Source organism: Schistocerca nitens, chromosome 3 (assembly GCF_023898315.1).
Source record: "Schistocerca nitens isolate TAMUIC-IGC-003100 chromosome 3, iqSchNite1.1, whole genome shotgun sequence".
Classification (NCBI taxonomy): Eukaryota; Metazoa; Arthropoda; class Insecta; order Orthoptera; family Acrididae; genus Schistocerca; species Schistocerca nitens.
In genome coordinates this window covers 849,464,713-850,444,137 of record NC_064616.1, presented here as the reverse complement: position 1 = coordinate 850,444,137, position 979,425 = coordinate 849,464,713, and the positions used below count along the sequence as shown (strand labels likewise).

General features: G+C 42.5%; 2 protein-coding genes and 1 pseudogene across 4 annotated transcripts; 2 read left to right on the top strand and 1 right to left on the bottom strand.

Annotated features, from left to right (window-relative positions):
* Nucleotides 1-59,685: 59,685 nt before the first annotated feature.
* LOC126248874 (CDGSH iron-sulfur domain-containing protein 3, mitochondrial) lies at nt 59,686-88,310 on the bottom strand. Its single transcript, XM_049950320.1, has 3 exons — nt 88,178-88,310; nt 62,877-63,065; nt 59,686-60,144 (listed from the first exon to the last, which is right to left on the bottom strand). Exons 1-3 carry the CDS (start codon nt 88,223-88,225, stop codon nt 59,968-59,970), a joined length of 414 nt encoding a protein of 137 aa, XP_049806277.1. The 5' UTR covers nt 88,226-88,310; the 3' UTR covers nt 59,686-59,967.
* On the top strand, nt 78,853-78,964 carry LOC126249856 (5S ribosomal RNA; annotated as a pseudogene).
* A 79,784-nt stretch (nt 88,311-168,094) lies between the features above and the next one.
* Nucleotides 168,095-763,220, top strand: LOC126249788 (trimethyllysine dioxygenase, mitochondrial). Of its 3 annotated transcripts, XM_049951476.1 has the most exons (9): nt 168,167-168,217; nt 285,345-285,462; nt 317,170-317,326; nt 398,478-398,571; nt 400,959-401,074; nt 416,059-416,279; nt 462,118-462,293; nt 548,119-548,343; nt 762,860-763,220. In XM_049951476.1, exons 3-9 carry the CDS (start codon nt 317,182-317,184, stop codon nt 763,125-763,127), a joined length of 1,245 nt encoding a protein of 414 aa, XP_049807433.1. In that variant the 5' UTR covers nt 168,167-168,217; nt 285,345-285,462; nt 317,170-317,181; the 3' UTR covers nt 763,128-763,220. The 3 variants fall into 3 exon arrangements, with proteins under 3 accessions (XP_049807432.1, XP_049807434.1, XP_049807433.1); XM_049951475.1 differs by lacking the exon at nt 285,345-285,462 and having other exon boundaries at nt 168,095-168,217; XM_049951477.1 differs by lacking the exons at nt 285,345-285,462; nt 762,860-763,220 and adding an exon at nt 578,271-578,401 and having other exon boundaries at nt 168,095-168,217.
* The last annotated feature ends 216,205 nt before the right edge of the window (nt 763,221-979,425 follow it).

Here is a 979,425-nt window from a genome sequence, read left to right as displayed (position 1 = left end):
TATTTTGAGTATATACGTCACACTATTTTGGTACAGGGATTTTGAATGTATGTTTCTATGGAAATCGTGCCTGTTTCTGGTTTGACAGTCGTGTACTTCACTGTTTAGAGAAGAGAATTCTTGATTTGACTTCAGGAAACATATTGATTCATAGATGAATAAACTAGGGGGGGGTCAAAATTTTCAAGTCCTTAAAGAGTCCTCTACATGGATCTCTGTAGGAAACGCCCTTCAGAATGCGGATAGCTCTCTTTTGGAGCTTAAAACAACTTTTTGTGAAACCTGTATTCCCCAAAATATAATACCATATCTTAGATTACTATGTATGTAAGAGTAGGAGGCACATAGTACTGTTTCAAAATTGCAGTTTTCTATTAGGTTTTCTCAATATATAACAGTATTTACTAAGTTTTTTATTTAATAGTTAAACATGTTTTTCCCATCTCAAGTTATTGTCCAGCCATACACCTAAAAATTTTGTAAAAGAAGTTTGTTCTATCAGACATTTCCCAATCTCTACTCTTATGTTATTTTTTACTTTGTTCCTTATGTGCCTAAAATTCATGCAAGTGGTTTTTTGTCATTTATAATTAAGTAATTGTCCTCAAACCATTCAGCTGCCTCATTCATTGTTGAAGCTATTTTTTCTTGTAGGTCAGCTTTTCTAACTCCCTTGATAAAAAGGCTCATATCATCTGCAAAATGTACTGATTCTGGACTTGTAAGATGGTTAGGAAAATCATTAAAAAAATTAGGAAGAGCAGAGGACCTAGAACAGAACCCTGGGGTACACCACAGTTGACTTTCAGATATGGTGAGTAATATTTTGTGCCATTTTGTATTACTTCAATACTTTGATATCTGTTGTGCAGATATGATTGAAATCAGCTATATGCTTTTCCACGTACTCCATAGTAATACAGTTTCTTTAGCAAAAGGTCATGGTTCATGAGGTCAAATGCCTTGGATAGATCTAAAAATATTCCACAGTTTAAGTCCTCATTATCCACTGCAGTTAAAAATTGGCTCTGAGCATCATGAGACTTATCTTCTGAGCTCATCAGTCCCCTGGAACTTAGAACTACTTAAACCTAACTAACCTAATGACATCACACACATCCATGCCCGAGGCAGGATGTGAACCTGCGACCGTAGCGGTCGCGCTGTTCCGTAGCGCCTGGAACCGCTCGGCCACCACATCCAGCTGCAGTTAAAACCTGTTCCAAAAAGTGATATACAGCTGTTTCTGTAGACCTATTTTTCTTGAACCCAGTCTGTGCATTCGTTAGAGTTTTGCATTTGTTTAGGAAACTCAGTCTCTCATACATAATCGTCTCAATTACTTTAGCAAAAGCTGAGTTGTGACAATGGTCTAAAATTTTGTATGGCATATGGACAGTCTTTTTTATAAAATGGCTTCAATACTGATTTTTTTAAGTGCAGAAGGGAGGGAGTTCACCAGTTTTAAATGAAATATTAATAATATCAAGTAGTCCAGTTATTATTTTGTTCGCACTATGATTTAATACCTTATCAGGATTACCATCACATCAATAGGACATTTTATTTTTCAGCTTATTAACTACATTTCTTACTTCTGAATGCGTTACTGGGCCCAAAAACATTGTCTTTTCATTTGCTGGAACTTTTGACTTACTACCTTTTGAGTTTCCCAGGTTCTTGATAAGATTTTGAGCACTGTTAATGTAGTAGTCTTTGAGCATATTGGCAACACATCAAGGGTCTTCAACTACTTTTCCTCCCTTCTTTATGATAAGATTATTGTTTGTCACTTTGGATTCACCAGTGTTATGGTTTATGACCTTCCAAACTGATTTGGTTTTATTGCTGCCTTTTCTGATAATTAAATGATTTTCAGTTTTTTGCTGCATGAATAACTTTTCTGTATACTTTTACTGCTGCATTACACTTTGAATGCCAACCCAGATTTCTAAGAGTACCTGCATATTTCTTAATTCCCGCAGTTAACCATGAATTATATTTGAGAGAGATTTTTACTTTTTTATGGGGGAAGCGACATCAAAGTAGTATCAATAATCAGAGAAAAATGACTCATATTTAGAGTCTACAGTCTTGTTTGGGTCTCAGTCCCATTCAACACTATGCAACATGCTATGAAAATTCCAAAGGCTACTTTCATTAATGTATCTTGTTTCTGTATAGCTTCCACTACCATGTTTTTCCCTAAGCATGTTTTTTAGTAAGAACTTGATTGCCATGTGGTCAGAGAAACCAGCATCTGTTACTTCGACCTCATCACTACAGCTCTCTTTGTTAATAAACACCTGATCAATTGTTGTCTCACACCCATCTCCATACCAGGTGATATCAGTTACTGCAACTTCTAAGTTATATGAGGTGAAGAGATTTAGCAATTTATCCTTGTGTGCATTATTATTACCTCTAACATTGACGTTGAAATCGCCCAGTACAACTGTTGATTATCACCTAAGTCTCAATATATTCATTAGATCTTCACCATTTTTTTAAAAATAAAGGAATATTCCCAGAAGAAGACTTATATATACAGACAACTACCAAACCACAGTCAGTCATTTCACAGACTCAGTATTCAAACTCTTCTTCTATACACTTTACATTGCTTAACTTTACTTCTTTAGAATTAAGATTGTCTCTAACATAAATACAAACACCTCCACATCTGTACTTTTCTCTGCAAAAACTGCTTATGATCTTATATTTGGGAAGGGCTGCTATATATATTTGAGAGTTTTGTAACCAGTGTTCACTGACACATACAACAGATACTTGGTTAAAACTGTCACTTAACAAAACTTCAAGTACATCCATTTATTACATAAACCTTGTACATTCTGATATAGGACTGAAAACTGATTATTTATTATCTTAACGCTGCTTTCTTGAGGCTCTTTTACACTAAAAAATATTTGAGGTGATTTGGCTGCCTCACACTTCTTCTAATTGGTACCCCACAAATTACTGCTGCTGCTGCTCTTGGTTCTGAAAAAGTGGTTACTGATGCTGATTGTGGTGTTGGTTGGGTTTCTGGTGTTGTTGCTAAGACTGTAGTAGTAGTTCCTGGAGTACTCATTCCTGTTACTGTTGGTGTTGTTGCAGATGAAGCTGATTGTGACGTTTGTTAGGCTTCTGCTGTTACTGGACTAATTGTTAATGCAGAAATTATTGCTGCTGCTGTTGTCGTTTCCGATGAAGTGGTTACTGAAGCTGGTTGCGGTGTTGGTTGGGCTTCAGCTGTTGTTGCTAAGACTGTTGTGGTGGTTCCTGGATTACACATTGCTGACACTGTTGGTGGTGCTGTCGATGAAGCTGCTTGTGGTGTTGGTTGGGCTTCTGCTGTTTCTGGACTGGGTACTACTGCTGATGTTGGATTACCCACTATGGCAATGGCCTCTTTATTCTTTTTTTGTCTAGCAGTTGTACAGTTTTATGTCCAAGGAGTGACTTTCCACTTGCATGCAAATGCAAACCATGTTTAGTAAAGAAATCAACAGATACGAAATGTGTGTCGATGAATGCTTTACATATTTTTTTGAACTGTCTGTTTGCCTTAGCAATTTCTACATTCACACCAGAACTTTCTCTCAAGTCATGTCTGTGTGGAATTCCAATGACAACTACTGACACATTCTCAGGGTTTGTTTAAGGTTATTTGTGGCTTTCATTAATTCATTTTTATATATGTCATTGGCCACCCAATCATTACAGTACATCTATTAGAATTAGATGCTTTTGCATCCTGCTATGTTTCTTGTTACCTCAGCCATTGATGCACCTGGCTTTACAGAAGACGTAGCATTTATTCCATGTTCGGTACGTAAAATTTCCGCTAGGCCACGTCCATTATTGTCTGAATGTATATTCACTTTATGTTTGGTACTTTGCGCTTTTAGGCTTGTAGTTTAGTCTTTCTGCACATGTTTGTTTATATTGTTTACACTTATTTTTGTATGTATTTCGTCGTCAAGAACACTGAATCGATTATGTGTCTCTGTAGGCACTAATGTTTATCCACATTGTTTATGATGCACAACCTTCTTTGGCTTCTCAAACTCAAGACTGATTTCGTCAATAAACGTGTTTGAAATACCTGTGGAACCTTTCATGGCTTTTTTAAGTACATGTAAATACTTCTCACATGTCTCTATATCACGTCGATGAGACGTCAACATCATTCATTTCAGCGGCGTACATTTCTACTGCAGACTGACGGCCGTTACACGTACGTACTCCACATTCACAAAACGAGTTACGAAAATATGAAACACGTAAACACTCTGTGTGATACCATTTTTGAAAAGTGGAACATATCCTTACTCCATTTTCAACTATTTCGCTACATAATACACACTTTACCGACGCTACAAAACTAATTTTCACTGAGCTATTCATCAACATGTCTATAGCCCGCATCTCGTGGTCGTGCGGTAGCGTTCCCGCTTCCCACGCCCGGGTTCCCGGGTTCGATTCCCGGCGGGGTCAGGGATTTTCTCTGCCTCGTGATGGCTGGGTGTTGTGTGATGTCCTTAGGTTAGTTAGGTTTAAGTAGTTCTAAGTTCTAGGGGACTGATGACCATAGCTGTTAAGTCCCATAGTGCTCAGAGCCATTTGAACCATTTGAACCAACATGTCTATACTCGACGCCATCAGCCCGATCAGTAGAGTTCGTAGTATGCACAAAATTTTAGACACGTGAGCCTGTTTTCTTGATGGAAGTGTGTTTGACATCATTCCACATTTCACAAATCAATATATTGATTCCGTAAAAGTTTATTATTCATGGGAAAGAGCCGTCAAACCCACTGACCAAACAGCATTGAAAACATTTATCGTGCTTCTATATATTAGTGGATTCTACGAAGCTGGAAACGAAAGCCCGTTTTACACAGGACGTGCGACACGAACAAAAAAAGTCGCCGTCTATCGCAGTGCTCCACGCGACAGACGGTTCAACTACAAAATAGCGTTTACAAGGTACATGCCTGTCTAGTCGTCTGCCCTACGTGTGTACTGTTTTTGGTGTCAACTGCCAGCAAGTGAATCGATGGCTTAAATTTACTTTTCATGACTATCAAGTATTCTATGTCCTTTGGTAGTGATTATTATATTTAACTGTATTTCAGACGGACACTGTGACGCTGTATTTAGCTGTTTTCGTGCAGTTTATGTAAAAGTAAGTCACTTACATGTGTAAACGACCTCACTATAGAAGATGGAAATCATGGATAAACCAATAGAAATGTTGCTTTTCTGATGGCAGTATTAATTTACCAGATAAACTCACGTTTTTCCTTTCATGAAAAGATACTCTATGGCTTATGTCCGAGTGCATATGCGAGTGAACAAGAACATATTTCTTAAGAGCAATTCCAGATAGATCCGGATCACTGGTTTACATTCACTTCTTCATACAAGCGTCTTATCGTTTAAATTCCACTGAATGCTTATAGCCGAAGTTCGACCCATTACGATGAACGAACTACAACGTTTCGTTGAACAGGAGAGACAATTCACAAAGGACTTCGCGCGGTTTGTCAGTTGCGCTCACCACTTGGACGTTTGTGCATGCGCGAAGCACCTACATACGCATGAGAATAGGATCAATCTTATTTCGCCTTCTAACGATCGTACGTCTGAATCTCGTGCAAGTAGTCCCCTTTTACACGGTAGGCGACGGCGGAAATGGTGCATCATGGGTAATCTTGCAAGTCCCGTGTAGCGCCGGCCGAAGTGGCCGTGCGGTTCTGGCGCTGCAGTCTGGAACAGCGAGACCGCTACGGTCGCAGGTTCGAATCCTGCCTCGGGCATGGATGTGTGTGATGTCCTTAGGTTAGTTAGGTTTAACTAGTTCTAAGTTCTAGGGGACTAATGACCTCAGAAGTTGAGTCCCATAGTGCTCAGAGCCATTTGAACCAACCCGAGTGGCGAGGGCGTAAAGCTCTAGGATTTATGGGCTAACGCGGATTCGAGATTGAAATTTTGTGACTCATCATGACTCTGGTGCGGTTCCGTTTCCTACTACAGGTTCTGACGTTTGCCAACAGAGAAACAAGGCAAGAGCGGAAAGCTCTAGATCGTCTTGCCACTATTCGAAGAATTTTTCAGGAGTTGGCACTGAATCACCAACAGTGTTCTTGTCTAGGAGAAGAAAACTTAAGACGTCTTCAGAGGCAGGTGTAATTTCATCCAGTATATACCGTCCCAGCCCGCAAGATACGGGATAAAGATACTAGCTGCAGTAGACTCAGGTGTATACTAAACAATGAAAACGGAAATTTACACAGGAAGGCAAATCGACTGTCCTTTTCAGGTCAGTAACAAACCCATAGACGTGGTTGAACGTCTGGTTACCATTCTACGTAACTCCGGCTGAAATATCACCGCTAACACCTGTTTGAGACACACCAGTCTCCTTCACGACTTGGCCACGGAATACAGATTGTGTCCTATGTGGGGACACTCAGAAAGAACAAATGGCAAATCCCCAATGAATTGCAAGAGATAAAAAGAAGGGAACCGTTTTCTAGTATGTTTGCATTCGATTAAGTGACTGACAATAAGTTTGCACTCTCTTTGTGTTTATTTTTTTAAATAATGTGCATCTACATACTCAGCATATCCACCGTACGGTGTGTGGCGGAGGGTTCCCTGTACCACAACTAGTCGTTTCCTTTGCTGTTCCGCTCGCAAACAGAGTGAGGGGAAAACGACTATCTATATGCCTCCGTATGAACCCTAATTTCTTGTATCTTATCTTCGTGGTCCCTACGCGAAATGTTATGTTGGCGGCAGTAGAATCGTTGTGCAGTCAGCTTCAAATCCCGCTTCTCTACACTTTCTCAGTAGTGTTCTTAAAAATGTATGCCTTCTTCCCTCCAGAGATTCGCACTTGAGCTTCCGAGGCATGTAACACTAGCATGCTGATCGAACCTACCGGTAACAATGTTTCTCTACTGATCCAGTGAACATTGTGAACTGGGGTTTCTTCTTTAAGGTTATTAGTGCTCAAAATACAATGCCTATGAAAAAAAATTGCTTTAGGAGTGTGCTTTAATTTGCTAACTATAATTAGAAAGGATCATTTTTCGAAATTTCCACAGACTGAAAAGTTAACATAACCAATCGCGGATTTTTTCTTTACGGAAGTTATTATGTGCTGGTCCCCTTGTGAGATTTTCTTACGCTTATTTCAAGTGTTCTGGCCGCGGTGATAGATTGCTTGGCAAGGAGACTACCGCTAAGAATAATTTATGTGAATGAAATATGATATTCATAGTTACGCAATCTGCAGTAGAGGGAGTTTATAAGATTTTGTCAATTTACAGACAAAAATAAAAAAGAATATTCTTTCCTCTATCAGTATTGTCCATAAATCGTCCTCATCAAAGTATGGAATGGAGTTGTTTTATACAATAACCACATATATTTGCAACAATCACATTAACTCCTTTTCGATTATTATGAAGTAGCTTTTGCATTTATCACACATCCCAAACATTTGTTAATATTATTGGTTTCAAAGAGTTCTTGATTTGGTTAGAATTTCTAGTTCTCTTCTATATTTATTTAATGACACTGAACAAGCAGGGTGTGGCAACATGTTCAAAAATTATATGCCCAGATAATTTTACTTGCAGCTCTTATAGCGCAGGGATAGTCTTGATGAAGGTAAATCCAGTCAGCAGCTGTTTCTAGTACAGTGTGTGCACACATCACACCTCATGTTAAATATCTACATATGTCCTCTAGCATGCATTAAACAATTATATTTCCAAACTAGATGCTGTCATTATACTACATGAGCAGAGTTGTTTCTACAATAACCTCATTGTCAATTGGAGGTTAAACACTAATCTCCATCTCCTCCTTCTCCATCTCATTTCTACAAGACAACAGGACTGTTAACCAATGACGAGTGTGTTTCACTTTTTCCTGGTTTTCTCTGTGATGGTCAGGTGGAATGTTCCATATGAGTCACAGCCTTTTATTACCATAGCTATGTTTGCTGGTCAGGGGTGGATACAGGGCGTCATTGTTACAAGGTAAAGATTACACCACCACCACCATCATCATCATCATCATTTAAGACTGATTATGCCTTTCAGCGTTCAGTCTGGAGCATAGTCCCACTTATAAAATTGCTCCATGATCCCCTATTCAGTGCTAACATTGGTGCCTCTTCTGATGTCAAGCCTATTGCTTCAAAATCATTCTTAACCAAATCCAGGTACCTTCTCCTTGGTCTACCCTGACTCCTTCTACCCTCTATTGCTGAACCCATGAGTCTCTTGGGTAACCTTGCTTCTCCCATGCATGTAACATGACCCCACCTCTAAGCCTGTTCGCCCTGACTGCTACATCTATAGAGTTCATTCACAGTTTTTCTTTGATTTCCTCATTGTGGACACCCTCCTGCCATTGTTCCCATCAACTAGTACCTGCAATCATCCTAGCTACTTTCATATCTGTAACCTCAACCTTATTGATAAGGTAACCTGAATCCACCCAGCTTTCACTCCCATACAACAAAGATGGTCGAAAGATTGAACGATGCACAGATAACTTGGTCTTGGTACTGACTTCCTTCTTGCAGAAGAGAGTAGCTTTGCTACACCTCGCTTCCAGTTCTTTCACTATGTTGCCATCCTGTGAGAATATGCATCCTAAGTACTTGAAACTGTCCACCTGTTCTAACTTTGTTCCTCCTATTTGGCACTCAGTCCGTTTATATCTCTTTCCCACTGACATTACTTTCGTTTTGGAGATGCTAATCTTCATACCATAGTCTTTACATTTCTGATCTAGCTCTGAAATATTACTTTGCAAACTTTCAATCGAATCTGCCATCACAACTAAGTCATCCACATATGCGAGACTGCTTATTTTGTGTTCATATATCTTAATCTTACCCAGCCAGTCTATTGTTTTCAACATATGATCCATAAATAATATGAACAACAGTGGAGACAGGTTGCAGCCTTGTCTTACCCCTGAAACTACTCTGAACCATGAACTCAATTTACTGTCAACTCTAACTGCTGCCTGACTATCCATGTAAATACCTTTAATTGCTTGCAAAAGTTTGCCTCCTATTCCATAATCTCGTAGAACAGACAATAACTTCCTCCTAGGAATCCTGTCATATGCCTTTTCTAGATCTATAAAGCATAGATACAATTCCCTGTTCCACTCGTAACACTTCTCCATTGTTTGGCGTAAGCTAAAGATGTGGTCCTGACAACCTCTAAGAGGCCTAAACCCACACTGATTTTAATCCAGTTTGTCCTCAACTAATACTCGCACTTTCCTTTCAACAATACCTGAGAAGATGATAATAATAATAATAATAATAATAATAATAATAACAATATTTATTCAACATCGGATAATCAAATACAATCCCTAGAAATAATACAGTTTCAGGACATCATACAGAGTATTCTTCTGAATACGTCAGTTTATAAATTACAGACTAAAGATTTGTTTGTATTAATAAATTTTACATTTTGATGGATTTTACATTTGGTAGTATACAATCACAATATTAAAAATATTGTTTTTATCAACTTTATATTAGTTGTAGGTTACTTAAAACTATGAGCTTGACATATTTATGAAGCACTTTTCATACAGATATAGTACTCGTCTAGGGAATAAAAAGGGTTTTCAATTAGAATTCTTTTTAGCTGATCTTTTAATTTGTTAATAGGAAGGGTTGTGATTCTTTTTGGTAGGGCATTGTCTAGCTTCAGCCCAGCATGAAGTGCATTTTTTTCATATAAAGCTGCTCTGTGGCTATTTACATGGTATCTGAACTTTTGCCTTGTATCGTACTGGTGCAGGTCACAGTTGAAATTTGGATTTATTGTTTTCACAAGCAATATAACTCTCAATATGTATACACCTATAATGGTAAGCACACCTAATTTTGGGAACAGATTCCGACATGATTCTCGAGGTTTGGCACCACAAATAATTCAGATAACTTTTTTCTGTAGTACTAATAATGTACTTAGGTTGGCTTGAGTTGTTGCACCCCACATTTCTACAGAATAGTTTAAGTTTGATGAGAATGGGGCATGATAAGCAGTTTTTAGTACACACATGTCCTTACAATATTTGATAATCATATTTATAGTAAACACATTCTTTGACAGCTTACATGCTAAGGAATCAATATGCATGTCCCATTTGAGGCTGTCCTGAATTGTAATTCCCAAGAATTTTGTCCATTTTTCCTTTTTTACAATGTCATTTCCTATGGATAAATTCATGTCAAATTCTATTTGTTTCCTTGTGTTAAATTCCATCATTGCAGTCTTTGACGCACTTACATTTAGATGGCTTTCATTAAAATACTTGACTGTTTCATTAGTTACACTGTTGCACAGTACCTCCAGACTCTCATACTCTTTGAGTTTACATACTGTTGATGTGTCATCTGCATACAAAATTTTTGTACAGTTAGGAGAACAATACTGTATATCGTTAACATAAATCAAGAAAAGAAGAGGTCCCAAGACAGAACCTTGAGGCACTCCACATTTGATATCAGTAATTTTAGATTTGTAAGACCCACTGTTTGTTTTAAGCAAGGCAAATTGCTTCCTATTGCTCATATACGATTTTATTAGCTCATAGCCAGTTCCTCTGATACCCAGGTTCCACAGCTTGTCAAGTAATATGGTGATGTTGACACAATAAAAGGATTTTTCTAGATCAAGGAACACTCCAGTTACATACTCCTTGTTCTCTATGGCCGTTATTATTTTGTCTATTAATTGTGCTGCTGTTACTGATGTTGACTTGTTTTTCATAAAGCCATTCTGATTTTCAAATATTAAATTGTGTTGACTCAGGAATGTCATTAGTCTAGTATAAATAACTTTCTCAACTACCTTAGAAAATGCAGGTAAGATTGAGATGGGGCAGTAGTTTTCAATTTTAGATTTATCACCTTTCTTGTAAATTGGGGTTACCTGTGCTATCTTTAGACTATCTGGGAAACAACCTGATGCAATTACATCATTTACTACTGTCGCCATGGCATCAGATATGTTGTCTATGCATCTTTTCAGTGTACAGATAGACAATCCATCATAGCCTGCTGATTTTGTATTTTTTTAATGACATTACTATGTTTTTGACTTCCTTGTTATTGGTTGGGTCCAAGTATATGCTTTGTTTGATTGGAATGCCCCTATATCTATGCTGAAGATTCTTAAAATGGTCATTGACAGATTTTCCAACAGAAGAAAAGTACTCATTAAAAACATTTGCAATCTGACATTGACATTTGATGATATGCCCTTTATGGTTTATAGTAAAATCACTTGTTGATCTGTCCTTACAATCCCTAAAGCTATTTATTACTTTCCAAACAGCTAAACCTGTATTAGTAGAGTTTCTTAACATTGTGGCTACATATTTACTTTTAGTTTCTAGCAGAAGATCTTTATAGTAATCCTGATAGTTCTTAAATTCTACCTTTAGTCTATTATTATTGTTATTATTTGTCATTGCATATTGGAAAAGTCTAAGTGTCTCTCGTGCTGTTTTTACTTCATGATTTATCCAGTTATTTTTTTGTATCTATTTGCAGTCATTTACTGTAAAGGTCATTTCTGGACATGAGACATTGAAGCAATAATAAAAATCTGATGAAAAATCACTGAAAGTAATGCTGTTTTTTTTTTCACCCCATTGTAAGCTTTCCAGCAAACTGTTGAAATCTTTAACATTGTCGTCATTGGTGATTCTTTTTGTCACATATTATTTCTCTTTTCTATTGACATGAAGATTTTCAGCTTCTATCAATACCAGTACTGCGTGGTGGTCAGAAATGGCAAGCTTCAAAACTGATGCACTGCATGTAAAGTGGGACATGTTAGTTATAATGTTCTCAATGCATGATTTTACACTATTGACCTCACTAGTGGGCTCGTTTATCAGAAATGTTAAGTTAAATTGAGCTAGTATTAGCGTTAGTTTTTTAGATACAGAGTCATTGGACAGCAAGTCAATGTTTATATCTCCAGTTAGTATTATGTTAACCCAGACATTTTTATTGCAGTGTTTACTATCAATGTCAACAAGCAGGTCATTAAGAAGATCAAAGAAACTATCTAGGCTACCAGATGGAGGTCTGTATAGGCCTATAATAATTAAGTTCACTTTCCCCCACTTGCTGCTAGTTCTATTACACCCTCAATGCTGAAAGCACTTCCATCTATTACACTATAATTACTACCACTGGCTGCAAAGATAGCTACCCCACCACCACGTTTCTCTTGTCTACTGAAGGCAGAGCAAAAGATCATGGAAAGTGGCTTACATACACTAATTAGCTCATCTGTGTACCAGTGTTCACTTATAACTAAAACATCAGGATTATCAATTGCTGCAATGGTATCCAACTCGTTGTGCTTATTGCCAAGACTTTGAAAGTTCTGCTGAATTAATTTGAAAGTGAGTTTGGATTGTTGAACGCTTGATGGACGTGTCACCCTACTAGAACCACTTATACACTTATCCCTAAAAAAGAAATATCAGTTGACAGAGTGGGTTTGGTATTTTTCACTATCCATTTATTCAAGTTGGTCTGTTTCCATGTACTGGGAGCCTGGGAAGAATCAGCTTTACCTGGTGTTTTCAGCAGCCATTTGTCCAATGTCGTCTGTCTATACCCATTCCTCCAGTCTTCTTGTGTTGTGGAGCACTCATTCTTCGAATGTGTGTGTTTTGAGTATACGTTGTTCCTAGCATTTACGACGATTTCACAAATAATGGACGCTAAGTGACTTTTTCCGCGGCGATTGAGGTGAAGGCAGTGAGTGGTGTAAAGATCTCTACTAAAATGTTGCACGTTAACCATTTGTACATTTGCGTAACGGTTGCAAATTTCTGCATATTGACTGTTTGTATATGCTGCTGCCCTGTTAACACACGAGAATTGAGGCAAGTCATACCTGTGTGGAATATCGAGAGCAATGACGTTTGAGTCATTTAGATGGTTTAGACCAGATTTTAGGGCATTAACAGCATGCAAACCATCGTTGTGTGCGACGTCATTTGCACCACCACATATTACAATGAAGTCTTCCTTCGTTGTCTTTCGAAATATATTGTTTACAGTTGAAAGCACTTGGTCAAGACGAGCGCCAGGTTTAATAAAACCTTAAGCATTTACTTCACTGCTTACACTTTTTATTTCGTGTGCAAGGCCTCTAAGATGACTATCAGCCATTAAACAAACATTTATTCTTTTTGCTGCATTTGGGGTGTTTGATAAATTAACTGTAGTCTTGAATGTTGAATTTACCTTGCTTCTGTTTACGAGTGATGGTTTTGGCTGGCGAAGTTCCACATTTTGCTTAATAACATGCTTTTCTTTCAGATGGTGCACGATTTGATCTTTTGTAGATAGGCCTACCGTTTTTTGGAGCACGGCAGGAGAATTTATTACTAAAGACGACGAAATGATTGCGCTATGGTTAGCGTTACCGGTACACCCAGAATGTGTTGGAAAACTTGAAATGGCGACGGAATCATCGGTCACTGTGTACACTTTATTTCTGTCGAATTCACTTACGCCCTGATAGGCGGTTTTTAGTTTTCTACGATCATTTTCAAGACATTTGAGTCTATCAGCTAACACTTTGTTTTCTGCCAAGGATCTGCGCACAATTTCTTGGAACGAATTAATAGTTTCAACTAGTTTTGCTTTGTCAGGATGGACTTCACATGTTACACACTTACATTTTGATCTGGATGATTTTTCACTGCGGGTTTTTTGCGTGGCACCAGACTTGAAACTTTGCGAAGCACTTTTGTTGATCATCTTCTTGCTATTGATGCCGGATAACATTCGAAAATTCGAAATAACTGGAGGCACAGATTCACTAAACTTCTCAATCGCCGCCATCTTGATCTGAACCACAACGCTGATTAAAGAGATACCTCTGTAGTTGTTACAATCTTTTCTGTTTCCATGTTTAAAGATTGGTGTGATTACTGCTTTCGTCCAGTCTGATGGAACCTGTCCCAACTCCCACGCCATTTCAATTATCCTGTGTAGCCATTTAAGACCTGACATTCCACTGTATTTGATGAATTCCGACTTAATTTCATCCACCCCGGCCGCTTTATTGCACTGCAATCTATTGACCATTTTCTCCACTTCCTCAAATGTGATCTTATTTCCATCATCATTCCTATCCCATTCTACCTCGAAATCTGAAACATTACTGATCGTATTTTCACCTACATTGAGGAACTCTTCATAATATTCCCTCCATCTGCCCAAGGCATCAACAGGATTCACCAGCAGTTTTCCTGACCTGTCCAAAATACTTTTCATTTCCTTCTTACCTCCCTTTCTAAGACTGCTAATTACACACCAGAATGGTTTTCCAGCAGCTTGACCCAAAGTCACCAGCCTGTTTCCAAAGTCTTCCCAAGATTTCTTCTTGAATGCTGCAATTATCTGTTTGGCTTTGTTTCTTTCTTCAACATAACTTTCTCTGTCTACCTGTAGCCATTTTTGATACGCCTTCTTTTTCCTTTTACAGGCTGCCTTGACTGTGTCATTCCACCAAGCTGTTTGCTTCATTTACCTTTACACACTACTGTTCCAAGATATTCTTTAGCCACTTCTAGTACTGTGTCCCTGTTCCTTGTCCATTCCTTTTTCAATGACTGTAATTGACTACATTCAACTAACTGGTACATTTCTGAGATCACTGTTATGTACTTGTGCCTGATTTCCTTATCGTGAAGTTTCTCCACTCTTATCCTCCTACATATGGACCTGACCTCCAATTTCACTGCAGATTAAATAGTGATCAGTGTCATCAAAGAATCCCCTGAATACACGTGTGTCCCTCACAGCCTTCCTGAATTCCTGATCTGTTGTTATATAGTCAATGACAGATCTGGTTCCCCTGCCTTCCCAAGTATATCGGTGAATGTTCTTATGTTTAAAAAAGGAGTTTGTGATTACTAAGCCCATACTGGCACAGAAATCCAAGAGTTGTTTCCCGTTCTTGTTGGCCTCCATATCCTCTCCAAATTTACCCATAACCTTTTCATACCCTTCTGTTCGATTTCCAATCCTGGCATTAAAATCACCCATGAGCAGAACACTGCCCTTGTCCTTTACTCTAACAACTACATCACTGAGTGCGTCATAAAAACTATCCACCTTATCTTGATCTGTCTCTTCACAATGCGAATATACTGACACAATCCTAATTTTCTTGCTAGACACTGTCAAATCTATCCACATCAGTCGTTCGTTTACATACCTTATTGTAACTACGCTGTGTTCCATTTCTTTCCTGATGTAAAGCCCTACACCCCATTGTGCTATTCCTGCTTTGACTCCTGACAGGTAGACCTTGTATTCTCCCACTTCCTCTTCTTTCTCACCCCTTAGCCAAATGTCACTAACAGCTAAAACGTCCAACCCCATCTTACTTGCAGCCTCTGCCAGCTCTACCTTCTTCCCAGAGTAGCCCCCATTGATATTAATAGCTCCCCATCTCGTTACCATTCATTTGCCAAGTCGTCTCTTAGGAGTCCCTGGTTTGTTCAAAAATGGCTCTGAGCACTATGGGACTTAACATCTGAGGTCATCAGTCCCCTAGACTTAGAACGACTTAAACCTAACTAACCTCAAGACATCACACACATCCATGCCTGAGGCAGGATTCGAACCTGCGACCGTAGCGGTCGCGCAGTTCCAGGCTGAAGCGCCTAGAGCCGCTCGGCCACACCGGCCAGCCCCTGGTTTGTCAATTAGAGGTGGGACTGTGTCACCTCCAAAGGTCCGAGGCATTTTGGTCTGATTGTTGCCAGCAGAGGTTACACAAGCATTATAATACAAAAACAAATTAGTGTAAGTCTGCATAATAATACAGAACAAATTTGCAAAGTATTGCATATCACTTAATTACATTTCCAGAAACCACGCTATGCATTTTTGAGCAGTTCATTAATTTTAAAGTAATTTGGTCCTTCATTGCAATGTCAATAAATGTAGCAAAGATTGGAATAATTGAGATTGCTCTGAAGCTTGCTAACACAGCTGGATCCCTCTTTTTATAAACTGGTACTGTCCATGCCAGTTTCACGAAGTCTGCAAATACACCAGCAGTAAACCACTTACTGATTACCATAGTTAACGATTCAGTAATTTCATAGATAATATTCTGCAGGACATTAGTACACATCCTGTATATATCCTGTTTATCAAAAGGTGCATAAGATTTTACAGTCTTTATAATATTTTTTTTAATAATTCCCTCCAGTTCATCTTAGTGCATCTTTTGTCATGTATTACAGCAACTGCCGGTTCTATATTGAGGTCTGGGGTTGTACTTACAGTGTTTTCCACAATGTCAATAAAATGACTATCAAAGTCATCTGGACTACACAAGCTTAAGCAAGAGATGGTTTTCTTCCTGTGTTCATTGATCAGGCCCCAGGCTGCCTAGCATGAGATATGAACTCCTTAAATGAATCTATCATTGCTTTCTATTTGGCTTTTTCTACATCCTTTGTGTAATGTCTTTTTCTGTAAATATCTGCTGTAGAACACTTCCTTTTCTCTGGGATCTGTTGCTGTTTTGTAGTGACCATGTAATAGCAGTATGAATGCATTTTAATTTTTTTCAATTCATCAGTAAATCATTTTTTTTTCTTTCACACTGCATCTGTGTTCTGACATGCTTGCAGGACTTTTTTAGTCTTCTGTCTATAGATGTAGTCAAATTTGCCTTTGATGATCTGGAAACCGCATTAGATGCCTCAGTCGCTGCCATTTCTTGCAATTTAGGCTGCTACTTTACTGCAGATAATGATGCCTGAAATACATTTACTGTTTCCCTATTTGTTAGCCTTTCTGTGAACACATAATTAGAATACCAGGTAACAGTTTCTTGATTTTTATCTGAACCATAACTCAAGGAGAATGTCACCAAATCTCAACTATTGGCATTTAAAACAGGCAGTTCTCACCACAACAATATGAACAGGGTGTGTGTAATATCTCTGCAACAGAAAATGGTAACTGTAAATTCCTGGGCATGTATGTTGATGAAAATTTGTGGTGGACATACCACATTAATTTTGTATGCAGAAAAGTCAGTAGTGCCACATATCTCCTCAGCCAGCTTGCAAAGATAGTTCCTTGCCAAGCACTGAAATTAGTATATTATGGAACACTTTACACCTTTCTCAATTACAGAATTGAGCTATGGGGCTGTGCAGCTCATGTACATTTAAAAAGAATACTACAATTACAGAAAAGGGCAATACGACATTTACATGGGATGGGACATAGAGATTCATGTTGTGAAGTGTTTGTGCAGCATAAATATCTGACAATATATTCTCTGTATATCTTCAAAATAGTTGTATTTTTTATTAGTCAAGAAGCTATCAAGGGCAGTGATGTACATGATCACAACACTAGAACAAAGTGTAACTATTTCCATAACAGAACAACATTAAATATGACTGATAGAAGTCCATATATCAGTGGTTTGATTTGGTATAGCAAGCTACCAAACTCTCTAAGAACATACATGGGAAATGTTTTTAAAACAAAATTAAAATCTTTTCTAATAGAAAAATGTTTATATTCTTTCAACCAATTTTAAGATAGTGATTGTAACATGAGGCATTAGCATATCAGTTGTAATGTGATAAATGTAAAAAATAGACATAAGAAGCAACAGCTACAGAATATAGTGTATTTTATAAGTGTAAATATAACCATAGTATTAAGTCTGACGTTTGCAAAACCCATCATTACAATGGCTCCAAGCAAAGAAAATGTAAATCAATTAAATAAATAAATAAATAAAGACTGTGGTCAGAGATCATTGGGTCAATTACAGTCATCTCGTAGTCATCATCAGCAGTATTGGCACAAGTGATGAAATATTCATTGAGATTATAAGTCAACAAGTACTGTTATTTTCTTGTCAGCAATTAGTCTCTGCTAGTGAGTTTCCACGCTGCTTTCCAGTTACTTTCAGAGTTTAAAAATTTGCTCATTTACTTAGCAGTTTTTAATTGGAGGTCTATATAGTTTCCTCATATTTACATTGCTGTCCGTGTACTCGTTTCTTTTGAGTCATCTCAGGGTAATTAGCAGAAGGCCCACCAGACGTTTGTTTAGTTGTTGCGTGTACCATTTGTTGGTAAAATGCCCTTTATGAGTAACATCAGTCAGACTTTTTAGAATGTCAGCTGGACACATCTTATCTTGCAGTTTGTGTATACTATCAGCTAGGAAAATAGAGAAAATTGTTTTTATCAGTATGCAGTTTACAAAACAAATAACTTTTAACTGGTTTCTCATACTTTTTATGTTTGTCTCAGATATAATTCTACCCGTGTCTCATATTTCTGTGGAACTTGAAACTGAGTCTCCCATTTTAAACCATAATATTACATTCTCTGATACTTCTAAAGTTTTTCAGTGAGGTTTATGTGTACATTACTAATTACATTATTAAGATCTGAATCTGGCCTAATGGCCTTTTTGTTAATACAGTCATCTGTTTCCACAGCTGAGTGGTCAGCATGTCTGATGGAGATACTGGGGACAGGAATTCAATTCATGGCACTGCTAGAATTTTTTCTTGGTGGGAGGACTGGAACAGGTTGCATTTAGGCTCATGAGGCCAGCTGAGTAACTACTTGCTTAAAATATTAACAAAATTGACACACAAGCTACCAAAGTGGCATCAAATTAAAAGGCTGCTAGCCACACAACATTTACATATACAGGGTGGGGTAAATAAGAGTGGCCAAGGTAGAAAGAAACACAGCAGAGGAAAGGGGGCCTTGGTCAGCAAGTTGCTGCGGTAGATCGAAGCTGGACTGCTGGAATTACTGCAGTCTCATACAAAATGTGCTGCTGCTGTTCTTGAAGATTATCAGGGTTGCGATACACCTTAGACCTGAGGGCTTCCCATGCATGGTAATCGACACTGACAGATCAGGTGCCCTGTGTGGCCAGTTGCGGTAGGGACCAGACTGATCTCTGCTAACACCTCTGTCAGGCGTGACAACTGTGTAAATGTGCTCCAGGGTTTGACCGGCTGTATGGGCAATTTCCCCATCCTGTTGGAAGTAACTGTAGGTCTTTCCTTCCTCTACTAATGCTGCCAATCATACTCACTTGTCCGGGCCACTTTTATTTGCCCCAACCTGTATATTTTGGAACAGTAGAAAACCAATGATACAATATTTATGCTGTTTATAGTTAGACAACAACTATAGTAATGTAATTATTTCAATAAAAACTTAGCTCGTAACTTGTTATTGTTTCAGTTTATCACACACTGGTTTTTGTTGCACCTTCAAGCTATATTTTGTTTAAATCTATGACAATACTGTAACTGTATGAGGGGTATTCATAATTAATGTGACATTTTTTTCCTGGTTAGTTTCAGTTGAGAAAATGTGGAATTTGTCATGGGACATTGTGGAATATTCCATCAGCCTGCATATTTTGATGAAGTTCCGACAGGTGGCAAAAATATGTGTAACCTTCAAAATGGTGTTTGTAACAGAGGTGCATTCCAAGCAGAGAGCTTTCATTGAGTTTTTCTTGGTGGAAACCCAGAGCATAAGAGATATTCTGTGGACACCTGGCAGTGAACAAAACAAGGTGGATGCCGGACGAAGTGTCTGTCATCATCGGAACAAGATTGTGCAAACCTGTCCCATCTCCTGCACGCTGGCCAGCCGCACACGGTTGAGACTCCTGCAATGTTGGAACATGCGGACACCCTCATTCAAGGTGACTGACGGATCACAATCAAAAACCTCACAGCTCAACTGGATGTCTCTGTTGGTAGTGCTGACACTCTCTTCTACCAACTGGGGTACTCAAAGGTGTCTGCCCGCTTGATTCCTTGTTGCCTAACAGAAGACCTTAAAGAACAATGCAGGCTCATCTGTGTGGAACTGCTTGCACATTATGAGACCGATTGTGACAATTTTTTGTCAAACATTGTCACAGGGAATGAAACATGGGTTCATCACTTCAAATCAGTAACGAAATGGTAATCTATGGAGCAGTGCCATACCATCTCTTCTCAAAAAAGTTCAAAGCCGCACCCTCAGCCGGTAAAGTCATGGCGATGGTCTTCTGTGACTCTAGTTATACCACTTGATTTCCTTACCACTTGATTTCCTTCCTCAGGAAATTGAAGAAATGACTTCAGTGTGTTTATTGCCACAAAAATGCAAATGAACTTCTCTTTCTCCATGGCAATGCAAGGCCTCACACAAGTCGGCAAAGCTGAGAAAGCTAACAAAACTTCACTGGATTTTTCTTCCTCATCCACCCTACAGCCCATTTCTGACTTCCATCTGTTTGGCCCAATGAAGGATGCACTCCATGGGAAGCAGTATGTGGATGATGGGGATCTTATTGATGCAGCAAGACATTAGTTTCAACATTGACCAGTAGAGTGATATCATGTGGGCATACAGACTCTCCCAGTAAGGCGGCATAAACCTGTTGCACTGAATGGAGATTATGTAGAAAATATGGTTTTGTATCCAAAAGTGTGGGCAATAGTATGGTATATTGGAATCCTGAATAAAACCAACCTGCTTTCAAACAAAGATGTGTCGTGTTACTTGTTACACAGCCCTTGTAGGTTGCTTTTTTTATGTATGTTGATGCCCTATGAAGAGTGATGGTTATCCTGCAGTAGCTGGTGTGGAGCCAAGGAGAACACATTATTATAATCCTTGAAGTTTACTTTGAAGAGATCATATACTGACATGGAGGAAAACCATACCATCACTGCTACTTGGCGTTCAAAGGATCCAACACTGTCATTTATTTCTCGCTGGTTGAAAAGTTTCAAGCAGATTCATTAGAAAGTAGGTCTGGTTGTTATAGGCAAATGTGTGGTGCATATAATCATGTCAGTTTCACATGTCTCAGACTCTGAAAAGAAACAAACTCATGAATGTGTTGAAGATGAGACCCATATTATTTGAGCAATTCTGTGTAAAAGACCTGCTGTTTAGTTCTATACATTCATGATGAACGTAAGTCCATTAGTCATTTAGAGGACAGCTGTGAATATGCAAGTAAAATAGAAATATCTAAGAATGATTAAAGTGTAATGATGTATGTACAATGTTACCTAGCTTTTGTTTTATTAATATACAGGGTACAACAAACATAAATCATTTCAGTGCTGAAGAATTCACAGCCAACAGGATAAAGAGTGACATTTATTTAATCAGTATCGAAGTGGTTTAAAGCAACATCTGATTTAATATTTCAAACTGTCATTGAAGGGAACACATTATTTAAAATTGGCAAGGGAGAATGACTCTTGCAAACACATACTTACATACAAAGTTCTTAAAAATCATTCAGAACAATAGTTATCTAGCATCAGATGTAGGCCCAATTGGATCAGCAATCCAATGTTACAGTGTCAAGGTGCCATAGTTCAAGAAGAATGTTACTGTAAGTGTTCAGTAATGCGACAGTATATATGTCTGCTTGTGTCTGTATATGTGTGGATGGATATGTGTGTGTGTGCGAGTGTATACCCGTCCTTTTTTCCCCCTAAGGTAAGTCTTTCCGCTCCCGGGATTGGAATGACTCCTTACCCTCTCCCTTAAAACCCACATCCTTTCGTCTTTCCCTCTCCTTCCCTCTTTCCTGATGAGGCAACAGTTTGTTGCGAAAGCTTGAATTTTGTGTGTATGTTTGTGTTTGTTTGTGTGTCTATCGACGTGCCAGCACTTTCGTTTGGTAAGTCACATCATCTTTGTTTTTAGATATATTTTTCCCACGTGGAATGTTTCCCCCCCCCCCCCCCCCCCCCTCTCTCTCTCTCTCTCTCTCTCTCTCTCTCTCTCTCTCTCTCTCTCTCTCTCTCTCTCTCTCTCTATATATATATATATATATATATATATATATAGAGAGAGAGAGAGAGAGGGGGGGGGGGGACAGTTTTTGTAGGTTAACTGGGTAAAATCTAGAACAGGGGCAGTACTACCTAGGGCTATTTTCCAAAATGACACTAAGGTTGGCAATGCATAGCAAGGTATTTTGTGTGTCAAAATTGAAACCATTCCATATTATTCACAGATTACTTGTGGTTCCATTGGTTCATGAAAAGTTGGTAAAAGGGCCACCACCAGAGCTTCCAATTTTTTCCAACATTTTCTTTGGAATCAAGGCTGTAGTGATATTTTCGCCAACATGAGCAAAGCCAACAAATTGGAGGTCCTGAGAGAAATCTCTTTTTCAGGCAATGAACAGTTCCACTATAGATTTTGCCTGCCTGTCACGTGACACATGGCTATGGTGAATATTTTGCCAACTTTTGAGATTACAGCCACAGTTTTTTCTGAATACTTTGGACAACTTGTGGTTATATTTAACACAGTTGCTTAAACTCGGTACTGCTCTCTCACTGTGTGCTTAGAATCAGCTGTTGACATATCCCTTTCTGTTCCTGTGACATCTCACAAAACAGTGCTTACTTTGTTTTACACTCATACAGGATTAATTTACCTTAAAAATCTGTTGAGAAACACCATGTCCTAGTGAAGATAAATCTTTTGAGCTCTTGACTGATTATCAGGAGAAAATTGTATGTCAAGGTGTTGTCCAGAACATGGTTGGGACCAGGTGTACAAAGTATAAAACAATGTTAAAATTTTTAAAATTTTAATTGCCTGTGTTAGGCTAACATATAAAGATTAAAAATGATGACTAGACTAGTTTCAGTGCAACCTTCCAAAGATCATGCTTCTGACAGCTCTATCAAAAATTTTTGAGAAAGTAATGTATTCAAGAGTAGCCTCCCATATTTGTAAAACTAAAGTACTAACAAAATGTCAGTTTGGTTTTCAGAAAGGCTTTTCAACAGAAAATGCTATATACGCTTTCACTGATCAAATATTAAATGCTCTGAATAACCGGACATCACCCATTGGTATTTTTTGTGATCTCTCAAAGGCCTTTGATTGTGTAAATCATGGAATTCTTTTAGATAAGCTAAATCATTATGGTTTGAGGGGGGCAGTGCACAAATGGTTTAATTCATACTTAACTGGAAGAATGCAGAAAGTTGAAATAAGTGGCTCATGTAAGGTTAAAACAACAGCTGATTCCTCAAACTGGGGGGGCTATCAGGTACGGGGTCCCACAGGTTCGGTCTTAGGTCCTTTACTGTTCTTGATATACATTAATGACTTACCATTCCACATTGATGACGATGCAAAGTTAGTTCTTTTTGCTGATGATACAAGTATAGTAATAACATCCAATAACCAGGAACTAAGTGATATAATTTTAAATGATGTTTTTCACAAAATTATTAAGTGGTTCTCAGCAAACGGACTCTCTTTAAATTTTGATAAAACACAGTATATACAGTTCCGTACAGTAAATGGCACAACTCCAGTAATAAATATAGACTTTGAACAGAAGTCTGTATCCAAGGTAGAATTTTCAAAATTTTTAGGTGTGTCCATTGATGAGAGGTTAAACTGGAAGCAACACATTGATGATCTGCTGAAACGTCTGAGTTCAGCTACGTATGCTATTAGGGGTATTGCAAATTTTAGTGATAAGAATCTCAGTAAATTAGCTTACTATGCCTACTTTCATTCACTGTTTTCGTATGGCATCATATTCTGGGGTAATTCATCATTGAGTAGAAAAGTATTCATTGCTCAAAAACGTGCAATCAAAATAATTGCTGCTGCCCACCCACGGTCATCCTGCAGACATCTATTTAAGGATCTAGGGATCCTCACAGTAACCTCACAGTATATATATTCACTTATGAAATTTGTTGTTAATAATCCAACCCAGTTCAAAAGTAATAGCAGTGTGCATAGCTACAACACCAGGAGAAAGGATGATCTTCACTATGCAGGGTTAAATTTGACTTTGGCACAGAAAGGGGTAAATTATGCTGCCACAAAAGTCTTTGGTCACCTACCAAACAGCATCAAAAGCCTGACAGATAGCCAACCAACATTTAAAAATAAATTAAAAGAATTTCTAGATGACAACTCCTTCTACTCATTGGCTGAATTTTTAGATATAAATTAAGGGAGGGGGAAAAAAACCAACTAAAACATTAGTGTCATGCAATATTTTGTGTAATGTAATATCTTGTACAGACATCTTTTATTAACCTGACACGTTCCACATCATTACGAAGTGTCGTATTCATGATCTATGGAACAAGTATTAATCTAATCTATGAAATGCAGGTTGAATAAAAATTGGATGTACCCATAAAAAGCATATCGTGCAATAACTTGCACTTGTATAAGAGCCAAGTTCAGTGAAAAACTTTTTATTACAGCACAATCAAAATGAGACTGGTTCTACATCAAGGGAAACAAAATCATAGTGAAACAATAAATATAAAAAGGCCGTTTTAACAACAACTAACTTGTCAACCACAAAATGAAATGTTTGTGTGTCCAATCAGACTAAATTGACTAATACCCATTCAAAGCCATAACATAACTCAGTTTTAACAAATTATGTGAGACTGCTTTCTACTTCAATGAAAATGTAAGTCATATAAGAATTTATTTGGAAAACTACACACTTGCACATAAATGTGAAGACTTGTATGAGTCACAGTTAATGATGTTTAAGAAATCACCCTTCTCATGAAAAACAATGTTTTTACCAACAATTAAATTCACCCACAGTTCCCAACTAGGCAGTTCCAATGTATGTAAAGCCGATGTACAGCAGGAAAACCAATGCACACGAGAGTAAAATACAACTAATCAGGAGGTCGATGGTAGACTTACAGTGACTAGATTCTGGGAAAACCAGAAAATTCTGTTAAAGCTGATATCTAAAACTATTGAACGAAGATTGGAGTTTGATGTCCCATTAACAATGAGATCATTACAAATGGAGCACAAGCTCGCATGATTTCAGGGATGGGGAAGGAAGTTGCCTGTATCTTTTCAAAGAAACTACCCTGATATTTGCCAGGAGCAATTTAGGCAAATTATGGAAAACCTAAATATGGGTCATTGGATGTGGATTTGAACCATTGTCCTCCCAAATGCAAGTCCACTGTGGCACCTTGCTTAGTCTACAGCTTCTGGAGGGCGGCTCACTGACAATACGAAATGTGAAGAACCTAACAGTTATAGGCCTTCCCTAGCAGTAGTTATTGACATAGGTTTCTAGTCTTCAAACTGTGCCACCAGTTAGAAACAAATTGAATGTAATAAACATCTTAAATACAAACCTCTGTCATATCATCTGTATACATGATCACTGGCTCACACAAGCTTAATCTACCTTGTACATTCCTGAAGGATATGATCTAGTCAGTATTTTCTTAAGGACTAAAATTAGCCATGGAGGAGTAGTTGTTTTCGTAAATAAATTGCTTATCATTAGCTATGACACACAAAATGTTAAAATGTTTTCTCAAGAAGTTGTTTTCGAAACTGCAGCTATATCTTTTCCAAGTATTAAGCTAATACTTGTCTCTGTCTATTTTAATGCACAATCTGATATTACTATTTTTTCTGAACACGTTGAGAATCTCACTAATTATCTGTAGATTAAATATGAAAACTTTAGGCTGCTACAGCACTCAGTCACAATTCTACTTGAGAGCAGGTACACATCAGTGAATCTGTATACAATCAAGAGTGTTAAGTGCAGTACAAGTTGATATGTTCCGTTCACATGGTTCTGCACAGTTCCATGATATATGTAACACAGTTAACAGACCAAAATTATGCAACATCGTATCCACTGGATAGACAGAATACAGGTTGTGTAGTTAAAACTCCCATAAACAATTGTGCAACTATCATAGTACTCAAAATTTTGCTTCTGTCATCAACTGAAACAAACATCTGGAAAGACCAGAGTAGAACTAAATATTACAGCTGTGAAAACTTATTTCAGTACATTACACACAAGGCTCACAACTGTACATTGTCAGAGCAAAGAACGTACTGTTAATTTTGGTGTTGGTTTAAAATGGATATATTAATGTATCCATCAAGTGAAAAGATCACCAAGAATGGTTGTAGACAGCAGTTCAAGGAGTGATCAACTGCTATGTACTCGTGTCACTGAAATGATTGAAGGTACAGTATTTTGTCATGAAGTGTGGGCTTGGAGGAGTACAAGAGCAGCAAAGTAGTGCCCTACAAATACCAAAAATGTGCGAAATTTATAGGTTCACTACTTTCATAAAATATTCTTCACGTGTGTTGGCTTCACTTCAATCCATAACAAGGTAACCTGGTTAAGAAAAGGATTGCTTGAGTATTAATATGCTGTATTTATAGTAACAAAAACCATTTACTAGGCAACAGGTTGATGTTCTCTGATGAACACTCACCAGACAACTTGCAGATAGCAAAATCAGACTGCATTCAGAGTAAAGACACTTTGACCGTCAAAATTTATCAGTAAATTGTCGAAGTATTGACAGCGAAGTTCCCAAATTTGCTGCCCTTCAAGAAACTTCTCACGTTCAAATTATTCTTGGGACTGACAGCTGGCTAAAACCCAAAGTAGAAAGTTTCAAAATATTTAGCAATTCATAGAATGTATATCAAAAAGACAGGCAGGGCACCATAGGAGGGTGTGTGTTTATTGCAGCTGACAAAAATATTGCCTCTACTGAGGTCAAATTGGAGTGTGACAGTCAAGTTAGTGGTTGGATGTTTTAGCCAGCCACCTGATTCTACTGTGACAGTTTTAGAATCACTGTCAGGAAGTCTACAGTCAGCAGTGTAGAAATACCCAGATCATGTAATATTATTAGTTAAAAATTCTGGGCTGAGGGGCCATGGTTGATCTGCAAAAGTACTACTTCCTGACATTTAATTGCCGACTGCAGGCAACATCTTCCAAGATGAGTCAACGACTGGCTGCCAGGCCACGGAGGTCTCGTTTATATAGAGCGTATAAAGGGCACCACTATACCTCACATGGGGCCAACTGTAAGTCTATTTCTGACTAACGTGATTTCCTCTCAGAGAGGTCATAGTTCGTAGTGATAGATGGTAAATCATCGAGTAGAACAGAAGTGATATCTGGCGTTCCGTAAGATAGTGTCATAGGTCCTCTGCTGTTTCTGATTTACATAAATGATCTAGGTGATAATCTGAGCAGCCGCCTTTGATTGTTTGCAGATGACACTGTAATTTACTGTCTAGTAAAATCATCAGACAATCAATTCCAATTACAAAATGATCTAGAGGTAATTTCTGTATGGTGCAAAAAGTGGCAATTGGCACTAAACAAAGAAAAATGTGAGGTCATCCACATTGGTACTAAAAGAAATCTGATGAATTTTGGGTATATGATGAATCAAACAAATCTAAGGGCTGTCAATTCAACTAAATACCTAGGAATAACAATTACGAGCAACTTAAACTGGAAAGACCACATAGACAATATTGTGGGGAAGGCGAAACAAAGACTGCGCTTTGTTGGCAGAACACTTAGAAGATGCGACAAACCCACTAAAGAGACAGCCTACATTACACTTGTCCATCCTCTGCTGGAATATTGATGCGCAGTACGGGATCCTTACCAGGTAGGATTGACGGAGGACATCAAAAAAGAGCAAACAAGGGCAGCTCATTTCATGTTATCGCACAATAGGGGTGAGAGTGTCACTGATACGATACGCCAGTTGGGGTGGCAGTCTGAAACAAAGGCGGTTTTCTTTGTGGTGAGATCTATTTACAAAATTTCAATCACCAACTTTCTCTTCCAAATGTGAAAATATTTTTCTGACATCCACCTACATAAGGAGAAATGATCATCATAATAAAATAAGAGAAATCAGAGCTCAAACGGAAAGATTTAGGTGTTCCTTTTTCCCACGCACCATTCGAGAGTGGAATGGTAGAAAAGTAATATGAAAATGGTTCGATGAACCCTCTGCCAGGCACTTAAGTGTGAATTGCAGAGTAACCATGTAGACGTAGATGTAGAACGTCATTGTTCTTGATTGAAGGTAATCAATTGTCACATTGTTAGTGCAAAGTTGAGTACCATATCTTGTCTAACTTTAAGCCTTCCTCTTTTCTATTAAAATTATTGTGGTGTTTCTGAATCTCTATAGCTTCCCTATACATACGTGCATAATAATGTGATGTCCTGGCAAGCACACTCGTCTCACTAAATTTTATTTCACGATCACAGTCTTTAAAAACATGTCCCACTACAGCTGATTTGTCGGTATGTCCTAGTCGACAGTTCCTTTTGTGTTCGGTTAAGCGGGTACTGACACTTCTTGTCGTTGTTCCAATATAAACTTTCCCACAGCTACACAGAATTTTATACACCACAGGAGTTGATAAGGGGTGTTGTGCATCTTTCACCAATTGTAAACACTCACTAACCTTCTTGGTGGGTCTAAAGATTGTTTCAACTTGAAACTTGGCCAGAACTTTTCCAATACGGTCCGTAATATTGCGAATAAATGGAAGAAAAACTCCTCCAGCAGACAGTTGCTGCTGCTGAATGTTGTCAGACATTTTTCTTCTGGGATGAAGTGCTCAATCTATCTCATTGTCAGTGTAACCATTTTTCTTAAAAGCTGTTCACAAATGATTTAGTTCATCTTGCAAATAAACTGGCTCACAGATCTTGTTAGCTCTGTCCACCAATGTTCTGCCTGGGATGATGGTTTGAATCCTTATGGAGGTAACTGTCTGTGGTAGTATCTTTTCTATACATTTTATGCCCTAGGCTCCCATTTGCCCTTTTAATTACTGATACATTCAAAAAATTTACACTGCCGTTTGTGAAAAGTGCAACATCGAGAAGGAATTACCTGAATAGCGCCACACTTGGTGGAAGTGGCTATGGGTATCCAAGCAATAGGTGATACGTTTTGCTGCAAGATGGGGTACATGTAGGCCGAGCAGAGCCCTCTGTGCCGGTCCGACAGGGTCGGTGTTGTGCCTAGTGTAGTCGGTACAGAACTGTCACACAAGGTGGAAACAATACAGTGAGTGCCAGTATGCCTCATTGACATCACAGGAAGCTATATCAGCATGTGAGCGAGTTCGAATGGGGCAGAATGCTTGGTCTCAAGGGAAACGGGGTGGTCATACTGTGACATTTCGGCTCACACAGGGCATGCTGCTACGACAGTGATGTGTGTGTGGAAGCAGTGGATACAGGAAGGTCATACGCACTGACGAGCAGGAACTGGACCACGGAACATGACCACAGCATGGGATGACCATCATCTGGTCTGCATGGCCATTACGAATCGTACTACATCATGTACAGTGTTGGCTCGTCGCTGGAGCACTGCAATAGTGCGAACTTGTCTGCGTCAACAGTTTGTCACCGTCCGCTGCAGGTTGGACTGTTTGCACACATGCCATTATGTTGGCTTCCATTGTCCAGAAACCACAAGCTCCTCCAACTGCAATGGGCATGTGAACACTGTCACTGGGGTACTGAGTGGCAACACACAATCTTTTCGGATGGTCCCACTTCAAATGGCTCTGAGAACTTTGGGACTCAACTGCTGAGGTCATTAGTCGGTCCCACTTCAACATGTCCTACAGTGATGGCCACATACGTGTCCAGCGGTACCATGGTGAGTGCAACCTGGAGGGCTGCATTGTGGAGTGGCATAGCACACAAACACCAGGTGTGATGGTTTGGGGCGCCATTGGTTACAACAGCCGATCTTGCCTCATACATATTTCGGGCACTTTGAACAGCAACCGGTACCTAACGGAGGTTGTGGAGCCTGAGGTATTCCCCAGCTTCAGGCATCTCCACAGGCCACATTTCAACAGGACACTACCTGGCCACATATTGCGCGGAATGTACAGATCTTCTTCGAAGAGCAACAGGTACCATTGCTTCCCTGGCCTGCATGTTCGACAGACAAGTCGCCCATCAAACATGTCTAGGATACAGTTGGTCGGCTCCTGATGCATCACAGTGCTCCAGCAACTGGTGTCATGGATTTGTGGGTTCGGATACAAACTGCATGGAGGGAAATCCCTCAGGAACGTATTCAGAATCTTATTGATTCAATGCCATGGCGTATAGCAGCTCTAATTGCAGTGCATGGAGGCCACATGACATACTGAATAGTAGAGCTCAAAGGACATGTACAGATTTGAAAAGGTAATCATAACAGGGATACCACATCAAAACTAACAAGGATATCACCTGAGCTGACAATAATCTCCTTCAATTTTTCAATACAGTGCACAGAATTTTTAATGTGATAATCTGTTTTACCAATATACGGTTGTAGCAAGGAGGTGAGATGTCTAGCCAACTCTCGAGTAGGCGATCCAATAGCACTCGCTATTGGTCTCAATGGGACATTAGGCTTATGTATCTTCGGTAGCTCATATAATCTAGGAGGGTAAGCTTCCGTTTTACATAGATATTTTTTATCCTCTGTAGGAATGGAAGACTTTTTTATTAATCGATTGGTAGCTCCTAACACTTTCATTGTAGGATCCTTTTGAAGCTTTTTATAAGTGTTAGAATCCAAAAGGTCATTGACCTTTCTATGGTAGTCCTCACTCTTCATCACAATGGTAGTATTACCCTTACCAGCAGTAAGTACAATAATATTCCTGTCCTCATTACTCTCCCGTAACGCCTTCCTTTCTTCTTGAGACAAATTACTGCTAGGTGGCTTAGCTTCATGTGGTATCCTGGCTGTTTCCATCCTGATTTCTTCAGCAGAATGCGGTGATAACTGCCGAATCCCCACCTCTATATTAGCTATAATATCCTCCGTAGGAACCTTTGATGGAGTAACTGCAAAAAAATTTTTTCCTTAGGTAATTCCCATCCCGACAGATTAATAACCACACGGGAATCATCTGTAACTGGTGTTTCCTGACTGCCCTTCTGTAAATTCTTGAACTACTTCTGCCTATTAGAAGACACTTCTGCACTTAGTTCCATAGATTTAAATGTTAGCCTGTCCACCTTATTCCAATCACAAAACTGCATTGCATTGCTAATAAATAAATGGAGATTTAACAGTTGACTGCTAGTTACTGCTAGTCCTCGAACTGTTTGATGACTCCACTGTTGTAGCATCACCACTTCCACGCGTGTGTAGTTGACTCACCTCGGAAGATGTAGCCCGCAGTTGGCATAGAACGTCAGGAAGAACAAGTTTTATAGATTGACCACGGCCCCTCAGCCTGGAACTTTTAATGAAGGAACTTGCTGACCGTGAAAGCCTACACGTTATGACATGTAATATTAGTTGGAGGTGACCTTAACCTACTGAGTACAGATTGGGATATCTATGGATTCATTGCCGGGAGTAACAGACAGACAGTCTTGCAAAGTTCTTTGGCAAATGTTTTCTGAAAACTGTCTTGAGCAGCTATTTCAATATCCCACATGCAATGGAAATATTTTTGACCTTGTAGCTACAAACAGGCCTGACCTAATCAACAGCATGAGTAGAGAGACAGGGATTAGTGACCATGAGGTCATCTTAGGGATTTTGGTTACTAAAGTTGATAAATCAATCAAGAAGACTAGGAGAGTGGTTCTGCTAGAAAGAACAGATAGACAGTTGTTAGCATCCCACTTAGACAATGACCTGACACCATTTAGTTCCAGGACGATTATCACAGAGGAATTATGGGTGAAATTTAAACAGATTTTAAATCATACTCTGGAGAAGTATATATGGTCAGTTCAAAAAATTCTGGAATTTTGTCCAAAAAATTTTCTGCACTTTCCTTTTATTTTTTGTGCATGGTCTCCTTCGAAATACTCTCCTCCACAACTGATACACCACTCCCAATGTCGTTTCCACCTCTGGGAACAGGATTGATACCCCTCTTGCTGGATCATGTGAAGCACCATCTGCGAAATTTCTTTCATCTTGTCTATCACTGCAAACCTTCATCCTTTCAATGGGGTTTTTTCAACTTTGGAAATAAAAAAAAGGTCTGCAGGGGCCAGGTCTGGAGAGTACAGGGGATGAGGCAGCACAGTGAATTCATTTTTTGTGCAATAGTCACATACCAACAGGAATAAATGTGCAAGTGCATTATCATGATGCAAGAGCCATGTATTATCTTGCCACATTGCAGGCCATTTCCTTCTCCCATTTTCTCACAGGTGTCACAACACATCCTAATAGTACCATTGATTAACAGTCTGTCCCTGTGGCACGAATTCATGATAAACTTATCCTTCAAAGTCAAAGAAAACTATCAGCATGGCTTTGACATTGACCTGACCTGACAAGCTTTTTTGGTCTTGGAGAATCTTTCCTGACCCATTGTGAAGATTGAACCTTGGTCTCAACATCATAACGGTACACCCACATCTCATCACCAGTTATGATTCAGGAACATCTCGCTCTCATTTGAGTGATCCAAAATCTCTTCACAGATTGCAAGGCGAAGGTCTTTCTGGTCTTGACTCACGAGCCATGGGATGAACTTGGTGGCAATATGATGCATTCCAAGATGCTATGCCAGGATTTCATGACATGATCCAACTGAAATGTTACATTATTCTGCAACCTCTCAGACAGTTGGTCTTCGATTGGTATGCACAATTTCATTGATGTTCCTGACATGAGCGTCACCCAAAGATGTCAAAGGGCATCCTGAACAGGGGTCATCTTTAACTTCCGTCCAGCCATTATTAAATTGTGTGAACCATTTGTAACATTGAGTACAGCTTAAGTACTCATCACCATAGGCTTCCTGCATCATTTGGTGTGTCTCTGTAAAGGTTTTCTTGAGTTTCATGCAAAATTTAATGCAGACACATTGCTCCTCTAACTCTGCCATCTCAAAAATCACAAACTGTGCAACACAACCTTCTACTCAACATGTACTGAACAATAAATGACATGCAACAATGAAACTTCCAGCAGTTACACATTAAATACATGCATGTGCAGGGATGCCAACCGCATCACACCATTGGGATGAAATTACGAATGTTCCCAAATTTTTTGAACAGACCTCGTATGCTGAGTAAGTGGATCAAGGATGGAAAAGACCCACTGTGGTTTAGCAACGAAATTTGAAAAATGCTAAGGAAGCAAAGGTTGTTGCATTGTTGGTTCCCAAGTGAACATGCAAATGATGATAGGCAAAAGTTAATAGAAATTCGTGCATCTGTAACGACTGATGCACGAGGATTGTAACAACCACCACAGTCATACCTTAGCCATAAATCTCACCAGAACCCGAGAAAATTCTGATCTCTGATCCTTCGTAAAATTGCTAACTGGGCCTAAGACTTCTATCTAGTCACTCTGTGACAAGCCTGATGTGGCAGTAGAAGGTAGCAAAGTTTTAAATCTGGCATTTAAGAAATCATTCATGCAAGACAATGGTACAAATATACCACTGCCTGACAATCACACACACTTCCATATGGAGGACACAGTAATAACCATCCATGTGTAAAGCAACAACTGGAGGAGTTGAAAGGAAACAAGTCACCAGATCATGATTGAATTCCAATTTGGTTTTACAAAGAGTTCTCTACAGCATTGCCCTCTTACTTAGTTTGCATGTATCGCAAAAATCTCACCCAGCACAAAGTTCCAAGCAAGTGGAAAAAAGCAGAGGTGACTCCAGTATATACAAAGGGTAAAAGAAAGGATCCACAAAGTTACAGACCAATATATTTAACATCGGATTGTTGCAGAATCCTTGAACATATTCTCAGTTTGAATATAATTAACTTCCTTGAGAGGGAAAGGCTCCTGTCCACAAATAAGCACAGTTTTAAAAAACATCACTCGTTTGAAACTCAGCTTGCCCTTTTCTCACACAAGATCCTGCAAAACATGGATGAAGGGATTAGGTAGAGTCCATATTCCTATATTTCTGTAAGGCTTTTGACATGGTGCCACACTGCCAACTGTTAACAAGATACAAGCATACAGAATAGTTTTTCAGGTATGTGAGTGACTTGAAGACTTCTTAAGTAACAGAACCCAGTATGCTGTCCTCAGTGGTGAGTATTCATCAGAGACAAGGGTATCATCAAGAGTGCCCCAGAGCACATACATAAATGATCTGGTCGACAGGGTAAGCAGGAAGGTGGAGGAAGAAGAGGAGGAAGAAGAAGAAGACGAGGAGGAGGAGGAGGAGGAGATTAGTGTTTAACATCCTGTCGACAACGAGGTCATTAGAGACAGAGCACGGTCTCAGATTAGGGAAGGATGGAGAAGGAAACCGGTTGTGCTCTTTCAAAGGAACCATCTTGGCATTTGCCGTAAGTGTTTTAGGGAAATCACAGAAAACCTAAATCAGGATGGCCAGACGTGGGTTTGAACAGTCATCCTCCGAAATGCGAGCCCAGGGTGCTAAACACTGCGCCACCTCACTCCGTTGTGTGGAAAGGAGTCATTATTGAGTGACCGTGGGAGGATACAAAGTGACCTGGATAAAATTTAGGAGAATTTTGCAAAAGTGTAGTTCATCCATAAAGGAGGTGCCATATAGAATATTAATGCAACCCTGTCTTGAGTACTGTTTTAAGTGTTTGGTATCCCCACCAGGTCAGATTAGAGGAAAGCACTGAAGCAATCCAAAGGCATGCCACTAGATGTCTTACTGGTACATTTGATCAGCACCCAAGTATTACGGATATGCTTCGTGAACTCAAATGGGAATCCCTGGAGGAAAGATGACACTATTTTCGAAAGGCACTATTGCGGATATTTACAGAACTGGCATTTGAGGGTAACTGTAAAATGATTCTACTTCCACCAACATACATTTTGCTTAAGGGGCTCCGGAACGCCCTATACTTGCAATGTTAAAATAACGCTTATAAATTACATCTTTCCTCACAAAGTATTTGAGGTAGGAAGTTGAACTTTTTACAGATTCTTTATTGGAATATGGGCTACAACTTAACACAGGGATTTTACAAAATTTTAGTTCAGTTATTAAAGATGATTTTTTTTCAATTGTAATGAAAATTCACAACATTTTTTTGCAATTTTTTATTTATATATTCAAAAATATACAGTTCTTTGGAAAAAGGCTGTGTTAAATTATGCAGAAGGTACTGTGTAACATTTACTGAAAGTTTGAAACAAATATGTTTGGAAGATCCTTAGAAAACATGTAATTAGTATGAGAAAATAAAAGTTTTGGGAATCGAGCGACAAAGATTGGATTAACTTTTTAGTGCATTCCAGGTCCATAGGATGGATTATCTTCATCCTCTGCAAACTCCTCCTCCAGCTTCCTCTTGTTCCTCCTCCTGTTTACTCTTGCTTGTATTTCTAGACTCTTTACAGCCCTGTCTGCAGCCCGAAGGCGTTCCTTGTCTAAAGCAAGCATCGCTCGTACCATGTTAGAACCTATCTTCATTCCCATATTTCTAAATACCTTGCACCTTACAATGTTGCCATCATTGAAAGTCGCAACAGCATCATACACACCAAAGTGAACTGTTTCTATTCCAACAAATACAGTCTTGGGGATTCTCGACCATATAACACTATTTACACTTTCATTGGGGTTTTGAGTTTTTCCGTGAATACACTTTTTCAACAGTTCAGGTGCTGCTAAGTCTCTGAAAATAGGTTAGCCACAACACATACTTTATCTCACATGACTAAAATGTACCTGATGAACACGGACGTTAATAATAACACCATTTGACAGCAGTTTAACAGCGCCACAGTGGGTCACGCCCATGTAGAACACATTTCAAAAAAAATTTAAAAATAGTTGTAGTCTTCGGAATTGAATAAATTATATATCTATTAAAAGGTAATAGTCTGTAGATTCAGAAAACGCAAAAAAGTAAAAATTGAACTTTTCATGATTTTGAGCCTTTCCGGAGCCCCTTAAGGACCATGAAGGTAAGATAAGAAAGATTGGGGGCACTATTTACAAGTGGAACTGAGAAGGAAATGACTAGTAGTGGTACAGGGTACCCTTCACCATGCACCATATGGAGGCTTCTAGAGTAAATATGTAGAGGTAGACATAGAATTAATGTTATTTATATGTGAAGTACTTCAAAGTTGCAAAACAATAAGAAGCTTTTCCTATAGTTTATTTAACAAGCACAGAAACTGTCAAATTTAATTTGCACAAAAAATTGTCATCATTTTATTTTTAAGATTCACAAACTATCCCTGGCAGTTTATAAATAGATGAACAATGTAAAAAGCATTTCATAGCTCCTTATGTACGACAAAAAAGTTGTTGTAATTAAATAAATTACACCAGAGAAAATTAAATTGACTTCGTACAACAGAAAGTTAATATCAAAATATAGAACTATCTGCTTAAAAAATGATTATGAATTAACATCTGGGCTGAACAAATTGACAATGGCTTTTCAATGTTACCAACTGAGATTCACCTTAAGCAATTTAGGAAAACCTAGATCAGGATGACTGGAGAGGAATTAGAAACCTGATCCTCCCAAATTCTAATAAAGTGCCCTGAACATGTTTAAAATACGAGGCCTATCTAAAAAGTATCCGACCTCTGGCCAGAAAAAATATTTCGAATACCTTACGGGGTTGGGACCCGAATCCCCTTCAAAGTAGGCCCCTTGTGCTTGCACACACTTAGCCCACCGATCCTTCCACTGACGGAAACACCTCTGGAAGTCTTCTTTTGGAATGGTGTTCAGCTCTGTCCTCATGTTCCGCATTATCTCTTCTCTACTCTCAAACCGGGATCCTTTCAGTAGCGTCTTCAATTTTGGAAACAACCAGGAGTCGCCAGAAGCCATGTCTGGAGAGTAGGGAGGCTGGCGAATGGCTGTGATTCCATGTTTGGATAAGAAATTTTGGATCAAGTGGGATCAGGGTGTATACGTTGACAAGGAAAAAAAATTACCAGATTTTTCCCGGATCTTCCGTTAAAAATACACTTTCTCATGGGTGAAAATACACTTTTTCCATGTTAAGTGACAGTATACTTAACCTCAGAACTGTAAAATTTGTCAATCATTTGAATGGTTATGGTTTTATACAACGGCTTATAATTTCCCGGCACTTTAGAAAACAAAACACACGGGGAACAAAACGTTTTGGAATGTTCTTTGATGTGCAGCAACATGTACACTACATATTTTCGTATTATGAAAGTATAAATTCGCATTCCACCAAACATTGCATGTTACTTTCCGAAACACTGAAATCAAGATTGCGATGCACTTTTGTAAGCCAGTCATAGCTCACGTCACGTGATCTTGCCAGCCGATAACAGCGGCATAGGAAATAGTTTCACATTTCATTCATATGCTCCAGTTTCTCAAGCATGAGATCAAAAAGCGGTAGTACAAAATTATTGTATAAATTTGGAATCGTCATATTCTTCCATAATTTGTGTGATGTGTCAGTTTCTTCTCCTTCCTCGTTCTAACAAACAAGCTTCTCATCACTAATTCTGTAACTATTCCTACCACTGACAAAAGTCGAATTCTCCGGTTAACTCTATTAACCCTGACAGAATCACCGATTTAGTTATCCAGTGATTATTCTCCAGTTACGCGTTATTACGCGTTTGTACAACGCATTTTCCATGCTATTCCCAGAATAGAACTTAAGTGGCTGCTAGCTGGGGACTGTACAACTTGCCCTTTCTAGGTAGTGATCTGGCCAAAACTTTTCTGTCAAAATTTCATTTTCTTGCATACACCGAGAAGATAATATGTAATCTTTCTTACTTGTTATTCCTGTTAGTCATTTATTTCCACTCTGGTAGTCTGAATCTATGGACTTCACTAGTAATTATAATAATGCTGATCATTTGCATACCCAATCAATCACATAAACAAAAAAGCAGTTGGCGTTCACCCGTTCAGCTTGTATAGACCCCCTTTTGTCTGCAGGAAAGTTTATTTCTAGATGGATTCCTCTGGCAGAGTCATCACGTACACTATGCACGCATTCAAATATCAACTTATAATTCAGTCAGAAATCAACTTGGAACGTGTTTAAAAACCAACAGGGATGCGTTTAGAAATCATCTAAATAATCGATAGACCAACGTGCACCAGATGCTAGGCACTTTGTGAAACAAGGTTCCCCCCCTCCCCAGAAATTGCCACCCGGTTCAGATATCCCGGTTTGCTGCTCGCACAGCCAACAGCGACATTTTTGTAGCCAGAAGTGGGAGATGGTGCTACTCATATGCGACTCAACTGCACATGTGCATGAGCCTGCTCGTAACTGCTTAAATGAATGTAATGTAAACAGTTGTGACGTCACACTCATCAGAGGTAATTTGTTGTTAAGGTGCATTGCATAGTCTTCCTACAGCCTTTCACACATTTTGCTGTTGGCAGACGCTTGTATGAGCTCTGTGTGTATTTATGTGGTGCACTTCCTTTGCAATTTAAGTTTTATTCTCTCATTCATGTTTTGTAGCTGCAGTATTATTCTGCAGTAGCAGGATACAGAAATAGACATCGTTAGAATATCAGTTCTTACCAGTCAAAACTACAAAAAATTAACTGAAAAGTAAAACAATTAAAAATTCCTGGAATTCTAAAAAATTCCTGAGGTTTTCGCAGTTTTCTCCCGGATGAAAAAAATCCTGGGTCTTTCACGGATCTCCCGGGTCATATACACCCTGTGGAATGAATATGCGGTTGCCAGTTTTTGCCATCCACATGTCTGGTCTTTTGAGCCAAACTGCATCACGGAGTCGCCTGAGAACATCATGATAGTACTCCTTTGTCACTGTTTGTCCTTCCGGTGCGTATTCATGATGCACAATTACACGGACATCAAAGAAGACAGTCAGCACCACCTTGATTTTGCTTCACACCAGCCCCACTTTCTTCGGCCTTGGAGACTTGCGATGCTTCCATTGTGACGATTGTCTCTTTGTTTCTGGGTCACAGTCGTACACCCATGACTCATCTCCAGTTATCACGGTGTTCAGAAACCCAGGATCAGTGTTGTTGGTATCCAGGTCATGTGCAACGTCAAAATGGAGGTCTTTTTTTTCTAGTGACAACAACTAGGGCACAAATTTCGCAGCCACTTGGTGAATGTTCAAATCGTCACACAAAATTGCATGCGCAATATCTTTACTCACTCCAACCTCTTGAGCAATCTCCTGCACGGTCAAATGAGGATCTGCCTTCACTAAACTTTGCACTCTCTCAACAACAGCTGCACTTTAAGCAGTTTGGGGCCTGCCAGAATGCTGGTCACTCTCCGCTGATGTGCGGCCATTTTTGAATCAGTTGAACCACTCCTTAATTTGTGTTACACCCAACGCAGCATCCCCAAACACCTGCTGAATCTTACGAATTGTTTTTCTTTGGGAATCGCCAAGCTTTTGACAAAATTTGATGCAGTATCTTTGCTCAACACTTTCAGTCACATTGAGAGAATCAGTAATCCGACAAACAAGTTGTGTAGTACCTCACTCAGCGACCGACAGGCAGTGACCGATGTGCTGGAAGGCGGGTACAAAATTCAAATATGCACATAAAGGTCTCTTCCTTTACTGTGTACATTGGTGCCGCCCTATCATCTCTATTTTGTGCAGGAAAATCAAAGGCCAGATACGTTTTAGACAGACCTCATACACAGTAGTGCACATGAATAAATTGTATTCACAACTACACTGAAACACTTGTTTCACTTTCAATAACTACAAACACCACCTGCACTATGCCTGGTTCACAACCATCACTTTTTCAGCTTACTTCAGGAAGACGCTGCATTTGTGATATATCTGAAACAAACGAAACAGAAAAACAACAGCATAAATACTCTCATGTAATGGCACACAGTAAGACAGGAGGCCTGCTACTTGTATATAATCAACAGATACTGTAAGGAATTGGAATTAGCGTGAATCAACATATTTAATTAATGTGTGTAGACAGCCATGTAGAAATGTTGGCAAAATCGCCCGAATCCTGACAACGAATCTTCGTTGTTTAGTCGATAAAATTGCTTACACAACTTCAATTTGTCAGTTGGTCAAATGGTTGGTGAGTGTGTAGGGCCCTTTATTTTCCTGCACCTTGCGCAGGAAGCCAAGCAGAAGCAACATGGATAAACAGTTTTTGATGCAGCATAAGAAGAATGTTCATGGGGTAGACACAGGGAGGTCTGGAAATTTAATTTGTTCAGAGTAAGAGTCTAAGTAAACATTCAGGCCGCAGAATCATATACAGTATTGCACCACGAGTCTTGGCTAATGAAGAGATGTTAAACTGGTCCCGAAATGAGTGACAAACAGGAGCAGTAAAGGTGTGCAGTGTGACTTTCAGCTGAAATCAGAAATCAGTCACATGATAGCCCTCCTTTTGGCTGAACTCGGAAATGGGTCACATGAGATCCCTCACCCGGCTAGGTGGAAATCTTATAGTTGACTATCAAACCTGCAGAATACACAAAATCTGCACTGCAAGTGCATAGTGTACCTTCCCTAGCAAGAATTTACAAGATTGAAAGAACAGGTTTGTTCATTCAATGTGTACTTTTTCTGGTACAAGACCATCAACAATATTGTACTTTTGTGTTTTGTTACAGACTTTTGAAGAAATATAGCTTTGTCTAAGACATTGTGTGAAATATGTAGTATCAGTTTAACATTTAAGAGCATTCCATGATGTGAATGTAAATTTAAATGGGAGTAAAGGAACATATGTGACAAAATCTTTGAGTGTAGCTGCCCTCGATCTTTACAAGTAAACTCACACACACCTTCTCAAAAAGTGAGTAAAATGTGACACTGTGCAGAGTAATGTGCCATATTTTCATTTGAAATATTAATAGGATCTTATTAATATATTACAGGAATATCCACATTCTATTTGTGTCAATAAGATAGCAGGGGGAGGGAATAAGTTTAGTCTGGGTAAAGGTCTATTCCTGGAGAATGCTGGTGAAAAAGTGGTTGACAATGAGAAGTCATGTTTGTATTACATCTTCCACTGTTTGGGAAATCAAGTGAGTAGGAGTTCAGGCAAAAAATTGAGAATGCCATCAATCAGAATTGACCAAACATTGGGCTACACTACAGATCAATCTGTTGCCACAACCTTCATTTGGCATTCACAGAGCTGGCTTTGCCAACTCTCAATTTAACACAAACCTTGAGCTACACTACAGATCAGTCGGCCACCACAACCAAATTGACTGATTGCAGCCAAGTGCCAATTGCATCATACTCATTTTAGTGGCTCGTCATTTTTGCTGCAAGGAGATACAGCGTTTACACTAGACCTACTTCGTTTCTTTATTTTAGTGAGTTTTAATACTATGTTCTGATGCTCTTTTTTGCCAGTACCAGTATATCTCCAGTTTGGTCAGCCTTATACACTTCCCTGATCTGGTTCTGAGGGTTGAAACATGTATTATGGATTGCTTTAAAAAAAAAAAAAAAAAAAAAAAAAAAAAAAAAAAAAAAAAAAAAAAAAAAAAGAGAAAAAGGTTCAAATGGCTCTGAGCACTATGGGAGTTAACATCTGAGGTCATCAGTCCCCTAGAACTTAGAACTACATAAACCTAACTAACCTAAGGACATCACACACATCCATGCCCGAGGCAAGATTCGAACTTGCGACCGTAGCAGTCGCGCGGTTCCGGGCTGAGCGCCTAGAACCACTAGACCACCTTGGCCGGCGCGCACGCGCGCCCACACATGCGCAATCACGCATGCGCGCGCGTTGTAAAAAGCATTTCATAGCTCCTTATGTACGACAAAAAAGTTGTTGTAATTAAATAAATTACACCAGAGAAAATTAAATTGACTTCGTACAACAGAAAGTTAATATCAAAATATAGAACTATCTGCTTAAAAAATGATTATGAATTAACATCTGGGCTGAACAACACACACACACACACACACACACACACACACACACACACACACACACACACACACACACACACACACAAAAAAAAAAAAAAAAAAAAAAAAAAAAAAAAAAAAAAAAAAAAAGCACATGTCATACACACATGGCCGCTACCACCAACAGCTCTGACTGGAATGCGACTGTCAACAGAAAGTTAATATCAAAATATAGAACTATCTGCTTAAAAAATGATTATGAATTAACATCTGGGCTGAACAACACACACACACAAAAAAAAAAAGCACATGTCATACACACATGGCCGCTACCACCAACAGCTCTGACTGGAATGCGACTGTCACATGAATAGCGATTTGAAGTGAAATGGGGAAGGAGGAGAGATAGCAGGATATGAGTGAAGGGAGGATAGAGAACAACATGGTCTGGTGGGGCATGCAGGGGCTGCCTGACGAGACTGCCATACAAAGTATTGAGAGTTGTGGTAGTGGTAGGGAGGGGAGAGGACAGAGCAGAAAAGGAGAGGAGCAAGGAAGGGGAAAGGACATGTGGGTGCATTGTTAGGCCTCACACAGTGAGAGTGAGGGACGAGGTGATGGGACAGAGGGGACAGAAATTGTTGGGTGGAGGATGTGAGGACAGTAGGTTACCAACATGATTTCAGCAGCGAAGAATGTGCTGTAAGGGTTAATACCCATCTGTGCAAATCAGAAAAGCTGGTGGTGGAGACAAGGATCCAGATGGCCCAGGTTGTGACGAATCCCTTGCTCTCCAGCATTCCAGACAGCATTCCCATAAGTTATCCAACCCGATGACATCCTACTGTTGCCTTGGGCGTACCGCTGTCCAACCCCTATCCTACCCATAGTGTTCCTTCTCGTCAACCCCTCATAGCACCCAGACCCTGTCTACTGGACCTTTTCAACTTACCACATCCCCCAAACCCCCTACCAATGCTCCAAATCCAGGTTCTAAACAATCATGGAACACAGTTGTTGACCTTTCCACCAAAACCCTCAGTCCCACAGAAGTTTCAGTCCTATCCAAATGCCTTGGATTTAGCTCCACACCCAAATTTAACCATGACTTGTCGAAGACCTAGTCTCTTTCTCCTGATCTCTGCAATGGAAACACCCCTTTGCCACAAATCCCTCCAAAAACCAACCTAATTCCGACATTGAACCCTGCCTCTCTCAGTTTACATCGCCATTCAACCATGATCCTCCCCCCCCCCCCCCCCTTTCCACATAACCACCCCTGGTCACCTTCCAACTTGGCCTCACTATTCTTCCCCTGGTCCCTTCCTAAGAACACTAACCTTTCAGCAGAGGAAAGGACAGCCATACAGTGTCTCAAAACAGATTCTGATCTAATCATCTTCCCCGTGGACAAAGGCTCCACCAATGTTGCGATGGGCTGCAGTGACTACCTGATGGAAGGTCTCTGTCAACTGTCTGACTGTTCCACCTATGAGCTCCTCACCTATGATCTCTGCCAGAGTGCTCTCATCCCAGAAGTTCAAAATAACCTATAATCCTTGCTTAAAGCATTAGGCCCTTCCCAGAACCTCTCCACTCAATCCATTTCTCTCACCTATATGACACTCCACACCCCCACCTTCTAAATGCACCCCAAAATTCACAAGCTTGGCAATCCTGGACACCAACCTCCTCCTCTCTTGATAGCTCCATCCACACTCCTGTCCACATTAAACACGCCTACTATCAACGATACTTGCATTCTGACAGCTACTATCCCTTCCACAGCAAAAAATTTCTCCCATACAGCCTTGCCATGAGGAGAGAGCATATCTGCAGTGACAAGAACTTCATTTCCCAATATACTGAAAGTCTCACCAATGTCTTCATAGACTGGTCCCCTGGACCTAGTCTGCAAACAGATTTCCTGTGTCATTTCCCTACACACCCCCAATCCTCCACCATCCCCAAGAGCCAGCTACGAAAGAGTGCCCCCTTCGTCATCCAGTCAGTACCACTCCCCCACATTCTTCATCAGGGCTTTGATTATCTACCATGATGCCCTGAAATGAGGGGCATCATACCCAAGATCCTTCACAACTATCCCAACGTTGTGTTCCATTGCCCAGCCAACCCCCACAATATCCTAGTCCATCCCTACATCACTCCCAATCCCGACTGCTTGCCACAAGGATCATATCCATATGAAAGACGCAGGTGCAATACCTGTCGTATGCCAGTTCGGCTACAACCATTGCACAGCTTTTATATTGGTATGATTACCAACCAGCTGTGCACCAGGATGAATGTCAACAGCTGAACTGTGGCCAAGAGAAAACTAGACCACCATGTGGCACAACATGCAGCTGAACACAACATGCTTGATATCAATGGCTGCTACACAATCCATGCCACTTGGCTCCTCCCCTCCACAGCCAACTGAACTGCGAAGATGTGAGTTATCCTTATAACATTCCCTGCTCCCAAAATCATCCCGGTCTCAACCTACAGTACCCTACTGTCACCACACACTGCATCCAAAAGTTTCCATCCCCTCTGTCCTATCACCTTTTCACATCCCCTCATCCTCACCCTCATTGTGTTCCACCTTTCTGCTTCCCATCACCTCCACCTCCTGACACTATGCCTGGCAGTGTTTGCTGAAGAAGACTTTAGCTTAAAGCCAGAATGTGTAACAATCATTTCATTATACCTGTCTGCAATCCAATGGGTCACCTATATGGTGAGTAGCAAGCTATCCTTTTTCCTAATACTGTCGATATTCCAACCTGGAGTTTCCATTGTTCGAAATCATGGTGTGGAGGTATTTTTAGTATTGTAACATTAGTATTTGTTAACTTGCCCGATGTTGTCTTCAGTGCTGATTTTGCTGCAGCAACATCCTTGGAGACACCTATGAGAACTGCAAAGTCATTGGTCAATAGATCTCTGCAGTTTGCAGTACTGGTGAGCATTTGGTTGAATCCCTGCACCGGGCATCACAATATGTTAAATCTAGATGTTTTTCTGGCGTTGACAAGGACTGACAATGGCACACTTAAAATAATACACCATTTTGCAGTTATAGAACAATACTCCTTTGATGGCACACTTTTCGCAGTAGCATCTGGAAGATATTACTCTTTTGCTGAAAATGTTCATTAAGTGATGTTGATGAAGTGCACATGATGTAACTTTTGTATTTTTGTGTACTTTTTCTTTCAGCAGTCTTTTTAATAACATGTCAAACAACATTTTACAATAAGTGCTTAATATGTTTGCATATTAGACCCTTTTTGTCTACATGTTTCAAAAATTAACTTGTGATGCTAATACACAAACAGTCTTATTCGGCATCACAGAGGTAGACCAAGCGACTGTCGGGATAACAGTTCCCACAAACTTTTGTTTGGACATGGCTTCTAATGTGCTTCAGATAAGGAATCACCTCTGAACGCATACAAAATCCACGGGAAATTTAAAATGTGTGCTTTAAATGCAGTTTGTTTCATAGATACATGTTTTGTTACTATTGTAGTCTGTTCATCTAACTTTTGAATAGTCCATAAAAGGTTCTCCTGATTCAGCTCTGCTGCTTTCATTTATGCTTCTCGTACTGTGTTAATGGTTTCTGTGAGTAATCATACGCATTTATATATTAAAGAAATTATTCTTTTTGTAGCATCTCACTGAATAGTGCGACTAAACTGATGAAAGTGTGCTTTACACTTCTTAGGTGAGCTTCAGTCAACTAATTCCACATTCCTTTACATCATTTGCACCATTTACACTATGGCAGTTCAGGCTATATATACAATTTTTTTTCCAAACTGTAGTTAATAAATAAAATTCCATTACCAACACTACTGTAAAATGCTCCACAGTTCAATATTGAGAAAGTTAAAGATATAAATGTAGATGATTTTACTCAGACACTGTTGGCACCAACACACCCAAGTTATATATATATAAAATACTTGGCCTTATGAATTGGCATTTGCTCTGGCTATGATGGTGATATTAAGAGTATTAAAACCCTGTGCTGACATCACAGCAGTAACAAAGTAGATGTTTCCTGACACACATAAATATGCGGTAGTAACAGCTAGCAACGTAAATGGAAATAAGATATTTATCTTTCTGAGTTAGTTGTCTACAACAGAGCACTAAATCATACTTTGCTAAGTATAAACTGCAAAATACTCCATAGTTTCAATTTTGTAGAGATTAAGTCTGGCAGAGCTTAACAAGAAAAAATATTTGTGGCATTCAACAGAGGTTACTAAAATCCTTTCTAAAACAGTTTAAGGTGAACTGCTTGATATATGTAAAACTTAAAATGGCATACAGTACTGCCTTTGTTAAAATCATAGATTTTCATTCATCGTCATCTTCTTGTGTAGTCCACAAGGCACTGTTGTGTGTGGGACACAGTACATTGTACATTCATACAATAATATTTAATGATTACATTAGTGACATTACAAAATATATCATGACATAGCTTTCTGTAATGAGACTCAAGTGGACCAAGTATAAATTGCATCATATCCAAGACAAAGTTTATTAGTGTTGTTTTTGGAGATAAAGTTGTGAAAGCAATTAGATGACTTAATACTTGCATTCTGCTGGTATTGATTTCATTCGTATGGTAATTTTGAAGAAGCGCGTGTAGAACATACTAACTCATTTAACACAGATAATTACTTCAAAGGAAATTATGTATAAGTAACTGATGTTATTTAAAGGTAAAATATATTAATTGATTTTTTGTACATTCCATAAATCAATTCAGTAAACAATCACATGATTGTTCTGTCATACACTCAGTCACTTTATGAGACCCACTGCTACACAACAGATGTAAAACAAAGCATAGGGCTGTAGATAGATAAACACTGAATGAAACATGTTTGGCTGCCAAAGGAGAAAAATATGACACTTTCAACCACCACAGCAAAGGTCATCTGAAGACCTTGCACAAAAATCAAAGAAATTTTTGTGGTGTGGAAAGGCTGCAAGTAGCACCAAAGTTATTGTGCACGCACTCATGGAAGACAGGAAGTGAAATGAAGGATAACGATACAAAAACAGCAATGCTGAACCCTAGAAAATACAGGATGGAATATGACAATATTATGAAAAGAACAGCTGCTACTCACCATATAGTGGAGATGCTGAGCTGTTATGAAAAGCATAGTTGCTACTTGCCATATAGCGGAGATGCCGAGTTATGAAAATAATATTTGATACTCATCATATGACGCTGCTCACTGTCTGGTCTCAGCAGTCAGAGACTGGTCTCGTGTGTGTGTGTGTGTGTGTGTGTGTGTGTGTGTGTGTGTGTGTGTGTGTGTGTGTGTGTGTGTGTGTGGTGTTTGTTTTTCCCTATTTCCAATTAAGGCCTTGTTGACTGAAAGCTTACTTTCCGACATTCTTTTGTTGTGCCCATCTGTGACTTAGCAATTCACTATATGGTGAGTAGCAACTGTTCTTTTCATAATATTGTCAATGCTGAACTCTTGTTTTGAAATTATCCTTTACAAAGAAAACTCCAAGATTATGGTCCAGTTTCAGTACCTCTATCACTGCAATGCTGAGTGATATGGATATAGTTTACCAAACGGAGAATTCAGTCCAGACAGTTAATAAATTATGAGGCAGAATTGCTGTCTGGTGATTACCTCCACGAGGCAAAATGCGTAGTATTGCCTACAGACACACATGAAAGTATTCAAAACAATCACAACTTTTGGAATTATTAGTTCCTCCCTCGAGAAGGCGAGAGGATAGGTTGGATAAGGGCAGGTCACTCAGAGTCTATGATGAAATGGAGCCACTGGGGTATGCTGATGATGAGCTAGATGCTGTGTCAGTACCAGTGAGAAATTGGGAAAATTGAGGAAACCTCCAGTGCCCAATGGGATCTGGGCATCCTATCAGATTATATATAGGAATTATGACTGATATAGCTCCTCTTCAAACCATAATACAGGGTGTACATAAAGTCCGGGAACACTTTCAATTATTTATTGCACAGTATACCACCACAGCATAGTTTGGTAATTTCGTTGGTACCTAAACATGGAACTGCCGCATCGATGGATCGACCATGCTACGGAAGGGGACAGCTGTTTCATGAAATGGCCTCCCCAGTCACTAGATCTCACTCCGTGTGACTTTTTTCTGTGGGGACACATTAAAGATCTAGTGTATGTACTGACTCTACCAAATGATGTAGCAGAGCTCCAGGAGAGAATACGGGAAGCGACTGCCACAGTCGACAATGCCATGCTGGGAAGGGTATGGCAAGAATTCGATTACCATATTGACATCTGCTGGGGCACTCATGGTTCGCATAATGAATGTTTGTAAAAAAGCTTTCAGGGTCTCTCTTCAAAATGCAATATGTCTTTTTTACAATGTTTAGTTCTTGTGCAATAAATGATTGAAAGTGTTCCCGGACTTTATGTACACCCTGTACTCTGTAACTCCCTCAAACAAGAAGCTGTGCTGAGTAGTTGGAAGAAAGCACAACTCACATTTGTCTACAGGAAGAATTCTGCAATACTTCCACAAAACTACTGCAAAAAATCTCTGATGCCACTCTATTGTAGAATCTTGGAAAATATCCTGTGCTCAAACGTAATGAAGTACAATGATTTTCTCCATGCTGATCAGTATGGCGTTCAAAAATTGTGCTTTTTAGATTAGATTAGATTTACTTTCATTCCAATTGATCCGTAGTGAGGAGGTCCTCCAGGATGTGGAACATGTCAGAAAAACAACAATACATGACAAATATTTACAACTAAAACAAATAAGCTAATGTACCATTAATCAGGTCCCAAGTGGAATGATCGTCATTTTTTAATGAACACTAAGAGTCTTTTTGCAAATACTAATGCACTTAATTTAAAATAAAAAAGTTTTTTATTTATTTATAAGGTAATACAACTACTGTAATACTTATTTACAATGAACACATTACTGCACTGAAATTGTGCAGAAGTTATGTTGTACTTATATACAAATCAGTTGGTTTTACTAAGAAATTCATCAATGGAGTAGAAGGAGTTGGCCACCAATAAATCCTTTAGGCTCCTCTTAAACTGAATTTCATTGGTTGTTAAGCTTTTTATGGCTGCTGGCAAGTTATTGAAAATGTGTGTTCCTGAATAATGCACACCTTTTTGTACAAGACTAAGTGACTTTAAATCCTTGTGAAGATTATTCTTATTTCTAGTATTGATTCCATGAATTGAGCTGTTGGTTTGAAAAAGTGATATATTTTTAATGACAAATTTCATTAAGGAATAAATATATTGGCAAGCAGTAGTTAGTATCCCTAGTTCCCTAAACAGGCTTCTGCAGGACGTTCTTGAGTTCACACCACATATAACTCTCACTGCACGTTTTTGTGCCCGGAAAACTTTAGCTTGGCTTGATGAATTACCCCAAAAAATAATCCCATATGACATTATGGAATGAAAGTAAGCACAGTATGCCAGCTTTTTCATTTTTATATCCCCTATGTCTGACAAAATTCGCATTGAAAACAGAGATTTGTTAAGACACTTCAGCAGTTCTGTGGTGTGCTCCTCCCAGTTGAATTTATTATCAAGCTGTAATCCCAAGAATTTAACACTGTCCACTTCTTCTATCTTCTTGTTATCGTATGTTACACATATACTCTTGGGACACCCCTTACAAGTTCTGAACTGCATGTAGTGTGTTTTTTCAAAGTTTAGTGACAAAGAATTGGCTAGGAACCAGTGATTAGTGTCCACAAATATTTTATTGGCTGATCTTTCTAAGACTACACTTGATTTGCTATTTATTGCAATGTTTGTATCATCGTCAAACAAAACAAACTTGGCATCTGGTAATGTTACTGATGAAAGGTCATTGATATACACAAGAAAAAGTAAGGGCCCCAAAATGGAACCTTGTGGGACCCCACATGTAATTAGTACCCAGTTGGATGATGCCTGATAGCTTGATACATGTCTCTTTCCTAATAACACCCTTTGTTTCCTGCCAGAGATATAAGATTTGAACCATTTTGCAGCATTTCCCGTTACACTATAATATTCTAGTTTACTTAAAAGGATATTGTGATTTACACAGTCAAATGCCTTTGACAGATCACAAAATATACCAGTTGCCTGCAATTTTTTGTCTAATGAATTAAGCACATTTTCACTGTAAGTGTAGATAGCCTTCTCAGTATCAGAACCTTTTAGAAATCCAAACTGTGACTTTGACAGTATGTTATTTGAGATTTTTTGAGCTTTACTCACATGACACCCTGAAAGCCATGGATTGAGGCAGTTATATTTAAGATGAAATGAGCAACTATATTGCCATATCTGAACAAATTTTTGTACAATCTTGAATTAAAGTAACAGAAACTTATGTTCATGTATTCTATGTAGAGCTAAATGTATTCCTGAGATAAATGGAGCAGACAAGATATATACAGCTGCTATTTATTCATACTGAAACTTATAAGAGGTCTAACTTTCTATTTGTTAAGCATTTCTTGTTAACTTGTGAAGCTATAATGAAATTACGTTATGATTATAGAGAATTATGGACAATGTGTTCATTTTATGTCATGCTGGTACAAGTAAATTATTACCTGTGTTTACATGTTACAACATTTTAGACATGGACAATGCGGTTATCTATATAGCAATTGCCATGACAGTGTCCACCTTAGCCGTTAGGAGATGGGCACAACAACGATGTAATACCAGGTGCAGGAAATGGGTTTAAATCTGGTTGGGAAAAATGTGTGAAGGCAGGGCATATACCCCCTGTTAACCGAGGAGTTAAGGCCCGAAGACCCAGAGGAATTTAGGAACATCACCAGAATGGATGTTCCCTTTTATGGTACATGATAGAAACCGTGCAAGTGAAAAGAGCAATTAGGGACAGATAGTTGGTTGGTTTGGGGAAGGGAACCAAACAGCAGGGTCATTGGTAGGATCGGATTAGAGAAGGTTGGCAAAGGAAGTTGGCCATGCCCTTTCAAAGCAACTATATAGGTATTTGCCTGAAGCGATTTAGGGAAATCATTGAAAACCTAAATCAGGATGGCCAGACATGGGTTTGAACCATTGTCCTCCCACAAAAGGGACGCTATTTCATAACAGTGCGACTGTAAAGATGCAAAACGATGTTGACAATCCTCACTGGTCGCGCGCAGCACAACTGCTCTGACTCTTGTAGGTATTCTCACAACACTACCCTTCCTGGCACACTGAAATATCACAAAAGAGGCAATAAAATAAAATAAATGCTGTACTTTCACCTATTAAAGCGATGCATACACACCTGAAGTAAAATTAGAAGCACGTTTAGGTAAAACATGTAACCTCAGATTTAACATGTGTAGACGTACAGGGTGATTACAATTAAAGTTAAACTTTCAAACTACTGTAGAAATAACACCACTGGACAGAAGGACATCAAATTGCAAAGGATTATTATTGGAGAAGGGGGAAAACGTATGGCAAAAGAAGAAGGGGGAAGAAGAAAAGGGGGGGGGAAAAAATGTAGGAATAGATGCCGCTGTAATCATCATAATTTAATGGTGGTCGACTACAAATGAATCATAGAACAATTCCTAAGGTGTACGTTTGACATTGAATAAACTGTACTACTCAGTATTTACGGGTGTATAGGTGTGATACTGTTAGTTATGTAAGCCCATCCCCCATGGCAAGGTCATATCACATCGGATTGGAAAAATCGGTTCTTAATTGTCCTGACACCAAAAACTGCATGAAAAGCATCAATCAAAATCAAATCAGATTATTAATTTCTTTATGACTGGCACAAAACATGTTCAATATGCTGGCCACTGTTTTCTGCAACAAGTTGAAATTGCGAAACGGTATGTTCCACAACTGATCAAAGTGTTTCCGAGGTCACTTTCAGAATGTGTTGCGCAATGTGTGCCTTCAATGCAGCTAAGTTTACAGTCAGAACACTGAACACAACATTTTTCAGATAACCCCACACCCACAAGTCACACAGATTAAGATCAGGTGATCGGAACGGCCAGGCTGTAGGGAAATGGTGGCTGATAATGCTAGCACTTCCGAAATGGCGCTTCAGCAGCTGCTTAACTGGATTTGCAATATGTGGAGGTGCCCCATCTTGCATAAAAATGATCCCATGCACACATCCATGCTATTGGAGAGCTGGAATGATGTGGTGGTGCAAAAGACTCTCATTGCGCTTACCAGTGACGGTACAGGTAACAGAACCGGAAGCACCTGTCCCTTAGAAAAAATATGGCCCTATGATAAATGATGCTGTAAACTTGCGCCACACAGTGACCTTTTCAGGATGAAGTGGTAATGGTTGATTTGAGTGTGGATTTTCCGTTGCCCATATCTGACAATTCTGTGTATTGACATACCCTGTCAGATGGAAGTAGGATTCGTCTGTCCACAAAATCTTCCACAACCAATCACTGTCCACTTCAATGCGAGCAAGAAATTCTAAAGCAAAGGTCTCTCTTGCTGGCAGGTCAACAGGAAGCAACTCATGCACATAAGTAATTTTGAATGGACGGCAAAGAAGGTTTCACAGGATTTTACGCACCATGCTCACAGGTACGTCCAATGTTTGGGCAATTCTCTGTGTACCACATGTTTGCACACCACCACTCGTCTTATCCTGCATTACTGTGGCCACTGCTTCCACTGACGTCGAATCAATTCGTTTCCTCCTCCTACCAGGTTGCACCCCAAAAGAACCCGTCTTTTCTAATTTCTGAATCATATTCTCCAGACCCACAGCAGTCATTGGACCAATGCCTTTTTTCAAACCCTTCAGTGTCCGAAACTTCTGCAGAGTGACGTGTTCGCAGTAATCATTTTTGTAATCCAGCTTTACAAGCAGAGTGCAATCCTGCATCGAGACAGTCAGGGCGAACATTGCAGATGCGAAAGCAGGAAAAGCCGTGTACACGGTGTGCTTATACCAACTTCAATGGGTCGTGCACAAGAAAGGGGTTTTCATTTACGTATTCTGACACATACAGCATGATCTACTGATCAATTTTCACACTATTTTTTTCTTCTGCCATACATTTTCCCCTTTCTCCGATAATATTCCGTTGCAATTTGATATTCTGACAAGTGTCGTTATTTCTACAGCATATTGAAAGTTTAACTTTAATTATAATAACCCTGTAGTTTATTGTGTTACAGCATATCTAGAGGATCACAAAGACACTTTTCCTTGCCATATGCCTCTATAAGCACATGTATAATTTCTTTGTTTCATTCCATTTCTACAATAAGAAGCTATCATTGTAGGTACAGCTTTTGTCAATTACAATTAAAAAAGAGTTCTCATTTGTTTCATTGCTCTGTCAATAAAAAAATGACTTGATGAAAAATGTGCAGAATATTTTGCGCAATAGCCAAAAAGAGTCCTCAAGAGCCCATGTATTTCTTGTCTGCTGACCACGTGTGAATGCAATAACAAGCAGAAAGCCTCCTGGAAATGCTGTGTTCTATGCATGCACGGAAATACTTCATCCGCTGCGCATGTGGGAATACATGGCAGAATAGAACCACTCTTATTTCTACCTGGACATGAACTGTCTGCTCAAATTGTAGTTTCACCCATTCTGCTTCTAGGTGGCAGGCTGACTACACCTGAGTTGTAAACCTTAGGCGTGACATGTAAAAGGGCATTACACAGGAGATCAGTACACTGTTACTCAACATTTTTGTAGGTAAACAATTAATTAGTAAAATATATTTTATCTGGTAGCGAATGGCCTCTCTGACCATTATGCTCAAGTAGTCATACTATCAACTTCTCTGATTACAATTAAGTGATGACATGGAAAGCACAGTAATAAATGAAGAAGCAATAGAAATATCAGTGTACCCTTACAGAAAACTGATTTGATGAATTTGTATAATATGACACATCTCAGTTCAATGTTAACTGTACTAGTAGACTGGTTTCTACCAATCTCTAACAGCTGCTTTTCCAATAAAACAACAAAGTACGGTACAAATAAGATATCAAAAAGCCCTGGACTACAAAACAAATCAAAATGTGTGTGAGGAGAAGGAAATGGTTTGAAAAAACAGAAGTAGGATTGATTTCATATTACAAGAAATACTGTACTGTATTCAGAGAAGTGATTGAAAAATAAAAAATTAAATCTATATGGTCAATAGTTAAACCAGTGAACAGTGTGAGGATTTTGTCATTAAAAAAAAGCAGCCAAATATTAAATGATAACCAGTTAGCCAATGTATTTAATAATCACTTCGTTAAACTAGCTCAGAAGATTTGCATGCGCAGTTCAAGGGATAAAGCAATACAAAATTTGCCTTATACATATAGGCAAATTACAATTACTCCAGAGTGGAATTAACTCCATCAAAACAAAAAACTCGAACAATGGAAAATCCAGGATGGAATGTAACAATACCAGAGAAGGAAAGTTGCTACTCACCATCAGCAGCACACGCGCGCGCGCCCACACACACACACACAGAGAGAGAGAGAGAGAGAGAGAGAGAGAGAGAGAGAGAGAGAGAGAGAGAGAGAGAGAGAGAGAGACTCACGCAAACACAACTTGCACACGTCTGCAGTCTCAGAGAGCTGAAACTACACTGCGAGTAGCAGCACCAGTGCATGATGGGAGTGGCGACCGGGTGGGGGTACGGAGGAGGCTGGGGCGGGGAGGGGGAGGGATTGTATGGTGGGAGTGGCGGACAGTGAAGTGTTGTACTTTTGATGGAAGGCAGGAGAGAAGGTGCGGAGGGGGGAAGGGGTAAGTAGCAGAAAGGAGAGAAATAAAAAGAAATTAAAAGACTGGGTATGGCGGTGAAATGACGGCTGTGTAGTGCTGGAATGGGAACAGGAAGGGGGCTGTATGGGTGAGGACAGTGACTAATGAAGGTTGAGGCCAGGAGGGTTACAGGAATGTAGGATGTATTGCAGGGAAAAAAAAAACCCTCGCATAGAATTAATATCTTGCATAACATACTGAAATTCTGCTCTTCATATATGTGCAAAATTTTCTGTCACACATGCGGCACATCACTATCACTACTACCGGGAATATTTTGAGACAAACATGCAATTGTCATACCCCTTTACAAGAAGTGTAGTAAAACTAACTCACTGGTTACTATATTGAAGTAGTGGAGATGTCTTAACAAAATAGAAGTACCTGTTACTTAGAAAGTGGCATTTTCTGCTGGGTACTGATATGAAGATGCCAAAATATCACTGCTGCTGTTGCTGAAGATGTTAACCAGGCATTAACTACAGTTCAAAGTAATGATCTAGTATCAGTTATACTTTGCGATCTCAGTGAAGCCATTGACTGTATACTGTTTAACAGCCTACTTGCAAAACTGGGATTCTCAACTCGTATTTAAGCAACAGGACGCAGTGTGTATCAGTTAAAAGTAGATGCTCCTCATCTAAGGAAGTTTGGACTATAGTGCCACAGGGCTCGGGACTATGCTATCTCATGTATGAACTGACAGATGCAGTCACTGGTGAGTAACTGAAGGTGGCAGATTTTGTTCTATTTCAATCAAAGATCCTATGGCATACTGCTTTGGGGAGATTCCTGTCACGTCAGCGAAAGTCTTAAAATTAAAAAGAAATCAACAACACCTTGTTGGTGATAAATTAGTCTCAGGTTGACTAAATAGTAAATGAACTCCCATGTAACATCTAAGGATGGTTGTATTGAACTATAAAGCCAACTTTGAGATTATCACTTTATCAGTACCTCTGGAATATCTTCCTACCCTGCTCAATTTCCAGTAGAGGTGCAAAACTCTCCATCAATTATCTACAAAATATCCTTTTTTAGCTGACAGCTGGGTGAACCCAAAGCTGCTAAAAAAATTCTGAAGCCACTTGCAGAATTGCAGACATGTCATTAATACTGTTTAATCTTACTACAGTGAAGCAACAATGTCTCATTATAAATCTCCTATAAATCATCTGAATATCTAGATTAAGGGACGTACATTTCTGTTAGCTACATGGCAAATAGCCGTCTATATCATAAAGCTGTACAACAACCAATAATGTACTACAAATAGGACTCTGTATTTATTGCTGTTTAAAAATATTTCCTTTGAAAAATGTAATGGTAACAAAGTAGATATTAAGTTAATGTGGTAATAGCAAATAAACGGTAGCTATGTAATAAAACTAAAGGGGTATTAGATTTTTTTCAAAGCAGCGGATTTCTTTATGGTTCACTCAGTTAATTTTAGACGGCATAAGCTTCAATTGCATTAAGCACATTATACACAATAGAGGTGAAGTCTCTATAATGTCTTTGTCTCACGTTATTGCATATCTTGACTCATCTTTGAGAGTTCTCCTCCTTGGTGGGATCTAAGGAACATGACGAATGAATGACTGAATGAATTCAAATGTAGGCAAATTGTTGGTGCTTGTATGTGGGTGCTTCCATAACCAAGGTAGCTGAAATGTTTGGCGTTCAAAGAGGCACCATATCAAAGATTTAGACCTTATACAGAGGAAGCAGAAAAACACAATCTGCTAAGTCACAACATAAAAGAAATTGTGTGGTGTTTGACCGTCGCAGAAAGTCACTGAAGAGGCTTGTGATGAAAAATAAGAATACAGCTGCAAAAGTCACTACAGAGCTGAATGTTGCACTTGCACTTACCAAAGACTAGTAGCAAAACTTTCAACCACCACCAGTAGCCAAACCAGCTTACCTCCAAGACAAGTGTCATCACCTCTGGAGTTGGGGCCACACTAAGGCCCTGCATCTCCAACTCCGGCCAATGCAGTGTTATTGGAGTAAACCTACGCACAACCTTTAGCTAACAATGAGAATGTTTTAGTACAACAGCCTGCTATCCAGTATAAACCGTGCTTGTTATCTGCCAAATCACCTTGTCTGCACAGCATCGCAGATTATGTAAGCTGTGCAACGGAAGCAGCTATCTCAAATGTTACTGAGGCTGCACTTGCGAGCACACACCGAGAGCTGTGTGTGCCGCCCTCGCACTCACCTACGGCTGCTAAGGTGATGACGTTTGGATTGTATAACGGGCGTTCACAAAGAAACGATCCAGAGTCTGGAATGTGCAAACCGGTGACAGGAGGGTATTATTGTGGCACGTGTAACAAGGTGTGGTTCCGAAGAGTGTGTGGATGTTCACAGCTCTTCGCTAGAAGGCATGAATGCACGTAACATGACTATACAGAGCTAGCAGCAGCATGCATCGGTCATTCAACACTGCCAGTCGCATTGCAAACAGTGACATTATTCTTTGACCAAGATGGTTTCCTTCTGATTCACTTCCTGCAGCACGGGACAACAGTGAATGCCCAGCGTTACTCGTAAACCTTGACCACCCTTTACCAAGTGATCAAATCAAAACGACCAGACAATCTCACCCGTGAGGTCATTCTGCTACACGACAATGCAAAGCCTCATACAGTTAACACAGTCGCGGCACTCCTGCAGAAATTCAAATGGGAGGTTCTTGGCCTCCCTCTGTACAGTCCCGACCTCTCTCCCTGTGATTACGCCATTTTTGGTCCCCTTAAAAATACTCTGAGGGGCGAACGATTCACCTTGGGCGAAGATGTCCAGCTGTACGTGCGGAACTGGTTAATATTGCAGCCCCAGGAATTTTACGAGACAGCCATTCACCTTCTTGTGTCATAGTGGGACAGGTGTCTCAACAGCCAGTGTCAATACTTCTAAGCTACAGGTACTGATTTCTGTAATTATGCCTCTGGCTCATTTCTTTTTGAATGCCCCTTATAATACTCAATGCCAATAGATCAATGTCTTGCTAATGCTCTTCAATTAGCGCACACAGCACCATCTGGTCCTCACCACATACTGCTCAGTCATACAAACTGTTAACAGTAAGGGTCTCAACCACAGGCCCTGGAATACTGTGAACTGCAGGATAAAATCTCTTGAGAAGTTACACGAAGATACCAGTTCACAATACTTTATTAAAATTTTGAATAACTGGATTTGTGAACTGGAAACCAGAATGCTCTATGCAGAGCCTTCTGAAATTCAAACTGAGCCTAAGTGTCTTTTTTTGAAAAAGGCATTTCTGGTTCTTGCATACACAGTTTTATCTAGTACCTTTGAAGGTAGGAAGGAAAACTGGGTTTAACATCCCGCCAACATTGAGGTCTTTAGAGATTGAGCACATGCTTGGATGGTGTCAACAATGGGGAAGGAAATTGGCCATCTCATTTCAAAGGGATCATCCTGGTATTTGACTGGAGTGATTTAGGAAAATCAAGGAAAACCTAAGACAGGATGGCCGGATGTGAGTTTGAACCATTGTCTTCCAGAATGAGAGTAAAATGTGCTAACCACTGCACTTCCTCAATTGGTTAAGTACCTTTGAGAAATGAGACTGTTTTACTACAACCTTGATAATTGCATATTTCAGTCTGTCTCGAAATGTCCCCCACAGTAGTGATCGTGATGTGTTGCATGACTGAAAATGTTGCACATACATGAAGAGCAGGATTGTAGTACTTTACTCAAGATACTAATTCCAACTTGGAATTGAGATGTGTCACATTATACAAATTCTTCAAATCAGTTTTCTGTAGGGGTATACTGATAATCCTGTTGCTTCTACATTTCTTATTGTGTTTTCCATGTTACTACTTAATTGTTCTCCGATAAGTTGTTTACTATAAATAGTTGTGCATAATGGTTAGAGGGGCCATTCACTACTGGATTAAATGTATGTTACCAATCAAGTGTTTACCTACAATAATGGTCTATACTAGTGTACTGCTTTCCTGTGTAATTCTGATGGGGAAAGTAACTAACAAAACTCATGTTTTAAGTGTTAAACAACATTTCAAAACTGTTCCTTTTACCTGGATCTTTTAGAAAATTAATATCAGTATGGTGTGCAAGAAGAAAGATTTTTTTTTACACCTGTGTAAGAGACTGTGGTTAGTGGGGCACTTAACAGTGCAGTCATCAGCACCCGTTGTGAAGTACTGAATTATCAGTGTGTGGTCAATGTTCTTATGTCGTAAAACTTTACATCTTCAGCAGAGTAGGTACAGAAGTGACATTGTGACTTAGCAGTGCAGCTACACAAGAATAGTTCCATCAGCCACTTGACCATCAATAATTGCAAGGAAGTAATCAGATGAAAGCTCACTTAGTTTGAACAGCCCGGGATGATAGGATGCTTCAGAGGATTATATTTCTGACTTAACAAAGTACTTCATTATATTACATAGTTTGACCCAAGGTCACACATGGTCACAAACTATGAAAACTAAAGCAGCAGTTACAGCCTGATAACACATAATAAGCGAAAGAACATTAAATGCATTTATTATACCGAAGTCTCAATTGGAGTTTACTTTCTTGTTGTTGCCTCAAACTCAGTGGGAGTGAAGTGATACACTTGTCTTACAGAAATTACTGCACTATCCTAATTATTGTGTCCCTTCATGATATCAGATACATATCCAAATTCGTACCATGTATTACAACAGCTGTGGATTGCCCAAAAGTGCGAAAGGTATGTTACAAAATAATGGAATGTTAAAAGGAATACTAAGGTTATCAAAGAGCTATTATCTTTTTCCACTGAATCTCATGCAGGAAAAGTAAAGAGAAAAACCTGTTCAAGCAAGGGAGAACAAAGAGGATGGAACAAGGAATACTTCTGATATATAATCTTATATTATTTTCCCCTGTTCTATCTGTTCTGTATTTAAATGAAGGACAGATGATTAAAAATAAAGAAGACAGACACAATGTAATTTCCACAAATAAATTTTTTAACTACTAGAGTTAACTACAAAACAATGTAAATAATAGTTAATGAAAAACAGCATACACAAATAAACTATTTTTTTTTTAAATCAGAACCATTATGGCTGACATACAGGTACAGTGCGCCAGAATTTGGTAATCAAGAAAAGTAAAGACCTTCAGCATAATTATTGTATGCTATTTCTCAAGACAAAATTTATTATTAAATTTTAAACAAATAACAAAAACAACTACAAACATTTTTATCTACAGCATCCTTCACGCTATCATGATTTAACAGCTGCCTGGATCTCTGGTCTTTTGTGAGTTCCATCACAGAAAGGTCTCTTTGATGTCTGCTTGCAATTACACAACCAGTATTCTTTATCCTCTGTTACTTGGAATTTAACTGGCCGTAGCTTAGTATTCAGGTATGCATTTTTATGAGTCCCATCACATAGAGGCTGCAAAGAAATGTTCAAGATATGACTCACTCTGCTTTCTTATACTGAAATGGAAGTCATCTCCATATACAAAATGTACACAAAAGTAACTAGAGCTAGTGAACTGTTATTTGTTTACTGCTACAAAAATAATTAATAGAGGCATCAAAAAAGAAATCAAAGATGTTATTTACAGCATTCATCCTGCTTCTGGAGTTTTGCAAGTTGTTACACCTCAAACTGCACATGCTAACTACATAGATATCAAAAAACACCATAGAAATAATTCTATATTTCCTCTCAGCACCAATAATTCCCAAAAGCTGTAAGTTTTCCCAGTATTTACAACATCCTTGAACAAAATATGATTGGTATTTTTGTTCATGTAAAATTTGAGTAAAACTTATAACTTTTGACAACTACCAGCATACTCAAGTGAAACTCAATACCAATTATTGGAAGAAGGATATGACAAAAACAGTGCTGGTAGTCGTCTAAAATATTACCAACGGTGCTAGTAAGCTTGTTGCTTTGTCAGAAAATCTTCATAAAGAGTGACATCTATTCTCCTTTCATGAAACATTATGGCCAGTTTTGGAATTTAACCCAAGACACTGGCGAGCAGTCTGAAAAACTGTACATTACTAACTATTCTCCTCTTGGTAGCCAAGATGCAAATTTTTCCTCTACCTCATTAAACCAACTAAATCCAGGATGAATGCACTTTAAAGTAGTGTGGCTGGGTGGACTCCAAACTGTGAACAAAGTTGCTTTCATATACAGAAAACTGTGTGAGTTACTACAGAAATACAGTCTTGCACAAACAAAGCTAAATACCATAGCAACTGATCTATCAATCAGTAAAACACTGACCTCTACACAGTAGGTGGGGAGAGGGGGAGTATGCTAACAAAATTACAACAGAATGAACTACATACTTTGCATAACCTGAGTTCTGAGTGAACCAGTGGTGAGTACTACCAAACAATGTACTTAATATATTCTATAGCCCAGACTTTTAAATGCTTGCCAAGACCTTGGGGGGTACATTTTATATTGACACACAGTGTAGCTAATGGGCCTGACTAAAAATTAAATTTAATTCTTGTACCCCATACAATACCCAGTTATACAATTACTGACAGTCTCAATACCGAAGATGCAGAATAATATTGTCCACCTCAAATGAACCAACTGCTATGACTAATGCAGCTGTGTATGTTTAAGTCAAACATTGGAATTTAACTGTAGCGGTGTTAACAAAAATATGCCTTACCCCATGATCAAACTACAAGTATGTAAAAGCAGAAGTAAAGCTGTGAGTACCGGGCGTGAGTCGTGCTTCGGTAGCTCAGTTGGTAGAGCACTTGCCCGCGAAAGGCAAAGGTCCCGAGTTCGATTCTCGGTCGGGCACACAGTTTTAATCTGCCAGGAAGTTTCATATCAGCGCACACTCCGCTGCAGAGTGAAAATCTCATTCTGGATACAAGTATGTAGCCCATGACTGTACCATATTGAACAGCATGTTTAGTTTTAGGGGATGTCCATTAATTACATGAGCTCAAAATGAAGGTGGGCGGGGGAGAGTCCATCGAAACCTCATTTAAAAGGATGGGAGACAACGAAAATCTCATGTTATTTTATAAATTCAGAGATTATATATTTATATATAAAAAATTAATCTCAAGCATAGTCAATATTAAAGTGCCCACCAGCCTTTATTGCCTCTCTGAACTGAACTCTTTACATGTGTGTATGCCTGAGATTCCCCAGTATAAAAGAAGTGTAGCGCAAGTGTTAGATTTGATTCAGGGAGTTCTCTGCTGTGCCAGTCGACATCTCTGCAAGTCAGTTGGTGAGTCAATCGTGATATTCTGCAATGCATATAAAGCTGATGTTACTGTGTTCACTGTGAATTTGTACCAAAACTTTTAGAATGCATATGTTAAGCAGCATGCCAACAAGTCTAAACATATGTGTTAGCACAAGGTTAATCGTTTATGAAAGTGAGCTAAGCTGAAGTTCACTAACAAGAATACTCTTAGTGATCACATAAATAAAGAGACTGAAAAGCTACATAATCATATCGTTCAAAGGAAGGTACAAACAATGTTGCCTTTCAACAGCAAAGTAAGTAAGGGTTCAGTGACATTTAATGTATATACCAATAAAAGGTCAGTACTGCTTTCGTGAAGCCTTTTTGTCCCTCTGTCTATTACAATACGTCAGGGTTGCTTGTTTAAAATAAATCATTTTTAATTATGTTAAATAAATAAACAAGGTTTTATTAAAGTATTACAGTGTTTTAATCACTGTCTAAAACAAAAAAATCGTTTTTACATATTTTTATCCAACTATATGGTAAATCGCACATAAGTGGGAGAGGGGGGGGGGGGCAAATTGTTAAGAAATTCCTTCACATAAATAATGGACATCCACTTAACATAACACAGAAATTGGCATATTTGGTGCTGGTGCACTATCTCAGTTGAAGAAGATGAATGGTAAAATAGCCAGCCATCCTTTGACTTGTGTGAAGTAAAAATAATTAATAATAAAATAATAATAATAATAATAATAAAATGAGGATGGTGAGTAACGAGTTGAACTACTCTCCTCCCATATAAAAACTTTTTCAGTAATTTTTAGGCAGTGGATAACATCATTACTATGAGTATAGGACTGCTATATAAACTTTTATTCATGTCAACACATTAACTGCATGAAGTGCATGCATATTATTGCAAACACACCTGACTTTTACTCCTCCCACACAGACACCACATGTAGGTTTTTCCTTTCTCACATTTCATTTTGAATGGTTTCTTGTCATATATCTCACCATTCTGTTTTTGTAATGAGGCACCATGTATTTCAGCTAGTGGGTTTTGTGGAACTACTGAGGGTTTGTCTGGACCACTTGAATAAAATTTTGATGTGTTCTGAAAAATCAAGAAAAAATACATTGATTCAGATTAAATGTCAGAAACAATAAATTCTAGTAACAGAACACTTCCTAACAACTAAAAATATATCATTGGCTTAGTATGAAAACTATGTATACAAAAAATAAAACCTTAATATTTATATAGCTTTATTAGCTAGAAAACATAATATCTCAATTATTTGTAAACCAATGAGAGGTAATGAGCTATGTTCTGTGCTCTAGTGAGGAAATAAAAGAAATCCTGTATACTAATATAATAGAGGGAAACATTAACATATATAAATCCTGTATACTGAGACGACCATATTAAGGCAGAAAAACGTGCATAACTTTTCTGACATACGAAGTTTCATTTTAAGCCGGTGATATACCAAATGTAAAAAGAGGATGAATACCTACAAAGCCTAAAACAAAAATACAATCTTGGTGATAATTTGTAACCCCCCCCCCCCACACACACACACACTTTTTTTCCCCAGAAGACTAACAGTGATACTCCTCGTGTTTAGTGACTTAATACAGAGTGAGTCAGATGGTTAGGTGATGTTCTCATGGCAATATTGTCCAGAGCCTTTCCATGGTTGTTACCAGAGTGCCTTCCTACTTGCTACCTATGTGCTGCTTTCTCTGTAGAACAGGATCCCAACATCAACTTAGCCTTAGGGTTTCCTCTTTATTGTTGTAGTGGTTGTTATTCTTATACATCTTGATGCCTTCTCAGAACAAATGACACGATAACAGCTTGAAAAGTTCAGATTTTCCACTGGAAGCTGTTGTGGAACCTGTACAATATTTTAAGGGGCAGTTGCTTGTCACTTCAGGTATGACCTTGATAGGCTGTAGTGGGCTCACCAATTTATATGTTGGTTTGCTAGAAAACTGCAAATGCCAGGAGGATGGCAAGGTTTATAATGTAATTGTAGGACACATCAACTTCCACAGCCTGCCGCCCCCCCCCCCCCCTCCCTTTTTCCCGAGAAAAAAGCTGTGAATCCTTTGGATATGTGTGTGGGTAAGGTGTTGGTGTCTGGCCTAGATGTCCTGGTTTTCAGCACACTTTGGTGTGACCTTGCTCAATTTGTTTCTCTGTGACTGACATCTTGACAATGAAAACTGAAATTATGGCTTTCTGTTGATTAAATCATTTACTATACATATTTTTTCCACTTCTTTCATGGCAGAATCCCTGTAGGTGGATGCAGATAAAAGAATCTTTGTCTCTATACAGTTCATGCTTTATACCACATCTACACAATGATCAGCGAAAGCATATTTTTATGACTGACCTGGTCTAGTCCAGTGTGATGTCTGTGTTCAATGCATGTCTTTAATAGAGCTAGAAGTCTGGGCACTGTACAGTTTCCAACATCGATACAGGATCTTATATATTCCTAGCCTCCTCAGACCAAGGCTGTCTTTTATGAAACATGTCATCAATTGCATTCATACTGGAAGTTTAGGGACATTGTTTCTTGAAGGGTCTTCTATTCTTGAATGACACTACCAGCGGGCAGAAAAACCAACTGAGAAAAGTTTCCCAAAGATTCTAGTTGCTCATTATGTTTAATGCTTGCTGGTAGAAATGAGTGGTGTATCTGCTTCTCGGAGTACCAATTCTGGACAAATACGGAGCGGAGATGGCTAAGCTCTGCTGTTGAGCTCTCAAGATGTGATGATGATTGATTGTAATATATCACTGCGTTGGGATGATACACACAAACCCAGGTCAGTGTTTGTTGGTTTCTGATGCATATTGTGACCCATGACATCCAGGAAAGGGACATCAAAAATTTTTTCCATTCCCGAAGTGAAAATTGGAGGAAGTTGTCATGTACATACCTCCAAAAAAGTTGGTTTTAGAAGTGCTGAGTGCTTCATCCTTGAAGTCTTCTACAAAAATGTTAGGTACTCTGGGGGACAGAGGGCTATCCACAGCAACACTATCAGTGTTTTTCAAAATGTTTTTTGTTGGGAAAAAAAAAAAAAAACAGATCAAGGTGAGCACATGTTTGAAGACCTGTATGATATCCTCTTCTAGAGTTACAATGAACACAACAAAAAATAGTTGTGTTGTGTAAACAGAATGTCTATACTGAAACTTACTAAAAAAAGAGAAGTCAGAGTTTGTAGCACCGGGGGAGAGAGGGAGGTGGGAGGGGGGTGCCGGGAGAGAGAGGGAGGTGGGAGGGGGGTGCCGGGAGAGAGAGGGAGGTGGGACGGGGGTGCCGGGAGAGAGAGGGAGGTGGGAGGGGGGTGCCGGGAGAGAGAGGGAGGTGGGAGGGGGGTGCCGGGAGAGAGAGGGAGGTGGGAGGGGGGTGCCGGGAGAGAGAGGGAGGTGGGAAGGGGGGTGCCGGGAGAGAGAGGGAGGTGGGAAGGGGGGTGCCGGGAGAGAGAGGGAGGTGGGAAGGGGGGTGCCGGGAGAGAGAGGGAGGTGGGAGGGGGGTGCCGGGAGAGAGAGGGAGGTGGGAGGGGGGTGCCGGGAGAGAGAGGGAGGTGGGAGGGGGGTGCCGGGAGAGAGGGAGGTGGGAGGGGGGTGCCAGGAGAGAGGGAGGGGGGTGCCAGGAGAGAGGGAGGGGGGTGCCAGGAGAGAGGGAGGTGGGAGGGGGGTGCCAGGAGAGAGGGAGGTGGGAGGGGGGTGCCAGGAGAGAGGGAGGTGGGAGGGGGGTGCCAGGAGAGAGGGAGGTGGGAGGGGGGTGCCAGGAGAGAGGGAGGTGGGTGCCAGGAGAGAGGGAGGTGGGAGGGGGGTGCCAGGAGAGAGGGAGGTGGGGGGGCACCGGGGGAGAGGGAGGTGGGTGCCAGGAGAGAGGGAGGTGGGAGGGGGGTGCCAGGAGAGAGGGAGGTGGGGGGCGCCGGGGGAGAGGGAGGTCGGGGTGAGCACTGGGGGAGAGGGAGGTCGGGGTGAGCACTGGGGGAGAGGGAGGTGGGTTGTGGTGGTGGTGTGATCTGACCCATCTTGTCACATTCTATAGCCTTCCATGAAGCATTCTGCACTGCTGAAGCATTTTGTCTCACACGAGCAGTAATTTCCTGGATGGATGCATTACATTCCCTCATGCCAATAATACGCCCTCTTTCAAACTCACCGATTTGACGGTACGGTTCAGGTGTATGTCTCAGAGGGATCCTGCACATCTGCTTAGGTCTCACTGATCATTTACATTTGGTTTCCAACAAGAGCTGCAGGTACATTTTACCGGTAGGTGGTGTTGCGCTGCAATATCGATGTTTATCTTGAACCCACAGGCTGACATGTTTCAATTGCTAATCATTTCTGTAGAACATACTAATGTACATATCCTGTGAATACGAATGTACTATCTCAAGTCATTCAGGGTGTTCTATTTTTTTTCTGAACATGAGTGTATTATACCCAAAGAAGTGGGTGAATTAGCAGCAGCCGACATTCTGGCTACTCCCACAACCAGAGGAGACTTTAAATGTGTTTTAGTCATAATGGTGTTTTTTTTTCAAAATTCTTTATTAAGGAAATGTACTGGAAGGGCAGTAGCCAGTACGCTGAGAAAAGCGTATGTATACAGGGCAGGTAAGCCTAAAAAAGTCCTCAGTGATGATGGTACTCAGTTCATGTACAAGCTTTGTAAGGACAGACTACAGGTTAGGTATATAGGGGACTTTATACTAAAGATTTTGAGGAAATTATGAACTACCATACTCAACAAAAGTATCACCATATGAAGTGCTTACAGGTAAAAAATCAAACTGATTGAGCACTCACTAAAATCCCCAAAGAGAAGTGATTAAAGTTTGGAAGAGAAACAGAAATTAGCCTTAGAAAAGTTGGTAGAAAAAGGACAATCTTGAATAGCAAAGTATGATAAGAAAATCATTCCAAAAGAATATGTGGTAGGAAATACGGGGCTGATCACAGAAAATCATCTCAAATTAACACTGAGGTAAAGAAATTTTAAGAAATTTTTAAGGGCCCACAGGTGGTGAGCAAAGTGTCCCATCCAAAAGAGGTCAAGTGTCATGTCCTGCAATCCAATCAGTGAAAGGTGTGTATAATATAGTAGGTGCAACAAAGTACGATGGTAACCTATGGTTATGACAAGTATGAATGCCAGACACTGGAGAAAGTGCCTCTTTTGTGAAAAATTAATGAATTACTGAAATGACAGGATATTTATAGAATTATATGCACATAGTAGAGTAATGAGATGTGATTAGTAGGAGACAAATAATGTTTACATATATGATGCAGCACAAGTTGCATAAGCTCGTTGTGGATGATGAGTCAGGAGGAATGTGAAGTCAGTAAGGCATTTAAAGAGCCAAAGACGTGTGCAGTTCAGTGTTAATGGCCTTCCAGGTGCTGCCAGCCAGCTGTTAAGACCAATATACAAAGGAATGTTATAGTGATGTATATACATGAGGTGTTTTGCAAACATAACTTATCACTAATAATGTTGTCATGGGATGGACTGTTGTTATTATTATGCAACTGATTAACTAATGAAAATTGTTTTGTATCTAAAGAAGTAAGCTTCTTAACTTATTATTTGGGAATTTAAAAAATACCTGTGTCCCACTTGGGCAATAAAGCCAATAAAGGAAGATGACATGGCCATATGAATACTTGTCAGCAGCACATTGCTCACACAGAAATTTTATTCTCCTGCCACTGGGTATGCAAGTGCACCGATGCGGAAAGTTCTTAAGCCAACATACATTGCAAGTAAGGACTACGAAGATAAGATATAAGAAATTATGGCCCATATGGACACACAGACAGTTGTTTTTCCCTCACTCTATTTGTGGGTGGAACAGGAAAGGAAATGACCAGTAGGGGTACAGGGTACCCTCCGCCATGTGCCATACATTGGCACAGTGGCTTGCAGAGTATCTACGTAGGTGTAGATGTACGCATTTGCAGATTGAGCAAGCAACGTCGGTCACAGCACAAATGGAGTGTTGATACTAAGCTCTGCAGCAAGCATTTTGGTGTCACTGAGGTTGCGTGGTGGATTGCTGGGCCCGTGTTGTCAAGTAGGCAGCAGTTCTGGAATGGGCTGACAGTGTGTCGAATAGTTTGGGAGTGAAGTGACAAGCTGCATCTGTGGACTTGTGCACTGCAAATCTTTCTGATTTCAGTGAGCCTATTTGTTCAACGTGTTGGCTGAGGCTCCTTGGGTTACTGACAGTTGGACTACACCTACATCAATACTTTGTAAATTACACTTAAGTGCCCATCAGAAACTTCATCAAACCACAATAATTCTCTGTTTTTCCACTCTGATAGGCACAGAGCTCTGATCTCACTTATTTTATGATGATGATCATTTATCCTGATGTAGGTTGGCATTGGCAAAATATTTTTGCATTTGGAGGAGGAACATGGTGATTGAAATTTCATCAGAAGATCCCACCACCAACGATAAATGCCTTTGTTTTAATGATGTCCATCCCAAGTTCTGTATCGATGATACACTCACCCCTATTTCTTGATAATACAAAACATGCTGCCTTTCTTTGAACTTTCTCGATGTACTCTGTTAATCCTATCTGGTAAGGATCCCATACCGCACTGCATAGTGTAGGCAGTCTCTCTAGTAAATCTGCTGGCCGCGGTGGTCTAGTGGTTCTAGGCGCTCAGTCAGGAACCGCGCGACTGCTACGGTCGCAGGTTCGAATCCTGCCTCGGGCATGGATGTGTGTGATGTCCTTAGGTTAGTTAGGTTTAAGTAGTTCTAAGTTCTAGGGGACTAATGACCACAGATGTTGAGTCCCATAGTGCTCAGAGCCATTTGAACCATCTAGTAAATCTGTTACATTTTCGAAGTGTTCTCCTGCTAAAACACAGTCTTTGGAATGCCTTTCTCATTACATTTTCTATGTGTTCTTTCCAATTTAAGTTGTTCATAATTGTAATTCCTAGGTATTTAGTTGAATTTACAGCCAGTAGATTTGACTGATTTATCATGTAAATGAAATTTAATGGATTCCTTTTAGCACACTCATGCATGATCTTACACTTTTCCTTATTTTGGGTCAACTGCCAATTTACGCACAATACAGATATGTCTAAATCTTTTTGTGATTTGTTTTGATCTTCTGATGGCTTTACTAGATGATAAAAGACAGCATCATCTGCAAACAACCTAAGATGGCTGCTCAGATTGTCACCTAAATTGTTTATATAAATAAGAAACAGCAGAGGGCCTTTAACACTACCTTGGGGAATGCCATAAATTACTTCTGTTTTACTCATTGACTTTCCGTCAATTACTATGAACTGTGACTGCTCTGACAGGAAGTCAAGAATCCAGTCGCATAACTGAGACGGTATTCCTTAAGCAAACAATTTTGATTACATGCTGCTTGTGAGATATGGTGTCAAAAGCATTCTTGAAATCTACAAATACAGAATCAATATGGAATCCTTTGTCCGTATCACTCAACACTGTGTGTGTAAAGAGGTAGTTGTGTTTCACAAGAACAATGGTTTCTAAATTGTGTTGACTGTGTGTGAATACACCATTCTCTTCGAGGTAATTCATTGTCTTTTAACATACCATAGGCTCCAAAATCCTGCTGCATATCAATGTTAATGATATGGGGCTGTAATTTAGTGGATTACTCCTAACCTTTCTTGAATATTGGTGTGACCTGTGCAACTTTCCAGTCTTTGGGTACGGATCTTACATTGAGTGAGTGGTTGGATATGATTGTTAAGTATGGAGCTATTGCTTCAGCATACTCTAAAAGGAACCTAACTGGTGTACATTCTGGACCGTAAGACTTGCTGCTATTAAGAGATTCAAGTTTCTTCACTACTTTGAGGATATCTACTTTCAAGTTACTCTTGTTGATAGGTGTTCTTGATTTGTATTCTGGAATATTTATTTCATCTTCTTTGGTGCAGGAATTTTGGAATGCTTCTTTGTGTGTTCCCAGAGACCCTCTAACCTAAAAAAACCACACAGTCCACGCCACACAGCCCCTTCTACCTGTGTACCGCCTTCCTGCATGTAATGGACTCCTGACCTATCCAGCAGAAACCGAAACCCCACCATCTTATGGCGCAAGTCGAGGAATCTGCAGCCTACACAGTCACAGAACCATCTGAGCCTCTGATTCAGACCCTCCACTCAGTTTTGTACCAGAGTTCCCAATCAGTTCTGTCTACTATGCTGCAAATGGTGAGCTCCGCTTTCATCTCGCAAGCGAGACTGGCAGCCTTTACGACTTCTGATTGCAGCTCGAAACCAGAGAGGACTACTACTGATCCAAACCGACACACATCATTGGTACTGACATGAGCCACCACCTGCAGTTGGCTCCACCATGTACTCTTCATGGCATCTGGAATGATTCCACAAGGTATGAACACTGAGTGCACACTGGCTTCCTTCCCCTTCTTGGCAGCCATGCCCCTAAGGGACCCCGTAATCCGGCACACTGCACTGGGAAGTCTTTTGCAGGCAAATCACCACTTGACCACAGGTGAGCAGTGACTGGGCAGGTCACTGATGCGGACCAATTGGCAGACTCCTGGGTCATGCTGGATGCCCGTTGGATCCCCTCAGCCAGCACACAACAGTGACACCCATCCACTGCAGCATCAGTCTGTATAACCATAGCCAACACAGCCTGGAGCTGAGCATGAACTATTGGAAACTCTGTTCGCATCTGCACACAATGGTCACAGTTCCTATCCATATTAAAGACTGTGGTAAAGTAGACTACACAGACAAACAAAGGACTACTGACACTCACTGAGGAACTCTACTGCAGACACCGCTGAAAATGCAAGAAGTGCGTCTAAATAATTCGCTTCCGATTAGGCACTTGTAATATGTTGGAAAATCGGTTTATTTTCTGACACAAATGAAAATGCGACAACTGTGTCTATTAGATATTAAATTAACACACAGAAATTCCAAAACTGAACTACCAAAGCACACAGATGACACTGTATAATTTGCTCCTGGTTAGGACCTCTTAAGATGTCACAAAAGCACTTACTTCCTTGTTGCTGCTCTGTCTTTGCTGGTGGCTGTTGCCCGACTGTATTTACGTGGAGGTTCCTTGTGATTCTCCAAGACTGCATGCACTCAAGTGTGTGGTTTTTAAAAGGGACACGAGTGCCATGAATGCATGATGGAACTATTAGTGGCAATTATTTGAGGCAGCTGTCTTGAGGTGCACTCAGAGAATATTAAGATTGCATGATCTTTCAATCTGTCTTTCATGTTGTAGAATACTGTGCAAATTTAGTTTGTGTGAGAGAACAAGCATGATTTAAGTCCTGCGGGCTTACATAGCGGTGAGGTCCTTGTAGCCTGTTGGTGCTACAGAAATTTACCTTCGGGATGCTTCAAGTCCTTGCCCAGCTCCAGGACAGCTATCAATGTATGTACGTACTCAGTGATGGGTTGGTAAAGACCATTCTGTACCATGTTTTGATTCCCTCCAGTTGCCAACCATTGTGCTTAATCCACTGTTTGTTAAATCTGTTTGGAAGCTGGCGAGTTCCCACTAGGTGACACTCATTAAAATTCATTACTTGTTTAACCTAACCGATAGCAGCTTAATCTATTCGGTGCCTTCTACCTGCTGTGGTTATCCATTGTAAAATAGGACAGTGTCCAATGCCTAGCTTGATGTGGACTCTGCATAAAAAGAGAGAGAGAGAGAGAGAGAGAGAGAGAGAGAGAGAGAGAGAGACATCCCCTTAGTTGTTTATTAGATTGCCGATTTAGAAGTTTTAATGGTTAGTTGATTGTATGATTTAAAAAAAATAGGCTAAGGTTTATTAATTCTGTGTGTTTCTTCATATTTTTACTGTAAAACAAATTCACAAGAAGGGAGAGAGTCTGAGGTCTGGATTAAGTTGAAATGGGAGCTACACTTGCTCTGCGGATAAGTTGAAATGGGAGCTACACTCGCTCTGCGGACCAATTTCGAGGTTAATAGTATTTGCTCCAGTTTTAAATTTTAATGATGCTCGCTTTTCATTTGTAATGATGTTGTGAAATGTTTTTTGATTAACTCAAGTTTAGTCAAAGATTTTGGTCTAAGTATTTAATTATTAGAGTTTGTTAAACATTGTGTTAATACAGTAAGTCCAAATTTTCCTGACTTTTCCTTTATTATATCTGTAACATTACAAAGGGGCTTCGGCACAGAGTTCACGAGTATCTCATTGAAATGTGTTGCATTCATATAGTTGTTAAATAAACAATGTATTGCAGTGCTCAGACGCCATCCACTTCCAAATTATTGTGTTGGAGTCTGGCCTGCTCCAAAGGTTGCCTTCAATTCCCTATCCCTGTCCTGAAGGTCTTAAAAAAAGTGACTGGAAACTGCATAATGATGACTGCCAAACCTGTAGCATAACAGATTCACAACACCAAGGATTACTATATTCAAAAAATGAGTGATAAGTGGTTTGAATGAACAGTAATATGTGCTCTAAAATAACGACTATCAAATAGTATGTGATCCATGAAAAAGATAGTGGAGGCCATGAACCACAACAAAGTTAAGAGAAAAGCAAATATCTCATGAGTATGGTTTGAATGGCAATGAGTTGCATGCAAAAGTATAACAAATAATACCTTCTGTTAATGAAATAATAAAACAACAGAGAGAGCTCAAATGGATTTCTATAAGACAGTGACCAGGCCACACAGAAAAGTGAATGACATGTTTATTTTGTATATTGAGAGTAATGTAAAAAGTGATGATTACTATCAAAACTTTACTTTCCAAGAATATTTTAAATATTTGTTTAATGTACAATTTGAGACGGTCTTTCTTACAAATAATTACATAGTTTCATACTGCAGGAGAGAAGCAGTTTATTTGGTGTTTATTGTTTTAAAAGATGGTTCTGAAATATGTAGTCTTCTATGTTAACCTTTTGGTGTTTGACGCCTTATAAAATAAAAACTAGTAATGAATATTAATACTAAGAGCATGGTAAATATGATCTGAATATCGTAGTAATCTGGGGGGGGGGGGGGGGGGGACGACATGAAATGAAATTGCTACCCTACCATGATATTATTGCACTTGGTCTCTCGTGCCCATTATCAGAAACATTTGACGACATTACGTTACACAAAAAAAAAACTAAATCAGTTTTTCCCACTGTTATACCCCCCCCCCCCCACACACACACACACGTGGAAATCTGAATAGCTTCAAGAGTAAGTTGTTCAGTCATTAAAACAACAGAGCACATTCTGATCGGCTTCAAGTGCACAGATAAACACATGAGCCGACGAAGCACCCTCACTCCCAAGTGCAATAATATTGTGGTTGACTAATATTATGTCTTTGATGTATTTCTATAAATCTGTAATATTTGTTTATTTACGGCAAATCTCCCACGAGATCATTTAATGTAAAACATGTGTTTAGGACAGTTCACAATGAAATTCTATATTTGTTTTTGAAACTTAGGATAGATGCTTGTTTCCTGCATAAAAAAAAAAAGAAAAATGAACAAGTTCTTCTTTTTTTGACAGCATTTTATTTTCTAAATTTTACATTTCATTAGGATGCTACAGTTAGCAGTAGTAATTCACTCCCTTAAGCAGCACTGCAGAATACATCAGCACCGAGTGAGAAACTATTTCCCAAGCAGGCATTGGTAGTGGATGTACCATAGGCCACAATAGTGAGTCAGTGAAGTGAGGAGACATAAGTGAGCCATGAGAAAGAATGTTGCCTGGCAATCTATACATCAGGGACTCACTAATACTCAGGCATGAAAGCTAAGACTTATTTAATAAATAGTTAATAATTACAGTTCCCTTTGGGCAGAGTAAATACTGGGAGCAGCCTAATTGTCATTAAAGCTTTAGTACACCACTATGCAGTAAACCCATTAAATCTGGAGACGTGTGAAAATTATCTAACAACTAATCAGATATGAATAGCTATGAAGCTATACAAAGTATGCACAACATTTCTGTTGCACTCCACTCTCATCAGTTGGCAACAGGTTATAAACTGAGTATGTTCTCTGTATTCATCATCTTGACCACGTTCTGCCTTTAGTAACTTTTGTGAGGAAATGTTTCAATTATTTAATTGCACATGGTTTTAAAGTGTTCAGTAATAAAGCACCATAATGGCATCCCGGGATTTATTTCAAATAGATTAACAACCCACAGTCCCAAATTATAGCCATACAGAGCCTGCTTGCATCTCCAAACAAATCCAGTATGCTAAAAGAACTGCTTTAAGGAACTACATCAACGAGAGATCTACGGAGAACTGGTACCAGGAAGTCCTGCACACCGATTCATTAAGGTGATCCAGGAAAGGGTGAACTTAACTTTATTATGAGCAGGAAAGTTGCTACTCAGCATATAGTGGAGATGTTGAGCCCCAGACAGGCACAACAAAAAGACTCTCACAATTATGGCTTTCAGCCATTAAGGGCTTCGTCAACATCAACAACACCAACACCACACAAAGTGTGGTTTCATTGAGACTGCAGTGTGTGTGTGCACGCGCATGCGTGTATGTCTGTCTATTGCTGACGAAGGCCTTAACAGCCAAAAGCTACAATTGTGAGAGTCTTTTTATTGTGCCTATTTGTGACTCAGCATCTCTGCTATATGGTAAGTAGCAACTTTCCTTCTCATAATACTATTACATTCCATCCTGGATTTTCCATTGTTTGGTTAACTTAACTTTTGCAGTATTGAGTGGGAAGGATGACCAGCTGTACTGTAAGTCACCTACAACACTTTCTACAGACTCATGGCTACACTGAGAAACATTTACAGAGGTTTGGTACCAAGAATGGAACTTCCAAGTGTCAGTGCTTAGAGGAAAACTTTTGAGAATTTTGTACATAAATTTCCTGATCATAGTGTGATGATAAGGAGAGGCTTAAGCTTGACCAATTATAAAACGGGAGCCTCATGAAAAGAGAAGGTGCCACATACATGAATTTATGAGATATTCTTCTCTAAAAATTACTTTGAACTGCCTGGAAACTTGACTGTCGAGGGCAATGCCTTAGATCTTCTGGCATCTAACAGATGTGAAAGTTTCAATGCAGTTAACAAAGGGAGGACTGTGGTGAGGGGAGGAGGGGTCAGTGACTGTATGACTGTTGTAGCATTAATGACGTGTTACATAGAATGTTAAAAAACAGGAAGGAAAATATTTTTTCTTAACATGTGTGACAAGAAACACATTACATGAGCAGTTAACAGCAAACATCAAATCTTATCCTGAAAGTAGTACAAATAAGTGGAAAACTGCTGGTCATGCTCATTTTCAAGATGAGTTGTGAAACAGATGTCAATAACCACAGGACAATTTTGCTGATGTCAATATGATGTAGAATTACCGATGTCAATATGTTGTAGAATTATGAAATTAGTTTTACAATACCATATTATGACCTTTAAATGCACAAGATTTGCAAATAGAGCAGGTAGGGGCAGGGAGAATGATAGGCACACGAAGTACACTCTGTTATACACTGTGAGTACAGATGAAGATGTGCAGCCATCTATGAGGCATGTCCGGAAAGTAAGTACAGTTTCGGAAAAACTTATAAAAACATTTTTTCCAACCAAAATTTATTTTTGCAGCAAAGAAAATTTCTTAACTATTTTACTACATAGTTGCCACAATTTTTCAGACATTCGTCATAGCGGCAAACCAACTTTTCTATGCCCTCTTCATCGAAAGATGCAGCTAGTGAAGACAGCCATTGTTGAACACTGATTTCTGCATCATTATCGCTGTCAAAGCACCTTCCTCCACTGAGTGGGGTAGTGCACTGGTTAGCACACTGGACTCGCATTTGGGAGGACAATGGTTGAAGCCTGTGTCTAGCCACCATGATTTACATTTTTGGTTATTTGCCTAAACTGCTTCAGGCAAATGATGTGATGGTTTCTTTGAAAGGGCTCCGTCTCTAATGACCTCGTTGTTGATGGGACATTAAGACACTACATCTACATCGATACTCCATAATCCATCGAATGGCGGATGGCAAAGAGTAATCATACCACTATTTGTCATTTCCTTTCCTGCTCCACCTGCAAACAGAGTGAGGGAAAAACGACTTGTCTATTTGTCTCTGTATGAGCTCTAATTTCTCCTATCTTATCTTCATGGTCCTTATGTGCAATGTACGTTGGAGGCAATAGAATTGTTCTGCAGCCAGATTCAAATGCCATTTCTCTAAATTTTCTCAACAGTGTTCCTTGAAAAGAATGTCGCCTTCCCTTCAGGGATTCCCAGTTGGGTTCCTGAAGCATGTCCGTGACACTTGTGTGTTGTTCGAATGTACTGGTAACAAGTCTAGCATATCAGCCTCTGAACTGCTTTGATGTCTTCCTTTAATTTGACGCTTGAGCAATACTCAGGAGTAGGTCGCACTAGTGTCCCTTATGTGATCTCCTTTGCATATGAACCACACTTTCCTAGAATTCTCCCAATAAACTGAAGTCGACCATTCGCCTTCACTTAATCTCCTCCCCTCTTCCGCTTTGCTCTAAAATCACACTTCACTGCTCTCAATCAAATTTCTGAATAAGGTTTCGAGTGATACCAACAGAATTGGGCACTGTCATGAAGCAATATGATGCCTTGACTGACGGTCCAATGCCTTTTGTTTTCAGCTGCCCTAATATCTCACCTTCTGACCACCACTTCTTCTTGAACTTGAAACATTATTTTGGAGGAATGCAGTTTGAGAGTGAAAACAATGCAAAAGAAGCGTTCAGCAGTGGCTGTCTCTGGCAGCATCTTTCTCTGTAGAGGGCATAGAAAAGTTGGCTCCCCACTATGACAAATGTTGGAAGAATAGTGGCAACCATGTAGAAAAATACTTTAAGAAATGATCTTTCTTGTAAAAATAAAGTTTTGTTTGAAAAAATGTTTTATTAATTTTTTTTTCCACAATGGAACTTACTTTCCAGACACACATCATACATGGAATGTTTGCACAAAGATGCCTGGCTGTGACCATTTCTTTAGAGCAGTGAAAAATGAAACTGAGTAAGGAAGAAAACAAGATTGGAGTTTAACATTCCATTCATGACAAGATCATTTAGGGATTAAACACAAGCTTGGTTATGAGAAAAATGGAGAGAAAATCTGTACTTCCCCTTCTTTAAGAAAGGTGCCTCCTGTACTCACATTAATTAATTTTCAGTACCCATGGAAACTTAAATCTGGATGGCTGCATGGGGATTTACATCACGATCCTCTGAAATGTGACTCCAATTCCTTTAAATCCTGAGCCAGCTCACTCTGTAAATGTCACTGAATTGTTTTTCAATTCTTTCTCTTTGTGAAGTAACTGTCTTGTTACTTTCAGTTCATCAATATTTTGTTGTTATAAGTGCCCTGCATGTTGCTAAGATCACAATGGATGTATGCCTCGACAGGTGATGCAGGATAGCTGTGATGTGGATGATGAGCATGGATCCCACATGTTGGTTTCACCTTGGTGACAAAATCTGTGCGCTCAAAGTTTTGACACTGAAAACAATGCATGAACTCAGCTTTTTATTTATTTAGTCAGTGTGTGTGAATCATGTCTAGTATCAAAGCAGTTGTTTCCTCCAAACAATTATTCACTCCACTTCATTATAGTCTTCTCCTTGGTTATTTCTTTGTTGTGCCATACACTTCTTATAAAGTATTTTGTCAACAGCTCATGGTTAGCATTGCTGACTATCATGAGGCCCCGGGTTTGATTCCCAGCCTGCTGAACTCCCCAAAAGGGGAATCCTGTTCAAAAAATGTCACACACATTTTTAAGAACTTCGGCATCTGTGTTCATAAGATCACAACATGACATGTCATCTTTATAATAACTGACTGTGTGTTTCATTTCAATTACAAATGGATATTTGCAAGAGAATTGCAATGAAGCTGTTTAGGTACTTGACTGGATTTCATCATCTCTTTTAACCAAGTATCTATGTGCAGCCTTGTAACTCGGACACCAGCAATTCCTTCTATCCTCTTTTGTACATAAAACAGAGGCACTCTCTTAAATGTGTCCCCTTCTCTCTTATTGATAATGAACCCATTACTATGTATGGCCAGTGTTCTGTTACTATTTATTTGTGATGACTTTTCACAAGAAATATTTACTGGAGGTCTCTGGAGTAGGTGCTATGGGTCCTTCAGTCTTCCTATACGACTGACATATGATTAGAATTGTTGTTAAGTTACAGAATCAGTGCTGAAGTCAAGTAGAGGCAATGTATATCTAAATGAGAACTATGATACGTTGATGCCCTGGAAAGAATAAAGCTTGAAGAGGCCAACAATGTCGGTAAAAGGTCTATACATCGGGATGGAAAGGGACAGGTGTGAATGCACTGTGCAGATACTGCAAATTATGCAAATATCGTGTGTGAGGCGAGGAAGCCGACATTGCTAGCAGTGGCACCTTCTGGCACAACATTGCCACACACTGCATAGGTCATACGTTGCTCAGCCATGTGAGAGCTCTCCGCTGGACAACAGGGACAATATGTGTTGTCCGCGAGTGCTGAAGGCCGCACGTATGAAGTGAATGACAGGTGTGGCATTGGGCAGCTGTGTGTGCGTCACATGCACCTGGCGGCACACCCACTAATTTGGCAGACGCTTCTGGGATGCCGCGCAAGGTGCCACTCTGTGTCGCTCTTGAGAAACTCACTGCTGCGGCAGGACGTGCTTTGCATCAAACGTGCACTGATTTTGGCCGAAAACTGCTACTGTATTTGCTGAGAGACGAGCCGAATGTGCCTTCTGGGGTGCGGCTACAGTAAAATTGTGCTAACGGTCATACCATACACCGGTTCTCGTCCAATCACCAAAGTTAAACAACATCGGACCTGGTTAGTACATGGATGGGTGACCACCTGCGAACACTGGGTGCTGTTGGCTCCCTCCATTTTTTCCTTTTTAGGTCACTACCCCCGCTAGCCCTCTTTTCATGCAACCATTCTGATGTGTCAGAAATGCTTCCATAAGCATTTTTAACTACTGTAATAAACGTAAGATATGTAATTATAGTAATGAACTCAGTTTGAGGAAGAATGGGCAAAGGAAGATTGGTAGGAAGTCTTTGAAAATACAACATAGTATGAATCGGCAGATATGTTATGCCTCAGTCCAGTATATTAACTTTATAACATCTGATTTTTGACTTTTTCTTGTTGGGGTAAAAATGAAAGTTGTTACATCAAACTAGACAGTCGCCTGAGTGTTTTGTGTAGGTTTGTGGCAATGTACATGCTGTTCCTAGGTCACAGGCTAACTACCCTCATGTGCTGCAAAATCTGTTTGCCCCTGAATGAAATGATGTGACTGCCCTTACTGCATTGTAAGTGGTTTCTGAAATATACAGTTAAAAATAATAAGTCTCATTCACTCTAACAAACTTTGGGATCAATACGGGACTACATTTCTTTCTATATAACACATATTTTAGCTTTTCTCTAACATGCAAATGATAAGTCAAATACAAATCTTCATCATGTGATTGGTTGTAATGGGTGCTTGCGAAATATTGGATCTTATTATGATATAGGTAAGCATATAAACAAAGGACTGGAGTTGGTGAAATGAGTCAGTATATAAACTAATCTACTCAAAAAGTAGTAAGAAGGCCACAAAGTTTCATATCCCAACCAAATTGACAAATTATTGTCAACAGTCTCTCTCACTCTTTGTAAAAAAACAAACTGTTGAGAAGAATAAAATTTCAACTACACGAACAAACACTTTGGTAATAAGAAACTGTACACTGTCACACCTCCTTCCAGTTGTGATGAAAACTGATGATAGGAATTTCATGTACCACCAGGTTACAAACCACTTACTTGTATGGCTGTGTCTTAATGTATAACTGTAGCTTAGTGGTTTGAGACTTGGTGATGTAGGAGCAAGGTGCATCCTGACATAAGCCCACGCAGCACTAATGTATTAAAATTAGCTTTGAAGTCAGCAGTCTTTGAAAGATCACTCTTATTCTTCGGATCCATAGCTTTTATGATCTCTTCAGTTGCCAGTATACTTGACAATCTTTGCAAGCCACAGGCAGAAAACAGGGGTATTTTAAAGCTCAATTATGATAGCACTCACTATGGTAATTTTTTCTGTGTTGCAAGAACACATGACTAAGGTTCACTGATATAAGTAAACCAAGTTTGTCCATGTAAACCACCACCACCACCACCACTTGAATAGATGTGGAAGCTTTCTTCCAGTTTGGGAGACACACTGGTATTAGAGATGTCCTTCGTGGTTCATTTACTGAGTTGGGTCTTCTGTTGCTTATTGCTGTGGCTTGGATGCTGCTAAGTGTCACACTACAATACCCAGAGACACTGTATTGAATTTGCTGCCAGTTGTAGAATTTATCCTATCACTAATTTCTATAATAATGAGTTAGATCACCAGTAACTTTAATCTTATAGCAATTCAGCGCTCCTTTTACCCATATGCACACAGACTCTGATTCGCTTATTTTGCGATGGTTCCTCGTCCTAAGAACCAAAAGCATGGTAGACATATAATACGATCTTCCGATGTCTCTGTTGTACACCTCACATATTTGAAAGGTGCGATAGGCAATAATATCTCTATCATTGAAACTCTCAAGTTGTTCTACTTTAGACACAGTCTCCTGGATACCGTACTAGAGTGACAGTAACCCATCCATTACCATGTGTATTAACATCATTATTATCCAAAGTAAAATTCAGAACACATCCACAAAAAACTGAAGGACCATGCAAAAACACTTGTCCATTTACACCATTTTCAGTGCTCATCTTGATGTTATCTACAGCTTTATATACTGTAAAGCATGAACTCCTCCTCCTCCTCCTATAATAACGCGGCATCTCTGTAAGTTGTCCAATGGGCGTAAGTGCACTTTATTTGACAGATGAACATGAATGTGGTGGATATTAAGCTGAGCGATAGCAATCAGATGCCAACATCACTAACTCAATGTATACAAGCCAAGAAGTTTTCACCACATATGAAGAATGTAAGCTTTATGATAACATTATTAAAACTTAAAAATTTAACTACAAAATGAGTTACAAACTTTAATACCCACACAAGGCAATCCATTGGCCAAAACCATAATTGTCATAATGGTTGTAAACTATAGTAGCCAAATGTGGCTCGACAACAAGCAGAGAGCTGAACCCAGAAGAAAGAAATGAGACTTGAAGTCAAAGTCAATCTACAGGGAGCAGACAGTCCAAATACTTTGTAGAGACAAAGTACAGAAATAAACACAGAGGGACTGGCCTGTAATAGCTGAAATCAATGTAAGAACTGCTGGTCCAGGTCTATTGCCACTGACAGGTAAACACCTGAGTGACTCTGCCCACACTAAACATCATATGTGTTTGTTGGTTGGATAATTAAAAGGGACCAAACTATTGGGTTGGGTTGTTTTTGGGGGAGGAGACCAGACAGCGAGGTCATCGGTCTCATTGGATTAGTGAAGGACAGGGAAGGAAGACGGCCGTGCCCTTTCAAAGGAACCATCCCGGCATTTGCCTGGAGTGATTTAGGGAAATCACGGAAAACCTAAATCTGGATGGCCGGACGCGGGATTGAACCATCGTCCTCCCGAATGCGAGTCCAGTGTGCAAACCACTGCGCCAACACCTCGCTCGGTGGACCAAACTATTCATTGTGTGCATCCTCCATAAGTTTTCTGTACTATTCTGCTTTGATAACCACACCAGCTCACCCGTATTAGTCTACGTTCACTGGTGGGGATACTAAACAAATATGACATGCATACCAGTATGCAAAAAGGCTGGTCTCAGATATGTATAGTAGTAAGGACGTAAATAAAGTAGCTGGAATCAACTGGGTCAAAGATTTAATGGATGTTGTCCCAAAAAATTGTCATATGAGAACTTCACAGTCTATTCCCCTACCCCACTCCTAAATATGTGCATTTTCAATGTTTTACTGTTATGTAACATGAAATAAAATGTCATAAAAACAAACAGCCCATAATAAGGTGACCATATAACAGCTGACAATTTGTACTTCTAAATCCATGAATAGTTTCACAGATTTTAAAAGTGGCCAGCATTAACTATTTATGTACTGATTCAATCATTTACACCTAATTACAAAGGAATATTTACTGCCAACGTTTCTTCATAAAAATGAAAGTCTCAGTTTTACTTGTAACCAGTTACTGCTACATTAAAAGCGTAGAACTAGTTCAGCTGAACCAATAAACTTTCTGCACATAACTGTCATAATTTAGGCCTACTCAAAATTTTTGTCACTTCATGAAACAGAGATATAGTCAGAATTTTCTGCCACTAATTCTTTGACTGCCATAAGAAGTGACAGACTTACTTACAACTGAATATAGGAATAAAGAAGGCTGAAAAATGCCTTTAATTATCTGTACTTCTCAGCCTTGGCAAATGAACTGCAGTTTAATTTACCAATCACAGAGTATTAAAGTAAACTAGAAATTTTCCCTTGCCTGTATTAGTTAACCTATTTGTGGCACTTAAAAAGATGCTAATGAACTACTCAGAGATATAACAGTGCTTGGCACTTAAGGATGTCACATACATTTATCATCCAATAACTTAAAAAAATTTAGGAATAGCACCACTATGGAAGTTTATTTCTTACCAATAACAACTGGCATAAATTTATGTTCCCTGAAACAATATGTTATGTACTTCAATGCAGTATACATTTAGGACTCCAGTGTTAGTAACTGTACCTGTCAGTACCATGAGTCAAATTAACACCTGACAGGCACCTACATGTACACTTATACTGTGACCTTTCAATTTACAGGAATGTGGTTCTGTTCAGCATAATTGAGCTGCAAATTCAAATTCACAGTATCACTTTCAGACCCATTACCATGAAGGTGGTAATTTTATGATCTACGCACTCAACAGTGGGCTTCCTAGTGAGTGTACCAAGGCAAACATCACTTACAGCTTTACTTGCCCAATGTAAAAATGACTGTTTAAATTTGATACATTAATAGTTCAAATGTGCATGATTGCATAAGGCCACAAGCTACAGTGCCCATTTAATTTTTATTAAAAAAGGAGCACTTTAAAAATTTTACAAAAACCTGAGACAAAGAAAAAACAGGACACAAATTGTATTGACAAAATTTGATTGACATAGAGTTTTCCTTTGCATTCATGCACTCAGATGAACCCAAATTATTTTTTAAAAATTATTTTGCTACACTGTCACTGCACTTTTCACTTTTATGTATGGTATCAGGAAGTACATTTTCGTTTGAATGCTCATGTGATGTTTCTTTATCTTAACATGAGTCACAATGCCAGACCTTACATCTTGTCCAACAATGAAGTTTGATTTGCACAACATAAATTCTATAATTTCTCCACCACCAGTGGTAAAAGTGAACTCACTTTTTAGATTACATTTAAAATTACACTTTCGTTTTGGCCTCAGAGTATAGAGTATATAGATATTTATACTCTATTATTTTGGCATTATGAAACAGTGAACATGAATCGGTGCTATAAAAAAGTGCAAAACATTAACAGTAAATTGATAAAGATTGCAGGGCAAGTTGTGCAAGTGCTGCTTTCTAGCATATGTACTTGCACAATGCTTAGCAAACTGCATATAAAAAATCTGACAGCGTAAAATACTTTAGCATGGCAGAATCACAAACAAGTGAGACATTTGAGCATCTTCAAAATTCACTTTTAAGTACTGCTTTTCAGACTTTTTTTTTTAAAAAAAAAGCATGGCTGTTTAAGGAAAAATGGGACGAATGGGCATCATATCACAGTCATCAAAGCAGTTATGTAGTGCTAACAATTAGTTGACTTGTTGTTGTGTCATGGATCAAACCTGATGCGTGTTGTATCATATTCTTCATTACTTCCCTTTAGCAGTCTACAATGGAAGTCATTGTGAGAACAATATAGCACCCATTTCTGTGATATTTTGTTTCTCTTCTTGCTTTTTTGCTGTAAGCTCTCATGGCAGAAAATGCTCCACATGTCTCTTAAGAATCAGCTCCATTTTGGACTACACAACTCATTTCATAACAATCTTCAAAACAAATGGGTTCACCAGTATAAAAATACAAATCTATTGGAAATACTCAGAATGAATTTTCACACTGCAACAGTGTGTGCACTGATATGAAACTTCCTGGCAGATTAAAACTGTGTGCCGAACCAAGACTCTAACTTGGGACCCCTCCTGTGCAGAAGAGATTCTGTGAAGTCTGGAAGGTAGGAGATGAGGTACTGGCAGAAGTAAAGCTGTGAGGATGGATCGTGAGTCATGTTTGGGTTGTTCAGTTGTTTGAGCACTTGTCTGCTAAAGGCAAAGGTCTCGATTTCGAATCTTGGTCCAGCACATAGTTTTAATCTGCAAGGAAGTTTCATTTCAAATTGCAAGTACTATAGCAGGCTATACCTTTGCTGCGGAAAATGCAGCCACTATTCTTTTCCTACTAGAAACATCAACTACTCACAATGTCTTAAAACCCCATACAAATAAGGTGAAGGATGTTAAAGACACGGCTTCAAAGTATGTTCCGCTGGACTGCGTGTGTTTTCACAACAAGACAGTTACAACACGAAGTGAAAGTGCAACCAGTAATGATCTTGCTACTGAATAACGATTAAGTTGCTCTGAATCTAGTTTCCTTGGTCAAAATGTTTTCTCGTAATAAAATTTAGTCTCAAAGGAGGTCTAACAGGTAATGAAGTATGGTAGATTGATAATCCAGGTAATTAGTGTGGATTATTGCATACTCAACTGCAAACATAGTTTACTGGAGAAAGGAACAACACAGACCCAGTGGTTGCCAAACTCAAGTGAGATGAATCTTTACAAAAACATATTTTCAATTTAATATGTATTCTACAGCCACTTCAAGCAATTTTAGACAAACAGCATTAATGGTGTTGATATTTAATTTTTATTCATTATTAGTGTCTCCCGAAAATTTTTACATTTTGCAGCTATATGCTCCTGCAACGGCTTCTTTAGTTACTCTAAGGTTCTGAAAATTCAGTGACTCCAGTACTCAATAATGATGTTAATGTAGTATGCAGCTATTACCTAGCTGCTGCCTTTTGTGAACTGCAAAGTGACCCCAGAAATTTCATTCCACTAGTGGTCAAGAACAGAACTTTATATAATGTGTCAGTTCCACTAAAGAGGAAACACTACACATCATGTACATGACACTTCACTCCCGGATGGCTTGTGGCAATTCAGTGGCCTCTGTACAAAGGCTAACCATTGGGCTGATCTGGAAAGCATGTTACTACTTTCACCCACTCACAATGAACAGTATCTAAGAATTCCATGTATCATGGCCTTGTTTCATACACTTTATATCCATATTCAAGCAAAGATTGCACAAAAGGCTTTTGGAATGGACCAAGACTTACTTTCATTGTCAAAGAGCTGTGGTTGCGGTATTTCAGATGTTTTAAACCCTGAGCACTCGTCTCCAGTCATCTCTGGCATGGTAACAAAGTTAATTTATCACTAAAAACAAACTTGACTGATGTTTCAAAACTAGGAAAAATATATTTACTTCTCAAGTTCAGGTAGATTAGAAACATAATGAATAGTCAAACACAAAACAACTTCTGATAAGTTTGTTTGTGTGGTCATCCTCCACAGCAAGCACAGAAATACTTGTTTTGTAAATAAAACTGCCTTTTCTTGTTGCAACTTAATTTATTTTTTCCAGACATGTTTCACCTTTTTCTTACTCTTAAGGCATCTTCAGTGGGATCTAGAATGATACAGTTTTGTTATTTTTAGATTATCAAACAGTTCGCCTTCTTCTTCTTCTTCTTCTTCTTCTACTGCCTTAGAGTAAGAGAAAGGTGAAACGAGCCTGGGAAAAATAAATTAAGTTGCAGCAAGAAAAGGCAGTTTTATTTACAAAACAAGTACTTCTGAAGACATTTTACCCAACTGCTTGCTGTCGACCCCCTAGCACTGGCCGCAACTGCTGAATCATTGTGAAAGAGCTGGACAAGGTACAAAAGTTTGCAAGATAATCAATTAACAAAGGACTCTTTACCACAAAGGTTCTGCAACTGATAACAGCAAACATAATCACACATAAAACAGAGCCTTGACAGAATCCATTCTCTTACACCAGTGTGTTGGCAATATATAGTCACAAACTAACAGAGAGAAGAAAAGAATTTTATAAAAATGAGATGGCCCCAAAATTCCAAATAATGTCATTACCTTAGTCCCACTTATTTTATGCAACACAAAATCTGTCATAAAGGATACTCAAACTCTCTTCCTATGAGACTGATACCTTTTCTAATATGCAGTGGCTTATTCTAATTTTATTGCAAAGTGTGGTGGCACTACTGTCAAGGCACTGCAGGTGCTTTCATGAGCAGTAAGGACAAATCACTGCACCCACATCCACATTTTAAGTTTTGCCTGAATCAATGAAGATGAGTATTGGTATAATTTCTTTGAAATGGATAGGGTCACTTTCCTTCTACATCTCTATTCTATGCTTGAGCTAAATCTTTAATGATGTCATGAACCAGATGTTAAACTGTAAATCCTTTCCAATTTAATTTCTCATACAAAAAAAGAACCACTGAAGCCCTGATAAAAGAAAAAGGCTACTGTGGACTAGTGACATGAATAATTAGGGTGTCTGTAAACATATCCGATGAATACTCTTTAGCCTTCTGATGAAGTCACAAACATCCTGGAGATACCACAATGAAATTTTCACTCTGCAGCAGAGTGTGTGCTAATCTGAAACTTCCCAGAAGATTAAAACTGTATGCCTGACGTGGACTCAAACCTGAGACTTTTGTCTTTTGCAGGCAAGTGCTCCATGGACTGAAATACACAAGCACAACTAATGGCCCACCAAACAGCTTTACTTCCACCAGTACCTCACATGCTGCCTTCAAAACTTCACACAAGTTCTCCTACATAACTTGTAGGACTAGCACTGCTGCAAGAAAGGATGTTGAGGAGACATGGCTTAGCCACAGCATGAGGGATTCTTTGCAGAATTCTGTGAAGTTCAGAAAGTAGAAGACGATGTACTGGTGGAAGTAACGCTGTTAGGACAGCTCATGAGTTGTATTCAGCTTCTTTGGTAGTGAACTTGCCCATGACAAGCAAAGGTCTTGGGTTGGAGCACCAGTCCAGCACACAGTTTTAATCTGCCAGGAAGTTTCACACTGAAGATAGATGAAAATAATACTGCAGGAGACATTTATGGCATTGATGAGTCACAAAAAACCTCTGTGTGTACACTTTACTTCATGTCTTGTATATAAGTGAGAACACAGTAGAAGTGGTATCAATTAGTGAGTATTTCACCAAATTCATCTTCCAAATAAGTAAACTTGAAAGTAAAAGCATCCCATTCATATAGACTGCATTTTAGCTCTTGGACTTCCTTATAATTAGAAAACATTACTTACCTTGTGGTTTAGGGGGGTTTAGTTAACAATGTGATACCATGCCAACAGACTGATAACATTTTTATGGTAGAAATATGAGCCATATGAAACGACTAAGTATTGACGTCACTATAGAGCACAAAATGACTTCATAAAAAAACAATCGATGTTCCGAATGGTATATCCTTAATGTTAGGTACCGGAAGAAGCAGGTAACTACTAAAAGACGTTTCATCGATCAGAACACTGTGGAAACAGATTCTAAGTGAGAAGACTGGGTGGCAGCATCAATATTTCAACGTACAATATTCATATACCACAAAAGGAACTTTCAACTACAACTGCAATATAAAGTTCCTTGGCAAACTAACATATACCTACAGTTAAGTCCCATAGTGTTCAAAGCCATTTGAACCTACAGTTGTCAACAAAATCTGAAAATTCTCAGCAGATATTTACAGCATTTACACAAAGAAAAATCACATCTGAAATACTACTTATGTATTTATTTTAAGTTTATCCTTGTCGTATTACTAACAGACCATACACATTAACATGGTTCTGCAGGAAACGGGGTTCTGTATAGCATACGAATTTATTTTAGGTCATAGAATTGTTCAATCAGAACACAATAACAAAAAGAATAGCACATTCCACTTACGAAATATATACGAAAACTTCTTGCACTCAAATTTCCTCTACAAAGCATGATTTAAATCGCAAGCATAAACAAAGTTCAGTGTCATACGTGAAGATATGTTACTCACGAATCAAAGTCCACCCATTTCACAAATTGGGTACGTTATTATACATTATCGATGGTATAGTTTGGGATTTGAGGGTCCGATTTGATGTGTACAATAGGTTTGGTATGGTCAGACAAGTTTCAGCAATAATTTCTCCATTAATATTATTGTTATTCCTTAACTGATTTTATCCTAAATGTCACAATCAGAATTTTATCATCTCAATACACACACACACACACACACACACACACACAAACCATTGATTTAATACTCAGAAGCATAATCAATATTAGTAAAATAACCAAACACACAGAAACTACCTAAAAAACCTAAATTAATCTTAATTTAGAACCATCGATACAAGTATGATACATTACTTTACAAAGATAGCGTTATCACCCTTTAAAAATTCCGCGGTTGAATAATATAATTTTTACACAAGACTGACATATAATTTTATTTTCAGCAAGCATAATTCCTTGTGGTGAAAAGTGTTCGTTTTTAATATATTATAAATTTCTAGCCCATGTACTGAGAGTTGAGAAATGGATATAAAATGTGGTTATAATTAAACTTTCGCTGCCCGAGAGGACCCCATGAAAAAAGCTGTGATCGAAGGAGAATGGAACTGTGTTGAAACATTTGTAGGAAAATATGGGAGAGAAATAACGAATAAATCATCGAAAGAAATACGTTTTAATTTCCACATGAGAGGGTAACATTCTTAATTACGTACCATGTTTACGTTCCAGGTTATAAACGTTGCTCCACGTGACGACCATCAACATCCACGACAGCCTGGAACCGCACTAGCAGCACATTTCGAACGGTGGAGTATGGACTGTTTAGCAGTCATGACACAGCTTGTGCATTGCTTGCAGATCGCACATTTCGCCCAACACTCTCAGGTATGGCAACAGTAACTTCTTCCACAATTTGTGGCGCAATTGGCCGTCGGCCGTCGGCTTCTCCCAGGTAGTAGTAGTAGTATGGTATTCTGCCTCTTCCACTTTTGTCTGTCTATAGCCAGTATTTTCATTTCTGAATAGAAGTCTCCTTTGATACTGCCCAGCATTTGATATCTTCTTTTTCCTCTTCCCTTTTTTCCCTTCACCATTCCTTCTATTCCTTCTTTAATAATCAGTCCCTCCTCAAACAATGTCCAATCCAGTTCCGTTTTCTCTTTCTGATGACTTTCAGCATGTTTCTTTCTTCTCCAACTCTTCTTGATACTTCTTCATTCCTTACTCAGTCTTCCCATTTCACTTTTTCCGTTCTTCTCCATATGCACATCTCTAGTGCCTCCAATCTTCTTTCATCTTCCTTCCTCAATATCCAGGTCTCCGCACCATACAGTGCAATGCTCCAGATGTAACATGTGGCAAGTCTTTTCCTCAGATCTTTGTTTAGTGGTCCGCAAAGTAATTTCTGTTTCCTCTTGAATGCTTCTTTTGCCATTGCAGTTCTTTTCCTAATTTCTGTTGAGCAATACATATCATCCATTATTACACTTCCCAAGTAATTGAAGTTATTCACTTGCTCTATTTCCTCTCCCCCTATTTTCATACAGAATTTTGTGTTTAGATCATCTAACATTTGTTCCATCTCTCTTGCACACTCTGCCAGCACAACCATGTCGTCTGCATATCTTGTACACTCCACTCTCTGACGCCCTATACAAACTTCTCTCCTTTCATCAAAACTTCCATTAATGATTTCCTCCAGACAGATACTGAACAGTGTGGCCGATAAATAACAACCTTGTCTTACACCTCTTTCCAGTTTCATTTCTTCACTCATCAGACCTCTTATTCTTACTCTTGCTCTCTGGTTCAAATGTAAATTTCTAATTAGCCATCTATCCCTCCAGTCAACTCCATGTTTTCTTAGGATTTCCATCAGTTTGTCCCATCTGACATAGTCAAAAGCCTTCTCTAGGTTAATGAATACAACATACACCTTCCTTTTCCTCTCCATGCACCTCTCCCCCTATCACTGTCAGTAGTCCAATGGCATCTCTAGTTCCTACTCCTCGCCTGAAACCAAATTGCTCATCTCCTGTTACGCAATTCAGCTTTCCATACAGCCTTCTGTTGAGTGTCGTCAGCTAGACTTTGGCTGCATGCGATATCAGACTCACTGTTCTATGTTCCTCACACTTATTGCTGTTATTTTTCTTTTCTATAGGTATTAAGATACTTTCTGTAAAGTCCTTTGGCCATTTTCCTGTCATGTATATTTGATTACACAATTCAGTCAATTCCCTTTTTCCTTCTTTCTCCAATGACTTTAACAGTTCCGCAGGAATCTCATCAATTCCCATTGTCTTTCCATTTAAATAAAGAATGTAATAATTCAGCTTTCTGTCTGTTGTCTTAACTTTCAGCACCCGACTGATCCATGAGAGAGACAACATAACAAATTTTGATTCATTCATAGTTTTTATGTGGGCTCAGCACTCCCAAAGGATTTTCTGACAGAACTGTTTACAGTATCTGACTATAGAAGTTGTTGTAATCTTCATAATAGCTGTTCTTACTGATGCACGGGTTAGCATTAACCTTCCTCCAAGTTTCCCTACATTCTTTTATGTAGTGAAAAGATAACAGTCTCTGTTTTTGCAACATTCTCTGAATGTTTGTTTTGCAAATAAAAATGCCTTCTCTTGTTGCACTATACTTTATTTTCCCAGACGCATTTCACCTTTTTTCACTTTAAGGCATCATCAGTGGGATCTGTGAGGGTCATTCAATAATTAGACAAACTGGTCTAGAGGAAAAGCACTTATTTTTACAAACCAGTACTTTTTCTACATTTCAGCACAATCCCCGTGAACATCAACGGGCTACAAGCTTTTTTATTCCAGCTGCAAAGAATTCTTTATCTTGATGTTTGAACCAATTTCCCACAAACTTTTTCATATCTTCGTTGTCCTGGATCCTCTTCCCACATAATGCCTCCTTCAGTGCACCAAACAAATGGAAATCACTAGGTGCTAAATCGGGACTGTAAGAGTGATGAGGCAGTACTTCCCAGCCCATTCTGTCGATGGTTTCATGGATTAGTTGAGCAATATGAGGACGTGTGTTGTCTTTCTGGAGAATCACACCTCTCGTCTGAGATCCACAACGTCTCTCTCTCTCTCTCATGGCTGGCTGCACCTTGTTTAAAAGCATATCTGAGTAGTATTGGCTGTTCATTGTATACTGATGGTGGATGTGGTTATTTATTGGTCTAGCAGTCACAGAAGATGTAGCAGTTACTGCAGGTCTCAGCAATCAGCAATGGCACCTGCCACCGAATCTGCACCGTGCGTCACAAAGCTCGATGTCTTAACACTAAGAAATTGTTGTGAGTGAAAGAGATAGTTCGGGATTTACTGGCTTCGTGTGTGCTCCGACAGGTCCCTTAATGCTGGAACTACTATAGACAACTATCCGATACCTCATATAGAGGATTTCACGCAGTTCACTTGAAGTTCTTTTCTGTATTGGACTGTGTGAAAGCATATCACCCAATTCTGATGGACGAGCCGGACATTCCGAAAACGGCAATCATTACGCCTTTCGGCCTTTGCGAATACTGCTTCATGACATATGGTTTAAAAAACACTGCACAGACTTGGCAACGTTTCATTGATTCGATTTTGCTACCACTTCCTTCCGCTTTTGCCTATTTGGATGACATACTTATCTCTTCCTCGTCCGTGGAGGAACACAAATTTCACCTTGATGCAGTTCGTGCGGCTCTTGCAGCCAACAGCGTGGTTATTAACAACGAAAAATCGCAGCTCTGTTCCACATCTGTTACTTTCCTTGGCCATACGGCCTCAGCCGCCGGCCTCCGGCCTACTGACTCACGAAACGCGAACATCCTTGCTCTGCCTCTCCCCGAGGACTATGCACAACTATGCCGTTTCCTAGGGAAGGTGAATTTATATCGAGGACATATACCTTGGGCTGCCTCCGTCCAGTCGTCTCTAACCGACGTCCTCTCCAGTAAAAATACAACCGGAAAGTGTAAACTGGACTGGACTAGGCCCATGCTGGACGTTTTTGACAGTTTGAAATCGGCTATTGCGCAGGCTATCACTCTCGCTCACGCCGACCCTGAGGCATGGATTTCTATCACTACCGACGCTAGCGAATCAGCACTAGGTGCTGTCCTACAACAGCACCCTGCCGACTCAACGCAGCCGCTGCGTTTCTTCTCAAGAAAGCTTATGAGGAGTCAGTGTAAATGGTCGGCCTTCGACCACGAGCCCCTCGCGGTTAATGAGGCAGTCAAACAATTCAAGAGTGACGTCGATGGACGCACTTTCACCATCTATTCTGATCATAAACCTCTTGTTGATGCTATCTCCCACCGCGCTGCTTTCGGCACATGGACTTTATTTGCCAACATTCTTCAGATGCTTGTTACATCCACGGTGTGGAAAACGTAGATGCCGACTACCTCTCCTGCATTTCGATAATCTCTGCCCTGTTGAACTTAGAGGAACTGGCGCGGCTTCAGGCCGAAGACACGGACACACAACGTCTGCTCTTGGACGACACTGCTTCGCTCATCATGAAACCTATTGCCTTGCGCGGATCATCAATTCCTATCATTTGTGACGTTTCTACTGGTTCGCCTCACCCCTTGGTGCCTTCCCGCCTTCGGTACTGCATAATCGCGTTACATAATCTTGCTCACCCCAGAACGCGGCCAACGACACGCCTCATAGCCGAATGTTTCATCTGGCCAGGCGTGCGGCGCGATTGCCGCTCGTGGTCACGCGCTTGCGTTCCTTGTGAACGGAGCAAAGTGAGCAGACATGCGCAACCTCATTTAGGACAGTTCAACATCCCCAGGCGCCGCCTGCGCCACGTGCATATTGACGTGGTTGGCCCTCTCCCCCATACCGAGGGATACAAATACATCTTTCCATGAACGACCGCCTCACCCATTGGGCTGAGGCGGTACCTATGGTCGACATTACAACTGAGACAATCACTCGCGCTTTCATTTCGGCGTGGGTAGCTAGATTCGTTTGCCCCCTGTCACTTACCATGGACTGGGGCCGCCAGTTCGAGTCGTCGCTTTTCGCTCGCCTGTGTGAGTTGTACGTGGCGGCGAAATTTCACACGACTGCATACCATCCCCAGGCCAATGGACAAGTCGAGCGATAGCACAGGTTGTTAAAAGCTGTACTCATGTGCCACGGCAGGCTTTGGTCTGAGGCTCTGCCATGGGTATTGCTGGGATTCGGCTCTGCGCACAAGGATTACCTCAGTGCTTCGTTGGTGGAGGTCCTGTATGGTGAACCGCCCATCCTGCCTGCCGAATTCGTCGAGGACACATCTCCAACGAACGCTACCGACCTGCTGGCCCTCGTTGAATGAGTGCATTCTCACGTGGGCCACCTTCAACCGCCTCTACCTCGCGCACACATCGCGCCACAGGTGTTTGTTAGGGACTGATGACCTTAGCAGTTAAGTCCCATAAGATTTCACACACATTTGAACATTTTGAACAGGTGTTTGTTCATAAGGACTTGAATTCTTGCGATTTCGTCATGTTACAGGATGACTCTGTTAGTGTGGTTCTGCAACCTCCGTACTCTGGACCACACCGCGTATTACGCCATGGGGTCAATAACTCGTGATTCTGCTCAACGGCCGCCGGAGTACAGTTTCGGTACAACGTTCAAAGCCTGTGTGGTCCCTTCTGGAGCCACTCCTCGCCACTCCCTGCCAACCTGCCTCCGCCAACGTGTCGCCTAACGCCGCCGCCTCTGTGGCCCCTGTCGACTCGCCACTGCCTGCACAGCTGTCCGCCGCGCGAGACCATGACAATGACATGCCCGAGCCACACACTTCGCTCGCTGGACGCCGCCTCTGCTCTGGTATGAAGTTTTTTTTTTGTTGGAAGTGTACTTGCTTCACCCAGCCATGCTCCACACTGCTAGGGAGGGGGGGAGGAGGGCTCTGTGGCGTCTCTGACACGAAGTGACACTTCTTTGATTATTCTCTTTGGCTTTGCATTCTGTCTTTGTTCTCTCACGCCGTGTTCGACGTCCACTTCTGTATTCTTTCTGTTCAGTGCTGAAATAAATGTTCATTTTGACTCTAAAAGTGTGTTATTACGATTCTATGCCATGTAATACCCACAGCTCCATGTACTCCTTGGAGCTAAACCCTATAGACCATTTCCAGAATGCTCTAGACAGATGTGTTTCTCAATGACCACACCCTTCCCAACTCATGCGACAACTGAAAACCGCCTTGAGAGAGGAGTGGAACAATATCGCCTGAAAACTCCTCAACAGTTCGGTAGTCAGCATGAATAACAGTTGCAAATTGTGCATTAGTGTCTGAGGAGGGCATATTCCTTACTGAGAGTCCAATACCAACTTTTATGTTGGGAGTCTGACCTCTGTCAAACACGAAATTTATTAATGTCCGTTTTCCTGCTTTGCCATGAGGTGAAATCTGTACCATTTTTCATTATTAATATATCGCTCCTCCTCTATTGTGTATGTACTGTGTTTCATGTCATCCATCCACTTATTCTACATCTTCAGCTGTAATTCTTTAAACTTGGATAGAACTTTGCTATTATTCTGATTTAAGATTAAAGGACGGACATTAGATCTATTTTTGATACAAATATAAATAATTGGAATAATCTGATATTGCTGAAAGATTTACAAAGGATTTTTCAACTAACACAATTTTGGAGACTTCTGAACAGCCAGCTATGACACCAAGTTCACATTTTACAAATGACTGATTAATTTGTACAGGTCAGAATGGACTTTTTGTGCGCTGTTTCTTTAGCTGCTTTTACCATCTTCTAAATATATACTACTGGACAATGAAAAAAGAATTTTATTCATGGTTGTCAACCAGCAACTATGAAACACATTCTAAAAATACAAATAATCGGTTGTCAGGTGCACAAATTTTTATTAAATTAACTTCTTGACAAGTTTTGGCAAATTAATTAGCCATCCTCAGAAGATCATACAATTAAGCTTACATCAGAAAGCAATCGTCAAGCGAACTCTGGATGATAGAGTCCTACAAAAACTTGTTATGGACAGTGTTACGTGACATAGGTGTGGACAAGCCAAGATAAGGTGTAAATTTGACGATATCGTCACTAAAGTGATGAAGAACAGCAACCAGGTTAAGAATAATTGCCTTGCTAGAGTTAAGCATATTACTGAAAAGTTCAGTGATGACAATGCACTCATTATCAATGTAGGTAAAGGGAACTCCTCTGTCATCTCGTATAGAGACAATTATGTTAAGAAAACGTTAGCTTTCTTCTCTGAGAATAATATTAATTTCTTTAGCATGAACGCCACAATTAATTTCCATAAAGAATTCAAAGATGTGTTTGACACTTGTGATTCTTTTTTTTTCCCCCTAAGGACTGTATGAGATTGTTATGTATGAACCTGAGGACCCCAACCCTACGATCACAAGTTAAGATGCATAAAGAACAGTGGCTGATTCGTCCGATTGTCAATGGAATTGGTAGTCCTGGCTACTTCCTATCTAAAACACTGTTGTTTCTTGTTTAAAATTTTACACATTTGAGACAACCAGATTCCAGATTCCAAATGTCGTATTGGCATACGACCAACATTTACACCATGGCAGAAGCGACTCTCATCTATTAAGACAGCAAGTCTCCATTCACCCTTCCATAAGTGCCTATCGCGACATCACTGGAAGAATACTGCACCACATTAGAGTGTGAGCAGAAGATGCCCTAATGGTACACAAGATTGTAGCCCTGATTTATAGACAGTTGCGACTGATCCTCACTAATACCCCTGAGTAACAGTGTACCTAATTTTTTGTGAAATCACATTGCAGTCAGATGTGGCAGTTCGTAAGATACAATTGTCTTGGTCTACATTTGTACATTTCCGCTCTCCAGATCCAGACTGATGGGCACTCGCCCCATGTGTAGAGCTATTCTATGGTAAGACCAAACAGCTTGCCACAGAACCACTATATGACGTCATTTAAACTCTGTCAATTGCACTAAAGGTACATATATGCACAATCACAGCATGCCAACAATGCTACAAACAAACACAGAGCTCTGTATGCCACGGCAAACTGGTTACTACCGCCTCTGGAGGTGAACATCGGCTGCAAAGCTTGCAACATTCCATGACTGGTAATGCAATTTCTTGTTTGTCCATAGTGCTGCGCATTTTATCATCACATTAACTGCCCTCTCAAGCAAGTGTGATATGTCTTAGTCACTTACGCTAAGGTGCTCTTTCTTCATTGTCCAGCAGTGTAGTTTTGTACCTTTTACATACACAGATGAGTCAAAACTTCATGACTACCTACTTAATAGCTAGGAATTGTTGCCAGATTTCTGATGTCATCAATGACATCTCTCATTGTGTAATACAATATTGCCAGATTCCTGCACACATCCCCCATCCCTCTGATGTCACAGTACAAGTTGGTGGGCATAGGCCAATCGTCCTGCGTGTAAAATAGTGAAAAATTAAAAACTCGAAGATGACAGACCTAGTGGAATTTAAGGGTTATCATGCTGAAGGGGCTAAGCGCCAGTTTTGTGTAAGTTGTGTTTTCTACTTCTTCAGGTGCTATGCGAAGAGGGCTACCTGCACTGATGACTGATATGCGGGCTATGAAGGCCAGTATGTGGCCTCTAAAAGAAAGAGTGAGCATGATCTAAGAGTGAGTGGAAAATCATATCACACAAAGTGTGGAAAATAAATACACATGAAGATTAAATTGAACAGTGAGGTAGGATTTGAGGTTATCTTATTTTGTGTTCTGGTTCTATGTTTCTGCTACTGTTTACATCTGGAAATTGTCATAATTATTTAAGACAGCTATGGTTAATATAAATTCTGCCTCATGGATTAAAATCACCACACCTGGAGTAAGTAATATAAAAAATACATTTAGTGAATTAGAGGAAAGAGAAGTTATAAGAGTGTTGAAAAAAGGATGGCAAAGAGAAGATTTCAAAATGAACACATTCAGGCATATCACTGGTGCAAAAGGATTGCCTTCAGAGAAGAAAAGAGATCTTAGAAATATGATGAAATCACTACATGTGGTGCACAAAGAGTTTTATGGTGAATTGGGCCAAGACTATACAGTAAAATGATTACTAGAGGCAGAAATATTAAACATCTATTAGGTAAACTTAGCAGATTTAGCATTTCAGTGCAAATGTATTTAGAAAAGGCAGTGTTTATTTATAATTTTTGGATCATGCCATGTGATAATTTGCTTTCCTTAAGTCAGTGAGAAATTGTCATTGTGGAGTTGATGTATATTTATGTTCACATTATTTGAATGAAATTTATAATGAATAACCTTGCAATTATATTTTGTTACTTATCCCCTTTAGCATGATAACCGTTCAATTGTCCTAAATACAAATTTGTGGGAAATTCAAAAGATAGGCAGTTATCCTATTGGTAGAAAATCGAAGATGGCGGATATATAGAATAAAAGATGATGGATATAGACCATTTGCCCTACTGGGTTTTTCCCAGACCTATGATGTCATAATCCAAGATGGTGGAAGATTAGCATCCAAGATGGCCACATATGCTAAGTATAGAATCCAAGATGGTCACTTGTCAAATTCAAGCTTGTCCTAAGTTTAAAACTATATCCTCACAGTACACTGAAACAGACAGAATGGTTGTCAGATTTTCAGTGTCCCACTGGGTTTTCCCCAACCCTCTGATATCACAGCTCATTGATACAGTCTACATGGTTGCCAGGCTATTTGTGGTAAGTTTAGAATGCTGCCCTAAGTTGAAAATGATGGGAAATTCCAGTTTAAGATAGTGAGATGGCACCAATTATGGGAGTATCCTGAATACTGCACTGCCTCTGCCTATGCTGCAGGCATGGGCACTGAGTCTCAAATTAAAGGCCCAAAAGCTCACTTGTGCAAGTTTAAAATCGTGGGAAATTAAAAAATCCAAGCTGACTAGTTAATGTTGCCAATTTCAACATACGCCCCTACCACTCCATGCCACCCCACTTGTCTCCATGCCACTGTAGACTGCTGGTACAGAGTACTAAGTCAAAGAGCCCACTTGTTCTAAGCTAAAAATTGCGGGAAATCCCGTAACCAAGATAGCAGAACTAGTGCAATTGTCCTTCTCCCACATGCCACACCCTGCACCACCTCAGCTGACCCCACACAACTGTAGACACCAAGTCCCACAACAGACTGGTACTGCTATGTTTATTTATTAATTTAAAACAAGGGGACGTCTGCAGACCACAGTAGCTTACTGTGAGTGTCACAATGGGTCACAGAGATGCATGGGAGCCAAAACAGCTTTTAACAGCTGAGACCCACTGGTAGTGTTAGTAAGTCATAATTTCAGATCTAACAGAGTTTGAATGAGGACAAATAGGAGAAATCATCACAGATACATATACTAGCGGCATATAATGATGCTATATCAAGTGTTACAACAACACACATGGTTCATGAGGAAACTTAGTCTACTACATGCAACAGTACAGGAAGGATAAATGAATTTAGTTACAGAAGACTGCAGCAGCCATGCTAGAACACCAGCAGGACGAGGAGGATGAGGAGGAGGAGGAGGAAGAAGAGTAGGATAAGGAGGAGAAGGATGTAGAAAGTGTTTAAGTTTGATTATGTGAATGATACCTAAGTCTGCTAATATTACTTCTATTAACAGAAATTCCATGCAAGTGGAGTTAACCGACTGGTATACCAGGGAATATGTGTTCCAGTTCGTTTGAATGCAATACATGCAAAATGTCAAGCATATGGAAAACAGTTATTTGAAAAATACTGTGGAGCGATGTCTGTGTTGAAGTAGAAAAAAAGAGAATGAGATTGTTTTGACAAGAATGATTTACTTTTCACAGTGAACAAAGTACAAATATGTATACTAACAATGTATAAAATTGTATCAAAGTATATATGGTGTCCTCCATCCTACAAGAACAACCTAAATAATGCAGAACTTGGTGTTATATTATGAACTGTATAGCTCATATGTTATTTATCTATAAAAATATTCCTTGTTAAAAAATTAAAATAATGCTGTTAGACATTTGTATATGTCAAAACTGGGTACTGATACTGAATTTATTATGACCAAAGTCCTCTTACTGTAGTTAAATATGACTATGAAACACAGCACATGATAAAAGGGACTCACTTAACACAAGTGGCAACGTGTCTGCATGGGAAGAGCAGCACACCCACCTCTTCATGGAAAGAAATCGTAGACATGCAAGTGTTGCTGATAACACTCACAGTCACCTGCAATTCAGATGATGAAGCACTTGCCACTTTCTGGCTAACAGCAGTTACAGCTCCATGAGGATTTCTAGGAAGTTTAATATTAGTTTTATCCCTTGCTGTAACTAACATGTCTGTATTTGGACATACGGTACCTATAACATATTTACTCTTCACAAGAACCGCAAACAAACACTAGGAAAGTCACAGAGCATGTTTGACCTTCAACACAGTATAAAAGAATCGAGTTTCACTGAGTTTGTCCAGATGCTGTTAAATAGGGAATGACCGATCATCAGTAAGTGTTGTATTTAAGCTGAGCCAACCCTATGTAAGTGTGGAGATCTTGTAAACCACACACTGAACTGTAGAACAGTGTTGGCCCAGAGATGAATGCAGATGTATTTCCATTGTATGTGTAGATGTCTCACACTGTTGCGCACAACATTGTTGATTCAGAAGATGAATTAAGACCTATTTCTGTTCGTTACAGACTACAGGTATCAATCAAAAACAGTTCGAGGTGTAATATTTGATTACACACAAGCAGTCAATAGTCATCGCCTCACCCTACCGTCCTCAAGACCTATTTTCATGAGCTGTCTTCATCCCTCTCTGATGTTTTAGCCCAAAATAACCTGCTTCCGCTAAGTTTAAAATAATGGGCAATTATAAATAATCCACATGCTCCCTAATGTCACAGCTCGCTCATGATACAGTTGGTGCAGTTTTCATCAATACCTGATTTTGCATGGCATACTTTCCTATGGTGTGTCGAGAGCTTTAACACCAAGCCAACTTGCAATAAGTTTGAAATGCCCACATGGCTCTGACATCAGAGCTGACTTGTGTGCAATTTCAATCCCATAAATTATGCATCTATGGCCGTTTCACACTAGATCACTAGCGACGGTCACCGATAGAGATACATTCGTTTGAACTGGAGCATTCACATCGAACCACTGTGACGCAACTGTGTTTCACCCTCGCCACACGTGACGGACAAGGTCATTGTGTTTACAGCAGTCCCCACTGGACAGTATTAGTTTGAATTGGAGTGTTCGCACTGGGGCACAGATCACAGACACAGCGTAGCAGACCTGCCAACAGATAGGAGGTCATTTCTGAGTCTGTGACGTGAAACATTCATTTTACATTTATTTATTGTACACATTGTAGCCATGAGTTTATATTTGATTAACATGGAAGATTTTATAAGTGAAGTAGAAAGTTGTTCTGCTATTTGAGATGTCAAAAGCGATGACTATAGCAACAAAGTGGTGAAAACGAATGCCTGGCAAGAAATTACAACGAAATATGTGCTTGATTACAATGAGAAGAGCATGGATGAAAAAAACAAAGTTGTTAAGTTGTATGTTCTTTTTTCAAATTTAATACCTCATTTTTCGGACCTCTGTATGAGGCTAGGAGGGTAGTAACCTTCAAGCACATTTGCATCCCTCACTCCTTTTCTTTTGTGTTTACCAGTATTACGTGTGCCATCATACAGCCTTAATGCGATAAGAAGGGACAAAATGAATGAGTGTGGAAACCAGGAACTCACCCCTACAGGTTGAATGAAGAGAAAATCTAAAAAAATACTTATATATCAAAATTTTCATAACAAAATTATGGGTGTGTCTTATCGTCATCTTAATGATCCGAAAAATACACTTAAAATATTATAATTAATTACAATTATTTATGCATATGTGGCTACTACAATAATGAATTTTATTTATCAATTATAGCATTATTGATGTACGTAAGTTACAATCAGTTCACTGAATGCAACAATATGACTTGTTACAGTTAACACAGTAATAACTGCACAATGCGCATCACAAATACAGTGCCAGGTGAACAATGAGGCATAGTCGCATTAACGTTCACATGACATTTCCAGAAATTAGATTTTTGTAGCTGCCAAGGCACTTCACCTTCAGAGCTAACGAAGTAGTTTGCAAAGATATCTCTGATACTGTTCGCAATATTTCCTCCACGGACTAAGCAAGGTGACATGTCCTGCAATCCCTGAATAATTAATTTATCCTCAAACTCTATTCCACTGCGATCATGCACAAAGTTATGGAGGAGACAACATGTCTTTACAATAGGCACTGCTAAATCTAATTTAACATCTTGTTGTCTATGGAGAATGCTCCAATTGTTTGCAAGAATTCCAAAACTAGACTCGATGTAACTCCTTGTTCTGGACAGTCTATAGTTGAACACATGTTTTTTAACATCTAAATACTTTCCTCCAAAAGGGCATAGAATAAATTTTGACATCCCAGAACCTTCATCAAATACTAACATGAATAGAAAAGGTCTTTCAAAAGTTAATGACAGAGGTTCAGGTGCAGGGAAATCTTGATGTAAAGAGTATAAAACAATCCCTTCTCCTGCTGATCACGTAGCAGTGGATGTACATGTAATGAACGTTTTGTCTCCATTCTCCTCATCTCCTCCTGCTTAGAAGTACTAACATAAGTATCTCCTTGCTTGAATCCGTTTCACCAACTAATCAGTTGGCAATACCTGCAGTGTTGGACAGTGGTGACCCAGAAGTGTTCACTGCAATTACTTGTGACTGTCACTGGCGACTGTCACCAGTGTGAAACGGGCCTTAATCAACGAATTTTGTGTTAAAATCATAGCGTTTTATTTCAAAATCAACGAATTTCCTCTTAATGTCTGCCCCCCATCTGCCTCTCTGTCGAAAGTCTAAATGTAGAAGAAGCGTGACTTATGTTAAACGAATAACTGGCATGCGCTGGATACATATGTATCCAACAGAACAGTACACAATGGAAGGGATCCTGCATGATGTACGGTCACTACAGCAAAATTATAACACATTACCATCTATATTACACTAAAACTGTAACAAACTGCCATTGTTATAGTGAAATTGTAATGAACTGTCCGATGCTACAGTAAAATTGTAGCCTGTATGACATCATGTCACAGCAAATTGGTAAAAATTGCGCAATTACAGGAAAATTGTAACAAATTTGTCCAAACAGCGTCATGTTACAGCAAAATTATAACTAATTGCTCCATACTTCACGATATTATAACAAAATTGTTACAAATTACCCATACATTGTCAAGTTACAAAAATTGTTACAAAATTACTCCTGTATGTCCATTGTTTACCCCACATTATTTCTCACACCACCACAAAGATGCAGAAATTAGTGTCAGAGGTGTTGGGAAACAGTCAAATTGATAATAAGTATACAATGGGGTTACAACCCCACTTTTCACAAAATTAACAAATCCATAAAATATCGATAAATTTTGAAAAAGTAGTAAAAATCTGCAAAATATCACAAAAAATATGTTTTTACCAAAAAGCCAGAAAGTAATAAAAATGTCAAAACGATATGAACAAAAAACAATCATCATCTTCTGTATCCATTATAACTGTTTTTCAAGCTTTTCATCATTTTTTTAAGTACTGTCCTACTTTTTGAGCATTGTTACATTTAATTCTGAACATTTGTTTCATATGCCCAAACGTTTTTCAAATATGTTCCAAAGATTTCAAGCAAAAAAAAATTCAAGCATAAAACAAAAATTGTAAAAAGACTTAAAATCTTGAAACTAAAAAACTCAATATCATGAATTTACATACTGAATTCTATATCATGACATTCATTATCACCACCATGTTATGTCTTGCTTTGTATCTCAGTTTAATATTTCAATCTTCAAAAAACTGAAAATCCTATCAACTTATTAGTTTCAAATATTTGTTTGGCAAAATTGTTTCAAATTATTGTTGAGATTCATGCAATCTTTTTCTCCATGTTTTGTATTTAGGTACCAATATCCAGTAATATTATACAAAAGAGCTACTTTTATCTCATTAAATTTCTTCAACAATTCTACATTGTTAAAACTATTTAGCTTTTTAAGTAAAGACTCCATTTATACAGAAAAAATATTAATTAGAAAAAATTAAATTTATTCATTACAAAAATATAGATTAAAATGTTTAATATGAAAATGCAAATTTTTTCATTACAGAAAAATAATTTTTCCTTTAAAAATTTTTTTGTTATGAATGAACTCAAAAAGCAGAATGAAAAGTCAAAACTAGAAATTTTGTACAGTTGAAGAGACAGTAGAACTTTTTAATAATTTTGATATTGCTCAGTTTATAATAAAAACTGATGCACATAAAAATTGCATTTTTTATGAAGAAGCTTAAGAATATAACGAAAAATTGAGAAAAGATGATATTTTAAGAAAGGAAAAAAATTAAGAAAAAATAGAAAATGCTCAGAAACTATTCTATGTTGAGTACCATATCTTAAATTATTTTCCATACATAATTAATTCCACTAGTGCATCAACTGATATATTAGCATTAAAACTAGCACATAATTTCACTGTCATTTTTTGTATTACCATAATATTTCTTCTATATGTCATGTTTAACACATAAGTATGATAATTCGTTAGAAACTTATGTGGATTTATATCAACATCTTCATTTAACTGTGTAGCTCATTCAAAATCATGAAATGAATCATAAGCTTACAAATTACTATCTGGTGCCTCTAAAAGTGTATGTATCTTAACATGGCCATGTATGATGAACAAATGAACTTATTATTTGTAACGTTAGTTGAAAAAACAACAAAATTAAAATAAGGCATATCAAACTCCATTGAGTTATAATAATTTGTGATATTTTCCTCTCTACTTAATACTGCTGCTTTGTTTCAGCTGTAATAATTTTAAAGTTTCGTATACAACTGAGCATGATTTGGATGTAGCCAGCCTTTAACCGATATGAACTTTAAATTATACATCTTAATTTGGAATATATACATTATTTCAGATTATTTTCATTCGCAGGACAAGAATACTACTGATAGCTCTCAGTTTTGTTCTTTTACCAATAGTTAAATTTATTAATTCATTTCTAAAATATCTGTTACAGTAGCACTGTTGACATAATTGAAATTATCAGTTTCACCAGTAATGATTATTTCTAAATCCTGAATTTTATCATGTATTTGAATAAATAAAGGCTGTTGTGGTTCTAATTTATTGGAGAGCTAAATCATTATTCTTCACAAACATTGTCACCTAAATTAAAATTAACATGAATTAATTCAATTGTTATATTTTTTGGAATATTTTTTTCACTAGCCATAATATTTCGAATAAAAAATCTGAACACACTTCTGATACTATCTTTTATGTACATATATAATTTAATATCGCTCTGAATAGTAACTCTATTTAAATTTTAACTGCTTTAATGCATACATTATGTTTTTTGTAAGAATAAATTTTTCTAAATATTTCAAACTATTTTGACCAACAGTAATTTTTAGTTCTTCTCCATCGCAATATAGTTTATTATTTTTTGAGGTGATATTTCAAACAAAAAATGTTGTATAAGAACACCTATGCAATGTTTTTATAATTATCTCTTACAGGTACAGATAATATTTTCTAGAGAACTGATGAAGTACCATATAATTGAAATAATCAATTCATGTATTACTAAAGATTATTATTAATTAAATGAAAACAGATTGGTTTCTAAAAATCTACCTGGCTATAATTACTGTGTTCCAGGAACAAAAGTAGGAGAAAGATTTCTAGATTATTTAAGAATGGAGTTTATCGTTGCAATTACATGGATATTTGAAAAAAACCGGAGGAAACAAATCTTCAACGAAAATATAACTGCTATGATAAATTAAACAAGTTTGATTTTAGTAATCAAGATTTGAATCATGTAAAATAAGTATGTGGAAATGCTAATATAAGAATCTTAGTGTACATAATTATTTATATATCAAAAATGTTTTGTTGTTAGCTGATATTTTTGTAAATTTTAGAGAAACCTGAACAAATCTTCGGAGTTAGATCAATCATGGTATTTTACAGTGCTGTAAAATACCTGGTTTAGTTTCTCACTTAATGTTAAAAATGACTGAAGTTCAATTATAACTATTAGATGATTATGACATGATTCTAATGATTGAAAAAGGAGTTAGGGGCGATAAATTTTTAGTTTTGTAAGAGATATGTCAAAACAGATAATAAATATTTAAAAGTTATGATTCCAATAAGAAATCAAATTATTTAATGTATTTACATGCAACTAATTTATATGCCTGGACTATAAGTAAGTATTTTCCATATGATGGATTTGAAAGGGATAATACAAATAATTTTGATTCTAAGAAAAGAATTCTCAGTATGGATATATAGTAGAAGCAGATTCAGAATATCCAAAAAATTTACATTGTGAACATAAAGATTTAGCAATAGCTCCTGAAAATAAAACTGTGTTTGGGACAAAATAAAAAAAGTTATTAACAGCACTGAATGACAAACAATTATGTAGTTCACTACAGAAATCTTGCCTGTTGGAATGAAGATAAGAAAAATTCATAAAATTTTGAAATTAAAAACAGTGATTGGTTGTAGAAATACATAGATCTAAATGCGGAAATGACTAAAGCAGATCATGATTTTGAAAAAAAAAAATTACTAGTTAATGTATAACTCAGTAGTTGGAAAAATGATGACAGATACTAGAAACAGAGTGGATGTAAAATTATTTTCAGGTGCCAAAAAGTGTGAAAAAGGTATAGCACTTGCCACTTGTAGTCAAGCATCTTCTACATTGTCAGGTAGTGTTGACATAATTTTTTCTGCAGCTACTCTGGTGTTCTGCAGATCTAACAAGGTCTGTATAACATTCAAATTCCGATTCACCATGCTAATAGCTATCTTCACGTAACCCATAAGTTTTGCTGTTACATTTCACAGCATCCAAGTGTTGTTCAGTTTGTCAGCTGCATAGGGTAACACTCTGCTATGGCTTTCATCTGCATCTACAGAAAAATCCCCATGATTACCCTTAAGTGCCTGCAGAGTGTTAATTGAATCACCTTCACACGAACTCTCTATTAGTCTATTCTCAAACAGTGTGAGGAGAATACGATCACCTCTATAATTCCGGATGTGGGCTGATTACCCTTATTTTATTATAACGATCGTTTCTCATATAGCGAAGAATGTTGGTGACTGAAATTTCTTGAGAGCATCCCACCACAACGAAAACGTCTTTGTTTTAATGATTTACACCCCAAATTCTGTATCAGGTCTGTGAAACTTTCTCCCCTATTTCTCGATAATACAAAATGTGCCGCCCTTCTTTGAACATTCTCGACGTACTACATTATTCCTATCTGGTAAGGATCCGACACTACACAGCAGTACTCCAAAAGAGGCCAGACAAGTGTATTGTAGCCAGTCTCGTTAGTAGATCCGTTACATCGTCCCAGTGTACTGTCAATAAAACGCAGTATTTGGTTCGATCTCCCTACAACATTTTCTATGTAATTTGATAGATTACTCCTACTGCATTCCTTGAACGTTGGTGTGATTTGTGCACCTTTCAAGTCTTGGGGTACAGATCTTTCATCAAGTGAGCAGTTGTATGTGATTGTTAAGCATGGAGCTATTGCATCAGTATACTCTGAAAGGAACCTAATTGTTATACAGTCTGGATCAGAAGATTTGTTTTTACTAAGTGATTTGAGTTACTTCACTACTCTGAGGATGTCTACTTCTAAGTTACTGATGTTGGCAGCTGTTCTTGATTCGAATACTGAAATGTTTACTTCATCTTCTTTGGTGGAGGAATTTCAGAGGGCTGTATTTAGTAACTCTGCTTTAGTATCACTGTCATCGATGGTGTTTCCATACCTACTGTAGAGAGAAGGCATTGATTGTGTCTTGTCACTAGCATACTCTACATACGATCAGAATCTCCTTGGATTTTCTGCCAAGTTTCAAGACAAAGTTTCGTTGCGGAAGCATCTCGCAGTGAAGTCCACACTAAATTTCGAATTGCTGTAAAAGAAATTGGGGATTTGGCATTCATTTAAATTGGGAACGCTTTTTTCGTTGTTTTTGCAACAGTGTTCTGACGTGTTTTGTGTGACATGGGGTATCAGAACGTTTTTTTAGTTTGTTTGTGGATACTATTTCTTTGAATTCAAGTCACATCTGGTCTACACTTACATTGTTAATTTGGAAGGAGTGAAGATTGTCTCTTAGGAAGGCATCAAGCGAGTTTTTATCTGCTTTTTGAATGGATATATTTTTCGTTTATTTTTGGTAGATTTGGGAGTTTGGGTATTCACTCTCTCTACGACAACCTTGTGTTCACTAATTTCTGTACCCCTTTTGATGCTCATTATTAGCTCAGGATTATTTGTTGCTAAGAGGTCAACTTTGTTTTCACAACTGTTTACTATTCAAGTGGACTCATAAACTAATTGCTGGAAATAATTTTCAGAGAATGAGTTTAGCACAATTTTGGATGATGTTTTATCTGTACTTCCAAATTTAAACATGTATTTTCGCCAACATATTGAGGATTAATTGAAGTCACAACCAACTATAGTTGTCTATAACTGTATGAGTTGGGCACGTGTTTGAAATTATGCTCAAGTTTTCTTCGAATCTTTCAGCAATTGTATAAACTGAGTTGGGAGGTTGGTAAAAGGATCCAATTATTATTTTATTCTGGTGGCCAAGAATGACCTTTTTTTACAACTGTTCGTCTCTTGGCTGTATCAGAGTATCATTCATCTCCCATACATTTTCAGTATCTACAGCCTCAAACACTGTTTTCAACAATCTGCCTCTCACATCCAACCACCCTCCCTTATGTCGCTGCAACGTACATGGTACCAAGTCCACTGTTTAGCGAAATTGTTCTCATAAACGTTTGTAGGCAGATGTTACCCATAGTGATCTCCCTACACTTTTTCCAACACCCCCATCTTCTCAGCCTCATGGTGCAGTGCTAAGAATGTCTTCTCCAGTCTCTATACTTCGTTTCTCACTTCCCATTCGTTGTATGTTTTAATGTCCAATGGTGACTGTTTCAGAATACATCTTCCTTTCAGGAGAATAATGCACCTCCCATCCAGTCTTTGATCTTGCAGTGTGCCTATACCTCACTCGCTGAAAAGGCGCAGCACTGCCAGAACTATGATACACATCATGGCCATCCTTGCTGGTGAAGCTACCTGAGGAGAGGAAGCTGCAGTTACTCTCCTTCTGCTTATCTGAGCCATGCAGGGTAGCTGTGCAATCTGAGGTGCCTTGCCATAGTTCGCACAGCTCTCCCAGTCGGAGGTTCGAGTCCTCCATCGGGCATGGGTATGTGTGTTGACCTTAGAGTAAGTTAGTTTATTTAGTGTGTAAGCCTAGGTACATATAACCTCAGCAGTTTGGTCCCATAGAAACTTATCACAAATTTCCAAATATTCTCCTTATCCAAAGATTCATTGTCAGTGGTCTATGCTCATAAATATATTGTCTGTTAAATACAACACACAAGTTACGCCACCTGACTCCATTTGCTACTGCAATACCACCAATACGCTTAAAAATAAAAGACCTTTTTGTGCCCCCCCCCCTCCATACACACACACATTCTTGTGGTTTTAATTCATATGGGATTTAGCTAGTGGTTCAGACAAGTGCCTCTGCTTTCATATTTTTCTTCTTACCCCATCCCTCCTTCATAGGGAGTGGTGCTATCACTGGTGGAAACAAATCTGGTGCACCTTTAAAAGAACAGAGGCCCTCACATTCACAACAGTCAGATGATTAGACAACTGTAATTAAAAATTTACCAGTGGTGTCATTTCAACAACCTTGTATGGACTCCAGTATTGAATGACGAATTTCTGTGTTGTATCCTTTGGTGTGGTTAGGTTCATCAGCATTGCACACTGACTTACACAATATTCTGGTGGTTTAACATGAATCTGCCACATTCTTTCATGACATTCAGTGCCCTTGATGTTACCCATTTGTACCTGATTCCACACCTCCTTCAACATCCTTGCGAAATCCAATACAGGTTCCCCATTCTTCCCCACATACGGTTCGACCACTTCAAGTGGTAAAACCATTTTCCTGCCAGTCACAGCCTTGTATGGCGACAGATCCATGCTATCATGGATTTTAGAACTGTACACTCCTACCACATATGGTAAGAAAGCAACTCAGTCATTAAGATGGTTATTGATATAAAAGCTCAGCATCATACTGATCATCCGCTGTGTGCATTCTATTCCTCTGTTAGGCTGTAGATGTAATGGGCAAGTTCTGTGTTTGCAAATGTGTAACAAATGACATAACTGCTTCATCAGCTTTGACAAGAAGTTGGTGCCCTAATATATGATCGCTGCCTTTGGTGCAGCAAACTTTAGCAACCAGTTATTACCATTGCATGTGCTTCTGTGTCCACCCGTTGGTTTGGAATAGTGATCATTCCCACTTATCGAGAAAAATGATCTATAATAGTCAGAACATAGCAGTTTCCTGTTAGTGTCTGGCTAAAGCGTCCTAAAATACCCATTTCAGTCATTTCAAAAGGTTTACTTGTCTCTGACAACATCTTTAGTGACACTTGTTCATGACTTAAACCTGCATGTTGTGCACATGGCACATAGTTTTGTACATACTGATCTATTTTTTTCTCACATTATCTATCAGTTCGCTACCCTCCAATATGTGGTCCTATGACCTCTGTGCCCAAATAACACATGCTCATGTGCTTCCTTTAATAATTCTTCCTTCAGTAGGGCAGGCACTACCACATATGGTTGAAGGCTCATTGTCCTACATAACAGACCATTGCAACTAGTGAATTGTGGTTGAGTTGCAAATAACTTGCGATCTGTTTCAGCAGCTTGTGCTTTCTGCCACTACATAAGGCTATGACACAGCATCTGTATTATGCCAATATTTCTACTAAAACCATCTGCATTACCATGCTTCCTACTGGGTTTGTGAACCACGTTAGAGTCAAATTCGTTTAGTTTTAATGCACACTATGTTAAGTCTACTTGATGAATCTTTAAAATCTAATAAACACTTCAATGCCATGTGATCCACAAATACCTTACATTTTTTCCCATACAGTTAACATTAAAGATATGTTACACCATATGTCAAGAAGTAATTCACTTCCCTTAGTGATGGCACTCTAGAATGGTTAGGATCAGGTGCAACAGAACATAATCTCTTACAAACCTCTTCCAACTGTCACACATACCCTCCACATCTTTTGCAAATGCAATAGCATCATCTATGTACAGTCTTAGACATAAAAACTAACCGCCGGCCGGCCGCCACAGAGAGTCCGAGTCGTTCACTTAAGGTGGCCAATAAAACTGACCGCCCCTGACAACTGTAAGTCCGGCCATCTGCACAATCTGGCAACACTGTAAGATGCGGAATTGTTAGAAGGAAGTGTTTCCTCGCGCTGCAGCGGCTACCAGCCACCGACCAGACGCCACCCGCCGCTTGAAGTTCTAGTTATCATGTCTAAGACTGTACATAGATGATGCTATTGCATTTGCAAAAGATGTGGAGGGTATGTGTGACAGTTGGAAATCCGCCGCCCGTGTGAATGCGGCGCCACGTTGTCAGTGTATGTATCAACTGTCATTTTCGAATTTGAAGTTCTAGTTATCATCTTGCATACTTGAAAATCATGAAATTGAGTCGCGAGTGGAAAAAGGTGTAACATCTGCAACAAAACCTTTACTTTTGGTATAACAGAGGGATGAATGCAGAGGAGGCAGTTAGAAAGATTTGAACTGTGTGTGGAGCGAGTGCTTTTGGGAAAAATACGCCAGAAAAAGATATTCTTGTTTCAGCAAAACGTTTACTTTTGGTATAACAGAAGGGTGAATGCAGAGGAGGCAGTTAGAAAGATTTGAACTGTGTGTGGAGCGAGTGCTTTTGGGAAAAATACGCCAGAAAAAGATATTCTTGTTTCAGCAAAGATCGTTCTGGCATGAATGATTTTCCACATTAATGAAGTCTCGACTACTGATATATGTGATAGATTACCATTTTACCATCATGCGACATTTGCGTTCAACAGGCAAAGTTCAGAAGTCTGGTGTAGAAGTACTGCATGCTCTAATTCGAAACAACAAAAATCAACGGAGTGACTATTATTGAACGTCATCAGGTCGTTCATTGAGCATTCCTATGCAGTACTGTTACTGGTGACGTGTTATGATGCCTTTATCGTTAACTTCTTAAGAAGAAATGAATGGCTGAGCCCCACCAAAAGACGTAAACTCGAGCAAAGAGTAGTGTGAACATATTATTTTACGTCTGATAGCTCCAAAAGTGTGTTTTGGGCTACGAATTCTGCCCCAAGGGGTGTGTGCAACACAGCTGGAATTTGTTGCCAACAACTGAGACACCTTTCGGTCGCAGTGTAAGAAAATCGAGCAACAAAACTACGTCACCTGTGCTACTGCATGATAACGCACTCTGTTGATTTGAGAAACAAAACTATCCAGGAGACTGATAGGAAAGTCGTCTCTCAGGCGCTTCTATTGATAGGGAAGTCCTCTCTCAAGCACTTGTCCCTCTCGTCATATATTCGTAAAATTTTACCTTTCCCGCTCTTGATCGATCAACCGTCAAGGCAATTCATTTCTAGACGAAACACTTTTAAAACTACTCTGGTTTAATGACATCGTTAGAACCAGTAGGTTTCTACTGGGGTAGAATTTGTAAACAACTTTAGCATTGTCAGATCGCTTTAGATATGGTGAAAGAAAATTCTGCTGCTGATTAATTTCTCTTTGATGATTACTGTTGCGTTTAGTAAACTAATGGAAAATGCAACTAAAATATTCACTTTACTAATACAAATTAAATTCAGTTTACTACAGAAACATCACGACGGCAGTCTATCTTAATGAAGCATTAAGTGTCTGTAAGACGATTGAGCCTATTTTGACACGAATTAGTAGGATATTACCGACTTTTGACTTCGAAAAGATCTGTTTTTACTTCATTTCCTGTATCATACGCAAGTATTACGAAAATGTGGCATTTCATGGATAAAATTATGTATTCACAACAACAAAAAATATGTCGGCCGAAAACAAAAGTGGCATTATGAATTTGGCAGTACCGTAAGGTTTTCGCTCTGACACTAAGGGTTTCTGAAAGTAGCAAGAAGAATTTTGCTCGAGCGTTGTCTTACGGTTCCCTTATTGAGTTTGTATCTGCCTGCTTGTAGCTCTGCTACAAAAGAACTAAAAATCTGGCTTTCAGCGAGTCTCGTAAGGCGAACGAAAGCAGCTTGCACCTGGTAGCCAAGCATGTTTGTTACCTGGGAACTGGTTTTTCCTGAAGTGGGAAGACATCTTTTGGTGGTTGAATTGTTGGCAAATGTCAGTCAGACGTATGTCGTTGGTCTAAGGGTTTCGATGTGTTGAATTTGTACCAATGATTTTTCTACAGGTTTTTTCTGTCCCGAATAGAGAGCTGAAGTCTCCCATTAGTATTTTCACGTCATCTTGGTGAATTTTGCTCATAGTATTTTCGAGTGTGTTCCAGAATTTTTGGACATTTTCGGTGTTTTTCTTATTTTCGATGTTGGTGGGGGCATGTGCATTGATGAGTGTATATTTTCTACTGGGGCTCTGGATGAGCATATTCATAAGTCGATTGTCGATTGGCGCGATTTCTTTGACAGAGTTGATGATAGATCTGTGTTCGAGAAATGCAATGCAATGTCATGAATAGCGGAACGTGCCTCTGAAGTTCCATTTGCATTACGACTAGGACGGAGAGAATCCTAAATAACAGTAATAGGTCACCCAGCGAAGAGAAGAGTCCACGTATTGTCTCAAGTTCTTGCAGTCTGATATTAATGCAGTTCCCGATGGTTTCACACTAACGGGTTCTTTTGGCTATCGGAATACTCATATGGGAATTATAAAAGTGTAATTGCTAGAACGCTCAGCTACCTCAATAACACCACATTCTGGATTGAATACGACTCGGAAAGCGACGTTAATTTGACGTTTCCATCCATCTCCTGATGTCTTACTGAATGAAGTCTGAAGTGCTCCCACAGTTGTGTTGCCTGCCGCAAGGATTGTTGATGGGCGCGATTTCTTTGACAGAGTTGATGATAGATCTGTGTTCGAGAAATGCAATGCCGAAGATTGGTACGCCTTTCGCTACCTTTTGTTGTATTTTGCTCTTGAAGATGCAATGGTTTCCGTAATGCAAGGTTTCATTGCCAAGTAGTCATGGTTCTTGAAGAGCAAGGATGAGAAATTTTTGTCGGTCGATTTCTTATGTGAGATTATTTAGTTTTCGTGTTTGTATCAATGTATCGATGTTTAGTTTTCAAATGCATGTTTTCTGCTTGTAGGGAAAGTTACCAGAGATCTTCAATATTCTCTGCCGTGCTAACCTGGACTCCCCAGAATCCGAAAATCCAACTGCCGCCTGTCGACAGGCGGGTTGTGTACCACCTGGGGTAAAGTTGACTTTGCTTGCTCAGTTCATGTTTGCTTGTGTTTCATTGGTTTGGCCAGGGTTATTCCAGGACCGGGCAGGACCAGAGGGTGTTGAAGCCTTTGGAAGCAAATATTTTCAGCCGAGCTCATTGAGCTAACAGACGGTGACCAGAGTAGCGGTGATTTTCATTCAGACGTGTCTGGATTTTGGGTTCAGCGGATTGAGTAGCCGTTCAGGATTGTGTTAGTATTTGGTTCACCCCAAATATTTGATTTCCTCGGTACCACCCATATGGGGGAGGGTTTCCCCTATCGGCCACATGGGATTATTATTATTATTATTATTGTCATTATGTCGTCATATGGTGTATCTTCCCACCACTGAAATAGATGTGTATTGTTCGATTCAGTATTTCCATCACATAAATATGGGTTATAATTGTTGTGGCGTAACAAGCTAGTCACGCCACACTGAGGAGGAAGCCGAAAGGCACGCGTACACACACGCCGACTGGCGTCAAGTCTGGAACAGGATAAGTTATGACTGCTATAAAGAAAATACGTAGCTTTGGAATATACTTAACTTTTAATGCTTCCTTTGGTACATCTCTCTTGACTATACAAATGAGACTCGTAAGATACATGCACTGTGACAATTGGCGCCTTGCTAAGTCGTAGCCATTAACTTAGCTGAAGGCTATTCTAACTGTCTCTCGGCAAATGAGAGCAAAGGCTTCGTCAGTATAGTCGCTAGCAACGTCGTCGTACAACTGGGGCGAGTTCTCGTACGTCTCTCGAGACCTGCCGTGTGGTGGCGCTCGGTCTGCGATCACACAGTGGCGACACGCGGGTCCGACATGTACTAATGGACCGCGGCCGATTTAAGCTACCACCTAGCAAGTGTGGTGTCTGGCAGTGACACCACATTCCTCCCCCGCAAATCGGCGTACGGTCGTGTTATAAGGCTTCCGCCCGCCGTGGGGAGGACCCCATGTTGACGTATGCGATGAGGTGGGGAGCCTAACAACAGGCGAGGCTGTGCCACCCGCACCCGGCCATTCGGTCCGAGGGGAGCTAGGAAACGCCTGAAAACCTAGTCCAGGGTGCACGTCAACATGCGGTGTATGCGCCCGTAGAGAGACAGGAGGGGCCGAAGGGTCGACCTCCATGTGGTCGGGGCACCCGACGGGCGAAGACGACATCTGGGCCCGCATCTCGTGGTCGTGCGGTAGCGTTCTCGCTTCCCACGCACGGGTTCCCGGGTTCGATTCCCGGCGGGGTCAGGGATTTTCTCTGCCTCGTGATGGCTGGGTGTTGTGTGCTGTCCTTAGGTTAGTTAGGTTTAAGTAGTTCTAAGTTCTAGGGGACTGATGACCATAGATGTTAAGTCCCATAGTGCTCAGAGCCATTTGAACCATTTTTTGAACGACATCTGGTCCGGAGCGGGCAAGTGTTCCATGGTGGAGGACAGCCGGTCACGAGAAGCGAGCGGCGGCGCGTGACCCAGGGAGGCGCCAGGCGGTTGCAGCGACGCGTCCACTGCGGGCGGCGCCGGCGGGAGAACAGGCGGCGGCGGCGCGTCGCCATGAGGCAAAATGGAAGGCAGCGTCGGTAACACCTGGGGATGAGGCGAGCCAGTAGATGGGTCCCCAGGGCGCTGACCGGACGGCACCGTCGCTGAAAGCAGACGGGGAGCGGCAGAACCCAGGCGACGACAGAGGCGCAGCTGGTTTAGATGCCGACGCATCTCACCAGAGGCCCCCAAAACCAAATACATCGCGCGGCCGAGGCAGCGAAGAATGCGCCCTGCGAGCCAACGCCGTGAACCGCGATAGTTGCGATAGAAAACAACGTCGCCAGGAGCAAAAGCAGTAGTCTGCCGCTGCACTGGAACCTGATGCGGCGGATGCAGCAAAGACATCAAGGTCCGATGAGGACGACCGTGGAGCAACTCAGCCGGCGAGCGACCATCGCGGGGCTGAGAGCGATACGAAGACAAAAAGAGCAACAACGCGTCCTCCCTAGAATGCGACTCTTTCAACTTCAACATCTGTGACTTGAAAGTCCGAACCAACCGTTCAGCGGCACCGTTTGACTGAGGCGAAAACGGCGCAGATGTCAGATGTTGAATACCATTGGCCTTGCAGAATGACTGAAATTCTGCGGACATGAATTGTGGGCCATTGTCGGAAACAATAGTCTGGGGAAGACCTTCAATGCAAAAAATAGCGGACAACGCTTGGATGGTGGCAGATGACGTCGTGGAAGACATCCGGACAACAAAAGGAAAATTACTGAAGGAATCCACCACAACCAACCATCGAGCATTCCAGAATGGACCAGCAAAATCGATGTGCAAGCGTTGCCAAGGGGACGTGGCTGTCGGCCATGCAAAGAATTTCCGCGGCGGGGCGGATTGTTGTTCGGCACACGCCACGCAAGAAGAGCACATATTCGTAATCGCAGCATCGATTCCGAACCAAGTACAGTGCCGACGAGCAAGTTGTTTCGTTCGCACTATACCCCAATGTCCGTGGTGAAGAAGCCGTAAGACAGAGGACTGTAACGAACGTGGGACCACGACTCTGGATTGATCAGTATCCGAACGCAACAACAAAACACCACGTCGTACAAAAAGTCTCTCCTTGTGAGCAAAAAATCGGCGAACCAATGGATCCTCGATCCGTGACTTTGACAAGGGTCATTGCGTAGCAACAAAACGCAAAACAGTAGCAAGGACAGGGTCAGCAGCTGTGGCTGAAGCGACACGACGAAAATCAATCGAAAACGATTCGACCACGTCATCGGTTTCCGAATCAATGAACATGCAAGCAAGTTCGGAAGAATCGAATGTTTTATCCTCAGCAACAGGCAAACGGGACAACGCATCAGCGTTTCCGTGCTTAGCAGTGGACCGATACAAGATATCGTAGCGGTACTGCGAGAGGAAAAGAGACCAGCGAATGAATTTCTGCGCTGTACGTGGAGGTACAGGCTTGTTCGGATGAAAAAGCGATGTCAAAGGTTTGTGGTCTGTGATGATGGTAAAGTGACGACCATACAAGGAATCATGGAACTTAGTAACACCAAACACGAGAGCTAAAGCTTCTTTCTCTATCTGGGAATAATTGCGTTGCGCAGACGAGAGCAATTTTGAAGCAAAGGCAATAGGACGATCATGCGATCCATCTTTGTGTGCAAGCACAGCACCGATCCCGAATTCCGATGCATCGACCATCAACAAAAGGGGTTTCTGGGGATCGAACGGCGTAAGGCAAGTATTTGAAAGCAACGCCGATTTCAACCGGCGAAAGGCGCGTTCGCATTACGTCGTCCAGACGAACGGAACACCTTTACGGCGTAAGCGATGAAGCGGAGCTGAAATGGAAGAAGCGCGCGGCACAAACCTGGCATAGTAGTTAATTTTTCCCAACACACTCTGTAGCTGTTTCAAGTTCTGTGGCGAAGGCAACTCCCGTATGGCACGGAGGTGCTCTGGACTCGGATGTATGCCTTGGGCATTTATGACATGGCCCAGATATGGTAAGTCACGAGCAAAAAACACACATTTGTCCTTCCTCAAGCGAAGACCATTTTGTCGCAAGACCTGAAATAACGTTCGGAGGTTTGCTAAATGTTCGGCTTCTGTCCTTCCAGAGATCACAATATCGTCCAGATAGTTCGCAGCAGTAGGGACCGACGCACAAACAGTTTGTAAATATTGCTGAAACAATGCAGGGGCGGATGCACACCCGAAGGGCAGTCTTTTGAATCGGTACAATCCAAGATGCGTGTTAACCACCAAGACGCACTGGGATTCTTCGTCCACTGGTATTTGCAAGTACGCATCTGCTAGGTCCAATTTCGAAAAGTATTTATCCGGGCACAGTTTATCAAAAAGATCTTCCGGGCGGGGCAAAGGAAAAGTTGCAGTCACAAGTTGTGGATTCACAGTTGCCTTGAAGTCCACGCAAAGTCTCAATTTTCCGGAAGGTTTTGGCAAAATTACTATGGGTGATGCCCAGAGAGAAGCCTACACACGTTCAATTACACCCTGAGATTCTAAATCGTTTAATGTTCTTGCGACCTCATCACGCAATGCGTGGGGAACATTGCGCGCTCTGAAAAATTTCGGTTGCGCGTTCACTTTCAGTTCCAAATGCGCTTCATAGTTCTTAGCGCAACCAAGGCCCGGTGCAAAAATGTCTGCAAATTCTTCACAAAGACGAGAAACACTGGCGGAAGGCACAGTCTGATTCACTGATAGGACCTGATTGACGATAGACATGTTAAACAACTGAAATAAATCTAAACCAAACAAGTTCACTGCCGTAGAAGAACGAAGAACGTAAAATGACACAAGTTTTGTTTGTCCCTTGTATGTGGCAAGAAGGCTGCACTGTCCTAACACAGGTATCTGCTGTCCTAAGTAACTATTGAGCTGAACATTTGTGGCACGCAACGGAGGTTTGCCCAGTTGTTTGTACGTGTCGTGATTGAGCAATGAAACTGCAGCTCCGGTATCGAGCTGGAATGGTATCACATTGCCTCCAAAGTCTAAGTCTACAAAAAGTTTATTGTCCTGCTGACGACAAGAGCGACTTTCACGTGCAATTTGAACTGATACAGGCACAGAAGCACTCGCTACGGTACGGGATTTTCGGCGACGTCGACGCACACTTTTTGTGGGACGAACACAGTCACTGTTAGATAAAGTGGCACTGGACGGGGTGGAATTAACGACATGAATGTCCATGGGCGAAGGTCCACGAGCCTGATTGTCCCTGGTTCGATTCCGGCGCGAAGCAAAGGGCCTGGAATGGTTTTGATTGTCTGATCTTAGCTTTTTCTGGCAAACACTTTGAACATGTCCTTTCTTATGACAGTAAAAGCAAATAGCTTGGCGTGACGGGCAATTGTAACGTGAATGTCTAGTTGTACACCGCAGGCACGATTTTAGAACTGCATTGGCATGCTTACACGGCACACGTGTTTGCGAGCTAGGCTGCAGCTGCGCGGACGTGCGCGAGGGCCGTTTAGCGTTCCGTGCTGCGCGCCTGGCGGGCCGGTCAATGCGACACACTGCTGGCGAAGTTTCAAATGATCCCTGAGCAAAGTCAAGTGTGTCTTGCCTATCCAATATGTCTATCACTTGTTGAAGGGAGGGATTAACTAGTTTCAAAATCTGTTCCCGTATGCGAACATCAGAAACGTTCTGTGCTATTGCATCACGCACCATAGTATCTGAATACGGAAGTCCACATTCACATGCAAAATCACAATCCCCAGTAAGTCCTTGCAATGTTGCAACCCACTCCCTATTAGTCTGACCGGCCGTACGTTTGGTGCGAAAGAACGTATACCTTTTTGCAACTACATTGACTGTTTCCTTGAAATAGGCATCTAAAGCAGACAAAATTTCTTCGTAGGACAGAGTTGCTATGTCGCGTCGGGGAAACAATTTCACTATCACACGGTAGGTGGACACACCGACACAAGAAAGTAAAAACGGCTGCCGCTCATTACCTTGAATTCTGTAGGCAGCTAGATGGAATCCGAATTGTCTGGACCATTCAGTCCAAGATTCGTGGGCTGCGTCAAAGCTACGAAATGGAGGTGCAACAGCGGGTCGTGGCTGCGGTAGCGATGAAGCGGCGGCGGCCGCATCGTTTTGCAGCGTACGTTGACCCTGGACGAGCTGCCCAAGGGCATCCAATAAGGCCTGCGTCTGCTGATTCTGCAAGCGATAAAATTCGGACAGTACATCTGGAGAATATGGCGAAGCCATGAAACAAATAATTCAGAGCAAAGCAAGTAGAAAGAACACGATCCTTTAATCCTCGTCGCCAATCTGTTGTGGCGTAACAAGCTAGTCACGCCACACTGAGGAGGAAGCCGAAAGGCACGCGTACACACACGCCGACTGGCGTCAAGTCTGGAACAGGATAAGTTATGACTGCTATAAAGAAAATACGTAGCTTTGGAATATACTTAACTTTTAATGCTTTCTTTGGTACATCTCTCTTGACTATACAAATGAGACTCGTAAGATACATGCACTGTGACAATTGGCGCCTTGCTAAGTCGTAGCCATTAACTTAGCTGAAGGCTATTCTAACTGTCTCTCGGCAAATGAGAGCAAAGACTTCGTCAGTATAGTCGCTAGCAACGTCGTCGTACAACTGGGGCGAGTTCTCGTACGTCTCTCGAGACCTGCCGTGTGGTGGCGCTCGGTCTGCGATCACACAGTGGCGACACGCGGGTCCGACATGTACTAATGGACCGCGGCCGATTTAAGCTACCACCTAGCAAGTGTGGTGTCTGGCAGTGACACCACAATAATTACGTTACATTGCTGCTAGTAGATATATTTCTCACTTTTTCTTAGACAGTTGCTACCTGTTACTCCATCATACGAATTTATGTGCGCAGCATTGTTGCAATACAGACGTTCCAATTATCCGATTTCTGTAATTTCATTTCGATACCAGATTGTTATAATCGGATTCAGTCAGTCAGTCTTAATTTGGATATCCGACTACGACTCTCATCATATGATAGACTGGGTAAACCACATTCTTAATTGGACTGTTGAATCTAGGTCACTTATCTATGACAGGGCCTGAATTCTTAAACACTGTGGAAAATAATAATCCAATGTGCTTATTACAAATACGTTATTTAAATATAAATATATGAACTAACGATATAACAGTTTATTTACAAGAGCAGAGCCCCATTCATCATAGCAGAGCAGTGCGAGATTGGTTTCAGGGCCAAGAGAGGATAAAGCTGTTGCCGTTTGTTTCACGATCACCGAAGATCAACCAGATAGAGAATATATGGGCAGAGGTAACAAGGTAATTGCCATGTGGACCTACAAATGCAAGCGACTTTTGGACGAATATACACTCCTGGAAATGGAAAAAAGAACACATTGACACCGGTGTGTCAGACCCACCATACTTGCTCCGGACACTGCGAAAGGGCTGTACAAGCAATGATCACACGCACGGCACAGCGGACACACCAGGAACCGCGGTGTTGGCCGTCGAATGGCGCTAGCTGCGCAGCATTTGTGCACCGCCGCCGTCAGTGTCAGCCAGTTTGCCGTGGCATACGGAGCTCCATCGCAGTCTTTAACACTGGTAGCATGCCGCGACAGCGTGGACGCGAACCGTATGTGCAGTTGACGGACTATGAGCGAGGGCGTATAGTGGGCATGCGGGAGGCCGGGTGGACGTACCGCCGAATTGCTCAACACGTGGGGCGTGAGGTCTCCACAGTACATTGATGTTGTCGCCAGTGGTCGGCGGAAGGTGCACGTGCCCGTCGACCTGGGACCGGACCGCAGCGACGCACGGATGCACGCCAAGACCGTAGGATCCTACGCAGTGCCGTAGGGGACCGCACCGCCACTTCCCAGCAAATTAGGGACACTGTTGCTCCTGGGGTATCGGCGAGGACCATTCGCAACCGTCTCCATGAAGCTGGGCTACGGTCCCGCACACCGTTAGGCCGTCTTCCGCTCACGCCCCAACATCGTGCAGCCCGCCTCCAGTGGTGTCGCGACAGGCGTGAATGGAGGGACGAATGGAGACGTGTCGTCTTCAGCGATGAGAGTCGCTTCTGCCTTGGTGCCAATGATGGTCGTATGCGTGTTTGGCGCCGTGCAGGTGAGCGCCACAATCAGGACTGCATACGACCGAGGCACACAGGGCCAACACCCGGCATCATGGTGTGGGGAGCGATCTCCTACACTGGCCGTACACCACTGGTGATCGTCGAGGGGACACTGAATAGTGCACAGTACATCCAAACCGTCATCGAACCCATCGTTCTACCATTCCTAGACCGGCAAGGGAACTTGCTGTTCCAACAGGACAATGCACGTCCGCATGTATCCCGTGCCACCCAACGTGCTCTAGAAGGTGTAAGTCAACTACACTGGCCAGCAAGATCTCCCCCATTGAGCATGTTTGGGACTGGATGAAGCGTCGTCTCACGCGGTCTGCACGTCCAGCACGAACGCTGGTCCAACTGAGGCGCCAGGTGGAAATGGCATGGCAAGCCGTTCCACAGGACTACATCCAGCATCTCTACGATCGTCTCCATGGGAGAATAGCAGCCTGCATTGCTGCGAAAGGTGGATATACACTGTACTAGTGCCTACATTGAGCATGCTCTGTTGCCTGTGTCTATGTGCCTGTGGTTCTGTCAGTGTGATCATGTGATGTATCTGACCCCAGGAATGTGTCAATAAAGTTTCTCCTTCCTGGGACAATGAATTCACGGTGTTCTTATTTCAATTTCCAGGAGTGTAGAAAACGTATGGTGGAAAGTAAACCATCACGCTACACTGTCGACGACTTAATGAAATCAATGCCCCTACGCCTTCGAGAAATGTTACATAATGATCGTGGGTGGGTTGGTTATTAAAAGTATACTCGTCCACAAAACCCATGTGGACAATTATCTGATATGGGTCGAGCTTTGCTTTGTCGCAGCTCTTTAGCATACAAGTCCATTTACTTTCAGTCTCCTCCTTACAATTCTTGCAATGCAAGGTAATTGAAAAATCTCATCCACTCGACGCCAACTGAGGAACTGACTGTTGCATGTGTTGTTCAACACACTTGAAGTGATTACTATTTCTTACTTTTGTTAGTAAAGTGACACCATAAAAATAAATGTAGAAGGCCACCACTAGTCTGTTTTAAGTTTTTAAGTTCATCAACTCTAATAATTACACAGTTATAACTGTGTAGGTAACCTGTATTATTGTTAATGTAAGCGAAAACTGTCATTAAGGAACTGTCAGATAGAGAGAGAGAGAGAGAGAGAGAGAGAGAGAGAGAGATGTCATTGCACTCCATACTTAATGGCAATATTAGGTTCATAGTCATTCAGATGACTCAAAGTACCTGTAAAGAGACAGAGACAGAGCTGTTAGCCTTGGTCCTAGTAACAGGACTTACTAATTTATAGTTATTTTGAGTACAGCAGAGCACAATTAATAACCAGAATTAAAAATTTGTGAAGTACGGGCTGGCTGAGTAAAAGACATAGGATACTTGGTACAGTCATAGTGCTGGCTGTTATGCGAGTAGCAAAACAGTAACATCACAGAGTATTGACATGTGAAAGTAAAACAGGAACCAGAGTAGGCAGAATCTGATACACAGTGTGACGTGTTAGGCAAGATGCATCAGCTGACATGATCAGAGAGCGTGGGAACGGAATACTGGGGATTGTGTGTTAGAGCAGAGGAGGTAGTGTGCTCAGTATAAAACAGGTAATATCAAAAACGAACCAGAACATGATGAAAAGAAAGAATTTGTCGAGACTCTGACTGTAATTAAATACTTGTCCTTTAGAAGTAACTAATGCTGATATGTTGAGCGCGTTACTTAACGCGGTAAAACAAATGAGAAATGATATTTCTGGTAAAAGAGACTCGCAGAGAAGTGACCTTCCTAGTAAAATGGATTTGCGGAAAAGTGAACTTTTGCACACGATGGATTTGCAGAAAAGTCAAACAGAATTGCAGGATATGACCTCTATAGCAAAATAGATTTGCAAAATAAGATCATGACCGAACTAAGAAAAGACTGAAGAAATAAGAAAACAAAATGAGGAAATTAAGGCACTTAACAATTAAGTAATATGAATCAAATGGTAATTAACTAAGATGCATAACCAAGTAGACGAAATTAACAGAAGATTTGATTCCGAAATAAGTATGATCGAAAATAGTGTTGAACCAAGAATAGAGACAAAAGTGCAGGAATGTGTTTTGCTAATTAAAGGCGATATGAATGGGAAAGAAGAGAGAAAAATCTAGGCATTAGAAAACGTTGTACTGAATGTTAACAACACTGTACAGACGCATGTTGAGGAATGCGAAAGGAAACAAAGCGAAATTGAAGGAATGTGCACAAAGAAGTAGAATCTTTGCGACAGCATGTGCAAAACTGGATTAGTATAATACCACTAGTGGTAGGAGATACTGAGCTTCTTTTAAAAGATGAGACGTTCGACCACAGAAGCGACAAGGAAGATTTCATCCTCTGGATTTTATTAAAAGTTGCGAAAGAATTATACCTGTCAAAATGAGTGATAGAGGAAAAAATCAATATGGCAGTTAATTTTACGGCAGGGAATGAGGAAAGATGAGGACGGAATAAAGACATTACGGACTCAACCTCTGTGTAGTTTAAAAACAAATTTTTGCCAAATTCTGCTCCGAACAAAAGCAAGACAGTTTATGAAGAAAATTTGTGATAGCTCGTATTCTTGAGTTCCATGGGAGAAATACAGTGCAAGATCACTGTGAGAATTGGTTTCGCAAATTTGGATATCTGAACAGTGAAAATCAGAAACAGAAACAATATGAGAGCTATGGAAAAAATTACCTGGTGATATAAAAGATATGTGGGAAGTAACCACAAGTTATGTTCTACTTTATTATAGTTTTGCTGCATTAGCTAAGGAAAATTGTCAGTCAAAAGAATTTGCAGTTCAGGAAAGAGTACACAATATTAGGGAAGATGGTGAATGTGATAGCATGAGGGAAAGTAAGGCCGATTCGTGTGATTCGTTAGTGAAAGTGCCCAGGGAGGGGCAATAATTCGCTATTGGTGGCAGCGGTAGCAAACAGCACATTGGAATCACTGAGGTTGAGAAATATTATGAGATAATGAGGCAGATGTGTTTAGAGTTAGAAGAATGGCGCTCATAAGAGCAAGACTTGCTATTGATGGCCTCAATAATGAACAGAATAGTGGAGCCGTTAGTGCTGAGGAATATTTTGAGGTACTGGGACAGATGTGTTGAGGTGCACTAGAATGGGGATCAGAGAGGAAGGTGGAAGTAAATAGAGAAGCTGGTAATCCGAGGAAGACACTACCAAATCCAAAAGGAGTAGAAAGCGGAAAGAGGCCACAATGCAATGACATGTCTGGACGAAATTCAAGAATATGATTCCATTCACAAAATAGAATTCTGCACTGATCCACAAGTTGAGGAGAATGAGTTAAGTGATAGTGAGCATGAACAGTAGATGGAATTAATGGAAAGCCATGCAGAGTCCTTTGGGCGAAAAGTAAGAGTGGTAATTGAAGCGACTGATCCGTTTGTAAAATGTCAGTCTCACATATCAGATGAGTGTAAGGGCGTTGCACTTGATGTAGAAATTGAAGGAGTATTAAACCAGTTAAAATCTAAGAAGTAAGTTATGAAATGAGTGCTACTGAACCATGTGTATCTGAACCGATATCAACATTAAAGAATCTGATACTGAAACAGAACAAGAAAGAGCAAATGTGTAATGCAAATTGAAGGTAATTAATGAGGTCTTGATAAAAAAATAACCGCTGGATAAAGAAAAATTGGTGAGAGTTGGATGGTTAATTTGCTTATTTCTTTTGGACAGCCAGTAACTGTTGCCAGCCTCCATTGCTCAAGCTCCAGGAGACTAGCAAATGTCACACTTTTAGCTTTTACTGTTTGTTTCATAATTTAATTACTAAGTTAGTAGAATGGATAGTGTTTGTGCGTGTTGTGTGCGGATCCATGAGGAGCTGACCTCAGTTTGGCAGCAGTTGAAGATCCTTATGGGTTCTGTCAGCTGTCTGCAGGCTGCTGCATCAGAGTGTAGCAGTGTCTGTACGTATGAGTAGTAAGGCAAACTTCATTTCAGCGCATTTTGTTAGTGCAGGTTGCCTACATCAGGGACAGGTATGCACTCAGGGGCAAACCTATTGTTCGCCTTTGATTGCCACTATGTTCAAACCCTATCCCAGATGTGGCATTTTGCAGATTCCTGTGCCAACATCGCTCTGGATATAACGCCTGGCGGGTCCACACTTGATGCTAACTTGGGTCTACTGCGTGTCCTGGGAGCCATCTGTGACACATGCATATACACAGAGATACAGAAAACAGAACAAACGCGCTGCAGATGTGGAAAATGTGGGGTGAAGGTGACTGGATGCAATCGAGTACAGTGTTATACTATGCTTCCCAATTAGAAAAAAATAGTGCATTTGCGCTGGGTGTTGGCGGCTGCACTACATTTACAAGCAATTTTAGAACACGGAACGAGAGATCATATCATGATCATATGAACAGAAGTGACATAAAATCGATAAAGTTACGAAAAATGATGGGAAATATGTGTAAATTGAGAGAAAATACACCGAAATGCGGGGAAATTGAGGATGTACTTGAGTGTCTTCTGGTTGGTGCAGAAGAATTCTTGTACTTGAGAAAGCGTATGCGACAGCAAAAGGAATACGAGAAAACGTTGACATGGAAGCATTGGCAACCAGGGAAACCATCATTTTATTTATTTATTTTTTTTTTTTGAGGCAGCATTCTACTGTAAGTCTATTGAGGTAATAATGATACACGTGAGTTGACTGCTGTCTTTGATGTTTTCCAGGAGAATCAGAGAACCATCTGCCTCTAAACTTACTGGCATCTGCGTTAAGGAATGACAGAGCGTGTATGGAGTGGTCGATTGAGATGGAGTTGTAAGGAGGTACGATTTAATGGTAGACTGACGAAGCATTCTAGAGAGAGAGGGAGATATTGGTGCACGTCATTTGATCATTTTTTCTGATGTTCTGTCAGGATGCATCAGTTGTGTGACATAGCCTGCGTTCGACTCATATACAACCGCGCATTCTGTGTGGGTCTTAGAGCGGTGTCTACTTGCGATCGTTATCAGTAAACCTCTCGGTCATCAGAGGACTTCCATCTCGTGTGTGATGAAACGTGACACATTCCTCTAAACAAATGAAGATATATGCGATGTACTCCATTCCCCTGTCGCATCTTGGGTATAAAATCAAGACTTCAGTTTCATAACTAAGATGATTCTAAGTTAGCGACATGTGTTTGTGAAGCACTGCAATCCCTGTGTATAAGTTTGCTTGACAGATGTCCAGTTTACAGAGTTAGTGGCGGCACGATGTGTGATTTCACATGTCAAACGCCACTGCTATGTGTTTATCTGTTTCCTTCTAAGGGGTATTCTCTGTTACTAATGATAATTTTATATAGGACTGATGTGGGCATAGTGTAATTTCTGAACCATGAACACATGTGAACAGTGGATGCTATACATCTCTGGAGAGCTATGTTATGCACATATCATACAGAATCAATATTTTAAGGAAGTAGTTTTTTCATTTTACGGTTTGTTACCATAGTTACCGTAGAGAAACCTGCAAGGGGGATGTATGTCATGCACTGGTAATATATTTCTTACACTGAAATACTAACAGTGTTACATTCCATACGACTAACAGGTTGAAAACTGGAGCGTTCTAATATTATAGCCTGTTTTAAGTGCGGAACCTTGTAGCCTTAGGAGTGCATGTGTCTATGTTCTCTCTTACCGATGCCTTCCAGGCACTGATCCCAGACTCTAGAACAATACGTTCGAGTTACTGGTGGGGTTGATTTATGTAAAAATAATTTGAACTCCATCCGTCTGGAGCCCCAATTTGCACAAAAACCAGCCGTTTCTTGTTCTTCTTAACCGTCTGCTATTACGTCACAAAACTTTCAAATCTGTCACTATACACCGATAAGGGGTGTTAACCTCTTCGACAGGCGCATCTGGACAAATCTTGTGTACTTGGATGGGTGAGGACTTGGCTAGCTCCATTCATTCACGAGATGCGGAATGTAGCGGTCTACTTGTGGTCAGCTGCAGATTAAATTGGTAATGGTGCCGCAAGGTGTGTTGGTCAAAGACAGTGCAGGGGGGTCTTTCAGTCTCAAATTTTATCCTAAGACTGCGGGAATGCTCTGTGACTCCCATCGGCATAGAGATAGATCGTAAGTTATGCACTGTGCTCGAGGTGCTAGACGATCGTTTAAGTCGGAACTGAATAGAAGTCGGAGAGAGCTGTATCTACCACCTTCTGCAACCTGTGTAGAAACAGGCTGAGTTAGTGCGACAGGATTGTGTTTTGACCATTCGATGGAAATGAGAACGAGGTGTCGTAGCTCCACCAACAGTGCACAATGTATAAGGTCAGCGCCAAATGAAGCCTGCTCCTGCAACATGAGATTGTAGAAAAGACGGTGTGGGAACTAGGAGAAGGACGAGGATTTTGCTACTGCATTGTGGTGCATCCACAACCTATATACAAGTACTATACTCTGAAGCAGATATGTGTCCCTCTGTATTTTACACTATCTCGTTTTGCAGGAGCAGGCTTCATTTGGCGCTGACCTTATACATCGTTCACTGTTGATGGAGCTATGACAACTTGTTGCCGGCCGGAGTGGCCGAGCGGTTCTGGGCGCTACAGTCTGGAACCGCGCGACCGCTGCGGTCGCAGGTTCGAATCCTGCCTCGGGCATGGATGTTTGTGGTGTCCTTAGGTTAGTTAGGTTTAAGTAGTTCTAAGTTATAGGGGACTGATGACCTCCGATGTTAAGTCCCATGGTGCTCAGAGCCATTTGAATCATTCGAACAACTTGTTCCCATTTCCATCAAATGGTCAAAACACAGTCCTGTCACACTCTTAGCCTGTTTCTACACAGGTTGCAGAAGCTGGTATATACAGCTCTCTCCGACTTCTGCTCAGTTCCGACTTAAATTCGAACGATCAGATGCACAAAGCTGCAGTTGCAAGAGGCGTAGGGGCTATCTAAACTTTTACTGTAGCTGATAGGTCCGAAAAAGGTGACTCGTTTGGAGATATGAGAGTACCAGAAATATGGTTCACTAGAGGCTGTAACCATTAAAGGACTTCTCCATAGGATCCAACACAGGTATGTCATTGAATGGAAAGATTTGATTCAAAATCATAGACATCATTTCTACCAGAGAACGTAACACTAGAGATCTGAAAAGCTAGTGTACATTTCTTACGATCTCAATCAGCACGCCATCTACTGTTTGTGATCGTTCTCAATCAACCTCCACCTATAAAAATGGTTCAAATGGCTCTGAGCACTATGGGACTTAACATCTATGGTCATCAGTCCCCTAGAACTTAGAACTACTTAAACCTAACTAACCTAAGGACAACACACAACACCCAGTCATCACGAGGCAGGGAAAATCCCTGACCCCGCCGGGAATCGAACCCGGGAACCCGGGCGTGGGAAGCGAGAACGCTACCGCACGACCCTCCACCTATAACCCAGTGGATTCATTCGGAGGTAATGCCCTACTTCGATTTAGAAAGCCGGTATAGCTTTTAACGTGGATGCTTGTGTGTACCTGAAGAACCAAGACTGCTTAAGACAATAACATACAGTAGTTGGTGCGATCGTGTTTTTTAACATCTGGCGGTTTGTAAGACGATCACGCCTCTCTTTCTAAGATGGAGTGGTACCACTTGCAGGAAAAACTTATGAGATATGCCCACCCACCACCGATTTTCGGTCAGTATTATTTCGTATCGCTGGCAATTAGTTATTGGCGAAGTATTATACTTAGTAGTAGGGGATGTGTGATAGGTTCGCCTTGAGCATCAGACTTATTAAGTATGTGTGTGTGTGTGTGTGTGTGGGTGTGTGTGTGTGTGGGCGGGTGTATTCCGACATATGCAAAGGAAATGACTATGTCCAGTCATAAGGAAGGTATGGTTTTGACGTAGAATACTGTGATAGCAAAGGGGAAAGTATGTCAAGTCATAAGAATGGTACAGATATTTCTATTTCCAGTGCCACAGCCGTCAGCAGTGTGTATTTCCGATACTTCGCTCATTGTCGAATGTAGTCCAATTGAGACCGCGGTCGTAATATTTAATTGTAAGTATAGCGATCAACTATGTATGTGGCCAGTTTCCTAGGATGATTCTGTTTGCGCCGGTGGGCTGTGGCGGGAATGATTTACGTTTCCAGCTAACAGTAGGAGCTGTCTGAATGGATAGGCTTGTTGGGATACAGGAATGTAGTTGACTCAACTGTGTCGAGCTCACGACGGCCGAATAGCGAACTAATACTTAGTATGTGTAGGATAGCTTTCAAGATTGTGTGGAAATTTGAGAAGATTCAATATGTACATGTGTTTGCACTGGACCATTGTTCCCTCCCATGTAAATTGTCTGGTTGACTGCTTCTACACATTTCGCTGCTTTATTTAGTTGAGGAGACATCGATTGTGGTGTGTGCATCTAGCAGGTGAAAGACGGGTGTAAGACACGTTTGCTGATTCTCTAGACAGGAGAAACAACTTAGTTGATTTTGTAAATTATAAGAATGATTTGGAATCTGTTACATCACCGACATCGGTATTCGCGAGTGGAAATATCAGTTACCTCTATTTTGTTCGAGTTTTGAGATTAAGGTCTTTGCAGGCGAGATAAGTTTCTAGTTACTCAGTGGTTTACAGCACTCTCCACCTCGCTAAAGTTTCGAGTTTCTAGAGAAATAATTTCGAGTATATACCTTCGGAATTATACTGTGCGAGCAATACTGCTATGCAAGCGATATTGCTGTGTGCTTGATATCGAGAAGTATCGCGTAAATGGTATAATATCCTGGCAAACCATGTGAAAATACATGTGTTATTGTAATCCCAGAGTCTGGAGAGGGACGTAGCAAGCAAGCAAGCAGGTCGGGGCCAGAAACAGTAATGCCTTTGTGTCGAGGGAAAATGATACCGACTTTGTACATCAGTTCTGAGAGTGACTTTGGTCCGCCGAGGGCGCTCTGGTCATGCGTCGGGAGCAGATGACTTTTGACCATCAGCTGCAGTGGATGACTGCTCGACGTTGCAGGAAATGCCTAATGCTGCGAGGAGTATACCTACGGTGCATGTGCTCAAGCTGTCTGTCTTTGCGGTATATGTATGAGTGCCATGTGGTCGATAAAATATGCATGATGCAAAAGGGGCGATTTTGTATGGTACAGGATACGAATTGTGCGTTTACTACATCGGTATGGTATGTGGAGATCGGTTTCATGCTCAAATATTCAAGCTTCCGTTCTCAGTAGCAGAGCAGTGTAATTGAGTAAGAGTCTTTCCTTTTTTGACTATTTGTAGGCCACTTTTGCATGGTTTAACTGTCAGTGCAATATGGCGAGCTCTGAAAGTCTCGTCTGCAGAAAGAGAAAGGTGTACAGTGCTTCCACAACGGCAACATCAGTAATTTGGCAGGTAAATTCAGTAAGAGCCAATCATAATGCTCCATTCATTAACAAGACATCCTTTGTGCTGGGATGTAGGAGCCTCTACATAACAGTGAGAACGTTTGCATTGCAGAGATGTTTGTTGAAAGCAGGACTTAACGATTTCCAGGAAGGGTGACGCAATGGACAGGCTGCCATGCTAGGACTATCAGGAGGAACGCATTCAGCATTATTCTGGGCTTTTTTCGTAAACAGGTTGTCTTAGCACAAGAATATCCATGTGTAAAAGCCGAGACATCACGAAAGCTCCTACAAAAGCGATCGTTAACCATTTTTGCAACACTTTCCTATTTCTGAGAGGTGGACTTGGCTCGTATTTACATAGTCATGTGACATCAATATAACTCTGAGAACCTTTTAGTTGTGCCTAGGATGGTGAGACACTACACGAACATTTCACAGTGATGCGACAGCAATGCTGGGCAAGTAAAAACGTGCACATATGTCCCGTTAGGATTGCTAGGGAGAATGCATGCTGTGCTGTTCTGGGAAGCATTGGAACAGATTTCTATAGCGCGACCTATGACGTCAGTATAACACTGAGAACCTTTTAGTTGCGACTGTGAAGGTGAGCTGCTATGCAAACATCTCTCTTGGCTCTGAACTGGCAGGTATACACATCTCTCTTGGCCCTGGACCGGCAGGTATGCCTCTGCCACGGTGATTAAGTGAACACGTGCGCGTCCAGAGGGTGACTTGGCTCTTATTTACATAGATATGTGAGGTCAGTGTAACAATCTAAGCATTCTAACTGTATACCCGAAAATAGACGAGACTTTCACCTGCTGGCTGTAGGCAGCAATGGCCTGAGAGCAATGGCCCTCGTCCCTGCGTTCATCGCTCTGGCAGCGGCTCATGTCTGGAGTCAGTGACATTGCAACCTTTGTAGGGGGCAGTTCGGTGATACATTGTGGTTGACGATAATTTGAAAGAGTTTTTTACGTGCACTGAGCGTTTGTGCAGTGCATTATTTTTGACTGTTTAAGCATTACGAGTGTGTGTGGAGTGCGTTTTACATGCGGTATTTTGATAATTTACGAGTTGTTTTCGTGTCTGCACATCAATGTACTGCATTATCTCGGTGATTTACGGTTAGTTTGCAGGTCTGTATGCTGTGGACTGCATTATTTCGGTAATTTACGAGTTGGTTTCGTGTCTGCACATCAATCTACTGCATTATTTTGGTGATTTACGAGTAGTTTGCAGGTCTGTAGGCCATGTATTGTGGCCCTAAGCACATCAGAGCGAGTGTTTTGTATCAATCTAGTAAATGAACTACGTGAAATCCGTCACTAAATAAATTGTTCCAAAATAAATAAAGTACACTCCTTCCTCTCTCCAGCAGCCCAGAACACCAGACCTCATGGTGAACACAATGGATGGGGCTACTGCCTAAAATTGTTAAAATAAAGAGTGCTTGCAAAATAAAGACTCACATCCACCCTATCAAGCAGCCTAGCACAGGCTGAGTCCTTTCCACACCAATTCCTAGGAAGACGTGGTGGTCGGAAGACTTAGGTTAGTGGAGGCAGCCCAAGTGACCTATTTTCCCGCATTTTTCTTAGGTTAGTGGAGGTAGCCCCAGTGACCTTTTCTCTGCCAAAGTTCGAACTTCCCACCATTTTCTGGAGGAGGAGAGGGGATAGGAGAGGAGGGGCTTATGTTTGAAGGTAGTGGAGGTAGCCCAAATGACTTATTTTCCCGCCAAAATTTAACTTCCCGTCATGGTGTCCTTGCGACGTAACCATATCTATTGCTGCCTTCTTGGATCCGTCTTCTTGAATAAATTTGGCAACAATGCAGAGTGGGGTCACGCCAGGCTCTGTCGATTCTGCGGCAGTCTTGGTTGCAGATTTCTAGATTTGCATTATGGGATAAACAATTTAGGACTGTCCTTGATTAGTCAGGGGTGCACTACACAAAGGAGGTAGATATTCGGGTAGCAGAGTACTTGTGGTGTGTAAATTTTTTTTAGGCTAGGCGATGGTTTGAGGGACTCTGATGAGCCCTCGCCAGTCGGTGCACATAGAGTGAAATCAGATCAAGTTGTAGACACACCTCGACTGTCAAAATTTTAACAGTTAATTATCAATGTATTCGTAATAAAGTTCCTGAGCTTACTTCCCTCCAGGGAATTTCTGCCGCTCAAATTATTCTCAGAAGCGAGAGCTGTCTGTAGCCCAAAGTAGAAAGCTCCAAAATATTCAACGAGTCATGGTACGTGTATCGAAAAGATAAAAAATGGCTCTGAGCACTATGGGACTTAACTTCTGAGGTCATCAGTCCCCTAGAACTTAGAACTACTTAAACCTACCTAACCTAAGGACATCACACACATCCATGCCCGAGGCAGGATTCGAACCTGCGACCGTAGCGGTCTCGCGGTTTCAGACTCGAAAAGATAGATTAGGCGCCAGAGGAGAGGGATGTTCATTGCAGTTAAATAACATATTGTATCTCTCGAGGTCGAAGTTGAGTCTGATTGTGAAGTTATCTGGACACGAGTAGCAGCCAAAGGAGAACTCATGTTTTTACTTGCCGCCTGAATCCGCTGTAACAGTTATCGAATCATCCAAGGAAAGTCTACGCTCAGTAGCGCAGAAATACCCAAATCATGCAGTATTATTGGAGGCGACTTTTATGTATCGAGTATAGACTGGACGTCTATGGATTCACTGGAGATGGTATGGACAGACACTCCTGTGAAGCACTTTTGTACATGTTTCCGAAAACTGCCTTGAACAACTAGTTCATCAACCTGCACGCAGTGGAAATATTTTAGATCTCGCAGCTACAAACAGTCTCGCTATAGAGACAGGGATTAGTTATCATAGTGATGATGGTAACTAAAGAAGGCCTTGGGACTATTTATGCTAGAAAAAGCAGATTAGCGGTTGTTAGCATAGCACTTAGACAATGAATGGACAACATTTAGTTCCAGTACGACAGAAACAGAGGAATTATGGGAAAAGTTTAAACTGATTATAAAGCGTGCTGCCAAGTAAGTGGATTAAGGATGGAAAAGACCCTCTGAGGTTTAGTAACCAAATTCGGAAAATGCTGAGGAAACGGAGATTGTTGCACTCTCGGTTAAAATCAAGAACGAGCAGATGTCTTCAGGCAAACGTTACTAGAAATTCGTGCTTCCGTAAGAAGATCAACGAGCGAAGCATGTAACAACTTCCAACATCATACCTGAACGAAACACCTTGCCAAGAAACCGAGAAAATTCTGGTTATACGTAAAATCACTGAGCGGATGGAAGACTTATATTTAGTCACTCATCGACCAGTATGGCGTGGCAACAGGAGGCAGCAAAAGGAAAGCTGAAGTTTTAAATTCCGCATTTAAGAAATCTTTCACGCAGGAAGAACTTTTCAACACACCATTGTTTGACTGTCGCACAGACTCCCACGTGGAAGGCATAGGAATAGGCATGCTTGGCGTAGAGAAGCAACTGAAAGAGCTGAAAACAAATAAGTAACTATGTACAAATGGAATCACAATTCGGTTCTACAGAGAGTACTTTGCGGCATTGGCCCCTTACTTAGCTTGCATTTATCGCGAATGTCTCGTCATGGGCCAAGTCCCAAGGGTATGGAAAAAGCGCAGATGACTCCTATGTATCAGAAAGGTAAAAGAATGAATCTGCATAATTAAACACCAATATCCTTAACATCAATGATGAAGTCTTCTCCGGTTACCAGCTGAGTCAAGACGTCGTTTTGTGGCAGCGTTTCGACAAGACGTTATCTCCAGTCGAAGTGTCGGGTTCACGTCCAGAAGAAGGTGTAATTAGATGAACGACGAACACTAACTTCACTTAACGAAGGTTTATTCAGCACTTGCACATACAAGAGCGTGGAGCGAACTGCCTCCGGCCACAATACATACGGTATATATACAGTTAGAGAACATTCTCGCACAGTGATTCTTGACATTTGTGGATACTTCTAGAATGTACTCGAACCGGATATAGAAATTAAAATATTACTCTTCCGGGGAATTTTGAACACATGACCCTCCATGCAACAGTCTAGTATGACAACAACTACAACACAGTGACTGTGCAACTCAGCTTATTCTGCGACATTGATCCCTCCTTAAGAGAACAGCGTCTCTGTGTTACGCCCTCCTAGTCCGGGAACGAGTCATCGGTCCTGCACACTCCGACTCCCGATGACTGATGTTCGCCCTGGCGGTGATCTTAGAACTTCCTTTGCCGCTACGCTCATCATCACCTTTCCGCTTGTTGCCTGTCGCTGGAGCTTCGAATTTACCTGGGTTGCAAGATCCTTATAGGGCTCCATTCGAAGGACGTGGACCGTATCTCTGATCTTTCGTCGTCTTGCGTCGAGATCGAAATCTTCAATTTCATAAGTAACATCAGACAACTGTTTTACAACCTTATAAGGTCCAATGTAGCGCCTGACGAGCTTCTCAGAGAGACCAACCTTCTGAACAGGAGTGAAGATCCACACGAGGTCATCAGGCTGGTAGACAACAGGGCGGTGGCTTGCGTCATACCTTCGGCGATCGTTTTCTTGAGCCTGCAGCGTTCGGAGTCGAGCTAACTGCCGAGGTTCCTCAGCTCTGGTTAACACATGGCCGATGTAGTCGTCGTCCTCGTAATCAGGATGTAACGGAAACACAGTGTCAAAATCAAATGGCTCTGAGCACTATGGGACTCAACTGCTGAGGTTATTAGTCCCCTAGAACTTAGAACTAGTTAAACCTAACTAACCTAAGGACATCACAAACATCCATGCCCGAGGCAGGATTCGAACCTGCGACCGTAGCGGTCTTGCGGTTCCAGACTGCAGCGCCTTTAACCGCACGGCCACTTCGGCCGGCAACACAGTGTTCATCGTCATCGTCGCCTCACGCCCATGCACCAGGAAAAATGTCGTAAATCCTGTGGTGTCTTGTTTGGCGCTGTTGTAGGCAAACGTCACGAAAGGTAGCACCTCATCCCCAGTTGCTCTGCTCAACATTGACGAACATTGGCTCAAATGGCTCTGAGCACTATGGGACTCAACTGCTGTGGTCATCAGTCCCCTAGAACTTAGAACTACTTAAACCTAACTAACCTAAGGACATCACACACATCCATGCCCGAGGCAGGATTCGAACCTACGACCGTAGCAGTCGCACGGTTCCGGACTGCGAGACCACCGCGGCCGGCTTGACGAACATTGATAGCATGTCGGCCAAGGTCTTATTAAGGCGTTCAGTAAGCCTGTTAGTTTGCACATGGTAGGCAGTCGTCATGTGATGAGCAATGTTGCACCGACGGTTCATGTCTGTCACAAGATTCGATTGTAAATCTTTCTCTCGATCCGTAATTAACGACCTTGGGGCACCGTATTTTAATACAATGTCTTCCACAATAAATTTGACTACCTCGAATGCTTCGATTGTTTTCGCGGCTTTTGTAATGGCATAGCGTGTCAGATAATCAGTGGGTTTGATACAAAAGTCTTTGATAAAACGACGGTAACAAGAACATAATCCCAGGAAGCTTCTCAAGTCTCTAATACTTTTGGGAATAGGAAATTTCGTTATAGTTCTCACTTTTTCTGGGTCTCGCCGCACACCTCGTTTGACACAAGGTGTCCAAGTATTTTGGTTTCTTTTGGTCCAAAGAGACACTTTCTTGGATTAAGTTTCAGTCCGCCTTGTTGGAGACACTTAAGAACGGCCCTCAGTCTTTTTACGTGTTCATCAAATGTCTCTGAGAACACTATAATGTCATCTAAATAACAAAGACACATCGTCCACTTCACGTGCCTTAGAAGATTATCCATCATTCGTTCAAAAGTTGCTGGTGCATTACACAAACCAAAAGGCATTACCTTAAACTCATACAGGTCCTCGGGGGTGATGAATGCAGTTTTCTCAGCCTCATCTACTTCGATTTGCCAGTATCCCGAGTACATGACCACGGCTGAGAAAAACTTAGCCCCTTTCAGACAATCTAGTGTATCTTCACTTCGTGGAAGGGGGTAAACGTCCTTTTTAGTTATCTTATTAAGCTTTCTGTAATCAACACAAAAGCGCGAACTGCCAGCCTTCTTCCTGACGAGAACCGCTGGTGACGACCATGGGCTCTGCGAAGGCTGAATGATGTCATTTTTCATCATTTTCTCTACCTCGTCGCGAATTATTTGACGTTCTGTTGCTGACGCATGGTATGCTCTCTGGCTTATAGGTTGATGGTCTCCAGTGTTAATCCGGTGTTTCACCGTCGATTTGTCTAATTTGCTCTTCACCTGTGGATTGAAGCATTCAGAGAACTCTTGAAGAATGGCAGGTAGCTTCTTCTGTTGTTCCTTAATGAGATCTAATGATAGTCGAGCTAGAAGATTTTGTCTCGTAGTGGTAGCTCCAATTTCGCTCACAAACTCGGCATGGGAGGTTTCTGTGACGCTCAGCTGTACGGCAATTAACGGCTCAGCATTTGCTAGGCACATGCGACTTGGAAGGATCTGCGGTTCTCGGCGACAGTTAACTATCCACAATTCACCGAATCCGTTCTTAAACGAGACGACAGAGGCTGGGATGACTAAGTTATTCTTCAGTGGTATGCTTCTCTTACATTCCACTACAAGATCCATGGGCTGATGCATGGCATGACACATGGCAGTAACCTATGTAGCGCTGACTGCAGGAATGATCACTTCATCCAGCACACATAGTCTCCACACATTCGGATGCGCATCTTCCTGTACAAAGTATCTCATCTCGTCTAGCATAATCTTCGAGCGACCACAATCTATAATTGCTTGAGAAGCTTTCAAAAAGTCCCATCCGAGAATGACGTCATGACTATATTCTTGTAAGACGATGAAATCTAAGGGCTGTGTATGGACACTTATACCTACTCGAATGACACATCTTCCTGTAGGTTTTACGTATTTTCCATTAGCCACCTTCAGCAGAGATATTTTGCTGTCGACGAATATGGTTTTCTGCGACTGGTGACGGTACTTCTCCGAAATGACTGAATATGATGCTCCAGGGTCCACAAGAGCTTGGGCTGGTCAGTCATCCATGAGGATATCGACGTAGTTTCCTACCAGTTTTGTAGTGATCGACGGCGGATGATTTTTCTCTTCGGTGGCATCACCTCCAAGGAAGGTCGCACCTTTTAGTTTTCCAGGTTGCGGCGGCTAGGTGATCGACTGGAGCTTCTAAACGGCGGTGGAGACCTTGATCGGCGTGTTGGGGAGCGTCCTCTCCAGCGGCTAGCTTGCGGCGATAGTGACCTACGTCGTCCTACACCCACATCTTCTTGTTCATCTTCGTCGTCCCGGAGTTGGTGTCAGCTAAGATCGGTCTGCTGTCTTCTGGCGCGGGCGTCATCAAATATCCTCTGCCTTTCTCGACAATAACGCACCACACGTCCCGGTCGTCCGCAGTGGAAACATACTGGTTGGTTATCCTGGGTCCTCCAGACATCAGTCTTCCTTGGTGCTCAAAAAGGTTCCTCATGCGGCATTGTAGGAACGTGATTTCACCTGGGTCTCGACTTCTTCACCGTTTTAAAGGGAAATGAAGGACGAGAGATTTGGTTCAATATCTGTTCCACTTCCTCCCTTATGACCTCTTGAAGCGTCTCCGTTTTTTGCTCGCCGTGCAATCCAAGTGCCTTCTGAACTTCCTCTCTCACTATCCGAGGAAGAACACTTGTGAAATCAGTTCCTTCCTCCATCACAGACATCGATAAGACGCTTGGAAGCTGTTCAAACTTCTTGCGTGTAATTCGGTTTTGATGCCTTGCCTCGATATACTGGCACCATTTTATGAAGTCGTTTGCTGTCGAAACCTCCTTCAGGAGTAGGGCTTGATACATGTCCTCAGCAACACCCTTCATGAGATGTACAACCTTATCTTCCTCCTTCATTCTAGGACCCACTATTTTAATTAGCTCCAAGACGTCTTGAATGTAGGATGCTGTAGTTTCTCCTGGACGCTGTGTCCTGCACTTTAATTTATCTTCAGCCTTGCACTTCTGTCGTTGTGTGTTGCCGAAATACTTGCGCAGGTCTGTCTGGAATACTTCCCTTTTTGTGAGCTTCTACTCGTTGTTCTCGTACCATTGCTTGGCAGTGCCCTGCAAGTAGAAAAATACGTTAGCCAAAAGCACGGTGTCATCCCATTTGTTAAATTTGGCTTTACGCTCATATACCTTCAGATACTTGTTAGGATCTTGGCCATCGTCACCAGAGAACCCAGAAGGATGTCTCATGTGGTGGCACACAGTTGCTATCATCGTAACGTTATCTTCTTATTCTGCCTCCAATAGATTTCGATCTGTTGAATATGGCTCGAACTCGTGTTTCTCGTCACGTTAATTCCGGCTCTGTCGTGGCCTGATGGGAGCCACTATGTCGTCGGTAATGTGCGCTATCACATGTTCCAAAACCCGGCGCCTCCACCAGAACAATGTTACGCAGAAGAAGTTGTAATTAGATGAATGACAAACACTAACTTCACTTAACAAAAGTTGATTCAGCACTTGCACATACAAGAGCGCGGAGCGAACTGCCTCCGGCCACAACACACACGATATATACACAGTTACAGAACATTCCAGTACAATGATTCTTGACATTTTTTGATACTTCTAGAATGTACTCGAACCGAATATAGAAATTAAAATTTTACAGTTCGGGTGAGTTTTGAACTCACAACCATCGATGCAAGACACTAGTAGCATACCCACTTTTCTTTTCTTCTTCTTCCTTTTTTTTTTTTTTGTCCTATATGGTTCGTTGAATTTGTTCGTGGCGGACGTTCGATGACACCCGTTCAGGTTGTTCGTTGATCCGTTCACTGAGTTTTTTTATTACTAAACCCTCTGACCGAACACGCTGAGCTACCGTGCCGGCATTAGACCACGGTGACGCTGACAGTGACAACATCCTTATAACCGCAGGCTCCTCTACGTCGGCTGCAAATGCCCGGACCGATCGTGCTCCTCTGGAAGGGGATCGCGGACAGTGGTGGAGGAATAACGGACGGCGGTGAGTGGACTGCCAGCGTGTTTGAGGGTTCTAGCGTCACGATTAGTGCTGTCTGTCTATTCCATGTGCCTCCACGGCTTTTATATCAGAGCAATCTTAACGTATTCCTGCTAACACTACAAACGAAAAAACTACAAAGAACGAAACTTGTCTAGCTTGAAGGGGGAAAACAGATGGCGCTATGGTTGGCCCGCTAGATGGCGCTGCCATAAGTCAAACGGATATCAACTGCGTTTTTTTTTTTTTAAATAGGAACCCCCCATTTTTTTTTAAATATTCGAAGTACGTAAAGAAATATGAATGTTTTAGTTCGACCACTTTTTTCGCTTTGTGGTTGATGGCGCTGTAATAATCACAAACATATAAGTACGTGGTATCACGTAACATTCCGCCAGTGCGAACGGTATTTGCTTCGTGATACATTACCCGTGTTAAAATAGACCGTTTACCAATTGCGGAAAAGGTCGATATCGTGTTGATGTATGGCTGTTGTGATCAAAATGCCCAACGGGCGTGTGCTACGTATGCTGCTCGGTATCCTGGACGACATCATCCAAGTGTCCGATCCATTCGCAGGATAGTTACGTTATTTAAGGAAACAGGAAGTGTTCAGCCACATGTGAAACGTCAACCACGACCTGCAACAAATGATGATGCCCAAGTAGGTGTTTTAGCTGCTGTCGCGGCTAATCCGCACATCAGTAGCAGACAAATTGCGGGAGAATCGGGGCTCTCAAAAACGTCGGTGTTGAGAATGCTACATCAACATCGATTGCACCCGTACCATATTTCTATGGTTGGTTGGTTGGTTTGGGGAAGACCAGACAGCTTGGTCATCGGTCTCATCGGATTAGGGAAGGATGTGGAAGGAAGTCGGCCGTGCCCTTTCAGAGGAACCATCCCGGCATTTGCCTGAAGTGATTTAGGGAAATCACGGAAAACCTAAATCAGGATGGCCGGACGCGGGATTGAACCGTCGTCCTTCCGAATGCGAGTCCAGTGTCTAACCACTGCGCCACCTCGCTCGGTCATATTTCTATGCACCAGGAATTGCATGGCGACGACTTTGAACGTCGTGTACAGTTCTGCCACTGGGCACAAGAGAAACTACGGGACGATGATAGAGTTTTTGCACGCGTTCTATTTAGCGACGAAGCGTCATTTACCAACAGCGGTAACGCAAACCGGCATAATATGCACTATTGGGCAACGAAAAATCCACGATGGCTGCGACAAGTGGAACATCAGCAACTTTGGTGGGTTAATGTATGGTGCGGCATTATGGGAGGAAGGATAATTGGCCCCCATTTTATCTATGGCAATCTGAATGGTGCAATGTATGCTGATTTCCTACGTAATGTTCTACCGATGTCACTACAAGATGTTTCACTGCATGACAAATGGTTCAAATGGCTCTGAGCACTATGGGACTCAACTTCTGAGGTCATTAGTTCCCTAGAACTTAGAACTAGTTAAACCTAACTAACCTAAGGACATTACAAACATCCATGCCCGAGGCAGGATTCGAACCTGCGACGGTAGCAGTCTTGCGGTTCCAGACTGCAGCGCCTTTAACCGCAGGGCCACTTCGGCCGGCCACTGCATGACAGAATGGCGATGTACTTCCAACATGATGGATGTCCGGCACATAGCTCGCGTGCGGTTGAAGCGTTATTGGATAGCATATTTCATGACAGATGGATTGGTCGTCGAAGCACCATGGCTCGCACGTTCATCGGATCTGACGTCCTCGGATTTCTTTCTGTGGGGAAAGTTGAAGAATATTTGCTATCGTGATCCACCGACAACGCCTTAAAACATGCGTCAGCGCATTGTCAATGCATGTGCGTAACATTACGGAAGGCGAACTACTCGCTGTTGAGAGGAATGTCGTTACACGTATTGCCAAATGCATTGAGGTTGACGGACATCATTTTGAGCATTTATTGCAATAATGTGGTTGTTATTGTTGTTGTGGTCTTCAGTCCTGAGACTGGTTTGATGCAGCTCTCCATGCTACCCTATCCTGTGCAAGCTTCTTCATCTCCCAGTACTTAATGCAACCTACATCCTTCTGAATCTGCTTAGTGTATTCATCTCTTGGTCTCCCTCTACGATTTTTACCCTCCACGCTGCCCTCCAATGATAAACTTGTGATCCCTTGATGCCTCAGAACATGTCCTACTAACCGGTCCCTTCTTTTTGTCAAGTTGTGCCACAATCTCCTCTTCTCCCCAATTCTATTCAATACCTCTTCATTAGTTATGTGATCTACCCATCTAATCTTCAGCATTCTTCTGTAGCACCACATTTCGAAAGCTTCTGTTCTCTTCTTGTCCAAACTATTTATCGTCCATGTTTCACTTCCATACATGGCTACACACCATACAAATACTTTCAGAAACGACTTCCCGACACTTAAATCTATACTCGATGTTAACAAATTTCTCTTCTTCAGAAACGCTTTCCTTGCCATTGCCAGTCTACATTTTATATCCTCTCTACTTCGACCATCATCAGTTATTTTGCTCCCCAAATATCAAAACTCCTTTACTACTTTAAGTGTCTCATTTCCTAATCTAATTCCCTCAGCATCACCCGACTTAATTCGACTACATTTCATTATCCTCGTTTTGCTTTTGTTGAAGTTCATCTTATATCCTCCTTTCAAGACACTGTCCATTCCGTTCAACTGCTCTTCCAAGTCCTTTGCTGTCTCTGATAGAATTACAATGTCATCGGCGAACCTCAAAGTTTTTATTTCTTCTCCATGGATTTTAATACCTGCTCCGAATTTTTCTTTTGTTTCCTTTACTGCTTGCTCAATATACAGATTGAATTAATGTTGTATTTACAGGTAATCACGCTGTAACAGCATGCGTTCTCAGAAATAATAAGTTCACAAAGGTACATGTATCACATTGGAACAAACGAAATAAAATGTTCAAACGTACCTACGTTCTGTATTTTAATTTAAAAAACCTTCCTGTTACCAACTCTTCGTCTAAAATTGTGAGCCATATGTTTGTGACTATTACAGCGCCATCTCCCACAAAGCGAAAAAAGTGGTCCAACTAAAACATTCACATTTCTTTACCTACTACACGAATATGTAATAAAAATGGGGGTTCCTATTTAAAAAAAAACGCTGTTTATATCCGTTAGACCTATGGCAGCGCCATATAGCGGGCCAACCATAGCTCCATCTGGTTTCCCCCTTCAAGCTAGACAAGTTTCGTTCTGTGTAGTTTTTTCGTTTGACGCTTATTTCGTGAGATATTTGTCCCGGCCACGATCAATGGACCACCCTTATATTGTGTAGAGCTCAGTTAGAAACCGCTATCCCAGTTGACAAGGTCATCGTGAACATCTATCTCCACTGCCTATTTGTCGATCGAGTCCCAGAATCTGTTCGTCCGGCACAATACCTCTGTCTGTCCAAAATCAATTACATGACCTTTCTTGAGGCTGTGCTCTGCCATTGCAAATTTGCCCATTTAGCCGAGGTGTATGCTTCTCACGTGTTCTGAACGGCCCTGCGAAATACTCTGCTGCGTATGGCTAATATATTGCTTTCCACATTCGATAATGATTCTGTAGACTCCAGTTGTCTGTAATCCTAGTTTGTCTTTTATTGAGCCAAATAAATTTTTGAGTGTCGGCAATGAGCAGAATATGGTTTTAATGATGTTTTTCTCCAATATACTGGGAATCTTGGCCGTCGGTTGCCCAGTGTACAGAAAGAACACCAAACACTTTTCGAATTCCTCCCCGGATCGTCTTCTTTCCTCTTCTAGCTCGACTGGAGGGCACGAATTACCTGTGTCTTCGAGTAGACGTTCTTGCGAAAGATTTCAAAATGGTTCAAATGGCTCTGAGCACTATGGGACTTAACATCTGTGGTCATCAGTCCCATAGAACTTAGAACTACTTAAACCTAACTAACCTAAGGACAGCACACAACACCCAGTCATCACGAGGCATAGAAAATCCCTGACCCCGCCGGGAATCGAACCCGGGAGCCCGGGCGTGGGAAGCGAGAACACTACCGCACGACCACGAGCTGCGGACGAAAGATTTCATTCAGATGCTGCAGCTCGGTAAGTACACTGTATTCGTCACTTATGTCTCGTGATCTGTGTACCATGAGGATGCGCACAGATTTGCGTTGTGCTGGGCGGTGGCAGCTATTGGCCTTTAGGTACATGTCAGTGTGTGTCCTTTTTATATAGGCAGAATGACCTAGCGTGTCATCAGTTTTCTTCCTTATTACGATATCGAAGAAAGGCAGATATCCGGTTTCTTTGTCTCTATGGTGAACATTACGGTATACTGTCGTGTAAGCTGCTAAGATGGTTAAGAAATGCCTGCCGATTTCGTTTGCCATGTGTCCACACCACGAATGCGTCGTCCACGTATCGGTAAAACGCCTGAAAGAAGCCTGGTTCTGATAGCCGTTTCCTCAAAGTGTTGCAAGTATAGGTTGGTTGAGATCCAGGGTGGTCCCATAGTAACTCCGTCTAACTGCTGGTAGAACTTCCACTGCAGTGGAAGTAGGTGCTAGGGAGTGCGTGGCAGAACAGTTCTACAGTTTTGAAGCACTTCCACAAACTCAGTTGAGTTTTTGACAAGATGTGTTCAGTGACCCATGAGAGGCTTCAGCATTTATTTTTCATCCAACTTAAAAGTAATTTTACATTTTCATAAGCAGACACAGCAACACCAAGTCACACAACTTCTTCTTCTTCTTCTTCTTCAGTTGATGGAGAGCTGGGTAACCATATTGTATCACATGGAAAGAAAAATCTGTCTTTGAATTCTATCTCAGGAACCAATGAGTAGAAAGACCCAAATTGTATCATTGAACACTGACATGCATCTTTGTTTAAAAGAACCGAATTGTGTACCAAAGCGCAACTTTTTCGCAGTTCCAGGTCCTGAATGGCAGAAAACTTGAAGATTCGACGCATTCATTTGATCTTATCCTCGCCTTTGATGTAGATGATGGTTTCAGTGTGGTTGAATAATCGAAGTGACGTCATCATATCTTTATAGGTTTTACCAAGATCATCCCAGTGAATTCTATGGTAGAAATGTGGTAATCAATTTGCACTCCTCCGTGTTTTAGCACACTTCACATCCTTGAACGTCCTCAGCTACACAATATGTGCTAAGACCGTCTCCATTATACCAACATCAAATGTGTACGCTACGAGTGCAACATCTTTAAATATGAACTGTCCATACTCATTAACATGGAACCTCTCAACATCTGCAATGATGTTCGCACATTGAGATGCCATTGTGGATTGCTTTTGGTTTGGCAGCACATTGTTCATTTATACAGCGCCGGCCGGTGTGGCCGAGAGGTTCTAGGCGCTTCAGTCTGGAACCGCGCGACCGCTACGGTCGCAGGTTCGAATCCTGTCTCGGGCATGGACGTGTGTGATGTCCTTAGGTTAGTTAGGTTTAAGTCGTTCTAAGTTATAGGGGACTGATGACCTCAGATGTTAAGTTCCATAGTGCTCAGAGCCATTTGAACCATTTATGCAGCTCGCAGCACGACACCAATGTGTGCACAACAGTTAATCGCACAGTCATGTAGAACTAGAGCATACACTACTGTGTGTTCAGGGAAATTTGCAGAAGATTCAAATTCAGTTTACATATCTATAGGTCCAGTCTTAATTCTCTTTCTGTTTGGAGCAGTCTGTTGCAATGATCGGTGCCAGTTGCTTGAATTCCCGTGCACAGAGTAGTTATCCTTCCTCTTCATAGTAAGAAGCTCGAGGCCTTGCATACATGTCAAATGCTAGATTGTACACATTTTCATCCCAGTTTAGGTGTAAATTATCATATGGGTCGAATTCTGATTTCAGGTAGACCCTGGCAATAGTTAACCTGCAACTGTCAAATTCGGTGGAATCATTTGCTATGTTCCCTCTTCTTGTCTGAAACGCAAGTATCATGAATCTGGGCGTCTCCAACTGAACAGAAGTTTTAATAGCACATGTTGTCTGCTTGCCGTTGGTAGTACTGGGTACTCGAAAAGCTCCCATGAATGGAAAGTTTATGGTAGAAATACACCTGCATTCGGAACTTTTAAAAGCTTCAAACGGTGCTCATCAGATACAGTAATGTGCGACATTTTCCTATTATTTTATTGATGGTGATCTCGTTCTCTTCAGTAGCTCCTTGAATGTATGAGTTGTTATCCGGTGCACTCCATACCAGGATAAGTTCCTGTTTAACATTCATAATAATTCGCTGCATATTCTGAAAGTAACCCATAAACAAGTTTAGAGATATAGGCGCAGTCAATCTCCCGTATTCTTCAGCAGTCCTACCTTTTGGTTCATGTACAAACCATCCTGCATTTTCTAAATTCTTCAAATCCGAGGGAGAAGCAGATACATATGTTTTAAGAGTTGAAGTTATACCCACAGTACGTGTATGGTCAATCTCTACCACGTTACGTTCACACCGTATCACACGAAACAGGAATGCTAAAGCATTACGTGAAAGCTTCGATCCCACGGCAGCAGTACCATACTTTTTCTCAAATTCCACCTCCTGATATATGAAACTCTTGCAGGGGAGAGTTAAAGCGTTCTGGTGCTGGATGATTATACTAATTTCATCTTACTTGTTAAATGTGGTTGAAGTATACGGTTTATGCGAGAAGTTTAGTTATGTCGAACGACGTCATTGCGAGGTTTCAGACCTATTGATTTCTAAATTCTTCAAATCCGCGGGAGAAGCAGATACAAATGTTTTAAGAGTTGATGTTATACCCACAGTACGTGTATGGTCAGTCTCTACCACGCTACGTTCACACCGTATCACATGAAATAGGAAAGGAACGCTGTTGTGAAGCTAAAGAAACTTATAGTTTGCACGTGTTATCACCTTGGTGTTCTGTTGTGAAGTGCCATACTGTGATTTGCGTGCGATGGTTTTATACCTTACACCCGTTACATTTTCACTGGAAGTACTTGGATCCAGGGAAATCTGCTGGCCGCTGCGAGTGCCGACTGATTGAAGGTTACCTCCGCTTCCCGTCCCTGACAGATTCCAATAAGTTGAAGGTTGTTGCCGTCGACAGGTCTGTGCCCCCTCGAGGCCAATGCCGATCCCTCTTTAGATGCAATCATGCAGTAATGTTCTTACCGCCAATGCCAAAAAGTTGATTATCCTAATCAGCAATACGCAGTTCCAAATAGTTCAATGTCTGAACTGTTACTGGGAGGTATATAGCGTTGACGGGGGTCTCAACGATCTTATATCCAGTTCCAACTTATGGGAAGAATCCGGAAATTGTATGGACCAATCTGTTGTTGAGATAGGAGTTTGTTGCAATGTTTCACTCGACACGGATTGTGCTGACAGGAAGTATATCCACTACCTCATCTGATCTGTAAAATTTATTAGGACCGTTCTACAAAACCTGACTATTATGAAACACAGTAGCTGTCCTAATGAACCTTTATGGTTAAAGTCAATCGTTGCATTTGATGCCTTTGTTTCAGATTTCCACGAAGTACCACCCCTTTCTCAGATTGTTTTAAAACATTATTTAAATCGTCAGTATCGTATGCACCAGGTTCTATTTTCTAAATTCTTATCCACGATTAATTTCCGTATGAAGTTTATCGTTAGTCTCTGTGATATTCAGAATGCTGTTGTGAGTCTCCTGTGCAATCGGCGTAATACTCCACGGCCCACTGCTTAAATCAATCGGCGGGACGTAATTCGCGCGTAATATTGAAGAACGTTCTTTTTAAGTCAGAGTATACAACACTGAATCTAAACCTCAATTGTATAGTGGATGCTTAATGCCCGTCGTTGTATACATGTTTCTTCGTAAGTATCAGGAGGAACATGATGTACAGATGTCCACACAGTTAAGTATTAAAGTCTTAGTAGCGATGAAAATTGTAGAACACATGTCTTCTGGTCTTCTGCCTGTGAAGTATCGCTGCAGCTCTTTTGGTGGTTGGAAGTCTCCGAATGAATCGAAACAGTGGACATTATTTGTTTTTTCTTAACATACGTTACCCAGGAGGTTCCGGGTCACCCAGAAACATCTAAATTCACAATTCCACATTCTCTGGATTTCCACATAGTCTTCGGTAATGTATCTCGTGTAAATACGCTTCGGAATCTTGGAATGCTGAATTCTCTCCTAACAAGCTTGAGCAAATCTGTATTTGTAAGTGGTTTATCCAGTAGGATGAATAAAGAGCTTTTTCAATTTATGAAGAGACCTAGTCCTCTGTTGTATAGTCCTTTTCATATCACTGCTGCTTCCATCATGCGGTTATGTCTTCTTGCTTCCCTTAGCTGCTACTGAGAGCTCTGGGTGTTATTGACTGTTCTTGCAACAAGTGCAGTACCACCCATTGCTGAGAGACCTGCGAGAGCAGGAATGAGGAAGGGGACAATTGCATCTGATGTCTGTTGTATCGGTGGAACCCGGGATGCTTTAGTCAGTCCTTTATGTTTAAGAGAGCTCTTAGCCACATACATCGCTGTCAGGATACAGTTTTTTAAACATCCCTGCCCTGACTTCTTCTTCTTAATCGTTTCCTTCTTCAGTGCACAATGTGCAGCGTTCATAACTTGCTTGAAATTCACACCCAAGCCCAACTCAATGTTGCCATGCTTGGTTTTATCAACAACATATGCTGCAATGCATTGTCCTATACTGGTATCGTTTCTCGTGCATATTGCCTTGCCTTTTTCACCCAAAATTCGATTTGCTGCGTGGCGTCGTGGGAGATCTTTATGTTTTGTTTATGCAATATAGTGTTCCAAACACACCTTGTCAACCAGGTTAATCCTCTTATCACCACAAGCCAATCGTTTTTGAAGCTTTGTACCAAGTCTACAGTAGTTACGCCCTGAAATCTGCAGTTCAACTGGAAGTTTATCGAGAATACCAGTATCTCCTATAATGTGCCTCCTATCATGCATACCATACTACTGTAGCGGTCTAAGGCGCTGCAGTCATGGACTGTGCGGCTGGTCCTGGCGGAGGTTCGAGTCCTCTCTCGGGCATGGGTGTGTCCTTAGGATAATTTAGGCTAATATTCAAATGGCTCTGAGCACTAAGGGACTTAACTGCTGAGGTCGTCAGTCTCCTAGAACTTAGAACTACTTAAACCTAGCTAACCTAAGGACATCACACACATCCATGCCCGAGGCAGGATTCGAACCTGCGACCGTAGCAGTCGCGCGGTTCCGGACTGAAGCGCCTAGAACCGCTCGGCCACCGCGGCCGGCTCAATTTAGGCTAAGTAGTGTGTAAGCTTGGGGACTGATGACCTTAGCAGTTAAGTCCCATAAGATTTCACATGTATTTGAACATACTACTGTGCACCCGATTATACAGCAAATCGTCAGTGTCAATCCAGCTGTTTTGTGTTGCAGGAAAACCGAGCCATTTAACCAATGCTCCATTCCCTCGACGTATTATGACCCTTTCTGTGAGAAACACGTGTGGTTCTCTGCAATTTCTCCATGTAAAAACATCCTGAAATTTTAGTGCCACCTGAAATTTCAGTACCACTGCTATCCTTTAATATGTAAGTTCTGGGATTTGTTCTCTGCATTTTGGAAACTGTGAATAGCTTACTCGACCAGTCGGGTAGGTATGACTTCTCAAATGATGTTTTGTGTTTTGAGATACATACCAAATAACCTACCTAAAATTTATGTGTACATGGATCTGGCATTTGATTACAATAGTACATCGCATCGATGAGTCCATTATTATGAGCATTGATTGGTCTCATTTTTATTGTACTATGTTTGGTTCGATTATACTATGCAGTTATTTCTGGGAGGATGTCTGTCCATTTGTATGAACCACATTTGACCTTTTATTGTTCTGTTCAGACGTTCCATGATACTCGCCTTCAAGTGAGTGTATGTTGAGTAGTGATGTAGTCCATACATCTGCATCACTGTCTTGAAATACCTATTGCAAAACTCTCCACTGTGATCAGTTTGAAGGTTGTCAGGACATCTATTACTCTCTGTCTGCAACAAACACTCAGACACCTGGGAAACATCCCTCCCTGTTTTTGTTTTAAGACATAATACCCAGGCGAATTTACAGTATGTATCAATGACCATTAAAATATATCTGAATCCATTATTTGTATGTGGATATTGCCTCATATCTACAAGATCAGCCTGCATAAGTCGTCTAAATCTTTAATTGTAATGAGCCTACGAAGGTATTTTTTGCGTGTTGGTTTGTGCTGTTCTCGAACTACTGTCTCCATCCTCATCCGATAATACCTCTCTCTCTAAGCTCTGAAATTACTCAGACAACCTTGTTCGAATGAGCGGTATTACCAGTAGCAGGTGATACCATGACCAATCGTAATCGATCTATTAGCTCACTCGGATCGTCGTAGTATATATACTGTGGGGACTGTGGGGACCTACTGCTGACTCTTTTATGCTGGATGCCAATACTATCACTGGTGCTGTATCGAGCATCTAATATAGGTTTTATAATGGTTCTGAATTTCGCATTGCGTCGGTTTCTCACTATCTTATTTATGTCAGTCGTTTGCAGTATTTCGCCATACATCTCTTGATCTTTGGGTGAATAATATACAAATTAAGCAGGATTTAGCAAAATAAGATTCATTAGACCACCTGTTCTTTGAGAGTCCCTATCACCTATCTGTATTGTTTTTCTTTTAAACGTACAGGCTGTGTGCCCGACATGTATGTCTTTTCACCACTGACACTGAATATTTTGTCTATCCTATTATCGCTGTGTCGGATAATGAATTCATTGTGTAATTTCGCTTTGAGTTCATTGAAAGATTCAGTAACTGGTTTAAAGGTTTCTCTTAATGTTTGCCCTCGATCTAGATGCTTCAACTTTAACAGCCGTAGCTTTTTTCGAACAGCTTTCCGTGTCTCGATGACCTTATATATAGCCAATATCTTGTTATATACTAAGCGAACTCTTTCGCAGGCTGCGTCTTATATACACCCCGTCTAATTCTATCAACTTTTACATGTAGGTTCTGTACTTTTTGTTCAATTGCATCAAACTCTACAGTTAACTCTTTTACGTTCTTTTAAGTGGGATAACCATAGCAGCTTATATAGAGAAACTCCTGGAAGTTGCGTCTATACCTACCCTCACTCGGTTTTCTTGGTTTATCGATAACAAGGAACCTGTACTGTGTGTGATTCCAACGATCTCCACGTATTTGCTTACAAATTTATTTAATGGCATATCAGTCCATACATGAGCTTGGCAAATGTGCTTTAAATGCAAATTGTCTTGTTTGAAGGCAATAATGTGGTTTTCATTATCCCTCACCAACTGTTTTGGGATTCTGGAATATGTCTGACTCAAATAAAGTACATCAACACCCATATGAAGACCAAAACAGAAATATCGTAGAATTTGATCGTTCTTTCGCCACAGCAACATAATCAAATATGAACACATGTTTGGCTTCACTTTTTCTGGTGGAGGGATTTTGCTTTTTTTGACTGAATGTCGTGTGTGTTACACCATCAGCACCTTGTGGTATCTTTTGCAGCAACTGATATTCGCGCTGAATTGGAGTTTCTGAGAACACACATACATGTTCAAATCAGACTCCGTCAAGGTGCGTTAACAGTGACATGAACAGATTTGTCTTGCCACAACTGGATGGACCTACAATTATCACTTGTATATTATCAGGGAGTCTTCTTCTGCTTCTTCTGGTCTTCTTCCACACAGGACCAGTCGCTTACAACAACGTTCTGATGTGAAACTTCCTGGCAGATTAAAACTGTGTGCTGGACCGAGTCTCGAAGTTGGGACCTTTGCCTTTTACAGGCATGTGCTCTACCATCTGAGCTACCCAAGCACGACTCATTTCCTGTCCTCACAGTCTTAATTGCACCAGTATCTTGTCTCCTACCTTCCAGGAAGTTTCATATCAGCGCACACTCCGCTGCAGAGTGAAAATTTCATTTTGGAAAGGTCTGATGCTTCACCCACCCTTCCATGACACCGACTATATCAGGTATTGGCGTGCAGTGGGCTTTTATAGAAAAAAAAAACATTATGTCGTCAACTAAGCTATACGCCTGAAAGTGTTGTCTATCATATAGTTTAACAATGACATCAGATGTTGATATGATTCCAGAGCTTGGTGCTGGTGCAATAGCATCGAAATTGCAGAGCACAGTTGCAATATTATAATTATTATGAGGGGTACAGCAAAAATGAAATACAGTTTGTGGTAGTATACAGAGCACTATGGGACTTAACTTCTGAGGTCATCAGTCCCCTAGAACTTAGAACTACTTAAACGTAACTGACCTAAGGACATCACACACATCCATGTCCGAGGCAGGATTCGAACCTGCGGCTGTAGCGGTCGCACAGTTCCAGACTGTAGTGCCTAGAACCGCTCGGCCACTCCAGCCAGCTGTACATACTCTTTATTATACAATAATCATACACTGGATGCAATACATCTGAAAAAAAAAATCAACAGGTACTTTCTTCACCTTCACTATTGTGCAGAAATTACCAAATGAAGTTTTCTTGTAGGCGTGGAATTCAGCTCGAATTTCTCTCAAACTTACTGATTTTCCCTTCGTTTTTTTCGGCACTATTGATGCACTGTTGTAAATTGTCAGCATGCACACTGTCCACTCAGAGATAGTCTACAATTTCTTTAAATGCACTTTGAACGAAAGGCAGCCATCCACTCAATCTTGCCAGCAAAATGGATAGCATCTTCCATAGACCAAACAAATTTCTAACGATAGAGTGCTGTAAACAAATGGACCGACCACCTGTCTCAGCATGAGTGCAGTGCCATCGAACTGCGATGTTATTGACAATGTCAGGCCACCACAGCAAATCTCCAGGGGAGGGCGGGATGGATCATACTCTGTGTTCTCTGCATTACACAGTTCATCTCATTCTGACCCTATAAACCTCACTTTAACACCTCTCGGTACATTTTCAATCTCTACCACAACACGCCAGTCATTGTCCACTGATTCTTTTATACCAATATTTAAGCGTTCTGAGGCGCTGGCTGTTACATTATAACTTGAACTGAATAGCGTTAGAGCACCGAAAGGAAGTGACAGTTTCACATCCATCACATCTACACCCTGTCCTTGCAGTAGCACCGGAATGTTCTGGGATGGCGTATATGTTAGAGACCAGTACTGACCTGCGCCATGTGGAGGAGGACCATCAGCACACTTCTTTAGAGTTTTAGGGACTGGCTATGTGTCTTCGTTACACAAATCGACGAGAGGTATCGGTAACAGCAACTCATTGTCCTGCTCCAACATGCTAGCCAGGTGCAGATCTTTATAGGCCTGATGTCACTGCAGGTCCCAACAAGTTGCTAGCTACCACTGCTGCTGGTCTGGACACAGTGGAGGCCGTTGCAGGTTCTGACAACCTGGTGGGTGCTGCTGCTGGTCCAACATGCCAGAGTCCACTAAACAAAGAAGTAGAAGAAACAATAAGCATCTACAGCCAAAGACATGGAGTCGAACAGAGAACCGCTACTTGCAGTAATAGTAGCAAAGACATGTAATGAGTACTTACTCTTCCGCTTCTCTGTGAGATGGAGGCAGATAAGGATCTTGGCTGCTGTTGATGCTTCATGGCTAGTACTACTCCACTGACAGACTGGTGGACTATCCCATTTGCATTACATCACCCCTGCTGTCACAATAATGTGATCAGATGTAGCATTCCTGCATTCCTGTTGGCCCACTCCAATTACAGGTGAGATGGCGAGGGAACGCTGCTTTCCTGTTGGTTCCCGAGTAGGAGCAAATCCCACTTCAAGCACCTTCTGTGGCAGTTTTCTGAATTAGCTCAGTCAGGCTGCGAATTTTGGTTAAGAACACACATTTGTCTCTTAGACGTATTGACAGGGCATTTCAAAAAAAGTTGACAGTTTATAACACTCCTGTCTGCTACTATTGTACCATAACCTTAAAGCTGGAAACAGGCTTTTAAATAAAACTATTTTGTTATAGCAATTATGGTATTAAGTAACAGAGCAGTGTTACCCTCTGGGAGGATTTTTGTTAAGTTGACCGTGTTGTACCTAACGGAAATGGCTTACCGGAAATGAGAATCAGAATTACGTAAACGTTTGAACAGTACCAAACAAAATTTTGCCTATCTGCACTGTTCAACGGATAAAGAAAACGGCCGCCAGCCTAACTAGGCAAGAGAATGATTAACATTCTCGTTTAAGAAAGTCGGTATAAGTAACTATAACGGACAAACACAACCTAGACTTGGCCACACGCAAGTGCAATGAACTCTGACACACATATGTTTTAAGATTGAAGCTAACAACTGGAGCAGCACAAACTATTTGCTAAATTATAAGAGATACCGAAACACCCTATTACTTTCAGGCTTACGTAAAGTGAATGGTCTTTATAATATTACTATTAACATGCACTTCTAATACACAAGATACACAAACACTTAGCAAACATGAATATATAAAATTTCACAACTGCAGCTTTCTCACTTTTACTACAGCGAAACACAATACTGACCAAATTGCAAGAAACTGACTCACCTTTTAGGATTTATTACAGACAATAATGTGATCATTTGCCTTATAAGTCTCAGTCTTAAGAACTTTTAATATTGAAGTTAGCAACAGCACTTTAAATAGCAGTTTTAATAGGAAAGTTATTTTGAGCAAACAATATTTACTTTAACTCACTCTATTGCCACATTAACTTTAACTTTCTTTTTACTAAGTTCAAGAGACATTAATTAGCAAAACTCTAGGCTTTAACTTCTTTTAGTAAGGACACTCGGATATCACTTCAGCTCAAACGGAGAGGAACCTGAGAGGTGTTATGATGAGGAGAAAATCAAGGTTGGTACATAAATTCAGATATAAATTACCTTATATTTCAGCACAATAACACATCCATTAAGCTGATCCTTCACTGTACATCATTATAATATTACGGTACAGTGATTGCGCAATGTGGTGGCAACTGCATATTGGTAGGTGGAATTGCAGGCAGAATTGCTGGACTCTTGTCATTTCTTGGTGGCGATGATAGATACAAATTCCAGAATAGCCCAGCTATTTATCCATCCATCCGAGGCATTGGAAAATAACAGAAAAGCCTCTCTCGAAACCAGCACTATGCAATTTTTATACGGCAGTGCACGGACTCGTAGCTCATCTCTGACTGCCTGCTCGTCCTCGACTGACTGCTCGTCCCCGACTGACTCTTGTTCCACCTTTTCCACCTAGGCCAACCACAATTTGCGCGCGCTACACAGTTCCGTTCCCGAGGGGAACCACTACACCTTTTATACACAGAATACTAAGAGCCCTAAGTGAAGGTCAGCAGTTTACATAATAGCAAACAAACACATTAAATAAAACAGAACATTTTCACATATTGACACTTCTACAAAAAAATTATTCACACAGAATTACAATTATATACAGTAAGTTTTGTTCCCTCCAAATGGGACAAAGTATTTACAGTACAGATACACTACTTTGCATTGAAAAACTACGACATCAAAGTTTTAACAGAGAAAAGAGTATACAATTTTGTGTTATCTATTCAATCAAACACATTTACAAAAGCTCAATGATGTAACATTAAATGAAACAAAGATAAAATAGATCAGTAGAGCATTAGAGCCATGGTGTTACACATGCCCCATGTTTCGTTGATGTTTCCTGTAAGGGACACTTCAAGGAAACATCTATAACACCTAAGTGGTGTTGGCTGCAAAAAAAATAATTTATTCCATCCAACTTTAGTTGTGACATAAAATAAGTACATATTACAGACATACAGCATATACACTAAGAAACTTTATACTTTTTTCCAAAAACATTTTCAAAAATGAGACATTTACACTAATTTTCATTTTCACACTGGTTTAAGGAAACTAATTTTGCATCATTACACAGGATACCTTCAAGCATGTTCATTTCATACACACACAGTTCAAATAAAAGGCAAAACAGTACACAAAATAAGCTTCATATTAGTAGAAAAGGTATAGTCTTCAAATAAAATAAAAAAAGTAAACACATATACTATAGCACAGATGATAATAATAAACACATAGACAACAGCATAAATAATTTTAACTCAACAAAGCAGAAATTTGTCTTTCAATGTTTTTTAAAGAATGAAACTTTCAGAGACACACAAGTATGTTAATGATCATAGTACTTTTCACAGGGTTCAGTAGTTAATGTAATGTTCAAAATTTCAGTTTGCATCCATCAATGCACAAAATTTTAGACAAACAGCTATGGAACCTTTTCCAACTGACTCTTTAAATACAAAAGTAACTTTTCAAGGTTTTCTCAAAACAATTAACTTTAAAGCTGCTCTTCATTAATGGCAGTCCAAAATGTTTGTTGCACATAAACACATTAACCTATTCAGACCCTATCTTTAATCATCACTGCTGTATTTTAAAAACAGACAGTCCAAAACTTTAAGTTATTCCAAGAACCCTAGCATCAAAACATCTACATCCATTTGAATAAGAATCCATATATATTCTATAACAAATTTTCACTGACTTCAGAAAGAATAGTCAGTTCATAACACATTGACCAATAAACCTAACTAAGTTCACTGCTTGCCTCAGCACTAGCAGTCCATGTTACACATTCTGCCCATTATTGTTTTGGCAGTCTTTAACTATAAATATTTAGACACAAAACACAATTTAGATTAAAACACTAAAGAAAACACATTTTTAAATTGACACACTGCCCCATCCTCTAGGTTTGGCAGTTCATGACCACTTATCAGCTCCTTGCCCCACAATGGCAAGTCCTTTGGCTACTGCTCAACACAGCATATTTGGTGGCCCTCAACTTCAGGACCACTGCATTTTTATTCCTTTGTTTTGTTTTGCTGCTCAAAACCATATTTTTGGGCAGTTTATTGACATCAATTCCAGGTTTTTTCATCTTTATGTCACATCTTTGGAAAAATTTGCTTTAATGGTACAAAACATATAACCCGCAACTTTGAAACAGTAATTAGACACTGGCTACAAAACCATTTCTTTTCAAATGACAACATAAGGTAACATATACATTAATCAAGAAAATTTTAAATGTCATACTTGGGGTCAAGTCAGGATTAAGAATTTCTTACTACTCCTTTACATTACTTTTCCACACACAGTTTGGTCATTACATACATCAAGTCCAGGACAATAATTTTATATCCTATTGCAAGTGCTTTTTGCCTACTCTTTGTGGCACTGGACACATATATCTCATATCTACTTTACACATATTAATCAGGTTTCTCTCCTCAGTTTTGAAACACACATACTTTTTCAACATCATAATAATCCCCTATTTTCAGAAAACATTTGCGTTAACCATATTACAGTATTCATTTAACTTATTGTCAGTATTCTTACCTTTTCACCTCCATATTTCTCTTTCCAATTATTTTCCATTACATTTCCTCTTTACAATATCGACTATACTTTCATTTTTTTTGGTCATTTTCTAGTGTACCCATTTTAAATATTCATATACTTGTCCACAAACAATACACAGTATGTTACACTATTTCTACACTTTTCATTTTACTCTGGTAGAGAAGAAGGAAAGAAGATAGTAAACGTTCTGAATGATGAAGAGGAAGGTTGACAGCACGAAAAGAAACGGAAGTAGTGCTGGCAACAACTCGGGTCCCTGGTGCTCGTCAGGCACCTGACAATGCAATGAGTGCATGTCCCCTGGGGGTTAAACAACCCTCATCTGAGGACATGTCTCCTTAAGTAAACCACATACTGCAAACATTAGCCCTTTCTGATTTTTAAGCATATTAGAAATAAATTATTATCTTGTGGAGTTCTTTGCACTTTCATAAAGTAACCATAATCATCATTATTCACAAAGTTCTCAGGTTTGCTACACTACATGCCCCTATCCTCATAATTAGGCTGGCAACAATAAGTATTCAATTGTAAATAAACAGCTCCTAAGCTAAGTCAAACAGTACACTACAATAAATAAACAACCTGCCCCAGGCCTCAAGGTCAACAAAACAAGAATGAACTTTCAGGTAACACTCAGATACAATAATAATAAAGTCATGCATTATATTAACAGAGTATATACATACATCCTGCCCCCAGTCTCTTTATTAACAAGGCAGTCTTTTATGGTTCGAAAACAGTGACTTAAATCTGGTGGCTTTTTAGGCCTCCTATCTTCTACATCTTTCACTATGCTATTCAGATCTTGCCAACGTTTTGTTTCATCTGGTGGCTTTTTAGGTCTTGGGCTTTCAAAGTCTTTAGCAAGGTGCAACATCTCCTGTTCTGCTATCATTTTATCAGGTGGTTCTTTTTGTTCCTGTAATTCACATTCCTTCAAAACATTTGTTAAGGCTTGCCCCAGTATAGTATCATCAGGAGGTTCCTGCAAATTATGCACCTGTGTTACATTACTGAATAATTCATTCGGTTTTGGCCCAGTTCTACTTTCTGTATCCTGCTTTGGTAAAATATCACTAATTTTCTCATACCCTCTTTCAGTAAATATATATTCACTTTCGTTTACACCTGAAAATTCATCTTCACTGGAGTCATCACTACTCTCTTCATCACCATCAGATTCACTTAAGTACGCTACTTTTGAACAAAAGGGAAAGTTAGTATTGTAGTGTCGGCAGACTTGCCAACACTACGCACACTAATTGAAAGAGGCGGCCAAGATGCACGCGCTAACTCACGAAGGATGGAGTGAGGTCTGAAACAGGATACGTAATGAATGTTATAAAGAAAAGTACGTAGCTCCTTGAATACTTAACTTTTAATACATCCTTGTATACATCGTTCTTGATGAGACATCTGGAGATTGTGGCGATACAAGTGAGACTTTTTAGATACCAGCTATCTAAGGCTAATGGCGCCTTGCTAGGTCGTAGACATGGACTTAGCTGAAGGCTATTCTAACTGTCTCTCGGCAAATGAGAGAAAGGCTTCGTCAGTGTAGTCGCTAGCAAAGTCGTTGTACAACTGGGGCGAGTGCTAGTCAGTCTCTCGAGACCTGCCGTGTGGTCGCGCTCGATCTGCGATCCTGACAGTGGCGACACGCGGGTCCGACATGTACTAATGGACCGCGGCCGATTTAAGCTACCACATAGCAAGTGTGGTGTCTGGCTGTGACACCACATTCCTCCCCCGCAAATCGGCGAACGGTCGTGTTATAAGGCTTCCGCCCGCCGTGGGGAGGACCCCATGTTGGCGGATGCGATGAGGTGGGGAGCCTAACAACAGGCGAGGCTGTGCCACCCGCACCCGGCCATTCGGTCCGAGGGGAGCTAGGAAACGCCCGGAAACCTAGTCCAGGGTGCACGTCAACATGCGGTGTATGCGCCCGTAATGAGACAGGAGGGGCCGAAGGGTCGACCTCCATTGCGTCGGGGGATCCGACGCGCGATGACGACATCTGGTCCGGAGCGGGCAAGAGTTCCATGGCGGAGGACATCTGGTCACGGGAAGCGATCGGCGGCACGTGACCCAGGGCGGCGCCAGGCGGTTGCAGCGACGCGTCCACTGCAGGCGGCGCCGGCGGGAGAACAGGCGGCGGCGGCGGCGGCGGCAGCGGCGCGTCGCCATGGGGCAAAATGGAAGGCATCGTCGGTAACACCTGGGGATGAGGCGAGCCAGTAGATGGGTCCCCAGGGCGCTGACCGGACGGCACCGTCGCTGAAAGCAGACGGGGAGCGGCAGAACCCAGGCAACGACAGAGGCGCAGCTGATTGAGATGCCGACGCACCTCACCAGAGGCCCCCAAAACCAAATACGTCACGCGGCCGAAACAGCGAAGAATGCGCCCTGCGAGCCAACGCCGTGAACCTCGATAGGTGCGATAAAATACAACGTCGCCAGGAGCAAAAACAGGAGTCTGCCGCGGCACAGGAACCTGATGCGGTGGATGCAGCAAAGACATCAAGGTTCGATGAGGACGACCGTGGAGCAACTCAGCCGGCGAGCGACCATTGCGTGGCTGAGAGCGATACGAAGACAAAAAGAGCAACAACGCGTCCTCCGGAGAATGCGACGCTTTCAACTTCAACATCTGGGACTTGAAAGTCCTGACCAATCGTTCAGCGGCACCGTTTGACTGAGGCGAAAACGGCGCGGATGTCAGATGTTGAATACCATTGGCCTTGCAGAATGACTGAAATTCTGCGGACATGAATTGTGGGCCATTGTCGGAAACAATAGTCTGTGGAAGACCGTCAATGCAAAAAATAGCAGACAACGCTTGGATGGTTGCAGATGACGTCGTGGAAGACGTCCGGACAACAAAAGGAAAATTACTGAAAGCATCGACCACAACCAACCATCGAGCATTCCAGAATGGACCAGCAAAATCGATGTGCAAGCGTTGCCAAGGGGAAGTGGCTGTCGGCCATGCAAAGAATTTCCGCGGCGGTGCGGATTGTTGTTCGGCACACGCCATGCAAGAAGAGCACATATTCGTAATCGCAGCATCGATTCCGAACCAAGTACAGTGCTGACGAGCAAGTTGTTTCGTGCGCACTATACCCCAATGTCCTTGGTGAAGAAGCCGTAAGACAGAGGACTGTAACGAACGCGGGACCACGTCTCTGGACTGATCATTATCAGAACGCAACAACAAAACACCACGTCGTACAAAAAGTCTCTCCTTGTGAGCAAAAAATCGGCGAACCAGCGGATCCTCGAACCGCGACTTCGACAAGGGCCATTGCGTAGCAACAAAACTCAAAACAGTAGCAAGGACAGGGTCAGCAGCTGTGGCTGTAGCTACACGACGAAAATCAATCGGAAACGATTCGACCACGTCATCGGTTTCCGCATCAATGAACATGCAAGCAAGTTCGGAAGAATCGAATGCCTTATCCTCAGCAACAGGCAAACGGGACAACGCAGCAGCGTCGCCGTGCTTTGCACGCGTGGGTTCGTATCCCATCCTCGTCGCCAAAATTGTAGTGTCGGCAGACTTGCCAACACTACGCACACTAATTGAAAGAGGCGGCCAAGATGCACGCGCTAACTCATGAAGGATGGAGTGAGGTCTGAAACAGGATACGTAATGAATGTTATAAAGAAAAGTACGTAGCTCCTTGAATACTTAACTTTTAATACATCCTTGTATACATCGTTCTTGATGAGACATCTGGAGATTGTGGCGATACAAGAGAGACTCTTTAGATACCAGCTATCTAAGGCTAATGGCGCCTTGCTAGGTCGTAGGCATGGACTTAGCTGAAGGCTATTCTAACTGTCTCTCGGCAAATGAGAGAAAGGCTTCGTCAGTGTAGTCGCTAGCAAAGTCGTCGTACAACTGGGGCGAGTGCTAGTCAGTCTCTCGAGACCTGCCGTGTGGTGGCGCTCGATCTGCGATCCTGACAGTGGCGACACGCCGGTCCGACATGTACTAATGGACCGCGGCCGATTTAAGCTACCACCTAGCAAGTGTGGTGTCTGGCTGTGACACCACAAGTATATTCGTTCTTATCTGTATTCATATACCCTTCATCACCTGAACTATCACTGATTTCATTTTCATCATCAGATTCGAGCAGGAATGCAACTTTTAAACAGTGAGGCAGATTATCACTAGATGTTTCAGCCACTTTGTTTTTTGACTCATTTTCTACACAATACACATCGTTTGGACAGTCAGACACTTCTGTTATATCACTTTGAATGATTTCAGCCTTAACTTCATACTTAGTATAATCGTCATATACTTCGATAACTTTCATTTCATTTTCTTCCATGCTGTCATTTTCAGGTAATCGTGCGAAATCCCTACCAGACCCTTCTGCATTAAAATCATTAAGCACCTTTCCATCAACAATAATTTCATCTGCACTGCTTGTAATGTCATGATTACTAACGTCCTCCTTTACATCATTTTTACCTATTTTTAATTGTGCACACGTCTTTTGCGTGGCATATTCTACCTCCCTTTCCTCTTTATTCATCACAACCTCCCCCACATCTACGTCCTTTACCTCATGCACATCATTAACAGTGCCAATATTTCTCTTTTCACTCGCCTTTTCTGTCTCCCTTTCATTCTTTAATAAAGTCTTTTCGCACGAATCCGATACTGAGTTATCTTTATCATATGACATATTAACTTTATTTCCATTTTTATATTCATTTACTACTGAAACCGGCCATCGGAAGTGTCCGATCCCGCCTCTTCTGTCTCTCTCTACGGCAGCCATCTTGTTCTGACGTCTGACATTTGTGTCTGCTGCCAAGTGCAGTGTACGCTGCTCCGGTAACCGCTGGCCCAAGCACGAACGGTCACGTGACTTCGCACTGGGATCGCCACTATGTATCACTCCGCGCCCGTCTGCTATAGGCGCGCCCTTAACCTTCCTGCCCCGTAGTTTACATTTTTCCTTCTCGAATCTAATATTTGACATCTTTTCTTTGGGCCCAAAACCGGTTTCCGCGTGAATCCGGCCCGTAACACACGCGGTTTTCAGTTTTCCATTTCGTCTCTATTTTGGAAATTCCGCGTCATGTATCCTCTACCGCGCGCAGTATAATTTCCCTTGCCTCTCGCACGACCTCTTTGAATCGTGTTTACACGATATCTATCGTTTTCAGGTCGTTCGTTTTGGTCATTGCTTTCGCGCGAGTAATTGTTGTTATGATGGGGACGGGACTCGCGATTCCTTCGCCAGTGATCTTCATCCTCTACTCTTTCCAGAAACGCAGAAAAACTTCTGTGTGTGCTCCCAACATATCGTTTAGAATCCTCGGGCAGTTTCTGCCAGAGAACCCAAACGATCTCAGCTTCAGTCCTCCTAGCCTTCAAATGTATCAGTTACCTGTACCATGATTCGCAGAATTCTTTCATGGTTTGCCTACCTCTGACATCATACCGTCTGGCCATTAGAAATTCACGCCACAACTGGTCTTGTTTTTGTTCTGACCAGTACTCGTCTATAAATTTTTGTTTAAAGGTCTCAAAAGACATCTGGTTATTATCCAGATTCAATCCCCATCTTTTTGCTTCTCCCGTTAGTGCACTAATTACGACATTAATTTTTTCCTGGTCGGACAAATATTCAGGAAAATTTCTTTCGCAATTCTTTATAAAGTCTAGGGGGTGCCATCCGTTATGCCTCTTTGCAGGGTCGAATTTCTCTTCGCCCTCTAATATTTTACTGAAAGGGATCCTTTCTGTAAATTGTGGAGGTCCTGTTTGTATTTTTCTTTCCAAGTCATACATTTTGTCTTGGATTTGAGAAGTGTTATGGTCACACTTCTTTTCGCAATTAACAATCTGTTTGGTTAGTTCCCTACTTTTTTCTGTTACAGATTGTTTGATCTGTGCAAATTTCTCGTTACATTCGGTTTGTATTTCGGATTTAATACCGAAAACCTTTTCATCCACTTTAGTACAGACTAAGGGTTCTATTTGATCTTGGATTTTAATTACTTCAGTGTCAAATCTTTCATTAATGTCATCAATTTGTCCCTGTATGTTGGCAATATTGCCATTGATGACAGTAATTTCGCTTTTGAGGTTTTTAATTTCATTACTCACAATGTCTACTTTTACATCAACCTTCTCAATCTGTTTACTAAGATTCTTGCCCTGCTCTTGCATTTGTTTTGCGCTGCAATTTGTGCCTTAATATTGTCATTTTCTGCTGCATTTTGTTGTCCCTGTGCTGCAATTTGTGCCTTAATATTGTCATTTTGCGCAGACAGTATTCTAAGCAAGTCAGTCAGATCTAGTGTCTTTTCACTTTTAGATTCTACTGCCTTTTCGTTTTCAGATCCTACACCCCTCTCATTTTCTGGTGATTCGAACATATCCCGCGATTCATTAACATAGCCAGTGTCTTCCACAACATCGCTCATATTGCCTTGCATAGTACGGGCGACATTCATAGCTTCTATCTGTTTATTGACATCGGCATGGTATCGTACGTAATTTAACTCGCGCGTAGTGCCATCTGTTGGTGTGCTGCCTGAACTACTCTCGATTGCATTCTGCTCTCGCGTATTTAGATTCATTTCTAATTCCCTGTCCATTTTAGCTATTACTAAGTACTGATACCTTTAATATTCAATGTAAGCTGAACTTTCACTATCCGTTCTGTTAACTAATGTACAGGTTCGTGCCGCTGGACGTTCTATGTTCACTCTGTGTTTGTAAAATGCTTACTACTTATAATTTTTTCCCGCTTGTAGGTGCACTGTTCACGTGTACCATCGCCATCATCCCTGTTTTGTGCGCCGTGTCCATTAGTGTCAGTGATGTTTTCTCATCAGGCGTGAACGGCTCCGTGTTTTTTGTTTTTTGGTATCTACATTGTTTTGCCTGCCATTTTTGATTGTATTCTCTGTGTCCCCTCTATTTCTTACTTATTGTAAATCTCAAGGCTGAAGAGCGGCGTACTCAGGCTGCTGACAGCCCGCCTTGTGTAAGGTGATAAAAATTACAATAACGAAAAAAAAATTGTAGGTGCAAATTGAACAACGTCCTGTCACGCGGCGCCACGTATAACACTGCAACAGCATATTTACGTAGCTTACGTAATCAAATACCAAATTTGGTTTATTACTTATTATGCCCCAACAAAACAAATAGTCCTGTCACGGTCGCCACGTATAACACTCCTGTCTGCTACTATTGTACCATAACCTTAAAGCTGGAAACAGGCTTTTAAATAAAACTATTTTGTTATAGCAATTATGGTATTAAGTAACAGAGCAGTGTTACCCTCTGGGAGGATTTTTGTTAAGTTGACCGTGTTGTACCTAACGGAAATGGCTTACCGGAAATGAGAATCAGAATTACGTAAATGTTTGAACAGTACCAAACAAAATTTTGCCTATCTGCACTGTTCAACAGATAAAGAAAACGGCCGCCAGCCTAACTAGGCAAGAGAATGATTAACATTCTCGTTTAAGAAAGTCGGTATAAGTAACTATAACGGACAAACACAACCTAGACTTGGCCACACGCAAGTGCAATGAACTCTGACACACATATGTTTTAAGATTGAAGCTAACAACTGGAGCAGCACAAACTATTTGCTAAATTATAAGAGATACCGAAACACCCTATTACTTTCAGGCTTACGTAAAGTGAATGGTCTTTATAATATTACTATTAACATGCACTTCTAATACACAAGATACACAAACACTTAGCAAACATGAATATATAAAGTTTCACAACTGCAGCTTTCTCACTTTTACTACAGCGAAACACAATACTGACCAAATTGCAAGAAACTGACTCACCTTTTAGGATTTATTACAGACAATAATGTGATCATTTGCCTTATAAGTCTCAGTCTTAAGAACTTTTAATATTGAAGTTAGCAACAGCACTTTAAATAGCAGTTTTAATAGGAAAGTTATTTTGAGCAAACAATATTTACTTTAACTCACTCTATTGCCACATTAACTTTAACTTTCTTTTTACTAAGTTCAAGAGACATTAATTAGCAAAACTCTAGGCTTTAACTTCTTTTAGTAAGGACACTCGGATATCACTTCAGCTCAAACGGAGAGGAACCTGAGAGGTGTTATGATGAGGAGAAAATCAAGGTTGGTACATAAATTCAGATATAAATTACCTCATATTTCAGCACAATAACACATCCATTAAGCTGATCCTTCACTGTACATCATTATAATATTACGGTACAGTGATTGCGCAATGTGGTGGCAACTGCATATTGGTAGGTGGAATTGCAGGCAGAATTGCTGGACTCTGTCATTTCTTGGTGGCGATGATAGATACAAATTCCAGAATAGCCCAGCTATTTATCCATCCATCCGAGGCATTGGAAAATAACAGAAAAGCCTCTCTCGAAACCAGCACTATGCAATTTTTATACGGCAGTGCACGGACTCGTAGCTCATCTCTGACTGCCTGCTCGTCCTCGACTGACTGCTCGTCCCCGACTGACTCTTGTTCCACCTTTTCCACCTAGGCCAACCACAATTTGCGCGCGCTACACAGTTCCGTTCCCGAGGGGAACCACTACACCTTTTATACACAGAATACTAAGAGCCCTAAGTGAAGGTCAGCAGTTTACATAATAGCAAACAAACACATTAAATAAAACAGAACATTTTCACATATTGACACTTCTACAAAAAAATTATTCACAAAGAATTACAATTATATACAGTAAGTTTTGTTCCCTCCAAATGGGACAAAGTATTTACAGTACAGATACACTACTTTGCATTGAAAAACTACGACATCAAAGTTTTAACAGAGAAAAGAGTATACAATTTTGTGTTATCTATTCAATCAAACACATTTACAAAAGCTCAATGATGTAACATTAAATGAAACAAAGATAAAATAGATCAGTAGAGCATTAGAGCCATGGTGTTACAAGTTCCAGCACATACAACCATCTGCCCAGGTTGCAAAATGCTTCTTCAACCCATCATGATGGATCACCATTATTTGCTGAAAAGTACTGTTCTTACGCTTATCCATTATCTCTCCTTTCCAAACCTCATGTATGGAGCAATGGATGAAGTCCACAGCTGTGTGCCTGCATGTAGTACACCTATTAAAAACCTCCCTGGTCGTCACCGGCATCTCCTCAGCTGTACACATTCTGAACAAGATGACTAAACCAGAGGAAATGACCATTCTGCCTCTTGCGCTTTGGAAGACTGAATGGAATTTTCATGAAACGTTCACAGGTCCAGCACAAGCATCTATCAGCATGAGTTGCGAAATGTAGCTTCAGTCCATCCTGCTGCATCTTCATTATTTGATGAAACTTATTCTTATTCCTACACTCATCCAATATCTGCAATTTTGAAGCATTGTGCAGTGAGCTATGGTTGCAGTCCTCAACTACATGATCACAACTAATATAGATGTCGAACTCTTCCCTGTCTGACATCAACATCTCTTCCACTGAACATGTCACGCAAAGTAAAGACTTACATCTGTCATATCCAGCAGCTCAGTGCAGACTCTCTAGTGGAGGAGGAGATGGGGAATAAGGGAGGGGGAAATGCGGCAGGTGAGGGATGGTGGAGACGAACAGCGCCCTCTGGTGAATTTAGTGCAAAGTAGCTCAATCGATCCATGCTCGTCGAAGTGAACACACAAGCATCTCCGAGTTAGGTTACTGGAGGTAGCCCAGTTGAACTATAAATAAATAAATTAATTAATTAAGTACCCTACCATCCTCTCCAGAGGTAGACCAGTGAGTTGTTGACTTGCTCAATTTGTGAAACTCCCTCGCTTGAATAAATCAGCCAGTTTTTCTGAAATTGTAATCGTCTGTTTTGTTAGTACGTGGTCATCACATTTACCGATTTCCGTCTCACTCGGATAATTCCTTCGTGGCGAGTCATCTCTTAGTCTCCTAGTATGCAATGACTGCTGCAAGACTCACGGCTATATGACCAATTTCAAATGGTTCAAATGGCTGTGAGCACTATGGAATTTAACTTCTGAGGTCATCAGTCCCCTAGAACTTAGAACTACTTAAACCTAACTAACCTAAGGACATCACACACATACATGCCCGAGGCAGGATTCGCACCTGCGACCGTGGCGGTCGCGCGGTTCCAAACTGTAGCGCCTAGAACCGCTCGGCCACTCCGGCCGGCTATAGGGCCAACTGTTTGCGACTTTGTTATCTATTCAGTTAAGAGTCCTGTTGATTCACAGAAACGATTTGCTACAGTAATTATAGCTTTTTAACTTTCGTTTAGAGGGGTACGATTTTTGTGCTGCAGTTCATTATAAGCCGAGAATATTTCCTGTTTGGCGTTAAGCAATAAAAGTAGGCAGTGGGAACAGAAGCGTTATCACGTATGTGAGAATGTTCTTGACGCTGTGCAGCGGACTTCTGACAGCAGCAGACGGAGATTATTCTCAGTGGCCGTTATCAGCTTATGTAAACATTTCTCCCGCGTGCTCTATGCTACGCGTCTGCTGGGCAGTCGACATCGCTACCGTGCGTGAGGTTTCATCATACACAAATCAGGGCAATGGTGAGTAGTGGACAGATTTAATGAAATACGATGCTGTTGTTATACACAATCAACTGTCAAGTAATACTACCGTTTCAAGAATGTATGTGGAGCATCATGAGAAATTTTGAATTCTATGGTATCTCAAAAGGTATATACACGTCTACACACAAGGTGTTCGGAAACGCCCGTTACTCTTGTAGAGGGAAGTGAGTAGATAATATTTTTAATAGGAACCAATGTCGGCAGACATTTGAAAACATGTTTGATAGGTAGGTATGCAATAGGGTAATCGTGGTTGGGGGGGGGGGGGGTTACGTCGGACGAGGTGATGTCATTTGACGTCTGTCCTACCTCTCTCATCTGGTTCGAGCCTCATTCAGGTGTCTGTGAGTGTTGGAGCCACATGGTTTAGTATGCAAAATACACCGACATGATCCTTCCGAATGGCGAAGCTCGCTGTAACCGAAGAGCCGCTCGTCACCTTTACCAAGATCGTTCTCCACAACGTCCAATTCCATCGCATACCCTTTTTGCACCGGCTTCGAGAAAGGATACCTTCACCGTCAGCAGGCGTGACTGCGTTGCTCCAAGGAGACGACGCACACCCCAGTTGGAATAGGCTCCACTGCATCACATTGAAGATAACCCGTCAACGAGTATACGAGCTACTTTTTGCCTATTAATAAATGGAACCGTAAAACATGCCACGCACTGGGTCACGCCTAATAAATTACTTGTAAAAGGGGTCGCGTTACCAACATGTTTTAAAATGGTTGTAGCACTGAAATACAGGGTGTATCAAAAAGAATCACCCGATAAAAAAAAAAAAAAAGTCATAACTATAATGTTATTTGAGATAAGTTCGTGAACAATGTACTGTTGGAAAGAGCAAGCTCTCGGATTTTACATGGTTCCCGCTAGGTAGCAGCAGTGTGCACCCACCTCAGTTCTAGTAAAAATGATCTCGGAACAACAGAAAGCGTTTTGTGTTCTACGTTTTGCGCAGCGCGGGTCAGTAATAACTGTTCAGCAAACTTAAACTAATTGATTGGCGACTCCATGTTGTCTTGTGCACTACGACCAGATAACAGGTATACTTGAAAAAAGAGACAGCATTGGTCGTATATTTTTTACTATTGCAAAATCGATTTTCTGTCACTGAGTGACCATCTTCAGTGCTATATTGTATAACTTAAATTGGGATGCACTATTGTCACTAAGCTTACGGCAATCACATAGACTGACTCAGTCTATGTGATTGCCGTAAGCTTAGTGACAATAGTGCATCCCAATTTAAGTTATACAATATAGCACTGAAGATGGTCACTCAGTGACAGAAAATCGATTTTGCAATAGTAAAAAATATACGACCAATGCTGTCTCTTTTTTCAAGTAAACTTAAACTAACTTATGCTAAGGACAGCACACACATACACACACACATATGCCCGAGGGAGGACTCGAACCTTAGACGGGGGTAGCCCCGCGTGCTGTGGCAACGCGCGTGAGACTGCGCGGCTACCCCGCGCGGCGTACTGGGTGTGGTGTGGATCCTCCTGCAGCACAGAGCGTTAAACGATGGGATGAACAATTTGGAGGAACAGGTTGTTTGTATAAAGGCAAATCGTCGGGCCGTCCCCAAGTGTCTGACACAGACATCGAACGCATCCGTCATAGTTTCACAAAGTGTCAGCAGAAATCCATTCGCCGTGCAGCTTGACAGCTCAATATGCCCCTGATGGCGGTCTGGCGTGTGTTGCGTCGACGTTTACACCTGAAACTATACAAAATTCAGATACTGAAAGGTCTTCGTGGAATTCTGCAATTTCGTTCTTCGCAAGATGGAGGATGACAGTTTTCTTCCACACTTAGTGTTTAGTGACGAGGCAACATTCCATTTAAATGGAAAGGTGAATCGTCATAATTTGAGAATATGGTGTACGGAACAACCACAAGAAAACGTAAAACGTGAGAGGGACTCTCTAAAGTCTTACGTGTTTTGTGCAGTTTCGCGGCAAAAGGTGAAAGCTCCATTTTTCTTTGCCGAGAACACTGTTACAGGAAGCACGTATCTCGATATGCTTGAGAACTTTCTTTTCACACAGTTGGAGACTTCATTTACCAAGAGGATGAGGCACGGTCACCCTGGCATCTGGAAGTGGGGAATTCTTAAGTAAACGGATTACTGAACGATGTATCGGTCGCACTGGACCAAATGATTCAGCCTTACTCGCCTCCAAGGTCACCGGACCTGACGGTATGTGATTATTTCTTGTGGGGGTTTAGAAAAGACTGTTTATGTGCCTCCGTTACCAATAACAATGAATGAACTGAGACTTCGCATAACAGTAGCTGTGGGAGCTATAACTCAAGACGTCTTCGAAAAGTCACTAAAGAACTAAATACATCGTTGTATGTGTGTGCCATCTCTTGGTGCCTGTAATAATGTGCCGGCCGGAGTGGCCGTGCGGTTCTAGGCGCTACAGTCTGGAACCGAGCGACCGCTACGGTCGCAGGTTCGAATCCTGCCTCGGGCACGGATGTGTGTGATGTCCTTAGGTTATTTAGATTTAATTAGTTCTAAGTTCTAGGCGACTGATGACCTCAGAAGTTAAGTCGCATAGTGCTCAGACCCATTTTTGTAATAATGTGTTAGGATGCCGTTTCCATGGAGACATCCAGGTTTATGTGTCTGTCAGTTATCAAAAATATACTTGACGCTTGTATAACACTGGAGGTAGATATCACTCACCAAAGATAAAAGGGGTGTTGTTTGCAGAAGTGGCGCCAGTTTAGCCACATTATGTTCTTGCGGATAATCTGCAATACATCACTGTTCACAAGAGGAAACGATTCATTACAAATAATATAGAAACATTTGGAGATTAGAATAAAAACATATCTTAAGAAGAACAGTAAAATTGTGGAAATTATGTATAGATGTAATTTGTAAAATCGTTAAAATATATCGTGAAAAATAGATCTTAAGAAGAACAGCAAAATTGTGGAAATTATGAATGTGTATTAGCTTTTCGGTTTCTTTAAAAACTTACTCTGCACAGCACTGCAGCTCTTTTACTTTTTCCTCGCGATCCCTGCGCAACCCCGGCCGGAGTGCCCGAGCTGTTCCAGGCGCTTCAGTCTGGAACCGCGTGACCGCTGCGGTCGCAGGTTCGAATCCTGCCTCGGGCATGGATTTGTGTGTCGTCCTTAGGTTAGTTAGGTTTAAGTAGTTCTAAGTTCTAGGGGGCCGATGACCTCAGATGTTAAGTCCCATAGTACTCAGAGCCAGTTGAACCATTTTGATCCCTGCGCAAAATATACGACGGTGTCAACATAGTGGTCGCTCCGTCTTCCTCGAATACAAGTTCTCTAAATTTACCCGTCAGACTTTCACGAAAACTACTCTGTCTTTGTTTCTAGTATTCCCATTTCATCTCCTCGAGAATTTCTGTTACACTTTCGTATTGACTTTATGAAACCGTTACGATCCTGCTAGCGCGTCTCTGAATTCGTCTGATGTATTGTTTTCATTACTTGATAAGGGTTACAAACACTGGAACATTTCTCTAAAATTCGTTATACTAACGTCTTGTAAGTAATTTCCTTTATAGATCCCTTGGATTTCCCAGAATCCTTCGGTCTAATCAGTCTTCCATTCGCCTTCCGTAACACCGGCTTTACGTGGTCATCCCTTTTTATATCTCTTCTTGTTTTACCCATAAATACTCATAAGACGTGACGTGCTCAAGATATTTACAACTAACCTTGCAAATCAATACTATCGCTTTGTATCTCTTCGCTATCATTTTACATTTACCATTCCCTTCTTTCACTGAATTTCGGGAACGCTCTTTTCATGTGAACTATTTACATTGCCGTGAGACAGTGAAAAACAGAAACTAAATTGCGTGCAGATATAGTATCATGTGGAAACTAACTCATTAAAAGTTGTCGCTTTAGTTGCTTGCTAATGAAAATTATTTTTGAAAATATTTGAAGTATGGTTAGTTGCACTGTGAGAAATTTTATTTAAAATCTAGCAATCTTGTATCATGACGTACCTATGCAAACGCTAATAGTAGCTCGTGTTAGTATTATAGGTACTCGGTGCGAATCCCAGTACCAGCAAAAAGTATTTCATCGCCACTATCAGGTCTGGATGTGGAAGAGCGATGATGGTGTATTACATCTAATTCTACATGATTACTCTGTAATTCTCAATTAAGAGCCTGGCAGAAGGTTCTTCGAACCACCTTCAGGCTACTTCTCTACCGTTCCATTCTGGAATAGCGCGGGAAAAACGATCACTTAAATCAATCCATGCGAGCTCTGATTTTCCTTATTTTATTATGACGATCATTTATCCCTATGTAGGTGAAAGAAAAAAAAACCATTACGAGAAGAAAGTTGGTGACTGAAATTTGAGGAGAAGGTCCTGCGGCAACGAAAAACGTCTTCGTTTTTAAGACAGCAAACCAAATTTGTGTATCATATCCATGGCATTCTCTCTCCTATTTCGCGATAGTACAAAACGAGCTTATTTTCTCTGAACTTTTTCGATGTCATCCGCCAGTCCTATCTGATGCGGATCCCACACCGCACAGAAATACCCCAGAAGAGAGCGGACAAGTGTAATGTAAGCAGTCCCTTTAGTAGACCTGTTACGGTTTCTAAGTGTTCTGCCAGTAAATTGCAGGTTTTGGTTTGCTTCCTCACTACATTACATATGTGATCGTTCCAATTTAAGTTAATCGTAAGTGTAATCCCGAAGCATTTAATTGAGTTTACAGCCTTTAAATTTGTGTAATTTATCGTGTAATCGTAATTTATTTTAGTACTCATGTGGATGACTTTACACTTTTCGTTACTTACAGTCAATTTCCACTTTTTCCGCAATACACATATCTCATCTAAATCATTTTGCAGTTTGTTTTGATAATCTGATGACTTTACAATACGTAAATGACAGTATCAATTGCAAAAAACAACTAACAGGGCTGTTCAGATTATTTCCTAGATCGTTTATGTAGATCAAGAACAAAGGAGGGCGTATAACACTTTCTTGGTGAACACCAAATATTACTTCTGTTTCACTCGATGACTTTCCGTCATTCATTACGAACTGTGACCTTTCTGACTGGAAATCACATAACATTTTATGAATACTAGATTCTAGAACAACGTACTGATTTAAGTTAAAAAATGTCTGCGGCATCTCGTAGGGTGAAAGTTTTGACGGTGATCTGTCAGTCGGATGCCTAATGCACTTACAGACAGTTAGTCTGTCCTGAAACTGGGCTTGGTCTTGACCCATTAGCACAGTGGACTCGCATTCTGGAGATGTGCGGTTCAAATCCCGCTTTCTCTTATGGCAAATATCGAGATGGTTCTTTGGAAAGAAAAAGAGGAGTTCACTGTATACAACCTGTATCTCTGCCCCGTTTCTAATGACCCGCATCGACAAGGGGTCGCAACTCATAATCTTCTTTCTTTTCGTCCACTGCCTTCCTTTACAAAATAATATGTAACAACAAACAATGTGAAAACTTTTGACAGTGACCTGCGCGGCACATATTGGACACACTACCTTAGAGTTTCTGTACTCTACGAACACCCACGAATATGGAACGCCACGTACTGGTTGTAACTAAGGACCAATTAAAAATTTTTGTATGATAACGAATCTATTTTGAGTCTTCTCGCTGTTCCCGACTTCAAGTATCTAAGGAAGAGCGAAGGTTATTTTTGATAGGAAAGAAATTTCGGATTAATAATGTCAGACTCACTGAACGAAATGGCGCTGTGGGGTTCCAATTCCTGATGAACCAATCCGCTTTAGGGAAAAGTGTGGTTCCAGTCCATGATGAGCCGTTCCGATTTAGGTTCTCTGTGGTTTCCTAATTCGATCAAATTGAATACAGAGATGGTTTCTTTGAAAAGGGTGCTGCCGATTTCCTTTCGCATCGTTAACCTATTTACAGGGTGTTTCAAAAATGACCGGTATATTTGAAACGGCAATAAAAACTAAACGAGCAGCGATAGAAATACACCGTTTGTTGCAATATGCTTGGGACAACAGTACATTTTCAGGCGGACAAACTTTCGAAATTACAGTAGTTACAATTTTCAACAACAGATGGCGCTGCAAGTGATGTGAAAGATATAGAAGACAACGCAGTCTGTGGGTGCGCCATTTTGTACGTCGTCTTTCTGCTGTAAGCGTGTGCTGTTCACAACGTGCAAGTGTGCTGTAGACAACATGGTTTATTCCTTAGAACAGAGGATTTTAGCCCGCATCTCGTGGTCGTGCGGTAGCGTTCTCGCTTCCCACGCCCGGGTTCCCGGGTTCGATTCCCGGCGGGGTCAGGGATTTTCTCTGCCTCGTGATGGCTGGGTGTTGTGTGCTGTCCTTAGGTTAGTTAGGTTTAAGTAGTTCTAAGTTCTAGGGGACTGATGACCATAGATGTTAAGTCCCATAGTGCTCAGAGCCATTTGACCCAGAGGATTTTTCAGGTGTTGGAATTCCACCGCCTAGAACACAGTGTTGTTGCAACAAGACGAAGTTTTCAACGGAGGTTTAATGTAACCAAAGGACCGAAAAGCGATACAATAAAGGATCTGTTTGAAAAATTTCAACGGACTGGGAACGTGACGGATGAACGTGCTGGAAAGGTAGGGCGACCGCGTACGGCAACCACAGAGAGCAACGCGCAGCTACTGCAGCAGGTGATCCAACAGCGGCCTCGGGTTTCCGTTCGCCGTGTTGCAGCTGCGGTCCAAATGACGCCAACGTACACGTATCGTCTCATGCGCCAGAGTTTACACCTCTATCCATACAAAATTCAAACGCGGCAACCCCTCAGCGCCGCTACCATTGCTACACGAGAGACATTCGCTAACGATATAGTGCACAGGATTGATGACGGCGATATGCATGTGGGCAGCATTTGGTTTACTGACGAAGCTTATTTTTACCTGGACGGCTTCGTCAATAAACAGAACTGGCGCATATGGGGAACCGAAAAGCCCCATGTTGCAGTCCCATCGTCCCTGCATCCTCAAAAGGTACTGGTCTGGGCCGCCATTTCTTCCAAAGGAATCATTGGCCCATTTTTCAGATCCGAAACGATTACTGCATCACGCTATCTGGACATTCTTCGTGAATTTGTGGCGGTACAAACTGCCTTAGACGACACTGCGAACACCTCGTGGTTTATGCAAGATGGTGCCCGGCCACATCGCACGGCCGACGTCTTTAATTTTCTGAATGAATATTTCGATGATCGTGTGATTGCTTTGGGCTATCCGAAACATACAGGAGGCGGCGTGGATTGGCCTCCCTATTCGCCAGACATGAACCCCTGTGACTTCTTTCTGTGGGGACACTTGAAAGACCAGGTGTACCGCCAGAATCCAGAAACAATTGAACAGCTGAAGCAGTACATCTCATCTGCATGTGAAGCCATTCCGCCAGACACGTTGTCAAAGGTTTCGGGTAATTTCATTCAGAGACTACGCCATATTATTGCTACGCATGGTGGATATGTGGAAAATATCGTACTATAGAGTTTCCCAGACCGCAGCGCTATCTGTTGTTGAAAATTGTAACTACCATAATTTCGAAAGTCTGTCTGCCTGAAAATGTACTGTTGTCCCAAGCATATTGCAACAAACGGTGTATTTCCATCGCTGCTCGTTTAGTTTTTATTGCCGTTTCAAATATACCGGTCATTTTTGAAACACCCTGTAATTTTCCTTGTGGCTTGCCTCAGACAGCGAGGCGTGGAACGGACCTCTATAGATATTCCTACACTGGAGTCGCCGCCAGAACGATTATCGCAAGACTTTGGACTACCGCAGCGGCTGACGTGGCCACACCTCTCGGACGAGAGATAAAGGCACAACTGCCCGACGCTCAGCTGTTATTGTGTACGTTTCTATGAACGTTGTTGCCCTCACAATCCGAGGTCGCGCTCCGTCTCTAGAGACCTTGTCGTCGACGACAATCGTCCTTCGTTCATACTACAAGAGCTCATGTGGTGGCTGTGCATTTCGAGATTAATCAGTAGCTGAAAGTACGTGCTCATTTTTATATTTCCTGGGTAACTGATCTACAGGGATTGACCTGATGATCTAAATTCAAGTCTGTAAATCAAGTATGTCAACGCCCCTATGCGAACTTCTTAATTAGTGTCATATAAGTTCACTTACCAAGACTGAAAGCTCGTCAGGAATTTCAATCATTCCTATAGTTCAATTCTTTTATCTTGGCGGCTCGCGCATGCCCGCCCAGACGCTGGAGATTGCTGCGTTGCCAGTTGCTAACGACGCACGCGCCAAGAGAAGCAGTGCCATAGTATAGTATAGTTCGCAAACTTACGTTTAGGAGGGAGCGTGCAGTTTATGAAGTAAAGCCACCACGACCGCAATTAACCCTTTTGCTGCTACAGAGATGTGCTCCCCGCATTCCGCGCTGTGCGCCATTTTGTCATCACCGCACTGTTCGCCTGTGCAGGCACATGGTGTTCCGACTGCTTTGACACACTTATAATTCGATTTCACAAAAACTGTTTGGCCCAAGAATTGGATTTTTACACATCCTCTTGCCTGTACCTTCCTCCCATAAATGACTTAATTTTGTTTCGATGTTCGACGCAGTTATTGTGCAGCATTAAATGTAGTAAACCATTATACGAAATTTTGAAGAGTCTGGAGAGGTAAAAGCCCATAGCGTATACTTTCCGTATGTTCGATTTTAGTTGCCACAATGTTGAGAATTAAATGTGGACAAGATACCAGTATTTCATATAAAATTTACTGTATAACAATATCTCATTTAATTTAAGTACCAGATAGGTGTCGTATGTAATTTTGAGAAATATTCCGTCTTTCGCGACTGTAATAAAAGTTTTATTTACACCGAGCGCGTTTGGCTTTACTTTGAAGCACTTCAATCAATCAAAAGGAAGTAGACAAAATACATTAAACAAAACTGTGGGACATCCAATGATACCAAATCCGACGAATTTGTGGCCAAATTTGTTATAATTGGATGTCCCCTTCCGAGAGGAACTAATTTTCATTAGGATTTCTTTTGGCTCCGTGTGTCGTTTTCAAGAGATTTCAATGTCCCCATTTAAAATGAACACCCTTTATACCATAAACAGTGTTTATAAATTGGGAAATATTACATCTTTAGCGACTGTAATAAAACTTTTATTTATATCAGAGTCATTTCGCTTTTTTCTAAAACGTTATGATTAAAACAAAGTTGGTGAAGTACACAAAACTGAATTGTGGACGTAATAAAACATAGAAACTAAAATACATTGTCAGTGAGGCGCAGTGTGCAAACAATTTGTGTTTGTCACAACGGACAGTAAATACTTGCCAAAACATAGATCAGTCGACGAAAACATTGAATATGATGTTGCCAAAACAGCGAAGCAAAGAATTGCGTTAGACAATCAAGTAGCTCGGCAACGTACGAGTCGAAATTCTGCTCTAAATAATACTTTTAATACTGTCGCAAAAGAATATATCTCAATATGAATAGTAAAACAGCGACTGCGGAAGAGAAGATATACAAACAAAACAGATAACATGAAAATTGTATGTGTGCCTTTTCATTGTTTGTAATTGCTGTGAAAATAAATATTGGAGGACAAAATTAGAAAAACAGAAAACTTATTATGATTATAATGAAGAGACAAAGCACTTGAAATTTCAAAAAATCACATTCAAACGAATAAAATGAAGTTAGGCACTTCGATATTGTTTTTATATAAAGAAAATATTATGCCCCACACAAGGTTTGAACCCAAAACCTTTCACTTAGTACTCAAACATCCTAACCATCAGGCTAACGTAACTCGTCATTGAAGAGGCCTCCTGGATGACTCTAACATATAACGCAAATTACCGACAAAGACACTTGGTACGATCATGAATTACTCACGTTTCGTCGAAGTACAATAGGAAATAAACAATTACCGCTGTCCTTTATTGCGAAAAAGCGGTTCGTGAAAATGATACAAACACCTTTCCTTGCTATCGCCTCAATTAGGAGGTTTATTGCTTGTTTGGTTTAATTATTTAATAGAATATGAAGCAACTGGTGCAAAGAATGCTTTTTCCAAACTTTCTATAAAAGAAAGTCTGCTATCAAAACATTGCTTTTGTTCAATTACATTATTTATGACTGAACATTTCTAAAACTGAAGACACTCGTCCGTGCTGTGCACTGCAGTCGAGCTCTGGCAATGTCGTTCTCTGTTCATTGGCTGACTGTGTTTTGTGACGTCAGAACGAACCTAAACTCGGCCGCCGTCGTAAATGACGCGCACTATTGGAATGGTCTGCATCTACATACATACACCACAAGCTACCCCATGGTGCGTGGCGGAGGGCAGCCTGTACCACTACTAGTCATTTCCTTTTCCACTCCACTCGCAAATAGAGCGAGATAAAAACGACCCTAGTACGAACCCTAATCTCTCTAATCTCTAATTTATCTTCATGGTCCTAGGGTGAAATGTACATTGGCGGCAGTTAGCCTCAAATACCGGTTCTCTAAATTTTCACAATAGTCCTTCTCGAAGAGAACGTTGCCTTTCCTTCAATGATTCCCATTCAGTAATGTAAGAAGGAGATCCCGGGTTCGAGTCCCGGTCGGGGCACCCATTTTCAACATGTCCCCAATTATATATATCAACGGTTGTTTGCAGCTATGGTGTCGATTTAATTATCATTTCATTCTAGAGAAGCTGCACGGACACCAATGGTATCTGTTCTTTCGGGAACAGATACTACCTTCATACAAAGTTAAAATATGGCTACCCGGCCATTGACCTTGTGCGAACGCACACGCCATGCCCAAACTCGTACGGGACTTGATAGATTAATCTGCCACGAACAATGAGTGCGATGGACAAACATGGGGAGCGTGCAAGGGATAAGTCCCTGCATGCGCACTACACTCTGCGTCCTCGGTGGCTCAGATGGACAGAGCGTCTGCCATGTAAGTAGGAGATCCCGGGTTCGAGTCCCAGTTGGGGCACACATTTTCAACATGCCCCCAATAATGTATATCAACACCTGTTTACAACTAGGGTGTCGATTTAATTATCATCTCCGTAATAATTGCGTGTTGCTCGAACCTACTGGTAACAAATCTAGCAGCCCGCATCTGAACTGCTTTGATGTCTTCCTTTAAGCTGACCTGGTGATGATCTACATCTACATCTACATTTATACTCCGCAAGCCACCCAACGGTGTGTGGCGGAGGGCACTTTACGTGCCACTGTCATTACCTCCCTTTCCTGTTCCAGTCGCGTATGGTTCGCGGGAAGAACGACTGTCTGAAAGCCTCCGTGCGCGCTCTAATCTCTCTAATTTTACATTCGTGATCTCCTCGGGAGGTATAAGTAGGGGGAAGCAATATATTCGATACCTCATCCAGAAACGCACCCTCTCGAAACCTGGCGAGCAAGCTACACCGCGATGCAGAGCGCCTCTCTTGCAGAGTCTGCCACTTGAGTTTAATAAACATCTCCGTAACGCTATCACGGTTACCAAATAACCCTGTGACGAAACGCGCCGCTCTTCTCTGGATCTTCTCTATCTCCTCCGTCAAGCCGATCTGGTACGGATCCCACACTGATGAGCAATACTCAAGTATAGGTCGAACGAGTGTTTTGTAATCCACCTCCTTTGTTGATGGACTACATTTTCTAAGCACTCTAAAAATGGTTCAAATGGCTCTGAGCACTATGCGACTTAACTTCTGCGGTCATGAGTCGCCTAGAACTTAGAACTAATTAAACCTAACTAACCTAAGGACATCACACACATCCATGCCCCAGGCAGGATTCGAACCTGCGACCGTAGCGGCCGCGCGGTTCCAGACTGTAGCGCCTTTAACCGCTTGGCCACCACGGCCGGCTTCTAAGCACTCTCCCAATGAATCTCAACCTGGTACCCGCCTTACTAACAATTAATTTTATATGATCATTCCACTTCAAATCGTTCCGCACGCATACTCCCAGATATTTTACAGAAGTAACTGCTACCAGTGTTTGTTCCGCTATCATATAATCATACAATAAAGGATCCTTCTTCCTATGTATTCGCAATACATTACATTTGTCTATGTTAAGGGACAGCTGCCACTCCCTGCACCAAGTGGCTATCCGCTGCAGATCTTCCTGCATTTCGCTACAATTTTCTAAAGCTGCAACTTCTCTGTATACTACAGCATCATCCGCGAAAAGCCGCATGGAACTTCCGACACTATCTACTAGGTCATTTATATATATATTGTGAAAAGCAATGGTCCCATAACACTCCCCTGTGGCACGCCAGAGGTTACTTTAACGTCTGTAGACGTCTCTCCATTGATAACAACATGCTGTGTTCTGTTTGCTAAAAACTCTTCAATCCAGCCACACAGCTGGTCTGATATTCCGTAGGCTCTTACTTTGTTTATCAGGCGACAGTGCGGAACTGTATCGAACGCCTTCCGGAAGTCAAGAAAAATAGCATCTACCTGGGAGCCTGTATCTAATATTTTCTGGGTCTCATGAACAAATAAAGCGAGTTGGGTCTCACACGATCGCTGTTTCCGGAATCCATGTTGATTCCTACATAGTAGATTCTGGGTTTGCAAAAACGACATGATACTCGAGCAAAAAACATGTTCTAAAATTCTACAACAGATCGACGTCAGAGATATAGGTCTATAGTTTTGCGCATCTGCTCGACGACCCTTCTTGAAGACTGGGACTACCTGTGCTCTTTTCCAATCATTTGGAACCCTCCGTTCCTCTAGAGACTTGCGGTACACGGCTGTTAGAAGGGGGGCAAGTTCTTTCGCGTACTCTGTGTAGAATCGAATTGGTATCCCGTCAGGTCCAGTGGACTTTCCTCTGTTGAGTGATTCCAGTTGCTTTTCTATTCCTTGGACACTTATTTCGATGTCAGCCATTTTTTTCGTTTGCGCGAGGATTTAGAGAAGGAACTGCAGTGCGGTCTTCCTCTGTGAAACAGCTTTGGAAAAAGGTGTTTAGTATTTCAGCTTTACGCATGTCATCCTCTGTTTCAATGCCATCATCATCCCGGAGTGTCTGGATATGCTGTTTCGAGCCACTTACTGATTTAACGTAAGACCAGAACTTCCTAGGATTTTCTGTCAAGTCGGTACATAGAATTTTACTTTCGAATTCACTGAACGCTTCACGCATAGCCCTCCTTACGCTAACTTTGACATCGTTTAGTTTCTGTTTGTCTGAGAGGTTTTGGCTGCGTTTAAACTTGGTGTGAAGCTCTCTTTGCTTTCGCAGTAGTTTCCTAACTTTGTTGTTGTACCACGGTGGGTTTTTCCCGTCCCTCACAGTTTTACTCGGCACGTACCTGTCGAAAACGCATTTTACGATTGCCTTGAACTTTTTCCATAAACACTCAACATTGTCAGTGTCGGAACAGAAATTTTCGTTTTGATCTTTAGGTAGTCTGAAATCTGCCTTCTATTACTCTTGCTAAACAGATAAACCTTCCTCCCTTTTTTTATATTCCTATTAACTTCCATATTCAGGGATGCTGCAACGGCCTTATGATCACTGATTCCCTGTTCTGCACATACAGAGTCGAAAAGTTCGGGTCTGTTTGTTATCAGTAGGTCCAAGATGTTATCTCCACGAGTCGGTTCTCTGTTTAATTGCTCGAGGTAATTTTCGGATAGTGCACTCAGTATAACGTCACTCGATGCTCTGTCCCTACCACCCGTCCTAAACATCTGAGTGTCCCAGTCTATATCTGGTAAATTGGAATCTCCACCTAAGACTATAACATGCTGAGAAAATTTATGTGAAATGTATTCCAAATTTTCTCTCAGTTGTTCTGCCACTAATGCTGCTGAGTCGGGAGGTCGGTAAAAGGAGCCAATTATTAACCTAGCTCGGTTGTTGAGTGTAACCTCCACCCATAATAATTCACAGGAACTATCCACTTCTACTTCACTACAGGATAAACTACTACTAACAGCGACGAACACTCCACCACCGGTTGCATGCAATCTATCCTTTCTAAACACCGTCTGTACCTTTGTAAAAATTTCGGCAGAATTTATCTCTGGCTTCAGCCAGCTTTCTGTACCTATAACGATTTCAGCTTCGGTGCTTTCTATCAGCGCTTGAAGTTCCGGTACTTTACCAACGCAGCTTCGACAGTTGACAATTACAATACCCATTGCTGCTTGGTCCCCGCATGTCCTGACTTTGCCCCGCACCCGTTGAGGCTGTTGCCCTTTCTGTACTTGCCCAAGGCCATCTAACCTAAAAAACCGCCCAGCCCACGCCACACAACCCCTGCTACCCGTGTAGCCGCTTGTTGCGTGTAGTGGACTCCTGACCTATCCAGCGGAACCCGAAACCACACTACCCTATGGCGCAAGTCGAGGAATCTGCAGCCCACATGGTCGCAGAACCGTCTCAGCCTCTGATTCAGAACCTCCACTCGGCTCTGTACCAAAGGTCCGCAGTCAGTCCTGTCGACGATGCTGCAGATGGTGAGCTCTGCTTTCATCCCGCTAGCGAGACTGGCAGTCTTCACCAAATCAGATAGCCGCCGGAAGCCAGAGAGGATTTCGTCCGATCCATAGCGACACACATCATTGGTGCCGACATGAGCGGCCACCTGCAGATGGGTGCACCCTGTACCCTTCATGGCATCCGGAAGGACCCTTTCCACATCTGGAATGACTCCCCCTGGTATGCACACGGTGTGCACATTGGTTTTCTTCCCCTCTCTTGCTGCCATTTCCCTAAGGGGCCCCATTACGCGCCTGACGTTGGAGCTCCCAACTACCAGTAAGCCCACCCTCTGCGACCGCCCGGATCTTGCAGACTGAGGGGCAACCTCTGGAACAGGACAAGCAGCCATGTCAGGCCGAAGATCAGTATCGGCCTGAGACAGAGCCTGAAACCGGTTCGTCAAACAAACTGGAGAGGCCTTCCGTTCAGCCCTCCGGAATGTCTTTCGCCCCCTGCCACACCTTGAGACGACCTCCCACTCTACCACAGGTGAGGGATCAGCCTCAATGCGGGCAGTATTCCGGGCAACCACAGTCTTAGTCCGATCGGGGGATGCGTGGGACGAGCTGGCCGTCACCGACAAACCCCCATCCGCACCCCCACAGTGATGCCCATTGGCAACAGCCTCAAGCTGTGTGACCGAAGCCAACACTGCCTGAAGCTGGGAGCGAAGGGATGCCAACTCAGCCTGCATCCGAACACAGCAGTTGCAGTCCCTATCCATGCTAAAAACTGTTTTGCAAAGAACGTCTGAACTAATCTACAGAGAGCGCAAGCAAATCGACAAAATTTAAACGGTTATTAAAATACAAGTTGCCTAGTAAATGCAGTAATGCTGTTACTTGCGCACTGCTGACACACTGCTCGGCGGCGGAAGGAGGCTACGCGATTTTACATTATTCAGGTACTAAAACGCGATGCTGCAACTCTCAAATACTATAATACGCCCGAAATTTATGAATTAAACAATGCAAGTACCAAAAACACGCAAAGAAAATAAGAATTAAACTATGTAACAAATGAGTGAGCTAGGAGTATACGACTTGCTGCTGCAGCTGCTTATCCAACGGCGGCAGGGAGCACACTCGGTACTCAATAACGGGCCCACTAGTGTCCTATACCCCGTCTCCTTTACAGATGAACCACACCTTCCTAAAATTCTCCCAATAAACCGAAGTCGACCATTCGCCTTTCCTACTACAGTCCTTACATCCACATCCCGTTTCACATGGATTTGCAATATTACACCTAAATGGATAGCAGCACATAACCAATACTGGATTCGAACATTATGGGTTTACTTTTGCTATTCATATGCAGTAGCTTACATTTGTCTACATTTAGAGCTAGCTGCCATTTATCCCACCAACTATAAATTTTGTCTAAGTAGTCTTGTACTCTCCTACAGTCACTGAACGACGGCACCTTCCCATACACCACAGCATCATCAGCAAAAAGCCGGAGACTCCTGCTTACTCTGTCTGACAGATCATTTATAAAAATGTTCAAATGTGTGTGAAATCTTATGGGACTTAACTGCTAAGGTCATCAGTCCCTAAGCTTACACACTACTTAATCTAAATTATCCTAAGGACAAACACAGACACCCATGCCCGAGGGAGGACTCGAACCTCCGCCGGGAGCAGCCGCACAGTCCATGACTACAACGCGTGAGACCGCTCGGCTTATCCCGCGCGGCATTTATATATATAGAAAATAACAGTGGTCCTGTCACATTTCCCTGGGATACTCCTGACGATACCCTTTTTCTGATGAACACTCGTCATTGAGGCAACTTACTGGGTTCTGTCACTTAAGAAGTCTTTGAGCACTCACGTACCTGGGAACCTATTCCGTACGCTTGTACCCTCATCAACAGTTACTATACCTCTTCTTTTTTTTTTTTTTACAACTATTGACGGAAATATCACACCACCTTATAGTATTACAAAACAAGGGAGTACATAGAAATGGAGCCCTGCTTATGACCAAGTTTTCTTGGTATTTAAAAAAATGAATAAAATAAATAAAAATCACGTAAAATTCTCACAGTGTCTGGTCATATACTCGCAGGACGAAACATTAATCTTAGCTGTCGACGAATTTCAGCATGGGCGTCTCATCGCTCAGAGAATGTGAGGGATCCGAATATGAAAGACACACCGACGCTGAGAAATTATGCACAAATAAAAAGAAAAGGTTGGCAAGAGAATAAGTGGCGCGAGCATGTTATATCTTCTTATTGGTTAAAAATTTCATTTAGTGACTCATCATGAATTCGAAAGCACGGCTTCATGGCGTATACTGATAAAATTCTCTCGAACTTCCAGCCGCGTCAAGTGATTAAAAAGCCACAAGCTTTCGGCTGAATGCATAACGTCTCTCTACAGGTTCAAATGGTTCTGAGCGCTATGGGACTTAACATCTGTGGTCATCAGTCCCCTAGAACTTAGAACTACTTAAACCTAACTAACCTAAGGACTTCACACACGTCCATGTCCGAGGCAGGATTCGAACCTGCGACCGTAGCAGCCGCGCGGTTCCGGACTGCGCGCCTAGAACCGCTAGACCACCGCGGCCGGCCTCTCTACAGGAAGGGAGCGTTGCGCAGCATTAAACTCCTGCGAAAGCTGCGCGTTAAGAAGGCTAATTTGTTAAGTTTTCCGTCCTTCCTGCTAAGCCGTGAGCCACCGTATCGACACTGCTGTGGCCAGATGAATAGTTCGTCCTGCCAGCTTCGCCCTGCTGCGAGAGAGGGTACATTACACCGGAAATTAGTTGAATACAAACGGCCGCGATCCTATGGCCACGCACCTGCGGCTAACAGTCACTTTCAGCTTTAGAGCGGGACTAAACTGATGCAGCCACAGTAGCTCAACAGACGACATTGCAGAGGGAAACCACGGAAAGGCAGGAAGGAAATTCAGTCAGTTTTTACAAGAACAACAACATGAAGCAGAACAGAAAACAACAGGACGCATCTCTATCAACAAGATGGCGAGATACATTGACGCAGGTACTGTTTCAGCTCTTAAAAGGAGACTTAACTTTGCACTTTCGCTACCGCGTATCCCATTCGCTGACATACCAAGTGGTGTGGAGCAAGCAGTTTGCAAGATTCATAGTGAAAGTGTAGAGAAAATTCGTCGAGAAAAGAGCTGCATTCTTTCAAAATCAAACCCGCCAACTCCTTAGCGAGCTCCGCACGATCCTCTCATCGCAGTGTTGCTAGCTGTCAAGGGCAGTGGAGCAGTCATAGTGGATCACGCCGACTATGGCATGAAGATCCAGCTGATGCTGGAGGAGGAAACGTACCAAAAATTTTCACAGGACCCAATATCCGAAATAATGAGGAAGACGTCGGAGCTTCTCAAGCGGTCATCACTGTAAGATTGTCATTAAATGTCTTCTCCCTCAAACATCTCGGCCACCTACATTTTGAGAACAGCAAAAAGTTCATATAAAGGATACATCCCTACGACCTATCGTATGCACCATTGGTTTACAGGCTTACAGACTCGCAAAACATCTGGCCAGCCTCCTTACTCGGCACGTTAGTCACTGTCTACAGAATAACAACAATAAACCGTCTTCATCACCCGAATTAAACGTCTGCGCCGTGCAGAAGGAGATATGATGGTCGGTTTGTTTGTGGTCTCATTATACACGCGCATTCTCATCAAAGACTACTGATCTGTTTTCTCAGATCTTTGATGAGACGGTTGTGGATTTATTCAAGCACACTTCGGCATCAACACACTTTTTGTTTGGTGGATAATTTTTTAATCAGACTGTCGGCGTTGTGACGGGCAACCTATTAGCTACAGTTATAGGGCACTTTGACGACGTCTACCTGGAAAAATGGCTCTGAGCACTATGGGACTCAACTGCTGTGGTCATTAGTCCCCTAGAACTTAGAACTACTTAAACCTAACTAACCTAAGGACATTACACACATCCATGCCCGAGGCAGGATTCGAACCTGCGACCGTAGCAGTCGCACGGTTCCGGACTGCGCGCCTAGAACCGCGAGACCACCGCGGCCGGCGTCTACCTGGACATGACTACTGCAAAGCCTAGTTGCTTTTGACGTTACATCAACGACACAGCGTTGTATGGCCTCAGGGACATGAAAATTTGGAAGACCTGTTGTACCAGATCAACAACATCCATGGGCACACCGATTTTACACTGGATGTAGGGATGGAATGTGCATGGATGAGTCATCGGATTTCCCCAGCCCTCTGTCCTGCACGCCTCCGACATAGGTCAATATAAAACAGCGGAAGATGAAAACTTTGGTGATAAATTCAAAAATAGCCTGTGCGTTGTCCCACTCCTTTGATGTTAATGTGGATGTGGGCTGTTTTCCTAAGTATAAACTGTCGGGAAATCAAAAAATCCAAGTTCGAACACTGTCATGCTGGTGGAAATAGGTCACTTGTGCTAAATATATAAATCAAAATGGTAATCTAATATGGGTGACCTGGAATTCTGATGCAGCCCTTCTGCGACGTCAGAATCCAAGATGGCGATCCAGCATTGCGGCAAGGCATACTACCACAGCCCCACGACGTCAGAAACCGAGATGATGGACCAGGGATACTGGTGCAGCCTTACTAAGACGTCAGATTAGATAGGATTAGATTAGTACCTGTTCCACAGGTCATGAATACGACACTTCGTAATGATGTGGAACGTGCCAGGTTAATAAAAGGTGTCTATACAAGGTATTACATTACACAAAATATTACATGACACTTAATTTTTTAATATTTTTTTTTGGGTGGGGGTTGGGGAAATTACCCACTTACTATATCCAAGAATTCATCTAATGAGTAGAAGGAGTTGCCATTAAGAAATACGTTTAATTTCCTTTTAAATGCTGTACGGCTATCTGTCAGACTTTTGATGCTATTAGGTAAGTGACCATAAGACTTCTGTGGCAACATAATTTGCCCCCTTCTGAGCCAAAGTTAGATTTAACCTTGAGTAGTGAAGATCATCCTTTCTCGTAGTGTTGTAGCCATGTACACTGCTATTACTTTTGAATTCGTCCGGATTGTTAATAACAAATTTCATAAGTGAATATATGTATTATGAGGCTACAGTGAAGATCTCTAGCTCTTTAAATAAGTGTCTGCAGGATGATCTTGGATGAGCTCCAGCAATTATTCTGATTACACGCTTTTGTGCAATGAACACTCTTTTACTCAATGATGAGTTACCCCAGAATATGATACCATACTAAAGCAGAGAATGAAAATAGGCGTGGTAAGCTAATTTACTGAGATGTATATCGCCAAAATTTGCAGTGATCCTAATAGCATAAGTAACTGAACTCAAACTTTTCAGCAGATCCTCAGTGTGTTTTTTCCAGTTCAACCCCTCATCGATGCATACACCTAGAAATTTTGAGTATTCTGCCTTAGCTACCGATTTCTGATCGAAGTATATATTTATTAATGGTGTCATTCCATTTACTGTGTGGAACTGTATATACCGTGTTTTGTCAAAGTTTAATGAGAGCCCGTTTACAGAGAACCATTTAATGATTTTCTGAAAAACATCAGAATCCAAGTGAGCTGACCTGGAACACTGGCGCAGCTCTATGACGTCAGAATCCCAGATGCTAGGACAAAGGGAAGTAAATTGCCTGCTAGACAGTGCCCTGTCCTGTAGAGACATGTTTTGCTATTTCTGTCAGTCAGGTCACTGGTTGTAGGTGTGGAATTCCATACTGCCTGTTCTAAACTATACAGTTCCGCTCTGATGTCAACATGTAAGCATTTGTAGCCCTGAGTATTAGTTTGGTGGGAAATTCAAAATGGTCAACACATGTACCATACAGCATAGTGTTATTTAAATTCAAAAACTGCAAGCCCACTTTTCCCTAAGTCCACATCTGCTATGCTTAAACAATTTACTCCACCCCTATGACGTTACATTTTAACAGTTTCCCTCCACACCCCTAACCATAAGTTTAAAATGTTGAGAAAAGCCACTTATCCCAAGTTTGCAATGATAGGAAGTCCGCTGGTTGTCAGAATTAGAGCACTTGGCCTAACTTTAAAGCCGAATAGACGTGGATGGATCCTGTACGGTTATCACTAACATGTTTAATGGGAATAGGAAAGGAAAGGGAGAAGAGCCTTCCATCGCTCCCCCTCCCCCATTCTACTGCCGCTGAGAGCTGTCTGCGTGCACTGGCTTCATCAGGAAGACTGGGTATGGTAACGAACAGCTGCCACACCACACTGCATGGAGAGAGATGTTGTACGGTAGGCAACACGCGTGTTAATCACATCACACTATGATTCCATGGCTGGCTAGTGTTGAACTGCAAGCACCTGACATGATGTGCGCTCCATCTCCAGCCATGACTGTCAGCTCTCTCTGGCACGAGCAAGGTCTGAAGCATCCTGTGTCATGTCATACAGTTTGAATGCAAGTGGACATCCCTTGCCTTTTGTCCCATACAGGCTGTGTGCCACACCATAACTGACGCACGTTATAAAGCGACACAATTCCCAGACACATTCCTAAGGCTACACGATTTTGCACTTAAACACATTCTAAATTTAGAACTGCTCGATTTCTAACCTCTTAGCCGTCTAAAATACGACGCTGTTAACATTTCATTGTAGGAAATCTATTTCCAGCGCCTGAAATACATTCAGCTAGGAAGTCCCACACACAGTGGTTGCAAACTTTGAGAAGGTGAGACTGCTACTATCATCATCATCATCATCATCATTGAACACTGATTGTGCCTTTCAGCGCTCAGTCTGGAGCATAGTCCCCCTTGTAAAATTCCTCCATGATCCCTTATTCAGTGCTAACATAGATGCCTTTTCTGATGTTAAGCCCATTACTTCAAAATCATTCTTAACCGAATCCAGGTACCTCCTCCTTGGTCTACCCCGACTCCTCCTACCCTCTACTGCTGAACCCATGAGTCTCTTGGGTAACCTTGCTTCTCCCATGCGTGCAACATGCCCCCACCATCTAAGCCTGTTCACCCTGACTGCTACATCTATAGAGTTCATTCCCAGTTTTTCTTTGATTTCCTCATTGTGGACACCCTCCTGCTATTGTTCCCATCTACTAGTACCTGCAATCATCCTAGCTACTTTCATATCCGTAACCTCAACCTTATTGATAAGGTAACCTGAATCCACCCAGCTTTCGCTCCCATACAACAAAGTTGGTCGAAAGATTGAACGGTGCACAGATAACTTAGTCTTGGTACTGACTTCCTTCTTGCAGAAGAGAGTAGATCGTAGCTGAGCGCTCACTGCATTAGCTTTGCTACACCACGCTTCCAGTTCTTTCACTATGTTGCCATCCTGTGAGAATATGCATCCTAAGTACTTGAAACCGTCCACCTGTTCTAACTTTGTTCCTCCTACTTGGCACTCAATCCGTTTATATCTCTTTCCCACTCTGACATTACTTTCGTTTTGGAGATGCTAATCTTCATACCATAGTCCTTACATTTCTGATCTAGCTCTGAAATATTACTTTGCAAACTTTCAATCGAATCTGACATCACAACTAAGTCATCCGCATATGCGAGACTGCTTATTTTGTGTTCACATATCTTAATCTCACCCAGCCGGTTTATTGTTTTCAACATATGATCCATAAATAGTATGAACAACAGTGGAGACAGGTTGCAGCCTTGTCTTACCCCTGAAACTACTCTGAACCATGAACTAAATTTACCGTCAACTCTAACTGCTGCCTGACTATCCATGTAAAGACCTTTAATTGCTTGCAAAAGTTTGCCTCCTATTCCATAATCTCGTAGAACAGACAATAACTTCCTCCTAGGAACCCGGTCATATGCCTTTTCTAGATCTATAAAGCATAGATACAATTCCCTGTTCCACTCGTAACACTTCTCCATTATTTGCCGTAAGCTAAAGATCTGGTCCTGACAACCTCTAAGAGGCCTAAACCCACACTGATTTTCATCCAATTGGTCCTCAACTAATACTCGCACTTTCCTTTCAACAATACCTGAGAAGATTTTACCCACAACGCTGATTAAAGAGATACCTCTGTAGTTGTTACAAACTTTTCTGTTTCCATGTTTAAAGATTGGTGCGATTACTGCTGCTTTCCTCCTGTTTGATGGAACCTGTCCCGACTCCCACGCCATTTCAATTATCCGGTGTAGCCATTTAAGACCTGACATTCCACTGTATTTGATGAGTTCCGACTTAATTTCATCCACCCCAGCTGCTTCATTGCACTGCAATCTATTGACCATTTTCTCCACTTCCTCAAATGTGATCCTATTTCCATCATCATTCCTATCCCTTACTGATCGTATTTTCACCTACATTGAGCAACTCTTCAAAATATTCCCTCCATCTGCCCAAGGCATCAACAGGATTCGCCAGCAGTTTTCCTGACCTGTCCAAAGAACTTGTCATTTCCTTCTTACCTCCCTTTCTAAGACTGCTAATTACACTCCAGAACGGTTTTCCAGCAGCTTGACCGAAAGTCTCCAACCTGTTTCCAAAGTCTTCCCAAGATTTCTTCTTGGATGCTGCAATTATCTGTTTGACTTTGTTTCCTTCTTCAACATAACTTTCTCTGTCTACCTGAGTTCTAGTATGTAGCCATACCTTTTACGCCAAATGCAACATCGATTGCGTATGACACAAATCATTTATAGGTTTCCTCAGGCACATAACGTCAGCTGTTTACGAAGTTCACTTCCAATTACGGTACGGAAATTGTGCTATTTTACGTCACTCCGTTAGTGACTGTAAAGGTATGTGACGAAACACCAACATCTTACAAGAGTATGGCCCGTTCCCTTCTTACCCACGGCATTTCAACATGAAGAAACCGTGACCAGTGTCAGATGATAGACCACAATGTATCCTGTCACCATGATCTGGCGACTGCAGGCGAATATGGTTCCAAAGCATCCGTCTAAGTTTTGATGACTCTGTCATCTACATCAACATTTACATCTACATGGGTAGTCTGCAAATCACATTTAAGCGCCTGTCAGAGGGTTCATCGAACCATGTTCACAATAATTCTCTATTATCCCAATCTCGAACAGCGCTTGGAAAAAATGAACACCTATATCTGTGAGCTCCGATTTCCATTATTTTATTATGATGATCGTTTCTGCCTATGTAGATTGCTGTCAACAAAATATTTTCGTAATCGGAGGAGAATGTTGGTGATTGAAATTTCCTGAAAAGATCTCTCTGACAAGGCATCACAGAATCCAATCACATAACTGAGACTATTTTCCATAAGCACGTAATTTCACTACAAGCCGCTTGTATGGTACAGTGTCAAAAGCCTTTTGAGGATCGAGAAATAAAGAATCAATTTGAAATACCTTGCCAATAGCAGTCAACACTTCGTGTGTGAAAAGAGCTAGTTGTGTTTCACAAGAACGATGTTTTCTAAAACTGTGTCACGATAGTGAAGCAATGAATCATACAGTTTGGCCCAGAGTATTGGCGGCCAGCGCCCTCCACAACCATGCAGGCAAACAGCGGTAAGTGGTACGTCACTCCAGTGAGATGTACCACGTTTCCATTGTGAAACATTAATTCGAGGGCTTAAAGAACATTCAGCTGTGACGGGAAGCAGAATGAGCTACATCCCACGTAAAAAGCTCGAAGATAGAAGAAATCAGGATTTTTACAGAAGCACACACTCGTTTTCCCGTCGTCAAAGTACCGTTGTTTGATGGTTTGATATGTTTTCACACAAGTGTAACGACACAACGATGTTAGACAGCGAATGTACTAGGAGGAGGTATGAGAGCTAAGACCATCGGTCAGTTTGTTGTAGGATAGATTATGACAGGAACGTTTATTTATCAATGCACGCACCGCATGGCGAGCTGTGTACGAAGATGGCTGCACAGTCCACGCTGACCGCCGCAAAGTCTCGCATCACAGCCACAACTGTTGCGTCATGTGTGTAGTAAGGTAGAAATGTTTTTTTAATTTATTTAAACAACTGTAGGAGACGTCAGCAGATCCCAACATCCGTCGAATTGCAGACACAAGACCTCCACGGTTGTGTACCAAACGTATGTTGTAGCAGAGCTGACTTTGGAGGATGGACGCCGCAGTCTGCACCCCCTCCTCTAGTGCACGAGATACCAGCAGGCCTCATTCAATGCATCAGGTACTTCGATCTATCCAACGCGCACCGTATTTATATTCGAATGCTGTGACTATCGTTCTGTGAAAGCTATAAGGAAGGTTAATAAAACATTCTCGGGTTTCAAGCCGCGCCAAGTGGTTTACTGCCCACGAGCTTTCGGCAGAGATCTCCTCTACAATTGTCAAGTGGATGACTGTCGCGTGGTTGTCATTGCCGTGCTTATATAGCCGCGCCGTCGCTCGTGACGTCACTTGTGCTCGGTGCCGCACCATATATGGTAATGTTTTGGCCGCGACCGTCGGTCCGCTTCAACTCCCTCAACACCGGATCCCACGCTGTACTCAGCTGAAATCCACCGTCTCTACTGAAGGTGTTGTCAGAAATTCTAATCTCTACGGCCTCGTTTATCACGCTATCCCAGAATCCATTAGTCCGTTTAATAATAGACGTCTCATCGAATGCAATTCTGTGTCCGTTTTCCAGATCATGTTCTGCTACAGCTGACTTTTCGGGATAGCGCAGACGGTAACACCTTTCATGATCTTTGCGGCGCTGTTGAATAGTGCGAACAGTCTGGCCGATATAGAACTGCCCACATCCTCACGGTATCTTATAAATTCCTGGCGTTCTGAGACCTACATCGTTTTTCACAGATTTCATCAGTTGCCGGATCTTTGCCGGAGGCCTGAAGATTGTGTCTCGCAGAGGTACATCTACACTAACGGAAAAAAATCGCAACATCAAGAAGAAGTAGGCGTGTTTCTGCATCTGAAAGATGATGTCTATTATAATTTCGTGCCAGTCGAATAAGAATGGCGCCAGTAGCGTGATTATGAAGATGCAGTTCTAGTTTGCTTTAAACACACGCTGTAACGTCGCAAGCGTTAGTTACCTTTGAGGCCAGACGTGGTGAGTTGATGTTCATTACGAATGCCTCTAAGGGGACAAATAGGCCATTGTAAATCACAAGGTAAGTATGAACTAGGTTGTGTAATAAGGCTACGAGAAGCTGAAAGTCCCTTCTGTGATACTGTAGGGAGACTTGGCAGGAATGTAGCCACTGTACATGATTGCTGGCAGTGGCGGTCACGAGAATGTACGGTCGCAAGAAGACCGGCTCCGGACGGCAACGAGAGGAAAGTCCAACATATTTGGCGTATGGCTCTGGCTCATCATATTGCATCTGGAGCAGCAATTTCAGCAGTAGTTGGCACCACAGTGACACAGTGAACTGTTTGAAACATGTTACTTCAAGGAAAGCTCCGAGCTAGACGCCCTGTAGCGTGCATTCCACTGACCCCAAGCCACAGCCATTTTCGACTTCAGTGGTGTCAAGGTAGAGGTCATTGGAAGGCAGGTTGGAGGTCTGTTGCATTTTCTGGTGAAAGCTGGTACTGTCTCGGTGCCAGTGATGCCCATATGTTGGTTAGAAGGAGGCCAGTTTAGGCCCTGCCACGCACCGTACGGTGGCTTGCGGAGTATCTTTCAGATGTAGATGAACCTGTCTGTGTGCTAGACACATTGGACCTACACCTGGAGCTATGATGTGGGGTGCGATTTCGTATGACAGCAGGAGCATTCTAGTGGTTATACTATGTATTCTGACTGCAAAATTTGTACGTCAATTTGGTGATTCGACCTGCTGAGCTGCCATTCATGAACAGCATTCCAGAGGGTGTTTTCCAACAGGATACCGCTCGTCCACATATCGCTGTTGTAACCCACCATGCTCGGCAGAGTACCGACATGTTGCTTTGGCCTGTTAGATCACCAGATCTGTCTAAAATCGAACGCATATAGGACGACAGCTCCAGCGTCATCCACAAACTGCATTAACCATACTTGTACTGACCTACTAAGTGCAACAGGCTGGTTCAAATGGCTCTGAGCACTATGGGACTCAACATCTTAGGTCATAAGTCCCCTAGAACTTAGAACTACTTAAACCTAACTAACCTAAGGACATCACACACACCCATGCCCGAGGCAGGATTCGAACCTGCGACCGTAGCAGTCCCGCGGTTCCGGACTGCAGCGCCAGAACCGCACGGCCACCGCGGCCGGCAAGTGCAACAGGCATGGAACTCCATCCCACAAACTGACATTCAGCACCTGTACAACACAATGCATGCACGTTTTCGTACTTACATTCAACATTCTGGCGGATACACCGGTTATTAATGTACCAGCATTACACATTTGCAGTGGCTTGTAATGTTGAACACTTAAGTATTTTACCTAGACAACTGCATTCCCAAAATTTCATTGCTCTACGTTAATTATTTTTTGGTGCTGTGATTTTTTTCTGTCAGTGCATTTGCAAGTTTCCACTCTTCTACAGGATTTCTGAACCATTTTCTGAGGAATGCCGGTATGACGCTTTTGCGGGATGTTTTTTTGGTGGTCACGATAGCGAGTGTCAGGAGATGTGTGTGAAACGATCGCGTGTGACTTGGAGAAATTCTTTCAACGTTGTGGAAGTATACCAGATGGGTTAGGAAAACGGTATGGTTCACCCCCCCTCCCCAATTTCTTTCTTCATTTGACAGATTCTGACTGTAATAGAGAATGCAACTTGATTTTTCAATTATGTGTTGAAATAACTAAATTTAACGTTGAAAAAGGTTTTACAGCTGTTTGTATCCCACCTAAAGCAAACGAAGTCCATATAGCTTAGAAGAAGCGTGAAGTCCTCATCCGTAGGTGTTGCAAATAGTTCTGGACGTGATAGAGCAGCCTTTACTAATGGTAACATTCGTGACTTGCTGCATACTAGATGAATAGAGAGCTGTCACAGTTTTGCAATCGAAGAAAACATGCAGGTCGGAGGCATACATCCATCGAGATGTACGTGTCTCTTGGGTGGACGTATTAGAAAGCTAACCCTAGTGGGGACTGTTTAAATGATTGATTGTGTTGGCATAATTATAGTGTTCTAACAACATTTAGTTTTTCTTTAAAACGAACATAAATTATGCTAAATAAGTTATTGATTGAATACCGTAAACAACTAACAGATGATTCAGGACTACACTGGACAAGGATCCTAGGTGGCAGAGGCAGTATAAATAGTGGAGTGAATCAAGTACTCTGCCCCTAAAAATGTGGCTAACACAATCTGAATTGATCTGACGCTGAGCAGACTTTGATCAAATCAACTGTAGTTTCTCTGCATAGGTACAGCTGAGAGCAAGTGGCGATTGAGATCTGTACGCCCTGACAATGCCGGAGCTGCAGTACATTATCCTGTTTGCTTCGTGCGGCGATGTAACCTGCAGCTGGCGAGATGTGTGCAGCGGAGGTGAGACGCGGAGGCGGCACCTGTGAATCGATCGCAGACACGAAAGAAATGCAAAAATCTCACTGTCTAGCGATCAGGCAGACGGATCGCAATTTACTCTCTACCAGAGTCCTGAAATCACGGTAGATTTCTGTGTGTGATACACCCGTTCGCTGGTCGTACCAAGGACCAATTTGCCTCACTTATATGAGAGAGCGCACAAGGATACGAAACGTCAAGACGGGTAAACCAAACACGAATAAGTGTGCCCTCGGCAAACGAGTAGTCCGAGACGTTTGAAGTTACACGGTCGGCACAGTAAGAACTTCACCATAGGCTCCCCAGTCTAAACTACTCGCAAGTGGAGTCAGTCTTAGGACAGGTCCCAAGTACCAACCACACATGCCAGAGCTACGACCAGAAGTGCTTACCAGACAAAAGTCCCGCACCTGAGTGCTTCCCACCTAACCAGAAAAAAAAATCCGTTTTCCTGGAAAGTGCACGAACAACGCCTCCTTCGCCCCACGTTGAGCCAATCACAGGGCTCTAGAGGCGCTAAATCTCCCCTCCCACATGACAGCACAAACTCATGTCGAACCAGGGCGAGAGTTAAGAAACCTGCGTCTCTGAAAAAAAAAGGAAACTGCCAATTACTAACATTTTTAAGTTTTCACAGAGGGGGAAGTGACGATTTTCGCTGAAGTCATGTCGCTTTTCACGGCAACAAGTGAACAGATTCAATCTTAAAGATGTTTATCTAAATCGCCTGTGCTTGGAGCTTGTTAGTCCTAGCTGAGGTGTAATAAAGATTCTATCTCTAAAAGTTTCTCAGATGCCGGAGTTTTCTTATACAATCGAGGCGGCTGATGGAAGTGGTTTACTGGCTTATTTGCACTATCGGTGAATAGGAAAACAAGTGAATTTTTATTACGTGTGGCTCTGCACACAATGCCCGGTTTACGACTCCACTGTGTAGACGTGTTCCTTCAGACCGTCGCCCCCAGCCCAGGCTTCCATTGGCGCTTCGGCAGGTAGTGCAACATTGTTCTGCTGGAGACCTGTCTCAACGAGGGGCTGCCCTGTCTGCCCTGTACAGCTGTGGACCTGTCTGGCAAGATTTACTGAGGGATGGGCTCACCGCCAATTGCTTTCAACTCCCAACATGCCGTTTCTATGAGCTAAGAATCATAAAAGTACCTCATGCTTTTAGCGCCCTACGAGGCTTCATCAACGTCTGCTCAGGCTATTAACTTTCTAAGAGTCTCGCTCAAGGTGCGTCAGGATGTAATTAAATCTTTAATCATTTTCCATGTACGAAAAGGTGAGAGAGTAACTTGTCCTCTCTCATACTCAAGTTACAGGCACGTGAACAGTTGTTATACAGGCCAGTAGAGATGAATGTTGAGCAGGTAAATCTTATATCTGAAAGAAATCCATGGGTGTGATGTGAAACACTCAAATGGTTAGAGTACAGCGTACAGAGAGAGTTTGAGATCTTCTAAACCACCCTTTTCACAACATTCTGAGTCTTTAGTTAAGGAACATTTAAGTAATAGAAAACAGTGTGTTACAACAGTTGACTTTAGTTGACCTCTTCTCTGGAGGGTAATTTCTTATCATTAGTTAGGTGCACACTTGACCTGAAACTATCGGCACGTCTGTTCTACATCTACATCTACATCCATACTCCGCAAGCCACCTGACGCTGTGTGGCGGAGGGTACCCTGAGTACCTCTATCGGTTCTCCCTCCTATTCCAGTCTCGTATTGTTCGTGGAAAGAAGGATTGTCTGTATGCTTCTGTGTGGGCTCTAATCTCTCTGACTTTATCCTCATGGTCTCTTCGCGAGATATACGTAGGAGGGAGCAATATACTGCTTGACTCTTCGGTGAAGGTATGTTCTCGAAACTTTAACAAAAGCCCGTACCGAGCTACTGAGCGTCTCTCCTGCAAAGTCTTCCACTGGAGTTTATCTATCATCTCAGTAACGCTTTCGCGATTACTAAATGATCCTGTAACGAAGCGCGCTGCTCTCCGTTGGATCTTCTCTATCTCTTCTGTCAACCCTATCTGGTACGTATCCCACACCGCTGAGCAGTATTCAAGCAGTGGGCGAACAAGCGTACTGTAACCTACTTCCTTTTTTTTCGGATTGCATTTCCTTAGGATTCTTCCAATGAATCTCAGTCTGGCAGCTGCTTTACCGACGATCAACTTTATATGATCATTCCATTTTAAATCACTCCTAATGCGAACTTCCAGATAATTTATGGAATTAACTGCTTCCAGTTGCTGACCTGCTATTTTGTAGCTAAATGATAAGGGATCTATCTTTCTATGTATTCGCACCACATTACACTTGTCTACATTGAGATTCAATTGCCATTCCCTGCACCATGCGTCAATTCGCTGCAGATCCTCCTGCATTTCAGTACAATTTTCCATTGAAACTTCCTGGCAGATTAAAACTGTGTGCCCGACCGAGACTCGAACTCGGGACCTTTGCCTTTCGCGGGCAAGTGCTCTGCCCGCGAAAGGCAAAGGTCCCGAGTTCGAGTCTCGGTCGGGCACACAGTTTTAATCTGTCAGGAAGTTTCATATCAGCGCACACTCCGCTGCAGAGTGAAAATCTCATTCTGGAAATTTTCCATTGTTACTACCTCTCGATACACCACAGCATCATCTGCAAAAAGCCTCATTGAACTTCCGATGTCATCCACCAGGTCATTTATGTATATTGTGAACAGCAACGGTCCCATGACACTCCCCTGTGGCACACCTGAAATCACTCTTACTTCGGAAGACTTCTCTCCATTGAGAATGACATGCTGCGTTCTGTTATCTAGGAACTCCTCAATCCAATCACAAATTGGTCTGATAGTCCATATGCTCTTACTTTGTTCATTAAACGACTGTGGGGAACTGTATCGAACGCCTTGTGGAAGTCAAGAAACACGGCATCTACCTGTGAACCCGTGTGTATGGCCCTCTGAGTCTCGTGGACGAATAGCGCAAGCTGGGTGTCACACGACCGTCTTTTTCGAAACCCATGCTGATTCCTACAGAGTAGATTTCTAGTCTCCAGGAAAGTCATTATACTCGTTATATGTTGCAGTTAACAATCCGTAATAGCAGAACGAACAGACTAGAACTAGGGTAAACTACGTGCCAATCGTCACAAATTTACTAGTAGCATACACTAAGGTGACAAAAGTCATGGGCTAGCGGTATGCACATATACAGATGGGGGTAGTATAGCGTACACAAGGTACAAAATTGCAGTGCAAAGGCGGAGGCGTCATTTGTACTCAGGTGATTCATGTGAAAAGGTTTCCGATGTGATTATGAACCCACGACGGGAATTAACAGGATTTGAACGCAGAATGGTAGTTGGAGCTAGACGGATGGGACAATCCGTTTCGGAAATCATTTGGGAATTCAATATTCCGAGATCCACAGTGTCAAGGGTGTGCCAAGAATATCAAGTTTAAGGCATTGCATCTAACCACGGCCTTCAATTAACGACCGAGAGCAGTGGCGTTTACGCAGAATCATGAGTGATAACAGACAAGCATCACTACATGAAATAACAGCAGAAATCAATTTAGGACCCACGATGAACGGATCCGTTTGGACATTGCGGCCAAATTTGGCGCTAATGGGCTATGGCAGCAGACGACCGACGCAAGTGCCTTTGCTAACAGCACGATATCGCCTGCAGCGCCTTTCCTGAGCTCGTACCATATCAACTGGACCCTAGACTACTGAAAAACTGTAGCATGGTCAGATGAGTCCCGATTTCAGTTGATAAGAGCTGATAGTAGGGTTCGAGTGTGGCGCAGACCCCAGGAAGCCATGGACCCAAGCTGTCAACAAGGATCTGTACGAACTGATGATGGCTCCATAATGGTGTGAACTGTGTTTACATGGAATGGGCTGGGTCCCCTCGTCCAACTGAACAGACCATTGACTGGAAATGGTTATATTCGGCTACTACTGTATGCAGCCATTCATAGACTTCATGTTCCCATGACAACGCGCCATGTCACAGCACCACAATTGTTTTGATTGGTCTGAAGAACATTCTGGATAGTTGGAGCGAATGATTTGGCCACCCAAACTGCCTGACACGAATACCATCCAACATTTATAATGATGGACATAATCGAGAGGTCAGTTCATGCACAAAATCCTGCACCAGCAACACTTTCTCAGTTATTGACGGTTTTAGAAAATGAAATGTGTGTGAAATCTTAACTGCTAAGGTTATCACTCCCTAAGCTTACACACTACTTAACCTAAATTATCCTAAGGACAAACACACACACCCATGCCCAAGGGAGGACTCGAACCTCCGCCGGGACCAGCCGCACAGTCCATGGTTGGTTTGGGGAAGGAGACCAGACAGCAAGGTCATCGGTCTCATTGGATTAGGGAAGGATGGGGAAGGAAGTCGGCCGTGCCCTTTCGAAGGAACCATCCCGGCATTTGCCTGGAGCGATTTAGGGAAATCACGGAAAACCTAAATCTGGATGGCCGGACGGGGGATTGAACCGTCGTCCTCCCGAATGCGAGTCCAGTGTCTACCCACTGCGCCACCTCGCTCGGTCACAGTCCATGACTGCTGACTTTTGTCACCTCAGCGTACAGAGGGGCTGTATCTAGAGTTACTGCAACATATGTAGTTCCTGGGGCTCATAATATAGAAAGAATAACTAACAATCGGAAGTCAACACAGCAGATACAGCATATGATACATTCGAGCAGCACACAGAACTGGTTTCAGACAAGCTCGATGATACATTGGAGCAGGACACACACAGACTTAGACTTTGCACTACCTCCATCAACTATGCCTCTAGCATTGAATGATGGACAGATGAATGTGGCGTTACTCTCTTCAACATTAAGAATGTAGTCCTGTAAGTTTAAATGGTTGATACCACTGACGGCAGAATTTGGAAGAAGTAACTGAAATGTGTGAGAACTACCTAAGAACAGTGAAATATGCATCGGCGAGTAGAATACGACGCAGTGCACTAACTTTCAGAAACCTGACGCATATAAAGAAAACCATCCAACTTGTGATACGATTATGTGTACAGATTTTATGGAATTAAAAGGTGAACCTTTATAGAGCTCATCCTTTAAAAGAAGTTTTTGCTATGAATTTCTACCATATTATTCGCATGTGACATTCCAACAGAGTAAAATACTTAGACGAAGCATGCTATTTCTAGCCTGCGTTCCCCTGTATCGTACCCTACAGGTAGTAAGCAGCATGCGCATGTCTAAACCAGAAGCACATTCCATCAGCTGTTTATAGCTGTCCTACTTCCACCGCAATATTATTTCACGTTTACAAAAACATTATTCACTCACCTGGAATGTAACACAGTAAACCACCTAGTAGGATGACGGTATTTATATGGCGTTACGCTTCAGGTACTAAAGTGCACGGACTTGTTTCGTCGAAGTGTCTTACACTTTCCACTGTAATCAGAGCATAAGTCAGTCACCGACAAGTGCACTTTATCCTGTAAATTAGCTCACAAGGGAACCTCCCCATCGCACCCCCCTCAGATTTAGTTATAAGTTGGCACAGTAGATAGGCCTTGAAAAGCTGAACACAGATCAATCGAGAAAACAGGAAGAAGTTGTGTGGAACTACGGAAAAAATAAGTAAAATATACGAACTGAGTAGTCCATGCGAAATGTACGCAACATCAAGGAGAGTGTGAAGTTGCGAGCGCCGTGGTCCCGTGGTTAGCGTGAGCAGTTGCGGAACGAGAGATCCTTAGTTCAAGTCTTCTCTCGAGTGAAAATTTTTTTTTATTTTCAGACAATTATCAAAGTTTAGGCACTCACACATAATCAAATTCGCTCTCCAAAATTCCAGGACATGTTCAGATTTGCTTGGACATATGCAGGATTTGACGGTCTACACACGGAAACATTTGAAAACGTAAAAAACATATGTTTTGACAGAGCACAGGGAAAACTGTGCGACTGTGAAACTGTTGCATTCATTTGTTGCAGTTTATGTGACAAACTCTTATGTTTTCATCACTTTTTTGGGAGTGATTATCACATCCACAAGAAAACCTAAATCGGGCAAGGTAGAAGAATCTTTCTACCCATTCGCCAAGTGTGCAAGTTAGGTGGGTCGACAACACATTCATCTCATGTGACGCACATGCCGTCACCAGTGTCGTATAGAATATATCAGACGTGTTTTCCTGTGGAGGAATCGGTTGACCTATGACCTTGCGATCCAATGTTCTCGGTTCCCATTGGAGAGGCACGTCCTTTCGTCTACTAATCGCACGGTTTTGCGGTGTGGTCGCAAAACACAGACACTAAACTTATTACAGTGAACAGAGACGTCAATGAATGAGCGGACAAATCGTAACTTTGCGAAAATAAAGAAAGTAAAATTTTCACTCGAGGGAAGACTCGAACCAAGGGCCTCTCGCGCCGCAGCTGCTCACGCTACCACGGGACCACGACGCTCCTGGAGGTCACACTCTCCTAGATGTTGCCTATCTTGCACATGGACTACTCAGTTTGTATATTTGGCTTATTTTTTTCATAGTTCCACACAACTTCTTCCTGTTTTCGCGATTGATCTGTGTTCAGTTTTTCAAGGCCTATCCACTGTGTCAATTTATAACTAAATCTGAGGGGGGTGCGATGGGGAGGTTCCCTTGTCAGTAGTAATCCCATGTGCGCCTTATAATGTTATAGAACAAGTAGTAAAATATTTTGATAAATAATGCTCGAAATAGCCACGGTATATGTATTGTCATGAAATGAAAGGTCTAAGATTTAGATGTTCTGGTACAGCTACTAGCAGTTTCTCCCAACTTATGACCATTACCGGGTACCTTCCTATCACATTGTTGCTGTGGCAGAAGAATCTATGACACATTAGACTGTCAAGAAGGTTGATTTTCGATAAGGCAGCGAAAATATGATTGAAATTCTAAGAAAAAAAAGCATAAGCTATGGGGGAATTACTGTATTGAACAAAATAACAAAATGTAGAAGAACCAACTAGAATGTAAGTTCAAGAGTGAGATGGCTGGATTGACAAGGGGCAAGACAAAGTTACAGTCCTACTAACCTACAGTTAATCATGTACATCGACAAAGAACCGAGAGCTACTGTGATATTCCAGAAAGCTGCTCCATCAGAAAATCAATTTTAACGCCAGCCAACGCCAATTTATATGGTATGGTTTTAGGTCTTTTGGTACTTTAATTCAGTGTGCTCAAGACACTGATTTCTGAAAGAAAAGTATTAGTTAGAGTTCGTAAAGGTCATTTCTTACAGAAACAACACATGTAAAAAAGTTTTAAAAACACAGAAGCAAGAATGGAATAAGGGATAAAAACGGCGAGTCAGTACGATGGGAAAATATGGCATTCAGTACATATGTTATGTACAGGTCAGATAAAAACAATGTAAAGCACTGAAACAGTTTTTTTAGTTTTCTCAAAGTGAGAAAAATGGTTCATGTGTTGTTTCTGAAATAATCGATCTGAAATAACTGACTGAAATGCGGCGCCTTACACTTTTTTAAGGAGAAATAAGGTTTATAAATCGTATACAGTGTGAAATTTAGGGTATATCGCTTCTATACTTTCTATTATTGTAATTTAGGGTTTTTCAATAATAATTACTGACAGCACATGGGTTTCAGTATACTCTTATTGTATATCCGACACTTCATTGCAGAAAGGGGATAAGTCAAGGTTCGATTAAAGAATATTTTGGAAGCATGTCAGGCTTCAAACACGAACAGTTAAGCATCTTGAGCACTAAACTAAGTCTCGGAAAAAGGCAATAAATATCTCTTAATTCTTTACAGACGAATGGAAAAACTAGTAGAAGCCGGCCTCGGGGAAGATCAGTTTGGATTCCGTAGAAATACTGGAACACGTGAGGCAATACTGACCTTACGACTTATCCTAGAAGAAAGATTAAGGAAAGGCAAACCTACGTTTCTAGCATTTGTAGACTTAGAGAAAGCTTTTGACAATGTTGACTGGAATACTCTCTTTCAAATTCTAAAGGTGGCAGGGGTAAAATACAGGGAGCGAAAGGCTATTTACAATTTGTACAGAAACCAGATGGCAGTTATAAGAGTCGAGGGACATGAAAGGGAAGCAGCGGTTGGGAAGGGAGTAAGACAGGGTTGTAGCCTCTCCCCGATGTTATTCAATCTGTATATTGATCAAGCAGTAAAGGAAACAAAAGAAAAATTCGGAGTAGGTATTAAAATCCATGGAGAAGAAATAAAAACTTTGAGGTTCGCCGATGACATTGTAATTCTGTCAGAGACAGCAAAGGACTTGGAAGAGCAGTTGAACGGAATGGATGGTGTCTTGAAGGGAGGATATAAGATGAACATCAACAAAAGCAAAACGAGGATAATGGAATGTAGTCGAATTAAGTCGGGTGATGTTGAGGGTATTAGATTAGGAAATGAGACACTTAAAGTAGTAAAAGAGTTTTGCTATTTGGGGAGCAAAATAACCGATGATGGTCGAAGTAGAGAGGAAATAAAATGTAGACTGGCAATGGCAAGGAAAGCGTTTCTGAAGAAGAGAAATTTGTTAACATCGAGTATAGATTTAAGTGTCAGGAAGTCATTTCTGAAAGTATTTGTATGGAGTGTAGCCATGTATGGAAGTGAAACATGGACGATAACTAGTTTGGACAAGAAGAGAATAGAAGCTTTCGAAATGTGGTGCTACAGAAGAATGCTGAAGATTAGATGGGTAGATCACATAACTAATGAGGAGGTACTGAATAGGATTGGGGAGAAGAGGAGTTTGTGGCACAACTTGACCAGAAGAAGGGATCGGTTGGTAGGACATGTTCTGAGGCATCAAGGGATCACCAATTTAGTATTGGAGGGCATCGTGGAGGGTAAAAATCGTAGGGGGAGACCAAGAGATGAATACACTAAGCAGATTCAGAAGGATGTAGGTTGCAGTAGGTACTGGGAGATGAAGAAGCTTGCACAGGATAGAGTAGCATGGAGAGCTGCATCAAACCAGTCTCAGGACTGAAGACCACAACAACAACAATTATTGGAAGAGAAATCACGTTTTCTTTCACTATCTCAAAAGTTACGTTCCTTGACATATCTCCTTTCTGCAGTGACCGAGTCTGTTTATATAGGCCTATGGCTCTTTGTGATTCATCTTCTGGTTCAGTATTTACCCGTAGTATCTGGCTGACTGTCGAACGAATAAAGCTATTTTTAACAATGAAATACTGATTACTTCGAGAAAAAATCTGCAAAAGGAAAAAAAAAGGATATGGAGTTGAAGCAGGATTGGCAAATTAGCTCCGCCTTGGGGCACCAGAGCAGCTCACAAAGTGACTATAACAATGGAGACTTTGAAACACAAGTAACACCTTTCTCAATTTTCTGGAAGACTATGAAGTACTGGGTTATAAAAAATGGTTCAAATGGCTCTGAGCACTATGGGACTTAACTTCTGAGGTCATCAGTCCCCTAGAACTTAGAACTACTTAAACCTAACTAACCTAAGGACGTCACACACATCCATGCCCGAGGCAGGATTCGAACCTGCGACCATAGCGGTCGCGCGGTTCCAGACTGTAGCGCCTAGAACCGCTCGGCCACCCCGGCCGGCGTACTGGGTTAAAAGCCCGCCTCCGAGAGTTGCGTGGAATGCAATCATTGTGCTCAGAGGAATAGAAACCTATACCTCACGGTATCGCAGCCAAAATGCCATATGACTCTTTTCTTCCTCTCTTCAGTTAAAATCAGAATTACATGGATTTTTGTAATAAAACACTTATCAGCCACTGCCAAAAGCAAAGACGACACCTACAAAAATTCGTCTCGGGCGGCCATAGCCTTCTCTTGCACCTGTTACATTTTACTTTGAGATCTTCGGCATATCAGGTACACGCACGATACCTCCGATGCACCGATCTGTGTTCTCACCTTGGGACGGGCATTCGCTACAGCCAGCAGCTGCCACCGCAGTCCCAAAACAGCTGCGTACGCGAGTTGGGCGCCAGTAGTCTTATCCAGACCCGCAGTAGCAGTAGCAGTAGCAGTAGCTTTCACCGAGATTCGTCACGGAATATCCGGGGCTGACATCGCCGTCGCCCCAGCCTTCATAAGCTCTCTGGCACGGTGCCAACAGGAGTCAGCAGACGCAATCTCGGACAATACCGTTGCTCTTGGAGGTGGACTCGCAACCGTCGTTTCTCACTGCCGCTGACGCCGACCATCCTCCCCCATTTTCCCCCCTCATCCCCCCCCCCCTCTCCGCCACCATCCAGCACCGCCAGCGGCATTACACGGCGACGTCGAGGTTGGGATTTTATGGCGCCAATTCTAGTAGATCAATCCTTGTCTGACCAAGACTCACCGAGTCATCCTCCGGCCCCGCACAGAATCAGACACATTCCTGGTGCGTTTCCGCCCACATGCGCATTATTTGGCAGAGCTAACTGCTTCCCGTTTGTACTCGAACAACGAGGTATCGAACGGTTCGCCCTGCAGAGCGAGTTGTCGCCGGAAGTAATATTATATGACTCTAGGATTATCACAGTGTCTCACCGGATGGACCCAGTGAACTCAATATTAAACTGGAGCGACTACGTAAAGGCGTAATTGCATGGAAACCCATGGCGATCTTAAGTAGATCTGTTATATTAGCTTGGGGGCATTTCGATTTGTGCTTGTAACATTCGAGCGACACTTTCTCTTACTAAATCAAGGCGACATTTTCTCACTTAGCCAGAATTTATTTATATTTCTTCTTCGTTCTACAATTAGTTTATGCTTTTTAAACCATTAACTGTATAAAAAGCACACCACACTACCGCCACGGAACTGATCCACAGTGGTGAGATCCTAATTTAATGGGCAAATAATTCTCTAGATTAAGGTTCCATGCTCATGAAAATGACAGCGTATTCATAGGATGTGCTTCCATTCACTTTTATTTGTAACTTTTACTATTCTTGATGATCTGACAGACAGTCCGTGCATTTAGGGGCCGGCCGGAGTGGCCGAGCGGCTCTAGGCGCTTCAGTCTGGAACCCGCGACCGCTACGGTCACATGTTCGAATCCTGCCTCGGGCATGGATGTGTGTGATGTCCTTAGGTTAGTCAGGTTTAAGTAGTTCTAAGTTCTAGGGGACTGATGACCTCCGCTGTTAAGTCCCATAGTGCTCAGAGCCATTTGAACCATTTGCATTTAGGGGACCGGAAATGTACAAGATATAACGCTGACCAGAGAATAATGCTGAGGATGGACTAAGACTTCCTGATACCTACGCACGTACTCTGAGATGACGAAAAGTCATGGGACAGCGATATGCACATATACAGGGGCGGTAGTATCGCGTACACAAGATATAAAAGGGCAGTTCGTTGGCGGAGCCGCCATTTGTATTCAGGTGATTCATGTGAGAGGCTTTCGACGCGCATGGTTATGACCGCACGAGAGGAATTAACAGAGTTCAGAACGCGGAATGGTAGTTGGAGCTAGATGCATAGGACATTCCATTTTCTAAATAGTTTGTGAGTTCCGATGCTCCGAGATCCCAGTGTCACGAGTGTGCCGAGAATACCAAATTTCAGTCATTACCTCTCACCACGGACAACGTATTGGCCGACAGTCTTCACTTAATGACCGAGAGCAGCGGCGTTTCAATAGATCTGTCAGTGCTAACAGACAAGCAACTCTGCGTGAAACAATCGGTCTTCACTTAATGACCGAGAGCAGCGGCATTTGAGTAGAGCTTTCAGTGCTAACAAGCAAGCAACACTGCATAAAACAATCGCAGAAATCAATGTGGGGCGTACGATAAAAATAAATGTCGTGTAACTAGGGCCTCCCGTCGGGTAGACCGTTCGCCAGGCGCAAGTCTTTCGATTTGACGCCACTTCGGCGACTTGCGCGTGAATGGGGATGAAATTATGATGATTAGGACAACACAACACCTAGTCCCTCAGCGGAGAAAATCTGCGACCCAGTCGGCAATCGAACCCGGGCCCTTAGGATTGACATTCTGTCGCGCTGACCACTCAGCTACCGGGGGCGAAGGGGGCGTATGATGAACGTATCTATTACGACAGTACGGCGAAATTTGGGGTTAATGGGCTATGGCAGCAGACGACTGATGCGAGTGCCTTTGCTAAAAGCATGACATTGCCTGCAGCGCGTCTCCTGGGCTCATGATCCTAGATGGGCCCTAGACGACTAGGCAACCGTGACCTGGTCAGGTAAGTCCCAATTTCAATTGGTAACAGCTGGAAGTACGGTCCGAGTGTGGAGCAGAACTCACGATGCCATGGATGCAAGATGTCAACATGGCACTGTGTAAGCTGATGGAGGCTCCATAACGGTGTGGGATGTGTTTACATGGACTGGAGTGGGTTCTCTGGTATAACTGAACTCATTATTGACTGGAAATGGTTATGTTAGGATACTTGGAGGCCATTTGCAGCAATTCATGAACAGCATGTTCCCAAACAACGATGGAATTTTTAGGATGACAATGCGCCATGCTACGGGGCCATAATTGTTCCCGATTGGTTTGAAGAACCTTCTGGACAATTAGAGTGAATGATTTGGCCACTCAGACCGCCCGACATGGAACATGCGAGAGGTCCTGCACCGCTAACACTTTCGCAATTATGGACGGCTATAGAGGCAGCAGGGCTCAATGTTTCTGCAGGGGTTTTGCAACGACTTGTTGAATCCATGCCACGTCGAGTTGCGTGACAAAATGGAAATATTACAAAATTAAAAAAAATCAGTGTACAGACATTATGAATAATTCTACTTATCGGCGTGTAGACAACGAATGGAACTGCTAACTTGAATTCTGATTATCCGTAAGAGGAATGTAACTGAAATTACTGAGAAGAATTCAGCTTTGTAGATTGGTTTGAGCGGTCTAAGGCGCTGCAGTCATGGACTGTGCGGCTGGTCCTGGCGGAGGTTCGAGTCCTCCCTCGGGCATGGGTGTGTGTGTTTGTCCTTAGGATAATTTAGGTTAAGTAGTGTGTAAGCTTAGGGACTGATGACTTTAGCAGTTAAGTCCCATAAGATTTCACACACATTTGAATTTTTTTTTAGATCGGTTTGTTCATTAAACTGATTATAAAAATGACGAAGAATTTTGGTCTCTCCTAGGGTATTCATTTCTTCCCTTTCTTTCCATAATAAAGGATTTGGAGCTTATCGTTAATGATTCAAGATGTATGGTTTTTGTACTTTTTCCCGACTTTATGTGGAACAGTCACACTGAAAGAAGTACATGATGCGCATTCTCGTAAGTGTTCTCATAAGTACGGCACCTTATCTAGGTAAATGTATTCCAGGTTATTACCTTTGTATACAGTTAAATACGCGATAATGGCTTAAGAAGCCGAACCTCCTTGTACTTGTGAAACGAACAAGAGCTCTAAATAAATACAGGGTTAGTGGAGAAACGCCAGATTCATATAGTAAATTTATAGTTGTGATTTCCACTACAAAGAAGACTTTTTCTTATAGTTCAAACCAAAATGCTTAGTAGTTGTGTTGCATGCGATACAGTAATCGATGCGCACTACAGTTAAGTTACAGACGTCTTATGCAGTCTGACTGAAAGACAATGATGTTCCAGAAACAGAAATGATGTCGGAAAGAAAAGTAAAATATTTTCAGATTTACTCACTCGCCTCAGAATTTCTAAGAAAACGTGTGCACGCTAGGAATACTGGCCACCATCGAAACAAGTGTCATTCTTAGCGATCAATTTGCAAGTGACAAATATGTGCTACGAAGAGGAGCTGATACAAAGCTGCTGGAAAGTGACAGTGAACTGAGTTTATTCAATTTTCCTGACCATTTAGAGCATAAAATCAATCAGGTGAGCTAATTACATTTTACATAGTGTGACACATTATGTAAATATTTATGCACAGCACTGAACCAAAAAATAAGTAGATATAGAAAGAAAATGTGCTAGGTAATATTACTGGCTTTATAACCTCTTTCCTTCTCGAAAATTCTTAACTGCAAACTGTTAACATAACTTTACTTGTTAACTTATTCATAAAAATGCTAATTTTGTGTTTATAGCTAATTTTGTTTAATATCTTGAATGAGGAACAAAGTAAGCAATGCTCAAGCAGTTTTGGAGCTTACTAACGCTTACAGAACTGTCTTTCCCCTTATGCACAGACAGATAAGTGGTATCATCGAAATGTGTCCCGCAGATCGCAGAAGTGGTTCCAATAAAAGTATTTATTGTCTGAATGTTTACTATGTAATCATGTAAATAAAATTTAATGGAATGTTACGTCCATACTTGGAGACACACCGACATATTAAAGACTGTGCGATCTTAAGCTTTCCCGACGAATCAACAGTTTGTATAGCTCTGGAATGGCGAGCCGGGTACATTAATTTACGTAACACGATACTTGGACAGCGTGCCTTGTCGTCGTATTCAGGTGATACCTGCACAATGAGCGTCTTTGCTACATTGCGCCTCCTTTACACTCTTTCCCATCGGTCGCCGAAGTCGCTCCCGGCCGACGTTGTGACTTCAGTTGGCTGAGCGCTCTGTCCCACGCTTTACTGAGAGTGAAGCCACTGTCTCTGTTGATCAGACCTTCGGCCACTCGTATTTCAGTAGCCTCCTTTAGAACAAAGTCACAAATCTTTTGTTTGTTCATGTTTCATTGAGTCCCCTGTAGTCGTGCACTCTTCTGCAAGCGCAGATTTTGTTGGATGCTTAATTTCGGCGTGTCACCTGTGCTTCTTCCACCTTTCTTCGACTTTCCTCAGAGTCTGCCCAATGGATGGCTTACAGCATTTGGATGGAATACGGTAGACCCCCGGAGTCCGGAGTCCCAAGTCTTGTTTCACCGTACCTCAGAGTAAACGCGTTTTCGTAGGTGGGCGGAAAACTCATTTAATGATATGTCAAGCCACGATTCTGCCAACTTTGCTCGATACTTTTCCGGCGTACGGTTGCGATGTCATTGTCTTATCCTCCTAGTCGTGTTCTGTTTATTTGGCCGGTACCTTCGTCTTAACCCTTTGTTGCCAGACGGTACTTACAAGTACCAGTAAGTTTTGACTTTCATTATTTTCTTGTGGTGCATTTTCGTGATCTGAGACCCTGTCGGTACATAACAGTAACTCTGCTCTACTGTTTCATAGATGTTATTGTGCAATACATAGACCTCTCTGGCGGTCGGAGCTTGAAATTGTTCTTCGCGCGCTGCTTTGAAAACAGAAGATTGTATATGCTTGTTTCCATGGCGTTGCCTGAATTTGTGCGCAATTTATTGAAACTTCCTTTGAGTTTTCCATTGTACGTACTTAACTTCTTTGTTTTTTATAATAGTTTGAAGCATTACGTTTCAAGTGAATGAGATAAAGCGGAAAATATAAGGCGGACTTATTAGTACCGTCAGGTTGTGCGAACACTTTATTGTAGCAACAATGCGTCAACTCTCACTAGTTGTTCTGTCCACTTTTTCTCACACAGAAATCCGTAAATACATTTGTCTGTGGAACAATTAGAACAAACAGGAAAGGTTTGCCATGGAATTTAGATAAAGAAAAATGTCTAAATCAAATCACAGAGAGTCATCTTTAGACCTAACAGTATTTCAATGGGAGGAAAATAAAGTAGCATATTTTGCGTCAAACTTCCATGGCACTGAACAGAACGTAGTGACACGAAAACAGAAAGATGGAACTAGTATGACTATACCACATCCAGTTATTGTATGTGATTACAATAAAAACATGGGTGGTGTTGATCATGCAGACAGATTACGTTCAACTTATGGTCTTGACAAGCGATCAAAGAAATGGTGGCACCGTCTCTTCTGGGGAGCGATAGAAATTGCTTTTGTCAATGCTTACGTCATTTTCAGTGATCTACATGGGGCACTGCCACTGCTGGAATTCAGGCGTGCTGTGGCACTAGGGCTAATGAATGAACAGCAAGTGCCAAATCTCAAAAAGGGAAACTCTGGTAAAGATGAAATTACTCTCCCAAAGAGAAGGAAGGATAACTTTTCTGTTCCGAAGGATTTACGTCTTGGCAACCGAGGAAACCATTTTGTAGTGTTCAGTTGTAAAAAGAGGACGATGCGAAATGTGTGCGAAAAATAATTCAGTCGAGACCACATTCACAATGTAGTACATGTAAAGCGTATTTGTACTGTAATGAGAAAAAGAACTGTTTCCTACAATTTCATGAGGTATCACTAAATATGTGATATGTATATACTGTCAAAAATGTATAGCTAAGTTACTATGTATTGTGAAGTTGCTCTAGAATAAATTTATGCGAAATTTAAAAAAAAAATTCAGAAATATCATATTTCTGTTAATTAATTTTCTAATGTAAAAATATTTAATATTTATGTGGAATAAAGTACAAGTTATAAAAATTGGAGCATTTTTCTGCGCATGTTGTGATTCTGTCCATGGAGTCTGACGGTACTTCTGAGTACCAGGAGAGAAGAAAGTTGTGAAAAATAAAATAAAATTTTACAAAAAATCCTACCGTCATTTGAGGCCACAATAGCATAAATTCTGCAAAGAAAATGTTTAAAAGTAAATTTTTTCTTATGTCAGGAAACAAAGGGTTAAAGGACGTCGGATTTTTCTCCTGTCGTACACGTTCCTCTTGAATACGTGTTAAGGTGGTTGAGCTCCTTTTGGTAGGCGTAAGGGCGTGCTACGTTCACTAATCCATATCGGACGAAGAAAGCCTATCAAGAGCGGGTGAAGCGCCGAGGGACCGAAGTTCGAGCCCAGCATTCGGCGATCGCGTTCCCCTACCTCTCCGCCTGAAGCGACGTACAACTCTGTAGTGACGAAAGGAATGGGGGGCGATAAAAGTATAAAGGAGGCCGATATATATTTTTTGATTATTTATTTTGGTTTTTGGTTTTCATGAATATACAACCAATCATTGTTTAAACAGATCAGTGACAACCGTCAGTTTTGATTATTATCTATGTAAAAATTTCAGTGCAATGTAGCAAAATAAGTATAAATTTTATAAAATTGGTATGCACACACGACACTTACCTATATGGAAAATTTAATTTAGTCAGTTACAACAAAGATGTATTGTTTTCAATAATTAACTGTGTACAAAGATACTACAGTTTATGTCCTCCATCCAATGCAATTCTTCGTTTCTGCTCTGCCCCCTCGGATTGGCCGCCCTCTCCTATGCTCTCGTGTTGCCGGTCTCCTCTCTGCCGTATACGCAGGATCTAGGTTTAGACTTGGCTTATTATATGGATACTCCTCATTCCTTGAGAGCTCTTTATATGAATTTATGCACCCTAACGTTTGTTGTTGCCAAAAGAGTGGCAACACAGTGGGGCCCTATACACCCCATAGTACTCAGCTGATTTAGTGTCCCGTTTATAATGTCGGTCTTTTCGGGACATCCCAATATTATAAGGTTCACGTCTTGCACCTCTCCACGAGTACAGAAATGGCTGTCGATTAGTCTTAGGTGACGGAAATATTTTTTAAAACGACTGTGGTTGACCTAGAATTAAATATTTACTCAGCTGTGGAGTGTGTGCTGATATGAAACTTCCTGATAGATTAATATTGTGTGCTGGATCGAGACTAGAACTCGTCACCTTTGCCTTTGACAGGCAAGTGTGGGAGTGGGGGGTAATGTTTCCCCAATGGCCTCTAAAGCTGGAGAAGTATTGACGGCAGATTACGATGATACTAATTCAGCTAATGTCAACGGACGACGTTGGCGACAACTGGATCTGAGATGGCAACTTTCATTAAAAAGGAAACAGGTTCCTTCTTTCCCCGCATACATAACATTAATCAGGTAACCAAAAACATTCAGACGTAAAAGAATATTATTTTGAACACACATTTCTGCAGTTCGGATACCACTGGAACATTGCAAGTGATGTGCCGATCAGCGTTCCCACCGGAAATGCCGAATGATTCCAAAAGGAAGCAACGCCGCCTTAAGAAATGAATCGTCCACTTCCGGTGGAACATTATAAACTCTAAACAGAATATACTTTATCGCCGAATTTGCAAGAAGGATTGGACTGATGGAATGATCACGATGTGTAAACATCACTTGAGAACCAATCGGAGAGAGAAGCTGGTCTACATGCAAGGAATCTTGAAATATCACAAAGCGATGCATAGAAGTTAGAATCAAAATAAGCGTTATCCACATGATCATAAGGAATGCGAATCGTATCGACCACCTAGTCGTGAATTTCTAAGGAAGCTGATTGAACATGATACGTACTCGAGTCAAAACTGAAACGAACGGTACCTCGACGAGGAATATTCTTGGGAGAGTCGACAGACATCATGGCGAGGGCACAGAACACCGTCGTCAGGGAACAAACCAACTACAACTCCGCTAGGTAAGGATGATGCGGCCGATGTGGCCGAGCGGTTCTAGGCACTTCAGTCTGGAATCGCGCGACCGCTACGGTCGCAGGTTCGAATCCTGCCTCGGGCTTGGATGTGTGTGATGTCCTTAGGTTAGTTAGGTTTAAGAAGTTCTAAGTTCTAGGGGACTGACGACCTCAGCAGTTAAGTCCCATAGTGCTCAGAGCCATTTTGAACCAAGGATGATGCGACACCGGCTGATACGCACAAAATTTGTGATTTCTTAGTGCTCGTTCACTTTGCGTATTTTTGTTTCTAGTTCCTAACTACATAAATGGTTAGAGACTCCACCATTTAATAAACGACGAAGTTTAACTGCTCAGTAGCACTTGTTTTATAAACGAAAGTAGTTTACAATATGAGAAGTCATCAGCTGCACTTGTTATTTCTGGGCATTATTCTAATAACGGGACAATCACCTACCAACACGAACTGTAGCTGTATTTTTCGAGGAAATGCTATATAATAACCACATCGAAATCATCAGGTTTTCATTTTAAAAATGAAACCCAGCTGTCAAAATACGAATTCCTTCCTTCTATTATTTTTTCATTTTCAGACGATATGTTTTGAGTGAAATAATATAGATGGAGGACCCCAAAAATTATAACCACCAGCTTATTAGACTGTTGTTCCACCTTTGAAACAGTGATTCTACGTGAATTCGACAAGTCGTTGGTAGATTCTGAAGGTATGTGGTTCCTGACGCCTACGCACAAGTCACGCAACTGCCGTAAATTACAAGCCGGTGGTTTGTTAGCGTCCCAGGTTTGTTCCATCCGGTTCAGATCAGGTGGATTTGGTGGCTGAGAAATCAACATGGGTTCATTATCATGCTCCTCGAACTCCTTGAACTACTGTATCACCATTCTGGTCTTGTGACACAGACAGTTATCTTACTGGAAAATGTCATCGCCGTCTGGAACACATAAAGGCACGAATGGATGCAGGCGGTCCGGGATAACATTCAGCTAGTCAACAGCTCTCTTGGTGCCTTCGATTACCACAACAGGCCAAGTGAAAGCCCTGATAAATGTCCGCCATGTCATAATACTGCCCACACCTGACTATGTCCTTGTCACTTTGCATGTTTTGAACAGCCGTTCGGCTGGATGATGCAGTATGTAGAAACAACCGTCGACCTTGTGTACCTTCATCCGATCAGGAGACACGTTTGCATTTATCCACAGACCAATCTCGAAGATATCCTTCCCACATTAATAGTAACTGACGATGTCATTGGGTCAACATGGGAAAATGTACACTACTGGCCATTAAAACTGCTGCACCAAGAAGAAATGCAGATGATAAACGGGTATTCATTGGACAAATGTATTATACTAGAACTGACATGTGATTACATTTTCACGCAATTTGGGTGCATAAATCCTGAGATATCAGTATTCAGAACAACCACCTCTGGCCGTAATAACGGCCTTAATACGCCTGGGCATTGAGTCAAACAGAGCTTGGATGGCGTGTACAGGTACAGCTGCCTATGCAGCTTCAACACGATACCACAGTTCATCAAGAGTAGTGACGGGCGTATTGTGACGAGCCAGTTGCTCTGCACCATTGACTAGACGTTTTCAATTGGTGAGAGATCTGGAGAATGTGCTGGCCAGGGCAGCAGTCGAACATTTTCTGTATCCAGAAAGGCCCGTACAGGACCTGCAACATTATCCTGCTGAAATGTAGGGTTTCGCAGGGATCGAATGAAGGGTACAGCCACGGGTCGTAACACACCTGAAACGTAACGTCCACTGTTCAAAGTGCCGCCAATGCGAACAAGAGGTGACCGAGACGTGTAACCAATGGCACCCCATACCATCACGCCGGGTGAAACGCCAGTACGGCGATGACGAATACACGCTTCCAATGTGCGTTCACCGCGATGTCGCCAAGCACGGATGCGACCATCATGATGCTGTAAACAGAACCTGGATTCATCCGAAAAAATGACGTTTTGCCGTTCGTGCACACAGGTTTGTCGTTGAGTACACCATCGCAGCGCTCCTGTCTGTGATGCAGCGTCAAGGGTAACCGCAGCCATGGTCTCCGAGCTGATAGTCCATGCTGCTGCAAACGTTGTCGAACTGTTCGTGCAGATGGTTGTTGTCTTGCAAACGTCCCTGTCTGTTGACTCGGGCGGGGATCCAGACGTGAATGCACGATCCGTTACAGCCATGCGGATAAGATGCCTGTCATCTCGACTGATAGTGATACGAGGCCGTCGGGATCCAGCACGGCGTTCCGTATTACCCTCCTGAACCCACCAAGTCCATATTCCGCTAACAGTCATTGGATCGCGACCAACGCGAGCAGCAATGTCGCGCTACGATAAACTGCAATCGTGATAGGCTACAATCTGACCTTTATCAAAGTCAGAAACGTGATGGTGCGCATTTCACCTCCTTACACGAGGCCATACAACAACGTTTCACCAGGCAACGCCGGTCAGCTGCTGTTTGTGTATGAGAAATCGGTTGGAAACTTTCCTCGTGTCAGCACGTTGTAGGTGTCGCCACCGGCGCGTGAATGTTCTGAAAAGCTAATCATTTACATATCACAGCATCTTCTTCCTGTCGGTTAAATTTCGCGTCTGCAGCACGTCATCTTCGTGGTGTAGCAATTTTAATGGCAAGTAGTGTAGGTGTCGTCAGCTGCACAGCCTATGTTCAACAATGTGCGGTGGACTCTGTGATCCTAAAATCTTGTGCTTGCATCAGTATTGTACTCTATCGTGAGATATGCCACAGATCAGCATCTATCAAAGTGAACAGCCGCCAGCTTCGCTGTTTCCGAGATGTTCATTCCCAGTTTCTGGATCACAACGATCTGCCTTTTGCCGTAGTCGCTTATGTTAGTGGATATCCCGATTTGTCGTCCATGGTGTCGCTAGGATGAATGGTTCCCTAATCGTTTCTGCTCCGCTTGTATACGGTGGGTATATCCAACAGATTATCATGCCTGATACGGTGAAGGAAAACGTTAGCATTCAAAACAGCTCCCGATCGTCTCTAAATGGATAAATACAGGTCTGTATGGTATTGAAGGGAATCTTATACCATTGTTTCTGAAAAATAGTGGAAAATTCAGGTAACGTTGATGAAGGTGGATAGCGATAACGCACCCTTCTCTCCAAAGTAGACCACAAAGACTCAATGATATTGACATTTAGTGACCACGGTGGCCAATGGGAGATGCGACAGTTCATTCTCGTGCTCGCAAAACCAGTCCTGGGCGATGCCGGCTTTGTGAACAGGGGACTTGTCTTGGAACACAGCATCAACATTGAGGAACTAACATCGTACCATGAGATGGAACTGATCAGCTAAAATGGTCACATAATCCTTAGTAGTAATGCGAGCTTGCAGAGTATCCATGGGGCTCATGGAATACCACGATATGATTGGTCAAATCATATCCGCACCCCCACCATATTTCACTCTTGGGACGGAAATTCGGCTAGGAGCTGGAAACAGTGCGAACCGAGACTCATCCGATCAAATAACCTTCTTCCACTGCTCCATAGTCTAGTTTACGAGCGTTTGCATTGTTGACGAGTAGTTTTGGCATTCCATCTCGCCCTGCAATTCACTGCTTATGGAACTCTCTTCGGTGTGTTTTGGTGCTGACAGGGTTCGCGAGTGTGGCATACAGCTTTGTAATGACTTTTGGAGCTGTCGTCCTTTTATTTTGTGTCACAATACTCTTTTCTGCCACGATCACTCAACACTCACTTTCGTCCGCGTTGTGACTTAGGGGGTAATGCTTTTCTGATTTCCTGCTCTGCAATATTAACTTTCGATACGGTGCCTTTTGGAACACCAAACACTTCGGCTACCTTGGTTACGGAAGCATCCACTATACCAACGCCGACAATTTGCCCACGTTCCACTTCCCTTAGCTGTGACCTAATCCGCTCACGACTACACAGAACACTGTTCTGAGCACGAATGACACTTGCAACGTATTGAGAACATTGCACAGTTGATGTTTGTGGTCAGATAAGACAGCGTAACCTGCTGGCTTGGCAAGCATCTATATTTACTCTAAGTGATCAAAAGTATCCGGACACCTGCTTGAAAATGACGTACAAGTTCGTGGAACCCTCCATTGGTAATGCTGGAATTCAATATGGTGTTGGCCCACCCTTAGCCTTGATGACAGATTCCACTCTCGGCGGCATACGTTCAGTCAGGTGCTGGAAAGTTTCTTGGGGAATGGCAGCCCATTCTTCACGCAGTGCTGCACTGAAGAGACGTATCGATGTCGGTCGGAGAGACCTGGCACGGCGTTCCAAAACATCCCAAAGGTGTTATATAGGATTCAGGTCAGGACTCTGTGCAGGCCAGTCCATTACAGAGATGTTATTGTCGTGCGACCACTCCGCCACAGGCCGTGCATTATGAACAGGTGCTCGATCGTGTTGAAAGATGCAATCGCCGTCCCCGAATTGCTCTTCAACAGTGGGAAACAAGAAGGTGCTTAAAATATCAATGTAGGCCTGTGCTGTGATAATACCACGCAAAACAACAAGGGGTGCAAGCCACCTCCATGAAAAACACGACCACACCATAAGACAACCGCCTCCGAATTTTGCTGTTGGCACTACACACGCTGGCAGACGACGTTCACCGGGCATTCGCCATACCCACACCCTGCCATCGGATCACCACATTGTGTACCGTGATTCGTCACTCCACACAACGTTTTTCCACTGTTCAATCGTCCACTGTTTACGCTCCTTACACCAAGCGAGGCATCGTTTGGCAATTACCGGCGTGATGTGTGGCTTACGAGCAGCCGCTCGACCATGAAATCCAAGTTTTGTCACCTCCCGCCTACCTGTCATAGTACTTGCAGTGGATCCTGATGCAGTTTGGAATTCCCGTGTGATGGTCTGGATAGATGTCTGGCGATTACGCATTACAAACCTCTTCAACTGTCGGCGGTCTCTGTCAGTCAACAGACGAGGTCCGCCTGTACGCTTTTGTGCTGTACGTGTCCTTCACGTTTCTACTTCACTATCACATCGGAAACAGTGGATCTAGGGATGTTTAGGGGTGTGGAAATCTCACGTACAGACGTATGATGCAAGTGAAACCCAATCACCTGACAACGTTCGAAGTCCGTTAGTTCCCGCAGAGCGCCTCATTCTGTCTGCTCTCTCACGAAGTCTAATGACTACTGAGGTCGCTGATATGGAGTACCTGGCAGTAGGTGGTAGCACAGTGCACCTAATATGAAAAACGTATGTTTCTGGTGGTGTCCGTATACTTTAGATCATATAGTGTATGTCCAAGCATGCATTTCTCTTAGTGTTTACGTATTTTTTTTTCAACCCCTGTACTTGCCCTACCCCGCCACACGCCTACAACGGCACCAGACGGCACTGAATGTCACTGTGGACAGTGGTCACAATGTTTTTGGTACCAGTGTGTAAGAATACCTTCACTGAGATGATCAATTAATTTTATTCTCATTTTAAGCTGTCGATTTATAACGGAGTGAAATAATAAAAATTATTTCTACAATTGATAGCGCAATGGTGTACTGACATGTCACACCACTGAAAGAATAGTGACACAACTCAAAAAAGCAATACTTGAGGAAAATCGACTTAAAGAATTCTATAAAGCTTATGTTGGAATAGTATAAGCTTCTTTAAAGGTCAAGTAAATATTTTTGGCAGTAAATTTCATTATATTCTATGAAACAGTAATACGGAGCAGTAGTTCTGTTATCGCTGAATGTGAGGTCTTATCAGGTGTCACTTTTATTGCTTTCCTAAAAAATTTTGTTTTTGATGTGACCTTTCACGTAATACTTTTGCCACTTTTTCGCCCAAATAATTTATATTTTTTTACTTATTGTAATGTAATTAGAATCTCAGTCATGGAAAATTAGTACTTAAGTTAGACCAAAAAATGAAAAACAAATTGAAATTGTTTTATTAGAAAGTACAAAACGCAAAATTATAATGTATAAAAATTAATACAGTTTAATAAGAAACATCAATTAGGTACAATTTAACGAACAAATGTACGAAAATATAGAAACTTAAATGAATTTCTCTTACGTAGGATTATTTTTCTAGTAGAAAAGAGATACTATATGAACTTTCTTTATAGTAGAAATTATCATTTCTTTCGCTGTAATCGTAAAAACAGTCTGTTCCTTCAGACATCTATGCTTGAATGAAGGACGTTGTAATGTAAGATACAGACACTGTTTAAAAACACTGACGTTGTAATAATCAATGATCTTAAAAAAACGTTCGACTTACCTCGTAAATGAAAAGTGTCACAACTCAGAATGTGCCGCTCTTCTTGAGTGTTGCCGATAGCAACGCTGAAGCGACACTATTCATGCTGTGGCGAATCATGAATTAGCCGAAAACAAAACTTTCATAACTGCCTGAAGTGGACAAATTGCGAGATAGAGAAGTGGAGTTTTTAGTGCTCCATGGGACACTTCACACGTATTTTCAGTGACATAAACTAAAAATTACCGTTTTTTGACTTACGTCATTTTCTTGCCGGGGTGCGACACGTGTAAGATGAAACACAATACTAAAAATAACGCAGAAAAATAATGACTGAACTACCCACCACATAATATGAATACATATTTTTTATTGTGGAACTTATTTGGATTTTTCTTCTCAGAATCTATATGTAGTAACATGTAATCTCGTATGTCACGTAAAATTAATAACATATTTCATGTGAAAAGAGATAATATACAATAATATATAAGTTAAAACATAAAAATTAACAGAAATACGTTCTTCGAGATTAGCCAGTTCCAGCTCGAAGTCCCGATCGATAAGAAGGTTAGTAACTATGTACTTCAATTCTTTTGGACTAGTGTGTTGTCGCGCGTTCTTCACTGAAATTATTTTCTCGCTATTTATTTATTTGCTATTTTCTTTTAATCTGTTATCGAGATACAAGAACAGACCAATGTTGGAAATGATTTGTCGTGAACATAGCTCGTAATATTTTAAAAATACATCAAATGTCTTAGTAAAAGTAAATAAATGAATTTTATTCGTGTACAGCTTTGTTCGCTTTCGTGAATGATTTCTAACCAAGCGAGGCCATGTCATACATCTATTGCTGGAATTAAACGGCTAATACAACAGAAATATTACTTTAAATATGACATTCATATCTGTGGTCTTATATGTTCACGCCAACAAAAGGGAACACAGAAGACCACATAGATGAAGAGTGTTAGATTCAGATTCCCACATATCTCCATGGATATAGCAGGAATGCTAGTACCAACCATTTAGTTAGCCGCACCTATTCCAAGCGCGGACTGTCTACTTATAAAATTTAATACTATAGTATACAAAAAAATCGAGTCTAAAACACTTGTTATAATTTCTTTATGAACGCTGCCTGAAAAAACAAAGTTTTTTTATTATTATTTTTTATTTCAGTCAAGATGAGCGAAGCAGCCTATAGACAGTCGTGTATCAGTATTAATTAGAAAGTAAAAGGTCAGATTCCTACCTGTTATATTCTTGTGTTGTTGCATTCTCAGCCTCGCTCGCGAAGTCGAGTACACGGTAAAACCGTAATAGTAGTATGCTGCATTCCAGTCAAGTTTCACAGTCTTGTGGTAGGGTTTGGGGGGGGGGGGGGAGGGGGGAGAGGAGGGGCGAGAGCATAGTAATTAGCGATGTACTTCGTAGCGAAAAAATGTAAAAATTGCAGAATTATGCTCTAACTCCACGTATTATTTTATGGTCCCCAAGCGTCACTTTAAATAGGTGTTTGACATAAAAGTTATCCATCATTAGACCGGAACTCTATAGTGGAATGCTGAAAATTGTTACTGGAATTTCTGTGCCCGCTGCGTTACCATAGCTGGTTATATTCACGGTATAATGATCTCATTTCATTAATTTACGCAGCAGCGCAACTGTTCTCACATTTCCGAGTCTTTGTACTAATACCAAATGCTCAAAATCAATATTTACACTCTCTGACCATTCTCAATTACAATCCAAAACGCCACAGCCAGTAACCGTTCCAGAAAATATTACAGCTACAAATGTTTACATTGACCTTCATTAGCAGGAGTACACCGTCTGTCACGGCATAAACCATTGTGACATGTGATAGCTACGAATCCATGGGGAAGGGTTGTCCGATATTCAGTAGGATCCAGCATCTTATATTTCTCGGTGTACAATGTGCCATTAAAGAGTGTTTAACATCAAAGTCGCTTCCCAGGAGCAAATATTCAAATAACAGTCAAATCAGTAAAACGTTCGTCGCCGTTACACTTGTTCATTACCAAAACTAAAAATTCTGACACAATTATCATGGTATTCTTTATTTAGATCACGGAGGAACATTCGTAAGTAATAGTTCCTCTTCATCTTTAAAAGCTTCGATCATTTCGTTTATGAACGTCTGATTTATCTGGAGCTTGCCATAGGGATTTAAATTATGCGGAGAAATATGTGAAAGACTGCAACACAGCCTGTCTTACTTAACCAATCCTTTCACACTTACCATGTTATGTTGTTAATGGCCGGACGTTGTGGCCGAGCGGTTCTAGGCGCTTCAGTCCGGAACCGCGCTGCTGCTACGGTCGCAGGTTCGAATCCTGCCTCCGGTATGGATGTGTGTGATGTCCTTAGGTTTAAGTAGTTCTAAGTCTAGCGGACTGATGACCTCAGATGTTAAGTCCCATAGTGCTCAGAGCCATTTGAACCATTTTGTTGTTAATGTTTCCCATTAAAATTGCCCATTATCAGATATCTGCTTCCATTGTCACTACATTTCAGTCATACTGTAGCATTTCCAATTACATACGTAAACATTGTACCGTGTTCCTTGACTTCAGGGAGACATTTGACACCGTCCCGCTCTGTCATTAAGTGAAAAAAAAATAAAAATAAAAATAAAAGGAAGATTACCGAGTACCGGACCAGATTTGTGATTAGATTTGAGATTTCATTGCAGACGGAACTCAAAACGTCGCTCTTAACGAAACAAAATCGACATATGTAAAGGTAATTTCCTGAGTACCCCAGAAAGTGTCATAGGACTGTTACTGTTTACAATGTACGTAAATTATCTGGTACAAAGGGTCGGAAGCTTTTTCAGACTGTCCGCAGATGATGCGCTTGTCTGTAAGAAAGTAGCAATACCAGAAAATACACCACTGGCCATTGAAATTGCTACACCATGGAGATGACGTGCTACAGACGCGAAATTTAACCGATAGGAAGAAGATGCTGTGATATGTCAATGATTAGCTTTTCAGAGCATTCACACAAGGTTGGCGCCGGTGGCGACACCTACAACGTGCTGACATGAGGAAAGTTTCCAACCGATTTCTCATACACAAACAGCAGCTGACCGGCGTTGCCTGGTGAAACGTTGTTGTGATGCCTCGTGTAAGGAGGAGAAATGCGCACCATCACGTTTCCGACTTTGATGAAGGTCGGATTGTAGCCTATCGCGATTGCGATTTATCGTAGCGCGACATTGCTGCTCGCGTTGGTCGCGATCCAATGACTGTTAGCAGAATATGGAATCCGTGGGTTCAGGAGGGTAATACGGAACGCCGTGCTGGATCCCAACGGCCTCGTATCACTAACAATCGAGATCACAGGCATCTTATCCGCATGGCTGTAACGGATCGTGCAGCCACGTCTCGATCCCTGAGTCAACAGATGGGGACGTTTGCAATACAACAACCATCTGCACGAACAGTTCGACAACGTTTGCAGCAGCATGGACTATCACCTCGGAGACCATGGCTGTGGTTACCCTTGACGCTGCATCACAGACAGGAGCGCCTGCGATGGTGTACTCAACGACGAACCTAGGTGCACGAATGGAAAAACGTCATTTTTTCGGATGAATCCAGGTTTTGTTTACAGCATCATGATGGTCGCATCCGTGTTTGGCGACATCGCGGTGAACGCACATTGGAAGCGTGTATTCGTCATCGCCACACTGGCGTATCATCCGGCTTGATGGTATGGGGTGCCATTGGTTACACGTCTCGGTCACCACTTGCTCGCATAGACGGCACTTTGAAAAGTGGACGTTACATTTCAGATGTGTTACGACCCGTGGCTGTACCCTTCATTCGATCCCTGCGAAACCCTACATTTTAGCAGGATAATGTACGACCGCATGTTGCATGTCCTGTACGGGCCTTTCTGGATACAGAAAATGTTCGACTGCTGCCCTGGCCAGCACATTCTCCAGATCTCTCACCAATTGAAAAGTCTGGTCAATGGTGGCCGAGCACCGAGCAACTGGCTCGTCACAATACGCCCGTCACTACTCTTGATGAACTGTGGTATCGTGTTGAAGCTGCATAGGCAGCTGTACCTGTAAAAGCCATCCAAGCTCTGTTTGACTCAATGCCCAGGCGTATTAAGGCCGTTATTACGGCCAGAGGTGGTTGTTCTGAATACTGATATCTCAGGATTTATGCACCCAAATTGCGTGAAAATGTAATCACATGTCAGTTCTAGTATAATATATTTGTCCAATGAATACCCGTTTATCATCTGCATTTGTTCTTGGTGCAGCAGTTTTAATGGCCAGTAGTGTAATACTGATTTGGAAAATAACCTGCAGGGGTTTGATGAATGTTGCTGGCTCTGGCAGTTGACTGAACGTAAATAGCTGTAACATATTGCTCATAAATAGGAAAATGAATCCACTATGCTACAACTACACGAATGTTGACAAATTACTGGCAACAGTATTTGCCTTAAAATATATAGGAGTAACTATCCAGAGCGACCTTAAGTGGAATGAGAACATAAAGTAAATACCGGTAATAGAAAAGTAGATGCCAGACTGAGGTTCATAGGAAGAAATGTAATACATCCTCGAAGAAAGTGGCTTACAGTAGGACTGATAGGAAAGAGAGAGGGAAGATCCGACGAAGAGCGTCACTTTTCGTCGCGGGATCGTTTAGTCGGCGCGAAACCGTTACAGAGATGCTCAACAAACTCAGTGGCAGGCGTTATAAGAGAGGCATTGTGCATCAGGGAGGGGTTTACTATCGAAATTGCGAGACAGCACTCTCCGGGAAGAGTCGGACAACATATTACCTTATCCCATATAAATCTCGTGAAATGACCACGAGGAGAAAATTCGAGAAATGAGAGCTATTTCAGAGGCTTACCGACAACCATTCTTCCCACGCACCATTTGCGAGTGGAACAGGGAAGCGACGCACCGTCAGGTGGTATGCGGTATATTTACGTAGATGTAGACATAGAAAGTTATTCTCCTTACCCAAACTGATAATATTTTAGTGCTGAACCCAGTGAGTTGAAACTGAACTAAAAACGAGAGAAATACACCTACTTGCATACGACCAGCGCTGAGGTCATAGTGTCGTACATCATTATTCTTATCCGATTGCCGATTCTATTGTTAGTGTTTTCGCAATTTAGAGAAGGTAAATACTCATCTAGGACATCCTGTGGATACACGACGGTGTTTATCATCCCTTGTTATTTTAGAAGTTAGTAGATTCGCTAAACTAGGATGACGAGTCTCTACAGTAAATTCTGGTGAAGGCTGTGGTTTGAATTTTAACACTGTTGCCTTACTTTTGTTCTCCGCGGTTGCTCTGAGTGATTGCAGTTAAATTACAGTCAGTTTTCCTTACTCATATCACGACTAATTTCTTCACTCTCTTTGTCTATCTCAGTAATGATTCTACCAACTTTGCCGTCAGCAACAACGGAAATTACAATTAATACTAGCTAGGTCCTCCAGAATTCGAATTCTGCTTTGTAGTCTTTGAAGTACCCCTCTCGCTCAAAATAGTTCTTAAGTAGCGTGCCGTATTCCTTTACAAAATGGACAGAAAATATTAAAAAAAGTTAAAACGCAAGTGACAAAGTGTACACTGTAGAGGTCATTACGGTATTTAGCCAAAATTACCTCTGAACATTTCCCCTTCAGTGACAATCAGCAAAAACGGAGAAACAGACCAATAGTGCACGTCTGATTTCATCTGTTGCAAATAAATGGTAGGTAAAATAACACTGGCTCGGAAAATATTAACAATAAGATGGGGATTTTCTTTTGCATAATGGCGCATGTTCTATGTGTTGAAATACTGTGATAGGCTGAATAAGGCCTCAGCTGAAGAAATGAAAATCTGAGGACTCGAATGCCCAGATTCCACTTCGATTATAAATGAACGGCCGAACTCAGCAGGCGAAAGTTCGTCTGGAAGTTTTAACTCATATGCAGCAGGAAATTTGTGAGGATGCAGATGCAGATCCTTTTTGATAATGTTTCGACACGACGACCACGTAATTGCCATTTGCACAGATAATGGCTTTGAGGTTTCGTCGGACTTTGTTCCAGGCTTTCCTTCACTCGAGCAATGTTTTGTGATGTTCGAACTCACTACTTTCGAAGGTTACGGTTTTTATTCCCCACAGAATCCGTTTCGCACCATTTTGCCATTAAGTTTTGTATTTCAGCCTTCGCTGGAAGTTTTGCCAAAACACTTCAAGTCAAACTTTTGAGCAAATAATTCCGCACACGTTTCGCGAATTGTGCTTTGCATAACACTCGAAAATGAACACCCGTTGATTTATCGTGAGCACCGTTTTCTGTTACATTCAACTGGCCACTGAACACGTCTGCTCCTCTGACTCTCTCAGACACAATGACACAGCAACGTACTCGGGACAGAGCATGTGGGAGACGAGCATACGCAGACATGTGACAGCAACTGATTGGTGTATTGAAATCACGGTATCCAACATTTTCTGTGATGGACAATTCTCCTACTCATCAACAAGTGTCCATTTGGCATTAGTCTTATAAATAGTTTCCGGGCCAGTTTTACTTTGCCCGACCTGCGTTATAATGTTTCCAATGATGGATATCGATTTTTGTTACGAAGTAATCAGCCCATAAAGAGTTTACCAATGTATCTAAAACTTGCCGGTGTGTGCATCTAATTGTCATCAACAAATAGTTTTCAGAATAATAGCAACACCAGAAACAAGGCGATTACAGCTTTTAGTTTCTGCTGTATCCTACAGAGATCGTGTTGCCACACCAAATTTTGAAATGCGAATCAATAGCATATACATTAGCAAGGGCTCACTGCAATCTGCAGCGACGTGTGGGAGGCGCTCATGGAAACCACGCCTCTCCACTCAGTAAGGCAGCGTCCTCACACTGAGGTCAATATAGTGTCGAGATATCCAGAGTTCTCCCCAGGTCGAGGACTCAGCAGCAGCAGTTAACATCATAGTGTAGGATAGTGATAGTTTAAGTTCAGGTGAACTTGTAGTGTTTTTAATGTTGAACATTGTACCTGAAGAGAACAGTTTGTTAACTAGTGCATCAAGTGATTCTTTGTTAGTCGATGACAGTCGTAAATTATCTAGTACTCCTGTGGCAAAGAAATGTGTTACAATTAAGTTCATCTTCTATTAATTTATGTAACACAGTGTATAACACTACAACAGCGTATTTACGTAGCTTATTCAATTAAATACCAAGTTTGGTTTATTACGTAGTATATCCCCAACAGAACAAAATAGTCCTGTCACGGAAAAGCCACGTATAACACTACCCGTCTGCTACTATTGTACCATAACCTTAAAGCTGGAAACAGGTTTTGAAATAAAACTATTTTGTTATAGCAATTATGGTATAAAGCAACAGAGCAGTGTTACCCTCTGGGAGGATTTTTGTTAAGTTGACCGTGTTGTACCTAACGGAAGTGGCTTATCGGAAATGAAAGTCAGAATTACGTCAATATTTGAACAGTACCAAACAAAATTTTGCCTATCTGCACTGTTCAACGGATAAAGAAAACGGCCGCCAGCCTAACTAGGCAAGAGAATGATTAACATCCTCGTTTAAGAAAGTAGGTATAAGTAACTATAACGGACAAACACAACCTAGACTTGGCCACACGCGAGTGCAATGAACTCTGACACACATATGTTTTAAGATTGAAGCTAACAACTGGAGCAGCACAAATAAACTATTTGCTCAGTTATAACACGTACAGAAAAACACTATCACTTTCAGGGCTTACACAAACTGAGGGGTCTTTATACTGTTAATATGCACACAAGAGAGACAAACACTTAGTAATCATGAGTATATAATTTCCTACTATGCAATTTTCCACTTTTACTACCATGAGACATAAAATTAATATTAATGTAAGATACTGACTCACTTTCTACGATTAACAGCAGGTAGTAATGTGATCATTTACTAAGCAAAACGTTATAAGCCTCAGTCTTGAGAAATTTTAATTTGAAGTTGGCAACAAAACATTAATAAGCATTTTTACTAAGAATGTTATTTTCAGCAAGCATCATTAACTCTAACTCACCCTCTTTCCACATTAACTTTAACTTTACTCTGTCCAATAGGCATTAATTAGCAAACTGAGTTTTAACGTACTTTTAGTAAGGACACTCGGTAATCACTTTACTTCGAACGGAGAGGACCCTGAGAGGTGTTATGATGAGGAGAAAAATCAAGGTAGGTACATAAATTCAGATACACATTACCTTATATTTCAGCACAATAACACATTCATTAAGCTGATCCTTCACTGTACATCCTTGCAATATGACGTTGCAATGATTGCGCAATGTGGTGGCAACTGCATGTTGGTAGGTGGAATTGCAGACAGAATTGCTGGACTCTGTCATTTCTTGGTGGCGAAGATAGGTACAAATTCCAGAATAGCCTAGCTATTTATCCATCCATCCGAGGCATTGGAAAATAACAGAAAAGCCTCTCTCGAAACCAGCACTATGCAACTTTTACACGGCAGTGCACGGACTCGTAGCTCATCTCTGACTGCTGGCTCGTCCCCGACTCGTAGCTTGTTCACGACTGACTATCAGTTCCACCTTTTCCACCTAAGCCAACCACAATTTGCGCGCGCTACACAGTTCCGTTCCCGAGGGGAACCACTACACCTCTTATACACAGAATAACTAAGAGCCCTAAGTGAGGATCAGCAGTTTACATAACAGCAAACAAACACATTAAATAAAACAGAACATTTTCACATATTGACACCTCTACAAAAGATTATTCATACAAAATTACAATTATATACAGTAAGATTTGTTCCCTCCAAATGGGACAAAGAATTATAAATTACAGATACACTACTTTGCATAGAATCAAATCACGACATCAAAGGCTTGACAAAGAAAAGAGTACACAATTTTATGTTATCGATTCAAACACATTTACAGAAGCTCAATGATGAAACATAAAATGAACAAAAAGCAAAATAAATCATTACAGCATTAGAGCTATGGTGTTACAAGTGAACTAATATTTCATGTGTTCTAGTTTGCTGTGCCACCTCACCAAGCAGTCGAAAAACCCACACTTGTGGCTGGTCAAAAGTAGTTCGCCTGGTTACAACAGTTTCTTGTGCAAACTTGACGTTTTGTGCGAACAGTTTGACAGTTACTTGCAGAGGAATTCTGTGCCTTCCTTCGTGCACCAATGAAGGGGAAGGAAGTAGCACCATGTATTTTCTATTTTGCTGTTTTCACGTTAGTAGGCAGAAAAGAGGAAGTAGTGAAGTGTATCTGACTGCTTGTCAAACTTTTAACAGAGCTGTTGGTATAAAATCAGGAACTGTCATGTTCGAAGAGGGCATACGTGCTACGGAACACCATCTACGTCATAGGCCGCACATAAACTATCTGTCCAAAAAGTTCCGAGACTAATTTTATTCCTGGCGCATAAGCAACGTCAGTGGTGTAACTACAGTGCCAGCCTGAGCTAACAACTGTAAACAACATATGTGCATTCGACCCAGTGTTTTCACTTCTAGGGATTTCGCCCTTTTTTAGGGGAAACATATTAGTGTGGATTAGGGTTACTTTATTTTGACAGGGATTTAGGAAAATTTGAGTAAAATTGAATTTAAGGTGGTAACCCTATTATAAATAGTAGGCACCACTCAGTTTATTACTTTACTCTATGTCCTCATTGATTTATTTAAGGGGATTCCCTCAAACTCTTATTGAATGTAATCCGTCTAATTTTAGCTTAGTACATTAGTGTGCTGTTGCCGTTGTTCAGGGTGACAATCGGAGCTTAGCCCTAATATACCACAGTAATCAGACGAAAAGTTGTCCGATTGCACCGGCGTGTGTGAAGTATATAGAAAAAGCAGATATGCGGCTGCTTGGTGCCGGGAAGCGAGAAAGGAAACGTTTTCGTGATTGTCTTCCTGACTGACTACTTGCGGCCGTGCGTGCCTGGTACCTATCAGCTGGTATGGGAAAAATAACGCTCGTAAGTGACACACATTCATGACTGCGGATTATGCAGACTCTCATTTTCAAATGTGGTACTTCTTTGTAGGAAGGAATATTAAATTCAAGTAAAGCTGTTGTAATACCATGCAATTAGTAGTGCCATTACTGTTAGGTTGCTGACGTTGGCTGCCATCGGACAAGAGAGTAGTCGATTCGAAGTTTTTCGACTGGTTCCGACATGTAACACTCAATTTCTTGGCGATCACGACCAACCTCTCGTGTGGGTATTGTAGAAATGGTTTGTTTTTCATTCGGTTTCGGGGAACAATAGCGACAAAATATTTTATTTATTATTCGTTTGTTTGTAATTATAATTACAACTATAACAAAATGATGATCAAGAACCTTCTTTGTTTCAAAAGGAGATAAAAAAAAGGGAAAAAACTTAAAACTTCTTTGTTGGAGAATACCGATTTTAAAGCTTGGCTGAAGAGATCTGGCAAAGGTGAGACAAAAGATTATTGTAAAATCTGCGACTGTGTTCCTGTGTGTGGAATGTCTGAACTATTGAGACACGATAAAGTACCAAACACTCGCAACAGATGGCTGTTATATCAAAATGTGGAAACACATTAACATTATACTGTAAGAAACATCAGACTCATACCGCTAAGGAGTTAAAAACTGAATTAAAATGTGCGTTATTTCTTGCAAAACATGACTTACCTATTTCATTAGTCGATGAATTTGTGGCACTAACACGAAACTTAATTCCGGAGTCGACATGTTTAGAAGATGTGCATCTAGGAAAGCAAAAAGCAACAAATATTTTACGTGCTCTCACAGGATCGACCTACAGTACAAGAAGTTACTGATATCATGAAGAACAACTACGTATTTTAATATTATAATATATGAAACAGCAGATCTGTCTTTGCTTTAACATTAGAATGCAGACTTTTTCGATATAATCGATATTTTCAACCAAATAATTTTGGGTATGAGACTGCGTCATTATAAAACACTCAGGCAACCAAATTACCGTTTTTATAATGACGCGAACTAATATTCGAAACTACCGGGTGATCAAAATGTCAGTATAAATTTGAAAACTGAATAAATCACGGAATAATGTAGATAGAGAGGTACAAATTGACACACATGCTTGGAATGACATGGGGTTTTATTAGAACCAAAAAAATTCAAAAGTTCAAAAAATATCCGACAGATGGCGCTTCATCTGATCAGAATAGCAATAATTAGCATAACAAAGTAAGACAAAGCAAATATGATGTTCTTTACAGGAAATGCTCAATAGGTCCACCATCATTCCTCAACAATAGCTGTAGTCGAGGAATAATGTTGTGAACAGCACTGTAAAGCATGTCCGGAGTTATGGTGATGCACTGGCGTCGGATGTTGTCTTTCAGCATCCCTAGAGATGTCGGTCGATCACGATACACTTGCGACTTCAGGTAACCCCAAAACCAATAATCGCACGGACTGAGGTCTGGGGACCTGGGAGGCCAAGCATGACGAAAGTGGCGGCTGAGCGCACGATCATCACCAAACGACGGGCGCAAGAGATCTTTCACGCGTCTAGCAATATGGGGTGGAGCACCATCCTGCATAAACATCGTACGTTCCAGTAGGTGTTTATCAGCCAGGTTGGGGATGATGCGATTCTGTAACATATCGGCGTACCTCTCACAAAACCAGAATCACGCATTTCCTCGAAGAAAACAGGCCTGATAACGGTAGATGTGGTAAATCCAACTCATACCGTAACTTTCCCGTCGTGCAGCGGAGTTTCCACGACCGTTCTAGGATTTTCGCTAGCCCAAATTCTGCAGTTGTGGGCGTTGACAGACCCTCGGAGCGTGGAATGAGCTTCGTCGTTCCACAACACGTTGCTCAGCCAATCGGCATCTTCCGCCATCTTTTGAAACGCCCACGCCGCAAATGCCCTCCGCTTCACTACCGGTAAATCGCGAGGTAACAGTTCATGATTCCGATGGATTTTGTACGGATAGCATCGGAGGGTACGCCTCAGTGCCAACCAAACATTGTATGGAATTCCCGTGCGACGTGCGACTGCACGAGCGCTGACTTCCCCGTGCATAGACGAACCCGCTATAGTTTCCATTTCTTCCTGAACTGTCTCAGCAGCATTACGCCTTGTGCTTGGTCGCCACTACGGGGTCTACCGTCTAAACAACCCGTGGCTTCGAACTTCGAAATCATTCTCGCCACAGCTGAATTTGTCAACGGACCTTTACCCGTTCGAATCCCCTTGCTATGGCGATAGGATCGTAACGCTGAACTGGCACATTCCCCATTCTGATAATACAGCTTCACTAAGAGCGCCTTTTCAGGTAACGTCAACATGCTGCGACTGCTGGCGCATCTGATTCTCTCTCTCATTACAGCTCCTTTTATACACGACTGTCATGCGCAGTCACTGACGTTTGGCTGTCCGGTGCCATCTGTCGTACATTTTTAAGTAGGCTATTTGGGTTTTGTTATTGGCAACGTTACGTAGCGCTCTGTATGAAAATCACTGGCTGTGCTGTGTGCAGTCTGTGGCTAGTTTGCATTGTTGTCTGCCATTGTAGTGTTGGGCAGTTGGCTGTGAACAGCGCGTAGCGTTGCGCAGTTGGCGGTGAGCCGCCAGCAGTGGTGGATGTGGGGAAGTGAGATGGCGGATTTTTGAGAATGGATAATCTGGAGGTGTGTCCATCAGAAACAGTAGATTTGTAAGAATGGATGTCATGAACTGCTATATATATATTATGACTATTAAGGTAAATACATTTTTTGTTCTCTATTAAAATCTTTCATTTGCTAACTATGCCTATCAGTAGTTAGTGCCTTCCGTAGTTTGAATCTTTTATTTAGCTGGCAGTAGTGGCGCTCGCTGTTTTGCAGTAGTTCGAGTAACGAAGATTTTTGTGAGGTAAGTGATTTGTGAAACGTATAGGTTAATGTTAGTCAGGGCCATTCTTTTGTAGGGATTACTGAAAGTCAGATTGCGTTGCGCCAAAAATATTGTGTGTCAGTTTAAGCACACTTACGTATAATTGTTCTAAGGGGACGTTTCACATTTTGTGAAATTTTTTTTGTTCTAATAAAACCCCATGTCATTCCAAGCATGTGTGTCAATTTTTACCTCTCTATCTACATTATTCCGTGATTTATTCAGTTTTCAAATTTATACTGACTTTTTGATCACCCGGTATTTTATTAGAAATGACACTGGCCGTGGAATACTAGGATCCTATGATCGATATAATTGGTGGGAACGTAAAAGGCATCTTTCAAACGATAAAAGATGAATTTGCAAAACAAGAAATACCACTCCTAAATGTAGTGGACTGTTAAGGCAGCCAGTCCACAGTGAAGTAGCCGAAAGGGCACGCGTCAACTCACGCCGTCTGGCGTTAAGTCTGGAACAGGATTCGTAATGAATGTGATAAAGAAAAGAACGTAGCTACTAGAACACTTAACTTTTATATTGTCCTTTGGTATACAGCATTCTGGATGATACAAGTGAGACTCTATCTTGAGGTACATGCAACGTTACAAATGGTTAATGGCGCCTTGCTAGGTCGTAGCCATTAACTTAGCTGAAGGCTATTCTAACTGTCTCTCGGCAAATGAGAGAAAGGCTTCGATCAGTGTAGTCGCTAGCAATGTCGTCGTACAACTGGGGCGAGTGCTAGTACGTCTCTCGAGACCTGCCTTGTGGTGGCGCTCGGTCTGCGATCCTGGCAGTGGCGACACGCGGGTCCGACATGTACTAATGGACCGCGGCCGATTTAAGCTACCACCTAGCAAGTGTGGTGTCTGGCGGTGACACCACACTAAATGTCTCAAGATACACATGGGATTTAACGTACGTTATGAGGGGAAAGCAGTCCGCCTTGATAGCTGAGTTGTTAGCGCGACAGAATGCAATGCTAAGGGAGACGGGTTCGATTCCCGGCTGGGTCGGAGATTTTCTCCGCTCAGGGACTGGGTGTTGTCTTCATCATCGTAATCTCATCCCCATCGAGCCGCAAGTCGCCGAAGTGGAGTCAGCTCAAAAAAGACTTGCACCAGGCGATCGGTCTACCCGACGGGACGCCCTAGCCACACGACGTTTCATTGCATTTCATGGGTTCAAGCATTGCTAAAAAAGGAAATTCCACATAGAGTGCTCCTGCCATTTGAGTCACCTGGTGACATCACACGCATCTCGCAAACTTCTAGAAATTTAGAATTTCATGTCGTAATATACCTGCATACTTTCCTATGACCCCGAAGTAAACATAATCATTATAGCAGTTTCAAGATTTTCTGAAGACCGATCAACGTAAATTACTTCCTGCAGCCAGTACGGGATGGCTATCAGTTCAAGCTTGAATCGACAGGATACTAGAGCAGTACGATGCCCTGAAATTATTTTTCACCGAAGTTTCTGAGGAGCCCTCTAATACTAATGATTCTCTTGAACAGTCTTAATAAGCCGTTAAATAACGCATTATTACACTTCAAGGGTTACTGCCTCTCTGTAACCAATGATATTTAATACCTTCTTTCAGTGAAAATCACCAAAGTTGTAAACAATCACTGCCTTAGATGGTTTGGAAGACATTGGAAACTTTTCTGTGCACCTTTGTCAAAAGAAGAGCATTTAAAGAGTTTCATGAAACTGGATGTCACTGAAACAGAAATTCACTCAAATAATGACCATATTTACGATGGACTGGAAGCACATGCAGTATCAGAAGATTTAAAGACAAAAGCCCCAATAGAAGCGCTCATTTAACTTTTAATAGAAGTTCTGTCGACAAATACTGAGGTAGAAAGATTATTCAGTGCCCTCAAAAATGTAAAGACACAGAAAATAAATGGATTTAACGACTTCATACAGAACTGGGAATGCTAGCAAACAATTGCTCGATTTCAGAACACAAGAGTGCCATGCTAAATGCAGCGAAAAACTGTAGACGTAATGCTTCAGCTTTTGATCCTGTAAGTCTATGAGTGTTTTATGCAGAGTGCTATAGCTATTTTATGTTATTAAATACGTGAAATACACATAATTTATTGTAATTATAGGCCTAAATTTATGGATTTTTAATATTTCTTAGGATATTTAAAGGATAATTCCGAGAGAAACTAAGAAAAACCAAAGTCGTAAGCGGAAACACTAATGCAACTAATCAGTTGTGAGCAGGTAAGTGTTAATTAGTGTACGTGCGGCCGTAGTGTGTCAACGTCAATTTGTAACAAATCGCAATGAAGCAACATTTCTAAATTAAGTGTTCAACACATTCTGCAGAGTGTTTTTAGCACAGAAAAGTATGTGTAAAGTTTACCCTGCACACCTAGAGTCCGGAACAAAAACAATGGCGTGTGCACCCCTGCCGCAATTTGACTGAAATGCAAAGTGCAGACTACGCATTCCTGGAAAAAATTATCATGGGTGACGAGAACTGATGTGATCAATGCGAACCTGCCACTAAGAGACAAGCTGCTGAAATTCACATGAAGGGTCAACGCTCTGACGACGTAACCGACATTGAAGCCAATGTGACATGCATGTTGAACAACATCTCAAAGAAGGACTTTTCTGTTAGTTTCACATCGTTGTATGAACGTGCTGTGTATTGCATTCATGTAGCATATGGAACATGTGAAGCATTAAAACCACCAGCTTAACTGAATTCTATTTTTTTATTAACTCAGTCTCGAACTTTTTGGAATAATGGGGCAATCACCTAAAAAAAACCACATTAACCTTTGTTGTAATTAGTAGCTCCAAAATAATACCACGGAAGTTCCACCCACATCACTACAGAACCACTTCAGAGATAACATTAGGAAGAAAACGGTCCAGCCGGCCGAAGTGGCCGTGCGGTTCTAGGCGCTGCAGTCTGGAACCGCGAGACCGCTACGGTCACAGGTTCGAATCCTGTCTCGGGCATGGATGTGTATGATGTCCTAAGGTTAGTTAGGTTTAACTAGTTCTAAGTTCTAGGGGACTAACGACCTCAGAAGTTGAATCCCATAGCGCTCAGAGCCATTTGAACCATTTGAACCAAAACAGTCAGTGTACGTTTCTGTCCTCTATCAGTGCGACGTATTGTTGAGAACTAGGTGGAGAATGACTCATAAAAAATGTTGCTCTCTTCCTAACAACGTCAGTACATGTTGCAGGATCTCGGCATATTTTTACCATACAGGTTTGTTCTTGGTAAATGTGGTGTCACCGCCAGACACCACACTTGCTAGGTGGTAGCTTTAAATCGGCCGCGGTCCATTAGTACATGTCGGACCCGCGTGTCGCCACTGTCAGTGATCGCAGACCGAGCGCCACCACACGGCAGGTCTCGAGAGACGGACTAGCACTCGCCTCAGTTGTACGGACGACGTAGCTAGCGATGCACACTGACGAAGCCTCGCTCATTTGCAGAGCAGATAGCTAGAATAGCCTTCAGCTAAGTCAATGGCTACGATCTAGCAAGGCGCCATTAGCATTACATAGCTTGTATCTAAAGAGTCTCACTTGTATCGTCAAGAGCGATGTACCACAAGGATGGATTAAAGTTAAGTATTCCAGGAGCTACGTACTTTTCTTTATAGCATTCATTACGTATCCTGTTTCAGACCTATCTACTAGCCTGCGTGAGTTAACGCGTGCCTTTCAGCTACTTCCGAGTGGCGTGGCTGTCTTGTTACGCCACAACAGTAAAGATAATAAGTTTGAGGATTTCCACCCGTCCGAAGTTGTTCATATTTTAGACATTTGCTCGAACTGTATTTGCGGTGGCGACTGGGATACTGATTGCGATTGTCGCCAGTTCATCACTTTCAGCAGCTGTCATCAGCTGCACCGTTGTATTCCATACCCTTTGTAGCATATCATTCGATCAGTAATTCTAAGGTTGCTATGATGCAGCTCTCCATTCTTATCTCTTGCAGCTATTCTCTTCATTCTGTATCTCACATCACTGACGATGCGCCTTGCGTACTAATATTTAGAACTGTCTCTGGGATTCCTTCTACTTTCGCTTCAGCTACAGTTTTCAGGAACAACTCATGTCGCAACATCTGTCCAACCATTACATTTCTTCGTTTCATTATTGTGGTATCGATAGCTACGATGTCACGGCGTAGGTACAAGTTCGTAGGTTGGCACTAAGACACCGACGACAGCGCCCTCTAGCCGGTGCTGTGCAGTCCCGGATTCTACCCATTTGATGCCGAGCAGACGACCGACCAATATTGTTTCTATTTCATAGCCACTACAGATTTTGCCTTTGTACCTTCCAGCCGATGTTTGATTGATGAACGGCTTTGCACCTACGTGCTCATCTGTACGCAAAGTTAAGTAAAAGAGTTATATTCCATACGCAGTACCGAAGCATTTCACCTTTTCCTGCTCCTATTCGCTTCCTACATTCGGCCTACCCTTCAGTTTACAGGAGCAGACTCACGCGCCGCCTTCCAGGCGGGATACAAACATTATGTTCTTTGTTAGGTACTTTTTCTCGTTGGCTCGTTGCAGAGAATCTTCTTTCTTCGCTTGGTCAATCCAAATGATCTTCAGTAATCTCTCGTAGTGTATCATTTCAAAGGCTTCTAATAGCTTCATTTCTGACTTTTCTAGTGTCCATGTTTCGCACCCGTACAGAGCTAGCCCAAACAGAGCTCTTCATGAGCCTTTTTCTAGTCTCAAGGTTGATATTTTCGGATGTTAGTGAATTTTTTGTTTTATAGGAAACGTTCCTGCCTTGTGCGATCTTTGCTACTCTGTCTTTCTTGCAACTTCCCTCTTTACTGGCCCATCGGTTCAAAAATTTCATGTCCTAGTTTAACATGTAACCACTCAGGATCTTCAACTGCTGCGCATACTATTATCCTAGTTTTCTTTTAGTTTATGTTCATATTATAGCTATCATCTAGCACCGTTCCACTTCAATAAGCAGCCGACTCAGTCGCTTATTTCGTCAATGGTAACTACTTCAGCCTTCTAATTAAAGAGACTGGATTACACTTCTATCCTTGTAACTGATACCTCAGTACCTAAGAATGGAAAACATATTGTTCCGTTCCGAATTACTTAAAGCCTACTAGGCCTATTTAAGTGATAGAGACTTTAGGTATTGCTCAACATCATTAAGTGCGTAATAACGATAATATGAGAATTCCTCTCAGGAGACAGCATTAAACAGCGATGGGCTCTTAGCAGGAGAAATAAGATGACAAATATGAATGTCCGCATTTGTAAACATTGCACTGACTGCAAAAATACGTTCGTGATGAACACTAACCTGTTGATGCTACGTACTGATGTGCTTGATGCTAGTACTGTAGAGCAATGAGTCGCATGTCAACACAAGCACCGAAGTCAACATTACCTTCTTTCAATTGGGCCAACTGGCGGTGAATCGCGGACGTACATTGCATTCTGACGAAACTAAAATGAGCTCTAACATGGAAATTAAGCGTTTCCGGACACATGTCCACATAACATCTTTTCTTTATTTGTGTGTGAGGAATGTTTCCTGAAAGTTTGGCCATACCTTTTTGTAACACCCTGTATAAACTTACGAATTAAGTTCCCATTTAATTTGGCTCAAATTTCGCCCAAGGCCTTCTTTATCTTGCACAACGTTAAGGGGATGTAGTACGACCATGATGGGGCACAGGCACATTCTCATTTAAGACATCTAACGAACAAGTATGGTGCACGATGGATAGGTCGAGGAGGGCCTTTACCGAGACCTCCAAGGTCACCCGACCTCTCAATGCTCCGGATTTTTCTGCATGGGGTCGTCTTACAATTGAAGTCTAGGGGACTCCCGTTGATAGGCCGAAGAAATGTACCAGCGAATTGTACAGTCTTGTTATTATTTACGAGATGATAGGAGGACGTTTGACAAAATTCGCACCTCGCTGCAGAGATTGTTGCAGTAATTCATCTAAATGCGGGGGACGTCACGTGGAACAACTCCTTTAATAGGGGCGAGTACAGAGTAATTTGCAATATGTAACGTGCTGACACGTGAAATTTGAACCCAATTAGATGGGGACTTGATACAAATGTTTACATTTCGAATACATTTATATTAACCTGGACAGTACTTCATACTGAAGTCGGTGACAGTTCGTAGCCACACATTTGCAAATATTTCGCAAACGGCTCATTTGTTGAACTATGTTCACTTGAGCGTTCTTGCTTCTATTATCGTAAAATTTCGCTAGTGTCAGAGCCAAGAGACCGCTTGTATCATTTGGGCCTTAAACTGGTTTTCCTGGCGGTTATGCTGTTTCAAGCTGTTTCCATCTTTTGTCTTGTTGAGATTTTTGCGAAAATTGTAACAAATCAATTGGAGATGGCGAGTTTGACTGTTAACAGGGTACGTTTTACACTCCAGTTGTCCGATCTTTGAATTATTTTCAGTGCAGTTAGATAAATACAGGGAATTCATAGTAATATAGGAATATATGTCCTGCTACACAATCTGACCCACTTTATTTACAACACATGACCCAGATCATTGACCTCTCCATGATGTCACAAGCAAAATCCCGTTATCTATTATATCATCAAGCCCCACCTCCTTTACCCTCCTTCATATCGCACTCTTCTTCCCTTCAACCTCTCCAGCCAATCTCAGCATAGCACTAAAATGGGACAGAATAATCAGAATGTAGTTTCAGTAACTAGATAAATAAAATAAAGTTTCAGAATCAGTGGAAATAGTCCCATCATGCTTTGTACCCTAAGGTCCCCTCCCCATCCTCACCTCTCCGGCCTGTCACAATGAAGATTAAAATGAGGCGACCCATCCAGAATTTAGTTTCAGTAATTAAATAAAATAAATTAGAAAAGTACTCCTTACACATGATATTTCTCTTACAAAGTTATAGTGTGTAGTGACCCTCTCAAATAAATTATTTTCCACATCTAATATGCTTGGCATGTATCACAATGTTATTTCCATATCTAAAATATCTGCAAAAATACGTCAACAACGCAAAACAGTGTAACGTTTACTTCAAATTACATGATTACGACCTCTAAAGCAAGTAACCCAATCCTATTTTCATACCTATTCACATGTGGCCAGCTAAAGGGACAGGTAATCTTCTTATGGAATATGAGAATGAGTATAAAACGTTCTCTACATAAATAGATAAAAAGTCAGCATTATATTATGCAATATAATTAAAGAATTAGTAATATGTAGTTGTCAAGGATGAGATTTTCTTTAAATACTATTCTACAAAACTTCGAAAATGCGAACTAAAATCAACTGGTACTTTAAGCTCTAGGTGGTGGAATTCATATACGTATGAAACGAGGGTTGCCACGCTTTTGCCTACCTAGTGTCGACTACTTTTCAAGGCCACCCAACTACCCACTTCTGGCTACTTTGCAAGATCACCATCCAAAGGTCAAAATATTTCTGTACAAAGTATTTATTAATTTTAACATTTACACTCTTTCTTTATGTTTGTATGGTGTAGTTTTAATGGCATCCAGCTTAACTTTAACTTATAATTTAAATCTACATCTGAATCATCTAATTACGAGGGTTGTCCGGAAAGTAACTTCCGGTCGGTCGCTAAATGGAAACCACTGTGAAAATCAGAAACATTTTATTTGCAAGAGTTAGCTACACTTTCCAGATACTTCTCTATATAGTCGCCGCTCCGACTTAGACATTTGTCGGGGCGTTATACCAAATTTCCAACACCATCGTCTTAGAAGGCAGCCCCTATGCTTTCCGGTAATTCTCTACGCTGGTCTATAGCGCGTAGCCTGCGCCCAAGTGTTGTCTTCGTATCCAGCGCTTCATGTGAACGGAGATGATATTCAGGACGAGCCAATTACGGCTGCGTTGTGGGTGATCGAACACTTCCCATCGAAAAGGCTGCAGGAGCGTCTTCACTGCCCCTGCAGAGAGCGGCTGAGAATTGCCGTGAAGAAGGAAGTGCGTGGGTTGCATTCATTAAACAATACTATTATTTTCAATTTTGTTGATTCAAATAAAGTATCCAATAGGATGGGAAACAGAATTTATCCCCTCAATAATAATAAGATCTAGATTATCATTAAAGATTGGAGCTGCACCTTTTCATTTCTGATTTCCAGAAGTAATAGGAGCTTCAAGATGAAATTCCTGTCTAACATTAATAACATGACAAAAATTGCCCAATAATAGTACTATCATATTGTATTCAATTAAGAACCTTTATTTGAACCATTATTATTTTAAGAATCATTATTTGGGAAATAGGAGGCTTAAATCAAACATCTCTTCGCCAACTTCTAGCATATTCTTCAATTATAACATTATAAATCTGGTCATCTCCAGTTAGAGATCCTGGTTGACCAAGTTCAGCACGAATAAGTATTCTTATTGATGTTCCTACTATTCCTGCTCATGCTCCAAATAGAAAATATAAAGTACCAATGTCCTTATGGTTTGTTGAGAATAATCATTTTTGCGGTAAGATGACTGAATTTTAGGTGGTAGACTGTAAATCTACTTATGAGATATTTTCTCTCTAATTCCATTACTTAATACAGCTATTCTTTTAGCCTCAGGAGTAACCGTCACACACCGAGCGAGGTGGCGCAGTGGTAAGACACTGGACTCGCATTCGGGAGGACGACGGTTCAATCCCGCGTCCGGCCATCCTGATTTAGGTTTTCCGTGATTTCCCTAAATCACTCCAGGCAAATGCCGGGATGGTTCCTCTGAAAGGGCACGGCCGACTTCCTCCCCATCCTTCCCTAATCCGATGAGACCGATGACCACGCTGTCTGGTCTCCTTCCCCAAAAACAACCAACCAACCAACAACAGTAACCGTAACATGAGTACATCATAGTCTAATAGAATGTAACCACACTCAAGCATTACAAGGATTATTTTTTACAGTATTATTAGGGTTATATTTCACAATACTTCAAGCATATGAATATTGAGAAGCACCTTTCACTATTGCAAAGGCGATGCCTCTCAGCGGTCCCTCCTACTTGGCGGGAGACATCGTTGTTCTAGGCACCTTTACTCGCTCACAGTGCGCTCACAACTGAAAAGAGCGTCTTGATGCGATCGAAGGTCATACTAGAGACACTACCCAACATATCTGTGCGAAGCTTCATCGGGTTTTCACTGTGGTGTCCATTTCGCGACCGATCGGAACTTACTTTCTGGACAACCCTCGTATTTTTCCAGCCAGTAATTTGCCAAATACAAAGAATGTAAATTCTCGAATTCCAAAAGACATGTAGTTTTTTCTTCACAAATTATCTTTTGATGGTTTTAAAAATTAGCTCTGTCCCTTCTTGCAATTCTTTATATCCCAGAGCAATCATGGATTTTAATTTTGGCTTTTATTTCATGCATTACGTTATTGTTATAACTCTCCACATCTTCTTGGGTATACGTTATCAACTCTGTTCTACCACATTCTGCAGAATTTTCATATAAAACTCGAAAGTTACAATCTTTGTAATGGAATGCTCATTAAATGTCGTTATCTCATCAGTTTTAAACCCCGCAAACAGCTTTTCTACTGCTAGGTTTATTCCACCACATGTAGATACAACGTAACCATCCTTCTAAGTAGATACAAATTGAAATTGATGTTTATAAACATAGTTTTGGTCTGTCCTTTATTATAGTAAGCTCCTTGAATGCATTGTTTTCTGTGAGTACTTCGACACTTGACCACTTTCCCTTGGTATAGACAAAAAGTGCTGATATCTTGTATTCACAAGCAATAAGCAGATTTTTTTCCTTACACTGTGTCTAAAGCAATATGTAAGTCTTGCTTGCATGTCTGCCATGGCTTCTTCTTTTTCCCACTGCAGTTTATATTCGCTTGTTATGGCAATTGTTTTTGCCGTTTTTTCCAATTTCAGTTTTTTTTAATTCAACCTCTTATGTTTCCAGTTTTCTTTTACAATGCATAACACATAAATTGTACATAAAGAAATCATGTCTTTAATAGGGAATAGTTTAAGTTTGTGCACTATATTTACTCTTCTTCTTGAGATCTGTGGAATAACATTATTGGTTGAAACAAGTCCTAACCGGTAATGTCTATATTTGGCAGTAGTGGGGAGAACTATGTCCTGGATTGAGATAAAGACGTTTCTCCAGCTTTAATATAACACTTATGTATACTACAAACGCCATCTTTGTTGGAGTCTGTTAAAAACTTCATATACTTTACAGATCAATAATTAAAACTATAGGTCGACAGAACATAGTACATAATCTTCCTCAGTCTTGACTGTCTGGAAGGTTTACTTGTATAACAGTCAACTTTTGTGTATGCTTACTGCTCCAGTAGACAAATTACAGAGCATTGCTAAACGCAACACAGGTGTTCTACGAGCTATCCAATAATTTACACCATACAGATGAAATTGGAGCAGACTAAAGAGGACCATATTGTAAATACAGTTTGTTGGCAATTAATACACCTTCCACAGGTTCAAACAAACCATCCACTCTGTATCTGTATGTTGTAGTATCCAGTCTGGTAATACTATGTACTTTATCCAAGGAAGATGTAAAAGTTTATTTTACACATACACTCCTGGAAATTGAAATAAGAACACCGTGAATTCATTGTCCCAGGAAGGGGAAACTTTATTGACACATTCCTGGGGTCAGATACATCACATGATCACACTGACAGAACCACAGGCACATAGACACAGGCAACAGAGCATGCACAATGTCGGCACTAGTACAGTGTATATCCACCTTTCGCAGCAATGCAGGCTGCTATTCTCCCATGGAGACGATCGTAGAGATGCTGGATGTAGTCCTGTGGAACGGCTTGCCATGCCATTTCCACCTGGCGCCTCAGTTGGACCAGCGTTCGTGCTGGACGTGCAGACCGCGTGAGACGACGCTTCATCCAGTCCCAAACATGCTCAATGGGGGACAGATCCGGAGATCTTGCTGGCCAGGGTAGTTGACTTACACCTTCTAGAGCACGTTGGGTGGCACGGGATACGTGCGGACGTGCATTGTCCTGTTGGAACAGCAAGTTCCCTTGCCGGTCTAGGAATGGTAGAACGATGGGTTCGATGACGGTTTGGATGTACCGTGCACTATTCAGTGTCCCCTCGACGATCACCAGTGGTGTACGGCCAGTGTAGGAGATCGCTCCCCACACCATGACGCCGGGTGTTGGCCCTGTGTGCCTCGGTCGTATGCAGTCCTGATTGTGGCGCTCACCTGCACGGCGCCAAACACGCATACGACCATCATTGGCACCAAGGCAGAAGCGACTCTCATCGCTGAAGACGACACGTCTCCATTCGTCCCTCCATTCACGCCTGTCGCGACACCACTGGAGGCGGGCTGCACGATGTTGGGGCGTGAGCGGAAGACGGCCTAACGGTGTGCGGGACCGTAGCCCAGCTTCATGGAGACGGTTGCGAATGGTCCTCGCCGATACCCCAGGAGCAACAGTGTCCCTAATTTGCTGGGAAGTGGCGGTGCGGTCCCCTACGGCACTGCGTAGGATCCTACGGTCTTGGCGTGCATCCGTGCGTCGCTGCGGTCCGGTCCCAGGTCGACGGGCACGTGCACCTTCCGCCGACCACTGGCGACAACATCGATGTACTGTGGAGACCTCACGCCCCACGTGTTGAGCAATTCGGCGGTACGTCCACCCGGCCTCCCGCATGCCCACTATACGCCCTCGCTCAAAGTCCGTCAACTGCACATACGGTTCACGTCCACGCTGTCGCGGCATGCTACCAGTGTTAAAGACTGCGATGGAGCTCCGTATGCCACGGCAAACTGGCTGACACTGACGGCGGCGGTGCACAAATGCTGCGCAGCTAGCGCCATTCGACGGCCAACACCGCGGTTCCTGGTGTGTCCGCTGTGCCGTGCGTGTGATCATTGCTTGTACAGCCCTCTCGCAGTGTCCGGAGCAAGTATGGTGGGTCTGACACACCGGTGTCAATGTGTTCTTTTTTCCATTTCCAGGAGTGTATATCAGGGTATTTTATGAAATCCACAAGATTGTTTTCGATAGCTTTGTTCACCCTGGGCTTGTGATTTGACACACAAGTTTGATATATATACTTTTGCTTTACAATTCGAGGAAATCCATTTTAAACATTCAATTTGGCTATCTTACCGTTCTTTACAATAACGTTGCTATTTTCTTGATAGTCTCCTTCCACACCAAAGTCGTGGTTTGATTTGGTGTAGTTGTATACCTCCATTTTGTTAAAAATTATAGCAAAATCTTGCATTATATCCAGGTCCATAAGGTAATAGTCGCTTCTATAGAGCAGGTGCCCCGCAGAACAACCATTTTAACGCCAGATAATTTCACTTTATGTGGTATAGCCTGAGGATTTTTACACACATCAAAAAAAGTTTTGCATCACCCGAGTTCCCAGAACTCCTGAAGACAGACGTTGAATGTGGATATTGTATCACAGACACAGTCCCTTTGACTGTTCAGAGATGTCACTAAACCTGCCCAAAGATGTAAACAACCATGCATGAGCAGCGCCTATTAGACGGAGGGAGCGCGACAGCCGATCAGTTCCAGTCATTCAACCAGGAAGGAGGCACACGGCAAGTGTTGTCTGTAGTTCAACCATGACTAGACGGTCAATACCGCGGTTCGATCGCGTCCGCATTGTTACTTTGTGCCAGGAAGGGCTCTCGACAAGTGTCCAGGCATCTCGGAGTGAACCAAAGCGATGTTGTTCGGACATAGAGGAGATACAAGAGAGACAGGAACTGTCGATGACATGCCTCGCTCAGGCCACCCAAGGGCTACTACTGCAGTGGATGACCGCTACCTACAGAGTTTGGCTCGGAGGAATCATGACAGCAACGCCACTGTGTTGAATAATGCTTTTCGTGCAGCCACAGGACGTCGTGTTACGATTCAAACTGTGCGCAATAGGCTGCGTGATGCGCAACTTTACTCCCGACGTCTATGGTGAGGTCCGTCTTTGCAACCACGACACCATACAGCACGGTACAGATAGCCCTACAACATGCCGAATGGACCGCTCAGGATTGGCATTACGTTCTCTTCACCAATGAGTGTCGCATATGCCTTCAACCAGACAATCGTCGGAGACGTGTTTGGAGGCGACTCAGTCAGGCTGAACGCCTTAGACACACTGTCCAGCGAGTGTAGCAAGGTGGAGGTGTCCTGCTGTTTTGGGGTGGCATTTTGTGGGGTCGACGTACGCCGCTGGTGGTCACGGAAGGCGCCGTAACGGCTGTACGATACGCGAATGCCATCCTCCGACTGACAGTGCAGCCATAACGGTAGCATATTGGCGAGGTGTGGTGTACGTACTGTAAGACCTTCAGTACACACACTATCAGATTACTTGACTTGTCGCTCTAACGAAGTAGGCGAGTGTCAGCAATATGTCTCGTGGTCTTATCGTGGCATGTTTATCTTCTGCCGTTAGGTCAGACGATAGAAATGCCACTTGCACGCTAAGAGTAGCAGATTGACGGTGACCAACTTTAAACAGAACTTGATTAATTTTCACACACATTTATTAAAATAATAACAAGCATAAAAATTACTTAACTTGGTTCTGGATGCTATTTACAATTGACAATCTGAAGTTCCTTTGGTATTGGTAGGTTAATCTTATTCTCGCATATATCTCTGATACTTGACAAAAGTGTCTATACATTTATCTTCATGGCTATGTACAGGAATATAGTAATCTTATTGGGCGCAGACTGAAACTTGACTATAGACTGGTACAGACAAATGTAGAACTCATACAGACTGGTACAGACTAATGCAGACTGGTACAGACTGGTGCAGACAAATGCAGACTGACTAAACGGAGGTCTGTACACTCGTTATAATACCTTGTGCGTCCATGTATCACTGGGCGAGTGTGACCCGCGAGGAGAAAAGGTTCTACGTTAGCAGCTATCTCATTGGCTGCGTTACATATTAATACGCGGATCGGCGGAAGCAGAATTTGGTCCGTCTCTATGGCAGCGCCATCTTGTAGTGCGGAGACGGACGAGCGCTGCGCCTGCGCTGTTGTGCTTAGCGGGGCGCGCTCTAGTGGGAAAGTTGTGTACGCGCTGACTACGCGGAACTATGTACACAACACGAGGCATTCGTCTTCCCGGACGACAATTCGCACCCCCATCGTGCACATTTTCTGAATGACTTCCTTTACGATAACGACATCGCTCGACTAGAGTGGCCAGCATGTTCTCGAGACATGAACCCTATCGAACATGCCTGGGATAGGGTGAAAAGGGCTGTTTATGGACGACGTGACCCACCAACCACTCTGAGGAATCTACGCCGAATCGCTGTTGAGGAGTGGGACAATCTGGACTAACAATGCCTTGCTGAACTTGTGAATAGTATGCCACGACGAATACAGGCATGCATCAATGGAAGAGGACGTGCTACTGGGTATTAGAGGTACTGGTGTGTACAGCAATCTGGACCACCACCTCTGAAGGTCTCGCTGTATGATGGTACAACATGCACTGGGTGGTTTTCATGAGCAATAAAAAGGGCGGAAATGAAGTTTATTTTGATCTCTATTCCAATTTTCTGTACAAGTTCTGGAACTCTTGTAACGGAGGCGATGCAAAACTTTTTTTGATGTGTGTGTATTTCCTGGACATGGTTTCCAGTGCTCCCATGCGGATTTTTTTCCAATATTCCTGTCGCTTTTACATTTTCGTCCCTGTGTAGTAGCAATGGTAGTTTCGCCTTGACGTTGTGTCTTGCAGAGATCAACTTGGAGAATTCACTACGTGGATAACTATTAAATGCAGGAAGCATTTCTTTTTTTAACATTACAGACCGTCCTTGCTCTGACTCTTCTTGAAAGTCCATTAGATCACAGATTTTAACCACGATAATACTGTCGCAAGACGGTTCTGTAATAGGCGTAAGCACATTTAAATTCTTCTTGCTAAGGTGCATATCATTTTCGATATAATTTATGTTACCTATATCAGTAACAAGATTGTCCAAGCTCTCCAGTCGTAAATATAAGCCAGGATGTTCACCGGTTGGTCTTGTCTGGCTTCTTATATTGACAGAATTTTTGCTGATGTATACCATCATCTCTCAATAACGATCCACCAGTTTTTTTTCTGAAGTAGCCTTAAGGGTAAGCTTATATTTATAAATTCTGTTGGGATTTGCTGGTCTGTAGGAGAGAGAGTTCTCTTTATAAGGATTTATAGTCCTGAGAATTACATGAAAGTTTTGAGGATCTCATATTGTGTACCTCTATCTAGGGGGTCTAATTTTAAACAATAGCTTAAGTAATCCTCGTGTTCCTTGGTATCTCGCACCATGAATTATTAAATCATCTCCTTTGACAGTTACGTGTGAGCCAGCAATCATAAGCACTCTTGCAGTCAGTTCAAATCCGATGTTGTACACATTATCGCAAATTCTCTCTGGTGATTCACTAAAAAATGATGCTACTAATTTTCCCCCTGTCTCTGCTATAACCTTCTTTCGTGATTCTTCATCATCACCATCATTGTTATTAGCATCTTCCTCATCTTCTTCTTCTCCTCTTCATTCTGCTTTCATGAAAATGTTGTTTTATTTGTCTTCTTCTTCTTTGTCTGTCTTCACCGTTCCCTCCTTTCAGAATAATTGTCTCAAACTGTGTAGCGGTAGAGATATGGGTTTAAAGAAGTTTTCAGTGCAGAGTGGGCTTCAGCTTGCCTTTTTTGTAACAACGTTAGTTTCCTGCGGATCCTTCATCGAGATTCCAACACCTGACTTTTAAGAGTAATGTTTCGTCCAACAGTAGCGCTACATAAGGCGATATTACGACTTCCATAGTTGGTTGTCAAACGTCTCTCACTGATGTTGGATGAAAGTTAGTCTTACGTTCTGACTGGGCTGCTTCATTTTAATAACATGCTGATATTAGCGGAAGGGGGAGGATATGGGGATGGGTAGGGGAAGGGGAAGGGGAGAGGAAAGCGGCCGGCCGTTGTCGCCGAGCAGTTCTAGGCGCTTCAGTCCGGAACCGCGCGACCGCTACGGTCTCAGGCTCGAATCCTGCCTCGGGCATGGATGCGTGTGCTGTCCTTAGGTTAGTTAGGTTTAAGTAGTTCTAAGTCCCATAGTGCTCGGAGCCATTTGAACCATTTTTAGAGGAGAGAGGGCAGGGCTTGATGGTGTGGCTCATGACGTTACGGGGATGTCATTAACATGGGCTACGTGATGTAAACAAAGTGTGCCAGAACATACATACCGATACTCCTATTTATCATTAACGTTGGAATATGTGCCAGAACATACATACCGATACTCCTATTTATCATTAACGTTGGAATACTGACTTTCTTAAAACTTCCCTCACAATTCAAAGCGAGGCTGGCAACCCACATTAAGACTGTTTTAAAAGTGTAACAGTGTCGAGGATTAATTCGTTCCGGCCGATAAACATTTCTTTTTATAACCAGTTGTGTAAAACGTCATATAATTTGGCACATCACTACAAGCGCGTGCGTTACGGCTAGGAACGGGCGTGAAACTTCTCGCGACGGCACTGCGTAACAGAGGACCAGTGAAGGAACTTTTTCAACTGACAGTCTTCGATACATTTGCTCCAGGTAACTTCGCTCCAGTAATGTGCTTTCTTGGGGGAACAGAGCGCTCTCCCGTTTTATCTCCCTCAAGTCTAGCTAACTGCTCGAATGAAATCGTAGTACACCGTCTCGCTCATTTCAGAGGACTTACATTCCAGTAACTGGAAGTGCAGTCGGCAGAGGAGAGGTTCGTATCCCGTCTGGCTATCCATATTTAAGAGGGCCATTCGGAAAGTAAGGAAAGATAGGTCGCGAAATGGAAACCACAGTGAAAATCAAAACTGTTTTATTTGCAACAGTTAGCTACAAACTTCCAGCTGCTTATCTCCATAGTCGCCGATCCGACTTAGATGTTTGTCGTAGCGTTGTACCAGCTTTCCAATACCATCGTTATAGAAGGCAGCCGGTGCTTTCCGCCAATTCTCTGCGCTGGCCTACAGCTCGTTGTCTGTCCCAAAACGTTGTGAACTACGCGATCGACGGGCATACAAGAGACACTGCCCAACACAACTGTGCAAAACTTCGTCGGATTTTCACTGTGGTTTCCATTTCGCGACCGATCGTCCTTTGTTTTCGAATAACCCTCGTAGATTTTCCTTGGGTTCCCGAAGTACCTGTGGCGGATGCTCAGATTATTCCTTTAACGAGTTACTGATGGGTTTTCTGCAACGTCCTTGTTCAACTGAGCTAGTACTCTACCTGTATTTACTTCTGCATCGACGAAATGTTAACATCTGACTTTCCTTGCAATAACAAAGACAGACATAGCACACGAATGATCAGTATTATAGCTTTACAACCTGCAACCGTTTGTAATTTGGCGTTTCCACTTTGTGATAATAAACAGTACATTAACAATATAAGCTCGGCATAGCATTCGAAAAGCGTGACAGGAAGCATTTCGAATAATTTCAACACATTTAAACAACAACAGTCAACGTTTATACAACTGTTGATATCGAGTGAAGTGTTTCAAACAGGTAACAGCTAGTCTTAAGGATGTAGGGATGTGGCTCCAATGGAGTACAGCTGTAACGGGTTTCTAGAAGGCTTAACAGTCAGAGACATGTTTTTCATATTACGCTGCTTGCAACGAAACTGTTTTCAGTGAGTACCAAACCACACTGGAATAAGGAGTAACGAATGAGTTGACCAGCTTTCCAAAAGCATACGAGTATCAAATGGTTCTGAGCACTATGGGACTTAACTTCTGAGCTCATCAGTCCCCTAGAACTTAGAACTACTTAAACCTAACTAACCTAAGGACATCACACACATCCATGCCCGAGGCAGGATTCGAACCTGCGACTGTAGCGGTCGCGCGGCTCTAGACTGTAGCGCCGAGAACCGCTCGGCCACTCTGGCCGGCCATACGAGTATCGCCCACTGTTATTTCCCTTCCGCGGTGTTATAACTTACTTGCTGTTAAGGCAAAAGATAGTTAAGATTTAACATGCCGTCGATGACAAGATCATTGGAGAGGAAGTACGACATCGGGAGAAGTAAGATTAGATCAGAATTTAACGTCCCGTTCGCGACGACTCTAGAGGCGGATAATAAGCTCCGGTTGGGAAAGGAAATTGGCCGTGTGCTTTTCAAAGAAACCATTCTGGCATTTATCTTAAGTGATTTTGGGAAGTTACGTAAAGCCTAAATCTGGATTGCCGGACGGGTACTTGGACCGTCGTCCTTCCAAACGCGAGTCACGGCACATCATCGCCTCACAAGTTCGCCTTAATCGATTTACGGAAAACACAGATAGCCAAAATCTGAGTATATGCTCAGGGATTTGAGCCCTGGTCCTACCGAATGCCACGAGCGAAAGAGGTACATATAGACGGAAGCGATATCAATAAGTTATTAAGATTAGTACGATTAGCAAATAACGGCAGCGGCAATAGGGCTGATGGGTTTCATGAGTTTCACTGACTCGGGAGCTGATCTCGCCTCCATTATCATTGCTGTTACGTACAAAAAAAAAAAAAAAAAAAAGCCTCCTAAAGGTATACACCTTTGTCCCTGGCATAAATTTCTTATACAATTACCTCGAAATAATAATGATTATATAAATGAATGACCGCTCGCATTAATAAGGCAGTGTTTGTGGTGGTGCAGTATTTCTATTCTGTTCCTGGGCCTTAAGAAGTAACAAATGATTCAAATGGCTCTGAGCACTATGGGACTTAACATCTGAGGTCATCAGTCCCCTAGCCTTAGAACTACTTAAACCTGACTAACCTAAGGACATCACACACATCCATGCCCGAGGCAGGATTCGAACCGTGACCGTAGCAGCAGCGCGGTTCCGGACGGAAGTGCATAGAACCGCTCGGTCACAGCGGCCGGCTAAGACGTAACATATTTCGTCTAGTTCGATCAGCTCAGTGTCAGTGAACGAGAGCTTTACTGCGTAGAGGTAGTGTTTTTCATTTTCTGTATTTACATTGGAGGGTTGTAGAAGGATTAAAAAACGGTTATGCAGATATCAGTTACAAAGTCCACTATCAGTTGAGGGCAAACCGTGTTGATAAGGAATAACTGTCAGAATACGACACTATACGGAATACGGCAAGAAGTTACTTGCAGACGGGAGAAGAACGTAAAAAATGCACGTGACATCGAGAGTTCCTTTGGCAAGTATGTTATGGGATCGACTTAATTTGTAGCACAATGTCCGTTCGTCTACGACACAATTTCATTCTGGGTGTCTTTTATGATGATGCGAATATACATTTAGAAGGATTTGAATGAAATTAAAAAAGGAGCAGATGTTAGGGTTTAATGTCCCGTCGACGACGAGGTCATTAGAGACCGAGCCCAAGTTTGTATTTGGGAAATACTGTGAAGAAAATCGCCGTGCCCTTTCAGAAGTACTATCCTGGCATTCCTCTGAGTAACTTTAGAAAATCACTGAAATCCTGAATCTAGAGTGCGAGGCGGGTGTTAGAACTGCCATCTTCCCAAATAAGAGTCCAGTGAAAGGCAGAGTTCGAGTCTCGGTCCGGCACACAGTTTTAACTTGCCAGGAAGTTTCATATCAGCGCACACTCCGCTGCAGAGTGAAAATTTCATCCTGGGAGAGTCCGGTATTTTACCACTGTGGCATTTAGCTTGTTTAAAACTGACACTGGCTGTGTAAGCCTACGTACGTAACACGTCGCAGTTGTTTACCATCACGACTTCCGATCTGATAATTATTGCTGCGTCCATAGATAAACATCCTGACGGATTAAATCTCAGCAGCGGACGGCCGAAGTGGCCAAGCGGTTCTAGGCGCTTCAGTCTGGAACTGCGCGACCGCTACGGTCGCAGGTTCGAATCCTGCCTCGGGCATGGATGTGTGTGATGTCCTTAGGTTAGTTAGGTTTAAGTAGTTCTAAGTTCTAGGGGACTTATGACCTCAGATGTTGAGTCCCATAGTGCTTAGAGCCATTTGAACCATTTGAACCATCAGCAGCGGACAGAGAGCGGAACTGCAGCGTTTCCTGTGTGCGGTGCTCTTAACAAACAGCTATTAATGCACGAACCACAACACGGCGCGAGTTTTAATCTGCCAGTACCTCTCTCGTACAAGATCCATAGCGGCTCTGCCGCAATCCTTAGCGGCCTTGTATCGTGGAAGGTATGAGATTGCGGAAAATGGCACAGCGAAAGCCAATTATGAGGAACTGCAGGCATTTGTGATAGCCTATACGACAGACAGCGCTGACTGGCTTTTAGATGCAGTGTGTGATATGGATGTTGAAGGAAATACTCGGCAGTTTTATTCATATAATACAGCTCACACATGAAGCCCACATATGTATCATTCTTGTCTACTGTTACTGGGCGCAGATTCCGTACCAGTTCCCAGTGACAGAAGTTCGGCAGTTCGAACAGGAACAGTGTGAAATTACAGCATTGTTTCATCAATTGGTGGCCGTCACACGAACGGTAAGCGGATTCACGTGGATGACACCGAAAAAAGGCGTTGTGATTCTCAGAAAAAGTACATGTATGAAATCAGAAGTGTTGGTAAAAGTACAAAAACTTCTAGATAATAGCATATTCCGATGTAGATTGAAAGTTAGATGTTTCTTTGTAAATAAAACTGTATGAAAATCAAAGATTGCTTCTAATATATATTGTAAGGTAATTTGTAAGTTAAGTGTGCGTCCTAATTTTTTAATTTTCCAGTTGTAGGCGTTATGGTGAGCTTTGGGTGTGTGGGATAATATCTCTACATTTTTGACGTAATAATACTCACGAAGAGTGCGCCTGTGATTAACATTATGAAGTACAAGTGTCAGCGAGACGCTGGGAAATCTGGTACATGAAGTGGATGTTCCAGCAATAGGTACACTGATTACAGTGAGAGTTTTTTGACACATGTTTATTAGGTTTCTTTCTCGTCTGTCTCTCTGTTGAGTACAAATTTTACAGTTGATTTTAAATTAACTTCCCAGTGAGCTACAGACCTGAAATTTTAAACATAGCCCAGAACTGAATGACAATAAAATGTTAACTCACTTTCTCGACTGTGTGATCTATCTCCCATGGGGGAGGGGGGAGGGGACTACTGGTGAAAAAGGTTGGTAATGCCTGATATCGTGGCTGCCTGCAGGACTGGCTTCTTGCGTGGGCGGTATTGGAATGCATTCTAGACGGTATGCATGGAATGCCATGATGGGCGCTAGATGGCACTTCTACATCTACAAGCGCTAGTATCGCCTCTATAGCCCTGGCGTTACGAGGCCACAGAGTAACACTAACCTTGCCAGCCAATTAGCTCTCCCAGCCACATTATAAATCTAGTTGCGCTGCGGCTCTGCCTCCGGTTGTGCATTCGCTGCGCTCTTGTACCATCCTCATTAACACCATTGGTTTGGTCTCAGATTTCGTTGTGCCTTAGTTTTTCGCTCTTGGATTACTCATTTTGAACTTTGTTGTTCGCCTTGTCACATTCTGGTAATAACACAAATAAACATCAGAAACTAATTAATTAAATAAAAATGAATTTTTAATATAACACATTTTAAAATCAAGCTAAAAAGTGTAAAATAATTTCTCCCAGCACCATACAGATTCATAATCCCATGCAGATAGTTCTGAAAATATGTGATTGTGAATTTTTAATAGCCTACGAAAATACTTGTAAGATTTATAACGAAAAACGTGGAGCACATGCAGTACAATAGTTTTGATATAATCTGTCTTTTCATCAATTATGCACTGCATGCATTCCACGTTTTTCGTTGTAAATATTACAAGTATTTTCATAACTGTTGAAATCCCACAATCACAAATTTAGAGTACCATTCATATGGAGTCAGGAATCTGTATGGGCTTGGAAGAAAGTACTTTATACTTTATTTCCTGCTTTTAAACTTAGTTATATTAAAAATTTATTTTTATTGAAGTAATTATTTTATGATGATACGTAATATGCATTAACTTCTGTCAAGAATCAACTTGATTTTCAGAAATGTTTTGCTTGTATGGAAATCAAGAGTCAACTTGATCTGCTCTTTAAAGTGGTTGTGCATGCGTGTTCAGTTCAAATGGATAAACTGGAATACTGGACAGCCCTAAAAATTGACCTGATGGTATTACATTTTCCTGGAGACGTATGAGTGTCAACTTGATCTTCGATAAGGATAGAAGGAGAAGCAATGAATTAAAATTTGTGCCATGGCAAGCAGGAGACCTGTGTTCGAGTCTTGGCCGTGCCACAAATTTTAATTCATTACTTCAACTGTTATCGTTATCGAAGTCGTAAAATTATTCAAGAGTTAGATATTTTTACGTCGTAAAGAGAACCAAGACATCTGTGTCAATAACAGGGTCTGAAACGTCCCCTTAGAAAAATTTATGAATTACTGTGCTGATAAACATCTTATGTTATTTGATTTTTAAACAGCTGAGCAGAACTGAACGTACTCAGTCATTTCGCTCTTTACCTATTCTGATCAACACTAAACTGACACACAATATTTTTAGCGCAACGCAATCTGACTTTCAATACTCCCTACAAAAGAATGGCCCTGACTAACATTAAACTATATCTTTCACAAATCACTTACCTCACAAAAATCTTCGCTACTCGAACTACTGCAATACAGCGAGCGCCAATACTGCCAGCTAAATGAAAGATTCTAACTACTGAAGGCACTAACTACTGATAGGCATACTTAACAAATGAAATATTTTGATAGAGAACAAACAATGTATTTACCTTAATAGTGTTCAGAAGTCATAATATATATATATATATATCAGTTCATGACATCCAGTCTTACAAATTTACTATCTCTGATGGACACACGTCCAGATCATCCGCTCTCAAAATTCCGCCATCTCTCTCCAAACATCCACCACTGCTGGCGGCTCACCTCCAGCTGCGGAACGCTACGTGCTGTTAACAGCCAACTGCCCAAAACTATAATAGCAAATTTCAACAATGTAAACCAGCCACAGACTGCACACAGCACAGTCAGTGATTTTCATATAGAGCGCTACATGGCGTTACCAACATAAAAACCTAAACAGCCTGTAAGATCCATTGTAAATCAGAAAGAATTTGTGACTCAAGTGTTTCTTCTTATGTGACAACGAATGAGCTTTGATGAGAACTTTCTCACCAATATATGATTTCCTTGCATTTGCTTTACCGTGTATTTTTCTCCTTTTGTCTGGTGCATATTTTATATTTTTAATAGCCAAATCAGTTATGTCTTTGTGTCGAAGTTTACGTGTATTCGGGAAAGGTACAAGCTCTCTGATTCTGTTCGGTGGTTCTTCATTCTTCAGTACAAGAATAGGTGGTAAAGCAGTGGAGTCATGAGGCATTTCATTCAGCACGTTTTGAAATAAGTGTAAATATCTGTCCCAATACTGATGCTTTCTGTGACAATAAAGTCTGCAAAGCCTTTTGATTTCTTTCATAATCCGTTCAGGCTGGTTACAGTGTGGTGAGTACAATGAAATAAAAACAGGTTTGATTTTATGATTCCGAAGCATGCGTGACCAAACAGCAGACCTGAATTGCGGTCCGTTATCTGAAATGACTTTACTAACGTGTCCAACTTCACGTAAGAAATTTTTAACAAAGGCGTTGGATACAGACCGTCCAGTGGCTTTACGTAACGGTGTGAAAGAAACAAATTTTGAAGTAAGTTCAACAATGACTAGAACGTACGAAAATCCATTCGATGTTCTGACAAGGGGTCCCAAGAGATCAACAGCAGCAAATACTTTTAATGTAGAAGGAATGATAGGAAACAACGGAGCACGATGTGAGATGGTAGATAGTTTAGCATTTTGACAAAGTTTACAAATAGACAAGACTCTTCGAATTCTCTTTTCCATATTGTTAAAATAACAAGTCGTCCGAAGAATATGATAACATTTTCTTGGACTAAAATGTGCGTAGCTGAAATGAATGTACCAAATGCGCTTATTAACAAAATCGTCAGGAATGCAAAGTACCCATAGCTTGTCATCAACAGTGCACCGTTTGAGGAGTATGTTGTTTCTAACCAGATAATAATGCCGAATCTGTGTGTGTGTCTTTTCATGCCATTTACTTTTGATGTCTTTCCAAATCGGATCTTTATCTTGTTCATGAGCAATGTCCTTTAAAAGATGTAGTGATGAAGTTTTCGAAGGCGACTTTCTGAATGTAAAGAATACTGAAATTTTTCTCGAGGTTGCCTTCTGGGTTACTTTTCTCAACACCAGCCGGTGCGCGTGACAGAGTCGTGTGAAGTTAGCACCCCTTTTTCAAGAAATACACATTTTTTCACAGTTCTTGATAGATGTAGCATAGTTCTAGAGTTCTTTGCACAAAATTTCAATAGTTCTGCAGAATTTAGCGACGAAAACAACAATACTCGAAAAAATTTTCGTATCGAAAACGTTCTTTGGCAATTTCCGAAAAATGTAAAAAAGTACAAGAGTTCTGAGCACAGTTCTGAACAGAGCTCCAAGAGTTCTTTCGAAAATCCTAGTAACATTTTTTTGTGCAGCTAATAGTTTACGAGATAATTGCATTTTAATGAGAAAATCTTTTCACTTACTGTGAAGTGGGCACCCTTTTTTTCAGAAATATATATTTTTTTCAGTGTTCTTGATAGATATGGCATAGTTCTAGAGTTCTTTGTAAAAAATTTCAATAGTTCTGCAGAATTTAGTGAAGAAAACAACAATATTCGAAAAAAATTTCGTATCGAAAACATTTTTTGTCAGTTTTCGCAAAAATTAAACTTGTACAACAGTTCTGAGGACAGTTATGAACAGAACCCCAAGAGCTCTATCGAAAATCCTAATAACATTTTTCTATGGCTATAATGGTTTGAGATAAATTGATTTAATATGGGACACACTTTCTCTACGAAAAATATAAATATATTCGTACAACAGTTCTGATGACAGTTCTAGACACTACGTGAAGAGTTCTATCGAAAATCCTAGTGAAATTTTTTAGTGCAGGTAACAGTTTAAGAGGTAATTACAACTTAATTAAGAATTCCATAAGAGCTCCTACTGTGAAGCTGGCACCCTTTTTTTCAGAAATATATATTTTTTTCAGAGCTCTTGACAGATAAGTCATAGTTATAGAGTTCTCTGTACAAAATTTCAATAGTTCTGCAGAATTTAGCGAAGAAAACAACAATACTCGAAAAATTCTCGTATCGAAAACATTCTTTGGCAATTTCCGCAAAATGTAAATAAGTACAAGAGTTCTGAGCACAGTTCTGAACAGAGCTTCAAGAGTTCTTTCGAAAATCCAAGTAAAATTTTTGCTGCAGCTAATATTTTACGAGATAATTGCATTTTAATGAGAAAATCTTTTCACTTACTGTGAAGTTGGCACCATTTTTTTCAGAAATATACATTTTTTTTTCAGAGTTCTTGATAGATATGGCATAGTTCTAGAGTTCTTTGTACAAAATTTCAATAGTTCTGCAGAATTTAACGAAGAAAACAACAATACTCGAAAAAAACTTCGTATAGCAAACATTCGTTATTAATTTTCGCAAAAAGTAAATTCGGACAACAGTTCTGAGGGCAGTTCTGAACAGAACCCAAATAGTTCTATCGAATATCCTAATTACAATTTTTTGTGCAGCTAACACGTTACGAGATAATTGCAATTCAAGGAGGGAACCTCTTCACTTACTGTGAAGTTGGAATCCTCTTCTTCAGAAATATATATTTTTTCAGAGTTCTCGATAGAAATGTCATAGTTCTAGAGTTATTTGTACAAAATTTGAATAGTTCTGCAGAATTTAGCGAAAAAAACAACAATACTCGAAAAATTTTTCGTATCGAATACATTCTTTGTCAATTTTCGCAAAAAGTAAATTCGTACAACAGTTCTGAACAGAACACCAAGAGCTATATCGAAAACCCTAATAATATTTTATTGTGGCGATGATAGTTTATACGGTAACTGCTTTGATGTTAGACCCACTCTCTCCACAGAAAAAGTAAATTCGTTCAACAGTTTTGATGAACAGTTCTGGTTAACACCTCAAGACTTCTATCGATAATCATAATAACATTTTTTGTGGTTATAATAATTTGTATGGTGATTGATTAATTGCGGGGCACACTTACCAAAAAAAAAAAAAAAATGTCTGTTCGTATGCTCTGATGCCAGCTCTGGATAGCATTGTAAGAGTTCTATCGAAAATACTAGTAACATATTCTGTGCAGGTAATTGTTTACGTAGTAACTGCCTTTATTAAGGAATGCTTATGAGCATTTCCCGTGAAGTTTGAACCCCTTTTACGATAAATATAAATTTTTTTCACAGTTCTTGATATATATGCAATAGTTCTAGATTTCCCTGTTCAAAACACGAATAGTTCTACAGAATTTCGGGAAGAAAATTATAACTCGGCAAAATTTTGGTTTGGTAAAAAATTATTTGTCAGTTTGGAAAAAATAAATTTGTATAACAGTTCTGTTGGCAGTTCTGGATAGCACCGGAAGAGTTGCATTGAAAATGATAAGAACATTTTTGTGGCGATAATAGTTTATACAATAATTGTTTTAATCTGATACTCACTTTATCTAATATAGCAAAATTCGTAGAATAGTTCTGATGACAGTTCTGAATATCACCCACAGAGTTCTACCAAAAACTATAACAACATTATTTGTGACGATGACATTATATGAGATAATTAATGTGGGACTCACTTTTGTCATGTAAAAGTAATAAATTCGTACAAAAGATCTGATGGCATTTCTTAATACGACCCTAAGAGTTCTACCGACAACTGTAATAACATTTTTTGTGGGGATAACAGTTAATGAGATAATAGCATTTTCGAGAGACCCACTTGGTCTACATTATAATAAATTGGCACAACCCTTTTGCCGACAGTTCTGGATAGCACCGAAAGAGTTCTTTTAAAAACCCTCATAACATTTTTATGGTGCCAGTAGATTATGAAATACACTCCTGGAAATTGAAATAAGAACACCGTGAATTCATTGTCCCAGGAAGGGGAAACTTTATTGACACATTCCTGGGGTCAGATACATCACATGATCACACTGACAGAACCACAGGCACATAGACACAGGCAACAGAGCATGCACAATGTCGGCACTAGTACAGTGTATATCCACCTTTCGCAGCAATGCAGGCTGCTATTCTCCCATGGAGACGATCGTAGAGATGCTGGATGTAGTCCTGTGGAACGGCTTGCCATGCCATTTCCACCTGGCGCCTCAGTTGGACCAGCGTTCGTGCTGGACGTGCAGACCGCGTGAGACGACGCTTCATCCAGTCCCAAACATGCTCAATGGGGGACAGATCCGGAGATCTTGCTGGCCAGGGTAGTTGACTTACACCTTCTAGAGCACGTTGGGTGGCACGGGATACATGCGGACGTGCATTGTCCTGTTGGAACAGCAAGTTCCCTTGCCGGTCTAGGAATGGTAGAACGATGGGTTCGATGACGGTTTGGATGTACCGCGCACTATTCAGTGTCCCCTCGACGATCACCAGTGGTGTACGGCCAGTGTAGGAGATCGCTCCCCACACCATGACGCCGGGTGTTGGCCCTGTGTGCCTCGGTCGTATGCAGTCCTGATTGTGGCGCTCACCTGCACGGCGCCAAACACGCATACGACCATCATTGGCACCAAGGAAGAAGCGACTCTCATCGCTGAAGACGACACGTCTCCATTCGTCCCTCCATTCACCCCTGTCGCGACACCACTGGAGGCGGGCTGCACGATGTAGGGGCGTGAGCGGAAGACGGCCTAACGGTGTGCGGGACCGTAGCCCAGCTTCATGGAGACGGTTGCGAATGGTCCTCGCCGATACCCCAGGAGCAACAGTGTCCCTAATTTGCTGGGAAGTGGCGGTGCGGTCCCCTACGGCACTGCGTAGGATCCTACGGTCTTGGCGTGCATCCGTGCGTCGCTGCGGTCCGGTCCCAGGTCGACGGGCACGTGCACCTTCCGCCGACCACTGGCGACAACATCGATGTACTGTGGAGACCTCACGCCCCACGTGTTGAGCAATTCGGCGGTACGTCCACCCGGCCTCCCGCATGCCCACTATACGCCCTCGCTCAAAGTCCGTCAACTGCAGATACGGTTCACGTCCACGCTGTCGCGGCATGCTACCAGTGTTAAAGACTGCGATGGAGCTCCGTATGCCACGGCAAACCGGCTGACACCGACGGCGGCGGTGCACAAATGCTGCGCAGCTAGCGCCATTCGACGGCCAACACCGCGGGTCCTGGTGTGTCCGCTGTGCCGTGCGTGTGATCATTGCTTGTACAGCCCTCTCGCAGTGTCCGGAGCAAGTATGGTGGATCTGACACACCGGTGTCAATGTGTTCTTTTTTCCATTTCCAGGAGTGTAGATTGTGTGTTCACTCTGCAGTGGGTGTGCGCCGATGTGAAACTTACTGGCAGATAAAAACTGTGTGCCGGACCGGGTCTCTAACCCCAGGCTGTGACGAAAGAATATCGTTACAATATCCTTTCGTCCAGGAGTGCTTCTTCTGCAATTTTCATAGGACAACTTCTACGAAATTGGGAACGCAGGAGATGAAGTACTGCTGGAAGTACAGCTATGAGTACGATCGTAAATTCTCACTTTTATTTTGGAAAACCGAAAATCGAAAACCCGGGTGTATATTCTACTAAATACAAAAAGTCTAAATGTTCAGCACTATACAAATGCCAGTACACCTTCTTAAGACTGACTGTAGTAATTGTAGGTGGAAGCGTGGGATGTGCACGCTTAGATGATTCAAGGAGAGAAGGCTCGTCAGTGCAAAACAAACAGATGGCTGAGAGAGCAGATACATTCACACGCGCCACTAACCAGATGGTGTCACACCTGTCGAGGATCGCACCAGAGGTACAATGAGCTGTGGTGAAGTGCTGTTGGCGTGGTTACTATGCAACATACTTGATGGGCATCAATACACCGTTATATTAATGTACAATACTTGAGAAACAATGTCATTCACACACTCCGAGTTCCTTATCACTCAGTACTAGACTAAATTACCGGCCTAGTGATAAGCAGCCTATGTACCTCACCGACTACACATCTTCGTGTTATAAGAAAAAAAGAGAAAAATACCAAGGGACACAAGATATGAATCCGGATAAACCGGAAATCCGGATTACTGAGGACCAAATAAACGAGGTTCTTATTTACAAATTTCGAACTTCTTATTAACTTTAATACTGTATCCCCTCAACATTATAACACCTCTATCAGTCATGTATTGAATTAGGATTTAAACATACTACTTAGTTCGTTTGTACGATATATTCAGTAAATATACTTACATTTCTATACATTGTAAAGACTTTTAACTCTCGCTGTAGTGTAACTCATCAAACTTCCACACTTCCTTTCTCACTAGAACAAATGTTTGCAACAATATTAACGACAGCAATTTCAAATTTATTCGTTACACACAGCACATGTTTTTATGTATCCTAGCGGCTGGTGATGTTGCCACATAACTTTCATCCATGAGGGTCCCGGGCATATGTTTAGCTGTTAGTGGGTCTTGGATGTCATGAGAGCTCAAAACAATTACTGTTTTACGTAATAAAATTCATCTGGTTCTTCCTGATTCTAAAAATATACACTTCATGTGTGCCTTTCATTGTTGTACGATTCAGTATCGACGCTAATGCTCTCTTGATGAGATATGAGCCGATTGCTCGTTTTTATCCACTGTGCCCTTTCGTATTTCATTTCAGCGATTAATTTATTTGTTTATCAACGTAGTAAGTAGTACAAAGCTAATCCAGAATGTAAACTGCACTTAAATTCTGTTTGAACTGTTTAATAGTCGATGTCCGCTGTCTGAACGTCAAATTTCAGATTAATACACTGCGCCTGGTTGCGTTATTTTATAGGAATTTTATTATTGTAAGTGGGAAGTACTAGATAATGTTGAAGAAATCCAAAGCATATTGTTCGAAGAGCATAATATTATTCGAAATTTACCTGTACCAATAGGTGCAGCCAAAGCAGCATTTGTGATGCTGTAATTACCTCATAGATAACGATATTTGTCTATTGTAGTTTTGTATTCCAATCAGAATTTTGAGAGAATCAGAGCCTCATTTCAGCGTGAGAGAGGGGTAAAATCAATAGATGATATTGAATTGAAAGCCTTCATGAGTCTCTTGTTTTTAATTGTTGTTAACAAAAGTAACAGATAAAGCCTGGAAGATCTGTGTGGAACTGATGGTGATGGCATTGAAAAATTTCACCTCGCAAATGAACATAAAACGTTTCAAATTTATTCTGGAGAGCCTTAGATTTTACAGACGCGCTATTCGTGATGAAAGGAGACAATTAGACAAGCTAACAGATATTCGGGAAATATTTACTGTGTTTGTACGCAACTACCACAAATCTTACACCCTTGGAGAAAATGTTACAGTAGACAAGAAGCTGGAAGGATTCTGTGGAAGGTACAGTTTTCGCCAATATGTATCAATCAAAACAAACGAGTATGGATTCTTAAGTGTGGATTCTTAAGTATTTTACCAGTACAATTTGGAAATATTCGCTGTGTTGCAACCAGAATGATTTACCAACTGAGCAATAAACATTTTGATGTTGTTCTGTGACTGTGTAAACCTATATATCAGTCAGGTCGAAATGTGAAAGCGGACAACTGGTTTACTAGTACTGGAATGATAATAGAGCTATGAAGGGAGAATTTTTCTTTTGTTGGCATGATGAAGAAAAACAAGCGTGGAGATTTCTCTAGAGTTTGCTATCAGTAAAAGAAGGGCTGCCCACATTTCCTTTTTTGGCTTCCACAAGACTGAACTCTAGTTTCCTCCGTACCTAAAAAGGGGAAGTGAGTGATCCAGGCATCACGTTTGCATGAAGATAATTCGATAGATGCTGACATTGTAGATAAACGGAAGCCATCCACCGTAAAGTTTACAATAGCGTTAAGTGTGGTATTTTCACAGCGGATAAGCCGAATGCTTTGCACAACGCTGCAAGAAATGTGCGCCGCTGGTCAACGGTTGTATTTTTGTAATGATCAGTACAGTTGGAATCTATGCACAAGTGTTTTATTGTGGCAACAGTAAGAATTGTATCAGAAGGAAAGGGTTCCTGAATCAGCTATGTTATACAATGTTGTTTTCTTCGCTAAATTCTGCAGAACTATTGAAATTTTGTACAGAGCACTCTATAACTATGACTTATCTATCAAGAACTCTGAAAAAAATATATATTTCTGAAAAAAGGGGTGCCAGCTTCACAGTAGGAGCTCTTATGGGGTTCTTAATTAAGTTGCAATTACCTCTTAAACTATTACCTGCACTAAAAAATTCTGCTAGGAATTTCGATAGAACTCTTCACGTGGTGTCCAGAACTGTCATCAGAACTGTTATACGAATATATTTATATTTTCTGTAGAGAAAGTGTGTCCCACATTAAATCAATTTATCACAAACTATTATCGCCATAGAAAAATGTTATTAGGATTTTCGATAGAGCTCTTGGGGTTCTGTTCATAACTGTCTTCAGAACTGTTGTACAAGTTTAATTTTTGCGAAAATTGACAAAAAATGTTTTCGATAGAAAAATTTTTTCGAGTATTGTTGTTTTCTTCGCTAAATTCTGCAGAACTACTGAAATTTTTTACAAAGAACTCTAGAACTATGGCATACCTGTCAAGAACTGTGAAAGAAATATACATTTCTGAAAAACAGGGTGCCAACTTCACAGTAAGTGAAAAGATTTTCTCCTTAAATTCCAATTATCTCGTAAACTATTAGCTGCACAAAAAAATGTTACTTGGATTTTCGAAAGAACTCTTGAAGCTCTGTTCAGAACTGTGCTCAGAACTCTTGTACTTATTTACATTTTGCGGAAATTGTCAGAGAATGTTTTCGATACGAAAATTTTTTCGAGTATTGTTGTTTTCTTCGTTACATTTTGCAGAACTATTGAAATTTTGTGCAAAGAACTCTAGAACTATGGCAAATCTAACAAGAACTGTGAAAAAAATGTATATTTCTCGAAAAATGGGTGCTAACTTCACACGACTGCGTGACAGTGCGTCCGCAATAATGTTCTCCTTGCCGGGAATGTAGACTATTGTGAAGTGGAATTCTTGCAGAAGCAATGCCCAACGTTTTAACCTGTCATGATTTAATTTTGAAGACATAAGAAATTGTAATGCACGATGATCACTGTATACTTTTACGTGCTTACCAGAAAGAAAGAAACGGAATTTTTTAAATGCCCAAACGATAGCTAAAGCTTCTAATTCAGTAACGGAATAATTTTTTTCAGATTTTGTTAGCACTCGGCTAGCAAAAGCAATGGTTTTCTGAACAGTAGTGTCATTTTCTATGGCTTCTTGAAATAAATGGGCACCAAGACCAACTTTAGAAGAATCCGTGCTAAGGCAGAATTCTTGTGACAGATCTGGATGAGCTAGTATTGGCACGTTAAGTAGCGCTTCTTTCAAAGAATCGTCGCAGTTCCAAATAGTATTTTTTCCAGTGAGAGAACAAAGTTTTGGTGTAACTAGAATTTGCATATTCAGAAAACGATGGTAAAAAATTTCGAGACCTGGAAAACTGCGGACTTGTTTTTTTGTGGATGGAACTGGAATGGCTCTGATTGCTTCTAACTTTTCAAGATCCTTCAGAAGAAATAATATGTCCCAAAAACCTCACCTTTGACTTACCGAATTCAGACTTTTCCAAGTTAACTGTAATTCCAGATTCTGCAAAAATACGTAACAAATCTGTTGAGGATGCGATTATGTTGTTCCCATGAAGCTTCTGCTATTAGAATATCGTCCACATATAAGGTGATGTGACGTTTTAAGAACTCAGGTAATATGGAATTTAGCCCGCGAATGAATGCTGCCGAAGAAATTTTCAAACCAAAAGGAAGTTTCCGAAACTGATGACAAACGCCGAAACAAAGGAAGGCTGTGTATTTTCTACATTCTGGATGAACTTCGATGTGATAAAAGCTGGATCTGAGATCAATAGAAGAAAACACTTTTACACCATTAAAATTTTGAAGAAGTTCTTCCAACGTTTGCGGTCTGTCTGTTTCAGGAATGATGGTAGTATTGATTTGTCTCGAATCTAAGACAAGCCTGATCGATCCATTTTTCTTCTCAACAACATGTAATGGATTGTTGTATGAGCTTACTGCAGGCTCAATAATGCCCTCGTCAAGCATAGATTGTATTTCTGTTCTAACACGGTCTCTATAATGTGCCGGAATTACACATGGTCTAACACAAAATTTAGTATGCTCACGAACACGAAATTGGTATTGAAATCCCTTGATTGTTCCTTTTTTGTGAGTAAAAACTGTGGAATGTGCTTGTAGAATCTCAAAAAGGTCCTGCCTATCAGTGTCATTACAATTCTCAATTGTTTGTATTTTATTCTGAATTAACTCATTCGGATCAAATACGCCGTCGATATCATCCCCGTCAGTACTTGCAGAGTGATTGTTAGTGTCAAGTTCCGTCGAAAATTCCGAACTCTTGTCTAACAGGAGGTAAAGCCGATTAATTTCCTCGTCATGGTTTGCGAGCCAATCTTCAAATTTCAAAGCTATTGACTTACCTTCTTACTCTAAACTTATTTCAGCATCGCGAAAGTTTAAGATTGCTTTGTATTCATTCTAAAAGTCTACTCCCAATATAATTTCCGTCGACAATAATGGAACAATAAGAAAGTACATAGAGAACCTGTGGCTTTGACAAAAGAATTCTAAGTTGGTTTGCTGGCGTACATCTACACTTCTTCCAACGACTGCACCTTGTAATTTAATCTTACGTAACGGAAGTGTGGGGCAATCGTTCGATTTTTTGCATTTGCTAAAGGCTGTATCACTAATCACTGAAATGGGACTACCAGACTCAAGTACTGCCGTAAATTTTACGTCATTTACTGTAATGTGAATTACAGGATATGCAATGTTGTTATGTTTTATGTCGTGTTCCTGGAGTAAGATGTCCCTAATGTCTTCCATTTTTACGTAATTACTAGCCATGGCAGCTACGTCATCAGCTTCATAAGTACGTTTTGTGGCTGCCAGTGGTGTGAGTCATTGCCTATTGTCTCTTTGTTGGCGCGCGTCGTTATTGGGATTTGGAGATCTAACTTCTACAAATTCACCTTGTCGAGAGGGCCCTGCCCTGTTTGAATCCCGCCAGTTCTAATGAAATTCAGGTCTGTCGTTTTGTCGGTAGTTTACACAGTTTCTTTTTTGTCGGTCATGTGGTGGAGAATTTCTCCCGGAGTCGTAACTGCACGGTGGACCGTTGCATCTGAAGTTATTCTGTCTCCCTTGATAATAATTATTTTGGTTCCCATATTGTCTGTTTCTCTGATTGTCTCTGTGATAGTCATTACTGCGGAGAGGTGATCTTTCCCTGTAATTATTACTACTCAGCCAACGGTTGTCATACGGGTAGTTTCTGTTTTGGTCACGATTTACGTTGTAAGAATAGCCTTGTCGTGTCCAGTTATTATTTCTGTCATCGGGGAATTGTGAGGTATGTGACCTGTAATTGTTGTGCTCCTGTTTTCGCGTTCCGCGATTATCAGCGTCAATTTCCAATTCTTGTGACAGTCCCTGAAAAGCTTCAATGTCATCTTTGCAACGTCGTGCCAAAACAATATGTCGTAAATGTTCAGGCAATTTGATTAAGCAAATGCAGATGAGTTCTGAGGGGCTGTATGGGTTTGAAAGATACTGATTCTTATGTAACATGTCTTCGAAATATTTGACAAGACTGGAAAATTCAGATTGTTCGAAATGTTTCATCAGTATGATGCAATGTTTTACTCGGTCTTGTTTAGCATGAAACCAATATGCTGAGAGGAAGACATGATAAAATTCTCCTTCGCTGTGACAATCGTGAATGACCGATCGCATTCTTACAGCTGGTTCATTCTCTAAGTAGCCAAACACAAATTCTAACCTGTGCTCCATTGATCAGTTGGAAGGAAAACAATGAGAGAATTGATGGAGCCACGCTTGTGGATGAATGTCGTTGCCAGAATTCTCAAATGTTTTGAATTTACGTGTAGTAATGAACAGCTTATAGTCAAAATCATCATGTCGGCGAGTCGCATATCGGTCATTGTTACTTCGTTTCGGCGGTTCCATCTCAAAATTCGATGTAACTTGCCAATTTCTTTCATAATTTCCGAAGTGCCCTGTGTTATTATTTTGTGGCTGTTCCGTATTTCTATGTCCCTCTTCCCGTATTGGAGCACGAGTGTCCTCTGAAATATGTAATTCTTGTATTATCTGTGTCAACTGATCTTGTACTTCCGAATTTCTCTTTCGTACTGTGTATTGATTTGATTTTGATTTTGTTTGAATTTTCTAATTTGTTCTTACTCTTCTGTGTCAGTGAAAGCTACGGGTCTTGTGTCATTCAGATCATCATCTACCTTTGTAGATAAGTTAGTGAACTGATCCGAACGTTCGGCTACTTTATCCGATAGTGAACTTATTTCCTCAGTGTGTTTTTCTGAACCAAGTTTCAGAGTGACCATTTGTGTTGAAATCATATCTACTGTGTCCTTCAAGTTTTCCTGAGTTTTTGCAAGTTGCGTAACCGAATCGGTAGATGCAACTGAGTCAATTTTAGCTTGCAAGGTGTCGTGATTTTCATGAACAATAGTTTGCAGTTCCTTTATGGCTGCTTCGGGATTCTGTAATGCATTTTCATGACGCGAAAAAATAGGTTGAAAATGTTCACAAATTTGTGTTTTTACGTCATTACAGACTTTTTGACATTTCGATTCGATTTTAAGTAACTCAGCAGTTGAACCTTCACGTGTTTGATCAAGCGTGGTGTCTAACTTTTGAAGCTGTTGCTGTGACTGTTTTTGATTTTGTTCCATTGCGTCTAACTGTTGCTGTGTTTGTCTCTGGTGTTGTTCCATTGTGTCTAACTTTTGCTGTGTTTGTCTCTGATTTTGTTCCATTGATTCTAACTTTTGAAGATTTTGTTCCATTGTGTCTATCTTTTGAAGCTTCTGTCCCATTTGTTGCATTAATTGTAATAACAATGCACTGGTGTCTGAAACATGTTCCTCAGAGCTATCCGGCAGTGCATTTGAACCGGCAATATTCGCATTTTGAAAAGCAAAAAATGTGTCTTGACTTATTTGAGAAAACGGTGAGGACGTAAAACCTGTATCTACAGTATTTGCAAGATTGTGTCCTGTCATTTCGGATTCCTGAGGCGGGCTGTTGCCGACCGATCGATCGATAATGCTTCCCTGTTCACTAATTGTTTCACTGCCTACACCATTATTTGTCGCCCGCTCCATTTCCCTATGCACAATTACCAAATTACTACTTTGAATGTCTGTTAATTCATTACACGGTGGTGCTGATAAGCTACGCTTGTCTTCACTATCATTTCTCAGTTTACTTTTGAGCCTGGTATTACGTTTTTCATACGCCATTATTGTCACAATATTTCACACGATAACACAGAAAAGCACAATTTGAAGAGCAAAATAAGAAAACACATTAACACAGCACTGAAAATAGTATCTAGTTAATTGCAAGCGCAGCTGCGAAATACTTGGTGCAAATCTACATGCAAGCCACAACTGTTTTACTGTACAACAATGAAATACTACAACTACAAAGGAAATTCTCTCTATAATTACGCGCTAGCAGTAAACAATAGCTACAATAATTACACAAACTACAAGAAAAAATCAGAAGATTCCAGTGAGGTATCCTCGGCTGAGGGTCGACATATGAAACGTCCCCTTAGAAAAATTTATGAATGACTGTGCTGATAAACATCTTACGTTATTCGATTTTCAAACAGCTGAGCAGAACTGAACGTACTCAGTCATTTCGATCTTTACCTATTCTGATCAACACTAAACTGACACACATTATTTTTAGCGAACCGCAATCTGACTCTCAATAATCCCTACAAAAGAATGGCCCTGACTAACATTAACCTATATCTTTCACAAATCACTTACATCACAAAAATCTTCGTTACTCGAACTACTGCAATACAGCGAGCGCCAATACTGCCTGCTAAATGAAAGATTCTAACTACTGAAGGCACTAACTACTGATAGGCATACTTGGCAAATGAAATATTTTGATAGAGAACAGACAATGTATTTACCTTAATAGTGTTCAAAAGTCATTATATATATATATATATATATATATATATATATATATATATATATATATATCAGTTCATGACATCCAGTCTTACAAATTTACTGTCTCTGATTGACAATTTCAATCGGACAGTGTCTGATATCAACATATTGAATTATGAGGGTCGTTCAATAAGTAATGCCCCACATTTTTTTCAGAACATATTTATGGTTAAGAGTCTGAATCTGGTGACAATATGCATCAAAATGTCTTGTTCATGTCCTACTTTTCTACATAGTCATTTTCTATGGCCGTACGCAAACGTTGCGGATGAGAATGTATTCCCTGCTGGTAAAAGCTCTTGTCCTGTAGGCGTGGCCATGTTTTCGCTGCACGACTGACACTCTCGTCATCTTCAAAATGTGTTCCCCATGGAGAATCTTTAAGAGGCCCAAAGGGATGGAAGTCCGAGTGTGCCAGGTTTGGACTGTAGGGTGGATAAGGCAATGATGTCCAACCCAATTTGGTGATTTGTTCCCGGGTACTCAGCTCTGAATTGGGATCAAATCCACGATAATGACGCACTCACAATCCCAGAAGACTGTCACCATGACTTTTCCAGTAGAGGGGATTGTCTTGAATTTCTTCTTTTGTGGTAAATGAGGATGATGCTACTCCATGGACTGTCTTTTTGTTTCCGGCTAAAAGTGGTGCACCCATCTTTCGTCTCATGTAATGATCCGTGACTGAAAGGCCTCTCTGTCGGTCTCAAAATGCTCCAACAATTCAGATGAAGTGACCTTTCTTTGAATCTTGTGGTCTGCTGTGAGCATTAGGGGAACCCATCGTGAGCACCTCTTTGAATATCCGAGAGTCTCGATCATTGCAGGCGCACTTCCAATGCTGACCGACGACTGTAGAGACCATTGTCGAGTTGCGATGCGCCGGTCGGCACGAATAATGGCATCAGCACGATTCAGCATGTCTGGAGCATCTGACAGAATGGTGCAGAGAACAAACATCAAATGTGAAGCAGCAACAAGAACGTTTGGTTACGTATATTAATGGCTTTTTAAAAAAATATGGGACATTACTTACTGAACGTCCCTCATACCATCAATATTTGTATGCTGCTGATGTAAATTTCACCTTTCTTCAAGAACCACCAATAAAAAACTATCAGTCACGACAGGCTACGACACAATTATCAATATTGGATCTGATGCAGGTACTATGATCATGTTCAGTCAAGGGATCCCATATGTACACTCGACAGCAAAAAATGTGGGTCACCCCTGAATTCCAACGTGTAGGCTGCACCTGAATGTATACAACCAACATAGCATATCTGTGTTGCACATAGTCGCAACCCTCGACAGTACAGTCATAAGATACACAATGGGTACTGCTAGAGACTACTAGAGAACACCAGTCCTTATGACAGTCCGTCCAGATGTAAAGCAACACCACGATAGTACAAAAGAGATCAGACAGTCCTTAACCTTTGTAAACTAAACTTAATTAGAATAAGTGACATTTCAAATGTTATGGGACAACTAGTTTTGTCACATAAATCGTTCAGTAATCCTTGGGCACAATTAAATATTTGAGACAGTATATGGATTTATAAAGTTGTATGGCAATTGGAAACAAGTTCTTTGTTGTCTAAAAGGTTTACCCAACACATGCTGAACGTCGTTCAACGCTCAACGGGGAGTGGTTTCGCATCAACTTTATGTAACACTAAGCAGTTAAAAGAAAACGTGATTAACGGCGGCAACCACTCTACGGAAATCCCAACATTAACAGCGAATCACAAGTAATATCATTGTTCACATTACTCATCAACAGTTACTTGTACACGAAGTTGTACTTTAAATGACATGACCAACGTCTTCGTTCTGGATCCGGATGCAAACCCAGAACGTAAAGCCATTGTTAACCAAGCAAAGCTTTGTGCCTTATCGAGACTCGATCACTAGGCAGAAAGAGACGTCAAATATTGACGTTTGCACCAGTATCAGTTGTTGTTGTTGTTGTTGTTGTTGTGGTCTTCCTCCCTCGGGCATGGGTGTTTATGTTTGTCCTTAGGATAATTTAGGTTAAGTAGTGTGTAACATTAGGGACCGATGACCTTAGCAGTTGAGTCCCATAAGATTTCACACACGTTTGAACATTTATGTTTACTCGTTGTTAATATCTCTTCTATTCTCTCTCACTCTCTCTCTCTCTCTCTCTCTCTCTGACACTGTCGCCGCAAGTGCACTTCTGTTACACTCCCCCAAAACTTTCTAAACAAATCTAGCGGTTTCCAATGACGCTACATTTTCTCTTTTAATTGCTGCTGTCTTTACTCTCTGTCATTCCTCTCACCACCTATGAAACCGTATTCTTTGATCTCCCCTTCCCTATAACCCATTCTTCGTTCTGAGAACAGTCCTTCCTTATCTCTCAGTCCTAAGATAAAACGAACTGCGGCGCACAACTAAGTAAGCAATACTTTGCAAGCATTTCATGCTTATATTTTGCACTTCTGCACTTCTATCCATTCCGAGATCCCGCCCTCCTTCCTGTTACGCGTCCCTTGACATCTGCATCTACATCTAAATGAATACTCTGCAATTCATAATTATGTGCTTGGCAGGGGGTTCTGTGGTTCAAAATGGTTCAAATGGCTCTGAGCACTATGGGACTCAACTGCTGAGGTCATAAGTCCCCTAGAACTTAGAACTACTTAAACCTAACTAACCTAAGGACATCACACACATCCATACCCGAGGCAGGATTCGAACCTGCGACTGTAGCAGTCGCGCGGCTCCGGACTGAGCGCCTAGAACCGCTAGACCACCGCGGCCGGCGGGGTTCTGTGGTCCGGCGGATTAATCTTGTATTGATGTGTAAAACGTGTAGGTTCACATCTCACGTCAGGCGTAGATTTTTAACACACACAAGTAGCTCTCCTTCACCCCTAGTAACGCCAAGTGCAGAACGCCAGTAAGCTCCGTAGTTCAATATCCGCAGTAAAGATAACATCCCTTCGCTGCCGACTGGGCATTCGTTTGAGCTGTAACAGACGGAGAAACCCCGTAAGGCAGCGACTCTATCACCAACAAGCCGTCGTAAACTAGAAAACGTATATTATTTAATGAACCAATGGCCATGTAAGTTCAAAAGGCTCTTACTTTATTTCAAACTGAGACGTTGAAAATTGTGGTTCTGGACTGGGATTAGAATTCGATTTCACTGTGTTCCCGAAGATTGCAAACTCTCCTAGGCGTCCTCGAAAGGCACCTATCTGGTTTAGAATCCTGATCAGCACAAAATATTCATTATTTCATTTCAAGCCCTAGCATGTGCACTCCGAACTACTGGTGAAAAATAGTTGCATTTTCAACGTCTCTTCGTGCGTTGTCAGCTGTAACGTGTTCGTTTCAACTCACAGCCACATGATGAGCTTTTTATCACAACATTACAAGATCAAACGTTTCCTTACATCTTTTCAAGTTCAAACATCCTACTGGTGAAAACGGATTTGGGTTTGACGTTGCGTTCGTTGTGATCACCAACGACGACATGTGGATTCAACTTCTAGCCAGCAGAGTATTTTCCATCACATCATTGAAAGTACAAACATGCCATTCCTAGCTATTACTGGAAAAGAATTTGATAGTTAAAGTATCTTCATGACTAAGTGTGCGGGGTTTGAATTCCATTCAGCACAGAACTTTTCGTCGCCTGATGTCTAGCTAAGCATGCGCCCATCTCGTTACTGGTGAACCAACAATAGGTATTTATCGTCTGTTCCTGGCTAGAAAACGACGGTGTTAGATGCTGGGTTCGAATCCCAGTCAGGCAAAAACAATTCTATCGTCAATTATGGTTCCAGCATTTCGCTATAGGTGAAAACATTTGATATTTAACTTCTGATTTTATGTACAGTCGTGCTCAAAATTATCCGAACGACCTGAATTGCATTCACCTGATTCCCATGCGACCTAAATAACGCAACTGTCTAGCAGGTCCCCTAATCGCTCCTTGGTACAGTCGTTTGACTATTGAAAATGGTTCTAACATATCACCACTAGAAAACACTGTTCTGTATCGCAATAACTCAAGATGTAAAGTAATACCACGATAATACAAATATCAGGGAACACCTCATCACAGATAAGACTGTCCTTAAGGCTTGTAAACTCACATTTATTGCAATAAATGACATACCTTAAATGTTAGCTCTCTCATTATTACAAACATGGTTCAAATGGCTCTGAGCACTATGGGACTCAACTGCTGTGGTCATCAGTCCCCTAGAACTTAGAACTACTTAAACCTAACTAACCTAAGGACATCACACACATCCATGCCCGAGGCAGGATTCGAACCTGCGACTGTAGGAGTCGCACGGTTCCGGACTGCGCGCCTAGAACCGCGAGACCACCGCGGCCGGCTCTCATTATTACGTCAGATAGGTAATGCACGTTGTAAGTTTGTCGTATTCATGATTTCCTCTTCAAAGTAACATACCATACTTGTTATTTAACACAAAATGTCATTAAAAATTTACGTTATTCACGAGCAGCTAGTTGAGAATATGTATGAACTTCAAATAATACGACGAACCGACTCGTTCTGCATATGGATTCAAACCCAGGTCATGCAAACTAAGATTTCGTGACTGACGGAAATTAACAGTCATTCCTGACTAGTCATAAAGAGAGTGATATACCTCATTTTTGGACAGTATCAGTTAGCAAATATCAACTTTAAATTACATAACGTAAACATTTCTAACGGTCGCGAATTCCTACCCAGCATCTGTTGTCCCTGTTAACGAACTACGAGAGATGTTGAATATTGATACTTCACAAGTAACTTACTTGAAATGCAGTGAGGTAAAGCTTTGTGTTGGACAGGGATTCGAACCCAGAACCTAATAGGATTGTTATCGGCAGTAGCTAGATGTATTAAATGAAATGACGAGACGAAGCATTAATTTTTCCTTCCCAGGACTCCAACCCCGCAGGTATCGCTGTTATACTCTAGAGAAAAGGAACGTTAAGTATGGGTTTGTTACACCAGCAGCGACATGTGAGCATGTTTGAACTAGAAATAATATGACAATGAGTTCAGTGCTGACTAGGAATCGAACCCCACACATATCGTTGTTGACTACTCACAAAGCGACGTCAGCTAACGAATTTTTCTCCACCAGCAGCTCGGAATAACGTCCTTGAACTTCCAGTGATCTCGCAAATAGTTCTGTGTCTCACTGGGAGTCAAAAACGTCAGATATTGTTAGTGTTGACAACGAATGAAAATGCATTAAAAATAAAAATTATTATCCACCAGCAGATAGGTGTTCTCATGCTAGAGCTTGATAATACATAGTGAAAAGTTTAGTGCTGGGCCAGGATTCCAACCCATTCATGCGCAATATGTGGAGATGTTGAGGAATCTGCAGTTATGAACAAACAACAAGTTGTAGTCGAGCTGTATTGTCACGAAGGGGTCAAATTCCGCGTTAAGGGCGGTCTGAGTTGCATTCCCAGTTCAGAATCAATTTTATCGACATACAGAAGCTCAAATAAAAGACGGAATAAGAGTCCTGTGACCATACACAGGGTTTGCTTCGTCGCTAGAAATAAATAACTAGTATAAGAAAGGTTACTGGTGATAGAGTTTCTACATGTCGCCACTCCTTACTTTATTGTGGTTCCACCTAACGTCTACTTGGTAGAGAAGGAATATCATGTTTAATGTGTTTTTCAGACCACAATGCCATTATACCTTCTTCACTTGGCGTAACCAGAAGAGATTAGAATCTCTCTCTCCCTATAAAAATAGTCAGAAAAGTATTTTCTACATTAGCTGTCGTCTGGTAGTGGCATTTTATTTTTCTTCAAACCTTGTTTGACAGCTTTAACTCAGAACAAGTTTTCTACATGCATGTAATCAATAAACTGCATGTGCATTGTCAGACTGTTATAGATAACATCAGAGAATTCCCATGTATCGTTGATGATTAATTTCTCTCTCATGTTTAGTATTGTTTTAACAACACTAAAAGAAACCTTACGAAAACTGTGCACTGATTTGTAAGAAATGAAATAAAACTACCCACGATAGCATTACGACGAAAGTAAGTCTGTTTTAACAAAACTGAGTATCTGTACACACGCGTGCCTCTATCTGCACGAATTAGTAAAATGCTACTCACTTAGATTTCGATTGGGTCTGTGTTTAAATGGTATGCTGTGTCATACTCAACAGGTGTGCAAATGTGGCATTTCATAAATAAAGTTACGTGTTCCTAGAAATCCGAAATTTGCTTGTCAGCAGCGAAAAGAGACGTTACCTGTTGTGCAGCATTGTTAGTTTTTCACCATTGCACTTTGAGCTGAAAGTATTTTCTTGCGATTTGCTAATCAATTTATTTCCTTCATACTTATCACACTGGCATGAGAGTCTTAAGTGAAGAACATTATTGAATTTCGTATCGTTGACGGTCGATTCGAATTTCTCTAGAGACGCTTGTATTGTATAGCAGCTTGGCAGTCAGAAAGCCGAGATCTACGACCATTAACACAACTTACTGAGTCGAGCTGCCAAGAGGATTTGATGTGTAAAGGTTTTCTTCTGATTTTGTTACAGAATTTTTTCTGGGAATTTGCAGCTCCTTGAAATTATGCACAAAAAAAGGTCGCACGCGCTGCCCCTACCACGGTTAGAACTGACGATTTTCTTATCGGTTGGAACACGAGACACGGGCGATACCAAGGGGCTACGGACACACTGCTGCCCTACGCCACTCTCGTCGTGGTATTTATTGATCGCTCAGCCTCATAACGCACCGTGAAAGATATTAAAAGTTGTCACTTATGTGAAGAATAGCATTTCTTTAGCCAAAAAATTGAAATTTCTGTCTCAGTGTCTTAGTTTACGCGAGGATTATATACCACAAGTCATTCAAATGGAAAGGGAATATCAAGTGAATTTAGCGAGTCAGTTCAGTACCATATGCAGAAGTGATTGCACTGTCACAGTGCTGCCAAATGTTTGTGACGATGTTGCCAATTCTCAGCTGTGCTAGGAACAGCTCTGTAGCGTTATAAAAATGGTTCAAATGGCTCTGAGCACTATGGGACTTAACATCTGTGGTCATCATTCCCCTAGAACTTAGAACTACTTAAACCTAACTAACCTAAGGACATCACACACATCCATGCCCGAGGCAGGATTCGAACCTGCGAGCGTAGCAGTCGCGCGGTTCCGGACTGAGCGCCTAGAACCGCTAGACCATCGCGGCCGTCTGTAGCGTTATAGGAGGAGAATCCTGTGCTCATGTCATAGGAGGATACGGAGAGGAGGCGCGGGGTTTGGTTAATATGCAGCGTTTTCTCCTACCAGCTGTGTCAAACATTCAGGTGTGTAATGTTCCATGACGATTACAGTTTCCCACAAAATATATACTTACCTTGTTACTTTGTTACAAAAGATTATTTCAGTACAATAAAAAGTCTTTGGAAATCAACTTTGCCAACCTGTCACGAAAAGTAAGATAAGAAACACTTTGCACCTCGAAATGGATTGTATGTATGTGCAGTCTTGTGATCATACAAGTAGAATTTCATTAATTGCACGATCATGTAGAAAAATGTTGGTGCGAATGGAAGCTGTAAGAAACACACTTACCTAATTATTCTGTACCACGTAATAATCAATTCATTTGATAATTCAGAAGAGAAGAAACTAAAAATTATGTCCATTAAGACAGAAACTAAAGTGCAGATGCGGGCACTGTGCAGATCTGCGCTTTTTCATCTTCAGATCTATACAAATAATGTATACTAACCAGCGTATTCATTGCTTTCGTAATGTTTCCCTCTTCTTTAGTCTTCTTATGATGAACTGGATCCACACCCATGAGTCTGATTTTTTCTTTGTATCCTTCCAGCTACTATCTTTGTGTGTTATTGTTCGGTGTTCAAAAAGCAAAATATTATGCCTGCTCCCACAAGGTATTAAAATGAGGTCGCAAAAAGGCTAATGAATTATAATCAAAATACATTGAGACGCCAATTTGTCTGTCGTCATGGTGTTAAGTGGACAGAAATAGTTGGGTGCTATTGTAGTCTTTTCTTATTGAGATTTTCGTATTACCCTGACACAAGACGCCGAGATAAATATGTATATTCTCCGTGACGAAACATCCCACATTCCATTCATCCTAATCCATTCGTTACGTGCATCGGCGGCAATGAGTGATAGGAAAGCTGTTGTGGGGTGACGAATAACAATAACAATGGTAGTAATTACAAATCAATAATCACGGATGTTTACTGCATTACAGACGATTAACAAAATAACCAAGAATGGCTGAGTGTTTAATTGGCGCACTGAGTAGGTGTTCTTACCACTTTGTTACTGAATTCTGTTCTAGTTGTTTGCAGAGAGAAGACAAAGAACCCTGGAGCCATACATATCGCTAGTACAACGAGATATTACCAATCAACTATCCTTGCTTTACATCACGAAACGAACATGGCGTCACTGAGCTGATATTTGAAATACATTTCTGTTTTATCTCTCTCTCTCTCTCCATCTTTTTTGTTTTAATTTTTTGAGGAAAGCATCGAGAAGCGCGATAATAAGCAAGTAGGCATATAACCTGTTTACAGTTACACTCCTGGAAATTGAAATAAGAACACCGTGAATTCATTGTCCCAGGAAGGGGAAACTTTATTGACACATTCCTGGGGTCAGATACATCACATGATCACACTGACAGAACCACAGGCACATAGACACAGGCAACAGAGCATGCACAATGTCGGCACTAGGACAGTGTATATCCACCTTTCGCAGCAATGCAGGCTGCTATTCTCCCATGGAGACGATCGTAGAGATGCTGGATGTAGTCCTGTGGAACGGCTTGCCATGCCATTTCCACCTGGCGCCTCAGTTGGACCAGCGTTCGTGCTGGACGTGCAGACCGCGTGAGACGACGCTTCATCCAGTCCCAAACATGCTCAATGGGGGACAGATCCGGAGATCTTTCTGGCCAGGGTAGTTGACTTACACCTTCTAGAGCACGTTGGGTGGCACGGGATACATGCGGACGTGCATTGTCCTGTTGGAACAGCAAGTTCCCTTGCCGGTCTAGGAATGGTAGAACGATGGGTTCGATGACGGTTTGGATGTACCGTGCACTATTCAGTGTCCCCTCGACGATCACCAGTGGTGTACGGCCAGTGTAGGAGATCGCTCCCCACACCATGATGCCGGGTGTTGGCCCTGTGTGCCTCGGTCGTATGCAGTCCTGATTGTGGCGCTCACCTGCACGGCGCCAAACACGCATACGACCATCATTGGCACCAAGGCAGAAGCGACTCTCATCGCTGAAGACGACACGTCTCCATTCGTCCCTCCATTCACGCCTGTCGCGACACCACTGGAGGCGGGCTGCACGATATTGGGGCGTGAGCGGAAGACGGCCTAACGGTGTGCGGGACCGTAGCCCAGCTTCATGGAGACGGTTGCGAATGGTCCTCGCCGATACCCCAGGAGCAACAGTGTCCCTAATTTGCTGGGAAGTGGCGGTGCGGTCCCCTACGGCACTGCGTAGGATCCTACGGTCTTGGCGTGCATCCGTGCGTCGCTGCGGTCCGGTCCCAGGTCGACGGGCACGTGCACCTTCCGCCGACCACTGGCGACAACATCGATGTACTGTGGAGACCTCACGCCCCACGTGTTGAGCAATTCGGCGGTACGTCCACCCGGCCTCCCGCATGCCCACTATACGCCCTCGCTCAAAGTCCGTCAACTGCACATACGGTTCACGTCCACGCTGTCGCGGCATGCTACCAGTGTTAAAGACTGCGATGGAGCTCCGTATGCCACGGCAAACTGGCTGACACTGACGGCGGCGGTGCACAAATGCTGCGCAGCTAGCGCCATTCGACGGCCAACACCGCGGTTCCTGGTGTGTCCGCTGTGCCGTGCGTGTGATCATTGCTTGTACAGCCCTCTCGCAGTGTCCGGAGCAAGTATGGTGGGTCTGACACACCGGTGTCAATGTGTTCTTTTTTCCATTTCCAGGAGTGTATTTTCATCGGGATACATAATGCAAAAATACAACTTTTAAGTGTGTTATTGCGTAATTCCAGTTATTGACAATCTATTCATGAGCTTGCTCTTATTCAGTGGGGTGAAAGCTAATACAGAAGCAAGCAAAACACAAATATTTCTTGCACCATGCGCAACACAAACGAAATCTCGCTGCACTGACGTGTTGTCCGATATATTGCGCGGAAAACATATCTGATTCATGTTGCTAAATACAGTTCTATCAGATATCAATTTGGAAGCGTACCAAATGTATAAAAGTATATCTTGAAATACGCAGAAAGGCCCATAGAGGTATTCGACTGAAACATAGCCATGACCAAAATTGTAACTGGGGTCGACAGCATCGTCGTCTACCACCATGACAACTCGAACGGTGACAGTGCTCGGCCGGTTACTTACGTTTACTGGTATCAAAGCTACAGCATGAAAACACAAAAATGTTAATAACCCGAAGATCATTAGTTTTGGAACCCATAGAAAGTAAAACAGTCATCAGTCGCAAGAGTGGTTTGAACACCACAGTGCTTTAATAGGCACGGACTTGTTGGAGGTGGTATGCTGTTGCTTTCATCCGACCTTTGAGATGACTTAACTAGCCAGTTAATAGGTGAACCTACAGTTTTAAGTGGCTTTCGGACCACAGTACAACTCGGCATTTTTCACAGCAACAAACACTGCCACAGGGGAAATATGTGTAAAACGGCACATAAAAATCGTGGGGCTGGTGAGTGATCGAACCTGAGACCTTCGTATCCATAGTCTTGCTGTTTATCATCTTGCCACCATGCAGCCAACACTGTGGTTTCTGCTTGCCATTAAAATTAAGTATCTCTCGTTTGTGCCTACGTTGGCACTTGCGTGACCCTTAGGAGACCTTACCTTTGGGATTACCCTCGTATACGTGTGTGTAAACGCCTTCCAATGCCCACTCAAGGAAGACAAGGATACCTAGTCTAGCTTCAATATTACAAATGCGCCTCTGTTTGTGGATGAACGCAGACTTTGGTTGATAATCATTTTGAATATTTATCAGTACTGTACCCATTGGTGTGAAACTCGTTTTCTACCAATGATTCCCACAGCTACAGGAACACTACTTTAATACCTCTTACACAAAATACTTACGCAGTGCTATCAGACGAAAAGATCAACCTGACACAAACTGTGGGAAGTTTGTTTTACAACCTTCGCACCTGGATAAAGAGCTTTTCATATTTGAGATATCTGTGAACGTTGCTGCATAAGACGATTTAAGAAGAAACTAAATTCCTTCAGCTACGCCAATGTTTAAAGAAATCGTTAACGGCACTAAATCGTGGTTTGTAAATCGTTTACCAGCCGTACTCTGCCGCATTTCGCTGGTTCGAAGGCAAAAAGCTTATTGACAAATTTCACAGAAGGAAAAGGGGGACGAAACGTCTCCCACTCGAAGGTCATGTTGTTTTACTTAAATGATTACAAAATCGGGAAAAACGAACAATGAGGTTGTCAGTATAAGCACATTACTGTTGTCAATATGATGTTGCACCGCCCGGGGCCTGTAATGATAAAGGGCCCGTTTAGGTCAGGCATATTGTACAGAGGTGGAAGAGAGAGCACCACTAAATTCTAAAATCCGTATGCATTGCATACACACAGAAATTACTGTTACAATGTACTTATGGAGCCCAATGAGTGAATTGAATATTTTCCGGTGAGAAAGAGCACTGGCAAACAGTCTTCGCTACATTAGATTACTTAAACTGGCGTCACTTTGAGTTAGAATTTATGGCCAGCGACTAAGTGTAAGGACAGTGAGTCGGATGCGGGTTTTGCAACTGTGAAATACTTTCCTTACATTATGGAAGCAAATATTAAATTTGAACTAATATTGCGAAAATTTTGGACTTGGATTGCTTAGAATGAAAACATTTATGTTTATTGCAAAGGAAAACAACTGATTTTCTAAAACATTCTGTGTCATACACAACTTGAAACAGGTCACGTCGACCAAATCATATGGAAGAACCGACAGCGACGTATATTGGAAGGCAGTAAGATCCCTTGGCTTTTGGTTTGGCAGTATTGGACAGCCATTTCTAGGCGCAAGTAAATGAAGAAAGGCAGCGCGTTGTCGTTATCAAGTAACGTCTTCATCAATTACTTTAGTTTAAATGTGATCTACGAGTAATTGCTGATGTTTGATATTAACATGAAAAGGATTCCGTAGACAGGGAAAGAACTTGTTCTTGGGCAACTACTTCTCTAATGACCAAAAGGACTTAAATGATCTTCAAGCACATGTCATCCAGCAGCGGTATGAAGTAAATGATAGTAATAATGACGGTGAAAATCGAATTATCCGGTAACTTCCCACTTCACAGTGGATTTTCTGGAACTAAGAAATTTCCTGAATTAGTGAAAATTTCAAAATGGCTTCAAATCGAGGCTTTGACGCCTAGAAGAGTCTTTACATCCTGCTGACATGAGAATAGCATAATCTCCACGTCAGAAGCTTGCTTCTACTTAACCATTTAATAGACTCGCGTTTTTTTCCACCGTGACTAGTTTAGTAAGCTAAGCACATCATCCATTACAGCACACTCCTAGGGCTGGGAAATTTGGCCACAATGGTCTGGTGGAACGAACTATCACAAGTGCAATGCGTGGGTTCAGGCATTTACTTTTAAGAGGCACAAACAGATTTACTTTACCTCTGGTAACCTCAAGAGAAAGCTGTTATAATCCAGAATCCTTATTAAATATCACGTTCCTTCATTCCAAACTGGGCAGAGTCGGTTTACGTTGGAAAATGATATAGGTGGAGGTCAGGGTAAACAGAAATACTGTTACCAGTAAACTTACTTACATTAGAAAATTTTATTTTATTTGATGAACTGATAGCCATCTAAAGGTATCTCCTCTTTCGAGGATCTGAATCTCTCGGAACAGTATAGTTCAATCATTTCATTCCTTTTCCCAAGACTGCAGTCTTCTCTAGGTCTCCTCCAAAGGTAAATATGTGGGTCCGAATCCTGATTCAGTACAAAAATATCATAATTTCATTTCAAGTCCTATCACGTGCACACCGGCCTGCTAGTGAAAATTAACGTGCATTTTTAATGTCTGTTCATGTCGCCAACAATTTCTGGACAAACTCGCACACATCTTACTGTTCGTGAGTAAGCAATTGATACTTAAGCAATATTCGTGGACAATAAAGAAGAACGATAGGAGTGCCGTTCGATTGTCGCTCAGGCACAAAAATTTGTGTCCTTATTTTAGATTAAACACCTAGCAGCTGGCAAGAAAAACCGATACGTAACATTTGATTTTACTTAGTTAACAATCCGATTACGTGTTGGGTTCGTATCTCCGCCGCAGAACTTCACATCATGCGCTTCATCTTTAAATTCATACACACTTCGGTACTTCTGAATTGAGGTATATTAGACATCTTCCATGGTTAGTTAACAGGGATGAAAGGGTCTTGATAGGAGTCCCGGTTTATTACAAAAACTGTCGTCTTTTATTTTCAAGTTTAGATTAGGTTACTGATATAGGCGAAAATTTCGGTACTTCATGACTCTTCATGGATAGTCAGCAATATGATATGATTAGATTAGATTAATACTTGTTCCATAGATCTTGAATACGACACTTCGTAATGATGTGGAAAGAGTCATTTTAATGAAAGATTTCTTTACATATTAGTATTCAACTTTCTTTACAACAATTTTTTTACACGAAAACGTCCGTGAATTAGTTTCTTAGTTTTGAGTACAGTTACGAAAGAAATATAAAAACAACTATGAGAGTTACTGATTTATGATGCTTGGTAGCAGTCAGTTCTGAGTATTATTAGCAACTAAGCTCCAGTCCCTAAACCTAGTTACAGAAATGCGAATCAGACGCATTACGTATTCCAGGCCGTAGCAGCCGCGTCTTTGAGGCGCCAGCTATGGGCACTTCCCAGCCCGCTGTAGGATCACATCGGTTCGTCTTCTTCCTGCTAGTACTGTAACTGAGATTTGGCAACAACGCAAGGTATGTTTGGCAACTCTGTGATCGACGAGTTACTTCCTGGTGTGCACGGAATTAAGTCGCGAAGTTCACTTGATTTCTTGTATCATTTCCATTGAATAACCTGAGTTGTTATCGCTTGGGGTGTAACAGAAGATTGTAAATTTACGGTTATCAGCCCAGCAAAGTTATTGAACGTGGCAATCGCAACTAATCTCGTCCTGTAAATAGCGGTTTAAGAGTTCTAGCCACTATTGGCCTCGTAAGAGGACGGCGCAAACCATATCTATCCGGTAGCTCTGTGTTGACGTGCTGACCTATGGAAACGCGACTGTTATGGTTCGCGGTTCCAGCCTCGCTGAATGTAACGTTTTTATCCCTTCTGTGTAAGAGCTGCAAGCAGTGAGATCAAACATCGATAAGCAAATCGTAAGAAAATACTTTCAGCTCATACTGCAATGGTGAAAAACTTACAATGCTGCACAACAGGTAACGCCTCTTTCCGCTGCTGACAAGCAAATTTTGGGTTTCTAGGAATACGTAACTTTATTTATGAAGTGCCACGAAATCTAAGAGAGTAGCATTTTACTAATTCGTGCAGGTAGAGGCACGCTTGTGTACAGATACTCAGTCTTGTTAAAACAGACTTACTTTCGACGTAATGCTATCGTGGGTAGTTTTATTTCATTTCTTACAATACAGTGCACAGTTTTCGTAAGGTTTCTTTTAGTGTTGTTAAAACAATACTAAACATGAGAGAGAAATTAATCATCGACGATATATGCGAATTCTCTGATGTTATCTATAACAGTCTGACAATGCACATGTAGTTTATTGATTACATGCATGTAGAAAACTTGTGCCGGCCGAAGTCGATAGCCGGCACGGTAGCTCAGCGTGTTCGGTCAGAGGGTTTCGCTACCTTCTGTAATAAAAAAACTGAGTGAACGGTTCAACGAAGAACCTGAACGGGTGTTAAAGGCGCTGCAGCCTGGAACCGCGAGACCGCTATGGTCGCAGGTTCGAATCCTGCCTCGGGCATGGATGTTTGTGATGTCATTAGGTTAGTTAGGTTTAACTACTTCTAAGTTCTAGGGGACTAATGACCTCAGCAGTTGAGTCCCATAGTGCTCAGAACCATTTGAACCATTTTTTTAGAAAACTTGTTCCGAGTTAAAGCTGTCAAACAAGGTTTGAAGAAGAATAAAATGCCACTACCAGACGACAGCTAATGTAGAAGATACTTTTCTGTTTTGGCACGATACACGCTCCCCGTGCATAATACAAAAGCTTCCAGACGCATCTGCTGCCTGGCCGTCTATTAAACCTGGAAAGAACAAAATGACGCAGAAGTTAGCCTTTTTTCCACATGCGACTATTTTGGGTTGAGACGAAGAGATTTATGTTCAAAGTTCCATTAAATTGTTAACTTCAGCAGACAGCAGAATTGCGTAAAAAAAAATGTAGTAGCGAATGTAATAGAACACGCGACGTCTTATCAACAGTGCACGAAGCTTACTGTTACACTACTAGCTGTGACGTAGCTACAGCACCTCTGGAAGTGAACAACAGTTCCTCCAGAACTTCGGCATTCCTCAGTGCTGTGAGAGAATGCATATGGCCTGATCTGGACTTCTGAGAGACAGACAGTTACAGCTTTTCTTTTGCACTGCACGATGGTTTCAACAAACAGATAGTGCAATAGAGTAGCTCAAATGGAAAGGAACACTTCCTATTTAAATTTATGCATCCTACACTGTTGGCAGTTCTGTGTAGGTGGCAGTTACGTTATTTTATTTCGGCGATTACAAAATAGAGTCGAATGTATGCACTGGGTAGCCAAGGCAGCTAGTTCATGGCGATTCGGTCAACCAAGTAAATGAATGTACTGAACATCCTGCAAACCACTACAGGTAGCCTGTGTGTCAGAATTATCATCTTGTGTGCCGCAAGGGTGTTATGATAGAGAAATGAGTCGTACAGAAGAGGGTTTGGTGGTATGTTGGACTGATGATAGTTTCATATGATGATGGTCTCGGTCCGATTCCAACTTCTGCCGATGTTTTTTGATAGGGAGAGGCAGATTCTATTCTGTTCTGGCTACGCCAAATGAAGAAGGTATAATAGCATTGTGGTCTGAAAACCACATTAAACATGATATTCCTTCTCTACCAAGTAGACGTTAGGTGGAACCACAATAAAGTAAGGAGTGGCGACATGTAGAAACTCTATCACCAGTAACCTTTCTTATACTAGTTATTTATTTCTAGTGACGAAGCAAACCCTGTGTATGGTCACAGGACTCTTATTCCGTCTTTTATTTGAGCTTCTGTATGTCGATAAAATTGGTTCTGAACTGGGAATGTAACTCAGACCGCCCTTAACGCGGAATTTGACCCCTTCGTGACAATACAGCTCGACTACAACTTGTTGTTTGTTCATAACTGCAGATTCCTCAACATCTCCACATATTGCGCATGAATGGGTTGGAATCCTGGCCCAGCACTAAACTTTTCACTATGTATTATCAAGCTCTAGCATGAGAACACCTATCTGCTGGTGGATAATAATTTTTATTTTTAATGCATTTTCATTCGTTGTCAACACTAACAATATCCGACGTTTTTGACTCCCAGTGAGACACAGAACTATTTGCGAGATCACTGTAAATTCAAGGACGTTATTCCGAGCTGCTGGTGGAAAAAAATTCGTTAGCTGACGTCGCTTTGTGTGAAGTCAACAACGATATGTGTGGGGTTCGATTCCTAGTCAGCACTGAACTCATTGTCATATTATTTCTAGTTCAAACATGCTCGCATGTCGCTGCTGGTGTAACAAACCCATACTTAACGTTCCTTTTCTCTAGAGTATAACAGCGATACCTGCGGGGTTGGAGTCCTGGGAAGGAAAAATTAATGTTTCGACTCGTCATTTCATTTAATACATCTAGCTACTGCCGAGAAAATCCGATGTGTCAAAGTTGATTGTTCTTCGAAAACAATCCTATTAGGTTCTGGGTTCGAATCCCTGTCCAACACAAAGCTTTACCTCACTGCATTTCAAGTAAGTTACTTGTGAAGTATCAATATTCAACATCTCTCGTAGTTCGTTAACAGGGATAACAGATGCTGGGTAGGAATTCGCGACCGTTAGAAATGTTTACGTTATGTAATTTAAAGTTCAAATTTGCTAACTGATACTGTCCAAAAATGAGGTATATCACTCTCTTTATGAGTAGTCAGGAATGACTGTTAATTTCCGTCAGTCACGAAATCTTAATTTGCATGACCTGGGTTTGAATCCATATGCAGAACGAGTCGGTTCGTCGTATTATTTGAAGTTCATACATATTCTGAACTAGCTGCTCGTGAATAACGTTAATTTTTAATGACATTTTGTGTTAAATAACAAGTATGGTATGTTACTTTGAAGAGGAAATCATGAATACGTCGAACTTACTAAGTGCATTATCTATCTGACAGAATAATGAGAGTGCTAACATTTCAGGTATGTCAGTTATTGCAATAAATCCGAGTTTACAAGCCTTAAGGACAGTCTTATCTATGATGAGGTGTTCCCTGATATTTGTATTATCGTGGTATTACTTTACATCTTGAGTTATTGCGATACAGAGCAGTGTTTTCTAGTGGTGATATGTTAGAACCATTTTCAATAGTCAAACGACTGTACCAAGGAGCGATTAGGGGACCTGCTAGACAGCTGCGTTATGTAGGTCGCATGGGAATTAGGTTGGTTGGTAGCCAGCCGAAGTGGCCGTGCGGTTAAAGGCGCTGCAGTCTGGAACCGCAAGACCGCTACGGTCGCAGGTTCGAATCCTGCCTCGGGCATGGATGTTTGTGATGTCCTTAGGTTAGTTAGGTTTAACTAGTTCTAAGTTCTAGGGGACTAATGACCTCAGCAGTTGAGTCCCATAGTGCTCAGAGCCATTTGAACCAGGTTGGTTGGTTGGTTTGGGGAAGGAGACCAGACAGCGTGGTCATCGGTCTCATCGGATTAGGGAAGGATTGGGAAGGAAGGCGGCCGTGCCCTTTCAGAGGAACCATCCCGGCATTTGCCTGGAGTGATTTAGGGAAATCACGGAAAACCTAAATCAGGATGGCCGGACGCGGGATTGAACCGTCGTCCTCCCGAATGCGAGTCCATTGTCTAACCACTGCGCCACCCCGCTCGGTGGGAATCAGGTGAAATGCAATCCAGGTCGTTCGGATACTTTTGAGCATGACTTTGCTTCGTTAACAATCCGATTAGGTGGTGGGTTCGCATCCCTGTCACAAGCTTTATATGACGGCATTTCAATTTTAAACATGAGCATATCTTGTTCCTTTTGAATGACACGATATTAAACGTCGTTCGGGGTAGTTCTCAGGACGGTAGCTGTTATGAGATCATTCCCAGCTCAGTACAAACATTTTCGTCATTTATTTTCAGGATCTGAATTGATAGCTAATACTGGTGCAAACGTCTATACTTCACGTCTCTTTATGCCTAGTGATCCGGTCTCAATAAGTCACAAACAAGGATTAGCTTAGTTAGGAATGGCTATAGGTGCTAGGTTTGAATCCAGGTCCAGAACGACGACGTTAGTCATGTCATTTAAAGTTCAAATTTGTGTGCACGTAGCTGTTGATGTATTACGAGAACAATGATATTACTGGTGATTCACTGTTAATGTTGACATTTCCTTAGAGTGCTTGTTGCCGTTAATCGCGTTTTTCTACTGTTTCGTCCAATATCCAGTTTCCAAAGCCACTCGCCGTTGAGCGACCTTCAGCACGTGGATGGCAAACCTTTTAGAGAGCGAAAAACTTTTTTCCAATTGCCGTACAGCTTTGTAACTCCATATATTGTCTCAAGTATTTAGTTTTGACTAAGGATTACTGTACAATATATGTAAAATAATCCGTTTTCTCAGAACTTTTGGAATGCCACTTGTTATAATTAAGGTTAGTTTATGAGTGTTATGGGGTGTCTCATCGCTAAGAACGTGTTTTGTAATATGTTTTGTATGACGATATTAGCTGACATTTAGACTGACTGCCATAAAGACCTTTGGTCTCTTAGTAGTCTCTTGCGGTACCCATTGTGTGTAGTCAAACGACTGTACCCCACGGGGTTTTGGTGTTTAGAGGACCTGCAACACAGCTACGTTATGTTGGTTGTATTCAGCAGTGACCCACTTTTTTTGCTGTCAAGTGTACCCAGCAGACCCCATTCATTTCTGGGAAGACATAGCCTCTCGGCTCCACGACCTACAATTAATAAACATTTATACTGCCTCGGGAACAAATGACAGAGCGGAAAGGTGTGGCTTCTACAACGGTAATATTATGCAGCTCTTCACTCTTTGTGTGTACTGGTAATTCTGGGTGGAGATTTCAGTTGTGTGATATCTAAAGATGATCAAACCCCAGTCTAAAATTATTCAGAGCAACTTCATGGCAGCCAAAGATATCTGGTGGCGAGTGAAACCGAACACCGTCACCTAAATGTATATCACAGGGACTTTAGCCAGCCATCTTGACAGATCCTGCACACAAAGAGAACTCCTCCTAGACATCGTTGATAGTTAGGTGTGGCCTGCCAGTTATTCAGCTCATACTGCTTTCCACATATAGGTACAACACCTGCCTCAGGAAGTGTATAGGGACCGGGGGCTCTGGCACCTCAATTTCAGTCTTCCAGCACACACAGACATGGAAGCCTAAGCTGAGGAAACTTGGCGATCAGCCATGGCTGCACGGCCAAAATTTCAGTCAGGCATACTTTGGTGGACCAAACACACTAAGGTGAAATTGAGAAACTGCTTACAAACCTACGCACTTAATGGAGCCAGATGGAATAAGACAACTAAAGAGTATTATTTTCTGGCGCTGCGGCAAGAATATTCGGAACCTGTACACTCTATCCGAAATATAGCCTCAATCAAATGGATTAAGGCAAAGATCCAGATTCCAGTACGTCAGTCTTCCGCCGGTTTAAAGGTTCGCGCCCGGACAATGCTGGACGCCTGTACACCCCATCATCCATTCACCATGTGGTTCCTGAGTCGCGGCGGGCCCGCTCTCATTTAATCACCACTACACACGATAACATGGGCATCCAACACAGTAGGCAGGCTGATATAAAAGCTTTCATTGTAGAGCACTACATTGCTTTATATTATAAGGAAATCAAAGAACCCACTCACATCGAGTCATGTCCAGATCTACCTCATCAGTTCACAAATATCACCAACGAACAAAATAGATACGAATTAAATTCTCTAAATGCGAATATCTTGGCATCAGCTGTGTTATGTACAAATGTACTATCTATTAGTGAGATAATAAAAATTTTTCTCGGACCGGGACTCGAGCCCCGATTTCCACACACGCCTGTTGGACTGATTCAGACTTCCATATGTCACACTGTATTCATTCCTACATCATTTTCCCTACAGTAATCACTTAATGCTCGCAGCTGTACTCTGTACGCCTGCACCAGTGAGAACGAGACTTTGATGAATCCAGATCCATGACATTATCGTCTTGTACCTGCCTCGGCATGTAATATTTACTTCCGTGTCTGGATGAAAGATTGACAGCTGTCCGAAATTAATTCGAAACAAATTCGCTAAATGCGAATATCTTGGAAACAGCACAATTTTTTGTAAGTGGCTAATAGGTGGTACATCTGTACCTAACACCGTTCATCCAGACATGCAAGTAAATATTACATTTTGAGGGGGCCACAAGATAGTAATATCATGGGCCTCAATTCTTCATAGTCTCGTTCTCACTACTGCGGAAATACGGCGTAACGCTGCGAGCATTAAGTGATGTATGTTGGGGACTATGGTACAGGGATGTAAACAATATGACATGTGGATGTTTTGGATTGATCCAGGATGCGTGCACAGATAGTTGCAGTGATTAAGGCGACCACCCGTGATTAGCAGGGAATCAGGATTCGAGTCCCGGTCCGGCACAAATTTTCATTGTCGTCATTCTATTCTACAGCTGATGGTTGCCCTTATTCGCTATTGCGAACTCATTTAATGTATTTCATAACGGCTGTAGCCGCCGCAGTGCGTGTTCCTTTGGACATGCATGCATGTCCAAAGGAACTTTCCATCGTAATCAGAATAACATAGGCACTGCAATATCGTATAATCTCTTGACAAAGGTTCCCGTCAACTCTGGTAGAAAGCTATCCGTTTAGATGACGGATTTACCATTCAGCCACAGGTATGGAATAACAACGCAAAAAAAGGACCCAGCTTCGAGTGCCCATCAGGTACATAGTTTTAATCTATTAGGAAGTTTCAAATCAGCTCACACACCGTTGCACAGTGAACATCCATTCTGTCATCTTCAGGTCTGTATATAAAAAGACAATTAAGCTGACTTGATATACTACTTGCAAAGTAATACAAACCTCTTCATGTTACACAAAAACTTGTCAATTTAGAAGGTAAGCAGCCTACACATATCGAAGGAAATGATGGTAGCACCTAACTCAACAAGTTATATAGTGGTTTACTATAATGTGAGTGAGGAACATCTACCTAAAATCGTTTAAAAATAGCAAGAAAGGTGTGGGATGGTTGAGAACGATTTCTCCTCTACACAGAGCATTACATCCTATGTTTACATCCAGTTACGCATAAAATAATACTTTTTAAAATTTTTATGCAGGAGCTATTTTTAAAATTACATAAAAATCATTAGTAGGTCTTAGCAACTAAACGGAGAGCAAATAACATGTAGTGACAACCGACAATTTGTGTCAGGCCGGGACTCGGTTTCTTGTTTATCACAAAAAAAAAAAAAAAAAAAAGCAACAATTTACCTAAGGACATCACACACATCCATGCCCGAGGCAGGATTCGAGCCTGCGACCGTAGCGGTCGCGCGGTTCCAGACTGAAGCGCCTTGAACCGCTCGGCCACTTCGGCCGGCTGTTTATAACTATCAGTCGGTTTAATCATTAGGCTATCTGAGCCTTCAGACATCACTTAAACTTCCATTGACATTGACGTTTTCATCTGAAATCTGAAGTTTCCCGAAAACCTTTACCAGAGATTCTTCCGCAGAGTGGAGGAACGGGCCATGAATTATCCTGCCCCAAGGGGTAGATACAAAATGAATGAAATGACATGAGCAGATTCAGCATATCTAAACGATTTGCTCCGCTACGTCATTGCATATTGGTGAATTTCATCCCCATTTATTTCATCTTAGTGCATTGAATTAACCTCTGGAACTGAAAGTCAGCATGCTTATGTTGCCCCCATAGAGGTCGCTGTGCCGACTTGCGCTGTGTCCAGTATTCTTTCTGCTGTTAACACGGCAAGAGCTATCGGTATGCACCCAACTTCCACTGTGTTTCGTCGTAAACGCCTCGTACCGCCCGCGTCTTCACGTGTGGCTATGTTCATATCAGGTAAATGCAACCACCAACACATAACAGTCCTAAATATCTATGTTACTGAGAGTCACCTTATTTAATAACCAGTCCGCTTACTTTCGATGGGAAGTTTGTATTTCGAGCTGCCCCCAAAACGTTCTGACAGAGAGAGCTTTTGGGGAACTAGGCACTGCCTCCTTGTATTCGCTAATTTCTTGTAATTCGTGCCCTTAGAAATTCTAATGCACATTGTACGCTGTGTTACTACCCGAATTTGCATTTATATTTGTGCTGTATAAAACTTGTCACAGCCTTCACAACGAATCTTCTAAGCACCAGAATTTGTGCATTTTCTTCTTGTGTTGCTTGCTTTATATCTCAGCCGTTGCTTAATACGGCCTTTTGCACGAAATGCAGTTGCTGTAGTTGTTGGTACGCACGTCGTAATTTTTTGGGAAACAGGTTCGACGTACGCTAATATAACTTTTTTTCCACGGCATGCTAACCGCAGTTAATTTTTTTCGTTATTTAACTTGTTTCACTTTGCACACCTGTCGAACTCCTTTCAGTGACGTTTCTCTTCCGGCTCTAATTGGCAGCCACTATTCTCTCATTCATTTTCTGTGAGCCTTATTTCTTTCTTCAGTTCATATTTCAACAGTTTTCAACTTCGAGTTTTCTTGGAAACCCTGGGGTGCTCAAAATTCCTTTCTGGGTAGGTTACGGCCCTAGATATCCTAATTGTGATCATTTTTTGAAGATTCCGCTTGACGTCAGTGAATCAGTACGTCTTGGTTTTCTCGTCCAGAGAACAGATAAAAACCAGCTCGATCAATGTATCCGAGATCATTCGTGTTGCGCGTCCATGGAAAGCAATCCACCTTTTTTCAAATGGTGTCTGCCACATTTTCAACATAGGAGTACTATTAGTACTTATGCTTTCTTCTAAATGCACTGTTTTCTCACCTATGCATATTACTAAATTATAGTCCCCCCACCACGTTTTTCTATCTGTATGTATGGCTAATTTCATGTATACTGTGGGGATTTTGATACGTTTTTCACTAATATATCGACTGATTCACTAGGAAGGTTTGTTTATATAATTTATGAACGACAGACAAGTCGTCTGGACGTAAATACGTACTACCACGCATGTGAAGCCGGGGCAGCTCCCTATCTGGACCTAAGATCTAGCCTTGGCTTTTAACTTCTCCTAAAGACTTTTCCTATTCATTGTGAGGCATTCTGCTGCGTGCAGTGAGTGTGTGTGTGTGTGTGTGTGTGTGTGTGTGTGTGTGTGTGTGTGTGTGGGCGCGCGCGTGCGCGCATCAGGATCCTGTATCGTCACAGGTCTTAGATATTTTTGTCATTAAGTTCATTCGTTCCTGTGGCGTCATGTATCGATATTCATGCAGCAACAGTTGGTTAATGTGTGCCCAGTGATAGAAAAATGAAGGGCCACCGACAGTGTTTTATGCTTTATCATTGTTGTTCACATTGTGCGCGTGCTGAGCGTAAAATTTGAGTAGCAGATGGTCGGCAGCATTCATGACATGTGTGCGAATTGGTATGTGGATCATTGTACATTATTACTGTTATTGTTTCAGGCAGGGAGTTCGATATTAGATTAATCATACGTGTGAGGACCTTTGGTCGAGTTGATGTTTGAGTGCGAAAGAGCTTCTCTAAAGTTGTGGCACACACGGATTTTCTAGACATTGTGTATTTTTGACTACTGGTGTTCATGTAACACACAGGGACGTAGGTAATTTTTTTTTTCTTTTCGAAGGGGAGGGGTGGTCATTTATGTTCAAGTAACAGATCTTCATTCAGATCAGTATCCCAAAATATTAGCAGCTGAACTGTTATAAACTGTTTCACCGTTTAGAATTGGAACACAAGTTGCATCTACTGAAAATTCTGGTACAGAGGAATGGAAATGGAAACACTTTAGCAGAAAAATTGCGGGGCTTATCGAGTATGAGGTAAATCGCTCCTTAAATCGCGAGTATTTAGCGCTTGTAAACTGCATGTTTTGCGATGGTCCACTTCAAATTGTTTCTTCTCGGCATAATTACCCATATATACAGGGTGTTACAAAAAGGTACGGCCAGATTTTCAGGAGACATTCCTCACACACAAAGAAAAGATGTTATGTGGACATGTGTCCGGAAACGCTTAATTTCCATGTTAGATTTCATACGGGATACTCTACCTGTGCTGCTAGAACATGTGCCTTTACAAGTACGACACAACATGTGGTTCATGCACGATGGAGCTCCTGCACATTTCAGTCGAAGTGTTCGTACGCTTTTCAACAAGTTTAGTTGTGGATTATAGTGCAATCCTTTATTCAAAATGTTTCTTTGTTCTTCAGAGAGGTCGTTATCAGTTAAGTATATAACTGTCAAAAATGCGCAGCTAAGGTGTGCCTTACAGGTTAGTAAGCAAGAAAGCATCACGGAAATGACCAATTCCAGTGGCAGACGCTGAAGAAAGCCGTTATGCATCACTGTGTGATCTATTGCTGAAGTTCCAAGAGTGTACGTTGCTAGAAGAGTCAGCAAATATAACTACTTCGTCACACACAAATCTCGCGAAAAGACCATGAAGACCATGAAGACCATGAAGACAAAATTAGGGAGACTCGAACCCTCGCGGATGCTTACCGGCAACCATTCGCGACTGGAACAGCAAATGGGGGGGGGGGGGGGGAGGGGGGGAGGGGGGGGAGGGGAGAGGAGAGGAGAGGAGAGGAGAGAAGTGACAGTGCTGCACAAAGTACCCTCCGTCACACACCGCAACGTGGTTTTCGAAGTTAGGAGTAGATGTTATGCAAGTTTCTTATCTTTTTACTGTACCTGTCCCAAACATCCCTTTGCTCAGCTTTTGCTCTTCATTCACCTTCATACTGGAGAAACTGAAGCTGCGATCTGCATGATCGAACAGGGGTTTGAAGTGCTGCCCTACCAAAGGCGAGTCTAAGATCTTAATCACTGCACCACTTTGATTGGTAGAAGACTAGGATTTCACGCTCCATCTGTGTCGAGCCTTTAGAGATGGAGTACGAGCTCTGGTTTTGTAAGGATAATACGGCGAATCTGTCAGGGCTCTTGTGGAAAGTATCCTAAGAGTAATTTCAAACGATTTAGGGTATTCACGTAAAACCGAAATTTCGATGACTATACTGGTATTTTTTTAAATGGTACGTCCCGTGCGCGTAGATAAAATCTATAATCGATTGTGGAATATTATTAGTAATGGTGCTTTAGCGTTTTTTGAAGATTATTTAAAATGGTTACTAAATTCTTCTTCAGATTTGTGTAAGAAAAGTTTACGCAGCTTTTATGTTGTTTACTTTAATTTTTGAGCGATAGATATCTGCAAGAAGGTTATGGACTAAGTTTGGACTGAATCACACTGAAAACAAGGAATATTTGTCATGGTGCCATTGGGATCAGCAAGTGGTCAGATTATAGAATTTTTAGTAGGCAGCCCAAAAATGACTGATCTGCATACTGTACTCTGAACACAATTACTGACTGCTTGGTTCACTTAGAGGTGGCTGGGTGGCTGCGCGGAGATTCTGCTTCCATGGCTCAGAGCCAGACCTCTTGACATTCGAAGCTATTTATTTGGACTCGAGTTGCCCTTGTGCGCCAGAAGCAATCCCTGCCTGTAAGATACCTAATTGCTCAACACTGTGCACCTGTTTACGATTATGCAACTAGAACTGGAAGGAGCTGGGAAATTTCTCTGTAAAACTCTGTGATATCGGTGTTTTGGAGTTAGGGTATTGTGCTGCATGAAATGGAGTTGGTAGATCCATGCTTCTGCAAAGTCCAGAACTGAATAAATATTTTCGAAGTAAAAGAAAAAAAATCATGAAATAATGAAACCTCTCACAAAAACTTCGCCTACAGTACAATTAACCGCTGACTTAATGTCAATGGAACCTACCATTTCAAAATATCAGTGGTTTTTTTTTGAAAGGCCTCTGTGTGGTTATACAGTAATTTTAGACAACGTATATACAAGTAAAGGAAATGCTTTTAAATTTCACCTGGTGGAATCACGCTGTTGTAATAACAATTTGTCCATAGTGGATGGGTGGAATTCAGCAACTATACTGAAATACGGGATGTACTGAAAATGCTACAAGCAATTACATTTGTTACACAGAATTTAATTATTTAAATTATTAGCCGTTTAGAATATTTTCTCGTCTTCTTTGGATGGTTTGTATAGTAGTCGTAATTACCTCTGCAAGTAGTGTACAATTGATATGTGATAGGCCCTGTAACGACACAAGTATCATTACGACCGTAAACAGTAAACTTCCACCCATACAAACTGTTTCCGTAATAATATTGCATTGTAACAGCTGGCAGCGTTTAAAGGAAGATTGTACCTTATATACTTACAATGTTAAATTTGTCAATTTTAGGTACATTTATTTCGTGAAGGCTTCATGATAATGTTATAAAATTTTAATGGCTGGTGGAGGAAGACCTATTTTTGTAGTTAAGTCGTTTGCATAATTTATTTTTGATAGAATTTTTTGCAAGTAGTAAATTTTTTTCCACATTTTTAAGCTTTATTAATTCATAATTTCTGCAATATTAAACTCAACTTCTCTTAAAAATACATAATTGATTTTCAGCCCAGTTTCTGTAAGTTGTGCAAGTTTCACTGTTCTATGATGGTAAGATCCTCAAAAAATGTACCTAACCATTAAAAAATAAAATCTCAGGAATCCGGCTTTAAAGATGAACATAGTTTGTTACTGACCTTAGAACATCCCTGCACCATATACTGGCTCATCTGCATTTTCTTCATCCTCCCTGGCTCTCTTAGCATTCCTTCAGTGCATTCTTGCCTTCCTAGCTATCATGGTCACTTCATAATCTGCTTTCTCCACACAGACAGCATCCAATTCGGAACATGCTATCACCATATTTTCCCCAGGTTGTATGACTAATTTTGAAGCAGCCTAACTCTCCCCACATTGGCATCATTAAATAAAAGAACTGCATCATAAACACCCAAATTAAATGTATCTTTACCAACAAATATTGTTTTAGGAATACTAGACCATATGACACTGTTAAATGATTCATTGGACTTCTAGAACGATAAGGAACAAGGGAATGTAGCGCACGAGCAGGGCAGCCAACTGTGAACATGAAATATTTTCACAAATCAGAAAATTAAGTTTTTGAAGTTCAAGAAGTTGATAGAAGGCGAAGGGGGGGGGGGGGGGGGGCGTGGCAACTTGTGCTGCCCTTAAAGCAAACTGTAAAGTTATGTATTTCTCATTATAAGGAGACGTAGCTTTAGTAGTAAAGAATATTCTGTAGGGAAATCCCCGGAGATGTACTAGCGCAATTACTTCCCGCCTTTTTCGGTAACTGTAGTTCCAGAACCATACAATAAAGAGACTCTTAGTTCAGACCTCGTTACATGGAGACTTAAGGTGTGTGTGGTGCTAATAATTATCAGTGAAAGCCTTGGATGACAACGGTAGAATGCTGCATTTCTACAAGAGCAGCTAAAAAATATGTGTAATTATATAAAACAAAACGGGCTCTGATTTATTACAAAATATATGCCAGATAAGTTGTGGAGTCGTGGGCTCTGCGGAACCTCAAGATATATGGTACTGGCTATTAGCACAAAGGAGGAAGCAATATTACTCAGAGCTACAAAAGTGTAAGCTGCGACGTCAATTTTATAGTAGCATTTTAAACGGAGGTTTGGACTTAGCTCACCCCACAGATGGATGACTTCAGTTTGTTTTCGTATGTGCTTTTGTGTAATTTGGACTTCATACAGCAAAGCTGTACTTGAGTCGTGAAAGCCAAGCACTATTCTGATTTTCAAGTCAGATAATTACTATTTTAGTTATTCTAAAAGCAAACGCTTTTACATTGTTACTATTTATGTTGTTGTTATGGTCTTCAGTCCAGATACTGGTTTGTTGCAGCTCTCCATGCTACTCTATCCTGTGCAAGCTTCTTCATCTCCCAGTACCTACTGCAACCTACATCCTTCTGAATCTGTTTAGTGTATTCATCTCTTGGTCTCCCTGTACGCTACCTTCCAATACTAAAATTGGTGATCCCATGATGCCTCAGAATATGTCCTACCAAGCGATCCCTTCTCCTAGTCAAGTTGTACCACAGATTTCTCTTCTCCCCAATTCGATTCAATACCTCCTCATTAGTTATGTGATCTACCCATCTAATCTTCAGCATTCTTCTGTAGCGCCATATTTCGAAAGCTTCTATTCTCTTCTTGTCTAAACAATTTTTCGTCCACGTTTCACTTCCATACATGGCTACACTCCATACAAAAACCTTCATAAACGACTTCCTGACACTTAAATCTATACTCGATGTTTACAAATTTTTCTTCAGAAGCGCTTTCCTTGCCCTTGCCAGTCTACATTTTACATCCTCTCTACTTCGACCATCATGTTATTTTGCTCCCCAAATAGCAAAACTCCTTTACTGCTTTAAGCGTCTCATTTCCTAATCTAATTCCCTCAGCATCACCCGATTTAATTCGGCTACATTCCATTATCCTCGTTTTGCTTTTGTTGATGTTCATCTTATATCCTCCTTTCAAGACACTGTCCATTCCGTTCAGCTGCTCTTCCAGGTCCTTTGTTGTCTCTGACAGAATTGTGTCATCGGCAAACCTCAAATTTGTTGTTTCTTCCTCATCGATTTTCATTCCTACTCCGAATGTTTCTTTTGTTTCCTTTACTGCTTGCTCAATATACAGATTGAATAACATCGGGGATAGGCTACAACCCTGTCTCACTCCCTTCCCAACCGCTGCTTCCCTTTCATGCCCCTCGATTCTTACAACTGCCATTTGGTTTCTGTAAAAAGTGTAAATTGCCTTTCGCTCCCTGGATTTTACCCCTGCCACCTTCAGAATTTGAAAGGGAGTATTCCAGTCAACATTGTCAAAAGCTTTCTCTAAGTTTACAAATGCTAGAAACGTCGGTTTGCCTTTCCTTAATATACTTTGTAAGATAAGTCGTAGCGTCAGTATTGCTTCACGTGTTCCAACATTTCTACGGAATCCAAACTGATCTTCCCTGAGGTCGGCTTCTACCAGTTTTTCCATTCGTCTGTAGAGAATTCGTGTTAGTATTTTGCACCCGCGACTTATTAAACTAATAGTTTGGTAAATTTCACACCTGTCAACACCTGCTTTCTTTGGGATTGGAATTATTATATTCTTAAAGTCTGAGGGTATTTCGCCTGTCTCATACATCTTGCTCACCAGATGGTAGAGTTTTGTCAGGGCTGGCTCTCCCAAGGCTAACAATAGTTCTAATGGAATGTTGTCTACTCCTGGGACCTTTTTTCGACTTAGGTCTTCCAGTGCTCTGTCAAACTCTTCACGCAGTATCATATCTCCCATTTCATCTACATCCTCTTCCATTTCCATAATATTGTCTTCAAGAACATCGCCATTCTATAGACCCTCTATATACTCCTTCCACCTTTCTCCTTTCCCTTCTTTGCTTAGAACTGGGTTTCCATCTCAGCTGTTGATATTCATGCAAGTGGTTCTCTTTTCTCCAAAGGTCTCTTTAATTTTCCTGCAGGCAGTATCTATCTTATCCCAAGTGATATATGCCTCTAAATCCTTACATTTGTCCTCTAGCCATCCCTGCTTAGCCATTTTGCACTCCCTGTCGATCTCATTTTAGAGACGTTTGTATTCCTTTTTACCTGCTTCATTTACTGCATTTTTGTATTTTCGTATTTTCTCCTTTCATCAATTAAATTCAATATATCTTCTGTTACCCAAGGATTTCTATTAGCCCTCGTCTTTTTACCTACTTGATCCTCTGCTGCCTTCACTATTTCATCTCTCAAAGCCACCCATTCTACTTCTACTGTATGTCTTTCCCCCATTCTTGTCAACCGTTCCATAATGCTCCCCCTGAAACTCTGTACAACCTCTGGTTCTGTCAGTTTATCCAGGCCCCATCTCCTTAAATTATGGGGACTGTGGGATGTATCTATCCCATCAACCAATGGTGTTTTAGTCGTACTGGGAGGTATTGTTACCACCAAAGTAGTTTCTGGAAGGAGCTTGGGAAGTATACTTACCACCAAATTAATTTGTCATTTGTGGTCCTTGGGAAGCATACTTACCACCAACTCAGGGGTATCCCAAAGGTTGTGGGAATACGTTCTACCACCTCTGTCTATGCCTGACACCTTGTGGTAGTACACTGAATCAGGTGTCTGAAAACTGCTACAACAATCAGTTTCCGATTGTCGTGGGAGCACTCCTGTTGTCGGAGCACATTGCTTCGCTTCTGCAACGTACATTATTGTGACCTGAATCAGCTCATACCGTTACTGTGTGATCAAGTTTCAACGATTTTTTCACATTGTGGTAAGTAAACTTCAATGTCGGTAACAAATATTTTTAAATAAAGTGAAAGAAAACATAAAATAAAAATAGAAAACACTGTTTATTATTTTTTACCTGTAATGGCAACACACAACGGCTCACCAAAGGGTCATGCTTCAAATGGCTCTCAGCACTATGGGACTTAACTTCTGAGGTCATCAGTCCCCTAGAAATTAGAACTACTTAAACCTAACTAACCTAAGGACATCACACACACCCATGCCCGAGGCAGGATTCGAACCTGCGACCGTAGCGGTCTCGCGGTTGCAGACTGTAGCGCCTAGAACCGCTCGGTCAGGACGGCCGGCAAAAGGGACATGGGAAATTCATTTACCACCACAGTTTTAATACCTCATAAAGATGTCGTGGTGATAGATGTACCACCACAGTTTTTGGTCCAAAATGACAAAAAATGATCAAAAATAAAATATAGTCAGTTGATTGCAATTCTAATAGATAGAAAAGATTCATCTTAGCCGAGTTGCTACAAAACCATGCGCCGGCGAAAGGACTAAAAATGCTACGGTAGATTGTATGTTACGGAAATTCCCAATTGGTGGGGGTGTGACGAAAAAATACTCTGCCTATTCGAAATGATAGCTAAAACAAAGTGTAATTTCTTGTCAGATATTGTGAAATTAGCTAAATAATTTCAGCTTTTGTGTGTAACAAATGTTAGTAACTGCCACCACAGTAAGCTAAGCGTCTTCCATGCTCTGCGAGTTAGTTAATATAATATTTCTATGATCAGCATTCATAAAGTGTCTTACATTCAGAGTAGTTATTTGTGTGTGAGTATGTAGAAATGCCTGTTAATCACATATGCACACAGATTGTTCATGTTAGATAACCATTTCCCACCCTCGTCACCTCAGAGCAATTTCATATAAAGTTGGTCTGGTTTCCTTTACTTTCGGTTAGGAATGACTATTTATGTATAATTTATGGTATGGTAGTGTGCAATATCTAAGATGGAGAGCGATAAGTAGCTTTAATGATGGGCAGCTACTGCTCCCAATTGTTCCCTGTTTCTTCGAGTCCGATAGTCAAACCTCGTCATTGGAGCAGTCATTTTTAATTAGGATTTAACTTAAATTAATGAGGTCATCACAGCCTTCCCATAACTTACAGCGGATAAGTTGTGCACCATTGGTATAGAATATTATGAAAATACAAACTGTGTCAAGATGATGAGTATGAAATATACCTTTAAAGCTAAGTAAACCAAAGAGTCTGCAGCATCCATCATTATAATTACTCACCTACCAGCAGAGCGACTATTCCTAAACAGCTCACGAACCATAAAACCATTAGCGAACTGGGCGAAAGCACATGTCGTTCAAACACACCAGATATCAAAGTTCTGGAAGAGTGTTCGGGAAAGTAGCTACCCAACTGGTAAAGAGACCCTGGATAAATTTTGGATAATCACCTGCACATAAGAAAGTCGATACCGCAAATTTTATCTATTGACGTACATTCCTTTTGTTATGACTAGACGAAACTACAATCGTCTGGCCATAGCTGTGGATCCTATGATTGCTCTGTGTGATGACTAATGGCTCTGAGCACTATGGGACTCAACTGCTGTGGTCATAAGTCCCCTAGAACTTAGAACTACTTAAACCTAACTAACCTAAGGACAGCACACAACACCCAGCCATCACGAGGCAGAGAAAATCCCTGACCCCGCCGGGAATCGAACCCGGGAACCCGGGCGTGGGAAGCGAGAACGCTACCGCACGACCACGAGATGCGGGCTGTGTGATGATTCACTGGAACTACAACATATGAAATCTTAGTTCACTTTATTACTTGCCTAAATAAAAAGACTTACTTATCTTGATACAATCGTTTGTCAAAGAAGTGCCTGATAATTTAAAACTGCCATTGACTATGAAAGCATCACTTGATGCACTAATTAACAAACTGTTCTCTTGAAGTACAATGTTCAAAATTTACAAAAGCGCATTTCCTTCTGACATTTGAATATTTCTTTAGTCCTACTCTGCGAAGTTAACTGCTTCAGCTGAGATCACAAACTGGGCAGAGCGCTTCAATGCTTGGCTGTGTACTAACTTCTGTGCGAGGGCACTGCAATGTTAAGAGAGGGTGTGTCTTCTGGAGCACCTCCCATTTTCCATCGCGGATTGCAGCTAGAAATTGCTAATGTCCGTGGTAGCGATGTGTGTTACTGACATTGATGTGTTGCCACGATCTTTGGATGATACCGAACTTTTGTATTTTAAACGAGCACTGTAATGCAGCAGTGATTTACAGAAGCATTTCAAAGCAAGAGACTCAATTGCCTGTTCCATCGCTTTTTCTGACAATTTATGGATGATTAGCCTACCAACATACCTGAGCATCATTGACGCCAAGTTACATACGCGGGATTACGATGGCAGTCAAGCAAATGAAAACAGCTTCCTTCTTTTGAAGGTATTGATTGGGTGACCCTATGTGAACCTCCTTGGGTAAATTTATTCCAAAGACGTAAAATCTCTGTCACTCCCATCCTTTTCCACCAAACCATATTCTTAGTCCTCTAGGATTTCAAGGCGCTAAAATAATTTATACTAATGGCTCTAATGATGGAGTAAAGACGGATTTTACTTCTGCACGTTCTAAAGGCCATGGAAAGATCAGCAATAGGCTTGACAACGTCACTACTCGACGCAGCTGGCACAGGTCTACCTGTGAGATAGTGACTCAGTAACAACCTGGGAACAGAACCCCATGAGTGGAAATAACTCTCCATGCTAATTCAACTATGTCAGGAAGTGGAGCATCTGAACACACACAGATACAAACACAATAATATACTTAGCACGGGCAGCTATCGAATGAGCAGATGACAACTCTCAATAAATGTGCAAAGCTAGGTCCATGGCGGTTGAACACCGCAGGAGCACTGGTCTGCTCCACTCACTGTCGGCTGCAAGTGAACACCTCCACCTGCATTTCTGCTGAAGTGACATGATGCTTGTGCCCCTCATGCCAGGTTTCTGAACTACCTCACTGTTCTACCAAAATCTTCAAATGTGTGTGAATGCCTAACACACACACACACACACACACACACACACACACACACACACAGGCCCAAAGGGGGGCTCGAACCTCCGGCGGGAGGAGCCGCGCAATCCGTGATATGGCGCTTCAAGCCGCGTTGCCACTACGTGCGGCACTCTTCTACCCACATGAGCTCATCTGCCTCCATTGGGACGCAAACTGGTGGGGATATTAAATTCCTCCCCCTGAAAAGCCCATGTAGGGCTGAAAATGGCTAGGCTTGTGCCGCAACCTCGGGCGCAATAATGGAGAGAGCGCTGGTGAAACTGGCAGTGGACTGACCACTGAAGGAGGCAACGCCAACGCCACTGGCTCCACTGGAAGGGTGGGACACAGAGGCAACGATGACTAGACTGGTGGCAGTGTGGACGAGGCCATTTCCATTGACGATGGGGGAGAGGTGGCAGAATCGAAGGAGGTGGGTCGAGAAGCATGTGCTCAAACATGGCAGGCATAGGGTGAGCCACATGGGGATCTGAGGCTTCTGGCGATAGGAGGATGGTGGAGGTCATGGAGGCATTGGTAACAATGAAGTATGCTGCTGCCAGTGGGAGCGCACTCCAGGAACAACGCTGCTATTAACCCTGACGATCAGCTGACCGGAAGGCGGCAGTGGCGACACCCCAACAGGGCTTGGGTGCAACTGATGGACATGACGAGTCACCTCATACCACCAACATCCACCATAAACAACTGCAAACTTTTGTGGCCCACCATGACACTAGGTAGCCACACCAGACGGTGGTCGAAGGACCAGGTCCAAACAGTAGCCTGAGGAGGAAAATGCAGCAGGCTACGGTGGTCCGTGGCATGCGATTCAGGGTGCAACAAATCCTGGACACTCCGCGGCTGGTGCCCACGCAAACATTTCCCCAGACTGTGCCTGCTGACTGGTGTTACGTGGTATGTAGACAGAAACCTTGACTATGCATCCAATGCACCTATCTACTTTTCTTTTCACAGGTTGGTTATTTATTATGATGGGATTTCTCGTTCTTGATAATGTTCCTTTCAGTAGCATATAGACTGTTTTGTGCGCTGCTTTCGATAGTTTGTTTTCTACACACCGGTTAATTAGTCTTTCAATAACTACTCCGCTGTTTTCCTCCAATTTAGCCCTTGTGTTAGCAGATAATATAATGAACAGATCGTCTGTGTAGGCGATTCAGCCTCAAGTGTTTGCTATACTCTGGGGCTGGTTCGATAATGGCTCTATGCAAACATCCCAGGACTTTGCACCACAAACAGAGCTCTGTGGACAGCCTTTGGTGATATCTTTCACAATTATCTTTCCAGGACATACTTGTCCAACAACTATCTTGTAAACTGTTAAAGAGACACCTTAGACGGTCCACCTGTTTCAATCTGAACAGGGTAGGCCACCACAAATTATCAAACGCCCCAGCGATATCGATGCCTAAAACCTACTTGTCTGAGATGTTTATAAATGTTCATTGCGTGATTTATCGCATCCTCGGTGGATTTCCCTTTCCTGAAACTGTACTGTAGGTGGCTCATGCCTACTAACTGTCTGTGGTCCCTCAGGCTGCGGCACAGAAGCTTTCCCTGTACCTTGGCTACACGATTTACCAAGGAAATCGGTCTGTAAGATTTTGATTCTCAGGTCTTTGGCCTTTCATTTTCTGAGTATAATGATTTTCGAGATTTTCCGAATTATGACCAACTGGCCCTACAAAAAGACATTTGTATAATAACATTGTTATATATCGCACAATTTGGTCCACTAGCTGGTGCAACACCTCTGCAAGTATTCTATCATGTCCTGGTGTTGTCTTCTACTTTAACTTCATTACTGCCAGTCTCTCTTCCTCCTGGGCAAATGGAACCATAACACTTATTCACATGCTGCTCTAGTAGTTCAGAGCGAAGATGCTCCGTTGTATTGTCCAGCAACAAAGTTTCCCAGACTGTCGGATCTTTCAGGGCTGTAATACTTTGGGTGATCGAACCTTATTTGTTGCAAGTTTGCATGAAAAATCCGAAATATCAGTTACAATTTAAACTAAAATAAAATCCGTCTGAACAGGCCTTGGAAGACCCAACTGTACCGATCGGCCGCCGTGTCATCCTCAGCCCACAGACGTCACTGGATGCGGATATGGAGGGACATGTGGTCAGCAACCGCTCTCCTAGTCGTATGTCAGTTTATGGGACCAGAGCCGCTGCTTCTCACAAGGGCGAGTGCACCCCGTTTGCCAACAGTGCTCGACAGACTGGATGGTCACCCATCGAAGTGCTAGCCCAGCCAGACAGCGCTTAACTTCGGTGATCTGACGGGAACCAGTGTTACCACTGCGGCAAGGCCACTGGCCGGTTACCGTTTAGTTTCCTGAAATCACTGGAACCAGTCGCCTTTTGTTTTGTTCAATTTTTATTATCCCATTACCGGTTTCGGACCGCCTAGCGATTCATCATCAGATAGTATGTATTTATTGATTGATTGCAGCAGTGTGGGAGTCATGTAGAGTTATTAGTATCTGTTGGTTGTTGGTGCACACAGTATTCCGGAAAACATAATGAATGTTTCCCAGTGACGTTAATTTTACTGCGCTTCACACACTTAGCCTCGTTTTGTAAAGCATGTCGAACATGTTACCTGAGGCAACGAGTGTGAAAAGCAATGAAGTTAATGTCACTGGAAAACATTCATTATGTTTTCCACAATACTGTGTGCACCAACAACCAATCAACGGATACTAATAGCCTACACGACCCCCACACTGCTGCAGACAATCAATAAATATACGAGGGTAATCTCAAAAGTAAGGTCTTCTATTTTTTTATAAGTACATAGATCTGTTTATTTCCACAATGGTTTACATCAGTTTACAGCTTGAACATTAAGCTATTTTTCGACATAATCACCATTTCTGTCGATGCATTTTTGCAGACGCTGTGGCAGTTTTTGTATGCCCATGTCATACCAGCTCCCGGCCATGCTGTTCAGAAAGTTATGAACTTCTTCTTTCACCTCGTCGTCGGAGCTGAATCGCTTTCCGGTCAAATGTGGGTGGGTGATTATGTTCTCCTGAAACTGTTGCATGAGAGCAACGGTTTGCCGAGCGATGTGTGGGCGAGCGTTGTCATGGAGAATGTATACGCCCTTGATCAACATTCCTCTTCCCCGGTTCTGAACTGCCCGTTTGAGTTTTTTCAGAGTCTCACAGTACCTGTCAGGGTTAATTGTGGTCCCAGCGATTCAGCTCCGACGATGAGGTGAAAGAAGAGGTTCATAACTTCCTGAACAGCATGCCGGCGGGCTCATATGACATGGGCATACAAAAACTGCCCCAGCGTCTACAAAAATGCATCGACAGAATTGGTGATTATGTCGAAAAATAGCTAAATGTTCAAGCTGTAAACTGATGTAAACCACTGTAGAAATAAACAGGTCTATGTACTTATAAAAAAATAGGAGACCTTACTTTTGGGATTACCCTCGTATACTATCTGATGGTGGATATCTAGGCGGTCCGTAACCAGGAATGGGATAATAAAAATTGAACAAAACAAAAGGCGACTGGTTGCAGTAATTTCAAAAACCTTTATTCATCACAGTCGCAGTGATCCTCATAAATAAAAGTTTTGTTACCATGTGGTCCCTTAATGTACGTCTACCATTTTTCTACTCTCATTTGGTATAGTAGTTCTTTATACTGTTTTTTGACTGGCCGACAGAAAATCAGCCCTCTTTGTCCTACTGTTTCCCCTAAAGATTTTTGGTAGTATATCCTCGCCTGCCTTGCTTTGTAGGGTGGGACTCTAGGAAATTTTAAACCCTTTTGACATCCTAACGCCAATGGCCTTTCTGCAGTGGTAGCACCTGTTCCCATCAGATCACCGAAGCTAAGCACTGTCAGGCTTGGCTATCACTTTGACTGGTCACTGTCTGGGTCTGACGAGTGCTGTTGGCAACGTCGATATTTACACAAACTGGAGAGGTCTCGTACATTGACCACCTGTTTTTCTGATCAGGTCATTGTTTTATTCACGTTTCGCTTCGACTGGAGTCTGGTGGGTTAACCAGGGATTGGCTTCTACCCCAATGAGCTGCAAGTGGTCTCCATGTGCCACAGGTCTACTCGCCAGCTGTATATCTATCCTCTTTTCGTCTTTTCTGTAATTACATTGAACTCTTAGCATTTTCAGTGTTCCCATGTCTCTTCCCATTTGCGCCTTCATAGTTTTAGAAAGGTGTTATTTGTTAGTTCGTTGATTTATGCACACCTCACGGTTTCTGGGTGTCAGGAGTGGGAATGAGTGCCTCTCGCTGCAGATGAGTCCTGAGGGATCCCCATCTGCGTCAGACCTACGTGCTGGTCCGATTTTAAGCCTCTTTATACTGTTACTGAAACGTCTTGTAATTGGAATAGCCACTATTCTAGACGTCTCTCATCTCCTAATTTCTATTCATCACAGTAACACACCTAGATATCTTTTAGCACTATTTAGCAACGTTGTTCTACATCTACGTGATTACTCTGCTATTCACAATAAAGTGCTTGGTAGAGGGTTCAATGAACCACCTTCAAGCTGTCTCTTACTGTTCCAATCTCTAACGGCACGCGGGAAAAACGAACACTTAAATTTTTCTGTGTGAGCACTGATTTCTCTTATTTTATCTTGATGATAATTTCTCCCTATGTAGGTGGGTGGCAACAAAATGTTTTCGCAATCGGAGGAGAAAACTGGTGATTGCAATTACGTGAGAAGATCCCGTCGCAACGAAAAACGCCTTTGTTTTAATGTTTGCCCCTCCAATTCACGTAACACGTCTGTTACACTATCTCCCCTATTTCGCGATAATGCAAAACGAGCTGCCCTTCTTTGAACTTTTTCGATGTCAGCCGTCAGTCCCACCTGATGCGGATTCCACACCGCACAGCAATACTCCAGAATAGGGCGGACAAGTTCAAAAATGGTTGAAATGGCTCTGAGCACTATGGGACTTAACATCTGAGGTCATCAGTCTCCTAGAACTTAGAACTACTTAAACCTAACTAACCTAAGGACAACACACACATTCATGCCCGAGGCAGGATTCGAACCTGCAGCCGTAGCGGTCGGCGGACAAGTGTGGTGTAAGCAGCCTCTTTAGTAGACCAGTTGCACGTTCTAAGTGTTCTGCCAATGTATCGCAGTCTTCGGTTTGCTCTACACACAATATTACACTACTGGCCATTAAAATTACTACACCACGAAGATGACGTGCTACAGACGCGAAATTTAACAGACAGGAAGAAGATGCTGTGATATGCAAATGATTAGCTTTTCAGAACATCACACAAGGTTGGCGCCGGTGGCAACACCTACAACGTGCTGACATGAGGAAAGTTTCCAACCGATTTCTCATACACAAACAGCAGTTGACCGGCGTTACCTGGTGAAACGTTGTAGCCTATCGGGCTTATGGTTAATCGTATCGCGACATTGCTGCTCGCGTTGGTCGAGATCCAAAGACTGTTAGCAGAATATGGAATCGGTGGGTTCAGGAGGGTAATACTGAACGCCGTGCTGGATCCCAACGCTCTAGTATCACTAGCAGTCGAGATGACAGGCATCTTATCTGCATGGCTGTAACGGATCGTGTAGCCACGTCTCGATCCCTGAGTCAACAGATGGGGACGTTCGCACGACAACAACCATCTGCACGAACAGTTAGACGACGTTTGCAGCAGCATGGACTGTCAGGTCTGGGACCATGGCTGCGGTTACCCTTGACGCTGCATCACAGACAGGAGCGCCTGCGATGGTGTACTCAATGACGAACCTGGCTGCACGAATGGCAGAACGTCATTTTTTCGGATGAATCCAGGTCCTGTTTACAGCATCATGATGGTCGCATCCGTGTTTGGCGACATTGCGGTGAACGCCCATTGGAAGCGTGTATTCGTCATCGCCATACTGGCGTATCACCCGGTGTGATGGTATGGGGTGCCATTGGTTACACGTCTCTGTCACCTCTTGTTTGCATTGACGGCACTAAACAGTGGACGTTACATTTCAGAAGTGTTAAGACTCGTGGCTCTACCCTTCATTCGATTCCTGCGAAATCCTACATTTCAGCAGGACAATGCGCGACCGCATGTTGCAGGTCCTGTACGGGCCTTTCTGGATACAGAAAATGTTCGACTGCTGCCCTGGCCAGCACATTCTCCAGATCTCTCACCAATTGAAAACGTCTGGTCAATGGTGGCCGAGCAACTGGCACGTCTCAATACGTCAGTCACTACTATTGATGAACTGTGGTATCGTGTTGAAGCTGCATGGGCAGCTGTACCTGTACACGCCACCCAATCTCTGTTTGACTCAATGCCCAGGCGTATGAAGGCCGTTATTACGGCCAGAGGTGGTTGTTCTGGGTACTGATTTCTCAGGATCTATGCACCCAAATTGCGTGAAAATGTAATCACATGTCAGTTCTAGTATAATATATTTGTCCAATGAATACCCGTTTATCATCTGCATTTCTTCTTGGTGTAGCAATTTTAATGGCCAGTAGTGTATCTATGTGATCGTTCCAATAAACCTAAGAAGATTGTTTAGTTGCAATAGCATGAACATTCTTCCATTACAACCTACACACCATACGGCGCACAGCCATACTCTTATAGACGCAATCGCAACGAAACAGACTGACAAAGTAAGAGATATTGGTCAAACATCAGCCCCTGGCCTCTCAGCACATGTTGTAATGTTCCTGGCGTACTCTGTGCGGCCCCCAAGGATCAAATCGCGTTACATAACTTGTAGGAACGTGAAACGTATTGACCTTGACGCTCTAACAAACGATTGCTCAGAAATTTCATGGCATCAAATAATCAGAGATCCTACAATCGACTGCAAAATTAATGAACTTGGTGATAAACTCACTGCCCTCTATGACAAACATGCACCTGTACGCACAATCCGTGTAAGAAAATCTCCTGCTCCATGGCTGACAGCTGAATTATGTCAAATGACGACTAATAGGGATGCTGCCCACAGGCGTTTCAAGGCAGATCCGAAACCCGAGCGTTTCGAAGAATATAGAAAGCTACGGAAGAGAGTGAAACAATGCATTCGCAATGCTAAAATCAGGCACGCTCGCTCCCTTGTATGCAGCGCTCTGACGCCCACGACTCTATGGAAGAATCTCCGTAGCTTGGGGGGTCGGAAAGGCAAAATCGGAAACTACTTTTGATGTGTCCGCTAACGAATTAAATGAATTCTTCTCTGCACCTTTGAATACCCACACGGCTGATAATTACCGTCCACAAGAATCCCCAAACAGGATAACTAACAACGATACCTTCCATCTAAAACATGTAACAATAAATACGGCAAGAGAAGCAGTAATGAGAATCTCTTCTGATGCAATAGGCAATGACAGTATCGGTATAACCATGATTAAGAATGTTGCCGATATCTTAGTACCTGTCTTAACTGACATATTTAATTTTTCCCTCGTGAACGGAATATACCCCACTGCATGGAAAAGAAGCATAATTCGACCCATCCCTAAGATCGAAAACCCGCAACTGCCTAGTGATTAGCAAAGCTTTTGACACTGTTAACTTTGACATATTGCTCAGAAAAATGCAACAGCTTAATTTCTCAGATAGTGCAGTCAGATGGTTTGAAAGCTACTTAAAAGACAGACAGCAATGTGTTGTCTGCGTAAATGAAAAATCTTCCTGGAAACATGTTTCCTCTGGAGTGCCACAAGGATCAGTCTTAGGACCACTTTTGTTTTCCTTATATGTCAACGATATTTCGTCGGTTCTGTCCTCCTGTAAATATCATTTCTATGCCGACGACCTCCAGCTCTACCTAAGCGTCAGACCTGAAGATGTAAACACTGCAATCGCTCAGATGAATGATCTGTCTTCAGTAGTGACATGGGCGAAAAACCTGGGGCTTAAACTAAATGCAAGAAAGACGCAAGTAATCTTAATAGCCCATCAGAAATTAATAAGTTCAGATTTCCGCGAACGGCTACCTCCTATTCTGCTCGACGGTACTCCAATACCATATCAGAAAACAGTTAAGAACTTGGGTGTAACTTTGGATGAGCATCTCAACTAGGCGGAGAATACAGTCGCAGTGTGCCGGAAGACTTCTGCTTGTCTCTATGCTCTCAAAAAACTTTCGGAACGTATTTCCACAGGACTTGAAACGCCAGCTCGTGCAAGCACTCGTTCTGCCGAACCTCCGCTATTGTGGTGTAATTCAACAAGGCATGAGTAGTGAAAACAAAAGACGGCTAGAACTAACCATGAATGCCTGTGTGCGTTACACCTGCAACATTCGCCGATATGATCGTGTTAGTGCTTCATACTCCGAGCTAGGGTGGCTGCGGCCGGACAAATTGCGTGAATACCACACTCTGTCTACTTCACCGACTCCTCGTCGCGCAAGCACCCCAGTACCTTGCTTCAGAGATTAAAAACCTGTAATGCCATCATAATCGAAACACGAGGTCAATCTTATTTGGTATCCTAACAGTGCCCACTCACAAAACAAAAACTTTTGCAAACTCCTCAGTTGCCGCTGTCCGCTTCTGGAACAAACTGCCCCTTACCTTGCGCAAAATTCAATCCCCTGCTGCTTTTAAGAAGTTGAAGCATTTCCTGCTATCATCCTCATAACGTTCTTCACAAAATTAATGTACAAGGCCAATCCTCTCATCTGTCAAATAGAAAAGCTAGCGTCTCCTATCTTGCTCCTGAGATGCCTTCCTCTTCATCTATCTCTATTAGCCACGCAATCTTCTTTTCCTTTATATTTCCTTAATTATGTTTCATCATGTCTCTCTATTCTTCTCCTCCCTTCACCATCCGTCTCCCTCATACTCCCTGCTGCTAGCACTCCTGTCTAAAATCTCTCTTCAATAATGTCTAATTATAACAGTACTTATGATCTACGAATATAAACTCTATATGTATGTATTTTCCAGGTGTGCCTTTGTAATTGTTTATTTCACTTTTTGTACTAGATGTAATTTAACATGCCTACTAAAACATATGAATGTAAAATAAGTAGAAAGCCTGGTTAGATGTAAGAGAGGACCTGATGGCCCTAATCTTGCCAGGTTAAATAAATAAATAAATAACACTTCATTGGGGAACGCCAGATATTACTTCTGTTTTACTCGAAGATTTTCCGTCTATTACTATGAACTTTGACCTTTCTGACAGGAAATCACGAATCCACTCGCACAACTGAGGCGATACTCCATAGGCACGCAGTTTGGTTAGAAGACGCTTGTGATGGGCCCGCCTCGCCAAGTACAAAGAGTTGTTTGGCAAGTAGAGTACTGATGCTCTAGTAGTTTTGCCCCTTTAGCTCCTCACTTACAGAAAGAAAAACAACCAGTCATTGTGCTCTCTTTGTCCGTTTCATTGCCACAGTGTGTGCTAAACATTACACGAGTAACGTATGTCAGTTTATTCGTGTGATGTTATTGTACTCTTGGATTACACAATTTGCATTGCGCACTCTTGCATATCCTGCATTGTTATAAAGGTAAAGGTAGAGTCTGTGGCACACGCCCGTTAACGGGCTATTGGCTTGACAGCACGTAGAGTACAGTCTTTCTTCGCCCCAGCACTAGGAGGGGGAGGCTGGCGGGCCCGTCGCCCAGGTCGCCTTTCTCCCGCAGGAAAAATCGATGGTACTCATTTGATAGTAGGCTGAGTAGACTGGGATCGTCCTGGAGAGACTGGAATGAGAAAAAGATCTCCCCCTCCCCTAACCAGAAGCCGGCCGCTGTGGCCGAGCGGTTGTAGGCGCTTCAGTCCAGAACCGCGCTGCTGCTGCGGTCGCAGGTTCGAATCCTGCCTCGGGCATGGATGAGTGTGTTGTCCTTAGGTTAATAGGTTTAAGTAGTTCCAAGTCTAGGGGACTGATGACCTCAGATGTTAAGTCCCATAGTGCTTAGAGCCATTTGAACCATTCTGAACCCTAACCAGGATTGAGCCCAGGAGCTCCTCCATTGTCAGAATCTGGTGCTCTGTCCACTGGACTACCACAGCCACGCCTGGATTATTATACCATCTAAAAATACACACATCAAAAAAGTTTTGCATTACCTCGATTCCAAGAGTCCCGGAACCTGTACAGAATTTTGGAATACAGATCAAGAAACATTATTTCCGCCATTTTTGTTGCTCATGAAAACAACACTTTGCATGTTGTACCACCATAAAGTGCGACCTTCAGAGGTAGTGGTCCAGATTGCTGTACACACTGGTACCTCTAATATCCAGTAGCATGTCCTCTTGCATTGATGCATGCCTGTATTCGTCGTGGCATACTATCCACAAGTTCATCAAGACACTGATGGTCCAGATTGCTCACTCCTCAACGGCGATTCGGCGTAAATCCCTCAGAGTGGTTGGTGGGTCAGGACGTCCATAAACAGCCCTTTTCAATCTATCCCGGGCATGTTCGATAGGTTTCATTTCTGGAGAACATGCTGGCCACTCTAGTCGAGCGTTTTCGTTATCCTGAAGGAAGTCATTCACAAGATGTGCACCCAGGGAAGCGAATTGTCATCCATGAAGACGAATGCCACACCAATATGCTGCCGTTATGGCTGCACTATCGGTCGGTGGATGGCATTCGCGTATCTTACAGCCGTTACGGCTGCGTACGTTGGCCCCACGAAATGCCACCCCAACACATCAGGGAACCTCCACCTTGCTGCACTCGCTGGACAGTGTGTCTAAGGCGTTCAGCCTGACCGAGCTGCCTCCTAACACGTCTCCGACGATTGGCTGGTTGAAGCGATATGCGACACTCATCGGGGAAGAGAACATTATGCCAATCCTGAGCGGTCCATTCGGCATGTTATTGCGCCCATCTGTGCCACGCTGCTTGGTGTCGTGGTTGCAAAGATGGACCTCGCCATGGACATGGGGAGTGAAGTTGCGCATCATGCAGCCTATTGCACGTCCCGTGACTGCACGAAAAGCATTATTAAACATTGTGGCGTTGCTGTCAGTGTTTCTCCGAGCCATAATTCGTAGGTAGCTGTCATCCACTGCAGTAGTAGCCCTAGGGCGGCCTGAGCGAGGCATGTCATCGACAGTTCCTGCCTCTCTGTATCCCCTCCATGTCTGAACAACATCGCTTTGGTTCACTCAGAGATGCCTGCACACTTGTCGAGAGCCCTTCCTGGCACAAAGTAAAAATGCGGAAGCGATCGAACCGCGATATTGACCGTCTAGGCATGGTTGAACTACAGACAACACGAGCCGTGTACCTCCTTCCTGGTGGAATGACTGCAAGTGATCAGCTGTCGCACCCCCTCCGTCTAATAGACGCTGCTCATGCATGGTTCCCGCGTCCGGCCATCCTGATTTAGGTTTTCCGTGATTTCCCTAAATCGCTCCAGGCAAATGCCGGGATGGTTCCTTTGAAAGGGCACGGCCGACTTCCTTCCCCATCCTTCCCTAATCCGATGAGACCGATGACCTCGCTGTCTGGTCTCCTTACCCAAACAACCCAACCCCATGCATGGTTGTTTACATCTTTGGGCGGTTTCAGTGACATCACTGAACAGTCAAAGGGACTGTATCCTGTGATACAGTATCTACAGTCAACGTCTATCTTCAGGACTTCTGGAAACCGGGGTGATGCAAAACTTTTTTTGATGTGTGTAATTCCGTGAATTTGGAATAAATTATGGCAAAGCGTTGCGAAAAGCATGGAGATTCGAGAAACTTGAATTAGATGTCACGTCATCTCTACCACGAATTTATATGTATTTTCACTTCTCTTTCTTTTCAGAAAGTTTTGAAGATGCGCTTGGCAGCAGTCTTCCTCCAGCACCTGCAGAAACCATCAAATAATCTCTCAAAGACAAGTCGCTTAGCGTTTGTCCCAAGGCTTCATTTCCATAGTGGATCTGCATTACGCCAACAGAGTGGCACGCATGTCAAAAAAGGTGAGTGGATTTGTTGCGTATTCACCCAAAAATCATATTAACAATTATAGTAAACATACTAGCTAACACCAAAGACAGAGAAATAAAAGTTTATTATACATACATCCAGCCATGTAGTTAGATACAGATCTAGTTTGAGAAGAATTTGCGTGTTTTGTATAATTCTCTTTTGTATATACATCTGGCTAAATTATCAGAGTTAACGTTACAGTGCGCGACTGCTACGGTCTCAGGTTCGAATCCTGCCTCGGGCATGGATGTGTGTGATGTCCTTAGGTTAGTTAGGTTTAAGTAGTTCTAAGTTCTAGGGGACTGATGACCACAGCAGTTAAGTCCCATAGTGCTCAGAGCCATTTGAACCATTTAACGTTACAGTATTTATTCATGTCTCAGCAAAGTTACAACGATACTGCTGCCTGTCTGTTACGTCATTTGCGCTTCCCTAGTTGTTTGTAGTATAGTTCAGTATAAATCCTAAGGCAATGAGATGTTGAGCTCTGGGAGATGGAAAGAGATCAATATTATCCATCATAAATCGTATGCAAATAATTTTCCAAAAATGAGTATGTTTTATGTGTAAGCTGCATTCTCTATCCATACACAGCAAATATCTAATTTCATTGTTCATTACCTAGCTCACATCGCCAAAAATAATCATTCATTTTGCTTAGCAAATGCAAACAAATTTTATATATAACTGGGTAAGACAGAGTAACCATAAGAACTGGCTACACTTCAAGTTGCTGTAGTGAATTAATGGCCCCCTCCCCCCCCCCCCCCCCCCACACACACACACAAAAACCTTGCTGAAAAAAAGCACCACATTTTGACAGCATTGTTTCTTACCAAACTCTTGTAATATGGAGAACTGCATTAAACTATTTGGTATTGAATCCTCCTCGATGTGTGAAGTATGTATTATGAGAAAACCGAATGGGTTGTCATACCTATTACGGATGACGTGTCGGTGGTTGTTGTTGGCAGTGGTGGTAGTAGTGTAGTACAGTTCAGGTGCAATAACAGCAAACTCTCAGTTGCCGAAAAAAAAAAAATGGTGTGAACCGTAACTTAAAAAATGGCTCTGAGCACTATGGGACTTAACTTCTGAGGTCATCAGTCCCCTAGAACTTAGAACTACTTAAACCTAACTAACCTAAGGACATCACAAACATCCATGCCCGAGGCAGGATTCGAACCTGCGACCGTAGCGGTCGCGCGGTTCCAGACTGGAGCGCCTAGAACCGCTCGGCCACAACGGCCGGCGAACCGTAACTTAACCGATAAAATTTCGAAGGTAGCTCAGGGATATTTTCCAAGTATTTTGGTGTAATCCACTCATGGTCGCTGGTGACTGGTTACGGAGAAATTAGATTTCGTTTGATTTATTATGCCGAAATAACTTCCTATGTGTATTGCAGCAAATGAGCCCATGTCCGTGGTAAGCGCTGTCTAGTTTGGAGACAGTCTTATTACTTTAACTAACGGTACTCGCTGTTGATAACAGTAATGCCCAATTAACTCTCAAGCGTCGTTCAGTACTGCTCAGTTCTTCCTCGGGTTTATTTTTCTGGTAACGTTAGTTGTACGTTAGCAGTGATTTACAGCAGTAGAGATAGGAATTAGTGCACGTCGTGTACGGGTTCAGCGAATGCAATGGAAGGGCGGCACAGTGCTGTTCCTACACTACAGTAACCACATCAAAGTACTTTTGCATTTGAGCACTGGCCGCTGGCATGCCCTCGAGCATGGGTGTATGTGTGTTGTCCTTAGAGTAAGTTACTGTAAGTTAGATTAAGTACTGCGTAAGCTTAGGGACCAATGACCTCAGCAGTTTGGTCCCATAAGACCTTACCACAAATTTCCAATTTCTTAGAGTGCAAACCAGAACTTGCACTAAAATTACGCAATTTTTCTTGGAATACGTGCTTGTATGCAAACAAAACGGACGAAACCATGTTTTGCAGTGTTCTCTCCGAGATATTTAGAAACCGCAGTGTCGGGTGCTGTAACGATTTGAGTCATGGCCGAGCGGTCTAAGGCGCTGCAGTCATGGACTGTGCGGCTGGTCCCGGCGGAGGTTCGAGTCCTCCCTCGGGCATGGGTGTGTGTTTGTCCTTAGGATAATTTAGGTTAAGTAGTGTGTAAGCTTAGGGACTGATGACCTTAGCAGTTAAGTCCCATAAGATTACACACTCATTTTTGATTTGAGTCATGCTACAGTCCGCTGAGAGAAGGGACGCAGCTGTTTGTGTTAGACCGCGCATGCTCTAGTGTGACGTCGTTCCTGCTAGCACTAACAGTGCTACACTCCTCATTGCACCACCTGAGTAGACCACTATTGTGGAGTGCTGTTGGTTCGTCGACGAAGTGTTACAGTGTATTTTGTCTTTGAAAGTACGCGTAAAGTATTGTGCAAGCAACATGGCGAATTCCGTAGATGAAATGCTTTTCCAGTAGATCTTTGGAGGAGAAAGTGAGAGTTAAACAGTAAGGTGGACCAACTCCAAATTTAAATCAATATCAAAAGGCTATAGATGGTGGTGAAAAGGAGTGTGTATGAGGAAATTTAGTGTGAAAGTGTCTGGAAACACTTGTATCTGCATGTGTGACGTTCACGATGCACTTTTTTGCTTTCTTTGTTATTTGGGGACAGTAATGTGTGAGGTAGAGTGGGAGTGAAAAATCTAGGACGTATAAATGCATTAAAAACATAGCGGAAATCATAAACATATAAGCAACATACTTGATCGTAGAACATTAGCTAAAGATAATAAAATGACGATATTAAGTCGCACCTATATGATGACATAGTGAAACACAATCAGCAGGTAGAAAAAAGCAGATATGTGCTCTCTAGAATCATTGATTGTATAAAATTCTGTGATATTTTCGAACTGGCTTTGAGAGGCACGACGAGACAAACACTGGAAAATCCAGGTGTCTTTTTGGATTTGATACACTTAATTTCTGAGAGATAGTGCAGCGAAAGAACACGTAGATGGTGATCAGGTTTATAAGGGGCTTTCAAAATCCATCCAAAATCAGCTGCTGGACTGCATGTTGGAAATATGCCGTGAAGTTATCTGGAAAGAAATAAAGCAGATTGAGTATGCTGAAACAACGACAAATGAAACAATAGATGTTTCCGAAAAGACACAGTTACAAGATTAGTGGTGCACTATGAAAAGAACAGAGCGCTAGATGAAAGGTTCTGGGGATTTTTCCAGGGCGTAATGCTGATGCTCTGACATGTATTTTGAATGCTATAGATCTTTTGTTCAAAGATATGCCACACAAAATTATCGCATAAACAAACAATGGTGCAGCTGTAATGAGTGATGTATAGGTGACGTGCAAACAAAAATAGAAATAGTGTATTCTGATGCTAACTGTGTTCATTGTAATGTGCGCAGTTAAATTCAACAATGGAACACGCTGCTTCACAAAAGCTGTCTACAACGGTGTTCTTTTAAAATTCGTCAGGTTTTTCAGCCTTCTTTTCAAGATCGTCGGAATGTCTTTCCACATTGGAGGCATTTGCGATACGAAGGATTCCTAGGGGGCTAGCTAGCTATTAGATGGAATTTTAAATCACGTACCACAAATGTGATTATTGAACAAATCCTTGCTGATGGAAAGTTCATCGTCGCTAGAAAAATTGCCATCCGACCAATCGGGCTGTCAAGCAGTTGAACTCCGTTGCAATCTACAAGATGAATTTTTCTTTTGGCTAGTATTCTTTCAAAAAGCAATGCCTCACGTGTAGATCACGTACAGTCAGTTGCAGGCAAGATTGGTCGATGATGTAAAAGTAAAAAGTTCGGTATCTCGTCCCATGCAGGTTATTAATAATGGTACACAGCTACTGCATGGGGTTGTCTAGGAGGGGGAGGACTAGGCCTAAGTAAGGGTTCAACATCATTCCTGACCAAAATATTTATTGAACAATATATGCTTAAAAGATCAATGAAACCAATTAAGAAAAATTTACTTGAAAGCTTTCAACAATTAATTAAAAAACAAGAACAGTAAGAAGTCTCAAAGTTATTAAGTTTTATAAATGTGCTGCAGTGTTTCTGTGGATTCAAGTATGACTTTAAGACACTGTCACACTGACCGACATTGTACTGTTAAAAATATAGGAATCCAAACTGTTCTACATGGTTATGAAAATATGTGATCAAAGACAACAAACGAGCTCTGCTATTAACTGCCACAGTTATGGAAGCAAATACTTTCAACAACTCACATCGCAGAGGCAAAGAAATTTGTCGCATTTCCATGAAAATTAATCGCTATCGCTAAGTTTCAATTCGTATAATGAGATACCATGTAATTATTAATACAGAAAACTTTTTTGGACAAGCTTATGTGACAGAAGAAAGACGCAAAAATTTAATACAGTATCTATGCTTCAAAACGACAGCACCGAAAAGAAATATCTTTGTGCCACAAACAACTTAGCAATTCACTTTATCGAATTTTCCGACAGTCTGTTCACTGATTTACTATTGTCTGGCAACAGAATTTACACACAATTTCAAAAAATACATAATATAGAAGAAAACCAAGATAGGTACAATGCTGCGTCAAGTAATTTTTTATTTTACACACGCGTGTACTGTTGATCAAGAGGCAGCTCAACCCGCGACCTCCGAATCCAACCAGCTGCACCCTGGCTGTTACTCATCGTAAATCAGACATGGATACCTCCCAGATAATCGAGAATTCTACGTATGGCGCTAGTAACTGCTAGTATCACCTGATATGAAAAAGGATCTTTAAGTTCAACAAATAATCAGATCGTAAATGATCTTTAACACCTCAGTCATGGAACTGAACACATTAAGGCTACGGTGTAGTTACACACCCGCATACCAATAAAGTGGCAGAAACCAAGCCCTCCAGCATTAATAACAAAAAGAATCGGGGCTTTATTATTGAACACACACACACCAAAATCTCAATGAAGAGACAAGAAGATTTGCCCGCCAACAGAAATTCATTTTCAAAAGAACGCCCGCTGGCGTAATGGTAGCAATTGGCCGCCATGTGGGACGGAGAGTCAACAAGATTTGAATGGATGCACACCGTTGGCAGATGAACATGAGTTACATTAGCAGACAGTACATTAAAATGCAAAAAAATTCAAAATTGAGTTATGCATGGTAATGGCATTGTTTTGGTTGACAGGAGAGCCAACACCGTGTTACTAGAGGAGGCCGAAAGGCACGCGTTTTAGCTCAAGCAGGCTGGCGTGAGGTCTGGAACAGGACAAGGAAATTAGAATTTAGAAAAACGGACGTAGCTGGTGGAATACTTAACTTTAATCCATTAATGGTGAACGTCGGTCTGGACGGTACATGCTTCACAATATCAATAGTAACTGATAATGGCGCCTTGTTAGGTCGTAGCAAATGACGTAGCTGAAGGCTATGTTAAACTATCGTCTCGGCAAATGAGAGCGTATTTTGTCAGTGAACCATCGCTAGCAAAGTCGGTTGTACAACTGGGGCGAGCGCTAGGAAGTCTCTCTAGACCTGCCGTGTGGCGGTGCTCGGTCTGCAATCACTGATAGTGGCGACACGCGGGTCCGACGTATACTAACGGACCGCGGCCGATTTAAAGGCTACCACCTAGCAAGTGTGGCGGTGACACTACAGGCATAATGTTGGCCTTTTACATCAACCCTTCAACCAAGCTTTACCAGAAGTCGACTGCTGCTGCGTGTATGAACACTCCAAATCACAAGGCTTTAACCAAACGCGATGTATGCATTCTTACAGTTACAGCAAAAGTTGACAAATGTAATATAATTACTTTCTAGTGTCTCCGCTCTCTTTCTGGAGCAAGCACTTAACGATAATGAAGTATACTGGTTGCTTTAAGCGCTGTTAACATTGTTGTAACAATGTTTACTGGTGGGAAGAGGGTTGCAACCAGACTTCATTGTCGTCGTAAAACCTGCGGTTTACTTTTAGACAAATATTCAGTTGACGGTCGCGTGTACGTCTAAAAAGAAGTTTTGCAAGTGGAAGCAGAATGGATGATGATTCTTGTGATTCTGAAAACAGCATACAGATCAAAGAATGTTCCGATGGGAGAGAATCCCGATTCAACAAGAGCTTACATCGACCTGAAACGCAAAGCAAGAAGTGCATAAAGGAAAATATTATAAAATACAATCATGGACTTGAGGTTTCGCCTTCAAAAGCTAAAGAATGAAAAAAATGCAATGTTGCTGATCTCTACTAAGAAGATATTTCCAACTTTCATCATCACGTGACATTTATTTAATAATGGATCAAGATAAGTTTTTGTTCAGATTTAGTAATATTTCTTCAACTCAGCGCAGAGTAATGCACACCCAGAATGGAAAAAGGAAGAAAACAGTGACAGTTAAGTACATCATTAGAAGAAGCAATGATGAAATAGTGCCTGTTTGTGCTGCCACTTTCCTAGGAGTATCTGGCATGTCAAAGATAGTATCCTACCTAGCAAGCAGGTTCCATCAAGGAAGGAAGTTGCCAAAGGAAAGAAGACGACAACAGGAAGGGTTCCTAAGGAAGTAACCATTGCCATTAAAATGATACAAAAAATATAAATGCACAGAGCGCCACCATGTGTCAGTAACTGATACAAACTGTGGAGTTCCAGTACAAGCTGACATCCTGAGACGAAAGCAACCATGCCATCCAGCAGTACTAACATGTGCACTTTTATCAAAACAATGTATGATACGTAAAGAAAAGAAGAAAGATGTGTCTGCGTTGCTAAAGTATTTTGAAATTCCAGATGATGTAAAGGAGTTTTACAAAGATGTCCTAGACGAATAATGTTGCAACTTAACTCGGGCTCGTTTACTACCTATTTTTCACGTGGCTCATCTGTAAAGGGGGTTGGTAGTAAACGGTTGCATTTGCGCCCCTATTATTGAGTCAGATATTGGCTGGCTTTTGAAGAGCAGTGATTTGAACTATACACGTTCAGATTGAAACTTATTTATTCAAAAGAAACACTTTAACGTTGTTTTCCATGCATTTTTAAGTTCACAAATAATAATCGGTGCTATTCGTACACTGTTTGTCTCACACCCACACACTTTCACTTTGTTCCTTCGCATACCCTGGCGTCCATGCTTGCACTCGCGGCACTTTGCCGCTCCCAACTCGCCACCACAACGGCCAACGACAAAAGACCCCGATTTTCCCGCTCATATCCACAGTATTGAGTCGGGTCACATGACACCACAGTAGTCAAAATAATCACTAAACATGGCCACAATCGTTTACAATATTTTATAATATTTAAATACTTAAATCTAAATACATTATATAATTTTACAAATTATCACCACGCTTATATAATTCGTTGCAATTAAAAGAAAACCAAAACACTATGCAACGGAACTACAACGCCCATCAAAACACAAAACAAGTATTTTCCGGTCTATTTTGCCCAGCATATTATCTCTGCTGCTGTGCTTTAAATATTAAATTACTTGAAAGAGTTCCATATTATCCCCTGTTCCCTTACATACCCCCACTTCATGGAGACATTACCTTAGTAATAGCAACATGAAGTAGCACCAAATGGAGTGAACCCATATTACTTTATATATTAAACATTTTAATTAGAACTATAATGGCACCAAAACATGTAGAACAGTGTTATAGTGGTGAGTGAATCAGTGTAAGTACTGTCATCAGAAAAAATACATACATAATCCAACAATGTATCCAACTCAAATATACAATTAGATAGTCTCCTATTGAGTCTTAATGGGGCAGGCAAAATAAATGCCCATGTTAGTCTATATGGAGGTCGCACACTCACTGCACATTAACACTTCCACTTTTTTACACAGTTGTTTCTGTAAGTTGCACGAAGTTGTTGTAACCAGATCCTTGTGTTCACAGGTTTATGCATTGGAATACAGTCTTTCCAAACTTGTCAGCCAGCAGCACTGTGCTTCCTCTCATTAGCCAAGCCATCCTATCAAAATTAAATCAAATCCTCATAAATCTTGCCTAGACATGCAGACCCACATTTCCCAGGAATTAGGCTATCCAAATCCTCCCTGGAACATCCTGTTTTCACTGATCAGTTCTTATTGAGGTTTGTACAACTGACAAACATGCACACAAATCAAACACAAACATGGCATAGTTAAATATATTCTATTTCACCCTTCAAATGTTCCCAGATCAGGAGCTCCGACACTTCTACCCCCCGCACCAAGAGAATTTATTCCCAGATGCAGATTCTTATATTTTTTTAAGCATCCATACAGCTATATCACTGTACATAAATACACTCAATTTTTTTATGAATTCCTATATAAATTTTCAGATAATATTTAGCAATATCTTGAAACCCATTCTTTTATGACATTTCCATGGCTATTTAGATTCAATCATAAATGGTAAACAAACTCACCAAGGTCATAAACTTTTACAAGCATCCACTTAGCCATTAGTGTTCTTTCCCTCACTTCCCTCATGAACATCTTATAATAAGCAAGTTAATTATTTCCCATATGCCTCTACAATTTGCATATTTAGTGATTGCCCTACATGACTGTCCCAGCAACAATCCTACCCCCACGCATCAGTATCAACTCCAGGTGCCACAGATACATTAGAAATTTTAATAAAATCTCAACTATTTTTTTAACAAACTATTTGCAGATTTCCTCCCTCCTATATTCTCCACACATTTATACAGAAATAAACTATATGTACAGTAGGTTTCAGTTCCCGTTTGACTTTCAACAAGGCTTCTATCACACCCACACGAGTTGTGCAAATCCATTGGACAACAGATTCCTTTATTGCAAATACATACAGTGTAATGAAGTTTGTTGACCACCAACAATGGCATCGCAACATACACAGTAACACAAATAATACTCCAATTATAAATACACGTATAATAGCCCCGAATAATTTTTTTTAACTCAACCATAGTGTACATGGGAATCTCACTTCCTTAACCTTTATTCTTTTACCACATATTTTTTCAACTCCGTTACATTTCTCAGTCCAAATGGCTTTTTGGACACTGAATATACTAACCTATATGGATTAGGGTGTGGACAACCCGTTATCTCAAAGGGTCCATGGTATAATTCAAATAACTTTCTGATTTCGCCATCAATGTCACTGGATTTTTTTTTGTTCCTCACCAGCACCTTATCTCCCTCCTTGAACTTTGTTGTCTTATACCTTTCCCCATGCCTCCTCTGTCTCTCATGTCCTTTCTTTAACATTTGCTGTCTGGCCATCTGCATCTTCTCTTGACTTGTCAAGTCTTGAGATGGAGGAAAATCGATGTGTTCTGCTATTAATTGTCTGGCTTGATATCTGTCATGAGCTCATAGGGTGAGAATCGTGTCGCACAACTCTTCAATGTGTTCATAAGATCCTCAAACACAGTTATATATTCTGCCCAAGTACTATGCTTTTTACTGAAATATGTCCTACATAGCCTACCCAGCTCCCTCATATACCTCTCAGCCGGGTTTCCCGCAGGGTGATACACTGAAATCCTTATATGCTTTATCCCAGATCTTTGCATAAACTTCCCCCACACACTAGATACAATTTGTGCTCCATTATCAGACAGAACATTCTCTGGTTTTATAACATTCACAAAGTAATCTTTCTCTAGCTTGTGGCCTTTTTCAGTGGATACAGCCATACAAACTTTGAGAATACATCAACAGCTAAAAGAACATACTTTACACCCCCTCGGCCTGTTGGCAGCCTACCAAATAAATCAATAGCCAGCAGTTCACCATTTCTTTTAGGAACAATATTCTGCATCTCTCCTTGTACTGCAATAGTATTATACTTCACTTTTTGACATTTGTCACAAGAAGCCAACTGTCTCTTTACTCTCCTGGCCATGTTGTTAAAACTAACATAGTCCTGCAGTATTTCCAAACATTTCTGAGCCCCATAATGCCCATGGCTAAGGTGGATGTAATTGATTAATTTTCCCACATGCTCATCTGGAAAACATACCTTCCACTCCTCTTTGTCCAAATTTCTTCGTCTAAATAAAATACCCTTATAAATTCTATAATATATAGCTATTTTTTTATGTTCTTTACTTCCAAAGTTTGTTTTGATAAACTTCAAGGTTTGGTCCCCATTCTGAAGTCTCCTCATGTCCTTACAGATGGATCTGATTTCCTTCTCTCCACCCACTCCTTTCATATACAATATCTGTAGTGCTTTCTCGTCTCCATTCGCTTCATGTTCTTCTCCAATGAAAGGTAATCTTGATAAGGTATCAGCCACATTGTTGTCTGTGCCCGTAATATATCTTATCTCACAGTTAAATTGCTGCAAAAACATGGCCGATCTCATGAGTCTATTATTTAACAGCTTACATTCTTGCAAATAGCTCAGATCCTTATGGTCTGTGTAAACAATCACTTTCCTACCTTCCACATATATCCTGAACTTCTGAAATCCAAAACTATGGCTAAAAGTCCCTTCTCTGAGATACCATACATTAATTCATGTTTGGACAGCATTCTGCTTGCAAAAGCGATTGCCATGTGCTCGGTCTTCCCATCTACTACCCTCTCCTGAAATAGCACTGCCCCTATCCCATAATCTGAGCTGTCTGCTCCAATACAGAAAGGCAAAGACAAATCTGGATAGAAAAAAATTTTGCTGTTTTTTAAGCTATTCTTGATGGCTTTAAATTCCCTGTCACACTCAGATGTCCAGCACCAGGTTACATTTTTCTTTAATAGACTACATAAGTTAGGTGAATTCAGGCTATAATCACTTATGTACTTCCTGTAGAATGAACATAGTCCTATAAATGATTTCAATTGTTTCCTGTTCGTTGGCACCTTGCAGTGAACAATAGCCTTGATTTTCTCTTTATTGGGTAGAATGCCATCAGGAGTTAACTGATGACCAAGAAATAGTAATGTTGCTTGAAACAATTCACACTTACTTAAGGGTCATCCCCCCCTTTAGATATAGCCTTGAATACATCCTCCAACAGCTGACAGTGCTCTTGCCAATTGCTACTCGTAATCAAAATGTCATCTACATACATTGTCAATTTTCTCATTAGTTCATCACCCAACACATGACTTAAAGCCCTTACAAAAACTGCTACAGATATTGATAAACCAAATGGCACAGCTGTAAACATATAAGTCCTGCCCTCAAATAAGAAAGCTGTGTACTTTCTGCTCTCTTCAGCCAATTGCACCTGCCAGAACCCTGAAGTCAAATCAACACTTGACAGAATTTTAACATGGCTACGAAGTCTTTCGCGACGTATTTCTTGAATAAAAATCTCTCGGTGTACATGCCGCGTCAAATCAGGATAAAACTCCAAGCTTTCGACCACTACCTCCATGGTCGTCGTCAGGGCTAAAACTGACTGTCGTGAACTAGCGAGGTTCCCACTTTTATATGCAAAGGACGGCTTCTGATTGGCTGGAATACGTCAGCGATATGGCGCGTAGTGAAGTGGTGCCCTCTACTTCCATAGATGTAGTTGCTATCCCGCGTTGCTTGCAGCGCCATCCCTTGAATCAGTGCGAGAAGTTTTTCTCTGCGATTTTTCTTTATCCAGTGCACTCTTCCAAGTGTTGCTAAGTGCATAGCCGTTGTCTCTATTAAAGTTATTATCGCTAAGTCTAATTTCGACTGCTTCCCGGATCACAGAGTCCCAGTAATTCGATGTGTGGGCTATTACTCTGGTTTCTTCAAATAAAATCTTATGCTTGTTAAGCAGGCTATGTTCAGCCACCGCTTGGAGTTTTATCCTGATTTGACGCGGCATGTACACCAAGAGATTTTTACTCAAGAATTTTAACATTATAAAATTTTTGCAACAGCTCATCCATGTTCTCTGGCTGATCATTTTCTTTGACTATTATTTTATTTAGCTTTCTTGCATCCAATACTATTCTTATAGAACCATCCCTATTTTTTACCACTACTATTGGATTACAATACTCACTCCTCCCCATTTCCAGAATGCCCCACTTCAACATAATCTGTATCCTTGCTCTTACAGCCTCTCTATTACCTATTGCTATAGGATAAGGTTTGGCCCTTATCACTTCATGTGGCAATACCCTCAAAACATAACTGAAATCTAAGACTTTTCCAGGTCTGTCAGAGAACACATGCTTATGCTTACACAATAAATCTGTAAGCTGCACCTTTTGTTCCTCATTTAAATATGCCCCATTTCATTTACTTTGTCATGTATCTGCTGTTCAGTGCACATCTCATCACCTACCTCTTCTATCCTTTGTAAATGAGTAATTGTCTCACCTCCTTTAAATTCCCCTTTAAATTTTATTCTTCATCTATTTCCACCGGCATCAAATTCTACCACTCTGTCATTTACAAAAATGCTACAGTCATACTTGTACAAGACGTCCATACCCAAAATTACATTCAATGCCAAACCCTTCACCACAAAGAAACTAATATCAAAACAATACTCATTACTATTAAATTCCAGTAATACTTCCCTGCTGATGCGCTTGCTACATGTCCCAGTTGCTGTCTTAATTTTGACTCCTGTAACTAGTAATTCTGTTAATCCTAAACCTTTAATTTGCTGCCAGATAGATTCAGAGATTGCAGATAAACTTGAGCCAGAGTCTAATAATCCTATATCTGTAGCTCCTCCCACATTGATATCACTTATTGGCTGTATCACCTCTATTTCTACACTGTTCAGCCCTGATTCCTGTAATAAATCTCTTTCTACTTCACTCCTGCTTTCCTCTTGCATAATACAAATATCTTTAGGTCTTTCTCCAAAACATACATCAGTATCCCCTTCAAACAGATCCTTAATAGCAAACTCAACATTCTCTTCCTCACTTAATTCTTCCAATTTTCTGGCAATTTTAAATTTTATTCTTCAGGCATCAAAGCTTTATGTAATTTTGCATAGGACACCCAATCACTCAAATCATAATCAGCCTCCTCCTTTCCTAACCATCCACAACTAACATCTTTCAGGCTTTCATTATCAGTTACGAAAACATAGGTTTCAATTTTATCTTCTGGGCAACCTACAGCAACATTCTCCATATCATTACACATTTCCATATCCACACTGAAGTCATTATCACTACCACAGTTAACACCTGCACCCACAAGCACAGTAACCTTATCAGTAGGTAATTTACCAGCATTTTCCACATTGTCAAATACACCACTCATATTAGCCTTTACATCACACTGAATAACCCTCTCCTCACCTTTTCCACAATTCTCCATACTATTTCCAATAGACATCTCTACCCATTCATCACACCCATTATTACTGTGAACATTGCCCCTTAATTCCATATCCACTTCTGTTCCCCCTTTTGGTGAAACTACCTCTGTCTCTGATCTTTCAATGAATTTTGCTGCACACAAACCAATATTGTCCTCCTCTGCTTGTAATTTCTCTTCCCTTTTAAACATATCATCAATGTAAAACTCACACTGTTCATTGCTGATATTAGCCTTGTTCCCTTTTTTCCTCTTATACCTTTTATCTGTATTTCTATAATTGTTAAACCCCCCCCCCCATAGATTTTCATTTCCTAAGACAGCATCCATATGACCTATCCCAATTTCCCTATTTTCCTTGCTGACTTTATTACTCATCCCATCATGTCCTTGTCTGGCCCTGTTCACACAATTACCAGCCCCCCTGCGGACCTTAAGTGAGGCATCAATTAGTTTTTTGATTGCCTACCCTGTCCATTTGCATCTGGCATTCCTACTCTCATACCTTCTCTATCACTCCTCATCTGATCAAAATTGTCTCTTCTCCCCCCAAAATTTCTGTTATACCTTTGTGGCTTGCTTCTCCAATCTCTATCCTGATTATTCTGATCACTTCTATCTTCTCTCCACCTGTTATGGTTATTACTGTATTCATAATTTATACTGTTTCCCCTTTCATGATAACTTCCACTCTCCCTATGTTCCATGTATTTAGTTCTGTAACACAATGACCTGTCCATATTATCCACAAAATTAAGAAATTCTTCCACTGAATCTGTTGCACTGTGAAACAAATCCCATTGCAAATGCTCTGGTAATCTTCTCTTTAGTGTAGATATTTCTGTTAATACGCCCAGTGGCCTATCCAGATGATTTAATTTATTCAGTTCTCTAACACAGAACTCTCTCATACTTTCCTTTCCACTCTTGTAACTGGATCCATTCAAAAAATCGTTTTGCAATCTTAATTGTTTTGCTTGGCCCCAGTATTTGTTCAAGAACAGGTTTTCGAAGGTTTTAAAATCACAAAATTTATCATCATTTTGGTTCGCCCATGTTTGAGCCCCCCCCCCCCCCTTCCAACTGCCTCTTAACATATTTAATTTTTGCCTGCTCACTCATCCCTGTCACAAAGTTGTCCTTACACGCAACTAGAAAGTCAACTGCATGGTATTTATTCTCCCCATTAAAAGGTTTTGACTGAAATCCATGCCCCAGAGGATATCCCAACAATAACTTTCCATTCCCTGCTGCCACAGTATTAACTGTTTCCCTCAAGACATTTATTTTCCCTTCTAATTCCTTCTTATTGTCAGTAATTCCCTTACGGCAATCCAGCACTCTTATCTTAATGGATTCAATGTCTGCCTCTGTTTGTCTTTGAAATAATGTGCATTTCTGTTCCTGTACCTGAATCTGAATCTGCCCCACAAAATTACTTTGCTCAGTGTCCACCTAGGCTACTAGGCCTCTTTCAACCTCATCAACTCTCTCAATAATTCCCTCAACAATTTTAACTGTGTTTTCGACTTTACCTGTAATTTGAGTGAATTTGAGATCTAGCTGATCAAATTTTTCACTCACTGTCTTTATTTTATCACTAAGCCTTAATTCCATATCCCCTATTTTCGAATCCATGTCTACAACTATTGCATTTTTTATATTCCCTATTTTCGAGTGTATCTCTCCTAATTTACTAGTAAGTCTTACAAAAAATGTACTGAGGTCACTTTCTGGTATCCAGCCTATTTCCTTTGGCATGCTAGGGCTACTACAGGTACTCCTAACATCCACTGATTCGCCTTCACTTTGAGATTCACGCGTCTCATCCGCCATGGCTAATGAAAGGACACAATTTTACAATGTAGCTGCTGGCTGTACTTATCTTTTATATCCTCGTGTGACGCGACGTCTGCAGTGAGCTCCGCAGCACAGCTATGCAATGAATCGTAATCGGCGGCGTGGACACACAGCAAACTCAATCAGGAGCGAGAACACATTGCGTAGGCCCCTGGCAGCATGTAGTCGTGTTGGTCGGTGGCACGGACGACGGCGTTGATCGTCGGCAGCACGTGGATACAGCTTCGACTGCTTTACCCGTAGCAACACACGGACGTGGCACGGACGACGGTTTTTTCTCGTGGCAGCACGTGTCGCGGCACGGACGACTGTTTTACCCGCGGCAACACGTGGTCGACTCATCAGACTGTGTAACTGACTGCTTCACAATCGTGGTGACCTTATATCGGCGTAACCACGGGGCAGCGCGTATCTTGTCCAGCACAAACACTGCGGTACTGCTAATGCACAGATTTAGCTCAGAGCCCCCACACTGACTGTTCAAAAGCCTAACATCAGACGGACATCCGATTCCGAAATACTATGGAATATGGAAGAAAGTCCTATCCCGGCTGAGCCCCCAATTGCAACTTAACTCTGGCTCGTTTACTACCTATTTTTCACGTGGCTCATCTGTAAAGGGGGTTGGTAGTAAACGGTTGCATTTGCGCCCCTATTATTGAGTCAGGTACTGGCTGGCTTTTGAAGAGCAGTGAATTGAACTATACACGTTCAGATTGAAACTTATTTATTCAAAAGAAACACTTTAACGTTGTGGCCATGCATTTTTAAGTTCACAAATAATAATCGGTGCTATTCGTACACTGTTTGTCTCACACCCACACACTTTCACTTTGTTCCTTCGCATACCCTGGCGTCCATGCTTGCACTTTCGGCACTTTGCCGCTCCCAACTCGCCACCACAACGGCCAACGACAAAAGACCCCGATTTTCCCGCTCATATCCACAGTATTGAGTAGGGTCACATGACACCACAGTAGTCAAAATAATCACTAAACATAGCCACAATCGTTTACAATATTTTATAATATTTAAATACTTAAATCTAAATACATTATATAATTTTACAAATTATCACCACACTTATATAATTCTTTGCAATTAAAAGAAAACCAAAACACTATGCAACGGAACTACAACGCCCATCAAAACACAAAACAAGTATTTTCCGGTCTATTTTGCCCAGCATATTATCTCTGCTGCTGTGCTTTAAATTTTAAATTACTTGAAAGAGTTCCATATTATCCATTGTTACCTTACAATGTATAGATGTAAGAGGGAAAATTTAACAAAAATGTGACTGTGACACGCAACACAGAAGTATTATTCATTTCTTACTTGATGTAGTATTCATAATAATGATATAAGCTACACAATTATGTTATAATAATTATCACTGCTATTATTGTGTTATGTCACTGTATTTTTGTTATTATTGTTTGTATTCTCTATAAAGTCGAAAACCATAAATTAAAAAAATGCTATATAAGATAAGCAAAAATATGCATTTTACAACAATGCAGGCATTTAATAAACACTACAGCACATAAAAAATTATGTTGTGGGAAAAAATACACTGAATTAAAGAAGGCAGCATAACTGATATCAGCAATAATTGTAAGCATTTTCCGACTATCGAAAAAACTGGAAAATCACCCTTAATATACTGTTATCAAAATTAAATATTAATATATTTCATTACAGTGCTTTATTAATGTCAATGAGTTCTAGTTGACATGTAGGCTACAACATATCTACCTAGGTGAAAACACAAAAAATCATTTTATGAGAAACTGTATCTGTTGCATTTATCGAGTTTTGAAAAAACGCTCCTGTGTTGGCACGAATCCTTGTCTCCCAGAATTAACATGTTAACTAGCAAGCATCAAATCCACTCATAGCAATAAATGAGGTAACTTAAACCAAAGTCCACAAAGCTATCATATATAAGAAGGTAAACGCACAATGTGTCTTAATTACAGAAAGTCACAATTTTCAAAAATGGCTCTGAGCACTATGCGATTTAACTTCTGAGGTCATCAGTCGCCTAGAGCTTTGAACTAATTAAACCTAATTAACCTAAGGACATCACACACATCCATGCTCGAGGCAGGATTCTAACCTGCGACCGTAGCGGCCGCTCGGCTTCAGACTGTAGCGCCTAGAACCGCACGGCCACTCCGACCGGCCGTCACAATTTTACTCTGGTATGATAAAAATTGTTTCTACCAATTTTTATTATATTTTATTTATTTATTTATAATGAAATTGGTACAGACAATTTTTATTATACCAGCGTAAAATTGTACAAACACGTACAGGCCTCTTGAACTCGCACTCAACGTACCAACGACCGGGGTTAAGCAGCAGGAAAATTGAGTCGTTATATTCAGAGTGCTAATAGTCGTGAAGGTGAGTAAGGCGCATAAGCAGACGGCGACAATAGAAAGGAACATTTTGCGAACCTCACACTGTCCCCAAATTCACTCAACAGAAGGAAGATACTTCACCATAGTTCTAAGATATACTTATATGTATATGGTGTCTGTTCTTTCGGACATGTCCGAAAGAACATACACCATATCCATATAAGTATATAGTTCTGGCAACACCAGCCATGACCTCCTTCTGTGCAGATGCACACACACTCTTCGAACTCTTACGGGACTTCGTAAGAGTGTCTTCCACGAGTAATGAGTGTGTTGGGGTGGGACACTACGAATGTAGTGTGTGGACATACAACGTGGGTCTCGCGGGAGGCGTGCGCGAGTTAGTCCCTGTAGTCGCGCTATCCTCTGTGCCCTCGCTGGCTCAGATGGATAGAGCGTCTGCCGTGTAAGCAGGAGATCCCGGGTTCGAGTCCCGGTCAGGGCACACATTTTCACCTGTCCCCGTTGATACATATCACCGCCCGTTAGCAGCTGAAGGTATTAATATATTTCTAATAGTTCTAAAGCTTCCCTCTTAACCAAGGCGACGCAACCACAGACTTTCGCAGCAGGACTAGCTTCGGCCGGCTCGTGTCCTCCGTAGCCGCCAGGATGAAAATTTATTTTCGGATACGCGACCTCAAGCGGAATATTGAAGTCCAGTCGTCCGAATGAGAACTCGCACGGCTCAGATCACAACACGCCGTGCGTGACGAGCCCTTCCTGCTCCGCCGCCTGCCACCGTCCTACTCACTCCTCACACTGCCACTTGTTTACGTCAGAACGGCACGCCGTCTGCTAGAGGCAAAGATGGAATGCAGAAGACCTATCGACACGGTACGGCTCAAATAATATAAGAGCCTCCATCGACGACACTGATACCGCACTCTCAGCAACAGCCACTTCTCAGAGCAAGCGCCAGAAGACAAGTTTTTGTCGACGTTCTGATGAAAAAGAGTCTGCAGTAGGATTAACAGACAAGCCCGTGTCGTTTCCAAGTCCTATATTACGTAGACGCAGAAATGCTGCTGGATTCCTCAAAGTTGGACGAATACTCAAGACGTTTCCCAGAGACAGAACTTAATGTTGCTGTCCAGGCTTCCACCACTTTAGAGAAACCAAGGTTAAAGACAGCTCTCGGTATTGTACCAACGACCAGACTTTAGGAATACTGCTGAAGCAGTATCTCCAATTCTGCAAGATAGCTTCTCTCAGATAACAAAACTTCAGAAAACATTAGTGACAACACAGGTGACAACTGCTGAACCAGAAAGATGTTTTTCATCTGTGACGGGGACCAAGACTTTTCTTCGGAATACCATGTCAGAGGAACGACTTATTGCCCTCGCAATGCTCTCCATTGAGAAGAATGTGGTAACCAACGTTGAGGCTTTCACCTTCAAAGTTACAAATAAATTCTGCAGCGGAAAACAGCGACGAATGGACTTAATTTTTCGTTGCTGATTAAGTACATTAAACTATCAGAAATCCGGCCGTCAGTAGTCCGACCTCTCACTACCAGTAATCTGGCCTCTAGTCTGTCAAGCAGAAATTATGTGTACAACAATTAATTATCGACCGCAACAATATTAAACAATATTATACATAGCTGAAACTGTGCCTTTCTTTGCAGCTTAGTATCAGGGTTTCTAAGAGGAAACACGGTGTGGTAGACTTCAAAGAGAAACTCGACGTTGTAAATAGGTTGAACCGAGGTTCCTCGCAGAAAGACATTTCTGCTGAGTACAACGTTGGACTAAAAAGTGCTTATGAAATCAAGAAAAAGATGTTGTTATTCGACAGTACTCAACCCAAATGGAGAGTGAGGTGCAAAAACGGAAGGTTCTACGAATGAGTGCGAATGAAGAACTGGACGTAGCTGTTTGTAGATGGCTCATACAACAGAACATGAAAGAAATTCCCGTCTATGGTCCAATAAGAAAGGAAACAGCAGTTGCATTTAACAGACAACTCGGCGGTAGTAACTTGTTTGCAGCAAGCGAAAGTTGGTTACCAGTCTGGAAAAACATAGCGTTCGGCAGCTACACTATGAGATCAAAAGTATCCGGACACCCCCAGAAACATATGTTTTTCATATTGGGTGCATTGTGCTGCCACCTACAGCCGGGTACTCCATATCAGCGACCTCAGTAGTCATTAGACATCGTGAGAGAGCAGAATGGGGCGCTCCGCGGAACTCACGAACTTCGAACGTGGTTAGATGATTGGGTGTCACTTGTCATGCGTCTGCACTCAGGATTTCCACACTCCTAAACACCCCTAGGTCCATTGTTTCCGATGTGATAGTGAAGTGGAAAAGTGAAGGGAGACGTATAGCACAAAAGCGTACAGGCCGACGTCGTCTGTTGACTGACAGAGACCGCCGACAGTTGAAGAGGGTCGTTATGTGTAATGCGCAAACATCTACCCAGCCCATCACACAGGAATTCCGAACTACGTCAGGATCCACTGCAAGTGCTATGACAGTTAGGCGGGAGGTGAGAAAACTTGGATTTCATGGTCCTGCGGCTGCTCATAAACCACACATCACGCCGGTAAATGACAAACGACGCGTCGCTTGGTGTAAGGAGAGTAAACATTGGACGACAGAACAGTGGAAAAACGTGTGGAGTGACGAATCACGGTACACAATGTGGCGATCCGATGGCAGGGTGTGGGTAAGGCGAACGTCATCTACTAGCGTGTGTAGTGCCCACAGTAAAATTCGAAGGCGGCGGTGATATTGTGTGATTGTGTTTTTCATGGAAGGGGCTTGCACCCTTGTTGTTCTGCGTGGCACTATCACAGCACAGGCCAGATTGATGTTTTAAGCACCTTCTTCTTCCCATATCGATACCTATCCTCAGTGCAGCACTGAACGTATGCCTGCGAGAGTGGAAGCTGTTAGAAGGACTAAGGGCGGGCCAACACCATATTGAATTCCAGCATTACCGATGGAGGACGCCATGAACTTGTAAGTCATTTTCAGCCAGATGTCCAGATACTTTTGATCATATAGTGTACCAGTCACCGGGAAAAGTCGCTCAGCTAACGACAAAAGACGCAGACGAGTTTGCAAACAAGATACGGAAGAAATGGAGGAAGAAGATGTAACTGCTCATGCTTTGCACAATGCTGATGAACTGGGCCTGTTTTATAAGATGCTTTGCTCTAAAAAGTTAGCTGCCAAGAACGAGAAGGAAGCTCCTGAAAACAAAAAACAGAAGAAGCGCGTAACATTAATGGTGTGTCGTGATGCAAATAGGGCTCATGGTGATAGGAAATTCCAACATCTACGTTGACCCTAACTGAGGAACAGAACTACGCCAACAGTGTAATATTGGGTTCAGAAGAAAGCGTGGATGGAGAGAGAAATATTGTCTTCGCCATTCCCCGAAACATTTGCACCAGCTGCAACAAAAGAGCTTCCACTGAAAGCTATCCTTATCACTGACAATGCTCCCAGTCATCCTTCTAATTTGACTCTAAAATCCGATGGTATACAAGCACTCTTCCTTCCACCCAATGTGACAGCCCTGATTCAGTCTACGGGCCAGGATATTTTGGACTCAATTAAATGTCATTTTTGGCATGCATTTCTTGTTTCTTAATGAACGGGTATGATAACGAGTCTACTAAGGCCATGTTGAAGATGTGGAAAGTAATAAACTTACGTGATGTTGGTTTCAGAACAGCAGAAGCATGAGATAAAGTGAAGGAGCTACCTTAATGAAGAGCTGGAGGAAAGTCAACACTTTTCCAGCCGTTGAAGCAAAGTCGGAGGCAACGCTGAGCACTGCAGTGAGTCAGTCAATTCGCAATCATCAGTTGACGACGCTTTGCAAATTGAAATTTTCCATAAGCTTCAAGAATGAGAATAAATTGTGAAGAACATGTTGCTAAGCGGCTGAATGAGGAGAACTTCGTGTTAGACCAAACTTTAGCAGATGAATAAATAATCAAAAGCGTGAGGAAAGTAATAATCAAAATGGTGATAAAGAGGACACAAGAGGAGTACAAAGATTTCTCACACTGCTGGTGATTAAGCTGCAGACATTTTCGTAGAGTAATGCAAGAACCATGTACATGCAGCACCGATGTTAATGATTGTAAAGCGGTTGCGTGATAAAGCATGCCGCCGTCCCGGTATCATCATTACGGCAACTAAAAATTCTGGTCATGTTTCATACTGTATATGTACACACTCAAGGACCAAGCTTGCCATTAAAATGAATGTTCCTTTGAATTTAATAAAGTATAGTCCCTATGTGTTTAATCTAAATTTCAGACACTGTCAGAAATGCAGCGCTTCCGCTTATCCGGCACAGATATGTGCAAGGAATGGCCTGATTAACAAGAGTCTAGTGTGCCATTTTTTATGTTAATACGAGGGTTGGAACTTTAATAGTGGCAACTATTTATTTACAGCTCGTACAAAGTAGATACGTGTTTCAAAGTTTTACTGACCTTCAAAGTAGTCACCAGCATTGTTATAACTCGTTGCCAGCGATGTGGAAGTCGTAGGATACTCTTGGCAGTGACAGTTGTGTTGACAGTTCGAGCGGCGCGGTCTATTGCCCGACGAATTTGTAGCAGTGCTGAAGCGAATGCCGTGAAGTGTTTCCTTCAGTTTAGAAATCGGGTTGAACTTACGAAGGCTTAAGTCCGGGGAGTGCAGTGAGTTGTATAGCACCTAGCAGCCCCATCAGTCAAACAAATCAGTAACAGCTTGCACTGTACGTGCTTGAGCATTGTCCTGCAAAATAATGGTCAGGTCCTGCAGAAAGTGTCATCACTTCTATCTCTATGCTGTTCATTTTTGGAACACAATCTACGACCAGCTTAGAGACAGAAGTGATGACAATTTCTGCAGGACCTGGCCATCATTTTGCAGGACAATGCTTAAGCACGTACAGTGCAAGCTGTTACTGATTTGTTTGACTGATGGGGCTGCTAGGTGCTATACTACCTACTGCACTCCTCTGACTTAAGCCCTCGTAAGTTCAACCCGATTTCTAAACTGAAGGAAACACTTCACGGCATTCGCTTCAGAACTGTTACAAATTGGTCGGGTAACAGACCGCGCCGCTCGAACTGCCAACACAACTGTCACTGCTAAGAGTATCCTACGACTTCCACATCGCTGGCAACGGATTATACACAATACTGGTGACTACTTTGAAGGTCAGTAAAACCTTGAAACACGTATCTGTTTTGTACGAGCTGTAAATAAATAGTTGTCACTATTAAAGTTCCAACCCTCGTATATTTTTGTGAATTTGTTTTCTTTTTATTTTTGCAATATTGTAGCACACAAGTAAAATTTTGTACAAGCCACCACTGCATTTGAGGACTGTTACGTTGCTTTGGGTTTGTATTGTACAGCTTGGTTATGGCATATTTCAGGCTGTTACAATGTTGAGATAGTACTATCGCAGATAAAAAGGTGATTGAGTAGGAAATCGAATAAGTCGTATATACATTATTACCCTGTAACGAGCCACCAGTGACTACGGATCCCTTATACCGTAATACACAACGTCGGAAGCTCTTTAAGACTGTTCGCAGGTGATGATACAATGATAAGCCAGAACATTATGACTACCTACCTAGTAGCTGGTATGTCCACCTTTGGCACGTATAACAGCGGCGGCGCGTCGTGGCATGGAAACAATGAGGCCTTGGTAGGTCGTTGGAAGGAGTTGGCACCACATCTGCACACACGCCACCTAATTCCCGTAAATTCCGCGGAGGGGGCCGATGAGCCCTGACGAGAGGTTCAATCACATCCCAGATGTGTTCGATCGGGTTCAGATCTGGCAAATTGTGGGTCCAGCACATCAAATGGAACTACTCCACTACACTCCTGGCCTTGTGACATGGCGCGTTATCTTGCTGAAAGATGCCACTGCTGTCGAGGTATGTAATCGTCATGAAGGTGTGTGCGTGGTCTGAAACCAGTGTACGACACTCCTTAGCCGTCACGGTTCCTTGAAAGAGCTCCATTGGACCCATGGATACCCACGTGAATGTTTCTCAGAGCATAATGGAGCCGCCACCAGTTTGTCTCTGTCCCGCAGTACAGATATTAAGGAGCTGTTCCCTGGGAGACGATGGATTCGCGCCCTCCCACCGCCGTGATGAAGTTGTCGGGATTCATTAGACAATGCAAAACTACGCCATTGCGCCAACGTCCAGTGCTGATGGACACATGCCAATTTCAGTCGTAGTTGTCGATGTCGTAGTTTTAACATTGACACATGCGTGGGTCGTCAGCTGCGGAGGCCCATCGTTAGGAGTGTTCGGTGCACTGTGTGTTCAGACACACTTGTACCTGCCCAGAATTAAGGTCTGATGTTAGTTCCGCCACAATTCGCCGTCTGTCCTGTTTTACCACTCTGCCCAGCCTACAACGTCCGTCATCTGTATGAGGGGTGGTCACCGAACCCCACGACGTCTGGATGTGGTTTCACCTTTGTTTCGCCATGTGTTGAAGACACCACAACACTCCTCGAACGCCCGACAAGTCGTGCCGTTTTCGAAATGCTCCTGCCGAGCCTCCTGGCCATCATAATTTGTCCTCGGTGAAACTCAGATAGATCGCGCACCTTCACCAATCTATCCGTGGACAGCAAAGTCACTGATACCACATGCACCGTACGTGTGTCTTAATAGCAGACATTCCTCGACAGGTGACGCTTCTATCACACGGACGGGTTTATATCGATAGCAGGTCGGTGGTCATAATGTTCTCGCTTATCAATGTACATTCCATAATCGACACAGATGTCTCTTATCTTGAAACTACAGCCAGGTTTCCTGCATTTTGAGGCATTCCTTGCCTCAACAAATTTTGGCAGTTGTCCAGCATTATAAAACGTAACTTCTGAAATTGACTGCAACACAGATCTTCTTGGCTTTTCATTCACATTTTCTGCAGCAACTACATATTCACTGTCAGAGGAATTCACTGTACAAGGACATCCTCTTCTCCTAGCTACTGGCACGACATTTTAACGTTCTTATTGTTTACCAGTTAGTTTCATCAAAGTCAGTAGGAGAATTTTCAGTCAAAAACGAGACTTCATCTTCCCAATCAGATAATTTCGCACTGCTGTCATTAAAAAGAGATTCTGATTGTTTATCAGTTAATATTTTATGTATTGTTGTAGATTGTAGAAATAAGTTATTTCAGTATGCCATTATCGAAGACGAAACAGAATTTCATAAACGTGCATATGTTCTTAGGTTCACGTACGAGGACCTTCAGAAAACAGGTGATTTCATAGTAAGGACCAACATGTGACAGACGTCCAGGGCTGTCATCGTCTTCAACATGTTCTCGACCCTCTTTGAAACGTTTATACCACTCGTAAACTCTTATCTTTCTCATAGTAGTTGCGCCAAAAGCCATAGTCAATATTTCGAATCCGCTGGTGCACTTTATTCCTTTTTTCAAAAAAGATCTAATGCAAATTCTTTGACTCCATTTTTCGAAAGTAAAAATTCGCAGACCACTCGAAAACCTATTAAACCTTTTCGACTGTAAATAGTAAACTAAATTTTCAAATCAGCTGAAAATGCAAACATAGACCAGGAACATGTGTACCAACAAGACAAAAAAATTTGGAAATCGGATGTATAATAAAACAATTTTTAAATAAATTTAAATATTCGCCTTACTTTTTTTATCACACTGTACACAGCTTTCGATGTTGTAAGAGCTTTGTCATAAGACTTCCATATCTAGTGACAATTTGAAATCCTGCTGAATTTTGTTTTATATTGTCTTCTCTGTGATGTATATTGCATGAAGAAATTTCGTTCATTTTATGTGCGTAGTGTAAAAAAGACATATTTAAGCACACCCTTACAGATTATAATTATTGTAACTATTTTCTATCATATTAAGGAATTACTTATTATTTTCGATTAACAAAGTGCACATGTGAAACTGTAAACTAAAAAACAAAAAAAAACATGAATATAAAAGGTAAATGAACAATTTGAAACATGAAACAAATATAAATAAAATAAATAATTAGAATAGTAACGAATATTTAGATATTTTAATTAGGTATGTTGAAAATACTCAGACAGCACAATGTGTACAGCATATTTTCCAAAAATGGTATTACAGAAACCAACTTTATTACACAGAGATGTATGTGGCTTGAAGGCTTCTTTAACTTATGTTGTAACAAAAGTTTTCATTTTTCAAAATTAATTAACAATTGTATATATTGCAAAATTTCAAATTATTACAAGAGTTCATTATACAGTTTTCAATAACATTAATTACCTATCAACTTTTATTTGAAAGACATCTTTTATATACCATTCTTTCGAAGATATTTCCTCTAAATCTACAATGCCAAATTACCTTTTGGGGTGTGTTTTGCCCTGTAAAAGAGAGATTGGCCATAAACAAAAAAATAGGCATTGCTTGTTTTGCCCCCTTTATATTCTAATATTGTCCTCGACGGCAATTACTATTTATTGGTGGGTGTCAAATAATTTTTTGAAATTAATCTGATAGCAACCACATCGCAGGGTGAGAAAATATTGCGAGCAGCCGCCGCCGCCGCTGCTGCTGCACAGCATAACCACAGCCGCGATCAAAGCAACCGCAGGCCTGCTGCTGTGTCCGACAACGCTGCCGTTGATGGCGGACTGGCAACGATTTATTGACATTACTGTGTGATCCTAGCAACGTGATCGGACAAAAGTTTGCTTGGGGACGACGAGTCAGACTTTTTTTTTTTTTTTTAATTGAACGGAATCTGACGACCTTTAAGAATATCGGCTAGCGGGAATACTGTTTTCAAAGAAGGCTACCAACAAGTGTTTAAACAACTTCGAGAATAGTCGGTCACTTTTCCCACTAATTTCATAAATGATATGCAGTTTGTTGCTCCAGAATGCTCAGTTATGTTTCATTATTTCTTACGTGCGTGTTTTGACATGTCACAAGATTATCAGTAGATGATACTGAGCTATAGACCTCTGTTCTTCATGATATTAACGCACGCTCGTTCGATTTCTCTTTACTTGGGAGTGGCAGCTTCAAATACAAGGGCTGGAAGAAACATCATCCTTATAACTTTGGTGATACGTGAAGAAGATTTTGTAACATTAAGCTCCTGTTCACCAAACGACATATAAATGCTAAATAACAGAGTTTCCTAAATGTATCTTGTACCAGCACCACGTCTCACTCTCCCTCCCTTTCATTCATTTTAATTCAGAACAAACACAACAGAAGACAACACTACACTACACTGCCCAAGTATTCATTTCTGCATTGTATTAGACGCTTATTGACGTATGTGACGTATTTCTTTGATTTAACTATAATGATGAAGACTAACAACACTAAAGACTGCGAAAGTACTAATTCTCAGTTCTCAGTATGCTATATGTAACCATGTTCTAAACAAACAGCTAAAAATTAATGCATAAGTCTACCGAAAATTGTCATTATTCACCGCTGTGGCCGAGCGGTTCTATACGCTTCAGTCTGGAACCGCGCGACCGCTACGGTCGCCGGTTCAAATCCTGCCTCGGGCATGGATATGTGTGATGATGTCCTTAGGTTAGTTAGGTTTAAGTAGTTCTAAGTTCTAGGGGACTGATGATCTCAGATGTTAAGTCGCATGCTCAGAGCCATTTGAAACATTTTGTCATTATTCACCAATAAGCTACAGCTGCTAGAAAAATGAGAATCATTGATTGCTTCTTTTTCGACACTGCAACTCTAGCAATTCCTTGTTTTCTAAATCAACATATGTTTGTATGTTTCAATGAAATATATTTACCAAGGCATCATATAACTGGTTTGTTTATGTTTAGACTGATATCTTCCAGAGCAGTATAGACTACTCATAAATTTTCGGTACCATCAAGGAATATGTATGGGCTTAGAAACAAGAGGAACTGGGACTGAAAGAATAGAAAAAACTGTACCTGAAATGAAAATAAAGGAATAAGCAATATAAGGCAATCTGTCCAAAAGTACATATATTTGTCCATTAGTGAAATCAAAAATCTGCTTTTGGGTGACATTCAATGAAGTGTAGCTCCAGCCTGTGCATGTCAACATGCTCAGATTCTCCTTTTCTTGTCCGGCACGAGGTAGTTGAGACGTTGCTGCTCAAGTCTGTTCCACTGTTCGAGGGAGGCCTCCGAGGGTCACTCAGTGAGTGAGAATGATTCGGGTGACGGCGCACTATAAGTTTCAGCTAGTCTCAATCTGGTTCATTCCATCCCGTTGATGCCTGTCTCAGGGAGGAAGATCTCACTAGGTGGGCCATGTGTGCTCGTGCATTACCGTCTTGGAAGACGAACCCATCTCCGAAACGTTGACTGTAGGGTTAGGCAATGGGTCTAAAGATCCCGTCCCGATGCTGCACAGACCTCAAATTACCTTCGATACCGATGAGAGGCGTCCAGTAACTGTACACGATACTGGCCAAAGACATGAGTGATAAACTCCATTCTGAAGCCGTGGCCCAGCACATATGACACGTACATTGGCACACTCGAGAGCAAAACAACTGGTCCAGAAACGCAGAAAATTTGGACTATTTCTCAATAGTGACAGGAAAACTGGTCCAGGACGTGACGTCAGACGTAGGAAGTGACCCATAGATACAGGAAATGCGGCATATTCAACGCTCGCTCTGTAGTTGCCTATGTTCCATGTATAAGGATTGATTACATGACTGGTTGGGAGAGGGCCCTCCGGAACGCGTGGTAGCTACGAGACAGATTATGAGCCTGAGTGAACGCCCGAATAACGGCAACAGCAACTGGATACCAGTGACAATGAAGCACGGAGGCTACGAAACTTCTGAGAATGCCTTTACACGATCCAATCACGTTAACGTGGCTACCACCTATGATCGACGTCAACGTACAGTAACCACTCATAGACGATAGGTGGCAGAACTAGCAGTGGAAGGTATATAAAGCGTGTCGGGGGACGCGGAAAACATTGCAGTCGTTGTCGTAATGCGAAAAAGGAGCGATTTACGTGACGTCCCGAAGATCATGATAATCGGCTTTCGGGCCAAGAGTGGGAGTGTTTCCGAAACGGCTAAGTTTGTAAACTGTTTGCTTGCCACCTTGTTTAAAGTATACCGTGCATGTCAAACTGGCGCTATCCAAAACTGGCGCCGAGGCAACTGTGGTGTACGACGGGTCATACACCACTGGCCATTAAAATTGCTACACCAAGAAGAAATGCAGACGATAAAAGGGTATTCATTGGACAGATATATTATACTAGAACTAACATGTGATTACATTTTCACTCAATTTGGGTGCATAGATCCTGAGAATCAGTACCCAGAACAACCACCTCTGGCCGTAATAACGGCCTTGGTACGCCTGGGCATTGAGTCAAACATAGCTTGGATGGCGTGTACAGGTACAGCTGCCCATGCAGCTTCAACACGATACCACAGTTCATCAAGAGTAGTGACTGGCGTATTGTGGCGAGCCAGTTGCTCGGCCACCATTGACCAGACGTTTTCAATTGGTGAGAGATCTGGAGAATGTGCTGGCCAGGGCAGCATTTTCTGTATCCAGAAAGGCCCGTACAGGACCAGCAACATTATCCTGCTGAAATGTAGGGTTTCGCAGGGATCGAATGAAGGGTAGAGCCACGGGTCGTAACACATCTGAAATGTAACATCCACTGTTAAAAGTGCCGTCAATGCGAACAAGAGGTGACCGAGACGTGTAACCAATGGCACCCCATACCATCACGCCGGGTGAAACGCCAGTACGGCGATGACGAATACACGCTTCCAATGTGCGTTCACCGCGATGTCGCCAAACACGGATGCGACCATCATGATACTGTAAACAGAACCTGGATTCATCCGAAAAAGTGACGTTTTGCCATTCGTGCACCCAGGTTCGTCGTTGGGTACACCATCGCAGGCGCATCTGTCTGTGATGGAGCGTCAAGGGTAACCGCAGCCATGGTCTCCGAGCTGATAGTTCATGCTGCTGCACACGTCGTTGAACTGTTCGTGCAGATGGTTGTTGTATTGCAAACCTCCCCATCTGTTGACTCAGGGATCGAGACGTGGCTGCACGATCCGTTACAGCCATGCGGATAAGATGCCTGTCATCTCGACTGCTAGTGATATGAGGCCGTTGGGATCCAGCACGGCGTTCCGTATTACCCTCCTGAACCCACCGCTTCCATATTCTGCTAACAGTCATTGGATCTCGACCAACGCGAGCAGCAATGTCGCGATACGATAAACCGCAATCGCGATAGGCTACAATCCGACCTTTATCAAAGTCCGAAACGTGATGGTACGCATTTCTCCTCCTTACACGAATCATCACAACAACGTTTCACCAGGCAACGCCGGTCAACTGCTGTTTATCGGTTGGAAACTATCCTCATGTCAGCACGTTGTAGGTGTCGCCACCGGCGCCAACCTTGTGTGAATGCTCTGAAAAGCTAATCATTTGCATACCACACCATCTTCTTCCTGTCGGTTAAATTTCGCGTCTGCAGCACGTCGTCTTCGTGGTGCAGCAATTTTAATGACCAGTAGTGTAGATGACACGGGTTAACGACGGCTGCGGGAATATGTACGGACGAATAGACGTACAAGAGATGAAAAACTAACAACCCAGATGAACTAAGGGGCTACTAACAGTGTGTCCTCAACGACTGTTCAGCGAACGTTGCTGCCTATGGGCCAGCGCAGCTGGGGCCTGGTTCATGCACCCATGCTGACTGCTGTTCATCGGCGACAAAGGATGGACTTTTTGAATCACGTTTTATGCACCATCAAACAGATGGCCGTTGGCTTATACGGCTTGAAACATCTGAAATGAAACACACAAGTCGGAAGAGGGACCGTTGTTGTCTGGAGAATGTTTTCGTGGCATTCCTGGGGTGATCTCGTCACTCTGGAACGCACAATGGATGAACACAAGAAAGTATCTATCTTTGGGAACCAAGTCCACCACTACATGATTGTTTTTTCTCCGCCACTATTGCATCTACCGGCAGAAGAATCCAACCTGTTACACAGTGTACATGCGTGATTCAAAGAGCCCCAGGATGAGTTTACCGTGCTTCCCTGGCCATCAAACTCCCTGAATTTAAAACCAATCTACAATCAATGGGATTACCTTGATATAGGGCTGTTCACTCCACGGTTCCTCCACTGAGAAACCTAGTACAGCTGTCCACAGTACTGGAGTCGGCATGGCTCCTCATCCCTGTCGGTACCTTCCAGAACCTGACTGGCTTTCTTCCTGCATGTCTCGTAGCTTTTGACAGGTAGTCAGGTTAACGTGAGCGGACAGTCTATAAGGAATCAATATCTACAGTTCAGGCTTAACTGTTTAATGAAAATACCATGAAATGTCAGTGTTTCTTGGTAGAATTCCTTATCTTCGTCTTTTTGCGAAGTGCAATTATAACTGCACGTTTGAGAATGGAGAGTAATGGTAAACATTACTTGCTAAGTGTGTATGGACTCTGGCGATCAGAAGAACACTCTCTCGTGCCCGTTTTCTCGCGGTGTAATGGTTTGGTGAGTGGATTGGTGGTATGAAAATACATAGTTTTTTTTTATCATTGCAACGAACGAATTCTCTAGAAAGAGATTGTGAAATTAAGGATAATGTATACCCGAAGTATGAAACTGACAGTGAGAGTACAAAGTACCTGGCCTTACTATATATCGACAGCAATGTAATTGAAATATTTTTCTACATAAGAAATTGGCGAAAGACACGATGTCTTCTGTCGGGGAAAGCATCCAAGCACTAAAAGATGTTTTCTCTCTCACTCACTCACTCCTCACTCACTCACTCACACACACACACACACACACACACACACACACACACACACACACACGAGTCGTGATTATAAGCGGTGTCTTAGCGTCCAGCCAAATGCACAGCATAGTGACTAATTTCGGGGGCCGGCCGCGGTGGCCGAGCGGTTCTAGGCGCTTCAGTCTGGAACCGCGCGACTGCTACGGTCGCAGGTTCGAATCCTGCCTCGGGCATGAAGGTGTATGATGTCCTTAGGTTAGGTTCAAATGGCTCTGAGCACTATGGGACTTAACATCTATGGTCATCAGTCCCCTAGAACTTAGAACTACTCAAACCTAACTAACCTAAGGACATCACATAACACCCAGTCATCACGAGGCAGAGAAAATCCCTGACCCCGCCGGGAATCGAACCCGGGAACTCGGGCGCGGGAAACGAGAACGCTACCGCACGACCACGAGCTGCAGACCCTTACGTTAGTTAGGTTTAAGTAGTTCTAAGTTCTAGGGGACTGATGACCTCAGATGTTAAGTCCCATAGTGCTTAGAGCCATTTGAACCATTTTTTTTGATTAATTTCGGTAGTATATCGATTTCTCAAGATTGACATTTTTGATCCATGGAGTTATGTTTCGAGTATGGCCAGATTATAAGAATTCCAAGTAACGATCCTGTGAGCGGACATGGAGGTTCATCAGCTGTTTCTGACTTTTGAAGGCGAATGGGTTTAGTGCAGAGGCACGAGGCGTTATGGTAACAGCTTCCAGCAGAGTTGGCCGACTGGGAATTATGTAGTTGAAGATATAGTATGTGGAGACTTAGAAGGAACTGATGTTTATTGAAGTGAACCTTGACGTCTGAATAACTAGCGGCCAGAGGCTTCTTAAAACAAAAATAAACTATACTATTTCTCTGAGAACTGATGTTTGATTTTCTGTGGCTGTTGGATGTTTCTAGTTTTGAACTTTTGTCCTGAGAATTATTCTTTGCTGAGATTTTTGATGACGTTGCAGTCTTGTATTTGGGAGTTAGTTGAACGCATTAGTGATGTAAGTAGTATAAGTAAGTGGGTACGAGCGTAGGCGGCAGCTGAATAGGCAACCGACACTATAAGATAAGGGGCACTATAGGGGCAACCACTACGTACAGAACGGCGGGACATTCAAACAGTAGCTGGCTGTGTATGAGCTGGGGCAGTCTAAGCTGTTGCCAGACTTTCTTACGTAAGCAAATACTACATGTCACCCGCTGGTAAAGACAAGATGACCGCTGTGTTGGTAGCTGGTTAATGTCCGTCGTGTTCGTATTACGTTTTTGCGGTGGAAAACAGAATCCAGTAACTTTCGCGTTCGGTTAGCGAGTGCATGTAATATCATCAATTTCGCTGTGAGTGATTGTAATCCGAGCGGCCGTTACTGTGATAATACGAGACGTATAAATACTCTTCGTGTATTCTTTGCGTGTAACGGTCGTTCTCCGCGGCCCGGGCCGCGTCCTGCCGCGTCGGATTGCGAAGCGTCGGGTTTTAGGTCAAGTAGGCGAAAGGTTACTGCCGTAAAAGTACAAGAGTTCAAGTACAAACTCACTCATTGGACAATATCACACTCAAAACTGACTGGCCGTGTAGAACAATTAGAATAAGAAAATGCCAGGCTTAGGGAAGGAAACAAAAACAAACCGGTCCGTTCGTTCGTTAATATGGCAGCCACTGCTCAACTCGTTCAGACGGTCACCACAAAATTAAAGACTGAGACCACACAAGCCAAGCAAGGTAGCACACGATTCATCAGATCAAAGGACAAGAATGACGCAAAGGAAATACAGTCGTGTCTGACAGAGCTAACTGATCCGAAGAAAGAAAACATAAAAATCAAGAAAATGAAGACAGCAAACAATGTAATCATAACTGAAACAGAAGGGAAAATCAGTAAGCTGATACAAAATTAGGAGCTAAATGAAGAAATGATTTGTGAGGCATCTAAGAACCGCAGGCCGAAAGTGATAGTGCATGGCGTCCCAGTAACTATGCCAGAAAGTGAATTAATTGAGTCACAGTAGGAACGGAACTTGGAGGGAACGACAGATAGAAAGCAATTCTTAGACGAATGTCAGGTTTGAGACAGGCTTGCAGGAGAAGCTGAGATTGAATTATGTAATGGAGGTAAATCCATAAGTCTGAGCAAAACTGGCTACGCAGAAAAGAATATACATTGGATTTCGATCAACCACTGTGAAGGGCTACGTTGCAGTCACCAAATGCTATAAGTGCCACAGCCACGGGCACATTGCAAAGTGCTGTAAGGAAAGCAAGCAGTCATTTTCCCATCCTGCAGAGTGTGACCCCTAAAAAATAAATGTGAAAATACCAAGCGAGCTCCGTTGTGCATTCCGTGTGCGAAAAGGAATAAATCATGCAAAGAGGTGAAGACTGTGTGACGCACAAAATGTTCTTGGAGCGGGAAATTCAAAGAATCGAATAAGGATTCTGAACCACTGAGTAATCCGCTGGCGAGAATCACAGGAAACCACAGAGTAAATACGAATGCAGCAAATATCACGTGGACAGTGGAAGAAGATGAAACACTGTCCAGGAAGAAAACTATTAAACTTGAGCCCACTTACGGCGGGGCGGGTTGCTCTCTCATTATCCTTTAAACAATCTGTCCACCTATCTGGATAGGCTTCAGGTTGTCTGCCTCTTTAGTCTGCGATGGTAGATACTGTTTTAGCCGACAAAGGCAGCTTTGACAAAAATTGCACCAAGTACCTACCACGCAAAGGCCACATAACTGCAGTCCATGGGCAGTTGCTAAAAGTCAGTTAAACTACCGACCGTTCGCGAATCTTGCATGACTTGTTTGAAAAAATGTCTAAAATATCCTTAAAGTTGGTTTATTGTCTCTAAAACAAGGAAAATAGCTGTCAAGTTCGTATTTAACATCCCGACACAAATATGCAATGTTACTGACAGTCTCTGTAACAAGTTCACTCCCAAAGGCAGCCATAAGATATTTAGTCCGACCACATATTGCAAACGTCCTAAACAGTCACTGACCCACGACTACTTGCGAGTTAACACATTCAGTCGTTCAGTAGGCTTCTTATGAAGAATTGCTCGCCATAATGTCTCGTAATTTGCACGCAGCAAGCCACGCGGAGTTTATGTACGACTTGAAATGTTTACACGCGAAATCTCCTAAAATAAATCACTCACATAGCTCAAACTTTCTCAAAGTACTCGACGCTGTAGTTACTCTTCATCAACTACAAGAGAACCGATCAAACGAGTAGATTTTTTTCTGTCTGGTACAAGTTTCATCAGCGCAATTTAACATTGGTGTTTACTAGAAGACGGACTCCGAGAGACTATATCGATTCATAGATCTGAGACACACAGCCGTACTCAAAATCGCGGAAAATTCTGAATTCGTATTGGCTGGTATGTTAAACAGCCAATCAGATAACCCGAGCACTTCTATACTCGCGGTATTTCTAATGTCAGCCAATCAGATTAACACACGAAATTTAGACTAGAAATCTCGTAATTCCAAAACTGAATAAAATTTAATGAAAACAAAATAAGATTCCTTTCCACAAAATAATTTACCAATAAATTTAATATTTCATGCCCCTTTCTGGCTGCCTTTTACAAATTCAAGCTTACTTGATCACAAATCACTAATTCCCCTATTACATAGCTACTTTCTCACGTTTGAATTTACATAGTTTTAATAAAATATCACATTCTCACTTTACGTATGTCGTCCATTCACTCCCAGTCTCTCAAAAACACAATGAAATAATAATTTTCCAATGTACTGTTAATTACATCAGAAATCTGTGGCAACGAAACTAAAGATAATTCCAGAAAATTAGATTATATGAACCTATACTCTTGGTTGTAGTTTCAATTGATACTATGGATGGATAAATTACAGTCCCTAACTTGGTTTCACAATGCCAGCCTATTTATTATGTGTTTTAGGTAAAACTTTATATTTCCGAAAGTGTTGAAGTTATTGATTTGAAATTTTATCCATAGAATTGGTACGCCAAGTACGAAAAAGATCGACTAATATTTAATAGTATTTCTTCAGATTCATAGAGAGTATGTGTAACGTATTGCACGCAGCGTTAAGCAAACACACAGCCGGCTGGGCCCAATTGCGTCAGCTGCGCCAGCGTGAGAACCAACACCTGGTAACCACCCGGCTCCACGGCAAGTTACGCTTTCAATGCAGGGTGACAACTCGTAATAATTTGCTACGTTACACACTGATTAAGGGATTATAAAATTACTTGTCATCTTTGTAAGAAACGGAAATCTCCATAGAAAAGAATTCGAGATGCAGAAAGAGCCAAAATATTCTGGTCCAATGAAAAGAGACGACGACACAAATCGAAAACGTAACTGATAATATAGATAAGGACGATAACGAGACGGAAAATAAAAACTCCAATAGTAAGAATAATGGAGAGAAGGTGTGGAATTTCTGGAAGTGGTAAAGAAAAAAAAAAAAAAAAAAAAAAAAAAAAAGAAAAAAAAAAAAAAGAAAACAAGGAACGGATAGCATGCCTACCTCTAGACAAGGAAGATGTAAAGAACGACATATTATCAAATACAGAAAAAGTTGAAAGTGCAATATACGAGGGCCGTTCAGAAAGTAACCTCCGGTTGATTTAAAAAAATACACCAAGTTAAATAAAAATATTTTAATATATACATCTTACAACTACATCTTTGCACTATTTTTCTACATAGTCTCCATAGCGATTGAGGCACTTATCGTATCTATTCACAAGCTTTGAAATTCCTTCTGCATAAAAATCACCCGCTTGTGCCTGGAGCCAGCCTGTGACCGCATCTTTGAGCTCTTCGTCGTCATCAAACCGCTGTGACCCGAGCCATTTCTTCAAATGCATGAAGAGGTGATAATCACTTGGCGCCAGGTCTGGGCTGTAAGGTGGATGGTTGATAACATCCCACTTGAAGGACTCAAGAAGGGCCGTTGTTGTGCGAGCAGAGTGAGGACGGGCGTTATCGTGCAAAAAAACGATACCGGAAGTCAGCATACCACGGCGTTTGTTCTGTACAGCCCGTCGTAACTTTTTTATTGTTTCACAGTACATGTCTTGATTAATGGTCGTACCACGTTCCATGAATTCAACCAACAACACCCCTTTGGCATCCCAAAACACCATTGCCATCAGTTTTCTGACAGAAAAATCTTGCGAGGCTTTTCTTGGTTTGGTAGGCGAATTTGAATGTGCCCACATCTTTGATTGTTTTTTTGTCTCAGGGTTCACGTACTTAATCCAGGTTTCGTCACCGGTCACGATTCTGTTTAACAATGGTTCTCCTTCGTCCTCATAACGTGACAGAAAGTCTAATGCAGAGGCCATTCTTTGAGTTTTGTGGTGGTCGGTAAGAATTTTGGGCACCCATCGTGCACAGAACTTACGGTAACCCAATCTTGCTGTCACTATCTCGTACAAGAGAGTCTTAGAAATCTGTGGAAAACCAATAGACAACTCCGACATTGAGAAACGTCGATTTTCACGAACTTTTGCATCAACTGTCTGAACGAGTTCGTCAGTCACCAATGATAGTCTACCACTCCTCTCTTCATCATGAACGTTTTCTCGCCCACTTTTAAATAAACGTACCCATTCACGGACAACTCCTTCACTCATAACTCTTGGTCCGTACACGGCACAAAGCTCACGATGAATAGCTGCTGCAGAATATCCTTTGGCTGTAAAAAAACCTTATGACAGCACGCACTTCACATTTGGCGGGGTTTTCTATTGCAGCACACATTTCAAACTGCCACAAAAACTAAACTAGCGCAGGTACGACGTTCACTCGACCACGGCTTGATGCCGACTGACCTGTTGAGTGCGTGAACGCACAGATGGCGTCGCTACTCCCCCCCACAACCCGCACTGTGACCAATCGGAGGTTACTTTCTGAACCGCCCTCGTATGCAAGGTGTGATATCACCAACTCGTTGTACTAGCTGAGCGTGATAGCACACAACAGCTAAGAGACGAAGATCATAGAACCTACAGATGGCAATGGGAATTACGAAAATAATACAGTGATGGACATGACACGAAAAATGGAAGTAGTTTATGGCCAGACCCGTGGTGTGTTTACGAAATGTGTGCAAATGCAATGAGACTGCCTAAATTGAAAGATATGAATGTGTTAACCATAGCAATAAGACACCTGGTTAGGCCCAGTCATCCAAAAGGCTGTACCATAAATTTTTCTGTTATAGAGGAAGTTGATCATATTCAGCGCAGTGTCAACAGCTCGCCTACAATACGAAGGAACTGAAGAGTCTCCTTGACGTCGTCTTTAAGACGAGACAGAAGACACTTGATGCTGAGCATCTGTACAGCCAATTAGTGATGAGACATAACTGAATTGCATATGGCTCCAGTTTACACTGGTCCCATAGTTATGTGCTCACTAGATTCCCGTAGCATTCACTTACAATTGAATCGAACCCCAATGGCAATGGAAGAGATATAAATGATTGAAATCGGCCAGATAAATGCGATGCGCAGTGTCATGGTGAAGCAGGAACTCAGGAAGGTAGTGGAGGAGTTGGACCTACACATACTATGTATACAGGAGCCATATACTAGAAACAGGGCACTACCCCACATGCCAGTTACAGCATAGATCATAAAATCAATTCAGCATCCAGCGGCCGCGATTATGGTGCCAGATAAAGACATAAAAGTGACAAAGGTACATCAACTCTGTGACGAACAGGTGGTGACAATAGAAATAATGACTGTCTTACGAAAATTTTACATAATTAATCAATATTTTCAGTACAGTCAGTAGAAACAACCACACATAGGAAACTTAAAAAGAGCAGCAATATTGAATCGACATGACAGACACATTTTCGTAGTGGATGCAAACGTGAAATCAACATTGTGGCATAGCAGAGTAACGGAAGAAAGAGGACTCTGCCTTCAGGATATTATACAAGAACTTGACCTTCATGTCATAAATACGCCACTCAGTCCACCTACTTTCCAAAATCGCGCAGGTACGGCAACAAATATGCATATCACTTCCGCAATCTCGAAAGCCCGTGACCACATTTCCAACTGGAAAGTCTGTGATGGAGTTACAACAAGTGACCATAATTTCATTTACATCACAATTACAAACGCAGGTAACTACTTAGACACTAACATTCAGTCCGAGCGGCTATCCAATCTACACAGAACGAACTGGGAACTCTTCAGGGCAGAATTCAAGATACAACCATTGGAAGGAAGCGTATCTGATAATGACGCCAAAGCGAGTGAATTGGTGCGAGCGCTGCAGATGGCGTAAGACACGGCTATCCCACCATGTGTTGGGAAATCAGAAGAGTTTAAAATTCTATGGAGTCCCACCTAGCAGTCCTTAAGAAGTAGAACAGGGTGGGCGAGGAGGTATTACCAAGGATGTTTAGGGGAAACAGAACGACAAAGAAGGCTGATTTTCTATCGAACAGTCAAACAACAATATAAAGAACTTCTACACCAAACGGGAGTAGAAAAAATGGAAGGCGTACATTAAGAACCAAATGGTAAAGATGTTTGGGGTTTTCCATGCGAACTCCCAACAAATACGGTTCGATCATCCACTGTGTTATCAACCCTGAGAAGATCCGACGGCAGGATGGCGACTGACTGGGAAACATCAATGCACTACCTACTCAGAACTTTGTTGTCGGATGATACAACGATGGAAGACAGAATTCCATCAGCATCTTCGCTCTGAATTACTAGAGCAGCATGTGAATAACTGTTGTAATTACATGTGCCAGGGTGAAAGTGAGATTGGCAATAACGAAATTCAGGAAGAAGAAAGCACCAGGACCTTACAGAATACGGGCAGAAGTGCTGCATCAGGTAGTGGACCAAATTGTACCACATATAATAGTGCTATTCAATTAATGTCTTTTGCAGGGTCGGGTGCCCAGAATATGGTAAATCTCGAATATCATTATACTGAAAAAAGGGGAAGACAAACACTCAAGAAAACCGAAATCTTACAGACCAACTTCTGTGCCGCAGCCTGAGGGACTACAGACAGCTAGTAGTCATGAGCCCCACGCAATACGGTTTCAGGAAAGGGAAATCCAACGAGGATGCGATAAATCACGCCATGAATATTGTGGACACTTCAGACGACAAGTATGTTTTGGCGTAGTGATTGATAGTGCTGGGGCGTTTGGTAATTTGTGGTGGCCTGCCCTGTTCAAAGGACTGAAACTGCTGGACTGTCCAACGCGTCTCTGTAGCGGTCTATGAGAATATTGCACAGGCAGGCAGGTGTAATTAGAATGTCATAGAAAGAAAACTATGAAAGACATCACCAAAGGCTACCCTAGGGCGCTGTTTGTGGTCCGGAGCGCTGGGATGTAGGCGTAGGGCTATTATTGAACCAGCTTCAGAGTATGACAAACAGTAGAGGCTTCATCGCCTACGCAGACGGTCTGCTTATTGTAGTGTCTGCTAACACAAGGGCTAGATTACAGGATAACAGTAGTGTAGTTCATGAAAGACTAAGCAGGTGGTGCGCAAGAAACAAACTAACGATAACAGTGCACAAAACAGTCTATATGTTACTAAAAGGGATATTATCAAGAACGACAAGTTCTACAAACAAAATGAATTACCAACTTGTGAAAATTAAAGGATTATATAAGTACCTTGGATTTAACATCGACGAAACTTTCATGCACATGTAGAAATCGTCTGCCAGAGAGGCATTAAAATACTAAATGAAATAGTAACAATTGTCCAAAGGGGATTTCAGCTGCAACTAAGTGCAATAAGAACGTACCACAACGCAATATTACTCGCTATTGTGGGCTAGGGGTCGAGCGTTTGGGCTCATAGTGCCAGAAAGGTAAGAAGAAAAAGCGTGAATATGATAAAGTAACGGAGATACTGGGTACAAGAGCCGTATCGAATAAGGAAATAAATGCATGCATTGATAGGGAATGGCAAGCAATCTGAGGAAGGACAGAAACAGGGAGGAGAACCTACCAGTTCCTTCCTAACATAAAAGAACGAACAAGAATGACATACTTCCTTCCAATCAAGAGAGCTATACGCTACCTGTCGGGACCCTGCCGGCATCCGAACTACTTAATAAAACTACGACAGCGCACCACAGACACTTTTCAATGTAGAGCAAATTGTAGCCCGGATCACATCGCTTGTGAGTGTGCCGTTAGACATGTTACAGTGCAGGACAGTATCGTATTTGGGGATTGCAACGGTCTATACTACAACAAGGAATGAGGAACTGTGGCATAAGCTGAACTCTCTCTCAGCTAGTTATGAACTGCAAGCCCACATGGCTGAGAGACAACCAGGAAGGGGCTTTGCATTATGGTAACGAGACGCGCCACGGCAAAACACCCGCCTACAACAATCTTCTTCAAGCAGGGAAGATATGAACATCAGGGAGCAAGGACTTCATGAGACCCTGACCGCCATCTACCAATCTCTACACCTTGGATGGCACAGCAGCACAGCTCCTGTGAATCCTGAATTGCGCCTCAGCGCATCCTGACAAGTGAGAGATCCAGCTTGATTCTAACACCAAGTAAAATAGTGTAATGTAGTGTTGTGTAGTGTAGTACCGTGTAGTATAGTGTTGTAGTAGTGTAGTCCAGAATTATAAATTACAAAATTTGTGATCTATCAATGCTGCATAGTGTAATAGATCAATACTGTGTGCCTTCTAGATTCCGCATGAACACATATCTGTGCACCAAATGGCCAGATGGTCAAATGGTAGTATGAAAACTTTCTTTTGGTTATTATTATTGTTTTTTTGTTTTAATGTAGTTATTCTATGTAGGTTCCTCCCCCCTTAAATAGCATAATGCTTAGTTATTACTAATACATATGTTAAAATATTAAGTGCTTTATTCATGCCCATTCATGTGCAACATTCGGTCTGTTTTTATGTAGATAACAGACTAAAACAAAATAGCCAGTAAATGAATAAATAAATGTCACTCCATCCCCTCCTCCCCTCACTTCTCTAGGGCAAGTGAGGTATCAACGACAAGAAGTTCAAAAGGGTGTTATGTTATCAGCAGAGGGTACCGCCACAGCATTCATGGGTGCCATATTTCTTAATTATCATAATTTATGACCCACTATCATAACGCAGCTGTTGTTGTTGTTGTTGTTGTGGTCTTCAGTCCTGAGACTGGTTTGATGCAGCTCTCCATGCTACTCTATCCTGTGCAAGCTTCTTCATCTCCCAGTACCTACTGCAACCTACATCCTTCTGAATCTGCTTAGTGTATTCATCTCTTGGTCTCCCCCTACGATTTTTACCCTCCACGATGCCCTCCAATACTAAATTGGTGATCCCTTGATGCCTCAGAACATGTCCTACCAACCGATCCCTTCTTCTGGTCAAGTTGTGCCACAAACTCCTCTTCTCCCCAATTCTATTCAGTACCTCCTCATTAGTTATGTGATCTACCCATCTAATCTTCAGCATTCTTCTGTAGCACCACATTTCGAAAGCTTCTATTCTCTTCTTGTCCAAACTATTTACCGTCCATGTTTCACTTCCATACATGGCTACACTCCATACAAATACTTTCAGAAATGACTTCCTGACACTTAAATCTATACTCGATGTTAACAAATTTCTCTTCTTCAGAAACGCAGCTAGCTTATCTTAATTACTATAATTTAGGATTCAAAATAGCCGCCAGACTGTCAAATGTATATTTAGCCTCATCTTAATGGTTCAAATGGCTCTGAGCACTATGGGACTCAACATCTGTGGTCATCAGTCCCCTAGAACTTAGAACTACTTAAACCTAACTAACCTAAGGGCATCACACACATCCATGCCTGAGGCAGGATTCGAACCTGCGACCGTAGCGGTCACGCGGTTCCAGACTGAAGCGCCTAGAACCGCACGGCCACACCGGCCGGCCTCTCTTAATGGTTATCATTTATGACCCACGATCACAACATGGCTGCCCCTATGTATAAAGTGTCTTTATCTTAATTACTATGAGTTATGACCCAAAAATGATCTCACCGTCAAAACATGGCTACTCATACACTTCGCCATTACAGTGGATGTGCGAAATTCAAAAAGTACAATTCATATTGTATGCATCTACCAGAAAACACACCAGCACAGTGCTAATGCTCAATTACTGAAATAATATAACTTTAGGTGATGAAACAGGAACTCTTAAAGAAACACACAGAATATGGAAGAAATCTGGACACGAATGAAGGATGTGGGGTTTCTGCATTTATTGTAAATAGTAATGGCAAGTGGATGCAGTTCATGAAAAAAGCGCCTTAAACTATTACTGTTCCGACAAATGCAATTATTCCACAGGTCTTAAGAAAAAGAGGCAGTGTATCGAATTTACATACTGGAAATAAAAAAAATCCATTTAATCTACGTTTAAAAATAAGCCCTCAGTTGCAGCCTACACATTTTTCAGAACTAGACGTAAGTTTCAAACTATATGGTTCTCAATTATTTGCCATTACTGTGTTTAGTAGGATAGGAATAGGAGAAGTATGCAATTGCTTTTATTAAATATTGACACTCGTAGAGCACTAGCCGCAGCCATAGTGCCACTAGTGTCGGCTACGTAGGCATCACCTGGCACAGGGTCAGGCCACCACTGCCTTCGCTGCCAGCCATCGAAAGTGCGGGTCTCACTTTACTGAAGAGAGCCATATGCCTGCTGCAACGACTGGGCAAGTCGAAGATCCAATATAGAGAGATTCTGATAACGCAGCCGGCAGCACAGTGCTAGTAGGCTTCTCCCCTCCGGTACATTAACCTGAACGACCAAGTGGCAGCGGGAAGAGAAACCTCTGTACTAGTCCAGCACACAGGCCGCTGCGTGAAGCTAACGCCTGACCACCGGATGTATGTAGACAGCGGTCGTCAGTCCTATCTCTCCAGTAATTTTGTGGCTGGCTTCACGCATTCACATTTTTTTCTGCTGAAATAGGACTTTTCTATCTACTCGAAATGCTTTCTTGTGTTTCCCAGCATTCTCTTTGCCATCACATTGTCCTTGTCATGTAGAAGAAATGTTATTTTTACCCTGACACCATGTTCTGCAGAGACGAATTTAGACATCCAACTCAGCTGCCCAAGTCAAACAACTGCACTGGACTTTAAGAACTGACGCTCCAATTACAGCAGATTGCTTTCCTCGTTTACGTTCCATAATGCTACCACTATTGTAGTGATCAGAGAGACAGGCTGACCTTCTTCAGAGTCATCAGGTGAATTTTCTCCTCGTTTTCATAGAAATCTGCAGTTCAGTTTTTGAAGCTTACATCTGAGGGTCCATAATAAATGGATTTTACGTAACCATTTGATAGAGCTGTCTCTGCTTAGTGAAGTGTGATATTATTTTACTCGAAATGTGTTAACAGGGACATTAAAACATGAAGAAAACTCAGTACTCCATCAGAGCAAAGAACAGCACACTCCATAACGATCACCACACAAACATAAATATTAATCCCCCCGTCAGAGGTTCGAGTCCTCCCTCGAGTATGGGTGTGTGTATTGTCCTTAGTGTAAGTTAGTTTAAGTTATATTAAGTAGTGTGTAAGCTTAGGGTCCGATGACCTCACCAGTTTGGTCCCATAAGACCTTACCACAAATTTTTCCATAGATATTAACACCCTACACCCACTGATGGATACCTGTCAACTAATTACCAAATGAAATCGGATGTGTGATACAGCCGTCATACTGTCCAATAAGAGTATATCCTCTACTCAATTGTGGTCTGTATGGAAATTATCATACCATTCTAAATAGTATATACAGGGTGATTTAGCTGACCCTACCTATGGGTTCTATGTACACCACAACGCCTTCAAAAACCGTGCATGAGATTGTAAGCAAATTATTAGTCATATACAAAAAATGAACGGAACGTTTTTGTAGGAAATTTAATGTAGTTAAATTTTACAATGGGATAAGTTTTCGCTGGAGGCCATGGTTTTCCGGTTATTCATGAAAAACGCGTTTGAATGTCACTTTTGTACGTTTTTCTTGCATAATTCCAAAACTAAGGCCTCGAGTGAAAACTTATCCAAGTACACAATTTAAAAACATTAAATTTCCTACAAAAATATCGATCTCATTTTTTCTGTATGACTAATAGTTTGCGTGTAGCGAGCCGGATAATATGAAAATCATGTGCATGGTATTTGATGGCGTTGTGGGTTGCATAAAACCCCTAGGTTGGGGCAGCGGAATCACCCCATATGTAGCCACAGATACGATGAAATACGGTTATCTTCCCCTACAACAGTACTTAGATGGCGTGGAAGAGTGAACCAAAGACTGCTAACCACATGGAAGAAGATATGGTAAATCTGTACTAAAAGAGATTGGCGACATTACACCTGTCAGTCTTTTTATGGTATTGCTGGGTGGTATGGAATACCTAGCAGATAGGATTGATAGATCCTTAGAGAAGGACATGACCGAGTTACGTCCCTCTTTACTGTATTACAATAGACAATATTAGAAGCTTTTTTTTATAGAAGTTATTGTCTATGCCGAAAAACGAGATGCGTAACACCTTATGATGTGTGACTGAGAGTACACTAGCCCATGCCCCTACTGTTGTCGTGGGAAGACTGATTGTTATTAAACCTTCGCACTAGCTCTAACTTCTCATTGCGACCGTTTCGTGAGACGTATGTGGCAGGAAGTAATAAACTGCCCAGATACTACTCTCAATCGATCTTTCAACTGAAGTCGTGTCCATGATGCACAATCCCTCACTCTTATAGCATCTAGCACAAGAGTCACGCCAACTAAATCATCGTCTACATGTAGCTTTTCGTTGGACCTTGTCTCTCCCTTCTGTTAATATGACCTGATAAGGGTTCCAGGCTGTCGAGCAATATTCAAAAAATCAGTTGGACAAGTGTTTTGTAAGCTCCTCCTTTCGTGAATGAATTACATACCTTCAGGATTCCTCCAGTGAATTTGAGTCAGGCCTATGCTTCTATAACTATAAGCTCTATGTAGTCATTCTACATTAGGTCCATCAGGATGATTACTTCCAGGTATTTTACAATTATAAATACGTATAACTCACAGCTCACTGGTACTGAGGAAGAATACTGCACCAATCATAATTCAATTAAACCATATCTAAAGGAGCCAACTTGTATACACTGAAGCACCAGAGAAACTGAAATAGGGATGCGTACTCAAATACACAGACAGGCAAACAGGCAGAATACGGCGCTGCGGTCGGGAACGCCTATATAAGACAACAAGCGTCTGGCACAGTTTTTAGATCGGTTACTGCTGTTACAATGGCAGGTGATCAATATTTAAGTCAGTTTGAACGACCATTTCACGAGTGCACCTTGATTATCTGGAATCCGTTAAAACATCAAATCTCCAACATCGCTGCGGCCAGAAAAAGATCCTGCAAGAACGGGACCAACGACGACTGAATAGAATCGTTCAAGTGCAACCCTTTGGCAAATTGCTGCAGATTATAGTGCTGTGTCATCAAGTGACAGCGTGCGAACCATTCAACAAAACATCATCGATATGGGCTTTCGGAGCCGAAGGCCCATTCGTGTACCCTTGATGACTGCACGACACAAAGCTTTACACCTCACTTGGGAGCGTCAACACCGACATTCGACTGTTGATGACTTGAAACATGTTGCCTGGGGCCCTATGCTGTATCTTTCCGCCATTTTGCCGATCGATCCGGTACGCGAGCGCACCGAACGGTCTTGTTTTCGAAACAGAGCACCAACATTATTCAGTACGCATTTCGAAAGTGATGCCGAACGGTCCTAGCGAACCGAAACGCTGTTGTCAGTTCTCCTCGCGCCAACCAATGAAAAGCAATCAGCCTCAGATCCCCGCATGCACACTACAGCGCCACAGCGGCACGAAGAGGCTAGCAGCCGACACAGGCATGCCGTTCCTCACAGTACCGAAAAGTGTGATTTAAGTATGTAATACTGTTCAAATTTCGCAGACCACGGGCTTCCATGAATGCATGATAACGACAGAGTATTGACTGTGTTTTGGAAACTGTCGTAAATGTTACATTATGTCATTTTATTCTCATTCACATTGACGTCTTGTTTTGGATTTTACAAAAATGGTTCAAATGGCTCTGAGCACTATGGGACTCAACTGCTGAGGTCATGAGTCCCCTAGAACTTAGAACTAGTTAAACCTAACTAACCTAAGGACATCACAAACATCCATGCCCAAGGCAGGATTCGAACCTGCGACCGTAGCGGTCTTGCGGTTCCAGACTGCAGCGCCTTTAACCGCACGGCCACTTCGGCCGGCTGGATTTTACATTTCGGAATATGAGTTAGGAATGGAGTGTAGTACAACAATGTACAAATACATCTATAGACACACCCGAAAAATTCGTCATTTTTTCTGTTTTCCGTCGTTCTTTAGTTGCTTTAAAAATCATGGCAGTACGTTCCGTCTATGCAACTAATTGAAGGCAGTTTGTTTATTGCCATGCGCGTTTCGCTTCCTTTATTCGTGATGTTGCTTCGCAAATAAAAGAAGTGAAACGCGTATGAGATTAAACTGCCTTCAGTTAGTTGCATAGCCGGCCGGTGTGGCCGTGCGTTTCTAGGCGCTTCAGTCTGGAACCGCGTGACCGCAACGGTCGCAGGTTCGAATCCTGCCTCGGGCATGGATGTGTGTGATGTCCTTAGGTTAGTTAGGTTTAAGTAGTTCTATGTTTTAGGGGACTGATGACCACAGATGTTAAGTCCCATAGTTCTCAGAGCCATTTTGAAGTTAGTTGCATAGACGGAACACATCTATAAGAGCCCAAAAAAATTGTTTAAGAGAGTGTCAAAGAATAAGAAGATGCATAGAATGTGGTTGTGGCTCACTCCTAGAGATTCAAATGATGAAGTAGCCTACTTCCCTATTTGATACAACAATGATTTGGGTCATAAAAATCAATTTTAAAAAGTCGCCTTTTCGAGAGCGTGTCGTGTGTGCAGCTATAGAAGTTCGTTGCAGTTTATAATATGCATCTGATGAATCAGAATGTTTCATATATGGTGGTGTAGTCTGAAAATATTGTGGCGGGAAACTTTCATCTCTGTCTACTGTTGTTAACGATTCGATCGGAGATAAATACTTGTGACAAGCTAAAGGATAAAGACGATTGCTGCTAGTCTCATTCGCAGTAGTTTACGTGATTCCTGTCCGACCACACTCTCGGAAATTGCTACGTATTCCGGAAAAAAATGATGAATTATTTGTGACAAGAAGTAGTATAAACGTCACTATGTTGTGTCTTTCAGCGCTCTTACGTGTAAATTACAACGAATATTTCAGAAAAATGCTTAACTTTGGCGATTAACGAAGTCTCAGAATGCGTTACGAACACGAAGAGGAAAAAAAAATTATATTTTCGCATAGAGCCATATAGGAACCTACGTTCTTGACCACAGTAGTTCGTCGCCTTAACAAATTTGCTGCTACTGCTTGCATGCCACTGGCGCCTTGTTTTATGTAATTCCGCGCGAGAGGGAATGCAAGCTGACTTCGTTGCCGAATGATGCAAGCGTAAGCCGTAAATACATGAAATTTTGGAAGGTTTTCTCTATCAGGCTTCACAAAATTCCTCTGCATGGTTACTTAAAAGTTTTAAACGCGTTTCGATACATATTAAGTAAACCATTTGCGGAAAAGAGTAGGCGAAGTCAGTAGTAATTTAAGCTAACTCATGTAATATACGTAAGGAGAGCCGATGTCTTGATATATAATGATCTTTAAAATCTTAATTGCATAAAATAACAGGTATTTTGAGAGAATATTGATCGAAAACGTTTCTTTTGGTTGTTGGAATCATTCACAGTAACAACATAACCATATTCCTAACAAAAGAAAATAGCTCGTATATTATGTACTCACTTCTCAACCGAACGCGTCATGTAGTGATTCTCTAGTAACACAATCACTCGATATGTTTAAAATAACAAATTATAGGTGTAAATAAACCACAGATAACCGAACGACAGGGCCATACCGAAATCCAAAGCCTCTCTGTACAGTTGTCGAAAAACCGGCGGGAGGGCCGTTCGGTAACAGGTCTCAGAAGCTTACTGAATAGGAAATTCGGATAAAGAACCGAAAAGGACGTCACTACCGAGACTAACCGACTGCACCGATCGGTATGAACGATATAGAATAGGGCCCCTGGTCAGACGAGTCTCGTTTCAAATTGTATCGAGAGGATGGTCGTGTATAGGTATGGAGGCAACCTCATGAACCCAAGGACCCTGCATGTCAACAGAGGACTGTTGAAGTTGGTGGAGGCTCTGTAATGGTGTGGGGCGTAAGCAGTTGGAGTTATACGGGACCCCTGATACGTCTAGATACGCCTCTGACAGGTGACATGTGTAAGCATGCTGCCTGATCACCTGTATCCGTTCATGTGCATTGTGCATTTCGACGGATTTGGGAAATTCCAGCAGGACAATGCGACACCACACACGTCCAGAATTGTTACAGAGTGGCTCCAGGAACACTTCTGATTTTAAACACTCCACAGACATGAACATTATTGAGCATATCTGGGATGCCTTGCGACATGCTGTTCAGAAGAGATCTCCAGACCCTCGTACGGTTACGGATTTATGGTGTCAATTCCCTCCAACATTACTTCAGACTTTAGTCGAGTCCATGCCACGTCGTGTTGCAGCACTTCTGCGTGCTCGCAGGGGCCCGAAACGATATTAGGCGTATGTATCAGTTTCTTTGGCTCTTCAGTGTACATGTATCACTCAGGTGTCCGTCCCTGGTAGCTGAGTTATCAGCGCGACAGAATGTCAATCCTAAGGGCCCGGGTTCGATTCCCGGCTGCGTCGGAGATTTTCTCCGTTCAGGGACTGGGTGTTGTGTTGTCCTAATCATCATTATTTCATCCCCATCGACGCGCAAGTCGCCGAAGTGGCGTCAGATCTAAAGACTTGCACGAGACGAGCTTTCTACCCGACGGGAGGCCCTAGTCACACGACATTTACATTTAGTCCGCCGATGGTGGCTGAGTGGTCAGCGCGACGTAATGTCATACATAACAGCCCGGGTTCGATTCCCGGCTGGGTCAGAGATTTTCTCCGCTCAGGGACTGGGTGTAATGTTGTCCTTATCATAACCATCATTTCATCCCCATCGACACGCAAGTCGCCGAAGTGGCGGCAACTCGAAAGACTTGCCGAGCGGTCTACCCTACGGGAGGCCCTAGCCACACGGCATTTCCATTTATCACTCAGGTGAGTAGCGTACATACATTAGGGATCCAATTCTATTAGCAGAAATGACCTCCTTATTGTCATGTCATAACAGACTGATTCTCAGTTGCGATACAGTACGCACCTCATGTCTTCATGATTAAATACTGACTTTCTGCACCATGTGTGGAGGGGAGCACTCCCACCATCACCACCTAGCAGGCATTCAAAGTAGTTGTCAACTGTGAAAGCCATTGTCACCACACATCGTTCTCTCGCCTTTGGCTGACACCTGTCGCTGCACCGTGTGAATAAATTTTTTGTCTAAGGCTTACTAACTTCACAATCTATGACCCATTCGCCTCATCTTTCATTAGGCTGATAATCTTGTTGGTTACAGTCGTTTGGCCACGAGGATTATTGGCCTAGGTCAGTCAGTCAACGAAAACCAAAAAGTATCGACTGGAGGAAAATGTTTGTTTAGTCTCAAATTTTTGTACAATGGCAGGGGGGAGCGTCATGAACAACATACTAAAATCCTGACCGGTGCGGTGTGCACGCGAGGGGGGGGGGGGGACGAGGGGGGAGGAGGGGGTTGTAGAAATCATTTTAAAGTTTTTCTTGAATATCCCGAAAACCGCGACTTCTAGCGAAAACGTTCTCCAGTACATAATTAAATTACATCAAATTTCCTAAAAGAGGTTCTATCCATATTTCTTCTCTAGACTAACAGATTCCGCCTTGTAGGGGATGGAAAAATCTCAGATTATTAAAATGCTGCTTTAATGGTATATAATTGACGTTTATTGTTAAATGAAGTAGGTTAAGAACCAGTATTAAATGTCTGTACCGCATCTAAGTGCAGCAGAACAGTTCTGGGTGTAACAGGGTAGAAAGGAAGGGGGGGGGGGGCGGTTGAAGGTCAGAAGTGTGAGGGAAGCTAGGTCGCTGGATTGTGGTCATTCATTTTTCTCCTTCCTAGGTCTGCAAAATGAGGAGCGAGCTGGCACTTCCCCATTCTCTCTACCTCACTCGCCCACAAAAAGCCACAACAGGGTATTTCACAAAGTTATACCGATCTTTCCGCGATTCACCATATGAATGACTGGTGACGCAGTATGCAGACACTCGTAGGGGGGAACGTGTGTCAACACTACATGCAATGAATACAGATATTAGTTGTTAGTTACTTCTAAAAAAAACGCATGAAAAGCAGATGGACAGATTCTACGTACATCTCTGCACACTGTTCTACATAGCTACAGGGGAAATTGATTCTTAGTCATCTTGTACGGCAGTTCTAGCGTTCTTCTGGGAAAATCGACTTCCTCCACCATAAGTACTTCTCGCGTTTAAGTCTACTTACAGACTGTCTCCCTAGCATTTCTTGTCCAGTTGTTTTATGTAAATAGGCAAAATAAGTTGACTGAAGTCGTGTTTATGTAATGGGGTTGTTTTCATTTTATTGAGTACTTTCTTGCACTGTGAAGTGTGCATTTATGTATGATACGTTCCTACGAACTATGACTGAGAATTGCTTAGTCTGCTAAATGTGATGTTGTTAGTGATCAATGTAGTGATGGTGGGGAAAGGACTGGATTGAAAATATCACATTTTGCTGCTGTCTGTCGTTGACAGCATATTGTTAAGCCATGTCAGGCGGTAGCAGTAGCCGGACGAGACACAAGCACCAACAGGGAAGTAACCGATATTGTGACTTTTACGAGTTTCTAACCAGGAGCGGATTTTATATCATCTGTGTGCTTTAATAGTTTAGTTTCTTGAGTTTCTGCGTGTAAATTTAATACCTAATAGCCACAGTTCTCGCGTTTTCGTTTACGTCGGAAAGTAAACCGATTTTGTGACATATTACAAGTTCCCAATCAGAGGCGAATTATTTAGTTTCACCTGAGTGCTTCGGTAGTTAGGGTTTTGAATATCTGCGTACTATTAGACACATTTACTGTGTTTTCGTCAGGGTCTACAGTAGAATTGCGCAGCACGTGCCGATAGTCTGTTTATCTGCATAGTTTAGTTTTCTACGGTCTTTACTATGGACAGCCGGCCGAAGTGGCCGTGCGGTTAAAGGCGCTGCAGTCTGGAACCGCGAGACCGCTACGGTCGCAGGTTCGAATCCTGCCTCGGGCATGGATGTTTGTGATGTCCTTAGGTTAGTTAGGTTTAACTAGTTCTAAGTTCTAGGGGACTAATGACCTCAGCAGTTGAGTCCCATAGTGCTCAGAGCCATTTGAACCATTTTTTTACTATGGACAGGGACTGTGATTGTTGTGTGCGGATGCGAGCCGAGTTGGTGACACTTCGCTCTCAGCTTTAGGCTGTGATGGCTTCGGTCACACAGCTTGAGGCTGCAGTGGATGGGCACCACTGTTGTGGGCCGGCGGCGGGGATCCAACGGATGTCCAGCACATACGAGTCCTCCGATCGGTCCTCACCGGTGGCTAGCCCAGTTTCTGCTCACACTGAGGTTGACCAAACACCTATGGTCGAGTGGGTGAGCACCCCAGGGCGTAGCAGGCGACGAAAGACTTCCCAGGCGGCCGTACATAAGGCCTCCCCGGTTTGTCTGACAAACAGGTTCCAGGTGCTGTCTGTGGCTGACACTGTCGCTGAGTCAGATGCTGTCGCCTGTCCTGTTTCAGAGGAAACCTCTCAGCCTGCAAGATCCGGACAATCACAGAGGGTGGGATTATTGATAGTTGGAAGCTCCAACGTTAGGCACGTTATGGAGCCCCTTAGGGACATGGCTGCAAGAAGGGAAAGAAAACCAATGTGCACTCCGTGTGCATACCGGGTGGGGTCATTCCAGATGTGGAACGGGTCCGCCCGGATGCTATGAAGAGCACAGGGTGCAGCCAACTGCAGGTGGTTGCTCACTTCGGTACCAATGATGTGTGCCACTTTGGATCAGAAGAGATTCTCTCTGGTTTCGCGTGGTTAACGGAAGTGGTAAAGGCTACCAGTCTTGCTTGCGAAATGAAAGCAGAGCTGACCATTTGCAGCATAGTCGACTGGACCGATTGCGGACCTCTGGTACAGAGCCGAGTGGAGGGTCTGAATCAGAGGCTCAGACGGTTCTGCGACAGTGTAGGCTGCAGATTCCTCGACTTACGCCATAGGGTGGTTGGGTTTCGGGTTCCGATGAATACGTCAGGTGTCCACTATACGCAGGAGGCGGCTACACGGGTTGCAGGGGCTGCGTGGCGTGGACTGGGCGGTTTTTTAGGTTAGAGGGTATCGGGAAAACACAAGGAGGGCTTCAGTCACAAAGGGTGCAATCGAACATAGGAAGAACGTAGATACAGGAACCATCGGTATAACAGTTGTAAATTGTCGTAACTGTGTTGGGAAAGTACCAGAGCTCCAAGCGCTAATAGAAAGTACTGATGCTCAAATCTTTATAGGCACTGAAGGCTGGCTAAATCCGGATATAAGATCAGCTGAAATTTTTGCGAAGAACCTAACGGTGTTCGGAAAGGATAGACTAAACGCGGTTGGCAGTGGCGTGTTTGTTGCTGTTAGGTGTAGTTTAACTTGTCGCGAAATTGAAATACACTCCTGGAAATGGAAAAAAGAACACATTGACACCGGTGTGTCAGACCCACCATACTTGCTCCGGACACTGCGAGAGGGCTGTACAAGCAATGATCACACGCACGGCACAGCGGACACACCAGGAACCGCGGTGTTGGCCGTCGAATGGCGCTAGCTGCGCAGCATTTGTGCACCGCCGCCGTCAGTGTCAGCCAATTTGCCGTGGCATACGGAGCTCCATCGCAGTCTTTAACACTGGTAGCATGCCGCGACAGCGTGGACGTGAACCGTATGTGCAGTTGACGGACTTTGAGCGAGGGCGTATAGTGAGCATGCGGGAGGCCGGGTGGACGTACCGCCGAATTGCTCAACACGTGGGGCGTGAGGTCTCCACAGTACATCGATGTTGTCGCCAGTGGTCGGCGGAAGGTGCACGTGCCCGTCGACCTGGGACCGGACCGCAGCGACGCACGGATGCACGCCAAGACCGTAGGATCCTACGCTGTGCCGTAGGGGACCGCACCGCCACTTCCCAGCAAATTAGGGACACTGTTGCTCCTGGGGTATCGGCGAGGACCATTCGCAACCGTCTCCATGAAGCTGGGCTACGGTCCCGCACACCGTTAGGCCGTCTTCCGCTCACGCCCCAACATCGTGCAGCCCGCCTCCAGTGGTGTCGCGACAGGCGTGAATGGAGGGACGAATGGAGACGTGTCGTCTTCAGCGATGAGAGTCGCTTCTGCCTTGGTGCCAATGATGGTCGTATGCGTGTTTGGCGCCGTGCAGGTGAGCGCCACAATCAGGACTGCATACGACCGAAGCACACAGGGCCAACACCCGGCATCATGGTGTGGGGAGCGATCTCCTACACTGGCCGTACACCACTGGTGATCGTCGAGGGGACACTGAATAGTGCACGGTACATCCAAACCGTCATCGAACCCATCGTTCTACCATTCCTAGACCGGCAAGGGAACTTGCTGTTCCAACAGGACAATGCACGTCCGCATGTATCCTGTGCCACCCAACGTGCTCTAGAAGGTGTAAGTCAACTACCCTGGCCAGCAAGATCTCCGGATCTGTCCCCCATTGAGCATGTTTGGGACTGGATGAAGCGTCGTCTCACGCGGTCTGCACGTCCAGCACGAACGCTGGTCCAACTGAGGCGCCAGGTGGAAATGGCATGGCAAGCCGTTCCACAGGACTACATCCAGCATCTCTACGATCGTCTCCATGGGAGAATAGCAGCCTGCATTGCTGCGAAAGGTGGATATACACTGTACTAGTGCCGACATTGTGCATGCTCGGTTGCCTGTGTCTATGTGCCTGTGGTTCTGTCAGTGTGATCATGTGATGTATCTGACCCCAGGAATGTGTCAATAAAGTTTCCCCTTCCTGGGACAATGAATTCACGGTGTTCTGATTTCAATTTCCAGGAGTGTAGATACTTCCTGTGAGTTAGTATGGGCAGAGGTCATTGAAATGGCTCTAAGCACTACGGGACTTAACATCTGAGGTCATCAGTCTCCTAGACTTAGAACTCCTTAAACCTAAGAAACCTAAGGACGCCACACACACATCCATGCCCGAGGCAGGATTCGAACCTGCGACCGTAGAAACAGCGCGGTTCCGGACTGAAGCGCCTAGAACCGCTAGGCAACAACGGCCGGTACTAAAAGCAAGTCTTATGGTCCATACTGTATGCCAATGATTCCTTTCAGAGTGTGCTGCTGCATTAGCTCCATACTTAACAATCATATACAACCGTTTGCTCGACGAAAGATCCGTACCCAAAGACTAGGAAGTTCCACAGGTCACATCAATATTCAAGAAAGGTAGTAGAAGTAATCCACTTAATTATAGGCCCATATCGTTATCGTCGATATACAGCAGGACTTTGGAACATATATTGCGTTTGAACATTATGTTTTACCTCGAAGTAAATGGTCTATTGACACAGTCAAAATGGGTTTAGAAAACACCGTTCTTGTGAAACACAACTAGCTCTTTATTCGCATGAAGTGTTGAGTGCTATTGACAAGGGATTTCAGATCGATTCCGTATTTATGGATTTCCGGGCGGCTTTTGACACTGTACAACACAAGCTGCTTGTAGTGAAATTGCGTGCTTACGGAATATCGTTTCAGTTACGCGACTGGATTTTTGATTTCCTGTCAGAGAAGTCACAGTTCGTAGTAACTGATACAAAGTCATCGAGTAAAACAGAAGTGATTCCTGGCATTCCCTAAGGTAGTGTTATAGGCCCTTTGCTATTCCTTATCTATATAAACGATTTGGGAGACAATCTCAGCAGATGTCTTAGGTTGTTTGCAGATGACACTGTCCTTTATCGACTAATAAAGTCATCAGAAGACCAAAACAAATTGCAAAACGATTTAGAGAAGATATCTGAATGGTGCGAAAAGTGGCAGTTGACCCCTAACTAACGAAAAGGGTGAGGTCATCCACATGAGTGCTAAAAGGAATTCGTTAAACTTCGGTTACACGATAAATCAGTCTAATCTAAAGGCCGTAAATTAAACTAAATACCTGTTGTTGTTGTTGCTGTTGCTGTTGTTGTTGTTGTTGTCATCAGTCCTGAGACTGGTTTGATGCAGCTCTCCATGCTACTCTATCCTGTGCAAGCTTCTTCATCTCCCAGTACTTACTGCAACCTACATCCTTCTGAATCTGCTTAGTGTATTCATCTCTTGGTCTCCCTCTACGCTGCCTTCCAATACTAAAATTGGTGATCCCTCGATGTCTCAGAACATGTCCTACCAACCGATCCCTTCTTCTAGTCAAGTTGTGCCACAAGCTCCTCTTCTACCCAATTCTATTCAATACCTCCTCATTAGTTATGTGATCTACCCATCTAATCTTCAGCATTCCTCTGTAGCACCACATTTCGAAAGCTTCTATTCTCTTCTTGTCTAAACTATTTATCGTCGACGTTTCACTTCCATCCATGGCTACACTCCATACAAATACTTTCAGAAACGACATCCTGACATTTAAATCTATACTCGATGTTAACAAATTTCTCTTCTTCAGAAACGCTTTCCTTGCCATTGCCAGTCTACATTTTATATCCTCTCTACTTCGACCATCATCAGTTATTTTGGACCTCAAATAGCAAAACTCCTTTACTACTTTAAGTGTCTCATTTCCTAATCTAATTCCCTCAGCATCACCTGACTTAATTCGACTACATTCCATTATCCTCGTTTTGCTTTTGTTGATGTTCATCTTATACCCTCCTTTCAAGACACAGTCCATTCCATTCAACTGCTCTTCCAAGTCCTTTGCTGTCTCTGACAGAATTACAATGTCATCGGCGAACCTCAAAGTTTTTATTTCTTCTCCATGGATTTTAATACCTACTCCGAACTTTTCTTTTGTTTCCTTTATTGCTTGCTCAATATACAGATTGAATAACATCGGGGATAGGCTACAGCCCTGTCTCACACCCTTCCCAACCACTGCTTCCCTTTCATACCCCTCGAGTCTTATAACTGCCATCTGCTTTCTGTACAAATTGTAAATAGCCTTTCGCTCCCTGTATTTTACCCCTGCCACCTTTAGAATTTGAAAGAGTGTATTCCAATCAATATTGTCAAAAGCTTTCTCTAAGTCTACAAATGCTAGAAACGTAGGTTTGCCTTTCCTTAATCTTTCTTCTAAGATAAGTCGTAAGGTCAGTATTGCCTCACGTGTTCCAACATTTCTACGGAATCCAAACTGATCTTCCCCGAGGTCGGTTTCTACCAGTTTTTCCATTCGTCTGTAAAGAATTCGCGTTAGTATTTTGCAGCTGTGACTTATTAAACTGATAGTTCGGTAATTTTCACATCTGTCAACACCTGCTTTCTTTGGGATTGGAATTATTATATTCTTAAAGTCTGAGGGTATTTCGCCTGTCTCATACATCTTGCTCACCAGTTGGTAGAGTTTCGTCAGGACTGGCTCTCCCAAGGCTGTCAGTAGTTCTAATGGAATGTTGTCTACTCCAGGGGCCTTGTTTCGACTCAGGTCTTTCAGTGCTCTGTCAAACTCTTCACGCAGTATCATATCTCCCATTTCATCTTCATCTACATCCTCTTCCTAAATACCTAGGAATTACAATTACTAAAAACTTAAATTGGAATGAACACATAGAAAATGTTGTGTGCAAGGCTAACCAGAGACTGTGTTTTATTGGGAGGACACTTAGAAAATGTAACAGATCCACTAAGGAGACTGCTTAAACTACGCTTGTTCGTCCTCTTTTAGAATATTCCTGCGCGGTGTGGGATCCTTACCAGATAGGACTAACAGAGTACATCGAGAAAGTTCAAAGAAGGCAGTACGTTTTGTATTATCGCGAAATATGAGAGAGTGTGTCGGTGAAATGATACAGGATTTGGGCTAGACATAATTAAAACAAAGGCGTTTTTCGTTGCGGCGGTATCTTCTCACGAAATTCCAATCACAAAATTTCTCCTCCGAATATGAAAATATTTTGTTGACACCGATCTACATAGGGAGAAAGGATCACCACGATAAAATAAGGGAAATTAGAGGTCGGACGGAGAGATATAGGTGTTCGTTCTTTCCGCAAGCTGTACGAGATTGGAGTAATAGAGAATTGTGAAGGTAGTTCGATGAACCCTCTGCCAGGTACTTAAATGTGATTTGCAGAGTATCCAAGTAGATGTAGATGGACATGTAACCATGTTGTCACTTGGTGGTGAATTAATGAATGACCAGAAAGGTACAAACTTCTCTCATGGTAACTCCACTATATAAACATGAGCTCAGCGAAGTTATTTTGTCTACTCACATGAGAGAATTGGACAGGAAACGTTGGGGAGGTATAGTCTGTCTATAAACTGAAAAACGAGCAGCATTTGTGGGTGTGGGGGGGGGGGGGGGAGGGAAGTTGCCTTTCGTGGAAGAATGCTACAGTGTCGTAAATTATGACCAAGAATAAATTTCGCTCTTGCATTGTAGAACTATGTGCACAGATTTATGTAGATTTTGTCCATAAGCGTTTCTTGCATATGTATTAGTACTAATTCACATCTATATTCCCTTTATTTTGCAGACGTATGAAGGAGGCAAGTGCGTGGCTAAAATCCGGCGACCTATCTTCCCTCACGCTTCTAACCTTCACCCACTACTTTCCACCCCATTACACCTCCAGAACAAAATTCATACCATAATACAGATCTACTGCACTTATAGTATAAAGCATTTTCGCTAGAAGCCGCGGATTTCGAGATAGTCAAGAAGACCATAGAAAAATTACCTTAAACGACCCCCCCCCCACTCACACTGTTTGTTATTCATTACTTTAGCCTCCACCACTGTACAAAATTTTGTGACTACACGAATTTTACCCCTAATTTTCCTTCATTGACTGTACTGGTCCTTGCTACCTCATAAGGATCGCAACCCTTCATCTAGTAGATGAAGGTGTCCAGATTCATATAAAGTAACTTTGGATCTGTAAAATGAGTTTGGGCAATCTCGTAATGAAAATGGTACATGTGGGGTTTGGAAAAGTCAAATATACACATACTGACATAGACAGGTTTCGTAACCTGTATTGAAACCTTAGCCATCTCTAGAGTGACGGATTCTTTATTAGAGATTGTGGACAGTGATGCAATCCCTTGCTCCATAAAACCCCTCCAAAAGGGTAAATAAGTGAATTTCGCGGTAGTCTATAAAATTTTTCAAAGTTTTGCTGAAAATTACATTATTCATAAGTTCGTAAAAAATCATTCACAAACGAACATTGAAGCCCTCTTTTCTGTATTTAAATTAATGTATTCCTTCAACCAGGTATGCTGGTTGAGGAAATAAGTGCAGGCGACTATGCAGTTTTAGCCCCAATCTTGAAAAATTGCTGGAGATTACAATAACTTATTATGTATCTTCTTTTTCCCTCCAGCATTGTTAACAGCTTGGGCTGGAAACTGCTGCGCAGAACTAGGTGCTCTGAACATATTGGCAAATCGCTTATTAGGATACGTTACATCTACCTCTAAAACATATCCAGAATATTCCACCACAGAATTTACCCAATCTGGCGATTTCCTTATTAGACAGCCATCAAACCATCCAATACTTCGAGATTCTTCATGGCATGCCCCTAGAAGTTGTTTGCATATAAGTACATGATGTAGCTTAAAATTTGCTGATCCTTTGTTGAACTTTTTCACCCGCGCATGGCTTATTTTCTTCGGTTGTACCTATGAACACATTAGCAAATCACCCCGAGAATCCCGCACTAGAAAAATAACATGTCATTATCGGCCAATAATTCGATGTTGACATGGGTAAGTTAGAGAATGGCATTCCACGATAGTCCTGGAATGGTGTAGTAGAAGGCAGAATCCAGAGAGTATGTTTCCAGCCATATTCTTAAGAACCATTCAAAAATTTCTGCAAGTAAGGGTACATCTATGTCCATATAAAGCTTTGCATACTCCCCTAAATTAGCGATGTTAAACTCCTGCCATACACTCACTGTGCGTCCATATTGCACATCAAACATCGCAGTGCCAGTAAGTTTGCTGGAGAATGTGGTTATGTCGGACAATATAGCTTCATTGAGTTTCTCCCCAGAATCCAGATGTTCGTTTGGGGAAACCCCTTTCTTTGTTATGAGCTGAAACTTAGCATAATCAGGACATGCAGCTCAAGTGAGATATAAATCATCCTGCTGCATGGTTTCAGCAAGTTTCTGTAGTGATACATGTATAAATCGCACCGAGTCAGGGAAGTGCAGCATAATATTGGGGTGATTTTCTTGGAAAATAAGATATATTTTTCTGTGCTATCACGCAGGACACTAACCTGAGCCATGCTCAGACTGAAATGAGCCAAGGGTTCAACCAGAAAGCGACATCATACCCGCTTAAATTGCGGATGACTATGGGTATGTGTTGTGGGAGTTGATAATTCAAGTTGCATCAAGAATGTTCAGGGCTGCGGAATTTACCGGTTATCTGGCAATGACCCCCACGCTGTTTTGCAGCTCTTTTTATCTAATGCCTGCCCTCAAATATGACATTCAACTCCATTCTTGTACAGTAATTTACCTTCCCAGATTTTGGTTATAGGAATTTTGGTGCTATAAATCACATCAATTGTACGTGCAAGGACTTCAACTCAGAGGGTAACCATCCCACAGTGTAATCGCCAATGTATCGATCAAAATGATTAAGATGAGAATTATATGCGCACAGAACTTGATATGCTGCCACAAAAGGTATGTGACGTTCTGTGATAGTAGTATGTGAGGCAGTAAGATCACTCTCGCAACCCAGCAGGCCGCAGTGGCCGTGCGGTTCTAGGTGCTACAGTCTGGAGCCGAGCGACCGCTCCGGTCGCAGGTTCGAATCCTGCCTCGGGCATGGATGTGTGTGATGTCCTTAGGTTAGTTAGGTTTAATTAGTTCTAAGTTCTAGGCGACTAATGACCTCAGAAGTTAAGTCGCATAGTGCTCAGAGCCTATGAGGTCCTATGAGGTCTCGCAACCCAACACGGGAGCGAGAAGACATTCAAAATTGGCATAGACAGTAAAGGGGACACACTCTTGGTGGTGAAAATTCTGAAATTCTGAGGACTTGTTTGTCTCAGTGGGCATCTCTGCACACATTGTGTCGTGGGTAGAACAATCCAGCAGATGGTGTTTGAATCGCTCATTTTTAGTAAACGGATTCAAACACTAAGGGTACGCACGTTTATGTTTTCAGAATTGTAAGTAAAGAAGGAGGGACGTTTTTTTGATCCATTAGTGGTGATGTTTCTCGACTTGGGAGATTAACAACAAATCTACATATGTTGCAAGTTGACCAGCGAGTCTGGAAAAGTGGAGAGATCCAACGACTTTGTGTGTAACAACACAATCGTCTGACTTGCATTCCCTCAGGCTGTGTAAATGAACTGATGTATTGGAATTCTGCCTCTTAAATTTTGGTATGTCCTGCTGTTTCATGAAATCCCACCAAAGTTATAATGCCCATGAATGTTATCACCCACTCGGTATTTACTTGTATGTCTTGCATGTTTCTTATAATTTTTGACGCAATCCAAGTGACCACACAAAGCAGTAATCATCATCGTAATCTTAGACATTAATAACACTCTGATTTCTAGCTATATCCTCTGGAAGAGGGATATAGGAAGACATTCCACATATTAAATCGAACAAAAGCATGTGAATGACCAAAAAATGGTTTAAATGGCTCTGAGCACTATGGGACTTGAACATCTGAGGTCATCAGTCCCCTAGAACTTAGAACTACTTAAACATAACTAACCTAAGGACATGACACACATCCATGCCCGAGGCAGGATTCGAACCTGAGACCGTAGCAGTCGCGCGATTCCGGACTAAAGCGCTTAGAACCGCTCGGCCATGGGGCCGTCTGTGAATGCCCAGATACTGGATTCTAGTAAGATCCTTCCCCGAATCTCTTGCTTGGAATTGAGAGATCCGATCCTGTAATGGCTCCAGGGTGTAGGTCTCAAATCACTCAGAGATTTATGTGCCCCTGATACCATACCATTATCACCTTTCTTATGTATTACTACGTTTTTGGAGACGTCTTCCTCAGACAGAATAGCGAATTAGGTGCCTACTGTTGTGCTACATTTGATGATGGTATATCATGTATCGTTTAAGATCTAGGAAAGTTTCCTTTTCAGAATTGGTAGACATGATTTAGGAAAAGTATCATATCTCGAAACGCTACCATATTACAGATGTGGGCAAGCAATATTATATCCCCAGGTGCACCTCTAATCACTGAGTGTGGTAATTCTGCATGGGATACCGGAAAACATTAATCTTCGCTATCACTATTAGAATGGGCAGAGTGTCTGCTGCTGGCTGACAGACGATTATCACAGAATCTAACGAAGTCCTTATCCAGATGGCGATGATGCTGGTGCGTATCTTGAGGTTGAGGGTCCAGATGTTGGTGAGGCAGCTGCTTGGAGTGGTCCTGGTGTAAACAAAAATGTTGGTGGAGGTGCAGCTGCCTGCGACAAATTCAGGTGTCGGTGGCAACACCAGTGACAGTGCTACAGATTGGATGTGCATGTGGTGATGACTGCAGTGGTGTGGTAAGGATGGCAGGTCGACATCAGTTGACACTTCTGAAAAAAACAACAACACAATAGTCTATAATTATCATTTGAAAAATAAATCACACACACACACACACACACACACACACACACACACACACACACACACACAAGTGACTGATACTTACCCAGACACCCCCATGCTTTAGGAGCCGTGATTTGATTAATTAAAAATGAATCAGTAGCCAGATCCATCATTGGGGGGGGGGGGGGGGGGTATGCTATCGTCACAGTCATCGAAACATATCCATCTGCGACCACTGCATACATTGACTGGTCTTCCAGTCTCGATGTGGTGAACATGCACAATAGCTATGTGTGTCTGTGTTTATTCGTTCCAGCATACGTGAACATGTACAAAACCTCAAGAAACTAAGCATTTGTGAGTGGAAAATGTTCTCGGCGCCATTTTTAAGTGTTTCTGTGTGTTCTAAGGCCTGTCCAGAACTTCGGAAACAACAGTCTTAACACCAGTTTTCGAAGACACTTGTTCGCCGATGGTTAATGTATCTTACTGAACCCCAAAAACAAAGAATAGGAACAAAGAAAGTGCAAAGCATCATCTGTGATGTAACATGCTCCCGCCGCAGTGCTGGAGAGGGCCAGCTGCCAGCATTCGTGATGCCACTGCTGTTCCAGTCTGTACTGCCCTGTCGTGCCGACTGCAACCTGATAAATGCAGATTTTGGCCTCTTGTTACCATCTGCTCAATTGCAGAAAGGATTCTTGTGAGAGGACAAGATCGGTTAAACAGAGATGAGTTGCAAGAGCTACTTTCACACGCATGCATAATTTTGTGCAAGCTGCATGTAGTACTAACACTGAAAAACTGGAAGCAAGATTTAAATACATTGAGATGGATTCAGAATAATTTTGAGTCATCTCCAGGATGGCTACAAATTCAAGAAGGAACCGCATATCATCGTAAGGACAGGGCCCAATTCGAGGATTCCTGAGACATCAATGATTCCACTATGAACGGTTTAATGAAGAGACATGTTCATATATCACAGCCTGTGGAAGCATGAAATTTGTCAGGAAATGTCATTACAGTGCAATATCCTCTATTATTTTGACAAATTTTAAAGGAGACTGCCTTACGTGATCGTTTTACAGGAATGCCTTTCTGAATCTAATCACGAATGATAATCCTAAAATAATCGCAGCCAGGCATTGGACTTCCGTATAGTCGTTCATGGCATGGCTAGCGATTATACTCACTTAATCAATGTCTGCAGTAATTTGAAGGCCTTAGAGCTTCTTAAACCTAAAGTACCATTTCACGAAGCGTTTCTTTCAGAAGCCGTTTTGATTATCTTGCGACCCGCAGCATCAGTTGATGAATGTTTTGGAGAGAAAATGTCAGGCCTTTGAATTGATCAGAGTCAGGGGCATCACCTCAAAGGATCCACAAGGAGATGCCAGTAAGTTAAATCAGACGAGACATGCGAGAAGAGCTCATCAGGCTAATGCTGATCTGAGGAGACATGAAAATTTTGTAAAGGACCTCATGCTGTCACGACATGTAACTCTAGCTATTGACTATCGATGGCCATTTGTCACAAAAAATATGCTGTGCTTTTTGTGCATCTGCGCTGGTCATTTTGCTGGCAAATTCAAGGCTTCTACTTGCAAGGCATGTAACACAAAGCACAACACACTAGTTCACAAATCGGCTGACACAAGGTATAGTCAGTCAGATAACTGTAGAAGCTACTTCTTGTCCTCTCCATGCCATAGGAAAATCGGATGACAGCTGTTGTTAACATTTAGGTCAGTAATCTTACAAAGTGTTACTAGTGCAAGCCAGTTATCTTTTATATCTAATGGTATGGCCAAGAAACTGAAGCTGAAGCCCAGCAAACCGTCAGTCCCAGCAAATAAACTAAATAATAGCTTCGCAACCCCGGTGTCAAAAACTTGTAACGTTGATTAGTCTTTCAAGCTTCATGATTCTCAAAATAAAAACCGCTTGTGCTATTGTTGATAATGTGATCAGTGAGTTACCATTTAGGTATACAGATCCAAGAGGTTGGAACATTCCGTCTTGTCTGCCAGTTGCTGATCCCCACTTCTACAAGCCTACTAGAACAGATGTGGTTATGGTGGCAGACATTTTCTTCGAAATATTAGGCTAAGAAAGACGTGCAAAGTCAAATCGCTCCACAATAATTGACACAAAGTTTGGTTGGGTTTTGACGGGTAGGATTCCTGGAATACCACGCCAGACTGTGTGGAAGCTAGATAAATCTTCTGAGTCACACATTCAGCGACATACAGGTCATGATGGAAATCGGAGATTTGTAGGTCGATTTGGAGATCACGGCAAGCCTTTTGGTGACAGAAACATAGGAGATTTAATGGGAAACCCTATTTGTGCTTATCCTAAACCCTCTGTCCATGCGATTCACGCCAACAGACTGCATAGGTGGCAACTTGTACAAAAACCGAGTCAGTCCTATTGGAAGAGGCGATCCACTGAGCACCTGCAATAGCTGCAGCAATGCAGTAAATGGATATCGGAAGGAGCATGTTAGCCCCAGTCGGCGATTACATGCTAGTCACGGCGGATAAATTGCCTGTTATTGTGTGAAGGATGGGTCTTATTGAGTAGCTTTCTCCTCGTCGTTACGAGCAAGTTGGTGTGGTAATTGAGAACACCGCCAGTGAGCGGGTTAAGAAGTCTGTAGTAAAATTCTGTCCTCTCCCAAGCAGTGAAACAGTGATGTATTCTCTCCCATTTGTGTTATGGTACACAGTGAAAGCCCATCGCATAACTGCTGTTTTTGACAAACAGTATCTTAGCTCACTACCTTAGTTTCAGAAGTCGTTTACTCTTTTCTTGTGGACTAACTGTTGTTGGTATGAATTTCTTAACTGTCTTGTGTGTTTTAAATGTTAGTGCCTTTCACATTTCATACGTCTTTATACTGTGTGTAATAATATCTATTTTTATTGTTTTTACATGATTTGGAATTTGCATTTACTTTTTCAGTTTTTTTGCTTTGTTAAGTTTATGCTAAGTTGATAAATGGGAAGACTCATTTTAGAGTAGGAGTATCTTGGGTTCTACTACCCACTTTTGCCATTCCCAGTGGCATTTGTTACTGCTTTTTGTAAAACTGGGCAGTCCAATTTGTCCAGTGTGATCTGATCCCTACTGAGAACTGTTGTAATTGCACTGGATGCGTCTACCAGGACCATCTGGCCCTTTCTCTATACCAAGAACATAGGTTGGAGATGCTGCGGTAGGGGAGGTGTCTCTCAGCCAGCTTGGCAGTGCAGTGAGCAGGCTTGTTCAATGTGTAACGCACTTACGAGAATAAATACAATAAAGACATTTTTATATCAATTAATTTGTGTCATTGTAACTAATTTGAGTGGAGATATTGGGTGGGCAATGAATTCTCAAGCTATACACTCAGAACGTTTGCGTGTGAACGCAGGAGCGAAAGGCTTGTAAGTGAACAATAAGGTGGCGCTAAGACAGCATTCTTAAGGAAAACCCTTTTTTAGTCTAGAATGATAAAAAAGTCAACTACGAATAATGTTCATCCTGTAATCACTGCATATGCTCCAAACAAGTGAATCGCATCTATAAGTTACAAACAGTCTTGATTGTAGTTTAGTCTTCTATTAACAACTAGTTTCGACTTCATGGGGCATATTCAGATCACCATATTTAGATGCCCCACGAAGGTGAATGACATTATTCATAAAAGAATAAATATATATGATCCTGCAGCCACTATGAATCAGGACATAAGAGAATTAAATACATTAGCTGCCAGTGGGCATTGATTTAAATAAATGAGGAAAGGTGAAAATTTTTGCTGGACAGGGGTTCGAACCTGAGGCTCCTGCTTACTAGGCAGATGCGCTGACCACTGAGCCATCTGTACCCACTAGTGATCACAAATGCACAGACTACCCTACCATTCCTCCTGTCTGACCTAAATTCTCATCTTATCAAAAATGTTCAATTGTGTGTGAAATCTTATGGGACTTGAACTGCTAAGTTCATCAGTCCCTAAGCTTGCACATTACTTACCCTAACTTATCCAAAGGACAAACACACACACACCCATGCCCGAGGGAGGACTCGAACCACCGCCGGAACCAGCCGCACAGTCCATGACTGCAGCGCCCCAGACCACTCGGCTAATCCCGCGCGGCTCTCAACTTATCAAAACACTAGTAATGTAATGCCCTTGCTCATTATAGGAGATGAAGAGATAGGAAGATGGGGCGACTGAGATAGTCCGATAGAGGTGGGAGAATGGGGTACACAGATGAGGGAGGAAAAGGTGGCAACACAAAAGGGGAGGAAAAGGTGTATTCAACATACATGTCAAATGCATATTGGTGTGATAGAGGGGAAGGATGAGATGGACAGAGGAAGGCAGAGGAGGATAGGGACAGAGAAATGAGGACTAGGAGATTGACAGAGGGACAGAGCAGTTAGATTTGATTGGGAGAAGGCATGGAGAGGATGGACAAAGAGAGTGGGGAGTAGGAGATAGAGAGACAGAGTGTATGGGGAAGGGAGATCGACAGATAGAGGTGAGAGGATGAGGTGGACAGAGACAGAGGAGGGGACATGTGTGCAGCATATGTGTTGAATGTGTATGAGGATGTGTGTGTATTTATCTTTGTTAATGTCCAGCATCGGTTACTAAACACCTGGATCTATTTCAGTCAAGTCTGGAGCACCTACTACTTGCTACTGGTGAATCAGCACTGTATAGTTAGCATCTCCTACCTCTCATATAAGTGGAGATACAGTTGAAAAGGGTTTTCAACCCTAACATCTAGGTTGCCCTACATGACAGGAGAGCTGAGCAGGTAGTATTGGCATGCATTGCAGTGGCTACACTTGTGGATGGGCATGACTGAGCAGAGAGAACAGAGAGGAGGTGATCGATTGTGGGAGGAGGATGACAAGATTGAAAGAGAAATGGGGATGAAGAGATGGAATGACAGTTTGGAGCAGGAGATGGGAAGATGGAGAAAGGTTGGAGGACATGGAGAGACAGAGGGAGAATTAGGAAATTGACAGGCACAGAGATGGCAGGAGGAGATGGACAGAAAAAGAGGGGGAGTAGGAGGGGAATAGAGAGAGAGGATGAATGAGCAGGTGGATCGACACACGGGACAGAAGATGAATCGAGAAAAGTGGGAAGTGGAGATGGACTGTAAGGGGGTTGGAGATGAGATGTGAGGGGAGAGGTAATGGACAGTGAAAAGATGGAGGAGGAGATAGATGTAAAGAGAGAGGAAGAGGAGATGGACAGAGAAAGGTGGGATGAGATGATGGATGTAGGGGCAAGGAGATGTATAGCGAGACTGGAAAGGATGAGGTGGACAGAGAAAGGTGGAGGAGGAGATTGCCAGAGATAGGGGAGGAGGAGCTAGGCTGAGAGAGCGTGAAGAGGGGAGGGACGAAGAGATGGGAGTAGTGTGCCATGTAGGAGACAGGTGAAAGATGGAGAGATGATGAGCAGGTGGATAATAGAGAGGGATAGGAGGATATGGACAGATAGAAAAGATAAGAAGAAATGGAGGGAGAGAGACAGAGACAGAGAGAGAGAGAGAGAGAGAGAGAGAGAGAGAGAGAGAGAGAGAGAGACAGACAGACAGACATACAAAATAGACATTCATCCGAAACATCGAACTCTTTAGAGGCGGCACGTGACTCAGCGTCAACCGAGAAGCCAAATTAGTCGCTCTCACAAACGTGACCCTCAGCACCAAGAAGGGCTCGTCCTCATTCCTTGTATCTCCCGAAAGAGACAGCTGATATGGAAATACCCGAGCAAATCGGCCTAAACGCGCGCAGGAGGTCGTGGACTCCACAGATGGCCAACGCAACAGACGTGCACGCAAAATTAGGAGAAATTCTAACAAAATGGTAACATGATGAGGAACGCATTGTAGTGTCCCCAGTTCCGATGCAAGTGACACACAATAACGCCCCTCAGAAGCAGAGCGTGGAATCGATGGAGGTCAATCAGTCTCGAAGGTCAGGCCACAACATTTCTTTGGCTGAAGACACCAAGGACTAACTGAATCTCCACATGCAGGCCTACAAGTTGCCACCTTAAATCTCAATTGGATAGCGTCTGATGTCAACATATTGAATTACGAGGGTCGTTCAATAAGTAATGCCCCATAATTTTTTTCAGAACATATTTATAGTTAAGAGTCTGAATTTGGTGACTATATACATCAAAATGTCTTGTTCCTGTCCTATTTTTCTACGTAGTCTCCATCACGTTCTATGACCGTATGCAAACGTCGAGGAAGAGAATAGAGATAGAGATAGAGAGAGAGAGAGAGAGAGAGACAAAATAGACATTCATCCGAAACATCGAACTCTTTAGAGGCGGCACGTGACTCAGCGTCAACCGAGAAGCCAAATTAGTCGCTCTCACAAGTAAAAGCTCTTGTCCTGTAGGCGTGGCCATGTTTTCAGTGCATGACTGACACTCTCGTCATCTTCAAAGTGTGTTCCACGTGGAGAATCTTTAAGCGGCCCAAAGGGATGGAAGTCCGAGTGTGCCCGGTGACCGAGCAGTTCTAGGCGCTTCAGTCCGGAACCGCGCGACCGCTACGGTCGCAGGTTCGAATCCTGCCTTGGGCATGGATGTGTGTGATGTCTTTAGGTTTGTTAGATTTAAGTAGTTCTAAGTTCTAGCGGACTGATGACCTCAGATGTTAAATCCCATACTGCTCAGAGGCAGTCCGAGTGTGTCAGGTCTGGACTGTAGGGTGGATGAGGCAATGATGTCCAACACAATTTGGTGATCTGTTCACGGGTACTCAGACTAGATGGTTGACCCTCTTGGCATCAAATCCACGAGAACGACGCCATCACAATCCCAGAAGACTGTCACCACGACTTTTCCAGCAGAGGGGTTTGTCTTGAATATCTTCTTTTGTGGTAAATGAGGATGATGCAACCTTTTTGTTTCCGGCGAAAAGTGGTGCACCCATCTTTCGTCGCCCGTAGTGATCCGTGACAGAAAGGGGGAGGGAGGGGGGTTGGAAGGAGAAGAACAGAAAGAGGCGGAGGAGGTGAAGATGATCAGAGAGGGGAAAAGAGGATATGGAAAGGGAGAGGGGGCAGGACAGAAGGGACTGTGAGAGGGGTAGGAAGAGATGGACAGAGACAGAGTAAGAAGGAGATGAGTGCAATGTATGTGCCTCGCACATAAGTGGGTAAAACTGTGGATAAAAGAATAGTATATATAGTGTCCTTATAGAAGATGAATGAGGTCTGTTCAAAAATTTCCGGAACAATCGTAATTTCGCGCCAGTGGTCTGTTGGAGCGAAATGCGGTTGCCAGAAATTTCATTTTTGTATGTCTGTCACTTATTGTTCAGTGCTGTATTGAAAAGAACGTTGTGTCGCTTTGCGAATTTTGAGGTGGCAGAGTTAGAGGAGCAATGCGTCTCCACAAAAATTCTTTTACAGAGAAGCACCAAATGATGCAATGGACAGATGGATGAGTGCTTAAGCCATACGTTGTGTTAAGAATGGTTCACACAGTTTAAAAATGGCCAAACGGAAGCTAAAGACGACCCTAGTTCAGGACGACCTTCGACCTCTACCGACAATGCTCATGTCAGGAACATCAACGAAATTGTGCTCACACTCGAAGACTGACTGTCAGATTGCAGAAGAATGTAACATTTGAATTACATCATGTCATGAAATCCTGACACAGCATCTTAGAATGCATCGTGTTGCCGCAGACTTTGCCCCATGTCTCATGAGTCAAACCAGAAAGACCATCGCCTCTCAATCTGTGAAGAGATTTTGAATTGTGTAAATGAGAACGAGATGTTCCTTCAGAGAATCATACTGGTGATGAGACGTGGGTCTATGTTTATGATGTTGATATCAAGGTTCAATCTTCACAATGGGTCAGGAAAGATTCAAAGATTCTCCAAGACCAAAATAATCTCGTCAGGTCAGATCAAATGTCAAAGCCATGCTGATAGTTTTCTTTGACTTTGAAGGCTTAGTTCATCATGAATTCTTGCTACAGGGACAGACTGTTAATCGATGGTACTATCGGTACATGTTGCGACGCCTGTGAGAACATGTGAGAAGAAAATGGCCTGAAAATGGCGAAGTAATTCATGGCTCTTGCATCACGATAATGTACCTGCGTTTTCAGCGCGATTGGTGCGTGACTATTGCACTAAAAACGAAATCACTGTGCTGCCTCATCCTCCTTACTCTCCAGATCTTGCCGCTGCGGGCTTTTTTTTATTTCCAAAGTTGAAAACCATAGAAAGGACGAAGATTAGCAACGATAGACGAGGAAAAAAATTTGCAGACAGCATTTCACGTAAATCCAGCAAGAGGAAGACAAAGACTGCTTCTGGGAGTGGAAACTGCATTGGGAGTGGTGTATAAATTGTGGAGGACAGTATTTCAAAGATCATCATGCACAATAAGTAAAAGGTAAGCGTAGAAAAGTTTTGTGGACAAAGTTCTGGAATTTTCTGAACAGGCCTTGTATATATATGTGTGCATTTGTGTATGTCAAGCATCTCCTCCTAAACCAATGGAACAATTTGAAACAAATTTGGTACACATATTTCTTGATACATGAGAATAAGCACTGTGCAGGGCTAGAATGTCGTAATTAACATAGAAGCGAAGGTATAGGCCAAAAAATAGTGTTATCAACACCTGAGATGTAGGCTGCTTTGCACAACAAGAGTGGCGCAGGTAGAATTGGCATATGTTGCAGGGACTACGTGTGTGGTCGGCCGGGGTGGCCGAGCGGTTCTAGGCGCTATAGTCTGGAACTGCGTGACCACTACAGTCGAATCCTGCCTCGGGCATGGATGTGTGTGATGTCGTTAGGTTAATTAGGTTTAAGTAGTTCTAAGTTCTAGAGGACTGATGACCTCAGAAGTTGAGTCCCATAGTGCTCAGAACCATTTGAACTACATGTGTGGATGTGTACAGCTGAGCAGAGAGAGGGGGAGGAGGAGATGGAAAGTGAAAAGGGGAGGATCAGATGGTCAGAGAAAGGGGTCCACAGCTCGTGGTTTAGTGGCTAGCATCGCTGTCTCTGCATCATGGTGTCCTGTGTTCAATTCTTGGCTGGGTTGGAGATTTTCTCTACCTGGGGACTGGGCGTTTGTGTTGTCCTCCTCATTTCATCATCATCATTCGACTGGACTGTGTAAAAATTGGACTGTGTAAAAATTGGGGCATTGTACAGGTGCTGATGACCATGCAGTTGAACGGCCCACAAACCCATCATCATCATCATCATCATCATCATCATCATCATCATCATCATCATCGGATGGGATGAAGAGGCACAGAGAGTGGTGAAGAGGAAATAGACAGACAGAGGTAGGAGAATGAGGTGGACAAAGAGATATGTGCAGTATATATGTTGAATGCATATGAAGCTGTATGTGCATGCAGTTATGTCCAGAATTCTATTAAATCACTGAATCTACTCAACCAAACGTGGTACACATACCACTTACATCCTGGGACTCAGTATCATAGGGTCAGAACCTTCTAGCTCGCATAGGAGCAAAGATCAGGTGGAAAAAGTTTTTCAACCCCTGACATCTAGGCTGCCACACGTGACAAGAGAGTTGTGTGGGTAATATTGGCATGCATTTGGGGGGTGGGAGTTACACATACTCAGCTGAGCAGAGAAAACAGGGAGGCGATGGTTAGTGAATGAGAGGAGGATGAGATAGGCAGAGAAAGGGGGGGGAGTAGGAGATGGAGAGACGAAGAGGGGGGAGGACATGCGGAGGCAGACGGGAAATGAGGAAATTAACAAACAGATATGACACAGGTGGAGATTGACAGAGGGAGAGGGGGAGGAAGAGATGGGTAGAGAGTAGTGGGACGTAGAGACAGACGAAGATAGGGGGGAGGAAGGCATGGGCATGCAGAAAGGAGAAGATGCACAGAGAAAGGGTGTAGGAGGAGATTGAATGGATTCGGAGGAGTGAGCGAGCCTGTGTCTTCGTGTTTGTGTGCATAACAGAGGTAGAGGGAGGAGGTGAGAGAGATGGAGATGGGAAGGAGGCGGGGAATCAGAGAGCAAGGAATATGGAAGAGGATGTAAGTTCAAGATAAAAGATTAAAAATCAAGAAAAGTAGATCTAAAAGAGAAGTAAGTAAGTTAGGGAAGATTTTAAACATGGCTGAAACAGCACCTGTTGAAATTCTTCATGGTAAATGATGACAGCTAAAACAGTTGCAACTGTTTTGGCTGTCATCATTTACCATGAAAAAAAAGTTAGGGAAGAGAGAAAAGACTACGACGAAAGCATGTTAGGAGAACAAACAATAGGTAATGAAAGAGGTAATTTAAAATAGAACTATTTATAGATTTAGTAGGAATGACAGAGGAGGAAAGTAAAAGAGTTCTATGTTTGAGAGAAAGAGGGAAATTAAAAGTAAATTTAAAGGAAATCACATGATTTTTGGAAGGGTGAAATAAAAGAGAAAAAGAGGAGACAGTATACGAAAGAGAGAATGAGAGAGAGAGAAAGAGAGAGAGGTGGAGATAGTATAAGCTGTTTTTTTTTACTGTTAGAATCACACTCAGAAAAAATCTTATAGTGGCTGGATACTTTGTCATAAGACACCATATGTTACTTTCTAAAGAACAATATTTGAATTGTAGTGCTGCCGATATGGATTTACTCTTTGTTACTCCCGCAGTGAGTTTCACAGTTTGGATATACATTCTCCTTAATTTCACAGTCGCTTTCTTTCTAGTGAATTCGTTCGTTGGAATGATAGAAAACTATGCACTTTTACATTACCCCTCTGCTCAAACCATTACTCCGGGAGAAAACAGACACGAGACAGTTTTCTCATTACCACAAGAGTCCATACACTCGTAGCAAGTAATTTTTTGGCATTAGTCCGCATTACGAAACGTGAAAAATTGTAATTATTGCAGTTTACAAAAGACGACGATTAGCGCTTTTAGCAAAGAACATGTAGGTATACTGAGACTGTTATTTTTAGTTATTTCCAATTAATCAATAAAGCCTGAGTAGTAGATACTGATTCATAGTAAAAAGATTCTTAAAAGTATTATAGCATTCGTCCCTCACAATTATTGGTATTCAGTTTCTGTCGGCGCTATTCGAACATTTGTTCAGGTCCATAATCTGCCACCAAGCGTTCTGGGTAGTCCTCTTCTAGATAGAGCAGTAAGCAATCCTTACACACGGCAATTACAGAGTGAACTTTGGATATCTCACGTTTGCTGTAACGATGACTCACTTTTCTATCTGACATCACGTCCTGTACCAGTTTTTCTGCTGTTATTGCGAAATTGTCTAAATTTCTGTCATTTTGTCTATAGTGGCCCAGTTGTTTGGCACACCCCTCGCAATTGCATCCAAAACGACAGTGCACACTTGTGTTACACTCTCATCTGTTTTCCTTTGAGCCTTGATGTACAGATAAAAATTTACGAGGGTTGCCCAGAAGGTAATGGACTGCATTTTTTTTCTCAGCCGAAAACAATGCTACGAATGTGAAACGTTACGTATGTATTAATTGAAGTTTCCTGAGGGAACACACCAAGTTGCTGTTAGTTCCAACAGATAGCGTAGCTGCATGACAGTTTCAAATAGCGCCTGTAGGTGATGTATGTTACAAGCAACGTACCGTCAGTGAATTTCTCGCTGCAGAGAAAGAAACTGTGGGGAATATTCACAAACGCTTGTGCAAAGTCTATGGAGCATCTGCTGTCGATAGAAGTACAGTTAGTCGCTGGGCACGTAGGCTGAGGTCATCAGAAGGCGGTTTGGCGGAGTTCCACGATTTGCAGTGGTCGGGGAGACCATCCACGGCTGTCACATCTGACATGTTGCAGCGAGCTGATATCATTCGCGAGGACAGACATTCGTGGAGCATATTTGGAGGACGATGAGGAGGTGATTCACACAGTGAAGCACTGGCTCCGCCCCCAGGACAAGGATTGGAACCGACAGGGCATACACGCCCTTGTTTCGCGCTTTAGGGAGGCCATAGAACGGGATGGAGATTACGTGCAAAAATAGGGTGTGTAGATAAAACACCATTCTTTCATGTTTGCGATTCTCATTATGTTCAATAAAGAATTGTTGAAAAAAAATGCGGTGCATTACTTTCTGGGCAACCCTCGTAAATGTCGTATGGCATTGTAGGTTGGGATATCCCACAGGGGTGTTCTTCCCTCCTTCACTCTGGCCCCTTTCCTTGTTCGTATAGGAGAGTTGCGTCATAGTTTTCTTTGTAGAGTAGTTATTGTAATGGATGTGTGTATAGTGTGGTGTTCTGTTTGAGTTATATTATGATGATGATGATGATGATGATGATGATGATGATATGGAGAGAAGGGAGAGGGTGAACCTTGATGCCGGCACATAGCCTAATCCTCTCGAATTGCATCAAGGGCCCTGCCGTGTTTAAAATCCCCATCCGACAGTCGTAAGACACTGCGGAGAGGTTGGCAATAAAACTGAGGACATTAACGCAAACTCTGGGGATCAGCAACTTTATGGTACCACCTCTCCTCCCCTTGCCAGCAAAATACTGGCAGTGAAAATTTCATGCATCCCGCGTTTCGAACGACCTTACCTCCGAGGCACAAAGGCGTGCTAATCAATCTCAGCTATAGAGGTGGTCTACGAATGCATGACGTCGCTATGATGTACGCCAATTCGCTGAGCAACTTCTCATGCTGACAACTCTTCTTGTTGTAGGGCGATGAAGTGCATACTTTTTAATCTTGAAATGGCTCTTAAGAGACTCGACAGACTGAAGTTCCACGTTACCCGATTCACGTTTTCTCTATTGAAGAGAAAGAGTGCACTCCACTGGGGTGCACTGAGAATCAGGTTACCTTTTGACACCACTACATGGGTGGTTGTACATAGCTATTCCCTGTTGTCAAAAGGGTGTTGAGAAAGAGGTTCCGAAAAAAGGGGAAAAAGAAAAATACGCACACGAACTATGCAAGTCATAACGGTGGTGTAATATTTTTTCAGCAGTTTATATAATTCCGCATGTTTCTCGTACAAAGCGACCAGTTGATTGTTTACAGGTTGTAAATGTGAACTCATGTTCCTTTTAGGTTGTCTCTGTGGTTGAAAATATTAAGGTTGAGGTCAGACTCTCGTGGGGAGTGGTAAGATGTCGTAATTGCATTAGAGTAGTTGCTAACGCTAAACAGAGTTCACATCCATTTACAAACACTTTTTCTAGCTCTTGTCATTCATGGACAAATTATAAGAAATAAATTCCTTGAATCATGTTTTTGTATACGTACGTAGCTGAGTGGTCACTGTGTCTGACGCCCATGTGGAGAAACTAGGTTCGATTCCCGGTACAACCAGGAATTTTTCGTTCACAGGAGGAACGGCGTGCAGCAAGCCTCGTGAGGCTAAAAGAGGCGCTGTTTGAATGAGAAGTATCGGCCTCAGAGTTCAAAGGGATGACCACGTTTCCCACCAGATGCATTCTACTGAATCCATCGGCAAAGGATGTTTGGGCGGCCGTTAGTATCATGCAATCGTCAGGATCTGATATTGACGTTAGTTTAGTTAGTTTGAATAACCCCTTAAGACTACAGCGGATGGCCCCTAACTTTCATTTTAGTCAATATTAATGCAAGCAATGAAGTCATCAGTATCTACATCTACATCCATACTCCGCAAGCCACCAGACGGTGTGTGGCGGAGGGTACCCTGAGTACCTTTATCGGTTCTCCCTTCTATTCCAGTCTCGTATTGTTCGTGGAAAGGAGGATTGTCGGTATGCTTCTGTGTGGGCTGTAATCTCTCTGATTTTATCCTCATGGTCTCTTCGCTAGATATACGTAGGAGGGAGCAATATACTGCTTGACTCCTCGGTGAAGGTATGTTCTCGAAACTTTAACAAAAGCCCGTACCGAGCTACTGAGCGTCTCTCCTGCAGAGTCTTCCACTGGAGTTTATCTATCATCTCCGTAACGGTTTCGCGATTACTAAATGATCCTGTAACGAAGCGCGCTGCTCTCCGTTGGATCCTCTCTATCTCTTCTATCAATCCTATCTGGTACGGATCCCATACTGCTGAGCAGTATTCAAGCAGTGGGCACACAAGCGTACTGTAACCTACTTCCTTTGTTTTCGGATTGCATTTCCTTAGGATTCTTCCAATGAATCTCAGTCTGGCATCTGCTTTACCGACGATCAACTTTATATGATCATTCCATTTTAAATCACTCCTAATGCGTACTCCCAGATACAAAGACTGAATAGATGCTCTGTTTCGAATCCCTACTTTTCAGCATTCTGCCGCTTGCTGATGACGTAAGTTAGTACTCCAAGGGAACGAGTGTTTTCAACTAGTACGATAAGCTAATGTCCTATTTGAGGTGGTCAGGTTGGGATTTTGAATTAATAAAGTGAAAATAAAATTGAATAAAATGCATAGCACGTTCAGTGGCCTCAGTGACGCTGTACCAGAGATGATGACCGATCCTGTTCTAAGCTCCATGCAATTTATTAGTATTCTACCAAAGAAAGAGTAATCTAAATAACCCACACAGATAGGAGACCCCAAAACCAAAAAAATACGGTTCATTATTTTCCAGATTTGTGTGCCCATTCTCCGTTACAGTATATAACAATTCAATATTATTTTCTATGAAAATTCCAAGCGGCTCGAGTACGGTGGGTACTACGACAGGCTATACGCCACAACTGCTCATCTTGCGGCTCCAGCGAGAACATGGACCACGCAATTAGCATACAAGATGCCATGCTGCCGCCACATTGAATCTGAATCCTAGGACAGAATGTGCATCGGTTGCAGACCACAGGCTGGCCTCTCCTGTTGGCAGCTGCTCCGCCTGGCAACAAAGAGGAATAAAGAGAAAATGAGGAAAATGAAATGCCACTCCAAAATAAGGCCAGCACCAAGACCGGAAACTCATCTGCAAGGCTTGAAATCCACGTCAACACTCCATTCACAGTACTGAAATTTGTTGTTGTCGAGGTATTTCTTGCTGGTTTCTACCATGCAGACCAACCGTATACTAGGAGATTGCCTATGGTGCTGGGATTGCCTTTGTACTGATGCTGGGCTTTAGATGTTTCTTCAGACTCTTCAGTTCACGTATTAGACAGTTTCAGTATTGTGCCATACTGTTATGAGTGTCATAGCCAGCCCTTGGTGAGCTTTTTTGTGTGAAACAATGTAATCACAGTTCTTGTCACCAACAAACCACTGCCAACTGCAGTCGGAAGAAAGATGTTACTCCTCGTCTCTTGCACAGACTTTCGGGAAATTAATATTGCCCAGTAGCAAACTTGAGTGAAAAGCAATACTAAGGATATTCAGCAATCTTTTCTCTACAATTGGTATTGTTTCTATCCTCTAAAAGTAGCTATCTTGTCATATACAATAAGCTCCCATTCACATGTTACTTTGCCAATAGCGCACACAGGTGAAAAGACTGATTGTTTTTCCCACATTTCCGAAAGGCATTCAACAAAGTATTATGCTATCGATTGATAAAAAAGTCGTATAGCGTGGTTGACTGGGAGAATCCGGGGGGTAGTTTCAGCTGCCTTCCTCATACTTTGTGAAGGAAAGGTTGCTGATAATAAATGTTGAGATAGTGCACTGACAATGGTATTGTCTGCAGGAAAGCATCATAATATGGATAACAGTAAGAAGACAGTCTTACCTAGGCAGGAATTCCACTTGGCGCAATAGACGATGGCTTGGTTGAGTAAGAGGCGAGAAGCAATAAGGGATCGAAACCTTAATAATAATTCCATGTGGCTCAACCCCTTGGTGCAGAAATTTCAATAGGAGACCACTTCTGCGACTTGCGTGTCGCTAACGTACGTATCCCAATAATCCTGCCGGGGAAGGGAGACCTAGGGTACAATTTAACGTGGATTCACAAGCACGTGTCGTTCCTGTCGATACTTCACATCATTGATAGGTAAGAGCCAGGACAAAGGCAGACTGAATTATTCCATGGTCCGACCGGAATTTGATCCCGTAAATTTTCAGTTTCCAGGCCGGCACTTTACGGCTAATTGTACGACGTCAGGTATAGCAAAGCCTTAGTATATGGTAAAGAAGTAAAGTGACTTTGATAATTCAGTGAAACGTCAGGGAGTAACGCTATGAACCATTATGAATGGGAAAGAAAATGGGAAATCATTTATTAGTAGGACAAAGAAAGGACTGAAAGAGTTGCAACTGTTTCTACATCTACATCCATACTCACAAGCTACCTGACGGTGTGAGGTGGAGGGTACCTTGAGTACCTCTATCGGTTCTCCCTTCTATTCCAGTCTCGTATTGTTCCTAGAAAGGAGGATTGTCGGTATGCCTCTGTGTGGGCTCTAATCTCTCTGATCTTATCCTCATAGTCTCTTCGCGAGATACACGTAGAAGGGAGCAATATACTGCTTGACTCCTCGGTGAAGGTATGTTCTCGAAACTTCAACAAAAGCCCGCACCGAGCTACTGAGCGTCTCTTGCAAAGTCTTCCACTGGAGTTTATCTATCATCTCCATAACGCTTTCGCGATTACTAAATGATCCTGTAACGAAGCGCGCTGCTCTCCGTTGGATCTTCTCTATCTCTTCTATCAACCCTATCTGGTACGGATCCGACACCGGTGAGCAGTATTCAAGCAGTAGGCAAACAGGTGTACTGTAGCCTACTTCCTTTGTTTTCGGACTGAGAAAAGAGAAAAGTATAATTTATCTCTGAAGGAGATCATATAAAGTCTCGCGTGCGATCCAATCTGGAGTGCTACTCCAGTATTTGAGATCCTAATAAACTTTATCTGAAGAAAAAAGACCAAAGTAATTCAGAGACGTGTTGTTAAATATAATATTACAGTGCCTGTGTTATTCCGAATTATGATGCAATATCGTATTTATCGCCAACACCCGGCAAGCGACTTTCAAAATAAAATGTCTCGCCTGTACGGTAATACGCACTATGTGATCAAAAGTATCCGCAGCAGCTCGACCATGAAATCCAAGTATTCTCACCTCCTGCCTAACTGTCATAGTATTTGCAGTGGATCCTGATTCAGTTTGGAATTCCTGTTTGAAGGTCTGGATCAATGTCTGCCTATTACACATTATGAACCTCTTCAACTGTCGGCGGTCCCTGTCAGTCAACAGACGAGGTCGATCTGTACGCTTTTGTGCTGTACGTGTCCCTTCACGTTTCCACTTCACTATCACATCGGAAACAGTGGACCTAGGGATGTTTAAGAATGTGGTAATCTCGTGTAAAGACATATGACACAAGTGACACCTAGTCACCTAATCACATTTGAAGTCTTTGAGTTCCGAACAGCGCCCCATTCTGCTCTCTCACGATGTCTAAAGGCTACCGAGGTCGCTGATTTGGAGTACCTGGCAGTAGGTGGCAGCACAATGCACCTAATATGAAAAACGTATGTTTCTGGGGGTGTTCGGATACTTTTGAACACTTAGTGTGCATAACGTATGTACGAGTGCAGGTTCTAGACTCATGTTTGACAACATGTGGAAGTTTGAGTTGGGGCTTAAGTTGTGCTCAGATAGCCTAATGCAAAGGCAACTGCTCTCGATAAGCTATTCAGATGGTAGAGCACTTGCCCACAAAAGGCAAAGGTCCCGAGTTCGAGTCTCAGTCTGACACACAGTTTTAATCTGCCAGAAAGTTTCATATCAGTGCACGCTCTGCTGCAGAGTGAAAATCTCATTCTGGAAATATCCCCCAGGCTGTGGCTAAGCCATGTCTCCGCATTATCCTTTCTTCCAGGAGTGCTAGTTCTACAAGGTTCGCAGGAGAGCTTCTGTGAAGTTGTAGCTCAGTTGGTAGAGCACTTGCCCGCAAATGGCAAAGGTCCTGAGTTTGACTCTGTCTGGCACACAATTTTAATCTGCCAGGAAGTTTCATATCAGTGCACACTCTGCTGCAGAGTGAAAATATCATTCTGGAATCGAGGGATGGTTTGAACACAAAAGTACTTTACTAGGCATGGTACTGTTACAATCGGTAATGATGTTGCCTTCCTCCAACCTTTAAAGTGACTTACTTTTGTAAGAGGATGTACAGTTTAACAAAAATTCTGAACCATGGTGCAACACAGCATTTTGGACAGAAACAAACACTACCAGAGGTGAAATTAATGAAAAGTTAAAAGATAAAAATCCTAGAGGTAATAAAATGGGGTCACAGGTATCTTGCCATTATCATGCTCTTCACTGAATTACAGTTAACAGGTTCCGGATCCTAAGAGACATAAAGATATGCTGGAAAATCTTACCTAAATATCAAGGATAACACATTTACGAAACACATTTGGTGTTTATATTTATCTTATTCTTCCTGCTCCCCAAGTTTTTTGCTTATTTTAATATGCATCAAGTACCAATGCATAAGTTTACAGTAGCTGTGAAATGTACATCAGTAGCCAATAGTATTTAATTTCACCTATTAAGATTAATAAGTTCACATTGTAAAACACAAGAGAATTAAGGAAATATCTGTGATCACAGTTTGAGAAATACTGTTTTCAACTTGACTGCTGTATGGAACACACTCATGGAATAGTTTTCTGAACTTACGTTTTTTAACATAATACTGATGAACAGGCACAACAGTGTCAATCATTAACTACAAAATATAACAGTTATGTATTAATTACAGGGCAGCTAAAATTACAAGAGAGTCATCTGGAACTTAATGATTATTTCCAAGAGCCAGCTCAATTTTGGTATATATGGTTGAGAGATCACTGTCAGTAAGTAAATCACTTCTTTTTACTACTTTCCTCGTAATGTAAGAATGCAGCAGTTGGTAGTAATGCAGAATTAATTCAACAAATACATTTATAATGCTCCAGCTAAAATGATATCTATGTCAAGAACTTTTGGCATATCTCACTTCTGTGTGCTGAGATTCATGTGCTGTGCACACTTATCCTTTGTATAAAAATAAAATTCAATTCAGAAAAATTTTCAAATCAAATGGAACAGAAAGACTGATCTGTATTTACCTTCATGATGCATGAATCCCAGTAAGTATTAATCTGAACGTTATTGTGAGCTATTTGTATGTGTTTTTGTCAACTGTACTGTGTGTGTTGAAGATAAGCACTGACCAGGCTTTCAGTCTCTCTGAGTTTACCAATTTTCTTAGTTGAATTTTCTCTTTCTGTCTAAGCTCCCCTAATAAATTCCAGTTTCTTCCCACAAGGTGGAATCTCTTGCTCTGAAAGTAAGAATTGTGGTAATATACTGTACTTTTATGTATTTCTGTCTGTATTTGTACAGGAATAACAACAGCCTTCTCATCTATGAATATTTCTCTTTTATTTGCAATTATTACAATGAAGATTAACATAAGTAATTTGCAAGGCATTAATTAATGTTTATTAAGGAAGGATTACTGTGTTCACTAATACAATGCCACTTAAAATGTAATCAATAGTGTTGTATAGACTCCATGCAGCTGATTTCTGTCAACAAGTCTCTAATTTACTCAATGGGGTGTGTAGGACTGCCTAGTACTAATCATAACAAGGACATTGAGAGTGTAGGAAAGACACACTATAGATTTTTAGAATGAGTGGGAGTCACTTAGTAGTCCACTTAAAGGAATGAGATGTACAACAATATATTGTATTGCATGTTATTGTTGCATTTTTTTATTATGAGAAATGGTAGAAGAATGTTCTTGCTATGCCAGTTTTTCAATTATTTTTTAAAAGTGAGACTGTGATGAAGCAAGCCATCTGCCTCCTTAAATTCATTTTATTTTCATTTTTGCCTAATTACCATTAACATGCATGAGTATAATCTGCATTTCCATAAAAGAGAAAGGTTGTCCATCACTCTCAAGCAATATAGCACCAGGTCTAATTTTGTGCTGTTTTGTGTATGTAATTAATTTCCTAATTTATTTTGACCGTTTCTAGTTAATATCTTAAGTACACTGATGACAGAAACACATGAAAGTAGATTACCACACTCCTTACTTCCAGAACAAGAGATTCCACCTACAGGAAAGAAACTGTAGTTTACTAAAGGGAGGTTGGATAGAACGAGAAAATTCAAATGAGGAAATTATTAAACTCAGAGGGACTGGAACCCTGGCCAGTAGTTATCTTCAACACACACAGTACAGCCAACAAAAGCACATAAAAATAGTTCACAGTACATAAATACAATATCAGGAGGAAAATGACATAAATTACTCCACATTAATGTTGTACTTAGCACAAAAGGGGTGCACAATGCAGCAACAAAAATTTACTTATCCTGTCACATAAAATGTCTGACAGACAACAAAGTAAAATTTGAAAACAAACTGATAATGTTACTGCTTGACAACACCTTCTATGCCATAAAAGAAATTCTGTTATTGTAATCTATGAAAGGTGGTGGGTAGGAATTACTGACATCTGCATATTAAAAAAAATGTTCAGCATGTAGCTGTATTTACAAATTAATTATTAATTTTAGTGTATAATGGCTTGTTTCATCATTATGATTTATCATGCAAAATTATCCATGGAATATGAAACTAATTAACTAGGTAACTTAACACTTTTGGCTTACCAAACTTTTTTTCACAGATGTTTTCAGGACACTAATAGAACCAGAATTTGACCCAGCCTTACATGTCTTTGTTTCTTTTAGATGGTATAATGACATAAATTTTGAAATATGTAGGTGGATTTTGTTATTAAGAAAGACAATGGCTTCATCAGTATCTAAACATGTTTCAACTTCAGTATATGCCCTGAAGCAGAGAACTTATAGGCTATTAATTAGATTTTTGGCATAAGACAACTCATGTTCTTGGATGTGGTACTGTTGTGTGGATAAGCATATGTACATCCAGGTATATACGAAAATATATATCACATAATACTCCTATTGAAAGGAGACTGGATATCATGTCTCAAGGTGGGCCAATGTCAGTCAAGCAAATTGCTTTTATGTAACAATTTTTGATGAGTGATTTGACTTCATCATGGTATATTATTAACCAGTTGAATTAAGGTAATAAATAATTATTTTGTCAAAATGAGAAACTTCATCTTCTACAAATGCTTTAAAAAGCTATAAAACATGTATGTTAATTTTCATGCTTTTGGAAATTACATTAAAAATTGAATTTCAGATGTGATCTGTGCTATAACCATACTACTCATCAAAGAAACTTAAATATACTTACAGTTCCCAGTGATATTAAACCTCAGAACTGCTGGATATCAAATGACCAACTTCTTGTGGAATGTAAGTATTTAGTTAAGTTGATTACCTATAATGCCCAGAGTATCTCATGATGGCATTATTGTAAGAAAAATCTGTATTGTATCTTTCAAACAGGCATTCTTAAGTAAGTTTTGTATTTTGTTCCTCCTTATATTGAATGAAAATTAAAGAGGCCTTTGCAGGAAAAGAAGCAGCTGTATGAATATCAACAGCTCCGATGGAAAACCAGTACTAAGCAAAGAAAGGAAAGCTTAAAAGTGGAAGTAGTACATAGAGGGTTTATACAAGGAAGATGAAGTTGAAGGCAGTATTATAGAAAGGGAAGAGGATGTAGATGAAGATGAGATGGGAAATATCTTACTGCGAGAAGAATTTGACAGAGCACAGAAAGACCTAAGTCAAAACAACTCAACTGCAGTAGAAGACATTGTGTCAGAACTTTTGATAGCCTTGAGAGAGCCAGCTGTGTCAAAACTAGTGCATCTGGTGTGCAAGATGTTTGAGACAGGTGAAATACCCTCAGACTTCAAGAAGAATATTATAATTGCAATTCCAAAGAAAGCAGGTGCTGACATGTGTAAGTATTACTAAAGTCAGTTGCAAAATATTAACATGAATTCTTTACAGAAGAATGGTATAACCAGTAGAAGCCAACCTCAGGGAAGATGACTCTGGATTCCAGAGAAATGCATGAACACGCAAGGCAATACTGACTTAGGTCAAGGAAAGGCAAACTAACATTTATAGCATTTATAGCATTTGTAGATTTAGAGAAAGTTTTTGACAATGTTGACTCGAATACTCTCTTTGAAGTTCTGAAGGTGGCAGGTGTAAAATACAGGGACCTTTACGCTATTTACAACTTCTAAAGAAGCCAGTTATAAGAGTCAAGGAACAAGAAAGGGAAGCAGTGGTTGAGAAGGGAGTGAGTCATGTTTGTAGCCTATCCCCTATGTTATTCAATCTGTACATTGAGCAAGCAGTAAAGGAAACCAAAGAAAAATTTGGAGTAGGAATTAAAGTTCAAGGAGAAGAAATAAAAACTTTGAGGTTTGCCAATGACATTGTAATTCTGTCAGGGAAAAATGGAAATGAGTGTATGGCATCATTGGCCGGGAGGCCCCATCTGGGGAAGTTCAGCCACCATGTGCAAGTCTTACTTCAGTCGACACCACATTGGGTGACTTGCACGCCGGTGATGGGGATGAAATGATGATAAGGACAACACGACACCCAGTCCCTGAGAGGAGAAAATCTCCAACCCAACTGGGAATCGAATCCGGGCCCACTTGCATGGGAGGCGAGTATGTTACCACCCAGCTAAGCAGGCGGACTCTAGGGGAAACAGCAAAGGACTTGGAAGAGCAGCTGAATGGATGGGCAGCTCCTTGAAAGGAGGATATAAGATGATCGTCAAAAAAAGGATAATAGGATGCAGTCAAATTAAATCAGATGATGCTGAGGAGATTAGATTATGGAATGAGACAATTAAAATAATAGTTTTTTATATTTAGACAGCATAACAACTGATGATGGCTGACATAGAGAGAACATAAAATGTAGATGGGCAACGATAAGAAAATAGTTTCTGAAGAAGAGAATTTTGTTAACACTGAATATACATTTAAGTATTAGGAAGCCATTTCTGATGGTATTTGTCTGGAGGGTAGCCATGTATGGAAGTGAAATATGAACAACAAACAGTTTAGGCAAGAAGAGGATAGAGACTTTTGAAATGTGGTGTTACACAGGAATGCTGAAGGTTAGGTGTGTAGATCATGTAACTAATGAGTAAGTACTGAATTGACTTGTGGAGACAAGAAATCTGTGGCACAACTTGAATAAAAGAAGCGATCAGTTGATAGGAATAATTCGGAGACACCATGTGATCACCAATTTAGTGTTTGAGGGATGTGTGGGTGGTTAAAATTGTAGAGGGAGACCAAGAGATGAATACAGTAAGCAGATTCACAAAGGTTTAAGTTAGAGTAGTTGCTCTGAGATGAAGAGGCTTGCACATGATGGAGCAGTATGAAGAGCTGCATCAAACCAGTCTTTGAACTGAAGACCACAACAATTTTTATCATATTGTGCTTTACTATTCACTTAGAGCAAAATGTGAAATATTAATTAACCACATTTAAAAATTGTTGAGAATCTTTCTCTTAATTGGACAGACCCTCTCTTCTGAAATTAAAGTTACTGTTTCTCATAATAATAAAATAAATAAATAAATAAAAAAAAAAAAGATTCGTAGATGATGAGAAAGTACCAGAAAGATCTGTGAGAAAGTCATGTAGATGAACAGTTGGCCAAATAATCAAGTAAATATGTTGGCAGGAGGAAGACATGCACACACATGTGAGCTTATGCGCTTGCACTGACACCCATTAAAGTATTTTCTGTAATTTTTTTCTTTAAAGGTAATTAGTTCCATATTGCAGGAATATCTTATGAATTACCAGATAAGTTACCAGACAATTTACTGGCAAAAGTGGCCTGTCCTTAAATGCACACTTTACTGAAATGTAATGAAAAGGATTTGTCTGTGTTATACTAACAGGACGATAACAACAGAAAACTGTTAATGTGTCTAAAAGGTAATCTAAAATGCTTAATGATATCAATAACTAAAATGGTACAAATAAAGTGAATACTGTATTTTGAAAAGAGCTTACATATGAGTTAATTTCATAGAATGTATAGCCCACATAGGAGTTAATTTCATAGAGTGTATAGCAGCAGGTTAATAAAATACAGTGAAAAATGCTTGCTGTAACAATTTTTGAATTTGAAATTTTAAATGAAGATAACTGAATAAGTAATCAGTCATCTTCTGCTACATATCAATAATAACTGCAGTAAATAAGTACTGTCGTTTCTGTTACTCTGTGTGTATCTGTGAACATAATCAACACTGTGACTGACAATGAGGTGATGATTAAGAATATAAAAGTATCTCTAGAATAATTTTGCAACAGTCTTGTTCTGAAAAAAAGTCATAGGGAAACTTACGTTATTTATGAATGAAATACAAGAGTATTTGAAATTTCTTACAGACAATAGCATGTATATAATTTAACAGTCAGCCAACTGGTTGCACACAATTTTAAAAAAACACAATAACCAGGTTTTGATAGCTCTAAGACTGTCTTCATCAGAATAATAAAAGTTTTACCATTCTGATGAAGATAGTCTTAGAGATATCAGAACCTGGTTTATGTGTTTTTAAAAAAATGGTTGGCTGACTGTTAAATTTTATATAATTGAATACATGGTTGCTGAGTGCACAGCCACAAAATGTTTAAAATATCACGTACATAAACAGAATTTTATGAAAATTTCTGTATTTCCATAATCTATTGACGCAGCATATAGGTCCAGAGTCATCTGACCATTTTCAGATGTATTCTGGTGAAATTTCTCTAAGTACTTTATTTACTGAACTATCAGTATCATGCAGTTTGGAGATTGATACACAGAACATGGAGGGATTTTGCTGGAGTTGAATATGTGCTGTAATACTGCCTTAACCATCTAAGGCAAAAGTAAATGGTTTATCTTACCACACAATTTCTTCTTTAAATATGGCAACTGAAAGTCCTTGGTGTAAAATAAATAATGGAAGGAATGAAAGTAACAACTCATTATTTATTTGAGGCACTGAGTGATAAATAGGCACATAAACAAGATTAAAACCAATGCTAAGCTTTCAGATGATGTACTCCTTCATAGCTAACTACAGAATAGACATAAAAAGACATACATATGAATGTGACATTATTTTAGTCAACTACGTTATGTCACTACTGGGGTGAGGGGTTTTATCAGGTGAAATATGTGAGGGGGGCAGGAAGCAGGAAGGGGAGGGATGGCAGGAGGTAAGGAGAGTTGATAACAGGGAGGGAGATGTAGCAAACACATAGGATAGTGATGTGGCACTGGTGAGCTCTCTCTGGTGCAGATGAAGGGTTGCATGTAGGACACAATGACGTGGTAGAGAGGATTGGGAAGGGGAAATATGGCAGAGGAGACAGTGAACAGAAGGATGTGAGTGTAGAATAAGTGAAGTCAGGAGGATGAGGGCAGGGGTGGAGTCTGGTGTGGGACAGGGGATAGTGAAGATTGGAGTTAGAAAGATTATAGGCTAAAAGGATGTGTTGTAAGAATGCTTCACATGTAGATAGTTAAGTGATGCTGGTATGGACTGGGAGGATTCAGATGGCAGTGGTTGTGAAGCAGCTATTGTAATCAAGCATGTTGTGCAAATGCCACATGGACACATGACACTAAATTCTCCAATCACCCTATGAACGAGTTGCAGAGGGTCAACCCTGTCATTATCCAAATAACTCCACATTGGAACCACTTAATCATATTTCATATGCTTCAACATGGTTTTGACTACTTGTCATGCCCAGAAATGAGGAATATCCTACCCACATTCCTTCGCATCCATTCCAAAATGGTGTTTCACCATTAAATCAATCTACAACATACCCTGAATCAACCTCAAACCACTCCTATTCGAAACTCCTTGTCATGTGGGCTATATCTCTGTGGAAGACCAAAGAGCAGGAGTTGTTCTAACTACCAGCCTAGCACATTCTATTTCACTCCAGTCATAGCTATATTCTATCCTGTCAGAAGCACAGCCACCTGTAATAAGTCATATCATAAAGCAATTTTGCTGTAAATTTTGCACATCCTTTTATGTGGGCATGAATGCCAATCATCTTACTAATATCAACAGCCAACACCAAGTGTTCAGTGAGAGCAAAGTTGACTACATTGTGGCAGAGAATATTCCTGAATGCAGCATGCTTGTTTTTAATGACTGCTACACAGTCCACACAATCTTGAAACACCAGTTCTCTCATAAATACCAACATCTTTGAATTACATATTTGGGTGTTGTCCTTTGATCCAGAAATTGTCCTGGCCTCAAACTCCACTTGACTCTGTCCCACACCCACCTCCATCGCTGTCACCATGGCCACTACCTCACTCATTCTGTACTCATATCATCCACTCTACAATCTCTCTCTTCCTCTGTTCTATACCCCTTCTCATTCTACTCCACACCACTGTGCACACACAGCTCCCCCTGCCTGTGGCACATAGAGCCAACTGGTATAACATTCTTATCCATCACTGTGTTTGCTACCTCTCCTTTGCACCTATCAACCACCCTACTCCCCAACCCTTTCTGTCCTCCCCCACTTCCCTTATCGTGTGGCCTACACCATCAGATACAAACCCTCACCATAGTTGAGCTGCAGTGCTGGTGCAGTGTAGTTGACTTGGATAACATAGCAGTGCAAGTGTATGTCTGTATGTATGTGTGTGGGTGAGTGTTATGTGATTACCTCAGGAGTAGGACAGTGTTTGGAAAGCTTAGCAATATTTTGTGTCTTGTATGCACGTCTTATCGACCATTCACACCTCGACTACCATTATTCTCAATTTCCTGTTTTAAATAGAATGCTAGATAGATATTTTAATTACTTAATGCAACTGAAAATTATTGGACATTAAGATGATGATAGTTTCATCTTTCAGAATTTTCACTTTTAGGCTTATTATTGGAGTATATTTATTGTCATGTATTTCCTGAAGGAAATTTTAGTTTTGCATTTAAAATTTATCTTTGTGCCATCATCGCATAATTGAGATACATCTGAAAGGATTATTTGTTTTCCTTTAGTAACATTTATTGCAGAACTTTCACACAATCAATTATTTAATAGCATGTGCCACTGGATTTTAAAGAAAATATGAGACCTTAGTTGGTTGTTCATACAAATGACTCTCACATATTCAAAAGATGACAGGTTTCAGTCTCACAACAATGTAGCTGAATGTCTAGGTGGTGTTAGCTCTGAGGAAGGCATTGTCAGAAACCTTAACTACAAATTCAGTCTTCTTTAAATGGATTTCTGCCACTCAATGCCACAGCTATATAGTGAGTCATTATCTTTTTTGTGTGAATTGTTTGGATGCCAATACAGAACTTTGTGTTGACTTGCTTGCCAGAACATACATGGTATTGTAAGGCATAACAGTAAAACAATCAATATTAAAATTGAAAGTACACTGAAGAGCCAAAGAAACTGGTACACCTGCCTAATATTGTGTAGAGTCCCCAGGAGCACTCAGAAGTGCCACAACATGACATGGCATGGACACAGACTAATCTCTGAAGTAGTGCTGGAGGGAATTGACACCAAGAGTCCTGCAGGGCTGTCCACAAATCCATGAGTATGGAGGGGGAGGGGGGAGGGTCAGAGAGCTCTTCTGCACAGCACGTTGCAAGGCATCCCAGATATGCTCAATAATGTTCATGTTTGGGGAGTTTGGCGGCCAGCGGAAGTGTTTAAACTCAGATAAGTGTTACTGGAGCCACTCTTGTAGCAATTCTCCTGCTGGAATTGCCCAAGTCTGTCGAAATGCATAATGCACCTGGATGCAGGTGATCAGACAGGATGCTTCCGTATGTGTCACTTGTCAGAGTTGTATCTAGAGGTATCAGGGGTCCCATATCACTCCAACTGCACCCACCCCACACCATGACAGAGCCTCCACCAGTTTGAAGAATCCACTGCTGACATGAAAGGTCCATGGATTCATGAGGTTGTCTCCATACCCATACACGCCTATCTACTCAATACAATTTGAAACAAGACTCATCCGAGCAGGCAACATGTTTCCAGTCATCAACAGTCCAACAGCAGTGTTGACAGACCAAGGCAAGGTGTAAGGGATTGTGTTGTGCAGTCATAAAGCATACACGAGTGGGTCTTCAGCTAAGAAAGTGCATATCGATGATTTTCATTGTATGGTTTGCATGCTGACACTTGTTGATGACCCAGCATTGAAATCTGCAGCAATTTGCTGAAGGGTTGCACTTCTGTCACATTGAACGATTCTCTTCAGTCATCATTGGTACCATTCTTGCAGGATCTTTTTCTAGCTGTAGCAGTGCGGAGATTTGATGTTTTACCTGATTCCTGATATTCATGGTACACTTGTGAAATAGTCATAAGGAAACTCCCCATTTAATCCCTACCTCATCGCTCATGTGCCGACTATAACACCATGTTCACACTCACTTAAACCTTGATAACATACCATTGTAGCAGCAGTAACCAATCTAACAACTGTGCCAGACACTTATCGCCTTATACAGGCATTGCTGATCGCAGCGTCTTATTCTGCTTGTTTACATATATCTGTACTTGAATAACCATGCCTACGCCAGTTTATTTGGTTCTTCAGTAGGAAGCATGGAATATTTTTCATAGAATTGATAACTTTTCTCAGATGTGATTAGGGTTGTGTAACATTTCACACAACTCACTGAATGACATGAGACTTAACCAGATGAAGAACAGCATAAAAGGTGAAATAAAGACCAGTGGTACCTACATATGTGGTAAGTGCAAAAGAGTATCTCCATCGGAAGCCTTCATAAGACTGAAAGTAAAGTAGTCAGAAAATGGATGGGCTCATAGTTGTCATGACAATGATTCATTAAATACTTTTGTAGTGCCCACATAGACTGGCAAAGAGTAAAAGGAGAAGAATGAAAAGAATCATATTGTTTATCATTTCAATAATGCACCTGAAAATCACAAAAATCAGATATGAGATTGTCAAACATGATTAAAGTTGAAAAGTAAAAGAAAAGTTAGATTAGGACTTAATATTGCATGAAGAACGAGGTCATTAAGTATGAAGCACCAACTCGAATTTTATAAGGGTTGGGGAGGATATCAGACATGTACTTTTCAAAGGAACCACTCTACTGGCATTTATCTGATTGATTTAGGGAAAAAGTAAAAAACCTAAGTCTGAATGATCAGACTGTGGTTGAAATACCTCTCATCCCGAATGAAACTCCAGTGTACTCAACTGGCTGAGGAGTGGAGCTGAGCAAGTAGTTTAGTAAGTTAATACATTTATATTCTATAGATTGCAAAATACTGATATCAGTCATGCAGTAGAAACACACAGTGAGGTACATGAACTGATATGTGGTTTGTGCTAATACCAACCAAGGTAAACAGTTTGAGATCATATATGATATGAAATCATTTTTTCACAAGGCACAGTACATAGATCAGTGGCTAGATACTAGTTTGTGATGTTCAATCCTCACTCAGAAAGTAAACTGAAGCCACAGTTTTTCAGCAGCAGAGTCACTAAGAATTGCAAGCCCATGCAGCACAACAGTTGTGGTAAATGAATCAATCCAGTGAGTACTGGAGGTGAACATCTTGATAGAAGGCATCGACCACAAGTGGCCATGAGCTCAGCTGTAGACACTTTTATTTGCAGTGTGCTGTTACTCGAGATGCCCATGTAAAACTGAATGTGGCCCATATGGACATGAGCACACACCAACAATGTGAAACACTGCCTTTGGTGGGTTAACAGTCCCAGCTGCATAAACACATCTGAAGTTTCTCTATCAGCAGTGCTACTATACATTAATTCCTTCCCTTAGTTATCCATGGATTATCTATTTTCTAAAGGATTCTCTGGATAACTTTTAAGGTAGCAACTTTCAAATATTGATACAAATTTCCTATGGAATAAATTGAATTTGATATTAGCATCTCATACCACCACTTTTAACTTGCTCTTACAACAAGGGCTCCTGTTCTCATTAACAAGCCTCACTGCTTTGCAGAAACCTGCCTCAGGGCTGTAAGTACTATATCATTTACTTCCAGTACTCGTGTATTATGATCAGACAGTCCATTAACAACTGGGTACACATTAGCTCTTTCAGCCTGAGCACTGTCAATAGAGATGTTATCAATCAGTTTCCTACTATCTTGCTGCACATGACATAGGTAACTGACAACTGAAATTAGATTGAAACATTAAAATAATGATGTTCTTATGTTCTTTCTCCCTATCTGTCTCTCATAAGAAATTGTATTGAAATCTCCACAAACCACTAACTGTTTCTTCTTGTCTGGCAGGTACTTCAACAATGAATCTAGATTTCTCACGAATATCTGGAAGTTTTGTAGAGGGGATCTGTAGACTGTTGCAAAAATCAGAGAAGTATTCTGCAGTAACAGCTTATAAGTTCATGCTTGTAGGTTCCGATCTATACAAAAACTATTTGTTTCAATATTTTTGACTTTGTGTCCAGCTTTTACATATGTTGCAGCTCCTCATTTTTCCTTGTTACCTCATCACAAAAATGATGCTATTCTATACTCTTTTGTATTTAACTGCCCCATTAAATGGTGTTCAGAGAGGCACAGGACACCTATCACTTCAGAATTTTCCTTATCTTTAAGCGTACCAGTAGCTTATCTGTCTTGTTTTTCAACCCCCTAATATTCTGGCAAATCAAATTAATTTTATTTTTCTGGAAACTGTTACATATATTGTGGTCTTCTTCTGCTCTAATTTTTTCCCAGTGCTGTCTGTTAGTAATCATCAAAAAATGTGCCTCTCTGACTCTAGTAATCACATGGACTTTATCCTGTGTGTCCCGTGCACTTTCTAAAAGATGCTCAGCTAATTTGTCCTTCCCTCTCCCACACAGGTGAAGGCTATCATTTGTTTGTCCCATCTCCCAACTGCAGTAACAGGAATGGCACAGATATGAGACTTTGTTTCAGTCAGAAGCAATCCACTCAGCTCTTTGTTTAACTGTCAAACCATTAATTAATAAAACGACCGAGACTCGAACTCGGGACCTTTGCCTTTCGCGGGCAAGTGCTCTACCAACTGAGCTACCGAAGCACGACTCACGCGCGGTACTCACAGCTTTACTTCTGCCAGTACCTCGTCTCCTACCTTCCAAACTTTACAGAAGCTCTCCTGCGAACCTTGCAGAACTAGCACTCCTGAAAGAAAGGATATTGCGGAGACATGGCTTAGCCACAGCCTGGGGGATGTTTCCAGAATGAGATTTTCACTCTGCAGCGGAGTGTGCGCTGATATGAAACTTCCTGGCAGATTAAAACTGTGTGCCCGACTGAGACTCGAACTCGGGACCTTTGCCTTTCGCGGGCAAATGCTCTACCAACTGAGCTACCGAAGCACGACTCACGCGCGGTACTCACAGCTTTACTTCTGCCAGTACCTCGTCTCCTACCTTCCAAACTTTACAGAAGCTCTCCTGCGAACCTTGCAAGTCAAAGGTCCCGAGTTCGAGTCTCGGTCGGGCACACAGTTTTAATCTGCCAGGAAGTTTCATATCAGCGCACACTCTGCTGCAGAGTGAAAATCTCATTCTGGAAACATCCCCCAGGCTGTGGCTAAGCCATGTCTCCGCAATATCCTTTCTTTCAGGAGTGCTAGTTCTGCAAGGTTCGCAGGAGAGCTTCTGTAAAGTTTGGAAGGTAGGAGACGAGGTACTGGCAGAAGTAAAGCTGTGAGTACCGCGCGTGAGTCGTGCTTCGGTAGCTCAGTTGGTAGAGCACTTGCCCGCGAAAGGCAAAGGTCCCGAGTTCGAGTCTCGGTCGAGCACACAGTTTTAATCTGCCAGGAAGTTTCATATCAGCGCACACTCCGCTGCAGAGTGAAAATCTCATTCTGGAAACATCCCCCAGGCTGTGGCTAAGCCATGTCTCCGCAATATCCTTTCTTTCAGGAGTGCTAGTTCTGCAAGGTTCGCAGGAGAGCTTCTGTAAAGTTTGGAAGGTAGGAGACGAGGTACTGGCAGAAGTAAAGCTGTGAGTACCGCGCGTGAGTCGTGCTTCGGTAGCTCAGTTGGTAGAGCACTTGCCCGCGAAAGGAAATGGTCCCGAGTTCGAGTCTCAGTCGGGCACACAGTTTTAATCTGCCAGGAAGTTTCATATCAGCGCACACTCCGCTGCAGAGTGAAAATCTCATTCTGGAAACATCCCCCAGGCTGTGGCTAAGCCATGTCTCCGCAATATCCTTTCTTTCAGGAGTGCTAGTTCTGCAAGGTTCGCAGGAGAGCTTCTGTAAAGTTTGGAAGGTAGGAGACGAGGTACTGGCAGAAGTAAAGCTGTGAGTACCGCACGTGAGTCGCGCTTCGGTAGCTCAGTTGGTAGAGCACTTGCCCGCGAAAGGCAAAGGTCCCGAGTTCGAGTCTCGGTCGGGCACACAGTTTTAATCTGCCAGGAAGTTTCATATCAGCGCACACTCCGCTGCAGAGTGAAAATCTCATTCTGGCATTAATTAATAACGTCACATATTCACAATTTCTACAAACCACAGAGCACAAAACTTGTAAGACATTCTTATTACTCCAGACAGGATAAATGGTGCTGTTTTCTCATACCAGAAGACACAATTAAAGTTAACAAGAAACATTGGAGGTATATGTTTCAATGAAAAATGTCTGCCAATCAAGTTACTAAAATATGTGCATGTGAATATAAAAAAAGACAAAAGTAGCCATGTGTATAAAACAAAAAGTGAAGTGATGTGGATAAAAGAAGACCCAAACAATCGATTCTTGTCCCTCATTAAAAAAAACCCTTGAATAAAGCTCATTTTTTGCTCAATAAAAGAGAAAAAGCATACTGCCCCTTGAAAAACCCATCTGCACCCAAATTACGATGCCAACTTCGAAAAAATTACATTTCATTCTGACTTAAAACTAGATTGCTAGGCAATTGCTAAGGAAAAACTAACAGTTGGTAAGGCACAACTGCCAGTTGCTACAGGCCAACTTACATTTGCTATGGAACACCCAACCAATGACAGTAAAAGAGAATACAGAGGGCAGGATGTGTTAACTCCGGCAAAGCTTGTTCATGAACCCTCTGTGTGCATTCAACAGTTTGTGCAGTACTGTATTTGATGAAGATTGTTATGGAACTGATTACTGCAACATTACTTTTGGTATGGCAACATCTCTGAAAGACATCATTTGAGTGCTTACAATCATGGATGAGCAGTTGGATGGCTTGAAGTTGGTCCAAGTGTCACTATTGTGGCTGCAGTAATGATTGTCCACAAGTATCCTCTCATGATTAAAAATGGCTACTGAATGTGGAAATTCTATCTGAAAGCCTGCTGGTGGTCACAGATGGACTGCTACCCTGCAAGAGGATTGATATGTAACCTTAGTGGTGAAACGGAACAGACATCTCTCCACTAGGCAGATCACTGCTGACCTTGCAACTGCTATCAGTACATGTGTCTATGCCACTACCATTTCCTGACAATTGAATCAGGCTGGCCTGTATGCTTGGAAACATGTTCAATGCATCCTACCTCAACCACATTATCACTCAAAGGAGTTTGTTGGTGTAGGGAGCATGTTGGTTGGGGTCAGCAACAGTAGTGCAGAGTGATGTTCTCTGACATATTCTGTTTCACTATGGCAAGTTATCCTGGCCACCAGTTAGTGTGGAGAGATAGTGGAACATATTATACGCCCTAGGATGGTCATGAACAGCACCAGTATGGGCTAGGCATTATGGAGTGGTCAGGCGTTATGTACAATGGCCGAACATTACTGCATATCTTTGTGTGAGGTATCATAACAGCATAGCAGTATTGCAAGGAGATTATTCTGGATCATACTCATCTGTTTACGGGTGAGGTAGGTTCCGACTTTCCATTTATGGTTGACAATGCCCACCCAGACAGTACTGCTGAGGTATCTGACAAGCTACAAAGTGAAAATATTGAACATATGGAATGGCCTGCATACTCCTTGGACCTAAACCCTCTAGAGCATGCTTGGGATACTCTTGACAGATGTGTTTCCCAATGAACACTCCTCCCCAAATTGCGCAATAACTGAAAACTGCCTTGAGAGAGGCATGAGACAATATCACCCAAGGACTCCTCAACAGTTTGGTAGACAGTATGAATCACAAGTGCAAAATGTGCATTAGTGCCTGAGGAGGCCATATTCCTTACTGAGAGTTTGATTGACCTTTTTGTTGAGAGTCTGACCTGTGTCAAACATGAACGTTATTTATGTCTGTCATCCTGCTTTCCCATGTGGTGAAATCTGTACCATTTTTCGTTTTGAATATATCGCTCCACCTCTACTATGTAAGTACTATGTTTCCTGTTATCGAACATTGCCTGTGGTTATTCCTGTCCAATAATTTCACTGTTCCTTAGCAACTGACAAGCAGTGTATGTATATGTTAATCAATACATGGTAAAGAATTCAAGCAGCACAACAAATTAAAGATGTTCATGTTGTAGAGAATGCAAAACTTTTTTCCTTAGATATATCCAACATGTGTGCTAACATACCTGTTAGTGAAACTGTTGAAATTATTGAATGTGCTTTACACACATGTGGTAAAATGTGTGCAGTTGAAATAGAAGAATTTATTACTTTATTGAAATTGACACTGTCACATAACTATTTTAAGTTCAATTTAGCAATGGGACATTGCCTTACTGGTGGACATGCTAATATTTTTCTTCACCATACTAAGAAGTTAGAAAAAAAACCATCCAGAATGGACTAAAAAATTCAATACTACTGCAGATGATTCATTAATGTTATTTAAAGGAACACAAAATGAAATAGATATGTTCCACTCACGATGGAATACCCTACATAAAAATATCATGTTTATAATCGACTGTGAACAATATAATAAAATAAATTTCCTTGATCTTGAAATCGCAAGAAATGGAACATTGCACAAATTCAAAATCTGCTGAAAATGACAACCACAGGATGTATAATACATAATAGCTCATCATGCAAAAGCACACAAAGAAGCATATTTTGGAACTTGTCTAGAGATACTAATAAGTTATCCATCGACTAAACAAAAGATATCATCTGAATTAAACACACAAAGAAATACAACGCCACCATAGTCAACAAAATTTATACCAGAAACTACACACAAATGAAAATAAAATACATTGTCATACCATATTAGGGAAAAATTTCAGATAACATCAGATTTGCACGCAAGAGAAGCAACCTAAACCTAGGTTTCGGAACACAGAACACACAGTGATCACAAATTTGTTGTAACATAAAACAATCCTGTAAATCTGCATGTTCAGGTGTTCATAAGTTAAAATGTGATAACTGTGAGAAAATTTACATAGGACAAACTGAACGAAATTTCAGAACAGTATTTAAAGAACATCTGAACCTAACTGGCATGAGCCTGTCTTCATGTAGTATATTTGTAAACTTGAACAAAACCACACAGCCAGAGACATGACAATGCCTGTCACATATTGCCGAAAAGTGCAGCTTACTAAACAGCTTGGCTTCAGTAACCAGAAACTGTGGTCACATTTTTGTGAGTTGCTTTTGTGTGTATGTGTGGTCTATTTTCAATGAAGGCTCACTTCTGACAGTCTTTTTGTTGTGACTATCTGTCACCCAGCATCTCCGCTGTATGGTGAGTAGCAACTATCCTTTGCATAATATTGTTACTAAACAGTTTGGAAGAAATAAAAATTGTGAAATGTATAACAAAACATCCTGGCATTATATTAAAGAAACAGACCGAGCTAAAAAAAAAATCAAAAAATTCACTAGTGTACTTTCATGAAAGCACATTTCTTGGTTCTGCTAACAGAGATGTTACAAATTAGAAGTAGTGTTATAGTATATGGTATGATGAATACCAAAAGTAATATTTGCATGTTTAGCTTTTGCCAATGACAACTGCATATATTTCGTAAACAATTTCTTATGCTAATTATGTATATGTTATATAAATCATGTAATCACATTATTACACAAACATTATGAAATATCATCATTGGCATATACTAGAGAACATCACATATAGGACAGTTTGGATTACAATGAATTGAAAAATCACATATACACATAACACTACAATATGCGTTACAATGTAAGTATTAACCTATTATAACAAATATGTGTATTTTGTCTAATAGAGGCACCACTGATGATGATGATGGGCAATTCCTGAAACTAGTCCAATGAAATAAAATATTGCCACAAAGCAGCTTTTGTTGAATAATTAATTAATAATATGACATATTTACAATAAAATATTTTATTTCATTTTTTCTTCTCATTTTAGGGGCAGATAAACATCTTTCTAAATTCTCCCTTGACTGGCTCTACAAAAATAATTACAACACCCACTATCAGAAACTAAAAAATCAGAAGCCAGTTTTATGGTATAATACGGTGAATCTTTTAGATGATGCAGTTGATGCAACAGCTTACTTAGAAGACGAAAATTATGTGAAAAAGGTTCTTCAGTCTCTTGTAAGATTTGGTGTTGGATTTGTAAAAAATGTAAGTAGTAATAATCAATGTGACTAATGTCAGGCTATTTGTTTTCTGTTAAAGAAGTATTCAACTTAATATGTTTACTTTCATGAAATACTCAAATAGTGTATGTCTGGTGATTATGGGACAGAACAAGATACAACTAAATAAATATGCTGCATTCATCCTTTACTTAACTTCAATTAGACAAAGATACAGCTAGTTTAAAATTTTAGAAACATATTCAGTAGCCTGGCACTGTCTGTTGCTAGTGGGTTCCAAATTGTAGTGTGTAACATAAATATGTTGGTGCATGAGAAACAGCATACTGTAACCAAATTTCAAACACAAAGAGCTTGTCCAAACAAGGAGCACCCTCTCCTTTAGCATGATAATGGCAGACCACATGAGTGCTCCATCATCTGCAACAATAAGTTGCTTTAGTTTCACAGCATTGATCATTCTCCATACAGTCCCAACTTGGCCTGATTTGAGTTTCATCTGTTTCCAAAACTAAAGAACACTGTTGAGGAATTCACTTTGATAGTGATGAAGCAGTGCAATTGGAGATGTGGTTGTGGCTCTGTCAACAAAGTCATACATTCTACAGTGATGATATCAGGCAAATGGTCTCTCACAGCGAGATTGTGTTTGTCAGCAGGGTGTATATGTTGGAAAATAAACATGTAGACATAAAGAATAAAGATGTAGAATGTTAATAATGTTTGTTTTATTTATGAAATTTAAGGAGTTTTCACACAAAAAACTTTGAGGCATTATTTTTCAGTATCCCCTTGTGCAACCAATGAAATAAATTGAAAAGAGTTTGACTTCTGAGTGCTCAACATCTTCATCTACGTTTTAATTTTGTCACTATTTACCACGATGATCTATTCTGGATGCCGTACAGGATGTATGGAGTATACCACCATTTCATTCAGGAGGCCAATGGTTCAAATCTATGTCTCACCATCGTGATTTAGGTTTTGCATCGTGATTTAGATTCACATTCAGTACCATTTGGTAATGATACATTTCCCAGTAGCTCAAAATGTCCTGTTCCCTTCAGCTGCTCTTGCTCATAGCAATTTGCAATAACTATAACTGGGTCATATACAGAGTATACCCAGTGTTGTCCCCCCCCTCTGACAAAAAGACTGTGTGATGAGGATGTCCCGTAGGCATCCCTCCACATCTATCCTCCCATAAATACTTCATGTCACACATCTCTGGGACATTTTCAATCACCCTAGATGGGCATCCAGTAATTTACTTTCTGTGCCTTTGCTGCAGCTTGCCTGCTTATAACTTAATGATCAAGTACTGCTTTCTTTCTAGCTTTACCCTAAGATGAACATGTACTGAGATCACTGCACACCAAACAATTCAAGTGCCACAATCACCTCAACGCTACACTACATGTTGACTGTGCGTTACTACCTCCCCCATGTCCTTTCTGTATGTTCCATCTGAAAATACTCGTAACTACTCTCCAGTACACAACAAAATAAGCACATATCATATCCCACCAAAACAGAAAAAGCCTCCAAAATCGCTATACTAACAAGACAAATAATATTTCAAGCAAAAAATACACAAGAACTTCATAATTTGTATGTCATATACTCCACATATCCCGATGCTTCAAGAATTGGTAGTCTCTGACGAAAAATACATATACACATAAGCAAAAAATGCAGCTACACAAAACCCTCCGTAAAAGAAATGCACAAAACGAAAAATCTAAAATTCGGAGCATACTGTATTTTTTATGTTGGCCTAAACCTCCGTCTTAGTGGGTCTGATAAGGTGCATCTAGTTTGTGCAGGTGCCTTTTGTTCTACCTGCTGTGTTGTCTCCTTCTTACCACCTCCTGCCCACCTTCTTTGGGATTGGTTGCGTTACTGGTGGCAAAGAGTCCGATGCACACTGAAAGGGACAGACACAAATGACCGTAGTACAGGAAGGCAATTGTTGCTTTGCATTCACAGATAGGTCATTGCAATTACTCGATATGGACGCTAATACCACATGAAGAATTTCTTTGTCTTCCATTTTGGGGTGTATGGACTTACGAACATCACCTACTGTCCTACTCAGCACACAGGTAGCTTTGCATTCTGCTGCGCCATATGTTCCTGATGTTTGAGGGCCTTTGAATTGACTTGCTGTACCTGATCCCATACCTTCTGTAATGTTCTCCTAAAACTTTGCACTGGCCTTCATCCTGACATTGTTGTTGTTGTTGTTGTTGTTGTTGTGGTCTTCAGTCCTGAGACTGGTTTGATGCAGCTCTCCATGCTACTCTATCCTGTGCAAGCTTCTTCATCTTCCAGTACCTACTGCAACCTACATCCTTCTGAATCTGCTTAGTGTATTCATCTCTCGGTCTCCCTCTACGAGTTTTACCCTCCACGCTGCCATCCAATTCTAAATTGGTGATCCCTTGATGCCTCAGAACATGTCCTACCAACCGATCCCTTCTTCTGGTCAAGTTGTGCCACAAACTTCTCTTCTCCCCAATTTTATTCAATACTTTCTCATTAGTTATGTGATATACCCATCTAATCTTCAGCATTCTTCTGTAGCACCACATTTCAAAAGCTTCTATTCTCTTCTTGTCCAAACTATTTATCGTCCATGTTTCACTTCCATACATGGCTACACTCCATACAAATACTTTCAGAAATGACTTCTTGACATTAGATTTAATTAACTCAAGTGGTGATGGCATTTTCCAGCCAAATACTGCTTTGTATGGTGATACACTTGTGATTTCTGAACCTTAGAATTGTTGACAACATATAGCAACACTGTATCGGAATTCTTCATATACTGCTCAACATCCTATTTTTGTAAACATCACCAATACTATTCAGCTACACTCTGCTCTGGCGCTCTGTGGTTCTATGAGTCCTCGTACCCTGATAACTTGTAACATGTTCTTACAATATTTCCTCATGCATCATAGTAGGAACTAAAACACATAGTCTGAACTTTGTTTTATTGCATAACACATCTTCATGCACATTGAAATGAACCTACACTTCAAATAATTTGCAGCTTTCAAATAATTTGCAGCTTTCAAATAATTTGCAGCTTTCAAATAATTTGCAGCTTTCAAATAATTTGCAGCTTTCAAATAATTTGCAGCTTTCAAATAATTTGCAGCTTTCATCAACAGCTTGCTATCCCTGTCACTCTGCTATGGTTTGACCTATTTTCTGTGATACACCAAGCTTGCCACTGAGGCCGCCTGCACTCTTGAGATTCTTTCCCTGTTCAAGAATTACTTCAAAATCGAATTCACTTACCTTCATTGTCCAACGCATTAGTCTACTAAATGGGCTCTTCAACCACAATCACCATTTTAATGCCATGCGATCTGTTATAGCTAAAAATTTCTTACCATACAAATTACATCGAAAGTATTCCACGCCATAAATAAGACTCAGATTTTTCTTCTCCATGTAGGCAAGTCGTTGTTCCACCACATTTACTTCTTGACTTAACATGCAGTCAAGAGCATGATTAGTAGCGTCAGAAGACTGTATGAACTTTTTCTCATAATTTGGAAAAACCAGCACAGGATTAGTAGCCAAATATACTTCATCCTTCGAATGCGTCCTCTCGCACTGATGTAGACTGGAATTCTACACGTTTTTCCAAAAACATGAGTGAGACGTTCTGCTACTTCTGCAAATTTTGGCATGAACTTCCTATTCCAATTTGCTAACTTTAAAAATGACTGTAACCTCTTTGTCTACTGAGGTGTTGGAAAATCTTGTACAGCCTGCACGAACGTATGATCTATCCATACTCCATGAGACTAGTCACATGGGCCAAATATTGCACTTCTTGTAATGGGAAGTGACAAATGTCTGTAATTTCTAACGTGGTGAGTGCTCTGGTTTTTGTGTAATCTACCTCACCACTTAGGGCACAAGCAGGGCTCTGAAAAAGAAAATATTAAGCCTGTGGACCCAGGCCCTGCCGGTTAGGGAGATAGCAGACACGCCCACTGTTAGAAATGGCTCTGAGCACTATGGGACTCAACTGCTGAGGTCATTAGTCCCCCAGAACTTAGAACTAGTTAAACCTAACTAACCTAAGGACATCACAAACATCCATGCCCGAGGCAGGATTCGAACCTGCGACCGTAGTGGTCTCGCGGTTCCAGACTGCAGCGCCTTTAACCGCACGGCCACTTCGGCCGGCCCCACTGTTAGATATTAGAAGAACAGTTGTCGGTATACCTAAACTATCTCAATGAGGAAGGGGGACCTCTTCTTTGGGACCAACAGTCAGTCTATTCCATGTAAATAGAAATTTTTTATTACATAATTACCACGTTCGGGTTCAGGATGGTAATCGTAGGAAAATCCTATACAGTCTAGGAAGCTCCCGTGTCAAAAATGTAATGCAAGAAAAGTATATTCATCAAATTTAACAAACCTTAATCCGAAAGAATACGACAAAGGTACAGGTAGAAATCTCAGCTGAAATTTCCGTCAGAAATATTCATTCTGACAACATAAACTAAGCTACTGTAACTGGGCAATGTTCCCTATCACATGTATGACTTATCCGAATATAAACGTCAGGATGACTTGGATGTCACGAACAAGAGGAAATTTTAGCTATTACTCCAAGCTTATGCAGTTCTGAATTGAGACCACGCTAGTGATTTCCAGCATTTAGTGCCCCAGCAATGCGTTATTTACCTGTCGAGTGTGTAGCGACAGTGGCGGCGGCGGTTGCCTGCTGCATACAGCGTGTATTGTACCTGTCAACCTAATAACGGTATGCTGGCCTCTGACTAAATTTAACCAGTCGGTAACTTCCCAAGTTTCCATGACGTGGAAGACTGTATGTGTCCCTCGCCTAAGACAAAACGGCTCTGTACATTCGCCAAGGCTGGGCGATGTGCACAATATTGCTCTCAAAGTTCTTGCAAGAAGGTTAACTAGAATGACTCGTTTTACCACATTGCGTTAAGCTCCCCACATACTCTGTGCCTCTTGAGACAAGAGAGCTTCAATTATCCATCTACAATTGACTGTATTGTGGTGAACTTACCTCACTGTACGGTGGTCTTGCTCTGTATCAACACTGGTATCGGTCAATGGGAGCCTCCGTACTCTCCGTACCTTCTAGGCGCTCAGTCCGGACCCGCGCGACTGCTACGGTCGCAGGTTCGAATCCTGCCTCGGGCATGGATGTGTGTGATGTCCTTAGGTTCGTTAGGTTTAAGTAGTTCTAAGTTCTAGGGGACTGATGACCACAGCAGTTGAGTCCCATAGTGCTCAGAGCCATTTGAACCATAATGAATGGTTGAGGTGTTGATTAACTCAGCGCAAAACTACATTAAATTCTCAGTGTAGTAATTGAACTCTACCCTGTACTGTCCAACCACTTCAGAACTAGACTTACAGTAATATCATAATGAAATTTTAACTCTCATACAAATTATCGGCCGGCCGAAGTGGCCGCGCGGTTCTGGCGCTGCAGTCTGGAGCCGCGAGACCGCTACGGTCGCAGGTTCGAATCCTGCCTCGGGCATGGATGTGTGTGATGTCCTTAGGTTAGTTAGGTTTAACTAGTTCTAAGTTCTAGGGGACTAATGACCTTAGCAGTTAAGTCCCATAGTGCTCAGAGCCATTTGAACCATTTATTTATTTGAACAAATTATCGTTTTTGGTGCTATCTTGAAATAATCTCAGTGTTGATACTTGTATGTAGATTCTCATTAAAATAAATTATCAAATCGTAAACTTTCCTTACCTCTTAGAGTTATGAAAAACTGGAGATAATCTAATTAGTTTCCTCAGCTGCATAGAGAAAGTACAAGTACGAAGTAATGGTGATGCACGACGTGGAAGATTAGTCATACCATACGGTTAGTTCCTCATAATTTTAATTACCTCACCTTATAATCTAAATCTACGAAAAGGTTATTACAATCATGCCTAGTAATATCACTTTCTTACGGGTTGGGCTTTGTCTCTGTAACAGCATTGTACTTTCCGGTCAGTACTCTATCTTTCCTGTTGGTCCCTGAAACATTGATCTTCGAAGGCTAGGCACTTTATCCTATTAATCTGATTTTTGCTTTCACTCAATAGGTATCTAAGAATTATAATTTTATTATCATTCGAATACCTGTGGTTGATTTACTATACCTTTGTTAACTCCTCCTTGCCTTTTTATCTTTTGTGCAGTAATTTTTTCTGGGCGATATATGTACCAGTGTCCAGGTAGTTACTCCACTTCTCCTTCATTATGTGTACAACTGCAATACCCATTGTTTTCACTTGCGGAACAAAGACTTATTAATACCACATGAAAGTTGAAACGTCACTGGGTTACTCCTCCTTAGTCAACCTCTCTCCCTCATATAACAAGTTATCTGTCGCGAAATGCCCGATGTGCGTTCCCAGATACCAGTCCAAAAATACTGCATACGGCCCTTCCTGTCAAACCTATTAATCGTTATCAAAGGTCATCATATCTTTGCCGAGTCCTACAAAAAATGACGGGATCTCACGCCCCTTTGCTATGAGCCCAAATATCTTTAATGATTCGATCGCATTCTGTGTATGGAACCTCATCTTACACCTTCCTCAATTTAAACTTCGCGGATCTTAAGTCCACCAACCATCACAAAAACGCGTCCCGTCCTTCGATAGGAGAGATTTCAGCTTCAGCTTCATAGACTACTTTTGATACGTTTACTACAACCTTTAATCGATTCGCATGGCATCATATAGCAACATCTTATTTCTGCAGTTCAGTATAACCCTTGATTTAAACATACATGTTTGCCCGCATCTCGTGGTCGTGCGGTAGCGTTCTCGCTTCCCACGCCCGGGTTCCCGGGTTCGATTCCCGGCGGGGTCAGGGATTTTCTCTGCCTCGTGATGGCTGGGTGTTGTGTGATGTCCTTAGGTTAGTTAGGTTTAAGTAGTTCTAAGTTCTAGGGGACTGATGACCATAGATGTTAAGTCCCATAGTGCTCAGAGCCATTTGAACCATTTGAACCATACATGTTTGTACACACTTCCTTCACCATTCTTTGCATTACCTACTTTGTTCTTTACGTTTCCTATACAAAGTATAAAACAGTTGTTCAGTACAGTCATGTTTAACGCTATGTTTCAGCAAATTAAAATATACTTGTTCTCTTTCTATGCAACTCAGAGTACCAGTCTAGTAAGAACTACTATACCGCTTTTATATTGTTCCATTCATGTTTAAAGCTAACCACCCCTTTTGTTTTGTCCTTCTATTAATAAATAACCAGCCTACATTGATTTTTGACCTCTTATTTATTCATTAACTTATTCCATGAATTTTACCTTACCCTTCGACTTCATCCTTCATAAGCCTTCAAATGGCTTGCGTGGTGCATACCTAGTGATTTCCCTGCCTTTGAGTTTATCAGTTCCACTGCATTTGCATGGGAAATTCTGCTGATTTCCAGTGGTTCCCAATATACCGCATAGAATTTGTGGCATTGTTGCCGGCCGCGGTGGCCGTGCGGATCTAGGCGCTCCAGTCCGGAGCCGCGCTGCTGCTCCGGTCGCAGGTTCGAATCCTGTCTCGGGCATGGATGTGTGTGATGTCCTTAGGTTAGTTAGGTTTAAGTAGTTCTAAGTTCTAGGGGACTGATGACCACGGCAGTTGAGTCCCATAGTGCTCAGAGCCATTTGAACCATTTTTTTGTGGCATTGTTGTCTTTGTTTATTAGACTAATAGTTTGTTTGAGAGTAGCTTTTGTCCTACAGTGAACACTCGATTGGTGGTATTTTCGTCAGCTCCGCTCTTTCTCTTTGTGACTGCGGAACGAATGTTATTTAGTGTTGCTGAGACTATATGCCGGTGTTGTTATCTTAGAAATGGAGGAAATTTTTTTAGTTCCTTAATCTTATTTGGGACTGGTTAATTCTTTAACACTGTAATTGAGGGTAGTAAAGGAGTACTGTGGGACATCTCGTTTATTACAGCTTGAAATTTTTGTAAATATACATCCCACGTGTTATGTCTCTTGCTACAGTATAAACGACATAATGTCCTTAGATTTTTCATTGCATGTGCTGCTGGATTTGCACCTGGTTTATATTTGTAAATGTGTATGGGCCTCATCTTGTGTCTTTTAAGTGTGGTGTACCATTGTTTTGATCTGAACTGAGTCCCATTATCCGAGAGTAGGCTATATTTTCGACCTGTCCAATTTGCCCCACGAAATCTTCTTTGAGGGTATTACTGACACTGAACCGTGTTGCCTTTTTCAGTGGTGTGAGCGTAATGTACTTAAAAGTTAATTCTATCACCACAAAAATAAATACATGACCTTTCCTTGTATGTGGCAAGGGACCCATCAAATCAGTTGCTGTGATGTCATAGTTTCTCTGGAACTATCCCAAACATGGGTGGTCTAATCTGAATCATCATATGTTGAGCCTGCTGACAATCTACATCTACATACATACTCCGCAATCCACCATACGGTCGGTGGCGGAGGGTACCTCGTACCACAACTAGCATCTTCTCTCCCTGTTCCACTCTCAAATAGAACGAGGGAAAAATGACTGCCTATATGCCTCTGTACGAGCCCTAATCTCTCTTATCTTTGTGGTCTTTCCGCGAAATATAAGTTGGCGGCAGTAAAATTGTACTGCAGTCAGCCTCAAATACTGGTTCTCTAAATTTACTCAGTAGCGATTCACGAAAAGAACGCCTCCTTTCCTTTAGAGACTCCCACCCGAGTTCCTGAAGTATTTTGCCCGCATCTCGTGGTCGTGCGGTAGCGTTCTCGCTTCCCACGCCCGGGTTCCCGGGTTCGATTCCCGGCGGGGTCAGGGATTTTCTCTGCCTCGTGATGGCTGGGTGTTGTGTGCTGTCCTTAGGTTAGTTAGGTTTAAGTAGTTCTAAGTTCTAGGGGACTGATGACCATAGATGTTAAGTCCCATAGTGCTCAGAGCCATTTGAACCATTTGAACCTGAAGTATTTCCGTAACACTCGCGTGGTGATCAAACCTACCAGTAACAAATCTAGCAGCCCGCCTCTGAATTGCTTCTATGTCCTCCCTCAATCCGACCTGATAGGGATCCCAAACGCTCGAGCAGTACTCAAGAATAGGTCGTATTAGTGTTTTATAAGCAGTCTCCTTTACAGATGAACCACATCTTCCCAAAATTCTACCAATGAACCGAAGACGAGTATCCGTCTTCCCCACAACTGCCATTACATGCTTGTCCCACTTCATATCGCTCTGCAATGTTACGCCCAAATATTTAATCGACGTGACTGTGTCAAGCGCTACACTACTAATAGAGTAGTCAAACATTACGGTATTCTTTTTCCTATTCAGCTGCATTAATTTACATTTATCTATATGTAGAGTTAGCTGCCATTCTTTACACCAGTCACAAATCCTGTCCAAGTCACCTTGTATCCTCCTACAATCACTCAACGACGACACCTTCCCGTACACCACAGCATCATCAGCAAACAGCCGCACATGGCTATTCACCCTATCCAAAAGATCATTTATGTAGATAAAAACAACAGTGGACCTACCACACTTCCCTGGGGCACTCCAGATGATACCCTCGTCTCCGATGAACACTCACCATCGAGGACAACGTACTGAGTTCTATTACTTAAGAAGTCTTCGAGCCACTCACATATTTGGGAACCAATCCCATATGCTAGTACTTTAGTTAGGAGTCTGCAGTGGGGCACCGAGTCAAACGCTTTCCTGAAGTCAAGGAATATGGCATCCGTCTGATACCCTTCATACATGGTTCGCAAGATATCATGTGAAAAAAGGGCGAGTTGCGTTTCGCATGAGCGATGGTTTCTAAAGCCGTGCTGATGCATGGACAGCAACTTCTCTGTCTCAAGGAAATTCATTATATTCGAACTGAGAATATGTTCGAGAATCCTGCAACAAACCGATGTTAAGGATACTGGTCTGTAATTTTGAGCATCCGTCCTTCTGCCCTTCTTATATACTGGCGTCACCTGCGCTTTTTTCCAGTCGCTCGGGACTTTACGTTGGGCAAGAGATTCGCGATAAATGCAAGCTAAGTAAGGAGCCAATGCAGTAGAGTACCCTCTGTAAAACCGAATTGGATCCCATCAGGAGCTGGTGATTTATTTATTTTCAACCCATTCAGCTGCTTCAAAACCCCAGGGATGTCTATCACTATGTCCTCCATACGGGAATCTGTACGAGACTCAAACGGCGGTATGTTTGTACGATCTTCCTGCGTGAAAGATTTCTCAAATGCCAAATTTAAAATTTCAGCTTTCTTTTTGCTGTCTTCCGTTGCCAGGCCCGACTGATCAGTGAGTGACTTGATGGAAGCCTTCGACCCGCTTACCGATTTTACGTAAGGCCAGAATTTCCTTGGGTTTTCAGCAAGATCTTTTGCTAAGGTATGACGGTGGTAGTGGCTGTATGCTTCACGCATCGCCCTTTTTACAGCAGCACGAATCTCTACTAACTTTTGCCTGTCCTCATTCTCCCGATCTTTCTTGTACCGCGAGTAAAACTGTCTTTGCTTCCTGAGCATTCTCCGAATTGCGCTGTTAAACCATGGTGGGTCTTTTCCGTCCGTAACCCACTTTTCCGGCACATACTTCTCCAATGCGTGATTTACAATGTGTTTAAAATTTGCCCATAATTATTCCACGTCCATCGTACCGGAAGTAAACGAAGTCGATTCATTTACTAAGTGGGATGCTAACAACTGCTTATCTGCTCTTTCTAGTAAGAATACTCTCCTAGCCTTCTTGGCCGACTTTTTAACTTTCGTAACCATAGTCGTAATGACATCATGATCACTAATCCCTGTCTCAACACTGACTGTCGATGAGGTCTGATCTGTTCGTGGATACCAGATCTAAAATATTTCGCCGGCCGCTGGTGGCCGAGCGGTTCTGGCGCTACAGTCTGGAACCGCGCGACCGCTACGGTCGCAGGTTCGAATCCTGCCTCGGGCATGGATGTGTGTGTTGTTCTTAGGTTAGTTAGGTTTAACTAGTTCTAAGTTCTAGGGGACTTATGACCTCAGCAGTTGAGTCCCATAGTGCTCAGAGCCATTTGAACCATTTTGAATCTAAAATATTTCCATTACGCTTTGTCTGTCGATTTAGCTGCTCAAGACAGTTTTCGGATAATGTGTTCAAAAGTAATTCACACGACGGCTTGTCTGTACCACCTGTAATGAATCCATAGACATCCCAGTCTATATTAGGTAGGTTGAAGTCGCCTCCGACTAATATAGCATGATCCGGGTACTTCTGCGATACAGAGTGTAGACTCCGTTTGAATGATTCTAGAACTGTCACGGTGGAACCTGGTGGCCGGTAATAACACCCAACAATTAACTTTATTTCTCCTAGCCCTGTTAAACGTGTCCAGATAACTTCACAATCCCACTCTACTTCGACCTCAGTAGACACAATATTTTTGTCAACTGCAATGAAGACACCACCTTCTACGGTGTCTAATCTGTCTTTCCGCTACACGTTCCAACCCTCACTAAATATTTCAGAACTTCCTATCTCAGGGTTCAGCCAGGTCTCAGTCCCGAGAATAATTTGCGCGCCACACGCTTCCTGGAGGGCAGTAAATTCAGGAACTTTATTCCGAACACTCTGAAAATTTACTTTACGTTTGGGAATTAGAATTCGGCTTTCCATGTTTGGAAAGTGACCTGACCGCTTCAACATTAAAAAGTAATTTCTTGTCCCAAAATTACCATTACTTAGGTGTGTCTACCAAATGTATTTATTTATCAGTTCATCTGGAATGCACATCACGCACGAAGTGGTATTTACATTGCGTCTATAAAATAAGATGTCGTCCCTCAGCATATAATGCTGCCGAATTTCAGTGGAGTCTTTATCCTTCTACTTAAGTTTGATCCTCAAAATTTCAGTATCCTTATTTTGCTCCTTCGCTGTTTGTTTAAATGCTGAGGTGATATAATTCTCAAACGGAACATTTTTCGTATAATAAATTACGAACTGTTCCTCCTCAGTATTTATTCTACTGTTGTTAGCAGCACCTTGTGGAGATTTCGATAGAGCATCAGCCAATAGGTTTGGTGGTCCTGGTACATAGGTTATTGTGAAATCGTATTCATGCAGGGGGTAATATCCGCCAGACAAGCCTATCGAGGGTTAATTTAGCAGTTAATTGGAATTCCAAGGCCTCATAATCTGTAAGTACTTTGGTGTTCCTCCCAAAATGAAAATAATGTAATCTTTGAAACCGCCATACAACAGCTAAAGCCGCCAACTATGTGATGGAGTAATTTTTTCTACTCTTAGTTAGGACCCAACTTGCAAACGCAATGGTTTTATGAGTCATTTGGCCTGCGTGTTCACACTGTTGATACAACACCACTCCTAGTCCAGTTTTGGCACTATCGGATCCCGTACAGAACTCCTGTGTCAGATCTGGGTGTGTTAATATGGGTGTTTCTAGGAACGTTGTTTTTAATTAGCAGAATTTTTCTATTACTTGCTGGTCCCACACCCATGGCACGTTTTTGCTGGTAAGAACATGTAAGTGTGTTGTTTCCAAGGTGTCAATTCAAATAATTTTCTTGTAAAAAAATTATGATTCGTCAATACCTATGAAGTGTTTTCCTATTGTATGGCGTTTCAAAATTCTTAATGGCTTCAATTTTGTCTGGATTTGGCTCTGTCCCCGTTCCCGAAATATTGTGGCCCAAAAATTGTACTTACTTTGTTCCCAATGTGGATTTTGCAATATTCACTGTGACGACATAATCTTGTAGAGTCTGGAGGAATTTATCTAAAACCTCGTTATGCTATTTTCATGATGATTCAGCTATTAATGTGTCATCCACATAGCATGTTAGCTTCTGTTGTAGCTCTTTATTTAATATAATACCTAAACTCGTTATAAATTCTGCCGATAATATATTGAGTCTGAATGGCAACTTTTTAAACTGATAGCATCAGCATATGCTATAAAGGCTGTGCAATTCCTGCATTCTGGCGCTAACTATGTTTATGAAAAGCTGGACCTCAGATCTAGAGATGACAAAAATATTTACACCATCAATTTTTTCAATCAGTTCTTCCAACTTCTTTGGCCGATCTGTCTCTGTGACTATTATTGTGTTGATTTGCCTAGAATCTAACACAAGTTGAATGCTACCGTCTTTTTTGTCTACAACTTGCAAGGAACTATTTCTATGTTGATGACGTTGGCTCTATAATCCCACCTTTCATCAATCTGTGTAACTCAAGAAATACCTTTCACGTAAAGCAAAGCCATATAGTGTGTTGTGGGACTACGAAGGAATTGTATTTCACCACAAATTTACACTGGTAATGCTTTATGGCCTCCGGTTTTGGCAGAAATACTTCCACATTACCATGTAGTATCCTTTCTCATTCCCCCTTTTCATGATCAGAGATGTCACTTAACTGCTTTAATTTTTTACCGCCTCATGTATAAGTTCATCACCTATGGGAACTGGATTGCCTGTCCAAACATACCGCGGATGTTTTTCTCTGGCCCTTCATCCTCGATTTGCATATGTAATTGTGTATACTCCTCCAGATTCTCTTCATACTTTAGTTTGTCCTTAAAGAGAAGGGTAATATTGCCCAAAGTCACCCTTCCTTTACCCATGTCCAGTATGGTCTGTTGTTGGTTTAGAAAGTCAGCTCCAATAATCTATCAAGTGATAATTTTGGCATGATTAAAAAAGTAAGTTTTATTGTCTTCCTCTGATATGTAAATGCAATTCTCATTTGCTTGGTGACGTCAGTGGAATGACCAACAATGGGTCTTCACTTTCATTTTTCTGGTTTTTAACACTAGCAGTTCACTTTCAGCATTATGTCAATAGAACAATCGTTTGGAAATGGCCATGATTTCACTGCAACTATCAAGCACTGCGCTAACGACAATATTCCCGATTTTAACTTTGATTATCGGGTGTGCTTCAGGAGGTAAATTCCGTTTGTCTTCTTACATTAGTGCCTACTCAATTGAATTGTAGATAAGTAAGTTAACTTTTTTATCTTCGGAAGCCAAACTTTGTAGTGGGCGTACACCGAAGACTTCGTCTCCTATTACATCAGCTGCATTACCAGTCTTTACTGGTGAAATTTTTCCATAATCACGAGTGTCTGCTAGCACTATGGCGTCGTAATCTCCTGGATTATAAACATTTGTTTCTGTTTCCAAATGCACACAGGCTTGTGTTTCAGGTGGTCACGCGTTATCTTTCTGAATTTTGCTTTCATCAGTCTCTGTGACAAACAATTGCAGCAAACAATTGAACCCACAACCATCTTCAAGTTGTTACATTTAATGGTGGGAATTCTCCCTCACCTTCGGTTGAATCACAATCAATAGTACCCCAACATGCTAACTGTGACTTTCGACCTGTCTGTTCCACTTTTGGTAGTGTTTCCTCGTTTCCTATATCATTAATGAGTCTATTAATCTGTCCACTGGCAACTTCGCAATTTTCAGTGAGTCGTGCTTTATCCTCCTGGTTTCCCTCTTCCACCACTAAAGTGCGCGTCATTTATGTTGGCGGCCGAGTCTAGGTTCGTTCTGCGCATCTGACGTCACAAAACACAGTCAGCCAATGAACAGAGAACGACGTTGCCAAATCTCGACTGCAGTGCAGAGCATGGACGAGTGTCTTCAGTTTTATAAACGTTCAGTCATAAATAAAGTAATAGAACAAAAGCAATGTCTTGATAGCAGACTTTCTTTTGTAGAAAGTTTGGAAAAAGCATTCTTTATACCAATTGCTTCATATTCTATTAATTAATTAAACCAAACAAGTAATAAGACTCCTAATTCAGGCGATAGCAAGGAAAGGTGTTCGTATCAATCTCACGAACCGCTTTTTCGCAATAAAGAACAGCGGTAATGGTTTATTTCCTATTGTACTTCGACGAAGCGTGAATAATTCATAGTCATACCAACAGTGTTTGTCAGTATTTTGCGTGACATGTTAGAGTCCTCATGGCGTTCTAAAGTGGGACCAACTGCTTTAGCGTAACGGTTAAGGTACTAGTCTTCTATGCAAAAGGTTCTGAGTTCAAACCTTGTGTGGTAATTAATATTTTCATTACTTAAATACAATATCGAAGTGCATTACTTCACCAATTATGTTCGTGTGAATGCAATTTTTTTTAAATTTCTAGTGCTTTTTCTATTCATTAACCCTTTCGCTGCTGCAGAGACGTGCTCCCCGCATTCCGCGCTGTGCGCGATTTTGTCATCACTGCTCTGCTCGCCTGTGCAGACACATGGTGTTCCCACTGCTTTGACACACTTATCATTCGATTTCACAAAAACTATTTGGCCCAAAATTTGATTTTTGCACGTGTTCTTGACTGATACCTTTCCCCCATAAATGACTTAATTTTGTTTCGATGTTCAACGCAGTTATTATGCAGCATTAAATATAGTAAACCATTGCACGAAATTTTGAAGAGTTTGCAGAGGTAAAAGTCCATAGAGTATACTTTCCGTATGGTCGATTTTAGCTGCCACAATGTTGAGAATGAAATGTGGACTAGATACCTAAATTTCATATAAAATTTACTGTATAACAATATCTCATTTAATTTAAGTACCACAGAGGTGTCGTATGTAACATTGAGAAATATTCCGTCTTTCGCGACTGTAATAAAAGTTTTATTTACACCGGACGCGTTTGGCTTTATTTTAAAGCACTTCAATCAATGAAAGGTATGGCACATACACAATGGTACTCATGTTCTCTTTCTTGTTTTTGTTCCACAGTCGCAGTATTACCAATGGTACTGAAATACACTCCTGGAAATTGAAATAAGAACACCGTGAATTCATTGTCCCAGGAAGGGGAAACTTTATTGACACATTCCTGGGGTCAGATACATCACATGATCACACTGACAGAACCACAGGTACATAGACACAGGCAACAGAGCATGCACAATGTCGGCACTAGTACAGTGTATATCCACCTTTCGCAGCAATGCAGGCTGCTATTCTCGCATGGAGACGATCGTAGAGATGCTGGATGTAGTCCTGTGGAACGGCTTGCCATGCCATTTCCACCTGGCGCCTCAGTTGGACCAGCGTTCGTGCTGGACGTGCAGACCGCGTGAGACGACGCTTCATCCAGTCCCAAACATGCTCAATGGGGGACAGATCCGGAGATCTTGCTGGCCAGGGTAGTTGACTTACACCTTCTAGAGCACGTTGGGTGGCACGGGATACATGCGGACGTGCATTGTCCTGTTGGAACAGCAAGTTCCCTTGCCGGTCTAGGAATGGTAGAACGATGGGTTCGATGACGGTTTGGATGTACCGTGCACTATTCAGTGTCCCCTCGACGATCACCAGTGGTGTACGGCCAGTGTAGGAGATCGCTCCCCACACCATGATGCCGGGTGTTGGCCCTGTGTGCCTCGGTCGTATGCAGTCCTGATTGTGGCGCTCACCTGCACGGCGCCAAACACGCATACGACCATCATTGGCACCAAGGCAGAAGCGACTCTCATCGCTGAAGACGACACGTCTCCATTCGTCCCTCCATTCACGCCTGTCGCGACACCACTGGAGGCGGGCTGCACGATGTTGGGGCGTGAGCGGAAGACGGCCTACCGGTGTGAGGGACCGTAGCCCAGCTTCATGGAGACGGTTGCGAATGGTCCTCGCCGATACCCCAGGAGCAACAGTGTCCCTAATTTGCTGGGAAGTGGCGGTGCGGTCCCCTACGGCACTGCGTAGGATCCTACGGTCTTGGCGTGCATCCGTGCATCGCTGCGGTCCGGTCCCAGGTCGACGGGCACGTGCACCTTCCGCCGACCACTGGCGACAACATCGATGTACTGTGGAGACCTCACGCCCCACGTGTTGAGCAATTCGGCGGTACGTCCACCCGGCCTCCCGCATGCCCACTATACGCCCTCGCTCAAAGTCCGTCAACTGCACATACGGTTCACGTCCACGCTGTCGCGGCATGCTACCAGTGTTAAAGGCTGCGATGGAGCTCCGTATGCCACGGCAAACTGGCTGACACTGACGGCGGCGGTGCACAAATGCTGCGCAGCTAGCGCCATTCGACGGCCAACTCCGCGGTTCCTGGTGTGTCCGCTGTGCCGTGCGTGTGATCATTGCTTGTACAGCCCTCTCGCAGTGTCCGGAGCAAGTATGGTGGGTCTGACACACCGGTGTCAATGTGTTCTTTTTTCCATTTCCAGGAGTGTATATTCCTCTTCTGCAACTGTAATAAGCGACTTATTTAGACCAGACGCGTTTCTCTCTTCTGAAGCATCTTCAGTGGACAGTATTTTGTCTCCTCCATTGCCAAGTCACCTTTCGTAGTTTTATGCTGCGGTAACACAATATTCAACGTTTGTGTTGGCTGATCAGTGTTTTAGCAAATAAATGTTTGCGTGTGCCACACACAAAAGTTATATTTGACATAGCTCAGAGCAGTTCTCTGGTAGACGGTATATTCATGTCCTAATGTTTTTGTAAGTCCACAGTTTTGTTTAATGTATTTTGTCTACTTCCTTTTGATTGATTGAAGTGCTTTAAAATAAAGCCAAACATGCTCAGTGTAAATAAAACTTTTGTTGCAGTCGCGAAAGACGGAATATTTCTCAATATTACATACGACACCTCTGTGGTACTTAAATTAAATGAGATATTGTTATACAGTAAATTTTATATGAAATTTAGGTATCATGTCCACATTTCATTCTCAACATTGTGGCAACTAAAATCGACCATACGGAAAGTATACTCTATGGACTTTTACCTCTGCAAACTCTTCAAAATTTCGTGCAATGGTTTACTATATTTAATGCTGCATAATAACTGCGTTGAACATCGAAACAAAATTAAGTCATTTATGGGGGGAAGGTATCAGTCAAGAACACGTGTAAAAATCTAATTTTTGGGCCAAATAGTTTTTGTGGAATCGAATGATAAGTGTGTCAAAGCAGTCGGAACACGATGTGTCTGCACAGGCGAGCAGTGCAGTGACAAAATCGCCCACAGCGCGGAATTCAGGGACCACGTTTTTGTAGCAGCGAAAGGGTTAATGCGGCCGTGGTGGCTTTACTTCATGAACTGCGCGCTCCCCCATAAACGTAAGCTTGCTAACTATGCTATACTACGGCGCTGCTTCTATTGGCGCGTGCGTCGTGTGCAACTGGCAACGCAGCAAGCAATCTCCCGCGTCTGGGCGGGCATGCGCGCGCCGCCAAGATAACATAATTGAACTATAGTCAGGCCTGCCGTTTTCCTGGGTTGGGTGGTCTAATCTCGACTTCAGGTTGTGGTTCGTTTCGCCTCTGATCACCTCATGTGTTCGGATTCCGTTGCTCTCTTGCAACGCTCATAGCGTTACTAGTGTTCAAATTATTCGGATTACATTGCTGGGAACCTCTTGGTCTATTGCCTTTTCCTTCAGAATGGTTCAAATTGCTCTGAGCACTATGGGACTTAACATCTATGGTCATCAGTCCCCTAGAACTTAGAAGTACTTAAATCTAACTAACCTAAGGACATCACACAACACCCAGTCATCACGAGGCAGAGAAAATCCCTGACCCCGGCGGGAATCGAACCCTGGAACCCGGGCGTGGGAAGCGAGAACGCGACCGCACCACCACGAGCTGCGGACTCCTTTTCCTTCCAGTTGCTGTTTTTGCTATTATTATTACTTCTGTACAAACCATTATTATGCCGACTGGCATTTCGTGGAGGGCTACAATTTACTCCATTTCGATCATAAGTCCACTCTTTATTTTGTCTTTCAATACTATCATTGTTCCTGTTGTACCCGTTTCTATTTCTCGGACTGTCACTGTTACTTTCGCGTCGATTTTTACGTTTACGTGGGTCATCCTCACTGAGTATGAAATCTAATTCTCGAAGGATTCCTTTAAAGGCTTGCACGTTATCTCCTCCTCTTCCTACCAATGATTGTCAGTACCGTAATGGGAACATCATGCTACAGAGATGGATCAATTCCCCATCACTTTACAAATTATCTAGACACTGATCTTCTTCGCCATGTTCTCTAAGAATTTTACTAAGCTTTTCTCGCCCGAATTTTCGTGTAATGTCTTATGAAGCAGTTCATATTTCATTGTATTCTGTGCTTGAGTTGACCAGCAACGTGAGAGAAAGAAATATCTAAACTCATCATATGACTTGGAGGTTAATGCTACTCTTCGCATTGTTTCGGCAATTTCACACTCCATATGAGCACACATAAAGTCTAATTTATGAGCTAAGGGCCAATGTTCTGGTAAATCCACTTGAAACATATTTATAAATGTTCGGTGATGGAAGTATTTCCATCCTGTTTGTAATGTTGAAATTTTCTTAGAGTGACGGATTGTTAAATTCCGTCGTGGCACCATACGGTGTTTGGTCTAATGCACCACTCCCCCCTCCTGTCACATCTACATTAATCTGTCTGTATATTGTACCGCCATCGGGTATTGCAGACTCCACTGTCATCGAGACGTTTGTTACATCGTAGCAACTGTACACAGTTACGTGCCTCAAATTGCGCCATACGTACTGAACTGTCTGCCACGGATAATACTTCGCGACCTTGGTACAGTCATGCTCAAAAGTATCCGAACGACCTGAATTGCATTTCGCCTGATTCGCATACAACCCACATAACGCAGCTGTCTAGCAGGTCCTCTAATCGCTCCTTGGTTCAGTCGTTCGACTGTTGAAAATGGTTCCAACAAGTCACCACTAGAAAACACTGCTCTGTATCGCAATAACTCAAGATGTAAAGTTATTCCACGACACTAGAAAAATCAGGGAGCACCTTATCACAGATAAGATTGTCCTTAAGGCTTGTGAGCTCACATTTATGCAATAAATGACATACATGAAATGTTACCATTCTCATTATTACGTCAGATAGGTACCGCACGTAGTAAGTTCGTCGTATTCATGATTTCCTCTTCAAAGTAACATATCGTACTTGTTATTTAACACAAAATTACATTAAAAATTTAAGTTATTCACGAGCAGGTAGTTGAGAATATGTATGAACTTCAAATGACACGACGAACCGTCTCGTTCTGCATATGGATTCAAACCCAGGTCATGCAGACTAAGCAAAGATTTCGTGACTGACAGAAACTAACAGCCATTCCATTCCTGAATAGACATAAATAGAGTGATATATCTCGATTTTAGAGAGTATCAGTTAGCAAATATCAACTTTACATTACATAACGGCCCGCATCTCGTGGTCGTGCGGTAGCGTTCTCGCTTCCCACGCCCGGGTTCCCGGGTTCGATTCCCGGCGGGGTCAGGGATTTTCTCTGCCTCGTGACGGCTGGGTGTTGTGTGCTGTCCTTAGGTTAGTTAGGTTTAAGTAGTTCTAAGTTCTAGGGGACTTATGACCACAGCAGTTGAGTCCCATAGTGCTCAGAGCCATTTGAACCATTACATAACGTAAATATTTTTAACGGACGCGAATTCCTACCGAGCATCTATAGTCCCTGTTAACTAACTACGAGAGATGTTAAATATTGCTTATTCACAAGTAACTTTCTTGAAAAGCCGTGAGGTAAAGCTTTGTGTTGGATAGGGATTCGAACCCAGAACCTAATCGGATTGTTATCGGAGCACAATCAACTGTGACATATCCCATTTTCTCGGCAGTAGCTAGATGTTTTAACTGAAATGACGAGACCAAACATTAATGTTTTCCTTCCCAGGACTCCAACCCGGCACCTATCGCTGTTATATTCTAGAGAAAACGAACGTTAAATATGGGTTGGTTACACGAGCAGCAACATGTGAGCATGTTTGAACTAGAAATAATATGACGAAGGGTTCAGTGCTGACTGGGAATCGAACCCACACATATCGTTGTTGACTACACATAAAGAGACGTCAGCTACCGAATTTTTCTCCGCCAGAAGCTCGGAATAACATCCTTGAACTTACAGCGATCTCTCAAATAGTTTTGTGTCTCACTGGGAGTGAAAAACGTCAGATTTCGTTAGTGCTGACAGCAAATGAAAATGCATTAAAAATCAAAATTATTATCCACCAGCAGATAAGTGTTCTCATGCAAGAGCTTGATAATACATAATGAAAACTTTTGTGCCCGGCCAGGATTCGAACCCATTCACGCGCAATATGTGGAGATGTTGAGGAATCTGCAGTTTTGAACAAACAACAAATAGTAGTCGAGCTGTATTGTCACGAAGGGATCAAATTCCGCGTTAAGGGCGGTCTGAGTTGCATTCCAAGTTCATAACCAATTTCATTGACATAAAGAGTCTCAAATAAAAGATGGAATAAGTGTCCTGTGACCCTACATAGAGTTCCCACATTTCGCCACTCCTTACTTTATTGTGGTTTAACCTAACGTCTACTTGTTAGAGAAGGAATATCATGTTTAATGTGAATTTCAGACCTCAATGCCATTATACCTTCTTCACCTGGCGTAGCCAGAAGAGAATAGAATCTGTCTCTCCCTATTAAAAATCATTGGCAAAAGTTGGAATCTAACCCAGACCACCATCTTAGCAACCTATCATTAAACCAACAGACCACCAAATCCTCTTCAGTGCGACACATTTTTCTATGATAACACCGTTGCGGCACACCCGGTGACAAATCCTGACACACAGGCTACCTGCAGTGGTTCGCAGCATGTTCAGTACATTCATTTACTTGGTTGACCGAATCACCATGAACTAGCTGTCTCGGCTACCCAGTGCATACATTCGACTATTTTGTAATCACCGAAATAAAATCACGTAACTGTCACCTACACAGAACTGCCAACAGTGCAGGATGCAGAAATATAAATAGGATCTGTTCCTTTCCATTTGAGCTACTCTATTGCGCTACCTGTTTGTTGAAAACATCGTGCAGTGCAAAAGAAAAGCTGTAACTGTCTGTCTCTCAGAAGTTTAGATCCGGCCATACGCATTATCTCACAGCACTGTGGAATGCCTAAGTTCTGGAGGAACTGTTGTTGACTTCTGGAGCTGCTGTAAGCATGTAACAGGTGGTAGAGTAATGGTAAGCGTCGCGCACCGTAGATAAGGCGTCTCGAGTTCTATTAAATTCGCTGCTACATTTTTTAAAACGCAATTCTGCTGTCTGCTCAAGTTACCAATTTAATGGCACTTCGAACATAATTCAATTCAGTCCGCTGTTAGCAGCGGTGGGGCAAGGTCGTCGTGCCTGTGTCCTCCTGTTAGCGCACAGCGCGCGCGTGTGTTTAGTGTTTACCTTCCGCTGCGGCGAGTGTCACACGTCCGTGTCTCGGTAGTGCCATGGCGCACTCGTACCGCAAGTACACAATTAAGATCACATTTCAAGCGGACTACGCAAGACCTCGAGCACTTGATATTGAACGTTTCATCCGGGAAGAACTTCATATTGCACCTCAAGACATCATTGGGATGCACTTTTCTATAACACAAAGTGTCGTCTACATAAAACTGATCAATGGAAAGGCGTGCACTGATGTTGTGTGCCGACACGCTGATGGACTTAAATTTAAGCATTCTGATGGTCACATAGGAACTGTAACGATCGACCTCGTTGGATTAGGTCTTCGCACTCTGAGGGTCTTCGAGCTGCCATTCGAAGTCCCGCTAGATGTGATGACAGCTTTCAAACCGTACGGCAACGTGCTAAGCCACCTGTCTGAGAAATGGCAAACGTGTGAGACGTACCCCGTCTTAAATGGAGTACGACAAATTAAGATTGAACTGACGAAGCATGTGCCATCCTATCTAGTAATTGGCGGCTGCAGAGCCATTGTCATGTACGACGGACAACCGCGTACTTGCGCCGGCTGTGGCCAGGAAGGACATGTCCGATCGGCCTGCGTTCAACGCCGACTGACTCAGACACCGGTTGGTGAAGTTCCATCCCCGGCGACACCTACTTCACTCCCCATCTCGTATGCAGCGGCTGCAACCGCAACAGCTGTTCCTGCTCAGGATCGTAACACCATATTGCAGTCAGTGGTCGATGACAGTGTGGCGGACAGCATACCCCCTCTACCACGTCATCGGCAGATTTGCCTCAAGACGGTGATCAATTGTGCCACCAAGACGAGCCTAAAGAGAAGATGGAAGTAGAAACGGAAATTGTCCCGACCTCTGCCTTCCTACCAATGGAGACCGCATCAGATGATTGTCGCCCGCACTCTGACACAGAACAACATGTCCGGAAACAACGGTCCCCTCGAAAACGCAAGAAACGGCGCCATACGCCATCTGATGATTGCCTGCTTCGGATGTGTGACCCGGACGAACATCCGACGTCGGATGACACTCAGGACTCTACCACCACAACTCACCCTTCCCATCACGATGCTACGGCGGATACAATTTCTGAGCCTCGGTCTGACAACATCACTTCTGCTACTGAACATGCGCGCAAGCGCTCTACTGACAGCACTCATCAACAGTTACCAATTGCTGCATCTGCTTCTTGGGCGGATGATGTCGAGGAAGAGCCACTGCACCAGGAGGATGCCGAAGGCAGAGATGCTCGCTCGGCTGTACCCAGAACCAACCAACCACAGTGACTACGGCTGTATCGTCAGCCTCTGTGGGGCCGCCCCTGCCGCCCACACCTGGCCTCCTACACAACCCAGTTGCCAACTTGGCTGACCAAACATACCGTCTAGCGACGATTAACATCAACAACATACGTGCCCGACATAAACTAGCGATGCTACAGGATCTGCTCAACGCAGCAGACATCGACATTGCGCTCCTTCAAGAGGTGTATGTCGCAGACTTCAAGGGACCCTATGGCTACAAGACTTCGGTCTCACATGCGTCTGCCAATGGCAGTGGTGTGGCGATCCTCCTTCGCGAAGGTATATCCGCAGAGGACGTCGAGTATCTCTCTGACGCCAGAGGCATGGCTCTTACTATCCAAGGAGTCAAACTTATTAGCATCTATGCACCGTCAGGATCTGGTCGGCGTCGCGAACGATCCACCTTTTTCGCTCATACAATCACGCCCCTCTTTATGGGCCGTCAGGACGCCTTGAAAATCGGAGGGGACTTCAACTGTAGCCAAGCACCTAAGGTTCAGTTACCACATCATTCTCCCTGCGCAGAACTTACGACAATTATAAATAATCTTCAATTGGTGGACTCGTGGGTACACGTTTGTGGCGATCGGCCCGGATTTACTCACTACACCAGCCATTCCTCCAGCCGCATCGACCGGATTTACATCTCGCGCTCCATAGCTGTGGGGACAAGAGCTGCCGAAGTTTGGCCCACAGCTTTTTCTGACCACGAGGCCTACATCTGTGCTATTATCTGCGGCCGCCAAAAGGTATAGCACAGCCGTGGTCCTTGGAAGTTGAACGTCGCCCACCTAGCTTCTCAGGAATGCCGCCGCCTTATAGAGAACACGTGGGACTCTTGTAGCCGCCGGCGTGGCACCTACCGGTCTACACTGTCGTGGTGGTTACTCTGCGCCAAACCACCCCTCCGGAAGACCTTGATAGGCTACGGCCGAGATGTTGCAGCATGGAAGAGACAAACCATGGACTTTTACTACAGCATCTTAAGGGAATGTACAACACTGCCGTACTCACCTGCACGGCAGGTGACGGTGAACCGTGCCAAGGCACAGATCATCAGCTTAACACGTTGCCACCTTGAGGGTGCGATCGTCAGAGCGCGCACTCAAGACAAAGTGGCCCAGGAGGAACCGTCCATGTTCCACGTCATTGCAGAATGACGGCGCCGACGCAGGACACTGATCCAAGCTATCACGACGGAAGACGGACGACGCCTTGATACCCAGCGCCACATAGGAAACGCCCTTCATGCTCATTACACTAGGCTGTACTCGGAACATCGACATCCCCCAGAGGTGATCGCCGAAGTCTCTCAACTCACTTATGGCACGATCTCTCCGACAGCGGCAGCGGATTTGACTGCAGATGTAACGGAAGAGGAAATCATTGAAGCAATACAGGCTGGGGCTGCTCGTAAGTCCCCGGGACCTGATGGCCTTCCTCTGGAATTTTACCGGACATATCAACAATTGCTGGCACTAGCATGGACTGATATTTGCCGCGATCTTATTTCTCCCACGACGCAGATCCCTGTTGCTTTCCTAGAAGGACTGATTGTGCCCATACACAAACCACGCGGCGGATCCAGGATCATTGACTATCGGCCCTTGACCTTACTCAACAGTGACTTGAAGATTTTCACCCGGCTTCCGGCGGCACGCCTAAAGCGATCAGTACGATGTATTGTGTCGCAGGACCAGGCCTCGTTCGGTGGTGACCATAATATTCGCACTGCATTGTGCCGATATAGAGATACGATCGCGCTAGCCAAAGCTCGCCAACTGCCAGGAGTTTTGACCTCACTCGACTTTAGCCAGGCCTTTGACAGAGTCGACCACACATTTTTGATGGAGGTACTGCGACACATGGGGTATCCGGACGTCATAGTTAATGTACTGATGCGTCTCCTACGCGGCGCGACGTCCAAGGTGTTATATAATGGCCGTCTCACGCCACCGATACAGATCCAGCGATCGGTGCGACAAGGCTGCCCTCTTTCGGCGATATTGTATGCCCTCGTCTTGGAACCACTCCTCTGCGGCCTCCGACAACGCCTTACTGGGATGTCCCTCGCCTACCCGACGAGAGCGTCGCACCGCTACGAATCAGTGACACAATCCGCTGTCTTGGCATTGATTTCACATCTGACATGAAGCGTTCAACAGCCCTTAACTACAGGCGTTTATTGAATCAGATGAGAGCAGGAATAAGTGACCACCGTCTGAGACATCTAGACCTCCTGCAACGGACACGATATGCTAACGTCTGTTTGGCGTCACGTATCCCCCATTTTGCACAGATACTTCCGATACCACCTACCCTGGCTCACCGCATGTTGGCGGTTTTGGGATCCTTTGTTAATACGGGCATGTTATTTAAGATTCGTTACGAGTCCCTAACCCTCCCGAGGAGCAAAGGGGGTTTAGGCCTTTGTCATGTTCAGAACAGAGCGAAGGCCCTGTTCGTCAGCTGTCACCTGCAACTGTGGCGACGAAGTCCGACGTGCCTCACAGGTCTTTTACTGGAAGCCTTACGACCAATCTCACTCGCACCCCCTGTGATGATACCGGACATCCCAGCACCTTTCTTCTACATTAGCCAATTCTTCCTTGAATTAAGCTACATCCGCACCGCACTACTACCGACACGCTTGATGATGACGAGGGCGATGTATGCTGCCATGCAAATCAACAGGACGCCGAATGTGATTGAAAGCAAACACCCCACTACAAACTGGCACGCTGTGTGGCAGGCAGTGAATGCCACCACCCTTGATACTGACGTGCAGTCTGCATGGTACGTAACTGTTAATGGGAAACAGTTGTGCCAGTCCGCATACATCACATCCACCTAGCTGATTCACCCTTGTGTGCCACATGCCAAGTGATTGACACGGATGAACATCGTTTCGAATGCGGGTCGGCAAAGGACGTTTGGTATTTGGTGCGTCAGATATTGGCTTTTCTCACACGCACGACTCCCGACAGGATAACTACCCGATCACTTCTTTTCCCCGATAAGATTTATTTCCCAAGAGCAAAAACGAAGTCTGTGGCGTGGATCAGCGGCCACGCTGTTCATTACCTATTCGGTAATGGCGAAAAGACAGTACCTGGTTTTTGGTATTACCTCAACGAACGACGTTGTGCGATCGTCAAGAACCCTAAATATAGGCAATATTTTTCTAATTTTCTTTGGAGCGCATTCCATAATCCGCCTCGCAGCTGGATTATCGATGACATGAGAAGATAACCATAGCACCTCTTCCCAGATTCTTTTTTTATGAGACTGAACAAACAACGGAAACAACACAGCAACGAGACGACAGTCATCGACAAATTCGCAGCGGGCTATAGTATGGAGCATCCTTTGTCGTAACGGGACGACTTCCTGTTGTTCTGTTTATGTAGCCGAAGAGGAACGGCCTTCCTTTTATCCATTTGTATTAAAAAAAAAATTCGCTGCTACATTTTTTAAAACTTAATTCTGCTGTCTGCTGAAGTTACCAATTTAATGGAACTTCGAACATAATTCGCTTCACTTCTCAACCCAAAATAGCCCCATGTGGAAAAAGGGCTAACTTTTGCGACATTTTGTTCTTTTCAGGTACAATAGACGGCCAGGCAGCAGATGCATCTCGAAACTTTTGTATTATCTATGGGGTGAGTGCATAGTGCCAAAATAGAAAAGTATTTTCTACATTAGCTGTCGTCTGGTAATGGTATTCTTCTTCAAACCTTGTTTGACAGCTTTACCACAGAACAAGTTTTCTACATGGATGTAATCAATAAATTGCATTTGCATTGTCAGACTGTTATAGATAACATCAGAGAATTCGCATATATCGTTGATGATTAATTTCTCTCTCATGTTTAGTATTGGATTAACGACACCAAAAGAAACCTTACGAAAATTGTGCACTTTATTATAAGAAATGAAATAAAACTATCCACTATAACCTTACGACGAAAGTCTGTTTTAATAAAACTATCTGTACACAAGCGTTCCTCTATCGGCACGAATTAGTAAAATACTACTCACTTAGATTTCGATTGGGTCTGTGTTTAATTGGTATGCTGTGTCATACTCAACAGGTATGCAAATGTGACATTTCATAAATAAAGTTATGTATTCCTAGAAACCAAAAATTTGCTAGTCAGCAGCAGAATGAGGAGTCACCTGTTGTGCAGCATTGTAAGTTTTTCACCATTGCACTATGAGCTGAAAGCATTTTCTTGTGATTTTCTTATCGATGTTTGATCTGACTGATTGTAGCTCTTACACAGAAGGGATAAAAACGGTACAATCTGCGAGACTGGAACCTCGAACCATAACAGACACTTCTTCACAGCTCAGCACGTCACAACAGTGCTAGCGAAGAGGTATCTGTTGTGCCTTCCACTTACGAGGGCAATAATGGCTGGAGCTCGTACACCGCTATTTAAGGGACGAGATTAGTTGCGATTTCCACGTGCAAAGGCTTTCCTGGGCTGAAAACCGTAAATTTACAATCTTTTGTTACACCTCAAGCGATAATAAGTCAGATTATTCAATGGAAATGACAGGATATATCAAGTGAACTTTGAGGCTTAATTCCGTGCACACCAGGAAGTAACTCGTCGATCAGAGTTGCCAAACATATCTTGCCTTGTTGCCAAATCTCAGTTACAGTACGAGCAGGAAGAAGACGAACCGAGGTGATCCTACAGCGGTCTGGGAAGTGACCATAGCAGGCGTCTCAAAGACGCGGCTGCTACGGCGTGGAATACGTAATGCGTCTGACTCGCATTTCTGTAACTTGGTTTAGGGACTGGAGCGTAGTTACTAACAATACTCAGAACTGTCTGCCAACTAAGCATCATAAATTAGTAGCTCTCATAGTTGTTTTCATATTTCTTTCGTAACTGTACTCAAAACTGAGAAACTCATTCACAGACGTTTTCGTGCCTCGCCGATAGTCGAGCACACCAAACAAATAAAAATAAAAAAAGAATGTGTGTGTGTGTGTGTGTGTGTGTGTGTGTGTGTGTGTGTGTGTGTGTGTAAGAGAGAGAGAGAGAGAGAGAGAGAGAGAGAGAGAGAGAGAGAGAGAGAAGAGAGACAGAGAGATAAAAGTAAAAATGAATGGGAGAGGGTAAAAAATTGTTATAAAAAAATTGAACACCGCTATGAATTACCGAAATTTTCGCCCTATCAGTAATCAAATCCAAACTTCAAAATATAAGACGACAGTTTCTGTAATAAACCGGGACTCCTATCAAGACCCTTTCTACCTCGGTACCTAACCACGAAAGATGTCTGATATGCCTCCATTCAGAAGTAACAAAGTGTGTATGCATTTAAAGATGAATCACATTATGTGAAGTTCTGTGACGGTGATACGAACCCAACACGTAATCGGATTGTTAACTAAGTAAAATCAAATGTTACGTATCGGTTTATCTTACCAGCTGGTAGGCGTTTGAATCTAAAATAAGGATACAAATTGTTGTGCCTGAGCGACAATCGAACCACACTCCTATCGTTCTTCTTTATCTTACACAAATATAGCTCAAGTATCAATTACTTACTCACCAATAGAAAGATATGTGCGTGTTTGACCAGAAATTATTGGCAACAGGTGAATAGACATTAAAAATGTACATTTATTTTCACTAGCAGGCCGGTGTGCACGTGATAGGACTTGAAATGAAATTATGAATATTTTTGTCCTGCATCAGGAATCATACCCACATACTTTCCTTTGGAGCACACCTAGAGAAAATTGCAGTCTTGGAAAAAGGAACGAAATGATTGAACTATACTGTTGCGAGAGATTCAGATCCTCGAAAGATGAGATATGAATTCGAATTATAGTCCAGCACCAAATTTTTCAACGTCTCTACTTGAATCGAGTAAAATGGCTATCGGTTCATCAAAAAAAAAATTTTTTTTTTCTAATGTAAGTTAAGTTTACTGGCGACAGTATTTCTGTTTACCATGACCTCCACTTATGTCATTTCCCAACGTAAGGCGGCTCTGTCCAGTTGGGAATGAAGAAACGTGATGTATAATGCGGATTCTGGATTATAACGTCTTTCTCTTGAGGTTATCAGAGGTAAAGTAAATCTGTTGGTGCCTCTTGAAAGAAATGCCTGAACCCACGAATTGCACTTGTGATAGTTCGTTCCACGAGACCATTGTGGCCACATTTTCCAGCCCCAGGAGTGTGCTGTAACGGATGATGTGCTTAGCTTACAAATTAGTCACGGTGGAAAAAAAATGCGAGGCTATGAAATTGTTTAGTAGAAGCACGCTTCTGACGCGGAGATTATGCTATTCTCACGTCATCAGGAGGTAAAGACACTTCTAGGCATCATATCCTCGATATGAAGCCATTTGGAAATTTTCACTAATTAAGGAAAATTTTTAGTCCGAGAAAATCCACTATGAAGTGTGAAGTTACTGGATAATTCGATTATTACTGTTATTATTACTATCATTTTCTTCATACTGCTGCTGGAACACACGTGCCTGTAGATCATTTAAGGCCTTTTCGTCATTGTAGAAGTAGTTGCCCAAGAACAGATTCTTTCCCTGTCTACGGAATCCTTTTCGTGTTAATATCAAACATCAGCATTTACTCTTAGATTACAAAAAACTAAAGTAATTGATAAAGACGTTACTTGATAACAAAACGCGCTGCCTTTCTTCATTTACTTGCGCCTAGAAATGGCAGTCGAATACTGCCAAACCAAAGGCCAAGGGATCTTACTGCCTGCCGATATACGTCACTGTCAGTTCTTCCATATGATTTGGTCGACGTGACCTATTTCAAGTTGTGTATGACAGAGAATGTTTTAGAAAATCTGTTGTTTCCTTTGCAATAAGCAGAAAGATTTTCATTCTAAGCTATCCAAGTTGAAAATTTGCGCAATATTAGTTCAAATTTAATATTCGCTTCTATAACGTAGGAAAGTATTTCACAGCTGCAAAACTGGCAGTAAGATCCCTTGGCTTTTGGTTTGGCAGTATTCGACTGCCATTTCTAGGCGCAAGTAAATGAAAAAAGGCAACGCGTTTTTGTTATCAAATAACGTCTTCATCAATTACTTTTGTTTTAATGTCATCTACGAGTAATTGCTGATGTTTGATATCACGAAAAGGATTCCGTAGACAGGGAAAGAACCTGTTCTTGGGCAACTACTTCTATAATGACGAAAAGGCCTTAAATGATCTTCAAGCACTTGTATTCCAGCAGCGGTATGAAGAAAATGATAGTAATAATGACAGTAATAACCCAGTTAACCGGTAACTTCACAGTTCATAGTGGATTTTCTCGAACTAAGAAATTTCCTTAATTAGTGAAAATTTCCAAATGGCTTCACATCAAGGCTATGATGCCTCGAAGAGTCTTTACTACCTGATGACGTGAGAATAGCATAATCTTCGCGTCAGAAGCATGCTTCTACTTAACCATATCATAGACTCGCATTTTTTTCCACCGTGACTAATTTTGTAAGCTAAGCACATCATCCGTTACAGCTCCTGGGGCTGGAAAATGTGGCCACCATGATCTGGTGGGACGAACTATCACAAGTGCAATTCGTGGGATCAAGCATTTACTTTTAAGAGGCACCAACAGATTTACTTTACCTCCGATAATCTCAAGAGAAAGACTTTACAATCCAGAACCAGCATTAAACATCACATTCCTTCATCCCCAACTGGACAGAGCCGCTTTACTTTCGGAATTGACATAGGTGGAGGTCATGGTAAACAGAAATACTGTCGCCAGTAAACATACTTACATTAGGAAATTTTATTTTATTTGATGAACCGATAGCCATTTAAAGAAAAAGGGCTCTTATTTTACTTGATTGAACTATAGGCGTTGAAAAATTTGGTTCTGGACTATGATTCGAATTCTCATATTTCGAGGATCTGAATCTCTCGGAACAGTATAGTTCAATCATTTCGTTCCTTTTTCCAAGACTGCAATTTTCTCTAGGTGTGCTCCAAAGGAAAGTATGTGGGTCCGATTCCTGATGCAGTACAAAGATATTCATAATTTCATTTCAAGTTCTATCACGTGCACACCGGCCTGCTAGTGAAAATAAACGTGCATTTTTAATGTCTGTTCATGTGTTGCCAACAATTTCTTGTCAAACACGCACATATCTTACTGTTGGTGAGTAAGCAATTGATACTTAAGCTATATTTGTGGACGATAAAGAAGAACGATAGGAGTGTGGTTCGATTGTCGCTCAGGCACAACAATTTGTACCCTTATTTTAGATTCAAACACCTAGCAGCTGGTAAGAAAAACCGATACGTAACATTTGATTTTACTTAGTTAACAATCCGATTACGTGTTGGGTTCGTATCTCCGTCGCAGAACTTAACATAATGTGTTTCATCTTTAAATGCATACACACTTTGTTACTACTGAATGAAGGCATATCAGACATCTTGCGTGGTTAGTTACCAGGGTAGAAAGGGTCTTGATAGGAATCCCGGTTTATTACAAAAACTGTCGTCTTTTATTTTCAAGTTTAGATTTGGTTACTGATACTGGCGAAAATTTTGGTAATCCATGACTTCACGACTAGACAGCAATATGATATGATTACATTAGGTTAGATAAATACTTGTTCCATAGATGGTCCGCAGCTCGTGGTCGTGTGGTAGCGTTCTCGCTTCCCACGCCCTGTTTCCCGGGTTCTATTCCCGGCGGGGTCAGGGAATTTCTCTGCCTCGTGATGACTGTGTGTTGTGTGATGTCCTTAGGTTAGTTCGGTTTAAGTACTTCTAAGTTCTAGGGGACTGTTGACCATAGATGTTAAGTCCCATAGTGCTCAGAGCCATTTTTGTTCCATAGATCATGAATACGACATTTCTTAATGATGTGGACCATGGCATTTTAATGAAAGATTTCTATACATAGCGGTATTCAATTTCTTTACAACAATTTTTTACCCTCTCTCATTCTTTTTTACTTTTCTCTCTCTCTCTCTCTCTCTCTCTCTCTCTCTCTCTCTCTCACACACACACACACACACACACACACACACACACACACACACACATACTTTTTTTTATTTTTATTTGTTTGGTGTGCTCGACTATCGGCGAGGCACGAAAACGTCCGTGAATGAGTTTCTCAGTTTTGAGTACAGTTACGAAAGAAATATGAAAACAACTATGAGAGCTACTGATTTATGATGCTTAGTTGGCAGTTCTGAGTATTGTTAGTAACTACGCTCCAGTCCCTAAACCAAGTTACAGAAATGCGAGTCAGACGCATTACGTATTCCACGCCGTAGCAGCCGCGTCTTTGAGACGCCTGCTATGGTCACTTCCCAGACCGCTGTAGGATCACCTCTGTTCGTCTTCTTCCTGCTCGTACTGTAACTGAGATTTGGCAACAAGGCAAGGTATGTTTGGCAACTCTGATCGACGAGTTACTTCCTGGTGTGCACAGAATTAAGCCTCAAAGTTCACTTGATATATCCTGTCATTTCCATTGAATAATCTGACTTATTACCGCTTGAGGTCTAACAAAAGATTGTAAATTTACGGTTTTCAGCCCAGGAAAGCCTTTGCACGTGGAAATCGCAACTAATCTCGTCCTTTAAATAGCGGTGTACGAGCTCTAGCCAATATTGCAGTGGAAGGCACAACACATACCTCTTTGCGGTGAGCTGTGAAGAAGTGTCTGTTATGGTTTGAGGTTCCAGTCTCGCGTTTTTATCCCTTTTGTGAAAGAGCTACAAGCAGTCAGATCAAACATCGATAAGGAAATCACAAGAAAATGCTTTCAGCTCATAGTGCAATGCTGCACAACAGGTGACTCCTCATTCTGCTGCTGACTAGCAAATTTTGGGTTTCTAGGAATACATAACTTTATTTATGAAATGTCACATTTGCATACCTGTTGAGTATGACACAGCATACCAATTACACACAGACCCAATCGAAATCTAAATGAGTAGTATTTTACTAATTCGTCCCAATAGAGGCACGCTTGTGTACAGATAGTTTTATTAAAACAGACTTTCGTCGTAAGGTTATCGTGGATAGTTTTATTTCATTTCTTATAATACAGTACACAATTGTCGTAAGGTTTCTTTTGGTGTTGTTAAACCAATACTAAACATGGGAGAGAAATTAATCATGAACGATATATGCGAATTCTCTCATGTTACTTATAACAGTCCGACAATGCACATGCAGTTTATTGATTACATCCATGTAGAAAACTTGTTCTGTGGTAAAGCTGTCAAACAAGGTTTGAAGAAGAACACCCCTACCAGACGACAGCTAATGAAGAAAATACTTTTCTATTTTGGCACGATGTGCTCACCCCATTGATAATACAAAAATTTCGAGATGCATCTGCTGCCTGGCCGTCTATTGAACCTGAAAAGAACAAAATGTCGCAGAAGTTAGCCCTTTTTCCACATGGGGCTATTTTGGGTTGAGAAGTGAATTGAATTATGTTCGAAGTGCCATTAAATTGGTAACTTCAGCAGACAGCAGAATTGCGTTGTAAAAAATGTAGGTCCGCATCTCGTGGTCGTGCGGTAGCGTTCTTGCTTCCCACGCCCGGGTTCCCGGGTTAGATTCCCGGCGGGGTCAGGGATTTTCTCTGCCTCGTGATGACTGGGTGTTTTGTGCTGTCCCTAGGTTAGTTAGGTTTAAGTAGTTCTAAGTTCTAGGGGACTGATGACCATAGATGTTAAGTCCCATAGTGCTCAGAGCCATTTGAACCATTTTTAAAAAATTTAGCAACGAATTTAATAGAACTCGAGACGCCTTATCTACGGCGCGCGACGCTTACCATTACTCTACCACCTGTTACATGCTTACAGCAGCTCCAGAAGTCAACAACAGTTCCTCCAGAACTTAGGCATTCCACAGTGCTGTGAGATAATGCGTATGGCCGGATCTAGACTTCTGAGAGACAGACAGTTACAGCTTTTCTTTTGCACTGCACGATGTTTTCAACAAACAGATAGCGCAATAGAGTAGCTCAAATGGAAAGGAACAGATCCTATTTATATTTCTGCATCCTGCACTGTTGGCAGTTCTGTGTAGGTGACAGTTACATGATTTTATTTCGGTGATTACAAAATAGTCGAATGTATGCACTGGGTAGCCGAGACAGCTAGTTCATGGTGATTCGGTCAACCAAGTAAATGAATGTACTGAACATGCTGCGAACCACTACAGGTAGCCTGTGTGTCAGGATTTGTCACCGGGTGTGCCGCAACGGTGTTATCATAGAAAAATGTGTCGCACTGAAGAGGATTTGGTGGTCTGTTGGTTTAATGATAGGTTGCTAAGATGGTGGTCTGGGTTAGATTCCAACTTTTGCCAATGATTTTTAATAGGGAGAGAGAGATTCTATTCTCTTCTGGCTACGCCAGGTGAAGAAGGTATAATGGCATTGAGGTCTGAAATTCACATTAAACATGATATTCCTTCTCTAACAAGTAGACGTTAGGTTAAACCACAATAAAGTAAGGAGTGGCGAAATGTGGGAACTCTATGTAGGGTCACAGGACACTTATTCCATCTTTTATTTGAGACTCTTTATGTCAATGAAATTGGTTATGAACTTGGAATGCAACTCAGACCGCCCTTAACGCGGAATTTGATCCCTTCGTGACAATACAGCTCGACTACTATTTGTTGTTTGTTCAAAACTGCAGATTCCTCAACATCTCCACATATTGTGCGTGAATGGGTTCGAATCCTGGCCGGGCACTAAAGTTTTCATTATGTATTATCAAGCTCTGGCATGAGAACACTTATCTGCTGGTGGATAATAATTTTGATTTTTAATGCATTTTCATTTGCTGTCAGCACTAACGAAATCTGACGTTTTTCACTCCCAGTGAGACACAAAACTATTTGAGAGATCGCTGTAAGTTCAAGGATGTTATTCCGAGCTCTGGTGGAGAAAAATTCGGTAGCTGACGTCTCGTTTTGTGTAGTCAACAACGATATGTGTGGTTTCGATTCCCAGTCAGCACTGAACCCTTCGTCATATTATTTATTGTTCAAACATGCTCACATGTCGCTGCTCGTGTAACCAACCCATATTTAACGTTCGTTTCTCTAGAATATAACAGCGATAGGTGCCGGGTTGGAGTCCTGGGAAGGAAAACATTAATGTTTGGTCTCGTCATTTCAGTTAAAACATCTAGCTACTGCCGAGAAAATGGGATATGTCACAGTTGATTGTGCTCCGATAACAATCCGATTAGGTTCTGGGTTCGAATCCCTATCCAACACAAAGCTTTACCTCACGGCTTTTCAAGAAAGTTACTTGTGAATAAGCAATATTTAACATCTCTCGTAGTTCGTTAACAGGGACAATAGATGCTAGGTAGGAATTCGCGTCCGTTAAAAATGTAAAGTTGATATTTGCTAACTGATACTCTCTAAAATCGAGGTATATCACTCTCTGTATGCCTAGTCAGGAATGATTGTTAGTTTCCGTCAGTCGCGAAATCTTAGTCTGCATGACCTGTGTTTGAACCCATATGCAGAACAGACGGTTCGTCGTGTCATTTGAAGTTCATACATATTCTCAACTACCTGCTCGTGAATAACTTAAATTTTTAATGTAATTTTGTGTTAAATAACAAGTACGATATGTTACTTTGAAGAGGAAATCATGAATACGACGAACTTACTACGTGCGTTAACTATCTGATGTGATAATGAGAATGGTAACATTTCATGTATGTCATTTATTCGAATAAATGTGAGCTTACAAGCCTTAAGGACAGTCTTATCTGTGCTAAGGTGTTCCCTGATTTTTCTAGTGTCGTGGTATAACTTTACATCTTGAGTTATTGCGATACAGAGCAGTGTTATCTAGTGGTGACTTGTTGGAACCATTTTCAATAGTCAAACGACTGAACCAAAGAGCGATTAGAGGACCTGATAGACAGCTGCACTATGCTGGTTGCATGCGAATCAGGCGAAATTCAATTCAGGTCGTTCGGATACTTTTGAGCACGACTGTACATACTGCAGGGTCTGTGTCCTGGCTCGCTAGAGGTACTGTAGTATTTCACCGTATGTACTGTCCTGTATAGCGACCTGGTGATACCTGATTCACGTGTGGAGCTGTGTATTGATTTTTTTGACACCTGTCAGCGTTAAGTTCATTTTGGCGCCTGAAAAGTCGGACTTTGGTGCGCTGCAAGTAGTTCCGTTCCTATCTGAGGAATCGTTTGTCCCTGCACAAGTGGTGGTTTCATGTACTGATTGTTAGTATTCATTTTCTCTTTGTAGATTCGTGCATCCAGACGTACTCTCACATTCGCGCCTGTTAATAGCTTCTCGATCATTACCACCACATGCGGGTGATTTTACTGCGATCTTTAAAGCGCTGCTGTTCGGAACTACTATTGTTGACTCTGACGTTACAATATACTCTAAACACACGCTACCACTGTCACTCCGAGCTTTAGTACTCTGCAACAGTTCCGATCTGAGCCCTTGGAAGTGTTTTTCGATTCTATTTTTAGAATTGGGCTATCAAACCGCTTTGAAGCTGCCTTCGTAACCCTTCTCTGTACTGCTGTCACCTCGATTGCATGTTGCGCTTTACCAGTTGCCCTCGTTGCAAGTACTTCGACCTGTTGGTTAACGTTTTTGATACTCTGTTGAGTATCGTCACCGAACGTGCTCATGTCTCATTTGTTTGTGACCAGCAATGAGCGTTTCAATCATGTGTCGTGATTCTTTCGCGTCATTTCGAATTTGATATAATTACCTATTCAGATCTATTCGCGTGTGCTGGATTTCGTGACCGATATCCTTGCGCATTTTTTTTCTGTTCCTTTTCAAGGTTTCGTATCCCCATATTCGTTTGTTTCAGGGTTTCCTGCAGCTCCTTTTGCATGATTTACACGGCCTGAGTCAAGTATTGAAACGTTGGAAACGTATTATGTGGTACGCTCGTGCTTTTCCCTGTAGCCGTTTGATGCAGCCTTTCCGTATTCTGTCTTTCCGGTGCCTATTCATTGAGTTTGGAACAGATTGCTGGTGCACTAACATTCGTTCTTTCGGGCCTAAATTGTGCCGGTTGGTTCAGTATGACTGTGTTCGATCCTATATACTCCAACTAAACACCATCTGAATCCACGTCTACCTCACTCAAAACCCCTTCCCCATATTCGTCATCTGCAACCAGGTGCAATTGTCGTGTAACTATGCCTGTCTCTTCACGTGACATTGACGTTAATCATTTTCCATGTGTTGAGTTCAATCCTATCCAGGTCGTCAACAACCTACCACTGCCCTGGTCTTTCGTCTTTCGTCTTTCGTCTTTCGTCTTTCGTCTTTCGTCTTTCGTCTTTCGTCTTTCGTCTTTCGTCTTTCGTCTTTCGTCTTTCGTCTTTCGTCTTTCGTCTTTCGTCTTTCGTCTTTCGTCTTTCGTCTTTCGTCTTTCGTCTTTCGTCTTTCGTCTTTCGTCTTTCGTCTTTCGTCTTTCGTCTTTCGTCTTTCGTCTTTCGTCTTTCGTCTTTCGTCTTTCGTCTTTCGTCTTTCGTCTTTCGTCTTTCGTCTTTCGTCTTTCGATCATGCGACTTAATTCTCTTCCAAGGAACATACACAGTCCCTACGTAATTTCCTACGGTTTCAAATCGAAATTTCAGTGCAAAGCTTTACTTTCAAACTCAATATTGTTGAAATGGAATCTAGCTGAACCAAACAACTACGAGACTGTCACCTCTGCGCTCTGCTCAAACAATTTAAGTTTTCGAATGAATATATATAATGTCCAAAGGGTAATGCACCTTATGAGCTCGGCTAGCTCACAAAATAAATGAGAAGCCTATGTGTTGGCAAATTTTTAGTTCTTTTTAATCCCAGCAAGATATTTTACCTAAACTATTAATGATCAGAATAACAACCATTTAAACATCCTGGTAGGGTAGCCATTATCTAGCGTGCATAGTGCTCTTGTTTTTGTGTAATCTGCACCACCACTTAGCATTCAATACGTGCTCTGAAAAGGAAAATATTAAGCCCGTAAACCCAGATCCTGTCAAGTAGGGAGATCACAGACACACCCACTGTTAGACATCATAAGAACAGTTCTTGGGTGTACCTAAATTTCGTTAATACCGAAGGGGGGCCTGTGTTTTGGGACAAACAGTCTTTTCCCTGTATATAGAAATTTTTTATTGCATAAATTACCAAACAAATTCAGGTTCAGGATGCGAAAATGGTAATTTTAGGAAAATCCTATACAGTATAGGAAGATCCTGTGTCAAAAATATAAGTAAAGAAAAGTATATCTAGAGTTATTTGCAACGGATGTGAGTACAAGACATTCACACTACTTCTGTCAAGCTACGAACTACTATCTTAGAAATACTCAGTGGCCAAAATCATGAAACAGCACATCTTTGTCAATGCTTCCATTGTCCTAAATGAGACAATATCACAGATCTATTGTCAAGCGGTCTACCTGTGTTCATCTTCCTCATGATAACATTGAGCTCCATGAATCAGGGATCCACATGATCTCAACCTCAGAACACAGTACCATTAGAAATCCGCTGGAAACATTAGATGTCCTATGCACAGCGTAACTAGGACAATATATGTAAGGAAACCCTTAAAATCAGTTAAAAATACAATGATAGGCTGAATACTAGATCGCTGTTTGTTTATAGACGGATGACTGGAGTTTAACGTATCGTCTACACGAATACCATTAAAGGCAAAACGCTAGCTGACACTGACAAAGGTATAATTCTGTAGTGACTTTATTGAAGGAGTCCCATCGACATAGCCGTCAAATTCGTCTTATCCGAACACATCTGGATGCCCGCATTTTGCAGTATTCGTCGTAATGATTTAGGAATCTCGTGGAAACGTGTGAGCTCATTAAAAGTACACCCCACTACCCTGCTAGCAGTATGCTTATAGAGGTTTGTTGTGTTTATGAAGTAAACATGACAATAAAAATCGAGCAAAATGAGACACACACTGTTAGAATCGCGTCAGGTACGTATAGCCCATACGGAAGTGTTAACGGTAGGACGGGCTTGATGAAAAATTTATTGATTAGTGTACAAATTTCATTGCTTCCGATAGAATATTAGTTGATTTCAGCATAAAATTGACACAAAAATTCAATGGTTTGCTGTATGCACTGTACCTTGTTAGCAAATAGAAATGTCACTCCCCACAGACTGATTATGGTCATGAAAATCTTCCACAAATCAGGAGCGCTGGTCTGCTGCCCTGCAGCACTGAGTTCCCCGCATGCCTACAGATGGTGTCGCTAGCCAGGAGAAATGGTTGGTTGGTTGATTTGGGGGAAGGGACCGAAGAGCTAGGTCATCGCTCCCATCGGATTAGGGAAGGCTGAGAAGGAAGTCGGCCGTGCCCTTTCAAAGGGACCATCCCGGCATTTGCATGAAGCGATTTCGGCAAATCACGGAAAACCTAAATCAGGATGCCCGGACGTGGATTTGAACCGTCGTCCTGTTGAATGTGAGCCCAGTGGGCTAACCACTGCGCCACCTCGCTCGGTCAGGAGATATGCCGTCAGACACTGGCCAGAGGGTACGGGACTTATAGGGGAAATCTGGGCAGCAATGAAGATGTGTGAGAGCTGTCTGATCCACACTACTTCCATTTAGTGTCAACTGCAAGTCCCCATTCATCAATCCTTTGCTGGTCTGCCTAGAGTTCACTACAGTCTTTTGACGTTGCTACATCATCACCTGCAAACAGCCTCATGGAGCTTCCGTCGTTATCCACCATATTATACACCACTGGCCATTAAAATTGCTACACGACGAAGATGACGTGCTACAGACGCGAAGATGCTGTGATATGCAAATGATTAGCTTTTCAGAGCATTCACACAAGGTTGGCGCCGGTGGCGACATCTACAACGTGCTGACATGAGGAAAGTTTCCAACCGATTTCTCATACACAAACGGCAGTTGACCGGCGTTGCCTGGTGAAACGTTATTGTGATGCCTCGTGTAAGGAGGAGAAATGCGTACCATCACGTTTCCGACTTTGATAAAGGTCGGATTGTAGCCTATCGCGATTGCGGTTTATCGTATCGGGACATTGCTGCTCACGTTGGTCGAGATCCAATGACTGTTAGCAGAATATGGAATCGGTGGGTTCAGGAGTGTAATACGGAACGCCGAGCTGGATCCCAACGGCCTCGTATCACTAGCTGCCGAGATGACAGGCAATTTATCCGCATGGCTGTAACGGATCTTGCGGCCACGTATCGATCCCTAAGTCAACAGATGGGGACGTTTGCACGACAACAACCATCTGCACGAACAGTTCGACAACGTTTGCAGCAGCATGGACTATCAGCTCGGAGACCATGGCTGCGGTTACCCCTGACGCTGCATCACAAACAGGAGCGCCTGCGATGGTGTACTCAACGACGAATCTGGGTGCACGAATGGCAGAACGTCATTTTGTCGGATAAATCCAGGTCCTGTTTACAGCATCATGATGGTCGCATCCGTGTTTGGCGACATCGCGGTGAACGCACATTGTAAGCGTGTATTCGTCATAGCCATACTGGCGTATCATCCGGCGTGATGGTATTGGGTGCCATTGGTTACACGTCTCGGTCACCTCTTGTTCGCATTGACGGCACTTTGAACAGTGGACGTTACATTTCAGATGTGTGACGACCCGTGGCTCTACCCTTCGTTCGATCCCTGCGAAACTCTACAGTTCAGCTGGATAATGCACGACCGCATGTTGCAGGTCCCGTACGGGCCTTTGTGGATACAGAAAATGTTCGACTGCTGCTCTGGCCAGCACATTCCCAGATCTCTCACCAATTGAAAACGTCTGGTCAATGGTGGCAGAGCAACTGGCTCGCCACAATACGCCAGTCACTACTCTCGATGTACCGAGCGGGGTGGCGCAGTGGTTAGACACTGGACTCGCATTCGGGAGGACGACGGTTCAATCCCGCGTCCGGCCATCCTGATTTAGGTTTTCCGTGATTTCCCTAAATCACTCCAGGCAAATGCCGGGATGGTTCCTCTGAAAGGGCACGGCCGACTTCCTTCCCAATCCTTCCCTAATTCGATGAGACCGTTGACCACGCTGTCTGGTCTCCTTCCCGAAACCAACCAACTACTCTCGATGAACTGTGGTATCGTGTTGAAGCTGCATGGGCAGCGGTACCTGTACACGCCAACCAAGCTCTGTTTAACTCAATGCCCAGGCGTATCAAGACCGTTATTACGGCCAGAGGTGGTTGTTGTGGGTACTGATTTCTTAGGATCTACGCACCCAAATTGAGTGAAAACGTAATCACATGTCAGTTCTAGTATAATATATTTGTCCAATGAATACCCGTTTCTCATCTGCATTTCTTCTTGGTGTAGCAGTTTTAATGGCCAGTAGTGTAGTAACACGCTTACCAACTTTCGTTTGTGTCGCTCAACTCCTCCTTGGTGTAGCGATTTTTTGTCAGTGTATGACGCTTGAGGCTGTGCCCTGCCCCTGCAGATTTGTCAGTCTGGTCGAAGTGAACGTTTCTCACATGCTCTGAGCGGCGCTGCTGAACACACTGTTGCGTCTGACCAATATATTGCTTGCAACATTCACAGCTGATGCTGTAGATTCGAAGTGTTCCTAGTTCAAAATGGTTCAAATGGCACTAAGCACTATGGGACTTAGCATCTGAGGTCATCAGTCCCCTAGACTTAGAACTACTTAAACCTAACTAACCTAAGGACACCACACACATCCATGCCCGAGGTAGGATTCGAACCTGCAACGGTAGCAGTCGCGTGGGTCCGGACTGAAGCACCTAGAACCGCTCGGTCACTGAGACAAGCATATTTTTTATTTTAGTTGATGAGCGGAAATTATTTTTAATGTTGTTCTTCTCCAGTATCCTGTCTATCTCGGCCATGGGTCGCCTCGAATACGGAAGGAACGCCAGACAGTCTGTCTTCTTCCGGATCGCCTACTTTCTTCTTGTTGCTCGGATGGAGAGCGCGTATTATCTGTGTCTCCGAGTAGACGTTGTTTAGAAAGGTTTTTTTCAGATGCTGCAACTCGGCCAGACGCAACGGTGTGTTTCGTAGCGCCGCTCAGAACATGTGAGAAGCGTTCACCTCGGCCAAACTGACAAATTTGCAGTGGCAAAGTACAGCCTCAACAAAGGTCATATGTTTGATTTTGAACAGACAGAGGCTTTGTGCCCGACGAACAAGTTCTGGGACTCGCTCATCAAAGAGGTACTCGTGATTTTGTCAAAATGGATGGTTTCAAGCTGGGCTCTGTATACGATGCAGCGCTAGCAAGAATAGTTCAAGAGCGCTCTGATGTGAAATCGGTGAAGGCAGCGGATGGAATAGACAGGCAGCAGCAGGTCCTTCCAACACGCTGGAAGTTACCCATCACCATCGTTCTCAACTGCTCAACGCCCCTCCCCCTCCCCCTTCCCACGCACCAACCATCGTCCATGACACCCCTTCAGGAGGTGTGTGGTTGGCCCAGCCGTTGTAGGCGAGGCAGAGGAGCCTACGGTCCAGCGTCTATGTATATACGATCCATACTTGAACTCGACACTTTGCCAGAAGATGACGAGTAAGAAACCTGTCGAAACGTTGTCACAGAATGACAGCTTGGCTTGGCTGATACTCCGAGAAAACTTCGTCACTGTGGTGTGTGTTAAGTGGCTCCATTCAGTCCATGCTAGGAATTCCGGCAAATTCCTTAACGGAAGGGATTTATACAGCCTGCCAATAATACAATTAATGGTGAAAGAATGGAAATAAATTTCCTGCAGTTCATTATAATACATTGTACATGTGTTTACAATACGCTGCCAAGGATAGCCAGCAGGAAGTTGTAACAATTTGTTCTATTACTTCCGAGAACCGTTGTGGCTTGTGAAGTCCAGTTGGGATAATTACCGTGAAATTGGAAGCATTTAATACACTCATGTGCTTCATGGGGTGCATTGGTCATACGATGGAAAGGTCTGTGCTGAAAGAAGTGTTAAGCCTAGGTTATGCTGCAAATTCAGTTTACAAGGTGCCACTGGATATATTTTTGGCAGAGATGTTCTAGGACACGTATTTCTTGTTAAGCTGTTGTGCAGGATAATTGACAATTATTTTCCTGTCTACTAGTGCAGAATAGTGTGCGGAGATTTATGTAGGTTCTGTTCATATCTTAGTATTATTAATAATTAATATCAGTGTTCCATGTAATGTTAACACATTTTGTGAAGAAAGCACTCCCCGGCATGCCGGCACAGTGCGTCACCACTGATTTACAGGGTGCAGTGAGAAAGGACCAGCAGAACAGTGAAACAGCGTGTCGTTGCTTCCTGTGACGTAGCAGGGTAGAGAAAGTATGGACTCGGTCACTAGCTCTTCAGTAAGCTGACGTTCAAAGAAGAGAAGTGTTCGACTACTTTCAGACGACATACCTTGCCTCAAGATCCACCCTCCAGCGTCTCCTTGCCACCTGACACCTCCCCAGAACACAGTTTGTTACTTACTGCGGATCTACTGCCCCTAGATGTGGTTCAGACATCTAATGTTTGGTGTTAACTCACTTCATTTAACAATAAACATAATTTTATGCCATTAAAACAGCATTAAATTGGTACTGGGACTCAGTTTTGGTAGAGACCGCGTTTTTTGAGTCATTCAAGAAGAACACACAAAAAATGCCGTTTGTACTTTCCCTACACCCACACTTTCATGCCACCGGTGAGGATTTTTAGTATGTTGTTCATGGCACTCCATCCTATCACTGCACCGAAATTTGCGATAGCACGAGCTATTTTTTCCTCTTTTTTTTCCTTCGTTGACTGGGCTATGAGACGTATGGGGGCAGTTCCCACTTTTGCATTCCAGCCAGATACGAGCGAACTCGGAACTGCCCACCACTCATCCTCGATTTAAGACAGACTGGTAGAGTATTGTTTATCGTAAGATGCAGTGACGCACGATTTGTTCCAGCCTTGGCGTAAAATACTGATATTTTTCACACCCATCTCTAGGAAGTAGCCCTTAGCACGAACCCCAAATGGCTTCTTTGCTCTCAGACAGTTATCAAAACGTTTCTCCTTGGGTGGACGAGCTGTGGTACGGAGTACAGATGATTGCGGTAGTGAATACATTTTACACTTTTGCTGCACCATGAGAAGTTACTTACTTCAGTAGGACTGCACCAATTACCATTCTCAAAGAGAGATTTCATAGCTACTAACTTCACATGATGTTGTTGTGAATTTCTGCAGATAAGTGGTGTCGTAGCCCTTCTCAAAGTCAAAAAAGATATGTATTTGGTGGGTCTACACAGGAAAGGAAAGTCTTTAATCTAGCCGCCTCCAGCAGAGTTTCGATAGGATTGGGCCAGTTGCCAGTCTGGAAAGAGAGGTTTCATAGCTACTGAAGTTGTGAATTCGTCACATAGATCATATATGATAATTTGATACTGAATGACTTCTTTCTTAAAGGATTCCTGAACTTGACGCAGGCTATGCATACTGTCTTAATTGACACACTGACAGTTTCTTAATCGAATTATATATCTGCTTGTGTCTGTATATGTGCGTGTGCGTGTGCGTGTGCGCGCGCGCTCGCGAGTGTATACCTATCCCTTTTTCCCCCTAAGGTAAGTCTTTCCGCTCCCTGGTTTGGAATGACTCCTTACCCTCTCCCTTAAAACCCACATCCTTTCGTCCTTCCCTCTCTCCTGATGAAGCAACCGTGGGTTGCGAAAGCTTGAATTGTGTGTGTGTGTGTGTTGTCGCTATCAACGTACCAACGCTCTCGTTTGGTAAGTTACATCATCTTTATATATATATATATATATATATATATATATATATATATATATATATATATATATATTTGAAGTTCGAGTCACAGAAATATTATTAATAGTTTCGACTTCTTAGCAAGTTATTATCAGATGATGTACGTACCAATAAACCACAGTAAATTCCTGAGATTAAAGTAAAGATTCAAGATGGAATTGCTAAAGTAGTAGTGTAGTTGTTTAAAATTTTACTGGAGGAGCGAGAATGTACCAATAGAGTTGAGTAATATCGTTGTTCTCAATCACAAACTAAGCACAATGCCATGAAATATGTGTAAAAAATTCTTGGTTTTTCGAATTTTGGGAAATTGTCTTTTTGTGTAATCAATATTAACTAGCAAACGTTTGACAGGTACCGGCAACGGTGGATGCAACAGAGAAAATCGTGACGCGAATTTCGCATGTTCAACGAACTATGTTTGGAGATATGTGGGTGCTTGATGACCGGATGGTCCACAGTGATACAGCCTACACAAAGCAGTCACTGTGTGCTCATACCGATAATACCTACTTTACAGAACCAGCTGGGTAAGTAGCATAACCTTACTGAGTCGGTTGTATAACAAGCATTCACACCTTAAGAATTTGGTGGTCATTTCCGTTAGTTTGTTTAGCATGTGAAACGTTTTCATGTAGACTAAAGTAGCACATTACTTGGTAGTAACATTAATAATAATCTTTGGACATCAAAATTGTCATTAAAAAGTTCCACGTGTGTGATTAATATTTATACATGTTACCCATTAATACACAAGTGCCGGCCGGAGTGGCCGTGCGGTTCTAGGCGCTACAGTCTGGAGCCGAGCGACTTCTACGGTCGCAGGTTCGAATCCTGCCTCGGGCATGGATGTGTGTGATGTCCTTAGGTTAGTTAGGTTTAATTAGTTCTAAGTTCTAGGCGACTGATGACCTCAGAAGTTAAGTATTTTTGTGGTCAGCCAGAAAGCGATGGCGATCATACTGACCATAATTTCCAGTCTGCAAGTCGACATTATTTTTGTGCTCTCTGAAAGAAAATGTTCCTACTTGCTGTTTATTCAGCGCGATCAGGAAGTATGATTATAAATTAAAAAGCATTGAGTTCTAGCTGAGTGATATGTTTATTAAAAGTTAACATTCACAAACTTAATAATATTCCTGATAATAATAATAATAATAATAATAATAATAATAATAATAATAATAATAAACCCCGTGGAGGCCCGGGAAAAGAATAGGCCTCCGGTATGTTCTGCCAGTCGTAAAAGGCGACGAAAAGAACAAACCACTAATAGGGCTAACCCCCCTTTTAGTGTGATTAGTTGGTTCAGGACAGAACTAAAGAAGCCTCGGACAAGCGCCGTCATGGTCGGGGACGACGCTTGAACCCTATGCCCGCCCACAATGGTAACGACACTGCTAGCCAACTGGAAAATGATTTAAATCCAAATAGAGGTGTTTTGCAGGATATGCTTCCTGCAACCACCCTAGAAGGAAAACAAAGACAGAGGATGAGATGGTCAGATGAAGTTAATCGACAGCTCATGTTCTGTTATTACCAAGCAACAAACCTAGGAACCAACACAACTGGATACAGATCACAAGTATACACAACATTTATTACCAGATACCCAGAATTAAAATTTTTAACAGAACAACGACTAGCTGATCAGATCCGTGTAATAATCAAAAATAACAGGATACCCCAGTCAGAATTAGAAAACATCAAACAAGAAGTACAACAAATACTGGAACAAAATAATGTGCAATCAGAAGAAGAAGAAAATACAGTAATGGACTCAAGCATCCCAGAGCAAACAAACAAAGAACAACACGCACCAATTAAACAATCAGAGGAAAACGAAATCTTAAGACAGCCACCAGAACAAGCACAAATAGAACACGAAGTGACACAGATGCTAGATATAGAAGAAAAATTTCAGCTAACATATATAGAATACAAAGACACAAATACAGACATTAGACCATTCTTGCATAGACCACCAAATAACCCACAAGTCGAAACAACAATAAAAACTATGAACACAATCATACACAACAAAATAAATGAAAACACAACTATGGAAGAGTTACAACTACTGGTTTATATAGGAGCACTCACTACACTAAATATACACACTAGACAGAGATCAGAACCAACCAACACACAGAAGAAACCCACAAAACCAGCATGGCAACACAGGCTACAGATCAGAATAGAAAAACTGAGAAAAGACATCGGACAGCTAACACAATTTATAAGAAATGAAATCTCGGGAAAAAAACGAAAAAGGTTAGGTAAAATCTCACAACAAGAAGCGACAGAGCAATTAGACGAAAAGAAGCAGAAATTACAAGCATTAGCCAAACGACTCAGAAGATACAAAAAAAGTGAAAATAGAAGGAAACAAAACCAAACATTCAACACAAACCAAAATAAATTTTACCAGACACTAGATAACACACACATTAAAATAAACAATCCACCAAACATAACAGACATGGAACACTTCTGGAGCAACATATGGTCAAACCCGGTACAACATAACAGGCATGCACGGTGGATACAAACAGAAACAGACACATACAAGATGATACCACAAATGCCTGAAGTGATAATTTTGCAACATGAAGTCACCCAAGCAATTAATTCTACTCACAATTGGAAAGCCCCTGGAAATGATAAAATAGCAAATTTCTGGTTAAAGAAGTTCACCTCAACACATTCACATCTAACTAAATTATTTAACAGTTACATTGCAGACCCATACACATTCCCTGATACACTTACACATGGAATAACTTATCTGAAACCTAAAGATCAAGCAGACACAGCGAACCCAGCTAAATATCGCCCCATAACATGCCTACCAACAATATACAAAATATTAACTTCAATCATTAAACAGAAATTAATGACACATACAACACAGAACAAAATTATAAATGAAGAACAAAAAGGCTGTTGCAAAGGAGCACGAGGATGTAAAGAGCAACTGATAATAGATGCAGAGGTGACATATCAAGCTAAAACTAAACAAAGGTCGCTACACTACGCATACATTGATTACCAAAAAGCTTTTGATAGTGTACCCCACTCATGGTTACTACAAATATTGGAAATATACAAAATAGATCCTAAATTGATACAGTTCCTAAACATAGTAATGAAAAATTGGAAAACCACACTTAATATCCAAACAAATTCAAATAATATCACATCACAGCCAATACAGATTAATCGTGGAATATACCAAGGAGACTCATTAAGTCCTTTCTGGTTCTGCCTTGCTCTGAACCCACTATCCAACATGCTAAATAATACAAATTATGGATACAATATTACTGGTACATACCCACACAAAATCACACATTTGCTATACATGGATGATCTAAAACTACTGGCAGCAACAAATCAACAACTCAACCAATTACTAAAGATAACAGAAGTATTCAGCAATGATATAAGTATGGCTTTTGGAACAGACAAATGTAAGAAAAATAGCATAGTCAAGGGAAAACACACTAAACAAGAAGATTTCATATTGGATAACCACAGCGACTGCATAGAAGCGATGGAAAAAACGGATGCCTATAAATATCTAGGATACAGACAAAAAATAGGAATAGATAATACAAATATTAAAGAAGAACTAAAAGAAAAATATAGACAAAGACTAACAAAAATACTGGAAACAGAATTGACAGCAAGAAACAAGACAAAAGCTATAAATACTTATGCCATACCAATATTGACCTACTCATTTGGAGTAGTGAAATGGAGTAACACAGACCTAGAAGCACTCAATACACTTACACGCTCACAATGCCACAAATATAGAATACATCACATACATTCAGCAACAGAAAGATTCACATTAAGCAGAAAGGAAGGAGGAAGGGGATTTATCGATATAAAAAACCTACATTATGGACAGGTAGACAATTTAAGAAAATTCTTTATAGAACGAGCAGAAACTAGCAAAATACACAAAGCAATCACTCATATAAATACATCGGCTACACCACTACAATTTCATAACCACCTCTACAACCCTTTAGACCACATAACATCAACAGATACGAAGAAAGTAAATTGGAAAAAGAAAACACTTCATGGCAAGCACCCGTATCATCTAACACAGCCACACATAGATCAAGACGCATCCAACACATGGCTAAGAAAAGGCAATATATACAGTGAGACAGAAGGATTCATGATTGCAATACAGGATCAAACAATAAACACCAGGTATTACAGCAAGCATATTATTAAAGATCCCAATACCACAACAGATAAATGCAGACTTTGTAAACAACAAATAGAAACAGTAGATCACATCACAAGCGGATGTACAATACTAGCAAATACAGAATACCCCAGAAGACATGACAATGTCGCAAAAGTAATACATCAACAGCTTGCCTTACAACATAAACTTTTAAAACAACAAGTTCCTACATACAAGTATGCACCACAAAATGTACTGGAGAATGATGAATACAAATTATACTGGAACAGAACCATTATAACAGATAAAACAACGCCACATAACAAACCTGACATCATAGTCACCAATAAAAAGAAGAAATTAACACAACTAATCGAAATATCCATACCCAATACAACAAATATACAAAAGAAAACAGGAGAAAAAATTGAAAAATACATCCAACTGGCTGAGGAAGTCAAAGACATGTGGCATCAGGATAAAGTTGACATCATACCAATTATACTATCAACTACAGGAGTCATACCACACAATATCCACCAGTACATCAATGCAATACAGCTACATCCAAACATATATATACAACTACAGAAATCCGTAATTATTGATACATGTTCAATTACCCGAAAGTTCCTAAATGCAATATAACACGTACCGTACAGCTAAAAGGAAGTGACGCTTGATAAAGGTCCGCGTCACTCCATTCTTAACCAGACTTAACGTCTGAGAAAGTAAAGATAATAATAATAATAATAACCTATGCCCGCCCACAATGGTAATGACACTGCTAGCCAACTGGAAAATGATTTAAATCCAAATAGAGGTGTTTTGCAGGATATGCTTCCTGCAACCACCCTAGAAGGAAAACAAAGACAGAGGATGAGATGGTCAGATGAAGTTAATCGACACCTCATGTTCTGTTATTACCAAGCAACAAACCTAGGAACCAACACAACTGGATACAGATCACAAGTATACACAACATTTATTACCAGATACCCAGAATTAAAATTTTTAACAGAACAACGACTAGCTGATCAGATCCGTGTAATAATCAAAAATAACAGGCTACCCCAGTCAGAATTAGAAAACATCAAACAACAAGTACAACAAATACTGGAACAAAATAATGTGCAATTAGAAGAAGAAGAAGAAGAAAATACAGTAATGGACTCAAACATCCCAGAGCAAACAAACAAAGAACAACACGCATCAATTAAACAATCAGAGGAAATTGAAATTTTAAGACAGCCACCAGCACAAGCACAAATAGAACACGAAGTGACACACATGTTAGATATAGAAGAAAAATTTCAGTTGACATATATAGAATACAAAGACACAAATACAGACATTAGACCATTCTTGCATAGACCACCAAATAGCCCACAAGTCGAAACAACAATAAAAACTATCAACACAATCATACACAACAAAATAAATGAATACACAACTATGGAAGAGTTACAACTACTGGTTTATGTAGGAGCACTCACTACACTAAATATACACACTAGGCAGAGATCAGAACCAACCAACACACAGAAGAAACCCACAAAACCAGCATGGCAACACAGGCTACAGATCAGAATAGAAAAACTGAGAAAAGACATCGGACAGTTAACACAATTTATAAGAAATGAAATATCAGACAAAAAACGAAAAAGGTTAGGTAAAATCTCACAACAAGAAGCAATAGAGCAATTAGATGAAAAGAAGCAAAAATTACAAGCTTTGGCGAAACGACTTAGAAGATACAAAAAAAGTGAAAATAGAAGGAAACAAAACCAAATATTCAACACAAACCAAAAGAAATTTTACCAAACAATAGATAACACACACATAAAAATAGACAATCCACCAAACATAAGAGACATGGAACACTTCTGGAGCAGCATATGGTCAAACCCGGTACAACATAATAGGCATGCACGGTGGATACAAGCAGAAACAGATACATACAAGATGATACCACAAATGCCTGAAGTGATAATTTTGCAACATGAAGTCACCCGAGCAATTAATTCTACTCACAATTGGAAAGCTGCTGGAAATGATAAAATAGCAAATTTCTGGCTAAAGAAGTTCACCTCAACACATTCACATCTAACTAAATTATTTAACAGTTACATTGCAGACCCATACATATTCCCTGATACACTTACACATGGAATAACTTATCTGAAACCTAAAGATCAAGCAGACACAGCAAACCCAGCTAAATATCGCCCCATAACATGCCTACCAACAATCTACAAAATATTAACTTCAGTCATTACACAGAAATTAATGACACATACAACACAGAACAAAATTATAAATGAAGAACAAAAAGGCTGCTGCAAAGGAGCACGAGGATGTAAAGAGCTACTGATAATAGATGCAGAGGTGACATATCAAGCTAAAACTAAACAAAGGTCTCTACACTACGCATACATTGATTACCAAAAAGCTTTTGATAGTGTACCCCACTCATGGTTACTACAAATATTGGAAATATACAAAGTAGATCCTAAATTGATACAGTTCCTAAACATAGTAATGAAAAATTGGAAAACCACACTTAATATCCAAACAAATTCAAATAATATCACATCACAGCCAGTACAGATTAAGCGTGGAATATACCAAGGAGACTCATTAAGTCCTTTCTGGTTCTGCCTTGCTCTGAACCCACTATCCAACATGCTAAATAATACAAATTATGGATACAATATTACTGGAACATACCCACACAAAATCACACATTTGCTATACATGGATGATCTAAAACTACTGGCAGCAACAAATAAACAACTCAACCAATTACTAAAGATAACAGAAGTATTCAGCAATGATATAAGTATGGCTTTTGGAACAGACAAATGTAAGAAAAATAGCATAGTCAAGGGAAAACACACTAAACAAGAAGATTACATATTGGATAACCACAGCGACTGCATAGAAGCGATGGAAAAAACGGATGCCTATAAATATCTAGGATACAGACAAAAAATAGGAATAGATAATACAAATATTAAAGAAGAACTAAAAGAAAAATATAGACAAAGACTAACAAAAATACTGAAAACAGAACTGACAGCAAGAAACAAGACAAAAGCTATAAATACTTATGCCATACCAATATTGACCTACTCATTTGGAGTAGTGAAATGGAGTAACACAGACCTAGAAGCACTCAATACACTTACACGATCACAATGCCATAAATATAGAATACATCACATACATTCAGCAACAGAAAGATTCACATTAAGCAGAAAGGAAGGAGGAAGGGGATTTATCGATATAAAAAACCTACATTATGGACAGGTAGACAATTTAAGAAAATTCTTTATAGAACGAGCAGAAACTAGCAAAATACACAAAGCAATCACTCATATAAATACATCGGCTACACCACTACAATTTCATAACCACCTCTACAACCCTTTAGACCACATAACATCAACAGATACGAAGAAAGTAAATTGGAAAAAGAAAACACTTCATGGCAAGCACCCGTATCATCTAACACAGCCACACATCGATCAAGACGCATCCAACACATGGCTAAGAAAAGGCAATATATACAGTGAGACAGAAGGATTCATGATTGCAATACAGGATCAAACAATAAACACCAGGTATTACAGCAAGCATATTATTAAAGATCCCAATACCACAACAGATAAATGCAGACTTTGTAAACAACAAATAGAAACAGTAGATCACATCACAAGCGGATGTACAATACTAGCAAATACAGAATACCCCAGAAGACATGACAATGTCGCAAAAATAATACATCAACAGCTTGCCTTACAACATAAACTTTTAAAACAACAAGTTCCTACATACAAGTATGCACCACAAAATGTACTGGAGAATGATGAATACAAATTATACTGGAACAGAACCATTATAACAGATAAAACAACGCCACATAACAAACCTGACATCATAGTCACCAATAAAAAGAAGAAATTAACACAACTAATCGAAATATCCATACCCAATACAACAAATATACAAAAGAAAACAGGAGAAAAAATTGAAAAATACATCCAACTGGCTGAGGAAGTCAAAGACATGTGGCATCAGGATAAAGTTGACATCATACCAATTATAGTATCAACTACAGGAGTCATACCACACAATATCCACCAGTACATCAATGCAATACAGCTACATCCAAACACATATATACAACTACAGAAATCCGTAATTATTGATACATGTTCAATTACCCGAAAGTTCCTAAATGCAATATAACACATACCGTACAGTTAATAGGAAGTGACGCTTGATCAAGGTCCGCGTCACTTTCCATTCTCAACCAGACTTAACGTCTGAGAAAGTAAAGAAATAATAATAATAATAATGTTCCTATCAGAAACAGCACCATTATCAGTTCAGGGGCGACCTCTTTGGTAAGTTCCAAGAACATGGGCTATTGCCCTGACTTCTAAGCATCAAAGTTAATTGCTCGCCACAAAAGTGGAAAATAATCTCACCACTGGCCACGCAGTTTTATCAATATTCCGGGCGCCACACGAAGAGTTACTGCCGTGAATTCTAAGCGATCCAGGGAGGTGTGCTGCCCTCGCGAGATCACTTCCAACTTTTTCCGAAACACTTTTGGTAGCTGCCTGGCTGTGACGTCATTCGAGGCACAGCGTATGCCGGCGTTTGGCTGACGTGGACAGATTGATAGCTGGGTGCGAAGTGTCTCTCTGACTACCTCTCTGGCGCAGCGGACAGCCGAACAGAACTTCTGCTATCAACAGCCCAAGGCACAAGTAGCTGCATCTAAATGCGAAAATGTTTAGGCTTTCGTGGCCACTTGTTGATAGACTGTCTATTGGCTTCTGTCTCAGGTTCTTCGGCCGACGTTCATCTTTTTTTACTGACGTTTCGCCAGCACGAGTGGCTGGCATTGTCAAAGTTTCACCCTCCATTGCCGGTGGTGAACTGGAGCCGAGAACGCGGCCGCAGACTTAAGGTAAACGGATTCTGGCTTCCCGTACTGCAGATGGCGACCATCGCAGGTAGCAAGAGGAGAACCGCGCCGGAAATGACCGCGGCGAAGCCCTCGGACGTTTGCGCGCCAGGTACATATAGTCTGCGGCCGCGAGCTCGGCTCCACGCCACACGACCGTTCAAATCCTTACCCAGGTGCTGACGGCCGTCACTACACTCATCACCCAGCTCATGAGCGCCGAACCCGGGCAATACTGGGATGTCATACACACTGCCATCACAACACTCTTTCACAATCTTACATGAATAACATACCACACCCGGCCCCGTAACGCAAACCCACACACACTATCACAGATCCTGATCTGGAATGCAGACTCGATCCACAACAAAAGGGCAGAATTTGCCGCGTTCATGGAGTGCAAGGGAATCCTTGTCGCGCTACTGAGCGAGACTAAGCTTAAACCGCACAAACAATTCAACTTTCCTGGCTACTGCGTCTATCGTACCGACCGACCGGGCGACGCCGTGGCAGGTGGAACTGCAATCGTTGTACACAAAGACATTGAGCACACAAACATAGAGCTCCATGAACTGGAAAAAATCGAGGCTACGGCAGTCAGAGCGAAGTTCAACGGAGCCTACACCACACTGATATCGGTATACAACAGTCCTGCAGGCATCTCGACACGCGATATCAGCACACTACTCAACATCTCACCGCGAGTAATAGTCGCTGGAGATCTGAACACAAAACACCCAGAGTGGAATGCACGCATACGAAATCCCAACGGCAAAAAACTGTATGAACATTCAGTAAGCAGAAACTACATTACACTAGCGCCGACTGAACCGACGCACATTCCCTATCAGAGGGGACAAGGGCCAGACGTGTTAGACATGGCCCTCATCAAGGCAAGGGCATTACATCGACACTCAACGTTGCCGTTGAAAGCGATCTGCCCTAAAACCACCAACCTGTAATACTATACACTGAGGAAACACTGCAGCACATGGAACAACGCAGGATGTTGGACAACGGGCGTGCGAATTGGACATTGTTCAATGAAACGCTCGATAGCCACATCCCACCCATACACGAAATTAAAGAAACAGCACAAATTGACGAGGTAGTAGAAACCCTCACGAACGCCGTCCAGGACGCAATGGCGGGCACCATACCTGATCGCACCTCACAACAACACAGTGCGACCCTGCCCCAGGAAATCCTGGGCCTAATCTCAATGAGGAATCGCCTCAGGAGACAATGGCAGCGCACCAGGTGTAAATACTTCAAACGGCACATTAACAGGCTATAGGGCATCATACACGACAAAATACAAAACACTTAGAACACAACAGTGGAACCAAAAACTGGAAGGGCTGGACACCGCGCGACCTGGCGTGTGGCAACTAGCCTGTTACTTCACCAGGGAGAAAATGTACACCCCAACGCTTCAAGGGCCTGACGGACCTGCATACTCAGCGGAAGAGAAAGCAGAACTAATGGCCCGCACACTCGCAGCGTCATTCACACAGAACCGATACCATCAGATCCAGTGTTCACACTTGCTACTGACCAGGAGGTTACACGCATTTTAGCCCAACCATCGCGCGACGACATTCGACATGCTAGCACAGCCGCAGTCTCCTGGGCTATAATGCATTCCGCTGCTAGGAAAGCCTCTGGTCATAATGGCATTCAAAACCGTGTCCTCCAGGAGTTCACGGATAAAGCCATTGAATACCTAACACACATAACGAATGCCATACTAAAACACCAACACTTCCCCACCTTTTGGAATACGGCCAAGGTCCTGATGTTCAGGAAGTCGGGGAAAGACCACAGCCACCCACAAAATTACCGACCCACCAGCCTTCTGAGCTCGCTCAGCTAGATTGTTGAGAAGGTGATTCTCAAAGGCATCACTAGGCACTGCATAACAAATGACATCCTGAGACCGGAGCAATTCGGCTTCAGGAATCACCACTCCACAACACAACAACTCTTACGGGTTGGCTTCAACACAAACAAAGCAACAGGGGCGGTGTTCCTGGACGTCGAAAAGGCTTTCGACCGTCTACGGCACAACGGCCTCATTCGCAAACTCAGCGACGCAGGATTCCCCGATGGGCTGGTGCGTCTAATACATTCATACCTCACAGACAGGAGTTTCAACACTGACGTGCAGGGAAAACAATCAACACGACACCGTATACACGCGGGAGTACCCCAGGGAAGCATCCTAGGGCCCCTACTGTTTAACCTCTGCATAAACTATCTCCCAACCACACACAACACAACGATGGCAATCTACGCGGATGATACAGCCATCCTCGAGCAAGATTGGAAACCATCCAACATTACGTCACGCTTACAGACTGCACTCAGAGTGGCTGAGCCTTGGTTGGAGAAATGGCGTGTTAGAGTAAACGTCGATAAGTGCGAAGCCGTTCTGTTCACTAGAAGACCGAAGCAACTGCGCAAACACCGATACTGCAGACCAATAACTCTACATGCACACCCAATACGTTTCCGTGAGAAAGTCAAATACCTCGGTGTCTGGCTGGACCGGAAATTACTCTGGGGAGACCACATGAAACACATGACCAACCGAGCAAGCGCGAGGCTCAAACAGCTCTACCCTATGCTCAACAGGGGTAGCACACTGAACAGGAGGGTGTCGAGGTCCATGTACATGACACTTATTCGACCCCTGATGACGTACGCAGCTCCTGTCTGGAGATACGCTGCGCCCACACGCCTGCGCCGTCTGCAGCTCATACAAAACAAAGTACTCAAAATCATAAGCAATGCTCCACGATACACACGCATCGCGGACCTTCACCGGGAATACCGACTTGAGACTCTCACGGAGGTAATCAACAAACTCACCACAAGACTATACAGAAACTCCAGACATTCGCAGAACCCGTTTATTTTGAATCTGGGGAACTACGACCACAACCATAGATGGAAACATAAAAGACCAAAAGATGGCCAAGCACACGCAAACACAACGGTACAGGTGAGCCCCTGTTAATCATACGCTATTGCTGGATACCCAGCTGGAACACACTGCCGAATAACTGGCACCACGCAGGGAAGCCGTACCGTACACAGCATGCAGACAAGCTCCACACGCCCCCCACACTGTGAGATGATCTGTGGCCGATCTCCCACTACTATATAACGATCCTGATTATTCCAGGAATGTAGCGGCTGCAGCAACTGGGATAAATAGCCTTCGCTTGCCACGGTAATGATGCATGATACCCATACTAACAAATCCAACCTTGCATGAACTATCGCAGCTAGTAAGCCACTACCGCTATTACTACCCATCCCACTGTCGCAGAGATTTTTGTCCCACGGCACGAGCCTTGGCACTTTTTTCCCCTCTGCTCTTCAAATTGTTACCCTCATTCGCGTTTCGCCCACTGTCTATCGCCTGATGGACCGTGTTAATGCGTAGCCTTACCCAGAAGCACGGATAACATCACAGCCCAGCATCCTGTGATCCACTTACTAGATAACTAACATGTTGACGGAGGTGACAGTAGAACTTTTGGTCTGGTCACCACGTTGGTGCGGGCGTGGAGGGGCCCCATCTCTATTTAAAAAAGCTCGGCTCCAGTTCACCACCGGCAATGGAGGGTGAAGCTTTGGCAATGCCAGCCACTCGTGCTGGCGAAATGTCAGTAAAAATATTAGATGAATGTCGGCCGAAGAACCCGAGACAGAAGCCAGTAGGCAGTTTGTCAGCATCTAAATGGGCGCATTCTCGGACACGTATTATTTAATAACTTTGTCGAGTAACAATTTACAATCCTCATAATTCTTATATGAATGAAGCTAAGTTATCTTTAGTTACTGAAAAAAGTTTTAGCTTGACTGCATGTAAACTTTGCCAACTAGAATTTGCAGAACGGAACAGATACTAGAACGTGGTATCTGAACTACCTCATGAGTCACTCCTTCCTTTCTGTCGAGGAGTTCCTTGAAAAATTAAGCCGGGTCCTGAATTATTTTGTTCACTGCGTTTACATAAACTTATAGCTTGTATGTTTTTGAGTCCATAAACATTTTATTCTATCCTTTATTACTTTTACGTTGTAATTTCATGTACTGACACGTTCCATGACAATGGAGATTCACTCCTCAATTTGGTCCTATGGAACTAGACGTTTAAAATAAAAAAATAAAAATAATGTTCTTACAATCGAAAAGTTATTTATTTTAAGAGTCGTTGTATTGACTGTCATTTACATTATGTCTTGAGACTTCGTACGTCTATATTATTGAATGTAATCAACTGCTGTAATCAGAACGTTCTATAATTAATATAAACGATACTTAATCTATTATAAATAATGACGTTTGTGTTCCAAATTCACTTGAAAACTATTGAGGTATCTTAATGGAGTCACATAGTTTGTTTTTATGTCAAACTGAGGCTACATACGAATTTTCATCTTTCTTGAGTCTAATATTTAGCGCCTTCAAGATTTCGTAAAAACGCCGATTTTGTCCAAAATATTACTCCGATTAAGTTGAGACTTGTAACTTTTTATTGTGACGTACATTTGCCATTCTGAACATTTTTTGGCTTTCTAGCTTCTTTATTTAGCGCCGCTTAGTTTTTTCTTAAAATAATATATTTAGCAAAACTTATTCATCTGATCATTCTGAGACTGAACAATGTTAACGTTGATGTGCTGAAACGTACATTGACAAAGTTTGGAAAAGTTATTTTAATTTTTAATTTCATTCTTAGATTACGGCACAATACTTTTTATGCTACGTATGATAAAGTGTCACTAGTAGTAGTGAACTGTGTTAAGACCCGGCACACTCACTCGCCTCTGTATCTCTCACAATGATACAGCGCTTGTTTCGCCATGCCACCTCCTACTTATTTTTGTGAAAAAAATTACAAAATTAAGTTTTACACACAAGTGATATTACTATAGCTGACCTGTTTATTATAGCGAATTTCTTACAAATCATGTACATAAGTAACACAGAAACATGAAATAAAATTTTCGATTGTAAGAACATTATTTTTATTTTTTTATTTTAAACGTCTAGTTCCATAGGACCAAATTGAGGAGCGAATCTCCATTGTCATGGAACGTGTCAGTACATGAAATTACAACGTAAAAGTAATAACGGATAGAATAAAATGTTTATGGACTCAAAAACATAAAAGCCATAAGTTTATGTTAACGCAGTCAACAAAATAATTCAGGACCCGGCTTAATTTTTCAAGGAACTCCTCGACAGAAAGGAAGGAGTAACTCATGAGGAAACTCGTCAGTTTCGACTTGAAAGCACGTGAATTACTGTTGGGATTTTCTTCTGGTAGCTTATTGAAAATGGATGCTGCACTATACTGCCCACCTTGCGGCACCAGAGTCAGTCAGATGCGATGCAAATGCAGATTAGATTTCTGCCTGTTATTAACTGAGTGAAAGCTGCTAATTCTAGGGAATAAGCTGATATTGTTAACTAGAAATGACAGTATAGAATATATATACAGGGTGTTACAAAAAGATACGGCCAAACTTTCAGGAAACATTCCTCACATACATATAAAGAAAAAAATGTTATGTGGACATGTGTCCGGAAACGCTTAATTTCCATGTTAGAGCTCATTTTAGTTTCGTCAGTATGTACTGTACTTCCTCGATTCACCGCCATGATTTCATACGGGATACTCTACCTGTGCTGCTAGAACATGTGCCTTTACAAGTACGACACAACATGTGGTTCATGCACGATGGAGCTCCTGCACATTTCAGTCGAAGTGTTCGTACGCTTTTCAACAACAGATTCGGTGACCGATGGATTGGTAAGGCGGACCAATTCCATGGCGTCTACGCTCTCCTGACGTCAACCCTCTTTACTTTCATTTATGGGGGCATTTGAAAGCTCTTGTCTACGCAACCCCGGTACCAAATGTAGAGACTCTTCGTGCTCGTATTGTGGACGGCTGTGATACAATAAGCCATTCTCCAGGGCTTCATCAGGGATTCCATGCGACGGAGGGTGGTTGCATGTATCCTCACTAACGGATGACATTTTGAACATTTCCTGTAACAAAGTGTTTGAAGTCACGCTGGTACGTTCTGTTGCTGTGTGTTTCCATTCCATGATTAATGTGATTTGAAGAGAAGTAATAAAATGAGCTCTAACATGGAAAGTAAGCGTTTCCGGACACATGTCCACATAACATATTTTCTTTCTTTGTGTGTGAGGAATGTTTCCTGAAAGTTTGGCCGTACCTTTTTGTAACACCCTGTATAGGGCGTCCCATTTATCTTGACCACGCTAAATAACTGTTTGTCCAGATGCAAATTAGAAAATGTTTCAAACAAATGTTCTTTAGCCGTCAGGGCACATCAATCAGCGTGATTGCCTTCGTTGTAGCTTTGTTTTTTACAAGGATATGAACAGCGGTATGACTTTTTTAAATGGCACCCTGTATATTTTATTCGGTAATTCATTTCCTCACCTAAAGACCTACTCAAAAATGTATCATAGTGTACTTTCACTGAAACACAACGTTATTAATTACATAACACAACGTTGACTTTGAGTCCGGGATCACAAACTCGTCCATTTGCTGGAGTTGTCGGAAAACAAATGAAAACCAAGTAAAAATATAACACAGTTGACTTTGACTCTCCTGTACCATTGCCCAGGAGTAGAACATTCAGAGGTGCTCAAAGGGGTGACCCTGGACAGCGATACACTGGTGCACTCGTTGAACGAAAGACTTATTTACTGCTTTCAGTGTTGCCTGCTCAAGAGAATTACAAGCAAGCACGATCGTTCCTGCATGCCCTCTGGAGTTCTTGGAATATCGCTATAGACAATGTGTTTAATGCATCCCCAAAGAAGAAAGTTCATAGGATTTAAATCAGGAGACCTAGCAGGCCAAGTAACTGTTCCTCCTCGACCAATCCATCTGGCAGGATACCTTCGGTTCAGAACACGACGTGAACGCAAGGCATTATGTGCTGGACATCCATCGTGTTGATACAACTTTAGCATTCTGGTTCTTAGCGGCACTTCATCCAGGAGAGGTTCAAATGGTTCAAATGGCTCTGAGCACTATGGGACTCAACTGCTGTGGTCATCAGTCCCCTAGAACTTAGAACTACTTAAACCTAACAAACCTAATGACATCACACACATCCATGCCCGAGGCAGGATTCGAACCTGCGACCGTAGCAGTCGCACGGTTCCGGACTACGCGCCTAGAACCGCAAGACCACCGCGGCCGGCCATCCAGGAGAGGAGGAAGAATTCGTCTGAGGAAGTTGCCATACGCTGTGTCGTTTAGACTACCACTGATGAAATAAGGGCCAATAATTGTAGTACCAAGCATCCCACACCAGACATTAACTCTCCACCGACGCTGATGTTCCACCTGTTTAAGCCATCGTGGGTTGTCGCTGGACCAATAATGCGTGGTCCTTGTATTTACCTGTCCTTTGTTTGAGAAGGAGTATCCATCGGTAAATAGAACATTGGAGAAGTAGTTCGGGTTGGCGAGAATTTGTTGCTGTGTCCACTGCCATAACTGTACACGATACTGGAAATCATCCCCATACAATTCTTGATGTAGGTGTACATGGTAAGGAACCGGTGACGTGTAAGAATACGATGTACACTGGTTTTAGGAATGCAAATATTGTGTTCAAGCTGTCGTGTGATCACGTGTGTATTCATAGCAACGGAAGCGAGAACAGTAACTTCGGCAGCTTTGTCTGTGCGAGTGCTACGACGACTGCGTTGTCGTGGGTTGAAACTTCCCGTTTCCTGAAGCGTCGCAACAAGACGAGAGAACATCAGTCGGGAATGTGGGTTCTTGTCAGGATATCGCTCTCTATACAGTTCCGCTGCCTACGTAGCATTTCGCCTACCATCATCATCATCATCATCATCATCATTATCAACAACAACAAAAGAAACGTTATGTCGATGCAGTTAGTTGGAAGGACAGCCTTTACTGTATGCCTACTCTACACAACCCGTACATAAGAAAACAGTATTGCAATTACTGTTCTGCTAACTTACATTCCCTATAGATGAGTTTCTTCAACTAACTATGGTTGACGAAATGATGGGTGTGCATCCTACTTATGTTTACATTTGTCCTCTGTCAAAGTCGGCATTGGATGTGTTCCATTACCAGTACCTGCACTAAGCGCTGTGAGCGTCAACGTCAGTGTTGTGTTATGTAATTAATAACGTTGTGTTTCAGTGAATGGTACACTGTGATACATTTTTGAATAGGTGTTTGGGAGTGGAAATGAATTACCGAATAAAAAATACAGGGTGCCATTTAAAAAAGTCATACCGCTGTTCATATATTTGTAAACCCTATATATATATATATATATATATATATATATATATATATATATATACTCCTGGAAATTGAAATAAGAACACCGTGAATTCATTGTCCCAGGAAGGGGAAACTTTATTGACACATTCCTGGGGTCAGATACATCACATGATCACACTGACAGAACCACAGGCACATAGACACAGGCAACAGAGCATGCACAATGTCGGCACTAGTACAGTGTATATCCACCTTTCGCAGCAATGCAGGCTGCTATTCTCCCATGGAGACGATCGTAGAGATGCTGGATGTAGTCCTGTGGAACGGCTTGCCATGCCATTTCCACCTGGCACCTCAGTTGGACCAGCGTTCGTGCTGGACGTGCAGAACGCGTGAGACGACGCTTCATCCAGTCCCAAACATGCTCAATGGGGGACAGATCCGGAGATCTTGCTGGCCAGGGTAGTTGACTTACACCTTCTAGAGCACGTTGGGTGGCACGGGATACATGCGGACGTGCATTGTCCTGTTGGAACAGCAAGTTCCCTTGCCGGTCTAGGAATGGTAGAACGATGGGTTCGATGACGGTTTGGATGTACCGTGCACTATTCAGTGTCCCCTCGACGATCACCAGTTGTGCACGGCCAGTGTAGGAGATCGCTCCCCACACCATGATGCCGGGTGTTGGCCCTGTGTGCCTCGGTCGTATGCAGTCCTGATTGTGGTGCTCACCTGCACGGCGCCAAACACGCATACGACCATCATTGGCACCAAGGCAGAAGCGACTCTCATCGCTGAAGACGACACGTCTCCATTCGTCCCTCCATTCACGCCTGTCGCGACACCACTGGAGGCAGGCTGCACGATGTTGGGGCGTGAGCGGAAGACGGCCTAACGGTGTGCGGGACCGTAGCCCAGCTTCATGGAGACGGTTGCGAATGGTCCTCGCCGATACCCCAGGAGCAACAGTGTCCCTAATTTGCTGGGAAGTGGCGGTGCGGTCCCCTACGGCACTGCGTAGGATCCTACGGTCTTGGCGTGCATCCGTGCGTCGCTGCGGTCCGGTCCCAGGTCGACGGGCACGTGCACCTTCCGCCGACCACTGGCGACAACATCGATGTACTGTGGAGACCTCACGCCCCACGTGTTGAGCAATTCGGCGGTACGTCCACCCGGCCTCCCGCATGCCCACTATACGCCCTCGCTCAAAGTCCTTCAACTGCACATACGGTTCACGTCCACGCTGTCGCGGCATGCTACCAGTGTTAAAGACTGCGATGGAGCTCCGTATGCCACGGCAAACTGGCTGACACTGACGGCGGCGGTGCACAAATGCTGCGCAGCTAGCGCCATTCGACGGCCAACACCGCGGTTCCTGGTGTGTCCGCTGTGCCGTGCGTGTGATCATTGCTCACACGCACGGCACAGCGGACACACCAGGAACCGCGGTGTTGGCCGTCGAATGGCGCTAGCTGCGCAGCATTTGTGCACCGCCGCCGTCAGTGTCAGCCAGTTTGCCGTGGCATACGGAGCTCCATCGCAGTCTTTAACACTGGTAGCATGCCGCGACAGCGTGGACGTGAACCGTATGTGCAGTTGAAGGACTTTGAGCGAGGGCGTATAGTGGGCATGCGGGAGGCCGGGTGGACGTACCGCCGAATTGCTCAACACGTGGGGAGTGAGGTCTCCACAGTACATCGATGTTGTCGCCAGTGGTCGGCGGAAGGTGCACGTGCCCGTCGACCTGGGACCGGACCGCAGCGACGCACGGATGCACGCCAAGACCGTAGGATCCTACGCAGTGCCGTAGGGGACCGCACCGCCACTTCCCAGCAAATTTGGGACACTGTTGCTCCTGGGGTATCGGCGAGGACCATTCGCAACCGTCTCCATGAAGCTGGGCTACGGTCCCGCACACCGTTAGGCCGTCTTCCGCTCACGCCCCAACATCGTGCAGCCTGCCTCCAGTGGTGTCGCGACAGGCGTGAATGGAGGGACGAATGGAGACGTGTCGTCTTCAGCGATGAGAGTCGCTTCTGCCTTGGTGCCAATGATGGTCGTATGCGTGTTTGGCGCCGTGCAGGTGCGCACCACAATCAGGACTGCATACGACCGAGGCACACAGGGCCAACACCCGGCATCATGGTGTGGGGAGCGATCTCCTACACTGGCCGTACACAACTGGTGATCGTCGAGGGGACACTGAATAGTGCACGGTACATCCAAACCGTCATCGAACCCATCGTTCTACCATTCCTAGACCGGCAAGGGAACTTGCTGTTCCAACAGGACAATGCACGTCCGCATGTATCCCGTGCCACCCAACGTGCTCTAGAAGGTGTAAGTCAACTACCCTGGCCAGCAAGATCTTCGGATCTGTCCCCCATTGAGCATGTTTGGGACTGGATGAAGCGTCGTCTCACGCGGTCTGCACGTCCAGCACGAACGCTGGTCCAACTGAGGTGCCAGGTGGAAATGGCATGGCAAGCCGTTCCACAGGACTACATCCAGCATCTCTACGATCGTCTCCATGGGAGAATAGCAGCCTGCATTGCTGCGAAAGGTGGATATACACTGTACTAGTGCCGACATTGTGCATGCTCTGTTGCCTGTGTCTATGTGCCTGTGGTTCTGTCAGTGTGATCATGTGATGTATCTGACCCCAGGAATGTGTCAATAAAGTTTCCCCTTCCTGGGACAATGAATTCACGGTGTTCTTATTTCAATTTCCAGGAGTATGTATATATAATGTCAGAATACCGAGACTAGTGAACAGAGTTCTACTAAAGGTTCGCGAGTTTACACCACTTATTGCCATACGTCATAAGAGAATGCAAATAAGTAAAGTAGACTACTTTTCGTGTCGAACTATCACTTACTTCAGATACCGTTCGAATAGTAAAAATGGCAGTAATAAGTCTTTAAACAAGATACTGAACATGGGCTTTCCACGACAGTTTACTATCTGAACACCTAGAAATTTGAACTATTCAGTTTCACTAATCATATTCTCATTCTGTGAAATTAAAACTTCGGGTTTTGTTGAATTGTCTATTGGAAACTGTAAGAACAGAGTCTTACTGTGATTTAGCATTAGTTTATTTTCTACAAGCAATGAACTGCACTATTTGAAACAGTGCTAATGTTGCGCACAACATCCTTTACTCCAAGTTATTGCTATCAGCAAACAGAAATATTTTAGAATCACCTGTAATACTAGAAGGCATATCATTTATATAAATAAGGAACAGGAGTGGCCCCAACACTGATCCCTGGGGCACCCCCTCCCCCCCCACCCCCCCCCGTCCCATTTGACCTTGTCCACTGAGACCCCACATCATATCTATTCTCAACACTGTGGGTAATGACGTCTTGCTGTCTGTTGTTAAAGTAAAAGGTGAACCAATTGAGAAGTCAGCCTGCGTCTCTCTCGATTTGAATTATGTGGAATAAAGCGCTGCAGGCAAGCGAGTTGTGGTAGTGCAGTAAGGCAACGAACCACAGTGTCAAAGGTCGTAGGATCGCCTACTGCTGCATACTAAAATACTTTTTTTCCTCTTCGTTTTTGTAACACATTCTGAGACTTCGTTAATCGTCAAAGTTAAGCATTTTTTTAAGTATGTCCGTTGTTATTTACGCGTAAAAGCCCGCTCTCTCTGTAATGAGTATCTTCGATTTCGTGACTTCCAAATGTGTAAGAAATGAAAGATGAAATTGCTGTGTGTGGAACAACTCAGTGACATTTATATTTTTTCTTGTCACTAATAATTCACCATTTTTTCTGAATACGTAGCGATTTCCGAGTATGTGGTCAGACAGGAATCTAAGAGCACAACTTAAATTATTGCAAATGAAACTAGCAGCAATTGTCGTTATATTTTACCTTGTTACAATTATTTATCTGCGATCGAATCCTTTACAACAGTAGACAGAGATGAAAGATTACCGCCCCCAATATTTTTAAACTATACCATCACATACGAAGCATTTTGATTCATCAGATGCATGTTACAAACTACAAGGAACTTCTACAGCTGCACACGCCACACATTCTCGAACAGGCGTATTTCTTTTTTTAAATTTTGTTTTTATGCACCAAATCGTTAATTTATCATTTAAGGATGTTGGCTGCTTCATCATTTGGATCTCTAGGAGCAATTACAACCACATTCTATGTATGTTCTTATTCTTTGACACTCTTTTAAACGATTTTTGAAGTTCTTGGTGATGTGTTCTGTCTATAGACGGAATGCAACTAATTGAAACCAGTTTGTTTATTGCTGTACGCGTTTCACTTCTTTTATTTGTGAAGCATCTTCACGAATAAAAGAAGCGAAACGTGCACGGCAATAAACAAACTGCCTTCAGTTAGTTGCATAGACGGAAGATACCACCATGAATTTTGAAGCAACTAAGTAACGACGAAAAACAGAAAAAAAAGACGAATTTTTCGGGTGTGTCTATACTCCTAATTGTACAATGTGCTACTACACTCCGTCCCTAACTCATATTCTGAAACGTAAAATCCGAAACAAGACGTCGATGTGAACGAGAATAAAATGACATAATGTGAATTTTATGACGGTTTCCAGAACACAGTCAATATTCTATCGTTATGATGCATTCATGGAAGCACTTGGTCAGTGAAATTCGAACAGTATTATGTACTCTAACCACGCTTTTCGGTACTGTGAAGAGTAGCATGCCTGTGTTGGCTGCTAGCCGCTTTGGGTTCTGCCGCTGTGGCGCTGCAGTGTGCATGCGCCGATATGAGGCAGATTGTTTTTGATTGGTTGGCGCGAGGAGAACTGACAACAGCGTTTCGGTTGTCTAGGACTGTTCGGTATCGCTTCCGAAATGCTTATAGTATAATGTTGGGGCGCTCCTTCGAAAACAAGACCGTTCGGTGCAGTCGCATACCGAACGGCGGAAAAATACAGAATAGGGCCTCAGGAAACATGTTTCCAGTCATCAACAGCCGAATGTCGGTGTTGGCGGGCACAGGTGAGGCGTAAAGCTTTGTGTCATGCAGTGATCAAGGGTACAAGAGTGGGCCTGCAGCTCTGAAAGCCCTTATTGATTATGTGTCGTTGAATGGTTCGCACACTGACAGTTGCTGATGGTCCAGCATTGAAATCTGCAGCAATTTGTGGAGGGGTTGCACTTCTGTAACATTGAATGATTCTCTTCAGTAATCACTGGTCCCGTTCTTGTAGGAATTTTTCAGCCACAGCAATGTCAGAGATTTTATGTTTTACCAGATTCGTAATATTGACGGTACACTCGTGAAATGGTCGTAAGGGAAAATCCTCACTTCATCGCTACTTCGGCGATGCTGTGTCCCATCGCTCGTGTGCCAACTATAACATCAAGTTCAAACTCACTTAAATCTAGATAACCTGCCATTGTAGCAGAGGTAACCGATCGAACAACTGCGCCAGACCCTTGTTGTCTTATATTGGTGTTGCTGACTGCAGTACCGTATTCTGCCTGTTAACGTATCTCTGTATTTGAGTACACATACCTGTAAGAGTTTCTTTGGGACTTCTATCTAATTCCGACTTCGTTCTACATGATATCCTTATACCATTAGTCAGCCACCCACGCTGCCTTTTACTGCTAGTAGCCTGTTTAAAATTTTCTGCTGGAAAGTAACTTTCAAAGAGCATGAGAAAAGTGTTAAGGAAAGTATTATATTTGTGATCCATGTTACCACCGCCGGCTGGAGTGGCCAAGCGGTTCTAGGCGCTACAGTCTGGAACAGCGCGACCGCTACGGTCGCAGGTTCGAATCGTGCCTCGGGCATGGATGTGTGTGATGTCCTTAAGTTAGTTAGGTTTAAGTAGTTCTAAGTTCTAGGGGACTGATGACCTCAGAGGTTAAGTCCCATAGTGCTCAGAGCCATTTTTATGTTATCACCACTATGAACATCCTGCCATTCTTGTTCCTTAACGATATTTAAAAAACTCTATTGCCATTGGAATAGCTTTTCTACATAGTTTGTTGGAATATATAACATTTTTTTGAGTACAAAAACCTTTTTGTGTTACCATTTGTGAATCATGGTCTGAAAGGCCATTCGCCCTTTTACTAACAGAATACCCATCTAATAATGAAGAATGAAAAAAATTACTATCTATGGCTGTGCTACTATTCCCATGCACCCTGGTTGGAAAAGATACAGTCTGCATCAGTTCATATGAATTTAGGAGATCTTCATTTTTCTTGCACATTCATATACAAAATTAATACTGAAGTCACCACATGTAACTAATTTTTGGTACTTCCTATAAGGTGAACAAAGAACCCTCTGTAGCTTGAGCAGGAATGCTCTGAAGTCAGAGTTAGGAGATCTATAAACAACAATAATGAGAAATTTAGTTTCACTAAATTCAATTGCCCCTGCACAACATTCAGATACCTGTTCATTGCAGTGCTGCGATATGTCTACGGACTCAAATGGGATACAATTTTTTTAGGTTCATGGCCACTCCGCCAGTCCGCAGAGAACTCCTTGAAAAACAGCCAGCTAATCTGTATCCTAGTAAAGGAAACCTCTGAAATGTCAAATTATTTAAGTGGTGCTCCGATATACTAATAATGTCAGAGTCAACATCAGTAAGCAGTTCATTAACTTTATCTCTAATAGCTCTTACATTTTGGTAAAATATGCTAATTCCTTCACTACTTGGATACATGATTCCCCTTGAAGGTGATTACCTTTGTGGTTTAGCTTTTTCAGTCTTTACGTGAAAGAGAAGCACACAAAAATATTTCGCTTTTCAGTATTCACTCAGTTAATCACAATTGTAGCCACCGATGTTTGTGTCTGTATGAACCACTTCCAGAAAAACATTTAAGATAGGGAGAGGGAAGTCACTAAGTATGGCGTTCTTCACGATATTCTATTCCAAAAAGCAAAGGGGAAAAGTTGCTGTAGTGTGCGTCCTTCTCGCTTACTTGTCCAATACAGCTTGTGGGCTACCTTTCATGAAGCCTCCATGTCCCTGAGAAACTGATAACATAGTCTAAGCTTTTGTTCTCAGCCTCTCGTATGAGGGAGGACAAAACACGTTCTATAATCTGTTTTCCTTCTACAATTTAAGCAAACAATTGAGAAGTTTCCAGAAAGAATTTTTTTTCTTAAAATTTATTAGTTGGAAAACCGCAATTAACTTTTTCAAAATGATTACTGGCAATACGTTACTTCACAAAGTCGTGACATTTTACTTCATTATTAAGCATGAATCACAAACTTTGCAATTCCTTTCTAACCATAGCTATTATGCTCTGAAAGTCATCGTTGACTTTTAAAATAATTACGTCCTGGCCCAGTTTGCTAGTTTCTTCATTACCTTAGATGTTGCTTTACTTAGAAAACTGAGTAACCTTTGTATGTTCTATCTTTGTATAGCTCCATGATCGTACGGATTAGTATACTAAAGAAGTCGTTTGTTCGACAGCAGTTACTTTGCTTTGTCACGCACATAATCAAAACTTTTTTTAACTATAACATACCAATACCCTACAGTCTGCATTTTTTAACACATTCGTTTACCTGTGTTGTTATCTCTGTGTCAATATTTATCTGTTAACTGATCATCTGCCTTAAGCAAGATTACACGTTTCTCAACCTTTTTAAGAGATCTGAGGGAAGTACTCATCAATTTTCTACCATTTTACTATAAATGCCAGCCTACCAACTTCATTTCTCCTCTTTCTCCCTATTTTCATTTATCCATATTTTCCACTTTTCTACATATTTCTAAGCTTGTTTCTCCCTTTTATGTTTGTCAGCCTACAGACCTCAATATTCACATATATTTTTCGTGTGATCCTCACTCCACTTCCACACATCTCATTTAGTTAGTACCAAAACGCTTTGGCTTGGCTCTAGTGGTTCCATTTTATTTCCCTTTTTTACCTACAGACAAACTTACTTCCAACTGAAAATTGTTTTAGATTTTTAGAAATTTTCAGCTTCAATTACTTCTGTTACCGCAAAATATCTGTCTTTTTCTCTTACTAATCCTTTTTGTGGAATTATTTATTATTTGTCTACTTTAGCCATTATTTTTCCCTCATTGGTGCTCAAAATTTACCTATTTAGAATTTACTACTGCAAACTACCTCTCATATTGTCTTCTAAGTAGTCATTCAGGTACAGTCATTTTCGGGAATTATTGTTGTTCACTAGGAAGCTTTTATAAATTAATAGCATATCTACAACACGAAGACATATATTCCTTACTTACTACAGACAGTAAAGGAGAAGAGAATGAAACGTGAAAGGAAAATAAAGCTTCATCGAGCTGTGACCGCACAGTAAGCCAAACTGCGTATCCCCATTGGGTGCCAGACTCCCTGAAGAATTTAATTACTGAAAGGCTTCAAGTCTACAACGCTTCGTAGACCTAGTGCTTTGCGTTTGCATGTGGCTTACTTATTACCCTGAATGGTTCTTGATAAACATGCTTAAACGTCTTTGTTTCCGCTGCAATTTGCTCAGATTTCTCTTCAATTTTGACTAAAACTAGTTCACCAATGTTAAAACTAATGGGGGAAGCTTTTTCGTCATACTTCCTTTTTTTGTCTAACGCTCTTTTACATATGTTTACCCTAGCCTGTGCCTTCTTCTCATCCGTAGACTTCGAAAATAGGACTGAAAAATCAACCCTGTTTGAAAGGATGTTATGGAGTTTCTGATTAAACGTTAGTTGACAAGGAGCAAACCCTGTTGCATCATGTTTAAGATTTTGATATGATCGGCCCAAGTCGAATGCTTTCTGGGATAGTAAGTATTACATAATCTGGTTAGCCCACACATAACCATCTCGCTCATATCAGTGGAAAATACGCCGAGATTCTTATATGGCGAATTCCGGCCTTTATAGACAAGCTTTAAATTTCCCAGATACAAATTGAGGACCATTAACCGACAAGAGACTCTTAGGCTTACCAGTCCTTACAAAATAGTCCTTTTCTAGCCTGTCTACCAGCGTTTTGGCGTTAGCTCTCTTTATTGGATATAGTTTGACATACTCAAAAACATGGGTCCATCCTTCTTTAGATGTCGGGATGGGGACCAAAAATATCGGCTGCACGTAATTCCAGGGGTTCACTTGGTTTACATTGTGCATATCTCCCTGCACTATACTATTTAATGCACATACTTTCTGACAAACAGCACAGGATGCTAGCCTTCTAGCTTAATTCAGAAAACTTGGCCTCATAATGGCCATATCGTAGATTCACGTAATCTACACATAATCTATAGCAGATACACATGTTGTGATGGAAAACTTTTTTTCCATTCTGCTGAATCTAACTTCATTCTTCGGAATAAAATTCCGTTATGTATGTAATAATACTGCGCTACTTTTGGATAATTATAGATCTCTAAATGGCTTTTGACCATCCCTAATTAATCATTATTATTTTCCTCCCTTCTTAAGTTTTTACATACTTTCTTCAAGCCACTTTCCTCCTCTAATTCATATATGGCCAGCATGCTCACTTAATTCCTATGTACTAACGGAATTTCTGTTTATCTGCATATCGCTGCACCTCTTGATAGCCCATCTGCTACCAGATTGTTCTTCCCTTTTGTGTGTTTAACCTCAAGGTCGAACTGCTGGAGGTACATGGCTCATCTGATTAGTCTTGGATGTCTCAGTGTGCAAGTTTTTAAAAACGTAAATTGCCTTGTGATCAACAGATTATCACATTCTACCCTAACAAATAATGTTCAAATTTTTGCATACCAAACACGATAGCTAGTGCCTCTAATTACGAAAGTCCATAATTTCGCTCAGGAGGTAGCAGTGAACGAATCGCAAACGCGATTGGTTTGTGTATCTCTTGGTCGCCTTCTGTTTCCATCTGAAAAACTTGTACTGCAATCCCATAACCACTTGCGTAAAATAACATGCAAAAGGGATTCGAAAAATTTGGATGATGTAAAAGCGGACTACTCAACAGACAGTCTTTTAATTCTTCAAAAGCTTACTGGCACTCTTCAGTCCAAACCCATGAAGTGTTTTTCTTCAACAAGTGGAGTACACAAAGTGCATTAAACAAGCGACCTTCAGCAAAACGGCGGTAGAATCCGAACGAACTGAACATTGATCTGAGCTGCTTTTTATTTCTGGGCGCTTCAAATTTTACGATGACTGATATTTTGGAAGGATCAGGCAATATACCTTCCCTGCTAATTTCATGGCCCAAAAATTTGATTTTGTCTCTTACACACTGTGTTTCCTAACTTTAATTTCGTACTTCCTTTTCTAAATTTTCTAGCACCCCATCTACTAGACTGATGTGTTCTTCCCATGTGGAAGTTGCCAACAGTATATCATCTACACAAATAGTTACCTGATCTAATAATTCCTGCTCCAACACATGAGCCATCACTCGTAAAAAGGCACACAGAGAAATATTTAATCCAAATAGGACTAGTTTACATTGGTAGCACACTCCTTTTTACAAACAGCTGAATCTTTTAGGTGAGACTTTCGTCAGGGGCAAAATCCAGTATCCACAAGCTCTGTCCAATGATGTAAGATATGTCCCCCCCCCCCCCCCCCCCCGGAACTTTTGTATCAGTTCGTTCATATTTTTAGGACGGTCACTATCTCTTATTACAATTTCATTTAGTCAGCGTGCGTCCAGTACTAACCTAACACTTCCGTCACGCTTAGGCGCAACAATAAGAGGATTATTATATTACTGAATTCAGCATCTTCCTGCAAGTATCACCTGTTCCTACTCTAATAGGCAGTTCCCATGCTTCATTATTACTGCCCATATAATTTCCTATGAAAAGCTCTGTAATCACTCGAGAATCTGGTAAAGTTAATAAGTGACTCTGATGAAAGTCAGTCTTTCCTTAATATTTCGTTAAAATATCTGTGCCAATTAAGATCTCAGTGCTCAAACACAACACGATTAAACATGGTTGATCTATTATTATGTCACATTGTAACGATGCTATATTCTTGAACGTTACTTAAATTAACTTAACCTGGCCTGGAGCTCATTTGATGAAAGAATGTAAGAGTTTCCAACTTCACAAAATTTATTGACAACTGAACTGCATACTGGTCACGTTAACAGAACACTGACTGACATACTTCACAGATCTCTTTGACTGACTGACAAAACAACGACCCAAGAATTAACTTGCAGCCTCGCTGCATCGTTTTATATAGAATTTTAGTAATAAATTTCAAAATAACCCATTATTAATTTTGTACAATTCTGATGCTACAATTAAAATTTACAAACCGTAAAGAAACTAATGTTGCAGCCAAATAAGGTATAAAATACATTATCGTATTACATAAATTTTTATAGTATCAATACTAGTTTTAAATATGAAAATCGATCTGAACTTTAATTACAACAATGTCTCTTCTATTACTTTAGTTACATAATTAACTACAGTTTGGATTTGGCTACTAACATTCAATGACAGTGTAAATCTCGTGTTTTATCCGACTGCATATGAGAAAGTTACAAATAAGGCCTAAAATTCTGAAAATTTTAAGGTTGTGTGATGTAAACAATTGGAGAGTTAATTAGAAATGTAATTACAAAGGATATTAATTACCGAGGAGGACATAAAAATAGATAACAAATGAAAATACATCACTTGGTAATAATTTTTAAGCGGTTTCTCAAGATAATGAGGTTCTCTGTGTGAACCCACCAATCAACTGCAATTAAGGTATTTAGAGGCGCCAGCCACTCGTAACATTTGTTACTAAATATCTCTTACTTCAACTTCTCAACTAGGTTTCTGATTTGGAACCTGTACAAAATTTTGTTAATGACAACAATCCATAGACAATTACGATAATATATGCCGTACTAGAATAAAACACTGTATTTTGACAAATTGAACTGAATAATGCGTCCAAAACACACACAAAAGTCTCCAGGAAGCACTGAATCGTCCGAAAACCACCAGGATGCATAAAAAGGTGGTATCGTTGGTATCTAAGCTTCGTGCTCTACTGGCTAGAAACTTTTTCAGTTGCACCTATTATTCTCAAACCACTTAGGTTCATGACCGTTAACACTTACTTATTACGAATAGAATCAAAGAATGCTTGGGACAAAGTCCTTGGTTCAGTGCCACTATCAAGAAGACAACTCACTGTTACTCCTGAGATATTAGTTTTTGTAATAGGGTGAGTTATTCTAGTTTGAACAGGCTCCTCATAAAAGTCTTCTAATAAATCCTTTTCAATCTGTTTCCAGCTGCAGTAATTTTGATCATTTTATTATTATGTTGTACCAGTACCTCAACGGCAGCTACTCTTTCTACTCGCTCCAGATGCTCAGTGAACCTATCCACGTTATCTCTATGTGGGGAAATGATTCTTTTCTGCCAATACCCAGGCAGCTTACCATCGAGTCCCATTATAATCATTTCCGGTTTCACGTTTTCTGTCAGACATGACAGCCATGAAACCCACTTTCTATAGAACTCTCTCACTGATTCACGACCTGGACTAACTTTTTACGACTTGAGAACTCTCTCAAAACATAGTTTTGTTTGTTTTGTGACCAGTAGTCATTAAGAAATGCAGTTTTAAAATCAGAAAGAGTTTTGTATCTATTCATTACGTCAGCCGACCATCGCAAAGCATCTCCTGACAAATGACTTCTTATGAAAGAAATCTTCTCTCGTTCTGACCATGAGTTAGGCAAAATGTCCTTATGGGTGAATTTGTTTGGATCAAAAAGTAAAAATTGACCACTTGCGATGAAAGCGGCGTCAACTGAAGCAACATGCTATACAGTAGTATTACAAGAGCTACCAGAGAGTACTCTGTTTTCTATATTAGTAATACGTACTAGTATTCGCGCAGTGGTTAGCACACTGGACTCGCATTCGGGAGGACGACGGTTCAATCCCGTCTCCGGCCATCCTGATTTAGGTTTTCCGTGATTTCCCTAAATCGTTTCAGGCAAATGCCGGGATGGTTCCTGTGAAAGGGCACGGCCGATTTCCTTCCCAATCCTTCCCTAACCCGAGCTTGCGCTCCGTCTCTAATGACCTCGTTGTCGACGGGACGTTAAACACAAACCACCACCACTACTAGTATTTAGTTCCTCTACTGGCAGTTCTACTCCAGCCACTCTGTCAGAAAAGTTTTTGTCAGCATCCTCATATAACACAGTCAGATTTTACACTCCTGGAAATGGAAAAAAGAACACATTGACACCGGTGTGTCAGACCCACCATACTTGCTCCGGACACTGCGAGAGGGCTGTACAAGCAATGATCACACGCACGGCACAGCGGACACACCAGGAACCGCGGTGTTGGCCGTCGAATGGCGCTAGCTGCGCAGCATTTGTGCACCACCGCCGTCAGTGTCAGCCAGTTTGCCGTGGCATACGGAGCTCCATCGCAGTCTTTAACACTGGTAGCATGCCGCGACAGCGTGGACGTGAACCGTATGTGCAGTTGACGGACTTTGAGCGAGGGCGTATAGTGGGCATGCGGGAGGCCGGGTGGACGTACCGCCGAATTGCTCAACACGTGGGGCGTGAGGTCTCCACAGTACATCGATGTTGTCGCCAGTGGTCGGCGGAAGGTGCACGTGCCCGTCGACCTGGGACCGGACCGCAGCGACGCACGGATGCACGCCAAGACCGTAGGATCCTACGCAGTGCCGTAGGGGACCGCACCGCCACTTCCCAGCAAATTAGGGACACTGTTGCTCCTGGGGTATCGGCGAGGACCATTCGCAACCGTCTCCATGAAGCTGGGCTACGGTCCCGCACACCGTTAGGCCGTCTTCCGCTCACGCCCCAACATCGTGCAGCCCGCCTCCAGTGGTGTCGCGACAGGCGTGAATGGAGGGACGAATGGAGACGTGTCGTCTTCAGCGATGAGAGTCGCTTCTGCCTTGGTGCCAATGATGGTCGTATGCGTGTTTGGCGCCGTGCAGGTGAGCGCCACAATCAGGACTGCATACGACCGAGGCACACAGGGCCAACACCCGGCATCATGGTGTGGGGAGCGATCTCCTACACTGGCCGTACACCACTGGTGATCGTCGAGGGGACACTGAATAGTGCACGGTACATCCAAACCGTCATCGAACCCATCGTTCTACCATTCCTAGACCGGCAAGGGAACTTGCTGTTCCAACAGGACAATGCACGTCCGCATGTATCCCGTGCCACCCAACGTGCTCTAGAAGGTGTAAGTCAACTACCCTGGCCAGCAAGATCTCCGGATCTGTCCCCCATTGAGCATGTTTGGGACTGGATGAAGCGTCGTCTCACGCGGTCTGCACGTCCAGCACGAACGCTGGTCCAACTGAGGCGCCAGGTGGAAATGGCATGGCAAGCCGTTCCACAGGACTACATCCAGCATCTCTACGATCGTCTCCATGGGAGAATAGCAGCCTGCATTGCTGCGAAAGGTGGATATACACTGTACTAGTGCCGACATTGTGCATGCTCTGTTGCCTGTGTCTATGTGCCTGTGGTTCTGTCAGTGTGATCATGTGATGTATCTGACCCCAGGAATGTGTCAATAAAGTTTCCCCTTTCTGGGACAATGAATTCACGGTGTTCTTATTTCAATTTCCAGGAGTGTATGTTCTTAATATATTTTCACAAGCATGTAGTTTAGTGGTTACTTCTTCAACTTGATTAAAGTTTGGATTAATTAGCCATTCTTTCTGACAACCTCCATTCCATAAGTTCATCTGCGTCTTTAAATCATTGCGGATCTCGGTTTAAAAATATTATTCAATTTATTCAGCTGTTGCCCTTCTTTGATTTGCAGATCATGGTAATTAGAATCAATCTTATAATGTAAGCTATTCACTTTGAGGTCATTTCATCCTTTAGTATTTAGTTCTTTACTAATAGATTCAATTTTATTGTTTAATTCTTTGTTACTATCCTTTAGTTCTTTATTACTAGACTGTCTCACTGCTCAGTTCTTTATTACTATCCTCTAGTTCTTTATGATGCGATTCAAGTTTAGAAAACAGTAATTGTATCCAATTTGATGCCTCTACTTTGCTACTTGGCATTTCCAGTTTTTAAAGGACTTTCTAGCAATCCTGGACTTAGCTGAATTTCAGAAATATTGAAACCAGTGTAACCATCTGATAATTCAATTACATCGTCATCAGACACTGGTACTAACTTCGCAGTAGCCTAACATTGAAATTTACCTCCGATTCTACTTTTGACAAATTACTTTCAGATTATGGATTTATTTGGTTGACGGAGCCATCCTTGTTAATTTCAATTTCAAATTCTGAGGATTCATCGCCAGAGACTAGTTCCATCTTAACTTTCACATTATCCTCATCGTTAGATGCAATTCTCAGTAGCCTGTAGAAGCAGTTAACAAATATTTCAAATATTCTTGATTTAACCTTATTGCTTGACCTCGACGAACATGGTGTACCAGCAAACGTGATGCGACGCTTCGCGACGTTACGCAGGCAGCAGCAGCAGCTGTGACTGTGAAGATGGTGGCGGTTATCGCCTACTGCAGTGCCTCCAGGGCGATGGGTAATGGTGGGTGGGGCGGGGGGTTGGGGGGGGGGGCTGGGCACCGGTGCGCGCGCTATTTCTTGCAGATCCACGCAGCTCCGTGATGATACACCGTCTTCTTCTAACCTGAGACCGGTATTAAACTGTCATATTTCTTTGTCAAAGATGATATGTCAAATATACAGGGTGGTCGGAAATTCCCGTTACAAACTTCTAGAACATATAGAGTGTAGAGAGTACATAACATTTTGAATAGGAACCCATGTCCGGAAACGTATCGTTTCCGTTCTACGACAGTTTCAATGCAGGTGATTGTCATCCACACCCACGTGAGGAATGTACTTAGGCGTGACCCAGTACAGTTGTTGAAATCCATTTGAAAAGAATACTGACTCGTTCGGTCATTACCTACGCATTTGCATTACAACGTACACCGTATGGTGTACATTAGTCGACAACAACAAGAACCCAGCATCTACGGCACCAGCCGCAACGTACCGATACGTTACAGCAGCGGCTTGATGTGGCGACCGCCAAAGTTCTTACACACATTGTACCTCCGAAGCATGTTCTGGTACACTCTCACCATCCCACCTGGTGTCTCTTCAATGTCTTGTGCAGCGACCAGGACTCGAGCCAGCAGATCTTCCTCTGTCTCTACAGGTGTCTCATAAATTAGGCTCTTCATACGACCCCACAAGAAGTAATCCATACGGGTCAAGTCGGGCGATCGTGGTGTCCACGCGGTTGGACCACCACGGCCTATCCATCTTTCACCGTACCGTCTGTTGAGATGTCGCCGGACAGCCAGTGAAAAGTGAGGTGGTGCTCCATCATGCTGAAACCACATTTCCTAACGGACATTCAGTGGCACAGCTTCTAAGAACGGGTCAATTACGTGTCGTAGAAAGACTAAGTATGTGAGACGCGTGATCGTGGATGGAAGGAAGTACGGTCCAATCACATGACAGTCCAGAATATCTGCCCACACGTTAATTCCAAACCTGACTTGAAATCCCTGAACATGCGTGGCACGAGGGTTTTCGTCCGCCCAGACATGGCTATTTCTAGCATTCAGAACACAATCCCTTGTGAAGCTACATTCATCTGTGAAGAGAACTCGACGTGGAAACAGGGGCGCGATTATGCACCGGTGCAGGAACCAAGTGCAGAAGGCGACGCGTTGTGGAAAGTCTGCTGGACCCATAGCGTGTACCCTTTGTAAGTGGTACGGATATAATTGTTGCTCATGCAGGATGTCCAAGATGGTACTGTGACTAACAGCCATTGCACGCGCAATTGTTCGAGAACTCGTTGACGGGCTATCTTCAATGCGACGCAGTACACCTTCTTCAAATTTGGGAGTGCGGCGTCGCCATGGAGCACCACAGTCCTTCCTCCTCACGGTGAAGGTACCCGTTTCTCGCAGCCGTTGTGTAACTTGGGCAAACAGTTTGTGCGATGTAGTGTGCCGGTGTGGAAAACGTTCGTGATACAGCCGACTAGCAGCTCTTCCGTTACCTCCAGCTTCGCCATACACAAGGAGCATGTCTGTGTATTCCGTAAACGTGTACTGCACCATGTTGCCTCTATCGGCGATGCAAAGGTATTGACTCGGTCTCAAAGCAAAGCAGACAATAAGTGACATCTGGCGATCGTTTGACGTAGCACACGTCATCGTGTCTACCCTGTTGCATACCATAACAGGGAACTCTGAGACGTTTCTCTTGCCCTAAGCAGACGTTGACGAGGTACACATCTGAACTGAAACTGTCGTAGAACGGAAACGATAAGATTCCGCACATGGGTTCCTATTCAAACTTTTATGTACTCACTACCCTCTACATGTCCTAGAAGTTTGTAACGGGAATTTCCGACCACCCTGTATATGTCAAAGAAATTTGATGGTGTGATAGGGAACTTTGTGAAATGTCGCCTGTCATCAAATAAATATTATCCAATCCAGGGCCTCGCCGTAGATTTGATCATAAAAGTCGTTCGTCTTCTGTTGACTGCAATGTGAAATGTAACCGCTTGGAGCGTTGACGTCGCTACAGCTATTTGACGTCTCCGTATTGTGTTTGTAAACATGGCTTCAAAGTTGATGTGTTTCTTCGACTCAAACGTGCTTCTACTAGGGTGAAGGGTTGAGCAAGGGGCACAGTGCATGCTACTAACTGTGTATTTATGGGCAGGTGGAATGTGCTACAGGCGACATATGTCCACAATCACAGCTACAGCCATCAACCTCAACATCCGGAAACATGCAGTCAGCTTTTCAGCAAGCCGGAGGTTGTGGTCACACTAATAAAAAAAAATCTTTCTTAGCTTTCCATTCTACTTTGTCTATTTTTGAACTCTGGAAGCTACAAGTTAAATAGCGCTTCACCTATTTCGTCCTTATTATTAATTTTGTAGTTGTTGGAACACTAATCCTATTAACTAAATTATTCAAAAATAAAAATAGTTGTTATGGTCGATATAGTGACTAAACATTTATTTATCTTTACATATTCCCTCTTCAGTGCTTTATAAATTGCTTCACACGTTTCTGGGATTATTTTGGTTAATGTGCAATGTGATACTCGAGTACAGTGTTGTTAATTAGAGTAGCTCTCTCCTGTATCAAGAAATTCCAGTGTCACAGTTGCCTATCTTCTGCAGGAATAGCGTTTCTGAAGAGAGTATTCTGTTTTGTAATATGATAAGCCACTTCACTGAGCAAATACTGAAATACTTTCTCATCCATTCGTAAGTAATTTGTATATAAAAGTTGAGGTCCTCCACTTGCAGTTCGCGTATCAAATTTTGCTGAATGCTTTTATGATATCGACGTAATGTCTATGGCTTCATCCAAGTGTGTTTCCTCTTTTTCCGCCGGTTTTCTACAATACATACACAATGAAATTGTGGTACTAGCAACTTTGGCGCATAACAACAAGCTGTTATCCGCCATCTTGAAATTTGACGAAAAATATGACGACAGTGTAAAAACCCTTTTTAGTGCCACCTCAAAGACCTTTGTCAACGAAATTTGACGAATATTTGATCATAGTTCTTTGTCAAAGAAATATGATAGTGTAATACCAGCCTCAGCGCCGACGGTTGCCGCGATCTACTGTCGTCTTGTTCACTCCTTCTGTCGCAATCAGGGTTATTGTGGCTAACATTCACAGTTTAATTTCCACACTCACGAGCAGATTTTAGCACCGTTCTCGCACTTGTTGCAGCATATGGCACTTCAGTATCCTGTTAGTGCCCACCAATTTCACTGCTTTGTACCGATCACTTTCACTGTTCAGTTTCCCGTCCCATGCACCATATGTGGGCGGCGGGTGCATTAATCGTCGCCGTATTTATAAGAGCCTGAAAACTACTTTCGCGGTCAGGCAGAAAACGATGGTAACGTAGTGACCATAATATCAACTCTGCATGTCCATGTTATTCTTGTGCTCACTTCTACTTGCTATTTACTCAGCGGGATCAGGAACTAAGATTCCAGAATGAGATTTTCACTCTGCAGCGGAGTGTGCGCTGATATGAAACTTCCTGGCAGGTTAAAACTGTGTGCCGGACCGAGACTCGAACTCGGGACCTTTGCCTTTCGCGGGCAAGTGCTCTACCAACTGAGCTACCCAAGCACGACTCTAAAAGTGAAGCTGTGAGGACGAGGCGTTAGTCGTGCTTGGGTAGCTCAGTTGGTAGAGCACTTGCCCGCGAAAGGCAAAGGTCCCGAGTTCGAGTCTCGGTCCGGCACACAGTTTTAATCTGCCAGGAAGTTTCATATCAGCGCACACACTTTTAGATTGAAAATCTCATTCTGGAAACAACCCCCAGGCTGTGGCTGAGCCATGTCTCCGCAATATCCTTTCTTTGAAGAGTGCTAGTTCTGCAAGGTTCGCAGGAGAGCTTCTGTAAAGTTTGGAAGGTAGGAGACGAGATACTGGCAGAAGTAAAGCTGCGAGGACGGGGAGTGAGTCGTGCTTGGGTAGCTCAGTTGGTAGAGCACTTGCCCGCGAAAGGCAAAGGTCCCGACTTCGAGTCTCTGTCCGGCACACAGTTTTAATCTGCCAGTAAGTTTCAAGTTTCAGGAACTAAGATAATAAATAAAAAATGAGTTCTAACTGATTAACATATTCAGTAAAGATTCACAGGCACCAGCTTAATAATTTTCCTGGTAATAATAATAATAATGTTCTTATCAGAAAGAGCGCTATTAGCAGATCGGAGGCGACCTCTGCGGTAAGTTCCAAATAAAATGGTCTATCTTCCTGACTTCTAATCATCAAAATTAATTGCTCGCCACAAAAGTGAAAAATAATCTCATCACTTGTCACGTAGTTTTGTCAACATTACAGGCGGCACACAGAGTTACTTCTGTGAAATGTAAGCGACCCAGGACAGTGTACAGTCTTTGCGAGTTCACTTCCTGCTTTTACCAAAACACTTTCGGTAGCTGCCTGGCTGTGACGTCATCCGAAGCACGGCATATGACGGCGATTACCTGACGTGGGCAGATTGATAACTGGGTGCGAAGTCTCTCTCTTACTGTCTCTCTGGCCGTACTTATATATGGGCGCAGCGGACCAACGAACGGAACATCTGCTACCAACAGTCCTAGGAACAAGTAGCAGCATCTAAATGGCCGCATTTTCGGACACATATTATTTAATAACTCTGCCGTGTAACAATTTACAATCTTCACCATTTTTATACGAATGGAGAGAAGTTAGTTTTAGTTAGTGAAATGTCGTAGCTCGATTGCATTTAAACGTTGCAGGCTAGAATTTTTAAAACGGAATCGACAGTAGAACGTGATCTCTGAACTACCTCTTTAAGGGTCCTTATATTGATTGTTATTTAAATTATGTCTTGAAACTCGGTACAGCTATATTATTTATGAAGGTAATCGAGTGCTGAAATCGGAACGTTCTATCATAAATACAAACGATAGTTAATCTACTATGAATAAAGACGTTTGTGTTCCAAATTCAGTTTTTAGTAAATTACTTGAAAACTGTTACAGGTATCTTAATGGAGTGACATAGTTGATGTTGTTATATCAAACTGAGGCTACATACGAATTTTCATCTTTCTGAGTCAAATTTTTAGTGCTTTCAAGTCTTCGTAAAAACGCCGGTTTTGTCCAAAATATTGTTCCAATTAAGTTGAGACTTGTAACTTTCGGTTGTGACATACATTTGCACATTCTGGACATTTTTTGGTTTTCTAACTTCATTACTTAGCGGCACTTAGTTGTTTCTTAAAATAATGTATCTAGGAAAACTTACTTGATCATTCTCAGATTTAAGAATGTTAACGTTAATGTGATAAATCATACATTGACAAAGTCTGGAAAAGTTATTTTAATTTTTAAGTTCGTTCTTATGTTATAGAGCTTTATGATGATGTGGCGCTAGTAGTAGTGACTGGGGTATGTCCCGGCAAACTCGCTCACCTCTGGATCTCTCTCAATGACATAGCGTTTGTTTCGCCACAGACATTATGTAGTTACTTTTCGCACTCGTTTCTGTCTTACCACTAGCTTTGTCTTTAAATTAACTAGCATGGGGCCCGCATATTACAACTTTTGTGGATTGGTGAATAACAAAAGTTATGTAACAGTTCAAAGTTGTAATGTACTGTGATGCCCAAAAGTATCCGAGCGTACCGGCCGCTGTGGCCGAGCGGTTATAGGCGCTTTAGTCCGGAACCGCTTTGCTGCTACGGTCGCAGGTTCGAATCCTGCCTCGGGCATGGATGTGTGTGATGTCCTTACGTTAATTAGGTTACTTAGGTTACTTAGGTTTAAGTAGTTCTAAGTCTAGGGGACTGATGACCTCTTGGCGCAGTGGTTAAACACTGGACTCTCATTCGGGAGGACGACGGTTCAATCCCGCGTCCGGCCATCCTGATTTAGGTTTTCCGTGATTTCCCTAAATCACTCCAGGCAAATGCCGGGATGGTTCCTCTGAAAGGGCATGGCCGACTTCCTTCCCAATCCTTCCCTAATCCGATGAGACCGATGACCACGCTGTCTGGTCTCCTTCCCCAAACCAACCAACCAACCAACTAACTGATGACCTCAGATGTTAAGTCCCATGGTGCTTAGAGCCATTTGTCTTAGCGACCGGAATGGTGTTTCGCCTGATTTGCATGCAGCCTACACAATGTAGCTGCCTTGCTCCTCTAATTCTTTAGAGTATAGTCGTTTGACAATACAATGTGGGCACCACAAGAGATCACTAGATAACACTGTTCTTAAGGTAATCGGTCCAAATGTAACTCAAAATCACGCTGTTTCAAATGCTAGCAAACCCGTCTTTAGAGATAAGCAGCTCTGAACGCTTGTAAACTCAATTTTATTGCAGTATGTGACATTTCAAAATCACTACCGCACTCATCAGATTTTAACTAACTATGTCACGTAAGTTATTCCAGCAATATTTAGGGAAAATTAAATATTTTAAGACAATATATGGACTCCTAAAGTTCTCTGAAAATTCGAAGTATTTTTCCTATTTAAAAGGTGACGTCGTTCATGTCATCTGGAGAAAATGATCGTCTCATTTAACAGAGCCTTGAGAAGGTGTTTACTGCCAGCTTTAGCATTTTACAAGCGTCGTTGCTAAGTGAAAGTAAATGAAATAGTGTAACGCAATTTCTGCTTCGAATTAATGTCTTCATTAGTTAATTTAGTTTTAATGTAATCTACGAATAGCTGGAGTGGTCTGATATTAACTTGAAAAGTATTCCCCAGGAATGTTACGGCCCACTTGCCAAAGAAAGCCGCAACCATTTACTGTGAACAAAATGTTTACCTTTTTTTTCGGCAACTACTTCTAAAAATGACCAAGAAGCATTAAATACTTCCTTCAAGCACTCGTGTAGCAGCAGCAGAATGAGGACGTTAGTAGCAATAATGACAGTAGTAATAGAAGTATTTGGTAACTTCATACTTTGTAATGGTATTTCTGGATCTAAGAAATTTCTTGAAATAGTAAAATTTCAAAATGGCTTCTAATCGAGGCTATGATGGCTAAAAGCGTCTTCACATCTCGCTGACATGAGACAAGCATAATTTCCGTGTGAGAAGACTGCTTATAATTAACTAGTTAACAGAATAGTGAATTTTTGTCACGGTGTTTAAGTTATGCGTATCATACGTTACGACACAGTCATGAATGTAGCAAATTTGGGCCTCAGTGGTCTCGTGGACTGATCCTAATTTCTTAGTTGCAAGTGTGGTCTCGATTCCCACTTTCGTCACGTATTTTAAACAAAGACGAACAGATCTCCTCGTCTAGTAATGCCAAGTGAAGGCCGTCAGGTTTCAACGTTGTTCAGAAATCACATTATAAATATCATATCCCTTAGCTACCAACTGGGACAGAGCCGGTCTAGGTTGGGCCATAGCAGAGACGGAAGTGGCGACAAACAGAAACTCTGTCGCCGGTGGGTTTCCTTACACTACAAAGTTTACTTAATGAGCCAGTGCTAACTTCAGATCACAGGGCTCTTACTTTATTTGAATTTGAGAAGTTGAAAAATTTAATGCTGGACGAGGACTCGGATTCGAATTCCGATCTCCTTCAAAAATGTTCAAATGTGTGTGAAATCTTATGGGACTTAACTGCTAAGGTCATCAATCTCCTCTTTCGTTGTATCTGACCCACACGGAACGATATAGGTCGATCATTTCGTTGTTTTCCTCAAGACTGCTAACTCTTCTAGGTCTCCACGAAAAGCACGTATGTGGGTTCGAATCCTGGTCCAGCACAAAAGCATTCATGGTTTCATTTCAAGCCCTATGATATGCACACCGATCTGCTAGTGATAAATGACTTTCATTTTTAATGTGTCTTCCTCTGTTGTCAACGATAGGCGTCATTATTTCTGTTCAAACATGCACGCAGCTCACTATTGGTGGGCAGACAATTCATGGATAGACAACAACGGCGGTAGGCACCAAGTTCGATTCGCGGTTAGGCAAAAAACTGGTATACCCACTTCAGATTCGAATATCTCGCTGCTGGTGACAGAATTCGATATCTAACATCTGATTTTACTTAATTAACAGTCTCAATGTGTGCTGGTTTCGATTCCCAGTCACAACACTTTACTACATGGTACTTTGTATTAAACAAGTACAAACTTTGTTACTTGAAATTGTATTAAACGTTTTTTTTGGTTAGTTAACAGGGAGATAAGTGTCTTGACAGGATTCCAGGCAGAGCACAAAAATTTTCAAGTTAAGATTTGCTAACTGATACTGGTGAAAACTTCGATATTTCACGACTCTTTATGCCTAGTCGCCAGTGACGAATGATGCTGTGATCTAGTATCAGTCAGGCACGAACATTTTGCTTAGTTACAATGGCTAAAAGTGCTTCGTTGCAGTGAAGATCTACAACAAAAAAGCTCGTCATATAATGGGACGAACAGTGTGTCAGAAAAATTTGTTAGTGTGGGTTGCCCTCATTTGGGGGCAAGTATGCATTCATTGGCAAACCTATTATTCTCCTCTGATTGACAACTCCTTGACCTAAGATTCTGGTAAGAGGATTATGACCACTTAGGGATAATCCTTCCGTTTGATTGACAGGTCCTTAACCTATTGTTCTCCCACCCATCCCCCTCCCCCTCCTACTCCCCCATCCCACTGGGAACTCTCCTCGTGGATACAAGCAAACTTTTGATATCAATTTGATCGACTAATTAATTAACTCGGTCAATTAATTAACCCCCTCTGGGAAACCCCACAGCCTCTCTCCTACCATCTCCCACCTGGAAATTGGTGGGAAAAAGACTCTGATAATTTGTGATTTTGAGGGAAAGTGATTGCAGTGTATGAAATATTGTTTATTTAAATAGTTAATGGGATGTGAAGCGGATTTGGAGTATAGTTTACTCATTTAGTTAAAGAATTTGTTAGGAAATTGACTGTAGTGTATGGAATATAGTTTACTTAAAGAATTTGTAAGAAAATCGATTGCAATATGGAATATTTAAACAATAGCGGTGTTTTTTTATTCTGATCACAAATGGAAATGCTGAGTAGGCTTAGTTTATATTTGCTACCAGAGTCAGGTATGTTAAGGCTCTTATTTTTTATTTTCCTCACCTTTCGAAGCACTCTAGTGTCTAAGTACAGAAGGGAAAATCAGTTCACGACATATCTAGAAACCCACTGTCACTTTCTGCAGTTGGGCAAATTACTAGATTCTCAGTGGCAAAGTATTTTGTAGAGATCGAGAAACAGTGATATTGCACTGACAGTTAAACCCTGCCAAAGGGGTCTACAAATGACAAATGGAATGAATGCGGTGTAGAGCCACTATTTGGGATCTTTCATGCGTGAATCTATCGTCAGGGCACCGCCGAAAAGCTCAAAACCGCCAAATGTCCTAATTACAGACCACATTGATAAATACCCACCGGCCACGGACTTTGATCTTGCGGCCGCCAAACAAAGCATCAAGTGGTGGCATTCTGTTGATAGGGAAATTCCAGACTAGCTTCCTGTCTCTGTCCTTCTCAAGAGGCCACTCCCTGTTTGTCTGTGTGAACCAACGTCCTGAAATATGCAGACAGAGGTTTTCATCTCTCCTCAAAATACAGTGTTCCTATTGGCTAATGCTGGAGACAAAGTGAGAGCTGATGCAATTTCGATATCAAAAATAGAGTGAAATAAGCTATTTGCACTATCCTATCAAATTAATTGTTTCACAATTTACAGGAGTCAAATATATCACTTAAAACACTCACCTCCACCTTATGATGATCCTTCTTCATGTTGTTGTTGTTGTTGTTGTTGTTGTTGTTATGGTCTTCAGTCCTGAGACTGGTTTGATGCAGCTCTCCATGCTACTCTGCCATGTGCAAGCTTCTTCATCTCCCAGTACCTACTGCAACCTACATCCTTCTGAATCTGCTTGGTGTATTCATCTCTTTGTCTCCCTCTACGATTTTTACGCTCCACGCTGCCCTCCAGTACTAAATTGGTGATCCCTTGATGCCTCAGAACATGTCCTACCAACCGATCCCTTCTTCTAATCAAGTTGTGCCACAAACTTCTCTTCTCCCTAATCCTATTCAACACCTCCTCATTAGTTATGTGATCTACCCATCTAATCTTCAGCATTCTTCTGTAGCACCACATTTCGAAAGCTTCTATTCTCTTCTTGTCTAAATTATTTATCGTCCATGTTTCACTTCCATACATGGCTACACTCCATACAAATACTTTCAGAAACAACTTCCTAACACTTAAATCAATACTCGATGTTAACAAATTTCCCTTCTTCAGAAACGCTTTCCTTGCCATTGCCACTCTACATTTTATATCCTCTCTACTTAGACCATCATCAGTTATTTTGCTCCCCAAATAGCAAAACTCATTTATTACTTTAAGTGTATCGTTTTCCAATCTAATACCCTCAACATCACCCGACTTAATTCGACTACATTCCATTATCCTCGTTTTGCTTTTGTTGATGTTCATCTTATACCCTGCCTTCAAGACACTATCCATTCCGTTCAACTGCTCCTCCAAGCCCTTTGCTGTCTCGTGACAGAATTACAATGTCATCGGCGAACCTCAAAGTTTTTATTTCTTCTCCATGGATTTTAATACCTACTCTGAATTTTTCTTTTGTTTCCTTCACTGCTTGCTCAATATACAGATTGAATAACATCGGGGAGAGGCTACAACCCTGTCTCACTCCCTTCCCAACCACTGCTTCCCTTTCATGTCCCTCAACTCTTATAACAGCCATTTGGTTTCTATACAAATTGTAAATAGCCTTTCGCTCCCTACATTTTACCCCTGCCACCTTCAGAATTTGAAAGAGAGTATTCCAGTCAACATTGTCAAAAGGATTCATATTGGAATGAAATGTCATAAATACGAGATTTTAAGAAGATTGTAACCCCTCAACACACCATACACACACATACATATGATAAATACGTGACACTTATTGTGAAATCGAGTTGTAATTTTACAATTAATGTAAAGCCCTTGTATCGCCTAATTTGATTAGAAATATAACAGTAATCGGGTTTCGAACACCGGGTGCAAAACTAAGAAGCCGCTACGATAACTACAGAGCCACCATTTCGTGTGAGGACATGGCGTGGTAAAAGGCACATTCTTTTATGAACATTCTATACAATCGAAACTGGATTCCCGTGGCGTGCGCGCTTTGTTTAATCATTCGGTGCCGCTTCGTTTCACTTGTTTTGAAATCAACGTGTGCTGATTGCTGTCCGGTAAAGCATGGTGTTTGTCGGTTTTCCACCTACGTGAACACGACGTTGCTTTGTACCTCATTTACTTCGTTCACCAACAAATACCACATGATACGTTTCATCAAAATTCCCATGCATCGCCCATACTTCACCAACGAAGTCTCAGGGTTTGTTCAGAAATATTTTCCGAGTATTTTTATATCAGGCACCTGAGATCGCCGGTGGCTCGTTACAGAGTTATTATGTTAAGTCCGATTTTTCGGTTTTCTTACCCCTATTACCTCTCTGTGAAATTCCTTCACAACACTGAAAACATTTGTATTCTGCAACCATCAAAACATACAACACGCAACACAGAATAATACAACTGTCAGACAGATGCACGAGTGCTTCACGACAATGCTCGGAGGCACACTGCAGTGACGCTACTGCAGTGTTTTCGATGCGAAGTCTCCTTCTTCATAACAAAACATAATTTCAGCGTTTGAGTATCACACGCAGACATCATGCAAATCAAGTAATGAAGTTTCCCCCACAAACAGATCGTAGTGCTAAATATATAAGATGTTTTGTATGCACCGATATTTGAAAGCACAAACACCTTCCTCCACCACAGCGTTTCCACTAAACACATCTAGTGGAAAAAAATCCTACTGATCTCACAAACTAGCAATCGCGATATGCATGCCATCCACCGACTACAGGGCAGCTCCGTGTGCACCGGCTGGGGAGGGACCAGCACCCACACAGGCCATGCCTGCCTGTACCAAATGCATGCATGCTGTGAAGTATTCAAGAGCACTAAACACAACACACATCAACCACAACTTAATCTGTAGTAGTAGTTGTTGCCATGGCTACATACAGAGATTGCTATCAATCAGGAATCTGATGTCGCAAATGGGTTTTTCAAGCACTATAAGGCTTCTAAATTGGTTCTCTCCGCTACATTTGGAAGGCATACGACATGACAGGATAGAGATGACAGAAAATAACAGTACAAGACAGAGTCAACTGTGATGTATTGAAAAGCACTAAACACGACACGCTTAAAACATGATACAGTCCGTAGTAGTAGCCGTCATGGCTAGATGTCGGAGACTGATGAAAACACTCGCACATTCCGTGCATTCACCTACCAGATGTCCAGACGCAGCATGCCTGTCCTCTTGTACACCGCCGGCACCAACGTTCAGAGGTCAGTGAAATCTACCACTGTGACTGCAGCTGCAGTTGTGGACATGAATGTATGCCAGAGTCCACCACCTTCGGCTATAGAGGGCGTCCGGAGATGGTTGGAGTGGTAGGCATTCGGATGTTATTAATACGGACAGCGCACACCCATCATTTTGAATCTTCTCTCATGCAACACACACACGTCCGATTCTCTCGCGCTCGCACAGCATACAGGTCACCTCGCCAGCCCTCGCTGTCGTGGCGAAGATCAGACACGTCGGCGCATTCTTTGTACGCCTCACAGGCTGAACTAATCCGCAACTTCCGTTCGCCGAAGCCTTATGATTGCAAATTGCAGCAAGCCGCGGTGCACTGTGAAACAAGCAGCTGCATCTTGGACGTATACAGTAGCTCTAAACAACTCCACCATGAAACAGACCCACCAGTTTAAAAAATCCACTTTACCCAGTCAGAGGAGCGATTTTGTTGACCATGCACCTCGAATTTCTGATGTGAAATGTAGATTTCCCCCCTTTATACAAGTAATTTTCGAAGACAGAAGAAATCGTAGCATACTCGCTTTTTCACATCGCTGAAGTAAGGTTACTTGTTGAGAAAATCCCGTAACAGTATGGCATAGGCTATATTTCCTCTAAATATTTTCTCATCAGGTAGGAAAAAATCTTTTCTTATCTGTTACGTCAAGCATCACAGGACTGGAATAATTAAACTCATTTTTGGCTCATGACAGAGTGCTAAGATCGACCACTGTCATAGGACGCCTCCTCACTTTCGCACTCTCTCTTAAGGTAACTAGATTTCTCGTATCATGCAAAGTCTCTTAAGGTAACAGCATAGAGTAGTAGTAAATATAAGATTTACACTATGTATCACTTTATAAATTTGGTAATACTTCTGAGTTCATTACGACGGTCGTCTCTCCCTGTGAAGATAGAAATATCGCTAAAAGATATCGCTGCAATGCTTCCACTCACTAGGCGGCATGTCATTGATGTCAAATTGATAGGCTGATTAATTAAATTGATCATGAGAGTCATTTTGCATGGCCAATAGTGTTTCTTTTTCGGCAGTCTGATTACACTCACCAGGTAGTTCTAATGGGAATCTGAAGAGGGAAGACGATGTTCTTTTCGAGAAACACAATTGAAAACCTACATTAGAAGCTGATCACAGAATTTCACATAAGGACCGCACTATTAAAAACACGATCACAATGAGTATGCTAGCATCACCCAGCATAAAAAGTGGCCTTGGTTGCACAGGCACGCACAAGAGAGTTAATAACATTATGCTTTCTGGTAAAAATGCTGTCTGAAATTTGGAAACATGTCTATCCATTCAACCACATACTTGCTTTGGATCCTATGGAAACATCATTTAATGATTACAGCCACTGGTGAATCGTATTTGTGCCACTTTCATATCTCAAATGACTCACCTTTTTCGAACTTATCTACTACAGCAAAAACTCTAGCGCGGTTTTTTAGACAGTCCCTCTGCCCCGCCCTCGCTACACCTTCATCCATGTGATCATCCCAATTTAAGTCGGAACTGAACGGAAGTCGGAGAGCGCTATATCTAAGATCTTCTGCATCCCGTGGAGAGACAGGGTGAGCTGAGTTAATGCGACAGGAATGTGTTTTGACCGCTTGGTGGAAATGGGAACATGTTCTCGTAGCTCCACCAACTGTGTACATTGTGTAATGCCAGTACCAAACGAAGCTTTCTCTCTCCTGAAACATGAAGTAGTAGGAAAGACAGTACTAGCAGTCACGGGAAGCGGAAGAGGGATGAGGATTTTGCTACTGCATTGCGGTGTATCCCCAAACTACATATAGGTAATACAGTCCGCGGTTCTAGGCACTTCAGTCCGGAACCGCGTGGCTGCTACGGTCGCAGGTTCGAATCCTGCCTCAGGCATGGATGTGTGTGATGTCCTTAGGTTAATTAGGTTTAAGTAGTTCTAAGTTCTAGAGGACTGATGACCTCCGATGTTGAGTCCCATAGTGCTCAGAGCTATTTGAACCAATACACTGCTACGGTCGCAGGTTCGAATCCTGCCCCGGGCATGGATGTTTGTGCTGTCCTTAGGTTAGTTCGGTTTAAGTAGGTCTACGTTCTAGGGGACTGATGACCACAGATGTTAAGTCCCATAGTGCTCAGAGCCATTTGAACCATTTGAATATGAACCAATACAGTCAGAACGAGATCTGCGTCTCTCAGGGTGGATTCATGTCTGTTGCCCAAACATTCTCTCCCTCCTTGTTATTTTGTACCACACAATAGAGAAGACCTAAGAGCTACTATAAAAACTCTGCTTATGTCACCCAGAAGAGAATTCAATAAGATATTACCATGTCCCAGTCTTCCGATATATCAAAAACAAATACCGTCTTCATGTCGGCATCGAGCATATGTGGCTATTCTATTAAATATACAGGTGTTGGTTCATTGGAGCATGTGGCTCATCATCTAAGTCGCTTCCATAGACCAATGCAAAGTTTCGTCCCCTGTACTGTAGGAGGAGGCCTATTTCCCACAGACTATAAGTCGCAAGAGAGGGTCCATGTGTTGTTGTTTGATACATTGTTTTTTTTCTGCTGTAATACATCCAAACAGAGTATGGCTACAGCTACATACACCGCCATTCATTTTGTTTTTTCCATCGTGACTTCAAGGTCTGTGTCAGGTTCTACCGTAACATTAACACGTCTTGATTCATTGGCTCTTGCAGAAAACCGGACATTGCACATTATAAATTATGCTGCTGATGCTTCCACAACACATACAGGACGACTGAAATAAAAGACGCAGGCAGTGTTTCCTATTGACAATAAAAATGCAGAAGACACCACGACATATGGAAACTGGGAGAGTTTTGTGGCATTGTGGAGCGTTTCCAAACAGCTGTCTGAGGGGGATTGGTGACCTCTACCTTCATCTTTCACGGTGATGTAGTAGCAGATGTTAGATGTCCCGCTTTAATTGATCCCTCATACTGCAGTCATATACACGATCACTGTTTCTGCGCAGGCCATTCTCAGAGGGTGTTGCTCCCACAAAGACTCTCTCTTCACCTCAAACAAGTGATGTCAGTCAATCATTATATAGTAACAACAGCATGGCATGGAAAAGACACCATTGATGTCCTGTAATAAGCATCAAAGTTGATAGTGCAATCAATGTTAGCCATTTTACCAGTTTTTCCGTAATTTCAACACTGACCAATGATGTGGCAGCATGCTTGCCAATTTCTGTATCATCACTAAATTACCCCTCCACTACTTTGTGAGTACCATATACTAAATTGCAAATGTAGAAAGATAACTGTGCAGTAGTCCATTCATTGTTAATTCTCTCTCTCTCTCTCTCTCTCTCTCACACACACACACACACACACACACACACACACACACACACACACACACACACCCCCCAAAGTATACCAGGCACCGTCCTATACCAATCTACGTATTTCTAGCACTTTGATGAAGCACATAATTTACTATTACGATTGCCCATCTTTCCCTATGTGGATGGGAGTCACAGAGCTTTCTCGCATTCTTAGGATACAGTTAGAAATTCAAAGACCTCCTCACATTGTGCTTCGCCAACCCTCCCTGCAACACTGTTACAGATTTAATTCGCAGCTGGCCAGAAGTAGACCACTACATTCCACGTCTTATGAAGGAGCAGAGCGAACTGAGTCTGTAACTGCTGTTCAGCGACGACTGTTCGGCACCCATCCAAGTGCACAAAATCTCTCCAGATGTCCGCACGTCGATGGGGTTAGCGCCCCTTATCGGCGTATAGTACACTACTGGCCATTAAAATTGCTACACCACGAATATGACGTGCTACAGACGCGAAATTTAATCGACAGGAAGAAGGATGCTGTGGTATGCAAATGATTAGCTTTTCAGAGCATCCACACAAGGTTGGCGCCGGTGGCGACACCTAAAACGTGCTGACACGAGGAAAGTTCCCAGCCGATTTCTCTTACACAAACAGCAGCTAACCGGCGTTGCCTGGTGAAACGTTGTTGTGATGCCTCGTGTAAGGAGGAGAAATGCGTACCATCACGTTTCCGACTTTGATGAAGGTCAGATTGTAGCCTATCGCGATTGCGGTTTATCGTATCGCGACATTGCTGCTCGCGTTGGTCGAGAGTCAATGACTGTTAGCAAAATATGGAATCGGTGGGTTCAGGAGGGTAATACGGAACGCCGTGCTGGATCCCAACGGCCTCGTATCACTAGCAGTCGAGATGACAGGCATCTTATCCGCATGTCTGTAACGGATCGTGCAGCCACGTCTCGATCCCTGAGTCACAGATGGGGACGTTTGCAAGACAACAACCATCTGCACGAACAGTTAGACGACGTTTGCAGCAACATGGACTATCAGCTCGGAGACCATGGCTGCTGTTACCCTTGACGCAGCATCATGATGGTCGAATCCGTGTTTGGTGACATCGCGGTGAACGCACATACTGGCGTATCACCCGGCGTGATGGTATGGGGTGCCATTGGTTACACGTCTCGGTCACCTCTTGTTCGCACTGGCGTCACTTTGAACAGTGGACGTTACATTTCAGATGTGTTACGACCCGTGGCTCTACCCTTCATACGATCCCTGCGAAACCCTACATTTCAGCTGGATAATGCACGACCGCATGTTGCAGGTCCTGTACGGGCCTTTCTGGATACAGAAAATGTTCGACTGGTGCCCTGGCCAGTACATTCTCCACATCTCCCACCAACTGAAAACGTCTGGTCAATGGTGGCCGAGCAACTGGTTCGTCACAATACGCCAGTCACTAATCTTGATGAACCGTGGTATCATGTTGAAGCTGCATGGGCAGCTGTACCTGTACACGCCATCCAAGCTCTGTTTGACTCAATGCCCAGGCATATCAAGGCCGTTATTACGGCTAGAGGTAGTTGTTCTGGGTACTGATTTTTCAGGATCTATGCGCCCAAATTGCGTGAAAATGTAATCACATGTCAGTTCTAGTATAATATATTTGTCCAATGAATACCCGTTTATCATCTGCATTTCTTCGTGGTGTAGTAATTTTAATGGCCAGTAGTGTAGATATGAAAGTGTTGTGATGATATAAGAGACAGTTATGAAGAAGCAGCTTGTGGGGTGATCCAAATGGGCCTAGTTTGAAACATTTTATGTAAATCAACTTCACCATCAATTGAGAAGTACAGTTCTAAGTATTTGGGGTCAGTACGAAGAATGTATTGTAAGAGAGATATGATCATGGAACATAAACACATGCATTCCTAAGGCTACACGGTTCTGCACTTAAAACACGCTATAATGCTAGAGTAGTTCGGTTTCCGACCTATCAGTCATGCAGAATGCAACGCTGTTAGTATTCCAATGTAAGAAATATGTTCCCTGTGCATGACACAAATTCTCCATGGAAGTTTCTCTAGGATGAACTATCATGACGAACTGTAAAGTAATAAAACTACTAGCTTGTACACCAAAGAAAACATAGGTTCTTTGTAACACAAACTCTACATAGGTTTCCAGACGTGTATGACACCTGCTGTTATTAGGCGCAAGACCGATTACAGTTCAGAAATTACGATGTGTTCACAACAGCCCTATAAAATGATCGTCGACAGTCGAAAATGCAAATAAAGGAACAGTGACACCTTACAAGGAAATGCACTAGTCCGCAGCTCGTGGTCGTGCGGTAGCGTTCTCGCTTCCCACGCCCGGGTTCCCGGGTTCGATTCCCGGCAGGGTCAGGGATTTTCTCTGCGTGAGACTGGGTGTTGTGATGACTGGGTGTTGTGTGCTGTCCTTAGGTTAGTTAGGTTTAAGTAGTTCTAAGTTCTAGGGGACTGATGACCATAGATGTTAAGTCCCATACTGCTCAGAGCCATTTGAACCGTTTTTTGAAATGCACTCCACGATCAGTAGCCAGAGGAGATGTAACAGCCTTACCAGTTTACCACCACCCTTGGTAATCTTCTTTCGGCACATAGAATTCATGGCCCAATGTTAGGCTGTATTGTTCATGTGCTGTTTTGCCTTGTCGTCATGTCTCTAGAATGCCTCCTCTTACCACTATTAAGGTGTGTATCAGTAGCATGTCTACTCTCCTCCTCCAGAACACACAGTTTTATTGATTTTGCACAGTACTCATTTCATGGTAATTGTCTCTAATTTTATGCATTATCAGTGAATTTCCGTCATTTTACAATGTTTTCACGATTTTACATATTTTATAGTATATCCGTCAATTTTTACGTATCTCTAATCAGTTTTCCTTGATAATAATATGTTATCCTCAAATTTTAGCGATTTTACGTCATCTTCCAAATTTTTACATAGTTCTCCGTATGTATATTGTCTTATTCCTGTCATACCCTTGTGCTGTTTGATTTTCTAACAAGGGAACGTCCCCATCGCACCCCCCTCAGATTTAGTTATAAGTTGGCACAGTGGATAGGCCTTGAAAAACGGAACACAGATCAATCGAGAAAACAGGAAGAAGTTGTGTGGAACTATGAAAAAAATTAGCAAAAATATACAAACTGAGTAGTTCATGCGCAAGATATACAATATCAAGGAGATGTGAACTAAGGAGCGCCGTGGTCCCGTGGTTAGCGTGAGCGGCTGCGGAACGAGAGGTCCTTGGTTAAAGTCTTCCCTCCAGTGAAAAATTTAATTTTTTGTTTTCAGACAATTATTATCTGGCCGTCCGTTATGTTTTCATCACTTTTTAGGAGTGATTATCACATCCACAAGAAAACCTAAATCGGGCAAGGTAGAAGAATCTTTTTACCCATTCGCCAAGTGAGGTGGGTCAACAACATATTCCTGTCATGTGACGCACATGCCGTCACCAGTGTGGTATAGAATATATCAGACGTGTTTTCCTGTGGAGGAATCGGTTGACCTATGACCTTGCGAAAAACGTTTTCGGTTCCCATTGGAGAGGCACGTCCTTTCGTCTACTAATCGCACGGTTTTGCGGTGCGGTCGCGAAACACAGACACTAAACTTATTACAGTGAATAGAGACGTCAATGAACGAACGGACAGATCATAACTTTGCGAAGATAAAAAGTAAACTTTTCACTCGAGGGTGGACTTGAACCAAGGACCTCTCGTACCGCACACTGTCCGTGATGTTGCCTATGTTGCGCATGGACTACTCAGTTTGTATATTTTGCTTATTTTTTCATAGTTCCACACAACTTCTTCCTGTTTTCTCGATTGATCTGTGTTCCGTTTTTCAAGGCCTATCCACTATGACAACTTATAACTAAATCTGACGGGGGTGCGATGGGGAGGTTCCCTTGAAGAGGAAATATGCGCATCTTATACACCAGTCTACTAAAAAATCCTAAGACTTACACCCACCCCAATAATCCACTTCCATGCATGCATTTAGGACAGCACGAACATGATAAGTATGTATATGAAGCTGAAGACTCGATTTGCACCCAAGATGTGGCAGAGAAATGGGCTACTTCAAATACATCTTCATTCGTCTAGAGGAGGGTACCAAAACAGGTTTTCCTTCGATGGACAGGTTTCATCATACATGAGTTGGAAGTCCTCTGATGACTGTGGTATGGAGAGTTTTACTGTTAATGGTCGAAGGTGGGTAGTGCTCCAAATCATCACACAATTGATTGGTTGTGTAATCGGGAGAATATTTTTCACCAGATAAGTTTAGTAGAAACGTTGTGGTGGAGGAGGGTGTTTGTGCTCTGAAACGTTGGTACGTACAAGGCCTCAGATATATTTAGTGCTACGATTTATTTGTGGTGGGAATTTCATTACTTGATATGCATAGTGCTTGCGTGTGATACTCAAACGTTGAAAATATGTTTTATTATGAAGGATCATCATAAGGTGGAGCTTAGTGTTTTAAGTGATCTATTTGGCTCTTATAAAATGTGAAATAATTAATTTGATAGTATAGTGCAAATAGCTTATTCCACTCTATTTTTGATATCGAAATTGCTTCAGCTCTCACTTTGTCTCCAGCATTAGCCAATAGGAACCATGTATTCTGAGGAGAGATGAAAACCTCTGGCTGCATGTTTCAGGGCGTTGGTTCACACAGACAGACTCTTGAGAAGGACAGATACAGGAAGCTAGCCTGGAATTTCCCTATCAACAGAATGTCACCACTTGATGCTTTGTTTGGCGTTCACGAGATCAAAGGAGGCGGATATGTGGCCCATAGTCAGTGGTATTTAATAACATGATCTTTAATTAGGTTTTGAGCTTTTTGGCGGTGCCCTGATGATATACCCACGCATGGGAGACAACAAATAGTGGCCACTATACCGCATTGAATTCCATTTGTGAATTGTCGAGCCCTTTTGTAGGGTTTAGCTGTCAGTGAAATATGACTGCTGTATGTTTCTCGATCTCTACAAAATAATTTGTAGCTGAGATTCTAGTAATTTGTCCGTCTGCAGAAAGTGGAATTCGGTTTCGAAATATATAAGGTTTTAGGTATGTAGTTGTGTTTATTTTCCCATCTGTGCTTAGACACCAGTGTGCTTCGAAAAGTGAGGAAAATTAATAGTAAGAGCCTTAATGTTCCTGACTCTGGCAGCAAATATAAACTAAGCCAACTAAGCGTTTCCATGACCGATAAGAATGAAAGAGCGCTGCTGTTGTTTAAATATACCATACTGCAATCGATTTCCTGACAATTTCTTAAACTAAATGAATAAACTGTATCCCAAACACACCTTTTATCCCATTAACTATTTTAATAAACAATATATCATACACTGTAATCGGGTTTCCACCAAATCACTAATCAATTGAATCTTTTTCACTAATATCCAGGGGGGGGGGAGAGTAGGGGGAGGGCTGGCGGTTTCCCACAGGGGGAGGGGTAAGTTAATTGATCGATTTAATTAATTTGTCAATCAAATTGATGTCAAAAGTGAGCTTGTATCCATGATGGGAGTTCACAGAGGGATGGAGGAGGAGGAGGAGGAGAAGGAGAAGGAGGGGGATAGGTGGGGGAACAATAGGTTAGTAACCTGTCAAGAAAAAGGAAGGATTACCCCCAGGGGTCATCATCCTCTTAGCAGAACAATAGGTTAAGGAGTTGTCAATCAAAAGAGGTTTGCCTCTGAATGTACACTAGCCCCTGAATGTATGCTACCTAGACTAACAAATTGCCCTGATCCTTTCTCTGTGCCACTACTCATCATGTTGTTTCAAGTCCAGACATGTGGACAAATAATTGCTTAATCATGAGTATAGAGAAATTACTGGTGATACAATGTTAGTTTTGAGGTTTCCATAGAGCACTTGCCACTTTTAATCACGTTGCTTTTAATTGGTTAATTCAACATCCAGTTTATGGCAAACCACCTGTTATAGAAATGACATTTCACATGCGTGGGAAAACCTTTTAAAGAACAAAAATACTTCGAAATTTCATAGATCCTTAGGAGTCCAGAAATTGTCTCAAAATATCTTGTTCATAAAGGTATTTAATTACGCCTAAAGATTGCTGGAATGGCTTACGTGATAGAGGTAGTTAAATTCTGATGAGTGTGGTAGTGATTTTTGAATGTCATTTACTGTAATATAATTGCCTTAAATAGTGTTAAGGACTGTCTCATCTGTGATGATGCATTTCATAGTATTTGCAACATTGTGATTTTGATTTACATCTTGACTGATTACGTTAAGGACAGTATTCTCTAGCGATCTCTTGGGGTACCCACTTTGTAAATAGTCAAATGACTATACTGCAAAGAGGTTAGAGGACCTGAAAGACACTTACGTTGTGTGGGCTGCATGTAGGTAACGTGAAACGCAATTCAGGTCGTTTGGATACTTCTGAGTACGGTAGGACACGATGCTAAAATATTCAGAGTTGTGATTTCTGTTTCGTATGGAACATCCAAATAGCAGTTATTGTGGTTTAAGATGTGAAAATTTTAGAAAAACCTCATTTTCGTGTTTTTATCAATACATTTCATACGCAAAGAAGTTGAAAAACTTGTTTATTTGCTCAAAAACTAATTCATTTTGTATATCTTGACAAATCTGGCACCTTAAACCTTTCTAAATTCGTTCATTAATGAAAACTTGTGATACCACAAAGTGGCAAAAGTCGTAGAACACACTATGTATGGTTATATTCTGCAGAAAAATGAGAAGTATGCACAGTATGACAAAATACGTAAGTACAGAACATCTACAACTGTTACTCTATAAAAAAGTTATTCAAAACAATAACTTTTTTGTTCAAAGAAACATACATTTTCCGACTACTTTGTAGGAGACATGCTGTGAAGCCATGAATTGCATAACACGGAGTCAAACAGTAAAATTCAACCTCTAAATTAATGCAGCTTCAGGTGAGCAATCACAAAAGAATGGGCGCACATGTTAGAGTTTACATTAATAATAAGGAAACGGAAAACATTTTTGACTGTAGAACGTGAGAGGCACCCACTTGCCTTTCTCATACTGTGGCATCAAGCAGTCAGGCCTGCAAGATGAGTGGATTGCCAAGCGAGTGGATTCTTCCTTAATTTATCGAGTAACATGAATTCTCGTATCTTACTATTTAGTTACAAATTACTCTCCTGTATGAATAATACGCAACGGAAACACGCATCTGACTATCAGTGATTTATAGAACTCTGACTGTACACTATGCACTGGCAATACCACATTTACTTTTTGTCTTTTATTTAACGGCTTTTATATAAATTCGGGACATTATGACAACATACAATTTAATGAAAAAGGCCACCAATCTCTTTCTTTTCACGATCTGATTTATTCCTAAACACACAAATTCTACAACCTACAACAATATCACATGAGAAATTCCGCCCAGTGGGCATGGCTTTACATTAGTGAATCTCTATATTATGGTCTCGTAATTTATTTACCGCAACAGTGCACTTTCTGGATAGGATGGTGGATCTTTTATCATATCTCACGCTTCGACTCTCACAATCATCCTCACGAAACTTTCCTCCAGATCGAGCGATACAGAAGGAACAAGCATAACCCACAAATCTTTCGAAACTACCTTGCTACTGCCCCATGCAAACCACACATACCCAAATTACATGACATACACCACAATATGAAATACTACACAAAGAATGGTTACAACATTATCACTTTCCGCTTTCCCACTTCAATCAATATTTATCCCAGTTTCACACGACACTGCCCCACTTTGTAATTCTACTTTCCTACTGTGAACTCTGGAGATAAACGCACGTCTTCCTGTGCAATGCAAGCCATGTGGCGTTGCTGGATAGACGGCCGACTCACCTTGATTCTCTCTCAGAGTTTAAGTCTAGCGTCACACGGAATGATATTTCTTAAATATTTCAACTTATGATACACACGCTATTTCTTAAATATTTCAGCTTATTGTACACACGCTAGTAATTCGGCTTAACTTAAGCACACGGAAGTATCTCAACTTATAACTACACGTGGTTTCATTGTGACCGTTGGTTCACTACAATCCCCTTAAAATTACCTGCCTGACATTTAATTCTCCCCACAAAAGTTCCTGAGATAGAGAAATTATTAATTCTAACTACTCTTAAATATTCCACATGCATACCACGCCTCCACTCTTTCATTACGGAGCACAACAAAAAACAGGTCTTTACAGCAGAAGGTCCAGCGGCAGAGTGCTGAAACATGGCCGTATTCCCATTCTCTCGCACCTCTGTCGAAGTGGGAGAAGCACCTTGCTACCTTATAGGTCAGCCACATTTCAGGCGCTCAAAGCTCTGGTAAAATTTTCATCTCTTTGGTCTCATCAAAGGTAGCCAAAGGATCGACTCAAAGATGATCATATATTCCCATTCACTATCTGTGGTTAGCAGACGACCATACATTCATTCATTTCACAGATCTCACCAAACTGGATGTAGGGATTTACTTTGTGGGAGTGCACATGTGATCAATTAAATAAATAAGTTGTCATTCTTTCCCACACTGGTATCCGGCTTCGCTGCATTAATTCAAATTGAGTTATTTTTACACAAAAAATGTGTTGTTCTGACAAAAATAATGAAGTATTTCGTACCTATTTTCAATGTTGGGCGGTACTGTACCCTTTCAAACGAGTTTTCAAAAAATGCCGAATTTTGTTTGCAAACACGGAGAAATGTCAACAACAGGCTCTACGCTTAGTAAGAATGGTAGTCTATGTTGTTCTGAGCTGATCATGAATGTAAGAATCATCATCAAGCATTCGATACCTCCCTCTCAGCTGTTGTGATGCACTTCCAGGAAGAGGGAACGTTCTTTTCTTATAGGAAGCCTTCAGTTATTGTGTGAATAATATCTTCACTTTTTGGGAGAAAATCTGAAATCTTTGTCTGAGGCTCAGCTGTTGGCAGGACATGTGACAGACAGTTTCCTAGTCTGGGCCCCCAGCTCCAAGTGTCGCTGGGTATTTGATGATGGCCTCTTCCGCTTGCTATTGACTTCACTGTGTCCACTGGGTGATCTAAGATACTAATGTGTATAAACAAAGCTAAAGACATGGCACAAAGACTGAACTCTAAGCTCGGCCAAAAATGACATTGTGTACCCATCTGAAGCCGACCTCAAAATATAATTCACTGCCCCGTGATCACTTTTTGAGAAATATTCACTTTCAAACTTGATTTATTGCACGTGGGGCTGCTGTAATGCATTGAACAGGTTTAAGCATGTGGTTGTATGCAATGACTGCCAGCGACATCTCAAGTGGACCTTATGCCACAGAGAGCGCCACAAGGAAGAGCTCTAAGGATGGCCTTAAGATGTCTTCCGCTGGAGCATCTTAACATTGTTAACAGCTGAGATTTTGGTTACACGATTAAAGGTTTTGTTAGGTTTTCTTACACAAAATTTTGATGTAAGTAAAATGAGATGTCTTGTATCCCTTGAAAATGTAATATATTTTATTGTTTCAGACATTCAGCTGTATTACCACATTATTTATGTTATTACTGTTTTGGCTTATACGATCTTGATTACGGCTCAGTGTTAGGTATACACCATAGTGTAATTAGAATTGCGCCTTAAGAATGAATTTGTGCTATCATGATGTATTTCCTTTTGAGAGGGCTACGCCTCTTTCTTAAACCTTTTAACAGTAACATCAGTAATACTTACTGTTAGTTTAGGTACTGATCAGATAAAACAGTTATTTGGGATTACTTCTTATAATTACGAGACCAAGCTAAAAAGTAATGCTTCCGAACTGTTTTTGTGAAGACTCTCATTGCCTTTTAAATAAAACAACCTTTATTAAAATTAAATCCTTGTATTTCATGTCTACATATTTGCAGCTCTGAACCTCTAGGGGGCTCCGAATTGTAGCGCGTAACATGCAGGTGTGTAACATAACAATTTAGATCTGTGAGAAACAGCGTGCTGTAATCGAGTTTTGAATTCAAAGAGTTAATACACACATGGAGCATTCTCTCCTTCAGCATCACAATGTCAGACCACACACGAGCGACATCTGCAACAATCCGTCACCTTGCGTCACTGTCATCGATCACCCTCCATACAGTCCCGACTCGATTGTCATCTGTGTCCAAGACTTAAAGAACCCATTCGAGGACCTCACTTTGATAGTGACGAAGCAGTGCAAATAGGAGTGAGATTGTGGCTCCATCAATGACGCCAGGCATTCTGAAATTACGGTATCAACAAACTGGTCTCTCGTTGAGATATACTGTATATGTTCGTCGCCAGGGTGACTATGTTGAGAAATAAGTATTTAGACATGAATAAAGATGCAGACTGTTAATAACGTTTGTTTTATTTAAAAAGTTTCAAGAGTTTTCACATAACAGAATCGGAACCATTACTTTTCAGTGTGCCCTCGTACGTATTAGCATGTCAAATGATACGACACTGTGTCTATCGTCAGTACTTGTTCATGATAGCACTGAGATAATAATTTGTATCTGTCGATTATGCCATGTTAATGTGATATGAGTCTTTTGTGTATTATTATATCACGTCCCACGGATTTAATTCGTTATTGGTTTTTTCATTTCGTTTTAACACAGTCTGATTACAAATGCGTATGCACGATCTGAGCGTTGGGACGGTGGGACAGGGGGGGAGGGGTAGGGCAGCTCATTAGTTTCACGGTCAGTCGTGAAATCGTTTTGTTTTGAGATTTCATTCCAAATAATTCTGGCTACATTTGCTATAGGACAGTATAATTTACACGACATGCTTCACAATGATACTAAACTGATACATCCGTCTGCGCTGTGAGGCAAGAGTGTTCGATTTGTGTAGACCATTCTTTTGCCAGTGGGAGGGGAGCAGAGAGGAAGGAGGCAGCTGCTAACCTTCCCCCCTCCCCCCCCCCCCTCCCACTCCCTTCCACCCTCCTTCTCTCACTGCTCTGACAAGGGAACCTCCCCGTCGCACCCCCCTCAGATTTAGTTATAAGTTGGCACAGTGGATAGGCCTTGAAAAACTGAACACAGATCAATCGAGAAAACAGGAAGAAGTTGTGTGAAACTATGAAAAAAAAAGCAAAATATACAAACTGAGTAGTCCATGTGTAAGATAAGCAACATATAGGATACAGTGAGCAAAGGAGCGCCGTGGTCCCGTGGTTAGCGTGAGTAGCTGCGGATCGAGGGGTCCTTGGTTCAAGTCTTCCCTCGAGTGAAAATTTTACTTTCTTTATTTTCGCAAAGTTATGATCTGTCCGTTCGTTCATTGACGTCTCTGTTCACTGTAATAAGTTTAGTGTCTGTGTTTTGCGACCGCACCGCAAAACCGTGCGATTAGTAGACGAAAGGACGTGCCTCTCCAATGGGAACCGAAAACATTTGATCGCAAGGTCATGGGTCAACCGATTCCTTACAGGAAAACACGTCTGATATATTCTATACGCCACTGGTGACTGCATGTGTGTCACATGACAGGAATATGTTGTCGACCCACCTAATTTGTACACTTGGCGAATGGGTAAAAGGATTCTTCTACTTAGCCCGATTTAGGTTTTCTTGTGGATGTGATAATCACTCACAAAAAAGTGAGTACGCCAATGTCTGAGTCTTGTACCGAAACGGTTAACGTTGTGATGAGTATATGAAACAACTGCAGTTAAGATTTAACATTTATGAATACTTCAGAACGACATATACACTGATCGCTTTTCTTCATTTGATAACATGGTGGTGACCAAATATAGTTCTTGGAATGGTAGAGTCTACATTTGGCTTTGTCTAGCGACGTGTATTCAAAAAATTCAAAGAGTAACAGAGATTTCGTAATTTCGCGTGTTGTATTAGTCCGATTCGCGCGATTTTTTCGTTGTTGTGTTGGTAGACCCGTCTGAAAAGTTTCTGTCCCGTGATATGGATATCACACATTGAGTCTGTTGTCAAACATTATAAAGGTTGCACGTATCTTAGTGACATCAATGTTTTTTATAAAAGTGCACAAGAGATTTTTTATTAAACTCCCCTACAAGAGCTGAATAAAGTGTATCGGGGATCTAGAAATGTTAAATACTGCTTTTGGTGAATCCGCTACGAGTAAAACAAGGGGTTACGAGTGGTATTAGCGTTTCGAAGCTGATCGTGGAGACGTTGAAATTGACGAGCGCCCTGGCTGCCCCAGTACATTTTCAGCCGCTGAAATTGTGCTGAAAGTGACAGAAATGGTTATCAAAGATCACTGAATCACAAAAAATGGTTCAAATGGCTCTGAGCACTATGGGGCTTAACATCTGAGGCCATCAGTCCCCCAGAACTTAGAACTACTTAAACCGAACTAACCTAAGGACAACACACACATCCATGCCCGAGGCAGGATTCCCGAACCTGCGACAGTAGCGGTCGCGCGGTTCCTGACTGAAGCGCCTAGAACCGCTCAGCCACAACGGCCGGCTCACCGAATCAAAATCAGAGAAGTTGCAAATAGTTTTGGTATGTCTCTTGTGTCATGTCCTGAATTTTTTCGGGTATTTTGGGTATCTACATCTACATGACTACTTTGCGACTCGCACTTAAGTGCCTGGCAGAGGGTTCAACGAACCAACTTCAGCTTACTACTCTACCGTTCCACTCTCGAACGGCATGTGGGAAATATGAACAATTAAATCTTTCCGTGCGAGCTCTGCTTTGTCTTATTTTGTTATGGTGTTCCTTTCTCCCAATGTAGGCTGGCATCAATAAAATATTTTCGCATTCAGAGGAGAAAGTTGGTGATTGCAATTTCATTAAAGGATCTCGCCGGAACGAAAAAGTCTTTGTTTTAATGATTGCCACCCAAACTCGCATATCGTATCGGTGACGCTCTCTCCCCTATTTCGCAATACCCCTCTAATCCGTCACCTTCGGGACCGGGACCATGGTCGGAACGAAAAAAAGGTTGGATTATCCGAAAAATCCAATATTTATTGCAAAAAATGTAAAAAGACATTTAGTACAAAAAAGTAAACGATTTAAAAACTAAAAGACGTCTACAGTAATATAAAAAGATGTTTTTTACACAGTGTTAAACAATATATTAACTAAAAAACGTCTACACACACTATAATATGTATTGGTTTTAAAAGGAAAAACGACAAACAAATTACAGAACTGTACTGTACTTAATAATGTATAAACGATATATACTGTAAACTAAAAAATGTTTATAGCACTGTACATCAAACAGAAATTTTTTACAAAGAAATAAACTACTGTATGTATAAAATAAGAAATGATTATACTGTATGCTTTGTTTTTACAATAAAAACGCAAACAAATTACTTGGAAAAAAAGTCAGAGAAACATTTTTGTTTAGCAGATGTTATTCTAGATTTAGCTGCAGTGTCCCTCCATTTTTTTATCCACAAAACGTTCATTGGAGCTAAAGTTGGATTCTGCTCGATGTATTGAAGGGCGAAGTCAAAAGCGTTTTTTGCATCGTTGTGTGAAATCCGGGAGGGGGGTTCGTCTTTGCCGTCCGAGTCCTCATTCACAGTTTCCTGGCTAACAGCGGCAACAATCTGGTCTCATTGAACTCTTCGAAAGTGGCACAGTCTTTGTCACATTCGTTGATCCACTCTTCTACTTCATTGGCAGGGACGTTCGGCTCCAGAGTTTGTAGATCTTTAACGATTCCCAGTGCGTCGTTGTTTTGCTCATCTTCGGTATGCTCATTTTCAGTCATAGCTTGTGGCCAAAGTTTACGCCACGATTTCCGCAGTGTGTCAGATTCCAGTTCATCCCATGCTGCAGTGATTGTGTAGATAGGATCTTTGATATTCAGGGATTTCATTGTCTTAAATAAGTTATGACCACCTTCAAATTTTTCCAAGATTGAGCTGATATACTTTCTGCGATAACGCCTTTTTACCCATTCGATAACGCCCTGATCCATTGGTTGGGTGAGTGAGGTCACATTAGAAGGCAGAAAGAGAGAGAGAGAGAGAGAGAGAGAGAGAGAGAGAGAGAGAGAGAGAGAGCTTTTATGTCCCCATTCACCAAATCTTCCTCAGATGGATGTGATAGTGCGTTATCCAACAGCAGTAGAGCAAGAACAGGCAGATTTTTTTGCTTCAAGTCTTTTTTGACCGATGGCACAAACTCGTCGAAAAAGCAGGATTTAAAAAGGTAGCAGTCCATCCAAGCAGATTTTTGATTGCGGTAATAAACCGGCAAGGAAGATAAGTTTATATTTTTGAATGCCTTTGGCTTCTTACATTTACCAATGACGATCAAGGGGACCTTGTGGGTATCATCTGCGTTGCTACAAGCAATGATTGTTATTCTATCTTTTATAAGTTTCGTTCCTAACACGGATTCATTTGAAGCTGCGAGCGTTTTTGTTGGCAACATTTTAAAGTTCAGCCCCGCCTCGTCGATGTTATACACTTGGCAGGGTAACAGCTCATTTTCTTCTACAATTTCTTGAAACTTAACAGAAAACTCCTTAGCAGCTGCGGCATCGGCAGATAGTTTTTCACCGGAAATAGAAACAAATCGGATACCATGACGAGTTTTCCAACTGCGGCGGCGCGGTTGTTTCCGTCCTTTTACGACGAACCTACACCTACCTGTGAACATCGTCTCAGCAGATCATCAGTAGGGAAGCCAAGTGAAACCTACTGTACTTCGACGTGAACCAGGCTGCAGTTAAAGTCACTAATCTACGTTTCGGGAGAAAGTTTTCATATGAAATGAAAGGTTGGAAATTTTGTCCTCAATTAATATATTCTGAATCTTAGGTGAACAAGTATCACTGCCAAGCCCGTGCTAGTCTTAACACAGTCACTCACAATCCCTTTCACACACGTTAGCAAGTTTATGGTGTTGCATTTCCCGAAAACGTAATAGCTACAAAATACTGATTGTTTTAGATCGATAATGCTCGCCAAATATTAAGTCTGTCGGTACCAAATGCAGTCACAGTTTTTACCCACCGACCTGCTCAATACGCCACGCGGAATATATGTCTTACCTCGTCAAAAAATTCACTTAAAAATTCCGAAATTTCTACACACACATTGGAATAATTATGCCGTCACTTTCAAACACTTTTGATGTATGAAACACTGCTAGATCCGGCAACTTATCATTTCCATCGGAACTACTACTGCACACGTCCGATCTTTTTCATGGCTAGGCTTCGACTCTTCTCTTTTATACTCTAAGTCTTCTCTACCAGCAGCGAAAGGCGCGCGAAGAATATTGCTTTACCATTGGTCAGTTTACTCACCAGCCAATAGCAAAACAACATTCTCCCGCGTCAGTCCGCGCTTTTCCTCAATAACCAATCGCAAAATAGTAAACCTAACTACTGCACTTTTTACCGAAGTAATTATCTAATATGCTGAAGTTTTGCTTATGCATAAAGTTATTTACTATTGTTATATATTGAGAGGTGGCATGAGCCCCCTCTCATATTTCTATCTTACGATTCTCCTCTCTAGTTGCATGCGGTGGAGGGTTGCTTTTCCTTAACACGCGTACTTCCCACGCAGCGTCTCTCGTCACCCGGGTGGGCCGGTGACAAGCGGGCTCGGTGGAACTGGAGAGAGTTAAGCCGACGTGTGTGAGGCAGTCGAGTGAATGCTTTTCAGACGCCGACATTGTCAAGAGACACGCCCGCTGGGGTGTGAAGTAGCGGCTGGGCTAGAGGTTCCGTTACTTCAGAGAAACTTTGCGAAAACACTTTCTGGCGGGCTACCAGCGAGGCGTGGGAATGACTTGTGTACCCACGCAGTTGTGGCGGGAAAATTCCCGCACTTTCTGCAAAATCAGCACAGAAATTGGCGCCAAGAATCTCCATTGGTGGAATGGTAGTGCTCCGGCAATGGAGTGGAATTTCCGCCGGTTTTCGAGTGGCTGATTGGAACGTAACCACGGCCACTGTCGTGGGGGCGGGAATGTTCGGTGTTCGGCCTGTACGGGTGCTCTGGGTGGTCGGCAGTCGCCTTTTCGGTCGAAGACGTTGGAGCAACCAGCCCTCGCCTGCGGTACGCCAGATCGTGTTCTGGGAGATAAGAAGACTGTTGGTAATGTACGTCCGCAGCACCGGCAGATAGGGATTTTCCTAGGTGATAATCAGAGCTCAGCAGAGCGCGCCTGTTCATCCTTTTCTAACTTTGTTCAGTTTCGAGTAGCAGCAATTACTATTGGGTTAGCTGTGTGTCTCTCTTGAGATTTGAGTGGAAAGGAATTGGCTCCACATACCACTTCGTCTTAAACCTCACGATCTAAGTTAGGGACAACTTCACCTTTACTGTGTTTGTATGAATCTCCAATTTTAGCCAATTTGATGTTTTATATTTCCTGTGTCTCTTTTACTATTCTGCGTTTAATCTTAATAAATCATATTGTTATTTTGGACAGAACTTTCTTTCTGTTAATCAATAGAGCAACCCTATCATTCCTCACTATGCTAATGAAACCTTTGTTTATTTAACTTATTTATCAAATTAAATTATTGCAGGTGCCAAACTCTCTTCTACTCCACTAGCAGGGTTGATTAGAGTCAGTTCGCGTATTTGTTTTATCCTTGTGCAACAGCAAAAGTCGGAGTTAGAATAGGGGGGGCTTAGAGCATGATTTACACATGTGGATTCTAGTAGAATTTAGTGATAAATACACTACTAGCCCCGGCACCTCGCATAATATGGCGACCCTTGGCCTCGGATCTTTCCTGTGAATCTCTGATAAACAAACAGGATTCTTAGTAGGAACATTCAATTTTTTTTCTCTCTATTTTTTTTAATGATTAATACCCAAGTTTTTTTTTGTTTTGGTAGTTCCGCGTTAGTTTTAAGTAGCGGCGCATGATTACAGTTTTTGTTTTCAGTGTATATATTTTTTTTGTTCATTGTTTTTTGTGTTTCGTTGATGTGGTGTCCGTACCACATCGCACTTTGTCGGATTTGTGTGCGGTTTCTGTACCACATCAAATTGTGTTTGTGATTACAGCGTTGGAACAGCGTTGTTGAAATTTTATGTCTATGTGTAAAAATATATGGAGTAGATTAATTTAATTGTGCATTCTAGATAAATTTGTTTTTCTTGAATGATCACGAGAAGTAAGGCACGACTATTAGCGAGCGAAACTAAAACAAAAGAGAATAGCATAATGGATAAGAGGCAGGTTACTGACGAGGATAGGTTCAGAGATGAGATGGGCACATTTTCAGCGGGACAGGACGACAGGGTCATTGATGAGGAAGGTGATTTGGACGCGATATTAGAGCAACGTCGCAGCCGTGATTATGATAGTGAGGTAGAGGATGAAACGGAGACAGGCACACAGGTCGAGACGGTAGCAGAAGTTTATAGTCAAACGAACGAGAGCAGACAGAGGCCAGCTCGGTCACGTCAGAGCTATAGCGCCCAGGTGTCCAGAGTTACATCGCCCATGTGTGCCGAGGATCAAAAAGATGACATTAACCCCATAATGAGTTTCCTACGGTCAATGAAAGAAGAAGCTGACGAACAGCGCAAGAAGGACACTCAAGCAATAATTTCGCATATGGGGGAAATTCGTGGGGAATTACAAACAATAAAGAAAGAATGTGGAGAAGCAAAACAAATGTCAATAGTAGCACAAAAAGTAGCAGGCCTAGCCAAAACGGCAGCAACAGGGGCAATGAAAATCGCAAAAGCAACTTCTCAACTCGCAGGGCGCTTGCGACGTGCGACACAAGCCCACTCAAAATCCCTAGCAGTCTTAAAAACGCAAGGTAAAGTTGCGGTTATTAACATCACGAAACGAATGAAAGAAGTAGAGTGTCGGATAGCAAAACTAGAGCGAAATGGGCACACGAGCACTGCGCGTTCGGATACCAATGATGGAGCACACAGGATTGTGTCTCCGAGGAAAAGCCCGCCGTGCTCTAGCTCAGTGACAGCGTGCGGAACAAACAATGCACACGCAGAAACAGCGAGTAATAGCTCCAATAATTGCAGCCCACTTAGAAGAGTGAATGCTGAATGCCACTTCCACTGTGATACAGACGTAGCACATCACAGTTATCAGCAAGATAGATCAGGACACTCCGCAGACGTGCAAGTATCGGAAACGTCTGACAACACCAGTGCGAGGATCGGACAGAATTTTGATCACAATCACTTCCTGTCGATACTCAAATTCCAGAAGTTCAAAGATAATGGAGGGTCGATGCATCCGAAGAGCTGGGTGATGCAATTTACTAATTCATTACCGTCGTCATGGCCAACCCAGGCCAAATTAGAATTCATGTGTGGACACATCGAAGGCCAAGCCGCGGAAAAGATGCGGGGCGTGGCAGCGACGTGTCGGACTTATCAGGAATTTGTTGGTGCATTCCTGCGGACCTACTGGTCAAAGGAAACGCAAGACAGGATTAAAGAGGAAATAATATTTTGTCCTGAACTGGAAGTGTCCGGGCATAAGAGCGCAACCAAATTTTTTGATGACTTACTCAAGAAGAATCAGTTTTTAGATAGTCCATACAGCAACGGAGAAATTATTAAATTTTGCTTTTCGAAATTGCCAGTTAGGTATCAACAGACACTTGTCGGGAAGTGTGGATCTGACATAGATGCATTCAAGAGTCTACTGCGCGAACTCGAAGTAGTCTTCGATAAACAAGACGCAAAGGACAGGAAGAAGGCGCAAAATAACAAATACCACGGGCCAGCAAGGGAAGACGACAACAGATCGCATAATCGCACTGGTCAGTTAGGAAACCAGGGTGACCGAGATCAAGGTTACGCTATTCAAGGTTATGGAAACCAGAGACACGGAAACCAGAACGTCAGGGAACAGGGTCAATCCAGACAAGCAATCTGGGACAGGAGGAATGACGAACGGCAAAGCGACCGTAATTGGAGGGAGCGAAATCAAGGACAACAGGAGAACCAGGAGATTGAAATTAGACCTCCAAATCCTAATGCACGTCAGAGGAGGGGGAGTCTAAGAAGGGATTGACGCTAGTCCATAGGACTCCACCACTTCTCTCACATAAAGGAGTTCGTAGAATAGTAGTAGTGTAAGAAATGTACATAGTAGAATAGGCAAAGATATGAACCTTTTTTCGGGGAACAATAATCGTTACATTAATAGATTAAGATTACTAAAGTATTAACACGCTGCGTTGTCTTGCATAAGAATTTACTGCTGCTATCCTCTTTTTGTTTATGTTCGCGATCTCCAATGTCGATGGAGTAGGAGACACTACCTTTTCATGAGCAATGTTTTTGTCCTTTCCTATCTGGTGTCCATGTTGAGGGATAAGGATGAGTGACGAGACGTCGCACAAACGGGCGCATACAAGAACGTGCTCTTAGAAGCGTTCTGAGAGGTCGTGATACGCTCCATAGCGGCCACAACCAGTTCGTGAGACGTTCATACCAATGCTTGCAGGCACGCGTCAGTGCACTGCACGATTGTGGTATATTGCGCGATTTCGAGGGTGAATATGGGCAGTATAGTTTTTGCAGAGCTGCGCCGGTATCGTTGTCTTGCAAGTCGGGGTGAACCTGTGAGCATTTGACTCTAATGGTGCCCTAGACGAGAGAAATGAGGGCATAAAAGCCTACCATGCTAATGTGCTGGTTGGGGATTTAGCGTGCTGCTCGTTTTTGTCACAGATGAATCACCAAGGAATTGTACTTGGATATTCGTGACATACTGTGTAGCTGGCGTGTGTTGGGTGTCTGAATCCTCAACAGGAACCAGTTCTGGCTTGGTCATATTACATTGCTTCTGGAAAGGTGTACTTCGATCGCGAAAACCGCTTCACATAGAGAAGGAAGTTGCAACTATAAATTTATTGTCGTGTATAGCCATGGCTAACCCAGTCTCTGGAGTTTCAGTGAGGCGTAATGAAAACTCGGAGGTCATGTCGTACGGCGCGCACATCACTGTCGTCAATAGCGGCGAGCAGCAAGACATCTCAGCGTAACAGGAACTATGTAAGGGTATTGTATAAGGTAAATAAAAAAATAAATAAATAAATAAAATAAATAAATAAATAAATAAATAAAAGGGAAAGTACGATACTAGGATAAGTTAAACTGTAGGATTTAACAATAACTAGATTAATATTGTGGGGGTTTTCTACCACAAGTGTGGCGCGCGCCTGTTGAGTTGCTATTTTTCAGGTCACCAAACCACAGACCCGAGATGGAGGGACGACGGGCGAGCGAAAGTAGCGTAGTTGCATGTTCTTTATAGCACAGTAAAACTTAGACCTGCATAACAACATAATTTAATTAAAAGACGTAGAATGTAGATCGTTGGGATATGGTAGTTAATTCTTGAAGCATGTCTACTGTCGATCTATATAATTAATAGTAATATTAGTGCGGGCCCGCACATTTAGTTGTTCATCCATTACATAGCATCAGTTATCACCAACCATGTACAATACTGAGATCGGTCTCTACACGTATATCAAAATAAATTATTTCCATGTCTAGATTAGATGTTATAATGATGGCCATAGATTAATAACTATAAAAGTAAAATAAGAGTGTCTGAAATGACAGACCATCAATGTTTCATTATGTAAATTTATTATAACATAGAAGGTCATGGGAAAAAGTTAGGCATAAGACTTTTGTAAGAATTGTACAGATGACGAGGAACGTGGCAATGCAGAGGCCAGCCAGCGCAAAAACAAGAGGTCTTCGGCTACCTGCTAGAGGGCGAGCGTCCCGTCCTACACGCTGACAGTCACCCGGCTGCCTACCTGAGGGATTACACGGGACCCTTGCCCCGCCACAAGCGAAAGTGGGGCTGGCCGTTGACCCTGACACGCGACAGCCTGCTAGCTCTCCGGACGCGGCAGCCGCTTGGAGGGATTCCCTGCGGCAGACCACGTTGTCGTGAGTACACGAAGAAGATCACATATCGTGTCAGAACCTGCGCCTCATGTGCCTCAGGACAGAAAGGGACGCTCTATACTCACCTGTTTGGGTTTTTACAACTCACCAGCATTGGCCGATCTGCATACACAAAGCAGTATCGTGCCACACTAACAAATGTATGGTCTCATGTCTTACTTCTCCTCTCTATTAGAGAGCAGTTTTTAACAATAGTCGCTCCTAGTTCGATCCTGTATGGATGACCTCACACACTTGTGGAGTCACTCCACGTGCCATCATCCCTCGTCGAACTGCAATATTGGGAAACATAAAGTTCTGTCCAGCGAGAGAAGAGACCTAGACTAGTGATGTATCCCAACGAGTAGACCTCAGAGACAATTAATCGACGTGAGGAGAGCCTATCACTGTGTCTTCCTACCATACGGCCGTGATCATATGCGTGGGTCTGACTACAATCTCAACAGCGTACTGCAGACACTCCAGAACTCCCTATTGCTGTTGCCACAACGTAGCAACTACAACCGACGTTTAGCCTTATGTGATGTCAGTACAGTGGAATCAGTGAAGTGCCACGGATATTTCTAACAATGTGATTTAGTGCCTCATTCTCAGCACAGTCGTGAACTTTGTGCAATGTGCACGCACAATTTGATGCCCCATGAACCTTGTTTTTTTTGTTTTTCTTAAATTTCTTTCTCTTATGTTGTTTCTGTAATGTATGTTATACCTTGTATGCGTTTGTGTTTTACACTGTAATTCTTATTACAGATTACTGTATTGTTCTCCACATCATGTTTTTTTTGTATTTTGTGTTTATTGTTGTGTGTATGCTAACAGTGTGCCTGAAGTCCCCATAAACTGAAGCAGATACCACCACTGTCATTGTGAATGGACCATCAGTTCAGGGAACATTTTGTAAAGGTTATTCTTGCTGCAGGGAGACAGAATGAATCGGAGGTTGTAACTAGATCCTGAAAACTCACAAAGAGATTGTTAACTTAAATATTATCATGTGTGAGTGAGGTCAGGTTAGTTTAATGATTAAAATTGTTGTAACATCTTGGGCATTTAATTGCGGAGCACTCCAACTCTGATTGTAAAGAATAAACTGCTCCATATTTGGCTCAGATGCCCGGGCCATGTTTAGAGCGTGAATGTCTGCGTGAATCGGTGTTTGGAAGGGGCTCCCTGGGTATGGATGTGTGATGTGAGTGTTAGTGTTCCATATTAAGAAGGTGAAGTTGGCTACATCATAAATAATCCTCCCTCTATGAGTTGCATTTTTCAGTTGCAATGATCTTTTTTATAGAGTGCGGTATGTGGAGTCACTTTGTAAGATTGTTCTTGGGCGATTGACTCACTACCTTGCTCCTAAGTGAGCCAACCGCTCACCAATTACAATCTAAAATGGCGTAGGGGCAATGAGAGGTGGCATGAGCCCCCTCTCATATTTCTATCTTACGATTCTCCTCTCTAGTTGCATGCGGTGGAGGGTTGCTTTTCCTTAACACGCGTACTTCCCACGCAGCGTCTCTCGTCACCCGGGTGGGCCGGTGACAAGCGGGCTCGGTGGAACTGGAGAGAGTTAAGCCGACGTGTGTGAGGCAGTCGAGTGAATGCTTTTCAGACGCCGACATTGTCAAGAGACACGCCCGCTGGGGTGTGAAGTAGCGGCTGGGCTAGAGGTTCCGTTACTTCAGAGAAACTTTGCGAAAACACTTTCTGGCGGGCTACCAGCGAGGCGTGGGAATGACTTGTGTACCCACGCAGTTGTGGCGGGAAAATTCCCGCACTTTCTGCAAAATCAGCACAGAAATTGGCGCCAAGAATCTCCATTGGTGGAATGGTAGTGCTCCGGCAATGGAGTGGAATTTCCGCCGGTTTTCGAGTGGCTGATTGGAACGTAACCACGGCCACTGTCGTGGGGGCGGGAATGTTCGGTGTTCGGCCTGTACGGGTGCTCTGGGTGGTCGGCAGTCGCCTTTTCGGTCGAAGACGTTGGAGCAACCAGCCCTCGCCTGCGGTACGCCAGATCGTGTTCTGGGAGATAAGAAGACTGTTGGTAATGTACGTCCGCAGCACCGGCAGATAGGGATTTTCCTAGGTGATAATCAGAGCTCAGCAGAGCGCGCCTGTTCATCCTTTTCTAACTTTGTTCAGTTTCGAGTAGCAGCAATTACTATTGGGTTAGCTGTGTGTCTCTCTTGAGATTTGAGTGGAAAGGAATTGGCTCCACATACCACTTCGTCTTAAACCTCACGATCTAAGTTAGGGACAACTTCACCTTTACTGTGTTTGTATGAATCTCCAATTTTAGCCAATTTGATGTTTTATATTTCCTGTGTCTCTTTTACTATTCTGCGTTTAATCTTAATAAATCATATTGTTATTTTGGACAGAACTTTCTTTCTGTTAATCAATAGAGCAACCCTATCATTCCTCACTATGCTAATGAAACCTTTGTTTATTTAACTTATTTATCAAATTAAATTATTGCAGGTGCCAAACTCTCTTCTACTCCACTAGCAGGGTTGATTAGAGTCAGTTCGCGTATTTGTTTTATCCTTGTGCAACAGCAAAAGTCGGAGTTAGAATAGGGGGGGCTTAGAGCATGATTTACACATGTGGATTCTAGTAGAATTTAGTGATAAATACACTACTAGCCCCGGCACCTCGCAATATACCTGAATTAACTTTCCCTTTACCATAAACTTACTTTAAAAATATATTCTACAAAAATCCCCTTTGTTCATATCCATACTTCTTCGAAATGTTCCCACACTAAATGCTACTACATAACTCGTTAAACAATTATCTTCATATTAACATTAATCCATACTCACGCATCATTCATACTGTTAAAACACATTTATAACATTTTACATACACAAAAAGACATAATAATACTTTATGAAAATACTAGAACAGTTTATGAAAAACACTCTATTTTAGTGCACTCTACTGGGCACAATCGAAACTAAATCAGTCCCCTATCCAATACTGTCCTCTATCGGCTGATACATAAACTACGTGCGCATCCAGTCTCGCGTACCCATCTGTCACTCTCCAGCTCTGAGACACATCTCCCACTTAACCGCCTCCAAGGCAGGATCGTTATATGGAGCTACACCTCACAACGATCAATTCAGCCTTCACTGGCAGCAAATTTACTTTCGGCTTACAGTTTTTTGTGCAATACTATCGCTTTTTCTTTGAGAATTGGCCCGAATATTGGAGTTCTTTTTTCTTCTTTCTTGACTAAACCGCATCCACAATGCGTTATCAAACAGTTCAACTTTAGGCTTTTTTAATGTTTTGCGACGTTGTTTTCACCATCAATCGTAACTGTACAGGATTCAATGTCTTTTCGATTCTTCCTCCAATCCTTAATTGTCGTAACACCTACATTCAGTTCCTTTGCAAGTTTTTGGAGCGATTCTCCTTCGTCCAGTCTTTGTAGGACTGCTAATTTTTCATTTAGTGAAAGAGTTACGTGTTTACGTTTGAATCCAGACATGTTGAAAAACAGACAACTGTACACACAGTGAATCTACCACGGCGTTTTTTAATCCCAACAAAGGATAAAACTGCACAATAACGTACAGTATAACAATATGCACAGTAATAGACACCTCAACAATGGCCCGACAGACGTCCAGTCAGTGACAAGTCGGCACAGGCTCGCGAGCCAGAGCATGGTCGGACTAACCTCAGTGACGGACCATCCAAGGTCGGATTAGAGGGGTTCTACTGTAATGTTGTTTGTTTGCACGCCCTTGGGAAAAATTACGGCTGTAGTTTCCCCTTGCTTTCAGCCGTTCGCAGTACCACAACAGCAAGGCTGTTTTGGTTAGTGTTACAAGGCCAGATCAGTCAATCATCCAGACTGTTGCCCCTGCAACTACTGAAAAGGCTGCTGCCCCTCTTCAGGAACCACACGTTTGTCTGGCCTCTCAACAGATACCCCTCCGCTGTGGTTGCACCTACGGTACGGCTATCTGTATCGGAGGCACGCAAGCCTCCCCACCAACGGCAAGGTCCATGGTTCATGGGGGGGAAGGAATTTCGGAAAACCATGTTTAATAACTCCGCTTTAGTGGCACTGTTATTGGTAATACACTGAAACGCCAACGAAACTCGTATAGGCATCGTATTCAACAACTGTAATTAGAAACGAGCTGCCTTTCTCTAGACTTGTTCGATGTCTTCCATCAATCTTGTCTGGTAATGATTCCATACTGCATGGCAATACTCTAGCAGAGGACAGACAAGGGGCATTCTGTCTAGTGGATTTGTTTCATCTTGTAAGTGTTCTGCCAACGAAACGCAAGCTTTGGTTTCCCTTCCCCACAACGTCATCTGTCTGATTGTTCCAATTTAAGTTGTTCGTAAATGTTATTCCTAGGTTATCAGTTGAACCGACAGCCTTTAGATTTGTGTGATTTACTGTGTAACCGAAATTTAACGGACTTCTTTTCATTCTTATGTCGATGACCTCACACTTTTTTATTATGTAGAGTCAACTGCCACTTTCAGCACCATAAAAACATCTTGTCTAACTCATTTTTCAGTTGATTATAACCTAATAATGACTTTACTAGACGGCAAATGATAGCATCATCTGCAAACAATCTCAGAGGTCTGCTCAGATTGTCTCCGAAACCATTTATATAGATTCCTTGGGGAACACCAAATATCATTTCCGGTTTAATCGATGAATTTCCATCGATTACAACGTACTGTGACATTTTTGAGAGGAAATCACGAATCCATTTGTACAACTGAGACGAAACTTTATAGGTACCCAATGTGATTAGAGGTCTCTTGTTAGGAACGGTGTCTAAAGCCTTATGGAAATCTAGAAATATGGAGTCAATCTGAGATCCTCTGTCTATAGTACTCATTATCTTGTGCGAGTAAAGAGCTAGTTGTGTTTCGCAAGAACGATATTTTCTGAATCCATGCTGACTGTGTGTCAGTAGACTGTTTCCTTAGATGTAATTAATAATGTTCGAACGCAGTATACGTTCCAAAATCATACTGAAAATCGACGTCAGTGTTAGGGGCCTGTAATTCACGGGAATACTTCCATTTCCATTTTTGAGTATTGGTGTGATCTGTGCAACTACCTACTGTTCACGTATCGATCTTACGTCGAGCGAGCTGTTGTATATAGTTGCTAAGTATGGAGCTATTGTATCAGCATACTCTGAAAGGAACCTAACAGGTGCACTGTCTTTACCGGAATACTCGCCTTTATTAGATGATTTGAGGTTCTTTACTACACCGAGGATATCTACTTCTAAGTTACTCACGTTGACAGCTGTAACTGGTTCGAATTCTCGAATATTTACTTCGTCTTTTTCGTGAAGGAATTTCGGAAAACCATGTTTAGTAACTCCGCTTTAGTGGCACTGTTATTGGTAATACACTGAAACGCCAAAGAAACTGGTGTAGGCATCGTATTCAAATACAGAGATATGTAAACAGGCAGAATACAGCGTTGCGGCCGGAAAAAGAACCTGCAAGTACGGGACCAACGACGATTGAAGAGAATCGTTCAACGCGACAGAAGTGCAGCCGTTCCGCAAATTACTGCAGATTTCAATGCTGGGCCATCAACAAGTGTCAGCGTGCGAATCATTCAACGAAACAACATCGATATGGGCTTTCGGAGCCGAAGGCCCCCTCGTGTACACTTGACGGCTGCGCGACACAAATCTTTACGCCTCGCCTGGGCCCGTCAACACCGACATTGGGCTGTGGATGACTGGAAACATGTTGTCTGGTTGGACAAGTCTCGTTTCAAATTGTTTCGAGATCTCCACCCTCTCGTACTCTTACGGATTTATGGACAGCCCTGCAGGATTCATGGTGTCAGTTCCCTCCAGCGTTACTTCGAATCCATGGCACGTCGCTTTGCGGCACCTCTGCGTGCTCCCGGGGGCCCTACACGATGTTAAGCAGGTTTACCACTTTCTTTGGCTCTTCAGTGTATTACCATCGGTATCGCGCAGTGAAGATATTGATTGTGGCTTGTCGATGTTGTAGTTTACATATTACCAGAATCTCTTTGGATCTTCAGCTAGATTTCGAGACAGAGTTTTATGTCCATCACAAGACACATCCGCTCGACTGAGCTGTCTAATTTTTTATTCACACGATTGTGATACTTGGACAAACAAATGTACTAGAAGGGTCTTGCAGATTAAACACCAAATAAACAATCACTTCTTCCGTAATTCTTAGACGGCATAAAAGGCTATTCTTGCTACTGCCCAGAATAAAGTCTCCAGAATGAGATTTTCACTCTGCAGCGGAGTGTGCGCTGATATGAAACTTTCTGGCAGATTAAAACTGTGTGCCGGACCGAGACTCGAACTCGGGACCTTTGTCTTTCTCGGCCAAGTGTCTCCGCAATATCCTTTCTTTCAGGAGTGCTAGTTCTTCTGGGTTCGCAGGAGAGCTTCTGTAAAGTTTGGAAGGTAGGAGACGAGATACTGGCAGAAGTAAGGCTGTGAGGACGGGACGTGAGTCGTGCTTGGGTAGCTCAGTTGGTAGAGCACTTACCCGCGAAAGACAAAGGTCCCGAGTTTGAGTCTCGGTCCGGCACACAGTTTTAATCTGCCAGGAAGTTTCAAGAATAAAGTCATTTGCTTGGCTAGATAGTGGAAATAGAAGTTAAGTTCCGAAACGCTACTAGTCAACTCGTCTTGAATGCTAAGTTCTTTTACCACCTTACTTCAATGCCCGAAATGATGTCCTAGTCCATACCCCCCTGGCTTGCAGTATCCGGTCCCCGACAATCTGACGTCCTGATCAGAAGAGCGGCGGTGAACGGTGGACTGGAGACGACAGCTGGAGTGGCGGCGGTTCCGGTGATGGTCAGTAGTTCCGGGCAGGCGATGTCACTCCTTCTTGCTGCTTCAGCGAGATCTTATATCCTCGCTTCACGGAGGATTACTTCGTCTTGTCTGGCTGCAGAGCTGGGTCGCTGTAGCAAAACGTAGTGCCGATCTGCGCATGTAGATTCTAGCTGTGTGTGACGATTGCGGTATCGGCGCGACCGCCGGAATCGCCTTCTGCTGCCCTTCCTACTGACTTCCTCGCCCCTCCGCGGTACGAGCGGAGCCGTGGGCGTTTCAATATTGCGGCCAGCAGACATTCAGCCGCTGGCGTTCCGTGATAGGCGTGCCACAGCACAGAGATTCGTTGTGGAAGCTCTTAAAAGCATCTCGTTCTGAAGTCAGCGCTACGTTTCGAACCTCAGTAAACATCACCATAAACAACATCGCCAATCTTGGAGATATTGCGTTCTTTTAAATTTGGCATGTCTGAAAGTGTTGTTAATAAAACTTCTCTATTTAAACTAGACTGAACTGCATGTGACTGCTTTAGTCTTTAATAAAACTTGCATCTGACTGCGTATTTAACTGAACTGAACTTTATCTGACTGCATGAAAATATTGTTGGAAAATTAATACTCAAAATACACATCTGACTGTATGAAACTTTAGTGGTAAAAATAAATGAAAGTCACCAACTTGCATCTGACTGCGTCTGTGGACTTAGCTCGTGCACTCCTTCCCGTTTAGCCGATAATAAAACATATATTCAACTCAGCTGTAGTGCAATGGCATAAAATTGTCATTCTAGATAACTTTACTCATTTCGGCCTGTTTTTTACTTAATAAAAATCTGTTCTGATCTGAATAATTTTCCAACTGTGCAATGGCATAGAGATTATTTTGCTCTGATAAATGAAATTATTAGCTTTACTCTTGGGAACTTTACTTTAATGTACCTTTTGGTTCAATGCAAGCACAGGATGCGGAGAACGACATAAGGTGTGAGATGAAACTCTAATTTTATCTAAAAAATATTTATTGTTCAAACTTTTAAGGCACATGTGAAAAACTAAAAAAAACTTCTATAGCATGGATTTACGAGAAAGTTTCACAAAACGCTTATTGCATCAACAATGGGATTTCTATCTAGCTTTTAGACATTATTTAACCAAAGAAAACCTATTTTATTAATTATTCTTTCTAGTTTCCCCAGGTATGTGCCGAGTTTCGCTCAATATATAGCTTATTATGTGCGTAGCGCCAATTCTTACTTTGATGCTGTCATGACCCGGCTGCCTCCTGCAGGCATCTAGCTAGCTTCGACTCGAAATACGTCTGCTGTCTCTGCGCATCTCTTCACCACTACTAAAACTTTTACCGCGTGCACCTAGCTCTGTTAGCTGTCAAAGATATTACTACTCGAAGATGTACTACTCGTCCAACCTTGCGGTTGGGAACTATCGACATTTTTCACTGACTATCCTGATCGGATCTCAGCACATACCTTTCATGTCTTATTCGTTACCTCATGCAACAGTGATGTTGCCTGTTTCGTGTCCCCTGGGGGATCAGTACTATCTCTAAATACACTGAAAAGCCAAATAAACTGGTACACACGCATAATATCATGTAGGGCCCCCGCGAGCACGCAGAAGTGCCGCAACACGACGTGGCGAGGACTCGACTAATGTGTGGAGTAGTGCTGGGGAGAACTGACACAATGAATTCTGCAGGGCTGTCCATAAATCCGTAAGGGTACGAGGGAGTGAAGATCTCTTCTGAACAGCACATTGCAAGGCAGCCCATATATGCTCAATAATGTTCACGTCTAGGGAGTTTGGTGGCCAGCGGAAGTGTTTAAACACAGAAGAGTACTCTGGTCGTGCGCGGTGTCGCATTGTCCGGCTGGAATTGCCCAAGTCCGTCGGAATGCACAATGGACACGAATGGATGCAGCTGATCAGACAGGATGCTTACATATGTGTCACCTGCCAGAGTCATATCTAGAGGTATGAGGGTTCCCATATCACTCCAACTGCACACGCTCCACACTATTACAGACCCTGCACCAGTCCCCTGCTAACATGCAAGGTCCATGGATTCATGAGGTTGTCTCCACACCCGCACACATCCATCCGCTCCTACAATTTGAAACGAGACTCGTCCGAACAGGCAACATGTTTCCAGTCGTCAACAGTCTAATGCTGACGGACCAGTCATCAAGGGTACGCGAGTGGGACTTCGGCTCTGAAAGCCCATATCGATGATGTTTAGTTGAATGGTTCGCACGCTGACACTTCTTGATGGCCCAGCATTGAAATCTGCAGCAATTTACGGAAGGGTTGCACTTCTGTCACGTTGAACGATTTTCTACAGTTGTCGTTGGTCCCGTTCTTGCAGGATCTTTTTCCGGCCACAGCGATGTCGCAGATTTGATGTTTTAGCGGATTCCTGATATTCACGGTACACTCGTAAATGGTCGTACGGGAAAATCCCCACTTCATCGCTGCCTCGGAGATGCTGTCTCCCATCGCTCGTGGGCCGACTATAACACCACGTTCAAACTCATTTGAATCTTGATAAACTGCCATTGTAGCAGCAGCAACCGATCTAACAACTTCACCAGACGCTTGTTTTATATATGCGTTGCCTACCGCAGCACTGTATTCTGCCTGTTTACACACCTCTGTATTTGTATACGCATGCCTATACCAGTTTCTTTGGTGCTTCAGTGTAATTTATTCGGTTTAAATCTCTCAATTATCACTGATACGATTTCTTTGAATTTAACCCACAACTGGTCTATACTTTCATAGTTAAACTCGAGGGAGTGGAGACTGTCTCTTAGGAAGGTGTCAGGCGAATTTTTATGAAACGTGTGACAAAATTGTGTGGGCGTGTGGGTGCTATTCTGTCATTCTGCACAACGGATTAATCTGACAAGTACCCTTTACCCTGTGGCTCCTGCAAGATGCAATTTCCACCCCCACACTACTACAGAAGTCAGACAGACGTTCCTAACGTTCTAAAGAGAAATGCCTGAAAAACTTTCAGCAATAAATATCTTCTGGAGTCGTCCGTTGTAAGGAACTGACACGAAAATTCACAAAATTTCTTAAATAACTAGTGGGATACTGGGTACTGGAGTAGTGCTAGTTAGTGTAAAAAAAAAATATGAAACTAACAAAAATTATTATTTATTTTGCTAAAATTCTGAGAAATCACAATGGCACCTTTAGTTATGAACTGAACGAGTTATTTCCGGGTTCTTTTCGGAATGTGAAGTTACTTCTCAAGGATAGGATTCGCTAATAAAATTTCTATACAAAGTTTAAGACTGTAATCGACTTGGCAGAATGGCGTTTACTCAACTTGAATAATTATCCGTTAGAATGTTGCTAGGTACGGTCGAGGCTGTCGCGTGTGAAATGCAGTGAAGTGTACTGTTGTGGAGGAAACATGGGGCTCGCAAGAGCTGTAGTGCACAATACCGTACGCTGCGATGACTGCTGTCTGCGCCGCTCGGTGCTGACAAATAAGATAACTCTCGTTCTACAGGGTGTCCAGAAAAGGGCTCCCTGATTTCAAAATTAAATATCTCGAAAACAAAGACCGATAGAGGAATGCAGTAAATGGTATGTTTATTGTGAAAGCTGTAAGAAGTTTATACAGCAGTTTGAAATAATAGTTACAAAAGCTGCTAACAGATGGCGCTGTAATCGCCATACGTAATGCCTAGTATAAATAGTGATTCGAAGCCCAGAGCGATCAGTTCCACTATTGAAACGTGAAAGGAGGTTAGCGTACCGAAGGAAGAGGTTAAAACCATGTGCTCCATTGAAAAACGCGTTTTTCTGGTGCTAGAGTACCACAGGTTAGAAGAGAGTCCTACGGCAACAAGGCGAAGTTTTCAAGCACGATTTAATGTTCCAAAAGGACCCGATGCGAAAACCATTCGTACGCTCTTCGCAAAATTTCAACAAACAGGCAGCGTAACTGATGATCTAGTGGGGCATGTTGGCCGCAAGCAAACCGCAGTTACGCCTGAAAATATCGCCACAGTTTCTGGAATTATTCAGCGATATCCAATGTCATCGGTCCGTAGAATTGCATCTGAGACTGGTTTGAAGCGTTCCAGCACGCAGAAAATACTGAGAAATAACCAACAAAGGGTTGCCTTTGCTAATCAGATGCTCACAATGATTGATAGTGAAGTATTTGATGTTGGCTGCATCTGGCTTACAGATGAAGCACACTTCCACCTGAATGGATTCGTGAATAAGCAGAACTGGCGATTTTGGGGTTCCGAAAAGCCATATTGGTGTGAAGCGAAACCCCTGTATTCTCCTGAAGTTACTGTGTGGGCTGCAGTATGCAGCAGATGCATTATTGGCCCTTTTTTCATTCGAGAAACGGTCATTGGTGCACGTTACGTTGCAATTTTGGAACAATTTGTCGCCACACAGTAAGCGTTAGAGGATCGACCAGGTACTGAATGGTTTATGCAAGATGGAGCCCGACCATATCGGACCAAACAAGTTTTTCGCTTTCTTGAGGAATACTTCGGGAATCGAGTCATTGCTTTGGAATATCCCAAATGTACTGGTGCAGACATGGATTGGCCACCATATGCGCCGGATTTGACTCCCTGTGACTTTTTTTGTGGGGCACAGTGAAAGACATGGTCTACCCGAAGCATCCCGCCACGCTGGACGAGCTTGAATCGGCGATCTGTGTGGCATGTGAATCCATTTCGGTTGAGACACTACGAAATGTGATGGAGAATTTCATTCTTCGTTTGCGCCACCTGTGTAGTGCCAATGGTGAACATTTTGAAAACATTGTGTTGTGATTTTTTGCAAAGATTGTTTTCATACGATTGTTTCACTTATGTATGCTGATATGAGCTGTACAGCGTACAGCGCCATCTGTTAGCAGCTTTTGTAACTACGAGGGCAGTTCAATAAGTAATACAACACATTTTTTTTCTGAAATGGGTTGTTTTATTCAGCATTGAAATACACAGGGTTATTCCCCAATCTTTTAGCTACACAACACTATTTTTCAACGTAATCTCCATTCAATGCTACGGCCTTACGCCACCTTGAAATGAGGGCGTGTATGCCTGCACAGTACCATTCCACTGGTCAATGTCGGAGCCAACGTCGTACTGCATCAATAACTTCTTCATCATCCGCGTAGTGCCTCCCACGGATTGCATCCTTCATTGGGCCAAACATATGGAAATCCGACGGTGCGAGATCAGGGCTGTAGGGTGCATGAGGCAGAACAGTCCACATAAGTTTTGTGAGCTCCTCTCGGGTGCGAAGACTTGTGTGAGGTCTTGCATTGTCATGAAGAAGGAGAAGTTCGTTCAGATTTTTGTGCCTACGAACACGCTGAAGTCGTTTCTTCAATTTCTGAAGAGTACACAATACACTTCAGAGTTGATCGTTTGACCATGGGGAAGGACATCGAACAGAATAACCCCTTCAGCGTCCCAGAAGACTGTAACCATGACTTTACCGGCTGAGGGTATGGCTTTAAACTTTTTCTTGGTAGGGGAGTGGGTGTGGCGCCACTCCATTGATTGCCGTTTTGTTTCAGGTTCGAAGTGATGAACCCATGTTTCATCGCCTGTAACAATCTTAGACAAGAAATTGTCACCTTCAGCCACATGACGAGCAAGCAATTCCGCACAGATGGTTCTCCTTTGCTCTTTATGGTGTTCGGTTAGAGAACGAGGGACCCAGCGGGAACAAACCTTTGAATATCCCAACTGGTGAACAATTGTGACAGCACTACCAACAGAGATGCCAAGTTGAGCACTGAGTTGTTTGATGGTGATCCGTCTATCATCTCGAACGAGTGTGTTCGCACGCTCCGCCATTGCAGGAGTCACAGCTGTGCACGGCCGGCCCGCACGCGGGAGATCAGTCAGTCTTGCTTGACCTTGCGGCGATGATGACACACGCTTTGCCCAACGACTCACCGTGCTTTTGTCCACTGCCAGATCACCGTAGACATTCTGCAAGCGCCTATGAATATCTGAGATGCCCTGGTTTTCCGCCAAAAGAAACTCGATCACTGCCTGTTGTTTGCAACGCACATCCGTTACAGACGCCATTTTAACAGCTCCGTACAGCGCTGCCACCTGTCGGAAGTCAACGAAACTATACGAGACGAAGCGGGAATGTTTGAAAATATTCCACAAGAAATTTCCGGTTTTTTCAACAAAAATTGGCCGAGAAAAAAAATGTGTTGCATTACGTATTGAACTGCCCTCGTATTATTTCAAACTGCTGTATAAACTTCTTACAGCTTTCACAATAAACATACCGTTTACTGCATTCCTCTATCGATCTTTGTTTTCGAGATATTTAATTTTGAAATCAGGGAGCCCTTTTCTGGACACCCTGTATCTGGATTGACCTTCGCCACTCAAACTCTCCCTACGCCATGATGAAGTCAAGGACTCCTATTCGCCCCTAGTCTAACTATTGGCGTGGTACACCGGTCAGATAACCAGTCCACCGCGATGCCACTCAAAAATTCGCACGCAGGCATTTAACTATAACTCTGTCCATTCACACCGCACAGTAAGTGTGGCGGCCAACACAGTGAACAACACTTAATCGCAAGGACTCAATATAGAGTTGCACTCCGATTCGCTCTTGACGGAGGTGCTCTACCAGTTAAGTACTGAGGAGAGACTTGTTCCTCACTCTTTGTGTAGACGTACGAGCGCGCACAGTCTTGTTACATGTTCTCGCACCAAGAGCGACAACGGAACGGCCCCTCTCCATGCCAGACGTGAAGGGGTATATCTTTCGGTCTCTTCCATTACTCCTTCAGCTCAAGGCGTCAGAAATATCGTCTGCCAATCAGCATTGCTCTTCTAAAACGGAAGAATGACGTTTCTTTTAAGGCGACCAATCCGGAAATCTGTAGCATCGGCGTTTGGCGTTTGCTGTCTCCCTGTGAAAACCTCTGAAACTGCGTGCTCTGTTTGTAAAGAATGCGTAGGCTGGTCGCTGCCACACAATGTAGCGGAATTTGCTTTTAAGCTGAACACGAGGTCGTTATTCCTTTCACTCGGGCAAATGCTGTCCGCTCCACGGGCGGCCGAGGCTGACTCATCCTCTGAAGGGACCGGCCTCCCGGCGTGCGGTCTGCCTCTGCATCGTGTCTGGAATGTGTGTGTGTACGCCAGCCTCAAGTATTTCAACCACGGTGCACTTACTTGTTATTTGCATATCGTTTACATGAATTCATACAACATTGACTTTATCTTATCGAGTTTGGGTTCGAATGAAGCGTCTTGATGTGCGGAATATGATTGTGAGGGCGGAATATGTAAGCAATGAAGGTCAGGAGACCACGACGTCTTAAAATTGGTGCAAAAATTGGCGAACTGCTAACAAACACAGCGACGTATGCAAGTTACTCAGCAGTCGATACATGAAGTCGACGACGGTGGAGAACTGCTGAAACGTTTCACAACAGATGATAAAACATGGGCTTACGACTATGCTATCAGAGATACAAGCAATGTAATACATGAATCTCTCTTTCCGATATGAAAAAGCCTTACTTTCTACTAACAATTAAGTTAATGTGAAACAGCCATATACACCACAGACGAAAGTTTCGCGGACACCAATGTTTCTGGATCTTTATTGGAATTATAATAGTTTTTCCTGTTGAAAACGTAATCACCATGAACTGTAGAGGGTCCTGAAGATAGTGAATTGTATCACTGAAACCGGCGCCAGCGGGGTCAGGGATTTTCACCTGCCTCAAGATGACTGGGTGTTTGTGTTGTCCTCATCATTTTTCATCATCATTCATGAAAGTGGCGAGTTTGGATTCACCAAAGGTTGAGAATTTCTACGGGCGCTGATAACCGCGCATTTGAGCACCCCACAAACCCAACATCATCATCACAGAAACCGGTCGCACATAAATAAAACTAATACATACAAGTGAAGGTATTACTATTATTGCACATGAATACAGCAGCTGCAGTTCAATTGCATGTCAGAAGATCGATACACAATAGCAAAAGCATAAAAACATTACACGTTTTACAGTATTTCAGAAAGAGTCCATTTACTTAAGAGCAGAAAAACTTTTATGTGATACCAACTTGATTGTGAATGCAAAATTTATGGGTCAGAAAGGTATATGTACAGCGAACGACGTTGTTAACCATGACGGATTTAGGCTTGCGACAGGCGCATTTAAGACTAGTCTTATAGTACCCAGCTTCTATACTGAGGCTGGCGAGACGCAACTTGCCGTCTGGTGGTAGCTTACACATCACGCACCTAGTCTACAACCCAAAGACCATCTGTCACCAACGTCCTACACCATTTCTCGTCCTGCAATGAGCAGTTAGGCCATTCGGGAATCGTACTGTGCAGTAACTAGTGACATTCGGTGTGATTAAAATCACTGTCCTAAACTGAGGGCAGGGGCAGTAACGGTTTGATTTCGGAAGAGCCCTAGGGTAATTTTAAAACTATTGACATACAAGAAAAGCTCTGGTGAAAACAACATTTTTAAATAAAACTTTAGCCAAGCACCGCTGTAACGTTGTACACATGGATGCCTCTAAAAAGGGAGATTCTATCGGTTTCTCTATTATATTTCCTGAATCTGTCCTCAAGGTTCGTTTACCAATTGAATTTAAAGTGTGTAATGTTGATGTTCATATTATTTTCAGGATGCTAGAGGTGATGAGACGTTATCGAACTATGAAATTCCTCGTCTGTTTTGACTGCATTGATTCTCTTGAACCTATACGGCAATTTTACTTGCCAAAAAGTATAGACTCCCCCTGATTTCTTTCTCGTTTCTGCTGAACGTCATGATCATGCGTCAATGGAAGAAGAGTAGACTGGGTTGAGAGATGACAAGATATTGCCATAAACCAAAATACAGCTATATTTTCCCTCTCTCCAGTCACTAAGAAGAGACGAAGTAGCTCTAACAAGCCTTGAACAGGACAGTCTCCTGAGGCACATTCGTTTCTTCATCTAACGATAAAGCAAATGTGTTATGGATTTTAAGGATTTGTATTGTGTCAAGCCTTCTACTCAGAAGGCCAGAAGGGAGATTTTAATTCATTCCCAGTGTGGCAGGCTAATCAACATAATTTTTTTTATGTAAGTGATCATCCAGCAAAATATCCTGTATTACTGTTGCAGTCTCTTCTGTTTAAGTATTTATATTTTAAAAATATGTTTTAAGACAATTACATATTCACAGTTTTGTGATTTGTTTAGAAGACGGTGAATGTAGGCGTGAATGTGAGACTGAATTGCAAGTACGTAAATGAGTATGCTTTTAACGAAGGTTTTGTGATAGCATACTAATTTCTGTATTTAAAAACTTTCATCACATTTGTCTTCGAATGTTTAAGTAAGAGCAATAATAGCTATGCTGATGGACACCGTAAATCCACAACATTTTCATCATGACCTGTCTCATGCGGCATGTCTCTGAGTTGGTTTTTATTTCACTCATTGCTTGTGGAAGTTATAACTACCCACTGAAATGTAGTGATGGATCTTCAACCATTTTCAATGATCTGACAGACGTGACTTCTAGTTTGCAGGTATTCCACTGTGTACACCACGACGGTGAAGGAGGCAGAACGCTGTTAGTGGATGGGTTTAGAGCTGCAGAAGATGTGAAAAAGACGCACCCAGAGTCTTATAGGAGACTATGCACGACACCTGTGGAATTCCGTTATCTGGAGAAAGGAAGGCACTACTCATTTACCGGACCAATACTGAACCTAAATGCAGTCACTAAGGATATCGAGCACATCAGGTGAGTTTTCTTCAAAATATTTAAATACTTTCATCATAGAGAACACAGTACGTCAAAACCTGTTCTTGATGAAAAGCGGATGATTCGCGCATCTTCCTCGCTAAGTTGGCAAATAACATTCGCAATCACAATATAAAAGTGCAAGACAATAAGACATCAGCTGTTATCCTGTAAATATGTGCGGCATATAGTTAGCAAGTATATTTTTGTGGTGATATGTGTAATTCTTTCGTTGAACAAAGGATGATTCTTTCAGAAGAAATACTTGTAGACTTGCTCATAGGTAGCAGGTTTCTTGCATAAAAACACTGCTATCTATTATTACTAAAGGTAAGGCTGTCAACTGTTAAAAGCATAAATTATACTGTACTGATCTCAAACGTACACCATTCACTTTCTTCCACATCCTAGAGTCTCCTCTCCGCGAAACCCGTAGTTAATGATTGATCTCTTGTTACTACTCTCAGCGGCTGACGTTACGCTCCTATGGTCGCATGCACAAAATTTACTTGTTTTAATAAACTGAATTTTTTTTAAAATAAAACGTCAAAAGTCATGGGATAATTACCTAATGTTGTGCAGGATGTCCCTTAGCCCACTGAAGTCTATCAAAGCAAAGCTCTTAGTTCCCAAAAGATATTTTTGACCATGCTCATTCGATAATTGCTGATAACTGCGGAGATAAGAGTTTGATTACGACCGATAACGTTGACCATGCCAGCAAAATTTTAGACTCACTTTGCGCCAAGTAATGTAGTAAGTTGGCCAAAGCAAGGGATGAAATGGTTCAGAATGCTCTTTAAACCCAATTCAAACGATAATCGTCCTGTGACCCGGTAGACCCTACACTGATGACATAGAAAATGTTTATATTGAACATGAAATATATTAAGTGATGAATTAATCACCTAGTAATTGGAAATGGTCATTCTTAAGTCCTGACTCAACTTCACAAGAGAAATCAATGTCAATATCCCATACGCCATTACGTAGCCGACCTGTTCTTCAGTACCTTGCTGGTGATGCCACACGAGAACCAGCTTCAGTTACTAGATAACTTTATTCACCATACCAAAATGCATTTTTCTCATGATCTAAAGTCCAATTAACGTGTCTGCACGCGCATAGTGTCTCTAGTTCTTACATCTTTTGATGTCTTATATCAGTGACAAATGTTGCTATCCCGACCTAGTTGACACATATCTCACTAAAAGAAGGGGAAAGTATTTCATTCACTGACGGTTGTAAACCTGCCAGGATGATTCTGCTCAAATGACACTAAATGCGTAATCTAGGAGTGTCTGATGCCTTCAGAAACCTACTTTCATTTTACCACTGACAATGTGGGTTGAGAAATTTTCGAAGCTGAACAGTTATCGAAATAGAATCTCCAGTTTGTCTTGTCGAAATTATCATTTCGAGTTCAAACTCCGGTAGTTCCCGACGTGCAGTCTGAAACAGGCCTACGTTAGAATGACGTCTTACGTTAGAATGACGTCTTACGTTAGAATGACGTCTTACGTTAGAATGACGTCTTACGTTAGAATGACGTCTTACGTTAGAATGACGTCTTACGTTAGAATGACGTCTTACGTTAGAATGACGTCTTACGTTAGAATGACGTCTTACGTTAGAATGACGTCTTACGTTAGAATGACGTCTTACGTTAGAATGACGTCTTACGTTAGAATGATGCTCGTGTTCACCCTGTATAGATCTTACAACGAGAGGCCTCAGACACGGCCAACTCATTCGGCCCATATTTGGCAGGGCAACCTAAAATGAATACTTTAAGATATTTTGGCTCAACGCCCCTGTCCCCCCATTCCACTCCCGTTTATGAGAAAATCACCCATAAGTTCATGACGCGCAAACAGCCCAAAATTGACAAGATCAGTAGATAGTTGAAAACTGAATACTTTTCATCATAATATATGTGATATGCAAACACATTTTCCTAGAAGTCAAGGAAAGAACCATTACGACTACCACTTATGTATACATCAGCTAGAAACTGTTTCATGAAAGCGTCGCTGACGCAGCGACCAAAGGCATTTGCCTCGGGAGCAGACAACCTGCTTCCGATCTCCAAGTGCATTAATTTTTTTCATTTGTATTTTATCCGTTTCAAAAGTGGCAGGAATAGGAGGGTTAATAAGCTAAGTAAATAAATAAGAAATGATAACGACGTAAGCAAACAAATTTCTCAAGCGATTTGGATTAGTAAAGAATTAAAATTTTCAGCTTTGTTACAAGAAAATAACTCCTAGTAAGAGTGCTTCAGAGACGAGCATTCTACTTCAGTTATCGCATAAGGGAGGCAAACCGTTGTTGCAGTTTTTAGTACACTCCTGGAAATTGAAATAAGAACACCGTGAATTCATTGTCCCAGGAAGGGGAAACTTTATTGACACATTCCTGGGGTCAGATACATCACATGATCACACTGACAGAACCACAGTCACATAGACACAGGCAACAGAGCATGCACAATGTCGGCACTAGTACAGTGTGTATCCACCTTTCGCAGCAATGCAGGCTGCTATTCTCCCAAGGAGACGATCGTAGAGATGCTGGATGTAGTCCTGTGGAACGGCTTGCCATGCCATTTCCACCTGGCGCCTCAGTTGGACCAGCGTTCGTGCTGGACGTGCAGACCGCGTGAGACGACGCTTCATCCAGCCCCAAACATGCTCAATGGGGGACAGATCCGGAGATCTTGCTGGCCAGGGTAGTTGACTTACACCTTCTAGAGCACGTTGGGTGGCACGGGATACATGCGGACGTGCATTGTCCTGTTGGAACAGCAAGTTCCCTTGCCGGTCTAGGAATGGTAGAACGATGGGTTCGATGACGGTTTGGATGTACCGTGCACTATTCAGTGTCCCCTCGACGATCACCAGTGGTGTACGGCCAGTGTAGGAGATCGCTCGCCACACCATGATGCCGGGTGTTGGCCCTGTGTGCCTCGGTCGTATGCAGTCCTGATTGTGGCGCTCACCTGCACGGCGCCAAACACGCATACGACCATCATTGGCACCAAGGCAGAAGCGACTCTCATCGCTGAAGACGACACGTCTCCATTCGTCCCTCCATTCACGCCTGTCGCGACACCACTGGAGGCTGGCTGCACGATGTTGAGGCGTGAGCGGAAGACGGCCTAACGGTGTGCGGGACCGTAGCCTAGCTTCATGGAGACGGTTGCGAATGGTCCTCGCCGATACCCCAGGAGCAACAGTGTCCCTAATTTGCTGGGAAGTGGCGGTGCGGTCCCCTACGGCACTGCGTAGGATCCTACGGTCTTGGCGTGCATCCGTGCGTCGCTGCGGTCCGGTCCCAGGTCGACGGGCACGTGCACCTTCCGCCGACCACTGGCGACAACATCGATGTACTGTGGAGACCTCACGCCCCACGTGTTGAGCAATTCGGCGGTATGTCCACCCGGCCTCCCGCATGCCCACTATACGCCCTCGCTCAAAGTCCGTCAACTGCACATACGGTTCACGTCCACGCTGTCGCGGCATGCTACCAGTGTCGACGGGCACGTGCACCTTCCGCCGACCACTGGCGACAACATCGATGTACTGTGGAGACCTCACGCCCCACGTGTTGAGCAATTCGGCGGTATGTCCACCCGGCCTCCCGCATGCCCACTATACGCCCTCGCTCAAAGTCCGTCAACTGCACATACGGTTCACGTCCACGCTGTCGCGGCATGCTACCAGTGTTAAAGACTGCGATGGAGCTCCGTATGCCACGGCAAACTGGCTGACACTGACGGCGGCGGTGCACAAATGCTGCGCAGCTAGCGCCATTCGACGGCCAACACCGCGGTTCCTGGTGTGTCCGCTGTGCCGTGCGTGTGATCATTGCTTGTACAGCCCTCTCGCAGTGTCCGGAGCAAGTATGGTGGGTCTGACACACCGGTGTCAATGTGTTCTTTTTTCCATTTCCAGGAGTGTATATTGTTATGAAAAGTCAGTTAGACCTACAGGACTGCTGTGTTACCAAACAAACTAGTTAAATAACAAAGACAAATTCAAGCATGTTACTGTGTTCTTACAAGTTTTGTTTCAAAATAAATGCCTTTTATGAAGTTTATAAAGTTACATTTTGCATTAATTTACCTCTATTTTATAAACAAAATATTACAGTGTTACAGTCTATAAACATCTGCTCTGTTTACTCAGTCAGATTTTGGTAAACCAGTTTGTTTTCTTGTTTGACGTAAGGTATCATCTTTTTTAAGTCCTTCTCGGTTTTCAACCTGGCTGTTAGTTCAACCTGGGGTAGATCTAAGCGTTTTATGGTTTCCATCTTCACATCTTTTTTAAATACATTCGTTAGCGTCCACGTTTCAACTTCATTGAATTTTTTTGTTGTTGTAAACACCTTTCCTGGTTGGTTTTGGAAACTTTGAGCCAAACGGCCTTGTAAATTTCTAACTTTTTTGTGATGAGGTGTTCTTTAGCTACGTCATAAAAGTCATCATCGTTCATCATAGTGGTTAGAAAAGGAGTTTTGCTATTGGCATTACACAAAACTCTCACAAGATCCAAAGGAACTTCACATTTTACTACTCTCTTTCTTTTTGCAATTAGAGCAAAGTCTCGGTCACAGGTTAAGTATGAGTGTCCAGAGACGACGTACATGGGGTGAACTTCGTCAAAGAAATCATTACAGGCTAAGTATATCCATAGGAACAATACCATTTGGTTTTTGTTTCGGCCTACAGCTGTTGTCAGATCACACTATTAACTTTTTTTCTGGGTAATTTTACTTTTAATCACCCTTAACACACAGCTCGCAATTTTGTTGCCTCCGCTGCCACTCATGCCCTTATGCCAAAGAAACATATAACCTTTAATATTATCTGCTACATGCAATCCCAAATTGTAACAAAAAAGTTTAGATAAATAATACATTTGGCAGTGTGAATCTGTTGGCAAACAGAAAACCTGCTGTAAATCTATGGATACTGTGCTTGTATCATTTGAAGGAGTGGTAGAATATACATGATCACGCTTCATCTCTTCTCTAGTTTTTTCAGCACGTCTATGATGAAATTCTAGTGAAGTAAAATTCACAGCTCTATTGGTTGAGTCATTCGGCATTTTACTTTTAAGCAGATCACATGTGTTACAGGTTTCTTTCCTTGGGCGGTGAAATCTCAATTTGGGAATGTGTTCTTTCAATACTTTTTTGCAGTACAAATATTTCATGTTTTTGTTTGGATAACGCGTAACAAAAGCCTCATACATTCTGCTGTAATTTAAATATTGGTTTAAAAATAGAAGGGAGCTTTTAGCCCTTGTGCAATGGCTTTCGTCCTTCGGAAACTTTTGATGTGTTCAACAATGCATTTCACATCAGCAGCTGTAGTCTATATTTCGTTTGTTTTTATTTCCCCTACGTTCAATGTAGGTAACACCACCACTCTTTTTTGCTTTTGCCAAGGTTTCCACTCTTCGCTTTGTAATTTTGTGTATTTCCAGAAAGGTTTTTTTGTAGACTTTAAAATTTCCGCTTTCGTCATCGGGAACTATAAAAAACACTAGCCTGTCTGCGACTCTCCTCGGGTTCTTCGTAAGAACCATAACGCCTTCTTCTAACATTGTATACACTTACGTTTCCCATCAAATAAGTATTTTGCTTAATATTATCACCTAGCTCGCCTAGTTCGTAGAACTGATTGAATATGTTTGATTTGTGTTCCAATGCAATGTCTCTACATTGATAGTAAGCGCTGGCAAGAAACCTTCAACAAACACGGGAATTAGAGGCATTAAATAATTTGTGACTGCCACAAATAACATGTTTGTTTGCTACTCTGCACAGTAAGTAGGTCTACTATAGTCCAGGAACCAAGTAAAACATAACCTAACGTGGTCTGGATAATCTAGACATAGGTTAGCTTAAAACGCCACAGAAAAATCATAATCAAGCGAAGTTCTTCAAAAAAGCCTTAGTCCGAAGGCGTTAAAGTTGTCATACACACTTACCTAATCAGGTGGAGATCGTTTTTTAGGTACAGTAACTTTATTGTTGTTCTCATATGGCTTTCTCTCGGCTCTTAGCTTCTTATTTACTTGGGAAACAGTACCTTCATCCCTTTTCCGACGTTTTCCTGTTTCATCCATCACATAAACCACAATAGCAAACACAACAGACAGGAATAATCACTGCAACTTGAACACAAACGAATCTCAAACTAAAAACAATAGCACGGGCACATAGCCCGGATTTTGTTTCAGGACAAGTGGCACTTAGCACCTGGCGTATTCTAGTGGCAATGTTTAAAACCACTTCCACACTGATTACTAGATAGCCCGGTTTTTACTGAAGAAGGTTAGGCAAATAGCCCATATTTTGAAAATAAAACGAATTTTTTTTACTTTTGACACTTAGCCCGGATTTCATAATTAGTCGACAATTGTAGCCCGCTTCTGGAAACCCAGCGGGAATTGCACAATCGCGCGGATACTATAACGATTCACAGCATATTTCATACTCAACTTTTAGCACCAATTTTTCAGGCAATATTATCGTATTCCTGGTAAGCATCAAAAGTAATTCCCGAAAAATAAATATTTTATAATGTAAACCAAGTGTGTTTTCTGCCGAATCTTGGAAAGGAACGATGTAATTGTGCGAAGACTGTACTCAACGGATGTTGTTGGTTCCACGAGTATATTTGCTTCCAGTATTCATATAACAAGTACCATCCATCTAGTCGTTCGAAAGAAATGGAGGACATGTAACAGAGTGAAAGAGCCAGGATTAAAGTTTTAATTTTTTACTAATCCAAGTCATTTGAAAAATTTATTTATTTACCCTGTTATTATTTCTTATCGATTTACTTTCCATATTAACCCTACTATTCATATCAATTGCAAAACAGAAAAAAATAAAAAAAAAATAAATGTGCTTAGGAATCGAACACAGGTTCTCTGATCGCCAGCAAAATGATTTTCATTTCAATAAAATAAAATTATTTTTTCTAATTAAATAAAAGCAATCTTCTTTAGTTGATTATCATGAAATAATACAAAGTTCATTTCCCAAATGAGTAAGTCAGTCGTATTTTTGAGGAAATCTTTAAGCACTTATAATTATTTTTATAATTATTCTTTGTTTGGTGACTTCTGTTGCTTTTCACACACCTGTCTCACTTAAACGAAATAGCTATAGTAATTTAAGAGACTCTTCTGTGGCTACTGCTTTCTCATTGTGTTGGTTATCTACGAACTGTCATTATACACTCCTGGAAATTGAAATAAGAACACCGTGAATTCATTGTCCCAGGAAGGGGAAACTTTATTGACACATTCCTGGGGTCAGATACATCACATGATCACACTGACAGAACCACAGGCACATAGACACAGGCAACAGAGCATGCACAATGTCGGAACTAGTACAGTGTATATCCACCTTTCGCAGCAATGCAGGCTGCTATTCTCCCATGGAGACGATCGTAGAGATGCTGGATGTAGTCCTGTGGAACGGCTTGCCATGCCATTTCCACCTGGCGCCTCAGTTGGACCAGCGTTCGTGCTGGACGTGCAGACCGCGTGAGACGACGCTTCATCCAGTCCCAAACATGCTCAATGGGGGACAGATCCGGAGATCTTGCTGGCCAGGGTAGTTGACTTACACCTTCTAGAGCACGTTGGGTGGCACGGGATACATGCGGACGTGCATTGTCCTGTTGGAACAGCAAGTTCCCTTGCCGGTCTAGGAATGGTAGAACGATGGGTTCGATGACGGTTTGGATGTACCGTGCACTATTCAGTGTCCCCTCGACGATCACCAGTGGTGTACGGCCAGTGTAGGAGATCGCTCGCCACACCATGATGCCGGGTGTTGGCCCTGTGTGCCTTGGTCGTATGCAGTCCTGATTGTGGCGCTCACCTGCACGGCGCCAAACACGCATACGACCATCATTGGCACCAAGGCAGAAGCGACTCTCATCGCTGAAGACGACACGTCTCCATTCGTCCCTCCATTCACGCCTGTCGCGACACCACTGGAGGCGGGCTGCACGATGTTGAGGCGTGAGCGGAAGACGGCCTAACGGTGTGCGGGACCGTAGCCTAGCTTCATGGAGACGGTTGCGAATGGTCCTCGCCGATACCCCAGGAGCAACAGTGTCCCTAATTTTCTGGGAAGTGGCGGTGCGGTCCCCTACGGCACTGCGTAGGATCCTACGGTCTTGGCGTGCATCCGTGCGTCGCTGCGGTCCGGTCCCAGGTCGACGGGCACGTGCACCTTCCGCCGACCACTGGCGACAACATCGATGTACTGTGGAGACCTCACGCCCCACGTGTTGAGCAATTCGGCGGTATGTCCACCCGGCCTCCCGCATGCCCACTATACGCCCTCGCTCAAAGTCCGTCAACTGCACATACGGTTCACGTCCACGCTGTCGCGGCATGCTACCAGTGTTAAAGACTGCGATGGAGCTCCGTATGCCACGGCAAACTGGCTGACACTGACGGCGGCGGTGCACAAATGCTGCGCAGCTAGCGCCATTCGACGGCCAACACCGCGGTTCCTGGTGTGTCCGCTGTGCCGTGCGTGTGATCATTGCTTGTACAGCCCTCTCGCAGTGTCCGGAGCAATTATGGTGGGTCTGACACACCGGTGTCAATGTGTTCTTTTTTCCATTTCCAGGAGTGTAGAAAGCACTTGCGCGGATTCTTTGATCACGATATGCAGCATGTTGCCAGATGTTTTCCTGTGATTATCATCCCCATCCCCTGCAATACGAAAATATTCCCGTTCATCATTGGGCAAATATTCCGAGAATGTAGCATCTCGTTTCGCAATAATGTAGGTGATCATTCATAGTGCTGTATTTTGTTTAGTAACGGTATCGCGTACTGTCAGGCCGCATCAGTTCTCGAACGTTCGGATAGCGTGAAGGCTAGTCGGTGGCTGAGAAAATTCCGCATGTCCTGCGCTGGTCCACGAACAAATCTATGCGCGAGCGAGTCAAAGTTTCTGCATTTGTGGCAGGTGGCTGTTGCACTGAGGTGTTTTCTGTGCAGCTTGTCGTTTGTAGGGATTTTGTCATTGAAAATCAGATACCATCGTGAGCGAGTAAGTGAAGGCAGGAAAGTCTGGTGAATATTTCACCACAGTACTGTCCAGTTCACATGTGGTTCCCTTTCTTCAATGGAGTTTCCCCGTGCGGCCTTTGTCATGATTGTGTGTATCGCCTTGTTAAGCAGCAGTGAGATGATTGATATACTGGCACGCACACGACTAAATTCAAGAAAATATTTCTGGGTGTGCTGGTATTCGGGAAGAATTGTCGTGGGATGTATCAGTGGCGATCGGTTCCTTTGCCTCATGTTGGTTAAGAGACTGTGAAGAAGGCATGCGCCCTATCGCTGTATTTCTTTCTCATTTCGGTTGACAAGGAGCGTCGCGCATATGTGTCGGACGCTGATGAGCTCAAGACCACCCCGTAAGGGAGCCAGAATGATTGCCATGAAATTTTAAAAATGTTTCCAAGGAGGAGAAACCAGTAGAATACCCGCTGCATATTCGCCGCCAAAGCTTCAGGGAGCGGAAATACTTGGGACATGAAGTACATTTTTCTTGCGACGGATACACGAACTGTTTGCACCTTTCACAGGAGGTTCAGGGATCTGTCGGACTGAGATTTGGACTGGCCCTGATGCGGTTCATGAGGTCCGCCCAGTTCTTAGTTATCATGTGGCCGCGTGCAGCTACCTAGCAGACGCCCAGAGAAGGGTGCGACGTCTGTTGCTCAGCCCGTGTCACTTCAGGAGTTTAAACAAAGCTTCTACTAACAAGGGGAGGCCGCCAATTGTGAAATTCAGATTCGATTCATACTGCGCATAATAAAAGCTCATGGCCAGAGGTGTAATGTGGCAAAGCACCAAGATGCACTTCTCAGCCGTTCTCGAGAAAATCGACAGTTAAAAGAAACCGTTGCGGTGAAATACTCTGTAGGATTATTAACTTTCCACAGCGTCGTGGCGCAGCGGTAAGCGCTCGGGTTTGTGATCCGAAGGTCGCCGGATCGAATCTCGCACCATGCAACTTTTTTTTTTTTTAGTATTTGTTTCTTGTAATTCAAATATATATATATTTATCAGCTGCAACAATTATGTATATAATAAGTTGTTGAAAGTCGTTTGTCGTGGAAAAACTGGCGACTTCGAACATCATTATGTTTTCCGCAAACAAAGTTGTATTTCACAAATGTTATTAATTGTCTTCATAATGTTAACCACGTATAGTTAACGGAAGACGTAGAAACGATATTCCGAAACGAATACGTATAGCGTAAGTCAAACGTTAGAATTAGAATACAGACCCCACTAACACAAATTCGCTATGGCAGGTATGAAATATAAACTCCGTTACTCGCTCGTTACACTCGAAGGACAGAAGTTGAATGGGCCGCAACGAGCCGCCGCATAACAGCGTAGTTGCGTGCTAACTTCGAAAGAAGGTAGATGCGGTCCCTAGCGCAACTTATAACATCGTCGAAAATCAGTGCGGACGGGAGAGCTTTGGTACACCCTGTTAAAAAAACAGAAAAATGGAGGCGGTACAATTGGAGAGCGATCCGCCTTCACCAACATGCATAAGGAATTCATTAATAGTTTATATATATACACTCCTGGAAATGGAAAAAAGAACACATTGACACCGGTGTGTCAGACCCACCATACTTGCTCTGGACACTGCGAGAGGGCTGTACAACCAATGATCACACGCACGGCACAGCGGACACACCAGGAACCGCGGTGTTGGCCGTCGAATGGCGCTAGCTGCGCAGCATTTGTGCACCGCCGCCGTCAGTGTCAGCCAGTTTGCCGTGGCATACGGAGCTCCATCGCAGTCTTTAACACTGGTAGCATGCCGCGACAGCGTGGACGTGAACCGTATGTGCAAATGACGGACTTTGAGCGAGGGCGTATAGTGGGCATGCGGGAGGCCGGGTGGACGTACCGCCGAATTGCTCAACACGTGGGGCGTGAGGTCTCCACAGTACATCGATGTTGTCGCCAGTGGTCGGCGGAAGGTGCACGTGCCCGTCGACCTGGGACCGGACCGCAGCGACGCACGGATGCACGCCAAGACCGTAGGATCCTACGCAGTGCCGTAGGGGACCGCACCGCCACTTCCCAGAAAATTAGGGACACTGTTGCTCCTGGGGTATCGGCGAGGACCATTCGCAACCGTCTCCATGAAGCTGGGCTACGGTCCCGCACACCGTTAGGCCGTCTTCCGCTCACGCCCCAACATCGTGCAGCCCGCCTCCAGTGGTGTCGCGACAGGCGTGAATGGAGGGACGAATGGAGACGTGTCGTCTTCAGCGATGAGAGTCGCTTCTGCCTTGGTGCCAATGATGGTCGTATGCGTGTTTGGCGCCGTGCAGGTGAGCGCCACAATCAGGACTGCATACGACCGAGGCACACAGGGCCAACACCCGGCATCATGGTGTGGGGAGCGATCTCCTACACTGGCCGTACACCACTGGTGATCGTCGAGGGGACACTGAATAGTGCACGGTACATCCAAACCGTCATCGAACCCATCGTTCTACCATTCCTAGACCGGCAAGGGAACTTGCTGTTCCAACAGGACAATGCACGTCCGCATGTATCCCGTGCCACCCAACGTGCTCTAGAAGGTGTAAGTCAACTACCCTGGCCAGCAAGATCTCCGGATCTGTCCCCCATTGAGCATGTTTGGGACTGGATGAAGCGTCGTCTCACGCGGTCTGCACGTACAGCACGAACGCTGGTCCAACTGAGGCGCCAGGTGGAAATGGCATGGCAAGCCGTTCCACAGGACTACATCCAGCATCTCTACGATCGTCTCCATGGGAGAATAGCAGCCTGCATTGCTGCGAAAGGTGGATATACACTGTACTAGTGCCGACATTGTGCATGCTCTGTTGCCTGTGTCTATGTGCCTGTGGTTCTGTCAGTGTGATCATGTGATGTATCTGACCCCAGGAATGTGTCAATAAAGTTTCCCCTTCCTGGGACAATGAATTCACGGTGTTCTTATTTCAATTTCCAGGAATTTATTTATTTGAATTACAAAAAACTAATAATAAAAAAAATTGCTCGGCGCGAGATTCGATCCGGCGACCTTCGGATTACGAACCCGAGCGCTTACCGCTGCGCCACGACGCTGTGGAAAGTTATTAATCCTAGAGAGTATTTCACCGCAACGGTTTCTTTTAACTGTCGATTTTATCGACAACGGCTGAGAAGTGCATCTTGGTGCTTTGCCACATTACACCTCTGGCCATGAGCTTTTATTATTCGCGGTATGAATCGAATCTGAATTTCACAATTGGCGGCCTCCCCTTGTAAGGGGAAGTATGGTCGCCTTTGTGCTGTTGATCTGAGCGCCAGATTCCTTCATATAGATTTTAAGTATGTCTTCTAGGGAGGCTACGTCTTGTTGGTAAGACACAACAACGGATATGTCGTCTGCATATACTGTGCAGCGGATCCGCATGTTCTGAATCACTAATCCTCTAATTCTGTTTTTAATGAGACGTTGTAGTGGTTCAATGGCTATGGAATAGAGAACTACGGACAGCGGGGATCCTTGGTGGACAGACCGACCATTACGGAGAGATTTTGTGAGGTGATCACTGAATGAAATCCAAGAGGAAACATTTGTTAACATTCCACGGAGGATTGTTGTAATACGATCGCCAAATGCCATCCTCTTCAATGCTTCTATTAAAAACTCGAAGTTCTCACCGTCAAAAGCTTTAAAAAAGTCTAAAAATAAAACTGCTCTTTCAAAATGGTTCAACTGGCTCTGAGAACTATGGGACTCAACTGCTGAGGTCATTAGTCCCCTAGAACTTAGAACTAGTTAAACCTAACTAACCTAAGGACATCACAAACAACCATGCCCGAGGCAGGATTCGAACCTGCGACCGTAGCGGTCTTGCGGTTCCAGACTGCAGCGCCTTTAACCGCACGGCCACTTCGGCCGACTGCTCTTTCAGTTCCGGCCGCTGCTGCTTAACATAACACGTCCCTTAGCCCCCACGCTGCAGTAAGGGTACTTTACGAGGGACGGCACAATGTTGGTACCTGCCTAAAGTCTTCTCCAAGAATGATTCCATACGAATCTTGATCATTTGCGTAATGATTCTGAAATCTGCATTAAGCAGTGTGAAAGACCGCTGGTTGCATACATGTGTGGTCCGGCCAGTTTTCGGGAGAAGTAGTAATACGCCTTCTTTCAGAGTGCTGGGTACTGTTGCGCCTCACCAGACGTCATGAGCAACAGCTTGAAGGGTGTCTTCGATGGTGTCCCAATAGCATTGGTAGAATTCTGCTCCAAAGACATTAGGCCCTGGCGACCCCTTAGCTGTGCAGAAAGTTGCTTCCGCAGTGACGTCGATCGTGAGTGGTGCTTCCAGAGTGACCCTACTCACCTCTAGCAGGTTTTCTTGGATGATACTTAGCACTGCGTAACAAGCTTTTTCGTCGATATTTTGCCCGTCATACAGCATGTGTAGGCACAGCCCATAATCCCCGTCTGGGTATCTACTCGTGGCCGGAGTCGTTGAGCTTTTTGTCTGCCTGTGAGGCTCAAAACATGGAACCGCGATATCCTTCCTTTGGCCACTAATGCTTTTGGTCAAGACTGAACAAAGCCTCCGGGGAGCTGCTTTCGCCATGTGTCGGTGATTTTAGCTTCATAATACTTCAGATTTGCATATGTTGCAGTATCAAAGACATTAGTTCTCTCGCACAAGCCCCTGAGACAGTAGTAGTAAAACTCTATGCTCGATTCTTGCCAGAAGCGTTTTCACCTAGCGTACTGTTTCCCTACTGAGCGAAGCCTAGGTTAGGCTTTGCGTAGCAGATCCACCATGTCAGAAAATTGGGACTATGGTGTCTTTGTAAAAGAATTTTCTCCCATTTGAGTCTTACTTAATTTTGAAACTTGAGGTCCTGCATGAGGCTAGTGTACAGCTTCCAGTAGCCGAAACCACGAGAGACCTGTTGACACTGAAGGTTTATAAAACAGGAGTAGGCGCAGTGATTAGAAAAAAACTGATTGGCGTTATGTCATCGCTCGTGACATGCGGTTGCAGAGCGGGGCAGACATATACCATATCCCGCTGGCTTATTGCACACACACTGGGACAGATAAGTAAATGCGACACGGGGGCCGTGTAACTGTTCCCAAGTGTCAATAAGGTGAAGACCGGTGACCAGGCCGCGCGGAGTAGCCGTGCGGTCTTAGGTGCCTTGACACGATTCGCGCAGCTCACCCCTTCATAGGTTCGAGTCCTCCCTCGGGCATGGGTGTGTACGTTGTCCTTAGCGTAAGTTAGTTTAAGTTATTTTAAGTAGTGTGTAAGCCTAGGGACCGATGACCTCAGCAGTTTGGTCCCATAGGAACTTACCACACATTTCCAATTTTCCGGTGACCAGAGTTTAAAGTTCATGACGCTTCTTGAAGATGGGCGGCTGATCCGTAGCACTGAGGACGGAGGTAAAGTCTCCAGCAACGAGTAGCCGACCATCTTTGGTGCCGGTAAAATTCGGTGCCTCTTCTTTAAAAAACAGAGAATGGTCGTGTCGTTTTGTTGACCCTGATGGAGTTCAGAGGTTTACTATCTACCGGGTGATCAAAAAGTCAGTATAAATTTGAAAACTTAATAAACCACAGAATAATGTAGATAGAGAGGTAAAAATTGACACACATGCCTGGAATGACATGGGGTTTTATTAGAAAAAAAAAAACAAAGTTCACAATATGTCCGACAGATAGCGCTGGACAGCAAAACGTCAGTGACTGCGCGTGACAATCCTGTATAAAAGGAGCTGTAATGAGAGAATCAGATGCACCAGCAGTCGCAGCATGTTGACGTTACCTGAAAAGGCGCTTTTAGTGAAGCTGTATTATCAGAATGGGGAATGTGCTAGTTCAGCGTTACGATCCTATCGCCATAGGAAGGGGATTCGGACGGGTAAAGGTCCGTTGACAAATGCGGCTGTGGCGAGAATGATTTCGAAGTTCGAAGCCACGGGTTGTTTAGACGGTGGACCCCGTAGTGGCCGACCGAGCACAAGGCGTAATGCTGCTGAGACAGTTCAGGAAGAAATGGAGACTGTAGCGGGTTCGTCTATGCACGGAGAAGTCAGCGCTCGTGCAGTCGCACGTCGCACCTGCATCCCATACACTACTGTTTGGTTGGCACTTACGCGTACCCTCCGATGCTATCCGTACAAAATCCATCGGCATCATGAAGTGTTACCTGGCGATTTACTGAAGCGGAGGGCATTTGCGGCGTGGGCGTTTCAAAAGATGGCGGAAGATGACGATTGGTTGAGTAACGGGTTGTGGACCGACTAAGCTCATTTCACGCTCCGAGGGTCTGTCAACGCCCTCAACTGCAGAATTTGGGCTACCGAAAATCCTAGAACTGTCGTGGAAACTCCATTGCACTTCGAGAAAGTCACGGTATGGGTTGGATTTTTCCACATCTACCGTTATCTGGCCTTTTTTCTTCGAGGAAATGCGTGATTCTGGTTTTGTAACTGCTACCGTGACGGGTGAGAGTGTAAGTAGGCTGTTTAGGTTTTCTTACTGGTAACGCCACGTAGCGCTCTGTAAGAAAATCACTAGCTGTGCTGTGTGCAGTCTGTGACTGGTTGGCATTGATGGAATACTCGCCATTGTAGTGTTGGGCAGCGGCAGCTGGATGTGAACAGCGCGTAGCGTTGCGCAGTTGGAGGTGAGCCGCCAGCAGTGGTGGATGTGGGGAGAGAAATGGCGGAGTTTTGAAATTTGTAAGACTGGATTTCATGAACTGCTATAAATATTATGACTATTAAGGTAAATTGTTTGTTCTCTATTAAAAATCTTTCATTTGCTAACTATGCCTATCAGTAGTCAGTGCCTTCTGTAGTTTGAATCTTTTATTTAGCTGGCAGTAGTGGCGCTCGCTGTATTGCAGTAGTTCGAGTAACGAAGATTTTTGTGAGGTAAGTGATTTGTGAAAGGTATAGGTTAATGTTAGTCAGGGCCATTCTCTTGTAGGGATTTTTGAAAGTCAGATTGCGTTGCGCTAAAAATATTGTGTGTCAGTTTAAGCACAGTCACGTATAATTGTTCGAAGGGGACGTTTCAAGAGGTACGCCGATATGTTACAGAATCGCATCATCCCCAGCCTGGCTGATAAACACCTGCTGGAATGTACGATGTTTATGTAGGATGGCGCTCCACCCCATATTGCTAGACGTGTGAAAGATCTCTTGCGCGCTTCGTTTGGTTGTGATCGTGTGCTCAGCCGCCACTTTCGTCATGCTTGGCCTCCCAGGCCCCCAGGCCTCAGTCCGTGCGATTATTGGCTTTGGGGCTACCTGAAGTCGCAAGAGTATCGTGATCGACCGACATCTCTAGGGATGCTGAAGGACAACATACGACGCCAATGCCTCACCATAACTCCGGACATGCTTTACAGTGCTGTTTACAACATTATTCCTCGACTACAGCTATTGTTGAGGAATGATGGTGAACATATTGAGCATTTCCTGTAAAGAACATCATCTTTGCTTTGTCTTACTTTGTTATGCTAATTATTGCTATTCTGATCAGATGAAGCGCCATCTGTCGGACATTTTTTGAACTTTTGTATTTTTTTGGTTCTAATAAAACCCCATATCATTCCAAGCATGTGTGTCAATTTGTACCTCTCTATCTACATTATTCCGTGATTTATTCAGTTTTCAAATTTATACTGACTTTTTGATCACCCGGTATGTTCGATATGCCTCGACCATTAAGAAGACGCTGGAGATTAGTGAACGGAATGCCAACACGAATGAGGTTTGCGATAGCAGTAAGATCTTCAATAATCACGTTCAAAATAGCAGTATAATCTGCAATAATAGTATCCGTAATGGTAACTTCCTGAAGAAGAGCAATATCGACCGCTGTGCCGTACAGAAAGTCCACAAGATCACAGACTTTATGGTCAAAAGTACTCCGGTTAATACTGGTTGTAATGATATTATAGCTCTGCCACTGTATCAGGGGGTTGTAACTGCTGTGCAGCTAGAGATAGCGTTTCCGTCTCGAATTCCGCCTACCAGAGCGACGTTTCAGTCGTTGCGGATGGGTCTTCTCACATGGCTGTAGCGCTGTCGGTGACACCAGGCGTAGATTCCGGAGCGGTTGCAGCTCCCTTAAGAGACCCGACTGTTTTCAATAGAGTAGGCTTCAGGTGTCCAGCTTTCTATTGCTCTCCGGAACGCGCGACATGAATTTATTTTGTTTTCGGATGACAGATGTAGCGCTACGGTGCAGGTTCGAATCCTGCCTCGGACATGGATGTGTGTGATGTCCTTAGGTTAGTTAGGTTTAAGTAGTTCTAAGTTCTAGGGGACATGACCTCAGAAGTTAAGTCCCATAGTGCTCAGAGCCATTTGAACCATTTTTTGACAGATGTAGGTTGTCTCTCTTGGCTTTGCCCTTCACGTTCTTTTTATGTTGCTCTTTATTTTGCTTTTCGTCGTTGGAACGTTGAATGGAGCCTGTGCCGCTAAAGAGGGCACTGTCATTGCTTACAATCGGATAAACACTGCTTGTATCTGCGGTAGCGTTCTCGCTTCCCACGCCCGGGTTCGATTCCCGGCGGGGTCAGGGATTTTCTCTGCCTCGTGATGGCTAGGTGTTGTGTGCTGTCCTTAGGTTAGTTAGGTTTAAGTAGTTCTAAGTTCTAGGGGACTGATGACCATAGATGTTAAGTCGTTAAGTCCCATAGTGCTCAGAGTCATTTGAGCTGCTTGTATATAAGTCCCATAGTGCTCAGAGCCATTTGAACCATTTTTGAACTGCTTGTATCGCCGGGAATATCGATGCCTGAATGAGTGACAGATGTAACCATTTCGAAATCTAGGGTGCCTTCAGAGGGACGCAGGGTGTCAACCACTACATCCACGTCGCGTGAAGTCGCCTCCTCCGTCACCATAAATTCCTCCGATTCACGAGTAAGGTCGGCGATAAGAGGAAGTGAGACTGCCGGCTCGGGTTCTGCGCAACAGCGATGGGTTTCGCTTCAGCGGCTGCTCCTGCCATGTCAGTCAAAACTGTGCGAGAACGAGGCAGCTTAGCTTTCTGTCTGCTGGGGCAGGGGCTGACTCGCTTCGCGGGGAAGTCGCGCCAGCCTGCGCTTACTAAAATTTGTCCGCGAGTTCTCGGTCGACCCGCAAAAAAGACCAGATGAGGAGCTGTCTACTGTACGAGATGACTGTCCCTGTGCCACCAACGCAAAGATGCTAATGTACACTCCTGGAAATGGAAAAAAGAACACATTGACACCGGTGTGTCAGACCCACCATACTTGCTCCGGACACTGCGACAGGGCTGTACAAGCAATGATCACACGCACGGCACCGCGGACACACCAGGAACCGCGGTGTTGGCCGTCGAATGGCGCTAGCTGCGCAGCATTTGTGCACCGCCGCCGTCAGTGTCAGCCAGTTTGCCGTGGCGTACGGAGCTCCATCGCAGTCTTTAACACTGGTAGCATGCCGCGACAGCGTGGACGTGAACCGTATGTGCAGTTGACGGACTTTGAGCGAGGGCGTATAGTGGGCATGCGGGAGGCCGGGTGGACGTACCGCCGAATTGCTCAACACGTGGGGCGTGAGGTCTCCACAGTACATCGATGTTGTCGCCAGTGGTCGGCGGAAGGTGCACGTGCCCGTCGACCTGGGACCGGACCGCAGCGACGCACGGATGCACGCCAAGACCGTAGGATCCTACGCAGTGCCGTAGGGGACCGCACCGCCACTTCCCAGAAAATTAGGGACACTGTTGCTCCTGGGGTATCGGCGAGGACCATTCGCAACCGTCTCCATGAAGCTGGGCTACGGTCCCGCACACCGTTAGGCCGTCTTCCGCTCACGCCCCAACATCGTGCAGCCCGCCTCCAGTGGTGTCGCGACAGGCGTGAATGGAGGGACGAATGGAGACGTGTCGTCTTCAGCGATGAGAGTCGCTTCTGCCTTGGTGCCAATGATGGTCGTATGCGTGTTTGGCGCCGTGCAGGTGAGCGCCACAATCAGGACTGCATACGACCGAGGCACACAGGGCCAACACCCGGCATCATGGTGTGGGGAGCGATCTCCTACACTGGCCGTACACCACTGGTGATCGTCGAGGGGACACTGAATAGTGCACGGTACATCCAAACCGTCATCGAACCCATCGTTCTACCATTCCTAGACCGGCAAGGGAACTTGCTGTTCCAACAGGACAATGCACGTCCGCATGTATCCCGTGCCACCCAACGTGCTCTAGAAGGTGTAAGTCAACTACCCTGGCCAGCAAGATCTCCGGATCTGTCCCCCATTGAGCATGTTTGGGACTGGATGAAGCGTCGTCTCACGCGGTCTGCACGTACAGCACGAACGCTGGTCCAACTGAGGCGCCAGGTGGAAATGGCATGGCAAGCCGTTCCACAGGACTACATCCAGCATCTCTACGATCGTCTCCATGGGAGAATAGCAGCCTGCATTGCTGCGAAAGGTGGATATACACTGTACTAGTGCCGACATTGTGCATGCTCTGTTGCCTGTGTCTATGTGCCTGTGGTTCTGTCAGTGTGATCATGTGATGTATCTGACCCCAGGAATGTGTCAATAAAGTTTCCCCTTCCTGGGACAATGAATTCACGGTGTTCTTATTTCAATTTCCAGGAGTGTATATGCTTCTTTGGTTCAATAGTAACATTCTTAACACCGTTGTCAACTTGGTATATATAAGCAGACGACCACTTTTCATTATCAACGCTAAGTATGGCACCATAGGGACGTAGCCATCTTGAGACATCGTAATGCGAAAATTCGAACGGCGAAGTGAATATACGTACATTAAGAATTGCCTCGATCGCTACGCCAGCGGCGCTTTCGTTGCACGACGTTTACCTTATGGGCACATAAGCGGCAGTCAAAGTTTCTTTCCTTGATTTTCAGGAAAATGTGTGTTAGCAGACCCCATATATGATGATGATGATGACAGATATTCAGTTTTCAATTATCTATCGATACCATCGATTTTGAGTCGATTGCTCGTTATGAGTTTTAGGGGTGGTTTCCTCAACAACGGTGTATATTGAGTCAGAGGCCGCGCGGGATTAGCCGAGCGGTCTAGGGCGCTGCAGTCTATGCTGCTGGTCCCAGAGGAGGTTCGAGTCCTCCCTTGAGAGTGTGTGTGTGTGTGTGTGTGTGTGTGTGTGTGTGTGTGTGTGTGTGTTTGCCCCTAAGGATAGTTTAGGTTAAGCAGTGTGTAAGCTTAGGGACTGATGACCTTAGCAGTTAAGTCCCATAAGATTTCACACACATTTGAACATTTTTTTGAGTCAGAGTATCTTAGAGTCTTTCATTTTAGGTTGTACACGGTTGGCTGTGTCTGAGGCGTTTCCATCATCAGATCGCTGTATATTTCTCATCATGTAGCCCTCATTTTTTACATTAGACACCTTTTCGGGGAATAGATGGCCTTCAAAGTTGAATACCACGAAATCTTCCATTCTGAAAGTCTGGGGACTGTTTAATCAGATGACGTGGCTGGTAATTTGGGACAACGACACCAGATCACTTCGTGTATCTGATGTTACTGAGTCTTAGTCGAAGCATCCATGCTATGTTACGGTTCGCTGTTACTAGTCTGTTCATATGTCGTCTCCATGAAGGAAGAATTTTTCCGCGAGTACATTGAGGCTTTACTGAAAGATTGCGCCTTCCTTTGTACACAATACTGCCTTTCCGTAAATTCGATTGGGATAGTTTGATTTCAACAAGCCAGTACAAAAATCGTAAAAGAATATTTTATCATTTCATTATGTTCTGAAAACGCGTTAATGATGGATAAATCAAGAGAGAAGTAACGTGTATTGTTTTTCTGTTTAGTGAAACTAATAAGACACATGCTCAAACTTCAGTTGGGTTTTCTAATTTCAAAAACAATTCACAGCGAATAAAAACCCATGAAGACAGTGCAATGCAGAGAATAAGTGTAGAAACGCTGATTAGTACACAACGCAATCATGGTTGCCTCAACAGTTTCTTGGAATTTCAATTCAGATTTCCCTTATCACGAAGATTAGGTTTCCTTACTAATTCTGAATTTATTGATCCACACCATGCTGCCAACTTTCCTGGAATTTTAGAGCTAATAGTAAAATATGTCACTTTTCAGTATTCTTTTTTATCGGAATACGGTAACTGAAATCTAGGGTAGTCCTCCTACTTGTCATCCACAATTTACGAAGAACGAATTGAAGTAATGGAAAATGAGATTCTGCAAGTTATTGCAAAGGAAATACAGGAAAGAAAGTATTTTAATTGAGCGCAGATTCGTCACAATTATTTAAATGAGTGCAATGCTTACGTATATCGGAATGTCAGTAGGTGAAATAATAGAACGTTTCACCATGAACATTAGATGATAAAAGAACTGTAGATGAACAGTTGCATTTACAGCTTTGACTTTCATATGCAAATGCCTAATTGACATAAAGAAAACCCGAGTACAGTCTTACGGCAGTGCATCAAATATGTCAGGCTGTTAAAAAGGTGTTAACGTGTATATTGAAAATATAACTGAGCTAGAACACTGCATGCAATGTGCATTATACTCCTTCAGTTTTTAAGTAATATGTGTTACAGCAGGCTACATGATAGTATGAGGCCTGTCCAAAAAGTAAGAGCATTGAGCCTTTGACGCTCAAAACGAATTTTTTCGACGACAGCCCTGCGCTTTAGGACAAGGTGTTGGTAGTAGTACGCATGCTCGTTTGTCTCAATTGGCTGAAGGCTCTTTTGTATAGCTGTGGTGAAATGAGTGTGTCTGTTACGAATTCCTCCAGCTGCGAAGTGATGAGCGTAATTCAGTTGCATCTTGCAAAGGAAATCGCGCCGTACCAGATTTTTAACGAAATCAGAACCATTTATGGGGATGACATGAGGAATCGTACTAACGTGTACAAATTGTGTAGAGAGTTTAAAGTTGCCAGAATGAATGTTCGTGCTGAACAAAGGAGTGGACGTCCCTCAATCGTGACCGGTGAAGCAGTGAACCAGATGGAAGGAATTATTCGTGCCGATCGTCGACTGTCTTTGAACGAGATGACCACAATCATCTGCAGGTATCTCCTGCAAGAAATTATTACTGAAAACTTGGTTACCCATAATTGTGTGTGAAATAGATAATAGGACAGTTCAAACATTGAAACATGCCCTTTGAAAAATTATACACGACTGTGATTAAACTGACACACAATATTTTTTAGCGCAACGCAATTATCCATTCTCAAAAATCCGCCATCTCACTTCCCCACATCCACCACTGCTGGCGGCTCGCCTCCAACTGCGCAACGCTACACGCTGTTAACAGCCAACTGCCCAACGCTACAATGGCAGACAACAATGCAAACTAGCCACAGACTGCACACAGCACAGCCAGTGATTTTCATACAGAGCGCTACGTGGCGTTACCAATAAAAAAACCTAAACAGCCTACTTACATAGCCCCCATGCTTCCCACAAAAAATTTTACAAATTGTTTTTGGCAGTGGCAAATACAGATTTGAAAATTTTTTTCATAATAACAATAACAAAGAAATCAAATGCACACACTTATTGACACAATGTTGGTCAAAGTCCATAAAGACAGTCCTGATCGTTCATCACAGTAAAATTGCAGTGTTTTTATTCACAAAGTCTGAGCAGTAAAAGAAAATGCACACAAAAGTAGTGGATTTCCATGCAGTCTTGAAGAAGTAGTGTTGTCCTTACAACGGAAAGACAGTGCTGACTCTTGACATGCAGACAGGTAATGGACCACAACAGAGCAAACCCACCGCAGAATCAGTCGAAGTTTTGAAGAATATTGGTAGGTAGGTCATCACAGAGTAGACCCACTGTAGTCCTGGTAGAGGTTACGGTATTGGTGGGCCATCAAAGATGCAGACCCACTGTAGTCCTTGTAGAGACGGCCAGCAACCATCTGTTGCGACTGTGCAGGTGCACAATCACCATCGAAGAGTCTTGCGGACAATATAGGAAGTCCATAAACCACCACTTGTGCACTCACAAAAATTTTTTTTTGAAATGGCTTTAGAACCAGCAATGCTGTTATCCAGTCCCTTGCTGAATTATCAACACACGTGCAAGCACTAACAGTCCCAACTTCTCACATACTGTGCATATATTATGACCAACAGAAACGTGTGCAGTGAAATGATACTTAATTTGAAGAACTGGTAACAATTACAATTTGATAACATAAAAATACAATAGCAAAGGTACAAAATACATCATTAAAGAACATAACAATACAGATAACATTTGTAGTAACACAGGCTTTATAAAAGAATAGAAATAAACATATACACCAGTAAGACTTTTATCCATTGTGGATGTGGAGCACTGCGACTGTGGTGTGAACAGGTTTTCAGAAATTACTGCAACCAGTCGCCTTTTATGTAGATGTATTTTATTTATTTAACCATGACCGGTTTCGAGCTGCCTAGCAACTCATCATCAGATGGTGTATACATTTAGTGCTTTTTTGTACCCATTGTGTGGGTGGTTGAGTATCTGTGGCTAGACAGAAACGAGAACAAATAGTCTCTACATGTGGTACAGTAACACGAAATATTTACAGCATAATTTATGTTTAACGTATAAGAGCAAATAATCACTACATGTGGTACAGTTACATGAAATATTTACAGTTTAATTTACGTTTTGAGGTGTTACTTACAAATAAATCTTTTTGCAGGTATATATATCTCTTTTAGGACGTATTTTTGAAACCATTGTGTCTTGTTTTTCACAATTTCACAAGTTAAAACTTTCACTAGATGTATATTACTTTTATGAGGCACTGTTGGAAACATAAATCTCGTTTTTCGTAAACATCGCTGAACACACATAGCCACAGATACGAATACAGGATTTACGCGTTATAAACAAGCCAAAGATTGCAATATAACTACAGTATCAAAGATTTCAAGTTGACCAGAGGCATTATTAGTCATCACACACACTGACAAGAGATTTGTCTTTATTACATAGAAAATAAATGTAAATTAGCTTAAACTAGTAAAATGTTTATTTATAAATTAGCTGTGCAATTTAACAGGTATATAAAACTAGATTTTATACATTATATTTCAGTTACATTTAAGATTATTGGTATTGAGAGTATTATGACAGCTAATTTCTTGCTCCTTCCATTGGCTGGTCTTGGCATATGATGTCTGGGATGAGAGGTTGATGGTTAATTTGAAATAATAAGTAATGCTGGAACTTGTAAGGGTGTGGAAAAGGAGTTGGCGGTGGGGGGGGGGGGTGGTTGTATAGGAAAAAGGAGAGGGGGGGGTTGAGAGGGTGATGTGGAGAGAGAAGAGAGCTGAAGGGGGGGGGAGGGGGGGGCAGAAGTGGTACAAGCTTTTATGTGTGTGTGTGGGGGGGGGGGGCATTTTGTTACTGAATGACTGTTTAGTTTTTTAAGTTCAAAGAATCCTTAAAATTCTGAAAGAAGGAGTTATTCGCCAGTTCAGTCTGCTCATTTAAAATGGTATGTGGGGAATTATGTTTGTGGGTAAAAATCTCTAATTGTTCGAGAAGATCCATCTTGATTCCCTTGTCTACAGTGTGTAGGATTTGAAGGTTAGTTTTAATGTCTGTTATGGAATGTTTATTATCTGCTAGATGGGTAGCAAAAGTGGATCTATTTAAGTTGTTTAGGCGAAGTGCATCAGTGTGCTCTTTGTATCGGATCTCAAAATTTCTACCTGTTTGCCCTATGTAGTAGCAGGAGCAGCTGTCACATCTTAATTTATATATACCAGATTTTTGGTAGGGTGTGCTGGCTCTTTTGGTGTTGTGGACTATTTTGTTCTGTATTTTGTTGTTAGTGTGAAAACTTATTTTGACATTATGTGGTTTGAATAGCTTGGCAAGTTTGTATGAGATATTGCCGAGAAACGGCATACAAACGAATTTGGTTTCTTCTGCTACTGAGGTCTGGCTTGCTAGTTTTGCTTTGTTAGATATAATGTTTTTATCTAATTTTTCAATTATGCTTGGGTCATAAGCATTGTTTGATGCTATTGTTTTTAATATATTGATTTCATTAATTTTTGCAGTAGGATCAGCTTGAATCTTGTTGATACGGTTAAGTGCTGATTTGAAAAAAGCTAGTTTATGCTGATTTGGGTGGCATGATGTATTGTTTATTATAACATCTGAAGTGGTGGGTTTCCTATATATCTGAAATTTATGTTTGTTGTTGTGATGTGTTATGTTTAGGTCAAGAAAATAGATACCTTTTTGGGTTTGGTGTTCTACTGTGAACTGTATTTTGGGGTGAACATTATTAAGTTTACCAGCTAAGGCCTCAATTTCAGTGGCTGTCCCATCATATAACAACAGGGTGTCATCAACATATCGTTTATAATAAATGATCTTGTCTGTTTCTATTGGGTTTGCTTTAAAGAATTTAATTTCAAGATCATTAATGTAGATGTCAGCAAGAAGGCCAGCTAGACTACTGCCCATTGCTAGACCATCATGTTGAATATATATTTTGTTGTTGAAGGTGAAGTAATTGTGGGACAGCACTAATTCAAGTAAATTCAAGAAAACCCTAGAATTTTTCAAGAATAACAACATAACTGAGTTGAAATCTGACCCCACTCCCAAATACCAAGCTAAAATAAAAGACATGTTAAAAAATTGTAACTTTCTGCTGACATCCATTGAAGCCAAACAATGTGTTATAATGAACCCTACAGCACCAAAGCTTAGATCACAACCTAAAATTCATAAAGATGGACACCCGATACGCCCGATTGTGAATTCCATAAATAGCCCAGGGTACAAAGTGACTAAAAAACTGCATGAAATACTCAAGAAATATTATACATTCCCAACCAATTATTCCATAAAAAACACCTATGATTTGATTGACAGTATCAGAGAAATTTCCATTCCCAATGCAGCTAACTTTGCATCCCTTGATATTGTCAACCTGTACACAAACATACCTATAATAGACACACTTCGAATAATAAAAAATAACTTATTACAACATAAAAAGTTAAGTGACATGGAAATCTGTGAGCTGATGGATTTACTTGAATTAGTGCTGTCCCACAATTACTTCACCTTCAACAACAAAATATATATTCAACATGATGGTCTAGCAATGGGCAGTAGTCTAGCTGGCCTTCTTGCTGACATCTACATTAATGATCTTGAAATTAAATTCTTTAAAGCAAACCCAATAGAAACAGACAAGATCATTTATTATAAACGATATGTTGATGACACCCTGTTGTTATATGATGGGACAGCCACTGAAATTGAGGCCTTAGCTGGTAAACTTAATAATGTTCACCCCAAAATACAGTTCACAGTAGAACACCAAACCCAAAAAGGTATCTATTTTCTTGACCTAAACATAACACATCACAACAACAAACATAAATTTCAGATATATAGGAAACCCACCACTTCAGATGTTATAATAAACAATACATCATGCCACCCAAATCAGCATAAACTAGCTTTTTTCAAATCAGCACTTAACCGTATCAACAAGATTCAAGCTGATCCTACTGCAAAAATTAATGAAATCAATATATTAAAAACAATAGCATCAAACAATGCTTATGACCCAAGCATAATTGAAAAATTAGATAAAAACATTATATCTAACAAAGCAAAACTAGCAAGCCAGACCTCAGTAGCAGAAGAAACCAAATTCGTTTGTATGCCGTTTCTCGGCAATATCTCATACAAACTTGCCAAGCTATTCAAACCACATAATGTCAAAATAAGTTTTCACACTAACAACAAAATACAGAACAAAATAGTCCACAACACCAAAAGAGCCAGCACACCCTACCAAAAATCTGGTATATATAAATTAAGATGTGACAGCTGCTCCTGCTACTACATAGGGCAAACAGGTAGAAATTTTGAGATCCGATACAAAGAGCACACTGATGCACTTCGCCTAAACAACTTAAATAGATCCACTTTTGCTACCCATCTAGCAGATAATAAACATTCCATAACAGACATTAAAACTAACCTTCAAATCCTACACACTGTAGACAAGGGAATCAAGATGGATCTTCTCGAACAATTAGAGATTTTTACCCACAAACATAATTCCCCACATACCATTTTAAATGAGCAGACTGAACTGGCGAATAACTCCTTCTTTCAGAATTTTAAGGATTCTTTGAACTTAAAAAACTAAACAGTCATTCAGTAACAAAATGCCCCCCCCCCCCACACACACACATAAAAGCTTGTACCACTTCTGCCCCCCCCCCTCCCCCCCCCTTCAGCTCTCTTCTCTCTCCACATCACCCTCTCAACCCCCCCCTCTCCTTTTTCCTATACAACCACCCCCCCCCCCCACCGCCAACTCCTTTTCCACACCCTTACAAGTTCCAGCATTACTTATTATTTCAAATTAACCATCAACCTCTCATCCCAGACATCATATGCCAAGACCAGCCAATGGAAGGAGCAAGAAATTAGCTGTCATAATACTCTCAATACCAATAATCTTAAATGTAACTGAAATATAATGTATAAAATCTAGTTTTATATACCTGTTAAATTGCACAGCTAATTTATAAATAAACATTTTACTAGTTTAAGCTAATTTACATTTATTTTCTATGTAATAAAGACAAATCTCTTGTCAGTGTGTGTGATGACTAATAATGCCTCTGGTCAACTTGAAATCTTTGATACTGTAGTTATATTGCAATCTTTGGCTTGTTTATAACGCGTAAATCCTGTATTCGTATCTGTGGCTATGTGTGTTCAGCGATGTTTACGAAAAACGAGATTTATGTTTCCAACAGTGCCTCATAAAAGTAATATACATCTAGTGAAAGTTTTAACTTGTGAAATTGTGAAAAACAAGACACAATGGTTTCAAAAATACGTCCTAAAAGAGATATATATACCTGCAAAAAGATTTATTTGTAAGTAACACCTCAAAACGTAAATTAAACTGTAAATATTTCATGTAACTGTACCACATGTAGTGATTATTTGCTCTTATACGTTAAACATAAATTATGCTGTAAATATTTCGTGTTACTGTACCACATGTAGAGACTATTTGTTCTCGTTTCTGTCTAGCCACAGATACTCAACCACCCACACAATGGGTACAAAAAAGCACTAAATGTATACACCATCTGATGATGAGTTGCTAGGCAGCTCGAAACCGGTCATGGTTAAATAAATAAAATACATCTACATAAAAGGCGACTGGTTGCAGTAATTTCTGAAAACCTATATACACCAGTGTTACAAAAATAATGACATAAGTACATACATAAAGATCAGAATAACTTTGGAAACATCACCTTCACATATGAGCAACAAAACAGAATAAATAATGTCTAAACATCTTTACAAAGTAAATAACATAGTATTAGAAAAATTCTACAACATAGCTCTCATCAGCTAAACACATAAAGACAGGAAAAACACAAATACACAAGGGTACACAAATACATAGAGGGATGACACAAAAGGAAAGGACAGGGTTTGTTTTACTGCAGTATTTTGCATGGAGATCTCCCTTCGTTCATCATTATTCCCAAAAGTCTTATCTAAGCCTGCTTTCTGTATTCTGTTCACATCCTCTTTCAAAAATAGTTTTTCTCCACTGTACACTACTTTTTTTTTTTTGGCCAAACCATTTTCTTATAGCTTCTCAATGCATTTCTTCCAATTCATCATAGTTAGTTCAAATGGTTCAAATGGCTCTGAGCACTATGGGACTCAACTACTGTGGTCATTAGTCCCCTAGAACTTAGAACTAATTAAACCTAACTAACCTAAGGACATCACACACATCCATGCCCGAGGCAGGATTCGAACCTGCGACCGTAGCAGCAGCGCGGCTCCGGACTGGAGTGCCTAGAACCGCACGACCACCGTGGCCGGCCATCATAGTTAGTTTCTTATATAGTCTACCCCCTCTTAAGCTAACTTAAATCTACTGAGCTCAGATATATATACCAAGGGACGAGGCAGTGCAGCAGCACATAACAAATTAACACAAACAGCAATGACAAAAATTCAAATTGGCAAAGCAAGCAGCATAAATTAGCAAAGCAAATGAAATATTACAACTAATATAAGGCAATGCACAGCAAACAAGAAAAATAAATCAGTAGTAAAACTAGCTTAATACAATGTAAAATTCAGTACTACTATGCCTGGCAAACAGCAGCAGAAAATGCAATAACTTATACCTAAACATGACATTGCTCAAGCAGAAAAAATATTACAGTAAAAATGGCCATCTTTAATACCTATGTCACATCTTAACACTAGAATGATGCATCACGAGAACTTACACTAGCAGATAAGTTACCAAATCGTAAAAAAATTATTTATGCAATTTCTGTGAAGGGAAATGTCTATATATGTGCCCTCGTTAAATTTCTTATTGACTGGATCTGTAGGCATAAAATAACTATATTAGTACATCTATTAAATTTTATTTTAATCAATGCTGCAGTGCAGCTAGAAACTAGATATGAAACAAATTGAGTAAATAAATACATAAAACAAGCCATAGGGCATTTCTCTCAACTAGCAAGACAATAGCCGTGAAATGTTTCTCATCGTTTCATTAGGCATTTTAGGAAATATCATAAATTAAGAGCTCCACAGTATAATCATATGTTTTCAAATTTGAGCGTGTCGTATTTGCGATGCTTTCTAGAAAGGAATGTCAATAGCTAGGATAATGGCCTCCCTTTTTTTTCTCCACCTGTGCCTCTGAAAGGCACACACTAATGGCTTTTTTTTTTCCAGGCGACTGTCGCGCAGATGGGTGCCCACGACTCATTACGGGAAGGTGGTCACTTAACTTTCTTACTGACATATTTACGACTCCAGTTTGCGTTACAGTGACAGTCTCATATAAAAAATTTCACAGGTCGAGAATTTGCGTTGCAAATGTGTAGAAACAAAATCCTATGAATATAACAGTGTTCAAAAAGTTTTCGTCGGTATTGTGATACATTCACGCATTTACACACATTTCATAACTCTTAAAGTACGATTCTTGGTTTCCAATATCCTTTTCCACAAATCAGAGTCCCTAACCACTACTCATTATTCATATACGTATTCGTCGACACTTCAATATTTCATCATAATAAATACGTAGCATAATCAAATTCCTCATATACGGTAGCATCATCTTATTGATCATAAACATACCTCAACAGCATAATACACATCGTCGTCGTAAAAATAACATTATAACACCTCAGTCAAATCTCAAAAACGTCGTAGCTTTCTGCAATAATGTCAAAACCTAAAAAAAATTCTCTGCTCATTTCAGTAGTGTCGTCTACCTCAAACATACTTTAAAAATCGTGATCCCATACCAAATAAATCATTCAAAGCTCTCATAGTATCACAATGGTTCCGAAAAATATGAAGAGTTCACACAGTACAGACAAAATACAATTTCATAAGTGTGAAGTTATCCAGCTGTGTAACTGCGTAAACATCTGTCACTGACGTAGAAAAAGAAAATTTTTGTCTCTCTCAGTTAAATGATCAGATAGCTGTGTAATTTATGTGTTAGAGAAATATGGTACATCTACATCTACATTCATACTCCGCAAGCCACCCAACGGTGTGTGGCGGAGGGCACTTTACGTGCCACTGTCATTATCTTCCTTTCCTGTTCCAGTCGCGTATGGTTCGCGGGAAGAACGACTGTCTGAAAGCCTCCATGCGCACTCTAATCTCTCTAATTTTACATTCGTGATCTCCTCGGGAGGTATAAGTAGGGGGAAGCAATATACTTGATACCTCATCCAGAAACGCACCCTCTCGAAGCCTGGCGAGCAAGCTACACCGCGATGCAGAGCGCCTCTCTTGCAAAGTCTGCCACTTGAGTTTATTAAACATCTCCATAACGCTATCACGGTTACCAAATAACCCTGTGACGAAACGTGCCGCTCTTCTTTGGATCTTCTCTATCTCCTCCGTCAACCCGATCTGGTACGGATCCCACACTGATGAGCAATACTCAAGTATAGGTCGAACGAGTGTTTTGTAAGCCACCTCCTTTGTTGCTGGACTACATTTTCTAAGCACTCTCCCAATGAATCTCAACCTGGTACCCGCCTTACCAACAATTAATTTTATATGATCATTCCACTTCAAATCGTTCCGTACGCATACTCCCAGATATTTTACAGAAGTAACTGCTACCAGTGTTTGTTCCGCTATCATATAATCATACAATAAAGGATCCTTCTTTCTATGTATTCGCAATACATTACATTTGCCTATGTTAAGGGACAGTTGCCACTTCCTGCACCAAGTGCCTATCCGCTGCAGATCTTCCTGCATTTCGCTACAATTTTCTAATGCTGCAACTTCTCTGTATACTACAGCATCATCCGCGAAAAGCCGCATGGAACTTCCGACACTATCTACTAGGTCATTTATATATATTGTGAAAAGCAATGGTCCCATAACACTCCCCTGTGGCACGCCAGAGGTTACCTTAACGTCTGTAGACGTCTCTCCATTGATAACAACATGCTGTGTTCTGTTTGCTAAAAAATCTTCAATCCAGCCACACAGCTGGTCTGATATTCCGTAGGCTCTTACTTTGTTTATCAGGCGACAGTGCGGAACTGTATCGAACGCCTTCCGGAAGTCAAGAAAAATAGCATCTACCTGGGAGCCTGTATCTAATATTTTCTGGGTCTCATGAACAAATAACGCGAGTTGGGTCTCACACCAATGTGTAAAGTTGTATAAGCAAATACCATATTAGCTAGGGCTCCTTGTGTTTGCCAAACACATGGTCCACAAAGTAAGCGTGTAACCCCCTGAGGATTAATGTAATTATACCCTCAGGTGTTACAGATTATTGCAATGGAATGAAATGTATCACGGGAAAACTTTGTATCATTGTACTTCAAATATCTTTAAAAATAAATGTTTTAAGTACAAAATTAATCACTCAAATACGTGTACTGTAGCGCTAAACTGTGCGTCTTGTTGTAAGATAATCTCTGTGGAAGTGTCGTAGTTATCGTCCTCCGAAAGCTAAGTTATGCAGAAGTCAATGTACTTACCTCATCATAAACGAAAGTGAATTTCTTTGCGTATAGATATCGTAGTTATTACGTACCTTACTGTGATCAAGAAAGTACTATAATGTAACGTATTGTTGTGCTACGGAAAGGCTGTCTCATTGTAGCTATACTACAAAATTTACTACTAAAACATGTTTTACTTTCCAGAATAATACAGAAAAACTGTGCAGATATAAAACAGAAACACTGAAAAAGCAACATTGTAAATTGTCACTCATTAGTAGCGTCGTGATAAAATCGTGTGTCATCTGGTATCTCACAGAAAGTACTTTAAATCCAGAATGTATTTTCAAGTAAACCAAAATGTTGCATTAAAATCTCATTAGCAGTACTGGTAAATGTTCTAAGTATGTGAGCCTTATAGTCGTTACGTAATCGTGCAACTAACAAACAAGAATGTACACACACAATAACACCGTGTCGTCTGTTCACAATAACAATGCATTCGTAATTTCTGTTTAAATAAGTTCTCTTGGTTCTTGACTGGATATTTAACTTCAAACATTGTTGCATATTAACAGATTCTAAGTCTGACAAAGCATACTAGTAATGTAAAGTGAAAAGTTATATGGCAAAGACAAAGTTAAAAAGCAGATTATATATGTAAGTAGGCTGTTTAGGTTTTTTATTGGTAACGCCACGTAGCGCTCTGTATGAAAATCACTGGCTGTGCTGTGTACAGTCTGTGGCTAGTTTGCATTGTTGTCTGTTTCTCTGATTGTCTCTGTGATAGTCATTACCGCGGAGAGGTGATCTTTCCCTGTAGTTATTACTGCTGTGCCAACGGTTGTCATACGGGTGGTGTCTGTTTTGGTCACGATTTGTGTTGTGAGAATAGCCTTGTCGTGTCCAGTTATTGTTTCTTTCATCGCGGAATTGCGACGGATGTGACCTGTAATTGTTGTGTTCCTGTTTTCGCGTTCCGCGATTATCAGTGTCAATTTCTAATTCTTGTAAGAGTGCCTGAAAAGCTGCAATGTCGTCTTTGCAACGTCCTGCCAAAATAATATGTCGTAAATGTTCAGGTAATTTTATTAAGCAAATGCGGATGAGTTCTGAGGGGCTGTATGGATTTGACAGGTACTGATTCTTGTGCAACATGTCTTCAAAATATTTCACAAGACTGGAGAATTCAGATTGTTCGAAATGTTTCATCATTATGATGCTATGTTTTACTCGGTCTTGTGTAGCTTGAGACCAATATGCTGAGAGGAAGGCATGATAAAATTCTACTTCACTGTGACAATCGTGAATGACCGATCGCATTCTTACAGCTGGTTCATTCTCTAAGTAGCCACACATAAATTATAATCTGTGCTGCAATGACCAGTTGGGAGGAAAACAATGAGAGAATTGATGAACCCATGCTCGTGGATGAATGTCGTTGCCAGAATTCTTAAATGTTTTGAATTTACGTGTAGTAATGAACAGCTTATAGTCAAAATCATCATGTCGGCGAGTCGCACATCGCTCATTGTTACTTCGTTTCGGCGGTTCCATCTCAAAATTCAATGCGCCTTGCCAATTTCTTTCATAATTTCCGAAGTGTCCTGTGTTATTATTTTGTGGTTGCTCCATATTTCTATGTCCCTCTTCCCGTACTGGAGCGCGAGTGTCCTCTGAAATATGTAATTCTTGTATTACTTGTGCCAACTGATCTTGTACTTCCCGGATTTCTCTTTTGTACTGTGTATTGATTTGATTTTGATTTTGTTTGAATTTTCTAATTTGTTCATACTCTTCAGTGTCAGTGAAAGCTACAGGTCTTGTGTCATTCAGGTCATCATCTACCTTTGTAGATAAGTTAGTGAACTGATCTGAAAGTTCGGCTACTTTATCCGATAGTGAAATTATTTCCTCTGTGTGTTTTTCTGAACCAAGTTTCAGAGTGTCCATTTGTGTTGAAATCGTATCTACTGTGTCCTTTAAGTTTTCCTGAGTTTCTGCAAGTTGCGTAACCGAATCGGTAGATGCAACTGAGTCAATTTTAGCTTGCAAGGTCTCATGATTTTCATGAACAATAATTTGCAGTTCTTTTATGGCTGCTTCGTGATTCTGTAATGCATTTTCATGCCGCGAAAAAATAGGTTGAAAATGCTCACAAATTTGTGTTTTTACGTCATTATGGGCTTTTTGACATTTCGATTCAATGTTATGTAACTCAGTAGTTAAATATTCACGTGTTTGTTCAAGTGTGATGTCTAACTTTTGAAGCTTTTGCTGTGATTGTCTCTGATTTTGTTCCATTTGTTGCATTAATTGCAATAACAATGTATTAGTGTCTGGAATGTGTTTCTCTATGCTTTTTGGCAGTGCATTTTCACCGGCAATATTCACGTTTTGACAAGCAGAAAATGTGTCTTGACTCATTTGAGAAAACCGTGAGGGCCCAAAACCTGAGTCTACAGTATTTGCAATATTGTGTTCTGTCGTTTCGGATTCCTGAGGCGAGCTGTTGCCGACCGATCGATCGATAATGCTTCCCTGTTGACTAATTGTTTCACTGCCTACACCATTATTTGCAGCCCGCTCCATTTCCCTATGCACAATTACCAAATTACTACTTTGAATGTCTGTTAATTCATTACTCTGCGGCTTTAACACACTGCTTTCGTCTTCACTGTCATTCCCAGTTTACTTTGAAGCCTAGTATTACGTTTTTAACACGCCATTATTGTCACAATATTTCACACGACAACACAGAAAAGCACAATTTGAAGAGCAAAATAACAAAACACATTAACATAGCATTGAAAATAATATCTAGTTAATTGCAAGCGCAGCTGCGAAATACTTGGTGCAAATGTACATGCATGCCACAACTGCGTACGACAATGAAAAACTACAACTACAAAGGAAATTCTCTCTATAATTACGCGCTAGCAATAAACAAAAGCTACACTAATTACACAAACTACAAGAAAAAATCAGAAGATTCCAGTGAGGTATCCTCGGCTAAGGGTCGACATATGAAACGTCCCCTTTGAACAATTATACTAGACTGTGCTTAAACTGACACACAATATTTTTTAGCGCAACGCAGTCTGACTTTCAATAATCCCTACAAAAGAATGGCCCTGAGTAACATTAAATTATTCGTGCCGATCGTCGACTGTCTTTGAACGAGATGACCACAATCATCTGCAGGTATCTCCTGCAAGAAATTATTACTGAAAACTTGGTTACCCATAATTGTGTGTGAAATAGATAATAGGACAGTTCAAACATTGAAACATGCCCTTTGAAAAATTATACACGACTGTGATTAAACTGACACACAATATTTTTTAGCGCAACGCAATTATCCATTCTCAAAAATCCGCCATCTCACTTCCCCACATCCACCACTGCTGGCGGCTCGCCTCCAACTGCGCAACGCTACGCGCTGTTAACAGCCAACTGCCCAACGCTACAATGGCAGACAACAATGCAAACTAGCCACAGACTGCACACAGCACAGCCAGTGATTTTCATACAGAGCGCTACGTGGCGTTACCAATAAAAAAACCTAAACAGCCTACTTACAACATCAACAAAAAGACAACAGAATCGCATTTACACGTTAATTTCTTGAGCGCTCCGAACTGGAAGGTGAACTGTTAATTGACTCTTTTGTGGCTGGCGGTGAAACGTGAGTGGCCCACGCCGCCCCTGAAAAGAAAAGACAGTTAATGCAATGGCGACATCCTCCCAACATCAGCGAAAAACTGAAACCGTCGTTTCAGCCGGAAAATCGTAGATTCTGCCTTTTCGGATCGTAAAAGGGATTCTCCTCGTAGAATTTTTGCACCAACGGGAAAAAAAATTAATGCTTTGTGGTACTGTAAAGTCCAGAAAGCAAACACGAAGGGCGATACATAACAAAATAAGAGGAATGTTGACGAAAGAAATACTTGTTGCATGACATTCAACGCCACAAAGTTATTCTTGGATCCACACTGTTAGGACATCATTAGCTATCCTGCTCACAGCTCTGATTCGCCACCTCCATATTTTCATCTTTTCACCTTTCTGAAATTGTTTATGGGTGGAAAGGGGTTTGATACCGACGATGAGGTGCAGAATGCCGCCAAACAATGGGCCAAAGATACGCCGGAAGGCTTTTTGACGAAGGTATCAGAAAGCTAGTGCCTCAGCTCACAAAGTACGTTGAGAACGGAAACGACTACGTCAAAAAATAGTGTTTGGTGTACATCTCCCAATTTGTAATTTTTTTAAATATAAATATCTGCCTTTTAGATTTTCAAACACCTGAGTACTCTCAATTTTTGGACTTGCCTCATTGCTGGCCGCTGTGGCCTAGTGGTACTAGGCGCTTCAGTATGGAACCCCGCGACCGCTACGGTCGCAGGTTCGAATCCTGCCTCGGGTATGGATGTGTGTGATGTCCTTAGGTTAGTTAGTTTTAAGTAGTTCTTCGTTATAGGGGAATGACGACCTCAGATGTTAAGTTCCATAGTGCTCAGCCATTTGAACCATTTGAACTTGCCTCATTCTGTGTCTCACCAACATCCCATCCATAAACCGTTGTGCTCGACGATATTAAAGGTGAATGTGAGGATTTTAGTTAACTGAGTTGGAGAAAAAGTGGATGAGACAACTTGGTGTGCAAGAACTGATGCAACCAATGCGTTGTCTCAGATCTTCGACCACTTCCAGAAAGCTTTGCAAGACTTCATAAAAAAACAAAGTGGCTAAGTATGTGGTAAAGTTGAAAAGGTGATTGAATTTTGCAACCCGGTATGAATTTTGCAACCCCGGTAGGAGAAGAGATGAAGAAGGAAGATGCAAGAAAGACGTAGTAGTAAGGACTTCACGAAGCAAAAGGACTCGCTATTAAAAACAACGGCTAGTAACATCCGTCAATACGAATCCTGAGATGGGAGAAAGAGTCATGAAAAGCTGTGTTCAGAGCATAGATATTTATGGATGCGACACAGAAATGAGTCGATTAGAAACCTTTGACATTTGATGTTTACAGGAGTCTGTTTAATATCATATGGATTGATCGAGTAAGGAATGAAGACGTCCTACAATAAGCCAAAGAGACAAAATGTTTAACAAAGAATCTAATGAATAGAGAGACAGAATAATTGGGCACGTATTACGATATGAGTCGTTGCTGAAATCTGTTATTGAAGGTATGTTGGAAAGCAGGCCCAGATATTAGTATACAAGAAAGATCGATGAGGTTTCCTGACCTGTGCTGGACTCAGAAGACATCGTCGGTGCCCAGCAACATCGTTAACTTCCCCATTAATTACGCATCAGTGCAGTACGAAATTCACAGTCGCTGTTGACAGCATAATCCGTCAGCATCACCGTCATCCGCCTGGACTGTCACAGAGGTTTTTGTTACCCACGACTTGCAGAGACACTTTCTTCCCTCTGCTCTATACCGCTACTCTTCAAACGTTTTTGTCTACTCTCTTCTAGACTGTACATATTAATGGCTTATCCGAGAAGTGTGGATAAAGTCGCAAACCAGTGAACTGTGAGTACAAGATAGCAAACTAACCCTTTCGCACAGGTGACAGTAGACCTTATTGTGATAGCAGGTATGTAGCATTGAAGAGGGTAGCGGGGAAACGACATAAATTGAGAACTACATCACAACAGCCTTAGGGTTGGTCCCAAAGCAACGGTATGAATACAAAATACAATTGTTAATGAGGTAAGGAAGAATCGCAAAATTGTATAAAAGGAACAGTTCTTATGTTCCAAGGCCATACAGTCCAGAATCGCTATGCCAATCAAGCAAAATCGCCGTGAATACTTATGCAATCATCCCATCGATGCACCAGGTTGAACATATTCGTTACGTAAACCACAGTGTCCTGCTGCGTGAAGAAGTCCGTAACTGTCTTCTGCACATCCTCGCCCGAAAGTAGTCGTCGACCATTGCGTACCTATTGCGTTACGACATTTGCGTACAGGGACGCGCGGTGTCATGAACTTGGTGCACCATTCCACAGCGGCACCATTTCGACAGACGTGCTTCCCCATATGTATTCTTTATTCTCCGATGGATGTCTACAGGTGTTCGTCCTTCGGCATCCAAGAAAAGGATAATAGCACGTTGGTTCTGTTTGGGCGCTTTTGGTAATTACGCCGCCATAATTCACGTTTGAGCGTTTGCCGCACGCACGTCGGTGCACATATTGGCGCATGTATACCTGCATCAAAGTCGCGATACGTTGTATATACGTTGGAGCAAAGCTCTCAAACGGAAACTTTTTGATCGCCCCTTATAAACAGCCTTACAGGGACTCACGAAGGAATATATGTGGAACTAATAAAGATTGATGGCAAAGACTGAAAGGGTGCGAGTGAAAACGTCGAAAGACCTAACCGAAAAAAGAAGAAGTGTAAAAGTCGATAGTTCAGAAAAGTTTGATAGGGTACAATCGAAAGTTGAGGTAGTAGAAATCAGATTATCTGTAACAATATCTGCTACTATTTATATTGGGGAGCGAGCCTTGCAAAAAATTCATAACGCATAGGGGACTGATGACCTCAGATGTTAAGTCCCATAGTGCTCAGAGCCATTTTCATGTTGTCAGAGAAATTTTTATATAGGTGTTGTGATGGATGTAATTAATTGTGACGATGATATGCATAAGAATGTACTAAGAGGTGATGGTAAATGAGAGGCAATAAATACTATGTCATTGTCAAATCACGAAAATGTTATGTTTAAGAATTAATGTAAAGTACAAGGTATATGTTCACAAGGATTACATACAGGTAGTACTGAGCAAGGTAAACTTAAGTGAAAGAAGTAAGTGTTTGATGTAATTAAATAATGTAGGCAGACGACCGTGATTGTCTACATCTGTCAAGTTTGTGTGAAGTGTGGTGCAGTAGGAAACACTTCTACATCGTCATTGTGTACTGCGAATGACGGCAACTATTTCATTTGCATGAATGGAACACATAGCAGGATTGAAGCAAAGCACATTGTTATTAAAGCGGAGAAAGAAGTCGAGAGACCAAATTTATATAGAGTGTATCTATTACATCGGAGAGTCACGCTTGTGCAAAGATAATGGATTGAATGATCTAGTTTACAAGCATATGTTGTAAGAGTATTTAGCGTGTAATAATATTTTGTGAACAATTGTTCAAATATTTCAAAAACAAGAATCTACGTTTACAGAGAAAATTCGGAAGCAACCTGACGGTTTGTGGGGGAGGATACTTCTGGTACCACTAACTGATCCCTCTTCCCTGTTCCACACGTGAATACCCCGTGGGAAGAATAACGTCGATAAGCCTCTGCATTAGCTCTAATTTCACGAATTTTCTCGTCGTAATTTACGTTAGCATAGCATTTAAGAGGAAATACCGAATAATTTCCGCTGCAGTTAATTTCATCGTCCTCTTAGTGTTTGTTCGTATTAGTAATGTTTTCGCGTTAACTGACTGTTCCGTTGGTTTGTGGTTGAACGTGAATGAAAAACGCACAACGCTTGTGTAATATGTTGTGTATAATGTTTTTAATTACGTCAAAAACAGTGGGGAGATAAGGAACCCATACTAAAAAAGTGAGAGGGCAGTTTCTGCGAACGTTGTGTACAGTATATTTCAATTTCATTCTGATCGCGTGTACGCGTAGCGAACGAAGTACGTTATTGAAGAAGGCCACGAACCAGGGCAAAACAATGAATACAAGCTTAAGTGAATGGAGGTAGAAAGCCCATCTAAACGTACACAGGGATAGCCAAAGCGTGGTTATGCGTCACGTGTGGCGACTCGCACTGCTGTTGGTAGATTGCCAGAAGGTCATTAGGCCGTTCGGTTGTTTTTATAAATACACTGCCGACTGCGAGGCTGCCGATGAGCAGCGGAAAGTTAACTCTCCGGGCATCAAATAGTTTTTAACATGCTGCAGTGTTCATTTTCAGTAATTTTGTGAATAATAATTTACATAATGCTAGTACCTGATTAAAAGTTCGCTATTTATCACTACCTTGCTGAAGGAAAGACAGACTATTAGACCCTGAATGTTTCGTATAGCATTAGTTACTTTAATTCATTTGTAAATACACAGACAGGTCACATTAATGTGACCACCGCCTATGTTCTACGTCGACTTGCAGTAAACATACACAGGCGGCAGGTGGGAGCACTTAGCAGTTGAGGGCGGGGGGGGGGGGGGGGGGTTTAGCGGAAAATAGTGTATTCGTCGTAATAAGGTGGAAACGGAGCGATTTATCTGACGTCCAAAAGGGCATGAACATTGGCTTTTGGGCCAAGGGTGGAAGCATTTCCGGAACAGGTAAGTTTGTTAACTGCTCCTCAGCCGCCGTGGCTAATGTATACCGTGGCATGACATTATGGTGCTGTCCCGGCGCCGAGGCAACTGTGGTGCACTATGGGCCATATACAGGGTGTTACAAAAAGGTACGGCCAAACTTTCAGGAAACATTCCTCACACACAAATAAAGAAAAGATGTTATGTGGACATGTGTCCGGAAACGCTTAATTTCCATGTTAGAGCTCATTTTAGTTTCGTAGTATGTACTGCACTTCTTCGATTCACCTCCAGTTGGCACAATTGAAGGAAGGTAATGTTGACTTCGGTGCTTGTGTTGACATGCGACTATTTGCTCTACAGTACTAGCATCAAGCACATCAGTACGTAGCATCAACAGGTTAGTGTTCATCACGAACGTGGTTTTGCAGTCAGTGTAATGTTTACAAATGCGGAGTTGGTAGATGCCCATTTGATGTATGGATTAGAACGGGGCAATAGCCGTGGCGCGGTACGTTTGTATCGAGACAGATTTCCAGAACGAAGGTGTCCCGACAGGAAGACGTTCGAAGCAATTGATTGGCGTCTTAGGGAGCACGGAACATTCCAGCCTATGACTCGCGACTGGGGAAGACCTAGAATGACGAAGACACCTGCAATGGACGAGGCAATTCGTCGTGCAGTGGACGATAACCCTAATGTCAGCGCCAGAGAAGTTGCTGCTGTACAAGGTAACGCTGACCGCGTCACTGTATGGAGAGTGCTACGGGAGAACCAGTTGTTTCCGTACCATGTACAGCGTGTGCAGGCACTATCAACAGCTGATTGGCCTCCACGGGTACACTTCTGCGAATGGTTCATCCAACAATGTGTCAATCCTCATTTCAGTGCAAATGTTCTCTTTACGGATGAGGCTTCATTCCAACGTGATCAAATTGTAAATTTTCACAATCAACAAGTGTGGGTTGACGAGAATCCGCACGCAATTGTGCAATCGCGTCATCAACACAGATTTTCTGTGAACGTTTGGTCAGGCATTGTTGGTGATGTCTCGATTGGGCCCCATGTTCTTCCACCTACGCTCAATGGAGCACGTTATCATGATTTCATACGGGATACTGTACCTGTGCTGCTAGAACATGTGCCTTTACAAGTACGCCACAACATGTGGTTCATGCACGATGGAGCTCCTGCACATTTCAGTCGAAGTGTTCGTACGCTTCTCAACAACAGATTCGGTGACCGATGGATTGGTAGAGGCGGACCAATTCCATGGCGTCCACGCTCTCCTGACCTCAACCCTCTTGACTTTCATTTATGGGGGCATTTGAAAGCTCTTGTCTTCGCAACCCCGGTACCAAATATAGAGACTCTTCGTGCTCGTATTGTGGACGGCTGTGATACAATACGCCATTCTCCAGGGCTGCATCAGCCCATCAGGGTTTTCATGCGACGTGGGGTGGATGCATGTATCCTCGCTAACGGAGGACATTTTGAACATTTCCTGTAACAAAGTGTTTGAAGTCACACTGGTACGTTCTGTTGCCATATGTTTCCATTCCATGATTAATGTGATTTGAAGAGAAGTAATAAAATGAGCTCTAACATGGAAAGTAAGCGCTTCCGGACACATGTCCACGTAACATATTATCTTTCTTTGTGTGTGAGGAATGTTTCCTGAAAGTTTGGCCGTACCTTTCTGTAACACCCTGTATGACAGGGGTGAACGACAGCTGCGGAGATGTGTACGGGCGAACAGACATGCAGTGTTGAGCAAATGACCGCCCAGATGAACCAAGGGGCTACCAATAATGTCTCCTCAACGACCGTTCAGCGAACGTTGCTGCGTATGGGCCTCCACAGCAGGCGCCTGGTTCACGCACCTGTGCCGACTACTGTTCATCGGCGACGAAGGCTGGACTTTGCACAAAAATACCGCAACTGGACGTCCACAGGGTGGCGACAGGTGGCCTTTCCACATGAATCATATCTTGTGCTCCATCGGAAAGATGGCCGTTGGCGTGCATGGCGTGAAACGTCTGAAAGCAAACACCCTACTACCAGGAGGGAGCGTTATCTACATCTAAATCTACGTGATTACTCTGCTATTCACAATAGAGTGCCTGGCAGAGGGTTCAATGAACCACCTTCAAGCTGTCTCTCTACCGTTCCACTCTCGAACAGCACGCGGGAAAAACGAACACTTAAATTTTTCTGTGCGAGCCCTGATTTATTTTATCGTGATGATCATTTCTCCCTATGTAGGTGGGTGCCAACCGAATGTTTCCGGAATCGGAGGAGAAAACTGGTGATTGAAATTTCATGAGAAGATCCCGTCGCAACGAAAAACGCCTTTGTTTTAATGATTGCCACTCCTATTCGTAATGTCTGTGACACTATCTCCCCTATTTCGCGATAATACAAAACGAGCTGCCCGTCTTTGTACTTTTTCGATGTCATCCGTCAGTCCCACCTGATGCGGATCCCATACCGCACAGAAATACTCCAGAATAGGGCGGACAAGCGTAGTGTAAGCAGTCTCTTTAGTAGACCTGTTGCACCCTCTAAGTGTTCTGCCAATGAATCGCAGTCTTTGGTATGCTCTACCCACAATATTATCTATGTGATCGTTCCAATTTAGGTTATTTGTAATTGTAATTCCTAAGTATTTAGTTGAATTTACAGCCTTCAGATTTGTGTGACTTATCGCGAATCGAAATTTAGCTGATTTCTTTTAGTACTCACGTGAATAACTTCTAACTTTCGCTTGTTCAGGGTCAATTGCCACTTTTCGCACCATACAGATATGGTATCTAAATCATTTTGCAAGTCATTTTGATCATCTGATGACTTTACAAGACGGCAAACAATCTAAGACGGCTACTCAGATTGTCTCCTATGTCGTTAATATAGATCAGGAACAATAGAGGTCCTTTAACACCTCCTTGGGGAACGCCGGATATTACTTCTGTTTTACTCGATGACTTTCCGTCTATTAATACTAACTGTGACCTTTCTGACAGGAAATCACGAATCCAGTCGCACAACTGAGGCGATACTCCGTGGGCACGCAGTTTGGTTAGAAGACGCATGTGAGGAACGGTGTCGAAAGCCTTCTGGAAATCTAAAAATATGGAATCAATTTGACATCCCCTGCCGATAGCACTTACTACTTCATGAGTATAAAGAGCTAGTTGTGTTTCACAAGAACGATATTTTCTGAATCCGTGCTGACCATATGTCAATAAATCGTTTTCTTCGAGGTACTTCATAATGTTCGAATACAGTATATGTTCTAAAACGCTGCTGCAAATCGACATTAGTGGTATAGGCCTGTAATTCAGCGGATTACTCCTACTTCCCTTTTTGGGTATTGGTGTGACTTGAGCAATTTTTCTGTCTTTAGGTACGGATCTTTCTGTGAGCGAGTGGCTGTATATTATTGCTAAATATGAAGCTATTTTATCAGTATACTCTGAGAGGAACCTGACTGGTATACAATCTGGACCGGAGGCCTTGCCTTTATTAAGTGATTTGAGGTGCTTTGTTACACCGAGGATATCTACCTCTATGTTTCTCATCTTGGCAGTTGTTCTTGATAGGAATTCAGGAATATTTACTTCTTCCTCTTTGGTGAAGGAGTTTCGGAAAACCGTGTTCAATAACTCTGCTTTAGTGGCACTGTCACCAGTGACTTCACCGTTGTTATCGCGCAGTGGAGGTATTGATTGCGTGAATGTTTTTGTGGTATTCCCTGGTTGATGATGTCATTCTGGAAGGCAAAATGGATCAACACAGATACGCATCTATCTTTGGGAACCAAGTCTACCGCTACATGCAGTTTTTTTTTCTCGACACGATGGCATATGCCAGCAGGACAACGCAACATGTCACACAGCTCGCACTGGACGTGCGTAGTTCTAAGAGCACAAGGATGAGTTTACAGTACTCTCCTGGCCACCACACTCCCCGGATTAAAACCCAGTCGAGAATCTGTGGGACCACCTCTGTCGGACTGTAAGCGCTATGGATCCTCAGCCGTGAAAGCTAGCGCAGCTGCCCACGGCGCTAGAGTCGGAATGGCTCCACATCCCTGTCGGTACGTTGGAGAACCTCACTGAGTCTCTCCCTGCACGTCTCGCAGAGGTCTGCGCAGCGAAAGATGGTTACTCATACTGTTCACAAGTATTCACATTAATGTGTAATAAACTTAAATATTAACATTGGCACTAGGTTCATGGTCTGAGACAGGTTAAAATTATGTAAAGCGAAGACATTGTTTTTGAACGTGTTGTGCAAAGCAGCTATTCTCGGTGCAGAGAACCAGTTTAGACCGCGCATCGATAAAGCCACGAGGTGAGGCCCAAATTACTATTCGCGCACGCTCGGTTGTGTGGCTGATAGGAGCGACTCTAAATGGGAAATTCCATCACGGTCGCTCACCTCAGTTACTGCGCCCAATGTCAGCTTGGAACGTGCTAATAACGCATGCATCCCGACGTTGGAGCACTATTACTAGCAACAATCCAACTGTCACGTGTGAAGTGCGGTGCTGACTGTTGTGGTATTGATACAGTATGAGAAAAATATTAATGCTCACTTAACTAGAAGAATGCCTTGAGGCAATGATCGATTCAGTTAACAACATCTATTATCTGTTTAGCACCCCAAAGTAATCTCTGTGTCTTGCTCTGTGCCAGATATGAAATGATTGTCTAAAGTGTTTTGTTTTATGATTTGCTTGTGTTTGGTTTACGGGAAAAATTTGTAAAATTATACCTTTTGCTGATACAACATTACTTTTTCAAATGGAATAATTTCATATTTTATTCGTTTGTAACATTCAATGTTGTTCTCATTTCTATACGACTAGGCAAGGCAGCTTCTAATAAACGTTGGATACTTGTGTATTATTATTATAACAGCTGCGCCGGTCACTCGCACATATTTTCCAAACTGATTTTCCTGCCTGGAAAACGCTAATTTGGAAAACTATCGCAATGGAGAATATGTGACGAATCCTGTCACAGGGTACTGCTCTTTATTTTCAACTTAATTAAGCACGAATCTAACCATAAAATTAACACGTGGTCCTCCAACCGGTGCTAACACAGGTATATTACTGTGTGGAAATGTATAAGATAACAGGCAACAGTGTCGCGGAATGTGACAGCTTTGACAGCGACGGTGCTGTGTCGTCTGCTGTTAAGCAATAGAGAGAGATGGGAAAAGCGGGCTAAGCAGATGTTGCCGGAAATTTCCGACGAGGGGAGACCTGCGGAACAGCCTTGTTACATCACGCTAAAATGAGATTCTGGCAGGATTTGAAGGTAAAATACTCAGAAAAAGAGTAGAATATTAAAATCACAAGATAAAGACAGTATCTAGAAAAATCAACATGCTTGCATCATTTCATAGATTAAGCTATTAACAACTGTTTATAAAAAAATTTTCTAACAAATACAACGATATACATCAACACATTGCCTGTGCATACTATATAGCTACTGTTCGTGTGTGAAATCCTCTAACAAGTGAATGTTTCACGCAAGGATAAATAAAAGTACCGTTCGATTATAAACAAAAATCTTGTATTAAGATTGGTGTGTGCCGAAAGCAAAATTCTGCACAAATACACGAAACAGTTAGCCTCTACATGGACAGGTGACATACTTGTTTATTTTTCCATGTTTATTTGATTATAAATTTGCATATTAATATTTCTAAGAAAAAATTTGGGTAACGTATTGCTGAAATATCGAGAAAGAATAAAGGAGCAGGGTTGACTAGGAATGGCTGTTCTGATTTGTGCAATGTTGAAAATGAAATAAAGTGAATTATAGGAAAATACTACTTTTAAATACGAGTGAACAATATTATTTAAAGTATATATGCTTGAAATGTTTACAGCTTGCAAAATGTTTGGATAGGAATGATGGTCAAGAAAATAGATGTCGCTTTCGTGTGGGCATAATCCAATAACATAGAACCGAATCCCTGTGTAGACGAGCCATCTAACAATATTCTTACGTTGTGCACTTGCTCACTGTGGGCTGGATAGTCCGCCCCCCTCCCCCTGCTGGGAAGTTGCAAGTACATAGCACACACGACACACGTGGTGCGACACAGGTTTCCACTTTAGCATAGACACGCAGGAACGTAGCGTCTCGAAGTCTGCAACAGGTAAGACCTAGAATGAAGTGACTAAGTGACTTGAACGGAACGGGCACGTTGCTGGTCGTGTCAAAACGTGAGAGGGCAATAACATGTAAAACTTTCAAAGGGTAAACATTCCCTGACTTCAGTTAGTTACTTGGTATTTATTTAATCCCTTAATACAGCAGTAAATTTCTACTTGAAAGTCAAAGTAAACGATCGCATTTTGTGATCAGTACTGAAGTGTTACAGAGTACATAAGATAAAATCTAAGATATGTTATACGTGTGGAAATAACTGGGTAAGTTGCATATTTGCGGCAACAAGCATTGAGAATTTAACACTTACAACTCATTTAGTGAAAGATTTTATTTAACATTTTGACGATACGTTGATAGGACTTAATGAATAAAAATGAAAAATAAATTTTGGCATATATTTTAAATAATTAAATGTGCTGTAATACGTACAATGTAGCCTTATTCGTGAAACTCTCTGAAACAGTTTGTTCTCTGGTTTAAACACAGATGAACATTGCATTGTGTTCTGCCTGTCAATCGCAAATTGGTCTTTTACATCTTCGCCTTGTTTTTAGCCTGAGGCCGATGACCCACTCACACTAGTTCGGGCAGATTAATCTGGAATAGGTTCTGCTGGCCCTGATGCTTCTTGCAATAGTTGTTCTGTCTTTACACAGGCTGAAGGCCCATCTCCAATTTTATTTGTCTTGTCTTTTTCCGCTTCTCGCAGAGTGCCTTTGCTGTTCCGGATTTGAATTCTAGTAGATCATTTCGTTTGTTACGGGAATTTTGAACAGCCACAGCCTGTCTCCGCTGGTGGTAGACGAGCTCTCAAATCTCTACTTGTATTTCGTGGAGCATAAAACCTCGCGAATCTATCGTTAGTAGAATAGAAGATTCAGAGTCATTAGGATTTACATATTACAATAAAAATGAAACATTATCAGTCAAAACAGTGTCGAAGTCGGATGTTAACAGTAATTATTTGAGACGCGTGATAAATTAAAGTATATGTCCGTAAATAATGAACACTATAGTTCGCTAAAGTATTCTGGTGCCACAAATCAACTGAAATATTCGGTTTAACTTCACTTGTTTTCATCTCATGCATGCGCCGACAAAGGTATACAAACGCCTAATGATGCACATTTTACATAAACAGTATTTTGGAATTCACTTGCACGTGGAACTAGTTTATTACATGTCACGGATAATTATATATATAATGTGTGTGAGTGACGAACAAATGAACGAATTGCAAGTCGTTCTAGAAGTACCTGAAACACTCAGCAAACGGAAGCACACGTCAGAGGCGTTGGTAGCTTCGTGTACATTCTACACCTACCGTCACTGCCACTCAGAAACAATCAACCTTGCATTTATTAGCTTCTCTTTGGTATAAAACGGATTCGCGACACTCCTCATAAATGGGTTAACATTCTTGTGATATCGCGTCATAATAAAAAAAAAAAAAAAACTTAAAATACTTCTGTAACCAAAATTGCGATCGAATTACAACGCTGTAAACTATATGCGATGGAGCTAGCAAATTACGTTATGGTGTGTGTCATAAGGTTGGTTCGTTGATTTGGGGGAGCGGACCAAACAGCGAGGTCATCATCGGTCCCAGCGGATTAGGGAAGGATGGGGAAGGAATTCGGACGTGCCCTTTCAAAGGAACCATCCCGGAATTTGCCTAAAGCGATATAGGAAAATCGCACGAAACCTAAATCAGGATGGCCGGATGCGGGTTTGAACCGTCGTCCTCCCGACTACAAGTCCAATGTGCTAACCACTACGCCACCTCGCTCGGTCTCTGTGTCATGAGATCACGAATATCATTATTCTACACTTTTATTGGCCCTAAAATAAAATTGGATTCTCGTGAGTAGACGGAAAGGTATGTAAAAGGCTGTTCAGCGATTGCCAAGTTTGCTTGCAATTGATAGTTCCTTGCAAATAGACGAGTAGTTTGCGGAAACTGGTAGCCGCACAAATGCTATGACAATGATCGTATGTATTTTGCGGTAGGTCCCATGATAACACTGGACGGCGATCATTCACGGTCCGCCGTGCTGAGATCGCCGGCCACCAGGACGTCGGGAGACCGTAGCCGTCCTCTATTAATCGCCGATTTGTCCCAATGACGGTCGTGTTCTGTTACATTACTGTGAACTGGCTTGGCAGTTCGCTAACAGTCAACAGCAAGCAAGGAAATCTACGAATAGGATCTAGTAGACTCCCTACCTCTGTTCATGATGATCAAGTGATTTCTTTCACGATCATTAACAAATTAGAATAATCACGTCGGTGGTCTTACGTCAGCAGTGGGAAGCAATGTACAGTAGTACATCAAGCTCAAACCGTCTATTCCCTCTAAGAAGGCCTCAATAATACTGCCAAAACGTCCGTTACTTTAGTACTTGAAGTCTTTTATGAGGTGACAGAACTGTGATAAGGGTTTTAATACAATTGATAGCGGACATGGATTTTTTGAGGTCACTTAAATTATAAATTATAACATATTGGTGACATTTAAAATAAAACAAGAGAAAGTTGTTAGGTAAGGACAGAATATGCCAAACTTCAGTCGAAGACTGCCATAATGTTTCTTGTTTGAGTAATGTATGTTAGCTATTCTAGGGGTATCTAAGCGGTCGCGCACCATAAACAGGATTAGTTACGTATTAGGAGTCTTAAAGTTTTGAAACACACGTGCTTCAACTTACTGTGTTACTTCTGCTACGATTTCTAACAAAAGTTTCAAAATTACATCCGACACAAATCGTGACTTGGAAAATGAGCTTTGTTATGGGAAGTCGGTTACCAGTCCTGGTAAACTGTCCAAACCGACTGATGGCACCTCGTACCGTGTCTTTCACACATACATATACGAGTATAACTGTATTAGAGGCAGCCCCATATAGTGTGACACCCAAAGAGGAGGAGATTTTACTATGATTGCATGGATTAGATTTAAGAAGAATTATGTAAATAGAAATGTGATATTTTGTGTGGCGAAAAAGTTAAATAAGTATTAATATTTTAATAGCTAATATAAATATATATTGTCATCGTCAGGTGGTCTGTAAATACATTAATATGTTATAGTCTTTATATGATAAACTGTAACTATGATTGGAAGTATATTATGCTTTCGACTGGTAGTTTTACCTTACTAGTAACATCGATACTGCAATACGATGTCTTTATTGGAATCTGCCTTTGACGTTACTTGAATGTTTGTTGTTGACGTAATGTTATATCTGCCTTTTAGATATAGATTAGCCAGTTTTTCTCCGCTTAACAATTTTGTTAAGAGTGGATCAGCGATACTGCATATTTACATTCGGTTGTTTTGCTTATTTTCTCAGGTTTAGTTCTAATTACGTTTTCTACATAAAATTTCGTTTGGTTTTCGGTGAGATTTTTATGCTTTATTTTTTGTGTAATAATTTCGTCATGTTCTATGATTTGCCATGTTTTCGTGGTTTTATGTCTTTTTTGTACGCTGTTTATGCTGTTACTATGGATTTGTGTTACTTAGTATCTCTGATTTTTACTCGTTTTCCTGCTTTATGATACCATGAAAGTTTTCAATACACTTTTTGTTCTAGAGGTCGGTTTGTTCATTCAGTAGATTTAGAAAGTTACTTGTTTGGGTGCAAATATATCTCAATTTCTTCAAGGATGTTCACGTCTGCTCCCATGTGCGTAGTGTGGAGCATTTCCAGTGTTTCGTTTATGTATTTTACGTCGTTTTTTTCTGTTTGTAGATGTTGAGAAAATATGGGTGGGTTGTTTTCACTGTCCTTAGTGTGCTCTTTCTATTTGTTATTGAAGTTTCTGCCGGTTTGTGCTAGAATTTGTGACATGTGTTACATGAAATTTTGTAACTGACAGGGTTGTTATGTGTGGGAATTGTCGAATTACCTTTGTTAGATTTTGTGTTTGAGGCTGTGTTTCTTTTGATATGCAAAGGCGATGTTGGTTTTCTTCAATAATTTTTTAATTTTGTTTGAGATGTTTCCTAGATAAGTTGTGGTTACGTATGTTGCTTACTTGTTTTTCGTTGTGTGTGTATTTAGTGTTATTCCTTTATGTATATTGAGCTTTTTTTGGTTGCGTTTTACCGTAGTATAGTTGTATAATTTTGGGGTAATAACAGTTCTGCTGGGTATGCACTCTAAGATTTTTATTTCCTTCTGAATTGCTTTGTCTTTAAGTGGTATTTTATGAAACTGTTAAGTATTGTGTGGAAGAATACGAATTTGCGGGCTTTGGGATGATATGAGTGAGCACTGATAATACAATCCGTTGTGGTAGGCTTTTTATAAATTTCGAAATAAAGTTTGTTGTTCGTGTTCTTGATAGTTAAGTCGAGAAAGTTAGTTGTTTCGTTAATTTCGTATTGTGATGTTAATTTTGGGGTTTAGTAGGTTCAATCAAGACTACAACCTATTAATGTATTTACAGAACTCCTGACGATGACAATATACCGAAATGAGCTCATTGTGATTTACCCAATGAAAATCATATAGAGAGCAGTGTAACTGGTATATCTTTACCGCCATCACGTCACTACAAGGTATATTTTGCAACTTCAGGCCACAAAGGAATATATGCACACATAGTTTTTTCCTTCGTACAAAAACCTGTTTAACGGTCACCTCCATCTTGTTGAATACTCATAATTGTAAACAGAAAGGCGTTATCCTTATATATAAAATTCTCGTGTAACAGTGTTAGTTGCCATACTCCTCCGAAAAGGCTATATCTATTCTGATGACATTTTACATGTACATTCGGTAGGTCTGAGAATCGGTCGTAATCTATTTTTCATACCCCTAAGTGATAAGTGGTCCACCCCAAAAATGTTTTTCTTATTTTTTGGACAGAACTTTTTATTTTTGTTATGATGTGGCATTACAAAATACACGCAATCCTAAATTTTCACCCTTCTACCACCAACCCCTATTTTTTAATAGCGACTTTAGTAATTTAATAATTTTCAACCCCAGTCGATAATTGATCAGTTATCACTTGATCAGTTATCCCCGCCAGGTATCTACCGGTGATAGTCTTTCAGTACTCGATAGATAGGTAATTGAAGGAGAATTACCAAAAGCAACGACTCGAATATTCCTCTTTGAATCGACGTAACTAGACCGAGAAGTTTAACTAGGTAGAGCGCGTCATTTGCCAAATCGACACGCATCGATTTTTATCGTACGGAAATATAATGTACGATCAAATTCTTTTAGTGTAACAAAGAAGGTCCCATGCGCTCCTTTGTTCCTTTAAAAGAATTTAATCGTACAATATTTTTACGTGCCATAAAGAACGATGCGTTTGCGCTTGGCTTTATTCATAATGCTGGCGAACACGTTTCGACACGAAATTGCCGCTATGTTTGCATGCTCATGGACAAGCCGCGTATCGGCTGCAGTTGTTAAATCCGCGCGATCTACCGTAGAAACGCTAGAACTAATAGTGGCCGGTACTGCCGGACTTCCCCCTAAGCCTTTTCTCACTCACTACACAGTTTTCGAGCATTATTATTGTTTGCGTTACACGTATACATCGTGTTACACGTATACGTGTGTGTGTGTGTGTGTGTGTGTGTGTGTGTGTTTTTTAGCATCGCAAGACCATCTGCTACTGACTCATCCATGAACACGGAGCTACGCCCCTTGCAATAACTCTAGTCTGTTCGGAAAACTGACTCAAGGTCCGCAAACATGTAAGTATGCCCCACGCACGTCTTCATGCACTCCCCTCCGTCCACATGAAAAACTGACTCTGAAAAACTGACTGAGCATCCTCCATGATGAATGAGATGTTGAACTCAGGAGAATGACAAGACAGTACCGTCTTGCAATATAGATATTTGCACACAATTTACTTGAACTAAAAGCATTACATTGTGATCATGTATTATGACGTGACAGGGTTATAGTTTCCGCTTTGATTATTAAACAGAATTCTGAATCCTCTAAGTAATCTTTAACTGTGTAGTGTGCATCGCTTATGAAGAATGCTTTAGCTGCCTTTTCAAACAGATGTGCAGGACTACTATAAACGACTCGTTCGTTTTCAGACCACTATATATTCAAGTGTTCTTGGCACTGTAGATACGTAAACACGATCCTTAATGTATCCAAAAGGAAAAAATCATAAGAAATTAGGTCAGGCCACCTGGGGACCAAGGAAACAGCCTCATCAACCTCACCACTTCGCCCAGTCCAGCTATAAGACAGTTCGTCATTAGGCAGGGACGAACATCGACGCTCTAATGAGAGGGTGTACCGGTTTGTTGGAAGATGAAATTCTCGAAATCGGTAGTCCAACAACAGCAACACATCACGGTAAGAGATATCAGTCAAAGTCTTCTTAGAGTAGAAAAATGGCTCATACAATTTCGTCTGTGACGTAGCACAGTAAACGTTAAACTTTCCCGAATCTCGTTAATGCGCCACAATTTCATGAGGATATTCAGTGCCCCTCCCCCCCCCTCCCTCTCACATTGTGGTGATTAAGCTTTCCAAGTAAATGGATGTTTACTTCTTCGCTGAATATCAGCGTAAAGGTGAAATGTTCATCCTGCCGTGCTTCCTGCATTGTGATGCAAAATTGAAGGCGACGGCCATAATCTTCCGCTTCCTTCCAGAAGGTCACTCTGCTGTTTCTGGACTATTTCGAACTGGTTTTGAATTGGCTGTTGCTGTTCCAACACCAGCTGCTGCTGACGCATCCATAAACATTGGGCTCACGATACACTAAAAACACGCAAACGTTTGAGTTTGAATTGTGTCATAGCTTGTCACTAACTTGGAGGTCACTGCCGCGAACCACGTAGCGTGTGGAAACGTAGACTGACGCTAAGGTGACGGCCGAAAACGCAGTAGAGAGCGTACGTTACGACTGCAAGTAGCGTGAGCTCAAGTCAGTACCGATCAGTGAAAGCTAGAAGCGCCTTACCACTAAAATACACAATGGAATAGAGTTCCAAATCGAAGTCCAGTCCAGACAGGTAAGTAATAGCTGTGTTCGAGAGTCGGCGTAACTGTGACTTGAATTCGAAATGCCCACCGTGCCTGGTATAAGGGGGTGTCAAATGAAAACAAGACAGATGGAGAAAAGTAAGCCAACTGTATATTACAATGAGGCCCCAAAGAAACTAGTATAGGCATGCGTATTCAAATACAGAGATATGTAAACAGGCTGGACGAGCGGTTCTAGGCGCTACGGTCTGGAACCACGCGACCGCTACGGTCGCAGGTTCGAATCCTGCCTCGGGCATGGATGTGTGTGACGTCTTAGGTTAGTTAGGTTTAAGTAGTTCTGAGTTCTAGGGGACTGATGAACTCAGATGTAAAGTCCCATAGTGCTCAGAGCCATTTTTGTACTCGTAAACAGGCAGAATACGGCGCTGTGGTCGGCAACGCTTCATACAGAATAAGACAACATGCGACTGGCGCAGTTATTAGATCTGTTACTGCTGCTACAGTGGCAGGTTATCAAGATTTAAATGAGTTTAAACTAGGTGCTACAGTCGGCAAACGAGCGATGTGACACAGAATCTCCGAGGTAGGGATGAAGTGGGGATTTTCCCGTACGACCATTTCACGAGTGACCGTGATTATCAGGAATCTGGTAAAACATCAAATCTCCGACATCGCTGGGGCCGGAAATAGATCCTGCAAGAACTGGGCTAACGATGACTGAAGAGAATCGTTCAAAGTGACAAAAATGCAACCCTTCCGCAAATTGCTGCAGATTTCAATGCTGGGCCACCAAGAAGTGTCGGCGTGCGAACCATTCAACGAAACATCATCGATATGGGCTTTCGGAGTCAAAGGCTCACTTGTGTACCCTTTATGGCTGCACGACACAAAGCTTTACGCCTTGCCTAGGCCCGTCAACGCCGACATTGGGTTTTTGACGACTGGAAACATATTTCCTGATCGGACGAGTCTCATTTCAAATTGTATCGAGCGGATGGACGTGTACGGGTATGGAGACAACCTCATGAATTCATGGACCCTGCATGTCAGCTGGAGACTATTCAAGCAAGTGGAGGCTCTGTAATGGTGTGGAACGTCTGTAGTTGGAGTGATATGGTACCCCTGATACGTCTAGATACGACTCTGACAGGTGACACGTACGTAACCGTCCTGTCTGATCACCTGCATCCCTTCATGTCCACTGCGCATTCCAACGGACTTGGGCAATTCCAGCAGGACAATGCGACACCCCACACGTCCAGAATTGCGACAGAGTGGCTCCAGGTACCCTCTTCTGAGTTCCACTGGCCGCCAAACTCCTCAGATATGAACATTATTGAGCATATCTGGGATGTCTTGCAACATGCTGTTCAGAAGAGATCTACACCTCCTCGTAGTCTTACGGACTTATGACTAGCCCTGTAGGTTCATGAATTCAGTTCCCTCCAGCACAACTTCAGACATTAGTCCAGTCCATGCCACGTCGTGTTGCGGCACTTCTGCATCATCGCGGGGACCCTACACGATATTAGGCAGGTGTACCAGTTTCTTTGGCTCTTCAGTGCATTTTAAACGTAATCACCGTAACTGTTAATACATTTATCTCGCTGTAAGACAAGACGGTCATTGCTTTCATGGAAAAATGTTTGCGATTACCTACGGAACCATGGTTGTACGCTGCCGAGCACATCCTCGTCCGAAGCTGATATACGGCTACGAATGTCTTTCTCCAGGACTCCAAAAATTTGGAAACTGTTTGGGGAGAGATCTGGACTGTATGGAGAATGTGTAAGGGCTTCCCACTGAAACTTCTGCAGCGTGCTCGAAACAACCTTGGAAACATGTGCGTAGGCATTAACCCGCAACAGAGTGATGCCCTCCGTCAACTTGCCTGGGTATTTGGACCTGACAGCGCGATAAAAGTTTTGCAAAGTGTCCACCTACCACTGTGCGTTCATTGTGGCGCCGTGTTCCAGAAGGTCGATGTGCAGCGGGCCCTTGCAGTCAGAGGATAAGGTTATTATGACTTTCCCGCTGCAGAAACTTCGCTGAGAAACCCTTACACATCCTCCATACATGTCGATACCTCCCTCTGCGATTTACATATTTCTGGAGCCCTGGAGAAAGGCATTCGTGGCCGCCAATTTGCTTCAGACGTCTGAAACCGCGCGACCGCTACGGTCGCTGGTTCGAACCCTGCCTCGGGCATGGATGTGTATGAGGTCCTTAGGTTAGTTAGGCTTATGTAGTTCTAAGTTCTAGGGGACTGATGACCTCAGAAGTCAAGTCCCATAGTGCTCAGAGCCATTTGAACCATTTTTTTTGCTTCGGACGAAGAGGTGCACTTCTGGGTACATTCATGGTCCCATAGGCAACCGCAATCATTTTTCCATGAAGGCATTGACGGTGTTGCCTCACAGTGGAATAAGTGTATTAATAGTTATGGTGGTTACTTTTGAAATAATAAACTATTCACTTTTTTCCATCTCTTTCGTTTTCATTTGACTGCCCCTTATATATATTTCCGTTAGGAGTGTAACGGCCGTCCCGTGACATTTGTCGTACCCCAAGGCTAGTGGTTGCCGAAGGCGGAGTCATGAACAGAGCAATGAATATTGTTTCCACTCTGAAATCGTCTCCATATTGTTGGAATGGCGGTATATTGGAATAAAAGAATGCGCACGTACAGCTCATGTACCCCAGGAACGCGTTGTTTAATACAGGGTGTTACAAAAAGGTACGGCCAAACTTTCAGGAAACATTCCTCACACACAAATAAAGAAAAGATGTTATGTGGACATGTGTCCGGAAACGCTTAATTTCCATGTTAGAGCTCATTTTAGTTTCTTCCACCTACGCTCAATGGAGCACGTTATCATGATTTCATACGGAATACTCTGCCTGTGCTGCTAGAACATGTGCCTTTACAAGTACGACACAACATGTGGTTCATGCACGATGGAGCTCCTGCACATTTCAGTCGAAGTGTTCGTACGCTTTTCAACAACAGATTCTGTGACCGATGGATTGGTAGAGGCGGACCAATTCCATGGCGTCCACGCTCTCCTGACCTCAACCCTCTTGACTTTCGTTTATGGGGGCATTTGAAAGCTCTTGTCTACGCAACCCCGGTACCAAATGTAGAGACTCTTCGTGCTCGTATTGTGGACGGCTGTGATACAATACGCCATTCTCCAGGGCTTCATCAGGGATTCCATGCGACGGAGGGTGGATGCATGTATCCTCACTAACGGATGACATTTTGAACATTTCCTGTAACAAAGTGTTTGAAGTCACGCTGGTACGTTCTGTTGCTGTGTGTTTCCATTCCATGATTAATGTGATTTGAAGAGAAGTAATAAAAGGAGCTCTAACATGGAAAGTAAGCGTTTCCGGACACATGTCCACATAACATATTTTCTTTCTTTGTGTGTGAGGAATGTTTCCTGAAAGTTTGGCCGTACCTTTTTGTAACACCCTATATATGTTTACAGAAAATTATTTGCATATCGTAATCAACGCATACTGCGCTTTCTTATAAGATCCCCCGTGATCGTATCCCTACTATCTATTAGTCGAGGGTAAGCGCTAAATGTGAGTCAAACATGGTAGATAATCGGATACCTTTATGGATCACTTGCCTTAGTGGCAAAGCGCTTCAGGGAAAACTTAGGGAATGTCTCAGATAAAATTCTTGATCGCAGTATCGTGACGGGGGAAATTTTATCCAATCAGTTATAGACTGGGAGACTCACCTGGTTGTAGCAGCTGGAAGGGAAAAGGACTTGTCTGATATTGCACTAAGCGTCTGATAGGAAAATGACCCTGGGCAGTCAGGTATGATTCCTTCTTAGACACTCTGGTGACAAACAGACAGGAACTTCTCCATCCAGTTAGTGTTGAGGGGGCTGATCGGTGACCGTAAACCTGTTTTAGTACCATAACACTGAGAAAGGCGGAAAACTGCTTTCTGTGTAGCAAGTGCAACAAGTAACAGAATGCAGATTGCGTGAGAAGTCAACATCATACATTCATTTCTAGGGCTGAAAATGTAGAGAATAATTGGTTAAAATATCATTACATTGTAAAAGATGTTTTAGACATGTATTAGGTCTACAACTTTGATTCCGCCGTTTTGCAATAGACGGCAGTAGCGGCAAGTGGGTTTCAGGTGGTTGGTCATGGGTGTAATACAATAAGCTTAAGCACCTGTAAACATAATGCCATAAAAATATTAGTCGATTTGTGATTGTATCATAAGGTTATTCTCGATGAAGTACGTCAACGTATGTACCCATTTCTCGCCATTTACGGGAAGTTGTAATTTTCTGCTTTAACATGAAGAAATTTGCGGCTGTGGCTCTTAAAATGCTGAGTAAGGACAATGGTGAGGGAACTATTAGTGGAAGAACGTGCAGAGAATGTTTTCAACGCCTTAAGAACTGTGGTTTTGATGTCAAAGACCGGCATGGCGGGGGAAGAGAGAACGTTTTCGTAGCTACTGAAACAGATGAAGACAGTGACAGGACACCATTATCGAAAGCAATTGGTGCGTTCGAGCCCAGCACTGAAACACAAATGGCCACAATACAGCGATAGACACGTAAAGGTAATTTTGCAGCAGGTCTGTGGTCGACCCCATGTCGCAAAACCCGTAAAAATATACATGGAAACGTTGAATTGAGGATTCCTATCCCTCCCGCTGTGTTCTCCATACGTTACTCTCTGGCTACCACCTTTTTCGATTAGTGGCATACAGTCTTGCTGACCAGCACTTCGATCATATGAACAAGTGCAAAATTGAATCGATTCATGGATACCCACAAAAGACGCCCAGTTCTTCCACCACGGGATTCGTATTCTATCCCAAAGATGGAAGAATGTAGTGGCCAGCGACCGGAAATACTACGAATCATAATTTTTTTTTGTAAGTTTTTCACAATAAAGCCCCGAACTTCGAGAAAAAACGGCGGAAGCAAATTTGTAGACCTAGTAAGTACCGAGCAATGGTGAAGGCTGTTGGAACGATTCACCGTAGTACAATAGCTGTGTTAAAAAGTTACTGTGAAAGCAAAGAAAGCTACATCAAAAGTTTGAACCAAGCCAGAGTTTTGTTGACAAACAAGAGGTGGGAGAAGACAAAATGGGCTTCTACAAGGTAGTGAGAAGGTCGTACAATGAATTCGTGAGATAAAATTCTGTACACAGATCTACTGAAAAATCCTAATACTTTTGCTCTCACGTGAAGTCGGTAAACGGATGAAAGCCATTTACCTGTCATCTATCTCAAAGATCTTGTTGCTGTTGTTGAGTCTCGTCTGAAGACTGTTTGATGCAGCTCTCCATCAGGCGCCGTAGGCACACGAAGATCATACAGGCACCTAAACGACAGGTGACACAGAAAAAACCGAATATTGTCTTTCTAAATCATTTTACCAAGGAATCTTTACTAATATTCTTTCTTTAAATTGCTGCATGAACAGTCGCATTACAGATTACATCACGGAATAGGAAATCAATTAAAATCGATGAACAAGGAGCAACTTTACGATTCTACACTTGTGGTCATTAAAGTTGCATCAGCATGAAAGCGGCGTGTGACAGATGGCAAAATGGCGTCAAGCGTATACTACATGCTTAGATATGCAAATTATTAACATTTCAGTGCAACCACGCAAAGCAGGTATACATTCTGTATACCAGGAAAGATAACGCAGAAGATTTTTCATTCAAAAATCGTATGTGAAAGTTAGATGCCTGTATAAATATTGTGTTAATTCTCATGTAAGAAGGATAAACATCTACCTGCCCATGACGGGATTCGTGGCTGGTTACAACTGCAGCTTATCGTTCCATGATATCGCTACTCGCGTTTGCTCAGAATCCCACGCCTAGCTTGCGTTCAGGAGAACCATACTCAGCGCTCTCGTGCGACTAGCGCCCGAGAGGACGTAATTTTCGCTCGTCCTTCGAAGGGTCGTACAGCCACACAACGAATATAGCCTCAGGAAATGGGGCTTTAAGCAGCAAGGAAAGTATCCAGGTGGGCAAGGTGACAACATTTGGAATACTACGGACTGTCAGGATGGTGACCATTATTGAGGCTTGCTTTGAAGTGGAGCAACAAGAGACACTCACAGCCAACACTGGACACAGGAGTGACAGTTTGTTAGACCATTCCCTGTTTTGTGTACAACGTACGAAGGATGTCTGAACGTGTGGTGGCATATATGAAGGTCCTGAAAGGTAGTGTTAGAAGCCCCATGAGGTAGTTCCCGGAAGAGGAGTCGAAACAGCAGAAAACTGTAACGAAATACTGGACAACGTGCAGAGGATCTGAGCTTGCACTAAGCACTGCTAGTTGACCCATAAAAAGAACAAGAATAAAATATTGCTCGTAAATTAGCAACAGAATCAATTTTTGTTTTAGTCTACGGTTGTCAACCAATCACTAGAAATACTTACAATTGTTAAACGTCTACGAGTACGTACTTGGAGCTTCCTAAAGTGGACTGAACACATAAAACATAGTACGAAGGGTGGATATCAGGCGGGATTCGTTGGACGATTTTTCAGGAAATGTGAATTATCCACGAAGGAGCTAGCTTGTATAACTCTGGTTCGACCGATTCTTGAGTTTCGTTCCTCAGTCTCCTTGAAGGAGAAAAGCTTACATCCACAAATTCTCATAGATTTATAAAGCATCGCTCGTGCGGAACTCAGCTTGTCCACTTCTCACACCATGGATGAACCACGGAACCACGGATGAAGGTCAACAGGTAGATTCCATATTCCTAGATTTCAGGAAAGCATTTGACATCGTGCCCCAATACAGACTGTTAACTAAGCTCCGAATATATGGAATAAGTTGTCAGTTATGCGACTGGGTCGTAAACTTCTTAAGTAATAGAATCTAGTACGGTGTCGTGGACGGCGAGTGTTAGAGACAAAGATATCGTCAGGAGCGCTTAGGGAAGTATGACAGAATCACTCTTGTTCTTTATATACGTACACGATCTGATGAATAGGGCAGCAACAATCCGTGACTGCTGATGACGCTGTAGTATATGGGAAAGTGTCGCTGTTGAGTGACTGTAGGAGAATACTGGATGATGGGAGCTTGCACATTGTGTCCACGAAATTACTGTCACTGCATCTGAAGATCTCTTCGAAACTCTCAACTGTATACTGGAACTGGATAGAGAGCGCCACCTGCGCGCTGGTTGACTGGTGAAAACAACAACCCAAGGTTCGCCAAATGTCAAAATATACTCGTCTCGAGACCCAACCGCAAGAAGGGAATGCACCACGTCGACACACCGTGTTTAATCTAACGGACAGAATCTTGGACGACACAGCTGTTGCAGTGCTCGAGAAAGGTTTGAACTATGCACCAACACCACAGACATCTCCAACCCGAGATGTCATAGCTGGTATAGAACAGGTAATTTTGATACTTCCCAGTGACATTACAGAAGAGATTAGGAGGGACACCTACAGAATTTTAACATGAGCCCCAACAAGAAAGTTTAACATCAACTCAGCAGAAAGAAAGGCTCTGCGAGACTTAAGAGCAGACAATGACTTTGCCATTACCTGCCGACAAGTGGAACGCCACCGTCTTTCTCTTACGAGTTGAATACAACAGCAAGATGGAGGCGCTGCTCGACAATCCTGCCTATTACAAGCTGAGAGAGGACCCGACTGGCAAGATCCAGAGAAAAACATTAGATCTTCTCGAGAAGAGTTCTATTCCGCCTGAAGTGATTAAGAAGCTACGCCAACAGGCTGCAGTTACCCCAAGATTGTACGGCCTATCCAAGATACATAAGGATGGGACTCCTCCCAATAGAGAGCGACATTGGAGCTCCTACCTATTTCCTGGCCAAACATCTTACTACACTGTTGGGACCTCTCAGAGACAAGTGTGATCATCATATCCAGAATTCAGAGGACTTCATAGGACGCCTGAAGACACTTAAGCTACAGCTGTCGGATGTTTCGGTTAGCTTTAACGTTGTATCTTTATTTAAGAAAGTACCTCTGCAGGACTAGTTAGTGCTTATCAGCAGCCAGTTTTCGAAGGATATTGTGGCGTTGTTTAAACATGTGCTTATTTCTTATTCAACGACCAAGATTTTGAACAAGTGGACGGTGTCGGCATGGGAAGTCCTCTGTCTGCCATGGTGGCCTACTATTTTATGGAAGACTTCGAGGGAAAAGCACTGCAGTCGTCAAGTCTCAAACCTTCCTGCTTCTGGCATTATGTAGACGATACATTGGTACCGTGGCCCCACGGAATAGAGACATTACCTGTGTTTGATCTCGCTTCCCACGCCCGGGTTCCCGGGTACGATTCCCGGCGGGGTCGGGGATTTTCTCTGCCTCGTGATGACTGGGTGTTGTCTGATGTCCTTAGGTTAGTTAGGTTTAAGTAGTTCTAAGTTCTAGGGGACTGATGACCATAGATGCTAAGTCCCATAGTGCTCAGAGCCATTCGAACCAGCCATTACCTGTGTTTCTCCGGCATCTGACGTCGCCCCATCGCAATACACAATTCACAATGGAAGTGGAATTTTACCATTCCTGGATGCCATAGTCAGAAGAAAAGCCGATATTACACCGGGACATAGTGTCTATCGCATATCAACTCATACATAGCTGTATTTGCAGGCCACAGATTATCACCCTGCGCAACGCGGCAGTCTCTTTGGTGCATAGAGCAGATGTCGACAGTCTACCTGGTGAGTTACAACACCTAAGAGCTGTATTATAACAGAATATCTATTCCGATAGACAGATACGCCTTGCATTCTGTTCTGTGGAAATTCAAAACAGGGATGTAAATGTAGATGCAGAGGCCCCCATTGCAACGGCGTTCTTGCTCTAATTTTGCGGCATGTCTTCGAGAACAGAAAGAGTCCTCAAAAGGCACGACGTCAAGTGTGTTTTTCGGCCACCAGCAAAATTGAGGAATCTGTTGTGCTCTGTCTAAGACGACCTTGACCTTAGGAACCGTGGCGTATATAAGATCCCATGTCAATGCGGAAAATCTTATATTGGGCAGACATGCTGAATCGTGCAAGAACGTTGCGTCGAACACCATCGTCATACACGCCTGGGGCAGCCTGATAAATCAGCAGTAGCGAGGCATCGTATGGTTTACGAAAAGGCTGAAAATTTATCCCCATTGTCATCTTTCTGGGACTGTGGTGTTAAGGTGGCCATACATATCCGTACGGCGGACAATCTTATCAACAGAGATACCGATTTCCAACTAAGCGCCGCCTGGAATCCAGCACTGGCTACCATTAAATCAAAACAGGGAAAATAAGACTTTCCGATTCATGACGCGACGCAAAGCACTAATGAGATTTAAATTAGCTTTTAACCACACGTGAGTCCACCAGCACAGTTATTGCCCACAGCGCAAGCGCGGAAGGCCTTTTACAGCTCCCAGCAGGGGGCACTAGAAGCGCCGCTTTCCTTCATCTGCGAGCGTCTTCCCGCGCACGCGTATTGCTTGCTCCCGGCTTGACAAATTTCGATGCCGCCGCGCGATTATCATCAGTCGCGCCTTGCAGCAGTGACAGCAGCAGTTACCACCACCTAAAAATGTCGAGCAGTTGCATCGATGAAATATTGTGCGTTTTACACAGTACAATCCGGTGGCAAACCCCAGAAATGTATTTGCAACAGTTCCGACGGGAAAATCTGAAAAGTCACATCTGGTACAGGATGACAGACAGAATTTTTGTTTGGTGTGATGAATGGCAGCTTGCTCTAAATGTAGAAAAATGTAAGTTAATGCAGATGAGTACGAAAAACAGTCCTGTAATCAGAATGAGATTTTCACTCTGCAGCGGAGTGTGCGCTGATATGAAACTTCCTGGCAGATTAAAACTGTGTGCCCGACCGAGACTCGAACTCGGGACCTTTGCCTTTCGCGGGCAAGTGCTCTACCAACTGAGCTACCGAAGCACGACTCACGCCCGGTACTCACAGCTTTACTTCTGCCAGTACCTCGTCTCCTACCTTCCAAACTTTACAGAAGCTCTCCTGCGAAACTTGCAGAACTAGCACTCCTGAAAGAAAGGATATTGCGGAGACATGGCTTAGTTTGGAAGGTAGGAGACGAGGTACTGGCAGAAGTAAAGCTGTGAGTACCGGGCGTGAGTCGTGCTTCGGTAGCTCAGTTGGTAGAGCACTTGCCCGCGAAAGGCAAAGGTCCCGAGTTCGAGTCTCGGTCGGGCACACAGTTTTAATATCTCCCCCAGGCTGTGGCTAAGCCATGTCTCCGCAATATCCTTTCTTTCAGGAGTGCTAGTTCTGCAAGTTTCGCAGGAGAGCTTCTGTAAAGTTTGGAAGGTAGGAGACGAGGTACTGGCAGAAGTAAAGCTGTGAGTACCGGGCGTGAGTCGTGCTTCGGTAGCTCAGTTGGTAGAGCACTTGCCCGCGAAAGGCAAAGGTCCCGAGTTCGAGTCTCGGTCGGGCACACAGTTTTAATCTGCCAGGAAGTTTCAGTCCTGTAATATTGAAATATAGTATTAGTAGTGTGCTGCCTGACAAAGACACGACGATTAAATATCTGGGCGTGACATTGTAAAGCAATTTGAAATGGAACGAGTACATAAGGTCTCTAATAGGGAAGACGAATGGTCGACTTCGGTTTCTTAGAAGAATTCTTGGAAAGTGTAGCTCATCTACAGAGGAGACCGCTTATATAGAACACTAACGCGGCTTATTTTTGAGTTCTGCTATAGTTGTTTGGATCTCTACCAGGTCGAATTAAAGCGAGACAGCGAAGCAATTCATAGCCGTGTTGCTATACAAGGTGAGGCAAATAAAGGCTGCCCGGAGAACAGAATTCCAGAGTAAAAAGAAACACAAGAGAGGAAAGGAATAACAGCACTAACTTGACTACAGCTGATGTTGAAAGTGACCACCATTCATATCTTGGCACTTATGGGCCATGGTTGTCAAGTTTCTAAAGGCTGGACCGCTGGAATTGCTGCAGTTTCATCCGAAACGTTCTACCGCAGTTCTTGAAGACTATGAGAGCTGTTGCCACACACCTTAGACCACTAACCTTCTCAGCAGACAACTGACCACGCTGATTCCACGACTTAGTTGTTACGTAACTTTCCAATTTACCACTTCGAACACCAGCTGCTCCACTTTGAGTACCATCGTCACCTTTGCAATGCTCCAACTCATACTGACAGGGCCCGCACTACGCTCTGAACCAGAGGGGATCACGTGGTGGTCGTACACCTCGTGCGATACACTTATTTGCCCCCCCCCCCCCCCATGTATTTGTTATCTTTAGTGTCGGTCAACACACGAGTATCACTGAAGTACTCCGTGAACTCATATAGGTATCCCCAGAGGGAAGACGACGTTCTTTTCAGGAAACACTACTGAGGAAGTTTAGAGAACCTACAGTTTCGACAGGCTGCAGGGTGATTATCCTGCCACCAATCTATATCTTACGTTGGGAGCGCGAAGGCAAGACAAGAAAATCAAGACTCGTACGGAAGCATATAGAAAATTGTTTTCCCGACGGTCCATCTGCGAGTGAAACATGAAAGGGAATGACTAACAGTATTTTATATGGGACCTACCACCGTGCACCGTATGGTGGCTTGCAGGTTATTTATGTAGCTGTATATGTAGAGGATTGATGGAGAAGACAGAGAGGCTCCAAGGAAGAGGTTTGGTAACCATCATATTTCACGGGGACGCTTACCAAACCCGAGTTGTAGATGAGACAAGAGATATGTGCTGCATTCCGAAGAGGTTTACTATTGTTGTTGTTGTTGTGGTCTTCAGTCCTGAGACTGGTTTGATGCAGCTCTCCATGCTACCCTATCCTGTGCAAGCTTCTTCATCTCCCAGTACCTACTGCAACCTACATCCTTCTGAATCTACTTAGTGTATTCATCTCTTCGTCTCCCTCTACGATTTTTCCCCTCCTCCCTGCCCTCCAATACTAAATTGGTGATCGCTTGATGCCTCAGAACATGTCCTACCAACCGATCCCTTCTTCTAGTCAAGTTTGCCACAAACTCCTCTTCTCCCCAATCCTATTCAATACTTCCTCATTAGTTATGTGATCTACCCATCTAATCTTCACCATCTTCTGTAGCACCACATTTCGAAAGCTTCTATTCTCTTCTTGTCCAAACTATTTATCGTCCACGTTTCACTACCATACATGGCTACACTCCATACAAATACTTTCAGAAACGACTACCTGACACTTAAATCTATACTCGATGTTAACAAATTTCTCTTCTTCAGAAACGCTTTCCTTGCCATTGCCAGTCTACTTTTTATATCCTCTCTACTTCGACCATCATCAGTTATTTTGCTCCCCAAATAGAAAAACTCCTTTACTACTTTAAGTGTCTCATTTCCTAATCTAATTCCCTCAGCATCACCCGACTTAATTCGACTACATTCCATTAGCCTCGTTTTGCTTTTGTTGATGTTCATCTTATATCCTCCTTTCAAGACACTGTCCATTCCGTTCAACTGCTCTTCCAAGTCCTTTGCTGTCTCTGACAGAATTACACCTCAAAGTTTTTATTTCTTCTCCATGGATTTTAATACCTACTCCGAATTTTTCTTTTGTTTCCTTTACCGCTTGCTCAATATACAGATTCATATATATATACTATTAATGTTTCCAAATTGTACGTTCCCATATTGCACCGAGCGAGGTGGCGCAGTGGATACACACTGGACTCGCATTCGGAACGACGACGGTTCAATCCCGCGTCCGGCCATCCTGATTTAGGTTTTCCGTGAGTTCCCTAAATCGCTCCGGGATGGTACCTTTGAAAGGGCACGGGCGACTTCCTTTCCCGTACTTCCCTAATCCCATTAGACCGATGACTTCGCTGTCTGGTTCAAATGGTTCAAATGGCTCTGAGCACTATGGGACTTAACTACTGAGGTCATCAGTCCCCTAGAACTTAGAACTACTTAAACCTACCTAACCTAAGGACGTCACACACATCCATGCCCGAGGCAGCATTCGAACCTGCGTCCGTAGCGGTCGCGCGGTTCCAGACTGTAGCGCCTAGAACCGATCGGCCACTCCGGCCGGCTCGCTGTCTGGTCTCCTCCCGCAAACAACCCAACCCACCCCCCATATTGTATGTACAAATTGTACTTACTCTTACATATACCTCCAGAAATGATCATGACGTTAAAATTTACCGAACGAGGTGCCGCGATGGTAAGACAATACTCACATTCGGGAGGACGGCAGCTCAAGTCCCCGTCCAGATATCGAGATTTAGGTTTACTGTATTTTCCCTAAATACACTCCTGGAAATGGAAAAAAGGACACATTGACACCGGTGTGTCAGACCCACCATACTTGCTCCGGACACTGCGAGAGGGCTGTACAAGCAATGATCACACGCACGGCACAGCGGACACACCAGGAACCGCGGTGTTGGCCGTCGAATGGCGCTAGCTGCGCAGCATTTGTGCACCGCCGCCGTCAGTGTCAGCCAGTTTGCCGTGGCATTCGGAGCTCCATCGCAGTCTTTAACACTGGTAGCATGCCGCGACAGCGTGGACGTGAACCGTATGTGCAGTTGACGGACTTTGAGCGAGGGCGTATAGTGGGCATGCGGGAGGCCGGGTGGACGTACCGCCGAATTGCTCAACACGTGGGGCGTGAGGTCTCCACAGTACATCGATGTTGTCGCCAGTGGTCGGCGGAAGGTGCACGTGCCCGTCGACCTGGGACCGGACCGCAGCGACGCACGGATGCACGCCAAGACCGTAGGATCCTACGCAGTGCCGTAGGGGACCGCACCGCCACTTCCCAGCAAATTAGGGACACTGTTGCTCCTGGGGTATCGGCGAGGACCATTCGCAACCGTCTCCATGAAGCTGGGCTACGGTCCCGCACACCGTTAGGCCGTCTTCCGCTCATGCCCCAACATCGTGCAGCCCGCCTCCAGTGGTGTCGCGACAGGCGTGAATGGAGGGACGAATGGAGACGTGTCGTCTTCAGCGATGAGAGTCGCTTCTGCCTTGGTGCCAATGACGGTCGTATGCGTGTTTGGCGCCGTGCAGGTGAGCGCCACAATCAGGACTGCATACGACCGAGGCACACAGGGCCAACACCCGGCATCATGGTGTGGGGAGCGATCTCCTACACTGGCCGTACACCACTGGTGATCGTCGAGGGGACACTGAATAGTGCACGGTACATCCAAACCGTCATCGAACCCATCGTTCTACCATTCCTAGACCGGCAAGGGAACTTGCTGTTCCAACAGGACAATGCACGTCCGCATGTATCCCGTGCCACCCAACGTGCTCTAGAAGGTGTAAGTCAACTACCCTGGCCAGCAAGATCTCCGGATCTGTCCCCCATTGAGCATGTTTGGGTCTGGATGAAGCGTCGTCTCACGCGGTCTGCACGTCCAGCACGAACGCTGGTCCAACTGAGGCGCCAGGTGGAAATGGCATGGCAAGCCGTTCCACAGGACTACATCCAGCATCTCTACGATCGTCTCCATGCGAGAATAGCAGCCTGCATTGCTGCGAAAGGTGGATATACACTGTACTAGTGCCGACATTGTGCATGCTCTGTTGCCTGTGTCTATGTGCCTGTGGTTCTGTCAGTGTGATCATGTGATGTATCTGACCCCAGGAATGTGTCAATAAAGTTTCCCCTTCCTGGGACAATGAATTCACGGTGTTCTTATTTCCATTTCCAGGAGTGTAGTTTAAGGCGAATGCGGGGACGGTTCCTTTGAAAGGGTGAGGCTGATATTCTTCCCCATCAGCTCCTAGTCCAAGCTTGTTTATTGATTTATGGATCAGATTCAGTGTGACCCCGAGAGCCAAAGCTTCTTGGTTATGGAACGAGTCTGTATGTTCTTTACTACATACTGATTAGAAAATTTATAAACAAACAGAACCAAAGAATTAATGAAACTCAACAAATTGCTAGTGATTATACGGATAAGTATCACGGTACAGAGAAAAGTTCTCAACCACCGCGAGAAATCAGATGAGGAATGTGAGACAAGGAAACCTTCCAACTTAAAGTAGAGGAATTGGGCTTTATCACTCAGTTTTTTTTATTTCTGCTGGAAACCTATGGAAAATAAAACCTTCTGAACAGTGCACACCTTTCTGTACAATGGTGAGCCGGCCGGGGTGGCTGAGCGGTTCTAGGCGCAACAGTCTGGAACTGCGCGACCGCTACGATCGCAGGTTCGAATCATGCCTCGTGCATGGATGTGTGTGATGTCCTTAGGTTAGTTAGGTTTAAGTAGTTCTAAGTTCTAGGGGACTGATTACCTCAGAAGTTACGTCCCATAGTGCTCAGAGCCATTTGATTTGTACAACGGTGAAGGGGATAGGTCTCTTTGAACGTATGAAAAATAGATGATTTTTCATGTAAAATAAAAAAATAATGCTAAGTATTAAGATAGAGTTTTATTCCTTACACTTTTGTCTTTAAGAAATTATGTTTTGTGTCCACATCAGACGCTCCCTACAACCGCAGAACCAGGTGGAAGGACCCCTTGCAGTTGGAACGTTAGTCATCAATCGGAATTCCCTAGCCCTCCTATTGAACCTGTAACGAAATAGTATTATCCAAGTTATTTTCCGTACACTTTATATCAGCATACAAAGGATAATTGACATATATTAAGTCCTAACAGAACGATGACGTGTTGAAATAAATGTCATTTTCTTTGGTCACAAAATCGAGGCTAAAGCTTTTACTGAAAGTAAATTTTTGAAGATATCGTAGAACGGCTAGGTACGCTGATAGAGAGTTGAATTTAGTATACTGAAATTAAAATTCAGACCAAATTTTGATGTACCGTTCTCAAATTATGTTTTCCATCGATCTAAAAAAAATCGATTTTGAGAAAAACGCGTTCAAAGTTTTGTGTTTCATTCTTTGTTGTTACGTTAAACGTACCTCAAGTCAGCTATCCCTGGACCATACAGCAATCTTTCTAGATCCAAAAGGAAGTCCTCCTCTATATTCCTTGTGGTCATGGTGGTCCTGCAGGCCTCTCTGGCAGCTTCTGTCAGGCGCTAATTTGTTCGTTCGATACCCTGGTAGTTCGCTTCGGTGCAGAAGATGTAACTGGCTGGTCCGATTCAAGTTCGAGCACTTAAAATTGTTTCTATCATTACTGTTAGGTCGTCATTGTTGAATTTACATGCTGGCACACTGGTCACTATGTCGAATATTTGATTACGTTTTTATTTTCATGACCACAGCCTTCTTATTAAATTTTTAATACATACACTACTGGCCATTAAAATTGCTTCACCAAGAAGAAATGGAGATGGTAAACGTGTATTCGTTGGACAAATATATTACACTAGAACTGACATGTGATTACATTTTCACGCAATTTGGGTGCATAGATCGTGAGAAATCAGTACCCAGAACCACCACCTCTGGCCCTAATAACGGCATTGATACGCCAGGGCATTGAGTCAAACTGAGCTTGGACGGCGTGTACAGGTACAGCTGCACATGCAGCTTCAACACGATACCACAGTTCATCAAGAGTAGTGACTGGCGTATTGTGACGAGCCAGTTGCTCGGCCACCATTGACCAGACGTTCTCAATTGGTGAGAGATCTGGAGAATGTGCTGACCAGGGCAGCAGTCGAACATTTTCTGTATCCAGAAAGGCCCGTACAGGACCTGCAACATGCGGTCGTGCTTTATCCTGCTGAAATGTAGGGTTTCGCAGGGATCGAATGAAGGGTACAGCCACGAGTCGTAACACTTCTGAAATGTAACGTCCACTGTTCAAAGTGCCGTCAATGCGAACAAGAGGTGACCGAGACGTGTAACCAATGGCACCCCATACCATCACGCCGGGTGATACGTCAGTATAGCGATGACGAATACACGCTTCCAATGTGCGTTCACCGCGATGTCACCAAACACGGATGCGACCATCACTATGCTGTAGACGGAACCTGGATTTATCCGAAAAAAAATGACGTTTTGACATTCGTGCACCCAAGTTCGTCGTTGAGTACACCATCGCAGGGGCTCCCGTCTGTGATGCAGCGTCAAGGATAACCGCAGCCGTCGTCTCCGAGCTGATAGTCCATGCTGCTGCAAACGTCGACGAACTGTTCGTGCAGATGGTTGTTGTCTTGCAAACGTCCCCATCTGTTGAATCAGGGATCGAGACGTGGCTGCACGATCCGTTACAGCCATGCGGATAAGATGCCCGTCATCTCGACTGCTAGTGATACGAGGCCGTTGGGATCCAGCACGGCGTTCCGTATTACCCTCACGAACCCACCGATTCCATATTCTGTTAACAGTCATTGGATCTCGACCAACGCGAGCAGCGATGTCGCGATACGATAAACCGCAATCAAAGTCGGAAACGTAATGGTACGCATTTCTCCTCCTTATACGAGGCATCACAACAACGTTTCACCAGGCAACGTCGGTCTACTGCTGTTGAGCACGTTGTAGGGACTGTGGTTGTTGTGAGCGGACGCAAGGAGAATTGGCCACTCTTCGGGGGCAGGTGGAGGCTTTGTCTGTTAGGCTCATCGAGCTCGAGGCGCAGGCGTCGGCTCGTAGTGGCGTTGGGGCAACTGTGGTGAGACCTATGCCTACTTCGGTGGCCTTGGAATCACATGGAACCCCTGATGTCGCTGCGTCTTCCGGCAGTGAGCATCTTACCGGTCAGCCATCACTCCAGGGTGAATGGCGGACAGTGGTGGGCTCGCGCGTGCCTGGCCGAAAGGCGAAGGTGGGATCTGGCCGCGTGGCAGCTGCCTTACCCCTTTCCAACAGGTACGGGGTGCTTCCTAGTGGTGATGACATCGTTTCCGAGCCACCACAGGATGCCTCGCCTGTTGGGCCAGTGGCCGATTCTCCGGCAAGGTCCCGACAGTCACAGAGGGCGGGCCTATTAGTTATAGGGAGCTCCAACGTTAGGCGGGTTATGGAGCCCCTCAGGAAAATAGCGGGTAGGTTGGGGAAGAATGCCAGTGTGCACTCGGTGTGCTTGCCGGGGGGTCTCGTCCGTAATGTGGAGGAGGCCCTTCCGGCAGCTATTGAACGCACTGGGTGTGACCGGCTGCAGATAGTAGCACATGTCGGAACGAATGACGCCTGCCGCTTGGGTTCTGAGGCCATCCTTGGTTCCTTCCGGCGGCTGGCTGATTTGGTGAAGACAACCAGCATCGCACGCGGAGTGCAAGCTGAGCTTAATATCTGCAGCATAGTGCCCAGAGTCGATCGCGGTCGTCTGGTTTGGAGCCGTGTGGAGGGTCTAATCCAGAGGCTCAGACGACTCTGCGACTATAATGGTTGCAAATTCATCGACCTCCGTTATTGGGTGGAGAACTGTAGGGCCCCCCTAGACAGGTCAGGCGTGCACTACACACCGGAAGCAGCTACTAGGGTAGCAGAGTACGTGTGGCGTGCACACGGGGGTTTTTTAGGTTAGAGGGACCCCCCCTTGGGCGAAACGATAAAATACCTGACGGCTTACCAGAGAGAACATCAGCATCGTTGATAAAGAACGTCCGTCCTCAGAGACCAAAAACAGGAAAAGTTAACGTAATATTGGTAAACTGCAGGAGTATCCAGGGCAAGGTTCCTGAATTAGTATCGCTTATTGAAGGAAATAGTGCGCATATAGTATTAGGAACGGAAAGTTGGTTAAAACCGGAAGTGAACAGTAACGAAATCCTAGACACAGAATGGAATATATACCGCAAGGATAGGATAAACGCCAATGGTGGAGGAGTATTTATAGCAGTAAAGAATTCAATAATATCCAGTGAAGTTATTAGCGAATGCGAATGTGAAATAATCTGGGTTAAGTTAAGTATCAAAGGTGGGTCAGATATGATAGTCGGATGCTTCTATAGACCACCTGCATCAGCAACCGTAGTAGTTGAGCGCCTCAGAGAGAACCTGCAGAACGTCGTGAAGAAGTTTCGTGATCATACTATTGTAATAGGGGGAGACTTCAATCTACCAGGTATAGAATGGGATAGTCACACAATCAGAACTGGAGCCAGGGACAGAGACTCTTGTGACATTATCCTGACAGCCTTGTCCGAGAATTACTTCGAGCAGATAGTTAGAGAACCAACTCGTGAAGCTAACGTTTTAGACCTCATAGCAACAAATAGACCGGAACTTTTCGACTCCGTGAATGTAGAAGAGGGTATCAGTGATCATAAGTCAGTGGTTGCATCAATAACTACAAGTGTAATAAGAAATGCCAAGAAAGGAAGGAAAATATATTTGCTTAACAAGAGTGATAGGGCACAAATCGCAGAATATCTGAGTGACCACCATCAAACGTTCATTTCTGAGGAAGAGGATGTGGAACAAAAATGGAAAAAATTCAGAAACATCGTCCAGTACGCCTTAGATAAGTTCGTACCGACTAAGGTCCAAAGCGAGGGGAAAGATCCACCGTGGTATAACAATCATGTACGAAAGGTACTACGGAAACAAAGAAAGCTTCATCATAGGTTTAAGAGTAGTCGAATCATAGCTGATAAGGAAAAGCTGAACGAAGCGAAAAAGAGCGTAAAGAGAGCAATGAGAGAAGCATTCAACGAATTCGAACATAAAACATTGGCAAACAATCTAAACAAGAACCCTAAAAAGTTTTCGTCATATGTAAAATCGGTAAGCGGATCTAAATCCCCTATTCAGTCACTCTTTGACCACGATGGCACCGAAACAGAGGACGACCGAAGAAAGGCAGAAATACTGAATTCAGTGTTCCGAAACTGTTTCACTGCGGAAAATCGTAACACGGTCCCTGACTTCAGCCGTCGCACGGACGCCAAAATGGAAAATATTGAAATAAACGATATCGGAATTGAAAAACAACTGCTATCACTTAGTAGCGGAAAAGCATCCGGACCAGACGAGATACCCGTAAGATTCTACAGTAATTATGCTAAAGAACTTGCCCCCTTTCTATCAGCAATTTATCGTAGATCTCTGGAAGAACGTAAAGTACCTAGCGACTGGAAGAAAGCGCAGGTCGTTCCCATTTTCAAGAAGGGTCATAAATCAGATGCGAATAATTATAGGCCTATTTCGCTTACGTCAATCTGTTGTAGAATAATGGAACATGTTTTATGTTCTCGTATTATGACGTTCTTAGATAATACAAATCTCCTTCATCATAACCAACATGGATTCCGCAAACAGAAATCATGTGAAACTCAGCTCGCCCTATTTGTCCAAGAAATTCACAGTGCCGTAGACACTGGCGAGCAGATTGATGCCGTATTCCTGGACTTCAGGAAGGCATTTGATACGGTTCCGCACTTACGTTTAGTGAAAAAAATACGAGCTTACGGAATATCGGACCAGGTTTGTGATTGGATTCAGGATTTCCTAGAAGAAAGAACACAACATGTCATTCTTAACGGTTCAAAATCTGCAGATGTAGAGGTAATTTCGGGAGTACCGCAAGGAAGCGTGATAGGACCTTTATTGTTTACAATATACATAAATGACTTAGTTGACAACATCGGTAGCTCCGTGAGGCTATTTGCAGATGACACGGTTGTCTACAAGAAAGTAGCAACATCAGAAGACTCGTACGTACTCCAGGAAGACCTGCAGAGGATTAATGAATGGTGCGACAGCTGGCAGCTTTCCCTAAACGTAGATAAATGTAATATAATGCGCATACATAGGGGCAGAAATCCATTCCAGTACGATTATGCTATAGGTGGTAAATCATTGGAAGCGGTAACGACCGTAAAATACTTAGGAGTTACTATCCGGAGCGATCTGAAGTGGAATGATAACATAAAACAAATAGTGGGAAAAGCAGGCGCCAGGTTGAGATTCATAGGAAGAATTCTAAGAAAATGTGACTCATCGACGAAAGAAGTAGCTTACAAAACGCTTGTTCGTCCGATTCTTGAGTATTGCTCATCAGTATGGGACCCTTACCAGGTTGGATTAATAGAAGAGATAGACATGATCCAGCGAAAAGCAGCGCGATTCGTCATGGGGACATTTAGTCAGCGCGAGAGCGTTACGGAGATGCTGAACAAGCTCCAGTGGCGGACACTTCAAGAAAGGCGTTACGCAATACGGAGAGGTTTATTATCGAAATTACGAGAGAGCACATTCCGGGAAGAGATGGGCAACATATTACTACCGCCCACATATATCTCGCGTAATGATCACAACGAAAAGATCCGAGAAATTAGAGCAAATACGGAGACTTACAAGCAGTCGTTCTTCCCACGCACAATTCGTGAATGGAACAGGGAAGGGGGGATCAGATAGTGGTACAATAAGTACCCTCCGCCACACACCGTAAGGTGGCTCGCGGAGTATAGATGTAGATGTAGATGTAGATGTAGGTGTCGCCACCGGCGCCAACCTTGTGTGAATGCTCTGAAAAGCTAATCATTTGCATATCACAGCATCTTCTTCCTGTCGGTTAAATTTCTCGTCTGTAGCACGTCATCTTCGTGGTGTAGCAATTTTAATGGCCAGTAGTGCATTTTCTGTTCGACGACACCCGCTTTTACCTTTTCGTTTTGCGAAACCAAACTGCCGTACCGGGAACTGAAGTAATTTTTGAATCTGTCCCGTATCTGGATAGTATTATTTACGAAATTGCCTCGTGTATGAAGAAGGTCTCGTAATTGTACCCCTTCAGTCTCTTCATTGTCAAACAACTCTGTTTCTTGTCTGAGAAAATTATGCAAGATGGAAGTGTCAAGAATTGCGTTCTTTAAATGTTCTGGACTGAGATAGATATTGCGAAAGTAAATCCTTAATTTTGGGCACTATATTTCAAAAGCGTTTTCTTAAACTCTTCAGGCTCTGTTATGTCTTAACCGTATACTATTTTCGATTGATCATATAGTTGTGTTCCAGGTCAAATAGTTTGTTAATGGGAACGCTTCGTCTCCAACAATCAGGTGAGGCACTCAAACAATCGTGTCTAGTAATTCTTTTGGACCTGGTATATTCATCGTATTTGTTTCCATTTCTGATGCTAAATCCGGACGTGAAAAGGTCCCTGTATCACCATTCTTTCAGAGGTCACCAACGTTCACATACTATGTGACCAAAAGTATCCGGACACCTGACTGAAAATGACTTACAAGATCGTGGCACCCTCCATCGGTAATGCTGGAATTCAATTTGGTGTTGGCACACCCTTAGCCTTGATGACAGCTTTCACTCTCGCAGGCATATGTTCAGTCAGGTGCTGGAAGGTTCCTTGGGGAATGGCAGCCCATTCTGCACGGAGTGCTGCACTGAGGAGAGGTATCGATGTCGGTCAGTGAGGCCTGGAACGAAGGCAGCGTTCCAAAACATCCCAAAGGTATTCTATAAGATTCAGGTCAGGACTCCTGTTCAGGCCAGCCCATTAAAGGGATATTATTGTCGTGTAACCACTCTTCCACAGGCCGTGCATTATGAACAGGTGCTCGATCGTGTTAAAAGATGCAATCGCCATCCCCGAATTGCTCTTCAACAGTGGGAAGCAAGAAAGTGCTTAAATCTTCAATGTAGGCATGTGCTGTGATAATGGTGATAATGCCACGCAAAACAACATGGATGCAAGCCCCCGCTATGAGAAGCACGACCACACCCTAACACCACCGCCTCCGAATTTTACTGCTGGCACTACACACGCTGGCAGATGACGTTCACCGGGCATTCGCCATACCCACATCCCCACTGTTCAGTCGTCCAATGTTTACGCTCCTTACACCAAGCGAGGCGTTATTTGGCATTTAGAGGCGTGATGTGTCACTTATGAGCAGCCGCTCGGCCATGAAATCCAAGTTTTCTCACCTCCCGCCTAACTGTCATAGTACTTTCAGTGGATCCTGATGCAGTTTGGAATTCATGTGTGATGGTCTGGGCAGATGTCTGCCTATTACACATAACGACCCTTGAAAGGGTAACCCTAGTGGGGACTGTTTAAATGATTGAGCAAGTTGGCATAATTTTAGTGTTTTAATAAAATTTATTTTTTTAAAAAACGGACATAAATTATGCTAAACAAGTTATTGATTGAATACTGTAAACAACTAAAGGATGATTTAATACTACACTGGACAACGATACTCGGTGGCAGAGACAGTTTTACTAGTGGAGTCGGTCAAGTACTCTGGCCTTAAAAAGTGGATAACGCAATCTGAATTGATCTGACGCTTAGCAGCATTTGATTGATCAAATATACTGAAGTTTCTCTACATAGGTGCAGCTGAGAGCAAGTGGCGACTGAGATCTGTATGCCTTGACAGTGCCGGAGTGGCAGTACGTTACCCTGTTTGCTTCGTGCGGCTATGTAACTTGCAGCTGGCGAGATGAGTGTGGCGGAGGTGAGACATGGAGGCGGCACCTGTGAATCGATCGTGGCCACGAAAGAAATGTAAAAATCTCACCGTCTAACGATCAGGCAGACGGATGGCAATTTACTCTTTGCCGGAGCCCTGAAATCGCGGTAGATTTCAGTGTGTGACCCACCCGTTCGCTGGTCGTACCAAGGAGAAACTCGCTTTATGATAGAGAGCATAAGGATACCAAACGTCAAGACTGGAAAATCAAAAACGAATAAATGTGCCCTCGGCAAACGAGTAGGCCGAGACATTTGAAGTCACACTGTCGGTACAGTAAGAACTTCACCACAGGCTGCCCAGTCTAAACTACTCGCAAGTGAAGTCAGTCTCAGGACAGGTCCAAGTACCAACCACACACGCTATAGCTACGACCAGAAGTCCTTACCAGACCAAAGTTCCTCACCCGAGTGCTTCACACCTCTCAAGAAAAAAAATCCGCTTTTCCGCAAAGTGCGCGAACGACACTGCCTTCACCCCATCTTGAGCCAGTCACAGAGCTCTAGAGACGCTAAGTCTCCCATCCCACATGACAGCACAAACTCATGTCGAACCAGGGCAAGAGTTAAGAAACCTGCATCTCAGAAAAAAAAGGAAACCGCCAGTTACTGGCTTTTTTAAGTTTTCACAAAGGGTGAAAAGAGGATTTTCTCCAAAGTTGTGTCGCCTCCCACGGCAACTGGCGAACAGATACAATCTTAACGATCTTTATCTGAATCGCCTATGCCTTGGAGTTTGTTAGTCATAGCTATGATGTGTAATAAAGATTCTATCTCTAAACGTTTCTCAGACGCCGGATTTATCTTATACAACCGAGGGAAGTGGTTCTCTGGCCTATTTGCACTTTCAACGAACTTGAAAACAGGTGAATTTTTACTGTGTGTGGCTCTGCCCACAATGGCCAGTTTATGACTCCACTGTGTAGACGTGTTCCTTCAGACTGTTGCCTCAGCCTAGGCTTCCGCTGGCGCCACGGGAGGTATCGCGGTATTGTTGTGCTGGAGACCTGTCTCGATGAGGGGCTGCCCTGTCTGCCCTGTATGGCTGTGGACCTGCCCAGCAAGATTTACTAAGGGATCGGCTCTCCGCAAATTGCTTTCAACTCCCAACATGCCGTTTCTACGAGCTAAGAATCATAAAAGTACCTCATGCTTTTAGCTCCCTACCAGGCTCCATTGACGTCTGCTCAGGCTTTTAACTTTCTAGAGTCTCGCTCAAGATGCGTCATGTTGTAATGAAACCTTGAAACCTTTATTAATTTTCTGTATCCGAAAAATAGGTGAGAGAGTGACTTGTCCTCTCTCACCCTCTTCAACAGTCAGCAGTCTCGGCCAGTCAACAGACAAGGTCGGCCTGTACACTTTTGTGCTTTATGTGTCCCTTCATGTTTCCACTTCACTATCACATCGGAAACAGTGGATCTAGGGATGTTTAAGAGAGTGGAAATCTCGCGTACAGACGTATGACACATGTGACACCCAATCACCTTACCACATTCAAAGTCCATGGAGTTCTGCAGAGCGTCCCATTCTGCTTTCTTACGATGTTTAATGACTTCTGAGGTCGCTGATACGGAGTACCTGTCAATAGGTGGCAGCACAATGCACCTAATGTTTTTGAGGGTTTACAGATACTTTTGATCACATAGTGTATATATTCTTCTTCAGCACATAACAAAGAAATTATTATCACATCCATGACACTTTCGACCATTTTGCTCGAAGATTGCCGAATGACTTACACAGAAAATTTGCTACGTATTGTCGCGCTACTGCAGTTCAAATCCAGTGCATTGAATAGAGCTGCCTCGTGCCGGGTTGCTGTGCTGCACTGCAGTTCCGCTCAGTGCGGTCTTACGTTAAAAGGATTGTCAGTTCATCCGTAACTGACTTATCCGTCGAGTTCGACGCCTGCTCAGCGTCTGGGGACGCTTTTATACAAATCGCCTTGTAACTCCATAACGAGTTCCTGGAGAACTTGGGATGAACACTACAGTAAGTAGACATTTTAAGGCTGTTCGCGCCCCAAAAACGAAAATTGTTTTCGTGACTAGCGTACGCTGATTGTCTGTTGCAGTTTATTCTGAATGAGACACTGTTGTCAACAAAGAATCCTATTAGAGTATATGTGCAGCGATAACAGAGATACAATTATGAGATATCTGAACAACAAACGACATATAGTTCGCGAACTGACACTGCAGATCTGTCTCGCCGCCCTTATCTAGGTTAATAATGCTCTTGTCGAAAGCACAGAGCTACCTCGAAGTATGATACCATTGGAGATAATAGAGCGTATATAATCAGAGTAAAGAAGCCTTCATGTTTCATTATCAGAGAGTGGAGATTACTCTTACAGTGCTGACAGAAGCATTCAGTTTCTCTACAAGATCCTGGACATTGTACTTAGAAGTTCTGATAGTATCTACCACCCAAAAAGATAGATCACTTAAACTGAGGTGGCAAAAGTCATGGGAAACCTCCTAATATCGTGTTGAAACTCCTTTTGCCCGGCGTAGTGTAGCAACTCGGTGTGATATGGACTCAACAATTGTTTGAAACCCTCTGCGGAAATATTGCGCCATGTTGCCTCTACAGCCGTCCATAGCTGCGAAAGTGTTGGCGGTGGAGCGTTTTACGCACGATCTGACCTCTGGATTATGCCCCATAACTGTTCGATGGCATTCACGTCGGGCGATCAGGGTGGCAAATCATTCGCTCAAATTTTCCAGAATGTTCTTCAAACCAATCGCGAACAGTTGTGGCCCAGTGGCAATTGCAACGTTGTTTGGGAGCTTGAAATCCATGAATGACTGAAAGTGGTCTCCAGGTAACCGAACATAAGCATTTTCAGCCAGTGATTGGTTCATGTGGACCAGATGATCCAGTCCATTCCATGTAAACGCAGCCCATGTCATTAGGGAGCCACTGCTAGCTTGCACAGTGTCTTGTTGACACCATATGTCCGTGGCTTCGTCGGGTCTGCGCCGCACTCAATCCCTACCATCAGCTCTTACCAAATGAACCGGGATTCACCTGACTAAACCACGGTTTTTCAGTCGTCTATAGTCCAACCGATATGGTCATAAGCCCTGGAGAGGCGCCACAAGCTGTTAGCAAAAACACTCGAGTTGGTCGTCTGCTGCCATAGCCCTTAACGCAAAATTTCATCGCACTGTCCTAACGGATACGCTCGTCGTACGTCCCATATTGATTCCTGCGGTTATTTCACGCAGTGTTGTTTGTCTGGCTTGTCTGTTAGCAGTGATAACTCAACGCAAACGCCAACGTTGTCGGTCGTTAAGTGAAGGCCGTCAACCACTGCATTGTCCGTGGTAAGAGGTATTACCTGAAATTTGGTATTCTCGGCACATTCTTGACACTGCGGATCTCGAAATATTGAATTCCCTAACGATTTCTGAAATGGAATGTAGCATGCGTCTAGCTCGAGCTATGTTTCTGCATTCAAAGTCTGTCAATTCCCGTCGTACGAACACAGTCAAGTCGGAAATCTCTTCACGTGAATAACCCTAGTACAAATGACAGTTCCGCCAGTCCAATGCTATTTTATACCTTGTGTATGAGATACTACCATGATATATACATATATGTGCGTATCGCTCTCCCACAACTTTTATCACCTCAGTGTAAATTACATTCCACGTATTTTCATCTACAAAGAGGAAAAAATAATGAATCATCTGTCATGTTTTGCGGCAGATCATTAATATGAATCAGCTACATTGTTCACCCCAGATCTTTCGTGAGCCTTTTTAGATAACGTAATTCTGTTTTCATCGAAATTAATTGTGAAACGCCCTCACTAAGCGTCGTATAGTTTCTTTTATTTTATTTAGAGATTTCGAGATCAATTTCGCCTTTTCATATGGAATGGTAGTAATTTCTGCTACTAGTACCGCAGTGTCCGCCCCGATAGCTGAGTGGTCAGCGCGGCTGTCACGCCAAGGGGCCCCGGTTCTATTCCTGGCTCGGTCGGAGATTTTCTTCACTCAGGGATTGGGTGTTGTGTTATCCTCATTATCATTTCATCATCACCAGTGGAGGGCAACGGGGAACCTCCACTGGAATCACTTCCCTAGACGCTCATGCGGTGGACCTCTCTGACGAGGATTCCCCCATGACAAGACGTGCCGTAAGGCAGAACACGAAGTACCGTAGTTCTAAAAGAGACGTGTTCAACGGCTTTTCTCTCTTAAGAATCCGATTAGTAGTTCCGGATAAACTACGAGATTTAGAACTTGTGATTTATCTGTTTTAAACATAAAAACCGATTGATGTCTTTTACAGAAGTTGGTGTTGTTAAATGGAACCGTCGCGTCTGACTGATGGAGCGCAGTAGTCTGATGCCTCTGTTCACACAGTTCGGGCCGTCCAGGACTGTTTTTGTGAGCGCAAAGATGAATTTTCGCATCTCGCCTGGTCATCACAGTCAGTAGATTCAAATGGTTCAAATGGCTCTGAGCACTATGGAACTTAACATCTGAGGTCATCAGTCCCCTAGACTTAGAACCGCTTTAACCTAAGGAAATCACACACATCTATGCCCGAGGCAGGACTCGAATCTGCGACCGTAGCAGCAGAGCGGTTACGGACTGAAGAGCCTAGAACCGCTCGGACACAGTCAGCAGATCTCGGTATTATGAGCATTTGTCGTAGAGATGGCCGTTATCACTGAAACGACTGGTTCTTTTCATCTCCAATCTTACCTTACAGTTACAACCGCTCAAAGAACCGGTTTTGGAATCACCGATATTCAGTTTTTTATTGCTGTTACTTCTAGTAATAAACATATACTTCGCATAAAAATTGAAAAGCTCTGATGAAGGCGAAGGATTAGATGGCGACCGTTATGGGGTTGACGCTGCTGCAGAAATATTGTCTCATTGCCTCTAGCACAGTTTTCGAAGATTAAGGAAATGGGCGTGGCGACAGCGAAACCGAAAGGTGAGAAGCAGATGACTTTCCTCGATCGTCACTTTTGGATGGTATCACTTTCTTACCCTGAAGCAACCAAGAAATTAAGGGTTCAGTTATTATCCCAAGTTTATAGCACGTCAATACAATTATATGTGTATCAGCCAAAATTACCTTCTCTTCCAAAGAACATTGTTGATGTTTTCTCCGTATGTGATATCGCTCCCGTTTTTAATCACTTAAAGTAAATTGAGCATTGTACTCCATTGCTACCGCAATCCGTAAAATAATTCCATTCTGCAACACAATGGATGTCCCTGGACAACAGCGAGAAAGTACAATGTAGACCAGGCAAGGGCAAGTCTTGCACACTGCACGAACATGCACACCATCTAAGTGGCTACGGCACACGATGATAAAGCATTGCCTCTGTAATACTGTATCAGTTTTTATGTCAAGTGTTTGTTGCTAATTTATAACTTTAGGCGTTGTTATTCAAATAGAGCGGATCGCTTTTCCCAGTTTCTTTATTAATCCAATATTTCAGAGCAACGGAAATTTTACAAATAGACACTACTAATTTAAAAAAAGTTTATTTAAAAACAAAAAATTTTAGCACTGCTGCTATGGCAAACAAATATGCCGGTTTTTACCCAGTTGTTAGTAAAAAATGGAAAAAAACCTGTTATAACTGAGACCAAACAAATATCGAAAAATACCGGTTGTACAAAATTAAAATATTGGTATCGGTTTTAGCCCGTCTGTTTTGCCACCTATACTTTGTGATCTACTTTGGAGAGAAGGCTGCGTCATCGCTGTTACTTGAACTTGCCATTATTTTGCAGGAAGAATGGTATAAGATGAAAACCATGCAGGAACTGTATTTATTCATTCCGTGATGACTGGAAACTGTTTTGAATGCCAACGGTTTTCCTGCACAGTAATAGGCATGGTAATGTGTTTTTGCTCTTTTCATATCACTGACCCCACGCCCTCCTCCCAGTCCTGTATTTTTTCTTGTTTTTTGAAAACTTGTTTTTCAGACTAACCAGAACTCGACAACCTTCAACTGCACAGGCAGCGTGAATGCTGCGTTTCCTCTGTTCCCATTTTATACTGGTCTCGCAGTGGTGCAACACACACTTTCATTCTTGTCTGATGTGACGTATTTCCTTACTTAAGTACGAAATCATAAACTTTTGCATAAGGAAGCTGTTGTTTTCGTATCCATAACAGATAAATCCTAAGTTCTAAGCTCCGAAACTAGTAACCGTATTTTTAAGAGTGAAACGCCGTTCAGTTCATCTCTTTTTAAAACTACGATACTTTCAGCAGAAATTACTACAGTGCCATTTGAAAAACTGAAGCTGAAACAGATATCTTTGTAGCTAATACAGCTGTGAAACGAGACTATACGTCGTTTAGTAACGACTTTCTCACAATTCATCGAGTGGGAACAGCACTGTGATGTCTTAAACTGTTCCAGAAATATTTGAGGTTAACAGCTTAGCCTGAATCACCCTGCATATACATCTACTACATCTACATCTACATTTATACTCCGCAAGCCACTCAACGGTGTGTAGCGGAGGGCACTTTACGTGCCACTGTCATTACCCCCCTTTCCTGTTCCAGTTGCGTATGGTTCGCGGGAAGAACGACTGACGGAAAGCCTCCGTGCGCTCTCGAATCTCTCTAATTTTACATTCGTGATCTCCTCGGGAGGTATAAGTAGGGGGAAGCAATATATTCGATACCTCATCCAGAAACGCACCGTCTCGAAACCTTGACAGCAAGCTACACCGCGATGCAGAGCGCCTCTCTTGCACAGTCTGCCACTTGAGTTTGCTAAACATCTCCGTAACGCTATCACGCTTACCAAATAACCCTGTGACGAAACGCGCCGCTCTTCTTTGGATGTCTGTTTAAGACAAGGTGTAGTACTCTGTAACTTACGAAACAATAAGTGAAAGGAATATTCATTTAGATAGATAAACGTTACTCTTTGTGCAAAGTTATGAAATATAGTTCATTCAGTTACTTTCGAGAGAGTTAAAGCGACGAGTTATATTTTTTTATAGAACAGTTTTATTCTACAGTGGAGATGATGTACTTAAACCAACTGTGTTCAAATAAGAATTCTGTCAGTTTCAGTTATGGAGCTAGAAACGTTCAAACTTTAGAGGTGAATGCAACATGCTGTAAATAATTGGCCGTGTTATGATGAATATTCTGGTGACAGAATATTCATTCAGGTAAGATGTTCAAAAGAGTCTCCGTTTTCCGACTGGGCACCTCAGTGCTCTTTCCAAACGAACTGCGAACGAGGTGTAAAGACTTCATCCTATTGTGCGTCATCACAGGAATTTAGCCTCTAATGAGCCCAGATTCGGCCGCTATGTACTGGCACTTATAAGCTTATACAACTATCCCTTCCCAATCCTATTCAGATGAGTAACGTCCCTACTAAAGTTCAGTCTATGGGTAATCTCAGTTCGTATCACCGATACGTATGTCTTGTCAGCAGCCACTAGTGCCCTCGCAAGTCTTGTATTAACTCTCCTTATAGTACTGCCAAGACAGAGTTAACTGTAACGCCAGAACAGCTGTTTCGTCCCCTATACTTCCACAATTCAAGCTAGTACTCCCCCTCCAATGATATCAACGGCGACGGACAAAAATTCTAATATCCTCCATTTTATGACGTTTAAATCAGCGACATTTGAAGACTTGCCAACAGAAGCTCTTCCTGCGCCATTCGGGGCAGAGGGGAGAAGGGATTTTTTGATAATGGTACTTCTAAAGTGCTAACTACCATATAACCTAAGGTGGTTTGCGGAATAGAGAGGTGACCTTTTTCAAAGATTGGTTTTTGTGTAAGTAGCGCTCTTTCCAGGGGTATCTGTGTCGCATGCATATTCTGTCGGGGTTGTGCTCGCCCGTTTACGTCAGGGAGCACTTTATGCAAATCCATTTCCCGGTCTGCAGCCGAATCCATTAGCCTCTCTCAGTAAGTGTTTGCAGCAGCAGCGGATGTTCTTCATCCCTCCTACCACTATGACCCGTCGTACATTGTGCTTATAATGCATTTGGAGAAGACTGTACGCATGGTGCATTTTATGATAGTTAACGGCTAGGAAAAGACGGAGTCTGCGGTAAAATATCTTCTTGCCGGAGACTCCACAAAAGAGTGACCTGTACGTGGGAAAACAAGACTGGATTATTATTATTATTATTATTATTCGTATAGTTTACGTTGTTATTTTTCATTCTTATCCAAATGGTTAAATGTACATAAAATAAATAATATAAAAACAACCAAAATTTTATAACTGAACATTGTAATGGAACCAATTAAAGGCATTACTTTACCGAAGTATGCGATACCTTCCAAATTCAACCAGTTTAACGAGTATTTATGATTATAGAAAAGTTATTGTGTATGTTAACAATGATTGCATAACATGTCTCCATAGAACAGTCAACCCATTAAATTATACTGAATAACTGACCCACACAAAAGTTAATATCACTTGATCACTGATACAGCAAATGTCATCATGTAAAAACACTAAGTTCATCTTATATAATTAATATGAAGTACGAAAAATAGTGGCCAACTTACGTATTTTGGATCTCCTTAAATAAAAATCACCCAGTGAAACCTATTTGTTCACTAGGACCGTTTTCACTCAGTATTCACGTAAATACTCCTATTTTAGACGAAAACCAATGTAATTCTTAATAATTCATGTTATTTACTTATTTATGCAAATTAGAGAAGTCAATTGACAAATTTCTAAAAAACGGCCTTTTTCTAACAAAGAATTATTCTGTCAAGTCAACAAATCTGTCTGTCATTTTAATAACCTGTTAAATTATGTCACTCGATATAAATTAATAACTTTTCTGCACAAATTACGATAACAGATGTACATGTGACTTATAAACTATATCTCGTTTTAGTAGTTCTTTGATAAGGTTATAAATAAAAGCAGCAAGAAGGGTCGGGGCGGAGTCTGAATGTCACTTTCGTAAAGTGTATGTGTGTTATTGTTCGAGGTGGATAAACATTGCAATGAACATGCAAAAGAAGTGCTACTTTGTGTTGACATTGTCTTCGGTGGACAGTGGAATTAAGATGGCCACCAGAGTAATAAATATTTGAAGTTTAAATATTTGTTGGTTTCGCTCATTATTTATCATCAAAAACACGGGACCTCATCTTTTTACTCCTAGACAACCAGATTTAGAGCCAGCATTAGCATCGAGACACAGCAGCGATCCAGGAAGCAGCAGCGATTATCACAATGCATTTTAATGGCGCCAACCTAACATCAAGTGCTAACAAATTCCGTAAATGGGAGTGAAATAGTGCGATTATAGCAATATCTACGACTAGGCGACCATTATAACATCTACCTGTCTCAACCAGACCACAGATTTTAGTGTCGTCAAATTCAATTCTTTGAGTCCACCAAGGAATTTTCGTAATAAACATTCTTCAATTAGAGGCTGTGCAGTTTCCACTGCGACCCTACAGCCGCATGTCGCGGCATTCTTGAACACCACTAATACAAACAGGCTTCATACTTTTCGTGCCCTCTAAGAAATCGATTCATAGCTGTTCCTAGTTGTGAAGACCAAATCAATTCACACGTTCGGTAGGATCAGTAATAAGGTGAGAATCTGCTGGAGGAAACTTCCGGCAAACCTCTAGCCATTCTTGGCACACATCATATACAAGAAGCGCACCTTGTGTTGGCCACGGTTGTATTCTAAATGTAAGCCTGCTGACAGGTATATTCTGTAACTGGTTATATAGAAGTTAGTTCTGATGGGTGGTACACTTTCGGAACTCTCTTACACCTCTCGCTTCTCGTCTAATTGATGGTGGTGCATACGAAAAGTGTCTGAAATTGAATCCCATCCTGTCCCATCTGATTTCCTAGTAATATGAATTTTGATATTCACATTTCTTATATGGTTTCAAAGTGGGGTCTTATTAAAGGTAAGGGCCTAGTCCAAAATGACTCCCAAGTGTTTAGGACACGGGTTACGTTTAAGAGGAAAATTGTCAAAGACCAAATTTAATTTGCGGTTCGCTTCTCGTTTATTAAGATGGTAAGCACTTACCTCCGTCTCCAGTTCTTGAAATAATCATCCACTGAGTGTAAATCTGTGGTCAAAGATCTTGCAAACTCTTTCAGATTTTCTGCTTGATAAGCTAGTGCTAGGTCGACAGCAAGTTGGATCATTTTAGGATTAGCGTTGGGCTTATTGCCAATATAAAAATTAAAAAGTATGGTGGTAGCCCATTATTCAGCCTTTTAAAAATTTGGTCATGTGACCTACTAGATTCCGTGGAGCAATTTACAACTAGCCCACAATTCTTACGATTATACGTATTACAACTTTTACATGTTTCAGATATATACTGCACATTCTTTTAGTTAATTGTCAGTCTGATACTACATTATTGAATGCTAAACATTGCAGAATGATCAACTTTTATTTAAACTTTATACATCATAAATGCAACGGCGAGAAACTGATAGCGTTCAGCCGGCCGGAGTGGCCGTGCGGTTCTGGGCGCTACAGTCTGGAACCGAACGACCGCTACGGTCGCAGGTTCGAATCCTGCCTCGGGCATGGATGTGTGTGATGTCCTTACGTTAGTTAAGTTTAATTAGTTCTAAGTTCTAGGCGACTGATGACCTCAGAAGTTAAGTCGCATAGTGCTCAGAGCCATTTGAAAGCGTTCATATCTTTATTCAGCTTGCTGCTCCAGTACTACGTTGTTCATATGGTCATTTAAAGATAGTGAAGTACTAAATTCTCATTACATAAACGTAACCATTAGTGACAGATGACGCATGTTGTTACTAATCTTCAGTGTAAACGTGGAGAAATTTTGGCTTTGGCGCTATTTCAAAAATTAATAAGTAAATTATTTTTAACAATTCGTGTATTTGTTCAACAATAATAAAACCATGATCCACTTTTAGCTGCCATCAAACCCTATCATTTTTGTGTGGTCTATACTCTGTTATTAATTTTATAAACAATTTTCAGTATAAATGTTAATAACTTTGTTAATTATTACTTTGTGCACATGCCAATAATTTTACAGAGTTCGTCTCATTATTGCGATTTGAATACTGTCTTCAGATTTTCTGTAGCATGTTTGGAACTGCTTCTTGGGTTTTTAGTGAATATTCTAAGCTTCAGTTTTAGCGCAGTCAGAACATGGCGATTTTACTTTGCGTCCATAAGCGGGTGGCGGCAAAGTTTATCCCAACCGCCGCGCGTAATTTCCAAGTGGCGAGCGCACTTTGGCCAGCCAAACACCTACCTCACGTCCTTCCACAGCTCTCTGCAATGCCTCAGAATTCTGCTCAGTGCCCGCTCACCTATCTGGCCCGGCCACTACACGGCAACTTGCCAGCCACGTGATGTCGCACAACAGAACATTCTGGTATTTGAATACAACTGCATAGTGGGCGCACTGCTCGCAACATCATAACTTAGTCAATTCGCGTGTTTCAAGTAGGTTTCTAGATGGCAATTAAAAACAGTCTTGAACGCAAATTTCTTTTAATCAGAGTGACCGATTTCAATCCTTAAGGATCATCTTCAGACTGTGAAATAACATACGTACAGATAGAGGGATCCTTACAGTATCGTATATACACTGAAATTCAATTACAAACTACATACACCCAGAACGGCAGGTGGACTTTCATGGAGCAAGCTGTCTATGTTTTAGTTTACCTTCTTTTTATACAAATAATGCTGACTCGTGATTTTATCATTAGCATTTTTATATGATTAATGACGTTATAGTGTCTTCATATTTAACACTACTGTTATGTTAGTAATATTAATGTTTTGTTCCCGACCCCACTCCCCTTTTGTTCTTCACAAACTGTTTTTTCACTAACAGTCTCCTTTTAACGGATTTTGTATCCTTTCATATTGCATGCGTTATTTCTCATCACCATTACTTTACATAATATTATCTATTATATGAATTTATAACCATTTCGTGTTTAACACGAGATGTAACGGAGCTCTGTGTATCTAAACCCTTACGCTGCCCTTTGTATCTATGTTTCCTTCCTACACATTACGCAAGATTGCTTGTTAACTAACGCCCCATGTTTCGCTTTTTTGCCATTCATATTACTATTTGTTTTTGACGCGTCACATTGATAGAGGACGCCGTCTTTACGACAACACTTAACGTCTACATAGATCGTCTTTGCTGTCGTTACAGTACTCTGTGCCAACTTTTCAGAATGTCGCATCGATAGAGGACGCCGTTTCTACGGCAACCTTCAACGTTTATATAAATTATCTTTGCTATTAACGGCCGGCTGGAGTGGCCGTGCGGTTCTGGGCGCTACAGTCTGGAACCGAGCGACCGCTACGGTCGCTGGTTCGAATCCTGCCTTGGGCATGGATGTGTGTGATGTCCTTAGGTTAGTTAGGTTTAAGTAGTTCTAAGTTCTAGGGAACTGATGACCTCAGAAGTTAAGTCCCATAATGCTCAGAGCGATTTGAACCAATTATTTGCTATTTAAGAGCACTCCGTGCCTATCCATTTACCAGTCAGTTCAGTGTCGTGGGTCGGCGCAGCTTGCTCCATGAGAGTCCACCTGCCGTTCTGGGTATGTGTAGTTTGTAATTGTATTTCAGTGTATGTACGATACTGTAAGGATCCCTCTATCTGTCGCGCGACCGCTACGGTCACAGGTTCGAATCCTGCCTCGGGAATGGATGTGTGTGATGTCCTTAGGTTAGTTAGGTTTAAGTAGTTCTATGTTCTAGGGGACTGATGACCTCCGCTGTTAAGTCCCACAGTCCTCAGAGCCATTTTTGAACCTCTATCTGTACGTATGTTATTTCAGAGTCTGAAGATGATCCTTAAGGATTGAAACCGGTCACTCCGATTAAAAGAAATTTGCGACAAAGACTGTTCTTAATTATCATATTAATATAAGATCGCTGATAATGTTCTCAAAAATTTTAGGTTTCCAGATGTTGGCTGATATATTACGAGTAAAACACGGAGATATAACAACTATTTGAAATTCATCAGCACGAACATAGATTATGACGTTCTAAGCACAGTACATATTTATGTAACAAAGATGAAGATACGAGAACGTACGAAGAGCATGTCTTACTTCCCTCACTGTAGCAGGCATCCACCAAGATCAAATCTGGTGTCGGCACGGGCGTGAGAACGCAGAGGAATCGTCACTGTCTGTAGGACTGTTAACTAGGTTAGCGACACTACGGTGCCTCGACCACAAGCTGGGGAGCTGAACCCCGCAAGAGGGAACGAACCTCGACATGCGAGTTAATCTGCGGTAGAGCGGAGTGTGCGGATGTCGCATAGAGAACGCTCACAGGGGAGAAAACACGCAACCAGTGCGAGAAACTGATGACGGAGCACTGCGCGAGTTAAGGCTTGGTCTGGGAGCAATGAAATTAGTGTTACAATTTCCGAGCCAAGCATATTGCCGCTGGCAGGTAAAGACCTGGTCAGTGGCTCTGCTCATGCCACGCTTCGCACGCGTCCTCCGTGGCAGCGTTCTGTACTGTCAGCTGCGATACCTATGCCAGCTCTTCTGCATCTATCTCGATGTCCTTTGGCGTGGATACTAAAAAATATATTGCAGAGCAGATATGAGAAAAAAAGTCAGATAACTGAGAGAGAGAGAGAGAGAGAGAGAGAGAGAGAGAGAGAGAGAGAGAGAGAGAGAGAGAGAGAGAGAGGGGGGGGGGGGGGTGAGCACAAGTAATTCCTAGAATTTTGGCTTGAAGACAAGAACGTTTGCAGAATGTTTGCTGCTGTCGATGTACGTATTATCTTTCAGGTTATTTTGTTCTTCCCTTTATTATTGCTTTCCGCGTGGGAGTTGATACTGTTTTTCTTCGCTTATCTGCCCAACTGTTACAACATAATTATTGTGAAATAACCAAATAAAAAGTATAAACATTTTAAAAACTCCTAAAAAAACTTTTAAAACTTTTAAAAATTTTCAGAAATTTCTATATATTGCCTCAATCGCAATTCACATTAATTTTTTATTTATTTTTTACTGAGTGATGGTAGTAGCTTCGGTAGGTTAACTACCATCTTCAGGTCATCTGAAGATGGTAGTTAAGCTGTCGAAACATGTCACCAATTTGTAAAAAAAAGAATAAAACAAAAAAATAATGTTTATTGCAATTGAGACAATGAGTACAAAATTTGTGAAAGTAAAAGTTTTATAGAAAGTTTTTAAAATCTTTATAATTTTATTTTGGTTATCTGCTTACAGTCTCTTTTTGCTATTCTGGCAATGTCATATATATTCAGTAATTATAATGAACAGTGTGTTCTTGAAGCCATCAAAGTACTCAAAACTGCATTACCTTTTATACAAGTTTGGTATTCTATTTAATTAACGTTTTGTTGTTTATTGGCAGAGCTATCTTACAATACGTAAGGATATAAGATTCTTTTTCAGGATTGTAAAATATAGAACATTGCAGACTACTGATTTTTAAAGATTTCCTTGTTTTGCTGTAAGACTATATCAGTTTAGAAATTTTGCTGCTTAATATCTTTATAATTTTAAATACGCTGTTATAATACCTATAATGGATGATACACGCGCTGTTTCAGCTTCGTATATATACTTACACAAAATTAAGAAGTAATGTGTGTGAACCTGGTAACACGTTATAAAACACTAAAATAATACTGGAAAAATCTGTGAAGTTGTTGTAGAAAGAGAATCCGATTGTCTTCTTCTCTTCCACTCATTGATACATACAATTAAAGCTCAAAAATGAGGAAAAATATTAGTCATTTTAAAATGAGGGGAATATATGCAAAATGATCAGAGTAGCTGGCACAGGAGAACAGCGGATAAAGGAGAGGATACACACTTGCAGTGGACATCAAATATTTAGGATCGAAGTCATCAAGGGATAGTTCTAATATGATCTTGCAGTGCAACGAACCACTTCATGTGCAAAGGGAAAAGTATATATTGAGAAAATAAGATAAACTTTCGTACAATATAATTTTCCTATATAAAGTATCGTAGATATTTCTGGAAGGACTGCTATGGTAGACCTTATCTCCCATTTTCCAGAGGTAGGGAGAGGTTTAACTTTACATTGGAACTGTCACAGATGATGGAACTTCACCACTTGCTTGCACATATGGCCTAACATAGTATGTTACACTGAATTTCAGCGCAGTAATAATTGTTCACATAGCAAATTATAATCATAGTCTGTTACTATTTATCTTGTAGATAAGAATAAAAAGTACCGGGTTTTTGAAACTGAATTTTGTTTCGTATCTTAACTAATTCTTTCACTAATTGTTTTAGGCATTTTATGTGGTCTACAAAGCAGATGGTACAGACTGAATCAAAAGTCCTAAGGTGCATGATTAATCGAACAACCAGCTAGAAACCACGACAGTAATATATTTATTATATTCATAAAGTCCCGTTTCACAGGTGATAACAATTTCAAACCTAGTACGACCCTACCGGTGAGTGAACAAAATCGGCACATGATTTGTTATGAATGCAACCAGACGAAGTAACAATTTAAACAAGTGTAGCTATAATATGACCGGGTGTTTCAAAACTGACAGAACAGTAAAAATAACAAAAGCTTGGTAAACTCATGTTGAGCATTAAGAGACAGAAAATGTTTAATTGTAACCTTAAGATTTGAAAAATATAGGAAAAACAAAATGCATTATCAGAGAAGCTGTAGCGCGAGTAGTGCCAACAGTCCTCATAAGGCAAAATTAACACGTCATTAAAAACATAAAACAACCAAGGCCCATCTCGTACAAAGTTATGTGATCCTGATAGAAGAAATACAGGGTGCTTGGAGGCGTACATATATAAACAGGAAAGTAAAGTAAAACGAACACTTCAAATTGTCAAAACAAAATAGATAAGAAAATTGAGATCATCTTACGTAAAATCGGTCTGTGGAAACATGATACCAGGAATATGCACTCCTGGAAATGGAAAAAAGAACACATTGACACCGGTGTGTCAGACCCACCATACTTGCTCCGGACACTGCGAGAGGGCTGTACAAGCAATGATCACACGCACGGCACAGCGGACACACCAGGAACCGCGGTGTTGGCCGTCGAATGGCGCTAGCTGCGCAGCATTTGTGCACCGCCGCCGTCAGTGTCAGCCAGTTTGCCGTGGCATACGGAGCTCCATCGCAGTCTTTAACACTGGTAGCATGCCGCGACAGCGTGGACGTGAACCGTATGTGCAATTGACGGACTTTGAGCGAGGGCGTATAGTGGGCATGCGGGAGGCCGGGTGGACGTACCGCCGAATTGCTCAACACGTGGGGCGTGAGGTCTCCACAGTACATCGATGTTGTCGCCAGTGGTCGGTGGAAGGTGCACGTGCCCGTCGACCTGGGACCGGACCGCAGCGACGCACGAATGCACGCCAAGACCGTAGGATCCTACGCAGTGCCGTAGGGGACCGCACCGCCACTTCCCAGCAAATTAGGGACACTGTTGCTCCTGGGGTATCGGCGAGGACCATTCGCAACCGTCTCCATGAAGCTGGGCTACGGTCCCGCACACCGTTAGGCCGTCTTCCGCTCACGCCCCAACATCGTGCAGCCCGCCTCCAGTGGTGTCGCGACAGGCGTGAATGGAGGGACGAATGGAGACGTGTCGTCTTGAGCGATGAGAGTCGCTTCTGCCTTGGTGCCAATGATGGTCGTATGCGTGTTTGGCGCCGTGCAGGTGAGCGCCACAATCAGGACTGCATACGACCGAGGCACACAGGGCCAACACCCGGCATCATGGTGTGGGGAGCGATCTCCTACACTGGCCGTACACCACTGGTGATCGTCGAGGGGACACTGAATAGTGCACGGTACATCCAAACCGTCATCGAACCCATCGTTCTACCATTCCTAGACCGGCAAGGGAACTTGCTGTTCCAACAGGACAATGCACGTCCGCATGTATCCCGTGCCACCCAACGTGCTCTAGAAGGTGTAAGTCAACTACCCTGGCCAGCAAGATCTCCGGATCTGTCCCCCATTGAGCATGTTTGGGACTGGATGAAGCGTCGTCTCACGCGGTCTGCACGTCCAGCACGAACGCTGGTCCAACTGAGGCGCCAGGTGGAAATGGCATGGCAAGCCGTTCCACAGGACTACATCCAGCATCTCTACGATCGTCTCCATGGGAGAATAGCAGCCTGCATTGCTGCGAAAGGTGGATATACACTGTACTAGTGCCGACATTGTGCATGCTCTGTTGCCTGTGTCTATGTGCCTGTGGTTCTGTCAGTGTGATCATGTGATGTATCTGACCCCAGGAATGTGTCAATAAAGTTTCCCCTTCCTGGGACAATGAATTCACGGTGTTCTTATTTCAATTTCCAGGAGTGTATTTTGTAAGAAAATTATTGCACTTAACTATAATAGTATGGTTAAAAAGAAAACAGCAAGATTGCTTAAAAAGGAAAATAACTAATCATGTGTAAACGATCAAAGTATAATGCCAGTATATAGACTGATTCAGCTCAAATTATTCCGGAAGCGATGAAGATATCGTAATTTTATTTTCTCCCAGATGTGTTGCGAAGAACTCCGCACTAAACGACGCTTAATCTCTTTTCATCTCTGTGTTAATTATAGACGTTCGGGTATCGACTTCATGTTTTCAAATGGAACTACAGAAATTTCTGCTGTTAGTACTGGAGTTTTAAAAGAGATTAATTCAACGACGTTTCACTCTCAAAAATGCAATTACTAGCTCCGGACTAATTAAATTACTTAGAATTTAGGATTCATTTGTTTTGAACACGAAACCGGTTTCTGTCTTATTCGGAAGTTCGTGCTTTCATACCCAAATATGGAAATACCTCATATCGGAACGGGGAAAGTGTGTTGCACCGCAGCGCTGCCTGTATGAAAGGGGTAGAGTAGCCTTCACTCTGTCTGCGTCGTGTTGCGAGTACTGGTTAGTTAGAAAAATAAATGTCTTTCACAAACCAAGAGAAAAGAAATGTGTTACTTCGTCACACAGAATGCAGAAAGAAAGCGAAGCGAACTGTTAAATTGTACCCACAAAGTATAGAGGCTGGGCGGAGTCCAACAAAAATAACAATTCTTGCTTCTGTATATAGTAATCATACGCGGTCCAGTCACATTAATGCCGCCACCTGTCAAAAGCTTCAATAACGACGTCTTGCAGCGCGGACGTGCAGGAAAAGAGTCAATGATGTCCCGGAAGGTACGACAGAGATGTGAAGCCCACGGATTTTCAAATGGGTTTTAATTCGGGGAGTTTGGTGGTCAGGAGATTACGGCAAACTCATTCTAGTTCCCTTCGAACCACGCACATACACTGAGAGTTATCGTGCCGAGGAAAAAGTAACTGCATGTAGAGATAGAAATGGTCCGCAAAGATAGATGGGTACTTGCGTTGATCCATTATGCCTTCCACAATGACGAGATCACCAAGGTAATGTCCCGAAAACAAACATTCCTGAGACCATAAAGCTCCCTCCTCCGGCCTGGATCTTTGAGACGATTGTTGCAGGGCCGTACAAGCCAATGGCCAGCCTTCGTCGCCGATGAACAGGGGTCAGCTTGGGAGCTTCAACCAGGTACCTGTTGCGGAGGCCGATACGCTGCAACATTCGCTAAACGGTCGTTGAGAAAACACTGTTGATAGCCCACTGGTCCTTTTGAACTGTCAGTTGCTTAACAGTTTCACGTCTATCCGCCTGCCCACGTCGTCGCAGCCGTCGTTCACCCTGTCACCTATGGCTCATGGCGCATCACAGTTACCTCGGCGGCGATTTTCGATAGCGCAGTTTTGTCATGTCTGGTATACTTTTACTGCGGCAGTTCGCGAATAGTTTACAGACTTAACCGTTTCGGAAATGCTTCCACCCTTGGTCCGAAAGCCAATGATCGTGTCCTCTTGGATGACAGGAAATTCGTTCCGTTTCCGCATTACAATGACTGCATTGATTTCCGCGTCCCCGCGAAACGTTTTACACACCCTGCATTGCTAGTGCTGCCACCTATCCTCTGCAAGTAGTTATTGCAGATTGACGCGGAGCATACGCGTGAGACGCCTTGCTAAACCCGTAGGACAGGACGGGTAGTTGGAATTGTGGAAAGGGGCCAAAATGAACCGCTGTCGGTTACACTCGAACACATATAACTTTCTTTATTTGACCAAACATTACAGTACAAATTCTTGAACTTAGTTATCGGCTGAATACGCCACACTACCTTATGCCTTAAGTGCACAACCACTTTAATTTTAAAAAAAGGCTAAAAGCCATTAACTCAAAATTCAGACGCTAAAGAGAATATTTAGAGAGCATAAGGCCTCACGTTAAGTAAGTTCTATAATTTGGCTGAAGACCCAAAATCTAACACTTGAAAAGCAACAACCTTAATTTAAAGACGGCAAGGTAACTTGCGCTCCACTCTACCAGCACATAAGCGGGAGTTCAATGCAAACGTAAAAGGTATGGACGCCCACAACCAAGCATACGTTTAGCTGTCTAACTACGCACCGTGCTGGACAGCGACAACACGGTAAGGAAAGGACACTGCCTAATTTACGTCAACGGCCAGGACAGGTAACCGGAACGTTAACGGCCACAAGGCAGAAATTTCCGCTGGTGCACTTCAATTGCAAATAACCAAATACAGTTAGACTCCACCGGACGCTGGCTAAACCTTCACCAACTCGAACACACACGTTGTTGCTCGCGGGAATGTCCTAACAGCCAACAACGAGAACCAGACGGCACAATGTGAACAGTCTTGACTTGCTGATAAATTAAATCCAAACTCAACTTTCGTGTCCAGGGTCGGTGAGCCACAGACCTCGCAGCAATGGGAACAGCCGCACACACTCCAATACTGCATAGAGACCGCCAGTGCCGGCCGGTGTGGCCGAGCGGTTCTAGGCGCTTCAGTCTGGACCCGCGCGACCGCTACGGTCGCAGGTTCGAATCTTGCCTCGGGCATGGATGTGTGTGATGTCCTTAGGTTAATTAGGTTTAAGTAGTTCTAAGTCTATGGGACTGATGACCTCAGATGTTAAGTCTCATAGTGCTCAAGGCCATTTGAACCAGACCGCCAGCGGGCCGGGCCAAACGACGCCCCGCGGAGATTTCCTAGCTGCTCCACGCCAACCGGCCGACTGCTCGCACACCAGCATGGAACCAGCTCTAAAATAACTGAGCAGTCGACATCACAAGCTACACAGAATTTCACAAACACTAGGACGAAGAACGCAACCAGTGCTAAAATCGGTGAACCGGCGAGCAACTACACGTCGTCCAGTAAGACGACCAACCGCCGATCAACCAAGACTGTCCACAGTTCAAGTCATGTGTGCCGGCAACGGTCGGGCGAGTCATGGCTATCCAAGCCTCACTACTGCTCCAACCAGCCAGACTTCCGCCGCGTCCCAACTCTACAACTGCCAGGTACCGAACTGCACGACAGGCGCGTTCCCATTTAATTGCAGATCCGAACTCCGCTCCGAATACACGACAACCGGAAAGTAATAGTAGTCAGCAAAGATAATACGCCAGGGCTTATAACGATAAGCGCCGCTGCTGTCGCTCACATGGAGGCAAAGCAGCAACTCAGTGACAACAGAACAACATAACGAGGTGACAATATGGTAATAATAATAATAAAAAAGAAACAGGATGTAAAAGAAGAGATGGCGCGAACACAAGCCATGTACGGCTCAAGGTGAAGGTCACATTGTGACTGGATCATATATTTCAGTATTAGTTCCCAGCATTTGCTTCAGTTTCAGCACAAGTTTCTGATACCATTGTTCGCTGCCGAGAGGCTGAAGGACTTATAGACACATTTGCAGCTGCAGTATGGAACTGTGAGGAGTCTCGATCACGGGGTTTCCACAATTATTATTTTATTGCGCTATGAAGTTAATAATTAGCTCTGTGGAACTTTAGTGCCCAGCTATTGTTAATATGAGTATGTAAGAAAGAATTAACGTGGCAAACGAAAGTGGAAAACCGCTGCCACTTACACTACTGGCCATTAAAATTTCTACACCACGAAGATGACGTGATACAGACGAGAAATTTAGCCGACAGGAAGATGATGTTGTGATATGCAAATGATTAGCTTTACAAAGCATTCACACAAGGTTGGCGCCGGTGGCGACACCTACAACGTGTTGACATGAGGAAACTTTCCAACCGATTTCATATACACAAGCAGCAGTTGACCGGCGTTGCCTGGTGAAAAGTTGTTCTGATGCCTCGTGTAAGGAGGAGAAATGCGTACCATCACGTTTCCGATTTTGATAAAGGTCGGATTGTAGCCTATCGCGATTGCGGGTTATCGTATCGCGACATTGCTGCTCGCGTTGGTCGAGATCCAATGACTGTTAGCATAATATGGAATCGGTGGGTTCAGGACGGTAATACGAAACGCCGTGATGGATCCCAACGGCCTCGTATCACTAGGAGTCGAGATGGCAATCATTTTATCCGGATGGCTGTAACGGATCGTGCAGCCGCGTCTCGATCCCTGAGTCAACAGATGGGGACGTTTGCAAGACAACAACCATCTGCACGAACAGTTCGACGACGTTTGCATCAGCATGGACTATCAGCTCGGAGACCATGGCTGCGGTTACACTTGACGCTGCATCACAGACAGGAGCGCCTGCGATGGTATACTCAACGACGAACCTGGGTGCACGAATGGAAAAACGTCATTTTTTCGAATGAATCCAGGTTCTGTTTACAGCACCATTATGGTCGCATCCGTGTTTGGCGACTTCGCGGTGAACGCACATTGGAAGCGTGTATTCGTCATCGCCATACTGGCGTATCACCCGGCGTGATGGTAGGGGATGCCATTGGTTACACGTCTCGGTCACCTCTTATTCGCATTGACGGCACTTTGAACAGTGAACGTTACATTTCAGATGTGTTACGACCCGTGGCTCTACCCTTCATTCGATCCCTGCGAAACCCTACATTTCAGCAGGATAATGCACGACCGCAAGTTGCAGGTCCTGTACGGGCCTTTCTGGATACAGCAAATGTTCGACTGCTGCCCTGGCCAGCACATTCTCCAGATCTCTCACCAATTGAAAACGTCTGGTCAATGGTGGCCGAGAAAGTGGCTCGTCACAGTACGACAGTCACCACTCTTGATGAACTGTGGTATCGTGCTGAAGCTGCATGGGCAGCTGTACCTGTACACTCCATCCAAGCCCTGTTTGTCTCAATGCCCAGGCGTATCAAGGCCGTTATTACAGCCAGAGGTGGTTGTTCCGGGTACTGATTTCTCAGAATCTATGCACCCAAACTGCATGAAAATGTAATCACATGTCAGTTCTAGTATACTATATTTGTCCAATGGATATCTGTTTATCTTCTGCATTTCTTCTTGGTGTACCAATTTTAATGGCCAGTAGTGTACTTGTAGCGGATTGCTGGGTGATGATAGTTGTGTACGCTAAGTCCCGTGGATAGTCTTGTGCACGTTAACACGACGTTTCCCGAATTCGGGGAGACGCGCCAGCCACGGATCGAAACTGACCGTAGGATTAACGACGACAGAGCCGGTATGTCGGTCAGCCTGGATGTGGTCTTTAGACGGTTTCTCACATTCGATTATAAGCATACCGGCCTGGCCCCCACGTCCCACCTCATTTACAACACTCACAAATATTTCGAAAACTTTCTCACACTTTCACATGGTATAGCGCTAGACACAGACAGATGGGGTACTCATATTCTGTCTCGGGGGAAGACCGCGCGGGGTGGCCGCGCGGTTTAAGGCGCCATGTCACGGATTGCACAGCCCCTCCCGCCGGAGATTCGAGTCCTCCTCTGGCATGGCTGTGTGTGTTGTACTTAGGATAATTTAGTTTAAGTTAGTGTAATTAATGTGTAAGTCTAGGGACCGATGTCCTCAGCAGTTTTGTCCCTTAGGAATTCACACACATTTGAACATTTTCCCAGGGAAAGGGGTGGCGACAGGAAAGGCATCCGATCACGGTTTACTACTATATAACATTGCCAAATTTGTGTGAACATGTCCACCCCGTGCAGACACGAGTTAAGGCCAGGTAAAAGAAGAAGGTAGTATTTTGCGAAAGTGGTGAGTAGACGTGGTCTGACACTCGTGCGAAAATCAGGCATCGTCGATCTGGGAAGCGCCTGACGAGAACGAAATAAGAGAGGAAAAAGGAAAAAAATAAACGGCCCGTTTTGGAGCTGAAGCGGGAACCGTGCAGTCCAGAGTCAGTCAGTCTATTGCACTAGCGACTCCTATCCCTCCATGACATACAGTGTTAATAATATCTGTCAAAGAATTTGACAGATTTTCCTGCGCTTAGTGTTTTGTTTGCTTGGCGTTAGTAATCTCCCTTACAGATGCTATTTACCACTGCATAATTGCAACTGTTTGCCGCGATATGGCGAGCACTTTACCGCAGCGCGAGTAATGCGATTAAAGGGGAAGCCGCCATTTCTCACGCTGTGAGTCTTATTAAACCGGCGGTTTCGCCACAAGAGGAACGCTGCAGAGTAGTGCCCTATCACGTGGGTGATGGCACATTGTTCGGAGCAAACGACTTTTATTGTCTCTGTCGTAATGGCACAAAACGTAATGAACAACTGGCAGGACAGTCAAGTGATGTAGGGCAACCAGAACGATCGTCACGGTTAATGTTTCTACCTTCATTAGATAAAGCCGGTCGGATTGTAATGCGCCTATGTTATTCCATATCAATGTCAATGATGCTTTTATCGTACAGTCAGTCAGGCAGGCAGTGGTAGCCGACCGAGACAGACGCAGCAACAGGGAAGTAACCCCTTTTGTGACATTTACGAGTTCCTAACCAGTAGCGAATTTTATTATATCATCTGTGTGCCTTAATAGTTTAGTTTCTTGATTTTCTGCGTGTAAATTTAATACCTAATAGCCACAGTTCTTGCGTTTTCGTTCACGTCGGATTTTGTGACATATTACAAGTTCCTAATCAGGGGCGAATTATTTAGTTTCACCTGAGTGCTTCGGTAGTTAGGTTTTTGAATATCTGCGTATTATTAGACACAGTTCTTGCGTTTTCGTCAGGGTCTACAGTAGAATTGCGCAGCACGTGCCGATAGTCCGTTTATCTGCATAGTTTAGTTTTCCACTGTCTTTAGTATGGACAGGGACTGCGACTGTTGTGTGCGGATGTGAGCTGAGTTGGTGACACTTCGCTCTCAGCTTCAGGCTGTGATGGCTTCGGTTACACAGCTTGAAGCTGCAGTGGATGTGCACCACTGTTGTGGGTCCGTCCGCAGCTCGTGGTCGTGCGGTAGCGTTCTCGCTTCCCACGCCCGGGTTCACGGGTTCGATTCCCGGCGGAGTTAGGGATTTTCTCTGCCTCTTGATGACTGGGTGTTGTGTGATGTCCTTAGGTTAGTTAGGTTTAAGTAGTTCTCAGTTCTAGGGTTCTGATGACCATAGCTGTTAAGTCCCATAGTGCTCAGAGCCATTTGAACCATTTTTTTGTTGTGGACCGGCCGTGGAGATCCAACGGACGTCCAGCACGTCCGAATCCTCCGATCGGTCCTCACCAGTGGACAACCCAGTTGCTGCTCGCACTGAGGTTGACCCCCTTACTTGTGGTCGAGTGGGAGATTGCCCCGGAGCGAAGCAGCCGGCGAAAGACTTTCCAGGCGGACGCACGTAAGGCCTCCCCAATTTGTCTGACAAACAGGTTCCAGGAGCTGTCTGTGGCTGGCACTCTCGCTGAGCCAGATACTGTCGCCTGTCATGTTTCACAGGAAACCTCTCACCCTGCAAGATCCGGGCAATCACAGAGGGTGGGATTATTGGCAGTGGGGAGCTCCAACGTTAGGCGCGTTATGGGCCCCCTTAGGGACTTGGCTGACAAGAAGGGAAAGAAAACCAATGTGCAGTCAGTGTTGAGTCATTCCAGATGTGGAAAGGGTCCTCCCGGGTGCCATGAAGAGCACAGGGTGCAGCCAACTGCAGGTGGTTGCTCACGTCGGTGCCAACGATGTGTGTCACTTTAGATCAGAAGAGATTCTCTCTGCTTTCGAGCGGCTAACAGAAGTGGTAAAGGCTGCCCGTCTTGCTTGCAAGAGGAAAGTAGAGTTGACCATTTGCAGCATAGTCGACAGGACCGATTGCAGACCTCTGGTAGAGAGCCGAGTGGAGGGTCCGAATCAGAGGCTCAGACAATTCTGCGACCGTGTAGGCTGCAGACTCCTCGACTTGCACCAAAGGGTGGTTGGGTTTCGGGTTCCGCTGAATAGGTCAGGTGTCCACTATACGCAACAGGCGGCTACACGGGTAGCAGGGGCTGTGTGGCGTCGACTGGGTGGTGTTTTAGGTTACAGGGTCTCGGGAAAACACAAGAAGGGCTTCAGTCACAAAGGGTGCAGGCTGAACACAGGAAGAACGTATATACAGGAACCATCGGTATAACAGTTTTAAATTGTCGTAGCTGTGTTGGGAAAGTACCACATCTCCAAGAGCTAATAGAAAGCACTGATGATCAAATCGTTATAGGCACTGAAAGCTGGCTAAAGCCGGATATAAGCTCAGCCGAAATTTTTGCGAAGAACCTAACGGTGTTCCGAAAGGATAGGCTAAACACGGTTGGCGGTGGCGTCTTTGTTGCTGTTAGAAGTAGTTTGACTTGTCGCGAAATTGAAGTAGATACTTCCTGTGAGTTAGTGTGGGCACAGGTCATTGTTGGCAACCGGAATAAAATAATAATTGGATCATTTTATCGACCTCCCAATTCAGGTGATACAGTTGCTGAAAGGTTCAAAGAAAACTTGAGTTTGATTTCAAACACGTACCCGACTCGTACGATAATAGTTGGTGGTGACTTTAATTTACCCTCGATATGTTGGTGAAAATACATGTTTAATTCCGGAAGTGCGCAAAAATATCATCCGAAATTGTGCTAAACGCCTTCTATGAAAATTATTTCGAGCAGTTAGTCCCTGAGCCCACGCGAATAGTAAACGGTTGTGAAAACACACTTGACTTCTTAGCAACAAATAATCCTGAGTTAATAACGAGCATCAAAACCGATGCAGGGATTAGTGAACATAGGGTTGTCCTAGCGAGACTGAATATTGTAATCCCCAAACCCTCCAAAAATAAGCGAAAAATATATCTATTCAAAGAAGCAGATAAAAATTTACTTGACGCCTTCCTGAAAGACAATATCCACTCATTCCAAATGAATAATGTAAGTGTAGACCAGATATGGCTCGAATTCAAAGCAATAGTATCGGCAGGAATTGAGAGATTTATACCAAATAAATTAACAAACGACGTAGATGAACCTCCTTGGTACACAAAACGGGTTATAACACTGTTGCAGAAACAACAAAAGAAAACATGCCAAATTCAAACAGACGCAAAATCCCGAAGATTGGCGATCTATTACAGAAGCTCGAAATATAGCGCGGAGTTAAATGTGAGATTCCTATAACAGCTTCCACAACGAAACTTTGTCTCGTAATCTGGCAGAAACTCCAAAGATATTCTGGTCGTATGTGAAACAATCAATGCCTTCTCTGCACGATAGCAATGGAGATACTATCGAAGACAGTGCTGCCAAATCAGAGTTACTAAACAGAGCCTTCCGAAATGCCTTCACAAAAGAGGACGAAGTAAATATTCCAGAATTCGAATCGAGAACAGCTGCCTACATGTGTAACGTGAAGTAAATATCCTCGGAGTAGTGAAGCAACTTAAATCACTTAATAAAAGCAAGTCTTCTGGTCCAGACTGTTTAACAATTAGGTTCCTTTCGGTGTACGCTGATGCATTAGCTCCATACTTAACAACCATATACAACCGTTCGCTCGACGAAAGATCCATACCCAAAGACTGGAAAGTTCCACAGGTCACACCAATATTCAAGAGAGGTACTAGGAGTAATCCGCTGAATTATAGGCCCATATCGTTAACATCTATATGAAGCAAGGTTTTGGAACATATATTGTGTTCGAACATTATGAATTACGTCGAAGAAAACGGTCTATTGACACACAATCAACATGGGTTTAGAAAACACTGTTCTTGTGAAACACAACTAGCTCTTTATTCGCATGAAGTGTTGAGTGCTACTGAGAAGGGATTTCACATCGATTCCGTATTTCCGGAAGGCTTTTTACACTGTTCCACATAAGCGGCTTGTAGTGAAATTGCGTGCTTGTGGGATATCGTTTCAGTTATGTAACTCCTGTCAGAGTGGTCACAGTTCGTAGTAACTGAGTAAAACAAGTGATTTCTGGCGTTCCCCAAGGTAGTGTTATAGGCCCTTTGCTGTTCCTTATCTATATAGACGAATTGGGAGACAATCTGAGTAGCCGTCTTAGGTTGTCTGCAGATGACACTGTCGTTTACCGACTAATAAAGTTGTCAGAAGATAAAAAAATTGCAAAACGATTTAGAAAAGATATCTGAATGGTGCGAAAATTGGCAGTTGATCCTAAATAACGAAAAGTGTGAGGTCATCAACATGAGTGCTAAAAGTAATTCGTTAAACTCGGTTACACGATAAATCAGTCTAATCTAAAAGCCGTAAATTGAACTAAATACCTAGGTATTACAATTACGAACAACTTAAATTGGACAGATTCATTTTTGAACTTAAATTGGAAGGAGCACATAGAAAATGTTGTGGGGAAGACTAACCAAAGACTGCGTTTTATTGGCAGGACACAGAAAATGTAACAGATCTACTAAGGTGACTGCCTCTTTAGAATACTGCCGCGCGTTGTGGGATACTTACCAGATAGGACTGAACGAGTACACGTAAAAAGTTCAAAGAAGGGCAGTACGTTTTGTAGTATCGCGAAATAAGGGAGAGAATGTCACAGGAATGATACAGAATTTAGGCTGGACATCATTAAAAGAAAGGCGTTTTTCGTTGCGACGGAATCTTCTCACGAAATTCCAATCACCAACTTTCTCCTCCGAATGCGAAAATATTATGTTGACACCGACATACATAAGGAGAAACGATCACCGCGATAAAATAAGGGAAATCGGGCTCTCACGGAAAGATATAGGTATTCGTTCTTTCCGCGCGCTATACGAGATTGGAATAATAGAGAATTGTGAAGGTGGTTCGATGAACCCTTTGCTAGGCACTTAAATGTGATTTGCAGAGTATCCATGTAGATGTAGATGCAGATGATGATTACAAAAACGGCTTGATGATATTACATATATAATACTATTTTAATGAAATTACAAAAAGTGGATATTGGACCATATTTACTAACCTTAGTAACTGATTTTCGCCGTAAAAAGTCACCATCACATTTATTTGACGTTGGAAATAGTTAATGTTATTCCTCACAGTGATGAAATTTGAAGAAAGTGTGTGGAATGGTAGTGTGGTTTGCAAAAAGTCTAGTGATCGATAGATCAGTTATTTTATGTTTAATCAAACATTACGCAATAATAAGTTAAAAAGACTATGAAATACTCGTGAGCCCGATTTGAAACTTCCTGGCAAATTATAACTGTTTTCCAGGCTGGGTCTCGAACTAGGGGCCTTGCCTTTTACGGCGAAGCCTCATGTCGGCTGAGAAGACTTTTTATTTTTTTGGCCTCTGTGCACTTCTTAGAACCCAGCCTTGCGCTTGTCATTAATACCATTTTTGATGAGCTTCCATCGCTGTAATTTTCTTTTTAAAATATTTTCCTTAGTAAAATTAAATCCATTTAGGAAAAATGCTGCTTCGAAAAGCTCAGGGAGTCTCCTTGAAAGCTAAAACTCCACTTGCAAACAAAAACGCATTGTGGAAACTGAATTACTCTAGAAAACAAAAAATCTTTTGTTGATATATCTAGGCGCGCAGTCCGGAACCGTGGGACTGCTACGGTCGCAGGTTCGAATCCTGCCTCGGGCATGGATGTGTGTGATGTCCTTAGGTTAGTTAGGTTTAAGTAGTTCTAAGTTCTAGGGGACTGATAACCACAGCAGTTGAGTCCCATAGTGCTCAGAGCCATTTGAACCATTTTTTTGTTGATATAACAATCTTATCAAAGATAAAAGCCGTCTTGTAAACCGAAATTATTCTTGGAACCTAACAGCCTTCTTGAAATCTAATCGGTTATTATCCTTTTTCTGCTGTGTAAACTACGTGCACATATTTCTTGAATTTCTTTCTGGATTATCTGCCATCTCATTCTTTAAAATACAACGCAACGGATGAATGTAACCTAGAAACTCTTGCTGGTTTGGACTGTCTGTCCGATTTTCGTCGTGTGCAAAGTGTCCAGAGATCTTATTGTAGCTATTATATGTTGAGTTAGGAAAAAGCTACCAGCCGGGCCGCAGGATATCCGTGATTCCAGTTACTTGAGACATCGTCTTGGTTATCAAGGATTGCTTGGATTCCAAGTAAGTATAGGTTCTTGGTATAGAGAGACGTGGCCTAAAGTAGCTTGCAATTATAAGCACTACAGACTCAGCTGGGAATCAAATGACCACTGTACTCATGGACCATGGTGAGAAACGTCTCTTTTATCGCCTCCTACCCCATGGCTCTGACATTTGTGGGGAGGGACGGAGATTGAATATTGAATTGCCAAACGTAAAGCCAATCTTTTCGTGGGTACTTAATATGCACTGGGTGTCGCGGCGTACTCTGAATTAGGATTTAGTAAATCTGCGGCGATGTTAGCTTTGAAAGATTTCTTCTGAGGTAATACTTATCATAACCATCATCATTACCTAATGCATCTGCAACGAATCTCCTCTTAATTTTTTTTTGATAATTTTGACACTTTGTTTTCTCCAACTGATCTTCTAGTATTTTCTTTCGTGGCCCCCCTTGCTTCTCGTTTCGAAAATTTTTCCTTGTTTTTTTTTGTCAAAAGCATATTATAACTAGCTCTATGTCTGAAAAGCTTGGATTTACTTTTTTGGCTAGTTGATATGAGGTTTCTCTGCTCACGGATGTCATTAAAAATATCTCCAATATACACTATGTGGTGAAAAGTATCCGGATACCCCCAAAAACATACGTTTTTCATATTAGGTGCAATGTGCTGCCACCTACTGTCCGGTACTCCATATCAGCGACCACAGTAGTCATCAAACATAGTGAGAGAGCAGAATGGGACGCTCCACAGAACTCACGGACTTCGAACGTGGTCAAGTGATTGGGTGCCACTTGTGTCATACGTCTGTACGCGAGATTTCCACACTACTAAAGATCCCTAGGTCCACTGTTTCCGATGTGATAGTGAAGTGGAAACGTGAAGTGACACGTACAGCACAAAAGCGTACAGGCCGACCTCGTCTGTTGACTGACAGAGATCGCCGACAGTTGAAGAGGGTCGTTATAGAACACCTTTGGGATGTTTTGGAACACCGACTTCCTGCCAGGCCTCACAGACCGACATCGATACCTCTCCTCAGTGCAGCACTGAACGTATGTCTGCGAGAGTGGAAGCTGTCATCAAGGCTGAGGGCGGGCCAACACCAAACTGATTTCCAGTATTACCGACGGCGGGTTCCACGAATTTGTAAGTCATTTTCAGCCAGGTATCCGGATACTTTTGATGACATAGTGTAAGTAGATTCTAAATAGAGTAGCTCAATGTAATTGGGTGCTGCCCTCTACGGACTGGCATTAGTAGCACTCAGGTATCTAACGCTGAGTGAAGTGGAAAAACGTCTTACTATTAATGTCCACGTCTGCTCCGAGGACCCTGGTAGTCTATTTTTAGGTATATTGCGACAATACGTTTGGGAGGTTTCCCCAGAGCTAGTATCTCCATGTAATAACAGTAGTTGTTACGTTCATCTACATCTACATCTACATTTATACTCCGCAAGCCACCCAACGGTGTGTGGCGGAGGGAACTTTACGTGCCACTGTCATTATCTCCCTTTCCTGTTCCAGTCGCGTATGGTTCGCGGGAAGAACGACTGTCTGAAAGCCTCCGTGCGCGCTCGAATCTCTCTAATTTTACATTCGTGATCTCCTCGGGAGGTATAAGTAGGGGGAAGCAATATATTCGATACCTCATCCAGAAACGCACCCTCTCGAAACCTGGCGAGCAAGCTACACCGCGATGCAGAGCGCCTCTCTTGCAGAGTCTGCCACTTGAGTTTATTAAACATCTCCGTAACGCTGTCACGGTTACCAAATAACCCTGTGAATGCTTAAACTCATGCACAAGAGTAAATTTGTAAAGATATTGATGCAGCTCCATTTTGATAATGTTTCGACGCGATGGTCTCTTAAGTTCCACTTGCACAGATAAAGCGTTAAAGGGCATATTGACGATATTAAGAATTCGCATGAACCATGCTACAGTTGCCAGATTCTGTTCAGCGATTTGCATGGACAACAGAAAGACGATTGTCTTCCGCAGGATGTATGTGTTGATACGATGGATTCTCTGGAATCCGTCAAAATTCCACCTATGATGTGGCTTTATGAATTGCGCCTCTGCGTTCGAATTGTGGGGTGCCATTCCCTGAGGCTCCACCGTAATGGTAATCCCTTGTTGGTGACCTGAATCTTCTACTGCTAACCGATATTTACGTATGCTTTGGTCAACTTTGGTCTACCACCCAAAGGCAAATATAGCTGATTTATTTCAATTTAAATTCGTACCGCAATTATTGTGATTTATGTTGACGGTCTTCTACGTGCAGGCCACGACTCCTTCCAGATTTAAAATTGTGCTCATGTCATCAGCCTATTCCGTTTTTAATACTGAACTGACTGATACTTTGTAGTTGCTCATGAATTTATTTCAGGAACTATTACGTTGCATTTTCATGCAGTGAATAATCTTGTTTTAGAGGTCGGTGCATTTTGATTTACCCTGCGATGTTGTTATTTGCTTTTATTTTAGTTCACGGACCTTGGAGGCAGTTCCTTAAAACATTCGTGAAAGTGTTCTCATAATCCTGATGAAATATATGGTTCAAAATGGTTCAAATGGCTCTGAGCACTATGGGACTCAACTGCTGTGGTCATCAGTCCCCTAGAACTAAGAACTACTTAAACCTAACTAACCTAAGGACATCACACACATCCATGCCCGAGGCAGGATTCGAACCTGCGACCGTAGCAGTCGCACGGTTCCGGACTGCGCGCCTAGAACCGCGAGACCACCGCGGCCGGCTGAAATATATGGGTACCAACCTATTATGTATGGCAAGACTATCTCAGTACGAGTACTCGTTGTGCTTGTTAATATCATAAATCCCTGCTGACCTGAGATACTAATCTCATGTTGTCGACGTAAATGATTTTAGTACTTTTAGGAATAAGTGCAGTTATCATCTCAAGGAATTCTGGTGGCAGTGGTACCCCCTGAAAGATTTAATTGTACAGCCTGGCCATAACAAAACAGGCCCAGGAAATATTTTTAAGGCTGATGCAGACATAACTCTTTTTAATGAACAGGAGAACTGCCCATCGCAGAAAATGCTGGAATAAAAAAAAAATGGCTCTGAGCACTATGGGACTTAACTTCTGAGGTCATCAGTCCCCTAGAACTTAGAACTACTTAAACCTAACTAACCTAAGGACATCACACACATCCATGCCCGAGGCAGGATTCGAACGTGCGACCGTAGCGGTCGCGCTGTTCTAGACTGTAGTGCCTAGAACCGCTCGGCCACCCCGGCCGGCTGCTGGAATTCGTCATTTGATGGACCAGTGGGTCGCTGTCACACGATTGTCCATGCACATCTCACGCATGCTCTGTACCGAATACTTTGCTGTATGGTTAAGTCTAAGTGACAGAGGAATAGACGTGTTTAGTGATCATTTGAATGCAATCCAAAATGGTGCTCACAATAAACAGCGTGCATTCATTTGGACAGCAAAACGTATGCAGAAATGTTTGCGGAAGCGGCTAAGACTGGAAATATTTTGGCAAAACCCCCAGAAAATTTTTCAATGCAAAAATTAGTGACAATGTGGCGCGAAAAGTTCTTTGCAGTGAACAGAAAATGTAACTATCTGAAAAGAGTGTGAACACCAGAAAAGGTTGCTCGAGTGAAGGAATGCCGGGAACAAAGTCCGGCGAAACCTCAGCACTATTTATCTGTGCAAGTGGAACTTAAGAGACCATCGCGTCGAAACATTATCAAAATGGAGCTGCATCAATATCTTTACAAATTTACTCTTGTGCATGAGTTTAAGCATTCAGACGAGCTTCCACGCGTTTGGTTCTGCCGGTGGTTTCCGAGTGACGTGGAATCGGGACTTTAGGACCCTCAGTTTTTCATTTCTTCAGATGAGGCCTAGTTCAACCTGTCAGGATATATTAACTCATACCATGCGCCATTACACACGTTTTGTGCGCAGTGTCTTTTGTCTGCATAGTAACACGGTACTTTCACGAAATTGTCAATGCTTACCGGTAGGTCCAGAAACTGTTTAATCCATATGTGCATCAACTTACGTAATATAAACGACTGTATGGATATTTTCTGCTTGACTCAGGAGTAGCACCCACCACCTTGACACTGGTGCGTGAGATTGTCGGTGAGGTGCAGACAATAAGCCGAGGCCATGCAATCTCCTGGCCACGTCCATCACATGATCTCTCTCCCTGTTGTCATTATCTGTGGGGCAAATCGAAGGGTCATGTGTACTCAAATAGTCCTCACGCACTGCAAGAGCTACAGCAGAACATTGAAAACGTAATTTCTGTTGTCCTTCAGGCACAGCTGCTACACGTGTATCACAGTTCCTAAATCGAGCACAGCACTATATCGACGTCATCGTTGGTCATTTCCAGAATCCTCTATTATGTTAATTAACAAGGGTTAATCCCGTGTCAGGCTTATCGCAGATATTTTCCGAGCTAGTTTTACTTCGCCCATTCTGCAAGTCGTGATAAGGTGCTCATCTATTAAGTGTTCCGAATTCGGTTGGTAGTCCTTCAGGAGTGGATGCCTATGTCGCTGTGCGGATTTGAGTGTACCGCACAATTCTTCGTTAGTAAACAGGCAATTAATTTCGATTTTGTTGTCCTGAGATTATCTCATACCGCCCGTATTTTTTACGGTTTTGTCTTTATGTTTACTAGTGTAAATGATGCAATATGCTAGTAACAGTTTAAAACCATCGTCATTTTCAGCTGCCTTGGCACAAGAATGGCTTGGTTCAAATGGCTCTGAGCACTATGGGACTTAACATCTGAGGTCATCAGTCCCCTAGAACTTGGAACTACTTAAACCTAACTAACCTAAGGACATCACACACGCCCATGCTCGAGGCAGGATTCGAACCTGCGACCGTAGCTGCCGCGCGGTTCCGGACTGAAGCGCCTAGAACCGCTTGGCCACCACGGCCTTGGCACAAGAGCAGCGAAAGATAATTGTTTCTATACACGTATTTTCATCATTTAATACTATTACATTGAATTTTATTTTTTTAAATAGCGTTTCCAATCTCACGAGATCCGAGCCGCTACTGTGTGTGTTCCGGAGCGCCAATGCTTTCCTGTTTGGAATGGTCTGCTTTAGAGTAGTTATAGAGCATTTCCTGTGATTTAAGAAGTCAAAAGTAGTTATGTTGTCGCAGAAATGGCACCCTGTTAGGGTTAACTATGTCATTACATACGATAATTCTAAGTACTACTGTCTATTACTATTAATTACTCATTCAAGCCTTAAATATATGCGGATGCGGATAAGGAACTTGCGGGTGCGGATTAATTGCTGCGGATGCGGATGCGGTTGCGGATTAGGACCTTGCGGATGCGGTGCGGAGTGCACTTTTCTTATCCGCGCAGACCTCTACCCATGGGTCTTGTCAAATAGCGAGCAGCTCGAGGAGCTTAATCTTCGCTGGTTGGGGCTAGGCTTCACCAGCTTGAGGTTTCTGGTCTTGGGAATTCGTGAGCCCCGTCAGTTCTCTGTGCCCGTTTCAGCGATCCTTGTGAAGCGCTGCTGTGGGACATTTTGTGACACAGGAAGCGATGATATTGCTGTAACAACACGAATCGTTAGGATAATACAAAATTCTACATAAACTCTCAAATGAGACTCTGTAAAGGTGTATCATTCGTACGTAGCTAATCGTGTTGCCGGAATGGAACCACTGAACTTTTTATGTGCCGCTTCCAGCAGGCTGCTTTTAGTAACAAGGTACCCAGGTGTCAGAGTGCCACGAGTTGTTCTGAGAAAACGGCGAGTGGCTAAAGGGACCGAGTGCTCGTCGGCGAATGTCCTACACAAATCCGGAAGCTCAAATCGGGAGTAATCCAAAGCTTGATTTGTCAGCAGCATAAAAACAAGGCCACAATACCAAACCGAGCGAAAAAACACGACCAATCGTGTAACCGTGTGTGAAACCAGCGTTGGCTATCGGAAAGCTTCGGAAATGTTAACGCAACTGGACGACGAAACCGGGCACACTGTCCTCATAACTTACATCGTCAGAGGATCCCGTCAACTGCCACGAACTCCACTCCACCCACGAGTACGGACACGAAACAAAACAGTTCTTGATGACCAACGCTGGTGCGACCATCTCTATCTCGACGTTAGATTTCGGCGAGGATGCTAAACAGATAGTAGATATCAACTGACTCACTTATGCTGGCCACACAAACCGCACCCGGCCCTTTCACTCACTCGTTCCAGCCTTCCACATCCATCCCAATAAGAAGATCATGTATTATTATACAGAGTTCAGGTGGGAGTAGCAGAACATACGTTGGTTGCCGTAGTGTAATCATAATCGTAAAATAAGAGAGAGTAGCTTTGAGGTGGTGCAGTGGTTAGACACTGGACTCTTATTCGGGAGGACGACGCTACAAACCCCATCCGGCCATCCAGATTTACATTTTACATAAGTTCCCTAAATCACTAAAGGCAAATGCCGGCATGGTTTCTTTCTAAATGACACGGCCACTTTCTTTCCCATTATTCACCAATGGTAGCTTGTGGTCCATTTATAGTTGGCGGGTGTGGCCGAGCGGTTCTAGGTCCTTCAGTCTGGAACCGCGCGACAGCTACGGTCGCAGGTTCGAATCCTGCTTCCGGCATGGATGTGTGTCATGTTCTTAGGTTAGTTAGGTTTACGTAGTTCTAAGTTCGAGGGGACTGATGATCTCAGATGTTGAGTCCCATAGTGCTCAGAGCCATTTGAACCATTTATAATTACATCGTCCTCGACGGAAATTAAACCCTAATCTTCTTTCTTCCTTTCTTGCTGCAACCCGAGGCGGGCGTATTGCTTACTGAGAGTCCGATATCGACCTTTTTATTGGGAATCTTACCTTTTTCAAACATGAACGTTACTTATGTCTGTCATTGTAATTTTCCATGTGGTGAAATCTGTTCCATTTTTCGTTTTAAATATACCACTCTACCTCTGTTTAGTATGTACTGTTTCCTGTCGTCCATCATTACTTATGATTAGTCCTGTCCAACAGTGTCTCTGTTCTTTAGCAGTATCAAGCTGTGTAGATGGATTTTTGTCATCTCCAGCAGATAAATATTACACAAGAAATTTTGTAATTTTAGATTTTACCGATGGATTTTTGTCATCTCCAGCAGATAAATATTACACAAGAAATTTTGTAATTTTAGATTTTACCTTTCGACTCGGTCGCTTCCAGAACAGAGTTCCATTCTCAAATTAATGGATTTTCCATTCATCATTCACCCCGAAACTTCGTATCATCATAACAGAAACACGCTGTACTGTAGACGCGGCGCACTAGCTCGGAATGGACAAGTGTGAGCCAGTAGGACGCTAGTCCCGTATTGTAACCTCTGAACCACTGTGCTAGGTCGTAACTAAAATAAATTATGTGGTCTACGTATTTATGTGTTTTTCATGATAATAATTGTAATATTATATAAATGAGTATCGCCGCTAACACTGTCTGTTGGATATTGTGAGCTACATGTAAGAATCTACTGCCTGAGGAAAAAAATTGAAGGATCCGGAAGACATGGTTGGGTGTCAATGTAACATCGTACACATTGTAAAGTGGCTATAATTTCGCACCTTACAAGCACTCATCCACATACTTTGCCGTGAACTACAACCACAATTAGGTATCATTTGATAGGTTGTACACCGTATATATGAATATTTAAAGGAGACTGACATTGTCACGTGGGCCTTGTAAATAATTGATAACGCTTATTACATGAAAGGTGACAGAGTGTCTTTATTAACAGAACGACGTAATGAATGATTGTCTATGCTAGTAGAGACTGGAACGCCAGTGGAGATGAAACGGCAAGCAGAACTCAAGCTCTGGGTGGAAGGCCCGCACAGGTATTGGTCCTGCTTAAAAAGAGGAAGTAGCTAGATGGACGTCGTGGCACCTGAGCTCTGGAGCACAATAGGGTGACGGCCGGCCGCTATTGTAGCAGGTCCGGAAGGATAATCGGGATATCTGCAAATCTTGGACGCAGGTGAGAGGAACGAAGAAGCGGCACCTCGGAAACCACGTAGACTGGGTTATTTCCAAGGATTTTTACTCTGAAGCGTACCATTGTACGAGTATAGGTTTTTCCTCGCAAACTTTCCGCACTGGACAACAAAAGACTAAAATATGGTTGGTCGGCGTTCGGTAGAAACAGTAGAGATGGAGAATATTCCGTGGTTTCGGGAATATGATTCGTTTTCAGAATTACGAGGGTGGGGAGCCGAGCCTTGCTGGGAAGCCAGCGGTGGAGAGGCGAGGTCTTCCGTTGTGAGCGCCCGTGTGTGACGGTCGCTCGGTATCGGCTTTGTTGGCACAAACGGACTTGCTGTCTTTGCCCTCACGAGAGTTTATAGTTAGAACAGTTAGGCACTGTACTGTTGTGTACCTATACGATTCTGGACTTCACCTCCGGGCTGGAAGTCGTCGTTGATTACGGAGCATTCAATAATTGAGAGCACTTCTTCTGCCTATACCTACGTTGAGACGTTATCTTAACTCCATCCTTGTGGCTGGGATTTCGCATTTCTCGTCTGTAGAACACAGAGAGGAGAAGACATTATTAGAGTATATTAGTCAGAGGACCGTTTTCTGCCGTCCTAGTGTTTGAAAGAGTTTATTTGTGGCTGGAGTTCTTCCAAGGTCGCAGACGAGTACGAGAACCATCACTTCGACGCACCGGATGCAGTACATATGGTGATATCGCAAATTGCTTCAGCTTATTAGGGCTATGAAGCTAAAGAGCTGCGATCACTTTAGTTTATTTCCATTGAGGTTCCACACCAACGTAGATCATCTTTGGAAGTAGTGTCTTCTAGTGTTTGGTACGTAGATGATGTCAGTCATTTCGCGTTGTGATATTAGACCGCACAGTCATAATAACGGGCAGAGTTGGGCAGTTGATTAATAATTTTAGTTAGGAAATATAGACAATTGTACTTAAATGGTTGATTTTAATCTGTAATAAATATATATTGAACAACAACGTTTATCATTTAGTAGTATTAGTTGCCTTCATCATTCATTTATGTTTAGATTGTAATTTATATGTTAAAAAGAGCATTAAGAGATCCTAAGATCTGCTTCAGGGGGTAGTCAGACAGGGCCAAATCATAATTTTAGCGTTTATTATTTTCCGTTGCGCACATTCATTTTACACCCGCCTGGAGTAGCATGTTGGAACATATCGGCGTGTATGTATTTGACTAGAGTTGTGAATCTCTGTGACAGTACAACTGCCTCAAGAGTCTGTTAGTGTTGTTTGTGTTTACTGTTGTTACCAGGTCTGGTAGGGTATATAAGAGGCATCAACAGTGTGATCACTGTGAAGGACAAGGAGATGCCACGTTCTCCTGTGAAACAGCGCAAGGAGCAGCTGATTGAGGTAGGAGGAATGCCTCGCTGTGGGTCTCCATTTTGACAGCTGATCGAATCGTGCAATATCCATGTTTGTGGGACATTCGTGTGTGGTAGTAACCTGAGTTGGAGCGCATGAGAATGCGAGGGCGGGCGTACTCTTCGTCCAGCTTCGTCCAGCTCGTCTGACGACCACAAGGTTGGATCGCTGTATTGTACACCACGCGAATGGTAACCCCTTCAAACTTGCGCCTGCCACCCGAGAACAAGTAGTGGACTCCTTGTAACATTCTACGTCATACAGCATCATTTCTACATCTACATCTACATCTACATGGACACTCTACAAATCACACTTAAGTGCCTGGCAGTGTGTTCATCGAACTACCTTCACAATAATTCCGTATTATTCCAATCTCGAACACCGAACGGAAAAACGGACACCTATATCTTTCCATGCGAGCTCTGATTTCCCTTATTTTATTTGATGATCGTTTCTCCCTATGTAGGTCGGCGTCAGCAGATATTTTCGCATTCGGAGGAGAAAGTTGCAGATTGAAATTTCTTTAGAAGATTCCGCCTCAACGAAAAACGCCTTTGTTTTAATGATATCCACCTCAAATCTTGTATAATATCAGTGACACTCACTCCCCTATTTCGACTTAATACAAAACGTACTGCTCTTCTTTGAACTTTCTGGATCTACTCCGCTAATGCTATCTGGTAAGGATCGCAGACCGCGTAGCAGTACTCCAAGAGAGAACGGACATGCGTAGTGCAGGCAGTCTCTTTAGTAGATCTGTTATTTTTTCTAAGTCTTCTGCCAATAAACCGCAGTCTTTGATTTGCCTTTCCCAAAAAAATTTCTATGTGTTCTTTCTAATTTAGGTTGACCGCAATCGTAATTCCTATGCATTTAGCCGATTTGAAGACCTTTAGATTTGATTGATTTATCGTGTAGCTGAAGTTTAACGGATTCCTTTTAGCACTCATGGGGATGACATCACACTTTCCATTACTTAGGGTCAACTACCAACTATCGCACCATGCAGATATCTTTTCTAAATCGTTTTGCAATTTGTTTTGATCTTCCGATGACTTTACTAGACGATAAATTACAGCGTCATCTGCAAACAACCCAAGACGGCTGCTCAGATTGTCTCTTAAATTGTTTATATAGATAAGGAACAGCAGAGGGCCTATAACACTACCTGTGGAACGCCAGAAATCACTTCTGTTTTACTCGATTACTTACCGTTAATTACTACGAACTGTGACCTCTCTAAAACGAAATCACGAATCCACTCACATAACTGAGACGACATTCCATAAGCACGCAATTTCACAAGCCTCTTATGTGTGACAGTGTCAAAAGCGTTCTGGAAATCTAGAAACACGGAATCAATTTGAAATTCCTTGTCAATAGCACTCAACACTTCCTGTATGCACAATAAATTTGACATCCCGATAAAGGCATGAACTTGGCAATGAGTATCTTGAAAGTTTGATAACTTGCCTCGCTGGTCACTGTCAGTCGGTGGTGATGGTAATTGTAAGAGATGTATTCTAAAAATTGCTGTTGCGCGAATGAATTGTACACTGATCAGTCAGAACATTACGATCACCAACCTACTATCGACATAAACCCGTCTAGGCGATAGCAGCGTCACGTGGCGAGGAATGACTGATAGTCAGACACAAGCACGTTACATGTACACCACTGGCCATTAAAATTGCTACACCACGAAGATGACGTGCTACAGACGCGAAATTTATCCGACAGAAAGAAGATGCTGTGATATGCAAATGATTAGCTTTTCAGAGCATTCACACAAATTTGGCGCCGGTGGCGCCACCTATAACGTGCTGACATGAGGAAAGTTTCCAACCGATTTCTCATACACAAACAGCAGTAGACCGGCGTTGCCTGGTGAAACGTTGTTGTGATGCCTCGTGTAAGGAGGAAAAATGCGTACCATCACGTTTCCGACTTTGATAAAAGTCGGATTGTAGCCTGTCGCGATTGCAGTTTATCGTATCGCGACATTGCTGCTCGAGTTGGTCGAGATCCAATGACTGTTAGCAGAATATGGAATCGGTGGGTTCAGGAGGGAAATACGGAACGCCGTACTGGATCCCAACGGCCTCGTATCACTAGTCACTAGCAGTCGAGATGACAGGCATCTTATCCGCGTGGCTGTGACGGATCGTCCAGCCACGTCTCGATCCCTTAGTCAGCATACGGGGACGTTTGTAAGACAACAACCATCTGTACGAACAGTTTGACGACCTTTGCAGCAGCATGGACTATCAGCTCGGAGACCATGGCTGGCATTACCCTTTACGCTGCATCGCAGACAGGAGCGCCTGCGATGGTGCGATGGTGTACCAACGACGAACCTGGGTGCACGAATGGCAAAACGTCATTTTTTCTGATGAATCCAGGTTGTGTTTACAACATCATGATGGTTGCATCCGTGTTTGGCGACATCGCGGCGAACGCACATTGGAAGCGTGTATTCGTCATCGCCATACTGGCGTATCACCCGGAGTGATGGTATGGGGTGCCATTGATTACACGTCTCGGTCACCTCTTGTTCGCATTGACGGCACTTTGAACAGTGGACGTTACATGTCAGATGTGTTACGACCCGTGGCTCTACGCTTCATTCGATCCCTGCGAAACCCTACATTTCAGCAGGATCATGCACGACCGCATTTTGCAGGTCCTGTACGGGCTTTTCTGGATACAGAAAATGTTCGACTGCTGCCCTGGCCAGCACATTCTCCAGATCTCTCACCAATTGAAAACTTCTGGTCAATGGTGGTCGAGCAACTGGCTCGTCACCACACGCCAGTCACTACTCTTGATGAACTGTGGTATCGTGTTGAAGCTGCATGGGCTGCTGTACCTGTACACGCCATCCAATCTCTGTTTGACTCAGTATCCAGGGCTATCAAGGCTGCTGTTACGGCCAGAGGTGGTTGTTCTGGGTACTGATTTCTCAGGATCTATGCACCCAAATTGCGTGAAAATGTAGTCAAATGTCAGTTCTAGTATAATATATTTGACCAATGAATACCCGTTTACCATCTGCATTTATTATTTGTGTAGCAATTTTAATGGCCAGTAGTGTAGTAACAATGAGCGTGCTGTCCGTGTGTAGAATGGGGAAGACGCGCGACCTATCTGAGTCTCCCCGAGGGCAGATTCTCACGGCACGGAGGATCGGCACGAGCATTTCGGAAAATGCAGAACTTGTCGGATGTTCGAGGTGTGCTGTGGTGAGTGTCTTCAGCCCGTGGCGAAACGAAGGTGAAACCACGTTCAGACGTCTGTGCTTGGGCGGCCACCCCTCGTAACATATGCCATACATCGTTGGCTGGGCAGACTGCTAAGGCAGGGCAGGCGACGAACTGTGGTGGAACTAACAACAAACTTTAATGCTGGGCAGAGTACATGTGTGTTTGAACACACAGTGCACCGAACGCTCCTAACGATGGGCCTCCCGTGCGGTTCTAGGCGCTACATTCTGGAGCCGAGCGACCGCTACAGTCGCAGGTTCGAATCCTGCCTCGGGCATGGATGTGTGTGATGTCCTTAGGTTAATTAGGTTTAATTAGTTCTAAGTTCTAGGCGACTGATGACCTCAGAAGTTAAGTCGCATAGTGCTCAGAGCCATTTGAACCATTTCGATGGGCCTCCGCAGCCGACGACCCATGCATGTGCCAATGTCAACACCACGAAAAGTGGTTCAAATGGCTTTGAGCAATATGGGACTTAACAGCTGAGGTCATCAGTCCCCTATAACTTAGAACTACTTAAACCTAACTAATCTAAGGACAACACACACATCCATGCTCGAGGCAGGATTCGAACCTGCGACGGTATCGGTCGCGCGGTTCAAGACTGTAGCGCCTAGAACCGCTCGGCCTGTCAACACCACGACATCGGCAACGACGACTGAAGTGGGCAATTGACCATTGACTCTGAACGTTGGCGCAGTTGCAGAGCTTTGCATGGTCTGATGAATCCCGATACCTTCTTTATTATGCCGATGGGAGGGCGCGAATTCGTCGTATTGTAGGGGAATAGCTTCTTGGCGCCTCTAGTGTGCGGCGGAGAGTTGCTCGCAGCGGCTCCATTATCCTCTGGGGAACGTTCACGTGGGCATCCATAGGTCCAGTGGAGTTCGTTCTAGGAGTATCGTACACTGGCTACAGACTACATACACCTCTTCATGACGATCATGTTTTCCGATGGCAGTGGCATTTTTCAAGAAGATAATGCGCCATGTCACAAGGCCAGAAGTGTGATGCAGTGGTTAGAGGCACACAGTGGCGATTTATAGTTATGCTGTCACCCTATCTTGCCAGATATTCACCCACTACCGAAATTTACCGGAGTTAGGTGACTTGTATGTGCAAACGTTGTGACAACTCCCTCCAGGATCTACCGAGGCATCATTGCTACCACGCCACGTCGAAGCGCCGCTGTTATCCGTGCCAAAGATGCACATACCGTTTATTAGATAGGGGGTCATAATGTTCTGATTGATCGGTGTATAAACTGAGGTGACAAATTTAATTGAATATCTTCTCATGCCTTGTCGGACCTGATCTGTCCGGCGTAGTGCAGTAACTCTACATGGCATGGACTCAACAAGTCGTTGGAAGTCCCTTGCAGAAATATTGAGCCATGTTGCCTCTCTAGCCATCAATAATAGCGCTAGTGTTGCTGGTGCAGGATTTTGTGAACGAAGTGACCTCCCGAAAATGTCCCATAAGTGTTCGATTGGATTCATGTCGGGCGATCTGGGTGGCCAAATCATTCATTCGAACTGTCGAGAATATTCTTCAAACCAATTGCAAAAAATTGTGGCCCGGTTACATGGCGCTTTGTCATCCATAATGGTTCAATCGTTATTTGGGAACATGAAGTCCACGACTGGCTGCAAATGGTTCAAATGGCTCTGAGCACTATGGGACTTAACGTCTGAGGTCATCAGTCCCCTAGAACTTAGCACTACTGAAACCTAACTAACATAAGGACATCACACACATCTATGCCCGAGGCAGGATTCGAACCTGCGACTGTAGCGGTCGCACGGTTCCAGACTGAAGCGCCTAGAACCGCTCGGCCACACTGGCCGGCCTGCAAATGGTCTCCAGGGATCCGAACATAACCATTTCCAGACAATGATCGGTTCATTTGGACCAGAGGACCCGGTATATTCCATGTAAACACAATCCACACCATTATGAAGCCTCGATCAGGTTGCACAGTGCCTTGTCGATAACTTGGGTCCACGGCATCGTGGGGTATGCGTCACCCTCGGATCCTACCATCAGCTTTTACCAACTGAAATCGGGACTCAGCTGACGAGGTCATGGATATCCAGTCGTCTAGGGTCCAACCGATATGGTCACGAATCCAGCAGAGGCATTGCAGGCGATGTGCTTTTAGCAAAGGCACTCGCGTCGGTCATCTGCTGCCATAATGGAATAGGACCTCGGTTCTATTTTGTTGGTTTTCGGAACCCGTAATCACTACAGAGGTACTCAAAGTACCCTCCGCCACCCACCACCAGGTGGCTTGCGGAGTATGGATGTAGATGTAGAACACATCATTTGTTGAGTGGTACTTAAGTAAATAAATTAGTGAAATCAAAGTGAACTAGAAATTAGAATATAAATGAAAAACTTGGTTTAGTTTAGAGAGTTACATACTCGCAAACAGCGGGCAGAACAGCAGAACAGAAGAGACAATGACCGTGAAGTCAGCAAGTTCCACATAAGCGGGCACTGTCGATTCAGCCGTCAGGACATCGCCCGACCGGTTCACGTGTTTCTCAGTTGTCGTATGTGAACAAAGGCCCTCGCTTACATCCCAAGAGCCAATGACCGACGTAAAGAAGATTCTTCGAGAAGCTTTTCAACGTGACAGAAGAGGCAATGACCGGCTCACGTGTTTTTCAGTCGTCACATGGGATCAAAGGCCCTCGCCTACATTCCAAGAGCCAATGACCGACGTTAAGAAGATTCTTCGAGGAGCTTCTCAACGTGACAGAAGAGGCAATGACCGTAAAGTCGTTCACATCCAGTAAATTGAAGTGAATAAATACGCGAGACGCAGTGGGCCAGACAGACGGAGACGGAGACGAAGACGAGGAAGGAGACGGAGACGAGACGAGAGACGAAGAAGGAAGAAGAGAAGAGTAGCAGTAGTTTTCAGTCAGTTTCGGTGCTGAAGACCGTCATGCAAGAAGAGTCTGCATCATGCACAGACGAACCAAGTCCGCCGCTGTAATGGAATAGCAAGCAGCAGCCGCGGCGCCAGAAGACAGAAGTTAAAAGGTATTTGAAGTCTGGTTTTTACATACCCGGGTGACTCATGAGGACGGGAAGGAGACGGCCTCACATCAGTAGTCACCTGTGAGCTGGGATGAAGACCTGACAGCCGAAGACTGGCAAGCGGGAGTCCGTGGTTCGAGTCCGCCACACTGGCGTTCCCCCGCCGCGCCGCTCCGCTGACCGACGGAGAACACACGCGGCCGCTTAGAGAAGAGAAACACTGGGACGCCACATCCAAGGTATCACCATCCGATGCACGACTTCGCTCGCAATAATTAAACGGGCCACCTCGCGCTGCGCGTCTCCAGTCAACTGGGCGAGACGGCGACACGAGATACACACCGCTACGCGTAATCAGACGCCGCCGCCGCCGCTGCCGCAGCAGAAGACTTCACAAACGACACAGCTGCCACTCTCCGAACCAGAACATTCAGTAAGATACAGTTGTACAAATCTTCAATAAAAGTTATCTTACGTAAAAATGATGTTTCATTCGACCTCATACCCGAGCCAAGGAAGAACCCACCCTGCCCACATGTTGTTAAGAGAGAAAAGTTAATTTATTTAATATTTTCACCCTGACAGAATACTTTAGAATGCTCATCTTGACAATTGACAACATCAAAAGAGAAAACCCAGTTACATTTAGTGACAGAAGTGTCACATTTAGTATCACAACTGTTACACATTAGAAATTTCTTATTGCCTGGATCTTACTGTTGGGAAATTGGTTCTAATGGTCAGTGCTCTAAGCTACTGAACAACTCCCGTAGTGGAATCGGGGTTAACTCCTATACAGTAGACTTAATTCTTACGTCGAATCATATAATAAAATGAGGCTTTATTTTTCTTCACAAAATGGCCGAGTCTGCTTAAAATCTGCACTGACGTCTTAAAGTCCAATTCGATAGTACTCAACTTCATCTTTCACTTTGAAGTATTCTATACACTTCATTAAAAATTCCTAACAGATTAAAGCCACGGACCCGGTAGGGATTCGAACGAGTTCTTCACTTACATGGGCTATGTGCTTACCAAGTCGGCTGTTCAGGAACGCGTCATTGCCATCAGTCTGCCAATACCTCTCTTCTATTCTCAGACGCGTCGAAGGCTATCGTGCATACCTTGCAGGACCACTAAATATAAACTACATGGCAGAGAGAAAGATTTATTTTGAAAATGTACAATGGCCCGCGGCTAAACTACACTCTGCCACATCATTTCTCCTGTCCAGTAAGTCGCGCAGGAGAGCCCACGTGGAATTTGACAGCTGGACGCTAGCGCTAGAAGATTGGTGATTTTAAGTCATGCTGAGAGAAATATCTCGGGAAGACAGTCGGTAATAACACAGCCCCATGAAAGACAAGGGTCTGCAGTTGCGGTGCAGCACATTGTTTCAGTCAGCAACAACAATTTTACTCAGCTTTCGTATACAGTTACATCTATATTCCGATAGACACATTACTGTGTGTGGCGGGGGGGGGGGGGGGGGAACATAACCGCTCCACCATAATTCACACGGTACCACATCCCTTACTCCCTTTCTCATTCTGCCCATACTGTTCCAACTACGAATGGTGCGCGAGTAGAACAGCCTGCAGGTGAGCTGGAACGTCCCTAAATTTTTTCCATTACGATCATTTCGTGAGAAATATCTAGGAGGAAATAATGTACACTGCCTGAGAACGAAAGTGAAGTTCCTAGAGGGGAGGAGGGAACGAAATGAAACTTCACAAGTTGAGAGGATATGTGGTGTTATTTCAGTTATTATAAAATCGAGTCAAATTTACAAAGAACATGGCAGAGTGACCCACTATCAACATTACGTTTCTCTCTGGCCAGGATACATACGTGCATTTATTCGGTTGGGATGTTGTTATAAAGCCGTTGCATCCTCTCCTGAGGCAAGCTGGCCCACAATTGTAACTGTTCCTTGATATCCTGAATACCGACACTGGGACACAGCTGACTTCCAAGCATGTGCCACACATGTACTATCTAGGACAGATCTGGGGATCTTCCTGGCGATTGGAGTACCTAAACATCTCGCAGACAGTTCATAGAGACACGTGCCATGTGTGAATGAGCATTGTCCTGTTGGAAAATGGCATCACTTTAGTGTCGCATGAAGAGTAACACGCGAGGAGGCAGGATTTTCGCGATGCACCGTTGTTCAGAGATCCTTGAATCACTACCAGTCGTTATCTGAATTCATACCCGCTCCTCACACCATGATGTCAGAAGGAAGATCACTATGCTTCTCCAAAACATAGGAAGAATAGGTAGCCACCATACCCGTCAACGATGATCATCCGGGATAGCGGAAAACCGCGATTCATCGCTGAACACACTGCGACGCCACTCATCAGCAGTTCATACTTCCCAATCACGGCACCACTCCAGACACAGTCGTATTTGTTGTGGTGTTAACGGCAGCCTACGGATATGAAGCGATCGTGTGAGACCCAACTCGCTTTATTTGTTCATGAGATCCAGAAAATATTAGATACAGGCTCCCAGGTAGATGCCATTTTCCTTGATTTCCGGAAGGCGTTCGATACAGTTCCGCACTGTCGCCTGATAAACAAAGTAACAGTCTACGGAATATCAGACCAGCTGTGTGGCTGGATTGAAGAGTTTTTAGCAAACAGAACACAGCATGTTGTTCTCAATGGACGGACGTCTACAGACGTGAAAGTAACCTCTGGCGTGCCACAGGGGAGTGTTATGGGACCATTGCTTTTCACAATATATATAAATGACCTAGTACATAGTGTCGGAAGTTCCATGCGGATTTTCGCGAATGATGCTGTAGTATACAGAGACGTTGCAGCATTAGAAAATTGCAGTGAAATGCAGGAAGGATTCCCGGCGGGGTCAGGGATTTTCTCTGCCTCGTGATGGCTGGGTGTTGTGTGCTGTCCTTAGGTAAGTTAGGTTTAAGTAGTTCTAAGTTCTAGGGGACTTATGACCACAGCAGTTGAGTCCCATAGTGCTCAGAGCCATTTGAATCAAGCCAATGCAGGAAGATCTGCAGCGGATAGGCACTTGGTGCAGGGAGTGGCAACTGACCCTTAACACAGACAGATGTAATGTATTGTGAATACATAGAAAGAAGGATGCTTTATTGTATGATTATATGATAGCGGAACAAACACTGGTAGCAGTTACTTCTGTAAAATATCTGGGAGTATGCGTGCGGAACGATTTGAAGTGGAATGATCATATAAAATTAATTGTTGGTAAGGCGGGTGACAGGTTGAGATTCATTGGGAGAGTCCTTAGAAAATGTAGTCCATCAACAAAGGAGGTGGCTTACAAAACACTCGTTCGACCTATACTTGAGTATTGCTCATCAGTGTGGGATCCGTACCAGGTCGGGTTGACAGAGGAGATAGAGAAGATCCAAAGAAAAGCGGCGCGTTTCGTCACAGGGTTATTTGGTAAGCGTGATAGCGTTACGGAGTTGTTTAGCAAACTCAAGTGGCAGACTCTGCAAGAGAGGCGCTCTGCATCGCGGTGTAGCTTGCTGTCCAGGTTTCGAGAGGGTGCGTTTCTGCATGAGGTATCGAATATATTGCTTCCCCCTACATATACCTCCCGAGGAGATCACGAATGTAAAATTAGAGAGATTCGAGCGTGCACGGAGGCTTTCCGGCAGTTGTTCTTCCCGCGAACCATTCGCGACTGGAACAGGAAACGGAGGTAATGACAGTGGCACGTAAAGTGCCCTCCGCCACACACCGTTGGGTGGCTTGCGGAGTATAAATGTAGATGTAGATGTAGATATGAAGGTAATTCCATAGACGCAGATGTGAGGGGGTTACGGTATGCTTGGTTCACAATATGGCGATCCTCCCTTGTTGTTGTCAGATGCTGTCGTCCGGAACTTTGACGATGTGTTTCCCTATTCTCACGTTCCCATGCAGTATAGCAACGGGACACAAATCTGGATATTGCACGATTCGACGAGCCGGTCAGATGAAGACCCACAATGAGGGCACTTTCAAATTCGGTAATGTACCGATGGTTCTGTCTCACACGAGTATGCGACATCTCCGTGTCGTTCACAGTGATCACTCAACATCTGACGCTGTTCACGCTCCTTATATGCTCTACTAGGCCTGGTAAAAACACTAAATACGAGCAATATTAGTGTGATCGGGTGGTCGTTTTATTATTCACAGAGATTCACAACTCTAAACATTTGCATGCCTGCCAATGGTGTGTACAGCTACGAAGCTACATTGACATCTGGCCCTGTCTTCTGGGTACTTCTCATTTTTTGTCAGGTAGTGTATTTGGGAGACTATGCTCACAGCATACATATTCGTAATTTCAACAGTAAACCAATCAGTGGCCGCGCGGGATTAGCCGAGCGGTCAGTGGCGCTGCAGTCATGGACTCTGCGGCTAATCCCGGCGGAGGTTCGACTCCTCCCTCGGGCATGGGTGTGTGTGTTTGTCCTTAGGATAATTTAGGTTAAGTATTGTGTAAGCTTTTAGGGACTGATGACCTTCGCAGTTAAGTCCCATAAGATTTCACACACATTTGAACACATTTTTGAAACCACTCAGTGATGCACCATGCACTTCGTGTAGCGCCTGCCACCGGTTGTGGAAGAGCAAATCAGCGACACTTCCGCATTTTCTATACGAACCTATGACGAAATCTGCTGCTCTTCGTGGGATGTCTTCTATTTTCTCTATTAATTCCACATGGTAGGAGTCCCAGACTGCCGAGAACTTCCAGGAATCGATCGGACGGGAGTTCTGTAAACTACCTCCTACGTGGGTGGGTCACACTGCCGTAGGATTCTTCCAGTGAATCTGTCTTCTGTATTTACTTCTGGATATCTAACACTTTTGACTTTGTTCCAGTGGTTGATCACCAATCGTGCACTCAAAGAATAACGCGGCTCTCCACCGATTTATGCTTAATAGTCAAATGTATGTACACTCCTGGAAATGGAAAAAAGAACACATTGACACCGGTGTGTCAGACCCACCATACTTGCTCCGGACACTGCGAGAGGGCTGTACAAGCAATGATCACACGCACGGCACAGCGGACACACCAGGACCCGCGGTGTTGGCCGTCGAATGGCGCTAGCTGCGCAGCATTTGTGCACCGCCGCCGTCAGTGTCAGCCAGTTTGCCGTGGCATACGGAGCTCCATCGCAGTCTTTAACACTGGTAGCATGCCGCGACAGCGTGGACGTGAACCGTATGTGCAGTTGACGGACTTTGAGCGAGGGCGTATAGTGGGCATGCGGGAGGCCGGGTGGACGTACCGCCGAATTGCTCAACACGTGGGGCGTGAGGTCTCCACAGTACATCGATGTTGTCGCCAGTGGTCGGCGGAAGGTGCACGTGTCCGTCGACCTGGGACCGGACCGCAGCGACGCACGGATGCACGCCAAGACCGTAGGATCCTACGCAGTGCCGTAGGGGACCGCACCGCCACTTCCCAGCAAATTAGGGACACTGTTGCTCCTGGGGTATCGGCGAGGACCATTCGCAACCGTCTCCATGAAGCTGGGCTACGGTCCCGCACACCGTTAGGCCGTCTTCCGCTCACGCCCCAACATCGTGCAGCCCGCCTCCAGTGGTGTCGCGACAGGCGTGATTGGAGGGACGAATGGAGACGTGTCGTCTTCAGCGATGAGAGTCGCTTCTGCCTTGGTGCCAATGATGGTCGTATGCGTGTTTGGCGCCGTGCAGGTGAGCGCCACAATCAGGACTGCATACGACCGAGGCACACAGGGCCAACACCCGGCATCATGGTGTGGGGAGCGATCTCCTACACTGGCCGTACACCACTGGTGATCGTCGAGGGGACACTGAATAGTGCACGGTACATCCAAACCGTCATCGAACCCATCGTTCTACCATTCCTAGACCGGCAAGGGAACTTGCTGTTCCAACAGGACAATGCACGTCCGCATGTATCCCGTGCCACCCAACGTGCTCTAGAAGGTGTAAGTCAACTACCCTGGCCAGCAAGATCTCCGGATCTGTCCCCCATTGAGCATGTTTGGGACTGGATGAAGCGTCGTCTCACGCGGTCTGCACGTCCAGCACGAACGCTGGTCCAACTGAGGCGCCAGGTGGAAATGGCATGGCAAGCCGTTCCACAGGACTACATCCAGCATCTGTACGATCGTCTCCATGGGAGAATAGCAGCCTGCATTGCTGCGAAAGGTGGATATACACTGTACTAGTGCCGACATTGTGCATGCTCTGTTGCCTGTGTCTATGTGCCTGTGGTTGTGTCAGTGTGATCATGTGATGTATCTGACCCCAGGAATGTGTCAATAAAGTTTCCCCTTCCTGGGACAATGAATTCACGGTGTTCTTATTTCAATTTCCAGGAGTGTACATTGGTAGCTAGCTGTCTAACTTTTGGACAAGTATCGAACTTTTGCAGGTTTCCTTGCATTAAGCTCCAATTTTCCGGCGCTTCCGTGTCTCAACAGCGTCGTCAACGAACAGCCCAATGGATCTTACGACGTTATCGGCTGCCTCATTTATATTACCACTAAAGAGTCGGCTGTATAATAGAGTACACTCAGAGCTAATTTCACATTGTCTTTGTTAGGATAGCCACACCCTTAGGGCAATATTCCGTAGCCTTGTATACTTTTACTAGTCGACAGTGCGGACTTGTACACTACTGGCCATTAAAATTGCTACACCGAGAAGAAATGCAGATGATAAACTGGTATTCATTGGAAAAATATATTATACTAGAACTGACATGTGATTACATTTTCCCGCAGTTTGGGTGCATAGGCCCTAAGTAATCAGTATCCAGAACAACCACCTCTGGCCGTAATAACGGCCTCGATACGCCTGGGCATTGAGTCAAACAGAGCTTGGATGGCGTGTACAGGTACAGCTGCCCATACATCTTCATCACGATACCACAGTTCATCAAGAGTAGTGACTGGCGTATTGTGATGTGCCAGTTGCTCGGTCACCATTGACCAGACATTTTTAGTTGTTGAGAGATCTGGAGAATGTGCTGGCCAGGGCAGCAGTCGAACATTTTCTGTATAAAGAAAGGCCCGTAAAGGACCTGCAACATGCGGTCGTGCATAATCCTGCTGAAAAGTAGGGTTTCGCAGGAATCGAATGAAGGGTAGAGCCACGGGTCGTAACACATCTGAATTGTAACGTCCACTGTTCAAAGTGCCGTCAGTGCGAACAAGAGGTGACCGAGGCGTGCAACCAATGGCACCCCATACCATCACGCCGGGTGATACACCAGTATGGCGATGACGAATACACGCTTCCATTGTGCGTTCACCGCGATGTCGCCAAATATGGATGCAACCAGAACCTGGATTCATCCGAAAAAATGACGTTTTGCCATTCGTGCACTCAGGCTCGTCGTTGAGTACACCATCGCAGGCGCTCCTGTCTGTGATGCAGCGTCAATGGTATCCGCAGCCATGGTCTCCGAGCTGATAGTCCATGCTGCTGCAAACGTCGTCGAACTGTTCGTGCAGATTGTTGTTGTCTTGCAAACGTCCCAATCTGTTGACTCAGGGATCGACACGTTGCTGCACGATCCGCCATCTCGACTGCTAGTGATACGAAGCCGTTGGGATCCAGCACGGCGTTCCGTATTACCCTTCTGAACTCACCGATTCCATATTTTGCTAACAGTCATTGGATCTCGACCAACGCGAGCAGCAATGTCACGATACGATAAACCGCAGTCGCGACAGGCTACAATCCGACCTTTATCAGAGTCGGAAACGTGATGGTACGCATTTCTCCTCCTTACACGAGGCATCACAACAACGTTTCACCAGGCAACACAGGTCAACTGCTGTTTGTGTATGAGAAATCGGTTGGAAACTTTCCTCATGTTAGCACGTTGGAGGTGTCGCCACCGGCGCAACCTAGTGTGAATGCTCTGAAGCTAATCATTTGCATATCACAGCATCTTCCTCCTGTCGGTTAAATTTCGCGTCTGTATCACGTCATCATCGTGGTGTAGCAATTGTGATGGCCAGTAGTGTATGAAACACTTTGCGTCTTATCGATATAAGTACCTAAATCTGTTTGAACCAATCCAGTAGGCTTCTCTTCGATCCGACACGTCACTTGTTATACGCTACATGAGATATCGACGGCTCTGTCTTTCTCCAACAGTTTTTTTCCCGAGCCGACATCCCAGATGCATGGGTACGGGAAGCAAAACTTCTGCGCCGCTTTGCCGGTCTCTGAAGACGCATTTACTACGAGCTTCTGGAAACTTGGACAACGCTAGAGGTCTCCATGGACCGATCATTCTCTGGTATGTTCTACACTGCGCGTCACATCTAACATTTATTGCCGAATCTAGCTTCGCTGGCACCAACTCATATTTCTTAGGCCCGCGACGGGGTGAGGATGCTCGTTTCTATGCCTTTCAATGAAACTAAATGTCATACACTTTTTTCTGATTGTGTGGAAAAACCTCGTCGGATAATGTGCTAAGTTACATGGCAATAATCTGTATCACAGCTTAGAATATCACTACACCAGCCTTCACTATGGAATAGTTTTTGAATATGTAATTTCTCCAAAAACATACTGGCCATATTCCATTTTTATTTCAAAATGGCTCTGAGCACTATGGGTTTTAACTTCTGAGGTCATCAGTCCCCTAGAACTTAGAACTACTTAAACCTAACTAACCTAAGGACATCACACACATCCATGCCCGAGGCAGGATTCGAACCTGCGACCGTAGCGGTCGCGCGGTACCAGACTGTAGCGCCTAGAACCGCTCGGCCACTCCGGCCGGCCTCTATTTTTATTACTACAAAACCTAAACGTATTCAACTATAAGTCCTATTGTCACATATCACAAAGGTACTTGCAGTTATTAATATCCGAGAGCTTATAGAAAGAAGCAAGAAGCTTCAGTATACTTGCAGTGTTGTATTTAGCAAAATACTTCTACCTCAGCGACAACAGTTTTTGGTATTTCGGGTCACACTGTTACCCGTTGTACAGAAAAACGATCGTTGTTTGTCGTTACGATATGTACACTCCTGGAAATGGAAAAAAGAACACATTGACACCGGTGTGTCAGACCCACCATACTTGCTCCGGGCACTGCGAGAGGGCTGTACAAGCAATGATCACACGCATGGCACAGCGGACACACCAGGAACCGCGGTGTTGGCCGTCGAATGGCGCTAGCTGCGCAGCATTTGTGCACCGCCGCCGTCAGTGTCAGCCAGTTTGCCGTGGCATACGGAGCTCCATCGCAGTCTTTAACACTGGTAGCATGCCGCGACAGCGTGGACGTGAACCGTATGTGCAGTTGACGGACTTTGAGCGAGGGCGTATAGTGGGCATGCGGGAGGCCGGGTGGACGTACCGCCGAATTGCTCAACACGTGGGGCGTGAGGTCTCCACAGTACATCGATGTTGTCGCCAGTGGTCGGCGGAAGGTGCACGTGTCCGTCGACCTGGGACCGGACCGCAGCGACGCACGGATGCACGCCAAGACCGTAGGATCCTACGCAGTGCCGTAGGGGACCGCACCGCCACTTCCCAGCAAATTAGGGACACTGTTGCTCCTGGGGTATCGGCGAGGACCATTCGCAACCGTCTCCATGAAGCTGGGCTACGGTCCCGCACACCGTTAGGCCGTCTTCCGCTCACGCCCCAACATCGTGCAGCCCGCCTCCAGTGGTGTCGCGACAGGCGTGAATGGAGGGACGAATGGAGACGTGTCGTCTTCAGCGATGAGAGTCGCTTCTGCCTTGGTGCCAATGATGGTCGTATGCGTGTTTGGCGCCGTGCAGGTGAGCGCCACAATCAGGACTGCATACGACCGAGGCACACAGGGCCAACACCCGGCATCATGGTGTGGGGAGCGATCTCCTACACTGGCCGTACACCACTGGTGATCGTCGAGGGGACACTGAATAGTGCACGGTACATCCAAACCGTCATCGAACCCATCGTTCTACCATTCCTAGACCGGCAAGGGAACTTGCTGTTCCAACAGGACAATGCACGTCCGCATGTATCCCGTGCCACCCAACGTGCTCTAGAAGGTGTAAGTCAACTACCCTGGCCAGCAAGATCTCCGGATCTGTCCCCCATTGAGCATGTTTGGGACTGGATGAAGCGTCGTCTCACGCGGTCTGCACGTCCAGCACGAACGCTGGTCCAACTGAGGCGCCAGGTGGAAATGGCATGGCAAGCCGTCCCACAGGACTACATCCAGCATCTGTACGATCGTCTCCATGGGAGAATAGCAGCCTGCATTGCTGCGAAAGGTGGATATACACTGTACTAGTGCCGACATTGTGCATGCTCTGTTGCCTGTGTCTATGTGCCTGTGGTTGTGTCAGTGTGATCATGTGATGTATCTGACCCCAGGAATGTGTCAATAAAGTTTCCCCTTCCTGGGACAATGAATTCACGGTGTTATTATTTCAATTTCCAGGAGTGTATATTGCATGTTGACGCTTTTCCTGCAGCCTACAAATTTTTTTCTCAACACAAAAAAATCTATGCAGTTTTTAGAGGTCAGATGGCGATTTAACCTAGTCACAAAAGATCCCTCGTTTTCCTGAAGTGATTACCGTGGTGGTTCGTCTCTTAACAACTGCTGCTTTTGTGATAAGGACAACTACATTCACAAAGGAATGGGAGAAATAGGAGTAGAGTTTAGCTTCCCTTCGACAACGAAATCATCAGAGACGAAGCTCAACTTCGGACGGGGACAGATTCGGGAAGAAAACCGGCCGTGCCCTTCCAAAGGAATGATCTTGGCATTCGCCTTAAGCGATTTAGGGAAATCAGCGAAAATCTAAATATCGCCGAAGTCTTGAATACTTACATGCAAATTAAAGGTGGAGTTGGGGAGAAAGGAAGGGAAAGGGATTACTGATATCAGCTGCATCGTGATTTTAAGCGGAATCAGCGGTGACGAGCGATAAAGTATTGTTTTTGTTGTTGAGGTTTTCAGTCCAAAGACTGATTTCATGCAGCTCTCCATGCTACACTTCCCTGTGCAAGCCTCTTCATCTACGAGTGACTGCTGCGACCTACATCCTTCTGAATCTGCATACTGTATTCATCTCTTGGTCTCCCTCTAAGATTTTTACCCCCAAGCTTCCCTCCAGTACTAAACTGGTGATCCTTGATGGCTCAGAATGTGTTCTACCTACCGATCCCTTCTTTTAAACAGGTTGTACCACAAATTTCTCGTCTCCCCAGTTCCGTTCAGTACTTCCTCATTAGTTACGTGATCTACCCATCTAATCTTGAGCATTCTTCTGTAGCACCACATTTCAAAAGCTTATCTCTTCTTGTCTAAAATGTTTATCGTCCATGTTTCACTTCCATAAATCGCTATACTCCATACAAATACTTTCAGAAAGGACTTCGTGACACTTAAATGTATACTCGATGTTGACAATTTTTTCTTCTTCGGAAACTCTTTTCATGCCATTGCCAGTCTATATTTTATATTCTCCCTACTTCGACCATCATCAGTTATTTTGCTACCCAAGTAGCAAAACTCATTTACTGCTTCAAGTGTCTCATTTTATATATCAATCATTTTATATAATCAATCTGAAACCTCACGATTCTTAGACCATATGTTAGCTATGATTAAATTATGCTTTGTGCAAAATTCTACCAGGCGGCTTTCTCTTTCTTTCCTTTCCCCCAGTCCCAATTCGCCTACTACTTTTCCTTCTCTTCCTTTCTTTCATCCCATTCATACATAATTCTGAATACTTATCCAGTGTCTGCTGCTACGCCACCTGGATTGATAGTTCACTTCGATGACATGATACGTGCGTCATTATTTAGTGAAGTGATATAATGATGGGTTAAAATTATTCAAGTAATACAGTAAGGATTTCAGTGCAGTATGTAACGTATTTCGTATAAAGTCATAAAGCTCATGTGAAGCTTCTAAATGAGTGGACCGTTATCCTGCTAGCGGTATTTCACTGCTTACGCAGTTATCTGCAAGTGTGTCATCGCGAATCTATGTCTGGGAGACGTCTTAGTCCTTTTAATACTGCTTCATAAGGTTTACTCATTTAAGGATAGTATTGAATTCATAGCCTTCGTCAATTGATCTTCACAGAAGTTACTTATGACCTCGTTATCATGTATATGGCTTCGGACTTTTCGCAGCAGCAACCAAGACGTCATTCCATCAATACCAAGTCAGGCCACTACTACACTGTTCTGTCACATTAATGTGACTACCACCTACACTCGACGTCAACGTGCAATAACCACTCACAGACGGCAAGCCGTGGCTCTAGCAGTGTAGGGTATATAAAACGTGTCGGGGAGCGCGGAAAAAGGTTCAGTCGTCGTAATGCGGATACGTAGCGATTTATCTGACGTCCAAGATGGCATGATCCTTGGCTTTCGAGTCAAGGGTGGAATCATTTTAGGTTTGTAAACTGTTGACGTGCCGTCGTGGTTACAATATACCGTGCATGGCAAAATGGTGCTATCCAAAACCGGCGTCGAGGCAACTGTGCTGAACCATGGGCCATAGTTGACAGAGTTGAACGACGGTTGCGGAGATGTGTACGGGCGAATATGAGCAGACGTGCAACTTTTGAGAAACTGACCGTCCAGATGAACCAATGGGCTACCAACAGCGTCTACTCAACGACCGTTTAGCGAACGTTTCTGCCTATGGGCCTCTGCAACAGGAGACTGATTCAGGTACCCTTGCTGACTGCTGTTCACCGGTGACGATGGCTGGAATTTGGACGCCAGAACCGCAACTGGATGTCCACCCAATGGCGACAGGTTGCCTTTTGGGAGGAACCACATCATACGCTCCATCGGACAGATGATCGATGATCTTTGGCGTGTGCGGCATGAAACGTCTGAAAGCAAACAGCCTGCAAAAGTCGTCGGAAGGGTCAGGCCGAAGGCGGAGCGCTATGGTCTGGGTATTCAGTGGATGATCTCGTCATCCCGAAAGGCACAACGGATAAACACAAATTTTATCTATCTTAGGGGACCATGTTCACCCCTACATGCAGTTTGTATCTCCTTAGCAGAATGGCATCTACAAGCAGTAGAAAGCAACATGTCACACAGCTCACAGTATATGTGCATGGTTCGAAGAGCACCAGGATGAATTCGCCACAATCTTCTGGCCACCAGACTCTCCAGATTTAAACCCAACCGAGAGTCTGTGGGGCCACCTCTATCGGGCTGCTCGCGCCATGGATCCTCAACCGAGAGACATAGCGCAGCTGACCTCGGAACTGGGGTCTGCATGACTCCACATCCCTGTAGGTACCCTTCAACCTCACGGACATTCTTCCTGCACGTCTCGCAGCTGTCTGCGCTACAAAAGGTTGTTGTTCAGGCGCACTTTGTGACCACCGAGCGAGGTGGCGCAGTGGATAGCACACTGGACTCGTATTCGGGAGGACGACGGTTCAGTCCCGCGTCTGGCCATCCTGATTTAGGTTTTCCGTGATTTCCCTAAATCGCTCCAGGCAAATGCCTGGATGGTTCCTTTGAAAGGGCACGGCCGACTTCCTTCCCTGTCCTTCCCTAATCCGTTGAGACCGATGACCTCGCTGTCTGGTCTTCTCCCCCCAAACAACCCAACCCAACCCAACCCCAACAAAGTGAATTGACAGCGTATTTAAGAGAAAAGTATCGGCCCCAACAGTCTCTCGGCTCCAGATGATGAAAATGGTGAATATTACTATACACCAAACGAGTAAACGCATTCACGATTACAGTATTTACTGGACATAAAACATCTATACAACCTGAATCGCCGGTTCCTCGTATCTAAGAACAATTAAGATCCAGAAGAAAATAAGTGACGTAGGAGGAAAGGTGAAGTAGTAGGAGGAACTGACACTTTAAGTCCCAGTAGTTAAGCTTATACTGAAGGACGCAGTCGTCGATATTTGGTGCGAGACCAAATTCAGAATTTTCGACACGACGTAGGCCACGCTAGTACAGATATTCCGAGGAAATATTTCAGAGTCTATCATCCGTTGTCAAGCATTGCTGATGGTGTCAAAATTCCGCTTTAGTGCAGCGGGGCGGGACGACGAATTCGGTAGAGCCCAAAAGGTCAGATTGCTGTCGTCAACAGCATCCAGCGCTAGTGACGTAGCGTAGCTGGCGACAATCTGCTTGAGGCGGTTACCTGAAGAGAACTAACTTCCGCCTTCATTGTGGTCGGTTGTATTCAGATAAACGTACTTCACTACGTAGCCGGCGGTAACGTGGCATTGTTATCGGCGCGTGGGGCGGAGCCGCGAAATTTGCAATGTCCATGGTGTCTGCCATCGATATATCTACGTCTGCCGACGGCAGAGGTACAAGAAATAGCTTTTAAAGCATGAAATTTAGCTCAGACATAACGCAGCTTGAACGCCAAATTTTTTTTATACTTTGCAAGGCGCCACTGATATGCACCGAGTATCTCCTAACTGCCAGGATAGCCGAGAGCCAGTCGGCTCGCAGCCGTGTTAGCGTGCGGAGCTGCTCCGCGCGCCGTCCGACGCTCCGCTCACGGCGGTGTTTACTTCCGCGTCGCGGTGTTTGTGTCTATCGAGTCCAGTACTAACGTACACCATGGCGCACTCGTACCGCCGTGCAACGATCAAAGTAACGTTTCAGGCCGAACATCCACGACCCAGAGCTTTCGAACAGTTCATACGTGAGGATCTGCGTTTGAACCCCCAGGACGTAATCGGCATACATTTTTCCATCACTGGAAGTGTTGTCTACATCAAGATGTCGACGGAGGAAATTTGCAATGACATAATTCACCGTCATGCCACCGGACTCAAATTTAATCACTCTGATGGACATATGGGTGCTGTGACAGTCGCCCATGCTGGATTCGGTCTCCGGACATAGCGGGTGTTTGAGCTCCCGTTCGAGGTGCCTCAGGATGTGGTCATTGCCGCTTTTCAACCATATGGCACCGTTTTGGGTCACGTCGCGGAGAAGTGGCAAACATTTACGACCCACCCCGTATTAAATGGCGTCCGGCAAATAAAAATTGAACTGACGAAACATGTCCCATCGTACCTGCTGATTGGCGGTGTGAGGGCCATCGTCATGTACGATGGACAGCCACGAACGTGCGCAGGATGTGGCCAAGAGGGACATGTACGCTCCGAATGCTTACACCGCCGTTTAATACAGACGCCGTTACGTAAAGAGACCCAGGCTTCGACGGTCACATCGTTACCCATCACCTACGCCAAGGTTGCACAGGAGCCGGTCGTACCAATCTCGATTGCGCCAGCAGCATCGTCAACGCCACCCGCCGCAGCACAACGCGCCGACGACACAAGCACGGCGTCGCCTCCAGTGCTCGCTTCAGGACCGTCCGGGTTGCAGACCGAAACCGATGTTCCTGTTGGAACCATGGACGTCGACCTCGGTGTCATGCCGACGTCTGCCTTTGTCCAGACGGGTTCGGCGTCAGACGACGGGCGACCACATTCTGATTCAGAAGGCCACATCAGAAAACAGAGGTCGCCTCGCAAACACAGGAAACGACGACGAACGCCTTCCGATGACGCCCTTTCTCAGACGGCCCCGCGAGATGTCGACCTGATGTCTGACGGTGATCTCCCACATTGCGTCCAGTCACGCGATGCAGCAGCAGCAGGCGCCCCTCCTGTGACGCCTCCTCTCCCAGTTCGGGACGTGTCCTCGCCATTGTCAACGAATGATGACGGCGGTCCCCCTGCCACTCAAGTTGCGGAATCCACAACACCCGTTCCGGAAGTACGTGACCGTCACATGTCCATGTCGTCAGCTTCCTGGGCCGATGACGTTGAAGACGAAGTGGAACAGACTGCCATCGTGTCTGCACAGGAGTCCACCACGGCGACACAGGGGCTGGCGCCCCGCCAGTAATTATCACCGCTGCGGCACCAACGGCGGGTCTCCACCTGCCGGCTACTTCTACCGCACGTTCTGCAAATACAGCAATATCGTATCGCCACGATGAATCTTGCCACCATTCGTGCCCCCCATAAACTGGCCATGTTCAGAGACTCTATTTACTCTGCGGATGTGAATATCGCACTCTTACAAGAGGTGTTTGTAGCTGACTTCCTAGTTCCCACCGGATACAACGCCCACGTTTCCCCCGCATCCGACACCGGTAGCGGCGTCGCCATCCTGCTACGCGACGGACTGCCTGCAGAGGACGTCGTCTACCTCCCCACTGCGCGAGGTATGGCCCTCACACTGTTCGGCGTGCGTATTATTAATATCTACGCTCCGTCCGGCACTGGCCGCCGTCATGACCGACAAACTTTTTTTGCCGAAAGCGTCACACCTCTCTTCACCGGTCCGCAGGACGATTTGATACTCGGTGGGGATTTTAACTCGACACAAGAGCCCGCGGACCAACTCCCGCGACATTCCCCTTGTGCATCTCTCTCAGTGGTCATCGACCGTCTACGACTTGTTGACACATGGAAGAAGCTCCACAGAATTCAACCGGGCTATACATTCTACACCTCTCACTCGTCAAGCCGCATAGATCGCATCTACGTTACCCGCTCCCTTGCTGATGGCACACGTCATGCGGAAGTCTGGCCTTTGGCCTTTTCAGACCATGATGCGTACCTCTGTGACGTCACTCTCGCCCGACAGCAAGTGTGGCATAGTCGTGGTCTGTGGAAACTCAATGTCGCTCACCTGACCTCCTCAGACTGTCGCCGTATGGTCGAAGAAGCGTGGGCACGCTGCCACCATCGTCGAGAAGCCTATGACTCCACCTTATCATGGTGGCTCTCCTGTGCAAAGCCGACCCTCAGGAAGGCTCTGATGAGTTATGGGAAGGAATTAAAGGCGTGGCAAACTAATGCCCTGCACTTCTACTACACCATACTACGTGACTGTACGACGATGCCTTTCTCGCCAGCCCGGCAGTCGATGGTCCATCGCACGAAGGCGCAGATCTCCTTGATCATGCGGCGTCACTTGGAAGGCACTGTAGTCCGTTCTCGAGCTTCTAGTCGAATCCCTCAAGAACGTCCGTCGATGTACCACCTCATTCAGGAAAGACAACGACGACGACGAGCTCTGATCCAAGTCCTCACTGATGAGGAAGGGGGCCGGCACAACACCCAACAAAGCATCGGTCGTACTCTCCATGCTCATTTTGCCGGGCTATACGCAGCCGTACCGCATTCAGCAGCACTGATCACAGAAGTCGCTCAGCTTACTACGAACACTCTTCCGGAGGATGCAGTGCATGACCTCCAAGACGACGTAACCACAGATGAAGTGGTAGATGCTATCAAGGCGGGTTCCGATAACAGATCTCCTGGACCCGACGGTATACCCATCGAATTTTATAAAAATTTTCAATATTTGTTGCCTTCAACATGGACGACAATCGCACAAGAGCTGATGTCACCGATGACAGTGGTCCCGAGTGCCTTTCTCGAAGGCATTATTATCCCCGTACATAAACCGCGCGGGTTATCGAGGGTCCAGGACTATCGAACAATTACTTTGCTCAACAGCGACATGAAAATATTCACACGGCTACTGGCATCGCGACTCAAGAAGGTCGCACGTTACGTCACATCCTGCGACCAGACTTCCCTAGGAGGCGACAACAACATCCGTACGGCCCTTTGCTGTTACAGAGACATGATAGCATTAGCGCATTATCAGCGTCTCCCTGGCGCCTTGGCTTCACTGGACTTTAGCCAGGCTTTCGACCGTGTTGACCACTTCTATTTACGGACAGTTGTTCAACATATGGGTTTTCCTGGCGGTATTGTCACAGTGGTTATGCGTCTGTTGAGTAGTGCAACCTCTAAAATCATGTACAATGGTCGCCTTACACCACCCCTGGTCATCGCACGATCTGTGAGGCAAGGCTGCCCTCTTTCCACGATTTTGTATGCTTTCGCCTTGGAACCCCTGCTCCAGGGCATGCGCCAACGTTTGGAAGGTATGGCTGTGCACGGCCACCGTTTTTGTTGTACAGCCTACGCAGACGACATAGTACTATATCTGCGCAGTGAAGATGAAGTACGAGCAGCATTGACATGGGTGACGACTTACGGCAAAGCTTCGGGGAGCTGCCTCAACGTATCAAAATCCAAGGTCCTGCTCATTGGTGAGGGCTTGCCGGAGAGATGCGCCGCCCCCCTCCGTGTCGCCGCCACCATACGGTGTCTTGGACTTGATTTCACGGCAGACCTGCGCCGCTCAGCGACTATCAATGGTAGACGCTTGCTACAGACAATCAGAGCAAATCTCGCAGATCACCGGCTACGAGCTCTCGACGTTATCCAACGCGCGCAATACGTGAACTTGTATCATGCTTCCCGTATACCACACGTGGCTCAAGTACTACCAGTCCCAAATCTCCTGGCGCGACGACTGTTGATGGCTTTCGGCTCCTTCGTCAGCTCGGGGATGTTATTCAAGGTGCAGTATGAATCCCTTGCACTTCCACGAGATCGTGGCGGGGTGGGACTCATCCACGTGCCGACTCGTGTCAAGGCACTATACGTCAGATCCCAGCTAAAACTTTGGCATCGTTGTCCGCACAGCCTTACTAGCCTCCTGCTTCACAACTTTGCACCGGCCTCCTTGTCCGCCCCAGTACTGGTAACGACCATTCCAACCCCCTTTTATTACATCCAACGATATTTCCTGGAATTCAGTTATATCTACCGGTCCTTACCACTTACACGTTTGTACCTCACGAAAACAGTCTCCAAATTGTTACAACAATGCCGCCCGTCCAACCCCATCGAACATAAGTATCCACACTACGTGTGGCGACACATATGGAAGGCGATCCATGCGCGTTTTCTCGAATCAGACGTTCAATCAGCGTGGTACATCACCGTGAATGACAAACAAGTTAACCGAGATCGTCTGCACCGCATCCATCTCGCCGATTCATCCCTCTGCACCCACTGTGGAGTGGACGACACGGATGTCCACCGGTTCCACTGTGGCACAGCGTTCGACGTCTGGACACTTAAGCGGCGAATTTTGGCGTTTCTTACTCACCAGACACCGGCCACATCTGTGGCCACACGATCCGCTATCTTTTTACTTCTGGCGACAAGTCTACGCTAGGATATTGGACTTACCTCAACGAAGGACACTGCGTCCTGATACGCAACCCTCGTTATAAGAAATATTTTTCCAATTTCTTACGGAGCACTTTCGATGACCCACCAAGTAGCTGGAACGTCCAAGCCCTGAGAAGCTGAAAACTGTATAAACCGAACCGAACTGAATGGATCTGCTACCCAGAACCCACGCCTACGCAATGAGAAGACACGTTTGGACGAGCTGGCATGCTGTAGGCGGAGACACTTCAGGAGCTCCTGTAAGAACTGGTATTTAACTACAAGCCGCAGGACGACTTTAATTAAAAAAAATAAATAAAAATAAAAAATGGGGTAGCGTCTTAAAAAAATAAAAAAAGGGGTAGCGTGAAAAAAAATGTGATAATCACTCCCAAAAAAGTGATGAAAACATAAGAGTTTGTCACATAAACTGAAAATAAAAAGTTAAACTTTTCACTCGAGTGAAGATTTGGTTGGTTGGTTGGTTGGGGAAGGAGACCAGACAGCGTGGTCATCGGTCTCATCGAATTAGGGAAGGATGGGGAAGGAAGTCGGCCGTGCCCTTTCAGAGGAACCATCCCGGCATTTGCCTGGAGTGATTTAGGGAAATCACGGAAAACCTAAATCAGGATGGCCGGACGCGGGATTGAACCGTCGTCCTCCCGAATGCGAGTCCAGTGTCTAACCACTGCGCCACCTCGCTCGGTGTGTGAAGATTTGAACCAAGGACTTCTCGTTCCGCAGCTGGTCACGCTAACAACGGAATCACGGCGCTCCTGAACTCAGACTGTCCTTGATGTTGCCTATCTTGCGCATGGACTACTCAGTTTGTATATTTTACTTATTTTTTCATAGTTCCACACAACTTCTTCCTGTTTTCTCGATCGATCTGTGTTCAGTTTTTCAAGGCCTATCCACTGTGCCAACTTATAACTAAATCTGAGGGGGGTGCGATGGGGAGGTTCCCTTGTTAGAACCACTTAAACCTAACTAACCTAAGGACAGCATACACATCCATGCCCGAGGCAGGATTCTAACCTGCGACCGTAGTGGTCGCGCGGCTCCAGACTGAAGCGCCTAGAACCGCTCGGCCACACCGGCCGGCGGACAGGCGATGAATAGCTTCTTCCCCACACTCTCCCTTTCGTCGTGACTATTCTATTGCATCCTAGAACCAATAATGTTTTACAAATACGATGTATTGACACCGGTTATGTGCAAATCAGTCTTGCCCTGAGGAACGCCATTGCAACACTGTCGATACGTTGGTATTACAGCTTATAATTAAAGTATTTTATACAATGACGCGGTATAACACCCAGAAGAATTTTAACACGATACAGACACTGCCACAAAAAAATTAGTACACCTGGAAAGACGACATTGATTTTGATTTATTGACGGCACGTGCCACCTGGGGGTAGTACATGTAGATAATGGTCTCAACATCGTCCATCGCAGGTAGTGTTCTGGCACAGCTACCAGACCGCCATCTGTGTCTACCCTTTAATAGGCAAAGCTCACAGCCAGAAGGCTCAGTATGGTGCAAACCATGCCACGGAGACTCATTTGTGCTTCCTGCAGTCACCTGAGCAAGTTTGAAAGAGGACAGGTTGTGGCGGGAGAATTTCCACCCAAGTTGAACGTGCTGCGTTAGTAGTGCAACGATGCTGCTATCGGTGGCCACGTGAACATCCTCACACCCGAAGACGAGCTTCTAGACGTCCACCAGCACAGATGTCTACAAGGATCGTCGTCTAGAAAGAGCAGCAGTGGCAGATCGTATAACTACCACAGCACAGATAAGGGGACTTGTGAGCCCAGACGTGCCAATACAAACTGTGGTGAACCACTTATTAGCAGTGGGGCTACAGGAGCGCACAAATCCGGACGTTGTGGCCGAGCAGTTCTAGGCGCTTCAGTCGGGAACCGCGCAACCGCTACGGTCGCAGGTTCTAATCCTGCCTCGGACATGAATGTGTGTGATGTCCTTAGGTTAGTTAGGTTTAAGTAGTTCTAAGTTGGACCATGGACCTTGCCGTTGGTGGGGAGGCTTGCGTGCCTCAGCGATACAGATGGCCGTACCGTAGGTGCAACCACAACGGAGGGGTATCTGTTGGGAGGCCAGACAAACATGTGGTTCCTGAAGAGGGGCAGCAGCCTTTTCAGTAGTTGCAGGGGCAACAGTGTGGATGATGGACTGATCTGGCCTTGTAACATTAACCAAAACGGCCTTGCTGTGCTGGTACTGCGAACGGCTGAAAGCAAGGGGAAACTACAGCCGTAATTTTTCCCGAGGAAATGCAGCTTTACTGTATGATTAAATGATGATAGCATCCTCTTGGGTAAAATATTCCGGAGGTAAAATAGTCCCCCATTCGGATCTCCGGGCGGGGACTACTCAAGAGGACGTCGTTATCAGGTGAAAGAAAACTGGCGTTCTACGGATCGGAGCGTGGAATGTCAGATCCCTTAATCGGGCAGGTAGGTTAGAAAATTTAAAAAGGGAAATGGATAGGTTAAAGTTAGATATAGTGGGAATTAGTGAAGTTCGGTGGCAGGAGGAACAAGACTTTTGGTCAGGTGAATACAGGGTTATAAATACAAAATCAAATAGGGGTAATGCAGGAGTAGGTTTAATAATGAATAAAAAAATAGGAGTGCGGGTTAGCTACTACAAACAGCATAGTGAACGCATTATTGTGGCCAAGATAGACACAAAGCCCTTGCCTACTACAGTAGTACAAGTTTATATGCCAAATAACTCTGCAGCTGATGAAGAAATAGATGAAATGTATGAGGAGATAAAAGAAATTATTCAGGTAGTGAAGGGAGACGAAAATTTAATAGTCATGGGTGACTGGAATTCGTCAGTAGGAAAAGGGAGAGAAGGAAACATAGTAGGAGAATACGGATTGGGGGGAAGAAATTAAAGAGGAAGCCGCCTTGTAGAATTTCGCACAGAGCAAGACTTAATCATAGCTAACACTTGGTTCAAGAATCATAAAAGAAGGTTGTATACATGGAAGAAGCCTGGAGATACTAAAAGGTATCAGATAGATTATATAATGGTAAGACAGAGATTTAGGAACCAGGTTTTAAATTGTAAGACATTTCCAGGGGCAGATGTGGATTCTGACCACAATCTATTGGTTATGAACTGCAGATTGAAACTGAAGAAACTGCAAAAAGGTGGGAATTTAAGGAGTTGGGACCTGGATAAACTGAAAGAACCAGAGGTTGTAGAGAGTTTCAGGGAGAGCATAAGGGAACAATTGACAGGAATGGGGGAAAGAAATACAGTAGAAGAAGAATGGGTAGCTCTGAGGGATGAAGTGGTGAAGGCAGCAGACGATCAAGTAGGTAAAAAGACGAGGGCTAATAGAAATCCTTGGGTAACAGAAGAAATATTGAATTTAATTGATGAAAGGAGAAAATATAAAAATGCAGTAAATGAAGCAGGCAAAAAGGAATACAAACGTCTCAAAAATGAGATCGACAGGAAGTGCAAAATGGCTAAGCAGGGATGGCTAGAGGACAAATGTAAGGATGTAGAGGCTTGTCTCACTAGGGGTAAGATAGATACTGCCTACAGGAAAATTAAAGAGACCTTTGGAGAGAAGAGAACCACTTGTATGAATATCAAGAGCTCAGATGGCAACCCAGTTCTAAGCAAAGAAGGGAAGGCAGAAAGGTGGAAGGAGTATATAGAGGGTTTATACAAGGGCGATGTACTTGAGGACAATATTATGGAAATGGAAGAGGATGTAGATGAAGACGAAATGGGAGATAAGATACTGCGTGAAGAGTTTGACAGAGCACTGAAAGACCTGAGTCGAAACAAGGCCCCGGGAGTAGACAATATTCCATTAGAACTACTGACAGCCTCGGGAGAGCCAGTCATGACAAAACTCTACCATCTGGTGAGCACGATGTATGAGACAGGCGAAATACCCTCAGACTTCAAGAAGAATATAATAATTCCAATCCCAAAGAAAGCAGGTGTTGACAGATGTGAAAATTACCGAACAATCAGTTTAATAAGTCACAGCTGCAAAATACTAACGCGAATTCTTTACAGACGAATGGAAAAACTGGTAGAAGCCGACCTAGGGGAAGATCAGTTTGGATTCCGTAGAAATGTTGGAACACGTGAGGCAATACTGACCTTACGACTTATCTTGGAAGAAAGATTAAGAAAAGGCAAACCTACGTTTCTAGCATTTGTAGACTTAGAGAAAGCTTTTGACAATGTTGACTGGAATACTCTCTTTCAAATTCTGAAGGTGGTAGGGGTAAAATACAGGGAGCGAAAGGCTATTTACAATTTGTACAGAAACCAGATGGCAGTTATAAGAGTCGAGGAGCATGAAAGGGAAGCAGTGGTTGGCAAAGGAGTGAGACAGGGTTGTAGCCTCTCCCCGATGTTATTCAATCTGTATATTGAGCAAGCAGTAAAGGAAGCAAAAGAAAAATTCGGAGTAGGTATTAAAATTCATGGAGAAGAAGTAAAAACTTTGAGGTTCGCCGATGACATTGTAATTCTGTCAGACACAGCAAAGGACTTGGAAGAGCAGTTGAACGGAATGGACAGTGTCTTGAAAGGAGGATATAAGATGAACATCAACAAGAGCAAAACGAGGATAATGGAATGTAGTCAAATTAAATCGGGTGATGCTGAGGGAATTAGATTAGGAAATGAGACACTTAAAGTGGTAAAGGAGTTTTGCTATTTAGGGAGTAAAATAACTGATGATGGTCGAAGTAGAGAGGATATAAAATGTAGACTGGCAATGGCAAGGAAATCGTTTCTGAAGAAGAGAAATTTGTTAACATCGAGTATAGATTTAAGTGTCAGGAAGTCGTTTCTGAAAGTATATGTATGGAGTGTAGCCATGTATGGAAGTGAAACATGGACGATAACTAGTTTGGACAAGAAGAGAATAGAAGCTTTCGAAATGTGGTGCTACAGAAGAATGCTGAAGATTAGATGGGTAGATCACATAACTAATGAGGAGGTATTGAATAGAATTGGGGAGAAGAGAAGTTTGTGGCACAACTTGACTAGAAGAAGGGATCGGTTGGTAGGACATGTTCTGAGGCAAGGGATCACAAATTTAGCATTGGAGGGCAGCGTGGAGGGTAAAAATCGTAGAGGGAGACCAAGAGATGAATACACTAAGCAGATTCAGAAGGATGTAGGTTGCAGTGGGTACTGGGAGATGAAGAAGCTTGCACAGTTTAGAGTAGCATGGAGAACTGCATCAAACCAGTCTCAGGACTGAAGACCACAACAACAACAACAACAACAACAAGTTCTAGGAGACTGATGACCTCAGATGTTAAGTCCCATAGTGCTCAGAGCCATTTGAACCATTTGAGAAAGCACACATCTAGATCATCTTCCGCTCACGCCACAGCATCAATGTGCACAGCTCGACTGGTGCCATCGGAGCATCACTTGGAAGATGGCGTGGAGCGCCAGGTCTTCAGCGATGGAAGCAGATTCTACGTGCAGGCAAATGTGATCGTTTGCGAATACGACATAGGCCTGGTGAGCGCTGTCTCGTACAGTGCATTCGTCCAAGACACATCGGCCCCAAACCAGGCATTATGGCCTAGGATGCGGTAAGCTACAACTCTCGTTCACTTTTGGTGTTTCTGGAAATTTGGAAATTTGTGGTAATTTCTATGGGACCAAAGTGCTGAGGTCATCGGTCCCTAGGCTTACACCCTACTTAATCAAACTTAAACTAACTTACACTAAGGACAACAGACAGACTCATGCCCAAGGGAGGACTCGAACCTCCGACGGGGAGAGCCGCGCGAACCGTGGCAAGGCGCCCAAGACCGTTCGGCTACCCCGCGCGGTGTTGTGTTTCTGGAGGGGACGCTAACTTGGTACATACAGGATGTTTTTGACTCATTCCTTTACTGTTCTTGCAACATGAAGGAGATGTGTTGTTCCAATAGGGTAATGCTGGCTCACACACTGCCGTGAGATTCAACATGCTCTGCAAGACGTGCAGTAACTTCCCTGGCCAGCACGATCTCGAGACTTGTCTTCAATCGAGCATGTCTGGGATATGATGAGACGAGAAGCGATTCGTGTGACCCGTCGAACAACAACTCTTACAGAACTACGTGAACAGGTCGAGCAGGCTTGGAGTAACGTATCCCAGGACAATATTCACCGTCTGTATGATCGACTGGATGCTAGAGACAGCGTCTGCATTGCCACCTATGGAGGCTACACCGCGTACTAATACGATTGTTTTAATATGAGACATGTTTTTTGCTCGCGTATCATGTCCTTTCTGGAAACCCAGAATTTACTCTGTAGGAATCAACATGGATTCCGGAAACATCGATCGTGTGAGACCCAACTCGCTTTATTTGTTCATGAGACCCAGAAAATATTAGATACAGGATCCCAGGTAGATGCTATTTTCCTTGACTTCCGGAAGGCATTCCATACAGTTCCGCACTGTCCCCTGATAAACAAAGTAACAGCCTACGGAATATTAGACCAGCTATGTGGCTTGATTGAAGAGTTTTTAGCAAACAGAACACAGCATGTTGTTCTCAATGGAGAGACGTCTACAGACGTTAAAGTAACCTCTGGCGTGCCACAGGGGAACGTTATGGGACCATTGCTTTTTACAATATATATAAATGACCTCTTCCCCTATGAACCATGGACCTTGCCGTTGGTGGGGAGGCTTGCGTGCCTCAGCGATACAGATGGCCGTACCGTAGGTGCAACCACAACGGAGGGGTATCTGTTGAGAGGCCAGACAAACATGTGGTTCCTGAAGAGGGGCAGCAGCCTTTTCAGTAGTTGCAGGGGCAACAGTCTGGATGATTGACTGATCTGGCCTTGTAACATTAACCAAAACGGCCTTGCTGTGCTGGTACTGCGAACGGCTGAAAGCAAGGGGAAACTACAGCCGTAATTTTTCCCGAGGACATGCAGCTCTACTGTATGATTAAATGATGATGGCGTCCTCTTGGGTAAAATATTCCGGAGGTAAAATAGTCCCCCATTCGGATCTCCGGGCGGGGACTACTCAAGAGGACGTCGTTATCAGGAGAAAGAAAACTGGCGTTCTACGGATCGGAGCGTGGAATGTCAGATCACTTAATCGGGCAGGTAGGTTAGAAAATTTGAAAAGGGAAATGGATAGGTTAAAGTTAGATATGGTGGGAATTAGTGAAGTTCGGTGGCAGGAGGAACAAGACTTTTGGTCAGGTGATTACAGGGTTATAAATACAAAATCAAATAGGGGTAATGCAGGAGTAGGTTTAATAATGAATAAAAAAATAGGAGTGCGGGTTAGCTACTACAAACAGCATAGTGAACGCATTATTGTGGCCAAGATAGACACAAAGCCCATGCCTACTACAGTAGTACAAGTTTATATGCCAACTAGCTCTGCAGATGATGAAGAAATTGATGAAATGTATGACGAGATAAAAGAAATTATTCAGGTAGTGAAGGGAGACGAAAATTTAATAGTCATGGGTGACTGGAATTCATCAGTAGGAAAAGGGAGAGAAGGAAACATAGTAGGTGAATATGGATTGGGGGGAAGGAATGAAAGAGGAAGCCGCCTTGTAGAATTTTGCACAGAGCATAGCTTAATCATAGCCAACACTTGGTTCAAGAATCATGAAAGGAGGCTGTATACATGGAAGAAGCCTGGAGATACTGACAGGTTTCAGATAGATTATATAATGGTAACACAGAGATTTAGGAACCAGGTTTTAAGTTGTAAGACATTTCCTGGGGCAGATGTGGATTCTGACCACAATCTATTGGTTATGAACTGCAGATTGAAACTGAAGAAACTGCAAAAAGGTGGGAATTTAAGGAGATGGGACCTGGATAAACTGAAAGAACCAGAGGTTGTAGAGAGTTTCAGGGAGAGCATAAGGGAACAATTGACAGGAATGGGGGAAAGAAATACAGTAGAAGAAGAATGGGCAGCTCTGAGGGATGAAGTGGTGAAGGCAGCAGACGATCAAGTAGGTAAAAAGACGAGGGCTAATAGAAATCCTTGGGTAACAGAAGAAATACTGAATTTAATTGATGAAAGGAGAAAATATAAAAATGCATTAAATGAAGCAGGCAAAAAGGAATACAAGCGTCTCAAAAATGAAATCGACAGGAAGTGCAAAATGGCTAAGCAGGGATGGCTAGAGGACAAATGTAAGGATGTAGAGGCTTGTCTCACTAGGGGTAAGATAGATACTGCCCACAGGAAAATTAAAGAGACCTTTGGAGAGAAGAGAACCACTTGTATGAATATCAAGAGCTCAGATGGCAACCCAGTTCTAAGCAAAGAAGGGAAGGCAGAAAGGTGGAAGGAGTATATAGAGGGTTTATACAAGGGCGATGTACTTGAGGACAATATTATGGAAATGGAAGAGGATGTAGATGAAGACGAAATGGGAGATAAGATACTGCGTGAAGAGTTTGACAGAGCACTGAAAGACCTGAGTCGAAACAAGGCCCCGGGAGTAGACAACATTCCATTAGAACTACTGACAGCCTCGGGAGAGCCAGTCATGACAAAACTCTACCATCTGGTGAGCACGATGTATGAGACAGGCGAAATACCCTCAGACTTCAAGAAGAATATAATAATTCCAATCCCAAAGAAAGCAGGTGTTGACAGATGTGAAAATTACCGAACAATCAGTTTAATAAGTCACAGCTGCAAAATACTAACGCGAATTCTTTACAGACGAATGGAAAAACTGGTAGAAGCCGACCTAGGGGAAGATCAGTTTGGATTCCGTAGAAATGTTGGAACACGTGAGGCAATACTGACCTTACGACTTATCTTGGAAGAAAGATTAAGAAAAGGCAAACCTACGTTTCTAGCATTTGTAGACTTAGAGAAAGCTTTTGACAATGTTGACTGGAATACTCTCTTTCAAATTCTGAAGGTGGCAGGGGTAAAATACAGGGAGCGAAAGGCTATTTACAATTTGTACAGAAACCAGATAGCAGTTATAAGAGTCGAGGGGCATGAAAGGGAAGCAGTGGTTGGGAAAGGAGTGAGACAGGGTTGTAGCCTCTCCCCGATGTTATTCAATCTGTATATTGAGCAAGCAGTAAAGGAAACAAAAGAAAAATTCGGAGTAGGTATTAAAATTCATGGAGAAGAAATAAAAACTTTGAGGTTCGCCGATGACATTGTAATTCTGTCAGAGACAGCAAAGGACTTGGAAGAGCAGTTGAACGGAATGGACAGTGTCTTGAAAGGAGGATATAAGATGAACATCAACAAAAGCAAAACAAGGATAATGGAATGTGGTCGAATTAAGTCGGGTGATGCTGAGGGAATTAGATTAGGAAATGAGACACTTAAAGTAGTAAAGGAGTTTTGCTATTTAGGGAGTAAAATAACTGATGATGGTCGAAGTAGAGAGGATATAAAATGTAGACTGGCAATGGCAAGGAAATCGTTTCTGAAGAAGAGAAATTTATTAACATCGAGTATAGATTTAGGTGTCAGGAAGTCGTTTCTGAAAGTGTTTGTATGGAGTGTAGCCATGTATGGAAGTGAGACATGGACGATAACTAGTTTGGACAAGAAGAGAATAGAAGCTTTCGAAATGTGGTGCTACAGAAGAATGCTGAAGATAAGGTGGGTAGATCACGTAACTAATGAGGAGATATTGAATAGGATTGGGGAGAAGAGAAGTTTGTGGCACAACTTGACTAGAAGAAGGGATCGGTTGGTAGGACATGTTTTGAGACATCAAGGGATCACAAATTTAGCATTGGAGGGCAGCGTGGAGGGTAAAAATCGTAGAGGGAGACCAAGAGATCAATACACTAAGCAGATTCAGAAGGATGTAGGTTGCAGTAGGTACTGGGAGATGAAGAAGCTTGCACAGGATAGAGTAGCATGGAGAGCTGCATCAAACCAGTCTCAGGACTGAAGACCACAACAACAACATAAATGACCTAGTAGATAGTGTCGGAAGTTCCATGCGGCTTTTCGCGCATGATGCTGTAGTATACAGAGACGTTGCAGCATTAGAAAATTGCAGCGAAATGCAGGAAGATCTGCAGCGATAGGCACTTGGTGCAGGGAGTGGCAACTGACCCTTAACATAGACAGATGTAATGTATTGCGAATACGTAGAAAGAAGAATCCTTTATTGTATCATTATATGATAGCGGAACAAACAATGGTAGCAGTTACTTCTTAAAATATCTGGGCTTATGCGTGCGGAACGATTTGAAGTGGAATGATCATATAAAATTAATTGTTGGTAAGGCGGGTACCAGGTTGAGATTCATTGGGAGAGTGCTTAGAAAATGTAGTCCATCAACAAAGGAGGTGGCTTACAAAACACTCGTTCGACCTATACTTGAGTATTGCTCATCAGTGTGGGATCCGTAGCAGATCGGGTTGACAGAGGAGATAGGGAAGATCCAAAGAAGAGCGGCGTGTTTCGTCACATGGTTATTTGGTAAGCGTGATAGCGTTACGGAGATGTTTAGCAAACTCAAGTGGCAGACTCTGCAAGAGAGGCGCTCTGCATCGCGGTGTAGTTTGCTGTCAAGGTTTCGAGAGGGTGCGTTTCTGGATGAGGTATCGAATATATTGCTTCCCCCTACTTATACCTCCAGAGGACATCACGAATGTAAAATTAGAGAGATTCGAGAGCGCACGGAGGCTTTCCGGCAGTCGTTCTTCCCGCGAACCATACGCGACTGGAACAGGAAAGGGAGGTAATGACAGTGGCACGTAAAGCGCCCTCCGCCACACACCGTTGGGTGACTTGCGGAGTATAAATGTAGATGTAGATGTAGACCTGGTATCTCGGAACCACTTTTCTATTGAACTGTAATTTCATTGGATCTGTGATTTCATTTACTCCATATACACTATTGCAACAATAAATCTTGAGTGGACTGGAAACCTCTAAAAGGGTGTACTAATTGTTTTTTCCAGCAATGTATATACGCACCCAATACAATCACCTTCTATCTGCAAGTGCCGGCCGGAGTGGCCAAGCGGTTCTAGGCGCTACAGTCTGGAACCGCGCGACCGCTACGGTCGCAGGTTCGAATCCTGCCTCGGGCATGGATGTGTGTGATGTCCTTAGGTTAGTTAGGTTTAAGTAGTTCTAAGTTCTAGGGGACTGATGACCTCAGATGTTAAGTCTCATAGTGCTCAGAGCCATTTGAACCATTTTTATCTGTAAGTACACATACTACAGAACTCTCGCGTGCGTGCAAGTAAGGATGTCAGTGGGCGCGGTGGAAGAGCACACTTTCCGACAGGCGACTGAAACCACCCTGCCAACAGTGTCATACGATAGATTTGCAATTTTATAAGGAACAGATGTTTATTTTGTGAATTAATATATGTAACTGATAAGTAACATGCTTCAGGTTTCTTGAAGATGAGTAGTAATCGAAATTGCAATCGAAATAAATACAATAAAAATTAATATTTGGCAACTCTAAGCGGAAACTATCATGTCTTAAAATTACATGAAGGCTGTGAGCCATACCACATCAATGTACTTTTCATTTGTTGTTATGACAATGGTGTTTGAAACAGACGATACTGCAAAACTATTTCCATATGTATTTTGTAGTTTAGCAGTGTATCAGAGTTATTTCGCAAGAGAGGTTTAATGTTTTCTCTGCCTTTCTATTTTGCAGATGCAAAAATCAGATTTAAATTTTTATTGAGATCTGATAATTTTGTTCGCAGCATGTAGAGATTGTTTCTAGAACGAAAATAGTCTTCAGCGCTACAGTCTCACATTTGTTGCCTTGGTCAATAACAACAAAGTCGTGAGTGTAAATAAGAAACATGTCAAGAGCACAAACTCTGACTTCTTCTGTTTTCATATTTCGCAGTTCCTATTTCAGCAACGTAACTTTGCGCTGCGCTTATTCCTACAGTAACGTATTTTGGACATAAAAGGAAACCCCACGATGAGGCCCTACAGACCACGTGATAGTTGATCGACCGTCGTGTCATCCTGTCATCCTAAGTCATTTTCATCATCGAATGCAGGATGAAGTGGCATGCGCTCGACACACCGCGTTCCTGGCTGTCGGCGGCGTTTCGACCTTGGAGCCGCAAATTCTGTCAGGCAGCTCCTCAAGTGGCATCACGTGGCTTAGTGCACTCCGGTCCAGTCTTTCCACCAGGGAACAATCCCTGGCAGGAATCGAATCCAGATCTCTCGCTTGATGGTGTGTCGCATTGACCATTCGGCTTTGGAGGCAGGCGCATTTTGAACGTAGTAGGGTTTACTTTTAGAGTAACTATTGTAGTTAACTGACTGTACTCCTTCAGTTAATCACTGTTTGCTTCGTTTAGAGCTTCCTTTCATGTACTTCCAGAAGCGCACGTAGTAAACTTGTACAGGGTGTTTCAAAAATGACCGGTATATTTGAAACGGCAATAAAAACTAAACGAGCAGCGATAGAAATACACCGTTTGTTGTAATATGCTTGGGACAACAGTACATTTTCAGGCGGACAAACTTTCGAAATTACAGTAGTTACAATTTTCAACAATAGATGGCGCTGCAAGTGATGTGAAAGATATAGAAGACAACGCAGTCTGTGGGTGCGCCATTCTGTACGTCGTCTTTCTGCTGTAAGCGTGTGCTGTTCACAACGTGCAAGTGTGCTGTAGACAACAGGGTTTATTCCTTAGAACAGAGGATTTTTCTGGTGTTGGAATTCCACCGCCTAGAACACAGTGTTGTTGCAACAAGACGAAGTTTTCAACGGAGGTTTAATGCAACCAAAGGACCGAAAAGCGATACAATAAAGGATCTGTTTGAAAAATTTCAACGGACTGGGAACGTGACGGATGAACGTGCTGGAAAGGTAGGGCGACCGCGTACGGCAACCACAGAGGGCAACGCGCAGCTAGTGCAGCAGGTTATCCAACAGCGGCCTCGAGTTTCCGTTCGCCGTGTTGCAGCTGCGGTCCAAATGACGCCAACGTCCACGTATCGTCTCATGCGCCAGAGTTTACACCTCTATCCATACAAAATTCAAACGCGGCAACCCCTCAGCGCCGCTACCATTGCTGCACGAGAGACATTCGCTAACGATATAGTGCACAGGATTGATGACGGCGATATGTATGTGGGCAGCATTTGGTTTACTGACGAAGCTTATTTTTACATGGATGGCTTCGTCAATAAACAGAACTGGCGCATATGGGGAACCGAAAAGCCCCATGTTGCAGTCCCATCGTCCCTGCATCCTCAAAAAGTACTGGTCTGGGCCGCCATTTCTTCCAAAGGAATCATTGGCCCATTTTTCAGATCCTGAACGATTACTGCATCACGCTATCTGGACATTCTTCGTGAATTTGTGGCGGTACAAACTGCCTTAGACGACACTGCGAACACCTCGTGGATTATGCAAGATGGTGCCCGGCCACATCGCACGGCCGACGTCTTTAATTTCCTGAATGAATATTTCGATGATCGTATGCTTGCTTTGGGCTATCCGAAACATACAGGAGGCGGTGTGGATTGGCCTCCCTATTCGCCAGACATGAGCCCCTGTGACTTCTTTCTGTGGGGACACTTGAAAGACCAGGTGTACCGCCAGAATCCAGAAACAATTGAACAGCTGAAACAGTACATCTCATCTGCATGTGAAGCCATTCCGCCAGACACGTTGTCAAAGGTTTCGGGTAATTTCATTCAGAGACTACGCCATATTATTGCTACGCATGGTGGATATGTGGAAAATATCGTACTATAGAATTTCCCAGACCGCAGCGCCATCTGTTGTTGAAAATTGTAACTACTGTAATTTCGAAAGTTTGTCTGCCTGAAAATGTACTGTTGTCCCAAGCATATTGCAACAAACGGTGAATTTCTATCGCTGCTCGTTTAGTTTTTATTGCCGTTTCAAGTATACCGGTCATTTTTGAAACACCCTGTAAATACCGTGTGGCTAGGGATTCCCGTCGGTCTGACCGGTCGCCTGGTGCAAGTCTTTCGAGTTGACGCGATGTCGGCGTGTTGCGTGTCGATGGGGATGAAATGATGATGATAAGGACAACACAACACACAGTCGCTGAGCGGAAAAAATCTCCGACCCAGCCGGGAATCGAACCCGGGCCTTTAGGTATGACATTCCGTCGCGCTGACCACACGGCTACCAGCGGCGGACAGCGCACGTCATGAAAGGACAGGGACTGTGTTTGTTGTGGGGGGGGGGGGGGGGGGGGGGGAATGGCCACTGTCCGTAGTTAACTAGAAAACTCACAGGCTAATATTGAGTGCCTTTTGTGTAACGTGTTCTCTTGGTGCTCCTCCGCATGCTTAAACTGGTCGTTTAATTCTCAGCCGAGCGTTAATGGCGGATAGTCCCGAGATCATCCTTCTCTGGGCGGATGGCTAACGTCGGTACTGGCTATACGACTGTCCACATATGCTTTCACAACATTCATCATGACATATTGTCTCTTGCCGGAAGTGCTACAGAACCAGGTAGAGATGCCTCCTCTGTTCAAAAAATGGTTCAAATGGCTCTGAGCACTATGGGACTCAACTTCTGAGGTCATTAGTCCCCTAGAACTTAGAACTAGTTAAACCTAACTAACCTAAGGACATCACAAACATCCATGCCCGAGGCAGGATTCGAACCTGCGACCGTAGCGGTCTTGCGGTTCCAGACTGCAGCGCCTTTAACCGCACGGCCACTTCGGCCGGCGCCTCCTCTGTTGGATCCAGCATTCTGAACGGTCCACATACGTGCATACAAAGCTGGTCACTTCGAGCTGCAACTGAAGGCGGGAAATGTAGTCCCTCAGGTTTATAGGCAATCAGGCCATGTGTACTCTATGCATTTGACAGGCCTCTCGTCTAACAAGGGAACTGTCAAATCGGACGTATGGAGACCTGTCCTGAATTGTTTTATACAAGAAGAATACACCGAAAGAAACACGATGTGAAAACTTTAGCTGCTAAGGCAGACTGCAAGTATTTTTTTAAAAAAAATGTTGAAACTTGCCAAATTCGTAGCTTGCCAGTCAACTGTAGAAATGTGTACCCCTGCGGTAGCTGTAGCAGACACTGAATTCACTACACGATTGGCATATAGGTAAACAGATTACGTGGCACAAAGCGATCGTAATTTGCAAAGCGAACTTCAGTTTTCGTTGTTAGTTTGTCTGACACAACTGTTCACAGTTACTATTCGCTCGAATTTGCTACTCATTTTATATCTCCGATAATTAGCAGTAGCTATTGCGGTATCGCTAAGTGTTAACGATGGAGATAAAACGGAACTAATTTTTTGTTTGATTTCTTTGTATAAACTCGCTAGTAGCATCTGTATTCGTGCAGGTTCTAGAGACTCGCAGTAATTTGGAATTCAGTTAATATTTTCAATCTTGAAGAGATGAAATATGAAAACGTGGTATGCGATCGAAATCCCCTACTCCTCCTGAAGACCTACCTACTCGTACATGTTATTTATTAATTAATTTGTTTGATATTCATTCCGTGATGTCGACATTTCGTTGAAAATTGTGACTACATCAGAAAAAAATAGGAAATAACTCGAACACATCCACGACGATTATTGTGCTAACCAAAGCCCACAACAAAAATAGAGTTCCTTCCAAGCTCAAAGAAAACACGTACAGCAATACCTTGCAGTGAGGAAGAAAAGGCTGTAAATCTATTGGTTAAACGAAGGCAGGAGAAAACGGTTGAAATTAAGTAGTGTGCAAAGGCGATTTCGTTTCGTAAAATCTGAACACAAATTGTATAAATGGAAGGAAGATTTACTTGAAGTACGAAATATGCGCCCAAATAAAGCTTAAAGATGTGTGAAAGAGAAACTATTCTAAGGATTTAGGACTGCTCGTAAAAGTCATGCACCGTTAGCGAGGGAGATCTAAGAGACCTAGCCCTCTGAACTGGAAGTGAGATGAATATTACTATTATCCAGGCTGCTTCTACCTGGTTAAATAGATTCAGGACAGTATACGGGGAAATGTCGCAAAATTACGAAGTTTATCTCAGGTAAGCCTGTAGAGGAGATTCTACTAATAGGCGAAGACCCTTCTTGTTATCCCCTAAAAGCTGCATATAAAGTCAGGTTTCGTGCAAACCGCTCTTTATCATTTCGAGCGAAAAACAGACAGATTCGCTAGTGCAGGCGAGGAAAACTATACAATTCGTTTACAAAAATGCTAATGATAAGTATGAATGGACTACAGTTTCCGCAGCTTTATGTCTGTCTTCAGGAGCTTCAAGGCAAATTAAGACAAAAAATTAAAATAAAAAGGCTGTTTACTTGTAAAAGTTTTGTTCGTGGTCTCGCGGTAGCGTTCTCGCTTCCCGAGCACGGGGTCCCGGGTTCGATTCCCGGCGGGGTCAGGAATTTTTCCTCCCTCGAGATGACTGGGTGTTATTGTGTCGTCTTCATCATCAACATTCATCCCCATTACGGTCGGAGGAAGGCAATGGCAAACCACCTCCACTAGGACCTTGCCTAGTAAGGCGGCGCGGTTCTCCCGCGTCGCTCCCCTACGGTCTGTAAAGAAGTATGGGACTCATCATCATCATCATCATCATAGCAAAATCTGGATAAATGGAGGAGGATGATTTTCAGTGTTCCATTCGAAATGTCGTCATACCATTTGCAGAAAATATTCATTGCTCTTGATGGACTCTTGGCCCGGACATAACGACACCTTTTTCTTTAAACGGACGACGAGAAGACTGTTAATACGAGTATTATTCTGACTACACCCAGAACTAATATTGTGATTGAGCCTCTCGATAAAACAGCATTTTTCAGAAAATTGTCAGACAGTATAATTACCGATAGCTCTTTGTTATTTCAGGTTTATCAGCGGATCAGTATTGTTAAACTTCAGTCATTTCTGCACTGTCAGTTTACGAATTTTACGAATTTGATCAAGTACGCCTGGTACGCTGCACAATATGCAGAACAGTGGCCAAGCCGATTTCTTACTTCGTTGCAGTTCTATCTAAATAAAACTAGTAATTACTGTAAAGTGCCTGAATGAATGAATTTTTCTTTTATCAGGTGTGCCTGGTGTAAGAAAAATGTTTGTTTTCATTGTCCGAAAGACACTTGGTATGACGACCACAGGGAATAAATAAGGAACTGTTTCAATGTTAGCAAAGTATACGTTATCTAAAAATTGCCATAAGAACTGTGCTATATCAACAAATTACAGTCCCCTTGATGGAAGTAGTCTGTAATGTAACATCATACACTACCTTGGTTTTCTTTCCTCTGCTAGTTAGTTACGTAACTACATCTACAACAGTTTAGCTGTTGATATGAACTGGAAGTCATTCAAAAAAATTATGGTTGGAGACATTTTTGATATAGTTCAAGTGTTTAAAATTGACGAGTGAGTCGGGCTATGTCCTCTTGTCACGATAGTGTCAGCTTATTCGCCGACTCGCGCGCTGGGCAGGAAGGACTGCGCAAACCTCTGTTCAAAATGGTTCAAATGGCTCTGAGCACTATGGGATTTAACAGCTGAGGTCACCAGTCCCCTAGAACTTAGAACTACTTAAACCTAACTAAATTAGGGACATCACACACATCAATGCCCGAGACAGGATTCCAATCTGCGACCGTAGCGGTCGGGCGGTTCCAGACTGAAGCGATTAGAACCGCGCAGCCACCAAACCTCTGTTATAAGTGGTTCTTTGCGAGGCAAAAATGAATAACTTAAATGTTTCTTACAAAATTACTTGTAGAGGGCCGTAGAAGCTAAAATTTTGACAATACATTTCTTTCATTTTATTATTCCTGTGTGAGAAATTTCAGGGTAGGTTTCGGCACGCCGGATTGGACAATTCCCTTGTAAGAAGTGAAGACGGTTCCGCAGCGCCTAATGAGCATTCAGGGTGGAACCAACTCAAGTCATGGGTTATATGACAACAATGAGGGTTGCGGCATATTTTATTTCTGACATGTGGCGATGCACATCAATATCAATGAAAATGGCGCAAATGTCAAATTTGTTATAATGAATAAAGGAAGTAGTCCACCCAAAGGTAGATTTCTAAAAATGTTTATTTCGTATTTACACTCCTGGAAATGGAAAAAAGAACACATTGACACCGGTGTGTCAGACCCACCATACTTGCTCCGGACACTGCGAGAGGGCTGTACAAGCAATGATCACACGCACGGCACAGCGGACACACCAGGACCCGCGGTGTTGGCCGTCGAATGGCGCTAGCTGCGCAGCATTTGTGCACCGCCGCCGTCAGTGTCAGCCAGTTTGCCGTGGCATACGGAGCTCCATCGCAGTCTTTAACACTGGTAGCATGCCGCGACAGCGTGGACGTGAACCGTATGTGCAGTTGACGGACTTTGAGCGAGGGCGTATAGTGGGCATGCGGGAGGCCGGGTGGACGTACCGCCGAATTGCTCAACACGTGGGGCGTGAGGTCTCCACAGTACATCGATGTTGTCGCCAGTGATCGGCGGAAGGTGCACGTGCCCGTCGACCTGGGACCGGACCGCAGCGACGCACGGATGCACGCCAAACCGTAGGATCCTACGCAGTGCCGTAGGGGACCGCACCGCCACTTCCCAGCAAATTAGGGACACTGTTGCTCCTGGGGTATCGGCGAGAACCATTCGCAACCGTCTCCATGAAGCTGGGCTACGGTCCCGCACACCGTTAGGCCGTCTTCCGCTCACGCCCCAACATCGTGCAGCCCGCCTCCAGTGGTGTCGCGACAGGCGTGAATGGAGGGACGAATGGAGACGTGTCGTCTTCAGCGATGAGAGTCGCTTCTGCCTTGGTGCCAATGATGGTCGTATGCGTGTTTGGCGCCGTGCAGGTGAGCGCCACAATCAGGACTGCATACGACCGAGGCACACAGGGCCAACACCCGGCATCATGGTGTGGGGAGCGATCTCCTACACTGGCCGTACACCACTGGTGATCGTCGAGGGGACACTGAATAGTGCACGGTACATCCAAACCGTCATCGAACCCATCGTTCTACCATTCCTAGACCGGCAAGGGAACTTGCTGTTCCAACAGGACAATGCACGTCCGCATGTATCCCGTGCCACCCAACGTGCTCTAGAAGGTGTAAGTCAACTACCCTGGCCAGCAAGATCTCCGGATCTGTCCCCCATTGAGCATGTTTGGGACTGGATGAAGCGTCGTCTCACGCGGTCTGCACGTCCAGCACGAACGCTGGTCCAACTGAGGCGCCAGGTGGAAATGGCATGGCAAGCCGTTCCACAGGACTACATCCAGCATCTCTACGATCGTCTCCATGGGAGAATAGCAGCCTGCATTGCTGCGAAAGGTGGATATACACTGTACTAGTGCCGACATTGTGCATGCTCTGTTGCCTGTGTCTATGTGCCTGTGGTTCTGTCAGTGTGATCATGTGATGTATCTGACCCCAGGAATGTGTCAATAAAGTTTCCCCTTCCTGGGACAATGAATTCACGGTGTTCTTATTTCAATTTCCAGGAGTGTATATGGAGGAGTATATAAAATGCATCCGCAACTGCGATTATAGGCAACCATTAGCTGTAGAATGGAATGATGACAGTGAAAATTCGTGCCGAATCGGGACCTGAACCCGGATATCCCGCTTATCACGAGTGGTCGCCTTACCGTTTTCTCTTTTAAATCTATCGACGAATAATTTTTGCAGAAGAATATTCCGATGAACAGAGAATAACCATATCTAAGAGTGGCAAAGGCGTAGATCGACTCACTGCAGTAAGACCCCAACACTGAGGTGGGTAAACAGACACTACAGAGGAAACTGGAGAAAAATTATCTGTATTTGGGATTTCGGACAACTGCACAATGGCCTTCATTAAGGAAGTGCCAAAATCAAGGATATTTTTTTCGCAATCAGCAAACAAGTATTGGTTGCGTGTCCACAAATCCAGTTCACGGAGTTCGTCTTCGCTTGCCGGAAGTACCATGCGTCCGGAAAGAGGAGCAGGTGAGTAGGTATCTCATGAGGAGTCGTAAGAGTAATTAGGGCCAGCATGTGTCGCACCAAGAACCAGACACACCGCACACCAGGCGATGCTCCTCCGTGTCCAAAAACATCACAGGCGACACACAACGAGGTGTCTGCGAATACCGTGAAGGCGTGGCCGGCATACTTGCTTCCCATTGACAGTGAGATACCATGCAGATTGGACATCAGCGTCAAGGTAATGAGTGCACACTGACTGCTAAACGGCACCCCAGCCGACGTGGGGATGCTTCGCCTCAATCATATTCGGTGACTTGTGCTGCAGAACGCCATAGATCGCCTTCTTAGATGTCAACAGCGTTGACAGTACCGCAGTATGGACGTAGCTCAGTTAGAGGAAAAAGTGGCGGAAGTAAAAGAATGGCGGTGAGACGTTCGAAAGCTGGCTAGGTGGTGAGAGAGAGTGTGGTGCAAGGGCCTCGAACAATAGGCTGGTAAAGCGTGTGTTGCTCGAATGACAGAGTATTTTCTTAAATCTTCTAGATACACAACATATGCCTTTGCTTCCCCCATCCAGCGCAACTTGGTAATCTGTAACAATAGTTCATTTTTCCAGGAATCCAGCTTTGCAGCTGACAATAGGTCATCTACAAATGCTAACACACCTTCAGTTGCTCTGTCCGAAGAAGGACTAACCAAGCGGCAGCTGAATCTGTTGAGTCAGCGGTCAAACTGGACAAGTCCCCGTCCTCAGTCACAGCATTCAGTTGTCTATGCAGTTCCCTATTATCAGTTCTGGGCTGAGTTACCTGTTCTAACAAAGATTGCTCCATCTCTGCATGTTAACCCCCTGTGTCCTAGACTCAGATAGGGAAAATAAAACAAAAACGATAGGAACATAACAATACTGACATTAAAGACTACTTTTAATCTTTAAGTCGAATAATTGAGCCATCTAGACTGACCACAGTGCTTCGCGTAATGGCCAGACCTTCTGCAAGTGTAACTACTGCTGACTGTATACATGGCACAATGTGCCCTAAAAGTCTGCGCTCTGTGCACCTCAACAGACCGATGCCAGTCTTCGCTAGTACTACCCTGAATCTATGATAGGTGTAAGGCTTCCTCATTCGTAACAAATTCCACCCTCACGTTTTTATGCCACTTTCGCCACCGCATCATTACACTCGCACACGCAACACGAGAAGACCAGTTACTGCATTCACCCCACTGCGTTCTCGATGCTACAAGTTGCGGCTGCTAAACTGTCCTCGATGCATCTGTCCATGGCCGGAACACTTCTGACGCCAAATGGAGGGGTCGGGGCTGAGTGACCTCTACGGTGGATGGTGCAGCTGTCCTTCTACAGCAGAGGTCTTCAAACTACGGCCTGTGGCACAGATCCAGCCCTCGATGTCAGTTCATCCGGTCCGCCGACGGTACTTGCATTTGCCTCACACAAAGTATGGAACACGAGAGTTGTGACACAATTTAAATATTAGGTTTAGAATGCAAGGAGATCTTCACACTTGTGGAGACCACTTAGCTGCTATAAAGCTGAAATTCACTACTTTCAATTTTAAATTATGGTATCTAGATATTCTATCCTGGTACTGTACTTTATGATGGTCCAGCCGGCAGTCGTCACTTTGTCGATTATAGCGCCCGCTGTGACCTGCGATCTAGAGGTCAGGAAGGCGTTCAACTCTCTACCCTGGGTGTGGTTGTAGCAATGAGGTGGATAAGCACCAAGAGGGTGCCTTTATGAAGTCGTAGTCTGCGAGCGCTATCGGGCATCAGCCCTGGTGAGCGTCGAGAATGCTGATCTTAGCGAGCAGATTCTAAGGCACGGACTGCCATGCCAGGGCTCAGTCGTCGGCGGCCTACAGCTGTGGCGGCCACGCTTGTTGGCGTAAGCTCACATCTCAGTGCGGGGAGTGCCAAGGTGTGCAGAGTCAAACCGTGGACCCCAGTGCGGGCAGCAGCATCAGTATTGGCAGCCGAGAGATGTGCTGCATAAGGCAATGAGCAGCAGCAGGGGTTTCCCGCACAGTGTGATGACGTTCGGCAGATAGGTGACCCAGGTGCGAACCGCGGACCTACAGTGGATGCAAGACTGTTGGCAGGTGGCCCTCCATCTGGAAGGCACCAAGTCAGCGGCATTTGGACTTAGGCGCGGCGCTCCACTCGCAGCAAGCAAAGACAGCGTCTAGTGGCGACAGGACCTATTTCAGGATGATGACTTGCGTGGACTTCCTACTGTAGCTGGCTCCGAGCGATGACTAATGTTGTGGCTCAAATGGCTCTGAGCACTATAGGACTTAACTTCTGAGATCATCAGTCCCCTAGAACTTAGAACTACTTAAACCTAACTAACCTAAGGACATCACACACATCCATGCCCGAGGCAGGATTCGAACCTGCGAGCGTCGCGGTCGCGCGGTTCCAGACAGTAGCGCCTAGAACCGCTCGGCCGCAACGGCCGGCGACTAATGTTGTCCATCTAATATGGGCAGCATTTATGCGAGCTCAGTTCGCCACTGTTTCTGAAACGGCAGTGCTCTCTCTCCCCTAAGTCACAAAGGCATCGAGGCTTGAGGCGTGGTCGTTGGGTAATCATTACATCACCGACTCTGTGACCCAGCGATATCACAGCCCTTGCTGAACCGTGACGGTGAAGCAGCTTTGCCTTTCAGGAGACCTGGGTAACGACTTCCGAGGTGTCATAATAGTCTAAATATGGCTTCTTGCACAAGAACACCTAATTGGCCACCGCCACCGACGTTCCCTGCCTCGCCCTGCTGTGATATTTTCTGCCGTCGCCCACTACGTCACGCAGAGCCGTGACGCAACACAGCAGTTACAGGTCACGTGCAGGAGGCAAACACATGGGCAGCACAGTATGTGTGGAGTACACACGTGAGCTATTTAGATCGGAGACTCCTCCGTAGGCCGATGCTCAACTATTTAGTGAGTAAACTATGTTACCTGGATAGAAGAACGAAGAATTGTTAATATGGTGTTAGGTAATGGCCAGAGCATCAACGGTAAGGTCTCGGCATTCTTTTCAGACCAATTTATTGACATAAATGACTCGGTAGTATCTAGTGAATTTATTACCGACTGCAAATAGGAGATAATTTCGGAGGAGATAAAAGTGAAAGTTGGTTGTAACGTTGTAATTAGTTGCTTCTATAGTCTCTTGCCTCAACTACTGCAATGAGGGAACATTTAAGGGAACATGTGTAAAGCATCGTGCGTAAATATATCTATAATTCTACGTAATAGAGCGAGATTTCAACTTACCCACTTTTTATTCCAAGAGGCATACAGAGACAGTTGGTTATGGTATTCCATCCTTTCTTTCTTTTTGACATGAGAAGGTCTATTCGCTCTTCACCCGAACTTTCTTGTGTGAAAAAACACAGTTGGATTTGAATCGCTAATAACTACGAGACTATTAATAGTAAACAGTAATTGAGTCCGCAACGGATGGATCATGTCTGTACGTATATGTCGCTCAGTATTTATTTTAAATGTGACGTTATCGTACCAGTGTGAACGTTACGACTTAGCTTTGTGTGAAGTTATAAACTAGTGCAGCGTGGAAACGCATTTAGCTAGGACATCGATTCGGCTGTCCTTGTGAAGAGATTGCAGAGCACTACAAGAGTGAGATAATAAAAATATTGGCCGGAATATTAGCGAAAATCAGTATTAATTTGAAAATTCAGAAGTTTTGTAATAAAAGATGTCGCCTCGTATGACATATTTATTACAGTCCAGTTTCTTCATTACAACAATGGACCGATACACACACAATTACATGTGCGTGAATAATTATGATAATCTACTTACTATCCTACACTTTCTTCTGTTCACAGCAATAATTAAGTATACGTTGTGTATAATACTATTTTTATTAGCTTTAATTTCTTCCACTACTATCACTGTAACATTTAGACGCCTACCTGTCGTTATCATGTGGCATCTCTGTCCACCTTTAGTCGGGTCTTCCTTTACTATGACAGAAAGAGAACCTTTAGTTTGCGTGTTTCAAATTGTCTTGTTTAATTTCCAATTATCATTGTACCTATTACTACTGTTACAACACCATATACTGCTGCTACAATAATGAACCACATAACAAAAACAATTACACACGAAAAAAGTCGATAACACCACTACCACCACCTAAATTTTTAAAACGTAGTTTCAATTATTTTTTTTTTAGAAAATGCTGCTGCTATTGAAAATTATGTTACTGTTGTCGTCGTTGTTGTGGTCTTCAGTCCAAAGACTGGCTTGATGCTTCGTGACTCCATGCTACTCTATCCTGTGCTACCTCTTCACCTCCGAGTAACTGCTGCAACCTACATCCTTCTCAGTCTGCGTAATGTATTCAATTCTTGGTCTCGCTCTAAGATTTTTACGCCCCCCCCCCCCCATGCTTCCCTCCAGTACTAAATTGGTGATCCCTTGATGTTTCAGAATGTGTCCTACCAACCGATCCCTTTTTCTTGCCAGATTGTACCACAAACTTCTCTTCTCCCCAATTCTATTCAGTACCTCCTCATTAGTTACGTGATGTACCCATCTAATCTTCAGCATTCTCCTGCATTACCACATTTCAAAAGCTTCTATTCCCTTCTTGTCTAAACCGCTTATCGCCCATATTTCACTTCCATATGTCGATATACACCATACAAATACGTACTTTCAGAAAGGACTTTCTGACGCGTAAATGTATATTCGATGTTAAAAAATTTCTCTTTTTCATAAACCCTTTTTTACCATTGCCATTCTACGTGTTATACCCTCTCTACTTCTAACATCATCAGTTATTGTGCTCCCCAAATAGCAAAACTCATCTGCTACTTGAAGTGTCTCATTTCCTAATCTAATTCCCTCAGCATTACCTGATTTAATTCGATTAATTCAATTAACCTCGTTTTGCTTTTGTTGATGTTCATCTTATACCCTCATTTCAACACACTGTCCATTTCGTTAAGCTGCTCTTCCAAGTCCTTTGTTGCCTCTGACAGAATTTCAATGTCATCGGCCAACCTCTGAGTTTTTATTTCTTCTCCCTGGACTTTAATTCCTATCCCGAATTTTTCTTTTGTTTCCTTTCCTTTACTGCTTGCTCACTTATTACGAAACCTAATACTAATATTTTAGTATTTCTGTTATGATTATATGTGATCATTATTTGCGTGTATTGTAGCCTGAGGTGGATACACACACACACACACACACACACACACACACACACACATATATATATATATATATATATATATATATATATATATATATATATCTAATCTAGTTTCACTCTACGTTCCGTACCAAATCGGATACCCTGTCGGGTCCAGCAGTATTTCGCTGACCCCAAACAGCCAGACTGCATACGACGGATCAGAGCCTATCGCTTATACTTCACTGATTCTTCTCAGACTTCTTGGGTACGCTTGCGACCAACTCCCTTCACTCATTCCGTTACAGGTGCATGTAATCGTAGAGCTGTCGGGCTTCTTTCACGTTCCGTAGAATCGTACACACACCTTCCTGAACGCTGCTGTAGTGTCTGTTGGCCTTAGTTACGCCTTGATTTTTCTGAGACAGTATCAGATACAATATGTTACATATCAAAATCCTCCTTTATTGTACACTACTGGCCATTAAAATTGCAACACCAAAAAGAAATGCAGATGATAAACGGGTATTCATTGGACTAATATATTATACCAGAACTGACATGTGATTACATTTTCACGCAATTTGGGTGCATAGATCCTGAGAAATCAGTACCCAGAACTACCACCTCTGGCCGTAAAAACGGCCTTAATACGCCTGGGCATTGACTCAAACAGAGCTTGGATGGCGTGTACAGGTACAGCTGCCCATGCAGCTTCAACACGATACCACAGTTCATCAAGAGTAGTGACCGGCGTATTGTGACGAGCCAGTTGCTCGGCCACCATTGATCAGACGTTTTCAGTTGGTGAGAGATCTGGAGAATGTGCTGGCCAGGGCAGCAGTCGAACATTTTCTGTATCCAGAAAGTCCCGTACAGGACCTGCAACAAGCGGTCGTGTATTAGCCTGCTGAAATGTAGGGTTTCGCAGGGATCGAATGAAGGGTAGAGCCACGGGTCGCAACACATCTGAAATGTAACGTCCACTGTTCAACGTGCCGTCAATGCGAACATGAGGTGACCGACTCGTGTAACCAATGGCACCCCATACCATCACGCCGGGTGATACGCCAGTATGGCGATGACGAATACACGCTTCCAATGTGCGTTCACCGCGATTTCGCCAAACACGGATGCGACCATCACGATGCTGTAAACGGAACCTGGATTCATCCGAAAAAATGACGTTTTGCCATTCGTGCACCCAGATTCGTCGTTGAGTACATCATCGCAGGCACTCCTGTCTGTGATGCAGCGTCAAGGGTAACCGCAGCCATAGTCTCGGAGCTGACAGTCCATGCTGCTGCATACGTCGTCGAACTGTTCGTGCAGGTGGTTGTTGTCTTGCGAACGTCCCCATCTGTTGACTCAGGGATAGAGACGTGGCTGCACGATCCGTTACAGCCATGCGGATAAGTTGCCTTTCATCTCGACTGCTAGTGATGCGAGGCCGTTGGGATCCAGCTCGGCGTTCCGTATTACCCTCCTGAACCCACTGATTCCATATTCTACTAACTGTCATTGGATCTCCACCAACGCGAGCAGCAATGTCGCGATACGATAAACCGCAATCGCGATAGACTACAATCCGACCTTTATCAAAGTCGGAAACGTGATGGTACGCATTTCTCCTCCTTACACGAGGCATCACAACAACGTTTTACCAGGCAACGCTGGTCAACTGCTGTTTGTGTATGAGAAATCGGTTGGAAACTTTCCTCATGTCAGCACGTTGTAGGTGTCGCCACCGGCGCCAACCTTATGTGAATGCTCTGAAAAGCTAATCATTTGCATATCACAGCATCTTCTTCCTGTCGGTTAAATTTCGCGTCTGTAGCACGTGATCTTCGTGGTGTAGCAATTTTAATGGCCAGTAGTGTAATTACGTCATAAATAGCTTTACCTCTTGAAGCCTGCTCAGCTGTTCTTGCTTTGTCTTTAATTGGGGATATTTCTATAGGACATGATCTGGTATGCCGATTTCGCCACGGTCACAGCTGATCGTTGCCCTTTTGCTAATTCTATTCAGATGTGCAAGATATGGCCCATGTCCGGAAAGGTAGTGGACCAGCCCCCTTGTTGATTCAAAATGGGTGTACGAAGACTTTCAGTAACATCAGGAAGAAACTGAAGTGTTCTGCCTGACGACGTCCATCTCTGCCGCGATTTTGCAAACATTAATTTCTTTATTGCTATTGGAACTGATTTCCGGTTCTCCTAGAATTGCGTGTATTTTTCATTTTTTTCTTCTTCAACCAAGAAATGGCCGCCATTTTTTATTATTTGGTGGTCCAACTGACATACGCGTATTGATATACACTGAAGCGCTAAAGAAAGTGGTATAGGCATGCGCATTTAAGTACAGAGATATGTAAACAGGCAGAATACGCCGGTGCGTTCGGCAACGCCTATATGACAACAAGTGTCTGGAGCAGTTGTTAGATCGGTTACTGCTGGTACAATGGCGGGTTATCAAGATTTAAGTGAGCTTGAACGTGGTGTTATTGCCGGCGCGCGAGCGATGGGATACAGCATCTACGAGGTATTGATGAAGTGGGAATTTTTCCGTACGTCCATTTCATGATTGGACCGTGAATATGAGGAAACCGGTAAAACATGAAATCTCCGACATCGCTGCGGCCGGAAAAAGATCGTGCAAGAACGGGACCAAGGAAGACTGAAGACAGAACGCGTCAGAAGTGCAATCCTTCCGCAAATTGCTGCAGATTTCAATGCTGGGCCATCACAAGTGTCAGACTGCGAACCATTCAACGAAACATCATCTATATGGACTTTCCGATCCGAAGGCCCACTCTTGTACCCATGATGACTGCATGACACAAAGCTTGACGCCTCGCCTGGACCCGTCAACACCGACATTGGACTGTTGCTGACTAGAAACATGTTGCCTGGTCGGACAAATCTCGTTCCAAATTGTATCGAACGGATGGACGTGTTCGGGTATGGGGACAACCTTATGAATCCATGGACACTGCATGTCAGCAGGGGACTATTCAAGCTGGTGGAGGCTTGGTGTGGAGTGTGTGGAGCTGGAATGATACGGGACCCCTGATACGTCTAGATACGACTCTGACAGGTGACACGTAAGTGAACATCATGTCTGATCACCTGCATCGCTTCATGTCCATTGCGCATTCCGACGGACTCGGACAATTCCAGCAGAACAATGCGACATCCCACACGTCCAGAATTGCTACAGAGTGGCTCCAGGAACACTCTTCTGAGTTTAAACACTCCCGCTGGCCGCCAAACTCCACAGACATGAACATTATTGAGCATATCAGTGATGCCTTGCAACATGCTGTTCAGAAGAGATCTCCTCTCCCTCGTACTCTTACGGATTTATCGACAGTCCTGCAGGATTCATGGTGTCACTTCCCTCCAGCACTACTTCAGACGTTAGTCGAAACCATGCCGCGTTGTGTTGCGGCGCTTCTGCGTGTTTGAGGGGGCCCTACACGATATTATGGAGGTATACCAGTTTCTTTCGCTCTTCAGTGGAGTTAGGACGTCTGTAGATGCGGTTCTGAATGCTCCGCGGCATCGTAGCGGAATTTCTTGCTGTACTATTCTTATTACAGTGGCAGGCTTGATCAGTCTTAATCTGTGCGTCCAGACACTGGCAACATAGGCCATAAGCGCAGCTAATATAGACATATGGTTCAGTCTACCAGTGGCAAAGGAAACCTCCTTTGTCCCAGGTTAATAAATTTTTCACTATCCTTTTCCTTTTCCATGCTAATAATGTCTACGTATGTGGGCACTGAATGTACATCGTTCGTCCAGGTGTACGGCTAAATACCGGTTGTCGGTATGCCTTCGAATTATCTCTTGATATATTTTGATTGATGGACCCCTAATAACACTGCATTTAAGTAACATGTATGTCGATTTTTGTCTAGTTACCTTGAGTAGCATCTCTGAGCACTAGTCATGCAAGATTCCAAGGAGTCTGCCCCATTTAGTTTCTAGCGAAACTCGACTGGTGGCGTGTTCTAAAAGTAACGAATCATCGTTATATACAACTCCTAACAATTTCTGACTGTTTTGTAATCTGTCGAGAAGTGATTCTTAGCCCACCGCTGTGGCCGAGCCGTACTAGGCGCTTCAGTCTGGAACCGCGCGCCTGCTGCGGTCGCTGGTTCCAATCCTGCCTCGGGCATTGATGTGTGTGATGTCCTTAGGTTAGTTAGGTTTAAGTAGTTCTAAATATAGGGGACTGATGACCTCAGATGTTAAGTCCCATAGTGCTTGGAGCCATTTGAACCATTTATTGGAACTTATTCTTAGTTAACGTCCCAGAATTTGGGACCGCAAACAGAGCCTAGAGGGCATCCTTTCTTAATGTGTTTGGTAGCTGTTGAAATGGGGCTTGGTAGCACCACATATCGGTCTTCGCAGTAATTCAGTTGGCACTAGCATAACATGTTTTGGCATCTTGCTTCCACAGATATGTCTATCAACATACTTATTACATTTTTTTTGCAGCATATACCAGTTTTTTCGCCTCATTAACTGCATGCTCAGTACGTGTACTCTTCCAGAATCCATAGCGACCTTTATTTAATCCCATCAGAATCCTGTAGTATTTTAATCTATTGATAGCACTTTCTCCAAAATCTTACCCAGTACCTTTATTTGAAAAATGGGATGGTATAATCTGGGAAGTACGTGGGATCTTAATCCTCTTCCTTTTTTTGTAATGACTACTTCTGTCATTTATTCTGGACTGTGGATGGAAGAAAGGGGAGGGGATATTGTTTCCTCAATTATAATTTTTTAGGGCATGCCCAGGGATCTACTGCCAGGTTTTCAAGAACGGATATCTCCCAGATAGCTCGCCTAACGGACCATATATCATATTTATACCTCTCTTTTACACTGCAGAACAGGATTAAAGGATCACTTTTTCGAAACTCCGTAACTGTCTTCCACTGCCACGCATAAGTTTGAAATTTGTTGCAAAGGTGCGTACAACCTCTTCTCTAATGATGCAAAATCATGACTCACTGCAGCATCACCATTGGGCTCAGTGATGCTGCAAACAGTAAGGTGTTGACACATGCGAAAAAAAAAAAAGCTCAAAAGTTAACGTGAGCTGTAAGTCGGGCTAATGACGTCATGCTACCACTAAATTTCACCGCAATTCTGCCTAATGCCATCGTGGACATGTCACATGCTGAGAAAGTCGTCAGAACCCCTCTTACGCACATGCCACGTCCTCTTTTGATGTCTCTGCGATGGAGGTCAGTACCGCGACACCCAGCATTGAAATCACACGGTTTTCTTGTGGGTGGCCGAGGAAAACATTTCAGACACACCGCCGCCCAGCATCGACAGGAAAAGGCCTCAGTTGGTGGCATAAAGGGCGTCAGTGAACCCACCCCTTCCCCTGGGGCTTTAATTCCCACACATTTCACAGTCGAAAAAGAGAGTTCGCAGTATGATGAGTAACTGGAAGATGTTCCTGACAACTTTTGACACTATTGACACCCTTCTCTATGAACATGGTGGGGCTGCATCCCCATTGAAAGTGATTGCACCACTCTGGAGTGTAGCGCGACCGCGATATTTACACTCGTGTACAAGTTGGAACCACTAGGGAGTTCAAAACCATTCGACGAAATTTGAATGTGATCCAAAGCATCAAGTGTTACTTCTGCTGTTTCAACTGACTTGTTTTCTGCCCTCCTGGGGCGTGATCACGCAGGAGTGAGTGCTGCCGTAAGCACACCAGGCGGTAAAGCGGTTGTGAGAAGATCGATAGTAGGTGCAAGCAATGCACGTATCAGGAGAGAGGCCAAAGACAAACTCGCAAGGAACGGGCCGCCAACGCCCTCTCGGCCGCCAGTATTTATATCGCCGCCGCGGAGCGGAAGGCACAGTCAGTTCCCAGTCCGTGATCCAGTGAGTCAACGAGTCGAGCAATCACTCGCAGCCTAGTGGGAGTCACAGTCCTCTATCTCTGAGTCAGGCAGCATGTAGCGACCAGAGTAGCGTACATAGCGGGACTGTGTACTTCACCAGCAGTGTGCTAATGTGGACTATTCCGGAGAGCTTGTACCACAAAACCTTGACTATCCTGAGTTAAGTAACTTTCTACTATTGTGAATAAAGGACCCTTTTAATATATGTGTGCTGTTGTGTTATAGAAAGAGAATAACAGCCACTAAACAACATCATCCCCTTGCTTCCCATGGTACAAGCCTACAGTGACAACGAGATAACAGAAAAGAATGCGACATTCACATGTGTGTAAATGAAACGGAAAAGCTCCCGCTAAGACCCTCGAGTTCAGCAAAACCCTCGGTGCACCCACACAACTTTGTTGAGCACGTTACAAATTACCTGTCAGGAACTTCGACACCAATTTCAACCAGGCGGCTGCTGTATGCCTGAAGGTAAGCAAACTGCACCAAAGGTGTCTCGAAGGTGTTGCTTCTGCCTCAAATGGCTCTGAGCACTATGGGACTTAACAGCTGAGGTCATCAGTCCCCTAGAACTTAGAACTACTTAAACCTAACTAACCTAGGGACATAACACACATCCATGCCCGAAGCAGGATTCGAACCTGCGGTTGCAGCGGTCGCACGGCTCCAGACTGAAGCGCCTAGAAACGCTCGGCCACACCGGCCGGCTTGCTTCTGGCGCTACAGAAGACGCCATGCTGATTTTGTGTCGAAATTTCTGAAAGTGCATTTGTAACGTGCTCAACAAAGTTGCATGGATGGCACCGAGGGTGTTGCTGAACTCAACTTTCTTAGTGGGAACCTTCGCCCTTTTATTCACGCACATGTTAACGTTGCACTCCAGCGTGATCACACCACTGGAAGGCGGAAAACGGGACGGCTGAAAAAGCAGAAGCACTATTTGATGCTTTGGATCACGTTCAAATTTCGTCGAATGGTTTTGAACGGTCCCTAGTGGTTCCAACCTGTACACGAGCGCAAATATCGCAGTCGCGCTACACTCCATAGTGTTGCAATTACTTTCAATGTGGATGCAGCCCCACCGTGTTCTGAGAGAAGGGCTGACACGTCCGAGGGTGTCAACCGTGTCCAAAGTTGTCGAGAACATCTTCCTGTTACTCATCACACTGCGAACTCTTTTTTTTTCTACCGTTGGCACTCACCTATATAGGGAGAAATGATCATCACGATAAAATAAGAGAATTCAGAGCTCGCACGGAAAAATTTAAGTTCTCGTTTTTCCCGCATGTCGTTTAAGAGTGGAACGGTAGAGAGACAGCATGAAGGTGGTTCATTGAACCCTCTGCCAGCACTTTATTGTGAATAGCAGAGTGATCACGTAGATGTAGATGTAGATGTGTAGATGTGAAATGTGTGGGAATCAACGCCCCAAGGGAAGGGGTGGTTTCACTGACGCCCTTTATGCCACCCGTGAGGCCTTTTCCTGTCGCTTCTGAGCTGCGGTGTGTCTGATAAGTTTTCCTCGGCCACCCATAAGGACATCACGTGATTTCAACGCTAGGTGTCAAGATGTTCTGATCTCCATCGTAGAGACGTCAAAAGAAAGGATGAAATGTGGGTAAGAGGGGCTGTAACGACCTTCTCATAGTGTGCCACGTCCACAGTGGCGTTGGCAGAATTGTGGTGTAATTTGGTGCCAATGTGACAACGTGAACTTGTGAGCTGGGGCCGTTTTCTCGCATGTATCGATACATCGATACATTGCTATCTGAAGTGTCGTCGAGCCAGAAGGTGACGTGGCAGGGCGCCACGCTTTTGTACCATTACAGAGGAAGGTTTTAGGCACCACTGAGCCAAATTTCAAATTTATGAATCGTAGTGGGAGGCAGTTACGGGGTTTCGAAAAATCGTTCCTTTAATTCTTATGCGCAGTGTCGTTGCATCAGACTAAATTCTGTCATACAGACTTCTTTGATACATTCTTCTTGCCTTGCCAACTTGTCTTCTCCGTTCAATAAGACGATAGCTCCAAGATGCCATTTGTACTACATCGACATGGTTCTTCACTGGCACAGTCTTTTCTATTATTTTCTGTTTACCGTCCAATAATTCGATGGCTTTTTCGCCTACATTGTCTCCCGGCTCCGTGAATGAGAGGGAAACGTCCTCTGCATACAGAAACTCACAGTTTGCTTTTCTGATATTGCTTACCATCTTAACGAGAGACTTCTGTGTTGTTCCTTGAAGCTCCCTACTGAGGTACTATTTAATCAGATTATGACCGCTAGTTATCTTTCCTGATGTGACTTCCCAGTGTTGAACGTGCCTACAAGCTGACGCGCTTGTAATCGTAACGGTTATAATGGAGCTTGGTCCCGCCCGGTTTTGGTAGGTACGAGGGTACCAGTAAGATTATTAACATACAACTGCAGCACCAGAATCGCTTCTTCCAATTGATACCTCGATCATCTGGTGTTTCCGTGTGCCACACTACAGAATTAACGTTTACGTCGATACTAATTACAACAAGCTTATCATAAAGGGTCTGAGCAATATGCTTTAACTTTTCTATGTGCACGGATATTTCGTCACCGTGCTGTAAGTATATGCTGACAATAAACCAACTGGCATCCACAGTAATAACCTCGAAGACTATAATAATAATGGCCTGTGACGAGGGCCTCCCGTCTGGTAGACCGTTCGCCTGGTGCAAGTCGTTCGATTTGACACCACTTCGGTGACTTGCGCGTCGATGGGGATGAAATGATGATGAATAGGACAACACAACTCCCAGTCCCTGAGCGGAGAACATCTCCGACCCAGCCGGGAATCGAACCCGGGCCCTTAGGATTGGCATTCCGTCGCGCTGACCACTCAGCTACCGGGGACGGACCTCGAAGACTATGACATGATCACAGAACAGTGATTTTCGTTACTTTTCATCTCCTTTAGTGTACTCTTACTGCCGCCATTTGGCATCTCCCTTCCGATACGACTTATAGTGTTTTAAGCGTGTTACAGATTCTTTCTTATACTGAGAACGGTTCTTGCACATATATTACATAGAATTTCTGTTCTTCTGAGAGTTTCTGTAATTCATGTAGCACCGTCACACTATGCACTGTATTCGGCTGTACTATTCGTAACGACTGAATGAAGGGTGACGAGTATAAAAGCAACAATACGACCATAACTTTGTTTGATCAAACGCCAAGCTTCCGTGTGTGACTGCGAATTGCTTGTATAGTTGTAAATCAAATTCCTCTTCTTTTGCGTGCTTTTTAAATTATCATCTCGTATGACTCGTAAATATACTCGGAATTACAGAAAACGCAATTCAGACGAAAACTCGAGTGGAAGGGACTTCAAAAGAGCTTAAAAAAATCCAGTGTCCAGCAAATGCGAGAACTACGGCAGCGTCGAAAAGGAAATGAAAAACGCCACAAAGCGTTTACACAGCTGGCCCCTCGGGCATACAGAGGCCAGCAACAGCCCATATTTTTGATGTATCTATTCTGTAACCAATATACTACTCCGTGAAACAATTTTATTAAAGAGATTGATAATTAAGTTATATATTAATAGGAAACACTTAATATTATTTCATTCCGACGTTTTTACAAAAGATCTGCGGCGCGAACCTGAACTGCGCGTACAGGAATTTTTCTTTTGCTACTTTATGAATTTTGTAGGAGCAGTTCGTAATGTTTTTTACTTTATTTGCCCTAGATAAACTACATGATGTACTGTGTCGTCTCTTACTTAGGACTTAGAATATCATTGAGCATCTGTCAATACAGTTCTGTGAATATTAAATTTTTTGTATCAATAACATACAGAAGACAGAGAATAACTTTTGAGATTATCTTAGAGTTTTTTTTGTTTCATTCGTAATATTATGCAGCATTTAAATACACTCCTTCTTTTACAGTAATGTTCAGTAAGTCGCCGTTTTCATATCCATTCTTGTAACTGCGGATTTCTGATAATGGAGGACCAATTAAGTAAAAATGACTTATTGATTTCAGTGACGAACTAGATTTAACTTTTCTGGCATTGTCTCAGTCTTTGAAAAGAGAGAGACAAGAGAATATACAGAAAATAATGTGAACCGTTGCCCTGCTTCATCGTAGGTGATAAAATCTATTTAATATTTAGTATCAGTATGATTTATTGCTACATCGGAGGCAATAAACTAGAGATACTACGTTGCCTCCAAAGAAAGTAGAATTTATATTGATACCTAAATATTAAATAGATTTTATTAGCTACAATAAAGAAGAGCAAAGGTTCATCTTATTATCTAGACATTCTTTTGTCTGCCGCTTTTCGAAGACGGAGACGTTGCCACAGAAGTTAGTTCTAATTCGCAATTGAAAGCAATAAGACTCTTTTTGCTATCTGGTCAGCTGTTATCAGATATCCGCAATCACAAGAATGCATATTAAAGCAGCGGGGTACTTAACATTACTATAGCCGGCCGTTGTGGCCGAGCGGTTCTAGGTGCTTCAGTCTGGAACCGCGCGACTGCTACGGTCGCAGGTTCGAATCCTGCCTCGGGCATGGATGTGTGTCTTGTCCTTAGGTTAGTTAGGTTTAAGTAGTTCTAAGTTCTAGGGGATTGATGACCTCAGATATTAAGTCCCATAGTGCTCAGAGCCATTTGAACCATTTTTGAACATTACTATAAGAGAAGGAATGAAGAGTGAAAGTGTAAAACGATCTAAGTGCCGAATTTCGCAGTGGCCAGGACAATAAAAGAACAGTGTCTCTCTTTTTGTAAATAACGTATTTATGTTGAAAAAAATCAGAAGTTATTCTGATACCGAAGAAGTTAGAAAATAAATAATTTATAAAAGCGGTGGACCAGGGTGACGCTCGATTTTTGAGCCGATATTCATTATTTTTTCCAATACAATAAAAAATTACAAAAGTGACTTGAGACCTTTATTGAAACACCTTTAAGTTTGTACCACATATTTTTTTAGTGAAAGAGCATGTACTCGGAGGACACTACACGACATCGACAAAAGGCCTTCGCTGATGCAACTGTTTTAAAAGTCTTTCTTAACAAAATGGTGGTACTCTGAAATGAAAGTAAAGTTTTTCGTCAAAAAAAGTCGTTACAAAAAGGTGCACCAAAAATCGAAATTAAGATATATCGCAAAAATCGTAAGTACTACAGTAGGAAGAAAGGCCGACCCGCAACTTGCAAAAAGGTATAATGTAATTGCATGTACATTTCACGAGTTATAGCTCCTGCCAATCTTATACATCTGTTTTTTAAACTTACTTACTTACTTATCGCGAATGGACCCAGAAGGATCACGCAAAGCTTTCTGACGTCGTTTCTTCCATACTTCTTTCATTCGTTCTCCATGTTTTCTTTTTCTTTCTTCTGTCCATTTTGTTCCTGGTCTCTTTATTGCTTCCTTCTCCGACAATACATTCCACTTTTCCACCTTATTTCTAAAAGTTTTTCTATCTTTGACATCTTCAAGTTCAATATTTGCTTTTTGTAAATCTAATTTTACTTGGCTAATCCATGGTGTTGTTGATTTGACTTTTTCTATGTAAGTGAGAATTCTGTTGGTGAGTCGTGTGGGGGGAAGTCTAGTGACATGTCCATAAAATTTTAATCTTCGCCTTCTTATGTCTGCTGCCAGGTTTGATATAGTTTCTGTGGTTCTTCTTGATTGTATCCGGTATCCCTCTTCTGTTAATTTTGGACCTAAAATCTTTCTCATAATTTTTCGTTCTTCTTTTAGTATTTTTTCTAAATCACATTTTGTGTGGAGTGTGAGCGTTTCACTAGCATATAGTGCTGCTGGCTTAATTACTGCGCAGTAGTGTCTGATTTTTGTGTTCGAGGAGATGCATTTTTTATTGTATATTTCATGTGTCATACCATATGCTCTCTTCATTTTCTGTTGTCTGATCTTCTGTGCAACTTTCTCTCCTCCGGTTGGCTCCAAAATTTCACCTAGGTATTTAAAATGTTTTACTCTATTTATCTGTTTTTTAAAACGTTTTCTGCTTTCAAGTTAAATTTTTCAATACTGAAACTGTACAAATCTTTACTTAGGAATGCCAGCGCCGTGCTGTTGGTCATTTTCGCCGAGGTCGAAACAGATTCATTTTGACGAAATTATATCGATCAACTGGCTTGCGTTTAGCAATCGAAACATTTTTTACACGACTGAGGTTACTTTTAGAACATTTCCTATCGGTATAATTATATTTGTTTTTCATTTTTAAGCACCCACGTCTTACTTCGTATAAGAAACAAGCGAAGTGACGAGTTAAGTCGACGCGAGACAAGCACGTGCTTGCAGATTGTTTACCATAACGAATAGTGTTTCGAACAGAAACCTGTTAAGAATAGGATTTTAGTTGCTACTAATGCCTTATGTGACACTATCTGAAACTAATAGGACTCCTATTTCGTCGGTAATTATTATTGTATTACATATTTTAACACTGATAGCACACTTTATACCAACGAATCTTAGAAAACGGACTCTGTAAGAAACAATTTAAGCCCATACAAAATTGGGCTAAAACAATTTCTGCCCTGGTCTACACCCTTAGGAACGTTCTAACTGTCATTACAGGAAACCGACTGGTTCTAAGAGCTAATAGTTTTTGCTCCCAGACCTATTAACACGGAGGCGCTATGTTTTATTTATGATAATACAAATACAGGAACACAGCAAAAATATTTAAGCTTGTTGAACAGTAATCAACAAAGGCCATTTCTCATTTCTTTAAATCTTTTCTTGCAAGAGAATAACAAAATTGAAAAATATCTCTCAGTATTGACTCCTGTTTCTTAGGCAACTCAATTCTTGGGACTCGATGTTTGAAAGTTTCCTTCAGAACTCCGACTGCTGTTGACGAAGAAACAAATAACACTTATAAATTTTCCCATTTCCACTCTTCAAATTTATTTAATTGGAAGTGCATACTCGGAATAACGTTATTAACCAACGTAATTAAAACATTAAGGTAATTTGGAAAGTTATTCTGTGTCTCTTCTGTGTTATTGTCAAAAAAGAATTACATGTTCCCAGAACTATGTTCACAAAAGACGAAAGAAACTATATTATTGTTACAGTTAGCCAAGTCCCAAGTCAGAGGCGACACAGTAAATAGCTATTTAATTTATATGTTACCTCAAGGGTACCTTAAAAACTTAATTATATACACTATGTGATCAAAAGTATCCGGACACCTGGCTGAAAATGACTTCAAGGTGCTCTCCATCAGTAATGCTGGAGTTCAATATGGTGGTGGCCACCCTTAGCCTTGATGACAGCTTCCACTCTCGCAGGCATACGTTCAGTGCTGCACTGAGGAGAGGTATCAACGTCGGTCGGTGAGGTCTGGCACGAAGTCGGCGTTCCAAAACATCCCAAAGGTGTTCTGTAGGATTCAGGTCAGGACTCTGTGCAGGCCTGTGCATTACAGGGGCGTTATTGTCTTGTAAGCACTCCGCCAAAGGCCGTGCATCATGAACAGGTGCTCGATCGTGTTGAAAGATGCAATCGCCATCCCCGAATTGCTCTTCAACAGTGGGAAGCAAGAAGTCGCTTAAAACATTAATGTAGGCCTGTGCTTTTATAGTGCCATGAAAAGCAACAAGGGTACAAGCCCCCTCCATGAAAAACACGACCACACCATAACACCACCGCCTCCGAATTTTACTATTGGCACTACACATGCTGGCAGATGACGTTCACAGGGCATTCACCATACCCACACCCTGCCATCGGATAGCCACATTGTGTGCCGTGATTCGTTGCCAACGTTTTTTCACTGTTCAATCATCCAATGTTTAGGCTCCTTACACCAAGCGAGGCGTCGTTTGGAATTTACGGGCGTGATGTGTGGCTTATGAGCAGCCGCTCGAGCATGAAATCCAAGTTTTCTTACCTTCAACTGTCATAGTACTTGCAGTGGATCCTGATGCAGTTTGGAATTCCTGTGTGATGGTCTGGATAGCTGTCTGCCTATTACACATTATGACCCTTTTTAACTGTCGGCGGTCTCTGTCAGTGAACAGAGGAGGTCGCCCTGTACGCTTTTGTGCTGTACGTGTCCCTTCACGTTTCCACTCCACTATCACATCGGAAACAGTGGACCTAGGGATATTTAGGAGTGTGAAAATCTAGCGTACAGACGTATGACAAGTGACACCCAATCAACTGACCATGTTGGAAGTCCGTGAGTTCCGCGGAGCGCCCCATTCTGCTCTCTCACGATGTCTAATGGCTACTGAGGTTGCTGATATGGAGTACCTGGCAGTAGGTGGCGGCACAATGCACCTAATATGAAAAACATGTTTTTGGGTGTGTCCGGATACTTTTGATCCCACAGTGTATATAGATAGTTCATCTATAGTTTCTGATGTGTGACTTTGCGAGTATCAAACTGTTGTGTCTAGACCATACAGCCTAGACACAATGCTGTAGCCGATAGGGCACGCAATGCTAACGCAGACGGGCGTGAAGTCTGGAACATGAGACTTATAAATGAATAAGAAGAAAAGTACGTAGATGCTTGTTACTTAACTTTTAATTAGTCCTTGGAATACATCTCTCTTGAATATTAGTAAGCTATAGGCACTGATATAAATGGCGCCTTGCTAGGTGGTCGCCAGTTAACTTAGCAGAGGGCTATTCTACTGTCTATCTCTCGGCAATTGAGAGCAAGGCTTAGCACGTCCAATCGCTAGCTATGTTGTCCGTACAACTGGGGCTGAGGTCTCCTCAGTCTCTCGAGACCTGCCTTGTGGTGGCGCTAGGTTTGCGATCCCACAGTGGCGACACGCGGGTCCGACATGTACTACAGGACCGCGGACGATTTAAGTTACCACCTAGCAAGTGTGGTGTCTAGCGGTGACACCACACAAACTGTGTGGGATTTTGCCGACTGATGTACTGAACCCTAAAAATATACGAACTGTTCATAAGAAACGCGTAAGGTAGCAAAATAAAAACAGAGCAGAGAAAGGAAGGAATACCACATAGCTAATCGTGTGATATTGTACTGTACGCTTTATCCGAAAATTACCTCAAGCCGTTAGATAAACTTTTGGTAAGGGTAACAGCTTAGATCTCATGGTGATCAACAGCCAGGAAGATTCCGACTCACTTACTGTATAGGAAAGTATCAGTGACGAGAAAGCTGTCTTAGTTTCAACGATTACAGATGTTGAAAGGTGTGTCATTAAATGTGGTGAAATTTTTCTGCTTAGTAAGTGCATTAAGGAAAAGATTGCTGATTACCTGAGCATCCAACATCAAAAATTGATCTATGGGGCTGAAAATGTGGTGTATCAATGCGAGCAAAAAGCTCCTAAAACGCAAATGACGAGTACAGGAGCGTGGTATGGAAATGAATCATGACGGTTCAACGACCGTGCTACAAAGTAACTGCGAAATCAAGTAGAGATCATCTGAGATTTAAACGAAGCCAAAGCGTTTTTTACAAACAGTAGATAAGAGAGAAGTGAGCTGGAAAGGGAAATCTTCACTAATGTTGGCGGAAAACAATATGAGGTTATAGTTTTATCTAAGATCAATCAATAGATCAGTCACTCATCCATTCTCTCGTTAATCATATTGGCAACGGAATGGAAAATGCTAGAGAGAACGCTGAAATATTGGTTACTGTCTTTCCTCCCTCCAATAGTCTCACGAATATGAAATTGCAAATGTGAAGCTTTGTGGTGAATTAGTTCAAATCTCTCAAGAGAGGGAACATCACTGGATCATGCGGAATATCTGTTCGACGGTATAGAGATTATACAAAAGAACTTGCTTTGCGTCCAGGAGATGTTTAGAGTAGGTGGCTGAAGTGCAGACACATTCAAGCGATTGAAAAAAGGTGCAGGTCACTTCTGTTTTCAATAAGGCTCGTTACACAGATGTGCGTAACAATAGGTCCATCACTGACGACAATTCCTTCTGGAATAATGGAATATGTTTCAGTATAGATTATTATTAGTTTGTGTAGATCCAAAATTTCCTTTGTGAAATTCAACAGGGATACTCAAATGTCGATCTTATGAAAGATAGCTTGCTAATTTAATCACAAAGATTCAGAAGCCATTAGATGGTGGCGCCCAGTCTGATACGTGTTTCTAGACATTCCAGGTTAGATTCGGTGGTGTACTGTTACCTAGTGAGCGGCGTATTGCTACCCAATAAAACTCAGTATATCCTTTTTATCGAGGAGGATACATGAAGTGTGAAAGTAACCTCGGGAATACCACAAGGATGTTAAAGGACGATATATTGAAGGATAACGTCGGAAACTCCACGAGACTGTTCACAGACGATGCTGCCTTATGTAATAAAGTCGTAACGCAAGAAAACTACAAAACACGGTAAGACCTGCAGAAGATTGACGTTTGATACAGGGACTGGCGATTTACCCGTACCATAAAACAACTGCAACAAATCCTGCATAAACGCGAAAAGAGACATCGTCTGATTACACGATTCGCGATCAGTTATAGAAAACAGTCACTACTGCAAAATAGACACGAGTATGCGTCTAGAGCGATCGCATAAACCTAGTAGAAGGCCAGATGACCGATTGAGATACGTTGGAAGAGTTCTACAGAAACGTAATTCATGCCGAAAGGATGTAGTGTAGGCACTAGTTAAAGCTATTTTTCAGAATTTTTCATCATTCTGGAGCCATTTCTAGGTAAGATTAACACAGAGAAGATTTCAAGAACGCTTCTACGTCACGCGTTCACTTAGTCAGTGTGAGAAAGTCATGAAGATGTCCACAATACCCCAACACCAGACGCCGAAAGACAGAATTTCTGTTTTTTAAAGTCACAATGAAAGTTATTGACATTGTGGACACAAGGTAAAAATGTGATCGCAACACTGGTACAGAACATAGCGCATTATTTGTAGGATTGTGAACCAGAGCCCAAGGGAAGCAACCAATAAGACTCTAGGAATACCTCTAAATGCCACGTCCGTAGAATCCACAAAAGTTGCAGATTCTTAGTCTGTTCCGGTCTTTGTAGCGATCGAAACGAGATGCTGAACTGTAGCCAGCGTAGTTGAGGCAAGCTTTTTCTCTGCAGTGTTATTTCAGTTCCAAAAACAGTCCTACAGTCACATGTTTTACGTGTTTTAATTATTAAAACAAATGAAACAAAAATTGATTTTAAGGTATAGAGTGTTGAAAAAGTTTGATTTTTTTTTTTTTTTTTGCAGAACATTTAAAATGTAAGATACTACTGATACTGCTATGATATGAAAGTAGTGCTGGTGATGCATGAAAATGATCATGTTCATGATACAGATGAAATGATGAGTACTACAAGGGAAGCTTGTGGAAGTGCGAGAAGCAACTAATGGTTACTGAGGGGGAGGATGGAAGAGGAAAGAAACGAAAGGATAGGACAAGGTCGAGAATTGTTGGCTAGTGCTTGAAGGAAGGCTATTATATCTCTGTGTGTTGAGTAGAGGGACTTAGCTGAAGTTCCAGAGGGAGAGGATGGATAAGAGATAAATGTGCATGAAAGTTGGTGTATTGGTGTAGTGGCTCAGTAGGGTTCCTGGATTGACGATCAGTGGATAGGTTATTGAGTCCTGGGACTAGATCTTACGATTGATTTCTTGCACCTAAAGTTGCTCAAAGAAGATAAAATGTGGGAAATGGATGAGCTGGTATAGAATGCGAGTTTGGAAAGTAGGTGATGGGGCAGGATGCATGTCTTTCGAAGATTTTAAGGGATTTTTAGCATTTAGGATAGGCGTAAACCAGTCAACATTGATGTAAATTAAGCTAGGGAAAATAAGGGATTTGTAAATTAAGATAACGGTAGAACGATGCAGACACCAGGTGCGGCCTGTTACTAGTTTTGGTCAGTTGAATGGTAATTAGGGGTGCATTCCATGTCAGTTTTCTGTAAAGAATTGATCCTAAATACTTCACTGTCTTAGTGAGAGGAATGGGTTGCTTGTGGATGGAAAGATGGGAATCACGACGAGGGGATCACCGAGTTGTGCAGCAATGATGGTGACTTGGCCTTTCTGTTGTTTTACTTCACGTTTTCATGTAGTTCACCACTCGGCCATGAGATTAAAGTGACGTTGGAGGGAGGCACGGAAAAGTTGGAGGGTTTAGTGGGGAGCTCATGAGACGATGCTTGTTGAGGGAGGTAAGTGTGGGGGGCTGGAAGTTTAGTCTGCAGAGTACAGGATGTAAAGGAGATGGAGCAGAACAGGTCTTTGACGCACACCTACAGTGGGATGAATGATGTGGGAGCAGGTGTGGTTTATTGTGACATATGTAGAATGGTAATTAAGGAAAGATGGTTTACGGTGGACATAGTTATCATCGTGCGATAACTATTGAAGAGCAGTCCAGAATATCATACCCAGTCAGAAATTTCTTGCTTAGAAGGTAGACAAATATGGCGGATTTTAGTTTATTTAGTTGATAGAAGATATGATGGGTAATACAGAGGAAGTGGTCGTCGATGGAGTAGTTAGGACGAGAGTGGGCAGTACCTTAAATCTCGCTCGATGTCAGGAGCTCCAACCGGGACTCGTCACAGACACGGTAATATCGTATTGATCCGCCGATACCAGGCAGCGAATTTCAATTAAACATGTCCTTCTCTATACAGGAATTACATAAGCTGTGTATGTGACAGCTTTAGACACAGAAACTACGACATGTGGAAGTTTGCGTCTGGCCGTGACCCATGCACGAATAGCCAAAGCCGTTTTGGCCAACACTCGCGTAAAGCGGGAAATACGGGTTCGAGTTCCGATCCGGCGCAAATTTTCACTGTCGCCATTCCCTTATACAGTTGATACCCTTTACTCACACGAAGTGTAGAGTGCTGTCGACAAGGGATTTCAAATTAATTCCGTATTTCTAGGTTTCCAGAAGGCTTTTGACACTATACCTCACAATTGGCTCGTAATGAAATTGCGTACTTACGGAATAATGTCTCAGTTATGCGACTGGATTCGTGATTTCCTGTCAGAGAGGTCACAGTTCTTAGTAACTGACGGCAAGTCATTGCGTAAAACAGAAGTGATTTATCACGCCCCCAAAGGTAGTGTTATAGGCCATCTGCTGTTTCTTATCTATGTAAACGATTTAGGAGACAATCTGAGCAGCCATCTTAGGTTGGTTCAGATGGTTCAAATGGCTCTGAGCACTATGGGTCTTAACAGCTGAGGTCATCAGTCCCCTATAACTTAGAACTACTTAAACCTAACTAACCTAAGGACATCACACACATCCATGCCCGAGGCAGGATTCGAACCTGCGACCGTAGCGGTCGCGCGGCTCCAGACTGAAACGCCTAGAACCGCTCGGCCACTCCGGCCGGCCATCTTAGGTTGTTTGCAGATGATACTGTCGTTTATAGTCTAGTAGTCATCATAAGATCAAAACAAATTGCAAAACGATGATATCTGTATGGTGCGAAAATTGGCAATTGACCCTAAATAATGAAAAGTGTGAGGTCATCCACATGAAAGCTAAAAGGAATCCCTTAAACTTCGGTTACACGATAAATCGATCAAATCTTAAGGCCGTAAATTCAACTAGATCTCTAAGAATTACAATTAGGAGCAACTTAAATTGGAAAGAAAGCACACAGAAAATGCTAGGGGAAGGCGAACGAAGAACTTCTACATATTGGCAGAACACTTGAAACGTCTCTTTTGGATTCCTTTCATGTTAATTTCTTAAATCTGTTGTCATTTACGGCATACATTCCACTTCTAAATTTACTGTGGTGTTTCTGACTATCTGGGAGGAGACTGAGCAGTGAAACGTGTTACTTTTACACATAAACAAGAACAATCTGTCACACTACTACACTTTAAAACACAGTTTATATGTAATTCATGTCACACAGTCTCATACGGAACCTACATCCGCTTTCTTTTATATACTGTATATGATAAGATACTGTCATCCCCCTTCCCTTCTGTGTGAAAGAATGAATGAGCAAATGTATTTCTAGTTGCATGCTTGATGGTAGCAGACAAGCCTGTCTGCTAGAGAACAGTAGGACCAACGTTGGAACTGGTAGCTACGCTTTCTAGAAGCAAAGAAGTTTCTATTCTTAGTATGGTCCTGTCCGTCCCTTGTCATGTTGGTATAGGAAGTTGCCTCTCTGGTCACTTCCGTTTGTATTCGTGAAGCACGCTCGGTAGGAGCCCAGGTCAGTCTGTCCGCGGCGAGCGTCTGAAGTGGTAATATCTCCGGCTAAGCGCGTGTCTGCTAAGTCCGTAGGACAATTGATTTCTTAAGTTCAGCCTAACTGAAAATTTAATCGCCTTTATTTCAGGTTTAGCTCTAAAATATCTAATGTTATCTTAAATTGCAACGCAGTGTATTTCGAGTGTGAAGTTCAGAATATCTTCCAGTAGTTGCCTTGGCACTACTTTGTGAGTAAAGTGGAACCACGTGTTGATCAGTAACTCTAACTAAGATCATCAATCTTAAATGCGAATGTGCGTGAGATTATAACGTCTCGTCTTGACAATATTTTTCAATATAGCAACTTTTCTTTATGTTCAACCCACGTGGGGTGTACTTAGTGAGATCAGTACCACGTGCTTATACAATTGTTTGACCCATCAGGTTAATAGTAAGACGATAGTAACCAGTTCGAGGTTTTTCGTTTGTAAATTGCTTTTCGATCTAATTTATTTTAATTATCAAAATTATTGTGGAGTTACACTTTTTGTGTAAACCAAGTTGACCACGTGAAGCATGTCGTGTAATCATCAAAGTAGCCCTCAGCTATTCTTTTCGGGAAGATTTCACAGAGTTAGTATGAATTTAGTATACCAGTGTGTGGTAATTACATGACGGACAGGACTGCGCTACGAACGTAATTTCTTTGGGTGAAAATTGAATCGGTTGGTTGTGGTTAATTTCCTCTTGCATATGTTTCAACGTTCTTCGTGTGTTGTTTTATGAATGCAGTGTTGTATGCAGTCTCCCAATCTTGGCTCCATATTTGATGTGTTCCGTAAGATTACTAACTCACGTTTTCACAATCCTAGATAAGGCACCAGTTTAGTTATGAATCAAGTTAATATGCTGAAATTGCAATGATCAATGTTAAAATATATTTCCAAATATAAACTGATTTATTTCTTTTTATTTAAATTCTCTTTTTATATATATAATCACCGGTTGTCGTATGACGATTAAAAGATTATAATTAATGTTAGTCTGGTTGGGAATTTGGTAAGCTAGACTGGATACCTGGTGAAACAGTTGCTCAGTAATGCAAGATTAACTTCCCCAGACAGCTCAAAATGGTTCAAATGGCTCTGAGCACTATGGGACTCAACTGCTGAGGTCATTAGTCCCATAGAACTTAGAACTAGTTAAACCTAACTAACCTAAGGACATCACAAACATCCATGCCCGAGGCAGGATTCGAACCTGCGACCGTAGCGGTCTTGCGGTTCCAGGCTGCAGCGCCTTTAACCGCACGGCCACTTCGGCCGGCCCCAGACAGCTCACAGCTTTTAACCCGCTTTTATTGAATATCAGCACCGCTTACACCACAAATTAAAGCAACAACATTACACACTTAGTAGATACAGCAGATCGACTAAAGAAACTGTTTACACTACGCTTGTCCGTCCTCTTTTGTCGTACCACTATGTGGTGTGGGATCTTTACCAGATAGGATTAACGGAGACCATGGAGAAAGTTCAAAGAAGAGCAGTAGGTTTTGTATTATCGAGAAATAGGGCAGAAAGTGTGACGGACATGATAACAGGATTAGAGGTGGACATCATTAAAACAAAGGCGTTCCCCGTTCCGTGGGATCTTCTCACGAAATTTCGATCATCAACTTTCTCCTCCGAATGCGGAAATATTTCGTTGATGCCAACCTCCAGGGAGAAACGATCACCATAATAAAATAAGGGAAATCAGAGCTCGCAAAGAAAGATATATGTGTTTGTTTTTACCGCTCACTGTTCGAGAGTGGAAAGATGGAGAATTATTGTGAAGGTAGTTCGATGAACCCTCTGCCAGGCACTTAAGTGTGATTTGCAGACTATTATGAAGCTGTAGGTGCAGATATTCGCTACTGCGAATACATTTTACGTATGGAACTAAGTGCGCCTTACTGCTCAGTATTTCCAGGGCGCCTTCGTATCTGTTGTCGAAGTTTGCTGGGACTAGCGGTGTGTTTACTGTTGCGCTTCTAGTAATGGCGGCGGGTTGTCCTCGTCACAGCCATTAGTGGGCGCCGAAATCAATCCTTGTTCATATCGCCATCAGTATTCAGGAATGTGCATCACAGAGAGCCCCTTTGTTAAAATTATGAGAGCGCACGTTTCAGGAAGAATCAAGAAATATATAAGTTTCTTCCGTGTGCATCTTAAAAGATGACAATGGCTGTTACGTCAGAGAAATTTGGGCTCATTTAAGGAATTCAGAAAATAAGCTACACCTGTCGTCTCACGCTAAGATCACTACGCAACATGAGTGGAGCATTGTCAGAAGTGAGTACATGTTCTGGGTTTGCTGCAGACACAGTTCTGCAGTGATACGGATAAATAATACGTCACAGTTGTGCAACTGAAATGGGGTGGCAGCTGGAAACGTGCTCCAAAGATGAAGTACGCGGTAGTAAACCGTCTGCGTTTCACACAGTGTCTTCGTCAAATTATGGCGGTATATGGACCAAGTCCAATGTCGGGTCCAACCGTTGTGAAATGCTGCCAACCACGGACGCGCAAACGTGCGTCATGCTGATCGACATGTCCAGATCTTGCATCATGCGAATTTATTCTTTTCGGAAAGCAGAGAGATAATATGCGGGGAAAGAGATTTTCCAACGATAAGGACGTTCACAAAGAGGTTCTCGAATGACACCGTGAGCAATGAGTGGATTTCTATCGTCCAGTAACTAAACGACTGTTTAAACATTTCGATCGTTGTTTATAGAGACTTGGTGACTACGTTGAAAAATAGTGGCATGTTTCTGTGATACGCCGGTCGGAGTGGCCGTGCGGTTCTAGGCACTACAGTCTGGAACCGAGCGACCGCTACGGTCGCAGGTTCGAATCCTGCCTCGGGCATGGATGTGTGTGATGTCCTTAGGTTAGTTAGGTTTAATTAGTTCTAAGTTCTAGGCGACTGATGACCTCAGAAGTTAAGTCGCGTAGTGCTCAGAGCCATTTGAACCATTTATCTGTGACACACTGGAGTTTAATGCAGCATTCAAGAAAAGTTACTTAGCCTGCAATAATAAGGTATAACTTCCTGTTTGAAGTCCCTTCGTATTTAACGGCTTGCCGACAGTCCTTCTTCCTAAGTGATATTCGTGAAGAGGGTTAAACTTCTAGCGCTACTCTGTGCACCCTCATGCACATAGTGTGAGGTAGCTTACTGAGGTCAAAATATTTATAAAAGTGATTGCAACTTGTGGTTCCTTCCGGTAGCAGCTGATTATTTATATGGGTACTAAACAAAGGTGGCCTTAATACAATCCTTTGAAGGAAAAAAAAATTGTTTGCTCCAGATCCCTCTCAGATCATGGAACCTCGCATAGTGTCTTAGTTTTTAATTAGATTTATGATAATATGCTAGCTTTTCACTTTGATGATCACTAACATTGCACTTGTCTAATCATTTTACCCCGATATACTCACACTTATAGCTCTGACATCTCTTCTCAACGGACACCAGATTTACAGAAGTTCTTCCTCCAAATGCTTTCTGCGTGCGCCTCCCTTTGGCACCGCTGCACGATTACCTTAGCTCTGCGACTGCCTTCTGCAGCTACCACGCTCTAAACTTTGACTGCTAACGAGACGCTCAGTTATCGCTCTTTCTTCCTGTCCACCCCCAACATTGGTTTGTCATGTGCTCACAGAATCAACAGCGAGATGGGGTCACCATTCACTTCCGTATTCGTTGTCTGATAGCGGTAGCTGGTTACCGCCTGCCACCCTTACAAAAGAAGCCAAACTGTGTTCTTCTAGCCATCGTCTCATAGATCTGAAACTGCTAGAAGGCAACCAGTTTGTGTAAGATAGAATTCAAACGTTTTCCTGTCAATCAGTAAGTGAGAAAATTCCGTATTCAGCTTCTAGAAACATCACGAAATTCAATAAGCTCTGGTACGATCAGCGCAATAGATCGCTTGCCCAATGCACCTAGAACAATGTGAGCATCACTACTAAAAAAAAGTGTAACGAAAAAATGTTTCGATGTTGGTTGTTTCTCACCACCTCTGAGTAACGTCAGTACGTGGTGGAATGTCCCCTTGCTGGATGCAATACTGAACCCCTCGTGGCACACCATCGATGAGATCAAGTCAGCCCTGATTCATATTGTCCCACTCTTTAATGGCGATTCTACGTAAGCCGCGCAGAGTACGCGGTCATTGTCGACGTCCAAAAACCTCTCGTTTCAATCGATCTCACACGTGTTCGATTGAGTTCATGACCGGGATACAGACAGACTACTCCATTCAAGTGATACTGGCATGCTGAGCTCATGAGAACAGCACGATGAGCAAGCGAGTTTTCATTCATCATATAGTGTTGGAGGCGTTCGATATCATTGGATTGTCACCCAACACATTGTTTGCGATTATCAGGCTACAAACTGATCCGGGCCTCGTCTGTAAACAACACCCGATGCCAATCCTGGGGCGTTCCTTTGCATGATTTCTTGCCCATCTTGTGACGGAGTCCATGGTGTTATGGTGTACGAGGCGGTGAAGATCAGCTTCATGCCTTCGTCTCCTAATACTTAGATGCGATACATGACGTCCACTAGCCTCTTCGAACGCCGAATTCAGTTCTGGAGCACTCAACCCAAGGCTACTTACACTCTAAGGCAGTAGACATCGATCATAATGTGCACCTGTCGCACATGGACGAGCTGTGCAGTGTAAGTCCTCAACACTACCTGCCAATTGGAACCGATTTCATGTCCGCACCATATCGTTTTCACTGCGGTGCACACATCGAGCAACTTTCCTGCTTGACAAGCCTTTTGCGGGTAGTGTGATGATGCGAACCCGATCAATGGTTCCAATTGTTTTTCATGACATCACGGATGTTCACTCTACTGCTTCACAGACGTCTGTAATACATACGTTTCAACTTGTGCTTTATTTTGAATGAAATTCTACAATCCATTCGAGTGAGGCGTTCCATTCGCAAGAAGCGAGAGACTTTCCGATTAGTAGAGGAACAGCCACGATGACAACACACCTGCACGAAGCTCTAAATATCAGGGTGATGCAAAACTTCTGCTGATGTGTATGTATGTATGTAGATATAGATGAAGTGATGACTAGCCATTCATACCGTTATTGTGGTCTGGGTCAAACAATTTAACTGTTATACTGATAACGTTGTCTACTGACTTTTTAAGTAAAACCATTCTTTGCAGCCATAATACAGCTGTACATGAGACTATCCCTCTAATAATACCTAACAGCCATAACTAAGCCTTCAGAAAACATATAGAAACGCTAAAGAAAAGCTTCCATATCATTGTAAAACCGTCCACTAAGTGGATTTATTAGAGAAAAACGAATACTGTAAATCAAAATGGGTCAAATGGCTCTGAGCACCATGAGACTTAACATCTGACGTCATCAGTCCCCTAGGACTTAAAACTACTTAAAACTAACTAACCTAAGGACATCACACACATCCATGCCCGAGGCAGGATTCGAACCTGCGAGCGTAGCGGTCGCGCGGTTGCGGACTGAAGCGCCTAGAACCGCTCGGTCACAACGCACGGCCTACTGTAAATCAAACAAGAAAACTCTGAAGGCAATAAAACGAACATCAACTACAACCATCTTACATTTTATCAGCTCACAAAATCCTCCTAGAAAGGAACAATGGCAGAGTATCATTCTGCACCCCATTTCAAAATAGCCCAGTCAACGACGACCAAAAAAATCGAATAGGGGAAAAGTCTTGCAGTAGTAGATTTTTACAGAGTGCTAGCAGTGAGTGTCCTGAACAACACACCAAAAATCCTGACTGGTGGGGTGTGAACGTTGCAGTGTGGGAAGGTTAAAATTCATTATTTATTGTTTTTCTCGAATATCTCAAAAAACGCGGCTTCTAGCGAAAACATTTCCCAGTACTAGATTAAACTATGTTAAATTTCTTATGAAAAAGGTCCTAGTAATATTTTTCTCTGGAACTAATAGTTTTCACGTTCAGAGAATGGAAAAACCGCAAATTATCAAAAATACTGTTCTAACGCTACAAAATTAATGTTCATCTTTCAATCAGGTGCGTTAAGAACAAATTTAAAATGAATGTATCATATGTAAGTGCAGTATAGCTGTATTAGGGATTAAAGTGTGTTCCGGGGGTGTAACAGGGTGGAGGGGCGTGAGGTGTGTGGTAGATGCGCAAAGAAAGGACGGTCGCCGGACTGTTTTCATGCCCTTCCCTCCTCCATAGGTCTCCAACTGAAGGTCGAGCACGTGATTCCCCACTCTATCTGCCCCACTACGCCACAAGAAACAAGTAAACGGTGTAACACCAAGTTATAAAGGCCCTCCATAGCGAACCTTACAAATCACTCGCGATACAGTGTGTAGGCATCCCCAGCAACTACACTGCTGGCCATTAAAATTGTTACACCACGAAGATGACGTGCTACAGATGCGAAATTTAACCTAGAGAAAGAAGATGCTGTGATATGCAAATGATTAGCTTTTCAGAGCATTCGCACAAGGCTGGCGCCGGTAGCGACACGTACAACGTGCTGACATGAGGAAAATTTCCAACCGATTTCTCATACACAAACAGAAGTTGACCGGCGTTGCTTGGTGAAACGTTGTTGTGATGCCTCGTGCAAGGAGGAGAAATGCGTACCATCACGTTTCCGACTTTGATAAAGGTCGGATTGTAGCCTATCGTGATTTCGGTTTATCGTATCGCGAAATTGCTGCTCGCGTTGGTCGAGATCCAATGACTGTTTGCAGAATATGGAATAGGTGGGTTCAGGAGGGTAATACGGAACATCGTGCTGGATCCTAACGGCCTCTTATCACTAGCAGTCGAGATGACAGGCATCTTATCAAAAATGGTTCAAATGGCTCTGAGCACTATGGGACTCAACTGCTGTGGTCATAAGTCCCCTAGAACTTAGAACTACTTAAACCTAACTAACCTAAGGACAGCACACAACACCCAGCCATCACGAGGCAGAGAAAATCCCTGACCCCGCCGGGAATCGAACCCGGGAACCCGGGAACCCGGGCGTGGGAAGCGAGAACGCTACCGCACGACCACGAGATGCGGGCGCATCTTATCCGTATGGCTGTAAAGGATCGTGCAGCCACGTCTCGATCCCTAAGTCAACAGATGGGGACGTTTGCAAGACAACAACCATCTGCACGAACAGTTCGACGACGTTTGCAGCAGCATGGACTAACAGCTCGGGGACCATGGCTGCGGTTACCCTCGACGCTGCATCACAGACAGGAACGCCTGCGATGGTGTACTCAACGACGAACCTAGGTGCACGAATGGCAAAACGTCATTTTTTTGGATGAATCCAGGTTCTGTTTACAGCATCATGATGGTCGCATCCGTCTTTGGCGACATCGCGGTGAACGCACATTGGAAGCGTGTATTCGTCATCGCCATACTGGCGTATCACCCGGCGTGATGGTATGGGGTGCCATTGGTTACACGTCACGGTCACCTCTAGTTCGCATTGACGGCACGTTGAACAGTGGACGCTACATTTCAGATGTGTTACGACCCGTGGCTCTACCCTTCATTCGATCCCTGCTAAACCCTACATTTCAGCAGGATAATGCACGACCGCATGTTGCAGGTCCTGTACGGGTCTTGGATGTGTGTGGTGTACTTAGGTTAGTTAGGTTTAAGTAGTTCTAAGTTATAGGGGACTGATGACCTCAGAAGTTAAGTCCCACAGTGCTCAGAACCATTTGAACCATTTAATGGCCAGTAGTGTATTTATTTTGCACAAAATGGTTTAACACTACATGGAATGTCGGTATGAGTTACTGATAACACTAATAAAGGTAATGCATGTGGGCAGAATCTACGTAAATCTCCGTACATTGTGCTACACTGCTTGAAGAGAAATTGATTCTTAGTCATCCTGTACAGTAGCTGTAGTGTTGTTCTGGGAAAGGCAAATTTCTCTGTTTAGAAACGGCTATACATCCCCAGCATTTCCAGTCCAGTTCTCGTATGAGAGAAGACAAAATCACTGAGCCCATGTTTATGTACTGGAGTTACATTCAGTTTATTAAATGAGTAATTATTTGCTGTTGTTAAGTGAGCTATTATGAGAACGAGCTCAGTAGGTGGACCTGTCAACTGTCTACCACACTGAAGAGCATTTTCCAAGTGTAATATGCTGTCAATATGTATTCAGCAATATCGATTTCATTGTCCCCGCCATAACTTCCTGGGATACTTTGCACAGTATGAGGGTTATAAAGTGTGTCAGCCCCGCTTCAGCTCTGCCAGTATCTTACGAGGCTCAGAGGCTCAAATGGTCTTCATCTGCAACAGAAGTAGGTCACCTCGGTGTTGTGGAACTTCAGATATTTCAACACAAGAAGTCAAGCAATGCACCACAGCAGATTACTGTTCTAGATATGAGTATAATCAGTCTCATTCCATCAGACATATTCACACCCATCTTGGAAGACATGCTGTAGATGTGCTGTAAGTGGCTCCATTCAGTGCAGCCCGCTCTACAAGTGTTAGCAATATATGGATGGAAAAGGTATATATCCTGCCAGTAACACAACTGATGGTCAGAGAAGTGCAGAAACTTTTTGGTCATTGATTAAATCACCGCAAAGAGACTAAAACACAATTACACGGCTCCTACAATATTCTGTCGACGATAGAAAGTAACAAGATGCCACATTCACCAATCCAATTCCTTTCCCAGCAACGCTACATAGGTTACTGACAACATCACACGAATTAAACATACAGGTACGTAGCTTACAGAGTCACTCACTTAACAACCGCAAATAAGTACTCAATAAACTGAAAATAACTTCAGCATATAAACATGTACTCAATGATTTTGTGTATTCACACAAGAGAACTGGGCAGGAAATTCTGGGAAAGTACAATCCGTCTGTAAACTGAAATGCGAGCAGAGATCACAGTAGGGGTATTTACAGGGTGTTTCAAAAATGACCGGTATATTTGAAACGGCAATAAAAACTAAACGAGCAGCGATAGAAATACACCGTTTGTTGCAAAATGCTTGGGACAACAGTACATTTTCGGGCAGACAAACTTTCGAAATTACAGTAGTTACAATTTTCAACAACAGATGGCGCTGCGGTCTGGGAAACTCTATAGTATGATATTTTCCACATATCCACCATGCGTAGCAATAATATGGCGTAGTCTCTGAATGAAATTACCCGAAACCTTTGACAACGTGTCTGGCGGAATGGCTTCACATGCAGATGAGATGTACTGCTTCAGCTGTTCAATTGTTTCTGGATTCTGGCGGTACACCTGGTCTTTCAAGTGTCCCCACGGAAAGAAGTCACAGGGGTTCATGTCTGGCGAATAGGGAGGCCAATCCACGCCGCCTCCTGTATGTTTCGGATAGCCCCAAGCAATCACACGATCATCGAAATATTCATTCAGGAAATTAAAGACGTCGGCCGTGCGATGTGGCCGGGCACCATCTTGCATAAACCACGAGGTGTTCGCAGTGTCGTCTAAGGCAGTTTGTACCGCCACAAATTCACGAAGAATGTCCAGATAGCGTGATGCAGTAATCGTTTCGGATCTGAAAAATGGGCCAATGATTCCTTTGGAAGACATGGCGGCCCAGACCAGTACTTTTTGAGGATGCAGGGACGATGGGACTGCAACATGGGGCTTTTCGGTTCCCCATATGCGCCAGTTCTGTTTATTGACGAAGCCGTCCAGGTAAAAATAAGCTTCGTCAGTAAACCAAATGCTGCCCACATGCATATCGCCGTCATCAATCCTGTGCACTATATCGTTAGCGAATGTCTCTCGTGCAGCAATGGTAGCGGCGCTGAGGGGTTGCCGCGTTTGAATTTTGTATGGATAGAGTTGTAAACTCTGGCGCACGAGACGATACGTGGACGTTGGCGTCATTTGGACCGCAGCTGCAACACGGCGAACGGAAACCCGAGGCCGCTGTTGGATCACCTGTTGCACTAGCTGCGCGTTGCCCTCTGTGGTTGCCGTACGCGGTCGCCCTACCTTTCCAGCACGTTCATCTGTCACGTTCCCAGTAGGTTGAAATTTTTCAAAAAATGGTTCAAATGGCTCTGAGCACTATGGGACTCAACATCTTAGGTCATAAGTCCCCTAGAACTTAGAACTACTTAAACCTAACTAACCTAAGGATACCACACACACCCATGCCCGAGGCAGGATTCGAACCTGCGACCGTAGCAGTCCCACGGTTCCGGACTGCAGCGCCGGAACCGCACGGCCACCGCGGCCGGCTGAAATTTTTCATACAGATCCTTTATTGTATCGCTTTTCGGTCCTTTGGTTACATTAAACCTCCGTTGAAAACTTCGTCTTGTTGCAACAACACTGTGTTCTAGGCGGTGGAATTCCAACACCAGAAAAATCCTCTGTTCTAAGGAATAAACCATGTTGTCTACAGCACACTTGCACGTTGTGAACAGCACACGCTTACAGCAGAAAGACGACGTACAGAATGGCGCACCCACAGACTGCGTTGTCTTCTATATCTTTCACATCACTTGCAGCGCCATCTGTTGTTGAAAATTGTAACTACTGTAATTTCGAAAGTTTGTCCGCCTGAAAATGTACTGTTGTCCCAAGCATATTGCAACAATCGGTGTATTTCTATCGCTGCTCGTTTAGTTTTTATTGCCGTTTCAAATATACCGGTCATTTTTGAAACACCCTGTACCTTTCCTGGAAGAACATTACAAATGGTTGTACAGGATGACTAAGAATTATTTTCTTGACGGTGTAGAACAGTTTACGGAGATTAATGTAGTTTCTGTCCGTATACATTACCTGAATTAGTGCTATTAGTAACTCAAATCTACATTCCATCTACTGTTAACGCATTTTGTGCAAAATAAACACTCCCCGGGCATATTTATGCACTGCATCGTCAGTGATTCATAAGGCGTGCAGGGTCCGCATAACTTTGTGAGACAACTTGTAGTTGCTTTTTGTGACGTGGTGGGGCAGACAGAGTGGTGAATCACCTGCTCGTTCTTCAGTTTGTAGACCTATGAAGGAAGGAAGCGCGTGACCACAATCTACTGAGCTATCTTCCATTGCTTTTCTACCACACACATCTGCCCCCTCCACCTTGTTACACCCAGGGAACACAATTTACCCCTTAATAGGGCTATACTGCTCTTAGATAACCGAGCGAATTGGCGCAGTGGTTAGCACACTGGACTCGCATTCGTGAGGACGACGGTTCAAACCCGCGTCCGGCCATATCCTGATTTAGGTCTTCTGTGATTTCCCTCAATCGCTTCAGGCAAATGCGCAAATCAACCAACCAACCACTTAGAAGTGGTATAAATAATTAAAATTTGTTTTTAACGCATCTGATTTAAAGATAAGCACAAGTTTTATACCTTTAGAAATGGTTCAAATAGCTCTAAGCACTATGGGTCATCAATCCCCTAGCCTTAGAACTACGTAAACCTAACTAACCTAAGGACATCACACACATCCATGCCCGAGGCAGGATTCGAAGCTGCGACCGTAGCAGCCGCGTGGTTCCGGACTGAGGCGCCTAGAACAGCTCGGCTACAGTGGCCGGCCATACCTTTAGAACAATGTTTTTAATGATCTGCGATTTTTCCATGCTCTGAACGCGGAAACTATTATTCCTAGAAGAAAAACAATGAATATTACTTTTTTCGTAGGAAATTTAATGTAGAATCTGCGGTTTTCGAGAAAAAGAAAAAAAAAAGTGACTTTCAGATCCAGCCACAACCCACAGGTCAGGATTTCTAGTATGTTGTTCAGGACAGCATGTGTGAAAATTTGCGACTACACAATTTTTATCCCTAATGTTCCTTTGTTGACTGGACTGAAAACTCCAACCATGAGAGAGAGGCAAACTAAAAGAAAAAAATTGCACATTTGTGGCAAGGTCTTATGGGACCAAACTGCTGAGGTCATCGGTCCATATGCTTACCCACAACTTCATCTAACTTAAATTAACTTATGGTAAGGATAACACACACATCCATGCCCGAGGGAGGACTCGAAACTCGGACGGGGGAAGCCGCTCGGACCGTGACAAGGCGCCCAAGACCGTGCGGCTACCCCGCGCGGCAAAATAAAAGAAATTTAAATAAACAATGGAAGGAGTCAAGCAAACCATGACCGCAAAAAAAATTCTTAATGATCACGGAAAAACAAGAGTACAGATACAATGAAACGAAACTTTGTGATGAATAATTTTATTAAAACCGAGCGAGGTGGCGCAGTAGTCAGCATAATGGAACTGTAACTAGGAGGACCGCGATTCAAATCCCCGTCTGGCCATCGAAATTTAGATTTTTGTGATTTTCCTAAACCGCTCGCGGCAAATACTGGAATTGTCCGGCCGATCTTTCTCATCCTTCTCTAATTCGAGCTTGTGGTCCGTCTTTAATGACCTCGTTGTCGACTGGACGTTTAGCTCTTAATCTTCCTTCTTTCTTTTGTTAAGCCTCATACTGGTTGTTATGTCTGTAGTGATGGATTTTGAACTGCATTTCAGTGCAGGGACGATCAAAAAGTTTCCGTTTGAGGGCGTTGCTCCAGCGTATATGCAACGTAGTGCGACCATGATGCGGTAAGCAGCGGTATGTAGACAAGGAATTAGTATGACTTTCCTGTCTTTCCGACATGCGTGAAGCAAATCCGGAAACTTGAACTGTGGTGACATTATTTCCAAATGCGTCCAACATGACCAAAGTGTTTTTATTCTTTTTTTGGCTGCCGAGGGACAAACGCCGGTATACATCCATCGGAGAATGAGGAATGTGTATATGACAGATGTCTGTCGAAAATCACTGCTGTGGAAAACTGCAAGGGGTGCTGCTGCTTCATGATAACGCGCGTCCCCCTATAGTAAAGGCTGTAATGCAGAAGTTACGATAACTCAAGAGGGAGACCCTCGAGCGCCCGCCCTGTAGTCCTGATCTCTCCCCAAGCGATTATCACTCGTTCGGTTCCTTAAAAAGACATTGAAAGGTCGACGATTCCCGTCGGACGAGGATGTGCACTAGGCAGTTACGGAATTCTTCACGTAGCACTATAGGGTGTTTTATCAAACTTGTATCTTCAACCTATTGCGTTGGTGGGATAATTGCCTCAGTGCTCACGACAGTTTTTCCTGATTGATTCATTCTGGACTTAACGGTCTTAGAACGAAGACTTTTTGATCGCTCATTATACTAAGTAAAAGGAGTAGGTATATAGTGTACAGAAATATAAATTTTATTTTCACAAGATGTCCTTTTTTTGAGTACAACTAATTAATGTAAGTTACCTTGTCAAAACACATCTTTTTCTCTCCATCTCTATGATTAAAATGAGGACGTGCTGGCGGTCATTGTACTCAGAATAGAAGGACTGAGCAACTTCCGAAGTGTCTTACATAAAGCCTATCAGCCAAGTATCTCCCATAATGCAAGGCCTTAAGTGTCCTGCACTAGGATGGTCTCTCTTTCAGCGCTCTGAAAACTTGCTATGAGCGTATTTACGTCTGATGATCCACCTTAGATTCTTCATTCCACCAATCGAATTATTTGGAAACGACTTATACTGTTGTTCCATACCGCCTTCTTCACCCACACTGAGAGACTCAAACACTCGTGAAGCATTGGTTCAAAATGGTTCAAATGGCTCTGAGCACTATGGGACTCAACATCTTAGGTCATAAGTCCCCTAGAACTTAGAACTACTTAAACCTAACTAACCTAAGGACATCACACACACCCATGCCCGAGGCAGGATTCGAACCTGCGACCGTAGCAGTCCCGCGGTTCCGGACTGCAGCGCCAGAACCGCTAGACCACCGCGGCCGGCTCGTGAAGCATTGTTTGATAGCATTTCTTCATTATCCTGAGGTACCTTTGGTTAGATATTTACATGTATCATAGATCATTTGTAAGATTCTTTTATCTAAATGATGTGAATACAGTCAGTTTTACAGGATTTGTGTTCCTGCTTAGAGTTCACATTACTGAACACATTTTTTGTGCTACTCATGTAACTACATCTAAAAACTGTTTTTTTTTCTTCAGGCAAATAGTATTTAAATACACGTTCGTGCATGTAATAGGAGGAGTTTTCCAGGAGAAGTGATTTAGGTTAGATTTAAAACCCGCTTAGCTACTTTACAGACATTTTATGTTGTTGGGAAAATGCTCAAAGATTTTTGTTGCATACTGATCTCCTTTCTGGGCCGCTGACAGCTTTAATAATGGGCTGTAAAGGTCTTCTTCCCCTAGTGTTGTAGGTATGGACCTCACTGTACTACTTAGATTGTGATGGATTATGTATGACGAATTGCATTAACGAATATATGTATTATGACGACGCAGCTAAAATGTCTACCCCCTTGAAGAGGTACGTATATGACGTACGTGGATGAACGCCACATATTATTCTTACTGCTCGCTTTTGTGCAGTCAGTACTTTGGGAAGCAAGTGGCGAGTCAGTGCAGAAACTTATTCCATAATATATTATTGAGTGAAAATATGTAAAATATGTCAGGAGGTTAATTAGTTTGTTTCCAAGATTAGCAATTATACGAAGAGCAAAAGAAGCTGAACTTAATTGTTTGACAAGCTCAGTAATATGCTTTTTCCAGTTCAGTTTTTCATCAATATGTACACCGAAAAATTTGAAGCATTCTACCCTATTTACTGATTCCTGCTCATGTGCCGCATCAGTTGCATCTGATTCTATTTGTTCTACAGGACTGACTATAGCGTATTTTTTCAAAATTTGTGGAGGGTCCATTTTCTAAGAACTACTTTATAATCCTTTGGAGAACATCACTTACAATCTCTTCTCTTGCTTTCTCTCTAATGGGATTTATTATATCATTAGTGTCATCTGAAAAAAGTAAGACTTCTGCTGATTGAATGTTAAGTGTAAGGTCATTCACATATATAAATATAAGGAATAGGAGTGGAACCAAAATTGCAGCCCGTGGGACTTCCCAGTCGCTAAAATTTTCTACACTTCCAACAATGTTTGAATCATTCAGCACATTTCTTTGCATTCTGTTTGTTAAATAGGAATCAGACCAGCTGTGTGGAAAGCTATCAATTGCGTAATAATTAAGTTTTTCTAAGGGAGTAACATGATCTACACAATTCTCCAGTTGTTGAAGCTCCATGACCTTTTGAGTTGTCAGTGTGTTGTGTGATTTCGACGTTTCCTCTTGTACTGCCGTAACCGACAGAGCAACACGAAGCCTGGATGGGTCCCTCGTACCTGCATCTACAAAGATCCGCCGGAAGTTGCCCACAACGCCGTTGTACAGTGAGGTGGCTTGGCCTGCGATAGTAATGTCCGGCGACTTTCTGCCTTTGTCCGTGGCTCCAGTGGCTCGAGGCGCACTCTGGCCGACACATTACAACCTTTCTATAAAACAGACAAGTTAACGGTAATTGTTGCAATAAGGTCCTTCTGTTTTTAGGATTCCGTATCTCAACAGGTAAAAGCGGAACTCTTATAGGACCAATTCGTTCTTCGTCTGTCTGTCTGTATATCCGACTGTCCAAAACCATTTTTCTCAGGAACGGGTACACGTTCCAAGTTGAAATTTATGTCACATGCTAAGGTCTATAATCCCTTGTCGGTATAATAAATGTTAGCTTCTAAGTCAATGTCATCAAAAGATACGGCCAATTATGTCACATGTTTTGATATTCGCAATCTCAGTCATCGAACCTACTGGATACTTCCCGTTGACGTAGATTCATGAAATTTGCCAAAAAATCAAGGTTTCACATTACAATCAAAGGAAAAAACCTGAAAATTGTTAATCTGTAATTATATCAAAGGGGAAAAGGCGTTGATCATTTGTTATCAGACTGACTGTCTGTCCGTCCATCTCTTAAGACCCCTTTCTCTCAGGAATGGGTAGATGTATCAAGTAGAAATTTATGTTACGTAGTAAGGTGTGTGGACTCTTGGTGGAATAATAAATGTCAGCTTCTAAGTCAACGAAATCAAAAGATACGATCATTTACGTTACGAATTTTGACCCCCGCAAACTCACTCATTAAAGCCTATAGAGTACTTCCTGTTGACGTAGCATCATGCAATAATAAAAAAAAAAAAACACTTTTGTCATCCGACTTTCAATTTGAAACTAAAACAGTCTCGAAAGTCTTGGAATCCCTGGGACCCGTATCTTACCAGTATCAACGTCAGGAACAGGCTGAAATCGTCGTAATCCTCGTTTAGCGGAACGGATGAATTGTCTGTATACATAATTAAGTTTGTACGGAACCCTCAGTGCACGAGTACTGCTTGTACCTGGCCCTTTTTTTATACAAAATACTAATTACTCTTTTTTTCTTTGGCAGAATGACAGAATTTAAATAACTGTTGACAACAAACAACAAAATTATTAACCCTTCTAAGTGATTAAATCTGAGTATCCTCAATTCGTCAACATCGACAAAACACAATGATTCACAAATACCACTGTTATATCACCTATTGAGATTATCTCCCCCCTCTTTCCCAATTCCATTGATTAGTCTTTTATGAAGATTTGAGAGGAGCAAAGATTACAATAAACTTTTTAGTTTACTTAGGTTTCCATGTAGAATTGGTTCCAGTTCTTCTTATCTAGGGATCTGACTATTGAAGCTGAAAATGTCACATTTTAGGTCCTCACTGTTGAATTGATCTAAATAAATTTGAAGATTGTTGTTCCAGAAATTCTGTTTTTACGTAAATATACTTTTTCACATTTTATTATATCATGCAAGCTTTTTATTTTTCACATTAACAAAGCCGAAATTACATTGTTCGCACAAAATACAAAAAATACGTCCTATCACATCAGAGGCATGCTTACGACTCTCCCACTCTGCAGAAATAACCATATTCCAAAGGGTTTACACTTTTTCTTAACAAATGTTTTTTTACTAGTTTCTATTACATTATTCCTTTCGATTATTATTTCATAAATGAATCCAGAAATAAACATAGTAACCAGTACAGTATTGCGTAATTTTAAGTGTGCCAGTAGTTCGTAGTTTCAAATGTTTCTAAAAAAAATTAACTGTACATTCAGAACTAGTATTTATCGATTATAACATTGAGACTAAAACATTTTGTAAAGTAATTCATTTTCATAAATTTCAGCTTGAAGTATAACGTACTGTGTATAAAATTACATAAAACTTTTGAGAAAAGCAATTGAGATAATACCGACCTGTCAGAAATTCGAAAAATAATACTGGTATCGACAACTACTGATGAGGAAAAGTAACGATAGAGGAGGATGTCCCGTTACAAGCTCTGTCGGTAGATAGAAGTAGCTTAAACCACTATATATTGTTAGTGGCATACAGGCAGTTGCAACTGTCATAATAACCCAGCTCCTTCACCAAAAACACACAAGACGTAGGGAGACACTAGCTGCTAATACTTTATCAGAGAGTGGTAGGTTTTGCTGGCTCACTTGGCGCCAGATAATGCCGGTGCTTTCCTGCTGCTACCTGAGGGAGCGGCTTCTCACTAATTGGACGGGCTGCCGGAGGCTGTGAAAGACTGCAGCTAACAGAGAAGCCTTAGCTGTTCCTCAAGTAATTCTGAGGCCGTCCGATCACATAGAAGGAATGAGTCCATAATGACTATGCCCCTCACAAAGATTATTTCTACCATCGATAACTCCTTTGAACGACTTAGCTCGGCATTATCTTTCCCCTTTATAGACCACCTTCTCATTCTCTTTTCTACTTTTTCTTTATCGTTATTAGCTTTGTGTTTGCTCATTGGTCGCCCTTAATTCCCTTTTGTTATGCGTTGCCTTCTTCATGGTAACCAAGAGGAACTCGCATTCCTGGTAATCAAAGTTTCCTCAGTCGATCGCCACAGTATGGACGAGTTAACGAGTCATCCTCAACAATTTCTATGTCTGCGCGATAAATAATTTCGAAATGATATTCTCTGAAAATCAAGCCAATGCACATATGCAATTTATATGCTTTCTTTTCTCTCATGTGATATTACATCCCTTTCAGACCCTCTGGCTACAATTGTGTACATTAACTTTTACTGTGTCTTAGCTGAAATAGGATTTTTCCCACTGGAAACCTGAAGTACACATTTGTGAATATTTAACTTTTTCATAATGCTGCAAACTAACATCCCAAATTGTTCGGTCTCATATGCGGTCCCTCTTCGTCGAAATGTCTTGGCTCAAACTCGTCTAGGGATTGAACCGCCCATGTCGCATTACACGCCCTAAATTAGATACTTGTGAGCCTTTGGCTAAATTGTCTGGTTTATGGCAAGTTTATGGAATACAAAATTAACGTAACATATAATAACAGTAATAATAATATCGGGAACTAAAGGAACAAAATTAACGACCCATAAATGATGTAGGCTACATAGTTGCGATTTGGTTAGAGTAATGTTTATTCAGAAAGAAAATAGCGAAAGTGGTCGTATTTAGAGTTGTTGTACACTCGAGCGCATATCCATTTGACACAGTTCGACCATTCACAATCTCGTCGCGAATTACAATTCCGATACTCCACCTTGTTGACTATGTGAAAAGTTAAAGTTCACACCAGGCGCCCGGCTGCTCACCGCTCAGAGACCAAGTCCCGCGATACCACATAATGCGAAATTTTCTAAGTGGTTTAACTTCCTAGCTGCCTAAAGACCGACCTTCCGCTTTGGCGTCTCCAGCCGAACTGTCCGCTTCCGCCTCTGTACCAACACTGTCCGTCCCCGGCCGCGTTTCCCGCGCGCCGAATATCTTCGCTCAACTGACTAGGGCAGTTCCCTTTCCTGAAGCCGTCCATCTGATTGGCTATAGCTTATTCTACATTATTTTTCATTTTAACATATTTAAACAATCAAAGCTTGACCACTTTCACGTTCTAAATAAAGTAACAATAATATCCATTACATAATAAACGTTAAATTCTTTTACATAAAACCAATACAGTTTCCTTCTTAGCTTTGAATGCCATGGCCAGTAACCTTCCACCAATGTGCTTTCTGATAAATAAATAAAGAACAAAAGTAACTATTATGCACTAAACTTTACAACAAATAGTCTGTTGCCTAATGATTCAAGAAGGTGTCATGCTATCATCATTCAATATGTTTTGTGTGGAGTAAATGATGATCTGATGCTTAACTGTAAATACTGACAATTTAAATTTACTATATCTTTTAAACAAATAAAGTTACAGAGTTGAGATTTACAACGTCTGTCATTTTAATGATGCGCTTCTACATGAAATGTCGATCGTTAAGATCGACCAAAGCGTTCAGATTTTAGCATTCAGGTCTTTGTTACAAAACTTGTGGATTTCACTTTAACAGTAAATCCTAAACTGTTACAGATACGATCAGTATTCAAGTTTTATTGGAATCACCACGAAAATTTATGAAGGATGGTTGATTAAAATTACTGTGGCTTCATTCCCTGCATTACTACGGAATTAAATAGTTTCCATAAATGTTTCTCTTTATGGACGATCTTAGGTGCGCCGTATTAAAACTGCTACGTCTCCTTGGCCACAAACGTCTTCTACTGGGTTTCCCTATGACGTAGGTTCTCGTCTGCCTCACTCCCACACTACAGCGCTTAGGCCTCAATAGACAATAGACGCATGTGAGTTTCCCCATCTCATGGCGAATCTGCGCCCTTTGTGGCACGCAGTCCTGGACGACAGGGTTCGTTTCACAATTCCTGCTGACTCTTTCGGCCTTATATTTAAATGAGAGCCCACTGCTGGTCAACTCACAATGCGCAAGTCTTGCCAACTGTTGGGCTTCACAGTGAAAATATCAGCAAGTCAGCGTTGCAGTGCGCAGCAGCTCGTGACTACCTGACCGTGATCGGTTCGCTGTATTCCACTGTATAATTGCATATTGTTGTTGTTTTGCACGATAGTTATCGAATGATCATTTTATTTTTTATTATATTAGAGATTACTTAGTAATTAGTTATTTTAGTCCATAAAATGAAGCCAAGTGTACAAAGCACGTTTTGAAAATGGGTACATATTTTTGTACAAATATTGCACCTAAAATCATTAAAAAATTACCTAATAGCATTACCATGTATAGAAAAATTTTCCTTCCTCCAGAAAAAATTCTGGTCTGGAACTGATACTATTGTTTACGTGTTATAGCTCCAGATTTACGAAAGTATCGTTCGATGTTCGAAGTGCCTTCTTCATAATACTTACTTTTGCATACACATGTCTGAAAACTATTGTTCGACAGTCATATCTTTCACTTTCCTCTTTTGTACATTTTCTGCGTTGTTTTCGCATCTATCCCTCCAGCAGATCTGTTCTGCTATTTTACTTCCCCATTGATTTTAAATGTTTGCTTATCATTTCCGTCCATTCTTTTTCAGTCTTTACATCAATGAATAATTTACTTTCTCTCCTGACTAAAGTTTCTCTATCACTAATCATACTTTATTTTCTCTTATTTCTGAAGTTGGCAAACCAGAATCATCCAGTCTTCCTCTCCCTTCTTCTTGTTCTCCATTTTTTTCTTCCTTTACCATGTTCTTATGTCATTTTCGTCTGTACGTTCTACCTCGTCATTTGTGGAATACTTTTCATCATTAATCTTCTGTTTTATCTGGTGTCTTTCAACTGCAGCTTTTCTCCTTCTCTCTCTCTCTCTCTTCTCTTCCCTGCAACTTTCCTTCCTTTTACTTTTTTATTCACCCTTTTCTCTTCATCTCTGCTCTCCATTTTAATAACTACTCTCCCTTACACTACTTTGATCATACCGAATAGCTTCTGAAATGTTTGAACCTAAGGGTTTTTGTCCTCATCTCAAAATGGTTCAAATGGCTCTGAGCACTATGGGACTTAACATCTATGGCCATCAGTCCCCTAGAACTTAGAACTACTTAAACCTAACTAACCTAAGGACATCACACACATCCAAGCCCGAGGCAGGATTCGAACCTGCGACCGTAGCAGTCGCGCGGCTCCGGACTGAGCGCCTAGAACCGCTAGACCACCGCGGCCGGCGTCCTCATCTCCACTTTCCTCTTCTTTTCTTCGCTGCTCACCTACCCGTGTATCTTCTCTGTTTCAGATACTCGGATGCCATTTTCTATTCTTGTCTCTTCTCCCTTTCTATGTCTTTCTGTCTGTAGCTCGTGGTATAGTGGCTAGCATTGCTGTCTCTCGATCACGGGGTCCTGGGTTCGATTCCCGGCCGGGTCGGGGATTTTCTCCTCTCGGGAACTTGGTGTTGGTGTCGTCCGTATCATTTCATCATCATTCGTGAAAGGGGTAAATCTAGACTGTGTAAAGATTAGGAATTTCTACGGGGGCTGATAACCGCACAGTTAAGCACTCCATAGATCAAATATCATCATCATTTATGTCTTTCTTTTTCACATTTATTTTCCAATTGTCTTAAGTATAGTAATAACGTAAATCCACCCCTCATTTTCTGAATACCTTCCTGGGATCACAGATCCTTTTTAGCATCTGTACCCCATTCTTTAAATGTAGACAGCAATTGCTAGTGGCTCACCCTTTATTAAGAAAAAAATGCTCTATGGGCCTGTTTCAAAAGTTATCTCGTTCGGAAGTAGGCAGTTGTCATGTGCTTTATAGATTTCCATTGCGAATTATGAAAACCACTTTATAACTAAAGGCCCTAGTCAGCATAATTTTGGTGGTTTTCATTCTCTGCTCTTTCGATAAGATGGGCAGTTTTCTTACTGAATAAGACCGACTGCTAACACTTCTCCTGAAGTCTCTGGAAGAAAGCATGCCGCGTTGCTTCACATCATGTAATGGAATATGAATAACCTAATCAAATATATCATTTTCGTTTTGATGGGGTCTATTCGGTTTCAGAACATTTGTAATCGCTCATTGTCATTTTACGGCAAGGCGGCTTGTCAACGAGGGAAGGTTTGTGCAACAACGTCTCGATCACCTTGTACTGTATTAATTCTTTAGTTTCATATGACTTATTCTTTAATTCCGTATTCCTCTCGAATCTAAGCTCACACATGTTTGCACACATACAACTGGTGCTGAATGTTTTTGAGTAGGTTGTTGTCATTTATTTTGCCCATCCACTTTAATACATATACTTAAACTTATCGACCGTACGTTTAAGATCGATTATATTGCATAACATCATTTTCAAATCCACATACGAGTATGCCCACGAAGGTTCCTTTGGTATACTGTAGACGTAAGTGCGATACTGTAGTGTCTGTGTTGTTATGACAAACGATGCATGTCCGAAGGCTACAACGGTTATGAAATACATGAAATGTATTCGCAGTTGCGAATATGGACAACCATCAGCTGTATAATGGAATGACGGAAATTAAAATTTGTGCCGGACCGGAACTTGAATTTCCCGCTTATCGTTAGCGGTAGCCTTACCATTAGGCTATCTTTTTTTTATCGGCGAGCTTCTAAGCTGTTTTTGCAAATAAATCACTACATTCTACTTGAAGAAAGAAGGCGGAAAAGGATGGAATTCCATTGATGAGGAAGGAAAAATAAACATTATCTTCAATTTGCAATGTGAGTAGAATTTTCTTCTTTCCAAAGTGGTAACCAGAAAAACTTATATGACACGAATGACTGTCACTTCATTGTTGAAGGAAATTTGCTCTCCTGTTCTGCGAGAGACATGAAATGTAAGAACATTAAACGAGAAATAAAACTGCCTTCTGCAATGGTAAGCGCCTAGAATAATATCTTAAAATTTCAAAAATAACTTAAGTCTCAGGAAGCAACTAGGATTCTTATATATATAGAACAGTGTCAACCTCTACTATCCGAAATACTGAATTTGAAGTATTTAACCGTTGATTATGATGTGCAGCATATTTCCAAATAATCTATTGTAGTCACGATGTTGGCTTATTTTAAGGTGTTCAGTTTCGATGTAAGAGTAATCTAGGAAAGCAACATGCATATTCTGCGTAAAAAACGATGCTGTGTGCCCCATGATCCACGTTGCAGTGTTGTTTTTTGCTCGTGGATACCTCAGTTTGTGTGGCTGAATGATCCCTAAAAGGTCTACACTATTGGGCGTCGTGCGGTCTGTCACCGACAAGTTTTGAAGAAGAAATGTTGCATTTCCTTCTGTATGTCCGCACGTGAGGCTATGAATTGTTGTTGGGCGTCGGATGAAGGCCTATCTTATGTAGCTTGTCATTCGTTGCTACTTTATCGTTGACTGTGAGATACCAGTCGGCTATGACGCGTGACGGTAACATGTCGCTATGCACATTCCGCCATACTATACTCCATGTTATACGTGGATATTTGCCTTCGAGACGATTCCTGTGGTTTGTTGTCATGAGAAGGTTATAAAGTTTACTGTTGATCAGACTGCCGGTATCGGACGTAGCTCATTTCCATGTAGCATAGTCGCACATGTCAGTAATAAAACGGAATGCCCATGATATCAACGGGTACGTCAAGGCTATGAGGCCTCCACCGCTGGATGAGGTTTCTGATGATACTGATCCTCTGGATACGAACTTCCTTCCTGATGCGATTTACGAGCAGGGTGACACATTTTTGATCTACCTTAATGAGTTTTGGCCACCTTTGAACGTAGTTAATGTATCAAACTGAACTTTGAAAATGTGCCCCCTAAAAAGAAACCAGCATAGCCCTTGTTGTATACTCTGCTGGATGGTCGGATATAGGGATAATTTGCGCCAAATAATTCATCTTGCTTGTAATGGCGATTCCTATGGCCTTAACTTTCTGTAGTGTGTTCAAATCACGGTCGGAGTGGCGTATCAAAGCAGGTAATTTACTAAGCATTTGTGGCCAGTTCATCGTCAGGAGTTTGTCTGGGATGGGCTCAAAGGTTACACCGAGAGTTTTGTGACAATCCTTTACATTGCACCAGGTAACATGGGATATATCTCCGATACCGCCTCCGATGGGCAAAGCTGTGGTTTTACTTCTGTTTATTATTGCTCCTGAAAGAAACGTGCATGCTTGTAGAAGAGTTTCTGCCGACATAAGTTGTTGTGTGTCGGTATCCAGCGGTAACTGTCCCGGCGTGGATGACGAGACCGAAGTGCCGTCCATCCTATCGGGAATGTCTTTGTCACTGTTTTGCACCTGTACTGGCATTGCCGCTTCGTTAACATGTTCCGGCTGCCAGGGTTGTGGTACAGTCCCCGCGACTACCTCACACAACAATGGAACAAGACTTTCACTACCGTCTGGAGGACGGTCCCGGGGAAGACGAACCGGACGTCGGCGTGTGCAGTTCATCCGCAGATGTTCTGTTGAATGGCAGATCGAACAGGTAGGAGGTTAACCAATGTAAGTTACGTGCACGCGACAGCCGCCAATGGCAACATACGAAGGTATATGCTTTTTTAAGTCTATACATACACTTCTCACACCGCTGTTAACTTGGTAACGATATGCACTTCACCATTTGTCATTGGTAACCGACAAAACAACACCCTTCAGAGACAGAGAACGTGCAGTGAGCTCGTTAGGACACTCCGTGGCTCAGTAAACACCCTGTCGGTTCTCACTCCGTACCTCGAAGGCACGATCTGGACATTATTAGTACTACAATCAATATGACGAATTTCTCGTAAGCGTCACTCGGAATAAATCTGATAAATAACAAGTACTGCACAAAGTCCAACTGAAACGTATCGACTATACCTTTAGGCAATTTCAAATCCTCAAAAATACACTCGTCAATTTCAAACGCCGTCGGCCGCAATGCAGCGCGATTGAAAACACTCTGAACGCTGTTGGCTCTGGTAATTGTCGAATCGTACTTACAACAGTTACAAAGAAAACAGACGTAAGCAACGCTCCCACACGCTGCTCGGCTCCCCACCTCGGCACCGCTCGCGGTGTAAACAATGGCCCGCGCGACCGGCCGTCACCGCGCGATGTGCACTGGCCGAGTGCCCGACCACGACAGGCAATCCGAGCACGACCTACGGCTGGACGCAAACTTATACCGAGTGGTCCATTGATAGTGACCAGGCCAAATATCTCACGAAATAAGCGTCAAAAGAAAAAACTACAAACAACGAAACTCGTCTAGCTTGAAGGGGGAAACCAGATGGCGCTATGGATGGTCCGCTAGATGGCGCTGCCATAGGTCAAACGGATATCAACTGCGTTTTTTTTTTTAAATAGGAACCCCCTTTATTTATTACATATTCGTGTAGTACGTGAAGAAATATGAATGTTTTAGTTGGACCACTTTTTTCGCTTTGTGATAGATGGCTCTGGCTCTGAGCACTATGGGACTTAACATCTACGGTCATCAGTCTCCTAGAACTTAGAACTACTTAAACCTAACTAACCTAAGGACATCACACAACACCCAGTCATCACGAGGCAGAGAAAATAGAACGCTACCGCACGACCACGAGCTGTGATAGATGGCGCTGTAATAATCACAGACGTATAAGTACGTTGTATCACGTTACATTCCGCCAGTGCGGACGGTATTTGCTTCGTGATATACGAGTATTACCCGTGTTAAAATGGACTGTTTACCAATTGCGGAAAAAGTCGACATCGAGTTGATGTATGGCTGTTGTGATCAAAATGCCCAACGGGCGTGTGCTATGTATGCTGACCGGTATCCTGGACGACATCATCCAAGTGTCCGGACTGTTCGCCGGATAGTTGCGTTATTTAAGCAAACAGGGCGTGTTCAGCCACATGTGAAACGTCAACCACGACCTGCAACAAATGATGATACTCAAGTAGGGGTTTTAGCTGCTGTCGCGGCTAATCCGTACATCGGTAGCAGACAAATTGCGCGAGAATCGGGAATCTCAAAAACGTCGGTGTTGAGAATGCTACATCAACATCGATTGCACCCGTGCCATATTTCTATGCACCAGGAATTGCATGGCGACGACTTCGAACGTCGTGTACACTGGGCACAAGAGAAATGACGGGACGATGACAGATTTTTTGCACGCGGTCTATTTAGCGACGAAGCGTCACTCACCAACAGCGGTAACGTAAACTAACATAATATGCACTAATGGGAAACGGAAAATCCACGTTCACTGCGACCTTGGCGGGTTAATGTATGATGCAGCATTATGGGAGGAAGGATAATTGGCCCCCATTTTATCGATGGCAATCTAAATGGTGCAATGTATGCTGATTTACTACGTAATGTTCTACCGATGTTACTACAAGATGTTTCACTGCATGACAGAATGGCGATGTACTTCCAACATGATGGATGTCCGGCACATAGCTCGCGTGCGGTTGAAGCGGTATTGAATAGCATATTTCATGACAGGTGGATTGGTCGTCGAAGCACCATACCATGGCCCGCACGTTCACCGGATCTGACGTCCACGGATTTCTTTCTGTGGGGAAAGTTGAAGAATATTTGCTGTCGCGATCCACCGACAACGCCTGACGACATGCGTCAGCGTATTGTCAATGCATGTGCGAACATTACGGAATGCGAACTACTCGCTGTTGAGAGGAACGTCGTTACACGTATTGCCAAATGCGTTGTGGTTCACGGACATCATTTTGAGCATTTATTGCATTAATGTGGTATTTACAGGTAATCACGCTCTAACAGCATGTGTTCTCAGAAATGATAAGTTCACAAAGGTACATGTATCACATTGGAACAACCGAAATAAAATGTTCAAACGTACCTACGTTCTGTATTTTAATTTAAAAATCCTACTTGTTACCAACTGTTCGTTTAAAATTGTGAGCCATATGTTTGTGACTATTACAGCGCCATCTATCACAAAGCGAAATAAGTGGTGCAACTAAAACAGTCATATTTCTTTACGTACTACAGGAATAAGTAATAGAAAATGGGGGTTCCTATTTAAAAAAAAACGCAGTTGATATCCGTTTGACCTATGGCAGCGCCATCTAGCGGGCCAACCATAGCGCCATTTGGTTTCCCCCTTCAAGCTAGACGAGTTTCGTTCTTTGTAATTTTTTCGTTTGATGCTTATTTGGCCCGGTCACTATCAATGGACCACCCTGTATATGTCATCAACCATGTGTCTACAACCTGTACTCATACATCCACTACGCATATTTCCGTGCGGGTCAGACATTTCAATAGGAAGTTGCTTGTCCGGTGTCGGCGGGTAAATACGATATTGCAGTGTCTGTGTTATTCAGAAGTACGATGCAAAGTTCATGGGTCTGGATGCGAGTAGTGCACGGATAGCGTAATGGTAAGGCGACCGCTCGTTATAAGCGGGAAACCCGGGTTCGACTGTGGTCCGGCACAAATTTTCATTGCCGTCATTCCATTATACAACTGATGGTTGTCCATATTCACACCTGCGAATACATTTCATGTATACATAAATTTTTTATTCGATATTGCCGAGTATCCAGGACCAGTTTACTTTCAGATGATTGTACCAGGCCCTCGACCCATAAAAATGTGATAGATGAAAATTTGTAAACATATGTTGTGAAGAACTCTCCCTTTCCCAAAAAATATAGTCCCTATAGTTAGGATTGAAGTGATTTTAAGTGTTGTCGCTGAATCTCCCATATCGGGGCCTTATAACGTTTTGATAGATTGATAACAGCTCAGTGAAACATTTCTGTACGCAGAAGACTTTTTTAACCTATAATTTGGGCTAAATGTAAATTTTATTTTTAAAATCACTGCACTTTTTTCATTTCAGATTCAATCTTTTGGATCGTGCACCTTTCAGCAGCGTTCCGACAGCAGAAGTGAAACAATTCTACGAAGATATTCGTATACTGGCATCGGAAATAAGCAAGCCTGAAGGCGAAATGTGGATCAAGCTGTCTCCTGGACTGGTACTGTTCATAGACAACTGGAGGGTTCTTCACGGAAGAGAGGCCTTCTCCGGTTACAGGAAGCTGACTGGCTGCTACATCGGTCGATCAGATTTTCTCAGCAAAGCAAGAGTTCTCGGAGTACTCTGAAGAAGGCTCGACGGTGTGAACACTCAGCACTTTCCTAAATGTGTGCCAAGCCAATCTCAAAATAGAGAAATAAATGAAACAAAAACAAGCAGACTTTTCTGTTGTATACAACTCCTGAATATATGCGCTGAAACAATTTCGGACCTCTTTCCAGGTTCAAAACACACAATTGCTTGACGATGTAAGATTCTTGTTCATACAGTGATTTCAGAGATTGTCGCTGCCTAATAATTCGCGGTATTCTTGTTGGGTCACCGTCAGATTTTAAAGCCAAAGTGACGTAATAATCTGTATTACTAAACCACTATAACAGAACACGGTACCAGTTGCGAGTTACCTATCCTACGGCCTCCAGGGGTGGCAAAAATTTAATTTTCAATATTTCACGTAATTATTGACCGATGATAATTAATTGAAACCCTCAGCTGCCGACAGGTGTTGTTGATATACCTCAATGAGAACAGTTGAAAATGTGTGCCCCGGCCTGGACTTGAACCCGGGATCTCCTGCTTACATGACAGACGCTCTATCCATCCTTTTTTTATCTCATTTTGTTTTATATTGTTCGTTGATTTTGTTCGTGGCGGACGTCTGATGACACTTGTTCAGGTTTTTCGTTGTTACAGAGCGTAGCTAAACCATCTGACCGAACACGCTGAGCTACCTTGCCAGCATTCATCTGAGCCACCGAGGACACAGATGAATAGTGCGACTGCAGGGTCCTATCCTTTGCACGCTCCCCGTGAGACCCACATTCCCAACTGTCCACAATCTACATACGTAATGTACCTAATACATAGATTATGTAGGGTTGGGTATGTGGGTCTCACGGGGAGCGTGCAAGGGATATTCCCTGCAGTCGCGCTATTCATCTGTGTCCTCGGTGGATGCCGGCACGGTAACTCAGCGTGTTCAAATTCAAATGGTTCAAATGGCTCTGAGCACTATGGGACTTAACATCTGTGGTCATCAGTCCCCTAGAACTTAGAACTACTTAAACCTAACTAACCTAAGGACATCACACACATCCATGCCCGAGGCAGGATTCGAACCTGCGACCGTAGCGGTCACGAGGTTCCAGACTGAAGCGCCTAGAACAGTTACTATCTTCATACATTACTGACTGAATTTAAAACTTTAAAATGCTTTCATAATCTATTTATTAAGAGGTATAACCATACAGTAAAAGTTTAACACAATAACACAAGTAGTTCGGTTATAAACTCTGTGTTTGTCTTGAAGCAATTTAAGTGACTGCTCGCAAATACCCGGATTATATGGATCCAGTATTTGAGAATGAGAGCGCTCAGCGACTTCTCACCAAACATTATACATAATTTCAATATTTGTGAACTTTTCTCTCGCTGACACCCAGCACCAAACGATGAAAGAAAAATAGTATATCGCGTACTAGAATTTCGCTCTTCATCCAGTAAGACTTCAGCATCAGATGTTGCATTTTAATTTATTATTTCTTTAGTACAGCCTCTATTTGCCACACAGCTTGCAGGCAGTATCCACACCTACCATTGATCTTAGCTGCAAAATTGTATGATAACATGACAGATAGTTCATGATATACGACGCCATAGACGTTTATATGCGTGAATAACTAGCTTCTGCTTAAACTAGCTCACAACACAACTTCACCATCAGGCATGACTTCTTAATTTATTACTTCTTTACTTCTAACTCTATTCGCAACATACTTTGGAGACAGTATCTACATCATCACTGAATTTACTTGCAAAATTGTATCACTGGACAACAAATAGTTCAGAAAGATATTGAGATGCGTGAACTAGCTTTTGTTTAATGTTTAAAATGGAGCGCAAATCACCCAGACTATATTCATCCACTGCTTCATAATGAGAACACTTAGTGATTTCCAATAAATTTTAAGCGTAATTTCCAAAGTTTTTCTTGCTTAAACACAGAAAGTCACGTAAGTAACACAGTAACTCATATTTAAAGCAATCAGACGTCTGAAGTTGTTTTATACATGGCAGTTCGATTCTTTAAAGAATCGTGGGTTTATGGTTGGAACATAATAGTGTAAGTAGTGATCAACAGATATTTTAATGAAATCGATAACCTATTTCGGCTAGCCGGCCGAAGTGGCCGTGCGGTTAAAGGCGCTGCAGTCTGGAACCGAAAGACCGCTACGGTCGCAGGTTCGAATCCTGCCTCGGGCATGGATGTTTGTGATGTCCTTAGGTTAGTTAGGTTTAACTAGTTCTAAGTTCTAGGGGACCTCAGAAGTTGAGTCCCATAGTGCTCAGAGCCATTTGAACCATTTGAACTATTTCGGCTTTGCAGCTATGATCAGATCTGAAAAATGAGAAAGTGTAAGTAAATACATATCAACAGATTTATAAAACAAGGAAATGTACGTTAAATGTGCGAATGAAATGAACAAGTTGCCTAAAACTTACAGCAGCGACACTTGCGAATGTAGTCTGCACATAAAAGAACAAGATCACCGAGCGGATGTTTATAGATTAAGTAAAATTTACAATCATCGCCGATAACGGAACTAGTAAAATATTAGTTACGGATAATTGAAAGTACATGAATATAATATAGAACATAAAAAAACGTAGTGTATATTATAAAATGTAGAATTGAATAGGGAAGGTAGCAGTAAAATAACACATTTTTGGTTTCACTAAATATTTTTAAAAAACTTGCAAGAAATACTGTATCAATTACGCGTGAGCCGGCCATTGTGGCCGAGCGGTTCTAGGCGCTTCAGTCTGGAGCCGCGCGACCGCTACGGTCGCAGGTTCGAATTCTGCCTCAGGCATAGATGTGTGTGATGTCCTTAGGTTAGTTAGGTTTAAGTAGTTCTAAGTTCTAGGGGACTGATGACCTCAGATGTTAAGTCCCATAGTGCTCAGAGCCAGTTACGCGTGAAACATCTGTTTTGACATCTTGGTAACATTATGTTAAGCTTTGAGGGTCATCCGATTATTATTATCCCAATGCCTGGCGATGTCTATTCTTTCTGACAAGCATATGGAGCTTTGGGTCGGACGGGGGACGTGCTCGGATTGCCAAGGTTGTTAAGGTGACCGTTCGCCTAAAGTGGGAAATTCGGGTTCGATTCCCAGTCCGGAACAAATTTTCATCTGTCGTCGTTGAGTTAGCTCAATGCCCCACCGCAGCTAAATGGCGGATATTTCTTTTATCATCTTTATTTTTCGGCGAAATGTAAAAGTAAATGTCGTAATGACCTGAGAGTAAAGCCGAAAAAACCTTTACCGAGGAAAATGCAGCGCTGCAGTATTGCTTGCTCTTCCTCTAATGAAAAAGTGACTCGGATGAGGCGCTCACTACTTTTGCCGGTTTTAAGACGGTTTCTTAAAGCAGCCTCTGAAAGCCCGGTAGCTTTGGATGCTTGCCATACTGAGCTCCTACTTTCAATAAGGCCAAGAGCTTGGTGGTCGAGCGGCTGTGTTAATGGCCGTTAAGTTGATGTTTTCGGTCGGTTTCTGGAAAAAAAATGCACAAAAATTCCACTATGAAAGACGTGATTAAATTCGAAGTGTGTTTGAGAGGTAGGCATGTATGAAAATACCACTATTCAACGAAAGAAAACTTCAGGAAGGAAAAATTAATACAGTTTCTCTAAGGTGAATAATGAGGATATTAGATAAATAAACACCAAAAAAGTTGCTTGAATAAGGTAGAAGAGACTACACAACTCAAAGCACAGGTTATAGGACTAAAGTTCGCAAATCGTTTCCTAATGGGGTAAAGACACGCCATGCAAACTTCTACCCCATTAGACTCATTCTGCTATCTTTATTTTTTTCCAATCTACAAGAAACGCACATAACTAACTAAAGTTGTGGAGGATATTGGAAGCTTTTGGCCGCCAGTTCCGGTATCGAGCCTATCTAATTTTCTAAATAGAAAAATAGGCTCACATAATTCTCAGTCAATACTATACAAATTTTACATTGAAAACGTACAAAAGTGACTTACTACATTTTCTCCAGCTGAAAGCGTCTGACTGGCGCAAAGTTCCATAGTAGAACAGAGGAGATGATGACGTGTGCGCCACTTGGTGGGAAAATCGTAAATTTCTGCTTGAGGGACCTCATAACTGAGGTATACTCTTGCCCCGCTCGTACTTTTACCTCCATTTATCCCACTTTTTGATATTTCTAAAAAGTGGCATCATCGGTACTAAATTTACCATGTGTAACAGCTATCGATCAGCTCGTTTCATGCGTGATGAAAGACAGTAATAAATTATATGAGATAAAAGTTTCAAATATGAAGATAATTTAAAATGCTTTGAAGGCTGTACCGATGCTATTGGATTACAAAAGTATTTCGTAAAATGCGGTACATCGTACCACATATGCCACAGAACTTTATACGTGATACCACATAGTGTAGGGCATTGTACGGAAAGTTGTGACAGTTAAAATAAGCTTGAGCATGAGATATGAATGTAAGGTGACCTGAATAAGAATGTAAGAAAGTAACTACTGGTACACAGATATTATTAAAAATCGACTGCACTAAATGTATGGGTAGGCGATGCAGTCTAGGTAACGTCATTAGGTGAATGAGCTGAGGCTGACTATCGGTGACAGTAACGGGCAGTCTGTCCGCTGTGTTGACATCAGCAGGCCGCTAGTTTTTCGGCGTGATGAGAGGTTCTCATAAGAAACGTGGCAGCAATAACAATGAAGTGCCAAAGAAACTAGTGTAAGCATGAGCATTCAAATACCGAGATATGTAAACAGGCAGAATACGGCGCTGCGGTCGGCAACGTCGATATAAGACAACAAGTGTCTGGTGCAGTTGTTAGGTCGGTTTCTCCTGCTACAATGACAGGTTATCAAGATTTAAGTGAGTCTGAAAGTGGTGTTACAGGTGGCGCACGAGCGATGGGACACAACAGCTCCGAGATAGCTATGAAGTGAGGATTTTCCCGTACGACCATTTCACGAGTGTACCGTGAACATCAGGAATACGGTAAAACATCAGATCTCCGACATCGCTGCGGCCGGAAAAAGATTCTGCAAGAACGGGACCAATGACGACTGAAGAGAATCGTTCAATGTGACGAAAGTGCGACCCTTCCGCAAATTGTTGCAGATTTCAGTGCTGGGCCATCAACAAGTGTCAGCGTGCGAAACATTCAATGTAACATCATCGATATGGGCTTTCGGAGCCGAAGGCCCACTCGTGTACCTTTGATGACGGCAGGATACAAAGCTTTACGCTTCGTCTGGGCCCGTCATCACCGACACTGGACTGTTGTTGACTGGAAACATGTTGCCCGTTCGGACGAGTCTCGTTTGAAATTGTATTGAGCGAATGGCCGTGTACGGGTATAGAGACAACCCCATGAATCCATGGACCCTACATTTCATCACGGGACTGTTCAAGCTGGTGGAGGTTCTGTAATGGTGTGGGGCTGTGCTATTGGAATGATATGGGACCCCTGATATGTCTAGGTACGACTCTGACAGATGACACGTAAGTAAGCATACTGTCTGATCACCTGCATCCATTCATGTCCATTGCCCATTCCGACGAAGTTGGGAAATTCCAGCATGGCAATGCGACACCCGCTACAGATTGGCTCCAGGAACACGCTTGTGAGTTTAAACACTTCCGCTGGCCACCAAACTCCGCAGACATGAACTTTATTGAGCATATCTGCGATGCCTTGCAACATGGTGTTCAGATGAGATCTCCACCCCCTCGTACTCTTTACCGATTTTCTTACAGCCCTGCAGGATTCATGGTGTAAGTTCCCTCTAGCACTACTTCAGACATTAGTCGAGTCCATACCACGTCGTACTGAGGCACTTTTGCGAGCTCACGGGGCCCTACACGATATTAAGCAGGTGCAGGTGTACCAGTTCCTTTGGCTCTTCGGCGTATAATGGGCCTTCAAGCGCCTAGACGTCATCCAGAAGTGCTCTGTCGCCGCAGATCTCTAACGATGGCGAAATGGGTGCTGTGGTGAAACTCGCACTGTTCGGTTAGGGAGTTCGTGCTGCTATTTTTTTCAGTTGGCATATATTTCAATTTATACAATACGTTGAGTAGACCAGTGTTTTGTTCTCGATGCAGAACTTTTAAATCGGCTTGGATACCGTTCGTAGTGTGAGCAATAAAGAACTAGCACTTCTAAATCAAGTCGCGATTAATACCAATAATCCTGATAATATAGATGAATCACTATAAAGAAAATTTAAAAAAGGCATCATGCGAAAAAATCTGCGAAATACTGTCACCTCTAGCAACAACAATGGCTAGAAAGCAAGACGTGCTGCGATGACTTTTTTTAGAAGTGCTAGTTTTTTGTTGGCCACGCTATGAACGACATCCAATCCGATTTAAAAGTTCTGCATCGAGAACGTAAACGTGCTCTGCTTAACATATTGGAAGAAATCGAAATATATACCATCTGAAAAAATATGTATGCAAATTTCCTAGACGAATAATGCGAGTTCCGCCACAGCATTCTGTTCGACGTCCGCCTTCTTAGCTGTAGGAGTCGGCTCTCAGCTGTGGTGGCATGCGGAAGTGCCCAGCGCGCCGGCCAGTGCTCCGCTCTCGTTGTTTACTTCCGCGTCGCGATACTCGTGTTTATAGTCCACTACTAACGTACCTCATGGCGAACACTTACCGCCGTGCGACGATCAAAGTAACGTTTCAGGTCGAGCATCCACGACCAAGAGCTTTTGAAGCTGAACAGTTCATAAGAGAGGACCTACGTTTGAACACTCTGGACGTGATCAGAATACATTTCCCCATCACAGAAAGTGTTGTATACATCAAGATGTCGACAGAGACGCTATGCGCTGAAGTTGCCCAACGACACGCAGCCGGAATAAAATTTAAACACTCTGATGGACACGGAGGTGCAGTGACAGTGGACCATGAGGGATTCGGTGTCCGAACTTTGCGAGTGTCTGAGCTTCCTTTCGAGGTGGCTCGAGAAGTGGTCTTTGCCGTTTTACAGCCATATGGAAAAGTCTTGGGTCACCTCGCGGAGAAGTGGCAAACATTTGCGAACTACCCAGTGTTAGATGGCGTCCGGCAGATCAAAATTCAACTGACGAAACACATTCCATCGTGAATGAGATTTTCACTCTGCAGCGGAGCGTGCGCTGATATGAAACTTCCTGGCAGATTAAAACTGTGTGCCCGACCGAGACTCGAACTCGGGACCTTTGCCTTTCGCGGGCAAGCGCCCTACCAGCTGAGCTACCGAAGCACGCTGCAGAGTGAAAATCTCATTCTGGGAACATCCCCCAGGCTGTGGCTAAGCCATGTCTCCGCAATATCCTTTCTTTCAGGAGTGCTAGTTCTGCCCGGTTCGCAGGAGAGCTTCTGTAAAGGCTAAAATGGTTCAAATGGCTCTGAGCACTATGGGACTCAACTGCTGAGGTCATTAGTCCCCTAGAACTTAGAACTAGTTAAACCTAACTAACCTAAGGACATCACAAACATCCATGCCCGAGGCAGGATTCGAACCTGCGACCGTAGCGGTCTTGCGGTTCCAGGCTGCAGCGCCTTTAACCGCACGGCCACTTCGGCCGGCTAGCTTCTGTAAAGTTTGGAAGGTAGGAGACGAGGTACTGGCAGAAGTAAAGCTGTGAGTGCCGGGCGTGAGTCGTGCTTCGGTAGCTCAGTTGGTAGAGCGCTCACCATAAAGAAAATTTAAAAAAGGCATCATGCGAAAAAATCTGTGAAATACTGTCACCTCTAGCAACAACAATGGCTAGAAAGCAAAAGGCAAAGGTCCCGAGTTCGAGTCTCGGTCGGGCACACAGTTTTAATCTGCCAGGAAGTTTCACATTCCATCGTATATGATGATTAGCAGTATGTGAGCCATCGTCATGTACGATGGGCAGCCACGAACGTGCTCGGGATGTGGCCACAAAGGCCATGTGCGGTCCGAATGTTTACACCGGCGTTTGATACAAACAGCGTTGGGTGAAGTGACCCCGGCATGGACGTTCGCGTCCCTACCTGACAGCTACGCGACGGTAGCACGGAACCCTGTCCGTTAGGATACGCCTGAAGCCTCGTCAACGCCATCCACTGCACCACAACACGACTAGACGACCACATTCTGATTCAGAACAACACATTAGGAAATAGCGGTCGCCCAGGAAACGTAAGAAACGCCGACGAACACCCACCGATGACGCTCTCCTTCAGATGGCCTCGCAAGATGACGATCAGATGTCTGATAGTGTCCTTTCATACTGCGTACAGTCACATGGTACAACCACTTCTGACGCCACTTCTGTGACGAATCCTCTCTCAATCCAGAACACGAACTCAGTGTTGCCAGTACATGAAGACGACAGGTCCCCTGCAGCTATTGTCGCAGTTCCTGCTTCCCCCACTCCGACAGCAAACGACTGTCACATGCCATCGGCGTCAGCGTCCTGGACCGATGATGTTGAAGAAGGAGTGGATCAGATCACCAGCGTGTCCGAGCGAGAGCATCCGTGACGAGGCGCCTGAGCCGGCGCCCTGCCAATAATCATGACCACTGCGGCAGACCCGGTGGGTCTACAACCGCAGGACGCTTCCATCACGCATTCTGCATCGACTGCGAGGGATCGTACACGGCAATATCGTGTCGTCAAAATGAATCTTGCCACCATCCGAGCCCCTCACAAACTGGCCATGTTCCGAGACACCATCTACACTGCAGATGTTGATATTGCACTTCTACAGGAGGTGTTCGTCGCTGACTTAAAAGTGCCCACCGGGTACACCGTTTACGATTCTTTTACTGCTATTCACAAGAAACAAGCGAGTCTTTAGTTGGTTATCGTTTCTTTTGGTGAAGTTAGGGGCGAAATTTAGAAGAATTTGTACTTACAGTTTTCTAATGGGCCATTTATGCAGAGTCTCACACACACTAAACGTCACACACAACTTGTACACTTTACACATCGAAAATATCTTATATAAACAAAACAGTTACAAAGATCTTCTTACAAGTAGTCCACAGAGATAACACTATAGGTCTTCCACAGACTACGATATGCTTTTGTACAGAGGTTATTTGTCTTCACAATTTGAGTCATAAATTAATTATAACGATTTTACAATTGTGCTTAATTCCATGAAACTATTTTTATTTAAGTATACTATCGAAACATCTGAGGAAATTCACTAGTTCACTTTCAAGCTTTTCGTTTAATATTTTATCTTCATATTTTCTGTAATGTGAATATATCTCCAGTTCTTCTAGCAAATCCATTTTATGTCCTTTATTTAGTCGGTCGAATCCTTTGACATTCTGCTCTATTTTTCCAAATGGGTGTCCTGTATTATGTATGTGTGTTGCTATTGCTGACGTAGTGTGTTTGTTGTGGGTGTAGGATTTAATGTGCTATGAGTACCCGGTGTTGAAATTTCGGCCTGTTTGTGCTAGGTTGAACATGGAGCATTCCTGGCATATTACTTTGTATATTCCGGAGGCCGAATATGGATCATGATTACACTTTATATCATGTATTAGTTTTTGTTGTAGTTTATTAGATGTAGAAAACCCGATTTTTACTTTGTGATTTTTGAAAATATTTGCAATCTTCTGTGATATATTGCCTATGCATGGGATACTAGGTATACATTTGTTTTTCTCTTTTTCTTTAGCGGTGCAGTTTACACCTGGGTCTTTCTTCATTTTGTCTAGGATTGTGTCAACCATGGAATCATTGTAACCAGTGGCAACTGCAATCTTTTTCACTGTGTTTATTTCTTGTTGCATGGTTCAATGGTATTTTTGTTGCCCTATCTAGCATTGACCTGTATGCTGCCTGTTTATGGATATTTGGGTGACATGAGGTTGCAGGGGTTGTGGTTTCAAATGGCTCTGAGCCCTATGGGACTTAACATCTGTGGTCATCAGTCTCCTAGAACTTAGAACTACTTAAACCTAACTAACCTAAGGACATCACACACATCCATGCTCGAGGTAGGATTCGAACCTGCGACCGTAGCGGTTGCGCGGTTCCAGACTGAAGCACGTAGAACCGCTGGGCCACTACGGCCAGCGATTGTGGTTTCAGTCATTGTGTTTTTCCTATAAATTTTTAATGTGCATGAGTTGTTGTTATGTCTTGTAATATTTAGGTCCAGAAAGTTGATGCTTTTATTTTGTTCATGTTCCACTGTAAATTTGATTTTCTCATGTAGATTACTGAAATAATTTAGAATGCCTGTGATGTCTTTTATAAGACATTTATAAGAAAAACACAATGACTGACACCACAATTCCTGCAATTTCAGCACCAGATACACAGAGCAAATTAAAGCCCACACACATAACAAGTACACTACGTCAGCATAGATAATACAGGGCACCCATTTGGAAAAATAGAGCAATATGTCAAAGTATTCCACCGACTAAATAAAGGAAATAAAATGGATTCGCTAGAATATTTTACAGAAAATATGAAGATAAAATATTGAACGAAAAACTTGAAAGTGAACTAGTGAATTTCCTCAGATGTTTCGATAGTATACTTAAATAAAAATAGTTTCATGGAATTAAGCACAATTGTAAAATCGTTATAATTAATTTATGACTCAAATTGTGAAGACAAATAACCTCTGTACAAAAGCATATCATAATCTGTGGAAGACCTATAGTGTTATCTCTGTGGACTACTTGTTCACAAATGGTTCAAATGGCTCTGAGCACTATGGGACTCAACTGCTGTGGTTATCAGTCCTCTAGAACTTAGAACTACTTAAACCTAACTAACCTAAGGACATCACACACATCCATGCCCGAGGCAGGATTCGAACCTGCGACCGTAGCAGTCCCACGGTTCCGGACTGCGCGCCTAGAACCGCGAGACCACCGCGGCCGGCTGTGGACTACTTGTAAGAAGATCTTTGTAACTGTTTTGTTTATATAAGATATTTTCCATGTGTAAAGTGTACAACAAGTTGTGTGTGACGTTTAGTGTGTGTGAGACTCTGCATAAATGGCCCATTAGAAAACAGTAAGTACAAATTCTTCTACATTTTGCCACTAACTTCACCAAAAGAAATGATAACCAACTAAAAAAATAGCGTGCTTCTTATATATTGCAGTAAAAGTCAACAAATGAAGCAGACTCTCGCACTTTGACAAAATAAATATAAATGCCTTAATACACACAAAAAAACGCACTTGAAAATGGGAATCATTTCTCGAAACGCGTCGTGCGAAAAGTAAGCAAAGAAAAATCGTGACTGGTAGCATAAGATTTATTTATAAACAAAGCTGTTGTTTTCACAGTCGCAGGCTTTCAAAAACCATTTATAATGGATCAAATCAGTTAGTGTTTTTTTTATTTAGGGCAAAAGTGGCGGCGGAAATTTTCCTTCCTTATTTTTGAATCCCTTTTATACTCCCGAGGCGAAAATAATTTTTTGCGGTTAGTAAAAAAACGTTGATTGGTAACGTTTTTGCCTACCATGCAGCAGGCTCGGGTTAGATTCCCGGCCGGGTTGGAGATTTTCTCCGCTAGTGGACTGCGTGTTGTGGCCTGACGCGCAAGTCGATCTATGTGGCGTCACCTGAAATAAGACCTGCAATCCGGCGGCCGAACTTCCCAAATTGGGCCTCCCGGCCATCAGTGCCACACGATCGACATCGTTAGAGATCTTCTGTAACAAAGCACTTCTGGATGCCTTCTAGGCGCACGATAGCTCATCGTAATTGGCTCTACGTTTATTGTGAGATCTGTGCTTCTTGCCGATAGCAAACTCGCCGCTCGCTGTTTATCAACGTAGCCGACACACTGCCTGTGCCGTCGCTACTCTTGCCTATGGCCAGCCTGAGAGCAATCGAGTACTGGCGTCACATCGACTGCTTCGCCGACTCCTACACTGAGAGCCATCGATTATTAATTCTATCTTTATGCCAATATTTACTTTCTTATATTCTTATTCAAGCCACCTTACATTCCTATCTCATGTTCAAGCTTATTTTAAAGCTTATTCGCTTTGCACATTACACTGCCCGACTGTTCCTAACTAACAGCTGGCACTAGCTAAGGAACAACCGCCAGCTGCTACGGAACAACCGAATACTACTTCGGAACACTCTACCAGTGATAGTAAAGGAAATATACAGATTGTTTCAAACTTTTTGGGTCATACTGAAACATGAGATAGTGGCTTTACAACCGATTATAATGAGGTAGGGAACCAGTGATCGGAAACGCCTACTTACTGTGTTATGGAGATACACAGCGTACACCGCATAACAACGTAGCTCTTAGTAACTGTTCAAAACGACGACAGCCAGTCTCAGAGCATGAATTGCAACGATACATGCAGTTCCGCCCCACACTTGCAAAGATCCAGGGTGTCTGTTGTACACTGGAATGGGTAGCAAGGAATAAACAGCGTACACCCCTTACCACTGTACACAACTTAGCCTATACCACGTGTGTCATGTGACGACCGTATTTACTGCACCGGCGAATTAACCTGTGTCGCACCCGCACCACAATCCATTGTGTCAGTTGTCCATTGCATCAGACAGCTTGTGATGTGTCCGTCGTGAGGGTGTTATTGTGTACAGTGCATGACGCGCAGTCAAAGATGGAACGTTAGTCGTCACGAGAGTTGGCAGACATGCATGTAATGTACGGTGCAGCAGGATGTAGTACTGCTAAAGAAGCACGAATGTACAGAGAACAGCCTCCCGGAGTGGCCGAGCGGTTCTAGGCGCTACAGTCTGGAACCGCGCGACCGCTGCGGTCGCAGGTTCGAATCCTGCCTCGGGCATGGATGTGTGTGATGTCCTTAGGTTAGTTAGGTTTAAGTAGTTCTAAGTTCTAGGGGGCTGATGACCTTAGAAGTTAAGTCCCATAGTGCTCAGAGCCATTTGAACCATTTTGTATAGATAACGCTTTCCCAACTGGTGTCATTCTAATTGGAAGAAGTCTGCCTCCGTGGATAACAACTTTCGAGAGACGGGGTCGTTCACGCCACAGAGAACCGCCCAAAGTTGCCGCCAAAAACATGTCCGAACACCAGACTTTGAGGAGATGGTGTTGGGTCGTGTGACCGACCACCCAGAGATAGGCAGGCTTCTTCAACTTGCCCGTGAAACGAACACTTTGAAGGCTGCAGTGTGGAGGGTACTGGTGGGTCAGGTATTACACCATTATCATTAAGAACGTGTACAAGCGTTGTACCAACGGATTTTAAGCCCCACGTTCACTTCTATCAAAGGATTATCCACTGCATTGCTGTATTGCCGAACTTCATACAGCTCGTATTGTTCATGGTTGAGGCCTCTTTCAAATGGTTCAAATGGCTCCAAGCTCTATGGGACTTAACATCTGAGGTCATCAGTCCCCTAGACTTAGAACTACTTAAACCTAACTAACCTAAGGACATCACACACATCCATGCCCGAGGCAGGATTCGAACCTGCGACCGTAGCAACAGCGTGGTTGCGGACTGAAGCGCCTAGAACCGCTCGGTCACAACAGCCGGTGAGGCTTCGTTCACCCATGACAGTGTTATCAACAGACGCAACAGCCATTTATGAAGTGAAGACAATCCCCACACCACCCATGTCAGTGGCCACCAGCAACTGTTGTCTGTCAACGTATGGACAAGCATTGTCCAAGAATACGTAATAGGACCTTATGTGTTGCCTCACCGTTTGAGTGGTCCACGTTATCTGGTGTTATTACGACATTTCCTGCCACAATTTGTGGAGGTTGTACTCCTGGTTGTCTGTAAAAAGACATGGTTTCAACAGGATAGTGCACCAACACACTTCGACGTTAATGTCAGTGAGGACCTGAACAACTCGTACACTCATCGTTGGATTGGACGGGGAGGTAATGTACCATGGCCAGCACGATCGCCAGATCTCACATCTCTGGACTTTACATCTGGATTACGTCAAGACGTTTGTTTACGAAAGCCCGTAGAAACGGATGAAGATCTGCTTGCTAGGGTCCAAGCTCCCTGTCTCCTGGTACAACAGACACCACAGATCATTGAGAAAGTGTGGCAGAACTTAATGCGCCGCTGCCACACATGCAGTGAAACCGGCGATCGTCACTTTGAACAATTACTATGCGTTACGTTGTTGTTATTCGGTGTACGAAAAATGGTTCAAATAGCTCTGAGCACTGTGGGACTTAACATCTGAGGTCATCAGTCCCCTAGAACCTAGAACTACTTAAACCTAACTAACCTAAGGACATCACACAGCCGGCCGGAGTGGCCGAGCGGTTCTAGGCGCTACAGTCTGGAACCGCGCGATCGCTACGGTCGCAGGTTCGAATCCTGCCTCGGGCATGGATGTGTGTGATGTCCTTAGGTTACTTAGGTTTAAGTAGTTCTAAGTTCTAGGGGACTGATTACCTCAGAAGTTAAGTCCCATAGTGCTCAGAGCCATTTTTTTTGACATCACACACATCCATGCCCGAGGCAGGATTCGAACCTGCGTCGTGCGGTTCCGGACTGAAGCGCCTAGAACCGCTCGGCCACCGCGGCCGGCTTGCGGTGTACGCTGTATATGTCCATAACACAATAAATAAGCATTTTCAACCATTCGTTCCTTATCTCAATACAATCGGTTGTTGACCCACTTTCACCTGTTTCAGTTAGGCTCAAAAGGTTTGAGAGACCCTGTAGAGGGCAGGACGTGTTAACTGCATCGAAGCCTATGCACCAACATGCAACCCAATGTATTCGACATTTCATGCAGTACGGTGTGCGACAAAGGTTGTTGAGGAAGCGATTAGTGCGACATTCCGTGTGATACGGCATCATGTCTGAAAGACATCATTCGGGTGCTGACTATCGGGGACGAGCTGTTGGACTGCTCGAAGCCTGTCAGTGTGTCACTACAGTGGCCACAGTAATGGAAGTGTGCAAAACTGCCATCTCGTGATGAAACAAAGTGGTTCAAAGTGGAAACATTACGCGAAAACATGTCGGTGGTCGTAGATGGAACAAAACACCTCAAGAGGATACGCACATAATCATAGCGGCGAAAAGGAAGGGACATCTCACTCCGGTAGCTGCAGACTTCGCAAGCGCTTCCGGTATACCTGTCTCTGGCACAACCATTTGGCTGCGATTAAATCAGGCTAGTTTGTATGCTCGGAAGCCTGTTAAATGCATCCGAATTAAGCCACGCCATCGCCGAGAAATAGTTCGTTGGTGGCGGAGCATGTTGGTTGAGGTCAGCAACTGTTGTCCAGAGTGATGTCCTCCGACGAATCTCGCTTCGCTGTGGCAAGTGATTCTGGCCACCTGTTAGTGTAGAGAAAGACGGGAACACGTTATACACCACATAATGTTCACGAACGTCATCGATACGGTTAGATGTTATGGTGTGGACAGGAATTATGTACAGTTGGCCGAATACGGCTGCATATCTTTGCACGACGTACCGTTACAGCACAGCGGTACTGCAGGTACATTTTTCTGGATCATGTCTGTTTATCAAGGGGTGCAGTAGGTATGAACTTTTTGTTTATGGACGATAATGCTAGCCCACACCGGACCACTGAGGTGTCGAACACACTGGAAAGTGAAGATACTGAACATATGGAATGGCCTGCTTACTTCCCGGATGCTCTCGGCAGACGTTTTTCACTACGAACACCCACTCCCCGAATCGTGCAAGAGCTGGAAACCACCTTGAGCGAGGAGTGGGGCGATATCCCCTAGGGACTCCTCAATAGTTTGGTACCCAGTAACAGGTGCAAAATGTGGATTAGTGCCCAAGGAGCACATATTCCTTACTGAGAGTCCGACATCAACCTTTATGTTGGGAGTCTGCCCTGTGTCAAACATGAACATTATAAATAGTCTTTTATCCTGCTTTCCCATGTGGTGAAATCTGTACCATTTTTCGCTATAAATATGCCACTCCACCTCTATTATGCATGTACTGTTCAAATGGCTCTGAGCACTATGCGACTTAACATCTGAGGTCATCAGTCCCCTAGAACTTAGAACTATTTACACTTAACTAACCTAAGGACATCACACACATCCATGCCCAAGCCAGGATTCGAACCTGCGACCGTAGCGATCGCGCAGTTCCAGACTGAAGTGCCTAGAACCGCTCGGCCACTGTATGTAATCCGCAGCTCGTGGTCGTGCGGTAGCGTTCTCGCTTCCCTAGCCCGGGTTCCCGGGTTCGATTCCCGGCGGGGTCAGGGATTTTCTCTGCCTCTTGATGACTGGGTGTTGTGTGCTGTCCTTAGGTTAGTTAGGTTTAAGTAGTTCTAAGTTCTAGGGGACTGATGACCATAGATGTTAAGTCCCATAGTGCTCAGAGCCATTTGAACCATTTTGAACCACTCTATGTACTGTATTTCATGTCGTCCATCACTACCTGTGATTATTACTGTCCAGTAATACCTCCGTTCCTTAGCAACTGTTCAGCAGTGCAATGTCCTACACTATGTTGCATCATGTATAAAGTTCCGTGGCAGCTTTGGTACGATGTACCGCATTTCACGTAATGCATTTGCAATCTGACTGTATCGAAACAGTCTTCAATTGCATTTTAAATTGTCTTTATATTTTCATCTTACATAACACAGTACAGTCTTTCGTCATGCATTAAGCGAGCTCATCAATAGCTGTTAGATATGGAAAATTTAGTAACTGTTTTTAAAGACACTGATTATGCCACATTTTATAACTGTGTAAAAAGTATTCCATTTTCTACATCTTCCAACATAAACTATTTATTTTTATTTTCTGCTAGGTTCGCAATTACTACATATGTATGGGAATTCGCTCGATGGGCACATCTTCAGCTTGGACCGTTCTCTGTTTCTATTTTGCTTCTTTCTCCACAGTTCAGCACACCTTCTTCTTGTTTTCGTGCTTGATCTGTGTTCAGTTTTTCACGGGCAATCCACTGGGCTATTTTACCACTAAATAGGAGGGGGGTGCGACAGGTAGTTTCCCTTGTCAGTAACGTATTCAATGGTAAGATATTGATGTAAGGGCTGGCGACGGCTTTTTCAAAGCCAACTTTCTTAGAGATACGTTTGTTATCTGGTCACATTGATTAGCTGCTCTTAAGCTTTTGTTGAATATTTTGATTATTTAACGAATATTTCCCTGAATATTTTCTCCTTCCTAGCATTAAGTTTACGAGGAAATTTTTATGTATTGATTTGCAAAGGAATGATGGAACTCTGACACATGGCATTTATCGCAAATTTACTCGTAACGACAATTATATGCAACAACCTGCCGTACAACTCACTGGGGCCCTGCGGACGTTACAACGAAGTTTCTTACGCTGAAAACTCAACACGTAAAGTTTCTGCTTAAACAGAACGGCCATTCATAGAAGCAGCTGTGTCGAGTCTTCGAGTTTGTACACAAACGAAGACGAATGTAACTTATTGCGTTCTTACCTTATGCTAAAAAGGTCTTCCAAAAACTGGGAGGGTTAAAGAAAGGTTTCAAATCAACAGCGTGTTTTCTGTACCAGTATTCCTTTTACATACGTTAAAGGTCTTCTGGGGTAGGGAAGAGGAATGTATTCAAAAGTTCCTGTCGCTGTGGCAAACCTCACCTCATCAGAGTATTCGCACTGTTCTGGACAAGTGCGTTGACGACGGTGCCACACAATATTACTAACAGACCGAGAAATCCGCGCTGGCGGAGCACTGCGTAACCGAGTAACATGGAATGAAATATGACGAGACGAAGATAATTGCTGCCGCCTCCAGTTATTGTGACTGCGGCCTCGAGGGATCGATTGAATTTCGGTTGGCGGGTAATTTCATTAATAGAGACAAGAGCATTCCATTAAGCAGGACGGGGATGCCCGTTTTAACTGGTATCCGAAGGGAGCACTCCTTAACTTACCCGATAGAAGCTCTGAGCCCTCCCTAAACTGAACATCTAACTGCAGCTGTCTGAAAGTGTTGGCCATACGTAATCGTTATTCATTTCGTGTCTATCCATGAACTGACGTTCTCGAAGTGTCAATAGACGTTCTACGCCCACATCAGTCTATTAAACTGAGATGTCTAGATTTCATAGAGAGGATAAAAAAGATAACTATGACCAGTGCAAAAACGGAGACAGTTCTGTTGTATCATTTGAAAACTCGAGTGTCATCCACTCCTTGACAGTATTTTTAGGAACTGATCCTGACTTCTTTTAGGGTCTACTCATTCATTCCAAAATAATGCAAAAGTCATGAGATACAGTAGATAAATTAGATACTGTATTAGCCAAATCTTTCAGTATATGTATGATGTGTCCCAGAAAACGCAGACGCCTCTCGAACAAAGCTGATACGGTTCTCTCCGTCATGCCATTTCGTTTGGTGGCAGTAACGAAAATTACAAATGATTTATGCTCGTTATTTTTAAGTAGAAACTGCTATTAACATAGAAAAGATAATCTACTTCTTTACCTCTACGTACCTGGTATCTGAAGTGATGCATTGTGTAGAAGCATTTATGTTACTTCTGAGGAGACACATTCTGCAAACGTGACAAATACTCCTCTTGGCAGTACATTCGATATCGAGTTTTTGGAAGATATTCTGCATGTTTGGGTATTACATGTATCTACTTTGACAACAGTGCGAGGTGAGTAACGTGGTAGATATATGATTTTGGGAATAGTGTTGCAAATGATTATCAAATTCCAGCAGAATTTACGCGGAATATGTGCCTTCTCAGTTTTAATTTACTAAATTATACGTAATTTTCTGTTGCCATTTACAGCAACAAAATCACAGCATAAATTACATCATCAGCTTATGCAAAGGAAGGAACTATTTTTGTTATATGGGAATCATGTCATAGTTCCCTGCCTCAGACATCGTTAACGTCAATGAAGTAAGGGCTATAACTAGAAATAAGCAAATAATCCTTAAATACAGTCAAACCGATGGAAAGATTTTGTCTAACTGCAGTATGGCATATGGTACAGGAATCTTCAGGCACGCTGAAATGCGGGACACAAGAGTTACGATGGCAATGTTTGATAGCGACATATCACTCCTGCCTAGGGACTCCATACCCGGCTTCCGATATGTGGTGGACAGATGAGCTGCTAAAATATTACTGTGTCGGCATTAGAATTCGCTGACAGACATTGCTCGTGACTGCTTATGTGTTTCTCAACTTTCTCATTCCGTACATTTGTTGCAAATTAAAAATAAGATATGGAACTAAGTAAGTAGAGGATTCGCATTTTGGGTCCAGATATGGTCTTAACTCATGGTCACGATGTAACATGTTACGTGTCAGTGTCAAGATAATCCCCTCCAAGGTCGCCCATCCACTGCGCCAGTTCTGGCCCTAAACTTAAGTTCAATCCCCCACCCCCATTGATTTTGGATAACAGGATGACTGAAAAATGGCGGGAAATCAAGTTTCCCCTTCTACTACCACCTTTTCCCTATAATCCAGATGTGTGAGTTTCGTCGTTCGAGGTCTGTGCGCAGCGGTGAAGGGGTCATTCGAGATATCATCTGCAGAGTTACCCTACTTAAAAATGGCACTAAATATTATATTTATTTATGATGTAACACACTTTGACATTACAGTGTTTGACTGGGAAATTGGAAGGGGTATGTTGTTCTATTGGCTAAATTCTATAATTTAATGACGTCATGACATTTTCCGTAAGCACTCAACCATATGATCACCATCCATTGCTATTTGCAATTTCAGGATTTGACTCATTTTCAGCTCACTTTTCAAGATCGTCAGCCAAAAACACACGTAAATATGAGACTCTTAATGTTAAACAATAGTAGCACAGTGCAGTATTTTAACAAATGCATTTAAATTTCACGTTAAACAGTTAGCACAATGTGATATTTTAACAGTTAACTGATATCCCACGTTAAACAATGATAACACTTGAAATGGAACTGTATGTGCCATTTCATGTATTTGATTCCATTTGATGCGAGTTGCATACCTTACCTGACTTTGTTCGTGTGCTTTTCTGGTCGATCAGCGATCCAACAGCCTGTGGAGAACGAATGGGTACTGTGTTTCACTTATTTATTGCACACGTCCTTCCTATTCCTCGTTTGTTCTTTTGGTTTGCATATGTATGTGCTAGTGAGTCAGTTACGCGTTTTAATGTTTCCGGGCGGCAACTGTAGTTGCATGTGTAAGGTGGAATCATTACCAACCTAACTTCTTGGACAAGTTTAGCGGAAGGCAGAGACTAATAGGCGAGTCAAAGATACACGATAGGCTTGAGTTTTGGCGTGCTGTAGTTTCTCTGGAATCTTTCGAAGAATAGCTCATGCGATATTGCAACTACGTTTGTACTCTGAAAACAGTGAAGTTCATGGCAGAGAGTACATTGTACAGCATATTTCAGTTTCCATTCGAGTATGGAGCGCAGGAAAATTTTCTTAAATGCTTGTTTGGTCTCGCGTTCGATAGAGGAGTGATACTAGGTGCCTCTAATGTATTTCTTGATTTCTCACTCAATACTGATTCTTGAAAATTTATAAACTGCTTTCGTGGGATAACTGGCGTCTATCTTCAACAATCGGCCAGTTTAGGTTTTTCATTTGCGTGATGATCTTCACGAGTCAAACCTGTGATCATTCAAGGTACACTTCTTTGTACTAATTGAATATGCCCTATTGGTCGTATTTGGTAAAGGTCTCACACGCTTCAGCAGTACACTAGGGTGGGTCGCACGGATGTTTTGTAAGCAATCTTTTTTGTAGACAATTTACATTTTCCCAGTATCCTACCAGTGGGCCAAAGTCTGTCATCAGCTTTACTTTCGACTAAGCCCAAAAATAGTTACATACAGGTATTTGTATGGCTTTACTGATTCCAGCAGTGACTCACTGATATTGTAGTCATAGTACCATATGTGTTTACTTGTTGTGGAGTGCATAATTTTACATTTCTCAACATTTAAAACAAACTGCCTGTCTTTACACCAATTTGAAATATTATCAAAATATAATAGGATATTTTTGCAATTTTTCAGATCTGTATTCTCTGCAAACATCGGCGCTTACCGTTAATGCTGTGTGTTAGTTAACTGTTGTACAATTCGCCTGATTTGAAGGGGCTTCAGAGAGCATCGAGGTATACTCCCTATGTTTTCAACTGCATTGTCTTTCTTATAGCATTTTCAGTAAGCTGCAAAGTGCTTCGCTCCTGTCTTCCAGCAGCAACTTGAATGAAGTGGTTCAAAAGTTACAACCACTCTCTAACACTAGTGATCTGTCTTTCGATGAACTATATGCTCAGTTAAGTAAATACTACGGTCATCAGACGCATCTTGTTGGTTCAAATGGTTCAAATGGCTCTGAGCACTATGGGACTTAACATCTGTGGTCATCAGTCCCCTAGACCTTAGAACTACTTAAACCTAACTAACCTAAGGACATCACTCACATCCATGCTCGAGGCAGGATTCGAACCTGCGACCGTAGCGGTCACGTGCTTCCAGACTGAAGTGCCTAGAACAGCACGGCCACACCGGCAGGCTGCATCTTGTTGCTTCTAGGCACCAGTTTAATCAGGGTCATAAGCAAATTCGGACAGGTTTACGCTGAACGGGTTCCCGGCATGCACGGTGTCGCACGCAACTATAGTTTTAGTTCTCTGACTGTACAATGAGAAACACAAAGATTGCCCGTCACGAATAATTTAGAGTCGAAGAACAGAGAATTGCGTACGCCCAAGTTCAGAATTGCCAGTCTTCACAACTTCAGCGGTCTGTGGAGCTTTAGCTTAGTGTTTACATCGTCAAATAGAAGCAATATAATAGTTAGGATACAGTATATGTGGAGATTCAGTGCAGTTTAACTCATCGTATCATTTCTTTTGAACGTTGTTATTCGAGCACGTAGAAAAGGTTGAAATACAAGACCTCCACGTCGGTAGAATCACTACGACGACGAGCGTTTCACATTTGTTTCAATGGCAGCCTGCTTTCGGCAGGTGAGCGGCGAGGACGTCTTGTTTGTGTCCTGTCCGCAGAGTAGCGAGCGCACGTAGTTCGCTTCCTGCCTCGCCGTAGCTAGTACTCGCGTCCTTTGACACTGAGTCGCTATGGCTCATTCCTACAGAGAAGCTACCATCAAGGTCAGTTTCCAGCGTGACCACGCAAGATCACGAGCCTTTGAAATCGAACGCTTCACCCTTGACGAAGTTTAAATAGCACCACAGCACATCGTCGGTCTGCACCTATCCATCACAAGTAGCGTCGTCCACGTTAAGATGGTTGATGACGCGTTATGTCCCGCTGTTGTGAGCAGTGTGAGAACACTCGCAAGTTCAAAAACTCGGATGGTCGTATCGGAGCGGTTGCCATTGACCATGCAGTAATAGGATTATGCACACTACGAGTCTTCGACTTCCGTTTGAAGTGCCGCCGGCCGAAGTCACCACGGGTTCCCGACCGTATGGGACGGTAAGTAGCCACGTGACCGAAAATGGAACATCTTCGAGACGCACCGTGTCCTCAACGGCGTGTGGCAAGTTAAAACTGAATTAACAAAACACGTGCCATCCTACCTAGGTGGATGTCGAGCAATCGTGATGTACTATGGACAGCCTCGTACTTGTTCTGGTTGCGACCAAGAGGGTCATGTATGTTTAGAGTGTATTCAACGTCGGGTTACACAAATCCCATTAGGCGACACGGCGTCACCCCCTACGATAACGGACCTTCCCCTCAATTACGCAGGGGTGACACAGTCGACCGTCATGGCAGACGAAGGACCACATGGGAGACTGGCAATGTTAGATTGTACACCCGTAGCATGTCCAGGATTGGCCGACACCCTTACAGAATCAACAGAGATTGAAGGAGGTCGCCCATCGACTCCACAGGCAGATTCGAAAGAGAGAATGGAACTCGACACTGGTGTTGTACGAACCCCTGCTTTTCTTCCTGAGGGGGATGCAATGCGGGAACTACACACTCTTTCGGACACGGAAACTCACGTCCAATACAGAAGTCACCGAGGAAACAGAAAAAGCGACATCGTACATCATCAGACTATTGCCTCCTGCAGACGTCTTCTCCGGTTGACGACATGACGGCCGACGAGACGGGAAACGTGTATGACACAGGGTCGCCATCATCTGTTGTTTTTTTCTGACTTCGACAAAGCCGTTTCCGCTCTCTCGGGCAAACAAATCACAAGAACAGTACCCCAGAAACAACTGCTTGGTCACCCAGGTCGCAACTGTCCTACCGCATCACCGGTTAATTTATGGATCTTGGGCGGACGACATTGAAGAAGAGTCTACGCCTGCCGTGGTGGTTGAGGTGTCTCCACACACACCTTTCCCCCTCCAGAATAGCGGCAAATGACGGCGCGGACGCGGCCTGCTGATGACAGGCCCCAACGTTTACGGCGACGCCGACGGCTGCTCCCATTGCATGCGACGATCTACAGACCTATTGCCTAGCGACCATCAACGTTAACACTATTCTAACACGTTAGACGTTTTTGCTGCTCCAAGATATGTTCTATGCAGCAGATATCGACATTGTCATTCTCCAAGAGGTCTTCGTTGGCGATTTCCCGGGTGTATATAGTTATGCAGCTCATGTGTCCCACGCCTCGCCAAGTAACAGCGGTGTCGCAGTCCTCTTCAGGCGGCGGCTGAAGCATTGTATCTCCCCAAGGCCAGAGGAATGGCCTTAATGGTACTAGGCGTCCAGTTTATGAATGTGTACGCCCCTTCCGGAAATAATCTCCGATGTGACCGATTATTCTTCTTCACGGAAGGTGTAGCACCGATTTTTCAGGGTAGACACGACGACTTAGTGTTAAGGAACCATTTAAATAGCACCCAGGCACCTAAAGATCAGCTGCCACGCCATTCACCGTCCTCTGAACTTGGGACACTCATCAGCCGTCGTCAGTTGGTAGATACGAGGGAACGTGACCAAGAAAATCGACAGGGATTCACTCATTTCACGTGCCACTTGTCTAGTCGCATCGATAGGATTGGATTTACGTCTCCCGTTCTATTGCGGCAATAGTGAGTGATGCGGAGGAGTGGCCAGTAGGTTTTTCTGACTACGAGGCTATATTTATATGCCGTGACCCTTCGTCGCCAACGGTGTGACCCAGCCGACATCCGTGGATGTCAAATCTTGCTCATCTCACTTATCCGGATTGTCGGCGAGCCATCAAGGACACATGGAGTTCGTGCGTTCGCCGCCTCCTACATCGATCAATTGGTGGTTAAACTGCGAAGAGCCGGACCTGCAGAGAAATTTGATCATCTATGGTCGTGAGTCCGCTGCTTGGAGGCGGCGTACATTCGATTTCTTTTCACTGTCCTCCGCGAATGTGCCTCCCTACCACTCACACCAGAACGACAGATGACAGCACACCATGAAGAAGGCACAGATAGTAGCCGATATGCAACGACAGCTCGAAGGGACGATCGTCCGAGAGCGAACAGATGACGGACTAGTAACGGAACGACCCACCATGCTCCACGTCATTCGAGAACGTATTCTGTGAAGACGGGAGCTGATACAGGCGATGCAGGCCATCACAGCTGCGGGCGACTGTCACCTCATCACACAACGCCGCATTGGTGCAACCTTCTTTGACCATTACAAACGACTTTATTTTGCTCGATGTTCCGATCCGACGACGGTGATAGGAGTCTCACTGTTGGTTTATGGTACTGTTGCACAGGACTTACAAACTGAATTATTGAACGAAATTACGGAAGACGAAGTTATCGACGCCACAGGTAAAGGAGCGTCGAACAAGTCTCCTGGCCTCGACGGCCCCCCTGTGGAGTTTTATAGAACTTTTCAGTATTTACGGTCCCAAAATTTACGGACGTCTGTCGGAAGCTTATGTTCCTCGCGTTGTCGCTCCCCGCAGCTTTCGCCGAAGGAATGATTATACCGGTTCACAAACTGACAGATTGCGCTCGAATACATGATTACTGCCTGCTGACACTCGTCAACTGTGACATGATGATATTCACCAGATTTTTAGGAAATCGTATACGACCGACCCTGCCTCACTTCATCTCACCAGGCCAGGCTTTACTAGGAGGTGTCAGTAACATCCACACAGCACTGTGTAGATACCGTGACATGGAAAATGGAAATGAGCGTTTGGCGTCATTGGCCGGGAGGCCCCTCACGGGGCAGGTCCGGCCGCCTTGGTGCAGGTCTTATTACATTCGACGCCACATTGGGCGACCTGCGCGCCGGATGGGGATGAAATGATGATGAAGACAACACAACACCCAGTCCCTGAGCGGAGAAAATCCCCTACCCAGCCCGTAGGCCCGTAGGACGGCAATCCGTCACGCTGACCACTCAGCTATCGGGGCGGACCGTGACATAATAGCTGCAGTGAGAGCACGCCCCATCCGCGGAGCACTGTCACCACTAGATTTTAGCCAAGCTTTCGATCGAATGAATCACGTGTACCTGACGTCCTTTATCCTACACATGTAGCACCTACAGTAATTCATAGACGTCGTGATGCGCCTCCTCCGAGGTGCGACCTTCAAGGTGCTCGTTAACGGGCATTTCACACAGTCCCTACTGATTTCCAGCACGGTGCGTCAACACTACCCCCTGTCGATCTTACTCTACGATTTGGCACTATAACCGCTCCTCTGTGGCCTCCGTCGACGCCTCCTTCGATGTACAGCATATGCAGACGACCTGGTTCTCGTGCTCTGCAACAGTGACGATGTAACGAGAGCACGAGAATGGGTTGCCAGATATGGTGTGGCTTCAGGCAGCCGTCTCAACGTCTTCAGATGGAAATGGGTCGCCATGAACACAGGAGACGGGTCGGCCCCGGCGTGTGTCGACCCCCTACATCTTAGTGGTACTATCAAATGTTTCGGAGTATAGCTGCACGACGGCATACTGCGCACTGCGGCCCTTAGTTACCGCCGCTTATTACAACAAATTCGGGTCCAGATCCCCAACCTTCATCAGCGCACCCTCGACGTTCTTCAAATGACACAGTTCGTCAGTTTCTACCTAGCATCACGCCTTCCACACACAGCACGTGTACTTCCAATACTGTTACTGATGACTCGTCGTATATTAGCGGCATTCGGAGCCTACGTCAGTACAGGCATGCTCTTGAAAGTCAGTTATGAATCACTGATCCTTCCTCCAGACAGGAAAAGTCTTGGGCTAGTACATGTCCCCGACAGGGCGATGGTCCTGTTTGTCAGCTCGCACATCAAGCTATGGATCCACCGCCCGGAAAGTTTGATGGGTTCGCTGCTCGAGTCCTTAGTTCCGCCCTCCCTTACGCCCCCACTGACCTTTCTACTACTTCGGGCACTTATACAATGAGCACAGTTATGTCCGTATCGTAGTACCACCGACGAAACAGGCGACAGGCAAGAGATATATCGCGTCCTACAACAGAGGCGTCCACCAAACGTCGTGGAGGCCAAGAACCTTCATGTAAGTTGGAAGGTGGTGCGGCGGACGATAAACGCGGTTACACTGGATACAGACGTCCGATCAACATGGTACATCACAGTCAACGGTAGACAGATCACTCGATCACGCTTCCACAAAATAAATATGTCGAACTCGGCTCTATGTGCAGAACGCCGAGTACCGGACACGGACGACCACATCAGATGTGGCACGGCAGAAGACGTATGTAACCCTGGAACATATCGCACCTCGGCTTCTACTTTTTCCGGATGAACTATATTTCTGGCGCAGAAAAACCAACGCATTAACATGGGTACGTGAGCACGCGGTGAATTATTTATTTCACAATGGACCTAAAGATGTAGTGGACTTTTGGAATTACCTACAAGAAAGTGGTTGTAAGATTGTACGGAACATAAAATACAGGCAATATTTTTCTACTTACTTGAAGAGTGCCCTACTCGACCCTCCACGCAGCTGGATCATCAACAGGTATAAGAAGATACCCATTGACATAGCTGACAAGAACACAACCGATTACTGTGGAATAACACACGACAAACGTGAAGACGTACCTGGATGATGAAGAGTAAAGAGAGTAGCGGCGCACCCTTCAGTATCGTGTACGAAGCACATTTTCTCTTTCCCCATATGTATTACCTCGGTGTAGGAAAGTCCTAATATTACTTGTTTTGTTTACTTAGTGCACAATGCTGCGCTAGTTACACGTATTTTAGGTGTGATATATAGGAAATACAAATAAAAAAAGTTACAAAGAATTTCTCACTATCGATTTCCCCTCACCATTCCTAATACCCTGACGTCAAGGGGAAACTGTGGCCAGGCCTCGGGTTACGACCCCTTCTCACTCTGCGCTCCCGGACCTCCGTGCTCTCCCGTCCGTGCCCTCTTTCCTTTAAAAAATGGCTACGTGGGTAGGCGGATGGTTTACGAACGTAGAGGACGAGAGCTTGAATTAACTGGAGTCAATTGTCATTTTTAGACCTTTGCAGGCAATATTGTAAATCTTAATTCATTGCAAACTAATTGTGCAGTTGTAGACTTTTCTAGGTTCCATATTTTTTCAAAAGATTCCACTTTATAATATCCTAATTTTTAAACAAACAGACAAATGGTCTTAGTAAAAATATTGAAACTGGAGGTATTTATTTGTAATTACTTCGACCACCACCTGCTGTCTTTGTAATTTTCAGCTAAGAGAAACGTATCAGCTGATTGTCATATTTCTCTAAGTCCTTACACGCGGTGTACACGAGCGAGTGGATGTGCCTTCCAGTATTTCTTGTTTCCAGTTTAATGTGCGTTCTTCAGTTGAGGTAGGCCTATTCGACCGTTCTGCTAAAAGCAAGACATCGGTAGCTCCTTGATAACGTGTCAGCTTACTGTACTCCTACCTGTAGTATGTTTCGGATCGAGGCTCACGCCAGTTTTTTTTTTTTTTTAATCGCATCGCAAATGTTTCGTGGTTTATTTACTTTTTGTTATTAAGTTATATTTTCTTTTTGTATTCTCTTCAGTAAGTAACTGATAATGGTTTGTCAATTTGATGTATAAAAATAATCTTCCTTGCAAGGTAATACTTATCTGACCTCTCATAAAAATAAAAATAATCGCCCTTGGAGTGTGATATTCATCTGACCTCCCATAAAAATACAAATAATCTTCCTTGGAGGGTGATATTCATCTAACTTCCTATAAAAATATCTATAATATGGTAGTAAGTAGATATTTATTTTGAAACTAATATTGTTGGCGTAATAAATATGTAGGCCTTTTACAGAAAAATGAAATAAAGTAAAATGAAAATTAGGTTACGTATAGCTTGTAACGTCGCCGGTTTTTCTAGTCGGTAGTTGATAGATTAATATTGATTAGCTCTGGCTAAAACTCGGCGAAGTCGGTAGAGCGATGATACTGTTATCAGGTAAAGACGACGTTACAAAAAAACAGTGCTGAACTGAACTCTCGACGTGTGCGTGATATTTACTTCACCAATTGTGACCAATATTACGCTAGTCGTCGTAATTAACTCGTTTATATTCGACTGTTTAACAGTTGCAATAAAAATATTAATGATAAGTTCAATTTAGTTCCATCGACACCAACCTCCCCATAGTTTGGTTGTAATTTAAAATCTCTTAATAAGTCGTAACATTGCGATTGCTTCCTAACGTCAAAGAATTTCTATATATGCGCCGAGCGCTTCAGTCAAATATTATCGCAGCACGCAAAAGATCACAGTTATGTCTCTAAACAATTTCGTAATTTGGAATCACAAATGCGTAAATTGGCACGAAAGGATGGTTTATTTCACAATAACAATCACTTCCTAACAAGGCCGTGAGGAAGAAGCTTTCCCAGGTGGTGGCGGAGGGGGGGGGGGGGAGTAGGGGGGGAAGGTATTTATAAATAAATTATATGCTCTAAAACTATTGCCAAGTTACAGAGTCCATTTGAAATTACGAATGAAGTTAATTGTCTATTACTGTTCAATGCCTAACTAGAGTTCGAGTTATCTAATTAAAAAGTTCACTTCAGTCTAATATAAGGTAGTCCTCTATCTGAATTCTAAACGATGTTATAGTTGAAGTCAATGTTTCGTTTCACTGCGTCATAGTAGATCGCAATTATCAATCCTCGAAAAAACAATCCAACCGCGCCTACATGTACGAGTATTCAAACAAGTCTGACCAGCTTCGGCTAACTCTCGTAACGTAGTGACAATGCATCAAATTTTCCTTAGCCATTACTCACGATTCTCAAAGGGTACTCAGACGAAGTATTCTTTGAGATCGTTTGTTCTACTTTTCTGATTTTAATTATAATGATTTTACGATTTACTATGATTTTGAGTTTGAGTTTACTAATGTTCTATCTTTCTTTTGTAAGTTGATAAATTACTATGTATAAGGTTCTTGTTTCAATTACTGGTTATTATCCAAATAATAGTGTTAAACGGAACTTTGGTTACTTGTTCACTTTTCATGGAATTTGGAACTGGTTTTGGGGAAATTTTTGGGTTATTGGTTGCTATTTTTTCTTTTTTCATTTTTCGTCCAAGGAAGTGTCACTACATCCGCCCCCCGGATGATTATCAGTGGCCGGCCGAAGTGGCCGTGCGGTTAAAGGCGCTGCAGTCTGGAACCGCGAGACCGCTACGGTCGCAGGTTCGAATCCTGCCTCGGGCATGGATGTTTGTGATGTCCTTAGGTTAGTTAGGTTTAACTAGTTCTAAGTTCTAGGGGACTGATGACCTCAGCAGTTGAGTCCCATAGTGCTCAGAGCCATTTGAACCATTTGATTATCAGTGCGTTCCCCTTTTGCATACACAAGAGGATGCTATGATTATCGGACAAGTATTGGTACTGGTTGCTTCCTCATGGCTCAATACATTCTATGCCATAACAGAACAATATTTGAATTTTTTTTTAAATATGGTCCTAACAATATTGCTCTCTAAAAATTTCACCAATTCTAAACTAATAATTTAAATATTTCACCACTAATATTACAAAGGCCTGTTAAAAAATTTCACACTTAAGTATTTAAAGCATAAAGTAATTTAGAACTATTATTAAATACACTCCTGGAAATGGAAAAAAGAACACATTGACACCGGTGTGTCAGACCCACCATACTTGCTCCGGACACTGCGAGAGGGCTGTACAAGCAATGATCACACGCACGGCACAGCGGACACACCAGGAACCGCGGTGTTGGCCGTCGAATGGCGCTAGCTGCGCAGCATTTGTGCACCGCCGCCGTCAGTGTCAGCCAGTTTGCCGTGGCATACGAAGCTCCATCGCAGTCTTTAACACTGGTAGCATGCCGCGACAGCGTGGACGTGAACCGTATGTGCAGTTGACGGACTTTGAGCGAGGGCGTATAGTGGGCATGCGGGAGGCCGGGTGGACGTACCGCCGAATTGCTCAACACGTGGGGCGTGAGGTCTCCACAGTACATCGATGTTGTCGCCAGTGGTCGGCGGAAGGTGCACGTGCCCGTCGACCTGGGACCGGACCGCAGCGACGCACGGATGCACGCCAAGACCGTAGGATCCTACGCAGTGCCGTAGGGGACCGCACCGCCACTTCCCAGCAAATTAGGGACACTGTTGCTCCTGGGGTACCGGCGAGGACCATTCGCAACCGTCTCCATGAAGCTGGGCTACGGTCTCGCACACCGTTAGGCCGTCTTCCGCTCACGCCCCAACATCGTGCAGCCCGCCTCCAGTGGTGTCGCGATAGGCGTGAATGGAGGGACGAATGGAGACGTGTCGTCTTCAGCGATGAGAGTCGCTTCTGCCTTGGTGCCAATGATGGTCGTATGCGTGTTTGGCGCCGTGCAGGTGAGCGCCACAATCAGGACTGCAGACGACCGAGGCACACAGGGCCAACACCCGGCATCATGGTGTGGGGAGCGATCTCCTACACTGGCCGTACACCACTGGTGATCGTCGAGGGGACACTGAATAGTGCACGGTACATCCAAGCCGTCATCGAACCCATCGTTCTACCATTCCTAGACCGGCAAGGGAACTTACTGTTCCAACAGGACAATGCACGTCCGCATGTATCCCGTGCCACCCAACGTGCTCTAGAAGGTGTAAGTCAACTACCCTGGCCAGCAAGATCTCCGGATCTGTCCCCCATTGAGCATGTTTGGGACTGGATGAAGCGTCGTCTCACGCGGTCTGCACGTCCAGCACGAACGCTGGTCCAACTGAGACGCCAGGAGGAAATGGCATGGCAAGCCGTTCCACAGGACTACATCCAGCATCTCTACGATCGTCTCCATGGGAGAATAGCAACCTGCATTGCTGCGAAGGGTGGATATACACTGTACTAGTGCCGACATTGTGCGTGCTCTGTTGCCTGTGTCTACGTGCCTGTGGTTCTGTCAGTGTGATCATGTGATGTATCTGACCCCAGGAATGTGTCAATAAAGTTTCCCCTTCCTGGAACAATGAATTCACGGTGTTCTTATTTCAATTTCCAGGAGTGTATTTTCATCATGCACGATCAAATAATTTAAAATTGGTCTCATTTCATTGTCATATCCATGAATTGCATCCGAAAATTAACCTCATTACATCATAATCATTACAAAATATTCAATTTTATAATTCCGGTTTTTTCTTCGTCGCGACGCCAAGAAAGTGTGCAGACACGGCGTCTGGAACGATTCTCTGCAAGTGGTGGTCAGCTCCCCATCGGGACGTTTAGCACGAAAAGAGTTGGACCAGACTATGCGGGTAGGGATCACAGCCAGATCATCTACTACCTCTGCTGCGTCCCAGTTGTCTAGGCAGCAGGAACCCAAGCGACGTATCATTTCAGTATACGCTACCTCTTAATTGGTAGGTAGCAGACATATATCTTATTGTCGGCTGCCTCTTGAATGGCTAGCAGCCGACGCAGTTCTTCCAGTCGGCTGCCCCTTGAATGGCTATCAACCGACATATTTTTTTCTTGTTGGTTGCCTCTTTAATGACTAGCAACCAACATTATTCTTCGTATCTGCTGCTTCTTGTCGGTTGCCTCTTGAATGGCTAGCAACCGACATTACTCTTCGTATCCATAAGACTATGAATGTGTGTCGAATGAACAGGCGAGCCTCCTCTGCTCACGGTGTCTTCTTTCAAATGAGCAATGGTCGTTAGGCAGCGGCTCAAAGTCTCGGATGTGCAGCAGGAAACAGCTGTTTTCCTTCTCGAAGGCTTACCGCATACTTGAGCGCCCCTCCAGCAGTTTTACCTCCATTACCGGCAGGGTTGGCGCGACGTGAAGGCACCAGCGGTCATCTGACGGCTGCTACTGGTCTCCCATACTCGAACAGTTGATATGGAACAAAATTCTCATTAATATACCCGATCACATTTAGTACACAACAGTCATGATATTTTCGGGTGTTTCATCTGTATCGGATTCAATCACACAAGTTTATTAAAGGATACATTGTCTTCAGTCCTTGATTTAATTTCGCCGGCCGGAGAGGCCGTGCGGTTCTAGGCGCTACAGTCTGGAACCGCGTGACCGCTACGGTCGCAGGTTCGAATCCTACCTCGGGCATTGATGTGTGTGAAGTCCTTAGGTTAGTTAGGTTTAAGTAGTTCTAAGTTCTAGGGGAGTGATAACCATAGCAGTTAAGTCTCATAGAGCTCAGAGCCATTTGATTTAATTTCATAAGTGTATAAATTTGTCTGGGCATAGAACTTTGACTCGCCTACCATCGAGTTCTAGTTCAAGGAGATGACGTCTATCAGTGACTTGTACTTACAGTTCGGCTACCTCAGTACGTCACACGAATTAACACACGACACTTTTCACTTACACGTGTTAGTCAGCATTATTCAACTCTTTTTCTTTGTGTACATAGTTGAACTACTTACATACTGTTCTCTAATTAAATTTGTAAATAATGTGGTAATTGACACATATATATATCTCTCTATATTACAAGTCACATCTACGACCAAACGCGTTTTAAATCTTGATGGCTGAACATTCTTCTGGTCACACCTTTTGTATTCGACAGAATATAACTCCCAGGATGAGGTATTTGCTTCAGCTTAGTCAGTTTACCGCAATGAAAACACACCTAGTCCTACCTTTCTTTAGTGGCCAATCGTAACACAGAAATGGTTGTACCATTAAATGTTCACAAGTAGGGTTACATACAATCTCCGGTTACTAATAGTTACTTAAGTCATAAATAAGATATACACATATGAGTGTCTCTTTCTTACACAGGAAATTACCCTTGAGTTCATAAAGCAGGTGATTAGTCAGATTGCTCTATGAGATCATTGTATACTCTGAAACTTGTGCAACAGATAGAAACATCTAATAATAAACCAACATATCGTGCACTTGATAATCCTTTTCTGACTTAACACGGAAACGCTATCATCATTCTTACTTACATAAATCATAACTTACAACTATATATATTATTATTAACTGTATAAATAAATTTCATTTCAACAAACACAAAACACTCTAATAATTCTTTCTCCAGTAGCATGGATCATGTTCCGAATATCTTTTATTCCTTATGCTGTTTCTCTTATCATTGCAAACAAACAGGTATGTAAAAGTAGAACTACTAAATAATATACACTCCTGGAAATTGAAATAAGAACACCGTGAATTCATTGTCCCAGGAAGGGGAAACTTTATTGACACATTCCTGGGGTCAGATACATCACATGATCACACTGACAGAACCACAGGCACATAGACACAGGCAACAGAGCATGCACAATGTCGGCACTAGTACAGTGTATATCCACCTTTCGCAGCAATGCAGGTTGCTATTCTCCCATGGAGACGATCGTAGAGATGCTGGATGTAGTCCTGTGGAACGGCTTGCCATGCCATTTCCACCTGGCGCCTCAGTTGGACCAGCGTTCGTGCTGGACGTGCAGACCGCGTGAGACGACGCTTCATCCAGTCCCAAACATGCTCAATGGGGGACAGATCCGGAGATCTTGCTGGCCAGGGTAGTTGACTTACACCTTCTAGAGCACGTTGGGTGGCACAGGATACATGCGGACGTGCATTGTCCTGTTGGAACAGCAAGTTCCCTTGCCGGTCTAGGAATGGTAGAACGATGGGTTCGATGACGGTTTGGATGTACCGTGCACTATTCAGTGTCCCCTCGACGATCACCAGTGGTGTACGGCCAGTGTAGGAGATCGCTCCCCACACCATGATGCCGGGTGTTGGCCCTGTGTGCCTCGGTCGTATGCAGTCCTGATTGTGGCGCTCACCTGCACGGCGCCAAACACGCATACGACCATCATTGGCACCAAGGCAGAAGTGACTCTCATCGCTGAAGACGACACGTCTCCATTCGTCCCTCCATTCACGCCTGTCGCGACACCACTGGAGGCGGGCTGCACGATGTTGGGGCGTGAGCGGAAGACGGCCTAACGGTGTGCGGGACCGTAGCCCAGCTTCATGGAGACGGTTGCGAATGGTCCTCGCCGATACCCCAGGAGCAACAGTGTCCCTAATTTACTGGGAAGTGGCGGTGCGGTCCCCTACGGCACTGCGTAGGATCCTACGGTCTTGGCGTGCATCCGTGCGTCGCTGCGGTCCGGTCCCAGGTCGACGGGCACGTGCACCTTCCGACGACCACTGGCGACAACATCGATGTACTGTGGAGACCTCACGCCCCACGTGTTGAGCAATTCGGCGGTACGTCCACCCGGCCTCCCGCATGCCCACTATACGCCCTCGCTCAAAGTCCGTCAACTGCACATACGGTTCACGTCCACGCTGTCGCGGCATGCTACCAGTGTTAAAGACTGCGATGGAGCTCCGTATGCCACGGCAAACTGGCTGACACTGACGGCGGCGGTGCACAAATGCTGCGCAGCTAGCGCCATTCGACGGCCAACACCGCGGTTCCTGTTGTGTCCGCTGTGCCGTGCGTGGATCATTGCTTGTACAGCCCTCTCGCAGTGTCCGGAGCAAGTATGGTGGGTCTGACACACCGGTGTCAATGTGTTCTTTTTTCCATTTCCACGAGTGTAGATGTCTTTTCTGGTATAATTCATAAAATTACCGAATAACAAAGCTTGAGTCTCTTGCTATTCTTCTTTTTTAACGATAATGGATCCAAATCTCACATCAAATGTACATATACGTATATATATATAACTACTGGCATAATGCCGTCCAGGAGACGATTTTTTAGTCCATTGTTAACATTTTCATATCTCCCCTTTCTAAAAACTGCCAACACAATATACATGAACCGCTAACATTATTTTCACGCATTCCTTCACTCACAAGTACATAGATGAAGTACTTATATACTGTTCTGTAATTCAGTTTCTAAATAATGTGGTATTTGACACTTATATATGTATCTATCTATATTCCAAGTCACATCTACGACTAAAAGTGTTTTAAATCTTGATGGCTGAACATTCCTCTGGTCACACCTTTTGTATTCGACAGAATATAACTCCCAGGATGAGGTAGTTTTGTTATCCTGAAAGGACCCTCATATTTTAGTTACCACTTCTTATTTAGTCGTTTTATAGCAGGTGACTTTGGATAAGATCTTAGAATAATGTTATCTCCTACTCGGTATTTAATAGATTTTATTATGTACTTATCATAATATGCTTTTCTCAAATGAGCGTGGTGCTGCATAGCAACACGTACTTGATTATGGAGTGTAGTTTTGTCTACTGGTATAGTTTCATTTAATTTAGGTAAATCCTCATTCCATTGGTTAGACTGACAACACTCAAAGAAAACATCATAAGGAGGAAAGCCCGTGGATGAGTGTGGTAAATGATTGCATACGTTTTCAAATTTATGCAAATACTCAATCCAACGACAGTGTTGGTGAGAAATATACGTCCTCACAAACCGATTTAACTCACGAAACACTCGTTCAGTAGGGCTACTCTTTGGGTTAAACCTGGCAATCTGGATGTGGTCAATACCTTCCCCGCGTAGACACTTCTTCCAAGCCCTACACGAGAAATAATAGGCATTGTCCGTTAGTAAGGTTTTCGTTTTCCAACTTTGACAACGTACTTTTCTTTCAATATTCTCACCATGGGTTTCACTCTTACAGGTCTCAGTGGGTATACCTTCACTAGCTTAGCAAATAGATCATAAAATGCTAGCACATATTTGAAGTTATCTTTGGAGGACCCATTACATTACATGACACTACGTTAAGAACATCATGTACTTCTATGGGTCGAAGCTCGGTTTTTGTAGAATAATTGATTGGCTTCGATTTCTGGCAAACCATACAAGTTCTCAATGCTTTCTGCGCAATACGTTTAAGGTTAGGATAATAGGCATAAGCTGCTATTAACCTAAGACATTTACCAGCACTAGCGGGACCCCACGATAAATGTGTGTGCCAAAGAAACTTTATCACACAACCGGAAGGAATACAAAATTTCCATTGACGAAATGAATCCTTATTTTTATAAAATATGAAGGCAAAATTTGTTATTTTTACGACTCTCCTTATCGTCACAAAGTGATCGTCTAATTAATTTCCATTTAAAATCTTGTTCTTGTAAATCAAAAATATTCTTACACATACAAAGTATGTTGAATCAATATGACACGAAAGTTATCGGTTCTTTTCGTGACTGCAACCGTTCCTGCGACGCTAAGCGGTAGTCTAGACAGTGTGTCTGCTATTACGTTGTCTCTACCACGAATGTACCTTATCTCTAATAAATATTCCTGCAATAGCAAGGCCCACGGAGTTAATCTGACGTGCCATAACCTACAAGTCACTAAAAAAGTTACTGCTTGGTGGTCACAATATGCAATGATTGGTTTACCATGTATAAAATACCTAAATTTTTTCAATGACCACACTAAGGCTAAAACTTCCAGCTTTGTAGTGGTATACATTCTTTCACAACTGGTGAGCGTGCGACTTGCGAAGCTTATAATTTTAATGTTATTAATATCTTCAGGAATATCCATTTGAAACAATGTTGCCCCTAGACCCGTGTCTGAAGCGTCAGTGGCTATATAAAATAGCTTATCCATCTGAGGATGTACAGTATTTGGCCATTTAATAACGCGTGTCGTATTTTTTCAGATGCTTCGCAACACTCAGGTGTCCAATGCCACGAAGTGTTTATCCGTAACAAATTTAACAAACAGTCCAGGTTCAGTACATGATCTGGCAGAAATTTTCTAAAAAAGGATACTAGTCCAAGAAATGTTTTTAATTGCTTACGATTACCAGGGTACGGGCACTCACTTATTGCTTTTAATTTCTTAGGATTTGGTGTTATGCCCAAAGGAGAGATAATATGACCAAGAAATTTGACCCTCTCTCTCCCGAACACAGATTTGAAAAGGTCCACCGTTACTACATAATTTTGAAACCTACAAAACAACTCCATGTGACGCTCTCATGTATCAGTAGCCGCTAGGATATCTTCAACATACAATGTCACTTCATTTACTAAGTCTGGGCTCAACACGGTATCGAGTGCGGAAATAAAAACTCCACCATGCATATTTAAACCAAATGGCATAACTTTAAAGTGATAACTCTTACCCATAAATATAAAAGCAGTATACTTCCTAGATTCTTCATCTAAGGGGACCTGCCAATAGCAACTACGGAGGTCGACGGAGGATAGGTACTTTACACCATAGAAACGCTGTAACAATTCATCTAGATTTTCTACATCTACATCTACATCTAGATCCATACTCCGCAAGCCACCTGAAGGTGTGTGGCGGAGGGTACCTTGAGTTCCTCTATCGGTTCTCCCTCCTATTCCAGTCTCATGTTGTTCGTGGAAAGAAGGATTGTCGGTATGCTTCTGTGTGGGCTCTAATCTCTCTGATTTTATCCTCATGGTCTCTTCGCGAGATATACGTAGGAGGGAGCAATATACTGCTTGACTCATCGGTGAAGGTATGTTCTCGAAACTTTAACAAAAGCCCGTACCGAGCTACTGAGCGTCTCTCCTGCAGAGTCTTCCACTGGAGTTTATCTGTCATCTCCATAACGCTTTCGCGATTACTAAATGATCCCGTAAAGAAGCGCGCTGCTCTCCGTTGGATCTTCTCTATCTTCTATCAGCCCTATCTGGTACGGATCCCACACTGCTGAGCTGTAGTCAAGTAGTGGGCGAACAAGCGTACTGTAACCTACTTCCTTTGTTTTCGGATTGCATTTCTTTGGATTCTTCCAATGATTCTCAGTCTGGCATCTACTTTACCAACGATCAACTTTATATGATCGTTCCATTTTAAATCACTCCTAATGCGTACTCCCAGGTAATTTATGGAATTAACTGCTTCCAGTTGCTGACCTGCTATTTTGTAGCTAAATTATAAGGGATCTATCTTTCTATGTATTCCAGCACATTACACTTGTCTACATTGAGTTTCAATTGCCATTCCCTGCACCATGCCCAATTCGCTGCAGATCCTCCTGCATTTCAGTACAATTTTCCATTGTTACAACCTCTCGATACACCACAGCATCATCTGCAAAAAGCCTCAGTGAACTTCCGATGTCATCCACAAGGTCATTTATGTATATTGTGAATAGCAACGGTCCTATGACACTCCCCTGCGGCACACCTGAAATCACTCTTACTTCGGAAGACTTCTCTCCATTGAGAATGACATGCTGCGTTCTGTTATCTAGGAACTCTTCAATCCAATCACACAATTGGTCTGATAGTCCATATGCTCTTACTTTGTTAATTAAACGACTGTGGGGAACTGTATCGAACGCCTTGCGGAAGTCAAGAAACACGGCATCTACCTGTGAACCCGTGTCTATGTCCCTCTGAGTCTCGTGGACGAATAGCGCGAGCTGGGTTTCACACGACCTTTTCGAAACCCATGCTGATTCCTACAGAGTAGATTTCTAGTCTCCAGAAAAGTCATTATATTCTGGCGTGGTTTGGACAGGTATTAAAATTTTATTAATATTCCTGGCGTCAAGTACCAATCTTACGTCTCCATTAGGTTTTACTACTGCTAAGAGTAGACTACGGTATTCCGAGTTGGATGGTTCAATGATACCCCATTTCAACATCCATTGAATTTCTAGCCTAACAGCTACACGTTTTGACCAAGGTATAGAATAAGTTGTCTTACAATAGGTGTCACGAGGTCTCACACGCATTATATATTTAAATCCTCTAATCACACCAGGGTGAATATCAAAAACTGGAGCATAATCATGTAAGTGGCATTACAAGCTTCTGTATTTTGTCCACATGCCACTGGCATCAAGTGCAGCTTCGATCCTTCGAGGTATAGAATTGACAAGTCTATGGAAAAAGTCCTCCTCCATGTCAATTCTCTCCCATGAAGAATGAACCAAATCCCATAGGGCATTCACAGTTTCGGGAGGAGGGTCTGGCCAGTTGTCCCGCAGAGTCTTCTTAATTTGAGCCCATTCGTGGTCAATGGGATGGAGATCAGGTCATTCTGAAGAGCACGGAAGGCGCTGAATATTCTCCGTCCTTTGAAACCAGCTCTGAATCGTAATGCTAATGTATGGTGGATGATTATCACGTTTGTAAGTGAGACGTCCTTCGGGCTACCAAAGTCGAGCTCCAGGGATGATTACATTTTCAAGGAAATGTTCATGGCATACTGAACTGAAATGGTCTCGGAAACGTTTTAAAGTTCCTGCATGCGTGTAAGAGATACAGATCCCAAAATATCACACTTATGCGTCCGCTTCTAGCGTGTGGCCACGAAGCGTGTGTCACATTGTTGTCCATCTGTGCGGTAAACAAGAGCAGTACCTCTGCTCGTGCACTCAATTGTGCATTCGTCGAAGAAAATGACTTTCCTCCAGTCGACATCTTCCCACGAACTCACAAATGCTAGTTTATCCACGCCTTGTTTTTCAGACAAAGGTTCTTTGATAAGAGCACGACGGCACCTGATTCCATGGTCCTTTAATCTTCTCAGAGCAGTTGTCGACGAGACCGGGAAATGTGAAGCTCTCATTAATTCGGGGATGAGTGACAAAGGAGCATTCTGGGTTGCCCTGACCAATTTTTCATATTGTCTTCGTGTAGAGACTTGTGGTCTTCCAGGTATTGGACGTCTCTCTATCTCAACATTATCTATAAGTCGTGTGATCCATCTCACTGCTGTGGAAGCATCAGCACCATAACGACGTACTGCCTCAGATGCATAACATCGTTTTTAAAGAGAGCCATTATTAGCTCGAGAGCATTCACGTCATCCCTTTTGAAGCAGACCTTTGACTGTGCCAATCAGCTGATACGTTTCTTTCAGCTGAAAACTATAGAGACACCAGGTGGCAATCGAAGTAATTATAAATAAATGCAGTCGTGCTCAAAAGTATCCGAACGACTTGAATGGCATTTCGCCAGATTCGCATGCAACCCACATAACGCAGCTTTCTAGCAGGTCCTCTAATCGCTCCCTGGTACAGTCGTTTGACTATTGAAAATAGCTCCAACAAGTCACCCCTAGAAAACTCGGCTCTGTAACGCAATAACTCTAAATGTAAAGTAATACCACGATACTACAAATATCAGGGAACACCTTATCACAGATATGAGTGTCCTTAAGGCTTGTAAGCTCACATTTATTGCAATAAATGACATACCTGAAATGTTACCACTCTCATTATTACGTCAGATAGGTCATGCACCTAGTAAATTCGTCGTATTCATGATTTCTTCTTCAAAGTAACATACCGTACTTGTTATTTAACACAAAATGACATTAAAAGTTTAGGTTATTTACGAGCAGACAGAGAGTGATATACCTCGATTTTAGGCGGTATCAGTTAGCAAATATCCACTTTAAATTACATAACGTAAACATCTTCAACGTACGCGAATTCCTATCCTGCACTGCCACCTACACAGGACTTCCAACAGTGTAGGATACAGAAATTTAAATAGGAAGAGTTCCTTTCCACTTGAGCTACTCTATTGCGCTATCTGTTTGTTGAAAACGTCCTGTAGTGCAAAAAAAAGCTGTAACTGTCTGTCTTTCGGAAGTCTAGATCCGGCCATATGGATTATATCACAGCACTGTGGAATGCGGAAGTCATGGAGGACCTGTTGTCGACTTCTGGAGGCGCTTTAGCTGGATGGCAGCTACCAACGTCACGGTAAGTGTCGCGCACCGTAGGTAAGCCGTCGCGAATTCTATTCCATTCGCTGCTACATTTTTTACAACGCAATTCTGCTGTCTGCTGAAGTTACCAACGACTTTTTGTTCTTTTCAAGTTTAATAGACGGCGAAGCATCAGATGCCTCTCGATGCTTTTGTATTATGTATGGGGAGAGCGCATCGTGCGAAAATAGTCAGAAAAGTATTTTCTACATTAGCTGTCGCCTGGTAGTGGCATTTTATGCTTCTTAAAACCTTGTTTGACAGCTTTAACTCAGAACAAGTTTTCTATATGCATGTAATCAATAAACTGCATGTGCATTGTCTGACAGTCTTAGATAACATCATGGAATTCGCATATATCGTTGATGATTAATTTCTCTCTCATGTTTAGTATTGTTTTAACAACACTAAAAGAAACCTTACGAAAATTGTGCACTGCATTATAATAAATGAAGTAAAACTTTGCCCCTGTTAACGAACTACGAGAGATGTTAAATATTGCTTCTTCACAGGGAACTTACTTGAAATGCCGTAAGGTAAAGCTTTATGTTGGACAGGTAGTCGAACCCAGAACCTAACCGGATTGTTATCGAAGCACCATCAACTGTGACATATCGGATTTTCTCGGCAGTAGCTAGATGTTTTAACTGAAATGACGAGATGAAACATTAATTTTTTGCTTCCCTGGACTCCAACCCGGAACCTATCGCTGTTATATACTATAGAAAACGAACGTTAAATATAGGTTTGTCACATCAGCAGCGACATGTGAGCATGTTTGAACTAGAAATAATATGACGAAGAGTTCAGTGCTGACTGGGAATCGAACCCCACACATACCGTTGTTGACTACACGCAAAGAGACGTCAGCTACCGTATTTTTCTCCACGAGCAGCCCGGAAAAAGCATCCTTGAACGTACAGTGATCTCTCAAATAGTCCTGTGTCTCACTGGGAGTCAAAACCGTCAGATATCGTTAGTGTTGACAACGAATGAAAATGCATTAAAAAAATGGTTCAAATGGCTCTGAGCACTATGCGACTTAACTTCTGAGGTCATCAGTCGCCTAGAACTTAGAACTAACTAAACCTAACTAACCTAAGGACATCACACACATGCATGCCCGAGGCAGGATTAGAACCTGCGACCGTAGCGGTCGCTCGGCTCCAGACTGTAGCGCCTAGAACCGCACGGCCACTCCGGCCGAAAATGCATTAAAAATCAAAATTATTATCCACCAGCAGACAGGAGTTCTCATGCTAGAGCCTGATAATACATAATGAAAACTTTAGTGCCAGGACAGTATTCGAACCCGTTCACGCGCAATATGTGGAGATGTTGAGGAATCTGCAGTTTTGAACAAGCAACAAATTGTAGTCGAGCGTTATTATCACGAAGGGATCAAATTCCGCGTTAAAGGCGGTCTGAGTTGCATTCCAAGTTCAGAACCAATTTTATCGACCTACAGAAGCTCAAGTAAAAGTTGGTTCAAAAATGGCTCTGAGCACTATGGGACTCAACTGCTGAGGTCATTAGTCCCCTAGAACTTAGAACTAGTTAAACCTAACTAACCTAAGGACATCACAAACATCCATGCCCGAGGCAGGATTCGAACCTGCGACCGTAGCGGTCTTGCGGTTCCAGACTGCAGCGCCTTTAACCGCACGGCCACTTCGGCCGGCAAGTAAAAGTTGGGATAAGGGTCCTGTGACCCTACATAGCGTTTGTTTCGTCACTAGAAATAAATACACTTTATTGTGCTTCAACCTTACGTCTACTTGGTAGGGAAGGAATATCATCTTTAATGTGAATTTCAGATGACAATGCCATTATACTTTCTTCACTTGGCGTAGCCAGAAGAGATTAGAATCTGTCTCTTCCTATTAAAAATCATCGGCAGCAGTCGGAATTGAACATAGCACCTATCCAATAGACCACCAACGCCTCTGCTGTATGACTTATTTTCTATCATAACACTGTTGCGGCACACTCGACAAGAATTCTGACACACAGACTCCCTGTAGTGGTTTGCAGCATGTTCAGTACATTCATTTACTTGGTCGACCGAATCGCCATGAACTAGCTGCCTCGGCTAGCCAGTGCATACATTCGACACTATTTTGTAATCACCGAAATAAAATCTCGTAACTGCCACCTACACAGGACTTCCAACAGTGTAGGATACAGAAATTTAAATAGGAAGAGTTCCTTTCCACTTGAGCTACTCTATTGCGCTATCTGTTTGTTGAAAACGTCCTGTAGTGCAAAAAAAAAGCTGTAACTGTCTGTCTTTCGGAAGTCTAGATCCGGCCATATGGATTATATCACAGCACTGTGGAATGCGGAAGTCATGGAGGACCTGTTGTCGACTTCTGGAGGCGCTTTAGCTGGATGGCAGCTACCAACGTCACGGTAAGTGTCGCGCACCGTAGGTAAGCCGTCGCGAGTTCTATTCCATTCGCTGCTACATTTTTTACAACGCAATTCTGCTGTCTGCTGAAGTTACCAACGACTTTTTGTTCTTTTCAGGTTTAATAGACGGCGAAGCATCAGATGCCTCTCGATGCTTTTGTATTATGTATGGGGAGAGCGCATCGTGCGAAAATAGTCAGAAAAGTATTTTCTACATTAGCTGTCGTCTGGTAGTGGCATTTTATGCTTCTTCACACCTTGTTTGACAGCTTTAACTCAGAACAAGTTTTCTATATGCATGTAATCAATAAACTGCATGTGCATTGTCTAACAGTCTTAGATAACATCATGGAATTCGCATATATCGTTGATGATTAATTTCTCTCTCATGTTTAGTATTGTTTTAACAACACTAAAAGAAACCTTACGAAAATTGTGCACTGCATTATAAGAAATGAAGTAAAACATTGCACGATAACCTTACATAACCTTACGACGAAAGTCTCTTTGATAAAAGCGTGCATCTATCGACACGAATTAGTATAATACTACTGACTTAGATTTCGATTGGGTCTGTGTTTAATTGGTATGCTGTGTCATACTCAACAGGTATGCAAATGTGGCATTTCATAAATAAAGTTATGAATTCCTAGAGACCCAAAATTTGCTTGTCAGCAGCGGAACGTGGCGTTACCTGTTGTGCAGCATTGTAACTTTTTCACCACTGCACTATGAGCTTAAACTATTTTCTTGCGATTTCCTTATCGATGTTTGATCTGACTGCTTGTAGCTCTTTCACAGAAGGGATAAAAACGTTACATTTAGCGAAAATGGAACCGCAAATCATAACAGACGCTTTTTCAGGGGGCAGCACGTCACCATATATCAAGCAAAGAGGCATGTGTTCTGCATTCCTCTTACGAGGCCAATAGTGGCTAGAACTCGTAAACTGCTATTTAAAGGACGAGTTTCGTAGCGATTTCCACATGCAACGACTTTCCTGGGCTCAAAACCGTAAATTTACAATCTTTTGTCACATCTCAAGCGATAATAACTCAGATTATTAAATAGAAATGACAGGAAAAATCAAGTGAACTTTGAGGCTTAATCCGTGCACACCAGGAAGTTACTCGTCGATTACAGAGTTGCCAAATATACCTTGCCTTGTTGCCAAATCTCAGTTACAGTACTAGCAGGAAGAAGACGAACCGATGTGATCCTATAGCGGGCTGGGAAGAGACCATGGCTGGCCTCTCAAAGACGCGGCTGCTACGGCCTGGAATACGTAATGGGTCTGATTCGCATTTCTGTAACCAGGTTTAGGGACTGGAGAGTAGTTACTAATAATACTCAGAACTGACTGACAACTAAGCATCATAAATCAGTAACTCTCATAGTTGTTTTTATATTTCTTTCGTAACTGTACAAAAAACTAAGAAACTCATTCACGGACTTTTCGTGCCCCGTCGATAGTTGAGCACACCAAACAGATGAAAATAAAAAAACTTTGTGTGTGTGTGTGTGTGTGTGTGTGTGTGTGTGCGTGTGATAGAGAAAAAGAGAGAGAGAGAGAGAGAGGGAGAGAGAGAGAGACAGACAGAAATAAAGGTAAAAGAGAGTGAGAGAGACAGTAAAATAATTTTGTAAAGAAATTGAATACCAGTATGCAAAGAAATCTTTCATTAAAATAACACATTGCACATCATTACGACATGTCTTAATTATGATATGTTGAACAATTATTAATCTCATCTAATCTAATCATATCATATTGCTGACTAGACATGAAGAGTCATGAATTACCGAAATTTTCGCCAATATCAGTAACCAAATCTAAACTTGAAAAAAACAAGACGACAGTTTTTGTAATAAACCGGGACTCCTATCAAGACCCTTTCATTCCTGTTAACAAACCACGAAAGATGTCTGATATACCTCCATTCAGAAGTAACAAAGTGTGTATGCATCTGTGACAGAGGTACGAACCCCACACGTAATCGGATTGTTTTTCTTACCAGCTGCTGGGTGTTTGAATCTAAAATGAGGATACAAATTTTTGTGCCTGTGCGACAATCGAACTGCACTCCTATCGTTCTTCGTTATCGTCCACGAATGTAGCTTAAGTATCAATTGCTTACTCACCAACAGTAAGACGTGTGCGTGTTTGACCAGAAATTGTAGGCAACACATGAACAGACATTAAAAATACACGTTAATTTTCACTAGCAGCCCGGCGTGCACGTGATAGGGCTTGAAATGAAATTATGAATATTTTTGTACTGGATCAGGAATCGGACCCACATACTCACCTTTGGAGGGGACCTAGAGAAGGTTGCAGTCTTGGATAAAGGAACGAAATGATTGAACTATACTGTTCAGAGAGATTGAGATCCTCGAAGAGGGAGATACGAATTCGAATCACAGTCCAGCACCAAATTTTTCAACGTCTATAGTTCAATCAAGTACAAGTTAAATAAGAGCCCTGTTAATTTAAATGGCTATCGGTTCATCAAATAAAATAAAATTTTGTAATGTAAGTAAGTTTACTGGCGACAGTATTTCTGTTTACAATGACCTCCGCCTATGTCATTTCCTAAAGCAAACCGGCTCTATCCAGTTGGGAATGAAGGAACGTGATGTTTAATGCGGATTCTGGATTATAACGTCTTTCTTGAGGTTACCAGAGGTATAGTAAATCTGTTTGTGCCTCTTAAAAGTAAATGCCTGAACCCACGCATAGCACTTGTAATAGTTCGTTCCACTAGACCATTGTGGTCATATTTCCCAGCCCCAGGAGTGTGCTGTAACGGATGATGTTCTTAGCATACAAAATTAGTTAATGGCGGAAAGAAATACGAGTCTATTAAATGGTTAATTTGAAGCAAGCTTCTGACGCGGGGATTATGCTGTTCTCACGATAGCAGGATCTAAAGAGTCTTCTCGGCATCATAGCAAAGAATTTCACAGTTGCAAAAGCCGCATCCAACTCATTGTCCTTACACTTAGTCGCTGACCATAAATTCTAGCCCAGAGTGATACCAATTTAAGTAACCTAATGTAGCGAAGACTTTTTACTAGTGCTATTTATTTCTCACCGGACAATATGCAATTCACTCATTGGGCTCCATTAGTATACTGTAACAGTAATTTCTGTGTGTATGCAATGCATACGGATTGTAGAATTTAGTGGTGCTCTCTCTTCCACTTCTGTATACAATATGCCTGACTTAAACGGGCCCTTCATCATTAGAAGCCCTGGGCGTTACAACATCATACTGACAACAGTCATGTTCTTATACTGACAACCTCACTGTCCGTTTTACCTGATTTTGTAATCATTTAAATAAAACAACATACCTTCCAGTGGGAGACATTTCGTCCCCCTTTTCCTCGTGTGAAATTTGTCAGTAAGCTTTTTGCCTTCCAACCAGCGAAATGCGGCAGAGTACGTCCGGTAAACGATTCACAAACCACGATTAAGTGCCGTTAAGACGATTTCTTTAAACACTGGCGTAGCTAAAGGAATTTAGTTTCTTCTTAAATCTTCTTATGCAGCAACGTTCACAGATATCTCAAATAGGAAAAGTTCTTTATCCAGGTACTAAGGTTGTAAAACAAACTTCCCACAGTTTGTGTCAGGTTGATCTTTTCGTCTGATAGCACTACGTAAGTATTTTGTCCAAGATGTATCACAAGTAGTGTTCCTGTAGCTGTGGGAATCATTGGTTGAAAACGAGTTTAACACCAGTGCGTACAGCACTGCTAAATATTCGAAATGATTATCAACCTACGTCTGAGTTCATCCACAAACTGAGGCCTATTTATAATACTGAAGCTAGACCGTGTATCCTTGTCTTCCTTGAGTGGGCATTGGAATACATTGAATACTTGGAACGCTACCGTTAACGTTGCTCTCATAAACTAATTTTGTTTTTTTAATTCTTCTGATTCTTATGCGTGCAATATGAGTTGTAGATACAGTCTTAGACAAAAAAATTTACCACCGAGTCGTTCACGTAAGGTGGGCAATACAGTTGTGCTCCTCTCTGAAATCTATGTTCGGCAATATTCTCGACCTCGCAACATAGTAGACTGCTACACTTCCCGAAGAACTCTTGACTGCAGTCAGAGTACATCACTCTTGTCTACGACCGTAATCTTGAAGTAAAACGCGAGACTAGCTAATACGACGTCTGGTAACCAAAAGCACACGTTGACCAAATTTTTATCGCCCCTTTCTCTCGGTGCTGAAGCTATGAGTATAATTCGAGCGAATCTACAATAGATTTCACTTTCTGTCACATTGGTAATAACAGTTTGGTTCAACAATATTTTAGCGAGAGATTTCTTGGCCGACCATCTGCTTCTGAACACTGCATGTGCCTGAGTTCTTTGGGACCCGTTTGCTGCTCACCGGCAGGGGCTGAGGCACTGTGCTGCCTCGCCTTCTGCCGACAACGTCTGCTCCACTCCTCAGTCTCGATGGGGTAAAATGTTTTAATGTTGTTGAGTGGTGACCCATAAAATTTGTATACGATTTGTGGTTCAAATGGCTCTGAGCACTATGGGACTCAACTGCTGGGGTCATTAGTCCCCTAGAACTTAGAACTAGTTAAACCTAACTAACCTAAGGACATCACAAACATCCATGCCCGAGGCAGGATTCGAACCGGCGACCGTAGCGGTCTTGCGGTTCCAGACTGCAGCGCCTTTAACCGCACGGCCACTTCGACCGGCTATACGATTTGTGTTTCACACTCGATAGCACTAGTATGCAATACATCAATGTGGCATGGAATTAATTTCATTGTGTCTGATCCAGTGCACTATAGTTAAAGTGTCACATCCTGTTCTTTTACGTTTCAAAGGAGATTCTTCAAATAATTTATTTTTGCCATTCATTCATATGTGTTAGTCAAGGCACAGAGAGTATGTGTAATGTAATATGTTTGGTTTCTTTCTTTGATTCCCTATGGTAAATGGATGCGAAACATTGTGTCAATACCTTTCAGAACCTGCTCTATAGCTACTAATGCAAATTGCTTGTTTTGAGGTCCATACATTAAATAATGGAGAAGTGTACGCTGTTCAAAAGTGATATTTAAAATATTCAATTGGATTTAAGACGACAAAATTGCCCATATTTGAAGCTACCCACAGAAAAAGTAAGTTGCTACAGCCGCCTGTTAGCAAATGTCTGCAGAGAGTTCGTAATTTCTATTATGGAAGTTTAGCATAGATGCCCTGTAGTAACCAAGAGGTTCCTTTTCATCGTACTTATCACCCTGGCATGTGAGTGTTAAGTGAAGAACAATATTGAATTTCTTATCGTTGACAGTCGATTCGAATTTCTTCAGAGACTCTTGTATTGTGAAGCAGCTTGGCAGTCAGAAAGGCGAGATCTATGACCATTAACACAACTTACTGTCACCTTCAACTTTTGTAGTCCTGTTTTCCTCAGTTGCGTATAATATTACGGTATATTGATAATTTTTTCTTATGGACCATCTGATGCAAAGAAAATATCAGATGTTGGAAGTGTGAAACAAACCATTCCACATTTGCAGAACATTTTAAACACCATAACCTTCATCCTACAAACATGGAACAAGAAATGAAAATAATGAGAATAAGCAACCATGATAAACATCTTATACAAATACAAGAAAATTTCCACATCCAGAAAGCCATAGCAGAAAACAAACACGTGATAAATGAACAAACACCCATCAGCACAGGCTCCCTACTACACTTAATAAAGGAAATGATAAGATAAAACAAAAAACTCTTCCCCCTTCACCTCCTGGACACACACACACACACACACACACACACACACACACACACACACACACACATACACAAATGCATACACAACAGATCATAGATACTTCAATAATTATACTCGAAAGTTTGGCAATAACATTCGATCTTTGGCCAAAACATTTGACAGTCGGCAACAGAAACCAAAACATTGCATTGAAACAAGCGTTCAGTTCATAGTGTTGTGGAATGTGGGGAAAAACGCAGATTTGTATTCATAAGAAGAAGAACAACACCAAAAATGCAACAGGAGCGTAATATGTAAGAAATTGTCCACGCAACCTGTAAGTACAGTTCAAAACATTACTACTTAAGAGGAAATACCAACCATCAGAACTGTTTATAACTTATAGGTACATTGACAAAAATGTAAATTAAATAGCAAACATATGTACACATTCCAGGCCAGTGATGATGTCTTTCAGAAAATAAAGGCAAAACGCATATGGCACTAAAACTGTGTTTTATTCAGTTGCTGTCAGACGGTCCATAAGTAAAAATTATCAATATGCTGTAATACAACTTACTGTGTCGAGATACCAAGAGGATTTGATGTGTAAAGGTTTTCTCCTGATTTCGTTACAGAATTTCTGCAAATTCGCAGCCCCATAAAATAAATCAGAAAAAAACTCACACACGCTGGCCCCGACTACGGTTAGAACTGACGATTCATTGAGCCGTTGCGACACGAGACATGGGCGATAGCAAGGGGCTACGGGCACACTGCTGCCAGCACGCCACTCTCACATGGTGTTGATCACTCAGCTTCGTAATGCATCGTGTAAGATATTAAAAGTTGTCACTTATGTGAAGAATAGCATTTCTTTAGCCCAAAAATTGAATTTTCTGTCTCAGTGTCTTAGATTACATGAGGATTATATAGCACGAGTCATTCAAATGGAAAGGGAATATCAGGTAAATTTAGCGAGTCAATTCAGTACCATACACAGAAGTAATTGCAATGTCACAGTGTTGCCAAATGTTTGTGACGATGTTGCCAATTCTCAGCTGTGCTAGGAACAGCTCTGTAGCGTTATGATAGGAAAATCCCGTGCTCGTGTCATACGAGGATATAGAGAGGAGCCACGGGGTTTGCTTAATATGCAGCGTTTTCTCCTACCAGTTGTGTCAAACATTCAGATGTGCAATCTTCCATCACGATTACAGTTGCCCAAAAAATATATATGAATAAAACACTTACCTTGTTACTTTGTGACAAAAGATTATTTCAGTACAATAAAAAAGTCTTTGGAAATCAACTTTGCGCACCTGTCACGAAAAGTAAGATAACAAACACTTTGCACCTCGAAATCGATTGCATCTATGTGCAGTCTTGTGATCATAAAAGTAGAATTTCATGAATTGCACGAGAATGTAGAAAAATGTTAGTGCAAATGGAAGCTGTAATTAACACAGTTAACTAATTATTCTGTACCACGTAATAATCAATTCATTTGAAAATTCAGAAGAGAATAAACTAAAAATTATGCCCTTTAAGACAGAAACTAAAGTGCAGATTCGGGCACTGTGCAGATCTGCGATTTTTCATCTCCAGGTATATACCAGTAATGTATACTAACCAGGGTATTCATTGCTTTCTTAATGTTTCCCTCTTGTTTAGTCTGCTAGTGATAAACTGGATCCACACCCATGAGTCTGATTGTTTCATTGTATCCTTCCATCTACTATCTTTGTGTGTTATTGTTCGATGCTCAAAAAGCAAAATATTATGCCTATTCCCACGAGGTATTAAAACGAGGTCGCAAGAAGGCTAACGAATTACAATCAAAATACAGTGAGACGCCATTTTGTCTGTCGTCATGGTATTAAGTCGACAGAAATAGTTAGGTGTTTTTGCCTGCATCACCGGCATCCCGTTGTCGTCTTCTCTTATTGAGATTTTCATATTACCCTGAACACAAGACGCCGAGATAAATGTGTATATTCTCCGTGACGAAACATACAATATTCCATTCATCCTGATCCATTCGTTACATGCATCGGCAGCAATGAGTGATAGGAAAGCTGTTGTGAGGTGACGAATAACAATAAAAATGGTAGTAATAACGAATCAGTAATCAAGGATGTTACTGCATTACAGACGATTAACAAAATAGCCAAGAAAAGCTGAGTGTTTATCTTTCCCACTGCATAGCTGTTCTTACCACTTTGTTTCTGAATTATGTTCTGGTTGTTTGCAGAGAGAAAAGAAAGAACCCTTAGCCATACATATCGCTAGTACAACGAGATATTACCTATCAATTATCCTTGCTTTACATCACGAGAACGAACATGGCGTCACCGAGCTGATATTTGAAATACATTTCTGTTTTCTCTCTCTGTCTTTCTCTTTTTATTTTTATTTTTTGAGGAAAGCATCGAGAAGCGCGAATAATAAGCAAGTAGGCTGTTTACTGTTATTTTCATTGGGACACATAATGCAAAAATACAACTTTTAAGTGTATTATTGCGTAATTCCAGTTATTGACAGTCTATTCGTGAGCTTGCTTGCATTCAGTGTGGTGAAACCTGTCACAGAAGCAAGCAAAACACAAATATTTCTTGCACCATGCGCATGACGCAAACGAAATCTCGCTGCACTGACGTGTTGTCCGATATATTGCACGGAAAACATATCTGATTCATGTTGCTAAATACAGCTGTATCAGATATCAATTTGGATGGGTACCAAGTGTATAAAAGTACATCTTGAAATACGTAGAAAGTCACATGGAAGTATTCGACTGAAACATAGCCATGACCAAGACTGTAGCGGGGGTCGACAGCATCGTCGTCCTCACCTTGACAACTCGAACGATGACAGGGCTCAGCCGGTTACATACGTTTACTGATATCAAAGCTACAGCATGAGAGCACAAAAATGTTAATAACCCGAAGATAATTAAGTTTGGAACTCATAGAAAGTAAAGCAGTAATCAGTCGGAAGAGTGGTTTGAATACCACAGTGCTTTAATAGGCACCTTCTTGTTGGAGGTGGTATGCCGTTGCTTTCCTCCGACCCTTGAGTTGTCTTACCTAGCCAGTTAATAGGGGAACCTACAGTTTAACTTGGCTTTCGGACCACTGTGCAACTCGGCATTTTTCACATCATCAAACACTGCCTGACGGGAAATAAGTGGAAAATCGCACATATAAATCGTGGGCCAAACGAGGGACTGAACCTGAGACCTTGGTATTCGTTCTCTTGCTCTTTATCACTTTGCCACTATGCAACTAATACTTTGGTCTGTGCTTAGCATTAAAATTAAGGATCTCTCATTTGTGCCTGCGTTGGAGCATCCGCGTCCCTTAGGAGACCTTACTTTTAGGGATTACCCTCGTATAAGTGTGTGTAAACGCCTTCCGATGCCCCTCTCAAGGAAGACAAGGACACACAGTCTAGCTTCAATATTATAAATAACGCCTCAGTTTGTGGATGAACTCAGGTTGATAATCATTTTGAATATTAAGCAGTTCTGTGCCCACTGGTGTTAAACTCGTTTTCAACCAGTGATTCCCACAGCTACAGGAACACCGCTTGTGATACATCTTGGACAAAATACTTACGTAGTGCTATCAGACGAAAAGATCAACCTGACACAAACTGTGGGAAGTTTGTTTTACAACCTTAGTACCTGGATAAAGAACTTTTCCTATTTGAGATATCTGTGAACGTTGCTGCATAAGACGATTTAAGAAGAAACTAAATTCCTTTAGCTACGCCAGTGTTTAAAGAAATCGTCTTAACGGCACTAAATCGTGGTTTGTGAATCGTTTACCGGACGTACTCTGTCGCATTTCGCTGGTTGGAGGGCAAAAAGCTTACTGACAAATTTCACAGAAGGAAAAGGGGGACGAAATGTCTCCCACTGGAAGGTCATGTTGTTTTATTTAAATGATTACAAAATCAGGTAAAACGAACAGTGAGGTTGTCAGTATAAGGACATGACTGTTGTCAGTATGATGTTGTAACGCCCAGGGCTTCTAATGATGAAGGGCCCGTTTAAGTCAGGCATATTGTATTCAGAAGTGGAAGAGAGAGCACCACTAAATTCTACAATCCGTATGCGTTGCATACACACAGAAATTACTGTTACAGTATACTAATGGACCCCAATGAGTGAATTGCATATTGTCCGGTGAGAAATAGCACTAGTAAAAAGTCTTCGCTACATTAGGTTACTTAAATTGGTATCACTCTGGGCTAGAATTTATGGTCAGCGACTAAGTGTAAGGACAATGAGTCGGATGCGGCTTTTGCAACTGTGAAATTCTTTGCTATGATGTCGAGAAGACTCTTTAGATCCTACTGTCGCCAGTAAACTTACTTACATTACAAAATTTTATTTTATTTGATGAACCGATAGCCATTTAAATTAACAGGGCTCTTATTTAACTTGTACTTGATTGAACTATAGACGTTGAAAAATTTGGTGCTGGACTGTGTTTCGAATTCGTATCTCCTCTTTCGAGGATTTGAATTCTCTGAACAGTATAGTTCAATCAATTCGTTCCTTTTTCCAAGACTGCAACCTTCTCTAGGTCTCCTCCAAAGGTGAGTATGTGGGTCTGATTCCTGATCCAGTACAAAAATATTCATAATTTCATTTCAAGCCCTATCACGTGCACGCCGGCCTGCTAGTGAAAATTAACGTGTATTTTTAATGTCTGTTCATGTGTTGCCTACAATTTCTGGTCAAACACGCACACGTCTTACTGTTGGTGAGTAAGCAATTGATAATTAAGCTATATTCGTGGACGATAACGAAGAACGATAGGAGTGCGGTTCGATTGTCGCTCAGGCGCAAAAATTTGTATCCTCATTTTAGATTCAAACACCCAGCAGCTGGTAAGAAAAACAAATGCTTTACATTTGATTTTCTTAGTTAACAATCCGATTACGTGTGGGGTTCGTACCTCTGTCACAGAACTTCACATCATGCACTTCATCTTTACATGCATACACACTTTGTTACTTCTGAATGGAGGTATATCAGACATCTTTCGTGGTTTGTTAACAGGAATGAAAGGGTCTTGATAGGAGTCCCGTTTTATTACAAAAACTGTCGTCTTTTTTTTTCAAGTTTAGATTTGGTTACTGATATTGGCGAAAATTTTGGTAATTCATGACTCTTCACGTCTAGTCAGCAATATGATATGATTAGATTAGATGAGATTAATAATTGTTCCATAGATCATGATTAAGACATTTCGTAATGATGTGGAATGTGTTATTTTAATGAAAGATTTCTTTACATACTGGTATTCAATTTCTTTGTAAATTTTTTACTGTCTCTCTCATTCTTTTTTATCTTTATTTCTGTCAGTCTCTCTCTCTCTCTCTCTCTCTCTCTCTCTCTCTCTCTCTCTCACACACACACACACACACACACACACACACACACACACATATACTTTTTTTTACATCTGTTTGGTGTGCTCAACTATCGGAGAGGCACGAAAACGTCCGTGAATGAGTTTCTTAGTTTTGAGTACAGTTACGAAAGAAATATAAAAACAACTATGCGAGTTACTGATTTATGATGCTTAGTTGTCAGTCAGTTCTGAGTATTATTAGTAACTACTCTCCAGTCCCTAAACCTGGTTACAGAAATGCGAATCAGACCCATTACGTATTCCAGGCCGTAGCAGCCGCGTCTTTGAGAGGCCAGCCATGGTCTCTTCCCAGCCCGCTATAGGATCACATCGGTTCGTCTTCTTCTTGCTAGTACTGTAATTGAGATTTAGCAACAAGGCAAGGTATATTTGGCAACTCTGTGATCGACGAGTTACTTCCTAGTGTGCACGGAATTAAGCCTCAAAGTTCACTTGATTTTTCCTGTCATTTCCATTGAAATATCTGAGTTATTATCGCTTGAGTTGTAACAAAAGATTGTGAATTTACGATTTTCAGCAAAGAAAAGTAGTTGTATGTGGAAATCGCTACTAAACTCGTCCTTTAAATAGCAGTTTACGAGTTCTAGCCACTATTGGCATCGTAAGAGGACTGCAGAACACATACCTCTTTGCTAGCTGTATGGTGACGTGCTGCCCCCTGAAAAAGTGCGTCTGTTATGGTTCGCGGTTCCATTTTCGCTGCATGTAACGTTTTTATCCCTTCTGTGAAAGAGCTACAGGCAGTCAGATCAAATATCGATAAGGAAATCGCAAGAAAATAGTTTAAGCTCATAGTGCAATGGTGAAAAAGTTACAGCGCTGCACAACAGGTAACGCCACGTTCCGCTGCTGACAAGCAAATTTTGGGTCTCTAGGAATTCATAACTTTATTTATGAAATGCCACATTTGCATACCTGTTGAGTATGATACAGCATACCAATTAAACACAAACCCAATCGAAATGTAAGTGAGTAGTATTTTACTAATTCGTGACGATAGAAGCTCGCTTGTGTACAGGTACTCAGTTTTATCAAAGAGTCTTTCGTTGTAAGGTTATGTAAGGTTATCGTGGGTGGTTCTATTTCATTTCTTATAATGCAGTGCACAATGTACGTAAGGTTTCTTTTAGTGTTGTTAAAACAATACTAAACATGAGAGAGAAATTAATCATTAACGATATATGCGAATTCCATGGTGTTATCTATGACAGTCTGACAATGCACATGCAGTTTATTGATTACATGTATGTAGAAAACTTGTTCTGAGTTAAAGCTGTCAAACAAGGTTTGAAGAAGAATAAAATGCCACTACCAGACGACAGCTAATGTAGAAAATACTTTTCTGACTATTTTCGCACGATGCGCTCTCCCCATACATAATACAAAAGCTTCGAGATGCATCTGCTACCTGCCCGTCTACTAAACCTGAAAAGAACAAAATGTCGCAGTAGTTAGCCTTTTTTCCACATGCGACGTTTTCAACAAAAAAATAACACAACAGGTTAGCTCAAGTGGAAAGGAACACTTCCTATTTAAATTTCTGCATCCTACACTGTTGGAAGTTCTGTGTAGGTGGCAGTTACGAGATTTTATTTCGGTGATTACAAAATAGAGTCGAATGTATGCACTGGGTAGCCGAGGCAGCTACTTCATGGAGATTCGGTCAACCAAGTAAATGAATGTACTGAACATGCTGCAAACCACTACAGGGGGCCTGTGTGTCAGAATTCTTATCGAGTATGCTGCAATGGTGTTATGATAGAAAATGAGTGCTGCAGGGGTGGCTTTGGTGGTCTGTTGGATTGGTGACAGGTTCCTATGATGATGGTCTGGGTTCGATTCCAAATTCTGCCAATGATTTTTATAGGGAGAGACAGATTCTAATCTCTTCTGGCTACGCCAAGTGAAGAAGGTATAATGGCATTGTCGTCTGAAATTCACATTAAAGATGATATTCCTCCTCTACGAAGTAGACGTAAGGTTGAACCACAATAAAGTCAGGAGTGGCGAAATGTGGGAACTCTATCACCAGTAACCTTTCTTATACTAGTTATTTATTTCTAGCGACGAAACAAACGCTATGTAGGGTCACAGGACCCTTATCCCACCTTTTACTTGAGCTTCTACATGTCGATAAAATTGGTTCTGAACTTGGACTGCAACTCAGACCGCTCTTAACGCGGAATTTGATCCCATCGTGATGATACAGCGCGACTAAAATTTGTTGTTTGTTCAAAACTGCACATTCCTCAACATCTCCACATATTGCGCGTGAATGGGTTCGAATGCTGTCCTGGCACTAAAGTCTTCATTATATATTATCAAGCTCTAGCATGAGAACATCTGTCTGCTGGTGGTAATAATTTTGATTTTTAATGCATTTTCATTCCTTGTCAACACTAACGATATCTGACGGTTTTGACTCCCAGTGAGACACAGGACTATTTGAGAGATCACTGTACGTCAAGGATGCTTTTTCCGAGCTGCTGGTGGAGAAAATTTCGGTATCTGACGTCTCTTTGTGTGTAGTCAACAACGGTATGTGTGGGGTTCGATTCCCAGTCAGCACTGAACTCTTCGTCATATTATTTCTAGTTCAAACATGCTCACATGTCACTGCTGATGTAACAAACCCATATTTAACGTTCGTTTTCTCTAGAATATAACAGCGATAGGTTCCGGTTTGGAGTCCTGGGAAGCAAAAAAGTTGTGTTTCGTCTCGTCATTTCAGTTAAAACATGTAGCTACTGCCGAGAAAATCCGATATGTCACAGCTGATTGTGCTTCGATAACAATCCGATTAGGTTCTGGGTTCGAATCCCTGTCCAACACAAAGCTTTACCTCACGGCATTTCAAGTAATTTCCCTGTGAAGAAGCAATATTTAACATCTCTCGTAGTTCGTTAACAGGGACAATAGATGGAGGGTAGGAATTCGCATCCGTTAAAAATGTTTACGTTATGTAATTTAAAGTTGATATTTGCTAACTGACACTGCCTAAAATCTAGGTATATCACTCTCTGTATGCCTAGTCAGGAATGACTGTTAGATTCCGTCAGTCACGAAATATTAGTCTGCATGACCTGGGTTTGAATCCATATGCAGAACGAGACGGTTCGTCGTGTCATTTGAAATTCATACATATTCTCAACTAGCTGCTCGTGAATAACCTAAATTTATAATGTCATTTTGTGTTAAAGAACAAGTTCGGTATGTTACTTTGAAGAAGAAATCATGAATACGACGAACTTACTAGGTGCATTAGCCGGCCGCGGTGGTCTCGCGGTTCTAGGCGCGCAGTCCGGAACCGTGGGACTGCTACGTCGCAGGTTCGAATCCTGGCTCGGGCATGGATGTGTGTGATGTCCTTAGGTTAGTTAGGTTTAAGTAGTTCTAAGCTCTAGGGGACTAATAACCACAGCAGTTGAGTCCCATAAAAAAAAAATTACTAGGTGCATTACCTATCTGACGTAATAATGATAGTGGTAACATATCAGGTATGTCATTTATTGCAATAAATGTGAGCTTACAAGCCTTAAGGACACTCATATCTGCGATAAGGTGTTCCCTGATATTTGTAGTATCGTGGAATTACTTTATATTTAGAGTTATTGCGTTACAGAGCCGAGTTTTCTAGGGGTGACTTGTTGGAGCCATTTTCAATAGTCAAACGACTGTACCAGGGAGCGATTAGAGGACCTGCTAGAAAGCTGCGTTATGTGGGTTGCATGCGAATCAGGCGAAAGTCGTTCGGATACTTTTGAGCACGACTGTACATCCATTTTCAATATTTTTACTGTGACCATTTGTCTGTTTAAGGATTAGACTATTATGAAATGGGATTTTTTGAAAGAACGTGGAACCTTGAGAAGCCTACAATTGCACAATTTGTAGCGAATTAAGGTTTAACATATTACCTCCATAGATCTAAATAAAAAAATGAGAGCTGACTCCAGTTAGATTCGAACACTCGTCCTTTACTATCCGTTGCTTTTGTTCAGTTCGGACGTCCCGTGACACCCGATCAGTTTTTTTTTTTTTTATTACGGAGGGAAGCTAACCCTCTGACCGAACACGCTGAGTAACTGTGCCGGCTGTCTACTCAGCCACTGAAACAGAAGTGGAAAGCTCGTCGTTGTAGTAATCCTACTGATGTAGAGTTCTTGTATTTCAACCATTTCTAAGTGCTCGAATAATGATTTTGAAAAAGAAATGATACGATGAGTTAAACTGAAATGGGTCTTGACGTATACTGTATTCTATTATATTGCTTCTATTTGACGATGTAAACGGCAAGCTGAATCTCCACAGATCGGTAAAGTTGTGAACACAGACACTTCTGATCTTAGGCATGAACAGTTCTCTCTTCTTGGATTCTTATATTATTCGGGCCGGCAGTCTTTTTGGCTCTCATTGTATACGGAGGTGACGAAAGTCAAGGAAAAGCGATATGCACATATACAGATGGCGGTAGTATCGCTCACACGAGGTAAAAAAGTGCAGTTGGTTGGCGGAGCTGTAATTTGTACAGAAGTGTTTCATGTGAAATGGTTTCTGACGTGACTTTGGCCGCACGATGGGAGTTAACAGAATCTGAATACGGAGTGGTAGTTGGAGCTAGACGTACGGGACATTCTATTTCGGAAATCGTTAAGGAATTCAGTATTCCGAGATCCACAGCGTCAAGAGTGTGCGGAGAATACCCAATTTCAGGCATTATCTCTCACCATGGATAACACAGTAGCCAACGGTCTTCACTTAACGACCATGAGCAGCGGCGTTTGCGTAGAGTTGTCAGTGCTAACAGACGAGCAACACTGCGCGAAATAACCGTACAGATCAATGTGGGACGTACGACAAACGTATCCTTTAAGACAGTGCGGCGAAATTTGGAGTTAAAGGGCCATGGCAACAGACGACCGACGCGAGTGCTTTTGCTAACAGCACGACATCCTCTGCAGTGCCATATAAGTTGATCACTAGACGACTGGAAAACTATGGCCTGGTCAGATGATACCCGATCTCAGTTGGTAAGAGCTGGTGGCAGTGTTCGAGTGTGGTGCAGACTCCACGAAGCCATGGACAGACGTCACAACACTAGACGACTGGAAAACCATGGCCTGGTCAGATGATACCCGATGTCAGTTGGTAAGAGCTGGTGGCAGTGTTCGAGTGTGGTGCAGACACCACGAAGCCATGGACAGACGTCACGCAGGCATGAACTCAAGTTGTCAACAAGGCACTGTGTAAGCTGGTGGTGACTCCATAATGATGAGGGCTGTGTTTACATAGAATGGACCGGATCCTCCCCCAAACTGAACCGATCATTGAGTGGAAATGGTTACGTTCTACTACTTGAAAACCATTTGCTGCCATTCACAGACTGCATTTTCTCGAACAATTTTTTATGGATTACAATGCGACATGTCACCGGGCAACAATTGTTCGCGATTAGTCTGAAGAACATTCCGGACATTTCAAGAAAATTATTTTGCCACTCATCGAACATTTATGGGACATAAATCGAGAGATCAGTTCGTGCCCAAATTTTGCACCTGCAACACTCCCGCAATTATGGACTGCTGTAGAGGCAGCATGGCTCAGGATATCTGCAGGGGACTTCCAACGACTTCCTAAGTCCATGTCACGCCCAGTTGCTGCACTACGCCGGGAAAAAGGAGGTCCGACTCGATATTGGGAGGTATCCCATGACTTTTGCCAAGTCTGTGTAATGTTGTAAGCGTATTGTCATATCGCTGGTTTACTTGTGGAGTATCTTTGCGGGCAGCCGCATCTAGAGAGTCGTGCACGGGACACGAAACTGTTATGTTGTGTAGTGTGTAGCTCTGCATGCAAGAAGCATTGTTAGTATTCAGGTTGAAGTGTTGCTACAAGTGCTACTACAGGAAAGTAATTAAATATGGAAGTAATTCAGAGAAAAGTGCGTCAAGATGTAATTAAAAATGAGCAGTGCCGCCGATAACGCATTTGTGTATCCTCTCGTTGCGTATCGCACAGTATCAATCATTCGCGCCGTGTTCGGTCTCCCAGAATGAACTGATGTGTAGTCAAGTGCCAGTGTCTTGTAGCGAGAGTGAGGACGTGCGTTCGATTATCGCGTTTCCGCATTATCAACAATCAGCCGCGCCGCGACGGTTACGCGCACGCTCGTGCAAGTGAGAACTGAGAACTGAAAAATTAGCTTTACGAACAGTGTTATATCATTACTAGTGACTATTACCAGATACCTGTATGTGTGACGAGCGTAAGAACTTTCGTTCGATCATTCGGCTTCCGCATCATCAACAATCACCCGCGTCTTGTCGGTTACGCGTACGCTCGTCCGAATGATCTTTTTGGACTGTTAATCATCAAGATTGTTAATTGGGATAAACATTTACGATTTAGAGTGTAAACAGTGCAACCTGTGACTTCCATATCGTCTCAGAATATAGATGTGCATACCAGACATAGGACAGTTTTGTGTTTTAACGTTGAGTGGCTCCCCTAAACACGCTTGCATATTTCGATAGATAATTTCAGGCAAGGCAACAGCAATGTGGAGCAGAACAATACGACCGCCGCGGGATTATCAGGTACGTGGTGTGGACAGGGCGAACGGTCAAGAAAAGCAACGGTCACGAAACGAGAAGTCACTTCGGGGCGTGCCACTTCCGGGCGTGTTACAATGTGTGCTACGCAGAATCACTGATTCGGGATGTAGTTGTGCGCCTAGACTCCAGCAAAAAGATCATGACTGAAGCATTGGCCACATACGATCGCAGTCTTCGTGTAGTTATTAAGATCACTAAGGCTTTTGAGGCTGCTTCTGAAGCTAAGCATTGTATTGTATTGTATTGCATGGAACTGGGGATCTGGAAACAACGGAGAGGCTTCGTCCCCGCCTTGGCCCTCAGTGGTTCACAACCCCACAACAGGCTACAGCAGTCCACACACTCCACCGCCGCCCCACACCGAACCCAAAGTTATTGTGCGTTTCGGCCTCCAGGGGCCCCCCTCGGGAACGTCTCACACCAGACGAGTGTAACCCCAATGTTTGCGTGCTAGAGTAATAATGTTTTACGCATACGTGGAGAAAGTGATTGGTTCAAATGGCCCTGAGAACTATGCGACTCAACTTCTGAGGTCATCAGACGCATAGAACTTAGAACTAATTAAACCTAACCAACCTAAGGACATCACACACATCCATGCCCGAGGCAGGATTCGAACCTGTGACCGTAGCGGTCGCTCGGTTACAGACTGTAGCGCCTAGAACCGCACGGCCACTCCGCCCAGCAGAAAGCGTTTGCGCAGAAATCGCCGACATAGTGTAACTGAAGCTGAATAAGGGGAACCAGCCCGCATTCGCCGAGGCAGATGGAAAAACGCCTTAAAAACCATCCACAGGCTGGTCGGCACACCGGACCTCGACACTAATGCGCCGAGTGGATTCGTGCCGGTGACCGGCACGCCTTCCCGCCCGGAAAGCAGTGTGTAGACCGTACGGCTAGCAGCGCGGGCTTGTATTAACCTTAGTTGCACGCTTCCTTACTGCTGCTAACATCAGCAGCCTTCAAGAGATTTTACTTCAACGTAGTGGACCGAGTCAATTTAGCGACCGGCATGGTTCCTTTTTCTGGCCTTGACATTCTGTGCAATTCATACGAGGAACTTTCTGAATCATCATTTTGAGTGCACGTAATTTTATTGCTCGAATCTTTATGAAGCCTTTAGGAGTGTTCAAATTTTGTAGAGCTCGTCCGCTATCATTCGTGGTTAGAGAGTTTGTTCGAACAGAACGCGCGCAGCTTCACGACCTAGGTAATATTAGACCAGTCAACGGGCGACACATATGGCATTCCTTAAAAAACCTAAAGGGTCTTTACGCATTTGTGGTGTTTTTAAGTATATATGACCAGTACAACATTGATCTCTGTCCTATGTCTTGCCCAGAGGATTTGTTAACTAAACTGGCCTGTTCCACTATTTTTCACATACAATCCATAAGGAAGCGTATCCACAAATGCTAGTCGCTCATGCATGAAAGCTGCTATTTTTTTAAATGCGTTATTCGGCTTGCTAATGCTTTCGCCATTTCCCAAATATACACTACTGGCCATTAAAATTGCTACAGCAAGAAGAAATGCAGATGATAAACGGGTATTAATACCACAAATATATTATATTAGAACTGACATGTGATTACATTTTGCCGACCGGTGTGGGCGAGCGGTTCTAGGCGCTACAGTCTGGAACCGTGCGACCGCTACGGTCGAAGGTTCGAATCCTGCCTCTGGCATGGATGTGTGTGATGTCCTTAGGTTAGTTAGGTTTGAGTAGTTCTAAGTTCTAGGGAAATGATGACCTCAGCAGTTAAGTTCCATAGTGCTCAGAGTCATTTTTTGATTACATTTTCACGCAGTTTGGGTGCATGGATCCTGAGAAATCAGTACCCAGAACTACCACCTCTGGCCGTAATAACGGCCTTGATACGCCTGGGCATTGAGTCAAACAGAGCTTGGATGGCGTGTACAGGTACAGCTGGCCATGCAGCTTCAATACGATACCAGAGTTCATCAAGAGTAGTGACTGGCGTATTGTAACGAGCCAGTTGCTCGGCCACCATTGACGAGACGCTTTCAATTGGTGAGAGATCTGGCGAATGTGCTGGTCAGGGCAGCAGTAGAACATTTTCTATATCCAGAAAGGACCGAAACATGCGGTCGTGCATTATCGTGCTGAAATGTAGGGTTTCGCGGGGATCGAATGAAGGGTAGAGCCACGGGTCGTAACACATCTGAAATGTAACGTCCACTGTTCAAAGTGCCGTCAGTGCGAACAAGAGGTGACCGAAACGTGTAACCAATGGCACCCCATACCATTACGCCGGGTGATACACCAGTATGGCGATGACGAATACACGCTTCCAATGTGTGTTCACCTCGATTTCGCCAAACAGGGATGCGACCATCATGATGCTGTAAAGAGAACCTGCATTCATCCGAAAAAATGACGTTTTGCCATTGTCGCACCCAGGTTCGTCGCTGAGTACACCATCGCAGGCGCTCCTGTATGTGATGCAGCGTCAAGGGTAACCGCAGCCACGGTCTCCGAGCTGATAGTCCATGCTGCTGAAAAGGTCATCGAACTGTTCGTGCAGATGATTGTTGTCTTGCATACGTCCCCATCTGTTGACTCAGGGATCGAGACGTGGCTGCACGATCCATTACAGCCATGCGGATAAGATGCCTGTCACCTCGACTGCTAGTGATACGAGGCCGTTGGGATCCAGCACGGCGTTCCGTATTACCCTCCTGAACCCACCGATTCCATATTCTGCTAACAGTCATTGGATCTCGACCAACACGAGCAGCCATGTCGCGATACGATAAACCGTAATCACGATAGGCTACAATCCGACCTTTATCAAAGTCGTAAACGTGATGGTACGCATTTCTCCTCCTTACACGAGGCATCACAACAACGTTTCACCAGGCAAAGCCGGTCAACTGCTGTTTGTGTATGAGAAATCGGTTGGAAACTTTCCTCATGTCAGCACGTTGTAGGTCGCCACCGGCGCCAACCTTGTGTGAATGCTCTGAAAAGCTAATCATTTGCATATCACAGAATCTTCTTCCTGTCAGTTAAATTTCGCGTCTGTAGCACTTCATATACGCGGTGAAGCAATTTTAATGTCCAGTAGTGTATGTAGAACAATTGGTTCAAGGTGTTCTGCATTGTGTTAATTATTTGGGCGATATCAGTGTTACGGTGTCGACACATGCTTAACACCACAGGAACCTTGAAACCCTTTTCAAACAGCTCCAGGAAAATGGCTTATTCTGTCGGTTGAAGAAGTGCAGTTTCTTCGCCCCCAGTATCAAACACTTACGCACATTCTTAGTCGCAAGAGAATCACCATCACTCGCAACCACATAAATTCTATCATGATTTAATCTTCAACAGTTGGGGTCATTCCTTTGTAAAATCATATATTAGGCGAAGTGTATTCACCAATTAGCGCAAATCGAGCAGCGCTCTTTTCAGCTGAGCTAGAAAGGCGTCAAATTTGTGTGGTTGGCCACCTGTCAACAGGTTTGTCAGCGCCGTGGCGGTATCATGGTGGCGCCATGAGTGGTGAATATACATCGGGATATGCGTTGACACTCGTGACAGGCTTCTCCCAATGTGAAACTGTCGCGATTTTATCTCATAAGTTGTCATACGACCAGTCACCTTCGCCACAAAACCTAGAAGGTAGCTTAGGTCCACTGTTACCAATTTAGAAGAAGCATTTAGCGACCACTGATGGGGTCAAGAAATTTCATGTGTATTTATATGGCAGCAAATAACACCTTTTGGCAGACCACAGACCATTGCTTTCGTTTTTCGGGCATCATCCTAAGCTTTCAGAAAAGATAGCAAAGCGTCCGTCTGCAGCGCGATACGATGTTTTAAAGTGGGTACCACTATGAGATGTTCTTTATCGTCGCCGTCGAATACGTCAATGCAGACGCCCTGTCCTGCCTTCGTCTCGGCCCCCAATGTGGAATTAGATCCCCAGGAAACAGTTTGTTTAGTCGTGGACCAACGTCTATAGCAAGCCCTGGATGAATTCCAACTGAATGTGCACGAGGTAGCCATGGCGCCATCCTATGACTTGGTCCTGCCCACCTCCCGCCGGAGGTTCGAGTCCTCCCTCGGGCATGGGTGTGTGTGTGTGTTGTTCTTGGCATAAAGTAGTGTGTAAGTCTAGCGACCGATGACCTAAGCAGTTTGGTGCCTTAGGAATTCACATACATTTGAACATTTGGTCCTGCCGAAAGTATTGTCTGCAGTTCAGAAGGGATGGTCAGAGCATGTTTCCAGCCAGGCCGACCCAGCCTTTCACAATATTATTTCGCGTTGAGCCGAAGTGCTTCTTAACGTTGGCTACAGCGAACTCCGCTTGCTGGATCATTATACTGCTTCTGCTGTGGCCTGCATCCTCTAGTTCCTTAATACTTCACATTGGTGGAAGAGGCGCAAAAGGCGTTTTCCCTATCACATATCTACTGGCCTGCCTTCGGTGATGACATTTAACACACTTGCCACTACCATCTGTGTCTTCTTGGTGATACTCACCAAGGAGCACCATGCTCCCTGGTGTTAGACAATGGTCCCCAGTTCACGTGCTGACAGTTCTGTGCCTTCTCTCATCATAATGACACCAGCCATTTGTCCGCCTCCCCATTTCATCCCACATCCAACGCAGAGGCCGAGTGGATGGTCTGCACTTTTAAAACACAGATGCAAAATGCTTTTCTGACGTCATCTACGTGCTGATTTCAGGGGGGAGGGATTCGGTACCCCTTCCAACGGCGTATATCGGTCGCAGCTCACAGGCAGTGTACCTAGTGATGGACGATAGCTGCTAGGGGCATACGCAGCGTGTCGCGTGGGCAGTTCGCTCTTGTGGGACCGAGGCCACGCAGTCGACCATTAGGTCAGTCTTATATAGTTCGCTGCATGAGTTATTGCCCATTACGCCTCACTGCTGTTCGGATAATGACCCTACTCCGGACATTCGCTTTCTTGTTCCAGTTATTGGTTTCTGTTCAGGGCCCAGCTCACGACAATCTTGGCTTTGTTTACGGATTATGCATTCGAATCTGAAACTGACAGAAAATCCTTCTTGCAGAGGTATGTGACTTGTTCCTTATAATTATTGGGTACATTGTTTTTGGTTCGAGAGATCTACGGCGTAAGGGTTAAGACGTGGATTAACGCAGCTGCCAATTCCGTTTAGAATCTTACCAGATTCTATCGAAGCCTGGGTGCCTTTTTAACTTATTGCGATTTTTACTGTTTCTCAACATCCTTGACACTGTTGTTGTTGTTGTTGTGGTCTTCAGTCCTGAGACTGGTTTGATGCAGCTCTCCATGCTACTCTAACCTGTGCAAGCTTCTTCATCTCCCAGTACCTACTGCAGCCTACATCCTTCTGGATCTGCTTAGTGTATTCATCTCTTGGTCTCCCTCTACGATTTATACCCTCCACGCTGCCCTCCAATGCTAAATTTGTGATCCCTTGATGCCTCAAAACATGTCCTACCAACCGATCCCTTCTTCTAGTCAAGTTGTGCCACAAACTTCTCTTCTCCCCAATCCTATTCAATACCTCCTCATTAGTTACGTGATCTACCCACCTTATCCTCAGCATTCTTCTGTAGCACCACATTTCGAAAGCTTCTATTCTCTTCTTGTCCAAACTGGTTATCGTCCATGTTTCACTTCCATACATGGCTACACTCCATACAAATACTCTCAGAAACGACTTCCTGACACTTAAATCTATACTCGATGTTAACAAATTTCTCTTCTTCAGAAACGATTTCCTTGCCATTGCCAGTCTACATTTTATATCCTCTCTACTTCGACCATCATCAGTTATTTTCCTCCCTAAATAGCGAAACTCCTTTACTACCTTAAGTGTCTCATTTCCTAATCTAATCCCCTCAGCATCACCCGATTTAATTTGACTACATTCCATTATCCTCGTTTTGCTTTTGTTGATGTTCATCTTATATCCTCCTTTCAAGACACTGTCCATTCCGTTCAACTGCTCTTCCAAGTCCTTTGCTGTCTCTGACAGAATTACAATGTCATCGGCGAACCTCAAAGTTTTTACTTCTTCTCCATGAATTTTAATACCTACTCCGAATTTTTCTTTTGTTTCCTTTACTGCTTGCTCAATATACAGATTGAATAACATCGGGGAGAGGCTACAACCCTGTCTCACTCTTTTCCCAACCACTGCTTCCCTTTCATACCCCTCGACTCTTATAACTGCCATCTGGTTTCTGTACAAATTGTAAATAGCCTTTCGCTCCCTATATTTTACCCCTGCCACCTTCAGAATTTGAAAGAGAGTATTCCAGTTAACGTTGTCAAAAGCTTTCTCTAAGTCTACAAATGCTAGAAACGTAGGTTTGCCTTTTCTTAATCTTTCTTCTAAGATAAGTCGTAAGGTTAGTATTGCCTCACGTGTTCCAACATTTCTACGGAATCCAAACTGATCTTCCCCGAGGTCCGCTTCTACCAGTTTTTCCATTCGTCTGTAAAGAATTCGCGTTAGTATTTTGCAGCTGTGACTTATTAAACTGATAGTTCGGTAATTTTCACATCTGTCAACACCTGCTTTCTTTGGGACACTTGGGAATCCTTGACACTAATATCTATATATTTATCTTTGCAGTGGCACGAGAATTTAATTGGGGTAGTACCCTCGGATCTATGTGCAATACTGTGCTTGTAGACCGAGTTTAACGCAATGCTTTCATTAGTCACAAGCATTAGCACCTGCATTGGTTGTGATGGTTTCTCAAATCGTAAAACTACAATCCTGGGAGGTAAGATACTTACTGTAGCAGTAAAAGAATTATTGAAACCACAGTCGTTGTAATGGTGTATCACAAGGATATCTGACAGTGGTATTCCTTGCTGTAAGTGAAGGAAGGCCAAAGTGGAGATAATGTTGATGCAAAAACTCCGATTTATAGGGCCACACCGTGGTATCTGTGAAATGGTGTCCGAACGGATAGTTTGTGTACTGCAGCAGGGTAACGAATTCTTTGACCAACGCAGCATTATTAAAGGATTACCTCAAGAGGCCTGTTTGAGCCCTACATTGTTAATGTTGTACAGAGTCGATCTCACATATATCCTCCTAGTATCAAAGTCCTCCAGTACGTAGATATTATGTGTATTATCTTAATTCTTTATCCTAATGGGTTAATCATTTGGGCCTTAATGATGTAAAGACAGCAGTCCATGAACGGTCGCTGGACGCAGAACTCACACTATCAGCAGATAAATCACAGGTAGTTACATATACAAGGAAGAAGCTGATGTCGACAACAGATACTGTACGAGGTCCGTATACCTTCTCTAACAAATCACCTATCAAATTCCTAGGGCTGTATCTAGATAGAAGATTATCATGGTGCCGACACATCGAATACCTAACGCTAAAATTCGATCAAGGAATGAATATTCTCCGGTCGACCACATGCACATTTTGAGGAGCTGAGCCAGACCCTCTTCGGGTCCTCTGCAGGTCGTTAATACGCTGTATACTAGAATGTCGTATATATCCTACGGTAACACTGCAAACAACGTATTTGAAAAATTACAAAGGCTACAAGACACTGAGAAGACAAAAGTCATGGGATGCCTCCTAAAATCGTGTCGGATCTCCTTTCGCCCGGCGTAATACAGCAACTCGAAGTGACATGAGATCAAATAGTCGTTTGGAAGTACCCTCTAGAAGTAATATTGAGACTTGCTGCCTCTATAGCCGTCCATAATTGTGAAAGCGTGGCTGGTGCAGGATTTTGTGCGCGATTTGACCTCTCGCTTATGTCCCTTAAATGTTCGATGGGATTAACGTCGGGCTATCTGGGCGGGCAAATCATTCGCTCAAATTGTCCAGAACATTCTTCAAACCAACCGCGAACAATTGTGGCCTGGCGACAAGGTGCCTTGTCATCCATAAAAATTCCATCGTTATTTGAGAACCTGAAGTCCATGTATGGTTACAAATGGTTCCCAAGTAGCAGAACATAACCATTTCCAGTGAATGATGGGTTCAGTTGGAGCAAAGGATCCAATCCATTCCATGTGAACATAGCCCACAGCGTTATGGAGTCACCACGAACCTGCACACTGCTCGTTGACGACTTGAGTCCAGGGCGTCGTGAGGTCTGCGCCACGCTCGAATCCTACCAGCAGATCGGGACTCGTCTGATCAGGTCACGGTTTTCCAGTCGTCTAGGGTCAAACCAATGCGGTCACGATCCCACGAGAGGCGCTGCAGGAGATGCCGTGCCGTTAGCAAAGGCAATCGGGTTAGTCGTCTGCTGCCGTAGCCCATTAACGCAAAATTTCGCCGCACTGTCCTAACAGATACGGTCCTTGTATGTTCTACATTGATTTCTGCGGTTATTTCACGCAGTGATGCTTGTCTATTAGCACTAACAACTCTATCCAAACGCCGCTGCTCTCGGTCGTTAAGTGAAGGCCGACGGCCACTGCGTTGTCCATCGTGAGAGCTATTGCCTTAAATTTGGTATTTTCGGCACACTGTTGACGCTGTGGATCTCAGGATATTGAATTCTCTAACGATTTCCGAAATAGAATGTCCCATTCCGTGTTCAAAGTCTGTTGATTTCCGTCGTGCGGCTACAAGCATGTCGGAAACGTTTTCACATGGATCACCTGACTACAAATGATAGCTCCGCCAATGAACTACCCTTTTATACATTGTGCATGCTAGACTACCGCCATCTGTATGTGTGTAGATCGCTGCCCCATGAATTTTGTCACCTCAGTGTACAAAGCAATAAGAATATGTTTGGGTGGCATATCGACATCACCGGCCAATACACTCCTTGAAAATGCAAAGAATCACCATTCCTCATTCGACAACAGTTACTAGCAAAGGATGTCTTACTAAAACGACACACGGATTAGTAACTATCAGGAAAATTCAACAGTTATATCAGAGTCTAATGATACACTAGTACTCTTATTCTTATCAACAGCTCTGGGCATTATTACCGTTAGCCCTACGAGGGGAATTTTCTGGGTTTCCTGCACACAATTCTGCTGCGATACGGATATCAAGTGCATCACAATGTGGGAGTGCAACGGCGCGATAACTATAAACATACTTTAAAGTACGTGGGACAGTACAATTATTGTGGGCAAAACGTCTAAATTGAATATAGATTCACCGAGAAATTGTGCCATCTTTTCGGCCAGCTGAAGAACAGCTGCGGGGAGAGAGAATTTACAAAGATGAGGATGTTCACACTGCGGTTCTCGAATGCCTTTGTGACCACTGAGCGCATTTCTATCGTCGAGGAATTAAACGATCGGTAGAACGTTACAACCGTAGTTTACAGAAACTTAATAACTGTTAGAAAATAATGACATATATCTGCGTCGCTTTGAAGTGTAGTGCAGCTTTCGTTCGAAGTTACTTGGCCTGCCATAAATATGAGTAACTTACTTTTTGAAATCCCCTCGCACAGGACAACGGTACCAGAATACAGCTGTACGTACGAGCTAGTTTTCATGGAAAACAGTTACGAGGCGTGTTTTTTAAGTAAGCACCGTTTCGAAATTAAAAATAGACGTGCTAAGATATGTCAATAATTTTATTTTTACGTGAAAGCCTGTACCTTAATCTACTTTTCTACATAATTTCCGTCAGTATTGAGGCACTTGTCATAACGTTGTACCAGTTTTTGAATACCCTCCTCATAGGAGTCTGCCGCCTGAATTGTTAACCACTACATCACCACTGTTTTAACTTCGTCATCGTCTTGAAGACGCTGACAGCCCAGGTGTTTCTTCAAGTGCAGGAACAGATGGCAGTCACTGGGCGCAAGATCGGGGCTGTACGGAGGATGATCTAGAGTTTCCCATCGAAAAGATGAGATCTTTGGTCTGATTCGCCACATGCGGACGGGCATTGTCTTGCGGCAAAACGATGCCCTTGCTCAATTTCCATGGACTGTTGCTTTGATTCTGGTATGACGTAGGCCACCCATGTTTCATCGCCCGTAACAATTTGGCTTAAGAAATCATCACCGTCGTTGTGGTACCGCTCAAGGAAAGTCAATGCACTGTCTAAACGTTTAGTTTTGTGCACATCCGTCAACATTTTCGGTACCCAACGTGCGCACAATTTTCGGTAATTCAAGTGCTCGGTCACAATGCCATACAAAACACTACGAGAAACATTAGGAAAGTCATCCCGCAAGGAGGAAATCGTAAAGCGTCTGTTTTCTCTCACCTTATTGTCCACTTCCTGCACCAAACTTTCATTACCGACCGAAGGACGCACACCCCGTTGTTCATCATGCACATTTGTGCGGCCATCTTTAAATGCTCTCACCCACTTTCTTACCATTCCATCACTCACAATGTTTTCTCCGTAAACTGCACAGATCTCACGTTGAATATAGATCGCTGTTAGGCCTTTAGCGCTAAGAAATCTTATAACAGCCCGTACTTCACAGTCGGCGGGACTCACGATTATCGGAGGCATCTTAAACACTCACAAGAGAACCTCCCCATCGCACCCCCCTCAGATTTAGTTATAAGTTGTCACAGTGGATAGGCCTTGAAAAACTGAACAAAGATCAATCGAGAAAACAGGAAGAAGTTATGTGGAACTACGAAAAAATAAGCAAAATATAGAAACTGAGTAGTCCATGCGCAACATATATAACATCATGGAAAGCGTTAGTTGAGTATCGCCGTGGTCCCGTGGTTAGCGTGAGCAGCTACGGAGCGAGAGGTCCTTGGTTCAAGTCTTCCCTCGAGTGAAAATTTTAATTTCTTTATTTTCGCGAATTTTTGATCTGTCCGTTCGTTCATTGACGTCACTGTTTACTGTAATAAGTTTAGTGTCTGTGTTTTGCGACCGCACCGCAAAACCGTGCGATTAGTAGACGAAAGGACGTGCCTCTCCAATGGGAACCGAAAACATTTGATCGCAAGGTCATAGATCAACCGATTCCTCCACAGAAAAACATGTCTGATATATTCTATACGACACTGGTGACGGCATGTGCGTCACATGACAGGAATTTGTTGTCGACCCACCTAACTTGTATACTTGGCGAATGGGTAAAAAGATTCTTCTACCTTGCCCGATTTAGGTTTTCTTGTGGATGTGATAATGACTCCCAAAAACTGATGAAAACATAATAGTTTGTCACATAAACTGAAAATAAAAAATTAAAGTTTTCACTCAAGGGAAGACTTGAACCAAGGACCTCTCATTTCGCAGCTGCTCACGCTAACCAGGGGACCACGACGCTGCGGTGCGGGTATTATCCTTGATGTTGCATATCTTCCACATGGACTACTCAGTTTATATATTTTGCTCATTTTTTCATAGTTCCACACAACTTCTTCCTGTTTTCTCTATTAATGTGTGTTCAGTTTCTCAAGGCCTATCCACTGTGCCAACTTATAACTAAATCTGAGGGGTGTGCGATGGGGAGGTTCCCTTGTCAGTACACAACGTAAACAAGGAAGAATCAGACTGTAATGGCGTCAGTGCGTAGATTAAGGTACAGGATTTCATGTAAAAATGAAATTATTGAGATATCTTAGCACGTCCTTTTTAAATTTCAAAACGGTACTTACTTAAAAAAACACGCCTCGTATTTTATAGATCCCATTTAACAAACAGTACCTAAGACGACGAGACAACAATGTATGTCATAGAAAACGGTTTGCTCAATTACGTCCAGATCTATTTTGATGGCTCCAAGACACCAGAAGGTACTGGAGGTATGGTATACCTAATGTAGCGTCCAATTACACTACTGAAATATTGGCAGTTCAAGAAATGGTTACTTATGGAATAAGAAAGGAATTTCAAAGAATCGTGTCTTAACAGACTCATACAGAGCATAGAAACATCATATCAGAATGGGGCCACCCTGACTATTTAGAGTTCTACTGAGATTGAATCATACTTAAAGAATGTTGACACTGACGTGTGGATCAGAGTATACTCAGTTATCATTGGAAACGAAATAGGTAACATATGTGCTAAATAAAGTATTACTCAAGACAAATGACAAGGAGTTAGACTTTGCATGGAAAATACACTAACAAGCAAGAGTGAATACTAACCCAAATAACCGGGGAAAGATTTTATACCCGTATTAAGCCGAAACCGCTGAAGAAACTGTGGGCTTATGGAGTCAGAAAGGGTAAAGATGTAGACTCCCCGATGTGCAGTCATGACTGCGAAGAAGATAAAGATTTAAATCACGTAATATTAGCATGCACCAAATACCGAAAACAGTAAACAAAATTATTCCGCCAGCTGAACCAGCTCAAGGTTCCATTACCTACATCGATTACTGTACTGTTAAGCACAAATGACGCAAGGATCTATAAAATCATTGGAATCTACCTAAACCTTAAGGTATCTACACTCCTGGAAATGGAAAAAAGAACACATTGACACCGGTGTGTCAGACCCACCATACTTGCTCCGGACACTGCGAGAGGGCTGTACAAGCAATGATCACACGCACGACACAGCGGACACACCAGAAACCGCGGTGTTGGCCGTCGAATGGCGCTAGCTGCGCAGCATTTGTGCACCGCCGCCGTCAGTGTCAGCCAGTTTGCCGTGGCATACGGAGCTCCATCGCAGTCTTTAACACTGGTAGCATGCCGCGACAGCGTGGACGTGAACCGTATGTGCAGTTGACGGACTTTGAGCGAGGGCGTATAGTGGGCATGCGGGAGGCCGGGTGGACGTACCGCCGAATTGCTCAACACGTGGGGCGTGAGGTCTCCACAGTACATCGATGTTGTCGCCAGTGGTCGGCGGAAGGTGCACGTGCCCGTCGACCTGGGACCGGACCGCAGCGACGCACGGATGCATGCCAAGACCGTAGGATCCTACGCAGTGCCGTAGGGGACCGCACCGCCACTTCCCAGCAAATTAGGGACACTGTTGCTCCTGGGGTATCGGCGAGGACCATTCTCAACCGTCTCCATGAAGCTGGGCTACGGTCCCGCACACCGTTAGGCCGTCTTCCGCTCACGCCCCAACATCGTGCAGCCCGCCTCCAGTGGTGTCGCGACAGGCGTGAATGGAGGGACGAATGGAGACGTGTCGTCTTCAGCGATGAGAGTCGCTTCTGCCTTGGTGCCAATGATGGTCGTATGCGTGTTTGGCGCCGTGCAGGTGAGCGCCACAATCAGGACTGCATACGACCGAGGCACACAGGGCCAACACCCGGCATCATGGTGTGGGGAGCGATCTCCTACACTGGCCGTACACCACTGGTGATCGTCGAGGGGACACTGAATAGTGCACGGTACATCCAAACCGTCATCGAACCCATCGTTCTACCATTCCTAGACCGGCAAGGGAACTTGCTGTTCCAACAGGACAATGCACGTCCGCATGTATCCCGTGCCACCCAACGTGCTCTAGAAGGTGTAAGTCAACTACCCTGGCCAGCAAGATCTCCGGATCTGTCCCCCATTGAGCATGTTTGGGACTGGATGAAGCGTCGTCTCACGCGGTCTGCACGTCCAGCACGAACGCTGGTCCAACTGAGGCGCCAGGTGGAAATGGCATGGCAAGCCGTTCCACAGGACTACATCCAGCATCTCTACGATCGTCTCCATGGGAGAATAGCAGCCTGCATTGCTGCGAAAGGTGGATATACACTGTACTAGTGCCGACATTGTGCATGCTCTGTTGCCTGTGTCAATGTGCCTGTGGTTCTGTCAGTGTGATCATGTGATGTATCTGACCCCAGGAATGTGTCAATAAAGTTTCCCCTTCCTGGGACAATGAATTCACGGTGTTCTTATTTCAATTTCCAGGAGTGTATATCACTGTATAAAGATAAGATGTTGTTTAACGTTGTTACCAAAATTCTCGAATAGTTCGTGACCAATTTATTTAAGATTTTTATACAATAGCCGGCCGCAGTGGCAGAGCGGTTCTAAGCGCTTCAGTCTGAACCGCGCGACCGCTACGGTCGCAGGTTCGAATCCTGCCTCGGGCATGGATGTGTGTGATATCCTTAGGTTAGTTAGGTTTAAGTAGTTCTAAGTTCTAGGAGACTGATGACCTCAGATGTTAAGTTCCATAGTGCTCAGAGCCATTTTTTATACAATACTCTAAGAAACATTCGGACGAACGCAGGCCACATATTTTTTCATATACTGATCAGCCAGAACATTACGACCATCCTCCTAATATCGATATAAGCTCGTCCAAGCGATAGCAGCGTCACCTGGCGAGGAATGTCTTCTAGTGAGACACACGCACGGTGCATGTAGTATCAGTGAGCGTGCTGTACGTGTGTAGAATGGAGAAGGCACGCGATATATCTGAGTTTGACCGAGGGCAGATTGTGATGGCCCGAAGGCGCGGCACGTGCGTTTCGGAAACCGCGCTACTTCTCAGGTGTTAGAGGAATGCTGTGCTGAGTGTCTTCATCACGTGGTGAAAACATATCCAGACGTCTTGCTGTTTGGCGGCCACCCCTCGTTACACGTGTCGGACGTCGTAGGCTTGGCAGAATAGCAAAACAAGACAAGCGGCAAACTGTGGCGGAACTAACATCATACTTTAATGCTGGGTAGAGTACAAGTGTGTCTGAACACACAGTGCACCGAACACTCCTAACGGCATGCCTCCACAGCCGGCGAAACATGCATGGGGCAATGTTAACTTCACGACATGAAAATTACGACTGTAGTGGACACGTGACCATCGGTCCTGTACGTTGTTGCAATGGCAGAGCGTTGCATCATATGATTAATCCCGATACCTTCTTCATCATGCCGCTGAGGGGGCGCGAATCCGTCGTTTTCCAGGGGAACAGCTCCTTGACACCTGACAAGCTGGCGGCGGCTCCATTATGCTCTGGGGAATATTCACATGTGCATCCATGGGTCCAGTGGAGCTCGTGCTATGCACTATGACGGCCAAGGTGAATCGTGCACTGGTTACAGACCACTCTTCATCATGTTTCCCGACGGCAGTGGCACTTTTCAGCTAGATAATGTACCATATCACAAGGCCAGGAGTGTGGTGAAGTGGTTCGAGGTACACAGTGGCGACTTCCAGTTTATTTGCTGGTCCCCCAACTCGCCAGATCTGAACCCGATCGAACATATCTGAGATTTGATTCAACGTGGCGTCAGAGCCTACCTCGACACCTCCCCCACTAACCCGGGCTTTACGGAAATTAGGTGACATGTATGTGCCAACTCCCTCTAGCGAACTTCCAAGACGACATTGCTTCCATGCCACGATGCGATGCCGCTGTTACCCGTGCCAAAGGCGGAAATACCGGCTTAACACGATACCCCAATAAACAGTTGGGCGGACATTAGGACTCGACCAATGTCTGAAGTAGTACTGGAGGGAATGACAACATGAATCCTGCAGGGCTGTCCTTAAATCCGTAAGAGTACGAGGGGGCGGAGATCGCTTCTGAACAGCACATTGCAAGGCATCACAGATATGTTGAATAAGGTTCATGTCTGGGGAGTTTGGTGGCCACCGGAAGTGTTTAAACCCAGAAGAGTGATCTTGGAGCAATTCTGGACGTGTGGTGTGTCGCATTGTCCTGCTGGAATTGCCCAACTCCGTCGGAATGCACAATGGACATGAATGGATGCAGGTGATCAGATAGGATGCTTACGTATGCATCACTTGCCAGAGTCGTATGTAGACGTATTAACGGTCCCATATCACTCCAACTGCACACGCCCCACACCATTACAGAACCTACACCAGCTTGAACTGTTCCCTACTGCAATGCAGTGTCCATGGATTCATGAGGTTGTCTCCATACCCGTACACGTCCATCCGCTCTATGCAGTTTGAAAAGAGACTCTTCCGACCATGTAACATGTTCCCAGTCATCAACAGTCCAATGTCAGTATTGACAGGGACCGGGGGAGGCTTAAAGCTTTGTGGTGTGCAGTCATCAACGATACAAGAGTGAGCCCTCAGCTTCCAAATTCCACATCGATGATGTTTCGTTGAATGGTTCGCACGCTGACCCATGATGGTCCAGCAATGAAATCTGCAGCAATTTGCAGAAGGGTTGCAGTTCTGCCACGTTGAACGATTCTCTTCAGTCGTTGTTGGTCCTATTCTTGCAGGATCTTTTACCGGCCTCAGCGATTTCGGAGATTTGGTGTTTTACCGGATTCCTGATATTCGTGGTACAGTCTTGAAATTGTCGTACTGGAAAATCCCCACTTCGTCGCTACCGCGGAGATGCTGTGTCCCATCGCTCGTGCGCCGACTATAACACCATGTTCAAACTCGCTTAAATCTTGATAACCTGCCATTATAGCAGTAGTGATCGATCTAACATTTACGCCAGACACTTCTTGTCTTACATACCCGTTGCCGACTGCAGCGCCGCATTTACTTGCTTACATATCTCTGTATGTGAATATGAATGCCTATACCAGTTTCTTCGGTGCTTCAGTGTATAGTTTCATTTTGCTTTGAATGTTTATGCCTGTATATGTAAGCATCTATACATGTGTATGTTACACTTAAATTGAAGAAAGTACATCATACACTGATGTACAAACAAAATGTAGTTGGTGATTTGGTGGATACCACCAAAAATTAAATAAATAAATAACTGTAATGCTCTTTCCTTAGTTTATCTGACCATAAAATGCGTCGGCACACTACGATCACGACAACCAGTATCACATCTGCATAGATATCTAGTTTGTTTTCCATTTAGTTTCAGAGGAATAGATAGATCGATTTTTTTAATACAGTCTGATTGGACTTTCAGTACTGACATTGCATGTACTAATCACTGAATTGCTAAACGAATGATAGGTCTGAAGATTGTAAGTTCAGGGATTACTACCAAATTTCATCTCGTGAACAACAATTTTATGCCCGAGCCTCACCACGACCATGTGATGATCAATACTTTATTAATATAACGACACGAGTTTCCAGGCATACTTATTATCACTTGTTGGAAATGATTTTAGAGAACAGAAATGAGTGGTACTTTAGCAGTAAATGAATCCGCTGTGTGCAACATAGCGCACTCGACTCGCTCGGTCGTACGTGTCAAATGCTGTGATGCTTCCTTGAACAAGATCGAAGCCGATTTTTTGTTCCATTTGTAATGATGTAGTTTTCGACGGGACATTAACCCTTAACTTTCTTATATTGACGCCCTTTCTTGTCCTTGTACATCGGTGCTACAATCTGTAATGGAAATACTCTCTGTAGCCAGTTAAAGCACACTGAAAGAGTGACTGAATTTGGTTTGATTGCGGAACCATAGAACGCTCTGCTGGATCTGATGGTAGTGGTTTCACCTGAGATAAAGTGTAGAGTAGGCTCTGAAAGTATCTAAAACTATGATTCTGACTGTACATACAACTTGTGTGCTGTATTTTTCGTGTGCCTCGTTGGCTGGTAAATATTTTAGAACTGGACGCTATTGGGCGGCTTGTGTGTGCGTTGTGTTATATGTATAGTGTCGCTGATTTTAATGAGTGCATTGAGAGTGTAGACTTGTGATTATGCTCATCATGCAGATGTTTTCTTGCATGCCTCAAGTAGTCAGTTGATGAAAATTATTTTATGCTCTAATTTGTTAAAATTGTTTATGATAATAGCCTTAGATAGAGATGGAGCCTAACGCAGCGGGAGTAGCTCATAGTGAATGTGGAGAACTCAGTGTCTCTTCTGGGTTGTTTCAGGTTAATACATTGTTTTACCAGTTACGGAAAATTGTGCTCAGATATGTAATATTTGATCATAAAATCGTACTATAATAACGAGTATGTGCAGAAACAATATTAAATTTACAAATGGGATGCAAAAAATAAACTAGGTTATGAGATAAATTTAATGTTGTAGAAGGGAACAAAAGAAAAATTTGGAGTAGGAATTAAAATCCAGGGAGAAGAAATAAAAACTTTGAGGTTTGCCGATGACATTGTAATTCTGTTAGAGACAGCAAAGGACTTGGAAGAGCAGTTGAACAGAATATATAGGGTCTTGAAAGGAGGATATAAGATGAACATCAACGTAAACGATCTGGTTGATGGTACTGACAGTGGCCTTAGACTGTCTGCCGATGATGCTGTAGTCTACAGGAAAGTAGCATCACGCGAAAGTTGTGAACAAATCAATGAGGATTTGCAGAAAATAAATGCATGGTGTAATGACTGGCAGTTATATCTCAATATTAGTAAGTGTAACCTACTGCGTATATCAAGGCGAAAATACCCATACATGTACGAGTGCAAAATAAATGCCTAGTCTTTGGAAGCGGTAACGTCCGTCAAGTATCTGGGTGTGACTATTCGAAATGATCTCAAATGGAATGATCAGATTATACAAGTAACAGGTAAGGCGAACTCTAGATTGCGGTTTATTGGTAGAATCCTGAAGCGATGCAGTCCTTCAGCAAAGGAAATAGCTTACAATATGTTAGTTTGTCCAATCTTGGAGTATTGTTCGTATGTATGGGACCCTTACCAGTTGGGTGTGATTCAAGAGATTGAGAAGGTCCAAAGAAGAGCGGCAAGATTCGTGACTGGTTCATTTAGCCATCGCAAGAGCGCTACAAATCTCATAGAAAGTTTGAAGTGGGACACACTTGCAGATAGACGGCGCGCTAAACAGAAAGGGCTGCTCACTAAATTCCGAAATCCGATCTACACCGAGGATGTAGAGCATATATTATTACCACCAACTTTCAAATCGCGCAATGATCACCATTCAAAGATAAGGGAAATAGGAGCTTGTACTGAGGCGTTCAGACAGTCGTTCTTCCCTCGCGCCATCCGCGAGTGGAACAGGGGGGGGGGGGGGGGGATATGACTTCGGCGCGAATTGTGGCATCCGCTTGGTGGCTAGCGGAGTATATATGTAGTTATGTAGATGTAGAAACAAAAGCAAATCGAGGATAATGGAATGTAATCGAATTAAATAAGGTGATGCTGAGGAAATTAGATTAGGAAATGAGACACTTAAAGTAGTAGATGAGTTTTGCTGTTTATGCAACAAAATCACTCATGATGGTCGAAGTAGGGAGAATATAAAATTCAGACTGTCAATGGCAAGAAAAGCGTTTCTGAAGAAGAGAGATTTGTTAACATCGAGTATAGATTTAAATGTCAGGAAAACCTTTTTGAAAGTATCTGTATGGAGTGTAGCCATGTACGGAAGTGGAACATGGACGAAAAAGAGTTTAGGCAAGAAAAGAAAAGAAGAATTTGAAATGTGGTGTTACAAAAGAATGCTAAAGATAAGATGGATAGATCACGTAACTAATGAGGAGGTACTGAATAGAACTGGGGAGAAGAGGAGTTTGTGGCACAGATTGACTAGAAGTAGTGATCGTTTAGTAGGACACGTTATGAGGCATCAAGGGATCACCAGTTTAGTATTGGAGGGTAGAGTGGAGGGTAAAAATCGTAGACGGAGACCAAGAGATAAATACACTAATCAGATTCAGAAGGATGTAGGGTGCAGCAGTTACTCGGAAATGACGTGGCTTGCATAGGATTGAGCAGCATGGAGAGCTGCATCAAACAAATCTTTGGACTGAAGATCACAACGGAAGCAACAATAACAGAACTCTTTTATATGGATTACCCGATAAATGTACTTCAGGTACATACGCACGTCAGGGAACCAGTGGCAGACTATGCGGTTAAGCCTACCAATTGAGCTGTGGTTGCTTTGGATGTAACAGTATCGGCTAGTACGAGAACTCTTTAGAGGTAGGAGCTGTATCTTCAAACAGTTTTTTAGTATCAAAACATCGTTCTTGTGAAACACAACTAGCTCTTTATTCACATGAAGTGCTGTGTGCTATTGACAAGGGATTTCAGATCGATTCCGCATTTCTGGATTTCCGGAAGGCTTTTGACACTGTGCCACACAAGCGGCTCGTAGTGAAATTGCGTGCTTATGGAATATCGTCTCAGCTATGTGACTGGAACTGTGATTTCCTGTCAGAGAGGTCACATCTCGTAACTAACGGAAAGTCATCGAGTAAAACAGAAGTGATTTCTGGCGTTCCCCAAGGTAGTGTTATAGGCCCTTTGCTGTTCCTTATCTATATAAACGATTTGGGAGACAATCCGACCAGCCGTCTTCGGTTGTTTGCAGATGACGCTGTTGTTTATCGACTAATAAAGTCATCAGAAGATGAAAACAAACTGCAAAACGGTTTAGAAGAAATAACGGAATGGTGCGAAAAGTGGCAGTTGACTTTAAATAACGAAAAGTGTGAGGTCATCCACATGAGTGCTGAAAGGAACACGTTAAACTTCGGTTACACGATAAATCAGTCTAATCTAAAAGCCGTAAATTCAACTAAATACCTAGGTATTACAATCACGAACAATTTAAATTGGAAGGAAAACATAGAAAATGTTATGGAAGGCTAACCAAAGACTGCGTTTTATTGGCAGGACACTTAGAAAATGTAACATACCTACTAAGGAGACTGCCTACACTACGCTTGTCCGTGGTCTTTTAGAATACTGTTGCGCGGTGTTGGATCCTTACCAGATAGGACTGACTGAGTACAACGAAAAAGTTCAAAGAAAGGCAGCACGTTTTGTATTAGCGCGAAATATGGGAGAGAGTGTCACAGAAATGATACAGGATTTGGGATGGACATCATTAAAAGAAAGGCGTTTTTCGTTGCGACGGAATCTTCTCACGTAATTCCAATCACCAACTTTCTCTTCCGAATGCGAAAATATTTTGTTGACACCACACTTCCCCCATGAACCATGGACCTTGCCGTTGGTGGGGAGGCTTGCGTGCCTCAGCGATACAGATGGCCGTACCGTAGGTGCAACCACAACGGAGGGGTATCTGTTGAGAGGCCAGACAAACATGTGGTTCCTGAAGAGGGGCAGCAGCCTTTTCAGTAGTTGCAGGGGCAACAGTCTGGATGATTGACTGATCTGGCCTTGTAACATTAACCAAAACGGCCTTGCTGTGCTGGTACTGCGAACGGCTGAAAGCAAGGGGAAACTACAGCCGTAATTTTTCCCGAGGACATGCAGCTTTACTGTATGATTAAATGATGATGGCGTCCTCTTGGGTAAAATATTCCGGAGGTAAAATAGTCCCCCATTCGGATCTCCGGGCGGGGACTACTCAAGAGGATGTCGTTATCAGGAGAAAGAAAACTGGCATTCTACGGATCGGAGCGTGGAATGTCAGATCCCTTAATCGGGCAGGTAGGTTAGAAAATTTAAAAAGAGAAATGGATAGGTTAAAGTTAGATATAGTGGGAATTAGTGAAGTTCGGTGGCAGGAGGAACAAGACTTTTGGTCAGGTGATTACAGGGTTATAAATACAAAATCAAATAGGGGTAATGCAGGAGTAGGTTTAATAATGAATAAAAAAATAGGAGTGCGGGTTAGCTACTACAAACAGCATAGTGAACGCATTATTGTGGCCAAGATAGACACAAAGCCCATGCCTACTACAGTAGTACAAGTTTATATGCCAACTAGCTCTGCAGATGATGAAGAAATTGATGAAATGTATGACGAGATAAAAGAAATTATTCAGGTAGTGAAGGGAGACGAAAATTTAATAGTCATGGGTGACTGGAATTCGTCAGTAGGAAAAGGGAGAGAAGGAAACATAGTAGGTGAATATGGATTGGGGGGAAGAAATGAAAGAGGAAGCCGCCTTGTAGAATTTTGCACAGAGCATAACTTAATCATAGCTAACACTTGGTTCAAGAATCATAAAAGAAGGTTGTATACCTGGAAGAATCCTGGAGATACTAATAGATATCAGATAGATTATATAATGGTAAGACAGAGATTTAGGAACCAAGTTTTAAATTGTAAGACATTTCCAGGGGCAGATGTGGATTCTGACCACAATCTATTGTTTATGAACTGCAGATTGAAACTGAAGAAACTGCAAAAAGGTGGGAATTTAAAGAGATGGGACCTGGATAAACTGAAAGAACCAGAGGTTGCGGAGAGTTTCAGGGAGAGCATAAGTGAACAATTGACAGGAATGGGGGAAAGAAATACAGTAGAAGAAGAATGGGTAGCTCTGAGGGATGAAGTAGTGAAGGCAGCAGAGGATCAAATAGGTAAAAAGACGAGGGCTAATAGAAATCCTTGGGTAACAGAAGAAATATTGAATTTAATTGATGAAAGGAGAAAATATAAAAATGCAGTAAATGAAGCAGGCAAAAGGGAATACAAACGTCTCAAAAATGAGATCGACAGAAAGTGCAAAATGGCTAAGCAGGGATGGCTAGAGGACAAATGTAAGGATGTAGAGGCTTGTCTCACTAGGGGTAAGATAGATACTGCCTAAAGGAAAATTAAAGAGACCTTTGGAGAGAAGAAAACCACTTGTATGAATATCAAGAGCTCAGATGGCAACCCAGTTCTAAGCAAAGAAGGGAAGGCAGAAAGTTGGAAGGAGTATATAGAGGGTTTATACAAGGGCGATGTACTTGAGGACAGTATTATGGAAAAGGAAGAGGATGTAGATGAAGATGAAATGGGAGATAAGATACTGCGTGAAGAGTTTGACAGAGCACTGAAAGACCTGAGTCGAAACAAGGCCCCGGGAGTAGACAACATTCCATTAGAACTACTGATGGCCTTGGGAGAGCCAGTCATGACAAAACTCTACCATCTGGTGAGGAAGATGTATGAGACAGGCGAAATACCCACAGACTTCAAGAAGAATATAATAATTCCAATACCAAAGAAAGCAGGTGTTGACAGATGTGAAAATTACCGAACTATCAGTTTAATAAGTCACAGTTGCAAAATACTAACGCGAATTCTTTACAGACGAATGGAAAAACTGGTAGAAGCGGACCTCGGGGAAGATCAGTTTGGATTCCGTAGAAATGTTGGAACACGTGAGGCAATACTAACCTTACGACTTATCTTAGAAGAAAGAATAAGAAAAGGCAAACCTACGTTTCTAGCATTTGTAGACTTAGAGAAAGCTTTTGACAACGTTAACTGGAATACTCTCTTTCAAATTCTGAAGGTGGCAGGGGTAAAATACAGGGAGCGAAAGGCTATTTACAATTTGTACAGAAACCAGATGGCAGTTATAAGAGTCGAGGGGCATGAAAGGGAAGCAGTGGTTGGGAAAGGAGTGAGACAGGGTTGTAGCCTCTCCCCGATGTTATTCAATCTGTATATTGAGCAAGCAGTAAAGGAAACAAAAGAAAAATTCGGAGTAGGTATTAAAATTCATGGAGAAGAAGTAAAAACTTTGAGGTTCGCCGATGACATTGTAATTCTGTCAGAGACAGCAAAGGACTTGGAAGAGCAGTTGAACGGAATGGACAGTGTCTTGAAAGGAGGATATAAGATGAACATCAACAAAAACAAAACGAGGATAATGGAATGTAGTCAAATTAAATCGGGTGATGCTGAGGGGATTAGATTAGGAAATGAGACACTTAAAGTAGTAAAGGAGTTTTGCTATTTAGGGAGTAAAATAACTGATGATAGTCGAAGTAGAGAGGATATAAAATGTAGACTGGCAATGGAAAGGAAATCGTTTCTGAAGAAGAGAAATTTGTTAACATCTAGTATAGATTTAAGTGTCAGGAAGTCGTTTCTGAAAGTATTTGTATGGAGTGTAGCCATGTATGGAAGTGAAACATGGACGATAACCAGTTTGGACAAGAAGAGAATAGAAGGTTTCGAAATGTGGTGCTACAGAAGAATGCTGAAGATAAGGTGGGTAGATCACGTAACTAATGAGGAGGTATTGAATAGGATTGGGGAGAAGAGAAGTTTGTGGCACAACTTGACTAGAAGAAGGGATCGGTTGGTAGGACATGTTTTGAGGCATCAAGGGATCACAAATTTAGCATTGGAGGGCAGCGTGGAGGGTAAAAATCGTAGAGGGAGACCAAGAGATCAATACAGTAAGCAGATTCAGAAGGATGTAGGTTGCAGTAGGTACTGGGAGATGAAGAAGCGTGCACAGGATAGAGTAGTATGGAGAGCTGCATCAAACCAGTCTCAGGACTGAAGACCACAACAACAACAACAACAACACCGACTTACATAGGGAGGAACAATCACCAAGATAAAATAAGGGAAATTAGAGCTCGTACGGAAAGATATAGGTGTTCATTCTTCCCGCGCGCTATATGGGATTGGAATAATAGAGAATTGTGAGGGTGGTTCAAATGGCTCTGAGCACTATGGGACTCAACTGCTGTGGTCATAAGTCCCCTAGAACTTAGAACTACTTAAACCTAACTAACCTAAGGACAGCACACAACACCCAGCCATCACGAGGCAGAGAAAATCCCTGACCCCGCCGGGAATCGAACCCGGGAACCCGGGCGTGGGAAGCGAGAACGCTACCGCACGACCACGAGATGCGGGCGAGAGGGTGGTTCGATGAACCCTCCACCAGGCACTTAAATGTGATTTGCAGAGTATCCATGTAGATGTAGATGTAGATGTAGATTATCGTTACTGTAGAATGCATTTTAAAGATGAATATGCATCTTGAAGTACGTCGACAATACATTGCGCTAGAAATCGACCAACAGCTGGAATTTTATAATAAAACTATAGCTAACCTTTGTTTGTCTGTAGTAGCCAGCATGGTTTTCCATTGTCAGAAGAGGGTAAACATCACATATGATGGTGATAAACAAATTATGAGTACATAAATGCTGATGTTCTAGCAGTGCGCCCTAGCGTATGCGTTTCCTGACCCGGGCTGTGGCGACAAATCATGAAAAATAATTCCAAATCTTAATACCGCGTGAAATCAGACCTTTCGTTACTATTAATTTCAGCGAAGATTTTCATCTCTTAATGTAACAAGGCGAAGTAAACGTACTGATTACTGTTCCTGACATTCTTTCTCTTCCGTTCCAGTGTCCATATGTATTTAGTGCTTGCTCGCTGGAGGCACTTGCTAGCAGTGTATGAAAACCGTAGCCTGTGTCGTAGCGTAGCAGACAACTTGTCACGTGACCGTTGCTCGTATTCGATCTGTATCCATCTCTGCTTGATTTGTTCCAAGCTTCACGATTCTACCAATAAAAGCCGGTAATACGATTTCGTCTGTGTTTGTGGAAGGCCAAATTGCCAATACAAACAAGAGCGCAGATAATTGCCTGCTGAGTGCAAACGGTAGAAGGGCGTGGCAATTAGAAAAAGCTGTGCGACGAGCAGCACATACTCAGAGAAATAACAGGAATCTGATTCGCGATTAACTCTGTGTGCCCCACTAAGTCAGTAACGAACCGTGAGGTGAATAAATTTCGTTTTTGTTTTACACGCGTATTTACTGCATAGCGGTCTCATTTTATACGAAACGCTATAGCGTTTTTACAGCTCTTCTTTAGTTTTTACATACCATGTTGGAGACTGGGAACTAGAAATGTATTTTTAAATCATCTTTCTAAGGTGTCACGTAGATTTTCTGCTTGATCTATCGTAAAAGCTACTTCATTCTAAGCACTGCAGTTTCCAACTAAGAGATGTTTTCTATTTGATTCTTAGAAAAAACCAACACGCGCTCTCCATGATGGCGTTTCCTTACTATCAAAATGAATACAGACAGACAGAAGAAAATATTATAGTATATCATCTTCGTTTTTATGATTATTGTGTAGATGATCGTCAGTGATAAATCTGTGTACGCAGTTTCACGAAGTTTCCCTTCACCGTTTCCTTATATTATTTAAAGGCTCGCATTTTTTACTATTGTCTAACGAAATAAAAAGTAAAATGAAAATAATGGAAAAAAAACGGGGAAAAGGACAGCGAAAACAGGAAAACATCAACAAATATACATTGGTTATATTAAATTGACGGTGTTCCGACCGCTACAGTGCAGGCTGTATACATCGCAGGACGTTGAAACATCATAACTGTATCCATTAATCGGTGTGCTTGTGGAGTATGCTGAAAAATAAATGATAGTTTCACTTTATGCTACCAGGCGAAAACGTCGTGCTGTAAGCACTCAAAATGTGGTGTGGTTGTAGGAAAAGGGAAGGACCGATCAAACTCATGATACCGGTAGTTCCGTCACGATTATTGGGATATGGTCACAAGTAACAACATGCGCGATTCAACAACAAGTTCCACCAGTGACACTACGTGTTCGACTGTTGCTTACAGCATATTCAGTGTAATCATAACGATATGTTATCATGTGCTACCCTTCAGGTCAGGACAGACACGATCTTTCAGGTATTCTTTCAACCAGAAGTCACAAGGATTTAGGTCTGGAAATCTGGAAGGCCACACAACTTTAAATTGCCTAGAGATGATACGTTGGTTACCGAAGATTTCTCGAAGCAAGATTTTCACCTGACAAGCGATATGTGGTGTCGCCCATCCTGCATGAAAATAGTGGTGTGAACATAGTTGTGTTCTTGCAAAGCTAGAATCACGTGTTGCACAAGGGGGATCTTATAACGTACAGATGTTGCTGAACACTTATCTGGTCCGCAAGGTGTCATCTTCTCCGAGAAAAACGGACCGAGAATGAAGGAGTGACATAAGCTGAGTGCAGTGGATATTCCTGCACAACATGTAACGGAGTAGAACCGCATATGCGACAGGTCTGTACATTCACGGCACGGTGCTTCGTCCGTCCAAAGAATGTTCTTGGGCTATACGTCATCCGTTTCCACGAGTGTCAAGAAACGAATGGCAATGTCACGGCGTTGCAGGGTGCATGTTCTGAATCTCGTAGGGATACCAGTGTAAAGGCGCCGCAAAGTCTTTTCAACTGTTGGCCAGGGGGCTATAGCTACAACTTCACCAACTGTCATGGGAGTGGGCCGCCTCCCTCCCTCCGCTGCACCAGCTACTTCACCTGTTTCTTAAAATTTCTCATCATATTCTTTAACCCATTTATTGACTTGGGTGCTCTTAGCAGCTGTTTCTGTCGGCGATATTTCCTTACTGCCGCGCTTTTATTGCTACCCTTCTAATAAAACAACTTTAGCAGCAGTGCAAGGTCTTTTTTTCTTAATAACTATGGCATTTCGTACTGAAAACTTCAACAATCTTAATCCTTTACACCAACATCCACTTCACAAAAAAATCAACACGCACCGCCAAACAAAAAACAGCATACAGTCGCCAAAACAGGAAACATTTCACTTTCTGAATGCTTACAGCACCGCAGAAAGTGGAACTATTATTTTTTCAGCATCCTCGGCGAGCACACCAGTTAATGAACATTAACGACGAGCATCCTGTAATGTATACAGCCCGGTTTGCAGCACTCGAAACACCGTCAGTTTAATTATAACCACCCGCTATATACATAGAAATAGTACCATAATTTTCTTGTACAATCTCTATTGTTACTTCACTTTTCACATCATTGATCACCTACTTAAGAAGTGAACTTCGAAACAAGACCGAGGAATTCTAATGAGACTGCTCGGAACTAAACTGCAAACAACAGTAAAGTATCAGCATCGGTAGTGAAAAATTTTCTAAAAACCATAGTTGTGACGAATACCTATTGCGATTCCCCTAATAATATTACAGACCACAAATACAACCAGAATCATAGACGGCGAAAGTGCCCTATGAAAGTCACGCCACTGGGCAACGGAGCAAGAGGCAGCAAAGAAAATTAAGATAAATACTAAGTTTATTGTTTTGTTTGTGTTATTACAGAAAAGTTTTGCAGTGTAATAAGGGTTAAAAGGTGATTGGCATATTCCTGCCGATAAAGGCCCACAAATTTACCGCGTTTACACGACTTGTAGGGAAGCAGCCTACTCACGCTGTAGTAAATTCACATCAGTTTCCATTGTGTGCCAGCCAGTCTGCTGTAACTAGCTCTGACGACATAACTGTTGCACAATACTTTAAAAATCAAGCAAATGACCTGAAACTTTTCTAGTAGGTCAGGAATAAGGCTAAATTAATGTGTGTTAAATATCAGTTCGATAACTTACGCCATTTCCGAAATTTGGACGTTTTTCTGTAAAAATCATTGGCGCAACAGAAAAGAGCTAGAGACTTCAAAATTTATATTTAGATTCATCTTTCATAATGATTTAATAAAAACAGTACTTTGGATTTCGCAAATTAAGATTTTAGTGGAAAATCATGATTTTGTGGTTTTCGTCTCAAAACTGAAGGAAGCAAGATAGATTAAGTAGGCTAAGAAATAAGGCTAGGATGTTTAGATTTAAATAGGTTGGAGGTCCGCTATGAATATGAAGATGTGAAAAGTTTCTTTTGAATACCTATAAAATTATAGCGATAGCGGATCTCAAAAGGAGCTCATCTGCTGCGTGCAGTGCAATTAAATTAATTCTCTCGCCCAAAATATTTAAGTTAGCCACGTCAAAATTTTATTATCAATACTTACCTGCGTGCTGAATGCACATTTAAATTAAGAGCTTATTCGGCCATCGGCAAGAGAAGCTATAATTTATTATGTAACTTGAAGTGGTGCGTTACTAGCCCAGCGGCTAGTCGGGACAGCCGATTTGATCAGGCGTTCCCTTAGCCGTCCGCACCGCGGATTTATATAAAAGAGCGCTGCGCGAGGAAGGAAGGCCCCAGTTCTCTCCAGACGCTGAATGACACGCCATCTGTGTCGGCAGTAGCGTCGAGTCGGTATCACTGCTACTAACAGCCTCGGATGCCGTATTCAGTTACTCGAGATGCGCGTAACCTTGAAATCATTTCAAGTGATTTTCATTTTCTAGCTTCAGTTTGCGTATTGTCGTATTTTCACGTGCCGTCGCGGGACAGACATTCTACCAATTATTTAGCGTGGCGTTTGATGAAATACTCTCATCAAATTATGGCGAGCATTCTTTTTAACATTTAATTCGGACATTTATAGTTGCATCAGCGCATTAGACTCTGAACTGCTCTGTTAGTTAGGTTGAAAGGATACTTGTGTTTTACCAGTGAATTTCAGAATATACTCAACTATTTTGAAAAATCGTGTTTGATTATAAATTCCGGACAATCTCCTGATTCCTCAGAGCTACAAGCTGCAGCTATAATAGATTTCTCAGATGAAGTGGGCACTAGGAACTCTATGTACAGGCTTCACGTTTTCGTTAAATCACTTTCTGGGGGCCTATCAAGTAAATAGAGAGCCAGTGTTGAGAACGGCGAAAGACAGCATTAACAATATTCTAATAGCCAAAAACTGATTCAACAAACAAACATTTATACAGCAACAACCATATTTCCAATTCTTACTCGCCGCCCCACATATGGTGCATCGGCCGGGAAATCAACTAAGTGAAAGTGATTTTTAACTATTCGGATTCGCGAGTGAAATGCGACACGCAGCTGAGTAATAGAACAGTGAAAGTGTTACGTGCGCATGTGGACGACGCAATTGGATTAACAACGCATCTGGATTGACGGAGCTGGCACTGAGTCTAGCGGTGCCGCCGGCATCGCGAGAAGCCAGTTTCGCCGCACCGCAGTCGGAGCCGCAGCAGCCGGAGCCGCGCCTGTAGTTACGGACCACGCCAACACACAACAGCCGTCGGAGTGCCGTCTGCAGTTCAACGTGCCACGTCGCATCAGTAATCCTGGTACGCCGCGCCGACAACGTTGTGCAGAAGGAACTAAGTTAAGTGAAAAGCTGTTAAATATTTTACTAACCTGCACTAAAAGACTGTCGGCGATGGAACCACCAAAAGAAACTGAGTTTAAACTTAAATTGGAACCTGTGTCTGTTGAGGGAACTGTAAATTCAGACAACGGTTCAAGTGTAAACATGCATGAAAGTAGTAATGTTAAAGTGAAATCTGAAGTATTGTCTCCCGACAGTAGTGTGCGAAGGGGAATGATTCAATAATAGAGACCCCTGTAGTAAAACAGAGAGTAGAAATTGTAAATTTATTGGATGATAGTTTCTCTGATGAATTAAAAACGAAACAACCATCAGAGATGGTAGAGTTTAAACAGGAGAAGTTAGATATGACTGATCAATCAGAAGTTTCATTTAGTTTTGATGATTCTGGTATTGGAGCTAGTTTTTCGTCACCTGAGTGTGAAAAGAAACCAGCTAGTAGGCAACCCAAAGATACTGGGGCTGTTGATTTAAATGTTATATTACAAGCAATAGCTGCCAGTAATGCACAAATGACAGCTGAATTAAAGTCTGAAATAAGTGAACAGGTCAAAAGCAGTCATGCTGAATTAAAATCTGATATAATTGAGGTAAATAACAGGATTGTGGCCAGTCAAACTAATTTTAATAAACGATTGGAGGTAATGGACGATACCTTCAAGGCTGGTTGCAATAAGTTGAAAGAGGATCTAGACAGTTTGAATTATAAAATTGATTACAATCATGAGGATATTAAGAAAAAGGTTGCTCAACAGTTTTCTGAAATGTATAAAACAGTTAAATCCGAAGTTGCTGAGGTTCGCAAAGACTTCCAAATGGAAGATGCGAAGCTGGAGCACAAGTTAACAGGAAAGATCGAGGCTGAATCTGAACTGTGCTCAGATAGATTTAAAGATGTTAATATAAAAGTAAATATATGTCAAGCTGACATAGATGCAATCAAAACTGATACTACTCATATTGTACAAAGAGTAGATAATGTTGAAATGAAAGTAGAAAATATCAGTACTAACATTGCTAACCTTGAGAGTAAAGTAGCTTCAGTAACTTCTGGTAATGGTAGTATACAACAAGCTGTAGCTGCAAACGCCGCTTTTATCGGGTGTCGGCAGTTCTTGCGGTTCGATCCAGATAAAAATATCCACCCGCTAGATTTCTGGAACGATTTTGAAGATGTGATTCCACCAACTTGGTCTGAACGAGAGAAAATCTCATTTATTAGAAGCCATTTAGCAGGTGACGCCATGCGTTGGTCAGCTGATGTTATGTTAAAGTGTAAAACATTAGTGGAATTTAAAACAGCTTTTATTAATGAGTATTGGTCTAGCAATAAGCAAAATGAAGTGTTGAGAGAATTTTGGAGTGGAAAACGCTTCAATGCAGGCAAGGAATCCATTAAAGAGTTTGCTAGGTCATGGATCTCACGTTTGTCACATTTGGACGAAAAGCTGAAACCTGAAATGATTATACTAGGTCTTGAAGCCAAACTGCCATGGTATTGGCAAACTAGAATTATATCTGCCCCTAGAGATAATCTGGATCGTTTCATTGAATATTTGGAACGTGTAGAACGTGTTGCAGCCAATGAGGAGCAAGCACGTAATAACAGAAATGCTAATAACAATAGTAGTAATTTTAGGAACGAGCAAAATGGCAATGTAAACATAAGAACAGTAGGTGTTCGCCATCCTAGGAGAGGTAGGAATTGGGGAACTAATTATCAGAACCAACAATGGCGTCCAAATGACAGTAATTTTGTTCCAAACAGAAATATGCATGTAAACAATAGTACGGAAAGTAATGCTGTGCCAGTCAACTATAATGAAAATAAAGGAAACAGCAGTAGGCCGAGGCAGGAAAACTAGTTCCCGTCTATGAGGACACTGGCGCTCACCAGGCGGTTACTTTTCCTAAGCCAGTAGTTAAGGGAATTGGTAAGACAGATCAGAATACTCAAACCGAACATGTGGATGAAGAGTCGGTAGCACCTAAGGATACAACAGAAATATTAGATCACTCACAGTATTTGATAGATACCGTGTTAGAGACGCTTTCTAAGTGGGAAGAGAAAGAGAAGGCGCAGCAGCGTAACGATAGGGAAGAGCTACAAAATACTGAATTGACAGGTGAAGAAGCAGAAGAAATTCATGCTTATATTTACGATGAGGATGATGTGCTCTTATCTAAAGTGCCTGTGCAAGATATTGATAATGTACTAATAGATTTAGGACAGGAGATAAGTGAGAATGTAGAGGGTAGGCTGTTGGGGGTCGATGAACCCGGTAGCTGTGACCAGTTGTCACTTGAGAAGGAAACCGACGATAATGGTGAAAGTTGTTTAGCTGTAACTAATGTTATGCCCGGTCTGGAGGCGCAGAATCGCTCAGACTACAGTAATTTGGGTTATGTTCAGCAAACTAAATGTAATGAAGTCGTGCGGTGTTTCGATTTAAAATTAATAGACCGACTGGAAAAGGCAGCTGAAAATGTAATTCAGGAAACCCCTACACACTGTGACCTAAATGTAATGAAGACAGATGTAGATCACTTTAGTTGGAGACGAATCCAAAAGGAACTATTAGATGAATTTGAGGAACCACCTGTACAATCTAGAATAAGCCACCCTATAATAATAGTGAATATGTTGGGTATCAATGTACGTTGTCTCTTAGACAGTGGAAGTGAGGTGAGTGCGATATCTCAGTCCTTCTTTGATGCATTACCGGGTAAAGACAAGCTTACAGTAATGAGGGTATCAGGACTAAGAATAATTGGTGCTACTGGCAAGGTGTCAAAAACTGTAAAGCAAGAAGCTTTGCTGCCCTTTAACATTAATGGTAATTTAATTGATCATCCATGTTTAATTGTAAACAATCTCAGTATTGAGGTTTTAATTGGCATAGATTTCTTGTCAAAATATCAGTGTGTTGTTGACTTTGAAAGAAGCCAGTTAAAAATGGTCTTGCCAATAACCGGAGTAATTACAGTACCTTTTAGTGATAACCATGTAGTAACTAATGATGAAACTTGGGAGCTGCCTATACGAGTTTTGAAAAATAGGAGGTATTGGGACGAGGATGTTAATCTTAGTACAAGTAAGCTAAACACAGAAGAAGAAGAAGAAGAAGCAATTATTTTAGACAAAATAGAAGCTAAATTGCAGGAAATCGATAAGATTTCAGCCAATCAGAAGGAAGAACTGAGACAGGTTCTAAAAAGGCATCACAAGGTATTTTCAGATCGACCTGGCATAGTCAAAGGTTATGAATGTCAGTTAAAGGTGAAACCCGGCCAAGTGTTTTTCAGGAAGCCATACCAAATACATGTAGCTAGGAAGGAGGCGGTTCGAAAGGAGATACAGAGAATGCTGGAGTGGGGTGTGATTGAAAAAGCGGTCAGTGAGTACAATAATCCTCTTGTAGTTGTACCAAAAAGAGACGGGAGTGTCAGATTGGTCTTGGACGCTCGTTGGTTGAATGAAATAGTGGTTAGGGAAAGTGATAGACCGCAGAACATGGACGAGTTATTGCAAAAATTCAGGGGAGTAAAATTCTTAACTTCTATGGACATCACGTGTGGATATTGGAATTTGCCACTGGCGGAAAGTTCAAGGAAGTACACAGCTTTCTTGTACGAAGGAGTTTGTTACCAATACCGTGTGGTACCTTTCGGACTTAATATCTCTGTTTGTGCCTTCGTACGTGTGATGTGCCATGTTCTAGGACCAGCTTTAAGTAATAAAATAACAGTCTACGTAGATGATCTGTTAATAGCAACTTCTACCTGGGAAGAACACATAGCTTTATTAGAGGAAGTGTTAGAGGCTATTGAGAGAGGTGGCATGAAACTAAAGATTGAAAAGACAGAGTGCGTTAAAGAGGAAATAGGTTTCTTGGGATATAGGATAAGTGGAGAAGGTATTCTGCCTGACCCAGGCAAGCTAGCAGTCATTGAAAAATTTGAGGCTCCCAGAAACAAGAAGCAGTTGAGATCGATGTTCGGTCTTTTCGGCTTCTATAGGCGTTTTGTTAGTGATCAGGCTTTTAATGCTCCCTGTCTTCACCTCCTGCTGAAAAATAATACCCCTTGGGTTTGGACAGCAGAATGTCAACAGGCGTTCGAGGTGCTTAAAAAATCTTTAATTAACAGTGCAATTTTGCATCATCCTGATTTTGAAAAACCATTCTGCATGTCTGTTGATGCTAGTGGCTATGGTATAGCTGTGGAGATATTCCAAGTCGAAATAGAGAACGAACAAGTGCACAAGTCTATAGCTTTCGCAAGTCGATCTTTACAGGCAGCAGAGAGAAATTATGGCATCTCAGAACTGGAAGCATTGGCAATTGTATTTGGGGTACAAAAGTTTTAACAGTATCTATTAGGTCACAAGATAATTGTTTACAGTGACCATAAGGCGTTGACCTTTTTAAAGACCTGTAAATTGAGGAATGCTCGTTTGGTAAGATGGTCATTGTATCTCCAGCAGTTTGACCTTGAGGTTAGATATATTCAAGGGAAAGACAATCTGGTAGCTGATGGGTTATCTAGAAGTGCGGAGCTCTGTGATGACGCGGTAATTACAGCAACAGACCTAAATGAAGTTCGAAAGTTTGCATTGCACGAAGTAAAGGAAGAAAGTGCATTAAAGAGAGTGATTAAGAACTTGAGACGCGAACAGATTGCAGATGACCAACTGAAATTAGTGAAGAGCTATTTAGGAAATGCGAACTATCCTAAGGTTTCGCAATACTATTGTCTGCATAAAGGTATTCTGTTTAGAAGGAGAAAGGTAGGTGTTTCTGAGTGGAAGCTGTGCTTTCCCTCACAACATGTAAACTTACTAATCGACTACGTACACCTGAGGTATGGTCACTACGGTGCAAAGAAGTGCATTGCAAAATTAAAAGAGAAGGTTGTGTTTGACAACATGTACCGCCGTGTGGCCAAGCGTCTAGCTTCTTGTGTAGTGTGCCAGAAAGTCCGTGCTGCTAACACCAGAATACAAGGAGATATGCATTCAGTAGAGCCAACTGAAACCCTAGAATTACTGGCTTGTGATTTGTTTGGCCCTCTTCCTGTTTCGAGAGGTGGTTGCATCCATGTTTTTGTTGTTGTGGATGGATTCAGTAAATATGTTAAGCTATACCCAATTAAAAGAGCAAATTCAAAAACATTGGTTGAAAAGTTGGAAAAAGATTTCTTCATGAACGTTGGCGTTCCGAAGAATTTGCTGTCAGACAATGGGCCTCAATTTACTTCTGATAGATTTAAAGAATGTCTAGCTAAAGCCGAAGTGAAACATCTGAAAATATCTGCGTATTTCCCCCAAGGAAATATGAGTGAACGTATTATGAGGGAATTGAATAGGCTTTGCAGAACTTATTGTGCTCGGAAACACTCAAGCTGGGCAGAGCACATTAAGTATTTTGAGAATGTAATTAACAACTTAAGACATGATGCCACTGGTTTTGCACCTTGCGAATTGATGTTTGGCCAAGAACCGCACAATGTAATTGCAGATATGGTAGAATTCCCTATTCTAACGCAAATATCCACAGACGAGAAGAAACTAAAGGCTAGGGCAAATATGAGAAAAAGAGCGTTGGAAAGGAAGAAGCGTCATGACGCAAAAGCTGTACCTACTAGCTTTGAAATAGGTCAATTAGTCCTTGTCAAAACCAAAGAAAAATCAAAGAAAGTAAATGCAGAAACAAAGAAATTCATGTTCGTTTACCAAGGACCTTTCAGGATCATAGGAAAACCACATGCCAATGCATATAGGCTAGAGTACCCTAAAAGTAAGAAGCTATTAGGTCTCAGGAATGTGATTGACCTAAAGAAATTCATAGGTAGTGAATGAATGCTGTAGGGAGGAGGTTGTTCTGTAACCTCTACACAGTGTGGCAGCTGTGCAGTCCCAGCTGTGTGAGATCTTCTTTCCCATTTCAGGTCTCACTCACTCTTCATCTTTCCTGTCCCCAAAAATGTCGACCTCTTCTTTACAACATTAAATTTTCCGGTATGGCTATCAAGCCATCAATTATGTAACCATTCTATTTACCGGTTAGTGAAGAAAAATACCTCATGTGACAAACCTAATAGTGACAAACAATAGAGAAGTATGAAGTAATTAAGATACAACTGTATTTGAGTAGCAATTATGTATAGTACCCTGGTAATATAGTAAGTACAAAGTGTTGTTTTATTGGAAATGGTCCCATAATAGTAATTTAAAAGGAAGTACAAATTCATGTACGAGCAGGATCTGAAGTGGTAGTGAAACTTAGTGTATGCATTGGAGCTAACTAAGAAATAGTAAAAGAGATTGCTTAGTGTTAGGAAAAATATGCAGATAAGTTGTAGGGTTAAACTCACCTGGTGTAGCAAGGAAAGGCAGTGTAATAGAATTGAGCAGTGTTTGTGGTTGAGACGTGAAGGACACGTCCCTGAAGTATTTATAAGGTTGGAGCTGGCCATTATTTTGGTGTAGTGTGTGACAGGATACACCTACACGTATTGAGGTTATGAGTTGGAGGCGTGAATGCGACCATAGGTACCCTTATGTTAGATGAGACAGAGAAGCTCATGGTGTCCTATAGGTTTCAGGAATTTAGCATTACGCACGTCCATAATTACTTGATGCATTTTAGTGGTAGGTCGAGAGAGACTACCTGTGGTTTCAGCGTCCGATCGAGTGGAAATGGATTGCCACGTGAGCAAACTGATCAGCTGCAATACACTATGAATATGAAATAAATGTGCTATCCTATGCTTTAAATATTAATAAAGTGAGTGTTAAATAAGTACATACACTAGCAAAGTAAATAAGTGACATAATGGCAGACGCAAAACGTAAATTTTAGCTCAGCATAAATACACTTCAAAGTAAATAAGTACCTAATTGCAGATATGGAACTAACACAACAGCAGAGGACCAATAAGTGGATTTAGTAGTCACCTAAACGTAGTGTGTTTTGAACACTCACGGCTGTGCTATTACCAAAAGTTACTCAAATGTACAAGGAAGCTGAGAAAACAACCACTAATCATACTCATACTATCTCTAAGAATAAGGTAATCCAAGATGAGTCAGTTAACTGCTTAAAATCCAAATGTATCAGGAATGTACCGAGCATTGGTTCAGTGTTCCGACCCAGAAATGATAAATTCAGATTGAATAAGATTTATGATTATATGCCTTGAGCATAAATTTTCTCTAGTACGTGACTAACGGCGTTTTGAGCCATTTGTTTACCGATTTTATGCCAATTAAGTAACCACGAGAGTAATACTGAAAAAGTTCTGTTAACTTGTTCCAGCAAAATATTGAAGGATAAAATGTATATATCCCCATTTCATTGTGACCCACCCTTAGATATTAAGTGAACAGAGTCTGAGGCACTCTTTTTGTTTGTTCTACAGGACAAACCAGATAATGGCAGCCTGGTAGCTGCGTGAAAGCATGGAGTGACTTGGACACAACTCACAGTGACCCCTCCCCTTTCCCCATGTAATTTAGAGGGAACGTGAAGGACGCACACCATAGCAACTTCCCCTCCTCTACCCTTGTGAATGGAAGTGTAGGACGCCAGCCAAAGCGGCTACAACCACGTGTGTAAAAAAAAAAAATTATGTGTGAACTTTTCTTTCAGGTTTAGAAAAGACTGCTAAGAGATAATCATCTGTTTATGTATCATGTTATTTTCTTTGAATTTGTGTATGTAAAAATGTATTTGATGGATCTAAGATTTTCATAATTTTTCAATCTGTATGTGTTTATTCGTCTAAGGCAATATGTATGCCGAAATATTTCATTGACTTTGCTTAAAATTTTGAGTAATGACATTGTTTAAAAGGCAGTGAACATGCCCACAATTTAAATAATTAATGTAGGTAATCAGTTTTCTTTTAATGTTTCTACATGTTTCCATTTCAATTTTGATTTTTCATAGGGAGTTAAACTGTACTCTTGCTTCCCTTTTTGTAATTAAATTTTTTTTCATTCATTAACATTCATAAACAAAAAATTTAAGTAGAGGGTGATGTAGGGAAGCAGCCTACTCACGCTGTAGTAAATTCACATCAGTTTCCATTGTGTGCCAGCCAGTCTGCTGTAACTAGCTCTGACGTCATAAATGTTGCGCAATACTTTAAAAATCAAGCAAATGACCTAAAACTTTTCTAGTAGGTCAGGAATAAGGCTAAATTAATGTGTGTTAAATATCAGTTCGATAACTTACGCCATTTCCGAAATTTGGACGTTTTTCTGTAAAAATCATTAGCGCAACAGAAAAGAGCTAGAGACTTCAAAATTTGTATTTAGATTCATCTTTCATAATGATTTAATAAAAACAGTACTTTGGATTTCGCAAATTAAGATTTTAGTGGAAAATCATGATTTTGTGGTTTTCGTCTCAAAACTGAAGGAAGCAAGATAGATTAAGTAGGCTAAGAAATAAGGCTAGGATGTTTAGATTTAAATAGGTTGGAGGTCCGCTATGAATATGAAGATGTGAAAAGTTTCTTTTGAATACCTATAAAATTATAGCGATAGCGGATCTCAAAAGGAGCTCATCTGCTGCGTGCAGTGCAATTAAATTAATTCTCTCGCCCAAAATATTTAAGTTAGCCACGTCAAAATTTTATTATCAATACTTACCTGCGTGCTGAATGCACATTTAAATTAAGAGCTTATTCGGCCATCGGCAAGAGAAGCTATAATTTATTATGTAACTTGAAGTGGTGCGTTACTAGCCCAGCGGCTAGTCGGGACAGCCGATTTGATCAGGCGTTCCCTTAGCCGTCCGCACCGCGGATTTATATAAAAGAGCGCTGCGCGAGGAAGGAAGGCCCCAGTTCTCTCCAGACGCTGAATGACACGCCATCTGTGTCGGCAGTAGCGTCGAGTCGGTATCACTGCTACTAACAGCCTCGGATGCCGTATTCAGTTACTCGAGATGCGCGTAACCTTGAAATCATTTCAAGTGATTTTCATTTTCTAGCTTCAGTTTGCGTATTGTCGTATTTTCACGTGCCGTCGCGGGACAGACATTCTACCAATTATTTAGCGTGGCGTTTGATGAAATACTCTCATCAAATTATGGCGAGCATTCTTTTTAACATTTAATTCGGACATTTATAGTTGCATCAGCGCATTAGACTCTGAACTGCTCTGTTAGTTAGGTTGAAAGGATACTTGTGTTTTACCAGTGAATTTCAGAATATACTCAACTATTTTGAAAAATCGTGTTTGATTATAAATTCCGGACAATCTCCTGATTCCTCAGAGCTACAAGCTGCAGCTATAATAGATTTCTCAGATGAAGTGGGCACTAGGAACTCTATGTACAGGCTTCACGTTTTCGTTAAATCACTTTCTGGGGGCCTATCAAGTAAATAGAGAGCCAGTGTTGAGAACGGCGAAAGACAGCATTAACAATATTCTAATAGCCAAAAACTGATTCAACAAACAAACATTTATACAGCAACAACCATATTTCCAATTCTTACTCGCCGCCCCACAGACTCTACAAAGACGTATCACCATTAAGGTGGTCAAATCCAAAAAATTACGATTTTTTTTTGCTACCGAAAATTAATTGGAACATTCCTTTTTAAAGTAAACTTTGAATTATTGTTCTACTCGCCCTAGAAGTGGAGTTATTACCGTTTTCCCCCACGCCTGCAGAGGAAATGGGCGGCTACTGAATGCATCTAACACCCTCTCGTGACTTCCTGGCGAACTGCTTGGGATTTTCTCGGCCTGTTACGCATACAGCGCCTTATGTTACGCATACAGCGAGTGTGCAAGGGTTGGCTACATTGTTTTCTGTGACAAATGAAGCGCTAAGACCGCGGAACATCGTCTCTCTGCTGTTTACCGTTTCGAATTAGTTCAGTGTTGCGCCTGTTGTTGGTAGTATTATACTTCTTGTGTAAAGCGTTGTTCTGCTTACGATGCCACGTTTTAGTAACCGTGTATATAAGAAGAGGAAGAACGTTGGGAAAAGAAAATTAACACTAACACTAATACCAAGTTGCGATACTACAATTACTGAAACAGTGCGTTCTTCTGCTAAGCAACACATGGCCAGCCATAGCCCTGTGACATCTTCTAGCAAGAAGCTGACTGGTGGAAGTGACAGATTTCGTGAATATGTTAGTGACAGCGATGATATTAACGAAGTACTGAATATTGGATTATTATCTTCTGTGCTGAAAGAAAGTGTTCTGTGCAAAATGTGGTCAAGTGTAGGAGTGGGACTAGAGATAACAAAGTACTTTGGTTTAGTTTGTAGGATGAAGATAATCTGTGCATGTTGCAAGCATCAAGTGACTTTCTACAATTCACATGCCATTCTCTTTGGTGAAAATGGACGATCTAGAGTGTTTGATGTGAATGTTCGACTTGTGTATGGTCTTCGATCCATTGGAAAAGGGTCTGCTGCTGGTAAACTGTTTTGTGGTATTATGAACTTGACATCACCTCCAAGCAAATTTGGGTACTACTGTGAACTGGTAGGATCCTCTGTTGAAGATGTGGCTTTGAAAACCATGAAGGAAGCAGTGGAGGAATCTGTAGAAATGAACGGTGGTTCTAGGGATTTGGTAGTGGCATTAGATGGTTCCTGGCTAAAGAGGGGTCATAAATCCCTGAATGGGGTTGTAACTGCTATTTGTGGTGATAGTGCAAAAGCGATAGATGTTGCAATATTATCACAACATTGTAGGTGCAAAAATAAAATCAAAGGAGAGCACAGTGGAACCTGTGAGGCAAATTTTAGTGGATCTAGTGGAGCAATGGAAGTGGATGGAGTGAAACAAATTTTTGAATGTTCAGTTCCCAGATACAACGTTAGGTACAAATACTACCTTGGGGATGGTGACTCCAAAGGTTTCAAGACTATAGAGGAACTGAAACCTTATGGAAATGAATTTGTAGTTGAAAAGTTGGAATGCATTGGGCATGTGCAAAAGCGTATGGGTGCATGGCTTTGAAGGCTCAAACAAACTTTGGGTTCAAGTAAGCTCAGTGATGGAAAGCCAGTAGGAGGGAGAGGCAGGCTTACTGATGAGGTGATTGAACGTCTACAGAGACACTATGGGTATGCTATAAGGCAAAATACTAGTAATGTTAGTGATATGCGCAAAGCAGTGTGGGCATTGTTCCTTCATACTGCCTCTTCCAATGAATACCCTCAACACAGCCTGTGCCCAAAAGATTCCTGATGCAAATATAATGCAAAAAAGGACTATGATCACAAACATGGTTTGCCAGCAGCTGTGATAAATGCAATAAAACCAATTTTTCATGACTTAGCACAGCCAGAATTGTTACACAAATGTCTACACGGAAAGACACAGAATCCTAATGAGAGCGTAAACAATTTGATTTGGAAAGTGATTCCTAAAAGGGTGTTTGTAAGCATAAAAACACTGCACTTTGGCATTTATGATGCAATAGCAACCTACAACCAAGGGAACAGTGTGAAGTGTGAAGTTCTGAAGGCATTAGGATTTACAGCTGGGGTGAACACTGTACAAGCACTAAGAAATATTGACAGAGAAAGGATAAGAGGAGCAGAAAGAAGAGAAAGGCATATGAAGTATGATGGAACAACAGTCCAGAAAAGAAGACAGAAGAGGAATCTTTTGGAGGATGAAGAAGAAGACCCTGATAATCCATCCTATAGTGCAGGAATGTATTGAGGAACTTTGATAGCCATTTCCCATAAATTAGAATTTTTCGAATATAAGGAACATTTTCTCAAAATCCACTCAAGCTAGAGAGATGAAATTTTTATACAGCACTCCTAGTGGTCAAAAGTACATTGTAACACAGCCATTTGGCAATATGTTCAGTAGTTTCATTTCAGTTTAATTATAAAGCAATTATTTGTAAAAAAATTTGGGTCATTAATAAAAAAAAATTGGAAGGAAACTAGAAAAGATACTCCAAAATCCCTCTGTCATAACTGCAATACTAAACCACTCTATATGTAAAAAAAATCAATTTTTTCTATTTGGTAGTTTATTCATAAATGTTCCTCAAACTTAGTGATTTTAACATGAGCAGCATAGGCACCTCCGGCTCCCCTTAAGTATCCTCCACATTCATTTCATAATTTACAGCTCTGGTATTTAAAAGAGGACATTTATGAAAAAGCTAATTTGGGAACAGCACACCACCACTTCTGCCGGCCGCGGTGGTCTCGCGGTTCTAGGCGCGCAGTCCGGAACCGTGCGACTGCTACGGTCGCAGGTTCGAATCCTGCCTCGGGCATGGATGTGTGTGATGTCCTTAGGTTAGTTAGGTTTAACTGGTTCTAAGTTCTAGGGGACTGATGACCTAAGATGTTAAGTCCCATAGTGCTCAGAGCCATTTGAACACCACCACTTCTGGTAACATGCTGGCCAAATATCCATACTGAAAATTCTGAACACCACCACTGACCAATCAAATGCCAGTGCTTCACTGCAAATCAGAATTCAATAGTTATAGGAATGTCTTATACATTTGATGCTCTGCAGCTTGTAGAAATTGTAAATATGTCATTCTAATAATTAATTATTAATACAACACATTTGCAGTCCATAATTTTAGATATAATGTCCATGGAACTACAGCGATTATTATATCTTCACTATAAAAAACTGTCGTATCCGTGTTTTTGTGTTAATTTTGTTAGCACTTTCGGTCAGTAGAATATTATCAGGTATCTAAGACTATGGCGACGCGGTCTTCGTACTAATACCGATTGGTATCAGTCACATATAGGTCGATTAGCATTCGGTATTACTTTGAAGCCCTCGTCGTCGCTACCTTAAATGCCTGGTAATGGTCCACTGAATGAAAGTGCTAACAACATTAACATGTAAACTCACCTAAGACTTTTTCTTGATGTAGAATACCAAAAGCCCAAAAACTATTTCAGCAATTTCAGGATGTCTGAAAAGCCTGCGCCACACAGAAATATTACAACGGACTTTAAATCAATACCGGTCGGGGCATTTCATAAATTTCATCGCTTGATGGGGCTTTCAGGAAGTTGTGGTTGAGCGGACAGTATATAAGATAGCAATCTGCATCATTTAATAACACTTTTTTTACTATATTGGAAGATAAATTTCGGCGACTGTGATGAAAAATCGTTGTTTTCGTATACCGCACACTCACATACGTTCAAAATGAGAAAGCAGCCATTACTCACAACATGTTTACTATTTCCACCCCCCCCTTTCTCCGCCCCCCCTCCCCCACCCCCTGCCCTCATGAACCATGGTCCTTGTCGTTGGTGGGGTGGCTTGCGTGCCTAAGCGGTACAGATAGCTGTACCATGTCGGAGGGGTATTTGTTGAGAAGCCAGACAAACGTGTGGTTCTTGAAGAGGAGCAGCAGCCTCTACAGTAGTTGCAGGGGCAACAGCCTGGATAATTGACAGATCTGACGTTGTAACATCAACAAAAACGGACTTGCCGTGCTGGTTCTGCGAAAGGCTGAAAGCAAGGAAAACTACAGCCGCAATTTTTCCGAGGGCATGCCGCTCTACTGTATGGTTAAATGATGGTAGCATCCTCTTGCGTAGAATATACCGCAGGTAAAATAGTCCCCCATTCGGTTATCCGGATGGGGGGTTATTCATCCGGATGTCGTCACCAGAAGAAACAAAACTGGTGTTCTACGCATCGGTGCGTGGAATGTTAGATCCATTAATAGGGCAGGTAGACTAGAAAATTTATAAAGCGAAATGGACAAGTTAAATACAGTGGAAATTATCGAAGTTCTGTGGCAGGAGGAATAGAACTTCTCTTCAGGTGAATACAGGGATATAAATAGAGACTAAAATTGGAGTAGGTTTAATAATGAATAAGAAAATAAGAAAGCATAGTGAACGCATTATCGTAGCCAAGATTGACACTAACCTTACACCCACCAGAGTACTACAAGTTTATATGCCAACTAGTGCTGCAGATGAAGAGATTGAAGAAATGTATCATGAAATAAAAGATATTATTCATATAGTTAAGGGAAACGAAAACTGCATTGTGATGGGCTACTGGAATGCGATAGTAGGAAAAGACAGAGAAGGAAAAATTGTAGGTGGATATGAACTGGGAGAAAGGAATGAAAGAATGGTAGAATTTTGCACAGGGCATGAAATAATCATCCCTAACATTTGATTTAAGAAGCATGAAACAAGGTTGTATTCGTGGAAGGGACCTGGGGACACTGGAAGGTTTCAGATTGATTATATAATGGTGAGACTGAGATTTAGGAACCAGATTTTAATAAGAAAGACATTTGCAGGGGCAGGTGTGGATTCTGACCACGATTTATTGGCTATAAACTGTAGATTGAAACTAATGATACTGCAAAAAGGTAAGCAATTAAGGAGATGGGACCTCGATAATTTGTAAGAACCAGAGGTTGTTGCGAGTTCTAGAGGGTGCGTTGAACAACAATTGACTAGAACAGGGGAAAGGATTACGGTAGGAGACGAGCGGATAGCTTTGAGAGATGAAATAGTGAAGGCCGATGAGGATCAAATAGGTATAAAGATAAGGCCTAGTATAAATCCTTGGATAACGCGGGATACACTTAATTTAACTGATGAAGGGAGAAAATATAAAATTGCAGCAAATGGAACAGGCGAAAGAGAATACAAACATCTAAAAATTGAGATTGACAGGAAGTGCAAAATGGCTAAGCAGGAATGGCTAGAGGACAGATGTCAGAATTTAGAAGCATATGTTGCTAGGGGAAAGATAGATACTGCCTACAAAACAATTAAAGAGGTCTTTGCAGAAAAGAGAAACAGCTGTATGAATATCAAGAGCTCAAATGGAAAACCTGTCCTAAGGAGAGAAGGGAAAGTTGAAAGGTGGAAGGGGTATATAGAGGGTCTATACAAGGGAGATGAATATTGAGGCAATGTTATAGACTGGAAGAAGATGTAGAAGAAGAGGAGAGGGGAGACATGATACTGCTACAAGAATTTCACGAAGCACTGGTAGGCTTGGGAGAGCCAGCTATGACAAAACTCTTCCACCTGGTGTGTAAGATATATGAGACAGGTGAAATACCTTCAGACTTCAAGAAGAACGTAATAACTCAAATTCTAAAGAAAGCAGCTGCTGACAATTGCAAAATACTAACACGAGCTCTTTACAGAAGGATGGAAAAACTGGTAAAAGCTGCCCTCAGGGAAGACCAGTTTGAGTTCCGGAGAAATGTAGACACACGCGAGGCAATACTGCCCAATGGCTTATCTTAGAAGATACGCTAAGGAAAGGCAAACCTACGTTTATAGCATTTGTAAACTCAGAGAAAGCGTTTGACAATGTTAACTGAAATACTGTCTTTGAAATTTTGGATGTAGCAAGGGTACAATACAGGTAGCGAAATGATATTTAGAACTTCTATAAAAAGCAGATGGCAATTATAAGAGCCGAGGGGCGTGAAAAGAAAGAAGTGACTGAGAAGGGAGTGAGGAAGTGTTGTAGCCTATCCCTAATATTATTCAGTCTGTACATTGAGAAAGCAGTAAAGGGAACCAAAGAAAAATTTAGAGAAGGAATTAAGGAACAGGTAGAAGAACTGAAAACTTCAAAGTTTTCCAGTGACATTGTAATTCTGTGAGAGACTGCAAAGGACTTGGAAGAGCAGTTGAACGGAATGGACAGTGACCTGAGAGGTGGAAATAAAATGATCATCAACAAAAGCAAAACAAAAAAATGGAATGTAGTTGAATTAAATAAAGTGATGCTGAGGGAATTAGATTGAGTAACGAGACATTTAAAGTGGTAAACGAGCTTTGCTATTTGGCTAGGAAAATTACTGATTATGGGTGAAGGAGGGAGGATATAAGATACAGACTGGCAATGACAAGAAAATCATTTCTGAAGTGGAGAAATTTGACAATATTGAGAATAGATTTATCTGTCAGGAAGTATTTTCTGGAAGTATTTGTATGGAGTATAGCCATGTATGGAAGTGAAACATGGACAATAAACAGTTTAGACACGCACAGAATAGAAGATTTTGAAATGTTGTGATACGGAAGAATGCTGAAGTTTAGATGGGTAGACCACATAACTAATGAAGAGGTAATGAATAAAATTGAGGAGAAAAGGAATTTGTGGCACAACCTGACTAGAAGAAGAGACCGGTTGATAGGACTCTTTCTGGGACATCAAGGGATCACAATCTAGTATTGAAGGGAAAGTGGGTGGTAAAAATCGTAGGAGACCCAGCGATGACCGCAATAAGCCGATTCAGAAAGATATAAGTCTCAGTAGTTGTACGGAGATGAAGAAGCTTGCACAGGATAGAGTAGCATGGAGAACTACTGAAACCAGGCTTTGGACTGGAGACAGCAACAACATAGAAGGGAAATATGTTTCCCATGTTATTTAAAAGTGGAATGCTTGATCAACTGTAAACTTATTATACTTTTTTTACACAGAGGATAAAATACGGGGAATGAAAAGCTTGTCTTACATTAAATGAACTGAAAACCTGTCGGCAAACATACCATTCCATATGGGCATATCAAGATCGAAAATTCACATCCTTTTGCGTATGTCACTTATATACTAATCAAAAGACTGCCTTGTATCACGGTGCAACAATTCTGCAAACTTCAAACGCAATTTTAGTGACCCTTTTCCATTTTTACGATCATTACGACTCCAAAGGTTAACAGGTAATTAGTTTTAACAGAGATGATAAAAAATACGTATTTCTAAGTGTCGTTAGAAGTGAACTGCTTTCCTGTTGAAAGATAAACGCTACCTTGGAAACGAAAGGTTTGTGTGTAAACTAGCTTCTTCGGAAATTTGTTGTCGCTGATTTACGTCTTATCGCAAACTATAACAAGGAAGTAGCCTTAGTTCACACCACTGCCGTGACCATTACTTCACCTCTTTCTAAGAAATGTTCGCAATATTTCCAAGAAGTTGTAGTAGACTGATAAGGTACGTTCGGGAAAAGAGATTCAAAAGAGGAAAACGACAACAAATGTGATTTTCTTGTACAATCACTATTTTTACTTGATTTTTCGCATCCTTCGCCACATACTTCAAGATATTTGCTAGCACAATTCAGAAAGTTGAGCGGTGCTCGAATCAACTTTCCGGTTTGTTCCAACTGACTGCTCTGCGAACAAATGTATCATTGTACTAATGTAAATTAAACTTAATTTCTACAGCCATGAGCTCACATTAGAAAGGATTTAAAGTCGCGCATGACTGCTGCAGCCTCACAAAAGTAATAGAAACACTTTCAGAGTGGAAAATAACATTTTATTCAATTCACAAAAGTCAAAGACAAAGTAGGAGTCCTCTTGAAACAGAAGCAAACACAAGAACAACTATCGATAAAGCAGCTTTCTGGCACGAGAAACCAGGCGAGGTATATTACTGTGAAATACAAAAACAGTGATGATATAATCAGGCAAATGGCTAATTTTGAGAGTGATAACGCCGGCCGCTGTGGCCGAGTGGTTCTAGGCGCTTCAGTCCGGAACCGTGCTGCTGCTACGGTCGCAGGTTCGAATCCTGCCTCGGGCATGGATGTGTGTGATACCCTTAGGTTTAAGTAGTTCTGAGTCTAGGCGACTGATGACCTCAGATGTTAAGTCCCATGGTACTCAGAGCCATTTGAGAGTGATAACAGTTGTGGCAGACGTGTTGTAGTGAAGAACAAATCACTATCCAAACGTGAAAACTTCGAACACTGGCTGGGAGCATAGAGATGGCGACCTTTGGAAAAGTGTTGATGCTGGAAACATTGCCTGTATATACACTCCTGGAAATGGAAAAAAGAACACATTGACACCGGTGTGTCAGACCCACCATACTTGCTCCGGACACTGCGAGAGGGCTGTACAAGCAATGATCACACGCACGGCACAGCGGACACACCAGGAACCGCGGTGTTGGCCGTCGAATGGCGCTAGCTGCGCAGCATTTGTGCACCGCCGCCGTCAGTGTCAGCCAGTTTGCCGTGGCATACGGAGCTCCATCGCAGTCTTTAACACTGGTAGCACGCCGCGACAGCGTGGACGTGAACCGTATGTGCAGTTGACGGACTTTGAGCGAGGGCGTATAGTGGGCATGCGGGAGGCCGGGTGGACGTACCGCCGAATTGCTCAACACGTGGGGCGTGAGGTCTCCACAGTACATCGATGTTGTCGCCAGTGGTCGGCGGAAGGTGCACGTGCCCGTCGACCTGGGACCGGACCGCAGCGACGCACGGATGCACGCCAAGACCGTAGGATCCTACGCAGTGCCGTAGGGGACCGCACCGCCACTTCCCAGCAAATTAGGGACACTGTTGCTCCTGGGGTATCGGCGAGGACCATTCGCAACCGTCTCCATGAAGCTGGGCTACAGTCCCGCACACCGTTAGGCCGTCTTCCGCTCACGCCCCAACATCGTGCAGCCCGCCTCCAGTGGTGTCGCGACAGGCGTGAATGGAGGGACGAATGGAGACGTGTCGTCTTCAGCGATGAGAGTCGCTTCTGCCTTGGTGCCAATGATGGTGGTATGCGTGTTTGGCGCCGTGCAGGTGAGCGCCACAATCAGGACTGCATACGACCGAGGCACACAGGGCCAACACCCGGCATCATGGTGTGGGGAGCGATCTCCTACACTGGCCGTACACCACTGGTGATCGTCGAGGGGACACTGAATAGTGCACGGTACATCCAAACCGTCATCGAACCCATCGTTCTACCATTCCTAGACCGGCAAGGGAACTTGCTGTTCCAACAGGACAATGCACGTCCGCATGTATCCCGTGCCACCCAACGTGCTCTAGAAGGTGTAAGTCAACTACCCTGGCCAGCAAGATCTCCGGATCTGTCCCCCATTGAGCATGTTTGGGACTGGATGAAGCGTCGTCTCACGCGGTCTGCACGTCCAGCACGAACGCTGGTCCAACTGAGGCGCCAGGTGGAAATGGCATGGCAAGCCGTTCCACAGGACTACATCCAGCATCTCTACGATCGTCTCCATGGGAGAATAGCAGCCTGCATTGCTGCGAAAGGTGGATATACACTGTACTAGTGCCGACATTGTGCATGCTCTGCTGCCTGTGTCTATGTGCCTGTGGTTCTGTCAGTGTGATCATGTGATGTATCTGACCCCAGGAGTGTGTCAATAAAGTTTCCCCTTCCTGGGACAATGAATTCACGGTGTTCTTATTTCAATTTCCAGGAGTGTATACCGTGTTCCCTCTGGTAGATCGGATGTGACTGTTGTAAACAGAATTTACGGTTATGAAGTAGTGAGGGTTGAGACATGCTCGCGACCGGAAGTATTAACAGCCAACTCGTCATGAGCAAGAGATTCGCTGTGCAGACCGTCGCAATCATGCTAAACGACGTTGTATTGAGACACCAGATGACTGGAGGTGACATGGAAACAAGAACATGTCAACTACATGTAGTTTTTCGCAATCAACTTAAAACTAATTTCAGGCATGCATACGAACGAAAATAACATACTGCAAAGCAAATGCCTTTACAGACAGAATACGATGATGTAAAAATGGCATTACCTATTATTAGGAAGATTCTTTGAGGTAACTTTCACTCTTAAACACATAAACCAGAATCATCTTCTAAACAATCACAACCCATTTTCTCTACGTCTATATTGAACAACATGAGTACTAAAGGAAATCAGCTAAATTTTGATTACGCGATAAGTCGTACAAATCTGAAGGCTGTAAATTCAACTAAATATTTAGGGATTACAATTACAAATAACCTAAATTGGATCGATCACATAGATAATATTGTGGGTAGAGCAAACCAAAGACAGCGATTTATTGGCAGAACACTTAGAAGGTGCAACAGTTCTACTAAAGAGACTGCTTACACCACGCTTGTCCGCCCTATTCTGGAGTATTGCTGTGCGGTGTGGGATCCGCATCAGGTAGGACTGACGGATGACATAGAAAAAGTACAAAAGAGGGCAACTCGTTTTGTATTATAGCGAAATAGGGGAGATAGTGTCACAGACATGATACGTGAACTGGAGTGGCAATTATTGAAACAGAGGCGTTTTTCGTTGCAACGGGATCTTCTCATGAAATTTCAACATTCTGTTGGCACCCACCTACATAGGGAGCAATGATCATCACGATAAAATAAGAGAAATCAGAGAAAAAATGTAAGTGCTCGTTTTTCCCACGTGCCGTTCGAGAGTGGCACGGCAGAGAGACAGCTTGAAGGTGGTTCATTGAACCCTCTGCCAGACACTTTATTGTGAATGACAGAGTAATCACGTAGATGTAGATGTAGATGGGTGTATCGTCAGTGACTTATGTATGTCAGCTTACGTACTCTTGATTCCGCCAGTCTTCTCCGAAAATAGTTTTCAGCAAACCATCAAAATTTTGCTTTATGGCATCTGAGGTTAAATGTCCGGGAAGTACTTCAGCTCGTGGTTAAGAAAAGAGTTTCGTAATGGTCCAAAAGCGTTTCAGAGGAGGCTTCCGCTCTTCTACACCTTGCTGAGACCTATAGAATGCAGTTGCCTTCATATCAGTATGAACGCTTCCCACAGTTTCGTACTTGTATGTACAAATTCGTTTCATTTCAGTTATTTGATCTAAATTTTATAAGCCTTTGGATAGGAATTTCATGTCTATCACCCCACAGTCATGGCCAATGTTTCTTATTTCACATATTGACTTGTGGACCTTATTATAGTCCTCTCCTTTTTTTTTTTACAGTTGTTGGCCTTTTTCGTAGATGTTTCACTACTCTACCGAAAACGCGGACAGCAGGTAGGTAACTGTGACCCCGTAGAAATAATTATTAATATTAGTACTATGTAATAGTATTACGAGGAAGCACGGAAGCACGAACTGATGCTAACAGCTGCTCTGCGCGGTAAGGTCCGGCCGTGACTGGAATGGAAATCACGTGGCTGGAATCAGCGTCTCCTATTACTGGTAATGGACTAGTTCCACTTCGACGAAATGTATGTGTGTGCAGGTTCGTGCGTGCTCAGAAACATGTATCTTCACAGACTTGTATCAAGGAACAAGTTCAAAAGCGCTTAAATTGCCTGATGTATTTAGATTTTGCTTACCTGCATGTTCTGTTCCACTTAATGTCTCTTTTGTTATAAATTGTGAACTTGTTCGCCTTTGCGTGTCACCTCTTCAAGTGTGCTGCTACTGGAATAAGTGCATGAACAGTTATATAAGTATTACTAACTTTCGAAAACGTGTGTCGTGCCGGCCGTTGTGGCCGAGAGGTTGTGGAACCGCGCGAGTGGTGCGGTCGCAGGTTCGCATCCTGCCTCGGGCATGGATGTGTGTGATGTCCTTAGGTTAGTTAGGTTTAAGAAGTTCTAAGTTCTAGGGGACTGATGACCACAGATGTTAAGTCCCATAGTGCTCAGAGCCATTTGGACCATTTTTTTGTGTCGTGGCGTGGAGATAATTACCGTTGCCGAGATTGTTTCGGGTGACTGACCACGCACATACTTGATACCTTCTTCAAAAATATCAATATAAGTGAAATTGCCCATTGCATGCGACTATTCCACGAGTTGGTGAACATTCACTTCTTTCGTGTCGTGGAGACTGCATTCACGCACATCGCTACAGTTAGGTGCACGCTCGTGGACAGGAACTTCGCGTTACGCAACTACCGTGAACTCTGTGTGTCGGGACGAAAATAGTTATTATTTGCAAAACTGTATCTGTCAACAATCAGATTTAAAGCAAAAGGTGACTACAAACTGAAAAGTGCAGCCCACATTCATGTGTGTTTTTCTGATGTCAATAGACGTGCAGATTTTCCTGTAGGTTATTTTTAAACAACTGAGCTGCGTGACTTCGAAGGCTCATAACTGCACGAAACTGTGCTTATAACATAAATCACCCATTCCAAAAACAGTGTCAAGAGCCACTCGCAAGTAAAATTACGCGACCTACCGTGAGAGATGTGCGAATGATCACCTATTCAAAATCTCTGAGAGAGGAACTTCGGTAACGTGAAGAAACAAAATAACGACATAATAAGACCAAAAATACATACAATCCAATATCGTGACTTATTTGTATATATCCATTTCCCATACCTGTACTTTGAAGACTGAATATCTGTGCAACATTATCAGGTCAATAGGAGAAGTTTTCTTATTCAGACAGCGTTATTATTTCAGACGAGGGGAAATGTAGCAATAAGTCATGCCATTGAAATACACTACTGGCGATTAAAATTGCTACACCACGAAGATAATGTGCTACAGACGCGAAATTTAACCGACTGGAAGAAGATGCTGTGATATGTAAATGATTAGCTTTTCAGAGCATTCACACGAGGTTGGCGCCGGTGGCGACACCTACAACGTGCTGACATGAGGAAAGTTTCCAACCGATTTCTCATACACAAACAGCAGTTGACCGACGTTGCCTGGTGAGACGATGTTGTGATGCCTCGTGTAAGGAGGAGAAATGCGTACCATCACGTTTCCGACTTTGATAAAGGTCGGATTGTAGCCTATCGCGATTGCGGTTTATCATATCGCGACATTGCTGCTCGCGTTGGTCGAGATCCAATGACTGTTAGTGGAATATGGAATCGGTGGGTTCAAGAGAGTAATGCGGAACGCCGTGCTGGATTCCAACGGCCTCGTATCACTAGCAGTCGAGATGAGAGGCATCTTATCCGCATGGCTGTAACGGATCGTGCAGCCACGTCTCGACCCCTGAGTCGACAGATGGGGACGTTTGCAAGACAACAACCATCTGCACGAACAGTTCGACGACGTTTGCAGCAGCATGGACTATCAGCTCAGAGACGATGGCTGCGGTTACCCTTGAAACTGCATCACAGACAGGAGCGCCTGCGATGGTGTACTCAACGAGGAACCTGGGTGCACGAATGGCAAAACGTCATTTTTTCGATGAATCCAGGTTCTGTTTACAGTATCATGATGGTCGCATCCGTGTTTGGCGATATCGCGGTGAACGCACATCGGAAGCGTGTATTGGTCATCGCCATACTGGCGTATCACCCGGCGTGATGGTATGTGGTGCCATTAGTTACACGTCTCGTTTACCTCTTGTTGACATTGACGGTACATTGAACAGCGGACGTTACATTTCAGATGTGTTACGACCCGTTGCTCTACCCTTCATTCGATCCCTGCGAAACCGTAAATTTCAGCAGGATAATGCACGACCGCATGTTGCAGGTCCTGTACAGGCCTTTCTCGATACAGAATAATGTTCGACTGCTGCGCTTGCCAGCATATTCTCCAGATCTCTTACCAATTGGAAACGTCTGGTCAATGGTGGCCGAGCAACTGGCTCGTCACAATACGCCAGTCACTACTCTTGATGAACTGTGGTATCGTGTTGAAACTGCATGGACAGCTGTACCTGTACACGCTATCCAAGCTCTGTTTGACTCAATACCCAGGCGTATCATGGCTGTTATTACGGCAAGAGGTGGTTGTTCTGGATGCTGATTTCTCAGGATCTATGCACCCAAATTGCTCGAAAATGTAAACACGTGTCAGTTCTAGTATAATATACATGTCCAATTAATACCCGTTTATCATCTGCATTTCTTCTTGGTGTAGCAATTTTAATGGCCATTAGTGTATATGTGTGTTTGGTCCTATTATATCGACATTTTGTTTCATCTAGTTTCCATAGTTCCAGTCTTAGACCTTGAACAGGTGATCATTCAAATCACTCCCGTGGATAGACGCGTAGTTTTGCATGCGAGTGGCTCATGCCACTGTTTTTGAGATGAGTGATTTATTCTCTAAGCACATTTCCGTATAACTCCGAGCATTCGAAGTTACGAACTACCGTTATACGTGTTACCTTGTCCCAATCCTGTAGATATGAATGACAGGAAGGCATGCTGTTGCAGGAACAGGAGTACGTAGCTGAACGCGTCGCATCACATCAGGTACGCTGACAACGAAGCCACACGTCATCAGCATTATCATAGCATGTGTTCGCGTAGAACCACACATAGTTTTTCGGTGCCGTCTGCAAATTGACTGCTTGTGGTCGACTTGAGTGAGCCCTTGTATACCTATTGCTGAAGAAGCACAACAGGGCGTGTAGAGATGAGGCAGTTGACGTCTGGCATTCCATGAACAGAACTAGAATTCCTACATACTTGTTGGGACAGCAGCTTTCCAGCGAGTGGTCCAGTCCTTTCCGCAAGCATTTACTCCCAAAGCAGCTCCGATGAGAAAACCCGTTCTGTGTCGTATTTATTCGCAGTAAGCACCACTAAGATGTTTGCCTGTGTTATTTTGATGCTTATAGCTATTGAGAACAACAAATGAAGCCCGCTTCTCTTACTATCGTGACAGATGCCGTTTATTCACTCTCTTCGATGGTGAGAAGTTTGTGGTAAATTTCCCACACCCTGAGTAACTGTTGTACTCTTCGTTACAAGCTACTAACAGCCTGTAGCGTAGTATTTTCCAGACTTTCTATCGAGCAAACAAAGAAAAGTTAAAGAAGTTTTATAGAGTGCAAGAAATGTCTTTGTAGAGCGTCAGCACAGTAGTGCTCTGGTATGAAATTCCCTTGCCTGCAGAACCAGATTTTAAACGATCCAGAGTGTCATTTGTAGCCAAGTAAAATGAAATTTTACTATATTCTAAGATAGATTCATAAATGATACATCCTTCGTTCGCTTAAAGTACACACTTAAGAGATTAGTCAGGACACTGCACATGAAGAACTGGAGTTGAAGATGACGAGAGGTGAACCCGCCAAAATGAGTCATTCATGCTGTAAGCGGTACGCGCGAGCAAAGGTAGGGTTAAGTTGTACGATTATAAAGACTCCTTCTTGTTTACTCGATTAAATCTGGCTGCTGAATACCAAACTTAGCCAGGCACCTTACCAGAATAGCTGACGTGTAAAAGACACGTATTATTTGATAATTGCCAATCAGCTGAACTGAACATGGAACTACAACAACGTTCAAATGTTGGTACTGATATGCCATGGGACTTAAATTGAGAATCAGTGTAATTAAATGTTGTTTCACAGGTAACCTTAAATTGTGTGAATTTGCAGAAGGGAATGAATTAGATAAGTTTACTACTCATTGATTGCCACGTGAGTTAAATATATCTCACAGGAAGTGTTCTCTTCGGGCCACGTGAAGTAAATACAACTCACGGACATTTTTTTCATTTAAAGCTTCGTGGTGCAGTTGTAACTCACAGGAGCGTGCTGTTGCCCGGTATTATAGTAGGTTATGGCCCCAGTAACAAATCATGTTCGTGGCCTACGTTTTCCAAGAGCTCAAGAGTAGTTATTGACATTTGAATTCATGAGTTATATAAAACTCACATGGCTCAGTCGTACTTGACTTTTCTCCTTTTTATTATTTATTTATTATTTAGTTTGACATATTACTTACACAGTAGATTGCAAATGACATACAGTTTTATTTACATTCTTCAACTCTAATTGCAACAACAATGAAACTGGAAAATTTGGGTCATTCTGCTTTGTTTTCTAACACCTGTATGCACTGTGCTTTATGAAAAAACCACTCTATGCAAAAATATGAGTCGCAATTCTTACATTTCCATGTAGTTTGTTTGCATTTCTTGACAGCTTGTTCTCGTTCAAATTCATTCTTCATTTTTTCGTAGCACACTGTACACCTCCGTCTGGCTGCTCCCATGTTCACAAGTGTACAATCTGCAGGTAACGCGGTGGCTTTGGTGAGAGATGACTCAGGCTCATTGGCATCTTCTGTATCGATTAGTCTCAAAGTAATTTCCTCTTTGAATTCTGTGACTGAGATCTTCTTGTTGTTGATGTATCGGTAAATCGCATGAGCATTTACCAGTGCTGACCCTGTTAACAATTCAATTGCAAGCTTCCTGTACTATTTCACACCCTGCCTTAGACAATGCGAGTATGACTTCATTTGGTCAGAAAGATCTATAAATGATTTTAACTGATTATAGTCCATTATCATTGCTGGTTTTTTCTTTGTGCCCTTCCTGGTTTGAAGTTCTTCTTCTTCTTCTCCATAAACAGTGCTCAGCATCAGAACATCCCTCTTATCTTTCCATTCAAGTAGTTCTACACCTGTCGTACTTTCTTTGCTTTGTGTTCCTCCTTCTTCAGTTTTGCCTGTGCAACATCTTGAGGATTCACTTTTCTGTTTGATCTTAGTGTACCAACTAAATGTGTTGATTGTTCAAGAAGCTGGCGTGCTAGATGAACACTTGTGTAAAAATTGTTTGTATATAAGATTCTGCCCTCATTTAGAATCCACTCATAAGGCTCATGACAACAGAAGTGGCAAGGGGAACACCAGGATTCGCATTCTTCTCACAGTAAACTTTCTTGTTCCAGGTGTAGCCACCCTTTAGACAAAGTTTGCACAATTTATTTCCGAATTTATGGCGCTTATTCTTTATATACTGAATGAAACTTAGTCTTCCTTGAAATGGTACAAGTGTTTCGTCAATGCAAACTTCTTTTTCCGGCACAACTGCACTTGGAAATCTCTGCAGTAATTTATCAATAAGAGGTTGAATTTTGAATAAGCGGTTTCCCCGTGGGCACTGGTTGTTGTCGAAAAAATGCCACATACGTAAAAGATGCTCAAAACGATTGCGTGACATAACATTGTCTACATTGTTGTGATAGAGCATATTTCTTGACCAATAATTTGGAGTCCTCGGTTTTACATTTAGTGACATCGATAACAAAAATCCTAAAAATCGTTCAATTTCATTTTTGCTGACATCAGTCCACTTTTTCAGTCGTGAATTAACAGTTACTGAATCACTTTCTAAGACTTGATTTGGGTACAAATTAGTTTGTTGAGTCACATATTCTAAAATTTCATCAGATACAAAATATTTGAAGAAATCGTATGGTGTCTTGCCTTTGAGAGTTAGTGCAACAGAAGCATTTAAACCATAACTGGAATGAATAAATATAGTTTTTCATATTGTAACCCGTAACTGGCCCCCAAACAATCTCATTAGAATTTGTTCTAAGTGTGTCATCTTCATCTTCAGAACTTTCTGATATTACACTTACTTCAATTGAACCTGAATCAAGTGCAGTAGTTACGGCACTAACACAGTTAGAGGTGCTTTGTTGCCTGGTTTTTACAGCTGTGAAGTCTAGTTCTTTGACTGAATGTGGACATAAAACTCTCCTTCCTACCTTCACTGATGTGATTCAGTCATCCGAACTTCCGGTTGCGATTCCGGCCTCCTCTGGTAAAAATTCGTTTGAGCTATCACCGAATAAAGACACAAAATCTTCATCACTTATGTCCATAACTTCATCTAAAAGCTGCTGTACATGCCTTTGCTCATCTTCATAACTTCTACGAGACATTTTCTTCTGCCACAATATCACTTTGTTACGGAGCAAACAACACTGAATAAAGACTGTAGCAACAATGCAGGAAATCAATAATGGAACTGTACACAAATAATGCCGTGGAATGAAAAACTGACAGGAGCATAGACCTAAAATTATTAGTGACATAGCAAAAGACACACCTGGTACCTTTACTCTGGGGCCATGTGAATCATATGTAACTCACACAAAATTTTTTTAAAAAAGGTACTAAAATGTCATATTTTCACTTTATTTGCACTTAACAAGTTTACTTGGAGGAAACACTAAAGCAGGATATTGAAAAAAAATAAATAGCCCCAAGGGGTCGGTAACCCAACTATACCATGGCAGTCACTGTGTTAAATGTTGTTTCACAGGTAACCTTAAATTGTGTAAATTTGCAGAAGGGAATAAATTAAATAAGTTTACTACTCATGTGCTCACAAGAAATACATGATGCGTTCCTTAAGAGCTTATTAGCTGCTATAGTCCTAGAACAGAAATGTTCTACCTTTGAACCTGGTAACAATATTGGAGCACAAATGTTTATTGTATGACAGTTTGTACGATATTGTAAGACTGCTAGACGTAAATACCTATAACGAGTACACGATGCTGCTAAGATACACAAGAAATTAAATTACGTACGTATTTGTATGTACTGTTCGTTACCGAAGTACCGACGTATTACTTCTACAGTGAGTTGGGATAGTGACATACACATGTACAGATGGTGGTAGTAGTGCGTACACAAGGCATTACAAGGCCGTGCTTTGGCAGGGCTGTCATTTGTACACAGGTGATTCATGTGAAAAGGTGATTATGGCCTCACGGCAGGAATTAACAGACCTTGAACGTGGAATTGCAGTTGGTGCTAGATGCATGGAACATTCCATTTCGGATATCGTTATGGAATTCAATATTTCGAAATCTGCAGTGTCAAGATTGGGGCCATTTACTTTTTTTCAATATCCTGCTTTAGTGTTTGCTCCAAGTAAACTTGTTAAGTGCAAATAAAGTGAAAATATGACATTTTAGTACCTTTTTTAAAAAAATTTTGTGTGAGTTACATATGATTCACATGGCCCCAGAGTAAAGGTACCAGGTGTGTCTTTTGCTATGTCACTAATAATTTTAGGTCTGTGCTCCTGTCAGTTTTTCATTCCACGGCATTATTTGTGTACAGTTCCATTATTGATTTCCTGCATTGTTGCTACAGTCTTTATTCAGTGTTGTTTGCTCCGTAACAAAGTGATATTGTGGCAGAAGAAAATGTCTCGTAGAAGTTATGAAGATGAGCAAAGGCATGTACAGCAGCCTTTAGATGAAGTTATGGACATAAGTGATGAAGATTTTGTGTCTTTATTCGGTGATAGCTCAAACGAATTTTTACCAGAGGAGGCCGGAATCGCAACCGGAAGTTCTGATGACTGAATCACATCAGTGAAGGTAGGAAGGAGAGTTTTATGCCCACATTCAGTCGAAGAACTAGACTTCACAGCTGTAAAAACCAGGCAACAAAGCACCTCCAACTGTGTTAGTGCCGTAACTACTGCACTTGATTCAGGTTCAATTGAAGTAAGTGTAATATCAGAAAGTTCTGAAGATGAAGATGACACACTTAGAACAAATTCTAATGAGATTGTTTGGGGGCCAGTTACGGGTTACAATATGAAAAACTATATTTATTCATTCCAGTTCTGGTTTAAATGCTTCTGTTGCACCACAGACAACGCGGTGGCCGACGGCCTTCGCCTAACGACCGAGAGCAGCGGCGTTTGTGTAGAGTTGCCAGTCCCAATAGGCAAGCAACACTGCTTGAAATAACCGTACAAATCAATGTGGGATGTACGAAGAATGTATCCGTTAGGACAGTGCTGCGAAATTTAGCGCTAATGGGCTATGGCAGCAGGCGACTCATCTGACCATGGCCTTGTCAGATGAGTCCCGATGTCATTTCGTAAGGGCTGATTGTAGGGCTAGAGTGTGGCACAGGCACCGTGAAGACATGGACCCAAGTTGTCAACAAGGCACTGAGCTAGCTGGTGATGGCTCCATAATGGCCTGGGCTGAGTTCGCTTAGAATAGGCTGGGTCCTTTGGACCAACTGAACCGATAATTGACTGGAAATAGTAATGTTCAGCTACTTGGAGACCATTTCCAGCCGTACATGAACTTCATGTTCCCAAACAACGATGGAATTTTTATGGATGACAAAGCGCTATGTCAGAACATTGTGGACAACCGAGCAAATGATATGGCCATCCAGACCGCCCGACATGTATCCCATCGAATGTTTATGGGACGGAATCGAGAGGTCAGTTCGTGTAGAATATCCCACTCCGGCTGCACTGCAGCAGTTATGGATGACTGTAGAGGTAGCATGGCTCAATATTTCTGCAGGGGACTTTCAATGGCTGGTTGAGTCCATATCACGTCTAGCTGCTGCACGACGCCGGGCAAAAGGTGGTTCGACATGATATTAGGAGGTATAGTATGGCTTTTGTCGACTCACTGTAGAATAAATTAACTTTCAGTCTGGTATTAACGTATCATAAAAATTTTAAGGGAAGAGATTCGTCACTTTTTCTGTTTTATTTGCAGAAAATGAATTACTTGGCCGTGAGACTGAAATTCAAGTGCTTGTAGATGTAAAAGTTAGCCTGAGCATCTTTGGTGCAATTATAGATCTATATGGACTTCGCCATATTGTATTCCGTATGAGGATAATAAATATGGAATTCCATAAAAATAAAATTATTAATATTTCAGTACTGAAGAGTTGTTCGGAACCACAGTGGCAAATATTCAAACGGGAAGAAACGGTTTCATCAAACTCACGCAACTAAACAAAGTTATTTTACGTAAGTGTGTAGCCTGTCTCAAGTTTAACATTTATTCTCCTCACAGCGTAGTTCTTCTTGATATATTTGTAATTAATACTAAAGTGACATCCTATTGTGTATAAATCTTCTGTGCTAGCTACGGCGTATTTAATCCAAATCACGATATATTCTGGCACGACTGATGAACGACAAATTAAACTTTTGCAGCCAGTAGAAAATAAAGTAATTATTACCCCAGTTCTCTTACAAATTCAGTGAAGCCTTCCATACTTGCTGAAATGCACACTACTGTTCATTAAAATTGCTACACCACGAAGGTGACGTGCTACAGACGCGAAATTTAACCGACAGGAAAAAGATGCTGTGATATGCAAATGATTAGCTTTTCAGAGCATTCACACAAGGTTGGCGCCGGTGGCGACACCTACAACGTGCTGACATGAGGAATGTTTCCAACCGATTTCTCATACACAAACAGCAGTTGACCGGCGGTGCCTGGTGAAACATTGTTGTGGTGCCTCGTGTAAGGAGGAGAAATGCGTACCATCACGTTTCCGACTTTGATAAAGGTCGCGTTGTAGCCTATCACGATTGCGGTTTATCGTATCGCGACATTGCTGCTCACGTTGGTTGCGATCCAATGACTGTTAGCAAAATATGGAATCGGTGGGTTCAGGAGGCTAATACGGAACGCCGTGCTGGATCCCAACGGCCTCGAATCACTAGCAGTGGAGATGACAGGCATCTTATCCGCATGGATGTAACGGATCGTGCAGCCACGTCTCGATCCCTGAGTCAACAGATGGGGACGTTTGCAAGACAACAACCATCTGCACGAACAGTTCGACGACGTTTGCAGCAGCACGGACTATCAGCTCGGAGACCATGGCTGCGGTTACCCTTGCCGCAGCATCAAAGACAGGAGCGCCTGCGATGGTGTACTCAACGACGATCCTGGGTGCACGAATGGCAAAACGTCTCTGTTTACAACATCATGATGGTCGCATCCATGTCTGGCGACATCGCGGTGAACGCACATTGGAAGCGTGTATTGGTCATCGCCATACTGGCGTATTTACCGGCGTGGTGGTATGGGGTGCCATTGGTTACACGTCTCGGTCACCTCTTGTTCGCACAGACGGCACTTTGAACAGTGGACTTTACATTTCAGATGTGTTACGACCCGTGGCTGTACCCTTCATTCGATCCCCGTCATACCTTAGCAAAAGATCTTGCTGGAAACCCAAGGAAATTCTGGTCTTACGTAAAATCGGTAAGCGGGTCGAAGGCTTCCATCCAGCCACTCACTGATCAGTCTGGCCTGGAAACGGAAGACAGCAAAACGAAAGCTGAAATTTTATATTTAGCATTTGAGAAATCTTTCACGCAGGAGGATCGTACAAACATACCGCCGTTTGAGTCTCGTACAGATTCCCGTATGGAGGACATTGCGATAGACATCCCTGGGGTTGTGAAGCAGCTGAATGGGTTGAAAATAAATAAATCGCCAGGTCCTGATGGGATTCCAATTCGGTTTTACAGAGGGTACTGTACTGCATTGGCTCCTTACTTAGCTTGCATTTATCGCGAATCTCTTGCCCAACGTAAAGTCCCGAGTGACTGGAAAAAAGCGCAGGTGACGCCTGTATATAAGAAGGGTAGAACGACAGATCCTCAAAATTACAGACCAATATCCTTAACATCGGTTTGTTGCAGGATTCTCGAACACATTCTCAGTTCGAATGTAATGAATTTCCTTGAGACAGAGAAGTTTCTGTCCATGCATCAGCACGGCTTTAGAAAGCATCGCCCCTGCGAAACGCAACTCGCCCTTTTTTCACATGATATCTTGCGAACCATGGATGAAGGGTATCAGACGGATGCCATATTCCTTGCCTTCCGAAAAGCGTTTGACTCGGTGCCCCACTGCAGACTCCTAAGGTACAAGCATATGGGATTGGTTCCCAAGTATGTGAGTGGCTCGAAGACTTCTTAAGTAATAGAACCCAGTACGTTGTCCTCAATGGTAAGTGTTCATCGGAGGTGAGGGTATCATCTGGAGTGCCCCAGGGAAGTGTGGTAGGTCCGCTGTTGTTTTCTATCTACATAAATGATCTTTTGGATAGGATGGATAGCAATGTGTGGCTGTTTGCTGATGATGCTGTGGTGTACGGGAAGGTGTCGTCGTTGAGTGACTGTAGGAGGATACAAGATGACTTGGACAGGATTTGTGATTGGTGTAAAGAATGGCAGATAACTGTTAATATAGATAAATGTAAATTAATGCAGATAGATGCGAAAAAGAATCCTGTAATGTTTGAATACTCCATTAGTAGTGTAGCCCTTGAAACAGTCACGTCGATTAAATACACTCCTGGAAATTGAAATAAGAACACCGTGAATTCATTGTCCCAGGAAGGGGAAACTTTATTGACACATTCCTGGGGTCAGATACATCACATGATCACACTGACAGAACCACAGGCACATAGACACAGGCAACAGAGCATGCACAATGTCGGCACTAGTACAGTGTATATCCACCTTTCGCAGCAATGCAGGCTGCTATTCTCCCATGGAGACGATCGTAGAGATGCTGGATGTAGTCCTGTGGAACGGCTTGCCATGCCATTTCCACCTGGCGCCTCAGTTGGACCAGCGTTCGTGCTGGACGTGCAGACCGCGTGAGACGACGCTTCATCCAGTCCCAAACATGCTCAATGGGGGACAGATCCGGAGATCTTGCTGGCCAGGGTAGTTGACTTACACCTTCTAGAGCACGTTGGGTGGCACGGGATACATGCGGACGTGCATTGTCCTGTTGGAACAGCAAGTTCCCTTGCCGGTCTAGGAATGGTAGAACGATGGGTTCGATGACGGTTTGGATGTACCGTGCACTATTCAGTGTCCCCTCGACGATCACCAGTGGTGTACGGCCAGTGTAGGAGATCGCTCCCCACACCATGATGCCGGGTGTTGGCCCTGTGTGCCTCGGTCGTATGCAGTCCTGATTGTGGCGCTCACCTGCACGGCGCCAAACACGCATACGACCATCATTGGCACCAAGGCAGAAGCGACTCTCATCGCTGAAGACGACACGTCTCCATTCGCCCCTCCATTCACGCCTGTCGCGACACCACTGGAGGCGGGCTGCACGATGTTGGGGCGTGAGCGGAAGACGGCCTAACGGTGTGCGGGACCGTAGCCCAGCTTCATGGAGACGGTTGCGAATGGTCCTCGCCGATACCCCAGGAGCAACAGTGTCCCTAATTTGCTGGGAAGTGGCGGTGCGGTCCCCTACGGCACTGCGTAGGATCCTACGGTCTTGGCGTGCATCCGTGCGTCGCTGCGGTCCGGTCCCAGGTCGACGGGCACGTGCACCTTCCGCCGACCACTGGCGACAACATCGATGTACTGTGGAGACCTCACGCCCCACGTGTTGAGCAATTCGGCGGTACGTCCACCCGGCCTCCCGCATGCCCACTATACGCCCTCGCTCAAAGTCCGTCAACTGCACATACGGTTCACGTCCACGCTGTCGCGGCATGCTACCAGTGTTAAAGACTGCGATGGAGCTCCGTATGCCACGGCAAACTGGCTGACACTGACGGCGGCGGTGCACAAATGCTGCGCAGCTAGCGCCATTCGACGGCCAACACCGCGGTTCCTGGTGTGTCCGCTGTGCCGTGCGTGTGATCATTGCTTGTACAGCCCTCTCGCAGTGTCCGGAGCAAGTATGGTGGGTCTGACACACCGGTGTCAATGTGTTCTTTTTTCCATTTCCAGGAGTGTATTTGGGCGTAACAATGCAGAGCGATATGAAGTGCGACAAGCATGTAATGGCAGTTGTGGGGAAGGCGGATAGTCGTTTTCGGTTCATTGGTAGAATTTTGGGAAGATGTGGTTTATCTGTAAAGGAGACCACTTATAAAACACTAATACGACTTATTCTTGAGTACTGCTCGAGCGTTTGGGATCCCTATCAGGTCGGATTGAGAGAGGACATAGAAGCAATTCAGAGGCGGGCTGCTAGATTTGTTACTGGTAGGTTTGATCATCACGCGAGTGTTACGGAAATGCTTCAGGAACTCGGGTGGGAGTCTCTAAAGGAAAGGAGGCGTTCTTTTCGTGAATCGCTACTGAGGAAATTTAGAGAACCAGCATTTGAGGCTGACTGCAGTACAATTTTGCTGCCGCCAACTTACATTTCGCGGAAAGACCACAAAGATAAGATAAGAGAGATTAAGGCTCGTACAGAGGCATATAGGCAGTTATTTTTCCCTCGTTCTGTTTGGGAGTTGAACAGGGAGAGAAGATGCTAGTTGTGGTACGAGGTACCCTCCGCCACGCACCGTATGGTGGATTGCGGAGTATGTATGTAGATGTAGATGTAGATACCCTACATTTCAGCAGGATAATGCACGACCGCATGTTGCAGGTCCTGTACGAGCCTTTCTGGATACAGAAAATGTTCCACTGCTTCCCTGGCCAGCATATTCTCCAGACCTCTCACCAATCGAAAACGTCTGGTCAATGGTGGCCGAGCAACTGGCTCGTCACAATACGCCAGTCACTACTCTTGATGAACTGTGGTATCGTGTTGAAGCTGCATGGGCAACTTTACCCGTACACGCCACCCAAGCTCTGTTTGACTCAATGCCCAGGCGTATCACGGCCGTTATTACGGCCAGAGGTGGTTGTACTGGGTACTGGTTTCTCAGGATCTATGCACCCAAACTGCGTGAAAATATAATCACATGTCAGTTCTAGTATAATATATTTGTCCAATGAATACCCGTTTATCATCTGCATTTCTTCTTGGTGTAGAAATTTTAATGGCCAGTAGTGTATAAACTGCATGAATAAACAAATTATGGAGTACAAAATAAATGAACAACAATATCACCACAAAACATTCTGCAAAGAAACACATTAGGGAATCATTCGGTTCCATATAAATGAATAACCGTGGTACGGTATTATTATTTCACATGTCCATCTGTGAGTTTAGCGTACTCTCTTTGTTACATTCCCATTGATTTAATTCGTTTGAAGTATTCTGGTGTGTGGCTGGGGTTTTCTTTTGTTCTGGTTTTCATATATAAATTCATTGTTTGTCATTAGTCATTGATTTACCTATTAATAATCAAGAATTTCATTAAAACATCTTTGATTTATTTTTCTCCCTAGTCATTTATGAAATCAGCACAATATTTAGATGACACACGTTATTTTTTATTCTTCCTTGGTAGTGTAACTGGGTTGATCATGAACCTTACACTGAGTAATACTTGTAGTGTAGCTATTAGTTAAGCAATGGAAACTGCTATTAGCAGGAATGATTCAAATTCTTTTCATACATTTTCAGCTTGCAAAGTAAGTCAGTATTGCAGAGACTACGGGCCTATACTATCCAAGATTGTGTTCGACGTAACTGTTATATATTTCATGGTGTTTTTTGAATGGACGTTAGGCCTGCAGTGTAAGGTTGTACATCCCCATTGAACATTATCTGCTTGTAAGAGAGGTCGCATCCACACTTCTCAGTAATGCTAGGCGAGTACTTTGTATAATCGCTATCTTAGTCATGAAGACATACGATCACGCCCCCGTTTCTTCCCCATTGCTCATTGATAGAATCTACTACCCTTGAGTATTTCCATTAAACCGTATTCCGATTGCGTTATTATTAATTACTTTCCATAAATATTTTGTATAAGATTGCATACTTTCAGGGCATCTTACTGAAGTCAAATGTTTTATGTACTCAGTCCAGTTGACAGATAAAGAGGAGCCTTTGAGTTTTTTGAACAGGAAAAAAAGACTGACAAGGGAAACTCCCCATCGCACCCCCCTCAGATTTAGTTACAAGTTGGCACAGTGGATAGGCCTTGAAAAACTGAATACAGATCAATTGAGAAAACAGGAAGAAGTTGTGTGGAACTGTGAAAAAATAAGCAAAATATACAAACTGAGTAGTCCATGGGCCACATAGGCAATATCATGGACCAAATGAGCTAAGGAGCGCCGTGCTCCCGTGGTAGCGTGATCAGCTCCAGAACAGGCGGTCCTTCGTTCAAGTCTTCCCTCGAGTGAAAATCTTACTTTCTTTATTTTTGCATAGTTATTATCTGTCCGTTCGTTCATTGACGTCTCTGTTCACTGTAATAAGTTTAGTGTCTGTGTTTTGCGACCGCATCGCAAAATCGTGCGATTAGTAAGACGAAAGGACGTGCCTGTCCAATGGGAACCGAAAACATTTGATCGCAAGGTCATAGGTCAACCGATTCATCCACAGGAAAACACATCTGATATATTCTATACGACACTGGTGACGGCATGTGCGTCACATGACAGGAATATGTTGTCGACCCACCTAACTTGTACACTTGGCGAATGGGTAAAAAGATTCTTCTACCTTGCCCGATTTAGGTTTTCTTGTGGATGTGATAATCACTCCCAAAAAAGTGATCAAAACATAAGAGTTTGTCACATAAATTGAAAATAAAAAATTAAACTTTTCACTCGATGGAAGATTTGAACCAAGGACCTTTCGTTCCTCAGCTGCTCACGTTACCACGAGACCACAGCGCTCCTGCGTTTCCAGTCTCCTTGATGTTGCCTATCTTCCCACGAACTCCTCAGTTTGTATATTTTGCTTATTTTTTCACAGTTCCACACAACTTCTTCCTGTTTTCTCAGTTGATCTGTGTTCAGTTTTTCAAGGCCTATCCACTGTGCCAACTTATAACTAAATCTGAGGGGGCTGCGATGGGGAGGTTCCCTTGTGAGAACTATGCGACTTAACTTCTGAGGTCATCAGTCTCCTAGAACGTAGAACTAATTAAACCTAACTAACCTAAGGACATCACACACATCCATGCCCGAGGCAGGATTCGAACCTGCGACCATAGCGGTCACGCGGTTCCAGACTGAAGCGCCTAGAACCGCACGGCCACACCGGCCGGCGAACAGGAAGATGTGATTTTTATAAATAGTTGCAGAACGTAATGGATCCCAGGTGGCAGGCTTGCATAAAACGCGTTTCCAGACAAAGCTGTTATTACTGTCTATTGCCAAGTTGTTGGAACCGTATGCGATGGAGCGAGGTGACACTTACATTCGACTTCAGACCAGGTAGAACGTCGAAGAGGGTCTCTGCGTCAGCATGTGACACAGTGCCATAGTTTGGTAACTTCATGGGTATTTCGTGTGTCTGAGTTAGTTACTTAGTAAGGTACGTGTTGCATAGGGCATTTGAACATTTCTTTTATCGGAATGATGTGGAACGAGTCAGTTTACAGGATATGCACACCTGATGAGTGTTAACATTAATGAACGAATTATTTTTTTGTACTCGTGCAACTATGTTTAAAAACAAACTTTTTAATATATTTACGGGTTACCACTTTTTAACTAGAAATTCGTCCTGCGCTAGGAGTAGTTCTCTAAGAGAAATTATTTCAGGTTACATTTAAAATTCACTTCGCTACCTGTCAGACGTTGTACGTTAATAGGCAAATTATTCAAAATTTTTCTTGTTGCATATTGAACTCCTTTATCAGCCACTGACAGTTTTAATAATGGGTAATAAGAGCCATAGATGGGTAGATCACGTAACTGATTAGGACATACTGATTAGAATTGGGGAGAAAAGAAATTTGTGGCAGAACCTGACTAGAAGAAGGGGTCAATTGATAGGACACATTCAGAGACATCAAGGGATCACCATTTAGTATTGCAGGGAAGCGTAGAGAGTAAAAATCGTAGAGGGAGACTAAGAAGTGAACACAGTAAGCAGATTCAGAAGGATGTAGGTTGCAGTAGTTACTCGGAGATGAAGAGGCTTGCACAGGATAGAGTAGCATGGAAAGTTGCATCAAACCAGTCTCCAGAATGAAGACCACAACAATAACCAAAGCCATTTATACCCCTAGTGTTGTGGGTATGGATATCACTGTTCTTCTTAGTTGTGATGGATTATTTATGATGAATTTCATCAGCGAATATGTGTATTGTGAAGGCGAAGTTAAAATGCCTAGCTCGTTGGAAAGGTACCTACATGACCTTCAAGAGTGAATACCACATATTATTCTCATTGCTCACTTTTGTGTAACCAGTGCTTTCTTTCTAAGTTGTTAGTTACCCCAGCCAATAATATTCACTACATACCGTCTAACGTCCATCTTCTATTGGACACCGAACTTCTGCAGATGGTTTGTCACACAAAATGCGATGCCATTGTTCGAATGTTCGACTATGTTTACGGGTGAGACAACATTTGGATGATGCGAATAAAAAATTTTCATAATTGACATTTGTGAGCGGGTGAAGATTACCGTGATAAAATTCGTTCTGGCCGGTAACAGTATTTTAATGCTTGGACAGTAATTTTAGGTGACTGTAAGGTAGACCCATACATTATTGCGACTGTAAGGTAGGCACATACATTATCCCAGTACGTCTTACATATGCTGTCAACTAGGACGTTATTCAGAATTCCCTTTCAGGCTAGGTACAGTTTGTGAGTCTGAAAATAAGAGCAATCATACGATTTATGCGTAGTAGGGCTACAATGCGTTTCCGTTACACTATTTTAGATGCACTGGATTAGATCTGCCATGACTGATAGGTAAGTAAAGGAGAATCAATGTCCTGTTCAACATTTTTCTGATACTAATTATTTATACTTTGCATCACAATTTGTGGCGTTACCTCAAAAACAGTTTTTTTATGCAATAGACATTCATGACGTATAGACACTTCATTGACGTGTTATGGAAGCCTGCAAGTCATTCTACTCAGTTCAGGGTGTGTGACGCCCCATGATCCGTCTAAGACGTGAGTATGTAAAAACAAGCTGTGGACGTTTTCCACATTTATATGAGTATATGATCTGATAATTTTCTGAAATTTTCATTAATAACTTAAAAAAAGGACATGCGAAAATATATTTACATGTACATCTTCGCTTGTTTTACTGTGTGAAACCCGCTCCCAAAATCTGTAAGAGTATTTCCTGCAAACCTGTTATGTTAATGTACAGTGTTTGCAGCTCATTCACATCGCATATCTAATTTCTCAGCTCCAAGGATGATAGTAAATCGATTACAAGCAGCTAGCTGTGTCGGCCAAATTATTAATTAATGTTCCATTCGAATACATTTGACTTATATTGTACCGTGAGAGAGAGCTAAGTTACAATCTCCAATAATAACTCAGTAATTTAGCCTTTTATCGTATCGATGTGTGCTATGTTCCTTTCCACATACAGCAACAGGAATAACACATATCGTCTAATTTCTCATGTTACTTTAATGTACCTGTGTTTCAGCCACACTTTTACTATATTTACATATAACTGACTTTCTTTTTCTTTACTTCTGGTTTGAAATAGTATTCGGAATTCTATTGGTACTGTTACTCAACTCATGTTGTACGCACTGGTGTCCAAATTTACGGCAACAAACGGAAATTTTACAAAGTTGCGTATATTTTTCCACAAAACAGTATTTTGGTGATAGTAAAGTGGAAACAATGTGAGGAATACAGAACGTAAACAACTGCAACATACATAACGGTAGACAATAATGTTCTTCGGTTTTGCCAACTCGATGGATTTGCACACACATTCCGACAACTGGTTAATGTGCACAAAATGGGGTGTGACCATCTCTGGCAGCAATACAGATCACAAAACCACAGGGCATGATGTGACTGATGTCATCAGTCTCTTGTTGAGGCAATAACGCCCCTTCTTCCTGCATGCAGACCTGCTTGAAAGACTGGGAGAGTGGATGGTTCAAAAATGGTTCAAATGGCTCTGAGCACTATGGGAATTAACATCTGAGGTCATCAGTCCCCTAGAACTTAGAACTACTTAAACGTAACTAACCTAAGGACATCACACACATCCATGTCCGAGGCAGTATTCGAACCTGCTACCAAGCGGGCGCGCGGTTCAATGCTGAAGCGCCTAGAACCGCTCGGCCACACCGGCCGGCAGAGTGGTTGGTGGATGCTGACGTGATGCAACCCCTCTCCTTAGTGGATCCCGGACATGCTCTATGAGATTCAAATCGGGGGAGCGTGCAGGCTACGTCATGTGAGTAATATCTCCCGTTTCGAAAAAACATCAACCACCCGTGCTCTGTGAGGTTGAGCATTATCGTCCATCAATAAGTAGTCTGGGTCCACAGCATCTTGCAACAGCCTCACATGAGGTCCCAAGATCTCATCACGATACCTGACAGCAGTTAAACCTTTCAGATTCACGCGTACAATTTCATGAAGAGGTTCAAATGGTTCAAATGGCTCTGAGCGCGTTGGGACGTAACTTCTGAGGTCATCAGTCCCCCAGAACTTAGAACTACTTAAACCTAACTAACCTAAGGACATCACACACATCCCTGCCCGAGGCAGGATTCGAACCTGCGACCGTAGCGGCCGCGCGGTTCCAGACTGTAGCGCCTAGAACCGCTCGGCCACAACGGCCGGCCATGAAGAGGTATTCGAGGGGTCAATATAATTGCTGCCCACACCATTAGACATGCTCTTCGATATCGGCCTCTTTCCACAACGTTTGGGTCCCGAAATCGTGTTCCACTTTCCCTCCAGTTGCGAATCCGTCGATATTCATGCTCCAGACCAAATCAGGACATCTGTGAAAAGAATATTGGCTCACTGTTCGACCGTCACGGTGGCATATTGACGACTTCTGTGAAGATGCGTCAGAGGAACAGCAAGTGTCCGACAATAAAGGTCACTCTACCGAAGCCTTCGGTATACAGTTTGCCTCGTTACAACACGTCCAGTGGATGCTGCGAGGCTAGATGCCAGAAGATGTGCAGTACTAAGGCGGTACCGTCGTGCCCTTACAGCCAAATGACGGTCCTCTCTTTCTGATGTCACACGTGGGCGGCCCTGCCGTTGTCTTCGAGATACAGTTTCGATCTCTATAAATTGTCGCCTCATCCGAGAAACAATAGAACGATTTACATTAAGCCATCAGGCCAGATCAGTTGTAACACCCCACCCATTGCTTGTCCGATTTTGGCTTGTGTTCGCCTCTGACAAACAACTTACAGAGAAATTGGGAGTGGAACTGTAGGCAAAAATGGATAACGCTAGATTTAAATGTGTCCCTGTCACCCTAATTAATCTGTGGTGGTAGTGATGACGATAAATCACACCTATTTTTAGCCGGCCGCGGTTGTCTCGCGGTTCTAGGCGCTCAGTCCGGAACCCCGCGACTGCTACGGTCGCAGGTTCGAATCCTGCCTCGGGCATGGATGTGTGTGATGTCCGTAGGTTAGTTAGGTTTAAGTAGTTCTAAGTTCTAGGGGACTGATGACCACAGATGTTAAGTCCCATAGTGCTCAGAGCCATTTGAACCATTTGAACCACACCTATTTTTACTTCCAAACATGAACGATCACGAACACTTAGGGTGTTCAATGACATCAAACACATACAACAACAACAACAACAACAACAACAAAAAATAAATGAATAAATAAATAAAATAAAGCAAAAGGGCGAATTCAGGATTAGCTACTGATAGGTTCAAAATGGTTCAAATGGCTCTGAGCACTATGGGACTTAACTTCTATGGTCATCAGTCCCCTAGAACTTAGAACTACTTAAACCTAACTAACCTAAGGACATCACACGCATCCATGCCCGAGGCAGGATTCGAACCTGACTGTAACGCCTAGAACCGCTCGCAACTACTGAAACTAAACGCTCTACTGAATCGCAATAATTTTATTATAACCTTCATATCAATGCTGAACAAAACACAATGAACAATTTACAAATTATCCTCCTAACTGGCATTGACAGTGAACTGTGTTAAAATTGGTCCAAAACGCGATCTCTTATAACTTGGCTGACCGACTGACATCAACACAAAACGTAAAATACGAAGAACCACTACACCCCAGATTACCGTGAAACCTCTGTGGAAACAACAATTGCACGTCATCCAACTATTTAACGTTACTCCTAACACAGGCCAAAGCGGGAGCGATCTCACCGTAATATTCCTGTTGCAGCGGCGGTCTCCGACGGCGACGGGGCGGCTGTGCGGTTGGCGTGTGGCGTCTGGGAAAGTACACTCCTACAATACTCAAATAACAGACCGCTGTCCGTAAACTTTTCTATTTGCAACAATCTTCCCGGCACCAAAGAGCTGGCGCGGCTAACGTCCTCTCAGAGCGGAAGACCAAGATGGGAGACGACTTGGCTAACGTCCTCCCAGTTCGAGAACCCAGAACGGAAGAAGACCCCTACAGAGAGTCGAGCAAGATTGCTCTTCACATCTGTTTTCCCACTTCAACTTTTACCGAACGAATCACATCACTAGAAGCTCTCAAAATACCCAGTTTGCCAGTGCGGACTAATGTACTACCTGGGAGTAGAACTACAAAATTCACAAGTAAACTCCGCCTACGCCGGCTGGGAAGAACCACAGCTGTGGGCAATAACACGTTTACTGCAAATTTGCTCCTAAGAGACCACTCGAGATTTTCCCGGCAAGATTCCCTGTCATAGCGAACACAGACTTCTGCATTGAAAGTTTTTGTTATTCGGGACTCCTGGCCTGCCCCAATTAAGGTACTCGCAGGCGTAAAATTAGTGGGACATAGGCGAGAGCAGCACGCACAGGAAAGCCCGTCCAGCTATCCACTGCTCTGTTTTGGTAAACACCCGCAGCCGCGCGTCCCTCAGAGTCTGGCGGCCGCTGTGGCGTCTCTAAACGGATTACAGAACTTCCCAGTTCACCATTCATGCCGTTAGGCTGTGGCCTTCGGCGGATAGCCGGGGAGGAAGCCGAGCTCTGTCTCGCATACTGCAGCCCCGCAAAATGTTATAATTGCGAAATCGCATAATTCTCGCTATATTACCTAGCCAGCGTGCCGATGCGTTTCCACATAGATTTCCTACACCGTAATTTAGAGTATTACTGCAAAAAACTAAAACAGCTTATCTACAAAGCGATTGCGCCGCTGTCAGACGTTTTTATTGACCTAAAGTGCTTGCAAAGTGACTACAGTCACGTTAAATGGACTCATGTAAGGTGCAAGACCGTTGTCACCTTACACAGTTTGCAACTGTCCTGATTCCATTATTCTTACGGCCCTCCAGCGCAGAGAGTTTGGTAAGTGTCTCTGTCTTCTCTGTACCACACAGCGCCGTCTGTTGCTGTGTACACAGCAATTGTGGACGTGAGATTACCCGGCAACCCTACTCCATTTGATAGGTGCCCTGACGTCACCGTTGGCGTGGTTGTCCGTGGACCGGAATGCCATCTTCCGCGCAGAACTCGATCGTACGGACATCCGATGACAGTTTGTATGATTATACCGTGAATTAGACACAGGACGGGGAAATAGCGGTTTGTTGCTTTAATTTCGGACACCAGTGTATTTCAAGGGTGCTAAATTAAAAATGTATGGCTTTAAAGCACAATTACTGGAAGAAGGTGAAAACTTCGCTCCAAATCTATGGAAATATGAAAAATAAACTACGTACCTACTACTAAATTTGAGTGGGAGACTTCATGAGTCCAATTTTGAGAAGTTTAGTGGAGTGAAATTTTGAAATGTACGTAGCACCTATTAAGAAATTATTACTCCATACTCATCATGATTCTTACGACAGTATCTCGTCGCGAATCAGAAGGGAACCACATGGTCAGCAGATGAAACAGTAAAAGGGGAAGATGATTTGCTCAAGAAAATGTAACCCTCACAGCCTCGAAGTGTAAGGTGACTATATGAGTTCGAAAACAGTCCTATGTCAGGGAATCCCTACAAAGAGGGAAACATTAGACACTCCAGGAATTAATTCTGTGATGTGTGCACACATGCAACTATAGTTTAATTTATGTTGTTCAGATATAGTTTTGTCATTTGTAGTTTGATCCGTTAGTAGAATGCTATAGCATGAATGATTCATGCTCCTAAGCATTTACGATGAACTTTAATTTCTTGATCAATCGCATTTAATTTTGCCATAGACTAGCGATTAATTAAAGTGAGCACCATTTGCCGACAGTTATCAATAAATAATTGAAAATGTGTTTGGGGGGAAACTAAAAATGACGTCAAATGAGTAATAACCAATTCACCACACTGTTGCTTGTATATTAATGAGGAACAGTAACTCTGAAGATCAGTTTTCCATAAATTGGAGCTTAAAAGTTACAGGCACGTTTGCAGAGAAACCATAGTGTCTATGATTTTATATATTTTCATGTGTATGTTACATTTTTAGTGTCAGTACGTGTGGACGTAAGAAACGATAATTTACGTCTAGGTGCACACAGCATCGGCGACTCGAATAAACCCACGTTTAGAGTAATTTAGATCTATCTTTACATCTGTTTGCACTGTTACCGTATGTTACGATCACGAACACTTAGGGTGTTCAATGACATCAAACACATACAACAACAACAACAACAACAACAAATAAATAAATGAATAAATAAATAAAATAAAGCAAAAGGGCGTTCATGTTTGGAAGTACAGTTCCACTCCCAATTTCTCTGTAAGTTGTTTGTCACAGGCGAACGATCAGACTTGCGAGTACACACAAATACCTTTGCAATAAGAACGCTGGCAAGTATTTCATTTGTAACTGTTCATCTAGGGAACATTTATTTTGTTATACGCAAAAGTTGCCGTTTGTACCGCTGGCTCGTTCTCTTTTTTTTTCTTTTTTGAAGTTTGTACAAGCAGACAGAAAACTGTTGTTGATGTGGTCTTTAGTCCGAAGACTGGTTATAAGAGATCGCGTTTTGGACCAATTTTAACACAGTCGCAACTACTGAAAGTAAACGCTCTACTGAATCACAATAATTTTATTATAACCTTCAGATCAATGCTGAACAAAACACAATGAACAATTTACAAATTATCCTCCTAACTGGCATTGACAGCTTACTGTATTCAGCTCTTGGAATCCCTCTACAATTTTTACTCTCCCCGCTTCCCTCCAGTACTAAACTGGTGATCCCTTAATGTATCAGAATGTGTCCTATCAACCGATCCCGTCTTCTACTCAAATTGTACCACGACATTCTTTTCTCCCCAGTTCTATTCAGTACCTTCTCTGTAGTTATGTGTTATACCCATCTAACTTCAGCGTTCTTCTATTCTCTTCTTATCCGAACTGTTTATCGTCCATGTTTCAGTTCCATACATGGCTACACTCCATACAAATACTTTCAGAAAATACGTAATGTATACTCGATGTTAACTGAAACATGAAGCTTAATCAAGTGAGGTCTGTGAACGCATGGTAAGCTTCATGGTTCAGTACCTCAAGTACCTGATTTTAAGAAACTAGTATGCTGCGAGGCCAGATGCCAGATGATGTGCAGTACTAAGGCGGTACCGTCGTGCCCTTACAGCCAAATGACGGTCCTCTCTTTCTGATGTCACACGTGGGCGGCCCTGCCGTTGTCTTCGAGATACAGTTTCGATCTCTATAAATTGTCGCCTCATCCGAGAAACAATAGAACGATTTACATTAAGCCATCAGGCCAGATCAGTTGTAACACCCCACCCATTGCTTGTCCGAGTTTGGCTTGTGTTCGCCTCTTTCCACAACGTTTGGGTCCCGAAATCGTGTTCCACTTTCCCTCCAGTTGCGAACCCGTCGATATTCATGCTCCAGACCAAATCAGGACATCTGTGAAAAGAATATTGGCTCACTGTTCGACCGTCACGGTGGCATATTGACGACTTCTGTGAAGATGCGTCAGAGGAACAGCAAGTGTCCGACAATAAAGGTCACTCTACCGAAGCCTTCGGTATACACTAGTTTAGCTTTAGGTTCTTTTTACACTGTTTTGGTACATATCCGACAGCCTTTGGTATACAGTTTGCCTCGTTACAACACGTCCAGTGGATGCTGCGAGCACTATTCAAAATGACCTCTGTCGGTCATTAGATATTAAGGGCGATGAAGGCGACGTTGTACGTAATTTCACGCAATTACATTAAGCCTGTCATACTAATTTGACCCTTTTCTGGTCAATAGCACTTAGAATTTAATATAGTAACTTTACACGCTTATCGAAGCGTAGTCATCAAGTACTGTCACCGATAATTGAAAAATGGGTTATTCATCCCCCATATTTTTAGCCTGCTTCTAGCTGATGGTATTTTGTCTGTCCTGCATGCATGCGTTTTGACCATCCGTGGAATTTGCTATCTACGTTCTATAGTTCTATAAAATCGTCCTCGAGCTATGACATTATAAATACACACGAATTAACTTCCTGTGCCTTTGACCCGGTCATCGGATCACTTTCGTGACACATTTTATGCCAGTCATATGGAATAAGACGATTTCTCAATTTGCGCATGTGCGTTCCTTTCTGACATTCTCACGAATGCCGGACATTTTCCACGCCGAACATTTGCCACACCGGACATTTGCCACACCAGACATTTGCCAGGGCGGACATTTGCCACACTTGCCCCTTTGTCAGGTAGCTTGAGTAGCGATCCCTCAGGTAAGGGACGCCCTTCCTCGAACTTCTTCTGTCCGCTTTCAAACCGCCGTCTCCACATCTTACTCGATACAACCAGTACGTAAGGGACCTCGTTCTTGGACATCTTGGCGAAATACTGAGCTTCTTTTCCGAAATCGAAGTATTTATTACTTTTAGGAAACGAAAGCAATACCGACGATTTTGTCAGTATGTAATTAGGCTCTGAGCACTATGGGACTTAACATCTGTGGTCATCAGTCCCCTAGAACTTGTTGTTGTTGTTGTGGTCTTCAGTCCTGAGACTGGTTTGATGCAGCTCTCCATGCTACTCTATCCTGTGCAAGCTTCTTCATCTCGCAGTACCTACTGCAACCTACATCCTTCTGAATCTGCTTAGTGTATTGATCTCTTGGTCTCCCTCTACGATTTTTACCCTCCACGCTGCCCTCCAATGCTAAATTTGTGATCCCTTGATGCCTCAAAACATGTCCTACCAACCGATCCCTTCTTCTAGTCAAGTTATGCCACAAACTTCTCTTCTCCCCAATCCTATTCAATACCTCCTCATTAGTTACGTGATCTACCCACCTTATCTTGAGCATTCTTCTGTAACACCACATTTCGAAAGCTTCTATTCTCTTCTTGTCCAAACTGGTTATCGTCCATGTTTCACTTCCATACATGGCTACACTCCATACAAATACTTTCAGAAACGACTTCCTGACACTTAAATCTATACTCGATGTTAACAAATTTCTCTTCTTCAGAAACGATTTCCTTGCCATTGCCAGTCTACATTTTGTATCCTCTCTACTTCGACCATCATCAGTTATTTTACTCCCTAAATAGCAAAACTCCTTTACTACTTTAAGTGTCTCATTTCCTAATCTAATCCCCTCAGCATCACCCGATTTAATTTGGCTACATTCCATCAGTAAAGCTGCATGTCCTCGGGAAAAATTACGGCTGTAGTTTCCCCTTGCTTTCAGCCGTTCGCAGTACCAGCACAGCAAGGCCGTTTTGGTTAATGTTACAAGGCCAGATCAGTCAATCATCCAGACTGTTGCCCCTGCAACTACTGAAAAGGCTGCTGCCCCTCTTCAGGAACCACATGTTTGTCTGGCCTCTCAACAGATACCCCTCCGTAGTGGTTGCACCTGCGGTACGGCCATCTGTATCGCTGAGGCACGCAAGCCTCCCCACCAACGGCAAGGTCCATGGTTCATGGGGGAAGCCCTAGAACTTAGAACTACTTAAACCTAACTAAACTAAGGACATCACACACATCCATGCCTGAGGCAGGATTCGAACCTGCGACCGTAGCGTATGTAATTAGTTCTCCAAAGTATAAATATAGATCCCTCTGTCTGTACGGTATCTTCGTTTCACTTGAGTCTCATCACACGTACTCATACAATTATAGTTGGCAGTGACTTCAATCTGCCTTCCGTATGTTGACAAAAATACATTTTCAGACCCTATTGTAGATAGAAAACAACTTCCGTAGTTGTTCTAAATGCTTTTTTAAAATTTATTTTGAACAATTGTTTCACTAGGCCATTCAAATTGTAAATGGTTACGAAAACACACTTGACCTCTTAGCCACAAATAATCCTGTGCATCACGACGGATACAGGGATTAGTGGAACACGCAGTCGTAGCGAGGCTCAATTCCGTAACAAAGAAATTCACCAAAACTAAACGTGAAATATATCTATTTAGAAAAGCAGGTAAAAATTATTGACGTCTTTCTAAGAGACAGTCTCCAATCCTTCCAAACTACGTAAGTGAAGACCATATGTGGCTTAAGTTCAAAGAAATTTTATCAACAGCACTCGAGAGATTCATACCAAATAAATTAATAAGAGACGGAACTGATCCCCCATGGTACACAAAACATGACAGAAAGCTGCTGCTGGAGCACCGAAAAAGGCACATATAATTTAGACGAACGCAAAATCTCCAAGATTGGTGAAGTTTCGCTGAGGCTTGAAATTTGTTGCGGATTTCAATGAAAGATGTATTTAATAGTTCCACAACGAAACTCTCTCAAGAAATGTGGCGGAAAATCCAAAGAGATTCTGGTCCTATGTTAAGTAAACCAGCGGAAAGGCTCAGTAAGTACCTTTACTGCGCGACAGCGACGCTAATGTTACTGATGACAGTGTCACTAAAGTGGAGTTACTAAATGCAGTTTTCCGAAATTCCTTCACCAAAGAAGACGTAGTAAATATTCCAGAATTCGAAATGAGAACAGCTGCAAACATAATCTAGGATGAGGAGGAGGAGGAGGGGGGAGGGGGGGGGGAGACAAGGGACACAAGGGACCCAAACCTTCGGAGCAGGTAAAACTGTGTCAGATGTCCGGCGTGGCAAATGTCCGCACACCAATCTCACAGCCTAGCTGTCGGCCCACCTGAGTTTATCTGACAAGGGGAGGCCGCCAACTGTGAAATTCAGGTTCGATTCATACTGCGCACAATGAAAGCTCATGGCCAGAGGTGTAATGTGGCAAAGCACCAAGATGCACTTCTCAGCCGTTGTCGAGAAAATCGACTGTTAAAAGAAACCGTTGCGGTGAAATACTCTCACGATCAATAATTCTCTGCAGCGTCGTGGCGCAGCGGTAAGCGCTCGGGTTCGTAATCCAAAGTTCACCGGATCGAATCTCGCACTATGCAACTTATTTTTATTATTTGAATTACAAAAAACAAATAATAAAAAAAAGTTGCTTAGTGCGAGATTCGATCAGTTGCAACAATTATGCATATAATAAGTTGTTGAAAGTCGTTTGTCGTGGAAAAATAATACTTGAAATAAAACACAATATCACAAATAATATCAAGTGCATACAATTTATTGAAAAGTTCGGTATACACTCGCACATAATTAACAATTAGTGACCAGAAGTAGCTGGAGTATCGCACGAACCAGAGTGATAGTTATCGTAGGAACATGGAAAGCAGAAAACAGCACGACATCGAGCACATCTGATAAACGATACACCAACGCATCTGTCAATTGTTGTCTCGCCACTTCACTGTGTATAGAATCCTCTTCGATCACATCACTTTCATGCGAAGAGCCCGGATCGCTCTCCAATTGTACCGCCTCCATTTTTCCGTTTGTTTAACAGGGTATACCAAAGCTCTCACACACGCACTGATTTTCGACGATGTTATAAGTTGCGCTAGGGACCGCATCTACAGGGTGTTTCAAAAATGACCGGTATATTTGAAACGGCAATAAAAACTAAACGAGCAGCGATAGAAATACACCGTTTGTGCAATATGCTTGGGACAACAGTACATTTTCAGGCGGACAAACTTTCGAAATTACAGTAGTTACAATTTTCAACAACAGATGGCGCTGCAAGTGATGTGAAAGATATAGAAGACAACGCAGTCTGTGGGTGCGCCATTCTGTACGTCGTCTTTCTGCTGTAAGCGTGTGCTGTTCACAACGTGCAAGTGTGCTGTAGACAACATGGTTTATTCCTTAGAACAGAGGATTTTTCTGGTGTTGGAATTCCACCGCCTAGAACACAGTGTTGTTGCAACAAGACGAAGTTTTCAACGGAGGTTTAATGTAACCAAAGGACCGAAAAGCGATACAATAAAGGATCTGTTTGAAAAATTTCAACGGACTGGGAACGTGACGGATGAACGTGCTGGAAAGGTAGGGCGACCGCGTACGGCAACCACAGAGGGCAACGCGCAGCTAGTGCAGCAGGTGATCCAACAGCGTCCTCGGGTTTCCGTTCGCCGTGTTGCAGCTGCGGTCCAAATGACGCCAACGTCCACGTATTGTCTCATGCGCCAGAGTTTACACCTCTATCCATACAAAATTCAAACGCGGCAACCCCTCAGCGCCGCTACCATTGCTGCACGAGAGACATTCGCTAACGATATAGTGCACAGGATTGATGACGGCGATATGCATGTGGGCAGCATTTGGTTTACTGACAAAGCTTATTTTTACCTGGACGGCTTCGTCAATAAACAGAACTGGCGCATATGGGGAACCGAATAGCCCCATGTTGCAGTCCCATCGTCCCTGCATCCTCAAAAAGTACTGGTCTGGGCCGCCATTTCTTCCAAAGGAATCATTGGCCCATTTTTCAGATCCGAAACGATTACTGCATCACGCTATCTGGACATTCTTCGTGAATTTGTGGCGGTACAAACTGCCTTAGACGACACTGCGAACACCTCGTGGTTTATGCAAGATGGTGCCCGGCTACATCGCACGGCCGACGTCTTTAATTTCCTGAATGAATATTTCGATGATCGTGTGATTGCTTTGGGCTATCCGAAACATACAGGAGGCGGCGTGGATTGGCCTCCCTATTCGCCAGACATGAACCCCTGTGACTTCTTTCTGTGGGGACACTTGAAAGACCAGGTGTACCGCCAGAATCCAGAAACAATTGAACAGCTGAAGCAGTACATCTCATCTGCATGTGAAGCCATTCCGCCAGACACGTTGTCAAAGGTTTCGGGTAATTTCATTCAGAGACTACGCCATATTATTGCTACGCATGGTGGATATGTGGAAAATATCGTACTATAGAGTTTCCCAGACCGCAGCGCCATCTGTTGTTGAAAATTGTAACTACTGTAATTTCGAAAGTTTGTCTGCCTGAAAGTGTACTGTTGTCCCAAGCATATTGCAACAAACGGGGTATTTCTATCGCTGCTCATTTAGTTTTTATTGCCGTTTCAAATATACCGGTAATTTTTGAAACACCCTGTACCTTCTTTCAAAGTTAGCAGGCAACTACGCTGTTATGCGGCAGCTCATTTCGGCCAATTCAACATTGTCCTTCAAGTTTAACGAGCGAGTAACGGAGTTTATATTTCATACCTGCCACAGAAAATTTGTGTTCGTGGGGTCTCTATTCTAATTCGAACGTTTGACTTACACTACACGTATTAGTTTCGGAATATCGTTTCTACGTCTTTCGTTAACTATACGTGGTAAACATTATGAAGACAATTAATAACATTTGTGAAATACAACTTTGTTTGCGGAAAACATAATGATGTTCGAAGTCGCCAGTTTTTCCACGACAAACGACTTTGAACAACTTATTATATGCATAATTGTAGCTACTGATTGCCGGGAATTTTTTATATATATATATATATATATATATATATATATATATATATATATATATATTACAAAAAACAAATACTAAAAAAAAGGTTGCATTGCGCGAGATTCGATCCGGCAACCTTCGCATTACCAACCCTAGCGCTTACCGCTGCGCCACGACGCCGTGCAAAATTAATAATCGTAGAGAGTATTTCATGGCAACGGTTTCTTTTAACTGTCCATTTTCACGACAACGGCTGAGAAGTGCATCTTGGTGCTTTGCCACATTACACCTCTGGCCAAGAGCTTTTATTATGCGCAGTATGAATCGAATCTGAATTTCACAATTGGCGGTCTCCCCTTGTGAGAGCCCGCGGCCCACCGAACGATGGCTGGGGTGAGTAAGCACGCTTCTGACGTTTCAGCTAAGTACAGCTATTGACATGGTACACACAAACCGTTTATTTTACATTTTATGCGAGTGTTTTGGCCTTTTGGGCGTTCTGTATTAATGTTGGACCGTGTCTCTTTAGGCAGTTTGTAGTTTTAGTGTGTTCCGAAGAAGGCGTGGTTATCCCGCCGAAACCTAGGTCAACACCCGGTTTCTATTTGCAATCGAGGCGGATTCTTTATGATCATTAAATTATTCACGAGTACTGACGCGCTGCAATGTTAAAAGTTCTCACTCTCCATTATGTTCAACTGTTCTTCCAAGTCCTTTGCTGTCTCTGACAGAATTACAGTATTATCGGCAAACCTCAGAATTTTTATTTCATCTTCCTGGAATTTAATTCCTACTCCAAATTTTTCTTTGGTTTCCTTTACTACTTGCTGAAAATATATTTGAATAACATCGGGGATAGGTTAGAACCCTGTCTCACTCCCTCCTCAATCACTGCTTCCTTTTCATGTCCCTCGACTCTTACAACTGCCGTCTAGTTTTTATAGAAGTTGTAAACAGCCTTTTTCTACCTACACTTCACTCCTGCTAACTCCAGAATTTCTAAGACAGTATTCCAGTCAACATTATCAAAAGATTTCTCTGTGTCTACAAATGCTATAAACGTAGGTTTGCTTTTCCTTAGTTTATCTTCTATGAGAAGTCGTAGAGTGTGTATTCCCCCGTGTGTTCCAAATTCTCTCCGGAATTTTCACATCTTTCACCGCCTGATTTCCTTGGAACTGGAATTATTATATTGTTCTTGAAGTCTGAAGTGTATTTAGCCAGTCTCATACATCTTGCTCACCAGATGGAAGAGTTTTGTTGTGGTTGACTGTCCCAAGGCTATCAGTTCTACTGGAATGTTGTCTACTCCCGGGGCCTTGTTTCGACTTAGGTCTTTCAGAGCTCTGTCAAATTCTTCACGCAGTGTCTTATCTCCTATCTCATCTTCATCTACGTCTCCTTCTGTCTTCATAATACTACTTTGAAGTACATCTCCGTTGTACAGACCCTCTATATACTCCTGCCAAATTACAGCTTTCCCTTCTTTGCTTAGGACCGGTTTTCCATGTGAGCTCTTGATATTCATGGAAGTGATTCTGTTTCTCCAAAGGTCTCCCTAATTTTCCTGTAGCTGGTATCTATCTTTCCCCTAGTGATATGTGCTTATATATCTTTACATTTGTCCTCTATCCATCCCTGCTTGGCATCTTGTGCTTCCTGTCAATATCATTTTATAGACGTTTGTACTCCCTTTCTCCTGATTCATGTGCTGGATTTTTATATTTTCCCCCTTCATGAATTAAATTATACACCTCTTGAGTTATCGATGGATTTTTACTAGCCCTCGTCTTTTTACCTACTTGATCCTTTGCTGCCTTCAGCATTTCCTCTCTCGAAACAACCAATTGTTCTTCTACTGTATTCCTTTCCCTGTTTTTGTCAGTCGTTCCCCAATGCTCCATCTGAAACTCTCAACTATCTCTGGTTCTTTCAGTTTATCCAGGCCCCATCTCCTTAACTTCCTACCTTTTTGCAGCTTCTTCACTTTTAATCTACAGTTCATACCAAATAAATTGTAGCTAGAGTCCGCATCTGTCCCTGAAAATGTCTTCCCGTTCAATATCTGGTTCCGAAATCTGTCTTACCATTATATAATCAGTCTGAAACCTTCCAGTTTCTCCAGGTCTGTTTCATGTCTGCAACCTTCTTTCACGATTCTTAAACCAAATATTAGTGATGATTAAATTATGCTCTGTGCAGAATTCTACAAGACGGCTTCTTCTTTCATTACTTTCCCCCAGTCCATAATCACCTACTATTTTTCCTTCTCTTCCTTTTCCTACTATCGAATTCCAGTCCCCCATGACTATTAAATTTTCGCCTCCCTTAACTATCTGAATAATTTATTTTATCTCGTCATATATTTCTTCAATCTCCTTATCTGCGGGGCTAGTTGACATATAAACTTGTAGTACCGTGGTGGGTGTGGGTTGCGTGTCTATCGCGGCTACAATGAGGCGTTCACTATGCAGTTCAAAGTAGCTTATCCGCATTCCTATTTTCTTATTCATTATGAAGTTTAATAAGTCACGGCTGCAAAATACTAACGTGAATTCTTTACAGACGAATGGAAAAACTGATAGAAGCCGATCTCGGGGAAGGTCAGATTGGATTCGAAATAAAAACTTGAAGATTCGCCGATTACATTGTAATTCTGTCAGAGACAACAAAGGATTGGAAGAGCAGTTGAACGGATTGGACAGTGTTTTGAAATGAGGATATAATAGGAACATCAACAAAAGCAAATCGAGGATAATGGAATGTAGTCGAGTTAACTCGGGTGATGCTGAGGGAATTAGATTAGGGAATGAGACACTTAAAGTAGTAAAGGAGTTTTGCTGTTTGGGGAGCAAAATAACTGATGATGGTCGAAGTAGAGAGGATATAAAATGTAGATTGGCAATGGCAAGGAAAGCGTTTCTGAAGAAGAGAAGTTTGTTAACATCGAGTATAGATTTAAGTGTCAGGAAGTCGTTTCTGAGAGTATTTGTATGGAGTGTAGCCATGTATGGAAGTGAAACATGGACGATAAATAGTTCGGACAAGAAGAGAATAGAAGCTTTCGAAATGTGGTGCTACAGAATAACGCTGAAGATTAGATGGGTAGATCACATAACTAATGAGGAGGTATTGAATAGAATTGGGGAGAAGAGGAGTTTGTGGCGCAACTTGAATAGAAGAAGGGGTCTGTTGGTAGGACATGTTCTGAGGCATCAAGGGATCACCAATTTAGTATTGGAGGGCAGCGTGGAGGGTAAAAATCGTAGAGGGAGACCAAGAGATGAATACACTAAGCAGATTCAGAAGGATGTAGGCTGCAGTACGTACTGGGAGATGAAGCAGCCTGCACAGGATAGAGTAGCATGGAGAGCTGCATCAAACCAGTATCAGGACTGAGGACCACAACAACAACATGAAGCCTAATCCTGCATACCCATAGTTTATTTGGTATTTATAATCCTGTATTCACCTGGCCATATGTCTTGTGCGTCCTGCCACCGAACATCATTAACAGCAGCAACAGCCAACTTTAACATATACATTTTCGTTCTTCTAACTTACCTGCTCGATTAAGGGACCTGTCATTCCACGCTCCGATCTGTAGAAGGCCAGTTTTGTTTCTCTTTATAACGACATCCTACTGAGTAGTCCCCGCCCGGAGTTCTGAATGGGGGACTATTTTACCTCTGGAATATTCAACCCAAGAGGACACCATCATTATTTCATCATTTAACCATACAATGGAGCTGCAAGCCCTCAGGAAAAATTACGGCTATAGTTTTCCCAAGCTTTCAGCCGTTCGCAGTACCAGCACAGCAATGCCATTTTGGTTGATGTTAAAAGGCCAGATCAGTCAATCATCCAGACTGTTGCCCTTGTAACTACTGAAAAGGCAGCTGCCCCCTTCAAGAACCACACGTTTGCCTGGCGTCTCAACAGATACGCCTCTGATGTGGTTGCACCTACGGTACGGCTATCTGTATCGTTGAGGCATGCAAGCCTCCCTACCAATGACAATGTTCATGGTTCATGAGGGGAGGGACACGCTCCTAAATACCTAAATGAAGAAATACTTCTGTTACGGGAATACAACCCATGTCTTCTACTTCTGACTGTGTGTCAACATAATATGTGCTATTGCGGGTAGTGTATGTGGTTTAAGAGATGTTCATTACTATGTGAAACGTAATTACTTTGTGGCCCTGTTTTATATGTTTCTATTTGCTTGTGATATAGTTAATTTAATAAATACGTGGTAACAAAATAAAACTGGTTCGAAAAGAATGTAAAATCAAACACCTTTCAGTGTCTTAATTGTTATTTTATTGGGTTATCAGTTTAGGAGCCAACATTCAGTGCTTCGTATCCCTGAATTTTGAGACAGCGAGCACTTCAAACATCCATACAAACTGTGTGATCGCTGTATCAAAAAGCTTTGGATACGAGTTATCGAATGCTGGATTCTATTTTGAGTGTATCAAGGGTGGGAACCCTTGTACACACCGGCCAACAGGCCTGAAGATGGCTTGATATATCGCCTAAACTGGTAACGCAATAAAACAACAGTTTAGACGGTGAAAGGTGTTTGATTTGACATATTGCACTGAAAAGCCGAGGTCCCACAACCGTCTGTGAAAAGATGGACATGCAGAGACTTGATTCGGAAATTATTTCGGATATTTATTGACAACGTAACCTACAAAGCAAAGAGCAAGACTCCCAAACGAACACCAAAAACACTTTTCCAGTGAAAGTTAGCTTCCAGGAGAGTTCAACAAAATCACAACTCCGGCTAGCTGTGCGAATTAGACGAGTGTCATGTCATTAATACTATCAGAAAGGGCATTACAAAGTGTATGAAGCGCATGAGTTAAGGCTTCCAGACAACATGCGCATATTAATTTCTGCTGGTGGTTTCTAAATGAAATGTATTGGGACATTTGGATCCTTAGTTTTTAATTTCTTCTGATGGAGTCTGGTTCAGCTAGCTTGGATATGCGAACTGACAGAACACGCAGTGTGCCAAAAAATCGTCAACAACACATCGTACGTCTTAGAGTCGGGAGGTTGCCAACTTGGTAGGAAACGATTTTTCCCCGAAATGTAGATTTTCTGGTTTTCCAGCAGGCAGACATAGCAGCGCCGCCAGAGGTCGTGGGTCGCGGGAACGTACTTGCTTCCGCAACAAACGTGACTGAAAATAGATCCCGAGATACTCTGCTGCTGGTCAGTATTTAGGCTGGCGCACGGCTCTCGATCGCCAGTTGACTTATAGCCAGCTCACGCCGACGCCCCCCGTCTCCGCCGCCACCTCTAGAGACACGACACGGGTTGCTGCGACACCGCTGACGGATCTGTCTTCGCGGCTGTGGATCTCGTAAAATTTGGAGCAAAATTATTCTTGTAGTGCATTGACTTAGACTGTTCCAAAGGAACTTCAGCTCCGTGTCTGGGCGAAAGAATTGAAACCTTTTGTGAAACTTTAACCCCACGCGTTCACGGAAGAACTGCACGTTTAGTTGAACTTGGTTTCGAAACAGTCTCAACGAGATTTAACATTATCAGTTTGTGTGATCAACTTGTTTGTTTCTGAATTACGACCTTCAGCTAGCGACTTTCACTTGTCAATTTTGTATTATCATTCGTCAGAATAGACGAACAGTGTTTCTTGATTTTTTTTAAATAAACGTCTTGTAGAGTCTTTGACCATGTTTGTGTCGCCTACTGTGGATTCTTCAACGAGTTTAATAGTTGTTGCGTAATGGTAAAATTTGTATACAACATGCAATTTGTAGGATAGTTTAATTTTGGCCCCATTTTAGATCATTTCTCTGTATGGTCAGTGGAGATGTTTACTAATTCTCTGGCGGTACAATACGACACGTAAGTGATCACTAGGCAAGCTGGTAGCAGACTAAGTCAAGATAAGGAGCGAAGCCGATGTAGATTTCAAACCGGTAGACAATAACCCTACGAGGCGGCCAGTGTTCAACTAAGAAAAAGCACACTTCGGCGTAGAGAAGAACCGTCTAGCTGATACTCAATGACAACAGTATGGATCGTAGTAACATATACACAAAGCGGCCAAGAACAACATCTACTGACCCTGAGGCTATGTCAGCATCCTTGAGTGATGTCATAACAGGTAGACATTGCCAGTGGTGTTGTCGTGAGTGTTTAACGTACTTTGTTCCTTCTTGTGTTACTTATTGTGGTTTTGCGACTACGTCATTTTTAGTGAGAGATTTCACAATGATTTGCAAGTGTTGGTTGCTTACTGTAAAAATTATCCAAGTGGACCTAAGGTCCATGTGGTTTCCTAAAGACGAAAACCTTCGTCCTACATGGTCTACCACCTTTCTTAGGGATGAGTTTTCACCAGACAAATATTCTCAAGCAAATGTGATAGCGCTGCATATTTTAATAGGTTATTATAAGGCTTTGGCACCACATATCATTACTGATTTTGTTGATGTTGGCCTTACTTGATAAACGAATTTTGAGTAGTCAATTCATCATGTCGAAATTCACAGTTACATGGGTGCAACCGCATTTTGCAGGTTACTTTTGAATTAGTCGAAGGCACGATTTGTCCTGCATATTGACAACGAAAGCTTTCCAGACCATACGTCATACAGTAGTCAGTTGTATTGTCATAAATTATATCAGTTTTTAGCAAGATATTTCTCCTAAAAATAGTAGTATGTAGTTTGTAGCTTGTGAGAAATAACACAGTCTAAAGAGTGTTTAACTTCAATCTTATTTTCGAAATGATTTGCGGTATGTGAACTACATTTTCCGAAAGAGGATGTTTTGAAATATATCGAGTGCGTTGATAAAAACTCTGGACAGAAAATAGTAGATCCACTCTACACACCACGACTTAGAGCTGAATCTGTGTCGTCAGCTTTTCCCAACTGTCCTCAGCATTCGACAGTGATAAGAATAATCGACAGGATCCTGAGGCAAGGAGGAAAAGAGTGGACAACAGGACTTCGTCCGCTACAGTATCTGCGTCCCTGTCGACACATAAACTGTTTGAGGAAAGGAGAAGATTCGCGACATTTAGGGAATTTATTGATTGCTTGGAAAGGGAAAAATATAGTGAAGGTCAGACCGTAGTGAAGAAAAAGGAATGTGTGTTATATGTTTTTATTGACAGTTCAAATTTTTTGCCATTTTTGTCATTGTCTAAAAACTACGGGTAGTCACATATTCCCAAGAAAAGATTCGGGATATTAGTCAGCTGAATGATATTTTAGAATTGCTTCTATCCACGAGTTCCAATATTCAATGGACACTGGGCAACATAAATATAGTGTTTAATTTTGTACAAAACGCTGGGATGATGTTTCCTTGATTGGTTCGCATGCTGACACTTGTTGATGGCCCAGCATTGAAATCTGCAGCAATTTGAGGAGGGGTTGCACCTGTGTCACGATGAACGATTCTCTTCAGTCGTCGTTGGTCCCGTTCTTGCAGGATCTTTTCCCGGCCGCAGCGGTGTCAGAAATTTGATGTTTTACCGGATTCCTGATATTCACAGTACTCTCGTGAAATAGTCGTACGGGAAAACCCCCACTTCAGCGCTACCTCGGAGATGCTGTGTCTCATAGTTCGTACGCAGACTATAACACTACGTTCAAACTCGCTTAAATCTTGATAACCTGCCATTGTAGCAGCAGTAACCGATTTAACAACTGCGCCAGGCACTTGTTGTCTTATGTAGGCTTTGCCGACCGCAGCGTCGTATTCTGCCTGTTTACACATCTCTGTATTTGAATACTAGTGCCTACTAGTTTTTTTGGCGCTTCAGTGTATAAGGCACCTATTTCTTCATTTGTTACTAGCTTTCGTTTCATCATTCTGTATATACCTTATCGTAGCTACTGTTTAACGTCCTGTATGCCTGATTGGTTGTCGCTGATGCAATTCGGTGTGCAGTGGCCGGAGCATCGCGTATTTGAGCAACAGCTGCATTGCTCTCCTTAGCAGTTGAAGTTCGTGGAATTCGTAACGCCTGCTTCGTTCACCGCCACCGCCTACCAACATGGGAATAATTTCTTCTTTTGTTGTTTGTTATATAAGATGTATTTTATATGTCACTATTATTTGTACAAACCCCCCTTACTCCATTCTATGTTCATATTTCAATATGAGGTCTGAAGATGGTCAGTAACTGACCGAAACCGGTAATCACAAAAATAAAGGTTTCTTGCGGTCGAGAATGTTTACTTTCACTTTAAAAAATTTTAAGTTTCTAACAGTCTTTTTTATGTCTGTACACGTACATCACATTTGCCAATTTGCGCTCCATTCGGATAATTCCTTCGTTGTGCGTCATGTTTTTTTTTTTTTCTTTTCTTAGAATGTACTTTAAATACAGACATGGATATGTGATGCCTGGTGTACTCACGCTTGATTATGGTGAATGCTGCCATGTAAAACTACATAACAGTACAGAAGCTAGTTAAAAGCAGTAGGGAGGTTGAATTGCTGAGGCATAACAATCAGAGGAAACATGTAATTCATATGACATCAGAGTGAACAGATAAGGTTTCTTCCTATCACACTTTACTTGTAAAAATGGACAATCAAAAGACAGAATGCTATGTCAGCTGCTACTTGTTTCTACAGATATGCCTCTTAGTCTGTTTTGTAAAAAAAAAAAAAAAAAAAAAAAGACGCCTTCTCTTTATGCACTGTATTTTATTCTCCCAGACGCCCTTTTTCACTTTAAGGCATCATCAGTGAGATCTATAACGATACAGTTACGATAAACTTTTGTTTTGATATATATTATTCGTAGATTATAAAACAGCATACTTCTCGCTTTCTAAGCGCGTCAGTTTGGAACCGCGTGACCGCTACGGTCGCAGGTTCGAATCCTGCCTCGGGCATGGATGTGTGTGATGTCCTTAGGTTAGTTAGGTTTAAGTAGTTCTAAGATCTAGGGGACTGATGACCTCAGTAGTTAAGTCCCATAGTGCTCAGAGCCATTTGAACCATTTGAACTTCTCGCTTTTTATATAAATAAGTGATTACTTACAGTTCTTCATGTTTTTAGTTGGCATCGGTGTTTCCTCTCATCTGGTCACATAGATGTAGCACTACCGCTCTATTTCCGAAACATAAGCATGTTTTTGCGTTTCGAACATTCTTCTTCTCTCTTTTCATGTTCGAAAAAAGCTGCTTATGTTTCGGAAATAGAGCGGTAGTCCGACCTCTATGTGACCAGATGAGAGGAAACACCGATGCCAACTGAAGACATGAAGGATTGCAAGTCCTTACTTATTTACATAAAAAGCGAGAAGTGCACTCATATCAAAACGAAAGTGTATCATAAGTGTATCATAATAGATTCCGCTGATGATGCCTTAAAGTGAAAAAGAGGCGAAACTCGTCTGGGAGAATAAAATACAATGCAGCAAGAGAAGGCGTTTTTGTTTTACAAAACGAATATTTCTGTGATTGCTGCGGAGGATGGTCACGTAAACAAACTCGAAGAGGAAACCTAAATTAAGAAATGCTGTGAATGTAATTGTAAATGCATTATCAATAAAATGGAAACTGAATGTCTTAATTTAAAAATATTATAAGTCATTTGCTTAAAAGCTAGGATAGTGGTGAATCTTTTTCCCCCTCTTCTTAAACGCCTCTGCTGAGAGAAATGTGTGAATGAAACCACGTTTCGAATTTAATTCTCTAACTGTGGATTCCTTGACGCTAGCTTTATTAGGTATTGATCTGCTACCTAATGGTCGCATATGAAAATTTTTGCCAGACCGGAACTCGAATCCGGATTTCCCCCTTATCGCGACCAGTCGCCTTAACCAATTCGGCTATCCGCGCACGCTCTCCAGACCAGCCTAAACTTCCGTATATCGCACTGTCTACATCCTTATATCGAATCCACTATATTCATCACCTAACGCTCACAATATTACTTGGAGCCCCGCAAGATGGAAAATGAGACAACGATGAATCGAGACCAATGTTGTTAACGTCATGTCCCAGCGAGGCTTCTAATATTTAGATACAAGTCGGAATAAATAGACATTGTTGAGGATCCAAAGCTGCACGAGATACTTCTAAATTAATTTCCTGGCTACGAATTCCTTGACATAATCCATGTTAGGTATAGATCTATTACGCAGTAGTGACATATGAATATTTGTGTCAGGCTGGGACTCGAACTTGGATTTATAATATACGAGGGCAGTTCAATAAGTAATGCAACACATTTTTTTTCTAGGCCAATTTTGGTTGAAAAAACCGGAAATTTCTTGTGGAATATTTTCAAACATTCCCGCTTCGTCTCGTATAGTTTCATTGACTTCCGACAGGTGGCAGCGCTGTACGGAGCTGTTAAAATGGCGTCTGTAACGGATGTGCGTTGCAAACAATGGGCAGTGATCGAGTTTCTTTTGGCGGAAAACCAGGGCATCTCAGATATTCATAGGCGCTTGCAGAATGTCTACGGTGATCTGGCAGTGGACAAAAGCACGGTGAGTCGTTGGGCAAAGCGTGTGTCATCATCGCCGCAAGGTCAAGCAAGACTGTCTGATCTCCCGCGTGCGGGCCGGCCGTGCACAGCTGTGACTCCTGCAATGGCGGAGCGTGCGAACACACTCGTTCGAGATGATCGACGGATCACCATCAAACAACTCAGTGCTCAACTTGACATCTCTGTTGGTAGTGGTGTCACAATTGTTCACCAGTTGGGATATTCGAAGGTTTGTTCCCGCTGGGTCCCTCGTTGTCTAACCGAACACCATAAAGAGCAAAGGAGAACCATCTGTGCGGAATTGCTTGCTCTTCATGTGGCTGAGGGTGTCAATTTCTTGTCAAAGATTGTTACAGGCGATGAAACATGGGTTCATCACTTCGAACCTGAAACAAGACGGCAATCAATGGAGTGGCGCCACACCCACTCCCCTACCAAGAAAAAGTGTAAAGCCATACCCTCAGCCGGTAAAGTCATGGTTACAGTCTTCTGGGACGCTGAAGGGGTTATTCTGTTCGATGTCCTTCCCCATGGTCAAACGATCAACTCTGAAGTGTATTGTGCTACTCTTCAGAAATTGAAGAAACAACTTCAGCATGTTCATAGGCACAAAAATCAGAACGAACTTCTCCTTCTTCATGACAACGCAAGACCTCACACAAGTCTTCGCACCCGAGAGGAGCTCACAAAACTTCAGTGGACTGTTCTTCCTCATGCACCCTACAGCCCCGATCTCGCACCGTCGGATTTCCATATGTTTGGCCCAATGAAGGACGCAATCCGTGGGACGCACTACGCGGATGATGAAGAAGTTATTGATGCAGTACGACGTTGGCTCCGACATCGACCAGTGGAATGGTACCGTGCAGGCATACAGGCCGTCATTTCAAGGTGGCGTAAGGCCGTAGCATTGAATGGAGATTACGTTGAAAAATAGTGTTGTGTAGCTAAAAGATTGGGGAATAACCTGGTGTATTTCAATGCTGAATAAAACAACCCCTGTTTCAGAAAAAAAATGTGTTGCATTACTTATTGAACTGCCCTCGTATTTATATAAGGATGTAGAGATTGTGACATACTGGGGTTTGGAGCGGTCTAGTGAGCGAGTATGAAAAGCTGAAATGGTCAAGGTGACTGCTCCTTATAAATGGGAAATTCGTGTTGGAGTTCCGGACTGGCACAAATTTTTGTGTAACACTATTGGGTAGTACATTTGTGGATCACCAATGGTGATTATTGAGAATGAGATTTTCACTCTGCAGCGGAGTGTGCGCTGATATGAAACTTCCTGGCAGATTAAAACTGTGTGCCCGACCGAGACTCGAACTCGGGAACTTTGCCTTTCGCAGGCAAGTGCTCTACCATCTGAGCTACCGAAGCACGACTCACGCCCCGTCCCCACAGCTTTAATAGCTTAATAGTGATTATTCTTTGAAACATGAATGTAAGAAACCAAATTTGTTATGAAATTTTGTTGTTCAACTAGTTACTAAAAACAAGCGTTGTTTTTGGTTGGTTTTGTGTGCGTGTGTGTTTGTGTGTGGTTGCTGCTTTAATATGATGTAAGTACTTTGCTAGAAAATGTTTTCCACAAACCATACAATGAATGCTGAATGCCACCTTAAATACTAAAAATGTCTGCTTTACAGATGGGTAGTGGAACAATGTCTGACGGAGTGTGTACAAAATAAATTATTGTTTTCTTATGTGACTGCCGCACGGGATTAGCCGAGCGGTCCAGGGCGCTGCAGTCATGGACTGTGCGGCTGATCCCGGCGGAGGTTCGAGTCCTCCCTCGGGCATGGGTGTGTGTGTTTGACCTTAGGATAATTTAGGTTAATTATTGTGTAACGCTTAGGGACTGATGACCTTAGCAATTAAGTCCCATAAGATTTCACACACATCTGAACATTTTCTTATGTGATTGATTAATTTGTAATTTATTGCTCAGTATGCACACGTTCTACGCTCCTACCACTTAGGCCACTGAAAATGTGTCACATGGATACTGTGTTTCATAGCTTATGGTAATTATTGGTGGAATAGTAGTAAGTCAAAATCTGCAGTTTATTTGAAGTGTAGCACTCAGGATTTTTTGCTTCTATGATGGTGATGTCTCTTCCCTCTGAAACTTTTGGTGTAAGCGACCAGCACATATTGTTCTGAGTGACTTGTGCAACCAATTAAGTATGTAATTCATTACAGTTCGTATCAAAGCATAAACTGCTTAAGTTAAATTTCATAGCCCAACACTAACAGACTTTGTGCTCTTTTTCAGGTATCTCCTTTGATCCATGGAATGAGGAGCTTTGGACGTTAATGAAATGAGATTTCTTGTGACTGTATACTTTTGTAAGGGAGGGGGGAGAAGAAGGAAACAGCGAGAGTGAGAGAAGTTTTTATATCATAATATCGTGTTAGCTCATAAAGTTTCTCCTTTGAGCTGTAAGATGTGAATATTTAATTTTTATAGTGTGCATTTTCTTTTTAGACTTCTGTGGTGCTGCCTTTATCAAAACAGATGGCTACTGCTTGAGTGCTACTTTTCTTTCAGTTCTGTTTTAGTATTTGTTCACCTTGTTTTCAGTTATGTTTTATTCTCTGCAGTCGCCATTCCAAGATCAGTTTAAACTGTTACTGAAATCTTGCTTAGAGATGGGTTCAGTTTTGGTTTCGCTATTGGAGGGCAGCGTGGAGGGTAAAAATCGTAGAGGGAGACCAAGAGATGAATACACTAAGCATATTCAGAAGGATGTAGGTTGCAGTAAGTACTGGGAAATGAAGAAGCTTGCACAGGATAGAGTAGCATGGAGAGCTGCATCAAACCAGTCTCAGGACTGAAGACCACAACAACAACAACAACTATTTAAAATTTAATTATATGTTGTTTTTTTTATTTTTCTGTGGCATGTAAATAAATCGCAAACTATTCCACAAGTTATAGTACTAAAGAAAGTTTTCACACTTGTCTATTTGACTGAGTGTCAAGAAGTTTCAGTTCGGAATCAATTTCGATGTATGAAGCTGTTTTATTTCCTGTATGCAATCGTTTTCAACGAAACGAAATCTAATGACTGATAACATTCACACATGTAAATTAAGTATTCACCTTTTCATAACGACGTCAAAGGAAGAAAAAACTGCATTGTGAATGGGAATTTGTTTCCATAACGAAAAGAGAACTACAAAATCCAGATAAAGACCAAAGCAATTGTCAAGAAATAAGACGTTTACGTGAGCTAGTGGTCTTCACGCCTAGGCCTGACCTACCCGACGTGGCATCACAAATGAGCGTCGAGGCCATCTATGGAGTCGGCGGTACCAGGAGCAGAACGCTGTGACGCGTTCTCCGCAATTGTAGCTCCCACTGTGGGGGCCGTGACGTCATATCTTTCGACAAAGACCGTGTCTTCAGCAGGCACAGGCAGCTCTGAATCGTTACTTCTTTCATTACTACGCCAGGCACTGGAAATATGTCAGGTATTTTGTAAGCTGTGCTGTGGTACCGTCGGTTTGGATTAAAATGAACACACTTCATACTCCACGATCGCAGTGTAGACATTTTTATTGCTCTTGGAATAAAAAACATGTCTACACTGCGATCGTGGCTTATGAAATGTGTTATTTTTTAGTCAGGCGTTTTTATTTGTATTATGAATGTTTGTAAAATAATTTATGTAAACTAAATTATACACACAGGGTGTAAGGGGTACAAGTGCAGATATTTCTTTTGGTGACTGAGTACGGTATACTGAACAACATCACAATAGTATTTAAGTCATTTGCAGACTTGACCAGAGTGGGAATTAAATAAAAATGTTAGAAATAATCACAATCGAGCTACAGAAGCTCGTTTCAAGGCAAAGAGCATGTGGTACACAAATAAAATAACTATTCGCAGGATAAAATTAAACCATATGATCAATCGTGAAGGTACGTAGTAAAAATGTTTCTGTTACTGATAAGTCAGATATAAGTACAGTATTTAACAATCACCTTCTGAACATAACTGGTGAATCAAATAAAACTTAGTTTCTACAGGGAATCGCACACTGAAGAGCCATAGATACTGGTACATCTGCCTAATATCGTGTAGGCCCCACGCTAGCACGCAGAAGTGACGCAACACGACGTGCCATGGACTCAACTAATGTCTGAAGTAGTGCTGGAGGGAACTGAGACCATGAATGCTGGAGGGATGTACATAAATCCGTAAGAGTACGAGGTGGTGGAGATCTCTTCTGAACAGCACGTTGCAAGGCGTCCCAGATATGGTCAATAACGTTCATGTCTGGGAAGTTTGGTGGCCAGCGGAAGTATTTAAACTCAGAAGAGTGTTCCTGGAGCCACTCTGTAGAAATTCTGGACGTGTGGGGTGTCGCATTGTCCTGCTGGAATTGCCCAAGTCCGTCGGAATGCACAATGGACATAAATTGATACAGATGATCACAAAGGATGCTTACGTATGTGTCACCTGTCACAGTTGTATCTAGACTTATCAGGACTCTCATATCACTCCAATTGCACACGCCCTGCACTATTACAGAGCCTCCACCAGCTTGAACAGTCCTCTGTTGACATGCAGGGTCCATGGATTCATGAGGTTGTCTCCATACCTATACACATCCTTCCGCTAGATACAATTTGAAACTAGACTCGTCCGACCAGGCAGCATGTTTCCAGTCATCAACAGTCCAACGTCGGTGTCGACAGGCCCAGGCCAGGCCTAAAGCTTTGTGTCTTGCAGTCATCAGTGGTACATGACTGGCCTTCGGCTCCGAAAGCCCATATCGATGATGTTTCGTTGGATGGTTCGCACGCTGACACTTGTCGATGGCCCATCATTGAAATCTACAGCAATTTGGGGAAGGGTTGCACTTCCGTCACGTTGAACGACTTTCCAGCAGCAGCGATATCTGAAATCTGATGTTTTACCTGGTTCCTGATAGTCACGCTACACTCGTGAAATGGTTGTACGGGAAAATTCCCACTTCATCGCTACCTTGGAGATGCTGTGTCCCATCGCTCGCGCGCCGGCTATAACGCCACGTTAAAGTCATTTAAATCTTGATAACCTGCCGTTATTGCAGCAGTAATCGATCTAACAACTACGCCACACACTTTTTGTCTTGTATAGGCGTTGCCGACCGCAAAGCCGTATTCTGCCCGTTTAAATATATATCCTGTTGAATACGCATGCCTGCATCAGTTCCTTGGTACTTCAGTGTATACAGGGTGAATCACCTAACGTTACCGCTGGATATATTTCGTAAACCACATCAAATACTGACGAACCGATTCCACAGACCGAATGCGAGGAGAAGGGCTAGTGTAATTGTTTAATACAAACCATACAAAAATGCACGGTAGTATGTTTTTTAACACAAACCTACGTTTTTTAAAACGAAACCACGTTAGTTTTGTTAGCACATCTGAACATATAAATAAATACGTAATCAGTGCCGTTTGTTACATTGTAAAATGTTAATTACATCCGGAGATATTGTAACCTAAAGTTGACGCTTGAAACCTCCGACGTTCAGTTGCGTGTTGTAACGAACACGGGCCACGGTCGGCGAGCAGCATCTGCAGGGACATGTTTACGATGACGACCGTGTTTACGAGTGTGGCTGTAGTGCACTATTGTGGTTTGGTCTAGCTGTCGCAGTGTCCGCATGTAGCGCTTGCTGCTATTGTTATTCTGCATTCGTCTCCGCACGCAGACCAACTGTAGTACACCGTGTTACCAGACGTCTGTGATAGTGTAGTGTTGTAGGAACTGTGACCATGGTGTATTCGAACTCTGAAAAGGCGGAGATGATACTTATCTATGGCGAGTGTCGACGAAATGCAGCTGAAGCCTGCAGGGTGTATGCAGAACGGTACCCGGACTGGGAGCATCCAACGTGCCGCACATTGCAAAACATCTACCGCCAACTGTAAGCAACAGGTATGGTCGTAGCACGCAAACGGGTCCGTAACAGGCCCGTCACAGGAGAAGCGGGTGCAGTTGGTGTGTTAGCTGCTGTTGCCATGAACCCACACATGAGTACACGGGACATTGCGAGAGCCGGTGGACTGAGTCAAAGTAGTGTCATGCGCATACTGCATCGTCACCGTGATGTGCCTACAACCCCAGACGATATGAAACAACGTATTGTGGCAGCCTGCGGCGACATTACACCAGATGTACTGCGGCGTGTACGACATTCATTACGCCAGAGATTGCAATTGTGTGCAGCAAATGATGGCCACCACATTGAACATCTATTGGCCTGACATGTCGGGACACACTCTATTCCACTCCGTAATTGAAAACGGAAACCACGTGTGTACGTGTACCTCACCCCTCATGGTAATGTACATGTGCGTCAGTGAAAAAGACCAATAAAAAGGTGTTAGCATGTGGACGTAATGTGCTGTTCCAGTCTCTTCTGTACCTAAGGTCCATCACCGTTCCCTTTGGATACCTACGTAATTCGGTGCTCTCCGATACACACGATCGAACAACGGAGGAGTGGTACTCAAGCGTCAACTTACAATATCTCCGGATGTAATTAACATTTTACAATGTAACGAACGGCACTGATTACGTATTTGTTTATATGTTCAGATGAGCTAACAAAACTAACGGGGTTCCATTAAAAAAACGTAGGTTTGTGTTAAAAAACATACTTCCGTGCATTTTTTTTTGTTTGTATTAACCAATTACACTAGCCCCTCTCCTCACGTTCGGTCTGTGGAATCGATTCGTCAGTATTTGATGTGGTTTACGAAATATATCCAGCGGTAATGTTAGATGACTCACCCTGTATATGCTTTACTTCGTTTATTGTTAACAAAATCAGGTAATACTAGTCAGAAATGAAATCTACATTTGGATCGCACATCCTTGACACGTGTGCAGAAAGGCTGCAGTATTCTGCTTTCATCCATTTTGAATAAACTACCATAAGAATTCAAAAATCTTAGCCGTAATCCTCACGCTTTGAAATCTAAACTGAAGTGTTTCCACGTGGGTCACCCTATTCTGTCGTGGAGTTCCTTGAAAAATTAAGCCGATTCCTATGTTATATTGTCGACTTAGTTTTATGAACTCTTAGCTTGTTGTCTTTTTAGGATTCATAAACATTTTATTTTATCTATTATTACTTTTCTGTTGTAATTTTATGTACTGATACTTTCCATGGCCATGGAGATTTGCTTCTCAATTTGGTCCTATAGAAATAGATATGTAAAATAAAAAATTAATAATTATTGCTATTACAAGTTATATGTTTTTGGGTTCGGTGGTACCTCCATGTATAAGTGGCAAGGGTAAGCCATTAATGCTTATTTTATCATGGGCAGCTATTCAGGTGTTGAAGTGTTGACACGTGAACGAAAAATGGGTGGTCTATACTACCAGGCGTCGTTCACTTTGCAGCCCAGCTAATGTCATGCAAAAAACATCAGGTCGTAAAGTTTGTGATATGTTTGTGAGAAGAATGTTCGACACAGAGAAAAATCAACCAACTCACTGATATGCGTACGTATTAAGGCACCACATATAAATATATCATCACTTATAACCGTTACACAATGTGTGCATAGTCCTCATTATGTCAAGTTAAAGAGCGCGTTTGAACCTCTTAGCTTGATCTTACAGCTTCTTTTTCTTCTTCTGTTCCTAAAATCTCTTCCTGAATTCGCTGTGTATGTAAACTGAAGGGGATCATTGCTGTCAGCTGCAGCGGGACATTACGCGGAATCAACGGCGACGGAATGTACTCGCTGTGTTGCTGCTTGCATTCCTCTGTCCACCCTTTCCCAACGTTTTTCTTTTTAGCTTTCTCTGTGAATGTGCGATTTGCAACTAGGATTCCAATGGCTTCGAATACTCTGATGGTATCTTCTGTGGCATTCATTTCTCTCAACTCTTGTTTAACTTCTTCTAAGGAAGTCAATTTTCCTTTTTTTGAATTTCTTATATTAAGTAGTTTTTTTGATAATCAAGTGTTGTCCATTCTGTAGATGTCACCATAGAACTTCAAGTGTTCCAGTGAGATGGTTGCGATAGATTCTTGTTTGTAAGTTTTTCTGATGGGTAATACTGTTGTGAAGTGTTTCATTTCGGTTGGAGTGTTTTGCTCTTTTGGATTTAGTAATGGTACAGGTGTGAAACCTTCTGTAGGAGTTCCATTCTCCTCCTGATTTTGAAGGATTAGTTGGTGAGGTAAAGGTCACAAAGAAGTAAGGTTGTGGTATAATGTCCACACCGGTTGAGAGGCCGGCTGGTGTGGCCGAGCGGTTCTAGGCGCTACGGTCTGGAACCGCGTGACCGCTCCGGTCGCAGGTTCGAATCCTGCCTCGGGCATGGATGTGTGTGATGTCCTTAGGTTAGTTAGGTTTAAGTAGTTCTACGTTCTAGGGGACTGATGACCCCAGATGCTGAGTCCAATGGTGCTCAGAGCCATTTGAACCATTTTGAACCGGTTGAGAGTCTGGACTATGTTGTGAAGGGTGGAGTCCAACATTAGATGCACGTGTATTCCACAGTGAGGATGGGTGGCACTGTGTTGTTTACTCGGAAGGAGCAGGGTTTTAGTGTTTTTAGTAATTAGTAACGCATGTTTTCTCGTCTTACACTGATTGTAAGGGAAAATCAGAAATAAGGAGATGTAGGACTGAACCTAAGAGTAATGCAGCCTAGGGGCTATGGCAAAAGTGAGGCAATGAGACGAGCTGTCGTGATGATAATGCTTTCCGATATTTATCTTTTTGAGTAGCTTAGTAGGAGTATCCACCACGTCGATGAGGATGAGGCCACCAGAGAGGAAATTACAAGGACACAAAGATGTAATGAGAAGGAAATATCAAGGAACGAGCGACATAAAAAGGAATATATCAAGAAAAGGATCCAGGAATCGAATCTGAGGTAACACGAGGCCACCAGAGAGGAAATTACAAGGACACAAAGATGTAATGAGAAGGAAATATCAAGGAACGAGCGACATAAAAAGGAATATATCAAGAAAAGGATCCAGGAATCGAATCTGAGGTAACACCACATGAAAATATGTATATACGAGCGAGTAAGGAAATTCATTCATTTGGCATTTCCTGTTGTTCTATATGTATTTTATTAAGTGAACTAAGTTTGATGTTTTGTAATAAAAGACTGATTTGCAGAAGTTGTATTTATCAAGTTGGACTTGTTTCTTTCGAGAAGTATGTTACAGTAGATCTATCATCCAAGAGAAAGCCAAGACGATGGGTAAGAGGTTATTCCTAGGGAGAAAAGTAAGAAATCGAGGGTGATACGAAGTCGAGACTGACATATGTTACTCGGGCGCAGACGAGTGGGAGGACGAAGAAATTCCGTATTTATTAGTAGTACTTAGAAAAATACGTTAGGCAGAATGCTGTGAAGTTGAATGTAGCTAGTCACGTAGATAGAAGACTAACATATCCTACTAACAACAAACAATTATGGTAATAGAAACGGTTTTCTGACGTACTTAAGATGAAGAGAAGTTTTGATGAATAAGTGGTAAATTCAGTAGATAATGAGGAAGATTATGAAGCAACCTGCAAACTTCTCTCTTGTTTGAGAAGAATATGGAACATGATGATGCCATTGACATTAAAATTAAATAATTTTTTTTTATTTTTCCGATGGTTGTTCATTAAGCATATTTGTTTTGCCTGGATTCCACTATTTGTTGTATAAGGAAAAGGATCGATCAAAATAATTACCACCGTTTCTTTTTTTTAATGTGAAGACATGGATAGTTACTGTTAATTTTAACCCCTGTACTTCCGAATAACTGTTTCTTTTGTGTTAATGTGTAAATAATGATTTAAAAAACGAAGTTGTAATAGCCATGCTGACGCCTGTGGATATACAGCACTGGTGGGAGGCAGATATTGGCTCAGCGGACGCAACCTGACAGCGCGCCACGGAAACCTCCCTAGAGACAGGAAAGCTGTTGGCTAAAGGCAGGGGACGAGACAGCGAAAGCCGGCGAACCTGTCGGAGAGGGCAGACGGCGACCTGTCCTTTCACTTTAAAGGAAGGGATTAAGAAAGATGGGGTCTCGCAGAGGTGGCAACGAGGTTGGAGCCGCCTGTACGCTCCGTTCAAATGCACAACCACAATAAACCATCACCCAGGACAGGCGTACCGGTGGACAAGGGAAGGGCTTGCCCCTGGCGAGCCAATCCTTGGACAGACATTGCGGTATTCTTTGCTGTTTAGGATGGACATTTATAATATCTTAACAAGAATGGTTGAGATAAACAGTTGGAGTGCCAGCCACTATTTTAACACGATAACTTCTGAAAATAACTAACTTGGACATCCTGTTTCAGTTGACAGTGTTCTATTGAAAACAACATTCTCTTTTTCTCCTCTCTCTCTCTCTCTCTCTCTCTATCTCTATCTATCTTTATTTCTTTATGGAAGATACCTGAGTCCACAGCCATGAACTAATGGCCCGAGAAGCAAATCCTGATTTACCATGACTCGTGGACGGCATACTGTGTTTAGTAATGCAGTCCCCCAAAACAAGTCTTTCCAATGTTCTCTAAGAGTAAACCAGGTTCTCACTGATGTTAACAATTCGTGACGCAACTTCTTACCTATAAATATCTGTATGCAGCCTACCAGACCAAACAGAGAGACTGATGACAGAAAGCGAGATCAAGAGAAGCGATAAAAGCATCGGTAGAAGAGGCTTTCATTTTGATTCGGTCATGACAGTAGTCATCCTACCGCAACATCGGGAGGAAGGAACGAGTTGTCTGGTCCAAAATATCCTGCGAGAAGAGCCCTGCTCAAAAGAAATAGGCTTATCGACTGCCATTTCCTGAGACAATGGAAGCAGCCACCAGTGTATGTCGACGACAGTCAGCCACGCTAACTAAACTTATCTACGTCCTCTCCATGTCTCATTTGCCAGTGTCTGTAGATGTCACGTGTATGCCAACCTGCTACAGTCTGGAACCGCGCGACCGCTACGGTCGCAGGTTCGAATCCTGCCTCGGGTATGGATGTGTGTGATGTCCTTAGGTTAGTTAGGTTTAAGTAGTTTTAAGTTCTAGGGGACTGATGACCTCAGAAGTTAAGTCCCATAGTGCTCAGAGCCATTTGAACCATTTTTTTTTTTGTATGCCAACCTGATGCGTGTTACTTAAAGCATTGGTTCCATACATATCACACGAATCTGATCTTATGAAATTTTAGGTTATTCTCATTTATAACTCAATCTATAGTCACATGAAGAAAAAGTAATATAGTGATATACGAGGCCTGTTCAGAAATTAAGCTCCGATTGATTGCCAAATTGAAACCACAGTGAACATCAGAAATGTTTTACTTGTAACAATTAGCTACACCTTTCAGCTACTTCTCTACGTAGTCGCCGTTCTGACTTAGACTTTTGTCATAGCGTTGTACCAACTTTTCAATAGCCTCATCATAGAAGGCAGCCGCCAGTGCTTTCCGCCAATTCTCCACGCTGGCCTACACCTCGTTGTCTGTGTCAAAATGTTGTCCTCAAAGACAGCGGTTCATGTGACCAGAGATGAAACTCAGGGGGAGACAATTGCGGACTGTATTGTGGGTAATCTCACATTTCCATTTGAAAACGATGCAGGAGCATCTTCATTGCCCCTGCAGAATGCGGCTGAGAATTGTCTTGAAGAAGAAACGGCACGACAGTTATGTAATGTTAGCTGCATAGCTTCAGGCGAAATTTCTCACCAGGCCCTCGTACTTGGCGGCAGACACTATTTTCTAGACATCTTTACGCACTCACTGCGAGCTCAGAAATGAGAAGAGCGACGTGATGCTAACTGGGGTTATACTAGAGACACTACCCAACACATCTGTGCAAAGCTTTATGGGATTTTCATAGTCGTTTCCATTTCGCGACCGATCGGAGCTTACTTTCTGAACGCCCCTCGTACATCAGTTAGGGATGTTCGAAATATTTGGCCTTATATTTTAACTTACTATCCAGAATATTTGCGTTATAATTAGTTAAGCTCATAGGCAGCTACTCCGTCGTTTCACGTAACCGTGACTGAATGTTACAAATTTCTGTATATTTCTTTTTCCTGAGGGTACTATGTTGCTTTAGCTGCAAGTATTGAGTGACCTCATTGCAGCTCATAAAGCTCAAAGACATTTTTGTTATGTGTCTTACTTATATATTGTTCACTGTATATGTATAACTGCGTTTTAGTAGTCTGTATTTCAGTTTAGATTAAAAATTTCCTATGAATTGTTTTATGATGTTTTGTACTATTGAGTGTTGATGAAATATGAAACTGTGCAGTTAAGAGATGAACGTGAATCATTGTAATTGATAAGACAAAGGATTGTCAATGGGTTATAATCAATAAGCTCTCACTAGGATTAGTGGGTGACAGTCTATAATGCATTGGGGGTGCACATTTGTTAAACTCACAGTGGAATGAGAGAGTTATTCAAAAACAGCAACTTTTGTGAACGATATTGCTTACATGAATGAATGAGATATGAGTTGTCTTTTTTTTCTTTTATGTTCATCAGTCCAGCTAAACAACCTGCAAGATTTATTAGATGCTGTCGACATAAATATTGTCTTACTACAAGAAATGGCAGACATTCGACTAGAATGTCCTACTGGAGGTATGTGACCATAATAACGGTAACTATGAAAATGAATTTAAATATGCTGCTATAAGTAATACAGATCCAAATGGTATTGAGTCCTTTGTGCTCACGTCGCCTTTCAGAGATAGCCCATCATCAGATGACTTGCTAACAAATAATGAAGAATAGTGCAAGTAATGATATCGTACAATACAGCTTTATAAAGAAATGAGGTTATGTAAATCTTAAATGAAACTAATTGTTCACACATTTGAAGAACATAAGTAGATACGGTCTAATAACCTTTATATACTTTAAGGGCGATGAATAACGCATGTATAAACATAAAGCAAAACGTGTGCTGTCTTATAAAACAAGTAGACTTAACTCCTAGCTGAGCGTAGTTATACTGTCAAAGCTCGGATAAAGGAGCCACAAAGTAAGCTTCTGACGACGTAAAATAGAAATGTTGATATAAAATAAAAACTCAGTCAGCACTAATGTCCCAGAAGATCAAACGTAGAAATAGTATAATAGTACAAGAAATTCCTTTTACAACGTCATACAAAACCACATTGGGTATGATTCTTCAGTTTCTCCCTGCGTATTTGTTGATCGAACAATTCACGGGTGTATGGCCGGTTTGTAGTGTACAACATGTATTTCGGCGATCTGATATGTTGCCATCGTCAGGTGCGCTGACGAACTGAGCTCCTCAGATCGCGGGGCCGACTAATACACTACTGGCCATTAAAATTTCTACACCAAGAAGCAGATGATGCAGATGATAAACGGGTATTCATTGGACAAATATATTATACAAGGGCTGACATGTGATTACATTTTCACGCAATTGGGGTGCATAGACCCTGAGAAATCAGTACCCAGAACAACCAACAACCACCTCTGGCCGTAATAACCGCCTTGATACGCCTGGGCATTGAGACAAACACAGCTTCGATGGCGTGTACAGGTACAGCTGTCCATACAGCTTCAACACGATACCACAGTTCATCAAGGGTAGTGACCGGCCTATTGTGACGAGCCAGTTGCTCGGCCACCATTGACCAGACGTTTTCGATTGTTGAGAGATCTGGAGAATCCAGGGCAACAGTCGAACATTTTCTGTATCCAGAAAGGCCCGTACAGGACCTGCAATATGCGGTCGTGAATTATCCTGCAGAAATGTAGGGTTTCGCAGGGATCGAATGAAGGGTAGAGCCACGGGTCGTAACACATCTGAAATGTAACGTCCACTGTTCAACGTGCCGTCAATGCGAACAAGAGGTGACCGAGACGTGTAACCAATGGCACCCCATACCATCACGCCGGGTGATACGCCTGTGCGGCGATGATGAATACACGCTTCCAATGTGCGTTCACCGCGATGTCGCCAAACACGGATGCGACCATAATGATGCTGTAAACAGAACCTGGATTCATCCGAAAAAATGTCGTTTTGCCATTCGTGCACCCAGGTTCGTCGTCGAGTACACCATCGCAGGTGCTCCTGTCTGTGATGCAGCGTCAAGGGTAATCGCAGCCATGGTCTCCGAGCTGATAGTCCATGCTGCTGCAAACGTCAGCGAACTGTTCGTGCAGATGGTTGTTGTCTTGCTAACGTCCCCATCTGTTGACTCAGGGATCGAGACGTGGCTGCACGATCCGTTACAGCCATGCGGATAAGATACCTGTCATCTCGACTGCTAGTGATACGAGGCCGTTGGGATCCAGCACGGCGTTCCGCATTACCCTCCTGAACCCACCGATTCTATATTCTGCAATTGGATCTCGAGCAACGCGAGCAGCAATGTCGCGATACGATAAACCGCAATCGCGATAGGCTACAATCCGACCTTTATCAAAGTCGGAAACTTGATGGTACGCATTTCTCCTCCTTACACGAGGCATCACAACAACGTTTCACCAGACAACGCCGGTCAACTGCTGTTTGTGTATGAGAAATCGGTTGGAAACTTTCCTCATGTCAGCACGATGTAGTTGTCGCCACCGGCGCCAACCTTGTGTGAATGCTCTGAAAAGCTAATCATTTGCATATCACAGCATCTTCTTCCTGTCGGTTAGATTTCGCGTCTGTAGCACGGCATCTTCGTGGTGTAGCAATTTTAAATGCCAGTAGTGTATCTCTTGCCCTCGAGAGCATTTCCGTCCTTGGTCCGCGTCTGCGGCCGCGCGTCGGCAGTCGCGGAGACGCTCTCATTCCTCTGCGAAGGGTGTTGTCAGCTGTCTGCTTTCAAATACAGATCAGCATGCGTTTTCTTCCGCTACACACCGTGGGCAAGGTGTGACCATAACGTTCAGGAATTGTAATCTTCGTCTTCTTCGGTCTCCATAGTGATTTTGATGTTGGGATATATGGAGTTGAAATGCGTAAGGAAGTCAATGAGTTTGTACCTTCCATGGGGCCAGATGACGAAAGTGTCATCCACATAACGGAAAAACACGTGGGTTACCATTTGGATGAAGCCACGGGTTCCTGCTCGAAGTACTCCATGTACAAATTCGCTACCACAGGCGAGAGTAGGCTGCCCATTGCTACTCCTTCCGTTTGTTCATAGTATTCTCCATTAAACTGAAAATACGTGGAACTCAGCGAATGCCTGAAAAGCTCGGTAGTCTTCTCGTCAAATTTCTGACCAATAAGCTCTAATGACTCTCGTAGAGGTACGCTGGTCAATAACGGAACGACATCAAAACTCACCAGGATGTCTGAGTCTTTCACCCTGAGGTTGTCGAGGCGTTTTACAAACCCACAGAATTGTGGATATGATGAGTGCATTTACCCACATAAGGGCTTAGCATTTCCGTCAGGTATTTAGCCAGCAAATATATAGGTGCCCTAATGTTGCTGACAATGAGGCTCGACGTCACCCTAACTTTGTGAACCTTAGGGAGCCCATAAAGTCCTGGCGGTACAGGACCTTGATCTAACAGTTTCTTGGCCAGTCATAAATGTTGTCTAAATAGTTCGTGGGAGGTGTACTCAAAGCTCCAGCGAGTAAAGTGCACTCTCTCACCTGAGAAAAGTTCTTCACAACGTGCTGGGCACGACATCTGTTCATAATCGCAAGAGCACTCAACAAACGGCATTTTTGGATTTCGCAGCTTCTCGAATTTCTTCATGCCACGATGCATCTCCTCCTCGTAATGGTATATGATGTGATTCTTCAGTTTCTCCTGGCATATTTGTTGATCTAATAGTTCACGGATGTACTGCTGATTCATCGTGGCCAATGAGCACAATATTCGCCGATAAGTCATGTCGCCAGCGTCAGGTGCCCTAACGAATTGAGCTCCTGCCGTTGTCACACTTCCTAACTTCTATGTCTCGTTGTTACAGCATCCCAAAATCAAATTTAGTAGGGAGAATGAAGCACGCGGAAGATTAACATTCCTGGACGTCATGGCCAAGAGAAGAGATGATGGCATGGAACCCTGGGCCACGGTGTGTATCGGAAGAAAACACACACTGATCTGTGTTTATCGGAAGAAAACACAGACTGATCTGTACTTAGATGCAGATAGCTACCTCCACCCATCGCAGCGGCATGGGGTACTAAAAACTCTAGCATACAGGGCGGGCGTCATTTCAGACGCAGAGACTGTACCCCAGGAGCTGGAACACGTCAGAACTGTTTTACGAGAAAACGGGTATCCAGAGTGGCAGATTAGGCGCACTTTCCACCTCACCACAACAGTACGACCTGTGGAGATCGAAGAAGTCACGGTGGAAGAGGCATCCACGGCTTTTATACCGTGCACTGTCTCACTATCGGAAAAATCGGACGCATATTGAAGAAGTACCGAGTAAGAACTGTCTGTTTCCCGCCTAATAAAACACGAGCGTTACTGGGAAACGTCAAAGGTGACTTCGGTTTGCGGAACGCGGCCGTATACCAGATTCTGTGTCAGTGTGGGAAGACATATATTGGAGAGACAGAGATCACCGTCAAAAATCGCTGCTGGGAACACCAGAGGCATACACGACTGATGTATCCAACCAAGTCAGTGGTCGCAGAGCACTGCTCACCCGAGAATCACGCGGTGAAGTACGAACTTGCCAGAATCTAAGCACAGACTTCTAAATACTGGGCAGCGTCGTTAGAGAGGCCACAGAAATTCGCACCAGAGACGATCATATCAACCGAGACTGCGGCTATAATCTTAGCAATGCTTGGGACCCAGCACCGAGTTTAATTGAAACGCCTCTGAGCAAACAAAACGATCTGGCGACCAGGGCGCACAGAGCACCTACATCAATGCTAGTACAGACGCCGTCACTAGCGTCTCAGCGACAGCCGACGCTCTCCCCCGGGCGCGACCACGGACGGAGTGGCTCTCGGAGGCAAGGGATATTAGTCGGTTGCGCGCATTCAGTAGCTCAGTTCGTCGGGTGCGCTGACATGTCTGATCGCCGAAATATTGTGCCCGTTGACCACTATGAACCGGCAGCAAATCTGTGAACTATTAGATCAACAAATACGCCAGGAGAAACTGAAGAATCGCATCATATACCATTACGGGGAGGAGATGCATCGCAGCAAGAAGAAATTCGACAACCTGAACCACCGAAGATACCGTTTGCTGAGTGCTCTTATATTTCTGAAGAGATGTCGAGCCCAGCATGTTGTGTCGAACTTTACTAAGGTCACGCATCACATCGATTCTGCAGGAGCCAGGAGGATTAAAAATCGGGCCAGCCTTGCTTTGGTTCGTGAGAGAGTGCGCTTTATCCGCTGCAGCCTTGAGTACAATTCCCAGGAACTTTCAGCCTACATTTACAACTGGCCAATCATGTTAATTCCTGCATCTGGGATACGACTGATGGTGTTATCTGGGTGGCAGCCGATTTTACCCATAAGAAGGCCAACGCTCTCAGGAGCTCAGTTCGTTAGCGCACCAGACGACGGCGACATGTCACATCGCCGAAATATTGTGCCCGTACACTCGTGGACTGTTCGATGAAAAAATACACCGGGAGAATCTGAAGAATCATAAATGGTTCAAATGGCTCTGAGCACTATGGGACTTAACTGCTGTGGTCATCAGTCCCCTAGAACTTAGAACTACTTAAACCTAACTAGCCTAGGGACATCACACACATCCATGCCCGAAGCAGGATTCGAACCTGCGACCGTTGCGGTCGCGTGGCTCCAGACTGTAGCGCCTAGAACCGCTCGGCCACTTCGGCCGGCGAAGAATCATACCCAATGTTTTTCTATATGAGATTGTTGTAAAAAGAATATACATCTACATCTACATGGTTACTCTGCAATTGCAAGTGCCTGGCAGAGGGTTCATCGAACCATTTCCATACTACTTTTCTACCATTTCACTCTCGAATGGCGCGTGGGAAAAAGGAACACCTAAAACTTTCCATTCGAGCTCTGATTTCTCTTATTTTATTATGACAATAATTTCTCCCTATGTAGGTGGGTGTCAACAAAATATTTTCGCATTCGGAAAAGAAAGTTGGTGATTGAAATTTCATAAATAGATTTCGCCGCAAAGAAAACCGCCTTTGCTTCAGTGACTGCCACCCCATCTCGCGTATCATATCAGTGACACTCTCACCCCTTTTGGGCGATAACACGAAACGAGCTGCCCTTCTTTGCACTTTTTCGATATCCTCCGTCAATCCTACCTGGTAAGGATCCCACACCGCGGCCGGCCAATGTGGCCGTGCGGTTCTAGGCGCTTCAGTCTGGAGCCGCGCGACAGCTACGGTCGCAGGTTCGAATCCTGCCACTGGCAGGGATGTGTGTGATGTCCTTAGGTTAATTAGGTTTAAGTAGTTCTAAGTTATAGGGGACTGATGACCTCAGATGTTAAGTCCCATAGTGCTGAGAGCCATTTGAGCCATTTGAAAATGGCTCTGAGCACTATGGGACTCAACTGCTGAGGTCATTAGTCCCCTAGAACTTAGAACTAGTTAAACCTAACTAACCTAAGGACATCACAAACATCCATGCCCGAGGCAGGATTCGAACCTGCGACCGTAGCGGTCTTGCGGTTCCAGACTGCAGCGCCTTTAACCGCACGGCCACTTCGGCCGGCTGAGCCATTTGAACCCACACCACGCAGCAGTATTCCAGCAGAGTGCGGCGGGGCGGGGTTGGCGGCCTGCGTTGCGATTTAGTTATTGATGTTCGCCTACCTCAGAATAGCGGCCACTCACCACCCGTTGCTCTGCATTCGTAGGTAGACGATGAGAAAAGTAGCGTTGAAGAAAACCACCGTCCATACTTACGATTACAAAGTGCGCGTAACTCAAGTAACAAGATAAACCTGTAAATTTCTATTAATAACGGGCAAAGTGTGTGCTTCTTCCCTTCACTGAAAATGTTTGTTTGTAGATACTGATGTTTTATTACGGTCCTGTTTATTTATGGTGTCACCAAGCCCACATCTACGTTCGTAGTACATCTACTACTAGTTCCTGCAACTTATGTCACACGTAAGACAGCCAGAAATGTGCTAAGTCCAACCCGAAATATTATGAGATTAACGCAGGCAATACTCTGTTACAAAACGAGTTCACATTGGGTCCTTTTCAGAGGATTCTTCGAAAGAAGATGCTCGCCAAAATGTTTTGTACATGCATACGGAACGCGCCACGCAGAATACTCACAAAGGCCGATAGTTTCATACGCGTTTTACTCTGCAACCACCATTCCAAAACCTTATCTTACAGATAATTTTTTCGGACACATTTAACATGACCTCCTCGTCCGACAGCGACTCCACGCCTGTCGGAATGCCGCCGCTCACAGGGCATATAACTCATTCAATTACGCGGGAAAGACTTTTCTCTCACTGGTTGAACAAAATGATCATACAATCAGATTAACCTTTCATGACCAATTTCGAGCGCAGACCGCTTTACTCCAATCAGCATTCGCAGATGCATGTACGTCATGTGATATTGCAAAAATTCACAAAATGTTCCACAAAACCAAACGAAACGAAAATTAAAAGAAAACTATGCTTCAAATATACACTCCTGGAAATGGAAAAAGGAACACATTGACACCGGTGTGTCAGACCCACCATACTTGCTCCGGACACTGCGAGAGGGCTGTACAAGCAATGATAACACGCACGGCACAGCGGACACACCAGGAACCGCGGTGTTGGCCGTCGAATGGCGCTAGCTGCGCAGCATTTGTGCACCGCCGCCGTCAGTGTCAGCCAGTTTGCCGTGGCATACGGAGCTCCATCGCAGTCTTTAACACTGGTAGCATGCCGCGACAGCGTGGACGTGAACCGTATGTGCAGTTGACGGACTTTGAGCGAGGGCATATAGTGGGCATGCGGGAGGCTGGGTGGACGTACCGCCGAATTGCTCAACACGTGGGGCGTGAGGTCTCCACAGTACATCGATGTTGTCGCCAGTGGTCGGCGGAAGGTGCACGTGCCCGTCGACCTGGGACCGGACCGCAGCGACGCACGGATGCACGCCAAGACCGTAGGATCCTACGCAGTGCCATAGGGGACCGCACCGCCACTTCCCAGCAAATTAGGGACACTGTTGCTCCTGGGGTATCGGCGAGGACCATTCGCAACCGTCTCCATGAAGCTGGGCTACGGTCCCGCACACCGTTAGGCCGTCTTCCGCTCACGCCCCAACATCGTGCAGCCCGCCTCCAGTGGTGTCGCGACAGGCGTGAATGGAGGGACGAATGGAGACGTGTCGTCTTTAGCGATGAGAGTCGCTTCCGCCTTGGTGCCAATGATGGTCGTATGCGTGTTTGGCGCCGTGCAGGTGAGCGCCACAATCAGGCCTGCATACGACCGAGGCACACAGGGCCAACACCCGGCATCATGGTGTGGGGAGCGATCTCCTACACTGGCCGTACACCACTGGTGATCGTCGAGGGGACACTGAATAGTGCACGGTACATCCAAACCATCATCGAACCCATCGTTCTACCATTCCTAGACCGGCAAGGGAACTTGCTGTTCCAACAGGACAATGCACGTCCGCATGTATCCCGTGCCACCCAACGTGCTCTAGAAGGTGTAAGTCAACCACCCTGGCCAGCAAGATCTCCGGATCTGTCCCCCATTGAGCATGTTTGGGACTGGATGAAGCGTCGTCTCACGCGGTCTGCACGTCCAGCACGAACGCTGGTCCAACTGAGGCGCCAGGTGGAAATGGCATGGCAAGCCGTTCCACAGGACTACATCCAGCATCTCTACGATCGTCTCCATGGGAGAATAGCAGCCTGCATTGCTGCGAAAGGTGGATATACACTGTACTAGTGCCGACATTGTGCATGCTCTGTTGCCTGTGTCTATGTGCCTGTGGTTCTGTCAGTGTGATCATGTGATGTATCTGACCCCAGGAATGTGTCAATAAAGTTTCCCCTTCCTGGGACAATGAATTCACGGTGTTCTTATTTCAATTTCCAGGAGTGTACTTTAGTACTAAGTATCCTCTTACTATCTTTCTGGCTGCCTTATTACAAAAGCAAATGCTCCTAGGCATACGTCATCCACCAGTTAGGGGGATTCACCGTTTTCAGAACATCCTGGTTACGTAGCACTTGATAATTACGGATGGTGTAAGACATTATAAAATTGAAATTTGCCGTATGTCCCCACATACACACTCACATTCACTCTCATCTACCGACACCCTAACACAATATATATCAACTTTTAAACTATTATTTTCCTTTAGAAAGCAAAATTATTAAAAGTTTAGAATAAAAATTTTTTAAAAATAACTTGTGCGCACTGAGAGTGCTGTTAGTATTTTCAAATGACAAAGAAACTTAGACTGTCGTGATTCCTCTCTTAATTTACTTTACTAAGTGTTGGGTAAGTACTTTTTTAATAGGTTTTTTATATTTTGAAAACCATTAAAGCTATCCGCATGAAAATTTTACACACTGTTCTTCTAAATTATAAAAGTTCCTATACCAAATTTGAAAACAAACATCATATTTATCATAGTTATTTAGTTTCTTAGGTGCGATGAATAAGTGATCTTAGTACGTTCCACACAGAGCAGTTCTCATGGTCAGCACACCGCGACAGATGGCATTATGGCGCCAGCAGCCGACTACACAACGGCCGGGGCTGGAGGCTTCATTGCCAGCCTCCAGTACAGTTTGACGTAACTGAATAAAACTTACTCCAAAACTCTGCAGCCGTGTAAATAGCTGCGACGGTACAAGTGTAATGTAGACTGTCTCATTATTGGGTTTGTCGCATGTTCTAAGTGTTCTGCCAACAAAGCGCTGTCTTTGTTTCGCCTTCCCCACAATATTATCTATGTAGTCTTTCCAATTTAAGTTGCTTGTAATTGTAATTCCTAGGTATTTACTATTATACTGTTTCTACAATTGACCTTCTTGCACATTAATGCTGATTGAGCTTTTATTATTTTAGATTAACATTTCTATTTTATACGTCATCTAAAGTGCTGCCCTCTAGCGATACAAGCTTACGGTATGGCTCTGTTAGCGGTGCCTTGACGCTGTAACTGTAGTCAGCTACAGGTTAACTCTTGTCGTATGTGGCAGCACATGGTTTGCTTGATATTTGTACAGACATTATTAAACGTCCTTGTCAGTACATATAATGGTCTTAGACACATCAGGCGGCGGCATCAACGCTGACAGAGGCCACCACTTCCGAGGGACCTATTCGCGTCCGCACAACACGTGATAAGAAAATACACTCCTGGAAATTGAAATAAGAACACCGTGAATTCATTGTCCCAGGAAGGGGAAACTTTATTGACACATTCCTGGGGTCAGATACATCACATGATCACACTGACAGAACCACAGGCACATAGACACAGGCAACAGAGCATGCACAATGTCGGCACTAGTACAGTGTATATCCACCTTTCGCAGCAATGCAGGCTGCTATTCTCCCATGGAGACGATCGTAGAGATGCTGGATGTAGTCCTGTGGAACGGCTTGCCATGCCATTTCCACCTGGCGCCTCAGTTGGACCAGCGTTCGTGCTGGACGTGCAGACCGCGTGAGACGACGCTTCATCCAGTCCCAAACATGCTCAATGGGGGACAGATCCGGAGATCTTGCTGGCCAGGGTAGTTGACTTACACATTCTAGAGCACGTTGGGTGGCACGGGATACATGCGGACGTGCATTGTCCTGTTGGAACAGCAAGTTCCCTTGCCGGTCTAGGAATGGTAGAACGATGGGTTCGATGACGGTTTGGATGTACCGTGCACTATTCAGTGTCCCCTCGACGATCACCAGTGGTGTACGGCCAGTGTAGGAGATCGCTCCCCACACCATGATGCCGGGTGTTGGCCCTGTGTGCCTCGGTCGTATGCAGTCCTGATTGTGGCGCTCACCTGCACGGCGCCAAACACGCATACGACCATCATTGGCACCAAGGCGGAAGCGACTCTCATCGCTGAAGACGACACGTCTCCATTCGTCCCTCCATTCACGCCTGTCGCGACACCACTGGAGGCGGGCTGCACGATGTTGGGGCGTGAGCGGAAGACGGCCTAACGGTGTGCGGGACCGTAGCCCAGCTTCATGGAGACGGTTGCGAATGGTCCTCGCCGATACCCCAGGAGCAACAGTGTTCCTAATTTGCTGGGAAGTGGCGGTGCGGTCCCCTACGGCACTGCGTAGGATCCTACGGTCTTGGCGTGCATCCGTGCGTCGCTGCGGTCCGGTCCCAGGTCGACGGGCACGTGCACCTTCCGCCGACCACTGGCGACAACATCGATGTACTGTGGAGACCTCACGCCCCACGTGTTGGGCAATTCGGCGGTACGTCCACCCGGCCTCCCGCATGCCCACTATACGCCCTCGCTCAAAGTGCGTCTACTGCACATACGGTTCACGTTCACGCTGTCGCGGCATGCTACCAATGTTAAAGACTGCGATGGAGCTCCGTATGCCACGGCAAACTGGCTGACACTGACGGCGGCGGTGCACAAATGCTGCGCAGCTAGCGCCATTCGACGGCCAACACCGCGGTTCCTGGTGTGTCCGCTGTGCCGTGCGTGTGATCATTGCTTGTACAGCCCACTCGCAGTGTCCGGAGCAAGTATGGTGGGTCTGACACACCGGTGTCAATGTGTTCTTTTTTCCATTTCCAGGAGTGTAGTATCACGAGTGTTCCATCGCCGGCAGCTATAAAGACCGGCACATGTACTATACGAGGTTGCTCCCTCCCCGCAGTTTTTACTCTTCGTCGTGCGTGCTCTGTCTCGTGCAGTGGTTTTAAAGTGTCGACGTTCTGGTTTGTTTTAATACTGTGGCACAATTTTTAACTTGTGCATGTGACTTCAGTGTCGTTTACCTGCTCCACAAATCACCAACTCTGCTTTTTATCTTTATGTGGGCATCTTTAACTGTCCCATATAAACGTCTCCGTGTAAGTGTATATTTTAACCCCCACTGCCTAACCTTACTATGTTCTTATGTCCCCCTTCGACGCCTTTGGTACGTTTCGTTTTCATCTTTTTATTGAATGTATCACTTGGCTGGAGAGCGACGGATTGTACCGCTGACAGCCCTCCCCTGCCCATAAGGGGCAGGGAAATGAAATCACAATAAAGAAAGAAAGCTACACGAGGCAGTTCTTCCGGCTTCGAGAGTCACTCCTAGCCTCCGGGGGATGCTATGCATCTCGTCGCCTGAGGACGCTCGCGAAGCCCATCGTAGAGACCAAAGCCGGTGTTTTCAGCTTTCATCGTTGTGTCCTCTGTAACCGTAGACTGTATTAAGGATAGAATTTTCTGTGTCCGTGTTGGACCTAATCAGGAAAACATTCTCGAAACTTGAATTATTTCCCTGCAAGTGTGTTTTCGTACGAAGTTCCTAGTGGTGTTACCACATACTATAAACAATCAGGAGACTATCTGATAGCAGCTCTGGCAAGCCTCTGTACGAGTACCCATGGAGACGCTGTGTTTTGTGCTTTTTGTTCTTACCGTCGAGGCAGACGTATTTTTGCTGTCGATAAACTTCCTGAAACTTGATCACTGTTTTCCCAGTGACCCCGTGAGAGGCACTACAAAAATTGGCGATGAGATAACAATATCAAGACAAACAGAATGTTCAAATTTTCAAAAGTGTGTGAATTCCTAAAGGACCTAACTGCTTAGGTCATCGGTCCCTAGACTTACGCTAAGAACAACACACACGCCCATGCCTGAGGGAGGACTCGAACCGTCGGCGGGACGGGCCGCGCAGTCCGTAACATGGCGTCTCAAACCGAGCTGCCACTCCGCGCTGCAACGAACAGAAATTAAGGAAGCAATATGCAATTATGTCACTGTTATAATGACCAATCAACATACTGAAAAAAATACGCAGCAAGAAACCTCCAAGGACGACTCAGATCATAGTAGAAAAAAGAGTGTCTAGCTACAGAAATCTACGAAGTGAGAGATGCGATCGAACAAAGCCCAAAAATTAACTCCTCCGGACCAGACGAAATCACTGCTGAATTTTACCGGATTTTCTTACCACAAATGGAAATGTTTTTGTGTGTATACGGGGAATTAACCGACCTGAGTAGCAGTATATTAAAAATTCTATACAAGATCGTGCAGGGCATGGTCTTTTCACCTCAGTTTATCAATTTCATCAATGGTGTAAGAAAAATAATGGTTATCGGACAGCTAACTAAAGAAATCAACATGCAAACCTTAGTGAGAAATGATTATCCAATGCCAATGTCACTCTCTATTCTTGCGATCGAACCATTACTCACCACCTTGACGGAAAAACTACACCGTTTACACATAAAAGGGAGGAAGATATTAGGCAATGCAGACGCAGACGACTTAAGATGTTTAGAATATGTGAAAAGGAAGTAGATGAAGACAATGAAGTCATTCAGATCATACACAAATTTGAGCAAACGTCTGGAGCTAAACCAAATTTTAAAATGTTTGTCTGTATCAATATAGGGGAAGGAGGCCAAACGCAAAATTAGAAGCAGTTAGTCAAGTCACTAAAAATGAAATGCCTTGTCATCGACTTCAGAAGCAACCCTCAGCACACCATTGCCCAAATTACAAATAACCAAAGAAACATATGGGCACCTATACAAGAAAGTAGTCACACACAATTGGACGAGATCCAGAAATCAATAGTCGTCAACATCTATATAAGAAACAAAATTAAATTCGTGACACAAATTCTTCCATTACCCCCAACGACCTAAAGACGAAACATGTCTGCGACAGGATACTTCCTGGACGGATGTCACATATTCAAAATCAATAATGATACACTTACGGGGCTACTGCTACTGGAGGATTAAACCTTACTGACATTAGTAATATATCTGCAGCTCTGTATGTGTTGAATATGTATATACAATGGAAATGACACCAAATAGTCTAACGGCACACTTGTTAAGTGAAATAGTCCCAGAGAGTTTTATGCCTCCAATAAATGTCCAGTGCATACCTAACAGGCTCATCCAACTGAACAAACACTGGTAGCAGTAAAATATCTGGGAGTATGCGTGCGGAACGATTTGAAGTGGAATGATCATATAAAATTAATTGTTGGTAAGGCGGGTACCAGGTTGAGATTCATTGGGAGAGTCCTTAGAAAATGTAGTCCATCAACAAAGGAGGTGGCTTAAAAAACACTCGTCCGACCTATACTTGAGTATTGCTCATCAGTGTGGGATCCGTACCAGGTCGGGTTGACAGAGTAGATAGAGAAGATCCAAAGAAGAGCGGCGCGTTTCGTCACAGGGTTATTTTGTAAGCGTGATAGCGTTGCGGAGATGTTTAGCAAACTCAAGTGGCAGACTCTGCAAGAGAGGCGCTCTGCATCGCGGTGTAGCTTGCTGTTCAGGTTTCGAGAGGGTGCGTTTCTGGATGAGGTATCGAATATATTGCCTCCACCTACTTATACCTCCCGAGGAGATCACGAATGTAAAATTAGAGAGATTCGAGCGCGCACGGAGGCTCTCCGGCAATCGTTTTTCCCGCGAACCATACGCGACTGGAACAGAAAACGGAGGTAATGACAGTGCTACGTAAAGTGCCCTCCGCCACACACCGTTGGGTGGCCTGCGGAGTACACTCCTGGAAATGGAAAAAAGAACACATTGACACCGGTGTGTCAGACCCACCATACTTGCTCCGGACACTGCGAGAGGGCTGTACAAGCAATGATCACACGCACGGCACAGCGGACACACCAGGAACCGCAGTGTTGGCCGTCGAATGGCGCTAGCTGCGCAGCATTTGTGCACCGCCACCGTCAGTGTCAGCCAGTTTGCCGTGGCATACGGAGCTCCATCGCAGTCTTTAACACTGGTAGCATGCCGCGACAGCGTGGACGTGAACCGTATGTGCAGTTGACGGACTTTGAGCGAGGGCGTATAGTGGGCATGCGGGAGGCCGGGTGGACGTACCGCCGAATTGCTCAACACGTGGGGCGTGAGGTCTCCACAGTACATCGATGTTGTCGCCAGTGGTCGGCGGAAGGTGCACGTGCCCGTCGACCTGGGACCGGACCGCAGCGACGCACGGATGCACGCCAAGACCGTAGGATCCTACGCAGTGCCGTAGGGGACCGCACCGCCACTTCCCAGCAAATTAGGGACACTGTTGCTCCTGGGGTATCGGCGAGGATCATTCGCAACCGTCTCCATGAAGCTGGGCTACGGTCCCGCACACCGTTAGGCCGTCTTCCGCTCACGCCCCAACATCGTGCAGCTCGCCTCCAGTGGTGTCGCGACAGGCGTGAATGGAGGGACGAATGGAGACGTGTCGTCTTCAGCGATGAGAGTCGCTTCTGCCTTGGTGCCAATGATGGTCGTATGCGTGTTTGGCGCCGTGCAGGTGAGCGCCACAATCAGGACTGCATACGACCGAGGCACACAGGGCCAACACCCGGCATCATGGTGTGGGGAGCGATCTCCTACACTGGCCGTACACCACTGGTGATCGTCGAGGGGACACTGAATAGTGCACGGTACATCCAAACCGTCATCGAACCCATCGTTCTACCATTCCTAGACCGGCAAGGGAACTTGCTGTTCCAACAGGACAATGCACGTCCGCATGTATCCCGTGCCACCCAACGTGCTCTAGAAGGTGTAAGTCAACTACCCTGGCCAGCAAGATCTCCGGATCTGTCCCCCATTGAGCATGTTTGGGACTGGATGAAGCGTCGTCTCACGCGGTCTGCACGTCCAGCACGAACGCTGGTCCAACTGAGGCGCCAGGTGGAAATGGCATGGCAAGCCGTTCCACAGGACTACATCCAGCATCTTTACAATATACATAAATGACTTAGTTGACAACATCGGTAGCTCCGTGAGGCTATTTGCAGATGACACGGTTGTCTACAAGAAAGTAGCAACATCAGAAGACTCGTACGTACTCCAGGAAGACCTGCAGAGGATTAATGAATGGTGCGACAGCTGGCAGCTTTCCCTAAACGTAGATAAATGTAATATAATGCGCATACATAGGGGCAGAAATCCATTCCAGTACGATTATGCCATAGGTGGTAAATCATTGGAAGCGGTAACGACCGTAAAATACTTAGGAGTTACTATCCGGAGCGATCTGAAGTGGAATGATCACATAAAACAAATAGTGGGAAAAGCAGGCGCCAGGTTGAGATTCATAGGAAGAATTCTAAGAAAATGTGACTCATCGACGAAAGAAGTAGCTTACAAAACGCTTGTTCGTCCGATTCTTGAGTATTGCTCATCAGTATGGGACCCTTACCAGGTTGGATTAATAGAAGAGATAGACATGATCCAGCGAAAAGCAGCGCGATTCGTCATGGGGACATTTAGTCAGCGCGAGAGCGTTACGGAGATGCTGAACAAGCTCCAGTGGCGGACACTTCAAGAAAGGCGTTACGCAATACGGAGAGGTTTATTATCGAAATTACGAGAGAGCACATTCCGGGAAGAGATGGGCAACATATTACTACCGCCCACATATATCTCGCGTAATGATCACAACGAAAAGATCCGAGAAATTAGAGCAAATACGGAGACTTACAAGCAGTCGTTCTTCCCACGCACAATTCGTGAATGGAACAGGGAAGGGGGGATCAGATAGTGGTACAATAAGTACCCTCCGCCACACACCGTAAGGTGGCTCGCGGAGTATAGATGTAGATGTAGATGTAGATCGTCTCCATGGGAGAATAGCAGCCTGCATTGCTGCGAAAGGTGGATATACACTGTACTAGTGCCGACATTGTGCATGCTCTGTTGCCTGTGTCTATGTGCCTGTGGTTCTGTCAGTGTGATCATGTGATGTATCTGACCCCAGGAATATGTCAATAAAGTTTCCCCTTCCTGGGACAACGAATTCACGGTGTTCTTATTTCAATTTCCAGGAGTGTATAAATGTAGATGTAGAAACATTTCCTAATCGATTGCAGCTACATTCAACTCAGATCACAGAAAAGTAAATGATCAGTGTTAAAGAAGCATACAGGAAGTTAATGAAAAGCAATAAAAGGAATTATGTCGAACTTAAATTCCCACATAATGAGTGGGAGTTTCGGAGAAACATCCATAATCGACGAGATAAAAGCGGCAGATTCACCAAGATGTCCCACCTGCAAATTAAACGATACTGAGGAACACATACTCGAGTGTAAAAATATGGAAGACATTTGGAATGTAACGAAATAGAAACTTTCTGTCATCAACACAACTTCTCCAAATGCCATAAAACCGTCGAATTGCTTAAACCCTGACGAAATACCGTACCCTAACGCAAAGAAAAATGCAGTCAACGGGATAAAAGGGCAAAACTGAAGATTGCTGGATACATCTTACAACGGAGTATCACAGATTAGCAAAGAAGAAAAAATACAATGCAATTTACGCAAACTTTTTAAAGAACACCATAAAGTAAAAAATAGTACGATCGAATTCAGAGAAAAAAAGAATAACAAATAGAACGGAAGGGAAGGAAGGAGATAAAAGAAAGCTCTTTAATCTTTGAACTTATGAACTGCTATTCAGGTTCTAGTTTACTTCATTTATTTTTTGAATCCTAGAAGTAACACAAGAAATAACTTTATTTTACGTTTCACAAATGAGAGAGGTTTAATTCTTGAAGGGAACTCTATATAGTACATAAAATGAGTATATACCTATGAGAAGATATTAATTTACTTGGATAAAAATTATGTTTTATGAAATAAGATCTTGAGTTAATTTCGTTTCTTTTAAGGTAAAAGAAGTTTCGAGTCACGGTCCGACACATATATCTAATCCTCCAGGAAGTTTAAAATCAGTGCCCACTCAGCTGCAGATTAAAAATTTACTGATGGAAAAAAAAGCAAGCTGTGGCTAAGACAAGTCTCTACACTGTCCTTTCTTCCAGGTGTGCTAGTCCCGCAAGATATGCAGGAGAACTTACGTGAAGTTTGGAAGGTAGGAGATGTGGTATTGGTGGGTGTATGGCTGTGAGGGCGATTGTGGAGTCCTATTTGGAGAACTCAAACTGTAGAGAACTTGCCCGTGATTGGTAAAAGTCCCAAGTTCGAGTCCTGGTCCGGCACACAGTTTTAATCTGCCGAAAAGTCTCAAATCTTTTACCTCCACCTTCGAGTGGGTGTACCTCCCTCGGAGCGCAATTCTGGTCATATATCCATATGATCTTTTTTGTTCCATATCCTGTAGAGTATAGTTACCTGCAGTTGGTTCCCATTTAGCAAAATCACTCTGTATATACAAGCTAGAGGCCAAACTGGAAAGGCCTCATGTTGCTCATAAAAACTCTGATAATAACTGCGCCAGTATCAATCCAGACTTTCTGATGAATATATTAAAAATCAAGGCCAGTCAGTTATTCTTCTTCCACGGTTGTTTTCGAGGGCGATGTAAACGTGAATGAAAGTTAGTGCAAAACCACTAAAAAAACGTATATACAGGGTGATTCCAATGATGGTATTACAAACTTTCAGGGCTCGTGGAGAAGAGGGAAAGTACCAATTTGATGGAAAATTTAAATATTATGGATTATAGACTAGTATCATTTTCGTTTGAAATTAAAGTAGAAATACGAGGAGTTGCAACATACGTAGAAGTTGGACACAAAGTCAAAACAAAAATATCGACACAATTTTTTTAAATCAGAACCTAGAAGCATGCACTTGTGGCCTGATGCTTCAGAACACTTCTCTGGTAATTGTAATAGTCTACACATCCCCTCAAGAAAACTTTCAGCTATGAGTGAGATATCAAGAAGCATTATTGGAATTCGTGTCAGACAAAAAGAAACTGTAGTTTGTGGATATTTCAATGCAGATTTCGTTAAAGATACAGAAAAAATGAACTGGAATCAATTTTTGAGTGATTCAATCTAATTTCAGTTGTCAATTTTCCTACTCGTATGCAGCAAGACTGTAAGACTCTGACTGATAACATTTATATAGACACTGCTCAGGCTGACACAATTAATGTGTACCCAGTTGTTAATGGACTATCTGACCACGATATACAATTACTGGAAATAAAAAATATGGCACCTTACAGCCCTGAGGCAGGTTCATACAAAGCAGTGAAGCTTATTACTGAGAACAGCAAACAATGTTTTAAGAGGAAGTTGAAGTAAGTTGAAAGTGGTGGTTTGGGATGCGGTATATACAGAAAGAGATGCTAATGACAGATGTAATGCGTCCAGATTTTATGGCCCTTACATGAGCTTGATCCATAATGACAGGACGATACAGTAATAATTACATTATGTCAACAAAAGGCAATCGCAGTTAATCTCATTACCAAAAACTAAAAAAAAGAACAGTCTCTAGCAATGTGGACAATGGCATGGAACAAACAAGTTAAAGCGAAACGCATTTTGGGAACGAACCGAGCAGGTGGTTAATGATATCTTAAAAACTCCCATTTAGCAAGAGAACGGCGAGCTTGAGTGCTGAAAGGGATAAGGCCGAACAATACTTAATTCTTCTTTATGTAAATAAGGCCGGGACCGAGGGTAGGTGGCTGCATGTCATTAACAGGGCTAGGATGCGACTCAGCAAGAAAAATAAAAATGTTTATTCACCTCTAGCGCGACAGTGATTGGCTGAAGCCATACTTGGCGACGCAGACGTGACACAGTGGGGAGATCCCCATTATATAAAAGCATTTTGAGTCCTAAAATATCTCTCTTTCTCTGATCCCACAGCGGATGTGTGGAAATAAGTGAGGGCGTTGAGAGCTTTGCTGTCTGCAAAGTGAGGATGATATGCTTCACGTATCGTGGTGACAGATAGCAAAGTGGTAGTTAATTATTGCTGTGGGAATTTTTGCTGGCAAAGAAATTGTGCACATCGCTCCAACCCATACTGAGTGTCCAATAGCCACTATTTCGACTAGAGAAAGATTAACGTTCTAGCCGGCCGCGGTGGTCTCGCGGTTAAGGCGCTCAGTCCGGAACCGCGCGACTGCTACGGTCGCAGGTTCGAATCCTGCCTCGGGCATGGATGTGTGTGATGTCCTTAGGTTAGTTAGGTTTAAGTAGTCTAAGTTCTAGGGGACTGATGACCACAGATGTTAAGTCCCATAGTGCTCAGAGCCATTTGAACCATTAACGTTCTACAGAACGCAGGAAAGTTGCGACTGAGTGAAAGCAGTCAAGCCCAGAGTAGGGAATTAGTGTTCGAGATCCAACACGGAGACAACACCGTTGCAGATGCCGCTTGGTGAAGTACAATTGCTTATTAGGCCACAGTAAATGTTGATTCTAGATTCTGCTCACTCCAACTTGCGTACGCTTTGACCATTAAATATCAAAAGCTAGGATACCCTCACATTGAGTACATGAGAGTTTTTTTTCAGTGGTTAAAAAGGTAAATTTATTCTCCACCAACTTAGTGCACTGACCAGCTACGACAATGTATGAGCTGATGAGGAATTTTGATAATCATTCTTTCCTGTGATAAATCGTTTTCACGTGTAGAGAAAACGATTTTAATAATCATCATTTCAAAATGTCCAAGAATTCAATATTTTGTTATTGAGTGTCAGAAGTAATTGAACATGATTGTTGTTTATCACTTGACCACCGAAAGCAACAGTTGATCAATTATATTGTAACACCTATATCGATTGTAAGCAGGTTTATACTATGTAAATGTGTCTATGATTAAGAAGTATTTGTTCTTTGTTAATTAAGGTCATTGACTTGTAACAAGAAATTTAAAGTTTGCAATGTATGTATGGTAAAAAGAGAGCTGATATTTAAAATAATTAAATTCTATAATATATGTATGTTCATAAAGAAAAATTTCTATATTGGAAGCTGGTTCATGCTTAGGGAACTTCTATTGTGAAATGTAAAAGCTGTAGGAAAGCCCCTCTGCAACGGAAGTTTCCTGGCACAAGGTAAAAGGAGGTTTTGGTGGTCGATCTGGGCGGCTCCTTGGTGAGAATGGTACGCAGTCAGTGGCTAGCTGCTGTACAGTATACATCGGGGGTGCTAAGAGAGGCATTTTGAAGCCGTTTTGTATAGAATTTTGCCTCAGTTCTGGATTTCGCTATTGCATGGTATTCTTGGCAATAACGAATGGCTCTAATGCGATACAAATCCGTCGCCAAGAAGAAATTATGAAGAGCATTCAACATCAAGAGCCATGGGTACAGTTACCTACAATGTCGCTTGCCACCACTATTACGCCACCTTCTACCAAATTCAGGCACACAGATATGTATTGTAGCTTGGACCACATAATTTGTGTGAGTGTTTCCAATAATAATTCAAGTGTCATAAGCCTGTGTTTTGAACCATAACATTATCCAAATCATGAACCGATGCTGGATCCCCTCCTAAGTTTGCAGAAAACTGAGTATCCTGTTTCTAACAAAATAGTGATTTATTTCTGTGTATTAAATGTGCAAAAATTCTGTGCCAGAGTGTGTATATTTTACTGTCTAAAATACCTGTTTCACAGGTGATGAAAAGGACACATAAATTAAAGTTATTTGTAATTTAGCCTTGATTGCTATCATAAACAATTAATTTTTGAGGTTAATCGAGCTCAGTGTTGAGTAATTTGCTTTAAAGGATGGATAAGCATTAATTTTGGTTGAACTGAACTTTGATTCTGAAATAATCATAGAGTTTGATAAGTGAGACAGTGTCAGTGTATGTGTCCCCACTATACACTCCTGGAAATTGAAATAAGAACACCGTGAATTCATTGTCCCAGGAAGGGGAAACTTTATTGACACATTCCTGGGGTCAGATACATCACATGATCACACTGACAGAACCACAGGCACATAGACACAGGCAACAGAGCATGCACAATGTCGGCACTAGTACAGTGTATATCCACCTTTCGCAGCAATGCAGGCTGCTATTCTCCCATGGAGACGATCGTAGAGATGCTGGATGTAGTCCTATGGAACGGCTTGCCATGCCATTTCCACCTGGCGCCTCAGTTGGACCAGCGTTCGTGCTGGACGTGCAGACCGCGTGAGACGACGCTTCATCCAGTCCCAAACATGCTCAATGGGGGACAGATCCGGAGATCTTGCTGGCCAGGGTAGTTGACTTACACATTCTAGAGCACGTTGGGTGGCACGGGATACATGCGGACGTGCATTGTCCTGTTGGAACAGCAAGTTCCCTTGCCGGTCTAGGAATGGTAGAACGATGGGTTCGATGACGGTTTGGATGTACCGTGCACTATTCAGTGTCCCCTCGACGATCACCAGTGGTGTACGGCCAGTGTAGGAGATCGCTCCCCACACCATGATGCGGGGTGTTGGCCCTGTGTGCCTCGGTCGTATGCAGTCCTGATTATGGCGCTCACCTGCACGGCGCCAAACACGCATACGACCATCATTGGCACCAAGGCAGAAGCGACTCTCATCGCTGAAGACGACACGTCTCCATTCGGCCTTCCATTCACGCCTGTCGCGACACCACTGAAGGCGGGCTGCACGATGTTGGGGCGTGAGCGGAAGACGGCCTAACGGTGTGCGGGACCGTAGCCCAGCTTCATGGAGACGGTTGCGAATGATCCTCGCCGATACCCCAGGAGCAACAGTGTCCCTAATTTGGTGGGAAGTGGCGGTGCGTTCCCCTACGGCACTGCGTAGGATCCTACGGTCTTGGCGTGCATCCGTGCGTCGCTGCGGTCCGGTCCCAGGTCGACGGGCACGTGCACCTTCCGCCGACCACTGGCGACAACATCGATGTACTGTGGAGACCTCACGCCCCACGTGTTGAGCAATTCGGCGGTACGTCCACCCGGCCTCCCGCATGCCCACTATACGCCCTCGCTCAAAGTCCGTCAACTGCACATACGGTTCACGTCCACGCTGTCGCGGCATGCTACCAGTGTTAAAGACTGCGATGGAGCTCCGTATGCCACGGCAAACTGGCTGACGCTGACGGCGGCGGTGCACAAATGCTGCGCAGCTAGCGCCATTCGACGGCCAACACCGCGGTTCCTGGTGTGTCCGCTGTGCCGTGCGTGTGATCATTGCTTGTACAGCCCACTCGCAGTGTTCGGAGCAAGTATGGTGGGTCTGACACACCGGTGTCAATGTGTTCTTTTTTCCATTTCCAGGAGTGTATTTTTCTCTTATTAGAAAGATAAATGGAATATTGTCGCTACTAAAGAAATCTGATGCATTTCCATAAATGAGAATATAAACAGTGTAAATGTAGTATTATATAATTTTATTTGTGGTATTTGTATGTCAGTTAAGTCAGAAATGTTTGCATGCTCAACTTTATTTCAGTGTTTCCTGCGGTAACACCTCAGTATTGAATCACGTAATGATAGTGATTATAACTGTTATTATTATGAATGGGGTACAATCTTGCTTTCTATAATTACTGGTTTGTGCATAAATGGTAACTACTGCAACCCACAACTCGATCGTCCTGTATTCCTGTGCTATTCAAAGGGAGTCTTAATGAAAGTCACTACGACAAATAATACTCAATTCCCTCAAACATAATGTTTCAAATTAATATGCCTAATTAGGTATGAACTTTTCTACTTTCATTATCCCCAACGTAAAGCCTGGTTTAGTTTTTATATTGATTGCATTATATTTTAAATTACTGGCCGATACCCTTTTTTCTACTAGACCAACACACGGTCAAAACTAAAAGTTCGTCCAGAGGGTAAAACTAGTTTTGTATCACGACAGACAAGTTAGTGACGTATAACGAAGTTTGACTAGTGTTATAATATGTAGAATAAAAAAGGGAATAGCTGTATTGTTACTCTAGGAGTGACCCAAAACATTCTTTTTTATTGTCCGCCCCATTAGCTGAATGGTAGCCAGCACGGTAACTCAGCGTGTTCGGTAAGAGAACTGGCTGGCTTCTGTAATAAAAAACTTAGTGGAAGGATCAACAAATGAACTTGGCCGGATGTCATGTGACGTCCGTGACGACCAAACACAACGATAAAAAAAATTAAAAAAAGAGGTCAGCGCATTGGATTTCCACGCACTGTGGCCCGGCATCGATTCCCGGCTGGGGAAGGACATTTTCCCCCCTCAGGGACTGGGTGTTTTGTTGTGCTCATCATCATTTCATCCCCATTGTGGTCGCACAGGTCGCCCAATGTGGCGTCACAATCAATAAGACCTACGCTTGGCGGCCGAACTTCCCGAATGGGAACTCCCGGCCATTGACGCCATACGCTCATTTCCATTCAGTTTTATTAATTCATGCATTCTATGTACGTGAAGCAGCATTTCTAATTATTTTTGTTACGATCCGCACCTGATACTAGCTGCCTTAAAGGGCCTGGATCATATTTATTTAGAATGTCTGTTTGACACCCTGGGCTTGAGAAGACAGTTCAGATGTCTTGTCCATTTGCGCGCTAAGTGGTAAGCTAAGTTTGCACACATTAATACACTCACTGTGCAGATACAAAGGTCGGATGTACGACACAGATTCTATTTATTTTATATTAAATTTGTGTAAGATTTGGAAAGGATACCATCACAGCTAAACTAAATGACAACTTTGTGACTGATAATTCACTAGTTGCGAAAACTGTTACCGATCACTTTCAAAATGTAGCAGCAAAAATATGGTAAAGTGCTTCAGTTGAATAAGCAACAGAATATATAATAAAATATAATTACACAAAGCAACTAGAAGTAGACCAGCATTCTTCACTGAAATTAATAGAATTCTAAAAATTCTATAAAGCAAAAGCTCATGTAGTGTTTCTGGAATATCAATCAGAGTTCTGAAAGTTGTACCAACTTGATAAGCAATGTCTTGTGTGATAAATGTAATTCATCATTGGCACAGGGATTTTTTCCAGACAGATTAAAATATGCAATCGTTAAACCTCTTCGTAAGAAAGGTGACACGGAAGAAATGAAAAATTATCCTCAAGTTTCCTTACTGACACCTTTTTCCAAAATATTCGAAAAGGTAATGTACTCAAGAGTAGTCTAACACTTCTGTAGAAACGATTTAATAAGCATCTCACAGTTTTGGTCCCAAAAGGCTTGCTTAGCTGATAGTGCAGTTTCTGCGTTCGATCACAAGATACTACGAGCCTTAAATAATAAACTATCTCCAGTTGGTATTTTTGTGGTTTTTCAAAATCGTTTGATTGTGTAGACCATGTTATTATCTTAGGAAAACTCAGGTTTTATGGAATTAACAGCTTTACACAAATGTGGTTTGAACAGTACTTAACAAACAGAACGCAAAAAGCGGTGGTGATTAACTCAAACAGCGTTGGAAGGACAGAAAATTTTAGCGACTGGGGAGAAATCACAAAGGAAAACCGAGCAAGCTGGCGCACTGGTTAGCACACTAGACTCGCATTCAGGAGGACGACAGTTCAAACCCGTGTCCTTCCATCCTGGCTCAGGTTTACCGTCATTTCCCTAAATCGCTTCAGGCAAGCGCCGGGACGGTTCCTTTGAAAGGGCATGCCGACTTCCTTCCCCATCCTCCCCTAATCTTTCCACCAAGGATAACTCCGAAACTATGATAGGAGCTGAAACGTTTGTGGGACAGAAGTTGCATAGGACAACGGGGGCCATAATATTACTTTGGTTTTTTCTTGCTGGGTGGAGTCACGTCAAAGGTATGAAGGTCAACTTTGTTTTGTTTTAAATGGGATACTACAGTTTGTTACTTATTTTCTGATAGCAGCTATCGAGACGAATCGTCTTATCATCGATTGAGTGCTATTCCTTATCACATCGGCATTTATCGAAGCACATGTTCTGACAATTCTCCCTCGTATATCTACAGGTGTAGGTGGAACGTCTTTGTAAACAATGTCTTTTACGAATACCCACAAGAAAAAATCCAGAGGCGTCAAGTCTGGCGAACGAGCCGGCCACGACACATCTTCTCCGCGTCCAATCCAATGATTTGGGAACTGTCTCTGCAACTCATTTCTAGCCATCATCAAAAAATTTGCCGGACACCCGTCGTGTTCATACCACATTCTGTTCCCTGTTTTAAAGGTACTTCTTCCAATAACAGACCTAATGTTTCTTGCAGGAATGTGGCGTACTTCCTACCATTAAGATTTCCATCAATGAAATAGCAGCCTATAATGCTGTCCTCCAGAATCCCAAGCCATACAATCACCGACCACGGTTTATGGTGTGCAACTTTCCGCAGCCAACATGGATTTTCAGTTGCCCAATAATGCGTGATATGCAAATTAACATTTCCATGATTCGTGAATGTAGTCTCTTCAATAAATAAAAATCAAAATAACAAATGCGTCATCCCTTTGAATCTGAAGTTGAGCCCATCTGCAGAATTCAATGCGATGCATGCAATCCGTACCAGTTAATTCTTGGTGGAAATTGATATGGTAAGGATGATATTTATGGCGATGCAAACACGAACAACACTACTCAGGCTCATGCTAGATTCCTTTGTGATTTGACGCGAACTAACACAAGGATCATGATCCACAGTGGCAAGAGTACGAATTTCCTTTTTCTCGTTAGTAACTTACCTTTGCCGCATATGTTTCCGATGCGTTAAAGATCTAGTTGTTCTGAATTTATCATACACATATTTAAATGTACGACATGTAGTGGAGTACGTTGACCGTATCTTTCAGTACATAAATCGCTAGCTCTCACTGAATTTCGTAGGCATTCTCCGTAAATGACAAGCATATCGACTTTTTCTTCGAAGGAATACATCATTCACATTCGCTTCATTCGACGATACTAGCCTTACCGTTCCTATTAGTGTTGTATTGCGAAACCGTCGAATGGTTTTTACATGACAATGGCACGTTAGATGGATACGCCGTATTCGGAGAATATTTACTATTTGAACGATATACGAGAGAGAATTTTCAGAGCATATGCTTCGATAAGTGCCGAAGAGATAAGGAATACCACTAAATCCATGATAAGAAGATTGCAACACTGCATTGATACCAATGGTCATTACTTCGAACACCTTCTGTAAATGGACGTTCATGCCACCTTTTTGATCTACGTTGTACTACAAAGGTCTTACTGTTAAACATCATTGGATTCTTCTCGATAGCCGCTATCAGGAAGTAAGTACCAATCTATAGCATCCCATTTAAAAAAAAAACAACGTTGACCTTCATATCTCTGACGCGACCCCACCCAACAACAAAAAACCAACGTCATATTATGACCCCCGTAGTCCCATGCAACATTTGTCCCACAAACGTTTCAGCTACTATCATACTCTCGGAGTTATTCTAGGTGGCAATAATTAGTGACTCACCCTGTACGTATGTGATTTTCCATTTAACGTTCAACAAGCAGAAATGGTACTTTCTGCAGGCGATATTAGTGTTATAACATTAGAGAGAAAGAGGCAGAAGAGATTGTAAACGATATTGTCCACAGAATTATTAAATGTTTCTCAGAAAATGGACCCTCCCTAAGTTAAAAAAAAAACACATTATCTTCAATTTTGTACAACAAACAGTCAACCAACAACTGCAACACATGAGCAGGAGTCAGTAAATTTGATAGAGTGCTCCAAATTTTAGAGTGTACGTACTGATGAAACCTTGAACTCGTAGAAGCATGTTGCTGAGCATCTCAAACAATTAAGTTCAGCTTCATTTGCTCATCGTATAATTGCTAATTTTGGAAACAAATGAATTAACGTCCTGGCACATTTTTCATATTTCTACTCAACAATCTTTTACGCAATAATTTTCTATGGTATCTGACCAAAAGCACTGATTGCACACATGCAATTAGTAAGAATAGTATGTGGTGTTCTCCAACGGGCGTCATGTACGTAGCTTTTCAAGGAACTAGGCATTTCAACTGTTCTATGGCAGTACATATATTCGGTAGGCAATGCATAAGAAATAATCCATCACAATTTCAGGAAAACAGTGTGACCCATACATAGCAAAGCAGAGGGAAAAATGACCTTTATTGCCCATTATAAAAGCAGTCGGTGGCTCAGACAGGAGTTCCATGCGCAACAACAAAAATCTTTGACCATTTGTCCACTAACATAAAATGTGACAAGGTAGCCTGTGTTTTTTTTAAGTGTAGTTGCATGGGTGGGACTAAACAAATAAAGTATTTATTAATGTTAACACTGACCATATATACACATCCTGTGAATTGATTCGTTCCACACATTTCGATAAAAGAATCATTCCAGCGATGTAGGAACATGTAACTATTGGGTTGGTGCGTAAGTTCGGAGTGTTTTCCTGAAAGTTTAATAAACACAACAGATACACATATCAGAGAAGTTAGTCATCAGTTACATATTCTCATTCAGTATTTACAACAGTCTGCCAACACTGGGGTAACTTTTCGATTCCATTACTTTAGAAATCACGTGGGTTTGAGGCGAAGAACTCGTCAAGCCACCTTCGGAGAGCATTTTCATCCGGAAAGGAAGTTCTTTGAAGGTTGTTCGATAGAGAGTGGAAAAGATGGAAATCTGTGGGCGCAAGATCAGTTGAATGAAGTGGGTACGGAATGACTTCCAAAACCAACTTCTGCATAGGGTTTTTTGTCAGTCTAAAAGAATGCGAGCTGGCGTTATAGCAGAGTAGGCACCACTTCACACTGCCTTCCTGCTGTTCTCGAACTGTGTCTGCAACCCGTCTCGGTTGTTCACTGCAAACATGAGCAGTAATGGTTACACCTCGGGGAAGCAATTCACAGTACACCACACCGTCCCTGTTCCACAAGATGCTTGACATTATCTTTTGTTGATGCGCGCAGATTTTTATACGGGGAGTTGCTGATTTGTTTGCACTGAACCATTTGTTTCTGTTCCTTACGTTAGCATGAAGACAGCATTCCTTGTCACCAGTACCGATAACGATACAGGATAGGGGGTTGGGTTGGGTTGTTTGGGGGAGGAGACCAGACAGCGAGGTCATCGGTCTCATAGGATTAGGGAAGGATGGGGAAGGATGTCGGCCGTGCCCTTTCGAAGGAACCATCCCGGCATTTGCCTGGAGGGATTTAGGGAAATCACGGAAAACCTAAATCGGGATGGCCGGACGCGGGATTGAACCGTCGTCCTCCCGAATGTGAGTCCAGTGTGACAGGATAGGAATGGTCGGTGTTGGTCACGAGTCAACTGATGACGAGCAAGATGGGATGCACATATGGCCACCAGTTGATTTTTGTGATTTTGGCTTAGAGCATGCGGTACCCGTACACCCGACTTTTGAACCTTCCCTGCTGCATGCAAATCGCGCATGATGCTGGAATGATCACAGTTCATCACATTTGGCAGTTCTCGAAAGCACTGACGTGGATCATTTTACGATATTAATCAAATACCGACGGTCTTCTTGAACGTGGAGAGTCACTAGCTTCAAAAAGATACCTCTTAAAACGAGAAAACCATTTTCTTCCCGTGCTCTATCCAGTGGCATTATCCCCACACACTGTCAGTCCTATATTTAACTCAGACAGAAGAATATGTAGGAAATATTCCTGTTTCTCGACTTGGCACTCTATTTTCTAGCGTCCAAGCTCTATTCACTATCTCCGAACGACAAAATGACGATATGTAGACTCAAATAGCAACAGTGGACTACAAATAAAAATGACAATCGATAAATAAACGCATAGCAACCTGAATAGCAACATAGAAAACAAAAACGCTACCAACTTAATAACTAAATGAATGACAAAACTGGCGTACGTAAGAGAAATGGAGGCCGTGGTACTTTTAAGACCAGCGTATCATAAATGAGGCGATAGTGAAGATCAGCCACGGATCAACTTTAAACATCTTGCACGACATTTTGAACACGATAATGGTAGTCACCCGCTGGGCTTCACCACTGCTCGCACACTTTCGAAATGCAAACCGGACACAGGCAGTAGAGGAAGTGTAGCTACACCAATTCAGATAACTTCTTGTTTACGCTATGCCCCCGAGACAAAAAAGCAAAGAAGCAGTGGAAACACTACGATTCTCCACCACCACAGAGGGCGAAGGCCCATTCATTATCGCCGGCCGCGGTGGTCTCGCGGTTCTAGGCGCGCAGTCCGGAACCGTGGGACTGCTACGGTCGCAGGTTCGAATCCTGCCTCGGGCATGGATGTGTGTGATGTCCTTAGGTTAGTTAGGTTTAACTAGTTCTAAGTTCTAGGGGACTGATAACCACAGCAGTTGAGTCCCATAGTGCTCAGAGCCATTTGAACCATTTTGAACCCATTCATCATCTGGCAAGACTGTGCTGAGCATTTATTGAAACTGCCGTGGTGTGGTGCGAACAGATTATACTCGTATGAGTTAAACTGTCATAGGAGTTTGCTATCGAAATTCCTGCCGAGTTCACAGGTAGGTGTCAAGGTGAAGCATAACGAGAAGCTGTCCAATGGAGTGTGTTAACTCCACGATAACGACCCAGCTCGTTCTGTACCTGACGCAGTCACACTTGCGGCACTTTTTGCAATCCATCCTAGCCCCTTCTCCCTTCGTCCTGGTCCTCCGTATTCTTATTATTTGGCACCTAGTGACTCCCTCCTCTTTCCATGGATGTAGAATCCACTGCGTGGTAGGAATTTCCGGAATACCGACCAGGTAATTTTCCTTAATGGCCAAACTGCAGATTTCTACAACCAAGGTCTCCACCAAGTCCTCCGTCGTTGGAAAAAATGCGTCAGAGTGAAGGGTGAATGACTAACACCGTCCACCAACACGTTTCATAGTCGTAGCATAATTTTTTCCAGAGAATAAAAAAAACTTTATGAATGCCTTTCGTACTATATTGAAGTTGCGACGCCGGAATGTCTAATGTTAGAGCTACTGTAGAAGTGGTCTTTATTAAATACGACACACTGTAATGTCTTAGTAGAGTAGTGGGACGCGAAATTGAAGCGTCACCCATCCACCAATGTCAGCCCAGTTTGCAGGTGAATATAGGTTTAATTTAGTTTTTGTTTATGTATTTTTTGTAATATTTGTAATGGTTGTGAATTGTCTAAAGTTTTGTATTTATTTTTTATGTTTCATGTACGGAGAGGGCGGCGCAACGAACGGAGACAGCATCTTCACTGCCGGGACCAGAGAGAAAATTGCTGGCCACTATACGTCGCGGGTCGACAGCCAAAGAGCAACAGAAGATCCTGAAACCGAGTTGTTGCGTCGTGCTCCTAAAAATTGAAAAATTGAGATTTTTTAATGTTTTGTACAACAATGACGTCATAGAAAGTTTAATCATGTGTAAATGTTAGTTTTGTCTCGTCAAGGCTCAGGTTCACGTCTGTATGTAGGAAGATAATAAACTAGCGGATGCTACTAAAGTTGAAATAAGTGATCCGAGGATTTATTTATGAAGAATTATGTGAATGAATTAATAATATATTGGACAAGATTATTGAATTTTGACAGCGTTCATCGCGACTTTGAATCTCAAAAGTTTATTCAATGTGGTTCTAATATCGATTAAATCAGATAACGTGTATCAATATACACTCCTGGAAATGGAAAAAAGAACACATTGACACCGGTGTGTCAGACCCACCATACTTGCTCCGGACACTGCGAGAGGGCTGTACAAGCAATGATCACACGCACGGCACAGCGGACACACCAGGAACCGCGGTGTTGGCCGTCGAATGGCGCTAGCTGCGCAGCATTTGTGCACCGCCGCCGTCAGTGTCAGCCAGTTTGCCGTGGCATACGGAGCTCCATCGCAGTCTTTAACACTGGTAGCATGCCGCGACAGCGTGGACGTGAACCGTATGTGCAGTTGACGGACTTTGAGCGAGGGCGTATAGTGGGCATGCGGGAGGCCGGGTGGACGTACCGCCGAATTGCTCAACACGTGGGGCGTGAGGTCTCCACAGTACATCGATGTTGTCGCCAGTGGTCGGCGGAAGGTGCACGTGCCCGTCGACCTGGGACCGGACCGCAGCGACGCACGGATGCACGCCAAGACCGTAGGATCCTACGCAGTGCCGAAGGGGACCGCACCGCCACTTCCCAGCAAATTAGGGATACTGTTGCTCCTGGGGTATCGGCGAGGACCATTCGCAACCGTCTCCATGAAGCTGGGCTACGGTCCCGCACACCGTTAGGCCGTCTTCCGCTCACGCTCCAACATCGTGCAGCCCGCCTCCAGTGGTGTCGCGACAGGCGTGAATGGAGGGACGAATGGAGACGTGTCGTCTTCAGCGATGAGAGTCGCTTCTGCCTTGGTGCCAATGATGGTCGTATGCGTGTTTGGCGCCGTGCAGGTGAGCGCCACAATCAGGACTACATACGACCGAGGCACACAGGGCCAACACCCGGCATCATGGTGTGGGGAGCGATCTCCTACACTGGCCGTACACCACTGGTGATCGTCGAGGGGACACTGAATAGTGCACGGTACATCCAAACCGTCATCGAACCCATCGTTCTACCATTCCTAGACCGGCAAGGGAACTTGCTGTTCCAACAGGACAATGCACGTCCGCATGTATCCCGTGCCACCCAACGTGCTCTAGAAGGTGTAAGTCAACTACCCTGGCCAGCAAGATCTCCGGATCTGTCCCCCATTGAGCATGTTTGGGACTGGATGAAGCGTCGTCTCACGCGGTCTGCACGTCCAGCACGAACGCTGGTCCAACTGAGGCGCCAGGTGGAAATGGCATGGGAAGCCGTTCCACAGGACTACATTCAGCATCTCTACGATCGTCTCCATGGGAGAATAGCAGCCTGCATTGCTGCGAAAGGTGGATATACACTGTACTAGTGCCGACATTGTGCATGCTCTGTTGCCTGTGTCTATGTGCCTGTGGTTCTGTCAGTGTGATCATGTGATGTATCTGACCCCAGGAATGTGTCAATAAAGTTTCCCCTTCCTGGGACAATGAATTCACGGTGTTCTTATTTCAATTTCCAGGAGTGTAATTTCTGAGGAGAAACAAACGACATCTAAATTGAAAAAGTTTACGCAAACCAATTGGCCCGAGTGACGTAATTCTGTGCATACGACTCAAATGATGTTTTACAGTTTCGTTCAAGAACCATTCTGAGACAATTTAAAAAGAATATAAATAATTTTGAAGTGGGTTGTAACTGACGTAGGTGACGAAGTCTACACATCGTCATATGTTGAAAGAAAATCATTTATAAGAAACTTACGTCGTTACACTACAGTAGGACATGCCGCGACGCGAACTACAGTGCGCACCAAAATGTAATGCGTGAAGTATGTTACGTGCTCTTACGTAATAGTTTGGGGCCCAACTGCTAATATTGAGTGTTCTCGTAACTTATTCACCAGTGTGGATAGCACAACTTAAAAAATAAATACTGCAAAACGACGTGACAGACGCGTAAGTATTAGAATTAAAGCTAAGGTAAAAAAGACGTATGACGCAGTAAGTTGCCAGTCCTTGAAGCGGACAGTAAAATGGGATAGTATTCATTTTGCTAAAGTCAAGATATGAAACTTTCAAATATAATGTCTCTTCATACTCGTGGAAAATAAACTCTTTCTTTCGGTGCAGAAGACTGAATATACCAGCTGCACTTTAAGCGACACTCACTCGGAAGCAACACCACACAAAATAAACAGCATTTAACGACAATGAAAAGTGTAAGTGCTCCGCAAACTGCTAGACACACCTCTACGGTACCATATTTGTAAACACAGAAATCTAAAAAAGGTCCACGCTATCTCTTTCAGTCTCATAATTACTCGCCAGGAACAATCGTATTCTGCCAACTTGCGAAAAAAATACCGTGTTCCTCGTGGCTATGAATAATAATCTGGAGTTCAGAACTCAAACCTCCTTACGAATTGGTGCAATAACGTTCTCCTTTTTAATATTATAAACCCAAAAATACAAACGTCCTAAACAGACTACTTATTTTAATCCCGACTTCAGCTGATTTGCAGGTATCCCAGTTTATGTGCGATTTACGTGGCCTTCTTTAACAGTGGCCTTCTTTAACAGTGGCAACATCGTTTATTAAGATAAGAAACGTAAATTCGTATCCGTACAGATAGCACGGATGAGCTGAATTATCATGGCGACATAATCAATAGGCGTGATTATTCACGCCCACCATCAGTGCCTCAGCATCCTAGGCCGATATATATGATGCCATCACTCGGCTAAATTCAAATAGAGCTAGCGCAGCATGCAATCTTTTGACGACAATCAAAACAACACATGGGTATAAATTACTCACTACCACAATTTACCTTAAAACTAAATATATAACACTCATTATCTCCATTACTATTCTTCGAGTGTGATGAATACATCTGCAAAGAAGTATGAACACAGGATGTTCGGAAATTTCCGTTACAAACTTCTAGGACTTGTAGAGGCGAGTGAGTACATAATACTTTGAATAGGAACTCATGTCCGGAAATGTACCGTTTCCCTGCTACAGCCATTTGAAAATATGTTTGCTAGATAGGTATGTAACAGGGTAATCACGGTGGGGTTGCTGTCTTTGGATCGGCTGATGTCATTTGATGTCTGTTCTACCTCCATGACGTGATTCGAGCCTCATTCACGTGTCTGTGAGTATTAGAGCAACATAGCTGAGTACACGTTCGTAGAAAATACCGACATGTTCCTTGTGTATGGCGAAACTCACGTAATGGAAGAACTGCTCGTCGCCTTTATCAAGATCGTTATCCATAACACCCGCTTACATCGCATACCCTTTCGCCACAGTTACGCAACGACTTCGAGGAAAGGATACCTTCACCGTAAGCAGGAGTGACTGTGGTGCTCCAAGGACACGTGGCATACCCGAACTGGAAGGAGCCGTACTGCATCACGTTGAACAGTGTTTGTGAAAACTGATTAAGATTCCTTTTTTTCTTTGGTTATTAATGAGTGGAATTGCAAAGCAAGTGATGTACTGGGGCACACCTAATAAATTACTTGCAGAAATGGTGACGTTACTAACATGTTTTCAAACAATTGTAGCACGGAAACGGTACATTTCCGGACATGGGTTCCTGTTCAAAATATTATGTACTCACTCCCCTCTACAGGTGCTAGAAGTTTGTAACATAAATTCCCGAACACCCTGTATATGCAAAATAATAAAGGTCTGTCTTCAATAACCCAAACGGAAACGTGACAGCACTCATGGTACTATGAGGGAAAATTACGGAGAACTACTGATTTATTGGATTCGTGGTACATCATTCCTACAAACGAGCTCAGTTTTCCTGAGGTGCCGTCGATGCATCGTCTTCACCGAATTACCTTTTTTTCGCTCCTGTACTCCTTATTGGTGCTACGGATATTTCATTTAGCATGCTTTATGCATTTGACAAACCATGATGGAACTGTATTATTACAAGTGGAACATGTTCTCAGTATGTCGACAGGATTGATGTATAGTTAATTTCTGGGAGACCTGAGAATCTGAAGATGACAGCTGGTTACTTTCAAAACTGGTCATGAAATGAACTATTTCACAGCAAGCGATCTTGGCTTCAGCTGTTGTGTATTACATTATGTTATCCTCTTCAGGAACATTACCACATCGCCGCTGGAGAGGCTATTATTCAGCTTTGGTCGAACTAACACTCTGTTGAACTGATATTCAGTTATTTTAGTGAGAAGCTCACTGTAAATTTCTACGAGGAGTGACATATAAACGCTGTTGTGAAAAATCATGGTTTTTATGTGTCTTCCGAAGAAATAATGTGTGCTTGACCTTGACACTGTGTGTTTCTTCTGGTAGAAATTGGATAGCCTTGGAACTTACGCATAACCTTCGAATGTACCTGTGGTTGAACCTGAGCCCTCAGAATCGGCAGTCAGTCATTTCCATTGCTGCACGTCTGTAACAAATAGCCTCTTTAGAATTTCGAATGAACTTACGACGCAGAAAGAAATGATGATATTGTGATGAATGTGAAAGTTTTGAACCATTTTCTTTAAAAATAGTATTTAAGAATATTGCTGTCTCTTTTTTACCAGTTCTTTTCCAACATTAATATTTTGTTTTACGCTTTTTATGACGTTAGCATAACTATCCCATCGCCAATTTTACATCAGTTGTTAATGCGTGAAACAATTTCAGTTCTCTTTAATAAGCGGAATAATAAACTGTTTTCCCATATCAGGCAGTAAAGGAAAAAAGTATTGTCTTTGACGTACTTTGAAAATCGGATGTAGTAATTATTTTATGGTCACTAAACAAACATGTTTAATATACATAAAGTTTAACTCTCTGTTGCAACTAAAGAAACTGATTTTTTACTTGTGTTGCGATTGTTTTATGAGTCTTGTAAGCCTGTGTTACTAAAGTGATACACATATGAAGATCGATATGAAATGTAGAATATTCTTATCTCGTTGTAGATCGCGTTTTCAATAAAATCGTAAAATATTTAAGTTCTTTCTGTAATTAAACAAGAAATGTTGGAAGGTTACTCTGTAGATGAACTTCTAACATTTAGTTGTAGCTTCACATAAATCTTGTTCTACGACAAGACTCATCAAAACATAGCATTTCAAACTCTATGTGAAATACGAGCATCCACGTCGTCCAATAAACACTCAGCCTAATAAAATTTCATGCCTCGTAGTAACGTTAATACGAATTGTAATTGCGTTTTTAATCGACAAAACATTTTATTTCACACGGCCTGCATTTCATGTTGGCGCTTTAATTGCGTCGTTTTGAAGGACGGGCCGTTTTATCAATATCGATAATAATCTGACCGACATCAACTGGCGGACATTTATTAGTGTCATTATCTGCTCCGTATATTGTAACGTTGCTTCCTGTTTGAGAGTAACATCAACTAAATGTATTCAAACGTAGGATTATAGCCGCTAGCGACTTAGATGGATATTTGAAACGGTGAAGCACACAAAGTGTCTTCGTGTCTTTAGCACATTTAATATTGGTTTTGACTTTGTAACCAGTAAAATTACAATAGCCATATATATTATTTTTGTTTTCCTTCAGTTAACACTTTACGATTACAGTGTTTATGAGTGTTCCTTCATGCTCAAATTCTTATTATTTTTACCTCCAACTGACGTATGCACCTGATGTATTTTACTTAATGGTGTAACTCAAGATATTTATTTTTCTTTTTGGAGTGAATACGTATGTGCAGTGTTTCTGGAATTAAAATTATAACATCTAAAGAAAACGGTGGACTATCTTGATTTATGATCCAGGAAGCAGTTTATCTTTCCTAAGACTCGTCGGGCGTTTTTTCTCTGGTGTTTCAGCAGATATCTATGATGTGCAGTTTCAGTTAGAGTCAGCCGAAACAAAGAGGGTTTATGACGTCTCCTATGTAACGCCAAATGTCGACGGAGCCGGCCGGGGTGGCCGAGCGGTTCTAGGCGCTACAGACTGGAACCGCGCGACTACGACGGTCGCAGTTTCGAATCCTGCCTCGGGCATGGATGTGTGTTATGTCCTTAGGTTAGTTAGTTTTAAGTAGTTCTAAGTTCTAGGGGACTGATGACCTTACAAGGGAACCTCCCCGTCGCACCCCCCTCAGATTTAGTTATAAGTTGGCACATTGGATAGGCCTTGAGAAACTGAACACAGGTCAATTGAGAAAACAGGAAGAAGTTGTGTGGAACTGTGAAAAAATAAGCAAAATATACAAACTGAGTAGTTCGTGGGAAGATAGGCAACATCAAGGACACTGGAAATGCAGCAGCGCTGTGGTCTCGTGGTAATGTGAGCAGCTGCGGAACGAAAGGTCCTTGGTTCAAATCTTCCATCGAGTATTTTCAATTTATGTGACAAACTCTCATGTTTTCATCACTTTTTTGGGAGTGATTATCACATCCACAAGAAAACCTAAATCGGGCAAGGTAGAAGAATATTTTTACCCATTCGCCAAGTGTACAAGTTAGGTGGGTCGACAACATATTCCCGTCATGTGACACACATGCCGTCACCAGTGTCGTATAGAATATATCAGATGTGTTTTCCTGTGGAGGAATCGGTTGACCTATGACCTTGCGATCAAATGTTTTCGGTTCCCATTGGAGAGGCACGTCCTTTCGTCTTACTAATCGCACGGTTTTGCGATGCGGTCGCAAAACACAGACACTAAACTCATTACAGTGAACAGAGACGTCAATGAACGAACGGACAGATAATAACTATGCAAAAATAAAGAAAGTAAAATTTTCATTCGAGGGAAGACTTGAACCAAGGACCTCTCGTTCCGCAGCTGATCACGCTACCACGGGACCACGGCGCTCCTGAGATCACGTACTCCATGCTGTTGCCTATGGGGCCCATGGACTACTCAGTTTGTATATTTTGCTTATTTTTTCACAGTTCCACACAACTTCTTCCTGTTTTCTCAATTGATCTGTGTTCAGGTTTTCAAGGCCTATCCACTGTGGCAACTTGTAACTAAATCTGAGGGGGGTGCGATGGGGAGGTTCCCTTGTTAGAAGTTAAGTCCCATAGTGCTCAGAGCCATTTGAACCAATGTCGACGGAAAGAGTCATTTTGTTTCCCGTTACAATGAAAATGATTTGGAAAGAGTAATTTTACGTTTCCTTTCTATAGAACGGGCCCACATTAGTCTGGTGCGATATTTGTATAATCGGTCTCTGTTAAAAGGGACACTCAAACACGAAGAATAACCAACACTCCAGTAGTGACAGCACCGCCATTGCCTCCGCTGTCTGCCACCGCCAATCATGCAGCGCTGCTGATTCGCTGTTGGATTGCTGTTTATTCTTCGTGTTAATGCATATCGACGAACCGAATATCTCACTAGACTAATTTGGGAGAATTCTGTCGAATGGGTATGTAAAATTTTGGTTTAAAAATCATTTTATTTGTAACCGGAAAGAAGCCGACGCTTTCCGTTGACACTAGGCGTCGCATGAAACATGTTATAAGCAGCATTTGATTCGACCGATTTCATCTATACACTGCAAAAACGAAATTGCAGATATCTGCGGGAACAACAGAGAAAGCGAGCCTGATGGCTCTTAGGAGATACGCCCTAGAAGTTCGTAACGTGAGTTTCGGAACACCGTTTATATGTGTTCGCGGAAATTCTCGTTACAAACTTCTAGGACTTGTAGAGGAGAGTGAATAGACACTATTTTGAATTGCAACCCACGTTCGAAACGTACCGTTTCCTTGCTAGACTCATTTCAAAACATGCTGGTAACGCGAGCACTTTTACAAGTAACTGATTAGGTGTGACCCAGTACATCACTTGTTTTACAATTCCACTCATTAATAGCCAAAGAAATAGCTCGCGTACTCATTGCTGAGTTCTCTTCAACCTGATGCAGTACGGCCTTTTCCAGTTCGGTTGTGTGGCGTCTCCTTTGAGCACGGCAGTCACGTCTGCTGATGGTGAAGGTACCCTTTCTCGAAGCCGTTGCGTAATTGTGGCAAAAACAGTATGCGATGCTGTCAGCCATTGTGGAAAACGATCTTGATAAAGGCGACCAACAGCTCTTCCACTACCGTGAGCTTCGTCATTCACAATTATCATGTCGGTATATTCCCAAACGTGCACTCAAACATTTTGCTTTAACAATCGTAGACACGTGGATGAGGCTCGAACCAGATCAGAAAGGTAGGACAGACGTCAAATGATATCACCACCCACCACAACTACCCTATTGCAACCATGGACCTTGCCGTCGGTGGGGGGCTTGCGTGCATCGGTGTGTGGACATTTGCCACGCCGGACGTTTGCCACGCCGGACATTTGCCACGATTTTACCTACTCCGGAGGGTCGGGTTCCTTGTCTCCCCCTCCTCCTCCTGCTCCTCCTCCGCCTCCTCACCCGCCGCCCGATCCCTGGATGTGCTTACGCCGAAAATCGGTTCATTGCAAGGGAAAGCTGCTTTCGAAAAACGAGAAGTGTTGACTGTATGAGAACATCTCTGTGGACAACCTGACGATACGGCTCTGGAAGTGAGAAAGCAAGTGGAAAGGGCGAAGAGAAGGTATCGAGAAGAAACTACACAGTTGTCGGAGGTATACGCGGATGAAATGGGAAATCTACATAATAAAGGTTATGACTTTCTCGCAGTGATGCCTAATTCAGAATCTATGAAGAGAACCATGCGTCGTCGATGGAGTCAAGCGCGGGGGAACCAACAACAGCCTAAGAACTCTTATGAAATTGATCTTCATGAAGATCTATTAAAATGGGAGATGGCAGTAGTTTTCTTCTAGAAGACGATACATTAGAGGAGAGAATAGTGGAAGCAAAGGAAAAGAAAGTTTAAAAACATGTTCCCATTTTTTTATGGAAGGAACATTTGAGAGCTGCAGCAAGCAGTTTGCACAAATCTACACCATACACGTAGACTTAGGAGACCCGATTAAAGAAACAAACATTCTTCCTACTGTATTGGCACTGCTCTGTAATAAGAAGAAAGACATATGTTCGTCTGTTACGTCTGATAAAACAGGCAGTCCCTGAGTGGTGTCCTAAAGATGTGAATGTCGATTTTGAGGCATCTGCAGTATCGGCCATTCGTCAAGTTTTTCACACAATTGAAATAAATGGATACTATTTCCATATGAAGAAGAGTTTATTGAGAAGAATTCAAGTTCTCCGTCTAACTAAGGATTTAAGACTTACGTCAGCATATGTGCAGCGCTGGCATTTGTAAAACAGGAGGACGTAAGCAATGGATGGATTGAGATTCATGCAGAAGCTTCTGATAGCAGAAGGCTCTCTCAATTTTTTGACTACTTTGTGGACAACTGGTTACAGAATGAGGATATCCCAATGGAAATATGGAACTGCTACGGAAAAAGGCATCGAACGACGAATACTGTTGAAGGGTGGCACAACAAATTAGTATTATTGGAAACCCTCACCCAAGAATCACCTATTTGATGGAGTGCTTGAAAAATGAAGCATAGCTCACAAACTGCATGTACATGAAATTGGAAGTGAATCTTGAAGGTAATAAGAGGAAGAAGAAGTACTTGAAGCTGGACGACAGAATAGAGAGAATCGTAAAATATTATGAAGAGACTGGCAACATTAGGCCTTGCGTGAAAGCATTGCCCATGTCCAGAATCTGAACTAAAATACGTTAAAACAATGTATTAAAAAACTATGAAGACCACTGAGTCCTCTCAGATTACTGAGTTAAAATTATTAAAACATTGAAGCAGCATTATCGGCGCTAATATTAAGTTGTAATTGTAAATATAGTGTACATTAATTCAGCCCATTTAGGCTGATTTTAAACACGCCAAACAGGTAAATGGTCATTTATCATTTTGACAGTCCGAAGCCTGTGCAAAGTGTGATGGGAATCAGCCTTTGTTGTAAAAATTAAAGAGTGTTTCAAGCCACACAAAAGTATCCCTAAATAGCTTAACGATGTAATTAGTTGGTCCCAGCTCGGTTCACTAGCGCGTAATCAAGAAGCAGTGAAATTTGGCTTAACGAAGCCAACATTAAACATGACTCAAATGGTCCTCCTGTAACCAGAATTTACAGTTACAACTGACTTTTTTCAATAGCAATTTCCTATTTAAGTAAGAGCTCCTATTGTTGTCACGTTAAGATAACATTTTTCTACTTTCTAGTATTATCGCCATACTATTAAATAATTGTAAGTTCTAAAATTATTTTCTGAAGCTTCAGAGTCGCAACTATCACCTAAAATATCATGATTTGTTATACTGATAGTATAAGCTTTTGTAAATGATGATGGCGTCCTGTTGGGTAAAATAATCTGGAGGTAAAATAGTCCTCCATTCGGATCTCCAGGTGGGGACTGCTCAGGAAGATGCCATCAGGGGAAACAAAACTGGCATTCTACGGATTGGAGTATGGAATGTTATATACCTTAATCGGGCAGGTAGGTTATAAAATTTAGAAAGGGAAATGGATATGTTGAAGTTAGATATAGAGGTAATTAGTGAAGTTCAGTGGCAGGAGGAAGAGGACTTCTGGTCAGATCAATACAGCGTTATAAATACAAAATCAAATAGGGGTAAGGGAGGAGTAGGCTTCATAATGAATAAGAAAATAATAATGAAGGTAATCTACTATGAACATCATAGTGAACGCATTATCATAGTCAAGACAGACACGAAGCCCACGCCTACCACAGTAATACAAGTTTACATGCCAATAGCTCCGCAGATAGTGAGGAGATTAAAGAAATATATGAAGAGATAAAAGAAATTATTCACACAGTTGAAGGAGATAAAAATTTAATTGTGATTGGGAACTGGAATTCTGTAGTACGAACAGGAAGAGAAAGAAAAATAGTAGGTTTATATGAACCGGGGGAGACGAATGGAAGAGGAAGCCGCCTGGTAGAATTTTGCACACAGCATAACTTAATCATCGATAACACTTGGTTTAAGAATCATAAAAGAACGTTATATACGTGGATGAGACCCGAAGACCCTGGAAGGTTTCAGATTGGTTGTATAATGGTTAGACAGATATTTAGGAATCAGATTTTAAATCGTAAGAGTTTTCTAACCTCAATTTGGTGGCTATGAACTGTAGATTAAAATTGAAGGAATTGGAAAAAGGTAAGAAATTAACGAGATGGGACCTGAATAAGTTGAAAGAACCAGAGGTAGTAGAGAGCTTCAGGGGGAGCATTATACAACCGTTGACTAAAACAGGTGAAAGGAATACAGTAGAAGGCGAATGGGTAGCTGTAAGAGATGAAATAGTGAAGGCAGAACAGGATCAAATATTCAAAAAGACAAGGCCTAGTAGGAATTCTTGGATAATAGATGAGATATTGAATTTAACTGATGCAAGGAGAAAATTTAAAATTGCAGCAAGTGAAACAGGCGAAAAAGGAATACAAACGTTTAAAAACGAGACTGACAGGAAGTGCAAAGCTGATAAGCAGGAATGGCTAGAGGACAAATGTAAGGATTTAGAAAAATGTTTCACTAGGGGAAAGACAGGTAATGCCAACAGGAAAGAGGTCTTTGGGGAAAAGACGAGCAGCTGTACGAATATCAAGAGCCCAGATGATACACCAGTCGTAAGCAAAGATGGGAAAGCTGAAAGATGGGAGCAATATATAGAGGATCTATACAGGGGAGATGAGATTGAAAGCCATTTATAGAAAGGGAAGTGGACGTAGATGAAGATGAGATGAGAGATAAGATAATGAGAGAAGAATTTGACAAAGCTCTGAAAGATCTAAGTCGAAACAAGGCCCCGGGAGTACACGATATTCCGTTCGAACTACTTATAACCTTTGGAGAGCCGGCCATGACAAAACTCTTCCATCTGGTGTGCAAGATGTGTGAGACAGGCGAAATATACACAGACTTTAAAAAGAATTTAATAATTCCAATTACACAGAAAGCAGTGGCTTACAGGTGGGAAAATTGCCGAACAATCGGTTTTATAAATCATGGGCGCAAAATACTAACACGAATTCTCTACAGAACAATAAAAAACTGGTAGAATCAGGCCTCGCGGGAAGATCTGTTTGGATTCCGGCGAAGTGTAGGATGACACGAGGCAATACTGACCCTATGACTTATCTTAGAAGATAAGGAAGGCCAAACCTACGTCTATAGCATCTGTGGACTTACAGAAATCTTTTCACAGTGTCGACAGGATACTCTCTTTGAAATTCTGAAGGTAGCAGGGGTAAAATACAGTAAGAGAAAGGCTATTTGCAATTTGTACAGAAACCAGATGGGACACGAAAGGAAAGCAGTGATTGAGAAGGGAGTGAGACAGGGTTCTAGCCTATCCCAGATGTTATTCAATCTGTATATTGAGCAAGCAGTAAAGGAATCAAAAGAAAAATTTGGAGTAGGATATAAAATCCATGGAGAAGACTAAAATCTTTAAAGTTTGCCGAAGACATTGTAATTCCGTCTGACAGGAAAGCACCTGGAAGAGCAGATGAACGGAATGGGCAGTGTCTTGAAAGTAGGATGTAAGATGAACATCAACAAAAGCAAAACGAGTACGATGGAATGTAGTCGAGTTAAATCAGATGATGCTGAGGGAATTAGATTAAGAAGTGAGAGACTGAAAGTTCTAGATCAGTTCTGTTATTTGGGCTTGTAACACCATGGCTCTACTGCTCTACTGATTTATTTTGCCTTTGTTTCATTCAAAAAACTTGGAGATGATGACTATAAACTGCTCAAAAATATATTGTTGGGCAGCAAAACAAGACAAAACATTAAAAATACTGTAGTCCTGAAGTTGAGGGCTACCCAAATATGCTGTGTGAGCAGTAGCCAAAGGACTTGCCATTGTGGGGCAAGAAGTTAAGTGGTCACGAACTGCCAAACCTAGAGGATGGGGCAGTGTGTCAATTTAAAAATGTGTTTTCTTTAGTGTTTTTAATCTAAATTGTGTTTTTGTGCCTAAATGTTTATAGACAAAGACTGCCAAAACAATAATGGGCAGAATGTGTAACATGGACTGCTAGTGCTGAGGCAAGCAGTGAACTTAGTTAGGTTTATTGGTCAATGTGTTATGAACTGACTATTCTTTCTGAAGTCAGTGAAAATTTATTAAAAAATATATATGCATTCTCATTCAAATAGATGTAGATGTTTTGATGCTAGGTTTTTTGGAATAACTTAAAGTTTTGGACAGTCTGTTTTAAAACACAGCAGTGATGATTAAAGATAGGTTCTGAATAGGTTAATGTGTTTATGTGCAACAAACGTTTTGGACTGCTATTAATGAAGAGCAGTTTTAAAGTTAATTGTTTTCAGAAAACCTTGAAAAGTTACTATGGTATTTAAAGAGTCTGTTGGAAAAGGTTCTCATAGCTGTTTGTGTAAATATTTGTGCATATGTGAATGTAAACTGAAATTTTCAACATTCCATTAATAGCTGAACCTTGTAAAATGTACTATGATCATTAACATGCTTGTGTGTTTGAAAATTTACATTCCTTTAAAAATATTGAAAGACAAATTTCTGCTTTGTTATGTTAAAATGTTCTGTGCTATTGTATATGTGTTTATTATTATTATTATTTTTATTTAAGGATATACCTATTCTACTAATGTGTAGATTATTTTGTGTACTGCTTTGTCTTTTATTTGAACTGTGTGTGTGCATGAAATGAACATGCTTGAAGGTATCCTGCGTATTGATGAAAATTAATTTCCTTAAACAAGTGTGGGCATGAAAATTACTGTAAATGTCTTATATTGAAAATGTTTTTGGAAGAAGTGTATGAATTTCCTTAGTGTATATACTATATGTTGGTAATATGTGTTTTTTTTCCCAACTGAAGTTGGATGGAATAATTTTTTTTGCAGCCAACACCACTTAGGTGTTATGGATGTTTCCTTGAAGTTTCCCTGACGGGAAACTTCAACGAAACATGGGACATGTGTAACACCATGGCTCTACTGCTCTACTGATTTATTTTGCCTTTGTTTCATTTAATGTTACATCATTGAGCTTCTGAAAATGTGTTTGCTTGAATCGATAACATAAAATTGTATACTCCTTTCTTTGTACGAACTTTGATATCATGATTTGATTGTATGCTGTGTAGCATATCTCTCGTTTAAATGCTTTGACCCATTTGGAGGGAACAAAGATTACTGTATATAATTGTAATTTTGTGTGAATAATTTTTTGTAGAAATGTCTATATGTGTAAATGTTCTGTTTTGTTTAAAACGGTTGTTTACTGTTATGTAAATTGCTGATCCTCACTTAGGGCTCTTAGTATTCTGTGTATAAGAGGTATAGCGCGCGCAAATTGTGGTTGGACTAGGTGGAAAAGGTGGAACTGATAGTCAGTCGGGGACGAGCCAGCAGTCGGAGATGAGCTACGAGTCCATGCACTGCCATGTAAAGGATGCATATTGTGCTGATTTCGAGAGAGGCTTTTCCTGCTTCTTTCTAAGGCCTCGGATGGATGGATAAATAGCTGGAAATATCCTGGAATTTGTATCTATCATCGCCACCAAGAAATGACCGAGTCCAGCAATTCTGCCTGCAATTCCACCTACCAACATGCAGTTGCCACCACATTGCGCAATCACTGTAACGTAATACTTTAATGATGTACAGTGAAGGATCAGTTTACTGGATATGTTAGTGTGCTGAAATATAAAGTAATTTATATCTGAATTTATGTACCTACCTAAATTTTTCTCCTCATCATAACACCTCTCAGGGTCCTCTCCGTTTGAACTAAAGTGATTACCGAGTGTCCTTACTGAAAGTACATTAAAACCCAGTTTTCTAATTAATGCCTATTGGACAGAGTAAAGTTAAAGTTAATGTGGCAAGAGAGTGAGTTAGAGTTAATGATGCTTGCTGAAATAATTTTCCTAGTAAAGCTGATTATTAATGTGTTGTTGCCAAATTCAAATTAAAATTTCTCAAGACTGAGGCTTATAAAGTTTTGCTTAGTAAATGATCACATTACTACCTGTTGTTAATCGCAGAAAGTGAGTTAGTATCTTACATACATGTTAATTTTATGTCTCATGGTAGTAAAAGTGGAAAATTGCATAGTAGGAAATTATATGTTCATGATTACTAAGTGTTTGTCTCTCTTGTGTGCATATTAACAGTATAAAGACCACTCACTTTGTGTAAGCCCTGAAAGTAATAGTGTGTTTCGGTAGCTGTTATAATTTTGCAAATAGTTTGTGCTGTTCCAACTGTTGGTTTCAATCTTACCTTAAACATATGAGTGTGTCAGAATTCATTGCACTTGCATATGGCCAAGTATAGGTTGTGTTTATCCGTTAAAATTACTAATAACTATTTTCTTCAACGAGAATGTTAATCATTCTTTTGCCTAGTTAGGCTGGCGACCGTTTTCCATTATCAGTTAAACAGTGCAGATAAACAAAATTTTGTTTGTTACTTTTCGAATATTTACGTAATTCTGACTTTTACTTCCGATAAGCCACCTCCGTTAGGTACAACACGGTCAACACAACAAAATTCCTCTCAGAGGGTAACACTGCTCTGTTGCTTTATACCATAATTGCTATAACAAAATAATTCTGTTTTGCAAACTGACTCCTACTTTAAGGTTATGGTGTAGCAGTAACATTGTTGTAGTGTTATAGGCTGCACGATAACTGAAAGTCGCCGAAGTAGATAGGATATAAAATGTGAATGGCAATGGTAAGAAAAGCATTTCTGAAGAAGAGAAATTTATTAACATCGATCATAGATTTAAGTGTTAGGAAGTCTTTTCTGAAGGTATTTGTGTGGAGTGTAGCCATGTATGCAAGAGAAAAGTGTACAATAAACGCTTAGACAAAAACAGAATAGGAGCTGTCGAAATGTGGTGCTACAGAGGAATGCTGAAGATTAGATGGGTAGATCACGTAGCTAATGGTGAGGTATTGAACAGAATTGGGGATACAAAGAATCTGTGGCACAACCGGACCAAAAGAAGGGTTGGTTGATAGGACACATTCTGAGATATCAAGGGATCACCAGTTTAGTATTGCAATGAAGTGTGGATGGTCAAAATAAATACAGTAAACAGATTCAGAAAGATGTAGGTTGCAGTCGTTATTCGAAGACGAAAAGTCTCGCATAAAATAGAGTAGCTTGGAGAACTGCATCAAACTAGACTTCGGACTGAAGACCACATAAAGAACTTAAATATACATGAAACAGAAACTAAGTTAAGATAGCCGTCCCCCTCTGGCTCACATTCCACCATGCAATGACATTCCGTCGCTCAGAGTATAAAAGTCTGAACATAGCTTTTGTAGTAAAACGATGTTAAAATGGTGACAAGGTACCCGCATCACGCACCATACCGTGGCTTGAGGAATGTGTACGTAGATGTAGGTGAAGTATTCCTCGAATACCAAAAACGTTCAAATGTGTGTGAATTCCTAAGAGACCAAACTGCTTAGGTCATCGGTCCCTAGACTTACACACTACTTAAACTAACTTATGCTAAGAACAATACACACACACCCATGCCTGAGGGAGGACTCGAACCTCCGGCGAGGGGGGCCGCGCATTCCGTTACATGGCGCCTTAAACCGTGTGGCCACTCCGAGCGGCTCCTCGAATACCAATTCCCTTAATCCCCAAAGCATAGTTTCGAGAGAAGAAGGTCGCCTTTCTTCCAATGGTCCCATTCAGATTTCCCGAGAACATCTGTTACACTTTCGTATGGACATTACTGACCTTTGGAGACGCTAACAGCTGTCTTTGAATTCGTTCGACATCTGGTGTCGTGCCTGCTCGATAAAGACTCCATAGCCTGGAGTAGTGCTTACCTCGCCCGCCTTGTCTTCTTGAACCCCGTTATCTGTGAAGATACCTCGTTCTTTCTCAGAATATTCCCAATAAACCCAGGCCTTCCATTCGCTGACTGCACGAATTTATTTCCGTTCATATTGCTTCCTAGTATTAAGTATCATTATCATCGTCATAATCAGACCGTGACGTCCTCTGTGGGACATTGGTTTCCTCTAGACTTATCCATGAACTATGAACTTCGAAAGCGCAGCATGCTGCTCGTGCACGTTTTCTAATTTCATCTATCTTGAATCTACCATCCATTATGTCATCTCTTTTGGATTTTCTTATCCATTTGTTCGTTTTCCTTTCTCTCCCAGAAATCCCCAATGCCTATCTCTTTATTGTTCACTGAACAAGCAACAGATTTTGAAATGTTTTCGCATTAAGCCCATGATTCTTTACCATAAGTCAGAACTACTAATACACACCGTAAATTTTTCATTTTAAACTCTTCGCAATCTTTAATACGAGAACTATTTAATTTATCGATAGCGCTCCAGGACATATCTACTTCCGTGTTTATTATTATTATTATTATTATTATTATTATTATTTTTTTGTGACCGTTCAGTCACTGTCTCCGACTACCCTACATGCAAAAATATGTTATTGACATATAAGTTAATCAGTATAAAAGTTAAATACTTAACTCAAAATCGGTGGATTCCAGAGGAAGTTTTAATCTTTTCGTGGTTGATGGGATACATATGTCCCATTAAAGTAATACACAGTTTTGAGCATTGGGACATCTAATGTGTGTTTCACAATTCATGTTACACTTCTAGCGGTTCTAGGGGGAACTTAGTAGGTCAAGTTTTACATAGGAACCAATGTCCGGAAACGTCATCCAAGGATGCTATAAAGCGTCAAAGTTATTGGCTTCGCTGCCTGCGAATGTATGAATATACAGGGTGATTCTGTGATGATGTTACAAACTTTTAAGGATGATGGAGACGGATAAACGCATCAATTTGAAGCAAGGCTCTCTGTACCGCAAACGAATGAGTCGAAAGTTACAAGCGAAAATCATTCTGACACTTCTGACAGTAGAGTACGTGTACTTTTAATGTTATTGCTAAAAATGTATGATATGCAACTTTCTGAGGTGGTAGTATGTATCAAGACAAGAAAAAACATCTAGAAAACAGGGGCTCTAAAATGCATACCTTAAGACCCGACGCTATAATTTCACAGAATGGGCATATCATTAGTGAAACAGAACACTTCAGATTTCTAGGTGTTCAGATAGCTAGTTAACTGTCGTGGAGAGCCCACGTTCAGGATCTTGTTCAAAGACTTAATGCTGCCATTTTTACTATTCGAACGGTATGTGAAGTAAGTGATTGTTCGACACGAAAATTAGTCTACTTTGCTTATTTTCATTTGCTTATGTCGTATGGTAGTATATTTTGGGGTAACTCTTCCCATTCTAAAAGGATATTTTTGGCTCAGAAACCTCTTGTCGACTCCTGTTTACTAGTCAGGGTATTTTGACATTGGCCTCCCAATACGTAAATTATTTACTGTCGTTTCTTGTTGACAATATTAGCCTATTCTCAAGAATAAGCAGCTTTCACTCAGTTAATACTAGGCAGAAATCTAACCTGCATTTGGATCAGACTCCCTTAACTCTTGTGCAGAAAGGTGTGCAGTATACTGCTGCATCCATTTTCAATAAGCTACCACAAGTATCCAAAAATCTTAGGAGTAATCCACGCGCTTGCAAATCGAAACTGAAGAGTTTCCTCATGGGTCACTCCTATTGTGTTGCGAAGTTCCTTGAAAAATGAAGCTGATTATTATGTTATATTGTTGACTGCGTGTACTTAAACTTATGACTTGACTTTTTTTGAGTTCATAAACATTTTATTTTTATCTGTTATTACTTTTATATTGTAATTTAGTTTACTGACACGTTCCATGACCTTGGAGATTTGCTCCTCAATTTAGTCCTATGGAACTTGACGTGTAAATAAATAAATAAGAGCTATGAGCACTTGTTCGGTAGAGGAGATGTGTTTCACACTAGCGAAGATGAATAGGTGCTCATAGCTCCTCAGGTATGCATTTTAGAGCCAATGTTTGCAAGATGTTTCTTTTTGATTTGGTCCATATTGCCACCTCTGAAAGTTGCCTATCCTACAATCTCAGCAACAACAGTTCCGTTACAGATATTCCACTGTCAGAGTTATCAGAACGGTCGCAAGTAACTTTAGACTCGTTCGTTTTCGATACAGGGACCGTTACTTCAAATTGATACATTTATCTCTCTCCATCATAGCAGAACGTTTGTAACATCCTTACGGAACCAACGTGTATGTACACATATTTAAAGGCACCGGCGCTAATAACTTTGAGGCTCTGTAGCGTCGTTGGATGGTGTTTCCGGACGTGGGTTCCTATATAAAACTTAATGTACTAAGTCCCTTCCACAACATCTAGAAGAGGGTGACATGATTGTATCATAAATAGTGGAACACCCTGTAGATCTCATATGTGTCTGGTAGTAACATTTAGCGAAATTCTTTCAAAACTTCGAGAAAAGTACTATACCACAATGTGTTTATAGGTGGCACAGTGCTCCTGTTTCACAGAAATCAGACCAGATCACCATCTTCAGCATTCCAAAAGTGTCTGAAGTAGCTAATTGTGTTTCCTTA

Coding starts and splice junctions, on each gene's coding strand:
- LOC126249788 (XM_049951475.1), top strand. Junction 317,327..398,477: donor TGGCACGCATGTCAAAAAAG/GTGAGTGGATTT, acceptor TATTAATTACAG/GGCAGCTAAAATTACAAGAG. Junction 548,344..762,859: donor AAGGATATCGAGCACATCAG/GTGAGTTTTCTT, acceptor TTTTCATTTCAG/ATTCAATCTTTTGGATCGTG.
- LOC126248874 (XM_049950320.1), bottom strand. CDS start 88,225: ATGCTTTGTAGAGGAAATTTGAGTGCAAGAAGTTTTCGTATATATTTC. Junction 63,066..88,177: donor GAAGTTTTCGTATATATTTC/GTAAGTGGAATG, acceptor TTGATTTTTCAG/AACACATCAAAATTTTATTC. Junction 60,145..62,876: donor GTGGGAGGAGTAAAAGTCAG/GTGTGTTTGCAA, acceptor ATTTCTTTGCAG/CCTCTATGTGATGGGACTCA.